Below are 1153433 nucleotides of genomic sequence, written 5' to 3'. Positions count from 1 at the left end.
AGATATTTACCTGTGTTTTATTGACTATGCAAAGAAATTCGACTGTGTGGATATAGCAAATTATGGATAACATTGCGAAGAATGGAAATTCCAGAACATTTAATTGTGCTCATGAGGAACCTGTACATAGATCAAGTAATCCTTTGAACAGAACAAGGGGATACTGCATGGTTTAAAGTCCGAAAATGTGTGCATCAGGGTTGTATCCTTTCATCATACTTGCTGAATCTGTATGCAGAGCAAATAATCCAAGAAGTTGGACTATATGAAGAAGAATGGAACATCTGGATTGGAGGAAGACTCATTAACAACCTGCATTATGCAGATAACACAACCTTGCTTGAAGAAAATGAAGAGGACTTGAAGCACTTACTGATGAAGATCAAAGACCACAGCCTTTGGTATGGATTACACCTCAATGCAAAAAAACAAAAATCTTCACAACTGGACCAAAAAGAAACATCATGATAAACGGAGAAAAGATCGAAGTTGTCAAGGATTTCATTTTTCTCGGATCCACAACTTACACCCAAGGAAGCAGCAGTCAAGAAATCAGACAACCCATTGCATTGGACAAATCTACTGCAAGAGATCTCATTAAACTGTTAAAAAGCAAAGATGGTCACTTTAAGGGCTAAGGTACACCTGACCCAAGCCGTGGTGTTTTCACTCACCTCATATGCATGTGAAAGCTGCATTCCTTTGTTGAAATGTCTCAATTGGTATTCTGTCCATTCCTGGAGCCCTGTTTTTTGCCAATGCCTTCAGTGCAGGTTGGACCTCTTCCTTCAGTACCATCAATTCTTGATCAAATTCTACCTTCTGAAATGTTTGGTGCAGTGACACTGTTTATGTCTTCCATCTTTTTTTGATGCTTCCTATGTTGTTTAATATTTACCCTGTAGAATCCTTCAGTATTGCAACTTGAGGCTTGAATTTTTTCTTCAGTTCTTTCAGCATGAGAAATGTCAGGTGTGTTCTTCCCTTTTGGTTTTCCATCTCCAGGTCTTTGCACATTTCATTATAATACTTTATTTTGTCTTCTTGAAATCTTCTGTTTGGCTCTTTTACTTCATCATTTCTTCTGTTTGCTTTAGCTACTTGACGTTCAAGAGCAACTTTCAGAGTCTCTTCTGACATCCATTTTGGTCTTTCTTGTCTTTTTAATGACCTTTTGCTTCTTCATGTATGGTGTCCTTGATGTTATCCCACAACTTATCTGTTCTTCAGTTATTAGTGCTCAGTGCATCAGATCTAATCTTGAGATGGCCTCTATACTTAAAGTTGCACTTTTGTTCTCGTGGACTCGTTCTAATTTTCTTCATCGTCAACTAAAGCTTCCACATGAGCAATTGATGCTTTGTTCCACAGACCTAGTTCTGAGAGATGATATTGAGCTTCTTCATACCTCATAGCCTCTTTCCACAGATGTAGTCAAATTGATTTCTGTCTATTCCCTCTGGTGATGTCCATGAGTATAGTTGCCATTTACATTCTTGAAAAAAGCTATTTGCAATGAAGGAGTTGTTGGTCTTGCAAAATTCTATCATATGATCTCAGGTGTCATTTCTATCACCAAAGCCGTATTTTCCAACTACTAATCCTTCCTCTTGTTTCCAACTTTTGCATTCCAATCTCCAGTAATTATCAATGCATCTTGATTGTATGTTTGATCTATTTCAGACTGTAGAAGTTGGTAAAAATTTTCAGTTTCTTTATCTTTGACCTTATTGGTTGGTCTGTAAATTCAAACAATATTTGAATTAACTGGTCTTCCTTGCAGGCTTATGGATATTATCCTATTACTGACAGTGTTGTACTTCAGGATAGATCTTGAAACTTTTTGTTGATGAACGCAATACCATTCCTCTCAATTTGTCATTCCCTAAATGATAGATCATATGATTGTATGCCTCAAAATGGCCAATACCAGATGATTTCAGCTTGGTAATGCCTATAATATCATGTTTATATGCTCCATTTCATTTTTGACTACTTCCAATTTTTCCTGATTTGTACTTCGTACATTCCACATTCCCATTATTAATGGATGTTTGCAGCTGTTTCTTCTCATTTTGAATTGTGCCACATCAGCAAATGAAGGTCCCGAAGGCTTGTCTACACGCATATCATTAAAGTTGACTCTTCTTTGAGGAGGCATCTCTTTCCTAGTTGTATTTTAAGTCCCTTCCAACTTGAGGGGCTCATCTTCTGGCAGTATATCAAACAATGTTCTGCTGTTATTCATAAGATTTTCACTAGACAATTTTTTTTGAGACTTAGACTGCCAGGTCCTTCTTCCTAGTCTTTCTTAGTCTGGAAACTCAGCTGAAACTTGTCCACAAAGTTTTATTTGAAAAATAAAGCTTCCAGTATCACAGCAACATGCAAGGCACCACAGTAAGACAAACTGACAGGCATGTGGCATAGGCTGTATTATGCCAATTGAGCTCATGTCCCCCAGGTCCGTGGTTCACAGCCCTCAGCCTAGTAGCTTGGTCTCTCAGAATATTTGGATGCATCTGTGAAGCTTCTATGTCTTTGCCCTGGTCAAGTTGTGCTGACTTCCCCAGTATTGTGCAATTTATCCATTTTGGATTTTAATAGATTGTGCTTCAAAACATTTTTGAGATAATTTTAACACCTCTGTCATCTACCTGTTGGCATTTTTTTTCTTTTTTTTTCAGTTTGATATCTTCCTGGTTCTTGGTATGACAAGTAGCTTTCTATTAAAACTTGTACGTTTTATATTTTGTTATAAGATTATGGATGTGATTTAAACTTCAGTGCTCTGGCAGGGGAAGAGGAGCACTACCTCATTATCGTCAGGTAAAGGAAGAATTTCAGGATCTCCATTTGGCCTTTGTTGATAACCAAGGTGGGGAAGGCTCCTCCCCATTAAACCTGGGTAGATGTGGGATTCCAGCTCCGCATATATTCTCCACTGACACCACAGTGCTAGTGACCTTATTACCACTGAGTGGTGGCAAAATTCCTGACTTTTCACAAGGCCCATTACCTGGATGGGAAGTAGGAGCATTACTGCCTAGAATAGGTTGAAGTCCACCTTAACCATATGATCTCCACTAACACTATAAATACGACGGAGTGGTAAAGTCCTGGTCCCCCACCTGGCCTTCTATGATACCACCCTGGGGAGGTTCTGAGGCTCCTCATTACAGCATCAAGTGGATTTCCTTCAATCTTTGCTGGTGTACATGGGAGTGGGACCAGAATTTTTTCTGCGATGTTCAACTGGCATAGAACAGTTTTTGTCTAAAAGTTTTCTGCCTTGCTAGGCTGCCACTTCTCCTAGTTCTTAAGCTAAGAAAGCAGACTTGGTTTGGGGCCTTTTTTTTATCTGTTCCATTTAGGTTTTCAGATTACTGGATTCTTCATTTTCAAGGTGGAAAATATGGGACAAAAGAAAAACCCAAGAAATTTACAACCATGCCATTCTTTGGGTCCTAAAGATCCTAGTCAGTCTGACTTTGCATCTCCATCTTTTACACACTTCTTATGTTTGTTTTACATACAATATTTAGGGTTTTTAGCTGTACCTAGTGAAGGGAATAGGGAAAAGTATGTCTACTCCATCTTATAAAAAATAGGAAGCAGAAATCTCAGTTGCAAAGCTTTTAAAATCATTATTTATTTTATAGTTGAATTTTTAAAAGACTTTTTTGACTGATAAATCCATAGCCCATTTCATTTGAGAGATTATCCAGAGAGTGACACAGTCCCAAAGAAGATATTTACTACTGTAGTCAGCCTATCCAAGCAAATGAATCCAAGCAGTGCTTAAAATACTGGCATCCATGCAATCTCCAGTTCCCAAAGAATAGGAAGACCAATAATGTATATGTGCTTTCAGTTTTACGCTGAGCAATATTTGAACCAGACATACCCAGCAAAAGCTTAGGGCAGATATTGAGGCCAAGCAAGAAATGGTGTCAGTGTGTTGGCAGACAGATCTGAGAGGAAAACAGCCTGCCAATAATCTTGTAACGGGCCTATCAGTTGACCTCTTTCATTGGCATCTCATTTTATCCCAACACCAGCCCTGAGAGTTAGGTGCTATAATAGATGTGCATTTTTCAAAAAAAAAAAAGAGAATTAGAGCCTAAATAGTTTATCCAAGTCCACCCAGCTAGTAAGTTAGGTACCCATCATTTAAACCTTGGCCTGTCTGACTCTAGAATGTGGTCTCTTAGCTATTAGAGTTTAGAGATGCTCAGATGAAGTGACTCTAATGTTAGCATTACAGATGGGGCACAGAGCAATGATATCGGAGGGTCGTGATAATCTCTGATCTCAGTCCAAATGATATGCTAAGGGAGTGATTTGAAAAGTAGTTGCACTTCACCAGATGAGCCTCAGAAAATGGAATTCCAGCTGAAATGCCCTGTAGTAGCTGGAAGAGAAGCAGACTAGCAACATCAGAAAAATAGTCAGGGAGAGGAAGTTCTGAGTTCATGGACTAGGGTTCAGGGGCAAGATTTCTGAACCTGTCTGAGGGTGTTTGACGGAAATATAAGAGTAGATACAGTACCCATAGGGAGACAGTAAGACTGCCCAGGTAATCGGAACATTGATTAAAAATTGATAATCACATTGGTGATGATGATTACCAGTTATTGAGTGTTTGGTTTATATGCCAAGGCTGAGTTAGATAATTAAATATATATCAATAATTTGAATATGCCGCTGGGGTTCAGAATTAAAATAAATGCACTGGGTTCCCTTTATCACAATGGAAGATCCTGGAAGGTTGTACTTGGAGTCCCAGCATTCAGGACCAAAGGCTTTCGAGTCCTTGTTAGGAAGGACACGTTTTTAAGAACCTCATAAATAAGAGGATAATAAGAATTCTTCAATACTTCTTGCCTCTAGAACGCAGGGAACAGCTAAAACTGAAGTAAGTTGAATAAAGACAGAGTCTAGATTAGAGGTTAAGAATTTCTGCATGGTTCCCCTTATCTTCACTAGGGAGTTGCACAAAGGGCCAAAGGCAAGGGGAAAAATCATTAAAAGAAGGCATTCCTACAATCCATCCATCAACAATTCACCCATTCATTTCTTCAGTGACTAATTACTGAATGTCTGTTCTATGCTGGAATCATGTTCAATCCTCAAGATACAGAAAAGAACAAAACAGACCTGATTTCTGCCTTTTTGGGCTTCCGACCTAACACTGGAGAATACATAACACAATGGATTGATTGATTAATCGCAGAGGATACATGAAACGGTGGATTGACTGTTTAATTACAGAGGTGTTCCTTGCTATGAAAGGGATAATAAAATGTGTGGCAGAGAGGCATAGCTTAGTCTAGGGAAACAGAAAAAAACTTTCTAGGGAAAATGACATTGAAGCTGAGGTCTTGATTTTGAGTGGGATAAGAAGGTAAGTGTTAACAAAATTCCAGTTGGAGTGAATAGTCTGTGCCAAAGCCCTGAGCCTGGAAGTTATATTGTGCATTGAAGAAGGTGAAAGAAGGCCGGAGTGTCTGGAGTGAGAATAGGGCAGCAGCTCACCTCTGTGACTCTGGAGGTAGGGGATCATTTCTCAGAGATGGAACACAGGTTACAGGCTGTGAGGATGCCCTGGGAAGTGTCTAATAAAGAGGATAGTTCAGTTAGTTACTTTATGGATGACTAGACCCTCTCTCTAACTTTCAGTGGCCTTTTCTGTCTTTGTATTAAGCACAAAGAGGGAGGATGTGAAAGGTACTCTTCTTATATCTTGAAAACCTCATCTTCTCCGCAGCTGGAGTTCTCAAACAGCCCTGGGTTGGTATTTGGAGAGCAGAATAACTCTGCCCTTGTGAGAACTTATCTACGAGCAGTGAAAGTTATTTCTATGTCAGCTCCTCGGATGAGAGGAAGCTGGGAAGCCAGGACTCACATGGCCTAGTCCGCATCATCACGTAGCTGATAAAATAAAAGGGGGGTTGGAACTCTGCCAGCTATAAGCTGTAGTATTAAGGAGCCAAGGGGTGAGTTTTAAGCTACTCGGAAAACTGTATGCTTTTTCCTCCTTTGGAGCTCATTATGGCACTGAGCTAGCCATTTGTAATCCCACTGACATTTAATACCAAAGAGTAGGAGAGAAGTCTAATTTTCCAGCCAGTTCAAACATCCTGCATTGCTGAAATCCACCTTATTGTAAACTTACAGAATCGTGTATATTATGTTTCCTTCCCCACTTATATTTGGACTTAGTTTGACAGGGTTTTTTGTTTATTTCTTCCTTTATCTAAAAGACACGGGTTATAATATTGATAGAGCAACTACTAGCTTCATGTAGGTAGAAAAATTACTATATGGGCTTATCTCAATCCTGCAATAAATATTTATTGATTCTAATGGCTAGTGAAATGTACTTCTAGGTGCTAGAGATGTAGTGGGGAAAGAGATATGTAAAGTTCTTGCTTGTGGGGTTTAGAACCAAAGAGTCAAATATTAAACAGGTAGCAATGAAAAAGGAAGGAAAGAAAGAGAGGGAGGGAGGAAAGTGGGAAGGGAGAGAGCGAACGAGAAAAAGAGGAAAGAAAGAAGGTAGGAAGGCAGGGAGAAAGGCAGGGAGGAAAGAAGAAAACTTCAACCAGTGATGACTACTTGGAAAATTAAAAGAGTTATGTGACAGATCATAGTTGGCTTGTGTGATAGGTAGCTATTGCTGTATAACATGCTATACTTAGTGGATTAAAACAACATTTTATTTTGTTCACAATTTTATTGGGTCAGGAATTTTAGAAGAATTCAGTTGGTGTTTTGTCTGTGAACTACATAGTGGCAGATAAGGCAGGAGAAGACATTTTCAAAATTTTTCATTCATACGTCTGGCACCTCAGAGCCCTTAGGTCTTGGTCTCATTCATTCTCTATCTCTTTCTCTCTCTCTGCATGGCATTTCATCTTCCAGAGGCTGTTCATGTGACTTGGACTTCTTACATTATGGTGACCAAAGAAGTGTCACACTTTGTACATGGCAGCTTGTTTCCAAGTGTGAGTGAGAATTGCCAGTCTATAAGGCTAGAGCCCCAAAACTAGACAGCATCACTTCCTCCATGTTCTCTTGGTGTGACCAGTCATAAAGAACACCCAAGTTTAAGGAGATGGAATCTAGACCTCAATTCTCAACGGACAGAATGCCAATGAATATGTGGCCATCTTTAATCTGTCACAGCGTCCATGATGTCATGTAGCATAATCAGGAGGTAACATTTGAACTGAGTCCTGAATGACAAGAAGTAACTAAAATGTTAACTTCTGAAATCAGATCATAGTAGGCAGAGGGGATTGAAAGTACAAAAACTGTGAGGCATACATGATTGATATATACGAGAAAAGAAAAAAGGCCAGTGTGGCTAATGAGTGAAAGCGAGGCTTAGAAGATGAAGCAGGGAAAGTAGAGCTCAGTAAATCCTGGACAGGAATTTGGATATTATTCTGAGTGTGAGTGGTATGGATTGAATTGTGCCTTCCCAAAAATATGTTGAAATCCTTACCACTGTACTTGTGAACTGACCCTGTTGGAAAAGGTTTTTCTTTTGTTATGTTAATGAGGCCATACTGAGGTAAGGTGGGTCCTAAATGTAATCCCTTGTGATTGGTGTCTTATAAAGAAGGGAAAAAAGACACACGGAGAGATTCAAACACACACACACACTCGGGAGAGACCATGTGAGGAACCATTCATAAGTCAAAGAATGCCAAGGAATGCCCAGGGCTACCAATAAGGAGGGATCCACCCCTAGAGCTGTTCCCCCAATTTGTGCTTCTAGCCTCCAAAACAGTGAGACAATAAATTCCTGTTCTTTAAAGCCATCTATTTGTGGCATTTTTTTCTAAGGCAGCACTAAGTAACTAAGACATGTGAGGGAAGATATTGGAGATTTTGAAAGAGGAGGAACATGAACTAAATTACACATTTAAAGCCGTATTCAAAATCAAACCAACCTTATTGCCATTCAATTGTTTCTGACTCATAGCAACCCTATAGGGTAGTGCAGAACTGTCCCATAGGGTTTCTAAAGCTGTAATCTTTATGGAAGCAGGCTGCCACATCTTTCTTCCAAAGAGAGGCTGGTCGGTTCAAGTTGCTGACCTTTCAGTTAGCAGCTGAGTACTTAACCACTGTACCACTGGGGCTCCTTTAAAGGTTTATAGGGATTCAAAAATAGAGTTTGGAAGAGCAGTTAGGGGGCTATTGCAGTAATGCAAGTATGAGATGATAAATGACTTGGATTAGGCTTGGTGCCTAATAGATTTATAGATTTGGGTAGAGATCTGGGATGAATGTAGATGGAGGTATAGGAACAGATATAGATATAGGTATCGGAGTAAGTACATTTATACATACAGATATAGTTTTAGAGATAGAGCTCTATTGGTACATAGGTTTAGATTGAGAGATATAGACATTCATGAAGGAATAGAAATAGGTATATAGAATTAGAGATAGTGATATGTGTATATAGGTAGATATTTAAAGATAGAGATATATAAAGACACATAGATACATATTTAGATAGAGATAAATATGTATCACTATGGAAAGGAATATAGATTTATATAGGGGGTAGAGACACAGACAAGGATAGAGACATGTTTGTGATGGAGACAAAAAAATTAGCTAATGAATTAGGTAAAACCAATGAAACCCACTGCAGTGGAGTAGCTTTTGACTCAGAGCAATACTTTGGACAGAGTAGAATTAACTGTCCCATAGGGTTTCCAAAGTTGTAAATCTTCTAGGAAGCAGACTACCGTATCTTTATCTTATGGAGTACCTGGTGGGTTCAAACCACTGACCTGTAGGTTAGCAGCTGAGCGCTTTAACCACTGGGCCACTAGGGTTCCTTATTGATTAGGTAAGGGGGTAAGGGGATGACAATTCAAAACAATCCAAAGATGACTTGAACCCTTGGATGCAGAGTAATGCCATTTACTGAGTTAAGAGAGAATGATTTATGGAAATTATTCCATTAAGGAGGTGAAATAGGTCCAAGGAAGTCTCTGGAATCTGAAGTACTTGAGGGTAAATGTCACATTTTTGTAGTTCCCATCAATTTTTTCCCCTTTTCTCTCAGATGAACACCCTTTCTTGCCTCTATCTTTCGATCACAGTAGTTTTCACTGATGGTATGTAGTGGTGGGACGAACATCATGGACTTGGAGCAAGCAAGGCCTTTATTTAAATGCAGTGTTTGCCATGGACAAATTGTGAACTGCGGGTAAATTAGCTAATTTCTCTAAGCTTCAGTTTCTTCTTCAAAATGAGAATAACACAGTGCTGTTATGAGAATTAAAAATAAAAGTTGTGTAAGATGCACTTAGTAGCCTGTCTGGCACATAGTTTGACTCAAGAAATCCTCGTTTTCTTTTCCTTATATTCTCAAGCCTTTGAAAATGCTACGTGCTCTTCATGGCCCAATCTTTCTCAGCCGCTTTATGAAACTTTTATAATCAGCTCTATTTCTCACTGCATTATTCTCAAATTATTTCCATTGAGCTAATGCAATTCTCCAATTAAATTGTAATTTCCTTGAAGGCAGAGATTCAGCCTTATGCATCCTTGTTTTTCCATAACATCCGGCCCAGCGCTGAGCACTCTGTAAGTATTACGAGATTTCTGTTGTTTCTTTCCTTTTCTTTTTTTCCCTGGTAAATTAAATAATTCACCTCGAATATTGAAGTTTCTGTGAAAAATAGAGTCTTAAAGACAAGGACTTTTAAAACAATTTTTGAATTTCTGTTCTTTTCAAGTAGTTCTCATATTCAATAGGATGTTATAGATATAAAAATGAAGGTCTCTGAAAATGGCTGATTTTTTTTTCCCCATCAAGTTGTCTGAAGGTTAGACAGTTAACATTTACGAATTGTTATATTGATATGTCATAGTCTTAAATGAATTGTATCATATTAGAACATTTGTAAATGCTGAAAGAATCATTCAGTACTTGGTATAACATTTACCTTTGGGGTGAAAATTTAACCACTTGTCCTAAAGAATTAGGGAAAATAGTGAAGGAGTTTGAACAGGGAAACCATCTTTTGTAAGGATTTGTTGATAGCTGTGCTTAGCAGTCAAGATGCAGAGGAAGCAATGATTTGTATAATATTAGGTGGGAGAATGGACTTGGATTTTGGCCAATACTTGGATTTATAGGCTGAGTCTTCTGTTTTGGAAAAATCAGGAGGATAGTGGTGCCTTTCACTAAAATAGGGCCTAGAAGAAGAGAATTATTTAAGAGTAGAGGCGTGTACTTTTGTGTGAGATTGGTGGAATTGGGGCATAGGAAGTCATCTATGGGAGGACGATGAGTTTAGTTTGGGACACATCAAGTCTGAAGTCTCTGTAGAACATTTAATTCCGGTAGGCAGTTGGTAACATGAGTCAGGGTTCTGGGGAAAGATCTCTGTTGCAGCTGTTAATATGAAACTAAATAGCATAGAAACAATTATTGAATGGATTAGAGTAAATGAGATTGGGGAGGAAGACCACATAGAGAGAGAGGATAAAGAGAAACAAGGATAGATGGCCATGAATTCCAATATTTAAAGGACAGCCAGAGGGAGAAGAATCCATAAAGGCAACTGGGAAGGAATGGCCAGAAAGGAGAGAATTCAGGGAAGGATCCTGTTATTGAAAAAGTCGTGAAAACTTTTCAGAAGAAAAGAGTGATTACAGTATTAAATTTTAAAGAGGTCATTTAAGATTAGAACTGAAAATGCTCATTGCATTTATGTATAAGGGTATCACTAATGGCATTTGCTGGTGAACTTTTAATAGAGAGATGAAAATAGAAGTCTGGTTATAATGAACTGAAACATATATGTAAAATAAGGATATAAAAATCTCTGAAATTGTTTCCCACTTGTAAAATGGATATAGTAATGCTTTCGACAAATGGATGATGTAAGTATTGATATCGTAGGTTTCTAACACTGTACCTGAATAAAGAAGATTGAAGAATAATTGATGCATTTGAATTACGGTGTTGACAAAGAATACTGAACATACCATGGACTGTCAGAAGGAGAATGAACAAATCTGTCTTGGAAGAAGTACAGCCAGAATGCACCTTAGAAGCAAAGATGATAAGACTTCTCACATACTTTGGGCATGTTATCAGGAGGGACCAATCCCTGGAGAAGGATACCATGCTTGGTAAAGTAGAGGGTCAGCGCAAAAGAGGAGGACCCTCAAGGAGATAGTTTGACACAATGGTTGCAACAATGGGCTCACGCATAAAAACGATTGTGAGGATTGGCTCAAAACCAGGCATTGTTTCATTCTGTTGTATATAGCGTTGCTATAAGTCAGAAGTGACCTGATGGCACATAGAAACAACAGCACAGTATCTAGCACACAGTAACTTCACAAAAATATTTTTAAGAGATACCTTATTTTTTCAATATTATTAACATGAAGCTAGAGAATCTATATTAATTCAGTAAAATATTCAATATAATTTAGTTCAACTTGTTTTTAGGTGCTGTCGAGTTAGTTCTGACTCATAGAGGTGCTAAGTACAACAGAAAGAAACACTGCCTGGTCCTGCACCATCCTCACAATCGTTGTTATCTTTGAGCTCATTGTTGGAACCACTGTGTCAATCCACTTTGTTGAGGGCCTTCCTCTTTTCTGTTGACCTTATACTTTGCCAAACATTATATCCCTCTCCAGGGACTGATCCCTCCTGACAACATGTCCAAACTATGTAAGATGCAGTCTCGCCATCTTTGCTTCTAATGAGCATTCTGGTTGTACTTCTTCCAAGATAGAGCTGTTCGTTCTTCTGGCAGTCCATGGTGTATTCAATATTCTTTGCCAACACCACAATTGAAAGGTGTCAATTATTCTTCAGGCTTCCTTATTCATTGTCCAGCTTTCACATACATATGATGCGATTGAGAATACCATGGCTTGGGTCAGGTGCACCTCAGTCTTCAAGGTGCCATCTTTACTTTTCAATACTTTAAAGAGATCCTTTGCAGCAGATTTACCCAATGCAGTGCATCATTTGATTTCTTGACTGCTGCTTCCATGGGTGTTGATTGTGGATCCAAGTAAAATGAAACCCTTGACAACTTCAATCTTTTCTCCATTTATCATATTGTTGCTCATCGGTCCAGTTGTGAAGATTTTTGTTTTCTTTATGTTGAGGTACAATCCATGCTGAAGGCTGTGGTCTTTAACCTTCATCAGTAAGTGCTTCAAGTCCTCTTCACTTTCAGCAAGCAAGGTTGTGTCATCTGCATAATGCAGGTTGTTAATGAGTCTTCCTCCAATCCTGATGCCCCGTTCCTCTTCATATAGTCCAGCTTCTCGGATTATTTGTTAAGCATACAGATTGAATAGGTATGGTGAAAGAATACAACCCTGACTTTAAACCACTCAGTATTCCCTTGTTCTGTCCGAACAACTGCCTCATGATCTATGTAAAGGTTCCTCATGAGCACAATCATGTGTTCTGGAACTTCCATACTTCGCAATGTTATCCAGAATTTGTTATGATCCACACAATTGAATGCCTTTGCATAGTCGATAAAACACAGGTAAACATCCTTCTGGTATTCTCTGCTTTCAGCTAAGACCCATCTGACATCAGCAATGATATCCCTGGTTCTCCTTCCTCTTCTGAAACTGTTCTGAATTTCTGGCAGTTCCCTGTCGATACGCTGCTGCAGCCGGTTTTGAATGATCTTCAGCAATATTTTGCTTGTGTGTGATATAAATGATATTGTTCTATAATTTCCACATTCAGTTGGATCACCTTTCTTGGGAATAGGCATAAATATGGGTCTCTTCCAGTCAGTTGGCCAGACAGCTGTCTTCCAAATATGGTTGTTTTACTTGCATGAGGCTAAAAGTAAAGACTCCATTAACTAATACAGTGAAGATAGTGACTCATTTTCACAACTGTTTACTAGTGATGAGGACACAGAATAATATTTGTATGTATACAAAATTTATAAAATTTATCCGTAGACTATGATAAAACCCTATTGAAATTAATTTATGTTATTTTGATATACTCTAGGGCAAAATAACACATTTAAAATATAACTGTATGTATGAGAAGACTAATATAATCTACCCACTATATATTCATGAATAACTTCTGTCCTCCCATCCAGCATTAAAATGTTTATTTTACTGTATTGGCAGGAAGAGAAAATATAAGAAAATTACCATTTGTTAGATAATTAACTCAAATTTATTAATGTGTGTTATAGATTGGACTGTGTCCCACAAAAATATGTGTTGTAAATCTTAACCTGTATGTTTGTGGTTATAATCCCTTCTGAGAATGGGTTGTCTTTGTTATGTTAATGAGACAGGATTAGTGTAAGGTGTATTTTGAGTCTATCTCTTTTGAAATATAAAAGAGATTAAACAAGCAAGCAGAACAGGGATGGGGTAAGATAGATGTCAGACACGTGGAGGTCTCCAAGGAACCAGGAAGCAGAAGCTGAAGTGACAAGGACCTTCCTCTCTAGCCAAGAGAGAGAAAATGCTTTGCCCTAGAGCCAGCACCCTGAATTTGGGCTTCTGTCCTCCTAAATTATGAGAAAATAAATTTCTGTTATAGCAGCCCTAGATAGCTAAGACAGATTTGGGTACTAGAAGTGTTCGGTGCTTCTCTAACAGAAACCTAAAATGTGGAAGTGGTTTTGGAATTGGATAATGGGTAGAGGGTGGAAGAGTTTTAAAGTGCATAATAATAAAAGACTTTTTTAATAAAAAAAGAGACTGCTGGTAGAATTATGGACACCAAAGGCAATTCTGGTGAGGGCTCAGAAGGAAGTGAGAAGAGCTGTAGAGAAAGTCTCTATTGTCTGAGAAAATACACAGAACAGGAGCCACAGAATGTTGTTAGAAATGTAAACATTAAATGTGCTTCTAGCGAGGCTTAAAATAAAACGATGAACATGTTATTGGACAATGGAGGACAGGTGATGCTTTTTATGCAGTGGCATAGAACTTGTCTGAATTATGTTCAAATGTTTGCTGGAAGGCTGAACTTGTAAGTTTACGAACTTGGATATTTGTCTAACGATATTTCTAAGCAAAGTCTTAAAGTGGCCATATGATTTCTCCTTGCTGCTTATGGTAAAATGTGAGAGGAAAGAAAAGGGCTTAAAAATGAACTGTAAAAAAGGAAATTAAACTTAAAGATTTGGAAAATTCTTTTGTACAAACTAAGGACATGTGTCCTAGACGTTTTTTTTAAACCAAGCACATGGCTGCTCGATATTTTGTTAAAAAGATTAAGACTGTGATTGATGGATCTCACCAACTACCACAGCAGAAAGCCCATCAGCTTAGACTGAAGGGAACAGTGAAAGGACAAAATGAAAGAATGCTGTCTGCCTCTTGGAATTCTACAGTCAAGAAACAAGCAACAAGAAAAGAAAAGGATCATCCCTGGAGTAGCTCAGAGATCAACAGAACTGTTGGAAGGAGCATAGGAAACAGGGCTTTCTAAGTTTCAAAGGATGAGGCCACGGTCTCCTGGATCACAAAGGGTGGGACCACAACCTTCTGGGTTTCAAAGAGTCAGATCTTTGCCAACTCAGTTCTGAAGTGTGGGGCTGCCGTTAAGGTGTTTCAGGGGCATGAGGCCACTGCCCAAAACTGACAGGGGTGGCACTACCATGCATAAGGGGCAGAAGAACAGGACGAATCTGGGCCAAGGGGTTGGAGTTGCCACTCAGATGGAGAAGGAGAAGGAGAAGGGGGTTGCCCAAAGCTGAGGGAGCAGAGTCGTAGTCCCACTGGCCTGGAAGGCAGAGCTGAAGCCTAGGGTCAAGGGGCCTCCATCCAGAATCCAGAAGGCGTGACCGACACCTAGAGTCTGGAGGGAGGGGACATTATTCAGATGGTCTCAGATAGGAAAGGATATTTTCAAGCCTTGAGAGCTAATGTAAATTGTTCTGTTGGGTTTTGGACTTGCTGGGTACCCTTTATCCTTTCTTTCCCTCCAATTTCTCCCACTGTAATGGAAATATCTACCTTGTGCCTGTTCTACCTTTGTACTTTGGAAGCAGCTAACTCGTATTCTAGATTTCACAGGTTTACAGATGAAAAGGAATTTTGCCCCGGGATGGAATACACCTGAAGTCTCACCCATATTTGATTTAGGTGATTCAGAAGATGGGATTTCAGACTTGGAGTTGATTTAAGACTTTGGGGATGATGTGATGGGGTGACCTTGTTTTGCATGTTGGGAGGGCATGAATTTTGGGGGGCCAAAGAGTGGAATACTATAGATAGAACTATGTCCCCCCCATAAATATGTGCTATAAATCCTAACCTCTATGGCTGTGGTTATAATTCCATTTGAGAATGGGTTGTCTTTGTTATGTTAATGAGACAGGATTAGTGTAGGGTGTGTCCTGAGCCATTATCTTTTGAGATATAAAAGAGATTATGTAAGCGAGGAGAACAGAGATGGGGTAAGATAGAAGCTAAGACACATGGAGATCTCCAAGGGACCAGGAGGCAGAAGCTGAAGAGACAAGGACCTTCCTCTGAGCAGACAGAGAGAGAAAGAGAGAGCCTTGCCCTAGAGCTGGCACTGTAGGAAAATAAATTTCTGTTATAGCAGCACAATTTGTATGAGGGAATATTATGAGTCTAGCTTATTTTTAAGAATTGTATATGTCTCACTTAAATTTTCCAATAACTATGGGGCAGAGGATTCTTATATCTCCTTTGCAGATGAGAAAATGGAAGTTAATAGAGAGTAAGATTGTCTCCCAGGACATACAGTTATTTAACAGTGGTGCTGGGACTTAGCCTCTGACTGCTTAACTCCAAGTTTTTGTGCATAAGCACCAAACTAGGATGACTATTTCTTTTGTTCTGAGCTACTCAACTCTAAGAAGTAAGGCACTAAATCATGATTAGCCCCATAAACAAATATCTACTGATTATATAGTAAAGGCATGGTAGCTTATAAAATATGTTGATGTCAGTGGGCATGAAACATTGTCCTATGCTCAGTACAGGCCAGGAAATAATGATATACACCCTAAAAGGACTATTATTGTTACTTATTAGTAGTTAAGGTTTATTGTTGTTACGTATGTAAAATGGAATGAAACTTGTACCTATATCTAATCTAAGACATTTGAAGACCGGAGCTTTCATACATAGTTTGCATATTGCCTTCATCACAGTTGGCACCCACTACTGGTTATAGCAAATAAGAAATTGGTAAAGATGATGAATTAGTGTGGGACCTAGACACTGGGCAAACCATCTAGCAAAGAGTGCAAAATTGACCAGTCCTTCATTATGTATGAAACCACAATAGAAAGAACTGTTTGCTGTTGGTGCAATGACTGAAATTTACTTTAAAATATTTCAACAGAGATGATATTGTTATAGGTTTGTTAATTGATTAAACTACAACTCATATGCAGAGGACTAGAGTACACCCGACCCAAGCCACGATGTTTTCAATTGCCTCATATACCTTTGAAAGCTGGACAATGAATAAGGAAGATCAAAGAAGAATTGACGCCTTTGAATTATGACGTTGGCAAAGAATGTTGACTATACTTTGGACTGCCAGAAGAATAAACAAATCCATCTTGGAAGAAGTACAGCCAGAAGGCTCATTAGAAGCAAGGATGGCAAGACTTCATCTCACATACTTTGGACATGTTATCAGAAGGGACCAGTCCCTGGAAAGAGACATACATGCTTCGTAAAGCAAAGGGTCAGTGAAAAACAGGAAGACCCTCAACGGGATGGACTGACACAGTGGCTACAACAATGAGCTCAAGCATAACAAACACTGTGAGGATGGTACAGGAGCGGGCAGTACTTTGTTCTGCTGTATATAGGGTCATTATGAGTCAGAACCAACTAGATGGCACCAAATAACAAGTAACAACACATACATGTACTGAAAAAAGAAAAGAAACCCGTTGCCATCAGGTCAATTCCAACTCATAGCAACCCTATAGGACAGCATAGAACTGCCCCACAGGGTTTCCAAGGAACAGCTGGTGGGTTCAAACTGACAACATTTTGGTTAGCAGCCAAGCTCTTAACCACTATGCCACCAGGGCTCCTACATACAGATAGGTGCTTTAATTAGGAATCACATACCAGGGGTGACTATCTAACAATCTAACAAGGAAAATTTTACTCTAAACTTGACTTCTACCTGTCCTTCTGTTACCCATATTTGGATAACAACAATGCTTTACAACTTAGCATAGTGTAGTGTCCTACCAAATAGCATGATGATTATTAGAAATGAATTCCTGTTGGTAAAATTAAAGTCTTTGAAGTATATTAAAACAAAAACAAAAACTGTTGCTTTCCAGTTGATTAAAATTCAGTTTCCATCGAGTCAATTCCAATTCACAGCAACCCAATAGGACAGAGAAGAACTGCCCTGTAGGGTTTCCAAGGCTGTACTCTTTACGGAAGCAGACTGCCACATACTCTTTACGGAAGCAGACTGCCACATCTTTCTCCTGCAGAGTGGCTGGTGGGTTCGCACCTCTGACTTTTCATTTAGCAGCCGAGTGCTTAACAACTGCACTGCTGGGGCTCCTTTCAAAGTATATGTATTGGCAAAAATGTTTTAGAAACAATCTCACCCTTCCATTAACAAGGTATAAAAATCTAGAGAAGCCTCTAGCCTGAACCTAGTTAACAATTCCTAAAATGTCCTGTGTCAGGGCCGTTGGTTGCCTGATTCAGACCATAAAGGCTACAAATCTCTGCCTTTGACCTATTGTCACATTTGCCTTGAGGGAAAATGTCATGCAACGTAATGGTCAGAGTAAAAGGGAAGAGAGATGGAATTCCATCAGATTTACAGAATTTAACATGCGGACTTTTAAAGTCTGCTTCTTAAAAAATAATAAATGAACATTAAATAAAAATTGGACTGAAATTTGTTGTTATAATAACGAGTAGCAACCTTGTAAGAGAGTAGACATTCCTGGCCCTCCTCATACTTTATGGTTGACCTCTTTTCTACCAGTAATAATCCACTGATTATAAACATTACGTATGTATGTGAGTTATACATGTCCAACTTGGCTTAAGACCTTGTGGGTAATTCCAATACACATAGGCCAAAATATAAAGAGGAGAGTTATTTTGGATTATTGGGAAACAGTCATAGCTGCCATAATACACATCAGCATACAGCACAAAAAGCTCACAGAGCTCAACAAGGCTGTCCCCCATGACCCTGTTCTTTCTTCTCTGTTTCCTCTAGGAGCACTTATAATCACTCCCACAAAGACAAATATCTTATCTGTAGTTAGGGTTCCCAGAGAACATTATACGGTAGCCATTGATATGTCTGTCTGACATAAAAGCACTTTATAAGATGTTGTTAGATGCCATCGTGTAGGCTCTGACTCATAGCAACCTTATGTATAACAGAACAAAACGGAGCCTGGTGTTGTGCCATCATCTTATTAAAATAGCTTCTGATTAAACCATCTATTTTTCAAATGTTTATTCAAACGTACCTTGTATTCTAAAGTTCATATATTAAAAATACATCTAAAAAATATGAAACAAAGGAGAAGGATCCATAGTTTGAAAATATGACTTTGGTGATAGAAATGATGCCAGAGATCACATGATAAAATTTTGTAAGACCAAGACTTACTCATCAGAAATACCTTTTATCAACAATACGAACAAGGACTATACACATGGACCTTGCAAGATGGAATAAACAGGAATCAAATCAAATCATTTATGGAAAGGGACAGTGGAGAAATCCATTGTTCTCAGTCAGAACAAGGCCAGGGGCTGACTGCGCACCATAAGCTGCAAATATCAAGTTCAAGTCAAAGCTAAAGGAAATTTTAAACAGTCCTCAAGAGTCAAAGTATGATCTTAATTATATCCGATCTGAATTTAGAGACCATCTCACGAATATACAAAGACCAGATGAGTTGTGGGATGACATCAAGGACATCGTATATGAAGTAAGCGAAAGTTCATTATAAAGACAGGAAAGAAAGAAAAGTCCAAAGTGAATGGCAGAAGAGACTTTGAAACTTGCTCCTGAAAGTAGAGTAGCTAAAGCAGATGGAAGAAATAAAGTAAAAGATTTCAAAGATTTCAAAAGATTTCAAGGGGTGGCTCAAGGAGGCAAAGTATTATAACGAAATGTGGAAAGACCTGGAGTTAGAAAACCAAAAGGGAAGAACACGTTTGGGATTTCACAATGAAAGAACTGAAGAAAAAATTCAAGCCTCAAATGGCAATATTGAAGGATTCTTTGGGCAAAAACCTGAATGACACAGGAAGCATCAAAAGAAGATGGGAGGAATACAGAGTCACTGTACCAAAAAGAATTGGTCGATGTGCAACTATTTCAGGAGGTAGCATATGAACAAGAACTGATGATACTGAAGGAAGAAGTTCAAGCTACACTGAAAGCACTGGTGAAAAACTGGGCTCCAGGAATTTGTGGAATACAAATTGAGAGGTTTCAACAAAGGCGTGCAAAACCAGAAGCGATCACTCCTCTATGCCAAGAAATTTGGACAACAGCTACCTTGCCAACTGATTGAAAGAGGTCAATATACGTTCCCATTCCAAAGAAAGGTAATCCAATGGAATGTAAAAATTATTAAACAATATCATTAATGTCACACACAAAATTTTTCTGAAAATAATTCAAAAACTGTTGTAGCAGTACATGGACATAGAACTGCCAGAAGAGTGCACGAAACGAGGGATATCATCACTGATGTCAGACGGATCTTGGCTGAAAGCAGACAATACCAGAAAGATGTTTACCTGTGTTTTATTGAATATGCAAAGGCATTTGCCTGTGTGGATTGTAGCAAATTATGGATAACATTGTTAAGAATGGGAATTCCAGAACACTTACTTGTGCTCATGAGGAATCTCTGTACACAGACCAAGAAGCAGTTGTTTGAACAGAACAAGGGGATACTGCACGGTTTAAAAGCAGGAAAGATGTGTCAGGTTGTACATAGGGTCGCTATGAGTGGGAACTGACTCAAGGGCACATAACAACAACAACAAATAATATGAAGCTATTTCTTCCAATTAATATGTAAGTCTAAATACCTGATTCTGTTAGAAGCAGTTATTAATGAATTTTGACAGGAAATGTTGCCATTTAGATTATATCTTCTCTGTTGAACCTTACATTGGCAGGCTAGTTTGGTACAGAATAGCATAATGGTTTTTGTTAGCGTAAAAGTTGACAGCGTTCTCTAATTTACACCATTGCTGTTGCTGTTTTAAGGTATAATTTAGCTAGCTCCAACTCCTGGCAAACTTACATATAACAGAACAAAAGCTGAACGGACCTGTGCCATCTTCATGATGGTTAGTATGTTCGAGTCAATTGTTGCAGCCATTGTCCCAATCCATTTCATTGAGTATTTCCCTTGTTTTCATTGGCCTCCTACTTTAGCAAACATGATGTTCTTTTCTAATGATTGATCTTTCCTGATGACATGTCCAAAGTAAGTGAGTGAAAGTATGGCTATTCTCTCTTCTAAGCAACATTCTGGCTGTATTTCTTCTAATAATCATTTGTTTGTTCTTTTGGCAGTCCACAATATGTTCCGTATTCTTCGTGAACACCACAATCGAAAGGCATTGATTCTCAATCTTTAATAATTCTATTTTCTTTGATTCATGATATATATATATGTATGTGTAAAAAAAATTATTTTTCTTATATGTGCATGTATTTTTTAGTTTAATGTATATGTGTATGTGTGTGTGTATATATATATATATATACACACATATACATATGGAGCTCTGGTGATGGTGCAGTGGTTAAGAGTGTGCCAAGAGCTCAATCTCAGCTGCTAAATGAAAGGTAGGCAGTTCAAACCACTAGGGGCTCTGGGGAAGAAAGATGTGGCAATCTGCTTTCGTAAAGATTATAGCCTTGGGTATCCTATGGTAGTTTTACTCACTCTCTCTATGTATAAGATATTTAGATGATATTCCCAGTCCATCTATCTATTGGGACTACCAATCATTACTTAGAAAGAATCTTTGCGCTCAGAGGTTACTCCATAGTGTTTAGAGGGGGAACATGGCCAAGTTACTGAATTCATCCTAAAGACGTTTGATTAATTCATAGTCTTTAATTTTGCCTGTGGATAGCACATTGGTGCCAAGGTAACTCAAAGTTTCATTTTTGTGTGGTGGCATCAATATCAGTGATTGAATGGGACAAGTTTGTCAGTCTACACATATCGAAATATGACTGACGTCATGAAACTACATCTAGATGGATATATTTGATAACAAAATAAGTGGGGTCTTGCCAAAGGTTCCCCCCCCCCCCCCGCCCCGGCCCCGCTCCCTCAGTGGCATCTAGACCAGAGCCAAAGTAAAAACCCTCATGTTGCTGGAGCTTTCCCAGGTCATCCTTCTGGGAGTTGTTGGGAGTTGTTTCTGCTGTCTTCCTTAGACACACACTCAATCCCATCCACATGGGGTTTATCTTTGAAACACTTTTCAATAGGGGATGTGCTTTTTAAAACAAAATTGTATAATTTAATGTGATGGGGAGGTGAGTTAATTTTTCACAAGGCACTGTTCCAAATTCCTCTAGTCCTGCAAACCACTTCTTCCGCATTTCGGATGTACCCTTGACAAAGCCTGAGGTTAGCCCCCAGGCATAAATGCACATATTTAGGGAAAAGGTTTGCATCCCCCAGTGCAGATTTGCATGAAGCCTTTTTTTTTTTTAAGCTGCAGAAGGAGCACTTGTTAAACTGCTGCATTAAAAGTTCTTGACATAGCAGCAGGCAAAAACGGTGAATGCAGGCATGGCACAGTGGATGGCTGAATATATCTCACCTCAGTGGACTCTTGGGTATTTAGGTTTTCAGCGATCTGTTAAATGCTCTGCACATTTTAAAAGCTGTTTTGCAGGCAATTCATGTAAAATAGCCCAACAGGCAATGATTTCAGTTTGCAAAACATGTGTTTTTAACAGCTTTCTTTCCCTTTGATCCTTTGGCACATTGCTTGTATTTTTTTTTTTTTTTCTTTCTCTTCAAAATTTAAGAACGCTTTCCTTAGTAGCCGTTCAATTTTTCCTACAGAGGAGTAACAAATGCTGTCTTTTTGATAATCTTTCGAACAGTACTCTCATGACAGGATTCTCGGAATTCCTCTTCCTACTATGGAATCCTGAATCAGCAAAATTTTCAGGTTGCAGAGTACTTGAAATAGGTTGGCATGAATCTAGTATGGTATTCCTGGTATGTGTCTTTTTTTTTTTTTTTTTTTAATCTGTAGAGTTGTCAGAATATGACCAGTTCATGGAAAGAAAGAATCTATCCTCATGAAACACTTCAGTGGCTTCTGCTTTTCTATTGCTTTGCCACTCTGCTTCAAGAAGACATGACTAATGGTTGTGAATTACAGTGGTCTGGTGGCCTGTCAGTGGCAGATAAAAATGATGGCCTCTGGGACTAGCCAAGCCTTTATAGTATCCCAATATTGGTTTCTCCTTAGCTATTCCTAATCAAGATTGGACCTTCTTTTTAGATACTCCTAAATCTCCAGATAATCCCTTTAAGACAGACAGCTGTTGGAAATTGGAAGAGGATATTGCCATTTGGTGGAAACTACAATTTCTTTGATAAATGAAAGAAAACTGGGCTTCAAGGCATCTGGGGAAAACAATTTAAGCACAAAGGGAAAACAACAAGAACCAATCGAGTAGAGTTTTTATTTGTCTCCTATCTGAAATCCCCTGTTGCGGAAAGGATAACGTTTTGCACTCTGTAGGACTTTTCTCTAAGAATCCTGTTGGCTTTGTGGTGTAAATGTGTGTAGGTGTGAGTTTTTTTTGTTTTTAACTTTATATTTTTGCCTCTTACTCATGTTCACTAGCCACAAAAGTTTTAACTCTTTAGGTGCTTTCATAGTTTTAGTTCTCTGACAACGAAAAAACTACTAAAGGAGGTACCAAATGCTGTGGATATTTACTCTTCCAGTTGCCTAGCACCCATGGATGCTTTGTGTTGTTATTGTTGTTGTTAGTTGCCATTAGGTCTGTCCTGACTCATTGCATAACATAACAAAAGGTTGACGGGTCCTGTGCCATTTTCATGATATGCCTTCCAACCTAAGTGGGTCATCTTCTAGTTCAATCCCCCATATTTATTTTCATGTGTTAAAAACAAACAAAAAAATATTAAGCCAATAATAGAAATTGATTGATGTTTACTTAATACAGGCATACCTCGTTTTATCGTACTTCACTGATACTGTGTTTTTTACAAACTGAAGTTAGGGGCAACCCCACTTCAAACACGTCTATTGGCACCATTTTTCCAACAGCATGTGCTTACTTCATGTCTCTGTGTCACATTTTGATAATTCTGCAATATTTCAAACTTTTTCATTATTATTATATCTGTTATGGTGATCTGTGATCAATGATCTTTGATGTCACTATCAGAGTTGTTTTGTGGCACAATAAACCAAGCCCATAACAAGACACTTAATGGATAAATGTTGTGTGTGTTCCGACTGCTCCACCAACCACTTTTCCCCCATTTCTCTCCCTCTCCTCAGGCCTTCCTGTTCCCTGAGACATGACAATATTGAAAATAGGCCAATTCATAATCTAATAATGGCCTCTGAGTGTTCAAGTGAAAGCAAGGCTCACACGTCTCTCACTTTAAATCAAAAGCTAGAAATGGTTAAGCTCAGTGAGGAAGGCTTGTTGAAACAATTAGCCAAGTTGTGAATGCATTGGAAAAGTTCTTGAAAGAAATTAATTAAACGTGCTACTCCTGTGAACAAATGAACGGTAAAGAAACGAAATAGCTTTATTGTGGATACGGAGAAAGTTTTAGTGGTCTGGATAGAAGACCAAACTAGCCACAACATTGCCCTAAGACAAAGCCTAATCCAGAGCAAGGCCCTAATTCTCTTTAATTCTGTGAAATTCTCTTTGATTCTATGAAATTCTCTTCAATTCTATGAAAGCAATTGTAAGGCAGCTTCAGAAAAAAAGTTTGAAGCTAGCAGATGTTGGTTCATGAGGTTTAAGGAAAGGAGGCGTCTCCATAATATAAAAGTTCAAGGTGAAGCAGCACGTGCTGATGTAAAGGCTGTAGAAAATTATCCGGAAGATGCACCTAAGATAATTGATAAAGGTGGCTACGCTAAACAGCAGATTTTCAGTGTAGACAAAATAGTCTTAAATTGGAAGAAGATCTAGGATTTTCATAGCTAGAGAGGGGAAGTCAATGCCTGGCTTCAAAACTTCAAAGGACAGGCTGACTCTTTTTAGCAACCAGTCGATCAGCAGCCATCAATAGCCATCAACATGGAGGCAAGACCCTCCTCCAGCAAAATGTCTCAGGTGATGGCTAGCATTTTTTTTTTTTAAATTGTGCTTTGGATGAAGGTTTAGAGAACAAACTAGCTTCTCATTAAACAATTAGTATACATATTATTTTGTGACATTGATTACCACGCCCACAACATGACATTACTCTCCCTTCTCGACCTCAGGTTCCCTATCACCAGCTTTCCTGTCCCCTGCTACCTTCTAGTCCTTGCCCCTGGGTTGTTGTGCCCCTTTAGTCTTGTTTTGTCTTACGGACCAGTCTAATCTTTAGCTAAAGGGTGAACTTCAGGAGTGACTTCATTACTGAGCAAAAATGGTGTCTGGAGGCCATACTCTCAGTGTTTCTCCAATCTCTGTCAGGCCAGTAAGTCTGGTCTTTTTTTGTGCATTAGACTTTTGTTCTGCTTTTTTCTCCAGCTCTGTCTGGGACTCTGTATTGTGATCCGTGTCAGATCAGTCAGTGGTGGTAGTTGGGCACCTTCAGTTGTGCTGGACTCAGTCTGGTGGGGCTGTAGTAGTCATGGTCCATTAGTCCTTTGGACTAATCTTTTCCTTGTGTCTTTGGTTTTCTTCATTCTCCCTGCTCCAGATGGGGAAAGAGCAGTGGAGTACCTTAGATGGCCACTAACAAGCTTTTAATACCCAGACACTACTCACCAAAGTAGAATGTGGAACATTTTCTTTATAAACTATGTTATGCCAATTGAGCTAGATGTTCCCCAAGACCATGGTTCCCACAACCCTCAGCCCAGTAATTCAGTCCGTTAGAGAGTTTGGATGTATCTATGGAGCTTCCATGACCTTGCCTTGTACAGGTTGTGTACTGTCTTACCCTTCACCAAAGTTACCACTTATCTATTGTCTACTTACTGTTTTTCCATTTCCACCGATCCCCTCCCTTGTATTCATCAACGTTTTTGTTTTTTTTTTTTCCTGTATGAGACCACTACTATAAAAACTCATGAAAAGGTTTACACACAAAAAGAAACAATCTTTGATGGTTAAAAGGATGGCTAGCATTTTTTAGCAATAAAGTATTTTTAAATTAAGGTATGTACTTTTTTTTAGACATAATGCTATTGCACACCTAGTAGGCTATATTAGAGTATAAACATAACTTTTATATGCACTAAGAAAACAAAAAATTCATGTGACTTGCTTTATTGTGATGCTCACTTTATTGATGTAGTGTGGAAATGAACCCTTCTGTTACATTAATTACTACATAGAAGAAACTCAATATCTCTGAGGTATGCCTGTACACAATTTGCAAATCAGGGTAACATTTCTATGAGGGAGTCAAAAATGTTTTGAAAATGAGAAATCTTTCACAGATTTTTATATTTCAGTTTATCACTAGTGAGTATACATTCCCATGGAAATGGGGCCTGAACAGTGTTTTCATTATAACTATTTACCCTATTACACAGCTTCTAGTCTGACTTTGGAGTTTCTATTTCTCAAACTTGACTGCCTAGATAATTCTTCAGAAGGTCCAAGGGGAACATTTATTTTTACAAATTAAGCTAGCCTATTGGTTGACTTAAAAGTGATTTTAGGATACCAGTTTTTTCAAGGCTGGAGGTTCGGAAGATCACTTCAGGGAAATGGCTTGAATTGATCACCCCAACTCCATGGTTCCCAAAAATCTGGATTCCAGGATATTGAAAACTGTGTCTCACATTAGCTCTCCTAGGGACTACAGTCTTGCTGGGACTAGAAATCATTCATTTCCTCCCCTACAGGAGATGAAAGGCCTTTGGAGGCACTACAGGCTTTTTCTACCTGGTCTTTTCTCTTCTACTCGCTACAGCCAAGGAATAAATTAGCCTAAGATTTAAGCTCAGCCTGTCAGATTCTTTCTCCTGGAACTGTGAATCTCAAGAAGAAAGAGTCAAGGACTGAAAACATGGTCAGTGTTTACTTATCCTAACTTTAGCACTCCGCTATCATTGGGTAATTTCTCCTGTCCTGATTTTTCTTGTTCTTTTTGGAACTGTGAGGAAAGTCTGGTTTTCTGGTCTTTGCATTGATTTTGTGAGTTACTCGGCATCTTTCCAATAAATTTACTTTTGCTCAAATTGCCCATTATAGGTTTCTATTGTTTGCAACAAAAAACAAACAAAAAGTCTGATGCTTTTATTCATCTTAAACCTTTTCTGGCGCAAGGTGGGATATAAATAAATATAATTAATTTAGTATAAAAACAAACTTTGGGCATAATGCATCTCCTTGAGCTGTTACTTAATCTTGGACATCCGTTATTGGAGCTTCTATTAAAAAAAAAAAAAGGTTCAGTGATTTCCTTTAGTTCAACAAAATGTAGTAAGTAGCTACTCTATGTCCCATTTCATATGGGAACAGATGTGGGGGAAATAACAATGAAAACAGCACTCTGGAGCAGCTTATACTCCAGCCTAAGAATCAAATGAGAATGGATGATTTCAAAATAATATTGTAACCTAGATCTAGGCTGTTCAGGTGTGAAAGTGCTATTTTCCCTTCATGTCAACTCTGACCTAGCATATCTTTTCGTTACCTAGACAAATCTACTGCCGCCAAAGTGTGAGCAGCCGATACAGATTTTCTTGAAGATGTGTTAGGGAGCAATGTGGAGGATTTCAAACTACGTGTGCCAAGGTGTCAGCCTCACATATGCATTTTTTACGTATCTCTTTTCCCAAGCCTCCTTTTTATGTTGCTTCCCCCACAATACCCTTTCTTGCCCCTTTTGTTGTAGTTGTTTTTTTTTTTTTGCTCAGAATGTTCACTCTTCCAATGTTGCTTTACTCATCTGTCATCTTCTCAACTAGCCAAGAATTTTCTAGTAACAGGATCCACCACCCTTAGAAGGTAAGGAAGGAGTGTGAATAAAGGCTTTTTGGTTAAGATGCTACTATCTGATATGGCTCTCAGTCTGTACCTAAAATCTGCCAATTAACTTGGACCTAAGCAAATACCATGGAAACTCTGGTGGCATAGTGGTTAAGAGCTACAGCTGCTAACCAAAAGTTCAGCAGTTCAAATCCACCTAAGCACTCCTTGGAAACCCTATGGGGCAGTTCTACTTCGTGGGGTCGCTATAGGGTAGCTATGAGTTGAAAATGACTCAATAGCAATGGGTCGGCAAGCAAATGTCATATCCTCTCTGAGTTTTTTTTTTTTTTTTTCCTAATCAAACCCAAATCTACTTCCTTCAAGGGTCTGGTATGAACATAAACTATGTGCTTGGGAAAATGGTCCACACTATAGATGAATAAAAAAATACAATACCATTTAGGTGATGGTTTTAACTAGATTACCCTTAAGTTATTTTTTATCCTAAGATGTCATCTGTTACATTAATTAATATGTAAAAGAAACTCAAGTTAGGATGAGTAAATGACAACAAGAAGAACAACAAAGTCTCCACTACCTAGAGTTGCAAAGGAATAACCTTGACCTCATGAAGTTAGGTACTTTTATGCCTTTCTCAGTAACCTGATGTTTTCCTTCCAAAGTGTTCTCTTGTGCCACACCAGGTTATAATCAACTACTCCTATTCATGGTCATCTTTCCTTAGCTGTTAAGTGGAACTGGGTCTAGAAGGATGAGCACAGGGGCAAGAAAGTAGTACATAAACACAACAAACATTCTCCCAAACAACAAACACATACAGTCATATACACACACATATACACGTATACACACAGTCACATATCAACTTCTTTAGTTCATAAAACCTGCTTGCTTGGAGACCTTTTCCCAGGAGTTTATTGTGAGGAAAATGACTATTTCTAATATTTGTGAAAATGCACCCTCCTTCCAGAAGTGCTGGCTTTCTCGAGGTGGAATCAAGACTCAACACAGGAAATACTTAGAACCCTGCTGAAGGCCTGCTACGTTTTTAGTGTTGGGCTATCTCTGGGCAGGTCTTCCTCTTCACTGCTATTGTTATTAGCTGCCTTCGAGTTGGCCCTGGACTCTTGGTGACCCCACGCACGATGGAACGAAACACTGCTTAGTCCTGCGCCATCCTCATGAACAGTTGTGGACCAGACCATCATGATCCATAGACTGAATTATAAAATATAAAATATTAATCACTAAGGAGGAATAAACTTCTTTAAACTTCACTCCCTACTACTTTCTTTACAGCCTTCTTATACATTACCTGGTATTTTGCATTGTGTATGTTTTTTTTTTTTTTTTTTATGTGTTAGTGAGGAAGGGCAAGAATCATTAATTACATTTCTATGTTTCTCCTTAGAGCTTATCATACTATTGTGCACATGTTTTGCTGTTGTTACCTGCTGTTGAGTTGGTTTTCCACTCAGAGCTACCCCATGCAAAACAGAACAAAACGCTAACAAGTCCTGCACCAACCCAGGATCAGTTAGTTGTGTGTTGGATGGTTGTCATACAGGGGTTTTCGTTGGCTGATTTTGGAAGTAGATCACTAGGCCTTTCTTCCCTGGCCATCTTAGTCTGGAAGCTCCTCTGAAACCTATTCAGCAACATAGCAACACGCAAGCCACCACTGACAGGTGGGTAGTGGTTGTGCAGGTGGTATTTTGGATGGTACTCAAACCCAGGTAGGTCTGAGCTTGGAAGGCAAGACTTCTCCCACTGACCCGCCAGTGTTCACATCCTTCACTCTTAGCATTTTCTAAATATCCGAGTGACATCCCATTCCTTTTTGCTATTAAAAATTATGAGACAGAAGTTTTATAGTTTCCCTGCCACTGGATTTGGTAGCAGGCAATAGGAGCATTTGTAGCTAATGGACATGTGCCATTTGGTCATGTTTCATTGCACTGCCTTTTCATGGGGTATGTGTATCGGCAATCATCTCTAAACAATCAGTTTCATCTGAGATGGGCTTAATGAGGTGTTAATATACATTACTTTTTGAAAAAGTAGGGAATGACCCTCAATTCTTCACTGGCATAGAAAGTGAGCAATTTATAAGTATCTAAGATAAAAGTTCTATGAGACCCAGTTGCTTTATAAGACATAATGATTACTGTAACTTCTTGCCCCAATATGGGGAATAAAACAAGAAACTTTGGTTAAACTTAATCCTATGCAAAGCTTTCCAGGAAGTATTCCTAAGTAGGCCAAGGTATTTTATGTATTTGTTTATTTCCATTACCCTGCCCAATCCTAACAAGCTCAACCTTCCCCCATATAACAAGTCTGAAAAACACATAAGAGAACTCTGCCTTTTGAATATTTAAATCCGGTGGCTGCACAGCCATCTTTCATCTGTCCAAATAAAACTGTCAGTGCAGGATGCTGGGAGTTATGGAGAATAGATCTGACTGCTTCCTGCCGGTTATGTGACCTACCATCCCAGAGCCGCCAGGTCCATCATGGGTGTTGTCGAGACTAATTGAATGAAAGTGCAAGACAAAACCATGGTTCCTACAGTCTGACTTAAGGTTCAAACAACTCAGGACCTCAGATGGGTCTAAGAGGGAGAAACCTGTATTCCTGAATGTTCATTAAATGACAATATAAAAGAATATATTCTCAGCTCTAATTTAAGGGGTAACTAACATATGGTTTACTTGCGACTCAAGGTTAGATGAGAAGACCAGTTATTTCCTTCTTTCCCAATCCTCACTGCATTCAAGTTTCTAAACACATAGACTTGAACTTGAAATCGGACATGTCCAATTTGGTCCATTGTTAACAGTTTTTTCTAATCTGATCAGGGACTCTCTGATGATTAAAATGGGAGAGGGTCACTCCTGAGTGTGCAAGCAATAATTACTTTTTAAACTAGAGCTAATGTTATCACTAAAGGTTTTCTTTGCTTCATACTAACAAAAAAACAAAACACATCTGGGTGGTATGAACTTTCCCGTAAAACACAAAGGCAAAACATGAGAAATTACTTGCATATATCCCTGTTGCTATTGTTAGCTGCTGTCGAGTAGGCTCCTGACTTATGTTGACCCCATGCACAAGGACTATTGTTATCCATAAGATTTTTATCAGCTGATTTTCAGCAGTAGATTACCAGGCCTTTCTTCCTAGTTCATCTTAGTCTGGAAGCTCCACTGAAGCCTCTTCTGCGTCATAGCAACACACAGCCTCCACTGACAGACTGTTGAGCACTGTGCATGAGATGCATTGGACAGGATCAAATTCCGTTCTCCTGCATGGGAGGCAAGAATTCTACCTCTAAAACACAAATGCCCCCATGTGTACATATGTGTACAGATTCACAAGACTTTTCACAAAGCGCTTAAAAAGACAATGCCATATCTTCCTGTGGCTTCCTGAATTAACCATGAACTGGAAAACAAAACAGTTTGAGATTACAGAACTTGTAACTCATGTGGTATTCTCTTCCCACCACCATTCCTCTGCTGGAGAGATGGGCTAGGAAGTGCAGAGTTACATTTACCGACTAACGCAGCCTAATTGGGATTAGATACAACAATGAAGGTTAGCTACAGATGATGATGCTGGTACAAGTATGGCCCTTCTCTCTTTATTTCTAGTCACTGAATTGGGTTTAGTGCCACTCAGCTTTTTAGGCATCCCTTAGTGGATATACATTAATCTCCCTGGAAAGTTTTTCCCAACCTCTCTTTTCAGTATGGGGTGAGGGTGTTGGGTGGACTTTTGCTGGGCTATACCCCACAGCTCCCTAGAGTCAGCCATCTTGGTGTCCACCTACAAACTAGGCTCCGATGCGGTTGCCGTGAAATGCACTAATTAACGACGTTTATTTTACGTAATTGGCATTAGGGCTTTTTGAACACAAATGCAAATTTATGGAAATTGATTGAAATCCTTATGCAAAATTATACAAAAATGGACCCCCAAATTATTGTTAAAAATAAGATAGTTTTAACTGAACGGCTGAAAGATTTGTACTTTGTTATATGATTACATCTAGGAAACTCAATTTAAAAAGAAAGTTCATTTGCTTTTATCTAACCCTTCCATATCCAGCTTGGTATTGTCGGTGTAATTATCACCAATAAAGGCCCAATCTTATTTTCTATCTTATTTTGCATCAAACGTTAGTTCTGTAAACAGAAATAGAATATGTTATTCCTTTGAACAGAGCCTCCTGCATTACAAATTAGGATGCATTGGGCCAAACAGTCGCAAAACAACCAATTATTGCTTAAAGAGGACATAATGCAATACCGGGCTTATTTGCTGTTTTTCAGGGAGAATGTCTTTGCTATTGAACAAGACTTTTCACAAAAGATCATTGCAAGGCAGTTATAAGGTAGATGGCCTTGCAATCAATAGAATGTATCTGGCAATGGTGGCAAGATATGTGTAACATAAATGAATACGCAGTTAGTGGTTAATAAAAAGAGTATTAAGATGCTTGAACATAGAAATGAATACGGACAAATGGACACTTAATGAAAAAAAGTATCAAGAAATGTGGAATATGGAGGGGTAAACACTAAATGAAAGGAGTGAGAAATGAAACATTGCCAGGTTAAGTGACATAGACATTTACATACAATTAACAAGCTGTTAATTATTGATGGACAACTCCTCAAATTACAAGGGATCCAATTTAATATACATTAAGCTAACCAAGAAATTAGATTGACCTCCAAACACCAATGGTACGGAAGTAGTTTCACAAAATTCAAATAATTATGATAAGGTTTTCACTTTTTTATTCAGTATTTTTTTTTCCCCAGGGTGGGGGGCAAGTTGTGGAGTAGATTGAGGGTGGGTTTGCCTTTTTGGTGCTATTTTACTACCTCCACTTGGATAATTGTTTCCTGAAACCTCCTTGTGATTTCAAATGACTAGTCTATTCTCTTTAGGTTCCTATCATAAAATGTAATGGGAGGTTGCCTGAGACTATTTAAAGCTTGTCAACCTCTCATCAAGAAGGATGGGGTGAACCGATCTTTATAAATAGAGGGCTATATTCTCATACCTTGTTCCTCTGGAGTGATAAGTAGGTAAAGGGCAAACTCCTCTAGCAATGTGAAATGGAGTAATGAAATTAGTAAACCTTAAAAACTATTACCTGAAATATTCAGATACTTAAAGCCAAAGTAGTACTGCAATCTTACGATTTCCATCATGTATTTTCTGTGCTATGATACATAATTTCCTCTTTTTTTTTTCTCTTTTGTTTTTCTGTTCAATGCACTAAATATTTATTTTGATCCTACTTTGTGCAAAAAGAAGACATTGATGGTTCAGTGGTAACATTCTCATCTTCCATGTGGGAGACCTGGGTTCGATTTCCAGCCAGTGTATCTCATGGGCAGCCACCAGCCAACTACTAGTGGAGGTTTGTGTGTTGCTATGGTGCCGAATAGGTTTCAGTGAACCTTCCAGACCAAGACAGACTAGGAAGAAAGCTTGGCAACCCACTTCCAAAAATCAGCCAAGGAAAACCCTGTGGATTGCAATGGTGTGATCCACGTCTGATCATGGGGATGGTGTAGAACTGGGCAACTTTTTGTTTTGTTGTTCATGGGGTCACCCTACATTGAGGGCTGACTCAATAGCAGTTAACCACAGCGAAAGCATGCAGGCGGAAAAAAAAAATAGCAAGCTTTGAGGATAAAAATAAAAATATAATTCATGATTCTCGCGCTTTCTTACAGACATGTACACAATGCAATATATCAGGCAATATGTGGGAAGGGCTATAATGAAAGTAGTACAGGAGGAAGAAATGTTAACTTAGCCCTGACTATATGAGATAATACCAGTTCTTACTTAAAAGCTTATTCTCTGTAGTGACTAATATTTTACAATTTACTTTAAGAAGTATCATTGTAGAAGGCATTGAAATAAATATACCATACCCTCCCTCTCCTTCCTTTCCATCTTTCTTATTTATCCTTAAGTTAAACCTATTTGGTTGATCCATCCAAGATTGCAAGGAAAACTGTTCTTTGCTAAAATTGTGGTAAATACAACCTGGAAAGATATACTAAAAACCATTGAATCTAACACTTTAAACACTTGAATGTTGTAGTACGCATACCGGATCTCTGTAACAAAAAAAAAAAAAAAAAAAAGGATCTCTGTAAAGCTGCTAAAAAACAAACAAAAATATTGGGCTAACTATTAAAATGATTATCAAAATGATTACAGTCCGAGCCCACTCATTTACTAAAAACCCATTAAGTGTACCATTACCAAGCATTGATTCAACCTTGAACTACACTAATGAGTAAATATCAGCCTTTACCTGTCTGACCTCGTAAGTCTAGGAATAAAGACAAACATGCAAAAACACTAATGGCCATACACTAAGGGTGCTGAACACAACAAAAGGAACAGGTTCCGGGATCAGAGATTGGAGGTTTCAGGAGGATGTGTGAGAGTTTCAGGGCGTTCAGTAGTGTCAAGGAAGGATTCTTGGGGAAGGGGGGCTCTAAACTGAGTTTTGACAGATAAATAGGAGTTTTCAAAAAAAATGTGTATATATATATATATATATATATATATATATATATATATATATATATATATATATATATATATATATATATATATATATATATATATATATTTGAGATGGAAGAACCCAGATAAAATACAAAGGCAAGGGGGCAGTAGCCAGCTTGGGAGAATTCAGACATTTAGTACTTGAGAATATAAAGTTCCAGGAGAAAAGTGGCTGGATAAGGAGGCTGTGGTCATAAAAGGCTCTGTGTGCCGAAGCAGGAAGTTTGACATTTTTAACCCTTTAGTAGGTGGAAGTTCAGAACTTTCTGGTGTGGTTCTCTCAAAAAACAACTTGTTTTAGGTTTTCTTTTAAATTCTTCATACACCTGTACTATGGGCCTTGTCAGAAACTGCCAGTGAACAGGAGATAAGGTTCTTTTTAAATCCAGTATTTCTGTAAGATTTGTAACTCTTTTCTGATTTCATAAAAGAAAAAAGAGCTTAGATTATAGTTTTTCTTCTGCTTGCCAACTTTGTCTGGGGGTCGATTCTAAAAGCTGAAAATGAATAAAGTATTTCTAACCAGGTAGTGTAAATGGAACTGTACAAAGCATCTGACTATACCACTTAAAAGAGAACATTTCATGAGTCTCAAAACTAAAAGGAACCCGCTGCAGTCGAGTCAATTCTAACTCACAGCAACCCTGTAAGACAGAATAGAACTGACCCATAGGGTTTCCAAGGAGCTGCTGGTGGATTTTAACTGCCAGCCTTTTGGTTAGGAACCAAGCTCTTAACCTCTGTGCCACCAAGGTTCCTTTACAAGTCTAGATTAAATAAATTATCTTTTCTCAATTGCTCACAATTATGCCATTTTATTTCCTTCATTTTTGGAAAATGATTTAGTTGTGAACAAAGTTTGTTTCTAAAAGCTGAAAATCAAATCATGGTGACCATATGCTTATTGATCACTGATCAAATGCCTTTTCTTTTATATTATTTTTGAGTTTCGACTGTCAGAAGAATCTTCTAAACAGTTCATGGGATGCCTCCTTTTCTCCTAGATAATTTCCTCCAGGAAGTCTTTGTGCTCTTCCATCCTGGGTTTACGATTCTCTGGGACTCATGCACAGCTATCTTTCTGGGATATCCCTTCATCATTTTCCTTAATTGGAGCCATTGCCTCCCTGATACCTTGTCTTTTCCTTTTTTTCTGTTCTAACACAAGCTGAAGTAACTTCCTAAGGAAAAAGAAATAAAGTCTAGGATACAAACCTTCTAATATTTTGACAATAAATCAAACAAACAGAAAAACTTATTTCTCTTTCCATAGTTGATTGATAATTTGTGTGATTATTAATTCTTGGTTGAAAAGAATTTTTTTCAGATTTTCAAATGTAGTACTCTACAGTTTCCAGTAATCAATGATGCTAAACATAAATGACTCAGATGTTCATTTTTTTTGCAGGCTTCTTGTAATTATACTTCCTCTCAGAAGTTTTAATAATCTTCTCTTTTTTGTTAGTATGCCAAAATGAGGAGCCAATGAATTCTTGGGGTGTGTGTGTTTCCATTTATTGTTTGTGGGATCTTTTCAAATGAAAGACTTATACTACTCAACTATGAAAACTGTCTTTTATTATTTTTCTCCTGTATATTTCTCTCAGTCCTATTTCTGGAATGCTGACAATTCCAAGGTTATAAAGCAACTAAAGCTCTCTTATATTGCTGGTGGTACAACCTCTTGGAAAGCTCTTTGCCAGTTTTTTTAAACAAAATTCCAAAACACAAGGAAGTGCTGCTGACATGGTAGAATAAGCACTTCTAAAAATCTGCTTCTCAATAAAACTGATGAGGATATTGAAAAAATATATATAAAAATCAAAAATTTTAGAGCCCTGGAAATTAATCTTGTAATCAATCAATAAAAATGACCTGATCTTGGTAAAAACAGCAAATTCAGAAGTAGTTCAATTTGCCCTATTTCTATCACTGTTAACACCACCTCACAACTGTTATAGCTCTGAAAACCAGCACTCTTCGAACCACTAGGTGGTGCAGAAAAGGTTCAACCTTCCCAAAAAGCTCCACCACAGAGAACTGTCACTATTTGACCTGTCTGGAAGCTCCCTGGGGCAGTCTGATTCATAGGACTTGTCTTTGTTTGGCCTGACTCAGAGCCTGCTCAGTGTGATCAGTTCTATTCCAAGGATGTTTTCCAACAAAACGATCAGCAGCAATTGCTAACGTTGTAGCTTCCTGAGGTAGCGATACCAGCTGAGGCAAGCAAGGAACGGATCAAACATTTTAAAAGGAAAGTTTGGGGAATAGGATGTCCATAGCGGTCTTTGAAAAGCAATAATATATTCCTGGTTATCTCGAAGGCCATATAAATGTTCAGGGTCATGCACACACCCAGGAAAGACCAGAGAAGACCTTAATCTTCCATCTCTGGCTGACCATGAGGCTGTGTGCAAGCAGGAGGTAAAGACTAAGGCAAAATTATAAACTGCCAGAGTGTTGAAAGTGTTCCCAACAAAAAGTCCATACAAAGGGTGAAGGACTTACTGGTTCAAGGTGTTTAAGGAAAACTTCATTACTAACTACTAAGCTAGCTGAGCAGAGACTTCAATGGCTGCTCACAACAAAGAATATAGACGTCACAATTTTTTTTCAGGAAGTTATTAAATAAACAAAGAGTAGCAACAAAATCAACAATAACAACCAGTAACAACAACAAACAATGGCGGGGAAGTGCTAATTTCCAGAATTGCCAAATTATATTATTTAAAAATATCAGCTTTAAACAAAAATAATTCAAGACACATAAAGTAACAGGATAGTATGCTACATTCACAGGAATAAAAGCAATCAATAAAAACTGTCCCTGAGGAAGCACAGATGTTGGAATTACAAGACAGAGACTTTAAATCAACTATTATAAATATTCAAAGAAACAAAAGAAATCATATCTACAAAATTAAGGGAAAGTATGGGAGTATGAGAATGATGTCTCGCTAAACAGAGAATATTAATAAAAAAGATAGAAACTGCAAAATAAAAGATGCAAATAGAAATTGTGGAATTGAAAAGGACAATAACTAAAATGAAGAATTCACCAGAGGAGCTCAACAATAAATTTAGCTGGCAAAAAACAAAAACAAAAAGAATCAACCAACTTGAAGACAGGATAATTAAGTGTATGAAGTCTGAGTAACAAAAAGAAAAAAAGAATGAAGAAAAGTAAATAGAGAGAGTTGTGGGGCACCATCATGCATACTGGTATATATATAATGGGAGTCCCAAAAGGAAAAGAAATAAAAGGCAGAAAGAATATTTGAAAAACGACTGAGGAGAAATTACACATCCAAGAAGTTCAATAAACTACAAATAGGAGAAACTCAAAGATACTTTCACCTAGACACATCATAGTCAAATTGTCAAAAGTCAGTGATAAAAAAAGAATCTTGAAAGCAGCAAAAGAAGAGTGACTCTTCACATAGAAGGAATCCTCAATAAGGTTAACAGCTCACTTCTCATTAGAAACCATGGAGGTCAGAAGCCAGTAGGATAATATATTCAAAGTGTTGAAAGAAATACTGTCAACCATGAATTCTATATGCAGCAAAAATACACTTCAAACGTGAAGATTAAATGAAGATAGTCCAGATACGTAATACCTGAGAGAATCTGTTTTTAGCATATCTGCTCTATAAGAAATACTGAGGGGAGTTCTTCAGGCTGAAATGAAAGGATAAAGGTAGTAACTCAAATACTACACAAAGGCAAATATAAAAGACAGTGCAAAGGTATTTTTGTTTGTAACAAATTTCTTCTATCTAATTGAAAAGATAACTGCGTGAAAAATAATATATAAAAGTGTGTTGATAGGTTTATAATGTATAAAGATATATTTTGTATGACAATATTCACAAAAAGGGGGAAATAGAACTATAGTAGCTATAGTGAAAAAAAAATAGTGAAGCAAAGCTTTATTTATTTATTTATGCTATTGAAATTAAGTTGGTATTAATCCAAAACCCAAACCAAAAACCCATTGCTGTCGAGTTGATTCCCACTCATAGTGACCCTATAGAACAGAGTAGAACTGTCCCCATACAGTTTCCAAGGAGCACGTGGTGGACTCGAACTGCTGACCTTTTGATTAGCAGCTGAAGCTCTTAACCATTACACCACCAGCGTTTCCATTAATCCAAAATAGATGAATTTAAGTAGAGAAGTTGATTGCAATCCCCAGGGCAACAACTAAGAAACTGATAGATGATGGATGGATGGATGGATGGATGGGTGGATGGGTGGATGGGTGGATGGGTGGATGGGTGGATGGGTGGATGGGTGGCTGGGTGGATGGGTGGATGGGTAGATGGATGGATGATAGGTAGATAGATGATAGACAGATGACAGATAGATTAAAAAAAAAATCCATTGCCGTTGAGTTGATTCCGAGTCATAGCAACCCTATAGGATGGAGTAGAACTGCCCCATAGAGTTTCCAAGGAGCACTTGGTGGATTTTAACTGCTGACCTTTTGGTTAGCTGCTGTAGCACTTAAACACTATGACACCAGGGTTTCCAGGTAGATGAAAAAAAAAAATAGATGTAAATATACATATTGTTATATTACAAGAAGTTAGAATATTGAAAGTATATACTAGAAAATATCCATTTAACACAAAAAAAGGCAGAATGGAGAAAAAGAAAACCTGAACAGATATAAGGCATATATGAAAACTATAGCAAAATGACCAGCAAAAATTCTACTCTATCAATAATTGCATTAAATATAATGGAATAAACTTTCAAATCAAAAGGAAGAGATTGGCAGAATAGGTTGTTGAGTCTTCCTTCAATCATGATGCAATGTTCTTCTTCATATAGTCCAGCTTCTCAGATTATTTGCTTGGTGTACAGATTTGATAAGTATGATGAAAGGATTCAACCCTGATGCACACCTTTCCTGATTCTAAATAATGCAGTATCTCCTTGTTCTGTTTGAATGACTGGCTCTTGGTCTATGTACAGGTTCCTTATGAGCACATTTGCTTTGGAATTCTCATTCGTTGAAATGTTATCCGTAATTTGTTAAGATCCACGCAGTGGAATACATTTGCATAGTCAATAAAACACAGGTAAACATCTTTCTGGTATTCTCTGCTTTCAGCCAGGATCCATCTGACATCAGCAAGGAATGATATTCCTCATTTCATGTCCTCTTCTGAATCCAGACTGAATTTCTGACAGTTCCCTGTCAATGTACTGTTGTAACTGCTTTTGAATGACCTTCAGCAAAATTTCACTTGTGTGTGATAATAATGACACTGTTGGATAATTCATGCATTTTTTTTTTTATCACCTTTCTTTGGAATGGGCAAAAATATGGATCTCTTCCAGTCAGTTGGCCAGGTAGCTGTATTCCAAATTTCTTGACCCAGACAAGTGAGAGCTTCCAGCTTTGCCTCAGTTTGTTGAAACATCTCATTTGGTATTCTGTCCATGCCTGGAGTCTTGTTTTTCATCAGTACCTTCAGTGCAGCTTGGGCTTCTTCCTTCAATACCTTTGGCTTTTTATCATATGCTGCCTCCTGAAGTATTTGAATGTCAACAAATTATTTTTGGTACAGTGACTGTGTATTCCTTCCATCTTTTTTGATGCTGCCTTCGTTGTTCAATATTTTATGCATGAATTCCTTCAATATTGTAACTCAAGGCTTGAATTTTTTTCTTCAGTTCTTTCAGCTTGAGAAATGGCAAGGATGTTCTTCCCTTTTGGTTTTCTAAATCCAGGTCTTTGCACATTTCATTATAATACCTTACGTTGTTGTCTTGAGCTGCCGTTTGAAATCCTCTGTTCAGCTGTTTTACGTCATCATTTCTTCCATTTGCTTTAGCTGCTCCATATTTAACAGCTGGTTCCAGAATTTCCTCGAACATCTATTTTGTTTTTTTTCCTTCCTTTCCTGTCTTTTTAATGACAATTTGCCTTCTTCATGTATGATGTCCTTGATATCATCCTATAACTTGTCTGATCTTTGGTCATAAGTGTTCAATGCATCGTATCTGTTTTTGAGATGGTCTCTAAATTCAGGTTAGATATATACTCAAGGTCATATTTTAGCTCTTGTGGACTTGTTTTAGTTTTCTTCAGCTTCAACTTGAACTTGCATATGAGCAGTTGATCCATAGTCTAGACTAATCATGGACTAATCCATAGTCTGACCCTGGCCTTGTTCTGACTGATGATATATGAGCTTCTCCGTTCTCTCTTTCCACAGATATAGTCAATTTGATTCCTTTGTACTCCATCAGGTGAGGTCTCATGTGTATAATCTCCATTTACGTTGTTGAAAAAAGTTACTTGTAATGCATAAGTCATTGGTCTTGCAAAATTCTGTCATGCTATCTCTGGCGTCATTTCTATCGCCAAGACCTTATCTTCCAACCACGAATCCTTCTTTTTTGGTTCCAGCTTTTGCATTCCAGTCACCAGTAATTATCAATGCATCCTGAGTGTATGTTTGATCAATTTTAGAAAGCAGAATTTGGTAAATATCTTCAATTTCTTCATCTTTGGCATTAGTGGTTGTTGTGTAACTTTGAATAATATTCATATTAGCTGGTTTTCTTTGTAGGTATATGTATATTATCCTGTCACTGACAGGTAATTTTTTTTTTTTATGATGAATATGATGCCATTCTTCTTTAATTTGTCATTTCTGTCCTAGTAGACCATATGATTTTCCAATTCAAAATGGCCAATACCAGTCCATTTCAGCTAATGTCTACGATATTGCTCTTTATGTGTTCCATTTCATTCTTGATCACTTCCAATTTTCCTATTGCCATACTTAGTACATTCCACATTCTGATTATTAAGGAAAGTTTGCAACTGTTTCTTCTCATTTTGCTTTATGCCACTTCAGTAAATGAAGGTCTCAAAAACTTTACTCCACTCATGTTATTAAGGTCGACTCTACTTTGAGGAGGTTGCTCTTCCCAATCATATTTTGAGTGCCTTCCAACCCAAAGACCTCATCTTCTGGAACTATATTTGGGTCCCTAAAAGCTCTCTGAAATTGTAGACCTAGTAGTTACCGACTATATTTTGAGTTTCTTAATACTTTTATGGATATTTTATATATAATGTAATTTTGTTGTTGTTGTTGTTATTTTCATCAAACATGTTTGTCCAAGAAAACTGATCCAAATTATTGGAAATAGAAGCCTTGTTTCCTTATTCTTGATGTCCAGTTACTTCACTGGTATGGTTTATATCACATCTTTAAGAACAAGGTGTAATTTTTCCATTTGCAAAAAAAATTTTTCCCTTGATACAAATATATGTTCATTTTAATATATATTTTACTATTTTTTATGTTCCATATGTTCTATTCTCATCTTTAGAAACACCATTTTATACATGTATTGGATCTTTTTCTGTTACACACTTTTTGGATGTTTCGTAAACAATTTTAATGTTATTCTATTCATTTACATTTTGTGCAATTTCTTCAAACCCGTTTGCTGCATTTCTGACAGCATTTTCTGTTGAAGTTATGACTTATTGTTGTTTCTTATGTGCCTTTGATCTCTATTATGTTTGAATTGTTGTCTTTCATATGCTTCCTGAGCTCTGCCTAAACCTGTTGCTGTAAAGTCGATTCCAAGTTCTAGTGACCGTATAGGACAGAGTAGAACTACCTCATAGGGTTTCCAAGGGGTGGGTGGTGGATTTGAACTGCCATCCTTTTGGCTAGCAGCTGAGCTCTTAACCACTGCAGCCACCAGTTACTTTTATTTTATAATTTCTTCTTTAAATCATTGTGGTTTTGTTTGAGGCATCATTTGTTTGTTTTAGTAGATAAACTATGTCTGTCATTCCTTTGAGTAAGCCAGTTGTCTGAAGTTATCTAGTGTTTCCTTGGGCAATTCTGTTAGTCTATGAAATTATTTTGTTAATAAATTATGTTTTTTAAGGACTCAATTACAATTGACATCCAGAGGTGTTGGTGAGAAAAAATTAGAAGGAGCCAAAAAGACTTCTAAATTCACCCTTATAAGCTACCAGTGTGCCTACGGATCCAGAATTAGGCACCCAGAGTTGATATGTTTAAGTTGGAGAATGGCGAGGAAGAAAGTTTTTCATTCTTCATCTAATCACACACTGCTCTCTCACATGCCCTAACTTGAAGTTTATCCATCCAATATCTTCATCTATCTAAGACTCACTATGAGTTCGTAGACCAAATTGCTGTGCAAAAAATAGTAACTCTAGCAAAGTGTCTAGTACATGTATAAAAGTATTTAGAAAGTATCTTGTTATTGCTATTGATTTAAGCATTCAAATGATTGAAGGAAGATACTTCTTTATTATAACCTTATAAAGGTTTCCTCTACTTTAATTCAATTAACAGGGAATGGCACTAGAATCCTCTTTACATCATTTTGAACAAGAGTTTGCTGAAATTATTCTTGACTCCACCATCAATGTAAAGACTTTTGTAACTTCAGAGTTCTTTTTGGATAGAGGCAATAGTCAATTCTAAGGCCCAAAGGTGAGCCCTAGTGGCACAGTGGTTAAACTCTCAGACGCTAATCAAAAGTTCTGCAGTTGGAACCTCCTGGTTGCTCTGCAGGGCAAAGATGTGGCAGTCTGCTTCTGTAAAGATTACAAACTTGGAAACCTTACACTCTGTCCTAATGGGTCACTATGAGTTGAAATTCTCTCAACAGCAATGGAAGGCCCTAAGCTGGGAGCATAACAGTGATGCTTAACAACCAGCAAGGGGACATATGTAGATAGAGCAGAGAGAGGGATATGGAGAAGATGAGGAGGGGCTTGTATGTATTTTGGCTTTTAATATGATTCAGATGGTGAACCACTGAAGGGATATTGATTGGTAGAGGAGTGATACTATCTAAGCTATGTTTCAAAAGGATCACTCTGGCTTTTATGCTAAAATTAGACTGTAGGAGAACAGTGACGGAAGCAGTAAGACTAGTTGGAAGGCTAATGAAATAATCCAGGTGAGAGGTGATGTTTGTACATACAGGAGCTTTTGCAGTAGAGAGCGTGAGAGTTGGTCATGTTCTAGATATATTTTGCAGGTATAACCAAAAATATTTCTGATGTATTGAATGTAGGCTGTGAAAGAAGGAGACTCTAAAAAAAAAAATTCTAAGTTTCTAGGCCACAGCAACTGGAAAGATTCGGTTGTAATTTAACCAAGATGGAGAAGACACTGGGTGGAACCCATTTTTAGGGGATGTGAAATCACAAGTTCAGATTGTACGTGTTAAGTTTGAGATGTCTCTTAGATATATCCACCTAAAATGGAACTTGGATTTCAAGTGTAGTCTGACTGGCTCTCAACAGAATAATCTCCTGTAGTCTCAACAAGATAGGTTGATACAGTGGCTGCAACAATGAGCTCAAACATAACAATGATTGTAGGGATGGTGTAGGACTAGGCAGTGTTTTGTTCTGTTGTACATAGGGTTGTTATGAGTTGGAACTGACTCGATGGCACCTAACAACACTTCCAAATCTTAGAGGCACTTGACTAAGAGAAAAATGGCTCATTTAAAATCAGGACCCAAACTCCATCTTTGACTCTAGCTTTAGCTACTGAAGCAGTTGACCTTTCTAACAGATGCTAGACCTGCTTACTAAGTTGTTTTTCTCTGTGGTCACCCTACAGGGCTGGCATGCATTGTCCCTGGGAATGTTGATACAAATGGTTATCAAACCCTTAATACAAGACGTCCTCAGGAAATGTACTGCCTTACGCAAGTTATTCTAACCATTGCTTCTCAGATATCTAAAAAACCCAGTCGAATCTGCCTTGTTGTTATTCTGTGACTACACACAGGCCACCCCCAGGAAGATGTGCTCATATATGGAGTGTGTTCCTGTGCGTAATTATATGTGGAAGGCTTATGACCAGGACTCATCATCATTACAACATTAATCATAGCCTGCAGTTTTTTTTTTTTTCTTCTGGTCAACCAATCCCATCTTGCCAAATGTGACTTTGTAAGCAATGACATACAAAGCACTACTTCTCATGTTCCTACCTTTGATTCTTTCACCTCACTGTCCACCAATCAGATTAGTGTAGGTTGTACCTCCTGATTTTGTCCTGTGACTAGGGGCTCTGTAACAGTCTTACTTTGGATACGTTGGTTTCACTAGCTGGAGCCCATGTTTCCCCATTTGAATGACTCCTATACTTTCAATATAACTCTTTGAAGTTTTCCTCTGTGACATCTATAATCTCTAGTTTTTTTCATGCATTCATGAACTATATTCACTCTAGGGACAGACATCTTCCTCAGATAGCTGATTCACATTGAGCTAAATGTCTGAAACTCCTAGTGTTATGGATTCAGTTGTGTCCCACCAACATATGTATTGTAATCCTAACCCCTACACTTGTGAATGTGATCTAATCTGTTGTTGTGTGCCAACTAGTTGACTTTGACACATAGCAACTTTATACGACAGAGTAGAACTGCCCCATAGTGTTTCCTAGGCTGTTATCTTTACAGGAACAGGTCACCAATTATTTCCTACCTTGGAGCAACACTGGTGGGTTCAAACTTCAGTCTTTTTGGTTAGCAGCTGAGCGCTTAACCATTGTGCCACCACGACTTCTTAATCTAATGTCATGTAATGTAATTACATTCCACCATGCAATCTAATACAATGTAGTCAATCGGCTGAGGTCATGCCAGTGCAGAGCGAATCCTAAACTTAACCATTTTTGAGTTACATAAAGAGCAACATAAACATAGATAGCAGAGAGCACATACTGGGGAAGACAGATGCCATGTGAGGATCGCCAAGAATCAAGGAAGTCCTGGGCCTACCGACAAGGAAAGAAGTAATCAAGACCGTGATTTGAAATTTTAGCCTCCAGAACTGTGAGAATATAAAACGTATGCCGCCTACTTGTGGTATTTGCATTACGGTAGCACTAGAAAACTGAGACACCTAGTTATAGGGGCACTGATTTAGTTTGTTTTCTTTTGTTTTTATCCTCATAGCTGGTTAGTTCACCACTCACCTTGTACTTATGCAGATATGTTTCTTAACACAGAAATCTGTCTGAATTTTAATTTCCTCATATCTAATAGAGAGAGGTGCTAAGAAATAAAATGCCCTAGATAGTGGAATTTGGAGTTACACAGATGCGGTTAAAGAAAACTGAAGAACATTTAACAGCTTGCCTTGTGGTATAAACACTGATTCTAAAAAGAGGTTTTTTGTAAGTTAAGGAGAAGAAGAGTACACTAAAAAAAAATAAATCAGTAGACTCACTTAACATTCTGCCCTGTTCAAGTACCAGAAGTCATGGTAATTTGAATGACGATATATCCAAATGTTAGTTCAGTAAGCAATCTAATCTCACTCTTTAGGAAATGAAGATAGGCTTACTCACCTCCTATGCTTCTGAGAAAGATTTGATCTCTCATACTACAAGCGACAGCATCTTATCCAAAAGGCATTTTGGTTTGTTTTTAAAATTCTGTATCTGAATTTGCAGGCTGGTGAAAAATAATGCATGTTTGTCTTTTGTCAATGTGTCCTCATCATTTTGTGTTACAGGCAGTTGTAGAAACAACAAAGCTAAGGAAAGACCCTAGAAACTTTGAATTTGTCTGAGGGTCAGGAAGACAATAGGTTTATTGGAAAAATAATGAGGGATTCTCACACGGTAAGGATAAGTTGATGAGGTTGAGCTGAAAGCTAAGCATCTGGCTTATGAAAATTTTTGCTGTCACTGTTGGAGTTAGTCAGCATTATAAAGTTCTTTGATCACTAGGGACTTCACAATCTGTCTTAAGTTATCTGTGCAGTAACAATATCTCTAACTGTTCCTTCCATGATTTCTACTATTTGTAGGAAAAAAAAGAGTAAACAATGCCTGAAAATCCTAAACATAAAGGGATGTTAAAAAAAAAGCAGATTGAACATTGAGAGAAAAAAAAAATGCAAAAGAACACCATGAGATGCCATAAATTGAAGTGGTTTTCAAAACAAAAGGAAAAAAAACAGTAACACAAAACTCAACTGAAAGATGCAAATACATTAAGTAAATTTCTCATTTGGAGACTATTTCTTGGCTGAGTTACTGCCTATTAGTTTCATGTTTCTAGTTTCACATCTCCTTTTGTCAGTCTATCAAAAGCTTTTTAAAATTGTATTTGCTTTCCCTGTTTCTTTGTTGTTATTTTTGCCTTAACTTCAACGTTAAATATGGAAAGTAAGGTGAAATGGAGAAAAAGAGTCAACACAAATAGTCACTGCTTGTTGTTGTTAGGTGCTGTCGAGTCGGTTCCAACTCATAGCGACCCTACGTACAACAGAATGAAACACTGCCTAGGCCTGCACCATCCTCACAATTGTTATGCTTGAGCCCCTTGTTGCAACCACTGTGTCAATCCATACCATTGAAGGTCTTCCCTTTTTCGATGACCCTCTACTTTACCAGACATGAAGCCATTCTTCAAGGATTGATCCCTCCTGACAACATGTCCAAAGTATGTGAGATGTAATCTTGCCACCCTTGCTTCTAAGGAGCATTCTGGTTGTACTTCTTCCAAGGCAGATTTGTTCCTTCTTTTGGTAGTCCATGGTATATTCAATAATCTCCACCAACATCACAATTCAAAGGTGTCAGTTCTTATTCAGTCTTCCTTATTCATTGTCCAGTTTTTGCAGGCATATGAGGCCATTGAAGACATCATGGCTTGGGTCAGGTGCCCCTTAGTCTTCAGGATGACAACTTGCTCTTTTAACACTTTAAAGAGGTCTTTTGCAGCAATGCGTCTTTTGATATCTTGACTGCTGCTTCCATAGGTGTTCATTGTGGATCCAAGTAAAATGAAATCCTTGACAACTAAAATTTTTTCTCCATTTCTCTTGATGTTGCTTATTGGCCCAGTTGTGAGGATTTTTGTTGTCTTTATGTTGAGGTGTAATCCATACCGAAGGCTTTAATTTTTCTTTAATTTTCATCACGAAGTCCTTCAAGTCCTCTTCACTTTCAGCAATCAAAGTTGTGTCATCTGTATAGTATATCGCAGGTTATTAATGAGTCTTCCTCCAATTCTGATGCCCCGTTCTTCTTCATATAGTCCAGCTTCTAGGTTTATTTCTTCAGCAAACCGATTGAATAAGTATGGTGGAAGGATAAAACCACGATGCACACCTTTCCTGACTTTAAACCACGTAGTATCCCCTGTTCTGTTTGAATGACTGCTTCTTGGTCTATATACACGTTCCTCATAAGCACTTAATTAAGTGTTCCAGAATTCCCATTCTCCTCAATGTTATCCATAATTTGTTATGATCCACACAGTTGAATGCCTTTGCATAGTCAATAAAACACAGCTCAACATCTTTCTGGTATTCTCTGCCTTCAGTCACGATCCATCTGACATCAGCAATGATATCCCTGGTTTCATATCTTTTTCTGAATTTGGCTTGAGTTTCTGCCAATTTCTTGTCGATATACTGCTGTAGCTGCTTTTGATGATTTTTAGCAAAATTTTACTTGCGTGTGATATTAATGATCTTGTCTAATAATTTCCAATGTCTGTTGGCAGTGGCCCAGTTTTATAGATAATTTACATATTGATGAGTTTATGTTTTATTCAGACTTGATGGGAGAACAACTGGGAAATAAGATGGTATCTCTCCCTGAAGTAATAAATTGCAATGCTGAGGCAAAAAGTCTAAGGGTTTCTAGGAGAAACAGGTGAGCCTCTGAAAGAGGCATTTACATGGAAAAGAAATAACCTGTCTTTCCACTGTTACTCCAAGAATGCTGCTTTGCTATAGTAATCCCTTTCTGCTTGCTCTTAAAAAGATGCTTTTTTTGTTTGTTTTATCCTTGTTCCCCAGCACCTAGCAGAGTATTTGGAACACAGTAGACCTTCAATAAATACGTGGTAAGAGAATATATGAATAAAAAAATTGATGAGGTCAAGTTAATACACACTTACCTAATTAAAAGTAATAGGAGTCCACAGAAGTTTTAATCTGTTGCTGTCAAGTCCATTCCAACTCATAACGACACTACAGGACAGAGTAGAACTGCCCCATAGAGTTTCCAAGGAGTGGCTGGTAGATTCAAACTGCCAATCTTTTGGTTATCAGCTTAGCTCTTAACCACTGCACCACCAGGCCTCCACAGAGGTTCCAATGGCTAGAAATGTTGGATTGCCCAGATGCGAAGCAGGATCATTTGAGTACAAATTCTTTGCTCTAAGACACTGCTCAACTTGATTCAGAAAGCACCAGCTATGTGGTCTTAGGCAAGTAACATAATCTCCCTGAGCCTCTATTTTTCATACTGAAATAGGAGGACATAATATCTCAAGAAGTAGCTGTGAAGGGCTTCATACTGTACTTGAACATAGTAAACACTTAATAAATGGCAATATGATGATAGAAGTAAGTGTAGAGTGTATTAACTGCTTTCCTTTCTATTCTCAGTTCCTTCTCTGACATTTTTTTTCTTGATTCCCAACGCGCCCAGAGAATTTTCACTATTATGTTCCTCCTTGCTGCCTCTCACAATGCTGTCACCTGCATCACGGAGGACCATGATTCACCAAACATTTCCTCTTTCTCCTCTGACAGCTACTATACCAGTCCTGAATTCAACTCCATCGAGCTCCATATTACATTATGGTTTACAGTGAAATACTTCTGGCCATTTTGATCACATATATGGACTCATAACAAAACAACAAAACCTTGCATATGATATGCTTATATTAAATATTTATTTGTATTTAAGAGTCCCCAGGTAGTTATGGCAAAAATCACAGAGAGCCTAGCAGTGTTTCATGAGAATATCAAGGCAATCTCTCACAATGATTTGCCAATGAGATTAATTATTTATTTTCTCGGGAATATTTTACAGTGTCTCTGTCTGGAAGATGTTATGGTGAAAACGGCTATGTCGGAGCTTTAATGAAGTTGAGGCCACTATTCTCAAAGGAGGGAGAGGAAATGAATTTCTTAAAAATTGAGATTACCTCCCCCAGCACAGCCACCCTTTACCCCAAACGTGTTACATGGGTGCTAAATATAATCTCTTTCCAGGGCACGCTCTACATATACACAAATCACGCAGTGGTGGCGATCCTCTCGAGTCTATCCCTTTCTTTATTAATGAAAAGGTTTTTATTTGTGCCCTCTGTTATTCCCAGAAGTACAACACAAAACAAAATGGGAAACCATGCTTTATCTTCTATTTGATAAAAACATCTGCAGAATAAAACGAGCCTCTTGATGCCGGAATTGTCATCAATGATGACTTTGACAAAATGAGCAATACATAATTGGCTAGCTCCCTTGCGAAGCTGAAACAGATTGTCAAATAAAACACTGGAGGAGATGCATATGGGCTGAGTAGACTAGCTTTGAATAGGAACACACGCAGGTGGTGGCTTAGTAGTAGTTCTAAGAAGGACTGCCCTAATTTGGAGGGTCATTTGCATTTGAAAATGCTCATTGCTAAGTAGCCAGTATTCCCTATAGGAAAAGAGAATGGATACTGCCAAAACTGCAGCTATTTCTGCTACTCAGTAACTTGAATAAACCAGAGCCGAAGGCAAAAGGAAGAGTGGGTTACACTCACACAAACCGACCTTTAATGGTGGGCTTATAGAATACAAATCAGCAATATATAAAGGGGACACTTACAAAAATCAATTCTTTTATAGTTAAAGATGGATTTTCCATCAACATGAAACATGGGACGTGTACTAACAGGTATACTCAATACGCATTTTAAGAAGTGGCAATCAAATGATTTTATTAGTCTTTATACCTGAAAAGTATGTCAAAAATCATATATTAAGTTTGAATTTCGCAAGTTAGTACTGGTTGCCCATATAGATAATCCAGGATCTTAAGTCCTAAAGATCTCCTTTACCTGAGAGATCCAATCTCTACTCGGTCCTGTAGGGTCGCTGAGTTGGAATTGACTCACTGGCAATGGGTTTATTGTTAACTAAACTCCATACTTTGTTCATATTTTCTTAGTTTCTACCTAATGTACTATTTCTGTTCCAGGATCTCATTCAGGATACATTACATTTAGTCATCATGTCTCCTCTTGGCTGTAACAGTTTCTCAGGTTTTCCTTATTTATAGTGACTGTGACAGTTTTGTTTTTGTGACAGTTTTGAGAAGTACTGGTCAAGTATTTTTGTAGAAAGTTTCTCTATTTGGGTTTGTGTGATGTTTTTCTTATGGTTAGACTGTGGGATGGGTTTTGGGGTGGAATACCACAGAAGTGAATTGCCATTTTCTTCAAATCATAGCGAGATTATATGTATCAACATGATTTATGTTGACCTTAATTTTGGTCACCTGCGGAGGTAGTGTTCATCAGGTTTTTCCACTGCAAAATTATTCCTCCCACCCCTTTCCATTTACTCTTCTTTGGAAGCAGGTAACTAAGTACAGCCCACACTCAAGGGATGGGATATTAACTACACCTCCTTGAAGGGGAGAAGTATCTAAATCACTTCTTTGGAATTAATGTGTTTGAAAGATTGGTCTACTTCTCTCTGATTTTTTGTCTAATACAGGCAGTCCCCGATTATGAATGAGTTCCATTCCTAAGCCCGTGTTTAAGTCAAATTTGTACGTAAGTTGGAACAACTAGGTATAGTTTGTATCTAATGTCAGTTAGTCAAATGTTCGTCTTAGTATAAAGTGTATCTTCCTATGCATAAAAAAATTAAAGAAAAGCTTCCATATACACTAAAACATCTTTAACCTAATAATACAGTAGTAATATTTTTTTTAATAATAATGTTTGGATGTATGTTGAAAAGTAGCACCTGTTTGTTATTATGAATTGTAGTATGTACCTTGAATGTTTAATATAATAGGCTTTACAGAAGCTGGTTCTCAACTATGGGTTGTATGTAAGTCAGATGTTCATAACCCGAGGACTGCTTATAATTTATTTATGTCAGTGAAATCATGGATATTTATTTTATATGTTGGATTTCAATCCAATACTAAATTTTTTTTTGTTGTTGTTACATCAAATTTTTCCAGCTTTGGTCACTGGAAACTCTTTCAACTGGCTTCTGTACCCCTTACATATCCTTATCATTGTGGTTTTTTTTTTAATGCACTTCTGTATTTTCTGACATTATGAGAGACTCAGCTAATTTTGCATATTTCCTGCCACAGTCCTCAATTAGCCATTTCTCCAAGGAGACCATATCCTTTCATTGAAGAATGGGATTAGAAACTAAGACCTGGGTACTAGGTGTTTTTGTTGCACTAGGCTGTTGTTGCTTTTAGGCCCTCTTCGTTGAGCATACCAATTTTTATGCAAATAATTTGTGCCTTCTTGGTTTGTTTTCCAACTGAGTCCTCCCTGGCAAGGTATCTTCCAAATATGCTATGCTAATTCTTCTACAGTAACTTGTTAAGAAAATTGGCACAACAGCACTTATGAAAATACCTTGCAGCGAGAGGGTACAGTTGGCAAACATAGAAGGTGTGCATTTTTTTTTGCATAAAAATATGGTATATGGGCGTAATAATCCATGAATTTCATTTTACTTAGATCTGCAATCAATGCCCATAGAAGCAATGGTCAAGAAATCAAATTAAGTATTGTCTTGGGGAAATCTGCTACAAAAAACCTCTTTAAAGTGTTCAAAAGCAAAGATGTCACTTTGAGGGCTAATGTGCGTTTGCCATGGTGTTTTCAGCCATCTCATATGCAAGTGAAAGCCAGACAATGAAGAAGGGAGAATGAAGAAGAATTGATGCCTTTGAATTATGGTGTTGGCGAAGAATATTGAATATACCATGGACTGCCAGAAGAATGAACAAGCGTTTCTTGGAAATACAGACAGAATGCTCCTTAGAAGTGAGGATGGTGAGACTTCATCACCTGTACTTTGGGCATGTCATCAGGTGTGACCAGTCCCTGGAGAAGTACATCTTGCTCGGTAAAATAGACGGTCAGCAAAAAAGAGGAAGACCTTCAATGAGATGGATTGACACAGTGACTGCAGCAGTAGGCTCAAACATAGCAACAATTGTGAGGATGGTGCAGGTCCAGGCAGTATTTTGTTCTGTTGTACACAGGGTCACCATGAGTTGGAACCAACTCGAGGACACCTAGCAAAAACAACAACAACAACAAATTCTTTATCAAGTTGAGGAAGTTCTTCTGTTTTACTAGTTTACTGAGAGATTTTATCATGAATGAGTTTTAAATTTTATCAAATGCTTTTTCTAGATCAATTGATATAAGCATATAATTTTTCTTCCTTGCCCTGTTAATATGATGAATTACACTGCTTTTCAAATCTTGAAACAGTCTTACATACTTGGGAGAAGTTCCACTTAGGTTGTGTAATTATTTTAATACATTTTCAAATTCAATTTTCTAATATTTTGCTAAGGATGTTTGTGTCTACGGTCATGAGAGGTATTAGTCTGTGGTTTTCTTTTCTTGAAATATATTTATCTGATTTTCACCTTGGGGAATGCTGATCCCCTGAATTGAATTAGAAAGTGTTCCCTCTGCTTCTATTTTCTGAAATAGTTTTTGGAGAACAAGGAATCAATTCTTCCTTAAATGTTCAGTAGAATTTACCAATGAAACCATTTTTTTCCTGGTGTTTCTGTTTGGGAAAGTTATTAATTATTGATTCAATTTTTTTAATAGAAAAAAGACTATTCAGGTCATCTATTTCTCCTTGTGTGACTTTTATAGATTGTGTCATTCAAGGAACTGGTCCATTTCATCTACATTATCAAATCTGTGGGCATATTGTTTATAGCAATAATTTATTAAACTTTTAATGTCCATGAGATCAGTAGTGATGACCCATCTTTTATTTCCAATGTTGATAATTTGGGCCTTCTCTCTTTATTGTTAATTAGCTTTGCTAGAGGTTTATTAGTCTTATTGATCATTTCAAAGAACTAGCTTTTTTTTTTTTTATTGATTTCTCTATTAGTTTCCTGTTTTCAGAAGAAATTTCTTCTGCTTGTTTTAGGCTTAACTCTTCTTTCTCTAGTATCCTAAGATGGAAACTCAGGTTATTGATTTCAGATATTTCTTCTCTTCTAATATATGCATTCAATATTATAAATTTCCCTGTAAGTACTGCTTTCACTTCATCCCTCAATTTTGGTAAGTTGTATTTTCATTTAATTTACATATATATATATACATAAAATGCAATAGTTTCTCTTGTGATTTCTTTAGTAAATGAGTTATTTAGAAATGTGTTGTTTCTCCCCATAGGGTTTCCCAAGGAGCAGCTGGTGGATTTGAACCGATGACCTTTTGGTTAGCAGCCAAGCTCTATGGTCACTATGAGTCAGAATCAACCTGATGGCAACGGTTTTTTTTTTTTGGTTTTATATGTGTGCATGTGTATATATATATATATAAATTTATATACTCAGAACCCATATATATGTGTATGTACATATATAAAATAGTTTCTCTTGAGAGTTTTTTAATTCATGAGTTATTTAGAAATGTGTTATTTCTCCAAATATTTGGGGGCATTCCAGTTATCTTTTGTTTTTGATTTGTAATTTAATCTGATTTTGTCTGAGAACATATCTCGTATTTTGTCTTGTTTATATACTTTTAAATTTAATGTGTGTTTATGGAGCAGGATCTGGTCTATTTTGGTGAATGTTCCACATAAGTTTGAGAAGAATGTATTTTTTCTGTTGTTGGATGGCGTATTCTATAGATGTTTATTAGACCGTGTTGATTGACAGTGCTCCTCAGGTCATGTATATCCTTTCTGACTTTCCTGCCTGTTTGGTCAAACACTAGTCTAGTTGCTGTTATGAAGTAGTTGTTATGAAGTAGTTACATGGGATTAAATTAGTTTGCCTGAAGTAAAACAAGAGTACACTCCATAATGTGGGTAGGCCTCAACCAATCAGTTTAAGAGCAGATAATGAGTTTCCTTAGGGTGCATTCTGCCTCCAGGTTATATACAGACATTTTGTAAGAACTCACTCCTCACTTTTTCCATTGCCTGACCTCTTGATTTTGGAACATAAGCCTGGAGGAGTCTCCAGCCTATCACCTGACCGATAGATTTTGGGTTTGCTGGTGCTCTACAATTCTGTGAGAAAATTACTTAAAATCAATCTCTCTCTCTCTGATAACAGTGATGTGCATGTGTATTTGTGTGTGTGTGTGTGTGTGTGTGTGTATGTATATGTATATATAATGTATATGTATATGTTACCTGGTGTCACAGTGATTACTCAGCTGCTAACCCAAAGGTCAACAGTTCAAACCCATGAGCCACTCAGTGGGAGAATGATGTGGCAGTCTGCTTCTATAAAGATTTACATACTTGGAAATCCTATGGAGTAGTTCTACCCCATCTTATAGGGTCGCTATGAGTCAGGATCGGCTCAAGGGCAGTTGGATATTGTTATTGTTAGGTGCCGTCGTGTCAGTTCTGACTCATAGTGACCCTATGTACAACAGAATGAAACAATGACTGGTCCTGCACCATCCTCACAATTGTTGTTATGTTTGAGCCCATTGTTGCAGCCACTGTGTATATCCATTTCATTGAGGGTCTTCCTCTTTTTCACTGACCCTCTCCTTTACCAAACATGATGTACTTCTCCAGGGATTGGTCCCTCCTAATAACATGTCCAAAGTTTGTGAGACAAAGTCTCACCATCCTCACTTCCAAGGAGCACTCTAGCTGTATTTCTTCCAAGACAGACTTGTTTGTTCTTCTGGCAGTCTGTGGTATATTCAGTATTCTTCTCCAGCACCATAATTCAAAGGAGTCAGTTCCTCAGACTTCCTTATTCATTGTCCAGCTTTTGAATGCATATGAGGCGATTGAAAATATCATGGCACTACTAAACTAAAATCAAACTCATTGCTGTCAATTCTATTCTGACTCATAGCTACCCTACAGGACAGAGTAGAACTGTCCTGTAAGGTTTCCAAGGAGCAGCTGGTGGATTCAAACTGCCAACCTTTTGGTTAGCAGCTGAGCTCTCAATCACTGTACCACCAGGGCTTCGTGGCACTACTAATGCCTATAAAATATTACAGGCACTACTCTGTTTCCAGCAGTTAAGGGGGCACTGACAGTCCATGGCATGATGCAGCAATAGAAATATATAAAATAACACCATTGGATATTCCTAATGAAATACTTATGAGAGTCAAGGTTCTGGGAGATCATATATTTGATACCTTAAAACATTTTTGTCAAACTGACAAGTACAATGACATTGACTGGTTGCTTCTACTTTTGCTGGACAGAGTGGAGAAAGAAAAGAATGAGCTCAGAACTTCAAATTCCTGTTTCAAGCATCGCATTAATGATCTGCAAGTTGTTACATATGTCTTAAAAGAAAAGCTTATTTCCTATAGCCACAGACCTAAAATTGCTGATAACCAAACCCAGAGTATCACCTTACCAGTGTCTGAATTTCAACGGCAATTTAATTCCCAAACTTGTATGGTTTCTCTGATGCTAAAGTGAGGACATTAATTGTGAAGAAAAGGATCCTGAAAATTGGAATGGGAAATACGGGCAGATACTGATGAAGGTGGGGATATTGAGTTGGTATGCTACGCCGGCCAGTTTACCCAGTGACCCAAAAAACTGCTACTTTTGAGTGGAGCCCAGTTCAAGAGAGGGCTCTGCAATAGATCCAGTTTACTTTGTAAGCTGCATTGTCACTTGAGCCAAATGATCCTGCAGTTCAAATGGAGCTTGAAGTGTCAGTGGCAGAAAGAGATGACACTTTGGGTTCCTGATGCCTCTGAACTGATGGACAAAGAAGGGAATTTCTTCACTGAGTGGTGTGGTTGATCCTGATTACCAAGGGAAAAATGGACTATAATTACACAACAGAGGTAAAGAAGAGTATGTCTAGAATACAGGAAATTCCTTATGATATCTTTAAGTGCTACCATGTCCTGTGATTAAAGTCGATGGAAATTACAACCCAGTTGAGGTAGGTATACTACTGGCCCATGCTCTTCAGGAATGAAGTTTTGGGTCACACAACCAGGCAAAGAACCATAATCAACTGCAATGCTTACAAGTCACACTCTCAAGGGCAAATGGAATATGGAATGAGTTGTAGAAAAAGGTAGTTATAAATAACATCTATGTCCACTTGATCAGTTGCAGAAGTGAGGACTATAATTGTTATGAGTGTGTCTTCCTTGTTTTGTTATTAACATTTTTGTGTGTGCATACACACACACACACACAAAAAACAAATCTTTTTTTTCCTCTTTATCACATTGTTATTCAAAAACCATAAGATATATTAACTTTGCATCTTTTCTAGAAAAGGGGTTAGTGCATTTTCAGTTGTACACAGAGTCGTTTTGTCATGTTAGGTGGAAGTATGACTTTGTTACTGTCGTTAGTAGGAGATTACATATGGTTTAAGGAGATGCGTGTCGGTGCTAAATTTACAATGGATAAACGGTGGTAGTTAATTTTCTATGTCAACTTGGCTAAGTTATGGCACCCAGTTGTTTGGTTAAACACTAGTCTAGTTGCTGCTATGAAGTAATTACACGTGATTAAATCAGTTGGCCTTAAGTAAAGCAAATTATACTCCATAAGGTGGATGAAGTTCAACTTCACCTGATAAGTTGAAGACCTTAAAAGCAAAAAAGCAAGTTTCCTTTGGGTATGTTCTGCCTTCAGATTATAAATAGGCATTCTTCCAGAACTCATTCACTCTTCACTGTTCACATTGCCTTTCATATAGATATTGGGACATGAGCCTGCAGGAATGTCCAGTCTGTTGCCTGACCTACAGGTTTTTGGATTTGCCAGGCCCCTACAACCACATGAGCCAAGTCCTTAAATCTCTCTCTCTCTCACTATATATATGTATGTGTATATATTTAAGGGATCTTTAACCTCAATGAAATTTCTAGGGGTCTAGGGGTATAGGTGGGGTCCTGGTGACAGAGTGGTTAAGCATTTGGCTGTTAAACAAAAGGTCAGCATTTTGAATCCACCAGCCGCTCCTTGGAAACTCTATAGGGCAGTTCATAGTCCCATAGGGTCACTATGAATCAGAATCAACTCGATTGCAATGGGGTTTTAGTGGTAAAATTATAGAAATATATATCAATAATTCTGTTTCTCCAGAGAACCCTGAATAATGCCTAATAAACTTTTTGATATCACCCCATAGTCCTTGGATTTTCTTTTCTTTTTAAAATTCTTTTTCTCTTTACATTTTAGTTTTGAATTTTTGCATTTGAAGATATTGACCTATCTTCAAGCTCACTGATTGTTTGCTTAGCAATGTGAAGTCTACATTGCTTACATTATCCATCTATTCTTTCATGTTGTCTATGTTTTCCATTAGAGTCCTTCAGGTATCAAATTATAGTTATTTAAAATTCCCTATCTGGTAATTCTAAAATCTGTCATTTCTGAGTCTGGTTCTTATGTTTGCTTTGTCTTTTTTAGAGTTTTTTTTTGGATTGTTGTTTGTTTTTGCCTTTTGTCATACCTCGTAATTTTTTCTTGAAAACCAGACATGTTGTATTGGATAATAGGAAAAGAGGTAAATAGTCCTTTAGAATGGTGATTTAAGTTAATCTGTCTAGAAGACAGACTGTATTTAACCTTTGTTGTAACTCTAGGTGTTTGAGTCTTCAGATTCCTCTAACACTCTTGTTTTGGTCTTTCTTACGTATTGTTTCTCAAAGAATCTAGATCTTCCAGCTCTTTCAATTGCATTGTTGTTATTACTGTTTTTTGCCGTTGAGTCAGTTCTGACTCATGGTGATCCCATGTGTGCAGAGTAGAACAGTACTCCAGGTTTTCAAGACTGTGACCTCTTGGAAGCAATTTGCCAGGTTTTTTTTTTTACTTTCAAGGCTCTCCTGGGTGGATTTGAGCAGCCCAACCTTTTGGTTAATAGTCCAGTACTTAACCATTTGTGCCACCTAAAGACTCCTCTTCATTTGGTGGCAATGCCTGGGAAGACGTCCCTGAGTGGTGCAAACCATTAATGTTCTTGGCTGCTAACCAAAAGGTTGGAGGTTTGACTCCACCCAGAGCTACTTCAGGAGAAAGGCCTAGAGATCTACTTCCGAAAAATCAGCTATTGAAAATCCTGTAAAGCACAGCTCTAAAAAAAAAAAAAAAAGCACAGCTCTAGTCTGATAGAAATGGTGTTGCCGTGAGGGAGAATCCACTCCACTGCAACTGTTGGAGTCCCTGGGTGGTATAAATACTTAACATACTTGGCTGCTAACTGAAAAATTAGAGGTTCAAATCCACCCAGAGGCATCTGGAAATCTCTTTCTGAAAAATCAGCCATTGAAAACTCCAAGAAACACATGGGGATAGCATGATTTGGAGCTGACTTGATGGCAGCTGGTTTTTGTTTTGTTTTGTTTGTTTAATTTTTTTTTTTTTTTTTAATGTCTAGAGAAGAAGAGTGCTCTATGATCTTTCATTTAAATCTCAGTCTTTCAGTGGGCCATCGTCTCATGATTGTTACCTTCTTCACAAATGCTTCTCCCATGATATAGTTTTCTCCCAAAAGCCCCCTACTTGCTTTCCTGGCTGCAGCATTCCCAACCTATTTTCCTGAAGTTGGACCTTTGTTGATTTTTCTCCCTCGTAAATGAGACAGGAAGGCTTGAGGGGGCTGAAGTGGAATGAATTCTGTTCCATCTCCCCCTCCCCACCCTGGGGTAAGGCTCTGGCAAAGCTCTTTCCTTGGAAAGTAGATCTTTGTTATGGAGAAGGCTCTGGATATATTTCACAATGATTACTCTTCCCTTCCCCTACAGGGCCATGAGCACATTTCTTCTTAGGTCTTCACTTAGAGAATTTGGTGGAGTTCCTGGAGATAAAACCTATGTAATTGTCCTCCCCACCTCCAAAACCTGTGTCATCAGTTTCTCACTCCCCTGCTAGCCCCCCCAGTCCACCTTCAGCAGTTCATTAAAATTGGAGCTTCAAACCCCTGCTGAGAATTTGCATTTCCACCCCAGATATGCTGAATCAGAATCTATAGTTTAACAAGATCTCCAGGTGATTCTTATGTGTAATAAAATTTGAGAACCACTGCCCTACAAATGGTTCCCAGAATTGATCACTAACCAGCAACATTAGCATTGCCTGGAAACTTGTTAGAAATGCAAATTCTCAGCAGAGGCTAGTACTGCAACCAGTTTGAAGCCCTGACTATGATGAACATTTAAGTGTATTTACCATTTTTACAGTCAGACAATGAATAAGGAAGAAAGAATTGATGCCTTTGAATTGTGGTATTGGTGAAGAATATTGAATACAGCATGGACTGCCAAAAGAAGGAACAAATCTGTCCTGGAAAAAGTACAACCAGAATGCTTCTTAGAAGCAAGGATGTCGAGACTACGTCTCACGGACTTTGGACATGTTATCAGCAGAGATCAGTCCCTGGAGAAGGACACCATGCTTGGTAAAGTAGAGGGTCAGCAGAAAAGAGGAAGACCCTCAACAAGATGGATTGACACAGTGGCTGCAACAATGAGGTTATACATAACAACAAATGTGAGGATGGCACAGGACTGGGCAGGGTTTCATCCTGCTGTACATAAAGTCTCTATAAGTTGGAACCAACTTGATGGCACCTAACAAAAACAACAACCATTTTATGACTCCACGGATGTGTCTTTCTGGAAGCATCCACCTTTTCAAATTTTGGTATGCCGGTTTTCCCTGCAACCTCAGTTCTCTATTGCTGTTGTTAGGTGTCATTGAGTTGCTTCCAACTCATAGCAACTGTCTTAGGCTGGGTACTCTAGAGAAGAAAACCAGTAATGTGTATAAATATATAGAGAGAGATTTATAATATGGAAACAGCTCACGCGATTGTAGGAGTTGGAAGTCCCAAGTCTTTGGATCAGGATAGAGTCCTTTCCCAAGTCACAGAGCCACAGACACTGGTAAACCCAAGATGAGCAGGTTGGGGAGCAGTAATCCTGCTCACAGGTTGTGACAGTAGAGGAATCTCCAAGGTCGGCAGCAAGACTGCAAAGTTTCTCCTGAGTCACTTAGCTGGAGGGGCTGGCGAACCCAAAATAGGCAGGTCAGGGAGCAGGCCTCTTGCTCGCCGGCTGTGAAGATCCGTGAATCCCAAGATGGACAGGTAAGCTACTAGCTCAAGTCCCAAGAACCAGAGGTCAGACAAGAGACAGCTGCTGCATCCAGAACAAGCCAACCACCTTTGCAAGGCTAGCAGGAAGGCAGTAGGTGGTGGAAGGAGGAGAGATGAAGGCTGAGTGGGCAGTGAGCTGCCACAGGCCCCACCCTCACTGGTACCACTCAGCAGATTACATCATGGGGGTGATCACATATCAAATTTCAACAGGAAAGTGATCACAACATTACACAACTGCCAAAACACTGAGAATCATAGCAAAGCCAAATTGACACAGTCTTAACCATCAGAGCAACCCTATGCACAACAGAATGAAACACTGCCAAGTCCTATGCCATCCTCACAATCATTGTTACTCTTGGGCCCCATTGTTGTAGCCACCGTGTCAATCGATCTCACTGAGGATCTTCCTCTTTTTCGCTGACCATCTACTTTACCAAGCATGATGTCCTTCTCCAGGGACTGATCCCTCCTGATAACACGTCCAAACTAAGGGAGACATAGTCTTGCCATCCTTCTAAGTAGCAATCTAGTTGTACTTCTTCCCAGGCAGATTTGTTCCTTCTTTTGGCAGTCATTGGTATATTCCACATTCTTCACCAACGCCACAATTCGGTGACATCAATTCTTCTTCAGTCTTCCTTATTCACCTTTCAGCTTTCACGTGTGTATGAGGTGACTGAAAACACCATGGCTTGGGTCAGGTGCACCTTAGTCTTCAAGGTGACATCTTTACTTTTTGACAATTTTAAGATGTATTTTGCAGCTGATTTGCCCAATGTAATGCGTCTTTTGATTTCTTGACTGCTGCTTCCACGGCTGTTGATTGTGGCTCCACGTAAAATGAAATCCTGGACAACTTCAGTCTTTTCTCCGTTTATCATGATGTTGCTCATTGATCCAGTTTTGAAGATTTTTGTTTTCTTTATGTTGAGGTTAATCCATACTGAAGTCTGTGGTCCTTGATCTTCATCAGTAAGTGCTTCAAGTCCCCTTCACTTTCAGCAAGCAAGGTTGTGTCATCTGCATATCGCAGGTTACCTCCATGCATATCGCAGGTTATTAATAAGTCTTCCTCCAATCCTGATCCCCATTCTTCTTCATATAGTCCAGCTTTTCAGATTATTTGCTCAGCATACAAACTGAATAGGTATGTTGAAATGATATGACCCTGATGCACACCTTTCCTGACTTTATTACATGAAGCATCCCCTTATTCTGTTTGAATGACTGCCACCTAACCCATGTTCAGATTTTTCATGAGCACAATTAAGTGTTTCAGAATTCCCATTCTCCTTGATGTTATCCATAATTTGTTATGATCCACACAGTCCAATGCCTTTGCATAGTCAGTGAAACATAGGTAAACATCTTTCTGGTATTCTCTGTTTTCAGCCAGAATCCATTGACATCAGCAATTATTTCTCTGGTTCCACATCCTCTTCTAAATCCAGTTTGAATTTCTAGCCATTCCCTGTTGATATACTGCTGCAATAAATTTTGAATGATCGTCAGCAAAATTTTGCTTGCATGTGATTTTAATGATATTGCTCAATAATTTCCTCATTCAGTTGGAACATTTTTCATGGGAATAGGATAAATATGGATCTCTTTCAGTTGGCTTCCAGGTAGCTGTCTTCCAAATATCTTGGCATAGATGAGTGAGCACTTCCAGAGCTGCATCCTTTTGTTGAAACATCTCAATTGGCATTCCATCAATTCCCAGAGCCTTGTTTTTCACCAATGCCTTCAGTGCAACTTGGACTTTTTCCTTCAGTACATCTGTTCCTGATCATATGTTCCTCCTGAAATAATTGAATGTTGACCAATTGTTTTTAGTATAGTGACACCCAGAGTTTCTTAAGCTGAAAGAACTGAAGAAAAAAATCAAGCCTGAAGTTGCAATAGTGAAGGATTCTATGGGTAAAATATTAAATGATGCAGGAAGCATCAAAAGAAGATGGAAGGAATACACAGAGTCATTATACCCAAAAGAATTACTCGATGTTCAAACATTTCAAGAGGTGGCATATGATCAGGAACCAATTGTACCGAAAGAAGAAGTCCAAGCTGGTTTGAAGGCATTGGCAATAAACAAGGCTCCAGGAATTGATGGAATATCAAATGAGATGTTTCAACAAACAGATGCAGCCGTGGAGGTGCTCACTCCTCTATGCCAATAGATATGGAAAACAGCTTCCTGGCCAACTGACTGGAAGAGATCCATATTTATGCCTATTCCCAAGACAGATGATCCAACTGAATGTGCAAATCATAGAACAACATCATTAATACCACACACAAGCACAGTTTTGCTGAAGATCATTCAAAAAAGGCTGTAGCAGTATATCGACAGGGAACTGCCAGAAATTCAGGCCAGTTTCAGAAGAGGACGTGCAACCAGGGATATCACTGCTGATGTCAGATGGATCCTGGCTGAAAGCAGAGAATACCAGAAGGATGTTTACCTGTCTGTGTTTTATTGGCTATGCAATGGCATTGGACTGTGTGGATCATAACAAATTATGGATAACATTGTGAAGAATGGGAATTCCAGAACACTTGATTGTGCTCATGAGGAACTTTTACATAGATCAAGAGGTGGTTGTTCGGACAGAACAAGGGGATACTGATTGGTTTAAAGCCAGGGAAGGTGTGTGTCACCATGCCTATTCAATCTGTATGCTGAGCAAATAATCCGAGAAGCTGGACTATATGAAGAACGGGCATCAGGATTGGAGGAAGACTCCTTAACAACCTGCATTATGCAGATGACACAACCTTGCTTGCTGAAAGTGAAGAGGACTTGAAGCGCTTACTAATGAAGACCAAAGACCACAGCCTTCAGTACGGATTGCACCTCAACATAAAGAAAACAAAAATCCTCACAACTGGACCACTGAGCAACATCATGATAAATGGAGAAAAGATTGAAGTTATCCAGGATTTCATTTTACTTGGATCCACAATCAACAGCCATGGAAGCAGCAGTCAAGAAATCAAAAGACACATTGCATTGGGTAAATCTGCTGCAAACGACCTCTTTGAAGCGTTGAAGAGTAAAGATGTCACCTTGAAGACTAAGGTGCACCTGACCCAAGTCATGGTATTTTCAATCACATCATAAGCTGGACAATGAATAAGGAAGACCGAAGAAGAATTCGTGCCTTTGAATTGTGGTGTTGGCGAAGAATATTGAATATACCATGGACTGCCAAAAGAACAAACAAATCTGTCTTAGAAGAAGTACAGCCAGAATGCCCCTTAGAAGCAAGGATGGCGAGACTGTGTCTTACATACTTTGGACAAGTTGTCAGGAGGGATCAGTCCCTGGGGAAGGACATCATGCTTGGCAGAGTACAGGGTCAGTGGAAAAGAGGAAGACCCTCAACGAGGTGGATTGACACAGTGACTGCAACAATGAACTCAAGTATAACAACAACTGTAAGGATGGCTCAGGACCAGGCAGTGTTTCGTTCTGTTGTGCATAGGGTTGCTATGAGTCAGAACTGACTTGATGGCACGTAACAACAACAACATGGTGACTCTGCATATTCCTTCAATCTTCTTTTGATGCTTCCTGAGTGGTTTAATATTTTCCCTGTAAAATCTTTCACTATTGCAACTCGAGGCTTGACCTTTACCTTCGGCTCTTTCAGCTTGAGAAATGCTAAGTGTGTTCCTCCCTTTTGGGTTTCTATTTTCAGGTCTTTGCATGTCATCATAATACTTTGTCTTCTCCAGTCGCCCTTTGAAATCTTTTGTTCAGCTCTTTTACTTCATCATTTTTTTCCTTTTGCTTTATTTTTTTTGTTTTAGCTACTCCATATTCAAGAGCAAATTTCAGAGTCTCTTCTGACATCCATTTAGGTCTTTTATTTCTCTCCTGTCTTTTTAATGACCTCTTGCTTTCTTCATGTATGATGTCCCTGATGTCATTCCACAACTTATGTGGTCTTTGGTGATTAGTGTTCAATGTGTCAAATCTATTCTTGAGCTTGCCTCTAAACTCAGGAGGGATATATGCAAGATCATAGTTTGGCTCTTATGGACTTGTTTTAAATTTCTTCAGCTTCAATTTGAACTTGCAAATGAGCAATTTATGGTCTGTTCCTCAGTTGACTCCTGGCTTTGTTCTGACTGATGATATTGAGCTTCTCCATAATCTCTTCCCACAGATGTAGTCAGTTTGATTTCTGTGTATTCCATTTGGCGAGGTCCACGTGTATAGTCACTGTTTATGTTAGTGAAAAAAGGTATCTGCAATGAAGAAGTTTGTTGATCTTGCAAAATTCAATCATGGGATCATCCCTTCTCTGACATTGTTTCTATCACCAAGGCCATATTTTCCAACTACTAAACCTTCTTTGTTTCCAAGTTTCACTTCTCAATCGCCAGTAATTATCACTGCACCCTGACTGCACGTTCAATAAATTTCAGACTACAGAAGTTGGTAAAAATCTTCATCTTTGGCCTTAGTAGTTGGTGTGTACATTTGGATAATAATCATATTAACTGGTCTTCCTTGTAGGCGTATGATGTAATCCTATTACTGACAGTGTAGTACTTCAGGATAGACCTTGAAATGTTTTTTTCTGGCGATGAATGCAACGCCATTCCTCTTCAAGTTATCATTCTGGCATTGTAGACCATACGATGTCCGATTCAAAATGACTAATACCAGTCCATTTCAGTTCACCAAAACCTAGGATATCCATGTTTATGTGTTCCATTTCATTTTTGACAATTTCCAATTTTCCCAGATTCATGCTTTGTACATTCCTGGCTCTAATTATTAATAGATGTTTGCAGCTGTTTCTTCTCATTTTGAGTCACACCACATCAGCAAATGAAGGTCCCAAAAGCTTGACTCCATCCATGTCATTAAGGTTGACTCTACTTTGAGGAGGCAGCTCTTCCTGTCCTCTTTTGAGTGTCTTCCAACCTTAGGGGCTCATCTTCTGGCACTATATGAGACAATGTTCTGCTGCTATTCATAAGGTTTTCACTGGCTGATTCTTTTCTAAAGTAGACCATCTGGTCTTCCTTCCTAGTCTGTCTTAGTCTGGAAGCTCAACTGAAATCTGTTCACCATGATGCTATTTGAATACCGATGCATAGCTTCCAGCATCTTAGCAACACACAAGCCCCCACAGTACAACAAACTCACAGACACGTGTTTGATCCAAGAAGACTCACTGATTTTTAGTTTGTCCAGCTTTTTCTGGTAGTAAGTACAGGGGTGACAACTTCAACACTTTACATGCCAACTGAAACTAACAGCACATATTTTCAAAACCCTATTTAATTTTGCACACATAATTTATGCTATTCTTTCATATTAGAATTTCCAAACATCCATGTCATAGAAATTGGCTCTTTCCCTTTCTCTTCAGATATCTTCTTCATGTGTGCATTGTTATCTAAAGACGTTCTATCTTTCCATTTCACCATGAAGGGATTTTGTGAATTTCTCTCCTGTTCCTCATCTGCTACACTGGCCATATCAGCTCTCCCATAAAGACCAAAGATTAAAAGATAGAACATTTCTTACAATATTATGCAGTAAATAATCAGTCTGAGTAATTTATGACTCAAATGTAACTCCAACCAAACCAAAACCCATTGCCATTGATTCCAACTCACGGTGACTTTGTAGGACAGAGTAGAACTGCTCAGGGAGCAGACTGCCACGTATTTCTTCTGTGGTGCGTCTGGAAGGTGTGAACTGTGACCTTTCAGTTAGCAACTGAGTACTTTAACCGCTGCGTCACCAATGCTCCTTCCATAAAGTTTACAGTCTTGGAAACTCAATTCTGCTCTGTCCTTTAAGGACGCTATGAATAGGAACTGACTTGACTGCAATGAGTCTTTTTTTTTTTTTTTTTGCAACCTTATGGGAGCAGATCACCAGTTTTTTCTCCCATGAAGTTGCTGGTGGGTTTGAACTGCTGACCTTTTTGTTAACCAAGTGCTTTAACCTTTGCACCACCAGGGCACACAAATAGTCTTCAAAACTGCTGTGCAGGTTTCCTGACTTGCTTTTGTTTTTTCCTTCCCCTCACTACCTTTAACTCTTGTGTGTGTGTGTGTGTGTGTGTGTGTGTGTGTGTGGTATTTTATGGATTCAGTAATTGAAAATTTAGCATCAAGTAATGAGTATGTCAAACCAGGGGACAAAGTGCAACCTGGTGTTTCCTGCCAGTAAATGTCTAAACTTCCTTCCTTGGAGACTTAAAAAAACTCCAGTAATTGAGGAAGCAAGATTATCTAACCCTAGAGGACAACTTTTTATGAATATTGTGTAGTTCACGACACACTAAGGATCTTTTAAAAACAGAGCATTGGTGTTCGGTAAGTTTACTCTTTTGACAAATGAGTGTTTTACTGTATACAATACTCCCTACAAAACTTTTACTACTGTTACACAAAAGAGTAATAAAATGAGATACACATTTTTTTCTATTCTATTTATACATCTCTCTCTTCTCTGTAAAAAAGCCCAGTGTTTATCTGAGAGAGGAAAAAAAAAGGAATTCCCGGGAAACTCTGTGCTGGCTGATGAAATGAGCATGGAGCCAACCAGACGACCTTCCCCCCGAGTGACTCAGGCATTGTCCAGGCAATGTCAGCTCCTATTTCCACCAGTCCACAGAGAGCCAGTGGCAGTGATCCTTCCAAAAGAATTGCCCCCCCAAGCTTAATAAGAAGACCTCTCTATAAAAACGAAGGGGTAATTCCCATTTAAGTATTGATGTTTTTGTAGACCATCCTACCGGGAAAGTTCAACATGAATGCAGAAACTTGCCTCCTCTTCTACCAGCCTGCATCTTGTGCCCAAAGAGAAATTCTTTCAGAGATGATATCATACGGAAATAAAAGTAAAACCAAAAAGAGAAATTATTTTAGAGACGATATCATACGGAAATAACAGTAGACCCCATTAATTACTCTCTCTAAGGAAGAGGCATGTGACACAACTTACAGAATCAGCTCAAAAGACAGAAATTCCAGGGCACTCATTATATATTTTCTCCTGACACAGCACATTAAAATCTGAAGAAAGAAAACCATCTTATCGTAAAGTCAGCAAAAAGCAAAACTAAACAAAACCCCTATTTGCACACCTCTGTCCATTTGGAAGATTATGCATTCTGTTTCTAATATTGTTTTCCAGACAGCCCACATGGTACCATGGAGGGAACATGAAATTTCTAATTAAAAACACAAATTAAATCTCTGTGACTGCCTAATTCATGTGATCATCTAAGAATTACTTAAACTCTCTGTTCTTCATACTTAAAATAATACCTCTGAGGATTGTAGGAGTCCCTGGATGGTATAAACAGTTAATGCCCTCAGCTGCTGATATATTGGCAGTTTGAGTCCACCCAGAAATATTTAAGTAATATAATAACAATAAGTCTAAGTGTCAGTAAGAATCTTTTACCCTTAAAATATACACTAAAAGAAATGCTAGACTAGGGCTCTGATTACTTCCAAAAAAATTAGCCATTGAAAACCCTACAGAGGACAGTTCTACGCTGATACACATGATTCGGAATCGACTGGATGGTAACTGGTATTGGTACTGAGGGTTGCAGAGAGAACATTATGAGATGATCAAAAAGCAAAGCACCTCGTACAGCGTGGACACAGAGAATACCTTAGCAAATATGTATATATATACACGCACTCCCCCCCCACCCCCTACTGGGAAATGGGACCTAAAATGTTTCCAAAGCAAAAAACCAAACCAGTTGTCATCTAGTCAATTCCAACTCATGGCAACCCCATGTATTTCAGAGTAAAACTACACTTCATAGGATTTTCAATGGCTGTGATCCTTCCAAAGTAGATCGCCAGGCACTTCTTCCATGGTGTCTCTGGGTGGACTTGAACCACCAACCTTTCAGTTAATAACTGAGGACTTAATAATCTGTGTAACCCAGGGACTCTTAAATTAAATGTATATCCATGGAGTCTCATTTATTTTCTCCATTGACAGGCTAGAGGATAATCCCTAGAATATCAACTGTTTTGTCTGGTCAACAAATCTTTAAGCTTTATCTGGTAAGTGCTTCTTTCTCCCTCTCTTTTAGGGTTTTTCTGATCAACATATCAAGTCATGGGTTTCAAATGGAAGCTGCCATCTTCTTAGATAACCAGAGTTGTGGACACACTTTATAGGTGAAAACTAAGCCAATCAAGGAACATCACTTCCTTTGCCAAAATACGTGGATCAAGGGTTAGGAAGAAAATTCAACCCAGGCAAATGAGGATCTTACAGAAGCATTTTTCAAATGGTTTCTGGAGACAGAAATTATTTTCTGTCTGAAGGAACATGATGCTAGAACCTGTGTGGGGGCAGCCATGTTCTCTACCCAAGGAGAAACACAGTTTCAATAGAAGGAAATAAGGTTGACAAGCAAAATGAAGCTTCATGGAGTCTAATTCTTCTGGCACCCCTCAAGATGTCACTGTTTTCCTCTTGCCAATAAAATCATTCATTTAAGATTCAGCCTAAGTGTCATCTCCTCCAGGAAGCCTGCCATGGTTCTACCTGCCGTGTATTTACGCCTCCACCTTCTGTCTTGCTAGGGAACCAACCCAGTGACCACTTCTGTCTGAACATTGTCCACTTTACCATGGCTTATTGGTGATTTTGCCTATCTCCACCACTAGTCTGTAAAAGTCAAGACGCACTTGTTTCAACTTTCAATACCTAGCATTTCTCTTGGTAATGAGCACATCCTATTCTACAGGATGCAGGGAAGTGATTTGATTTTAAGTAACTCTTATGTTTTTAGTTCAGTGCTTTGTTTCCTAGCAGTCCACGGCTGTGCCATAATATTTGGAATTTCGTCTTCATGTGTCTTTATGGTGATTTTGATTGTTGTGGTTGAGAAGTGTTGACTTGAATACTTACCTGGGCTTATTTTACACCTTTTCAGTATATCACGGAAAACCTGGTGGTTTAGTGGTTAAGAGCTAACACTGCTAACCAAAAGTTCAGCAGTTCAAATCCACCAGGCAAGATGTGTTGAGATGTGATGTGTTGAGATATGATGACTTAAATACATACATGGACTTATTTTAACATCTTTTCAGTATATCATAGGTGATTGGAAACCTTTTAACAAAACAGCCCCCGGCTCACAAAAAAAACTATCTTTTTTGGGAAAATATTTCTGTCACAGTAGAAAATCCTGTCTGCTCCCCTATTCATAAACCAACAACCAAACCTGTTGCCACAGAGTCGATTTTGACTCATAAAGATTCTATAGGGCAGAGTAGAACTGCTCCCATAGGGTTACCAAGGAGTAGCTGGTGGATTCAAACTGACAGCCTTTTGGTTAGCAGTCAATTTCTTAACCACTGCTCCACCAGGGCTCTCATCTATACAGAAAGGATTTTTATTTATTTTGGCAAACAAAGAGCCGTACATCTGTTTGAATGTTTGTCTTACTTTTAAAAAATTATCCTGTTTACTTGTATTAATTATGAGTGTACGTCAACCCACATACAAAATATCACATGGCTGGAGCTTAGAGAACTGGCAGATTTTAGGACAGGATTCGGTTAAAGGTGAGCAATAGAAAGTTGCAGGCAACGGTAAGAGTTTGAATTTGGCTCTAATCGCAAAGGGGGAGGAAGCCTTGAAAGATGTAAGCAGATGCGTAAACCACCCTGAGTAATCTGACTGCCATGTGCGTTGAATAGATGGAATACATGTAAGCAAGGATCTAAACAAGGGAAACCAGCCAGGGGGGGTCACTAAAGTCATCCAGGTGACAAATGATGGTCATTTACAATAAGGTGCTTGTTAGGGAAATGAGGATATTTGCATGGACTGAATATACATTCTTGTACCTTGTGACGTCATGATTAGTAGTATTAACCACACCATTGAGTTATAATTTCATAATATCTCACATCAAAACATCTAGACTCAGCATTGGCTCCCAGCTTTCCCAATGCTCTACTTGCATTAACTCTTTATATTTTATATCTGTGCGTATCTGTCTTGCCCCCTCTTAAATCAGAAACTCCTGTGAGACTGGAGGCTACATCTTATTTGTCTTGCTTGCTGTATCTCTCCATCTCCTCATTTGTACCCTAGGAATATGCATAACATTCGTACAACAAAAAATGGTCAAAACAAATACGTGATGAAAGTCAGAGGAGGGGATTTGCAAGGATAACAATTCTCTCTGGTTCTCGTTGCCTCTGGAACGGTATTGTGAGCCTCCTTTCTCTGAAATCTAAGATGCCCTGACATTCTTAAAATGTGACCCATACCGATGGCGCAGAAAATTCCACCTGATTACCTGGTTCAGAAATAGTTTCTCTGAACATCCCATCATAATCAGAGGTGAGCGCCTGGCTCTGGCATTATTGCTGGCCATAATTAGCTCTAGTTAAACCACCTCTGTGCACCCTGGCAAGCAGATCACCTACATTAATCCTGCTACCAGCTTAAGCTTGCTCTGGGGAGACATTGTGTGTGACAGACTTTATCTTCAGGGTAGGCTGCCATCGAATGCAGTCACAGAATCCCTTGCTCTGTCCAGTTCAGCTAGAACGGTATTTGATCGATGGGCCTTATGGGCAGTGTCAGAATAAGGATACTAATCATTTGCAATCACATGGCACCAGTCATCCAGAGGTCTCAGAGGACTTAGGCTGAGATAATTAACTCTGACCCTGCCTCTATGAGCGAGGTAAGTGTTACTATCCCCATTTTACAGATGAGGAGACTGAGTGATGCAGAAATGAAGCAGCTTGCCCAAGGCTGCTCAACAGGGAGATAAAAATTCAAAAAAAAAAAAAAAAAACCTCTGAGCCCACAGAGCCTCTATCTGCCTTGTCAATTAAAGGCATCAGCTTTTCATTACTTGCCATTTCTTAGGTGATCATGTTTTATTAATGTTTACTGTTAAGCTGCTGCCACATTTCACCCAAGAGGTGGCTACCTTTCAATCAAGGAGAGAGTAATTCCGATTTACAGCAACTGTGGTAGCAAATGCTAAAGGGAAGTTAAACTGCCTGCCTTCTGTTAGATCACTCGATCTCCGCCTTTAATAAGTTCTTGCTTGGAAAAAAACAAAAACAAATCTGGTCAGAAACATTGGATAGGTTCTATTGCAGCTAAAGGTAATTGGGGGTAATTTTTGACATAGGAGGGACACCCATGGCAACCATATTACTGAATAAGGGGAGAAACTGTCTTGTAGTAAAAAAAATATAATAAAAAATATATATGCTGTATGTATGTGTATATATATATCATCATAGTTTTTTACATCAACAACAATAGAAAAGTTCTTGAAATAAACATGGGAAACATCCCACATAATGAGCTAACTCAGAGTGAAAATGAGAAACTTTGGAAGCTGGAAAATCATACCCAGGTAGAAACTGCCAAAGCCCTGACTTTGGTCAGGGTGTGATCAAATTTTTGTTCTTTGTAGGATTACAGAGTTAACGGAAAGGTGAAGGGCAGAGAAGCCAAGCCTGAGACAGATGTGAAGAAAGTAAAGTTTGTTTTTGAGGCCCCTCCATGACCTTTTCTTTGTTTGCCTTCTTGCCCTGCAGTGTGTGGCTGTAAAAAGAATATAGGGCTTAGAGTAGGAAAACATTTTGCCACTTTTAGTTGACTAAACTTCGACAAGATTTTTAATTTTTTGGAGACCTTTGAATTCTTCTGTACATTTGGGGTGTTACCTTGCAGGATTATAGAGAAAATTAAATAAAACAGTGTATTTTTTATACTAGTCCAGTCCAGTGCTTATGGTTAAGGGTTCGACCACTAGCCGAAAAGGCTGACAGTTCAAACCCACTGAGAGGTGTCTTGGAATCTGCTAGCAACCTGCATCCATGAAGACTGCAGCCAAGAAAACCCTATGGAGCAGTTCCACTCTGTACACTCATGGTCACCATGAGTAGCAATGAACTTAATGGCAATTAATAGTAGTTCTGTGCTTAGCACGTTATGTTGTTGGTTGATGCGGTCCAGTGGGCTCTTACTCATTGGGACTTTAAGTATAACGGAACAAAAGGTTGCCTGGTCTTGAGCCATCTTGATGATTATTGGTGTGATTGAGTCCATTGTTACAGCTACTATACAGTGCCTTCCAACCTAGGGGGCTTATCCTCCGGCACTGTATCAGACAATGTTCTGTCGTGGTCCATAGGGTATTCAGTGGCTAATTTTTGGAAGAGATTGCTAGACCTTTCTTCCTAGTCTGTCCCAGTCTGGAAGCTCTACTGAAACCTGCCCACCAAGGGTGACTCTGCTGGTATTCAAAGTACCATAGCTTCCAGCATCATATACCAAATCCATTTTCATCAAGTTGATTCCGACTCATAGCAATCCTATCAGGGAGAGTAGAACTGGCCCATAGGGTTCCCAAGGAGCAGGTGGTGGATTCCAACTGCTGACCTTTCAGTTACTAGCCAAGCTCTTAACCACTGTGCCACCAGTTCTCTTCCAGCGTCACAGTAACGTGTAAAACACCATAGTATGACAAACTGACCGACAGGTTGTTAGTACAAAATAGACAATAAAAGTTAGATAACGCTACTATTGTTAGTAGTCTCTCTCGCCACCCTGAACACCTGACACACCCTCACACACCTTTACTATTCATTATGCTCCCTCCTGGGCCAATAAGAACTTATCTTCCTATTTACTGTCCATTGTCTCCACGTCCCTCCTTCCCCCTAATCACTCATTCATTCTGGAATCCAGCTTCTCTAGTACGTCCTTGAACAGTCAGTTAACCTATCAGATCCTCAGATTCTTCATCTGTTAAACGAGAACCAGAGCTCCCCTCTGCCTACCTTATCTCACATGACGACTGTAAAAACAAATGGCTGAATGACTCAGGTTGCATTATAAACTCTAGCATGCCATAATTTAAAATTTTTTTTAAAACATTACCATTATTATTTCTTAAAGCCTAGCTGAAGGCAGAAAACTCATTCTAATTATTCCCAGTAAGACATTAATGATAAAGTATAAGTAGTTAACCCCTACTAGGTAACATTGGTTTATTTTAATAGAAGCCTTTTAGTGTCTTAATCCAAAGTATGGGATATGAGTGCAAATCCAAGGCCTGGGAAAGAGAATGGAGGGAAAATCATTTGGATGGGGAACCCCTAAAGTGTCTTCTGTGTGTGTAACCTTTAAACAAGGATAGTCCTGGAACGTTTTAATGACATTTCTAAGAACCTGTTGTACAGTACTCAAAGGTGATCCTGACAGAGACATTGTAACAGGAAGAAAGTTGATGATTTGGTCACCAAAACAGCTCCTGTTTTCCATTTTCCTCTCCCAGTCTCTTCTTGTGTACCGAAAGGTTCCCCTGTATGACAACTTTAATTTATGCTTTTTTTTTTTTTTTTTCTTCTTCAGGGCTAAGATGAGTTTTCTGCTGCAAGTGCTAATTGCCCTGACAAGGATGCCTGTCCTCTTAATTTGCAGCAGTGGCTGTGCTAAATGGTGCAATATATACAAAGCTCTATGGTTACACCCCCCGATAGGAAATGCTATTAAGAAAGGGTCTTCTAATTTTCATAAAAAAATCTCTGCTAACTGTTTCAGTGGTGGAAAAGTAGCCCAGTACAAATACAAAATCCAAGTGCCAAAAACCTTAATAAAATGATAAGAAGGTCCTGGCACTGCTTTTCAGAGCTTGCAATGACTTACTAAAATATGTCAAGTCATGCTCAGGAAGAACATTAGGCTGTTCCTATAAATGGGACCTAAGAATCAGCTAAAGCAATAGAGTCTAATTACTGTTATTAATAATAATAGCAAGGGTATATTAATCTCTCCTAACAGCAAGCAGGTATAATATTGACCTTTTCTTTCAAAGACAGCTCTAATGCTATTATTTACTATGCCAGGCATTTTATTCTGCAGTAATAGTTACAAAATGATTAACACAACGATGACCCATGCTACACTATCAAAACCCTCTCAAATTTTGTTGAACAAAAGAACTATCATGCCCTTCAGATGAAGAGTGTAGCAATCAACTCTTTAAAAGAGTAAGGTAGAAAATAAACACCAGCCTAGCTAAGAAGTTCAGCTGCAGCAATAATGAGGTGGAAGGTACCGCATATATATCCACCCATCCAACCATCTATCCATCCATCCATTCAACAAACTCTCCTAAGCAAGCCCCATGTGCTCTACCACCACCACCAGCACACCCTGAGGAAGGAGCCCCGGTGGCTCAGTGGTTAAGTGCTCAGCTGCTAACTGAAAGGTCAGCCAGCAGTTTAAACCTGTCAGGGGCTCCTTAGGAAAAAAGACCTGGCCATCTGCTCCTATAAACATTAAAAAAAAAAAAAAAGTTACAACCCAGTAAATCCTATGGAACAGTTCTATTCTATCATATAGGGTCGCTATGAGTCAGAATCAACTCGATGGCACACAACAACAACAATAAAACGAGGATTACCATAGGAGGTCAGGTGTAGCAAAGACAGTCTGGACCCTCTAAATCTCATGCACTGTTATACATTTCTCATATTGGGGCAATGAGACGTACGCCAATGATTTGTAAAAGAAAGTGACATGGGTTTCTTCAAGGACAAAGTAATTAAGAGCCACTGGGTCTCTTTTTGTGGGTCTCCTTCACCTTTCTTTTCCCTTGCGACAACAATTACAGAGGCCAAGTGTTTCAGATGGCAAACCCACAAGCTGATTGAAGACCACCCAGCACCAATAGTTTTGTATGAGGGAAAAGAGAGACTTTTTTGTTGTGTTAAGCCATTGAGATTGTGAGGATTTGCTTACTGTTGAAGACAGTGCCAATTATCCTAATATACCACTATCCCAACATTGCCTTAACATACCCAGTGACTTTGGGCAAGTCACTCAATCTCTTGGAGTCAATTTTCTCATTGATAAAATGAGGATTGCCCTTGTCTCTAGCAGTTTACAGTTTGCAGTAAGCTTCTTGAATGTATAGAAAGACACTTGGACTTTAATTGTTGGGTTTAGTCTATCACTTTCTCTTACTCAACGGACAGAATATATTGCTCCATCACTGATATTCTCAAAGTTTTTATGCACATCTCTTCTCTAGAACTGACCCCATTGCATTGTAATTGTTTATGCATTTCTCTCCCTCTCTCTCTCTTTTTTTTTTTTTTTTTTTTGCATAAGACTCTGCACTCCTCTGGGGGAGAAATTATGTTTTTGATCACTTTATCATCAGAACCTGGGACAGTGCTTAGCAATCAATAATTTTTTTTTGAAATGTAATTATGAGTCTTGAAAAGAAAGCTTACAGTAGCTTATCTGTCTCTTCCCTGCCACCACTGGGGAAAAATTGTCAAATAGGATATGGAAGGAGTTTTAGAGAATGGAAGTGCATACAAAGACGGGACAGAGGATGAAGGATAGAAACAATGATAAAGGAACTGAGAATAGTTGGGAAGAGAGTGGGACTGAAATCCAAGGGACACAAAGAAGGTCTGAGAGAGTTAAGCCAGATGACATGGTAGAAAGTCCAGGTCAGAATGTAAAGGCTATCCGCAGCAGAGCACCTAATCATTTTTGAAGCAGGAAATGAAATCTGGTGGAGAATTAGGAGTTCATAGAGGGAGTGGTTATATAGCCAATATATTTTCCTTTCAACCAGGGGCATGCATTGCTGGGACTTAGAGGGAATGGAAATTTGAGATCTGATGTAAGGGCTTCAACTCTCCAGATGTCTGAGGCCAAGAAATACAAGGCAGGGTGAATTGGTCAGAATACTGGCGACAGTTTCAAACTTGCTTGACAAGTAGAACAAGACAGGATGATAGTAGTAGAAGCCAAGAGTAGTATGAAGCCTCTGGTATTGCCTCAACTAATGTAATCAGGCGAGGAAAACATTCTACTCTGTCTGTTCCTGAGAATGTCCAATCAAGTGTGGGGATCCCACTCGAGCAGCTGCTACTCCCTCAGCATGTCACCAGGGTTCTTAGAAGGCCTTGTGGTATAATAATGGTTAGCAACCACTCTTTACACAATTGTTTTGCATCACTCAAGCAAGGAAGCTCACTCTTTCAGCAAGGTGTCTTCCTGTTTCTGAAACTGATTCTTAGCATACTGTCCCCAGTCTGGGGAAACACACAAATACAGGGCAAAAACAGATGGTACATGGATCTGCCTGAACCTTTATTAAATCTCACCCAGACTGGGGATAAGTCAAGACAGGCCAAGGTGACAGCTACACAGAACTATGTCCATTTGGGAATTAAACTGCAGGGTGCCAGAAAAACAAGAATTAAAGGGTGTTGAAGCCCTGGCAGCATAGTGGTTAAGAGCTTGGCTGCTAATCAAAAGGTTGATGGGATTGGTCCCTTTTGATAACATGTCCAAAGTACATGAGACGACATCTTGCCATACTCACCTCTAAGGAGTATTCTGGCTGTACTTCTTCCAAGACACATTTATTCATCATTCTGCAGTCTGTGGTATATTCAATATTCTTTGCCAACATCATAATTCAAAACCACTCCTTGGAAACCCTATGGGCCAATTCTACTCCATCCTATAAGGCCTCTACGAGTCACAATCAACTTGATGGCAACAGGTTTGGTTTTCTTAAAGTGCGTTAGAGATAAAATATTTAGGGAGTGTTGAGAGTTAAGTATGAGCCCCAAAAGTAGAAGGCAACAGTAAAGTCAAAGCTAAGAAATGAAATCAAAGATCAGTAGATAGGTGGCACTGAGAAAGATCGGAGGAGGCGAAGAGTTAGGGGATAATGTTTCTATACTAGCATTTCCCAAAATATATTCAATAGAAGTTCTCCCTGTATAAACGCATTGTGTCTCTGGGAGATGCAAATTATTAATGTGCTAGGCTGTTAAACTAAAGGTTGATGGTTGAAGTCCACCCAGAGACAGCTTAAAAGAAAGGTTCAGTGATCTACTTCCGAAAAATCAGCCATTGAAAATCTCATGGAGCACGGTTCTACTCTGACACCCATAGTGTGTCCATGAGTAGGAGTCAACTTGACAGCAACTGGCTTTGGATTTAACCAAGTTTGAATAAAAGATATTTTTCATTAGCATTTATGTTCCTGAGTCTGTGCCCCTGAAAAATTCTCCTGAATCTGAATTCCTTCCTTAGATCCTATATAGTAAACCTCTCTTCTAGCAACACTGTTTTCTCTTGATCCAAGCATCCTACAGACTACAATTCTACTTTTGAATTTCACCAACCCAGTGGCTTAAGCTTTTCAGTCTCCTGAAAGACAATCACCAACGGTTGTCTACCTACCACGTGAGTCTCTCTCTACTAGTTGTTATTGTTGTTAATTGCCTTCAAGCTAGTTCCAACTCATAGACACTACATACAACAGAACAAAATGCTGCCTGGCCCTATGCCATCCTTACAATCTTCGATACTTTTGAATCCATTGTTGCAGCCACTGTGCCAGTTCCTCTCCTTGAGGGTCTTCCTCTTTTTTGCTTACCCTCTATTTTACCAAGCATGATGTCCTTTCCCAGGGATTGGTCCCTTTTGATAACATGTCCAAAGTACATGAGACGACATCTTGCCATCTCACTTCTAAGGAGTATTCTGGCTGTACTTCTTCTAAGACATATTTATTCATCATTCTGTAATCTGTGGTATATTCAATATTCTTCCCCAACACCATAATTCAAAGACATGAGTTTTCTTCAGTCTTCCTTATTTTCTAGCTTTTGAATGCATATGAGGGAATTGAAAATACTATGGCTAGGGTTAGGCATACCTTAGTCCTCAAGGTGACATCTTTACTTTTTAAGACTTTTTAAGAGGTCTTCTGCAGCAGATTTGCCCAGTGCAATACATTGTTTGATTTCTGGACTGCTGCTTCCATGGGCGTGGATTGTGGGTTCAAGAAAAATGAAATCCTTGATAACTTCAATATTTTCTGGATTTATCATGATGTTTCTTATTGGTCCAGTTGTGAAGATTTTTGTTTTCATCAGTAAGTACTTCAAGTCGTCTTCACTTTCAGCGTGCAAGACTGTGTCATCTGCATATCACAGCTTGTTAATGAGTCTTCCTCCAATCCTGATGCTGTGTTCTTCTTCCTCTAATGCAGCTGCTTGGATGATCTGCTCAGCATACAGATTGAATAGGTATGGTGAAAGGACACAACACTGACACATACCTTCCTTGATTTTAAGCCACACAATATCCACTTGGCCTGTTTGAACGACTGCCTCTTGGTCTATGTACAGGTTCTGCATGAACATAATTAAGTGTTTTGGAATTCTCATTCTTCACAATGTTATCCATAATTCATTGCAATCCACTCAGTGGAATACCTTTGCATAGTCAATAAAACACAGGTAAACATCTTTCTGATAGTCTCTGCTTTCTGCCAAGATCCAGCTGATATCAGCAATGACATTCCTCATTCCCTGTCCTCTTGTCAATCCAGTTTGAATTTCTGGTAGTTCCTTGTGACTGTACTGCTACACCTGATTTTGAAATATCTTCATCAAAATTTTACTTGTGTGTGATATTAATAATATTATTTGATAATTTCTGCTACTGACAGTGTTGTACTTCAAGATAGATCTTGAAATGTTCTTTTTGACAATGAACGCTATGCCATTCTTCTTCAATTTATCTTTCCTGGGATAGTAGATCATAGGATTGTCCAATTCAAAATGGCCAGTACCAGTCCATTTCATCTCACCAATGCCTAAGATATCCATCTTCTAATGATCCATTTCATTTTTGACAACTCTCAATTTTCCTTGATTCATACTTAGTACATTCCATATTCTGATTACTAATGGATGTTTACAGCTATTTTTCCTCATGGCCACATTAGCAAATGAAGGTCCCAAAAGCTTTACTGCATCCACATCATTAAGGTTGACTCTATTTGAGGAAGCAGCTCTGCCAACCTGAGGGACTAATCTTCTGGCACTTTATCAGACAATGTTCCACAGCTATCATAAGTTTTTCCCTGGCCAATTTTTTCAAAAGTAGATTGCCAAGTCCTTCTTCCTAGTCTTAGTCTGGAATCTCTACTAGATGTGCCCTTATTTCTGTATATGTCTTTTTCATGACATCTCTGCACCAATTGCCTAGAGCTTTTAACTGTCTCCACTTTTGCCAAGACAACTGTGCTTTGTATCCAGTATTCCTCCATTCAGTGAAGCTAGGTCAACATGTGCCTTGGTCCCCCAGAACTGACTCTTTTATTTCTAGGTTTCTAGCTGAGTTCCAAGTTCCAACGAGAATTGCTACAGTCAACTGAAATGGCTAATTGCATAGCATCAAAATGTATCTTCTCACAACCACTCTAACAAACTCATTGGCCCATTTTGGCTAGTTTTTCCATAATTTTGAAAACAGCTTGTATTTTTTTAGCCAACATTGCTATTATTAGTAATACATTCACTTCTTTTTTTTCTTTTAATTTTGGTAGGAAAATCTCCAACCACCAACTGTCTGATTTCTCCCACTGTCACAATTCACAGCTGGGTAATGCGACTATCTCCCAGCTAAGAGTAATGATATTATGATGAATGGATTACCTCCATCTTGATATATTCTGGGACAATGGTGTAACTTCCATGCAACCAGGGTATCCCTATCTATCTCCTGAACAAAAACAAAAACAAAAAAAATAGAGTTTGTTAGCAGGGAATAAAGGAGGAATGACTGTTGAATAAATGATGGACAATTCCGTATTTTTATTTATAACAGCATTATCATTAAGTTAATTGAGTAGGAAAATTTAAAAAATTAGAACTGTCCAACAATTCAATGAATTCCTGTATTCTTCCACAGAAATGTCCAAGTAGATATAATTTGCTCACCTGGAAGTATATTACAGATGGGGAGTTAAGGTAGATATTAACTTTCTTGACCCACATACCAGGAGAAGGCACTAGGATATTGGATAAAATAGTACTTATAAAAGCACTGGAGGTGAAGTCAAAAAAAAAGAGGAAAATGTTCAAAAGTAAATTTGGCTCACTTTTTAAATTTTCTGGAGCCTGTAAACATATGGACTATGTTAACTGTGGCATAGAATGTTGTTGTCCTCCAAGTTCCATTCTTGTCTTCCTCTTTTGTAAGGTAACCCATAGTTTTTAATGGCTGCCCAGCAAAAGGCTAATTTCTAAATTCCTTTGCAACTGAATGCAGCCATGCTGAGTTTTATACAATGGAACATGAATAGATGTGTCTAACATCCCTACTAATGACTTAAAGTCAGCAGATGGGTTCTCCTGCCTTTCATCTTCTGCACTTTTACCTGGAATGTGGACAGGTGGTAAGTAATCTTTGATAGTGTTGTTAGGTGCCATCAAGTTGGCCCTGACTCATAGCATATGCAACAGAACGAAACATTGCCCTGTCTTGTGTCATCCTCACAATCATTGCTATGTTTGAGCCCAATGTTGTAGCCACTGTGTCAATCCACCTCATCAAGGGACTTCCTCTTTTTTGCTGACATTCTGTTTTACCAAGCATGATGTCCTTCTCCAGGGACTGGTCCCTCCTGAGAACATGTCCAAAGTAAGTGAGACAAAGTCTCACTATCCTTGTTTTTAAGGAGCATTCTGGCTGTACTCTTCTCGAGACAGATTTCTTTGTTCTTCTGGCAGTCCGTGGTGTATTTAATATTTTTTACCAACTCCATAATTCATAATCGTCCATTCTTTTTCAGTCTTCCTTATTCATTGTCCAGCCTTTGCATGCATATGAGAGGATCGAAAATGCCATGGCTTGGGTCAGGTGCACTTTAGTCCTCAAGTGGACACTTTTGCTTTTTAACACTTTGGATTATGTGGTCAAGGGCGGCAAAACACTTGAAAGAGCAGAGTAACCAGACAGAAACAGCTTAGTTCCCCAAGACTATGAGGTCACCAAATCAGTCTGTGTCTTTTATCTTCAGATTAGTTTAAGAAGGAGATGTAATCTTCTTCATGTTCAATCCACTTTTGGTCTTAATCACATGAGACAAGTCTGCATCTTCATAAAGCTCTGGCTGTTTTCCATTTAAACAGGACTCTTTTTTTTTTTTTTTTTCTAATACTTAAGCCCAATTTTACCTCTCTCACTTTCTGTAGATGGCTTCATCTTTCACTTCTTCTATGACAATTAAGTGAAACTTACTGAAAATTTTGGACACCCAAATGCACAAATATATCTGCATCTATGTCAGTTTTGACTTTAGACCCTCCTGTTACCACAGAGTAAGAGAGATAGAGAAAACTTTCTCAAGAAACTTACTTGTTTTTTCTCATATAGTTTTAAATTACTCTCTCTGTTGGTTTATTGCCATTTCATTGATATTATATGCTCAAGTTTTCCAACAGAGTGTGTGTGTGTGTATGGTGTATGTGTGCACATAGTTGGAAAGTAGGAGTTGATTGAGTAGAGAGCTTCATAAGAAAGTGTTTAAAGAAATTTCCTACTTCAGACATTGTGATATTCATGAGATTATACCTAGGAAAACACCAGGAAAAAAAAAAAAAGTGAGAGGGCATAATAAACCAAGAAACTAAGATTGAGAATTTATTGCCAGAATCTTAGAGGAATTTCCTCCAATAATAATACTCATGGATTGGAAAAGTGAAACACAATTGTCAGATGATATTAACACATTTCTTGTCACTTGCAAGAGATCAAAACTGCCACCTGAAGGACAATGTAGAGTCACATCTACATATTTGTCTGTGCCTTTTTTTTTTGGATTAGAAATGCAGAATCTGTGTCCATTGCCAAATAGCCATAGCTCTACCAAACCAAACATGGAACAAGGATTCTAAAGTAGTTGTCTGTGTTTGTGAGATATGTATGTATGTATGTGTACGTACCTACGCACCTACATACACATACACATATACATACGTTGAGCTTACATGAATTTTTCCCCTTCCATAGGCGCGTGCACACACACACACACACACACACACAACTTGGTTAGGGCAAATGGTTTACTCTGAGCTACTAATGCAAAGTTTGCCTATTCAAACCCACCCAGCAGCACTATGGAAGAAAAACCTGGAAATCTGTTTCCATAAGATTATACTTAAAAAACTCTGTGGAGCACAATTCTACTCCAAAACACATGGGGTGGCCATGAGTTGAAATTGAATCAACGGCAAGGGGTTTGGTTTTTGCTCTCTCAGTCTCTATGTGTATATATTATATATATAATACACACACATATACATATATAGTCTTAGGTTGGGTTCTCTAGAGAAGTACAACCAGTGACACGTCTATATATACATACATATATATACACATACAGAGAGAGGTTTATATCAAAGAAATGACTCACACCGTTGTAAAGCTGGAAAGTTGCAAGTCAGTGAGTCAAGCTGGAGGCTTCTCCTGACTCACGTAGCTGCAGGGGCTGGTGAACCCAAGAGCCAGACTGCGAAGGCTGACTGATTCCAAGATCTGAAGGCAAACAGCTAGTTTAAGTCCCAAGAACGAGAGATCAGATGAACAGGAGCCAGCAGAAGGATCCAGAGCAAGCAAAACCCCACAAGCCTTACCAGAAAGTATACCTAAATTGGATGCAGGCCACACCTCCAAGGAAACTCACTTTCAACTGATTGGCTAGTCATAGTAGATCCCATCATGAAGGTGATCATATTATATAAGATCTCATCATGGAGATGATTACATCATTCTATGACTGCCAAACTACATCATAACGGCCAAACAACTGAGAATCATGGCCCAGCCAAGTTGACAATCAACCTTAATCATTACACACACACACACATATATGGCAGATCAAAAGTACTTACATCTCTATATCTACATTCCACCTCAGATTTCTCGTTTTGGAATTGTAAGTATTTTCAGGAACTATATTTTCCAGGAATGCAAGAAGACCCTGAGGCAGAAGTTAAGCTATGGGAAATTTGCATACTACCTCAATAGTGTGAAGATATAGGAAGAGAAATAATCATGTAAGTGAAACGCCGAGTTTAGTTTTGCCTTTATTGTCTCAGGAAAAGAAAGCCCTACTCATTATTTTAGATCACCTATGAATAGATTTCCTTCCTAGTAATAATACTAGCAAATATTTATTGGACCTTAAATATGAAACACTGACTGTAAGGCAGAATGCCTGGATTCAAATCTCAGTTCTACATATTTTAAGCTATGTGACCTTGGGCAAATTACTTAACATGTTGCTGTTCTGATTTCCCCATCTATAAAATAAGAATAAAACTAGTTAGAAAGATTCTGTGAGTTAGTGCACTTAAAATACTTCAGTCCAACCGAATGTGGAAATTATTGAACAACATCATTAATATTACATGGAAGCAAAATTTTGCTGAAGATCATTCAAAAAGTGGCTGCAGCAGTATATCAACAGGGAACTGCCAGAAATTCAAGCCAGATTTAGAAGAGAACTTGGAACCAGGGATATCATTGCTGATGTCAGATGGATCCTGGCTGAAAGCAGAGAATACTGGAAAGATGTAACCTGTGTTTTATTGACTATGCTAAGGCATTTGATGGAGTGGATCATAACAAATTATGAATAACATTGAGAAGAATGGGAATTCCAAAACACTTAGTTGTGCTCATGAGGAATCTGTACATGAGGATCAAGAGACAGTTGTTCAAACAGAACAAGGGAATACTGCATGGTTTAAAGTCGGGAAATGTTTGCATCAGGGTTGTATCCTTTCACCATACCTATTCAATCTGTACACTAAGCAGATAATCTGAGAAGCTGGACTATATGAAGAAGAATGCAGCATCAGGATTGGAGGAAGACTCATTAACAACCTGTGTTACACAGATGACGCAACCTTGCTTGCTGAAAGTGAAGAGGACTTGAAGCACTTACTGATGAAGATCAAAGACCATAGCCTTTAGTACGTATTACACTGCAACATAAAGAAAACAAAAATCCTCACAACTGGACCAATAAGTAACATCATGATAAATGGAGTAAAGATTGAGGTTGTCAAGGATTTCATTTTACTTGGATACACAATGAACACCCATGGAAGCAGCAGTCAAGAAATCAAAAGACCCATTGCATTGGATAAATCTGCTACAAGAGATCTCTTTAAAGTGTTAAAAAGCAAAGATGTCACCTTGAGGACTAAGATGTGCTTGACCCAAGCCATGGTGTTTTCAATCGCCTCATATGCATATGAAAGCTGGACTATGTACAAGGAAGATTGAAGAAGAATTGACACATTTGAATTGTGGTATTGGAGAAAAATATTAAAAATACCGTAGACTGCCAAAAGAACGAACAAATCTATCTTGGAAAAAGTACAACCAGAGTGCTTCTTGGAAGCAAGAATGGCGAGACTACGTCTTATATAATTTGGACGCGTTGTCAGAAGGGATCAGTCCCTGGAGAAGGACATCATGCTTGGTAAAGCAAAGGGTCAGTGAAAAAGAGGAAAACTCTCAACTAGATGGAATGACACAGTGGTGGCAACAATGGGCTCAGGCATAGCAACAATCGTGAGGATGGCACAGAACCGGGCAGTGTTTTGTTCTGTTGTGCATAGGGTTGCTGTGAGTCAGAACTGACTTGGTGGCACCTAACAACAACCTAACAACAGCATGCTTGATATCCAGCTCAATCCTCATAACAATGCAATGAAGTATGTACTACTATAATGCCCATAAACAGATGTTGTACGTGAGTTTTGGAGAGGTTGGACCATTCTTCTAATAACTGGCTGATCCACAATTCTAACGCACCATTTTAATATACCACAGATCACACCCTAATTGCTATAGTACATACCTCAACCTTTCAATGTGAAAAAAAGCATTTCAAGATCTATCCTAAAGTATAATGCTGTTAGGAATAGGATAATACCCATAACCCTGCAAAGAAGACCAGTTAATAGAATATTATTCAAATTTATGCAACAACCACTAAGGTCAAAGATGAAGAAATTCGAGACTTTTACAAATTTAGCAGTCTGAAATTCATCAAACATGTAATCAATATGCATTGATAATTAATGAAGATTGGAATTTGAAAGCTGGAAACCAAAACGAAGGAAGAGTAGTGGGAAAACATGGCCTTGGACATAGAAATGACTCCAGAGATCATATGATAGAATTTTGCAAGATCAACGACTTATTCACAGCAAATACCTTTTCTCGACAACACAAATGGTGACTATACACATGGACCTTACCAGATGGAATACACAGGAATCAAATCAACTTCATCTGTGGAAAGAGATGATGGAAAAGCTCAGTATCAATCAGAACAGGCAAGTGGCTGACTGTGGAACAGGCAATCAATTGCTCATATGCTAGTTCAAGCTGAAGGTGAAGAATATTAGAACAGACCCATGAGAGCCAAAATAAGACCTTGAGCATATCCCACCTGAATTTCGAGACCATCTCAAAAATAAATTTGACTATTAAACACAACTGACCGATGACCATATGAGTTGTGGAATGACATCAAGGACATCATGCATGAAGAAAGGAAAAGGCCATTAAAAACACAGAAAAGAAAGGACTAAAATGGATGTCAGAACAGACTCTGAAACTTGCTCTTGAACATAGAGTAACTAAAGTAGTAGGAATAAATGATGAAGTAAAAGAGCTGAACAGAAGATTTCAAAAGTCAACTTGAGAAAACAAAGTATTATGATGAAACATGCAAAGATTTGGAGTTAGAAAATCAAAATGGAAGTACACGCTCAGCATTTCTCAAGCCGAAACAACTGAAGAATTCAAGCCTTAAATTGCAATAATGAAGGATTCTATGGGGGAAATAATGAACAACACAGGAAACATCAAAAGAAGATGGAAGAAATACACAGAGTCACTGAACCAAAAAGAATTGCTTGATGTTAAACCATTTCAGGAGATAACGTATGATCAAGAACCTATGGTACTGAAGGAAGAAGTCCAAGCTGCACTGAAGGCATTGGTGAAAAACAAGGCTCCAGGAACTGAACACCAATAGAGATGTTTCAATAAACTGATAAAATGCTAGAAATTTGAAAGACAGCCACCTGACCAACCACCTGGAAGAGATTCATATTTGTGACCATTCCAAAGAAAGGTGATTCAACAGCATGTAGAAATTATCAAACAATGTCATTAATGTCACACAAAAGTAAAATTTTGCTGAAGATTATTCAAAAACGATTGCAGCAGCACATTGACAGGGAACTGCCAGAAATTCAATCTAGATTCAGAAGAGGACATGTAATGTGGGATATCATTGCTGATATCAGATGGGCCTTGGCTGAAAGCAGAGGCTAACAGAAAGATATTTATCCGTGTTTTATTGACTGTGCAAAAGCATTTGACTGTGTGGATCATAACAAATTATGAATAACATTGCAAAGAATGGGAATTCCAAACACTTAACTGTGCACATGAGGAACCTGCACATGGACCATGAGGCAGTCATTCGAATAGAACAAGGGGATACTTTGTCATTTAAATTCTGGAAAGATCTGCTTCAGGGTTGTATCCTTTCACCATACTTATTCAATCTGTATGCTGAGCAAATAATATGGGAAGCTGGACTGTATGGAGAAAAATGGGGCATCGGGATTTGGAATAAGACTCATTAACAACCTGCAATATGCAGATAACACAACTTTGCTTGCTGAAAATGAAGAGAACTTGAAGCACTCACTGATGAAGATCAAAGATCACAGACTTCAGCATGGATTAACCTCAACATAAAGAAAACAAAAATCTTCACAACATCATGATAAACAGAGAAAAGATTGAAGTTGTCAAGGATTTCATTATACATGGATCCACAATCAAGGCCCATGGAAGCAGCAGGCAAGAAAATCTTCTGTAAAAGACCTAAGTGCAAAAAAGTGAAGATGTCACTTTAATGACTAGGGTTGTCTGACTGGAGCCATGGTGCTTTCAACCACCTAATATGCATGTAAAAACTGGATGATATATAAGGAAGGTTGAAGAAGAATTGATGCCTTTGAATTATGGTGTTGGTGGAAAATATTGAATATGCCATGTACTGCCGGAAGACTGAACAAATCTGTCTTCTGAGAAGTATAGCCAGAATGCTCCTTAGAAGCAAGAATGGCGAGACTTCATCTCACATACTTTGGACACGTTATCAGGAGGGACCACTCCCTGGAGAAGGACATCATGCATGGTAAAGCAGAGGGTCAGCAAAAAAGAAGAAGACTCTGAACTAGATGGATTTACACAGTGGCTGGAACAATGGGCTCACCCGTAATGATTGTGAGGATAGCACAGGACTTAACAGTGTTTCGTTCCATTATACGTAGTGCCTCTGAGTGGGAACCGACTAGATGGCACCTGACAACAGTAACAATATGCCTCATGCCAGAAGGTCGCCTATATCGCAAGAAAAGGAATATACCCTAAGACCAACATCCTCATTAGATGAATGACTTCTAGTCATCGTAAATGTGGTATTGAGCCATGAATATCGACCAACCTTCATGTTTATGATGTGAGAAGAAGGTTTTAACAGAAATCTAGGGCAGAGTAGAAGGATGCCAGCCCTACAGAGATGGAAACAAAAACAATTTAGATATAAATATTCCACATGACAAAAGAATAGAGAAATCAAGGTGCACAGAAAGAAAACTTAAAAAAAAAAAAAAACACTAGAAGAAAAGGACATAAATCACAGAAAGCATCTGTGTTATAATCACGATAACCCATGGCTGTTGGGTCCATTCCGACTCACGGCGACCCCATGTGTTACAGAATAGAACTATTCCATAGGGTTTTCTAGTCTGTCATCTTTACTGAAGCAGATTGTAATGCTGCTGGGTGGGGTTGAACCGTCAACTTTTAGGTTAGCAGTCAACCCCAAACCATCTCAGTAAAAAATGAAAACTACAGTCTTGAAGTAAAGCATTTAGAGATGAAATAATAAGAAAATAATTCAATAAAAAGAGGGGATTATTTGAGAGGCAGTTATAAATTAAAATGGGAATTTGGCATATTAAAGAAAGTGTATAAGGAAAATAAAAATGCAGCCATAGAATGAATACCTGCATTAAGGCATTAAAACCAGCATTCATCATCATCTAGCCAACATTGAGTGGATTCCGATGTATGGCAATCCCACACATGTCAGCACAGAGCTATATTCCACAGGGCTTTCAATGGCTGGAATTTTTGAGAGTAGATCACAAAGCCTTTTTTCTGAGATGCCTCTGAGTGGACTCAAACCTTCAACCTTTCAGTTAGCAGTAAAGCGCCGATGACAGGTTGAAATCCTAGAATCTTCGGAAGAAATGCAGAATGAAGAAAAACTGAAAGGTGTAAACATTGATGATAAGCATAAGGCTTAGAGAGAGAAGTCCGAAATGATGATACTTTTTTTTTTTTTTTTACAGGCACAGATCACAACAGAAGCAATTATTAAAGACATATTTAAAGATATGTGGCATGTATAGCATGCACTCAGTCAGTGTGAAGATAAAAAAGATTACTTACTACATGAGACACGTATGACTGACATTTTTGTTTTTAACAAGTACATTAGTTTCCTAAGGAGCTGTGGTGATGCAACAGTAAAGTGCTCAGAGATTAACCCAAAGATTAGTAGTTCAAACCCCTCTCCTTGGGAGAAAGACCTGGCCATCTGGTCCCATAAAGATTACAGCTTAGACAACTCTATGGGGTAGGTAGACTCTGCCACATGGGACAGCTGTGAGTCAAAACTTGATTTGACAGCATCTAACAACAACAACAACATTAGTTTCATAGTGCTGCCATAACAAATTACCACAAACTGGGTTGTTTAAAAACAGAAATTAATTCTCACACATTTCTGGAGACCAGAAGTCTAAGATCAAGGTGTCATCAGGGTTGGTTCATTATGGAGGCTCTGAGGGAGAATCTGTTCCATGCCTCTCTCCTAGCTTCTGGTGACCGTGGTAATCTTTGGCATTCCTTGGTTTGGAACTGCCTAACTCCAGTCTCTGCCTCTGTCTTCATGTGGCCTCCTCTCTGTCTCTCTTTTTATTTCTCTATGAGTCAGAATAGGCTGGATGGCAATGGATTATTTATTTATTTATTGTAGGGGTTTCTTTTCTCTGATAAGGACTTGTCGTTGGACTTAGGGCATGTTCTAGTCTAGGATAATCTCATCTTGATATCCTTAACTGAATTACATCTACAAAGACTCTTTTTCTAGTTAGGATTACATTTACTGGTTCCAAGCGGAGAGCCACTATTCAACCCACTACAGTCCACCCTCTGAAAACCCCAAATTTACATCCATCCCACAAGCAAAATGCATTCACCCCATCCCAACATTCCTAAAAGTCTCAATCCATTATAACATCATTTCTTAGTCTAAAATACCATCTAAATATATCACCTCAAATGTTCCATTTACATAAATACAACTATATTTACAAATATATAAATATAGCCAAAACTATATTGACATTTAATTTTCCATTTAACAATGTATTGAATATCTTTCTATGTCAACTCATATTTATTTTGTCATATTAGTGATTCTATTAGATTATTTGGCATGACTATGCCATGATTTATTTAATGAATTGCCTATTGATGGGCTCTTACATTGTTTTTTACCTTTCTGTGGCCTAGTTTCTTCATCTGTGTAGTGGGGATAATAAGCACCACTATGAAATTACTATAAGATTGTCACTCTTCTTGTTGTGTGTGTCAAGTCAATCTCAAGTCATAGTGACCCAATATGACAGTGAAACTATCCCATAGGGTTTCCTAGGCTGTAATTTTTACAGGTAAGCTCAAACACAGCAATGATTTTGAGGATGGAAAATGACCAGGCGGTGTTTTGTTCTGTTGTACGTAGTGTTGCTATGAATCGGAATCGACCAACATCATTTAAAAACAACAACAATCTTTACAGGAGCAGAACCCCAGGTCTTTTCTCCGTTGGAGTCAATGGGCAGGTTTAAGTAACCGACCTTTTGGTTAACACCCCAGTGCTTAACCATTATGGAACCAGGGCTCCTTTAACGTTAAGGTTAAGCTGTGCTAATAAGTGTGCAGAACTTAAAAAGTGTTTAGTACACAGTAAGATATATATATATACATATACATACACACACACACATATATATATATATAAAGTTGCCACTGAGTTGATTCCAACTCAAGTGACCCTATGGGACAAAGCAGAACTTCCCCACAGAGTTTTCAAGGAGCTCCTGGCGAATTTGAACTGCTGACGTTTTGGTTAGCAGCCGTAGCTCTTAACCACTATGCCATCAAGGTTTCCAAGGGCTATATAAGTATTAGGTATCATTTTTACTAACATTACATTTAAATTATACTTAATTTCAACCATAAACATGACTATCCTTGCTATGTTTGAGTCCATTATTGCTGGCACTGTGTCAATCCATCTCATAGTGGGTCTTCCTCTTTTTTCCCTGAACCTCTACCTTACTAAGCATAATCCTTTACTCCAGGGACAGGTCCCTCCTATACATGAGATAGTCTCACCATCCTTGCTTCCAAGCAGCACTCTAGCTGTACTTCTTCCAAGACACGCTTGTTTGTTCTTTTGGTACTCCATGGTATATTCAGCGTTCTTCACCAAAACCATAATTCAAAGACACCAATTCTTCTTTGATCTTCCTTATTCATTGTCTTGCTTCCTCATGCGTATGAGGCGATTGAAAATACTATGGCTTGGGTCCAAAGTGCCTTAGTCCCCAGAGTGACATCTTTGCTTTTCAAAACTTTAAAGAGGTCTTCTGCAGCAGATTTGCCCAATGCAATGTTTCATTTGATTTCTTGACTGGTGCTTCCATGGGCTTTGCTTGTGGATCCAAGTAAAATGAAATTATTTACCACTTTGATCTTTTCTCCATTTGTCATGATGTTGCTTATTGGTCCAGTTGTAAGGAGTTTTGTTTTCTTTATGCTGAGGTGTAATCCATACTGAAGGACGTAGCCTTTTATCTTCATCAGTAAGTGCCTCAAGTCCTCTTTGCTTTCAGCAAGCAAGATTTTGTCATCTGAGTATTAAAGGTTGTTAATGAGACTGTTACCAATCCTGATCCAGTGTTCTTCTTCATATAGTTCAGCTTCTCGGATTATTTGCTCAGTATACAGATTGAATATGTATGATGAAAGGATACAACCCTAACACACAACTTTCCTGATTTTAAACCCTGCAATATCACCTTGCTCTGTTCAAATGACTGCCTCTTAGTCTATGTATAGGTTCTGCATAAGCACAATTAAGTGTTCTAGAGTTCCCATTCTGAGCAATGTTTCCATAATTTGTTATGAACCACACAGTTGAATGCCTTTGCATAGTCAATAAAATACTGGTAACCATCTTTCTGGTATTCTCTACTTTCAGCGAAGATACATCCAACATCAACAATGAAATTCCTAGTTCCACCTTCTCTTCTGAATCCAGATTGAATTTCTGGAAGTTCTCTGTCGATGTACTCCTGCAACCTTTTTTGAATGATCTTCAGCAAAGTTTTACTTGCACGTAATATTAATGATATTGTTCGATAATTTTCATATTCTGTTGGATCACCTTTCTTTGGAATGAGCAAAAATATGGATCTCTTCCAGTTGATTGGCCAGGTAGCTGTCTTCCAAATTTCTTGGCATAGATGAGTGAGAGCTTCCAGTGTTGAAACATCTCAACTGGTATTTTATCAATTCCTGGAGGTTTATTTTTTGCTAATGCCTTCAGTACAGCTTGGATTCCTTCCTTTGATACCATTGGTTCTTGATCATATGCTACTTTCTGAAATGGTTGAACATCACCCAATTCATTTTGGTACGGTGACTCTTGTACTCCTTCCATCTTCTTTTGATGCTTTCTGAGTCATTCAATATTTTGCCCATAAAATCCTTCAGTATTGTAACTTGAGGCTTGAATTTTCTTTAGTTCTTTCAGCTTGAGAAATGCCAAGCATGTTCTCTTTTGGTTTTCCGACTCCTGATCTTTTCACATTTCATGTAATAATTTAACCTGTCTTTTCAAGCTTCCTTTTGAAATCTGTTCGGCTCTTTTGCTTCGTCATTTCTTCCATTCGCTTTAGCTACTCCAGGTTCAGGAGCAAATTTTAGAGTCTCTTCTGATATCATTTTGCTCTTCTCTTTCTTTCCTGTCTTTTTAATGACCCTTTGCTTTCTTCATGTATGATCCCTGATATCCCACAACTGTCCAGTGTTTGATGGTTAGTGTTCAATGCATCAAATCTATTCTTCAGATGGTTTCTAAATCCAGGAGGGGTATACTCAAGTTTGTACTTTGTCTCTCATGGTCTTGTTTTATTTTTCTTCAGCTTCAACGTGAATGTGAATATGAGCATGTGATTTTCTTTTCTGAAGTTGACTCCTGGCCTTGTTCTAACTGACAATATTGAGTTTTTCCAACATCTCTTACCACAGATGTAGTTGATTTGATTTCTGTGTATTCCATCCAGCCAAGTTCATGTGTATAGTTGCTGTTCACATTGTTGAAAAAAAATGAATAAGTCATTGCTCTTGCAAAATTCTATTGTGTGATTTCCGGTGTCATTTCTAACACCACAGCCATATTTTCAAGCTACAGATCCTTCTTCTTTGTTTCCAACATTCACATTCCAATCAACAGTAATTATCAATGCATCTTGATTCCATGTTTGATCAATTTCAATCTGCAGAAATACGTAAAAATCTTCAAATTCTTCATCTTTGGAATTAGTGTTTGGTTTGTAAATTTGAATAATAGTAATTTTAACTGGTCTTCCTTGTAGGGGTATGCATATTATCCTATTACTGACAGCACTGTACTTTAGGATAGATCTTCAAATGTTCTTTTTGATGATAAATGTGGTACCATTCCTCTTCATTTTGTCATCCCTGACATAGTAGGATTCAAAATGGCTAATATCAGTCCATCTCAGCTCACTAATGTCTAAGATATTGACCTTAATGTGTTCTATTTCAATTTTGACGACTTCCAATTTTTCTAAACTCTTACTTTGTACATTCCACATTCCAATTATTAATGGATATCTGCAGCTGTTTCTTCTCGTTTTCTGTTGTGCCACATCAGCAAATGAAGGTCCCAAAAGCTTAACTCCATCCATGTCATTAAGGTCGACTCTACTTTGAGGAGGCAGCTCCTCTCCAGTCGTATTTTGCATTTCTTCCAGCCTAGGGGCTCATCTTCTGACACTATACCAGACAACATTCTGCTGCTATTCATAAGGTTTTCTCTGGCCAATTTTTTTTAGAAGTAGAATGTTTGGTCCTTCTTCCTATTCTGTCTTAGTCTAGAAGCTCCACTGAAACCTATCCACCACGGGTGACCCTGCTGGTATTTGAAATACCCGTGGAATAGCTTCCAACATCACAGTAACACATAAGCCACCACTGTATGACAAACTGACAAATGAGTGGTGGACCTATGTGATAATTTCTCAGTGTTGTTTCCTTAATAGCTCACAAATTCTGTTTGCAATTTAGGCCTTTTTTATTGCTAAAGAAAAATTTATTCATTCCTCATTTCTCTAAGGAATTTTGTTACTCAACACTTGTAGTCCCGAAGTATGCAGTGAGAAAGTAGACATTCAGACCCACAACTGCTATGGCAAATTTATTTGACACCTTGAAACCTTGTAGTCTGAACCTCAGGATGGTACCTGGCCATGACAAATATACTTTTCCTTGAAATCTTGCATTAGTTCATGCAAGTATTTCATTCTAATGAAAGCTCAGGTTACCATCATCGACATAATAACTAGGTAAACCCATAGAGGATGTTTCTTATTTAATCTTCCCTATTTTTTTACATCTGGTACTATTCTAGAATATGGGAATTCAGCATTGAATAACACAGACAGGGTCCCTGTGTTCAGGAAGCTTGCAAGTCAATCAGGAAAAGACAATCATACCTTAGAATAAAACGGAATGTATATTAACTGAAAATTAAAAAAAAAAGAAATTAACATTTAATCTCCCCACTTAAAAATACATTTTTATACTTATTAGCAATAAATGCCATTTAAAAATAAAGTAACATCTTTAACTTTCAAATTGGTCTTGAAAGAATCAAAATAGCACTGTCATTCATATAAGCAAAGAAATGAAAATAACCTAAATATCCAAAAAGAAAGACATGCTCACATGAATTATAGTGCCCTCAGACAATGAAATATTATGTAGTCCTCTGCTCTGAGGGAACATAAGATTAAGTAGTCACAGGATACTACCCTCTGGGCATATCAATAGTAGCATTATAAATTGGATATCATTGCAGAGCATTTAAGACTGAAACAAGAAATAGATCTTCTCAGTTAGCCACCTTGAGTCACCTGATCCTATTTGTAAGGCTCTTGAACATTAAATGGCTCTTTGAAACAGTTTTTTTATACCTTAAGTGCAACTTGAATCAGAAACACATACATTTCGCAGCTATTTGAATCACAAAAATGATTGAGTTTTTGTCAGTTTAAGAGGGATTATCATCTCTGTATATTGTATCTTTGAAATGGCAATGGTCTCTCTTCTTCAGGATTTTTACTGGAAGAAGCACACATTTTGTTGTCAGAAACATTTTAGTTTGTATCTCAGTTTTGCCCGTGCACTTACCTTTGCAAATTTTCTACATTCTTTTTTGCTCATTTTACTTGCCTGTAAATTGGGGATTACAATAAATGGTTTTAAATTATTGAATGGCCCTCCAGAACTGCACTCATAATTGGCATTTAACAAATGATTTCATTTCTGCTCTCTTTTCTTTGTAGCTTCCATAGGCTGGGTGGAAGACTAAAAAGACTCTTAGCTTTGGTTGGAAAATTGAATTTTCAAAAAGGAATTGGGGAAGATAGAGCCCTGGAGAGTTTGTCTTTTGCAGTAGGAGAAAGTATTAGACAGGCTTCAGCTCCCAACATTCAGAGAGACCATGTGTTATTCAAGATAGTGCTCAGACTAGTCCACAGACCCAACTAGGGATGAGGAAGTCTCTAGTAACTAATAGAAGTCCCAGACAAATAGGAGGCAGAGAAAAAATTGGGGATTAGATCACTTGGTGATCCAGAATCATAATAAAATCAGATAAGAAGAGAGACCACAAGCCTGCCGTCAAAGAGCCTGGAGTTGAAGTCAAGATTTCCAATCAATCTCAAAGTATGGTAGGTACCCAGGCCACTGGTGACATACAATGAAATTTTAAGTGATGCAGCAATAATTTTTACTTAATAAGTATAATATGTCTATTTTTATATTTCCTTTATATAAACAGAGAAAATGGTTTTATATAACAGTATAACCTTGCCATTTGTAATAAATGGATGTATTTTAAGGAAGTAAGTTGATTTTAGAAAAACAGTCAAAAATAAATTACAGTACCGGTGGTACTCAGCTGTGACCAAAGTGCTTCAGGTGGTATCTGAAAGTCTGAAGTTTGGGACCCACCAGGCTAGACAAAGTCAAACAGGTAGATTTAAGGAGTAAAGAGGTGGGGTATTCTTTTTTTTTTTTTCCCATTACGGGGTTTTTTAGGGAAGCAACAGTTACAATTCAGGCTCAAGAACACTCAGGATACAGTTCCCCCATTAGGATAGCCTCTCCCCAGCTGTGCTGGAAGGCATGTCTCTCCCTGGGCCTCAGTCTCTGCCAAAAGGTACTCAGCCTTTTTTCTCCATAGGCTGGGAAGCCCACCGCTCTGTCTCCTGCTGTTCGGTCTCTCCTTCCTTGGTGGTAGCGGGCTTCTCAGCAGTGGGGTATTCTTAAGCCAGCATTTAGTTATAGCTGCCTGGCATTTGTTACTCTGAAATCTACTTATTAAGTGCTCCTGACCTAGCACCTAGTCTAGGGCCCTGCCTGCAATATATACCCAATGAACTTGAGTTTCTTTCTTAGTCTTTCAACCCTTCACCAGCTTCTTAGCATTTTAAATGCCATCCATTAGTGATTAGACTCTCTTATCGTATTTGTCAAAAGACTGAACTCATGTCTCCACCTGGTCCTGACTGCTGAGGCCTTGACAATTCAGACAAATGTCAGGCTTGGTCAGAAACTTCCCCAAATTGCACACTTTTCTCAACTTTTAGTAGGACAGGCAATTCTCTTCCTCAATCTTAGGCTATTATTCCACAAAACCTTGAAGAAAGTCAGTGATATTGGGATCTTTCCATTTGAAAAATGAGCAAGTCAAACTGGCCTGAATATTTTCCATTTTGGTTGAGAGCACCGTTAAGTCCCGAAAGGCAAAATGATAACCACCAGGACAGACACTGCTACAGACTTAAGATTCTATTGCAAAAACAAAATGCAGAGATTCTTCTGGCCTCTGGAACGCAAGCCTCCCGGATATAATTGGGACATGAACATATCCAGAACCTGAGAAATCAAGATAACTAATGAATGAGAAAGGATATTAAAATATGCTATGACTTCTGGTCAACTATAGTGCAGAATAACCTGGATTAGGAAAAAAACAATTCATCAAATGAAATTAGATCATTTAAGTCTTTATTAACTAGAGGTCATGGGTGTGGTAAAAAAGAAGGAGGTAGGTCATGTTTGTAGTCCCTGGAAGGTATAAATAGTTAACACACCAACTGTTAACCAGAAGGTTGGAGGTTGGAGTTCACCAAGAGGCACCTTGGAAGAAAGACCTGGCAATCTACTTCCAAAAAAGTTCTATCCTGACACACATGGGGTTGCTGTGAGTTGGAGTCTTCTCAATGCCAATTGGTTAGGGTATGTTTTATAAGTGTGTTCAGTATTACTACAACACCAAGAAATCACCAGTATAGAATAAATTAAAAAATGAGGTGTTGTTCTTAGTTGCCATCAAGTAGATTTCAACTCACAGCGACCCCATGTATGTCAGAGTAGAACTGTGCTCCATAGGGTTTTCAAGGCTTTGAACTTCTGGAAGCAGAGCAACAGGCCTATCTTCCAAGGTGCCTTTAGGTAGGTTTGAACCACCAAACTTTTGACTAGTAGTCAGGTGCTTAACCATTTGTGTCACCCACCAAAAGGTCGGCAGTTCAAATCCACCAGCTACTCCTTGGAAACCCTATGGGGCAGTTCTACTCTGTCCTATAGGATTGCTATGAGTTGGAATCAACTCTATGTCAATGAGTTTGGTTTGTTTTTTTTTTGCATTATTCATTAAACAACCATTACATATCAGACACTTTATACACAGTATGTCGTTTTATTTATTTATTTATTCAACTAGAAGCAATCTTAATGATGTGGATGGAATAAAACTTTCAGTACCTTCATTTGCGGATGTGACACAATTCAAAATGAGAAGAAACAGCTACAAACATCCATTAATAATTGGAATGTGGTATGTATAAAGTATGAATCTGGGAAAGTTGTGAAAAAGGAAATGGAATGGAAAAAGATCAATATCCTAGGCATTAGTGAGCTGAAATGAACTGGTATTGGCCATTTTGAATCAGACAATCATATGGTCTATGATGCCAGGAATGACAGATTGCAGAGGAATGGAGTTGCATGCATCATCAAAAAGAACATTTCAAGATCTATCCTGAAGTACAACGCCGTCAGTGATAGGAAAATATCCATATACCTATAAGGAAGACCCAGTTAATACAACTATTATTCATATTTACACACCAACCACTAAAGCCGGAAGAAGAAATTGAAGATTTTTACCAACTTCTGCGTTCTGAAATGGATCAAATATGCAATGAAGATGCACTGATAATTATTGATGATTGGGATGCAAAAGTTGGAAACAAAGAAGAAGGATGTGTAGTTGAAAAATATGACCTTGGTGAAAGAAATGAAGCCAGAGATAGCATGATAAAATTTTCTAAGATCAAGGACTTATTCATCACAAATAACTTTTTTCAATAACATAAATGGCAACTATATATGCGCACCTCACTCAATGGATAACTTAGGAATCAAGACTACATCAGTGGAAAGAGATGATGGAAAAGCTCAAAATCATTATTCAGAAAAAGGTCAGGGCGTGACTTTGGAACAGACCATCCATTGCTCATATGCAAGTTTAAGTTGAAGCTGAAGAAAATTAAAACAAGTCCATGAGAACCAAAATACTACCATGAGTGTATCACACCTGAATTAAGAGACCATCATGAGAATAGATTTGACACATTGAACACTAATGACCAAACAACAGACAAGTTGTGGGATGACATCAAGGACATCCATCATACATGAAGAAAGCAAAAGATTATTAAAAAGACAGGAAAGAAAGAAAAGACCAAAATGGATGACAGAAGAAACTCTGAAACTTGCTCTTGAACATAGAGCAGCTAAAGCAAATGGAAGAAATGATGAAGTAAAAGAGCTGAACAGGAAAATTCAAAGGACAGCTGGAGAAGACAAAATAAAATATTATACTGAAATGTACAAAGACCTGGAGTTAGAAAACCAAAAGGGAAAAACACACTCAATATTTCTCAAGCTGAAAGAACTAAAGAAAAATTCAAGCTTCGAGTTGCAATACTGAAAGACTCTATGGACCAAATATTGAATAACTCAGGAAACATTAAAAGAAGGTGGAACAAATACACAGGGTCACTATATCAAAAAGAATTTGTCGACTTTCAAACATTTCAGGAGGTAGCATATGATCAAGAACCAATGAGATTGAAAGAATAAGCCCAAGCTACAATGAAGACTTATTGGAAAAAAATAAGGCTCTAGAAATTGACAGAATACAAATTGAGATGTTTCAACAGACAGATGCAGTGTTGGAGGTGCTCACTCACCTATGTCAAGAAATTTGGAGGACACTACCTGGCCAACTGACTGGAAGAGTTCCATATTTGTGCCCCATTCCAAAGAAATGTGATCCAACACAATGCAGAAATTATCAAACAATATCATCACATGCAAGTAAAATTTTGCTGGAGATAATTCAAAAAAGTTTGCAACAGTACATTGACAGGTAACTGTCAGAAATTCAAGCCAGACTCAGAAGAGGACGTGAAATGAAAAATATCATTGCTGATGTCAAATGGATCTTGGCTGAGAAAAGAGAAGCAGAAAGATGTTTATCTGTGTTTTATTGACTATGCAAAGATATTTGACTGTGTGAATCATAGCAGATTATGGATAACATTGTGAAGAACTGGAATTCCAGAACACTTGTGCTCATGTGGAACCTGTACACAGACCAAGAGGCAGTCATTCAAACAGAATAAGGATATACTAAGTTGTTTAAAATCAGGAAAGGTGTGTGTCAGGATTGTATCATTTCATAATACTTATTCAGTATGTATGCTCAGCAAATAATTTGAGAAGCTGGACTATATGAAGAACATTGCATCAGGATAGGTAGAGGACTCATCAACAACCTGTGATACTCAGATGACACGACCTTCCCTGCTGAATTCAAAGAGGACTTGAGGCACTTACTGATGAAGATAAAAGACTACATCCTTCAGTATGGATTATGCCTCAACATAAAGAAAACAAAAACCCTCACAACTCGACCAATAAGCAAAACCATCATAAACGGAGAAAAGATCGAAGTTGTCAAGGATTTCATTTTATTTGGATCCACAATCAACTCGCATGGAAGCATCAGTTAAGAAATTAAATGAAGTATTGCAATGGGTAAATCTGGTGGTGTTGAAAAGCAAAGATGTCATTTTGAGAACTAAAGGTGCACCTGACTCAAGTCATGGTATTTCAATCACCTCTTATGCAGTGAAAGCTGGGCAATGAATAAGGAAGACCAAAGAATTGATTCATTTGAATTATGGTGTTGGTGAAAAATATTGAATATACCATGAACTGCCAGAAGAATGAATAAATTTGTCTTAGAAGAAGTACAGCCAGAATACCCCTTGGAATTGAGAATGGAGAGTCTTCGTCTCACATACCTTGGACATGTTATCAAGACGGACAAGCCCCTGAAGAATAACATCATGCTTGATAAAGTAGAGGGTCAGAGAACAAGAAGACCCTCCATGAGATGGATTGACATCTGTGGCTTCAACCATGGGGTCAAACATAACAACTATTTTTGAGGATGGCACAAGACCTGGCAGCGTTTCATTCTGTTACAGATAGGGTCTCTACGAGTCAAAGCCAACGCCACAGCACCTAACAATAACAACCATCTGGCAAAGTACAGGTCAGCGGAAAAGAGGAAGAAAGACCCTCAACAAGGTGGATTGACACAGTGGCTGCAACAATGAGCTCAAGCATAACAACTGTAAGGATGACGCAGGACCAGGGAGTGTTTCATTCTGTTGTGCATAGGGTCGCTATGAGTCAGAACTGACTTGATGGCACCTAACAACAACAAATATATATGTATGTTGTTTGTCTCTAATCAGCTCTGACTCATGACAACCTTATGTATAACAGAACAAATTGTTGCCTGGACCTTTGCCATCTTCTTTGTTGTTGGTATGTTTGAGTTCATTGTTGTGGCTGTTGGATCAAGCAATCTCATTGAGGACTTCCTTTTTTTTCATTGGTCCTCTACTTCACAAAACGTGATGTCCTTCTCTAGAGGTTTTTCCCTCCTATGAGGTGTCCAAAGCAAGCAATTCTTATATAAAGTGTTGCTGTGGTCCACAAGGTTTTCATTAGAAATTTTTGGAAATAGATTGCCAGGCCTTACTTCCTATTCTGTGTTAGTCTAGAAGCGCCACTGAAACCTGTCCATGAGGGTTGACCCTGCTGGTGTATGAAATAACAGTGGCATAACCTCCAGCATCATAGTAACAAATGAGCTCCAACAGATGAGTGATGTGTTTGTGTGTGGGGGGGGTGTGTATATATATATATATATATATATATATATATATATAAAATACGATGCAGGTATATATTCAGTGAAGTGAGTGCTAGATGTACAATATTAAAACCTGGATTATAATATTCTAATAAAAGTTATTTAATCTATTATATATTAATCAATTAGATTAATATAATTAATATCTTAATATCTTAGTTCATATCACTGTGTTAGTATAAATAATATATTTAGAATATTAATACCAAGTTTTATGATCACACATCCAGAACTCATTTCACTGAATATACCACTTGAATTAAACCCTGAGTTATTGAGAGGTCTGAATTACAGACCATTAACAACAACTCCTCCTTAACAACTTTGAAATTGGTAATGACACAGCTGAATTCTATTCACCATATAATTGCTGAGACTAGCTATGTGTCCAGAGAGTACCTTTAAGGGTGAAAAAAGACTTTTAAGTGAACTTTGGCATTCAAGAGATTTTCAGTCTTTGTGCAGAAATTATTTCATTAGCACCTGGAATCATTTCTCAGATCTAGGCCATCATAAGGAACCCTGGTGGTGCAGTGGTTAATCACTTGGGTGTTAATTTAAAGGTCAACAGTTGAAATTCACCAGACACTCCATGGGAGAAAGATGTGGCAGTCTACTTCTGTAAAGATTCAACCTTGGGAACCATAGGAGACAGTTCTACTCTGTCTTATAGGGTCATTATGAGTCAGAATTGACTCGCACAGCAACTGGTTTGAGGGCCAATATAGAGACTAGAGGAGGGAGAATCTGATATGAAAAATAGGGCCTGGGGCGGTAGCTGGGTAAAGAGGCTGGTTGAGGGAGATGAAAGGTAAAAACTGTTGCGATTCCAATAAAAATGCCAACTTTTTTTTTCTGGAGTTCACAATTGTTTTATTAAACTTCCATATGGGAAAATAAATAAGCAAGCGTATCCAGAAAACCACAAAATGATAGAGAGCACAGAGTGGAGAAGGGGTCTATACCAGATATTAAAACATTAAATATAACCACCTTTAATGAAAACATCATGGTGTTGATATATGAGTAGACAGACAATCCAAATGGAGCTATACACAAACTTCATAAGTAGACCAAAGTTGCAGATGAATATGTAATATGGTCATTCCTCAGCATCCACTGGGGATTGGTTCCAGAACCCCCACAGATGCCAAAATCCATGGATGCTGAAGTCCCTTATATAAATGAAATGGTGTAGTATTTTTTATAACCTACTTACATTGTCCGGTATATTTTAAAATCATCGCTAGATAACTTATAATGCCTAATACAATGTAAATGCTATATACATAGTTGTTATACTGTGTTGTTTAGGAGGTAATGACAAGACATGATGCGAACATTGCTCAATGAGTACTAGAGAGAGACTGAGGATCTACAGCAAGGTATGCCTACATATCATTTCATTCATGTGTATTCACTGAAGTGCTTGGGGCACAGCAAATTCAAGTTTTGCTTTTGGGAATTTTTTTTTTTTTTTGAGTATTTTTAATCCATGGTTGGTTGAATCCACAGATGCAGAACCAGCAGATATGGAGGCCCTACTGTATATGATAAAGGTGACATCTCAAATCGGTGGGAAAAAAAAAAAAGCTAGAAAAAATGGTCATTAAAAAGTAAACTAAAATCAGGAGGTGGGCCCAAGACGGTGGAATAGACAGATGTTTCTGGTGAGCCTTCTTACAACAAAGGACCAAAGAAACAAGTGAAATGATTATATTTATGATAAACTAGGAGTCCTGAGCATTGAAGGCAAAGTTAGAAAATGGACTGAGCAGGAGGGAGAAGAAGTGATGGTTCAGAAGCAGAGAGGAGCTACCGGACCTGAATAGCCAGGAACCTTCAGGCATCATTCCTGGGAACGGCTGTGGCAGGCTGGTGCCAGCATTCATCTGCAGTTTCCTCAGGGAAAAGAAACCAGCTGCACAGCCTACTCATACCTCCAGAACCAGAGAAGAATGGTGCACTCGGCGAAAGTTAAGTACTCACGTATATTTTCCCTCACTCCCCCCCACCCCCGACAAGCCGGCTCAGTGGCTGTTGATTTCCCTGGGCCTGAGCTAGGCCCTGATGAGCTCCTAGAGCCATCCTCCTGGTCTTGGAGAAGGAGTACATTCACAATGGGGGGAAGAGATAATTTGCCAGCTCCAATAACTTGGAGAGCACAGGACAGAAGTGGCTCCTGTCCAGGCATAAATGGTCCATGGACTTTGAGTACGTTTCCACCCTTCACGGACCTATGTGGGCCTATTTCAGGAGAATAGGCTCTTGTTGGCAGACTACAACTGTTTCAGCTGTGTGGTGGAGAGGGGGGTATTTGATGTTTTACACTGCTTTGCCTATTAAGCAGGGTCCTCACCTACCTACATCAGAGGCCTAAAGACTGGTGGCTCCACGCAGGTCACCCAGCAACCTGTGACAGGAGTCCAAGGATAACTGGAACCTCCCAGTCCCTACAACCAAAAACTTTGGGTGCCCATGGTCCACCTGCAGAAAATACCCACCTGTATCCTCTAGGGAACAGGGATGCATTTTCCTCAGAGACACATGGGGGATGATTCTTAGCCCCCTGCTTTGTTCAGAGCCTGACTCCCTGCTGCAACAAGATACCAGTACGTACACAAAACACCCCTGCCTCTCTAAGACTGTAGGACAGACCTGTACCACACCCTTGATGATCAGCTACCTGTACATCCGAACTGAGACCATACAAGAAAAGTGAATGGACTCCAAGGCTGATATACCTGATAACTGCTCTAGCCATCTACTGACAGGTCATGAGAGCTTCAAAGGTGAAATTAATCCAGCTAGCTCACTCATGCAACCCATTTGGGCATATCAAAACAAAACAAAGCAAGAAGCTATGATACAGTAAGCAAACATAAAGTAAACTAATACAATAACTTATAGATGGCTCGGAGACAACAGTCAATACCAAGTCACATAAAGAAACAGACCGTGATCATTTCAACAAGCTCTCAAAACAAAGAATCAAGGAATCGTCTAGATGAAAGTGCATCCTGGAATTACCAGATGCAAAATGCAAAAGATTAATATACAGAACCCTCCAAGACATCAGGAAGGAGATCAGGCAATACACAGAACAAGCCAAGGAACATACAGATAAAGAAATTAAAAAGGATATTCAGGAACATAATGAAAAATTTAATAAGCTGGAAGAATCCATAGATACACAGCAATCGGAAATTCAGAAGATTAACAATGAAATTACAGAATTAAATAACTCAATAGAAAGTGAGAGGAGCAGAATTGAGCAAGTGGAAGGCAAAAGTGGTGACCTTGAAAATAAAGCACATGTCAGCAATATATTTGAAGAAAAATCAGATAAAAAAAATTTAAAAAATGAAGAAAACTTAAGAATCATGTGAGACTCTATCAAAAGAAATAATCTACAAGTGACTGGAATACCAGAATAGTGAGGGACAACGGAAAATACAGAGAAAGCTGTTGAGGATTTGTTGGCAGAAAACTTCCCTGATATCATGAAAGATGAGAAGATATCTACCCAAGATGCTCATTGAGCTCCACATAAGGTAGGTTTAAAAAAAAAGTCACCAAGACATATTATAATCAAACTTGCCAAAACCAAAGATAAAGAGAGAATTTTAAGAGCCGCTAGGGATAAACAAAAAGTCACCTACAAAGGAGAGTCAATGAGAATAAGCTTGGACTACTCGGCAGAAACCATGCAGGCAAGAAGGCAATGGGATGACTTATATAAAGCATCAAAGGAAAAAAATTGCCAGCCAGGAATCAGATATCCAAAAAAACTGTCTCTCAAATATGAAGGTGAAATTAGGACATTTCCAGATAAATAGAAGTTTAGGAAATTCGTAAAAATCAAATCAAAACTACAAGAAATACTAAAGGGAGTCTTTGCTTAGAAAATCAATAATATCAGGTATCAACACAAGACTAGAACACTGAACAGAGAAATCAGATGTAAACCCAGAAAGGGAAATCACAAAAATAAATCAAAATAAAAAAATTTTCAAAACAGGGAAACAGAGATGTTATTATGTAAAAGAAGACAACATTAAAACAGTAAAGAGGGACTAAGAAATGTAGTCATAGATCTTTCATATGGAGAGGAAGACAAAGTGATACAAAGAAATAAAAGGTTTAAATTTAGAAAAATAGGGGTAAATATTAAGGTAACCACAAAGGAGACAAACTGTCCTATACACCAAAATAAAATACAAGAAAAAAATAGAGGCTCAGCAGAAACAAAATCAATAACAATGACGAAGAGGAAAAGACCATAAGTAGCAATAAACTACTCAGCACAAAAAATTAAGTAGGAAAAAGAAACTGTCAACAATGCACAAAAAAGACATCAAAATGACAGCACTAAACTCACACCTATCCATAATTATGCTGAATGTTAATGGACTAAATGCACCAATAAAGACAGAGTGGCAGAATGGATAAAAAAAATGTTCTGTCTATATGCTGCCTACAAGAGACACACTTTAGACTTAGGGACAAAAACAAACTAAAACTCAAAGGATGGAAAAAACATATCAAGCAAAAAACAATCAAAAAAGAACAGGAGTAGCAATATTAATTTCTGACAAAATAGACTTTAAAGTTAAATCCACCACAAAGGATAAAGAAGGACACTATATAATGATTAAAGGGACAATATACCCGGAGGATATAACCATATTAAATATTTACGCACCCAATGACAGGGCTGCATGATACATAAAACAAACTCTAACAGCATTGAAAAGTGAGATAAACAGCTCCATAATTAGAGTAGGAGACTTCAACGTACCACTTTCAGTGAAGAACAGAACATCCAGAAAGAAGCTCAATAAAGACATGAAAGATTTAAATGCCACAATCAACCAACTCGACCTTATAGATATATACAGAACACTCCACCCAACAGCAACCAAGTATACTTTCTTTTCTAATACACATGGAACATTCTCTAGAATAGACCACATATTAGGTCATAAAGCAAGCCTTAGCAGAATCCAAAACACTGATATATTACAAAGCATCTTCTCTGATCATAAGGCCATAAAAATGGACATCAATAACAGAAAAAGCAGGGAAAAGAAATCAAACACTTAGAAACTGAACGATACCCTGCTCAAAAAAGACTGGGTTATAGAAGACATTAAGGATGGAATACAGAAATTCATAGAATCCAATGACAATGAAAACACATCTTATCAGAACCTTTGGGACACAGTGAAAGCAGTGCTTAGAAGTCAATTTATATCAATAAACGCACACATTTAAAAAGAAGAAAGGGCCAAAATCAAAGAATTATCCCTACAACTTGAAGAAATAGAAAGAGAGCAACAAAAGAAACCCTCAGGCACCAGGAGAAAGCAAATAATAAAAATTAGAGCAGAATTAAATGAAATAGAAAACAGAAAAACAATTGAATGAATTAACAAGACCAAAAGCTGGGTCTCTTAAAAAATTAACAAAATTGATAAACTATTGGCCAAACCGAAAAAAGAAAACCAGGTGAGGAAGCAAATAACCTGAATAAGAAATGAGGTGGGCGATATTACAACAGACCCAACTGAAATTAAAAGAATTATATCAGATTACTATGAAAAATTATACTCTTAACAAATTTGAAAACCTAGAAGAAATGGATGAATTCCTAGAAACACACTTACCGACCTAAGCTAACATAAATAGAAGTAGAACAACTAAACAGACCCATAGCAAAAGAAGAGATCGAAAAGGTAATCAAAAAACTCCCAACCAAAAAAAAAGCCGTGGCCTGGACAGCTTCACTGCAGAGTTCTACCAACTTTCAGAGAAGAGTTAACACCACTACTACTAAAGGTCTTTCAGAGCACTGAGAAAGACTGAATACTCCCAAACTCTTCTATGAAGCCACCATATCCCTGATACCGAAACCAGGTAAAGACATCACTAAAAAACAAAATTACAGACCAATATCCCTCATGAACTTAGATGTAAAAAACTTCAACAAAATTCTAGCCAATAGAATTCAACAACATATCAAAAAAATAATTCCCCATTTCCAAGTGGGACTCATACCAGGTATGCAGGGATGGTTCAACATTAGAAAAGCATTAATGTAATTCATCATATAAATAAAAGACAAGAATCACATGATTTTATCAATTGATGCAGAAAAGGCATTTGACAAAGTTCAAGACCCATTCATGATAAAAACTCTCAGCAAAATAGGAATAGAAGGAAAATTCCTCAATATAATAAAGGGCCTTTATACAAAGCCAATAGTCAACACTATCCTAAATGGAGAGAGCCTAAAAGCATTCCCCTTGAGATCGGGAACCAGACAAGGATGCCTTTTATCACCACTCTTATTCCACATTGTGCTGGAGGTCCTAGCCAGAGCAATTAGGCTAGATAAAGAAATGAGCATCCAGATTGGCAAGGAAGAAGTCAAAGTATCTCTATTTGCAGATGACATGATCTTTTACACAGAAAACCCTAAGGAAACCTCAAGAAAACTACTGAAACTAATAGAAGAGTTCAGCAGAATATCAGGATGCAAGATAATCATACAAAAAATAAGTTGGATTCCTCTACACCAACAAAAAGAACATCAAAGAGGAAATCACCAAATCAATACCATTTACAGTAGCCCCCAAGAAGATACTTAGGAATAAATCTCACCAGAGATGGAAAAGGCTTATACAACAAAAAGAACATCAAAGAGGAAATCACCAAATCAATACCATTTAAAGTAGCCCCCAAGAAGATACTTAGGAATAAATCTCACCAGAGATGGAAAAGGCTTATACAAACGAAACTACAAAACACTACTGTAAGAAATCAAAAGAGAACTCCATAAGTGGAAAAACATACCTTGCGCATGGATAGGAAGACTTAAGATTGTAAAAATGTCTATTTCACCAAAAGTGATCTATACATACAATCCAAATTCCAATGACATTTTATAACGAGATGGAGAAACAAATCACCAACTTCATATGGAAGGGAAAGAGGCCTCGGATAAGTAAAGCATTACCGAAAAAGAAGAACAAAGTGGGAGGCCTCACTCTACCTGATTTTAGAACCTGTTATACCGCCACAGTAGTCAAAACAGCCTGGTGCTGGTACAACAACAGATATGTAGACCAATGGAACAGAATTGAGAATCCAGACACAAATCCATCCACGTATGAGCAGCTGATATTTGACAAAAGCCCAAAATCAGTTCAATGGGGGAAAAGACTCTTTTTTAACAAATGGTGCTGGCATAACTGGATATCCATCTGCAAAAAAATGAAACAAGACCCATATCTCACACCATGCACAAAAACTAACTCCAAGTGGATCAAAGACCTAAATACAAAATCTAAAACAATAAAGATCACAGAAGAAAAAAATAGGGACAATGTTAGGAGCTCTAATACATGGCATATACAGTATACAAAACATTACTAACAATGCAGAAGAGAAACTAGAGAACTGGGAGCTCCTAAAAATCAAACACCTATGCTCATCCAAAGACTTCATCAAAAGAGTAAAAAGATTACCTACAGACTGGAAAAAGGTTTGTACCTATGACATTGCCGATCAGCACCTGATCTCTAAAATCTACATGATACAGCAAAAATTCAACTACAAAAAGACAAATAACCCAATTAAAAAATGGGCAAAAGATATGAACAAGCACTTCACTAAAGAAGACATTCAGGTAGCTAACAGATACAGGAAGAAATGCTCACGATCATTAGCCATTAAAGAAATGCAAATCAAATCTACAATGAGATTCCATCTCACTCCAACAAGGCTGGCATTAATCCAAAAAACACAAAATAATAAATTTGGAGAGGTTGTGGAGAGATTGGAACATTTATACACTACTGGTGGAAATGTAAAATGGTACAACCACTTTGGAAATCGATTTGGCACTTCCTTAAAAAGCTAGAAATAGAACTACCATACAATCCAGCAATCCTACTCCTTGGAATATATCCTAGAGAAATAAGAGCCTTTACACGAACAGATAACATGCACACCCATGTTCACTGCAGCACTGTTTACAATAGCAAAAAGATGGAAGCAACCAAGGTGCACATCAACGGATGAATGGATAAATAATTTATGGTCTCTTCGCACAATGGAATACTACTCATCAATAAAGAACAGTGATGAATCTGTGAAACATTTCATAACACGGACGAATCTGGAAGGCATTATACTGAATGAAACCAGTCATTTGCAAAAGGATAAATATCGTATAATACCACAATTATAAGAACTCGAGAAATAGTTGAAACAGGAAAGAAAATATTCTTTAATGGTTATGAGGGGGGGAGGGAGGGAGGGAGGGAGAGGGGTTTTCACTAATTAGACAGTAGATAAGAACTATTTTAGGTGAAGGGAAAGACAACACACAGTACAGGAGAGGTCAGCACACCTGGACTAAATCAAAAGCAAAGACGTTTCCTGAATAGACTGAATGCTTCAAATGCCAGCGTAGCAGGGCCAGGGGTTTGGGGACTATGGTTTCAGGGGACATCTAAGTCAATTGGCATAATAAAATCTTTTAAGAAAACACTTTGCATCCTACTTTGGAGAGTGGCATCTGGGGTCTTAAACTCTAGCAAGCGGCCATCTAAGATGCATCAATTGATCTGAACCCACCCAGAGCAAAGGAGAATGAAGAACACCAAAGACACAAGGTAATTATGAGCCCACGAGACAGAAAGGGCCACATGAACCAGAGACTACATTATCCTGAGACCAGAAGAACTAGACGGTGCCCGGCTACAACCGATGACTGCCCTGACAGGGAACACAACAGAGAACCCCTGAGGGAGCAGGAGAGCAGTGGGACGCAGACCCCAAATTCTCATAAAAAGACCAGACTTAATGGTCTGACTGAGACATAAAGGACCCTCGTGGTCATGGTCCCCATACCTTCTGTTAGCCCAAGACAGGAGCCCTTCCCAAAGCTAACTTTTCAGACAGGGATTGGACTGGACAATGGTATAGAAAATGATATTGGTGAAGAATGAGCTTCTTGCTTCAAGTAGACAGATGAGACTATGTTGGCATCTCCTGTCTGGAAGGGGGATGAGAGGGCAGAGGGGGTCCGAAGCTGGCTGAATGGACACAAAAAGAGAGAGCGGAGGGAAGGAGTGTGCTGTCTCATTAGGGGGAGAGCAATTAGGAGGACACAGCAAGGTGTATATAAATTTTTGTATGCGAGATCTGATTTGATTTGTAAACTTTCACTTAAGGCACAATAAAATAATAATAATAAATAAAATAAAATCACATTCATATTTCACATCAGACATCATGATAAAGTCTGAATGAATCAGAGATTTAAATGTAACAACTGAAGCCATAAAATTCTAGTAAGAAAAGTGGGTGAATATTTAATGAACTGAAAGGAGGAGTATTCTTGTAACTACAAATCAAATTTTAAAATAATACTGATACATTCAGCTATAAAAAAATTAAGAATTTGAGGGCGGAGCCAAGATGGCGGACTAGGCAGACACTACCTCGGATCCCTCTTACAACAAACACAGGGAAAAACAAGTGAATCGATCACATACATAACAATCTACAAACACTGAACAACAAACACAGATTTAGAGATGGAGAACGAACTAATACGGGGAAGCAGCGATTGTTTCCAGAGCCTGGAGCCAGCGTACCAGTCAGGTACGGCACAAGCACAGAGAGCTGCTCCACCCCCCTGAACTAACCCCGGGAAGGGGCCCAGCCGGGTCGCGCGGGTGGCGTGGGATGCAGCCGATAGGAGAAGTCCCCGGGAGGCAGCGACTGGTATTGGAGCGGGGAGAACAGCGTCCCAGCCGGGACACTTGGTCACGGCACAAGCACGGGGAGGTGCTCCACCCATCTGAACTAACCCCGGGAAGGGGCCCACCTGGTTCGCGGGGGCGGCACAGCCACGCGGCTGGAGGGACGAGAAGTCCCTGGGAGGCAACGATTGATTTTGGAGTTGAGAGTGCACCGTCCCAGTAGGGGAGCCTTGACGCTGGGCGTGGGGCTGGAAGCGGAGGATCTGACCGTGACTCCAGCGGGCCAGACCCACCGGGCAATCTCCACACAGCCAGCACACATAGGCGACGCGCCCGCGGGAATCTCAGATATAATAGTCATTCCAAGCAAGACAAGCAACTCTGGCTATATTCTGAGGTGCTACTCTCCTATCTCTCTGTTCCCTCCCCCACCCTCCCCAGGCAGCTTCATTAACATCCGAATAGCCTGAGCCAGAGGAGAACTCTGATAGGGGTCTTACTGCATTTTTTTTTTAGTGGATTTCCTGGAAAAACTAGTTTCCCAGTGATGGCTCGGAGACAACAATCCATATCAAACCACTTAAAGAAGCAGACCATGACAGCTTCTACAACCCCCCAAACAAAAGAATCAAAATCTTTCCCAAATAAAGATACAATCCTGGAATTATCAGATACAGAATATAAAAAACTAATTTACAGAATGCTTAAAGATATCACAAATGAAATTAGGATAACTGCAGAAAAAGCCAAGGAACACACCGATAAAACTGTTGAAGAACTCAAAAAGATTATTCAAGAACATAGTGGAAAAATTAGTAAGTTGCAAGAATCCATAGAGAGACAACATGGAGAAATCCAAAAGATTAACAATAAAATTACAGAATTAGACAACGCAATAGGAAGTCAGAGGAGCAGACTCGAGCAATTAGAATGTAGACTGGGACATCTGGAGGACCAGAGAATCAACACCAACATAGCTGAAAAAAAATCAGAGAAAAGAATTTAAAAAAAATGAAGAAACCCTAAGAATTATGTGGGACTCTATCAAGAAGGATAACCTGCGGGTGATTGGAGTCCCAGAACAGGGAGGGGGAACAGAAAACACAGAGAAAATAGTTGAAGAACTCCTGACAGAAAACTTCCCTGACATCATGAAAGACGAAAGGATATCTATCCAAGATGCTCATCGAACCCCATTTAAGATTGATCCAAAAAGAAAAACACCAAGACATATTATCATCAAACTCACCAAAACCAAAGATAAAGAGAAAATTTTAAAAGCAGCCAGGGAGAAAAGAAAGGTTTCCTTCAAGGGAGAATCAATAAGAATAAGTTCAGACTACTCAGCAGAAACCATGCAGGCAAGAAGGGAATGGGACGATATATACAGAACACTGAAGGAGAAAAACTGCCAGCCAAGGATCATATATCCAGCAAAACTCTCTCTGAAATATGAAGGCGAAATTAAGATATTTACAGATAAACACAAGTTTAGAGAATTTGCAAAAACCAAACCAAAGCTACAAGAAATACTAAAGGATATTGTTTGGTCAGAGAACCAATAATATCAGATATCAGCACAACACAAGGTCACAAAACAGAACGTCCTGATATCAACTCAAATAGGGAAATCACAAAAACAAACAAATTAAGATTAATTAAAAAAAAATACACATAACAGGGAATCATGGAAGTCAATAGGTAAAAGATCACAATAATCAAAAAGAGGGACTAAATACAGGAGGCATTGAACTGCCATATGGAGAGTGATACAAGGCGATATAGAACAATACAAGTTAGGTTTTTACTTAGAAAAATAGGGGTAAATAATAAGGTAACCACAAAAAGGTATAACAACTCTATAACTCAAGATAAAAGCCAAGAAAAACGTAACGACTCAACTAACATAAAGTCAAACACTATGAAAATGAGGATCTCACAATTTACTAAGAAAAACACCTCAGCACAAAAAAGTATGTGCAAAAATGAAATTGTCAACAACACACATAAAAAGGCATCAAAATGACAGCACTAAAAACTTATTTATCTATAATTACGCTGAATGTAAATGGACTAAATGCACCAACAAAGAGACAGAGAGTCACAGACTGGATAAAGAAACACGATCCATCTATATGCTGCCTACAAGAGACACACCTTAGACTTAGAGACACAAACAAACTAAAACTCAAAGGATGGAAAAAAGTATATCAAGCAAACAATAAGCAAAAAAGAAGAGGAGTAGCAATATTAATTTTGGACAAAATAGACTTTAGACTTAAATCCACCACAAAGGATAAAGAAGGACACTATATAACGATAAAAGGGACAATTGATCAGGAAGACATAACCATATTAAATATTTATGCACCCAATGACAGGGCTGCAAGATACATAAATCAAATTTTAACAGAATTGAAAAGTGAGATAGATACCTCCACAATTATAGTAGGAGACTTCAACACACCACTTTCGGAGAAGGACAGGACATCTAGTAAGAGGCTCAACAGAGACACGGAAGATCTAATTACAACAATCAACCAACTTGACCTCATTGACTTATACAGAACTCTCCACCCAACTGCTGCAAAATATACTTTTTTTTCTAGCGCACATGGAACATTCTCTAGAATAGACCACATATTAGGTCATAAAACAAACCTTTGCAGAGTCCAAAACATCGAAATATTACAAAGCATCTTCTCAGACCACAAGGCAATGAAACTTGAAATCAATAACAGAAAAACTAGGGAAAAGAAATCAAATATTTGGAAACTGAACAATACCCTCCTGAAAAAAGACTGGGTTATAGAAGACATCAAGGAGGGAATAAGGAAATTCATAGAAAGCAACGAGAATGAAAATACTTCCTATCAAAACCTCTGGGACACAGCAAAAGCAGTGCTCAGAGGCCAATTTATATCGATAAATGCACACATACAAAAAGAAGAAAGAGCCAAAATCAGAGAACTGTCCCTACAACTTGAACAAATAGAAAGTGAGCAACAAAAGAATCCATCAGGCACCAGAAGAAAACAAATAATAAAAATTAGAGCTGAACTAAATGAATTAGAGAACAGAAAAACAATTAAAAGAATTAACAAAGCCAAAAGCTGGTTCTTTGAAAAAATTAACAAAATTGATAAACCATTGGCTAGACTGACTAAAGAAATACAGGAAAGGAAACAAATAACCCGAATAAGAAACGAGAAGGACCACATCACAACAGAACCAAATGAAATTAAAAGAATCATTTCAGATTATTATGAAAAATTGTACTCTAACAAATTTGAAAACCTAGAAGAAATGGATGAATTCCTGGAAAAACACTACCTACCTAAACTAACACATTCGGAAGTAGAACAACTAAATAGACCCATAACAAAAAAAGAGATTGAAACGGTAATCAAAAAACTCCCAACAAAAAAAATCCCTGGCCTGCACAGCTTCACTGCAGAGTTCTACCAAACTTTCAGAGAAGAGTTAACACCACTACTTCTGAAGGTATTCCAAAGCATAGAAAATGATGGAATACTACCCAACTCATTCTATGAAGCCACCATCTCCCTGATACCAAAACCAGGTAAAGACATTACAAAAAAAGAAAATTATAGACCTATATCCCTCATGAACATTGATGCAAAAATCCTCAACAAAATTCTAGCCAATAGAATCCAACAACACATCAAAAAAATAATTCACCGTGATCAAGTGGGATTTATACCAGGTATGCAAGGCTGGTTTAATATCAGAAAAACCATTAATGTAATCCACCACATAAATAAAACAAAAGACAAAAACCACATGATCTTATCAATTGATGCAGAAAAGGCATTTGACAAAGTCCAACACCCATTTATGATAAAAACTCTCACCAAAATAGGAATTGAAGGAAAATTCCTCAACATAATAAAGGGCATCTATGCAAAGCCAACAGCCAACATCACTCTAAATGGAGAGAACCTGAAAGCATTTCCCTTGAGAACGGGAACCAGACAAGGATGCCCTTTATCACCGCTCTTATTCAACATCGTGCTAGAAGTCCTAGCCAGAGCAATTAGGCTAGACAAAGAAATAAAGGGCATCCGGGTTGGCAAAGAAGAAGTAAAATTATCTCTATCTGCAGATGACATGATCTTATACACAGAAAACCCCAACGAATCCACCAGAAAACTACTGAAACTAATAGAAGAGTTTGGCAGAGTCTCAGGTTATAAGATAAACATGCAAAAATCACTTGGATTCCTCTACATCAACAAAAAGAACATCGAAGAGGAAATAACCAAGTCAATACCATTCACAGTAGCCCCCAAGAAGATAAAATACTTAGGAATAAACTTTACCAAGGATGTAAAAGACCTATACAAAGAAAACTACAAAGCTCTACTACAAGAAATTAAAAAGGACATACTTAAGTGGAAAAACATACCTTGCTCATGGATAGGAAGACTTAACATAGTAAAAATATCTATTCTATCAAAAACCATCTATACATGCAATGCACTTCCGATCCAAATTCCAATGTCATTTTTTAAGGTGATAGAGAAACAAATCACCAACTTCATACGGAAGGGAAAGAAGCCTCGGATAAGCAAAGCATTACTGAAAAAGAAGAAAGTGGGAGGCCTCACTCTACCTGACTTCAGAACCTATTACACAGCCACAGTAGTCAAAACAGCCTGGTACTGGTACAACAACAGGCACATAGACCAATGGAACAGAATTGAGAACCCAGACATAGATCCATCCACGTATGAGCAGCTGATATTTGACAAAGGACCAGTGTCAATTAACTGGGGAAAAGATAGCCTTTTTAAGAAATGGTGCTGGCATAACTGGATATCCATTTGCAAAAAAATGAAACAGGACCCATACCTCACACCATGCACAAAAACTAACTCCAAGTGGGTCAAAGACCTAAACATAAAGCCTAAAACGATAAAGATCATGGAAGAAAAAATTGGGACAACCCTAGGAGCCCTAATACAAGGTATAAACAGAATACAAAACATTACCAAAAATGATGAAGAGAAACCCGATAACTGGGAGCTCCTAAAAATCAAACACCTATGCTCATCTAGAGACTTCTCCAAAAGAGTAAAAAGACCACCTACAGACTGGGAAAGAATTTTCAGCTATGACATCTCTGACCAGCACCTGATCTCTAAAATCTACATGATTCTGTCAAAACTCAACCATAAAAAGACAAACAACCCAATCAAGAAGTGGGCAAAGGAGATGAACACACATTTCACTAAAGAAGATATTCAGGCAGCCAACAGATACATGAGAAAATGCTCTCGATCATTAGCCATTAGAGAAATGCAAATTAAAACTACGATGAGATTCCATCTCACACCAGCAAGGCTGGCATTAATCCAAAAAACACAAAATAATAAATGTTGGAGAGGCTGCGGAGAGATTGGAACTCTCATACACTGCCGGTGGGAATGTAAAATGGTACAACCACTTTGGAAATCTATCTGGCGTTATCTTAAACAGAAATAGAACTACCATACAACCCAGAAATCCCACTCCTCGCAATATACCCTAGAGATACAAGAGCCTTCATACAAACAGATATATGCACACCCATGTTTATTGCAGCTCTGTTTACAATAGCAAAAAGCTGGAAGCAACCAAGGTGTCCATCAACGGATGAATGGGTAAATAAACTGTGGTATGTTCACACAATGGAATACTACGCATCGATAAAGAACAGTGACGAATCTCTGAAACATTTCATAACATGCAGGAACCTGGAAGGCATTATGCTGAGTGAAATTAGTGAGAGGCAAAAGGACAAATATTGTATAAGACCACTACTATAAGATCTTGAGAAATAGTAAACCTGAGAAGAACACATAGGTTTGTGGTTACGAGGCGGGGAGGGAGGGAGGGTGGGAGAGGGTTTTTTATTGATTAATCAGTAGATAAGAACTGCTTTAGGTGAAGGGAAAGACAACACTCAATACATGGAAGGTCAGCTCAATTGGACTGGACCAAAAGCTAAGAAGTTTCCGGGATAAAATGAATGCTTCAAAGGTCAGCGGAGCAAGCGCGGGGGTCTGGGGAACATGGTTTGCGGGGACTTCTAAGTCAATTGGCAAAATAATTCTATTATGAAATCATTCTGCATCCCACTTTGAAATGTGGCGTCTGGGGTCTTAAATGCTAACAAGCGGCCATCTAAGATGCAGCAATTGGTCTCAACCCACCTGGAGCAAAGGAAAATGAAGAACACCAAGGCCACACGACAACTAAGAGCCCAAGAGACAGAAAGGGCCACATGAACCAGAGACCTACATCATCCTGAGACCAGAAGAACTAGTTGGTGCCCGGCCACAATCGATGACTGCCCTGACAGGGAGCACAGCAGAGGACCCCTGAGGGAGCAAGAGATCAGTGGGATACAGACCCCAAATTCTCATAAAAAGACCAAACTTAATGGTCTGACTGAGCCTAGAGGAATCCCGGCGGCCATGCTCCCCAGACCTTCTGTTGGCACAGGACAGGAACCATCCCCGAAGACAACTCATCAGACATGAAAGGGACTGGTCAGCGGGTGGGAGAGAGACGCTGATGAAGAGTGAGCTAATTATATCAGGTGGACACTTGAGATTGTGTTGGCAACTCTTGTCTGGAGGGGGGATGGGAGGACAGAGAGAGAGGGAAGCCGGCAAAATTGTCAAGAAAGGAGAGACTCAAGAGGGGGAGAGCAAGTGGGAGTGGGGAGTGAGATGTATGTAAACTTATATGTGACAGACTGATTGGATTTGTAAACGTTCACTTGAAGCTTAATAAAAGTTATTAAAAAAAAAAAATAAGAATTTGACTGGAAAAAAAGTGTTGATTATTTTGTTTCCTAAATTTTTCTTATTTCCCAGTGTTTCTTGAGCAGCTCTTTGCTTATACTGTTGTTCTGGTACATACCAAGAAACAAACCAAACCCATTGTCATCGAATCAATTCCAACTCAGAGTGACCCTATAGGACAGAGTAGAACTGCCCCATACAGTTTCCAAGGAGAGCCTGGTAGAATCGAACTTTTGGTTAACAGCTGTAGCTCTTAACCACTACACCACCAGGGTTTCCCTTCGGTTACATACAACCAATAATTTCCACCAACAGAACTATAATGATGGAAAAAGGATAAATATATACGTATATAAAACCTAGAAGAAAGCCTTATTCTCGGGAGGAAAATCACCTGATGCAGATGAAACCACTTTCAGAGATTTTATGTACAAGTTTTTTTTTTTTTTTTTATAGTCTACAAACATAGTGATGAAAATAATCTGTAGTCTTTGCAGCACAAAGAGTAAGTTTTACTGTATGCAACTTAAGAAAGAAAATTTTTTAGAAGGCCAAGAGATCCAGGATGGGTTGCAGAATGTGACAAAACAATCTAACTGCATTAAAGATACATGCAACAACTTCCGTGAAGGGGATGGGAAGAAAAGATGTTGACCTAAGTAACTTTGGTAAGGCCAAAGGCAAGAGAAACTGTATATGAGCACTGTACTCCTACTGATAGAGTTGTTTCACATGGGGGTACTGTCTAACACTTTTAATACTTGTAATACTGCGAAATGGATTGAAGATGGTGAGATCCAGGTTTCTCATTGTTGGAATGGAAGGTTATAAATAAGCAAGGGGGGAATGCCTGAATGATTCACGTTGTAATGGATTAGAGTTGAAAATATCAGTGCGAATTCATGTTTGCTTAATACAGACTCAAATGGTTTCACATAGCTTAGTACAATTGTGAAAGAAGCATCAGTCAAATTTGAGGAGCATTCTACAAAATACCTGATCAATATTCCTCTCTCCTGTTAATTATCAAGGTCATTAAAAACAAGGAAAAGTCCGATAAACTGTCACAGTCAAGAGATACTCAAGGAAACATGAAGACTAAGTATAGCACTCTAGATGGAATCTTGGAACAAAATAAAAGAACATTGGTAAAAACTAAGGAAATATGAGTATAGTTAACAATAATGAATCGATATCAATTCATTAATTGTTATGTTGTTGTTACTCGCCATAGAGTTGATTCCAACTCATCTTGCAACCAAGTATACAGAGTAGAACTTCTCCTTATGGCTTTTGAGCCTGTGGCTTTTTGGAAGCAGATCAACAGGCCTGTCTTCTGAGGCGACTTTGGGTGGGTTAGAACTGCCAAACTTTTAGCTAATAGTTGAGCCACCGAAACAAACAAACAAAAAAACCCTGCTGCCGTCAAGTCAATTATGACTCACGGTGACCCTATGAGACAGACTAGAACTGCCCCATAGGGTTTCCAAGGAGTGCCTGGTGGATTCAAACTGCCAGCCTTTTTGTCAGCAGCCATAGCTCTTAACCACTACACCACCAGTGTTTCCCAATAACACTGTAAGACGTTAATAACATGGAAATTCTACTACATTCACAATTTTTCTTTAAACCTGAAAATGTACTAAAATAGTTTACTTAAACAAAAAAGGTTGCGTTGTTGTTTTCATTGCTGTTAGCTGCCACAGAGTTGGCTCTGACTCATGGCCACCCTATGTATAACAGAATGAAATGCTGAAATGTTGTCCAGTCCCATCCTGTGCCAGCTTCATAACCATTGGTACATTTGCTCATCTTCCAGCACTATATTAAACAATGTTCTATTGTTATCCATAAAGTTTTCACTATCTGATTTTCAGATGTAGATCACCAGGTGTTTCTTCTTAGTCTGTCTTAGTCTGGCAGCTCTGCTAAAACCTGTCCAACAGGGCCACTCTACTGGTATCTGAAATATCAGCAATATGCCTTCCAGAATCATTGCAGCCATAAGGGCTAACTGACAGACATATGGTACATAGTGCATAAACCCATTACCATTGAGCAAATTCCAACTCATAGCAACACTATAGGACCGAGTAGAACCGCCCCATAGAGTTTCCAAGGAGTACCTGGTAGATTCGAACTGCTGGCCTTTGGTTAGCAGCCATAGCTCTTACCCCCGTGCCACCAGGGCTCCAGGTAATGCATACAATGTATTATTTAAGATTTAAAAGAAATCTAGAGGAATTTCAACATAACCCCATATTCTTATTTTGCCTTAAGGAAAACTGATACCCAAACAGAATAATTGATGTGTCTAATATCACATAGCATCAAAACATACTCAGAATCATGACAATTTCACATTACCCTGAATAATGCTGCAAGCTAAGTCAGTGCACAGAGTAACCTGAACCCAAAAACTTCTTTTTATTTGGAAATGGTCCAAAAAATGTACCAGGTTCTTGAAATCAGCGACACATATATACCAATGTTCATTACAGCACTATTCACAATAGCCAAAAGGTGGAAACAGACTAAAAGTCCACCAACAGATGATTGGATAAACAAAATGTGATACATTTATACAGTAGAATATTACTCAGCCATGAAAAGAAGTGAAATATCTAGAATAAGCAAGTCAATAGAAACCAAAGTTTATTAGTGGTTACCAGTGGCAGGAGGGAGGTGGGAAGGGGGAAGCATGGTTTAGGAAGCACTGAATTTCTGTTTATGGTGATGGAAATTTTGGCAATGGATATCTGTGACGGCTGCACAACACAATTGATGTAACTGATGTCACTGAATCATATACATGAAAAGTGTTGATTTGGCAAATGTGTTGTATATATTTTTACGACAATTAGAAATTGTTAGATCTATTGAGTTAACATTCAGCACACAGAATTAACAGTGTTTCCAAAGTGTTCCCAAAAGAAGGTAAAGAAGCCTAACTCATATGGTGCAATGCTTCAGATTCTTATTTAGTCTTTATGTGGTGTAGTCTTAAAATCCAAAGTTTTCAATGTCTCAGAGCTCGGTAGGCTTGGGGAGACTAATACGTACTAATCAATCTTGGAAGATACTAAAGCTAAATGAGAAAGCCACTTGATTGGTTTATATGTAATGAGACATATGACTGTCTCATAAACCATGGCGTTTGCATGAGCAGTCCAACCTTTCTCTGTATCAGATCAACATGAGAAGTCGCATTATATCCAAAAGTTTGCCTGGTTAGCATAGAACGAAAGGAATGAAGTGTACAAAGCTGACCAATCTGAATAGTCAACGGAATTAGAACTGGGCACAAAAGTCACTTTGATTACTAAGGTGTGCCTGACCCAAGCCATGTTCTTTTCATTCACCTCCTATGCAGGCAAAAGCTAGGCAATGAAAATGGAAGACAGAAAAACTGACGCATTTGAATTGCGGTGTTGGCAAAGAATATTGAATGTATCATTAACTGTCAGAAGAATGCACGAGTCAGTCTTAAAAGAAATACAACTAGAATGTTCCTTAGAAGAAAGGATGGCAAGACTTTGGCTCGATTACTTTGGACACACCATCAGGAAAGACCAATTCCTATAAAAGCATATTAATTTTGGTAAATTCAGTGGAAACAAGGGAAACCTCAATGAGAGGGATGGACACAGTGGCCACAACAATGAACTCAAACATAATAACAATAATGAAGGTGGCACAGGACTGGGCAGTGTTTCATTCCCTCCTGTTCATCCCCTACTGTTCTACATATTGTCACCATGAGTCAGAGCTGACTCAGTATCAACTAATAACAACCCTGTTTGTTACACCAGTCTTGCTACAGGACACTCTTTCCTCAGGCAGTACTAGCAGTACATTGTACCTCTGTCTTCTTGGCTTATCTCTTCCGTGGTTTGTCCACCTGGCCACATATTAGATTCACCTGGGAACTTAAAAAAAAAAAAAACACTGATGCCAAAGCCCAACCCCAGAATAAATGACCCAGAATCTTTGGGGGTAAGTCTCAAGGCATTGCAGTGCTGGTTTTTGTAAAAAAAACCAGATTCGTCACAATATGTAGCCATAATTGAAAATCATCAGTCTATATCCTCCATGCCCCTAGCCTCCACCTACATACCACTTCTGAAAGCCAAATTATTTTGTTGCAGAACTTTTATTTCGAAGGATAAAAAAAGCGAGAATGACAATGCAAAACTTCATATTTAACAGACAGCTGCCACCAGTATACCAACATACACACAGTATGCTGATAAAGTTTAATCTTCGATTTAAGTAAACCCACCCAGTGCCCAGTGCCGTCCTTTTTTTATATGTACTTTTAAGTCACTCTATGAAAGAAAAGGAATTATATTTCTGGCAGAATTTTTTCTTATGTCAGGGCGTAACTGCCTGCAGCTTCTCCTGGGTTCACTGGAAGAGCAGTCTGTATTATAGTTGTCATCATGGGTGAAATATGAGTGAGGGGGGCCGGAAGTAGGTTTAGTATTTATTAGTTTGTAAAGTAGCACGTTATTATTTTGTAAAGTGTTACCATTCATGATTTTCTGTGGGTCTTAATGGCAAATTTTCTATGTTGTTCCTTTCCTCCAATTCCCAGGGTCAGAGGAAGGGTTTGGATGGGGCAAGAAACATTGAATATGCCTCATTCACGGGCTTTTACATATACATTAGCTCTCCTCTTCCTCTCTGCATTACATATGGCATGTAAAAAATTGATCCAATCTTCACTTCGGCAGAGAGAGAACAGGGACACAACCAGGATGCAAACATGGTCAAGACAGAGCGTTTTGTTTTATTGTTGTGGTCATCAATATTTTCTATCTGAATATGAGAATAGAGAGGTATGTTTGAACATTACATTTGTATGTTAATACTCATTCAACATTATTAAAATAAAATAATAAGTTAAGTTAAACAAGACTTGCCAATTTACAAAGAATGTTAGTAGCGAGACATAAAAGAGGAATCTAAGATTTTACAGTAAAAACATAAAAAGACAGTGGTTACTACTCCTAAGCTGATAAAAAAAAAATCGTTGAGCCCAGGAACTAGTCTCTTTAAGGCAGTTTTGTGCACTGACCTTTTGATGCACTGCTTGTGGGTTGCATGGTTTAATACCCAAAGGAAAACTGTATTTCCCCTATGTCTAAGTGTTGGTGGGGGCTCAGCCACTGACCACTGACAGGTATATTTACCTTCACCTTTCCCTTCTTCACTTCAAGTCCTTGGTTATGGAGACATATGGATCTGACGGCTTTTGTGTACCTGGCTTTATGGAACACATCTGCCACCCTGAATACATCTGCCTATACTAAACACATCTGTGAATCAAAGGCAGCAGCACTTTTTTCACAATCACAGGTTTCCATGAAGCCCACAATTTCAAAATGTTTCAGAAATAAGCTATGGTCTGTTTCTTTTGCTCTACCTTATTGCTTTAGTTACTATTGGTACAACAGTGTACCAGATACTTTTTTTGCCTTTGAACCTTGTAGGTAGTGCGTTATTCCAGCCCTAATGTATTTAGCATCTAGGTGGACCCCTTTTGAAACGCATGAAGCTCAGCAGAGCAGACCAGAGTTGGAGCCTCATTGTTGTGTAGGTTGAACACTCTATTAGGTGATGTTTCCTGGATGTGTTAGTTTGGTAAACTTTTGCCTTTTTTCCATTTATTCCTGTCAGATGAGTCTTGCAAGCATAATTATGGCTTTCTTGTGTGATAGTTAGGCAGACCGGATGGGTTTGTTTGGGTTTTTCTGTGTCATATTTGGAAAACCAGAGAGCGTCTCCATTTAACCTAATGAAAAGGGGCCAGGAATGAATTCTCTGTTTAGTTCTTATTGGTATATTGTCATACCACAGATCAGTGGTACCGAAATGCCATTAGCCTCATTGGTGGACTGTATTACCAGATCACATTTCTCAAAATGCACATTCAACCAAACCAAAAATTCATAGAGACCCTACAGGACACAGGAGCACTTCCCCATAGGGTTTCCAAGGAGCTGCTGGTGGATTCAAACTGCTGACCTTTTGGTTAGCACCCAATCTCTTAGCCACTGTGCTACCAGGGCTCCAAAATTCATATTACCAAAAAGAAAATTTAAACACAATCAGTAAGCATGCATTCCAATACTGAAAACACATGCCATCAAAAAAATTAAAAAAAATAAAAATTTGGTAACAAAACGGTTATGATGTTTATGATGCCTATTGCATAAATTTCAGGAACTGCGTTGCCTTTGTTTTGCTTTCATTGCCATCCGCTGATTTAATTTTTATTCCATGAGTAGTGGCCTGGAAAGAGCAACTCTCCTTTTTCCAAAACTCATTAGAAGTAGCTTTCATTCCAGAACTAACCTCAGAGTTCAGCTCGAAGTTCCCAGAGTGAGCCTTAGGTGTGTTTCAGGATTGGGAAAAAGCAAGGGTAAGCATACAGTATTATCATTCTTGGCTTTGTTTGTTTGTGCAGCACCATCTTCTATAAGCTAGGAAACCATCAAAGTGATAGTAATTTTATATGTCAACTTTGCTAGACTATGACACCCAATTGTTTGGTCAAACACTATTCTAATTACTATTATGAAGTAGTTACATGTGATTAAATCAGTTGGCCTTAAGTAAAACAGTTACCTTCCATAATGTGGGTGAGCTCCAACCAATCAGTTAAAGTCCCTAGGAGCAAAAAGAAAGTTCCCGTAGGGTGTGTTCTGCCTCCAGACTATAAATGGACATTTTGTCAGAACTCCTTACTCTTTAATCTTCCCATCACCTGACCTATGGATGTAAGGCCGGAGGTTGGGGAAAGATTATACAAAGAAGGAGAAATAGAAAAGTCAAGATAAATAAAAATATGGGAACATATGTTCAAGAATCTCCTTATCAAATCAGTTATATTATCACTCATCTAAGGCTAATAGCATCAGCTTGGACTTCTCTTTGACCCCAGGACTAAATGAGGCTGAAAGGGAAAAGACCAGAAAAACCTGCATTTAGTACAGACGAGAAAGCAGCCAGGATAATCGTTATGTTTGTGGGGAAATAGACTCTGTGACAGCCAGTGAACAACATCCTTCTTTTACATAGAAGTCTTTGGGTTCTCAGTGCCAGGATCATTGGCCTTTTGCCTGATGTCCTGTTTTGAAAGAAGAAATAAAATCCTAATGAGCTTGCTCAAGTCTCCTAAGTGAAAATATTCTCTAGTGTTTCTCTTTTTTCCCATCTTTGTTTCTTCCAATTTTTTTCTCTCTCTTTTTTTCTCTAACACACACACATACACACACAGATACCTCTTCTTATATTCCTTCTCTCATAAGATCACACACTCTGGAATCACATAAACCTGGCTCATCCATTATCCCAGCCATTTGCCAGCTGGTTCTTTTACTTAAATTCTGGGAAAGTAGGGATGCAAATGGCACTTACCTCAGGAGGTTATTTTGAAATTTCATTAAGATAATATGCATAAAGCACTTAGAACAATGACTTGTACCTGAGAAACATACTGTGAATGGTATCAATAATGATAATGACAATGGTGATAATGGTAATGATGATATTAGGGAATACAGACATGACAACAATAACGCCTATGCATGGATTTGCAGAGCAGCTGCCATTGCTATTACCTATTTCAACAAGAAGGACAGCATAGCTGTGCCTGGCACATGATGTCCTAACCCTTACTCTAACCCTAATTAAAGGGAAAGTTCTAGAACAAATGATGACTGGCAAAATCAATAATTTACACTGTGAGGTACTCTGATGTTACCCAATGAAGGGAGTCAAATAAGGTTCAGAGTAGGGCACAGTCACAGTGTGTTAACTCTTGATTCTTGTTTACCTTTTAAAGGAACATCAATCGATAGATCAGTCAGGAACATTTACTGACCGCTCACAGAGGGAAGTCACAAAGCAGGGAAAGATCATGCCTGGAATGTCTGGTCTCTAGACATGTTCAATCTCTAACCACCTAGGGGGCACTGGATCACTCTTAATTCACACAAAGTGTGAGGATATCACATGTGAGCAATATTACCAATTCTGAAGGAGTGCTAAGGAGGCAAGCCTGGTTCAGAGGAAGGAACAAGAGAGCTTACTAGGGTGGCCATGGGGAGTGAGGGAAACCAGGAGGGACTCATTTAGAAAGACTAAATGAGCCATTGAAATGATGATTTTGAAAGCTTTAATTGAGCAAAGCCAAGCTTATACAACAATTTTATGTGAAAGAAAGTAGGGCTCAAAATTTTGTATACAGTAAATAATTTGAAAAATACAAAATCCATCTCATCTCTGTATTTACTGCCCCCCCACAAATACCCAAGATTAGAAGAAAAATTGTCATAATGTTAACAGTTAATGATATTTGAATGGAAGACCCTGAAGTGCTTTTTTTTCTTTTTCTTATCATTTTCCACTTTCCAAAAATTTTACGAGGTATGTCAATTAACTTCATAAGTGACCAAAAAATTTTTTTTAAAAAGGAGGAAGAAAAAACTAGTCCCTTGGTTTGCTACACCAATCTAGTTCACCTACCTGACTCCTACTTAATCTTCCTAATCATTTAACCGTTCTATCCAGGAAGACTGCCCTGATCCAAGCAATGTCAGTTAAGGGCCTACCCATTACTCTCATAGCCCACAGGTTCACCCCTACCAAAAAAAAAAAACAAAACCCATTGTTGAGTTGATTTCAACTCATAGTGACATTGTTGAGTTGATTCCAACTCATACTGACATTATATAGGTATCATCAATCCTGTAATTAATTTTTTCTACTATACTTAACTTCGGGGGAGAGGGGCCATCTGTGACCTGATCATTGCTGTTTGTATTACCAGTACTTACAACATGATGCAAATGGTTAATACGCTCAGCTGCTAACCAAAAAGTTAGAGGTTCACGTCCACCTGGAGGTACTTCCAAAGAAATGCTTGGTGTCAATCAATTTGACAGTAACTGGTTGTTGGTTACAGTACCTGGCACATGGTAAGAACAGAAATACCAAAACAAACAAAATAATAATGCAAGGTTGGACCTACAAAAGAGCTGGGGCATGAGAAAGGTGTGACTTTAGTGATGATTAGGACCTGGGGTGGGGTATAATTGAGTAAAAAGAGAAGGGACTACAAACCAAAAATGGAATCAGGTCAGGGAAGATATTTGTCTGCTTAAAATGGTCATAGTGAGCTGAGGACAAAGGGAAATGGAAAAAGCCAGGTTGCGCTTGTACCATAACCACTGAAGTTGAGTAATAAAATCGTCATCTGATGTAAGCACTAAGAATACACTATTCAGGATTTGGAGAAGAGGTTGGCATGGTTGGGAATAAGTAAGGAAAAAGATTTTTATCCCTGAGACTAGACCAACTTATAAGTGGCAATACAAGGGGTATTACCAATACCAATCGCTGTAGGGTTGATCCTGACTCATGGTGACCCCATGTGTGTCAGAGTAGAACTGTGCTTCATAGAGTTTTCAGTGGCAAATGTTCTGGAAGTAGATAACCAGACCTTTCTTCCGAGGTAGACTAGAACCTACAACCTTTCTGCTAACAGCAAATGTGTTAACCATTTGTACCACCCAGGACTTCACACAGGGCATAAGCTGTGCCTCAAAAAGAAGCAGTGGCTCTTCGTTTTTCTGGAGCTCTGAAACTGCTATGTCATCCTCCTGCTGTGACCTCTTTTCTAGGAACTTTAGCTGTAGCTCCTGACATTCTCACTCCAGGTAAGCTGGGAAGGAAGGACAGAAGGAGATGGGGTAATAGTCAACAGAAGGCAAAACAAACAGGAGCTCCCACAGCTGAGTCCACAACCAGTAGCCTCCTGTCCCATCACTGTGTTTGAAGGAATGATGGCTTTGTTTGTATTCCTTTGAAGAAATTGTATTTGCAAGTCAAGCTTGTTATTCAGGGTTACCCACTAGCTAAATAGATAGAACCAAAGCTGACAAAATATCGTGTTAGGACAGAACTCAAAGCCAACTATGTCAGCTTCATGTTTTAAAAAGCTGATTTGGTTTCTGGAACCTATGAGCGAATGCTTGCCTCATTGAGTTAAAGCTGCTTTAAGGAGCTGAGCATCTGCCTTTGGGAATGTTATTTTGTCAAAGACTATAGGAAGCAGGCTGATGGCTTGAGTCTTCTGTTTAGCTCCTCTGTCATGGGAGATGTCAAGGATTGAATTGTGTCCCCCCAAAATATGTGACAACTTGCCTAGGCCATGATCCCCAGCATTGTGTGGTTTTCCTCCATTTTGTGATCTAATGTAATTTTCCTATGTGTTGTAAATCCTAACCTCCATGATGTTAATGAGGCAGGATTAGATGTAGTTATGTTAATGAGGCAGGACACAATCTACAGGATTAGGTAGTATCTTGAGTCAATCTCTTCTGAGATATATAAGAGAGAAGCAAGCAGAGAAAAAGAAACCTCATTACCACCAAGCAAGAAGAGCCAGGAGTGGAGCGTGTCTTTTGGACCCAGGATCCCTGTACTGAGAAGCTCCCTGACCAGGGAAAGATTGATGACAAGAACCTTCTTCCAGAGCCAACAGAGAGAGAGAGAGAGGATTCACCTAGAACTGGTGCCCTGAAATGAGATTTCTAGCCACCTAGACTGTGAGAGAATAAAATTTCTGTTTGTTAAAGCCACTCACTTGTGGTATTCCTATTATAGCAGCACTAGATAACTAAGACAGGAGAGTTATTACAAATTTAACACACCACTTCAGAAAGATCTTAATTACAAAAAAAATGGGGAATTAGCAGGTTATCTTCAGAACATTGAGAACAGCTTAAGTTGGCCAAAGACTATACATTTTTCAAAAAAAAAAAAAAGGGTTTGAAGAACAGTCAGAATAACAATCAATATACGTACATTGATATGTACATTCCTGAGTCTTAGATGTAAAACTACTTCAGGTGTACAAGGCAATCAAAGATTCTACCACACACAGTAGTCTTATGCTTCAAATTGGAAAATAACATTTGACCCTTCTGAGCCCACCTACTTGGGGTCAATATGAGGATTAATTCTCTGATTATACTGTCATAGTGAAGCCTAAAAATATGTTTATGATATTAAAGCATTTTAAAGCTTTGAACTGATATATTGTATCTACTGGTGTTTTTATTAGGTCCTTTTGGTTGAGGAGTTATGTTATAGAAGTTATCCTTTACTTTTTATTTTATTTGGATATTGAAAATTCTTCCTTACTAACTTTTATTGAGCTGAAAGTATTTTCCAATACTCAAAATATAGGATGGTTGTCAGTGTGTATATAAATCAGGGTTTTTACTGAAAGCAATAGGAACTGACTCTGGATAAATTTGACACAAAGAATTTACTAGAAAGAAAAGAAGGAGGTCACAGAACTGAAAGAAGGCTGTAAGATCAGGTTTACAAATGAAAAGTCATCAAACCAGCTCCAAAGTGTTAGGCCTGAAACTTGCCAATAGTTTCATAGCAGGAAATATCTGGCCAGCTGGAAATGAAATTATCTCCAACTGATACTACATTCTAGTGCCACTAGGTGAAGATTCAAAGCCTCAGGGTATGGTCAACAGAGGGGAGGAGAAAGAATGGACATGCAGCCCTACCCAGGGCTTCAAAAGGCCTGGAACATTTCAGGAACAGCTCAGTTATTGCCAACATAAACAAGGGCAGCCTGTACATTGCATAAAAACCAAATAGCTGCCTGTCGGTTTTGACCTGAGTAGGAAACAACCCACCACACATCTGTCAGTTTGTTGTACTGTGGTGGTTTGTGTGTGCAGTGATATTGGAAGCTATGCGACTGATATTTCAAATAGCAGAAGGGTCACCCATGGTGGACAGGTTTCAGAGGAGCTTCCAGACTAAGACATACTAGAAAGGAGGATCTGGCAGTCTACTTGTGAAGAAATTGGCCAGTAGTGAAAATCTTATGAATAGTTGTGGAACATTGTCTAATATGGTGCCAGATGATGAGCCCCTCAGGTTGGAAGTCACTTGAAATATGATTGGGGAAGAGCTGCCTCCTCAAAGTGGAGTTGACCTTAATGATGTAGATGGAGTCAAGTTTTCAGGACCTTCATTTGCTGCTGTGGCACAATTCAAAATGAGAAGAAAGAGCTGCAAACATCTCAGCTGGAATGTAGCTAAGTATACATGTACAAATGTGGAATATATGAAGTGTGACTCTAGGAAAATTGGAAGTAGTCTTGAACACTATGCCACCAAGGCATAGTAGATGTTTAATAAATGCTTCTTAAATAAATGAAGTGAGAAAATAATACTTTATCATGAAAGAAGGCTATAAAGATGCCCTTATTTTATAAATGAGAATATAGGAGTGAAAATTATGGTTGTTTATCTTCTAACTCAACCAGAAGGTCAGTTTCAAGTCTGCCTTGCCCATTATTATATCCTTAATGCTTAGTGTTTGGCACAGCGTATATGTCCAATCCCCACACGACTGTCGGTTTACCATATGGTGGTGGCTTGGGTGTTGCTGTGATGTTGAAAATAATGCCGCCAGTATTTCAAGTACCAGTAGGGTCACCTATGGTGGATGGGTTTCAGAGGAGCTTCCAGACTAAGACAGAGTAGGAAGAAGGACTTGGCTGTCTACTTCTGAAAAAAATGACCAATGAAAACCTTATGAATAGCAGCAGAACATTGTCTGGTATAGTGCTGGAAGATGAGCCCCTCAGGTCAGAAGGCATGCAAAATACAGATGGGGATGAGCTGCCTCCTCAAAGTGAAGTCAACTTTAATGACATGGATGGAGCCAAGCTTTCAGGACCTTCATTTGCTGAGGTGTCATGAATCAAAGTTAGAAGAAACAGCAGCAAACATCAATTAATAATTAGAACATGGAATGCATGAAGTATGATAGGAAAATTGGAAGTCATCAAAAATGACCTAGAGTTAGAAAACCAAAAGGAAAGAACACACTCAGCATTTATGAAGCTGAAAGAACTGAAGAAAAAATTCAAGCCTTGAGTTGTAATATTGGAGGATTGTATGGGAAAATATTAATGCAGGAAGCATCAAAAGAAGATATAAGGAATACACTGAGTCACTGTATCAAAAAGAATTAGTCAATTTTCAATCATTATAGGACGTAGCATATGATAAAGTACTGACCATATTAAGTGAAGAAGTCCAAGCTGCGGAGAAGAGAATGGAGAAAAACAAGGTTCTAGGAATTGATAGAATACCAGTTGAGGGATAGAATACCAGTTGAGGGATTTCAGCCAAGGATGCAGTGCTGAAAATGCTCACTCATCTATGGCAAGTAATTTGGAAGGCAGCTACCTGGCCAACCGACTAGAAAAGATCCATATTTGTGCCCATTCCAACCCAGTGCCGTCGAGTCCATTCCGACTCATAGCGACCCTATAGGACAGAGTAGAACTGCCCCATAGAGTTTCAAAGGAGCACCTGGCGGATTTGAACTGCCGACCCTTTGTTTAGCAGCCATAGCACTTAACCACTAAGCCGCCAGGGTTTCCCCCATTCCAACAGAATGTGGAAATTACAGAACAATATCATTAATATCACACACAAGTAAAATTTTTTTGAAGATTATTCAAAAGTGGTTGCAGTAATACATCAATAGGGAACTGCCAGAAGTTCAAGTCAGATTCAGAAGAGGACTTGAAATGAGGGATATCATTGCTGATTTCAGATGAATCTTGGGTAAATGCAGAGAATGCCAGAAAGATGTTTCCTGTGCTTTATTGAATATGCAAAGACATTAAACTGTGTGGAACATAAATTATGGATAACTTTGCAATGAATGGGAATTCTAAAACACTTAATTGTGCTTATGCAGAACCAGTAAATAGACCAAGAGGCAGTCATTGGAACAACAAGGGGATATTGCATGGTTTAAAGTCAGGGAAGGTGAGAGTCAAGGTTGTATTCTTTCACCATAGTTGTTCAATCTGTATGCTGAGCAAATAATCTGAGAAGCTAGACTCTATGAAGAAGAACACAGCATTAAGATTGGAGGAAGTCTTATTAAACAACCTGTGATATGCAGAGGACACATTGCTTGCTGAACATGAAGAGGACTTGAAGAACTTACTGATGAAGATCAAAGACTATGGCCTTTAGTATGAATTGCACCTTAACGTAAAGAAAATGAAAATTACCACAACTGGACCAATAAGCAACATCATAATAAATGGAGAAAAGATTGAAGTTGTTAAGGATTTCATTTTTCTTGGATCCACAATCAACACCCATGGAAGCAGTGGTCAAGAAATCAAATGGTGTATTGCATTGGGCAAATCTGCTGCAAAAGACCTCTTTAAAGTGTTCAAATGCAAAGATATCACTTTGAGGACTAAGGTACGCCTGACCCAAGCCCTAGTATTTTCAATTGCCTCATACACATGCAAAAACTGGATAATGAGTAAGAACAAAGAATAACTGATACTTCGAATAATGGTGTTGGTGAAGAAAATTGAATATACGATGGACTTCAAGAAGAACGAACAAATCTCTCTTGGAAGAAGTATAGCCAGAATGCTGCTTAGAAGCAATGATGGTGCAACTTCATCTCATGTAATTTGGACATGCTATCAGGGGAACCAGTCCATGGAGAAGGACATAATGCTTGGTAAAGTGAAGGGTCAGCAAAAAAGAGGAAGACTCTCGATCAGATGGATTCACATAGTGGCTTCAACAATGGACTCAAGCTTAACAAGTGTAAGGATGGTGTAGGACCAGGCAGTGTTTCACTCTGTTGTACATATGATCCCTATGAGTCAGGATCGACTCAATGGCACCTAACAGCAACAACAATAAATAATACTTAGATGTTGTAGTTTAAAATATAATACTTATAGTACAAGTCCAAGAAGTAAAATATTCAAAAGCCCGGTTTATTGCCTATATCTCAATGTGTACCTATTAAATAAGAGATGCTGACTGTCCTGTAGTTATTTTGAGAGGTAAGGGAAAGCCCCTACACACTTACGACTTAATTAAATAATGCCCCTTGAGCCTGTCTCCTCCTTATCTCTTCTGTTCTAACTTCAATCTTTCTCCCTTGAAAGGTGGACATAATCCATGCTCTCCAAATATTAAGTTCCAATCCAAATCAAACAGTCATCCAAGAGCATAGAGCAACTACAGCTGTGATTCTTGGGAAGCAAACCAGGTCAGTGAATATTGATATGGAGCTGGCCTAGATGTCCTTGCATTCCCTTGTCCATTGGTAAAATACTCCCACATTTTCAGAATTCCAGACTAGCACCATGTGCTTAAGCTAGTTAAAACAATTATAGTGGTTCGCCACAATAAGATACTTTGCAGACATGCAAAATCTTTCATATAATACTCAATGAATCAGTGAAATAGTAAGTATATGGTGATAAATTGGGAGAAAAAATTGTATCTACTTCATGATCAGAATTTTGAGATAACTGGATAAGAACAAAATTGAAGAAACTACATCAAAATATTAGAGTAGTTTTCAAGAGTGGTAATTCTCTAGTGACTTGAAATTTCTTCATTACAGTTTTCTCTATTTTCCAAATTTTTTCAAAAAAAAATCTATATCTAGCAAAAAATAAAGACACAGTATTTAAACTTAATCCACTCTCCTGAATCTGTAATTAATCATTTACATATCTGTGTGATGTTATTTCATTGCTTTACAACTTCCACAGATTTTTTTCCTCAAGCTCCATTTTTCATGGTGAAATGAAAGATTTTGTCTCCAGTCAAAACCAGCTAATTGCCATCAAGCCAACTCTGACTCTTGGTGACCTCATATGTGTCACAGTGGAACTGTGCTCCATAGAATTTTTAGTGCATGATTTTTGGGAAGTAGACTGCCAGGCATTTCTTTCAAGGAACCTCTGGGCAGACTCAAACCTCCAATCCTTCAGTTAGCAATCTGCAGTCAAAGATCTTTCAAAATTAAGGGAAAAGGGGGAGAGATGCTGTGAGGCAAATTGATAAGGTGAAAAGGGCATGCAATTTTTGCAATCAGAATAATTTGGATTGCATTCTTGGTCTGCCAAGATGATCTTCCCCAAGTAGACTGAGTAATCTGAGACCCAATTTCTTCATTTGCAAATTGGAGTTGTAAACAGGAAGAATGAATGGGCACAGTAAAGATAAATAGATATGGTATGTCACAGATCAGATGAAGTAGGTTAATCAGCCACCTTGTGAGGAAAAAAAAAAAAATGATATTGACTAAAGGCTGGCCAGAAACCACTGCAGTGTACTCTGCTTTGATGATCAGATACATCATGGTGTACTAGGCCCAAATGACAAGTCATATATGCAGTTTGGTAAAAGTGGTTGGCACGGGGCAAGAAATTCAAAGCTGGAATGCTTATGGGAGCCAGGTTGCCTAAATAGGGTCCTAGATTACAACCCACATGTGTCAATATTATCTGTACATTAGTATCATTTGAGAGCTTTTAAAAAATACAGATGCCTTGCATCTTTCTCAAATCAATGTACGTGAGAAGGTGACACTTAGGCATCCATCATATTAAAAAAAAAAAATTCAGGTGATCCTAATGGACAGGTTTGAGAACCACTGGACAAGGCTTGTCTTTTCTCCTATTTTTCTAGAAGCTGTAGCTTTCATTTTCCCATTATTTAAAGAGAATGGTTACAACAAGAACCTTCTCAACTGGAAGATAAACAGCAGGCCTCCTGTCTCAATAGCAACTGAGCCTACACCTTCATATCAAGGAGGCAATAGGGAACAGTGGGGACTGAGATAAGTTGGAGAGCCAATGTTACCTAAAAGGAGATCTGTTACCCACTCAGCTTATGTCAATCATTGCCAATGCCCAGTGTTGCTGGATCTTCATCTTTTCTTAAAGAGAAACTAGCAACCCAGATTTTATATAAGATCTCCTGATTTTTAAAACCTGGCTTAACTTTTTTATAGCATAATAGGGACCAAACAAAACATGTCTGACGGCCAATTCAACCTTCCAGCAACCAGTTTGTAACTCTGGGCTTAAAACATGACTTGAGCACCTATCAGTGGGCCCTTGCAGGGGCTGGAGGAATGGGCTATTTCAATGAAATATTCCAGCTAGGAAACTGAGTCTGTCTTCAGGCTGTTGAGGAGGTGGCTGTTGCCTTTGCACAAGGGAAATAGCACCTGCGCTGATGCTGGCAATGTTTAGTTCTTAAATAAGCCTGCTCACCTGGCTTGGGCTTGTGCCCAGAGAACCAAGCCAACCCCTGCAGGGGCCGTAATGATAATTCCAACACTGGAGGTAACATATGTAAAGTGCGTATCACAGCACCTAGATGTAGAAAGTGTACAGTGAATGTTTTCTTCCCTTCTCTTCCTACTCCCCTATCTTTCCTCCTCTCTCCATCCCCCCTTTCCTTGGAATCTTGAAATCTAAACATTTGACATGCATGTCACCTTCTCTTCCTGGGTAGCCTTGGTCAATGCAGTTGACTACTGGGCTGCTGTCATCATCTTCAAAGCTTTTGAATACATGATACAATCATGATTGAGTGTTCTCTTCCCCGCCAAAATCAGAGCGATTCTGACAGAGTGTTTCTAAGGCAAAAGTGCAAAATAGGCAAAAGAAGGGCATTTTGGCAATATATACACAAATATAAAATGCACATCTTCTTTGACACTAGAATTCATCTAGAAATTTATTCTACAGATATACTCAGACATTTACTCAGAGGCAGATGGATTTGGAATGCTCAGTGTAGCATTTTCTGTGATGGCAAACATTGCAAACAACCTAAATATTTATCAAAAGGGAATACATATTTATACAATAGAATCCTTTATAACACTGTTTCTCAGCCAGGGGCTACATCGAACCCCAGAGGACATTGGCAATGATGAAGTCATTTTTGGTTATCACACTGGGGAGGTGCTACTGGCATCTAGTAAGGAGAAGCCTGGGACACTGATAAAGATCCTACAGTGCACAGTACAGCCCTCCACAACAAAGAATTATCTGGCGCACAACATCAGTAGGGTGACATTGAGAAACCTTGGGTCTGTATCATATTTTTATGCAAATAATGTATGCCTTCTATGTTTGTTTGCCAACAGCGTCCTCCCCACACGAGGTTTTTTTTTTTTTTTTTTGCACGTTACTGTAAGCCCTGGTGGTATAATGGTTAAGTGCTACGACTGCTAACCAAAAGGTCGGCAGTTCGAATCCACCAGGCACTCTTTAGAAACTCTATGGGGCAGTTCTACTCTGTCCTATCTGGTCGCTATGAGTCAGAATCAACTCGACGGCAATGGGTTTGGTTTGGTAAAAAAATTAGCATAGTTTATGAAAATACCTCAAGGAGGAGGGTGTGGTTGGCAAACGAAAGTAGAAGGTGCATGATATTTGCTCAAAAATGTGGTAGATACTAGAGCCTGAGGGAGCCTGAATGTGTCAGCATGGAATGGTCTTGAAGACACGCCATTAAAAGAAATGAGGTACCATTTATTCCCATCTGTGTAAGTGAACAGTGTACACACGTGTGTGCACATGCACACACACACACACGCATACATGCATACATACACTTAGAGTCTATGTGTATATATGTTGAACACACATGTGTGTATGTACAGAGAATATTTCTGGAGAAATATATTTTTGAATTCCTAATAATGGTTCCTTCTGAAGAGGAGGCTGGGAAATTGGAGATTTGAAGTAGGGGTAAGAATTACATTTTATTTTATACACTTTCTTACTCTTTGAACTTTTCAGAGAGGCAATATACTTTACCTTTGATAAAAAGCTTAGGTTTCCCTTTGGCTGTTGTTAAGCATGATGGGACAATGTCCTGTGCGTCTCCTTTTTTTACACCTTTCCTTCCCTCCAAAAAGTCACCCTCCAGCGTAGGATATCAGTACTTTTCCCTTATCACAGCAGTCTCCCAAGGACAGCTCAACTACCAGTTATTTTAACTGTAACGAAAATTCAATGAAAACAAACTCTGCTAGCAATATTTATGTTTTAAACTTTGTTTTAAAAAAATTCCATTATGTAATGAAAGCTTTCATCACATGTGGTGAGATTTTGAATACGGGCTACTCTGGAGTCAGGAAGAGGTTTTCGAAGCTGCTGGAATGATGCCACGTATGGATGCATCACCTGCCTGCTCCTGGGGTGAGCCTTTGAGCGATTCCTTCTGTGATAGTAACTTCACGCTCAGAGTAGTCATGGAACTTTGCAAAAGATGAACTCAGCAATGGGTACTGCCAGCTTCAAGGAAGCATGATCATTTTTGATTTGATTTTGGGGTTTCTGTTTTGTCCCCAAAAGTTTTCAGTCTGGCGTGAGATTAAGAGCTCTATCCCTAACTTCAAAGCTCAATTTTGACATTGTCAAGTTAACGGATGGTCATGACAAGGAAAACTAAAAAAAGTGAGCCCTCTTCTAGTTGAAAAAGAAAAACCACTCAATAAATAAAGTTTCTTGGAGTCTTAAGCTTTTATCAGCAAACAAAAACACAATCTGAGATTGGTGACGTAGTTAAAAGAAAGTCCCAAAGGATGGTGGTGGGGGTAAAGGCTGGTATCTAAAATATTAAATAATATTGAAATATAAAGAAGCTATATATGATTCTATCAACAATTATATTGTGCATATTTAGAATTTTACAAGGCAGTAAATACTTTTTTAATATGCCACTTTTTTACTATGTAAAATGGTCTTTTATAGATTGGCCTCTTGGCGAATATCATCCCTTCCAATCAAGCATCCAATTGTAATCCTGGCTCCCTCCGTTGCATCAGTTTTCTCTAGTTGTATATTAAATATACAGCCAATACCATATAGTTATGATCTCCATCTGTAGACTCTGATATTTTCGATAGCCCTAGGAAGATTTCCTCTGGGTACTTTGAACAGAGACAAAATAGGCAATCGACTATCCTGAAATAATTATAAACCTGGGTTGTTCAATTTTGTATGGTGAGAATTCATTTGCCTTCCTCCTAATCTAACATCACTGCATATAAATGCAATAAAAACCATAGGCTTAGACTCAGTCCTGGCATCGCATATGAGAACATTGTATCTTATCAAAAACATTTCTCAGGTGAAATAAGCCAGAGTTACAGAAAAGCTTCAGCCGTAAATGCGATTGCCATTAAAAAAAAAAAAAAAAAAATCATACTAACAAAAGATCTACCATTTACAGAGTCAGAAAAGCCATCAAACATGCTATCCAAAAAGAAATTTGCAGTTTCTGCCAAGGAATCCCCAAATTAAAATACTTTCCAGAAAGCCAAACACTATGGGTAGCGGAACTATAATTACTTACCTCGTGTGACAACCACAGTAGCCTCCTAATTGTTCTCCTTTAATGGAGAATAGCAAACCCTTCCAAACTAGCCTCTATACTTCTGCCAGAGTAATCTCTCCAAATGACAGGTTTATCTGATCACTCCCCAGTTTAAAACTACCACTGCCTCCCTGTGGTCCCTGGGGTAGTCCTGGGAGAACTGCCTTAGAGGACAAAATAAGACTTTCCATGATCTTATTCCAGCTTTCATTATCCCTCTTGCACCTCACACTTCATCAATTACCTAATTGATTGCAGTTCACTTGATAGTTTCTGCTATTTGACTCTTGGGGCCAGGACTAAGGTGAGGAGAATGAGGCACTTATTTCAGGTGAAAAATTTAAGAGGATGCCAAAAAAAAAAAAAAAAGCACCTCCAATAATCAAGGTAAATAATGTTAATGTATTATTTTTTAAATGTAATACAAAATTCCATGATGAATAAAATATTATAATATTATTGTACAAATGTCAAAGATATTATTTATCTGTTGATGAGCATTCCCCTTGCTTTGCATGTCTATTCTGCATTTGTTAACCTTGTTCATCCTTCCCATCCTGCAAGAAACACCTCTTCTGTGAAGCTCTGATTTCCCCCTTTCAGAAAGAACTGGGAGCTCCCTTCTGAACTACCACAGTGCCTTGTACATACTTCTGATTTTGCACTTATGATCCCGTACACATTCACTCATTTGTTTATTTATCTATTTCTTTTTTTATACGAGCTTGGGTTAGAACAATGCGAAAGCCCTTCATGTGTATCTTTCAATGCACTAGGCTTATTCTGCCCAACATCTCTCAGAGAGACTATGTTAGGCAGAATTCAAAGATGGCCCCCATGATCTCCAGTTCCTCTAGACACATGATTAAGTCATTTTGTATGGCAAAGGTTATGGATGTCACTCCCTTGGTTGGGCTACATTAAAAGGCAAGGGCTAAGGGATTTTTCAGATATAATTAAGGTCCCAAATCAGTTGACTTTAATAGAAAAGGAGATTAGCCTGGATGGCCCTAGTTAATCAGTTGAAAGCCCAGTTTAAAAGTATAAAAGAAGGCTTAGAGTCTTGAGATCAGACACTCTCGTACTGACTTTGAAGATCCAAGTCCCCAGGAGTTCTACAGCTAAAAGGGAACAAATTCGGCCAACAAATTGAGTGAGATTTAAAGAGAACTCCAAGCCTCAGATGAGACCACAGACATAGCTAACACCTTGATTGTAGCTTTGTGGGTCCTTGAGCAGAGGACCAAGCTAATTTTTGCCCAGACTTCCGACCCACATACTGTTTTAAGCTGCTACACTTGTAGTAATTTATTATGCAGACACAGAAAACTAATAAACTATTGTAATAACCCTTCTAAGTGAATTCCTTGTACAAAATTTATCACTTAACTTTTGATCTGTTGTATCTTATCTAGATTAATCTTTCTAAGGAAGGGCTATGATTTCTTCATTCTCTGCTGCGATACCTTCAATAAATCCCTACTTTCCACAGAATAAGAATTAAACTCCACATTCAATATTCTCAGTGATCTTCCAACCCGTCTTTCTAACCTATTTCCCACTAGTCTACAAAATACTTCCTTTACTTTATCCAAACAACTATTTCCCTCTCCTGATATATGCCCTAGACTATTCTTGCCTCTAGCTTTGTTATATCTACTAACCGAAGTGATACTATTTGAAGTGGTATAGTTGAAGGCAAAATCCCACCAATTCTTCAGGTCTCTATCTAAATTCCTACTTCATTTTCTATTATTGAATGCATATTTTCTCACCTTTAGGGAATATAAGGGCTCCCAGTTAAGTTGGACAAAATAAAAACATCTTTTACCCCCATCCTCCCTTGTAAGACCAACCGAAAGCAACAAAGGACACAAAAGGAGAATGAAAACTCCTTCTTCTATGAAAGTAGAACATACCAACCCAACCAATCCATAAACTAAAATTAACAGTTGCCAAACATTGTGAAATATGACCAAATTGATAGAACACTTTGAGAAGAGATTAATACTTCTAAAGAACATGGGAAACTAGCAGAGATCTCCATAGGTGGGTGGCTTAATCTGAGAGGTGAAATGATTGACTTCTTGAAAAAGGACACCCTGAAACTGTAAGAGCTCACTGAGTTTTGTCTCTTTTTTTTTTTTTTTATTTTTTGTTTGAAGCCACAGAGCATCAGAGAATAAGGAGCTCAATGAGGACAAACATACATCTGCAAACTTTGCAAGAAGCAGGCTGCTACTGTGGTAAGGTTAAGGAGAAATGAGAGTTGGCAATCACATCGAAATCTACTGATCTTGCCAGTTAGTGAAACAAATAAATCACGTCAAAAAAAGAGTTGCGATATGTGAGGTTTTGCTGCAGGACTACCAGACATTTTTTGATCTAGAGTAAAAGAATGTTCCCGGGGCAAAGTGTTGTTGCCAATAGACCTAAATCCAATCTTCCTGCTGTTTAGTATCCTTTCCCAGTTTCTTTCCCACATTACTACTTTTTAGCAATCTGTTTCTCAGATAGAATGGCCCACATTTTTTTTTAAAGTAAAAATATAAAAGTAGCCAGTACTGTTGTTGTTGTTAGGTGTTATCGAGTCAGTTACAACTGATAGCTACCCTAAGACAAGAGCTACCCTAAGACAAGAAAATGAAACACTGCCTCATCCTGTGCCATTCTCACAATCGTTGTGATTGAGCCCACTGTTGCAGCCACTGGGTCAATCCATCTCATTCAGGGTCTTCCTCTTTTTTCCTGACCCTGTACTTTATCAAAGATGATGCCCTTCTTCGTGGACTGGCTACTCCTGATAACATGTGCAAAATATTCAAGACGATATCTTGTCATTCTGGCTTCCAAGGAGCGTTCTGGCTCTATTTCTTCCAATACAGACTTTTTCATTCTTCTGGCAGTCCATGGTATAGTCAAAATTCTTCACCAACACCAAACTTCAAAGGCATCAAATCTTCTTCAGTCTTCTTTATTCACTGTTCAGCTTTCACCTGCATATGAGGCAATTGAAAATATTATGGCTTGGGTCAGGCACACCTTAGTCCTCAAAGTGAAATTTTTGCTTTTCAACACTTTAAAGAGGTCTTTTGCAGCAGATTTTCCCAATGCAATACATTGTTTGATTTCTTGACTGCTACTTCCATGGGCATTGATTTTGGATCCAAGTAAAATGAAATCCTTGATTTCAGTATTTCCTGTTTATCCTGATGCTGCTAATACTAAAGTATGTATTCTCAAAACCATAGTCAGTGACAAGGAGATAGGCTTCACAGAAAATTGAACAAGAGAAAACAGAAAAAAAAAAAAAAAGATTTTTAAAGGATTAGAGAAATAATTATAGAAATAATTAAGAAAGATAGTCAAAAGAACTGAAACATAGGTAATTGTACTATCTGACAAAGTAAAAATGGAACAGTGGGAAAATATTAAAAGTTGTAATGAAAGAAAAATGTCCAAAAATTAAAGAATGCCTGAATCTGAAGAATAAAAAGAAAGCTCAGTCTTAAGAAAAATGTTTACCAGATAAATAATAGAGAATAAATAACAAAGGGTAAAGAATAGATTACCTTTAATTTAGATAAATTAATTTACACGTAGGGTTATCTATCAATTTGTGTATAACAGTGGAAAAACTTAATTTGACTTCAAACTCTTCTGAAGTTCAACACTTATTGTGAAGTGTATGAAGAAAAATGTCTACATATTTCTCAGAATAAAAAAGTGTGAGCCATGAGTTTTATACAGCTTTCAAAAACTCTGGAGATCTTGCACCAATGAGCCCTTACTGAAAAAAAAAAAAAAAAAAAATTTTTTTTTGATGTGGGTTCTTTCATCAGCCAAGTAACAAAATAACTAAGCCTTGAGATACGAATGGGCAGTAAATCCATTAAAACAAATAATTAAGAATAAGAAGCTATGGGTATTATGGAATACAATATAAATGTTATTAATCCTGGCAATATTGAAATTATTATATAGCTAATATAAGTCCTGAGGTGAAGAGGAGAAATTAGACTGGAGGAATTTTGAGTGTGCCGTTTTCCTCCTTTTTTAATAGTTGGGAGTTAATCCAATATATAAATCAATAAATGAAGGTTTTAATTTATTATTATTATCATTGTTGTACTTTAGATGAAGGTTTACAGAACTAGTTCTCATTAAACAATTAGCACACATGATGTTTTGTGACATTCTTTACCAACCTCATGACATGACAACACTCTCCCCTTCTCGATCTTGGGTTCCCTATTACCAGCTTTCCTGTCTCCTCCTGCCTTCTCATACATGCCTGTGGGCTGGCATGCCCCTTTAGTCTCGTTCTTTTTTAATAGGCCTGTCTAATCTTTGGCTGAAGGGTGGATCTCAGGAGTGACTTCAGTACTGAGTTAAAAATTGTTTGGGGCCATACTCTCGGGGTTGCTCCGGTCTCTGTCAGACCAGTAAGTCTGCCCTCCTTTGTGAGTTAGAATTTTGTTCTACATTTTTCTCCAGCTCTGTCTGGGGCCCCCTATTGTGATCCCTGTCATAGGAGTCAGTGGCAGTAGCTGGGCACCATCTAGTTGTACTGGATTCATTCTGGTGGAGGCTGTAGTAGTTGTGGTCCATTAGTCCTTTGGGCTAATCTTTCCCTTGTATCTTTGGTTTTCTTCATTATCCCTTGCTCCCGTCAGGGTGAGACCTGTAGAATATCTTAGATAGCCACTCACAAGATTTTAAGACCTCAGACGCTACTCACCAAAGTAGAATGTACAATATTTTCTTTATAAACTGTGTTATGCCAATGGAGCTAGATGTTCCCCGAGAGGTTTTAAAAAATTTAAGGGTATGAAATAACCAATAGAAGAGATAAAAATAGAATTATAACCAAACCAAACCAAATCTGAAGTTAGTAGGGAAGAAGAGGCAGGAATTGAAAATGTAGCAGTTATCTTTCTGATAAAGAATCAATAGATACTATCTAAAGTTGACTCATGTATTAAGAGATTTACATTTACATTTTGGAGCCCTGGTGGCGCAGTGACTAAGAGCTATGGCTGCTAACCAAAAAGTCAGCTGTTTAAATCCACCAGCTGCTCCTTGGAAACCCTGTGGGGCAGTTCATCTCTGTCCTATAGGGTCACTATGAGTTGGAATCAACTCGACGGCAACAGGTTTTCTGGTATCTATATAAAATATTAAAGGCAACCATTAGAATATTAAAAACAGCCTTAAAACTTCTAAATAATCAGGAAGAAAATGCATAAACACAGCAAATGAAGAAACAGTATGCTGTTAAGTGAATAAAAGCAAATGTAATTAACCTTTTCTTATTTATGTATACATACACAGATGTACATGTATATTCATAGAAAGTTTCTAGAAGTACATGTAAGTAATGGTTAAAGGTGACTACCTCTTGGCGAGCTGAATTGGGAGGAAAAAATTTTTTTTTATTTTGTAAGCTTCTGATCTCTTTGACCATTTTATTATATGTGTATATCACATCTTTAAAAATAAATTAAATATATACCTTTAGTATATAAATATAAAAATAACCTTTTGTCTTTATATATAATAACTGTATGTATAAAACAACAGAGTCCTCAAGGTATGAATACAATCACATTTGCAAAAACTGAAGAAAAAAGGAAAAAAATTAAAACATAGGCATTCAATCTGATTATTATTGTCTTCATTTATTTTTCTCATTTTTCCTTACATGTATTTTTTCCTTCATTTTTATTGTATTTGACATATAATTTTGTAACTCACTGTTTAAGTTAACTAACATAACAAGCATTTATTGTGATGATTCCTTAATCTCTATAAGCATAATGGCAGTATCTGGAAAATATTTCTCGAAGAATTGTGCCATATTTATCTAACCAATAGCTTATATTAGTCTTCATTTAAAGTGATTTTGATTTTTTACCATTTTAAAAAATATTGCAGTAAACATATGTTTTGCAGAAAGATTATTTTTATTTAGCACATTTTTCTTTAGATTCCCAGATGTGGAGCTATATCAAATATATCAGTTACCATCCCTACAGAAGATAAAGACCCTCTTTATCCTATTTCTCACTGTCCAGAATAATCACTCTTTGCTCTCAGACATTTTAGCATTGTCTGTTTTGACCTATTTACTAGTATTTCCCCTTTACAATGTGTCTCATAGATGACTAATATGCACCCAACACATGAATGTATTAAGGGCAAAGTAATTAATACAAGGAAACCCTGGTGTTGTAGTGGTTAAGTGCTATGGCTGCTAACTGAAAGGTTGACAGTTCAAATCCATCAGATGCTCTTTGGAAACTCTATGGGGCAGTTCTACCCTGTCCTAGAGGTTCGCTATGTGTCGGAATCAACTTGATGGCAAGGGGTTTGTTTTGGGGTTTTTTTTTTTTTTTGGTAATCAAAGTATTCTAACAAGGCTGTTATGACACAAAGCTAATGGTAAGGGTTCTACATTAGAAGTTTTCAGTCTGTGGTACCGCTGTTCATGTACTGCTGGTGGCACATGAAGACTAAGAATTCTGAGTTCCCAACTTCCTTGGATCCTCTTTCCTGATATTTTTCTCCTTAAATACGTTTCTGAGTTAAAGGCATCATGTAGTTTTTATTTCCACTTTCTCTAACAGAAATTTGTTTTCTTCCACTTTAAGAAAGAAAGGCCTAACTCTCACCAATCCCGAATCTACATATGGCGAAATGTCATAGGGTGCATACATCTCTAGGATGCCAAACAGAGGGACAACTACTGGTGGAGGTGCCGAAACACTGAATTACGCTAATGACTACGTGATACATCTTTTGAAAGTCAGGTGGTTTCCAATCTTTGATTTTAGTAAAATTGAGGAGGACCTAACCAAGTTTTCAACTGATAGAATAAAAATATGTTATGATGTTAGATGACTCTGAATTTTAGAATCTATCTCTCTTCAAATTGCATAATTGAGTGACATTGCTCCTTCTATTCCTACCCACTTATTTATGTGAGGAAACCCTGGTGGCATAGTGGTTAAGAGCTATGGCTGCTTACCAAAAGGTTAGCAGTTCGAATCCACCAGGTGCTCCTTGGAAACCATATGGGGCAGTTTTATCGTACGAGTCAGAATCGACTTGAGGGCAATGGGTTTATTTATATGGATATGATTTCCTAAAGCTTACATCTATAACAAACAAAAATAGAAACAGAACTCTTGCAGTTACTATTTGATTCCAGCAATAAGTAATATTCACCCATAGATATACGAGGAAATGAAAGGGGAAAAAAGACTTACCTTACCTATGAAGAGATGCAATTCTAATAAAATATTACTTTTATGATTAATAATTATTAATCAGAATTTGAAATATAATGTTTTGATTAATGGTATACTTAAGACAATTACAATAATTCAACATGTAAGATATTTTTAACACATAACAGTCCTATCATTACAGGAAACATTTTAAAAATTAAATCTCAATTCATATACATGATTTATTATAGAAAATTATGTTAAGGTGCTCAATAAAATCCTCTCATATGTAAAGCACATGAAATTAGGGTAAAAAATTTCTGAGGAAGTGGAATGAAAATACCAGTTGAAGAGCAAATAGAATGGTGTTATATTTAAAGTCGTTCATGCATTTGAAATGGATGGTGGTGAGTATTACATCATTATGATATTTGCATTTCATTGGAAAAATTTATACCCTGATCCAACAGCTTTATTTTAAAATGTCAATATTTGTATTATGCAGGAAGTGATATTTGTACTATGCAGGAAATGACATATTTGGAAATATTTAAATATACAATAAAAAATTCAGCTGCCAGCTTAAAAATGTAACAGTGTGTGTATAGTTTTACTAAACTATTCTAGGAATAATTTGAATAAAAACATTTTATGGATATGCCATAAAATATAATCATTAAACTTTATGCGTTATCATAAAGGATCCTTGGGATAGAGTGGTTAAGCATTTGGCTGCTAACCTTTGAGGTTGGCAGTTCAAACCTACCCAGCAGCTACATGGGAGAAAGACTTGGTGATCTGCTCTCATAAAGATTACAGCCTAGAAAACCCTATGGGGCAGTTCTACTCTGTCTACTATGTCATTTCCTGCATGGAACAAACATTGACATTTTAAAGTAAAGCTATTAGATCATGCTTTAAATTTTTTTCAATGAAATGGGGTCACTATGAGTCAAAAACGGACCCAATGGCACCTAACAACAAAAACAACATGCTTTATCATAATTATTATTACCAAGTTGTAAGCACAACAGTCAAACTCACCTCACCCGTGAGCCTCACTTCATGCCTGTGACACACCGCATGACTGAGCCTCATTGAAAACCTTACCCCATTCAAGGCTCTGAAACCATTCCTGATCTCCACCAAAATGCCTGAGTTAGACGGCACATACCTACCAGAACTGAATAATAAGCCATTAAAGTTTTCAGTTGATCCCGTAAGTTTGCTCCTTTAGTATAAAGAATACACATATGTTATGGATTGAACTGTGTTCTGTGTCTCCAAAAGATATATTAAAGTTTTAACGTTGGTGCCCATAAATGTTACCGTATTTGGAAATAAGGTCTTTGAAGATGTTATCAGTTAACATGAGATCATACTAAAGTAGGGAGGGTCCTAATCCAATTCAAGTGGAGTCCTACAAGAGGAGAGATGAAGAGAAGCAGAGGGAAGATGGCCATGTGACAAATGAGTTATGTTGCAGCTACACCCCAAGGAAAGTGTGGGGCTACCAGAAGCTGAGAGAGAATCCTTCCCTAGAGCCTTTGGAGAGCACATTGCTCTGAAGACAATCTGAATTTTGACTGCTAGACTCCATAACTGTGAGAAAATATATTTCTGTTCTAATAAGTCACCCAATTTGTTGTACTTTGTTATGATAGCCCTGGGAAACTAATAAACCTGGTATTATGGATTGAGTTGTGTCACCTCCCCCCTACCAAAAAAAAAAAAAAAGAGAAAGTCCCAACCCCTGTTCCTGTGAATCTGTTTGGAAATAAGGGTTTTCTTCTACTGTATTAACAATGTCATACCAGAGTACGGTTGGTCCTTAACCTGATCAATTCTGAGTCCAAAAAAAATCTAAACCTGTTGCCTTTGAGTAGATTCTGACTCATAGCAACCCTATAGAACAGAGAACTGTCTCCACAAGGTTTCCAAGGCTGTAAAGTTTTATAGAAGCAGACTGCCACATCCTTCTCCAGAGGAGCTGCTAGGGGGTTCAAACTGCCAACTTTTCAATTAGTGGCTATGCACTTAACCACTGTGCCACACGTTAATCCTGTTGAGTCGAGTTGATTTCGACTCTTCAATTATGAGTGATGTTTTATAAAAAGAGCAGAATAGATATAGAGACACACAGTGGGGAGACAGATACCATGTGAGGATCCTCTACAAGCAAAGGAATGCCAAGGATCACCAACAGACACCAGGAACTAGGAGGGAGCCCAAGAAGGAATCCACACACCCAAGGTCCTGATTTGGACTTCTAGTCTCTAGAACTGTGAGAAAATAAATTTCTGTTCTTTCAAGCTACCCACTTGTAGTATTAGTTATGGCAGCACTAGGTAACTAATATGGCAGCCTTGATGCCATAAATGATTAAGCGCTGGGCCACTAACCAAAATATTGGTCATTCAAACCCACTCAGAGGCCAGTGGCAAGAAAGGCCTTTGATTGCATATGAAAAGCCGCAACTATTTTAATTCTATGGAGAGCAATTTTACTCTGAAAAACATGGGGTCACCATAATCGAGAATCAGTTCAATGGTACTGGTAGTCAACGAATACACCGAGGGAGTTTGAACTGAGCTTAAAAAAAAAAAAAAAAAAACCTCTGTCGTCGAGGTCAATTCCGACCCTGTAGAACTGCACCATAGAGTTTCCAAGGAGCGTCTGGAGGATACGAACTGCCGACCTCTTGGTTAGCGGCTGTAGCACTTAACCACTACGCCACCAGGGTTTCCAATTGAGCTCAAGGAAGATGCAAATCCTACCTGTATGATGTTAATGAGGCAGGATTACCCTTTAAAAGAAACCCATTGGCATCCAGTAGATTCTGACTCATAGCAACCCTATAGAACAGACTAGAATTGCCTCATAGAGTTTCCAAGAGTAACTGGTGGATTTGAACTGCCAACATTTTGGTTAGCAGCAGAGCTCTTAACCACTACGCCATCAGGGCTCCAAACCAAACCCATTGCCATCAAGTAAATTCTGACTCATAGTGACCCTATAGGTCAAAGTAGGACTTCCCCATATGGTTTCTAAGAAGCAGCTTGTGGATTTGAACTGCTGAGCTTTTGGTTAACAGCCAAACACCCACTGTGCCACCAGAGCTACAGCAGTAGACAAGAGGCAGGATTCCAGGAAGTTATCTTAATGAGGCAGAGCTCAATCCAGAAAATTAGATTGTATCTTAAGCCAATCTCTTTTGAGATACAAAAGAGAGAAGTAAGTAGAGTGACAGAGGGACCTTCTACCAGCAAAAAAGAAGAGCCAGGAACAAGTGCATCTTTTGGACCCGGGGTCACTGCGCTGAGAAACTCCTAAAGCAGGGGAAGACTGGTGACAAGGAACTTCTCCCAGATCGGACAGAGGAAGAAAGCTTTCCCTCGAGCTGTTGTTGTTGTTAGGTGCGCTTGAGGTTGTTCCCACTAACAGCGTCCCTATGTACAACAGAAATAAACACTGCCAGTTCCTGTGCCATCCTCATGATCTTTGTGATGCTTGAGCCCATTGTTGCATCTACTGTGTCAATTCATCTTGTTGAAAGCCTTCCTCTTTTTTGCTGACACCCTACTCTACCAAACGTGATGTCCTTCTCCAGGGACTAGTCCCTCCTGATAACATGTCCAAAGTATGTGAGACAAAGTCTCGCTGTCCTCACTTCTAATGGGCATTCTGGCTGTACTTCTTGCAAGACAGATTTGTTTGTTTTGTAGAAGTCCACGGTATATTCAATATTCTTTCCAACACCATAATTCAAAGTCATCAGTTCTTCTTCAGTCTTTCTTATTCATTATCCAGCTTTCACATGCATATGAGGCAATTAAAAACACCAGGGCTTGGGTCAGGCACACCTCAGTCCTTAAAGTGCCATCTTTACTTTTTAAAGAGGTCTTTTGCAGCAGACTTATCCAAGGCAATGTGTTCTTTGACTTCTTGGCCACTGCTTCTATGGGCATTGATTGTGGAGCCAAATAAAATGAAATCCTTGACAACCTCAATCTTTTCTCCCTTTATCAGATGTTGCTTACCGGTCCAGTTATGAGGATTTTTGTGTTTCTTTGTATTGAGGTTAATCCATACTGAAGGCTATAATCTTCGATCTTCATCAGTAAGTGCTCCAAGTTCTCTTCACTTTCAGCAAGACAGGTAGTGTCATCTGCATATCGCAGGTTGTTAATGACTCTTCCTCCAACCCTGGTGCCCCGTTCTTCTTCAGATAGTTCATTTTCTTGGATTATTTGCCCAAAATGCAGGTTGAATAAGTATGGTGAAAAGATACAACCATGAAGCACACCTTTCCTGACTTTAAACCATGAACTATTCCCTTGTTCTGTTCAGATGACTGTCTCTTGGTCTCAGTACAGGTTCCTCATGAGAACAATTAAGTGTTCTAGAATTCCTATTCTTTGAAATGTTATCAATAACTTGTTATGATCCACAGAGTTGAATGACTTTGCAGAGTCACTAAAACACAGGTAAACATCTTTCTCGTATTCTCTGCTTTCAGCCGTGATCTATCTGTCATTAGCAATAATATCCCTCATTCCACAGCCTCTTCTGAATCCAGTTTGACTTTCTGGAATTTCTCTACTGATGTACTGCTGCAATCACTTTTGAATGATCTTCAGCAACATTTTAATTGTGTGTGATATTAATGATATTGTCCGATAATTTCCTCATTCTGTTGGATTAACATTCTTTGGAATGGGTACAAATATGGGTCTCTTCCAGTTGGTTGGCCAGGCAGCTGTCTTCCAAATTTCTTGGCATAGGCACGCAAGCACTTCCGGCACTCCATCTGTTTGTTGAAACATCTCAACAGGTATTCTGTCAATTCCTGGAGCCTTGTTTTTCACCAATGCTTTCAGTGGAGCTTGGACTTCTTTCAGTACCATTGTAACTGATCATATGCTACCTCCTGAAATGGTTGAATGTCAGACCAATTCTTCTTGGTACAGTGACTGTGTATTTCTTCCATCTTCTTTCTATGCTTCCTGTATTGTTTAGTATTTTCCATGTAGAATCCTTCAATATTGCACCTTGAGGCTTGAATTTTTTCTTCAGTTCTTTCAGCTTGAGAAATCTCAACATGTTCTTCCCTTTTGCTTTTCTATCTCCAGGTATTTGCACATATCACTATAACATTTAATTTACTTTTCTTATTGAGCCACCCTTTGAAATCTTCTGTTCAGCTCATTTACTTCATAATTTCTTTCTTTAGCTTTAGCTATTCAGTATTCAAGGGCAAGTTTCAGAGTCTCCTCCTGGAGCTGGAGCCCTGAATTCAGACTTTTATCCTCTTAAATTGTGAGAGAATAAAATTCTCTTTGTTAAAGCCATCCACTTGTGTTATTTTGGTTATAGCATCACTAGATAACTAAAGTAACACTGAACCTTCTTGTTTCTCCTGCCACTCTCAGCCAAGGCTATAATAGATGAGATGATGGTTGATGACAAGTCCTAGTGCTTCTCAACTTTTTACTTTAAATTTTGCACCTCTAGAATGTTTGTTGAAAACACTGGTGGTGTTGTGGTTAAGTACTATGGCTGCTAACCAAAAGATGGGCAGTTCAAATCCACCAGGTGCTTCTTGGAAACTCTATGGGGCAGTTCTACTCTGTCCTATAGGGTGGCTATGAGTTGGAATTGACTCAACGGCAATGGGTTTGGCTTTTTTTTTTTTTTTTAGCATGTTTACTACATGGTAAGATGTTAAAGGTATGATTAAAAATCTTCTCAATTAAAATTTTCCTCTGAGAACTCTTGGTCTTCCCTGTCTGTGAATTTTTTTGAGTTTAATTCTAGGGAATTTTTAATTTGTCCTGGAATCAATGGATGGACTGAATGGAAATGGCATTGATTTGAAAATGTACTTTTATAACATAATATGGAAGACTGATGTAAGCCCAAGCATAAACAGGCTATGTCCACGTTTGTCACTCAAGATAGAGCTCTAATAAAATGCTTCTTCATAAATTAAACATATTAAGAATTTTAAGTTTCATTCTCTCTTTGAGAAGACATATAATCCCTTTACTTAACAGAAATGTATCAAGGGTGTCTCAAAATTGAATGGAAGGTTCAAGCAGGGCATACTTCCCTGGCTTGTAGGATGCCCTGCAAACATGTCAGCTTTGAAGAAAATGATCTGTAGCACAACACACCAGACTTTTATTGCTCTACCTCCTTTTCACTGCTCCAAAACATAATTATTTAAACACGTTATTAAAACCAGGTAATCTGGTTTGATAGCATAGTGATTTTTAATGCTGAATATAAAAGATGCCTAAAAAAATAATGCTGCCTGTTTCTACCTAATACACACAGAATTTGAACTCTCTTCCTTTGCAATATGAACAGGCACTCATACAATCACAGAGCTCTGTACACAGGAAACATGCCCAGCAGTGTTCTCAGTATTGGAGATTAAAGATGATTAAAAACCAAGCCTGCCTTCAAAAGAGCCATGATAGTTCAGTGGTTAAAGCAGTCAGCTGCTAACCAAAAGGTCAGGGGTTCAAACATGCCAGCCGCTCTGTGGTAGAAATCTTCTGCAAAGATTTACAGCCTTGGAAACCCTATAGGATCACTATGAATGAAACCCTATGGGTGGTGGTGGCCTTCAAAAAGCTCACAGTCTGAAAAGAAGGTAAATTTAGAAGTTGTAAATTTACAATTGTAAGTTGTAAACTTGTAATTATGAATTGTAAGAAGTCAATTTATAAATTGCTGTGTGTTAAATATTTTAGTGGCGGTAATAATAAGCATCTGTTATGGTAGATTCTGTTCCTAGGATGCGGCAGCTATTGCACCAAGCATGTGACATATTATTTCTCCTTTCCTGACAGTGCCCCAAAGTACACCTTGTTATTTACTTAAACTGAAGTTGAAAAAAAATAATGAAGTCAACACCGGCCCCCTTTCAGTTCCTCCTACACGTTAAACTTTTCTTTTCTTAGAACGTTCACACACATCACCACCTCCTCTTGGGAATCCCTCCATCCATGCTTCGAATGGCTGTCCTCTTCTCTTTGGTCTAAGCTTTAATTGAAAATAGCATCTTCTTTGGGAGGCCTTCTCTAGTGTACCTTCTTTGTAAAACAGAGATAAGAATGCCCTTTTCCTAAACTCATAGGGATATAGTGAGTCTTACAAGAAAAAAAAAAAAAGTTGTGAAAGCCTGGAAAGTTAAAGTCATTAAATAATTGGTTTTTATTAATATTCAAATGGTTATTGTTTGCATCATCTCATCACAATTCTAGTTGATATGAATTCTGATTTCTGATGGCTAGATACCACCAAATGTTGGTGTCCCTTTTGAAAACCTTGTGTAAAATATTCTAGTACAAGTATCCGCAGGAATTTCTCTGTTAATAATCAAAGCAAGTTGGCATGACTGAAAAGATCAAAAAGTGCCATGCCCTGGTACACGCCTAACCCATATTAAATGTGGAGCTTCAGGGAAACAGCTTAACCTCGCTGTAGACCTCACTTCCTTCTATCTTTAAAATGGGTCTTGCCTCTTAGAAAGGGCTCTAAAAAATAGCTAAATAATGATAACAAAACCAAATGATAGCAATCACTAATGAAGCTGGAAATGAGGTCTCATCTGCATGTTAAAAAAAAACTAATAAAACACAAAGGGAATTAATATACATCTTGCTCCTTTGAAAGGCCCAGACAAATGGATTAGGGGCATGGTTGCAGAGGTTTCCATTAAAAAAAAAAACCAAACCTATTGCCTTCGAGTTGATTCCAACTCATAGCAACCCTATAGGACAGAGTAGAACTGCTCCATAGGGTTTCCAAGAAGCAGCTGGTAGATTCAAGCTGCCGACCTTTTGGTCCACCAGGGCTCTAAAATTTCTGCCAGGTCCCTGCAACGAGCTCACACTGTCCCTGGGAACTGGGGAGGAGAAAGCATTTGTTCACAACAATAGGTATCCTGCAAAGGTAATAATATATTTTCAACCTTCTTTTTTGTATAGTCCCTTGATAATCCACAGAGGATGCTTGGCAAGCAGCAGTCAAGATAAAAGAAGTTCCATTTTAGTGACTTCCCTTTTACTCTACAAAGTCCAATATTATTGTGGCAGCAATTTAGTACTCACAGTATACTGTTAATCAACTAGACCTAGACAACGTTCCAGAGTCTCACTATCGGTTCGCTTACTTCTCTCTGATGCCCAATTCATCCCCTGGAAAAACTGCTTTTAACAAGACACTTCCCTACATAAAAGCCCTAGTGAGGTTACCACTATGGTCTTCCATAGATATTATCAATTAAACAAGCAAATAAATAAGTGAACAAAAAAACCTAAGTTGGCATTCAAGGCCCTTCACCACTTGATTTGGCTCATCCTCTGGTGCTCTCCTGCAGATCACCCAGTTTGCAGCTAAGCTATCTGAGCATCATTTTCTTGAGCCTCACTCCACATTATTGTTTACGCTGATAATTCTGGGCACTTTATTTTCAGCCAAATGAAATTCCTTCTTTCAAGCTCTTTGTAAACCCTTCACTTACTGCTGTCACCCGGAATTCTCTTTAATCATTCATTCATTCAAAACGTATTTATTGAACACCTACTCTCTGCCAGGCCTTGGACACTGAGCAATGGAGACAATAACCACATTTCCAAACTCATGGAGCTTAATTATTACAGAAGAGAGACACTCAGTAAGCAAATAAGTGAATTAATTACATGTCCTAAAGTGTAAGGGTTGCTATGAGTCAGGGTCAACTCAATGCCAATGGGTTTTTTTAAGGTGTAAATTAGGAAGAAAGGCCTGGATCACTTTCAAAAATTGGCCAGTGAAAACCCTATCCATCCATCCACCCATCCACCCATCTACCCACCCATCCACCCATCCACACATCTATAATGATAAATATGATGAAAAAAATAATAAAGTAAGGTAAGGGAGTGATGAGTTGGAGAAGTGTGTTAGGTCAGGTGGCTGTGGAGGGCCTCTCTGGACAGGTGAGAATTAAGTGGAGATCTGAATGGAGGGGAAAAAAAGTCACAGGAGCATGTGGGAGGGTTGCATGTGGTGGGGAGTTCCTGGAAAAAGGAAATGGTAAGGAAAAGAGCCCGTCTTGTTTGAAGACCATCTAGGAGGCTCTCTAGATAGCTTAAGATGAGAGATCCAGGGGAAGGCAACAGAAATAAAGAAAATAATGAGGGTAGTGAAGCATTTAAGACTGAGTAGATTTTTTCTTTTTCTGAGGTGGAGAGTCATGGGTGGGGTGTTTTGAGAGAAGGAGTGGCATCTTTTGACTTAGTGCTTTCCAAACTTTGATTCCCATCTCTTTGAGTCTTTGCCATTTGGGTCGTTGTTGTTAGTTGCTATAGAGTCAAATGTGACTCAAGGCAACCCCATGTGTGCAGAGTAGAACTGCTCTATAGGGTTTTCAAGGCTGTGACCTTTCAGAAGCAGATTACCAGGCCTGTCTACCAAGTCACCCACGGGTGGGTTCGAAACACGAAACTTTTGGCTAGGTCATGCCCTTAACTATTTGTGCTGCCCAGAACGTCTCTGACTTAACGTTTTACTAGGCTCTCTGATTCTTGTCTCCTTCTCTAAGGGGTACTACAGGACTCTGCTAGAGTCACAGGCCCTACCCCTCCCCAAGCACTACAGTCCAGCAGGTGCCTTTAGATTGAAAGCTGGGGCAATTGTTGGGCTCATCTCATTTGTTTCCCTCTCCCAGAGATCAAAACCCTATACTGCCTATTTTCTAATGCCTCAAAACAGTTATTCCACACATTTTGCCCAGATTTTCTTTTTTTTTAATTTTTGGCAGGATGGCAAGCCCAATAGCAATTAAGAGGAAGTCCTAAAATGTTTTGCTTCTGAAAATTATTCTTTTTATAATTTGAATGTTTACAATTATTGTCTTTTCTGTTTTAAAGGAAAGAAGAGTTGTTTGGGAGGAAAATGTTGAAATTGCTCAGGCAATTTTAAAAATAGGATCCCCAGATAGGTGTATAAAAATTGTAAATTAAGGGCTCATTTGTTTTTTCTCCCTACGAGGCAAGGGGGGTGGGTAAGTACATCTCATCACTTATTCGATGTGTCCATACCTAACGCAGGTGCTGTGCAGCTCATGCTGACTCAGGTGACTCCACGTGTTTCAGAGTTGAACTGCGCTCCATAGGGTTTTTTCAATGACTGATTTTGGGGAAGTAGATCGCCAGGTCTTTCTTCTCAAGTGCCTCTGGGTAGATTTTGAACTGCAAACCTTTCAGTTAGTGTTTAAGCGCTTAAGTATTTGAGCCACCCAAGGACTCCATTAGTATCTAGAGTATCTTATTGTGATGTCTGATCTAAGAAGAGTTCCACCTCAGCCTTCTTTATTTGGTGATGACGTGTTGACGGCACCCCTTCTGGTAGATATATTGCCCTCTAGTGGTGGCCGTTATTTTCTGTTGTTGTTTTCTTCAGTCTTGTTTGGAAGGGGAGCGCAGGCTGCTATACGGCAGAAAAACATTATGAATCCAGCACCATCCATTAGCTCAAATAATCTCAGCAACAACTCATCAGCTAAAAGCACTAGCCCACAAAAGCCACTCTTCTTACCCACCCACACACATGCATTGTCTTCATTCCATTTGTTTTCAGCTTGCTTCCCTCGATCTACACCCTATTCTTCCCTCAAGTTTCAGTACAGATCTTACCTCCTTCACACAGACTTGCCTACTTACTAGAATTCCCTGTCAGGTACACTCATTGTCTTGACATGCATTTGGCCCTAATGTACTTTACTCTGAACTGGGTTAGATATTTCAGATGAATCAACAACTTTCCACTAAATTTATAGGTTTCTTGTGGTGTTATATACTTTTACATATAATACAGGTCTAAAAACTATCAATGTTCATAAATATTTAATGAATCGATTAACATGGTTATATATGTAATTTTGTCCATACATTGTTCATTTTAAAAATACAGGAAAATAAATAAAAGGAAAAAAGCATTTGGAAAATCAAGGCAAACAGCATAACAATAATTCACAGCAGATATGCAAATGGCCCTGGTGGCGTAGTGGTTAAGTGTTACGGCTGCTAACCAAAGGGTCTGCAATTCAAATCCGCCAGGCGCTCCTTGGAGACTCTATGGGGCAGTTCTACTCTGTCCTACAGCGTATGGGGCAGTTCTACTCTGTCCTACAGGGTCGCTATGAGTTGGAATCGATTCAATGGCACTGGGTTTGGTTTTTTTTTTTTGGTGTACAAATAGCCAATAAACTCACAAAAAAAATTTAGCTTTAGTAGTAACCAAAGAGATGCAAATCAAAGTGGTATTATTAATTTTAAAAACTGGCAAAGATGAGATATTCTTAAGTAATAATATTCAATATTGAAGAAACTAGTGAGAAAGACACACACCGTAGCTACCAGAAGGAATGTAAATTAGCACAACCTTTTTGAAAGTCAGTTAGCAATATAGCAATATGTATGAAGAACTTAAAACAATTAATATATTTTATTCTATTCCAAGGAATCTATCATAAGGAAATGATCAGGGATTTGCCATACAAATGTGTGGGAAGGGATGGTCCTTATAGCATTATTCATAATAGCTCATAAAAAAGCAAATACATATCAACCAATAAGGGAAAGGATAAATAATAGTACATATAATGAGATTTTTATGTGGCCATTAAAAATAATGTTTGAAAGAATATTTAATGGCATGGGATATAACACTTAGTGAAAAGTCAGGCTACAGCTCTCTATATAAAAATGTTAACAATTTTGTTAAAAGTCTAACCACACTCAGAGAGAAAACAAATAAAAAGAATAAAAATAGATGGCCTAAATAAAAAATAATAAGATGACCATTTTAAATGCCAATATGGGAATATCTATTGTGGTTACCTTCTCCTATTTTTATTTACCCCCATGTGTCTGTCAGTTTGTTGAACTGTGGGGGCTTGTGTGTTGCCGTGATGCTGGAAGCTCTGCTACCAATATTCAAATACCAGCAGGGTCACCCATGGCAGACAGGTTTCAGCTGAGCTTCCAAACTGAGACAGACTAGGAAGAAGGGCCTGTCAGTCTACCTTTGGAAAAAGCCAGTGAAAACCTTATGAATAGGGGCAGAACAATGTCTGATATAGTGCCAGAAGATGAGCCCCTCAGGTTGGAAGTCACTCAAAATACGGTTGGGGAAGATCTGCCTTCTCAAAGCAGAGTTGACCTTAATGATGTGAATGCAGGCAAGCTTTTGGGACCTTCATTTGCTTATGTGGCACAACTAAAAATGAGAAGAAACAGCTGCAAACGTCCATTAATAATCAGAAAGTAGAATGTAAGAAGTATGAATCTACAAAAATTGGAAATTGTCGAAATGAAATGGAATACATAAGGATCAATATCCTAGGCATTAGCAAGCTGAAATGGACTGGTATCAGACATTTTGAATCGGACAATCATATGGTCTACTATACCAGGAATGGCAACTTGAAGAGGAATGGCATTGCATTCATCTCAAAAAGAACATTTAAAGATCGATCCTGAAGTACAACGCTGTCAGTGATAGGATAATATCCATACGCCTACAAGAAAGGCCACTTAATATGACTATTATTCAAATTTACACACCAATCACTAAGGCCAAAGATGAAGAAATTGAAAATTTTTACCAACTTCTGCAGTCTGAAATCAATCAAACATACAATCAGGATGCGCTGATAATTACTGGTGATTAGAATGCAAAAGTTGGAAACAGAAGGATTCATAGTTGGAAAATACGGCCTTGGTGATAGAAACGATGCCAGAGATCGAATGATAGAATTTTGTAAGACCAATGGCTTCTTCATTGCAAATGTCTTTTTCACCAACATAAATGACAACTCTACACATGGACCTCACCAGATGAAATACACAGAAATCAAATAGATTACATCTGTGGGAAGAGATGATGGAAAACTCAATATCATCAGTCAGAGAAAGGTCAGGGGCTGACTGCAGATCAGACCATCAATTACTCAGATGCAAGCTCAAGTTGAAACTGAAGAAAGTTAGAACAAGTTGACAAGAGCCAAAGTACGACCTTGAGTATATCCCACCTGAATTTAAAGACCATCTCAAGAATAGATTTGATGCATTGAACACTAATGTCTGAAGACCACACAAGTTGTGGAAAGACATCAAGAATATCATATGTGAAGAAAGCAAGACGTCTTTAAAAAGACAGGGAAGAAAGAAAAGACCTAAATGGATATCAGAAGAGACTCTGAAACTTGCTCTTGAACACCAAGTAGCTCCTCAAAGCAGAGTTGACCTTAATGGAAAAAAATGATGAAGTAAAAGAGCTGAACAGAAGATTTCAAAGGCTGGTTTGAGAAGACAAAGTAAAGTATTATGATGACATGTGCAAAGACCTCGAGCTAGAAAACCAAAAAGGAAGAACGTGCTCAGCATTTCTCAAGCTGAAAGAACTGAAGAAAAAATTCAAGCCTTGAGTTGCAGTGCTGAAGGATTCAGTGCATTCTATATTCTCTTCCTACTCCTGACTCTCCTTCTTCCTCTGTTGCTCCAGGCAGATAGAGACCAATTGTCATACCTTGGACGGCCCCTTGCAAGCTTTTAAGACCCTAGGCACCATACAACAAACTAGAAGGTGGAACAGAAGCACTAAACGTATTATTAGACCAATTAACTGTGATGTCCCATGAAATTCTCAAAAATGACCCCGAACCTCCAAACCAAGGAACCAAACTGCCTGAGGATTTTGGTTGTAAATTAGCAGCCTCAGCAGCTATTCCTTTTTTTTTTTTGTCATTGTTGTAAATATATCTGTACACAACATTTGCCAGAAAATAACGCATGTTGGAGAGGATGTGGGGAAATTGGAACCCTTATCAATTGCTAGTGGGAAGGCACAATGATACAACTGCTGTGGAAAACAGTGTGGTAGTTCCTCAAAAAACTAAAAATAGAACTACCATGTGACCCAGCATTTTCACTCCTAGGTCTTTCTTATTCATTGTCAGCTTTCCAATGCCTATGAGGTGACTGAAAACACCATGGCTTGGGTCAGGCACACTTTAGTCCTCAAGGTGATATCTTTGCTTTTTAACACTTTAAAGAGGTCTTTTGCAGCAGACTTTCCCAATGTAATATGTTGTTTGATTTCTTGACTGCTGCTTCCCTGGGTGTTGATTGTGGATCCAAGTAAAATGAAATCCTTGACAGCTTCAATCTTTTCTCCTTTTATCATGATGTTACTTATTGGTCCAGCTGTGAGGATTTTTGTTTTCTTTAAGTTGAGGTGTAGTTCATACTGAAGGCTGTAGTATTTGATCTTCAGCAGTAAGTGCTTCAAGTCTCTTCACTTATAGCTAAGTTGTATCATCTCCAAATTGCTTGTTGTTTATGTCTTCCTCCAATCATGAGGATGCATTCTTCTTTATATTGCCCAGCATCTTAGAGTATTTGCTCAGCATACAGCATATTGCCCAGATTGAATAAGCATCATGAAAGAATACAACCTTAACATACACTTTCCCTGATTTTAAACAGTGTAGTATCTCCTTGTTCTGTTTGAATGACTGCTTCTTGGTCTGTGTACAGATTCTTCATGAGCACAATTAAATGTTCTGGAATTTCCATTCTTTGTAATGTTAACTGTAATTTGTTATGATCCACACAGTTGAACACCTTTGCATAGTCAATGAAACACAGGTAAACATCTTTCTGGTATTCTCTGCTTTTAGTCAAGATCCATCTAACATCAGCAATGATATGCCTAGTTCCATGCCCTTTTCTGAATCCAGCTTGAGTTTCTAGAAGTTCCCTGTTGATATACTGCTGCAACTGCTTTTGAATGATCTTCAGCAAAATTTTACGTGTGTATGATATTAATGATACTGTTCGATAATTCTGTTGGATCACCTTTTTTTGGGATGGGCACAAATATGGACCTCTTCCAGTCAGTTGGTCAGGTAGCTGTCTTCCAAATTTCTTGGCTTAGAAGACTGAGCGCCTCCGGTGCTGCATGATTTGTTGAAACATCTCAATTGGTATTCCATCCATTCCTGAAGCCTTGTTTTTCAACAATGCCTTCAATGTGGCTTGGACTTCTTCCTTCGATACCAGTCCTTCTTGATCATATCTGCCTCCTGAAATTTTTGAACATTGACCAATTCTTTTTGGTACAGTGAGTCTGTGTATTCCTTCCATCTTCTTTTGGTGCTTTCTGCATGGTTCAATATTTTGCCCACAGAATCATTAAATATTCCGACTCAAGGCTTACGTTTTTTCTTCAGTTCTTTCAGCTTGAGAAATGCTGAGCATGTTCCTCCTGTTTGGTTTTCTATCTCCAGGTCTTTTCACATTTCATTATAATACTTTACTTTTTCTTCTCTAACCACTCTTCTAAATCTTCTGTTCAGCTCTTTCACGTCAACATTTTTTCCATACTTGGCATAGCCTTATTCCTCACTATATTTTATATTCCCACCTTTTTTTCCTGTTGCACCTACTTTGAGTATTTTAGTTTGTTTTATGTATTTTTGGTTGCTCATTTGGGTCCTTATAGAACAAGACAGCACAAATAAAGTATTTGAATTCTTTATGAAATTTTTTTCTACAACATATGTTCTTGTGCTTGGCCACATTTATACTGAGGAAGAGTGCTTTAGTAAATATAGCATATACATATGTAATAAGTATTTCATACTGTAAATAGTAGACATGCAATTTTTATTTGGTCATTTAATACATAAAAAAATTAATAAAATTTAACTCTGCCAACTTTTTAATAAATAAGGAAACTAGGGCATAGGATCAATTAGACAGCTTTTGAATGAGTTAGAATTCAACCCAAATATCTTAATTCCAAAATAATGTGAGTAGAAAAATAGTAAATAAGATTTTTTTTCCTTTAAAACACATGCCAAGACCTTGGATACTTGTTCTTGCTGTCTTTCTCCCTTGCTTATGAGAATTTTCAATTAAACTGTACAAATACTTTGTTAAGTTTGATAATACTATTTTATTTTAGCTTAGTACTTATGAATCCTTTCTTTGCTTATCAACACACTTTCTGTAAAATAAGAGCCCTTTAATTCTCCTTTCACACATTTCTGCTTAAAGGTACACCTCCGAATGGAACAAACTTAATTGCATTGTGGCCCTTAGCTAGCTCAAATTCCTCAATCAGTTCACCTCAGAGTCATCTTCTTTCAAGACTAAACAACCCCATTTTTCTTAATCTCTTCTCATATGTTCAGTAATCCCTTCCATTCCATTTATCATTTCTGTTGCCCTATGCTCTCTCCAATTTAGCTATAATGTTCTTCAAATAAGGTCCTCTATCAGATGGGCACATGCTTAAAAACTTCCCCTTCTATACTCATGTTAGGCCAACTAAGAAGCCATCCTGGTAATTTCAGCTTGCACGGTTATTACAAACCTTAAGTCTGTGAAATGTTAAAGGCAGCATTATAAAGAGGTGGGAACAAATGACATGTCCTTGTGTTAATATTTTGAGACGACATGGTGCTTTGCCTAGAAAATGAAAAGGTGAGTCTTCAAAGCCCAAGAAAGGAAACAATTTTGCCTGCAATGTGGATTTTGTGATATTCAAATTAAAGAACTTCTTTGCAATTTCAGAATGTAATGGGATAACTGTAAATAATTAAACACAGTTTCTTTCTCCAAAATGCCTAGTGACTCTTTTTGAGAGGTCATCTATCATTATCAAGGAGACAGTTCTGACTTGAATTCAGGGTCTTTCTAATAATGAACCAAATTTATCACATCTGCTTTAAAAAAAAATAAACGAAAAAGCTAATACTACCTAAAGAAGTTAGTCTGTAGCTCTCTACTCTAAGGCATCTGTAAAAAGAAAGAAACACTGGTGTAAGAAACATCAATTACAAAAGCCCCTGAGTGATAAACAGCTACTTCCATGCAAGGAGTAATTACTGTCTCCCGGAGCTGACCCAGAGAATCTCTGTAGGGAGTGAATGTAATAGTGTAGCTGGCGCCATATGCCATGGGCATATCTATGCACTGATGGAGAGGGCTCATTTGGGGATGAGTTGGAAGAAGTCATGTGTGTTTATGCAAAACAATCTAGCTATTCTGTTATAAAGAGCTCAAATATTACAGGCAGATTTTTAAGGGAAAGACACGAAGTGGCAAGTCCAAAAGTTGAGCAAAGCATGTCGCTGGTTAGATCTGGAAAGCAAACACTCAATTGAGACAGGCATGGATGCATGGCTGAATGATCTCAAAGATTCGGACTGTGTGTTGCCAATAGTGCTCAGCATTTTCAAATGAATCTGATAGCGTAAACACTTGGAAGTCAAGAGAATAATCATCATTGTATTTGTCAGTGACAAGTGGCAAAGTACCAATTTTTACTAGCTTAATGAAAAAGTGATCACATATTTGTACTGGTAACTGAAAAATTTAGCCATGTTCTGGGTCCAGACGCAGGTGGATACAAAGGAGATTCTCAGGACTAAATCTTTACCAATCTCTTAACCAAACTTTCCTCTAAGTTGGCTCCTCTGTCAGGCAGGCTCTTCACTCATGATGGCAAGACAGCTACCAGAGACTCCAAGGTTATATTCCATTCTCTCAGCAACCACGGAAGAGTTCTCCCTCCCCTACTAGTTTAAAAAGAAGCCCAGAATGATTCTCCTTGACTCTGATTGGCTTAGCTTAGTTCATGTGTGTATTCTTGAACCAATTACTGTGGTCAGGGGAATGCAATTCTCTGGTTGGCCAGACATGCATTACCCCTAACTTCCCAAATTGTCCCCTCCTGAAGCTAATAGTTGGAGGCATAGTAGTTAAGAGCTACGGTTGCTAACCAAAAGGCTAGCAATTCAAACCTACCAGGTGCTCCTTGGAAACCCTATGGGGGAAGTTCTACTCTATCCTATAGGGTCACTGTGAGTTGGAACTGACTTGATGGCAATGAGTTTTTTGGTTTGAAGCTAAGACCAGAGCCCTAGTGGCTCGGTGGTTAAGAGATAGGCTGCTGATCAAAAGGTCAGCAGTTCAACTCCACCAGCTGCTCCTTGGAAACCCTATGGAGCAGTTCTCCACTGTCCTATAGGGTCACTATGAGTCAGAATTGGCTCCACAGCAAGTTTTTTGGGATTTTTGGAGCTAAGAGCAACACCAAGCCCGCCCCAATTGCATGTAAAATGGTGTTTCTCTAAAAGAAAATCATGGTGCTAATATCAGAACAAGAAATGAATAATAATTTTTAACAATCTTGTTTTAATTTATCATAGAAAGAGGAATAAAAGAGAATAAAAGGAAAACAGCGATTCCGGGAAACCCCATTCAAACCAAAACCAATTCTGTTGTCCTCGAGTGTGACTCATAGTGACACTATATAGCAGGGTAGAACTGCCCCACTGGGTTCCAAGGCTGTAACGGCACTGGGTTTTTTGGGGGGAATCTTTATGGAAGCAGACTACCACATCTTTCTTCTGTGGAGCAGCTGGTGGGTTTCAAGTGCCAAACTTTTGGTTAACTGCTACCACGGCTCCTTGGGAAAACCTAGAGGACTCTAAAAAGTAAAGTGGAATCTCTCTCCACATTTCACTACTTATGCATATTGCTCCAGGCTTGTTTGAAAAGGTTATTGAGGAAAAGAATCCCAAAGCGTGTGTTTTGTCATTTAAATTTAGCTTTATATAGCCCAAAAGGCATAAAGTCAGTTACTCCAACAGTCCTAAAAATCACTCAGGTTTCCTTTGTTTGTTTGCTTGTAAGGGATGGGGACAATGTACTAAGCACTTTACAAACATTAGACCATTTAATCATTAAAATAATTCTGCAAGGGAGTCATATTTATTTCTATTTGCACATGAGAAAACTTGGCCACGGGAGGTTAAATGACTTGCTTGTGGTTCCACAGCTACCGATGGCAAAACTGGGATTAAGATACAAATTTGGCTGACTTTTTGTGCATAAGGCTGGCCTCATCATTCTAAATCAGCAATGCCATTTGAAAAGCAGGGAAAATAAACTCTAGTTTTATTCCCAAATCGAAAACTCCTTTTGCAATTACCATATCCCAATATACAACACCTAAAATGCTTGTCTTCCAATAGTTGCAAGCATTCGAGGAGAACTGAACATTAATTTGGAGCTCCATAAATTTGGGGTTTGTACATTTTGGTAGTCATTTCTACAGTATAGCATAGGGTTGAAAGTACGGTCAAAGTAGCTGAATAGTATGATTCGAAATCCATTGCCCCCACTTTCTAAATGTGTGAACTTGGTAAGGGTTTTTTAACCTCTCTGTTACTCAAATTTCCCGAATTTTCAATAGATATAAGAAGTGAATCTACTCTGACAGCTATTTTGAGAATTAAATGAATTATACATGAAAATTCCTTAGAATTGTACACAAAGTGCACTCAATACTCAATAAATTCAGCTATCATTGCTGTTACTGTTGTTACAGTTATTAAAAGTAACCCCTTATAACATAATCACCAAGAACCAGACAAAATCAGGAAGCAGAGCCTATGTGTTCTGGTTAATAAAAAGATGAATATAAAACAATTATTTTTCTATGATTTTGAAAGCACTACTGGAGCTTGAAATAATACAAAGCCAAACATATACATGGGGAATTGATGACTGCAATTTATTCTCCAGTCATCAAGAATGAGTTCTCAGCGAGAAAGAAAGTTGAACAAACGAATCAAACCATTCAAATCAGACCATTCAAATGTTATCAACTCTGTGAATTTGTCTAGTTACTTAATTTCCCAAAGCTTCAGATTCCACATGTGTTCATTTCGGCTCATTATACCTATATCAAGTCAAATAAAGGTACTTAAATGAAATAATTTGATAGGCAGTGATATATACTAGGTGCACAATACTACTTAGAGGTTAAATCACTTGAATCCTTATAGGCCCAGAATTCTAAATCTGTCTTCAATAAACCAAAATTGTGATATTTCTATCAGCACTATGTCTCAAGACATAATACCATTTTACTGGTAAATCAAGATTCAGAAAACTTCTTATTAAACACACACACACACAAAGCCATAAGTGATTATGAAGTACATCATCATTTCCTTCCCCTACTACTCATTCACATTTTTTCTCTCTTTTGGTTAATGCTTCTGCCGGTCTGGGTAGCTTACTGGGTAGCATGAGCCAAACCCTGATTCCCTGACAATGCTGTATATTACAGAGTGTCTTTCACCAACACAATCCATTAATACCGCACAGTGTTTGGGGTCATAAGATCCATGTGGCAGGGCCGCTTGCAGCAGAACTGGAGCCTGCTGGAGAGCCCTGTTCTGCGCTATTGTTAGTCGCCCTTAAGCCAACTCCAATTCATAGTGACCTCATGTATAACCGAACAAAAGTTTGCTTGGTCCTGTGCCATTTTCGTTACTATTGGTATATTTGAACCCAATATGTGGCTACTGTATCAACCCATCTCATTGAGAGTTTCCTTGTTTTTGTTGGCTCTCTACCAAACATCACATACTTTTCCAGCAATGGGTCTTTCCTGATGATGTGTTCAAAGTAAAACAGTCAAAGTCTCTCTATCCCCCCTACTAAGATGAAATTTGGTTGTATTTCTTCTAACACTGATTTCTTTGTTCTTCTGGCAGTCCACAATGTATTCAATATTCTTCATCAATGCCACAATTCAGAATCATCAATTCTTCAGCTGTCTTCCTTTGTTATTGTCCAGCTTTCTCCTGCATATGAGCTGACTGAAAAGACTATGCATGGGTCAGTTGTACTTTAGTCATCAAAGCGAAGCACAGCAGATTTCTCCAGTGTGGTTATTGTTGCTGTTAGGTGCCGTAGAGTCAGTTCCAACTCAGAGCGACACTATGCATGACAGAATGAAACACTGCCCGGTCCTGCACCATGCTCACAATTGTTGTTATGCTTGAGCTCATTGTTGCAGCCACTGTGTCAATCCACCTCGCTGATGGTCTTTCTCTTTTCTGTTGACCCTGTACTTTGCCAAGTATGATGTCCTTCTCCAGGGACTGTACCTTCCTAACAACATGTCCAAAGTATGTAAGATGCAGTCTCGCCATTCTTACTTCTAAGGAGCATTCTGTTTGTACTTCTTCCAAGACAGATTTGTTCATTCTTTTGGCAGTCCATGGAATATTAAATATTCTTCGCCAACACCACAATTCCAAGGCGTTGATTCTTCTTTGGTTTTCCTTATTCATTGTCCGGCTTTCATATGCATATGATGTGATTGAAAATACCGTGGCTTGGGTAAGGCACACCTTAGTCTTCAAGGTGACATCTTTGCTCTTCAACACTTTAAAGAGATCCTTTGCAGCAGATTTACCCAATGCAATGAGTCTTTTTATTTCTTGACTGCTGCTTCCATGGCTATTGATTGTGGATCCAAGTAAAATGAAACCCTTGACAACTTCAATCTTTTCTCCATTTATCATGATGTTGTTCATTGGTCCAGTTGTGAGGATTTTTGTTTTCTTTATGTTGAGGTGCAATCCATACTGAAGGCTGTGGTCTTTGATCTTCATTAGTAAGTGCTTCAAGTCTTTTTCACTTTCGGCAAGTAAGGTTGTGTCATCTGTGTAATGCAGGTTGTTAATTAGTCTTCCTCCAGTCCTGGTGCCCCATTCTTCATATAGTCAGCTTGTCGGATTATTTGCTCAGCATAAAGATTGAATAGGTATGGTAAAAGGATACAACCCTGATGCAGGCCTTTCCTGACTTTAAACCAATCAGTATCCCCTTGTTCTGTCCAAACAACTGCCTCTTGATCTACGTAAAGTTTCTTCATGAGCACAATTAAGTGTTCTGGAATTTTCATTCTTCACAATGTTATCCATATTTTGGTATGATCCACACAGTCGAATGCCTTTGTGCATAGTCAATAAAACACAGGTAAACATCCTTCTGGTATTCTCTGCTTTCAGCCAGGATCCATCTGACATCAACAATGATAGCCCTGGTTCCACACCCTCTTCCGAAACCAGCCAGAATTTCTAGCAGTTCCCTGCCCATATACTGCTGCAGCCATTTTTGAATGATCTTCAGCAAAATTTTGCTTGCGTGTGATATTAACGATATTGTTCTATAATTTCCACATTCGGTTGGATCACCTTTCTTGGGAATAGGCATAAATATGGATCTCTTCCATTCAGTTGGCCAGGAAGCTGTCTTCCATATTTCTTGGCATAGATGAGTGAGAATCTCCAGTGCTGCATCTGTTTGTTAAAATATCCCAATTGATATTCCATCAATTCCTGGAGGCTTGTTTTTCACCAATGCCTTCAGAGCAGCTTGGACTTCTTCCTTCAGTACCATCGGTTCCTGATCATATGCCACCTCTTGAAATGGTTGAACATCGACTAATTCCTTTTGGTATAAAGACCCTGCATATTCCTTCCATCTTCTTTTGATGCTTCCTGCGTCATTTAATATTTTCCCCATGGAATCCTTCATTATTGCAACTTGAGGCTTGAATTTTTTCTTCAGTTCTTTCAGCTTGAGAAATGCTGAGTATGTTCTTCCTTTCTGGTTTTCTAAATCCAGGTCTTTGCACATGTCATTATAATAGTTTACTTTGACTTTTCAAGCCACCATTTGAAATCGTTTGTTCAGCTCTTTTAATTCATTTTTTTTTCCAGTCACTTTAGTTACTTGACATTCAAGAGCAAGTTTCAGAGTCTCTTCTGACATCCATTTTGGTCTTCTTTTTTTCTTTCCTGTCTTTTTAATGACCTCTTGCTTTCTTTGTGTATAATGTCCCTGATGTCATTTCACAACCCCTCTGGTCTTCCATCATTAGTGTTCAATGACTCAAATCTATTCTTGAGGTGGTCTGTAAATTCCAATGGGATATGCTCAAGGTCATACTTCAGTTTTTATTGACTTTTTTTTAACTTGCTTCAGCGTCTGTCAGTTTGTCATACTGTGGGGCTTGCATGTTGCTGTGATGCTGGAAACTATGCCACCAGGATTCAAATACCAGCAGGGTCACCCATGGCAAACAGGTTTTAGCTGAGTTTCCAGGACTTAGACAGACTGGGAAGAAGGACCTGGCAGTCTACTTCTGAAATAAAATTAGCGAGTAAAAATCTTATGAATAGCATTGTCTGATATAGTGGGGGGAAATGAGTCCTTAACGTTGGAAGGCACTCAAAAGACGACTGATGAAGAGCTGCTTCCTCAAAGTAGAGTCAACCTTAATGACGTGGATGGAGGCAAGCTATCAGGATCTTCATTTGCTGATGTGTCATGACTCAAAATGAGAAGAAACAGCTGCAAACATCCATTAATCATTGGAATATGGAATGTACAAAGTATGAATCTAGGAAAATTTGAAATCATCAAAATGAATTGGAATTCATAAACATTGATATCCTAGGCATTAGAGGTGAAATTGATTGGTATCGGACATTCTGAGTTGGACAATCATATGGTTTACCATACCAGAAATGACAGCTTGAAGAGGAATGGCATTGCATTCATCATCAAAAGAACATTTCGAGCTCCATCCTGAAGTGTAATGCTGTCAGTAATAGGATAATATCCACATGCCTACAAGGAAGATCAGTCACTATGACTATGATTCAAATTTACACACCAACCACTAAGGCCAAAGATGAAGAAATGGAAGATTTTTACCAATGTCTGCAGTCTGAAATTGATCAGACATGCTATCAGGATACATTGATAATTACTGGTGATTGGAATGTGAAAGTTGGAAACAAAGAAGAAGGGTTAGTAGTTGGAAAATACGGCCTTGAATAGGTACAGTGAAAGAATACAACCCTTTCCTGACTTTAAACCAACCATTATCCCCTTGTTCTGTCCAAACAACTGCCTCTTGATCTATGTAAAGGTTCCTTATGAGCACACTTAAGTGTTCTGGAATTCTCATTCTTTGCAAAGTTATCCATAATTTGTTATGATCCACGTAGCCAAATGCCTTTTGTCCTTGGTGTCCCCTAAAACCCTGTCCCTGCTACTCTGGCCTTTGAAGCTTTTGTTTGCATTCAGGAAAGTTCTTTGCTTTTGGTTTAGTCCAGTTGTATTGACTATCCCTGTGTTATGTGTTGCCCTTGCCTTCACCTAAAAAAAATTTTTGTCTACTATCTAGTTAGTGAGTATCCCTTTTCCTCCCTTCCCACCCTCGTAACTATCATCTGTATTTAAACTTCATCTAGATTTCTTATAATAGTGGTCTCATACAATATTTGTCCTTTTGCAACTGACTAATTTCACTCAGCATAATGTTTTCCAGATTCCTCCATGGTATGAAATGTTTCACAGATTTATCGTTGTTCTTAACTGTTACATAGTATTCCATTATGTGAATGTACCATAATTTATTTATCCATTAGTCTGTTGATGGGCACCTTGGTTGCTTCCATCTTTTTGTGATCTGAGCAGGGATTAGGAAAATGACAAGGAATAAACAACACCACAGGGCTATGAAATACATCTCACATATTTTGGACATGTTGTCAGGCGGGATCCATCCCTGGAGAAGGACATCATTCTTGGTAAAGTACAGGGTCAGTGGAAAAGAGGAAGACCCTCAATGAGGTGGAATGGCACAGTGGCTTCAACCGTGGGCTCAAGCATAACAAGGATTGTAAGTATGGTGCAGGACTGGGAGGTGTTTTGTTCTGTGGTACTTAGGGTCTCTATGAGTCAGAACTGTCTCAATGGCACCTAACAACAACAACGTATACATACACACCCTCTCCTCACTTATCAACGTGGTTAGGTTCCAAAGATGAGGTCATTGTGCCAAATTGATATTATATGAAAACGGAGTATGATAACATCAGATCACAAAAATGAAGTATGACCACATCATTACATACCTACCAAAATACATCATTATGTAACTACCAAACTACTGAGAATCATGGCCTAGCCAAGCCGACACATAAATGTAACCATCACAGCCAGCATGACTCTTGTCTCACATCCTGGCATTTGTTACTGCCAGACATACTTCATTTATGAGAAAAATAGTCGGTGTCTTAGGTTGGGTTCTCTAGAGAAGCAAAACCAGTAAAGCGTGTTAATATATATAGAGGGAGATTTATATCAAGTAAACTGCTCATGAGATTGTAGAGCCTAGAACGTCACAAGTCCATAGATCATGATAGAGGCTTGTCTTTATTCACGTAGCTGCAGGGGCTGACGAACCCAAGATAAGCAGGTTGGTGAGCAGGGCTCCCTCTCTTAGGCTGTGAAGATTGACAAATCCCAAGATCTGCTGGTAGCTCAAGTCCCAAGAGCTGGTGGTCAGATGAACAGGAGGAAGCCACAGGATTCAGAGTGAGCAAAAAGCCAGAACATCTTATATTCGGATGCAGGCTGCACCCCCAAGGAAACTCCATTTCAACTGATTGGCTACTCACAGCAGATTCCATCATGGGGGTGATCACATATAAACACTGAGAATCATGGCCCAGCCAAGGTGACACAGGATATTAACCATCACAGTCAGACACTAGATTTTTTTACTGTTGTAAATACAAAATATCAGGTAACGAGATAGTCAACAAGTGAGGAGAAAGTGTATAATAGTTTATCGCCCTTATTTCTTAGGATTGACCAATGTTGTTTTTTGACCCACAAGGTCCTAATATAAATGCTTGTGATTTCTGCCCCACAGTGAAGAAAGTAATTTCTATCAATATTCACACTTCTAGCTAATTTCTATGAAATTACCGCTCATTAAAAAAAAAAAAAAAACTCTCATACATATGGGAAAATATTGTTAAGAAGAACTTTTATTTTTATAAGAGCTATAGGTGCCTCATGATGCACTATCTGTTGTTGTTAGCTTCATAGAATGTATTAAGAAACTCTATATTTTTTCCAAGTATCTGTGAAGGTTTTCACATAAAAGTGAAGAAATTATTTGAATATAACATATTTATAACTCTCACCCGTAAAACTGTCTTGATCTAGTACTTTATGTAGAGCTTGGATGGTGGTGGTAGAATAAAATCTTGACTATTTTTTCCATTTTTTCTATTATTGTGAGCCTGTTGAGATTGTTTCCCTCCTTTTGAATAAATTTTTATCTTTTTCATTTTTCCTGAAAAATCATCCATTTAATCTAGATTTTAAAATTCTGTTTTTAAAATATTTCCTTTTTAGTTTTCTAACAAATTTCTCACTTAAGTTTGAATTTACTTGCTATTTCTTTTATTGTCTTGATTAGAATTTAATAGACACAATTACAGTAAGCCTGTCACCCTGAATAAGAGGACTGGCTGAGGGGCTCTCTTTAGTGGACAGGGCTCTCTTTAGTGGACAATTAGTGGGTTGATCAGCAGCAGGTATGAAGTCTGAGGACTGCACGTACACACACCCAAATTGCCAGAGAAAGTGTGCCTTTACTCTAGATAAGAAACATGTCAGTGTGTTTCACACCTTCAATGCTAGGTGTGGCAGCCTTTCCTTTATTTTCATTATTATTATTATCCTTCCAGAGCCATATGTAGATTTGAAATTGTAACATACTCTGCTCGGCTTACCGACAATGCCTGGAGGTGATGCCCTGAATTTGGATGTCTACCCTACTAAACTGTGAGAAAATAAACTTCTGTTTGTTGAAGCCATCCACTTGTGGTATTTTTGTTATAGAAACACTAGGTGACTAAGACACCAGGCCTTTCTTCCAGGGTGCCTGTAGGTGAATTGGAACTGCCAACTTTTCAGTTAGCAGGCTAGCACTCAACAGTTTGTACCACCTACGGAGCCTAATGCTTCTATACCCATTGCTGTTGAGTTGATCCCAACTCATAGTGACCCTGTAGGACAGAGCAGAACTGCCCCACAGGGTTTCCAAGATTGTAATCTTTACAAAAGCCGACTGCCACATCTTTTTCCTGTGGAGTAACTGATGGATTCAAACCTCCAATCTTTTGGTTAGTTGCCCAGTGTTTAACCACTATGTCACCAGGGCTCCACTGCTTCTATAGGCAAGTCTTAATACTTGCCCACATAATCACTCCACGAACTATTCATGTTTGTCTTATTTATCTAGTGCTGCTATAACAGAAATACCACAAGTATTCACAAATACTACAAGTATTTAACAAAGAGAAATTTATTCTCTCAGAGTTTGGAGTTTAGAAGTCCGAATTCAGAGTTCCAGTTCCAGGGCAAGGCTTTCTCTCTCTGTTGGCTCTGGAACAAGTCCTTGTCATCAATCTTTCCCTGGTCTAGGAGCTTCTCAGAGCAGGGACTCTGTGTCCAAAGGACACACTCTGCTCTGGCTCTGCTGTCTTGGTGGTAGGTCCCCATGTCTCTCTGCTCACTTCTCTCTTATATCTCAAAAGAGATTGTCTTAAGGCACCTAATCTTATAGATTGAGTCCTGCCTCATTAACATAACTGCCTCTAATCCTGCCTCATTAACATCATAGAGGTAGGATCCACAACATATATGAAAATCACATCAGATGACAAAATGGTGGACAATCACACAATACCGGGAATCATGCCCTAGCCAAGTTGACACATATTTTGGGGGGACACAATTCAACCCATGACAGTGCTCTCTCTACACCTTAATTCTGAGCTAACTTTCTCCTGGTTTGCAATGGCAAAAAGTGTTCTTCACAGTTATGAATTTCCCTTTTAATTCTTATAGTGATCTGATTCCATGCACTTTCTGGCTTCTAGAATTTTTCCAATTTTTTATTCTGCTCATGGCATCTTTTTTCCTCTGTCTTAGGTCTGTGATGAATCTGTGCCAGTTTTACAATATTGACCTCATCATTGTATATTGTAATCAGTGGTCCTTTTTCCCATTCTGATGGGTGGGAAAAAAGAAAAAAAAAAAAAAAAGAACACTTTTAGAAGCTAGGGAGGTGACATTTCATCATATTAGTTTACTAAATATATACATTTGCATGAGAATTATCTTTAAAGGGATTTTAAGCTGTACCTAAAGTTATTATTTTCCCTCTTCTTTAAGAATCATTTTCTAAATTTTCCTCGTTTTAGCAAAAATTCCAACAGCCTGATGTAGACTTTGTTTTGAGATGGTGATTGGGAAGCACTTGCCCCACCATGGGAAGAGTTTCTGATACACATCAGCACTCTCTGATATTACAGCACGTGCCTCTTTCACCACCTAGATCCCCTCTCATGATGAGTGACACGTGGACTTTTAGTGCTCCCTGCACCAGGGATTGACATTCCTTCTTAGATTGCGAAGTCCTTTCAGAACTTGGAAGCATTACTCATCTTGATTATGCCACCAGTCTCTTTGATGCGAGGCTCACCCACTTCTTTTAAGAATAAGGATGCAATTTAAGATTTAACTTCGAACATTTAAGGCACTTAAGGTGCCAGGTCCAATTTATTTACAGCTTCTGATCGATGTCTACTTTCTGTGAGGAGTGTTCACTTCAGGTCGGGATTACCTCCCTTCAGTTCTCTGCCATCCCTACGCACGTGTGCAATGCGCACTCTTTTCCAAAATTGCCTGGTGCCATGACCATGCTTTGGTGTCAGATCTAAGCAAGATCTCTGATTTTTTTTTTTTCTACTTTTTCAAATTTTTGTCATGTAATTGGAGAGTTGTGTGGGCAGCATATGCTGGGAAGATATTAAAATTAGAGCCCCTTAGGAAAATTAAGTGCATATTTGCCACTATGAAACCCAATTTTTATTAAGGGTTTTTAAAATCCCTATTTAACTTTGTATAGAGCCTGTCTTAGTTTCTTAGTGCTGCTATAACAGAAATACCACAAGTGGGTAGCCTTATCAAACAAATTTATTTTCTCATAGTTTAGGAGGCTACAAGTCTGAATTCAGGGTGCGGGCTATAGGTGGAAGCTTTTTCTCTTTTGGCTCTGAGGGAAGGTCTTTGTTTCTTTTCACCTTCTATTCCTCAGTTCCTTGGCAATCTCCATATAGCATCCATCTTCCTCAGTTTGTCCTTGCTTGTTTCTGTGCCTAAGCTGCTCCTTAAGACACACCCTATACTGATAGACCCATTAACACATTGTTTTCAGTTGTTGTTAAGTGCCATCCAGTTGGTTCTGACTCATAGTGATGAAACACTGCCTGGTCCTATGCCATCCTCATAACCCTTTCTATGTTTGAGCCCATTGTTGCAGCCATTGTGTCAATTCATCCCATCAAGGGTCTTCCTCTTTTTTGCTGACCCTCTACTTTACAAAGCATGATATCCTTCTCCAGGGACTGGCCCCTCCTGAGAAGATATCCAAAGTACTGGAGACAAAGTCTTGCCATCCTCACTTCTGAGGAGTATTCTGGCTGTACTTCTTCCAAGATAGATTTCTTCACTTTTCTCGCAGTCCATGGTATAGTCAATATTCTTTGCCAACACCATAATTCAAAGGCATCAATCTTTCTCTGGTCTTCCTTATTCATTGTCTAGCATTCACAAGCATATTTCCAAAACCAAATCCACTGCCATTGAGTCGACTGCGACTCATAGTGACCCTACAGGACAGAGTAGAACTACCCCATAGAGTTTCCAAAGAGTGCCTGGTGGACTCAAACTGCTGACTTTTTGGTTAGCAGCTGTAGCACTTAACCACTACACCACCAGGGTTTCCACATGCATATTAGGCAATTGAAAATACCACGGCTTGGGTCAAGCACACCTTAGTCCTCAAAGTGGCGTCTTTGCTTTTTAACACTTGAAAGAGATCTTTTGCAGCAGATTTCACAATGCAATAGGTCATTTGATTTCTTGACTGCTGCTTCTATGGGATTTGATTATAGATCCATGTAAAATGAAATCCTAGACAGCTTTAGTATCTCCTTCATTTATCATGATGTTGCTTATTGGTCCAGTTGTGAGGATTTTTGTTTTATTTATTTTGAGGTGTAATCCATACTGAAGTCATTAATATAACAAAGCTATTTTGAGGTATAATCCATACTGAAGTCATTAATATAAGAAAGAGAAACGTATTCTCACGTGGGATTATGTCCATGTGTATAGGGGTTAGGATTTACAACATATATTTTTGGGAGACACAATTCAATCCATAACAGGGTCAATGAAATACGTAATCTAAAGTAGTTATTGGAAACCCTGCTGGCGTAGTGGTTAAGTGCTATGGCTGCTAACCAAACAGTCGGCAGTTCAAATCCGCCAGGTGCTCCTTGGAAACTATGGGGCAGTTCTACTCTGTCCTATAGGGTCGCTATGGGTCAGAATCAATTCAGCGGCACTGGGTTTGGTTTTGGGCAAAGTAGTTATTAGTGAGAAGAAGACTTCATTGACCAATGTTGGTTGTATTATGTTTAAGATGTCTTCCTTGATTTATTATTTTTTATAACACAGTTATCTTGGAAAGAAAACATAGTGCTCTGTGATAGAAAGGTGATTGGACAAGGACATAGGTCACATGGCTTCTAATCCTCAATCTGTCACTGAGAACTGTCTAACATTTGCCATGTCATCTCTATGGTCATGAGCTTCCACAGCTCTGAAATAATCTTTATGTTTCCTTTCATTTCTAAGAATCTGTTTTCTATGCTACTGATTGTGTTTTTTTGTTTTATGATTAGACTCTGAGAAAGTTATGAAAATTCTCATACAAGTAAATAGACAATCATAATAATGACAAAAACAAAAATTAGAATCCACAATTTAATTTTTTTTCCCCCCAGCAAGTCTAAGTTATTCCAGTATTGTCTACAGGTATCTGATTTTATGGGAGTGCCATATTTAAACATTCATTATCAACTCATGCAATCAGGCTTAAGTGCACCTAAGTACACCATCTGTCTTCTTCTTTCTTGTATATTCCTCTGTAGTCACACACGGGTATCTGCTATTCTAGTGGTGTCTGGAGCCTATTATAGCTACACCAGCTACTGTGCAATCAGCAGAGAAGGCATTCCCTTCCAAGCCCTGATTTTCAGAATTTAACAGCACCAGTGTTTATAACGGCTCTACCCTTAACTGTAATACATTCACACCTTTCTATACAGGTATCTTTTTTTTCTCTCCCCAAAACTTCAAAGGTAAAGTTCTCTTTGGGGGAACAGTTCAAAGCTTCTCCCTCTTTTTAAAAAGCCAAAGCATGACAGAAAATGTTTTGTAAATCCAAGAAGTTTTTGATCAAGCTGCACAGCCATGCAAACCATTTCAGGGTTACTAAGCAGGCGCAGAACGGCTGGAAGGCTGCCAACTCCTCATCACTGCAGTCCCTGAGGAAAGAGCCTGGTCCTTTTGAGTGAGTTCTACAGCCAGGTTATTCAAACTCTATGCCTGATTTTGGCCGAAAAGACATGAGTTCATCCTGAGCGAAGCAAGCCGGGACACACCTTTTCAACACATCAGTGATGATTTGATGGCGGTGGGACCTGACTGGACAGAGCGGAAGCTCAGTGGTAGATCTTGCATTTTGGCAGCACAGAGCTTATACGGGAATAGGAAACAGGGCTAGAGTTAAGGCTTCATGGAAACCAAATAAGATCCTTAGGATACGTTCTGGGTAACCAACCACATATGATTCAAATAAAAATTCCCCATAGTGTGTTAACTCTTGGCACTCAGCTCTTGTTACTATATATTGACACTTGGGACAGAAATAGTTGTGGTAAACAGAGGAATTGGGCTTCACTTCAGTCCCAAGCATGCCAATTATTATCTGTGTGATTTTGAGCAGGTTTCTTAACCCTTGATAGCCCTGGGTTCCATCATTCATACTTGTTGGTCAGATTAACAAGTCAAAGCACAGAGCCAAGTATACAATTAGCTCTGCATAAATGAGAGAAGAAAATAATAATAAAAACAAAAACAACCCGTTGCCACCCAGTCGATTCTGACCCACGGCGACCCTATAAGGACAGAGTAGAAGTGCCCCACAGAGCTTCCAAGGAGTGCCTGATGGATTCGAACTGCTGGCATTTTGGTTAGCAACCATAGCACTTAACCACTATGCCACCAGGGTTTCCATTTAGTCCGTGCTGGGCTTTATTCAACGAACTTTGTATATATCATCACAGTTCCTTACAACAACCAAGAGGTAGATACTATTAGTATCTCCGTTACACAGATGAGAGACTTACAGAGAAGTTAAACAAGTTGCCTGAGTTCATTCAGCTAGTTCTTGGTAGAAGCAAGATTTGAACCCAGGAATTCGGAACTCCCAATCTTTGCTCCCATCCATCCACTTTCTATACTGCCTTGGAAGAACTTGCCCGTCCACAGTTCAACGGAGATCGCAATGCTTATCCTAACCACAGCTGGCTCAACTACTAGATGACTTGGTTCAAAGATTATCCATTAAGAACAGTCTAGAAATGGATTATTTGGCCACATGCAAAAAGTATGACAATCATATTTTCACACTAAGAAATCTGAATGAAAAAAATGCAGAATTTGTCACTAAGCAATCAGAATAAGAGTTGAAACAAGAGGCCAAAGTGGCAGTGGCTGTGATTAAAAAAAAAAAAAAAAAAACCCACTGCCGTCGAGTCAATTCCAACTCACAGCAACCCTGTAGGACAGACTAGAACTGCCCCATAGAGTTTCCAAGGAGCGCCTGGCGGATTTGAACTGCTGACCTCTTGGTTAGCAGCCGTAGCACTTAACCACTACGCCACCAGGGTTTCCGGCTGTGATTAGCAACGGTAATAATAATTTTTCTTATGCCCACGTGGAATACACCATGTTATTTTTAAATACCAGAACACTAGCGATTTTCTTCTGTAATGGTATTATTTTACTATTTTAAAAAATCTGAAACTTGAATCAACAACTTAAGGAACATGCAAAAAGATTAATGGAACCAAGTGGCACTCTGAGGGTGTTCTAAACATAGCCTACTCTTATTTAAAACCTTTCCCAGATAGATAGGTTATGTTTTAAATCCTCCTTTCTAAGGTGAATATCTATTCATCTATTGTTTCTCTTAGAAACAATTTGGGTTCTTAGTTACTTCTGGAACCTTGATGGGATTGGCTTGGAAAGGCAACAGGTGCCTTAAGGAAAATAGTAGGAAGGTGAGTTAAGGGGATTGGAGAGCAGAGGAGAGGGAAAGTGTAGAGGGGGGTTCTCCCAGGGCCAAATTCTAGCTCTTTCCTTAAAGGTTAATCAAATCCCTTCTCCCGTGCTGGGTTCCCTTGATTTTCCTTCATCTTTATCCTCATAAGAGTAGATCTTATCTTAGGGTATCTTCCAGCCATCCCTCCAGCACTATAAACACTATTATTCACCTTAACAAAGGCCGTTTTTCCCCAGTCATCTTTCCTGGACACTTGAGCCAAAACAGTAAAATAAACTCAATTCTCTCTCAAGTGAAACAGAATCTGAGGGCAAAGTGTAGAACTGTGCTGTTCAACACAGTAGCCACCAACCATATGTGGCTACTGAACAACTGAAATGTGGCTAGACCAAACTGAGATCAGTCGTAAGTGTGAAGTATTTGCTGGATTTCCACGACCTTGTACGATTAAAAAAATGAAAAACTATCTCAATTTTTTTTTAGATTAATTGCAAGTTGAAAAATATTTTGGATATATTGGTTTAAATAGAATGGATTATTAAAATTAGTTTCCTCTGTTTCTGTCTACTTTTTTTAAAGTAAAGCTACTAGAAAATTTAAAATTACGTGTATAGTTTGCTTTATATTTATATTAGGCAGAACAGGCGTACAAGTTGATAGCAATAAATATCTCATTTTTATTAAAAATATTGACCTTATACATGTATATTGAAATTATATTAAATAATGTTGGTATGGCCATTTTGCTTAATAGCAATCTCTAACTATGATTATGTGCAAATCAAAATTATGAGGAATGAGTCAACAGAAGCTCTGAAGAAAGAAAAATATAGAGAACAAGTAGAGAGTCAGGACCCAAGCTATACAAAAAACAGATGAAATATAAATACCAGTGTCCATAAAGCTTTTTTTTTTTTTTGGAAGTGAGAGTTGAACTGAGAAATAAAAGATGAGAAAGAACCAGTCAGACAAAGAGCCTGAGGTAGGAAGAGCAAGGGAAGAATACTTCAGGCAGGAGGAACATCAGGTTTAATAACCCTAGGGCAGAAAGATTTTATTAGTTTATTATTTTTATTATTTAAAGATTTTATTATTTGGAGAAATAATAAGATTGCAACTAGAGGGACTGTGTGAGTGGAGTGAGATACAATTAAAGAGTCAACAGTCAACGTACCATTGTTTGTGAAAAATAAGACAGAGCCAGATACATTTAAACTTGTATAAACAAGAAATATTTCTAGGGACATACATAGGAAACTTATTAAGACTGGCTGCCTCTGGAGAGGATAACTTACGTTTTACTACGTTTTTGCACTGTTTGAATATTTAATTCTGTGCATATAATTATGAATTCATAAAAATGCACTTAAAAAACTAAGTAAAGACCAGGCTATATAGGGTCTTGTATGCAATTTGAATTTTATTCTGAATATACAGGAAACCATTGAAGAGTTTTGAGTAGTGGAATGACGTGACCAATCAGAAATCTACTGCAAGGTCCAAGCAAGATGTGATAGAAGCTTGGATTTGAGAAATTCCTGATTGTTTTAAATGAGTGTAATACAGGACTTTGTTGTTTAAATGGAACTGATTGAATATGCCAAGACATAATAGTTTTCAGATTTTTTTAATGTTCAGCTATACACACTCACCGAGGCAAATTTTGAAAATACATATAAGCATGAAAACTAAAAGAATGACCACACATATTTCCACCACCTAGGAAAGCATGGTTAATATCTTGAAGTACATTTTTTATATGCATTACTTCTAATGGGGTGGGGTACTTCTAATGTCTATGTGTGCAGAAATTATCAAACAATATCATTAAAATCACACACAGGTAAATTTTTGCTGAAGATCATTCAAAACAGTTGCACCAGTACATCAATAGGGAACTGCCAGAAATACAAGCCGGATACAGAAGAGGATTTGGAAAAAGGGATATCATTGCTGATGTCAGATGGATCTTGGCTGAAAGCAGAGAATGCCTGTTATTGACTATGCAAAGACATTCAACTGTATAAATCATAACAAAGTATGGATAACATTTTGAAGAATGGGCATTCTAGAACACTTAATTGTGCTCATGCAGAATCTGTACATAAACCAAGAGATAGTCGTTCGAATAGAATGAGGAATACTGTGTGGTTTAAAATCAGGAAAAGTATCTGTCAGGGTTGTATCCTTTCACCATACATAGTCAATCTGTATACTGAGCAAATAATCCAAAAAGCTGGACTATATGAAGAAGAACTTGGCATCCGGATTGGAGGATGACTCATTAACAACCCGTAACACGTAGACGACACAATCTTGTTTGCTGAAAGCTAAGAGGACTTTAAGCATTTATTGCTGAAGATCAAAGATTACAGGCTTCAGTATGGATTATACCTCAACATAAAGAAAATAAAAGTCCTCACAACTGGACCAATAAGCAACATCATGATAAATGAAGAAAGTATTAAAATTGTCAAGGATTTCATTTTACTTTGATCCACAATCAACTTCCATGGAAGCAGCAGTCGAGAAATCAGATGACATATTGCATTGGACAAATCTTCTGCAAAAGACCTCTTTAAAGAGTTGAAAAGCAAAGATGTCACTTTGAAGACTAAGGTACGCCTGACCCAAGCATGATATTTTAAATTGTCTCATATTCATGTGAAAACTGGAGAAATAATAAGGAAGATCAAAGAAGAATTGATGCCTTTGAATTACAGCATTGGTGAAGAACATTGAGTATACTACGGACTGCCAGATGAATGAACAAGTCTGTCCTCAAAGAAGAAGCACAGCCAGAATGCTCCTCAGAAGCAAGGATGGTGAGGCTTCATCTTACATTTTTCAACATCTTATCAGGAGGTACTAGCCCCTGGAGAAGGACATCATGCTTGGTAAGGTAGATGGTCAGTGAGAAAGGAGACCCTCAATGAGATGGATCGACACAGTGGCTGCAACAATGGGCTCAAGCAGAACAACAATTGTGAGGATGGAGCAGGACCAGGTACTGTTTCGTTCTGTTGTGCGTAGTGTTGCTGCGGGTGGGAACTGACTGGATGGCACCTAACAACAACATGTGTTTGTGTACACACAGAAATAGAAGTATATGCTATATACTTTACTGAAAACTTTTCTTTTTTGTTGTTTTTCTACACTGGAGACGTACTTGTACTCATTAAATTGTCCCTTATAGCATCATGGCAATTCCAGTGTATGAATATGTGAGAATTAGTATAGTCAGGAATTTATTTCCTTTATTATTAGTATTATGGTTATTGCATTTTACAATATAATACAATGATATGTTTAGCAGCCCTGTAAGTAAATATTGGGGTTAAAAAAAAAAAAAAAACTCATTGCCATCAAGTCAATTAAGATTTATAGCAACTATACAGGACAGAGTAGAACTGCCCTATAGGGTTTCCAAGGAGCACCTGGTGGATTCAAACTGCTGACCTTTTTTGTTAGCAGCCGTAGCTCTTAAACACTGTGCCACCAGGGTCTTTATTACTTCCAAATGATAAATTCCAAATCACCAAGTCAAACTATTTTCACAGTTTTTTTTTTTTTTTTTTGATACAAGCACTATTTTCCCTCCAAACCAGATGTGTTACATTCAACAAGTAACGTATAAGGATACCATTTTCCCAGAGCTTTTGTAAACAATAAGTATTAGTATTTTAAAATTATTTTCCTACTGAATAAACAATTAATGATTGTTTATGAGATAGAGAGGAGCCCTGATGGTGCAGTGATGAAGCACTCAGCTGCTAACCGAAAGGTTGGTGGTTCAAACCCAGCAGCCACTCCACAGGAGAAAGATTTGACAGTCTGCTTCTGTAAAGATCACAGCACTGGAAACCCCATGGGGAAGTTCTACTCTGTCCTACAGGGTCGCAATGGTTTGGAATTGACTTGACAGTAAGATATAATTTTTTTTTTTTTTTTTTTAATGAGACCGAAGGTTTTTTTTTTTTTTTTAATTCTTATTGACCATTTACCTTTATTCTATTTTAACTGCCTATTGGAAACCCTGGTGGCATAGTGGTTAAGTGCTACAACTGCTAACCAAAGGGTCAGCAGTTTGAATCCACCAGGTGCTCCTTGGAAACTCTATGGGGCAGTTCTATTCTGTCCTATAGTGTCGCTATGAGACGGAATTGACTCGACGGCACTGGGTTTGGTTTTTTGGTTGAACTGCCTATTCGTATCAATTTTACTATGCAGGTACTCACTCAGTCTAGCCTTAAGTGAATCCAGAGATGGAGAAATTGTTGTTGAGATGTTATTTCTGAATCATGAAGTCGAATTAGGAAAAAAAAAATTCCATTAAATAATTGTATGTTTATGTCTGTCTATCTGCATTGCACACGCAGACAGGCTATGCATCAACCTTGCAAGCAGCTGTAAGACTGCTAGGAATGAGACACACGCACCACTGGATCAACCATTCTATGGGTGCTACAATCATCTGTGATCAAGCCAGACAAACTTACACAGTGTTGGCAAAGTGAAAGCCGTTTATTTATAGAGTATGAACAGTAAACAATAACAGATTCTCAGAAGGAGAACTGCTCAACCTTGGGTAGAAGCTGTGTTCACATCACTGCTGCCTCTGGCTACCACCATGCTTCTGAAGTTTCTGCTCTGCCTCTTGGCCTCACTGGGCCTTGCTGCCTGTTGAAAAACCCCTGCCTAGGACCTCCCGAGCCTCTGCCACCAGGCCCTCCTAATCTTCTGCTGCAGGCTCCCACCATGTCTGTGGGGCTGTTTTGCCACCGTGCTGCCTGCGCCCCCACTTCCCAGGGTGGTGGCGTGTAACCCTTGTATGGGGCACACTCAGGCCTCTCTTGTCCTGCACAAGCGTTATAGCTCTTTTAGCTTTGCTGGCAAGCCTCCTGCCCAGAGGCATTCAGCTCTGTTCTGCTGTAGGAAGACCCCTGCACAGGATCCGCTGAGGCAATGCCTAGATAGAGTACACTCAGGCCTCTGCTAGGCATGGGCAAGTGGTACAGCTCTTTTAGCTCCACCAGCAAGCCTCTGGCCCAAAGATGCTCAGCTCTCAGTCCATGGGCTGGCAAGGCCACTGCTAATATATCTTGCCATCTCGCACTGTCTTCAGTGTTACAGCTCTTTCTTCTGGGTCCTTGGTCCAAAGGACATGTTCCACTCCAGACTCTTCTTGATGGTAGTGAGGTCTCCCTGCACCTCTGTGTGGTTGTTGGCCTTTAGATAAGCCTACTTTTTGCCGATTTCAAGGCGTAGTCCTCCCACCCTGACCACGGACTGACCTTCCTCTTGGTAGACCATAAGCCACTCAATTTGCATAGTAAACTGACCAATCTCTTGTAAGATTGTGGCCCAGCCAATCATTTGGGGAGGGTTAGAAGACCACGGCTAGGAAGTAATGCACTGCACCGCAGTAATGGCACAGCTACTACCCAAGCAATCCCCACAAAAGTGGTAGTAGCTGAGGCCGAAATGTTTCCAAGTGGCTCACCTGTAGCTACTGGATTAAACACATTTTTTTTTTCTGTTCAATAATGTTTGCTGAGAATATTCTGAAATGTTTTATAATGTTTCCAAAATACTATGAGTAGCATTACTGTTGATTCTCTTACTTACAAGGAGGTTCCAACTGTAACATTATCTACTCATTTTGTTTGAGGTTCTGGTCTCTTTGGAAAGTGTACTAAAATGACATCAGTTGGGGGAAAAAATCAAGCACCAAGAATGAGAGAGAGAGCTATCTCATACCAGATACAAAACCTAATAGGCTCTGTTTTGGGGTGGGAATTTATAATTGATTATTTTTCTATGTAACCAAATGTTCCTGAGAACTTTCTGGAAGTTTTCCTAGGGTCCAGAATTTTGAACCGTATCTTGATTCGTGACCCTTTATTATTTCTTATTTACAACAAATAGTTTCATTTATGATGCCAAACGCTAGTACATTAGGCTCCAAATAAAGGACGTTCATTCGCGTGAACATCAATGAGGGGTTTTATAATTGAACTCAGACAAGACTTAGCAAGGTTCAGTAGAAAGGTTAAGTGATTAAGAGTCAAAGACTTAGACTCATATTCTGACTTGTCGACTACTGACTTGCCTCCTTGGGTGAGCCACTTCAAAAAACTCTCAGTTTCTTCACATGTAAACCATATTTGGAAGGAGCCCTGGTGCTGTAGTGGTTAAGCAGTTGGCTGCTATCCAGAAAGTTGGAAGTTTGAACCCACCAGCTGCTCTGCGGGAGAAAGATGTGGCAATCTGCTTCTGTAAAGATTTACGGCTTTGGAAACGCATCGAGCAGTTCTACTCTGTCCTATACAATTGCTATGAGTCAAAATTGACTTGACAGCAACAGATTAAACCATAATTACTATATAGGATTGTTATGAGGTCAGGTCAGCTAAGAAATGATAAATTACTATAAAAAATCTCAAGTTTTATATAAATACAGGTGATGTTATTAGAGTTGAAGTCACAAATGCAAACATCTGCGGGGCCCAGATGGCTTCTAAATGCATGAGGCGGATCAATCAAGACTGCAGATAACTCTAGAATATCTTCTAACTCCTCAGAATTATTGTCCCTGTGGGAATAGAGCCCAGTGTTGCCTGATATTTCAGTTTTTCAAGAGACACACTATAAATCCAGATTTTTCTGTAAAATCTCCTAATTTTTAAGTGTTGATAAAGCTAATTAAATTATAATTCAAAATAATTTTGATGGCCACAATCTGATGGCCAAATTTGGACCATGAGTAGCCAGTATGTAAGGTATTTTAGAGCTTCAGATTGACATGGTTGCTAACACCCTCAAATCTCCATGTTAGCAATTTAGGCTAAGAGTATTTATTGTACTGACTATATCAAATATGGTCTAATCTTGTAGTAACCAATTATTTGTAATTATCTCCACAATGAGGGGTTTTCTCTTCGGGTGGCCAATTACTTCCTATCAAATTATCACTAAAAACAATTATTTTCATTTCCATTTGTCAGCATCTCAAGATTTTATTTTCCATTTGGTACAAGTAAATGAAAAGGAAATAATAACAGTCAGTGCAATTATGACTGTGATCTTATCTGTCTGGATTGATTAGAAGTCCTTGCTTTAATCATCCAAACTCTTTTATTAATATTAAATTTATTAAAACCTAGATTCAGAGCTAGATTTTTTAAAGATTTCATTTATTTTATGCTTTTCTCTTATAAGATGGTAGAGAACATGTGATGGGGAAGTCATAAAGAAAGCCTAGTTACCAGAGGGTCCTTGCCTTCCTCACAATTTGGCTTCACCTCACTGATCTCTTTTAAATGCTTTCTCCATTTATCAAAACTCAGTCTCTGGCGAATTACAGTGGAGTGTTGCTAATTCATACTAATGACCAGGGTACCCAGTGCAGATTATTGAATTCTGAGAATTAGCAATAAGCAAAAAAGAAAAAAGATGACAATAAATTGAGGTCACTGAATCACAAAAACGTCCTTTGTTCATTTGTTTTCTTAATTATAAGGCGGTTTATAATTAATTAGGTTAATGAATCATTGATACTAGTACAAATTATGTTCCTAGAAATTTTCAACATTAAACATTAGTTAAAAATAGGTGGAAGTTTATTTGGCAGTGAGTTTAGATAAGGCATTGGCAGAATAGCGAGGCAAGATATGGATTGATAGTAAATTCACTAAATTTCCACTTAATATAATTTTTTTTTTCCAGCCTTGGAATCAGTAGTTGGTGTTAAAATATGATTTTCAATTTTCACCCAAGAAAATCAACCAGTAAATTGTAAAAGGGTTCTCCATTGTTGAACATTTAACATGCTAAAGAAATGGCAATTCAAAGTTCACGAGGAATTTTCATGGTTGCTATTCCTTAAGGTATTAAAGGTACTTCCAGTATTCCCACAAACATCTCTAGGTAAAGATGAACCACTGTATCTCCACCATCACCACAACAAAGGAGAAAGAATGGGTGAAACGTAGGTCACATATATTCCTACATATATGTATACTGGCATTGTCTGCCATCGAGTTCATATCGACTCGTAGTGACCCTGTAGGACACAGTAGAATATATATGTGTGTGTATATATATATATATATATATATATTCATATGCCATATACATATGTGTGCATGTGTGTGTGTGTGTATGATCCTTGTTGTTGAAAGGCACCATCGAGTCCGTTCCAACACATAGAGACCCTATGTAAAACAGAATGAAACAGCACCTGTTCCTGCGCCACTCTCACAATCATTGCTATGTTTGAGCCCATCGTTGCAGCCACTGTGTCAATCCACCTTTTTGAGGATCTTCCTGTTTTTCACTGACCCTACTTCAGCAAGCATGATGTCCTTCTCCAGGGACTGGTCCCTCCTGAAAAAGTGTCCACAGTATGTGAGACAAAGCCTAACCATCCTTGCTTCTTGCTATATTTCTTCCAAGACAGATTTCTTAGCTCTTCTGGCAGTCCATAAGTATATTCAATATTCTTTGCCAACACCATAATTCAAAGGTATTGATTCTCCTTCATTCTTCCTCATTCATTGTCCAGCTTTCACATGCATATAAGGCAATCGAAAAATACCATGGCTTGGGTCAGGTGTACCTTAGCCTTCAAAGTGACACCTTTGCTTTTTAACACTTTAATTTGGTTGCAGCAGATTTGCCCAATGCAATAGGTAGCTTGATTTCTTGACTATTGCTTCCATAGGCATTGATTGTGGATCCAAGTAAAGTGAAATTCTTGACAATTTCAATCTTTTCTCCATTTATCATGATGTTTATTGGTCTAGTTGTGAGGATTTTTGTTTTGATTATGTTGAGGTACAATCCATACTGAAGGTTGTGGTCTTTGATCTTCATCAGGAAGTGCTTCAAGTCCTTTTCACTTTCAGTAAGCAAGGATGTGTTAGCTGCATATCACAGGTTGTTAATCAGTCTTCCTCTAATCCTCATGTTGTATTTTTCATATAGTCAGCTTCTCAGATTATTTGCTCAGCATACTGATTGAATAAGGATGGTGAAAAGATGCAACCCTGACACACACCTTTCCTGATTTTAAACCAAGCAGTATCCCCTTATTCTGTTCCAAAGACTGCCTCTTTTTCTATGTACTGGTTCCACATGAGGATACCATGTATATGTCTATATGTATAAGTATACATATATATGTGTATAAAAAAATTTTTTATATATATACATATGTATTTATGTTAATCATTGGAAAGCACCTTATTTAATAGATGATAAAATGCAGCACACAGAGAGAGAGAGAGATTGAAAAGGAGGTCATGAAGACAGACCAGTTTCATACTCTTCAATACACCTCCTTTGATACTAGAGGACACCTCACATTCTTTCTCACATTCATTCATTTATTCTATTTACAAACAATTCATATGAAGGTATGGAGAGTCCCTGGATGGTGCAAACAGTTAATGTGCTTGGCTTCTATCCAAAAGATTAGAGGTTCAAGTCCACCCAGATGTACCTCAGAAGAAAGACCTGACAATCTACTTCCATAAAATCAGCCACTGAAAACCCTACTGAGCACAGTTCTACTCTGATGCACGTGGGGTTACCATGAGTCACAGCCAACTCCATGGCAACTGGTATGAGGGTATGGACCAGGGTTTGAATATGTTTTATGCTCACACTGTGCTTCCACTATTTTTCAGAGTCCCCGGCCAATGGTAATCACTTAATACACATAGCGTAAATATTCACTATGCCCTGTAGAGTCCCAGGCACCAGCAATTAAAAGTTCTGGACTTTTTAGGGAGCTCATATTCTTAAGGGGGAAAAATGTCAAGCAAAACAATGCAGTGTGATGTTTCTGTGATGGAGGGTAAGCTCAGATGGCCATAAAAGCTCAGACTAGGGAAACTGTGTGATGCTGATAAGGTTAGAAAAGACTTCCAGAGGGAAGTGATGCTTAAGCTGAACCTTGAAGAATGATAAAGAGTTAGCCAGGTGGAGAAAGTTGGAAAAGTGTTTAGGGAGCTGTACTCAATTCATTTTGGACAGGAGGTAGAAATAAAACTAGGTGGTAAGAAGGAAGCAGTTCAGAAAAGACTTCGTATACCATGTGTGCTGCTTAAGTTTTATGTTCTTGTCATCAGAAGCAGTATCAGGCTAGAAGAAAGGTGTTCAGTGTGTAAACTGTTGCAGTAAGACAGCTGATATTTGACAAGGGCCTTGTATGATTTCTTGTGATACCCTGCATATATTTCCTTCCCTAGCGGTACACAGGGTTTCTAGAAAACTACCCTTCCCCTCATCCTTAACCTGCAGTTTGAGTAAGATAACTATATCCTCAGCTCCAAAAGTGATTCTTAATTAGCTTCAATGAATGAGTAAAACCTAGTTATTTGGCTGTAGGAATTGGATTGGGTAGGGATATGACTCAAGTGGAACAAAAGTGGCCAGCGAACATGCGAGCTAGGGCTTTTGAGAAAGAATCACCATTGTTCTTCTGAAAGAGCTACTGAGAGGGGTATTCCCTCTTCCTAAATCAGGAAACATGTAGTCTGAAAGCTATTGGCCGCCATCTTGTGAACACGAAGAAACCAGCCTTTTGATTAAGCCAACGCTAAGAAAACAAACAGATAAATAAATGTTGCAAAACTTATTTAAACTACCCTAACTTGGGACCTTACAGTTATGTAGAACTATGACCTTTTTGTCATTTATTCCATTTCAGGATTTTTTCTGTACCTTTTTAATAATTTAGGCATTTCTGTTACTTGAAGCATCTTAACTGCCAAAAGCTGGCTATGGTGATGACAAGCAGGATGAAGGAAGAGAAGCAATTAAATGTCTTCTTCTAGTCTTGTCATTCTTATGATTCCCCCTCACCCTTAGTTTATAAAGAATACACTTGCAAACAGCAGGCTGATCACTGAAGAAAAATGGCATAAACATCACAAGAGTCAAATGACTTTTCCACAGTTCTCTGACAGCTCTTCTCCCTTCTTCTCTGTTGCCTGGGTGTCTTTGGCTGCCAAGATTTGCTGTTTGCTTCTCACTTCCCTCATCCAATCCACACTGAGAAGATAACGTGCCCAGCTAGCTCCAGAACAGAAATCTGAATGTCAGCACACATTTCGCCTTGAATGAAATAACCTACCCGTGCAGAGTGGCCTCTGCTATCCAGGGCTGAGACCGTATTGAGTTCAGTGGTTAATTCTTCAGCCTTCTGGTCCTGGGATTTCAGCTAATGGCTTTGGGGTTTTGCACAAGCCACATGTCCCTGGCTCTAATGTTGCCACTGTGGATGAGAGCTTGTCATGTTGTATAATATTACACAGTTACTCCAAAGCAGCTTTCTGGCAAAGTGACAGCATTTGACATGTCTCTAATATTGACAGTAGTGGTGACTTTCAAGTGTTCTATTTATGTCAGATAGAAAGGGAGTAGGGATATTTTAAATAAAATAAACATGTGCAAAGGAAACTTCTGATTTAGTGTGGTAAAAATGTCAAGACAGTCTGAATACCAGCTCAGCTATTTTCTAGCCATGAACACTTGAGAAAATACAAAAGACTCAGTATCTGAACATATAAAATGGAAATAATGATAATGCCTACCTTGGAGGGCCATAATAAAATTATACAATGTGTCTAAAATATCTTGTGCGATACATGGTTCATTGTAGATGTGTATAACCACATATGTCTTGAACATTCGTGGGCAGGCCCAGCACTGATGAACTATGATGTGGAATTGGAAACAATGGCTGAACCGGAAAGGATTTGCAGAGAGAAGCCAGGACTGAGGGTCAAGTTATGAGGGGTTACTGAGATCATAAGAAAGTAGAAGTATAAGCAACACGATAAAATTCTGAAATATATGAAGAGAGAGAATAAATGAGTCCATGGTGCATGATGTGGATAAAATTTTGTTTCCCCCAATTTTATGTTGAAGTCCTAACTCATGGTATTTATGAACGTGACCTTGTTTGGAAATACGGTCTTTGAAGATCTTGGCAGTTAACGTGTGATGATAGTAGGGTAATTGTTGTTGTGTGCCATCAAGTCGATTCTGACTCAAAGCAACCCTATGGGACAGAGTTCAATTGCCCCATAGTGTTTCTTAGGCTGTAATCTTTACGGGAACTGATAACCAGGTCTTTTCTCCCATAGAACAGTTGGTGGATTCAAACAATTGACCTTTTGGTTAGCAGCCAAGTGCTTAACCACTGTATCACCAACGCTTCTTATAGTAGAGTAGGGCGGGCTCTGATTCTATATGACTGGCATCCTTATAAAAGAGGAGATGATACACAGAAATAGACACAAATGGAAGGAAGATAGTCATGCAAAGATGCATCTACAGGCCAAGGAATGCCTGAGGCTAGGAGAAGCTGAAAAGACAAGCAAGGGTCTTCTCCTAGAAAAGGCAGAGAGAACATGGTCCTGACAATATCTTGAATTTGGACTACTGGCCTCCAGAACTGTGAGACAGGACATTTCTCTTGTTTGAAGCCACCCACTTGTGATACTTTGTTATGGCAGCCCCAGGAAACTAAGACAGATAGAGAAGCAGATAGACCCAGAGAGAAGCAGCTGTATTGGTCACATGAATGAAACTGGGCTGAGTTACATGAATGGCAAAGCATAACATTTCCAGTCAATCATCTGGAGGCAGGACAGCTTTGGAGGCTATATGGAGCCCTGGTGATGCAGTGGTTAAGAGATTGGCTGCTAAACAAAAGCTTGGTATTTCAAATCCACCAGCCACTCCTTGGAAACCCTATGGAGCAGTTCTACTCTGCCCTATAGGGTCGCTATGAGTCTGAATCAACTCAACATCAAGGTTTTGTTTTTTTTTTTTTTAAACACTTTTCATGATCATGTGACTGGGGCTCAGCCAGTAGGATGTATCTGCTAGGGACTTTTACCAGGAACCCATGATGCTAAGCAATTATGCTGAGCAAATAATCTGAAAAGCTGGACTATATGAAGAAGAACAGGGCATCAGGATTGGAGGAAGACTCATTAACAACCTGCAATATGCAGATAACACATCCTTGCTTGCTGAAAGTGAAGAGGACTTGAAGCACTTACTGATGAAGATCAAGACCACAGCCTTCAGTATGAATTACACCTCAACATAAAGAAAACAAATCCTCACAAATGGACCAATAAGCAACACCGTGATAAATGGAGAAAAGATTGAAATTGTCAAGGATTTCGTTTTACTTGGATCCAGAGTGGGAACAGCAGTCAGGAAATCAAAAGACATATTGCTGCAAAAAACCTCTTTAAAGCATTGAAAAGCAAAGATGTCGCCTTGAAGACTAAGGTGCACCTGGCCCAAGCCGTGGTATTTCCAATCACATCACATGCATATAAAAGCCAGACAATGAATAAGGGAGAGGGAAGAAGAATTGACGCCTTTGAATTGTGGCATTGGCGAAGAATATTGAATATACCATGGCCTGCCAAAAGAACGAACAAATCTGTCTTGGAAGAAGTACAGCCAGAATGCTCCTTAGAAGCAAGGATGGCAAGACTGTGTCTTACATACTTTGGACATGTTGTCAGGAGGGATCAGTCCCTGGAGAAGGACATCATGCTTGGTAAAGTACAGGGTTATCAGAAAAGAGGAAGACCCTGAACAAGATGGACTGACACAGTGGCTGTAAAAATGGGCTCAAGCATAGCAACGACCATGAGCACGGTGCAGAACAGGGCAGTGTTTCATTCCGTGGTACACACAGTCACTATGAGTCAGAACCGATTCGATGGCACCTCACAACAACAAGTGATGTTAAAAAGATAGGGCTATGGAGAGTCCATTCAAGTGGGGACTGTACGGTGGTAGCAATATCCAGCTTCCAGGTGCCCAGGGCCAGAGGCAGCAGCAGAAGCAGTGGTGGCAGCCAGGGTTCAATGGCAGTGATGGTGATATCCTTTTGGGTAATGGGTGATCTCAAAGTAAAATGTTTTGCCACTATCCTGGTCATTTCCTGAACTCAATTCTGAAATATTTCTTTCATTAAATTTCTTTTCTGGACTAAACCAAAAGCAAAGAAGTTTCCTGAATAAACTGAATGCTTAGAAGGCCAGGGTAGCAGGGGCAGGGGTTTGGGGACTGTGGTTTCAGGGGACATCTAAGTCAATTGGCATAATAACATATATTGAGAAAACATTCTGCATCTCACTTTGGAGAGTGGTGTCTGGGATCTTAAATGCCAGCAAGCGGCCATCTAAGATGCATCAATTGGTCTCAACCTACCTATACCAAAGGAGAATGAAGAACACCAAAGACACAAGGTAATTATGAGCCCAAGAGACAGAAAGGGCCACATAAACCAGAGACTACAAAAAAAATTTTTTTTTACATTAGCCTGAGACCAGAAGAACTGGCTACAACCGATGACTGCCCTGACGGTGAACACAACAGAGAACACCTGAGGGAGCTGGAGAGCAGTGGGATGCAGACCCCAAATTCTTATAAAAAGACCAGGCTTAATGGCCTGACAGAGACTAGAAGGACCCCAGACCTTCTGTTAGCCCAAGAAAGGAACTATTCCCAAAGCCAACTCTTCAGACAGGGATTGGTCTGGACTATGGGATAGAATTTTTTTTTTTTATGGGATAGAATATGATACTGGTGAAGAGTGAGCTTCTTGGATTAAATAGACACATGAGACTATGTGGGCAGCTCCTGTCTGGAAGAGAGATGAGAGGGTAGAGGAGCTCAGAAGCTGGCCGAATGGACATGAGAAGAGAGAGCTGAGGGAAGGAGTGTGCTGTCTCATTAGGGGGAGAGCAATTAAGAGTATAATTTTAGCAAGGTGTATATAAATTTTTGTAGGAGAGACTGACCTGATTTGTAAACTTTTACTTAAAGCACAATAAAAATTAAAAAAAAAAAAAATTCTGCTTAAATCCAGCTGAGATATTTCTTCTGCTTACAACTAAGATACTTGAGTATTATGGTACTTGGATATAAATGAACAAGTGTGGGCCTGGTGAGGAGGCGACACAGTAAAATCTATGATTGATAGATTAGAGACAGACAGACAGACATAGTTAGATAAATAGATGATATTTAACATTTTTGGAATGATTACTATGGGTCAGACACTTCCTTAAGCACTTTAATATACTGTCTTACCTTCACATCCATCTGTGCTGAGTACTTTTATTTTCCTCCCTTATTACTCCAGATGAGTAAAGTGATACAAAGAGAGGTAAAGCAAAATGCTCAAGGCCGCAGAGCAGTATGGTAGATTAAAGTGTTATTCTTCAAATATCCACCCCTAAACCCCCAACCCATTTTCACTGGAGGATTATGCTTTCCTGTCCCATTGATATTAGGCCTGGCTGTCGTATTCAATTTGGTCTCATGGTGAATTGAATACATTGCTGTACCCTTCATTTAGGACTTGGTTGTGTGATTTGCCTTGGCCAAGGGGAAGTCTGTAAATGAGACGTAAAAACCAAAAGCCAAACCTGTTACAATCCAGTCCGACTCATGGAACAAAGTAGAACTGCCTCATAGGGTTTCCAAGGTTGTAATCTTTACAGAAGCGGATTGTCACATCTTTCTCCCCTGCAACGCCGGTGGGATTCAACAGCTGACATTTCAGTTAGTAGCCAAGTGCTTAACCACTGTGCCAACAGGGCTTCTTTTATATATGACATAAACGAAGTGTGATATAAGCTTGCACGTGGTTAGGCTTTCTCTCTTTCACATGCCCCAAGTACTCTGCGGGCCTCAGAAGAATGAAAGGTTGAACCTAAACTGTACCTACCATCTGATGCCAAGACCACATGATCCCAGGCCAGATACACGAAGCTCCCACTGTCTCAAAGATAACTGAGTAAGTAAAGGATTCTAGTTTTTGTATGCCACTGAGTTTGGGCGTGATTTGGTACTCAGGATTATCATGGTAATAGCTAACTAGTACAGCTAGTGATTAATGCAACCAGGATGCAATTCCAGACAATTTGGCTCCTAAACCTGTCTCCTAACTACTTTTCACCTGCCCTGCTATTTCTGAAAGTTTGCACTGAATAAATACAAAATCTGGGTAAAGCTTTATTGCACCCCAGTTTGCTATCTCCACAGTCGTCTCAGTTGCTAGCGCTGCTGTAACAAAAATACTACAAGTGGATGACTTTAAAGAACAGGAATTTATTGTCTCACAGTTATGGAGGCTAAAAGTCCAAATCGAGGATGGATTATCCAATATCCAGATCATCTCTAGTGAACAATTTCACATTTTTTTACCATGTCAAAGATTCTGCTTTTAGGTATGGCTGTATCTGCCTCTCTCCCAACCCCACAGCACCTTCCTACAGAATCAAAGCCTCTTTTCAAATTTACAGTCCTGGACAGGGGCCAATGACCCAGTGAGCAAGGTAAGTACAGGCTTACTTGTGCTTACTTACTAATTTGTAGTGAACAGTTTCACATATTTTTCATTACAACAGTTTCACATATTTTTCATTACAGATGTGGTAAAACCCACAGGAAATTGTTCACTACAGTCTAGTAAGTAAGGCCATGCTTGCCTTGCTTACTGGGTATAATCCCCTGGTCTAAATTCAGAGTGTCAGCAGGGCTGTGCTCTGTCCGCTCTAGAAGATGATCATTCCTGTCTCTTTCAGCTTCTGGAAGCCCTTGGCACTTCTTGGTATTCCTTGACTTGTAGATGGGTTCTCAAATGGCATCTTCCCCTGTGTGTGTCTCTCCATGTCTGTTTTTCCTTTTTTATAAAACATCACTCAGAGGGGATTAGGTTTAGGACCCACCCTATTCCAGTATGACCCCATTACCTTAACAAAAGAAAAACTCTATTCTCAATCAGGGTCATATTCACAGGCATAGGGGTAAGAACTTCAATATCTTTTAGGAGAACATAATTAAATCTATAAAAATGAGCATAAGAGAATCCCTTAGCTAGAAATGCCCATGATGGTATCTCTGCCTTTTTTCTGGCCAGAGAATCATTTTAGTTCATTAGCCTTGGTATATATGGCTTGCCTGTTTTCCCTTGTCTCATGCTGGTCTCTACAAGGCCATTCATTTCCTGGTGTCAATGTTGATATATACAGTACAGAGATTCTCACTCTCTCAGACAGCAATGTCTTGAAGTCTGCCCTTAACTAATGGAGCTCAGCAATCAAATCTTTATTTTTTTCCCTATTTGTTCTGTTTCTGCTCTAAATTCCTAGTTCACTAAGCTAGGTAGAGCAAGAAGTACACGAGGTGAGAGTATCTTGTGAATAACTTGTAGGAGCTCCCAAACATTTTGGATGCTTCCTTTCTCTTACAATGCTTAAGAAGTTTAATTTCTGTGATTTAAGAAACACATCTGTGCCAAACATTCCCGAAAAAAAGAATTTTCTACCACTCAAGCACCCTTTCCATCATGCTGTTTCCTACCTATTCCTTAATTATCTTCCATGAATTAGAGGTTACTGCACGACCGAAATGTTGCCTTTGCTTACCTGGTCCTGGGCATTACCACTTTCATGCCCACTCAACCACTGCCCAGATATTACTACTAGCACACTAACTGAATGTTTTCTTACATTTCATTGAGTTTGTGTAACACCAAGCCCAGATGATTAGGTAAAGGCAACTGAACTTGCCTGGTTGCTACCTGGAGTGAGAGAAGTGAAATAGTCTATGGTTTTTAAGTATAGCTGCTCAACTACCATTCACTCACTATCCTGCCTTAGATACCCTTATAGAATAAGTAAGTAAGGGATACAGGGATACATAACTGGCCTTTGTTGTTGTTGTTGTTATCGTAAGAGCCTAAAGCACAATATTAGCTATCTCTAAAGAACAAAGGAGTTTTGAGCCTGGTAAGAACTGGATCCTTCACGCTTTCAGATGATGCACATGGTATATATTTTATTGCCCACAAGGACATGGTGTGCTGAGTCAGATGAGATACAAGCTGGTCTTGGTTCTTTCAGCTAGAGAGGAACAAGTCAGAACTGAGACTTTCCTGCTCTTGCCACTCATAGCAAGTCCTTGCTCAGACAACTTCCTCCTCTGTGTCTTGAAAGTGTGGCCTTACCATAGAGATGCTAAAGGGTGTAAAAACTCAGCAAAAGCCAACTAGATAGAAATACCACTGCGGATCAGTAATATTGTGTCCAGGCTTGTCCAGGCAGAAGAGAATATTTGCCAATGAAATCCTAATTGGGTGTTTATAAAGTACAGAGGATGGACACCAAGGAACCATGAAATGAGGATAAAAACCATTCAGTGGCAGGACCTTCACCTCCTGCTATGAGCACAACCACTTTTGGACAGTGATTTGTATAAGCAAATGCCCTTCTTGGAGTCTTACACAAGATTCTGAGCTTCCTGTACTACTTAACCTATTTTAAAGGCTAGGTAGGTGTTATGGATTGAATTATGCCCCCATCAAAATATGTGTTGTAAATCCTAACCTCTATGCCTGTGATTATAACCCCCTTTGGGAAAAAGATATCTTTCTTTCTTACGTTAATGAGGCAGGATTAACGTAGAGTACATCTTGAGTCAATCTCTTTTTAGATATAAAAGAGATTAAACAAGCAAGGGAAAGAGCAGAGATGGGGTAAGATAGATGCCAAGGCACATGGAGATCTTCAAGAAACCAGGAAGCAGAAGCTGAAGAGACAAAGGCCTTCCTCTGGAGCTGACGGAGAAGAGAGAGCCTTCCCCTAGAGCCGGCCCCCTGAATTCAGACTCCTAGCCTCCTAAACTGTGAGAAAATAAATTTCTGTTTGTTAAATCTATCCACTTTGTGATCTTTCTGTTATAACAGGACTAGATAACAAAGACTAAGGTCTCCAAAACACTTAGTAAGAAGGAAAGAGATGAATCTAGTAGGTGGTGCTAATATGAAACAAACAAACAAACAAAAACTGAGGCTCAGAGATGCAAAAAATGTTTCCAACAATATCCTCCTCTTCAGGTCCAAAAATGGATTGAAAAAATCCCTTGCTCTTTCTGCTCATAATTCCCTAGAGACATCCTGATTACTTAGGCTTTTAAGATTATTACACACACTGAATTGTATATAGGATTCTTTCAATCTCTTAGACCATAAAAACCAATAAATAGGTGAAGTCTACCTGCAGTGGCTTAAGTGAGTAGAGATGATGGCTAATTCTCAGAAATCAAAGATTTGAGTAGTTTCAGGGTTTTTTTGTTGTTGTTGTTCTAACCAGGAGTTACACCATACCTTCAGTCTTACTGAGTGAGATGGTGAGGAATTTTATTGAGAAAATGACTGAATTAGAAGGTAGAAATTCTTGGGTTCTAATTCCAGTTTACTAGTCATCTGACTTTGATTAAGACATTTCACATCTGTTTATTTTTCAGCTACTTTGTCTTTCATGGGGATAATTACCCTTTCTATCTCCTACATTTAGTCCACTAACAAACTCTTCAGTAGCCTTTCATGATTTTACAACATACCATCAATACAGTAACTCACTTGCTCCTTGTAAAACCCTTCAGAAGAGGTCGGTGAGTGGTAAGGCACTCCCCTAAATTCCCAGTACAAGGATCTAAAACTGACAGGTGGAGAGATAAAGGGATTTACCAAATAGTGGAATGGGATCCACATCTTGTATTCAAATTCCAAATCCACCATTCTTTCCTTTATACTACAAAGATATTTGTAGTATAAAGGAAAGAATGGAAAATAGAAATATATTTTAACATTGTGTTCTGGCCTCTGAAAGGAATACTGCTGTATGCATTGGTAGTGGGAATTTTCCCAAACTTCTTTCTCTAGTGGGATACGTCAAGAGAGAAAACACAATCTGGTATGTGGGTTTGTGAATAGCCTCACAGTAGCAAAACAAGAAGAATAGATACATTTAAATTGTGGTGTTGGCAAAGAATATTGAATATGCCATGGACTGCTAGAAGAATGAACAAATCAGTTTCAGAATAAATACAATCAGAATCCTCTTTGGAAGTGAGGATGATGAGACTTCACCTCACTTACTTTGGACATGTCATCAGGAAAGGTCAATCACTAGAAAAGGACATGATGTTTGGTAACGTGTAACAAAAACGAGGGAAACTCTCAATGAAATGGACTGACACAAAAGCCACAAAAATGGATTTAAACATATAATGATCATGAAGATGGTACAAGACTGAGCAATGTTCCATTCTATGAGACATAAGCTCGCCACGATTCGGAGATGACTGGATGGCAACTAACAACAGCAGCAAAACAAAAGGAGGCTATATAGAGCATCGCAGCAAGGGACACCAGTGGAGGAGGAAATAGCACAGCAGAGCTGCTCTCCAAATAGGTGGTAAAGTGCATGGAGAACTTTAAAAGAAGGAACTCTTTAGGTAACCATCTTCACCCTCAACCTTAAATGACAAAGCAGTCACAGTGGCAGGTAGAAAGTCATTAGACAAAACAGATGATCCCAGCTGGTGCCAAGGGCACACTTTTTCTCAAAGAAAGGAAACTGCTAGGCTATGAGAACTGAATTAATTCCCAGAAAGGAAAGCTCAAAGGCCAATTTAGACTGTGGGCTGTTCAAGGTGAGTCCATCTGGTCAACCTTATTTTGCTAATGAAGTTAAGGATGAATCCCACAGTGCTGCACAATAAGAGTTACGGACTAGGCAAATTTCAAGACTAAAACCCATAGGGAAACTTTGTATCCGCCAAGGGTAAGATAGAGAGAGGAAGACAAAGGTCTACTTGATCCTCTCTTCATCCCACAGAGTTAAGCCAGGGCCAGCATAATGACTGGGCACACATTGTGAGTTGGCATTCCAAGCAAGGAACAATGTCCCACAGCTCACATCTGCTTTTAGAAGGCAAGTGTGAGAAAGCAGTCCTATCTGTGGAAAAAGCATAGGTTGCTTGGTACTATCCAGACTAGAGGTGGATACCAACTGTTTATAGTCATTATCTCCACCTAGAGTGCACCATGTGAACCCATGAGGATTTTCATTTCCCTTCTCAGAGGAAAGGAGGCTCTGACCATGGAACACTGAGCTTGGGTACGGTTGCTCCCACTGGAGAAATGGTTGGTGAGGTGGTTGGTGCCGTGACCTCATTGTCCAAGCATTCCAGTGGGAGCATTCCAGTGGAAGCACCCAAAGTCCTCTCACCCCATTGTGTCACTAGCCTGGTGTCTCCCCAGAATTTTGGAGAAAAAGACAACCAGACAAGTACTCTGTACAGCTAAGGAAACCTCATCCATACAGACTGTTAATTAAAATTAAACCCAAAACTGAGTTGTCTTTTTTTAAATAAATGGATGAGGTATCATTTTATACTGATTATTTCTGTTTTGTCTTGTGGCTGCTCTTTAAAAATGATTCTGAGGCTGCTTTCCATAAGGACGTTTTCGTTAGCTGGTTGAATTTCAGTGACTTAATTGATGTAGTTAAAGCATTGACTTTGCTGATTAAAAAAAAGTAAAATGATTCAGGGCAAACACACTGTCATATTCTTTTTATTTAACACGGGCTGCAAAGCTACAACACAGGAGTTGCTGCATAGTGCACAGTTAGACACGGTCTGTGTCCCAGGGGCAGGCAATCCCAGCAAGGTTGTTCTATGGTATTCATCACAATTTGATGAACTCCATTTATCTAGACAGCCACTTATTTAGGATGAATTGGAACCTACTGAATCATCTTAATTCAGAGTCTTCTACTGCACCATGTGTCTGCAGCAGCTATTAAACTTGGGAAGAGTCGGTGGCCATGACACGATGAGTGTATTATTCCCGTAGAATTCTCCAGTGTGACGAATCATCAACTTTATGAACATGTGTTGGGTGATACCCACTATCACCCTTCTTCCCCCTTAGATTTTTAAGTATGATATCAGTGCCGTAGTCACTGTTACTCATCTTCCCCAATAAAGAAGTTATCTGTCACAGATGATGCTATTTTCCCAATAGCACAATCATTCAATTCTTGGGGAAAAAAATCACACAGCCTGAATCCTTGGTACAAGACGAGGGTTCCCCTAGGCACTGAGTTCTCTGAAGTGATGCGTTAATGAGAAGAGAAGAGTTTTTGCTGTTACTGTTACAGCCACTTTATGGCATTCTATTACTAATTGAGAGTAGGAACTCTTGTAAACTAAACTTGGAGGATTTATTTGGGTTATTTATGAGGCCAAGGGAGGGAGCATTCAAAGAGGAAGCCTTGCATATAGAGTGAATCCAATTGCTGAAAAACTGTACATACTATTTATGGACTAGAGGGCTTTTTCCCAAGACAAGTGAGAAGTAAGAGTTGAAAAATGTCTTAGGGTTGTCACTCTCCCAATTCTTGGCTGCTCTTTAAATTCAGTGCGTGTGGCTCTTATAACCAAGCCTGTGCCTTTGATGAAGCTTAGAGCTTGAAAACTGAAAACGTGAACAGTAAGGTCTTACTACAAAGATTACGGTACCTTTTCAAACTCAAAAGAATACTAAGGACAGCCACTCTAATTACTGATATTTATGTTATGCACCTCATCAAATGGCATAAAACCAATGAGAAATGTGCACAATAATAATAATAAAAAATGTTGTTGAGTTGATTTTGACTCACGGCAACCCCATGTGTGTTGGAACAGAACTGTGCTCCACAGGGTTTTCAACTGTTTGGAAGTTGATCACCAGGTCTTTCTTCCAAGGTGCCCACTCTTTCTTCCTGGGTGGACTGGAACCTCCAAACTTTCAGTTAGCAGCCCCAAGTGTTAACCATTTGCACCATACAGGTTTTGAATATGCCATGCAATGTCAATTATTCAGATCAAAAGGATATTTACCTTCCTATAAACCATGGTCAGCAATTTATGGCTCCCAGGCTAACCCTGGCCCATTGTCCGTTTTTTGTATAGCCCATGAATTAAGAATGATTTTCACATTTTAAATTGTTATGTAAGTGCCTACATAATGTCTTTGATTAATATCTTTGGCTCTCAAAGCCTAAAATAGTTTCAATCTGAACCTTAAAAAAAAAATAATTTGCCAACCCCTGTTTTAATCCAAATCTTTCTCGCTGAGGGAAGTCCTAAGTACCTCACCGAGCTATAGAGCTATATTTATCATTATTGTAACCAGTTCCCCTACTGTACCTCATAATATTATAATTTCTCAAGAAATGTTTTAAAAAAGAGTATTTTTAAAAATCAAAATTCTATCTCTACACAGTAGACTTTCCACTGCCTCCCTCCCTCCCTCCTTTTTTTTTTTTTTTTTCTTTTTTACTATCGCGAGCTTTGACAGAAAAGAAATCTCATGTAACAGCTAATAAAATCAATCAGGCAGCAGACTCCTGGGCCTTCCATGGTCTAGCCCTTTCCTTTCCTCTCTGGCCTCACCTTCTATCACTCTCTCCCTCCCTCACGCCACTCCAGCTACACTGACCTTCTCTCTGGTCCTTGAATACACTATGCTTGTTGCTGTCCCAGAAACCCTGGTGGCATAGTGGTTAAGAGCTCTGGCTGCTAACCAAAAGGTCACCAGTCAGAATCCACCAGGCGCTTCTTGGAAACCCAAGGGGGCAGTTCTACTCCACCCTATAGGGTTGCTATGAGTCGGAATTGACTCAACTACAACGGGTTTGGTTGCTGCCTCAAGCCTTTGCACTTCCTCTTTCTCCTGACTGGAGTGCAATCTCCACAGATTCTCCCCTGGCTAGTATCTTAAAAAAAAAAATAGTTAACTAAAAATCTAAATCCTTTGCCATTGAGTTGATTCTGATTCATACCCATAGCAGTCTTATAGAGCACAGTAGAACTGCCTCCTTGTAGATTTACAAGGAGCTCTTGGTGGATTTGAACTGCAGACTTTTTTGGTTAGCAGGCGAGCTCTCAACCATTGCACCACCAGGGCTCCCTTAGTTAACCAGTGTTGCTATAACAGATATACCACAAATTGGTGGCTTTAACAAACAGAAATTTATTTTCTCACAGTTTAAAACCCAAACCCACTGCCATGGAGTCGATTCCGACTCATAGCGACCCTATAGGACAGAGTAGAACTGCCCCATAGAGTTTCCAAGGAGCGCGTGGTAGATTCGAGCAGCCAACTTTTGGTTAGCAGCTGTAGCTCTTAACCACTGTGGCACCAGCGTTTCCTCTCACGGTTTAGGAGGTTAGAAACCCAAATTCAAGGCACCAACTCTAGGGGAAGTTTCTTTCTCTCTCTCTCTCTCTGCTCTGGGAGAAAGTTTTGGTCTCTTTTCAGCTTCTATTCCTCGGTGATCCTGACTTAAAACACATGCTACACTAATACTACCTCACTAACCTAACAAGGAAAATCCACTCCCAAATGGAATTATAACCACAGGTATAAGGTTAGGATTTACAACACATACTGTTTGTTTTTTGCTTAATTTGGGGGACAAAATTCAATCCATAACAGCTGGCTCCTTTTCATCACTCTGGTGTCAGCTCAAATGGGACCACCCTAACCACCCTCTTGCACCCACAGTCCCCATCCACCTCACACGATCTATTTTAGTTTTTATATAGTGCTGTCTGTAGTAATTTCTAAATACTGTTGTTTATTATCTTTTACCAGTAAAATGCCAGCTCCAAGAGAAAAGGAATCTTTCGTGTCTTGTTCATGTCTGTACCTAAGTCTCTGGAACCTTCCAGGGCCTCCAGAAGATGTTCTAGCAATATTTGTGAATAAGCAGACAGAATACTGGACAGAGTTAATGTGTGGTCCTCCCTAAGGACTCTTCTTTCCCATTAAGTCACCTTTGGGATAAGAGCAACATGGAGCATATTCAACCTATTCATTTATTTAACTAAAATGTATCGAGCACCTAACTACGTGTCAAGCAAAGTACTTTGTGCTGCAGATACTACAGTATCTGCACTGAGGAAACTCATAAAATGATGAACAAGGAACAGAGAAGTTTGGAGATGATACCATATCTCACTAACCTTATAAAACATTCTGTATATATTACTGAATTTTCTCCTACTTCAAGTACTTTCTCAAATTAATATAAGTCATTCTTTTCTGGTTTTAATAGGTCTGTACATTCACAGAGGTCCCTGAGTGTCACAAACAGTTGGTACTTGACCCCTAACTGAAAGGTTGGTTGCAATGCCACGGAAGTAAGGTCTGGTGATCTGCTTCCATAAAGATTATAATCAAGAAAACCACATGGTGCTCAGTTCTATTCTGTAACACACGGGGTTACCATGAGTCCGAATTGACTAGACAGCAAGGAGTTTGGTTTTCATTTGGTACATTCACAGAAGATCCTTGTATAAGTAGGCCTTTGATACTCTATCAATGTTATCTATGAACCATTATCAACATTTAACTAAAAATTAAAGACTGTTAGAAAAGAAATGATCTTGTGCTCTATCAAACATAATATAGTAAGAAAATAGTTTACAACACTTAAACATATTAATCCACTTATTTCATGCCTACCATTTTGATGTCAGAGATGGAAAACTTTCATTCTAAAAATGTATATGGTGTTTTTTTCAGTTGTTAAGATCTCTGATTTTCAGACATGATAGCTCAGTTTTGGCCAGAAGGGGGACATTTACCATACCTACCTTTACTTCTTCCTGTGTTTTGCTTCTTTTAAAGAACTCACTTTACGATTTAAACATGCGCAGACTCCAATTTTGATTGAGGGGGGAAAAAAAAACTTCAGTTGACTTCCCTACCCAGGGTCCTATCCCCCAAAAAAGGGTCAACAGCAAAACTTGGCAGAGTCCAGCGACATCTCAAAACAAGAACCAGGAGGAGAAGTAGGGTCACTGGGTCTGCACGTTGTGGTTTAAGTCTTGATTTGTTTCATGGAGAATTTTGTATTCTTAACTCAGTCAGCACAACTGTATTAAAGAGCCCCCTTCCCCACACCCCCCCCCGCCACCAAAAAATCAAGTCCTACCTGATGAATCCTTCTTTATGCTCTTGCCACTATCTGTATGGGTAACTCACAACCTTATTTCCTGAAATATATCCTTTAAAAAAAAAAAAAACAGAAGAAGAAAGAGAAGGAGGGAAAGGGGAATGAATGAGGACAAGGAGAAGCAGACACGTAAGAATAAAAGGAGAATTTGAGGACCTCTTATTTCGGAGCCCTGGTGGTGCAGCAGTTAAGAGCTCACTGCTAACCAAAAAGGTCGGCAGCTTGAATCCACTAGCTGCTTCTTGGAAGCCCTATGGGGCAGTTCTACTCTGTCCTATAGGGTCACTATGAGTTGGAATTCACTTGATGGCAACTTTTTTTTTTTTTTTTTAATCTCTTGTTTACTTCCTGTTAACTCTAGGGAAAAAAAATGCATTTGAACCAAAACTTAACATAACATTGAAAAAGGTTTATTTGTACCACACCCTCTTTTTAACTTTTTTTCTAAAAGTGACAGAGCAGTACATATAAATGCCATGGAACTGAAAGTCAGGGGACCTATGTGTCCTTGAGTAAGTGACTTCACTTCCATGAGCCTCAGTTTTCTCATCTAAAAATCAAGGTATCTTATATCATCTCTAATCTGCTCATTTCCAACTCTAAAAACCCAGTGCCGTCGAGTTGATTCTAATTCATAGCGACCCTACAGGACAGAGTAGAACTGCCCCACAGTTTCCAAGGAGCGCACGGTGGATTTGAACTGCTGACCCTTTGGTTAGCAGCTATAGCACTTAACCACTACGCCACCAGGGTTTCCAACTCTAGGTTCTACTGTAAAATAAACATAAAGACATAAAGCCTCGTCTTGAAAAAAGAAGCATAGTTAATTTTAAGCAAGAGATACAAGGATGAGCCAGAATTTTTTTGGAACTTCAGGACTGACGCTGCATATATATCTCAAAACTTAAGAAATCACAATCTCTGAAGGTATGCAGTTTATTGAGTACCAACTATACCTTCATAAAGTGGTTGTTTTAAAGTAAGAAAAAAATGACACTTCAGTTCCTTTTCTAAAGAGAATTAAGACAGCAGCGTATTCGGAGTCGGGGATAAGAATGGATGAGGTGGCATTGGTGGTTCAGTGATAGAATTCTCACCTTCCATGTGGGAGAACCGGGTTCAATTCCCAGTCAATGAACTGCCATTCATTCATCAATGGAGAGTTGTGTGTTGCTGTGATGCTGAACGGTCTTCAGTGGTGCTTCCAGACTAAGACAGACTAGGAGGAAAGGCCTGGTGGTCTAAAAAAACCTACTGTCCCAAAAATGAGCCAATGAAAACCCTATGGATTACAACGATCTAATCCCATTCTGCATGAGGTTGCCATGAATTGGGGACCAATTAGAAGGCAGCTAACAACAACAAGGGCAACAATATAATGGTTCAGTGGTAAAACCCTTGACTTTCACTCAGGAGACCCAGGTTTGATTCCCAGCCAATGCACTTCATGCGCAGCCACCACCCATTTGTCAGTGAAGGCTACGTGTTGCTATGATGCTGGACAGGCTTCAGCACAGCTTCCAGACAGAGAAGGACTAGAAGGAATGCCTGGTGACTAGAAGGAATGCCTGCTTCCAAAAATTGGCCAATAAAATCCATGTGGATCATAACGGTCTGACCCCCAACCGATTGTGAGATCCAGGCATCGTTTTACTGTTGTACATGGGGTCATCATGACTTGTGGGCTGGCTCTATGGCAGCTACCAACAACAAAATATTTTCATATATATACTTATGTATATACGTGTATACCCACACACACCCTGGGGGCTTAGGAGCTATGGTTAGGAGCTATGGATGCTAACCAAAAGGTCGGCAGTTCGAATCCATCAAGTGCACCTTGGAAACTGTGTGGGGCAGTACTACTCTGACCTATAGGGCCACTATGAGTCTGAATCAACTCGATGGCAACAGGTTTTTTTTTTTTTATATGTATATATATATATTAAATGCTGCTTGAACAACAACAAAGCAAGCCTCTAATAGCTACTTTTATTGTCCAGCACTAAATAGCCTTGTCTACACAAATAAACTGCTTTGAAACAAAGCTCCAGATGGTTGAATTTGCTTTACCTGCATTATTTTGTAACAACCTCTTGAATTCAGCTGGTAAATAGTTATTCATCATTTTCAAAATAACCAGTTGCTTGATCATCTCCTGCCCCGCTCCCCCTTTTCCCCCTACCCGCCCCGCCAGCCTGTGTCTGAGCCAGGGCACAGAGGCTCTGCTACCAGCTGGTGAGGAAGAAGGCAGGTCTACCCACCTGCCAAGAAAGACCTGTGGTAAGCAGACTACTTAGCTGTATTGCTGCAAAGCAAAAACAACTCGTTGAAGAGAAAATCATTCGGTCCAACGGAAACAAAAAATAAATTGCTCTGAATTCAACTGAATTTTGACAGAGTAAATTCAATAAAACTAATTAACACATTTTAATACAGCTTAGGGCTAATGCAGAAAAAGGAGAAATATGGGGTAGGGAAAAACACAAGGAGAGGAAGAGATGGAAACAAAGAAAGAAAGGGGGTGGGATTGTAGCTTGCAGTTTCAGGATCAAAATTCTTGCTTTCTTATATTTCACTTGCAAAAAAAAAAAAATCCCTCCTAGAATTTCTAGGCAAAAACCTCTGCCAGTATGCCAGCTATGTGAATACAGACGGGAAAATGGAGAAACGAAGCAACTACGCACATGCTGAAGAACAGTCTGCATTGAACGTCAAGAGAATTGGAGCAAATTCTTTTTCTTTCACCTTGAATTATCCAGAAAATTGCCTCAGTGCTTCACTTCCCATTATGTTGTAAACAGAGCTAAAGCCAAGAGAAAAGTTGGTCCAGGTCTTTATAATTCTTTTAACTACCTGCTTAACTCAGGCAAAAAATCTGAATTGTACACGTGACTTAGTACTGGAGAATTGAGCAAAATAGAAGTTGAGAGAATAGGGTGGTGTATGGGAAACTCAAACCCAAACCCATTGTCATTGAGTCCATGCCAACTTATAACGACCCTAGAGTAGAACTGCTCCATAGGGTTTCCAAGGAGCGGGTGGTAGATTTGAACTGCCGACCTTTTGTTTAGCAGCTGATCTCTTAACCACTGTGCCACCAGGGTTCCATACAGTAAAAGCAGGTAACAAAAAAAAAAAAAAAAATCTATCAATAAAAAATGCTCTGTGGCATTTCTCTATACCTTTCCTGAATGGCCAGGGATATTTTAAATAAGGTCCTGCTTTCATTAGCACTTGTGCCTAAGTGCTAATGTTCCCTCCTTCAGCGCTGAAATGACGTTCTAAATGGAATGTCTGCATATTATAACCAGGTCCCAATTTTTTCTTGCTTTTTGTGTCCCACATCAACAGCCAGGAAGGCAAAAGATTGGCCTGGACAATGGCAAAGCAATGGAGAAATGCCTTTAGTTATTATTACCAGAATAAATGAAGAAACTGCAGACCAGATGGGTGTATGTTATCTATCCAACTAAAAAAGTGTCCTGTTAACAGAGATAAATGGTCTGAAATGGCAGAACATTTTCTTGCAATTTAAAAAAAATAATAGCAGCAATATTTCAGAGGATAATTCTGCAATTTTTTCAAGGTTTCTGCTAAAAACCACGTTTGATATTGATAGATACATTCTTAAAGTGTTCATTGGAACATTCATAAATATGTGAAGTTGAAAGGGGATTTTTTTTTTTTAATCCCAATATAATAATGGCTCTTGGAAGCTTGAAGACATGATGTGAATGATCGATAGCATCCAGGAGGACTGGACATGTTATATTCATTCGTGAATGAGTGTTTCCAAAACAAAGGAAAGGCACTTGGCTACTAACCAAAAGGTTGGTGATTCAAATCCACCCAGAGGTGCCTCGAAAGATCTATTTCTGAAGAGTCAAAACCATTGAAAATCCTGTGGAGCACAGTTCTACTCTGACACATATGGGTTTGCCAAGAGCCAAAATCAACCTGACGGCAACTGGTACTGGTACGATGGAGCCTACAGCCTTCAAGAGTCAGACAGACTGAGGCCATGTCAATTACTGCCTGTGTGACCTGGAAAGTGTCACATAATGCCATGGAATCACAGTTTTCATATCTCTAAAATGTAGATCCACCACCCATCTGTCAGTTTGTTGTACTCTGGTGGCTTTGGTGTTGCTATGATGCTGGAACCTATGCTACCAATGTTTCAAATACCAGCAGAGCCACAAAGTTTTCAGCCTAAAACAGACTTGGAAGAAAGGCCTGGTGATCTACTTCAAAAATTAGCCAATGAAAACCTTATGGATCACAACAGAACACCGACAGACTCATTTGCTTTGAACATATCATCAGGAGGGATCAATTACTGCAGGAGGACATCATGTTTGGTGAAGGAAAGGGCTAGCAAGGGTGAGGGAGATGCTTGGTGAGATGGACTGACACAACAGCTGCAATGATGGGCTCAAACATGCTGGCAATAGTGAGGATGATGCAAGACCAGCAACACTTCATTCTGTTGTACATAAGGTAACCATGAGTTGGATGGACTCAACAGCAGCTATCTATCCATCTATCTCTCTATCTGTTTGTCTATCTATCATCTATCTAATCTACCTATCCATCCATCCATCCATCCATCCATCCATCCAACCATCCATCCATCCATCCATCCATCCATCCATCCATCCATCCATCCATCCATCCATCCATCCATCCATCCATCCATCCATCCATCCATCCATCCATCCATCCATCCATCCATCCATCCATCCATCCATCCATCCATCCATCCATCCATCCATCCATCCTTCCTTCCATCCATCCATCCATCCAAATCATTAATCCATTTACCTACCTACCTACCTACCTATCTCTCTATTTAAATGTGGATAATAAAATCTCCTTCCAGGATTGTTACGACAATTAAAAAAAAAAAAAAAACTGTATGTATTATGTCTAGTAAATGGAAGGTGTCATCTCAATGTTCGCTTTTCAAAAATAAGCAATATTTTTACGAAGTATTGGTTTTTTTTTTTTTAGAAAAGAGCTTCAGTTTTAAACAATGGGAATGTTTTGTTTCAATATTATGGGTTCATGAAAAAAAATCTCTGGCAAAAATACAATAAATATCATCCCCCTTCTATAGCCTTTGGCCTAGTTAAATCTATGTTATGGTTAAACTTTAAAATCCATTATGAATATGAAAACGTTGCCTTCATTTGCATTCAGCCATGTCTGTAGGCAAAAGAGGTTATTTGCTAGAAGAAAAATACAATCAATTTCTGAGATGCTTTGTTTTATTTTGAAAGCCTCCTCTCTTCAGGAACATAACAATGACTTACTGATTTATAAAGTGCTAAATGTTAGAGATGGTCAAAATACTTTCCTTGCAATTATGATACCTTGCGTTTCTAATGTCAGTAATACCTAGCTAGAACATAAAAATTGCCTTCAGAGAAGCTTTGGGCCTTTTTTGTTTGTGTCACCTCAATTGCCTTTGTATTCACCTGGGAGCCTCTGGTGGATTTTAATCTTTCCATTCAGCATTTGGTTAGTTGACTTGTTTAATTACTAAGTACTTAAGTGCATGAGTAACTTATTAGCTTGTCAACTCCATGAGAACCTACAATGCTTCATTTCATACCCCGGGGGTAAAAGAGAAGATAACCTACAACCAGTTGTTGTTGAGTTGATTCTGACTCATGGCGACCTCATGTGTTTCTGAGAACTGCCTAGGATTTTCAGTGGCTGTGATCTTTCAGTAGATAGCCAGTCCTTTCTTCTAAGGTTCCTCTAAAAAGACTCCTCTAGATGGGTTCAAACCTGCAACTTTTCAGTTAGTAGCTGAGTGCTTCATCATTTGCAACACTCAGGGATTCCAAAACCCTCTAGGATTTGCAGCTAACCTTTTTAAAGTCAGCTGTGGGAGGCATGGTCAGAGTCACCCCATCTTACTTAGGGTTCCAGTCAGAACACTGAGCAATGATCATATCAAGTCAAATGACTGTTGATAAAAACACTGCAAAAGTATCAAGTCTGAGATTATAATAGGCCCAAAGCAGGCCTCTTTTGCTCCAGAATTTTCTCTGTTCTTCAGTTAGGCACCAGAGGAAGTGTTTGGTGGCATGGGGAAGACATATCATATGAAAAGTTGTATCTCAGTACGGCATGGAAACTGAGATTGATGGTTGTACCATCAGATTCATCTCTCTTAATTCACCATAAGAGAGAACTCTGTGACTTACAGTTATATTTGTCATTAAATACTTTTTTTTAAGTGACCCTGTCATATTAGCTTTCCACCCAGACCTTCTTGCTTTTTCTAGGATCATCTCCTTGCCTACTCCATTCATATGCTCCTGATGGGAGCTGCCATGTTTTTATATGGCTTTACCCCTTCCCTAATCTGAACCAATCAGTGCACATTCCTGAGATACTTTAAATTTCAGAGCACAGAGAGAATGATACAGTCTCCCTCTTGTGGCTGAAGCCAAAAAATGTGAATAAATAAAGTTGAAATGGAGATAGAGTTGTGAGATTTAGAGAAAGGGTCTACACCAAGCAAACACCTTCTTCCAGTTGTGCCTGAGGCTTAGTTGTATCCTTCCCTTCCCCTTGTTTGGTCAGTCAACTCTACCATGGTTGTATGAAATTGACAAATGACGTCTCTAGCCAATGGCTTACTAGTGTTAGGTTTCTGGCACTTGCGGATAAATTAACGCAGTCACCAAAGAATTATTTACTCAACTCAATATTCTCCCCCGAAAAGAGTGAAATGGCAACCTAGTAAAATCCTTATTCCTTGCATAAATGTATAGCTCTGACAATCTGACTTAAGTTGCCTTAACTCTCTAGATTTTAATTTCCTCGTCCATGAAATGGCAGGGTTGAGCTTTATTCAGGGAGGCTAAGAGAAGGCACAAGTGGCTTACAAATGGCTGCTAGCCCAAAGTTTGGCAGTTCAAACCCATCCAGCAGCTCTGTGGAAGAAAGGCCTGGCAAACTGCTTCCATGAAGATTACAGCCAAGAAAACCTTATGGAGAAGTTCTACTCTGTAACACATGAGGTCTCCACGAGTCAGAATCGACTTGCTGCAACAAGTAAGAGGAGGCACACGTGCAACCACACTCCATGGCAGTCGTCATGTAATGGTCCTGACATTCTTTCCCAGGTGCCCTCAGTGCTGCTCCAGAAACTTCTCAACATAGCACAGAAGATGAAAGCTATTTTTCATTCCCAGAGCTTAGACAATCTCTAAACACCATTATAAATTTCCTAGTAATCCATTGCATTAGATTGGACAAGTATCTGATTCCCATTTCACAAGTAAGGAAATTGAGGCACAGAGAAATTTAATGGTTTACATAAAGGAGTTCAGATTATTTTTGATCCCCACTTACCCATTCGGGCCTGGGGAGGTAGAAGGATGATAAAAAGCCACAGCCACTCTTAATTACAGAGGGTGTCTTCCTTTGGAAAGGGAGATGAGTGGGGCAAGTGGGCCAAGTCTCTCAAAGCCTTTTGTATGGTTGCATTTAGAAATTATCTCCTTTTCTTCCCCATCCCTTTTTTCTCCGTTACCTCATCCCATCACATCAGTACCAGCTGTCTGTACCCCACATTAGAGGAAGAATGGGGCCCAGCCAATTACAGCTTTTCTGTACTAAGATGTACCCTGGTGAGCAGCACTCCCAAAGGGTTTAACTTATGAGTGGGAAATAACAGAGGAGCTAAGGGAAACTGGCTCAGGGACCCACTTTTGAACCCAAGCAGAGATGCAAATTTGGGGTCTAAGCATGCCATTTAGTCAACCATGCAAATTAGCACATGCTCACTTGCCTGGGGCCTGAAAGGAACCAGGAAGGGGGCCACAAGGAATTCCAATCTGTTCTGTTTCTCCTTCAGTTGACTTTTGGTCATGTTTTAGTTGGTGTATGCTTCCGTAATGCCTATGGCTGAAGGTGAATGTTTGTTTTCTTAACCTGGGCATCAAGGAGCAGAGGTGAAGTAGGTCAAATGAGTTAATGTTAAAGGTTAATAGGAGTAAATTTTAGAAGTCAACTAGAAAGAAAAAGTTAAAAAAATGACATACATAAAATATTGTGTGTATATGTGTGTGTGGTATATATCTGTCTGAAAAATTGATGCAGAAAATCCAATCCCAGCCTAGTCAACCCCACATCTAAGAGTCTTTCTTTTTTTTTTTTTTTCTTTTAAAGGTCACCATTTACCATCATTGTTTAGGAGTGCTGGGGTTAGGATGACTGTATTTAGTTACAATTGTTCAAATATATGCTCTTCATAAAAGTATGTGTCTCACTCTGACAAGGGTTGTAACCCTTATACATTTCCTAGAGCTGTAGCTGAATTGGAACTACTAGGTCCTATTCACTTACACCTTCTCAGCAAAGATTCCATTTCCCAATTATTGGAAGGCTGAGTCAAATAATAGCACATGCTGCTAAAGAAAAACAACATGAAAAGGGTCTTTCAATATTGAAAGAAAGCTAGGGATTGATTGAAACTAAGTAGTTGGAAATGCATCTCCATCCATGCCTTCAACTACAAAGGGTGGAGGTAGTAGGGACGGGGCGGGGGGGAGTGTAGGTGGGGGTGGTGGGAGCTCGGAACAGGGACAAGGACGAGGAAAGAGTTCATTGAATTAAAGAACGAGAATTGGTATCTGGTATATCCTCTGCAATTTAACGCTGTCAGGCCAGCATCTTGCACATTTACCCAGATTGAACACATTGCTATTATGGAAGCAGAGTTCTCTTCTAGAATAGATTAAAGAACTAATAGGTGAAGCCAGCTGCAAGAAGCATCTGGTTTTTCATTTCAGAGCAAGGGTCCTTGCAGAGCTGGAAAAAAAATACTGGTTCCAGAGTTCTCAGGGGACTGCAGCCTACAAGAGGGGTTTCCACCATACTCCAATCTTTAGGGGTCCTGAGCACAGTGAATCTCCATGGATCCCACCAGCATGTGATCTGTCATAGCAGCTTCACCTTCTGGAACATTACTTGTGTGGAGAGACCCAGAGAAACACCATTCTGCTTTAACCCAGGATGTTTCCTATCCATGTCCTTATTTTTTGACTAAGACCTCAGTGGGTATACTTGTAGATCCTGGTTCCTAGGCTATCTTCAGTGATTGCTCTATTAGTAATTTCCTGAAAGAATGGAAGACCCACCTCTCAGTCATAACAGCCTAAGCAAATGGTTTGAAATGATGTCTGCCAGACTTTGGGGTGCTGCTTAACAGACTCAAGGAATCTTTAGGAATTTCTTCGAGCAGAGCCCAAAACCTATAAAGTATGAATTTCTGGGAACAAGGCAAAAAGGAGACACTCAGGATAAAATTTCTTAAGTATCAATGGTACGCCAAACAATTTAAATTCAATATCTCATGTAGTCTTCATAATAGCCCCAAAAGCAAACCTCATCATACCCATTTTCAGTAGGGGAAACATAGCCTCAAAGAGATGAAGGGATTCATCAAGAAGCTCCGACATCCTTGTCTCCTACAGTCGTGGCAGGTGAGCACAACTGACTTTGACTCCAAAAGCTCATGAACATCAGAAAATGCATCCACTTTTAAAGCTGTTTTACTTTCTCCAGAAAATTCATTTTAAACAAAAAATTCCTCTGGAATGAAGAGTGAATTCCTGTATGATAATATGTTAAAGGTTTCTATGATTTAATAGCAATGTTTTTCAAGCTCTTTTGACCATGATTCAAGTAAAAAATAAATCCCATATTTGACCTTGTACACACATATTCTGTATCTATACATGTACATTAATAACCAAAAAAAGACCTTCATGAAACAGGATTTTCTTTTATATGTGCAATCCATTCTGATATACTCTACTGTGTGTTTTAAACTATGCTGGCATCAATCCACTAGCGTGGTGGTTATCAGTGCTGACCATGGAGGGAGACCAGCTAGGATTGCATTTGAGTCCAGATACTTGACAGCTATACGAACTTGGAAAAGTTAGGTAGATAGATAGATAGCTGCTATAGCGTTGACTCCAATTCGTGGTGACTTTATATACACCGGAATGCAAGATTGCCTGGGCCTGCATCATACTCACAGCCACTGGCATGTTCTAGTGCATCGTTGTGACTATTGTGCCAATCTATCTGACCAAATGTCACCCATTCCCTCGCTGGCCCTCTGCTTCACCAAATATCATGTCCTCATCCACGGATCAATCTTTCCTGATAATGTGTCCAAAGCAAGTTGGGCCATGTTCTGTGGTGATCCATAAAGTTTTCACTGGTAGATTTTCAAAAACATATCACCAGGCCTTTCTTCCTAGTCTGTCTTAGTCCAAAAGCTCTGCCATCTGGGGTTACCCTGCTGGTATTTGAAATCCCAGTAGCATAGCTTCCAGCATCATAGCAACACGAAAGCTACCACAGGATGACAAACTGACAGGTGGATGGTGGTTAGAAAAGTAACTTGGACTATAAAATAATAGTAATACCTCATAGACGTGTTGTGAAGATTAAATAAATGTTACATGAAAATCACTGACACATAATAAATACCCAATAAATGTTAGCACTTAGTGCCTGAAGCCCTTAGCACCATATGACACAGAGTTGGAACATTTTTACAGTGACTGATACACAGAAAGCACTCAAAAAATATTTGCCACTTGTAGTAGTATGTATCTATTATGTCTACCAATTGTAGGACAAAGTGCTAGGTGTTTTGGGATAAAACAAAATAAATTGGAGAATATGGAAATAGATGAGGAAAAGAAGGAAGATACCAAACAACTTGAAGACTTTTGTGGAGACAGAAGTATTCTTTACAACTTCAGCAATCAGAGACCTAGTCATTTCCTTTTGTTATTTAATATAGTGTGTTACATGAATTTGTTTATTCTCTTAGTTTAGATTATTTATGCCATTAAGTGGTAAAATATTTTAGGACTGAGAATGTCTATTAGTCCTCCACTGTATACTCTTGGCCTAGATCCATACCTTTTATATAGAAGTCACTCAATAAATTCCTACTTGCTAAATGGGTAAACGAATGAATGGTATAACATTATAAGATTATTTTTATCTCTAAGTCAAAGTAAATTGTTCAATTCAATAAATTCCATAGCGTGGTGGGTTACTGCAGTGAATAGAGATGTACCCCCCCATCCCAATTTTACTCACTTTTTTAGGCCATGTTGGCATCCACTCAATGTATGTTTATGGAGGGCCTACTATGTGTTTTTCCAAGCCAGTAAAGGCAAGTCAGATTTGGAGAAATTTTACCTTTCTCTGTGAGGAAGATCACTCTAGGCACGTGACAACTCTCATGGACTGTAAATGCTCTTGCAGTAAAGGGCTCTGAGATGAGGTTGAGATCTCCGGTGTCCCAGGCTAGGGAGTTGATAGCCCATGAATATCCACTCCGTCTCCTAGCTAAGAGAAGGGAGAGAAGTTTCATGGGATGACATCACCTAAAACTTCCATTCATAGGTTTTTTTTTTTTGTCTTCCTCTGTTGATCTTGGAATTCACCTCTATTGACCTTTGAATTATGGGGATGGCAAAGAATATTGAACATACCATGGACTGCCAAAAGAATGGAAACCCTGGTGGCGTAGTGGTTAAGCGCTACGGCTGCTAACAAAAAGGTCGGCAGTTCAAATCCACCAGGCGCTCCTTGGAAACTCTATGGAGCAGTTCTACTCTGTCCTATATGGTCTCTATGAGTTGGAATTGACTCGACGGCACTGGGTTTGGTTTTTGGTTTTGGCCAAAGGAATGAACAAATCTGTCTTGGAAGAAGTACAATCAGAATGCTCCTTAGAAGCAATGATGGTAAGATTACAGCTCACATACTTTGGACATGTTATCAAGAGGGACCAGTCCCTGGAGAAGGGCATCATGATTGATAAGGTAGAGAATCAGTGAAAAAGAGGAAGACTCTCAACAAGATGGATTCACACAGTGGTTGCAACGATGGGATCAAGCATAATAATTGTGAGGATGGTGCAGGACTGTGCAGTGTTTCATTCTATTGTACATAGGGTTGCGTACATAGGGTTGCTTTGAGTCAGAACCAACTTGATGGCACCACCACCAACAACACTGATCTGGGCAACAGCAAATGGGAAACTGGCAGTGGAAGAAAAGTACTGAAATGCAAGAGGAAAAAGATCTATGTAATTATGAGTCATTGTTTCCTGCTGATATTCCAGCTTCTTTCCATACCCAGTTGATATTAAACTCTTAACCCCTCTCTGTTCCATTTGCGGTAATGGGAGTGCAAGGAAATTACAAAGTTGGAATTCTCCAAAGCACAGAGGGCTCGTGATTCAAGGTAAAATGGCCCTGATTCATCTCTGAGTGGGAGATGGTAGGATGAGCAAGGGCTGAGATAAATGAGCCAATTATGTAGCATTGTTGAATGCTTCCTGCTTACTTCATGTTGTGCAGGTCAAAATAAAGGAAGTAAAAGCAGAAAAAGACTCAGTCCAAGTTCAAGAAACATCCAGGTTTTCTTTCTAAAGGGAAATAATTGACTAAAATATGAAAGACATAAAAATCTTGAGAGTAGTATATGTCCTTTATTTTTCTGTGATTCCTTGTGCCTAGCAGCAGTCTTGGCACATAGTAGGTAAATGTTGATAATTAACCAATGATTAGGTTAAAGCAGAACGAGAATAACCCTTGGAGTTGGACTGACCTATTTCAAGTCTCAGATCTGTCGTTTTTAGATATGTAATTCTGCACTACTTGCTTGATCTCCCTAAGCACTGGCTTTTGTAACTTTCCTCATCTTATCCTAAAAATAAAATTGGTAAGGATTGAGTGGATAAAAGCTAGAATATCTAGTACAGTGCCTTAAGATGAGTAGTTGTTATGTTCCATCTAGTTGATTTTGACTCATAGCAACCCTGTATAACAGAGCAGAACCGTCCCATATGGTTTCCTAGGCTATAATCTTTATGGGAGCAGATACCCACGTCTTTTCTCCCATGGAGCAGCCAGTGGTTCAAACTGTTGACCTTTGAGTTAGCAATCGAATGCTTTAACCAGTGTGCGTCAATAAATGTTTATTTTCTTATTATTAATATTGAGATCTTGGCTTAACTCATACTCTGCACATATATCTTCCTCTTGTATATATGAGGATCCTTGGAAAAGCAGAGGCGTGCAGAGCACAGTTCTCCTGTGTATCCAGAAATAGGCATATGGGATGTCCCCAAGTCAAATTCGCTTCTCAAATATCTCCCCACTCACCTTCTATCAATCCCAGGGGCCACTGTTAGCCATTTCTTGGATGATAATGACCTCTGGTGTAATACTAAAGGTAGCCTAATTTATACTCTAGGCAAATGAACAGAAGACCTACTCTTGGCAGAGTGCCACTAACATGAAGTAGGGAGACACTGCAGGGTTACAAACCATGAGTCGGGCAACAAGGTTTGCATAGTAAAAAGAGAATACACTTTTATGACAAGTTCTGGGTTCAAGTCCAAGCTGTACAACATATTACCTATAAGCACTAGGACAAAAATTTTAATCTTTCTAATCACAGATTTAAGATTTGCACAGTATATACAAAGTTGTTGTACTAATTACATAGCATAATGCATGGTGTGTTTAACTCAGTTCCTGGTGCAGAATAATTACCTAGTATCTGCTTTTAATATATACATACTTCTTTTCTTCTCTAAACTCGATATCAGGACTTTAACATTAGGACACAGCCGTTTCTTCACGCCCATTATGTCCTCCTAAAATATTTCTAAAAAGACTTTAATTTCACCCTGCTTCACGGAACACTAATATTTCTCACTTCTTATAATCACAAGCCTTTGTAGTTTATGAAGAATTGATCGTTTTTGTCACTGGACCTGAGAAACTCTCAACTCCTGAAATAGTAGCTTTCCTTCTTGAGCTAAAGAACTTCATCAACAGCCATCGCCAAGTCTGGCAATGACTTATCCTTTCAAAGCCTCTAGAGGGCAAGATCACTATAATTTGATCCTAAATTTCACTTGACTTGTGATTCCAATTTAGTCAGAATTATGAAATGTCCCTTCGAATTAAGTAAACCACAGCAGTCTTGCACTATCTACAGGATGACAATATATCCCATTATCCCTGCTCTACGGATTTCATTGAAATCCAAACTCATCTGTAATGGCCCCACAATGGGTTCTACTGCCCTTGATCAGTACCAAGAAAGCCTTTATTGACAGAAAGGAGGCATCAGCAGTCAATAGACAGTATTAACTTCCAAAAAAGCTTCTGTCACGTGCAGATTGTGGTAGTTATTTATTGAGATGTTGACAGTTCCTAGTTAGAATCAAGGTGTAAAAGAGGGAAGACTAAGGGAACCCATCATCTTTTATAAGGAATCACGTAAGATAGAAATACCACATAAATATGAGATTCCTTGTTCTTAAAAGGAAATAATTGGGTTTAGGCTGAAGAGCGAAGAATTTGCCATATGTCTCCAGGAAAGCATGTTTTTGGACTGGTCAGTTACAGGAGGGAATAGTGCCATGTGGTGTTACAGAGAGGAAGGAATCACACAGGCACTTGTATCTATACTAACTTGCTGAGCATTCATTGTTTATATATTGTATATTGTAACACTTTCTGCCATTTTATAAAGAACATATCTCAGTTTTTAAAATGAACAGATCAAGGTTCAGAGAAGTTGAATGACCTGTCCGAGGGTACACAGCTTGAAGTGGAGAAGTTACGATGAAACCAAGGTCTGTTAAGCTTTAGAATCCAACACCTGGGTTTCCGGCTACACTAATAGATAGATACATGAAGTGCCAAAATCATATTTTCTCAAGGAGAAGAACTAGAGAGGGATGATTTTCAATTCAATTTTGACTTAAATTCAATTATGTAAATATTTATTTCATAACTGCTATCACAGACTTGTAAACCCTGGTGGTGTGGTGATTAAGAGCTTCGGGTGCTAACCAAAAGGTCAGCAGTTTGAATCCCCCAGGTGCACCTTGGAAACCCTATGGGGCAGTTCTACTCTGTCCTGTAAGGTCTCTATGAGTCAGAATGGACTTGGTGGCAGTGGGTTTTTTTTTTTTCTTTTTGGTATCACAGACTTTGGAGCCTTAGTGGTGCAGTGGTTAAGAGCTCGGCTGCTAACCAAAAGATTGGCAGTTCGATTCCACATGCTGTTCCTTCAAAACCCTATGGGACAGTTCTACCTTGTCCTATAGGGTCTCTGTGAGTCGCAATAGACTCAACGGTAGCGGTTTTTTTTTTTTTTAATCACAGACTTTAAAGGAGCCCTGGTGGTGCAGTGGTTAAAGCAATCGACTGGGTAAAGCGATATGCTAACCGAAAGGTAAGCATTTTGAAACCACCAGTGGCTCTGAGGGAGAAAGAATGGCAGTCTGCTTCCACAGAGATTTACAGCCTTGGAAACCCTACGGGGTTGCTATGAGTCAGAATCCAGTCTATAGCAATGGGTTTTGTTGTTGTTGTTGTTGTTTTGTTTTTGTATCACAGACTGTTGTCAGATGCCTTTGTTGTTAAAAAATTAGCTACCATCAAATTGGCCTCCAATTTATGGCGACCCCATGCATAACAAACAGAATGGGACCATTGTGATCCATAGAGTTTTCATTGGCTGATTTTGGGAAGTAGATCACAAGACATTTCCTTCTAGTCAGACTTAGTCTGGAAGTTCCATCAAAAACTGTTCAGCATCATAGCAACACTCAAGCCCCCACTGACAGACAGGTGGCAGGTCTGCATGCGGTACATTGGCCAGAATTGGGCCTCCTGTATGGGAGGCAAGAATTCTACCACTGAGCCACCACTGAGCCACCACTGTCCCAATGCCAGCTGCCTTAGGGAGGCTACACACCACATTAGCTGTGTCTGTTGGTTCTAGAGTCAGATTATCTTTGTATTCAAATTTGGACTCTGCCATTGATTCACTCTGCTGTGAATCTATGGAGAAATGTACTTAACCCCTTTACATCCAAGTTTCTTCATCTATGAAGTTCCTGGGTGATTCAGTTAACACGCTGAGCTGCTAACCAAAAGGTTGGAGGTTCGAGTCCACCCAGAGGTGCCTGAGAAGAAAGGCCTTGCCCATTGAAAATCACGTGGAGACAGCTCTACGCTGACACAGTTGTGTCCCCATGAGTCAGAACTGACTCCATGGCAACAGGTTAGTTCCTCATCTGTAAAAATAATTACCATGCATGGTTCCCATGAAGATTAAATAATTTTCATATAAAAACGAAGCACTTTGACTGGCACAAAGTGTATTCAATACGTGGCAGCTATTATTATTATTCTTTTAATGCAAAACAATCCTATATGTTAATAAACTCTAAATGAAGCAGTTGGATTATTCAGTGGCAATATATAGAAGAATAGAAGGAAGGAGAATAGAATAAAAATAGATACTTCTTATTCGAGACAAGGAAAAATTACCTCATCCAGAGTATGAGAGACATTCTGGAAAACCACAATCGTTAAGTGCTTGGCTGCTAACTGAAAGGTTAGCAGTTCGAACCCACTCGGTGGCTTTGTGGGAGAAAGTACAGGTGATCTTCTCCCATAAAGATTACAGCCTAGAAAGCCCTATCGGGCATTTCTACTCTGTGACATGGGGTTGCTATGAGTTGAAAATTGACTCGATGGTCCCTGCCAACAACAAGCTGGGAGCCATACAGCAAATAGGCAGCCAGGTGAAGGGCTCTCATGTGCCTGTATTAAATCAATTTTTTTCTGTTATTATTATCCAAAATACCAGAGGGTGAAACTTTTGCTAAAACATGTGACAAATAACACTGACCGGAAAAATCTAATGGGCAGCAGACTTTAGATTTTGGAGGTATGGGTCATCAAGAATGTTACTGGCCTGCGTCAGATTCTCTCAGATTCTCTGATTCTTCAAGCTCTCTCATTACCTGCTGGCCTAGCGGGGGGCTGCACTTTCTCAAAGAAGGGAATCATCAAGTTTGTTTTCATCAATTCCAATCAATGGTTTCCTAGGGAAAGAATGTGCCACTAATGGCTATAAAAATGCATGGAAGTCACCTGAGGCTCCTGTAATCCATGCTGCCCCACATCTTCTGGGCACATCATCCAAATGAGCTGGATTTGGCCCTATTCTGAGGCAAGAAACTTCCGAGTCACAGGGGTGGAATCAAGGCAGTTGGGAGCCCCCAGAATAATAAAGTAAGCTCTAATGGCCCTTCCTGCATCTGGTCCTACCTCATGTTGAAGATAAGATTACATTCACATGACACTTATGGCCGTTTCTCCCCCATACATTCCAATCATTCATTTCCTCAGTAGAACGTAGCTTTGCAGACCTCCACCAAGATAGCTTTTTTTCTCAAAAGAGGAATGTCTATCCTCTGTATGCCCTGGAGGAAATGCTTTCATGAGGCACATGAAGGAAATGGATCTATCACCATCGACAGACTCCGTCAAAGATGAGAGAGGCCAGCCAGTGCTCTAATACCACAGAGTTTTTGCGGAGATGCCGTGGAACCTTTGGGCACACTTACTTCTTCCCCCAGGCTGACACTGCTCAATCTAGGCAGTGCTTTTCACCTGCTTCTGGGGTTCTTCTCTTCTTCTCCCCACCTGCCCTTTCCTGCAGGTGCCTCGTGCCTAAACAAATTAACATTTTTCCTAGTTGTACCCCCTTTTTAGCTTGAGTTCTTCCCAGCCTTGGCCTGAGCCCTTTTTCTTATGCTCCATTCTCACTGACATCTTCTCTCCATGCAAACCTCAACATGAGATCTCTTCCAAAGCTCATTTTCAGTTTTGCAAAACTCTTACAGGAAGCAAGGTAAGTGTGGAAAGCAAGCCTTGACATTCGAAGCATCCCGGAATATTCACCCAACTGGTTCTTATTCCCAAGATATTGTATTTGCTTTTCTCTTCCTGTTAGCAGAAGGCTGGAGTGAAGAAAAAGAAGACACAATCTGCTTGCTGATCTTGATCTTGGTCTTAGGAGACTGATATTTTCATGGGAACAGCCTGTTTGTTTACAGATAGGGCCCTCAGGGTGGTTACCAGTGGTGGTTTCCCTGGCAGCTTCAACAACACAGTCAGCAGGAATTCACTTCCACCCAGTCCCAGCCTTTTCTTTACCTCTCGCCACCCTCTCCCACCCCTTTTTCCAGACCTAGTTACTAGAAAACAACAGAAAACCAAAGAGTTTGGTAGGCTTCTTTGTGAATAGATCATTTGAGGTAGTTAAGTCTGTGTTTGCAAAATTAAAATCAGCTACTTGCCTCCAGTTCTCAACATGCCACTGTGTCAAAGCCCAAGACAGATGGATCTCTCTACATTCCATCAGCCTTCGTAGTCTCACATACCTGACTCCATATATTCCCATAGGAAATGTTAGTTCCTGCCTTTTCTTACCAGCTGATGGCCTGGAGCCCCTATGACTGATACCAAGGCAAGCCCAGCCGAATAGGGGTTAGAATGAGCAAATAGTCTTCTATCACTAGACACCATGCATAGTTGCCAGCATGCCTGGCGATAAACTGAGCCCTTGCCACAGGAGGAATGACCTGCTGCCTTGGAAGGCAGTGTTAGACAATCCAAATGGCTTTGTCTTTCTTGTTTTTCCTTCCCTGACCTGAACCTCGACCTGGTTAACAGGCTAGTCCTTTCAACAAAGAGCAAACTGTACTTCCATTCCCCTATATTCATTTGAACTGGCTTCTTGTATTTAAGATACAAGAAACTAAAAGTTTATGCCACACCTAAGCCCGGTTTCACCCGAATGTTGGAATATTGACAAGAGCTTGAATTGGCCTGAAGAAAGCTCACATTGGACTGACATAAAAAAGATAGCCTGAATTTGATGCTTTGGACTTTGGATCTTCCTGGAAAGGAAACTTACTAGAGGCATTTTACTTCTAAGCTTCTTTTTAATAGCTTAAGGGAATATAGATTGGAGTATTTTAAAACATGTTACCACTTTAGTAGGTCAGAGTCCTGGGAAAGTGTACGTTTTGTTCCATGGCCTGCCCTCTCCTTTCCATCATGATGAGAAGATGGGAGGAAGGAGGAAGGTTGCTGCTGTAAGTTCATGCCAGTAAAATATAATGACTAAACAATTTAAAGACAATCACAGGATCCCAGGCTGCCAGGCCTCTCACTTTTAAATGACTATGGACTCATTTACGCTCTCATTCACAGAGGGCCAAAAGTCTATGATGGATCACACAAGTCAGAGCTAAGTAATGGTTCACCATGGCCTGGTTAATAGTTAGACAAGCTGTTCATGTTTGATTAGGGTTTTCTTTTCCATTGCTATAATTGTATGATAATTAACTCAACAGAATTACATCTCATTTGGGGGAAATATGTACATTTTGAAGTTTCAGGATTAAGAGATTCCACATGCCAAAAAGAAGTCTGAAATTACACAGTGGGTCTCCCACTCAGCCATAAAGATTGGACCGTAAGGTGTGTGCTTTGTGATTTTTTGTCTTAAAAAGAGCTGGTGAGTTTCCTTAGCTCTTCCTTCTTCCAGAGGCTCTATGCACAAACGTGCTCTACCCAGACAGCTGTTGATAGATTAGAATTACCAAGTGGCAAACAGCATGAGCAGCTAATACAGTCTGACTTTGAAGTACAACTTAAGATGGAGCACATGAGGCTTCCCTGAAAGAAAAAAAGAACCATTAATATAGGCAACACTCCATGATCTGGTGTTTTACATAATGGAAGAAAATTCTCCTGAAGCAGATGGTAAGGTATCAGATTGGGTGCTCAAATTAAATCATTTATAAATTGCCCATACTGATAACCATGGAGACCTTTTCTCTCCTCTAACCTCCTATAAACTTATCTCTATCACACATCGCAACTAATAATTTGCTGTCACTTGGTTATGCTACTTTCTGGAGCTGCTTGTATTTTAAAGAGAGAGAAGATACTTTAGAGCAGAGACCTGTCTCTGTTTCCTCCAAATCATGTTAGTTCAGTGCCACTTGGAGCCCTGGTGATGTAGTGGTTAAAAGCTATATCTGCTAACCAAAATGTCAGCAGTTCGAATCCACCAGTCGCTCCTTGGTAACCCTATGAGGCAGTTCTACTCCATCCTATAGGGTCGCTATGAGTTGGAATTGACTTGAAGGTAAAGGGCATAGACATGCACATAATCATTCTTCAGGTCTCAGTGTCAATGCCATTTTCTCTAAGAAGCCACTCTTGACCAGTGTCATGGATTGAATTATGTCCCCCCAAAAATGTGTGTATCAGTTTGGCTGGGCTATGATTTCCAGTATTGTGTGATTTTCCTATATGTTGCAAATCCTGCCTCTATGATGTTAATGAGGGAGGATGGGTGGCAATTGTATTCATGAGGTAGGGCTCAATCTACAAGATTGGATTGTGTCTTGAGGTAATCTCTTAAGATATAAAAGAGAAACAGGTATAAAAGAGAAGCAGAGAGACAGGGGACCTCATACCATCAAGAAAGCAGTGCCTAGAGCAGAGCATGTCCTTTGGACCCAGGATCCCTGTGTGGAGAAGCTCCTAGTCCAGTGGAACATTGACAAGAAGGCCAACAGAGAGAGAAGGTCTTCCACTGGAGCTGACACCCTGAATGTAGACTTTTAGCCTACTTTACTGGGAAGAAATAAATTTCTCTTTGCTAAAGTCATCCATTTGTGGTATTTCTGTTACAGCAGCACTAGATAACTAAGACAACCAGTATTGAGTAAGTTGTCTCTACTCCAGGCTTCTACAGCTTCCTTGACTTAAATTTATCAAACATAGAACTTACGTGTTAAAATTGTTTTCTTGCCTGTTTCCACCTTTGTTCATGGAAAGTAGGGACTAATTGTAACCCCAAATTCTGGCAACATACCTTATCTAGAGTCTGTTGTCAATAAGAACTTTGAATGAATAAATGAAAGAACACACTTAACTTTCTATTTTAGCAAACAGTAAGCGTGATACAAGGATCCTTGATAAACAAGGTGTAACTATAAATTTATTCTCTGACTTAAACTTAGTATTATTTTCCTACCAAGTTCCAGCAGTCTTGCCACATCAGGATTCAGAAAGCTAAACATAATCCCTTAGGATGTCAGTAATGAGCTATCAGAACTATGGGGCAGGGGAAAGAGGACTTTAAGGTGTCTAAAAGTCCAGTATAATCTCGTTTGATGAAGCAGATTGCAAACAAATTACCCTCTCCACCCTTAACTGTTATCCATGGCTAAGAATGTCTCTTCCTCCAGAGACCTTTGGATGCTAAAAGCACTAGTGGAATGGACTAATGTTATCCAGTCAAAACAAGGTTGGTGTTTCTGTTCTTCGTTAACTGGAAAATTCTGGTACCTAATATCCCTTACTGAAATCCTTAATTTTTGAGTAGATAAATGTTTTGGAATTATTGGAGATATTCCTTGATCTCTTACTTCCCTCTCACACTATAAATGTTTATGTCTTTCTTTGAATTTTCTTTCTCTCTCTTTGTTTCCATCCTATCCCAGCAAGAGCCAAACCCGGATACAAATCTTCCTCTTTATTTCTTCTTAGAATTACTGAAGCAAGATGACATTTTGAATAGATACTGTCTTAGTTATCTAGTGCTGCTATAATGGAAATACCACAAGTGGATGGCTTTAACAGAAATTTATTCTCTCACAGTTTAGGAGGTTAGAAGTCTGAATTTAGAGTGCCAGCTGAAGGAGAACTCTTTCTCTCTCTATTGGCTCTGGGGGAATGTCCTTGTCATCAGTCTTCCCCTGGGTTTGGGAGCTTCTCGGTGCAGGGACCCAGAGTCCAAAGGATGGCCCCTGCTCCTGGGTCTTTTTGCTTGGTAATAATGAGGTCCCTCCTAGCTCTGCTTGATTCCTTCTTTTATACCTTAACAGAGATTGGCTTAAAATACTACCTAATCCTGTAGATTGAGTCCTGCCTCATTAACATTACTGCATCAAATCCTGCCTCATTGTCATCATAAGGTTGGGATTTATAACACATAGAATAATCACATTAGATCAAAACATGGGGGACAACCACTCAATACTGGGAATCATGGCCTAGTCAAATTGACACACATTTTGGAGGGGAGACACAATTTAATCCATAACAGGTACTTAAAACCCTAACTCTAACACTTATTAACCATACAACCTTGGGGAATTAACTTAATCTTTCTTTCTTCAGTTTCCCATCTGTTAAATGGAGATCATAATAGTACTGTCTTAGTTATCTCGTGCTACTGTAACCAAAAATAACAAATGGGTGACTTTAAAATTATGGAAAAATAACCACAGCCAATTTCAGGCTATATATTTCATCGTATAACGTGTGTGTTTTTGATGCTACAGGTCCTAAGAAATGAACGAAAGAGCCTTTGCACCCCAAATTCCCTGTCCATAACATAATTACATTCTTGAAAATGTTTGGCACAGCTACCACTATGGTTCTTCCTTCCCAGCCTGACTGTCAGCCGTGTTGCTTGAGGACACCATCTCCAGCACCCACATGTAGTACTACTTATTTGTTATACCCTTACAAGGATAAATGCCAAAATATTAAATGAAAACATTTGTTAGTTCAAACATTTCAGACACCTAGGGCCTTCCCACTCAGCTTGTTTTCTGGTGGCGGGGGAGGGGGGTGTCTATCCTGGTAAGAAATAATATGCAAAGAACTATCCTACCTTGGATCTCCTTGAGTGAACTGATTATTCCTCTAGATTATCATCAATTCTTCAAACATCTGAAGAATTCTAAATGACTCATTAAGGGGAGCGCCACCATCTAAGTTGTTGCTAGATGCCGTAGAGTCTGTTCAGACTTACAGCAACCCCATGTACAACAGAATGAATACTGCCTGATCCTGTGTCATCCTTGTGATTGTCGTTATGCTTAAGCCCATTGTTGGAGCCACTTTGTCAATCCATCTCATTGAGAGTCTTCCCCTTTTTTGCTGACCCCCTACTTTACCAAGTACGATGTCCTTCTGCATGGATTGGTCCCTCCTGATAACATCTATATATCTCGAGAAATGAAATTTCACTTAACCACCTAACTATACAGTTACTAGTACATACTCTACCACTAAGTAGGACATCATTTTGGCAAGTTTATTAACTGGGCCCCAGTTACCTTGTCTAAAATAGTGGGGATAATTGTGCTTGTTCTATATGGCTGTTAAATAAACCATGTCTATAAAGACCTTAGTACAAACCTGGAACATAGTCAGCATTCATCAAATGAAAGCTTCTATTGTCATCAATGTGTCATTCTCACAATAGAGGGTAAGACACAGCAGACAAAGCTCTCGGTTAAGAGATGCCTAGATGTCTAAACAAATCATTGTCTGAAGAGTCCATCTATGGGTAGTTGAGCTATACACCATGAATTAAAGCATGCAGTTAAATATCTCCAGGAACACTGACAAGAGCCAAATGTGGTCACTTGAGCAGAACTGTGGGTTTTGAATGGAGAGTGAGGCAGGACTTTGGTAATGGGACCAGGCCAGAAACATTATCTGACCACGTAAACACTAGGCCCAGTAGGAACAAAGGTCTATGGCTGATGAATCAGGAGAGAGGGTTTACTCTCACCAAGCAGCAACAAGTCCCCCTGTACAGCACAATAGGTTCATAGTAAGCCCTAGTAGATACAGAAAGGATCTAAGCCAACACTGAATCTTCAGCTGAGGTGGGGCTGAACCAGTGGACAGGGACATCCATGAATCAAGTTGGGAATAGCTGAGGAGAGCAAAGGCAGGTCGACAGAGACCAGAACTGATACATGGCATCCAATGCCCAAGGGGTGACCATAGCACTGGGGTGACTTTGTAGTGGAAGATGACCAAAGGAAAATTCTATGCAGATTGACTGTACTCATATAACATATAATGGGTATCCATCAAATTAAAATTATTTTCAAAGTGAAATCATGTTTGCATGACCAAAAATAGATCATCAATCAAATGTACATCGGAGCCCAGAATATAGTAAAAAATTAGAAGTACAAGATAGCAGCAAATGCCTGTAGCAATATGACACAGAAGGAAAATCAAGGAAGAGGATTTTGAGAAAAATGCTACAGAAAGATGGAGATACGGACATACATCATTCCTCAGCTAAGCTGGCCTAAAGAGGCATGTCCTAAATGTGTTCTGACGAGAAGCTCTAGGAAAACAAAACAAAACAAAAATGCTTCTGTGCTTAAATAACTGGGAAATGTCATGTGCCAGAACACTGTTTAGAGAGTCTCAGTACAGAATTTGCACCCTAATGATCTGAAAATCTTATCAAAAGCATGCTTATATTTGTTTACTCTAACATTACTCAATCTTCTAGGGCCACCATTTTCTTTTCATAGTATGAAATATTTTGTGAAATAACTTTGGGAAATTCTGGCCCAGGACCACCCATATTATAGTGACTGTACATTTTTTTATTTCTCACTTTCTTAATTTAAGTAACAGAGATACAAATAATACAGCAAAGTTTAAAAATCAGATAAGGTAATGTGTATTAATCACCAAGAATAGCATCTGGCATATAGCAGAAGCCAGAAACAATGGAAGCTAATAAGAACTGTTGAGAATAAAGGTGGCTAAGAAGAAGAATATTACTAGTATAACTAAAGTATTTTTGAAATACTACAACTGATAGTTGCTCTTGAATGTAGAGCAGCTAAAAAGAATGGAAGAAATGATGAAGTGAAAGAGTTGAACAGAACATTTCAAAGTAAGGCTCAAGAAGACAAAGTAAAGCATTATAATGAAATGTGAAAAGATTGAAGTTATAAAGCTGAAAGGGGAGAACACGCTCGACCTTACTCAAGCTGAAAGAGCCAGAGAAAAAATTCAAGCCTCAAGTATCAATATTGAAGGATTCTATGAGCAAAATATTGAACAACAGAGGAAGAATCAAAAGAAGATGGAAGGAATACACAAAGTCACTGTACCAAAAAGAATTTCTCAATGTTCAACCATTTCAAGAGGTAGCATGTGGTCAAGAACAGATGGTATTGAAGGAAGAAGTCCAAGCTGCACTGAAGGCATTGGCAAAAACAAAACTCAAGAAATTGACCAAATAGCAATTGAGATGTTTCAATAAGCAGATGCAATACAGGAAGCCCTCACTCATATAGGCCAAGAAAGGTGATGCAACAGAGTGCAAAAATTATCGATAATATCATTAACATCACACACAAGTAAAATTTTGCTGAAGATAATTCAAAAATGGTTACAGCAGCACGTCTACAGGTAACTTCCAAAAATCCAAGTCAGATTCAGAAAAGGATGTGGAATGAGGGATATCATTGCTAATGTCAAATGAATCTTGGCTGAGAGCGAAGAATACAAGAAAGGTGCTTATCTGTGTATGCAAAGATATTCGGCTGTGTGGATCATACAAATTATGGATAAAACTGCAAAGAATAAAAATTCCAGAACACTTACTTGTGCTTATGTGGAACCTGTGCATAGACCAAGAGACAGTTGTTTGAACAGAACAAGGGGATACTCTGTGGCTTAAAATTAGGAAAGTATGTGTTAGGGTCGTATCCTTTTACCATACTTATTCAGTCTGCATGCTGAGTAAATAATTTGAGAAGCTAGGCTACAGGAAGAAGAATGGTGAGTGACATCAGGATTGGAGAAAGACTCATTAACAATCTATGATATGCAGATGTCACAACTTTCCTTGCTGAAAGCAAAGAGGACTTGAAACACTTACAGATGAAGATCAAAGACTACTGCCTTCAGTATGGATTACACTTCAATAAAAAGAAAACAAAAATCCTCACAACTGGACCAATAAGCAAGATCATAATGAACAGAGAAAAGGCTGAAGTTCTCAGAGATTTCATTTTACTTGGATCCACAACCAACACCCATGGAAGCAGCAGTTAAGAAATCAATGGACATACTGCATTGGGTGAATCTGCAGCAAATAACCTCTTTAAAGTGTTGTATTTAAAAGCAAAGGTGTCACTTTGAGGACTAAGGTATGCCTGGCCCAAACCATGATATTTTCAATCACTTCATATGAATAGGAAGGCTGGACAATGACTAAGAAAGACCAAAGAAGAATTGATGGCTTTGAATTACGGTGTTATCGAAGAATATTGAACACACCACGGACTGGCAGAAGAATGAACAAACCTGCTTTCAGAGAAACACAGCAGAATGCTCCTTTGAAGTGAGGATGTTGAGACTTAGTCTCAGTACTTTGAACATGTTATCAGGAGGACTAGTCCCTGGAGAAGGACATAATGCTTGACAAAGTAGAGGGTCAGGGAAAAAGAGGAAGATCCTCGACAATATGAATTGACACCAAATTCTTGATAGTACCCCCTGCTACCAAACTGATCCTCTCACAGTCATCTGGTCGATGCAGTAAATGGCAACCCAATTCAACCATTGCTCAGCCAGAAACCTTGGTGTCATCTTTGATTTCTTTCTCTCATATATCACTTCTAATTCTGCAGCAAAGCCTGTCAGCTTTACCATCAAAATATAACCAGAAACTGACCACCATCCTCTACCCCTATACAAGCCACCATTATCTCTTACCCAGATTACTCTACTGTCCTCCTAACAGATATACTCCGCTTCCATTCAGTGATGCTTTCAAAATGTTAGTCTTCTAATACACGCTGTCCAACAGCTTTCTAGCTCCCATAGAGTAATATCCAAAGTCCTGCCACAGCCCTAAGGTTCTACATTCTCTGACTTCCCACCTCATCCTGTCATATTTCTAATCTTCTTTATGCTGCTTTTCCTCTCCATTCACTCAACTCTGGCCTTCTTGTTTTCCTTTGAACATTCAGAAATACTCCCACTTCACAGAACTGTTGTGAGGATTAAACGTAAAACACTTAGAGCTGTGTCTTAGTCATAGTAAGTCTCAATTAGTATTGTATGATACTATTTGAAGCCCCTTTGCCTTTCTTTAAGGAGCCCTGGTGGCACAGTGGTTAAGTCTTCCAGTGCTAACCAAAAGTTGGGCAGTTCAAGCCCATCAGCCACTCCGTGGGAGAAAAACTGTAGCAGTCTGTTTCCATAAAGATTACAGTCTTGGAAACCCCATGGGGCACTTCTACTCTGTCCAATAGTGTCGCTATGAGTCGGAATTGACTCAACAGAAATTGGATGCCTTTTTTTTTTCTCCTTCTATATTTTCACCACATCATGTGTTGTGGGTGGTTGCTATTTTATATACAGCATTCAAGAATGTTCTCACATCAGCACTTTTTCTCTATTCCCTCTGCCTAAATATTCTTCCTCTAGACAGCTACATGGTCTGCAGTTTCACTTCCTAGAGGTCTCTGTTAAAATGTCATCTTATCAATAGGTCATACTATATAAAATAGCACCCACAACACATGATAGGATGAAAATATAAGAGGGAAAAAAACAAGACATAAAGGCTCCAAATAGTAGTGATACAGTATTATTCAAAACCAATCTATTAGTAAAATAGGGCTCTAGGCACTTTACATTTATTAATCACTTAACTGTCACAACAGTTCTATGAGGTAAATACTCTTATCAATTCTATATTTTAGATAAGGAATTAAAGGCACTTGGAATTTGCTAATCTGTGCAAGGCCACACAACTGGAAAGTGATGAAACAGGTGTTTTGATTTGACAGCTATATCTACAGTCTGGTGTGTCTGGGTGGTCTTACCATTCTAGTGTGTATACGTCCTTTCTTTCATTGGTTCATGTGTCCCTGGGTGGTACAAATGTTCAACCAAAAGTTTGGAATTTCAAGTCCACCCAGAGACGCCTTGGCAATCTGCTTCCAAGTAATCAGCCATTAAAAATCCTATGGAGCACAGTGCCACTCTAACACACATGGGGTTGCCGTAAGTTGGAGTCAACTCAAGGCAGCTGGTCTGGTTTCATTGATTCTGCAACGTTTTGCTGAGAACCCTCTATGTGGCATGATGTAAGAGAGGAAAGAAAGAGTGGTAGGAAATTAATTTGAAGATCTCAGATCACATATGGCCTTTGAGGCACTGCTGAGAACCATAGATGTTGTTCCAAGTGAGAAGAGAAGCCATTGGAGTGACAAGATTTGCATTTTAAATGGATCATTCTGTTGGGTGGAAAATAAACTGTTTAGGCAATAGAGGAAGACTGGAGACCAGTAAGCAGGCTATTGTTAGGTCCTTGTCCCTAGGAATGATGGTGGATGGTGACTTGGACAAGGATGCCCATGGTGTAATTAGAGAACATTGTTCAGCTTCCAGGTATATTGTAGAGGAAGAACTAAGGATTTGCTAATGTATTGTACATATGTTTCCCACGTGTTTTTAAATGTCCCCTTATATTCTACAATATGAAAATTCCATTGATTAATTAGTCATTCTGTATTTTTAAAGCCCTGGTGGTGCAGTGGTTAAGAGCTCAGGCCACTAACCAAAAAGGTCTGCAGTTCGAAACCACCACCTGCTCCTTGGAAACCTTACGGGGTAGTTCTACTCTGTCCTATAGGGTAGCTGTAAGTGGGAATCCACTCGACGGCAACAGGTTTGGTTTTTGGTTTGGTTTGTACTTAAAGCATTTCGCATTTCAATTTTTGTTAATTAGAAAATATACTAGAACATGAATCCATATTCAGGATTCTTTATGCATGTGTGATTGTTTCTATAGGGCTGTAAAGTGAAATTTCTGGGTCATAGAGTACATGAAAGTTTAATCTTAATAGACACTGCCAGACAAGCCTCTAAACTAAGTTTACCAATCAGCCCTTGGCAATTGATATTTCTTTACTCCATTCTTTAAAATGTATTGCTAATGTGATTTCAACGTGGCATTGAAAACAAGTCCTTTTCCTGTTTCCTCAATCTGTGTGCAGGTTAAGCTAGGATTCAACCTCACCTCTGTACCAGTGGTAAGATGGTCCTTGTTGTATCACTGGCCTCCCCAGGTCTTGTATTTGCAATGCCCAAGCAAACTCCCATTTGCTACTGTTCTTCTTTCTGGGCAAAGTTGAGAAATCACAGAGAGTGAGGAGGTGTGGTCACTTTCAAAGGAAATTGTAACTGCTGCATTTAGCTACCCTTGTAAATACCTGGATACACGGAAAACCCTAGCAAGTCTGGTTATTTCCTTGTCAGGAAAGTGTCTTTTCAAAGCCCTGGTACAAGGTCAGGCAGTGCCTTCAGGCGCTGTTAGGAACAGGTTGCCCTATAATTAACTGATTTGATACAACACACTAGAAAGGCATGTGTTTCCTCTAACCTTGAATATCACCCAGTGCGTAGGTGCTCATTGACCTATAAGCTGACAACTTTCAAAGAAAAGAGATAACTGTGCCCAGTAATCTTTCTTACCAAGGTTTCACAGCCCTCTACTATCTAGTGCACTCACTCTAGATTGCCTATTACAACAGACTGTAGGCTTTCTGATAAACCAGGCTTTGGGTGCTTCCTAAACTTTCTCCCATTTACTCTTTCAACCTTACATGCCTGGGAGCCAGGCACGCAGGGGTATATTATTCTAAGTGTATGGAGGTCAGCCTGAGAAATGAAAAGGTTAATTGACTTGGCCAAGGTCATAAAGCACTCCACAAAGAGAGCCAAGAACAGAATTCAAATCTCTGGAAATGTTTACCAATCTAGTGCAGGAAATGTTAAATGAATTATGTTTCTCTAATTATGCGCAGCTTTGTCTACAATCTCAATGCCTCCAGAAAAATTGTGCTTTTCCATTACTCACTTTTGATTTCACATCATGGCAAGCCTGGTAGTGTAGTGGTTAAGAGCTACAGTTGCTAACCAAAATGTTGGCAGCTCAAATCCACTCTGTCCTATAGCGTCGCTATGAGTCTCATTTCTCAATTAGGACTTTAGGTGAATTACTGAACATCTCAGGGCCACCTTTCCCTCATCTATAGAAAAAATGGAATTATACCAAACTTACAAGGTTGATGTGAGGATTCAGTGTGAACCTAATACTTGCCATATACCAAGATGTTCAGGAAACACTTCTCCCTTCCTGGTTTTCTTCATTGAAGTTATATTGAACAATAAACAAAAATGCTGCTTCTACAATGCTGTTATCGTTGGATGCTGACAAGTCAATTCCAACTCATAGTGACTACATGTGACAGAGTAGAACTGGTCCATAGGGTTTTTTTTGGCTATAATCTTTATGGAAACAGATCACTAGGTCTTTCTCCTGCGGAGCAGCTGAGTGGGCTTGAGCCACCAACATTTCAGGTAGCATCCGAGTGCTTAGCCGTTTGTGCCATGAGAGCTCCTTTCTACAATACCAGTCTTTATTCACGTCTAAATCTTCACTTTTATAAAGCCTTCACATTTACTTTTGTAACTGTTTATCCATGTGAACACAGCATAATTATGTATAGCTATTTTTTTTATATCTTTATGTATATAAACTAAATTTTTTAAACGTAAAAAGGCCTCACATTTACTTTTGCAGTTATTTATTCATGTGAATATAGCATATTTAGGTAAATATGAGTAGCTGTATCTTTATGTATATAAAACAAAAATTTTAAATAGCACCCTGTCTAAGACTGTACACAATACTGGGAAAGTCAGCACAACTTGTATGAGGCAAGGTCTTGGAAGCTCCATAGACACATCTAAACTCCCTGAGGTACTGAATTTCTGGGCTGAGGGCTGTGGGTACCACGGTCTTGGGCAACATCTAGCTCATTTGGCATGACATAGTTTATAAAGAAATGTTCTACATTCTACTTTGGTGAGTAGCATCTGGAGTCTTAAAAAGATTGTGAGCAGCCATCTAGGATACTCCACTGATCTTAGTCCCTCAGGAACAAAGAAGAATGAAGAAAACTAAAGATACAAGGGAAAGATTAGTCCAAAGGACTAATGAAACACATCTACCAGACTGAGTCCAGTACAACTAGATGGTGTCTGGCTACCACCACTGACTGCTCTGCCAAGGATCACAATAGAGGGTCCCAGACAGAGCTGGAGAAAAATGTAAGACAAAATTCTAACCCAAAAAGAAAGACCAGACTTGCTGGCCTGACAGAAACTGGAGAAACCCTGAGAATATGGCCCCAGATACCCTTTCAGTTCAGTAATGAAGACATTCCTGAGGTTCATCCTTCAGCCAAAAACTGGACAGATCCATAAACAAAATGAGACTAAAGGAGCACACCAGCCCAGGGGCAAGGACTAGAAGGCAGGAGAGAAGAGGAAAGCTGGTAATAGGGAATCCAAGGTTGAGAAGGGAGACTGTTGACATGCCGCAGTATTGTTAACCAAAGTCATAAAACAATATGTGTACTAACTGTTTAATAAGAAACTAGTTTGTTCCGTAAACCTTCAGCTACAGTATAATAAAAAATAAAAACAAAATAAATAAATTTAACTTTGATAATAATAAATAAATAAATAGCACCCTGTCTTAGTCTGGGTTCTCTAGAGAAGCAAAACCAGGTAAAGCACATAAATAGATATATATAGAGAGAGAGGAATATAAATGGCTCATGCAGCTGTAGAGGTGGGAATGTCCCAAGTCCATGGGTCAGGATAGAGGCTTCTCCTGATTCACATAGCCACAGAGGCTGGTGAACCCAAGATCACCAGGTCAGAGAGCAGAGCTCTTGCTCACAGGCTGTAAAGATCGATGAATCCCAAGATCAGCAGGCAAGACCACAGGTAAGCTGCTAGCTTAACCCAAGAACTGGAAGTCAGACGAACAGGAGACAGCTGCAGGATCCAGCATGAGCAAAAAGCCCCCAAGCCTTGCCAGAATGTCTGATTATACTCAATGCAGGCCACATGCCTAAAGAAACTCCCTTTCAACTGATTGGCTACTCACAGCAGATCCCATCATGGGTTCAACAAGGAAGTGATCACAACATTATATGACTGCCAAAACACTGAGAATCATGGCCCAGCCAAGTTGACACACAATCTTAACCAAAGTATACCCTCAAGAATATATTATGGTCACTAAACAGATAGTCACATAGACACAATGCATAAATGACCAAAAATGGAGTTATCGTGTAGTAATAATCTGACAGATAATATAATATGAAGGTTAATAGCTTGGATCAGCTGTAAGGAGCAAACATGGATTTGAGCTCTGACAGGATACCTTACAAAGTAAGTCTAACTTACATGACATTTCAGTTTCCTCAACTGTATCATGAATATAAGAAATGTATTTAACTCAAAGAGTTATTGTGAAGGACTGAAAGAGACACTGAATGTAAAGCACTTGGCACAAAGCCTAGCACACGGTACACTTAATAGCTGTTATTTTTATGGTTCTAATCATTATTATTATTTCTCTGGCTCTCACCCAAACATGCTATTGCAAATTTGCAGATCCCTGTTAATCTTGCCCACCAATTCTGAACCCTCCCACAGGGTGTCTTCCTTGAGCTTGTAAACATGACACCTCAGCCTCTACCACATAGGGAGTGTAGGAAGGAAGAACGAGGTCCTTGGCTATGACCACAGCTTTGTGGAGCTTTTTCATTAATCCCACTGGTGCCAGCAACAAAGTCATCCCACCCATCTCACCTTTTATCACCCTTCTATTCACTGAGCATAGCCAATATGAACTCAGCCACACCTAGGCACTGCCACCCCATATCTCTAAAAGATATCTCTGTCGCCTGAGTCCTAGGTGTTTCCACTCTACAGTAGACTTTGATGTGCAAAAGTAACATTAGGTTCTGTGCCAAAATAGAGAGAATGCTTTGCACTATATGTTGTGTTACACTTGTGACATAGGGACAAAGATGGTTTTACTTGTGGCTCAATATTTTAGAGGTTTTTGGAGGCTATAGGTTAGGGGCAAAATCTGAACGATTCACTATTCCCTTTCCAACAAGAGGCAGTTTACTAAATTACTAGATACAGTCAATTCCTTTGACTTTCTCTTCCCTGAGGATAGTTAGCACTCCTCAGACTTCCCCACCCAACTTCTACATGGTGAGCCTGGGACTCTGTGAATCTGGGATCAAGAGTCCAAAATGACCTGACATAAGAAAAAAATATCTTTGATGTCTCATCTTTTATCTTAGGAGGAAAAAAAAAAAAAATATATATATATATATATATGAATTTGGCATCTTGCTCCATAGCATTACGTTGATATGAGAGAATGTATTCTCATTCCAGATGGTTGAGTTAGTTCATTTCCTGGTTTTGAAGACCCTGTGGAATATCACATCAACCTCAGGGGAACCCATATCCCAGGTTGAGATCCCAGGTTAGCCTGGAATAAATGAGTTTTCTTTCAGGAGATTCCTCCTTTGTTAGTACTTGGTGGAAAAATAGACTTCTGGCATACTCCTTCCAACCATTTGTCAAACATGCCCTGACATGGCTGAATCCCAGCAAGGAACACAACTGAAGTTTAAACTTACTTCCCCTGACCCCTAATAGATTTAAGTACTGCCTCAGGGTCGTCATCAAGGACCTCAATTTTTATCCTTTTTTTTTATATGCTTGTACATCTGCTGGTTAAGTGTAATGTTCTGTTGGCTGAGCACCCATCAGCAGAAGGTTCACCGCGCATGATTACTGATAGAAACCACATATCTTCAATGTATGGGCATGCACAAGGGAAGCGTTTGATGTGTCTTAAAGACAATGACTTGCCTAGAGGTATAGCTTTATATGAAGAAATGCAGGGCTATCTGAAAGCATTCAGGGCCTTCCACAAGATAAAATCCATTTGATTAATTCCCTCCATGTACTTAATCATTTAAAAATAACAGATCTGTATAAATGATTGGATTCCATATCCACACCAATTAAAAATTCCTCAGATGGGCCATACGTATGATAGTTCCAGTGACGCTCATCTCTTTCATAGATGCAAGTCAGCCATATGCAATGACATTGGTTATGCCAGAAGTACCAAAATAGTCTTTGGAAATGAATGCCTCTGCATCGTAGCTCATAAAACACCTGTTAATTATAAACGTAAGTCAACTCAGTCCAGTATGAGCTGAATGACATGAAGTTAATTTCTGAAATGCCCGGAGATCAAGAGCTACACACAGTGGGCAAAGACCTAATGGAAAAGTAATAAGGTTAGGTCATGTTACTATTATCTCTGATTCATGTGGTTTTTCCATGAAACCAGTGAATCTCACAGCAATTCTCTGGGACATAAGGGTTTATAGCCTTCATATTTGTTCTGCTCAAAATAAAAACAACCTGTCATCAAAAAGAATGATGTTCTGATACATGACACAACATGGATGAAACTCGAAAACATTATGCTAAAGGAAAGAAGCTAGTCACCAAAAACCACATACTGTATTGTTCTGTTTCAATGGAGTATGCAGAATAGGCAAATCCATAGAGACAGAAAGTAGGTTAGTGATTATCAGGGGCTGGAAGAGGTGTGAATGAGGAGTAACTGCTAGTAGCTATGGGGTTTCTTTTTGGATGATAAAAATGTTCTAAATTTAACTAGTAGTGATGGTTGTACAACTCTGTGAATATGCTAAAAAGCACTGAATTGTATACTTTAAAAGGATGAATTTAATGAAATGTTAATCATATATCAACAAAACTGCTGTAAAGGGAAAAAAAGGGCCAACCAGGATGTGGTATTAACTGGAGCCTAAGAAGTGGGGAGGAGGATTTGGTGGTTCAGTGATAGAATTCTTGTGGCCTTCTATGCCAGAGACCTGGGTTCAATTCCTAGCTAATGTATCTCATGTGCAGCCGCCATTTGTCTGCCAATGGAAGCTTTTGTGTTGCTGCGATGCTAACTTCCAAACTAAGACAAGGAAGAAAGGCCTGGTGATCTACTTCTGAAAATCTGCCTATGAAAACCCTATGGAACACAATGGACGCATCTGCAACCAATCATGGGGATGGCACAGCCATTATGAATGGGGTCACCATGAGTTAGGGGCCAATATGAAGGCAGCTAACAACACCAACAATATCCAGGGAGAAGGATGAATTATGGCAATGAAAGTATAAAGCCCAGCCATATCTAAAATGCTCAGAAGAGCTATACTGGAATCACTCATTCTTAAACGAGCATCCAGAATAAAATCCCAAAGAAAATTATCTCTATTTCATGTGAGGTTCAATTCATCCTTCTTGGACCTCAGCGTTTTCATTCCTATGTTCCAAACAGTGACAGTTTTCAGGTCACTAAGATGTTTGCATTCCCTTTCTTTCTTTGTTTCTCCCCCTCTCCCCACCACCCCGCCTTGGATTTTCTAGTAATTTCGAGTCAGGCAGAGAAGAGTCCGCTTTGCCTGTGTTGTTCATTATGGAAATTGATTTGACCCTCACTTGCATCTATCTGCACCGCCATCAAGCTGATTTAGAATCCGAGGGTGGTTGCAACCTCCTCTGAAGCTGGCAGATTTGCTCTCAAAACAGAGCCCTGAAACTTTCCAACCAGCTCTGAGGAACTTGCCCTTTTGATTTCTACACAACCTGGGCAGAGTTTCAGAAAAATACAACTCATGGTAAAGGAAAGAAAGAAAACCTCTGTTGCCTTCTACTATGAATAGCTTGCATTCCCTTGCCTTTCCTCCATACTGCTAGTCAATCTGGCATTCCTGAGTTACAAACCAGAAGCAAACACACTGGTGTGAGGAGCAGGTGGCCCCAGGCAAGCTTGCAGGTTGGCCACTGGCAGCAAAGGAGTTAAATCTTAAACAGGCCAATATGGCCTGTGCACTGTAATGACTCCTACCACACTGACCCAGGGGAAGTTTCCTAGCCCCAGGAAGGCAGGACTGAAGCCCAGGCCAAAGTGCCAAGCACGGTGATAAGAACTTAGGGGAATGCAGGCTTTACCTGGCTTAGCTGTTCTTGCTCTCCTCTTTCATTTCCTTTTCCCCTACAGCCCTGGGCTGATTCCTGGCTTTCTATTCAACGTCCTTTACATCTGCTCTGCTTGCTTCCTTCATTGGTCCAGAAACAGCCACCGTTCTCACACCCCCTCGTGTTTTCCACTCTATTATCAAAATGGAAATAGTTTTATTGCTGTTTGTGATTGTAAAAGTATTGAATTCTCATTGTTTTTTTTAAAAAAAAAAGTTCATACAAAAAGGGAGGAAAAAGGAAATAAAAATTAACTGTACTCTGACCACTCGGGGAGATTCACCAATACTTCAATGCATCGTCTTCTAACTCAAAGAAAAAAAAAATTCCCAAAAATGGAACCTAGGAGACATATCTATTTTTCACTTAGAAATTCATCGGGTGCATCTTTCCATTTTAATAAATATAGATCTACGCTGCCATTTTTAGCAATCTCTATAAATGTATCCATAATTTGGATACTTGGTCTGTTTCATCCTGATTCTCGTGCATATATACCCATGGATAATATACACAGTCAGTGGGGTTTTTTTTTTTTTTTTTCTCTTGCTTCTAAATTTATCCATGAGGCCCTTGTTCTGTCCTCAAGTTATTCAAGGTTTCTCAGTTGCACCTGACATCTGGGCTTCCCACTGCCCTAAACCGTCCGCTCATCAGAAGTTATCCATTTTAGGTGCCATTCCTCTAGACCCTGTTCTACTTGATGATAACCTGGAAACTGTAAGGAGTAAAATGAGCTAATATCTTCAATGGTTGCTGTTGGCCACTGACGAGTCAGCCCCTGACTCATGGTGACCCCACGTGTTACCAAATAGAACTGCTCCATAGGATATTCTTGGATGCATCTTTACGGAAACAGATCACCAGGCCTTTCTTCTGTGGAGCCACTGGCTGCATTTGAACTGTCAACTTTTTGCTTAGGCTTCATTGGTATGCTGGCTTTTATTGGATTTTGATAGAATCAGAACACTGGGACAGAAATAGGCTTTAGAAGTAACCAGAAATGGCATTTCTCCAAGTTCCCTGATCATAAAAATCTAGGGTGTGGTGCTACGGTTAAGGTGAGTATAAAAAATTCTTGGCTCTTATTCTAGAGATTTCAATGCAGGTAGTTTAGAGCAGGTCTGGAAATCTGTAAGGGAACAAGTACCCTAGCTGATTCATTGGATCAGTCAACTTTGAAAAATCCTTATTTTAACCAGTCTCTTAATTTTTGATGTGAGATAATAGAGGACCAAATGGATATTTTGTCATATCTACACGGACATTTTGGTGCAGGACCAGAGGTAGTGCCTATAATTCCCTATCCTCAGGCCTGCTATCTTTTTACTGCACCAAAACTATGTATTCCAATGAAATTTTTATTAGAACAAAGGACTTCTGAATAGGATACTGTACCAGGAAGTCTTTTCACCTTGTAGCTGCCATTAAGTAGACTACAACTCATGACGACCTTATGTTATGTATAAAAAAATAGCAGAATGAAATGTTGCTTGGCCCTGCCTCAGCCTCATGATTGCTGGCATGTTAAAGATACACTCTGTTGTCTGTTTTGTATGAAAGGAGAAATGGCTTTACCTATTTTCATGGTACCTATCAGTACAGTACATGGTGTCCAACCAGGTGACACATTTTAAAGTAAAGGCAATACAGCAATGAGTTTATACTCATGGTATTCACTGGTTTAATTACCCAAAAGCTTAGTAGTTTGGAAGAGCTGAGGAAGAAACATTTGCATCAGGGTACTTAACCCTGGTTCCTTTGAAATGGAAGCCGAGTTTTCCCATCAGTCATTTCAAGTCCTTTATCCACCTGCACTGGAAGGCACAGAAGGGATAATTAAATCTGTGTCACTGGATTCATACTGTCAACAAACACAAAGAGGATAATGTTTGGAAGATAGGGTGGTCCCTGAAACACCTCTTAGTACCTTCCCACCCAGCACCAAAAAACCCATTGCCATCAAGTCAATTCCAATCCAAAGCAACCCTATAGGACAGAGTAGAACTGCCTCATAGGGTTTCCAAAGATTAGAGGAAGACTCATTAACAACCTGAGATATGCAAATGACACAACCTTTCTTGCTAAAGGTGAAGAGAACTTAAAGCCCTACTGATGAAGATTGAAAAGTCCAGCTTCTTGAATTATTTGCTCAGCATACAGATCGAATAAATGTGGTGAAAGGATACAACCCTGACACACACTTTTCCTGATTTTAAACCACACAGCATCCCATTGTTGCATTTGAATGACTGCTTCTTAGTCTATGTACAGGTTCCATATGAGCACAATTAAGTGTTATGGAATTGCCACTCTAGCAATGTCATCCAAGATTTGTTATGATCCACACAGTTGAAAGCTTTTGCATAGTTAATAATACACAGGTAAATAACTTTCTGGTATCCTCTGCTTTTAGCCAAGATCCATCTGACATCAACAGTGATATCGCTCTTTCTATGTCTTCTAAATCCAGTTTGAATTTCTGGTAATTTCCTGTCAATGTACTTCTGCAACCATTTTTAAAGTATCTTCAGCAAAACTGTATTTGCCTGTGATATTAAGGATATTGTTCAATAATTTCCACATTCTGTTGGACTACCTTTGTTTGGAGTGGGCACAAATACGGATCTTTCTCGGTCAGTTGGCCAAGTAGCTGTCTTACAAATTTCTTGGCATGGACAAGTGTGCACTTCCAGCGTTACATCCATTTGTTGGAATATCTCAATAGGTATTTCATCAGTTCCTAGAGGCTTGTTTTCCACCAATGCCTTGAGCGCAGCTTGGATTTCTTCTGTTATTGCCATCTGTTCTTGACCATATGCTACCTTCTGAAATGGTTGAACATCGACCAATTCTTTTTGGTACAGTGGGTGTGTATTCCTTCCATCTTCTTTTGATGCTTCCTGCATTGTTCAATATTTTGCAGATAGAATTCTTCAATATTGCAACTTGAGGCTGGAATTTTTCTTCAGTTCTTTCAGCTTGAGAAATACCAAGAATGTTCTTCCCTTTTGGTTTTCTATCTTCAGGTCTTTGCACATTTCATTGTAATACTTTACTTTGTCTTCTGAAGCTGCCCTTTGAAATCTTCTGTTCAGCACGTTTATTTCATCTTTTCTTCCATTTGCTTTAGCTACTCGAAGTTCAAGCGCAAGTTTCAGTCTCTCTTCTGACATCCATTCCGGTCTTTTCTTTCTTTCCTGTCTTATTAATGGCCTTTTGATTCCTGCATCTAGGATATCTTTGATGTCATCCTATAACTCATCTGGTCTTCAGTCATTAGTGTTCAATTAGTCAAATTTATTCTTGAGCTTGCCTCTAAACTCAGGAAGGATATATGCAAGGTCATACTTTGGCTCTTGTGGACTTGTTTTAATGTTCTTCAGCTTCAACTTAAACTTGCATATGAGCAATTGATGGTCTGTACCTCAGTTGACTCCTGGTTTTGTTATAACTGATGATATTGAGCTTCTTCATTGCCTTTTTCATAAATGTAGTCAATGTGATCCCTGTGTATCGTATCTGGTGAGATCCAAGTGTATAGTCAGTTGATGTTGTTGAAAAAAGGTATTTCTAATGAATAGGTCATTGGTCTTATAAAATTCTATCATGCAACCAATCTCCAGCGTTGTTTCTATCACCAATGCTGTATTTTCCAACTACCAATCCTTCTTCTTTGCTTCTGATAGTTATCCTAGTGGTCCTGAAGTAGGTTTTTTTTTTTCCCCCCCAAGTTTGTTTTGGCTATTTGAGGCAGCTTGAAGTTACGTATGAATATGAAGATTGACTTTTCCATTGCTTTTTATTAGGAATTGCATTGTATTTGGTAGATCACTTTGGGTAGAATTGATACCTTAAAAATATCATGTCTTCCAATCCATCAACACAAGATGTCTTTGCATTTACTTGGATCTTCTTTAATTTTCTTCAGCAGTGTTTTATAGCTTTCATTCTTTCATCTTAGCTAAATTTATTCCTATTTTATTATTTTAATTCTACTATAAAACTAATTTTTTTCTTAATTTACTTTTTAAATTGTTCATTGTGGATATATAGAAACACAACCGATTGCCTTGTATCGATCTAGAAACCTAGAATTTTGTTGAATTTATTTATTATATAGTAGCTTTCTTGTAGATCCTTTGGAATTTTCTGTATAGTATGTTGTCTGTAAACAGAGATGGTTTTATTTTTTCTCTTCCAATTTGAATGCCTTTATTTCTTTTTCTTTTCTAGTTGTTCTGGCTAAGACTTTTACAATGTTAAATAGTAGTGGAGAAAGTGGGCATCCTTGTCTTTTCCTTACCTTAGGGGGAAAGTTTTCAGTCTTTTACCATTGAATATGATGTTCACTATGGGTTTTTTCATAAATTCCCTTTATCGTGTTGAGGAATTTCCCTTCTATTCTGAGTCAGCAGTGCTTTTATTATGAAAGGGTGTTCAATTTTGTCAAAAGCCTTTCCTGTGTCAGTTGAGTTGATCTTTTTTTTTTCCCCCCTTTTCATTCTATTAATGTGGTGTATTACCTTATTTTCTTATGTTGAGCCACTCTTGCATTCTTGGGATAAACCCCACTTGGTCCTTATGCGTAATTCTTTTACTATTCTGTTGGATATGTTTTCCTAGTATATTATTGTGAAATTTCCCATTTTTCTTCTATTATTGATTTCTAGTTTCATTTCTATATGATCAGAGAAGATCATTGTATGATTTCAATCATTTTAAATTTATTGAGGCATGTTTTGTGACCTAACATATGGTATATCCTGGAGAATGATCCATATGCACTGGAGAAGAAATTATATTCTCTTGTAGTTGGGTGACCAAACCAAAACCAAATTCATTGCTGTTGAGTTGATTCTAACTCATAGCAACCCTATAGGACAGAGTAGAACTGTCCCACAGGGTTTCCAAGGAACAGCTGACGGATTCGAACTGCCAACCTTTTGGTTAGCAGCCGAGCTCTTAACCAATGCCTCTTAGATCTAGTTAATTTATAGTATCATTCAGGTTCTCTATTTGTTGATCTTCTGTCTAAACTTCCTATCCACTATAGAAAGTGGCTTTTCAAATTCTCCAACCATTATTGTAGAACTGTTTATTTCTCCCTTTTGTTCTATCAGTGTTTGCTTTACATACTTTGGGGGATCTGAGTATGTACATAATGTGTATATATTTATATATATATATTCCCTTCTTGATGATTTATCCTTTTATCATTATATAATACCCTTCCTTTTCTCTTATAGCAGATTTCAACTTAAAGTCTATATTGTCTGATATTAATATAGCCACCCCAGGTCTTTTTGATTTCTATCTAAATGGCATGCTTTTTTTTTTTCCTTCAGTACTTTCACTTTCAGGCAACTTGTATCTTTTGCTTTGAAATGGGTTTCTTGTAGACAACATATAGTTGGATCATGCTTTCTTATCCATTCTTCCAATCTATACCTTTTGATTGATGAGTTTAATTCATTCACATGTAAAGTAATTATCAATACTTACTTCTGCCATTTTGCTGTTTGTTTTCTGTGTGATTTGTACTTTTTTATCCCTATTTCCTCAAATACTGCTCTTTTTGAATGTTTAGCAGATTTTTGGTGGAGAATCATTTTGATATCCTTCTCATTACATTTTGTGGATTTTTTTTTAAGATATGGTCTTTGTGATAACCATGAGGATTATAATATATAGTACTCTTCCAGAGGCTGTGACTCAGAGATTTCTCTCTCATTTACTCTACTCAATTTAATTTATTTTAATTCAAACCGGAAGACATAAAGAGTTATTACTGTATGCATTTGGTGCTGTGACAGATTCAATGACGAGAAAGTTGCTATCATTTTATCCGTAGCACTTTTCAAAGTTCAGTTTCACTTCTCCTTGCTCCTCATCTCTATTTATCCCTCTGCCATGTGTCCAGATCCTTCTTGCTGTGTCCTGACTCCAAAAAACCTCATAGATGTATCTGTCTAGGTTTGGACCTCAGAAAACAAAAGTTCTATAATCTTTTTTAGAATCTATTCCAAAGAAGGCATGCTTTAATCAGCCTCCAATGAGCTAATAAACTCATCTCCACTATTGCTCTTTAAGATGAAGTGTGAATCATAAGAGCTAACTTGATTACGACTATCTGGGGCATAAGTTTGTGTTTGGACATAATGCTATAAGACAATGGAATTTATTATGAAAACAATTCAAAGTTTTAGTAGAAAATATGTTGGTAAAAAGATTTCCCTAATGACTAATGCTGTGGAATATCTTTTTATGTACATATTTATCATCCATATATCTTCTGTTGGTTTGATTGGGTTGTTTGTTTTCTTATTACAAACTTTGAGAGTTCTTTATACATTCTGGTTAAAAATGTTTTATTACAAATCAAAATGTAGGCAAATTCCTTACAAATGTCATAACCCAAAAGAAAAAAAATCATATCCTCGCTCTTTCATTCCTTTTTGATGTTCGCTTATTCACAACTATGATACTCCTCCTTCAGTCTTTTGACCTTGACATTCTGGTCACAGGTCTGTTTGAAATGTATGAAAATTAAGGGCCAACTCTCTCCCCATAAAAATGTATGTACACATATTTTTGTGTGCCCTTTTTTTTTTTTTTTAGGAGTTCACAAAGCACTACTCTTGAAATTGTTCATAGACCATGAATAATGAACCCCAGGTTAGAAACTTATGTGTGCACCGTGTTAATGCCAACTTAGATCACTATGATTATCTGCCTCTTTATCTCAACACTCAAGATATTGGCTAGTGCTAAATAAATCACACAACTGTGTAAATTAAGACACTACAAATATACTTTAATCTACTTTAGCAAGGCCTGCACAGCTGCACAGTAATTTTTCATTACTCCATTTAGTTCTATGTTTAATACCCACAGAAGCCAATCAACAATCACCATTCTCAATCTCTTGTTACCACCTCTATTCCTTCACTCTCTGTGGATTTTCTTGCCACCTACTTCAATAGAAGAAGTCTGGTAGAAAACTTACTCATGTACACACCCTTTCTTCTCTCTTACCTCAGAGAAGAAGTCCTCTATTGGCCAACATGAATCTTTCCACTTGAGATCTTGATCCCATCCTATCCTAGACCTTGTTCTAATGAACATCTCCTCCATCTATATCATTAATGTATCCTTCTTAAATTACTGTTTATTCTCAAGATGTAATCCTGCTCATTTATTCCATTGGGGAGGAGGGGGAACTTCCTCACCTGTATAGCTCACTTTTTACCCCTCCCAGTTCCCCACCTCACCGATTTTACTTCTTAGAAGAATATATTATTTTTGATGCCTCCAATGGCTCAATTTCCCGACTTACCACAAACTCTATAGCCCCTCCAACACTCCAATCAATTTATTATTCACAAGTAGTAAATAACCTTAAGCAATAAATAACCTTATAAGTGGCATAATTACAAAAATTAATTTGATGTTTTCAATCCTTATTATACTTGGCCTCTTGGAAATATTTAATATTGTGACTATTTCCTAAAATTCTGTTGTCTTCTACAACAATACTTTCTTCAAATTACCCTCCTAGTGTCTGACCATTTGCCATGGAACAAACAATTACCACTACGTTGATGATCCTCAGGCCTTTCTCCTAAGTCTTTTTTATTTGTTTGTACACAGTGTTCCTGGATGACCAAACTGCATTATATTTTCAGCTGCCACCTACTTATAAACCAATGACTCACATTCTTCACCTCAAATCAGGTCACTTTTAGAAGTTCTTTTCCTAAAATACTTTTGGGAGCTCTTCTCATAAGCCCCTCTAATTCAAGCTATTTAAAATAGAAATCACTATTGTCATTCTTCTTCAAACTTGTTTCTTTTCCACATACCCCAATTTTAGTAATTATTCCCCACCAAGTTCCCTGTTGTCTAATCATAAACCTGAGAGTCACACAAAATCACTCCTTTTCCTAAAATTCCCATTTCTAAGAAGTCATTGAGTCACTCATACCTTCACCCATTGAAGAAATACTTATTGAGTACATATCATGTGCTAGACACTATACTAACTTTTGCTAGGTTGAATCAAACAACATCTTTGCACTCTAACTGCTTACGATTTAATGTTACAGAGGCTATGAGCTACATGCAAGGGGATCCTAAAGGATGGGACATCTTAATCAGACTATGGGAAGGAAGAGTCATAGAAAACTTGTCAGAGGTAACCTTTGAACTGAGTGAAAAAGAATAAATGGTGCCTAGATAAAGAAAGGAGAAAACAATAATCCAAGGAGAAGGAACAGTACATTTCATGGCATGGCAATATGATTCTACCCCTTAAATTACTCATTATCCTTTTACTTTCTCGCCAGATCTATTGCCAGAAACTTAGAGCAAGTCTACCATACTTCTCATGAAGACAGTTAAAAGTTATCTATCATGGATCAAAGTGACAAGAACAACTCAAAAGATTAGAGAGGAAACTTATGGGGCAGTGAGTTTACGTTAATGGGGGAGGAAAAGAAGGGTAAGAATAGATGCACAACTTGAAGAATATAATCAATATCACTAAATTGTACATGTAGAAATTGTTGATTTGTTGTATGTTCTGCCGTGTATGTTCTCAATAACAACAGCAACAAAAATACATAAAGAAAATGAATTTTAAAAAAAGTCTTCCTAATAGGTCTTATTGGCCTTGAATCTAATCCTTCTTCAATTCATCATCCACACAGCTGCTAGACTGGCCTGTCTAAGCACAATTCTGAACATGTCTCTCTCCCACCTAAAATCAATTAAAGACCCCCAATTTTTTTTTTTTTTTTTTTATTCCATCAAAAGACATACTGGTTAACTCCTAACCACCCTGACAGAGTCAATGACTTACCATCACTGGACACCCTTTTGACCACTCACCTTACTGAATATGTCCTTGTTCTCTTCAACTTTGATCTTTTTTCATTTTATTCTTTCCCTTTTTCTGACTGACACCCACCTACAAATTGAACAAGGTTCAGTTTAAGTGTCATTTCTTTAGCCCCTCAAGTAGACTTAAACACTACTTTTTCCATGTTCCGTAGAAACTCTTGCACTTATTTATTATAACTTATATCACATCATGGTTGTAACTAGTTGTCAATTTCTCCAGTAAGATTTGGAGTGTCTTGAGAGAAAGAAAAGTGTCTTATTTATCCCCATATCCTCATTGCTCAGCATAGTCCCTGGCATATTAATAGGTTCTCAAAATAACTATTGGACATGCGTGGATAAATAAGTGGTGTCTCCATACAAGCCTCTATAGATTAATGAGTGAGATTTCTTTTGTGAGTTGGAATATGTTTCTTCACTATAGCCTAAAGAGTCAACAAATATTTACTGAGCTCTTGCTACATGCCAGGCACTGTGCTACGCATCGATATTTTAAAGGTGACAAATATAGTCCCTGCTTTCATGGGACTTAAAGTCTACGAGGGAAGACACATGTGTAAAAAGGAAATTATAAAATAGAATTATTAAATGATATAATGAGGGACATAAAGAGAATTATTAGAAATAGGACTAAAAAAGGCATCAAATATAGTTTCTGGATAATTAGAGAAGGCTTCCAGTGTAAAAAAAGGTTAAGCTGATACCTAAATAATAGGAAGGCGATGTGATGAATATTCTAGTCCATAGGAAAAATATATGCCAGTCCCAGATGGTAGAAATGGCAGCCAACCCATTCAGAGAACTTAGAGGAGATCAGTCTGCATGGACCATAGTAAGCCAGGGAGAGTTAATGGAAGGTAAGATTGTGGAAGCCCCTTAAGCAATAACTACCAAGGCATAAAGCAGCAATGAAAAAGATCAGGTTATGTTTTAGAAAGATCACACTAACTGCAGGGTGGAGAATGGAAAGAGCAGAGGTGCAGAAAAAAAAAAAAAAAAGACTATTATAACCATCCAGGCAGAAGCTAATGGTGGTATCACAGAAATTCTTTCTGTTCCACCAGCGTTTAAGACGTGTTCTGTGACCATGGATTGAGAAAAGCTGCTATGGATGGAAGGACTTTTAACATCCTGCCTCCTTTCCTGGGAAATCCCAAGAAAGCTATGGAGTGAGGACTGTAGCATATTGGCAAGAAGAACAGTTGCTACGGAGTCAATGTCAACTCTTTGAGACCCCATGTGCATCAGAGTAGAACTGTACTCCATAGGTTTATTAATGGTTGATTTTTCAGAAGTAGATCAGCAGGTCTTTCTTCCAAGGTGGACTTGAACCTCCAACCTTTTAGTTAGCAGCCAAGCACATTAACCATTTACACCACTCAGGGACTCCTACTGACTAGAAGGAATCCCTTTATCTGGCTTCATCTGGATGGCAAGTTAAATGTGTGATGTAAATCTTTACAAGAGAAGGTGTGAGGGGCTTGAGCTCAGAAATGATGACAGATTGATGGTTAGATCTCAGCCAGCCACACCATAGAAATAAGAGTAGGTTACAGGACATAGCATGAAACAACAACAATAAAAGTGTGTTCCACAGGCAAGAAAAAAACTACTCTCAATGGGCTGCTGAATAGCTGTTGAGATGACTGGGAATAAAATATGAGTCTTTTCAATTAGACCAAAGTTAAATTTAATAGGGAGGCAATATAAAACCCAAAAGGGGCTTCTATTCATGTACCTCCTGGTTATTAAATAGATGAAAAATGAGGCTTCTCTGGTTTTACGTCACAGCCGAGCATGGGCATCCAGGTTGTGTTCAGGCCCTTCCAAATTGCTTCTGTCATTTTGCTTTCTTAGACTTTGATTCCAAGTCCTTCTTCCTTTAAAGAAAAAAGTTACTTGGAAGCAAGACAAGGATCTTAATATGGAGAGAGAGTATTTTCTTCCATACTCTTCTTTCAAAATCAACAACTGCTTTCAGAAGAGCTCACCAAAATCTTCCCACTGAGCCCCATATTTCAACACCTCACAGTGGAGCTTCCACTTACCTTCATAATTACAGAAAATAATTGTAAACCAAACCCCCTAATGCTCCAATATAACCCATCCTTTGCCATAAATATCAGGCCATTTTCATGACAATCAGAGTTTCCCCTCTCCTGTAATTACGAACTATGCAAATGTACATTTTCCTGGCATAGATTTTCCATAAGCCCCCAGTCACTTAATTAGACGTTAAAACTATGGCATGAAATCTATAGTCAGTAATATTTACTCCAGATGAATAACACTATACATTAAAATATGTACCATATTACACATTCCATATGGAACACATACTGCAAGTTTTGTCTAATGAGACTTCCTAGGTAACTCCAGAGCTCATCCACTTTGCTCCATCCCCATGGCCACTGTCCTAGTTCAGGCCACTACCATCTCTCACCTGGGGTCTGTGACTGACTCCCTCCCAGATGACTTTGCCTACAGCCATGACCCCACCCAATGCACCCTCCCCATTGAGGCCAGAGTGACACTTCTAGAATGCAAAACTGATCATGTCATTCTTATACTTAACATTCATCAAAGGCTTCCCCATGCCATGGAAACAGAGTCCAAATCCTTCAGAATAGCTTAGAAAGTCCTTTTGTAGCCTGGGATCCTGCCTTCCTTTCTTGCCTAATTGCTCAATCTCTTGTCCTTCCCGCTCTACATTCCAATTAGACAATACATAGTTTTCTAGTTCTTAAACATAATTTTACTACTAGTCACTGAACTCTTAATGACCATGTTCTTCTCACTTTAGATATCAGTCTTGAAATCTTTCCTATCTCTTGATAAACAACATTAGGTACTCCTTCTATGAGCTCACATTGTATCTTTTATCTTATTGTTGTACCTATCACACTTTATCACAACTGATGGCTTAACTAATTCTTCTGCTAGAATGTAACCTGTTAATAAGAGAACTTATGGAGCTGGCTTACCATTGTATCCCTAGCATCTAGGACAATAACGTGTTCATCAACGTGTTGAATGAATGAATAGATAAATGGATGGGTGTGTGAGGATGAGCCTAGTAGACAACTTGGTAGGGAATGTAAAGAAAATGGATAGAAGTTTTTTTGTTTTTTCTCCTCTGTAGAATGGCGTTGTGGTTAAGAGCTGTGGCTGCTAACCAAAAGGTCGGTAGTTTGGATCCACCAGGCACTCTTTGGAAACCCTATGGGGCAGTTCTATTCTGTTCTATAGGGTCGCTATGAGTAGGAATCAAATTGTCAGCAATGTATGGAGTAAAACCAAAAACCAAACCCGTTGCCGTCCAGTCTATTCTGACTCATAGCAACCCCATAGGACAAAGTAGAACTGCCGCATATGGTTTCCAAGGCTGTAAATCTTTACGGAAGCTGGCTGCCACATCTTTCACCCAAGGAGCAGGTGGCGTGTTCGAACCCTCAACTTTTCGGTTAGCAGCCCAAGTGCTTTAACCACTACACCACCAGTGCTCCCTATGCCTCTGTAAAATGGAAATAATAAGACTATCAATTACTCATGTAATTGTTATAAAGGTTAAATGAGCTATTTATTGTATGTACAGCACCTTAGAACTGTGCCCAGCATATTGGAAGCTTTCTTCCCAAATTTGTCAGCTATCACTAATAGTCATAATTATATGCTCTCATGAAATATGTTAAATAAATAAATGGATGAAAAATAAAAGGTAAAAAGGATAATTCAACAGTAAGATCTAGATAAGGTCTTGCTGGCATATCTGTCCCGGCCTTAATTACAAAAACCTTTGAGACTTCCTGACATCTGTGGCCCCGAGTCATCCACATTCAGCAGGCAATAGTAGAGTACAATAGAGTACTTGCTACCCTGAAATCCAAGTTCAACCTTTAGTACTAGAGTTGTTTCTGCCAATTCCTAACCTCCTAGACTCTGGATACTGACTGCATTCTGAGATCTATGACACGTTCTAGCTCCCCCTGTGCCTTAGCTGACCCTCCATTCTTTGGTCCCTTGACTACCTACACCTGCGGTACCTGATTAATTGGGCTTCTACTCCTGACCCTTTGTAGTCTGGCCTGTGTCCAGGGTGGGTCAATGGCTATAAGTACATGCCCCTGGGCAGTGCACTGTGCCAAGACACACAGGAGAGGAATGTTACAGTGGTTGGTCTGCATTAGCATAATTATCTCTTGAATCTACTTTCAGCCAATTTGTGCTTTGTCTTTAACCAACCTACTTTTGACCTTCTCTTTGTTTTTATTGTTTCCTTATAAGTTGATCTTACAACTTGATCTCATTTTCAAGATTATGAACAGCATTCTCCTAATGTGACATGTCCTTAGAAAGTATCTGGCTTGGTCGCAGGATCTCCTATACCTCGGAACTCACTTCTGTGCCACCCTACCTGGGTATAAGTCAGAGGTGATGTGCAAAATACCCTAGGGATGCAGTGGTTAAGTGCTCAGCTGCTAACAGAAACATTGGCAGTTCAAACCCACAAGTCGCTTCACAGGAGAAGGATGTAGCAGTCTGCTCCCTTAAAGGTTTACAGCCTTAGAAACCCTATGGGACAGCTCTACTCTGTTCTATAAGGTCGCTATGAGTCGGAATTGACTCGAAGGCAATGAGTCTGGTTTTTGGTTAATGCAGAATCAATGATAAATCAAAATGAATATTTGCATTTGGAATGGAGGAACATCCTAAAAGGCCCTCATGCTGTGTCAAACATTAATCGTTTTGCAACTTTATCTCAGGGTGCAGACTGGGGATTTGGAGAAGCAGCTATTTACCAAGCTTCCAGTATTTCCATGTGTCATCTGCATGTATATTTGCCCCATTATGGAAATTACTAAAATCAGCTCTAAGATTACTAAGTCTTTGAGATGTTACTGCTCATGAAACCTCAAACTTGTGACTGTTTAATTTCATAAACCCCGGAACCTACATGAATAAGAAATGGACTATGAAATTAGTACATTGCTCAGGTAGAACACTGTGATCGTTAAGGTTGTGTGTCAACTTGGCTGGGCCATGATTCTCACTGGTTTGGTAGTTATGATGTAGTTTGGCAGTCATATAATGGTGTAATCACTTCCATGATGAAATCTCATATAATTTGATCGCCTCTAGCCTCTATGATGGGATCTGCTATAAGCCAAGCAGTTGAAAGGGAGTATTCATGGGGATGTAGCCTGCATCCAATATAGGTGGACTTTATGGCAAGGTTTGGTGGGCTTTTGCTCCCTATGGACCCTCCAGCTGTCTCCTGTTTGTCTGACCTCTGTTTCTTTGGACTTGAGCTAGCAGCTTAACTGCCAGCGTTAGGATTTTTCAGCCTCCTCAGCCTGTGAACCAGAGGTCTGTTGTACGACCTGCCAATCTTGGGTTCACCAGCTCCTATTGCTATGTAAGTCAGGAGAAGCCTCCAGCCTGACTCACAGACTTGCGACTTTCTGACCTCTACAACTGCGTTAGCCATTTCCTTGATATAAATACCTCTCTCTCTATATATATATATACACATATATACACACACACACGTATATATACATATAGATGCTTCACTGCTTTGTTTCTCTAGAGAACCCAGCCCAAGACAAACACCTACTCCAATATCTATTCTCAGATATGGTCATGATGGATACCAGTGATCATCGCGGAAAAGACAGATGCAGGCAGAATCTCTAAGAAAGGAATTTACTATATTGCCAGGGCAGAGTCTTTGCTGTTTGATGTATGTTATAGACCAATAATTCGTATGTAATTCCCACTCTCCATTTTTCCAAGATGGAGATTTTATTGCAGTTATCTTGTCTGTTATGGACTGAATTGTGTCTTCCAATATGTGGAAGTCCTAACTCTTATACCTATAAATATGACTTTGTTTGGAAATAAAAGTTTTCTACAGTTATGTTAATGACGGTATCCAAGAATTGGGTGGGTCCTAAACCTAGTCGCCCCTGAGTTACAAAAAAAGCAGAATGCACACAGGGGGAAGACAGACACCATATAAAGATCCATCTGGAAACAAAGAAATGCTAAGGATTGTTGGAAGACACCAGGAATTGAGAGAGATGTCCATAGAAGAAATCAACATGGCCCAGATCCTAATCTGGAATTTTAGCATCCAGAACTGTGAGAAAAATTAATTTCTTTTCTTTAAGACCACCTACTATTATGACAGCAGTAGGTAACTAAGGCACCACCATTGTGCACTGGATGAAGAGGACAGATAGCTCGTCTGTCAGCTATTAGTCACTAGGTCAAAAAATCCACATCTGGGCCTGATAGTGAGGAGTATACATCATTGGGAGAACCTGCACTTCCAGCTAGATTCTTAAATTTAAAATGATATTTAGGGTTGTTTTCCTTGGAAAAGAGGTGAGTAGACTCCCTTAAAATGTACCTATACGAAGAAGGATAGCTACTAGTCCACTAGTCTGAGGGGTGGACTGTGTCAGAAACTACTGATTGGTGAATTCAGTATTCATTACAAACTCCTTCTTCCTTGCCTCATCTACCACAGATGCCAGAAAGGCTAAATATTTGCTTTCTCAGCTTCTCTTGCAATCACAATTAGTCATATGACACACTTATCAACAAAGAGACATAAAGGCCAGATGTGAAAACTTCTACTTTCCTGATTAAAAAAAGAGTAAACATCACTGATTATTTACCCTACTCCATTTTTCCTGACTTTTTAAATGTAGACATGAGACTTGGTGACGTGGCTCCCCTCTGATAACCTTAAAAGAAACCCCAAGAGATTTAAGAGGTACAAGCCAGATTATGCTACTGAACAAATATCAGCAACAATCAACCTCTTGATTCTTGTTAAGTCAAAAACAGTTACTAATATTGGTTTAATCCACCGCTAGTTGGGTTTGCTGTTGCTAGCAGCTGAAAGCATCCTTACTAACAGGGTTCTGTGCAATGTAATTGGTGGCTCTAACATCATTACTACACTAAAAGTAATAGTGAATTTTACACTGCACATCTCTATTCTCTCTTAGCTCAAAATCTGTTTCCTTACAGTCCATGTGGGACATCTGCTATGAAATAGGTCAGGGTGCAATTGTTAAATAGCCCTAACTGGTAAACAGTACAAGGGCTGGATGGCTATATTGTGATACATAAATCCAGAAGCAAAATTTTAATACCATATTTAGAAATAAAATAAAAACCTGAAGAAAATTACACATGTGATAAAGTAATAATTATATGAATCAAAAATCCATAGGACTCATGTTTCCAAGTGCCATGCTCATAATAGACATTGTTGATGATTATATATCCTCTCACAGGTTCCACTTGTTATCTAAGAATCTTCTGTAATTCAAAGTTCTGTGCAGCCACTACCAATCAACTGGTACCTGATGAGGAACCTAACTATATTTAGTAACAATTACATTCACACATTTTGTAGATATTGTTCTTCATCCAAACTTAAATCCATGCTCACCAGAAATTGATACCTTTTTTTCAGGGGGTGGGGTAATAATTGAGTGTTTCAATCATGTGTTTTACCCTCCTGTTTCTCTTAAGTCCTTGTTAACCTTTTCATCTTTAAAAGTCAAGAAAACACAGAATCTCACTGAATTTATCCAAACTTCCATTATTATGACATCTGCACTTATCACCATAGCTAGAGAACAATCCATGCTCTTTGTATTGATAAATGATTGCTTTTATCTCTGCCCCTTTGTCTTTGCATCTGAACATTTGAAACTTGACCAAAACTATTCTTACCGTTATGTGGGAAAAGATGCCTCCACTAATTATTTACAAAATATTATTTACCTACTCCTTTGGACAAACTACAGCTCTCATTGAAAGGAACAGCTTCTAGATACAACTTTTGGAAGACTACCCATCCCTATCCAGGAAAATAGATCCTGGCTTGAGTAGCTTTCTTATTTCCCACTTCAACTAATCTATCTGGCTACTTAAAGGGTAAATCAAAGGAAGTAGGGCTATTAGGATTAATGCTTAACTCTTTCCTGCCAAATACATGCAACATACTAATTTGAGGTGAGATATATTGAAAGAGCACCAAAAGATATTCCAGAAGATATCAAAATAAAGAGAGATGTTATTGAGAAGTGTGGGCAATTGCTGTTTGGTAGTCTGAAAGGAAATAATTACACATTAGAAAAGCAATTGAGGAAACAAAAATAAAATAAGTTTGTGGGGAAAAATAAAGCATACAACTAAGTTTAATAAGATTTTACAAATAAGTATAACAAAAAACCAAACCAAACCTCTTGCTGTCAAGTTGATTTCGACTCATGGCAACCCCTGTGTGTTGCACAGTAGAACTGCACTCCACAGAGTTTCAAGGTTGTGACCTTTTGGAAGCAGATTGCCAGGCTTTTCCTTTAAGGCTCCTCTGGGTGAGTTTGAACTGCTAACTCTTCCATTAGTAGCCGGGAACTTAACCTTTTGTAGCACCAGAGACCCCAGAAATAAGTAAACGTACATGTCATGGATTGAATTGGGTCCCCTCAAAATATTTGTCAACTTGGCTAGGTCATGATTCCCAGTATTGTATGATCGCACATCATTTTGTCATCTGACGTGATTTCCCTACGTGCCACAAGTCCTATCAATATGATGTAATGAGATGGATTAGTGGCAGTTATATTGATGAGATCTACAAGATTAGATAGTGTCTTAAACCAATCTCTTTCGCGATATAAAAGAGAGAATTGAGCAGAGAGACATGGGAACTTCATACCACCAATAAAGCAGTTCCAGGAGCACAGGGTGTCCTTTGGACCTGAGGCTCCTGCGCGAAGAAGCTTCTAGACCATGGAAAGATTGATGACATAGACCTTCTTCCAGAACTGACAAAGAAAACCTTCCCCTGTAGCTGACACCCTGAATTTGGACTTGCAGCCTACTAGACTATGAAGAATAAATTTCTCTTTGTTAAAGCCATCTACCTGTGGTATTTGTTATAGCAGCAATAGATGACCAAGACAGTCCATAAAAAAAAAAAAAAAAAAAAAACTTTAAAAAATAGGCTTCTGCTAATAGAGAAATTAGAAGTGTAAGCATTTTGGGGGAGGCGGGGGGGGATAGAAGAGATTGACTTAACATCAGCTGATGTCAGTGAGAAAGAATGGACATGAAAATTCCAGCTCCCCGTGTTACAATGACATGGTCCTGAAAAGTAACTGTAAGTGGTGCCTTTGGAAATGACACTATGAGCCCACCCCAAAAAAGGTGCCAAAATAAAGAAAGGAAGGTGTTTTGACTCTGTATCTAGTCATTCACTTATTTGAATATTTAGTGAGTTTCTACTGTTGTTAGGCATTGTTCTAGGTGCGGAGTGAACATCAGTTGTCCTCATGGAGCTTACTTCTCTAGTGCGCAAAGAGAGCTAATAAAAGAATAAAGAAAAATATAAATAATGTCATTCTATATTTTATAATTATGTAAAATTAAGCCTAAGTATTTAACAACTTCTTAGGTACCGCAGGCCTGTTCTCTAATAAAAACAATGCAAAAGAGAAATTATGTATTTGCATAGCCACATCATCTTGCCTATTCTGTGAGTCAGCATGTTTTCCTGAAAGAAACTATGGCTGGGTAAAAAGTGGAAGCTTAATTTTCTATGAGGTGATGTAAGGTAGACTAGACAGTCAGCTGTATATTGCTGTCCCTGACCTTGGCCTTAGGCTAAGGAGGGTTAAACCCAAAATGAAATGGAAGTAACTCAAGATGTGTTATTGTTGTTGTTGTTAGGTGCCATCCAGTCATTTCCAATTCATAGCGACACTATGTAAAATAGATCAAACACTGCCAGGTCCTGCACTACCCTCATGATCCTTATGCTTGAGCCCATTGTTGCTGCCACTGTGCCAATCCATGTTGCTAAGGGTCTTCTTTTTCTCTGACCCTCTACTTACCAAGAATGATATCCTTCTCCAGAGACTGATTTCTTCTGGTAATATGTCCAAAGTATGTGAGATGAAGTCTCGCCATCCATGCTTCTAAGGAGCATTCTGGCTGTACTTCTTCCAAAACAGATTTGTTTGTTCTTTTGGCACTCCATGGTATATTCAACGTTCTTCTCCTATACCGTCATCCAAAGGCCTCAATTCTTCTTTGGTCTTCCTTATTCATTGTCCAGTTTTCACACACATAGGAGGGGACTGAAAACACCATGACTGGGTCAGGCACACCTTAGTCCTTAAATTGACATCTTTGCTTCTTAACACTTTAAAGAGGGCTTTTCCAGCAGATTTCCCCAACCTGGAATTCATTATTTGATTCTTGACTGCAGCTTCCATGGCCATTGATTGTGGATCCAAGTAAAATGAAGTCCTTGACAATTTCAATATTTTCTCCATTTATCATGTTGTTGCTTATTGGTCCAGTTGTGAGGACTTTTGTTTTCTTTATGTTGAGGTGTAATCCATACTGAAGGCTGTGGTCTTTGATCTGCATCAGTAAGTGCTTCAAGTCCTTTTCACTTTCAGCAAGCAAGGTTGTGTCATCTGCATAAAGCAGGTTGTTAATGAGTCTTCCTCCAATTCTGATACCCCATTCTTCTTCATATAGTCCAGCTTCTTGGATTATTTGCTCAGCATACAGATTGAATACGTATGGTGAAAGGACACAGCCATGACTCACATCGTCCTTGACTTTAAACTACACAGTATCCCCTTGTTTTATTCTAACAATTGCCTCTTGTTCTATGTACAGGTTCCTCATGAGCACAATTAAGTGTTCTGCAATTCCCATTCTTTGCAATGTTACTCATAATTTGTTATGATCCATGCAGTAGAATGCCTTTTCGTAGTCAATAAAACACAGGTAAATATCTTTCTGATAGTCTCTGTTTTCAGACAAGATAGCTCTCATTCCTCATCCTCTTCTGAATCCCTCTTGAATGTCTGGCAGTTACCTGTTGATGTGCTGCTGCAACAACTTTCAAATGATCTTCAGCAAAATTTTACTTGTGTGTGATATTAATGATATTGTTCAATGATTTCTGCATTCAGTTGGATCACATTTCCTTGGAAGAGATAATAATACAGTTCTCTTCCAATCAATTGGCCAGGTAGCTATCTTCCAAGTTTTTTGGCATAGATGAGTGAGCACTTCTGGGGCTGCATCCATTTGTTAAAACATCTCAGTTGGTATTTTGTCAATTCCTGAAGCCTTGTTTTTTTATTAGTGTCTTCAGTACAGCTTGGACTTCTTCCTTCAGTACCATCATTTCTTGATTACATGCTACTTCCTGAAATGATTGAACGTCGACCAATTCTCTTTGGTACAGTAACTGTGTATTTCTTCCATCTTGGTCTGCTGCTTCCTGTGTAGTTCAATATTTTGCCCATTGACCTCTTCACTACTGCAACTCGAGGCTTGAATTTTTTCTTCAGGGTATAGCAACAGGGCAATATCAAAGAATTTAGCAGCAACGATCAGGGCCAAAGCATTGAGAGATAACATCTTTTTTAAATGTGGAAAAAATAAGCATAACAATGGGTTAAGGAGTTGTGCTTTCAGTTAGGGGCATCTGTCCTTGGAAATTCATCCATCTGTCTATTCATCCATCCATCAATCCATCCACCCATTAATTTATCTATCTATCCATCCATCAGCATTCTAGCAGGAGTGAGAATCTCATGCAAAGGCACAGGCAAGTTTATCTTCAACAGGAAAGGGTTGTTCAAATATAAATTGGCTTGTAAAATCATATGCAAATCCCACAGAGTTATTCTGTAGGCTCCGTCGACAGAACTGATTCTTGGGGAAAGGACAAACTGTGACATGTGCCATACTTTTCTTCGGTCCATCTTGTTTTTCTCTTCCTGTGCATTGCCACATCCTTGTATTTCCTTTGTAACCCAGAGAACTGAGTTCCCAATTTCCAAAAGTTGCTGAATGTCTTTCTCCCTAATCATTGTTAAGGAAAGGAAAATATAAGTTGAGTGGATATGTTATGGTTTTCGTTGTTGTTATGTCTGCCAGATAATAGACACATTTTCACATTTCCAGCTGCAGGTGACTTTCTCATATGGTGGTCACATGATAACAATAGCCAAGCCTTGTGTATGTCTCATTGGGTCCCTGATTCTAGTCGAATCACTTTACACATATTAATTTAATCCTCGAAACAATTTTGAGGAAACTGAGGTACAAAGTGAAACAGCTGGTAAAGAGAAGATCCAAGATGTATACCCTGATTGTCTGGTTGCAGAGTCTCTGCTCTTGCCCATTGTACACTGTACTATTTATAGAAGGGTGAGTAGAAAAAAGACATGAGGGCATTGGCGGTTCAGTGGTAGAATTTGCTCCTTCTGTGTAGGTGTCCCAGGTATGATTCCCAGCCAATGTACCTTGTGTGCAGCCACCATCCATCTGTCATTGGATGCTGAGTATTGCTCTGACGCTGAACAGGTTTCAGTGGAGCTTCCAGACTACTGCGGACTAGGGAAAAAGGCTGGGCAATTTACTTCTGAAAATCAGCCAGTGAAAGCCCCTTGGATCACAGCAGTCCGACCTGCAACAGATCATGGAGATGCTGCAACACTAAGCAGCATTTGTTCTGTTGTACGTGGGGTTACCATGTGTCAAGAGCTGACTTGATGGCAGCTACCAACAACAAACAGAAACAAGACAGGAAATGCTGTTTCTGTAGATAATGTTTTTCTCTGGAACTTCAGGATAGCTATATAAAACTGTGAAGCCTTGTCCTGATAGACAATGTCACACCAAACTCTTAAAAAGAGAAAATTTGTCACCTGTCAGAGATTGGACATACTTTGGCCATGAATGATGTAGAAAGATTCTACAAAACATTACGGGAAGCCTTGAGAAATTTGTGTGAAATACAATCAGTCTTACATAGACAGTACCTTGGAAGTCACCTTCTTGACATTTCTTTCTTAAATTAAAAAGAAAATTACATAATGATTCTCTGTAAAAATGTTAAAGGTCTCTTCTTGCTGAAAGAAAAAAAGTGAGCAAAATTATAGCATACTTTTAAAGCTCAACTTCTGTTTAGTCCACCTTGAAATCCTTTGACACATTTGCAGATCTCCCTTACAGCAATAGGAGAGATTCAGTAAACTAGAGATTTATAACGTATGACAACTCAGCCCAGATCCTTATGAAACTAGAAATGAGTCAGCAATATTATAGCTGCTTGAAATTCAGGGCATTTCAGAGTAAGGGGAGAAATCTTAAAGAATTTCACAGAGAATGTTTTACTCTCTGAAAAATTGCTGAGAATTCTTCAAAATTGATGTCTGGGTTTTTGCTTTCCATGGCTAGGTGGTAAATGAACCAAGGTTTAGAGAGCTGGAATCAGACAGCTGCCAACAAGAAGGACCACATCATTAGGATATCTAGTTGTTTCCAGTCATACATCCTTCCCTAAAAAAGTAGTTAATATTTAATAGCTCCTATCTTTTTCAGAAAAATAATCTCTACTCTTGAATAGGCGGTTGTTGTTATCTTGTTGGTTGCCATCAAGTCGCTCTGACTCATGGTAACCCCATATACAAGAAAACAAATTGCTGCCCAGTCCTCCATTGTCCTCGCAATCACCAGCATGTTTGAGTCCATCATTGAAGCCACTGTGCCAATCCATCTCACTGAGGGTCTTCCTCACCCTCACTGGTACTCTACTTGACCAAACATGATGTCCTCCTCTAGTTACTTATCCTTCCGGATGATGTGTCCAAACCAAGCAGGTTGGACAATGTTCTGTACTGTTCCATAAGGTTTTCACTGGCTGATTTTCAAAAGTAGATCCCCAAGCCCCTCTTCGTAGTCTGTCTTAGTCTAGAAGCTCTGCTGAAAACTGTCCATTATGGGTGATCCTGCTGGTATTTGAAAGACCAGTGGCATAGCTTCCAGCATTGCAAAGAAATACAAGCCGCCACAGTACAATAAACTGAAAGATGGGTGGTGGGAGTGGGGGGTACAAGGTTTTAATGAACTGGCTCCTGCCTAACCATCCATAGATGTCACTTCCTCAGGCTTTTCTTCCCTCTTCACTATGTTGTTATTATTAGCTGCCATCTAGTCAGCCCCGGACTCATGGATATCCCATGTTTTACAGAGTAGAACTACTTCGTAGGGTTTTCTTGGCAGTATTCTTTATGGAAACAGATCACCAAGCCTTTCTTCCATGGCAACACTGGGTGGCTTCAAACCACCAACCTTGAGATTAGCAGCCAATCATGAACCACTTGCGCCACCCAGGCTCCACTCTCTGCTGTACCCGTTGCAAAAATTCAGTCAACCTGAATTATTTTAGCTCCTCAGTGATCATGCTCTAGTTCTAATAATTACTGAGTTGATACTTAAACTATAAAATATAACAAACTGTTATTATATATAGTAGAGTATCCATTTGTTGAGTATCGATTCAGTATTTGACTTGAGTTCAGGCTCTTACATATATTCTTTTATTATTATTATTATTATTTTGACTAAAACCCTGTGAAGAAGGTTATAGCCATTTTCGGGCTCAGGAAACTGCATTTTAAGAGTATAGATTATTTGTCCAAGGTAACACTGCTAATACATGGTAGATACGGACTTTCTCACATATCTGTTTGATGCTCAAGTACACTGTCTTCCTCCTCTAATTCCCCTAATTAACTCACCCTTGGGTTTCAAGACTCCATACCACTGTGACAGTATGGAGAAAAGATTTCCTCTGATGCTCCCTGTCCTGGTGAAGGAAGGTAGGTGCGTCTCTTGCAATTTGAAAAACAAGGAAGGGCTCTATCCATGACTCATTGCTTTATACTACTGTCCTCACCAGATTACTTGTCTGCCTTCCCCACTTGGAGGGTGAACAACAATCAGAGCCTCTTTCTTCTCTGCATCCACATTACCTAGCATAGGACAGGGCTCATAAAGTACTTCTTGCTCATGGCTTATTATAAATGAATGAATGATTCCATGGCCTATTATAAATGAATGAATGGTTCCAAAGACCCTGCATGAACATTCAGGGTCAGGGAGGAGCTATCTCAAGCCTTTCTTAGACAGCTTCATCTGAATTCACCTTGCCTCCTAAAATGACTTGCTATAAACACTAAATGGAATAACTACATATGTCTAAGGGAGTTGCTGGGGGCACAAACAGTTAAGTGCTCAACCACTAACCAAAAGGTTGCCAGTTCGAACCCATCCAGAGACACCTTGAAAGAAAGGCCAGGTGTTCTGCTTCTGAAAATGTCACAGCCATGAATACCCTATGAAGAAGTTCTACTCTGCACACACAAGGTCGCCCTGAGTCAGAATTGACGCCACGGCAACTGACGACAACAGCAGATGTGGCTAAAAACCCTGGACTCTGATTTTTGAGTTCTCACCCTCACCTTCCCAGCCCAATTCACCTCCCCAAATGATCCAGAAAAAACTAAAAGACTAAATTATCACACAACGAGGAGGTTTCAAAGTGAGTATGAAAGGAGACTGCTGAGGGGCTGTGTAAAGGGAAGTCTTGGCAAAGGCCATTAGGAGACTTTATTGAATTGTAACCCAGGGGAAATGTGGCTGGATTCATCAGTCTCTGGTTAGGGAACTCACAAGCAAATTTTACTGGATGACCTTAACTAGCGAATTGATTTTTCTTTTCTCACAGATCCCATAATAAGAGTGAAACAGAAAAAAGACCAGAGGCTAGCAGGGATGGACAGAAGAGATAGCCATTCTGTTGGGGCACAGCTGAAGAATTTCTCCCTTTTCCTTCTAGAAGAAGAATGTGCTTGCTACGGGGCTGGGCCCTGGGGTGGGGAGATGACAGCAGGGCCCTACAGAAGCTGAAACCCATGCAGCCCCTGGGGCTTGCATTTTGGGAATTCCCAGAGCAAATCATAGAGCAGGCCGCAGAATCAGGGTCACAGGTGAGGACACTATGATTTCCAGCTCTGCCTACAAGGCTGCCAACTGAATCATGGAAACACACACACTCTGGATTTGACAAGGAACTTCTATTGCCATAGCTGTTAATGAGTTAGCATCGACTTATGGTGACCCTTATGTAACACAGAACAAAATGTTGCCCAGTTCCACACCATCTTTGTGAACACTGGTATATTTGAGTCCATTGTTGCAGCTTGATTAATGTCTTACTATTCCACTGAGGATTCAATGGGAGTTAGAGGCAGCACTGTCTAGTTCAATGCAAAATCTCTTCCAATGTGTGCCACATATTCAATAATGAAATCTCTTCCCCCCACAGAGATCGTTATTCTAGAAGCTACATAGTCTTTTGCACTTTAGAGAACATAACCAAGAAGTTAAAATAATAATAATAATAATAATAATAATACCACTTCTAGAAATCTCTGAGGAGTCCCTGGGTGGTGCACAGATAATGTATTCTGCTGCTAACCAAAAGGGTGGTGGTTCAAGTCTACCCAAAGGCACCCAGGAAGAAAGGCTGGGTGATCTACTTCCAAAAATTCAGTCATTGAAAATCCTAAGGAGCACAGTTCTACTCTGACGTACATGGGGCACCATGAGTCAGAATCGACTCAGCAGCTACTGGTTTTGGTTTTAGCGGTCTCTGAATGGTGGCTATGATTATTGATAGCAACAGCTATTGATGGGTGTAATCACACTTACCTCACGGGGATGATGTGAGCATCTGATGAGATGATGAATCTCAGGCACGGTAGTGCCTGACAGAGAAATAATCACCTTATCAATATCTACTACTATTATTAAAAGAAATATGTTATTCCTGTTTTACAGATGAATCCACTGAGGCTTAGAGGAGTTACACACTTGCCTAAAGTCACGCAGATAGTAATTGACAGAGCTAGGATTTGGTCCTAGTTGGGCCATGTGAAGAATCCATCTAGGCTTCTTGACAAAACAGAAGCGAGTGCAGAATCAGGGAGGTAGAGAGGGTTCACACAGATGCCTCCTTCTCTCTCTTTACTCAGAGGAAAATGCCAAGAAAATTTTTCCCATGGGTTAACTATAAGTAGGACCCTCCCCTATTTTGTGTGGCAGGAAACCAGTAGCTGTTCCCTGGTCCACTGTCATCATAAAAAAATTTTTTTTTTTTTTTTTTAATCATAGACCTCCCTAATCATGGTCTTAGAACAAAATGGCACCAGTTGCATTTACTGAGGAACTTACAGTAGTTTCTTGGAACTCAATTGCATTCTGACATCCTATTTATCTTCCACCTTGTTTCCCATCACTGACCCTGACACTGTTAGAAAATTCTTGGAGAATATCAGTAACGGCAATTTTTTTCTTTCTTTCTGTTTTTTTTTGGTTTTGTTTTGTTTTTTGACAAGTTACAGCAGAATTTATTTAGTATCTTAAAATTGTCATTGATTGAAACTAGAAATTCTAAATGAGCAATTTCAAACTAATACTGCTGTACATATTTTAATCTTCTCCCTGGCAGCATACCTGATCTTTTCAAGAGTGGCCAACATGCTATAGAGATGTCCAATGAGAAAGGAAGATACAGAAAATATGTCCAGTAGCATAGACTCTCCTCAGGCAGCCTTGCCTGAATTGTTCCCCACTGAATCCCCTACCTAGACCAGTGCCTAGCACATACTAGGTGCTCAGGAAATACTTATTAATTCAGAGAAAGTCATTCCTAACTGGAACTCGTCATTCAGGAAATTGGAGAAGCAGGTTGTTGTTGTTGTTAGGTGCCATTGAGTCGGTTCCAACTCATAGCGACCCTATGCACAACTGAACAAAACATTGCCCAGTCCTGAGCCATCCTTACAATTGTTGTTATGCTTGAGCTCATTGTTGCAGTCACTATGTCAATCCACCTTGTTGAAGGTCTCCCTTTTTTCCACTGACCCTGTACTCTACCAAGCATGATGTCCTCCTCCAGGGACTGATCCCTCCTGACAACATGACCAAAGTATGTAAGACGCACTCTCACCATTCTTGCTTCTAAGGAGCATTCTGGTTGTACTTCTTCCAAGACAGATTTGTTCATTCTTTTGGCAGTCCATGGTATATTCAATATTCATCACCAACACCACAATTCAAAGGCATCAATTCTTCTTCGGTCTTCCTTATTCATTGTCCAGCTTTCACATGCATATGATACGATTGAAAATACCATCATTCAGGAAATTGGAGAAGCAGGTATCAATGTATATATGTATATACATATATATCAGTTTTTGTCAAGTTGATGTCAGCTCACGTAGACTGCATGTGTGTCAGAGTAGAACTGTGCTCCATAGGTTTTCGGTAGCTGATTTTTCAGAAGAATATTGACAGGCCATTTTTCCAAGGTACCTCTAGATAGACTTGAACTGCCAACCTTTTGGGTAGCAGCGAGTGCATTAACTGTTTGCGCCATCAAGGGCTCCTCAGTTCTCAATACTGAAGTGTGACTTTTGTAATGAAGGTTGGCTATTCCAAATATTTCTCTCTCCCAGCAATGTTTTACCAATTAAAATTCCCATCTTTGCCTCTCCACTCAGTACCTAAGGAAGGGTACTGGCTTTGGAATTAAGAGTAACCCTTGTGGTGCAGTGGTTAAGAGCTATGGCAGCTAACCAAAAGGTCGGCAGTTCAAATCTACCAGGTGTTCCTTGGAAACTCTGTGCGGCAGTTCTACTCTGTCCTATAGGGTCGCTATGAGTCAGAATCAGCTCAGCGGCAATGGGTTTGGGGTTTTTTGGTTTAGCCCACATAAGTTTATTTGATTAGCTAATTGAGTCCTTGGCTTCCTAAAGGATAGAGATATGGGATGGGTGAGCCTAAGTGACAGGAGATAATCAAAGGGTACTGGACCAAAAGGACAGTATATAGGGTGCTGTGTGAAGTTTGTCATGCTGCTACGGCTTGTGTGTTGCTAAGATGCTGGAAGCTACACCACAGATATTTCAAATAGCAGCAGGGTCACCCATCGTAGACAGATTTCCGCAGAACTTCCAGACTAAGACCAGGAAGAAACACCTGGTAATCTACTTCTGAAAGTCAGCCAATGAACACCCTATGGATCACAGTAGAACACTGTCCAACTTGCTTGCTTTGGACACCTCATCAGGGGGATCAATCACTAGAAGAGCACATCATGCTTGGGAAAGTAGAGGGCTAGCAAGGGCGTGGAAGACCCACGGTGAGATGGATTTGCACAATTGCCTCAAGAATGGACGTGAGCATGCCACTGATTGTGAGGATGATGCAGGACCAGGCAAAGTTTCATTCTCTCATATATACGGTCACCATGAGTCAGTGGCAGCTAACAACAACCTGAATCATTCACCACCTTAACCAGCCTCAGTGCCAAACGGATGACATGTATTTGCTCTAAAAAATGTTTGCAGATTCCATAATAGATATGTAGCATCATTAAAAAAAAAAAAAAAAAAAAAAAAAAAGCTAGTTATAGACGCAGGAAAACCTGGATTGAAGTTCCAGCTCGATCATTTTTAGCTATACTGGCAAACGACTCACTTTATGCCAGCTTGATTTCTTCATCTGTAAAGTGGGTATAGTACTCTCTCCTATTCATGTTGCAGTGACGCCGAATTAAGATCACAAAAATGACAATGTAGGGCCTGGTGCAGAGGAGGTATTCGGTAAATGGTAGCTAGTATTGTTAACAATATTTCTTTTAAAAGAATCTCTGTTTCTTAATAAATGATAACAAAATGAAGAGGAAACTAAAAAAGGAGAGGGAGGAGTATTTATCAAATGTCTCAACAAACACACAAATAAAAAACACTTTCTGTCAAGTCCACTCCAATTCATGGCAGCCTCTTGTGTGTGTCAGAGTAGAACTGTGCTCCATAGGGTTTTCAATGGCTGGTTTTCAGAAGCAGATTGCCAGGCCTTTCTTCTGAGGAACCTCTGTGTGTACTCAAACTGCCAACCTTTCAGTTAGCAGGCAAGCACTTAACCGTTTATGCCATCCAGGAACTCTTATCAAGCATCTACTATGTGCCAAGCATTTACTCAACTCTTCATATGCAACACTCCCCAAGAGAGAGAAACAAAATTCGGGTCTATGAAACCTACTTTCTCTAACTTTTCTCCCCTCACTTCACCGTGCCCCTCAAATTTCTTCAGGCTCCCCCAAAATGCAGAAACACTGATGAGAAAAGGAGAAATAAAGATGGGAGAAAGTCAAAGGAAGTCCTGTGTAAAGCAAAGGCTTATCTGCTTGAATGAAGAATCATGTCTTTTATCTAAAAGCTCTGAGCAGCCCTTCCCAGGAGTGCGGAGAACTCCATATTGGACGTACAAACTGCCTCTCAAGACCTCACCACCACCAGTGGCAGTCAGCTTGACTCTGACTCATAGTGACCCCAAGTGTGTTGGAATGGAACTGTGCTCTGTAGGGTTTTCAACGGCTTTTTTTTTTTTTTTTTTTTTGGCCGTTCATCCTCAGGTCTTTCTTTTGAGGTACATCTGGGTGGAGTGGAACCCCCAACCTTTCAGTTAGCAGCTGAGCGGGATAACCATTTGCACCACAGAGGGAATCCCCTCTTAAAAGTCCCATATCAAAAGGAAACTTGGTCTGCACTGGCTCTAAAATATTTGTTCTAAAACTCCAGAGAACATGACTAAAGGGGAGAACTGCTCACTCACAATCGCTGAGTGAACAGAGTGAGGTAACATTATTTTATAATCTGGGAATATTCCAGAAGAGAAGAGGTTCCATCTCTCCTGTTATTTTTTCATCACCTCTTCTGAAGTATTCAAATGAGTTGAGACAACTGCTTCACTTGGCATTTGGATCCGTCTATTAGCTACTTCAGGCCTCCTGTGCTTAGTCATTTCTTAGCTCTTGTCACTGCCACTTTGTTCTCGCATTTGACACTGACTCCAATAACCTTGTAGCATCTGCCCTCCCAATTCCCCTGAAAACCCTGAGCAGTCTGCTTCCACAAACGCTCCCTCTGAATGTCCTTTTATTCTTTTTGCTCTCTTTCTCTCTCTCTTTTTTTTTTTTCTTCTGACAAGGAGAAGAGAGATCAGGTTTCTTGAATAGCTAATTCCTGGAGGCCTCGTCCTCACTTCTCCCCCTCTGAAGCTCACTGGCATTTGCTCCATGATCTGCTCTTTTTTCAAGCAATGACCTGGCACCGAACTGAGGTTTCCAAATGTTAACTTCCTGGCACCAGGCCTGTAGGTGCTGAAAGCATTTTTCCCTGGTTTGCACACAAACCCTTTCATTTTGATGTGTATCAGGGTCAGCCAGGCTTTCGGCCTTGCCTACAAGGTGGTTTGGAGGCCATGGCCCCGGGGAACAGAGGGAAGTCTTTCGCTCTTTTTCAGACCATCTCTCAGCCACTCTCACCTGTGTGTTTGGATGCACCAACCTCACAAGCTCTATTTCCACCCTACCGGCAAGGTCACAGGGTAGAAACTTCCCTATGTACTGGCTTTTCGGTCCTTCTTTAAAGAGATGTGTAAAGTCCCCCAACAGCTTGCTTGTGCTTGTCTCATGCCCTTGCTCACAGAAAAGCTTGTCTAAAGCTCTTATGATCCTAGAGACTTCTCCACGCCAGTTGTAACTATCAATACCGTTATTTCAGCAGAGCCCCAGTATGCTGCTTATGATTTCTGCCTTGGGGTAAAGGAATGCTCTAACCTGCCTGTCGTCCTTTGGTTTCTGCATTCTCTGACTGATTCTCATGGACAGAATAGAAACGGATCATCATCAGAGAAAAAGGGTAAGAGACACAGAGAGAGAGCCCATTAATCCATCACTCATGCATTCAACCTGCAAGATTTTCTTGAGCATCACTACATGGATTGGGCAAAGTATTGAGGAATTCAAAGACATAAATTGCACAGTCTTTGTCTTCCAGAAACTCAGAAGTGTAGAGAAGAAAGAGAAGCCATTCCAACAAGTATAAGCAGAGCTTATAACTTAAGAGAAGTATTTAACCCATGTTGAAGGAAGATTTTTTTTGTTAGTTGCCAATAAGCTGGCTCCAAGTCAAAGCAACCTTACGTATAACAGAGCAGAACGTTGCCCACTCCTGCACCGTCTTCACAATCGTTGGTGTGTTTGAGTCCATTGTTGTGGCTATTGTGACAGTCCATCTCATGGAGGGTTTCCCTCATTTTCATCGGCCGAAAGAAGGTTAGGTGTTTTGTTTGTTTGTTTAAAAAAAAAAAAAAGCTTTCTAGAAGGGGCAGTGTCTAATTTGCATCCTGATGGAAATGACAAAAATTTTATGGTGGGGTGCTATGGGTCAGACATGGTGACAAGGACTAAATAATGTGAAAAAATAGTCTCTACCCCTGATATCATGGAGTTTAAATTCTAGATTTGGAAATGGGGAGGTGTGGATGGGAAATGAGAGGAGTGCAGAGTCTAACTGAGAAGGACAAATATGAGTTAACATCATGGAATGCTCTAATATGCCAGGTACTTGCTAAACATATTATATTTAACCTTTCGAACAAGAGTACATATCACATATTGCTATTCCATTTTAAAGGTGATGCAGCTGAAATTTAGAGAGAATAAGCAACCTAGCTTATAACTGGTAGATCTGGGATTTGATCTTAGGTATATCTTAGCCCAGAACATGGGTTCTGAACCACCATGAGAAACAGATCTTGAACTCTCTGATGGGAGATAGAGGATATTCCAAGCAGGGGAAACAGCTTTTGCAAAGTTCTGGTGCAGGGTCTATTCCAGAAGCCATAAATGTGGAGTAAGAGTGAAGCTAGACTACGGGGAACAATGTGGCTGAGAGCATTGTGAAAAATAGTGTTGCGGACAGGGGACCAGGGTCTGGGAACCATTCATATATTAATTTATATTCCATATTAAAGATTTTGGGTTTGGTTTTGGGAAGTTATGTGAAACCAATAACAGGCTTTAAATAAGGGCAGCATACGATGATTAGTCTTTTAGAAGCAGTATTTTGATTGACAGGTGGGAGATATATTTGAATTGTTTATAACTGAAATAATGACAGAGGCGATCAATTTGAAAGATTTGAGAAAAGTAGGATAAACAAGACTTGGTGATCAATTAGATGTGGTGATGAATGTTGTTGTTGTTGGGTACCGTCAGGTCAATTCTGATTCATGGTGGCCCAATTGGACAGGGTAGAATAGCCTCATAGAATCACCAAGAATGTAATCTTTACATAAGCAACTGCCACATCTTTCGTCCATGGAACGGTTGATAGGTTCGAACCACTAAACTTTTGGTTAGCTTAACCATTGCACCATCGGGGCTCTATTATGACTCCTAAGTTTTCAGCCAGGGTACTTTGAGAAGATAATAATCTCTGAAAGATGGAATATAAAAAAAGTAGATTTTTAGGAAGTGATATGTGTATTGTTTGGGACATGCTGTGCTTTAATTTCTGAGGGAAACTCAAAAGAAGATACCCAGTTGTTAGTTGATTACCAGTTTGAAGCTTGGGGGAGCGATTTAGGTTGGAGAAAAAGATTTTGAAGTCATCGGCTTATGTTCCTAGGGAATTCAGTAATTTTTAAGTCAATGACACACCTGAAGGAGAACATACATAAAGCAGAGAAAGATGAATAAGGAAAAAAGCCAAGAGAATATCAACATGAAAGAGACAAGTACAGGAAAAGAAACTAATGAAGGAACACTGAATGCTGAGTGGCACATACAGTTAAGTGCTAGACTACTAACTGAAAGGCTGGCAGTTCAAACCCACCCAGAGGCACATCATAAGAAAGACCTGATGTTTTACTTCTAAAAAGTCACAGCCATGAAAACCTTACGGGGAACCAAAATTGCTGTCGAGTCAATTCAGACTCATTGTGACCCTATAGGACAGAGTAGAACTGCCCCATAGAGTTTCCAAGGACCACTTGGTGGATTCAAACTGCCAAGCTTTTGGTTAGTAGCCGTAGCACTTAACCACTTCACCACCAGGGTTTTCTTTTGGAGCACAGTTCTACCCTAAAGCATACAGGGTTGCCATGAGTCAGAATCAACACAACAGCAATGAGGAACCGGTTGTTGTTTTTCATTTTAGAATGGAAAGAGAAAGATCAGAGATGAATGTGCTAAATCTTTTTTTTTTTTTTCTATTTTGATAGCATGTTAGAATTGGAAGCTACCTCCTCCCTTTGCTTTCAAAAACCTAAACCCATTGCCACTGAGCCATTCCTACTCATCTTTCTCCCACAGAGCTGCTGGTGGGTTCGAAATGCTGACTTTTTAGTTAGCTGAGCACATAACCACTCAGGCACAAGGGCTCTGCCTTTACTTTAGACGTGTGAAATGGTGCCAAACAGTTTAGCAAATTGGCATGTACAGTTGGTCAGTCTTAAAAGTAGAACTAGAATCCAGAGCTCCTGGTTCCAATGTAGCACAACGTTTTTTTTTTTGTTTGTTTGTTTGTTTTTGTTTCGTTACCCTTACTGTCTAGAATAGTGCGTGGAAACTGGAAAAAAAAGTGTTTTTTTTGTTTGTTTTTAAATGTATCATTTTGACCTCGGAAACTCTACTGACGTAGTAAAGAGCTATGTCTGCTAACCAAAAAGTTGGCAGTTCAAATCCAGCAGGCACTCCTTAGAAACCCTATGGGGCAGTTCTACTCTACTATACGGTTGCTTTGAGTTGGAATCAACAGGGTGGCAGCAAGTTTGGTTTGGTTTTTGGTTTTTTTTTGACCTTAGATTTCACTTCAATTTTTACTTTTTCAAAGACATTTCTATTGTCCATCTCAGCCACTAGGAGAAAAAGGGAGTGTGAATGTTTGGCAAGTTCTTTTTCATATATCAGGCCATGAAACTTTATAGTAACCCCACAGCAATAATTTTATTTTCTCTTTTTAAATTGAGGAAACTGAGGCTCAGAAGTGTACAGAAAAAAGTTCCCTAGTGTTACACAGCTAGGGGTGTCCTCATTATTTTTGTTTGTCAACTTTAACTTCATGGGAGGTTCAGTACTAACTCATATGCTTAAAAAAAAAAAAAAAAAAAAAAACTCATATGCTTACTATCCAGAAAAAACCATTTCAAGGGGATAACCTTAATGATAATAAAAAACGGTAATAGATCTTTATAAAACTTTGTATTAGTATCCCCAAAAAACCAAACCCATTGTCATAGAGTCAATTCTGACTCATAGCGACCCTAAAGGACAGAGTAGAACTGCTCCAAAGGGTTTCCAAGGAGTGCCTGGTGGATTCCAACTGCTCACCTTTTGGTTAGCAGCCATACCACTTAACCACTATACCACCAGGGTTTCCTTGTATTAGTATTAGGGACCAATAAGTTCTAAAGTGGAGCCAGAGCTTTGGGAAAAATTAGCAAAATTTTTCAAGAAAGGACAATCATTGAAAATAGCATCAGAGTAATTAAAGAAGTAGGTGCATTCTTACGGAGCAAGCCTGTCCTTGTGGAGGAGTCTCAGCCTCTTGTGTTGGAAAGGAGTTAATGTAGTCACAAGCCGACATGTTGTTTTTATTCCTTACCCAGATCAGCCATAGCCTAACACTGCATTTCAAAGGACTGCTGATGGAAGCTCCACCTGAAACCTATTCTCCCAGATAAGTATCTTCATCCCATCCATCGTTTCAAGAAAAGAAATCTGACCGCGCCGCAGCATTTTCATCTGCTTTGGTTTCGGCTGGAGATAAACTGTGCCTGCTGCAAACTAATTAATATCAGTGAACTGGAAAGCAGAAATTGGGAAACAACAGGCTTCTTTTTTCTTGATAAACAGACTGCTAGGGAAGGGATGCACATGGATGTGACAATTCATTTGGCCATAGAAATGTCCAAAATAAGACATTTTTAGACAAATATTTGGGAGGCGTGAGCAAATCTCCTAGGGTTTCATCTATTTGAGCTCAGGTGAGTTTTTTTTTATGCTAACTTTCAAGCTTCTCTAAAAGCAGAAAGCTCTAATCCTACAAAGGAATACCCCTAAAACAATAACCCAGAATCATTAAAATTGGCCAACTCCTAAAAAGCTGGCCCTGTGCCCTAGCCCTCTGCAAACATTCTCCACCCGAAGTTCTCACTTGGGTGGAGTATCAAAAAGCTTGGCCTGGGTGATGCGTAATCCAAGGAATCTAAGCTAGAAAAGAGATCTTGCAAAGCAAAAGATGCCTAGAAGGAAGAAGCAACAGGCAGCATCCCCAGAGCTAGCCTATATGTATGAGAAGTCCAAGAGCTCTGGGGAAATGTTTTGTATGGACTGGGAGGAGTGGGTTCACTTGCCTATCCTGAAATGGAGAAATGGAACTTCTGTCATAGCAAAGCTATCGTACCTGTGAATGAGCCAAGAAGAGGAAAAATGCCACCACACAAATATTTCTCATAGGCAATTTCTCAAAGAAGGCTTGAGGAATCATTTTCTCCCCCTCAAGAATCATAAACTGCCATTTTCATAGACACTTAAGAAGGATGATATTCTTCCAGGGCTAGGGCATTTGGGGATTCATTTAGCTAAATTTGAAATTCCTGCCGATTTTTATCCATCCATCTAGTCAGTCAGCCAACATTAAGGGCAAAGCAAATGCAAACTAGTAAACTGGACTGTGATATTCTGAGTGCAGAAGACACAAACATGAAGGAGTAAGTGAGGAGAGCTGTGTCAGGAAATTTTTGTAGAGAAAGCAGCACTCGAACTAAGTCATTGAAAAAAGCTAAGTGTCCATTGGCAGACATATTTGAGACATGCGTGGATGCCCTTAACTCCAGAAGCTATCTGGGAAGGGAGTTTTATTACTTCTGCTTCTCCCACTGTCCATTTCCAAATATCAAGGGTCAGCTCAGTCAATAAAGATCCCGAGGAGACTTCATTGTCCTTCCTCTCTCCTGAGTAATAGATTTGCTTCCATAAAACTTGGGACATTTCTCAGATATAGGGTCCATTACATTGTATGCATCCAACAGGTTGCAAATTCCTTGACGACAGGGCCTTTCATGGTTGTCACTTTGGTGACTAATTCAGTGCCTGAGACATAGTAGGTTTCTTTTTTTTTTTTGAAAGTTTGTGGAATACTATACATCTCTACACTTGATCAGGAGTTTCTTGAGGGTAGGAACTATATGATTCGTCCCTTCCATGTCTAGCACCCTTGTCTATGCCAACCAACTGGATGAGATCCATAGTTATGCCTATTCCAAAGACAGATGATCCAACCAAATGTGGAAACTATCGAACAATATCATTAACACCACATGCAAGTAAAATTTTGCTGAAGATCATTCAAAAGCAGCTGCGGCAGTGTATCCACAGAGAACTGCCAGAAATTCAAGTTGGATTCAGAAGAGGACATGGAACCAGGGATATCATTGCTGATGTCAGATGGATCCTGGCTGAAAGCAGAGAATACCAGAAAGATGTTTACCTGTGTTTTACTGACTATGCAAAATACATTCAACTGTGTGGATCGTAACGAATTACGAATAACTTTGTGAAGAAGGAGCATCCCAGAACACTTAATTGTGCTCATGAGGAACCTGTTCTTAGAACAAAAGCCAGTCATTTGAACAGAACAAGGGGATACTACATGGCTTAAAGTCAGGAAAGGTGTGCATCAGGGTTGTTTGTATCCTTTCACCATACCTTTTCAATCTGTATGCTGAGAAAATAACCAGAGAAGCTATACTATATGAGAAAGAATGAGGCACCAGGATTGGAGGAAGACTCACTAACAGTCTGCATTATGCAGAAGACACAACCTTGCTTGCTGAAAGTGAAGAGGACTGGAACACTTACTGATGGAGATCAAAGACCACAGCCTTCAGTATGGATCATACCTCAACAAAAAGAAAACAAAAATCCTCACAACTGGACCATAAGCCACATCATGATAAACAGAGAAAAGATTGAAGTTAGCAAGAATTTCATTTTACTTGGACCCACAATCAACACCCATGGAAGAAGCAATTAAGAAATCAAATGAAAAAGTTATTAAAAAAAAAAAATCAAATGATGTATTGTATTAGCAAATCTGGTGCAAAAGACCACTTTAAAGTATTGAAAAGCAAAGATGTCACCTTGAGGACTAAGGTGCATCTGACCCAAGCCATGGTGTTTTCAACTGCCTCATACTGGACAATGAATAAGGAAGATTGAAGAAGAATTGATGCATTTGAATGTTTGTGTTTGTTTTAGTTATCTTGTGCTGGTATAACAAAATTACCACAAGTGGATGGCTTTAGCAAAGAGAAATTCACTCTCTCACAGTCTAGGAGGCTAGAAGTCTGAATTCAAGGTGCAGTCTCTAAGGGAAGGCTTTCTATATCTGTTGGCTCTAGGGGAAGGTCCTTGTTATTGATCTTCCCCTGGTCTAGGAGCTTCTCAGCACAGGGACCTTGGCTCCAAAGGACACATTCTGGTTCTTCCTTCTTGGTGGCATGAGGGTCTCCTGCCTCTCTGCTCACTTCTCTCTTTTATACCTGAAAATAGATTGACTCAAGATACAATATAATCTTATAGATTCAATCCTGCCTCATTAACCATAGAGATGGGATTTATAACACATAGGAAAATCACATCAGATGACTAAAATATGGACAATCACACAATATAGAGAATCATGACCTAGCCAAGTTGACACACATTTTGGGGGGCGGGGGCATAACTCAATCCATGACAGTGTTGATGAAGAATATTGAATATACCATGGACTGCCAAAAGAACCCATTGCCGTTGAGTTGATTCCAACTTATAGTGTCCCTATAGAATAGAGTAGAACTTCCCCATAGGGTTTCCCAGGAGCAGCTGGTGGATTCAAACTGCTGACCTTTTGGTTAGCAGTCAAATGCCTAACCACTGGGCCAGCAGGACTCCAAGGAACCAACAAATCTGTCTTGTAAGAAGTACACCATATATCCTTAGAAGCAAAGATGGCGAGACTTCATCTCAAATACTTTGGACATGTTATCGGGAGGGACCAGTCCCTGGAGAAGGGCATCATGCTTGATAGAGAATTAGCGAAAAAGATGACGACTCTCAAAAGAGGTGGATTGACACAGTGGCTGCCACAATGGGCTCAAACATAGCAACAATTATGGGATGGTGTAGGGCTGGAAGTGTCATTCTGTTGTACATAAAGCTGCTATGAGTTGGAATTGACTCAATGGTACCTAACAACAAGATCCTCATCCTGATACTTGTTCTATAATTCTTGGAGTTTATTTTTGTTTTATATTCTCAGAGTCAATGAAATCAACTGAAATAGTATGTCTTTTCTTATTATTATTAGATTTCCCTTTGGGGAGAGGGTTTATCTTGGAGGGTTATGAGGATTTCCAGGGACTCTTATATGACTTGGTACTCAAGATGACTCATCAAAGCTCTCAAGAGATTCACAGACCAGTGGAGCCCTTCGGACAACTTATTCAACAAAAGCCTTTGGCCTGATCTATGTAGAGTGAGAAAATTCACAGTAATATGTATCTATGGAAGTGAAATGTGATTATGTTTGTTGGGTAATAGGGGATCATGAAGAAGAATGGACAGAGCACGTGGGGAAGTAATATCTTCTACCTCCAAATTTTCTTTAGGTCCAATCCCTTCTTGAATTTAGCCATCTGTTTACACTGGCCCTAGATATACAAAGGCCATCACCCCAAGAAAAACCATGCCCTCCAAACAGACCATGAACCAAATTCTAACCAGATTCCCCCAGAATAAAATACTGCATTTTCCCCATTAGGTCTAGCTTCCTTTCAACAATCCCTTTCTTACTCGGCCCGTGAAATGAATGACGAAGAGATTATTTTCTGCGCAAATTGGTAGAAAAACCCTGATGCAGATAGTTCCCCTTCTGATTGCAGCCATACTTCCGCTTATTGAGTATCATATCAAGTAGTGGTTCAGGGGTTTCAAAGGGGAGCTCAGCAAAAGGAAAAAAAAAAAAAAAGCCACAAAGTTTTTCAAGGTACCTACTGCAGAGTTATCAGGTCATAGATCTAAATGTCAGTGCTGTATGCATGATTTGGACATTTCTAACTGATTTGGTAACTTTTTTTTTTCTTCATTTTTATCTGCACGCATGAAGTGCTTTGGAATACTGAAACAATTTAGAATCATACTTAGTTTGCAACAGTTCAATTAACTTAAGTGCTGAAACATGCTCTCCAGCTAGTAACTAGTTTAATTTGTTACTATTACAAGAAATAATTCCTTCAGGGTTGGGGCTCCCCGATATCCTCCCTGGAGAGGGCATAGCTAGGTATAGGCACGTGGGAATGGAAAGGCCAAGAGTCCAGCAAAGATCTCTGACTTAACAAAGGAGAATACCAAAGAACCCTTTTGCTTATATAAAAAAAAAAAAACTACCTAGATATGGGTTTCCATATTCAGCTCTGATTTTTATGACCTCCCATTCCCTTAGAACAACTTTATAACCACTCAATAAGCCAGATGAGGGTGTGGATCAAGGGTTGAAGACTTTTAAAACTATTGCGTAAATGTTCTTTGCCTTGAGCCAAAGTGATAAATAGGAAACCAAGATGAACGTCAGGAATGCTGTGAAGGCTGATTAGCTGGGACAGTTGTAGCAGCTGCTAAGGCAACTCCAAACACCTGGAAAGAAGGATTTCCTTCTGGTTTACACCAAGGCTGAATTGTTCTAATTGCATTTGCATTAAAAGGGACTGCTGGCAAATTGCAAAAGGATACATACAGTAGGAAAACATTATGTAAATTTTTAAAAGACACAAAATAATACTGCATCTTACTTTTAGATATATGGAAATGCAGTTTAAAAAAAAAATGGATGGGAATAATATACACCAAACACAGGGTAGAGGTTAATACTGAGGAGGGAGGGAGAAAAAAAGAATAGATGTCTGATTTGTCTTAAAAGCGAACTTAAACACGTAGGATAAAATGTTAACATCTAATAAATCAGGATATTAAATATTTGGGACTCTGTTCTACTATTTTAGGCACTTATAAGTATGTTTGAAATGCTTTGTAATGAAAACTTAAAATATTTTTAAGAGTCCGTGACAATACCAGCTTTCCAGTGATCATCTCTTGAAAATGCTTCCCCCACCATAAAGACTACAATACCTAGATTATTTTTGTTAACGTTCATGGAATTCCAAAGGTCCAAGTCCATGACATACATTGTCCTTCTTTCCCACTTCATGATGTTGATGGGTCTCATTGAGCATGGCCACTGGATTGGAGACAGTACCCAGGCGTTGAAATACTAAAGAGCGAGCCTCATTTTCTCTACCACTGGTGTCAGGGGCAACAAGAACATTACTACCCCCACTATGGATTGAATTACGTCCCCCCCAAAATGTGTGTATTAATTTGGTTAGGCCATGATTCCCAGTATTCTGTGGTTGTCCTCCATTTTGTGATTGTAATTTTGTGTTAAAGAGGATTAGGGTGGGATTGTAACACCCTTACCAGGTTGCATCCCTGATCCAGTGTACAGGGAGTTTCCCTGGGGTGTGGCCTGTACCACCTTTTATCACTCAAAAGATAAAAGGAAAGGGAAGTAAGCAGAGTGCTGAAAACCTCATACCACCAAGAAAGCAGCACCAGGAGTAAAGCCCATCCTTTGGACCTGAGGTTCCTGCGCTGAGATGTTCCCAGACCAAGGGAAGACTGATGAGAAGGACCTTCCTCCAGAGCCGGCCGACAGAGAGAGAGAAAGCCTTCCGCTGGAGCTGACACCTGAAGTCAGACTTCTAGCCTACTGGACTGTGACAGAATGAACTTCTCTTCATTAAAGCCATCCACTTGTGGTACTTCTGTTATAGCAGCACTAGATGACTAAGACACCTCTCCAAGGTCATCCATAAGCTAGGATTTTGAATGTCTACTGCTTGATGTCCACAGTAATTCTAAGACCTAAATATAGGACAGTTATCGTGGTAGAGAGAAATACCTCTGCGAAAGTGTAAGAAAATCCTCTACCATGACCAACTGATGTTCAATCTAGCACTGTGTTCTATCAATGAGTATAGCCACAGGAATGAGGAAGGATTCAGGCTTAAAGTGGCTTGTCAGTGTGCCCATTGATTGTCGCATATTGCAGCCTTAAACCAGAAACTTTTTAGTAGTGCTTGGAAAACCGTGAAGAGCTATACAGTATTGATTATTTTTATTATTTAATGCCTCAGTGGTAGTGGTGTACCCACCAAAACATGAGTCTATTTTAATGCGGGGAATACTTCTACCTCTTTTAAAAAATTGGTTACTAGTCCTTTTAAGTCAGATTGTATAACAGGAATAGCCTCACGATTCCTGCCCGTTACGTAAAGGGATCCCTGGCTTCAGCCTTCGTGGATATTGGTTACACAGCAATACATTTTCCAGAAAACAGTATATATTCTGACATTCACACTAAGAGACTTGGCAAGAGTGTTCTACAATTGCTATTAGGAAATACACATTTTATTTTTCTCTCACTATACTGCCAGCTAGATTGTCGGTGTAGGAGCCTTGTTTAATTCCCCTAGCATGGGGAACAGTGCCTAGCAGAGCTTCTAGCACACTGGAGAAGTTCAATGAATGTGGAATGAATGAATGTAGTATATGCAGAGTCTGACCCTGATAGTTAATTACATGTTTCAACTTGCCTAGGCTATGGTGCCCAGTTGTTTGGTCAAAAGCTAGTCTAGCTGTGAATCTGAAGGCATTTACATGTGACTGACATTTAAACCAATTATCATAAGTAAAGCAAACTACTCTCCATAATGTGGTGGGCCTTTTCCAACTAGTTGAAGGACTTAAGAGGAAAAAACTGAGTTTCCTTGAGGAAGAAGGATTCTGTCTCAAGACTGTAATATATATATCCTGCCGGAGATTCCAGCCTGTTACCTGGACCACTGATTTCAGACATAAGACTTGCCAGAGTTTCTACCCTGTCACCTACTCTGTGGATTTTGGACTTGACAGCTCCCAAATTCCCATGAGCCAATTCCTTAAAATAACTCTTCCTATATATACATATATCTTATTGGTTCTGTTTCTCTGCGAGCCCTAATATCATGCAGCTTTCAACTGGATGGTAACAGTACAACTACACAAATTTTTCAGTAATTATCTCCAATGGAAAAATGTTTCTTTTGAGCATTAATATTTTATTTGTGAAGGTATAAGATTTAAGAAAATAAGTTTTTGGATCAACTAAACTTTGCCCAAATCTGGACAACTACATAACTTCTCTAAACCTCCATTTCATCCTCTGATAGTTGCATACCTACTTCATTCTTTGGTTCGAGGGATTAATGAGGAAAATTCTTTTAAAGAACCAAGACTAAGTGCCTAAAAACCCATTGTCGTCAAGTCACTTCTGATGTGTTACAGAAGTAGAACTGCTCCATAGGGTTTTCTTGACTGTAATCTTTACAGAAGCAGCTCACCAGGCATTTCCTTGATGGAGCCACTGGTAGGCTGGAACTGCTGGCCTTTTGGTTAGCAGCCAATCACAAACCACTTGCAAAGTGCCTGGAAGATAGCAATTCTACAATAAAGGTTGGCTGATAGCATTATCATCATCCTTACTGTTTCAGTCAAATCCCGAATCTACCGGACGTTCAAATGGAGGGTAAATTTTCACTCTTACCCTCTCACTGGAACAGGAAGTTTCATCTAATGTTAAAATGAGGAAGCCAGAAGTTTTCTTTTGAGTCAGATTAAGCAACATCATTACCTAAGGTTAAATTGCTGGGAAACAAGATAACCAGGTGTGTCACTAAGAGATGCTTTAAAGAAAAGAAGTCTCCAAGTTCATGAAGTTGCCAGATAGAGTTGGTAAGGCTAAGCTTTTGAGGGTGAAAAGAGCAAATAAAGCCTTTAATCCATCCCCATGTCATGAATTTAAAAGTCTCCACGATGTCTAACCTATATCACTTCTGAGGGGCGTCAAATTTAATCTCTGAAATGTTGAAAGTCTGTGAAAGTCCCTTGGTGCAGATGGCTTCTTTTGGCTGGCGAAATAAGATCAATTAGAAGGAAGGAGAAGCCTTCCTCAATGCATCATTGGAATATGATGAGCCCTGTTTACTGCATGCAGGTAGGGGCATCTTTTTATCATTCCCTAAAACTAAAGCTAAAATGTCCTATCCAAAAGACCTGGCTATGGAAATCCCTAAGAACTTCCTATCAATTTAGTAGCCAAGGCAATAAATAGGATTTTAATTAACTCCTTTGAGCAAACACCAGGCTACCAAAGGCCAGTGGCTCTCTGGCTGACACAAAACTACCCACACGCATCAAACCACCACTTTAAGGTCCATTCCATTCTGAACTACTCTACTAACCCAGCTGTACAATCACTTCTTTTTTTTCTACAACCACAAGGAAGGAGTCGGCATAAAAGGCAAATAAGAAACCCTGGAGAACTTTTGTCCAAACCTTGCTTTGTACCTGAAGTTCAAAAGTGTTTGGTTAACCTTCTATTTATTCCTTCTTTTTCTTTCAGCTGACCTTTCTAGTCTTAGTCTTTGCCATGGTGTGCCATGGCAGACGGGGCAAAATGAGACCCTGGCACCATGTGACAAAGGAACTCTTATGAGCTATGAATTGTTCCATTCATCAGGTACACACACTCCCTTTTCATGCCACCACGCCTGCCGTGGAAATGGAAAAACCTCAGCCTAACGTACAGCTGCTTCTGACCCTCCAGGTACTGAGATTAGTACGGTAGGCCAGACATTGGGTGCTAAACTCCAGTTTTCGCTTTCCCTTCAATTATTTTCATATTGGATAGTATGAACTGAAATTCAGATTGTTGACACTGGGAAAAGCAGCTCATTGAATGGACACCAGGCTGTTTTTCCTATGTAGTCAGATAATTACAGGAGAATAAAGCCATGCATGGCACTTGATCATTGAGTTACCTGACATGAAAGTAACACAGCGACATCACATGATTGTGTGACCAGTTTACTAACTTACCCTTCTCTAGGAAGCAGGGAAATTAATCATCATTCTGTGACAGTGTACACATATTCCTGCCAACAAATAGGGAAGTGCTTACAGAGAGCACTACCTCTAAGCATTAGGAGACATTGGTCATACATACATTTGACTAAAGGGTATAGTGATCAAGCTGAAAACCTGCTAAATGGTGGAACTAGGAATAAGCACAGCCCAATTTTCTCTTAAGAATTGAGTAGGTCTTTTAAGTGCACTGTGAAGTTATGATTGGAATAAGCAAGAGATCTGGTTGGAAATGAAGTAAGAAAACAAGGCTATGAGTGAAGACAAGACTTGATTTTCAACACCACCAAAGTCAATCAATGGAAAGTACCTGCAAATTTCCTTAAATGACTTGCTTGAGGACATTGTGCGGTAACTATATTACCATAGCCATTTTTTTTCCCATCAATTAGTATTGTTAAAGATAAACTTGACTATAGAGTTCCTAACGGCAGCAAAAATAAATTCCCTCCAATTAAGTAGTCTAATAAGCTATTTAGGATTTTACCACTTAACATTCTTTCCTTCCCATTTAATTTTGGCTTTCACTTGGATGTCATCTTGTTGAAAATCCATCACAGAAAACTATGTGGGAAAAAAAAAAAAAGATAATGTTGCTAAGTGCCCCTGATGTTCAAAAGCAAGCAGAAGCACAATATTTTTTCTAAATCACCCCAGGTTTTTCCCTAATAATTCAGTTCCTTCCTACTAAAAATTAATATATGAAAATGGTCAATATGCAAATTCAAATATCACACTAGCGACTTGCCTTCAGTAAGTGCTATATGCATAAATTTGAAACAATACAATATTTTAAGGTTCTTGATTATAATATTGCCTTGGTGTGCATACTTGCATGTATAATTACGCTCATTTAATTTAATCATGAAATATTATGGGATCATTGGGTTTTCTCCTCTAAAAGTTCTCTCACTTTCTTCTTTGAATTAATTCCACTTTGCCCCCTTCTGTAAGTCAGCTGATAATAAGCAATAGTTTTTGAGCTAAAAGGAAGATAGTCATGTTCCTGCAGAATTATGGACAGAAAAGAGGTATGTTGGAAGATGGTGGTGGCCCCTTGCCCTTCACACGCATACTAGCCATGGAGATAGTAGACTTTTCAGTAGAACCTGGTCCTAGAAATATTCACATTTTATGGCTGTTTCTTTCTACAAGTTTCCAGTGTTCCTGAATGCTGAGAATTTGCCCCGGGGTAGTCACCTGATTATAATACAAGCAAGTTGGAAACCAGCCCATGTGACTGACATTCCGCATGCTTGACTGGAGTGGAGCTTTGGGGACTCGGCAGAATTACGGGAATCACAAGGGATGTACTGAGGGGGGCAAGAGGGTAAAGGACATTTAACTTCTCAGTGCACTAGAAGAACAGATACTGTCAAAGCCAAGTAGCATAAATCTGGCCATTTTGAATGAAAAGGAAGAATCATAGTACATGACATAGGTCATTGCATATTCTCTTTCCCCCACCAAAGAAATTTTCTTCTTCTCAGAAAAACTACATTGCTTTTCCCCAACATATTAATGGAGACCCGTGAAAAGAAATTAGACTATTTTGGACCTATCGATAAAATCTATACAGCACCTTTTCCCCAGGGATTAATTCAGCTTTTGATGAAATCTTTCTGAGATTTAAATCATGATGTTACAAACCTCCAAGGAAATCCTCTATGAGTTGTGACCTTCTTTATTACTCTCCACTGTTTGATAAAGTAGCAAGATAGATTTAATGGTGTGCAGTGTGTTTGCAAGCAAGGGATAGCAATCAGAATTGGAAAATGTAAGATTAATATAAATACTGCAAAGAGTACACTTTGGTGAGAATGTTCCTTAATTAATACTAAGTTACAACTCTGTAACTAGTCACACTAGTGTCAAATGAGCATCATAATACTGTTAGGGCTGTAAGTTATATCCAATGATTAGCCAAATAACCCTACAAAGAAGAGAAAACTGGCAGTGCTGAAATAGAATTTAGGCTCACTCTTACCTTTTATGTAGTTTAGACAGATTTAGTTTGGAGGACTTTTGAATTGAGACAAGCTCTTTTTAAATAAACTATTCATATCAAGTGCTCATTTATTTTTGTCAGCCTAATTTCAGTTTCAATAATTATTTTGCCATTAGTATCATCAAGGATGGAAGTGATTTAATGTTTTGAGGACAACATGAAATGAATCCTTTATCTTTAATCAGGACATCCTAGTAACAAACAAGGGGCTAATATTGCTGCTTCTTAAAATCCCTCATTTTCTGTCTGCCCTGAAAGGGCTCATAAGGGTAAACCGCTAACCCTGAAAAGGAAAGCTTGCATTATTTGAATGCCCTTGCTGGTTCCAGCCAGAAGATTAAAAATGCCCATATAATTTAAGCATCATTGAAGACGAGTCAGGATCCAAGGTTTATCCACTGAATCTTAGGAGTGCTTAGAATTCACAGTTGCAGATGAAGGCGATATCTGAGCGTGATAATGTTGGTGCGTGTGTGTGTGTTTTCCCATTTTGATGAATTAGTAATATTCACACTAATATAGAAAATAAATTGATCCATGGGAAGTCCTCCACGTGTTATTTAGGAGATTTCAATGCACTATTGATAGCGCTATCACATTTCCAGTAATTGCAAATATTTTCTTTTTCTCTAGGAGACTGGGGAGGGGGGTGGTGTAAACACAGGTTGCCATGAGTCAGAAGGCAACAGGCTATGGTATTTCTCCACCTTTCCCCAATGGTATGCTTATGTTGGGTCTTGCAGTGCAAGTGGTTGGCAGAGGGCATGACCATCTGAAATTGGAAGCAGGTGGAGCAATAATCACACATCTTTTGTCATTCGGACCACTGCCACCTACCAGGCACAATGAACATCCTAACAGGAAGACCCATCAGCAGCTATCAGGTCATCCTAAATTTAACCTGATGGCTTACCCATGACACAGGACTGTATCCTGTGACAAGTCTTCTCCTCAAGAGATAGTCCATCTAGAGTAGAATTGCTCCCGAAGCTGAACAGCTAGCAGCTTTCTCCTTAGGGGCAATGGGTGGCTCTTAAAAATATATACTCTCCAAAGTTAAGTACAAAAACAGAGCTAATCCATTTGATAAAGTCACAGGTCACCTTTCACCTTTTAATGTTCTTTATAGAGATCACCAGGTCTGCTTTTGCCTCTTGAAAGAAGATGAGGGGAAACACAGAAGGTGCCCACATTACCTGAGAGCTGAAATCCATTAAGTCCATGAATACAGAAAAGCAGGGAGAAAGGGAGGGAGAGCCAGAAAGGAAATTGGATAATAATAAGAAAGCAATGTGTACTGATCTGAGAAACATGCCAGGAGTTTGGTTCCGATAAATAAGAAAAGCAGAAGTAGATTTGAAACATTCGTTTCCCTTTATTAGCTCAGTGAGGCTGATGTGTACTGCACATTTAAAAAAAAAAAAAAATCACAGGAATTTTCATACAATGAATAAAACCACAACAATACATGTAGAATTGGCAGGTGGAAAAAAAAAAAAAAAAAAAAAGCCCGGCAAGGGCTCAACTAGTTGCTCACTTTCCCTGTTCAGCATAGTTCAACCAACAGTATTACACTTTCACCTACAGAGCTGAAAGCAGCTCCATCAAATCAGCAGTTCACATTATTGAAAATGTCTGTCACACAGGTACAAATTTAGAATCATCACATTATATTACATGGCTATTCTAGGTCATCTATAGATCAGGTCTTAGACTACAGTGATTGAAGTTCTCGTCACAGCCATCAAAAAAGGACACGTAATCATTACCTACTGTAAGCTCACATCTAAAGGCATGAAAAGGTTTCCTTTTTTCAACTGACCCAACCATCATACCCAAATAGTGCAAAGTTCCCTCTTTGTTGCTTTGAATGTCGACAGCCCAACCGTTGTTCTCAGAGTTGTTTAGCAAAAAAATTGATTCTGTTGCACTGGGAGAATTATTCAGCTACATCTCTTTAAAAATAAAATAAATAAAACCCCACATTTCAAAAGCACCAGTTCAGTTACCAAAATTGTTGGTGTGGTACTTACCACAGCATGAAGGTAATGGCCCACGGTCATCTAAAAATCCTACAGATCTATGCTGAAATTTGCCTCCAGTCAGGATGGGATGCATGGGTTAATTTGAAATATTCTCTTCCAAAAATAATAAAGAAATAAAATAAGAGGAACCCAGTTTACATTTTGATGGGCTACCCACAGTGTCTGCATAAAATACAAAAGCTCTGTTCTGATGGTTTCCTGATTCTTTCTTTGCACTAATTTTAGATGCAATTTGAGGTCCATGGAGGAAAACTATCTTCCTGGTAACAATATTTGTCAGGCCAGAGAGGGGAGAAATTCACCCTCAACATGAAATTGGTAGTGCTTTCTTTTGATAAATAAGGAAAGAAACCAAGTCTTTTACTCACGTCAGCAATCCAGGGCAAAAAAAGAGAATGGATTTAAAATTGGATCACAAAGAATTTAAAGGCAAAATAGATAACATATCTGGTCCTTGAACACATAATATGATTTACTAAATATTGATTTCTTAAAAATAATTTATTGCTCTTAATAGTTTTTTTTTTTGTATTCTTATTATTATTCTACAACAGAAGATATTCAAACTTCAGAAAGAAAGACTGTAAACTTGAGTTTGGCGTTCACACAGAGTTAAAATACCTGCATTTTACCTACAGAACAACAAGAATGAGGCGGATTAAAGATGTGTTACTGTCGTAACGCAGAACCTGTGAACAAGTTCTTTTTCTTTATTTTATAATATTTTTATTGCTTTCTATCTACTTAGAAATAAGAAGCCAAAAAATCAAGCAAGCATCCAACAGGACAGACAGTGGATTCACTCAGAACACAATATGCTGGTGATAACTGAATGCAGCCATCAAAATGAGCTGCATTGGCCTGGGGGTGAGATCCGGTTTATAACATTGCGTTGGGCAAGAGAAAGGGAAAGAACTATTAAGTGGTAGATCTATCATGTCTTCCAAGTCATGTCTGCCAAACAGTGATCGAATCTCAATTTAGAAACGTGAATACACAGTCCAAACTTTACTGAATTCTGTTCCAGGGACTCCACACTCAGAAGAAATCCTGATGCTCAAAATGGAGGTTTTTTTGAAGTTTTTTTTTTTTTAATTGAATTTAGCAGAAGCAATGTCATCAAGAACAACATCATGGTCACATCAGAGGCCATGCCAGTGCAAGTAGAAACACTGCTTCTGCAAAAGCTGAATTTTTTTTTTTCCAAATGAAGCACTTAAACTCCAACCTGACAATTGCCATGCACCCTAGATAGAAAATTTCCACTGGCTTTATTATTTTCATCATCTCATAATTTATAATAAATAGACTATCTGCAACTGATAAATATGTCTCTTTAGTAAACAAAGGAATGAAAGATCAGTATTTATACAGGATGCATAACTGTAAAAAATACAGATAAATACCATCATCATACTCTGCCAAGGGAAAGAGATACTGGCTTCAAAGATAGTCTTCAGACACACATTAATTATTGTAAAAATCATACTGTAATTATTACCTCAGCATTTTGTATCAAATTAAAATCACAAAAATTAAAACAAAACAGCATTTTTAAAAAGATTTTTGACCTCTAGTTTCAAAACTACTGTTGATAGAGAAAATAAAAACATTTCTTAATGGTTACCCATTGAGAGACTTTACATAAAATCATGATATTGTCTAGAAAAATTTTAGATGAGAAAATTTTCATTCCCCTAACAAATCCAGTGTATAAAACTTCAAAGAAAAACAAGCAACAAGAAAATGTGGAAAAATATCGCAGAAGTGGTTAACACCTTTAGGGGACCGGGATATTTCTTGACAAGATGCTTAGATTGAAGCTCACCTAAGAGGAGATGGATGGTGTAAAGCATCATTTCGTTGTTGTTGCGCTCAACAGACACACACACTGTCTTTTTTTTTTTTTTACAATCAAATATATATAAGCAATAAGTTCAGCTTCTAAATATGTTAGTGTACAATAATTGTTTCACCTCATAATTACATCTGAATATTCTTGATTAAGAAAAATTTAGCAGTTTTGAAAAGAAGGCTGCATTTACAGCGCATAGCTGTAACAAAAAAAGAACATTGTTGTCTAGTATGTACACAAAATAAAAATACTCCATTTAACATCTGTAAATACTTAACTACATCAGAGAATGTAGCAATTACACTATCTGAATACCTCCCAGAGAGTTCTCTACTCAACTCTCCTTAGTCATGTAACACCGCGTCCACTCCTCAGAAAGGACCACCGAACAAGCTGCACGCTTGACCACTGAAAAGGCCTTTTTGACATTTGCAGTAGAAGATCAACATTTTGGACATTTACATGGGTGTCAGGATAAAGGACGAACTACAGAAACTTGAAAATGTTAGGAAAGTTTTAGCCTTCTGGTGCCCGCAGTATCCTCTCCCACCCAGACTCCAAGGCAAAAGGAAAATAAGAAAAAATTGGGGGGCGGGGGGAAGAGAGAGAGAGAGAGACAGGATACTAGTTCTACAGAACCTGTCGTTTCTTCAGGATTGTCATATACTCATCGCATTACGAGAGAAGCTTGCTTCAAGTTGATTTTGCACTTTCTTAAAAAACAGAGTACGGTGGCCGATGCCCAGACATCAGCGGCTGTCACTTTAGGGTGGTTTGTGGTTGGTTGGTTTTCTTTCCTTTTTAATTCGTATATATGTATATTTTTCCTTTTGAATAGAATATGAACATTTTTCAGTTCTAGGTTTTAAGTGTGTCTTCATGGAACTGCTGCCACTTGAAGTGGTTTGCCCTTGCACACTGTCGTCAGGTGTCCCTAATCCCCACCTGTCTACACACATACTCCCCCAAAATTAGGCACACACACACGCACACACACGCACACACTCCATCACCAAGAGACTCCAGGGAAAGCAAAGCTGACACCCATGAATAAACACGTGCTTACTGGATATCTATACTGTCTCTTTCCTCTTCAGCAGCTGTGTTCGTGTAAACCATTGCTGTTGTTCTTGTTGTATTGTTGCTGTTTTGTTTTGTTTTTGTACAGAGAGTGTAAAGTAGGAGAAATTCCTAAGTATGACTTCCAATAGTCTGTTAGGGAAGGCCACGCTGTCCCATGAGGTATTCACGCGTCTGTCATCCTCAGCCAGGGAACATGTTACCTGCGTAAGCTTCTCTGAGCCTCTTTCAGTAAACTATCGAAATCCAGAGAGTCATACTTGCTCTTGGCGGAAGCAGGGTCAAAGTCATCAGAGTTTGAATCTGAAAGAAACCAAAGGCAGGTCAGATGCATCTTTTGATGATGGCCATTGATTCATTTATTCCAGTTCAAGGTTATCTGGTTCAAGAGCAATTTATCCTAAAAAATTTATCCTATCAATGTATTTTTAAAAGAATGCCCAACTTTTATTGAATCAGTACCAATAATTTTTTAGGGGGAGGGAGGAGAGGGTAAGCTTTCCAAACACTCATCTATTGACTCATTTTAGACTTAAAACACTTGTGAGAAGTAGGCAGAACAGACTAGACTTAATTTCTCCATTTTATAAATAAGGCCCTCCTGTCCCCTCCGTCCCCAGGTATGTTAAATGACTTGCCGGAGGTTTCTCAACAACTTAGAAGCAGATATTAGGAGCAGAAGCTGGAACTAATATTCCTGTTCAATGAGATTGATTTCATGGAGCAGAAAGTCTAGTTGAGCGGGACTTCCTCCATTCCCCACCCTGCTGCTCCCTTTTAAGGCAGAGGGGACATACAATCCAGTCATTCACGCTGGTTTCTCAGGTGACTGCAGTAATAGTAGCGCAAACTCTCCCCAGTTTAAAAACTCCAGGGGAATATACCTCACGTACAACCGGAAACCAAACCAAACCAGTTGCTGTTGAGTCAATTGGACTCATGGTGACCCCATGCGAGCAGAGTAGAATTGCATTCCATCGGGTTTTTAAGCATGTCACCTTTTGGAAACAGATTGCTACACCTTTCTTCTGAAACACTTCTGGGTGGGTTCCAACCACAATCTGTTGGTTAGTAGTCAGTTGCTTAGCCATTTGGGCCACCCAGGGATTCCTGCCTCGTGTCCGAATCCAGAAAAACAAACCAGTTGCCAGTGAGACAGTTCTGACTCACGGTAAGCCCGTGTGTGCAGAGTAGAACTGTGTTCCACAGGATTTACAGGACTGTGTGACCTTTCATAAGCAGATCACCAGGCCTTTCTTCCAAGGGATCTCTGGATGGATCTGAACTGCTAACCTTTCAGCTGGTAGTCAAGCACTTAATCATTTGTGCCACCCAGGCTGCCTGTCTCATGTCCAGAGAGGGTAAATTCAGCCTCTTTACTCAATCAGAGGAGAGGAAAAATATAAGGGTACAAGTAAAGTCATTTCTATTTTTTGGTCCTTAAACTAGTCCAAGTTAGCTTTCGTTAGCTTTTGTGGAAAGTTCCACATACCATTTCAAATAGACCTTAACAAAATAGATACGTTTTAGCAATGTTGACTGTGAAGTGGAATTCTGTTAAATATTTCTGATTTTTCTCCACTGCCATGTATGACAAAATCAGATATTTCTGCTGGTCTGGCAAGTGAGAAAGGGCGCCCTTGGGAATATAATGGAATATTCAGGAATATGATAGACTCTTGCAAATACATTCACTCCTTTGAAAGCACTTATTTGAAGAGGAAATGGAGATGCAGGGGAAACAAAACCCTTCTGATGAAAAATTAGCAAGCCTACTAAAAGATGAACATGTCATGTTTTACCCAGAATGGAAATGTTCAAAGTGACAGAAGAGTATAATACTAGATATTCTGGAGGCATAATCATTGACCTCTCAAGGTGTTTCGCTGAAGAGGTTATGATCCCTCAAGATCTCCAGCAAAAGGTTGATTTCTCCCCTTCTCAGCTTCAATATTTGAACGAACTTTGATTTAAAGACAAGGAAATTCCTTCACTTATTTATTTTATTTCACCCTTATGATCCCTTTTCTTTACTGAGTTTTTCAGGAAATTTTTCCAGGGAAGAACAACAACAAATACTACAGACCACTTCACACATTAAAGCAAAGACAAGAATGGTCAATATTTCCTCATTAATATCTGAAATGCTCAATTCTTAAAGTACACTTGCTTTGACCTGTCCCTTCATAGGCTAATGAATGGTTTACTTGTAATACTAACGCCTCATGAGCAGCTGTTGCTCAAACCAAAATCTTTTGCTAGGGATTAAAAAAAAGAAAAAAGTCCTACTCATTGCTAGAAATTAGCCTGAAATCAGAATTCCACTTGCTTCATGGACCAAGAAGAAAGATTCTCCCAGTGAGGACAGCCTGTCTGACCAAAGGTCAAGCATGGAACCATCTAGAATATGCATTCAGGTCATCTCTTCCTTCGAGGAAATTTTTTTAAATATTTAATTTTTCCTATCTTTGGGTTATTCAGCCCAGAATTTCCACCTTTCAGTATTTTCGTTTACAAACACTAAAACTATATTTTAGAACAGTGGTTCTCAAGAGTGGCTTCATTGTAAAATAGGATGGCCGTTGTTCACAAATAGACCTACTTTCACACTAATATACTCTATGGCACACAGTAGGTACCCACACAACCTTTTTGGTTTCGTGAAAATAGAATGTGGTTACATGCAATTCCTGAGGCAGTAACGTTCCTTTCTTGGCCGTTGAATTAACATATTGAAACAAAAGTAAGAGAGTAGAATATTTTTGACAGGAACAACTTATTTATTAAAATAATAACTAAATAAATATTAAATAAATAAAATAAAAATCATTATTTTACAAAATAAATTGCCAGTAAATAACAATCCTGCTTTAATAGAAATAAATCATTTCACAATTATATTCCTAGCACCTAGAAAACTACTGGCACAAAGTAGGTGATCAATTAAAATTGCTGCATAAATTTTCTTGAATTGGGGTATATGTGTTATATATTCATGGTGTTGATAAAGTAATTAATTTCTTTGAGTTAATAAAGAATTTGTGATGACCGTGGTATTTATTTCATCATATTTGTTCATGTTCTACACCACAAGTAATTTCTCATCAAAACTATTATTTTTTTATACTGACCAATTCCCTCTCTTCTTGTCCTATAGTCCAAGTTTAATTTTTCTTTGTCTTTCCTCTTTAAGACGTTCGTCAAGGTCTTTGAGAAAGATTCATTTGCTTATACGACAGTAGACAAAAAGGCACACAGGCTACAGGTTCATGTTGTTAGTTGCTATCTCGAGCTGGCTCCAACTCATGGTGACCTTATGCATAACAGAAGGAAACGTTGCCTGGCCTTGCACCATCTTTATGATCATGGGACAGATTTATAAAGAAACAAGATTTAAATCCTGGCTTCACCACGGTAGCTTTAAACAAGTCACTTTAAATTCCATGTCTCACTTGTAACCCTGGCTTATACATAGTATCTGGAATCCTCATGTTTTGCTTTAACACCATTGCAGCTATCCATTAACTACCCACAGTAGTTGAGAAAGAGGATGTGTGACCTAAATTAATTTCCAGGAGCAACTAAAAAACAAGATTCAATTTATCTAAAATGATAGGTTACTTTTTTTGTCTTGGTAAACTAAATTATCCTGGGCCAAACATGATATCCTTCTATGAGGTTCTGTTCCTGCTTATGATATGTCCAAAGTAAGTGAGCTGAAGTCTTGTACAATATTCTGTGAATCCATAGGGTTTTCACTGGCTAATTTTCAGAAGTAGATTGCCAGGCCTTTCTTAGTCTGAAAGCTACACTGAAGCCTGTCTACCATGGGTGACCCTGTTGGTATTCGAAATACCGGTGGCATAGCTTCCAGCAGCGTACCAACACACAAGCTACCACAGTGTGGCAAACTGACCGATGGGTGGTGGAAATATAATCATAGCTACCCTAATCTTAGCAATGACATTGTAAGGTATATTAAGATTATCCTCATTTTACAAATGAAGAACCAGAAGCAGGGTGGCGGGGGGCGGGTAGTGTGGATGAGTTGCTTGGTCAAGGTTAGAACCTAAGCATATTTCAAATCAGGGCTGCAGAATTCCAAAACTAGGACTGTTTTGACTACACCATGCCTATGTTCATAAAAAACTACTCCTCATGCAATTGCAAAGCTCGAGGGGATTGAAAAAACCCATGCTACTACACTGAGCATCAAACATACTTTTCAGAAAGTATCATGGCAGAGTTTCTATTGTTGCTGGCTAGGCAGGGAGGATAATGGGAGGGGAAGCATTCTTCTTAGAAATATTTCAGGGAGCCTCTAGTTCAATTTGGAAACACCATCCAATCCTCCCTCTACCAGTGATGAATCGTGATCTAAAGGCTACTCTAGGTAGCTTATTTTAAACTCTAGATGTTTTGAGAGACTAGAAACACCCTGGCCTTCATCACTGAAGAAAATAAGTCAAATCAACTCAAGACGTCAATCTGTCTTAGCTGTTTTTATCAGACAACATTTGAACAAATGACTTGCCGCCTTTTATATTTTCATCCCTAGGCCCCTATCTCTCTAACACTCAGCTGCCTCTCCCCTGCTTTACACTATCTATTTAGCTTGGGAAGTGAATTATAGCATATTCCCTCTGAAAAATGTATACCACCTATAGCAATTACTCTAGGAAGACATCAGTTCATTGGAAAGGAGACCAAAAAAAAAAAAAAAACCCATATTTGGTAGTCATTCTTTTCCTTATACCAAGCCAAAGCTAGTGCAGATAGATTTCTAACAATGCTGAGAAATAGATTTATATATTACTCGTATGACGATTATAAAGTCATTTAAATAATTACATCATAGCCACAATACATTTGCCACCTTCCTGCCTTCCTGAAAGAATGTAAAGGCTTATAATATGCACACTAGACAAGGAATGATGTGCCAGAAGGATAAAATTAAATTTGAAAAGGAAATTAAAGATATTCCTTATAGCATTATTTATAATGTCCAAAAATTGAAAATAGAATAAATGCTCAGCTATAATGGAATGACTAAATATAATGGTATCGTTCACCCAACAGAACACTGTGCAACCATTAAAATATGTTGATGTATTAATTTGAATCCTGCAAATCATAGGAGGAAATGCATTTATATAATATTAAACGGGAAAAAAAGAAGAATTTAAAAATCACGTAGATAATATGACCTCAACTTTAAGACACTGGACATTCGGAGACAAAATACTGGAAGGCAAGTCATTCAGTGGGTAACAGTAGTTACTATCACTGAGTAATAATCCGATAGGAGATTTCACTTTTCTTCTCAACAAATTTTTGTATTTTCTGACGTTTACCTCTTGAGTCTGCACAACTTTGAAAACAGGAAAAAGGAAGACCTATGTAATCTTCAGTTTCTTTATCTGTAAAATGGTGATGGTAATAATAATATCCACCTCTTAGGATTGTTCTGGTAATTAAATGAGAAAAAAAAAAATGTTTGTAAATCTTCCAGCACTGTGCCCAGCATATGCAAGCTCAAAAACTGACAGGGCTTTTATTTTTGCCTTTTGTTTTCAAGTAAGAAAAAATAGTGTGATTTAGCCTATGAAGTGTTATTTTTTCCCTCTCAAAATGCAATGCATGGAAAACGAAATACTTCTAAGAGGTTGTAAAATAACAAGGGAATAAAGAGCAAGACTTTTGTATATTTTGTTCCATACAACAGTGACGCTGCTATGATGCTGACAAAAGGACTCAGGGTAGGCAGGGAACACGTAGGCAGATTACAAACACATACACTTACACACATGCACACATACCCCACACACGTGCACACACACACATATGCACATACAATACCCCGCCCCCCACACATATGCATACATAAAACATAAGCATACCACACACCTCCACAAAAACGCAAACAAACAAAAACACACTGGAGAATTTCAGCACCTGGGCAGACAGCACAAAAAATTTACTTTAGTCCTTTGTTGCCAAAACCTAAGCTTCTCGCTTCTGAAACTGTCTCGCACATTAAAAATAAAATCTGTATTCAAAATTCCCTCTAGTAAAATGATGGTCCAACCTGAGGTGCCGACAGATTATATTTGTTCCCGTTTTGAGCTCTACATTATGGATTCCTCATTCCACGTACAATAAAATCCATACCTAGGTCTGCATAGTTAGACTTGAAAAATTGCTTGCGTCCACAAAAGTACAGCTCGAAGTCAGTTTCATTCGACCTGCGCAAAGTGTATCCATTTTCAAGAGCAGCAAAAGCATCGCAGGTATAACGGTAGGTAATGAAACCATAGCTGTCTCTGCATTGGACAAAGGGGAAAAGTTCACAGCCCGTTAAGAAGTATTAGCATATATAACTATAACCCTTTCTACTCTGGGAGACTTTGAGAGTACCAACGTCTGAACAACTGCCTCCATTTATCTGCGTGATTGTCCTGTCAAGCAGCTAAATACTTATTTCTGGGACAGGAAATCTCAACTAGAATGATTAATAAATAGGGATGAAAGAAAATAAATAAGGTTTTGAACTCAACATGTCATCTTTCAAAGCACTTACACTGGCAACTCCCATCCCAGTAATCTTATGGCCATCATTTTTTACATCCGTCAGCTTCTAAACAAGAAATAATCTTGAAGATTCTCACCCATCATCCCGCAGATTTACTGTGCACTCCTCAATTTCACCAAAAACTTCAAAACGGTCCCTCAGTTCTGTCCGTGTTGTGTCAGATCCGATTTTACCAACATATATCACACGGCGTTCTTCCTATGGGGAAAAGTAAGGAGAGACTTTTGCTAGTTCTGCAGATCGAAAAGAAGTTGAGTCTCTAGAAGCATTCAGAAAGACGCAATCATGCACAATATGGACTCACAGAGCATCCCAGTTTAGAGCAAAACATACACTAAAGTTGAGTGAAAGACTACACTTGAATCAAATTTTACTTTCAATTTCTCAATGTTGATCACTTTGCTCTCACACACACCCCACTGCACTTCTCTCTTTGACCTTTTCAGTCCATCTCTTGTTCTTCTCCACATGAACTTTTATGGATTAAAAAGAAATCTGTGCAATGATGATCTTTTTGATTGCTGAATAGGTAAACAGTAATTAATCTAACACTTGTAACTTGATGATTAGTCTTCAAAATAGCTAAGAAACAGACCTGGCTTATGCAGATGTTTAATTTCTCATTAACTCAAAACTCCAGTAATGAGATGTATATGTACATATTGACAACTCTTAAAACAGTGGTTCTTAAACTCTTTAAAAAAAAAAAGTTTCCGTCAATTGAGTTCGACTCATAGCAACAGGATAGAGCTGCCCCACAGGGTTTCCAAGGAGCAGCTGGTGCATTCGAACTGCTGACCCTTTGGTTAGCTGCATAACACTTAATCACTACACCACCAGGGCTCCTCTTAAACTCTAGTATGAATAAAAATTATCTGAGGTGCCTCAGCAAATTATTGGGGCTTATCCCAGCTGTACCGAAAAATTACTTCGGAGTATGGGGTTCAATGATCTGCTTTTTTAACAAGCACATCCAGTGATTCCAATGATGCAGGCATTCTAAAGAAAATAAGTTGAGAAATACTGCCTTAAAATGTAAACCCTTTTAAGCCACAGGTCTCAGAAGAATAAGAGTAAATAAAAGGAGCTATACATCACATTTTGCCAATGAATCTAGTCTGATTTCAAGACCAGACTGGAAAGGCATGGCCTAATTTTCACGAAATGAGTCAATATGAACATAATCTAAAAGTCATCAGCAATTTATAACCTATAAAATATACGGAGAATATTTTATGGCCTGAGGATGAATTCCTTCTTTAAAAACACGAATGCATTCTTAGTGTAAGAAGCAATCCTGTATGTGTTGTTCAAAGCAGACGAGGCCAAAGGTAATGATAAACTCTCAAAACTTGAGAATTTGTTTTTAAAAGAATATAAAGAGCTCATATGAAGAATGAAGGATGAACAAAACTGAAATGAATTTAAGATTACAGAGATTTAAGTGAGATTGAAGCAAAGACTGAAAAACACAGGACTCAGGTACAGTTTTAGCAGGTCCAAAGGGAAAACACGCTCGGCTGCTAACTGAAAGACTGGAGTTTCAGATACACCTACAAGTGTTTCAGAAGAAGCGCCGGGGTATTCCTTTAGAAAAATCAGCCATTGAAAACCCTATGGTGTGGTTCTACTCTGACACACATGGATCGCCATAAGTCAGAACTGACTCAGTGGCAACTGGTTAAGATACAGATTTAGCTTGTCTAGTAATTTTCTCTGGATGTAAAAAAAAAAAAGAGTCCTCTGGCTTGAATGCTGGAAAAAGTAAAGTCTTAAGGCAAAGAGAAGTCTACAGAATTTACTGAATGCCCTTCCTTTCCACATGTCTGGTATTTAGCAAAGCACCTGACCAAGAACGGGCACTCAGTGAAGGTTTGTACAATGCAACTGAACAATTCATCCACTCTGCAGTATTTTCCTAGGAGATCTGATCATCAGGGCTCATTTTCTTTTACCATATGCAGCACTCATATTTCTTTCTGTTTTCCTCAGGGCACTTTCTCTGAGCTTCAGACTCAACCAATTATCTACCTGGCATCACAGCTTGGATGTCCCGTAGGCAAATCAAACTTGACAAACACAGCCCAAACCAAACTCTCCAGGTTCCCATTCTCCCCAGCTATTCTTTCTCCAGTGTTCTTAAAATCAGTGAAGTTAACATCCTCTCAACAGTTTTTCAGGACAGAAACCTGAGTGCAATCCTTGATCCTTCCCTCTCAGTTACCTCCATATATCCAATCATTCATTAAGTCCTGCTGGTTTTATCTCCTAAGTTTCTCTCTAGGCTGTCTCCTTTATTCCATCTCCTCTAAACCAAGCTGCCGGCATCACTTTCTGGACTGGTATAACAGTCTCTTGACTTGGGTCCCTGAGTCCATGTTTACTCTCCTCCAATCCATTCTTTCACTGCAGTCAGAGTAGTTTTTGCTAAGAGTACAAGAATCTGATCACATCACTTCTAAAACATTCTAATGGCTTCCCATTGCTTTAAGTAAAGATCTAAATCATTAAAAGGTCCTAAAGGCCCTATTCTGTCTGGCCCTGTCTTCATTACTGGCTTAATCTCCTACAACCTTTCTTTTACTCTATTTTCTAAACACTTCTAACAGTCCCCAGGATATGCTATGCTCCTTCTTTCCCCAAGTCCTTTGTACAGCTGTTGCTTGCTATCTGGGACATTCTTCCTCCACTGCCCCCCAACTTCTTGCACAAACCTGCTAAAAAAAACCTGTTGCTCTCGAGTTGATTCCAACTCCATGGTCACCCTACTGGACAGAGTAGAACTGTCCCATAGGGCTTCCAAGGTTGTAATCTTTCTGGAAGCAGACTGCCACATCTTTCTCCCATGGAGTGGCTGGTGGGTTCGAACTGCCAACCTTTTGGATACCAGCGTGCTCTTAACCACCATACCGCCAGGGATCCTTCTGCCACAAACACCAATCTTAAATGAAGCTTAACAATCATTTCATTCCCAAGACTTAAGATGAGGCCAGGCTTCCAATTAGCTGCTTTTATAGAACATTCTATTTCTCCTTTATTGTTCTGTGCCCAATTATAATTAAACAATTGATAAGCTTATTCATTGTTTCATGGCTACTGCAATGAAAGTTTCATGAAAGCAGAGACCGTATCTGTCCAATTCGCTACTCTTTTCTGAGAGTTTTGCTTGGTTTCTGAAACAAGGAGTCTCAATAAGTACTGGTTCAAAAATCAATCAATCATCAATCAATCAATTAATCATTTTAACATTTACCCTGAACCTATATTTCCATCAAAGATGCCTAAGTGTGGTCCTTACTCTCTGAGACTCTCCAAGACAATGGAGAATGAAAAGCAGGTTTGAATGCTTTATCATAAGACCTCACCCAGGTAGCTCTGCTGAGTAAATTGACAAGAGTTTCTATGATTCGTGTTTACAGGTTGAAGTGTAAGAAATGTGGAGTAGCGACATGTTGGCAGAGCTCTCGCTTCTAAAAATCAACTCTGGAAATCAGAGGTGGACTCCGCTGAAACAGTTTGGTAAAACACAATTCTTCTGACAACAGTTATTGAGCCCAAGTAACTGACCAGATGAAGTAGAGCCAACAGAGCGGGCTGCATGATTCGCGTCCATGTAGATTGTATGTCTCAATTGAAGGCTGTAATTGGGTTGCTCCAGAGCACCCAGCACATCGTGGAGGTTAATAAATATAAATGGGTGGTAAGGCTCACTCTGAAGTAGCATTGCACACGTCAGCAGGGGAATCATAACAGTGCATTCCATTCTATTTACAAGGCCAGCTCTAGCCAAACAGCCAAATATGATGGGACTGTTATCTAAACTTCCTGGCGCCTGCTTGCACGGGTGTTATGGATTTTTTTTAAATGATCCTTTTAGGAAGTTTACCACTGTACAGAGCAAAAGGATGGAGAAATGTAGAAGAGAGGGAAAGAAATGGAACCATCACAAAGAAATTGCTCAACTACCATTATGGGAATACACACAGCCTATCTATTCAAGGAAATTTGAAGTTAAAGCTAACATCGACCATATGTACGGCCATATGCAGACACACTGGGACAATCTCTGAATTGCTGCTTTATAGAAAGTTGCAAGCAACAATGATACCACAAAGAAGTTAAACCAAAGGATCTTTTATGATGGAAACTGATCCATCCCGCAGTAAAAAGAAAACACAATCTAGAGGGGAGAAACAGCAATCCAAAGGGCTGGTCTACAATCACTTATATTACCTATCTGCCTATCTTTTATGAAACACAGGAATGGGGCCACGCCTGTGCTACCTTACAAAGATCAGAGCTTGAATATGTATTGAAATCCTCATTTGGGCAAATTATTAACGTACTCAGTTTTCCTGGTGCTGTAGTGAAAACACAAAGCATCCGAAGGTCTAAAAAGCAAAGACCAAACTCTTTCCAAGACTGGCCAAAATGTCTAGCAGAGAACTGATTATTTTTTTTACCATGTTGCAGTTTTATTAGACAGATGAACAGATTTCATATCTTTAAAAAACCTTAACATTTGCAGCCAATTTTTCAAGACATTAATTTCTAAACAGGACATGAAAGGAACAGAAATCAAAATGCTTAATAACATTTGAAACTTCTTAAAGGCTTGGAGGAACTCTAAACCTTTGGAAAAAAAGCTCCTTGAAAAATGATTTTCAGACCAGTTTTCAGTATTGAGGAGGAAGCAATATTTATCAAATATCTTTTAGCTTCAATTTTCACAAAAGCTAGTGTGCTGATAGGACGGATAATAAAATTGAGGATTTATGTTGCATTAACAGGTATAGTAAAACCTCATTATATCAAAATACGGAGGATAAAAAAAGAAAAAATAAAAACTGACTGAATTAACTGACTTTGCATTATCAAACTCTTTATATCAAAAAGACGATAGGGCCTCCCAGTTACCTGGAGAAAACATACAACAGTTGATTCTCACCAAATAATAAGCTACTCTTGACAAAAGCTACTCCTGATAAAAGAGGTTTGGCTAAGAAAAGAAGAAAAGTAGTAAGAAAACTAAGGTTTATTAAACTCTAATGGGTCCAAACCACTGGAGGAAAATGTGGCATTCTGCTTCTGTAAAGATTTATAGCCTTGGAAATCCCACGGGGCAGTTTTCCTCTGTCCTATAGGGTCACCATGAGTCAGAATTGACTTGATGGTGGTGTTTGGTTTGGAATATGTCCAAAAAATCAGCCATCCTAAACTTTGTGGAGTATGCTTCTATTCTGACACACACATGGGGTCGCCATGAGTTAGAGTCAACTCAACGACAACTGATTTTTGGTGATGTAATATGTGTCAAGAACTGTGCTTGATTTTTTTTTTTTTAATAGGTTGTCTCACTAATATGTACTGTAATACTAAGGAACAAAAGGAAAAGAGAAAAAAACTAATTTAATTTAGATTTTGGCTCTCAGAACTTTTTTTTTCTAAATTTCCATTTCAAAATAATGTTAACACTCTTCCTCCCATGCCAAGAAAATGGCATATTAACTTCAGCAACAAGAGATTTCTGTCCAATTGCAGATTAGCTGCAACCTGACTTCCTCAAAAATCCCAAGGAAATTACAACGCCCAAAATGAGACAAATGATTAATCCCACGACCCTTCTAGAGTAATGGTGTAGCTAGATGCTCTCATTAAAAGAAACAAGCGAGAAGAATGGATGGCCATGGAAAAACATGGATGGACACAAACGCCAAAACTCTGACAAAATGCTAAAAACTAGTTTTGCTTTCTTGCTCTTAATATTGATTGCACTTATTTAATTCAGTACCAGCTACTCTCAGGAAAGAAAACCATACCATTCAGTTTTCCAAAGTTACCCCTTTCCAAGTACCACTAAGGAATATTCCTGCTTAGAGTCTAAGGCTGCATAAATGTAAGCAAATCCATGTTAGGTGTTTAAGAACCAAGATGCAAATAAACACACTGATCAGTCAGAAAACATGAAAATTATAGATTGAGAGTATGCCTAGCTACTTTTGACAAAACTGAGAATTTTCTAAATGATGTGCTTTGATTCATAATAGAGCACATATTCACCCACATGAAATTTCTCTGGAAAAAAAAGACTTGAATATAAACTTATTTTATTTTCTCCAAAAAGGTATCTCTGAGAAATGAAGGAGCTTTCTCGTTTGTTTGTTTGTTTTCCATTTGGAAGAAGCTTATAATTATCAATGACAATGCATTATTTCTGGCTCTGAGCTGCATACTGACCAGGAGACAAGAGAAATGAAATGGCACAGTCATTGCCCAGCTCTCTGGCTTGGGTTTGAAGCGCTAAACCACATCATCACATCTAGATTTGCCCTTTGAATTAACATTCGATTATCACGTTTTCTGGCAGAAAACTGTGCAGATAGCAAATAGAGTTGGACTTAGAACTCCACAAGAAATTAGAGCAGTGACAGCTCAGTCATTAAATAATAAATTCTGGCTTGCAGAATTCCAGTGCGACCTGAATTATTTCAAGCTTATGAGACTGCGAAAAGCAGAAAGTGAACTGGTTTTTGAGAATGAGTTCAGATGGGAATTGGAGCCAACTGGCAACGGAAACGATGGCAATAGTCAACCACAATATATAGTAATAACTAATTATCTTATTATCTGGACTCAAGGTGGACAGGATTAAGTTGGTACACTCAAGTTGAGCAGTACTCAAATTGGGCAGGATTAAGAGTTTTAGAGCTGAAAAAACTGAAAAGTTTACAGACTCCTCCAGACCCACCTCCTTCTTATGGAACAAATAAAAGCAATACAAAATATAAAACAAGAGAGACAAAGACTATCAGTCATTAAATAATTTTAAGACTTTTTTTTTTAATTATTATTTGTATTTATTTATTTATTTAGAAGCCTCCCATTTGTACAGAGCCCTGGTAGGACAGCACAGTGGTTAAGAGCTACGACTGCTAACTAAAAGGACAGCAGTTCAAATCCACCAGCCACTCCTTGGAAACCCTGTGGGGCAGTCCTACTCTGTCCTATAGGGTCATTATGAACTGAAATTAACTCGACAGCAACAGGCTTAGTGTTCTTCTTTTTTTGTTTGTTTTCTTTTGTTTTGGTCTCCTTTGTACTGCTTTGCTGATACTCGAAGTACGTGATCGATTTGACTAATGGATGATCCAGCACTGCACCCAAGAAATTCCAAATGTAACGTGTTACTCATTCATTATTTTATGGGTGTCTCAAAAATCTGAATGGCAATCACCTACCTGCCAAACTTAGGTGGACTATCCTAGCTTCCAAGGCTGTTTCATGAATGGCTTTTCAAGCTACTTTAGTCAAATGAGTCTGAAATCATTGCAAGTACCCCAGCACCCAAGTCCATAAAGATACAGTTTGCCAATGCATTATGGTATGAGAAAGCAGACTATTTCGAGAAATGAAATGAATTAGGCTCTCTTCCAGTGGGAAAAATCACTGAATAGTTTCACTATGTCTTCAAGGAAGATTTCAAAACCCTTCAGGATCTGGTGTCTACCAAGTTCTCCAGAATTGCTTAATTCTTTTCCTGACACTTGGTATGAGCTACGGGCTCTGTCTAGAACAGCAATGTCCAATAAAAATGTAATGCAGTTTATGTAATTTTAAATATTCTAATAGCCGCATTAAGAAAAGTAAAAAGAAAACAGATAAAATTAATTTTAATAATATACTTTATGTAACTCAATGTATCCAATATATTGTCATTTCAACTTGGAATAGATATACAAAATATTAATGATATATTAACACTCTTTTTTTGTAGTAAGTCTTTGAAATTCAATGTGTATTTCACACTTATAGTGCATCTTAATTAAGACTAGCTGAATTAGCCATGTGGTTAATGGCTACTATATTGGACAACACAAATTTATAAAACCATTTTCCTCCCTCCTTTTAAGATTCAGACTAATCTCACCCTCCCCTGGGAGGCCTTCCATCATTCCTGGCCTGGGTGCCCACCATACACCACCACCACAGTACCTTACACATACTCTCTAGTATAGCACCCATCACACCATATTGCCCATTTGTGCTTCTTTATGTGTTAGTAGGCTTGAAACTGTCTATATGCTAGGGCTTTGCCTTACCTAATTTTATACCTCAAGCACCTAGCACAAAGTTTCTCAAATAAACAGTCATGAGTTTTCATTTATGTTAACCAGAAAAAGCATATTAATTGCCTAAGTGGGAACTGGTTCAACAGTAATCCAAAATCTCTATTAAACACTTGCTACCTGTAGGTCACTGTATTCGTAAGACCCATTGATATCAAATCAATTCCAACTCATGGCGAAACTATAGGAAAGAGTAGAGCTTCCTCATAGGGTTTCCAAGGAGCACCTGGTGGATTCAAACTGCTGACCTTTTGGTTAGCAGCCGTAGCTTGTAAGCACTGCACCACCAGGGCTCCCCCTATTAGTAAAGTAGAAAACAATCTCTATATTGTAGTTTTATAAATCTGCTCTCCAAAAACAAAATTAAAAAAAAAAAAATCTTGCTCTATTTGCAGATGACATGATCTTATACACAGAAAACCCTAAGGAATCCTCCAGAAAACTACTGAAACTAATAGAAGAGTTCAGCAGAGTATCAGAATACAAGATAAACATACAAAAATCAGATGGATTCCACTACACCAACAAAAAGAACATTGAAGAGGAAATCACCAAATCAATACCATTTACAGTAGCCCCCAAGAAGATAAAATACTTAGGAATAATTCTTACCAGAGATGTAAAAGACTTATACAAAGAAAACTAGAGTACACTTCTGCAAGAAACCAAAAGAGACTTACATAAGTGGAAAAACATACCGTGCTCATGGATAGGAAGACTTAACATTATAAAAATGTCTATTCTACCAAAAACGATCTATACGTTTAATGCAATTCCGATCCAAATCCCAACGACATTCTTTAATGAGATGGAGAAACAAATCACCAATTTCATGTGGAAGGGAAAGAGGCCCCGGGTAAAGAAGGCATTACTGAAAAAGAAGAACAAAGTGGGAGGCCTTACTTTACCTGATTTTAGAACCTATTATACTGCCACAGTAGTCAAAACAGCCTGGTGCTGGTACAACAACAGATACATGGACCAATGGAACAGAATTGAGAAGCCAGACATAAACCCATCCACACATGAGCAGTTGATATTTGACAAAGGCCCCAAAACAGTTAAATGGGGGAAAAAGACAGTCTTTTTAACAAATGGTGCTGGCATAACTGGATATCCACCTGCAAAAAAATGAAACAAGACCCATACCTCACTCCATGCACAAAAACGAGCTCAAAATGGATCAAAGACCTAAATATAAAATCTAAAATGATAAAGATCATGGAAGAAAAAATAGGGACAACGTTAGGAGTCCTAATACATGGCATAAACAGTATACAAAATATTATAAAGAATGTAGGAGAAAAACTAGATAACTGGGAGCTCTTAAAAATCAAACACCTATGCTCATCCAAAGACTCCACCAAAGGAGTGAAAAGACTACCTACAGACTGGGAAAAAGTGTTTAGCTATGACATTTCCGATCAGCGCCTGATCTCTAAAATCTACATGATACTGCAAAAACTCAACTGCAAAAAGACAAATAACCCAATTAAAAAATGGGCAAATGATATGAATAGACACTTCACTAAAGAAGACATTCAGGTAGCTAACAGATACATGAGGAAATGTTCACGATCATTAGCCATTAGAAATGTTCACGATCATTAGCCATTAATGCAGATCAAAACTACAATGAAATTTCATTTCACTCCCATAAAAAAAAAAAATTTTTTTTTTTTTTTTTTTTATAAGGCTGGCATTAATCCAAAAAACAAAAATAAGAAATGTTGGCGAGGCTGTGGAGAGATTGGAACTGGTGGGAATGTCAAATGGTACAACCACTTTGGAAATCGATTTGGCACTTCCTTAAAAAGCTGGAAATAAAACTACCATACTATCCAGCAATCCCACTCCTTGGAATATATCCTAGAGAAATAAGAGCTTTTACACGAACAGATATATGCACACCCATGTTTATTGCAGCACTGTTTACAATAGCAAAAAGATGGAAGCAACCAAGGTGCCCATCAACGGATGAATGGATAAATAAATTATGGTATATTCACACAAGGGAATACTACGCACTGATAAAGAACAGTGAGGAATCTGTGAAACATTTCATAACATGGAGGAACGTGGAAGGCAGTATGCTGAGTGAAATTAGTCAGCTGCAAAAGGACAAATACTGTATAAGACCACTGTTATAAGAATTTGAGAAACAGTTTAAACCGAGAAGAAAACATTCTTTTGCGGTTACAAGATGGGGGAGGGAGGGAGGGTGAGAGAGGGGTATTCACTAATTAGATAGTAGATAAGAACTATTTTAGGTGAAGGGAAAGAGCACACAATACAGGGGAGGTCAGCACAACTGGACTAAACCAAAAGCAAAGAAGTTTCCTGAATAAACTGAATGCTTCGAAGGCCAGTGTAGCAGGGGCAGGGGTTTGGGGACCATGGTTTCAGGGGACATCTAAGTCAACTGGCATAATAAAATCTATTAAGAAAACATTCTGCATCCCACTTTGTAGAGTGGCATCTGGGGTCTTAAATGCTAGCAAGCGGCCATCTAAGATGCATCAATTGGTCTCAACCCACCTGGAGCAAAGAAGAATGAAGAACACCAAAGACACAAGGTAATTATGAACCCAAGAGACAGCAAGGACCACATGAACCAGACGCTATATCAGCCTGAGACCAGAAGAACTAGATGGTGCCCGGCTACAACCAATGACTGCCCTGACAGGGAACACAACAGAGAACCTCTGAGGGAGCAGGAGAGCAGTGGGATGCAGACCCCAAATTCTCATAAAAAGACCAGTCTTAATGGTCTGACTGAGACAGGAAAGACCCCAGTGGTCATGGTCCCCAGACCTTCTGTTGGCCCAGGACAGGAACCATTCCAGAAGCCAACTCTTCAGACACGGATTGGATTAGACAATGGGTTGGAGAGGGATGCTGGTAAGGAGTGAGGTTCTTGGATCAGGTGGACACTTGAGACTATGTTGGCATCTCCTGCCTGGAGGGGAGATGAGAGGGTACAGGGGGTTAGAAGCTGGCGTAATGGACACAAAGGGAGTGTAGGGAGAGAGTGGGCTGTCTCATTAGGGGGAGAGCAATTAGGAGTATATAGCAAGGTATATATAAGTTTTTGTGTGAGAGGCTGACTTAATTTGTAAACTTCACTTAAAGCACAATTATTAAAAAAAAATCTTGAAGCCAAAATTCTCACGAGTGTCTGATTAATGTATAAAAATTATATATAAGCCAAGAATACATGCACTACTATAAGCCCTCTTTCAAAGGGAATTGATAAAGGTTGTCTTTGTCATAGAATTAATTAAGGAATGAGTCAACATCGGTCAGGCCTAGGGAAGACAGGGTGGTATCTGCTTCCAATCTACGGCTAGTGAACTCAAGAGTGCTTTGGCTCAGGCATAGACTATGGAATATAGGCCAATCACACTATTCAAGCTACTTGACAAGAGTCAAATTAGTGAAAAGACACTTGCCTGCTTTTCTTCATCCTAGTTAAGTGCCTGGCACCATATTAACTTTGGTGTATATAAAATAAATAGATGTCATTTATCTACACATTTTTTGAATAAAATCATAATCTGACTTTCATCATAGCTGCATTGCATTTTGCTCCAGTGAGCAAATGCATGATGAAACTATTAATCTCTTTCTTTAATATCATATTGTTGGGGAAAATCATAAGGTATTGTATAAAAATATAAATTTTCCAACACCGAAATTACTGTTTCCCTACATGCTTGCTCAACATGATTCTCTTCTGTAAAGATTAACTGAAATGTGCCATATTAAAAGACTTTGTAAACGGTATGGCACTATATCAATGTGAGTTATTATAATTATTGAATAGGCTATTAATTAAATATAGCAATAGTAGAAAAATTGAATTATTAATTTTCATTAGTCTTCTTAAGTGTTAAGTAATGATACCCCAGCAGATCTTAATATCACAGCTCATTTGAAAGTTGAGAAAAATGAGGAAAAGTGTTACAATTTGCACAAGGTTTCTGATTCAGTTGTGGGCAGATTCCAAGTTAAATGGCAGCAACCACCCTTGACCTTTAGCCTAAGCATTCCATTACTGCTGGCTTCTTTCTCCTTGAGTGCCTGTGATTAACAAATCTCTCATTTAATCTTTTTCGTCCAGCTGCTAACTATTGGCCAATGCTTGATTTTGACTCCATTAGTCAGCTCTTTTATATAACTGTTTCAAGAATGTGTTGATGTGAGTTTTCTTAAAGGTTCCATATAAATCTAACCTTTATGAGTAAATATAATTTTTCTAAACCTTGGTTCACTTACAGGCAAGATATATCCAAAGCTGATCTTCACTGAACTAGTCTTAGCAGCTAGCACAGCAGGGCCACAGCTGTAGTGAACAAAAGCAGTGCCATTTCTGATTGATTAACCATGGCCCCCTGGAACAACATGTTGGGAAAGACCCTAAGGCACCATGAGGGCTCAGTGGGAAAGAGTTCTATGATCGATTACAAATGTCTGTCATGGGCATGTACTGGAGGCTGACAATGGGAGTGCCTCATATTTGCCACTCAGGGTCTAGGTTTATGAGCAGTAGTAGGGAACTGGAAGGTGCACTTGGTTAATGCTTTCAGCTGCTAACCAAAAGATTGGAAGTTCAAGTCCACCCAGAGGAGCTTTGGAAGAAAGTCTGTCAATACACTTCTGAATTTTGGACATTGAAAACTCCATGGAGCAGAGTTCTACTCAAACACATATGGGGTGGCCATGAGTCAGAATCAACTCAAGGGCAACTGGTTACTGGTTAGGTTGCTGGGGTGAAGTCTACCCATTAGTAAGCAGCTGTTATAGAGCACAAACCAGAGTGATGTAAGCTGGGTCTTTATATAGAAGGAATTAGTACTGTCTTTTTTTTTTGTATGTCAAGAGAACATAACACCCTGCATCAAATACTGCTGAAATACATAATGAGTTCTTGAAAAGTAGCTCTTAAGAAATAGAGACATGTCAACAGTCCGTTTAGGTGTTGACTCAGCACAAGTAAGAAAAAAAAGACTTTCAGAGCAAGCCTTTCTCTATTGCATCCCTTAAATCTAATTTGAACCCTGTCTCTTAATGGGCGATTCAATCCTCCTGTTTGCCAAAAGGGTGCAAACTGAGACCAAACAACAACACCTCCTCATCTTTCACTCTAAGGAAGAAGCAAAAGGGAACAGAAAGGAAAATCCATCACCTGCGCAGATGAAACCAGTATCTGACTAAAGAAATCTCTTCTCCCTCTACTTTTGAAAACAGTAGTGAACTTCGAAATGAAAACATGAATGAGAAATATACTGGCTTCTCATTTTGTTTTCCAATAAGCTGTATAAAGAGGTATTAAGGACACACTGATATTTTAAAGGCAAAAAACCCTGAATACAGCCTCTTCTAATGAAGTCTTTGTTTTAGTTTTATTTTCTAATCTACAAAAGGAAAAAAGAAGATAAAGAAACCCTCCATTAAAATGAAAGTTAGCTCCAAGCTGCTTACAATTGCCTTCTGCCTCTGTCTCTCCCTTTGTTTGGCCCTTTCAGACTCCCGCTTCTCATACTCTTTGCGGTATTCTTCCCTCTTCAGCCTTTCGTGCTGATACTCCTCGTAGCTGTCATACCTGGGAAACATAACTTCATTATTAAGTCAACCACCTCAACTTGCAGGAGCAAAATGAATAATAATAGATGGGGCAGGGTTTTAGACAGGGCTTTGAACCGGTTCATTCTGGTTCAAACCCCTGCTGAGAATTTGCCTTTCTAACAGGTTCCCTGCTGAAAATTTGCATTGCCACCCCCAGCTATACTGAATCAGAATCTATGTGTTAACAAAATCCCCAGGTGATTCTTATGTATACCTTCCTGGCAACTTGTCAGAAATGCAAATTCTCAGCAGGGGTTTGAATCAGCATGAGCCAATTCAAAGACCTGGTTTTAGATAACAACTGGCTATTTTAGGAAAAAAGGGGATAAAAGGAGCCAAAGGAGACTAAGGTGCTTCCTTACCTGGGCCTACGGCTGCAGGGTGATCTGGAGCGTGATCTCCCGCACAAGGGAGGATTTCGGTGCATGCGGTGTCTGCAGTGGCTTGACTCACAGTAGTGGCAAGATCTGGGACAAAGGAGAAAAACAAAAAGGCATTTGCAACTGCCACTTAACCCAAGTTATTGGCAATCCTGAGCATCCTCTAGCGTGCTGTGTTAGAAAAACCGGCTTTTTCTTCTTAGCGACCAGTGAGATTTCCCAGTGACAGTTTGTGATCATCTAGTCAGCTTAGAGGTCTGGGAATGATGTGTTCTCTCTCAGCGACTCTTATTGATGTTACCACTGAGCACCAGGTCTGGTACACTGTCAGCTTTATCTTGCATGGATCTCAACTATGCTGGCACGGGGCAGCTCTCCAGGTAATGGAAAAAGTTAGATGAGCAAGTTTCTTACAAATTGCTCTCTCTGATCTGACTGGCTCAAGGCACCAAGCTCAGGGCTGACAGATTTAAGAGAAAGTGGGAAGGAATGTGTGTGTAACAACAATCTCGTTAGTTCCAGCAGTACTCGGAATACTGGGCTGGCTGTGGGGTTTGAATGCTTTTTTTTTTTTTTTTTTTAACTTCCTGGGAAAGCCTTGTGTGTTAGGTGGGTTTTGACAAGGTTTACCTTGAAGAGGATCTACTGCCTGGGGACCTAGATCTTGACCTGGAATACGGTGACCGGGAACAGGACCTGTGTCGAGAAAAGGACCTTGAACGAGAGCACATCCTTTGGGGTCTTTGAGAAAATAAGGATTTGGGTGGCGACACGGAATCTCTACACGGAGAGTTAAATGAAGAGCAAGAAGGCGACACATCGAACAATGAATAGGATTGCGTGCCATCCCAAGGGTAGCTCAGTTTATCACTTTCATCTTCGCTGTCCTCAAACATGCCATCCATGGCTAGTCCTGAATTTATAAACATAGGTAGTTTGGAGAATTGTTCATTACTAAAATCACTGTCCCTCAGTTCACTGGTCTTGTTTGCTTCGTCGTCAAAAACAGCTTGACTGGGATGACCAAAGTGCTTGTTCAGCTCGGCTCGGATTTCCTGGTCTTGGAGCTGTTTTCTGGTGCTGCCAGGAGAGACTTGCTTGCTGGCCTCCAAAGTCTCTCTCAGGTAGCACTGGTCTGAGTCTGTGGAAGAACAAATCTGCCCCTGCCAATCACTGGAGGCATCTTTATATTCTAGTTTTCTAGAGTCTTGGAGCTCCTGTGATATATTAATGAGTATTTCCGATTTGGAATTAATTGACTGACAATAGTCATGGTCACCAAACAACCGCAGACTGGGCCGCTTGGTCTTCCTTTCCTCGTGTCCACTGGTGAGTACCGAGGTCTTGCTGAGTTGTGCGTACAACTCAGATTGCTTGGGACCTTTCTTGGTGGAGTTGTTTCCTTGGGTACCAGAAGACTCGCTATGCCGGGGCTTCTTTGATGGTAGTGGTACCACAGTCTTGCAAGGGGACTTCAATTTTGGAGAAGTCCTAAAAGGGTTATCTTGGTTGGCTTTATGAGGAGGAGTTGTGGGTGGAGTTAGGCCTAAGGCAGAGAAAGAAAACAAAAAAAGAGGGAGAGTGAGCAGGTTCCAGAAAAGAAATTCAGATATAAACACCAGGATATGTTTCCTAACTTATCCATGATTTCAGACAAGGGTTAAAACTGAGTAAAGAAGAAGAAACTAAATTCATGACAAGACCTACAAAAGTGATTCTGTTCCTCTAAGCCTCTGTCACCAAGAAAAGATGGATCTAGAAAGCCAGGCTGCAGTGAGAGCCGTGATAGTTCGTATTTCAAACAACACTGCTAGCAGAGCCTGCTTCCCAGAAAACACGGACGCGTCACCACTGGCCTCCATGGCATCAGGCATTACCAAGCTCACGTTTTCAAGGACATCGCATAGGCTACTTTGTGGAAAATTAACATGGCTGGACTCAAGGGAATCACAGAAGAGCCTCGGTAGCATTTGTCTGAAAAGAATGTTGTGGAGGATGCAAGTGGCTCAGGGTCCATTGAACCATCAAGAAGATATATCCTTGGAGCCAAATAATTAGGTGCTTAAAAAAAAAAGGTGGGATGACAGCAAATGGGGAGCATGGTGGGAATGAAATATGTAACGTCAAAGCAAGTTCAGTAAAATACAATGGGCTAATACAGGGAACTAGAGCAACTATCCAACTTGATGGCAATGATTCTTTGTCTCCACAGTTCATTAACTTGGTAAACCATGGCTAATGTAGGTATAATACATTCTTGTAAGCATAACTAATACATTCTGTCTAAAATATGGTTCTGCAACAGAAACCTAAGTGAACAGTAACACTAAATATTGCAGTCCCAGCAGACCATTTTATTCAGAACACAACATCAGTGCAGGTTATGAGGCTGAGGGTTTGAAACAAATCCAAGCTTCAGCATCTGACTAATTAAATAAATAAACAAAGGAAGAAGGGAGAAAACCCATCAGTCTGTTGCCTTTCTGGCTTTTTTACACAAGGGTAGAAAATTCCATCAGAAGCTGCTTTGGAAAAGTCTTCGAAGCACAGTTGCCTTCCCGTTAACGTCTCACTCCTGGGTAAGTCCTGCCTGTCTCATTATGTCGGGGAAGAATAATTGTGAGATGGCTCCAGAGTCCAAGAAACTTTGAAGAAGGGCAGGCTGGAGTTCAAATGACTTCATGCTTACAAGGGAACATTTTCGTTTACAATACGCTTTCTATTTAGGAGAATAGGTGAATGCTAGTCAGCAAAAAAAAAACTTCAAGTTTGCTAACAAGCCTGGGGTTAGACTCAAGGCAACTATATGTTTCAAGGAAAGGTAGAAAAATCCTACCTTGCTGGAAAAAAAGAATATATATATATAAAGAACCAAGTAGGTCAGAGGAAACATGAAATTTTGATATGAACAGAAAGATAGGGTCTCTCTCCTACTTTACAACAAAGAGAGGGAAGAAATTAACTTTGTCCTTGATACATGGTATACCAGCATTTGGCAATTTTTACTATTCATAGCTAATTCTCTCCAATGGAGGGAAGAAAGGGCGCTTTGGAGTTCCAACCGAGACAAGTTCAGAAAGACAGGCAGGGAGATACAGGCACAAAGAGTAAGGGTCATTGCTCTCTCTCTCCAAGCCACACCTGAAGTTTCCACAGATTCTCCTGTTATTAGCAGCTACTGTCCTTCGCCTACCTTGTTCTTTACCTGTCGATACGACTTCTACGGGGAGGTAACTTATACTACTGAATGAAACGCCTGTGCCACCGAAGCATACTATCCTTTTGTTCCCTCTTCATGGATGAATATGTTTTTTTAATCAATCTAAGAAATTTCATTAAGGTCTGTATTTTCTCCTTTGTACTTATTTCCTTTACCTTTTGCACTTTCCCATTAGCCGTGCTGATCTCTATCACATATTACTTCAAGTATCATTATAAGAAATGTAAAGACACTGACTCCTGGCAAGGAAATGGCTAGTCTTCAAATATTTCTCATGGAAGGCTAAGATGCTTAAAGCAACAATGGTGCTAATCGTTCTTTGCTCATTAAATATCAGTCCAAAAAAAAAAAAAAAAAACCCAGCACATGCCATCAAGTCCATTCTGACTCATATAGGACGGATTAGGACAGCCACATAGGACTTCCAAGAAGGGCTCAGTAGATTCAAACTGCAGACCTTTTGGTTAGCAGACACAGTTCTTAACAACTTTGTCACTAGGGTTTCCAAATATCAGTCGAATATGCTAAATGACATAACCCTTGAATTGGGGAAAATGACATTTAACATCCCAAAATTCAGCCTCATGAATCTTTTCACAATCATCCCAGTTTAGGGTAATTTTTTTTTTTTTTAATAATTTCCTATCAGGATCACTCACTTGATACCAGGTATCACTATATAGTCTTATCTCTTTTTGAATTTTAATTATAATTTGTCTCTCTAAATAGATTACAAATTCTCAGTGGGATGTCCCTTAGGTGTATTTGTTGGAAATTTTTTTTTTTAAGTATATTTGTTTTCTAGATCCTCCTGTAGTAGTGGGTCCCACATTTCAGTGGCCCAAAAATCACTTGGGAAACTGCTTAAACATTTTTAACGGGATGGTTCACAGACCACATGTGGAGACCATTGCCCTATGGTGTCTGCGTGGTATGGGGCCTTGCACTCAGGTATACGTATTTTGACTGACATCCTACATCTATAAAAAGAAAGCTTAAACTTCAGAAACACCGAATTAGGCCACTATTAAAAAGAGACTAGTTCTAAAAATAGCTCTGCCATCTAGGGATTTTAAATATAGAAATTCTTTTTAGTCTTGAAAATTTGAAACTCTTGTCCTAGTACCTAAGCTCATTATTGCTTAAATAACTGATTCTCAAGTTGCTCTTGGGATTGGCGACACTCTGATTGTAGTTTCTGTGAGTTAGAAACAAAGCTTTTTACCTTCTTCACGTATGAGACAGCTTATAGTAATTGAGGAAACCATGGTGGCATAGTGGCTAAGAGCTATGGCTGCTAACCAAAAGGTCAGCAGTTTGAATCACGATGCACTCCTTGGAAACCTTATGGGGCAGTTCTACTCCTTCCTGTAGGGTCGATATGAGTCAAAATCGACTCGATGGCAATGGGTTTAGAGTAATTGAACAGACATTTATTGAACACCTACTATATGCTAGATGCCATGACAGATGCTGGCATTTTAGGGAACCAGCTCCCAGGGACTTCACGGTCCTTTTTTTGAATAAAGAGACAATTCTTTAAAACTTGAAGTATGTTTTCTTGCATATACATTTAAAATTGACCAAAACGCGCTGAGATGACCAACTCTGTCCTATGTGTGAAAAACAGCAGGGCTGAGATTTCTGCTACTACGACTTGTTGAAACAAATAATATTTGCTTAGTGGATGGGGAGATATTTTAGAATTGATGAGTAGGTGAATAGGGGAAAGGTTTACATTAAGAAATTCCCAAAACTTTTCAGTGCTTATTAAAATCTCTTTAATCAGAGAATATCTCAGAGCAAGACTGAAAAATCTCAAGGATTACAAGCCTTTGTGTTACCAAGTATCTAACTGAAATTCTATCTTCAGATATGATTGAGACTGAAAGCAAAACAAAAAAAAGTATAGCATGCCTTTTTTTTTAACCCAGTGTCAAAGTTTTAAGAGCTGCTGATGGGAAAGGAAACTCCTTGCTGCACCTGAGCTAACTGGGTTTCTCTAACCTCACCTCCTCTGCCCAGAATGTTCTCCCCTGAGGTAGGATAGAGGTCAATACTCAATTCCTTAATGCCACTACCTTTGCTCGTCTTCCTACTAATCGCCGGACTCTCAATTTCATGCCACAAGCCTAAATCAACAGCGCTAATGCTTCCCATAACTTCCGGATTATTTCCTGCGTGTTGATTTTCTGGGGAATGTGTACATTTTGGTGTTGACAGTACAAGGTATATTCCATGCTCTCTCTTGAACCTAGCATGTTTTGATAGATTTATGTGAGGACAGATGGCCGTTACAGGCTGAAGGCTGACAAGAGGCAGTTCAGAGCATTGTTAACACGCTTGCACAAACTCTCAGCAGAGCAGCACTGTGCAGAAAGTAATTCAGACTATAGCTTTTTTATTGCTGCCTATTTTCCTTTGTCAAAAGAGCCTGCTGTGCAGAGCAACAAATGGCTGCTATTATCCAGAATGTAATGGGTGTCAGACAAATCACGTAACACAAACAATCAAGAGTATGTAGGTCATATTTCAACGGAGCACAACCTTAGCAATATTTATGATTACTGCATTGAAATGTGCTCTATAATAAACAAGTACCTCTCCATCACTCACACTTCTGCACTTCCGCACAGAAAATCCACCAGAAGTGGGACACGCTACAGTCATCTTTTTAAAGAGCACTTTTATTAAAAAAAAAAAATCACAGGCAAGTTTTGTTTTGTTTTACATGATGCGCTATAAAACGATTTCGTTTGAGGAGTTCTCTTTCGGGTTTGTTGGTTTAATTGAATGACTCTGATAAATGGTGAATTCTTCTACTCTGTTTTTTTGTTTGTTTGTGCTTTGCTATCCATCCACCCAATGACTTCAGCAAGCCTTTTCTTTCTTTCTTTCTTTTCCTTTTTTAAAGAGTTTATAACATTTAATAGAATCTACTGCTAACTCAGCAACTCACTTTGGAGTTTATATAAGAGTAGGGTTTTCTTTGTGTCCCATGCCCATGGAGGTATTTCTTAAGGAAAAACAATGATGAGTTTCTAATCTGCTTAAAAATGCACCAAAGAGGAGAACTGGGCAAAGAGAGGGGTGTCACCTGTCCTGTGCACATATTTTAGACCTCAGGAACTTAGAGTGGGTGGTTGAGCGAGCAGAGAAAGTGAGGATGTTCACTTAGTAGAAGCTGTTACTACTCCACCAGTCGTTAAAATATTTGATTGATAAAGGTTGCAGCTCTTGGCTTCCCAGTGTCTTCCTTACCCCTCCCTAGGATTAAGTGGAACTCCCCAAGATCCAGGAACTAAAGTGTGAATCTTACACATCCACGGCCTCCCAGAGCCTCCTTTGGTATTGTAGCTGGCATCGGTCCATTGTGACTTGGAGTGCCCCTGACTTTGTTGTTATTAGCTGCCCGTGAGTTGGCTCCCCACTCTTGGACACCCCATGCCCTACAGAACAAAATGCTGCCGTGGCCTGCGCCATCCCCATGATCAGTTGCAGATTGGACCCATCGTGCATAGGCCACTACTTTTGCTCATTGGGAATCCATAGGGTTTTCATTGCTTGATTTCAGAAGTAGATGGCCAGGCCTTTCTTCATAGTCTGTCTCAGCATTATAGCAACATGCAAGACTCCACTTACGCATGGGTGGTAGCTGCACATGAGGTGCATTGCCCGGGAATCAAACCCTAGCCCTCTGAATAGGAGGCGAGAATTCTACCACTGAACTACCAATGCCCTCTGTCCCTGCCTTTGCTGCTTTTTAAGTATTTTGTACATCAGTCCTGATTGTGGGAGGGGGAAGGGAGGCTGTCCTTGCAGAGCATTTCTATCCCCTGCACCTAATTCCCAACTCTTTTTCAAGGAAACTATTACTGATTGGTCCTCACTCACTTTCCACAGAGCTCAGGGTAGCCTGAGAATCTGGCATCCAGGTGTCTACAACCAAATCCCAAAGCTGACATCTGGAGACATGCTTTGCTATCCTTTGCTTAAAAGAAATGGGGTAGCTCAATTTCCAGAAAAGAAGACTGAGGAATAAAGTAATCATTTTTGCAGATATCGAGTCAAGTAAAACTAGATTAAAAACAGAAAATGAAGGATACATTGAACTATGGAAGGAACTCCTGACTGTAAGAGTTGCCAAACATTGGGATGGGTTGTGGAGAGAATTTGTTGGGTCTCCCTTTCCTGGATTCTTCATGCCCAGGAATCGACGACATGACCTGCCAAAATTGCTTTTCTTTTGGCTTTTCTTTTAAAACTACAAACTACTGCTCATATTTTCTTTGGTCTATTTCCCCAAAGACATGTCACATACAAAAGAAGTATGTACCCAAGGGTAAAGCACATTTATGCTATTTGCCAATATTCCTTCCACGAAAAGGAAGTTATAAATAGGAAGCCCAAAAGTAACAATATAAAAATCCACATAAGACTTCAAAAGTTACAAATTAATTGATTGATAAGTGTTTTTGATTTTCGTTTTGTTTTTATACCAAAAGTCCAATGAAGTGTACTTTGAAAGATTGCTAATTTAGATCAGGGAAAAATGTTAAGTGAAAGCAAAAATGACACAAAATACATGTCCATTATGATCAAAACCATGTGGAAAAATATATATCAATGGAGGAAAAAATTGCTAAGGCCCAGGTGCATTAGGGTGGTAGCATTATTGCTGATTATTTTTCTTTCTTTCTTTTTTTTTTAATCGGTTATGCAGTAGCTACATTTAGTTATATTTCTTGTATTATTTTTACAGTAATTCCAACACAAAAAATAAAAACCTTGTATGTGTGTATGAAATGTCTGGGTCATTTACTTTGGTCTCTCACCAAATTCCTTCATGTCTTCTGGTTACAATCATCACCTGGTTGAGCTGACATTGCTTTGCCATTCCCACTTCAGAAACTAGAAAATGTAGCACTCTGAAAATCTCCATATGCAATAGATTTAAATGCCTTCTGCCAAAAGAGCATTCTCTTTTCTCTCATCTTGTTTTACTAACGGTTATTTTGAAATCAAATTAGTTTTTACACCTGTAAAAGAAAAGAGTATTTTTTTTTTTTCAGCCAAAATGAGCTAGCTCAGGACAATCACAAAGAAGTCAGACCAGCTGGCGATACCTAATAAAGCAAACTTCCTAACTCATCCCTCCTGTTTCCCAAAAACACTGCAGATGGGGCAGAAGGGATTATTCTGGAGGTCTTAGAGTTTTGTTGACTCTTTACATTTCCACTTAAATGCTCTGAAAATTTCACTAAAATTTGTAAGACTAATGAAAAAGAAGCTACCAGAAGGCCTGTGCAGCAGCTTGATCCACTTCCTCTGCTCCAACAAATAAGTGTGTAGATCAAGAATCAACACATCATAATTATGATTGCTGCTTCTACCCTCTCCACCCCCTGCGGCATGTATGGCAGATATCACTAATTGATCATGACATTCCCACTGAGTACACACTTGGTCTTAGAAATCTTCTCAACACAATGCTCCTGGTAGCCAATACCAATCAATGACACTTGGCAAGAGAAAAGAAACCTATTTAATATCACAGGTGCTTACTACTATCTTTAAAGTCCAGGCTTTAGGAAATAGGCATACTCTGCACCCAGACTTGTTTGGAACTACCACATAACTGGATTCAACCTATAGCTTTTCCTCAACAATGAAATAGCCACAGGGTCAAAATTATAACATATATAAAGTGTCTATGACAGAGTGCCTAACTGCCAGAAATTTTAGTAATAGTAGAAGTAGCTATTGTTAAAAAGATATCAAAGAGATGATTTTTCTACCTTGATTTGGTAAATCCCAGATCCTCAACAAAAGCAGTATATGTTCAACTTTGTGAGAAAGTAGGAGAATCTTGCCACAAAAAAAAAAAAAAAGAATAAATGATATATGAGAATGCCGGAGAAAATGTAAAAGAAAGATAAATAAAAGGGAAAAAGTAAAGACAGACAAAAGTTGGAGAGATGAGCAGCAAAGGCAAAATGAACTCAGTAGATGAAGGTAGCCCACAACTAGTAGTTAAAAAGCTAGTATTTATTGCATGTGTACACATGTTGGTCCACTGGGCTATACCTTTTGCACATATAATCTCATTTAATCTTCACAGTGACTGGTTAGATACAGGTACTACTATCATTGTCACTTGATACATAACAATCCTGAACCTTACAAAATTAAGGAACGTGACCAAGATTATACAGCTAGATGGGAGAAGAACCAAGATTTGAACTCAAGTCTGTCTAATACCAAAGTCAAACTGTTGAATAGCTTAATTAAGCTATGCTGTCTGCTTAAAAAAAAAAAATTATAATCTAGTACTTTTATTTGGAGCTGTGCTGCTTATAAACTGTTTCATCACAGGTTAGCCATATGAAATTGCCATTTTTGTATGTCAAAAATAATTGAACAGTGGTAATTTTACATTGCAACCTATACCTTAGTACTTTGGGTTGGACAGTAATTTCATTTGGGAATTATGAATGTGACTTTTAAATTGAAGAAATGAGACCAAAAAAGAAAAGATTAAGGAGCTAGGCAAGAGTCTTAGAAATCAAAGATTAAGGAGGAAAGATGGTGTTCCATCTGGTGGTTCCTTACTGATTTCAGGGCCCATGCCAAATGTATGTCACCTGAGCAACTCCCTGATTTCCTGACTTTCTGCTTCTGTTCCAGTAATATCTGCTGCCTTTTCCATTCCCCATACTTCAAAATCTTACTCAAATAATCTTCCCTCTTAAGACTCTTCAAGTCAGTTTAGCCTGCCGACACCTGCTGCCCTCAGGCTGATTCCTACTCACAGCAGCCGTATCAGACAGAGCAGAACTGCCCCACAGGGTTTCCAAGGCTGAAATATTTACGGAAGCAGACTGCCACGTCTTTCTCCCATGGAGCAGCTGGTGGGTTTGAACTACCAACCATTCAGTTAGTAGATGAGAGCTTAACCACTGTGCCACCAAGGCTCCTTAGTTTAGCCTGCAGAAGAGTTCAGTTTCTTCCAAAATCCTCACCATGATCACTTCTATTGCTCACTTGGCATTGGTATGCCCTTAATGTTTCTTTCAGTCCTGAACAGTCTTCATAATTCTTTTTAATCTTTTACACATTGTATTTAACTTGAAGCCATGTTACAGGGCTCCCTTGGACAACTTCTGTTCTCACTTTGTGATTCTCCTGAGGCACAAATCAGTGTTTGTCACATCCTCCAAGAGAAAACACCCACTACCAAGCACTACCGGAAAACAAAGATTTTATTGAAGATTTTTAGGGAAGATGGAGATTATGGGCATCACATATTACATAACCCTTCAAATCCAGAATATCTCTATCTAACAACAACAACATCATCTTCTCTTCCATCTCCTCTCTACATTACTGCCCAGGCAGGTTCCAAATTTCTCCTTCCAGTCTCCTTCAGCATCCTCCAATTTCCACCTCCTCCTCTGGCTTTCCTATATCTCTGAATTATTTCTCTTATTTAGTCCAGTTTGGCTCTACCTCATCTTCTCCAATTTGCATCTTCACAGTTATTACCAGGACACTCGATAAACTAAACACCACACATAGGGCTCACCTTTCTAAGAAGGTGGCAAAAAATTATAAATCATATTTTTTCATGCTATCTATACAATATTTGTTCTTTTCCCAATGGGATTATAAGCCTGCATCTTAAACACAAGAATCATTTATTTAGTACCTACTGTGAGCCAGGGAACCCTGGTGGTGTAGTGGTTAAGAGCTACGGCTGCTAACCAAAGGGTCAGCAGTTCAAATCCACCAAGCGCTCCTTGGAAACTCTATGGGGCTGTTCTACTCTTTCCTATAGGGTTGCTATGAGTCGGAATTGAATCAATGGCACTGGGTTCGGTTTTTTGGTACTGTGAGCCAAGCACTATGCTCCACTCTTTATGGATTATTTTCTATTTCTTACATTTGCTGTATAACCACCAGGCTATATTGTAAACATACAACAGATATAAAAAATATTTTGATGAATTGACTTCCACAGTATTGATTTCAACATGGTGGCGTAGTGGTTAAGTGCTACAGCTGGTAACCAAAGGGTCGGCAGTTTGAATCCACCAGGCACTCCTTGGAAACTCTATAGGGCAGTTCTACTCTGTCCTATAGGGTCGCTAGGAGTTGGAATCGACTCCACGGCACTGAGTTTGGTTTTGGTTTGGTTTGATTTCAACATTACAGGGAATAAACAATCTAAACTAATAAGATGAATGGTGGTTCAGTGACAGAGATAAATCCATTGTGTATAATTTTAAGGTTTCCAAGTAATAATAATAATAAAAAATCTTCTAAAGATCTCTAACTGTCCTTCAATAGAGGGTAGGCTATTAATAAAAAAAAAAAAAGATTTTTTTTTTTATTAGCCTTTCAAAATTATAACTAAATTATTTAAAACTCAGTATCTACTCTTAAAAAGAAAGATTCATACTTCTGGCAAGAAGAAATAAAAAGAAATGCTTTTTTTTTTTTTTTTTTTAATAATACCAGAATCTCACTAATAGAAGAAATGCAATTTAAATGATATACTCATATCCATACATAAAACCCCTTAAAAATGAAAATACCCAATGCTAGCAAAGATGTGATGAAGCAAGTGTATCTATACGGTGCTAATGGGATTTTGAATGGAAATGACCCTTCAGAAAGCAACATGACAATATATTTCAGAAGTCTTCAAAGTATTTATATTCTTTTCTTCAGCATTACTACCCACGAGGAATTTATTTTGAGTAAATAAGATGGAAACATTTTATGAACAAAGATTCCCTCTGCAGTGCTACTTCAAAATGGTAACACTTTAGAACAACCTAAACACGTAACAATAGAAGCATGATAGGAGCATGATTAAATAAATGTCGTTGTGCCTACTCAAACTAATATTATACAGCACTCTAAAGCCCTGATAATAAAAGGTCTGTGGTATGAAAATTTCTTATTAAAATGTTAATTGAAAAAGCAGGATGCAAAATTATACGAACAAAAAATGATCACAAATGTATAAAAATATCCATAGAAAACAATGCTTTACATCATAGAAGTAATAATACATTTCCCCACTAGTATATATATATATTTTACATTTCCCATAATAAGTTTATATCATTTTATTATCCGAGAACAATAAAAGGTGTTTCTTTAATGAAAAGCTTGAAACTGATATACACTGTGGACATTCTCTCATCACTCTCACAAAGTAAGTGACTAACGACCACACTAATTCTTAGTTAACAGATTCCTTTCAGTTGAGTCCTTACCAAGAGCTGGGGTAGTATATTTCCACAAACCAGTTAATGTCTATGGTACTGGTGATTGAAATTATGTGATATAATCAAATATTATATAAAACCAAAAACCAAACCCAGTGCCATTGAGTCGATTTCAACTCATAGCAGCCCTATAGGACAGAGTAGAACTGCCCCAGAGAGTTTCCAAGGAGAACCTGGTAGATTTGAACCGCTGACCCTTTGGTTAGCAGCCGTAGCACTTAACCACTATTCCACCAGGGTTTCCAAAATATTATGTACATGAATAAAATATGACTATAAAGAGGTGCTTTTGTAAAAGAGACCCAATAAGAATATGTCACTGCAATAAACGCTGTCAAATTAGATGTAGGTGAATGGTATCAGAAAACACTGGGGAAAATCATGCCAATCTACAAGGATTTTGCACTCAGACTACCACACAAATGTCTTTAATTATTTTCCTTCAAAGAGCAAGAAACAAAAAATTGGGACTATCTATAACACATCATTAGTGTGTTTTGTGTAAGCATGATGAATGGATCCCTAGTTAACACACCTCATATCAAGATAAAGGTCTGTCTTCTACCAAAAATGTGTTTTTTTAATATATATAATTATCTGTTTTCAGTAAAAATAACATTACAAAAGTGAATATGCTTTAATCAACTTTGTAGATAAATTTATCCTCATTGGTCCAATAAGAAGACATAGAATATACACACAAACACAGTTTCTTATAATCATATATGTGAACTATAATTCATTTAAGACTTGATGTTGTATATAGTTATAAATGAATATGTGTGTGTATATATATACATATACATGTATGTATGCATATATATACACACATATATATACATCATGAAATTAACCACTGTAATGCTTGATCAAATCATGCAACAGACCTTTCTTAAGGAGGTAATTTAGCAAACTCAAAGTGTGAAATTAAACTGAGTGACAAAGACCACGGTGCATGTAGGCACCATAGTTCTGGTTGAAAGCATCTTGTTTAATCTACTCTTCCTCTATCCTTATCAGCAATGTCCAGAGCCATGGAATTTCTTGTTCAGACATCCTAAGAGTCACTTTGTGGTGGGGTTCAGGTACCAAAACCCAAGGCACTTAGGGCATTTACAACCAACTCAGAAGTTTGCCTAGAAACTCTTCAGATTAATAAGTATCTCAGGGGTTAATCCAAGTTTTTAAAAACTCCTTCTTCTTCAGTGTGTGAAATAAAGCCTGGCTAAATGAGTTCAGAAGTCCAAAGTGGTGAAGGAAAGTGCTCTTGTTCAAAGAGATATTAGGGCACTTTGTTTTGATGAATGGGCACATTTCCATTTTTCTCCTTTGCTGGAAAAATATGAAAATGGTGAGATACATAGGAAAGCATGAAAATATTCCAAGTGAAGCATTGATAGTTAGTAAAAACAGGTTCCAGCTTTATCTCCTGGCTTTCTAGCTTTGTGATCCTGGCCAGGTTACTCAACATCTCTGAACCTTATTTCTTCATCTTTAAAATGAGAGAACTGTCACCATCCTCACGAGGCTGTTGCGAAGTCAATGGTAACCACTTACATGCCTGGCACACTTATTGAGTGGGAGCTCAATAAATGTTCATTTCTTCTGCTCAAGGCTCAATGTCTTCATCTGAAATAGAGTTACTTGAGGATCCAAAGCAATAATACCCATCGAAGGGTCTGGCCCAAGTCTGACACACAATAAATGCCTGTGCTTAAAAAAATAAACAACTGAACGTGTTTACGGATAATTTCTTATCCAATTTTGTTAATACTTCTTAATAATCATCTGTCAAATAGAGAATGTCACAACACTATAAACTAAGACATCTTTTACAAACAAGCAAAAAAGTTCCAAGTGAAACGGAAGGCTTACCTGCAGTTCCAGAGAGTTCCACACTTAAGGTTCGTTCAATAGTCTTGTTCTCAAATGGGGAACCCTTGGGGTCACTGGAAGATATGGCACATTTATAAAAACAAACTGAAATGGAGTTGCTGTAGCCAAATGTATTAGAACCCCCTTCCCTTTCTGAAAATGGTTACATTTCTTAATACTTACTTTGGTGACTCTGGGGTCAGAGGAAGAGATAAAGTTGTTGGTTTGGCTAAAAGGGGGAAAAAAGAAACTAATTATGAAATATTGAGCATCCTCTAGATATATTTTCTTTCCACTTCAGTCAAGTTGGAAATCTGACCAGAAAACTGGAGGATTAAACTAAGGAACTCCCTGGATTTGGATCAAAGTCCAATTGACATTTGCATCAGTCAACTATTATTTGAAAACAAATACAAGAACAGAAGTTTCTCCAAAATGTACCACCCCTGTTTAGGAGACACAATTTGCCTCGTACCATTAGAGAGAAATAGCGTTTTCTCTTTTAATTTGGAATACAGTACACGGTTTGTTTAGACAAGAAAACAGCAGAGTAACTACGAAGCAGCAGAACGTCATGAATATTCAGAGGATTTTGCTCCTAAAATGTATAATTTTATATCTAGCCCTGAGAACAGGTTATTTCTTTGAGGGCAAAGCTCAAGCGACAATTATTCCATTGACTGAAAATTAATTGACAGCTCATGGCAAGTTGTGGGCATTGGCTCAGATGGCTTAAAAGGGTTCAAATCCCCAAATCGGATGGACAACTAAAACTATGGATAAACTATGTTTATCAGTCGAGAGACCTAGGGACTTGCAAAGAGAGCTTGCTTTCTTTCTTGCATGCTTTCCTACATTTTACCACCTCTAGGAGGCATTTCCCAATTATGAAGGGTGGAGTAAGAATCTTCTCACTCCAAAATTTCAATTGCTTCTCCTTGGCAGTCTTGTATTTTGAACAGAAGGAGGGGAAAACAGGATGAGAAATGTACTTGGGATATATATCCATGTATTATATATAAATACACACACACATATATATGTTTATCTATAAAAATTTATTTATTTATATATACATAAGTATACCTCAATTTTTGATATTAAAATATCTACTTTCGAATGGTCAAGATGTAGTCATTTATGTAATGAATATCATAGACTTGAAGCCAAGAAAGCCTTTAGAATAAACTACCTATATGGATGGAGATTCTGAGACACAAAGATGGTTAAATGGTATTTCCAGGGCCATAAAACTAGTTGCTAGCAGAGTCGACCACAAATATGTTTTCTTTGTCCTATTATCAAAAGGTATTACATTTAACAGATATTAAAATAAATTAATCAACCCCAGTGTTCAACGACTTTTGAAATGTGAAAACATTATTTATGTTCAAATTAGCCTGAAATTAGGTACTTTACTTGAATAAATGGTGTATATATATTTAACTTGTAAATCTGGATTTAGTGTTTAACCCAATTGAATGGCATATCATCTGCCCAATATGCTTCCAGAAACAGGGAGCTCACACTATCTTCTACCAATTAAGAACAATGATTGATCAGCTTTCTCATATATACAGAAAAATGAGCTGATTTGACATTAATTTTTTAATATGTCTAATAAAATGAGCCTTTCAAAAAGAACACATTTATGAAAGGGGCTATTCCAACTCATGGTGCTGAACTAATAATTATGGTAATTCATACAGGTTCTGTGGAAAATACAACCAGACATGAGCTAAATGTGCGGTCATGTAATGGCTGTATCTTGAAAATGAGCCACTGAAATTCCACTTTTCAAGTTCTAAGGCAGGTCATTGGGATGCTCAAGGAAGATATCCAAAATCTGGTAATTAGGTGCAGGTAAGATTGTGTGGGCAACAGAAGGAGAGGAACAGGTTGCAGCCATATTTAATGGAACCAAACACAAACATAAAATGAGAGACATGGGGAGGGTACAGTCCCCAAATCACATACAGGACCTAATCCCTAAATAAGCCCAGGCCCACAAAAGCTGTCCCTAGAGCAGCATTGATTTGGTTTACTGAGAGCTTAATCCAAAAGCTGGTCCAATGACTGGTAGACCAGAGACTCTAAACTCCTTGAGGGCAGGAATGCATTTCTTCCAGGCAAATCATGGTGTTTTGGATGAGTGAATGCATTAGTGAGGGAATGAATAAATGGGGCACCAACCCAGGCCAAAAGCCAGACAATCATCCACAGGAACTGAGAAGAGCTTGACCCCATAAGGTTACAGAGGCCACATATGGAGCTCAGAGAGAAAAGAGTTATGACACGTTAAAAAAGATAAATAACTTCAATAGACTCTCGTAGGTATTGTCTCTAACTGCTCAAATATTTTCTACTTTTTAATTTTAAATAATAACTGAAATAATCCCTGAAGCTGAGCATTTTCCATTGGTTATTACCTAGGCAATTGTGTTTTATTTCTTTTAGGATTTTAATAGCTACAGGGCTTTTTTGTTTTTCAACAGATTTTGTCCTGGAGTAAGCCTTTATGCCATGCCACAGACATAATACCTTAAGAAATATACATACAACTGGTCTCATGCAAAGAAGATTTGCATGAGAAAATTTTTTCCTTCAATATGCCTATTTAATTCCTCACTGCCAGGGTTTATAAAAGTTAGAGTAATATTGACTGGTGAATGAATTTAAAAAATAAAAACCTTGAAAGACAAACCAGAAACCATTTGCTCTCAAGTTGATTCCAGGTCATGACAATCACACGTGTCAGAGTAGATCTGTGCTCTATAGGGTTTTCAGTGGCTGATTTTTTGGAAGTAGATCACCAGGCCTTTCTTCCAAAGTGCCTCTGGGTAGACTTGAACTGCCAGTCTTCTGGTTAGCAGCTGAGCACATGAATGGTTTCCACCAGCCAGGGGCTCCCCTAACTCAAATGGACCAACAACAACAACAAAAACTTTAAAGAATGTGCTGCTGTGCTGGGTTCACTGACCTCAAGGTTTCATCAGGCTGGGGACTTTCAATTCAGGCCAAAAAATGAATGCATGACAAGGGACAGGGTGCTGCTTAGCCCAGTGAATTCTTGAGTTCACTCACTAGAGCGAGCCTAGCTGTCTTCCCTTCACCTGAGGACTTCAACACTGCCATGGGAGGAGTCCCACAGCACAGCTGGTCTTACCCTTAGAAAAACTGTTACAGTGGGTAAGATGAGGGGCTAACTAGGGAGAAAAGAGACAGAAGAGAATTTGGTCCATTTCACTGCTATATTTCCCTTTACTGGAAGAAAGGCTGGGCAGTGATTTTGAGATATCCACCAGGGAAAGCCTCATCAGGAGCTTTTTAAAAATATGAAAAGAAGGTTCCTGAATATCCTGGGCTTATGGCGAGGTAGGGGTGAGGGAGGCAAATTAGAAATGTTGGGAAAGGAAATACTAACTGAAAGCACCAGCAACAGCAGCAGACCTGTGTGAAGCAATCATGGCTCCAAACAGGATGGGTGGTTGTGATCCTGCAGGTGAAAGGGGAAGTTGGGGGAACAAAAGGATAAAAGAGGTGGATGTTTATAACTGCTATTTTAGGATATGCCGATTTTCACTACAAAGTTAAAAGTAGGGTTAATGTGGAAACTGGCATGTTTGAAAGCAAGAGCAACTCTCTACAAGCTCTCTTGGGGCTTATAAGACTAGAGCATATTGATGGGGAGGAGCCAAAAAGAAAGAAAATTATCACTCTGCCAAGAGAGGTTTTCCCCAAATCACCCCAGTTGGCCTCAGAAGCTTCAGCCTTCTAGCAAAGTAGGAAGATAATGAAAACAAACCCAGATGTTTAATCTAGAAAATATTTTTTAAATAGAGAGCAAAAAAAAAAAAAAAAAAATTTTTTTTTTTCTAGAAACTTCCAAAGCCTTATTTACAAAATAAACTCTGCGAGCATAGCGTGGGGTCTAAAAAGGGAAAAACTGCACTTCAGAATCAGGAGGGGCTGCATAAATACTATTTACTAGTTTTTAAGTTATATATAGGAAATTGACAATACCTCATTTTTTCCATTACTGAAGGGGAAGAAAAGGAAAGCTTCGTAAAGGACTGGCTAGCCCAGCTGGCCTGGAACTTCAATTATCTCAGCAATTCAGAGATTCATACAAACTTCACGTGATGTTGCATCTCCTCCCAACTCCACTTCGTCCCATCCGCGCTAACATTTCAGGTGCCTCTTGCAGATTGTGAATTAGACTGCCTATCAGCTGAATAGGATATGCTCACCTGTGGCCAGGGAAGGATTTTTTTTTTACCCCCCTATAATAAAGTGCTGAATTCTCTTTTCCCAGAGAGACACCCATGAAAATGGAAGCCTGAAGTTTCCTCGTTCTTGGCCTCTGTGCTGGCTTCGCTTGCCTTCTGCACCCTCGACGACAATGCGCTTTGGTCCTCAGCCTACCTTGTAAATGGGACACCTGCGACTGTGTGTGGGGCTTCTTTTTCGAGGTGCATTTGTCTCTGTGGCTGTTTCTGTTCTCTGTGGGTTTGGTGTGAGGAGGGTCATCGTTTGTGGTCAGATACTTGAGAAGCTCGGAGCAGGGACGTCTTTGTGGCTTTTGCTGTTGACAAATGCTCTTTGCTTTATTGCTCCATGAAGTCTCGGTCTTAAAAACAAGGCAGAAAGAAAGCTAAAATTAGGGAACTGAACCTTATCAGAATGGATATAGGTTTTCTGAAGAGATGAGATTTTCAATGAAGTGTTCGGTTTAAGTGTACTAGATCTATGAGCTGTGAATAATTGTTTGCAGAACAAGGAAAGAAAATTACATTTAAAATTCCTAAATGACATTTATGCAGCTTTTTATTTCATTTCTCCTACATTTCAATGTTCCTACTCAGCAACATGTAACTAACAAGACCCTACAGCGCCTTTACTGTGAATTTAAAAAAAAAAAAAAGCTGGTTTAAACCGTAATTTGCCACTTACTGCTGGAGCCCAGTATTCACGACTCTCTGAAGTGCCCCGTAACGCTCCGTTTTCCCTCACAGTGAATGGCAAGACAAACATTGTTTAATACAGCCAGCTAAACGAATTATGTCATTGCCAGCATTCCATCCAATTAATGTCAAAGAGAGATCTTTTGCAGTCATTCCAGAGCAACCTTTCTCAGGTTAGACAGCTGGCAAAATAGCAACCCTCTATCTTAAAGTCACTCATAAGTAATACCAGCGATCAGGAGATTTGATTGTGACCCACCCTGTTGCACGTACTAACAAAGAGGGCAAGGAGGAACAGACGGTGGGGCTTCTATTCCGATCATCCAAGAGACAAAGCACAAATGAGTACTTCCAACTTTAAAACAGCCCAAACACTGCTCTTTGAAATCCATTTCATAATCTGTTTCAGGATGATGAAGCAGTTGCCGCATCTCAGCTGAATACATATAGACCTAGCGTTGGCTTTACAGCTTCAAGCAAAAACCCTTTATCACTTCCCTCGTGTATTAAATAGTTTGTACCTTAACAACTGCAGGGTTTGTTCTGATCCTGTGATTATGGTTTGCATGGTTCTGGGTACTGAGACCACTGCATTCACTATAACTTAGCTGAGTATTGGCTGGTGCCAGTAAGAGCTTCTTAAGCTAGAAACATATGAGGAAAGGGGAAAAGCAAGAGAAGTTAGGCATCTTTTAAAGGACTGGAGTAAGTTATTGAGCTTTTAAACATAATATTGATTGAGTATAATTATAAAAATTTATCATTCTTTAATTATACTTTAGTCCAACAGGGCTAAAAGAAACATATATATATATATATACACATATATATATATATTTTTTTAAAAGAAAAAATTTTGGCATTACACTACCAACTGTGACCAAAAGTATTTTCTTTTCCTACATTCATGACTTGGTATTTTCTAGTTTTACGTTTTAGATAAGATAAAAAGATCTCCCTCAAAGAATTTTCAAATTACTGCTAGCTGAGACAAGCTGCCTTGATAAATGAGGACTTGGGGGGAAGCGGTGTAGATATACATACGTACATATACATATACATGTACATATACATATGTATGTATATATATATGGAACCCTGGTGTTGCAGTGGCTAAAAGCACTCAGCTGATAACTGAAAGGCCAGTGGTTCGAACCCACCAGCTGCTCCGTGGGAGAAAGATGTGGCAGTCTGCTTCCATAAAGATTACAGCCTTGGAAACCCTATGGGGCAGTTCTGCTCTGTCCTACAGGGTCCCTATGAGTTGGAATCAACTCAATGGCAATGCATTTGTGTGTGTATATATATATCCATTTTCCCCCAAATAACTCAAATGAATCATGTGGCAATAAATGAAGTATTTGGGGATGCTTTGAACCAAGTCTCAAAATTAAATGACACAAAGAAATTTTGCAAAAACTAGTATCAATTGCTGATTTCAGGAACAAAGAAAATGATTTGTAAGCAAGTAGAGTTCTGGCCTGTAGCCTGGGAGATACAGGTTCTGACTCCAGCTGTGTGAGCTCAGGTAGGGGTCCCCCTGTTTCTGGACCTCTATTTCCTCATCACCTGACTTGATACCCTCCAAGGACCTCTCCACTCTCATGTGTAATATGTCCCTGAGTCGATAACCCCTTCCAATTGTGTGGATGAACACAATCTGGTGTCAAATCTAAAGAAATGACAGTTCTAAACGGCAAAGTCAATGGCACAGACATGTGGAGAAATTTGGGAATGAACAAATTACAGTTACTTATCAGGTATTCTCCTCCAGACTAGAAAAGCTCAGAAAGCAACAGATGACAAGTAGGGGCTTCATGTGCTCCTGTGGAACGCCTTTTACTTTTAAAAACTTAGAAATAGGAGAAAAACAACCTCTCAATGGCAAGTTTAAAAAAAAAAAACTATTGCCATGGAGTCTATTATAACTCATAGTGACCCTACAGGACAGAGTAGAGCTGCCCCATAGAGTTTCCAAGGAGTGCGTGGTGGATTCAAACTGCCGACCTCTTAGTTAGCAGCCATACGCCACCAGGGTTTCCAGTGGCATGCCAAAGCACATGATTAAAGTTTGGAAGATGGCATTCTATAATTTACACAGTATGCTCTTATGTCAAATGGCAAATGGCTAGCCTTGATGAGAAGGTAAACTGTGTCTTAGAACTAATATAATTTTGGAAAAGCACTGCATTGAAAAGGAAAATTCAGTCTTCACTGCCAACAAAGTCACTCGTCACCACCCAACATAAATTAAAGCAGCAACTCAGGTGGCAAACGTGCTATTATTTTTCAATCTCCCTAGAAACTACGGATCCAAAGCCTTTATATGTTGCATACCCCTTGACCTACCAATTCCATTTCTAGAATTACACGCATAAGAATAAAACTACAAATATGTTAATTATTATACAAATTATAATAGTAAAAAATAGGAAGGAAAAATATTAAATATCCAACCCTAAGGGATTGCTTAATGAATTAGGACCTCTCTGTATAATGAAATAATATGCAAATTGTTAAAAATGATGCATACATTTGAAATTCACAAACATATTCATAGTGTATTTTAAATGTAAAAAAAAGGTTATATAAAATTACAGGTGAAAATTTAGTCTATTTCTTTCAGTTCTCTCCATTTTCTAGATTTTTAACATGAACATGAATAATAAGAAATACACACACACATGCATGCACACGAACAAAATATAATTTAAAAATCAAATATAGCAAGAACACATGAAAACTTGTATTTTCAACATTTTGAAACAGAGAATCACAGGATTTGCGATACTGGGTGTGCTTGGAGATTGTTTTGGCATCAGTCTAAATTAAGAATCCAAACCTTACTGTTACTACATCATACCCATGCAGCGGGTAGCCAGAGGCAACTCCAATTGCTGTTAAACAGTAGGAAGGGTTCTTACTAGAGACGGCTCTTCTGCCTCCTGAGGCGGAGGGGTGCCGTCGGGCATAGAGGAAGGACTAGCGTCATTGTCGGTGGTCACATCTCCATCTGTCAGCGCATCAAACGAGGGCAATCCGTCTTCATCCACAGGGAGACTGTCCAGTGTCTCTGTGAGGACTGCTAGCAAGTTTGCCTCACTCTCTTCATCTATCTTCTGCAAAAACAGAAAAAGAGAGGAAGATGCGTGTGAGCAGACATTGGGAGGTAGGTAACATTATTAACCAGCATAGACCAAACACGTTTAACCAAATGAAACGAAACCTTGAATGCCCATGCCAGACCACAAAGATCATGGATTCCTCAAACTCCAAATTCACCTTTAGGCTGAATCACACAATGTATTCATACCTTCTCTATACCAATCCCTGATTTGGTGAGCTAAATTAGCAGTTGACTATGTCAGTGCTTAATACTGATACATATGACTCTCTCTGTTTAGTCATCTTCCATACGTATACGCCTGGTTTCCCTACCTAAACAAGAAGACTTAGGGAATCACGGGGCTGAAAAGAATTTTACCCATCATCTATTTCAATCTCGGATACAGTGTTATCATCTCTTTTACAGCATAACCCTTGCTGTTGAGTTGATTCCAATTCATGGCGACCCCACGTATTACAGGGTAGAACTAACGTCGTCTGGTGCCAAATGTAAAGAAATCACAGTTCTAGACAGCAAAGTCAATGGCACGGACATGTGAAGAAATTTGGGAATAAATAAATCGCAATTACTTATATGTCTCTATGGCAAACACATTTTTAAAGTTTGGAGGATGGCATTAATAGGCCAATGTGCTATATTCCATATTCTTCCCAGGGTTTTCATGGCTATAATCTGTAATGACACAGATCACCTAGACTTTCTTCTGTGGCACCACTGGGAGAGTTCAAACTGTCAACCTTTCAGTTAACAGCTGAGCACAAACCATCTGCACTACTCGGGGACCTCCTTTACAGCATACTCCCCCCAAAATATTTAGATAACCTCTCTTGAGCACTGGCAGAAGTTAAAACTATATCAAGAGAAACAATACACTTTCATGGATTCAATTTTAATCTCATCACCGAACACGCCAAAATCATTGATTTTTCTCTCTGACATCTCTCCCATCCTTTAGTCATGAATGCGTAACTGCCTACTGGACATTGCTACCTGATCACAGCTCCCTCATTACCAAAAACCGAACTCAGAACCTTTCAGAATGAAACCATTCCTTCTCTTTACTTTCCTATTTTGGATACTAATTCTTCAGACCAAAACACTGAACTACTTTGACTCCTCTTTACCTGGTTAGTTACCAAGTTGAGTCTTACTTTGTAACACCTCTTAAATGGATTTGTTTCTTGCTAGCATGGTTACTATCCCCCTGTAGCGTTACTTCTAAGAGGGGCTTCTGCAAATATATTCTAACTTGTTTTCCCACCTTGCAGACTTGTTCTTACCAACGCAGCCTCGGAGAACTAATCTTCAGTCATTCAGTCCATAGACATTTGTGGAACACCTACTCTGTGCCAGAGGTCATACTAGACGTTGGAGATGCAAAGAAAAACAAGACAAAACTCTGCCCCCAAGGGCCCTCCATAAAAGGGAAGAGCCTGTAAACAATTCATTATGAAAGATTATATTTGTTTCAGTACTCTGTCCAAAAATCTTCAAGGACTCCCAAACTGGAGTTCACACATCTTGTTAACTTAAAAAAAAAAAAAAAAAGTTGCTGTCAAGTTGATTCTAACCCTATGTGTGTCAAACTAGAATTGTGCTCAATATAGTTTTCAATGGCTGATTTTTTTTTAAGTAAATTGCCAGACCTTTCTTCTGAGGGACCTTTGGGTGGACATGAATTTCCAAACTTTCAGTTAGTAGCTGAGCATATTAACCATCTGCACCACACAGGGACTTCCCTTGTTCATAGGACAATGTGCTATATTCTATGCACCTGAACAACCAGTACAGTGTTGACACATAGGATATTCATTGATTACTTGCTGAATAATTTATTGATCTGCATTTATTGCCTACAATATAGGTTGTAGAGAGCACTTTTTTTTTTCTTAGCACTTCACATTTTTTGTTCAATTTGACTTGCTTTATAAGTCTTTTTTTTTTATAAGTTGTGTATGCTATGACGTTAACAATATCAGCTAAATTATCCCACACAGATTCTATTACAAAATGCACCTAGGCTGCTGACATCTAATGAAGCCAGCAGTGCCCACACTTCCTTTCTCTCTAGCACTGAACTCCAGTTAATTGACCTGACAAAATTACAAAAATCACAGAATAAGACAGCTAATCAGAAAATCAAATTGTATTACTAGAGAAATTAGGCAGGCCTTTATCACGTAGGCTTTCTATTTTCACATAAAAATTGTTTTCCCCTCATTACTGATCAGCCTCCATCCAGGAGGAAAACTACAGCCTTTCTCACTCTTTTGGGTTCAAGAGGCCAAGGAGAGCCGTTGGTATTAGCTGCAGACGTTAATCGGCACTTTCACATTTGCCTAATGCGACTTCCATGACACCCCTGGATCTGAGGTTCTCAGTCAAGTAGTTTGGGCCCACGGTTTGGTTTGAGAACTGTATGAGTTTTAAGACTAACACAAGAGAGTAAATCCTAGTTGGAGGAATGAACTGTTAATTTCAAAAGGGCACCACTAAAAAAAAAAAAAAAAAAAAAAAGGGCACCACTTATAGGGACCATAGTCTGGCCAGTTTGCTGAAATCCAAATTGCACAATTCAACATTACTGAACACAAAGAAACCCCATCTCCAATGCCTCTGACCCTGCCCATGTAAGCCTAATAATAAAAATACTGAAATTATTTTCTACCCAGGACCATAATCTGGCATCCCAAGTTGCCAATCACCCTCTTTTTATCCTACTTTAGATTCCCCCACATAAGACAAACCACAGAGAGGTTATTAAACAGCTCTAAATAAAATTATATTTAAATAAAATCAGTATTTTAAATCATTTCAGAATAATAATATTTATAATACTATAAGTATCCCTATATTGTCTAATAAAAGAATCTTTGAAAATATAATTTGTATATACCTCCCAAACATGCACACACAGATACACACTTTCTTTAAATTGAATATTTTCTCCAGGTACCCTTGTTTTTAAAAAAGGCTTATTTTACTGAAGCTCAAGAAAAATAGCTAGGAATGTTTACCAATAAATGAGTCATTTTGTTTATCCCAATTTAAACTCTGTGTTTGGTTACCCAGCAATACAAGCCTCTATTTGCTTTCAATCACAGAATACAATAGTGCTTTGGTTCTACCCTAATGTAAACAAACTATGATAATTCCAATCAAGTCAAAATGACAAAGAACGTTTAAATTAACTAGTTTTCTCCAATTTCTTTAATAAGCCCGAGCGAATGTATAACAAATACAGTGGCAGAAATATTGGAGCTCGATAATGTCATCATTAATTTACAAGATCTGATTAAACCACCAACTATTTTAATTCTCCTCTCTCCTGGAACCCGATGGGTAGAGAAGGCTTGTGGAAAAGGAGATGGGCATGGTGTGTGTGTGTGTGTGTATATGTGTGTGCATGTGGGCAGGATGTATGCAGGCAAGGCTGGTTAGTATTCAACCAGTATATACAGGTAGAGCTGTACATATTATTTACAGCCAGCATTCATTAGAAACGATTAAATATTTTGCTATCACCCCTGTACGTGGGTAACTCAGAGAGATCCTTCAACACAATTGATTTTGGTAAGTTGTTCTTGAATTAAGGAAGAAAAGTATTATTTCAAAGTCTCTGTGTTCTCTTGAATTATAGGAGGCTAGAAGAAGGTTTGATCTTTGCTAATGATACTTTTATGTAGGAAGATACTCCTATACAGAAAGTTGGGTGGCCATTGTTCCCCATCCTGGCAATTTCAGTTTGTTCTCTATAAGTTTCAACAATCAAACACCCCAGAGAAGGCAGCGGATATGACAAAGAGGACTCTGTTAAACAATTAATGTCACTTGCCATTATTGCTTTGGTCCCAATTTACAGAGCAAATAAATCAAAGTCACCATAGATGACGCACACTGACCTGCTAACACATGTCTGTTTACAGATGACAGGACAGTGGAAACACGTTAGTCAGGAAAATGAGATTGCAAGACAACCTTTTAAAGGCTCTGCTTTGATATCACTTTCTAATTGTTGGAAATTGCTGTTTTTACCTAAATATACTTATTAGCTCCATCCGAATTAAAAAAAAAAGAGAGAGAGAAAGAGAGAACAAATCCCCCATCAGGCTATGACCTACAGCTGCATAGCCTAGACTCAGTCCTGGTGCTGAAGCAGGGAGGTGGAAGTAAAGGTGGAAAACAGGCCAACAGGCATTTCCACGGTTGAGCTCTATGGCAATCGGGCAGCATTTCCCATGGTGGGTTTCAATCTTGGGCTCTCCTTACACAATGCAAGTTTGCTGTTATTCTTCCAACCTCAATACAGGTCCGTGTGACTGTAACACTTCATTCTCCAAGGGCTCTCCAGGAATAAAGAAGGCACATCAACAAAAACTCACTCAAGGCGTAAAGGATTTCCAGTGACAGATGATACACACACATTCATACTAACAAACCCACATTCAGAATCTGCAACAATTCCTAGGCAATGGCATAGCATTAAGAAATGATAGTTCAGAACAATCAACAAGATTAGAAGGTGCATCACTGCTCTGGGAGACTTCTATGCATCCATGCCTCCATATGACCTACAGTAAAAAAAAGTGTGACATAATTCAAAAGGCACAGTTGAAGGAACGTAGATTCTAGCCCTTGGGGTGCCAGGGTCACCTCGCGATTCAAATTCCACCTTCTCTTGCGACCAGTTGGCACAAGGATCTTGCAAGTAGTTACGCATGGTGGGGCAGACAGAGCATTCAACTCACCCAAATGCACACAGAGGGGGAATGAATCCACTCAGTTAAGGAGGGGACAAGGGACTCAGACGACAATGGACACCTGAAGCCAGAGAGTAAACTGCATGTGGTGTCCCAAAGATTTTTAAATGCAGTCTCTTATGGAAGGCCATGCCCTGCTTATGATAGTAATTTTTTCTGCAGCTTGTAGAATTGCAATTACACTCTACAGCCCCAGATTCTTACACTCGCTTGATTTCTGTTTGATAAAAATAGTTTAATAGCCATTTAATCACAGCTTCATTATCTTAGCTCTCTTAATGCGAATTAGGCCAGGAGAGTTCTCACTTCCTCATTATTCAAATCACCAATAAGAAGGAAACAGTGGGGTCTTCTTATCACTCATTAATCAGTTTCAGTGTCATAGGTGCTGTATACTTACAGATCAATCTGTGTGAGAGGTCACTTCACCTCCCTGAGTCGCCATTTTATTTTTCTAGGTAAAATTTCAGGTTATTATCTGCCTAATTCCTGTTAAAGAACCGTTCTGTACTCATGATTAGTGGGAGGTGGGGGGAAACAAGTGGATAAAAGCTTGAGGACTCTTCAAGAAGGTGCTCAATAAACATTTGCAGTGCCTACGCCCATCATTTTGATTATCCATGTTTGAATTTCATTCTTTGAGCACCAAGGACCACTGACTTTTAGCAGCGGGCCAGCTGCCCCCAGATACCCAGCATGCCCTGGGCTTCCTCCTTGCCCCATCCTGCTGATTTGGAAGCAGCTAATGAAGACAAAATTAACTCCTACTTTAAGTGAGGCCTAATTAGGAAGGGAAATCTGGTAGGGTAACATCTGGTAATGTACTCAGAAGACAAATATAAATGACATTTTTGGATTATCCACTATTTTGGATTATTTGCTCCACTAGGACCGATCAGGAGTTCAAATAGCTAAGCGACTTTCATGATAGATTCTGGGGTTCCAATCAGGAATGCACTTTGTCATAGGTGGCCCTTTCCTGGATCTCCATCCTGAAAGCTCTGCACCTCGGCTGCCTGCACAAATAGCCAAAAAGCACTTGTATTTACTGATTTTGGTTTCTATGTATAAATTTAAGACTTACAAGAAGTGGAAGTCAAAATACAGAAAAGTTAAGGTTTTATTCTGAAATAAAATTTAAAAAAATAATGGGGACTACCATACCCCTGGAAACCCTGGTGGTGTAGTGGTTAAGAGCTATGGCTGCTAATCAAAAGACTGGTGGTTTTGAATCCACCAGGTGCTCCTTGGAAACCCTGTGGGGCAGTTCTACTCTGTGCTATAGGGTCACTATGAGTCAGAATCGACTTGATGGCAACAGGTTTGTTTTTTTGTTTTTCTACCATACCATGCCATACCATACCATACCATGCCATGCCATGCCACGCCATGCCATACCCATCACTGTTGAGTCAATACTGACTCATAGCAACCCTACAGGACAGAGTAGAACTGCCCCATAGAGTTTCCAAGGAGTGCCTGGTGAATTCGAACCATCAACCTTTTGGTTAGCATCTGTAGCAGTTAACGACTATGCCACCAGGATTTCCAATGGAGACTAGACCACTGAAATAGAAATTGATGTTGTGTATATATATATATATATATATATATAAAACCATTATGATCAGGATAGATATTACTGATTTTTTATTGCACTTATCGACTTTAAGTGATCTGAGCCTTTACTGAAGTAGTTGTTAAATATTCTGAATAGCCACCTTCAAACAACTCTTTTTCTCTTTGTCACATAATCTATTGTGGCTCTTATTGTTTCTTTTAAACCCAGGCACCTACAGCATGTCTGCCTACCTTCTGCACACCCAGCAGAGAAACAGCCAGAAAACTCACATGACACTTCCTACAGGTTGCTAACCCACCCAATAGGAAGAGGGTTAAAATAACCCACTAACTGTTCTTGTAGCATATGGAATGCAGGGCTTTGGAAAAGAGTTGGGAACTTGAAGATGAGGTGGGTAAAAAATAACTTAAGTAATCTTGAGCATATGTGCACAATGGACAAATAATCAAGACAATATATACTACTTAGTGTGACATCACTTTTTTTTTTGAAAAATAGTTTATCTATTCAATTCAGGTAAATCCATGAAGAGTTACTGGCTGTAGTTGAGTCAGCCCCTGACTCGTGGAGACCCCATACACAACAGGATAAAACTCTTCTTAGTTCATCTTAGTCTGGAAGCTCTTGTGAAACCCGTTCAGCATCATAGCAACACGCAAGCCTCCACTAACGGACGGGTGGTGGCTACACAAGAGATGCACTGGCTTGGAATTGACCCCAAGTCCCCTGCATGGAAGGAGAAAATTCTACCATGGAACCACCACTGCCCCGTTCCTGAGAGTTAGCTTGTTCCTCTTGTATTCCCAGGAGACAGAAGCACGTTATGTGACACTGAATTTGCTCTGTCATGAACTAAAGTTGCTAGAATTTAAAATTGTACTGTTAAAGGGGCTAGCAGAACACAGGTTTTAATTTCACTCTCTGGGTAACTCCTATGGATGTATACTTTGAGGCTACTTAAAATATCAGGAATTTAAATGTGTACATAAAAAAAAAAAAAAAAACCAGCACCTAGTAGATTCCGACTCAATGTGTACGTACTGCCTCCCAAACGCACACATATGTGCACATGCACACATATACACACACGTTCTGTATTGACAGTACACATACATAACATGGAATCCATCTACAAACCAAAAAAACAAACTCGTTGCCGTTGTGTTAATTCCGACTCATAGCAACCCCACGGGACAGAGTAGAACTGCGCCGTAGAATTTCCAAGGAGCACCTGGGGGATTTGAGCTGCCGACCCTTTGGTTAGCAGCCATAGCTCTTACACATATATAAAATGGAATCCATCTACAGGTACATCTCAATTTCTTGAATGTATTCACACATATTCAATGGTAGTTGACGATATAAGTGTAGAATCAGTGCACGTATTTTTCCTTCTAGTTCCTTCTAGTTACTGAGGAAAGCCACGATCAAAACTGAAGATAATTGCTGCAAAAATAAAGAATCAAGTGGAGATAAAATCCAAGTAAAACTGAAGAATTCCCTCCACAGATATATTTAGATCTGTGGGAATCCATTTAATTCCTGCTTATACTTATGCTCCTGTTTAACATTATATTCACATCTGTACTTAGGCTCCCTTCTAACTTATTAGCGTACATCACACATTCGTTAAGCATGTACTGAATATGTGGAATTCATTATTCTGAAGAGGTTACATGAGCCATAAGTATAAATGCAGAGGTGCAAGAAAAAGGCCTAAGAAGAGTCCTAGTTGATGTGCTTAAAATGAGCTGTTTCAGGGAAAAAATGGGAGACATTTCAGGTCCATTTCTAAAAACGTAAAGAGGAAATAACAGTTCGGCCACCAAACAGGAGGCTTAATAGACCTGAAAAGAGCCAGAAGGGCATTCCATTTGTCCTCACGTGTAAACTGAAGGAGAAATTGGGAACTGTGGAAAGAATAGTAGATGGAACGTCAAGAGAATTGTCTAATCCCATTCCCACCACTAGCTAACTTCATGGCCTCAAGTGAGAAAACTCAATTCTCCAGCTTCACTGCACATTCTAAAATGATTATCATATAGGCTTTTAAAAGGTTTCCCCATTTTCTCTCTTATCACTTGCCATCCAACTCTATTGACTATTCTCAACTCTTCTGCCCAAACCTCCATGGCTTCCCACGTCTCTCAGAGTAAAAGCCAAAATCCTGAGTGACCTACTAGACCAGGATCACCATATAACTCACCAACTAAGCCAGAACCCTTGTCAGAGTGAAAGGGGGTACTATAAATAACCAGTTAGACAGGGGTTAACCCAGACCCAGGTCCCATTTCCAGCCAATGCATCTCACGCATAGTCACCACCTTTCGGCCAATGGAGGCTTGCATGTTGCTATGATGCTAAACAGAATTCATTGGAGCTTCTAGACTTAGACTAGGAAGAAAGGCCTGGTGATCTAGTTTTGAAAAGCGGCCAATAAAAACACTACAGATTGCAGCAGAACTAATCTGCCACCGACCATGGAGACGACACAGGGCTGGGCAGCATTTCGTTCTGCAGTGCACGGAGTTGCATTGAGACGTGGCCAAATCGGCTGCAGCTAAGGACAACAACAGAATTTCAGGCTAACAGGGAGGTATGGTTTTCCTGCACTAAGATGTTGATTTGACCCCATCACTACCCCCCTTTATCTGTCTGACTCTTTTCCAGCCATTTTGACCTCCTTGCTAGTCTGCAAAAATGCCAGGCCTTCTCCTGCCTCAAGGTCTTTGCACTTGCTGTTTCCATTCTGCCAGATGGCCACATAGCTTGTGCCTTCATCCCCTCACTTACTCAGTATCACATTCTCAGTGAAACTTTCCCAACAACTCCCGACATACCCTATTCTTCTTCTCTCGTTTATTACTTTAGTACTTATTTCTGTAACTCAATAGATACTTTATTAATTTACCTTATTTATAAAACCAAAAAAATACAAAATCAATCACTGTCAAGATTTCCACTCATAGTGACCCATGTGTACAGAGAGCTGTGCTCTATAGGATTTTCAGTGGCTGTGATCTTTCGGAAGTAGAGTGCCAGGTCTTTCTTCCAAGGTGTCTCTGGGTAGATTTGAACCACCAACCTTTCAGTAAGCCATTTGTGCCACCCAGGGACTCCATCTTGCTCATAGTTTTTCTAAAGTAGAAGTCCTGTGAGGTCTGTGAGATCACTATTAAGAATCTTGGCATACAGTACACGCTTAATGAAAATGAATAAGGATAATTGCTCAAATGTGTAACAAAGAATAAAATGTAAGTGCATTCTCCCTTTTGTTGTTGTTGTTGTTTGCTCTGTAGTTCCCACCTCCTCCTACCTCCAGCGGATTTATCTTCTTAATAATGCTTATCTTAGGCTATGATTTAAAATTAGCTTGCATTCATTTCACATACACCAGCTTGGCTAGGCAAGCAGCCAATCCATCCTTAGTGGAAAAAAAGGAAACATGAATAGCTACAACTACACAGGGGCTGATTCTGAATTTAGCCCCTAGATACTGAACCTATAAGAGTAAATATAATGTCCATCTTTCTTAAAGGAAGGACATAGGATTTGTCTTTTAAATGCAGAGATTAATTTACATCTGATGTTATGTTTGGGAGGATACTGGATTACATCATCAAGCAATCAATTTGCAACCATCTCAGAAGAGCCAAGATGGTTTTGTGAATAGAATATCATGCCAGACCAACTTACTGTCTGCCCAGGCAGGAGCATCGAATGCACTAATCAAGAGAAAACAATTGTTGTAATCCATCTGGACTAAAGCCAGCTTCTTCATTTCATACAACATCATGCACTCATCTACAAGCTGGGAATATATGTCAGTCTCAGTCTCAGCCAGAGGTTTGCAAACTCTGTTCCATGGAACCCTGGACATTCATACCGTCGCTGCAAGGGTTGACTATAAATATTGCATTACGTGATATATCTAATGTATTTATATACTTGAATTTGTATGACAACATAACTAATGTGTTTTTGTTTTATTTTCAGAAAACGACATGCACTCTCAAATTGTTAATTATCTTACTATAAACACAGTAGAGACCACTACCGTGTTAACCTACCAGGTTGAATCCTTTTGTGCTGGTCTCAGGATAAGTAAGTATCTTGAGACAGAAGAGTGAGTGATTTAAAACCTGGAGGCATTTGCCAATGCTCCATTCTCTGAATCAGGATTTTCTCAATCCTGTTCAATCAAAACAAAAAAGTACAAAATAATCAGTTGCTATGAGTTGGAATCAACCCAACGGCACTGGTTTGGTTTGGTTTGGGAAGATTGATAGAAGATAACACACATCATTTTAAACCCCAATTTCACTTTTTTTTTCTGCTCATTAAAACAGTCTCATAGTTCTCTCAGATAAATGTTATTTTAAGAAAAAGATAATAACAGTAAATAGGAGCTGACCTTAACTGAGTGTTTTCTATGTGCCTGGTGCTGTTATTTATTATTTTTTTTTACACTCATTATTTCATTTAAACTGCCCATTAACCCTGTTATTAGTCCCGAACTCACATGGCCAATGAGAGGCAGAACTGGATAGCAAACCAAATACCTCTAAGAAAATACTGTTTTCATTCACTTTATTTATTTATTGTAATTTTATGAAGATACAGGAATGGGTATGAGCTAATCTAATTTATGTCTATATTAACCTGTTGCCGTCGAATCAGTTCTGACTCATAGCTACCCTATACGGCAGAGTAGAACTGCCTCATAGGGTTTCCAAGGAGTGACTGGTGAATTCGAACTGCTGACCTTTTGGTTAGCAGCCTGAGCTCTTAACCACTGCACCACGAGGGCTCCATATCTATACTTAAAAAAAAAAAAAGTTGCCATCAAGTCGATTCCAACTCATAGTGACCCCATAGGACAGGTAGAATGGTCCCATAGGGTTTCCAATGAGTGGCTGATGGATTCGAACTGCTGACCTTTTGGTTAGCAGCCAAATGCTTAACCACTGCGCCACTAGGCTCCATATCTATATTATTATGATTGTTATTATTATATGATTACTAAAATATGTATAATTGTTATAATTGTATATATAATAATAACAATAATAATATAAAAATATCTACATTAGGGGATACCAAATGAGTTGGAAACACATAGCAGTTAATTATCGACAGATAAAAACTAAGATACCCAGTGCCATCGAGTCAATTCCGGCTCATAGCGACCCTATAGGACAGAGTAGAGCTGCCCCATAGTTTCCAAGAAGTGCCTGGTGGATTCGAACTGCCGACCCTTTGGTTAGCAGCCATAGCACTTAACCGCTACGCCACCAGGGTTTCCAAAAAAAAACTGAGATAGGGAGATACAATTACATCCCATGAAGCAGAGTTGGCTTTACGTGTGGAAAAGAGGACAGTGCTTTGAAGTTGCTTCTCATTATTTGTTGCTGGTCTAGTGTTTCCCCAAGCCCTGCTCTGGTTATACTGGGTGAGGTCTGCTCTTCCCTTATATGAGAATGCTCTTACCGCTCCTCTTCATTTGTTCATATCCTGTCCCTACCTGAAAAGCTAATTCACATGTTTCCTTTTCTATGGGATGCTTTGCAAAAGATCTAACTCAAACTGGTGTCTCTGAGCATCTATTGGTTTTACCAGAATGACCAGATCCTTGGATTAAATACAGATTTCTGGGCCCCACCCCAGGCCACTACATTAAAATCTAGAGATGAAATTTCCTTAACATCAATGCTATGAACATTTTGGGCCACCTAATTATTTGTTGTGGGGAACCGTCCAGTGTATTGTAGGATGTTCAGCAGCCTCTACCAATTAGAAGCCAGTAGCATCTCCCTCCATTACTACAATGAAAAATGTCTCAAAGTTTGTCAACTGTCCCTTGGTGGCAAAAGTGCCATTAGTCAAGAACCACTTCCCTAAGGGAGCAGTCCAGGGTTCTACAACTTTCATCAACATTCCAGATGATTCTTAGGATTGGGCAAGTTTGGATAATTTGGTGTTCTGTAATTCTTGAGTCAAGTGTAAGTCAAGTTGGAATTCATGATTCCATATAAGCTATATTTATCCCCTATGATATGTGTGGAAATCCTGGTGGCGTAGTGGTTAAGTGCTATGGCTGCTAACCAAAGGGTCGGCAGTTTGAATCCACCAGGCACTCCTAGGAAACTCTATGGGGCAGTTCTACTCTGTCCTATAGGGTAGTTATGAGTCGGAATCGACTTGACAGCACTGGGTGGGTTGGGTTATAATATATGTAATTCTAACAGGTCTTAATATTTGTTAATCTATTTTCATATTTATTCTATGCAATTCTTATTCGCAGTATTTTACATAATAGTGCCTAGAACAGTGCTTCCCTGTTGGTTACAACTTGTTAGTCATTTACTTCTTGAATTTCTTTTTGACTAGTCCTTAGAGCACTTCATTCTATTTACTGCCAGTCATTCTTCTTTTTCTTCAATGTTTTCTGACCATCATCATTATCATAAGGTTCATTTTGGTTTTGTAGTCTATTTGATTACATAAACCACATGCTAAATTATTCTTTAGGAATGCATTCTATATCCTTTCACAGAGTTCTCAAACATTTTAAATTTCCAAGATTTTTTTAAAAGCACAAAAAGGACATATAAATCTTATAACAATTTTACATGCTTATGAAAGAGTCAACAAAGCAAATACAGACTCTGAAGTTAGACTGCCTGAGTGTGGATCCTGACTCTCTCAGTAACAAGGTGTGCCACCTTCAGCAAGTTACTTAACCTCTCTGTGTCTCAAGTTTATTGTTTGAAAACGTAATAATAAGACCTACATCTTATTATAAGTAGTATGGAGTTGTATAGATAATCAAAACATACAACCCATGTGGAACACTATCTGGTATATAGTGAGGATTTATGTTTCCTATTACTAATATTCAAGAGCAAGTTTCAAAATCTCTTCTCACATCCATTTTGTTTTTTTTTCTTTCTTTCTTTGTGTATGATGTCCTTGATGTCATTCCACAACTTGTCTGGTGTTTGGTCATTAGTGTTCAATTTGTCAAATCTATTATTGACATGGTCTCTAAATTCAGCTTGGATATGCTCAAGGCAATACTTTGGCTCTCATGGACTTGTTCTAATTGTCTTTAGATTCAACTTGAACTTGCATATGATCAGTTGATGGTCTGTTCCACAGATGACCCCTGGCCTTATTCTGACTGGTGATACTGAGCTTTTCCATTATCTCTTTCCACAGATGAAGTCGACTTGATTCCTATACATTCCGTCTGGCAAGGTCCACACGTACAGTTGCCGTCTATGTTGATGAAAAAAAGTATTTGCAATGAAGAAGTCATCGCACTTGCAAAATTCTATCATGCAATCTCTGGCATCATTTCTTTGACCAAGCAATATTATCCAACTACCAACCCTTCTTCTTTGTCTCCAACTTTCACCTTTTAATGACCAGTAATTAATCAATGCATCCTGATTCCGTGTTTGATCAATTTTAGACTGCAGAAGTTGGTAAAAATCTTCCATTTCTTTATCTTTGGCCTTAGTGGTTAGTGTGTAAATTTGAATAACTGTCGTATTATTAAAAGATCAAATGGGATGTCAGAAGAGACTCTGAAACTTGCCCCTGAAGGTGGAGTAGCTAAAGCAAAAGGAAGAAATGATGAAATAAAAGGCTGAACAGAAGATTTCAAAAGGTGACTTGAGAAGACAAAGTAAAGAATTATAATGACTTATGCAAAGACCTGGAAGTAGAAAGCCAAAAGGGAAGAACACACTCAGCATTTCTCAAGTGGAAAGAACTGAAAAAAAAAAATTCAAGCCTCAAGTTGCAATATTGAAGGATTCTATGGGTAAAATATTAAACAGCACAGGAAGCATTAAAAGAAGATGGAAGGAATACACAAAGTCACTATACCAAAAAGAATTGGCTGGCATTTAACCATTTCAGGAGGTAGCATATAATCAAGAATCAATGGTACTGAAGGAAGAAGTCCACGTTGCACTGAAGGCACTGGCAAAAAACAAGGCTTCATGAATTGATGGAACACCAATTGAGATGTTTCAACAAACACATGCAATACTGGAAGCGCTCACTCATCTATACCAATAAATTTGGAAGACAGCTACCTGGCTAACCAACTGGAAAAGATCCATATTTATGCCTATTTGCAAGAAAGGTGATCCAACCCAATGTGGAAATTGTTGAAAAACATCATTAGTATCACACTCCAGTAAAATTTTCCTAAAGATCATTCAAAAGCGGCTGCAGCAATATATCAAGAAAGAACTGCCTGAAATTCAGGCCAGAGTCAGAAGAGGATGTGGAAGCAGGGATATCATTGCTGATGTCAGATGGGTCTTTGCTAAAAGTAGAGAATACCAGAAAGATGTTTACCTGTGTTTTATTGACAATGCAAAGGCATTTGACTCTATGGATCATAATAAATTATGGATAACATTGAAGAGAATGGGAGTTCCAGAACACTTACTTGTGCTCATGACGAACCTATACGTGGATCAAGAGGTAGTCATTCAAACAGAACAAGGGCTACTGCGTGGTTTAAAGTCAGGAAAGGTGTGCGTCAGGGCTCCATCCTTTCACCATACCTATTCAATCTGTATGCTAAACAAATAATCTGAGAAGCTGGACTATATGAAGAAGGACAGGGCATGCAGATGACACAACCTTGCTTGCACAGAGTGAAAAGGACTTGAAGCACTTACTGAAGAAGATCAAAGACTACAGCCTTCAATATGGATTACACCTCAACGTAGTAAAGAAAACAAAAATCTGCACATCTGGACCAATAAATAATATTATGTAAACAGAGAAAAGAGTGAAGTTGTCAAGGATTTCCTTTTACTTGGATCCACAATCAACACCCATGCAAGCAGCCATCAAGAAATTAAAAGACACATTGCACTGGGCAAATCTGCTGCAAAAGACCTCTTTAAAATGTTGAAAAGCAAAGATATCACCTTGAAGACTAAGGTGCACCTGACCCAAGCCATGGTCTTTTCAATTGCATCATATGCATGTGAAAGCTAAACAATGAATAAGGAAGACCAAAGAAGAATTGATCCCTTTGAACTGCGGTATTGGAAAAAAAATATTGGATATACCATGGACTGCCAGAAGAGCGAACAAATTTGTCTTAGAAGTCCAACCAGAATGCTCGTTAAAAGCAAGAATATTGAGACTACATCTCATATACTTTGGATATGTTGTCAGGAGGGATCAGTCCCTGGAGAAGGACATCATGCTTGGTAAAGTAGGATCAGGGAAAAATAGGAAGACCCTCAACAAGATGGTTCGACAGAGTGGCTGCAACAACGATTGTGAGCATGGTGCAGAACCAGGCAGTGTTTTTTCTGTTGTCCATATGGTCGCTATGACTTGGAACTGACTGGACAGCACCTAACAACAACAACAACAACTTTTACTAATATTATTATTATCATCCTCATGCACTATATCATGTTCAAAACAAGTGAGAGAAATTAAGGCTACGTAATATGTAATTTTAATTTTGATTTCAAAATTGTTAAATATATGAATGCATAGATATCCCTACAACTTGTATAAAGGATACTGCCTATCTGTTACTGTTAAGGTCGATATGTTAGAATTAACAGGTATGCTCAGACATGGCCACTGGCTGATTGGATGTTCATGGCATGAAATGATTACCTAAAATCTATGGCTAGCTGAACTATGAGACCTATACTTGAAACACAAATGTGCCTACACACACACAAACACACACACACACACGGGCCTACACGTATGTTTACATGCATATGCACAAACACATGTTTTCATTTCTTAAATATATTTATTGAGTGCCTACTATGTGCTGGAAACCCTGGTGGCATAGTGGTTGAGTGCTACTGCTGCCAACCAAAACATCAGCAGTTCAAATCCACCAGGCACTCCTTGGAAACTCTATGGGGCAGTTCTACTCTGTCCTATAGGGTCGCTATGAGTCTGAATCTACTCGACAGCAATGGGTTTTTTGGTACTATGTGCTATAAACTGTTCTCAAAAAACTTACATTTAGTTTGGTGGAAAGAGGATGGCAAACAATAAAAAAAAAAAAGGCCCCTCCAAATATATGTGTGTGTCCGTGTGTATGTATAATGTGTGCACGCAAGTGCTTGCGTGTGTACGAGCAGAAATGTTCTACGCAGAGAGGAATAGTAAGTGCAAAGGCACTGGGGCAGGAACTTGGAATGCATGAGAAATTAATTTTTCATAGTTTACATACAGGTATAAGTGGAAGGGAGTGATATTCAAAATCTTTAACAACAATTCCACAAGAGCACTGATCAATCAGAACAGGAGCACCAGGACTTCAGAAGAAGGCCTGCTGTAAATGACTCATAAAACCTCACTGTTGCAAATTAGCAGACCATATTAGCCCGAGGCATAAACAGTGTTTTTAGACTATGTAAGAAATGGAAACCCTGGTGGCATAGTGGCTAAGTGCTACAGCTGTTAACCAAAAGGTTGGTTGTTTGAATCTACCAGGCGCTCCTTGGAGACTCTATGGGGCAGTTCTACTCTGTCCTATAGGGTCGCTATGAGTCAGTCGACTCGATAGCAATGGGTATGTAAGAAATATTTATAATACTTTCCTGTTAGAACTGAAAAACTCTCAATAAGACGGTACACCTTCTGTCTAAAAGAAATGCTTAGAAGGCAACATCACAGAGGTGAATGCTATTTGTTACTAAAGGCTTAGCACCATCAGCTATGTGTGAAATTGTGCATCTAGAGGCTTGCCAGCTGGATCTACGTAGCGTATGAAAGTTGGGGATGCTACGATACAGTAGAGGTCAAATGGTCTGACTACTAAAATACCCTGGCAACAGCAGGATAATAAGAGAAAATTGTCTGAAGGTGGTTAGAAGCTATTCAGAGGCAATACTGTCCTCTCTGTGACCATTTGAGGACAAGGAACTCCAAGTGTGCATCCTGGTAATTCCCCCGTGCCCTTTCAGGCTCTTCCCCAAGAGTTTACAAGCCATTTGGATCCTGGAATTGGGTCTTAGACTCATTAAGCAACTTTCACTTTCTACTAAAGTGCTCTGCATGAAGAATTGGGGTGTTAATAAAGGCTTGCTGAATAAATACAAGATGAGAAGTCCATCTTCTCTATGACTTCATGTCTAAGTATTCTACATAGGTTTGGGTTTTCAAAGTATCTAAGTTTACAATCTCCTATGTTTTAGAGACTGAGCTTATTTTAATGCCAGGCCAAGTGCACCCCTCAAGAAGAAGCTTTGCAGACTTTATACTGAAACAGTTTCTAAATCCAGGACCACTCATGATTTTCAGTGATTTTATGCGTATGTGGTGAGCAAGCACAGTAGGGTAGCATATGACATCCAGTTAGGCAAAGTGGATAGTAACGCCAAAGGGGACTTTTTTTTTTCTGTAAAATGAGTTTGCTAAGTGGATTTAAAAAACACAAGTCCCTCTAGTAGCATCCAGAAAAAAAAACCCATTGCCATTGAGTTGATTCCGACTCATAGCAACCCTATAGGACAAAGTAGAACTGCCCCACAGAGTTTCCAAGGAGCACCTGGTGAATTTGAACTGCTGACCTTTTGGTTAGCAGCCGTAGCTCTTAACCACTATGCCACCAGGGTTTCCTCTAATAGCATGGGGAATCACAAAAGTGGTACAAATCTATGTGAGTAAAAATCCAAGAGACAAAAACACAAAAGGGAAAATGCAACTCACTGCATCACTAAAGTTGGTGTCAGTGCGGTAACTCACGGTGTCACCCCCCCCATGCTAATCACCACAATATTGAAGCTAAAACACCAGAAAATCTGACAAAATCAGTGACTGTTAAAACATTGGCAGCAACAAAAACACCAGTGTGTGCTTGTAGTGTGTGCAGATGAAACCACGTGATTCAAAGTGTCTCTGTAATTGAGTAATAATGACAGCTCTGAATGGAGCACATTAGAAGGTTCAAAAAGTAAATGAGCATAGAATTTTAGCCTTGTAGGTATACTGATACATGTTAGCTGGGCTTATGAAAAAAATTGTGTTGTTATAACTAACCAGAGGGATTTTTATAAAAAATAATAAATTTCTGCTAAAACACTGCATAAAAATTTTAGACAGTCGTTTTTGTGTCACCTCCTCTGACAGTGTCACCCAGTGCGGTCTGCATCTCCCACACCCCCTGATGATGGTACTGAGGCTCACCTAAAGACAGGATGCAGTCATAGACACACAGAATACTACAAGCTGGAAAGAGTCTACCGACCATTCATTCAACTGCATGATTATGGAAATGAGACGAATGACACCCAAAGGGTTAAATGGACTTTCTCAAGGTCAACTAGTAACTGATCCAAGTCCATATGTGTTTAAGTCTACACACTCCTTAGTTTTTCTAATTAACCGTGTTGCCTCCCAGGAGAAAGAAAGGCAATAATAGCAAAGAATTTTCTCTTACTTGCCATTTTCCCTCTTTAGCCTTCGACGTGGTTTACAATATTGTAAGTGGGAGTTTCCAGTGCCAGCCTGTATAAAAACACTGAGCTGTAACTATTAATTTCTGTGTCTGTGTTTCTCAATAGATAGTAAATTTCTTGGGAATAGGAGTAGTAATTAAACTGTGTGTCAAAATGTGTGTCAAAAATGTTCACAAACATTTATTGAGAACCTACTAGGTACTGGGCATTCTTGACACTGGAAATACGGCAATGAACAAATTAATTAAAAACCCCTGCCCTCACGGAGTTTATTTTAGCAGGGGAAGATAGAGAATAGAAAATAAATACATAAATGACTGTAAACTAAATAAACATTTGTGAGCAGTGAATGAATGGATAAAGCAATAAGAACTGTACTTTTATTTAAGGAAAGCCAAGTATTTTTTTTAAATCAAATTTTTTTATAAAAGCCAGGCATGAATATTTTCCTTAGGAAAGTTTTCATACTTAAATCTCTAGAAATGTTAAAAGAAATATTCTTCTTAGTACCAAAACTTGACTCAAAGGAAAGGTTCCTGCTGCTGCTGCTGTCTTTTATACAAAGTGAAATATGCCCAAAAAGCAATGATTCACAACTTTGACTAAATTTTAGAATCATCTGAGCATTAAAAAAAAAAAAAAGTGTAGCTAGACTCCACCCCAAAGCAATGAAATCAGTATCACGGGAGGTGAGAGGTTAGTATTTTTTAAATCTCCCCAAGCAGGATTCTAACGGGAACCAGAACTGAGAGTCACTTCTGTAAAAGATGGAATGATAGATCCTTCAAGGCAGGGTGAGAATATTCACTGTGCTCTCTTTCTTCGCTGAAGGAGAGAAGGCTTTCCCATCAGTGAGGAGCAGCTATCCCACATTAAGATGCCCTGAGCTCCCCCGCATGCTCCAAAGATTGTGGGTGAAGCATTCTTGGTCCAGTGCATATAAAACCACGCCCCTTCTCTGGAAGGGTTTCCTTTCCCGGCTTCCAGTTCTCACTTCTATTGCCCACTGGACTACAGGCTAGGAGCTTGGACTTTTCGATGCCCTGGTTAGTTCCCATCAGTATCCTCCCGCAGGGCCGCACCCAGCTTCAGTACACTTTGGTATAGGATGGAGTTTCCCACCAGCCAAGAGCCTCATTACTACAACCACTGCTATGAAATCAAATCCCTTTTAGAAGAACATCGTCATAGATCACATCAGAGTCTTCACTAGAGTTCACTCAGATGGTAGGCTGGGCAGGCAATGAAAGATTGGATTTAAACATTAACTCACACAGTGAAATGCTTTACACCCCTGCAAATGATGATATTGATGTATATCTGTTAAAATGACATATACCAGCTTCTGTCAAGTCAATTCCAACTCATGGCAACCCCATGTAGACACAAATGGTTAAGCAGTCTGCTGCTAGCCAAAAGGTTGGCAGTTTGAAACCTCCCAGAGGTGCCTCAGAAGAAAGGCCTCGCTATCTACTTCCAAAAGGTCACAGTCACTGAAAACCCTGTGCTGCACAGCTCCACTGTGGCATACATAGGCTCATCAAAATGATACATACCACTGCATATTATTAAACAAGTCAGGAAAGTTTTCAACAATTCTATGCTCAGCCCATGATCTATGCATGTATACTGGGAGGCACCTAGGAAAATCAAACTCAAAATATTACAAGGAAGTGAGTCTTCATATGATTTGAATTCAATTTGCCTTTTTCTAATATTTCTGAAACAATCATTTTGCAATACTAAAAAAAAAGAAAAAATAGAATAAAAGTGGGAAGAGTGTGTTTGTGAGAGTGGTGTGTGAGAAAAGAGACACGAGAAAAAGCTTCAGTGTGATTAATGAATTAATCAACATCCGTCAAGTTCTACTCAACTCTGTGCCCTTGGCTTTCAATTTGCCTTCCTTGGGCCTTAATTTTCTCATCTGTAAAATGGCACTAGTAAAATCACCATGGCTATCCTAGAAGGTTATTAGATGTAAAAATAGCACAATACCTATGCATTCTGAGGAAGACTTGAGAAGAATTTTATACAAATGTCATGCTAAAGATGCATGCATCTCAGATAAAACCATTCAAGCATTATTTGTTGAATCTGTACTATACTTACATAAATGACTACTTATATTTATTTCTTCCTCATAACACCTCTAAAAAACAAGCAGACTATAACAACCTGTATAAAAACAAGGGCCTAATTTGTTTGAGACCCTATAGCAAAGCCATGGAGGAAGAAAAAAAAAAAAAATCTGAAGCCAGCATGCTAACCCTGTCCTTGCAGTCTCGATTGCACTGGCTGACATCAATGGTTGTAAACAAACTTTCCAGGTCTGTTTGTTGGGATGATGTCAACCAGCTTTAATCTGTTCAGGGGTGAAAGAGCTGATGCCATTAGCTCAGGGCAGCCCTGGAGAAGATCCTTTCACCTCCAGGCACAACATAAAACATCCAGCTTTAGCAACTGATAGCAAAATAGTTCTGTGCCATTACAGTGTCAATTGCTATTCAATTTGTTCCTAGAAGAGCATTCAGTAGTTCAATATTCTTGAAACATTAACCCAGAAGCCTCTCATGTTGCTTCTGTACTTATCGATACCACATCCACTGTGAATAGTTGCAAAGTAGTAGCGTCAAGATCTTATAAGATTTGGCCTTAAGAGATTGGGGTTCAAGTTCTAATTCATCACATACTAGGCTATGTCCTTGGGGAAGGCATGTCAATTCAGTGAACTCAGTGCTTTCGATGGTGAAATGGAGAGAGCTGCTTCACAACATGGTTGGGAGGATTAAATGAGATACGGGTATAAAGGGTCCTGTGTAAACCATTAAAACGCTACATAATTCTTTCGACTGTTTCTCTGATGACGTTCCTTATTTAAAAGTTTTCAAAGCGTTATCCTATTAACTAAGCAAAACTGAAGGGGAATTCCTTTGTAAAATGAACTTTATTCCCTAAGATAAGCCATATCAAAATCTCAACCCCTGACTAACTAGCCTTTCTACTTTCATAATAAATTGGGTTTAATATAGCTGGTAAAACCCTTACAGGTATTGCCTTCAATTTGGAATAGCTAAACTAGAAAAAACATTTTTTTAAAAAATCAAGAATCAGTCACAGGAAAAAATAAAACAGGAGATACACTTGAAAATAATGTTTATTATATTTGAAGACAATAAGGGGAAATAAACTAATTCATTTTGTTTAAAAATATGACCTGGGAAAATACCAAAAAAAAAAAAAAAGAAACCCAAACCCATTACCTTCAAGTCAATTCCTACCCTTAGCGGCCCTACAGCACAGAGTAGAACTGCCCCACAGGGTTTCCAAGGAGTGCCTGATAGATTCAAACTGTGGACCTTTTGGTTAGCAGCTGTAGTTTTTAACCACTATGCCACCAGGGTTTCCAGGGAAAATAGAGTCAGGTAAATTTACCAGGTATTTTAAGGTTTTTTTCATTATATCTGTCTTAAAAAAAGGAAAAAATAGAAAGCCTTAATACATTTTAAAGCTACTTGAAGTTCAAGACCATGGTTTACTTGGCTTTATTCACTCATTTCTTCTTTTATTCGTTTGTAGGTTTAGCAAATATTTTTTAGATGGCTGGTATCTGAAGCCCTTAGGAACACAGGAGTGGGCCACCTAAGAGACACAGTCCCTGCCCTCATGATGTTTACAACATCCTAGTGACCCAGCACAGCCGTTGACATCTGAGTCACTTAATAATTAATTAAATGTTTAATGAAGGAAAAAATACACTAAAGGATAAAAACACAGGAGAAAAGAAAATTGAAAATCAGAGAAATGGGAATTAGAAGAAGAATGGAATAATCCATAGTTTTATTATCACTTTCAGTTGGAAAGGAAATACTCTTTTTATAACGTATTGTTCATTGGGCTGTGGGCATCAGAAACTAATTACTATCTTTGAAACGTGAATTAAAGGTTTAATCACCACTCACAACTCTTCAACTGCTCTTTATTCTTAAACCTTGCCAAGAACTTCTTTTGGGAACATGGCTATAACACAGCATTAGAAGAGAAGCAGGATTTTTCTTTGAGTATCCGTGACAGTGACCAGAGTCATATTTGTCATAAAGGCCAAATAAGACCAAACCACAATCTACCAGGCAACTAAAAAGTGAAACTTCGCTTTGGCAGAAATCATCAATTTCTGTAAAGAAAAGCATGACAGCAAGATACAGCCTTCTTTCTAGCAGATAATACAATGGACTACATGCTTTTTAATGATTACATCTTTAATCTTGGGGGAAAAAAAAGAAAGTTGCTATAAAATCGAACTTATTTCAAAATGAAGGGCAAGTAAAGAAAAGCATCTAAGTTGACAAAAGTGGAAAAAGCAGCCACGGATTGAGCTCCTGCTATGTGCTAGGGACGTGACTGAATTCTTCATACTTGTTATTTCCTTTCCTCTGCATAACAATCCTTTGAAATAGCTATTACATCACCATGGTACAGATGAGAAGACTGAGGCACAACAAGGTTAATTCACCCAGGGTTATGTAACAAATACAGAGTGGAAATATGATCCCAGCTTTCCTCCTCTCTGAGGAGTCCTGGTGGCTCAGTGGTTAAAGCACTTGGCAAAAGTTCGAAAGTTCGGTGGTTCGAACCCATCAGTAGCTCCTGGGAAGACAGATGTGGCAGTCTGCTTCCATAAAGATTTACAGCCTTGGAAATCCCATGAGGGAGTTCTACTCTGTCCTATAGGGTCCCTATGAGTCGGAATCTATTTGATGGCAGTGAGTTTGGTTTTGATTGGGTTCCCCCTCTCTAGTGCTCCTAACTTTTCCATAGCATTTTTCCACTGGCAGAATGTAAAGCCCTTATATCTCCACAATGGAGGCACAGTGGTTAAGAGCTCAGGCTGCTAACCATAAGGTCAACAATTCAAATCCACCAGCCACTCCTTGGAAACCCTATAGGACAGTTCTACTCTGTCCTATGGGGTCGCCATGGGTCAGAATCCACTCAATGGCAACGGGTTTTTTTGGTTTTATACCTCCACGATAAGGAGCCCTGGTAGCACAGTTTTTAAGTGCTCAGTTGCTAACTGAAAGGCTGGTGGTTCGAACCCACCAGCCACTCCACTGGAGAAAGATAGGGCAGTTGGCTTCCATAAAGCTTACAGCTTTGGCAACCCTATGGGGCAGTTCGATTCTCTCCTGTAGGGTTGCTTTGGGTAGGAATGGACTCGACGACAATGGGTTTAGTTTTTTTTTTTTTACTATCTCTACAATAACCGGTTGCCACTGAGTCTGTCCTGACTCATGGTGACCCCGCGTGTGTCAGGATAGAATGGCACTATCTATGGTTTTCAATGGCTGATTTTTTTAGAAGTGGATCACAGGAACTTTCTTCCGAGGTGCCTTGGGGTAGACTAGAACCTCCAACCTTTTGGTTAGAGCTGAGAGCAACAACCATTTGCTCCACCCAAGATTCCTATATCTCCATTGTACATTTAAAATTCTTTGTTAATTTTTTTTGGGGGGGTGGGGGACAGCTTGGTGAATATTCTAGAAAAAAAAAAGTAACATGTTTCATTGCCTCTAATGAGTTGTTGGACTTCAGAGGTTTCCATTACATTCTGACAATTAAGTTGTTAATAAACTGAGGAACCACTAATTGACATATCCATCTCACAAACTCAAAATCCAGCTAGCAACCTAGAGAACATTTTCCATCCGAACCAAAAATCATTCACATTTTGCAATCCACTTAGTGATTAGCTATGATTTAGGTAGACTGCATATTGTCCCTGTACTTGAAATGAAGTTCTGATTGGGAACACACACATGCAATGCTGACACACATATTAGTAACAAGATGTAGTGCTGCTGACTATATTATCAGAACCAATGATCAGATACTGTTATGCTGGGGGTCAATGCAATGGTTTTGGACCCAATATAAAAAATTTATGGTAATTGAAACCACAGAATCTTAGGAAATGCAGTCAATTCCATAGAGTACCAAAAGGTCACTCTATTCAATTTATACTTGATGCTGAGCACAATATTGAAAAAAACACAAGAAGGCAAATGATCTTATCAGTTGTCCAGGATTCAACATTTACTGACTATATAAGGCAATTTCACTGATCACCAAATATATGTATTACCTGTGTTGAGCCTTGTATTTGGCTCACCAAGTTCTTGTAAAGAACTCAACACTGTGGAAGCATGACTCAATATGTCAACATTACCATATTAACTGTTTTGCTCAAGCTTCAGTATGAGTCAACCTTTTTTAGGTCCATGCTGCAATATTCTAGTAACATCGTTTCTCTTGAATTTTGCTAAGTTATCAAATTTTGCTATATGATTTTTAGGGGTTATTTAAAAACAAGAACACTAAGTATACTACAGTCTGGTACTCCTCCAACTTTAATGAGCATACCAATCACCTAAAGATATTAAAATGCAGATTCTAATTCAGGAGGTCTATGGTGTGACCTGAGAGTCTGAATCTCTAACAAGTTCCCAGGTGATGCTCACGCTGCTGCTCCAGGATCCACAGTTTAAGTAGCAAGGCTCTAGGTTACTTCATCAACCCAGCACATTTTCTCTAGTACTTCCCCTTGTCACTCTGTGCAGAAAAATTCTGTTTAATTATAAATAATACCCACCAGAGAAGTATGGTGGCCGACTGGTTAAAGATATCAACGGCTAACTGAAAGGTCGGCTGTTGGGAATCACCAGTGGCTTGTTGGGAGGAAGATATGGCAGTCTGGTTCCATAGAGATTTGCAGCCTTGGAAAACTTATGGGTCACTATGACTCGGAATTGACTCGACGGCAGTGGGTTAGAGAAGCATGACATAACCTTTTGAATAAAAACTCCAAATTAAAAAAAAAAATGTATCATTTCACTCATTCTAGCTCAAGTTGAAAACTGGAGGTCTTTAGATCAGAGATAGCTCAGACAAATGTTTTACTTGGCTAATATGGTGTTTACTACAAAAGGTTTTAAACATTATTAGTTACTCATATTTATTAAACTTGAACTTTCATCTGAAAATCTGAAATTTAAAATAAAATCAGAAGATGTGGGAAAACTGGAATTTGAGAAGCAGCTGATCTGATCACTTTACAGAAGATATCCTCTTCAGTTCTCCAATCTCTCCTTCACCTCCTAACACCTAATGCTGAGTGCCACTCTCAGCCACACCATTCAGTCATTTACCTGCCTGGCTCCCATAGGCATTTCGAATCACTCTCTCCTCTGAGCCTCCTCCATTATTCCATTTTCCACCCCCTCATTATGGTATCTGGAAAACAGATACCATAACGTTTTTCTTATAGAAATTCTAAGCATGGTTCAAGATCCTGATCTTTTTTCTCTGGAAGGTCCCTGGAATGCAAATGATTTGCACTGGGTTATTAACATAAAGGTGGGAGGTTCAAACCCACCCAGAAGTACCTCAAAAGAAAGGCCTGGCAATCTGCTTCTGTAAAGATTACAGCTAAGAAAATGCTATGGAGCAGTTCTGGTCTATAACATGTGTGGTCGCCATGAGTTGGAGTCAACTCGACAGCAACAGGTTTGTTTTTTTTTAATTGTACTTTAGATGAAGGTTTACAGAACAAACTAGTTTCTCAATAAACAGTACGCATATTGTTTTATGACATTGGTTACCAACGCCAAGACATGTCAACACTCTCCCTTCTCAACCTTGGGTTCCCTATTACCAGCTTTCCTGTCCCCTCCTGCCTTCTGGTCCTAGCCCCTGGGCTGCTGTGCCCCTTTAGTCTGGTTTTGTTTTATGAGCCTGTCTAATCTTTGACTGAAGGATGAACCTCAGGAGTGACTTCATTACTGAGCTAAAAGGGTGTCTGGGGACCATACTCTCGGGGTTTCTCCCGTCTCTGTTAGGCCAGTAAGTCTGGTCTTTTTTCATGAGTTAGAATTTTGTTCTACATTTTTCTCCAGCTCTGTCCGGAAGCCTGTATTATGATCTTGTTTTTGTGTGTGTGTGTACATATTTTTTTTTTAATTGTTCCTGTGCCATGAAATATTGCTTAAACACACCCATTTAACTCTTTTAAAGTCTTTTATAGTATCTCATATCATGTTTTATGTTTATCATATACAGCCCAGTTTTTATCTTCTCATATGCAGATTTCTATTAGCATTTATCTGTATAGTGAAACAGGTATGTACAACACAGATGGCACAGATACGTGTGTGTGTGTGTGTGTGTGTGTGTAAGCATGTGTATACCAATTACCTCAGTTCTCAATTAGGTTGTCACTGGTCTCAGGGAATTGGCAATGTAATGTGGTGTTTGCAGGTTAACACAATGATTGGCATGAAGTAATTAAAATAAAAATTGTTTGCTGATTTCATTCTGGGGCTACTGTAGATCTCCTTTCACAAGTTATTCTTTTTCGTATGAGGGATTTGTAAACAATTTTGAAAAATTAAGCTGTTAACACTTAGGATATATTAGAGGATGGCTTTGGTTAAAGAAAACAAAAACACAGAGAAAACTTTTAAATACTTCAAGCTTCATAGCTTTGATTAAAGCTAAGTACAGAAAGAGGGGATCATTTTTACTGGATGACACTCTCGAGAATGTCTTTTAAAGAGTGAAGAAAATGAGAGGTGTGAAAAAAAAGGAAGAGGGGTACAGAAAGTTAAGTATAAAAAGCAATATTTATAGTAGAGTCATTATAATTGTTCTATTACAGATGGGCCAAATAATTTGTATTTATTCAGTAGATGAAAAGGAAGATTTCCTAAGTTGTATCTATTATGTTGCCTCAGGTAAATTAGATTCATCTTTGGAACTGACTTGATGGCAATGGATTTGGTTTTCTTTTGATTTTAGGGAGGGAAGCGTACTAGGTATATATCAAATATAGACATGTTTCTATATCTGAATCCGATGAACACTTCGAATTAAACCAAACCCATTGCCATAGAGTCAATTGTAACTCATGGTGACCCCACACCTGACAGTGTAGATCTATTCTATAGGGTTTTATGAAAGGAGATCACCAAACTTTTCTTTACTGGTACCACTGGGTGGGTTCGAACTGCCAACCTTTATGTTATTAGTCAAGCCCACTTGTACCACTCAGGGACCCTTAAACCTGAAACCCATTGCCATCAAGTTGATTCTGACTCATAGTGACCCTATAGGACAGGGCAGAATTGATCTACTCTGAGTTTTCAGTGGCAATATTGAGGAAGGATTTTTGCAGAAAGCTATTTGCTGTACCTAAAATAATCCCTACTCCTTATTTATCGTCTCATCGAGTATATTAACACTAACTCCTTTATATCTCCTGCACAGAAGAATGTATAGAAACTTAATAAAATTATAAAAAAAAACATTAGGAAAATTATTTGATAAATCAATTATTTAATTTTTTGGATCACTTTTCATATATTAGTCACCATGGGTAAGGTATAAGGTATCTAGATAAGCAACACAATGAAGTAGCTAAGGGGACTGGGTCTGGAATCAGACAGCTTGGGCACTGTCATGGATTGAATTGTGTCCCTCCCAAATTTGTGTCAACTTGGTTAGATCATGATTCTCTGTACTGTATGGTTGTCCTCCTTTTTTTTATTGTAATTTTCCTATATGCTGTAAATCCTAATCTCTGCCTGTGGTTAATGGGGCAAGATTGGATTATGTTGAGGAGGATTAGGGTGGGATGCAACACCCTTGCTTGCATCACATCCCTGATCCAATGTAAAGGGAGTTTCCCTGGGGTGTGGCCTGCACCACTTTTTATCTTACAAGAGATAGAAGGACAGGAAAGGGAAGAGAAGGGGGACCTTATACCACCAGGAAAGCAATGCCAAGAGCAGAGCATGTCCTTTGGACCTGAGTTTCCTGCAAAGAGAAGCTCCTAGACTTGGGGAAGATTGATGACAAGGACCTTCCTCCAGAGCTGACAAACAGAGAAGCCCTTTCCCTGGAGCTGACACCCTGAATTTGGACTTCTAGCCTCCTAGACTGTGAGAGAATAAATTTCTCTTTGTTAAAGCCACCCACTTGTGGCATTTGTGTTATAGCAGCACTAGATGACTAAGACAGGCACAGATCCTAGCTCTGCCGCTTACTAGGACTAGGGCCCTGAGGCAAGCTATTGAACTTCTCTGGGACTTGGTTCCCCATCTATAGTGAAGACAATAATAAAATGCTTGCCTCTTAGGTTGTTGTAAAAATAAGATGAATTAAATAAAGCATGTAAAGTGCTTAGAAAACTGCCTGGCACATAGAAGCTTTCAATGACTATAAACTAGGCCCTGGGTGGTGTAAATGGTTAGTATGCTAGGCTGCTAACTGAAAAGTTGGAGGTTCAGGTCCATCCAGAGGTTCCTCAGGAGAAAGATTTGCTGATCTACTTCCGAAAAATCAGTTCCTGAAAACTCTACAGAGCGCAGTTCTACTCTAATACAAGGGGGTCGCCATGAGTTGGAGTGGATATTGTTAATATTATTGTTGTTATCCTCAAAGAGTTCATAATCTCATCGAGGAAGAAAGACAGGGACAATGAAAATACAACTTCACAAGGTCATGTATGTATGACAAGTGTCAGATATGTCACCAGATACTGTGTGTTAGTTCTCAGAAGGGAGAAGCATTTTCAGTTTTAAGTAATGTTGAAATCCAGGCAAGGAATGTCTTATCAGGTCACAGGGATTTTAGTGATGTGCTATGGGCCATCCCTTCAACAGCTATTTCAAAACAGACTTATGCTAACATTTGAGTGTGTTAAGGTATCCAGGTTTTCCCTCTGACCTGGAGAATGGAGGCATATCCTGAGTTCATCTAGACTTCACATAAAACTTGATTACGGACATAGCCAATTACTAGGAGCACATGCAACTTTCTGATGGCTGCCTGGCTGTGTCTGGCCCAATGGAGGGACCACATGGTCAGGTAATTCTGTAGACTTAGCAAATAGGCATGGCTCGAGTGGAGAAATAAAAAACTCTGTAAATGAAGATGCCCTTGTCCCACAAAGATAAGTTTTTATACCGATAATCTACATGACACTAAAATGTTTGGCTCAAAGGCAGCGCTTGCTTTAAAAAAAAAAAGTTTAACTGTGTGCATGTCCTGGGAAGGAGGTGTGTCTTATTTATTTTTGTATTTCAAGTATCTAATAAAATTCTTGGAAGACAGTAGATGTCAAGTAAAATCCTGGCTGGTTGATAAGAAAGAAAGGGGAAGGAAGGGAAGGAAATACCTTATTTCAATACAAAACAGGTTGAAATATTTTACCAGTCTTTTTAAGTGATCCTTCCACCCTTCACTCCTCATTGTCTTATTGGAACCTACCATTTAGCACTCAACACACCAACTGTCTTGGACTGGGTTCTATAGAGAAGCAAAACCAGTAATACAGAGAGATTTATATTAAGGAAACAGCTCACGGGATTGTAGGCGTTGGAACGTCCCAAGTCCTTGGATCAAGATAGAGTCCTTTCCCAAATCATGGAGCCACAGAAGCTCGTGAACCCAAGATGAGCAGGTTGGAGAGCAAGGATCCTGCTCACAGGTTGTGACGGTCAAGAAATCCCCAAGGTCAGTAGGCAAGACTGCAAGGTTTCTCCTGAGTCAGCTGCAGGGGCTGGTGAACCCAAGATAGGCCGGTCGGGGAGCAGAACTCTTGCTCGCAGGCCGTGAAGATTGGCGAATCCCAAGACGGACAGGTAAGCTGCTAGCTCAAGTCCCAAGAACCAGAGGTCAGACAAGAGACAGCTGCTGGATCCAGAACAAGGCAATAACCTTTGCAAGGCGAGCAGAAAAAGGAAGTGATGGTGGAAGGCAGAGAGATGAAGGCTGAAAGGGCGGTGAGCCGCCACAGGCCCTATCCCTGCCAGTAGCACTCAGCAGATTCCATCATGGGGGTGATCACATAACAGATTTCAACAGGAAAGTGATCACAACAGTATACAATTGCCAAAACACTGAGAATCATGGCCCAGCCAAATGGACACATAATCTTAACCTTCAGACCAACCTTTAATATTAGTTATCTTTTGAAATACCCATCTTTACTGCCAAAGAAATAGTAACCCGGGGCATATTAGGCATTCCGTAAGTACCTGTCAAATGTATGATAATGTCTGAGTTAATGAGAAGATCCTGTAGGAGAGATAAGCATCTACTATGATTGATATTTCAAAATGCCTAGCATGGTGCTTTGGCATAATACACTGTACCTTAGAAAATTTTCCTATTGATTTAATTCCATTTTTCTGCATTCATTCAATATACATACTAAGAAGAACTTACTACATTTCAGACACTTAGGTAATGGGACTGTATTAGTGAAAACCATAGCCCAGACCCTCAAATAGCTTCCCAACCAATGGGAAAGACAGAAGAGACTAGAAATAGGCAGATTGAGAAGTCATGGGGGAAACCACAGGTGCTCCAGGGCACACAGTAGAGGCATCTAAGCTATCTTAGGGTACTGGGAAGAGGTGGTTGAGGAGAAGTGATGTTCGAGGGGACATCTAGATAATAATAAGGAATTAGCCAAGTGAAGAAGTACATAAAGGAATACCCTACATCAAAAACAGAACAATGTAACTGGCACGCAGAGAAAACAAAACTCTCACCTGACTTGGCATATAGCAGACATTCAATAAACAGTTATTGAACAAATAATTGATTATGCCAGTGTTATGTTAAGAGAACCATAAGCTTCTCCCACCTTGAATGAAAATAAGTTATGGCATTTGGAAATGCATTGCCATAGTCTTATAACGAAACTTCACCTTTTAGCCCCCACCCTCATCCCATGGAGTCTACACTACACAGTATATATTAGAACTTGCTGCCTTTCCAGAACATGCCACCATGAGAAAGAAAATCGAACAGCAGTTTTTGGAAACGCCTAATGCCGAACTTTCACAACTAGTATTCTGAGCAAGGATTCTCTGAGCTGCTGTTTTCTGGAGTGTAGACTTCCTAGTTTCCCCTTACCCTGGACTCATTAGTTGTTGCAAACATCATTGACTAAATTCGGTTCGCTTTAACATATAAAATGCCTTTGCTAGTTGGCTCTCATCAGCCGCATCAGAGAGAGGTCTGGGCAGGGCTCAAAGCTGCAGGGCACTCTGAGGAGTCACACTGTGGTTGCTTGTCTTCCCTCCAAAGGTTACATTTCTTGACAGAGATTAAACATCTTGCTCATTCTAGGACTGCTTTGGAAAATTATGCACTAATGATAGCCACTCAAGCAAGTAGCTTAGTCATTTCCCTTTGGCCTCTGTCTAGAGTGTCCCAATTTGCTTGTTTCTTTTAACAAATAATTCTCAGGGGCCTTACCATGTGGTACAGATTATACTAAGTGCTGAGGCACATGTTGACTAAAACAGACACAGCCCCTCCTTCATGAAAGTTACCTTTGGTTATAGGTACACATTAAATACACACTGGATGCCAGCAAGCAGAAGCCCTATTCTCCCCTCGCCATTGAGGGGCTGGCATAGAGCCCAGGGAAAGCCCGTTGGATGTTCCCTCTCTGGAATTTGAATCTTGATCAGAATTCTCCTGAATTTTTGTTCTCAAGGGCAATTTTGATTTTACAGAGCTATCTTGGAACTGCATTTGGGTTTGGGATCCTGGAAGTTCCAGGTATTGAAAGTTCCTAAAAATTGCCCTGTATTGACTTCTAATTATGTACAAGCATAGAACTACGCAATTTTCTTATATTATTTCCACATATGTTATTTAAACATTTAGAAAAAAACGAAAGGGCTAATGTTTCTTGGCACAGAGACATAAATAGCTTCTGAGGAGTAGTAGCAAATATACGTGTGATTATAGAATGCAGGAAGACATCCCTCCATCTTCCCACAGCCAGCACACCACTGGGCTAACAGAAGATGCTCTTCATGGATGTTCCATAAGTGTTTTTAGACTCGTTGGAACAATATAGAAGGCAATGAGTTCGTAGCGCCAAATGAGACGCATAGGTCAGAAGACGGAGTGCTCACTGTTGGCAAATAATGTCAGGGGTAAGATTTCATGAAACGCATTGTGTGTGTTTAAAGACAACAAAAATTACTAAAATTCTTAATATATCAGCACTGTTTCCAATTCATGGAATTGGAAAGGATAGCCATTGGGCAGTAGAATTCATGTTGTTTTTTTTTGGGAGCTACACTCCCACTCCTTTCATTAATGTCAAACATCTTGTGCTGACACACTCCTCCACCCATCTTTAAGACCCTATAGGTGTCATTTGTTGCTATTTGAGTGCCCATGTCTTTGTAACAGCACCACGATTTCCTTTTACAGATGTTTTCCTTCTGGACACACACTGAGAGTAAGCAAAAGCTCCAATCTGTCCTCACCACCCAGGGGGCAGAGAACCCAGGGGGCACAGAACCCAGGGAGAACCCTGTTGGAATTTGAATCTTGATCAGAATCATCTTACAATTTTGATCCCAGGCTTCAGATCTTTCAGTTTCTAAACTTAATTCAACACCCTTTCATCAAGTCCTTTAGCCGCTGATACCCTTTTGCTTTCTACTTAGAGAAATTAGAGTTCATTCTTTTTTTTTTTTTTTAGTTCTGTTGCTTACAACCAAAAAACTAAATTATAAATCTCAACGACTGCACCTAAATCCTAAAAGGTCTCCAATGCTCCCGGAAAAGTAAAGCATTTATTAATATCATCTTTACTATCTTTACAGATGCATTTAGAGTTGAGAAGCAAACGCCATCATTTCTGGATGTTTATAGGCTTTTTAGCAATTTCGTCAACAAACAATTGAGTACTTACTATGTACCAGGCGCTCTGGGAAGCACTTATAATGCATCATCTTATTTAGTCATCACAATAACCCACTAGAAAACAAGCTTCAAGAGGGCAGGGATTTTTTTTACTCCCTCGTTCACTGGTGTATCCCTAGGGTCTAGCAGATTTTTGACCCATAATAAAGAACAAGTAAATGTTTACTGAAAAAATGAGTAACTCTATGAGGCAAGCACCACTTTATGAAAGAAAAAAAACTAAGGCTCAGGTTATGCTGCAATCTACAATGATGGAACTAGGATTTAAAACCCGGGCCAGTCGGATTCCAGGACCCAATCTCCTGACTTTCACTCTACGCTGTCTTCAGGGTTCTTGGGATACAAAGAAGAAAAAGAGAGTTGTTCTCTGGGAGCTTGGGCAAGCCCCTCTGATTCCTGGTATCCTCCCGGTGAAGTGGAGATATGGCCCTTGTTTAGTTTTCTGTAGACTTGAGATAGTCCCTTAACATATATGGAAAATGCTATGCACAGATAATATGTTAAAACTGGGAGTCTATTTAAAGTTCAGAAGAGCAGGAAGTCAGGAGTCAAATCTCATCTTTGCTATTGCTACTTTGTGGACTGACCAAGCCTCTTAACTCTGAGAATCGCTTCCACACTGAAAAATATTTGCCTTCTAGTCTTTTTTGGTGGTGTATTTTTTTTTTTTTTTTAGTGGTTAAGTGCTCCGTACGGCTGCTAACCAAAAGGTCAGCAGTTTGAATCCACCAGATGCTTCTTGGAAACTCTATGGGGCAGTTCTACTCTGTCCTATAGGGTTGCTATGAGTTAGAATCGACTTCATGGCAATGGGTTTTTGTTTTTTTTTTTTTTTTTTTTGGTTGGTTGGTTAGTCTTTTTTAGGAAGATAGAGGTGGATTGACACAGTGGCTGCAACAATGAGCTCAAGCGTAACAACGATTGTAAGGATGGCTCAAGACTGGGCAGTGTTTCATTCTGTTGTGCGTAGGGTCGCTATGAGTCGGAACCGACTCAACGGCACCTAACAACAACAGAGAAAATTAAGTGAAAACTGTATGGACTGGCTATGTGGGTTGAAAAGTGCCGTATAAATCATGGTATTATTATAATAACTTTTTATACCAACCCACTCCAGTATACTATTCAAATGAATTATCAACTCTATGAACTTCCCAGGGGATAAAGTAAGACCATTCTTCCTTGGTTGCCTCTGTTACTTAGGGAAGGGTGGTATTGTTTAAAACGCCAATCCTAAAGTCAGGCTGAAACAAAGCTCTTAACTCAGACATGGTGCCAGTGCAAATCAAACACAGAAACAGTGGCAAACCATTTCAGATGTGATCTTTGTCTTGTCCAATTACCTTTAGTCCACTTGCATGCTGAGAGTGTAAGGGCAAACTCTAGGACCCTCTAGCAAAGGAAAATGGAAGGCCAAAGAAAATGAAGGAAAACTTCAATGAGATGGGCCGGCACAGCAGCCACAGCAATGTAATCAACATACCAACCGTCATGAAGATGGCACAAGACCAGGCAAACATTTCATTTTGTTGTACGTAAGGCTGCCATGAGTAGGAACCAACTCGACAGCAACTTGCAACAATAACAGCAAAGGAAAGACAACAGACGTGTTCAAAGAAGTAGGGAAAAAAATCCGAAGACTGCAGGAACATTAACAAAAATAAAATAATAAAAATGAAACAAAGGAGCAAAGAGTTTCAATATAGATTTATCAATAGAGAATATTCCAATATCATAGAAAATTCAAGAAGAGTCAAGACCTCAGAAGAGGTTTGGTAAGAGATGATTAAGAAATCGCTGATGATATCGGAGAAAGCACCATTAAACTCAAGGGGGGGAGAGATTAGAAATAATGAAATTGCCTCCTTTTAATCTTTAAAAAAAAATGATGGATGAAAATATATTTCAGCAAGAAAAAAAAAAAAGGAGTGGGAGCAACAGAAAAGAAAAAAAAAAAACTAAGAGGGCCAAGGAATTCTAAATAAAGAATAAAGAGATGGATATAGGAAGAGATAAGGGTCAGAACCCAAAGACTGGTAGATGGACAGCAGCAAGAACTACAGTCTGGCTCTCTGCTTAATAAGACTCTTGATAACATTCACCTACTGACCATTCTTAGCTCCACGGGATGATCAGGTGCCCAGGAAAAACAATAATGCCAGGTAATACCAGTTGCATTCTTGGATATTTATCTTCATTCAATCAGCACTACAGCTGTTACCATAATATCCTGATCAATAATTTGCTCCCCAAACCAGAACACTCTGACCTCTAAATACAACATATTTCAAAGTGAGGGCAACAATTCATAGCCAGCCTTTCTCAGTGTGCTGAAGTAGGAGTGGTGGAGAGCCCTCTCATGTTTAGACAGCAATAAAACACTGTTTTGTAAACTTAAGCAGAAATGCAAAACGGGCACCCGCTTTATCACAAACATCAGTGCACAAAAACCTGTATTATTCGAAACAAAGAATGAGCAAGCTGAAATGGAATCATTGACCTATCCGAAGGTTTTGATACAGTCACCAGACCCAGGCTGGCAGCTACTCAATAGACCTTGTCACCCAGGTAATTCTCCCAGTTCTTTAAAAATATTTTCAGCGTGGTTCAGAAGATCACAGGAGGCCTTTGTGGTGCAAACGGTTAAGTGCTCAAGTACTGGCCAAAAGGTTGACAGATCAAACCCACCCAGAGAGACCTCAGGAGACAGGCATGGCGATCTGTTTCCAAAAGATCGTGGCTTTAAAAAACCTATGGAGCAGTCATGAGGTTGGCGCAAGTGGGAATTGACTCGATGGCAACTCACAACAACATGAGAACACCACAACTTAAATGTCATTCATTAATTTCACACGTATTCAGTACCTTATGTATACAGAACTTTGAACCAGAAACTGAAGAGCTTCTAGGGGAACAGGGGAATCAAAAGAAATTTAAAAAATAAATAAATAAATCATTCCAGCTTTTAATTTAGCTAAAGGAATGACATACAGGATTATATCAAGTATTTATTGGCCTCCTATTATATGTAAGGTACAGTATACAAGGAAAAAAATAAAGAAAGCATAGTTTCACTCCTTAGCCCAAGAGCAGCAGAAACCCAAAATAGTAAGAAAATAAACAAACACAGACACAACTGCAAAATGATTTGATACCCACTCAGGGAAGTAAAACGATCAGAGCTAAGTGTCATTTGTAAGAAATGATTTGTTTGGGGGAATATTCATATTTTCAACTGAATTTTAAAGAAGTTATACGCCACACTAAAATTGTCTTATAGGAGACTTACCTTACAGGTATATTCTACTCAATCTAGCTTAAGAAGTCATGCCCAAGAGTTCCATTAAGAACTTTAAAGCCACATTTAGGATGCATTGTCAATACTTGGCAATTGCCTTCCTTTTCAACCAACTGCCAACAAAAATCTTAGTCAATCAGTCAACAAGTATCCACAGCATATGCTGGAGAGGAAGTATGCCACACACAGTTCCTGGACTCACAATTTAATGTATGCTTTTTTTGTTTGTTTGTTTAAGTGCAGTTCTCTGCAAATGAAAACATGTACAGATCCACGGTCAGTAGAGCATGGACTCTGAGCTGTTGACTGGTCATGTCGATAGATTTATGTTGATCCCTCCACTGAATATCACAAAATCTATGTCCAACCAGGGCTTTCAACTGATTTGTTTCTGTTCGAGCCCCTGCTGAGAATTTGCATTTCTAACAAGTTCCCAGGCAATGCTAATACTGCTGATTAGAGGCCAATTCTGAAAACCATTAGTAGAGCAGTGGTTCTCAAATTTTATTATACGTAAGAATCACCTGGGGAATCTTGTTAAAATGTAGATTCTGATTCAGTATATCTGGGATGGAAATGCACGGGTTTGAACCAGAACGAATGGGTTCAAAGCCCTGTTCCCAACAAGATCAGGTCTGGGCTCTGCAAGCTGTTTAGGTAGAGGTGGAATTCATTAGGGAACTCTACCTGAGTTTGAGAAGTTCCTATGATTTTATAATTCAGGAAGTTTGAAAACAAGAGCCTAGAAATAATTCCAGGCATTTGGAAAATCTGAAAAAGGCTAGAAGTGGGAGGGGATGAAAAGCTTAGTGCCTGGCAATAGAGGTATTAATTAAGAGGCAGTATAAGGGAGTGGTTACAAACTGAGCTTTTGGAGTCAGGCAATATGAGTTCTGCAGGTTACTTTCCGTGTGGCCCTGGGCAATTTACTTATCTAAGCCCCGCCTTTTGAGCTGTAAAATGGGGTCACACCCCCCAATGCATTGGAATGGTTAACAGAATCATATCCGATAATTTATCTTTCAGTTAGCACATAAAATTAAAGGTATTACATTAAAACGTTGTTTTAAAATGCTTAGCCTAGTGCCTGGCACATAAAAAATACCCAAAGAATGGCAACTCCTAGGATTGTTATTAGCAGGAACAGCCCAGAAGTAATCAACTTCAAAGCAAAAGTGAAAAAGCTTTTATCTGTTGGACCAAGGGAAGCCCTGACAGCCCTCTTCCTCCAGCATGTCCACCAAATAAATATTTCCTTTAAGGCGCTCCTCGTCATTAAGCCTTCAGTTGAATGGGGTCCCCGGATGATGCGAAGGGTTTAACACACCAGCTGCTAACCGGAAGGTTGGAAGCTTGAATTCACCCGGAGTCATCTCAAAAGAAGGGCCTTGTGATCTACTTCTGAAAAATCAGCCATTGAAAACTCTACAGAGATCAGTTCTACTCTGAAACACATGGGGTTGCCATGAGCTGGAGTTGATTAGATGGCAACTGTTTGTTTATTTATTTATTTTTTACTCCAGAGCTCAATTATTGTTATTATATTTTGTTCACAGACTTGCAATCGCAGTGACTCCACATGCTTTACAATATGCATGTGTTACATTCTGGATCCTTCCTCTTTGCTTCTTTCTGAACCTCTGATTCACCTATTTTTGTTAACAGTCTCCGGTTCTTCAAATCTCCTCCTCTTGAAACCACAACCGTTTTTGCTCTTTTTTCTCTCACCACAGCATTGAACCTATCACTGCTCTTTATCGATTCTGTCTTCACAAAGTCTCCCACATCCATCTTTTCCTTCTATTGTCACCAAAACCAAACCAAACCAAACCCAGTGCTGTCGAGTCGCCGACTCATAGCGACCTATAACCATCACCCCCTAATTCAAGCCCTATTATCTCAAGCTAGAAAACCACAGCAACTTCCTCCCTGGCACCCTATTTGCAATCTCTGTCCGAGATAGCCTTTTCTCCATGTTGCCTCCAGAAAAATTTCATGAGTCCCTGGTCTCTAACAGGAATACCTGGGTGGCATGAATGGTTAAGTGCTTGACTGTTAACTGAAAGGCTAGGAGTTTGAACTCAGCCAGAGGCACCTTGGAAGAAAGACCTGGTGATCTGCTTCCAAAAGATCACAGCCTTCAAAACCCTATGGAGCAGTTTTACTCTGTAACATATGAGATCACCATGATATGGAATTGACTCAACAGCAATGGGGTTTGGGTTTTATTTATTTTTTGATTGTTTATTTACTTATGTTTAGTCTCTAACAAACCCTATAATCTATCTTCTGCTCACTTGTCCTGACATACTGCTGATATTCCTTATGTAAGTCACTTTACCTGCCCGGACCTCAGTTTCCCCACCGTGAAATAGAAGTGCTAGACTAGATCTCTTCTCAATATTCTATTCACCTATATGTACTCTCTCTTTTGCCCAATGTGCAAAGACCTGGAGATAGAAAACCAAAAGGAAAGAACATGTTCAGCATTTCTCAAGCTGAAAGAACTGAAGAAAAAATTCAAGCCTTGAGTTGTGTGTTAGTTATCTAGTGCTGCTATAACAGAAATACCACAAGTGGATGGCTTTAACAAAGAGAAATTTATTTCTTCACAGTAAAGTAGGCTAAAAGTCCAAATTCAGGGTGTCAGCTCCAGGGGAATGCTCTCTCTCTCATCCAGCCTTCTCATCAATCCTCCCCCAGACTAGGAGCTTCTCTACGCAGGAATCCCAGGTCCAAAGGATGCACTCTGCTCCTGGCACTGCTTTCTTGGTTGTAGGAGGTCCCCATGTTTCTCTGCTTGCTTTTTTCTTTTATATCTCACGAGATTGCCTAAACACACAATCCAATCCTGTAGGTTGAGTCCTGGCTCACTAACACATAAGCCGCCCACCCTCCCTCATTAACATCATAGAGGCAGGATTTACGTACAACATGTAGGAAAATCACACTATTACTGGGAATCATGCCCCAGCCAAGTTGATACACACATTTTTGGGGGGACATAATTCAATCCACAACATCCCACTATTTGGCTCCCAAAAAATCACATCCTTGCAACATGCAAAACATATTCACCCAATCATATCATAGTAAAAGTCTTAACTCCAAGTCCAAAATCCAAAAATTTCCTCTTCACCTGTGCAATCTAGAACACAAGCTATTTGTTTCCAAAGGCAATGGCAGAACAGGTGCACAAGCTAGATATTTCCATTACAAAGGGGAGAAACTGCAGGGAAAGAAGGGATAACAGGCACCAAGCAAGTCAGCATAACATACTACATTAGCCCTCAAAGCTTTGAAAATAATCCTCTGTTCTCTGAGACAATTTACACAATGGCCCTGCCCTCCAGACTCTAGATATTGGCCATATTCTCCAGATTCTGAGTGGAGGTCCCTTGGCCCTGGGCTTCAGCTCTGCCTTCCAAGCCCACTGCAATATTGAAGGATTCTAAGTGAAATTATTAAATGACTCAGGAAGCATCAAAAGCAGATGGAAGGAATACACAGAGTCACTTTACCAAAAAGAATTGGTTCGACCATTTCAGGCAGTAGCATATGATCAAGAACCGATGGTGCTGACGGAAGAGGCCCAAGCTGTACTGAGGCATTGAGGAAAAACAAGTTCCCAGGAACTGATGGAATATCAATTAAGACGTTTCAACAAACAGATGCAACACTCAAAGTGCTCACTCGTTTATGCCAAGAAATTTGGGAGAGAGCTTCCTGGCCAGCTGACCGGAAGAGATTCATATTTATGCCTATTTGCAAGAAAGGTGATCCAGCTGAATGAGGAAATTATCGAACAGTATCATTAATATCACACTCATGTAAAATTTTTCTGAAGATCATTCAAAAGAGGCTGCAGCAGTGCATCAACAGGGAACTGGCAGATTCAGAAGAGGATGTGGAGCATTGTTGATGTCAGATAGATCCTGGCTGAGAGCAGGGAATAACAGGAAGATGTTTCCCTGTGTTTTATTGACTACGCAAAGACATTTGACTGTGTGGATCATGACAATTTATTAATAACATTGCAAGGAATGGGGATTCCAGAACACTTAATTGTGCTTATGAGGAAGCTGTACATAGACCAAGAGGCAGTCGTTCAAACAGAACAAGATACCACGTGGTTTAAGTCAGGAAAGGTCTGTGTCAGGGTTGTATTTTCACCATACTTATTCAATCTGTATGCTGAGCAAATAATACAAGAAGGTGGACTATATGAAGAAGAACAGGGCATCAGGATTGGAGGAAGACTCATTAACAACCTGCACTACGCAGATGACACAATATTTCTTGCTGAAAGTGAAGAGGACTTGAAGTATTTACTGAGGAAGATCAAAGGCTACAACCTTCAATATGAATTATACGTCAACATAAAGAAAAAAATCCTCATGACTGGACCAATGAGCAACATCATGATAAACAGAGAAAATACTGAAGTTGTCGAAGATTTAATTTTACTTGGATCCAAAATCAACACCCATGGAAGCCGCAGTCAAGAAATCAAAGGACGCATTCCATTGAGCAAATCTACTGCAAAAGATCTCTTTAAAGTGTTAAAAACCAAAGATGTCACTTTGAGGACTAAGGGATGCCTGATCCAAGCCACGGTATTTTCAACTTCCTCATATGCATGTGAAAGCTGGGCAATGAATAAGGAAGGCCAAAGAAGAACTGATACCTTTGAATTATGGTGTTGATGAAGAACATTGACTATTCCATGGACTGCCAGAATAATGAATACGTCTGTCTTGAAAGAAGGACAGCCAGAATGCTCCTTAGAAGCAAGGATGGCGAGACTTTTTCTCACGTACTTTGGACATGTTATCAGGAGAGGTCAGTCCCTGGAGAAGGACATCATGCTTGGTAAAGTAGAGGATCAGTGAAAAAGAGGAAAATCTTCAACAAGATGGACTGACACAGTGGCTGCAACAATGGGCTCAGGCAGAACAATAATTGTGAGGATGGCAGAGGACTGGGCAGTGTTTTGTTCTGTTGTACTTAGTGTCACTGAGTTGGAACTGACTTGACAGCACTAACAATAACTTTTGCCCAGTTAGATTACTCCTTATTTCCCAAACATCCCTTGAGTTTTCCTCACCACTATGGCTCATGCAAACCCCTCTGTCGTATTCAACTTTCTATGCCAGCACCTGGCATAAATCCTTGCACAGAGTGAACTAAAACAACACTAAACCATATCTGCTGTTGAATTGATTGCAGCTCATAGTGGTGCATGTGTTTCAGCGTAATCTGCACTCCATAGGATTTTCATGGCTGTGACTTTTCAAAAATAAATGTTTCAGGCCTTTCTTCTGAGATGTATCTAGGTAGACTGGAACATCCAACATTTCAGTTAGCAGCTGAGCACGTTAACAGTTTGCGCCACCCAAGGACTCCTTTGCACATACTAAACCAAACCAAACCTGTTGCCACTGAGTTGATTCCAATTCATAGCGACCCTATAAGACAGAGTAGAATTGCCCTACAAAGTTTCCAAGGTGTGCCTTGTGGAATCGAACTGCTGATCTTTTGGTTAGCAGCAGTAGCACTTAGCACATCGCAGGTGATAACTAAATACGAGTTAAATAAATAATGAGATGAAAGTTGTATCGATGTCTAAAATACTCCCCTTTCCTCTCTAGCATCAGAAATCTCCCATCATGTTGTAAATCTATTTTAAATCCTATTTCACCTATCTTGCTTTCCCTTTCCCTTACAGGTCTTATGAATCTCTTCCCACCTCTAAAACTCTTAAAGGTGTTTTCTAACATCATGCTGATGACCACATGTTGCCTTATGCTACAATTAGTTTTTAATGGAAACCAAAGGCAGGGACTATCTCAGGAATGCCTTGTATGCTCCATAATGTACCTAGAAATTTGTCAAGGAATTACTCCCATTTTACTCATTTTCTAATTGTGTCATATGGGTATGTCTTGTCTCCTTATAAAGCTGTGAATCCTCAAAGAAAGATAATCCTTGACGTTGCCATACTTCTTTTATAGGTAGCAAAGTTTCTTGCCAAGTTCTAGGCACACAGCAGAAGCTGAAAATATCACAATCAAGTATGGCATGTGTGGGCTATGATTCCTTCAGGAAGTCGGGAACAGCACTGTTGGAGTGGGGAGGAAGTCAATGAAGGAGGCTGTAGCCACCTAATCACAAGTCAGCGAGGGTTCAAAGGAAATGACACAGGAAGATGGTGAACACTCACCAAAGAACAAGAAGGAAGTCTTCAGCAACTGGCTGTGTGTAGAGAACAAAGGACAGAGAGACAGAGACACAGAGACCCGAAGGAAGGACTGGAGTTTGGGGGAAAAACAGCAAACTGGTTTCTGCTCCCTGGGAGCACACAAATAAAAAGTTAGGCAACCTGGTGTGAACTGTATTGCAGAGTCAGCCTTGTGCTAAAGATTAACAGCCAGTCTTAAAGGGTACGAAAGATCAGTAGCAAGCCTGCAAAGCGCCAAACATCTCATTGGCAGCAGACGGTAACTGCGGGGCAATGAATGCCCATATCCCGCCAGGTCTCTGCAGGAATAGGCATTGTTTGATCATTTAACAGTCAACAGAGCATCTCAATAAACCAAATACGTCCTTGGAGATGGCTATGTGACTGGCCAGTGTTTCTGAGGCTTCCTGACAGAAAATACCAATTCTATCCTACTGACACTGTGGAGAAGCAGTGGGAACCAGGAAATCTTGAGCTCTGGTTTAATTGTTGTTGTTTGTTGATGTCAGGTCGATTCCAACTCATTGCAACCCCATGTGTGCAGAATAGAACTACTCCATAAGGTTTTCAAGAACGTGACCTTTCAGAAGCAGATAGCCTCACCTTTCTTCTGAGGTGGTTCTAGGTGGGTTCAACCTGCCAACTTTTCAGCTGGTACTCAAGCACTTAACCATTTCTGCCACCCAGGAACGCCTACGGTTTAATACTAATTCCTAAATTCCTAACCTGTGGGAAGACAGGTACCATGCATAACCAAGTCTAATGACTGGGTTCAACACAATGTTTATGGAGAAGCAGGCAATTAAGGGAGAATCAGATGCTGTAAGAGACAACACCTAAGCACAGTGTCTGCAACATAGCTCTGTAAATGTTCTAAATTTCCATGACTGTCACTCTTTGGACCCACACTTTGCTGTTGAGTGAATTCCAACTCATAGTGACCATATAGGACAGAGTAGCACGGCCCATGGGGCTTCCAAGGCTGTAACCTTTATGAAAGCAGACTGCCACATCTCTCTCCTGCACTCCTTAGACATGGGCATCTTATTCCCTCAACTAGATGACAAGACTCTTTGAGGACGGAGGCCCTGTTTTGGATACTTTTCTACCCTTCACTGTACATGACATAACACCTTACACATAATATGAGCTCACTAAATACCTGGTGATTCATTACTTGACAGTTAGCCTGTGTGGCTGAAATCTATCCCATACTGAGTTGGCAAGTGCAAGCTTCTAGATTTAGAAGAACCAGTTAACCTCAGAACAATCTTAAACTTTGATGATTAGAAGCATTGTTTCCATTGAATTGAGTAAAAGATAATCCATTCATAAGTATTGTAATCCATGCATGGATTATACAGTTTAAATGAGACAACCCACATCTATGCCTCCAGCCCCATACATAAGGCGGCACACACACACACACACAAAAGTGGTGGACGTTAAAGAGCTGATGGAGTTGTTTATCTACACTATATGCAGACAGACAGACAAGAATTGACAGACCAATAGTCTCACAAAGAGTTGTTAATATGTAAGAAAGACAGACACCAGGAATAGCTCGTCTAGTGTTTTAAAAGTACATTTTCTTTGCTTTCTGCTTTTAAATTACACACTGCAAAGTCAACGAGGAGAGGCCTTTAAGAAAACTTTCATTTGCTATAGTACAGCTCGCCGGTCTTTCTTTGCCTAAGAAAATAAATAAATAAACCAACCCTTGGAAATGTTGCTTTCTTCTCATAGACATTAACAGCGATAGCTTGAACTGTAAAGATTTGGTTTTACTGAAGGTAATGGAGTAATGTTTATTTCCATTAGACTAGGCCTATAAAATCCTCTTTTTATAACCATGAGCCTACAATTTCAAAACAGCAAATCTTGACATTTTGGTCTCTGACAGGCAACACTTAATATTGGAATGTTTTAAAAATCCATATGAAAACAGCTCTTAATACGAGATAGGCTGAACGTTCCCCACCCCCCTCCTCCGCCCCACAAACGGTTTGTTTTAGCTATCTCTCTTCCTCCTGGATGGACAAGAAGAAGAAAAAAAAAATCAGACAGCTTATTGGCTTAGTTTGTTAGGCCAGGTTAAAGGGATGCAATGCCGAAAGACTCTTAAAGGCGCTTACCCTTGGGCTAAAAATAGCAGGCACTAGAGCATTATCTTAAATATGACCAAACTTGTTCTCTACTGTGAATGTAGATAACTGTAATATGTTTCCATTTTTGGTCATTTCAGGGTGTTTTCCTTTTTTTCCAGTTTGGTTTGCTATAGCTGACTATTTAATTCATTTCTGATTCTATTTGTCACATTTGCTCTCAAAGATACTGCCCGGAGGTTCCTGACTGAGGAATCCGATTTAGCTGGGTGGCTTTTGTTAAACTCTAATGAGCTGCTGGAATGCAGAGGACAGTGTAGAAAGGCCTTGCTGCCAGGTAAATCCAACTATGAAATTGTATTAAGAGCCTACTACGTTCATCCTTTTCATACCTATGGTCTTTTTTTTTTTTTTTTTTTTGACCATTCTGTCTTCTTCCTGAGAGTTAGGTGGGGACATGGAGTTTACTGCAGTTTATGAATAAACAAGAGTATGTTTTAACTTCTGATTTTACAAAGTCTCACCAGTAAGGAATCTATCAACAATTATTGATTTTCCTCTCTTCTTACCCCTTTGGTATAAGCCATTACTCCCCTGTGTCTCCCAGGCACTTCCTATGTAACTGTATTCCAGCATTCATCCCATCGTGTTACAACTTAGGAGCCCTGGTGGCGCAATGGTGAAGCACTCGGCTGCTAACTGAAAGGATGGCTGGTGGAACCCACCAGCTGCTCCGTGGGACAAAGACCTGGCCATCTGCTTCTGTAAAGATTACAGCCTAGGAAACCCGAGGGGCAGTTCTACTCTATCCTATAGGGTCCCCACGAGTCCAAATCGACTCAACAGCACAGAACAACACCATGTTATAATTACTTAAGTCTAGACAGACAATTCCTGAACAGAAAATCCTGCTTTTTATTCATCTGGCAACAGATTTGTTTGGTTTGGTTTGGTTTTGATCTACCTACTTTAGGATGAAATAACCTATTCCCCCCATCTCTCCTTGCTTTCCATTCTTATCCTACTCAGGCCCCAAATAAAACCACCAGCCCAACAATGCGCAGTTCACTTGTACACACTGTATTTTACGCAAATAACATGCATCTTCTACATTTGCCAACCATGCCTCCCCCCATGAGGTATTTTTGTAAATGTGCTATGCTAGTTTTTTTGTTTTTTTTTTTTTAAGCAACATGTGAAAAAAAAAAAAATGGCACAGTGGCACTTACAAAAATACTTCACAGGGGAAGGGTGTGGTTTGTAAATAAATGTAGAAGGTGTGCACTATTTGTGTAAAAATATGGCATTCATTTAGAGCATATGACATTGTGATAAGTAGACAGTAATTCCTCTTTTTTTCCCATTTTGTTCTGAGAACTTTATAAATAAATCATCAGCCTCAGGGCTTGCAAAACAATCACTAAAATGCAAATGGGTCCATTGAGAGGGTCAAAGGAGGCCAGGAAAGATGAGTAGAGTTTTGGAAAGTCTATTAGGAAACTGTGCCCATGCATTTTCAAGAGTTCCCAGGTAACCACTGGTCCTTATACAGGGGCAGGGTTACTCTAATGCTCTGGAATCCGGTAAAATTATCTATTTGTTAGCTCTTCCTTGAGTGCGAGAAATATTCCTTTTTTTGTAGGGGAGAGAAGCAAATACTCAGTGTCTGCATAACACGTGTAGCAGTGTCTTTATGTGTCAATGCTGACTGGCTTAACATAGCTACATGTCTGTGTGCCATTAAAATCACCAATATATCTTAGCCTGAGTAATCTGAGTAGCACGTCCCCTCCGTGAGTTAGATGGTAAGTTCACAGCCACTCTGGCAGGCATGCAACATATGGCTGCCACTGTTGGCTTTGTTTACAAACCATCTCTTGGAGAACACGTTCTCAGAACTTTGCTACATCTTATTTTTAGTATGATTGGACAGAATGACTGGGCAGGTCATCTTCTTGTCTCTGATACCACCACTATAAATCTATCCAACAACAGATACTGGAGATGGAGTTTCCACAATGAGCATGGCATTGTGCCGTGCACTGAGGAGGTGATGGGGCAACAGCTTAAACCACAGTCCCTTCCCTCATGCAGTTTGTAATCGAGTTTGAGGGATACAGCTAGAAAGCCATCACCTGGACGTCTGTACCCACATGTCAAAAGCCTTTACCAAAAGAAAAGATGGTCTTTTGCACACGTGTCAATAAAAACTCATTCTGTGCCAAAGAGGACCACGTATGCCACCCTAAATTTAGGGGCTTAACAGTTTATCCCTTGCCTGGTAAAGACTCCAACTCAGTATACACCAAACAGCCAGTCTTTAGAATAGCACACTGTTGTAATACACTTTATGGAAAAGGTATCCATGTAAAATTTCTTTTGGACTCATCTCTTAAGACTTCTTTCTCCTGGCTCTCAAAGGAGGGCAGATTTAATTCCTGACAACCCCAGCTGCACACCTTCCTCCAGCCCTGCCCCTGCGTTTAATTTGCATTGGTACTCCTCTTCCCATTGTTTGTCTCCATAGAGGGCACTGAGATGGCAGGCCAGCCAGTCTTGCACACAGCCTGGAATCAGCTTTTATATGGCAGGATGAAAGGTCGGGTGGAGAGGCCCACCGCTGGTACAATTAATCTGCTCAATTAGGGACTATCCACTGGTTCAAGGATAGCTTACAGGTGAGTGATGGACAGGGTCATTGCTGCCTGACTGTATCAGGGGCTATTATGACAGCCATAAAGAGAAGGGGAAAAATTGAACAAGGGGAAGAATTACTCCTGAAAGGGACATGAAGAGAGACACAAATGCCTTCGTACAAAGGACAAGTGTGAGAAAGTGCCAGGGGAGCCTGGCTGCTTACACTGGCCGAGGTGGACAGCACTCATAGAAATTGCCAAAGTTTGAATATTAATGAGGGGTCATGGCCTAACCAAAGCTCGGCTCCGTATAGAGAAACCCAAGCTGTCCATTCTCTCCACTCCAGGGAAAGGTGACAGAGCTTGTTGAGAGTATTTGGATAAGGAAGACACAGCTGTAGCATTTCCTGGGCTTCCAGAGAGAAATTAGATTTAGGGAATTCAGCCCTATACATTATCTGAAATCCTTTATCCAAACCAAGTAACACATTTTAGTGATTGTTTTTGCAAGCCCTGAGGCTGATGATTTAGTTATAAAGGTCTTGGAACAAAATAGGAAAAAAGGAGAAATTACTGTCAGTACCTATATTGCAATTTCACACACTCTAAATGAATATCATATTTTTACACAAATAACGCATGCCTTCTACATTTATTTGCCAACCACACCCTTCTCCTGTGAGGTATTTCTTAAGGTATTATGCCAATTTAAAAAATTTTTTTTTTACATGTTTCTGTTAAAAAAAAAAAAAAAATTAGCATAGCAGGTTTACAAAAATACCTCGTTGGGGGAGGGCCAGGTCAGCAAACGTAGAAGATGCACGTTATTTGCGTAAAAGACAGTATGTACAAGTGAACTGTGCATTGTTGGACTGGTGGTTTTATTTGGGGCCCGAGTAGGATAAGAATGGAAAGCAAGGAGAGATGGAGGGTATAGGTAATTTCATCCTAAAGTAATGTGAGCGATTACGTATTGAACGCTTAGTTGTATTTGTCTGGACCAATAGCCCTTCAATCAAAGAGCTTTACTATTGGCAAAATAAGAATCACCAGACTCTTTATCAGAGGAAATGCTACCAACTGCATTTTTTTAGGGAGGATGTAATCTGACAGATTTTACAATGAAGTTCAAAATTTCATGGAACGTTGTCTTATTTGTACTGCTGCATGAGAAAGACTCACAGGATAACATCCAGACTCCATGAAAATCTTCCAGGTCTAAAAATATTTTATTCGTACACATGCTTCATTTATCCTTCACATCGTCAGGTATTAATCCACCTTGGTGTCTGGGCAGATACATGAAAGAAGTCTACTCATTTAAGCACCAAATATTTCATTAAAGCATTTTAGTGGAAATATTTTTAAATTATTTACATATTTTCCCCCCCTGAAAAATGATGAAAATTGATTATTGTAGCACTGACGCACATTTCACAATGACTGTATGGAGCTACTGAGAAATACAGAGCTTTTTGCCTGTAAGTTAAATGTCCTCCCCCGCCCCCGCCAAACAATCAATTGTCGTTAAGTCAGTTCCAACTCATGGCACCTCAGTGTGTGTCAGAGTAGAACTGTGCTCTATAGGGCTTTCAATGGCTGTGATCTTTTGGATGTTAATTGCCAGGCCTTTCTTCTGAGGCACCAGTGGGTGGATTCAAGCCTCCAATCTTTCCATTAGTAGCTGAGTGCTTAACCATTTGCACCATTCTGGGACTCCTTTTACACCCACCCAGGGACTCCAAATAGCCCCGGACAACCATGTTTGGAGTATTAGTGTACTTTTTTATAGTTTCAATCTCATCTCTTTGGGTCACTGCTCACTTCTCTCTATGATCCCTGTGGCTCTACCAGCTCATTAACTTTCTAAATTATTTCTTCTAATCTTGTATGTGTTCAGAAAACTGATAATTAGACTTGTCTAAATTGTAAGGAAAACAAAAGGTAGCAAGCGTTAAATGAGGCCTGGGGAAGCTTACCTGGGAAGAAAATGCATTAAGTTTGATGGTAGGATTTCTCAGAATCCAGTTTGGCTTCTCAGAGACATTTCTCCAAGTGTTCTGATTTCTCCGCTATGCTTCAGACAATAACACCAAGTTAATAATGTCCAGAGAAATAAGTTCCACTAGTTTGAATTAGACAAATAGCCCAGCATGATCAAGTAAAATGTACCCTATCTATGAAATACACATCTTCTTTGTCAGCTGTGAAACATGGAAGTTAGAAAAAAAAAAAATGAACCAGTGACTCAAGAACAACAAAAAAATTGGGATTGGTGTTTTGTTTTCCTATACCACAAAAGCAGCAGGGAGGTCACCCAGTACTGTGGATGGTGTCACCTCTTTTGCTGACTCAGAGAAGAAACACATTTGCTATTCAAAGACAAATTAAACAGGGCATAGATCACACCCTGTGGATCCCCAGACTCAGTTATCTGCCAAGACAGGCAACACTCGGTTACCTCCAAATGCATCTGAACATAGAAAATTCTGTGGCTCTAGGTGGACAGAATGTCTTTGTCAAATTTTTCAGTGTGAACAAATATTGCAAGGCAGTCCAGACAAGATTTGTCCCAGGAGAAATTGACACAAATTCCTTTAGGACAGGGACAGCCACCTCAGCTACATTGCTGGGATTGCTGGGTGATAGGATTAAAGGAGCTAGAAAGTGGCATTGTGACCTAATGTAACTCTCAAATCTGCTGCACACAGAGCCCTGGAATTGGGGACCAGCAGGGGAAAGAAGTCACTTATCCTGGGCAGCATCTCTGCATTCAAATGTTCAGGCATTTGCTCAAGCTCTTGTCCAACGGAAACAGGAGGTAAGCCTGGCCACCAGGCAACACTACCTAAAAGGAAAAGCCACAGGCTGATGCATGCGGCTCAGAGGAGAGCAGGGTGTCCCTGCTAAGCATGTGCTGGCAAGACACAAGAGGATCCAGACATGAGAACATTTCTGGACAGAACCTCAGCTGGCAGAATCCCTGGACACCCAAAGGAACTATGTCTGGAACACAGATGCTCCAAATTCACATCTGAGCGAATGAGATGGTATTCAGGGAAGTTAACGTCCTTAGACCAAGAGTCCATGGAAAAACCAAGGGCATTCCTGTAACAGAGAAAATGGGCAGTGTTTCCCTATGTAAGGGCCAGCCAAAAGCAGATATAAGCTTCTCAGGAAGGTTTGGTAGAAGAGATTGAAGTTGCAGTATTGAAACAGATTCTATTGAACAAGGCTCTGGAGGAGGCTAATGCTTGGCACCTCCAGGGGAAGAAGGAAAGAGATAATTATCATTCTTCCTGTGCGTGTCCCACCCAAGGGGACAGCACACCTCCTGTGTAGCACCACCGCATGAGACATTGAGATCTCACTTAGAGAAGAAGGCTCCAGTGAGACAGAGCATCACATATAGGGATAAAGCATTTCAGCCCTTCCAGCTGGACTGGAATATCATTCTCAGAGAGAAAGGTCAACATGCCTAAAATGGTACGAAACTGTTCTCATCCAAAGGTGCCCCACACTTTGCCAGGGGCACAACATCCTGGTCACGTCAGACATGCACACTGGCTGAAGAATTTTCTGCTGACAGCCTTGCTCTTCTGGGAGGTTGGTTTCCTCTTTCCCCCAGAAATTCCAATGAGCTAACTATTATTTTACTTAGTATGCATGTTGTTGTTGCTCTCTTAGCTGCTATCAAGTCAACTCTTGACTCATGATGACCCCATGTGTGTCGGAGTAAAACCGTGCTCCATGGGATTTTCAAAGGCTGATTTTTGGAAGTAGACTGCCAGACCTTTCTTCCTAGGTGCCTCTGGGCGGGCTCAAGCGTGTTAACCACCTGCACCGCCCAGGGACTCCAGCATGTGTAGAATATCATAAATCCTGGATCTCCCAAATTTCAAATATTCCATCCATCTGCCTTATATTTGTTGGATCATATGCCTGGGCTCTTGGTTTAGAATAGGAGGCCCTTATAGCTAGAAAAAGTGCTCTCCAGAAAAATTCCACTTCAAGGTTAAGCCATTTCTGAAGACAATAAGCACACCAATCCAGAGAAGGGCAGCTTTTGTCAGTTAGTGACGACCAGGATAACAGGCAGGTGGAGAAAGTCCCTGCTTTTCTTCCTCTATCAGACATCTTATCTCATGCTATTTTAAAGGTCTGTCTTCATCACTGACCATGAGCTTCACAGAGCCAAGAACTGTGTCTACCTTCTCCGCTCTAGCCCCAGAAATTGGCAAGGAGCCAAGTGTGCTAATGGTTGACAATAATTATTTTTTAATGAGTGAGAAAATAAACCAATGAGAGAATAAATGAGCTTTTAAAATCCAGAAGCACAAAGAAATGTGACCACCGATGCTGTAAGTGATATGAGATGAAAAGAACAGTGTTAGTGATCGTCGTCAGTAATATCTGAATAGTGTTAGATTATCCAAAGCATTGTCCTGAGGTTTTAATTAAAAGTTAGCAGTAGAACCAGGTGAGTCAAAATGACTACAGAAACAGACGGCAATGTCTTCTGTCTTCAGGCCATTCAAAGGAAGATGGGGAGAGTTGAACACATCTAAAAATTTCTCAATAGTAAAAAAAAAAAAAAATACTTGCATCAGTTTCTTCTCAAGCCTCTGGTGCAGAAATACCAGCCACTGGAGAAAGCGGGCCCTGCAGTGCCTTCCCTAGCTACTGGGGAATACCTTTCACTTGTCCTCCATCCCCCTTTAGGTAAGTTGCAAATCTGATTCAATTTTTTTTTTTTTTTCCTGTATCTCCCTAAAGTCTCTATCTCTGGGAAGTCTGAACAAAATGTCCAGCTTTTCATGATTTCTTAGTGCTCTGGTAATGAATCAAGAGTTAAAGGGGGGGGGGACGGGGTGCAAAGGCAACAAGAAAGCTTGCCAAAGTTAAGTTAGAGAATTTCACGGCGATTAGCACTGACTAGCACTTTAAGAATAGGAAAAAAAAAGTTTTGTTTTTTTTTTACGAGGAAAACAAACAAAAAAAAGCTACTTACACATACATAACCCCAAAAAAGCCTTCTAGCTGAAAATGATGCCATTGGATGACAAAAGAAACACACCAGATTAGCCAATTAGCATTTACCCAAGGAAAGCAGACCCTTCAGAAGGAGGCAAGAAAAGAAACTCATCAGTGGCCATGTCAACTTTACAATAGCCCTGACTGTTTATCTGCCTGAAGGAAGTGCTACCTCCCCACTTCTTCGTGACCCTCTTGACAATTCTGGGGGGAAAAAAAATGTTAGTTCAACATTATCGCAAGCCAGAATATGACTCTATTTATGTGACAAGTTGACAACATACAATTTCATGCTTGTTGAACTGATCGGTGTTATGTATTCACTGTGAATATTATGAAGCCTTGCCATTATAAATATGAAACAGTATACAGTTATTCAAAATAACTCCAGCAGTGGCAATTTATAGCTTGGTTGTTTGTGTTCTTATGAAGTCCAAATGCCACCTTAAGAAGCTGCAGCTTCCAGAAACAGATGTGCAGTGTGACTGCCACCAAAACGGATTGACGATGACCTATGTGAAAGGAGGCTATTACATTTTGGTCTGCATGGCAGCTGACACTGGTTTGTATTTAGATATGTGACTGTTGAGAACACACTGTCCGTAATGCTGTTTAAACATGGGCCAAGACATTTGTCTACTGGACTAATTATTTTACCACCCTTCTATGGCACTCTCACTTTCTTTTTTCTCGTTTAAAAAAGGTGGAAAAAAAAGAACATGAGTGTGTATGTACGCACACACAGAGGCATGCATTTCCAGTCTGCTGAGTAAAGTTACAGCAAGTACTTTAAACCTTGGTCATGTCAGGTGAGCGTTGGCAAGATTTCCGGAATGCCTGCCTAACAGGATTGTACCATTCTCTCGATCAGGTGCCTGGGAACGGGACAAGGCCTCAAACCATCAAATCATAAGCTGTCACAGCAAGGGTTTTCAGTTGGGATTTTTTTCCTTCTCTTTCCTACCCGCCCACCACTTTTTTTTTTTTTTCTTCCTTTGCAAGCTTCAACCAATTTGCAAGTGCTGGCTTCCACAAGGACAAATTTGGAATAGTGAAGAACAACACAGTTTATCCAAATGGGGAAGGAAATGAAGATCCCAGGCACCTTGCTCAAGCTAGATATTAAAATTTGCATAAGTAGTTTTCCAGCAACAGAGGTGCTATTTGGAACAAAATAAATTGCTTGTATTGTATGCTAGTGCACAAACCTTGACCAACTTTGTGTTCGCTTCCCTGTTCATAGATTTCTTACACACACCCAAGTATTCCTGGTAAGAAGCTCAAGGTGGTGGGCTTTAGTGGGTAGACCTCAAAAGGTAATTGTATATACTTAGAAACCTTCAAACATCTTTGACTCTTGAGAAAAATAAATCCCAAATATTTGAAATATGAACTAAATTGTCTTCAGCATTTTCTAGTAATTGTTTCTTTTTTTAATATTAGCTTCTAGTTCTATTAATATTAATTATAATATTAATTAATTAAGACATAGATATAATACTATATCTAATATTAATATTAATACTGCTTGTTTTGTTTCGAGACCTAGCAAAGGATTCAGGTGATTGAAATCCCGGGCCTATTTTGAAGCATTTTAATTGCAGCCTTTTGGGACTCCCCTATTCCAACAAAGTTTGCTATCCAAAATCTGCATCTCTTTCTACTTTGCCTGTTGGATGAAAGCGAAGGTGTTGTCGGTCTGTCTAGTAAATCCAACCCACAAGATAACATAATCACATACATTCATTTCTCAGAAACCTTGGTGGCTCTTATCTCCTTGCTTTTATGATTTCTTATGAACAGCCAGGAATACCAATTTGTAGTCCCGTTTGTAAAGCCATCTCAGTCTGAACCTAGCTTTCTCCTCTTTTATCACACAGCGATCCTCTGCAGCTAAATCCCATTCGCCACAGCAAAATTTGCTCTGAGCTCCATTTTAGAATAATGTTAAGTATTCTCTGTGTGGAGGGAACACACCAAACATGTAATGGAAGGCAGTTATCATTTCCATGCACTATTTATTAATAGAAGATGGTTTGTGTGCTTTACTTAGATTTATTGGTAGACTGCCTACTATACATTGTAGCTCGAAGCTATTTAGTTCATGTTCACAATCACCTCAGACAAGCACCTCCGCACCTCACACAGCCCTGGCTCATCTATGTGCTTTGCTCAACTTTATTTTACCATTATATCACCTAGAACCTTAAACACAAGCCTCAAATTCTGGGTTAAATCACAATCGTTTCCTTTTCAGTGTTCCAAGCTACCCATTTTTATTAACAGTTACTTTATTAAATCCTTAATAACAAAGATAGAATAGTTAGTTAATTTGTGTGTTGAGCCATGGATGTTAATTTGTAAACATAATAACATACTGCAATCATTTGCATAATAGCATTTTAATCTTTTTAGTAAAAGCTGTAATTCCCCACAAAGTACACTGCAGTAGAAACTAAGTGACTATTGGTAATAATACAAAAGGCCTTAAAATTCTGATCCTATTATAGCATTGGAACATACCCAAACTGCTTCCATAATCTCTGAAATGTTACTGTTCTCTGATTTAGGTGTCTGTGTCAAGAATAAAAATGAAGTATAACTGGTAGCAGTAGACTATTTCCTAAATGTAATTTAGTATTCACTAAGCACCAGCACTTTGCAAATAGCTCTGAGGCTTTCCTTCAAAGTTCAGAGCTCCAGTTATGCATATTGTGAGAGGAACACCATGGAGCTGTCTCTAAACCTCGCTATGCTGGGGAGATGGGTCTGATAAAACATGCTGATTCGGCATCAAAGAAACAAAAACCAAACCCGTTGCCATCAAGTGGATTCTGACTCATAGCGAGCTGTAGGAGAGTAGAACTGCACGTAGGGATTCCAAGGAGTGCTTGGTGATTCGAACTGCCAACTTTTTGGTTAGCTGCCGAGTTCTTAATCACAGCTCCACCAGGGTTCCACAGAGAAGAGCAAAAGCCACCATGGATTGGACTACTGAGTCTCCACCACCCTCCCTGCACTACCAGCCTGACTGTACCTCCTTTAACTGGCTGCCTCTGAATAGAAGTTTGAAAGAAAATGGAAAAATACCAGGGGACTGGAGGATGCTAAAGAAGCTGCTGTTGTTGTTAGGCGTCACTGAGTCAGCTTCCTACTCACGGTGACCCCATCCACAATGGGATTGGAACCATTGTGACACAGAGGGTTTTCGTTAGCTGATTATTTGGAAGTAGATTACCAGGTCTTTCTTCCTAGTCTGTCTTAGTCTGGAAGCTCCCCTGAAATCTGTTCAGCAGCACACAAAAGTCTCCACTTACAGTCAAGCGATGGCTGCTCTTGAGTTGACTATGAGGGGGAAAAGGTAAAAATAAATTCTATAAGGGGCTTGGTCCCTGGGAGCCCTTTAACATCAATCACAAGACTGACCAAAAATAAAAAGCAGTTGTTCAAAAGCCAGGCCAAGTCATTTTACGCAAGATCTGGTAATTCATTAATCCACCTGGCTCCAAACGTTGAATGAATAACTCGCAGTAGAATGGAGATGGGCAGGCCTGCAGAATATTAGTGTTTAGAGTCTTAAACTATGCAAATGACTCAATCATTTTGGAAAAGAGAAGGCACACACAAGCATCTCCTACCATTACTGTGGAACAAATGGCTTAATGGATAAAAAGTCATTTATCTTCATAAAATTTCACCTTTGCCAAAAACAAGAGTGTGTATTTCACTGTGTCTCTCTCCCCTTTTCTCATGCTTTGATTCCAGCTACTTATAATTTAGCATCTTTGGCAGCCTACAGTAAAACACAATAGCCTGCTTTGCTTTCAAACTATACCTCACAGTGCACAGTCTTGAAAGTAACCTGAGAGGTTAAACAAAAACAAAAGCAAAAAAAAAAATAAAAAAAGGCCCTGCCAAAATTGTTTGACATCACAGGCAATCCATTTTGTACAACCCACAATAAAATTTTTATTGCTAAAAGAATAGGTGCACAATTATAGGGACAACTGCACCTTGCTACAAACGCAAAGTCTGGGGTGGGGATGGTAGGAGGAACTGTTTGGGTCTCTGTTCAACAACATCGTCTTTAATGGTCATCTTTTTATCGGCTTTGTCTGTGGCTCTCATTGAGGTGAGCCATCTGCTGAGCTGTGTTTCCATAATGTTGCTTACAGACAGAAATATGTGCACAAACAGACACAGTATATGTATAAGCTCACACACAGGCACTATGCAAATAGACTTTTTGTCCAATTCAGTGTCCTGTGCCTTGATTACTTTAACCTAGACACTAATGTATGCAGCGTGGAAAACCTGGTGGTGTTGTGGTTAAGAGTCCGGCTGTGAACCAAAAGGTCAGTAGTTCACATTTGCCAAGAGCTCCTTGGAAACCCTATGGGGCAGTTCTACTCTTCCTATAGGGTTGCTATGAGTTGGAATCAACTTAATGGCAATGGGTTTTTATTTACTTATTTATTTAATATATTTTTTATGTGAAGTACATCTAAGAGTCAACGAGCCCCTTTCTCTTAATTTCTTTGTCAGTTTTTCTCTTTGGGAAGGTGAGTCTCCCCTTTTTTTGACTCCAAAGATACCCATGCAGAGAAATTTTTATTGAAAAGACTCATTGAGAGTCCAGGAGGACATGTCCATCCAGTGGCTCACCTGCTTGTTGGATCACCCAGAGTATCTGCCATGAAATAGTTTGTCTCTACCCAACACACACACACAAAACAGTACTTTCTAAAATCACCATGGGCTAATGAAACACATAGATCCTAACTTTCCAAATTGCTAATGGCTAAGAACTGAAGTCTATGAAAAACAGCAGTCAGCCTAATTTCTTGTAACCACAGCTTCCATTAACAAGAGCAACCACCAGGAAAGTTAGTGATGGTGAAAGATTGCCATGTAACCAGCACCCTGTGACTTGCTATTTATTAGTAGGGGTTTGTGCCAACTGACAAAGCCCTGTGGGTCAGAACTCCTGAGCCAGATTTTTCCAATGGTCAGCACAATGGCGGGGAGGAAAAAAGGTGATAAATCAGATGTTCCTAAGATAAGCCAGATGTTATCAAGCCAAGGAGTCTAAAAGAGTGTTCAATTGAGGTGTGTAGGTGAACACACACACACACACACACACACACACACACTGGCACATGAACAATGCAATTTAGTCTCCCTGCAAGATAAGACAACGGTAGAAGTTAAAAATAAAGCCGCACACAGACTGGGTCAGATTGTTGCTTTCTGATTTGTGATTCTCCAAGATGAACATCTAACTGATTTATACCCAGATTTTGGAATTTTGTGATAGACTACAAATGCAAAGATAAGTACAACATAAATTTTTAAAATCCTCCATAAGTCTCCATGAGTTTCAACATTCTTCAGTGTTCTTACATTACAGCCAATAATGTCCCTACTTAAATGGCTATTATTTTCTTCCTCGAAGTCTATGTTGTCAGTAAGTATCATTACCAAGTGTGGCAAAAATCTGGTTGAGGGATGTAAATTTAATTTAAATGACAAACATTTATTGATTGCAAATGAGAACTAGCAGAAATCTTTGAAATGTGATTATTGTCAATTAATTCAAGCACTCCACAGAACAGAGGGATTTATTCCCCAAATGATTACATTAAGGTGAGGCTGTTTTTACACACTTTTTTTTTTTTTTTTTTTGCCTGTTTGTTTTGTTAAAATTCCAAGAGGACTGCCATTCATAGAAAAGTCTGTCTGACAACAGGCACAGTCAGAAGCAAGAATTCATCACCATGGAAGGCTGCAGAATTTCCTCCAAGGAGACAAGTGAGAAAAACCAGACACCATCTGAATTTGTGGATTGGGTTAAATATTTCCTACTCCTAAGAGCAACATGGAGAGCCCCTTTGTAAAACGACTCACAAATCTAAGGCAGGTACTTCAGGCCCTAAAGGTGAGCGGAAACTTAACCAGGGCAAGATATCCATGCAGTTCCATTTCTCTTTGGTACATTTTTTTTGAGTTAGCGTTCTTTGACCCCTCCTGCTCAACTTTAACTCATATTCATCAGGGCTGATGGAATTTTCCTTCAAGGTGCTTCAAGTCTTCATTCCCTGGATGCCATCCCCTTGGCTTTCACCTTGCCCCTGCCCTGCATCTTTCGGGTTTGGAATGCAGTAGGGCCTGTTGTCTGTTTTCCCTATCCCGGACTTATTCATACCTCTTACCACCTTCAGCATTACCACTTCTAAACACCACCTCCGTTGCACTGCTGCCCTGCAAAAATCTCCAGTGGCACAGCACCCTAATTTCTACAATGTAAACTGGAAACACTTCCACCTGGGTTCTGACGGCCCACCATTATTTTGAACCCACCCTACATCCAAACTTATTTCCCCTACTCCTGTGTCCCCATTAATATATATTTTACTCTTAGTAAACCAAGCTCCTCACCTCATTACTTCCTCTATGAAAACTCTTTACTCTTATTCTCTTATCAGCCTTGGCAACTTTATTTTTGTTGCTTATCTCTTTAACTAGTATCACACATACATACACTCAAGTGTGCACGTGTGCCTATGTGGGTATGCACAGTCTTGCAATGCTTGCAAATTGATAATATATTTAATTTATATAATCGTATACATGTATACGTATTACACAGTTTTGCATTGTTTTCCCATTGATAACGTATATAATCATACATATAGAGAGATGGATGATAGAGACAGACAGACAGACAGACAGGTAGATAGATAGATATGTTTGGAAACCCTGGTGGTATAATGGTTAAGAGCTACTGCTGCTAACCAAAAGGTGGGCAGTTCGAATCCACCAGGTGCTCTTTGGAAACTCTATAGGGCAGTTCTACTCTGTTCTATAGGGTCGCTATGAGTCGGAAGCGACTTGACAGCAATGGGTTTGGGTTTTTTTTTTTTTTTAATATATATGTTTGCATGCACAATCTTGGATTATTTGCTAATTGTTTTATATCTCTTCATTTGGCCTCCCAGACTAGATTTAAAATTCTTTTCGGAAAAGGATCTTTTGCGCTTTGTATGTAATCTTCACATTATCTAATGCAATTCACACCATCAATGAATTTTTGATTAACTCATTCACTTTGCTATAAATATTTATTGAGTAGTCACTTTCTGCTTTTTTCTGAGAAAACTTTAGCGTCCAAGACAGGTTCCCTGCTCCCAAAATGCTCATGGTTGGTTGAATAATCAATTACTTTTTAACTGTTTGATAGGTACGTAATACATGCCCACTGCAGAAAAAAACTTAGAAAATAACTGAAAGCAACAAGAAGAAATGTGAAATCATCTATATTCCCACCAGAACTATCAATTTTCCTGAAAGTTCTCACCACCCATTTCCTCAGTGGCAGATAGCAGGATACCTTATAGACATATAAGAGGAACCAAACCCACTGCTATCGACTCAATTCTGACTCATAGAGACCCTATAGGACAGGGTAGAACTGCCCCACCGGGTTTCCAAGGCTGTAATCTTTATGGAAGCAGACTGCTACATCTTTCTCCCCCGGAGTGGCTGGTGGGCTCAAACCACTGACTTTTCGGTTAGCAGTCAAGCACTTAACCACTTGCTCCACCAGGGTTTCTCTATAAGAGGAAAGCCCCTCTCTTTTGAAAAGGTGAAAGTCCACAGTGAGAGATTTAAAGGCATAGGCCCTGAGAAATGACTTCAGTAAAACGCTGGCTTGGTAGAAGCATCATATGTCAGTTCACACATAAGGCCTCACCGAGCAAGTACCAAACATGAAAGCTGGCTACGGCTGTGAGCCTTTCTCTCCCCATTAGCACAGGCAGTCCAGAACAACTGAATTCTCACTCGCCCAGTCCTGAAGGCCCCAAGCAGCTGCATTCAGAAGGAACAGACACACAAATGAAAGATGTCCATTCGGTTGTATCATGGAGGCAGGTATGAAAATAAAGCCAGGACAAGATGGTCCACAATGACCCAGAAGGGCCGATGTGCTATTTAAACTAACTCCATGCCACCCATCTTTACACACTGCTGTGCTATAAAAAGTAGTCCTTTATTCTCCTCCTTCGAACAATGCACAAAGGCAACAGAGGGAAGGAAGTTATGTTGCAATCTTCTGAAACATAAATCTTGCTACCAGCCAGTCCAGGGACAGCATCCTGTTTTCCTTACACGCGGATTCAATTCACTGGAGGCTACACCTATAGGCCTGGTGCCCTGTTTTGATAAGCAATTTCTGAATCACACTAGACCACCTACATTCACACATCCAAACATAGGTTGTGTAAGCAGAGACCCTTGTTTGTATGTCCAGTTACTCAACCAGTGTGTACAATTGCATGTTGGCACACCTTTGCTCCCACTCAGGAATCTATTCTTTCCCAAACTGTGACATTCAACTCCATTCTCTCTTTTTTTTTTTTTGTCTATTAAATAAAAATTAAACTTGGACGAAAAAAGGAAATTTCTATTGACTTCCAAGTGTTTTTTTAAAAAACACTCTGTTATACTATTATGTAGCTCTGGTCAGCAAAAAAGAGGAAGACCTTCAATGAGATGGATTGACACAGTGGCTGCTATAATGGGCTCACACATAACAACAATTGTGAGGATGGCGCAGGACCGGGCAGTGTTTCATTTTGTTGTACATAAGGTATCTATGAGTCGGAACCGACTGGACAGCACCTAACAGCAATAATGACATCGTGTAGCTCTATAAAACCATGGGTGGTACAAACAAGTAACACACTTGCTGCCAAAAGGCTGGAGGTTCCAGTCCAGCCGGAGATGCCTCAAAAGAAAGGCTTGGCAATCTACTTCTGAAAAATCAGCTACAAAAATCCTCTGGAGTGCAGTTCCACTCTGACACAGTAGGTGTCACTCTGAGTCAGAATTGTTAGGATGGCAACCAGTATATTATATAAGTACCACTTTCTACTTCAGAAATCCTATGGCCTGTTTCCAAAGATGTCATCAACATGCTACTTGAGTCAGGAAAAAGTAACTACTCAGTGCCTTGTTTTATTCTTGGAATTTGAGATAGATAATGCTTGTTATTGTCAGATCAGAGACGGTAGAGACCGTGCCTGTGTGACTGTTTGGCTTGTTCAAGTACAAGGCCTTCTCAGATGGGATGAGGCAGGGCTTTGAGAATTGGATGAAAGTTAGTACAGGTGAAAGTCCACGGTGAGAGATTTAAAGGCACAGGCCCTGGGAAATGACTTCAGTGAAATGCTGGCTTGGTAGATGCATCACAAAGCCAGAGCCATTCCAGGGTTTTTTTGTTGCACATTGACTTTCTGGAAACGCTGGTGGCATAGTGGTTAAGTGCTATGGCTGCTAACCAAAGGGTCAGCAGTTCGAATCCACCAGGCGCTCCTTGGAAACTCTGTGGAACACTTCTACTCTGTCCTACAGGGTCACAATGAGTCAGAATCGACTCGAAGGCACCGGGTTTGGTTTTGGTATTGACTTTCTACACAGAGGAAAACACACAATTTTAGAATTCCACCTATGCTCAAAACACGCTTTCCTTTCCCTTTATAGAAAATGAGTTTAACTGCAAAGGACAGAGAGAGAGCAAAGGCATCCTTACTGTATGCAAATGTCCCTCAAGCTGGTGCAGTTTATGACTGTGTTGCCACATCTGACTTTACCCTTTGCCCAGACAAAGAAGAATGGGTTTTGTGACATCAGAGACAACCGTGATGGGGAGTTATCTAAATAGTCACTTTTGCTCTCTGTCACTAAGAGAATACCCAGCATATCAATCTCATAGCCCTCAGCATCTGGATAATGTTATGACTTCTGAGTCTTTATATACTGTATCTGACTAAATGTTCTCTCAGAAAATTGACCAATTCAGAGTTAACACTTTATAAAGGGAAATTTCAGTGATTTTTTTTTTTTTTTTTAAACAGGGCGTCTCTACCTGAGTATTACTGACATTCAGGGCTGGATAATTCTTTCGGGGTGCTGTGTGGCAGCTCTCCTGTGTGGCGTAGGATATTTCACAGCATCCCTGACCTCTACCCTCTAGATTCCAATAACATCTCCCCCAGTTGTAACAATCAAACATAACTCCAGACGTTGTCAAATGCTCCCTGGGAGGCAAAATTGGCCTGACTTCAGAAGCACTGGTGTAAAATGGACCTTGTATTTTTACAGTGCAGATATAGACACAATTCTATCAGTGGCAGAATGTCATATAGGGAAACAAAAGGGATGCCATTGTGTAGATTACGCATATACAGATAACTAAACAGGTGTTGAGCCAAGTCACCTGAGGGAGTGGATGTGAAGTTTTACAAAAACTTGGGGAGGTACTACAAAGTGAAAGAGGAGAACAAAAGGTCACGGAGAAAGTTGTCTTTTTGGAAAGTAGCACACCCAGCTTTTAGTTATTCCCTCACCCTCATTTACAAAATGCATGGCATTCATCCAATATAAAATAGCCGATTTGGAGATAAGAGGCTATAGAGATGGACATTTTTTAAAGTACTCTTTATTTAATGCAGCATGACTTAAAATGGGCCTGTAACCTGACAAGAGGACGGAATGAGGAATATTCAATTTACCAGTTCTAACCAGCCAAGTCCTCACGTGAACTTTCTAAGACCCGGGTGAGAAGCCTGGGAAAGTATAACTAACACAAATCGCCTGTGTTTCCTGCACCTTATTCCTTCTCTCAGCCCTAACTGCACTGCCTTCTTCTAAGACCCAGTTCACGCACCAGACATATTATGAAATCTTAGCCACGGGCAGGCAGAGCCTACAGCCACCTCAGCTCATCACCGTCCCACCTTCCATGTTAACCAACACTGAAAGGAAAGATTATGTTCTATTTTTAAACATATTCAGCAAAGAGGCAGCTTGATATGTCTTTGTAAAGGATGGCTGTCATCCAAATTCACTGTTACCTTATTTGTACCGTGGATACAGACTTGGAAGTCAGGTAAATTTTGGGTTCAATCTTAGGTCTCTCACTTGTCAGTGATGTGATTTTGAGGGCAATCACATATCCTCTCTGAGACTCAGTGTCTCCATATGTAAAATGGTCATGATAATAATAGTGCCTAGGTGGCGTAATGGTTAAGAGCTACACCTGCTAACCAAAAGGTCAGCAGTTCGAATCCACCAGGTGCTTCTTGGAAACCCTATGGGGGAGTTCCACTCTGTCCTATAGGGTCGCTATGAGTCAGAATCGACTCCATGGCAACCTGTTTGGTTTTGGGATCTTTTTGTTTGTTTGTTTGTTGGTTTAAGCAATAGGCTATTTTGAAAGGAAAATGAGATGACATACAGTTGACATAAAATACATAAAGCTTAACCCAAACGAAACCGTTGCCATCGAGTCGATTCTGACTCACAGCGACTCTATAGGACAGAGTAGAACTACCCCATAGGGTTTTCAAGGAGCGCCTGGTGGATTTGAAATGCTGACCTTCTGGTTAGCAGCTGTAGCACTTAAACACTACACCACCAGGGTTTCCACATAAAGCTTAGGTGTTCCGAAACATTGGCAATTTTTGTTATTCCTATTATTGTTTTTTTTTTAATCATTGCTATGTTCATCATTCACTTACTATTCACTCAACAAACATTTATCTGGAGACTTCTATGTGTGCTGAATGCCAGAAAAACTCTTCTTCTTAATGATTCAGGACATCAACAAAATAATATTGAATATAAAAAAAATCGTCTTTGCTGATGGATAATAAATACATTTATAGTGCTTTATATGGAGCCTGGCACATAGTAACCCACATAGTAAAAATATACATAGTAGGTGCTTAGAAAATGTTAGATGATAATGATGGTGCTGGTGGTTGTGATATTAAAAACTCGTGCATTTGACAGTCTATTCAATTCCCTTGCCAGAGTACTCACTTAATATTGGCCCCTGTAAAACATCATTTATTTTTAAGAAAATGAGTACTGATCTTGTCAGAAAACCCCTTTTCCCAAAGTAACATTTTAATAGGAGTAGATAAACAGTCTTTATTTTAAGGCAGGGTTATAGTTAAGAGTCTAAAGTCTGGGAGGTAATTCTCACTACTGAAAGGTAAGAGAATTTTGACTGTAAGTAAATATTAGATTAGTTGGGTTTAGCAGGGTTTTTTTTTTTTTTTTTAAATACAGAGAAAGTATGGACCAAAAATGTAATAATAATAACTGCTCATCTACTTTGTAAAGTCAACAAAGGTAAGCATCTAGCCCTTTGCTTTAAAGGAAATACATTTTTCTATATTAGTTTGTATTAAAAATAAAAAAACCCACTGCTGCTGAGTCGATTCCGACTCATAGCAACGCTATAAGACAAAGTAGAACTGCCCCATAGAGTTTCTAAGGAGCGCCTGGTGGGTTCGAACTGCCAACCTCTTGGTTAGCAGTCGTAGCACTTAACCACTACACCACCAGGGTTTCCTAGTTTGTATTAAAAAATAGGTACCATTTATTGCTCTCTTTTTTTGTAGGAAATAAACTAGGATAAATAGATTTCTGCGTTTGTTCTTCTTTGTCACTAATCCTTTCACAATCCCTTAGTATTTCAACACAGTTTAATGCACTCTGTTGTTGGTCCTTAGCCTCTTAATTATTTAAAAAAAAAAAAATCTTGTTTTTTTTCCAAACAGTTTTTCCGCAGAATAGAAGGCTGTCCACCTGTGATGAAGTTTTTCATGAGGACAAAGTTAAGCAGGCATTATGCTTTCAGGTCTATTACCCTGTTAATCTGGTCCAAGCCAAATTCAGTCTGAAATTCATTCCCACCGAGGGATGTCCTTACCTCAAATATATTTGAAGGCTCATTGTTGTACTGGTTGGAAATTATTTCTGATTGGTCACTGCACCACTTGAGTCCACCCAGAAAGCTGTCTGTATCCAAGTCGTTCACGTCTAGTTCAGAAAGGTCAAGTTCAGGAAGATCTGGGCAAAGAGGCTGGTCTTCACCAACCAGAGCAGCACACTGCAGGAGGCAGGGAAGAAAAAAAAAAAAAAAAAACACTTTCATTAACTGCAGGAATTTATTAAACTGCAATAGCATGTGATAAGAATTATTAAGCTGTAGTTAATTCAACGATACCACCAAAGCTGGTCTCCAGGGCTTTAATCACCAGGAAAAAAACATCCTAAATTCTTCAGTCACTTTACCACCAAAGAATACTTTGCCTGATACATTGCACCCAAAACCCTACCTTCAAATTCGTGGTAGATGTCTGTGAAATCTCCATGAAACTTTCTCTGGTTCTTCCAGATGGAAATCAACTGGATTTGTCTGTACCACTTTGATTAAACCAAATTTAAAAGAGTTTTATGATTAACTATATGCAACTTTTTACTTTTCTGTTCCAGGGGAAGGATACAAGTTTGATTTTACCTTGGAATCACCATCGTACACGAGACAGATACCCAATCAACCTTTGCCAAATGGAAAATAAAATGCAGGAATGATACTAGGAAAACTTTCTCTGCTTGTGCTTCTTTTAACCATTATAATGTGTATAATTCATTTAGCAACTAATGGTGCAAAGTCCTTTGACTCATCTATGGTTCTCTTGGATTGTTATTTAAACCATTTACTCTTGACTTTTCATGAGTTTCTGGACTTCATCCTTAATAGATTAAAAGCAAGCTCCTTGAGATGAAGGACAAAAATCATGATTTCTTATATGATCCTTGTATCTTCCACTATGTGTAACTGACAAGCCATGTGTGTGTGTGTGTGTGTGTGTGTGTGTGTGTGTCTGTGATTGGGATTCACCTGATTATTCGAAAGGAAAAATCACAATAGCATACCACAACTATATATTTTTTTCCCATTATTTACATTTAAACTATGCTTTGAGTGAATTCAAAATAAATATTTTTTCTTTAGAGTTCATACATTAAAAAATAGTCATCATGGAGTTGACTCCAACTCATGGTGACCCTGTGTGTGTCAGAGTAGAACTGTGCTCCATAGGATTTCCAATGGCTGATTTTTCAGAAGTAGATTGCCAGGCCTTTCTTCCAGGTGCCTCTAGGAGGACTCGAACTTCCAACCCTTCAGTTAGCGGCCAGGTACATCAACCATTTGCACCACCCAGGACTCTGTCAATGTATTAAGAGGTTTAAAATACCCTCTACTGTGGCTGGGCTGCTTACCACAAAGGCTATTTGAAATTAGTATAGCCTTTCATCTCCTGGAGCACAGCAGTCTTTTCACTGTGCCTTTTCCAGGAAAGTGGACCCCCTTTTCCCTATGAGGTGGTCTCCTAAACTTGAATTGGCTATCTTAACTTCCAATTGCTCACTGTAGCTGGTCTGCGTACGGTGAAGAACCCTGCAGAAACTTCCCATTGCAGGGGTCTGGTGACAGCAGAGCACCCACCTGCAATCCCGAGGTGTCTAAATCAGCAGGCACACACTGAAATGGAGCCCTCCTGGCCCTACCTTCCAAGGTCAGGAGCAATGCTGTGCCGTTGTTCACATCCAAGCAGCAACTTGGCATAAAGCTGAAGATCCTCATTGACATTTAGATTTTGAATAAAATAAGTTTTATGCAGATTTTTTTTTTTTTTTTTTTTCTAGAGCACCCCTGTCATCCCTGGCAGGCTACATTGCATGGGTCATAGGCAGCAGTGTGAGCAGAAGCCACACGCTGAGAAATAGGTTCTGGGTAATGGAGTCAGCAGTTGGTAAGGGGAGGGTAGGAGGAGCCCAAACATCACTGCAGTCCTTCCCTAGGACCACCAGGCCCCAGTGAGATATCAAACCGCAGGCACAAAAGTCAGTCAAAGAAAGGGCAGTCCTCCCAACCTAAACTCTTTTCTTATCATTTTATTGGTCTTTCCTTTTTATTATCCGAATTAGCCCAAAGTCACAGATCAGTATACCTGGCTAGGTTTATAAGGAAGAGGAGGCTGGGCTGCAGAGAAGATTTTATTCTCGTACAATGTTCATATTTTGTGATGGGTGTAACTTCCCAGGTGCCACACTTGCCCACAGGGCTTGTCCTCCAAGGACTAACACACCCTCTTAACTCTTCCACAACACAATCGATTCAGAGACAAGGGGATAACTTTTTCAGTGGTGCAAATAAATGCTTGGATTTCATTGGGGAACAGACCTTTAAAAAATAAATAAACAAAAAATGATAGCAACAAAAAATACAAATAAACTGGAAAACGCAGGATCTTGACATCTGGCTTAAGCTTCTGTTGTGGTGAGCTTTGTGGTGAGCATAGCTTAGGCAGGGTTTTTTTTGGAATGCTGAAGTGTCATTCTGATTGGTGGACAACTAACTTACTGCTTTCTCTCTTTAAGTGCTCTCTCTCTCTCCCTCTGTGTGTGTGTGTGTGTGTGCTCGTGTGGCTTGTGCAAAACCCTTCCTTATACATATATATTTTAAACTTTTGAAAATTATTGAAAAGACCTGATCTACTTGTTGTATTTGACTACCCTGTAATTACCCTATGGAAACCCTGGTGACGCAGTGGTTTAGTGCTACGGCTGCTAACCAAAGGGTCAGGAGTTCGAATCCGCCAGGTGCTCCTTGGAAACTCTACGGGTCAGTTCTACCCTGTCCTGTAGGGTCGCTATGAGTTGGAATCGACTTGATGGCATTGGGTTTGGGTTGGTTTTTTTGGTAATTAACCTATTTGTTTTTCTTTTTTATTTGTACCATTGAAAAAGTTATCCCCTTGTCTCTGAATCCCTTTTTCTTCTTTCCTTCCTTTCTTCCTTCCCTCTTTCCTCCCTCCATCCCTCCTTTTCTTTCTCCCTCTATCCCTTCCTTCCTCCCTCCATCCCTCCTTTCCTTCCTTTCTCTCCCTATCCCTTCCTTCCTCCCTCCATCCCTTTCTTACTTTTTTCCTCCCTCCATCTCTTCCTTCCTTCTTTCCCTCCCTTCCTTCTTTCCCTCCCTTCCTTCTTTCTTCCTTTCATCTTTGCTTTTATGTTATGGTTGGAATAAAGTGCACGGGCTCTTGCCAATGCTGACATGCTAATAAAATCAGTGTCTCTGAATGTGGCATTATCCTGCTAATCTAAAACACATTAGTAGTAGAAAGTGTCCCTGTTAGTAATTTATATTTGGCCTTTGGATGATGCCAGACTTAACAGTCTGAGCCCTGTCACTGTCCTCATCCGACATGCTGATATTTACTGCTTCCCTCTACATCTGTAACAGGTGTGCTTTATCGCAATTACAGAGACACATTCTACTGCCTCTTCGCAACTGTGACAGCTATTTCACAACCAACCGTAGCCTTAATTTTATAATAAGATCTAGGAGGATAAAGCAGTCACTTAACACAAAAGGCTAATTATTGTATGTTATTTCACCCCAACAGACTTTTCTCTTAGTTAAGGAGCAGACAATAAATTAGCTTAACTGCACTGACGATAATGAATCGTTATAATTAAGTATAATTCTCCATTAACCTTTTGGAGGTTTTTTTTGCCAATGATGGTAAATTTTAAAGAGAGAGAGAAGAAAGAGTGGACTTAGCCACATTAATTATATTAACAAAAAAAGAATCTTACTTCTTAAAAAAAAAATTAGTCATGACAGAGGGAAGGGGGTGTGGAGGGGGCAGTAAAGAGTGACAGTTAGTAGAGTGTATGTTGTGCAAGCTGTCTCTAGCAATCTTAGTAACCTTACTGTACATCACCTTCAGTAAACTGTGAAACACTGGGGACTCTGAGTAGCTATAGTGATACACACCTTTATTAACCAATGCGTGGTCCTGTCATTATGTGCAAAAGGGCATAATACCTTTTAGGATGACAACAAACATTAATCATTCAAAAAATGAAAGCTGCCTAAGCTACCTGCTGCTCGTAATATTTTAGACTGAGGAAGGTGATTCCTGGAGCTGTCGCCACGAAGGCAGGGCTTCCAGCAGACTGCTACAGAGCAACGGAGAAGCCGCTGGTCAGATTGAGGCGACATGCGACTCAGTCCAGGGCTGGACATTCAGCCCAAGACCTCACCTCTTCAAGAAAGAAAGAAAAAAAAAAAAAAAGGCCAATCTCCTAGATGGTTCTGGTGCTTATGTGACAATGACTACAGGAATTCCAATGATTAAAACAAATATTCTATATTTCCATATGATCCAGTTCCTCAATCAACTCCTAGCTGCACCAGCAATAATACACGATGGAAAAATGAAACTACAGCAGCTGAGACCCACAGTGCCAGCCAGAGAACCACCCACACGCAGGACACTCTAGCTACTCAAAGACAATTAGGACTTTGAAGCCACTTAGAACTCCGACTCGTAATAGCTACAGGACATATGAATTATCCATATCTACCCTCCTTTTCACCCGCCTTATGGAGAAATCACAAGATAAGAACCATTACAATTTGCAAATACAATCAGCCAAGGAAAGGAAGGCAAACTGAGCCAACATTTACAAACCCAGCAAAGAGTTAAGAATCCACAGCATGCCACGCTAGATAGGAAAAATGCGTTCACAGACAGCTTTGGCCAAATTATTTTCACTTTAGATGTGTATTGCTGCACCACATGGACGCCTTATTTAATCAAATCACGTGTGGCCCTGGATCCTCCCCCTTACCCTACGTGCCCCCAGCTACCCAGAGGAAGCACTTGGAGTCCTCTGCCAGGTTCATTGTTCGCAGCTGGGATCCTCCATGCAATTCAATTCGGGTCCATCTCGCCAGAGTCCACAGAAAGTTTTGCTTGTTTCCTAAGTTGCCCAAACTTTCCGAGAACATTCCATTGTGCCGAATGCAAACATGCAAGAGGTCCTCCTTCCCCCTGCTGCTGACTCTAGACTCCAGAGATTACGAGGAAACTGCTTGCTATTTTCCCCCCTCTGTATGAATTGTAGCTAGCCGAGGCTGTGGAATTGATGTATTGCCGTCTATTTTTACACAAGCAGCCAGCAGCTCCACACATAGTCCTGCATAAACTCCATTCTCTCAGCGGCTTCAGGCGGCTCTCCGTGGTACAGGGAGATTTAACCATTGGCTTCCTGTCACCGACACTAAGGGAAAACCTCATACTGGAAGGCAGTCTTTTTCTTTTTGGCGAATCTTTCTACCATATATAGGAGTTCTAAAGGAAGCAGCATCATTGTTTTGTGTTCCATGGGAAAAGCAATCTAAAAAAGCCCAGCAGGAATTATTTTGAATTTTGTGAGTTTTCTGTCAGATGAACAGAAAGAGAGGAAAAAAAAAAAAAATCTGGACTACAGTCAAAATGAGCTCTATTTGAACATTCATTTTAATATTTTTATTTTCATCTTATTATAAGTAGAAATGGCATTTTTCCAACCAGGCCACTAAACACCACTGGAAAGACTTCAGCTTCTGATTCATATCAATATCTGAGAGCATAAATATTGCATATGACTGGAAACAGAGCCAAAGGCACATGGAAAGAGTTTCTAACTGCAACAGATACTGATGACAGCAGCTAAGCTTTGATTTGCTCAAGGCATCCCAGAGCCACCTTAAAATAGCAAACTTATTGGAGTTAAGATAAGATTGAGATTCCCTTCCCAAAGCTCCTGCGTGGCTACTTTTCTGCCTTCTCTCCTCGCCCAAGCCCTTCCCCCATACGAGAATAATTGCATCTGAGGGAAGCATAGGTCCTGGCTGCAATGCCCAGCCCAGCCCCGGCTCACCTCGATGTCACTCCATACAGAGTCCTGGTTGCACATGTCCCACGCCATCCAGCTCCTGAATGACGCCAGTCAAGCTTTTTCAACTCCAATCCACAGTGACACAGAGCACACACTCATGCAGGCGACCAGCCCCTTACTGAGAGTGAACTGAAGGCACCTGTCTTACTACAGTCCCCAGTCACATGACAAAGCTATTAAAAAGTAGGCTGGGCTGTCACTCATCCAGCCTCCCTTCTCCTGTGCAAGCTTGCTGCTCAAACTTGTGACGTCACTCAGAGGCAGCCCTCTGCCTCAGTGAAGTAACGCTTAAAAAAAAAGGGGGGGGGGGAAGGAGAAAGAAAGAAAGGAAACACTTGGACTTTTTGAGGCTCCAAGCATCATGCTGTGATTAAAGCCAGCTTTGAATGCCACCACAGACTGTAAATGGAGCCCTGGCCATGTAATAACTCAAATCCTCTGCAATCTTTTTTTAATTTATTTTTCTCCCCAAACAAGCAAGTGGCAAAGCTCTGTTTCGTAGCAGAGTAACTATATTCTCAGCTGAAATGTGTGTTCCCGAAAGACTCTGTATTCTAAGTTCTGGAAGTGGTCTCAGGCTCCGTTTGGACTAAGCAAGAGCTTATCACATGGTGCATTTTTATGAGATATTTTCTAAATGCGGGGGGGAGTGTTTGAAAGCAGCGAATGGGACATTTTTGGCTTGTTTAATCAACAAAACAGTCTGTATTTGTTAAGGTATAAACAGACTCGTCCACCCAGAAATCAGCTGGCCCGGTGGCACCAGGGAATACCAGCTCCCGAAGTGTTACTGCAGTTTGCTTTGCTCCATATAAGGAAGAATAAGCAACAAAATACCACCCTTTCAGGTTCCTTCTAATTATTTTCGTTTCTCTCATAGGCTCCAAGAAAACAAGTGTTAGTAAATACAGTTGCGGCTGCTGTACCCAGAGCAGCTTCGTTTCCCGGCTGCCTTTTTTTCAAACATGTAGCATTTCCTCCCAAACTGCCTTAGGGTGCCTTTTTGAATAAACACTGGATTCCAACCCCAGTGCCCTGGGTTGTACAGCTTGCCTTTGAAATCAAGAACGTCCAAGGAGTGAGGGAAAAATACCGACACACTCTTAGCAGAAACATTGATTTCTTGAGCTTTTAAAAACATTTTTTTTTTTTTTTTAGCATCTACTTTGAGACAATGAGGGCTAATGCAGGTGCAACTGTTTTATGATGACACTACATACTGAATACATAACAAACTCAAGGTACTAGCTACCTCAGGAAAACTTCCCATAATACCACAGTGCTCACAGTGCTTAGACTTAACCCTTCCAGAGTCCTCAGAGAGGTACACACACACTTGCAGGTGTGTTTGTGAATATATATATATTTTCATAAAACTTTGAACCTAACATACTTTTAAAATCAGTTCAATTCCTTTACTTGATAAGTTTATCTTAAAAAAAAAAAAAATGCCCCAAGTATCTCAAAATAATTGATAAAGCATTATTAAGTTAAACTCCTGGTTTACTGAGGCTAATTCAATATTTTTTCTATTGGTCAGCTCCTTATTTAAAAAAAAAAATGGTGGTTTGCTAACATTTTAAATATTAAAAAGCTTAAATATATAAGTGAAAGAAAGAAAAAAAACAGAATGTTTCTTCTTTCAAACACATACATGAGAAGAAATTTATCTATTCTGATATCTGCAACAAGTTGCCAGTAAAGTCCTGGATAATATGATGAAATTGACAGTTTGTCATTACAGGACATGAAAACATGGCCAGAAGCTTTGACATTTGAAGTTAGCTGAGTGCATTTCACTGGCACCTTTTCCCTTTTAGGAAGAGCAGAAAATTACTGTATTTTAATTTTCTAAATCAAGAAAGAACAGTAAAATACAACCTCAGGAAGGCTTTTATATATGTGATTTAGTAGCATTACTCTGAACTCCTCACAAAGAAACACCAAGTTTCTTCCCAACTATATTCTGACTTAATGTAAAACTTCAGTAAATTATTAAAGTTCAGGGCAAAGGTCATTGACTCCAACCTCAACACGGTCATCTGTGAAATAATATTGGTCTCTTGGCCATGAAGAGTCCATGTTTATTATTATCTGGTGATGCCCGTTTAGTGGCTAGTCTCTGGTACTGTCGTCAACTGTGTTCACTGAAAGCTAAAAATTCATCCTGTGTGTATATATATATATATATATTTTTTTTTTTTTTTTAATTCTATTTACACCTTTTAGAGAAGTTGTTTATACAGGACCATTTCATATTACTGTTTTTGATATTGTGAACTGTCCAAATTGTGTTATTGAGGCTTTCTTGTTTGTTTGCCACATAATTTCATTTTTTCTTATTCAGATTCGCACATTCACTGACACTAGAGGTGGTTTCATATAGGCCTTTTTTCTTTTTTTCCTTCAAGAGGGTTACTTAGGAGGGAAAAAATAATTTACATGACTTTTAAACTACGGTATGTTGCATTCTGTCCTTAAATTTTTACTGCTATACAAAACAAAATTTAAATATATTCTTGTAGCAAATTAGAATACTTTCCTATGTGTATGTATATACACACTTCCTCCCCTCAAAATCATGTGAATTAGAAGAAAAAAAAAATTTTTTTTTTTTTCCCTTCAAAATCACAACTCTAATAATGAGAAGGATATTTTAGAGGTCTTATAATATGGCCAATTAACCCTTCAGATTAAAAAGTCTCTTCCAGCCACTTTCTTTTTATTTTCTTTTCTCAGGAGAATTTAAATTGGTAGTTGCTCACCCACCTTGGTCTTTTCTGGCCCCCAAGGCAGTTTCTATATTTAATTCCCTCTCTGCCTTGACTGTTTCTTCCTCGCTCCCTGTGGCCCTCCTTTCACCCCTTGGTCAACTCAGCCTCCAAGACTTCCAACTGTTTGTTTTCCATCAAGGATCTATTGAAACTTTACTATGTGCACAGCAATGCATGGTGAGGCATATGACAGGGACACAAGGGAGCTCAAGATTTTAGGGAGATGACAGTCCTTAGAAACCGAGAATGATTTGATGTGAGGAAGCAATGTTATTTTACTCAACATTCAGGTTCCTCTTCTGCTCCTTAAAACATACCCTTTTAGGTACAAGGTCCGTTCACTGACCATTGCAATTCACACCCCAATCAACCCCATTTAACCTTAACAATAGAAAGAGGTATTCATTAACATCTATTGAGTACCCATAACGTTCCGAATCTACACAGAGCCTAGGTATCGACCCCATGGACTCTCTCCCCTTAGTAGTTCTTGTCAACATATTCCAAGGCTTCAACATTGGTGGAGGGAACAGAAGAATCTTTCCTTAGTTTTGTTAACAAGAAAGGGGTGGCGGGGGGGGGGGTGACCCTTAAAAGAAGAATTTGATTCTACAACAAAAATATTTATGTATAACATTTGGATTTCCTTCCCCAGTCCTGCCCCAAATGACAGGCTTTTTCCACCTTCCACATTTTAGACAACTGCCCAATTCTAAAAAAAAAAAATCCCAATCAAACTCAAATAGAAAGTAGCTGTAGAAAGTAGCAAAGATAATTGATTTTGATTTCACTACCATATTGTATGCTGGTGACAGCTCAGAAGTAAAGAGCAACTAGTATAAATATCTTTGCACAAATATCTTAGCACATTTGTTTTTTAATGTAAGAATAAATCTAAGGCTGACACTTTTCAAGGAAGAAATGCAGAGAGAAGTTTGCATGGGCTAGACATTAAAATCAGCACTACATATAATGCATCTGAGTCCATTTCAGCCTCAAAATCACCGTGTAAAGATGATCTGTGAACCCATTTACAACGGAGGAAAATGAGACGGAGCAACGGTTTAGACAGCAGCTGAAAAGATTACGCAGATCTCTGAAAACCCCTGTAGAAAGAACTAAAATTTTCTAAGTAAGAATAATATTCATCTCCCAAAACTAAGGCACAGCAAAGACCCCCTGAGGTAACTTTGTATCCAAGACATAACTGGAAATCAGCATTCCTGGGAAGTAGCCTGCCTAGAGCATTCTTCCAGAAAGAAAAAGGGTCTGCCTGGAATTGCTAGTATTTTTAAAGTTAATCATCACTAACAGGCATTCAATTCCAACTTGCTTTATTTCTTGGGAAAGCTAATTGGTCTTTATCCCCCAGTTCAATTTCTGCACACATACTCTGTGTCTCCTCCGGCACCCTTTGGAAGCTGCAGCTATGCAGGGCATACAAGCAGGTAGCAGGATAGGGTATGATAAGACCTCTAGCCTATAAATCATCTACAAGATTTTTACAAGATTTCTCTTGCCATGGTGAGGTCAACGTGAATGAAGCACCTTTGGTGGAACAAGAAGAAAGCCAGTAGACAATTTTAATGCCGCCTAGCACTTTTTTTTTTTAATTTTAATAAACTGGAGGTGATAGACAACCTCAGCAATCCATCTCTTATCTCCAGTAAAACTTTCTGCCGACCAGCTCCATAGAACTGAGTCAGCCTATATTTTAACTCGGGTCTCAAAATCTGCTCTTGGCATTTTTCATATTCAAACCAAAAATGATATGAAAATTAATCTGAGTTGTAGTCAATTGGGCTAATCTAAATCCAAAGCAAGAATTATGCTTATTAGGCATGCAGATAAAAGATACTTTTAAAAAATGGTTAAAATCTGATTTAGTTGGCTGTGTGTGCATCCACAAACATTTTCATTTACCTTAATTATTTCAGGTTAATTCATCTATAATTCAGTGAGTTATTGATTATTTAGACAAGAAAATGTTCAATAGGATTAGTTAGCAACATTTTCTTCTTTTTTCCTGGAATAGAAGAATAGGCATGTCATAATTCAGCAACTTTGACACTATCTAAAAATTTCAAGTGCTACTGAAATTAAAAACATAATATCCCAGTTAGTAAGAAAGATATTTCCCTCCCACCAACTGAGGTTAGAGGGGGCCAGAGAAACTGAGGAACACAAATTATTAAATTGAAAAAATACTTGGTAGTCAAACAGTACCCATGGTACTTATTGAACTTTTCTTGATTTAAGAGAACTGTATTTCTTAACTAGCCTCAAAATAGAAGGATGAATAAGCTATTTTTTTGTTGATTTGTTTTGTTTTTTTTCTTTTTCCTTTTTAGCAATCCCACAAGACAGAGTCTTTGAAGGTTTTTGGTTATTTTGTTGTTGTTTCTGTTGTAGTTTCTTTTTCCTGAAGCTTTCTTCTTTTAATTTACTCTAGCAGGACTAGTATATATCCAAAAAATATCAGGGGTGGGAAGTCGAAAGTTAATTAACTCTCATTTTAAGAAGCAATTAGCTTGAGGTCAAAGCTGGATTTTATGGCAGCTTATAGCATAGCTTACCTGATATTTGCTAGAGTAGCTAGACACAGGATTTTTAAGGAAACGTTCTTAACCAAGAAGACCACTTTCAGTTCAATGAAAATATAAATGCTGAATACTGCCGGTAGGCTTATAAATGGGTATGATTTTTCAAGTGGGGCAATATTTATCAAGACTTTTAAAATGGGTATCCCCACAGATTCAGAAATCCTACTTTTAGAAATTCGGCTTTAGGAAATAACAGGAGGATCTGTTAAGGATTGTTGGTGTGGAAATAGTCAATGCCATGTTATTTTATTATTGGGAAAACTGAAAACAGTGTAAATACCCAACATGAATGGCCTAGTTAAATAGGTTATATTGAAGTACATATATTTAACTCTATCATTAAAGAAGTGCTGTAAAAATATATATTTAATAGTGTAATGGAAAAAGGTCTAAATTATATTAGAGTTTAAAATTAGGTTTGAAAACCCTACAATCATAACAATTTTACATATAAATATAAATACATACACTCAGAAAGAAAGGAGGATGAGGAGACTATAACAAGCTGTTAATAGTGGCTGATGGTATTATAACTACTTTTTAATTTTCTTCTGTGTATGTGTGTGTACCTTGGTGTAATTTTTCAATTTTCTGTGATAAACCTGACATCATTTTTGTATTCAGAAGAGGAATAGCAAATATTGATTATAAGAAAAAAATATAGAGCCTCAGACTTATAGCTATACCTTCTTAACAGACAGGGAATGTGGAAAATAGAAATAGCCTCTGGTATTCACTGTAAGGCTCCAATATTCGCCATTTATTTAAAATGAAGCCATTCCTGTCTATTACATCAAGTCTAACAGCTACTCCACATAGGATACAAGGCTCAGGAGCGATGTTGAGAGGTGTTACTACCTGGCACTCCTACAAACCCTCTGAGGCCTGAATTATAGGAAGAGGGGAAGCTATCAAATACCGTGAGCTTGCCTCAGAGGAGGGCCCAAACCACTGAGCCCCAACTGCCACTGTCATCTTCACTCTGTTTCTCAACTTGAAGTTTCATCAATTAAGATTAAGCTAACTTTCTCCTTCAAAAATTCAATGATCTGCAGGAGGGTTAAGGGGATTTCAGTCACTTCTACAAGATGTATATTTGTTAATCAGACTTTTGCTTCCCATCTAGCATCTAAGAAGGGACTATATGTTCAGAAGGACATACCAAAAAAAGCAAATAGCAAATGCCTTAAGGATTTAGTACAACTAAACTCCTAAGAAAATTTCTCAAGAAGAGATTTCACTGGCTTGGAAAAAGGAAGGGGCAGTCAGAGAAGGCTTAAGGAATGAACTGTTAGATATGTGGCTTCTACCACAGACAATGGAAATTGAGGTGATCAAGAAAATTTTGTCCAAGTTTCAGACCAGTGCTGTGCAAGTGAACTTCTGGAGTAGAACCTGTCCCTAAATGTAGAACAGCCTGTGTAGATGCAGTCATGGCGCAGTCCTATTCTCAGGCAAGAAGCTTGTTCTGGGGTCTCCAAATATCAGAGGAGAGGCTGGCTACTCTCTTCCCCCTAGAAGGTGGACTACACCCACAGGAATGAAAGCCTTGCTACAAGCTTCTCCAAGTTAGTGTTTGCACAGTTTCCTGGGCCTTTCCTGGAACACACTCTGCCCACACTTGGTTGATCATTATTTCAACCATTAAGAATCTTCATGCAAAGAAGGATAATGAGGCTGGCACCAAGACCAAGCTCTTCAAATTTAAAGTCATGAGAGTCAGAGAAACTAAGAAGTAGAGTGACTTTGTGGATCTTGATTCAGCCCTAAGAACAAGGAAAAGGATGTTAGGAAGAACAGGGGCTCTCAATTTGGCTCCAGCACTAGCCAGCAATTGGACTTTGTGCTGTTCACTTAAGGATTTCTGAACCTCAGTTTCCTTATCTGTCAAGTGAGATGACCAGATTTAATTATATCTAAGATCCTGGTCAGCTCTAAAATGTAGAAATGTGCCTTCCTTGACAGAGACAGGCAACTCAGGAAGCCTTCTTTGCACAGAGTGAATCCAGATGCTTCATTGCAGAAATGGGCTGAAAGTCAGGGATAATGTGCAAGAAGGGGAATGGGTGCTCAGCTTTGCTGAAAGAGCACAGCTTAATCACTTTACTTGCAATGTGGGTACTTAGCCTTCTAACCATTCCAGGAAAGGAACCCAAGAGAGCTTATGAAATAGAACACCTTTCACCACATACTTTGTGTGTGAGAAGACTCGCTTCTATGCACCTGGGATTCTGACAAAGCCCAGATAGTTGCCCAGAGAAACAGCATGCTGTCGTCTTGTTTATCCTTAATTCTGTTAAGAGGCACAAGTCATTTGGAAGACCAATCCCCTGCTTGTGCAGTAAGTGTGAAGAACACAGGCCTGACCATCTAGTTACTTTTATGCCTACGTATGGATGCAATGTAACAATCAAACATGTGATTTGCTCTTACAACAGGGAAGAAGTGGTGTTACTCAGCCAGGAGAAGATTTAGAAAAGAGGGTGGGACCTAAATTCAGGGTTTTGTAAATGGGAATAAGATCTAGTGCATTTGGGAAATAAGAGCTTAAAGCAGCCCTTCAGCCTCTGAATAGCAGAGCCTTGGTCCCTCAAATAAAAATTTCTATATATTTGGTAAAAGGAGACCTTACCTGTTTTTAATTTGGTAGAAATTGGTTACTACTACAGGTGTGGAAGAAACAGTGAAGGCCATATGCTGAAAATAATTTATCAAGGTATTAATAGCAAATGTATTAAACCAAGTCCCTAGCACAGGACAGATAGTTATGAATCTCAGGGAATTTGAGTTTTCCTGTTTAGCTGTTTTCTTTGAACATGCAATCCTGTTTACCAGGAGGTAGAAGATTTGTGCTTCGGTCCCATCTAATGCCACCCAGCTTCGGAGACTTTTCTTTAAAGTTGAATGGATAGCAGAAGGCACGCTAAATTCCCTCACAGAAAATTTGGAGAGGGAGCCATAGTGGCATAGGAGTAAGTAAAATAAGACCCAGTAAATGATAAACCTTAGTAAGGGCAATGCCTTGATAAACCACCAGCAATTTGTTCTCGTACAATGCCACGCATTCAGTAGCGGTATTCACTAGCATCACATATTTGACTTCAATTTTTTTTCTGCAAACAGAGAAAGGACACAACAAGAAAAGTAGCATAAGAAAGCCTGATATCTGTACCAGCGATACAATCTGAAAAAAGAAGGTTTACAGGACTTTCCCTTTTAAACAAGCCAAAAGCTCTATTATTCTTGAAAGAGCCCAAGTTGTACTTTGCTCCAAGCCACATGATCAGAATGGATTCTTTTCCTACCTCTTTTCAAAACAAAAATCTCTGACAACTCCTGAGATATAACTTTCTACCATCCATCTTAGTAGATCCTTTCCACGCAGAGTACCTAAAAATAGGCAGCACCTAACCTTTTGCACAGCCATACAAAACTATGAAGTGGGAACTTCAGCTCGGCGTTCTCCTGTGGGTATTTTGAGCTTGTGTGCTCTTTGTCTTCTCTAGTGCATTACCCAACACCCCATATTGTGTAAAAACACAGGACAGAAGGGTCTGATGGGAGGTGCTCACGCAGTGCAACCTCTGAGGTATGCCCAGCTAAGACTAGGTACAAGCACTTAAGTCTTATGGGAATATTTCAGCCTTGTTATTCTGTTTGAGACAGAATCAAATGAAATCATGGCCAAAAATTTCTGGAAAGAACAATTTAAGTAATAATGTGAAATAAGCCTATTAATTTATTACAACAGTATGGCTGCTGGGGCTCTTCAACTTCCAAATACAACAATGAGAATGAGCCAGCTACTACTATAGAGCAAAATGTGGATGAACCCCACAGACATACTATGGAGCAAAACAATCTAAAGACACACAAAAAAAGTAGATGCCTTATGATTCCATTTACATAAAGAACAGAAAGTGACATACCTCATCTATGCTGTTAGAGGTCAGGACAGAGGTTGTCCTTGGTGGTGGTGGTGGTAGGGAGGGGCAGCATTCGGAGAAAGGGGCTCCGGGGAGCTAGTTATGGTTTCTTTCTTTTTGTCAGTGCTGGTTACACGGGTATGTTCACTAAGTGAAAATTCACTGAGCCAAACTGATGCCATGTGCACTATTCAGTATCCATATTTTACTTCAATTAAAAGCTTAACATATTTAGAGAAAAAAACAGCAAGGATTCTTTCTATATTACAAAGTTTTAAAGTTTGCTACTCTTCTGTTAGGAGTCCCTGAGTGGTGCCGATCATTAAGTGCTTGACTACTAGCTGAAGAGTTGGCAGTTCAAGCCCACCCAGAAGTGCTTTGGAAGACAGGCTTAGCAATCTTCTCTGAAACTTCACGGACTTGAAAACCCTATGGAGCAGTTCTACTCTACACACATGGAGTCTCCGTGAGCCTGAATCAACTAGACAGTATCCAACAACAGCCCTTCTGTTAAAAAAAAAAAAATCCCCAATGTTCAACTTATCTTCTGAAAGGGGCCAGTAAACCAGGTAGACAAACAGTAGCAGAGCTTCAATCAAGGAACCTGAGTCTAGGTTGTTTCTTTGACCTTGGACAAATCCACTTCAACTTTCTATATCTATTTTCTCTCCCGTCGAAAAGATAGGGAAGGATTAGATGTTCTTTGTAAGTACTTCTTGAATGAATGAAATTAAGACATCTTCCAACTCAAAAATTGTAGTATTTTCATCACATTCAAAATCTATTATTGAAGGCCATCATGGGCTCGGTTTGAAAATGTGGTCTTCTTTCAGAGTGGGCTTTCAGAGTCAGACAGTCCTGACCTACTATTTATTATCTGTGTGAACTTGGGTGAGTTACATAAGCTATCTGTCATGAATTGAATCATGGCCCCCCCAAAAATGTGTGTATCAATTTGATTAGGCCATGGTTCCCAGTATTGTGTGGTTTCCTCTATTTTGTGGTTATAATTTTCTGTTAAAGAGGGTTAGGGTGGAATTGTAATACCCTTACCCAGGTCACATTCCTGATCCAATGTAAAGGGAGTTTCTCTGGGGTGTGGCCTGCGGCACCTTTTATCTCTCAAGAGATAAAATGGAAAGGGAAGCTAGCAGAGAAGGGGGACCGTCCACCAAGAAAGCAGTGCCTGAGCACAGCGTGTCCTTTGGACCTGGAGTCCCTGCGCAGAGAAGCTCTTAGTCCAAGGGAAGATTGATGAGAAGGCCGACAGAGAGAGAAAGCCTTTCTCTAGAGTTCTCCCGATTTTGAACTTCTAGCCTATTAGACTGTGAGAAAATAAATTTCTCTTTGTTAAAGCCATTAACTGGTGGTATTTCTGTTACAGCAGCATTAGATGACTAAGACATTTTCTGAACCTCAGATCCTTCACCTATAAAAATGGTAATATAAATTCCTATTTTACATGATTTGCATTGGGGTTAAAAGAGTTGTATGTGAGCTCAGTACTTAGCCTATAAGTACTCAATAATAATACCTACTATTCGTGTATGATTACTGAGCACTCAGTTTAACATCAAGCAACATTAGACGCATAAGTTAGCTCTTTGCCTGGTTTCCTTGTCTAAAGAAAGATCCAGTAACAAAGCACAGCAGATACTCCTCTCTAAGTCTTTACATTAAACTGACTTTCTACATGTGCACACATGGAGTCATCGCATAAGTTGTAGAAACGTTAAGTACGCGTTTAGTTTCTTCGCTTACCTGAAGAACAGTAAAAGCAGACTCATAATAGTCTTAACCTGGCTCTACCTCTAGAGAGTCCAGAAGCAAAAAGCGCAGAAAATATTTTTTGTTTCTAGAATGCTGGCCACAAAGGTTAATAGGACCAAAAGCCTTTCAAGAATTTCTCTGTTAAGAAAAAAGACATTCATATGGCTCACAAAAACTGATAAGATACTACGAGTTTGCAAATGAGAGAGGAACCTCAAAATATCAAAGGGTATTCTAAAATGATGATACCTGAAACACTAACACAAAGGGAAAAATGGAAAACAAAGCCACAGGAGCAAAGCAGTTAAATATAAAGTCAATATTGCCACCAGTGGCCTATCAACTAAATTGTCTTAGTATTCACACTCTTCTCGCCAATTTGCGATCTATCATAAAATCACCTTTCATATTGACAAAAATATATAAAGGCTAAGTTATATTTTGTCTTAGATACTTAAGGTATTTTTCTCCTTACAAACAATTTTTCTGTGTGATAGAATGTTATGAAAGCCTAAAGCTTCGCTATTCAAAACAAGAGTAACCAGCCACCTGTGTGGCCACTGAGCACTCAAAACGTGACTAGTCAAAATTGAGATGTGCTATAAATGCAAAATGTACATGGAATTTCAAAGTCATATTATATATATGTAAAATATCTCAGTAATAACTTTGCATTGATTACACATTGACACAGTATCTATTTTGAATCTGTTGGGTTAAACAAAAGATAGCATTAAGATTAAAATGACTTCTTTTAAATGTGGCTGCTTTTTTAATGTGGCCACTAGAAAATTTAAAATTATGTATAGGTGCGGCACATGTAGTATTCCTATCAGACAGTGCTGGTCTGAAGTTTTGCATTTACCCTTCAAGCAAGTGACATCATACATGCCAATAAAATTAATACATTATGGAATCAGGGAATTTCAGAATTAAAAGGGCCATGAGAGCAGAGCCATGTCAGTGCAGAACTCTAGTGGACACCATTCACATCACAACGTGTGACCTTTGCTTCTTGGAGTCACACAATTTCCAACTTGCACAACCCTACAAAATCCAGTTGCTGTTGTGTGCCATTGAGCCATTCAAAATCCAGTTGTCGTTGTGTGCCATCGAGCCGTTCAAACAGAACAAGAGGATACCATATGGTTTAAAATCAGGAAAGATGTGTATCAGGGTTGTATTCTTTCACCACGCTTATTCAATCTGTATGCTGAGCAAATAATCTGAGAAACTGGACTATATGAAGAAGAACAGGGCATCAGGACTAGAGGAAGACTCATTAACAACTTGTGACGTGAAAATGACACAACCTTGCTTGCTGAAAGTGAAGAGAACTTGAAACACTTAACTGATGAAGATCAAAGACCACAGCCTTTGGTATGGATGACATCCCAATATGAAGAAAAATAAAAATCCTCACAACTGGACCAATAAACAACATCATGATAAACCGAGAAAAAATACTGAAGTTGTCAAGAATTTCATTTTACTTGGATCTACAATCAATGCCCATGGAAGCAGCAGTCAAAAAATCAAATGAAGTATTGCACTGGGCAAATCTACTGTAAAGGACCTCTTTCAAGTGTTACAAAGCAAAGATGTCACTTTGAGGACTAAGGCATTCCTGACCCAAGCCATAGTATTTTTAATCACCTCATATGCATGTGAAAGCTGGACAATGAATAAGGAAGACTAAAGAATTGATGCATTTGAATTATGGTGTTGGTGAAAAATATTGAATATACCTGGACTGCTAGAATAATAAACAAGTCTATCTTGGAAGAAGTACAGCCAGAGTGCTCCTTGAAAGTGAGGATGGCGAGAATTTGTCTCACATACCTTGGACATGTTATTTGGAGGGACCAGTCTGTGGGTAAAGACATCATGCTTGGTAAAGTAGAGGGTTAGCGGAAAAGAAGAAGACCCTCAACAAATTGGATTGACACAGTGCCTGCAATAAAGGGCTCAAACATAGCAACATTTGTGAGGATGACAAAGGACCCGGCAGTGTTTTGTTCTGTTGTATATAGGGTCACTGCTAGTTGAAATCAACTTCATGGCACCTAAAAATAACAATCTACAGGAGCAGATCGCCATGTCTTTTCTTCCATGGAGCAGCTGGTGGATTCAAACCGTGAACCTTTTGGTTAGCAGCCGAGGGCTCAACCATTGTGCCACCAGGGTGGCTACAAAATAGGGAATCCTCTTTAAAACTTCCAGAGGCAACACCATAAATCTTTCTGATACCATCCACACCTTTTAAAAACATAAATGTAATAATGAGATGCAAATTTAACATAAGGCTTACAAAGTGGGATTTCCCCAATACTCCAGAATTGGGAGGGTAAAAAAATAGAGCTGATCATATTGTGAAAACTCTAACAGGATGCAGAAGAAGACCAGATAGTCAAAAAGTACGTAAAGTCTAAGATATTTACAACAGGGATGCCATGTTCTCACAAAGACTCTTTTCTTCCTGGAGACTTGCGTTTTTCAGAGGATAACATTCACTTTAATTACAAAATGCACCCACCTCTATCTTTCAAGGGAGAAAAGCCTGTTGTTGCATCTATAATGCAGCTTTAGGTTTTGATGCCAAAAATGATTCAGTAAACACAGTTATGTTATGGTACACTATTTCTCACTTGGTACTCAAATGAATCTCAAGGCAGTGCTGGCATTAATTCAATTTGGTGCCTGTACTTAGGATTTCACATAGGCGCCTGCATCCAATTTTTCTCTGCAACTAATAAAATCTTAATTCATGGTAATATATTTATTTCAGTTCAGTTCATGTGAAGGAATGCAGTACTTATACAGAAAACTAATTAATATCAATCATATATTATAACACTTTAAATGGTTCAGAGGAAAATCTTTCACTGGGGGAAAGAGTAGATGAACCAAAGGGTCTTAACCCATCTTATTTACTCTATTTTTAGGATTTGAGGAAGAGATACCAAGCATCGTTTCAAATATTAATTTAGTTGAAGGTGTGCTTCATGGGAAAGTTGGGAATTAAGACCCCAGGTTCTGATCCCTGATAGGGCATTGATTTGATGCAGCCCCGGGATGTAATTTACACTCTCAGAGCCTCCTTTTTCCATCTATTTTGTGTAACAACCACATAACTTGCAAGTTAGTAAAGCTAGTCCAACGCAGATGCATGGCCCTATTAAAATAATGAATAGTTTCGCTAATAGAGAGCCTGCTACAACTGTTTGCAACAATTCTATTCGTCGGAAATGTCTGAGTAACATAGATAGCATCAGGTATCCTAGGACCGTACATACAGGCAATGAGAGAGTTTAAGCGTGAATCCTTGACTCTGACATAAACAGCACCCTCTGGAGTTGTGCGATGCAGGGCCTTCATATTTCCTTAAGAATTCTTTCCCAGGCACAAAGAACTAGAGCACTGGATTACACAACCTTTGGGGAAAAAAAAAAAATGATGCAATAGGTCCCCTGAAATGCATGCTCATAATATCCAGTTGATCCAAATTAGGCATTTGCTTCACTCTACAACAATTTCTCCACACTGACAAGCTACCAGCTTAAAAAAAAAAAAAGAAGCATATTAGTCTTTTCTCTCTCCTTTTTTTTTTTTTTTTGCCTTTTTAACAATGTGCACACAAACTTCCAAATCCTATACATATATATACACACAAAATTCTGGTCACTAGAAATATGACAAAACCCAAAGCAGCAGCTGCATAATAGCTCTTAAGTGCAGAGACACCACATCCCGATACTCACTTTCAAAGCTGAATCCATAGATGATCGTCCAGGACTCATGTCATTCATTTCACTGCTGTATAAATACTCATATCGCAAGTTGGGGGGGGGGCGGATGATTAAGCACGCGACTTTTTAATTTAATTCACAAGGGCACAGTGACGTGGGAGGGCACCTGGGAGTCACTGCTCAATGAACTTTACGATAGGGGACAAATCTGAAACCCAATCTTAGCCAGATATGGACGTAAGAGCAAATATGTACAGTATCATGTGCTTTCCAACAGTCCCGTGTCTCGAGAGAGCTCTCTGACATCAGCAGCTTAGACAGGTGGTTCCCTTTCCAACTGTGGAAAATAAAACCCTGGTGCAGAGGCACTAAGTAAATATAGCAGTACTGTATTTTTTCCTTGGTGCTCTCTCCCTGTGATTTCTGCCCTGTGATAAGACTTTATCCAACGAATCCATTCAGCATATCCTTCCACGCTAATAACTGACTCTGCATTTGCAAACTGTCTGATATTGGCCTTAGAGATACTGGTAGAGGACTCTGTTTTGCTGCTCCAGTTGGAATAACGGGGGTTTTCTGTCTCTGGTTTATTTGGAATAGGTTGTCAAGTGTCTGCCCAGACCTTTGCTGGAATATGTCATGTACTCTTTGGCCCTGTTACTAATACAACCCAACAGAAAGACAGACAAGAGTCAGGCCATCTCAAAGTCACATGCACAGGGCAGGTCAAGACCAATTATATCCAGTTTGAGTCTGAGCACTGAAATCAGCTGAGATGTACTAAGCCCTTTGTGGCTACAACTATTTGCTTTTGAATTTAAGAATTACTAGCAGAAGGGCACCCTGTAACGTGTGTATAAAATTACTTAATTCAGCTTCTATTTCCCTTTCTGAACATAGATACTTTTATACTCTGACAGCCGCTGGCTCTTAAAGCATTCTCTTTTTTGTTGTATCTCCTTAGAAACACAAATCTTGTTCCCTGGCAGCAGTGGTGCTAAGTGCTGTACCACATGCCCAAACTAGTTCTCCCTCGCAGCTTTAATTCACAGTAAGTGGCACGAAAGGAGGTCAACTCTTCTCAAAAAACACTTGGAGTTCTTTTCAGCTTCGGAATCTATTTTGGAAAGCCGCACTCTCTGGTAGATAAAGAGTGGCTTCCCATTTGGAAATTCTGGCTCTAACAATTGACAACTTTATGGAATGATCTCCAAAGGGCAAACACAAGAAGATGATCACAGTTTCAACTCTTGACCGTATTTCTCTTAGAGAATTCAGGAAACACAGAGACAGGGAAGTCGGCAACTCCTACCTCCTCCCCACTCCTAAATAACCCTTTCATTTGAAAACTACTTATGGCATGCATACATGTTATAGCTTCTCTTTCCTGAGGTGTTCATTGAATGCTTAACTCAATAATGCCATCCTAATCCTGTAAGTCTCCATAGCAACCGACCACTGTTATAAACAAGTCCAAAGAATGGCAAATGAAATGAGGTCTCCCTGTCTCCCCCATGCTCCTTCAAATTTCATAGCACAGGATTTCTCTACTTCTCTAAAGTTCATAGTTCGTGGCTCTTTGAACTAGAATAAAAATCATAGCAATAAAGAAAGAATATACAGCATTTGGTGGATACTTACTGTGTGCCAAGCACTGTGCTGGGCAGCTATGTGGATTAGCTCATTTAATCCTCACACTAACAGTAGGAGTAAGTACTATTATTATGTTCTTATTATGCCGATTCCAGGGATAAGCACACTGAAGCTTAGAGAAGTTAAGTAACTTTTCTAAAGATATAAGCTGGTGTGTGGGAGACCTGACACTTAAACTCAGTCCTGTCGGAGTTCAAAGATTTTTCTCTTTACCACCAGGCTATGCAGAAAAATAGTATATTTGCCCAGCAGTCATATAACTTCAACACCTGGGAGTCACCTGCAAATCAGAAGGGAACCACAGCTTCATGTTCAGTAGGCAAGTAAAACACCATACTCATCTCACTAAAACCCCTAGAGGAATCAAGAAACGGCAGGACGCAAGCAGGAACACGACCCACACTTGGCACCTTGCTCTGGTCAAAAGAAGCCTTACCACAACTGTCTATGAAGTTGGAGTTACATTTCATTTGAAAGGAGGGATGTTTCTTTGCAGATCATACTCTAAAGTTAGCTTGGGGTGTTTGAATCAGATCATTGAAGAGTACCCTCAAAGGAGAAGGAGCCCTTATTATCATGTCATCTCCCCCTAAAATGAAATTAAGACTCTTCTTGAACATAGCAATTGCAAATAAAGGCCAGAGGAGGACACAGCTTAAGGCCACTTGGCGAACCTTATTCTAAAGATGTTTTCCTTGTCATAAATTTGTCTCCATGGAAGGCTATACCATGAGGTGCGTATAATGTGTTTAGCTGACTCTAGAACAAAGCTCAGCAAATAGACTTTATCTTTGCCTCTTAACACCAGTAATAGAATCAACTTCCAATATATATTTTACAGCTTAAGCTTGTAAATGTGGTCAAACATGAAAAGGTTAGATGGGTTGGGGTCATTCAAAACTCACTGTGGTGCCAGTCTTCGAAGACAGGGTTAAAATAGGCTTCAGAACTATAAATAAAACAAGCTCCATTAAAAGTATTTACAGAAAATGTGGGCTTTGAGAACTTTGTGGCTCTTGCCTTGAAGCAATTATAAGTAAGGTTCAAAGTAGCTGGGTCACCTGGCAGGCTGGTGGGCCATCACTCAATGGGGCAGGTTCCAAAGTAAATGGCCCAGAACACAGAGCCCCAGTGAGTTGCCTCTTCTGACACTCTTACACCTTCCAAAGCTGAGAAGAACAAAGACAAACCGGGTGGCCTATGGCCATTGGGAGAAGTGGGCACGTGAATATTCATTCTGGAACCCCTTCTGCCACCAATACCCCATACCAAAACAGATTAAAACTAAATAGAGACTATAACTGATGAGGAACGAAAGCTGCAAGCGTTTGGTTATGTAATACTTTGAAGTCTGATCTGAAGTTGACGATAATATTAAAAAAAGAAAGAAACCTGTTTTCTGTAAGAGCATTAAGCCAAGCTCACATTCACTTTCCCTTTCTAGGTGGGTAAATGATGCTCTGGGAACAAATGTTCAAAGTAGAATCAGTAGTCAGATGGAGTTAGAATGCACCGCCTGTGAAGGCCCCGTACTCAGACACCAGCATGTGTGGGAAGCCCACCACACTATACTCTACCTCCATGCCACGGGTCGAGTTTTTAACTTCTTTGATTCTTAATATTTCCATCTAGAAGATGGGGATAACAAGATGAATTGAGGGGAGGTAGAGAAAGAGCCCTGTACAGAGCCTGACCTGCAGGGGGCACTACACAAAGGCCTGTTTCCATCTTTGCTGAAGCTTCTCAGTTGTGACTAGTTCTCAGTTCTCTCAGCCTTCCCCCTTGCTCCTTTCTGTAGGCATTTAAAAATAAAGTGCATGCAGTACGATTCCTGCCCCTTTTTTTTTCCCATGGAGTAAACGTTGAGATTTATAAATACACAAACGTGTATGGGAAAACAGCAGCCTGTGTTTCCCTCACGTCCAGATCCTGCCCACAAGGAATGATCATTTTGTCTGCAACGTAAAGTCAGCTTCCAAACTGAATGTGTAGGGATGAATTTATAATGACCTAAGTGTAATGTAAAAAAAAAAAAACAAAAAAAATTTTTTTTGTTGTTTTTTTAAGGGTAATGTGAAAGAAAAATCTTGAAAACTCTGAAATAAAAAAAAATTTGAATTCATTGCCAATGAACGCCTAGTCATTACAAGTTAGGAGGAATATATGAGGAAAGACCCAGCGTAAATTGGCAGCAAATGTAACTTTCTCTAAAAGAACTAGTGACAAACCATGTCTACATTTTTCAATTTCAAGTTTCTCCGGAGAACAAACATATCAAGAAGTAAGTATGAGAAAGCAAAGTTTTAAAAACCCATAATAGGAGGAATGCAGTAATTTACCACTCAGAAAAAAAAAAGGGTGGGGGGAGGCTGGAATTTAGACTACTCACATACCCTGAAGCTTTCCTTGAATAGCTGCACTACAAAAATGTGCTATAGAGTTCAAAATAAGTACAATAAATTAAATGAGTGATTTAGGAGAGAAGAAATGTCTTCTCAGAAGCCATGTGTTACTTTCCTAAGTATGATCAGTAAGCCTCACCACCTGAATGAGGAATAGGGAACAGTAAGGAAAATATCACACTGTTCTGTAAAATTCATGTCGACAGTCGTTATTTATAGCCTCAGACAGTAACTTTAGACATGTCAAAGGGTTCAGAATACACTTCCTTCTTCCCTACATGAACTCTGCCTGTAAATACTAACTGCGCATTCTTTCTCTTTGGTAAAGACAGATAAGGTTGATCCTAAAACAATGAAAATGAAAGTGAAAAATCTTGCTAAAAGACACCAAGATGCCATGACAAAGATAAAGATTCACGTCCCAAATCTCTTTTCAGGTATGCAAGTATTTGCAAACCTGCAGACAGCAAGATAAAAGAAGAAACAGCCAAGAATTATGAGTTGTCAGTCAGTCAATAAGAATTTACCACGCTCCAAAAGGCTGTCCAGTATCATTTCAGGTGTTTAAATTGTATATGATTTTATAATTTTCTGCCCTAAAGGTGCTTATGGTCTAAGAACAAGTAGAATATCAGACACACATTCAATCCAAATATCTACGTATTAACATAACAATCGCAAGCGTATTGAGGGAGAAGGGGTGAGGATCGCCTTGGGACTCTAAAATAGATCTGGTTAATCGTATATAGAGTCTCTGGGTGGTTGTCTTAGTTCTCTAGTGCTGCTGTAACAGAAATATCACAAGTGGGTGGCTTTAAAAAACCGAAATTTATTTTCTCGCAGTTTAGGAGGCTAGAAATCTGAACTCAGAGCACGGGCTCTAGGGGAAGCCTTTCTCCCTCTGTCAGCTCTGGGGGAAGGTCCTTGTCTCTTCAGCTTGTTGCCTGCTTCCTTGGAGATCTCCACGAGGCTTGACATCAATCTTCCCTCATCTCTGCCTCTACTTCCTTCACTTGCTTATTTGATCTCTTTCATATCTCAAAAGAGATTGATTTAAGATATACCCTACACTAATCCTATTCATTAACATAAAAAATGGGATTATAACCATAGACACAAAAATGAAAAAACCAAACTCGTTGCCATTGAGTTGATTCCGACTCATAGTGATCCTACAGGACAGAGTAGAACTGCCCCATGCAGTTTCCAAGGAGCACCTGGTGGATTCAAACTGCTGACCTTTTGGTTAGCAGCTGTAGCATTTAACCACCACACCATCATGGTAGCCATGATAGACATAGTGGTCAGAATTTACAACACATATTTTTTGGGAATACGACTCAACCCATAACAGCGGAACAAATGGTTAACATGCTTGGCTACTAATCGAAACCTTAGAAGTTTGAGTCCACCCAGGGGTGCCTTGGAAGAATGGTCTGATGATCTACTTTTGAAAAAATCAGCCATTGAAAACCCTGTGGAGCACATGACTGCTCTGACACTCATGTGGTATTCATGAGTAGGAATCTACTTGATGGTAACTGGTATACCGGTAATCTCATACACAGTCTATAATGAGCATGCCAGCCAGGTCCTGTAAAGACTTTTAAAAGCTCACTGCTCCATATTCAGTTCAAAATAAAACTATTTTCATTGCTCAATTATGTGCATATAGAAAAGCCTGATAGTGTTCTAATCTTGCTCATGATAGCTGTATTAATGATTAGTTTGGAACATCAAATACAATAGTCTTTCAAAGAAAAAAAAATTGGTGGCCCTGTTTTGGTGTCCTGCTTTGCTGGGTCCTTATACTAGTTTAGTGTATTATTGGGTAATCCTGCCTGGGTGCCAACATACAAATAAAGGAAAACTGGTTTGCCAGAACTTTGTCCATTCATTCATGGGCCCTCCAATAAAGCTCGGGATCTGGAACAAAGGGCTGCCAGAAGGCATACTTGGCTGGAAAGGAGCACATGGATTCCTCTAGCTCTTAGGGAGAGGGTGCTTGCTGGAAACCCGGGAAAGTGACAGGGAGAGGGAAGAATAATAGTGTGGAAAAGGCTCCCTTGAAAGAAGACCGACCTGGAGGCATGACCTGCCTCTGACACTTCCTTTTATCAGTTGCCATCAAGTCAATTCCAACTCATGGTGGCCCCAGGTGTGTCAGGGTAGAACTGTGCTCCACAGGCTTTTCAATGGCTGGTTTTTGGTAAGTAGATCACCAGGCCTTTCTTTAGAGGTGCTTCCAGATAAAGTTGAATCTGCAATCGTTCAGTTAGTAGCTGAGTATGTTAACCATTTCCTCCACCCGGGGACTGCCCTGACACTTCCTAAGTCTTTGAAATGGGTCTAGATACTTAATCTCCCATGGTCTCTATAATATAGAGATGACACCACTGTCCTCAAGGAGTATGTAACTGTTATGGATTGAATTTTGTCCATCAAAAAGATACCTTGAAGTCCTAACATCTGGTACCTGAGAGTGTGATCTTGTTTGGGAGTAGAGTCTTTGAAGATGTTATCAGTTAACATGATCGTCATACTGGAGCAGAGTAGGTCCTAATCCAATATGAGTGATGTCATTATAAAAAGGGAGAAAAAAACAGAGACAGGCACAGAGGGAAGACAGCCATGAAGATATCAGGGGTTAAGGCTTCATATGTTTTTTTATGGGAGGGAGCACAATTCAACAGGTAACAGTTACATACTTCCAAGGACAATGGTGTCATCTCTACATTATATAGCCTGAGAGAGATTAAGTATCTTGACACACTTTAAAGACTTAGCAAGTGTCAGGGTAGTCCCTGAGTAGCACAAACGATTAACATGCTGATCTGATAACCAAAGACAGCCATGTGAAGACAGAGGCAGAGATTGGAATGATCAGAAACCTAAGGAACAGCAAGAATCTCCAGCTGTCACCACCCCTGCCCCATCTATAAATGACCACACAGAATGGAAGCTCTACATCAATAGTAGACCAAATGGTGAAATACATAAAAGTCCAGGATTGCAAATTTTAATGTGATTTCAAAAGGAAATTTAGGGCTCTCAGAAGAGAAATCCATTGCCATTGAGCTAATTCCAACTCATAGCAACACCATAGGGTTTCCAAGGAGCAACTGGTAGATTGGAACTATCCATCCTTTGGTTAGCAGCTGAGCTCTTAACCACTGTGCCACCAGGGATCCTGATCCTCTCAAAGGAGAGGAAATGCAAATAAAATGAGGTTTAAAGAAAATGTTTAGAATGTAAGCTTCAAGAAGACAAGAACATTGCTTGTTTTGTCCCATAAGTCCTAAAATGGTGTCTGAATGATTTAATATATGTGTTGAATTAATGACTAAATGAATGATAGACTCCTATAGCTATGTGTAGGCAAGCAAGGCCTTTTTTACCTTTTACTTAGTAGCAATGCAAACCATTTGACTTTGGATCTAATAGTGTGCAACGGGGGAGGCATACTTTCACCTACCCCTCTCTGCATCCATCCTTTCACCAAACGTGCACTGAGTGAGTGCCTTCCATATGCTGCTAGTCTTAGGTAGGACGTGAAAATGCAGAACTAGATAAAAGTCTAGCCTTTGGACCACTCATAGCCTAGTCAGTAAGTAGATGAATGAGCAATTATAATTACATTAGTACTCTATTTTGGAGTATGTTAATTTTATATAGAGGGTCAGTGAAAAAGAGGAAGACCCTAGATGAGATAGATTGACACAGTGGCTGCAACAATGGGCTCAAACAGCAATAATTGTGAGGATGGCACAGGACTGGGCAGTGTTTCAATCTGTTGTACATGGGGTCACTATGAGTCAGAGCTAACTTGATGGCACCCAACCACAACAACAACATGTAAGAGGTGATGGGGAAGCCCAGAGAATGGATACCTAACCTCTACTGAGAGTAATGCATTTATTTGCCTATACATTCTTTTTTCAAAAAATCCATATTATGATAAACCGTATGCCAAGCACTATGCTAGGCCCTAAGAACACTCATGTAGTTTAATAATAATGATAGGTACAATAAATAATAATATAATATGTGTGTCTGGTACAAAAGACCTCTTTAAAGTGTTGAAAAGCAAGGATGTCACCTTGAAGACTAAGGTGCACCTGACCCAACCCATGGTGTTTTTAATCGCCTCATATGCATGGGAAAGCCGGACAATGAACAAGGAAGACCAGAGAAGAATTGACGCCTTTAAATTGTGGTGTTGGGAAAGAATATTGACTACACCATGGACTGCCAGAAGAAGGAACAAATCTGTCTTGGAAGAAGTACAACCAGAATGCTCCTTAGAGACAAGGATGGCAAGACTACGTCTCACATACTTTGGACATGTTATTAAAAGGGATCAGTCCCTGGAGAAGGACATCATGCTTGGTAAAGTAGAGGGCCATCAAAAAAGAGGAAGACCTTCAATGAGATGGATTGACACAGTGGCTGCAACAATGGGCTCAAACATAACAATGATTGTGAGGATGGTGCAGGACCAGGCAGTGTTTTGATCTGTTGTACATGGGGTCACAGTGAGTAGGAACCAACTCAATGGCACCTAATAACAACAACATGTGTGTCAACTGCTGTTGAGTTCGCCCCTGACTCATGGTGACCCCAAGCACAGTAGGATCAGAATCAGATCGTTGGTTAAGTTTTTGGAAGTAGATCTCCAGGGCTTTGTTCTAATAAATAATACTAGTAACGACTAAATTTTATTAAGTGCTTAATATATTCCTGGCACTGTTTTAAATCCTACACATTTATTTACTGATTCTCTTCAAACCACTAGGAAACCTGGTATATATATTTTTCATACCCGTACCTATAAGATAATCACACAGGCACAAATTCATATATTTATTCCTCAAACAATTGTTGGTCATCTTCTATCTAAAAGGCACACTATTAGGCACTAGGGACACACAATTCGATTAATAAATAATTGCTGCCCTTAAATGTAGTGTAGGAGATAGACATACCCAACAAGTAACTACAGCTTCAGACTTCCTGACCCTTAGTTTTGCAAAGGCATTGTCTGACTCCAAAACTTCCTCACAGCTTGAGAACACGGTTTTGCACACAACCAATACTTATCTTTAAAATTACACATAAAAATAAAAGCATCTGTTTTATTTATTATTATTATTTATTTGTTTTGTAAATAAGGACAACACATTGTGTTAACAGGTCAGCATGGTCTGAACCTAGCACAGCTACCTAGGATCTCAGTTAACATCAGTATTTTCATTTGCCTTTCTGGCACTAATGTTAGCATAAAGTGTTATTTCTCAAGATCTCAGGGCTAAAAGTGTGAGCACAGCAACAGGACATGCAGATACAAATATCTTGCATTATTGATACATGGCATGTATTTGTAACCAATTAATGTATTGCTACCATTACTAAATGAAGTCTTATAAATTACTGTAGCTTTAATTACTCGAGAAAACTATAATATCCATCAACATTCATGAGGCTTGCTAAATATCACCATGGTCCTAGGAGGTTCCATAGTCTCTTTAAAAAGGCTAGAGAGATTCAAGAGTAAAAAAATTGTATCTTAAAGGAAAAGGCACCAATTCTATTCAGGTAACACAAATCTAGACCTTATCGGAAGTGAAAATTAAGTAAGATTGTGTGTGTGTACGTGTGTGTGTGTGTGTGTGTGTGTGTTTGATTTTGGAACAAAGCAATAAAGAATAATGGAAAAAGAGCTACCAATCAAGTTAGATTACTCAACAGCCAATTCAGGTAAATAGGATGTCTAGGAAAAGAGACAGGAGCCCTGGTGGCTCAGTGGTTAAGAGCTTGGCTGCTAAACAAAAGGTCAGCAGTGTGAATCCACCAGCCACTCTCTGGAAAATCTACGGGTCAGTTCCACTGTCTCCTATAGGGTCACTGTGAGTTAGAATCGACCCAAAGGCAATGGGTTTGGTTCTGGTTCAGGGAAAGAGATCAGTTCTTGGAGAAGGACATAATGCTTGGTAAAGTAGAGGGTCAGTGAAAAAGAGGAAAACCCTCAACAAAATGGATTGATACAATGGCTGCAACAATAGGCTCAAACATAGCAACAATTGTGAGGATGACACTGGACCAGGCAAAATTTTGTTGTTATATACAGGGGCACTATGAGTCGGAATCAACTCAAGAACACCTAACAACACAACAGGGAAAGAGAGACTGAATTGAATGAAAGAATAATGCTCCATGTATGTTTGGTTTCTTTTGTAATTTTCATTGGCTTCATTCATTTTTTTGATGATTAAAATTCGTATCCAATCTATTTGCTAAAGTGGAATTTTGGGTTACATACAAAGCTAGACATATGAAACAAGATGATAAAAATGAAAACCACATCAAAGCAGGTTAAAAGGAACAAGAGAGCAAATATCAACATACACTTGGAATGAACTACATTTTTGTTATGAGTTCTGAATTTAGCTTTGAGTTTCCAGGCATCTTGGAAAAAAAAATCATATTTGTGGGGGTTAAGTAAATATTCAAGGTGCTCTGGTGGCAGGGTAGTTAAAGTACACAGCTGCTAACCCGAAGGTCGGCAGGTCAAATCTACCAGTTGCTCTGGGGTGGGAAGATGTGGCACTCTGCTTCCGTAAGCATTAAACCCATTGCTGTGGACTCAGTTCTGACTCACAGTGACCCCATCGGACAGATTAGAACTGCCCCATAGGGTCTCCAAAGCTGTAAATCTTTATGAAAGCAGACCACCACATTTTTCTCCTGCGGAGTGGCTAGAGGGGTTCAAACTGTCAACCTTTTGGTTTGCAGCCAAGTGCTTAACCATTGCCACCAGGGTTCCCCCAAAAGATTGGAGCCTTGGAAACCCTATGGAGTAATCCTGCTCTGCCCTATAGGGTCACTGAATCGGAATTGATTTGCAGCAATGGGTTATGAGTTTAAATAAATATCTATTGTCCAACGAAGGGAAATAGGACTTCAGTGGGCTCTCTAATTCAGTTGTAACCCCATCCCCACTCCTGGTATCCAGCCATTAATATTCCTATTCCTTCTATATTTTCCTAATAGTATTTATCATTTATCTAAATTCATTATATTTTGCTTATTGCCTGTCTCCCCCAACTAGAATGTGAGTTGCATGAGGGCAGGAGTCTGTTTTTGTCATTGTTCACTATTTAATCTCAAATTCCTAGAAAAGTGGTATATAGTTAGATGTTCAATAAATATTCATATTTGTATGAATGAATTAGGACCCCTGGTGGAGCAACGCTTAAGCACTCAGCTGCTAACCAAAAGGTCAGTGATTTGAACCCACTCACAGCTTCCTGGGAGAAAGATCTGGTGATCTGTTCCCGTAAAGACTACAGTCTAGAAAACCCTATGGAGCAGCTCTACTCTCTCATATAGGGTCACTATGAATCAAAATCGATGGCCCAGGACTGGGCAGTGTTTCCTTCTGTTGTGCATAGAGTTGCTATGAGTCGAAACTGACTGGAGAACACCTAATAACAAAAACAACAACAACATGAATTACCGTTAGTCGAGAAAGACTGTTTCCATTACTGAATTCTAAGGGAAATAACGTCCTCTAAAGAAATTTTAAAGAAATTACACTAGTTTATATTGGGGTGGAGAGGTAATGGCCTAACAACCCATGATGAGCATAAAATAAAAGGCACATGCAAATGTGTCGTGAAAAAGGAATAGAATTTGGAGCCAGAAGACCCAAGATCAGATGTTAAGGCCACCTCTTCCTGCTTCTGCATCTTCTACCAGGCCACACGGAATCACCACGAAGCTCATGGGCTCTGAAGCCAAGAGACCTGGCTATAGATCGGGCTCTGCCACTTACCACCTAGGAGCTGTATGTGCTTCGATAATTTACCAACCCTCTTTGTGCCTCAGTTTTTCATTTCTAAAATCTGGGAAATGATAGTATCTATGCCAAAGGACTGCTGTGAGAATTAAGTGAGTGAATATATCTAAATTGGTCAGAACACTGCCTGGTGCATAGTAAAACTAAATACTGGACTAGTTAATTTGAACTTATTTATAAAGCCTGGATAATAACTATCTTAGGTAGTTGTGAGAATCAAGACATTTTATTATGTATTACAGTAATGTGTTTATTTTTTTAAATGGATGACTTTCTTATATTTTATTTTCATCAAAGTAATATATGTAAATTATACATATATATTAATTCATATGTATTACTTTCATGAAAATAAAAATATATTTTTATTTATATATATAAATATACGTGTGTGTGTATATATATATATATATAATTTTGCAGAAAGTACAAAAAGATATAAAGGAGAAAGTTAAAAATCCCCTGTATAACAGCCCACAGTGACAAACACTATAAACATTTTCCTGTATAAATATCCAGATTCCTATCCATATCATATTCACATACAAATATATGTGTTTGTGAAAATATTATTTTTAAATAGAGTTAGACTCATGCGATATACTGCTTCAGAACCTACATTTGTAAAACTTATCATGGGTGTTATATCAGCAAAAAAAATCTACGTCATTCTCTGTAATAGAACAGCATGAAAGTGCCTTGATTGATTGAGCCAATACTCCTTTCATGAACAGAGAGGTTATTTCCAATTTGTGAAAGTGCTTTGTAAACTACAAAGTAACATACAAATGCTGGTTATCACCAACATTATTTTTAAAATAAATACCTAAGCATCACCATTAAACTCTTGAAAGGTCTTCTTTCACTATTTCTATAACTCCCAGGAAATGATACTTCTATCTAGTAATATTTATAACATCATTCAAGAAGCATGACATTTAGGGGTCCCACATCTGAAGATGAAAATACATGATCTGTTGAATCAGAACTAGGGAAATGTGTTGGGGAATATTCCCAAGGGCAGATTTCAGCACAACAGTACAAAGACCAGCACGTTTTTTCTGGCACACTTCTTCTCACTCATGCTCCTTTGCCCATGGACAGACATCACTCACTGAAGGCTGCCCTTTTCCTCAGAATCTGCCCATGACCTCAGAATTTTTTTCAACAATGAACTCCAAGTAGCCATTATGAATCAGCTGGGAGAGTCAGGAACAATGAAATGTATTTGCTAACTCCATGTTCAGGAAATAAAGAATGAGAACAGCAACACCCATGTGTACTTACTGAGTAGCTAACACATAAGGTAAAAACCGAAACCCAAACCCACTGCCGTTGAGTTGATTCTGACTCATAGTGACCCAGTAAGCTTCCCAAGACTGTAAATCTCTATGGAAGCACACTGCCACATCTTTCTCCTGTGGAGTCACTGGGGGTCTCGATCTGCCAAACCTTTGGTTAACAGTCGATTGCTTTAACCACTGTGCCACCAGGGCTTACACATAAGGTATACATGTTGTAGAGGGCAGAACTTGCAGTTATATTAATTTACACCATGGCCTCTCCTATAATCTGAGCTCCTTGTGATCAGAAATCACATCCTCTCCCTCCCTGGATCCGCATCTTTGCCTAATAGAATGCCACATAAAAGTAGGTGCTTAATGAATGTTCACATGTGGGGGAAGAGTTGAAACAATGAATGAAGTCCCTGATCTCAATTCTCTTATAATCTCATTGATTAGGAACTGAAATTAAAATAAAAGTACCAATGTATTCTCTGAAAATAAAACCTGTCATGTATTTCTGGTGAAGGAGTTGGGTGTTGTTGTTGTTGTTGGGTGCTGTCAAGTCAGTTCCAACTCATAGCAACTTTATATACAACAGAACAAAACGTTGCCCAGTCCTGTACCATCCTCACAATTGTTGTTATGCTTCAGCCCATTGTTGCAGCCACTGTGGCAATCCATCTCACTGAGGGTCTTCCTCTTTTTTGCTGACCTTCTACTTTACCCAGCATGATGTCCTTCTCCAGTAACTGGCCCCTCCTGATATCATGTCCAAAGTATATGAGATGCAGTCTGGCCATCCTTGCTCCTAATAAGCTTTCTGGCTTTACTTGGGTAGGATATCCAAATGCATAAAAAGGAAGTAAATTAGGATTGCTACTCTTTTTTAACAATAAATTTTCTCTATTATTGTTGTGACTTAGAGAAAATGTCTGTGGCAGGAAACAAAGGGCCCTGCTGATACCAATTTTATAGAAGAAGGTAGTTTGTGCACTGAAATATATTGTGGATGTACAACTACCGGGTTTTGGTCCCAGCATGAGCTGGATGATTTCGGCTTATAAAACTCTGGCCTGTAACCTCTTTAAGGCTGCAATTAACTACTCCGTGAGTTTCACTTATTCAACAAATGTTTACTGCATTCTCAGTATGTCCCAGGCACTCAATAAGCACTGGTTTGGGGGGAGGGGAGTGTCCTACATGGAAAAAAAAAATCATAATAATTTAAGTTCAAAATATATTATATATAAATACTTTATGTATTTTAATAATGACTTGTCTTGATAAAAGGTAGGGCTTATCTATGTGTATGCCCTAATAGTGGTTGAGTGACACAGAGAGTTAAGAGCTCAAGTACTGGCTGAAAGGTTGGCAGTTAGAACCTACCCAGAAATGCCTTGGAAGAAAGGCCTGGCAATCTGCTTCTGAAAGGTCACAGTCTTTAAAACCCTGTGGAACAGTTCTATTCTGCACACACAGAGTGGCCATGAGTCAGAATCAACTCAGTGGCAACGACCAACAACAATATTAAAAAAGGATTCCATTACTACCCCCAAAGATCTTTATATCCCAACATGGAAGTTAGCAAATATATTTTACCATCTCCTGCCTGTTCTAACTATGTCATAACAGTTACCAGAAATTCAAGGAGCCTTGATGATGCAATGGTTAAGCACTAGGCTGCTAACTGAAAGGTGGGAGGTTCAAACCCACCAGCGACTACAAAGAAGAAGGGACCCGACAAGCTACTCTTATGAAGATTCACAGCCTAGGCAACTCTATGGGACATTTCTACTCTGTTCTATAGGGTCACTACTAGTCAGAATTGACTCCACAGCACACAACAACAACAACCAGGGATTCACTGTTTAAAAGGATGCAGACATTCTTTTCTGAAACCTAGGAAAAAGTTCTGTAGTTAATGAGTGATGTTTGCCATGAATAAACGGGGGTGAGGAGCCTGTGTGTTAGATATTTGCCATGCCCTTTCCACATGTTTCATTCTGACTCTGTTTCTCTGTCCTCTATTGGCCTCTCTGAATAACTCTATTCTCCTGGTTCTTTGTGACTGGTTTTAGGACCCATCCATCTATATTGTAAACCACGATACAACATGGTCAATGATGAGTGCTACCCTTATCTGCAATGCCTCATCTAACAATTTTATATCAAGCCTCACCCTTCTCCAGTCGCTTCCTTTGGATAGACTTTATTTTTGAAACAAAATCATAAACTCATTGAGGGCAACAGCCTAATATCCTCATACTATTTAGTCTTCATAGCACCAAACACACCGCTAGCTATATTAAACCCAACAAAAACCTGTTGCCATCAACTTGATTCTGACTCATAGCAATCCTATAGGACAGAGAACTGCCCCATAGGGTTTCCAAGGCTATAATCTTTATGGAGACAGACGACTAGATCTTTGTCCCATAGAGCAGTTGCCAGGCTCAAACCACTGACCATTCATTTCGCACCCTAGTGCTTAACCACTGCAACACTAGGGTTCCTTTGCTATATCAAAAGTGCTCAACAAATATATTTTTTATGATTGCTTGGAGAAAGGATTAGTTTCGGAGCCTGAAAACCTGGGTTCATGCACTAGTTCCCACCTACCAGGTATATAAACCAAAAAAAAAAAAAAAAACTCAAACCCAGTCGAGTTGATACCGACTCATAGTGGCCTTATGACTTTTGATAAATTCATGTAATGCTTTCAGGCCTCAGTTTCCCCATCTCTGAAGCGGACAGGTGGCAAAAGAAAATTCTTATGGTCCCAAATCAACCTATCATTCAATGATTCTACATCTCTTAGAGGGTATTGTGCTTCAAGAAGGACTTTCGTACTTTGAAATATCTCTTTTCGTCTAATAAAACAAGAGTTTGTTTTTTTTTTCTTTGAAAGTGAAGTGAATTGTGAATCCCCTTGAGAGGTAGCTCTGCTTTTGCTCAGTCTCTATTCTAACTTTGCAATAAATGAATGGTGATTCTCTCCTCTCACTTTAGCCCTTAAAAAAAAATCCCACTTACTAATAGAAAATAAGATTTGAGTGATGGCCCTTACACTAATTGGTCAGGAGTTCCAGATAAAATATTGTTATTGACAGAACATTCTCCCTTTTTCATGCAGTGATAAAGTAGCTTCGCAGAGCACGCAGATAGTAAATGGAGGACAAAGAAAAAGGGCTTGGAACTTGGGTCAGGCTGGAAGAATTGAGTCAGCACTGTAAGATTCTTGCTAATAAAAGACCCTGCTAAGAGGATATAACCGAAGCCAACATATTCAACAAGACAATGGGAATAGCAAAGTAAAAATCACCAGTTGTGGGGGAGAGGCAAAGAAAAGGCCAAAGATACAAAAGGTCTGACTTGCTCTGTTTGACCCCTGAAGTCCACACAGGATCAACTACAAATGAAATCATTTTAGAGACTGTAATATTTAACTCAGCAAGAAGAGTGGTATGCATAAAAAAATCCCATCACAATCTGTCAAAAACTATCTATTGATTTAAAAAGATAAAGTGCAGAATGTTCAAAGAGGCATTATAAATATAATGGTAATGGTTAAGATCAAACACAGAGACACTTCTGCCACGGGACAGTATTTTGTGGTGGCAGGCGATGAATTCAGTGATCTACCACGTCTCTTACCTGGAAAAGAGCCACTGGCTACAGTGACTTGATTCTCAATTTTAAAAGGACAAAACCGGAACCAAAAATAATTTATCTCTATTAATCCTCATCATGGTGCTTGGTGTATTCTGTTGTCAAGACGTCCATTTGCCATCCCTTACCACTAAATGACTGAAATGCACAAAACACTACATGACCATCAGCTGGGCAATCAGTAAGGGAAACGGCACCCACGAGGGACAAACAAATGCCTCTTGCCCCTAGGTAATTAGATTCAGGTAGAAATATAACAATACTTCCCTTTCAAATAGTCCTTGGACAAACTGAAGTTTCATTTTCCCTGAAACCCTAAACTTGTCTATGAAGAACACTGAAATCATTCCTCTTGTTTGTCTTCCTGCTTCGACTTTTCTCTTTCTGTCTCTCCAATCCCAACAGACTCCCCTCCTCAAAAATGGGAAAACTGGAGATGATTCTGTTGAAATTTTTACGGTCTTCCGTACCCTATAACGTCATCACTCATCTTCCAGAGCTCTTCTTCTCAGGGTTAGCTTCCTGGTCGCCCTGCGGTTGAAATCACCACAGCTAAACCAGACTGAGGTTCTTGTCTGGAAGGAGCAAAGAGGTTTCTCCCATTCTTCAAACCAGTTCTGGCAACAGGAGGCCTGTCCCAGCCAGAACACAATCTCCGTGAGGGCACACCAGCCACAAGACTCAGCCTAGGCTTGTCCATCAAGTAAACCGCAAGGAGTCAGGAGGACAGAACTCAGAGGACTAGGGCTTCTTCTATAAAAAGGACAATGAAGTCCCCACGCCACCCACCCACCCGTCCTACTACCCATCTCAAAGGGAAAGGAGTGAGCACTGTACAGAGCAAAGAATTCCCTTCTCCCACACCCATCCCATTCTTCAGAGCAATGAGGCTGACTTTGATTCTCCAGATTACATTCACAATTAAACTCTTTAAGACTTTGTACTCTGGGAAAATGGTAAACAACCCAACTCTTGTCCTCAGATTACCAAGTGTGTGGGGAGGAGGCAGTACGGGGGAGGGGGTAAAAGGAACTAAATGGGAAGGAATTCCTCAACTCCCTAGAAAGTCTCCATAAAGAGAAGCGCATGAGGTTGAAACACCTTGTCATTTAAATCTCTGTTTCTTCTGGCATCTCCAGTTCTCAGCCTGAGCCTGTGTGGGATTAGATCTGGCTGCCCTTACGTTAACAAATGCACACTACACAGCAGACAGCACGGTGCCAAGCAGTTCCTCACATAAAGCCCGGGGCACACTGAACGCCATTTTGTTTGACATTTCTCTGGTGACCGATAGAACAGTCTGAAAAAGTTCAGATCCCATCAAGCCCAGGCAGGTAGGAGGGGAGGGGTTAAAAAGATAAGCACACTTTGTGTAGGGCGCTTCTGGAATTCACTGCTGAGCCTTCTGAAAGCAAGCCTGGTTGTACAGGTGCATATTTCGTGGATTAGCTAGGAGAAAAGGTTATTTGGACTCGGCTTTCATAAGGAAGCTTGATTCTAAAGGAAAAAATAATAACAATAAATCCGTGGTTTAAAAGAAAATATGACATTCACCTAAACAGAACGCATCTGCTGGCTCCTAAATTACAGTGTGGCGCTAGAAATGATAGGGAATCCATTTGGCGCCTTCGACCCTTCTCATTCGCCATCACCAGGGAATAATATCATTCACTCCATAAATATTTATTGACTATCTATAAGGCTTATTATAAATGTTCCTACCAAGGAGTCCTGGTGGTGCAGTGGTTAAATGTACAGCTCTAACCGAAAGGTCACAGATTCGAACACCTGGTGATATGCTCTTAAAAAGATCATAGCATCAGCAACCCTATGGGGCAGTTCTACTCTGTCATGTAGGGTGGCTATGAGTTGGAATTGACTCAGTGGCCCACAACAACCACCACTACCATACTAGAAGCTAGACAGCAGGCAACCCAGATAATCAAATATGGATTTTGCCCTTAGGAAATTTGTAGTGTAGTAGGGGAAATGATACACAAACACAAAGACCCTCAGGGCCAGGGAGAAAGGTTAGGTCCTGTTAGAAGCAGGCCTCTACTGGATGGGCATTTGGCACTCGGAGAGAAATTGTTTCCAGCTGGGCAAAGTCTATTGCTAAGCTCTGGTATTCCAGAGAAGACGGGAGCCCTCCACATCCCATCACATCAAGGAAGGAGTGTCTCCAAGACAACCTCATTTTCTCACCAAAATATGCAGGTACACATCCATGTGTGGTCAGAATTTCTATAGCCATTGAGGGCTTTTTCCTCCTTTCTTTCCCCTAGTCACTGCTGTGTAATAGACATGTTCACACAATAGCTAAGCTTCATTTTTTTTAACTCATGTTTTAAGAGGATTAGCTTTATTAGTTCATTTCGTTCATTTTCCTTTGATTTTCCGTGTAAACAACAAAAAGAGGAAAAGCAGTCGACTCCAGGAATCCATGCTAAGGCTCTAACTCTCCGGGTCTGAGGTGGAGGCTTCTGCTGGCATTTTAGCTCCGTCTGTGTTTGTTGATTTTATTCCTGACAGATACAATGGAATGCTTCAATGAAAAATGCCCAATTCATTTTCCACCTATGAATGAACAGAAGGCATCCTGTGGCTAAGGAGGGATAAATATTCAACCCCAATGGAGACCTGCTGGCTGGCCCTGGCTATACCATTATTGTACCCACTCTGGCTTCCATTTGTAATTTACTAAAGTTTGTGCTGTTTCATGGCAGGGTGATTTATCACTGACACCTCTCTGCCACTTCAACCGGGGGCCACTGCAATGGGGCAAGGTTCAAGGAAGTTGGCCGAAACTGAAGCAGACATTTTATCAGCTAACTATTGCGTTTTCTAGTCCTTGACTTTTCCCCAGGAGCTTTTGTTTTTCATTTTGTTGGCTGCCTTTAACTTGTCTGGTGCTGTACAACCCCAGGTTATTTTTTCTGAAAATAATAGAGCCTCCAGTAGGCTGATTTTCTGGCAAATGAATATCGAGGATCCTTAACCCTAACAACTGAGTCTCACCATGGCTTCGGTTGTCAGAAAATATTGTTGGATACACTGGAGAGATGGGCAGACTGGGGTTTGGAATTCTGTCCAGAGCCTCACACCACATCCAAGTCAGCAGAGGCAAATGAGGAAACTGGCAGTATGCTGGAGGCACCCACTTGAAAACAATCGTAGTCTATTACCTGTTTCTTCTGTAACTTCTCTGCTTGCTCAATCACTCATTTATTTACTCACCTAGTCATTCATACAACAAATGTGCACCTACTATGAGAATGACTACTGTGTCATGACTGTATACTAGAAGTGGAAACCAAAAAGTGAGTAAGACATGGACGCTCCTAGCAAGAAACTCACGGATCAGTGAGGAAAATGCTTGTCAACAAATACTTCTAATGCAAAAAAGAATGAAATGACTGCCAAAAAAGGAGTGCCTTCAAAGAGCTGTCAGAATAAGAAGGAAGGAAGGGAGTGTAACCTGATCTGCATATATTTAGAAACAGATTTTAAAAATGTTCCAATTGTATGGACGTAAAATTTTAATGTGATCTCTGGAGATGGGAAAAGGAGAAAGGCACCACATGTTTCTCTCTTTCCCTTGAGAAATTAAAACAAAAACAAAAAAGGGCCCTTTCGAAATAATTTGTCAGCTTCCTTTCCCTTTCCACACTACTCCGACCCTCAACATCTTCATATTTTCATGCCTTCTTATTTTGTTGGAGCGGACATAGTTTTCTCTGGGAGAACCACAACTCAGAGGGCAAGAAGTTAGGAGATTGCCTTCCAGGGTTGGCCTTGACTCGTTCTTTACCAAGGAAGGATGCCTTTTTGAATCCAGGAAGCCAGGACAGTTCAGCTTCAACACTGGCTCAGTCCTGGCCTCTCCTAGGCAAGGGCAAAAATAATAGCAAACAATGCTAAATCACTTACACGAACTTTATGGTGAAGACAACCAGTCACAGAAGACTGATTCAACCATCACATTCATTTCATACTGCAGAACGGGTTGGACTCCAAATGGGCCAGTCTCAGACTTCTTGGCCTCCCTTTCTGTATAGACAAATGCCTCAGCCTACGCCTCCTATGAGATTCCCTACTCCATTTTCAGGGATGGTCAGCACTGTTTGGAGGGAATGGTTGGTCAATTGATGTCCACCGTAGATGTCCAAGACTCTAAGGCAAAAAGTAAAGGAAGGATCTTTTATTCAATTCCTTTTCTTCAACAGGACTCCTATCGTAAGCTCTGGGACACTTCACCCTTTGCATATACAAACATCCATGCAGCACTAAACCCAGGAAGGACATACTTCCTCACAGAATTGCTCACTGAATCTCTCCCTCTTCACCATCCTCAAAGGATACAATGGATGTGGCTGCCTGTCATAACTTAAATAATTTAAAACCAGTTGCCATCAAGTCGATTCCGACTCTTGGTGACCCCATGTATATCAGAGTGGAACTGTGTTCCATGGGATTTTCAATGGTTGATTTTTTCAGAAGTAGATTGCCAGGACTTTCTTCCAAGGCACCCTGGGTACACTTAAACAATCAACCCTTTGGTTAACAGCTGAGTACATTAACCATTTGGACTACCCATTACACACACTGTTTTCATTTGAGACTCTTCATCACCATCTCTCAGATACAAAATAGAAGGGCTTTCTTCTCTTTTACAAAAGCTTGATGAATTTATGGTGTTATGATCAGAATGTATTAGATTCAAGTAAAACACATTATCTTTTCAGAAGTATGAACTAGTTGAACAATTAAATAGCTTAAAAAAAAAACAAACTTGCAATTGTCCTCAAAAGAAATGTGCAATCACAGTTTTCTCCTAAAACACAAACGTGGAGAAATAAATACAGGCCTGAAAGCATTTTGTTTTTAATTAACTTTTCTAAAAATTCTCTCACTGCAAGCGATCTTCCACCGACCCATTGTAAACTAGAGGAAACAATTATTTCAGTCATTGAAAGAGTCATTTTTTACCAATGAACTGTCATTATCAATCATTCTAAAGTTCTCAGTATACTCCTGCGCTAAATACAAAAGTGAATAGAAGAATAAATCTACTCATGAATAAATTTTCTGCACACCAAACCCCGCAGGCCATGTGTTTATAAGTCAACAGCTTAAAATGAAAGCATCTGATGAAGGTAATACACCTGTTAGAGGCACATAAAATTCTAAACCCAATGGTGAAATGGAAAGATTATAAAACCTCTTAAAGGAGCTATCAAAGCAAACTATTAAATGAATACATCTGCTCCATGCTAGACGCCAGTTTAGAAGTGCCACTCAAAATAAAAGATTTAGGACAAACATTTCATAAAAGGACGTGAAAAGCAGTGAAGGGAACATATTTTGAGGATGATGAGAGAAAATGGAATGGATTTCAGTTAAAACGAAGAATTGACCTAAACACAGTCCAAGGCTCAAATGAAAGGTTTTATGAGTCCAGTCTTCACTGGAAGGGGTGAGACGTGAGGGGATACAGGATGGTCACTTTTAATGTCTCACTTTTTATATTTTGGTTTTAGTCTACAGGCAAAAAGGAAAAAGTTGGTCTAGTGCTTGATAACTGTGGTGAAACACAATACTTAAAAAAAGGAAAATACTATTAAAAAAAAAACAAAAAACCCTCCAGTCAAGGAAGTTCTCATAAATTTTCAAACCTAAAACACTACCAAAGAAATATGGTAAGGAGTGGTTTTAATTGTGAATGTTTTCATTTTTCCCTGTCACTCTTAAATATGGTTTTAGCGGCACTGGTGCATTTATGAAATGTTTGTCCTGAATCTCTTTTATTTTGAGCAGCACTTATAAACTAGAGTCGAGCATGGAGCAGGTACATTTTCTGATATTCCTAACTCTGGAGGGCCGTTTCTCAATTTTCCATTCCTTAAATGCTGGTGTTCCCCGTAAGTACACTCTCAGCCCACTGTAGCTGTTCTTCTCACTTTCCCAGGATGAGCTCACTGCCTCTCAGGGTTTTAACTACCATCACTGCAATGTTGTTGTTGTTGTTGAATGTTGTTGTTGTTGCCATCGAGTTGGCTCAGATTCCTGGTGACCCAGGTACGACATAACCAAACGTTGCCTGGTCCTGTATCATCTTCATGACCGTTGGTATATCTGAGTCCACTGCTGTAGTGTAGTGCCTTCCAATCTAACAGGGCTCATCTTCCACACTATATGAAGCAATATTCTGAGAGGGGTTTCATTGGCTAATTTTCAGAAGTAGGTTGTCAGGCCATTCTTCCTAGTCTGTCTTAGTCTGAAAGCTCTGCTGAAACCAGTTCAACAGGAGTGACCCGGCTGGTATTTGAAATACCAGAGGCATAACATGTCTTCAGCCTAGATGGGTCCTTCAGCCTCTGAGTCCAATGGAAACTCAAAATCTATAAAATGGACCTTAATATCTTCCCACAACTCCAGCTGCTTTTCTGTGTAACAGCTAGAGAGAAGCAATACAATTCACTCAAACCAAAAATACGGGAGTCAGCTTCACCCCTCTGTCTCACTGTCCACATTCAATCTGTTCCTAAGAGTTATCACTTGTAATTCCTTATCAGTTTTAAATCTGTTCCTTCCTTCCCATCTCACTATAAATGCCCTGGTGATCTTTCTAAAACACAACTCTGGCTACACTCTCCCTCAGGGTATATCATTTCAGTACTTCCATATTGACCTAGAGGGAGCTCTTTAACATGGCAGAGAAGTCTGCTGCTGAGCTGGCCCCTGCCCATGCCTACAGCTTGACCTCTCTCTCTCCCTGCCTCCAACTTCCAAAAGCATGCCCTTTGTCTTATCATGCCTTTCTTCAAGCTACACCTAAAACCCTTTCTGTCCCCTCTTTTTTTTTATCTAACATCTCTTCATCCTTTACAAATCAAGCTCAGACATCAGCCCTTCCAGGAAGCCTCCCTGACCCCTCCAGGCTAAATTAGGTCCTTCTGCTCCGGACTCCCTGAGTGCCAGTGTATACATCTACCAGTTCATAGGGCAGATTATAATCATTAGTTTATTTACCTGTTCATTCCCAATAGACAATGGTAAGAGTTATTATCTCTGGGTAGTGTTATCAGGAAAGAGTTCCTTTCTTTTTTTTTTTTTTTGTTCTTTTTTCTTGGGGGGGAGATGAAAGTTTGCACAGTAAATTAGGTTCCCATTTAGCAGTTTTTATACAAATCGTTCCATGGCATTAGTTGTAATTTTCACAATGTGTCAGCCTTCTCATTATTTCCATTCTGTTTGTTCTGTTTCCCTTGCTCTAGTTTCCCTTACCCTTCTTGCCTTCTCATTTTGCTTTTGGGTAAATGTTGACCATTTAGTCTCATACACTTAATTGTTTAAAGGATACATTACTCATGGGTGATATTGTTTATAATCCAATCTATCATTTGGTTGAAAATTGACCTCTGGGAGTGGTTTCAGTTCTAAGTTAAAAGAATATCTTAGGGTGATGTCTCCAGAGGTTCCTCCAGTAAGTCTGGTCTTTTTTTTTAATGAATTTGAGCTTTGTTCTACATTTTTCTCTCATTCTAACCTGGACCTTCTATTGTTTCCCTGGTCAGAGTGGTTGGTAGTAGTAGCTGGGCACCATCTAGTCCTTCTGGTCTCAGATTAGAAAAGGTCGTGGTTTCTGTGGGCTGTTAGTCTTGTGGACTAGTTTCTTCCTTGAATCTTTGGTTTCTTTCATTCTTTTTTGCTCCAGAGGAGTAGTGACCAATCGTTGTATCTTAGATGGCTGTTTGCAAGATTTTAAGACCCCAGGTGCTACTCTTCAAAACAAGGTGTAAAACATCAACTTTATGAACTATGTTATGCCAGTTGACTAAGTTACCCCACAAGGCTTTGGTCCTAAGTGGTTTAATCCAGTTAACCAATTCCATGAGTTGTTTGGATATGTCTAGGAAGTCTTCATAACTGTGCCCCCTATGTGCTTTATTATATCTATGGATATATGTCCAACACACACAAACATGTACTTACGTATGCCTATAGATACGCCTATACCTATATATGATGCACTCATAAATGCCTTCTTATACACATATATGCATACACTTCTACATATGTAGTCACATATGCATTTTTTGGTTGTCATTACTGTTGCAAAATTCAATATAACATTTACCAAAGTTGTCCCTTTTTCTTGTGTACTTCTTAGTGTCTTCATTTACTTTGGTCAAGTTGTGCGGACTTCACCTTTATTTGGTATTTTATTTCCCATCACCAAAAATAACAAGTGAACAAGTGCCTACTTTCTAGAAAGTGATTCCCCCTTTCTCCCCCTCCCATCTCTGGTAACCATCAAAGAACGTTTCTTTTTATGTGTATATCTATATCTAACTTTTTATAATAGTGGGACCATACAATATTTGTCCTTTTGTGATTGACTTATTTCACTCAGCATAATGTCCATGTTATGTTTTGTGAATTCCTCACTATTCTCTATAGTTGTGTAATATTTCATTGTATGAATGTACCAGTTTCCTTTATTCATTCATCCATTGGTGGGCACTTAAGTTGTTTCCATCTTTTTTGTTATTGTGAATAATGCTGTAATGAACATTGGTGTGCATATGTCTATTTGTGGCGCTGCTCTTGTATCTCTTGGATACATACCTAGGAGTGGGATTGCCGAATCACAAGGTATTTCTATTTCTAGCTTTTTGAGGAAGTGCCATATAGTTTTCCATAGTGGTTGTACCATTTTATAGTCCTACCAACAGTGTATAAGAGTTTCAATCTCCCCATAGCCTCTCCAGCATTTGTTGTTTTTAGGTTTTTTTAAAATCATTGCCATTTTACAGGGGTGAGGTGGTATCTCATTGTAGTTTTGAGTTACATCTCTGTAATGGGTAATGATTGCAAACATCTTTTCATGTATATGTTGGCCATCAGAATGTCCTCTTCGGTGAAGTGTAAGAATTTCTCATACATTTATTTCTTAACATCCATCTAGAAAAGGTTTGTTTATTTACTTATTTCTTTACTTTGTGAAGTGGTGGAAGAAGCTAATTGGGGCTGTTTCACCTTTTTTTGAAATGAATGAAATTTGAGCTTAAATTTTACCAAACTTACTAATAATAACAAATACGTAATCTTTCCTAAGCACTTGTCATCACGTGTACTTTGCATGTCTGAATTGGAGTCCTGGGTGGTGCAAATGGCCAAGCACTCAACTACTAACTAAAAGATGGACAGTTCATATCCATCCAGAGGTACCTTGGAAGACACACCTCGTGATCTACTTCCAAAAGATGACAGTCACTGAAAATCCTGTAGAGTGCAGTTATACTCTAATACACATGGGGCTGCCATGAGTTGGAATGAACTCAGTGGCATTTGGTTTTGCAGTAACCCTAGGAGGTGCAGAGTCTAGGTATTACCATCCTCCCCATTTACACGAGAAAAACTAAGGCACTGAAAGTAACTCATCCATGGCCACACAGGTAGGAAGAGATGGAACCCTGATTCAAATCCAGACTTCTGGCTTCATTCAGCCCAAGCTCTAAAATCACATTGTACGTTACCCTCAATGGAAAGTCAGCTCATGGTAACTGACTTCTGCATCGTGGAACAGAATCATGCTCTGACTCAAAATGCTCATAGACATAACATCTGATATTGAAATGGACATGAACCAATCAAAACAATCCTAGGTGCCCCCTATTATGACAGGCATCAACCCTTTGGCTATTGGATCATGAGACATCCTGGGAGTCCAAGAGCAGGACCAGAGTAACGGGGCATGTAGGCACTCTGATGGCTTGGACAGCAGCTATTTACCAAGTAGCATTTCAATATTTTGACAACCAATACTGCCATAATGGTGTGGCCATCTGAATATCAGCCTTGATCTGACTCATCAGAATGAAGGAATTTGGAAACTGACCTATTCTTAGGCTTTGATGTTTTACTCTTCCAAGGGTCAATATTTTTATATGCAGTTGTCATTGAGTAGAATTTCCTTGAAGGAAAAAATCAGGACTTTGAACTGGTTCATTCCAATTCAACCCTGCTAAGAATTTGCTTTGCTAATAAGTCCCCTGCTGAGAACTTACATTTCTAACATGTTCTCAGAAAGTTATACATAAGAATCGCCTGGGGGATATTGTTAATATGTAGATTCTGATTCAGTAAATCTGGGATGGAAATGCAAATTTTCAGCAGGGGTTCAAACTGGAATGAACCAGTTCAAAGCCCTGGAAAAAATCCATGATTTCTGGCAGAAGAACAAAGGCATAGAATTTTCCTGGGCTTCTGGGCTCTTTGTCTACTGTATCCTCAAACCCTAGAAGAAGGCCTGGCACAAAATTGCACTCAATGAACATTGTTAAATAAATGAATAAGTATTTCACCAAAGCTATATTAAATCTTAGGTCAACTGGGAGGGACACAGAGCACCAGTATATAAAGGGTTCTAAGGCATTGCCACAGACAAAAAAAGACAGTGTGCTATACGTGGTAAAAGGATATCACTGAGACGTTGCTGGAAATAAAAGGATAAAACCTCTAAGGATGTGTTCACGTCATAATGTTGTTGCTGTTCAGTGCTGTCCAGTTGATTTTCAGCTCATAGTGGCTCCATGTGACAGAGTAGAACTGCTACATAGAATTTTCTACACAGTAATCTTTATGGCACACAATTAAGTATGCTCATAAGGAACCTGTACCTAGACAAAGAGTCAGCCGTTCCAACAGAACAAGGGGATACTGTGTAGTTTAAAGTCAGGAAAGTTAGGCATCAGGGTTGTATCCTTTCACCATACTTGTTCAATCTGTATGCTGAGCAAATAATCCGAGAAGCTGGACTATAGGAGAAAGAACATGTCATCAGGATTGAAGGAAGAGTCATTAACAACCTATGATATGCACATGACACAACTTTGCTTGCTGAAAGTGAAAAGAACTTGAAGCACTTACTGATGAAGATCAAAGATCACAGCCTTCAGCATGGACTACACCTCAACACACACAGAAAAAGAAAAATCCTCACAACTGGGCCAATAAACAACATCATGATAAATGGAGAAAAGTCTGAAATTGTCAAGGATTTCATTTTACTTGGATCCACAATCAACACCCATGGAAGCAGCAGTCAAGAAATCAAACAACGCATTGCATTGGGCAAATCTGCTGCAAAAGATCTCTTTAAAGCGTTAAAAAGCAAAGATGTCACCTTGAAGGCTAAGTTTTACCTGACTCAAGCCATGTGTTTTCAATCACCTCATATGCATGCGAAAGCTGGACAACGAATAAGGAAGACCAAAGAATTGATGCTGTTGAATTACGGTGCTGGCGAAGAATTTTGAATGCACCATGGACTGTCAGAAGAATGAATGAATCTGTCTCAGAAGAAATACAGCCAGAATGTTCCTTAGAAACAAGGATGGTGAGACTTCATCTCACATACTTTGGACATGTTATTAGGAGGGACCAGTCCTTGGAGGAGGACATCATCCTTGGTAAAGTAGAGGGTCATCAAAAAAGAAGAAGATTGTAGACAAGATGGATTGACACAGTGGCTTCAACAATGAGCTCAACCATAACAATGATTGTGAGGATGGTGCAGGACTAGGCAGTGTTTCGTTCTATTGTACATAGAGTCACTATGTGTCAGAACCGACTCAACGGCAGCAAACAAGCTAACGACAATCTTTATGGGAAATCACCAAGTCTTTTCTCCCACAGAGCCACTACTGGGTTCAAACCACCAAACTTTTGGTTAGTAGCTGATCACTTATCCATTGCACCACCAGGGCCCCTTAAAGCCCTAGTGCTTTAAGATGTACCTTAATCCATCTACTATGTAAGGGTGTAGGTTTGGTTAACCTCAAGCCCTTCATAAGTTTGAGTAGAATATGCAAGTTTGGGGCCAGATCTGAACTGCTTGGGACAGTAGGAGTGAGGCTGATGCTGCCTCCAGGGGTCCTTCCACTCACTCTGTCCCTTTGCTGGAAACTATACTGGTGTCTCCACAAACTTTGAACACTGTTGAATGTCGTGACAAAGGCAGTAGCAAACCCTTTACTGATAGGGAAAAGTGTGGCACGAATTTCAGAGCAATAAAGGTGATGGCTTTTCCCTCAATGGCGTTTATGGCCCCAAAGTTGAAATCATCCTGGAAATGTCAACATTTCACATCTAAGTTTAAATTGTGATGCCTTCTGCTGCAAGAGCATGTGCATACAAATAACAACAACTAGAATAACATCTGCCACCTTTTATTGAATATACACTGTGACCTAGGCTAAGTGTTTATAAGAATCTTCTCATTTAATCCTCCTAACTACCACATGAGGAGGGCACTGTTATTTTCACATTTTACAGCTGAACATTAGCAAGACCCAAACTTACCAAGAAAATCCTCAAAACATAGCTGTTGTCCAACATCTCCTATAGGTTTGCAGGCTCCCTTGTTTGTCATTTTGGGATACCACACTGAACATATTTATATTTTAAGACCCTGGGAGTCTTTTAGATGAATGTCATATGAAATTCTACCCAAACAGAATATTATGAACAATTGTACTCTAACAAATTTGAAAACATAGATGAAAAGGACAAATTTCTAGAAAAACACTCTACCTTATCTAACACAAACAGAGGTAAGAAACTTAAATAGGTTCATAACAAAAGAAGAAATTGAAAATGTCATTAAAAAGAAAACTTCCAACAAAAGAAAAAAAAAAAACCCAGCCCAGATGGCTTCACTGGAGAGTTTTACCAAACATTCAGGCAAGAGTTGACACCAATTCTACTCGAACTATTCTAGAATGTAGAAAAGGAAGGAACTCCCCCTAATTCATTCTATGAAGTCAGTATAACCCTGATAGCAAAGCTAGGCAAAGATAACACAGAAAAAGAAAATTTTACAGACCAATATCCCTCATAAATATAGGAGCAAAAATTCTCAACAAAATGCTATCCAACAGAATACAACAGCATATCAAGAAAATAACACATTATAATCAGGTGAGATTCATACCAGGGATGCGAGGGTGGTTCGACATTAGAAATTCAATCAACATAATCCACCAAATAAATAAATAAACCACGTGATCATCTCAACAGATGCAGAAAAGGCATTCGATAAAATCCAACACCATTTCCTGATGAAAACTCTCAGCAAACTAGAAATAGATGGAAATTCCTCAACAAAATCAAGGGCATATATACAAAACCATAGCCAACATTATTCTTAATGGAGAGAGATTGAAAGCATTTCCCTTGAGTACAAGACAAGGATGCCCATTATCACCACTCTTATTCAATATTGTACTAGAAGTCCTAGCCAGAGTGTTAAGCCAAGAAGGAAAATTAAGGGAATCCAAAATGATAAGGAAGAAGTAAAACTATCCCTGTTCACAGATGATATGATTCTATACATAGAACATCCCAGAGATTCCACAAGAAAGTTACTGGAACTAATAGAAGGGTTCAGCAAAGTGGAAGGGTACAGGATCGACATACAAAAGTGAGCTGGATTCTTCTACACTAACAAGGAGAACTCCATAAGGAAATTGAGAAACTACTATTTACAATAGCTGCCAAATGGGTAAAATACCTAGGGATAAACTTAACCAGGGACATAAAGGACTTATATAAGGAAAACTACAAAACAATACCACAAGAAACCAAAAGAGACACACATAAATGGAAAACATACCATGCTCACGGATTGGAAGACTTAACACTGTGCAGGTGTCAATACTCCTTCAAGCAATCTGTAGGTACATTGCAATCCCCAACTGAATTCCAACAACGTTCTTTAGTCAAATGGAAAAACTAATCTCCAACTTTATATAGAAAGGAACCAAACCAATAAAACTGAACCCATTGTTACCAAGTTGATTCCAACTCGTAGTGACCCTATAGGACAGAGTAGAACAGCCCCATAGGATTTCCAAGGCTGTAAATCTTTACTAAAGCAGACCACCACATCTTTCTCCTGTGGAGCGGCGGACAGGTTCAAACGACTGATCTTCAGTTATCAGCCAAGTACTTTAACCACTGAGCCACCAGGGCTCCTTCATAGAAAGGAAAGAGGCCTCAAATAGCTAAAGCATTATTTAAGAAGAAGAACAAAGTTGGACGTCTCATACGTCCCAATCCCAGAAATTACTATACGGGTACGGTAATCAAAACAGCCTGGAGTGGTACAACGACACATAGGCTAATGCAACAGAATTGAGAACCCAGAAGTAAACGCATCCAGCTATGAACAGCTAATCTTCAACAAAGGGTCCAAGTCCGTTCAATGGGGAAGAGATATTCTATTTACCAAACGGTGCTAGCAAAACTGGATATCCATTTGCAGAAAAATGAAACAGGACCTATAACCCACACCATTCACAAAAACTAACTCAAAATGGATCAAAGACTTAAATGTTAAATCTAAAACTACAAAGTTCCTGAAAGATAACATAGGGACAAAGCTAGGGTCCTGATTTATGGCATAAATACACTATTAAACACAACTAAAAATGCACAAACAACAGAAGATAAGATAGACTAGATAACTAACACCTCCTAAAAATTAAATATTTATGCTCATCAAAAGACTTCACCAAAAAAGTAAAAAGAGAACCTACAGACTGGGAAAAAAAAGAAATTGGTAATGACATGTCTCACAAGGGTCTAATCTCTAAAATATATAGAAATCTTGAACAGCTCAACAACAAAAATACAAATAATCCAAGAGAACATTCAAGCAGCTAACAAACACACGAAGAGATGTTCATGATCATTAGCAGTTAGAGAAACGCAAATCAAAACTACAATGAGATACCATCTCATCCCTACAAAAAATGGCACTGATTTAAAAAACAGAAAAAAATGCTAATTAGGCTGTCAGGAGATCTGACACAGTTGGTGGGATTGTAAAATGGTAAAACTACTATGAAAAACGGTATGGTGTTTCCTCAAAAAGTTAGCAATACCATATGATACAACAATCCTACTCCTAGTTATATATTCAAGAGAAATAAGAGCAGTGACACGAATAGACATATGCACACCCATGTTCACTGATGCATTATTCACAATAACAAAAAGATGGAAACAACCTAAGTGTCTATCACTGGATGAATGGATAAACAAAATGTAGTACATACATACGACAGAATACTAAAAAGTGATAAAGAACAATGATGAGTCCACAAAGCATCTCATACCATGGACAAATCTGGAGGACATTATGCTGAGTGAAATAAGTCAATCACAGAAGGACAAATAGTATGTGATACCACTTTTATAAATAGTCAAGAATAGTTTTAAACACAGAAAGCAATGTTCTTCGATGGTTACCAGGGATGGAAGGCGTGGGGAGGGAGAATCATCTACTAGATAGTAGACACTTGACAATGCTGTTAAGAGAAAAGCAATACACAATATGGGGGAAGTCAGCACAACATGACCAAGCTAAATGAACACACTGAGAGGTACGGAAGAATAAAGGACAACTACGGTAAATGCTATAACATATACAGTTCTGTAATAACAGTAATAAATACCCAAAATTTGTGAGTGGTTACACAGGTAGATACATTTGCAATATAGGTGTGGGAGGTACATGGGAGTACATGTGTGTGCATATATAGGTATAGTTGTGAGCATCTGTATATACATATTTGTATGTACTACACATATACTCATAGATATAATAGAGTGCATAGGGGACACAGTTATGGAAACTTCCCAGACATACCCAAACATCTCATAGGACTAAGTTACTGGGTTTGAACGCTCAGGACCATAGTCTAGGGGGACATATAGGTCAACTGGCACAACATAGTTCATAAAGATAATGTTCTACGTCCTAGTTTGGTGAATAGTGTCTGGGGTCTTCAAAGCTTGCGAGGGGCCATCTAAAATACGACTGCTGGTCTACTCCTGTCTGGAGCAGAGGAGGGTGAAGGAAAGCAAAGATTCAAAGAAACAATATGATATAGGACTAATGGCCCACATGAACCACAGCCTTCTCTAACCTGAGATGAGAACAACTAGATGGTGCCTGGCTACCACTACCAACCACTCTGACCAGGGACACGATAGAAGGTCCCAGCTAGGCTAGGATAAAAATATAGAACAAAAACTTAAATTCATAAAAAAACGATCAGACTTACTGGACTAATAAAGACTGGAGGAACCCCAGAGACTATCACCCTAAGCCACTTCTGGAGGTCATCTTTCAGCCAAATAATAGATCAGTCTATAAAATAAACAAGAACACCCATGAGGAATGTGCTCCTTAGAACAATCGACTATAAGAGACCAAATGGGCAACATTAGCCCAAAAGCAAAGATGAGAAGGCAAGGACGGACAGGGAAACTGGACAGATGGAAATGGGAAAGCAGAGTGGAAATAGGGAGCACGCTGACACATTGCAGGGATACCAACCAAAGTCACGGAACAATTTGTGTATGAATTGTTGAATAGGAAACTAATTTTCTGTGTAAACTTTCACCTAAAACACAATGAAATTTTCAAAAAAGACACTGCATTTTATTTACTTTGAAGACCTCTTATCAGGTTTGAATTTCCTTTTCACTCAAACATAAAGGCCATTTACTCTGTTGCACACGGCTTCCAGCAGGACAAAAATCCCACTCTGCCACATGAGTGGCTCTCATGTTGATTTTTGGTGTGGCAGCCCTTGTACTGCTGTCTAACATTATGCCATTCCGTGTACACTCAGGGCTCCGTATAAATAATAAATAATAGCATTTCTTATGTTTGCTTTTCACCCACAATGCCAATCATTGTGGGGAGTAACACCTTCTTACTGCTGACATTTAGGAACGACACTGAAGGACTATTTCTCTAGCTAGGCCTTCAATGCAGTTCTCTAATATCTTAAAAATCAACCTTAACAACCACCACCACAAAAAGGCCCAGAATTTTATCAGTGCAAGGTGTAAGGAAAGAAAGGTTTTGAAATATGAACAGCCATCACTATTGATTTCTTTCTTTTTTTTTTTTTGTAAGCCCAAAGAGTAAATGCCACTCAAGCTATGGGGACAAAAATAAATTGTTGCTAAGAGGCCATCTGAATGGGAACCAATAGGACTGGTCAGGGTTCAATGGGTTTTTTGTTTCTTCTTTCCCCTCCTTACTCAGACTCTCCAGGGGATGAATTCACATGGGAACATGATCCTGGAAAGAATGGGTTAATAAGAAGTGACAAGGTGCACTCACTGGTGCCTTAAATAATCATCACATGGCCTCCATAATCTGTCCCATGCTGTCAGCACGGGGCTAGTCATACTAATATCAGATAAGAGCTGTTCAAAGTGACACACTAACCAACATGAGAGCCACATGACTCCCTGGCTTGGCTACTGCCCTTCAGCTGCACTTTGGCTCAGAAGGAAAGATTCCCAGAGGCCACCCTGCACATGCCGCCGCGTGGAGTGTCCGGTGGCATTTTCCGTTGCAAGGACCTCTGTTGCTTCACAGTCCCAGTGAGGGGCAGCCGGGGCACAGTCACAGGGAGGCGCCTGCCCGCCCCCACCCCTGGGGCTGGAGAAAGGGAATTTGCTGCTGTGGCAGTCGCTGCCTTTCTGGGCTTGTGCTGGGACTCCCTGTCCCTTCTACAGTTGATTAGTTTTGCAAATGTGCGTGTCACACGTTATGCCAAGTGCCGCAGTAGGGAAACTCGGACCCCCAAAGGGAGTCGGTGTTGGAAGAGGTGGAGAAAGAATGTGACCCTTGGCTATCAGGAGGCAAAGGCAAGGGCAGGGAAGGAAAAAAAAAAAAAAAAAGGTTGTTGGGGGGAAGCGATCACCTCTGGGTGGAAGGTTATTATGGGCTGGTTCTGTTTTATTTGTGCTTTCCTCTTTTTTTCTTTTTTGCCTCCAGCATGTATTAGATTTTTAATTTCAAAAGTAGAGTTTTAGCTTTCTTTCTTTCTTTTTTTTTTTTAAAGGGGAGAATAAAAAGACCAAAGAGTCGTGGAAAAGAGGAAGAAAGGAAGGTGACCCATTCCCTCACTGATTCATTCACAAAGCAGAAGACAGACAGGAAGTGAGCGGGGAGGTCATCTGACACTGCATTTGAGAACACTTATTGGCGGCCTGCCTCTGGCGTACTTACCTAACGTCTCTCTCTAAGCTTTATTATCCTCACCAGTAAAATGGAATTGCTTACAAGACTGCCAGCTAAGTGGCTAACACGTGGCAGGTGCTCAACACATAGTAGCCACCGGGAAGCCTCGGAAGCTAAGGTGGTTTCTGGAGTCAGAGATAACGGGGTTCAATCTGACTCCACCTCTTATCAGCATGTGAACTCAGGCAAGTTACTTCAGGGTGCTGAGCCTCAGTCTCTGTAGCTACACAATGGGGGATAAAAGCACCCAGCTGTCAGGGTCCTTGAAAGGAAATTACCGAGGTAATGATCAGCACAAAGGACCAAGTCAGACACACAGTAGGTATACAGTAATTAGTAACAGTAGTTGTAGTAGTGGAGGTCAGTAAGCCAGTTGCTGCCCAGTCGATTGTGACACACTGTGACCCCATGTGTGTCCGAGTGAACTGTGCTCCATAGCGTTTTCAATGGCTGATATTTCTGAAGTAGATCTCCAGGCCTTTCTTCCAAGGCCTCTACCGGTGGACTCAAACCAACAACTTTTCAGTTACTAGCCAAGTGTTTTAACCATTTGCACTACCCAGGTAGTACTTAGGTGCTACATAGATAGGAAGCAGCCAAATCCATTTGTTCATTCAAGAAGTAGTCATAGAGCTAAACAGAGGCAGCACCCAGGTTATGAACGAGATTCATTCCTAAGTGTGTCTTTAAGTCAAATTTGTAGGTAAGTCAGAACAGATGTATACGATCCTTATTTAGCCACCTTGGTGGCACAGTGGTTAAGAGCTTGGCTGCTAACCAAAAGGTTAGCTGTTCGAATCCACCAGCCACTCCTTGGAAACACAATGCAGTTCTACTATGTCCTGTAGGGTTGTTATGAGTCTGAATCAACTTGATGGCAGTGGGCTGGATTTTTTGGTTTAGGGATTGGTTGAATCACTCCAAAGTGAGGGCAAATTTACATATTATTAAAGGGCAAGTACGAGTTGTCCGTAAATCGGATGTTCATATCCCGAGGACTTACTGTATAAGTTACAGTAACAGTGAGAGGTTTAGGGAAGCGAGAACTAAAAATCTAAAGTAATGGTCAATAAAGATTGAAAAGCTTCTGAAAGGACCCAAATACGTGAGAAGACAGAGAAAAACAGAGCATGCCCATAGTGAGACTAATCATACCTGCTTTAATTGTTGTTAGGTGCCTTCAGGTCGGTTCTGACTCACAGCGACCCCATGTACAATAGAACAAAACACTGCCCGGTCCTGAGCCATCCTCACAATCTTTGTTATGCTTGGGCTCATCCTTACACCCACTGTGTCAATCCATCTCGTTGAGGGTCTTCCTCTTTTCTGATGGCCCTCTACTTTACCAAGCATGATGTCCTTCTCCAGGAACTGATCCTCCTGATAACATGTCCAAAGTATGTGAGACATAGTCTTGACATCCTTGCTTCTAAGGATCATTCTGGCTATACTTCTTCCAAGGCAGATTTGTTCGTTCTTTTGGCAGTCCATGATATAGTCAATATTCTTCACCAACACCACAATTCAAAGGCATCAATTCTTCTTCAGCCTTCCTTATTCATTGCCCAGCTTTTGCATGCATATAATGCAATTGAAAATACCATGGCTTGGGTCAGGTGCACTTTAGTCTTCAAGGAGATATCTTTGCTTTTCAATACTTTAAAGAGATCTTTTACAGCAGATTTGCTCAATGCAATGTGTCTTTTGATTTCTTGACTGCTGCTTCCGTAGGTGTTGATCGTGAATCCAAGTAAAATGAAATCCTTGACGGCTTCAGTCTTTCTGTTTACCGTGTTGTTGCTTATTGGTCCAGTTCTGAGGGTTTTTGTTTTCTTTTATGTTGAGGTGTAATCCATACTGAAGGCTGTGGTCTGTGATCTTCATCAGTAAGGGCTTCAAGTCCTCTTCACTTTCAGCAAGCAAGGTTATGTCATCCGCATAATGCAGGTTGCTAAGGAGTCCTCCTCCAATCCTGATGTCCCGTTCTTCTTCATATAGTCCACATTCTCGGATTATTTGCTCAGCATATGGATTGAACAGGTGTGGTAAAAGGATACAGCCCTGACACACACATTTCCTGACTTTAAACCACACAGTATCCCCTTTTTCTGTTCCAGTGACTGCCTCTTGATCTATGTACAGATTCCTCATGAGCATAACTAAGTGTTCTGGAATTGCCGTTCTTCCCAAGGTTATCCATAATTTGTTAGGATCCACACAGTCGAATGCCTTTGCATAGTCAATAAAACACAAGAAAACATCTTTCTGGTATTCTCTGCCTTCAGCCGGGATCCATCTGATATCAGCAATGACATCCCTGGTTCCACGTCCTCTTCTGAATCTGACTTGAATTTCTGGCAGTTCCCTGTTGATGTACTATTGCAGCTGATTTTGAATGATCTTCAGCAAAATTTTACTTGTGTGTGATATTAATGATATTGTTCAATAATTTCTGCATTCAGTTGGATCACCTTTCTTTGGAATAGGCATAAATACAGATCTCTTCCAGTTGGTTGGACAGGTAGCTGTCTTCCAAATTTCTTGGCATAGATGAGTGAGCACTTCCAGTGCTGCATCCCTTTGTTGAAACATCTCAGTTGGTATTCTGTCAATTCCTGAAGCCTTGTTTTTTGCCAGTGCCTTCAGTGCAGCTTCGACTTCTTCCTTCTTTAATTAGAATTAATATATTCAATCCTCCACCTGCTTTCAGGGAGGTAATATGCTATTCTTCTCATTTTACAGAATGAAACCCAGAGACATGTAGTGACTTTGCTAAGATCACACAGCTAGTAGGTAACATACAGGGAACTAAACCTGGGACTAACATCCCTAGTGTGTTCTTTTAGGGAAGACAGGTGGGTAAGAAAAAGTATAACAAGAATCCTATGTAAGTAGAGAAATACCAGCAACTATCAGAAAGGCAATAAAAGGTTTCAGACAAAGAAACTCATATTTACTTTGGACGAAATGTGGGAAAATTTTGTTTCTTGTAAAAAGAAACGTTATTTTGACAAAATGAGAAGAATTGTATATAGTAGAAAGACATATTATTGGAAATAAATCAAGGAAGCTAGAATTTCATGGAGAAAGTTAAGGAAGAAGAATTCCAATGTGAAAGAGGAAAGCTACACCTTTCCTACTAATGGATTGGAGTCTGATTATTCAGGGTACTACATGTTCTAAGATTTCCCTGACAATGGCCCAGGGCAACCTGCTCTGGAGAGCAGGTGGAGCCATTTTCTTCCCAGAAGCAGGAGGTGAACTAGAACAGAAGATAATCACAAATGATGAAGTCTGTCTCGTTCTTTTGCCACTCAAGAGCTGTGTGGACTTGGGCATGTCCCCAAAGCTCACCACCTCCATCTCTCTTTCCTCATATGTAAAAAGAAAAATTCCTCAGCATTGTTTTTACGATTAAATGAGATAGATAGTACAGGTGAGCCTGGCACAGTATAAGTAATAAATGCTATTATTTTCACTCTGGTTACAAGAACATAACGCATTTGCAGTATCCTCATCCCCGTCACGCAAATGGTTGGTTTGTTGGATTAACTCCAGCTGAAGCTTTTTCACCACGTGCTGATCAGAGACTTATGAATCTTTAAAAAAAAAAAAAAAAAAAAAAAACTTATTGTTGTTGAGTTGATTTTTGACTCATGGTGACTCCATGTGTTTCAGAGTAGAACTGCACTCCATAGGACTTTTCTGGCTGCTATCTTCATGAAAGTAGATTGCCAGGCCTTTTTTCCACAGCACTGCTGAGTGGATTCAAACTGCCAACCTTTCAGTTAGTAGCTGAGCAAAAATCATTAGCGTCACCCAGGGACTCTTTATGAAGCTTAAGCAAGAGAAACTAATACGAAAATGGGTGACTAGGGGAATTAGTAAATGTGAGAAACAGAAGGAACACAATTTAATACAAAGGAAAATAGCCTAACGGCCCAGCACGCTTTGAAACACTAAAGAGCATTTTATTTCAGACAGCTTTCTGGCAATCACCTGAAGTTCATCAGGGCTAGCCTTGCCTATGCCATGGGTATAAATCATCCTTGTCTATTTGATGATAATCATAACGGCACACTTTTTACTTTTTAGTTTAGAAAGCCTTTTCATAGACATTACTCACTTAATCATTCTTGCACCACACTATGCCAGCAGCTGCCAGCCACTCAGCTGGCTGAGGTGGGCAAAGCAAGTCCTTCTTTAGTTGTGTAAATATGAGGCCCATAGGTACCAATTCCTTCAGAGAAGGATATAATGGATTCTACAAAATCTGACAAAGATTTGTGTGTCCCGTTATCTTTTACTATGCAGAAATCTTCACTGAGCGAGGCAAGCAAATGGGTCCAGAGAATAAAAGGACTCCTGAATGAAAAATTGTAAGGTCCCATTTGATGTTCAATGTTATTAGAATCCTTATGTTAGAATGAGGCAGTCTCAACTAAGGTCCCAAAGGAAAGCCCATATGAAGGATGGAGAAACTGGATGAGTGACATGGGGTAGGGTGGATCTGGATGAGATGGGAACCACCACCAGCACCTCCTCTCCCACCCCCCCAGATCCCACTACCCTTTCTTGGTTGAATGCTATGAAGACTAATAATTTAACATGTGGCTATGATGACAGAAAATGGTAACTTGGAGCCCAAGAAAGCGCACATCATTAGATCTATGTACAGATCTGGGCCAGGAAAGACCCCTACAGAGCAGCAGACCAGCCTCCACTGTGCAATGCAAGACCACCATTCAACAATGACACCAGGTGGTAGCAATTGAAATCATGGTGCTAGTGGACAAGGCATGACATCCACTTTTCTTCCTCATCCCAATATTTAAAAGAAAGGCTGAACCCTCTGGACTAAATCAGCCTGAAGCTATTTGGAACAATTAGGACTATGAGCTGTAAGAAGAAGAGGTGACAGGAAGGAGATCTTGACTTCCTGCTAACAATAGCACATGGGACACTCCACTGATTAATCAGAATAATGAGATATAGCTAAACATGTGGCTTCTCATGAAGATAATCATATTGATTACATTCACAACATACATTAATCGAGCAACAACTCTGGGCTAGACACTATGAGACAGGCAGAGCAATTATTAGTTCCCATTTACAGATAAAGACACTGACTTTGTAGGGTTAAGTGGATTGCCCAATGTTTCAGAAGTAGGAATTGGATAAGCCAGTTCCCTTTCCAACAGAGATGATTCTAGGTAAACCAGGAACAACTTCACTGCATTTCTGTCCTTTGGGACAAAGGTGGAATATCCCACTGGGCATTGCGAAATTGTCCTTGCATGTGAGCCTGCATCACTTTCACAAAGGTCTCCTGTCTTTTCCTCTCTCCTACATGTACTTGGACAGAAACCAAGCTCAAGGTTCTGCTCACATGCTTGTGGTTTGGCTCCTAGCTGGGGATCACATTCTCTGCTCCACAGGCAAAGCCAAAGATCCTTCTTGCAAAATACTACTGGTGTCCTGGTGCCACCTCCTTAAAGAGCTGCCTACAATACGCACATGCCTGGGAGGCGGGGTGGACAGGATCAAGTGTTGGTAACCAGCAGGGACAGCAAGAAAATGTTATGCCTGCTCTGCCCCCTGTTAATAAATGTAACACCGCATTCAGGAGAGCTCTTAGGTATAAATTGGTGAAACTGAAGAGAGACAATACCTGGCAGTATCTAATGGACCAATTTTGGCCATTTTGTTTCTGCTTACATACTTGGGAGAGGAAAAGCACATGGCCATGTATTTCAGGCTCACAGTTACTTTTCCTAACGGTATCATCATGATGATAATGTTAGTAGGAACTCTTTTTGAATCAGGGCCACCTTACTGCACAACTCCAAAGGATTCCATTCACAAAGAATACAGTGTGAATGGTGCCCCCCGGAGGTGTGCAACATGGCTGCATTCTATAGAATATGTTCTTTTTGGCAGGGACTGAACTAGATGATTTTTATGCAGTAATGTATTTAATCATATTTACAAGCCACATAGTAGGTATTGGTATCTCTGTTTTGCAGATGAGGAAACCAAGGACATTACCAGTTTAAATGTTTGCTTATAGTCACACACCTAGTAAGTTGCACGATCAGAATTCAAATCAGTAGTGTCCTCACTGTTGCCCTAGCATAACTGTTAGGCATGAATCTTCAAAAAGGAATTATAAAGTTACTTAGTATTGAAATGGAGACCCTATATAGGAGCAGTCATTATTTTCTCAGGGAGACACAAAAGCAAGGGGCTCAAGTGTTCATGTAGTCTTAACATTTGGAAATTTTTAATACATCTAGTTAATTTAGCGAATACTAAGTATTGACGTTCCAAAAACCAAACCAAACTTGTTGCTGTCAAGTCAATTCTGACTCATACCGACATCAGTGCATATTAATTCATGCCCACATCCAGAAAAAGCTTAAACAATTTATTTAATTATAAATGATAAACCCATATCAACACAAAGCCCTTAGACAAAACTAATCCATGTACTGGTTATCTACTATGTGTTGAATACCTATCATCTACCCATGCATTGAGTACCTACTATGTGTTTGGTACTCTTCTAAGTGATGTTCATATGCCACCAAAAAAAAAAAAAAACCTATTGCCATTGAGCCGATTCCGGCTCAAAGTGAGCCTATAGGACAGAGAAGAATTGCCCCACAGACTTTCCAAGGAGTGCCTGGTGGATTTGAACTGCCAACCTTTTGGTTAGCAGCTGTAGCTTTTAACCACTACACCACTAGGGTTTTCTTCCATATATTAGCATGTATTAAAAAAAAAAACACATGAGGCAGTTCTACTCTCTCACATGTGGTCACTATGAGTTGAAATCAACTAAATGGCACCTAACAACAACAATAAAAACAATCCCCAAAACACACGTATAAGGTAGGTACTGTTATTAGCCCTATTTTACACAGATATGTTAAGGAACTTGCCTAAGATAAGACAGCTACTAAGTGGGAAACCCAGCATATGTACCAGGCAATATGGTTCTGGGGTCTACTCTGCTGCCTCAAAGATCTGGAGGATGGTGATAAACAGGACATGGAAAGCAACAGAAAGAGTTAAGAAGGGTAACCATATAAAAACAAGCAAGAAACAGGCTCTCACACAAGGTAAAGCACCAGCTCCAGAATGTGCTCAATATTACAAGGCAGAGACCTCTGGGCAATGCCCAAGAATGAGGAGGCACATTCTGTGCAAAGTCACTAAGAATACCAGAGACCTGGAGTAGGGACCATGGGGGACAGATGCCACACAACAAACCACAAACATCATGGTCCATGGAATAATGCAACTCTTTCAATCATACCTCTTTACATAGAACAGAGAGGGAGGGAGGAAACAAGATTGTATAACATTACAAGTTTCCCCAAGGTTCCTATGTAGATTCTACTGGTTCATCCTGCTTTGACTACCTTTATGGTTGTTTTGAGGCAGTAGTAGTTCACTGATAAAATGCTCAGCTTCCATAGGAGAGACCAAGTTTAGATTCCCAGCCAATGCTCCTCTAGCATAGCCACCACCCATTTGTTATAGGTGGATTGCCTGTTACTGTGAACAGGTTTCATTGGAGTTTCTGACTAGACAGACTAGAAGAAAGGCCTAGCGATCTACTTCCAATATCAGCTGGTGAAAACCCTACGGATTGCAACAACCCAACCTGCAACAAATCATAGGGATGGCACAGGATGGGGCAGCATTTCATTCTGTTGGGTATCATGTTTTGGGGGCTGACGGCAAGGCAGCTAACAATAACAACAAATGGTTGTTTTACAAGCGAAATTAATCTCCTTTATTTAATGTTGTTCTTCTACAAACATAGGGAGCTGATTAATTTTCGCAACACTCTCATCAATATAGGCAATTACATTCGAAGGTGCTGCTGATCCCATTCTAACCCAGAAATTGGGAGAGAGAGTTCCATCACTTCTGTCCAAAGTGAAACTTGGCACCAAGCCTGAGTAGAACAATGGGTCATACCCAAGAGTCCCAAATCTTAGCCCACAACTTCCCCTCTCTTTTCACTGGAAAAAAAAATATTTAACCCATGACTTAAACTCTACTGAACAAATTCAACTCTCTTTTTTTTTTTTAGTAGGCTAAATTTCTGTCCTCAACAGCTCTACTTCTTCCAGAAAGGTAGAAAGGTACTGCTGACTTTCCAGTCATGTGAGCATGAACTCACTTGTTTGGAGACTTCTTATCCTAGTCTATATCCGACAAGTATGAAAGTCTTTACTCGGAGGAAGAAATTATAACTCTACCTTTCCCTCCCCGGGAGGAAGAGCAGAGCCGTTGCGTTGTGGTAATATTATCTGCCTGGTCTTCACAGTACACTCCATTATACAACTTCTCATTATTTAGCATCAGTCCCTTTTCCCAGTGTCCCAAAGGGAAATGCTTTGACAAACATCTCATTCATCTCAGTAGGACTTTCGAAAGTCAGAATAATATGCATAAACACAATTCACAATTGAGCTTGGAGGCAGGTCCAAAAGAAACTATCCAATACCATTATGGCCCACGGGAAGGAAGGTCAAAGAGGCCTAACTGGGTTCTGTGATTTCCAGAGTTGAGGCTCCAGAGTGGTTAAAAAATAAGCGCACTGAGGAAGTGGAAGAGTTGCTCAGACACAGGAACACCAGCAAAAATTAGGCCCTTGATAAGTATAGCATCTAGGTTTAATTATTCAGTACCTTTGAGTATCCTGAGTAATAACTGTTACAGAGAAAGCCTGAGAAACCATGAAAAGTTGTTCCATGAAAGGTATAGGCAACAGGTGTGACTTCCTCATTAAAAAAAAAAAAAGATTTCCTATCTTTTCCTAGTCCACCAACTGTCCTAGTCATTCATTTGTTCATTTTTTCATTAAATTATTGCACACTTAATATACATTATATATTATGCCAGGTTGTTGTTGTTAGGTGCCATTGAGTTGCTTACAACTCATAGCAACCCCATGTACAACGGAATGAAACACTGTCTAGTCCTGCATCGTTCTCATAATCTTTGTTATGCCTGAGCCCATTGTTTCAGCCACTGTGCCAATCTATCTTGTTGAGGGTCTTCCTCTTTTTCACTGACCCTCTGCTTTACCAAACGTGATGTCCTTCTCCAGGGACTGGTCCTTTCTGATAACATGTCCAAAGTAAGCAAAAAAAAGTATCACCATTCTTATTTCTAAGGAGCATTCCGGCTGTACTTCTTTTAAGACAAATTCATTCATTCTTCTGGCAGTCCATAGTATATTCAATATTCTTTGCCAACACCATAATTCAAAGACATCAGTTCTCCTTTGGTCTTCTTTATTTATTGTACAGTTTTCACATGCATATGAGACAATTAAAAATGCCATGGCCTGGGTCAGGCACACCTAAGCCCTCAAAGTGACATCTTTACTTTTTAACACTTTAAAGAGGTCTTTTGCAGCAGATTTGCCCAATGCAATGCATCATTTGATTTCCTGACTGCTGTTTCCACAGGCGTTGGTTATGGATCCAGGTAAGATGAAATCCTTCACAACTTCACTCTTTTCTCTGTTAAGAACGATGTTACTTATCAGTCCAGTTGCGAAGACTTTTGTTTTACTTATTTTGAGGTGTAACCCATACTGAAGCCTGTAGCCTTTGATCTTCATCAGTACAAATAAGAAATCAGTACCTTCAAGAAGTTTGCAGTAGGGCCATAAAAAGACTCTAAAAGACCAATTGAGTAGTACAATGCTAAAGGGGCAGAACCACCACCCATCTGTCAGTTTTTTGAACTATGGTGGCTTGCATGTTGCTATGATGCTGGAAGCTATGCCACCAATATTTCAAATACTAGAAGAATTATCCATGGTGGGCAGGTTTCAGCAAAGCTTCCAGATCAAGGCCTACAAAGAAAGACCTGGTGATCTACTTCCAAAAATTAGCCAGTGAAATCCTTATAGATCTCAACAGAATATAGTCTGATACTATGCATAGAAAACCCAAAAGACTCCATGAGAAAACCACTGGAACTAATAGAAAGATTCAGTAGAGTAGCAAGATACAAGATAAACATACAAAAATCAGTTGGATTCCTATACATCAGTAAAGAGAATGATGAAAAGGAAATCAGGAAAACAATACCATTTATACCAGCCCTAAAAAAAATAAAATACTTAGGAATAAATCTAATCAGGGATGTAAAAGACCTATACAAAGAAACTTGCAAAACACTATGGCAAGAAACCAAAAGAGATCTACATAAATGGAAAAAGCACACCATGCTCATGGATAGGTAAACATTTGAAAATAACAATTCTACCCAAAGCAATTTACAAATACAATGCAATCCCAATCCAAAGACCAACAACGTTCTTTAAAGAGATGAAAAAACTAATTATTAACTTTATATGGAAAGAGAAGAAACCCCAGATAAGTAAAGTACTATTGAAGAAGAAGAATAAAATAGAAGGACCCGCACTACCTGACCTCAGAACCTACTACACAGCTACAGTAGTCAAAACAGCCTGGTACTGGTACAACGACAAAAAAATACACTTAATTTTGCTCATGCAGAACCTGTATATAGACCGAGAGGCAGTCGTTCGAACAGAGCAAGGGGATATTGAGTGGTTTAAAATGAGGAAAGGTGTACATAAGAGTTGTATCCTTTCACCATATTTATTCAATCTGTATGCTGAGCAAAAAACCGAGAAGCTGGACTACATAAAGAAGAACAATGCTGCAAGACTTATTAACAACCTGCAATATGCAGACGACACAACCTTGCTTGCTGAAAGTAAAGAAGACTTGAAGTACTTAGTGATGAAGGTCCAACTACAGCCTTCAGTGTGGTTACACCTTAACATAAAGAAAACAAAAATCCTCACAACTGGACCAATAAACAACATCATGATGAATGGAGAAAAGATTGAAGTTGGTAAGTATTTCATTTTACTTGGATCCAAAATCAATGCCCACGGAAGCAGCAGTCAAAAAATCAAGTGATGCATTGCATTGAGCAAATCTGTTGCAAAAGACCTCTTTAAAGTGTTAAAAAGTAAAGATGTCACTTTGAGGACTAAGGTGCACCTGACCCAAGCCATGGTATTTTCAATCACTTCATATGCATGCAAAACCTAGATAATGTTTAAGGAAGACCAAAGAAGAATTGATGTCTTTGAGTTATGGTGTTGGCAAAGAATACTAAACATACCATGGACTTCCAGAGTCTGTCTTGGAGGAAATACAGCCAGAATGCTCCTTAGAAGCAAGGGTGGAAAGACTTGGTCTCATGTACTTTGGACATGTTATCAGGAGGAACCAGTTCCTGAAGAAGAACATCATGCTTAGTAAGGTAAAGGGTCAGCAAAAAAGAAGACCCTCATTTAGGTGGATTGTCACAGTGGCTGGAACAATGGGCTCAAACACAACAATGATTGTGCTGGTAGCATAAGACTGGGCAGTGTTTTTTTTCTGTTGTACATGAGGTCAGAATCAAGTCGACAATGACAACACGCAGCGGTCACAAGTGGACCCAAATATACCAATGATCGTGAATATGGTGCAAAACTGGGCAAGGTTTTGTTATGTTGTACATAGGGTTGCCATGAGTCAAAGCCAACTTAACAGCAACAAATAACAACAACAACAACAAAGGAACAGAAAGGAGGGAATGAAAATCTCTAAAAATGTCAAGGCAGGTCTCCTTGAAGACATAATGTGTAAAGACCTTTAAACAATGAATAGGGGTTCAAGATGCAAAGAAGTAAGAGAAGAGCACCCCAAGGAGTGGTAATGCCATGACCTCTTTCATTAGGAAAGGATCACACAGGAAAACATGAAGGCTTGAGGAAGAAGGTTAGAAACAAAGGTCAGAAAAGTAGTGAAAGACAATGACAGGAAAGTAGCCCTTCCTTCTAGCCCTCTAGGATATCATTACCACATATGAGAAGTAAGAGCCTTAGAGGAGACAGTGTGTCTACTGCCCAGCAAAGGTCAGCCTTTGGTGGTTGTAAGGTATGCTGTGGCTGCCCTGCAGGTCCCCCCTTGGAGTCTGGGAGAAGCCTTCACAGCTGTTCTTGCTCAGAAGCTCAACGAAGCTATTTTGGGCTGGATGGGGTCCCTGGTGATGACTGCCCAGCCTGGGCAACTTATCCAGTGTTGCTTTTTAGCATTATGTTTTCCTTGTCATTTAGCTTTGTACCATACAATTACTCAAATAAGGAAAAAAAAAAAAAGGAAGAAGGACATGACTGCATCTTATTTTTAGTACTCATATCAATGATGGCAATCTCCTCTGCATTTCAATAGGAATTTTGCATATCAAAATCCACCAAAATAAAGCATAGTAAACATATTAGAATCCATAATGACACTTTTTTCTGTGCTGTTTCAAAATATGTTTGTTTGTTTTGAAATACCAAAATGTCTCAGCCCAAATTAAAGACTAATCCATTGACAGATGGGCAAAGAACATATAAACGAGACAAACATCCTCAGAAATGTATACCTCACTTGATTGCCTTCTAGGTCAGAGAAGATTTAAAAAATGATAACATCTTTTCTTTCTGCACACCTTCCTTCTGAAGAATTCAAAGCAAATATTATCCTATTTCACAGGATTCTATGGTGGTAGGTTTCAGAGGCTCTGTTGTCTTTGCCCTGTGTTTGTGCAGTCTCTAGGAGATGAATCTCTATCCCATTTGAAAATTAAAGATAGAGAAAGAATTAGGCTGTTAAAAAAAAAAAAAAATCTCTCTCCCATTTGAAAATTAAAGATAGAGAAAGAATTAGGGTGTAACTCACTAATAAATGTCACACGCCTGAGTTAGAGAGATCCCTGTTTCAGTACTAACGATGGCTACCACTTAACCCACCATGTGCACACACTAGTGCTGGGAACTTTACACATAATATTATAATTTAATTTTCACAACCACTCTAGAAGAAAGCGATATCCCAGTTTTACCTATAAGAGCACTGAGGCTCAAGGACACATAACTAAAATGAAGAATAAATAAGAACTATCAAAGTCCATTTTTTTGTTCTTTGGTTTGTTTTGTTTGGTTTCCAAAATATTACATGATCTCTCAACAAAGGAGCCCTAGTGGCACAGTGGCTAAGAGCTCAACTGCTAACCAAAGGCTAGTAGTTTGAATCTACCAGCTGCTCTTTGGAAACTTTATGGGGCGGTTCTACTCTGTTCTACAGGATCACTATGAGTCAGAATCAGCTGGAACACAACGGGTTTGTGTGTTTTTTTATTTATTCATTTTGGGGGGGGGGGTCATAAGGAAAAAAAAAACCACTTGCATTAATTTTAAGCTATCTCTTTTCATTCTCCCTCACTTGGTAGTGGTCAGAATCTACATATAAGAACCATATGGATTTGAAAATATATTTTAGATTCTTTTATTTTCCTGGAATCTTCCCTAGAACTCCCAGCTCTCAAGCCTCCCTTTATTGGTCCACATTTCTAATATTTAATCAGTGATTTATCAGAATCTAAGAAAACTATCTAGTTCTGTCTTCATTCAGTCATTAATGTAACAAATGTGTTAAGTGTCTTCTTATGTCATGTATTCCTCTATATGATCCACAAAGATGAAATAATACTACTCCTACCATTGAGGACCTCCAGACATATGTCATAAATAGTTTCAACAATGTAACAAACACTATCTTATAACAGAAGCCTATGGAAAGTACTACATGGAACAAGGAAGGGAAGTGCCAACTGCTATTAGCTTCAGAGAAAATGCAGGAAGGAGGTGTCATATCATTTAAGTCTTAAAAGAAGTTAGAATTTCTCAGGTCATCCCAACCAGCAATTGTCAAAGAAGGGAGGATAGATTGAAAAACATTCTATATTTCCAGATGAAAATACACCGTGATTCCCACTATCACATTAAAAAACAAATAAATATATCTAATCCTAACTGATTCACACACTCTACATGCTTATGATAATGTCTAATGAACAGTGATTGCACTGGTCAGTAATAGGAGCATCATGAAACCTGATGACATCCACAAAGCAGAAAGTAGAAAATTCATTCAGAAGATGAATGTTGTTGTACTTAGTTACCTAGTTTGAAGTTGGTCAGCTAATGGTACGGTCTTGTCCTAGGGGCTTTCTGACAAACTAGAACTTGGGCCTCACAAAGAGTTAGCCTGTAGGATCCAATCCTAACTTGCCTGGGTCTTTTTCATTGCTTTCTAATCAAAAATCAAAGCCTAAGATTATCGACCTTCATACTCTAGAGCACCACTTAGCTCCGTATGAAATATATGAACCTTAAAACGCTAGATGTAAAGTAGTATAGATAGAGCGTAGGCTAAAATCTGACTTCAGCTAGAATGTATCAAACAATGAATGTGTTTTAAATAGAGACCTCAGAAAACAACACCCTGAATCACTAAAAAAGATTTTGTTTAATGCCTTATGTCCAAAATGGATTATCCAATCCACATCGCTTTGTAAGAGAGAAAGTAAAATCAAATTTATAGATTAGAGTGGGATACCCATCAGGCTAGATCAGACCCGCCACTGATATAAAACATAGAATTTCAGGATATCCTTCTAAAATGGAAATGATGACTCACCTTTAACCTTATCCCTGAAGGGACTTATGAACTCTACAGATAGGATATATGGTCCATTTTCCACTTGCTCATTTTAGGAAGGAGAATGGCTCTGCTAACAGATTTCCAAGTCAGAGGGCACCTAGTGTTGCTTCTTGGAGCAGGAATTCAAAAGCAAGGCAGCTCTAGCTTTATGGGACCAAGTGTTGTCCTAGGGCATAGTATACCACTAAGCAGACTTCATATCCATCAATCCTTCCAGGTGTTATTTCCCTGGGTACATGTTGGGCACTGTCACTAAAGAAACTCTGTGCATGAACCAAGCCACGCCACTCACCACTGCTACAATTCGATTATAAAGAATTACTATAATATCTTTCCTTTTCCTGCTCACTGCTGCTACTAAGACTGATTTTAATTGGATTCAGGAACTAAAACACGGCTATCGTTTCAGAGAAAGGCCAGAGCTCTTTGTCCTTCCTACTTTAAGGTGGGCAAATACTTTAGCTGCTTAAATCAACAACCGAAGAACAACATACAATATGAATAAATACAATCTTCCCATTGCAGGAGACAGTGCCTTTCCAAAAGCAAAGAAGCCCAGTTTCCTCCATTCTGACTTTGACAGAATTATTTTCAAACATCGCTTCTTGCTGAATTGATCCAAGTACATTCTAAAACAGTACATGAACAGCACAGTCCTCCACTTGTGGTATAAGCAAGGATTGGTGAGCATTGATGGTCCCTGGGTGGCACAAATGATTTGCACTTAACCACTGACCTAAAAGTTGGTGACGAACTCACCCAGAGCCTCTGTGGAAGAAAGCCCTGGCAATCTGCTTCTCTAAAGATTATTGTTGTTGTCCATTCTGACTCATAGAGACCCTAAAGGATAAAGTAGAACCACCCTGTAGGGTATAGTCAAGAAAACCCTATGAAACAGTTCTCTCTCTAACACATGCTGTGCAGTGGCCATGAGTCAGAATTAACTCAAATGCAACAGGTTTGGTTTTCTGGTTTCAAGAGCAATGAGAATAATAAGCAATTGAACTCACTGAAGAGCTGAAAATGTCCCTCTGTGACAGAAACTAGCATAAAATTCTGATTACATCGAAATGATTCCCAATTTCTTATCATTTCTGTGTGATCGGGTTCGAACAAAACCAGTGGATTTTATTATTAATACTCACAGGATTCTTTTCTGTTTTGCTCTGGTTTACCAGATCCATACATAGTACATTAAGACTATCCCAAATAAGCACAGGGCTTAGGACAAAAATCCCAATCTTTTGAAACACGAACATTACTGTTATTTACTTAAATTCACTTCCCCACTTTCTGAATATGTGTGGCTCAGTTTTCAACATATCCCATTTAGTGCGCATACACTTAGTATTAGCTAATTGGTCCCTTTGGGAATCTAAACTTAGGTACATATACCACTACATCTTGGAATTCATAATTCTTTCATAATCACCTCCCATTTGGCATCTGTGAACTCACGAAGGCGTGTTTTTTTTTTTAATGAAGATCTGTTCAGAGTCCAATATTTACATAAACAATTTCTGTTTCACCTATATGTTCCTTCATGCACCAATAACCTCTCCATATATGTAGGGCTGTAAATTTCATGTTACGTAAATTTTAGACTACAGGAATACTTCAAGCAATCTTCACCATTTTTTTAGCCTGAGAAGTCAGGAAGGCAGAGGCTAAGGAAGTATTCTGTGAATTTTTCATGGAAGAAATAAAGTACAATTTGAATTGTGGACATTATTTGAGTTGTAGGAATAATTTGAGCTGTTTGATGTAGTCTTCATCCCTACACTGAAATCTCCTTGGTGTCAGGGACTATATACCTACTCAGTACATGGTAGTCATTTCATAAATGTCCATTGAATTGAATTTTTAGTCCACCTGAGTTTCTTCCATTGTAAAATAAGAAAACATAATTATGATTTTCCAGGTCATATCTAGACTCTGAGACAAGGGTGGTTCAGTGGTAGAATTCTTGCCTTCCATGAAGGAGACCTGGGTTTGATTCCTGGCCAATGCACCCCATGTACACCCACCACCAGTCTATTAGTGAAGGCTTGTGTGTTGTTACAATGCTGAACAGGTTTCAGCAGAGCTTCCAGACTGAGACAGGCTAGAAAGAAAGCCCTGGTGATCCCTTTCTGAAAATTAGCCAATGAAAACCCTATGGATCACAATGGTCTAATCTGCGACTGATCATGGAGATGGTGCAGGACAGGGCCAAGTCCTAGTCATTTTTGTACAGGGTCACCACGAGTTGGGGCCAACTCAATGGCAGCTAACAGCAACAATACCTACATTCGATGTTCTTCTTCAATTGCATACCCACTGCATGCTTAAATTCTCTGCTTACCAACTCATAAATGATAAAAAAGAATAAAATGCGGGTGGAGCCAAGGTGGTACAATAGACAGACACTTCCAGCGAGATCTCTTTACAACAAAGACCTGAAAAAACAAGTGAAATGAGTATATTTGTGACAAGCTGGGAGCATCAAAGGTAAGCTTAGACAATGAACTGAGGGTCAGGGGAAGGAAGAAACTGTTCAGAAACAGAGAGGAGTTACTGGACCTGAATCACGGAGAGCCCTCAGGCACCATTCCTGGAGCACTGGCAGCAGAGGTGGGCTGGTCCTAGCTTTGGCCACAGTTTCCTCAGGGAAAAGCAGCCAGCCACACAGCCCACTCACGCCTACGGACCCTGAGGAGAACGGAGCTCCCTGAAAAAACTAAGTACTTGTGTATATTTCACCGTGCCCCTCCCCGCCCCCCACCCCCAAGCCAGCTTCAGTGGCTGAATCCCTGGGCCTGAGATAGACCCTGATGAGCACCTAGAGCCATCCTCCTGGCCTTGGGGAAGGAAAAAATTTGCAACTGGGGAGACAAGATAATTTGCTACCTCCATTAACAGAGGGAGCTCAGGACAGAAGCGGCTCCTGTCCAGGCCTAAACCATCCGTGGACCTTGAGCACCTTTCCCTTATGCATGGACATGTGTGGGCCTATTTCAGAAGAATAGCCCTTGTTGGCAGACTCCAACCATTTCAGCTGTGCGGTGGAGGGGTGGGTGTTTGAATTTTGACATTGCTTTGCCTATTAAACAAGGTCCTCGCCTACCCATATCAGGCACCGAAGGACTGGAAGCTCCACTCAGGTCACCCAGCCACCTGCGACAGGGGTCCAAAGATAACTGGTACCTCCCAGTCCTTACAACCAAAAACTCTGGGTGCCCATGGTTGCTCTGCAGAACCCACCCACCAGCACACTCTAGGGAACAGAGACACTTTTTCGTCAGAGACACTCAAAGGTCAATTCTCAGCCCCCTGCCTTGTTCAGAGCATGACCCCCTGCTGCAATCAGATACTGGTATATACGTCAATCACCCCTGCCCCTCTAAGACGGTAAGAGAGAGCCCGTACCACACACTTGATGATCAGCTACCTGAAAACCTGAGCTGAATTCATACAAGAAAACTGAATGGACTCCTAGACTTATATACCTGATAACAGCTCTAGCCAGCTGGGGACAGAACACCAGAGCTCCAAAGGAGAAAATAATCAAGCTAGCTCACTCAAGCAACCCATAGGGATATACCAAAACAAAACAAAGCAAGCAGCTACGACACAGTAAGCAAGCATAAACTAATACAATAACTTATAGATGGCTCAGACACAACAGTCAATATCAAGTCATGTAAAGAAACAGACCACGATCACCTCAATAGGCTCTCAAAACAAAGAACCCAGGGATTTCTAGACGAAAGTGCATTCCTGGAATTACCAGATGCAGAATACAAAAGTTTAATATACAGAACCCTTCAAGACATCAGGAAGAAAAAGAGGCAATACACAGAACAAGCCAAGGAACACACAGATAAAGAAACTGAAGAAATGAGAAAGATTATTCAGGAACATAATGAAAAGTTTAACAAGCTAGAAAAATCCATAGACAGACAGCAATCAGAAATTCAGAAGATTAACAATAAAATTACAGAATTAGACAACTCAATAGAAAGTCACAGGAGCAGAACTGAGCAAGTAGGAGCTAGAATTTCTGAACTCGAAGATAAATCACTTGGCACTAATATAGCTGAAGAAAAACCAGATAAAAGAATTAAAAAAAAAAAAGTAACCTTAAGAATCATGTGGGACTCTATCAAGAGAAATAGCCTACAAGTGATTGGAGTACCACAACAGGGAGGGATAACAGAAAATACAGAGAAAATTATTGAAGATTTGTTGGCAGAAAACTTCCCTGATATTGTGAAAGATGAGAAGATATCTATCCAAGATGCTCATCAAAGTCCACATAAGGTAGATCTTAAAAGAAAGTCACCAAGACATATTATAATCCAGCTTGCCAAAACCAAAGATAAAGAGACAATTATAAGAACAGCGAGGAATAAACAAAAAAGTCACCTACAAAGAAGAGGCAATAAGAATAAGCTCAGACTACTCAGCAGAAACCATGCAGGCAAGAAGGCAATCAGATGACATATTTAAAAAATTAAAGGAAAAAAACTGCCTGCCAAGAATAATATTTCCAGCAAAACTCTCTCTTAAATATGAAGTTGAAATTAAGATATTTCCAGACAAACACAAGTTTGGGGAACTCGTAAAAAACAAACCAAAACTACAAGAAATACTAAAAGGAGTTCTTTGGTTAGAAAATCAATAACATCAGGTATCAACCCAAGACTAGAACACTGGGCAGAGCAACCAGAAGTCAACCCAGACAGGGAAATCCAAAAAAACAAACCAAGATTATTTAAAAAAAAAAAAAAAGCCCAGAACAGGGTAACAGCGATGTTACTGTATAAAAGCAGACAACATTAAAATAATAAACAGGGACTAAGAAATGTAATCATACACCTTCCATAAGGAGAGGAAGATATGGCGATACAAAGAAATAAAAGTTTTAAATTTAGAAAAATAGGGATAAATAATAAGGTAACCACAAAGGAGACAAACTATCCTACTCATCAAAATAAAATACAAGGGAAAAATAGAGACTCAGCAGAAACAAAATTAACAACAACAAATATGAGGAAAGAGCAATATATAAAGAAAATCTACTCAGCACATAAAATCAAGTGGGGAAAAGAAACTGTCAACAACACAAAAAAAGACCAAAATGATAGGACTAAATTCATACCTATCCATAATTACCCTAAATGTCAATGGACTAAATGCACCAATAAAGAGACACAGAGTGGCAGAATGGATTAAAAAACAAGATCTGTGTATATGCTGCCTACAAGAGACACACCTTAGACTTAGAGACACAAACAAACTAAAACTCAAAGGATGGAAAAAATATATCAGGCAAACAACAATCAAAAAAAGAGCAGGAGTGGCAATATTAATTTCTGACAAAACAGACTTTAAAGTTAAATCCATCAGAAAGGATAAGGAAGGACACTATATAATGATTAAACGGACAATACACCAAGAAGATATAACCATATTGGATATTTATGCACCCAATGACAGGGCTGCAAGATACATAAAACAAACTCTATCAGCATTGAAATCTGAAATAGACAGCTCCACAATAATAGCAGGAGACTTCAACGCACCACATTCGGTGAAGGACAGGACATCCAGAAAGAAGCTCAGTAAAGACACGGAAGATCTAAATGCCACAATCAACCAACCCGACCTCGTAGACATATACAGAACACTCCACCCAACAGCAACCAAGTATACTTTCATTTTCTAGTGCATATGGAACATTCTCTAGAATAGACCACATATTAGGTCATAAAGCAAGCCTTAGCAGAATCCAAAACATTGAAATATTACAAAGCATCTTCTCTGACCATAAGGCCATAAAAAAGTGGAAATCAATAAGAGGAAAAGCACAGAAAAGAAATCAAATACTTAGAAACTGAACAATACCCTCCTCAAAAAAGACTGGATTATAGAAGACATTAAGGATGGAATAAAGAAATTCAGAGAATCCAATGAGAATGAAAACACTTCCTATCAGAACCTTTGCGACACAGCAAAAGCGGTGCTCAGAGGCCAATTTAGATCAATAAATGCACACATCCAAAAAGAAGAAAGGGCCAGAATCAAAGGATTATCTCTACAACTTGAACAAATAGAAAGAGAGCAACAAAAGAGACCCACAGGCACCAGAAGAAAACAAATAATAAAATTTAGAGCTGAACTAAATGAAATAGAAAACAGAAAAACAATTGAAAGAATTAACAAGACCAAAAGCTGGTTTTTTGAAAAAATCAACAAAATTGATAAACCACTGGCCAAACTGACAAAAGAAAAATAGGAGAGGAAGCAAATAACCTGAATAAGAACTGAGATGGGCGATATTACAACAGACCCAACTGAAAGTAAAAGAATCATATCAGATTACTATGAAAAACTATACTCACACAAATTTGAAAACCTACATAAACTAACACAAACAGAGGTAGAACTAAATAGACACATAACAGAACAAGAGATTGAAAAGGTAATCAAAAAACTTCCAACAAAAAAAAAAAAGCCCTGGTCCAGATGGCTTCACTGCTGAGTTCTACCAAATTTTCAAAGAGTTAAAACCACTACTACTAAAGGTATTTCAGAGCATAGAAAAGGACGGAATACTACCAAACTCATTCTATGAAGCCACCATATCTCTGATACCAAAACCAGGTAAAGACACCACAAGAAAAGAAAATTATAGACCTATATCCCTCATGAATGTAGATGCAAAAATCCTCAACAAAATTCTGGCCAATAGAATTCAACAACATATCAAAAAAAAATAATTCACCATGACCAAGTGGGATTCATACCAGGTATGCAGGGATGGTTCAACATTAGAAAAACAATTAATGTAATCCACCACATAAATAAAACAACAAAAAAAAATCACATGATTTTATCAATTGATGCGGAAAAGGCATTTGACAAAGTTCAACACTCATTCAAGATAAAAACTCTCAGCAAAATAGGAATGGAAGGAAAATTCCTCAACATAATAAAGGGCATTTATACAAAGCCAACAGCCAACATCATCCTAAATGGAGAGAGCCTGAAAGCATTCCCAATGAAGTTGGGAACCAGACAAGGATGCCCTTTATCACCACTCTTATTCAACATTGTGCTGCAAGTCCTAGCCAGAGCAATTAGACTAGACAAAGAAATAAAGGGCATCCAGATTGGCAAGGAAGAAGTCAAAGTATCTCTATTTACATATGACATGATCTTATACACAGAAAACCCTAAAGAATCCTCCAGAAAACTACTGAAACTAATAGAAGAGTTCAGCAGAGTATCAGAATACAAGATAAACATACAAAAATCAGGTGGAGTCCTCTACACCAACAAAAAGAACATTGAAGAGGAAATCACCAATCAATCCCATTTACAGTAGCCCCCAAGAAGATAAGATACTTAGGAATCTTACCAGAGATGTAAAAGACTTATACAAAGAAAACTACAGTACACTTCTGCAAGAAACCAAAAGAGACTTACATAAGTGGAAGAACATACCTTGCTCGTGGATAGGAAGACTTAACATTATAAAAATGTCTATTCTACCAAAAACGATCTATACATTTAATGCAATTCCGATCCAAATCCCAACGACATTCTTTAATGAGATGGAGAAACAAATCACCAACTTCACATGGAAGGGAAAGAGGCCCCGGGTAAAGAAAGCATTACTGAAAAAGAAGAACAAAGTGGGAGGCCTTACTTTACCTGATTTTAGAACCTATTATACTGCCACAGTAGTCAAAACAGCCTGGTACTGGTACAACAACAGATACATGGACCAATGGAACAGAATTGAGAATCCAGACATAAATCCATCCACAAAGGAGCAGTTGATATTTGACAAAGGCCCCAAAACAGTTAAAAGGGGAAAAGACAGTCTTTTTAACAAATGGTGCTGGCATAACTGGATATCTATCTGCAAAAAAAAAATGAAATAAGACCCATACCTCACTCCATGCACAAAAACTAACTCAAAATGGATCAAAGACCTAAATATAAAATCTAAAATTATAAAGATCATGGAAGAAAAAATAGGAGCAATGTGAGGAGCCCTAATACATGGCATAAACAGTATACAAAACATTATAAAGAATGTAGAAGAAAAACTAGATAACTGGGAGCTCCTAAAAATCAAGCACCGGTGCTCATCCAAAGACCTCACCAAAAGAGTAAAAACACTACCTACAGACCGGGAACAAGTTTTTAGTTATGACATTTCTGATCAGCACCTGATCTCTAAAATCTACACGATACTGCAAAAACTCAAGTGCAAAAAGACAAATAACCCAATTAAAAAATGGGCAAAAGATACAAACAAATACTTCACTAAAGAAGACATTCAGGTAGCTAACAGATATATGAGGAAATGTTCACGATCATTAGCCATTAGAGAAATGCAGATCAAAACTACAATGAGATTCATCTCACTCCAACAAGGCTGGCATTAATCCAAAAAACACAAAATAATAAATGTTGGAGAGGCTGTGGACAGATTGGAACAGTTCTACACTGCTGGTGGGAATGTCAAATGGTACAACCACTTTGGAAATCGATTTGGCGCTTCCTTAAAAAGCTAGAAATAAAATTACCATAGGATCCAGCAATCCCACTCCTTGGAATATATCCTAGAGAAATAAGAGCCTTTACATGAACAGATATATGCATACCCCTATTTATTGCAGCAGTGTTTACAACAGCAAAAAGATGGAAGCAACCAAGGTGCCCATCAACGGATGAATGGATAAATAAATTATGGTATATTCACACAATGGAATACTACGCATCGGTAAAGAACAGTGAGGAATTTGTGAAACATTTCACAACATGGAGGAACCTGGAAGGCATTATGCCAAGTGAAATTAGTCAGTTGCAAAAGGACAGTTATTGTATAAGACCACTATTATAAGAACTCGAGAAATAGTTTAAACTGAGAAGAAAACATTCTTTTGTGGTTACACGAGGCGGGAGGGAGGGAGGGTGGGAGAGGGGCATTCACTAATTAGATAGTAGATAAGAACTACTTTAGGTGAAGGGAAAGACAGTACACAATACAGGGGAGTTAAGCACAATTACACTAAACCAAAAGCAAAGAAGTTTCCTGAATAAACTGAATGCTTCGAAGGCCAGCATAGCAGGGGTAGGGGTTTGGGGACCATGCTTTCAGGGGACATCTAAGTCAATTGGCATAATAAAATCTATTAAGAAAACACTCTGCATCCCGCTTTGAAGAGTGGCGTCTGGGGTCTTAAACGCTAGCAAGCAGCCATCTAAGATGCATCAATTGGTATCAACCCACCTAGATCAAAGGAGAATGAAGAACACCAAGGACACAAGGTGATTACAAGCCCAAGAGACAGAAAAGGCCACATGAACCAGAGACTACATCATCCTGAGACCGGAAGAACTAGATGGTACCCGGCTACAACCAATGACTGCCCTGACAGGGAACACAACAGAGAATCCCTGAGGGAGCAAGAGAGCAGTGGGATGCAGACCCCAAATTCTCATAAGACCAGACTTAAATGGTCTGACTGAGACTGGAAGGACCCCGGTGGTCACGGCCCCCAGACCTTCTGTTGGCCCAGGACAGGAACGATTCCCGAAGCCAACTCTTCAGACGTGGATTGGACTGGACCATGGGTTGGAGAGGGATGCTGGTGAGGATTGAGCTGCTTGGATCAGGTGGACACTTGAGACTATGTTGGCATCTCCTGCCTAGAGGGGAGATGAGAGGGTGGACAGGGTTAGAAGCTGGCAAAATGGACACGAAAAGAGACAGCAGAGGGAGAGAGCAGGTGTCTCATTATTGGGAGAGTAATTGGGAGTGAGTAGCAAGGCGTATATAGGTTTTTGTGTGAGAGACTGACTTGATTTGTAAACTTTCACTTAAAGCACAATAAAAATTATAAAAAAAAAAAGAATAAAATGCTTTATTTTTATGGATTTGGTGAAGCTGGCACTCACCAGTGTAAATTAGCATCATCTTCCGAAAAAGTAATTTACTAATATAAATCCAAAGCCTCTTAAGAAATTTCTGCCCTTTGACCCAAATTTGTGTAGAGGAGTTAATTCTGCCAATAAATAAATAAATAACAGGTTTAAGGCTATCTGTAAAGAATGTTCTTATGGCATTGTTTGTGATAGTGTAAAATAGAAAAACCTCAGTGCCTATGGATAGGGAATTGGGCAAATCAGCTGTGGAACATCCATGCTATGTAAAAATTCAGCCATGTTCCTCCCTGAAGGAAGTGAACATAAATCCCTACCCCTAAATGTGGTTTATGTTTAGAGACTTGCTTCCAAATATGACAGTGTGGAAACAGGGGAGCAAAACACTATAATGGAGAAAGCTGGCAAATACTACCTTAGCCAGGAGATCCAGGTTAACATCACCATAATTCATGTTGATAGCATGTACACTTGACATGGTGTGTTGATAATGGCACTTCACCTCTGTGGTCTTCCTCCCAAAAACCCATAACCCCAGTCTAGCCATGAGAAAACATCAGGCAAATCCAAATTAAGGGACAGTCCACACAACAGCTGAGTAGACTCCTCAAAACTTTCAAGGTCACCAAAAACAAGGAAAGTCTGAGAAACTGTCACAGCCCACAGAAGCGTAAAGAGACATGACAACTAAATGTAATGTATCCTGGATGGCGTCCTGGAACAGAAGAAGGACATTAGGGAAAAACTAATGACATCTGAATAAATTACAGAGTTCAGTTAATAATAACATATCAATATTGGCTCATTAGCTGTGACAAATGGACCATAGTAATGTAAGATATTAAAATAGGGGAAACTCGGTATGAGATATATGGGAAATGTCTGTATCGTCTTTACAACTTGCTTATAAATCTAAAACTATTCTAAAATCAAAAGTTTGAATAAATCCGTGAATACAGTCATGAATACAACCATGAATAAATCCAAAACCAAACCCATTGCTGTCAAGTAAATTCTGACCAGTAGCAACCCTATAGGACAGGGTAGAACTGACCATAGGGTTTCCAAGGAGTGGCTGGTAGATTTGAACTGCCAACCTTTTGGTTAGCAGCCAAACTCTTAAGCAGGGCTGTCGTGAACAGTAATGATAAATAAATATGTGGACTACGTCCATATTTGGTTAGGTAGTACTCTATGCCTCCACGGTATCCTACAATTCTCCTATCGTAGGGCATATACCACAAGTATTTGGTTTATTATGATTATTGTCTTTCTTCCCACTAGACTGAAAGCTTCAAGAGGGCAGAGGTTAATTATATCCTTTGCAAAAGTCTTGTATTACTATGCATGATACATAGCAGGTCCTTAATAAATGCCTGTTGAATGAATTAATGCATTACAATGCTGTCTGCCAAGTGAAAACGGTGGGTTACAAAACCGTATGTATAGGGTGCTCTGTCGCTTACTAGCTGTATGACCTTAAACAAGTCAGTTCAAACTCTGATCCTCGGTTTCCTCAACTTCAAAACAAAGATAACTATTGCACATACCCTAAGGTCTGTGGATTGAGGGATTAATATGTATAAAGCTCATAGGCTATTGCCTGGTATATTTTAATATCTTTCTCAGTTTCTCCACCATCCAGATGAATTGATTTAAAAAAAAAAAAAGAAGAAGCTATATTCCTAAAGTTAACAATGTTTGCAATTGTAAGATTTGTATTTTCAATAATGTTAAATTTACTTTTGCTTTTCTCTATTCATACTTTTAACATAATGAAGCTATGTTACACTTATTAAAATATCAATTAAAATAATATAAATAAGCATATCTACACATATGATAAATGATAAATAGCAAGGATGCATAGCATATAGCTTCTGTCCCCCAAAGAACTTACAACCTAGCTGAAGAGTTGAGGGACAGTTTTTGTTACTAGCTGCTGTCACGTTCGCCCCCTACTTTTGGTGCCCCTGTGTATAAGAGTACAAAGTGCTGTCCAGTCCTACGCCATCCCCGTGATCGGTTACGTGTTGGACCATTGTGATTCATAGAAATCTCACTGACTCATTTCCAGGAGTAGATCTCCAGGCCTTTCTTCCTAGTCTGCCTTGGTCTGGAAGCTACTCAGAAACCTGTTCAGCAACATAGCAACACACAAGCCTCTGCTGACAGACGGGTGGTAGCTGCACACGAGGTACCTCGGCTGGGAATCAAACCCAGGTATCCTGCATGCAAGGTGAGGTTTCTACCACTGAACCACTAACGACGTCATCGGGGGACAGACAACTGCTGAAAAATTGAAGAGTCATTCAATAAAGCCATATTAGAGACCTCTCTTGGCTGAGCAGACAAATGACCATAAGAAGCAAACATTAGGATAGAATACGAGAAAGGCGAAAGGATGAGACTCTGAGATGACAGCTGGGTCTAGAGAGCTGGAAATAGGGTAGGAGGAGAGGGCAATCCTAGCAGGAGGGAGAGCGTGAGCGAGAGCACCAAGCTGGGGAAGCGGGGGGCATCCTGGTGCGATGGGCACGAAGCCTGTCTTTTTATATCTTTACATCAATCTGGGTCTTAACACTGGCCCCAAACTCCCAAGTTTGGCTCTTTAACTCCTAATTAATGAAACCCTCATCAAACCTTCCTCATCTGCTCCCATCACATAAGAGGAACAAAAGACCAGAAGAAGCCTAACCTGATTTCTGAGTTTGTATTTCCAAGGCCAGTGACGCATTTGCCATGATGGTCAGCCTCATGTGATCTACAGATGTGAGTCACCAGCACCTGGAGATTCAGAACAGGCACGACCCAGGACAGCTGGAGGCGGTCACAGAAAGACGGCCAGGCCCTCCCTCCTCCCCAGGGCACAGTCATCTCCACCCGAATCCTAACTTCACCTGGACATCTTCAGGGTGCCACAGACCCAGACAGAGATAGTGACACACAGGGAATGGATTCCACTCAATTACTTGACAGCATACCCTGGAGTGTATCTTCTATCTTTCCCCCCCAAAACAGCACCCATTTTGTCTACCGGTGGAATTTATGGACTTTTAAAAATAGAGTTTGCCAAACAATTGTGTGGGCAAATGCTGACTTGCAGTCTGGGAGATCTCTCTTGGTCAGGCCCAGCAAGACTAAAGCAGGTTCTATTTTCATCACGAGAGAGCTCCAAATGGAGGCACAAAGGGGAAATTCACTTTTTGTCTGCATCAAGCGGAGCCCCTCAGGAGCCAAGGCGAGGCTGGCTGGAACAATTGCCAAATTGCCGTGTGCCGGGGAGAGTGGTTTCAGCTGGAAGAATGGCCTTGTACTGCCACAAATCCAGGACAGAGGATTTCCCAGTGCCCAGCTCAAGCTCAAAGTACAGAAAAATTCTTTCCTGCTCTGGGGTGCCAAGAACTTGACAGTAGAATAATATTAGTAGGAAGAGCCACAAAAGTACAGTGCAACACAGACAGGCAAGAAGGAAAGAGGACAAGAATAAATCCTGCTCACAAAGGAGAGGAAACTGGTTCTTTTTTTGATCTTTTTGGTTTCTCCCCCCAGGTGGATTCTGGGTTTCTGGCCTCAGTAGTCACATGCAGGCCTTCAAGCTTCAAATCTGAGCATAGTTTTCAGGTGCATGTATTTCCTTTTCTTTCCTGGCAGGAGGCAAAAAAAAAAAAAATTCATACACAGGACATATACACACACAGATATATACATATATATGTATATATGTGTGTGTGTGTATATACATATATATATATACATATATATATATGTCTATATAGTATGGAGCCTTGGTGGTGCAATAGTTAAGAGCTCGGTTGCTAACTAAAAGGTCAGCAGTTCAAATCTACCAGCTGCTCTTCAGAAACACTACAGGGCAGTTCTACGCTGTCCTACAGGGTCGCTATGAGTCAGAATCTACTCGATGGTAATGGGTTTTATATATATATACACACACACATATATAATTACATTAAATTTACTTTTGTTTTTGTATGTATGTATATATACGTATAATATACAGAGAGAGAGAGAGCCCCTGGGTGGAACAAACGGTTAAGCGTTCGACTGCTAACAGAAAGGTTGGCAGTTGGAACTCATCCAGAGGCACCTTGGAAGACAGGCCCGGTGACCTGCTTCCGAATGGTGACAGCCTTGAACACTCTACAGAGCAGTTCTACTCTGCGTGCACGGGGCGGCCATGATTCAGAATCAACTCAACAGCAACTAACAACAATAAATTATACTTGTATTTATGAATATTTATATTTATATATTTCTTCAGAGCTTGACTGCTAACCAAAAGGTCGGCAGTTCGAATCCACCAAGCACTCCTTGGAAACCCTATGGGACAGTTCTACTCTGTCCTACAGGGTCTCTAGGTGTTGGAATCGACTCAACAGCAATGGGGTTCTCTGTTATTAACTACTAAAGAAATGGCATTCCAAAGTTAGCAATGGTCACTGTCCACATGTTTAACGTTAACGAGGTGCAGTATACAGCACCTACCTGTACCTGGAGGCTGTCCACAGATTCATTTATCACCATTCTTCATGGCTACATTCTTTTAAATAAACGTTTTTATTTGAGAACAGCTTTGGAATACCTGTTTTGAATATTGTTGAATATTCACCTGGCACCTCTAGTGTAAATATCCTCTCACAACAATCAAACTGAACCCACGGAGCCCAATTGTGCACTCTCTGCCTCTGGCAGGTTAGTGCGAAATTCGATTTGTACTAATCAGCCCCTGGCTATTGAAGCATGTAATATACTTGATGTGACAATTCCCTGTTTTACAATATCTACTTTTCCCCTCTGGAGGTTCCCCGATGCCAGCTAACTGGAGGTAATCACCTCACTGGGAGGATTTGGAATAACGAAAGGTCTGGTTCAGAGCTTATTAATAATGATGATAAGTTATGATGATGATGATGGTGGTGATAATCCTTCTACTCCTATTACAAAAAAAAAAATGGCAGCTAATACAAGTAGAGGGTAAGCAAAAGTGAGGGAAACCTTCAGTGAGATGTACTGACACGATAGCCTAAACAACGGACTCAAACATACCAATGATCATGAAGATGGCATAGGGTAAGACAGTCTTTTGTTCTGTTATACATAAGGTCGCCATGAGCAGTAGCTAACTCATGGCAACTAACAACAACAACTTACTATATGCTAAATGCTTTAAATAGATCATCTTGTTTTACCTTCAAAATAACTCTATCAGGTAACCCAAAAAACCAAAACCAAACCCACTGCCATCGAATCGTTTCCGACTCATAGCAACCCTATAGGACAGAGTAGAACTGCCCCATAGAGTTTCCAAGGAGCGCCTGGTGGATTTGAACTGCTGACCTTTTGGTTAGCAGCTTTAGCACTTAACCACTACGCCACTAGGGTTTCCCTAGCAGGTAAATATAATTATTATCACCATTTTATAGATGGGAAAAATAGAGACCTGAAGAGTTTGATCAGTTGTCAAGATCACCCTGCTAGTAAGTAGTGGAGCGGAGACTGGAACCTGGACAGTGTAACCCCAGCATTTTCAGTGTCATTCACTATCCGAATCATATCTATATCCTCCTCAAGAATATCTGCTCATACCCCAGTCCCCAAGGCTTCTGAACAACCCCATTGCACAGACAGAAAACCAATAGCCACTAAGTCAAGACATGGCCCATCTGATTTCACAGCCATTACATGCAGAGACCAAGTTCCTTCCAGGTCCCACATAAGGGCCGACATTCTCAGGCTCCTGGGTCTGTCTGTCCATTGCATGCAACAGCCTGTTAGAGTAGCCCGGTGGAGAAGAACTACAGAATTGCCAGTGCAGGAGGTAGAGAGTGGCAAAAGGGAAATAACATGTGTTTCTTCTCCCTTCCTCCCTCCTCTCCATCTTAGAAACTCAGCAGAAACTGGGGAGCCAAGTGGGGACGGGAGGGTCCAGTTCTTCCTTGGTTATGACAATCCCTTGTGTAGAGTCTTATTTTGCCACTAAAGCTTTCATCTGAGAAAAACCACTTTGTGTTGTCAGGCTTCCTGAATTCTTATCAGCCAAGTATGCAGCCACATTCTTCTGTCTGAAAACCTCTGCTGTGGAATGATAGCTATTCTTTTCCTCTTTAATTCATTCATCTATTCCACAAATGTTTACTGAGTAGCTACTCTGTCCCAGGCACTGTGTGGGGTCAGCATTAATAATTAACAAGACACTGTTGATAACCTCAAGGGATTCAGCATTCAGTAGAGTACAAAACTATTGCTCCCTCCTTACAAAATTAATCTTTCTCTAAAAATATGTATTAATCTTCTTAAATTACTATTGTCTACTTGGGCAAGGGAGAGGGGGAAATGAGGGAGGGTAGGAGGCCAATCAGCCATTTAATGAGGAGCAACTCCTGTGTAGTAGACCCTGTTCTAGATACTTCACATATATATCATGTAAGCTTTTCTACGGTTCTGAGAGGTAAGTACCGTAATAACCATTTGACAGCTAACTGAGGTACAGAGACGTTCAATAACAAACTTTCCCAAGGCAATGGAGGCTTCACAATTTCTGCCTAGAAGGATCTTTGGAGCTGAAATCTAGTTGGAAATGGGAGCATTAGAAGACTTGTCTTTAAGTTACATGTTCATAGTGAGCACCTTGTTCTTGCAAAGCATCCCTATACATCCCAGTTTTCCCAGGATAGTCCCGCTTTACGCCTGCTGTTCCTGAGTAATTATTATTAGTACCCCTTTTCACTCTTGAAAGTACCCCACTTTGATGATAAATTGTACAGTCACCTTATTTTTTACTTTTACTTTTATATGAGGTGGCATGGAGAAATCTGGTAGACATTACTGGGGATAAAGCCTGTTTCCCAAACCAGCCCTTAGGACTACCCAGAGCCAAAAGGCTGGTGACCATCACGAATGGGATTCTTCCTCAAATTATCAGACTCCAAATCTACTGCTCTTTCCCCTGTGAAAACCATAGCTGGATGTGGACTTTGAACCTAACTCCTAAACCCAGTTACTCTCTACTTTCCTAAACCAGTTTTTCCCTTGGGGTCGTATTTCAAGTCATAAAGCAAGTAGATAAATGAACGGCATAGCACTAGCTCAATGAAGATCATTTTTGATTAGCTGCTTATTATTAAAAAATCAGAATAAAGATCAATTAACAGACCACTCAGAAACTCAAGGAGCCCACATCCACACATAGACAAAGTATAGCTTCATTTATTCTGCAAAAAGTCAATGTAATTGCTAACATTTTAACCACATTTGGAATGATGTGCACAAAAGGAACAAAGAAAACATCATGACGCTTTCAACCATCGGCTGTTCTCTGTACTGGGCTGTTCCATTGTGGAAGTCCCAATGCACCAAGCAAAGCACTAAATTACGTACAGGTAGTGGCTGGATATAGGCTGCCAGCCGGCTTTTAGCAACATCCCCCATATGGCTAGGAACACTTGTGCCAGTTAATTAGCACTGGCATTAATCGAGGGAAGGAACATTGACCAGGACATAGAGGTTATCCTTAGACTATTTAAATATGCCATGTGATCGCTCATTCCATCTGTTATCAACATACTTCAGACTTAATCCAGTAAATAAACTCCCTGCCATTTTAAGCAAATGGATTCCATTCTGTTGGGCCTCTCTAGACACTGCAAATCTCAAGATGGTTCTTTCCCCTAGAATCTATATTTTGAAGTGTCATAAGGTTCAATAGTATAGCCTCATGTGAATTCAAGGGCAAGACACTCCCACCCCACCACCACCACACACACTTCTCTCCAGGGAACCCTGGAGAAGTATCACGATAGGTGGAGGAATAAAAGCAACCACATGCTATCACTCACTCAAATGCTTATTTTTCACTTTTCAGCTACCCTACAAATCTGCCTTGTTTTCCTTCCATGCTCACAATTCTGCTGAAAGCACATAGAAAATAAAGCCCATTATTCAAATGAATTTCACCATGCACTAAAAATGTGGCTGAGTTTAGATAGAACCCATTTTAAAGCTGTTCTCCTCTGAAATGGATGATGGCTGGCAAGGTATAAAGCACTCAGGTACTTAGAAAGGCAGATAGGAAATAGTCCCATACCAAAACATTTCATTGGCAAATTGGCTCATCATAGGTATAAACCCAAAGTAGATTTCAACTCCACTTCCTAGAAAGGTATATATTCCATATATCTCTAATAGTACTGATATAAATCTTCCCTGAGGAACTTATCTTTGATATAGTCTATTTTCTTGCCCTAAGTTATATATTTAATATATCATCAATCTCTAGCATTTCTTTTTCCGTCTCTTCTATAGGCTCCTTCCCCTCCAACACTATCTCCATAGTCAACTCTCTCAGTAAATCGATGAAGATGTACGTCAGTTGGCCAATGCACAAGACTTCCTTTAAAGAAAGACCAAAGCCTCATCAAAGCTATATAAAGTAGAAAGCACTGGTTGGATGAAAGTAAAAATAATACCTTATCATGATGTAGCCTTCTCTTCTCAGTGCTGAAAGATATGCTGGCATATAATAGATACAAAGGATTGGGCCTGATGCAGGAAGAAAAGGATTCAAATCTGCTTCTTCCAGAATGGTGACCTTGGGAAAATTACTTGATCTCTCTTGGTTGAAAAACAACAATAAGCTCTTTATTGTCTCTGTATCACAGGATGGGTGTGAGGATCCAGAATAATGTACACGGTCATTGCCATTTTCCCCATGAACTTGGCATGATGATGATAATCATGGCTAGTGCCCTTCTCTAATTTGCTCTTTAGTCTTAACAAAAAGTGCAATTTATTCTTTCAGGTTGCTTAGTATGATAAAGTAGACACTTACGGGTCTAATTTTACCCCAAGCATAGGGAAAATCCAAAAGCTATCTCTGGAGCCAATTAATCAGAGAGATAATTAAATTTTACACATTGGCCTAAGTTTTAACTAGGACACTAGGGCTATCTTGAGGATTACACAGTGTTTCCTGCTTTGGGGAAAATATAATTTTCACAATTACACAATGGTTGAGTTCAACAAATACTTATTGATGACATGTTACATGCCAGATCCCACACACCCTGGGTACAAATAGGAATTAGACCATTAGAAAGCCCTATGATCCAGTGGGCAGAGTTGAACACAATGATATGATTTTGATATGATATATGAGTGATGAAAGGAGACCTGGAATGGTGCAGATGGCTAAGCGCTTGACTACTTGCCAAAAGGTTGGTGATTTGAAAACACCCTGAGGCTATTTCAGAAAACAGGCCTGGTGATCTGCTTTCAAAAGGTCAAAAACCTTATGGAACTGTTCTACTCTTCACGCACGGTGTTGCCATGAGTCAGAATCAACTCCACAGCAACTAGCAAATGAGTGATGAGATAGATGTACACAGAGAATTGGAAGAAGGTTCCTGTAAGGAATTCCAGGTCTGAGTCAAGAAGAGTAAGATTTAGACAAGTGACTAGAAGTAGGAAGGGTATGCCAGGCAGAGGGAACGACACAAACAAAAACCGATAGGTGTTTACATGAAGTTACAAGCAGATCGATTTTATTACAAAGTAAACAAAAAGAGCCATACGTAGGGCATGAGGCTATGGCGTGTGATACACAGATAATCAAAGAATAGGAGAAATGATACCATGCGTTATCAAAGGATTTTTTACCATCAACACATCAACACACACTTTTTTCTTAAAACAGAGATCAAAACATACAAGCAAAATGCATTCCAGTTTGTAAAGCACAGGCTTACAAAAGATTTCCAAGAACACGTCTATTGTTGTTATTGTTATAGGCCATTGAGTTGTTTCCAACTCATGGTGACCCTATGCATAACAAAAGGAAACACTGCCAGGTCCTTCACAATCCTCACAATTGTTGCTATGTTGGAGCTCATTGTTGCAGCCACTGTGTCAATCCATCTCATTGAATGTATTCTTCTTTTTCAACAACCATCTACTTTACCAAGTATGATGTCCTTCTCCAGGGACTGGGCCTTCCTGATAACACGTCCAAAGAAAGCAAGACAAAGTCTCACTACCCTTGCTTCTAATGAGCATTCTTGCTGTACGTCTCCCAAGACAGATTTGTTCGTTTTTTTGGCAGTCCATGGTATATTCAGTATTCTTCACCAACAACATATTTCAAAGACATTGATTCTTCTTTGGTCTTCCTCATTCATCGTCCGGCTTTCACACGCATATGAGGCAGCTGAAAATACCGTCAACTTTTTTTTTTTTTGGGTCACAGTTGCACCTTAGTCCTCAAGGTGACATCTTTCCTTTTCAACACTTTAAAGAGATCTTTTGCAGAAGATTTGCCCAATGCAATGGGTCATTTGATTTCTTGACTGATGTTACCATGGGCATTGAAATGAAATCCTTGACAACTTCAATATTTTCTTCATTTATCATGATATTGCTTATCGATCCAGTTATGAGGAATTTTGTTTTCTTTACATTAATGTGTAATCTATACTAAAAACTGCAGTCTTTGGTGTTCATCAGTAAGTGCTTCAAGTTCTTTTCATTTCCAGCAAACAAGGTTGTGTCATCTTAATACTGAAGGTTGTTAATGAGACTTCCTCCATTCCAGATGCGATACTCTTCATATAGTCCAGCTTCTTAGATTATTTGCTCAGCATATATATTTAAAAAGTATGGTGAAAGGATACAACCTTGACACACACCTTTCCAGATTTTAAACAAAGCAGCATCCTCTTGTTCTGTTTGGATGACTGCCTCTTGGACTACGTGCAGGCTCCGCATGAGCACAAATAAGTATTCTGGAATTCCCACTCTCCACAATGTTATACATAATTTGTTATGATCCACAAAGTCGAATGCCTTTGCATAGCCAATAAAACACAGGCAAACATCTTTCTGGTATTCTCTGCTTTCAGCCAAGACCCATCTGACGTCAGCAATGATATCCCTACTCCATGTTCTGTTTTGAATCTGGCTTGGATTTCTGGCATTTCCCCGTCAGTATACTGCTGCAAACATTTTTTAATTATCTTCAGCATAATTTTACTTGCATGTGATGTTAATGATATTGTCTGATAATTCCCGCAGTCTGTTGAATAATCTTTCTTTGGAATAGGCACAAATATGGATCTCTTCCAGTCAGGTGGCCAGGTAGCTGTCTTCCAAATTTCTTGGCATAGACAAGTGAGTGCTTCCAGCATTGTATCCATTTGTTGAAATATCTCAATTGGTCAATTCCTAGAGCCTTGTTTAGCACCAGTGACTTCAGTGCAGCTTGGGCTTCTTCCTTCAGCACCGTCAGTTCTTGATCATATGCTACCTCCTGAAATGGTTGAATTTTGACCAATTATTTTTGGTACAGTGGCTCTGTGTATTCCTTCCATCTTCTTTTGATGTTTCCTGGGTCATTCAATTTTTTTTTTTTTTTTTTTTTGCCCACAGAACCCTTCAAAATTGCAACTCCAGGCTTGAATTTTTTCTTCAGTTCTTTTGGCTTGAAAAATGCTGAGCATGATCTTCTCTTTTGGTTTTCCAGCTTCAGGTCTTTGCACATTTCATTATATTCCCTGTACTTTGTCTTCTTGAGCCGCTCTTTGAAATCTTCTGCTCAACTCTTTTACTTCATCATTTATCCTTTTCATTTAGTCACTCTATGTTCAATAGCAAGTTTCAGAGTCTCTTCTGACATCCAACACATCTATTACCCAAATAAAAAAACCACAGGGTACATGAAACGATGGAGTCAATAGTCTCTGGGAAGCTGAAAAGCTGACTCGCTTTGACTGAAACTCACACACACACACAAATTACCTGAGAGTTTAGAAGAAAACCCTTGAGCTTATCAACACCTCCCCTAATCTCCTCATTTTGACTATTTTGCAGTTTCTCAATCTAGAACCCACTCAAGAAAAATAATTTCTCCCCTCTGCCCTACCAGAAAAGTCATTACCTTCATCCCCAAGATAACACTTTAGGAGTCCAACATTCCTATCCATTCATCAAGGATATGTGTAAATATTTGAACAGTTATTAACAAAAGCTCAGGCCGAAATGTTCATCTGGAAAGTGTCTGTGGATTAAATGATTCTGTTTATAACTCATGGTCATTTCCTTCCACTTCCCCATCACAATTGACTATGTGGGACACCCTAGCCCCTGGTCACATTACATGTTCTGTTATTTTCTGTCTTAGGCTATTGCATGTACAAAAATCAGGAGTATGACTTTAAATACTACATAGCATTTAATTTGACTCGGAATCTATCATTAGAAGAATGCCTCTAGGCTCACAGGGGAATCTAAAAAAGAATGCAAAGTACACAATTGTACATTTAAAACATCTGAATTAGAAAGCAGATCCACTAAGGGTTTTTTTTCTTCCCTCCACTATTTTGCTGATTAGTTTTTCCCCCTCCTATCCATTCTCCATCCTTCTGTGCTTTACTCTACATCACGTACAGCCTCACCCAAGCTCCCATGACTACTGAGCTTCTTGTTCCGTTCAGTCAAAGGGAAACACCATCAGGAAACCCGAAAGTGGGGGAGAGGGGGCTCCAGGTATTTTTCCCCCTTCCTCTCTGACCTGGGCCATTGCCCTAGAAGCATCTCTGTCTCTTTACAACCACATCTTCCACAGAGTGACTCTCCACCACAGCACAGATGCCGATGTGGCTCAGAAAACACTACACCCTCTTCTTGTCCTTTGGACCTAGGAGAGTTAAAGACCAGAATCCAAACCAAACTCATTGCCGTCGAGTCGATTATGACTCACAGTGGCCCTAGGGAACAGAGTGGAACCACCCCATAGGGCTTCCAAGGAGTGGCTGGTGGATTTGAACTGCTGACCTTTTGGTTAGCAGCCATAGCTTTTTAACTACTGTGCCACCAGGGCTCCCTAAAGACCAGCACTGTATCTGGTTTTTATGGGTCTTGAAACTTGTGTAAATAAATTCCCAAATTTTACAAAATATATGACCATGGCTACATACTACTAGGCCTCTTCCAGGGCCTTGAAAGGGGTCCGTGAAATACAAGGAATCTTGAAGCTTAACACACACACACACACACAAAAAAAAAAACATTGCCACCCAGAGTATTCTTACTCATAGAAACCCAGTAGGATAGAATAGAATTGCTCCATAGGTTTTCCATAGCTGAAATCTTTATAGGAGCAGGCTGCCATGTCTTTCTCCCACAGAGCAGCTGGTGGGTTCGAGCTGGCCACCTTTCGGTTAGCAGTTGAGTGCTTAACCACTGTGCCACCAGAACTCCTCTTGAAGCCTCTTGAAGCTTAAGTTCTATTAAATCAGCTATCGTCAAGTTGACTCCTGTTCTGGATGACCCTGTGTGTGTCAGAGAAGATCTGTGCTCAACTAGCTCCACAGTAAGTCCCATTTCTGCTAAATGCTTAGAGTTTTTGCTGCTCTCTTGGTGCCCCAACATGCCTGTATGTCCCCTTTCCATGGCCACATTTCTGTAGGTAGTTTCTTCATTAATGTCTCATCATTTGAACAATCTTCATAGATTATGTATCCTGCCAAAAACCTTTCCCCTAAGTCTATTATATTATGTGAAGATGTGATAAAAACCGAAACATTGCCATGGAGTTGATTCTGACTTATAGCGACCCTATAGGACAGAGTAGAACTGCCCATAAGGTTTCCAAGGAGCGCCTGGTGGATTTGAACTGCCGACTTTTTGGTTGGCAGCCATAGCTCTTAACCACTATGCCACCAGGGTTTCCAAGAAAAAAAAAAAAAAATTTGTTGCCATTGAGTAAATTCTGGCTATATCCACCCTAGAGGACTGAGTAGAACCAGGAGCAACTGGTGGATTCAAATTGCCGACGTTTTGGCTAGCAGCCATAGTTCTTAACCACTATACCACCAGGGCTCTGAGGAAGATGTGATAGACAACATGTTTTCTTCTCCTACCTGGGAGAAATGAAAGTTTGCTTTAAATTCCTATGTTTAAATTTTGATTCTCAATTTTCCTTCCAAAAACAGTAAGTAAAAAAGAAAACTGCCAGACAAAAGGAAATATTTCACTCACTTATGAGTTTTTTCAAGCAGGTCACAAGCTAAATGTCTCGGGTATATACTCATTAAATGCCTAAAAGAAATATGATGGTACCTTCCCCAAGACATGTCTGTCAACTACGAATTTTAGTAGCTGCAATTGCAATACAGCTATCTGGTATTTCTAAATCACTTCTTGCTGCTCCTTTTGAATAAGCCTCTTGGAAGCTACCCAGGACAAAATATTATTATGTTTCAGAAATGGAGAGAAGAACATTAACAAGGAACCATGTTGGTTTGGCTCTAACCATACAAAGTACCTCAGTCTACAGATATTTAATGCAGACATCTGAATGAATTATCAGCCCCTTGCCTTTACTGTGCAATATCCAGGGTATACATTAAAGATTATGAGATTGACAGAGTGGCTGCAACAATGGGCTCAAGCACAGCAATCATTGTGAGGATGGCGTAGGACCAGACAGTGTCTCATTCTATCATACATTGGGTCACTATGAATCGAAACTGACTTGAAAGCACCTAACAACAACAGATTATACACAATATCCTCAGTGAAGTGGCCAGGGCCCATTTTCCCTAAACATTTAAATCTCAGTTAGATTAAGCCTGCAATAGAGTCTAATATAACCTGTTGATTCTTCTCAGTTTTCAGAACCATATCATTACTAAAGCTCTCTGACCGAATACTCAGTAACAAAGGAAAATGGGGACCATCTCACAATTGACTCAAGTCATCAAACAACTTCACCTTCCAAAGCTAGAAACACTCGGAAATATATGCTGAGAAAAAATACGAAGATACATGGTCTCATGTGGTGTTCCGGGCACCTCAGGTGATAAATGTGCTTCAAATTATAACAACAGTATGTTCATTGTTACTAAGATTTTTCACAAGACTAGACTGTCCAATAATGAATCTTCAAGTAAACCTCCTTTAAAATATGATTTTTTTTTCTCCATATCATCACTTACTGACCTAACCTCCTGGAGTCAATACATTTTCTAAAACTGTGCATATCAACTTAATGATTAAGGGTTTACATTGCTTATGGGCGCTGGCTACCTTTCTCCACCAAGCTGAAAGTTAGGTTCTCGTTTTTTTATATGTTAACATTTATAAGATGGCAAGGAAAGGCACGGGAGGATGCCGTCTTCACAGCAAGTTCACCACCACTAAGTGATGAATGTGGTAGAGAAAATAAGGATGCTTGGTTTTCTAACCCTAAAAAACAAAAAGAGCTGCCAGAATTCGATTCTGACTCATAGCAACCCTATGTGCGGAAGAGTCGGGTTGTGCTCCATAGCTGATTTTTGGAAGTAAATCACCAGGCGTTTCTTCTGAGGTACCTCCGGGTGGTCTCAAACCTCCAAGCTTTCAATCAGTGGTCAAGCGTGTTAACCATTTGCATCACTCTAGCAGTTTAGTAATGTATGGGGGAGATCCACAGTTTTCATATATTTCATATTTACTAACAGGCTCCTCTCAGGCATAGGTTAGTAACTCGACACACGTTTGTGTTAAAGAATGGTCATTTTAAAAGCTATTTGGACAGTTTTGTACTCTCTGCAATTTAAATGTAATACATATTGTGTTAAAGAGAACTCTAGAGAATTCTTTCACACTGTCTCCTAAGGTCTTCTAAAAAGAGTTCACTTTGAAAAGTTTAATTTGAAGGAGTTTAAATGAAAAATTGAAACAGTCACAGTAATTATAAAACATAATCTTAGCATACTTCTAGTGAGGCCCATCTGAAAAATAAATGCTTATTGATTTAAAAAGCCAATGGAGGTGGAGAATTAGAAGAGAAACAGAAAAGCATGTCTCTGTAAAAATGTGAAGCAATAGATATGATGTTTCACATTAAGAACGAGTATTCTGCTCTTTTTTTATTTTTAATAATTGTAACTTTCTCTTTTAGACATCTGAGTCACACCCTCTATGTCCTAAATCTTAAAGCCTATACCAAAAGAAGATATTTGCAATAACGGAAGATCTAAGGAAATTACCTGATACTTAACACCACTGCCCAAATGCTATATTCACAACCAGGAAACAGCACCCCATAAATCCACAGTTTTACTGTGGGTCTGCTCTTTCCTCCAGGCATCCCTGGATATCAGTATTTGCTAGAAGAGATGTCGAAATGTAGCTAATAAGAAAAGGCAGAGGTAAAAACGCAATAATATGCCATTTTTCTGGAAACAGTATCTTTCTTTTGAGGAAAAGTTATACTTCAATTGAGGAGATAACCAAAATGTTTATCTACATTCAATTTCAATTCAAATCAAGGTCCAACTATTAAATACCAGCCTGGTTATTTTTAGCAATCTCTCAAAATGAAAAAAACATATATATATCTCCATGGCAGTGATTTCCTTATTGATGCTTTTAAGACGTCTTCAAAGCGCCCAATGTGTGTGTTACTATTAATAAATGTGAATTCTGTATCCTAGAAAACCTCTGGAAAAACACACAATATCTATCTGCACAGAATATACAACACTGATTTATGCCTTGAAAGAGTTATAATGAATAACAACCGAATTCATTATGAAGGCATAAAAATATCAAAATAAATTACTCCCTAGTATCTATACCACATTGTGGGTTATTAGTTATTAATATCATTTTTCATTACAGGCCTAACTACTGATGTAAAGGAGTAATTTTCTTTATTACTACACATTCCGCTAAAATTGGTTAGTTGGACAAGGGCAGAAATCAAGGTAACTTAGAGTGAACGTTCATGACAGCAACCTTGGATATGCCTGAACGGACATCTGCTTCAGCGGGGAAGGCACAAGAGCAAAGTGGAAGACTTGGCAGGTGTCTCGACCATTTATTTACATTCTTATTTAATAAGAAGAACTGTTGTTGTTGTTAGTTGCCACTGGGTCTATTCTGACTCATGGCAATCCCATGTGTGCAGAGTAGAACTGCTCCACAGGGTTTTCACGGCTGTGAACTTTTGGAAGCAGATTGCCAGGCCTGTCTTCCAAAGCACCTCTGGGTAGGTTCAAACCACCAAACCTTTGGCTAGTTGTCGAACACTTAACCATTCACACCACTCAGAGACTCCTAAAAATAAGAATAATAAGAATAATAGCTAATATTTATTTCCCATTGACTACGTCTTAGGCTTTGGAATCAGGAAAACAGATGTGTCATTCCTATTTATTTTTACGGTCCCATGTTGTTGTTGTTGGGTACCGTCCAGTAGACTGACTCATAGCAACTCTATAGGACAGAATAGAACTGCTCCACAGGGTTTCCTAGGCTGTAATCTTTATGAAAGTAGTGGAGATAGACATTATATCTTCACTTTACAAATGGGTAAAATCAAGGCACAGAGAATTTAAGTAACTAACTACATGTTGATCAGTAAGAGCGCTAGGACTAGAACTCACGTCTTCCCGATTCCTAAGTCTTCCTTCTGGATCAGGGGTCAAAAAGCAAACCCTTTTTGTGTAAAGAACCAGATAGTAAATATTTGGGGCATTGTAGGCTGTACAGTCTCTGTACTCAACTGGGCCATCATAACGCAGAAGCCACTGTAGACAATGAGTCAGTGAACTGGTGTGGCTATGTTCCAATAAAACTTTATTTGTGGACACTGAAATTTGAGTTTTATGTAATTTTGACATCTCCTTAAATATTATTCTTCCTTTGATTTTTTTTTTCCAACCATTTAAAAATGTAGAAACCATTCTTAGTTCCTAGGCCACACAAAAACAGACAGAAGGCAGATTTGGTTATAGGGCCGTAGTTTGCCAACCCTGCCAACCTCTAGACTAGTGACTCTCTATCTGTAATATGCACGCGCATCCTGGATATCTTGTTAAAATGAAGATATATTGATTCAGGAGGTCTGGGGTGGGGTCTGGAAACTGCATATTTAACAGGTTCCCAGGTGATCCTCACGCTGCTGGTTTCTGGATCATAGTTTGAGTAGCAGGGTTCCACAAGCTACTGCTCTCTTAAGTAATTCACAAAGATGATAATTCTTCCTGTATCCAGTTTTTTATTAATTACTTCATTTAACCACACAGTTGTCTGATATGGGAACCTGGGAATTCCCCAACCTCATCTTTTTTATTCTACCTCTAAAATCTCTCTCTAGAGGTTCTTCCCTCTTCTCCAGCCCCAGTGCCATTCCCAGGCCACATCCTCTTTCTCAGAAGACTGTAATGAACACCAACTGGGTTTCCAGACTTCAGTCTCTCTTCTTTGAAGTCTTTCCTCCACGTGGCTGTCTGAGAGCTGAGCTCCTTATAAAATACTCAGAAAACCCCAACAAGACAAATGTGTAAGTTGGTATATTGAGATTAAAAGTGGGTGATAATTTGATTTCAGACCTAACGCAAATTCATAGCAAAGATCAACAGGAGCCCAAACCAAACAAACCCGTTGACGTCGATTCCAACTCATAGTGACCCTATAGGACAGAGTAGACTGCCCCGTAGAGTTTCCAAGGAGCAGCTGGTGGATTCAAACTGCTCACCTTTTGGTTAGCAGATGAGCTTTTAACCACTGCACCACCAGGCCAACAGGAACCCTGGAGCCTAATTTTATAGTTTCCAAGTTCATAACTCAGGATTTTCTTTAAATTATTTAAAACTCTGCTTGACTTTAATAAGATGTATCTGTCTCAAATGTAATCCACTCTAACAATTCATTTAAGCTTAATGGTATCAATTTTGCTTGAGTGCAAGGCAGGCTTCAAATAAGTAGTCTTATGTGTATACCAATATATGCCTATGTGGGTGCACATAACTCACTGCACTTTCTATACGATAACAAAGTAGCTAATGGAAAACAAATCATTTGTACTTGCAATAAAATTACTCTAGAAAGTACTTAAACTTATTTATGAAACAGAATTGTCTTCAGCACAGATTCAGACAAAGAATATACTAATATGCCCATCCTACTAATGAAGGCTAGGAAATGCTAGTGGGGATACACTCAAATCGAATACTAGCTGCCTTAAGTTTTTAAAGAATATGTTTATTAGTATGATTTATCCACAAAGGGCTTATTCATATTGACTGAAGGAAGGGAATTTGGAATATATCCTAGAATTTCAGTATGCAAATAAATGATTTTAGCTAGTACCCTTGATGTGTTTACCAAAAAAAAAAAAAACCCACAGTCACATAGAAAAGAGTGAATTCAGTGTTCAGTTCTGCTCCAAGCACAGACAGGTTCTCTGTATAGGAGAAGCATCTCCCCTTTACAGTCTCATCAGAGAATGAATGCAAATGTGACTGTGTTGATTGAAGGGGAGGCATTAGCCACCATATGGTTCTCCTCAACGAAGTCGACATGGGGAGAACTCTTTGCTGACAGAGAACTAAGCAGGGAACAAAGCGAACACCTGGTCAGATAAAAATCCAGCAGGATATTTGAATTGGCTGCCCAGTCTCCAAATTATTTGCAGGCATCAAGTCCAAGGTAAAATAAAATGTGCCCCTCTTACATATTTCAGCAATGATTATGGTGTTAAAATGCATATGACCTACCCCTGTATGGGAAAGCCTCCACAATTGACCAGCATGATTTTTAACTCCACAGTAGGTGATAATAAAACATAGTGAACAGAGTATGGGAGTTGAAGCAAAGATTCCTCCCTGTTTCTTCAGTGGGAGGCATTCCAATATAATATGGCTTTAAGAAAGTCACTTGCCGAGCTTTATCTTGGCCACTTTGAAAGACTCTAACAGTGAGCATAATAATGCTTACTACCGTTTAAGAAGCTGTGAGGGCTTGAACTCTCTTCTGAAGATGAAAGGAGGAAGGCATATACAACAGGTCCATCTTCCTCCTTCTTAGCTCTCCTGATCAGCATTTCTTTGTCCTTCTCATTGACAGAGCAGAGCTTCAATACCAGTGGGGAAGAAGAAGGCAGCAGAAGATTTGGGATAGTTCGATGCACAACCAGAGGCTGCTTATCAGCGAGTGCACCTAGGCATGGTAAGCTCAGTGAGCCCCTGCAATGAATGTCCAAGAGCAGAGGCAGACCTTGAGTCCATAAAAAAGCAACTTAGTCTATAAGCTGGGACAGCCTGGGCAAGTGTTCAAAATGGCGACTTCAAGGCCAGACTAACAAGCTAATAAATTATAGTCACTTCACATGCACCGTGGTATTATTTTTCCTGCTGAGCTGAATCAGGTATCAATCTAGGTTAACCTTTAGGAATGGATTTGAAATCCCAATAAAGTGGCCAGGTAGATTCTATTCAGGTTTTATTTGAGATATAAAAACCTAAATTCTCAACCCTTTGTGTCAGAAATATCTTTAGAGCAGCAGTGATGTTTTCCCCAACGGGCTATTTGGCAATATTTGGAGAGATTTTTGGTTGTGAAATTTGCGGAGACAGAGCTCCTGGCATTCAGTGTGTAAAAGACCAGGGATGCTGCTAAACATCCTACAATGCACAGGACGTCCCCACTCTCCAAACAACAAAGAATTATCTGACCCCTAATTGTCAATAGTACTGGGGTCCTATCAAGAAGCCCTGTTCTAGAGCAGACAAAAGTAGGTAAATCAGAGCAAACAACAAGGGGCTCGAACATACCAACGATCATGGAGATGCACAGGACCCGCAACATTTTCTTCTGTTATAAATAAGTCAACTATGAGTCAGAGCCAACTAGATGGCAACTCACAACAACAATGGCCAACGAGAATGAGCTGGTAACCTTTATACTCCTGATGTGGCAAACTTTGGCTCCTAATTTGAAAGGGAGAAATGGGCAAACCCCTGAATTTCTTTGGCTTCTACTGGGCACACCTTGGTTAAGTAATTCCTCTGTGGAGTCCTGTCCAGCATAATGTTCTTGTTCTATGAAAATGACGAAAAGGAAAAAGGAGTAAAATCATTATTTCTGGCAGAGAGCCCCATCATCTTGAATTGTGTGACATGTCCTGCAGATGGGTAAGATTGAATGAACAAGCTCAATTAGCTCTATTACCTCTACCTAGGGTGAAAGCCATCACACTGTTGCATCGCCTGACGCTTCAGGCTCCCCTTAATCTGCCCAAATCCATAACAAAATTAAGCATCACTAAAATAAGTCTTTCCAGTTACTCTGGGAATCCAGTGGACTACAGGGCTTATAAGCACATGGCAAAACAATGGTAGTTAGACTAATCTCTCTGATCAGTAATTGCTCTCATTTAGTTGGACTTATCAAATAATTCATGAATACCCAACCAGTGCCGTCGAGCCGAATGAATAGCTGCATTAATTATGTTTCTATGTTTTAACGTAACTAAGTCAACATGATGGCAGACAAACCAAAAGGATGACTGAAAGAAGATATTGTACAGTGAAACTTGTGAGAGCCAGTACTCAGTGGGGCTGCCTTATTTTTTCCAGGTCTCACAAGTTTTCCACTTTGACAGGGTGTGGGCTTAGCACTTTTCTATCATTAGTTTTAGTGGGAAATATTTGTGTTTTTCTTCTGTGACAGGTTTTCACTTTCCACAGGTTCCAGCTTTTGCAGGTTTATATGTATGTTTATATGTGTGTGTGTGTGTGTGTGTGTGTGTATATATACATATATATATATGTTTGTTTTTCTAGGTAGTGATCATTAAAAAAAAAAAATACCTCTAGGCAACTAATAATGTCAGGAATGAGGCAGTTACACCATTTTACTATTTTCATCTCATAACAATACTATCTATCCATAAAAGATCTGCCACCATAGCAGAAGGTCTGATGACAGAATAGCAATTTAGATTTAATTGCCCTCTGAACAAAATTTCGTCCAACTTGGAAGGAGGTCAGGACCTCCTAACTCGAGGCTCAGAGCATGGCAGTTCTACTTGCTGAAGATTTTGCAGATGCAGTTAAAGCCTATGACATGGCTTATCCAGATGCTTCTAGAGAAACCATTTGGGACAGGAAGTTCTCAACATTCTCAAATGTATCCTCAGAACCCATCGGGGAGACCAACCTTCTCCCCAGCTGACCCTCGTATTACCCTTCTCTATAAGATTAGGGCACCTGTGGGTCATTTCAGCGTGCAACCAATTCTCAGAGCCACAGATGATGACCAGGCTGGCTGACAAACATACCTCTTCCCACCTCATATGTCACCTGTTACTGCATTTTAATCACATGGTGCACAAACTGGTCTTTTTCACTGTGGTAATTGGGATGGGGATTAAATGACCGTATCATCTGCCTACCACAAGCCCCCTGTGCATACTACGCAGTGATGAGATCCTCATCACAAAGAATTCTTCCGAAATCATCCTTTTCCCCACAGCAACCCACACGGTGACACCAGCCCTAAAGCTGTTGAAGTGAACACTTTAACTAATAAGCTGTTTTGAGGGCTTTGGACAAAGAAATGGGTGAGAGGATCATGACCAATAAAGGTAATGAGCATCTGCTCTGTTAGGTGCCATTTCCAACTAAATCAAACACTTCTGGCCAGTGAGAAAAGGACTACGGTTAAAAAAAAAAAAAAAATCAAACAGCAAATCTGCTGAGAAAGCCAAATGGATTCATCTTCCACAGCCCCTCCTCTCATTTAAAATACTGAAAAGAAAGCAGAACTAGCAAGGGGGCACTTTTTCTTCTAGATAAAAGTATAACCAGTAACCCATTGCCATGAAGTCTATTCTGATGCATGGTGACCCCATGTGTGTCAGAGTAGAACTGTGCTCCATAGGGTTTTCAAGGACTGATTTTTCAGAAGTAGAATGCCAGACCTTTCTTCCGACATGCCTCTGGGTGGACTCAGACCACCAATCTTTCAGTTAGCAGCTAAGCGTGTTAATCATTTGCACCACCCAGCAACTCCAGATAAAAGCATAGTAGGATAGAAATGTCCCCTCAGCAACAACTGTCAATTCTGTTGTATATTGCCGATAAAACCAAAACATCACTGAAAGAGCCTAAACCTCGGATAATCATTTAAACACAGTGTGTCGGGACATGCGGTTCTCTGGCCCAACATCTTTGTTATAGAGATGAGAAAGCAGAGTCCAGAGAGAGTCAATGACTTGGTCAAGATCAAACAGTTCTCTGGTAAGAATTCTAGGATGCAAAACTTTCCACTTCACCATACCAGCTCCGCTCACCACTCCGCTATTCCCAATCTGATTGATCAGAAGGTATCTACGAGAGCCCCTAAAGGTCACCATCTCTGAGTTCCAGGTTGCCCGAGATAGTTTGATAATCACAAGCAATCAATGCTTCCCCACTCCCAAATTCAAACCGGGTGTGGTGTTAGGGGTTGGGGCTGGCTCTTCCTACCGAGGAAGATATTTGCCTGAGTCTGAGAAATCCTAAAAGTCAATACAACACTCCTATTTGTCAAGGGTTTAGTGCATAAACTTGGTCTGCTGAGAGCACAGCACCCGCTGGGAGCCTGCACGTACAGATCATAACCTTCACTGAAGACCAAACGGAGAAGGTGATCAATGCAACTGCCATTAGTCTTTGCCTTTTACGTCTTCCGGGGAGCCCTGGCAGTGCAGTCGTTAAGCCTTCGGTTGCTAACCAAATGGTTGGTGGTTCAAACGCACCAGCCACTCAGAGGGAGAAGGATGTGGCAGTCCGCTTCCATAAAGGTTTACAGCCCTGGAAACGCTATGGGGCAGTTCTACTCTATCCTGTAGGGTTGCTATGAGTCAGAATGGACTCGACGGCGACGGGTTTGGTTTTTGGTATTTATCTCTCTCATTTCCATTGTCTCCCGCTCTCACCTGAGCCCACAAGAAAGCTGCAGAGCAAGAAGCACTAAAAGAAGGGAGGCCTCTTAAGCTCCAGGGACTTGAGCTTCAAGCTGCCAATTTTCTTTCATTCAGAAGAACGTTCTCCACCTTTTTTCTCAGCACAACACTTAGCGTGCCCATGAGGGGGGGAAAGTATTTCTCACCAGGAATAAGCTGCCAGGTATATTTGAAAATTGAGATTTTTGAATCGCAATTGGCATCTCTCGGTGCCTTTCAGATGAGGGCCGTCTAACTGCAAAGTGACATTTTGTGATCCTGTCGTGGTAGAAACCCCGTGAAAAACCACAATCAATCCATTTCTAAAACACAGATTCAGGGAACGGGGACCTAGTGTTAAAGCTAGAAGATCTTTTATGATTGCTCGTCAAGGGAAAATAGCCAGGGACATTCATTTTTTCAAATTATTCTCTCTTGCTAGCCTCTCTTATTGCTATTACCATGAGCAATATCATTCTTTACCCACTGCAGGAAACTTTTGTGAGCAAAATACCATTGAAAATCTTTACTTTCCAATCTATTCACTCCTGGCAAGGACCAATGCTGAATGAACTTTACGAGTGCCCAGCTGAGTAAATGAGTGACCTTTGGTGGATCTAATCTACTTGTCTCTTTTTATCCAGGTATGATTTATATTACATGCGTATGTAAGTAATGCCTTTGTCTTCCAGCACCTGTAAGCCCTTCATAATCATTAGTTAAGCTTCACAGTGCATTTGAAATCAGAGGTAGCTTCCCTTTGTAGCAGTGGAGAAGCTATGGAAGGACTGAGAGACTGCACGGAGGCAGAGCCTGGACTCAAGCCCTACAGGGAGGGCAATCCATTTCCCAACCCCCTCTGGGCAGCTTAACTGTCTTTAAATGTGTGGTCATAATATTAAGTCCCTACTAACCGCATAATTGTTTTTATGAACCTCTTTCCTGGCAGTCCTGGGTGCTCTGGGAAAGTTGGCCAAGGGGATGGAAAATGAGGGTATGATAATGAGGCTAAAGTGAGGAACGGCCAGCCAGGGAGGAAATACAGAAGTTTTTGTCATATTAAAACAAGTCTTCTTTATGACATGGCCAGGCAGCTGTATGGAGGAGATATTAGATCGAGGCAAAGCTGTAGACCAGGAGGCCAGTTAGGAAGTCTTTATAAGGTGAATCCAGAGAACCTAATGGTTAAGGGAATGGGATTTGGTGTCAGTCAATTAAGGGTCAAAATGCTGGCTCTGTCCCTCATTAGCTGTGTGGGCAATGCATTTACCATCCCAGAGGCACCTTGAAAGAAAGGCCTTGCTTTGTACTTTTGAAAAATCAGCCACTGATAATCCTGAGGAGAACAGTTCTGCTGTGACACACATGGGGTCACTATGAGTCAGAATCAACTCAACAGCAACTGGACTGGACTGGGCTTAAATTTTCGGTTTTCTCATCTGTAAAAATGGGACTAACAAAAATTCCCAGAACGTCATGGAGATTCTATGAATTAAGTACAAAACACTCAGCACAGTGCTCATCAAAATAAATGTCCAATATAAGCAAGACTGCAAACAAATCGTGCTTACTACACGTGGGGTAATGTCCTATTAACTCACTATATCCTCGCAACAAGTCAAAGACATAGGGATTATTTTTTTCACGCCCATTTTACAAATGAGGAAACTAAGGCATAGAGAGGGGTCAGTAACTTAAGTTATGGGGCCATGATTGAATTTCAAATCCACACAGTCTGTTCCAGAATCTGTGCTGTGCATCTCTCCTCTTACAATGGGAATTAGTAGTAATTACTAAGGCTGTGGACTGGGAATGAAGGAGAATTTCAGAGGTATTAAGGGATTAAAAAAAAAAAAAAAATTTTTTTTTTTAAAGGGATGGATAAACGGTAAGATATAGAGGTTGTAAGACAAGTGATGACCTAGGTTGGTTTGTGAGAGTTGGCTTGCATCTGTGTGATGGTCCTTGTATCTGTCAGTATGAGGTTAGGGGCAAGGATACAAGAGAAACATGCTTTGGACACATGAGCAAGTCTGATATGTCTGTAGAATATTCTGGTAAACATGGTTAATAGGCAGATACATGGATATGAAGCTTGAGAAAGAAATTAGGGCTAGTGGTATAGATTTGAAAGTCATCAGAAAATACATGGAAGCTGAAGTCATTAGAGTAGATGAGGTCACACAGCAAAGTGTGTCACATGATACAGGAAGAAGACTAATTTTGGGGGGGAGGCTAGGGGAGGTGCCAACATTTAAGAGTTGGACAAAGAAGGATTCTTAAAGGGAAGTGAGAAGGAATGGCTGGAGAGGCAGAAAGAGTACTTAGCAGAAGCAAAGAGAAAGGAGGGTTTAAAAGCTTAATGCCTTTCCCTGGTTTAGAACTATGTTTTTTAACAGAGGAAAATGTTTTATCTTCCTCCACTTACCTGTTTAGGATACCACCCAGAAACTAAATAAAAAGATTTAAGACAATGTAGACGGGTTAGTGTCATGCCAGCTCACTTCCTGGGAAAGTAACATAACCCACACCTCCCTCTCATCTCTGACTTTTAAGGACCCATCTATGCTTCTTCTCAAAGACTACCTCCTCCATGAAGCCTTCCATATACTCCCATTCTAATCAAAACTGTCCTCCCCTGTAGTCCTGGCTGAAAGCAGAGAATACCAGAAAGATGTTTACCTATGTTTTATGGACTATGCTAAGGCATTCAACTGTGTAGATCATAATAAATTAGTGATAACATTGCAGAGAATGGGAACACTTAGTTGTGCTCATGTGGAATCTGTACATGAATTAAGAGGTAGTCGTTTGAACAGAACAAAGGGATACTTACTGCATGGTTTAGTCAGGAAACGTGTGAGTCAGGGTCGTATCCTTTCACCCTACTTATTCAATCTGTATGCTGGGCAAATAATCCAAGAAGCTGGACTATATGAAGAACAGAGCATCAGGATTGGAGGAAGATTCATTAACAACCTGCATTATGCAGATGACACAACTTTGCTTGCTGAAAGTAAAGAAGGCTTGAAGCACTTACTGATGACGATCAAAGCCCACAGCCTTCAGTATGGATTTCACCTCAACATAAAGAAAACAAAAATCCTCACAACCAGACCAATAAGCAACACCATGATAAATGGAGAAAAGATTGAGGTTGTCAAGGATTCCATTTTACTTGGATCTACAATCAACACCTATGGAAGAAGCAGTCATGAAATCAGAGGACACATTGCATCAGGCAAATTGGCTGCAAAAGTCTTCTTTAGAGTGTTGAAAAGCAAAGATGTCACCTTGAGGACTAAGGTGCACCTGACCCAAGCCATGGTGCTTTCAATCGCCTCATACGCATGTGAAAGCTAGACAACGAATAAGGAAGACCCAAGAAGAAGTGACACCTGTTAACTGCAGTGTTGGCAAAGAACAGAGAACATACCATAGACTGGCAAAAAAAACCAAACAACTCTGTCTTGGAAGAAGTATAACAGGAATGCTCCTTGGAAACAAGGATAATGAGACTGTGACTCACATACTTCAGACATGTTGTCAGGCAGGATCAGTCCCTGGAGAAAGGACATCATGCTTGGTAAGGTAGGGGGTCAGTGAAAAAAAGGAGGACCCTCAACAAGATGGATTGACACAGTGGCAGCAACAATGCGTTCGAGCATAGCAAAATTGTGAGGAAGGCGCAGAACCAGGCAGTGTTTAGTTCTGTTGTACTATGAATAGGGTGGCTATGAATCGGAACTGACTCAATGGCACCTGACAACAACAACTGTAGTCCTGTAGAACTTCATACATGTCTCTACCACATAACTTTTTTCAGTCTGACTTGATCAGTGCGATAACTTGCTAGACCAAAAGTTTATTGATAGCAGGAGCCATATCTTAGCATTTCTGCATCACTATTGCTTAAGAGTCCCTGGGTGGTACAAACAGTTAATGTACTTGGCTGCTAACTGATATGTTAGCAGCTCAGGTCCCTCCAAGGACAACTTAGAAAAAAAGACTGGTGATCTACTTCTGAGAAATCAGTCATTGAAAACATTATGGAGCACAGTTTCACTCTGACACACATGGGGTCACCAGGAGTTAGAATCAACTCAACAGCGACTGGAGGTAGTGGTTAGTACCATGTCTGGCACATCCAAAACAAAATGAAACCTCTTGCTGTCAAGTCGATTCTGACCCGTAGCGACCCTGTAGGACAGAGTAGAGCTGCTCCACAGGGTTTCCAGGGCTGTAATCTTTTGCAGAAGTAGAATGCCACATTTTTCTCCTGCGGAATAGCTGGTGGGTTTGAATTGCTGACATTTTGGTTAGCAGTTGAGTGCTTAACCACTGAGCCACTAGGGCTTCTTTGCCTGGCACATTAAAAAAAAAATCTATTGCTGTCAAGTCAATTCCAACTCATAGTTACCCTATAGGACAGAGTAGAATGCTCCATAGGGTTTCTAAGGAGCAGCAGGTGGATATGAATAGCTGATCTTTTGGTTAGTAGCCATAGCTCTTAACCACATAAAAAACAAAAAAAACCAAACCCTTTGCCGTCAAGCCAATTCCGACTCCCAGCGACCCTATAGGACAGAGTAGAACTGCCCCATAGAGTTTTCAAGGACTGCCTGGTGGATTCCAACTGCCAACCTTAACCACTATGCCACCAGGGTTTCCACACAGTAGGTGTTAAATAAATACATGTGGACTATGAATTTAAATCTTTAGTGAAAACATAACAAATATAAACAAGTCATCCTCCACCTATACTCTCGCTTCACCCTTTATTAGTGCTACCTTTTGGTGTAAAGGTACAGTATAGAGTTTCTACATCTGTAAATGAGCAAATGGTAGTACCCACCTTGTAGAGAGCTGCTGGCAGTTAAATGAGGTTATACATGAAAAGTGCTTAAAGGATCTCTTAGTACATAGCAAACATTCAATACTTGGCTATTAAACGCTAGCTCCTCAGCTTGAGAGCTGGCTGAATCACACTATGGAGGGCTTTAGAAAACCCCTACCTAGCTGGGACTTCACAAGGGTCCCTCACAGACCCAGGGGTTCCTGTTCCCAACCGACTCCTGCAACTCCTGTCCTGCAGGATTTATAGCCAGGCTGTGACAACTAATTTTGGAACTGTAATGCCTCCTGTCATCTTCCATAAATTTGATATAAATAAATCACAAAATACCCTTTTTTATATCGCTTTTTATCTTGCCACGCTTCTTGTTTCTTTTGGAAACAGTTTTTATGGCAAACGCAGGGTGTAAATCCACCCCACAATAAAGCATGCCAAACAAGCGTGTAGAGCAGGCACCTGAGAGGAAATTATCCACCATTTGCAGTGCTCTACACAATTATCAGCGGGATGTTCTGAAGTGGGCCTATTAAACGCATCTCACTGTATTCCTTACACAAGATTTGCATAGCCCCAATGTAAACAACACTGCTAAATAAAAGAAAGTCAGCACACATTGGCCTGAGCCTTCATGCTGGCCTACTTGGGTCAACGTGGAGCATAGCCTTTGCATACAGTCTCCACTGCCCGTTTCCTTGGAGAGGTCATTTCTCCTAAGGTTGTTGTTGGGTGTCATCAAGGGGATCTGACTCAAAGTGACCCCGTGTGACAGAGTAGAACTGCCCCATAGAGTTTTCTTGGCTGTAATCTTTAGTGCAGATTGCCAGGTCTTTCTCCTGCAGAGCCATTGGGTAGGTTTGAACCACCAACCTTTAAGTTAGCAGCTGAGCTCTAAACCGTTGCACCATCAGGGCTCCTTTCCTCCTAAAGTAGAACTGTCCAATAGGACTTTCTGCAGTGATGGAAACCTCCTATATATGTGTTGCCCAATATGGTAGCCCTAAGTTACGTGTGGCTATTGAACACTTGAAATGTGGCTTGCGAGACAGAGCAGCTAAACTTTTTATCTTATTGAAGTTTAATCAGTTTAAATGTAAATAGTCACTTGTGGCTACTGGCCATCAGAGTGGCAGGTACAGTAAAGATTTTTTGCTTCCATTTCCAAGACCAAAACAAAAAAACAAACCTGTTGCCATCGAGTCGATTCCAACTCATGGGGACTCCAGTTGTATAGCAGAACTGAGCTCCATCAGGGTTTTCCAGGTGGTAATCTTTATGGAAGCAGATTAGTAGGCCTTCCTTCTGTGGTACCCCTGGGTGGCTTCAAACTGCCAACTTTTCCATTTAGTAGCCGAGCATCAACTATTTATGTCACTCATTCAGGGATCTAGTATTTTAAATACATTGCTCCAGCAAAAACTAGTTCCCATAGAATCTATTTCAACTCATGACAACCCCATGTGCTTCAGAGTAGAACTGTGCTCCATAGGGTTTTCACGGCCGTGACCCTCCAGAAGCAGATTGCCAGGCCTTTCTTTCTCTGAGTGGGTTCGAACCATCAACTTTTCAGTTAGTAACTGAGCATTTAACTATTCCCACCAGCCAGGGACTTCCAGGGGACATTGCCACACCCATCTCCAATTTCAGAAACCAGGACTCAAGTTAAATGTCCATTGAGAACTTTCTTGTGTATCCTCCCTTCTCTCATCCTGACGGTGACCGTATGGGGTAGTTATCACTTCTCCATCAATTAAATGAGGCATCTGAAACTCAGAGATTTTGAGTGCTGGGTCCAGAGTCTCTCTACTATTATGCGATGAAGGAGAGATTTGAACCCAGGTCTGTCTGTTCAAGCTTGGCTGCACCCAAAGCAATTTTTAGAGCAGGCATTCTGGCTTGAGGTTATTACCAAGCTAGGTGCCCTGCTGAATCATTAGGTTAGCCTTCAACGGCTTTGTTAGCATGGCAGGATTCAGGGTCTCTGTCAAGAATGGAGAAAGGAAACTGTGTCCTCACACCCACTGGCTGGTGGTGTGAGTACAGGAAGAAATACCTGCCCCTTCCTCCTTCACAGGAGGGCATTTGTGGATCCATTCAAGGGTGTGCTGCAGAGTTAAAAGTGCTGCACAGATGTAAGGCCTTGTTATTAAGGGACTTGCTAATGGTTCCAACTGCACCCTATTTATGTCCTGCCTACGTTGCCACAAAACCCATGTGTCATATCATTACCCACATGGAAACTTACGAAACACCCCGAAAAGCCTACACTCTGTGTGGCAGACTGAAAGGACTGCATCCTGTGGCCTTTTTATAATACCAAATTAAAGCAATGACAACACACAGCAGAAAACCCACTCCACCGTGCACCGATTATTAACATATTAATTTCTATCCCAGCTTTTGAAAATGGTTCTAGGAACTACTTATTGAGTTTTTAATTTGCAGATTATCGACCAAATCGGCTGCAAGGGCTCTGAGCAATGGGTCCCACAGATCAGCTGAGCAGGTAAAGCAGATGTATGCAAACAATAGCGGCCAAGGTCCTGATGGGACCAGTGTGCCGACTCAGGAACTCGACTTCCTATCAGCTCCCGAGAGCTTCAGACACAAGGAAAAGAACACAGTATTTCCCATGTGTGTGCATCAGGACAGGGCCTTGTTGTTGTTGTTAGCTGTCACAGAGTCGGCCCCCGGCTCACAGAGACCCCATACATAACAGAAGGAAACATTGCCCAATCCCGTACCATCCCCGTGACTGGCTGCGCATCAGATCATTGTGATCCATAGGGTTTTCACTGGCTGATTTTTGGATGTAGATCACCAGGCCTTTCTTCCTAGTCTGTCTTAGTCTGGAGGCACTGCTGAAACCTGTTCAGCATCACAGCATATACAACCTTCCACTGACAGATGGGTGATGGCTGCTCATGAGGTGTGCTGGCCGGGAACTGAACCTGGATCTCCTACATGGAGGGCAAGAATTCTACCACTGAACAACCAATGTCCTTTGTATTGAGGTAGGGAACAAGAATTCTTCCCTAAAAAGGTTCCTAAAAATGATCTCACAATCTAAATCTCCATATCCACTTACCAGGTTTATTTTTTATTATATAAGCCCTGTCTCTCTCCTTTCCTTCCTGCCTTCTCTGTTCCTTTCCCTCCATCCTCCCTCCTTCCTTGCCCAGGAAAACCATAATAAGTGAGGCTAACCCAACTCTGCCCTCTTCCAGTCCGGTAGAAAGCTAGAGACACAGAAACCCTGTGGGACGCTGCGTGTTGAGTACAATGCTGGGAAAATTATATAAAGGCCTCAAGCCCTGAGATGAAGAAGAATATTAAGGAAGACTTCCTAGAAAATAGTAAATTAAAGAGGGCGGAAGAGTGTGAAGGCAAAGAATGGGTGAAGATAAAGAACACCTTAGGCAGTAGAAACCATAGAAGAGAAGGACTGGGAGTAAGAAAGAGCTTGGCACTATTGCCCACATGCCCTATGGGTCTTGTCTCCACGTCTTTGATCTTGGGGAGGTAGTAGAGCTGCAGTGGTTAAAAGCTGATGCCCTGAAATCAGGTAGAGCAGTGTTCAAATCCCATTAACACCTATTATCCCTTTGTCTTTGAGCAGGTCACTTTTCTAAGCCTCGTACTCCACATCTGTAAAATGGCAATCATGATAGTAGAGTATTTTTGTGATATTTAGAGAATACATGAGTGTGTGTGTGTGTGTATAAGAGAGGAAAATATGTGAGAATACATGAGGCATTGGTGGTTCGGTGGTAGAATTTTCCTTTCCATGTGGGAGACTCCAGTTTGACCCCTGGCCAATGCACCTCACGCACGGCTACCACCCATCTATCCGTGGAGACTTGCATGTTGTTATCATGCTGAATAGGTTTCAGTGAAGCTTCCAGACTAAGACAGACTAAGAAGAAAGGCCTGGAAATGTACTTTCAAAAATCAGCCAGTAAAAACCCTATGGATCACAACAGTCAACTCTACAACCCGTCATGGGAATGGCACAGGACTGGGCAGCATTTGCTCCATTGTGCATGGGGCCACTGGGAGTTGGGGGCTGATAGCTAGCCACCACATGTGGGTAGAACATCTCACAGAGGGCCTGGTGAGAGCTTCACAAATGCCAGCTTTTGTTATCGTCATTATCATCATTCTTCCTGCGGTTTATAATCTCTCATTGCTCAGCTGTCCCTTTCCTTTTTTCACATTACAGTGTTAATCCCACGGCATCCAGGAAACCATCTAAGATCAGTTTGGAGACCTCTCCTTTACCTTTACTTAATGTACCTGTATTACTCTTTCTCATTCCCTTTCATTCTCTACTCATACAATCTTATATATACGGTCATCTTCTATTTTTATATATATCTTAATTTTTCAACTTAACTATTATAATGTATGCTTAATAATAAATACTTTATTAAAATAAGAAACAATGAGACTTTGGACTTGCCCAGAACATTATAGCTTACAGAGGGCTTTTACCCGAGAAACTATTATAGTTGTTGTTGTTGTTAGGTGCCATCAAGTTGGTTCCAACTCATAGCGACCCCTATGCACAACAAAACAAAACACTGCCTGGTCCTGTGCCATCCTTACAATCGTTGCTATGCTTGAGCTCATTGTTGCAGCCACTGTGTCAATCCACCTCATTGAGGGTCTTCCTCTTTTCCGCTGACCCTGTACTTTGCCAAGCGTGATGTGCTTCTCCAGGGACTGATCCTTCCTGACAACACGTCCAAAGTATGTAAGATACAGTCTTGCCATCCTTGCTTCTAAGGAGCATTCTGGTTGTACTTCTTCCAAGACAGATTTGTTCATTCTTTTGGCAGTCCATGGTATATTCAACACTCTCCACCAATATCACAATTCAAAGGCATCAATCTTTCTTCAGTCTTCCTTATTCATTGTCCAGCTTTCACATGCATATGATGCAATTTAAAATACCTTAGTCTTCAAGGTGACATCTTTGATCTTCAACACTTTAAAGAGGTCCTTTGCAGCAGATTTACCCAGTGCAATGCGTCTTTTGATTTCTTGACTGCTGCTTCCATGGCTGTTGATCCAAGTAAAATGAAATCCTTGACAACTTCAATCTTTTCTCTGTTTATCATGATGTTGCTCATTGGTCCAGTTGTGAGGATTTTTGTTTTCTTTATGTTGAGGTGCAATCCATGCTGAAGGCTGTGGTCTTTGATCTTCATTAATAAGTGCTTCAAGTCCTCTCTTCACTTTCGGCAAGCAAGGTTGTGTCATCTGCATAACGCAGGTTGTTAATGAGTCTTTCTCCAATCCTGATGCCCTGTTCTTCTTCATATAGTCCAGCTTCTTGGATTATCTGCTCAGCATACAGATTGAATAAGTATGGTGAAAGAACACAACCCTGAGGCACACCTTTCCTGACTTTAAACCAATCAGTATCCCCTTGTTCTGTATGAACAACTGCCTCTTGAGCACAATTAAGTGGTCTGGAATTCTATTACAGAGATCTACAAATTCATCCCCTCAGTCAGTAGTGCAAGCCTCACCATATTTATCTGAGTGGTGAAAGCACGGGATTCAGAGAAGCAGAGAAACTAACTTGTTTGAAGTTGCATAGCTGCTTCATGGTTGATGAGGTTAAAACCCAAGTCTTACAGCCACAATTCCAAAACTCCTCTTGGTTAGGAAAAAAAGAAAAAACTCATTGCTGTCGAGTTGATTCTAACTCATAGCAACCCTATAGAGTCTTGACGAAATGACTAACATTGATTGTAAGGAAAGCGCTTACCGTGTATGCTTTCCTAAAAATTTTACATGTATGAAGCACATTAAACACACTCGTAATCCTATGAGTGGTGCAAAAGGTGAACATGTTCACTGCTAACTAAAAGGTTGATAGTTCAAGCCCGTACAGAGGTGCCTTGGAAGAAAGGTCTGGAAATGTACTTCCAAAAAATCAGCTATTAAAAACTATGGAGCACAGTTCCACACTGACACACATAGGGTGGCCATGAATTGGAATCGGCTTGATGGCAACTGGTTATTTTTAATCTTATGAGGCTGTGGTTGGTTACCATTTTGTTCTTTTTGATGGACACACCTGGGTTGTTGAACTCTAGAGCAAATATACACAACCACTATGCAATAATGACTCTCTGAACAACAGAACTTCTTTTATACTTTTTGGGAATACTCCAGTACTGGAAGAAAAGACAATGAATATTGGAGGTGCTCAATGCATATTTACTTATTGATATTTATTACAGTTTACCATAGGAAGGATAAGTGTCTTGGGAAGTTGGAAGGCTTTGTTGACTTTCTTCAAAGTTCCCATGATGATCTCGGCTACCATAAATCAACTTTTTTTTTAATGTCTTCTTACATTCAGTCCTGGCCCCAGACATGTGGACATTCTATTCGTTTATTTCCTTTTGCCACTGGGTCACCCACTGGAACCACCCATGTTGGGACTTCCAGCCATTTGTCTGTCTCAAAGGCAGCCACAGAGCATAAATTAAACTCTCAATAGGAGGCAGCTTCAATACTACTTGCAGAAAATATCTACAGTGTTCCTTTTTCTTTTCTCCTGGGATTAGTAGGGACTTTTCTCAGTTCTCTTACCCCACAAGGATGAGGAAACAGTTCTCCTCAAGGCTCCAAAAGCAAACAAAAGACAGCAAGACCCTGGCACAAGATATAGATACATACTAGTTATTGTGAGCAATCTCTAGGATGGTTTGGGGTGTGACTACCCCATTTTTTCATTTAGAAAGCTTCACAAAAGCAATGTGAAGTTACTATCACATTATACAGACTGCTTTTTTTGCTAGATAACCTTTACCTCAATGTATAAGAATTCCTGGGTTAGTCTGCAGAGGACCGGAGAAAATGTTTGAGGATAACTAATTCCAGTTCACCATACCCAAGCCATACCAGCTCCCGTTCAGTTGATTCCAGCTAGTGGCAATCCTACATGTTTCAGAGTAGGACTGAACTGCAAAGGGTTTTCAATGGCTGTGATCTCTTGGAAGCTGATCACCAGGACTTTCTCCCAAGGCACCTCTGGCTGGATTTGAACCACCAACCTTTTGGTTAGTAGCTGACCATGTAATCATTTGCACCACCCAGGGACCCCCACCAGCTCACCATAGTAGCAACAGTCCACTAAGATAGGAAACCAAATGACACAAGCAACCCTTGTCCCAGTGCTACAAAGAGAGGTGACGTTCAAATGCAATCTCCTTGGGCTTTGCTGCCAGAGTCAAGGCCGAATGAGTTAATGGTAGGCTCTGAAGTCAGGTGACCCTTGCAACTCTGAGTGCAGCCCTGCTATTTAGCAACCTAGCAGAAAACAAGCTGTTAGCCACATGTCCCAGTCTAGCCCCTCCAATTTTTCAAATCGTGATTTATACGCTTGGCTGCTTATACCTGGTGTAGGCTCTGTCATCTGTGGTTAAAGAGGGGGTAGGTAACCTTGGGCAAGCGTCACATGAAGGTTTAGCACAATTAACAAGCTTGAATTTGATCCTCCGAGGATGCTGGATACAATTCAGGGAGTCATATGCTACGTTCTTTACCTTGATCAATTTATTCTTGTGAGTGTTTGCCAATCCTTACAAAATGTGTTACCTGTAGCTAGGGGACTTCAGGTCACTCCTGTAAGTCTTTGATTCCTACCTCAGTGGGACGAATACTAGCTAAACTAAGTGGGTATTCATTCTGAGCAGTGTCAGAGGTTATGACCTTAGTTAAAGGTCAAAAGGCCTTCACACTCCAGATTTTGTGTGTGTGTATGTGTGTGTGCGTGTGTGCATTTTTTCTAGAAGGAGAAAAGTGGACCCTCTTCTGTCTGTTTCCTAGTATCCCTCTGATGATATAGGCAGGCCTGGCACTCAGCACAGTACAGCTGCTTCGGTTGTTCAAATACTGGAACAGTTCTGTACTGGCTATTCCAGTATCCAGCCCACAACCCGCCAGACCTCCCTAAGATCCAACAACTGAAGGGGGAGCAGCTGGCTCAGCACAGCAGGAGCTCCAAGATCCTGCCCCAGGGCTGGATCTGAGTCTATTCTGCCGGGTCATTGCCCGAATTGTTGCACCTAGGGTTATGTATTCTGAATCTCACCCCTTGATATATGGGATAATAAATGTAAGAACACTTAGAGATTTTTGGAAGTAAGATTCCATACAAGTTTAAGGTAGTATTATAGTAATAACTCACGTAATCAGGATGGTTGGGACACAGTATGTTCAGAATTATCTAATTTTCCATTGTTGTTAGCTGCCACCAAGTCAGCCCCCAACACATGGCGACCCCATTCACAATGGAACAAAACTTTGCCCAGTTCTGCACCATTCCCCCGATCAGTTGCAGAAAGGACCGCTGTGATCCACAGACTCTTCACTGGCTGATTTTCAGAAATAGATCGCCAGGCCTTTCTTCTAATTTCCCGTTAACTAAAGGTTAATTTGCCTCTGCAAAGAAAACTGCCTGAAGCAAAGGCACCTCCCCAAAAGATATGGAGACGATGCCTTGGGCCTTTTTCAGGTATCTTGGTCAAGTTTCTCTAAATCACACTCTTAGCAGAAAACAGCACTTTTTAACCAGGTACACGTAAGAAATTTATCATCCGGGCTCATCGTTTGCTTTTAGAAACAGCATGTTCTGAGTGCAAAGTTGGTTATCGTCTACCAGAGTCATCTTGCAGAATGGAAAAGAGGAAATTCATCCCCCTCAAATGACATAGGATCCAGACACATATCTTTGAAGAAAAAAAAAAAAGTAAAAACTTAAATGTAAAACGTCAGAGGTGGTGCTTAGGAATAATGAAACAGTAAGAAGTTAAACACAATCAGGTTTAAAGAGATAATGATAAAAATGAAAATCGGAAATCTCTTGCCAGTAGAATAAACCTAGGCTAGGAAGAGGAATTCACTATTTCCTGCAAGTAAACAGCTGTTGCTAAAAATAGAAAGCACCGCTGTGCAAGGCAGAAAGTTTCAGAGGACCGTGGGTCGTGATGGCCAAAGGATGACTTTTTGTTACTCTGAGGGATTACAGATGAAGGATTGCAGCTTCTCAGGTAACAAGATGGTATTAAACTGACAGACCATGAATGAACACATCTTTGATGGAATATACGCGTGCTCACTTTTCAGACATAATCTGTATGAAAGTGTTTTGTGAAGCACTAAACCTGTGTATCTTCAAGTGTATTCCAATCAACCCAAGACTTGTCAGACTCTTTATAGAAAACCAAACAACTACTTTTGGGGGCTGTTTCATACTATGTTCCCCTCTTAAATATTCACAACACTCATGAATATATTAAAGGCTCTGATAAGTCCTGCAAAGAAATACCATCTTTTTTTTTCTTTCCTTAACATTTCCCAAATTTCTCTAAGCACAGAAGCCATTTGTGTTCGTCACAACTTGAGAAATGTTACATCAGAAAGCTGTAAGGCATTAGTGTTCTTCTATGGGAAGATTTTGGGGAGACAAATGGAGTGGTGGGTGGTGGAAATGGTAAAGCACGTGACTGCTAACTGAAAAGCTGGCAGTTAGAATCCACCCAGAGGTACCTTGGAAGAAAGGGCTGGCCACTGATCTGCTTCCACAAGGTCACAGCCATGAAAGCCCTATGGAGCATGGTTCTACTCTGCCACACATGGGGTCATCATGAATCAGAACTGACTAGATGGCAATTGTTGGTTTGTTTTTATTGGAAGATTTTTGACAAAGTTCTGATGCGTATCTTCAAGTGTCAGAGGTGAAGACCCTCTCAGGCTTCTACTTGTAGCTTCCTGTCTGTATCAGTAAAGCCAGTTTGAGGGTCCTTCAGCTACTGCTTAAGCAAAGATGAACTGTATTACTATTCAATGGCAAGGATTCTACCTACTGTCAGATCCTGTGGGATCAGATAAGCCCTTTCGCTGTGGCCTCCTTGGGCTCAAGATGCTGGCTTGCAAACATGCCTAATTGCCTTACCCCTTTACTTCCTAACCTGCATTTTTATCACCAGGAAGTGTTAGCAGGAAGGGCAGTCCTGTGGATGGAGGAAAGAAAATTTAGACCAAGTGCCTTCTTTTAAGGAGAGCAACCTTAGCAAAAATGGTACAAATTAGCTACAATATCAGGTTCTCAGTTTTTCCCTGAGTTCCTCAGGTACGTGCACTTGGTTCTCCAAAGGCTTTCAAACTTTATTTTCCTTTCTTTGATTGTGCTGGTAGAAAGATGGAATTCTAAAAGAAATGCATCATAAAATTTATATTTGGTCAGGCTTATCAGCATTGGACATGCATAATCTTTTCTTGCAAAGTTTTTGCTATGAAATTGCACACAAATTTGTTCCTTAAAAAAAAAAAAAAAAAGGAGGAAACCCTCTATGTTTCTATGGTGTTTGATGTCTATTTATATGTTTCTTAAAGATAAAGCATTTATTCTATGCATGATTTGAATTTTATGCCTCTCTTCTCTTCGCCTTAACGGAAGTGAATTCTTATTGCATAGCTGAATTTCACACTCATTTTATTCTGCTGAGTAACTCCCTTCCTCCAGATGGGACTATAAACCAGTAGAAAGAAGTTTTTTTAAGTGTTCCTAATTGAATATATGGGATCTACTTCTGAAATAAAATCAAAAGCTCAAATAAAAGCCCAGAACCTGTGGGGTAGGGGACATTAATATCCATAAGACAAAACAACCTGCTTGAGACCTGATGGTTTGGTCGCCGTCAAGATGCTGTGTAGCCACGTCTCATAAACGGCCAGCAGACTACGGGATGTGAGGGAGGAAAGGATGGCTTGGGTGGTAAAAAAGATTTTTTTCCAGCTTCTTTGAAAGCTATTGGAGATCAAAGGAAGGGACTTCTAATGGCCAAACAAGATGAAAAGGGAAAAGAATAACTACCAAAGCATAGTAGGCAGGCCCAAGTATTGGGTAGATGGACAGGAAAGACTTAGTTACATCATGCCCAATATTTACTGAGGATCCAGTAATGATACAACATGGCAAAAAAAAAAAAAAAAAAAAAAAACTGGTTCTCTGTTTCAGAATGTATCTTTTTTCCCCCACAAAGCATCTGTGACAATGCTATACACAAGTAGAACAGATACCTGCCATTGACTCAACGTAATATTAGTAATAGTAACAATAACAACTCTGCCCCATAATGTTTGTTGAGTGCTTACTCTGTACCAGGAAATTGTGCTAAAGCCTTTGCCTGTGTTACTTGATTTAATTCTCACAGCCACCTTTGGGGCTGAAACCCTATCTTTGCTGTTCATGGTCACATAAAAGGTGGGACGTAAATATTTACGGGGAATGCATAAACATCGCCTTGATGGGATTGCCATTATTATCTCTCTTTTATATCTGAGAAAACTTAGCATCAGAAAGCCTTACGGAGGTTGAGAAACTGATCATTGACACACAGCTAGTAGTTGCAGGGGCTGGGCTGGCACCCAGGACTCTGGAGCAAGGTCTCCAGACTTGAAGCCATGGCAGTGGGCACAGCAGAAAGGCAGGGGAGAGGAACGAGCATGGTTATAATGCAAAGAGCTACGTAGTTTGAGTGTGGGCTCCATTACTGACTGTATGATTAATTTAACCACTTTGCTGACCTCAGTTTCTTTATCTGTCAAACGGGGGAGTTGATGTCCATCTTGTTCAACTGTAAAAAAAATTGAGATTGTGTAGGCAAAGTGGCATTCAAGTCTTCAAAAATGGTAAATATTACTTTTATTATTTGTCATAAAAATAATAATCCTAGTTGCCTAGTGTTTCATTGTATGACCATGTGAAAATCAGAACCACCTGGGACCTTGGTTTCTTCATCGGTTTAAAGAGTGAGTTGAATTATAAAATGTCTCTCTAGTTTCTCCCTTCCCTATTCTGTTGACTACTTGGAGCATGACAAGTAATAGTGCAGGTGCTACAACAAGGCTTCTTCAGTTCGAATTTTTGCTCATCCATTTATAACTGTGTGACCTTGACAGTAACCAAGTTACTTAACCTCTCAAGGGCTTTTGTTTCTAATTTCTAGTATGCAAGTAACAACCTACGGTCTCGGTTTCACATCTTTAGTTGTTGCTGTTGTGTGCTATCGAGTCAACTCATCTCAACTCACTTTCAGGAGACATCTATTTGTGAACTGCACCCACAGGGTTTATTTGCCCAATAAATGTCCAGTAATGATGAAGGCGACGATGACAAGGATGATGGCTCTGTATCAGCCAGCTGTTGGAGTTTGAAATTCTCACTACACCAGTAAGTCAGGTTGATTTAACAGATGAGAAAACAAAACAAAACCAGTTGCTTTTGGGTCAGTTTTGACTCGTGGTGACTGTGTGTGTCTCAGAGCAAAAATGCGCTCCATAAGGTTTTCATGGCTGAGAGCTTTCGGAAGCAGACCATCAGGCCCTTCTTCCAAGGCTTCTCAGCGTGGGTTTTAACCACCAAACTTTCGGTTTGTAGCAAAGCACTTAGCCATTTGTGCCATCCAGGGATTCCTTTAATATGTCCAGATATGAGACATCAGAAAAAAAGGGCAGAACTTGGAATGAATGAGCATCAAGGTAAGTAGGCTTTGATGTGGGACAGGAAAGAGGAAACATGGAATTTTTAATAAGCTATTATTTATTTTTTTTATTAATAAAAGAAGTTCCTAAAATCCATTGGCTCTGCTAGAAATGTGCCAGCAGCTCTACAGGCTTAGGACCCCTGAACAGGAGGGTGGTTGGTCTCTGGGGTAAGAGAAGCCCTGAAAAAGAGCAGTGGGATACTAAAGGGAGACGGGAGTGAGGGTGAGGTGTTGACTCCTTCACGGATAGATGTCTCTTGAATGTGCGGTACACAGCTTCCTCATAAAAAGGTCTAAATTCTCTTTTCCTGTAATGATCTAACTGACCCATTCATCCAGACAGCTTTTACAGCAGCTATGAGAAACTTGCAGATTAGCAGTGTTCCTCTGCTTAACCGCCGAAGAAGAAGAAAAGGAAAAGAAGAAGGAGTTGGATGTGGGGATGGTGCAGAGCTGGGCAGGGCTTCGCTCTGTTGTACTCTATTACGAGTCAGAACCAACTCAGTGGCACCTAACAACAATAACAACAAACAACCTGAGAAACTTGCAGCTTAGCAAAGCTCCTCTGCTTAACTGCTGAAGAAGAAGAACAGGAAAAAAGCGAAGGAGTTGGATGAGGAGAAAGAAGAGGAGAAGGAAAAGGAAGAGGAGGAAAAGGAGCAGCAGGAGGGGGAACAAAGATGATTCTCAGTACCTACTCTGGCCCATAATACAAAATCACCACTGCTAAACCATTTCACCATCACCCTCCACTGAGGAAAACCCTATGGAGAACAGTTCCACTGGGACACACATGGGGTAGCTATGAGTTGGAGTTCACTCCATAGCAACCGTTTTTTGGTCAATATATTCAATGAACTTGAGCCCTAATCAAAAGTATGGTTCAAATAAAATCACCTCTACCCTAAATAGAAGGAAAATACAATGGAAGCTTAAGCTCTCCTAGGAAAGAAAAGGAAGGGAGGGAGGGAGGGAGGGAGGGAGGGAGGGAGGGAGGGAGGGAGGGAGGGAGGGAGGGAGGGAGGGAGGGAGGGAGGGAGGAAGGAAGGAAGGAAGGAAGGAAGGAAGGAAGGAAGGAAGGAAGGAAGGAAGGAAGGAAGGAAGGAAGGAAGGAAGGAAGGAAGGAAGGAAGGAAGGAAGGAAGGAAAAGTAAAAGAGAGCAAAAGAAAGACCAACAAAATCTCAGAATCCATACCTTACGCATGGCTACAATGAGTGAAAAATTAAAGTCTAAGAAATGGATAGCACTAAGATGAATACAAACATGGGAAAATGAAGCACTTTTCTCCTTTCATTCAACTTCTAAAATCATTACCCTTTCCCCTTTTGAAAGCCAACATGGTAACTATTTGTCGAAAATGTAAAGGCAAAAATGTAAATGTCTTTTGAGACATCTCTATGTTATAAGTCTCCTGATATGTTTTCATCACAATTTAACATTAGTCGGCCTTCTTTTTTCACATACTGTGGGTACTAAACCAATATTTAAAACTACTAGTACATTTTACGACAGGGCAGCAAATCACATCAAAATGACAATATTTTCCATCGGCATTTACAGAAGGACTCCATTCAGACAGGAGCAGCCATAGTGAGCACACTCGCTCCCGCCCATCCCCAGCCTCTAAGCATCCAATTTGCATCCAGTTTTGTTTCCTTGCTAGCAGAAGAAAAGACTCCAGCCTACTGTGAACCCACTCCAACATGACAGGAGAAGATCATTTGAATGGAAATAATGAATTCAATAGTAACATTCTTGCCTGTTGAGGTCACCTAACCGCCCTACTCTATTCTACTTGAATTTACTGGCTGGAGACCACTTTAATTCATTTTATAGCAGAACAGTTAGATTATGCTCCATTTATTATAAACATTTGGTTTGCATAGAAGATTTGCTGTGTTTTATTAATCCATCACATAATCTTTCTAAAACAATGACGAACGAGGTAGCATAAAATGTCATTCTCTGGGAGAAAAATGTAGAACAAAATTCAAATTCCTAACAAAGGCCAGACTTACTGGACCGATAGAGATTAGAGGAACTCCCGAAGACTATCGTCCTAAAATATCCTTTGAACTTGGAATTGAAGCTATTTCTGCAGGTCACCTTTCAGCCAAATAATAGATTGCTTTATAAAATAAGCAATATCACCCGTGAGTAATGTGCTCTGTTAAACAATTAGGTATATGAGACCAAACGGTCAACACTTACCCAAAAGCAAAGGTAAGATGGCAAGGAGGGGAAAGAAAGCAAGATCGATGAAAACAGAACAAACAGAATGGAAATAATGAGAACGCTGATGCATTGTAAAAATTGTAACCAATGGCATAACATAGTTTATAAAGAAAATGTTCTACATTCTACTTTGGTGAGTAGCAAGCGTCTGGGGTCTTAAAAGCCTCTGAGCAGCCATCTGGGATGACTAAAGCGACACACCAGCCCAGGGGCAAGGGCTGGAAGGCAGGAGGGGACAGAGAAGCTGGTAATAGGGGACGTCAGGTTAAGAAGGGAGTGTGGACATGTTGTGGGTTGTTAACCAATGTCATAAAACAATATGTGTACTAACTGTTTAATGAGAAACTAGCTTATTCTGTAAACCTTCATCTAAAGTACAATTAAAAAAAAAAACATTGTAACCAATGGCACGGAACAATTTGTATAAAAATTGTTATAGGGGAAACTAATTTGCTGTGTAAACTTTCACCTTAAACACAATAAAATGTTATTTTTTAAAAAATTAAAATCAAATCTTTTAAAAAGTAAAAAGATTTACTGTGATACCCAATCGTGGAATTTTCTTTGCTTCCTAAGAGTGCCCAGTCTACAGAAAACTACCTTAGAGCCTACCCAAAATCACTCAGACCTAAGGAAAACCAAACCCACTGCCGTCAAGTCGATTCTGACTCATAGCGACCCTATAGGACAGAGTAGAACTGGCCGATAGAGTTTCCAAGGAGCGCCTGGTGGATTCAAACTGCTGATCTCTTGATTAGCAGCCGTTGCACTTAACCACTATGCCACCAAGGTTTCCAAAATCACTCAAGTAAACCCTAAATACTATAATGGGTTCTTTCTAATACCCTCCTGCTAAGTTGCCCCATGGTTCCCTATGCTGTGCCCCCTCCCTCACAGAAACATGTGATAAACACAAATTATTCTTGGTGGTCAATGGCTGAAGGGCATTATCTGCTAAATTGTCTTCTGTGTCTTTGAGTTTGATTATGGGCATACACTGCATACTTGTGAGTCTGTGGCTGCCGTAGGGAAACCCTGGTGGCATAGTGGTTAAGAGCTATGGCTGCTGACCAAAAAGTTGGCAGTTCAAATCTACCAGGTGGAGAAGTTCTTAATTTTTCAACTTTTTGTTATGCCTAGTGAATCTTCAGTCCATAATTGTGTAAATCTTTCCCATATATTTTCATCTAGAAAAAAAGTTTTTTTTTTTTTTTTTTTTTTTTTAGGTAGAGCCAATGAAGAGAGAGGGTTCTGAGAGGAAGAGGAAAGAGAATGTTTGAATTTGGGACAAGTGGAGGGAGCAACAAAGAATTCTAAGGTGGTGAGGGTAGAGGGGAAATGGCATTCTCTGTACATTTTAGGTGGCCTGGCAATTAGTGCTCCGAGCCTTTGCTCTCTTCTGGATCAAAGGCTGTTTGGGGATATGAATCCATCTTACCCACATCGTCCATGGAATTACTAAACATAGGATACGGCCAGGTATTTGACGGTGTATTTCTACCGGGTTATAACCTTAGGTGATAAATTCACATCAGCGGCAGAGCTATACCAGATAAATAAATGCCCATCAGAAAGTGCACCATGCCGTTTCATTTCTGGGGAATTACAGCTAAGACACTTTCTAAAACATTCAGAACGAACAGGGCAGGCTTTTTAGAAATATGTTTTATTTAAAGTGATTGACGAAAAAAAGAAGAAGAAAAAACCCTGCAGAATTGTATGTATGTTCGCCACATCACGTCCAAGAAGCTGAAACGGGAACAAAATAAAACGAAATGTGTTTTTCGCAGACAAACAAAAGGGTCTGCAATTATAAAAGAGTAAATTGATAATAGAATCCCAGAGACAAAGAACTCATATGAACACATGGCTCACTGCTTACCTGTCTATACAGCATAGAAACAAGTCACACCTTACTGCACTTAGGAAGAGACTGGGGAAGAGAGTTAAAAAAAAAAAGAAAGAAGAAGGAAAATGGAGGAAGAAATAAAAGCTGTGCGTTTCACTACACTTAGGCCACATTACCTTCAAAGGATAATTTCATGTCTAAGAACAGTTTAACCCAATAATGTAGCAAAAACTCTGGCTTCTATGTAATTATGGAAGAATACTACTAGCACCACCTTTTTTTTTTTTTAAGAAGATAAAATTGCCATATTCAGATGCTGACCTTTTACCATGCAATATGAAACCATTAATAAAAATTTATTTTAACATCAACAAACCCAAAATGCTTTGAAATATCAATGTTCAAGGATACTTTCTCCTGTATCCTTTATTATAAATGTTACACAGACAAAGGCAGAAACCAAAAATCAATTTTTAATATATTTCTTCCTACCACAGGGCATGAGAAACATTAATGGTTTCTGCATCTACATGGTTACAACGATTAGCTTTACTTTTCTAAGACAGTGCTCATGAAGTACACTCCGCTTAGGATAGGGGTGCTATTCTTAAGATTCTTCTGGATGGAAGTTAATAAGCAATAATCCAGGATCCTGAGAGTCATGCCATTACTTGCTTCTCCCAGCCAGCATTCCGATATTTACATGATCACTTACACTGAGGCAGCAGAACAACTTAAAACTTAATGATCCCAATTCACAACCCTGCAGGGGGGACAAGAAGCTGCTATAAACCTATTGAGGGATGTTGCCATGGGTCCTTGCCGTACAGAAAAAACAGGGAGGAAAAATAATCACTTGGATGGTCTTGTTTCGCCTCTATCCAGCTAGCATCAGAATGTACTCTGCACCTTTTCACTCCCAGCGTTCAATTGTCTCCGGGGCTATTGCTGCGGACAGGTATACCAGTTACCATCAGCTCAGTTCTGACTCTTCATGACCCTGCTGTGTGTCAGAATAGAACTGTACTCTATAGGGTTTTCAATGGCTATAATCCTAAAGTGGTAGATTGCCAGGTCTTTCTTCCTTTCTTCAAACTGCCAACCTTTTGCTCAATAGCAAAGTACCAACCATTAGTGCTCCCCCATTCATCTGCTCATAGCCCCTGATCTCTCTATGAAGAACCACCCCTCTTTCTCTCTGAGGGGTCTCGTCAGGGCTGTTAGTCAGAGTACACCGCCCTCTCCCAGCCATGCGATAAGCACAGGGATCAGTCCATTGAAAAGACTGCTACCTTGTTCCTCAGGATCCCTGGACGGTACAAAGGGTTAACAGATGCTAACCAAAATGTTGGCATTCAAGTCCACCCAGAAGCACCGTAGAAGAAAGGTCTGGTGATCTACTTCCCAAAAATCAGCCACTGAAAGCCCTGTGGATCACAGTTCTACTCTGACACACGCAGGGTGACCGTTCCTCAAGAATGCTCTGGTCCTACATTGCCGAAATCTGGTTCTTTAGATTTTTCTTTGATTCAGAAAGCTAGCCCACAGCTTTTCTTTTTTGTTTTTATTATTACAGCCAGTATCAGTTCCTTTGGCTTATATCAAAACTACCAGCCAGCAGAGAAGGGGGATGAGTGGCTGGGTCTTCATTTTCCTCCAAAGTCCTATTCTGTGATACCGTCTAATCTTCTTAAATATCTTTCACAGTTGCCCCCTTTCTGTGGTTTAAAATCCTCATTCATTTGCACGTCATTTACGGCTCTGGTTAAGTGGTCCCATTCTATCCAAATATAAGTCCTGCTTTCCATGTGTGTTTTTAAAAAATTATTGTTATGATTCTGTTTGTTTTTATTTTTGCTTTCTTTTTTCCACAAAATGATCAGCAGTAGAATCCTGTGCATTTATCATTGTGGCCATAAATATGGGGAAGCTGGAAGGTACTGCGCTTAATGGGAAGAGAAACCCCAGAGAATGGAGTGGGGTGGTCTGATTGAATTAAAGAAAAGGAAAGTAGAGGAGGTTGTCCAACAAGTGGGCTCTGAGAAAAGAAAGAAAATGTACAAGCAAGAGAGACCCAGAACTAATAAGAGAAAAAGCAAGGTGTTTTGTCACATCAAGAAAGTGACATCTTTTCATCTCATTTCTCCCTGGACACTGAAACTACCTACTCCTGCCCTATAAACAAAAGCTAGTTCTGAGAATCTCCTCAGAATGGACTTCCCCACACACAATGTGAGCTTATTATTATTATTAGAAAACAATTCAGAAGCTGTAACGAAGATCCTCAAAACTGTTGCTAGGTGCTATCGAATCAGTCACAACTCATAGAGCCCCCATACACAACAGAATGAAATGCTGCCTGGTCCTGAGCCATCCTCACAATCATTGGTATGTTTGAGCCCATTGTTGCAGCCACTATGTCAATCCATCTGACTGAGAGTTTTCCTCTTTTTCACTGACCCTCTACTTTACCAACCAAAATGTCCTTCTCCAGGGACTGGTCCTTCCTGATAACATATCCAAAGTAAATAAGACAAAGTCTCACCATCCTTGCTTCTAAAGAGCATTCTGGCTATACTTCTTCCAAGACAGATTTGTTCGTCCTTCTGGGTGTCCATGGTATATTCAATATTCTTCACCAACATCATAATTCAAATGCATCCTCAAAATAACAGTGGTTTAAACAAGATAAAAGTGTTTTTAAATAGCATGCAATCCTGGGCTGAAATGTTAGATCCAAGATGCCGGGTACCTAGACTCCTCACTCAGCTGTCCTCAACACACTACTTCTAACTCTTAAGTCTATATGGCTGCTCCAGCTCCTGCCATCATGACTGCATTCCAGCTAGTGGAAAGAGGAGCAATATAATGTGATGGGTACACTCCTCCCTTTTTTAAGTGCTGAGCCTGGAAATTGGACACATCACACTCACGCATATCCCATTGACAAGGAGCGTCACATGGCCACACCCCGCTACAAGAAAGGGAAATGTCTGCAACTGGACAACCAGGAACTCAGCTGAAACTCTGAGATGTTACACTAAAGGAAGGAAGAAATGATGGCTATTGGGGGATAACCACCAGTGTCTGCCAAAAAGCCTGGAAATAAAAAAGACCTGGGATAAAATACAGGCTCTGTCACTAAAAAAAAAAAAAAAAAAAAAAAAACCAGCTGCTTAATGTTAAACAAGTGACTTATCCTGGCTAAGCCTCAGTTTTCTCATCTACAAAGTGAGAATAAAAGCACTTAACATTTAGAAGAGCTATGAAGACTCAGTGGGCTAAGGTATGCAAAGCACTTGACCTACAGAGTTGGCAGTTATTAAATGATAGCTATTAATATGTTTTATTATTATCATCTATCACAGAGGTTGGAATATGCACCAAATCTGGCCCACCAACTGTTTTTGTAAATAAAGTTTTATTGGAACACAGCCACACCCATTCATTTACATATCGTCTATGACTACTTTGACACTACAATGGTAGAGTTGGGTAGTTTCAACAGAAGCTGTACAGTCCACAACGCCTCAACTATTTACTATGTGGCCCTTCAGAGAAAAATGTTTACCAACCCCTGATCTATAGTATCTCTCTTACTCTCAGTTTCTTCCATTGCAAAATGAGATGATTATGCTTCGCAAATTCTTGTAAAAAATACAAAAAAAAGAGAGTATGTAAATTACCTAGCACAGTAAATGTCCTGTGTTATTTCTCTTGAATAATATGGTCAGCATTTGCCCCACAAGATGAGGACATCACTAAATACATGCAAGACATAATGAAACAAAGTCAAGTCAGTCATTTCGATGTGTTCACGTATTAAACTCAGATGCAGTTGTCTTAAAACATTGGCACAACCACTTAGTTCATCAATATCTCATGCTGGTTATGCCAGCAATTGCTGGGCTCACCTTTAATAATTATCTGAAGTGGAAGTAGGAAAAACAACATCCACATAAGGGGAAATTCTTTAAATGCAGCCAAAATAAATAAGGTTTTGAATGGGAAGATGTGAAATCTAAGCCAAGAATTTCTAGAAATACAATATATAGAAAAAGATGGTACAAACCATGGCACATACAAATATTTATTAAATGGAAAGAAAGAAGGGGTAGAGAGAGGAAGACAGGAGAGAGGGAAAGGAGGGAAGGATAGAGGGACCCTTCAGTGGTTTTCTACTGCTCTTACATCAGAGAAGAAAATTCTTAACTGCCCTACAAAGCCCTGAGTGCTATGGGCCCTGACTCACTCTGCAGCTCATCACACACCACCAGCCCCTCTCATTCTCTGCATTCTAGCCGTAGCATTCTTCTTTCAGGTTCTCATTGTCATTGCTGGCTGCCCTTAAGTCAGCTGCTTGCTTACTCACGGCAACCCCACGCACAAGTGAACAAAACATTACTCAATCCTGCGCCATTGCCATGATCAGTTGCAGATTGGACCACTGTGATCCACAGGGTTTTCACTGGCTGATTTTTGAGAGTAAATTGCCAGGTCTTCCTTCCTACTTGGTCTCAGTCTGGAAGCTCTGCTGAGACCTGTTCAGCATCATAGCAACAAGCAAGCCTCGGGTAGGTGGTGGCTGGGCATGAGGGGACTCAAACTTGGGTATCCCTCATGGAAGATGAGAATTCTACCACTGAATCACCCATGTCCCCTTCAGTTGCCCACATCCTTCCTTCCTTCCTTTTTCATGACTTTTGTGCATCCCATTAGAACTGGATAAATCAGTATTTTCTTAACTTTTTTAAAATTATACACTTCCATTAATGAAAATTTTTTAGCACCCATCCCTAATACATGAATATTTAGTTATTTCCAAATTGTATAGGTATATTGTGTACAAGGAAACCCTGGTGGTGTAGTGGTTAAGTGCTACGGCTGCTAACCAAAGGGTCAGCAGTTTGAATCTGCCAGGTGCTCCTTGGAAACTCTATGGGGCAGTTCTACTCTGTCCCATAGGGTCATTATGAGTTGGAATCAACTCGACGGCACTGGGTTTTGGGTTATTGTGTACAATATAAAAATATGCCAAATATAAAATATGCCAAATATAGACAAAACATTTTTATAAACCTAATTTCTAATGTCTTTCTCCACACCCTGGACGTGCACACCTGAATTCCTCCCCCATATTTGCTCACCACTCATCTTCCCCCAGGTCTCATCTCGAAGGTCATTGTCTCAGGGAACCCTTCCTACACCATAGGGGCCCTCCTCTTCTCTGTTCTTATCATTTCTTTTACTTCTCCTTCATAGCAAAGCACTTAACCACAGTTTAACCTATATGCTCATTTGTAATTATTCAATTAATATTCCCCACCCCATCACCAATTCTGACACCTTTTCAAATGTCTATTCTAACTTCTATTGAGAGTAGACATCCTGTCTGTTTAACTTACCAGGGTACCATCAGAATCAAGTATGGTGCTTCGGTGCATTGTAGATTCTTAAAGACTCACTAAACAAATGAATATATAAAACTATCCAATAAAATAAATGATTTTTTTTTTTAAATAAAAATCTGTGGAGGATAGATGTAGAAAATAAAAAGCATCTTATCAAGATGGCAAATGGTAACATGGATGAATAATTATCATCACTTTTTTTTTTTTAATTGTGTTTTTGGTCAAAGATTACATAGCAAATCAGGTTCTCATCTAACAAATTCTACACATGTTGTTCAGTGGCACTGGTTACATTTTTTATAATATAAATTATAATTATTCTCACTATTTCCATTCTGGTTATCCTGTTTTCATAAATCTAGCTTCCCTGTCTTGCCTTACCTTTCCATCTTTGGTCTTGGGTAAATGTTTACCATTTGGTTTCATTTAGATGATTATTTACAGGAGCACAGTATTCACAGGTGGTAATATTTATTTTACGGGTCAATCATTTGGCGGGCAGGTGACCTCTGGGAGTGGTTTGAGTTTCAAGTTTAAAGGATATCCCAGGGTGATGATCTCAGGGATTCATCTGGCCTCTCTACTGGTCCAGTAAATCTGGACCTTTATTAGGAATTTGAGTTTTGTTCTACATTTTTCTCCTATTCTGCCTAGGACCATCTATTGAGTCCCTGGTCAGAACGGTCTCACCTATCACTTTCCATCTGAAATTGGATCAGATTCTCCCAACAATTCTTCAGGTAGCTGAGGTCAGGAATTTGTAGGCCATATATATTACAGATGAGGGAACTGAAACTCAGATAGTTTGAATGACTTTCCTAAAGCCACGCAGCTAGTTGGTAGCAGAGTAAGAACTAGAATCTGAGTCTCCCAACCCCCAGACCGAACCACGTTACCCTGTCTACACTGTCCCACTGTCAGGCAAGACATTGTGAGCAAGCCCAGGAAGCAGGGGATAGTTGATGCCTTTGGAAAGATATGAATTAGAGCTGTCAGAAGAACCCACTATATGCAATGCCATATAACACTGACAAATATTTCAGAGTGGCCAGAAGACAGAAATGGAAATAATTAAAGCCCTGGGAATTAAAACTGAGAAAGATTACAGGGCTACGGTGAAAGTTTGGAGGACAGAGACTGAGAGATGAGTTACTAACAGCCTTCAAGCCCATCAATGTTTATTACATGGTGGGTGGCTAGCCAGCTGTTCTTCAATTCCGAAGACTACCAAACAAGAGGGAAATGTTTTTTTTTAAATATACAAGGACAAACTCTGCATTCAAAATGCAGTCAGGCTGGGTGAACAAAAAGGTTGTTAGATTCGTAGAAATCACTCCCAGTCTCTGGTTCTGAAAAATTAGCCAGTGAAAACCCAGTGGATCACAAGGGTCCAATCCTGGGGCCCACTGAGGAAGAGTGAGATGGTTCACCTTACAGAGTGTCCATGCCGATGGAAAGTCAATGGAAGAGGCAGGTTCTGCTGGTCGGCATCTTCCAATGTTGAGAGGTAGCTGTTATGTACAAGGCAGAAAAAGGCCAGAAAAATCAGACCCATCCTCCCATTTTTTCCCGCTGACCATACGTGAACTACAGGCACTGATACTTAGGTTTTTGAGAAAGGAAATGTTTCAGTTAAACAGACAGGAAGCAAAGATAAACATCCAGTAAGCACGGTGATTTTGACCAATTAATTGTCTAAATAGCAGGAGTCCCTGGGTGGTGCAAAGGGTTAACACACTCAACTGCAAACTGAAAGGTTGGCAGATTGAGTCCACCCAGAAGCACCTTGGAAAAAAGACCTGGAGATCTACTTCCAAAAACTCAGCCGTTGAAAACTCGATCTAGCACAGTTCTACTCTGACACACGTGGGGTCACCATGGGTTGGGATCACCATGAGCTGGAGTCGACTCAGTGGTAACTAGTGTATTTCAAATGTGAGAATAAAGATATATAAGTTAAAAAAAATTAAATGTCAAATTGCGCATAAATCACAGTTCTCCAGGGATTACAGAGAAAATAAGGAACTTTATCTTCGAGTTAATGAATAAAAGACAAGTATAATGGCTCTTACTGGAGTTACTTCTCAGAAGGGACAATTTTGCTAAAAAGTATATAGTATCACACCCCAAATATTTTTCCTTTAGTGAGTCAACGATAGTACGAAATGGTAAACTGACTTGAAGTCGCTGGTCAAGAAATCAGAAGACCTGCCTCTCTGATCCCAGTTCTGAGACTTAACCCCAAGTAAACCCTAACGTGCCCAGCCCTGTGACCTTGAACAATGACCCATCATCTCTTCAGACCTCAGTTTCTATAGTTGTAAAATGAGAAGACTTACTCTGGCACTCCCCAACAATCTGATTTTATGGTTTTAAATCTCTCAAAAGTTAGTGTCAACATGAAAATCAGAGAATTTCTAGTACACATTTGGAAAATTAAATGTTTGCTGGGATGCGTCTCAGTATTAATTGAAATGTCTTAAGGCAAAGTTAAAAAAAAAAGTCTCTAAAATATTTACATGAACTTAATAGAGATTAAAAAAAAGGGATAAATAGAAAGATTTCACCGTACTTTGGTTCACAACATTCCTCATCAATTAAATTTAAATGTGATGACATTTTCACTCAGGTTCTCAAATTAAAATGATTTGTATATGATTCCAGGTAACATTCCACTAAAAGTAATAGTTAATAAGGCTCTACTCGCAAGGGTGATGGCGCAGTATTTACCAGGTGAATACAATCGGCTCTGCATGTCTTAACCACAAGCTCCAGAACCAAAACAACAACAGCAAAAACCAGTTGCCTCAAAGTTGGCGCTGACTCACGGCAAATCCATGTGTGTCGCAGTAGAACTGTGCTCTATAAGGTTTTCAAAGGCTGATTTTTTGGGAAGTAGGTTGCTAGGATTTTCTTCCTAGGCACCTCTGGGAGAACTCCAACCTTCAAACTCCAATCTCCAACCTTTCAGTTAGCAGTTCAGTGCATTACTGATTGTACCACCCAGGGACCTTGACAAGCTCAGAGAAATTCAATTTCCCTTGCAGGTGCTGGTGGACAACCCTCACCAAAAAAAAAAAAAAAAAAAAAAAAGCCTTTGAGTGGTCAAAGGAAACCTAGACAACATATTAGGTGTTTTACATACATGATCCTATTTCGTTGTTTTAATCTCACAGTATCAGTTGGTTGTATCATCTATATTTCACAGATGATGAAATCGAGGCTGAGAAAAGTCAAATTTGCCCCGGGTCATATATCCCAGTATCATCTGCAGTGCAATGAATTTCTTAATATGGCCCTTTTAGTCCTAGTCTTTGTAACTTCTACCGAATGATTGGGTGGGACCATGCTGATAAGGTATATGGAACTCTAACAAGCGGTTTGGTCAGTTTTGCCATCCCATTAGGCTTAAAATAAGCCATCCCAGAGGCAGAAAGAGAGGTTCTCACTGCCCCTAAGGAAGAAGAGCCAGGAGTGGAGCACATCCTTTGGACTCAGAATCCCTACACTGAGAAGCTCCTGGAACCAGGAGACCGAAAGAGAGAGAGAGAGCTGTAACACTGAAGACAGCAAGAAGTGGCAGCAGAGAAACAGCAGCAGAACCAGGAGACTGGCAAGAGATGGCACAGTGAGCTTCCCAGCCCACAGAATGGAAAAAGCTGAGTGGCTTCAGGCATGAGGCTTGCTGACAGAGTAAGGTGCCTCCAGGCACTTGGTGGAGCTGGGTTTGCTAACCTATGGAGCTAAAGCTGACTGTCTTCTGGCAGAGGCTAACTGGTGGAGTGCAGTATGTCACAGCACTTATCAGCAAAGCTAAAAGACATTTTTAACACTTGCCTGAGCACAGCAGAGGCTGAGAGGCCAGAGACAGGGAAGAAGCCAGAGAGAGGCTGGGAAGAGGCTGTCCTGATGGAAGAGCTGTATCCTGAGCATTCCTGAACCTGAATTGTATCCTTTTACTTCCCTAATAAACCCCATGATTATGAGTATTGTCTGTGAGTTCTGTGTGGCCACTACAATGAATTATCAAACTCAGCAGAGAAGTAGAGAGTGCCATGGGAGGGACAGGTGGTGTCAGAACTGGTAAAGATGGCAGAGACAGGAGGCATGTCTGAACGCCACCTCACAGAAATTAGCCTTGGGCTGTTGATCTTGATTCTCCTTCCCCTCTGTGAAGTTAGAGGATGTCAGACTCCATCCCCACACCATTCTTACACTACCCAACAAAGGTAAAATTCCACCTCAGGCACGTCAGCTCTTCCATTCTATTATATCACCTCTCCAGAGTATAATAAACATTGAAGCACGACAGAGCCTCCACATTAAACGAATGTCACGTTCAGGGGGATCACAAAGAAACCCGCTAAATGTACATCGGACATCATCAAGAAAATTATTTCTTTTGATTACCTTCAAATTTTCCTATATAACCTGGCAATCATAAGTTTTTAAAGTGTTTCATTATGAATTCTCACTGCCAAGGGAATGAACACAGAACTTGCTGTAAAAGTAAATCCCAAGGTATCCAGCCCTACTTTCAGCTATAAAGTACCCTAACGTTTCTTCCAGTACACACTGTAGATATTTGATGGATGAAAAATCGAATCTTCCTTATGGAAGCCCATGTGGCAGAAACATCCAGCCAAAGGCATAGAATCATAAAATCATTTGCGGAAAGCAATCTTGAGAATATCATCTCCCTCCTTTTCACGCAGGTCTACATTTAAGCCACACAGAAGAGTCACAATGCCCTCCAAAATCTAAAGGACTATGGAAAGTAATCTATCATGGCAGGAATTCTTCTATTTCAGACTCTAGTCTTTACCTGATTGTCAACACTCATTCCTCGCCGCTTCGTCCCTCCCAATCTTAGATTCCAGCCTTCAAGAGCTACTTTTGGTCCTCTAAGTCAATCCTCCTATCCTTGCCTCTGAACCTTGGCAGATGCTGTTCATCAGTCCATACAACCCGATGCCCCTCTCCCATCACCAGACTAACTCCCACCTCTGTTCCTTCAGGTGTCAGTGTGTCATGCCTCCATGTCCATGTCAGGTGCCTCTCCTATATGCTCCCAAAGCATCATATAATCTCTGTGTTCTAGCACATACACACCGTCCTGATAATGACCTGCTACTTGTCTGATTTCCCCACTCAACTCTAAGTCCCAGGAGATTAGAGCCTTAGGTTGTTCATCATGGTATTCATGGCTCCCAGCAATGCTGGCACATTTTAGGTACTTATAAATACTTGTTAAACAAATGAATAACTCTAATGTTCAATATTGTTGGAAATATCTGAGTGCAAAAGCATCCTTCAAGCAGGAAGTTTCATTAGAACTCACAAAGAAGTCCAGGACACTGCTGATTATTAATAAGTTTTCATATATTCTGACGTATTTAAAATATCTTTATGCTTTGTAAGATATTAGTAGAAATCATCTTGATAGTTCGTCTGGGTTTATGGCTTTTTATAGAAAAAAATATATGAGGTATGTATATAGAATATTTATATATTTATGTGGCTCAGTAGTAGATTTTTCACAGTCTATGCAGGAGACCCAACCAATACGCCTCAAGCACAGTCACCACCCATCTGTCAATGGACGTTTTTGTGTTGCTATGATGATGAACAAGTTTCAGCAAAGCTTCCAGACTAAGATGGATTAGGACTAAAGGCCTGGTGATCTTCTTCCAAAAATTAGTCAATGAAAATGCAACGGTTCACAATAGTCCAATCTGAAGTGGATCATGGGGATGGCACAGGACCGAGCAGCTTTTTGTTCTGTTGTACATGGAGTCTCCATGCGTTGTTTCCCACTTGACAGCAGCTGACAACAACAACATATACAGTATGTGTAAACATGTTGTTGTTGTGTGCCGCCAAGTTGATTCCAACTCATAGCATGCTATAGGACAGAGTAGAAGTGCCTCATACGGTTTCCAAGGAGTAGCTGGTGGATTTGAACTGCTGACCTTTTGGTTAGCAGGCTGAGCTCTTAACCACTGTGCTACCAGGGCTCCATGTATATATATAGTACACATATATAGTACACCAAACCCAAACCCATTGCCATCAAGTCAATTCCAACTCATAGCAACCCCATAGGGTTTTCCAAGGTCTGTAAATCTGTACAGAAGCCTACTGCCACACCTTTCTCCCACGGAGAAACTGCCTACTTTTTGGTTAGTAGTCGATCCCTTTAACCACTGTGCGACCAGGGCTCCTTATTTAGTGTGCACGCGCGTGCGCGCACACAAACACACACACACACATATATATAAGAATTTTAACCGTAAAAATAATTTTCCAAACTCCTTGAGGGACTGAATTATTGGGCTGAGGGCTAGAGACCATGGTCTCCAAAGATATCTGGCTCAATTGGCATAACATAATTTATAAAAAATGTTTTATATTTTGATTTGGTGAGTAGTGCCTGGAGTCTTAAAAGCTTAGGAGCAGCCATCTAAGATACTCCATTGCTCCCACCCCATCTGGAGCAAGAAAGAATGAAGAAAACCAAAGACACAAGGGAAAGATTCGCCCAAAGGACTAACAGACCAAAAATTTACCACAGATTCCACTGGACTGAGTCCAGCACAACCAGATGGTGCCCGGCTACCATCACCAGCTGCTCTGACAGGGATCTCCACTGAGAGCTGGAGAAAAATGTAGAACAAAATTCAAACTCAGAAAAAAAAAAAAAAACTAGCCTTACTGGTCTGGCAAAGACTGGAGAAACTCCAAAAAATATGGCCCTTGGGCACCCTTTTAACTCAGTACTGAAGTCACTCCTATGGTTCAACCTTTAGCCAGAGATTAGACAGGCCCATAAAACAAACAATAACATACGTAGCTCAACCATGTATACAAGGCTAAATTGGCACACCTGCCCAGGGGCAAGGACGAGAAAGAGGAGGGGACAGGATATCTGGACAAATGGAAATGGGGACCCAAGGTCGAGAAGGGGAGAGTGTTGACACATCATGGGGTTAGCAACCAATGTCACAAGACAGAATGTGTATTAATTGCTTAATGAAAAACAAATTTGCTCTCTAGACCTTCATCTAAAGCACAATAAAATAATATTAATAATTTGTAGCTCAAGGTTATTTGTTTTTATATATATATGGTCTTTATATATGGTCTACTTCCTTGACCTCCGGAGAATAAACGTTGTATTTGAACATTTCCTGAAGCAGACATGGCTATGCAGAAAAGCAAGTTTGGAAAGGTTGCCAGGAAGTATATATTTATCAAAGTGTTTCTAACGTCCCTGTCATTATAAGATCTAATATCTTCTAAACTTTCAGATTAATGGCTTTAGAATTTGGGGTGGAGTTTTCTTTTAATAATGCACATTTCAATCCCCTAGTTAACAAGAGGTCATGTCAATAATTAATGGTTTCTGTAGCAGTTCAACACTGCATCACTTTCTTGCCAGATTTTTTAAATGTATACTTTGTCTTCATAACTGAGTGCAAGTGGATAAAAGAAGAAGTAAGTGTGGTATGGCCCGTGCGGGCTGTACATTTTAGCTTGCACTCAAAAGCTTTTTATGTTTATTCCACTTGATTCTTACAATGAGCTCTTTATGTTTATTCCACTTGATTCTTACAATGATCCTGCAAGAAAATTGGGGCCGAGATAGAGGGACAGCTAAGAAAAGTGGAAGAGACTGTTCTGTACGTTCTATAGAATTGGAGAAACCAAAGTGCAGAAAGATTATGCAACTTACCTAAGAACATAAGCCCTGTGAGAACAGGAACATTACCTGCTTTGCATTTTTCTTTCTATCTTTCTTTTCCTTGCTTTACTCCTAGCATGGTAAACCACAACCAAACCAGTTGTCATCAAGGTGATTCCAGCTCATGGTGATCCCATGTCTTACAGAGTTGAACTACACTCCCTAGGGTTTCAGTGGCTGTGATCGTCTGGGGTAGATCACCAGGCCTTTCTTCCAAGGCACTTCTGAGTGAACTCAAATCACCAACCTTTTGTTATTAGCCAATGGCTTAACTACTTGTACTACCCAGGGACTTCCTAGCACGGTAGTTGCTCAACAAACACTTCCCAAATTAAATAATGAATGAGCAAATGAATGCTAAAGTTTTCTGCAGAAATAGGACCTAAATTCTAATTTCCTGACTCTCGGTCTCATGAGCTCCCCAACATATGAATCTTGCGTGCTCAGGCTATTCCTTGACTAGACTACAAATGGTTTCAAGGGAAATAATTACACAACTATATGACAGATGACTAATAATTATATCCCTACCCCAAAAGCAAAGCAAAAAAAAAAAAAAAAAAGATTTTTTTTTTAATTAGCTTCCTTAAAACACTTTGTCCTTAATACTAATGCTCTCTTCTAACATATACTCCATGGATGATGATAATAATTAAAAATAATCAGGCCTCTCTGTCAATAATTCACTGAGTACTCTGAACACACAGAATAACAATACCAAAATAGTAAATTATGTTGAATAAATATTACCTTCACTATGCTACACACCACATAGGTATTGATACAGCAATTACACAACCTCGCCTTACCACAGTCATAGTTCACCCTAAATCGTAGCAAGTAGAGCTAACACACATGAGGATAGATCATTTTCCTACGGTGATTACTAGAATACTACATTATCCATAAGAAAACAGCCACATGCCTTCAAGAAACATAAGAAACAACATTCATCTTCCATTTCATCACAGTAAGAACTCAGCTGGCCTCTCTGAAGACTAAGTTCCCACTGAGAATCACTCAGCATTTTCTGATCACTGAGGGAGGGAGTTTCTACGCTCAGGTCTGGCTCACCACTCCCAGATAGAAACAGCCATACAGATGCATGGGGTTTTTGCATGTATCTCTGGCTCTGAGGCAACCAACAGAGAAGGAAGGGCACAGAAGACCTAGACACACGATATCATCAACTCCCTTCCCTGAGAAGACTAAAACTGGACCAGCAACCAAAGTAAATACCAAGTCAAGTAGGACAGGGAAGAAGCATCGCCATATGATATACAAATGTGCATCTTTGCTAAAACTGCTCCCAGAGCAAAGGATGCTAAAATAAAATAAAAGTATCTAAACACCCCACCCTATAAGGGTCCGGCAGCTGCAATCAGAGCATCCTCGTAAGTAGGAGGCTTATTTGAATTTAGCTTTCCTGCATCCATTTAAAATGAAAAATAAAGAGCTCTCCAGAAACATATTATTGATGTGGTGGGACTACCCTTCCCAAGCCCAACCCACAAAGGTTGGTCAGAAATGATAGGGCCACTCCAGTTTCTGGAAGCCATGGCAATTCTTCCAGAGCAAGGCCAATCAAAAGATGGAGAGGTAGATGGCTTTCTTGTTTTTAGTAGAGATGTAAGACTACATCCTTATTTAGCTCTAAAAAATTAGAAACTATATTTTCTTCATTCTTTTCCCCCCAGTGCCTAGCATGATGTTGCTCAAAAAATATTTGTCTAATGACTCAAACAATTGATTAATCTACCCGTTGCATCGAGTTGATTCCAAGTCATAGCCACTCTACAGGATAGAGTAGAACTGCCCCATAGGGTTTCCAAGGCTATAATCTTCATAGGGTCACTATGAGTCAGAATCAACTCGATGGCAACCAGTTTGGCTTTTCTGGTTATCTTTATGGGAGCGGATTGTCACATCTTTCTCTTGTGGAGTGGCTGCTGGGCTCAAATCGCCAACCTTTTGGTTAGCAGCTCAGCACTTAATCACTGCTTCACCAGGGCACCTTACTGATTTATCTAGAATTATCCAGATAAGAGAAGCATCTGACCCTGAGAGCAGTACTCAGACAAATACAATTCCTGCTGCCTTGCCCCTGGGTCCAGGGCTCCTCAACCCAGATCCCAAAGACGGAGCATGTCACTCCGTTCTGAAAGAGCTTCAAAGACAACAAGTGTCAATGGCAAAACTTCACGTAGTAGAGGCAGTAACATGTATCAAGAGCCTGTAGTTAGCTGCTGTTGAGTCAGCTGTGACTCATGGTGACCTTATGTATAACAGAACGAAACATTGCCTGGTCCTATGCCATCTCCATGATCTTTGATATGTTTGAGTCCATTGTTGAGGCTACTATGTCACTCTATCTCAAGCCCGCAACTGGTCAAACCCTGCTCTGAGAGTATGGCCTGTTTCATCTCAGCTTATTCTCTCAACAACTCTACAAAGATGTTTTTAAGATCTTCATTTAGCCAATGAAGACACTGAGACTCCAAGACCTTAAATCAGTTGTACGACAGTTCCCACTAACAAGAGGCACAGCAGGAATGCTAACACAGGTCTCTCAAATGCAGCCAAATGTTTTCTTCTTTACATCTTCAGCATTTCAGCAAATAGACTGAAAATTAACATGCCACAAAAGTCAAAAGCCAGGACATACAGAAGGAGGAATGGAGAAAACCATAGCAAGAAACCTTAGCTGATGAAAGCTACATGGAAGTACAAAATAAGTAGCACCAAATTCTTAGCATCTAAAAAGATCTTCCTATCTCATACCAGGCAAGATATCAGTTCAACAGTACAAAACTTCTGCCAGGCCCCACATTTGGGTAGGAATTTACCATGGGATTCTTTTTATGCATGCATTAAGCAATATAAAAAATGATGCTCACAACACCTACTGCTTGGCTATTTTTTATGTCCTATCAAGAAGTCAGTAGATCACCAGGCCTTTCTTTCTAGTCCATCTTAGTTTGGAAGTTCCATTGAAACCTGTTCAACATCACAGTAACACACAAGCCTCCTTCGGCAGATGGGTTGTAGCTGTGCATGGCCAGGAATCAAACCTGGGTCTCTGACATGGAAGGTGAGAACTCTACCACTGAACTACATCCACTAATGCCTCATATTCATAATATTAATAGCAATAAAATCAGGTGTATTCTTGACCTCTGTACTAACCCAATGACATAGGTGAAACAACCAAGAAAATTTTAGTTTCCACAGCTCATCATGGGGATGATGTAGGACCAGGGTCTGCTGTACATGGGGTCATTGTGAGTAGAGGGCCAACACAGTGGTATAGTTAACAACAATATTATTATTACTATTATGTTCTGCTCTTAATGTGTGTTAGGCATTGCTCTAAGCACTGCATATATTATTCCATTTAATCCGTACAAAGGCCCCGTAAAATAGATATATTTCTCCAGTTTAAAAAAAATTTTTTCAGGAAACTGGGAGCCTGAGAGGCTATATCACTGACCTACTGAGTTTGCACCCAGAAAGCTGCAGAGCTGGGATTTGAACTCCAGTGGGTTTGACATCAAGGTCTATATTCTTAACCATGGCTGAATGGAGGATGCCTGGCTTCCTGATGGTTAATCGTAACTTTTGACAAGCTGCATGTTCCCATTTTAAAAGAGTGATTGAAGGGCTCGATACAGCCCATTAATTTTATACCCACTTGTGTCAAAATCTCTTCAAATCCCTTTGCAGCTCTTCTGCTTCCATTTCAGACTCCTCTCCTTTCCTCCACTGCTCTTTGCCCTCTACGTGCACACATGGAAATGAAGGCTGGAGGCTCCCTCTAGCCAAAGCTTTCAACGTTGGAGGAGCCAATGAAAACATGCCTTCTACTTCTCATTAAACAATATTTAATTCACACAGCACTTTCTTTCTGAAACATTCAAAGAGCCTTAGGAGGTTTTAATCAGATTCTCTTGGTACCTAAATTCCTGCTTCTATTTAATTGTGTCCCTGTTAGATGATGAAGAGCTCTGGTGGCGCAGTAGTTACAGTGCTCAGCTGCTGACCAAAAGGCCAGTGGTTCAAACCCACTAGCTGTGGGAGAAACATGTGGCAGGCTGCTTCCATAAAGATTTACAGCCTTGGAAACCCTATGGGGCAGTTCTACCCTGTCCTAGAGAGTTGCTATGAGTTGGAATCGACTTGATGGCAATGGAGTGTTAGATGACAAATTAGCCTCATCACCTAATCTTAGAATCTGAAGGGAATTGATCCTGCTCTGTCCTCCCTTATAAAAACAAGGGCCACTAAAACAAGCAAAGAAAACAAGGGAACAACTCTGTATACATAGTAAGAAGAAAAAAAAAAAAAAAAAAAGAAGAAGGAAAAGCTATTCTCTATGGTCCAGTGGTAGAATTCTCACATTTCACATGGGAGACTCAGGTTCAATTCCCAGCATATTGCTATGACGCTGAGCTTTGAGACTAAGATGGACTAGGAAGAAAGGTCTTGCGATCTACATCTGAAAATCAGCCAATGAAATCCCTATGGATCACAATAGTCATAAGATTATTGATCACAGAGAAGGCACAGGACTAGGCAACATTTTGACTGTTGTATGTGGGTCACCATGAGTTCAGGTAGACTCAAAGGCAGCTAACAACAACATGTTACCTGCTTATAGAAGTTAATGAGGATAATGATGGTATTTAATGGTTATTGAGGACATACTATGTGCCAGGTAACACACCAAATGCCCTACACAGACTTTCTCACTTTTTCCTTTAACACTGAACCATGTCAGACACCGAATCACTTTAAAAAGAGTTGATTTAACCTTGGAACATACAAAGAAGAAGATGGATGGGGACAGAAGAGAAAGAAAGCTCACTGGGACAAGAGAACAGGATAAAATATTGACTTCTACTGACCCCCAGTTAGAAAATGTTTATCAACTTCCTCTGTGAAAAAGGATTGATGATCAAAAATAAATCCACTTTGATATTAGCATGTTTTCAATTAATCCTACTCTGCTGTTTTAGCTGTTCAATATGTTCTGCCCATAGTTTAGGGCTCTGGCGGACACAAATACTTTGGGATCGGCTGCTAACCTAAAGGTTGGCAGTTCAAACCTACCCAGCAGCGCCACAGAAGAAAGGCCTGGTGATCTGTTTCCATAAAGATCACAGCTAAGAAAATCCCATGGAGCAGTTCTACTATGTAACATATGGGGGGTCGCCATGAGTTGGAATTGACTCTATGGTAATGAATCTGTTGTCGTTGCTGTTTCGGTTTGGTCAATAGTTTAACTCTATGAGCCAGGTGCTATGATCATCAGTACCATTTTACAGATGTTGAAATTGAGGCTTTGAGAAGAGTAACTTGCTCAAGAACAGACAGCTAGTCAGTGCTAGATTCAGGGTTTGAACCAAGCTCCCAAATCTAAGCTCTTGACCCCAAAGCTAAAAGGAGCTTACTTCTGTTCATTACCTACCTACGTGGTCACCAGGCTAATGAAAAGCCAGCAGGCATTTAGAGGATAGAAGGAAGGAAATGGATATATATTTTTTCCTAAATAGCACAGCAAAGGCATAATAATTTCTTGAGTGAACAGGATGCCATTCAGTACCCTTAAGAGTAATTTTCTCAGTGGTATCCTAGGGGCTTAAAACAATCCATCAGAAATCTTTTCCTTCCTAAAGAACCTTCAGCATTAAAAAGGTTGACATTAGTGTTTGACAGTTTCTCCTGAGGTTAAAAAAAAGAAGAAGAAGGATAGAAGTTTCCAGGTAATGTGAACTGGAAATTAAATAACCCAGTCTGTTTGGATGTCCATGCCATGAGCTAGTAGTATGCTGAAGATAAGAAGCCTAATCAACTCATTTTCAGGCAAATACTCTTTGTACTAACATTCTGACCATTTTCCCTCCATATTGGCTTAGCCAACCCATCCCAGTGAGTCTTGTAATCGCTTTGTTGTAGGCAGTAACCAGTCAAATGTGGCGGAGCAGGTTAAAACATTAGGAAGTTCCAGGAGCCCAGAGTTCCTCTGATCCTACCTGGAAGATCCAGCAGAAAGACTTCATAGCATGCCAGTCAGAAAGTACTATAGAAAGGGGCTGTTTTGTTTCCTTGGGTGAAAGTCTTCCAGAAATTTGAGGAGAGAAGTGATCTGTGGGGAAGTAGGTCTTCCTGCTACAGAAATAGGTTTTCCTGGTGGAAACATTCGCCCAAGTTAGGCAAAAAAGGTGAACGAGAAAACCACTGCTGCTAATAAAGCATCATAGCTACCATTTTGTAGGTATGCAATTTGCAGCAGGCACAATGCTAGGCACATTTTTTTTTTTTTTATTACCATCTAGTGAATTCTGACTCATGGTAACCCCATGTGTGAATACAACTGCACTCCACAGGGTTTTCAATGGCTGCAACCTTATGGAAGTAGACCACTAGACCTTTCTTCCATGGCTAGGCATGTTATACATGTCTAATTTAACTGGAAAATGACCTACAAGTAAAAAAACAAACAAAAAAGATGACGACAAATCAGTTGTCAAGTTGATTCTAACTCACGGAGACTCCATGTGTTTCAGAGTAGAATTGTGCTCCACAGGGTTTTCCAAGGACGTGATTTTTCAGAAGTTGATCACCAGGACTTTTTTGCAAGGTGCCTCTGGGTGGATAGGAACCATATTCAAGATCTTACTTGCGTGTGATATTAATGATATTGTTCCATGATTTCCACATTCTGTTGGATCACCTTTCTTTGGGATGAGTATGAATACGGATCTCTTCCAGAAAGTTGGCCAGGTAGCTGTTTTCCAAATTTCTTGGCTTAGACGAATGAGCACCTCCAGAGCTACATCCGTTTGTTGAAACATCTCAGTTGGTATTCTGTCAATTCCTGGAGCCTTGTTTTTCATGACTTCAGTGCAGCTTGGACATCTCCCTTCAGTCCCATTGGTTCCTGATCATATGCTACCTCCTGAAATGGTTGAATGTCAACCAATTCTTTTTGGTACAGTGACTCTGTGTATTCCTTCCATCTTCTTTTGATATTTCCTGTGCCCTTCAATTTTTTGCCCATAGAATTCCTCAATATTAGAACTCAAGGCTTGAGTCTTTTCTTCAGAAGAGATCACCAAAAGAGCAGACATAGGCCATATAAAAATCAATGAACATGACTATATTCCCCCCCTCCAAAAATATATACCTTATTTAGAAAAACAGGTAGAGGACCATATTGGGCCCATGAGTCAGAGTTTTTCAACTCCTGTCTAGGCCAAAGGCAACAAATAAATTTCATCTTGTGCGTCAGCTTTGATCAATGACCTCATTGGGCTTGGTGTTCACAAACATTCTAAGCCTGTCTATGGACTCAGTAGAAAAGATGCTGTGACCAATTAGTGATATGTGCTATAAGTGTCAGAGTTCCATGATGGTGTATGTGCCGTATGTGGCTCATCTTTGAGGGTAAAAATGAGCTTATAAAGTGGTTGTCATGGATTGAATTGTGTCTCCCAAAAATACGTGTCAACTTGGTTAGGCCATGAGTCCCAGTATTGTGTCGTTGTCTTCCATTTTGTGATTGTAATTTTATGTTAAAGAGGATGGGGGTGGGATTGTAACACTCTTACTAAAGTCACATCCCTGATCCAGCGTAAAGGGAGTTTCCCTGGCGTGTGGCCTGCACCACCTTTTATCTTACAAGAGATAAAAGGAAAGAGAAGCAAGCAGAGAGCGGAAACTTCATATCCCCAAGAAAGCAGTGCCAGGAGGAGAGGGCGTTCTTGGACCTGGGGTTCCTGTGAAGAAAAGCCCCTAGTCTAGGGGAAGGTTGATGACAAGGACCTTTCTTCAGAGCTGATGGAGAAAGAAAGCCTTCTCCTCGGGCTGACACCCTGAATTTTGACTTCTAACCTACTAGACTGTGGGGAAATAAATTTCTCTTTGTCAAAGCCATCCACTCGTGGTATTTCTATTATAGCAGTAGTAGATGACCAAGACAGCATTCATGAAATATTACATAGTTTTCAAATAGCTAGAAGATCCACCTTAGCTGAAGTGTCACTATGCCACCATTCTGCCACTGCTTCTTTCCCTAGTACATTTCATATCTCTTCTAGTCTAAATGGGGTCACAAACATGGAACCCGTATTTAGGGAAAAAAAGAAAGTCAGAAAGCCTATCTATAAACCAAATATAAAAGCAAATCACACTTTGAGAAGTTGGATTAGACAGAAGTCCTTTTTTCTTCTAAGGTTTGTATGGCAGATTACCTACGATTAAAAAAGTGTCCTTCTCACTCTGTAGCAAAAGCAACTATAGCATGTGGGAATTGTTTATCTTTGTTAAACAGGTTCACCATTAATAACTGCCAAGAAAGCCCTTTTTACAAGCAACGTTGTAGTTGACAATAGAGATGGTTCAGGAAGTACATTTTGAGTTAATATTGAATTTGCCAGTAAATACATAAAGCTTCAGTACCATAAAGCTAATTTTAAAGGGACATTTCTCTTTATAGTTCCCTGGAGTACCACAGATTCTATGATATTCTTCCACCATAATGTAGGATTCATTAAAGAACTGAAGCTATAATTATCTACATCAGTACATACAGGCTGACTGGATAAATTGTCCAAATAAATTGGTTAATACAACCTCAAGTCCTTGGTATGACTTTCTCTACCTGACCCTTGGTTGAGAGAACATCAGAGAAAGGGATTCAATGGGAATTTGCAAAGCCTAATATTCTTTACACATAGGAGACAGTTTCTACTTCACAATTCCATTCCTGAAGAGTGGAGAATAATGAAAGAGATAAAACTATACACGATACAGAATGCATAGAATCTTTCCTTCCTCCCTTTCTCTCTCCCTTCCTTCTTTCTTATTCTTTCATCCCCCCCCCCGCTCCTTCTTTCCTTGGACAACAGCTACCTGGCCAACCTACTGGAAGAGATCCGTATTCATACTCATCCCAAAGAAAGGTGATCCAACAGAATGGGAAATCATCAAACAATATCATTAATATCACTCAAGCAAAATTTTGAATGTGGTTCCAATCCACCCAGAGGCACCTTGCAAGAAAGTCTTGGTGATCAGTTGCTGAAAAATCACATCCTTGGAAAACCCTGCGGAGCACAATTCCACTCTGAGACACATGGGGTCTCCATGAGTTAGAATCAACTTGACAACTGGTTTGTCGCCATCTTTTTTTTTTTTTTTTTTTTGGTTTACCTTGTAGGTCATTTTCAAGAGTTTATGTGTCAATTATGTACATTATGTAACAATTATGTATAAGTATATTATGTATTAGATTATTCTCATTATAGCAACAATGGGAAATTTAAATTTCAGTAGAAAATGCGTATTATTTGATGGCAAATACATGGGAAAAATTTCTTTCTTTTTTTAACTGTTGTGTTTCTACAATTTCCAGGGGCAGTTCTATTCTGTCACATGGGGTCCCTACGAGTCAGAAATCTACTTATTGGCCTCTAAGAGCAATAACAGTGGCAGGGTAAGGACAAAAAGTAACAAAGACAGAGTAAAAAGTAGGAGCTAGGCAATATGGTATCTTCTTCATTAATCAATGGGAAAGCCATGTGATAACAGGAAACTTGGAAGAACACAACTTTTACACTAAACCCAATACCGATTTTACTGACAATTTTGGAAGAGTAAGAGACTGCAGAGTGCATTGGCCAGATATAAATATAATTTTGTCTGTTTAAAATTTATGTGCATTATCATTCATAAAATATGTATGACTTTATCGACTTGCTAGGGAGAATAAGAGGTTGTTTCCCTTTAGAATAGAAAAAGTCAGGGAAAATCTTAAGAGTCAATAGCTCTCATACTCAGTGCTGTGGTAGCTTCATGAGTGGCCTATATTTGAATGTTTTGATCTCCTTTAGTTGTTGTCAAGTTTGAAGACTATTTCAATGATTCAAATTCCAAATGGGGTACTGTGACTAAAATCAGAAATGAAGAGGTTTGATTTATTATGTATCATGCACGTTGCCATCAACTTACAAACACATATTTATTTATCACAACAAAAGGTGTCTGTGATCACAGGGCACCCTGGAGATTCTTTTGCCCATGTTTTATGTGGGCTAGTTGCAGACAACAAAGAAAATAGCACATGTAGCACTTCTAGTATGTGTATCTCTACAAGAATACCAAGGGCCTCTTCCTGAGTGTCTTTATAAGCCATGCTATTCCCTAGCCTCTTCTGTGGAAGTTATCGCTGTATTAGATGTTGTTGAACATATTTGACATGAAAGCATTGTCTGTTTGCTACCAGTATCTAACGAGTCTCTCCCCCAGAGTTGCCAGCAAGGTGCTGATTAATTAACTGAAGTAGCAAAGCTGAATCGTACAACAGCTGTTTAGAGAATTGCCATTAACTTGGTCTCCTTTCCTGTCTATTAGCTTTCTTGCAGTGATCCCACTAAAATGCAAATCTGGGAAACTCAGCATCAGAATCTACCTTAACCTTCCTGCCTTCTCTGATGCAGGAAAGATGCCAATGGTCTGGGCTGACTTTTTGTTGTTTAAGGGAAATCAGAGGAGGAAGCAGGAATGGAGAGAAGCCAAAAGAAAGCAATGAAGGGATTTGGGAAACTTCCTAGAAGTCACAGTTTGGCTTGTCACTTGTCAATGGCAGCTGACAACAGGACATACTGTTGGGCTGAATGTCAGAATGGGAATTGCAGATATCCTAAGCTTATCGAACAGTTGAGCTCTCTGACAATCTCTCCCTGGGACCTCCTTGCACTGGAGGGGAAAAAGGCACTGTGTAACTGAGGCAGGCTGCAGAAAGGAGCAAGGCAGAGAGGCAGCTGTAGCTGCTCCTCTGGAGTAATGACAGTTGGCGAAGGATTCCAACCTGTAGACCTCAGCTGCCCCAAGAACAAGAATGATTATTCAGACGAGCAGAATCTATATTAAATGGCAGATTGGAGGGAGGGTCAAGTTGATGAGACACAAGTAGGTCATTAAAATGTTCTGTGGTGAGATGTGGTGACTCAGGCGGGAAAAAAAAAAATTGTGTTTGTATTTTTTCTCCCCGCTTACCTTCCTTCCTTCCTCCCTTCTTCCCTCCTTCCCTCCCTCCCTTCCTTCCTCCCTCCCTCCCTTCTTCCCTCCTTTCTCCTTTCCTCCCTTTCTCACTCTCCCCGTTGTTCCTTCTTTCTTCTTTTCTCTTCCTCCCTTTCTCTCTCCTTTTCTTTCTTCCTTCCTTCTTTCCTTCCTCTCTACCTCCTTTCTTCCCTCCCTCCCTTCCCTCCTCCTTGCTTTTTTATTCTTTTCTGTCGTGAATTGAATTGTGTCCCCCAAAAAATATGTGTCAACTTGGCTAGGCCATGATTTCCAGTATTCTGTGCTTGTCCTCCATTTTGTGATCTTATTATCCTCCATTGTGTGATGTGTTGTAAATCCTAGCCTCTATACCTGTGGTTATGGTCCCATTTGGGAGTGAGCTATCTGTTAAATTAATAAGGCAGGATTAGGTCATGTTAATGAGGATTACAGTGGGATGCAACACCCTTACTCAGGTCACAACCTTGAGTCAATGTAAAGGGAGTTTCCCTGGGGTGTGGCCTGAGTCACTTTTTATCATACATGAGATGAAAGGAGAGAGAAAGTAACAGAGAGAGAGGGACCTCCTACCACCAAGAAAGAAAAGCCAGAAGTGGAGTGCATCCTTTGGACACAGGGTCCCTTGGCTACAAAATCTCCTAGACCCAGGAGAAGAGTGACGCCAAGATGCGTGGAGATCTCCAAAGAACGCTGGGCCCACAGATATTAAAAGTAGAGAAGGATCTTCCCCCAGAGCCAACAGAAAGAGAAAGCCTTCCCCTAGAACTGGCACCCTAAATTCAGATTTCCAACCTCCTAAACTGTGAGGGAATAAATAACTTTGTTAAAGCTATCCACTTGTGGTATTTCTGATATAGTAGCACTAGATAACGAAGACATTTTTCTTTTCCCCCTCTTCTTTCTTTTTTCTATTATATATATATATATATTTTTTTTTCTTCTATCTGGCAGATGTCGTAGAAGGCAACAACGTCTTCCACAAGCAAGCCAACAAAATTAATTCATAACAGAGGCTGTCACCATTTCATCCCAGGCATCACCTGATAACCCCAGTAAGCTCTGCTTATTCCCTCTGACATGAATGGCGAAGACTTGGTACCAGAGAGCTCAGATGCTAACACCTGCTGTCGCTGTAACGGTTACCCCATGCAGTTGCATTTGTTGTTAGACCTCTTCACATCAGACTCTCTTTACAAAGCTAAGAACTTTTCCAATCACGGAAAAGTAGAAACTAAAGACGTGATTAAATAGCCCAAAATCGGGCCACTGGGTCACACAACATGCCAAATGCATCCAAAAATGCAGCGAGTGCTTTCTTTCTTTTTTTTTTTTTTTTTAAATGAAGTGGATCAATGCAGAAACGAATACACTGATACGGACAAAGCATCTGCCTCATGACCAAATTAAGTTCTGTGACAGAAATCAGTCGCTGGAGGGGAGAATGCGGCCCATTATCCAATAGGATTTTTCCTTTTCTTCTTATGTGACAGGACTTATTGGATTCCCTGACGCTAGGCTGCTAAGTGCATCCACAATCTGACGATAAATCAGAAAGCCTGCAGGATTTCAAATTTAACAACTACTTATTTTTTGTGTGATGAAGAGATGACGGAAAAATTCCGGTGAATAACTATTAAATTGGGAATCTCCCTTATTTTTTTTTTTTTTTTTTTTTTTTTTGATAATCTGGTTCTCTGGCACTGTGCCATATCAGCACACAATGCCAACAACCAGCAGTGAGCAAAAGAGGTTTTGGACTAAGATGAATAAGGGAACTACTTATCTTCCCCTTTCTTTCCCAATATTCGGTTTTATCGAAAGAATACCATAGGAAGGTTACTTTTGACATAAAAATATACTGCTCTTATTACATTTTCCTTTTTATCCCCTTCAATACTTTCTTTTTTAATGGCAATAAAAGCATTTTTTTTTTCTTTTTAAAACATTTTCACATTTGCACAACAGAAAATCCATATATCATGTTAAAAATACACAGTAAATAATAGAGTTCAGGACTTCCCCACACTTGATAAATGTGACTTGGAAAAACACACCTTCACGTTTTAATGATTTCCTTTGTTATACTATGCTGTTAATTAGTGGGAGGGGGAGATGATTCATGTCTAGAAGATGTGCCTTTATTTCTTCGTGTCGAATCTTTGCAGCATCTTGAGCGCTTTGCTAACACTTGTGCCAATCGCATTCTCTCATACTGAACTGTATAGATTGCCCTTGTAAGAAACAGAGAGAGAGAAATCAAATGATTGCTTTCTCTTGGTAATTTTTTTTTTTTTTTTAAGTGAGAGTGTGGTACATCTTCAAAAGGAACCTGATCCATTGTGTAAAAATACAGAAACAACCTGGCAACGGACATTCTAGAGAATACTCAGAAACAGTGTATATTTAAGCCTGGGTATATTTCAAATTCTGGTTGTACTTCTGTACAACCAGAATGCTCCTTAGAAGCAAGGATGGTGAGACTGCATCTTACCTACTTTGGACATGTTGCCAGGAGGGTTCAGTCCCTGGAAAAGGACATCATACTTGGTAAAGTACAGGGTCAGCGAAAAAGAGGAAGACCCTCAGGGAGAGGGAGTGACACAGTGGCTGCAACAATGGGCTCAAGCATAACAACGACTATGAGCATGGCCCAGGATCAGGCAGTGTTTCATTCAGTAGTACATAGGGTCACTGTAAGTTGGAACCGGCTTGGTGACACCTAACAACAATATTTCAAAAGCTAGGCCAGAATCAGCTTTCTTGTAAACTAAATGAAGCTCACTATAAAGCTGCTATTCCTGATTTTTTCCCCTTATGTCCTGTCTTGCAAAGGGGTGAAGGTGGGGTTGGACGGAGAGGCATTAAACATTGATCACAGGTAATTACTGTAATCTTTGTCAAGGGCCTTAACTGCTGCAAACTCAGCCTGTCTTCAGAGAGAGCTAACTCCATGTGACAACACAAGCAAAGCTGTTAAGGAGCTGCAAACTCCTACAGCTGAGCACCAGCCCTTAATCAGAGTGAGGCACCAAAACAGAGGCTCTTCAAGTACCAGAAGAGATCTACAGCCAGTCCCGGGTTACAAATGTCTGACGTGTGGACAACCGGGACTTGCCTTTTAATATTATGTAAGTTTGTCCTCACTTTGAAATGACTGAACCAACCCCTGCTCACAACAAATTCGTCGTCACAATCAACCTTCCCTTGCTGCACGTACAGCTTTTAAATCATTGAAGAGGTTTCTAGCTTTTTCTTGCACTAAAGTAAGCCCAAATGAGAACCAGAGGCACCTGCTCCGAGTGACCTACAAATTTGACTTAAAGACACGCTCAGGAACGGATCTTGTTTGTAACCAGGGGGCTGCCTTAATGACTCTATCAGGCCAAGAAGTAAGAGATAAAATCAGCTAAATTTTACATCTATCGTAAAACATACCAAAAAAAGAAGAAAGGGGACTTGCAGTCAGCCAAAGGTCATCGCCATTAGGGAAAAGGTCCTTGAATGTGGTTTATTGCGCTTTGTTGTTCTGTTTCACACACACTCTGGCTGATGACAACAAAAAAGGACAAATAGAAGACACAAATTTCTGAGGGTGTCTGGAAATTTTGAAAAGACAAAGCTTTTGTCTTTACATGAAGACAAAAATTTCTGGGGGTGTCGGAGCCAATTTGACGGCAACTCACAACAACTAAGAGAAAATTTGGACGTTCCTCTATGCTTCAGAAATTCAGTTTGACCTGATTCATCATTTCCAGGGAGCAGGAATCAATAATCTCGTTGCAATTTGCTACTGGAACAGCGGAGTTATTAAAAAAAAAATCAAGCAGCAGATCCTGGCATAATCCCGGTGTTAATTATGGCACTCAAAAGTGCATGCTGCTTTTTTTTTTTTTTTTAACATTCATGACAATATTTTCTTAGCTTTGTTTTCCACAAAACACAAACAAAAATAACTAAATGCAATATTGAATTGGCAAGTGCTCCATAGAAACCTTGAGATAAAGAACCAGAAAAAGCACTCCGTAGTGTCTATTATTGTATGCAACTGTCTCCACTTTGGATTCAGCTACCTGGCACGCCACACATACCCACAAATATCTCACTTTTTGTTGCTGTGACTTATTACAATCAGACATGCTAGACACAATTATGGGTGAAAATATGGGCTTACATTATATGGAACTAGATCTACCTCTTGGGGTCTTGAATCTTTTCCAAAGCATAGAAATAATTGGAAATGGAAAGCCATGTTCATTTTCAGTCTTGTTGGATTTATTTAGTGTGATTCTTCTCTCGATGGCTGTGAAGAAATCTATTTTTATGATCACACAAGGGATCATGGGTCATGTCCGAGATTTTGGCCATGAATAGAAAGAATCAGATGAATCAGAACCCTTTCCCTTTCAGAAGAGGAAACTATAAAACCCAGAGGATGGATGTTACCCTTACCCATATAGCTAGTTAGCAAGACGGCTAATCTAGAACACATACCTCCTAACACAGAGTCCCACAACATTAGCAGACCTCATGTTTTCTTACTTCCCATGGGAACAACACTAGAGTGAGAAATCCCAAAGAAATCAAAGATATGACCCTTCGCTCTCTGGAAACTTAGTTAAATACATTTTCAACAGTACAGAAGGCCTAATAGGGGTATGGAGTGAAGAACAGAATTGGGATAAGAAAATGTGGAAAGAGGAGCTGCTTAAGGAAGGAGGTTAAAGTTTGGGCTCTGAAGTGAGTAAACACATCCATGAGAATTACCCAGGTCATGAAGATTAATTCAGCCGACACCCATCCCAGGAAGACATCTTTATATAGCAAGCATTTCTGGCAGAGGGAAGAGCAAATGCAAAGATTCCCAAGGACATATGAATTCTCAGAAGAGAAAAAAAAAGGGGGGGTATGGCTACAATGGAGTGAGCTGAGTATAGCTGGTAGGCAGGGGTCATTTTTTGTAGGAACTTTTAGACCACGGAAAGGAATTTGGAATGTGTTTTGATGGCAATAGAAAATGAGAGAAGGACTTTAAGCAAGGGCAAGATGTGCTCAGATTGATGTACTTTAAAGATTACTTCGACTGCAGTGCGGCGAATGGATTGTAGGGTTGAGATAACACACGCGAAAGTCTTTTCGAAAAAAATAATAAGGTGAAATCCAAATGGAAACTGTGGTTGTCATTATATAAACAGCAATATAAACTCCATAATAATAATGCTTTTCAAAAAAGAGCATGTCTTAAACTTTGGCAGTAGTAAAGGCATATGGTTTGTCCATGTTCTGAAACACTGAATGATAGATCTCTGAAAGAGAGGCAAGATGAAAACTGGTGTTGGGCATCACTGGGTTGAGCTGTCATTGGAATTTAAGCCATCTGTGTTCCTACAGCACATGAAGGAAGCCTAAATTCTAACGCAGACAAATCCCCGATGCTCAACACTGTGACCATTTCATAATTCTGCTGCCCTGAGCTTTCCAAGTTGAATAGGGGGGAAAACAATACTTTTAAAAAGAAAAGCCCAAAGATCCTCTTGCTTTAAAAAGAAATGGCACGAGTGATCTGACAGAAAGGAATGCAGCCTCTGTACTGAAAACAGGCAATGTTACTCCATGATCTTAGGGACCAAAATCCAGAGCAGTTGGGATGATTAAAACATAACTGGTGATTTCCTGCCGTGAAGCAATAGAAAAATCCTGTTCTACCACTAAATTCAGACCGATTAATTTCATTCTGCCGATTTCCATTCATTGTGGGTAGTGACTATGCACTATTAACCCAAGGCAGATTTCACCTGCCTGTCGGTGATGGTGATAAATTCCCAGGGATGTTCAGAGAAGACAGAAAATGAGAGAGACAGTTTATAAATCTCTTTAAGGAAATCACTGATGGTGTTACTGGCCTTCAGGAAAAGATAAATAATTAAATCACCAGTTTGAGAACCACAATCGCCACGTATTATGAAAACTTCAAGTTCTTAGATTTGAAGAGGCAAATCCCTAGAAGAACCCTTAGGCTTCATAAGTAAATCGATTTGAGTTGGAATCCTGGCCCCAACTTTTGCTACCTGAGTGGCTTGTGGATACTTTATAGTTACCTCTCTGTGACTCGGTGCCTTTATATGTAAAATGAAAGTCAAATTGAGCAGCCCAGCTGATAGTTGGGAGGATTAAAATGAAATCACACTTGTAAGGCACATAGTAGGTTCTCAAGAAACGTTTGTGCTCTGCCAGGTTTTCCCGCCCTTATTTTACTTGAGGGCTTTCCAATAGCGTTCATGCCTTGGAAAGACTCCACCTGCTTACAAACAGAAACCAGGTTTTCAAGGGGCCCAGAGAGAGATGTCCTGGATCCTTAGGTTATTCCTAAGAAGGTGGAATTAAATTCAAAAGGCAGCAACAAAGAGAACTAAAGCTGATGGCCTAAAGAAAAATATAAGCACTCTATTTGCACGGAGTTTATATTCTTTTTTATTTTTTAACTGTGAAATAAACGAAGTGCTTTTGAAAAAAGAAATCTATGTTGTTGTTTTTCAAAATCAGTTTGCAAAGTGCACAAAGCAGAGTAAATATAAACTTAAAATAGGATATAGGAATATTGGGGTAGCAGAGACAGCATGAGATGCGAGCCTGGAGAAGGTGTCCTAACTCCACCACAACCAGCTAGGTAACCTTTGGTAAGTCTTCTTTCCCAGCCCCTCCAGAGCCTGATCACCCGTTAAGGGACCTAATTAGATAAGACATCCCTACAGATGCTGTCAGATCCAGCACTATTATACATCTGTGTCCTCAAGAGCACAGGGAAGGGGACGACAGCACTGAGTGCAATATTAATCAGAGTTTAATTTCTGGACACAATCAGGTTTCTGGATTTGAGGTGCTATACCTAAGGCTGGTGGAAAGAATAGAGAGCTGAACGTAGGAAGATAAGCAATACCAAGAGTGAGCTAAAAACGGAACAGAAGGGAGGAAGAAGCAGAGGACATCACTTTGGCAACGTAACCAGCACTGAAAATGTATAGATTGAAAAGGAAGAAGGAGAGAAATCAGAGGAGGGATGTGAGGAGGTGAGGGTATACCTATGAAAAACCCAGAAGTCTTATGATTTGATTATCATGCAGGGAGAGGGAAGCAGATTAAGAGATGTAAACAGTGGAGGCTGGAAGGTCTTGGAAGCCAGGTAATAGTCCCACTGAGGCTCAGGAGGGTGTCATAGCCTGCCAACGTAACTCAACTAGTTATGGACTAAGGACAAGAAACAGAGTCACGATTCTTGACCAGTCAGTCTTCTTTGACCCATGGCTATACCATGGCGATACCTTCCCTGCTGGTAGTCAAAAGGATGGAAGGAAGACAACTGACAGTGGAAGAAAAAGAAGGAATTGGTTCATGAGGCTGTAGTGCCCACGTGGGAAGAGTTTCTGGAAATGTCCACTTGCTGAGAAGCAAGAGTAACAAAGCTTAGGTGTGCCTCTAATCATTGGCTCAAACTACTGTTAATCCATTACGCTTTTCCAGAGTAGCATGGTGCTGAAGCAATCTCAGAGAGATGCCTCAGTAGCGACTGTATAGGAACGGAGGGGAAAGCTAGGTTTGGCAGCTCTGTGGACTATATTCTGTACTGTTTAAAACTCGTTAGTCCATTGTTTTGGAGCCCTGGTGGTGTAGTAGTTAAGAGCTCAGCTATTAACCAAAAGGTCAGAAGTTCAAATCTACTAGCTACTCCTTGGAAATCCTATGGGGCAGTTCTATTCTGCCATATAGGGTCACTATGAGTTGGATTCGACTTGATGGCAATGGATTGTTCAGTACATACCATAGGTAGCCATGATTCTTCCTCTTGCCACATTGTAGACTGTCCCTTGTAATTCCAACCACCTAAAATTCAGGTTCTACTGCTCACTAGGTGACCAAGGCACGTGTGTGTGATTAAATGTGCCCCAATCAATATCATATCATCATGGAAAAAAAAAAAAATACTTCTGAGATCATCAGTGGCATTGGGCATCCTGATATTCAAAAAGCGATATGCAATAGCACTGGACCCTCATGGCCATCATTCCTTAATCCATCTATATCCATTGACTGTAAATTTAGTCAATTTTTCGTAGATTTAATGTCCTTTAATTCTAATGTGCATCAATTCTAAGATGCGTATTTTTTTCAAAATTTGTCATACGAAAATTTTCACTTCTGAAGTTGGGAAAGGTCTTGCAATCAATGGTATACCAGTCTAATTGGTGGTGGTGGGTTTTTTTTTTTTTTTTTTGTAATTTCATTTTTTGTGGCTCTTGCTGTTGTTTTCATATATAAAGTAATGGCGTCTTAAACTAGTTGCCATCAAGTTGATACTGACTCATAGTAACTCCATGTGTATCAGGGTAGAACTACGCTCCATATAGGTTTTTCAGTGGCTGATTTTTCACAGGAGTAGTTTTCTGGGCCTTTCTTCTGAGTCATCTCTGCATGAACTCAAACCCCAGCCTTTTGGTTAGTAGCCAAGTACACTAACCATTTGTATCTCCAGGGACTCCAGTGGAATCTTAGACTCAATTAAATATGGTATTCAATGCAAAAACGGAGAACCATTCTACCACTATCTTCTATAGGCTAAAAGAGATGTTTTGCCTCTCTCCCTCTCTCTACACACACACACACACACACACGTATGTGCATATATATCTCATGTGTGCATGCTGCATCACTATCACTCTCATTCTCTCATCCTTTCCTTATTTTAACTACATTTATCAAGTGCCTCCCCTCAGACTGGCGCTGTCCTAAAGACTAGAGATAATATAATGTTTCTAAACATATATATGGTCCCTGCCCTTATGAAGCTTATTGTCTCTTAGGGAAAGACAGACATTGGTCAAATAGCACAAAAACAAATGTGAAATTACAAGTATAATAAAATGCCACAAAAGAGAAGTACATGGTGCAATGAAGGAGGAAAGGACCTAGCTGTGGAAGACTTTCTTGAGGCCGTGAAGAATGAACTGCAATATTATGCCTGAGAAGTTAAGGGGAAGATTGAAGGAAAAGTATACGTGCAGAGGGAACTTCATACCCAAAGGTCTTTTTGTAGATGGAAGTAAGACTTTGAGAAGACCCTGTGCCTGGAGCCCAGAGAACACAGAGAGGACAGAGGTGGGGTGAAAGAGGTAGGAGTCTGACTCTGTCTTTATCTTAAGAACAATTTGAAGGCAGTGAAGAGATAAAACCAAGACTGAAGGGTGGGAGAGGCTAGAGTGCTCAGATCAAAAACAGTATCCTAGATGCCATGTGGGTCAATCAGAGGGGTGCAGATTAGGAGACAACAGAAGGGGTCAAGATGGGAACTGATGGAGGAGTACAGACTCAGGACTGCTCTCTCCAGTGGCTCAGCCTTGCGGCCCTCAGCTCTGCAGTGCAGTCCTTGCCTGCCACCTATGCTATACAGAGACCTTGCGGTGACATCCTGGGAGCAATACCCAAAGAATGAGGTCAGAATATTCAATAAGGTTCATGCTGCAGACGGGAGGGAACCACGAAAGCATGAGGAACTTGAGAATGTAGAAGGAGAGAAAGGAAGCCCGGCCCACGTGGTCTGCCAGATCTCACCCAGCTGGGAAGTTGGTGACAACCCCAGACTCCTCTCTGAACGCTCCAATGCTGAGTCAACCTATTACACCTCTGAGGTGGTCCTCATCAGAAACACTGAAGATCTCACAATCAGGTTGGGGAAGATAAAAGTTTATTTAAAGCCTGAAGAAAAAGTGCTAATAAATCAAAGGGAACACAAAAGATCCTTAGGAGCTTTCTTCCGCCCCCCACCCTTGGCAGATATTGACTTACAAACTGATCTTATTCCACCGGTTGGAATATATCTATTCCCAGTCCTTGTACATCTACCCTATGAATTGCAATTTGATGAAGCCATATGAACAACTAATAAAGTCTCAGTGTAAAAACGCTGTATGTTCTTAGGAAGAGAGAACATAAAACTTCAATCTACGGTTTATTAAAATCCGTAGGTAAGCACAGTTTACAAAGCTAAACGCCAATACCCATATTTCACCAGGACAATAACGTTAGCCACAGAGTAACTGCTATCTCTAACTGCATCCAAGTTTGGTTGTCCTTCAGAAGTACTGGAGAGCTAACTCCTAATGGCTTTTTATATAAAAACAGCCTTTGATGGACAGAATCTAATCATTGGAAGGGCAACAAACAAAAGCTGGGCAAAGCACAGTTTCCTGTTAATTTTTTTCCCCCCTCACAACATCTATAGGTGTCTGATCACAGAGTTGTGCCATTATTTGCTAACTAGAGATGCTATGATTGTTACCATCTTCAAAAAATAGTAACCTTTCTTGGCTAAGATAAAAATATGTGGGTTCTTTTCCCGCAGTTTATATATCCTCAGTCTTAGGTCATTTTTACAGCAGCTTTCTTCTCAACTCTCCCACCATTTATCTTGCCATTCTCAGCCAGGGCTAGTTTACTTAATACAGGAAGACCTTCACATAACTTTCTGGCATTAATTATTATGGTGGCACAAATTCCCGTGTGAAATATTTGCTGCAATGTGCCCCGCAGCCTATTAAAAAAAAAAATTCAGTGAAGAAAAAAAAAAAAAAGAGAGAAGGCAAAACACTCCTGATGATTAATCGCTGTCTATTTTACACGAATTTTACATAATTAATTGAGAGTTTGATTGTAAAGCACCCAGCCTCTTTTATGCAGCCTGGCCTTAATAAGCTAATACAAACATTTTAAAATTGAGTCAAAAAGCAAAAGGAGCAAGAAAGAAATAGAGCGAAGGTTCTTCCACTGGCTTCATTCTGAGTGAGAACAGGGCCTAAGTTTGCTCCTTCTAGAGGTCTCCTCCAGGGATGGCATGTGGGTTATGAATCGATGTGAATGGCACTAAAATAAAACAGCCCTAAATGAAAACTCCTAAGCAGCTCTGAGGAGTCAATCAGACCACTGGGATGGCAAGCAGAGGGAAGCTACCCATCTCAGGGCTGACAAAGTATCGCCAGCTTCCGTCTTCTCCTTTTCCTGTTCCTTCTTCAGAGAACTACAAACAAAAAAAAAAAAACTCCCTGTAAACTTCCCATTTTGAGAAGAAGATATGTGGGTAGTAGGAGCCCTGGTGGTGCAACAGTTAAGCACTCAGCTGCTAACCTAAATGCTGGTGGTTCCACACCGACCCCCGCCCTCCACCGCCGCCCGCCCTCCACTGGCTCTACAGAAGAGAGACCTGGTGATCTGCTCCTGTAAAGATTACAGCCTAGAAAGCCCTATGGGGCCGTCCTACTCCATCACCTGGGGTTGCTATGAGTCAGAATTGACTTCACAGCAACTTACAACAACAAAGTAGGTAAAACACAGGCTGGGTCAAGGTTGTAAAGGGCAGATCTGGGTTGAACTTGACCAGAGGGAAACTGATAAAACCTCGGTTTCAGAACACAGCACTTAACCCTGCAAACAGGCTGCCACTCTGGTTTGGACTAGAGGGTCTTTCTCTGTTCGTTAGCCCCTCCACTGAGGATGCCTGTGGAATAAACTGTCAGCTTATGCAACTAATGGAGAACCTTCTACACCATCTCTTCCAATCCCCGCCTCTAATCCACCCCCCTTAGCATGTAGAATTGATATTTTTCTTTACGATAAATACAAATAAACAACTGGATGATAAGCTCTTCAAAGGCAGGAACCATGATCCTGTTGGTGCCCAGCACATAGAATGCCCTCAATATGAGTGGGTAGGAGGGTTGGTTGACTGAATACATGAATCAAAGGAAGACACTGGGAGGCTTCTGTGGTTTACAGGGTAGTTCTAGAGTTAATCAGACGTAGAGTCAATCTTGGCCACTTCTCTTAATAGTCCTGTGTTCTTGGGCAAGTTGTTATATCTCAAAACTTAATTTTCCTCATCTACAAAATGGGTATAATCATCATAACCACCTCATAGAACTGTGAAATGACTTGTTCATGTGTTCAACAAACTACTTATCCAAGTACTTGTCACACAATAGACCACTCAATAAATGTTAGCTTTCAAGGAAGCTTTATACAGGCAAGAATATTGAAAGGAGGAAGAAATTTAGAAATAACTACAAAAGTAAAGTTTGCATTATTGCCGTCAACCTTTCACTCCCTGAGTCCCCATGAATGAGTCCCCATAACAAACCAAGGTTGGATGCCTATGATATCCCTGTTTTGGGAAAACAGCATTGAAGAAACCAGAATTCCTATCCTCATGGAGCTTAAGTTCAAGTTGGAAAGACAAACCTGAACTCACCAAGAAATCTGCAACACGTCAGGCAGTAATGATGCACATATATGTTATGCACCCATTTATTCAACGTATATCTAGTTAGTGACTCCTTTCTACAAAACACTAACTTATAAAACTTTTTTCTGAACATACTGTAATAACTTTTGGTAAATATGTACCTAAAACATCAAAAAACAGAGAAAGATGAGAAGAAATTATAACTGTTAATCAGACCATGCAGAGGTTTGAGCATACCCAGAGGCGCGTTGGAAGAAAGGCCTGGTGATCTCTTCAGTGAAGACTGCATATTTGCCTACGAGGCATAGAAACACTGAGAATTGTGATTCCTGACACATTCCAGGTTGGGGCAGGGTCTCCAAAAACCAAAACTGAGATTTTGGTTTTAGAATAACAGAGTCCCCATGGGTGTTAATTTTCACTTGGCATCATACAGAAATCCAGAGAACTACTGAAAACCATCTGTTCGACTATGATAATGAGGGATAGTGGGTTTCTTTGCAGAATGCACAGGAAATATAAGAACTGGTGCAGAAGCACTGCCTTTGCAGTTTCAAGTAGAAATGGAAGCAACCACCGTCACCCTGTCTGCCCCCTGTAAATCTCCAGGCCGCCACCACTTCCTTCCGCAGCTGACCGCAAAATAAGTCATCTGCCAAACAGCCTTTAGCTCAGTTGTCTGTGATTCACGGAGACCCCGTGTGTCTCAGAATTTAACTGTGCTCCATAGGCTTTTTAATGGCTGATTTTTGGGAAGTAGTTCAGCAGGCCTTTCTTCTGAGGCACCTCTAGAGGAACTGGAACCTCAACCTTTTGATTAACGGCCAAGCATGTTAACTGTTTGCATCACCCAGGGTCTCCATCTCCTTTTTAGAGAGACCAAAACTTTCTATCCCTTCTCTTTGGAGCTCTTAGAAAAATATATCCATGTATTAACTTTACTATCAGCCATCAGGAGATTTGCTTCTCATCTTAAAGGCTTGAAGGAAACGAAACAGCACTAGGTACACACCCACACACACACACACACTCACACACACACTCACACACACGCTCATGCTCACACTTTCACGCATGCACAGACGTATACTTGTATATGAAATGCACACTGGCAACTCTCATTCAAGGAGTTCATAGAGTATTTCACTCCTATGCTTCAAGAGTAAACAAGATCGTTGTAGCCCAAGAGGGAACACACGAGAATTCCTTGGCTTTCCAATCTGTGAGCTCTGGTGAGAGCCTCCCTGGGACTTTCTGAAGGCTACACAGAGACTGGCAAGGGGCTTTCCCTGGGTTTTCCCTCTCTCTGAACTTCCCTGACCCACAATCACTAAAACTCAATGTAAAAACTCCATGTCCTTCCTGCGAAGACCTGAATTCCATCAGCCAGAGAAATGGCAGAAAGAGGATTAACTTCGGCAAAGCTTGAGGCAGCAGCGTCACGTGAAATCTGTGGCAGCTTATACCTTTTCGCACATGTACTGCCTCTTTAAGGACAATTAGGTATTAGATGCAATATGTAATTTATTCTAGAGGTTACTGGTTTATGAAGGTATGGGAGAAGTGCCAAGTTATCATCTGAACTGTAGTTATGAGTAATAACAAGGGTTATAATTTATATTTGAATTCTGTTTTTAAGTTAATGAGGTATCCAACATGAAACCCAGTGAAAGGCCTTTTGTGCACATAACCTCTTGCTACCTAAAATAGAAGTCTGGTTTTATATTATACCTTTCAGACTCCCAGCATCCTTATAAGAGCACTTAAAATATTCACTTAGAACCTGGTGATGGAATGACTCTTCACAAAACGGAGCTGCCGTCACGCACCCAGGTTTTTGTAACAAGGATCCAGAGTGGTTAAAACTTAAATTGCCTGTATTCAAAATGGCAAGACTTTGTGGAGAGAAAAGGTACATTGTGGATCGTCAGGCCTCATTAGGTAACCATAGAACTGGGAATTCCTAGGTAACGACGGTGATATTAGGAAGGCCTATTTTCAAAAGAAGTCCGTGGGTGCTGCAAATGTTTAAGGTGCTCAACTGCTAACCAAAATGTTGGAGGTTCAAGTTCACCCAGAAGCACCTCAGAAGAAAGGCCTGGTGATCTGCCAGCAAAAAATCTGACGTTGAAAACCCTGTGGAGCACACTTCTACTGTGATTCACCTGGGGTCGCCATGACAGCTCTACCGTGATTCACCTGGGGTCGCCGTGACAGCTCTACCGTGATTCACCTGGGGTCGCCGTGACAGCTCTACCGTGATTCACCTGGGGTCGCCGTGACAGCTCTACCGTGATTCACCTGGGGTCGCCGTGACAGCTCTACCGTGATTCACCTGGGGTCGCCGTGACAGTTCTACCGTGATTCACCTGGGTCGCCGTGGGTCAGAACTCACTCGACACTGACTGGTATTGTCAAGAAGTGCAGCTCAGCTCTTAGTGGGTGACCTGAACTTCCTATGCTGCTGACGTATTAATCAGACTGGACATGAGATGTCTGCTGTGCACTCTTGGCCTCCCCTCCGGAGACAGCATCTAGCCTGGACTTCTGCCTTTGACGTAGTCTGTGGCCACTGCCAGCCCATCTGGACTGGACTGTCTCTTCTGTCCCAGGCTCTTGATGGCCTACCTGATGTCACCCTGCTTCAGAGCATTTTCTGGATCTGGACCACTTGTCTTCAACCCAGGCCTGGCTTCCTGCTCTGTCTCCAGTGCTTATCACCGTCCCCTAACCTGGTAAAATATCAAAGATGAGGGCCTGCCAGGACCTCGGGAAATCTTTACTCCTTTAGAAGGTCAGATGGGAATGAAGACTAAGGAATAGGATACTGTTTTTGCAAAAAAATACTTTTTTTTTTTACCTTCAAAATTTACAGTGAATTCAAATAGCTATCAATGTGTTCATTTGCAGTGTTCCTTTGGAGCTCTTTAATGAACGGGAAAAACTATTTTGTATTGAGCAACCATTTCCCTGAAAACAGGTTGTTCTTCCCGCCTTTTTTTTTTTTTTTTTAAACAATTGCAATCACACAATTAATCTTATTAGCAAAACCTTTAACAAGTTACTCAGTGGGGAGCTTCATTCTTTTAGCCCCCATATACGTTTTGAGTGCACCCACCATGGGAAAATCTCTCTGTTAGGCTTTGTGGATACGGCAGGAAACATAATGGGGGTGACCACTGCCCTGGTGGAACTTATATTTCAAGTTATCACAAATTCTGAAGTAGTAGAGTACCCATCGATTAATTACCATGTTGCCATGCATTGGATAGTATAAAATTTCCCTAAAATCATACCCAGTTTCAAGTCCAGATTCAATGTGTGCTGAAAAATTAACAAATTCATCATGACCACTTACTCTTCTTCTTCTGGCCAAATTTCTCTCATTCTTTCAACTCTAGTCCCAGCACCATTTCAGATGTCTTCCCTACCTAGACGCAGTTTTGTCTCCTTATCTTTTTCTCCTTCACCTCTTTGTATTTGTGCCTCTACAGTCTATCAAAAGTACATGAATTGTCATTTTTTCATGCCTGTCCCCCGCCAATAGACTGTAACCCCCTGAAGGCACAGTTCTGCTTCATAGAACTGTCTTCTTTCAGAGCTCCAGAGCATAGCATGGGAGTGGACTTAAATTAATTGAGACCATGTTCTCAAGGGTTCCCTCACAGTCCTTGAGTGAATTCCATCCTTCCTCTCTGACACACACAATCACCATTTCCATTCCCACTAGGACAAAGTCAATGAACGATTAAATGTTTGGCAAAAAGAAATGCAATGATTGCACATGCCCCATGTCTCGGCATTTAGTCAGTCAATTCGTACCTAAGAAAGTCACCATTGTGAAACACTGCTATGGTGCCAAGAATTAATAACCCCCAAATAAGTTCCTGGGGAAGGACCAAGTCTCCCTCATCAACATTCAAGGCTAATGCTGCCACACAAAGAGCAAAAGGAAGAAAAAGCCCAGAAGGCTGAACAGGAAAGAACATCAAAAAAAGAGAGCAGAGAAATATATCGAGCCAGACGCACACCTTCTTCCTCTCCCAGCGCCGTAGGATAGGGCATGTCTGTTGGACTTCATTTCAGGTCCCAGACTCCATTCCTAGTGTAACATATCTGGTATTTCCAAATCAAAAACGAGTTCTTTTTTTTCCCCCCCTGAAAAGAGAATTTCTCCCAGTTGCAATAATGGAATGAAGGAAGTAAGAATAAAGCTGAGCTCACAGACACCAGTGCAAAGTGGCAGTAGAAAACAGGACAGAAGGTTCTCTCTGTGACTGAGACTCTCTCTTAGATCCCATACTTGGCTGGATGGAGGCGGATGAAGCTAGGAACTGAGAGAGACAGGCAGCAGCAGGGACAGGGGCCATCATGCCCAGTGTCTGAACATACAGATCTTTTGTATTTGATCTTTTGGATTCATTTTCTATTTTTGGAAAACAAACTACCACAACTTTAGTGGCTTCAAACAGCACACATTTATTATCTCATAGTTTCTACCGATCAGAAGTGTGGGTACATGTTAGCTGGGTCCTCTGCTCAGGCTCTCGCAAGGCTCCAATCAAGGTTATCAGAGAGCTGCATTCCTATCCGGAGCCAAGGGTCCTCTTCCACGCTCAGTCAGGTTGTTGGCTGAATTCAGTTCCTTGTGGTAAGACTAAGGCTCTCAGCTCCGAGGGGCCAGCCCTCCTTGTCAGTTCACAGCATGGCTGGTTGCCTCATCAAGACTTTCAGAAAAGCATCTGTCTCCTAAGGACCCTGCCCTCCTTTAAATGCTTTCACCTGATTAAGTCAGGCCCATCCAGGATGACCTCCTTCTTGATGAACTCTAACTCAGCTGATTTGGGACTTTAATTACATCTCTAAAATCCTTCTTCACCTTTGCCTTAGAATATAATCTCATCACAGAAGTGACGTCCTTTCATATTCAAAATCTCTCCCACACTCTAAGAAAAAAAAAAAAACCCATTGCTATCGATTCAATTCCGACGCATAGCGCCCCCATAGGACAGAGTAGGACTGCTCCATAGGGTTTCCAAGGAGCACCTGGTGGATTAGAACTGCCGATCTTTTGGTTAGCAGTCGTAGCTCTTAACCAGGCCACCCGGGTTTCCCCACACTCTAGGAGAGGGGATTATACAGGGCACGTACACCAGGCAGCACCAATCTTGGGGAGCACAGTGGATGCTCCCTACTACAATGTTGCAATTCTCACTTGGCATTCGCAGCTCCAAACCATTCTATCACTGGAGTGCCTACACTTTTTTTCAGTTTGGTGAATATTATTTGTATTTAAAGCTGAGATTTCAGAGGTGTTAGGGATCAAATAATTATAATTCACTCTCCATTCTAACAGGTCCTCTCTTCCATCTTCACCTTCACTTTTGGCAGTAGCAATGGAGTGCCGAGGAAGGAAGAAACAAGAAAGCTCATTCTAAATCTGGCTTCCTTTCTAAGTAACGCTTGCCTCGTGACCGCCTAGACCATCGGCAGCCGGGAGCTAACGATGCTATTCTCAGTTCACTGCGGCATATGTGTGTCTGTGTGTGTGTGTGAGTGTGATGTGCTCCTGCGTACACACACGTGGGATGCTCTGCAAGGAGACACCTCCAAAGCACTTGTCATTTCTGACAGCTGAATTGAGCCGGGTCGACCAGACAATACATAACAATTCGTACAAAGCTTCACAGAGAAAAACATGCCCAAAGCAGTAAAACAAAACTCATATTCATTTTGGAAGATGGAGAAACTTCAAGAAGACACCATATATGAACTTGGAATAAATGTGCTGGCCTCACTGCCAACACTTCCCGAAAGAGGTAAGACTGGCTTCCATGGCCAAGTCAAGTAGCACAAAGGCCTGAGATCTTTGAAAGTTGATAAGACATGGACAAATACGTGATCACGTGTACTTTCAGTTGATAAAACCACTGGTGAAAGATTGGTGCCATTTGTTGTTGCTGTTAGGTGCTGTCAAGTCATTCCAACTCATAGCGACCCTAAGTACAACAGAATGAAACACCGCCCAGTCCTGCACCATCTTCACAACCATTATGCTTGAGCTCATTGTTGGAGCCACTGTGTCAGTCCATCTCACTGAGGGTTTTCTTCTCTTTCACTGACCCTCTACTTTACCAAGCATGATGTCCTTCTCCAGGGACTGATCCTCCTGATAGCATGTCCAAAGTATGTGAGACGTAGTCTCGCCATCCTTGCTTCTGAGGAGCATTCTGGCTGTACTCCTCCAAGACAGATTTGTTTGTTCTTTTGGCAGTCCATGGTATATACAATATTCTTCCCTAACACCACAACTGAAAGGCGTCAATTCCTCTTTTCCATTTTCAGAATGTTTATAAACTGTTTCCTTGCTTTAAATGGTTGGTGGAATTCTAGTATTTTAGGTTCATATTTTCCTACTCAGCGAATATTGCAGCAGATTGGTGCCATAGGGGGCAATATTCATGATATAAGTAGGAAAATCTGAAACCAAAGTATCAGAATTTCACCAATCATTTAAGCAAGGAAGCAGTTTATAAATATTCTGAAAATGGAAACTGTTACTTTTGGACAATTCTGATAGAAGCATGCATTAGAATCAGAACCACTAATACATATCGCTCTTTCAAGTGTTCACAGAAACTAAAAACTGAATGTTCCCTGAGAAGCTGTGTCACAGTGTAACATGACAGGGATTGGGATGAAATGGGCTGGGTTGGCAACACTTTTTTGACTTAAACAAATGTTAGAAATAAACAAACCAAATCTAACCCCAGTTTTCCAACCGATTTCATGTATGATCAAAGGCAATTTGTTTCTCCTCTCTCTGCCTCAGTTTCATATGCATCTATTGATTTAACAAGCATCTATTAGATGTTAAGTCATTTAAGGAACATCTATTGAATGTTAACGATAGGCTAACATACTCTTGGCATATTCAGAGGTCACCACAGCCAGAAAGGGCAACATCAGGGGAAAACCATCATGTATTCATTAAGGGAAAGGAAAACTTGATATGACCCTATGAATGACCCCTTCCAAATCCCTAGAAGCACCATAGATATACCTACATGGTTGGAAGCTAGACATACACCAACGTATTTTTTTAAGTTGTACCTTTCGTTCCATCATCTGACTGTCCTTTTGTTGTAACATGGTGACTTGCCTGTTGCTGTGATGATAGAAGCTACGCCATCAGTATTTCAAATACCAACAGGATCACTCATAGTGGACAGTTTCAGCAGACAGCTTCTAGACTAAGACAAACTAGGAAGAAAGGTCTGGTGACCTACTTCCGAAAATTAGCCAACGAAGACCTTGTGGATCACAACAGAACGTTGACTCACTTGCTTAGGACATATTATGAGGAAGAATCAGTCATTAGAAGAGGACATCATGTTTGGTGAAGTAGATGGCCAACAAGGTAGGCACGGTAGCTTCAATGATGGACTCAAACATGCTGGTGATCATAACGTAGGACCAGTTTTCATTTTGTTGTACATAAGGTTGCTGTGAGTGGAGTCAACTTAATGGTGGCTTTATCTATCTACCTACCTATCTATCATCTATCTATCTATCCATCTATCTCTGCCTTTTGTTACTGTTCTAATTGTGATAACTATATTTAAGAGCATACTCTATGCCCTCAGTTTAGTTCACTGAATGGCCCCAAACTTTAACAAAAATGAATAACACAACTGAAATATACCTGAGGATGAATTATACCAATAAATCGTAAATGGTTGACTGACCCTGACATCATTTGACCTCAGATGACCTGAGGACTTGTTTCATAGCAGTCCTCAAATCAACATCCTCTATCCTGGGTCTAGTCTTACATGTAAACTGAGGAGTCCTTTGTGGGATAAGCAAAGGTGCCCCTCCTATTAGGCAAGTAACTGGAATTCCCACTGTTCTCACTCCTTTCGGTTGAGGAGAAAGGGGCGGATGGAGTCTAGAAGAGGAAATTGTAGAAGCAGGAAGGAAGAGAGCAGGAGTGGCAACATCAAATGACTACAGAGATCAGAATGGTGACAGATGAATAAAGCACACGAGATGGAAAACCAAGAAGGCTAGGGGTAGGGGTGGATCTGTAATGTGGCGGAGAACATGGCCTTGTCAGAGTAAGACAGTGTCCTCTTCACTTCAGCTGACTGTGGCCATGTGGGAAGGTGGCCCTGGGTGGCTAAATCAGATTTTTCTTTTCTTTTCAAAAGAAAAATAAATAAATATGTAAAATTTAAAAACCCTCGTTGTTATTAGGTGCCATCGAGTCAGTTCTGACTCAAAGCAACCCTATGGACAACAGAAGAAAACACTGGCTGCTCTTGCACCATCCTCCTAATCTTAAAACCCCAGTGACCAATAAATAAATAAATAAATATATATATATATATTTTTTTAACAGCGTTTGGTGCAAAGAAATCAACTGGGCAGCCAGTTGTAACTTCTGCAGTAGGATCTAAAACATGAAGACATTTTCATCTAATACCATGTGTGAAATTACTCTACGATAATAATTTTTGACAAGTAAGAGGGCTCTGAAGAAATGAATGAGCAGGGTAAATCTTATTGACAGCGGAGAGAATTTGAGGAAGGTAAGCAGGGTTTTATACATACAAACATACAAACCCGAGAGAACAAAAGAGAAACAAAACAAAGAATTAGAGACAGAAAAAGCCAGCCTCAGAGGGGAGGGGCGGACAGAGAGAAAAGAGAAACAGAGAACAAACAAGGAAAGGAAGGAACTGAGACAGAAATGGGGATTGCAGAGAAGGAAATATGATTCATCTAAATTTTCACTTGCTAGCAGTCTTGCGAGCAAAACAATTTTTAGAAATGTTTACTGACAACAATAACGCCACCGTTATTTATAGCATTCAGCATGCTTTCTGCTGTTCAACTTTTGGAGTGTGTTAAAGATGAGTGGGACCCTAGAAGAAAACTCTTGTTATTTCTGGAATTAAACACTTACCAGAGAGAAAAAGTGAATGTGGACATATTTGAGAGTATTATAGTTTTGAGACTAATCTAATGTTTCCCTTGCAAAGACATGGAGTTAAAAGGAAAAATATTCAGAAACATGCTTTAACTCTTTGGAAGAATAAAGTCAAGTTCATAGGTATTCAGGTGCTGTCTTATACATGAACACATTTGCACCCGTCTCTAAAATATACATTCAGCTAGAAGTTCTGAAAATTCTAGAGCTCTAAGGGTCAAGTTGTAGCATCATAAAAATGATAAATCTCCATTTGTGAAAATAATTTCCCATTTATGAAGCAAACGAAGGGACTCGGCCCACCCCTGAGGTATAATATAAATAGATATCTATAGCAATCATGTGCTCCTTTCAAACATTATTTCAAATTTTTACAAAATCCATAGGGATTTAGACTCAACTATTTCTAATAAAGACTTGATATGAAACTATTCTCACTTCCTTTTTTTTTTTTTTTTTGCTCTTTCTGAACAGGTACAATTTCCTTTTTTCCCTTTTTTAACAAGAGTCAGTAAAAGTGTTTAAAATGTCACAAGTTACTTTTTCAAATATCTATCCAGGTAAGTCATATTTTGAAAACGACAACTAGTCTTTCTGCACATAGCAATCGTAGAAAGTTTTATAGCTTATCCAATTTAATTCAGAGGGTGGATGGGAGAGGATTTGGATGTGAGGTGAGGGTGTTGAAGCCGGAGGGGGGCAAATTATGCCTTCTACTGCCCGTAAATGCCAGTCAACCTCAAGTCGGTGGCACAGGTCTCCATTTTTCAAATGTCAGTAAGTCTTCTATTAAACAAAATATATGGGGCCAACCGACTGTACACTTCTCATTCCTCTTGATCTCATTTTCAAATGTTCCTGATCTTTCATCCCTTGCTTCGGTTTTCTGATGGAGTTGACACAACCTCCAGCAAGCTCAAGTTCACATCCCAAAGTCTCTGATGAAGACTTACTGATACACTGACTTTTTTTTTTTCATTGAGTATCCCCCCCAACTGGTAGACTCGCCCCATTTAAAGGGTTTCTAATCTTTCAGTCAAAAACTGATTTGAATAAAAAATGGCATGCTTACATTGTAAAAAATCACAGATAATCAAAAAACTAATTAAAACTTGTTTTAAAAAAATTGTATTCTCATTACCCAGAGATAAACCTGTATATATTTATGCTTGTACTGTTTCCACAAACAATAGGATGATATTATTTAGCAACCTAATTATTTCACTTAAATCACTGTGAATACTGTTCTGTCAATAAATGTCAACCACATAGATCTTAATAGACAAATACTAGTCCGTTGTTTTAATATGTAATAACATATTTAGTCAACCCAGTTTTTCAACTTTATAAACACGCTGTGGTGAACATCTTTCCAATTAAATCTTTGTACATGTCCCTACATATGGTCTCAGGCTAGATTCCTAAAAACAACAATAGCAGCAGTAATAAGAGTAATAATATTTATTGAGGATTTACGTTATGCCAGGCTCATCTAAACATTTTTCATGCATTACTTCATTTAATCCTTGTACCATCCCAGTTTTACAAGTTAGAAAACCAAGATATGATAAGTAACTTCTTTTAGAATATAGTGTTAAAGGCCAAATTGATTCTCTTAACAGCACCTCCACACACACACACACACACACACACACACACACACACACCTACCACCCTAGAGGTCATATTTAGAGTTCAAACAATATTCATGTGTGTTTCAAAGTATTTTTAGGAAACTCACCAAATTTTCCTTTAGTCTTACCAATTTCCACTGCCTCTACGTATTCAAAAAGGAGCCCTGGAGGTAAAGTGGTTAAAAGTGCTCAGCTGCTACCTGAAAGGTTGGAGGTTCCAACCCACCAGGCACCCCGAGAGAGAAAGATGGGGCAGTCTGCTCCTGTAAAGATTACAGCCTTGAAAACCCTAGGAGGCAGTCCTATAGAGTTGCTAAGAGTCAGAATTGACTCCATAGCAACGGGTTTGGTTTTGGTTTATGTCTTGAATAGTCAGATTCTCCCCAGACCTCCCAGCCCCTTTGTAAGCACCTCACCACCACCACACCACTTAAACACTGCCTTAGGGTTGTTTTTTTTTTTTTTTTTTAGGGTTAGCTTTAACGCCATAGAAAACGGCGCTATAAAAATAAGCAAAAGACCTGGGACTCAAATTGAACATAAAAGTTGTTACAGATATTGTTTCTTGACAAACAGCCTCTCCAAACCACATAAATTGTCCAAAACCTCTTAAACCTTTGCTCTACATCACTCACATAGGACTGCGGAGGGAATACCGCCAAGGAACTACAGGCTAATTGAAAAATCGTTCACTTGAGGTGCAGCGAGGATCGTGCTCCATTTCTGCGGACGCATATAGAAACCAGGACCAGGTGGAATCCTCCCGGAAATGAGCAACTGGCTAATCAGCACACTCAGGAGGGAATCGGCTGCTTTTTCCTCCCTGGCATTGCTGGATTTGCAATTAATAATTCATGGGAAATGCAAGAGAAAAACTCTACAGGAGAGATCGGGTATCCGAACTCCTTTCACCCCTGCGTCCTGGCTGCTCCCCTTTCAAAGAAAAACTGCAGTATTGACTGAAAAGCCAGTCTACCACCCAAGAGCTGATGTTTCTAATACCTATTGTTCAAAGATCATTATCATGGTTTTCCATTAGCAGGACTAAGTAAACGCTTTTCCTGTCAATGGTTTAAAAAATATATGTATTTATTTTGGGAAGAAAGGCTCAGTATAGGGCACTGGCCGGGGGATTATATTGATCCTCATTTGGGAGGGTTTTTCTTTTTCCCCTGCTTTTTTTTGGAGGGACAATTAATATTGACTGCACCTATCATTAATTTTCCACAGTCAGCAGGGGCTTTTAGGTTTTATAAGTATAATATCAATACAACTGTCTTAGAGGCTCTTATTTATTTTATGTTTTCCTCCTGCTATCAGTGTTCTCTGCCCCTACAAGACAGTACTTCACAGGTTTAAGGCAATCAGCTACTAGAGAAAGTCATTTGGATGCTTGTAAGTAAATGAGCTCTTATTATCTTTCCAGGAGGGTCAGAGTGTGGGAGAAAAATGCTGGGATTTCACAGTTCCCCTGGGGAGGAGGGCACTGGGGACAGCCATGGTGAGGAAAAGAGGGACAGAGGAAGTATATCAACATCCCCTTCCTCCTCTTCCTCACCCCAGAGCTCAATTCCTCACACCCCTTGTCCCTTGTCTCTTTGAAGCCCCCGTGGAGCACATGTGTGCCTGGACATGCATTTTCTACCCATGGCGAATGTCAATACTTTGGGTGGAATTTTATTCTGTAAAACACTTCTATTTGAGAATCCCTATTGAAAACACCACTCACGACGCTGACAAGAACTAAAATGCCACCTCTGTGGTTCTGCTGGAGTCCCTGGGTGGTGCAAACAGATAACGTGCTCAGCTGCTAACAGAAAGGTTGGGGGTTTGAGTTCATTCAGAGGCTCCTTGGAAGAAACGCCTGGTGATCTACTTTCAAAAAATCAGTCATTGAAAACCCTCTGGAGCACAGTTCTGTTCTGACACACGTGGGGTTACCATGAGTCAGAAGCAACTCAATGACGGCAACTGTTTTTGTGGTGGTTCAGCTCAGGTCAGTGTGGTCTGTGTCACCCACCGTCCCTGCCTTCATAGGAAAGTGGGTCACTTTAATAATTCTGAGGATGCAAAAACCAGAGAGATTCCAGTCAACTCCCCAGGCATCTTGCAGCAGTAGAGAGTAGGCCGCTCTGCTCATTCCAAGCTCGGTGACCTTGGGCAAATTTCTAAACCTCTCAGCGCCTCAGACTCATCATCTGTAAAATGGGAGTAATAATAATACCTACCTTAAAGGGTTGTCAGAGTCCCTAAGTAGTGCAGATCGTTAATGCGCTCAGCTGCTAACTGAAAGGTTGGAGGTTTGAGTCTACCAAGAGGCGTCTTGGAAGAAAAGAACTGGCAATCTGCTTTTCAAAAATCAGCCACTTAAACCCTACGGAGCACAGTTCTACTCTCTCACACATGGGGTCACCATGAATTCGGAATCGACTCAACAGCAACTGGCTTTATTTTTTATAAAGTGTTGTTAGGAGGATTAAATGAGTTAATGCATGAGAAATGCTCACTCTGCAAAGTGCCTGGACCTTAGTAAGTGTCGTATGTGTTATCATGAGCAGTCGCTCTCCCTGTCAGTTCAACTGAGAATTGAGACAAGTCGGTGAGAGCCCAACAAGAGGTACCCCCAGCCCAGACTGGAGTGGGGTGATCAGAAAAAGCTTCTCAGAGTAGATATGCAAGAGCTCCGTGTCTAGGAAGGCCACGTGGTGGAGTGTGGCCGGAGCATGGAGTGATGGCCTGAGGGGAGAGTGGAGGGGGAGGGAGTGACCAGGGCTAGAAGAGAAGCTCTTTCCACCGGCAACAGAGAAGGAAGGGTGACTTCCAAGCAGAAAATGATCAAGCAGGTGAAATGGTCAGCTGTGGGCTGAACAAAGATGGCAACGGCAACCGAGTAGGCATGTGTCAAGAGAAGAGGGACGGCAGAGAGTTAAAAGGCTGTGGAGGGGGTGGATTGTGAGAGCTGGAGGAGATGGAATCACTGGACATGGGGATGCCTGATTCTCTCTTGCTCTCTGTCTTTCTGTCTGTCTCAAGCTTTCTGTCCATCTCCTTGCTCTCCCTTACAGTTTTTGTCTTTCCTCTTTCTGTCTTGTCTCTGTATGTCTGTCTCTTAGTGTATGTCTATCTCCTCTATCTCTCTGTCTGTTCTCCCCTCAGCCTGCTCTCTTTTTCCATAGCACTTATTTCCTCCTAACATACCATAACAAGTCCCTGAGAGGCACAAATTGTTAAGTGCTCAACTACTAACCAAAAGCTTGGTTGTTCAAACCCACCCAGAGGTGTGTCAGAAGAAAGGCCTGGAGATCTGCTTCTGAGAAGTCACAGCCAAGAAAACATTACGAGGCACATTTCTACTCTGACACACATGGGGTTCCCATGAGTCAGAATCAACTCGGTGGCAAGTGGCTTAGTTTTGTTTTTCGGAACATATTATATCATTTACTTATTATGTTCAACATTTATTGTTGGGCCCCCTAACTCACCCCCTATAATATAAGAGCCGTAAGGGTCAAGATTTTCTATCTGTTTGCTCACTGCTATATTTCAGGTGCCTAGAAAAGTTGCTTGGCTCACAGTAGGCTCTGCATGGTGAATTTAGCATTGGTTCTTTTGGCGTGAAGGGAAGTGTCTGGCCAGGGAGGTGAGGGTGAGCCAGGAGCACAGGATGGCTCCTTGAGTGGGAACCACAAGATCTAACTTGAAGTTGACATCGCCCATCACCTTTCATGGGAGAGCAGCCACAGCTCCTGAGCTCCTGGGCAGGCAGAGGTTGGGTCATAACCTGGGGACTGCCCAGTTCTGCTGCAGCTCTGGCTGGATGTCCCCTTTCTACTGAAGCCTAAGTTCATGGAAAAGGAACAGATTTGGAAGAGACAGTTTAGCACCACTCAAAACCCTCTCCAATAAGTGGGGAGAGACCAAGACCAGTGCCCCCTTGGCACCTACACATGAGACTTCCTGTTGTAATGTTCAGGGCACTTCTGTCTCTGAACTCCAGACTTTTCTGGCCATGATGCCTTGAAGACATAGGAGCTGATATCACAGGAAATATAACTGTTGGTTCAATTCTTATGCCCTTGGATGTAATCATTGGTCAAGAGAACCTAACCACCAGTGGCCATCGAGTCAATTCCAACTCATGGTGACCCCAGAGTAGAACTCTGCTCCGTAGAGTTTTCAATGACTGATTTTTCAGAAGTAGATCACCAGGCCTTTCTTCCAAGGCACCTCTGGGTAGACTCTAACCTCCAACTTTCCAGTTAGTAGCTGAGCATGTTAACCTTTTGCACCACACAGGGACTCCTAAAGCAACTAAGACAGGTCAATAATGGTATTCCCTACCTTTAAGTGTAACCGTTTACTCATTCTACAAAAGTTTATTGAGCTCCTGTGATAGCCAGACATTGTGCTAAATGTTGTGGATTAGAAACCCCCAAACACTGTACTACACGGTAGAAATGCTAAGCGGTATTAAAAAAAAAATTAGGAAAGTAAAAATGAAGTGTGAGAGCGATCAGAGCAGGCGGCATGTGTAACAGTCGATAGCCAAGGTTGGTTTTGTTACAAGCCTTCAAAGCAGGTGGAATCTAAGCTGCTCTTCCGAGCACATCCCAAAGGGTAGCCAACTTAAGTGGCAGTTTATAGCTAAAATGCAATCCTGGGATGTCTATGTTGCAAACAGAGGCGTGATTCACTCGCTTTCTGCTTTCCCTCTGGGTATAATAACACCCACACCTGCCAGGCAAACTAAAATAAGAGATGACACACAGCCTCTCTGTGTTTGATCAGTACTGAAACTTCACTCACTGATGGAGAACTGATTGAGGGTCAGCTTTCTGAACCTGCCAGAAGCAGAACAGTTACGTACAGAGCACCTCTACACCTTGCCTGACCCAGACACCTTGCCTACCTTATTTACATAATGCTCCCTGTGAGCCCACTTTACAGACAAAGAAACCAAGGGTGACAGCCTACGTCAAGTCACACGGTGGGTAGACGATGGAACCAGATCTTGAATTCACCTGTGTCTGACTCCAGAGTCCGTGTTCTTTCAACTCCATCTGCTGCCAGCTCTTCCCTGGCTTAGTTCACATGGAGAGGCCCTGCTTCCACCGTCACTGTCTGCCGGTATCCTCCTACTCAACTCAATTTCTGGTTCTGCCTCCTCTTAACAGCCTTGTCACACTGCTGCCCACAACCCAGAGTGACAGTCCCCACATTCTGACGGGCAGCAATTTAGATCCACTTCATCCCATCCAGTTCCTTCTCAGAGACAGATTTCAAGGGTTCTCTGGAAATGAAAAGCATCAAGCATTACGGTGTCTAATGGCAATTTAACCAGGCCAGACATGGCCAAACTCTCTCATTACCTAAGTTTATCAAGTTATCCCCAAATAAGCAAATATTATATTGTGCCTAAGGAGCCCTGGTGGTGCAGTGGTTAAGTGCTTGTCTGCTAATCGAAAGGTCGGTGGTTCAAATTCACCAGCTGGTCTGTGGGAGAAAGATGTGGCAGTCTGCTCCTCTAAAGACTATAGCCTTAGAAACCCTGTGGGATAGTTCTACCGTGTCCTATAGGGTCACTATGAGTCAGAATTGACTCAACAGCATTAGGTTTGTTTTGGTTTTACATCGTGCCTTAACACAATGCAAAGATGGGGAAGTGCTGCCAACTATTGGCTGTGCTTCCCAATTCTGTGAACATTTCTCTAATAGCTAATATAATATCAAGTGACAGTTTAAACAGACTCCTTTCACCTAATGTGCACATGCTGTATGCAAAACAGCTCTGACCCTGCCTTCATTCCTTAAAGTATGTAGGATTTAATTATCTACCACTGTAAGAGAAGTAGTGACATGTTACCTAGTACTTTTAATACTGATAAATAAAGTCCTTCTGACAACGGCACTTAAAACCCACCATGTTACAAAGTTGCCTATAAATTGTTTCCACACCTGCGCTAAAGGTGAAAATGATCACTAAATCAGCCGCCATGGAGTCAATTCCAACTTGTGGTGACCCCATGTGTGTCAGAGTAGAACTGTGCTCCGTAGGGTTTTCAATGGCTGATTTTTTGGAAGGCCTTTCATCCGAGGCACCTCTGGATGGACTCGAACCTCCAGCCTTCCAGTTAGTAGCTGATCGAGTTAACTGAACTCATTGCTAAACTTTCTTATGTATAATATACCTACAGCTATGAGACATGCAATGACTTTTCTGAAAAGGGATATTCTTCTGGTGCTAAATGAGATAAATTAACAAAAAATATAGAAGGGAGCATGAGGAAGAGAGAAATAGGGAGATGCATCTATCTATTTGATTAACACTGAACTTCAAATAAACATCTGTGGGAGTCTCAATACACTTGACTACACACCATCATCTTTATGTCACGGCTAAAGCTCTGGATTTGGAGAGTGCGGTAAAGATTTATCTGCAGTGATAAAATCTCCAGTTTCTCTCGATTCACATTCATATCGCCCATCTTTCTTGAAGAAAAACACTCTCCTCCCTCCCCAGGAATCATGGATCTGTTCCTTCTCTCAGGCCCCTCTGCCTCCTAACCTCTCCTATTTAACTGAGTTTGACATGTCTGTAATACATATGTGGAGATGTCTGTCACCTCTGTCCAGTGCCTTACCCCCTCACAGGTGGGTATTTGCTGTTCATATTTTTTAACAGGAAAGAAGGCATGGAAATTCATACAGGTGGTAGAGAAATCAGCAAGGCTTCATGTACAATAGACAGAGGGAGAACAAGAGATATTGTCATAAATATACATAATGTTCAATGAAGGAGGAGTTGCTCTCACCTGACCTAATTCCAGGTGTAGAAGATTTTTTTTTTTTTTAAATCATCATATAATTCAATGGGAAAAGAAGCTGGAGAGAATCTGAGTCCTAATTGCTATAACTGTCATTATCTTAGTTGGCATTTCCCCATGTTTTCTGGATTATAGGCTCTTCTGAGAATCTAATGAGAGTTCTAGATCTGTGTGTACAAATGTGGGGCCATGGTTTGTACCCAGTCCAAAACCATCATGTTTTGTTGGCCTGCTTTATACCTTCACAATCTTTTAATTATCTGCCAACATCTAAAATTGAAAATTTTTACATAAACATCTTAAGGTCTTGCTTTTCTGAAAATTTCAAAGGATGGTAGCACTGGTACCCCATGTTAATAATTGGATGGTGCTGAGTAGCAGCTGTTTCTTAAGATGAGGTATGTGGTGTCTTGTTCGCCACACTCCCCACCAATCCCAACTGCCCTTCTCCTGACTGTGTCTCTTATTTGCATGATCTATAGGCCCAAAAGTTCATGCTCTCTGCCATTGACCTTGTCTCCAGAGAAAAAGATGTACATACAAAATTCAGAGTTAAGATTCAGAGGCTGATGGACCCTTGGTATGGATTATCCATTATCCATAGCTTCTTGCACTTAGCCAACTCACCTCTCTGATCTCCAGCTTATTCGCCTACAGAATAATGGGCCTGCATGATCATCTTTTAGGCCCCTTTCTCCCATTGGGTTTAAGTGAAAAGAAGTATCTTTTTTTTTTCTATGAATACTCAAGGTAAGTGTGGAAAGCTAAGAGTTTCAAAGAAGAGTATTTTTATTCTGTAGACCAACAAATGAGCCGCCAGCAACAGCACAGACTTTCAAAGACTCCATAGGGGAAAATCGACAAGTCTTTAGACAAGCTTCCACCGAATATTTGTCCAGCTACCACTCTGAGTCATGGAGTGTCCACTTTGCATGGCGGGCAATCATCTGCAGTTTCTCTAAGGAATGGCGTGTTTAGGAAAGCTGTGGGGTAGGAAACACAACTTGAGAAATTTCTCTGACCACAATGCAGCTGTATGTGTTTAGGAAGAGAACCGCCCCCCTCCCCGGGACTAAATCCTGACTAAGATGCTGATAATGTGCCTTAAATTGCTCTGTTGGGCCCCCATCCTGATTTCTTTCCCCAAAATTTGATAAATAAGGCTTAGGTATAGTTAAGCCATTCACACAATGGTCCTGTTCTAATTGGTCTGTAATGTGGTAAAGACAGAGAAAGGAAGCTGGATTTTGTCCTACCTAAAGAGTCATAGACTTTTAGTGGCAGAAAAGGCTTTAGAGAGACCCCAACACAGACCTCTTATTTTACAGAGAAGGATTCTGAGAGCCAGAGAAAGGAAAGCATTTGCCCTAAGAAGCAGGATGATTCGCCTGGCCCAGGCTAATGTGTGTGTTTGTTCATTCCCCTCTTCCCCACTCCTAACCTAAACCCAAAACCAAACCCGTTGCCTTCGAGTCGTTTCCAACTCATAGAGACCCTAAAGGGCAGAGTAGAACTGCCCCATAGGGTTTCCAAGGAGCAGATGGTAGATTTGAACTGCAGACATTTTGGTTAGCAGCCAAGCTCTTAACCACTGCGCTACCAGGGCTCCCAACACATAGTAAGAACTAAGTAAGTGTTAAAACTCACTATTTATTATCATTTTTGCTTCTGATTAGAATCGACTGAAAAAGAATGTGGTGTGGAGTCAGGTGAATCCTGGGTTCAGTAATTTGTTGGGTCTCTGTTTACTCACTATGGAATATCGACCAAGTTCCTAAACTACTTTGAGATTTAATAGCTGCTTGGTAAATGCTGTGAAGGGACAGTAGTGATTCAGTGGTAGGATTCTCATCTTACATGTCGGAGACCCAGGTTCTGTTCCTGGCCAATGCACCTCATGCACAGCCACCAGCTGTCTGTCATTGGAGGCTGGTGTGTTGCTGGGATGCTAAACAGGCTTCAGTGAACTTCCAGACTAAGACAGACTAGGTAGAAATGCCTGGAAATCTATTTCCAAAAATAAGCCAGTGAAAACCCTATGGATCACAATGGTCCAATCCACAACGGATCATGGGGATGGCATTGGACCAGAAATTTTTCATTTTGTTGTTCATGGGGTCGGAGACCAACTCAAAGGCAATGAACAACAGCACAACAAAAGGCCATAAGGATTAAATGAATAATGTGTGTGGAAATTACTAGCACTGTGCCCAGCATGTATTAGATGCTCAAGAAAAAAGTTGTTCGAATAATAAACCATGAATATTATCATTACTGTTTGAAAACTGTTTCGGGTTGAAGGTCATGGGTCTCCACATGTAGTGAGCGGGTGATGTCTTGGAATCTCACCTTTTTCCAAATCTTCACACACAAGTTGACACCAATACTAACAGTAATATTTGCTAAGGGCTTATTATCTACCAGCCCCTGTGCTCAGTGCGTTGCATGCATTGATTCCTTGATTTCTCACAACAGCTCCATTTTATAGATAAAGAGAATAAGGTTTGGAAAAATAAAGTAACTTAGCCAAGGATTAGAAAAGACGGAATTTAAAGCCAGGCATCGGACCCCATGACTCCCAAGAAAACAATATTCGTTCTCGTAATAAGCCTTATATCTGGCCATTTCTGCCACAAGGTTTAGAAATAAATGGACAAAGATATTAAAATGATAAAATTAGACTTAATTTCATTCATGGGATAAAATACCACTGCCTTTCTCTGACAAACATGACAGTCAAGACACGTGGACTATTAACACGTGGACTATTAATAGACACGTGGACTATTAACTGCACCAAATCAAACAACCCACCCTAAATCATTATCAAAGTGCCACTTAGAATTTTCCAAATGAATGGCATCCATTTGATGAGCACCTATGCCACACCAGGGGCCATCTAACCTAAACCAAAAACCAAACCCATTGCCTTTGAGTCGTTTCCAACTCATAGAGACCCTATACGGCAGAGTAGAGCTGCCCCATAGGGTTTCCAGGGAGCAGACGGTGGATTTAATCCTAGTGTCATATAAGTGCTAAATGACTACCAGGACCCAGGTAGGAGCCAATTTCACCCTTCGCCCAAGCTCTGTTCACTATAAGTCAAGGCAGAATGCAGAGCAGCTAACAGTTCAGGCTCTGGAACCAGATGGCTGTGTTCCAATACTGGCTCCTCATCTCACTAACGTTGTTGTTGTAAGTTGTCATCGAGTTGGTTCCAACTTACGGTGACCTTATACGTAACAGAACAAAATGGTGCCCATGATCATTGGTCTGCTCAGATTCATTGTAACGCCATTGTGTTTTGGGAGTACCTTCCAACCTAGGGGGCTCATCTGTCAGCACTATATCATACAATATTCTGTTGTGATCCATAGGGCTTTTACTGGCTAATTTTCAGAAGTAGATCATCAGACCTTCATTTTTAGTCTGTCTTAGTCTAGAAGCTCTGACGAAACCTGTCTACCATGGGTGACCTGCTGGTATTTGAAATACTGGCGGTATAACTTCCAGTATTACAGCAACATGCAAGCCACCACAGTATGAACAAACTGATGGATAGTCTTGGGATATTACCCCAGGTACTTTTGTTTCATCTTATGCAATATGGGGAAAATAATCCCCCAAGAATGGCTACACGTAAGTTGCTTAGAGAAGGGGTACTCAAAGTGTGATCCATGGGCCATGTCAGTCTGCACTCTGTATGTTATTAGTCCAAATGAGATAAGTACTGAAACTGACAATATGACAAGAGTATTTTTATGTCTACTGACTCTAATAATAATAAAACAAAGAGGCTTGTATTTTCCATGTTTTTTTAATTTCTCTTTTTTATGAGTTATTTTTTATGTTTAATAAAGCATCAGCCCGTGACACATTGACTTTTTTTTTTTTTAAACAAAAGGGAGTCCTCCTTAAGTATTTTGAGAAGCACAAGTTTAGATGTTTACCTAGAACATAGAAAGCTCTCAATATTATTTGCTACACTGTCCCTTGGTTTCCTACAAAGGAAGCCAAAAATTCAAACAGCATCAAAAAGATAAATTCATGGACATGGGGTGCTGAGGGAAAATTTTACTGACCAGATCTTCAATTCTCTCCAAGTTCTGGCTCATGATCTATTCAGAGAAACTATGAGGCAGTTCTGAGGGTGTTGCTGAACCAGATTGGTGGTCTTCTAAGACGTCCATCAAAGGAAGTGATAGGAAATCCCTCAACTTCTTTCCCCTCTTCTATGTCTCAAATTTTCTGACTTTTCCAGTTATGAAGTCCTTTCTTTTGCCTTGTCTTAGTCTTTCTCTGATCCTTCCCTTTCTTCCCCTCAATGAGAGTATCTGATGGAGTTTACCAGAATGTTAGAGCGAACACAGACATGAATCAGGATCCTCGTTCTGCATTTACTGGCTCTGTGATTTTAGGTGTTTTAACATATCATCCTGCAGCTTTGGTTTCCGCATTTGTATCATTGGAACAAGAATACCTACCTTAGAGGAAGCGTTAAATGAGATACCATGTTGAAAACACCCAACAGCATCAATTCCCCTTCTCCATTCCCTCCTTTGCAAAGCAGGTGATATAGTAATAAGCGTTGGTAGAGATGGGTGGGGAGAAAGGGGTGAAAAAGTATGAGAACTACTGGGATAGAGTTGTTTCACTCTTATTATTTATTTAAAGCCAAGACTCCAAAATGTCTGTCAGATCACAGGGGGCAAAAATAGTACTATGAAAGAAAGACAGCAGTTTCATACTTCTGTCAGAAAAGAAGTCTCAATGGGCAAGGCCACTCAGCTGAAGACCTGAGGAAAAATACCTTTTATTAATTAATTTATGGGAAAAGTAGGCACTTTCAAAAACTATATAAAGGAAGTGCATTGGGTTGTAAAGGGGTTTATAGAAAGAAACCAGTATCAGTAAGAGGCTCCCCATTCAGCAACCAGCCATTGTGCAGGCAGCACACCCTTGCTGGTGAAGTGAAAGGGAGGGATTGTACTATATATTAACACTAATAACCTATTGATGAAGGAACCCTGGTGGCACAGTGGTTAAGTGCTCAGCTGCTGACTGAAAGGTCAGCAGCTCAAACCCACCAGCCACTCAACGGAGAAAGATGTGGCAGTCTGCTTCTGTAAAGATTTACACCCTTGGAAATTCTACAAGGCAGTTCCACTCTGTCTTATAGGGTCACTGTGAGTCAGGATCCACTTGGTGGCAATGGGTTTGGTGTTGGTTTTAACCTATTGATGAGAACAACAAGCCATTGACCAACTTAAGCCATTCTAAAAGAACTGAATTAACTGCTACACGATAATGCCTAAGAAACAGTATTTGACTGGATGCAGATATCTTTGCAGCGGGTCAGAACTTCAAGTTTCAATGGGGGTGTAGAAGTCACCTATAAAAAGGTATTGAATGCATTTGAAAACTCTCTCCCGCCCCCATTCCCTAAGATAAAATATGGTCTCCACCAGAAAATACAGTCCACATTGGGAGCAACATTTATAATGGCCGATGCCACAGTCTGAGGAAGGTTTACCTTTGTTGTAAATAAATTAGATTTGAGGAGTTAATGAGTTCCACTACCCAACCTGCAACTTATTAATTCATACAACTCTAAAACTTCTATTAAAAATAATACCTTTTGTGCCATATACCATCTTTATGGAGACCATTAATATTTCCCCATAATAGAGCAGTTACCAGTCTCATTATTTCCCTTGATCACCTTCACGCTCTGAACCCACAACACCAGCTCATACACAATTCTCGCTCATGTTAAAATGCCCTCAGATTCCATTAGCCTGCCTTTCTCCAAATGACTGTCACCTCACTCATCCCAGAGAGACCTCGGCCATCTGGAAAGCTCTCCTGCTTGCTACTCTCATCTCTCTTTCCAGTCTGGGATACACAACGTAGGCAGCGGCTGAAGGTGAAAGGGGAAGAAGACTTAAAAACCACATGAAAATTGGCCTTCAATGCCCTGCCTCATTCATTAATTTGCTCACTTACTCTTTCTTCCAACAAACACTTTCTGAGTGTCTGCTCAGTGCCAGGCACTGGATAAGATGCTCAAGATGCAGACAGGAGTAAGATGTGGTCTCTGCAGGGAAGCAGATACATCAACAAATGACTAGAGAAGGTATGTGTAAGGTACAATGAGAGAAAACAGGAGAACACCTAATGTACCCTGAGAGAGTCACAATGGGAGGCTCCCAGCTGACACGGGTCCTACTCTCTCCTGGCTTGTATTGGCTTGTACTGTATTCCATCAGAGTCAGATCTGCTCTGCCCTCTGCTCTCTCAGATGACATTTCATCTGACATTTGCATTTTTAAGCCTTGCTTGGTGATATTCTTTGGCAGCTGATGTCATCCATCTAATCCATCAAGTATTTGCTGGGTTCTCCTATGGAGCCCAGCACTGGGCTCAGCGTAAGTAAGGCAGCCACCACCGGTTTATTTCTTTTTCACCACTTGTCAAGATTTGTCCTTGTTTGTTTGATTTGTCCACCCCTCTCACTAAACAGAAAACCCCAAGAGGGCAAGGACCATGTCTATCCTAGCCATTCTTGTATCTTCTGTGCCTGCACAGAGTACATGCTCAACTAATGACCGTTAAACTGAGTTGAATTTGTGGAGCAACTGCTCTGGGGCAGGCACTCTTAGGTATTTAAGAGGTCATATTTGATCTCACAAAAACATTACATGAGGTATAGCTCCATTTTAAGAATGGAATCCGAGGGGAAGAGGTGATGAAGGGATTTGTTCAAAGACACACACTGGTAAGAACTGCCCCAGCAATGGTCCAGAGGCACAGATGTTCCAAAGTTAATATATATGTGACTCCAAGGAGGCTAAACAGAGTGGGGGTTGGAAGTACAGGCTAGGAAGCCAGACTGCCTGGACTTGCATCCCTGCTCAACCACTTAATACCAGTGTGATCTAAGACCAGTTGCATCACTTCTCTTTGCCTCAGTTTCCTCTATACAACAGAGGTATGTAGAGCCCCTACCTCAAAGTCCCTATGTCTTGTAAGGATTAAATGAGTCAGTGTATATACAGTGCTCTGAACAATGCCTGGTACATAATAGCTAACACTTATTTAACATTTACTATTTTCATAACGGAGTTCTCAGAGGTACAAACGGCTAACACGTTCAGCTGCTAACCAAAAAGTTGGACATTTGAGTCCACACAGAAGCTGCTGGGAAGAAAGATCTGGCAATCTGCTTCTGAAAAACCAGCCACTGAAAATCCTATGGACCACAGTCCTACTCTGATATACATGAGGTCGCCATGACTTGGAATCGACTCGACAGCGATTGGCCAGTTTTTTTGTTTTGTTTTGTTTTGTTTCCATAATAAAGTAGAGAGAGGACATAAACAGATACATAGCTGTAGGTCCCTGCACGTGCGTGTATTTTCTAAACATACACACTTTTTTAAACATGCACGTATACACACACGCCAATTAAAAATAGGGAATTGTGCAAAAAATAATCAAGAGTGGTACAGAGAGGAAGTGTCCAGAGAAGACTACTCCTCCCCTACCCTACAGAAAATAACACCTTGCCTTCAGTACTTGTGGTTCCATTCAGGGTTGAAAGAACACATCCTTGTCTCTAACATAAGCATTCTTTTTAGTAGCATTGAATACAATTTAGCTTTATATGTTGTTTAAAACAACAACAACAACACTGTTCCAAAAATGCCTTTGAGAGGATGATGGAGAAGTAAGTTCCATGCACAAACACACAAAAGCCGTTACCCTGGTGTCACGCTGCTAGGCTGTGTAAAACTGACCAGGCGGGCTTCTGTAGAAATGGCTTTAGATGGGGGAAAGGGACAGGGACTCTGTGGAGATGGTTGATGGGATGCTTAACTTTGACTCATATTCATTTACTGCTACATTTAAGCTGCTTCAAGCAGATTTTCCTTCAAAATTACTATTCACATCAAAATGGTGAAGTCCTGGCTCTGAAGCCTCAGGATGCCGAGTGATCTCTTCCTCCTTCATCTTTCTAAAGACGTGGGCAAGCAGAGTTTTGGATAGGTTAGTGGTGCCATAGCATCGTAAATAAATAATCAGGTAGCTATCTGCCGGACATGCAAAAAAAAAAAATTATTTCTGAACAAATAAGAAGTCTCATCGTTCCTCCCAAGGAATAGCTCTGAAGCCAGCCTTCAAGGTCTTTTGCTGTCACGGTACTTAAGATGGAGAGAAAAGGAATTCTCCTATAGTCATAATCTGGTTTGTTATTCTAAACTCAGAAGGTGAAAGTGATTAGTTCCCATCAATAAATTTCAAGGTAAAACAAAAGAGATGAATGGATCTATAGATTAAATGAAGCTTAAAAGACATAACCAATAGCAATATGCAGACCTTATTTGGATCCTTATTCAAACAAGTGTGAAAATCTATGACACTGAAGAGATAATTAGAAATTTTAACACTGACTGGCTGTTTGACGACCATAAGGAATTGTTATATTTTTTGGCGTGACAGCGGTATGGTGGTTGTTCTTTTGTAAACATATACACTAGAGTATTTACAGATGAAGCAGTATCTGGGATTTGCATCAAAGAAATATGCGAGGGGAAAGTGGGCAGCAGTATTGAAGGAAACAAGCCTGGCCATGAATTGTTGGTGACTGAAGCTCCGTAACAGGATCTGGTGGTTTATTATACTGCTCTGTCTCTCTCTCCCTTTTGGTGTGTGCTTGATATTCTTCATAAAAATGCTAAATAGATTGATCAAATTTCTAAAAGAGCAAAGTTGAAAAAAATTTAGAAGAAAGCAATTAGGAATAAAGATGGGGTGGCCTTTTCTCCCTCTGATCACAAAGTGGCACGTAGGATCATCAGTGGCTTGTCTCACCAGCCTGTCGAGAAGCCTCTGGACAATCCGGCAGATCTGTTTTAAACACAATGACTTGAAGCTCTCTGAAGAGTCATTGTGGCACGTGACACAGTCTGCCTTTCAGTAGAGTAATTTGTGGCCATAGCTAGCTCTTCCTCCTCTGCTATCAGACGGTGATCTCCATGAGAGAGACTACCAGTAAGACTGGGCCTTCCTCATCTCTATGCCTCCTGAAGAGCCATACAGAAGATCTGGGACATAGAAATGAGTGAAAAACACTTGTTAAAAGTATTTAACAAAAAACAGTATTATGTCTCTATAAAAACCAAAATCAAACCAGTTGCCCTTGAGTCTATGCCCACTCATGGCAAGCCCATATGTGCCAGAGTAGAACTATGCTCTATACGGTTTTCAATGGCTGATTTCTTGGAAGTAGATTGTCAGGCCTTTTTTCTGAGGTGCCTCTGGGCAGACTCTAGCTGCCAACCTTTTGGTTAGCAGCCAAGCACTTAACCATTTGCACTAATAAATTAAATTTACTGTTTTTTTTTCATCATTACACATAGCAACCTGTTACAAAAAAACAATCCTAGGAAATGGGTGATTTTGCAAGGTGGATCCTCACATAGCTTAAATCAATATTTCCCAAAGTGGTGTATGAATACCATCAGGTGGCTTTCTATGTGTCACAACCACCTTTTCTTTAAGAGTTACATGTTTATTTAATATTTTTGAAGAAATATAATTAGCATTTACACAGATGTGGTAGTTTAAGAAGAAGCTACAAATTATTTTATGTTTTTAAATAAACAAAATTATTTAAGTACTGAAAACATTTGTACTGTTGGTAAGAAGCTATGGCAAAAAAAAAAAAAATCTGGAAGGTATTATTCAGAGGCCTGAAGAACTGTGCACTTACATGATAGAATTCCGGAGCTACGTGTCTACTTCTCAGAAGTGCCCTGTTGTGGAGCAAAGTGTCTTAGAATGTGGACTCGGGAACCAGACTGCCTAGGTTCTAATCCTAGGCTACTGACTGGAGAAGGGCACAAGGGAACCTTCTGGAGTGTTGGAAATACTGTATATATATAAAAAGATCCACTGAGTTGTACACTTATGATGATTTTTTATACATGTTGTTAGTTGCCATTGAATTGGTTCCAATTCATGGCGATCTTACGTATAACTGAACAAAGCATTGCCCGGGCCTGTGCCATCTCCGTGATTTTTGATACGTTTGAGTCCATTGTTGAGGCTATGGTGTCAGTCCATCTTGTTGAGGGTTTCCCTCCTTTCCGATGACCCTCTTATTTCACCAAACATGATGTCGTTTTCTAGTGATTGGTCTTTCCTGATGACGTGTCCAAAGTAAGTGAGCCAAAGCCTTGCCATCCTCACTTCTAAAGACCATTCTGGTTTTATTTCCTCTACGACTGATTTGTTATAATGGTGCAAACGTTATCAGATATAGTTCCCGTCTTCAAGAATGAAAAGTTATTTGGGGAGACCTGTTCACCAGTTCCAGTCACTTCTCTGAAAACATTGGGACTTAGCAGATAAGCATAAAGGCTCTAAAGTCAGAAAAACCTGCCTTCAATTATTGGTTGTGCCATTTACTAGCCGCGTGACCTTGACGAAGGCACTTAACATCCTAGAATGTCAGTTTCTTTATCTTCAAAATGTAGCTTATGATAGAAGCTACTTCATAGGACTGCTGTGAGATGCTTATAACACTTCAGCCACTATTACTATTATTAGATGGATTTAATCTTAAATTTCAGAGAGAAGTGATCAAGGCTTAAGTTGAATATTTTAGAGGCATTAATCACAACCAAGATAACTACATTCCCAGGTTCACCTTCTTTCGAACACTTCAGAATATTTACGCAGACATCAGCTAAGAAAGGCTAAATGATCTTTCAAGATCATACAGGAATATCAACTCAAATTTATTTACAGCCATGATTGTGAAACATGGTCAATATGGCAGTCAATTATGATTTTATTTTTAAGTAATATTTCTATTACCAGCAGAGAAAACAAGGTGTACTAGCTGTACCTTTGCGTTTGTCTCTTGATTACTGACAGGTTTTCCAATAACATAAAGGAAAAACAAAAAAAATATCAGTGTAGGCTTCTGGATATGTGAGTGTGTATGTGCAAGTGTATTTGTGTATGTGCCTTCTTTGACCTCGCCAAACCACTGTAACCTCCTTCCCCTTTGTATCTACATTCTGTATTTATATACTTGTATCACTGCATATATCACTATAGCTCCTTTATCCATTTAGCCGGCTGCCATCTCCATTAGACCATGAACTACTAAAAAGTGCAACCCATGGTTTACTCATCCCGTACTCACCTGAGCTTAGTGTGGTGCCTGGTACAAAGTACGTACTCAATAATTATACATTGACTCACATGTCTAGAATGATCTGGGGTACTGCTAGCCTATATAGCATCTTAACCAAAGGATAATCCCTCTCTCCTGGCACGTGTCGTCCTACATCAGAGCACACAACTCAGCAAGCTTAGTTTGAACTGGATTTCAGCCCCATTTGCCCTCTCAAACCAAGTTCCTTTGTGCAGTAAACCACCTGCCTGAACCTAAGTGGATTACCAAGAGAATGTTGTGACCATGCAGAGCAAAACAACATAAAGTGCTTATGGCCTCACTGTGCATAACACTGTCTCTTTGAGGGCTACCTGAAGTCCCCTCTATAACACCTAATACGGATGTCTTTCTCAACTCTAGATGAGATTCCTGTACCTCAAGTGGTGTCCAACTAATAGAGAGATTGGCCTGGGTACAGTAGAGGTTGCCTAAAGCTTCCATTAATAGGCAGGAATCAGTAGCACCCATCCCCCATTATCTGGGAACCCACTGAGCCAATGCAATTAACTCAAGGTTGGATTGAAAGTCTATAAGTAATATTTATAATTCAGGGACCAGGTACCAGAGTAATTGCTTCTCCTGACTCTGACTCTCCAAGGTTATTTTGCTCGTTCCCTCCCCCAGCTACTCTAGAGCAAGAACATTCCAAATCCAGTCCCTAAGACATCCCTGGTGCTCTCTGTGAGGGTGATACTCCCTCTAGGACCCTCAAAGAAGGCAGAGTCTTTCTACACAGGATTCTGGCTTGGATTTTTCCTTGTAACTCTATTTTTCCCTCCAGTTGTGTTTATGAAAGCAAATGGCTATATTCAGCAATGGACCCAGCTCTGGTGTAATTTCTATTTAAGCCTTGTAAGTACACCCCAGACACTACATTGAGATGGACATTCCAGAATCCAAATAGAGCAAGTGATATATGGCTGAATCTAGCAAATCCTCCCTCTAAACTCCTCAGGCCTGGTAATTCCCCACAGAACACTGACAGCCTCACCTCACGTCGCCACAGAGATTTAATAGCTAAGAGCCACAGTGAGGTCTTGTCTTACACAAGTTAATTACATTCACGAAATAGACAACAGTGCATTTACTGGCCCACCATTAAATATTATCGTAAGTAATTTAAACTCAACTTCACTTGTCCAAATATACGGTCAAAATACATTCTGTCATCCCAAAGCTTTAATGCTCCCTCCATAACTGTGAATCATCAACAAATCCACAGTAATTTATTCTGCCTCCCAATAGGAAGCGTATCTTAAAGGAAGAAAAGTCAGAATGTGCAACACTTCTGATAGTAAACTTGTCCACCTGCTATCCAACATAAATTAAGGAGCTATACTTTAGTGATTCAATTACACCGCTGAGTAATTGAAAATACGCAATTACAAGGAGTTGAGTTTCTTATAAGAAATATATCTGCATTCCAGATTCCCTAGTATTTGATTTATAATTGGAACATTGGTATAATAGTCTACATTTTAGAGAGGACTTCTCACTTCTGAATAGTTCTACAGTCAGAATATTTAAGGCTACAAAGACCCTTAGAACTCATCTGCTTTAACCCCTTGTTTTATGTATGAGGAAACAGGAGCTCAAAGATCAGTCAGTTTAAAATGGTAAAGGAGGGACTCAAAAAGAAAGTCTCAGGTTAGCATCATGGTCAAATTCACAGACTCTGGAGTTGGACGAGGGCCCTGGGTGGCACAAACGGTTTACACTTGACTACAATCTGAAAGGTTGTCAGTTCTAATCCACCTAGCTGCAGCATGGAGGAAAGTTCTGGCAATCTGCTTTGGTAAAGCTTACAGCCAAGAAAACCCTGTGGAGCTCAGATCTAATCTGTAACACTTGGGGTCGCCATGAGTTGGAATCTACTCAATGGCCATGGGTTTGTTTTGTTTTATTTTTTTCTTTTGATTTGGAGTTGAACAAAATTCAACCTCAATGATGCACAAGCTACTTAATCTTTCCATGCCTCTGTTTCTTTCTCCATTACATAGAAATAATAATGCCTCCTACCCAGAGTTGCTGACAGAAGTAAATGAAGTCCAATCTCTTAGACACTTAGCATAATGCCAGGCACAGAGTAGGTGATCAAAAGTTAGCTGTCATCATCATCACCATCATCACCACCATCATCACTGCCAGTGCTGTTCCACTATATCATCTCATATTCTTTTTTAAATCCTATTGACATTGTCAATATCTACTGATGGTCTCACTACCACATAGCACGATTGCTGTACCACAGTGGTCAAAAGAACTTTACTTTTTATCCTGAAGATGGTACATCTTACAGTATAGTTCTTTAGTTTGAAGAACTGGATCCCTGTTCATTCTGAAGACATTATACTAACCAACCACTAAGCATCCAATACTTGCTTTATTTCCTGTATTACACACTGGCTCCATATATTTGCATCAGGTTCAACACCATCAGATCTATTTTCCTAGGCTCGCCATCCAACCTACTCACAGACACAGATCTGCCATCTTAGCCCTCTATCTGTTGGAGACTCCGCATTTTCACATGCAAATATTTTAAATTCACAAATGATTGTTCTCATCATTGATTTCCATTCTGTCTCTTGACAAAAGAAACCATAGCCTCTTTGAAACCCAAAATAAGCACACGTGATCAAATGCTAATTTAGCAATAAACAGAAAATTGACTTCAAATCATCTCACCGTCACTCTAATTGATTAACAGTCACATGAAAATTGATAACATGATTTTCAGCAGGAGAGCGTGTGGCACAAGCTCGTCCGTTCTATCAGCTTCAGATATTGACTTCCTTCCAAATAAAGCTTTTTAAGAGTACATTAGTGAGTCCACTAATAAACTTAAAAAGCAGTCTAATTACAATAATGAACTCTGTACAATGAGCTAATGCAATGCTGGAGCTTACAGATCTGAGTGTCTCACCGAAATAAAATCAAAGCACAAATTCCACTGAACAGAGTACAACCATGGTTTTGTTTCACTGGGAGTGAATAAATGACCATTTTTCCTCTTTGTTTCCCTACTATTCCACCAAAATAGGCTCACACGGTCTCTACATACCTTACAATTTTCCCCAACATCCATAATTATTTTAACATAGTGTACATGGCTCATTCAGAAACAGTCCATAGGAAGTAAAAGATTAAAACAACACAAGCAGAAATAAAGTCACATTGGTTTAGGTTGTATTTCTAAACTGAGAAAGTTATTACAGCCAAACTTGGCCACAGTTCACGCTGGCAATAAGAGAACAAACTCTAGACTTATAATGAGGCATAGTAGCTAGGTTTCCCTGTGCCGAGCATTCTCCATTTGCTCCTTCAGATCTACCCTTCACCTCTCTCTACTCCCTTATAGATTTTGTCAGTGGGCTTCCTTGCTTCCAGTCTTGATTAGGTGGAGGCGTTGGGAGGCACTAACAATAGATCTGAGGCCAGAAGGAAAGCAAGGAGTGGTATTTCCCCTCCCACCCCCTGCCTAAGGGCCACCCCAGGAATGCAGCAGGGGTGGCATTCCTCTACCAAAGGCTGCACTCCTGAGATGTACCCTCTCCAACAGCTATAGCTCCCTCCACTGGTGCCTTCAGGTCCAGAGGTGGTTCAGGCCTCCAGCTGTTGTAAACCCTGGGGATTCTTCCCTTGATGATTCCCTTTAACCTCACACTTTTGAAAATAGTCTCTTCATTAAAATCTAATCCCATTTGAGTATGCCATCTGTTACCTTCCAGAATCCTGACTAATACGTCCACCTTCCTCTAACCCAGTGGCTCTCCACCTATTGGGGGTTATAAACCCGTCTGGACCTAGATTTATATATATATATACACACACATATACATACACACAAACATGTATGTGTGCATATACCTATGTATATGTGTATAAATATATATATACTGAAATGAAAATAGTCTTATACATGTGAATTTTTTTAATATAGTTTCAAAGAGTTGACAGACACCTTGAATACCTTGAGCCACATCCATGGATCCCACATTAAGAATCCCTACCATAGCAATATGATCTTTAAGAAAGCAGTTTTAATTTTCAGAAGTGAAATTCTTGAAGAATCCAGACTTACAGGGAAACCATGTTCTTTAAAGAGTCCTACTTTGAAGTATCAGACTGTGGAACAGAAATTTGTAAGAGCACATTTCCACCAAAAACCAAACAAATGAACAAAAACTCTGCATAAATAATGACTATAAAAGATTTTACTCTCTAAAAAAAAAAAAAATTAATTTTACTTCCTGTTTTTTCCTATCATGTAAGTATTTATCAACATATACACTCAAAATGTTTTCCTACCGGCTATGGCTTTACCTCCTTGTAAAGTTTATTATTCACTTCAAGTGCCATCTGGACTACTGATAAGTAAATGTCTTTAAAAAGCTCTGAGATTTCTTGAAGTTATAATGTCTACCGGATCCACTCGGCATTCCAAAGCCGATCTCCAAGGATGCCAAGATCTATTCAGCAGTTTTTTATTAACACTGGTGGCTTCATAATATTAAATATATACACACGAAGTTACCCCAATAGAAAACAGACGTGGATTGTGATGAAAAATAAATTCCACTTCAAATAGTCACCCTCGCTGCGTCTATGCCTTCCCCATGGTCCAGGATGAGTATCTTTCTACGGAGACAACAAAAAGATGAAAGCTGAAGTCCAACACTGCAGTGAGTTTGGATCTCTTGAGGTCTCTATCAGTGGCTATTAAATTTTAAAGTGCACTGCATAATCCTTAACTTCAGAAAACACATGCTACTTATATTCCTTAAGCTACTGGCAGCTTAAGCTATTCTGTGTGGTTCAGAGGGGAACAAAAGAACCAATGCAACAGACACCATTTTATAAATGTCATCGAAGCCCGTGTTAAAAAATACATATGTATTTTCATGTTTTCCTTCAAATGTCAGTCATCTTAATGACCCTATATTTAAAAGTCACTGTTTATTTTAAATGTGTTTAAATACCAGGATACACGGTATATAAACTTGTATGTGCCCTATGGGCATAACAAATGATTCCCTCTTCTTTTTTTTTTTAGCCTCCAAAAATAAGACTAGCGTAGAATATACGTTTGATGTCCTTGGATTTTAAGGAATGTATGGATATATGAACTGCATTATTCATGGAGTTTATTAATAGCAGAAGACTTTTCTTTACTTTCTTTGTTAAAACAGGTTTCCTTGACTGTTTTGGTGGCTATCATTAACATCATCCGCAGAACTGAGAGAGTGGCCTGCTCAAAGATTTTGCTTTTTCCCCTTATGATTTCCCAATGTGCTGTGAAGCTACCGATTTTATGGGCCAAAAACCAAACTAAACCCATTGCCATTGAGTCGATTCCAACTAATAGTGACCGTATAGGACAGAGCAAAACTGCCCCATAGAGTTTCCGAGGAGCGCCTGGTGGATTTGAACTGCCAACATTTTGGTTAGGTGAACTCTTATCCACTATGCCACCAGAGACCTGGATTCCCCTCATCCTTTTCCCACACTGGTCCTCTCCTACGGAATCAGGAGATGACTTCTGTCTAATTGAAACACACATGTCAATCAATTTAGCGGTGCAATGGTTAAGAGCTCAGCTGCCAACTAAAAGGTCAGCAGTTCGAATCCACCAGCCTCTCCTTTGAAACCTTATGGAGCAATTCTATTCTGTCCTCTAGGGCCGTTATGCATCACAATGGACTCCATGGTAACGGGTTTGGTTTTAAATGAATTTAGAAGTCCAAACAAGAGTTCTTCCCTTTGGGTCTCCACCTCTCCTATGAACCCTATCCCTGACCCCAGCCAACACACTGAAGGTAAATGAACTTTCCTAAAGGCACAGCTCTGATAGCATCCCCCTCCCCAAATCCTGTTCAAAACCCTTCAAGGATCTGTTTGAATTCTATAGCTTGGGATTCAAAGTCCTTAATAATTTGGCACTGGCTTCACCCTGACTTCCACCTTTCTGCTCTGTGTTAACTGTAGGTTCCAAATGATTTATATCACCATTCCCTGGAGATAAGAAGGCCACGCGTTCGCTCATCATTCCTCTCTACCAATACAGAGTGCTCTTTCTAAGACAATTCAAATGGTACCTCACCTATGATATCCCATGACATTTTTCCTATACCCTCCTCCCCACTGCTCTCCAGCCCAAGCCCAGGGGTTTATCCCTATGCAAACTCTCTTCAGTTCAGATTGTAGGGACTCAGGTTCTGTATTTATAAAAATGATAACTATCTGTAAAAACACTAAGTAAAATGCTTAAAGTACAGTTGTGGTTATTGTAGTGGTGATTATAGGTTTTTTTTTTTTTTTATCTTAAAACAATTACTAGACACTAAAAGGAAACCCTGGATGGCGCAGTGGTTAAGAGCTCAGCTGCTAACTAAAAGGTCAGCAGTTCGAATCCACCAGCCTCTCTTTGAAACCTTAAGGGGCAGTTCTACTCTGTCCTATAGGGTCGCTATGAGTCGGAATTGACTCGATGGCAATGGGTTTGTTTGTTTGCTTGGTGGGGGGGTTATACACTAAAACAAACAAACAAACAATCTCATTACCTTCGAGTCATTCCAACTCATAGAACCCTACAGGACAGAGTAGAACTGCCCCATATGGTTTCCAAGGAGTACCTCGTAGATTCAAACTGCCGACCTTTCTGTTAGCAGATGTAGCTCTTAACCACTACTACACCAGGGTTTCCACTGTATGCTAAGGAGCTTGAAAATAGAATGGGATTTTGTGTATTTTTGTGTCTTCCACTGCCCCTAAACTAAAAAAGACCAAACCAGTTGTCGCTGAGTCAATTCTAAATCATGGTGACCCCACGTGTGTCATTGGGCTCCATAGGGTTTTCAGTGGCTGATTTTTTGGAAGTAGATGGCCAGCCCTTTCTTCTAAGGTACCTCTGAGTAGACTCAAACCTCTAACCTTTTTGTTAGCCACTGAGTCAATTAACCATTTGTACTACCCAGGGACTCCCCACTACCCCTACCACAGTATAAATAACAGGAAGGAACAGAGGGAGGAAATATGAGCAAAATGACATGCCCTCAATCCTGGGGCACAGGAAAAACCAATGGTTTTCAAATTCTGAATATATCATCTATGTAGATCAATTTGGCCTGAAAATGCCATATGTGTACACTGGCTTTCACTTAACCAAGAAGGTTAAATTGGGTCAATGTACAACTACTCATTGAATTCTAAGAGATGTCAACCATAATGCCTAGGCTGAAGCTCTTCTGAGCAAAATGGTAGTAGAATATAACCAGTATCCCTGCCACCTTTGCCAACGAGTTTGTCTTTGCGCGGGGCCATTTCCTCTTTTTTCAGTTTTCTTGAGCATTCACTTAGAAAGCAAATGAGATGCCACTTTGTCATCTTGGTCTGCAGTTTCTCACAAAACCTTCCTCTTTTAAAAGCCCTTGAGGGCTAGATTCTAATCTGAGTTGTATCGTGATGAGTCTCTTAAAAGAACAACTCTGCTACCTGCAAGCACAGCAGAAAGTATTAGGAAATACACCATCATTAGTCAAAATCCTGGTGGCCTCACAGAGAAACCTCACATAGGACCCGAGTGGCCACGCTGGATTTGTTTTAGTAAAGAATAAACATCTCATAGGAGTCCCTGGATGGCGCAGATGGTTAAACGCTTGGCTATTAACCAAAGGTTTGGTGGTTTGAATCCACCAAGAGGTGCCGCACAAGAAAGCCCCAGCAATCTACTTCAGAAAGATCACACCATCGAAAACTCTATGGAGCACAGTTCTACTCTGAAACATGGGGTCACTATGAGTCGTAATTTCCTCAACTTGACGGCAACTGGTCTGTTTTTGTTTTTTCATCATTACCCACCCAAAGTTAACAGCTTTCGTTCTGTCAGAAGATGACTGTCTTTAATCCCAAGTTTGGAGTGAAAAATCTGAACTGAGACATATTAAACTGCCCTGAGTGGTTTTCAGCATACTATACACTCAGCCCTGGTGGCTCAGTGGTTAAGAGCTCAGCTGCTAACCAAAAGGTTGGCAGTTCAAATCCACTAGGCACTCCTTGGAAACCTTATGGGGCAGTTCTACTCTGTCCTATAGGGTCACTATGAGTTGGAATGGACTTGACCACAACAGGTTATACACTCAGCTGGCAGAACCTCTGAGCCAGGAAAGCACTGGGTGCATCTCAGAATGACATAGGGCAAGGTAAGTGTTTCACTAGCACACAGGGCACCCAGTTAATTGGGAAGGTTGGTCATTGGAAAGCACATTCTACTCTCCAGCACCTGGGAGGCAGCTTGGGAAACACCAAAAAAACCTTTCAAGTGGATAAGAGTTGTAAAACTCCTTGCATCTAGCTCACATGACAGCCAAGGACAACTCCTTATTTGCACTTGTCTTTTGTGGTGCTCACAGAGGGGGAAGGTAAACCTTTATGCACAGGCAAGTATTTTAAGCCCTACTGAGCACAGAAGTTCTCAAGGGAACTACCCACAGCCTGCAGGGTCACTGCTTCCTAATTTCCCTGGGTAGTTCCTGATGACTCAGCAAGAGCCTGCATCCTGATTTTTGCATGGAAGGGATCACCCTAGTTCAGGAATGCATATTGGAGCCAGAGGACCTCGATACCACTCACCAGCTATGTGGACCTTAACTCATCAAGTCTTATTTTATTCTTCACTACAATGGAAATAACGTAATACGAGAATGAGGCTGTATATAAGAAAATAGTTTCATAACATTAAGGTAATATAAGATACTGGTTTTTCCTTTTTAAATTAATGATCAATTTGGACACTGAGCAAAGATATACCATTCCTCTTTGCCAAAATACCTCTTGTGTTTGGCACTGTTAGATATAACACATTAGGCATTCTCTGATCCCATACCCTAAAAGCAATACAACTACCAAGATACTGGCAACATCACACAGCCCGTTCCACCAAAAGACCCCTGTCCTTGCCTTCACTAGACTGAGTCCAGCACAACTCGATGGTGCCCAGCTACCGCCACTGACTGCTTTGACAGGGATCACAATAGAGGGTTCCAGACAGAGCTGGAGAAAAATGTAGAACAAAATTCTAACTCACAGAAAAGACCAGACTTACTAGCCTGACAGAGAGTGGAGAAAACCTGAGAGTATGGCCCCTGGACACCCTTTCAGCTCAGTACTGAAATCACTCCTGAGGTTCACCCTTCAGCCAAAGATTAGATAGGTCCAAAAAACAAAATGAGACTAAAGGGGCACAACCAGCCCAGGGAGAAGGACTACAAGGCAGGAAGGGACAGGAAAGCTGATAATTGGGAACCCAAGGTCGAGAAGGAAGAGTGTTGACATGTAGTGGGGTTGCTAACCAATGTCACCAAAAAAATATGTGCACTAATTGCTTAATGAGAAGCTAGTTCTGTAAACCTTCATTTAAAGTAAACAATTAAAAAAAAATCAAAAGACCCCTATTCTCTAGTCTGATCACCAAACAATGCAATTACATTGTACGTTTCTGGCTTATTCAAAGGGGAGGTTGCTGTCATTGGTTGCTGTTGAGTCGATTCCAGATTCCAACTCCCAGCGGACCTTATAGGACAGAGTAGAACTTCCCCGTAGGATTTTCAAGGCTGTGACTTTTTAGAACCAGATTGCCAGGCCTGTCTTCTGAGGCACCCCTGGGTGGGCTCAAACTGCTAACTTTTCAGCTAGTAGTTGAGCATTTAACCATTTTTGCCACCCAGGGAATCCTTCAAAGAGAAGCAGACTGCCACATCTTTCTCCCATGGTTTGAAATGCCGACCTTCAAATCCACCGACCACTCCACGGAAAAAGATGTTAAATTCTGCTTCTGTAAAGATTACAGGCTTGGAAACCTTATGGGGCAGTTCTACTCTGTCCTAGAAGGTCGCTGTGAGTCAGAACTGACTTGACAGCAATGGGTTTGGTTGGTGTATTATTATTTTTTTTTTTTTTTGGATCTCCCTTTGCAGGGCTCCCTGGGTGTTAAAAATGGTTAAGTACTCAACCACTAGCTGAAAAACTGGCAGTTCGAACTCACCCAGAGGTGCCTCAGAAGATGGGCCTGGCAATCTGCTTCCAAAAGATCAGAGCCTTGAAAATCCTTTGGAGCTGTTTTACTCTGCACACGAGAGGTTGCCATGAGTCAGAAGTGACTTGACAGCAGCTAACAGCCTTGTGATGGTCAGCTTGGCTGGGCCATGATTCTCAGTGTTTCCATGTGATCACTCCCATGATGGGATCTGCTGCAAGTAGCCAATCAGTTGAAAGGGAGTTTCCTTGGGGGGTGTGGCCTGGATCCAAATATAAGCAGACATTCTGGCTTTTTGCTTGCTCTGGATCCTGCAGCTGTCTCCTGTTCGTCTGATCTCGGTTTTTGGGACTTGAGCTATTAGCTTATCTGCCAACCTTGGGATTCATCGATGCTTCACAGCCTGTGAGCAGAGCCCTGCTCTCTGGCCTGCCAGTCTTGGGATTGCCAGCCCCTACAGCTACGTGAATCAGTTAAAGACTTGCAGTCTTGCCTGCCAAACTTGGGATTCATCGATATTCACAGCCTGTGAGCAAGAGCCCTGCTTTTCAACCTGCTGATCTTGGGTTCGCCAACCCCTGTGGCTACGTGAATTGAGAGAATTCTCTATCTTAATCCACAGACTTGGGACATTCCACCCTCACGTAAGCAGTTTCTTTGATATAAATCGCTCTCTCTGTATATATATTTACATGCTTTATTGGTTTTACTTCTCTAGAGAATCCAGCCTAAGACAAACCACCACCTCCCCCTTTGAACCAGCCAGAAACATATACTATAATTGCACTGCTTTGCAATCAGTGCTATAGAGAACAGGGATCTTTTGGCTGAATGGGCTGTGTGATGTAGCTGGTCCTTTGAAGGAAGATAAACCCGTTGCCATCGAATTGGTTCCAACTCATAGTGACCCTATAGGACAGAGTAGAACTGCCCTACAGGGTTTCCAAGGAGTGCCTGGTGAATTTGAACTGCCAACCTTTTGGTTAGCACCTGAACTCTTAACCACTACGCCACTAGGGCTTCCTCAAAGAGGGATAGAGAGCATGATTTAATTTCAGGTGCCTGGCATAATTTCTGGTGCATATTAAGACCACAATAAATGTCAAATAAACAAGTATTGTGAAAGCATGAACATATGGACTATGGAGAACAATAGATGTATGGTAACAGTACATCCTGGATATTTCAAGATAAACCTGATTATAAATATTCCAGCACCATAACTTCACTTGTGCCTGTGAGAGCTCATGTCCCAATATTAGTTTGGAAAACAGGCTCACTAGAATACAGGAGAAGAAAAGACAACTGGGGTGTTTTGCTCTTCAAATTCACCATTCCTTCCTCACAAATTTCTCCTCCTCTTATGTCTCTTCTCTCAGTGAACAACATTTGGGAGTTCTTGATCCTTCTCCATCACCTCCTGTCCTCTCCACTCCCATCCATTAATTCCCAACATCATCCATTCAAACAATTCTGTATCTCTCAAATCAGCCCCCTCTTCCCCATCCTCACCACCACTTCCTTAGTTGAGGCACTAATCATTCTTTAGTTTATTCACTGTGTAGCCATGACTTTTTGGCCCCTTCACTCCTTCTTCTACTAGACTGATTTTTCTAAAATGAAAGCCTGATCATTCACTGGCTTAAATTACTTCAGTGACTCTTCACTGTCCTGAAAACTAAATTCAAGATCCTTAGCATCCCATATGTGACAGAAATTGTTGGCTATGTGCTCATTAAAACCCATTTCCTTTTCCTCCTGGGTACACAACAAGAGTTCATTTCCTAGTCTTTCTTGCAGTTAGGTGTGATGATGTGAGTGAGTTTCTAGCCAACAGAATGTGAATGAAAATGGCATCTGCTATTTCCAACCTACCATAAATACTCATTGCTGTCAAGATGATTTCAGCTCATAGGTGTCGGTTCAAATCACTGACCTTTTGGTTAGCAGCTGAGGGCTTAACCACTACTCCACCAGGTCTCCTATTTAGTCTATAAAAAAGTTTCTCATTCCACCATCCCCGCTATGTCTCTCCTCCAGTCTTCTCCTACATGAGGAGAATCCAGCACACAATTCTGGGGCTCTAGGAAATGGCAGAGCCACAAGATGCAAGGAGGCTGGGCTCCTAAACTAGTATTGAAGGCAACCTACTGAATGACTTGCTGTTACATGAATAAGAAGTTCATTTCTATTACTGTAAGCCACTGAATTGCTGGGATTTTTTATTCTAACAGCAAGCCTACTCTAATCAATACCATTCCAGGCTTTCAATTTCCCGGTCCCTATTTAATTCTCCCATCCCATCCTTCATTCACTACTCCTCCCCATCACATGCCATCTTCCTACCTCATTTAACTATGACAATTCCCAAAACTCATTATTGCCCTGTTGACTTTGGTCTCATTAGAGTGATGATGAGTCCCTGGGTGGTGCAAATGGTTAAGTGTTAGGCTACTAACCAATGGGATTTGGTTCAAACTCACCCAGAGGGTCCTCAGAAATAAGGCGTGATCATCTGCTTCAGAAAGGCCACAGCCTTGAAAACCCTATGGAGTAGTTCTAATCTGTACACTTGAGGTCGATATGAGTTGGAATCTACTGAATAGCAACTAACAACAACAACAGAGTGATAATGCTGTCTCTGCTTAGAGTAATTCACTGTCCCTATCTTCTGGCCTGATTTATTTTTCTTCATTGTACTTAATACTATCCGACATACGCTTATTGGTTTACTCTCTCTCTTTCCCACTAGAAATTAAGCCCCTTCGATAGGACATTCATTCTCTTCACTGTTGTATACTTACCACCTTAATTAGTGCTTGGTCTAAAGTAGGTCCTTGAATATGTTTTTAATACGTAAATGAATGTCAACAATAATTACAAGTGCTTACAATGTACCTGGCATTGAGCTAAGTTGTTAGGCGCCATCAAGTTGGTTCCGGCTCGTGTACAACAGAATGAAACACTGCCTGGTCCTGCGCCATCCTCACAATCGTTGCTATGTTTGACCTCATCATTTCAGCCACTGTGTCAGTCCACCTCATGGAGGGTCTTCCTCTCTTTCCCTGACCCTCACTTTACCAAGTACGATGTCCTTCTCTAGGGACTGGTCCTTCTGGATAACATGTCCAAAGTACATAAGACGTAGTCTTGCCATCGTTGCTTCTAAGGAACATTCTGACTGTACTTCTTCCAAGACAGATTTGTTCGTTCTTCTGGAAGTCCATGGTATATTCAACATTTTTCACCATACCATAATTCAAATACAATTCTTCTTCAGTCTTTGTTATTCATGGTCAAGCATCTGCATGCCTATGAGACGATTTAAAACACCATGGTTTCGGTCAGGTGCACCTAGTCTTCAAGGTGCATTTTTGCTTTTCAAAACTTTAAAGAGGTCTTTTGCAGCAGATTTGCCCAATGCAACACATCCTTTGATTTCTTGACCGCTTCTTCCATGGGTGTTGATTGTGGATCCAAGTAAAATGAAATCCTTGAGAACTTCAATCTTTTCTCTGTTCATCATGATGTTGCTTACTGGTCTGGTAGTTTTTGATCTTTATCTGTAAGTACTCAAGTCTTCTTCACTTTCAGGAAGCAAGGTTGTGTCATCTGCATATCGCAGGTTGCTAATGAGTCTTTCTCCAATCCTGATATTGTGTTCTTCATATAGTCCAGCTTCCTGAATTATTTACTCATCAATTGTGCTAAGGCTTTACATATATTATCTCTCTTAATCCTCACACGAGCTTGATGAAATAGTACTATTTATTATCTTCATTTTACAGATAACGAAATTAAGGCTTAGAGGGGTTAAATTTCTTGCCAGATTGCACAAGTATGTAGTTGAGTCAAATTTGAATCCAAGCAGATGAATACAGGATCCTTGCCCCTAACTAGTAGCTCCTGAATCAATAAATGCTTTATAATTCCCAGAGCTCTTCCTGGCCAATAGCAGCAAAGTACCCAGGCCCAAAAATCACCAAACGAGTTAACTAGGCATATACCAGGCTACTTTCAGGAGTTGGACACCTTCCAAAGGTACTATTCATGAACACACACAGAGAAGCTATATAATCTCCCATGCCTAATGTCACTCTTAATCTTACGGAGCAGAAAGTTAATAATATCATTCCTTGAAGGTAACATACACACTTAAAATGTTTTATTTCCAACTCCTCAGACTTTACACTTCACTTCCTGCTTTTTTCTGGTTCAGCGCCATTGAACTTAGTGGATAAATGGGCAAATATATATCTCTAGACCATCCTAAGCATATCTTTTGATGTGCTCAAGTTCTAAAATAAATGTCAGTCAAGTTACAACCTCTCAGGTGCTTAGAAGTATTAGCAATTTCCCTTTTCCTTTGCTATTTTTTTCTCTAGGCTATCTACGCTATATTACTTCAATCTCTCATAGTACAGTAAGTCATGCCCTCTAATCCATTTATCATTCTCATCATCCTTGCTTGCAGTCTTCCCTTTTCATCTTTTTTTTTTTTTTTTAAAGCAAGGTGGGTCTCTGACAAACACAAATACATAGATACACACTCCACAGTCTCAAGCATTTCAGGGCCAGTCTTGCCATTTAGAGTCCTCTCCTGACAACAGCGAATATAAACTTTTTGGCCTCTCTCTTCTTCAGCTCTGCTCTTTGGTCAAAAGTTTACTTCTTCACCTAGATTCCTGTAGGTAAATCTTTGCTCACTTTTCTTCAATGGTCAGGAGTTATTCTTTGATCTGCTATGATATACATGAGGCCGTCTCTTTAGCAAATACATTTGTTGACCCAATTTTTAAAAAATCAAGAATTTCAAAGAGTGATGAATATTAACAATTGCAAATGGACTCTTGCATTACCCTGTAAAAATCAGCATCCAGAGAGCTGCCCTGAGTCCCTAGCCAGTCTTTCCAATATTAATGCAATGCATCTCATCCCAAATGGGCGCCTATGAGAATGTTGTCTATACCCAACCTGAATCTAGAAACCATGTAAAGGAGGGAAAAATCTGCATTACTATTCTCATGTCTTTCTGTAATTTCTCCAAAGCTGTCCAGGGACTTTACTTTCCCCAACACTCCCATGGTACACTCCAAGCATAGACACCAACTTCTTCTAAATTATCAGTGTATACTAATTCCAACTAATGGAATTTCAGGGGAAATCTTCCCATCTTTACTCAACATAGGACATCTCCAAACCTCAATTTCTTTATGTGTAAAATGGAAATGATACTCTCCTTTATTCATATCTTTATGCAAGGAATGTTCAATTATACATATGCTTGCTATTGGAACAATATATTAGTTTCCACAGCCTCTTCCCTGGACTCTTCTACCTACCCCCAGAAAAACTCTCTCATTGGTGTGTTCTCCTGTGAGCTCCTGGGCTTTATATGTGTGTGTGTGTCTGTGTATATGTGTGTGTGTCTGTGTATATATACATATATATATATATTAGGATAATCAGTGAAGTGGAGAACCTGAGAAAGTTCAAAGACAGAAAATTTACTCTGAAAAAAAGGTAAAATATAACAGATTCAGAAATAGGGTGAAGGAATAAGTCAATAGTTTCCTGGGATGCATTCTGGGTAAATTGGGAGGAAGAATGGAGAGGAAGGTGAGTTTTGAAGGGTGTGATGACATTAGCAAATACAGGTAGAAAGTTCACCCTCTTGCTGTGACAGGACAAGCACAGAAGCACTTCAAAACCAACCAATAGTTTAAGGATTATCTGCAAATTTGATTCACTGAATTTTCCTCCTAGTGTGCTAATCAAGGACTGGCTGTGAGTTATGGATTGAATTGTGCCCCCTCCAAAATATGTATTGAAGTCCTGGATTCTGTACCTGTGGATGTGACCCTGTTTGTTATATTAATTAGATAATACCACAGTAGGGTGGGTCTTAAACCTAATCACTTCTGAGTTATAAAAACAGCAGATTAGACACAGAGAGACACATGGGAGACGGGGAGAGATAGACACAAAGGACCACCTAGGAATATCAAGGAACTCCTGGGGCTACCCAGGAAGAGGGACCTACCCCCTAGAGACATGCCCTGAATTTGGACTTCTAGCCTCCTGAACTGTGGGAAAATAAATTTCTGTTCTGCCACTCACTCATGGTATTTTTTGTTGTTATCGCAGCACTCTAGGTGACTAAGACACTGTGTGAAAAATTCCATCTCTTCATGGTTTCTGATATTCATTTTGTGATTTTTCTGAAGACTTTTTTCGTGCATTATCTTCCTTTTTTAGCTCGTTAAGAACCCTTGGAATTGATAACATGATCTTGCTGATTTATATGGTATAATTTAGTGGCCTAGAGCATTATTTTTTAGCCTCTTATGTAGCTTTCTAACCCTTCCACTGTCTTAGATTCTCAATGCTACTATAACAGAAATACCACAAGTGGGTAGCTTTAACAAAACAAAAAATTTATCATCTTACAGTTTAGAAGGCTAGAAGTCTGAATTCAGGGTGCTGGCTCTAGGGGAAGGCTTTCTCTCTGTAAGCTCTGGCAGAAGGTCCTTGTCTCTTTTGAGCTTCTGTTCCTTGATTCCTTGGCAAACTTCATGTGCGTGTATCTACCTCTTCATTTGTGCCTCCTCTGTGCCTAATCTGCTCTTTTTGTATCTCAAAGATGATTGGCTTTAATACACACCCTACAGTTGGTATGATCTCCTTAACATAACAAAGAAAATCCTATTCCCAAACGGGATTACAACCATGGGTATAGGGGTTTAGGATTTAAAACACATATTTTGGGGAGGCAAGTTCAATCCATAACACCCACCAAAAACCTTCTTGGCTTTGGCTCCTCCAAACTTCTCCTGTCTGTAATTTAGTTAAAGGGGTAGACCAAGTGATTGTTAATTCATTCCCTCACATCAGAGTTCTCTAGTAGTCTGACTTCCCTCTTCACGTGAAGTGGCTGCCTGACCCCCTGTTCTCTTTTACTTTCTAAATCTATGACTTAGAAGAAATATTTTGGTTGTGGTTGTTCTTTGGCATTGTTGAACCTATTTCTGCAAAATGCAGATTTTCCAAGGTAAGTTTGATCCTGAAATACTCCTTGACAACTAGCTCATTTCAAAAGCAACTTTACCAGCCCTGGCACCAAATCCAGTGAACGTTTTATTTAGAATCTAGCCTACTCATTAAACTACATTCATTCAGATATTTACTTGAAGGTCAGGTACTATACCAAGATCTGCGAACATGATGAAAGATATGGCTTCTGCCCTTGGAAAGAGGTTACAAATGAAACAGCCTCAGATTTGGGAGAAATGGAACGCATTCAGATAAAACAGCTGTGTTCTTAAGGACTATCATAAGAAATAGCAATAATAATGGCAGCCATTTATTATATACTTAATTGCAAAAGAATGAAGAAATCAATCTTAGGAGAAATACTACCAGAATGTTCCTTAGAAGTGAGGATGGTGAGACTTCAACTCACTTTGGACACATTATCAGGAAAGACACTAGATCACTAGAATCACTAGAACCACTAGAAAAAGATCTCATGTTTGGAAAAGTAGATGATCATCATTTTTCATGTAATTTAGTTAAAGGGGTAAGCCAAGTAATTGCTAATTCATTCCCTCACATCAGAGTTCTCTACTAGTCGTCTGACTTCTCTCTTCCCATGAAGTGGCCTGCCTGACCCCTTGTTCTCCTTCACATTCATCCTTAATGAGATAAATTGACACAATAGCCACATCAATGGACTCAAACACATCAACAATCACAAAGATGGCTTAGGACTGGGAGGCCTGGTTATAGAGTAAGCACTGAAACCTGCAAGCAGAGTGTCAGGTGCTGAAGGATTTTGAGCCGGGAATAAACTTGATGAATGTGACAACTTGGGGCAATTAGTTTCAGCGGTGATGGCACAAATAACTGGAAAATGTAAGCCTTGAGACCAACCAGAAGAAAATAATAATACCCTAACCCATCCCACCCCATTGCCGTCAAGTCAATTCCAACTGATAGCGACCCTATAGGACAGTGTAGAACTGCCCCATAGAGCTTCCAAGGAGCACCTGGTGGATTTGGACAGCTGGTTAGCAGTCATAGCACTTAACTACTACGTTTTCAATGATACCTTAGGGTGGGATAATAATGAACTGAATGAGGAGAACGGGTACAGGGAGCATCACCTGCCACTACCCCCTCAAAAAAAAAAAAACTGAGTAAGCATTGGATATTGGATTTTGTTGGAGGTGTAAACAATGATGACGAAGTTCTGAAGCTGGTGGCAGTCATTGGCAGTCATATAAGTCAGGGAAACGTATCGGCTTGAGCTGGACAGAAGAGCTAGTATACAGAGGCATGCAGATATTTTTTCAATGAATAAAAATATTAATGAATGAGGCATTTTTGAAAGGCTGAGTCTGAAGGGATGGCAAAACCTCCCAACTAGAATCAGGTCCCAGAGAATTTTCCCTGGAAACCATCTACATTTCCTGCACTTTATTTTTTTAATTTGCCCCTGGGTAGCCAAGGAAAACATTGGTACCTCCCTTTCTCCATATCCTCTTTAAAACTCTTCCTCTAGTTAGTGTAGATAATGTAGTAAATAAACATTCTGATTTATAAAAGTAATTTTAAAGAAACTCTCCTGATGGACAGCTTTTTTTTTTTTTTAAGTCCAGCAGGATTCATCATTCAAGTTCTATGGTAGCAAGGAGGTCCAACTTATACCAATATCCAGTATAAGGTTTTAAAACTCTCATTCAGAATATAAGGTCAAATAAGTGTCAAGGGGTACCCAAATAAGCTAAGGAATTAGTCAAAGGAATTAGTCTTATGACGTCTACCAGGCATAAGACTATATGAAAATAAAATAGGACAATATTGATGACAAGTCATATGCCTAAACGGGTAAGCACCACTTTGATTAACTACACCAATATGGCTTAAAGAAAAAGAAAAGATGAGGGTAACAAGAAAAAAAAAGTGAGAGAGACTTTATCAATCCTGAAACTCTGAGACCATTAAAAATAGAATTTGAGATGGACCCATCTATCCATTCAAACACTATATTTATAGTCAATAAGAACAAAGGTTTCAATATCAGACAGATCTAGGTTTGAATCTCGGCCAGTTCTTCCATTAAATGAGGGACATGGTACAAGATGCTTCACTTGTCTGTGCCTCAGTTTCCTCATTTGTAATATGGAGAGAAAGCCTCAGGGTAGTTTGAGGGTTAATATGAGATAATGTACTTAAACCCTTAGCACCTGCTTGGGGCACAGTCAATTGCTTAATAAACTGTGGTTATTATTTAAAACTTACTATACTGTGCAAGGCACTGAAGGGAACAGTAAGGACTAGAAAGCTTACCCTGTCAACTCCTACTCCACCAGTCTCAGCCAAACAAACCTCTCGAAAAAACGCTGCTCCAATAACTAAAATGGCGTGAAGATACAAAGGGAACAGGAGAATGTGGGTAGTAAATTAGGAAAATACACACTAGCGACTGATCTAGCATTATGGCTGCTCTGGATGAAGGAGATTTGGGTCATCAGCTAACCAATGTTGCTCAAAGCCGTGTTGAGATCTCTAATGGAGAAAGGATTAGAGGACAGAACCAGCTGTTTGGGGTACTGGAACTGTGAGAATCAGAATGGGATTTCAGGATAGATATCCTAAGGGGGAAAGAAATGCTTAATTTTATATGTACATTATTATTTGCTTCTGAACGATTGGTGGTGTCTGAGAGGGGCTGAAATACATTCCTTCAGAATATCCTCCTTGTAAAACACTATATGGGCACTCAAAACAGGTGTTTAGTTCAGGAACTAACGTATCTAAGATAACAGCCCATCAATGACGCCTTGCCAAAAAGAAGAGTTTTATGGAGATATTTATTCCACTTGAATTCTTCAACTTTCTGCTTACGTATATGTCTATTTAGGGTTTTGAAATATTCTCTTCCCCCTGTCACTAATCTGATTTTTTCTGGAACAAGTCGTACTGCAGTGTGGTAGGTGTTTGGAAATTTGTTTTCCACTGAGGAAAAATTTTACAAAACACCACCTCACTCAACCAGGAAATGAGTTACTATTAACACATGTTATTAATAATATAAGAAATCCAGTTTGAATAAAAAACCTAATCCCTTTAGAACTTGAAGTCAGTACATAACACCTAGCAGTTGTGCTTTAAGGAATATACTTTCGGATGATATCTCTGACTGCAAGAAACAGTCATGGAGTGAGTAATGTTTTAAGGAGGCGGGTGACTCTTTTGTAAAAGTAGTAATAACTATTCAAGTAATAGTACTAGTCATAGTAGTAGCTGTAATAGTCATGATGTAACTAAAATGCACCAGGCGTTACTTTAAGTGCTTCATGTGTATGGTCACATTTCATTTCTCACAACAACTCTATGAAGCAAATTCTATTACTATCTCTTTTTACAGGAATGGAAGATGAGGCACAACAAGAAGGTTAAATATTATCCCAGGTCACCAGCTAGTAAGTGACAGAGCTAGAATTTAAGCCTAGAAAGACTTGAGAACCTGAGATTTTTAATACTGCTCTAGAATGTTCCTCACTTACGTGACTACAAAGTGGGTAGAGCTTGGACTCCAGCCCATGTCTGTGTGCCTCCAGAGTGTACCCTCTGATTATGAAACTATAGTCCTCTCATTAGGTTGTGATGGAAAATAAAATGAATGTGGATCAGGAAAGTGGTATCCGTAGGTCTTAGGTTGAGAATTTGTGTATTCCCAGGGTGTAAGCGAGAGGGACGGAAGGAAGGAGAGAGGGAGAAAAGAAAGGTAATTTTTTTTTTATTGAGCAACCAGTAAGTGCTAAGAATGGCTATCTACCTACCTACCTGTTGCTGTCAAGTTGATTTCGACTCATAGCGACCCTATAACACAGAGTAGAACTGCACCATAGAGTTTCCAAAGAGTGCCTGGTGGATTCGAACTGCCACCTTTTGATTAGCAGCCATAGCTCTTAACCACTATGCCGTCAGGGTTTCCTAGAAAGATGCTATAAGCACTTTATATATTAAAAAAACCCATTTAATTGGATCACGGAGTTCAGAAAAAGTCACAGAAGACAGAACTCTATTAACTTCACAGAACTATATTAACTTTACAGAAAGATTAAGAAAAACAGATTGACTTATAGGGAAAAGTCAGCTACTCATTTTACAGCTTAGAGAACTAGGTTGAGAGCTTTAGTGGTGGCCCCAAATCACATATCAAGTTGGTGCTAAATCTAACACTGGACCAGCCCACGGGGTTTCCCACTGTCCCAGTCTCCAAGTTTGCATCCTAGTCCAGAGGGGATAACCCAGTAAAACCCAGTGCCATCGAGTTGATTCCAACTCATAGCGACCCTATAGGACAGAGTAGAACTGCCCCATAGAGTTTCTAAGGAGTGCCTGGCAGATTCGAACCGCTGGCCCTTTGGTTAGCAGCCGTAGCACTTAACCACTATGCCACCAGGGCTTTCCAGAGGGGATATCTTTGCTCAACCCTCCTGCTTCCCCACTATAGTCCGGCACCAGATAACATCTCAGCTGGGAAATTTTGCCTCCAGGGTTGTTTACCGATGAAGCCATCAGTTGGAATCAGGGATACCCCTTGTCAAGCTGAACCAAATGAGTAGTGGTGGGTACCAAGTTTGAGTTTCTAATGTACATTGGAGATTTTGTTTGTTCTTGTTCTATCTTTGAGATAGATGTTATAAGCTAGATATTTTTATTCTCATTTTATAGATAAAACACTGAGGCTTAAAGAGATGAATAAATTTGCCTACGGTTATGGAAATAGGAAGTGGCAGACTTAGGGCTCTAATGTAGCGCTACTGAACAAGTCTTAGAGGTAGCGATGAAATGTAGACATTTATATGTCAATGCCTTTTGCCCTGGGAAAACAATCTAAAATAATACTCTCAGGACTACCAATTCTTCTTTTCAAAAGCGTTTTCTGCTTAGACTGACAACAAATAGCCATTCTCCTCCCAACCCTACAATCCATTCCTACTTGAACAATTAGGTAAATTATTATGCCACTGAGAATAAATTGTCTGATTGTCATTTAGCTTATTTTTGCTTTGCTTTTCTTCAAATGATCAAAGAAGAATGTCTTCTTTGTGCTCATAAGCAATGAGCAGGACTGTTTTCCTGTGAAGGTATGTGGCAATCACTTTTAGCCACTAAATGGAAAAAAAAGAACCCTCAGTTATTTGTTGATATGTGTCAATATGGCCAGCACACAGAACAGGAGACGTGTTTTTCCTAGAATAGCCCTGAAGCCAGCTAGAGTTGAGTGTAAACAGCTGCGTGGCCTTGAAAAACAATTGAGGTTTATCCCCAAACCTCAATTTCCTGAAATGAGGCATTGGTGGTTCAGGGATAGAACTCTGGCTTTCCACGTGGGAGATCATGCTCAAACCCCAGTCAGTGCAGCCACCACCCATCGACACGTTGGTAGATTGTGTGTTGCCGTGATGCTCAACAAGTTTTAGCGGAGCTTCCAGACTAAGATGGACTAGAAACAAAGGCCCAGTGATCTACTGCAAATCAGCCAATAAAACCCTTTGGATCACAACGGTCTCATTTGCAACCGATCATGGGCATGGCACAGGACAGGGCAGCATTTTGTTCCATTGTGCATGGGGTCTCCATAAGTCAGAGGTCAACTCAACGGCAGCTAAAAACAACAAAATAAGAAAAATAATACTGCTACTTCATAGTGTACATAGGTTACTATGAGGCATATAGAGTGTTTTAGCATAGTACATATTCAATAAATGTGGAACTATTGGTAAAGATGCCAGACGTGATGGAGGCGGTAATATGATATCAGTGCAGTATGGCTGTGTATCTCCTCCTTAGAAGAGGTTTTTAATAAATATTTATTATGTCTAATAAAAAAAAAAAGTACTTATTAAATGAACAAATATTTTTATTCATCTGGAAAAATGGTTTGTATCCCACATTAGGAAACCCTGGTGGCGTAGTGGTTAAGTGCTACGGCTGCTAACCAAAGGGTCAGCAGTTCGAATCCACCAGGCACTCCTTGGAAACTCTATGGGGCAGTTCTACTCTGTCCCATAGGGTCACTATGCGTCAGAATCAACTCAACAGCACTGGGTTGGGTTTGGTTTGGTATCCCATATTAAGATAGCATGTTATAATATGTATATCTGTAATTGCTATTGATTAAAAGCAACAATTCTGGTACCTTGGGCATAAGGAAAAGAACTTGCAAAAGTTATGCAACTTATTTTAAGTTGTAATGCCACAATAGAAATTCTTATTCTAGAGTCCTAGGGTGGGAAGCGATACTAAACGTTACCTGGTTCATCTGGATTTCTCCAGATGTAGAAATTCTGTTCATCCTGAGTAGATGACGCATGCTTTCAACCTTAGAATGCAATGCGACATTAAATGGATTCTCTTCCGTTGCAGCAAGATGAGCCTTTTTGGGAGCTAGATACAGGTAGGGGACTGAGCAGGCCCAGCATGGTGGTTGCAAGGCACTGCATTTGGGGAATTGTTCCAGCAATTGGAAAAATGTGTTCCAATTAGATTGGTTGGTTGGTGGTTCCCAAAGCAATGGGCTCTGAGCAGAAGGCAAGGGATGCATGTGTGTGTGTGTGTGTGTGTGTGTGTGAGAGAGAGAGAGAGAGAGAGCATGCACATACATGAGAGAGAGATTGGGGAGAAGGGAAGTAACCTGGTGTAAACGGAGTGCTAGCTCTGGGCGTATGATTTGCAATATAGAGAGTGATATCCTGCACTTATGGAAATTAGAGGTCAGTGGTCTCCTCATGTCTTAACCACTGAGGAGCTCTGCCTGGGAGGGGTGACTTAGAGACCAGCCCAACCCTCGACAATTCTTCAGCTAACTCTGTCTGTTTTGTGAAGACTGGGAAGGCAAGTGAGATGAGTATCTCATGGTCCAAGGCTAATAACAATAATAAACCTCCAAGAACAAAATTGACTGAAAAGAATAAAATTTTTAAAGTGCGACAGTTCTCTGTCATTTTTGTCTCAGATTATGTTGGGGAAGGTTGAATTCAATTTTATTGAGAAATCAATTGTTACTTGGCATTCTGCATGATCCCTGGCAGAAGACATGGATAACAGTCTCTTCTGAAATCTGCAAAGCTAATTTACTCCTACCGCCTATGCACTCACAAACGAGCCAGAATTAGAGGCCCCTCTTCCCACCACCCACCACTTGTCTGTCAGTTTGTGGTACTGTGGTGGCTTGCACGTTGCTGTGATGCTGGAAGATATGTCACTAGTATTTCAAATACCAGCAGGGTCACCCATGGTGGGCGGGCTTCAACAGAGCTTCCAGACTAAAACAGACTAAGAAGAAGGACCTGGCAATCTACTTGTTAAAAACTTGGTCATTGAAAACCTCATTAATTGCAGTGATATAGGGCCAAAAGATGAGATCCTTAGGTTAGAAGGCACTCAAAATATGACCGGGGAAGGGCTGCCTCCTCAAAGTAGAGTTAACCTTAATGATGAGGTCAGAGTCAAGCTTTCAAGACCTACATTTGCTGATGTGGCACGACTCAAAGTGAGAAGAAACAGCTGCAAACATCCATTAATGATCGGAACCTGGAATGCACAAAGTATGAATCTGGGAAAATTGGAAGTTGTCAAAAATGAAACAGAATGCTTGAAGATAGATATCCCGGGAATTAGTGAACTAAAATATACTGGTATTGGCCCTATTGAATCAGACAATCCTATGGTCTACTATGTTGGCAATGACAAATTAAAGAGGAATGCTGTTGTGTTCATTGTCAAAAAGAACATTTTAAGATCCGTTAGTGATAGGATAATATTCCTATGCCTACAAGGAAGACCAGTTAATATGAATTATTCATATTTATCCACCAACCACTAATGCCAAAAATGAAGAAATTGAGAATTTTTACAAACTTCTACAGTCTGAAATTGATCAAAAATGCAATTAAGATGCATTGATAATTACTGGTGATTGAAATGTGAAAGTTGGAAACAAAAAAGAAGAATCAGTAGTAGAAAAATATGGCTTTGGTGATCAAAACAATGTCAGAGATCCCATGACAGAATTTTGCAAGATCAACAACTTATGTATTGGAAATATCTTTTTTTAACAACATAAATGACAACTATACACATGGATCTTGCTGGATAGAATACACAGGAATCAAATCTACTACACTTGTGGAAAGAGAGAATTGAAAAGCTCGATAACATTAGTCAGAACAAGGCCAGTTCTGACTGTGGAACAGACTATCGATTGCTCATATGCAAGTTAAATTTTAAGCTGAAGAAAATTAAAACAAGTCAACAAGTGCCAAAGTATGACCTTAAGTCTATCCCATCTGAATTTAGAGACCACATAAAGAATAGATTGGAGGCACTGAACACTAATGACTGAAGCCCAGATGAATTATGGAATAACATCAAAGACATCATACATGAGGAAAGCAAAAGGTCATTAAAAAGGCAGGGGAGAAAAAAAGACCAAAATTGATGCCAGAAGAAATTCTGGAACTTGCTGTTGAAAGTAGAATAGCTAAAGTAAATGGAAGAAATGATGAAGTAAAAGAGCTGAGCAGAAGATTTCAAAGGGCAGCTCAAGAAGGCAAAGTATTATACTGACATGTGAAAAGACCTGGAGTTAGAAAACCAAAAGGGAAGAATGCGCTCAGCATTTCTCAAGCTGAAGGAAATGAAAAAAATTCAAGTCTCGAGTTGCAATAGTGAAGGATTCTAAGGGCAGAAAATTGATCAATGCAGGAAGCATCAAAAGAAGATGGAAGGAATATACAGAGTCACCATATATTCACCGAATATTAGTCAACATTCAACTATTTCAGGAGGTAGCACATGATCAAGAACCCATGGCATTGAACAAAGAAGTCCAAGCTGCACTGAGGGCACTGGCTAAAAGCAAGACCCTAGGATTTGACGGAATACCAGTTGAGATGTTTCAACAAACAGATGCAGCACTGGAAGTGATTGCTTGTCTATGCCAAGAAATTTGGAGGACAGCTTCCTGGCCAATCGACTGGAAGAGATCCATATTCATGCCCATTCCAAAGAAAGGTGATTCAACACAATTTATTGAACAATATCATTAATATCACATGGAAGTAAAATTTTGCTGAAGATCATTCAGAAATGTTTGCAATAGTACATCAACAGGAGACTGCCAGGAATTGAGGTCAGATTCAGAAGAGGATGTGGAATGAGGGATATCATTGCTAATGTCAGATGGATCCTGGCTGAAAGCAGAGAATTCCAGAGAATACCCGTGTTTCATTGACTATGCAAAGGCATTTGACTGTGTGGATCATAACAAATTATGGATAACCTTGCAAAGAATGGGAATCTCAGAACACTTGTGCTCATGAGGAACCTGTACATAGAGCAAGAGGCAGTAACTCGAACAGGACAAGGACATACTGCATGGATTAAAGTCAAGAAAGTTATGCATCAGGGTTGTATCCTTTCACCATACTTATTCAGTGTGTATGCTAAGCAAATAATCTGAGAAGTTAGACTATAAGAAGAAGAACGAGGCGCCAAGGTTGGAGCAAGACTCTTTAACAACCTGTGATATGCAGATGAAACAAACTTGCTTGCTGAAAGTAAAGAGGACTTGAAGTCCTTACCGATGAAGATCAAAGACTACAGCCTTCAGTATGGACTACGCCTCATCATAAAGAAAACGAAAAGACTCACAACTAGACCCATAACCAAAATCATGCTAAATGGTTAAAATACTGAAGTTGTCAAGCAATTCAATTTACTAGGATCCGTAATCAAAATCCATGGAAGCAGCAGTCAAGAAATCAAAGGACGTGTTGCATTGGGCAAAACTGCTGCAAAGGACCTCTTTAAAGTGTTAAAAAGCAAAGATACCACTTTCAGGACTAAGGTGTGCCTGACCCAAGCCATGGTATTTTTAATCACCTTATATGCATATGAAAGCTGGACAATGAATAAGGAAGACTGAAGAAAAAGTGACACATTTAAATTAAAGTGTTGGCAAAGAATATTGAATATATCATGTACTGTCAGAAGAATGAACAAATCTGTCTTGGAAGAAGCACAGCCAGAATGCTTCTTAGAAGGGATGATGGCAAGACTTTGTCTCACGTACTTCAGACATGTTATCAAGAGGGACCAGTCCCTGGAGCAGTACATCATTCTTGGTAAAGTAGAGGGTCAGCAAAAAAGAGGAAGACCCTCAATGAGATAGAATGACACAGTGGGTGCAACAATGGGCTCAAAGGTAGCAATTATTGTGAGGATGGTACAGGGCCAGGCAATGTTTCATTCTGTTGTATGTAGGCTCGCTATGAGTTGGAACTGGCTGTATGGCACTGAACAACAACTTCCCACTACATACGAAATCAGCCATTGATTTTTTAACACCTTCCTTTTCTTTATAAGATAAACAATAAATTTGAAAAAGGAAACCAAAGGGACAAGTTCAGGTCAACTAGTAAGAAATGAGGCTGAAAAGACAGTTGAAGCGATGGATTTGAGTATGTGCTAAGGACTACGAATATCTACTACACAGTTGTTTGGAGAGAAAAAATTACTGTGTGAACATGTATTTGTATGGGGCGTTGGTGGTTCAGTGGTAAAATTTTAGCCTTCTGTACAGGAGGCCTGGTTCAATTCCTGGTCAGTGTACCTCACGCACAGCCACCACCCATTTGTTAGTAGAGACTTGAGTGTTGCCATGATGCTGAACAGGTTCAGCGGAGCTTCCAGCTAACATGGACTAAGGAGTAAGGCCTGGTAATCTACCTCAGAAAATCTGTCAGTGAAAACACTATGGATCTCAACAGTCTGATTCACAACTGATCATTGGGATGGCATAAGGCAGCGTTTTATTCTATTTTGCATAGAGTCACCATGAGTCAGAAGACGAATTGATGGCAGCTAACAACAACAACAATGGAGCCCTGATGGTGCAGCGGTTAAGAGTTCGGCTGCTAACCAAAAGGTCGGCAGTTTGAATCCACCAGGTGCTCTTTGGAAACTCTGTGGGGGCAGTTCTACTCTGTCCTACAGGGTGGCAATCAGTCGCAATCGACTGGACAGCAACGGGTTTGGTTTCTGTTGGTTTAATAATACGTGCGAGTGGGGTGGTGGTACCATTTTTTTTAATTGCATTTTCCCCCATGAAAAGATCTGTTCTTAAGCTCTTTTTGATGATTACTTCAGTCCAGCTTCACCACTTATACCAAAGAGAACCCACTAGTACTGTGGCTATCTGGAGGGGAAAAGTTGGAACAAGATACATAATGAGTTACAAGGAGCAAAAAAAAAAAAATGTGCTTTTTAATGCAATGCTATCTTGACCTTTTCAAGGGGAGCAGCAGCTGGCCTCACCAGAGTCATGGGTAATGTGAGCTTTCTCAGAATTTATACAACATATCAAGGCAAATCTACTCAAAGTATCATTTATTTAAGCAAAAATTGCTATGTGGGTGGCTTAAGGCCCACCCAAGTGTACTTCAGAATGTACCGTGCCCACGACAAGGCCAAGGGAACTGCTTTCCAACACTCCTATAAACAAGCAAGCAGTTCTCCAACGTCATACTTAGCCATTCATCTTAGTGACAAGCACCCTGAGTCTTCCATGCCTGTTGGTGTAGGAGAGAGAAAAGGAAGAACAGCCACAGTTGTTCTGCCTCTTTCAAACTGCCAGCCACAGCCATCGCTCCCCATTCCCACATCCTGTGCACAGTGGTGGCTGTTACTCTTGACAAGGGTCACTTCCCTGAAAAGTGTAATAACATCTTCAAGACACCTTCGGACTCAGAAGAACAGCCCAATGGCATGAGTTTTCCTACTACCCCACAAGCTGGATCAGGCACCCTGAGGAGGACTTTTCCTCCCATCCTCCCCATGGGGTCCCCAGCTTCCTCAACTCTTTCAAAAAGAATACCTTTTCTCTATGCTTATTCCCGGCAGCCACCAGAATCTAGAGCAACCAAAAACCAAATCACACCCATTGCCATGGAATTGATCCCTATTCGTGGCGACTCCCTGTGTTAGAGTAGAACTGCTCCACAGGGTTTTCTTGGCTGTAATCTTTAAGAAGGAACCCTGGTGATGCAACTGTTAAGTGCTAACTAAAAGGTTGGCAGTTAGAACCCACCCAGTGGTTTTGTGGGAGAAAAACCTGGCAATCTGCTTCCATAAAGATTACAGCCCAAAAGACCCTATAGGCAGTTCCATTCTGTGATGCATGGGGTCACTATGAGTCAGGATCTACTTGACAGCAACAATCTTTATGGAAGCAGATCTCCAGATCTTTCTCCCATGGCACTGCTGGGTGGGTTGAACTGCCAACCTTTAGGTTAGCCACTGATCCCAAACAGTTTGTACCACCCAGGGACCTTAATCTTGTGCAACGTGGCCTAAAGTTATCACTTCCTTCAAAGCCATAGAATTCCAGAGCCATCTGTGTCTCCATTGCTAGAAGGAACAAGAGAGAATGCTCCTCTCTGTGTCTCTATCACCACCAAGCACAGCCACAGGCACCAGGCATCACAGAGCACTCAGCATCCGCTTTCCAGAAAGACTCATCAGAAAACTTTTTTTTTTTTTCCAGACTCTTCCCCTCACCAGCAGCACATGGCTTCAAGCTCCGAAGATCCAACTCTAGAAAGACTGAACTTCATCTGAATAAAGCCCAGAAAGTAAAAAAAAAAAGGTACAATAAACAAACCAAGGAAGTTGGAGTATTTGTTGGTTATGTTTACGCCACGCAAGCAGACTCTAGAAACCTGCTTTCTTTCATTTTGCAAGCAAACCACTACGGAGCACAATTTCAGGAAATCTATACCGTTAAAAAATATTACAAGCAGCTTACTGCAGTAATACCTATAATTTTTCATTCATTTTAATATGGCAGTTTTTCATGCTCAGAATTTCTAGTAACCCTCCCTTATCATGTTCTCCTGGTTGATGTGGCTATATAATCGGATAAACATTTGCCTAATACTGGGTTGTGCTATTTTTAAAAGTACTTCTGTGGAACAGTAACAAAAAAAAAAAAATCACTATAAAAACAAAGGCACCCAAGCCTTGCACTTTAATACTTAAGCCTTGCTGGGGATAGGGAAAGGGGCCCTGACGGCGCAGTGGTTGAAGTGCTCAGCTACTAACCAAAAGGTCAGAGGTTCAAACCCACCAGCTGTTCCGTGGGACAAAGGTGTGCCAGTCTGCTTCTCTAGAGATTTACTGCCTTGGAAACCCTATGGGGCATTTCTACTCTGTCCTATAGGATCCCTGTGAGCCAGAATCAACTCAACAGCAATGGGTTTAGGGTTGGAGAAAGATGTTATAAGAAAAGGGATTTTAAGGAAATGCTTTTGTATGCATTCAGGTTGACAGCTTATCACAAGGTCATGACTACTTGGACTTTTCAAATTAAAGCTTTCCTCTTGCTAGGTGAGGAAGCCCTGCAAGGGCTGGGCTTCACAATGTCTACCTTGGGAAGCCTTACGCTAACTTCTAAAAAATGATAGCTACGAACATTTATTAGTAAAAGTAACATTTACTGAGTGTTCACTATATGACAGGTGGTATGGGCCACTGCTTTACATGAATTGACCCATTTAATCCTAGCACAAACCCTGTGAGGTCTGTATAATGTTTAACTTCATCTTACAGATGAGGGAATGAAGGCACCTACCCCGTGCCAAGGGGGCAGTGGTGTTATAAGTGGTAGAGTCCTTGCCTTCCAGGCAGGAGATCTTGGTTTGATTCTTGACCAATGCACCTCATGGGCAACAACCACCCATTGTTAGTGGAGGCTTGAGTGTTGCTATGATACTGAACAGATTTCAGCAGAGCTTCCAGACTTAGAGGGACTAGGAAGAAAGGCCTGGTAATCTATTTCTACAAATCAGCCAATGAAAACTTTATGGATCATAATGGTCCAATCCATATCCGATCATGGGAATAGCACAGGACCGGGCAGTGTTTCATTCCATTGTACATGGGGCCACCATGAGTTATGGGCCAACTCAACAGCAGCTAGCAACAACAATGATATATCAGGCACTGTGCCAAGTATTTTGTGTGCATTATTCCTTTAATCCTCACAGCTGTCATTATTATATTCATGGCATAAATGTCTTTATTTGTTCTTAAAAAAAAAAAAAGGAAGAGAAAGAGGACCAAAGAGCTAGGGATGCGCCACAGGTTCCAGGGGGATTCAATCCAGGGCTGCACTCTTCTAGAATCCCCACTCCTAAACACTATGCTTGTGTAGTGACGATAAACTTTCTTCCAAAAACTGACCCAGTTTTCACTGTTCCAGTCTTAAATGGATGAATGCAAGTTGGGTTCACAGTGCTGCAGAACAGCCACATTGGCTGGCACCCAGGTTTGGCCTGATGACTTGATTTCATTCAGGCAGACAACTCAGGAAAGGCTTTGCAGTGCACACTGAACTAGGCAAGGCTGGCCAAAGAGAATGCTGGGCGAGTGTCCTACAAACTGCGTAAAATGTATGGAGACACCATCCCAGTCCTACTTGTTCATGGTTCACACTAACCACCAAGGGAAGATGAAGATCCGCTACCCTTCCAAGCACCAAGAACTGTCCTCAACACGATGCACATCTGTGTACCAACTCACTGGCTGGCTTCTCCCTTAGAGAAGAATCAAGATTAGGAGAAAGATCACATACTGAGCCATGGTACTAGGTAGGGCATGGTACATGGGTTAGAGCTTTGGTACAATAAAGGAAGAGACTTCAAAATGTTGAGTCAGCTTGCTGAGGTCCCTTTGGATCCAGGCTCTTGGGTGTCCTAGCTTCCGTGGCTTTTCTCTTTGAACTGTTGCTCTAAATGGGTGCTCATGCATGGCTGATACTCTAGGACAGACCTGAAGCCAAAATAGAAACCAAGAGAAAGGAGGTCATTTAGGGCTACCCTTTTTATATGTATAGAGGAGTCCTCACACACCTCCTCTTGACCCAGCCAGCTGACCAGAGCTTGAGTACTACAGGCTTTTGGGGGCCACAGTCTCAATTAGTGATTTAATGTGATTGACTTTACCTTAGGAGCCCTGGTGGCACAGCAGTTAAAATGCTTGGCTGCTAATGAAAGGTCAGCAGTTTGAACCCACCAGGTACTCTGTGGGAGAAAGATGTGGCAGTCTGCTTCTGTAAAGATTACAGCCTTGGAAACCCTATGTGGCAGGTTTACTCTGTCCTATAGGGTCGCTATGAGTAGAAATCAACTTGATGACAGTGGGTTTGGTTTTCTGGTTTGGACTTCACCTTGTCGTCTGTATAACCCGCTTCAGACACTGCAGAGGGACGAGTGATCACAGCCACAGAAGGTCTGGTCAAAGATTTGATCCACAGGACCCTGGGCTCTATCAAAATAACACCATACCACAAAACATATCCTACTGCCTATTTATACTCCTACCAAGAAACAAAGTCCTTTGCAAACTCAATCCTAGGACATTATTCTAAAATTACCGATAAAAACCTGAACCACAAGGATGTGGCCTGACTTGGTCCTAAAAGAGCAATATTGACGTCCTTCCCTAATGGTACTCAGTATGCACTCCCGGTGACAAAAGTACTATTGTCATACCTGCAGGATTAGACATGAGACCCTGGACTCTTAATTCTTCCTGAAATTCTACAGGACATAGGGAATGTTTGAGTAGATCAAATGTCTTAGGACATCTTTTACTCTTGCATAAAATGAACCAGGTGGTCACTATCCAATTTTTAACGGGTAAAATGTACCAACCTCAACAAGGCTAGTTTGAGAGGAATAGACTCTGCAAGCAGAATTTCCCACTTCTTCCTCTGTGCTCCCACAGCTCAGTGGACCAATCTCTGAGGTAGCGCATCTCACAACTCCATAATTATTCATTTGCACATCTGCCTCCCCCATCTAGCCTCAGGGCCCCCACTGGCAAGAAAGAAGCTCCATTCTATTCAGCTCTGAATCCCTGGGCCCAGGCAATCTATGGCCCACCATCAGAGCTTCATAAATGGTTAGCAAGTGAGAAACGGGGGTAAAGTACTAGGACCATTCTATCCAATATTCCAATTTTCTTCCTTAGGCAGAACACCAAGCACTGGAAACTAAAACCTAGGTACTATCTTTCCAAGTACAAACTCAAATAGTCAAATGTGTACCTTCAGTACGGACACCTTATCTATATTGTTAGCTCCCATCAGGTTGACCTCAACTAACGTCTACCCCGTGCACAATGGAAGGAAACACTACCCTGTCCTTCTCCATCCCTATGATGAACTGTGCATTGGACCATTGTGATCCATAGAGTTTTCACTGGCTGGTTTTCATAAGTAGATCATCAGACCTTTCTTACTAGTCCATTTTAATCTGGAAGCTCCCCTAAAACCTGTGCAGGATCATAGCAACACACAAGCCTCCAATGACAGACGGGTAATGGCTGTACATGAAGTACATTGGCCAGGAATTAGAACCCAGGTCTCTGGCATGGAAGGTGGGAATTCTACCTCTAAACCAGCACTGCCCCATCTCTTCTATAAATATCTTTAAATCATTTTTTAACTCATGTGTATTTCCAGGCATAGAAGTTTCCTGTGTATACAGAGAACAATTTAGAATTACCCTTTATTTCTCCTGAACAATTTTAAGGTAAGAAACTGTGCCCATAGCTCCAAATTCTGGACCTTATAACTGGTAGTCCATCCTTTCTAAAAAAAAAAAAAAAATCCTTTCTAAACTACTCAAAACTCCTTAGATAGGGATTATATTCTCCTTTCCAGACAGAGAGTCTTTTTGTCGTCTACCTTCTTCTTGAACACTAGAGCTGTCCTTCTGCAGACCAAAAGTAGGCCTGTTCAAGCTTCTAGAAAGTTCTATAACTGAAACCATCTACTAAGTTTCAGGCACAGATTCTGAGCTGGCACATTTCATTGGCAAGGTTGGCAGAGAAATGAAAAACTAAACAGGCCATGAGAATCAACTCCCTCAAGCCTGACAAGTGGGGAAAAAAAGTCAGAGAGAGAAGATGGGACCACCTGTCCTGCCTTTCTCCTGCTTGTTCAGGGTACCCTTCATTCTCTCAGGTTAAACAAAAGGGCATTCTGCCAAAGACTCAGCATACTTTTCTGGGATATGTCCCAGGACATGGCCCCACCATTCAGGAGGTGGCGAGTGACTTCTGCCAAGTCACTTAACCACCCAATCTCAAGTTCCTCATCTGTAAAATTGGGATAATATTTCTCCACCGACATCCCAGGTTCCTAGCGATAAATATTAATGTCCGTAGAGGGCTTTGAGATCCCGGGGTGAAGGATGCAGCAGAGTGTTATTTTTATGACGTTGCAGCTTCCATAAAGCATCAAATTCAATGAGAAAGAGGAGAGAGGGGGCACTGGGCTGGAACCAAGAATAATGCAGGCAGATGCTGTTGGAGCTTCCCCCCACTGCTAATGCATCCCGACAGTCACCTGCAAGTCTGCTGCTATTCCAGTCCCGGGGCTTTCGTTTCCACTGGTGACCTCGTTCCCTGCCTCCCCGCCCCCCTCTGCAGAGCCTTGGAATCCCTATTTAGCATCATATTAATATGGAACTTCATAAGGCTGATATGGATCTGTGTATTACAAACATCAGGGGGCCCGCCTGGCAGTCTGCTGGCATCCACATGCTACTCAGCAGGGAATCTGTGTTCGAGACTCTTGAGCAGGCCAGCCTTCCGGAGCTGGCCAGGCGCCCACATCCGAGCTGCCCAAGCAGCACCTCCCCTCCCTCCATTGCCTCCCAGAAGGGGTGCTCCAGACCCCCAGGCACCAAGAAGGAAGGCTGACTGCTGTGCACAGGACTCTGTGACAAGAAAAGAAGAAGCTCGTTTTATTTTGGGATGAGAACTTAAAAGAGGACTCCAATAAGGAGAAAGAACTGGGAAGATAAGGCAATTGTACAAAGGAAGGTGGGGTGGAGAAAGAGATTGTTACTGTGCCATGCCCTGGTTCAATAACAAGTCTGTGAGCATAATTCTAGACATGTCTTGAAGGTCCCCGGAGAACTGGTTGAGGGAAGGGGACCAGTGGGGCCTGGTGCAGTGTCGGGCTTAAGGGGCCGTGAGTCCACAGTGTTAATTGCACAAGCTCTATCGCCCAGCAAGAAGAGAGGGGAAGTCTGGGGGAATAGTGAGAGTAGGAAGTCTGGGGAACTATTCCACTCATTCCCCTGAAGAAGGTAGATGCACCTGAGGGGTGAGGGAGTCAGAGCTGTCCCAAGGGTTGAAATACCAAGATGATGAGATCTGGTTAGAGTTGTCAGGGAATAGAGGGCAGGAGCCAGGGTTGGGAAAAGATGCTGTGGAACTAGTCTTTGTGGGAAAATGAACCTAAAAGCCCACTCATTACACACTGTCCCACCTGCCCCTCCAGCTGCCCCTATCCTTTCCTTTGTAACAACTCCTCTCCTTTGAAATACCCTCTCCACCTTGCTTTTATTCAGATTTCACCTGCATAAAAACACTGTCCTTTCTGGGGTTTTTTGTTTGTTTTTTCAGTCCCAATATGTACATCTTGCAAAATGACTGCCCTTCTAGACTTTTCCTTTCTGCCCTGCTAAGTGTTCTGGTAGGCCTCACATACAAGGCAGGCTAGTGAATGTTGAGGTTCAGAAAATAAAGATTACCATTCTAGAACAAAGAAAGTTCTGGGGACTTTGTCTGAGTACATCATTAAGAAAAGGTACATTTCAAGGACTTTACAGAATGGAGGGAGGCACCATTACAACCTGTTAAGGAGGAACATTTATTCTCCACTTTTCTTGTTTCCGTGGGGGAAGGTGTCATTTAGAGTAACACTATGGCCTCTCCCCACCCCAGCTTCCCTCATCTCCAGAGCCAGAGAAGGGATTACCTGATTGGCCACTTTGGAAGAAGGAACTCAACCTGGGTGGCTTGGTCCCTTCTGAGTCCTCTCATTAGGATCCTCCTGCCTGTATTTGCTCCTCCATGTGGACGGTCTAGCAGTTGTCCCACTCTGCCAGTGTCTAGGTGGGTCAGTTGAATTCTGGCACTCAGGAATAGCCAATTCCTTCCCCAATGAGCTACTCCATGTCCTCCATGCAAATTTTTGTCACCAGTAATGCCGACACTCTGGGCTTTAGCTGACAGTCTCCCATGCCTAGCTAACTCAGGTAAGGAAGTGATTCCCTATAACCCCAATGCAGCCCATCTTTTCTCAGTTTTGCAGTGCCTTCAGCATGACTAAGGAAAGAGGGGCTTTTAATAAACTCTATACCTTGCTGTCCTAGGCCACCGGTAGGACAACACGGTGCTACGGTTTGTCTCTGTTGAGAATGTTCCTCAGTCTGAAGAAGGAGCTTCAGAAGGCACAGCCACTCCAAGAAATACCTTTTGAGTGCTCACTCCAGGTGAGGCATTTGCTAAAGTCTTGACATGCTTTGGAGTCCTGGATGGTGCGAATGGTTAACGCACTTGGCTGCTAACTGAAAGGTTGGAGATTCGAGTCCACCCAGAGGCACCTCGGAAGAAAGGCCTGGTGATCTACTTCTAAAAAATCAGCCATCGAAAACCCTATGGACCACAGTTCCACTCTGGATTCACCATGAGTTAGAGTCAACTCGACAGCAACTGGTAGTTTTCAAGTGCTTTAACTTGTTGACTCTCCACAAAGGCTTTATTAGATCCAAGCAAATTGCTTTCCCTAGTCACAGATGAGGAAACTGAGGTTTGAGGAGCTTATGAAGCTGGTAAGAGAAAGCACAAAAGCCAAAAAGGAAGATAATGTCAATCCTAACTGCCCATTCATACAGTCACTCATTCATCACACACTTACTGAGGAATCATTTTGTGCTGTGTCCTCTGCAGGACAATGGAAGCCCAGAGGGAAATGCTGCACAGTCCCAGTCTTGCCCTACACTTCCTGCTTTCTGGAGGGAATCTGCCTATGGAATGCTAGATTCCCACCAACACTGGCAGCCAGAAATCTGATTTCTAATGAATGCCAGTGGGCCTTGGCCTACAGTTTCTATAAAATCTCAAACCACTACTTCACCTCCCTTCACCTTTATTCTCCTCAGGTGCCAAGAGAAGCTTTCTGCTAAGTGCCTCCCTCACAGAGGTCCTCAAAGACTTATTACTGACAGAGCCACACTGGGGAGGATGGTTGAAGCTAAGCCCTGAGCTTGGGGTAAATCAGGTGGAAGGAAGTCTGGAAACCAAGTGAAGAGAAAATTGCCTTCCAGAAACTATTGCTGAGCAAGTTAAAATAACCATTTATTTTTTGTGGTGGCCATTATTGTTCGTTTGGTGGGGGGAGTAAAAGTAATATTAATATTTAAAAATTTGTTTCGGCTGAAAAAGAGATTTAAAAGTAGAATTATGACCCTCTGAAAAGGAGCTGACACAAATCTCTATTAGCATAATGGCCCCCTAATGCTATCAAAGCCCTGTTAACGTAGCCCTCTGTCCGTCTCCCAACACCAGATAAATGGAGCAAGAATATTAGTTAGGGGTCTGTTCCTCCATCAGAGAAAGAGGACAGTTTGTATGCGGGGAGCACCCATTACTGCTAATGGGAGCTACAGATGTAAATCCCCAGCACTGGTAGAGGAAAAGGCCTCTGGGATTTTCTGCCAAGAACTCAACCACTGCTGTAGGTACTTGGGGGCCAGAAAGTCCTTACTCATTAGTACAGCTCCGCTCCAGGAGTGATTTGCAGCCTCACCCCCAAGTATGAGAGACTGAACTAGTCTTTCTTTGCCACGACATCTATAGCCTCTCATGTTTTTTGCCTTTAGATTCCATACCAGTGAAACCTAGCCTAAGACAAATGCCATTTTAATTTGCTCTAGGCGGTGAAGGCCAATACACTTTTCGGTGGAGAAAGTTATGTGTTTTAATTGCTTTATGAAGATATAGCATATGCCCTGACACAGTTAAATGATTAACAGATTACTCCAAATGCCTTTGGCATAGAATATCTATACGTTCATTAGCCAGAACAATTTATCTTCTTGATAAAATGAAAATTACTTATATAGCAGATTTACTTTCCATGATGAATTAATGATAAAAATCTAAATTATCCATCTTAAATGTCTCTTTTTGGCCATTAATCTCACATTTATCAGCTTCCATAATACATATTATTAATATAAAAATTCAATTTTCCAAGTATTTTAATTTGCTAAGAAAAACAAAGCACATTTAATGCCAAGAAGCATCTCAATTATTAGAAAATTCTGTAGTAATCCCTCAATAGTCAGTGAGTAAAGAGAGTTAGTTTTAAAGATGCTTTTTAAAAAGAGAAAATTCAGGGCATCAAAATGTCCCCAAAGTGACCCCTCTCTCGAGTATATGTCCAATAGCAAGACATCAGAAGTCATGGAGAATTTGGTGTCATGCCGTATGTGCTCAAAAAGGCAAAATTAAGATCAGGCTCAGAAAACGAGCTGGGGATGGAGACATCTGGAATTGGCTAGAGGTCAAATGCGAGCACTGCACGTGGTTGAGAAAGTGGGCTTCGGAGGCGCAGGTTGAGCTGGAGGGGAAGCCTGGGGAATGAGATCCTTCTGTCAGCTTTTTTAAAATGTTTAAGACCGTCTGTCCTCCAATTAAATTGATCAAGGGAGTCCAGGATGGTTTGTTAGCGACTCGGCTCTGGAGAACACTCATTAAAAGTCCCGAGGCTGATTACGGACTTCCCGTTTCAGGCACTTCGCTTCTGCTGTCAGCCGCTGATTTCTCTGGATTCCAACTGCCAGAGAAACCGTGGAGGCTGAGCCCTGTTTCCCCCGCTGCCAGGAAAGGGGGAGACAGACATCTGCCACTGTCCTGAGTCTCCTGTTACTTACCTTGGTGACTCAGTCTCCCATGGGGGCCAGAACAAAACAGCTCCTGAAAGGCTGTGTGTGTGTGTGGGTGTGTGAACGTGGGTACATGTGCATGGTGTGAACACTCCTCTGCGTTTGCAGATAGCTCCTGGGCCCTCCCGGGAATCTGACACTCTGCTAGGCACGGGGAATGTGGTACCCAATAAGTGAACCTCGGTTCCCATCCTTCAGGAAGCCACAGACTAATGATGCTAATGATGTAGGCAGACTAATAAGGAGGGAATTATAATCCAGTATGATAAATGCCAAGAAATACACCTGTTATGGATTGAACTGTGCCACCCTGAAGTATGTGTTGGAATCCTAACCCTTCTACCTGTGGATATAATCCTGTATGGAAATAGCAGATGCTTTTAATGAGGCCATATCAGGGCGTGGCCTAAACTTAATCACTTCTGAGTTATAAGGAATAACATAGACACAGAGACAAGGAAGCATGTACTGGGAAAGATAGACGCCATGTGAAGGTCACCAAGGAACTGAGGAACACCAGGGCTACAGAAGCTGAGAGAGACCTGAGCCCACAGAGAATCAGCCTTCCCTTATAGCTGGAGCCTGAATTCAAACTTCTAGCCTCCTAAACTGTGATAAAATTAAATTCTGTCCTTTAAGCCCACCCATGTGTGGTACTTTTATTATAGCAGCAGTAGGTAACTAAGACAACACCTACCTCAGATTTTAAGAAACTATTACAGATTGAATTGTGTCCTCAAAAAAGATGTTGAAGTCCTAACCTCCAGTTCTTGTGAATGTGACCTATTAAGAAATGGGGTCCTTGCAAATGTAATTAGTTAACATGAGGTCATACTGGAGGAGGGTGGGCCCAAATCCAATATGGCTGGTGTCCTTATAAAAAGAGAAGAAGACACACAGAAAGAGACAGACGCAGAAGGAATATGGCCATGTGATGAGGGAGGCAGAACTTGGAGTTATATTGCTACAAACTAAAGAACTCCTGGGACTACTAGAACCTGGACAGGGCAAGGAAGGATTCCCACCTCGATGCTTCAGAGAACATAGACCTGTTGACACCTTGTTCAGACTTTTAGCCTCCAGAGCTGTAAAAGAATAAATTTCCTTTGTTTTAAGCCATCCAGTTTGTGGTATTTTGGTACAGCAGCCCTGGGAAGCTAACACAGAGAAGAAGGAGGGAAATGGTAGGAAAGAAGAAGGCCATGCCTTCTGGAAGCAGTAAATGACAAGAACTGGCAAGTGAATCAGGTACAGAAGAGGAGAAAGAATATTCCAGGCAGAGGGGACAGCATGTGCAAAAGCCCAGAGGTATGGGAGAACCCTCATTTACTCATCTGTTGACTTTTTTTTACCTATTTTCCACTGAGCATCTGCAATGAATGAGGCACTATGCTATGAGGCAAGGATACAATAAAAGCCAAGACAGACATGGGCTTGCCCTCATCAGGCTTACATTTCAATGGACTTTGGAAAATTGGAAATTGATTCTGTATGATGGGAGCATAGTGGGGAGAAAGGAGGGTAAGAGCCAGGCTGGAGAACTATGCAAGGCTTGGACTTTATCCAGATACCTGTGTGTGTGTGTGCCCGTGTGTGTGTGTGTGTGTGTGTGTGTGTGTGTGCACATGCGTGCATGTGTATATTGTGGGACGCATATGGCCTCAGAACAGGGCTCTCGCTAGCCCAGCCTGGACTAAAGTAAAGGAAATAAGGAGTTGGTAGTTGGCCTAGTCAGAGCTGGGCCAGACTGGTTAAGTAAGCTGTGTATCCTGCACTAGAAGGGTAACACTGATTCTTGCCCCTACACACCCGGCTTTTCCAAATCCTCTACTTCGTCACACCACTCTCCCTATAGACACACATTCTGCACTCCAGCCTTCTGCTACTGCTGGATCCACCCAGGACCACCTTCCACAACTGGGCTGTAGAGAAAGAAGCAGGGAGTTAGGGTCAGACCTACACTCCAAACCCAGCCCTGACACTGGGCAAGATGCTTGGTAATGATAGCAATAACCATACCCAGCATTTATTGACAATTTTGTATGTGCCAGTTACTTGACATGCACTGACTCATTCAAACGTCACAGTAACTCTACGCGGTATATACTATTACCATCTTCATTTTACAAAGAAGGAAACTAAGGCAAAAAATTCTTCAGTAGCTTTTACGTTGTCGCATGGCTAATAAAATGTGGGTTCACAGAACCAACCACAAGTAATCTGGCTCCAGAATGCATGTTCTTAACCGCTAAACAATCCTACCTCTCCTTGGTGCATCGGTTTCCTCACCTGCAAAGTGGACACCATAATACTGATGTCTGGTGAGCATTATATGAGTAACTTACATTCCCAACACCACGCACATTCATTTCCATACTGATTCCCTTCTGCCTGTCCCAATCCTACACATTTTTTCAAAGCCTAGCTCAAATCTATGCTTTTTTCCTGAAAACTTTCCCAGACATTGAAATGTTATTTCTCTGAAGTCCCCTCCAGCTTAACATATCTGCCATTCATGTTGGTACCGGTCATACAGTTTCGTATTGCTCTTTAATTATTTCAAGCTTGCTTGGTTTCAACATTCCGTGTTTTTTGTGCTGGTAATCCAGCCCTGTCATCCCCCAGCATCCTCCCCAGGAACCAGTGCAGTGTTGAGGATATGTGTTTTCAAAACAGGTTGGAGGAATGAAGAATAAATGAATACAATAGGCAGTCACATACGGAATAAATGTAGCTGAAAAAGAAATCAAAGAATTTGTAAATTAGTTGAGATAGAAGAAATTTGTACATTATCTCCATTCACCCAATAGATTCTTGTTGTTGTTATTAGGTGCCGTCCAGTCAGTTCCAACTCATAGTGACCCTACGCACAAGAGAATGAAACACTGCCAGGTCCTGCACCATCCTCACAATTGTTGCTATGTTTGACTCCATCGTTGCAGTCACTGTGTCAGTCCATCTCACTGAGGCTCTTCCTCTTTTTCGGTGACCCTCTACTTTACCAGGGACTGATCCCTCCAAAAACATGTCCAAAGTACCTGAGACGTAGTCTTACCATCCTTGCTTCTAAGGAGCATCCTGGTTGTACTTCTTCCAAGACAGATTTGTTCATTCTTTTGGCAGTCCATAGCGTATTCAATATTCTTCACCAACAGCACAATTCAAAGGTATCAATTCTTCGGTCTTCCTTATTCATCATCCAGCTTTTGCACGCATAGGAGGCAATTGAAGATACTATGGCTTGGGTCAGGCACACCTTAGTCCTCAAGGTGACATCTTTGCTTTTCAACACTTTAAAGAGGTCTTTTGCAGCTGATTTGCCCAATGCAATACATCTTTTGATTTCTTAACTGCTGCTTCCATGGATGTTGATTGTGGAACCAAGTAAAATGAAATCCTGGACAACTTCAGTCTTTTCTCTGCTCATCATGATGTAGTTTATTGGTCCAGCTTTGAGGACTTTTGTTTTCTTTATGTCGAAATGTAATCCATACTGAAGGCTGTGGTCTTTGATCTCCATCAGTAAGTGTTTCAAGTCCTCTTCACTTTCAGCAACAATGTTGCATCATCTTTATAACCCAGGTTGTTAATGAGTTTTCCTCCAATCCTGATGCCCCGTTCTTCTTCATATAGTCCAGCTTCTCGGATTATTTGCTCAGCATACAGATTGAATAAGTATGGTGAAAGGATACAATCCTGACACACACCTTTCCTGACTTTAAACCATGCAGTACGCCCTTGCTATATTTGAACAACTGCCTCTTGATCCATGTACAGATTCCTCATGAGCACAAGTTAGTGTTCCAGAATTCCCATTCTCTGCAGTGTTATTTGTAATTTGTTATGATCCACACAGTCAAATGCATTTGCACAGTCAATAAGACACAAGTAAACATCTTTCTGGTGTTCTCTACTTTCAGCCAGGATCCATCTGACATCAGCAATGATATCCCTGGTTCCACATCCTCTTCTAAATCCAGCTTGAATTTCTGGCAATTTCCTGTCAATATACTGCTGCAGCTGCTTTTGAATGATCTTCAGCAAAATTTTGCTTGCGTGTGATATTAATGATATTGTTCTATAATTTCCACATTCAGTTGGATCACCTTTCTTGGGAATAGGCATAAATATGGATCTCTTCCAGTCAGTTGGCCACGAAGCTGTCTTCCAAATTTCTTGGCATAGATGAGTGAGCATTTCCAGCGCAGCATCCATTCGTTGAAACATCTCAGTTGATATTCTGTCAAGCCCCAGAGCCTTGTTTTTCGACAGTGCCTTCAGTGCAGCTTGGACTTCTTCCTCCAGTACCACTGGTTCCCGATCATATGTTACCTCCTGAAATGGTTGAACATCTACCAATTCTTTTTGGTATAGTGACTCTGTGTAGTCCTTTCATCGTCTTTTGATGCTTCCTGGGTCACTTAATATGTTCCCCATAGAACCCTTCAGCATTGCAACTCGAAGCTTGAATTTTTTCTTCAGTTCTTTCAGCTTGAGGAATGCTGAGCATGTTCTTCCCTTTTGGTTTTCTATCTCCAGGTCTTTGCACATGTCATTATAATACTTTACTTTATCTCCTCGAGCCACCCTCGGAAATCTTGCGTTCAGCTTTTTCACTTTATGTTTTCCTTTTGCTTTAGCTACTCAATGTTCAAGAGCAAGTTTCAGAGTCTCTTCTGACATCCATTTAGGTCTTTTCTTTCTCTCCTGTCTTCTTAATGACCTCTTGCTTTCTTCAAGTATAATGTCCTTGATGTCATTCCACAACTTGTCTGGTCTTCAGTCATTAGTGTTCAACTTGACGAAACTATTCTTGAAATGGTCTCTAAATTCAGGTGGGATATACTCAAGGTTGTACTTTGGCTCTTGTTCTAATTTTGGCTTTTGGACTTTTCTGATTTTGTTCAGTTTCAACTTGAACTTGCATATGAGTAATTGATGGTCTGATCCACAGTTGGCCACTGGCCTTCTTCTGACTGATGATACTGAGCTTTTCCATAGTCTTTTTCCATAGATGTAGTTGATTTGATTCCTGTGTATTCCATCTGGTGAGGTCTACATGTATAGTTGCCATTTATGTTGGTGGTTTATGTTGGTTTAGATTGCTGTTTATATTAGTAGATTCTAAGGAACCTAATTTTCAAGTCATGTTCTAATCTTTTTGGTTAAATAATTCTGTTTCTTAAGTGCCTTTTTTTTTTTTTTTAATGTCCAAAGGCAAAATACCCTGGTCAACAGAGGGAAAGGAGAACTAATTGTGCAACAAATGTGAATGTGGGTATTTATTTTCTACTCTCTAAGGCATGAGATGCCCTCCTACACTCAAGCCAATGACTTTCATTTAAAGGGAAGCAGACTCATTAATAAAATGCATAAATACTCTCTACTGGCAATGAATTTTAAGAATAATTGACCTCACCAGATCAAAATTTACAAGTGGCTTTAGATCCCAAGCACTATAAACTCTACACTAGAGCAGCTGCATGGCTGAGCAGAAAGAGCACTGTATCCGCAGTCTGATTTGATTTTCAGCTACAATTCCACCACCTTCTACCTATGTGGTCCCCCTTGATATCAGTTTGTCACCTGCACCAGGGTTTTTATATGGAAGAAACTTATCACTCTGAAAGCAAACTATTAGTACACAGTATTACTGTCATAAGAAAGGACAGATCAAAAGTGTAAGGATTAGAAATTGCTAAGTGGAAATGAGGGATATCAATGATCGAGGAGGCATATAGCTGGGCACTGTCCACTGGGTGCATTTCTGGGGTCTACTAGCAAAGTCAAAAACCCCTCTAAAATATGGGAGAAGGTTAGAACCCAAAGGAACACCTGAAATGTTTTTTTTCCTCTCTCTCTCTCCAGTCTAAACCCTGCAAAAAACTATATTAGAATGCAGAATGCACTTTAGAACAATAGAAAGCTTTAGAAGTGCCTACACCTCAGTCATGATGGCAAGCATATTCAGCAAATGTCTGTTTCATTGCAGTAAAGAACTCTCTTTGTTTCCTCCACTGGAGTGCTTTGTAGATCAGGAAATGGGGTATTAGAGTGAAAAGATCACAAACACAGACCTTACTCTGTCTTCTGTCAAGATTGTCGGTGTATGGAAAATAAAGCAAAAACAGAAAGTACTTAGATTCCGGAAACCACAAAATTAGGGAGAGAGAAAAGTGGCAGTTCACCTTTACCTGTTTGCTGGGACAACAAAATCATTTCTTAAAAGATAGCCCCTGGCTCTCTGTTAGCCTAGGCCAGCAGTCAACAAACTATGGCCCAGGGGCCAAATCCAGCTCACCACCTGTTCTGTAAGCTCATGACTTAAGAAAGGTTTCTACATGTTCAAATAATTGAAAATAATATTAAAGAATACTATTTCATGATACATGAAAATTGTATGAAATTCAAATTTCTGTGAAAATAATAAAGATTTACTGGAACACAGCCGTGTTCATTTGTTTGTTGTTGTTGTTAATTACCTTTGAGTCAGCCCCCGACTCATGATGACCCCATACAAAAGGAAGGAAATGTTGCCCAGTCCTACACCATTCCAGTGATGAGTTGCAGATCACAGCCAATTCATAGGGTGTAATTCATAGGGTTTTCATTGGCCGATTTTCCGAATTAGATTGCCAGGCCTTTCTAGTTCATCTTAGTTTGAAAGCTCTGCTGAAACCTGTTCAGTATCACAGCAACATGCAAGCCTCCACTGACAAATGGGTGGTGGCTGTACGTGAGGTTCATCGGTCAGGAATTGAAGCCGAACCTCTCGTATGAAAGGTAGGAATTCTACCACTGGAGTACCACTGCCTTCTGTTCATTGGTTGATCTGTTTTTTTATGGCTGCTTTTGTGCTACGATGGCAGAGTTGAATAATTGCAAGAGAAATTTTAGGACCTGCGAAGCCTAAAGTATTTACTAGCTGGTCTTTTATAGAAAAAGTTTGCCAACCCCTTGTCTAGGCCAATTATCTTTTCATCAATTTGTGAAACTGACCTAATATGACCTAGCTGGTACCTGATCGAACTCTTTCTGACCTTAAGACTGGATATCAAAGGTGTCAGCCTCTGTGAAAGACAGTTTCTACAACTCTAAAATACTCTCTTGACTTTGGCCTCTAATTTATCACCACTTCCTCCATATACTTATACAGTACACACATACACACACATGCACACACATGCACCCCAAATTCTGATTTCTATTCCCCCAATCCTTATACTCTCTGATTTCTACTGCCTCACTATTACATGGAAACCCTGGTGGTGTAGTGGTTAAGAGCTATGACTGCTAACCAAAAGGCTGGCAGTTCTAATCCACCAGACACTCCTTGGAAACCCTATGGGGCAGTTCTACTCTGTCCTATAGAGTCGTTATGAGTCAGAATTGACTCGATGGCAATGGGGGGCCACCGTTACAGTCTCCCATAATCATAATACTTTTGTTTCCTCATCTAATGACAAACTGAAGGAACCAACAAGTTCAGAATGATGTTCACTGGAAATTTAAAATTAACATTGGAAAGCTTCTGTCAATTACGCTTTCTAATTACTGTATTACATAGTTTCCTTTATCAATAATGTTTGATTTTTTCCTGTTTTGAACTCTATATTTCTTTCTTTTCCCTGCCAAATGAGGCCAATTTTTTAGGCACGTTGTAATTTGCACTTCAAATAGTCTATAAATGACAAACACATCACAGCTATTGGCACACAAATATCTAGTATTTTAAGAGTCTAACTTGCTAAAGAAGAGATCTAGCTTATCAAAAGCACTATTCAGGATGTGCCTAAATTATGTCAAAACAAATCCTAAGAAGCAGTATGGCAGAAAGAAAAAGGCAATGGATCCAGGTTTTACCTCACAGAGTGACACAAACTAGCTGTTTGACCTCAGACATATCACAGTACCTCTCTGGACTTCATTTTCTTCACCTGTAAAGTAAGTTTAGATCATGGAGAGATTTCCCACTCTCATATTCCCTAATTCTAGAAAAACACATCACTGATCAATTCTAATTTTTTATTTAGCTTCATGGAAGAATTTAAAATATTAAATGGAACTTTGAATCAGAGTGTTTAAGTTTTTGTTTGATTTTGTTATGGCCTGAAAAGCAGAAAGGGGTTATCATACTGACTTCTAAGGAATAAGGCTCAGAGTGTGGAGTGGTGGGCCAGGGACTCATTGTTTTTTTATTACAAATCCTCTGGAACCATTTGAGGTTTTTTTGTTTTAATTATAAGCATATATTACTTTGATTAAAAAAAAAAAACATAAAAATTAAACCTAGGAGGGACTTTAGATTACTTCCAGTTCATATCTTTTTTTTCCTTGTCATAAATATATATATGTAACAAATAGTTTACCATTTCAACACTCTTTATGTGTACAATTCAGTGACATTAGTAATGTTTATCACGTTGTCCCGCCATTATGATGATCCATTTCCAAGTTTTTCCATCACCCTTAACAGAAGCTCAGGGTCCCCTAAGTAGTGTGTCCTCCATTTCCCCTCCTTCCCACCTGTCCCTGGAAACCACTTACTAACTTTGGTTTCTATACACTCGCGTATCCTAGGTATTTCATATAAATGGAATCATACAATACTTTCCCTTTGTGACTGACTTATCTCACTCAGCATAATGTTTTGCTACCACATGGAGGAACCAATTCTTAACTTGATTGATGAGGCTAGATATACTATTGAATTTTAGACACGCGTATTGATTTTATACTGATTTACCAAGGTCACTGAGGGAAGCAAGTGGGGCTCTTATTGTTGTTATGTTCCATCCAGTCGGTTGTAACTCATAAAGACCCCAACTCACAACAGGACGAAACACTGTGCCATCCTCACCCTCACTGCCATGTTTGAGCCCATTGCTGCAGCCACTGTGTCAATCTATCTCATTGAGGGTCTTCCTCTTTTTTGCTGACCCCTTCACTTTACCAGGCATCATGTCCTTCTCCAGGGACTGGTCCCTCCTGTTAACATGTCCAAAGTAAGCAAGATGAAGTCTCACTATTCTTGCTTCTAAGGGTCATTCTGGTTGTACTTCTAGCTGCCCTGATGTCCCTTCCAATGCCAGATTCTATATGTCTGAGTCTTCACAATCCCGGCATTTTCTCTCCAAACAATTTTTTTCAGTTTGTGAGCAATCTCCCCTCACTGGGAACTAGGCAAGTGGAAAGTTCCAGCTTTCAAGGTTCATTTATGTTTGAGTCCTCCAAGAACAACAACGAAAAAAAAAGGAAAATTACTATGATTAAAATAAAAATATTTTCTTAAAAAAAATCTCAAAAAATCATTTACAACAGACCTTGTATGAGCTTTACCCCTTTAAGCTGAAATAAAGCATTACAGGTTTTTGGTAAGGGAAACATTTCCACAGGCTCAAAGAAAACAGAACTGAAAGAGAAATATCAACGCTGAGTTTGCAGTTGCAACCATCTAATGTAACATTAGAATTCTGCATCTGTGACTGGCTCTGATTTTATGTACATATATTATTTGACAAGAATAGCATTTCTTCAGTTTTATAGATTTTTTTCACTCATTTAATTGCTAATGTAATAACTTGCTCTTATAAATCTGAAAATTAGGAATTTGAACACACACACAAAAAGAGAAACTTAATTCTTAACGGCTTAGCCATGTGTTCCAGTATATTATCATCTCTTCAATGGTAATCTGGAGCTCCTGTACATCCAATGGTCCAATATCCTAAACTACCCTTCCTGAAATGCACACACAACGTTCTCCAGGTAAGCTCAAGGAGTCTCAAGGAGAATCATGACTGTGTGAAAGTTTCCTGGTATTCTCAAGGGCAGAGAGGGACTCGGCTATGCTCAGAAATTCTAGAAAAATTCAGGAACCCCTGGAAGAACTCCTTGGTGCACAGGAGACAAAACCAGGTACAAAAATTGCACACGAAGCAACTGCACAGAAAATGTTGCCAGCCGAATGAGACTTTCTGAAGAGAAAGTCGCTAAATGGAAGTTCCTTGTAGTTCCCACAGATGCAATGAGCAATTTAAGTCTAGTTAGAGTTGCACTAAAAAGATGTATGAGCAATCTCTCCAAGGATAGCAGAGAACCTCAGGTGTCTTCTAAAATGCCCCTTGATGTCTACTCTCAGCCAATACAGAAAGCTAATCCAGAAAACTCTTACTAATTTTTTTCTGAGAAATACGTTCCAGAGCATCCCAGTGAATGATGGACTTTATTCATAATAAAAATGGAGGAGTCTGTGCGTATGTGTGCGTGTGTGCATGCATACACATGTGTGTGTGAGTATATTTATGTGTATTAAGGGAGGTGGGTGGGAAGTTCACAAGTGCCAAGAGTAATATCGGAGTAGGAGGCTTATGTACGCAAGCATTGCTCTTATTTATGCTTTCCTTCTCTTAAAAACTGGCTTAACTCATCTCTACTTGTGCAAATCCAAATCTGTAATACCAGTAAGCAGTTGCTGTTGGGTCATTTCTGATTCAATGGCAACTCCATATGTTTCAGAGTAGAACTGTTCCATAGGGTTTTCAGGTTGTGACCTTTTGGAAGCAGATTGCCAGGTCTGTCTTCCAATGTGCCTCTGGGTGGGTTCAAACACCAACCTTTCTATTAATAGTTGAGCACTGTTTTTGCAATCAAGGGACTCCAAACTTCCAATAGCTGAAACCAGTCTCTGGCTTATAGTAGTGACATGGGAAGGAGGAGGCTTTCTTACCTAATCCTCACAGCAGCACTATCAGGCAGCTACTGTTATTATCATTTTCTAGATGAGAATACACAGAGGTTAGGTAAATTGTCAAGTTCTCACAGCTTCTAAGTGGAAAACCAGGATTTGGAACAAGGCATCGGACATCAAAGTCTAGCCCCACAAGTCATTCCACGTGGACCATATGTTGTCAGCGTGGATTAAAATACGGCATTCGGCAGGAGTTGTTAACCAGCTATGTTTCGATCTGTGGAACGTAAGCATGTTGGGGGGTAGAAGAAGGAGACCTGTGGTATCTCTGGACTCATTGATGGCTCCAGGTGTGTGTCTAATGCCACATCCAAAGAAAGACATGGAAGCAGCACCCAGTCTAGATGTCCAGAGTTCTCTTCCATACCTGTGTAGAGGATTCAGTAAAAGCAAATGGTCATCAGAAGGAAAAGTGAATTGGCCTAGCAAACACTGAGAAGGGAGGGTCCCAGCAAAGATGACTTTTAGTCCCTGGGAAAGACCTAGGAAAGAAAGGAACTAAGTCTTCTCTCACAAAGGAGAAAGAACATAATGGTCCTTGGGGCCTGACAGATCTGAGAAGATGTCACCTCCTCCTACTTGTTGGATCTTGGGCACCCTACAGAGACACAACTTCTAGATCCTTCAATTTTCTCATCTGTGAATGGGAAAAATTATACCTACAAGTTTGCCTTGAGAATTAACTGTCAACTACCAAACACACACATCAGCAATTGATTACTTAGGTTGCCTTCCCCTAATTCCCTAAATCAGAAATTTTTATTTTCTTCTATATATCTTCTCCATGGAAATCATTTCTCCCATATGATCCCTTTCCTTCCTTCCATCCCCTAATGTTTCTACTGCAAAATCACCTTTGTCCTTTCCCTACATCATATAATTCTCTTTGGATACAGTATTCTCCCTGTGATAATTTCTCCTGATTGGACATATTTGCCCAGTGCAGCGCAGTGCAAACAACTGGATGCTTTGGCCTTTAAGCATCTGCCCGACCAAGTGTCGCCTACATCCTTAACTCTGCAAAGAGAAGTGTTTGGGTTTTGTATAAGAAGCTACAAGTATGAGCAGAGTACAGAGAATGGGAAGTTCCCACCTCCCCAAAGTGTGGGGGCAGAGAGTACTTCCTTGGAGAACAAAGGAAAGAAGATTCTCAGGGCAGAGCCTCCCAGATTCCTGATCTTTGCTACAGATATACCTAAGCATCCCCTCCATTCCCTTCAACTTCCAGAAGCCGAGTAGCAGTGCCAGGCAGTGATAGAAATGCATCATTCCCCTGGAGGGGAAGATAAATTCGGCCCCTCTGCAGAAATCCTCAGGTTTATATGAGCCCATCTTCACCTCATATATCAGAGACCAGAGCTTGTCATCGAATAATACATCATGTTTTCAAAATGCTCTGTATCACAAGTGGTGTGTTTCTGAAAAACAAGGAAATTGCCACATGTACTTGGTGTGGTAGACGAGGCAACCTGGTGGTCCTGCTTCCTTGTAAAAACATTTGGTTGATGGTAGTTTCCATAAGTCACCTCTAAAGACAAAGGGTCAAGGCCAAGCATCCCACTTTCATTTAGCAACCTCTTAGAACTATCATTACTGAAATGTTCAGAAACTTCTCAAACATACTTTGATATTCAGAGATGTTCCATAGGGAAGCATTCTGTGGATAAGTGGAGGGAATAATAAATCTTACAGTATATGGTTACTGTTAGTGCTATTCCAACTGCTAAATTCAACTTCCAGAGGGAGGGTCAGGTAGTTGGTGAAGGCCAGAGGTTGATGAAGGCACAAGATCTAAACACTGGGCCACTCCACTTTGACTAGTTTCTTTAGGTATCTCCATGTCTAGCTTTTCTAATATTTCCTCTCACATTTTTACATAATACTTCCCAACTGCCATCATCGCTACATTTTAACATTACAAATAGGCTCAAAGGCATAACAGTTGTGGTGGGTTACAGGAGATCAACTGCTTCTCCTGCACCCCACCCCCAAATCATGCTTCTACTGCTACCACCTTCATCAACATGCTTTAAGCTTATCTATGGGCCAGGCCCAGTGTTCATCACTTTACATTCATAATTTTACTTAATCTATGAGATGCCTACTATTTATATTCCCATTTTACAGGTGAAAAACCTAAGTTTAAATAGATGAAGTAATTTGCCCAAGAGGCAGCACTCAAACCCAAACCCAAAGAAACTACAAAGCCAGCGCACTTGAACCACAATTTAAATTCTACCTATTATTACAAAAGTTTTCTCAACAACACAGTGGTTGTTTCTTAGGATGAAACTCACATGGAATATATAAAAATCATGGCCATCTATTTTAATCCAAGTACAAGTCTACTGTGCCACTTCTATTGAGTCATCCAACTTGGAGGTGTGGGGAGAGCAAGAAAAAGACAGAGATGTATTCTGACAGATCTGTCTGCCATAGTTCAGCACCTGGGGTCAGACAGCTGGGTTCTAGTTTTGGCTCTCCCACTAGCTTGCTGTGAAAATTGAACCAATCATCCAGCCCTAAGGCTCACTTCCTTGTCTGCAAGTTGTAATAGCTCATCTCACCAGGTTGTTATGTCAGATATTATTTCCTGATGTTCACATATGGAAGGGGAGGATTAAATCTTACAACACCCCATTCACACATATACTTCCCCCCTCACTTCATTTTCACAGTATATTCATAGTTATTTTATATTTTTTGTTAGATATTCAACATTTGTTATTATGACTATTAAAGTTTTGTTCACTGATAGGCCATGCAGTGTATCATATTTTCTTTCTTACATGTTTTTGTTTTCCCTAGAGTTCATAATTGCCTTAGTGTTTATTTCCTTAGGTTTGTTGATCGAATGCCAAACTCTTTGCAGAGCTGCAAATTTCTCTCAGTATGTTCAAGTATATCAAACAACTGATCAGTTCCATTTTTATTTTTGTTATTTTTCTGGGAGACATTCCTCAGGGAGTCTGATCTGGACTGGCTTCTCTCCAAGCCTTCTGAAGAGCTGAAATCCAACAGCTCCCTTTTGCTATCTTCCCAGGAATATCTTTTGCCTCTCTTGAATTTGAATTCCCTATTTTCTGAATCCCTTATCTTCCTCTTTCTTGGTTCTCTCTAGTTTTGATGAAGCATATCCTTTAGGAGTTTCCTGAGAAAACTGTAAAGATCTTGCATACCTAAAAAAAATGTCTTATCTATTCTAAAATTTGATCAATAGTTTGACAGGACATTGACATCAAGGTTCAGAATGAGTTAAACTTTTGAAGCTTGTTCTCTATTGTCTTCCAGCTGCAAGTGGTACTTCTACAATGTGATTCTTTATCCTTTGCAAGTGACCTGTTTTTTGTTTGTCTGTTTTCGTTTGTTTTCTTCCTGTAATTCTTTACTCCAAGTGTTCTGAAATTTTTCAGTGATGTGTCTATGGGTGTGTGTGTGTGTGTTTCATTCATTATGCTGGCATTAAGTGAATGGTCCCATATAACTCACTGATTTCAGTTCAATTCTCTTATACAATTTCTTTAACAGTTTTGTTGTTGTTGTTTCCCCCTCATATTTTATCTGATATCTCTTTTTGTAACTCCATTTATTTGGACGTTGGACTTGCTGGGCTGTTCCTCTTGTTTTTGCTCTCCTATTTTCCATTTCTTTGTCTTTCTCAAATTTGTTTTCCAACTCTTATATTTAATTTCTCCTTTTATGTTTCTAATTTCCAAGAGTCTGTTATAATTATCTGAACATTCCTTTTCCAAAATGGTCTGTTCTTGTACCATGGATACAACATATTCTCTTACCTCTCAAAATAAAATATGAGATTTTTACTGTGGCTGTTTTTCTCTGTTCTCTGCATCGCCTTGGCTTCCTCTAATTATTTTTTGTTTCTGTTTTGGTCTCGCCCTTTCATATTAGAAGGTCCCTGGGTGGTGCAATTGGTTTGTATTCAGCTGTTAACCTGAAGGTTTGCAGTTCGAATCCCCCTGCAGCACCACAGAATAAAGGTCCGATGAACTACTTCTGTAAAGATTACAGCCAAGAAAACCCTATGGAACAGTTCTATTCTATTACACATGTGGTAGCTATGACTTGGGATTGACTCAGTGGCAACAGGTTTTTTGGTTGGTGTCATATTAGAGACCTTCCAGGAATATCTGGCCATCTTAGGAATCATCGGAGGGGGGAGAGTTATGTTAATGGGGGAGGGACACCTCTGAAGCAGAGGGTGAGAATTGTTTTACAATTTGAGGAGTGTGGTAGATGTTGCTGAATTGCATACACATACGTAGAAACTGCTCAGTTGGAGTATGTTTTGCTGTGTATATTCTCAACAACAACAAAATAAAATATATAAAAAAGGAATAAATCAATTTAAAAATTCAAGGCTAACTGGAAGTCCAGGGGCATGGGAGAGGGTTACAGTGGTGGATTTTACTACAGTGTGTCATGGAGGAGAGTGGGCCTTTATACCAGAGGTCCTTTCTATTAGACTGGTCAGTTTCCTCATAAAGAAATTCTTCACTCTCCCTCCTAACAGCATATAAGATCAGCTGCCAGCAGTCTGGAAGCTGCACAGATGAAGACAGAATCGGGGTTTCATCGTTCAGTACCGAGACTTTTACTTAAAATCTCCTTATTTTTATTATTGCATATTACCTGTCCCTCTACTGTGCCTGATTATCTCCAAGTCCAGATCCTCTCTGGTTCAAGTTCTCCGGTTAGAATGCAAGTTCTCTGTTTCCTGCCGCAATCCAGTGGGAGAAGGAATCTGAGGGTCTACTTGTTCTTTCTACATACCTTCAACCTGTTCATCTATTTTCTGCTCAGCCCAATACCCTAGCCTTCAAAGATATCTGAACTGTCAATTCCTTAACATTTCCAGAATTTGTCTGTGCAAAACACCCTGCTTTTCGTTGATTCCTTAACTATTGGCTTAAATTTCACTATTATTTAAATGCTGTGCCACATAAATTACCACTTGTCTGTTCTCTTTTGAACTTTTAAAATGTAGTTGATTTTTTTCCACTTATGACATCTCTTTCATTCTCTTTGTGCTTTGGGAATTAAGCTTTTTTTTTTTTTTATATCTGTACTTTCTTATGGTAGGATTTTGGGTGCCATATTTAACCAAAGGCACTGGTTTTTTTTTTTTAATTTAATCAAAGGTATGTTTTTTTTGTTTGTTTGTTTTACTGTTTTTACTTAACATTATATCAAAAACATGCTTCTCAACATTAAATACTGAAAACATTATTTTTATAGTTATACCATATCTAATCATTAACCTATGGTTGGAAATTTAGGATACCTCTAATTTTTATTATAAACTCCAAAATAAACATTTTCTTACGTGAAGTTTTCTCTTTGTCTGTGATAAGTTTCTTAAGATCGAATCTAGAATAATATTAAGTCCAGCATTTTTTTTTCTTATTTTTGAGCTATTGATACATGTTATCTAATTGATTTCCAGAAATGTGGTAATAGCTTACACCCCTCAATAGCTGAGGCAGTAGCTACATATGATTTGTGCCATCATCAACATTACTCTTAAAATCTCTGCCAGTTGTGTCTTACAATTGTTTTAACTTGCATTTTTCTGCTGACAAATGCAACTGAAATATTTTTTCCATATATTTACTAATAATTTCTATCTCTCCTATTAACTCTTAAAGGATCACAGCATTTTTTTTTTTTTCTTCCTAGTGTAACATTAGGTTATTTTTTATTTGTTTGAACTCTTCACTTGTCAAAAATTATAAAGCCTTTTGGTCATATGGGGCCCTGGTAGTGCAATGGTTAAAGAGTTTGCCTGCTAACTGAAAGGTCAGCAGTTCAAATCCACCAGCCACTCATTGGAAACTCTATGGGGCAGTTTTACTCCATCCCACAGGGTCGCTATGAGTCAGAAATGACTACACAGCAATGGGTTTTGGTCATATTTGTCAAAAAAATTTTTTCACTTTATTTGATTTTATGACATTTCTAACATGGAGAAATTTTCAATGTTTAGATATCAAAATTATCACTCTTTTCTTTTAAGCTTAGTCTTCCCATCCCATGTAGCCCTGGTGGTGCAGTGTTTTATTGTTTGACTGTTATTCAAAAGGTTCGAAGTTCAAATCCATCAGCTACTCCTTGGAAACCCTATGGGGCAGTTCTACCCTGTCCTATAGGGTTGCTATGAGTCAGAATCGACTGGATGGCAATGGGTTTCCCATCCCAAGATCTGGGTATCAAAATATTGCTCTATATTTTCTTTTTTTAATAAGATTTGAATTTTTTTTTTTAATTTTACTTTTTTCCTGATGGAATCTATTTTGTAGTATTTTCTCACAGTCAGTTAACCAAGTGCCTCAATATCATTTATTGTATAATCGTCAGTCCCTCATTTAATATGTAATGCAACCTTGACAACATCCTAAGCTCTTCATTTTTTGTAGTTGGTTTCCGGGCTAATTTGACCCCATTTGTGTGTTGATTCTTACTCCAGCAGCTTTCTGTTTTAATTATCATAACTTTATAGTATGTTGGGGCCCTGACGGCATAGTGGTTAAGAGCTCACCTACTAACCAAGAGGTCGACAGTTCAAATTCACCAGCTGCTCCTTGGAAACCTGATAGGGCAGTTCTTTGTACTATGGGATCCCTATGAGTCAGAATCAACTAGGCAACAACGAGTTTGTTTTTTGGGTTTTCTTTTTAGTTTATAGTGTGTTACAGCATCTGCTGGAGAAAATCCCGCTTTCCTGCTCTTCTTTTTTTCTTAATTTCCTTAGCTCCTCTCATTGTGTTTATTATTCAAGATGAACTTTACACTGCTTTGTCAGTTTTCCAGAAAACAGCAGCAGCAACATGATTTTGATTAGAATTACATTAAATATGTACATTCATTTGAGAAGAATTAAAGTGTTGGCAGTATTCATTCCTCCTTTCTAGAAACATGACAAATTTTTCCCATGTATGCAAGTTGCCTTTTATCTCTCCTGTGAAAGTTTTGCTTTCTTCATGTACAGTCTGCATAATTACTCAGTAAGTTTATTCTTAGACATTTTACATTTTGGGGCAATTTTGAATGATTTTTATCTTTATATTTTCTAACTCGTTATCACTACTATATGAGAAATCTATTAAATTTTTATTATTTTTATTGGATCAACTAATGCAACTCTCTGGAGCCCTGGTGACACAGTGGTTAAGAGCTATGGCTGCTAACCAAAAGGTCAATAGTTCAAATCCACTAGCCACTCCTTGGAAACTCTATGGGGCAATTCTACTCTGTCCTATAGGGCCGCTATGAGTTGGAATCAGCTCAACAGCAATGGGCTTGGTTTTTTGGTTTTAATGCAACTCTCATTATTTCTAAGAGTTTTTCAAAATAACTTTGCTTTCCTAGGTAGACAATTATTTTACCTGATAATATGATATGAATATGTGTGTGAGTGTGTGTGTGTGTATACATTTGGTCTTCTCTATGTTTTACTTCTGTCCCATGTATTAGTGGGTTGGCATGAACGGGATGTTGACAATATTGCCATGACCCTGATTTTAAATAAAAACACCGTACAAAGAGAATGTTGTTAGGTACCATTGAGTCAGTTCCAACTCATAGTGACCTTATGCGTAACAGAATGAAATGCTGCCTGGTCCTGTGCATCCTCACAAAAAGAATTATAACTGCTGTTTTTTGTTGAGTGTTTTCTGTATTCTAGTCACTCTGCTAATTTGGCACTTAGGTATACTCTTTCATTTAATCCTCTTGATCATCTAATTGCTATCGTAATCCCCATTTTACAGATAATAAAACTGAGGTTTAAAGTAGAAACATATCCAATGTTATCTACCTAGTCAATGGCGAAGCATGATTCAAGCCCATTCAACTCTAGATACAGCTCATGCTGTCAAGGACTGTAATACATTTTAATATTGACATAAGTGTGAGTTGGTGATCGAAGTTTTTAAGCATGACTATGAGGTTTGTCTCTGCCTGTTTGTTTCTTTTGGGTTTTGTTGCTGTTGAGATGGTAGAGAGAAGAGTAGGTTGATTCTAGGCAGATAGAACATTCAAAAATACCAGTACATTAAAGTTGCAAGAAAAGTATGAAGCCCTTTACAATGTCCCTCCTCATAATTACTCAATTATCTACAAACACTAAGACCACTCACTAAGAAAAATAATTTATTTCGAAGACCAAGAAAATAATGCATTTAAGAGTTTAATCATATCCCCCCACACAAAGAGCAAAGCTGCATCATGTGATCTCTTGATGATTTCAATTTCCAAAAATTTCTCAGGGAAGCATTTTGGTCTCATTAGTTCAGATCTTTGATTCGCTGAATAGTAACACAAAGGTGGAGCTAGGGTGATTGTGCTATTTAAGTCACATCTTGGCAAAGAGATAAGTTGAGGAAGATGGTGTGCTTCCTTTTCCAGTGTGAAAAAGGAATCCAGCTATGCTAAAAATAAAGTCTTTTAGACTGTTACACAAAATTACGTATTTCTGAAGCACTTCCTCCGATTACTGGCTGTGTAATAGCACCATCGGACCCCACCACTGCAAGAAAGCTGTGCCTGAAGCATAATGATCAGCAAGGAGAAACGAGAACGTCTTGCTTTTTCAACAGACAATTACACTGTTGGGGTTGGAGGGAGAAGAAGCTATTTTTTTCCCCTCAGGAAAGATTACTTCCAAGATTTTAGCTTTAAATGTCACACTCTTTTAGGAAGTGGACAACTGATTGGGGCTAATTACGTATTCATTTAAGAAGATACAATTTTTACAAGCTTTAGGAAAGCTTACCCTTAACTACTGAACAGAGAAGCAACTCACCCTAAGGGAGCAAGCATAGGATTGCAAGTCGGACCCAGGTTCTACTCCTGGCACTGCTGGATGAAGCTCTTAACCTGTCAGCCCTCCATTTATTCATTTGATGATTAGTTATAATAATATTGCTTCTATTGACTTCGTAGGGCTTCTATGAGCTTAAAAAAGGCATACAAATGAAAAAAGCACTTTTGAAAACTGAAACACACTTGACATGTGTAAGGAAAGACTCAACCATTTCCAGGACGCTCTCCCTAAAGAGCAGTCATATTTATTGCTCACCCGAACTCTTCTGAAAAAGACAAACAGTCATCAGCAGTAATGGAGTTCTGCACAGAGCCAGCCGTTTCCATTTCAATCCGAAGCCCTTAAGGGAGCAAACTTTCAATGCAGGCACTACCCCCAACCCTCCAGTAAATTTGTCTGCTTCCCCAATACAAGTGGTGAGCATTTAAACAGAAGTATCAGCCTGTGCCTGATCAGATTATCCTATCAGGCAATGAAAACCAAAATGTCGGGGCTAAAGGAGCAATTACCTATTTTGCATTGTCTTTAGGAGAGGCTTTAGAGAGATATGCCACGTGACCCTAGGATGACTTGATGACTGAAGCCTTGGGTCATAACATGGGTCCTCTTCTCCCCTCAGTCTCTTCAGCCAGCCGTTTCTGAATACGCTATACAGTGGCTCTGTGTACTGGGGACTGAGCTTAAATTGAGCTTGAGACAGAGGCCACGGAATGATTGAGTAGTGAATTAGATAGAAAATTGTGGCTTTTGTGTCCTAAGTGAGAGAATAACCGCATTCAACCAGCTGCTCCAGCTTAAGTATTTCTCACTTCTTTTGACATTTTTCAACAGGGGAACTTGATGTAAAACATATTTGTCTCTTCAGATATTCAGGAGCTGACTTTACCCCTCAACTGTCTTTTAGAATCTACCCTCTGCGTCTGGAATGTGCCTTAGCATCATCAGCATGAATTGTGACCTTTTTAAGTCGATACTCAAGGAAGAGTTGGAGAATGGAACAGCATGCATTTTCTACCTACTGTAGGTTCACTGGGCCCCAAGCAGAACAACCAGCTATGAATGTGGCACCCAGAGGAACAGGAGGCTGAACGCAAAAAGCAAGGACACCACTGGGAGAATTTGTTTCTTATATTGGCCGTTTGGGTTTTATACAAAACTGTTCCCTTCCCAAGAGGTGCTTGAAATTGAGTCAAATTTGAAAACTGTAAAATCCCTGGATTCATTTATTGGCATTTGCTTATTCATGCATTAGCACAATCGGTTTTTCTAGAAGAAATGGATGAGGCACTGGCTATACACAGCAAGCCTTACTTCAACACACCCGACTTGATCCTACTCCATCCCTGGCACTGTGAGAGACTGAAAGAAATAGGAAGATGAACAAGATTCAGGCTCTGGCCTCCAGGGATTGACACATAACCCTGATCCCAGACAGAGTAAGAGAACTAATAGAGGAGGAACATCGAATGCTTTGGCAGCCTCCTTAATGGATCTACAGCTTTTTAAAATAGACATAAAGCCCCAAGAGCATGGATCAGGTTATGCAAAAAGCAAACACTTGGACAAGGCCTCCAAGTCCCATCACAATCTGATCTCACCAGATGGATGGACCTATTCCCAACCTCACTCCCCGTGACACCTCACAGTACAAACAGAGGCTCACCGTTCTCCAAATCAATGCTGCACATTGACTCTTCTAAAAGTCTTTATTCACGTGGCTTTTTCAGCCTAGAATGCCACTCTATCCTCTTTAGCACCTACAAAGCCCCAACACCTCCATTAAGGCCCAACTCTGGGATCTGTAGGGTCAAAACAAACAATGAGATGTAACTGCAAGCTCTCTCTTAGCGTTATGAGTCTATGATATCTGAATCTAAGAAATATATCAAGGGAGGCAAGGCCAAGATGGCAGAGTAGTCAGCCGCTTCTGGTAGTCGCTCTTACAACAAAGACCTGAAAAAAAAGTGAATTGATTATATGTGACAATCTAGGAGCCCTGAACATCAAAGGCAAAGTTGAGAAATCGGACTGAGTGGTGGGGGCGGGAGGGGGGGCAGAGATGGTTCAGAAGCAGCGAGGAGTTGCCAGACCTGACCCAGTGGGAACCAGCACCCTGTAGGCCTGATCAGCTGATGAGCATGGTGAAGCAAGCGGTGGCCTTCAGGATGTGTTTTCCACATCGAGAGGGATTGGGCAGCAGAGAGTCTGCTCAACCATCCGGAACCAGCAAGAAGCTTCCCTCAGTGGGCAAAAGATAAGTACCTGAGTCTAACCTACCACAAGGATCAAAAAAATACCCCATTTGGGAAGAAACTCTCTCCCATTTACCAGAGTCCTCCCCACTGTGCACTGGGTGCTGGGCCAGCTTCAGTGATTGCCACTTCCCCTGGGCCAGAAGTAGGGCTCATCGTGCACCTCACGCACCATAAGCCATTCTCCCAGCCGTGAGCTAAGGGCAGGTACAGCTCCTTTGCCTAAGGGTCCATGGCATAAGGCATAAGGGTCCATGGACTTTGAATGACTTCCATCCCTGCATAGACCTGTGTGGGCCCATTCCAAGAGTACAAACCCTCATTAGCACAGTACAACAGGGTACATATTAATAAAAACAAAAGACGAGAACCACATGATCTCACCAATTGACACAGGAAAGGCATTTGACAGACACCCATTCATGATAAACACCCTCAGCAAAATGGGAATAGAAGGGGAATTCCTCAACATAATAAATGACATTTATACAAAGCCAACAGCCAACATCATCCTAAATGGAGAGAATCTGAAAGCATTCCCCTTGAAAAGGGACACCAGACAAGAATAGTCCCCCAAAAGATAAAATAATTAGGAACAAATCTAACCAAAGATATAAAAGACCTATACAAAGAAAACTACAAGACACTACTGCAAGAAAACAAAAGGGAGCTACGTAAGTGGAAAATCATACCTTGCTCATGGATAGGAAGACTCAACATTGTAAAAACGTCTATTCAGCCCAAAGCAATCTACAGATACATTGCAGTCCTGATCCAAATTCCAATGGAATTTTTTTAATGAGATGGAAAAACAAATCACTAACTTCATATGGAAAGGGAAGAGGCCCCAGTTAAGTAAAGCATTACTAAAGATGAAGAACAAAGTGGGAGGCCTCGCACTACTTGATTTTAGAGCCTATTATACTGCCACAGTAGTTAAAACAGCCTGGTACTCGTACAACAACAGACACATAGACCTTTGGAACAGAATTGAGAATCCAGACATAAATTCATTCACCTATGAGCAGCTGATATTTGACAAAGGCCCAAAGTCCACTAATTGGGGAAAAGACAGTCTCTTTAACAAATGGTGCTGGCATAACTGGATACCCATCTGTAAAAAAAAAAAAAATAAAAGAATACCCATACCTCACACCATGCATAAAAACTAACTCAAAATGGATCAAAGACCTAAATATAAAATTGAAAATGATAAATAACATGAAAAAAAAAAAATAGGGACAATGCCAGAAGCCCTAATATGTGGCACAAACAGGATAAAAAACATTACTAACAAGGCACAAACACCAGAAGAGAAACTAGACAGCTGGAAGTTCCTAAAAATAAAACACTTATGCTCATCAAAAGGCTTCATCAAAAGAGTAAAAAGACAACCTACAGAGTGGGAAGAAATTTTTGGCTATGACATATGCGATCAGGGTCTAATCTCTAAAATCTACGAGTTACTGCAAAACCTCAACAACAAAAAGACAACTAACCCGATTAAAAAATGGGCAAAGGATATGAACAGGGACTTCACCAAAGAAGACATTCAGGCAGCTAACAGATACATGAGGAAGTGCTCACGATCATTAGCCATTAGAGAAATGCAACTCAAAACTACAAAGAGATACCATCTCAGCCCAACAAGGCTAGCATTAACCCAAAAAACATGAAATAATAAATGTTGGAGAGGTTGTGGAGAGATTAACACTTATACATGCTGGTGGCATTGTAAAATGGTACAACTACTTTGGAAATCAATTTGGTGCTGCCTTAAAAAGCTAGAAATAGAACTACCATATAATCCAGCAATCTCACTCCTTGAAATATATCCTAGAGAAATAAGAGCTCTCACACGAATAGATATGCACAGGCATGTTCATTGCAGCACTGTTCACAATAGCAAAAAGAAGGAAACAACCTAGGTGCCCATCAATGGACGAATGAATAAACAAATTATGGAATAGTCACACAATGGAATACTATGCAAGAATAACACACGAATCTGTAAAACATCTCATAACATGGATGAACCTGGAAGGCATTATGCTGAGTAAAATTAGTCAGTCGCAAAAGGACAAATGTTGTATAAGACCACTACTATAAGAACTCAAGAAATGGCTTAAACACAGAAGAAAACATTCTTTGATGGTTACGAGGATGGGGAGGCAGGAAGAGGGGTATTCACTAAAAAAGAATTATGTTAGGTGAAGGGAAAGACAACACACAATACAGGGGAAGTCAGCACAACTGAAACAAACCAAGAGCTAAGAAGTTTCCTGAATACAACCAATCAGTTCAAGGGACAGAGCAGCAGGGATGGGGGTCTAGGGACCATGGTTTCAGGGGACATCTAGGTCAACTGGAATAACAAAGTTTACTGAGAAAATGTTTTGCATCCCACTTTGGTGAGTGGTGTCTGGGGTCTTAAAATCTAGCAAGTGGCCATCTAAGAAACATTAATTGGTCCCAACCCACCTGGAGCAAAGGAGAATGAAGAGCACCAAAGACACAGGAAAACATTAGCCCAAGAGACAGAAAAGGCCACATAAACCAGAGACTCCATCAAGCCTGAGACCAGAAGAACTAGATGGTGCCTGGCTATCACCAATGACCACCCTAACAGGGAACACAAGAGTCTCTGATGGAGCAGGAGAAAAGTGGGGTGCAGAACTCAAATTCTAGTAAAAAGACCAGACTTGATGGTCTGACTGAGACTGGAGGGACCCCGGAAAACATGGCCCCTGGACTCTCTGTTAGTCCAGAACCGAAACCATTCCTGAAGCCAACTCTTCAGGTAAGGATCAGACTGGGCTATAAGATATAAAATGATACTCACGGATAAAGTGCTTTTTAGCTCAAGTTGTTTTTGTTAGATACCGTCTAGTCGGTTCCAACTCATAGCGACCCTACAGGACAGATTAGAACTGCCCCATAGAGTTTCCAAGGAGTACCTGGTGGATTTGAACTGCCAACTTTTTGATTAGCAGCTGTAGCACTTAACCACTATGCCACCAGGGTTTCCACTCAAGTAGATGCATGATACTGAATAGGCAGCTCCTGTCCAGAGGCGAGATGAGAAGACAAAAGGGAACAGGACCTGGCTGAATGGACACAGGGAATCCAGGAGTGTGCTATCACATCACAGGGAGAACAACTAGGGTCACATAACTGTGTGTGCATACATTTTTGTATGAGAAACTAACTTGAACTATAAACTTTCACTTAAAGCACAATACAAAATAATAATAATAAAAAAGAAATATATCAAACCCTTCACTTTTTTTGACACCGTGAAGCCTTTCCTGTGGTCCCGAGATATAATTCCCCTTTCTCCTCTCAATCTCCATCCTACGTGCTTACGCTGCTACTACAGGATTAACATAGTGGATTGTATTTAGCTGTTTTGTTGTTGTTATTAGTTGCCATGGGATCAGCTCCAACTCATGGAGACCTCATGTATAACAGAATGGATGGTTGCCCAGTCCTGCAACATCTCCATGATCTTTGATATGTTTGAGCCCAGTGTTGAAGCCACTGCGTTAACCTATCTCATTGAGGATTTCCCTCATTTTCACTTACCCTCTACCTTACTAAAACATGCTATTTGTCCTTTTCTAGAGACTGCTGTTTCCTGATGATGTGTCCAAAGTAAGCAAGACAAAGTCTGAACATCCTCTCTTCTAAAGAGCATTCCAGTTATAAATTCATTGTTTATTAAGGACCCCTGGTGGCCCAGTGGTTAAGTGTTTGCCTGCTAACTGAAAGGTTGGTGGTTTGAATCCACCAGCCACTCCATGGGAGAAAGATGTGGCAGTCTACTTTCGCAAAGATTTACAGCCTTAGAAATCCTATGAGGCAGTTCTACTCTGTCCTATACGATCGCTAGGCATCAGAATCAACTTGATGGCAATGGGGTTTAAGTCATTTATTAGTGTATCTCTCCGAGTATGTACAACTCAATGACAGGTCTGCATCTCATTTCATTTTTATTTCATTTAGCAAATTGTTACATGGCCATAACTACGTGCCAGCCACTGTTCCAAGCACATTGCATGTATTTATCTACCTAATCCTCCCAAAAACCCTATGAAACAGACAGTATCGTTATTCCACTTTGCCAATGAGGGAACTGAGACATAGAGAGTTTAAGTAACATGCTCCCCGGTCACACAGCCAGAAGCAGCAATGCAGGATGTGAACCAGGCTACATTATGCTGTTCTTATCTTCGTATCTCAGTGCCTCTCCCAGAGGTCTAGTGCTTAAAATGTGGAGCCCAATAAATGCATACTAGCTTATTAAATGAATGAGTAAATGATCGGAACTGGCTAGTCCAAGCTAGATGCCCCTGAAAAGTTCTAGGCTCAATAAATGAAGGGTAATGAACAGACTTAGAGAAGGTTTGGAGAAATTCAAGAAGATGGAAATGAATAATTACACCGAAGGACTCAGGCTGCTTAGCCTTGAGAATTGAAAGCTGAGGGCTGGTTTCATAATGATCTTTTAGGCCAGGAAGGCTGATTCCTGAGGACAGTGACTGAGCTGTTTTTCTCCACCTCCAGGGAGGATGAAGGAGCAGAACCAGAGCTAAGCCTCTACAGACAAAGTTTAAATCGGCCAGAAGGAAGAATTCCCTCAGCCTAAGGATTGTTTGGTAGACGTAGGAGTGACTTATGGGGAGAGGCTAGAGAGGCTCATCTGTCTTCAGCTTTTTGGACTTGCTTCTGCTCAGTGTGAGGAGTGTATAGGGTGAAAACCAACACTGAGATGTCATCCCAAGGGCTCTCCCAGCCTTATGAATCTCTGATATTTGAATCTAAGAAATGCACCAAATGGTTCACCTGTCTTGACCCCATGAATGAATGAATGTGTCTTATGCAATTTAAAAGGCAACACAAAAATTTACAACCAGCAATAAGAAAAGAAGTCTTCTCAGAACACACCATTGTGCTATGTTCTAAATATAACAATAGAAGAATAAAATAGAACTGGTTTTTGGATGAGCCTAAACTCCGCCGCTTTATTTATTTATTTATTTTAAACTCTGACAATGGTGTCGAGCACACCAACAATTGTGAAGATGGTGCAGGACCGGGCAGCGTTGTGTTCTGTTGTACACGGGGCACCATGAGTCAACAGCTGAGCTGATGACAACTAACAACAACAAAACTCCTACAGCATCTACATTCAGGTAATTCCTTACTAGGTCCATCTTACCTTTGACATAGTTTGAACAGGTCAGTCTGGACTGTCATGTCCTGAGGTTGACCCATCGTCACCATTCACTGACTGCATAGACGATGTTAGTATCTTGAAGCAAAGTTCTCTAAATGTGAAGTAAAGTCAAAATATGAACCACCATCGATGCCCAAACATGAGGAAGTCAAGCCTCTCCTGATGGTAAGAAACAACACTAAACCTTTCATCTTCCTTCTCACCTGGAAACTAAAACACATAATAGTAATGAAAGTAGAAGGGAAGGCATAGAGTACACAAGACTTTTTAGATTTGCTATTATTTAAAGATACATTTCTGCTTTATTTTTGGTTAATAGAAATAAAACATTACATCTGTAGAATGGTTTATAGTGGGCAAAGTTCTTCCAAACACACATTTGTTTCACCGGATTCTTACTTGGGAGTGGGTATTTTTATTCTCACTTTATAGAAGAAGAACGAGCTCCCAGAGGTCATAGTGTAATATACTCTATCACTATATTATATTACTATATAATTCTATCTTAGTCATCTAGTGCTGCTATAACAGAAATACCACAAATGAGTGGCTTTAACAAACAGAAATTTATTTCCTCACAGTAAAGTAGGCTAAAAGTTCAAATTCAGGGTGTCAGCTCCAGTGGAAGGCTTTCTCTCTCTGTCAGCTCTGGAGGAAGGTCCTTGTCTTCAATATTCCCCTGGTCAAGAAGCTTCTCAGGCACAGAGACCCCAGGTCCAAAGGATGCGCTCTACTCCCTGTGCTGCCTTCTTGGCGGTATGAGGTCTGCCTTCTCTGCTAGCTCCCCTTTCATCTCTTGGGAAATAAAAGGTGGTATACGCCCACACCCCAGAGAAACTCCGTTTACTTTGGATCAGGGATGTGACCTGGTAAGGTTGTTACATCCCACCCTAATCCTCTTTAACATAAAATTACAATCACAGAATAGAGGACAACCACAAAATACCGGGAATCATGGCCTAAAGAAGTTAATACACACATTTTTGCGGGGACATAATTGAATATATAACTATGCTGTTCACAGTTATTGTAAGTCTAGGTCACACACCTAGGATCAATAGACCTTCTTGAGACAGGCCCTCTGGTTTCCAGGCCAACCACTTCCCATGCACCACAGCCTGCTGGACACAGACCTGTTGGGCACAGAGCTGGCTTCATTAGATGCCTCCAGCACCATAAGCAGCCTCTGTGAGGAGCTGTGAAGCTGGTGTTCACCACCTTGAGAAACTCAGATGGTCTAATAACACCAGGGGCCCCAGTGAACTCAGAGACATGTACAAGAGACTTTCCCACCTGCCCGGAGTAGAGAATATCCATGATCAGAGAAGTCGGAAAGCCTGAATTCAAACTCAGGTTTTGAATGCTTGGCAAAACTTGCTCCTCCGTAAAAACCTGGCTCAAATGTCGTCTACGCTGTGAAATCATCGGCAGACATAATCCTAGGGTAGCTATGCGTTCTAGAGCTAGACTGCCTGGATCTCAGTTCCCTTACTAGTTGAATGATCTTGGGGAAATTACTTAACCTCTCTGAAACTGTTTTATCTGCAAAACTGGGGTACTACTAGTATCTTCCCTGACACCAAGTTGCTGAGAATTCTTTGAGTTAATGTAAGTAAAGTGCCTTAAACAGCTCCCAGCACAGGGTAAGTTCTCCAACAATGTTAGCTACTCTTAATATTATTACCTTCCCTGAGTACCCAAGGCTTTCTTCATTCTTCTGTATAAAATATTTTATTATCATATTTATTATAACTTTTCTCTACCATTTTGTTAGTCATTATCTACCCAATTCCTTCATGAATCCAGAGACTATCTTCTCTAGCAACCTCTTTTCAGGTAGTGGCCCCTGCATCTATCTGGCCACCCAAACAAGAAACATGGGGGTCATTTGGCTCCTCCCTCAGCCTAAACCAATCACAAAATCCTGAGGCTAGTACCATCTAGATATTCCTGGAATCCATCTTTCCATCTTCATCTTGTTTCCACAGCCCAGTCAGCCCTCACTTAGACTAGTAAAGCAGCTTCTTAACTGGGCTTCTGGCCACCAGTCTCCAGTCTTGTCATCCTCTAATTTATTCTCTACACTGAAGCCAGAATGATCTTCCTAAAAGATATATTTGGTCCCTCTGGCACATCTCTGCTTAAAACCCGCCTATGGCTCTCTACCTCCCAATGAAGCTCTTCAGTCTGGCCACACAGGACCTTTCTCCTGACTGCCTCTTTAGACTCACCTCCACCTCGCCTGCCTCACCCTGAAAGGCCAGTACCACAGGACAACCTGCGGCTTCCCCAGCACATACTTTAGCATCTCTCTTCTCTATGCCTCTGACAGTTCTTTCCCTTGCCCTTGAATGCTCTTACTCAGTTCTTGGTCTGGCTTAGCTCCTGCTCTTTCTTTAATAATTATCTTGAATATTACCTCATCCATCATCATGGTTGGAAAAGTAGGGGGTGAGCAAAAAAGAGGAAGACCCTCAAAGTGTTGGATTGACACAGCGGCCATCAATCATAGCAACAATTGCGAGGATGGCACAGGACCAGGCAACGTTTTGATCTGTTATACACAGGGATGCTATGAGTCAGAACCAACTCAATGGCACCTAACAACAACAATATTACCTCAATCAGGCAAACCGTGAGACAGATTAGAGACTGTTCCTCAGTGCTCCCATGATATTTGGAGACTGTTGTTGTCCCTGAAAGCTACCACATTGTCCTATAATTAAAATGGTCTGCTGCACACTCCCCATCCCATCATGATCATGAAGATGGAGACAATGTCTCAAATCTCTTTCTCATCCACTTAAACCAGTGTTTTGCACACAGCAGATATTCGATGTTGAATAGAATTACACCTCCATAGTGTTTAATATGGGCCACCAAATAGTACTTACACCACCCATCTGTCAGTTTATTATACTGTGGTGGCATGTGTATTGCTATGATGCTGGAAGTTGTGCCACTAGTATTTCAAATACTACTAAGGCTACCCATATTGGACAAGCTTCAGTGTAGCTCCCAGACTAAGACAGGCTAGGAAGAAAGGCCTGGAGATCAACTTCCAAAACTTAGCCAGTAAAAACCTGATGGATGACAAGAGAATATTGTTCAATGTAGTGCTGGAAGATGAGCCCTCTAGCTTGGAAGGCACTCCAAATACACAGTGGTCGCAACAAAGAAGTGGAGCATACCAGTGATTGGCACAGGACTGGGCAACATTTCTTTCTGTTGCACGTGGGGTCACCATAAGTTGGAGCTGACTCAACGGCAACTCACAACAACAGAAACGACAAATAGTATTTGGAAGTGTTCTTCTGAGCACCTTCTGTAAATTAACTCATTTAAATCTTAGAACCACCCTATCAAGAAGCTACTATAATTATCCTATTTTATAGATGAGGAAACTATAGCACAGAGAGGTTTAAACACTTTTCTAAGGTGACACAGTTAGTAATGGATGCCACCAAGATTAGAACTCAGAGCCTAGCTCTACAGCCCAAGTTCTTGACCCTTGTGCTATAGCAACTCTTCCATAGAGGCCTCATGATAAAGGTAACCAAACCAACACAGCTAATGTGCTCCAGCTCTAGTTCCACAGATGAAATTGAAGCACAGCAAGGTTCTGTTAGAGTAGTCCAGGGAAAAGGAAGGAAGCTAAGCTGGGAAAGGGTAACCTCTGCTCCTCAGTAACCAACACTGGAACCCAGGGAAGTCCCTCATCTTCCCTCAGCCTGGGTTCTTCAAGTGTGAAGTTATAGCTGAAGGGCCAGATCATGTCATGTCTCAGCTTCCTTCCAGGTCAAATATGCAATACCATTCAGTTCGGCAAACATTCACCTAGTGATTACCCTGTGCCAGGCTTGGTGCTAAGTGCCGAGACACAAAGAAAAATAAAATGCACCTCTGCCCTTGGGGAATTCATCTCTTTGTGCCGGAGACAGGCACAGAAGGACAATACTAATAGACAGGTTCAAAATGGCCACACTGCGGTTACATCAGTTATTTTAGAGGAAACCACCCCAAGATAAAGAAATATCCAGAAGTGAGCTCTTTGTCCCTATCTAATGTTTTTCAACTGACAATCGCCAAACACAATGAACCATCTTCAAGTCTCCATCCCACCTTCCCTCCAAGGCCTTGCCCAAGCAAAATCACCTGGATTTACAAGCGAAGAAGCAGAGGCACCAGGTTAAGGCCTTTTTGCCAGCATAAGGTACTGCCACCTCTGTTCCTGAGTTTCTCCCAGAGTCGAAGTGGGCTGTGGGCAATATGAGCATTAACTTTGACACAGCTGCTGTTTGTTTTCCAGTATGGGCTATCTGCATTTTCAGATTTGCAGTCGATTCTAGAAATTGCCTCTAGCTCATTTCCAGCTCCATGGGTAAGCTGGTTCACACAGGGCAAACTGCACCCAATTAAAAGACATTCTGAAGAAGTGAGTGAGCAGAGCAATTTTGCCCAACTCTTAATTTATTAAAAACAAAACAAACAAACAAAAAAGCCTTCAGGGAGATTTCTCAAGGACCAAATTCCTATGACATTATTGCAAGATGAGATAGATAAAATGTGTAAGATCAAAATACAATTTGAAAGTAAATTCGGAGAGGCAGCCTTGTATAGGAGCAGAGGCGTCCACATCCCCTCAGTAGCTATGTGACCTGGGGCACAGTCCTTAACACTGCTGAGCCCCTGTCTCCTCATCTGTACGATAGGAATAAAGAATATCAGCCTTCAGTAAGTTGTAAGAATTAGTAGCTTAGTTTAGTGCCTGGTTTTTTGTTTTTTTTTTTTTACAGAATAAGGGCGTAAAAAAAAAGGAAAACATTAAAAAACATTTTATTAAAGTCTTAATGATTCAGAGATTGATCATTCCATTAGAAGACCGTCATGCTTTTTCCCTTTCTTCGTCTTACTTCCTGCCTGCCCACATCACAGCTGCTTCTGAGCTATTATTCCGTGAGATAAAAAATGAGATAAAATTCAGTTCAGACGGTGCAATAGCGAACATAGGAAGAGAGAAGCATTGGAGTCAGGCAGACATGGGCATGAACCCAAACCCAGAATGGCTTTGGGCTCTCTGAACCTTAACTTCCTCATCTGTGAAATGGGGTAATCATATCTACCTTTTGGACTTCTTATGAGGGCTGCTGCAGAGTGTGTGTGTGTGTGTGTGTGTGTGTGTGTGTGTGTGTGTGTGTGTGTGTGTGTGTGTGTGTGTGTGTGTGTGTGTGTGTGTGTGTGTGTGTGTGTGTGTGTGTGTGTGTGTGTGTGTGTGTGTGTGTGTGTGTGTGTGTGTGTGTGTGTGTGTGTGTGTGTGTGTGTGTGTGTGTGTGTGTGTGTGTGTGTGTGTGTGTGTGTGTGTGTGTGTGTGTGTGTGTGTGTGTGTGTGTGTGTGTGTGTGTGTGTGTGTGTGTGTGTGTGTGTGTGTGTGTGTAGCACTGTGATTAGTAAATAGTAGATAGGTGGGAAAGTATTGCATCAGTCCCAGTAAGAATTGTTCCCATGGCTAAAATAAAGCTTCAGCATCCATCACAATTGGTTTTCAAATGCTCTTTACCTCATGCAACTCCACCACCAGGGATGCCCAAAACAAGTCACTCTCATGACAAAGGTGCTCCATCTGGTGTCATCAGATTTAGTTACCTCCTTAAGTGACATGATGGCTTGAGTGTCAGTAGAAGTGGGGTGACTCCATGCAGGTGGGGATCCTGAGTGGCGATACAGATGACTGGGGAGTATTGACAGCAGGCGACTTCACTGGTGGTGGAGGCCGGGGGGAGGGAGGGATACACTCTGTGGCATCCTTTCTATCGAACACCATGCAGAAGCAAGAGCCAAGGGGACCAAATCAGAGACTGGGACAGTCTTTTCCCTGACCACTATCTCGCTAACTGAAAGGGGGGGCTTCGGTTCTCATAACGGGAAGGACAGGGTTGACCAGCTGGGCAGGATCATCTTTGGAGGCAAGCTGCACAGACAACATTTTCATGATCTGCCTTTTGGGGAATTACTAGGTTAAAGGTTCATGGGATGCGAATTTTGAGACGATCCAGGCTTTTTTACGTAAACATTTAGACTTCCTGTTTCTAGTTTCAATATTTTGTTCATGCGGATGTCTGAGTCACCCCCTCACATCCCTCCTTCCTGTGAAATGAAGACTTTCTATATAAGATGCCAACTTCCTAAGGAAAACATAGAAACCAAAGGCAAAAGTACAGTGATCGTGCAGAAGCCATACCAATATACCGTAAAACACCTGAATACTTATGTCGATCCCCTGGAGGTCCACCACATGACATCTTCATTGTAAACCTCTAACCAAACCTGTTGCATTCAAGTCGATTCCGACTCACAGCGACCCTAAGGACAGAGTAGAACTGCTCCATAGGGTTTCCAAGAAGCTTCTGCTGGATTTGAACTGTCGACCTTTCCGTTAGCAGCCCATAGCTCTTAACTCACTACGCCACCAGGGTTTCCATCTTCAGTGTGTAGCACATCGAAATTCATTTTTTATCTCTTTCTACTTTCTAAATAATGCCTCGGCTCAGAGTAGAAGGATTCCAATTTCCTGACAGGCTGGGGAACAGTTTACCTGAAGCTCCTTTACTTAACAACACATCACTTAAAACAGAACATACCTGCCAATACCAGTCCTACGTTTCCCTCCAATTTCTATTGCAGGAGAAAGAAGACATTTTATTAAAAGTTTCCCTTTTTCTATGAAAAGGGAGAATTATTTTAAAAACTGGTGTTGGAAATCAACTCATCCTGAATCACCATTTTTTTTTAAGTGAAATTTTGTGCTAGAGACAAAATGGAAAATCACAGCTTTACTTTAACTGACACCACCCATAAGTACTGCTTTGTGCACAGAAGTATTCTTTTTTTTCCCGTAAGCCACCAGCATTATATATATATTTAAAAAAAAAAAAAAAGCGCCGGCATCACCCTTCAATATTGTTGTCTAATTAAATGGCAATGGAGTGGATGCGTAAAAATACACATTAGAAGTGTGTAATGTGTAATGTGAAGAAGAATAATCAAAACCATTCAACAGGATTTAGGAAGGGATTTCAGTTGGCAGCTTATGAGACAGGAGCATATAATTTTGCTAATTTGAAATAGGTATTGTAACGTATAAACATTATCGCTTTGCATATTTTAATGAAAACTGCCTCTCCACCAAAATGAATCCTTTAGCTTGAACTCCCTGCAAACCGTAGAGCTTCTACCTATTATGAGTTCAGTATAAATAAGAGAGGCGCGCAAGCTGCGTTAAAAGAATGGTCACCTCATTAAAATAGGTTAAAACCGAGTCCCTTCTTCCGAGCTACTGTAACACCATAAAGTAAGTCTGATGACAGGTGTTTTATTGAATTTTTATATTGCAATGAACTTGTACTCACACAAACCAAATCTGCGGGTTTCCTTTGAGATACACCTGCAACTTGTTAATTCAAGGGCCTTTATTAAGAAAGTATAAATTTAGCAACATCTATAGATTGGTAAAACCCTATTAGCTTGTTCAAGCATCTAGAGCAAATTCATTCGGAGTCTTATTTGCATGGCTGACAAAGAAATGGAAATTAATGATGCCTTTTCCCAAGTGGATGTTCCCGCAGATAAGGAAGGCAGTTTTGCAAACCGACCCATGTGGATTACCTAGTCCTGGGAAAAGAGCTGAGAGAGATCTGGGTCCCATCTGCAGCTGAGGACATCACTTACCGGCCAGCTTGCTTCTCGCTGAAGTCCTTTTTTCCAGTCTTCGTCCAGCCTGGGAGAGGTCTCATCCATTGCTGGTGCTGCTTGCACAAACTGGATTCACCACTGGCTGTTACTCTCTGTCCTTGCAAGCCTTTACCAAAGCAGCAGCGAGAGCAGTTCGGGGGCAGACTGTCATGGAGAAAACGCCATGCCAGAGGATGAGGGGTTGGGCATGAAGAATACACATAGGAACATATTTGGGATACATGGGGCTACTCGGACAGCTGCCAGCTGGCCAGGCTGGAGGCCAGCTTAACCACTGAGAGTCCAGAGATTAAGAACAACCGAGCTCCAGGGCAAGTGGACAATGGGTCATTCTTGTGATTCTGGTGTAAAGGTCAGAGGAGGGAAGTGTGAAGGCATGTTCTGGAAACATGCATTGTTATGGCGCTCCCATCTTCTCCTTGCCCCAGTACACACGTATGCATGCATGCACACACACACACATACACACAGATGCCAGAATATGCATTGCTCTGCAGGGTTTCATCAATGGTTAGGCATATTCTAGAAGAAAGAAGCTACTTTACATAGAAGCAGTAGATTATATTTGAAGACATTTCCCCCTAAAAGCACCATATCTATCACTCAGTAGCCAAGTAACATTGAATACTAGCAAGCTCCTCTTGGTGACAATAGACTCATTCCCTTAGTTGAATCCTGAAGTGTCTACAGTTCATGGTTTCCTCTCTGTAAGACATTCTGCAGGCAGGCACTTGAACTTGACCATGGACCTCAGCCCCTGTGCCAAACTATTACCCAAAGGGATCAGAGGCTTCAGTCTGGGTGGACTTCTCAAAATTCAGGGCCCAACCAAGCCGAACTCAATGTTCCCTCATCTTCCAGGCATCGTCATGGGAACAACCAAATTCCGTCCTGCTCCACTGGTGTTTCTCATACAGAGTGAGTTTGGCCCCTGCTGTTCAGAATCAATTACCTGTGGTTTTAGACATGCAGCTGGGCTACTGTCAATGACACCTACTCCTTTTCAGTTAGGACAGTGCTTCTCCAACTTGGCTGCACAATAGAATCATCTGGGAAGCTTTGTAAAAAATATTACTTGGGCCTCATCCTGAGAGATTCTGATTTAATTGGTCAAGGATTTCATTTTACTTGGATCCACAATCAACAGCCGTGGAAACAGCAGTCAAGAAATCAAAAGACACATTGCATTGGGTAAATCTGCTGCAAAGGACCTCTTTAAAGTGTTGAAGAGCAAAGATGGCACCCTGAAGAGTAAGGTGCGTCTGACCCGAGCCATGGTATTTTCAATCGCATCATATGCATGTGAAAGCTGGACAATGAATAAGGAAGATTGAAGAAGAATTGATGCCTTTGAATTGTGGTGTTGGCGAAGAATATTGAATATACCGTGGACAGCCAAAAGAACCAACAAATCTGTCTTGGAGGAAGTACAGCAAGAATGCTCCTTAGAAGCAAGGATGGCGAGACTGCATCTTACATACTTTGGACATGTTGTCAGGAGGGATCAGTCCCTGGAGAAGGACATCATGCTTGGCAGAGTACAGGGTCAGGGGAAAAGAGGAAGACCCTTAACAAGGTGGATTGACACAGTGGATGCAACAATGAGCTCAAGCATAATGGCGATGGTGAGGATGGCTCAAGACTGGGCAGTGTTTCGTTCTGCTGTGCATGGGGTCACTATGAGTCAGAACCGACTCGACGGCACCTAACAACAACAACAACAGAGTACAGCCCAAGATGCTATTTTTGTTTGTTTCTTTGTTTGTTTGTTTTAAAGCTTCCCGGATGATTCTAGTGCACACCCAGGATTCGGATCCCAGAACTCAGTGTTGAATATCATTTAAGGTTTCTCTAATCTAACCACTCATCTTATGCTTCAATCCCCATGACACTGACAATGACCATCCAGCAATGCTTAAACCACCAATGACAGTGAATTCGCCACCTCCCAAGACAGTCTTGTTCCATGGTTGATATCTTTGTCCCAGCAGGAATTGGTATCTCTCTCCCTGCAACTTTGACCCATGGCTGTGCTATTTCTTGATCCCATAAAAAGTAAAAATAAAGACTATTTCCTGGAACAAGCTTGCAGATCGCCAAAGACAGTAGTCACCCATGGGCTCCATCTTCTATTAAGGGTATCTCTTTTTCAGGTCAAATATTGCTAGTTCCTTTAGCTTTTCTTCATGTAAAGTGGTTTCAGGTAATTTCTCCATTCTGATTGTCTGACCGCAGGCCTCAAAATATATTACACTCTAAAGCGCCCAGAAATGAGTGCACTATTTCCACTGTGATCTATTGTTGCACATAGAGCCAAAGAATCACACACCTTGTTTGAAAGCTCTCTGCAATAACAATAAAAAAAAAAAAAAGAGCAGCCAGTGTTTACTTAGCACAGGCCTTGGTGCCGGCACTGAGTTAAGTGCTTTATTAACATTATCTCGTTTAACCTTTACAAATACTCTATGAAGTTGTCATTATGATTGACAGATAAAGCATCTGGGAGGGATGGAAACATTTACCTAGGTGATGGGGCCGAGAGTTAGCCCAGATCTGACTCCAAGGCCTGTGTTCTTGGTCCCTCCTCCTTGCAAATCAATGCGCTTTCTTCGATGTAGTCTCGGGTGCCATTGGAGGGAAGGTCTGAGAATCACACCTCATTGAAGGGCCTCAGAGTTATTGCTACACCTAGATTTGTTCTCATCTTTGGTCTTTACGTGAACACATTTTATAGGAAGTAAATTGCCATACAAACATAACTTGCCATCTTACTCTTTTAATAATCACCACACCATACCTTCTACCTCGCCTCTAGCAGAGCACACAAATGCAAAACTCCTCCTTTCTTTGCTCAGTTCTTCTGTCTTACTGAGAAGATCCAGACGCTTCTTCAGAGCTTAACCTGAGGTATAAGAGAGAAAGGCCAGAGCAGCAAGGGTCCAGAGAACTGGCCCAAAGACTAGGCTCAACGAAAGCCTCGCCAATCACCTGGCTCTTCACACCTCTTCTAAATCCTTACCAACAGTATTCCATAAGGAAAACTGGGAGTAATTAGTTTGACCATTTGATTCACACCATCTGCTAGGCACTGGAACCAGTTCTAGCGGAAGGCAATATGTGAAGTTGTTGGGAGCATAATCTCTGAAAGCAAACAGACCTAGGTCTGAACAGCAGTTTCATACGTTCTAGCTCTATGTCCCTGGGCAGCTCTATGACCCAACTTCTCTGAGCTCTCATTTCCTCATCCGTAAAAGAGAGGTATTATTGTCTCTGTTAGTCATTACTTTTGCTCGCCAATATCCAGTTCCCCCTCTGCTTTCAGGCATTCACTAGGATGGTACTTCCTTGACTTTCTTAAGATTAGGCATAACCACATGACTTGTTTTGGCCAATGAATATGACCAAAATGATGGATATCACTCCTCAGCAAGAGGCCTTAATCCCTGACACTTGACTCTTAGTCTGCTCTTCCTTCTACTCTTCTTTTCTGCAGCAATACTGGAAGCATGTGCTGATATGACGCGCCTTAATATCGAAGCAGAAGAATGCTGAGGCAAATCGTGGACAACAATTGCCATGGAGAGTCACCTTGACCAACAGCAGGCGTTATGCAAACAAAAAATAAACTTCCAGAGTTGCTTGTTACCACAGCATAACACAGCCTAACCTGACAACTACACTGTTGTTACCATGCAAGAGTAAAGTGAAATTATCTAGGGCACTTATCACAAGCCTAGGGTAAACCTGCAATATTACTTCCAACAGATTCCATTACAAGCCCAATCTGCTCTAGCTGTTTCCCTCATCCTCCACTATTTTCTCTTTCTTCTATCGCCTTGGTCTTTTTTTTATTTTCCCCTGCTCATAAGATAGCAGTATTAAGTGTGACCATTTCTATAGGTGATACTGAAATATGAATTTATAAAAGGAAAGAGTAGAAATGTTCAATAATGCAGCGTCATTCTTTCTCAGAATGCGGAATAGCCTGACTTTAATGCTGCTTATCACTTAGCAAGGAAATTAATGAAAGCAAGATGAAGCATCAAATAATAAATGTAGCTCAGTCTGAATTCACTACCGATAAAACAAAATATGTGTCTCCAAACGGTAAGCATAAAGAGAACATACAGGAAGACAGGAGTTTATTAAATAGCATGGCTTTTATTTAGTATTTTTAAAGCAAGCCATCAAGAAAGAATCCATTTGGTTTCCATCTTCGTTAATTTCTCTTTCTTTTTTTTATCAAAGGAAGATTCCACTATGAAAATAAAGTGGAAAGAAAGTATGGATTACACGCTGCCCAGATCAGGACTCTGACATTCCAAGGATACAAAGTTTTTTCATTTCAAGCTGTTTTTTTTTTTTTTTTTTTTTTAATGCAACACCAACTCAGACCTGCTCAGGGACACCCAGGAGAATATTTTTTTTTTTAATGTTCTTCAAATACAAGTGCTAATAACTATGCCCTGAACTAAAAATAAAATAAGGTGAAATGTATTGCTAGACAGTAATCTTTAAGAGAGGAAACTGAGTACGTCATAAATGCTTTTTATCTATCCCTCCTTGCCTTAGACTAAACAATATACATTCTGTACCCCTCATCGGGGAGTGTCGGTCTGCAGTAAGATAGTTAAGCTTCCTGTACCATGTGGAAATTAATATCAAACTCATGCCAAAAGTAATGCAAAATCTTTCCCTTACCTGCTATTTTTCCCGCAAGATAAGCCACATATCAAGAATACGCTGACTAATAAGAAATGGAGAGTTAGAATTTGTAACAGTTTCCTCATGAAAAAGTTAGATATAAAAATAAAAAAGGAAAAATCTGTACAAAAGATATCAATCAGGTAGCCCTTGATTTTAAGGAAAAAAAAATTGTTTTAACTTCTAGAACAAAAATGGGTTAATACTTCATTTTAAGAACCAAAAGATTTGGAAAATAAAAGAGTTTTCCAAATGAATTAAACCATGCATTGCACAGTGTTATACACCGATGGATTACATCACTGTAACTGAGCTCTATTACACACAGATATTCATTCTAAGGGAGAAAATGAAAGAAAGCCTGGAAGGGCAGGGGGACATTGATGGAAAGGAGTATAGATCCAGGGAGTCCCCACGCCTGGAAGAAACATAATGGTCATACGCCTATACACAGAATTTTGCACACACTTGCACTTTATACCTATACTAGAATTTTTATGAGTTTCTGCTGACCATTTTAGTATACGCTCTCACTCAAATTCATTCTCACTGAAATTTTCCAAGAAATAAATAAAACATTTTTTCCCCACAAACCTTTACTTCTGATTTTTTTTTTTTTTTTTTTTTAATTAGAAGCTAATAGCCAGTTGCCATCAAGATGATTCCAAACCACGTAGGTCCCTTGTGTGGCCAAACAGAACTGTCTTTCATAGAGTTTTCAGTGGCTAATTGTTTGGAAATAGATCACCACACCTTTCTTCCAAGGCGCCTTTGGGTAGACTCAAAACTCTAATCTATTCTCTAACCTTTCCATTAGCAGCCAAGTGAGTTAACTATTTGCACCACCCAGGAAGAAGTTAATAGTAAGGTGTTTATCTCCAAGAATTTGCTTCACAAAGTATAATGATGTAACAGATTCACAAAACCAGAGGTGTCTGTACATTTGAACATTAACTCTGTAACTAAAACAAACTAACAGAACACCTCAGTCATAAGACTGATAAATCTGAAAGGGTGAACTCTGGCACCATGGTGATTATATTCAGAAGGGAAAAAAAATACACGATTGACATCCAGCTCCCTGTTCAACAGGATTAACCCTTGCTTTTCCCTTTGTAAAATACCCAAGTTGAACTCCAGTGATGCTCATGGCATTGCAGCTAATAGAACCCCTGTGGCTGGTAGACTACTTTCTAGTACACCAACGTACTTTGGCTCCCATCCACTTGAGCTGTATGCCTACCAAGAGTCATTTGTGTTTGTTCCCAAACCTGTTTATGCCTGTTAATAGAATTACATCATTTAATTAAATATAATAAAAGCATGAGTTTGAAAAGAAAGATGGTTTTTGCTTTTGCAAAACAAGCTGAATGCTTTGCAAAGACCCAAGAACAAAACAAACCAAACCCACTGCCGTCGAGTAGGTTCTGACTCATAGCAAGCCTACAGGACAGAGTAGTAGAACTGCCCCACAGATTTTCCAAGGAGCACCTGGTGGATTTGAATTGCCAACCTTTTGGTTAGCAGACGTAGCTCTTAACCACTACACCACCAGGGTTTCCTTGGAAAGACCCAGTAAGTAAAAATTGCTTTAAAAAAATTATTGTCGTGACAGTTGTATAACTTGATGAATGTCATCATTGTCACTAAATTGTACATGTTAAAAAACACTGAATTGGCACTTTTTTGTTACATGTATTTTTACCACAATGAAACAATTAAAAGAAAATTACGGTTAGAGGGTGGGGATCATAAAAATCTAGACAGACTCTGCCCTCTTATTGTTGGTCGCTGTCTTTAAATTCTTCATTCATTTTAAAGAAACTGAAACTGGGATTTGTAAAGAACACTTTAGAGATGTGGCTGACACAATAAAGGCTTCCACATTCCACTCTGTGACCGATGCTTAAAAGCCTTGACTCCACAGCAAAATACTGGTGAAGAAATGTGCATTTAGGTGTTTTAAGAAAAAGTCAAATATTCTGTGTAAATACATGATTTATGGTTTCTCAATTTAATCAAATTATGTGATGAATCAGTCAACTGCTACTTGCAATCATATGTGTTAAGAAGGCTTCTATTATTAAAAAAAAAAAAAAAAAAAGCCAAACCAGCAAAGTCTTCTTCTTAACTTACCCATAATGAAAGGAGATAGAAAAGTGATAGACGCAACTACCCAAACCAAGAGATAGAATCCATTTCAATACCTAGGTCTACTTATGTCACCTAAGTGAGAAACAGCCTGGCTGTAACTCTAAACATTAAATGTTGTATAAATCTGAGCCACGGAGTCTCCAATTAATTACTGCATGGCACTACTGAGTCTTTCTATAGCTGTGTAATAATACCAATGGCCTATATCAGGAAGGATTTAGTAGACTTTACTGATAGAAATTAGATGATTCCATCTACAGTGTCTGAGTTACTTTGATGTGTTTGAGCCCAAAGCAAAACAATGTAATAAGAAAAAACAACATACAGATGAGAACCTCAGTTTTTCTCTACCTATTGATCTGTCCCTGATTTGCGAAGAATCACATCTAAGTCCAACCAGGTGAAGACATTCCATACATCATCCTTCCTGATTCAGTATGGAAATAATATTTCAGTTTCCAGGATGTTTATATACTTGGTCCTGAGTTTGTGATGTCCTGGACATTCAGAGAGCCCAGAGACGCAAAGTATTGCCTTAGCAAATGTTAAGCACAGCAGAGATGAATTACAGAGTATTTTCTTAAAAAGGTTACATTAAGGACCTCAAAAATAACAGCCACTAGACTAATGAGTAGAATGGGAAGATAGACCTTACATGTTGGCTGCATGAGAAAAAGGCTATGTGACACATATTTGAAGCATACTGGAAACTTCTTCTGTGCACCTCCTCCCCCCAAATAAAAGTCCTCCACCAGCTTGTCTTAGGGCAAAGAATTTCACCATTCATTTCTTTTGGTTTTAAAAACTTTTCTGCCACTGTCTACAAAATTGCAAATACTCCTTAGGAAGTGTAGCCTAAAGCTTTATCTCCTAATACTTTGTCACCAGTTATTTTGCCATTCGGCTGGAAGAGTAAGATGTTTGAAACCAGGCAAAGAATAATGATAGGGACAAGAAGGGCCTCAAAAAAAAGTTTAGATGACAGGAGTGGGATATTGCCAGAGATCCTCGAGGCACAATTAAATTTCAACATTACGAATTCAAAGATTCATGGGTATTGACCTTATGAACTCCCAAATTCTTTTGATTGCAGGTTATCAAAAAAATATCCAATTGGTTTATATACTTCTAACACATGACTAGGTTCTCATGGCTATTGTAAGACGTAAATTGGGGAGGGGAAGGGCGTTAAGGCAAGCATCTCTTTCCTCTTCATTTAGTCCGAATATGTGAAAGAACAATCACTAGAAAAGGACGTTATGTTTGGTAAAGCAGAGGGTCCGCAAAAATCAGGGGAAACCCTCAATGAGATGGATTGACACCATAGCTAAAACAGTGGCTTCAAGCATTTCAATGACCATGAAGAAGGCAAGTCGGAGCTGACTCGAGGGCAACTAACAACAATGACAACGACAACAATATTAGAGGAAACTCAGGGACAGTTTAAAAACTTCAGCATAGGAGGGAATTAGGATGGCAGTTTGGTTGGAAGGTATACGAAGGCCACCATCACATAGAAGCTTGTTAGAAATGCTGACTCTCAGGCCCCACCTTGAACCTAAAGACTGTCATTTTCATTTTAACATGGATAATTCATTACCTTTTTTTTTTTTTTAATTGTGATTTAGGTGAAAGTTGACAGAGCAAATTAGTTTCTCTTTAAACAGTTAATACACAAATTGTTTTGTAACATTGGTTGCCGACCCCGTGATGTGTCAACAGTCTCCCCTTCTCCACCCCAGGTTCCTTGTTTCCGTTCAACCAGTTTTCCTGTCCCTTCTTGCCTTCTCATCTTTGCTTTTCGGCAGGTGTGCCCATTAGTCTTGTATACCAATTATGAAGCACGTGCCTCATATGTGTTATTGTTGGCCCTATAGACCTGTCTCATCTGAAGCGTGAACCTCAGGAGTGACTTCAGTACTGAGTTAAAAGGGTGTCCAGGGGCCATACTCTCAGGGTATAATTTGTTACCTTTAAGAAGCACTGGACTAGAGGATCTACTTGAATGTCTATCTGCATAACGAATTTTATTTTATTTTTAATTTTAGAGTGTAGGTGTATAGGGCCTTGGGAACAGAATGACAAATCAAACATATAATGGGAGACTCCAAGAAATTACTTATTGTTGCCCCTGGGGCCCTTCTCAGTGATCTCAGGTTCAAGATTATACGAGGATATTTATAAGCATGATCCAGTATGTGTGTGGGGCAGGACTCCAGCCCTTCAATCACCCACCAGCCTCAACAGACATGGCTATTACACTTAATAGTTCAGAAAAACAGCGGATGACAAGTGACTGACACCTCCTCTGGACATTTAGATGACTGATTTTGTATAAATCAATATTGAATGCCACAAAATGTCAGAAAATACCAAATGAGGAGAAAAGAATCAATAGATAACCTTGGAATTAAATGAGTGATGAATAATCTTTACCAACTAAAATAAATTAAACGATGAAAACTAAGTTAACATCAAGGGTCTGGCTTAAAACCACAAAAATATGTATATATACAATTTAGAGGTAAAGCCACTTGTGACAAACACAGCTGTTCTTTTTTTTTTTTTTTTTCCCCAGGAAAGCATTATGACAGGAATTACAAACTAGGAGCTGAATTCCTACTTTCTAGTTTCTGTCTGAGCAGCCATAATTTTTTTAAGGTTCTACATCAAATAAACTACAATTTCCAGGTGCAGACCATGTATTAACCATGTATCCGTGAAACTGAGCACACACATTTGTTTAAGACTTCCAGGGAGCAGGGGGAGACAAATCCTATATTTTATTTAATTCACTTTATTTGAGATTTTAAATGTGTCTGTTGGAGCTATCGAACTCACCCTGAATTTATAGAGATAACAAACTGTGGATTTTAGAATTTAAATTCAAATGTTATCCTGCATCCTCAACTGGTACCACAGATAAATTCAGATTAATCTCTTTCTTCATAAGAAAGCAGATGCACAGTCATATTTTTACATTGTTTTATTGCCCTGGAAAATGTTAATGGATGCAAAAAGCATGAGTTAAACACCTACTGTGTGCTAAATCCACCACTTGTCAGTTTGTCATATTATAGTGGCTTGCAAGTTGGTGTGATGCCGGAAGCTATGCCACTGGTATTTCAAATACCAGCAGGGTCACCCATGGCGGACAGATTTCAGAGGAGCTTCCAGACTAAGACAGACTAGGAAGAAAGGCCTGGCAATCTAAAAATTAGCCAATAAAAATCCTACAGATCACAACAGAATATTATCCATTACAGTACTAGAAGATGAGGCCCCTAGGTTGGAAGGCACTCAAAACACATAGCAGCCACAATGGACTTGAGTATATGAATGATTATGAAGATGGCACAGGACCAGGCAACATTTCTGTTGTACGTGAGTTTGCCATAAATCTGAGCCAACTTGACGGCAGCCAATGACAACAAAAACATGTGCTGAATATGGCGCTGGGCACTAGGCATTGCAAGACTAGAAAACGTGTGTTTTTATCTTCCTTGTCATCCTGAGAGAGAGATGGCAATTTAAGCAAACCACTTCGGCCACATGAACTATCTGAGCCATGAAGCAGGGAATATGCTTGCACTCCCCCAGTGATCCATCCCACTTGGAGCCCATGCCCTGACACAGCACAACTGCAGGGGGTACCACTCATGTTGCATCCTCCAGAAACAGTGTCCTTGGAGAAGAGCAACAGGGAAATTCTGCCCTACCCTTGGTATAAAACCAAAAAACCAAACCAGTTGCTATCGAGTCGATTCCAACTCTTGGCGACCCCACTCATGTCAGAGCAGAACTGTGCTCCATGGAGTTTTCAATGGCTGATGTGCGGAAGCAGATCACCAGGCCTTTCTTCTGAGGCACCCCTGGGGGAATTCGAACTTCCAAACTTTCGGTTAGCTACAGAGCATGTTAACTGTTGGTACCATCCAGGGATTCCCTTGGTGTAACAGCTATGTTTAAAATTTATGGTAGTAGTATTTTTAAATAAAATTGTTTCTGAAATGTTTGTACACGAATACGGACCACAGCACCAGTAACAAAACTTCATAGTAGTCCACCCCATGATTTTTTTTTTAGACTCATTTTCAAATCCAAATGTACACAAATGGCTCCAGAACACTAATGTCCATACAGACAAACTCTTTTCCACTAGATTCCAATCTGTAATTTGTATGAAGAGAAAAATTTGGGGACAAGAGTCCTTCTGACCTAATAGTCCCGTGGCTCTGTTTCAACAAAGGTCCTGTTCAGAGGCAGACCAACTGGAGATTAGCAGAGATGTTAACAGAATCCTTTGGATGCCATTTAACAAAAACACGCTGTTTGGAGGGCTGCCTTTCAAAAAGACAGTGGCGCAGGAGCACACACAAGCCCAGAGATGCCAAAGTGCAGCTTGGAGAGTGGCTGGGGACTGTATTGTTTGAATTGGGCAGAAAGAGTGCTATCTGGAGCCTTTTGATTTCCACCTCCTTGGAAGAAATCCTCTCTGGTTTCCAGCTGCAATTCCATCTCTCAGGTAGAGGGTGTGGGCTGCTCTCATTTATCAAGGCAAGGCAGGGGAGGCTGAAGAGTGGGAGGCCTCTTCCCCAAGGGCAGCCCATAGGAGGACAGAAACAACACCACTCACGGCTCCACATCTCCTCAAAGACAAGACTGTCAGCCTACTTAAAACAACACTGGGAATCAGGACCACGAGCAGATTTAGAAACAAACTTAAGCCGAGACCGCCCTGCAGATGGTTGCTATATACCCCATTGCCCTTGAGTCGAATTCTGACTCATAGCGACACTATAGGACAGCATAGACCTCCCCCATAGGGTTTCCAAGGCTGTAAGTCTTTATGGAAGCAAACTGCCACATCTTTCTCCCATGGAGTAGCTGGTGAGTTTCAATCACCGACTTTTCGGTTAGCAGCCAAGCACTTAAACACTGCACCACCAGGGCTCCTTCAGATGGTTGCTAAAACATACTAAATATATCAAACCAGAGGCTTTAAATCATGTCACTGTTCCAGAAGCTTCACCGAACCCACCCTCTATTAGAATAATGGTAAACATAGAGGCTAACAGATCTGAGTGCTTACCATATAACCCCATCAATTCTGAGTCATATGCCAGGCACTTTAATCTTTAAGGAGTCCCTGGGTGGTGCAAACGGTTAAGGGCTTGGCTACTAACCAAGAGGCTGGCAGTTAGAACCCACCTAGGGGCGCCTCGGAGGAAAGGCCTGGCAATCTGTTTCTGAAAGGTCACAGCCATGAAAACTCTACGGAACAGAGTTCTACTTTGCAACACAGGGAGTTTCCACGAGTCAGGATAGACCCAACAGAAACTGGTTTGGTTTTCATCTTTAAAATAATTCCATAAGATATTATCATCATCCCATTTGGAAACTGAAGGATGGAAACATTGAATAACTTCTCAACATTTCCATGGCTTGAAAGGTGTGAAGGCTGGACCAAGTAGGTGATTCCAGAGCGCATTCACAATCCCAGCTCTTTTCCCTTCTTATCCACCCTTGGTAAGTATACCATGAACTGCCAGAAGAACTAACAAATCAGCTTAGAAGAAATACAACCAGAATGCTCCTTAGAAGTGAAGATGGCAGGACATCAGATCACTTACTTTGAACACATCATCAGGAAAGTCCAGTGGCTGGAAAAGGACATCATGTTTGGTAACTTAGAGGGTCATCGAAAATGAGGGAAACCCTCTACAAGATGGACAGACACAGTAGCCACAACGATGGACTCAAACACAACCACAGTCTTGAAGATGGTGAGAACAACATTTCATTCTGCTCCACATAAGGTCGCGGAGAATCAGAGTCAACTCCCGGGCAACTAACAACGGCAACAGATAGAGAGTAAAGGATACGCTCCTGCCACAGGACTTTATGACCCACCCCAGAAGCTGGTAACATTGGAGTACACCCAAAATAAATAGAAGAGAGGGAATCTAAAGGTGTGTGGGGACGCAAAGGCATGAAAGAACAGCTAGGACAGAGTACAGGCAGTCCTTCACAGAGCCCTTGGGCTCACGGCCACAGCAAGGAGCCCTTGTCTTTCTCTCCCTCTGGTCCAATAGGTACTCACAAAGTTGCTTGCTTTTAAGATGCGCTTAATGCCTTCTTCAAAAAAAAAAAAGCCTCGTCAGTATAAAATGAACCGGAATTATAACTGCTGCTCTGATGCCGTGTGTTATTTTTGGCTGTGTGTCCTGCTCTTCTGGATGCCATTGGTAGGATGCTAAAGCTTGCTCCAGTCACACAGGCTGACTGCTGTCCCCAAAGGACCCCGAGGAAAACAAGAGGAACTATCTCCCAGTCTTGAGCAGACGCAGGAGGTTTAACATAAATAAACTCCCACTTAACGTTTTCTCCAAAAAAGAATCCATTCATTATCTTTATTTCCGACACAGTATTTATGAATTCCCTTTCGGCAGGGCTCATCAGGGCAAACGTCACAACTCTGTGGTGAGACTTCGTGTACACTTTTCCTTCCCTCCTAGGAAGATTAAGGCCAACGAATAAAAGAAAGGGGGATGGGGCCCCTATATTTAGCTCTCCTTACCACATCATGTCTAATGGGCATTAAAAATAGGCCCAAATCAGTTGAAGATGTTCTGAAAAATCAAAGACAGAATAGCTTTCCAAGAGGAAGTCTTAAGTCTTCTCTGCTTTCTTTCTAGTCGTGTTCCGCGACTGAGGCTTTTAAGGATCACAAGCAAGTTGAGTCGGCTCCCTCTTTTCAGCAGGCCAGGCCCAGGTGGCTATCGGAGTTTCATAAAGTACTCTGTCTCCCTCTCATCATTCCCTCACCTTCAGTTCTTTGTGGACTGTATCTTCAGAGATAAGTGGACGGACCCTGGCAAAAAGTATGAAATAGTCCATGCAGAGAAATCCACCTCTGTCAACAATCTTCCCCCCCACCTCCCCAGGACTCTGACACTCCCAAGGTCCCTGTCAGAGAGAAATCAGCTCAGATTCAATTCACTGAACAAATACGTGTAATATGAGATGTACCAGGCACAGTGCCAGACAGGACAAAGGTACAGAGGGGAGCAAAGCATGGAATGTCCTTTTCAGAAAGAGGGTGTCAGGTAATTCCACAAGCAAGTGACGCTTCCAAAGGACCAAGGCACCACAATTCAAAGAAGAGAGAGGTGAGGTGACATCTTGTTAGAAGGTTATCAGTGTGGACAACACTGTGGAGTCCCTGTTAGAATTACATGATGAAGGATTAGGAATGGGGATTCCAAAGACCTGAGCAAAGCGAGGAAGAGGGTCAGGAGTCAGGTTAGCGTTAACTCCCCTTTTCAGAGGTATATGCCCCGAGGTAAAAGCCTTTCGGAGACAAAAGGATTTCCATTCGGAGAAGTCAAATAGTATTTAGGAATGCAGTTTTCCTGCTCTGAAACCCTGCAGTTCAACAGCTGTGTAACTCTGGGCAGTTTACTACACTTTGAGTCTCCATTTGATCATCTGTAAAACAGGAATTATACTCCATTGGGCTGATATGCTGACTTAATCACAGAGTGAATACATTATACTTGGCTCCATGGGTGGCACATGGTTCATGAGAAACACTAAATGAACAATAGAACTCACTCGAGTAGGAGCTCTTTAAAATAGATCCCATTTGTGATATGCGTCACATCACACATAGCAGCCATTCTTTGAGCAAGAAGTCGTGGTTAATGTTAGGGTTATTTTGGCTATGTGCCATTGAGTCTATTCCAACTCATAGTGACCCTATGGGACAGAATAGAACTGCCCCATAGGGTTTCCTGGGCTGTAACCTTTACGGCAGCAGGTCACCAGGTCTTTCACCTGCAGAGTCGATGGTGGGTTTGAACCACTGACCTTTCAGTTAGCAGCTCAACGCTTAACCACTGCACTACCAAGGGCTCCTTGAAATATTAGGTACAGTAAGAACACAGTAGCATGGCCCTAGATCTTATAAGTGTCTAATTTTCCAACTTCTTTGTGGCTCTTACTACTTTGCTGAGTAAGAAGACCCCACCTCTACCACCAGCTTCCAATCACCAAAGCAAACACATAACCTTGAAAAAAATGGATCATCTTTCTCTGGGACTTTATTTCAATTCATCTCAGTGTAGCTCGTTACACTTTGGAATCACTCATATAGAGGTTGGTGAGATGTTGGAGGGTGTTTTCCAACCTAAGGTAAGACAGAAAAGGGCCTGGGGAACAGAGTGAGGGAACAGAAATAGCAGAGGCAAAAATTAACTTTTACAAAATAATGCAGTGTTTCTCGAATGTCCATGTGTGCACATATCCCCCTGGGGATCTTGTTCAAATGCAGACTGTGACTGAGCAGGTCTGTAGTGGGACCTGAGACTCTGCATTCTCATAAGCTCCCAGGTGATGCCTGGCCTACCCACAGACCACACTTTGACTAGCAAGGGAATGGTGTTTTCTTTAAAAAAAAAAAAAAAAGGGGGGGGGTGGTGGTGCATAAGGGAACCAGGAGAGCCCCGAAAGAAAGACAGGAAACTTGCAAAAGCATGGTGTGCAAACAAGGTGGCAACAGGGGTGACTTGAGGGGCAGCCAAACCAGAGGTGTAAATACAGTGACTTGATGTCCAAGGGGAAGGTTTCGGAAAGCAAGAGGCCCCAGCTCCTGAAGCTCCAGCGCAATTACTCACAGTGGCTGTGAGTCACTCACAGCCTTTTAGAATTGTTGATGGCGAACATTTTGGAGAGGGCTGCGATACAGGAATGTGCTCCCAGCCATTAGCTATGAAGCACTAACTCATTTCAGCAGCCTGACACAAATTATGCTCCGCACTTGAAAAGTAGCTATTGATCAGTCCCTTCTTTCTCGTGCCTTCCAATACCCCAGATCAGCACTTCCATTCACTTCCTGCCCCAACAGACTCCCTCACACACCTACTTAGATCTTGCCCAAACCAAAAAATACCCCGAGACTTCGCTCTGTTTTCTTCCAGACTTTGCCTTAAAAAACCAGCCAACAAAGAAACAAACCAAAAGACATCTCTTTTAGTTTCTGCGTATCTCTGCTTCCAGAATGGTGATGAACTTCCCAATGTCTTTTATCTTCTCTACTCATTATAGACACAAAGGCAACAAATCAACAGATCTAGGTATCATTTCCTGTGTTAGAAGGTAAGAAATGAAGAGGGCCTGGAAAGGACAGAGTGTAAAATTAGCCTTTAGAGAACTGACTCAGCTTCAGGGCAGGTGGAATGGGAGCTGACTGGTGCACCCTCAAGTCACAGCTCAAAGATCAATGAAGAAAAAGGAAGCCCATGGTTTTTCATGCTGAAGTCATGTGCATCTTCCCTGGTCTTCTTAATTTCTAGCAAAATTGACAAGGCACGTAGATCTCCCGTGGCAGTTTGATTATAAAACCCATTGCTGTCGAGTCAATTCTGATTCATGGCGACCCCATGTATTACAAAGTAGAATCAAGCTCCTCAGGGTTTCTGGACTGTAATCTTTATGGAAGCAGATTGGCTGGCCTTTCTCCCACAGTGTCACTCGCTGCGTGGGTTTGAACCGCCAACTTTTTGGTTAGTAGTTGAGTGAAAACCATTTACACTACCCAGGAGTCTAAACCAAGCATGTTGCCATCGATTCCGACTAATGGTGACTCCATGTGTTACAACGCAGAACTGCTCCATGAGATTATCTTGGCTATAATCTTTATAGAACTACATCACCAGGTCTTTCTTGTGCAGCACTCCTGGGTGGGTTCGAACCACCAACCTTTGGGTTAGCAGCTGATCACAAACTACTTGCACCACCCAGGGTCCTAAACCCAACCTGTTTCCATCGAGTCAATTTCAACTCATCGTGATCCAATTCTCACCTTTCTCTGTATCCATGCCTTTTGTAACGTGGATCTGCAACTCCTTCCATTGAGAAATGGAGCCTGTTTCCCCACCTCTTGAGTCTCAGCCCCCTTGAGACTTCTTTTAGTCAACAGACTGTGGCTGAGGTAATGGTGTAGTATCTGAGGCTAGACCTCAAGAAGCCTTGTCCACTTCTGCTCTCTTTTATCTCTACCTTTGACAAAAGAACAAGCCTGGGCTACCTGAGAGAGTCCATTCAGATCAGAACCAAGATTAGCCTAGTAAACCAGCCCCCAGCTGACCCACCAGCTGGCCCAGACACATCAGTAAGCTTGTTGAAATCAACTGAGCCAGGCTTAGGCAGGAGCAAGGCACAGACACCCATTAGACAGGGGCTTAACAAAGGTAAAGAGTGCCCAGGAGCAATCTCTAAATAGCACCCCCTCCCAATCCAAGCGCCCAGGGGCTATCCCTTAATTGCACCTCTCCCCCATTTCAAGATGAATAGACACTGGTATCAGCAGCGCTTAGACAAAATGCCTCCCCACCCTGTCAGCCTCAGTCAGTTGCTTTTCAAGTTTGTGGCCCCTCAGTATGTCGTTCCACACCTCATCTTCTGGCGCCCCCTTGGGCTTCTGCCCAGGGGCAAGTGCCCCCTTGCCCCCACCATGCCTCTGCCCTTAGACTCATGAGAAATAATACATGGTGGCTGTTTCAAGCCAATATGTTTTGAAGTGCTTTGTCATGCAGCATTATTTTGCAAAAATAAATAAATAAATAACTACCATACCTTCCTTTCGGAAAATCCATGATAATAAGTCCATGTATACAAATAGTTCCAACTGGACACTGGCTTTCCTCTGACAAAATTATTAATGAACACAAATAATCGTAATTAGATAATTGCATTATTTATAAAAACAAAAGTACGCGTTAGGGAATGAGGTAATAAAAACTCATTTTTATATTAGTTTTCATTTTTCAAAGGGTTTAATCTATTCATTACCATCATAAGGGAGATTAATTTGGGCAAATTATTTTTAGCTTGTTAGACCTCAGATTCCTCCAGTCATTCGTCTGTGCAGTTATTTGTTGAGCATTACAGCGAGTGGAGTCGTGAGTTGAGTATTGTGGGGACTCTGAAGATGAATAATGCATTGGTCCCTGACCTCAAATAACTTCCAAGCAGTAGGGTCTACAATGTCACAGACACAAACACTATTAATACATTGCAGGAGACACGTCAAGCTCTGGCTGCCAAATGTACCTTTTTAAATCCTACCCATCCTACCAGGTCCAGATGAAAGGGTGGCCCTTCTCTTTTGTATCTTCCCTAATCCCACTGTTGTTTTTTTTTCCCCCAGCCATCGCTGATCCTTTTCATATTCAGAACACAATTTGGGAGGTCTGGAGCAGGCTCAGGCAATAATCCAGGTGAGTGATAAAATTTAAGGTTAAAAAAGAAGCTTAATACCAGATAGATCATTAAGGGCCTTAAATATTGATGGCAAAGTATGGGCTTGGTTCCATAACAGGGAGCCATGGAGGGTTTCTGAGAAAGGAGTGACATAATCAATGCTACCATTTAGGAAGCCTCAGGCCCTTACTGTGGGATCATGGAAGCCACAGGGTTTCAGAAAGGATGAGTTGGTCAATTGCAAATACTCAATAGAAATCAAAAGGGATGAAAAATCCATTGTGTTTGCCAAGTAGATGGCCACTGGTGACCTTGAAAAGGAAAATTTCAGTAGAATAAAAAAGGGGAGGGAAATTGAGGAGGTGGAGGAAGAAACCCAAACTGCAAATTCTCCATGCCAAATCCATCTAGGGAGGAGGCAAAGTTGCCTGAGGGTTTATAAAGAGATCTTAAAGATACAGAGCTGTTTGAGGGAAGGCTAGAGTCAGTCTCCCTCCCATGTTGATAAATTGCTGTGATTGGTCTAATAGCCCGAAGGAGCACTAGGGCTTCTCAGAAGTGCCTTGGAGGCTTCAGTTAGGAAAGAAGAGAGGGTGGAGGTCTCAAGGAGCATAGGCTGAGTGGACAAGAGCCACACTTCTTGCCCCGATTTCAATAAGCTTAATCCTCTTAATCTTTTTTGTAGAATTCATGCCAGATTTCCTTTGGAAAAAACAGAGCTCCTTCTATTGATTTAAAAAAATAATAATAATAACAATAACAATTTGAAAACAATTAACCAATTGCCGTTGAGTCAATTCCACTCACGGCAACTCCACGTGTGTCAGGGTACAGCTGTGCTCCCTAGGGTTTTCAATGGCTCACTTTTTGGAAGTAGATACCAGGCCTTTCTTTCAAGGTGCCTCTGGGGAACCCACACCTCCAGCTTTTCAGTTGGCAGCCAAGTATGTTAACCATTTGCACCACCCAGGGCTCTTCCCTAGATTGCTACCACATGTCTGTTAGTTTGTCGTACTGTGGTGACTTCTGTGTTGTTGTGATGCTGAAAGCTATGCCACCAGTATGTCAAATATTAGCAGGGTCACCAGGGGTGGAAAGGTTTCAGCAAAGCTTCCAGATTAAGACAGACTAGGATGAAAGAACTGACAATCTACTACAGAAAATAGTCAATGAGACCCTTATAGCCCACTCGCTTGCTTTGGACACGTTATCAGGAGGGATCAGTCACTGGAGGAGGGCATCATGTTTGGTGAAGTAGAAGGCTAGCAAGGACGAGAGAGACTTTAATTAAATGGATTAGCCCCAAAAATAGACTCAAAAATGTCAGCAATTGTAAGGGTGACTGAGGACCTGGCAATGTTTCGTTCTGTTGTACATAACTCCGCCATGAGCTGGAGTTGACTTGACTAGATGACATCTATCATTTATCTATCTCTACCCTACATTGAAATATGTTTTAATTTGGAAAATCTGAACTCCTGGGTAAGTATGAATATTAAATATTAAATATGGCCCCAAAGATGCCTTCTCCAGCCCACTCTCTTCAAAATTGCAATCCTCCCCTACTCCTTATCCCCCACCCTGCCTCATTCTTCTCCACAGCATTTAACACCATTTTGTCACATTATATATGTTGCTTACTCATTTACTTGTCACCTATCTCTCCCTATAAGAATATGAATTCCTTGTGGGTTGGTGAGGAGATGTATCATTGTTTTCCTGGTCAGTCACTCTGTATCCTTAGCACATACCACAATGCCTGGCTCATAAAAACCAACGCCAAACCCGTGGCTGTTGAGTCGGTTCCGACTCATAGCAACCCTATAGGACAGAGTAGAACTGCACCATAGAGTTTCCAAGGAGCACCTGGTGGATTTGAACTACCGACCCTTTGGTTAGCAGCCATAGCTCTTAACCACTACACCAGCAGGGTTTCCACCTGGTTCATAGGAGGCATTTAATAAATATTTGTCAAGCATAGAAATTTGTTATTTTATTATGATTTTTAAGGAATCACCCATTATATCTTTTCATTCCCATCTCACCTTATGGGACCTGAAATGTTAAGAGTTCCTATCAGTTACAAGTCTATTTAGCATTTATATGGTGCCTCAGTTTTTTTTTTCATATTTTAAAGTCACCTCAATTATTGATCCCTACCATTGACCTTGGAAATAAATGCTGAGTAGTGTTGTGGCCCACACCTCTCTCCCTTGCGAGGCCTTCACAACAGATGTAAGCAATGGGGTGGGAGAAAGGAGCAAGTTCAAGGATGTAGGGAGAAGTAGGGAGGAGCATGGTGGCGATAGCATATGGAGACTCTATTGTTGAAACCACTTTTCCTGGTCTACCTTTGGCTCCTTAGAAGTGATAGCATATGGCCAGAGATCCTCCCCTCCAGCTGCTGCAGATGAGCTCAGCATCCCCACAGAGGAGGAGGAGAGAAGAAGCCCCAGGAGCCAAGTGAGGAGGTGAGGCGTGAGGGGAGGAGGGCCTCTCAGCAACTGTCTCCCAGCAGGCGGCTCTGACTCTGACCTCTGAGTTCTTCCTTTGTACAGGTGGCAACTAGACTGCGCTTCTTCAACACCACACCTGTGCTTACCCCAGTGCTCTGCTGTCTACCCAGCCAGCTGAGCTCCTTGGCCTGGATTTCTGTGCCCTCATCGAGCCATCTGGTCCTACCGTACCCATCGTGACCACATGACCTAGCCTGAGGAAGAAAAGTCAGTGGGCCACACTGTATATGGAGATGACTCAAGTATGATAGAACACTGGATTTTAACCTAAAAGCTCGATACACCCTGCTTCACTTCCAAATATCTCCACCCCTTGGCTTTGAGAAAGAGGTTGCTCTGAACATAAAATCAGGTTGAAACAGTCATGTTGCCTGAACTGCACATACTAAACAAAGACAGAAACCAAACCAGTTACCATACAATCGATTCCGACTCTTGGCACATACTAAATAAAGACCTGTCTAAATCACTGCCCTGCAGGACTTAAAATCTCAGCTCCCACTCTACCAACTTCTTACCCAGCTCTGAAACAAGAATCGTCAAATCATCAGGAAAACAGCCAATAGGAAAGACAATCCAGGCATTGGTAGCCAGATAGGCATTTCTGGACAAACCAAGGAACACAGAGCTAGCAACAATAAGATCATTTCATGGACTCAGTACCATAATGTTGCTCTGTTTCTGGAGGATTCTTAACCAAGTGCAAAAAAGTTTTTCTTCATGTCAAAGGAACAGGAGCTAACATTGAATACCTCCAACATGCCCAGCACTGTGCAAGCTGTACACTTAATAATCTTATTTAAACCTCTCAAAAGCCCTAAGAGATATGTATCTACCCTCATTTAAAAAAGGGAAATTGAAAAAGTCTCAAAAATGTTTAGAAACTTGCTTGAGGTCCCACTTGCTCGAGATCCCACAGTTAAAAAGTAAAAGAATCACATAAAAATACCGGGCCTTAATGGTCTGACTGAGACTGGAGGGACCCCGGAGGTCATGGTCCCCAGACCCTCTGTTGGCCCAAGACTGGAATCATTCCCAAAACCGACTCTTCAGACAGGAATTGGACTGGACCATAAGACAGAAGATGATACTGGTGAGGCGTGAGCTTCTTGACTCAAGTAGATATATGAGACTATGTGGGCAGCTCCTGACCGGCTAGGAGATGAGAAGGTAGAGAGGGACAGAAGCTGGCTGAATGGACATGGGGAATACAGGGTGGAGACAAAGAATGTGCTGTCTCATTGAGGGAGAGCAGCTAGGGGTACACAGCAAGGTGTGTATAAGTTTTTGTATGGGAGACTGACTGCATTTGTAAACTTTCACTTAAAGCACAATAAATATAAATAAATAAATAAAGTAGAAGTATCAGGTTTCAAAACCAGTCCTTCTGATTTTTAATCCTAGCACTTTATCATTCTATCTGGTCATTATAAACAAGAAACTTCAATATTGTTTTATTTACCATTGGCTTTCTGATCATTTCTTGTTTTGGGGGGGGGACTTATGGGAGAAGGCATTTAAGATATTTAATCTTTCATTGGTGTTATTCTGACATCATACGTCTTAGATTGCTACAAGGAGATTATTGCAGACAATATTTATTACAATACTATTTGATCTCTGGGAATTTATTAAATATCTTACTGATTGTTAACAGGCATTCCTAGTTGACAGAAGGAATGGGGGGCAACTTCCCTTTTTCATTTTGTGCACATTTACTTCATTATTCGAAGACTTCATCTTAGCCTCATGAAAATTCTCCAGACATATTCGACTCACAGACAAGTTCACTCCACTGCAGTCATGCATTGTACGTACTTCAGCTTTTAAATGTATTTAAAAAGATATCTTTGACGCACAATAATTCACACTACAGCGTACTTCATGCAAGAAACTTCCAAACAACTAACTTGCTACAAGACCGTTAATAAAAATGTTGTGAAAACTGCTTCCAAAGGATGGCAATTAGCTACAATGATTAGACAAAACATGGTTTCACATTAAATTAAATTGATATTTAAATGTAATTGTTTTTAGCTCTGCGGTGTCAAGGTACTACATAAATCCACTATTACTACTATTTAACAGCAATAGCAACAACCACAATAACTCAACAAAATTTTCCAAGATTGTAATTTGCAGAGCCCCAAAGAAGTTAATTGCATAGTTCGGAGGTAGGTTAACTCTTTCAAGCCACTTGGGATATTTTAATGAGAGTTTTCAACAGGGTAAATTGCCCTCTGAAATGCCTCCCAGTGGAGAGGGTTCATTTATATGTATATGTCTGTGTGTGTGCGTGTGCATGCACGCACACGCACTTGCATGCACACGTATAGTTGCTCTGAAGAAATACATTAATTTACGTACTTGGCTAGATTAACTCTGTACTCTGTCTAAATAGTTTTACTCCATTTAAAACCACCAGAAATGTCAATGGATTACAAAGAGGGCTATTAGCAATTCAAATATGAAGTTGTTTTTGACTTTAGATGAAACAAATAAACAAAACAATAAAACCTTTAGAAGACAGTGGTAAGCTTTGCTCTGAGAACTTTGAAAGATGAGAAAAGTACAGCAATTTCTAAGTGGGTAGAGGTTATCTGTTATGCTTTGCCTAAATCTGAACTAAAACCTCTAAATCAGGGATGCCAAACTCCAAAGCTTTCGCTGTCAGCCAGGGAATATAAAATGAATCATATGAGACCAGTGTAAGGCAATAGGGAATGGTAGGGAATGGTAGAGATTGTGGCAAACTAAAGATGGCATGCACTGTCTAAAGGGTTAGGGCTTCTCAGTTTCAGGCCATTATTGCTGTGTGGAAATGTGAACCCAGAATTTCTAGATCTTTCCATTTTTTAAAGAGAAGCCACAAATCTCAGCTTTTGTTTGAAATTTCATGATTTTTAAAACACCATGTACACCCAACAAACTATGACCACAGGTTGGATTTGACTCACAAGCCTCAAGTTTGCCCCCTATCCTAAATGGTTTCTGACATCAAATCTAAGTTGGCAGGTAGGCCATTAGTAAATGTACACCTAGGAGCTATTGATGTCATTTTGATTTGGAAACGCAGCCAGGTACAGGGCTTTCTGCTTCCAAAAGAAAAAACAAATAGACAACATCAATGCCATGATCGTTCATCACTGTTAATGTGGCTGATGATTTCTATGTCTTCTCTTGGTTTTTGCTGTAGTGATCTTGCCCTGGATGCATCACTCGGTGTCACTGGTGACATAATTCCAATAGCAATCTCATCAAAACCAGCCACCCAATTCATCTACACATTCAAATGCGCTCATTATGAAGTGAGACGAAAGAACATCAAGACCGATTTCTTGCCCTGTCACCACACCTTTTCCAACCAGAGACCACTCCGCCTACAGATGTGTTACTGGCTGGGGCAAAAGAAGCTGTCAGAAAGAACTCCCGAGAGAATTATGGAAAGGTTTTCCAATGAGAAAGCAGCAGAGGGCTAGTGTGTTTAAGATGGTTGTTACATAGGTATAAAATGCTCAAAATACCATCTTATTCCAGAAAGCATCCCTGATTCTTCTACCTCTGAACTCTCAGGTCAATTCCTACTTTCTATCTTGAATTACAACTACTTGGGTCTGTGTTTAATTTCCTGAATATATCTCAGTTCCTTTGGGAGAAGAATCCATGTCTAGTTTCTCAGCCTACGAAGCAGTTAATACGGACCTAGCAAGAGATAGCTACTCTTCAAATGTTTCATAGGTGGGTAGGTAGATGGATGGACGGATAGAAGGATAGACAAATGGATGGACAGATGGATGGGGATAGATGAATGAACAGAACAAAGGACAGATAAGAAAATTTCTGTCTTGGCTCGGAAAACATGATCACAAGTATGATGAGTAGAAATATTTACCACCTAAACACCATCTTATATATTGTTTGTGGCACACAAGTCAAACAATGAATATTGAGTATTCATTAGTCAGTAGTCATAATCCTGGGTTTTTAAACACCATCTTATATATTGCTTGTGGCAGACAAGTCGAACAATGAATATTGAGTATTCATCAGTCAGTAGTCGTAATCCAATATTCTCCCTATGCAGAGATGTAACGAAGGGGCGAAGGGGGCAGAAGGTAGCACGTCCCCCTGTCACAAGTGCAAGGGGGTGCCAGACGAGGCACAAAATGATGTTCCAAGGTGCCACAAACATGAAAGGTGCCTGAATGAGGTAGCAGGAGAAGAAGGGGGAAGGTGTTTCTGCTGATGCATTGCTGCTATTAAAGTTTATGCATCTTGAAGTTGGAGGGAGGCACAATTTAGAGATTGCCCCTGGGTGCTTGTTAGCCTTGCTACGCCCCTGCTACAGAGAGAGCCCTCGATCTTCAGGATTCCTCTCCACGCAGTCCTAGTCCAATCCTGGTGGTTCTATTTCTCTTTGTCAGTATTGGTTTTGAGGAAAAAAAAAAAAAAATGAGGAGGAGGGGTCAAATAACCTAGTTCGGACCAATAAAACTTAAGAAGAAACCTTCAGGGTTGGGTGAGATGTGGCTTCCCTTCTACGAAAAAAAAGAGAAAAACTTACACACCTTTTGCCCCTGCTTGCAATACTAAAGATGCAATGCTTGGAGCTGTAGCAGCCATCTTGAGACCATGTGGCAACAAGTATGAAGATAAAAAAGCCACATACTAAGGACAATATAGCAGGGGGGTGGAAGGCACCTGGATTCCAAATGACATTGTTCAGCTAAGGAACAAATTACAGAACCATCTATCTCCTGTTATGTAAATAATAAACATGTTTGTATCTTATCTTGTTAGTTGGGTTTTCTGAATTGTACAGCAGAAATTATTTCCAACTCCTACAGTTCTTCCCTCAAAGACAGATGACAGACAATATACAACCACAGTCAGGATGGTAATGGGGCAGAGAAATCAGTGGCTGAGTGTGAATCACTCCCACTCTCCAACCTGCAGCAAGAAGAAGGCTCAGAAAAAGCTGAATTTTAACTGCAAAGGCCAAAGTCCCCTTGCTCCACGTCGCCAGGCAGCACAGTAAGTAGTGGCAGCCACGAACGCCAAATGAGTTTCATTCCTGAGACTGACAATGCAGAGACTCATTCTTTTGTTCCCACTGGCCTCAAATCACCATCTTCCAGCATGCCTACTGGACAATATTTATGCAGGGTTGACTACAAGGCTCACGTTAGAACAAATAGGAACTTCCTAAATTGGGTAATTTGTGATATTTCACCTCAAGTTTCACTCATCCCTGATTTGAAATCCACTAAAAGCACACTTTTTGTTTTTTTTTTAAAGCACATTATTACTGTTTAAGATGCAAACTACTGCCCCCCAAAATATTACTTTTTACCTGAGTTGAAACAAGTTATAAATTAATGGTTGGTCGAGGGAAGGTGCGTGGGTAAATAGAAATTCCTTAGAACCATGTGTAGACCATTTTGCTAATATGATGAGGCTATACTTGCTAGCGGATTAATTACTCTTTTCTTCTAACTTAATTTATTTCATACTTTAAGAAACCGAAATGTCCAGTAGCCACTATGCTTGTGACAAAGAAACACAATAAAAGCAATTTCTCCAGTACAAAAAATAAAGCGTTCCTGGTAATGCATTTTTGAATCCAGCATACCTTCCCCTAATGAGGTTTCAGCATGCTATAAATAACACTAATGAGACTTTGACTTGCCCACGTAATATATTTCCTTGATATAGCCTTAGATTCTCCCGTGTTGCGTGGAAAACAGCCTCAGAAAGAAATGTTGTCCAATAGCACATTAAAACCAAAAGCACAATTAAATATAAATGAATTCAGTAATTTAATTGCACAATTGTCGCTTTAAAAAATTCAGAAGAAAAGTAATGATGTCATTTTTTTAAATCGGTAAATAATAAAAGTGTTGTGGGGATGGTACAATATTTAAATAAACATTTTTCTGGTAAATGGGAGGTAGCAAAGACAGGCAGACTTGCCGAGGAAAACCTACAACTGGCAAAAACTGAGCATCTGGGGGTACATCATTCCCCCCCATGTGATATGTGAATATAGATATCACAATTTCTAATTTTGAAAGTGAATCCCATATTTGGAAACCCTGGTGGCGTAGTGGTTAAATGCTATGGCTGCTAACCAAAAGGTCAGCAGTTCAAATCTACCAGGCTCTCCTTGGAAACTCCATGGGGCAGCTCTACTCTGTCCTATAGGGTTGCTATGAGTTGGAATTGACTCGACGGCAACGGGTTTGGTTTTGGTAGAAGTATCCCATGTTTGGAGAGGTTTCTGATTTTGAACATTATCAACCAGGCTTCATGTTATTCCAACTAAAATGGAAAGCAAAATGACAATGTACCTAAGAGGCTGTTTAACTAGCTCCCAGTAAAATGAGACTCTATCTAGCTACCATAAATGCAGTTATTTGCAAATACCAATGATGTAGCGCTTTAATGCTGACCAAGTATTAGAAAATCATTAATGGCTATTCTTAAGTTCCCTCTTGTCCAAAGACTGACCCAGCACATCTTCCCTTTGATTGTCCTCCCTGATAAGATCAGAGACATGAAACTTTGTCTAAAAGAAGATCTAAAGGTAGGCTTTGGGCTTCACTTTACATTGATTTTTTTTTCAATTCCGATCAAGAACATATCCAAGAAATATGCTTACTCGATTCCAGCATTACAGTGAGGATAATGAGGGGAAGAGGCTCTTTAATTTTAAGTTTGCGTTTATCCTCATAGGGTTGCTAGGGGTCAAAATCCACTCAATGGCAATGGTTTTATTTTTATTTTTTAGTGATCCTGAATTCCAGTTATCCTAACTAACACAAGCAGATGGGTGAGAAGCCCTTATGCAACCATCTAAGCAAGTTTTCTGACAGAACACATGGCTGCATCTAAACGCCCTACCCAAACTCATCCCCTTATTTTCATTGCTTTTGATCTTGATATTAATAATTTGCATATATGATTTTCATTTACTTCATCTTGACAACCCTCCAAACTAGATAACTCATTTATTCATTTGCTCATTCATTCTTTCAGCCAATATTTATCACGTGCCCTCTTTGCTTCAAGTATGGTTCTGGGCACCAGAACCACATAGTTAACAGGATGGACAGGGTTCCTGTTTCAGGAGCTGACATTCTAGAGTATTGGGGGGAGGGAAAGGGTGTCACAGACGATCAACGAGTCAACAAATTAAAAAAGACCACTTCTAAAAACAATACATGCAGTGAAGACTATGAAAGAAAATACTGGAATAGAGGCTCAAAGGTAGGGAGCTGCTGCTTTTGTGTAGGGTGGTCAAGGACGCTGTCTCTGGAAGTTGGCTTTTGAGCATAATGAGAGGCAGCCAGCCAATGCCAAGGTCTGGGGGAAGGGCATTCCCAGCAGAAGGAGCACACTGAGAAGGGCTCTGAGGCGAGAACAAGCATGGCACGTCCAAGGAACGTAAAGAAACAGGCAGGGCAAGTGTCATGGCGCCATTTTACAAGTGATGACACTAAAGCCAGACAGGATTCTATGAAAACTCATCTGAGTCTCAAACTCAGACCTTCAGACTCCTAATCTCACCTCTCCAGCATACCCCAGCCCTGCTCCTCTTAAGTTAAAGGATTCTGTGGTGTCCCTTGGAACAGAGTTCTGAGCAGCCTGTGGGGAGTCCTTCCTCAGAACTAAGTTTCATTTCCCAACAGGGTTCTCTCTGGCCTTCATAAAGGTATCAAATAAATAAGTCAATAATCAATGACTAGAAGCTGTCACAGTAAAGTTGGTAAATAGTCACCAGAAAAACAAATTATTTTAGATTCTTCACAAGGTTTATATTTACACTGAGCAACGAGATTCCCAGAAGGCTACGGGATCATAAAGTAATACTATCACCATAAATAGCTTTATATTTTCCCAGGAGTCCCTAGGTGGCACAAACGATTAAACACTGAAAAGTTGGTGGTTTGAACCCACTCAGAGGCTCCTCAGAAGAAAAGCCTAGCGATTTGCTTCTGAAAGATCATAGCCATGAAAACCCTATGGAGTGCAGTTCTACTTTGAAACACGTGGGGTCACCATGAGTCAGAATCCACTTGACAGCAACTTGTTACGGGTTATGCTTTCCCAAGATGACCAGATGGCCTGAATTCAAATCCTCCCTATTCCTTTTCCAGCTGTGTGGCCTTGGGCTCATTTTGTCCCTCAGTTTCCTCTTTGGTAAGGCAGAGCTAATAGCAGTGCCAGCATCGTCAGGTAGCCATGACATTAAATGAGTTTATCTCTGCTGAGTGCCAGCTAGGACAGAACCGAGAATAGCCTAATGGCATTGGCTTTGCTGTTGTTCACCAAAGTCATTTCTCCAGAAGCAAGTCTACCAAGAAGGAAGACTAAAAAGTTCCTCCCCTTTTTTTATCCTTATTTTCTAACAGGTCTGTCGGAGGATGGGAGTTAATGTTTGGCATTTGCAGTCATCTCGTCTTTCTCGCCTATAAGCACCTAGTGGGCAGAGAATGTGCCTTTCGAATTCACTTGCAATAGCACCAGGCACAAAGTGGTGCTTAAAAAAGGAGCTCAGTGCCCGCCCCCCCCCCAACTGCCTTTAAAGGCCACTGCCCCTTCCATAAATATCTGCCACTTGGTATGAGGATAAAAGGAGATGACAGATACGAGAACACAGTGGAACTAAAATGTTCCTCGCAGGAGCAAGACATCATTGCTATTCATAGTAAATGTAACAGTAAGGGAAGTCAATATACATTGAAGGAACCCGTGTGTGTGTGTATGTGCGTGTGTGTCGTGTGTGTGTGTCTGCGTCCTGTGTGTGTGTCGTGTGTGTGTGTGTGTGTGTGTGTGTGTCTGCTGCCATCCTGGACGAGTGGTAACCTGAAAGTTCTCCGCACTTCTCTACAGAGCGGACACCACACTTTGTGACAAGGTTGGGCCTCGTTTCAAATTCCCAGATCTCCATAGGACAATCTTTTCATGCATCCCCTGGAATTCCACAAGATGGGAGCAACAGCTGTGCTAGGCCAACCCATCAGTCATCTTGGCACCCCTCGCGCTAACTCAAAAGGCCTGTGATCACTTGGAAACCGCCTCTGATCCCTAGGATGCAGCGGCGGCGGCAGACTGAATTTACAACAAAGCCCTGCCTGCAGAAATCTTCCTGTCACCTGCGGGCCACATAAACCATTAGCATCCTAGCCATAACGCACGGTCAATGAGCTACACTGGCATTTCAAAACTGAGCACTTGGCCACTATTTATGGGCCAAGTCAGAGACTCCAGCAGCTCTCTGATTTTCTTGTCGGCCTGCCAGAAGAGAAGCTACAAAGAACAGCTGTATTACCCACCCTCCAAGAGTTTGGACGTTTGAAGAAAATTAAAAGAAAAATCCCCGAACGTTAAGAGATGGTGCTCCCCAACATTTGCGTCTCATTTGGGGTGTTCCCCTGGCCCTGGAAACACTTTTAGCTCAACTCCCAGTCACTGCCCTCTGCTAAAGAGGAACACAGCAAAGGAATATCATTTTTGTCTAATTGCCCTACACAGAGCTCTCACCAAAGGCCAGCCACAGTGGAATATTATTATTTTTAGAACACTCCCCGGTTTTAACATCTAGCAGCCACGTGATTGCTGGAATCACAATGGTCTTTAAATGAACCACTTTCCCCCATTCTCTGAAACAGATAGAGACATATATATATTTTTAAATAAGTCCTTTACCCTTACACAGGCTGATAAAAATACACTCAAAAGCCACATCCACATCTATTTATAAGCACAACATATACACATGGGATATTTAAAGTGTTGATTGGTCCTCCACAGTCATTTTTTTTTTGCCACTTGCATAGAGAATTAAGCTGAGGTCAACACAATGAAACATCTTCTAAGTCACTCCTGTTTATTAGGAATGCGAAATAATAGGCTCCAACCTGGGGGGTGAAAAAAACGCCAATGCAATCTAAAAATAACAAAAGGTGCATAGCAAATTTGTCCTCATTTTGTTCTTAATAGAAGGTGTTTCTAGCGCATCGGCAAGACTGCCCTATCAGCCACATCACCTTGTACAGTCAATTTATTCCTCTGTCAGATAGTCATTGGGGAGGGATTTTGTTTTGCATTGTCTCAACATAAAGTGGAATGCGGAGCCTGCTTTCCCTGACAGGGGAGAGAGGCTCTTTTGTCAGGAGACCTTTCTAAAAGAAGTTTGATCAAAACCAAGATGAGACACAGACACTTCCCTCCTCCCTCCATGAAATGCTGCCCCCACCTTTGGATAACAAAAGCTCTCAGTGGAAGAGTGAAGAGTCAGGCCCAAAGTCTGATGTCTTTTGCCCCTCCACAGCACCCTTTTGCCAGAAGCACTCAGAACATTACCCAAAAATTAACTCTTTCACTAGATCTGAAAGCCCTGGGCTTAGAAGCCAGGAAGATGCCCTTCTGATTTCTCTATTGTAACAACCATAAGGGTAGAAAGGGGAGAGGGTTTCTCCACGGCAACTGAGGAGTCCAAGTGTCAGGACATGAAATTAGCATCAAGGGAGGGGCCCAAGACAATCACTTCTTCATTTGCAACTTCGTTTTTTAAGAAATCTAAAGAAAAGTAGTCCCTGGGGGCCACAAATGGTTCAGCACTCAAATACTAGCCAAAAGGTTGGCAGTTCGAATCCACCCAGAGGCTCCTCGGAAGGCAGACCTGGAGATCTGGTTCTGAAAGGTCACAGTCTTGAGAACCCTATGGAGCCGTTCTATTCTGCACACCTGGGGTTACCACGAGTCAGAATCAACTCGACGGCAGCTAACAAAAACAAAGAAAAGTTGAAGGGCTGACCCACTTTATGACAAAGAATAGTATACATACTTGGCTCAAAAAAAAAAAACATAAATAGTAGCTAGTTGGAGGATTTTAATATTTTAATGTTTATTTTAATAGAGAGAGGAAGAAAAGGAGAAATGGATGCTGTCATGTATCCAGGGTAAGTTGAGGAAATCTGGGTGGCTGCCTGAGCCACCCTCTGGCCACCCCTAACCCTCAAAAAAGCCACCCTCTATTCACACACTCTTACACACATTCTAAATCATCTTCTTATACTTGTAAAGGAGTCCCTGGGTGGTGAAGAAAGTTTTGAGGATCAAGTCCACCCACAGGCAGCTTAGAAGAAGGGCCTCGTGATCTACTTCTGAAATCAGTCATTGAAAACTCGACGGAGCACAGTTCTACTCTGACACACATGGTCGCGGTAAGTTGGGGTTGCCTGGAGGGCAACTGGTATACTTGTAAAAGATGCCTGAGGTACCTCCAGCTGAAACACAGATCCTGAATCATACATTCCTTTTTGGTCCTTCACAAGTCCTCTTCTGAGTTTACAAGCACCCCTGAGATGGATGACACTTTAAGAGGCCTACAAGAGGAAGGCAGCCGAGGTACAGAATGCCTACTATGTACCAGGAAAATAACATAACATAATATAAACATATATTTAATCTTGGCAAAAAAAACGAAACCAAACTTGTTGCCATCAAGTTGATTCCGACTCATAGTGACCCAACAGGACAGAGTAGAACTGCTCCTCAGTGCTTGCAAGCAGCAGCTGGTGGATTCGAACTGCCGAGATCTTAACCACTGCACCAGCAGGGCAAGTATACATTAATGTTGCCAAATTATAGCGAGGATCCTGAGGCTCAGCAGTTGGTAAATGGGATATGAACCTGGATCTGTCTGGTGCCCAGAATTCTCATCCCAAGGGCAGCAGAAGAAGAGGGATAATAGCCCCTAAACACCACCATCTGACCCTCGTCAGCCAGGCTGACAGGTAGGGACAAGGATAGGGCTGGATCAGGGACAACAGTGACCCCAGGAGCACCAGATGGCAGAAATAATCCCATGTAATCTGGTAGAAGTAACCCCACAGACTCTGGCAGAAGCAACAGCACGATACTCATAACCAAGACGTATCAAGCACTTACTATGCACTGCAGTCCCTTCGTAACATAAATAGTTAATGCACTTGGCTGCCAGCCCAAAGATTGGAGGTTTGAGTCCACCCAGGTGCAATTCAGAAGAAAGGCCTAGTGATCTACTTCCAAAAAATCAGTCACTGAAAACTCTATGGAGCACAATTTTACTTTGACACATACGGGGTCGCCATGAGTCAGAATCGACTTGAGGGCAACTGGTGCTGGTCCTATGTACTGATTCCCACAGTTTATGTGCAATATCTCATTTACTCCTTATAAAACCAAAAGTCAAAACCAAACCCAGTGCCATCAAGTTGATTCTGACTCATAGCGACCCTATAGGACAGAGTAGAACTGCCCCATAGAGTTTCCGAGGAGCGCCTGGTGGATTTGAACTACCGACCCTTTGGTTAGCAGCCACAGCACTTAACCACTACGCCACCAGGGTTTGTACTCCTTAGTACAAACTTAAGACTTTTAAAATAGATGTCCTATTTGATAAATCGGGAAACCAAGTCTTAAAGAGAAGTAACTTGCCCAAAATCGTACAGCTATTAAATAGTACAGCCAGGATTCAAACCGAGTAATTGAACTCTTTGACTTTACTCTCTCTTGCAATAACAAGCATGAAATAATTCTACCTGCTCATCACTCCGATTAACCCTCCTGGCCTCAGTTTCTTCATCTGAAAAACAGGGATAGTAATAACTGCTGGGAAAAAGTCACTAGACGGTGCAAATGGTTTGGTATCGGCTGCTAAACTAAAGGTTCCCAGTTGGAACCCACCCAGCAGCACCACTGAAGAAAGGCCTGGCAATTTGCTTCTGAAACTATTACAGCTAAGAAAACCCTAGGGAGCAGTTCTACTCTGTAACACGTGTGAGTCAGAAAGGACTCAACGGCAATGGATTTTGGTTTGGTTCAGTAACTGCAAGCCAGAGTTATTGTGAAGATTCAATGTTAAATATCTGGGAATTCCAGTGCAACTGGGTCAAAAGCCCAAGCACATGGGTTCTCAATGCTCAGGGTCACGTGACAGTCATCAGCCCCTTCTGAGTGCCAGTGTTGGCCTGGAGAAGGCAAATAAAACAGAACATAGGCTTCCTACTATAGGAATGAAATCCTCTCCTGCCGTCCCTGCTTTCTTAACAAGTTAGAACGCCAAGCAAATCTGCCTCCAGGAAGCTCTCAGCCTGATAATTGGTCTCAGGGGTCAAACACACTGAAATCTACATCTGGTCCTGCCCTGCTCCTCCCCATCATTAAGGGAGTTGCCTCCACACAACCGCCCCAGGGAAAGTAGTGACCGCAGGAGACTGCTAAGGACTAAAACAAACGTCACTGTGTGAGAAAAGTTGATCAAGCCAGCACAGACCCAGGAGCCATCTCTTCCAGGGCCTGGGTACCTCCCACCTTCCTTCCACTCTTTTCTGGACAACCCACAGGTGACCAGGGAAGAGGAATGCAGAGAAAACACTGTGTCCTATCCATGGCTATATCTTTTAAATAGCATCTCTTCTCTGCAGCCCTATGTGGGAGGGGAACATATGGTCCTACATTCATTATACTCCTGAGTTTAGGTTTGAAACATCATATTTTCATTACAAATAAGCTTTGATGACACTGCCTATTGCAATGATTTCAACGCATGGTTAATTTTATCTGTGGCAGTGGTGAGCGTGGCATACCAATTTTCTGCCAGAGGAGAACAATCTGATTTTAGCATCTTAACCCCGGACTTGAGTTCCCTTTGTTCCTGAGAACCTCGTTTTAGCAAGACTCAGGACTCAAAGTGACTGGGAAGAGCACGCACGTCATAATGCTGACTCAAACACAGTGGAAAGTGGAGGGAGAAATAAACGTGTGGAAGAAACACTAGTACTCGCGGTGGGGGCGTCTTGCCGGAGGGGACAGCAAAAGTTTTCAGTTTGGTGTGACACTGCACTTGGAACTTCAATGAGCACATCAAGTCTTCACCACACAGATGGCAATCTGGCTACTGTCAGCTTGTTTGTGAGGTTCCTTTCTGCTGCATCTGACTTCCGTCCAAGCCAGGAAGCTGCAAGAAAGGCCTCACTCATGGAGCCCTTCGTTTTCTGGGCCAGGGAGTTTAGAGGAAAACTAAGATGTGGAATAATGTCACTGGTGGATGGGGTGGACAGAAAGGTACTCTAACTTCTTAGCCTCTTTGTCAGAGCCAGCACACACACACACACACACACACACACACACACACACACACACATATATACACACAGGTATATATTTTTTTCTAACAAATTGTTTCACTCTTATTTGGCAAATTTATCCACAGCCATTTGCCTACATTTTATTTTCATTCCTCCAGTCATTCAACAAGCATTTAATGAACATTTGCTAGGCAGCACAAGGTACTAGGGAAAAGAAAAGGGTAACCAGGACCAGCCTCCTGCCCCTAAGCAACTCAGAGCTAGCCTGGGACATGGAGGTAGAATGACATAATTGCAGAGAAATATAAGTTGCTTTCAAATATGCCAAAAACTCTGAGGAGGAAGTACCTGATTCCTTCTGAGGGGTCATAAAGTTCTTCAAGGTGGCGATTAAATAGGAGATGAATTCCAAAAGATTAAGAGGAGTTAACCAGAGTAATGACAGCAGAGAAAACAGCCCACACAAAAGCCCAGAGGCAGTGTGGGCTAAAAAGGCTAAAACCAACTTGATGAAAGTAGCACATGAGGAATGGAAGGTACAGAAAAACCCCAGATAACATGCCATGCAATTCTATGAATTTAGACATAATTGATAGTTGGCTCCTGCCTCTTTCCAGCCCCAGTTCTCAAATGGGGAGGGCTAGAGTTCTTTACGCTGTGTACGTGTGTGTGTATCTGTCTGTGCATGTATGCATGCGTATGCACATAGTGTTCACACATGGAAGGGAGGGTCCCCACATAGCAAATATTCTTCCAATCTAATTTATCTCAAATGGACTAGTGAAGGAAACAACTCACTTAGAGATTCCTGGAATCACTGCAGCTATCCTGAAAGTCCCAGCCAACCAGAATGGTCCCTACAGATAAATAAGCCAGAGCACACCTCCTGCCACTAGGTGATTATTATTGTTGTTACTACCATTGAGTCGGTTTCAATTCATGGTAACCCCATGTGTGCCTAGTAGAATTGCTCCACAGGATTTTCAAGGCAATGGCCTTTTGGAAGCAGATCACCAGGCCTGTCTTCCAAGGCGTCACTGGGTGGGTTCGAAGAGCCAACCTTTCTTTCAGCTAGTGGTTGAGTGCTTACTCATTTATTTCCACTTAGGGACCCACCAGGTGGTACCAAACTACAAACAGGCCTGGGATGGATATGGATCTTGTAGCAAGATATCAGAAACCCCAAGTGCCTAGCTTCATAGGCTCTCCCCAGGCGTTTCATCCACCTCATAGCTAAAACCTCTCCATACTAATTCTACACAGTTGAATTTTGGAACCCGCTCATTGCATTCTGGAAAGTTTTACCGAAGCTGGTTCAGTCCGAATAGCATGGGGGTAGCAGGGTAGGGGGTGGGACACCATGTAAAAGAAGAAAAGCATGAAAACAAGCCCCAATTTCCAAGAGTTGCATGTCCCATACAAAAGAGTTTGGGTATTATCTTGAAGCTTAATGGGGAACCAGTGGGTGACTCTAAGCCAGGGGTTCAAAGTGGAGGCTGTGTACTGCTCAGTTTGTCTGGCCTTAGCAATGTTTTCAAAATCAGGGAATTCTGCATGAATCTGCAGCTCTGGCCCGCCTTAGGAAGCTGAGCTGACTTTTCCACTGACTACTGAAAAGCATTACTTCTCTTGGATGGGGGCATGCCCTCCTGGTCAGCATAGCTCCCACCCTTACCCAATCTGCTTCATGCCTTTGCTAAACCTGATCCCTATAGGCATTTGGGTTTACTTAAAAAATAATAATAAATAAATAAATAAAGGAGCTGTCACAAAATCAAATTTGCATGCTGAAAAGATCACTCAAGCACCAGCAAGGAGAAGAGTGATGACAGGAATGGGAAGAGATTGGAGGCAGGAGAGCCTGTTGGAGGGTTCTAATAATCATCGAGGGTCTCCACACACAACCCCGGGAAAGCTGTCAGAAATGGCTAGGAATACCACCTTCAATAACCACACCGTAGCTGAACAGACTATCTTCCAATGCTAACCCACTACCCCATAATCTAAATGCAAATGTCAAGGTGTCATAGCAGCACCACGGTTTGACAATACTGATGGGAAACACAATAAATACTGAGGCAAACACACCAGTCAGAAGTAAAGTAAATTAATAGTACAGCTTAGCTGGGATCACAAATGAATCACTCCAAAAGCAATTTTGTCCTGTTGTAAAATGAGATAAACACCTACTTGCCAGTTATTTTAGGAATAACACAAATCAGCCCATCTGTCTTAATTCAGTGCTACTCATCATACATTTTTAAAGTTATCACTTCCTGACGAGTCATCCTGTTTATGCCAACAGACACATCACGTTGACAATCTATGGCATGACCTGCAATCTAGGTGGCATTTCAGAGCAACCTTGAAGCCCTGAGCTACATGTCTCCTCCGGAAGTGAGATGTGGTCTAGACAGCCGGGGAGGGGAGAACCCTCAGCTGTTGGCCACATACAGTCTTCAAATGACATTGGACAGTGAGCCGAAGGTAGAAACACTTTTTTTTTTTTTAAGGAAAGGGGATGGAAATGTTAGTCCAGGGAAAATTTACAGCCAACTAAATTACTTATCAATATCTGATAGAGGGACAGACTGTCCACCGTGGCTGGAAGCATCATATTCAATCTATGACGGGAGACACTGGGAAGGAAGGCTGCTCTGTTTAAATTTTATTCGTGTTTTGTATTCAGACATAAATAAGCTTGCTGATCGTATCACTGTCTCAGATTTATGGTAAACACAAGAGAACACAAAAATTTCAGAAAATCTCCCTGGGTCTTGCAATTTCTCGGAGTAAATACTTCACACTCCCTCCTTGAATGTAAGAAGTCACGGAATGAGAGTTAGTCTAGGAAACTCATGAAATTCACAGCTGGGAATGTAAAGATTTATAGGAAATATTGGGATAGAGAGCCCAAAGCTGAGGGTAAGACCGAAAAGAGCTCAAAACATGCCTTGTGTTCAGTAGAAACTGCGTGCAGAATAAACTCTATGAGGCAGTTCTACTTTGTCCTGTAGGGTTGCTATGAGTCGGAATCAACTCAACAGCAGTGGGTTTGTTTTTTGTTTTTTTTTTTTTTTTGGTGGTGCAGTAGTTAAAGAGCTTAGCTGCTAGCCAAAAAGTCAGTGGTTTGAACCCACGAGTCTGCTTCCATAAAAATTGCAACCTTAGAAACCCTATAGGACAGTTCTATTCTGTCCCATGGAGTTTGCTATGAGTGGGAATTGACTCCTTGGCAGTGGGTTTGGTTATTATATAAAGAGTCCAATGACGGGATTTTACATATCTTAAATTAATCGTGATGGGGATCACATAATTAACTCCCACTTATTATTACGATTCTGAGCTCTCTAGCAACTCCACTAGAGCTCCAACAAAATGCAAATAAACTCATGTTTTATCATAGACAGGAAGTACTCAGAGAGGCTTCCTCCCCAACCCCTTCTCCAATATAGTCCAATATAAATATTCATTGCTTTCTGAATTTCCTAAATCTGGAACTCTGGACTCCTGGCCTCTGAGTCTTCCAAAGGAACCTCCACACATCCCAAAGCAACTGCATTGGTTCCAAAGATAACCAACTCGAGACCCTCCCTTCTGGCAGAAGCTGTTCTGCAGGTCAAGCAACCCACCTACCTTCCCAAAGCTACCAGGCTTCATGAGAAAACTCCACTTCTGCCCTCCTTTCTCCTTCCCAACTTCCTGATCCCCTTTATTTATAATTATCTTTATAGAAAGACCAGCAATTTATAAATACAAAGCCAAAAAAACAAAACCCACTGTCATCAAGTTGATTCCGACTCATAGCGACCCCATAGGATTTCCAATGGAAGCAGACTGCCACATCTTTCTCCCGAGGAATGTCTGGTGGTTTCAAACGGCAGACCTTTCAATTAGCAGTCGATAGTTTTAACCACTGCACCACCAAAAACCCACTGCTGTCAAGTCAATTTTGACTCATAGAGAAATAAGAGCATAAAGGTCCACAAAGTTGCTGAAAGGTTTTATAGAATGAAATATAATAGACATTTATATACGAAGAGTTGACAGAAAGGGAGATAGTGATACTGTACTCCGAATTTATTGAATGTCACTTATTTCTTCAGTAGAGCAACCAGCTCCTTGGTTCCTTGAGGTGAGATCAGAGGTTGTGGCTCATACACCCATCTGACTCCACCATCTCCCTATAGGGGTTTCACAAGGTCCCTTGAGCAAATCAGTGACTACACTGCCTTGCCTTTATGACTCTGAAACCAAAGAAAGAGGATGAGCTCAAAACTGTGATTTTCTTAAACCCTCAACCAGCTTTGAAATATTGTCCTTTAATCTTTACCATTACGCCCATTTTACAGATCAGGAAAAGAAAATTGAGGATCAGAGAAGTTAAGTGGCTTGCCCAAGTTGCTGACTGTCCATTGTGCGGCAGAACCAGAATTAAGACCAGGTCTCATTGAGCCCATGTAGACACCAACAGTTAGTTATTTGGTGACTAACTTCTCCCATGATAAGTGGTAAAATGGCACTTCGAATCATTGACTGGACCTGGCTTCTCACTAGGATACGCACAAGCACACATGCATACACACACCCAGAGTGACCCAAAAGATCTTTGTTAACTAATCAGTGAAGTCTGAAGTTACTTGAGGGGACAAAGCCATTTTTCTAGTTCCTTGGAGTAAACATGCTTTAAATGGCCTACGTGATGCTGAGTGGTTTGGTTGGGATGTGTAGAAGACTGGGAGCGGTGTAAGCTGGGTACTTCCCATAGTCATCCTAGGACAAGTGAGTCTCAGATATTGTGAGACAGGAACTGGGGTGGGTTGTCCCGCCTGAAAGTGATGTCTCAGAGGCTGTCTTGACATAATGGTAGGAGGTCCCAAAGGTTACCCAATGTATATCAAATGGTCAGCATTGATAGGAAAAGGGGTACACCCAAGGACCTGACAACAGCACTGACATTAATTACGACTTGGTGAGAGCTGCATTTCAGCAGCCATTACCTTTAACTTTCAATCCTGGAGACTCAGCTCTCTCTGCTCAAGTGAATGAACCATCACAAAAGCTGGCTGACCAGCCAATTTCTCAGATACAATTACTTTTTATGATGAGGTTCAAGGAAGCTCAGGGCATCAGGAGGACTTCTCTGCACCACACATCACATGGGGAGCCCTTCTCTCCAGGTTCCATTTGTAAAGGACAAGTCAGCCTGGATGGCTAATTTCCATTCCTCAACCAAACTGTGGGTCAGTAGCTGCCGTGCCTTCCTTTCACACTGCAGGTGACCTCCCAAAGTCCTGGATCACAGCCGACTAAATGAACTGGATAATTAAAAGAGGGGATGAGCCGTGCCTTGAGATTTTGTCTGCCTCATCAAGAACACCATGCCCTTTTTATCAATCGAGTTGTTTTTGTGTTTTTATTTTCCCCCCTTTGAAAAATGATTAGCCATGAGAAACTGCCTAACCATGGCACCATCCACCATTAGCTATCATGGCCAGAGTACTTGAAAAATTCCAAATGTGCCCTGAACTTAGAAAACCCAACTAATAAAAAAGGGGTATGGGGGATGGATCAGGGGCCTTTTCACATCATAGGCCAAACCATCAAAGTCTTCTTCCAAATTTTAAAATTTCCTACTGCATCAAAGTGTTTGTTTAGAAACATTATTTTCTGGCAGGGGTGGTTCATCCATTGGCTGTTTCTCAGAATTTCAGTAAAATTCTCAAGAGTCATATGACTCACTTAGTTATTTTGGAAGAATAAATACACACACACATACACATATACATATACACATCACCAAAACCCACTCGCCACTGAGCTGACTACGACACATGGTGACCCCATGTGTGTCGCAGTAGAACTGTGCCCACACAGTTTTCAGTGGCTGATTTTTTTTGGAAGTAGATTGCCAGGACTTTCTTCCAAGGTACTTGTGGGTGGACACAAACCATCAACCACCGACCTTCCAGTTAGCAGCAAGAGCATTAACCTTTTGCACCACCCAGGGACTACATACGCACACACACGCACACACACGTATGCATGTAGGTGGATATATATATGTATATATATATTATACGTTGTTGTTGCTGTTAGGTGCCACCGAGTCAGTTCTGACTCATAGGGACCCTACGTACAGCAACAGAATGAAACACTGCCTGGTCCTGCGCCGTCCTCACAATCGTTGCTATGTTTCAGCCCATTGTTGCAATTGCTGTGTCCATCCATCTTGCTGAGGACCTTCCTCTTTGTGTGTGTGTGTGTATATATACACACACACACACACATAATATTATATAACATGTATATACATAATATTATATAGAGAGAAAGAGATTCAACTTCGTAATAAGATTAAACCCCTAAGTTCTGAAGGGGGGTAAATTCCTTCCTCATCGTACAGTCTTCCATAAACATCAGGGAATAGGGGCTCATTCGCATGTGCAGAGGCAGTTACATAAACATGTTTGGACTCGTGCATCCGTAAGAGTGCCATTACAGAAAAAAAAATTAAGGAAATGCATAAAATCCACCATAATGAACCAATCAGAAGCTCAAAGACTTGTTGAGCCCTAGACAATAGAATCAGGCAGTTTCTAAGGTTTTTTTTTTTTTTTTTTCCATGCCATAATAGCCTGGTAACTGTTACCTAAATTCCTAAACTTTTCTTGAACTTCCTCTCACTCAAATCATTTTGTCTCCACATTTCTTATTGGATGATCTGTATTCTATTGGAATGATCCTAAACATCCTATAAAAAGAACGAACAGATGATCAAGATGGTTTGGGGTCACTGTCCTCAGCAGACCCTGCTTCTGAAGAGCATGCTCAGTCTAGCGCAATGGTGAAGAGCCTAGTTCGAATCCTGGCTCTCCCACACACCAGTTCTTGGCCAATAACGTAGCTTCACTGTTGCTCGGTTTCTTCCTCTTTATAATGGAGATGATAATAATAGTATATATCTCATATGGAGTGTTGTGAAAATTAAATGAATATACATAAAGACCTTAGAGCAGCGCCTCATCAATAAAACCAAAAAAGCAGTTGCCATTGAGCCGATTCCAACTCATGGCAACCCCATGTGTGTCAGAGCAGAACTGTGCTCCATAGGGTTTTCAATGGCTGATTTTTCAGAAGAAGGTTGCCACCACTTTCTTCCAAGGTATCTCTGTGTGAACTTAAACCTCCACCCTTTCGGTTAGCAGTGGGGAACATAACTATTTGCACCATCAAGGGACTCCAGCCCCATCAGTATGAAATAAATGATATTATTTTTATTACTGTTAGGTGGAAAGAGTGATCCAATCCTGAGAAGTCTCATGTCAGTAACAGAAAGAACTGAGCTCAGCTCCCAGGGCTAAAATCAACATTCGAGCCTGTCACACTGTGTTAAAGTGTGTGCCACGATAGGAAAAAAAACTGTTTCCATCGAGTCGATTCCGACTCATAGCAACCTTATAGGATAGAGTAGAACTGCCCCACAGAGTTTCCAAAGAGCACCTGGTGGATTCAAACTGCTGGCCTTTTGGTTAGCAGCCGTAGCTCTTAACCACTATATCACCAGGGTTTCCATGATAGGAAAGGAACAAGCAAAACCAAAACCAATACATATGTGAGTTTGGGATTGTGGATAATTTCTACCTTTATTTTCACTTTTTTTTCTTCACTATCGTTATATTAAATTTACAGCAAGTTAGGGAAAAAAAAGAAAACTAATTCTCTCCCAGGTCCTCTCCCAAAATACCTCCTCAGTCTGGCTAGGCAATAGCCTTGGGAATTTCTCTAAGCCCTGGATGGGATTCTCTCTCTCACCACTAATTTGAGGAAAGGATCTGAACTTTGGTGTGAAGTGAAACAGCGTCCCCTTTAACGATCAATGAAGCCTTACCAAACAAATGACTGGAGAAAGGGACAAAACATCCTTCACCCTCTACAAAGGTGGGCAACTAAGGATACTTCTCCAGGAAGGGCAGAATACTTCAACAAGGAGTCACAGCATGTCAACTGACAGAAATGTGGCAAGTGATTAGAGCAACAACTTTAAAGGTGACTCCATATTTTAAGGTCTCCTGTAGTTTCTACTAAGGTTAAGATGAACTGATTGGTTGTTCTCATCATTTCAGGCATAAACATAAATAATAAGACTGAATCTAATAAACGCTAATGGTACTGGGGGGGAGTGGTGGTAGAAGATTGAACCTTCCAGATTTCAATTCTTCACATAGCCACCGAGAACATGGAGCACCTGGGTTATGGGGGTAACCTTGGATAACCCTATCTTTCATGCCAAAGTCCTCCATGAATTGTTTGGTAGAGATTATAGATTGTGCCCAGTGTTCCACAGGATCGGGACTGAACACCCAAAATCTATTTGCCATCACCTAGCAAATGACTTATCATTGTAATGTCTAGAATATACGTTTAATCAGTTATAAGGTCTCTGTGGCCTTAGAGAGAGTCAAAGAAAAGCAACTTGGCATGTTGGAAAAAACACTAGAATAATACTAATAATATGACAATGGACAGCATTTATTAAAAGCTTACAGTGTGCAGGGAACTGTGTTTTACATGCATTATTATTTAATGCTTACAACAACCAATGAACTAGATGCTCTTATCTCCCTTTATATTAGGAAAAAAAACGATGAGCAGAGCAGTTAAGTCTCTTGCCCAGAGTTTTCCAGTCAGAAAGTGGAGGAGCCAGAATCCAAACCCAGGGCACCTGAGGCTAAAGACCAGACTTTTAACAAATAATAACATTCGCATTTCTCCAGCACATCATACTTTACCAAAGGCTTTCACATGCATCATGTGTCTGAGCCTCACGCCAGTACCTGCCTACCTGTATGATATCCACCTGTACAGCAGATAGAATTGCTATCTCCATTTTAAAGGTGAAGAAACTGAAGCTCAGAGAGATTAAATGACTTATTTGTCTGATGAAATGTTAATAAATGTGACCACAAAATCTCCCACTAAAATTTCCCCCCACCTTTTTTTTTTTTTTTTTACCCTTATGCACCATTGCCTCCAAATCGCCTCACGTTTGCAGGCCTGAGCTTCATCTGTAAAATAGGTAGACTTAGGATAAACATACCTACAACTCTAATGTCTGCTGCTTCTACAAATGAAAACCAGTTCATGTCACAACCCACTCAAGACCGTTAAACAGCCCCTTGCTACCTATAAGGCACAGACAAGATGTAGTCCAACCTGGCCCACTGACCTCTCCAGGCATATCTCTCAGGACCTACCCAGTTCCTACCCCCGGACAATATGGTCTATACTTTGTCTCCTCAGTTACCCAGCAAAACCTGCTGAGATTTTCCAACCCATCGAAGAGCCATCCCCTGTACAAAGTGTTTCCTATTTCTTCCAGGTAGAATTGACCACTTCCTTTTCTGTGTCCTCATTGCCTTTCTGTCACAAGGCTGGTTCCACTTTACTATATGTATTTATTTATATGTCTGCTTCCTCCTACTAAACTGTTAGCCTGCCTCCAGGGGCCATGCCTGCCCTTAGTACTAGCACAGAGCTAGGCACACAGTGCTGGTTTGATAATGAACAAAGGAAAAATCGTAGTCTGAAAAAAAAAATCTCCGCTGCTATCGAGCCTGTTCTAACTCTTAGCGATCCGATAGGACAGAGCAGAACTGCCCCACAGGGTTTCTAAGGAGTAGCTGGTGTATTCAAATGGCCGATCTTTTGGTTAGCGGCTGAGCTCTTAACCACTGTACCACCAGGGTTCCTGAAGAAGTGTTTAAAACCCTTCAGTCTGAGCACCAAGATTATATCTAGCACCCAGAAGGCAATTTGTCAGTTGCTCAAAATGCATTAAAAACTGACTTCGCTAATCCCATTACCACCCTATCCTTTTAGTTACAAGCACTTGACAAAAGTTAAGTGAGGGTCCATGAAGTGCCAGGCATTGTTCTGAGGACATATGTTGCAAAATTCAGCGGTGGTCCCTGCCTTGGTAGAACTCATATGCAAGCTGGAAAGCAGTACAGTTACATCAGGAACGGCAGTAAGACATATGCTATGAGAGAAATATTATCCTGGGCCACAAAAAAGAGGAAGTTAAACATCCTTCTGAATATTTCCCCAACTAATTAAATTGGACAAATGGAAAGAAACTGCTTACTTGGATTCCGTATGTTTTATTTTTTGTTTTTCCTTCTGCAGTGTATATAATTAGTCAAGCAAAAGAAACCACATTAACTAAAACACCACAATTTAAAATATGATAAAACCGAATGTGAGGTATTCTAAAGGTGACCTTAGTTCTATTCTAAGTAAAGAAGTTTTTAATAAGCCAATTAATATTGAAAACAAGGTCAGAAAGGAAGCTGACTATTTTAAGCACTCTGAAAGGGACCATTTTGTATACAAACACACCTCTCACTATATAAGCAGGGGCCAGCGGCTTATTTGGGAATGACAAACCATCCCACCTAATTTCTAGACCGAACTCTCTAGATAGAGAAGTGTAATTCTCAGGCATGCTTGAAAATAACAAACCCACCTTTATGTTGAAACAAGGCACAGTTTAGGCTTTTCAGCAACTCATACTAGCCTTCCCTTGAATTTTTCTTAAAGCATGTCCTGAGTGCTGAGTAAGGCACCTGGCGTGCATTCTCTTACTGAATTCTTTCAACAACCCCCACTCGGATGCTGCTATGATTACCCCCATTTTGGAAAAGGGGAAACTGAGGCAGAGACATTCAACAACTCATTCAATGTCATGCCTCTAGCAAGTGGTGGAGCCAAATTCATTCTCAATTGTTTTTCTGACTGCGGCTCCTTCAAGTTATCATTATGCCATAATGCAGGGCTTTAACTGGATCAGAAAAACATTACCCCTATCAAAATCAATTATCAAACCTCTTTTTTTTTTTTTTTTCTTGTAAAGAAAGCAAAAACTGCCATAAAGCTCATTTTGAAGGCTGCCTGGAGTCGCAGTGACTTTGCTAGGACAATGTGCTATACTTCCCCTCTAAGCCGTTGAATAGTGCAGAATTCTCAAGTAATACAGCGGCTGCTAACAACGCTGTCACCGTCACATTGTTTAGTCAGCGATTGCATCTCAATGGCTCTCTTCTCTTGATATGTGCTTAGGTTACCAAGAGAAATAGGAGAGGCTGCTAATGCAAAGTACATCTAATACAAAAGGTTTGCTCTCCACTCTCCACTCCCCCAGAACTGACCTTAGCATTAGGTCTGGAGGCTAACCTTCCTGTGAGTTAAAGCTCCATTCGAAGCCTGATGTAGGGGGTTTCCCAGGTTTTCACAAATTAATATTTGCTGTTCAGATTGTTTCCCCCCACCCTGCCCCCGAGACAAACAGCATCCCTACGAAGGGTGCCTCTGGAAACTTTCTCACTTGGCTATATGATTTGGAGGGGCCCCTAGTGTTTTTTTTTTTCTAGTGTAGTCTTGGTGGCAATGTGGCTCTGTGATAGCTAACACACACACATGCATTACTGCTGACATTTAAAAACACTCCTAACAATTTGCGTGAGTACACAGTAAACAGATGCTATGGGATTTTCTACCCATTATCAGTCACCTCTGAAGACTTGCAGTCAAGTGACAGATTTTTGAGACTTCTTGGTCTAACAGCAAGAGATTTATTTTTTAATAGAATATTGATATTACGCTACAAAATGGCATTTGGGGTGTGTGTGTGTTTCTCCTTCTAGCAATGCAGTTCAGGTTGGTAGATTATTTTGAAGTCCTAGCACCCTCTATTCTTTTACCCTGTTTTCTTCTTTTTTTTTCCTTGGGGGGGAAAGTTGCAGACTTTTATGAACTCTCTGATTAAAGTACCTCTATCTGAATGCAGATTAAAAGTTCCAACACCTGAGAGCTCAAAGCCAATGAATATTTATACCGAAAACCAGCAGATGAATACACTCTAAATCTTCAAATGCAAGTCTAGTCATGGGTTTTATCTTATTTTAGGACTTACTTTTTATTAAAATGAACTCTTGCATATTTACACTACAGAAATAAATGTTATTTGCAGGCACAACACAGCGGAGACCTTACAAATGCTTTGCCTCTGAGGAAAGCAACGTCAGCTTTTGGACCAGGTTTCTTCCTTTATCAGGTCTTCGTGGAAGTGGGGTTTCATGGTATATGATTGGCATCATTTGGGACCCAGAAAATATTTTCATTTGGAGAGATTATTCATTTACCGGCTCAAAGGACTGTGTGTCCCTCCCTAAATGGGGAATGTCTTTGATTTAAAAAGAAAAAAAAAAAAAATCCCCTTTCATTGGAAACTTCTTTCTGGGTTGCTTTTCTAGGAGGTTGAGATTTGTACAGGCAAGCACAAAGGACAATTATTTCAGCAACAAGTTTATTTGCCCTTTTGGGGGGGGGGGTGGCTTAACACATTTTGGTTTTATACTTAATGTACTAGGAAACCCTGGTGGTATAGTGGTTAAGTGGTATGGCTGCTAACCAAAAGGTCAGCTGTTCAAATCCACCAGGCACTCCTTAGAAACTCTCTGAGGCAGTTCTACTCTGTCCTGTAGGGTCGCTATGCATCGAAATGGACTCGACGGCAACAGGTTTTCGGTTACAGGTACTAGGAAAGTTCCTAGGTGCTCTTTTACCAGCACTACAAGCCAACTTGAGGCACGGAGTTAAATCAAAATCTGCCATTTCAGAATGCAATCAGAGGGAACAAACACTGGCTCTCTGAGCAATTAACTCTAAGAAGTCATCAGGCCATAATCGATGATGCCCAGACAGACTCCAAACCTATCTTGTTCAATAACACAAGTGAAAGTAAATATTGTCACTGATCAACATCACAGGATAAGTAAACGACTTCAAATCCATAAAAAGTGATTATTTCAAAGATAGGGAAATGTTCAGTTTTAGAGTAACTAAAGTGGGGGTGAAAGTAAGCCCATTTCTTCCCTGACCCCCTGGTAACCTCTTGCTGTTCATTTAAGTGTGCTTTTTTTTATTGCCATCAAGTCAAGTCTAACTCATGGCAACCCCATATGTGTGTCAAAGTAGAACTGTGCTCCATAGGGTTTTAAATGGCTAATTTTTCAGAAGTAATTGCCAGACCTTTCTTCTCAAGCCACCTCTGAGTGGCTTTGAACCTCTAACCTTCCTGTTAACAGCAGAGTGTGTTAACTGCTTATACCACCCAGGGACTCCATGCTATTTTTAAAACCAAGAAGACCAAACTAGTTGCCATGGTGATTTCAACTCGTGGCGACCCATGGGTTCCAGAGTAGAGCTATACTTCATAGGGTTTTCAATGGCTAATTTTCTAGAAGTAGATCAACATGTCTTTCTTCCCATGGCATCTCTGGGTGGACTCGACCCTCCAACCTTTCAGTTAGCAGCTGAGCATGTTATCCACTGGCACCATCCATGGATTCCTTGAGTGCAATACACCCCACATAAAAACTCAGGGGGGGAGTACAAGTTTTGACTGAACCCTCAATACATCTTGACAGCCCCATGCCCTCACATTACCAAGAACTTAGGATGTGCAAATTTGCCATCATTTTCCTAAACTTATTCCTTCTTTTTCATAAAGTAAGCTTAGAGATAAATGTTTACAAATCAACCCAGTCATCATTTCTTCATTTTAATGCTTAAACGCTTCGTTTTGATTGCTGCCTTTTTGACATTTCACCAAGGAAATATGTTTGCGTGTTCGCAATGCCATTGAATCAGCAATTAGATCTCCATATTCCAGATGTCATGAGAGTTTTCAATGTATCTCCCAATAAAATTTATTTCTGAACTTTGAGAGAAAAAAAAAGCAGACCTACTTTGTTTAAATTAAGCACGTTATCCTTATTTTTCTAATCGTAACATTTAACACAGTGAGGGCTTCCAAATTTATGAATTCAACAATTTCACATCATTCTATATGCTTTTTTTTTCCTGCAATGAATACAATTTTAGATTATTTATGGGAATGATTTACACATTTCAATTCACTTTTTTTTCCCCCTGTGGAACAGGAGACACGGAGACAAATTTGTGCTATTAGCGGCATGTTACACTCCCCATTCTTACAAGTCTCTCTTGAGCTTTGGCACTCTGGCTAACAAAGAAAATTTATTGCCAAAAGTGGACAAAGAAAAATGTAATTCTGGTCTCATGTGTGCCTTCATTAAGACTTTTTAACTTCTTAATTCCCTTCCGGCAGATCTCACATTACCATGATTCTCCTTCAGCCCACAGAGCTAGCTCTCGGAAATACTGAATTTCTGTAGCCCTTCGAAGGTCTGTGTCACTCCTGAGCAATCCAGTGCCAACTCTTCCCTCTTCCACCCTTTGGCTAACTGAATATATAGCTTCCCAGCTCTTTGCAACAGACTCTAATTGACTCTTCCACCACCCATCTGTCAGTTTGTGGCTTGCATGTTGCTATGATGCTTGAAGTTATGCCACCTGTATTTCAAATACCAGCAGGGTCATCCATGGTTTCAGCAGAGCTTCCAGACTAAGACAGATTAGGAAGAAATGCCTGGCAATCTACCTCCAAAATTTAGCCAATGAAAGCCCTATAGATCACCAGAGAATATTGTTGGATCACCAACCATCATGAAGATGGCAAAGGACCAGGCAACATTTTGTTTTGTTATACATAGGGTTGCCATGACTCAGAGCTGACTTGACAGCAACTAACAACAATTGACTCTTGAAAAATACAGTAAACCCTCATGGCTACAGTATGTGCAATTTGGCATCACCTAACATTTACATGAGAGTGCAGAGGGTACCTCTGTGAGGAGTCCTCCGAAGTGACTTCGGACATAGTTGTGTGTGGGAGAAAGAAGTTTTCTCCAGGGCTTTGTTCACCTGAATTAGAAATGCACACTAAAACAGCATCTTCATTAGCATAGAGCCTGGCTAGGTGAGCCAAGTAATCCTGTCCTACAGCTCTCCTTTCAGGGCACGCCGTTCACTAAGGAGGGCCCTGGCAGACAGCTGAGGTTCTACTCCCTCAATGGCTCCTAAGACAACTTTTTGGCATTCTCACATCTAATAAGAAAATTACACAACCCAGTCCTCCTTCTGATGGCAGAATTTTGCTTGATATTTACCCAGTTCCAAAGGGTAACGGCAGAGTCCTGGTGGTGCAGCGGTTAAGAGCTACAGCTGCTAGCCAAAAGGTCACCAGTTCAAATCCACCAGCCACTCCTTGGAAACACTCTGGAGGAGTTCTCCTCTGACCTATAGGGTCACTATGAGTCAGAATTGACTCAGTGGCAATGGTTTGGAAAGGGTAACACCGGGAACACTCTGACTCCTTGTTCTCCTCCCAGCCATAAGATGTTTTGCACATGCCTGCTTCTAGCCCATCCCACCTCCTGAAAAATGTGCCTGAGCAAAAATTCATCTGTTAGTAGCAGAACTGAAAAATGCCTCATTCTGGCTAGAAGTGGTACGAGAGCTGCTACTGCTCCAGCAAATTTATTTTGCCTTTCAAGGGTTTAATTGCACACAACATGGTGCAGTTTTGATTAATCCTTCAGAATTTAATATATACTCTGTGGGGGTCAATATGTTGATTCTTCATGCATCACTATCATGGGAGTAACTGGAATGCGTTTAAACACCACAGGAGGTACACTTCTCCAACTTACCTGGTCTTGCCAAGGGTAAAAAGTGCTCATTAGTGACTCGATCCAGGAGGGGAACCAGCAGAGGGGATGTGCTTCCTCTCAGACACTATTTCTGGTTTGCTTGGCAGGCTTATTTCCCTTGGGGAGGTCCCAGGTGAGGCACACGCTGGAATCTTCCAGGCTTATGCCGTGATCATTTTAATGAGAAAGCAATGTTGAAATATTGGCACCTTGTGTCCAGCCAACATATGGAGACACTGTGCGGGCACTTAATTGAACTGTTTTAAGATTATGAAGGATACAGTCAACTGGGTCTGTGAGTGCTTATCTGTGAACCTGGGCTATGAAGAGGTCATTCAAAGGTAATAAGAAGTCCATTTAACATTTCCACAAAGAATGCTCTCTTCAATTCTAGAATCCATGCTCCTATAGTTGGGTTGCAGATAGAGAATGTGAGGATGATAGTTACCATGTGTTACTAATCATGTGAATGTACGTAATGAGATTTTGTGGTTTGGGTGAAAGACCAGCAGATTCTAAGTGATCCAGACCTCTCTAGAAAGTCAGAATCAGGGAGGAAGAGCCATAAGAACAGTGCTACGGAAACTCTGCATTTGTGACCTCATCATACCACATATCTCCGTAAGAGAGGGCGGCCTCAGCAGACTCAGGAAAACAAAATGGAGCTCGGGGTGTGAGGTCAGAGTAGGATTTGAGTCTTGCCTCTGCCTCTGGGTAGTGTTAAACAGCCTTTTCCAGACTGCTTTCTCACCTGATAATTGTAATATCACACCCACTTCAGAGGGGCCCTTAGGAGTTTTTAATGCAATCCATTACAAGAGGCACTTAGCATAGCATAGGCTTTGAACAAATGTTAGTTCCCATTTCATTCTCCCCATTTATCAGATACACAGAGATAGAGCTGATGAAAATGAATTGCCTAAGGTGATACAGTAAACAAGGTACTAGGAAGTCATCTTCCAAAATTCAGAGACCCAGACACCTAATCCAGGCTTGGTCTGCTAGACCCTCCTGCCTTCAGCAAGGAGTGGTAGCTCAGTGGGTGTAAGGAGTCACATCAAACAAAAGGCCTAGATGACATTCCTGGCTTCTGGCCAAGGGCAGATTCATATCTCAACACAACTTCAAAGTTTCTAAGCATCAAAGAAGGGGTCAGCAAGAAATCATTGTGTACAAGCAAACAGCTTTTCAAACTCCCTTCCCTGAAGTGCTATCTAAACAATCAAGCAATGTCTACCAGATTTTTTTTCCCTCGAACATAGGCAAAACTATCTTGACAATTCTATGACGAAAACTAACCTAAGTACTAACCACACCACCACCCTGAAAAACCATCTAACATGATTGCAAAAACCTTTACTAGCCATATTCACAGACTCTGATCCAAGTATCTAAAGAGCTTTGTGCCAAAGGGAAAACCAGGGCACTCAAGAGCCAGAGTGAGCATGAACCCAAAGTTCTGAGCCCATGCACTGCCCACACCCCAGCCTGTGTGCTTATCAGATTAAACCAGTTAAGAGACATCTAAAAGTTAGAACAACAAACACACTGCCAGGGTTGCAGTTAAACTGCAGTGAGACAGAGTCACCAAGTCATGTGTGCCCCTCTTAATCCCCCCTGAAGGTCAGGTAACTCACCCACGACCTGAGAAACGTGCATAACCACCCTGAGCCTGTTCCAGTTCTCTGGTTAAGTCAGGTCTCTCTCAACCTCCCATTCTTGGCAGTTTTAAGGACCAGAACCAAAGGGACCATTGGATGTAGTCCAATGGCAGAGAAATTAGAAGCTGCCTTCCATACACCAGGGTATGCAGAACAGGCACTTGTTTACTCAACATGTAAGTTAAGGTCAACAAGGGAGGGAACACTTCCTGTTCACAAATCCTTTAGTGGTGTTTGTTTTGGGGCCCCCGGTTGTTCCTGGTGAAATCCCAGAATATGTGCCTGGGAGTAACCAGCTTGGTCACATGAAATGAATTCCCTTTTGCAAATCACTGAAGTCTTACCAGGCCTGTTAGGATTCAGTTCTGCCTGTTCTTCTTAAGAAGTGAAAGAGTGGAATTGCTTCCCTCTCTCTTTTACCAAAGGCAAAGACCTTTAGTGATTTAAATGGTCAACGTTCCCTTTAGCCTAGTTGACTAAGTTCAACTAGAAGCATCCAGAGAAACCCCTGTAAATGCAAAGTTCCTCGTGTATGAGCAGGAATACATCTCACCCTCTCTGAAAACACAGCCAGGACTGTCTATTAAGCAAGGGTATTGATTTTGAGACTTGATCCTTTAACCTACAAGACACTCTTATGGCTTCTATCCAGCACCTCCTTTAACTTCTTGTGTTTTGGGCTACATATTGTGATCTACCGAGGGAAGCTCATTTCATTAGCAGTGTCTCCTCTTAAGCTCCACGGAGCTCTCCAGTGAAGTTTTTCTTCATTTGAACTGACCGGAGATGAGAAGCAGGTTAAACTCTTTCAAAAGATGTAGGCTACTGATTTGTTTTTCTCTACCATCAGAAACTTCTAATGACACATGTTTGCTAGTGAATTTTTGCTTGAATTGTTATTAAAACAAGAAAAATCAACTGACATTGATGACACTATGTGTGAAATACACAGATTGTTTGAGTAAACATCGCTTGTTTTTACAGAGTGAGTATAAGTGGAGAGAAAGACAGGCTTTTGCTATTAATTGATGCAATATCATCCAAACGATCCCATTTAGTGGGCAAGACAAAATGCCAAGATGAAGATCATTGTTCGCTGTCAGCCCCCTCATGGCTCAGAGGATGCCTGATCTTTGCAGGGCTTATCAGGATGCTGTGCACACCCCCGTATGAAGGTGCACTTACTTCCTTCATCATATTAATAAGTGTTTGAGCACAAGCATCAAGCAAACTGCACACTCAATGACTCACATGGGAAGTGCTCATTTGTGAGCTTAAATGCTGGAACTGAGTGCACCAAAAAAAAAAAAAAAAAGAGGTTTGTAAAACCCTGGTCCATTGCAGTTCAGTTATCCACAGGATTAAGCCTAAAAGCATCTCTCAAACAAGCTCATCTGAAAGCCCAACTGGAAGCCTCTCCAAAAACAAACAGCAACAACAACCAACAGGCTTGCACCCTCCCTGCAGAGAATGCGGAAGTGCTGAGCTATTGCGAGGTACCAGCAAAACAGACTCGTCTCTGTGCCCCAGTTCCAGAGGTCAGGTGAAGAGAGCTCAGTCAGCCAGGAGACAAAAACTGCCCAGGACGTCTGCTCACCATCTGGCTGTGTGAGATGCCGGGCCACAAGGACGTGGGTGAGAAAGTGTGTTCTCCCTCAGCACTGCAACCAAGGGTGGAGGACCAGGTCTGGAAATAAATCCAACAAGCACGTCATCTTCAAATGCAGAGGATGCAAGCAGAGATAAGGGTGGGGACAGGTACAGATAAATTGGAGTTCCATTCAGGAAGGCATCCATCTTGGGTCACCTATCTGATCACGAGTCCTGTAATCACATTGCCTTGAGACAGGAACAAGGTATTTCTTTTGTTCACAACAATGCCCGGGATCTGTGATTCCGTGGCCAGATGGCCAGACAATGCAACGTTGGGAACTTTCTGAAAATAACACTCTCCTCAAACTTATATATCACCAGGACAGGTCTGAGATAATATGCTCTGCCCTCAAGTTGGTCAGGTCCTGCTAAGTGCCCTAAAAATTCCTAAAAGGAATGCCAGGACTCAATTGTGAGTGAAGCTAAATTATATGTCAATGGCCTAAAAATAGGATTCTGCTAAGTAAACTGGAGACAAAGGAAGGAGAAGGAAGAAAAATCTCATTCTTTGTGGTCTCATATGTGACCGAAGTGTGATTTAGGAAGGTTCTTCCAAAGCTGGAAAAAAAAAAAGTTGCTGTCCAGTCTGAATCATGGTGACCCCATGTGTGTCAAGTAAAACTACACTCCGTAGGGTTTTCAAGGCTGTGACCTTTGGGAAGCAGATTGCTAGTCTTTCTTCTAAGGTGCCTCTGGGTGGACCTGCCTATCCTGAGGTTGTCTACCCTCAGGGAATTCACCGCTAGAAGCATCTACAGTTGACACACATTGAGGTAGCCTTGTCCCTTCAATGTGTTCAGTAATGACCCTTGGGCTTGAGAATTGCTGGGTGACACAGTTTGACTACAGGCCTAGGGGCTTACTAACTGGCTCTGCCAAATCACACACTTCTCAGACTAATAAGCAGTGGCAAGAGGAGGAGAACATGCAATCCGAGGAATTATTTCGCCAGCGAAAGCAAGAGGAAAATGGTACATGTTTTCCCCCTTCCAATGCCGCAGCCATCCCACTACCAGGTATCCTCTTACAATGACCACCGTGGCATCAGAAATTCAAAGGAGAGAAGGGCTGGTGAAGGGAAGTTGCTCGTTTTATGGCATATCTTACTTGCTTGGAGGCAAAATCTGTTGCTGCATTTGGACTCCTGAGAGAACGGGCTGCCTCTCTCCCTTCAGGATCTAAAGATGTGACCGTCTGAAGCAAAGAAAGAAACACTCAGCTTCCTTCAGTGAAAATTAAATGCCATCGGTTGATAGGTTGTAGGAGTAGCTACCAGGAAAAGGGACTATGCGTCTTCTTGGGGCACAAAATCTTCTACCAAATGGTGGCTCAAAAACATGGCATCATGCTAAAAATGATCACCCATAAAACTGATTTATGACCCTTTCCTGAGACGCTCAAAGAACCATTTAACTTTCACAATATTATTCTATTCTAAGAGAGTCAGCACGCACATAGTACATTACATTCACTCAACAAATTAAGTCAGTGTAGCTCACTGGTGATGGTGTTGAGGGCTAATTCATTCAGCGAACATTTATCAAGGTCCAACTCAATAAAGTGTACCAGGCACTGTTCTAGGCACTGGGGATGCAGCAAAGAATAAAATAGAGAATCTCTGCTCTTGTGGGCGCTTACATTCCAGAAAGGGTGAATTGGAGTATTAATAAATGCCTTTGTTGTTAGCTACTATCAAGTTGACCCTCGATTCATACTGACGCCATGCACAACAGAACAAAAAGCTGTTTGGTCCTACGTCATCCCCATGATTGGTTGTAGATCAGACCACTGTGATCCATAGGGTTTTCACTGATTGATTTTTTGGAAGTAGATTATCAGACTTTTCTTCCTAGTCCGTCTTACTCTGGAAGCTCTGCTGAAACCTGTTCGGCATGATAGCAACATATAAGCGTCCACTGACAGAGAGGAGGTGGCTGTGCATGAAGTCCATTGACCGGGAATCGAACACAGAGAACGACAGTACCACTGAACCACCACTGCCCCCCCGCCATGAATACAAAACTAAGTAAAATAGATAATATGTCAGACAGTGATAAGTACTACGGAGAAAAACAAGGCAGGAAAGAGAAAGAGGAGTGTAAGAGTTACAATTTAAAAAAAATAATATCTGGGGGATTTGTCAATTAATAGCTCAATGAGGAGATGATAGTTGAACAAGACCTGAAAGAGGTGAGGACACTGGACATGAATTTATCCAAAGCAAGAGCTTTCCTGGAAGAGGGAGTGGGATGTGCAAAGGCCCTGAGGCTGGAGCATAACTGGGATGTTCAAGAAACAGCAAGGAAGTCACTGTGACTGTTACAACACATTATTGGGCTCAGCAATAGCAACATGAAGAGAGGTGCAAACCATAGGGATTATTTTGAGGAGAAAAACGCAAGGAAGAAAATTGTAAGCATAGGGTGACACTATGTTTATTAAAATATTTATGTTGTGCTGTCGTTAGGTGCCATCAAGCCAATTCCAACTCATAGCAACACTATGTACAACAGGATTAAACACTGACCAGTCCTGTGCTATTCTCACAACTGTTGCTATGATTGAACCCATGGTTGCAGCCAATGTGTCAAATGATCTTGTTGATATATATGCATAACATATCTTTTAAAAACAGAAAAATAGACATCAAAAATATTACCAGTGATTATTTTGAGAGGAAAGAATTATAAAGATTAGGAGGGCTGTTTATTTCTTTTTCGTTTCTTAAATTGTTCATTCAGCAAATATTTATGGAAGGCCCACTTTGTACCAGGCACTGGCCACACATAGTAGTCAACAGCACAGAAAGAGGCCTTTCCCTCCTGGGCTGCTATTCTCACAGGGAAGAGCGACAATAAAAAAAATCAGGAAATAGGCAAAAACGATTGCAAATTGTGACATGTACCATGAAGAATCAAACAACAGCTGAGATAGAGAATAATGGGTTTGGGAGAAAGTGACAAGGTGATGTAGATTGAGCCCAAAAGGATAAAAAAAAAGAGCTGACCATGCAATAGTAGTTAGAAGAGTTATCCAAACGAAGGAACCTGCACGGAAGGTAAGAACTCTACTGCTGAACCACCACTGTCCCCCATTAATAAATAAATAAGTAAAACAGATAATATGCCGGACAGCGATAAGAACTATGGAGAAAAATATGCAAAGGCCCTGAGGCTAGAGCATACCTGGGATGTTCCAGCAACAGCAAGGAAGCCACTGTGACTGTCCTAACATGTTAGTGGGCTCAGTAATAGCAACACGGAGAGAGGTGCCAAATACAGGGATTGTCATGTGGGAAAAAGGCAAGTAAGAAAATTGCAAGCATAGAGTGAAACTGTGTTTATTAAAATATATACGCATAATACATATCTTTTAAAAATAGAAAACTATACAGCAAAAAATATTAGTTGTGGTTATTTTGAGAGGGCTGGAAATGAGAGGGCCTGGAGATAAGGAGAAACCCTGGTGGTGCAGTGGCTAAGAGCTATGGCTGCTAACGAAAAGGTCGACAGTTTGAATGGATCCACCAGGCGTTCCTTGGAAACCCTATGGGGCAATTCTATTCTGTCCTCTAGGGTCACTACGAGTTGGAATTGACTCAAAGGCAATGGGTGTGTGTGTGTGGAGACATGGAACCAGCATATGCAAAGGCCCTGAGGCAGGAAAGAAACCTGTTTGAGGTACCAAAAAAAAGAATGTAGTGAATGAGGAAACGGAAATGGGAATCGAATGAGATGGTGTGAATATGACTAGCTTTTGTAATAAGAATAGTCTTACATAGTTACGTGACTGTGCCAAGTATTTTGATCACTCATTCATTCAAGAAGCATTTATTGAACACCTACTCTATACAAACAACTGTGCCAGAAATAGGCTTATAAATAGCACAGACATAGTCCTTGTTCTCAGGAAGGCTTAAGTCAAATCAGAAGCAAGACAAGGTCTCAGAACTCCCACTTGGCATTACAGCAAACTGGGGAAGAGCCAGTGACGAAGTTCAGGAACCTGGCAGTCTTAGGTTTGCCGCAAGCTTAAAGCAAAAAATAGCAGCTCGACTGGTTTTCTTTTAGCATGATTTGACTGAACAATGAGTTCGTTGCTTTTCACTTATTCACTCATTTATTCAGCCAGCCTTTGCTGGCCACATGCTCTGTACTGACGCAGTGCTAAGAGGAAAAAGTAGAGAGCAGAACTGCCTCACAGGGTTTCCAGGGAGCACCTGGTAAATTCGAACTGGCAACCTTTTGGTTAAGCAGCCATAGCACTTAACCACTATGGCACCAGAGTTTCCTATTTGATGCAAGATAGATAAACAATTAAAACAGAGTGTCCCAAGAAAGTGTCTGCTCAGTTTAGTTATGCGACGATTAACATCTATTTTAGCAAACATGTAGACGTATATTAACTGTTTTTGATGACTTTCAAGTCACAAATGTTCAAAATACTTTCAACTGATGTCAACATGTATGAGTTATAATACTAACTTCAGAAGGGCATAGGGTAATATCAAGCCCTGGGTTCTGAGGAATACTCGAATGTGGGTATGCACAAGATCTGTCCTTAAGAAATAGGAAAAGTCTACAAGACAGCTTTAAGGATGACTACCCAGGGGAGTTTCTGGGTGGCGCAAATGGTTACGCACTCAACTACTAACTGGAAGGTTGACGGTTCGAACCCACTCAGAGGTGCCTTGGAAGACAGCCTGGTAATCTGCTCCCCAAAAAAGATCAAAACTTTGAAAATCCTATGGAGCAGTTCTACTCTGCACATATGTGGTCACCATGAGCTAGAACTGAATCATTCAAAACTGGTACTGGTACTGGTGGTACCCAGCGGAAGTCATGCCAGAGCTGAGTTTTAAAAGAAAGTGGGAGTTAGCTGGTGGTTTAGAATGTCCACATATAGATTTGCAATCTGAGACCTGTGACCACTCAAGTATCCTTCTCTCCATGGCATTTCTAACCCTTTTTGCACAGACCATGGGAATGATGTAAATCCCTGCACCTTGCTTTAGATAGCTGCGGGGAAGAGAAACAGGTTAGGGCAGGCTGCAAGGCCAATGCAGAATTAGAGTTGCAAGGAAAGAGCCTACTTTTTCTCCTTTTTGCTCCACTAGCCTTGTCCCCTTCTCTCCCTCCACCTTCTCTCTCCCTTTCTACCTTTCCTCCTTCGTACCTTCACTGTCACCTCATCCAGACATGAGAACAACAGCGAGAGCATTTCTACAAAACAGAAGCACAGTTCAAATAAATGTGAGAGCTCCTTTGACTTTGACATTTGGCAGTGACCGAAGTGTTATCTTGTATCTCAGCCAGGGGCATGTGTGGCTTCACTGGCAAGCTCTGAGAGGGCAATAAACATGTTTTGGGCTTTCTTTTTACTTTTAATTTCTGGATCCTTGAGATCAGGAGTAATAGCTTGCCTGACTCTATACTTTTCCACAATCTCAAGTGCATTTGTTTCATGTAAAAGCTAGTGTTTGTTTATAGGTACATAGATATAAACACATCCATATCTACATGCATACCTATACATACACGTATACCTATAAAAAAAAAAAAAAAAAACCTATTGCATTCGAGGCAATTCCAACTCATAGCTACTACTATAGGACAGGGTAAACTGCCCCATAGGGTTTTCAAGGCTGTAAATCTTTAGTGAAGCAGACTGCCACATCTTTTTTCCATGGAGTGGCTAGTGGGTTCGAACCTGTTTAATAGGAGCTGACTACTTAACCACTGTACCACCAGGGCTCCTGTTCTATACCTATATCTACACCTATACCTATACCTAGAAACTCTGGTGGCATAGTGGTTAAGAGCTACAGCTGCTAACCAAAAGGTCAGCAGTTTGAATCCATCAGGCAGTCCCTGGAAACTCTATGGGGCAGTTCAACTCCGTCCTATAAGGTTGCTATGAGTCAGAACTGATGGCAATGGGTTTGGCTTTTGGGGGGTTATACTTATACCTAAACCTATATCTATACATATACCTATAACTCCTATATCTATATCTGGAGTCCCTGGGCAGTCCAAACAGTTAATACGCTTGGCTCCTAACTGAAAGGTTAGAGATCTAAGTCCACAAGAGACAACTCAGAAGAAAGGCCTGACAACCTACTTCTGAAAATTGAACAATTGAAAACTGTTTTACACTGATGCACGTGGGGTGGCTATGAATCTGAGTTGACGGCAACTGATTTTTTCATATCTCTATATCAATGTCATTGTTGTTAGTTGCCACTGAATCGATTCTGACTCATGGTGACCCCATGTGGGTCAGAAGAGAACTGCATTCCATACGGTTTTCAATAGCTATGATCTGTCGGAAACAGATTGACAGTCTTTTCTTCTGAGGCACCTCTGGGTGGCTTTGAACCACTAACCTTTCAACTAGTAGTCAAGCACTTAACCATTTACACCACCCAGGGACTCATCTATACCAAAAAAAAAAAAAAACCCATTGACGTCGAGTTGATTCTGACTCATAGCAATCCTACAGGAAGAAGTCGAACTGCCCAGTAGAGTTTCCAAGGAGTGGCTGATGAATTCAAACTGCCAACCTTTTAGTTAGCTGCCTGAGCTCTCACCCACTGCGCCACAAGGGCTCCCATCTATATACCTACTTATACCTATATCTACGCCAGACACAGGCCTAAGCACTTTGTAAGTATTCACTTATTTAATCCTCACAACTCCCCTATTACCATTTCGATTTTACAGAGGAACAAAGAGATAAGTACCTTGCCCAAAGTCACCAGCTAACACCAGTAGCTACAACCAGCCAATCTGACTCCAAACCTACCCCACACTTCTGACTCTCAGCACAGAGCCCCGTGCCACCCTCTGTGTTACCACTACTACCATCGCTACCAACTAATGATGACACTAAGACCCACCAAGGTTAAGTGTCTTGCCAAGGTCACCCAGTTGGACCCTTAACCTACTTCCCTGAATCTATTGCCAGGTTTTTTTTTTTTTCCTGTAAAACCATGGTGCCTCTGAAATGCCTCATGACCACAATGGCAAACACCACCTTGGAAAAGTCAACAACTGTCCTGCCTGGCTTTGGTAATCTCATTTGCAGGAAAAGAAAAATTTTAAAAACCAACCATTCATCTGGGTTGAATAAAAAAAAAAAAAAGAAAAATCCCAAATAATACCACATTTCTGCTTAGGTTTATAAACACCCAGTATGAGACAGCTAGAGACAGCAGGATAATTCCAGACGCATAACGAACAAATAGCAAATTTAATAGTGTGGGCCTTGTTTATACTTCTGCCATCAACTTTAATGATGAGCCTATTTATGCTAAACTTCACTACATTATTGGAATCATTAGTGCCTGTAAGTGAGTGATAATGTGCTTGAAACTTCCACAAGTACGTGTGGCTTTCTGTAACTCTTCTATTTCAATGTTGGGAAATGCAGGCCCATCGAGCATTTCCACACGCCTAGAAAACTATTTGATATTATGCACCAGAAAGTGACCTAGTGGCCAAACAAGTCTGGGAATGCCCATTAAAGAGAGTTAAACAGGTTCGTGCACCATGAAGTCTCCAACAGGGCATAAGGTGCTAATAGATCATCTGAATCTCCAAGGTGGGACACGTAATGTTGGGCTTTCTGAAAGTATTGACCAAAGAAACTTTTCTCAAAGGGGGATCTCTATTAGTCCATTAAAACACTAGCTTAATCAAAGAACTGAGATTCATTGTAGCAAAAATCAGTATTTAATTTATAGCCAAAATATAAACAGAAGATGCACGGGTTCGTTAGAGTTGGCCACATGTATGCCCTGAGCCTAACAAAGTGTCTAAGCACATGTCCACATGCGTATGTATTCCTGAGAATTTACACATTACTAAGAATGCACAGTTCTGCCAACATCAAGTCCTATTCAATAAAGTTAGAATCAAAGCTTCAGCAAAGGACCTCTAAGTTCTGGATGACCTTTTTCCCTCTATCAACTTGGGCCAGAAGTGTCATGTAACCTCAAGTCTCCCCATACATGGGACCATGGGCACTTTGTCTGCTGACCAGGGATGCACAGCTTCATTAGATCCTAAAAGGAGGCATGTATTAAAGATCTCAACCTGCATCAGCATTTTTCCCAAAGATGAACCATTTATTAGCAGACAAGCTGCATGCAGCCTAAATGAGGTCTGAAAAATAAAATCTATACAACGGCCAAGAGTGAGCCTTAACAGCAGCTCAGAATGGGGCTTGTCAGATGGGCATTTGGAGCATTCTCATGCAACCAACATTAGTGCCTCTGTCAGTGTCCCCTCATCGGAGAGTTTGTCCTTGACCATCTGATCTGAAGAAATATCCCCAGTTGTTCTCCAGCCCATTTCCATATCAGAGTTTTTCAATAGCACTTATCTAATACTGTCTTATTATTTTTCTTATTCATTGCTTGTCTCTCCTTCTAGAATATAAGCTCCATGAGGTCAGGGACATATGAGGCCAGGGACATTGCTATAGCTCCCATACCTGGAACCCTGCTTGCCACAGAGGGAGCACTCAATTAATACTTGTTGACCATTGAATGAATCTTCTTCTTTCAGGGAACTTTGATTCAGGTGACCAGGTACCCTGCCTTGAGGGTGACAGGGCTGGATTTTAATTGCCCTTTCTTGACACAATTGCCACTCTTCCTTACACTTACATAAAAAAGAAAAAAAAAAAACAGTTGCCATCAAGTCAATTCTGACCCCATGTTGTTGAGTAGAACTTCACTCCATAGGCTTTTGATGGTTGTGACCTTTCAGAAGAAGGTCACCAGACCTGTCTTCTAAGAAGCCTCTGGGTGAGTTGGAGCTGCCAACTTTTCAGTTAGCTACCAAGAGCTTAAACATTTGTGCCACCCAGAAAACATCACACTCCTATAAGCCCCAACCTAACCCACTGCACAGAAGTAAAGCACTTACGAGGGCCAGGAGAAAGGGGGTGTTGCTCTGGTGAAGAGGTAAATTCTCACCTAGATCCTGGAGCTCATATTCTAACCAGAAGGAGAGACTCTTCAAAAAGTGCTCAATAGTAATATGCACCAGAAGGGAGCGGTTTCTCAGACCCGTGTATGACAGTGCACAGTGCTAACCATTTGAACCAGCCCTCTGGCCACAAGGTGTACACCAAAGTCTTTAAACACTTGAGAGAACCTCTCCTTATGCTTTCTCTTATTCTCCTACCCAACTGCTTTGGGCATATTTTATTGTCTTCTCTGCCTAAGCCCCTTCCAAAGAACCTAAATCACTCACCTATCCTGAAAGGGTCTGCTTGTCCCCTTGCCAACCTTGATCAGTAGGACAAATGGCCATCAGGTCACGGTCAGTCAACCCACTGACTGACCAGTGGCCAATCAACCCAAACTCTCCTGAGAAAATACCTAAGACCCACAGAAAACATCATCTGTTTGTCAAGGGCAAGAGAATTGTGAGGCCTTATCAAATCAGGGCATGTAGCCATATTGGTCCATGAATGGGAAGAAGGAAACCAATAAAACTATAGAGGAACTAGAGAGAAGCAGGAATGGGAGACACCATGTGGTTTCTTCAGTGGAAGAAATTTGAAAAGCCAGCCCTCCACTCTTTCAAAGACAGCAAGAAATGATTTCCACACTCCTAACAGAGGCCTAACGCCCACTTACCTGAGGTCTGATTAGTTTTTATTTTCTGTATCTGTGAATTTGCTCCCACACTCACGCGCTCTTCACCGGAACTAGTGTGTGTTGCTTTTCCTACCTCACAACCAACTATGCTCCTGACTAGAACACCTACTTTGGGTCTGTGACGTGCTGGCATTAGCATGTTTGAAATCGTGTTCCTTTATCTGTGTTCTAAAGGTTATCCTTGTAAACTATTTGCCCCCATTCCTTCGTGGTCCTTCTCTAGCCCTATCTGCTTTTTAAAGTCTTCTTTGAGCCCTAGAAAAATGATCACCCACCATTACACGCTTAATCATGACCTCTAACTCCACGTGACTTCTACTGGAATTCCTTCCATCCTTTTTTTTTCCTATTTGTTGAGCACCAGTTGCTGTCCAGTCAGTTCCACTCATTGGAACCCAATGTCTGTCAGAATAAACCTGTGATCCATAAGTTTTTCAGTGGCTGGTTTTTAGGGAGTAGATTGCCAGGCCTACCTTCCGAGCCCCCTATGGATGGACTTGAGCATCCAACCTTTCAGTTAGCATCCAACCAGACTAACCATTTGCCCCACCCAGGAACTCCTCTGTTCTGCTAGGTACCAGGTATATGAAGATGAGAGAGACATGGTCTCTGACTTCGAGGTGCTCCTACCAGAATTAACACAAATTGCAGCACAAATCAGCAAGAATTAAAGAGAGCCCCAAATGGGCTGAGAGACCTGAGACCTCCTAGGTGGGTTCAAGGTCAGAACTGGTGTCTGTGCGTCTGTGATGAATCCTAAATTCAAAGAGGCTAAGTTCAGCAAATGAATTATTTGTTCATCATATAGATCAAAGCAAAAGGTATCTGTAGAAGACAGGAAAAAAAAAAAAAAAAAGTACTTAGAAATGCTTCCCTCATGTAGACACGGACATAATACGTGTTTGTCAAGGCAGACGAAAAACACCTCCTCTTCCTAAGTATAGGATGTTCACAAACAGTAGCTGAGACAAGCTATTACTGACCTAAGACTAAGTGCCACTGTAAATGCGCTGTAAACACATGGCGCGTGATTTACCGTGAAAACGCCGCAAACCCGCTCTCTCCCATCAAAGGCCGCCTTCAAATCACGCCGCGTCCAAATATTAATCTCTGCTTATGCTTCCCTTTCACCATGCCCATTAAAATTATTGCTGCAATTATCTTTAAATTGGGGGAAAAGCATGCTTACATGAATGACAAATATAGAATTGGCAAAATACAAAGGGAATGCTCATAACGGCATGGAACGAAAGGACAAAATAATTCCAGTCAAGAGTTTCCAGTGAAAAACGGTCAAAGGGACACGGAGAATCCCAGGTCGGGGACGGGGGAGGGAGAGGGTTGACACATTGTAGGGATTGCAACCAGTGTCAGGAAGCAATTTTCGAATACATTTTTTGAATGTGAAACTATTAAGCTCTGTATGCTTTCACCTAAAGCACAACAAAATGTTAAGAAAGAAAAAAGTTTCTGTCTTAGTCATCTAGTACTGCTATAACAGAAATACCTCAAGTGGATGGCTTTAACAAAGAGAAATTTATTTTCTCACCATCTAGTAGGCTAGAAGTCCAAATTCAGGGCATCAGCTCCAGGGGAAGACTTTCTCTCTCTGTTGGCTCTGGAGGAAGATCCTTCTTGTCAATCTTCCCCTGGACTAGGAGCTTCTCTGTGCAGGAACCCTGGGTCCAAAGGACACGCTCTGCTCCCCGGGCTTCTTTCTTGGTGGTAGGAGGTCCCCAACTCTCTGCTTGCTTCCCCTTCTGTTTTATCTCTTGAGAGATAAAAGGTGGTGCAGGCCCCAGCCCCAGGGAAACTGCATTTACATTGGATCAGGAATGTGACCTGGGTAGGGGTATTACAATCCCACCCTAATCCTCTTTAACATAAAATTACAAAGACAAAGCAGAGGCCAACCACACAATGCTGGGAATCATGGCCTAACAAAGTCAATACACACATTTTGGGGGGGACATAATTCAATCCGTGACAGTTTCCTATGTAAGAAGCACAGTTATTATTAGCTCTGTCTATCCTGCATGGTAAATCAAGAATAATGAAAATGTGTTACCTGCGTTTATTTTCACAATTCATTATTGGCTCCTAAAACCAAAATTCCTAAAAGAAAAAACCAAGATAAGCAATATTCATGAGTTGTCAGATTTAGAAGTTTTAGAAAGGTTTTCACATGTAGCATTTTTTTTGACAACCTTCTAATAAAAAAAAAAATTAGGTTGAAGGTGAAGAGACAGGACCTATATCTACAAAATTAGGCCAGGGTTAAAGCAAAAAAGCTTGTGGAGTTACCATTTTTTATTACTAATTTACTTTGTTTATTTGGGAAATCAATTTGCTGCCATTAAAGGCTTGGGTTTCATATATTTTACAATTTACGCACATCTCCTGAAGTGAATGAGCTATGCAGTTTGTCAGAATTCAGGCAAGCTCCCGACTAATGGGCCCATAGAGACACAGACTCTTAAAACACACTTGCAAATAAAACGAAGATCCACAATGCTTACCACTCTAGATAAGCGGGGGAAATCCCGAACTGTGTGGAAGCTTTGTTCAGCATGACAAACATTTATAGATCCCCCTACCTTCCCCCAGTTATGAAATAATAGAAATTAGGAGGGACCTTCCTCGCCTTGACTGTTCTCACCTAGATCTAATTTTTCTTTTTTGACTTACAGCGAGCCTCATGGGAGATGTTGTAATTCAACAATTCTGAATAGAATGAATGAGTATCCTTCCAAACCCGTGAAGAATGTGAAGTGCCCCCAACTTTGGGGACAAAAGAGTTTTTACAGATCATAATAAATCAATAACTCATAGACACTATGCCAGATACAGTATACCCTTACTTAAGATGAAAAGCAAATTTTGTATCGTGATCTTTAATCGATAAAGGGCTAACAAATCGGCAGTTCAAACAAGATGAGAGAATCTTATTTCGTCCTCAGTCACGAACTGAACAGATACACCGGGCCATGTCTTGTGGTTAAAAATTGCTCCCAGGATGGTGTACTTGCGAACTACTAAGTCAGAAGGCCAGTGAAGACCAACCCGCAGAGGGATTTGCAATGCAGAAAGGACAAGTGGGTAGACCATCAAAGGGCATTCAGCATAAATGTCAATGACTGTATTATTCTTCTACAAACTTCCTTTAGCAAGTATTTTGGTAGCTTTGAAGCCAGCCTCTGTCCTTTTCATGGCAACGAGAATGAGGCCTCTTGCTTTTAGCTTTTGATTAAATGATGTTCAGAAGAAAACCTATTCCAAAAAAAAAAAAACCTGGTGCCGTTGAGTCAATTCCAACTCATCACGACCCTATAGGACAGAGTAGATGTTCAGAAGAAAACCTATTAACAAAGCCTAAATCCTTCACATTCATAAGAGAGAGGGCTTGGCTCACCCCAGTTAGTCCAAGTCCTTTGTAATCTTACAGCCAAGGGTCCCTTCCTATTCCTCCCACCAGCTAACTCTAAAACACCGTCAATGGAATGCCACTCCTCAAAATTCAAGAACTCCAATGAGCACTGCCCACAGGAGATCTGCTAATCATGGTCAGCTTTTCAGTGCTGGAACATTGAGACTTAGGAAGTTTTATGCTCATTTTACAGATGAGGACTCTGACACTCAGAAAAGTACAGTGATGCGCCCAAGGTCACATGACTGAAAAGAGGCAGAGCTGGGATTCACATCCAAATCAGCCTCATTGCCAAGTCCATCCTCTCAGGCACACACTGGCCTCGGGTGCTGCTGTCTCAAGGCCCTCCACAACTGGCCACCCTAATTTTTTGCCATGAGACATTGGAGGTTCAGTGGTAGAATTCTTGTCTTCCCTGCTGGAGAGCCAGGTGCAATTCCCAGCCAAAGTAGCTCATGAGTAGCCACCACCCATCTATCATTGAAGGCTTACATGTTGCTATGATGCTGAACAGGTTTCAGCAGAGCTTCCAGGCTAAGGCAGACGGGGAAGAAAGGCCTGGTGATTTACTTCCAGAATCGACCAAGAAAAAACCCTGTGGATCGAATTGGTCTGCTACGTAACTGAACAGCGGGATAGCACAGGACTGGGCAGGGTTTTGTTTCATTGTGTATGGGACCCACATACCCTCTCCTCTACCTCTCTTGTCTAGTCTCACCTACCCCCTGAGTAGAACTGTACAAGTGGCAAAGCCTGGTGCTTTGCCACTTGTACAGTTCTCCACGTGTAGTTCCCCAGTTCTGGAATTCCCTCTGCCTTTTTAAAGTTTAGCCATTCCTCAAGGTTCTGCTATAATCCCTCCTGTTGTTGAAGAGCCCTGGTGGCGAAGCGGTTAAGAACTATGGAAAGCTGTGGCTGCTAACCAAAAGATTATCAGTTCGAATACACCAACTGCTCCTTGGAAACCCTATGGAGCAGTTCTACTCTGTCCTATAGGGTTGCTATGAGTCAGAATTGACTCAACAGCAAGGAGAGGGGAGAAAGTTGTAGTGACCCTGCTGAAAACACCCTGCTCTAAGCTCATGTCTCCGTGTAATATGTTATCCTTTCGTACACATCCGCCTCACTTCTTTTCCCTACTGTAAATTATATGCTGCATGCAGGCAGAAATTCTTTGCCTCATTAATATCTATAGAGTGCCAAACACCATTCTAAGGTTTTTATATTGATTATTAGGAATCTCTGGGTGATGCAAACAGTTAATGCTACTCAGTGGAGGGTTGGAGGTTTAAGTCCGACCCAATGTGTGTAGGAAGAAAGACCTGGAGATCCACTTCCCCAAAATCATCCATTTAAAACTGTGTGGAACACAGTTCTATTCTGACACACATGGAGTCCACCATGTGACTGTTGGGACTGACTTGACAGCAACTGGTATATTGACTATGTTTATTAAATCCTTTACTCAGCAAAATAAGTCTATGAGTTGGAACTACAAATGGAGAGGCAAAGATACAGAGAGGTTAAATCACGCAGCCAGCATAGCACAGAGCTGGGAAATGAACACAGGACACAGATTCCAATGGCCATACTCTCAAGTTTTATACCCTATCATCTCCATATAGATCTATGACTCCACACCAGCACCCAGCAAAGGGCCTCAGATATAGGTAGGGAGAAATAAATAATTGTGAGTGATTAGAATAATCAAACTCAAGAAAATTCAGTTTGTAGGCTGTATGTGTTTTCTATGGCTGCTTTAATAAAGTACCACAAACTGGGTTGTTGAAAACAACAGAAATGTATTCTCTCACAGTTCTGGAGGTGAGAAGTCTGAAATCAAGGTGTTGGCAGGGCCGTGCTCTCTCTGAAACCTCTAGAGAAGGGGATCTCTTTGCCTCTCCCAGCTATTGGCAGCCCCAGGCGTTCCTGGGCTTGTGGCAGCATAACCCCAATCTCCGCCTCTGTCTTAACCTGGCCTTTGTCCCTCTGTGTCTGTGGGTCTTTTCTCCTTTTTCTTATAAGGACACCAGCCTTTGGATTTAGGATGTACCCTAATCCAGTATGACCTCATCTTGTTATATCTGCCAAGATCCTACTTCCAAAAAAGGTCACATTCACAGGTACTCAGGGTTAGAACTTCAATATATCTTTTGCAGGAACACAGCAGAACCCATAAGAGGAGTCAGGGAAGATAGAGTTCACTTGGTTAAGCAAGAGTACACAAGAAGGGGAACTGCATTGCCTGATGTCAGATCAGGTCTTTTGTTGAGCCAGCTGAGGAAGAAAGGGTCGCTCCCAAAACAAGGGAATTGCTGGATACTTCAAGGTTTTCCTTTTGTCTTATTTTTAAGTTACTTTTAATCCCAAGAGGAAGATAATTAAAGCTGCTTTTTCATTAACGACAAAGGTCCAGCTACTGTCTCACTTTTCTATTCATCCTTAATGTATTCAAAAAGCAGCAGCTCTAAGGGAAAACTGTTTCCTCGTTCAGCATTAAAACCAATGACACCTTGAAAAATCCACCCACCATTGATATGAACATTTATGGAGCACCTGAAACACGTAAGAACTGTGAGTGATGTTGGAACACCAAGATGTAAGTCAACACCAATGGAAGGAGAGGGTAGTTTTTTACATAATCCAAAGTACACCACCATATGAAAAATACAAACGAGGAGTTTTGGAAAGCACACTGAAGAGCCAGCATTTGAGTTGGGCTTTTGAGGTTGAGTCCAATGAGTTGCCACATTTGTCTATTACTACATACATGAAATATGACAGAGCCTTTGTTGGGATGTTTGAATGGTTTGCCATTTAGTATTATTGTTATTATAACAATTAGTCATAGATATTGGAGCCCTGGTGGCACAGTAGTTAAACACTGGGTTGCCGACCAAAAGGTCAGTGGTTCAAACCCACCATCTGCCCCACTGTGGAAGAAAGATGTGGCAGTCTGCTTCCATAAAGATTTACAGCCTTGGAAACCCCATGGGGCAGTTCTACTCTGTCCTATACGGTCACTATGAGTCAGAATCAACTTGACGGCAGTGGTTTTTCAACAACTAGTCATAGGAGTAAAGTACGTTCCATTGACTGCAAAAGGCGTTAGCTAATTTAATTAATTAAATTGTTATTGAGTGTTCCCAAAATGAATTATTGAGATTAAAATACTCCCCTGTCCCCTCCCCCCAGTGTTAGGCCTTAAGAAAGCAAATGTCTATTTACATATCAGAAATAAGTTGGATTTTCTAATCTCACTTTGTTTGCCACTCGGCAACATTCCATGTACTAACACTTCTGTTCAAGACAGAAGACATTAATTAAATAATTAGCCTTGCGCTCAGACATGCAAACAAACACAATTCATGAATTTGTTAATTGTTCTTCCCCACTGTGGACAGGGGCTATTGTTAGCAACAGTAATAGTAATGCTGCCTCTGATTTCTGAGAGACACTTGGATCCAGGAGACAAATGAAATCAGATGGGGAGAAGGTACTGAAGAAGAGGACAGAACATTCTCTGAAAATCCTTTTGTACTATTGCTCTGTTTATACGGTCAGAGGGAAGAGGATCCGGAGAACTGGTAAACCTGAAAATAACCTAGTTGATGGATATTAGAATTTGTACCCAACACTGAAAATTCAATTATTTTGCTAGGCTTCCAGCACTCAGAAATAAAATCATTTAGAAAACATCTCAAAGAAATGATACACTTTGAAAAAAAAAAAAAAATACCAAGCATTAGCACCTCCCTTTCTTTCAGCAAGAGGAATGTTTGATCTGAATAGAAATGAGACTAGATGGTACAGATTGGTGTTCAAATATTCCTCCAGGATTTCTTTACAAATGAAGTAGAAATAGCAATTATCAGTAGACATGTGTACATTGGGCATGGAAGACAGACTCCAGTTGACAACAGGTTTCCAATACGAGACATGAGGACAACTAGAAAGCAAACCAAAATATTTTCTGCTGTTTATTAACATGTCAGTCACTCCCTAGTCCATAAAAATTTCATAAAATGCTGTAACTATCTCTCCCATTTTTCACTCACATGAAAACCTAATGATTTTATTTCCTGCACCACCTTAATGCGGGTTGATGGTGACTTTATGATGAATGGAAGTAGAAGGCTCTGATGTTTATGGATTGGACTGTGGACTTTCTATCACCACAAGCCTGGACACAAGACCAGATTGAAACCAAACTCAGCCACTGGCCCAGAGAGAAAATCTGGGCCTGACAAGCATAAACACAGATTCCTCTAAACGGAAAAACAGGGTAGGCGAGGTAGAAATGTATATGAAAGACACGGGAGGGAAACGAGAAAACAGGACAAATTATCTCAAACGCCAGGCTTTCTCAAAAGGAAAGAGAGAGGACAGGAGGTAAAGACAAAAACACCCACAAACCCAAATCAGGAGCCCCCTTTCCCATTTGATATGGACTAAACTGTGTGGAATCCATAAATATCAGAGCCCTCCCCTTCCACAAAATACGTGTTGAATTCCTGGCCCTTGTACCTGTGGATATGATCTTGTTTGGAAATAAAGCTTCTCTTTTGTTAATGAGGTCACACCAGGGAAGGATTGATCCTAAACCTAATCACCTCTGAGTTATAAAAAGACCAGGATAGACCCAGAAGCACACATATGGGGAAGACAGATGCCAAGAAACACTAAGGAACAAGGAATGCCAAGGATTGCTGGCCCACACCAGAAACTAAGAGAAGTTTACAGAAGGAATCAAAATGGCCAAGACCCTGATTTGCACTTCTAGTCTCCAGAACTGTGAGAAAATAATTTTCTCTTCTTTAAAGCATCCCATCTGTGGTGTTTCTGTTATGGCCACACTAGGAAACGTACACCAAAAAAAAAAAAAAAACACCCTGATGCCATCAAGTTGATTCTGACTCATGGCAACCTTGTATGTCAGAGTAGAACTGTGCTCCATAGGGGTTTCAATGGCATTGACTTTACAGAATTAGATCGCCATTTCTTCCATGGTGTCACTGAGAGGATTCGAACTGCCAACCTTTTGGTTAATAGAAGACACAATTAAAACACTTGAAATTGATAATCCCTATTATTTTTAATTTCCCTAAAACTTGAAGGCCTAATTGGAATCCCATCTTCATCAGGAAGTTGCCCAGGGTGGCCTGTGTGACGTTTTCCCCTCATCCTCTGAACTCACACATCTGCAGCACTTTGGCTGCATGTAGCACGGGGTTCATGTGTCTGCCTTGGCTCGCCAGCCAGACTGTGAGCTCCTGGAGGGCAGGAGCTGGGCTTCAGCCTCTTTGAATTCCCTGCAGGACCTGGGCTTGACATCCTGAGCATAATAGATGAATGGATATTCAAATTGTCTCTCAAATCAATGAGTCCAGGAAGTAACTTTCTTCTAATAAAAAAAAAAAAAAAAAATTTTTTTTTTTTAATATCCATAGAATCTGAACATTCTCACTGTTTCACTAAAAAAAAAAAAAAAAAACACTGGCAGGGCTTAAATTTTTGAGAGAAAACATGGGGGAAATGCTACGCGAAGAGACTTTTGTAAGCTCTGCTGGTCTGTCACTCAAATAAAACTCAGGACATTTGGCCAGCCAACACAGTTAAAGACTTCTCTGCTTTCTAGTATTAAATTTTCCCACTGACTCAAGCTAGGTGAAAAGCATGTTCTCTTCCCTTCATAGTTAAAAAAAAAAAAAATTAAGACGCTGCTAAAGACAGTCATCAAACCTTGAACGAATGAGTGAATGAATGAATGAAGAAGCAGAGTACTTGGGAGCTGGGATTTCGAAGATGAATGAAACACTGACATCCACCCTCAAGATGCAAACAATCAGCCAGGAAACATAAAGCACACCACAGACATGAAAATAAATACTATGAAAGGCAGAGTAATATTAAGATCCAAAGAACAAAAGAATGACGGTGATTTTAAAAAGAGAGGAGGCTCTAACAGGGAACGGCATTGGGGAAAGTCCCTTGGAGCAGTGACTGAGCCTTGAGCAAGGCCTTGAAAAATGTATCAGATATTCACCGCTAAAGTGATGGCAAAGGCCTTGCAGGCCCAGGAAAGCAAGAACTGGGTGATAAAGAGAGTCTGGGCTTTGCTCCACGAGGGTCTGGGTTCTAGTCTCAGGTCAGCCGCTTACAAGCTGGATGGCCTTGCATAATTCCTCATCTCTTTGAACCTCAGTTTCTTTATCTATAGTTTGGAAAAACATTGCTAAATCGATAGACTCCTATATCAATTGTGCTAATGTATTTCAAATTGACTAGCAAAGTATCAGGTCAAAGGCAAAGGCTTAAGATCTTAGTGTGCATTTGAAAAACAAATCAATCAATGAAGTATTTATAAGAAGAACATACTACAGACCTGATAAACCAGCTGTCATCAACTCCAACTCATGATGACCCCATGTGTCAGAGGAGAACTGTGCTCCCTAGGGTTTTCAGTGGTAATTTTTTGGAAGTAGATCCCCAGGCCTTTCTTCCATGGTCCCTCTGGGTAGACTCCAACCTCCAAACTTTCAGTTAGCAGTTGAGTGGATTAACTGTTTGTACCACCCAGGGATTCCATGGACCCAATGTGCACTATCGAAAACACACAGAGAGTACTAAAAATCACTGTTTCACTTCCTACACCCTCCTGAAGTTTGTAGTCTAGTTTTGAACACACACAAACACCAAGGAGAGTATGACTCCAGGCTCAAAAGAAACTAGGCTAATCAACCATCCAGCTTTTACCCAAACCAAGGGGAGTTCCCAGAATGCAGGACTTTCAGTGCTATAAGGAGGAAAATCCTAGGCAAACCTTAATGAGCTGGTCACCCTAGTGGAGAGATGCAAGTTACAAGTTTCACAGGAGATCTGAGAAGGGAACTAGCATTGGGGTCCATATAGTTGGAGGAGGACCTGCACATAGTGAAGAATTCTAGGCTCCTACATCCAGCTGTTCCTCCTTCTTCCTAGTCCCAGGATTCTGGAAGATTTTTTGAAAGAAGATCCACTCACCTTAAAATTCAAATTTAAATAGAACCCTTAGCTTTGAACTTGAAACCAGGCTTTCTGTTGGGTATAGGCGAGTGCAGTTTTTCTCATTTTGAAGATGGATAAACTGAGCTCCACAGACAGGTTAAACAACTTGTTCAAATCAACGACACAGCTGGAAATAAAACCCAGTTTCTTTACCTCCTGGTTCAGTATGTATTTTGGGATATAAAACATAGGCTTCAAACAGTGTTTAAGTTCTATTTAACCTTAGTGGGGGATATTCCAATTAGCATACCCACCCCCAGGTGTTTTTCCCAGTTGAAATCTTCTTCCTTTTTCACAGAGTGAAGGAAATGCTTCCCCTCCCCCACCTTTTTTTTTTTAAACTAAATCTGGCAAGTGTTAGTGGCTTCTTTGGTTTCTGCTCAATTCAACTCAACAGAAGCTTGAAATGTATTCCATTTTCTGTACCAGTTAAGAAAGGACTGTATAGGGGTGGGGAAGATCAATCACTTGTGAAAAATGCTAGGTGTCCCATTATGATATGATAAGTTCAGCAGCAAAGCATATGCGTTTTTTGCTCTCTGAATAAATGGCAGAAGTCAGTTCCCCATAAATTCAAAATGTGTATTAGAACATGAAATCATATTTTAAGTGGATTTCACATATTGCTTCTCTTCATCAATCTAAATACCAAAGATTAAGCTCGCCACTTGGCTCTTGCGGTCTTTACTCTGCCCACCCCCCTTTTTTTTAATACTTTTGTTTAATCAGATATAAAAATAATGGTTAGTGGCCTTTATTTCTTAGAACTACTTGAAAGGGGAAGGGAGAAAATGACCTCGGCCTGCTCTCTCCAGTCCAAAAAAATAGTTTTATTCATTACAACTGTTTCTGGCCTCTTTCAAAATGGCGCTGTTTCCCAAATGGTGAAGCTGGCCAAAACACCTTGCCACTGGGCCAATGCACAGTTCCCATCCTTCTGCCCTTTTGATGCAGATCTTTTTATTCACCTTCCAGGATCCCACACAGAAGAAGTAAAGGGTAGGAGTTAAGAACTCAGATGCTGGAGCCAAGATCATTAGGTTCAAAACTCAGCTCTATCACTTCATAGCTCTGTAATCTTGGAAAAGCTGCTTCACCTTTCTGTGTTTTGGCTTCTGTAAAATGGGAATGAGGGCCTACATTACAGTGTTTTGTAAGGCGCAAACACATCCAAGGCACCGAGAACCCTGCCTGGCACATGGTAAGTATTAAGTGAGAGATATGTGCTCCTCTGACCATCCGTATTGTCTCCAGGAAAAGTCTGCTTCTACCAGACTTCCGGCCCACAAGGTATTAACCAACCTACAAACCAGTTGCCACAGAGTCATTTCCAAGTCATGGTGACCCCATGTGTGTGCAAGTATAACTTCTCCATAGGGTTTTCAGTGGCTGATATTTTGGAAGTAGATCATCTTGCCTTTCTTCTGAGTTGTCTCTGGGTGGACTTGAACCTCTGACCTTTTTTTTTAGCAGCAAAGAGCATTAAGCATCTTCACCTAATTCTTTTTTTTAACTAGCTTACACAGCAAGTTAGGTTCCCATTTGACAATTTCCGCACAAATTGCTCAGCGACATTAATTACATTCATCACAAAGTGTCAACACTCTTTTTAATTGTGTTATGGTTGTTCCATCTCCAGTATTCTAGCTTCCCTGTTCCCTTATCTTCTTGTCTTTACTTTTGAGTAATCATTGATCTTCTGGTCTCATACTGATGGTTTTTTAAAGTAGAGCACAAATCTTAGGGTAATATCCTTTATTTCATGTGCTACTCTATCTTACTAAAAGATGATCTCAGGGGATAGGCTTGGTTCTAGGTTTAAAGAGTATATAAGGGCCAGGAGGTTCGACCCCTTGCTGAAAATTTGCGTTACCATTCCCAGATATACTGAGTCAGAATCTACATTTTAACAAGATGCCCTGGAAAGGACTGGTTTGAAGCCCTGCTCAGGGCTATAGTCTCAGTGAGTCCCCTGTTCTCTTTACTCTCTCAGTTTGTTTCAGCCCCTAATCCTTTGTTTATTCTTCTCATTTTAACTGACCTGCAAACCTCTCCATCTTCTGATACCACCATCTGGAGGCTCCTTCTGAAATCTTTTTTGCAGGCTTCTTCTCCTCGTCTGTAAATGTTCCTCCATCTTCTCAGTTCTTTGCCATCTTCTCATCTCTGTCTCTATTCTCTCCCTCAAAAATCTCACCTGGGCTCTCAGAACTTTTCCTCTGAACACCTGACTCACATACCTGCCCACTCCCTTCTTCTACCAGGATGACTAGTAGACATCTCAGAGGTAATGACCATAGATGGCTCCTTGCCTGTTCCCTACCTTGGTAGATGGCACAACCATCCATTCAGTTGCTCAGGGTCCAAAACCTAGGAGTCAAGCTTGATTTTTCTCTTTCTTTCACCCTCCCAAATCCATATCCCAAGAGCTCCACCTTGAAAATCTTCCCTAATCTGGCCATTCCTCCTCCATGTCTATTGCTGCTATTTTAGATTTTGTCCAAGTCTCTGTTGTATCCTTCTAACTGGTCTCCCTGCCTGCATTCTTGCTCCCTATCCCCCACCCCACATAATCCTCCCTCTACTGCTCTGCCAGAGAAATCAGGAAAAAAAAAGGAAATTTGATCTTATCATTTCCCAGTTCAAATGCCTCCCACACCTACTGGTTTCCTACTGCATTCAGAATAAACTCCTCTCTCTTTATTCTGGCCTCGTCACTGTCCACCGTGATTTAGCCCCTGCTTTTATCGCTCCCACCTTTCCTTCCTCCACTCTCTTCTATATTTATTGCACTATCGACTTATTTCTGTTTTTTAAAATAATCCAAGCCCACTTCTCCCTTAGGGGTCTTTGCAATAGCTGTTACCTCCGGCTAGAATATTCTTCCTCCCATCATTCAGATCTCTGCTCAATGGTCACCTTCCCAGAGAGGCTTCCCCTACTGTTCCACCTACAACAGTCTCAGCATCAATTACTTTCTATGTCATCATCCTGCTTTATCTTCAGCATATACATCATCATTACCTGAAATATTATTTCACTGTTACTTTTTTTATTGCCGGTCTTCTCCCAAAATCCATAAGAGCAAGGATCTTGTCTAGTTCGCTGCCTTATCCCCAACGTTTGAAAAAGATGAAATGCACGGTTATTATTGCTATTGTTCCCCCACGTGTCTGTCAGTTTGTCGCACTGTGGGGGCTTGTGTGTTGCTGTCATGCATGTGAAAGCTGGACAATGAATAAGGAAGACCAAAGAAGAATTGATGCCTTTGAACTGTGGTGTTGGTAAAGAATATTGACTATACCATGGACTGCCAAAAGAATGAACAGATCTGTCTTGGAAAAAGTACAACCAGAATGCTTCTTAGAAGCAATGACGGTGAGGCTGCGTGTTACATACTTTGGACATGTTGTCAGGAAGGATCAGTCCCTGGGGAGGGACATCATGCTTGGTAAAGTACAGGGTCAGCGGAAAAGAGGAAGACCCTCAATGAGATGGATTGACACAGTAGCTGCAACAATGGGCTCAAGCATAACGATTGTAAGGATGGCGCAGGACCGGGCAGTGTTTCATTCTGTTGTGCGTAGGGTCGCTATGAGTCGGAACTGACTCGATGGCACCTAACAACAACAACAATTGCTATTGTTAGGTGCCATCGAATCAGCCCCTGGCTCATATCAACTCCATCCACAATGGAACAAAATGCTGACCAGTCCTGTGCCATGCCCATAATCAGTCGTAGATCAGGCCACTGTGATCCGTAGCATTTTCATTGGTTGATTTTTTGGAAGTAGATCACCAGTCCTTTCTTCCTAGTCGATCTTAGTCTAGACGCTCCAATGAAACCTGTTCAGCATCATAACAACACACAAGCCTTCACTGATAAGATGGGTGGTGACTGCACTTTAGGTGCATTGGCTGGGAATCGAACTCGGGTCTCCATAAGTATTTGTTGAATGAATAAATGAATGGTAATTTTTTTTTAATCCCTCAAACTCATCCACATAACACTGGTGAGACTTTTTACAGGCCTAGATAATTATATTGTAATTAGTCTTAAAGAAGGGCATTTAAGTTGCAATTGAAGCAGATGAATGACTGTTCTGAGGACACTGGCCACTCGTTCACTGTCTCCAGTGTGGAATGAACATGCAGAAACTGGCTTAAATTGTGGTGGGACAGCTTTGCTTGACGCAAGGAAAATCTTTTTCATTTTAAGTGTCATGAGTAATTAGGAAAGACTATAAAAAAAGGTGCCAGCACTTGATTACTTAAGCACTTTACAGACAACATAGCCAATTATTTGCCTTAGATGCTTCAGGAATTGTTAATTTATTATGATTATTAATGGACAAAATGACCTATAATTTATGCAATATTTCATCTATTCTAAGATGCATGAGCTACGGCTGCTAACCAAAAGGTCTGCGGTTCAAATCCACCAGCCACTCTTTGGAAACCCCATGGGGCTACTCTATCCTATAGGGTCCCTATGAGTCGGAGTCAACTCAACAGCAATGCGTTTGGCTGCTTTTTTTGGAAACCAGAATAGGAATCCCCGGATCATGTAAATGGTTAATGTGCTCAACTATTAACAAAAGGTTTGAGGTTCGAGTACACTCGGAGGTACCTCAGAAGAAAGGCCTGATGATTTATGTCCAAAAAAGCAGTCATTGAAAACTTTATGGAGCACAGTTCTACTCAGAGTTTAAACCTGTTCAGGGTTCAAACCCCTGCGGAGAATTTGCATTTCCAAGTTCCCTGCTGAGAATTTGTATTTCTAACAAGTTCCCAGGAAGTTGTACCTAAGAATCAGCTGGGGATCTTGCTAAAATGTAGATTCTGATTCAGTATATCCAATTTCGTATATCTCTGCAGGGACTTTTTTAGAAATGCAAATTCTCAGCAGGAGGTACACCTGACTGAACCAGTTCAAAGTCCTGGTTCTACTCTGGCACACATGGGGTCACCATGAGTTGGAATCAACTCAACAGCAACTGGCTTTTGGATATCAGAAAATATCTTACAACTGGTAGTGCATTATAGTGAAATCGGCAGCATTCTTTTTGCAGTGGTAGATAAAATAATGTTGCTTAATATATGGCATCTTAGATTCAATAAACTGAAATAATTTATTATAAGTCACATTCATTGAATACTGGCTTTGAGCGAGCATTTATAAATGTTACTTTTTTAAAAAAATTAGTCTTCAAACAATAAATCTATGGAATAGGTATCATTACCTATTTTATAAATAAAAATCTAAGAATCAGAAAGATAACTTTTCTAAAGGCACATGGCTTCTAAGTGTTAGAGGCAAGAATTTAATCCAGATATGTCTGACCCCAAGCCAATACTCTTCACCACTCTGCAAAAATTATTCAGTTAGATTCTGCACATAAAATGCTCATCATAAATGTGGCACATAGTAGGTATTTAGTTAGCTCCCTTCCTCTCTGCTCCTTCACATTTGCATGAATGCAAGAGCATGAACCCTGCTAGGAGTTCAAGATTTATGTAAAATCTCTTCTAGGGAAAGCATTGACAGAGTTTGAGATCTGCCTTTTTGAAAAGATCTGAGCCCATAACAAAGGCATCAACTTAGCTTGGAAATCCGTGAGACCACAAATGATTGCGGTGCTAAAGGACCACTCCCTGATGAACAGGAAAGAGCAGAGAAGCCAAATTAACTCTTGCCTCAATCTTGACTCAGAGCAATGCTAACAAGGAAAGATTTTTAGAGCTGATGGGTCAAATGCCCTAGACCTAGCAAGGGAGGTACAGCACAGTGGGAAGTGCATTGGTTTTCACATCTGACAGTCTTGGGCTCAACTCCCAGCTCTCCTTCTTAACCAGCTGAACCACTTAACCTCTCTGGACCTTAGTCTTCTAATCTCTAAATTAGAAGAGGTACTACTTCCTCTTCAGGCTTTCAGTAAGGATTTGTTTATTTCACAAATATGTATTGAATACTTTGTGTGTGTATCCAGGCTACATCACTGAACAAAAGAGATAAGGATCCCTGCCCTCCTTTGGCTTGCATTTTAGCAGATAGCACTAACACATGCAGAGTACCTAGCATATCTCTTGGTGAGCCTTAAATAATGTTGTTAACCGATGTCAAGTTGGCCCCTGATTCATGGCGACCCCACGCACAACAGAAAAGAATGCTGCATAGTCTTGCACTATTCCATTGATTGGTTGAGAATGGGACTATCAGGATCCACAGGGTTTCCACTGGCTGATTTTCAGTAGTAGGTCACCGGCCCTTTCTTCCTAGACCATCTTAGTCTGGAAGCTCCCCCGAATGGTAATAAATTTCATAGCAATTTACAAGCCTCCACTGACAGACAAGTGGTGGCTACACATGAGATACATTGGCTGGGAATGGAACCCAGGACTCCTGCATGAAAGGCAAGAATTCTACCACTGAACCACCAATGCCCCTTCCTTAAACAGTAGTCACATTATTAAGTAGGAGTGTTCAGATTAGATATTATCGTTGTGTCTTAGCTATCTAGTGCTGCCATAACAGAAATACCACAAGTGGATGGCTTTAACAAACAGAAATTTATTCTCTCACAGTCTAGGAGGCTAGGGGTCCAAAGTCAGGGTGCCAGCTTCAGAAAGAAAAAAAAAAAAAAAAAACCCTGCAATTTATAAATGTCTTGGGAACTCGAAGGTAAAGTTGGAGACCTCCTGAACAAAAAGTTTAAACTCTTGCTAAAAACCAAAGAAAATCAGTTGCTGTTGAATCGATTCTGACTCATAGGGACCCCATGTTTGTCAGAGTTTAACTGCTCCATAGGGTTTTCAATGGCTGTGATCTTTCAAAAGTAGATCACTAGGCTTTTCTTCTGATGTGCCTCTGGTTGGATTTGAGCCACCAACCTTTTAGTTAGTAGCAAAGCGTTTACCATTTGCACAACCCAGAGACTAAACTGTTGCTACTAAGTGTTGCCACTGTAGCCAATAAGAAGCAGGGTTGGCAAAGGCTTACAGAGGCAGGCTCCAGACCCAGGAAAGACAAATCACTCCATTTCACCCCTGGACCTAGCAAACTCTTAGAATCCAAGTTTCCGGAATCATTGAACACCGAAGACAACACCACCAACACGGGAATAGGAATAGGACTGACGTAGGGAGGTGAGTTCATGCCTGCCTGATCGTGTAAGTCCTCTGAGAGGTCAAGCGTGGGAACTAGGAGAAATGAGGTCATACAGTTTATTTAACTTCAGAAGACATTTCGGTCAATATTTCACATCCAAGTCATTAAAACACTGAGTCATTCTGGGATTGTGGATACTAGCCTGACACGGGCAGGGGATCAATCGACAAGAAATTTACTGAACACTTACTATATACCTAACACCTGTCAGGTAAATCAGCTTCCAGATAAAACCGAGTATAAGAAGAGGGAGCCCCCGAGGCTACATTATATTGGTCTTCTTTAAATATTTTTTTTAATAAATGATCTGGAATGGAAGTATGCACCAAATTCTCCAGCTCTGCTGAGCAAAATAAACTCTCTGGGGTAATAAAATGTTGAGCTGATTAAAAAAAAGAAGGGAGGAAAGAGTTTACAAGGCTATCTAATGCTCAGAAAAATAGGAGGGAAGTAGTTTTATGAGTGTAGAAAGCTGTTGTTGACCTGCCATGAGTATCCCGCGAGATTAGACTGAAAGTTTATAGAAGGCAGGAACTTCATCTACCTTGTTTGGCATTGACTCACAGGCCTCGACAAGAGTCTATCACATAAACCAAAAAAAAAAAAAAAACAAAAACCAGCTGCAGTCAATTCAATTCAGATTCATGGTGCCCCCACGTGTGCAGAGTAGAACCGTACTCCATAGGGTTTTCAAGGCTGTGACCTTTTGGAAGCAGATTGCCGGGCCTATCTTCCAAGGTGTCTCTGGGTAGGTTCGAACTACCAACCTTTCAGTTAGTAGCTGAGCACTTAACCATATGCACCACCTAACTGGTGCTGATTTTGTGGAATGGAGGGCAAACTGCACTGGGCAGCTCACAGATGCTTCGCATTGTGTTTTCAAAGCAACGACGAGGGCAGAGACATTGGACAAGACGAGGAGTTACTAATATGCTCACAGCCAGCATGATTTCTTCATTCCTGAGACCTGAGCGGATATTGTATTCCTTGCCAAGAACAACAGTCAACACCACTGATTTTCATGACAATGGAGAAGGAAAGGAACCGAGAGGAGTAGATGCGTAACTTTCATCTTGGACAAAGTGGCCAACACTTTGGTTTTCATCTGAAACCCTTGTCAGATGAGAACACTTGGAAAAGCAGAGCTCTCCTGATTCCTTCCACCAAGCAATGCAAGACTCGAACAGCTGAAGATGTTCCTTTGTTGTGTGATCTAAAATAAACACTTCACAAGCCTGCTATTGCTGGGCTTTCATAGTATGCCACTTTGTCGTGGGAGCTCAGCAGCGACACTGTTTGTGGTCTAATTTCTTAACTTCAAGAAGCTCCTTAGACAGAAAACTGAAACTTAAACAACAGCAGGAGAGGAGGAAAGCAAAACCCTTTCATCTGGAACGGGCTTTTGAGAATCCCTGGCTCTGTCAAATGTCTCCCTCCTAATGTCAAAGACAAGGTGTTCATTGGAGGGGTAACACGTGGAAGACATGGTAGGAGACACTGAAGATGGCTTAACCACTGCCTTGTGCCATCAGAGTGGTAACGGAAAGTGTGGATTGAGCCCAATCTTTCTATCTGCCTAGAGGAAGGCGATAAAAAACAAGACGTGGGCATAGATCCCTTAAAACATGAGGGAGGCAGTGGTTGGCTATAGAACTGAGTAATCAGAAAAGGAGCTTGTCAAAGGAATAGAGAGGTCCCCAAACTAAACAGTCCCCACGTCCCATTGGTTGGCTCTCAACGAGGAGGCACATGATTTGGTGTTGAAATGGTTGGGAAGGAAGAGGACAGCCTTGTTAAATGATGAGGCCCCACTTTAGCAAACAAATCCGAAAGACTTGAATCCTGATGACATTATTCAAAGGACTCTCTTCTCTGGACAGGCCATGCACTCTCCCACCTCTGAGCTTGTGTGCAAATTTATTAATTCTAGCCTGCCCCAGCCTAAAATGTCAAAAAAAAAAAAAAAAAAAAAAACCCACATACAACCAAACCAGCTGTCATCAAGTCAATTGCAACTCAAGACAAGCCTGTGTGTGCAGAGTAGAACTGTGCTCCACAGCGTTTTCAAGACTGAGACCTTTTGGAAGCAGATTGCCAGGCTTTTCCTTCCAGGTATCTCTGAGTGTGTTTGAACTGCTAACCCCTTGGTTAGTAGTTGGGTGCTTAACTGACTGTGCCACCTAGGGACTCCTAAAATTTCCAGTGCCCCATAATTCTATCCCTGCCTTTAAGACTCAGCTCAGATGCCACGTGGAAAGAGCCTGCTCTTTGGAGTAGGGCAATCTGATACAAGGTCTGCCACGTACAAAATATGTGTCTCTGAGAAGTCCCTTAACTCCCCTGAGCCCAGGTTTCCTCACCTGGAAACTAGTGGTGACAGGATCCACCTCATTCGTGGGGTTGCCATGAGATACAGTGAGAAGATTATTAAAAAGGGAAATGGATACTGGGCAGGCACCGAATGATAAATGTCCACTACAAAGGGGCTTTGGAGCCCCAGTGGCACAGTGATTAAGAGCTTGGCTGGTAAGCTCAAAGATGGTTACAAGTCAAGGAAGGGACTGGCAGGGAGCTCTTGTTTCACTGAGTGCCAGCCACTGCAATGGGCACTGGGAGGTTTAGAGGTGAGCAAAAATGATAGGACCCATTCACTCATAAAACTGCCACTTTAATGAAAAGAAATGGGCTTTGCAGCCATGTCCACCTGGGTCTGAATTCTAGCTCAGCCATATTCTAGCCATCGGCCTTGGGCAAGTGATTCAACCTCACCAAAGCTGTGTCCTTAGCTGCAAATTGAGGTTAATATTAGCTACCTCACCGAGTTCTCATAAAGATTAAGTGGGATAAACATTTCCTTAGCTTTCCTATAGGAGAAAGCAAAAAAAACTCATTGCCTCAAGTTGATTCCAACTCATAGTGACCCTACAGGGCAGAGTAGAACTGTCCCATAGGGTTTTTCCAAGGAGCAGCTGGTGGATTCGAACTGCCGGCCCTTTAGTTAGCAACCATAACTCTTAACCACTACACCACCAAGGGGTAAAGTGGGTAAGAGCTTGGCTGCTATCCAAAGGTCGGCAGCTCAACTCCAGCAGCTGCAGAGATACAGGAGAAAGCAGTCACGAAATGTTGCGTTGTCAGCTGGCATTGAGTCACCCCCTGACTCCTGGTGACCACATGTCCAACATGTCCAATGAGATTAGACTGTTGTGATCCATATGGTTTCATTGGCTGATTTTTGGAAGTAGATCACCAGGCCTTTCTTCCTTGTCTGTCTTAGTCTAGAAGCTCTGTTGAAACCTGTTCAGCATCACAGTAACACACAAGCTTCACTGACAGATGGCCAGTGGCTGCACTTTAGGTGCATTGGATGGGAATCAAAACCAGGTCTCTCACATGGAAGGCAAGAATTCTACCACTGAACACCACTGCCCCCCACTCATGAAATAAACCAAAAAAAAAAAAAAAAAACATTCCTGTGCAGTCAATTCTGACTCATAGCGACCCTATAGGACAGAGGAGAACTGCCCCATAGGGTTTCCAAGAAGCAGCTGGTGGATTCAAACTGCTGACCTTTTGGTTTGCAGCTGTAGCTCTTCACCACTGCGCTACCAGGGCTCCTACACTCATGAAATAGGCATTCTTTATTTCCTTCGTATTGGTGTTTCCTGACATATCAGAAATGTGCAAGTGTTCTGTCAAGTTTTCTTCTTCCAAATATAAGACTTACAGAAAACAGACACCAATTGTACTTCTTCTTCCATCTTTCCCCTTAAAAAAGGTAAACTATATCCACATGTGCATTGTTTGAGGCATGCACCGTGGCCCTCATATGATATTCTTTTATTTCTTCTTGAAAAATAAAGAATTTAATGATCTAAATGGCTCCCCCGCCCCCATGATCAACAGCAATGGCGATTTCTGTATGTTTCCACTCAATTATGTGCCATGCTAGATAAAAGATTTGTTTTGAAAAACAGCCACTTCCCAAAATAAGAGAGTTTATCAATTCCAATCATTCTTATCCAAAATTAGATGTCAAGTTTCAATGGCTGAAATGAATTTAACAACACAAATCCGGCATTGCTGAGGAATGACTAATACGACCTTGTAAAAGCACTCCAGAAATACCCCGCCCTGTTGGGGTTCACCAACTACATTTAAAATATCAGCACTTTTGTGTTCTAATAGAGCCTATTAACAACAGTTGACTGATGTAGTCAAACTAAGCATCAATTAAAATATATGCTGACCTCTCCAAAAATTGGGAAGCAGTTGCCCCACATTCACTGAAGTGAAATAGGAATAATGACCAGGGCATTATGAAACCAAGTTATTTGACTAATTAGCAATATTTTTTCACTGCCACCAAAAGCCAGCAAATATATTATGACACTGTAGCCATATTGATATTCATAAAATCTCATTAGGCCAACTGGAAGTCAAACATTAGCCAATCATGCTCCTGATTCCTACTTAGAGATCAAAGTTAAATACGTGCTTTGGCCGGTTAGAAACAAAATTGAATTTGAGATCCGCATGGCTCTCATTAAGTAGCACTCTGTTAGGCTGTGTTTAAGGTGAAGAGCCCACAGGGAGCTCTTTCCAAACCAATGAGAAGGCCTCCTTCCCACATGAGACTTGAAATACCATGACTGTTAAGTTAAATAAACACATCTCGAAGCAGTTTGGTTTTTCACAGCCCTTCCACCTCTTTCCTTCGTCCTTTTACTTTCCGCTGGTTTATTTACAAGCAAAATGAAAATCCTTTTTGAACCAAATGATTTTCATTTCCAAAATGAGCATCTCCAGTCCTGGGTTCCATCATACAATAGGCAACTATTTTCCTTGCATGTTTATTTCTTTCCTCTCTCTGACATTAGCTCTTAATTAAAACGAAAGACAAATAAACTGATTTAAACAGGTGTTATGAGTGAGCCGCGCTGCATGCTGGGGAAAACGAAGTTGAGTCAGGCAGTCAAAAGAGTCGAGCTGGCAGCCGGCACAGACACAAAATCTCAGTCATCTGTTGCTAAGGTAGAGCAGGGCACCCTTTTTCTGGATGAGACCAAGTTTTAAAATTCCAATAAGAAGCACCAACAGCAGCACCGGCAAAGCGTGTCTCCCTTCCTGCTGCGATGGTTCACTGCTTCCTCTACATCATTTACAGCCCACAGCTAGAGGTCAGTTCACAGGGTCACCCAGGCCAGTGGAGCAATACCCAGAGACTGACAGTTTGGAGCTAAGCCTCCTGTCCTCAAACTTCAGCTGTATCTCCATGGTGCCTGTGAAATTCAGTGCAAAAACTGTGCGTGTGTGTAGACACACACACGCATATATAATGTTGCTGCTGTTAGGTACCATCAAGTCAGTTCTGACTCATAGCGACCCTCTGTACAATAGAACAAAAACACAGCCCAGTCCTGCACCATCCTTACAATCGTTGCTATGCCTGAGCCCATCATTGCAGCCACTGTGTCAAGTCCATCTCACTGAGAGCCTTCTTCTCTTTCACTGACCCTCCACTTTACTAAGCCTAAAAAAAAAAAAAAGCCTAATGTCCTTTAAATATAATACATATGTACACATATATAACACATACGCACATTACATGCATATGGTATGAAAACTGCATACACACATATATATACATATATCCATGAGTCAGAGCTGACTAAGGCAACTAACAATAAAGAAAAAAAAAAATATGTATGTGTATATATATTTATCTATATCAGACATACTAGTTGACTTTATACCGGGGCATTAAACAAAGAAGGATTTATTTGGTTTTGTTTTACCTTTTCAAATTGGTTGCTTTTGAGAGTCTGTTTTACAATTACAGGGAGCTCTGCTGTACTACATACAATGCATTTCATGGCTTGCAGCTCATGGGAAAAGTATGATTTAGGCTTTGCTTTGTTCTCGGTGCACAGATTGTTGGGTAAATAAGCCTTCTGGCTACACACATTGCCAGAGCCTGAACTCCCACGGCGGGGGGAGGTGGGTAAGCAGGTCGGAATGGAGGGTGAGGGGGCTTGTCTCAATGTGAGGTCTGCACAGCAGGTGCACTGGTTTGACTTCGCACATTTGTCTGGTACAGGAGAGGAATCTGACTGAGCCAGCAAAGGGGAAGGTTCAAAGTCCCTCCAAGTTACACAAGCATCAACAATTATCTTTGGGTCGCTATATGACTAGTTTGGCTCCTTTATAAACCTCTTAAAACATGGAAGCATTTGAGAAAAGTAAAATAAGTTAAGTAAAATATTAGGACCTCTTTTTCATAATCAAAATTTCTATATCTAATCAGATATATTGTCAAATAATTCCTAAGGCTAAAAACGATATATATATATTTTTTCATTTAAAAAATAACTAGGTTGGCATTTGGGATCCTATACTTGAAAATGGAAACCCTGGTGGTGTAGTGGTTAAGTGCTATGGCTGCTAACCAAGAGGTCAGCCGTTCGAATCCGCCAGGCACTCCTTGGAAACCCTATGGGGCAGTTCTACTCTGTCCTGTAGGGTCGCTATAGGGTCTCTACAAGTCGGAATCGACTCGACGGCAGTGAGTTTTTTATACTTGAAAATTTATGAAATTTAATCAACCTAAAATTACAATGAGGACAAGGTACAATACATCCAAAAGTATGAGACTGATGACAATAAAACAAACTGCTGTTTGTATGGAAATAATCCAGTTTGTAGGATGTTTTCAAATGCTATAAACTCACTGGATCTCTGCTGCAACCCTATGAATAAGGTGGATAAGTACCAATGCCCCATAAATGAAGCAGGTAAGATAAAATATTCTATATCTCAGTAGAAACTGAAGCTCACAGATGAAGAGCTTGTCCACATTCACACCCACAGTTCTCTAGAAGAGTGCAGGTTAGACTCCAAATATCAGCTTTAAGTTCAGAGCCCCTTCCACTAGATCACAACTTTGTCTCCTCAGTAAATGTTTATATTAAAGATAACCCCTCTGAGCCTAGAAGCAATGACATCCCAGTAACAACAAGCACACCTAGCACCCAAATCTTGATCTCTAATACCATTGTCAAGGAAAAGAAAGCAAGGTGTCTGGCAGAAAGGGCTGATTCTCAGTCTGGGCAGGATACATACAAGATGAGTATGGAAGATCTGGTAGTGCCAGAAAGTAAGGAAGTTCTCAAAAAATAAATAAAAACAAAACAAAGAAACACAATGATGAATATAAATCAAAGGAACACAGGAGCCAACCAAAAGTGCTCCCAATGGCCAAAGCTGGAAAAATTTGAGCCACAAAATAAATAAAGTAGTCGAGTAGTGTTGGATTATAACCCAAATTATATAATAAATATCTGTGAGTCCGTACTGACAGAAATAAATGACTGGGTAAATAAATAAATGAGAGAGAGGAGACAAATCTCCCGTGAAGAATTCCAAATAATATCTATATATACCCTTCCCTCCAGGGGGTGGAGTATAACTTCCCACTTGTTAAGTATGGGCTATCCATAGCGACTCTTCGAAAGGGTACATTGTATAAAGAGGAATAATAGAAGAGTTACTTTACAGTGGAGAAACCTAACAAACTACTTCAGCCAGATGATCAAGGTCAACATCAACGGTGATAAGTAATGTTGACAGTATATACCCTTGATATGATGTGATGAGAATGGCACTTTACTTCTGTGGTCTTTCTCCCAAAACCTCATAGGCTCAGGATAATTGTAAGAAAAACATCAGACAAATCCCAATTAAGGGACATTCTACAAAATACCGGACCAGTATTCCTCAAAACTTTCAACGCTATCAAAAACAAGGTCTGAGACAATGTAACAGCCAAGAGGAACGTAAGTAGACATGATGGCTAAAGGCGATGTGGTGTCCTGGATGGGACCCTGGAACAGTAAAAGGACACTAGGGAAAGATGAAGACAATCTGAATAAAATGTGTTAGCTGCCATCAAGGCAATCCTGACTCACGGCAACCCCAAGCACAACGGAATGAAACGCTGCCTGGTCCTGCACCATCCCCACGATCAGTTGCAGATCAAGCTGTTATAATTCATAGGGTTTTTCATTGACTGATTTTCCTAGGTGATTGCCAGGCCTTGCTTCCTAGTCCATCTTAGTCTGGAGGCTCTGCTGAAACCTGTTGAGCATCAGAGCAACATGCAAGCCTCCACTTACAGACAGGTGGTAGCTGCCCATGGGGTACATTGGCCAGGTATTGAACCAGGTCTCCCACTTGGAAGGTGAGAATCTTACCACTGAACCACACTACCTCCCATGAATAAAGTATGCACTTCAGTTAAGAACAGTGCATCAATATCGGATCACTAATTATAACAAATGTACTACACTAATGTAAAATGTTAATAATCAGGCAAACCAGGTGAAGTGTACATGGAAACTGTACTACCGTCACAATTTTTCTGTAAATCTAAAACAAAATGTTTACCAAAAAAAGATAAAAAGAAAACCCCTCTATACCAAAGCTATACACGAAACACATAAACCATGAGCAAAGAATGGGCCATAACCCAGGGCGAACAAGGAAACTTAACTATAATTTCTATACCTGGTACCAACCCAAATGCTTCAGTCACTGAATATTAAAAACCATAAAACCAACCATAATCCATGGGCCATCCTTCCTCTCCACTGAGTGAACTGGTAAAAGACCACAGGCAACAGCTGCTAAGGAAACAAGGAAAGCTTTAAACACACACGCGCGCGCAACTCACGCCAGGTGGTACCACCTGTGCTATCTAATTCTAGCCCCAACAATCCTCCACTGAGTGGTGGTGAAGGGTGAAAAATCAGTTAGTCACTCACAGTTGGGGGAGTGAGAGGCAACAACTTCAGCTTGAGAGTGTCTGCACCCAGTGCGAAAGAGATCCTAAAATTGCAACTTTAAATGCCTTGGGTATTGACAGAGCAATCCAGGTGGCGGCTAAGTGGACATTAATGTACTGTAAAGTACCTGTTGGAGCCTCACAAACTAAATTATTTTCCCTCCTACCTATACGCCAAGAGGGTATAATCTACTGAGGGGAAAAAAAGAATTCTTGATTTTTAAATTGAACTAAATTGCAATGCCATGGCAGGAAGGGGGCCCAAGTAAGACTCTACTCAGTGAAATGAGATGTTGTGCTGAGCTCCTTAGAGCCTGTTCACTTCACATCACCCACCTACGGCAAATGCCAAGCCAATAACCCATCAGCTCACTGACAGAGTGGAGGTCCTCTGGCTCAAATCACGGCCTCTCAGACACACCACACATTCAGCATAGGATGGCCATTTTCTGTCTCATAGGCTCATGGTGCCATCTGAGGTTTGCAAGGAACTGAAAAGCTATCATATCCATTTAATCATTTGGCACCAGATCCATCCCCACAGAGTCCTTGAAAAGGGCTCTTCCAGCCTCTTCTTGAGTCAATTTCTATACCTGGTTCCAACCCAAATGCTTCAGTCACCTAAGTGTTTTACACTGAATATTTAAAAATCATAAAATTTCAGTACCTGAGGCATGTTCCAATGGTGTGATTGGCCCTGTTCTATCCCATTTCTCAGAAATCATCTCTTACTTTTAGACCCTCCACTCCACTCAGTTTCTTTGCTGTTGCTTATAGGCTGTATGCATACTCCTGCCTCAGGGCCTTTGCACTTGTTTTTTCCTCTGCCTGGAATGTTCTTCCCCAAAATATTCATATGACTTGCGCCCTCAACCTTCTTCATATCTTTGCCCAAAGATCACCTTCTCAGAGAAGCTTTCTCTGACCACCTTATTTAAAATTGCTCCATTCCCACTACCATCCTCACTACCCTAGCCCCATAACTGCTTCATTTCACTCCACTGTATTAATGACTGATTTTTCTAAGTAGATTGTCAGGCCTTTCTTCTGAGGTGCCTTTGGGTAGACTTGAACCTCTAACCTTTCAGTTAGCAGCTGAATGCATTAACCTTTTGCATCACCCAGGGACTCCCACTACCATCTAACATACTATATATTTTACTAATTTATGTTTATTGTCTTAGCATCCCCCCTATGATATGGGCTCCATGCCATCAGGTGTCTTTGTTCGCTGCCGTACCCCCAGCACTCAGACTGTGGCTGACATATATCACTAAATACTAATTTATAAAGGAATGGACTCTTAGTTCTCAAGTAAAACTTTCTATTTGGCAAGCTGGTTGAATTTACAGGAACCATGTATCCCACCCCCATAATAAAAGTCAATTCGTGATATGTGTTTATATGGGATCCCACTCTTATGGTATTTTAAACTTTTTTTATCAACATGTCTTTTTGAGACTGACTTTTGGCATGGAAAATATGATCACCTTACTTATTAGAAGTAATGAAATGATAATGTCATGGGTTTCTTTTATTTCTCAGGTACGGAGCAGGAAATTCTTAAATACATGTGAAGTACATTTCGTATTCATCTCTACACTCCTGTCCTCTGCATAGAACCTAGCCCACTGCTTTCAATATTGCAGGTGTTTAGGAACCAGCCAGGTGCCATATTACCGTTGTGTTTGGAGTCAGTTTAGAAGCAGAGGTAGGACGGATATAACAGTGGTGCTCTACTAGGTCCTCTGCAAAAATTACCCTCTAGTATTATCAAGGAAGGAACCCTGGTGGTACAACAGTTAAGTGCTCAGCTTCTAACCAAAAGATTGGTGGTTCGAACCCACCCAGCAGCTCTGCAGAAGAAGAGACCTAGCAATCCACCCTCTAAAGACTACAGCCTAGGAAACCCTATGGGGCAGTTCGAGCCCACCCAGAAGCACCCCAGAAGAAAGGCCTTGGCAATCTACTTCTAAAAAAATCAGTCATTAAAAACCCTGTGGAGCACAGTTCTACTCTGATACACGTGGGGTCATCATAAGTCAGAGTCGACTCCACAATAATTGGTTTTCTTTTAGTTGGTTAGTATCATCAGAGAAAAGGATTCCTGGTGGTCCAGTGGTTAAGTGTTAAGCTGCTAACCAAAAGGTCAGCAGTTCGAATCCACCAACTGCTCTTTGGGAACCCTATGCGGCAGTTCTACTCTGTCCTATAGGGTCGCTAGGAGTCGGAGTCGACTTGATGGCAACGGGTATCAGAGAAAAAAAGGCTGATACTGAACCCCAAGGCCTCCCAAGATATATTATAGCCAATCACAGTGGGACACTGAAAGAGACGTTTAAGAGTAGTCCCTGCTCCTCTGGGTGTTTCTCATCTTAAAGAAATGTCATGTTTAAATGAACTCTCAGCATTTTAATGCCGGGCCTCAAAAAAAGAGAACGATCCACTAAGCATTAATGCATTCATTTTTAAAATAAATATTTTAAAAATGAATGCATTAATGTGCCAACCATTTGTGTCAGAAAGAGCCCTGGTGGTGCAACAGTTAAGTGCTCAGCTGCTAATCAAATGGTTGACATTTGGAACTCATCCAGTGGCTCCACCAGAGAAAGACCTCACGATTTGCTTCCATAAAGATTGCACCCAAGAAAACCCTATGGGACATTCTGCTCTGTCACATGGGGACACTATGAATGGGAATTGGCTCCAGGGCACACAACAACAAACAACACTTGTGTTGGGACACACAAAGGCATCAGAACCAGTAAAGCTCAGAATAGCTCTGATCTGTCACCCAATGTCTCAGTAAGATCAAAATGAGAACCTCCAGCCCTCTCTCTCATCAACCAAGATTCCCTGAGAGAACAGGTGAGGGGGGTCAGGCAAGTTCACAAATTTATCTCCTCCAGGATTCTAAGATAATGCTTGAAGTCAAATGTGTTTGTGAGCTGAACGTAAAAAAAGTGAGTACCTGGGGTGTTTTATGTGTAATTCCCTCCCTCCCTTGAAGGGCTGGGAGTCTGTGATGCCTGGGTTTCAGCTTCACTGTCAGTCTCTTTCTCTCATGCAGACAGTTCATCCGTTAAAATCAATAGGTAGAAATCAATAAAATGCAAACATGGCACTTTACCCTTGCCGGTTTAGACTTTCTCTCTTCAATCCTGAAAACGCCACGGCAGTTCCTTTACATCAGCCTCCTTGGTGACTTACAAGCCTCTTCAGTTATTGCCATCTTACCATTCTCCTCAGCTCCAAATTGAGGTAACTTTGGAGTTTATCCAAGGTGGTAATTTTTCTAAAACCCAGAGATCCTGTTTCCTGAATCAGTCAACCATTACTTATTGTGCATTGAATTTTAGTGTCTTTGAGGTTCTCCATTAGACCAACTGAAGATTCTATATGGAAGTAAATGTTAATGGGTTTTGATGTCTGCCAAAAGTTGGCACAGTCTATGACCAGAGTGCATTCTCTGTCGCTAAAGTGATACAGCAGAGGGTTGATGATGTGCCAAAGACACTAGAGGCATCATTCTGGCATTGGGTAAGGCTTGGTCTAAATAACCACTTAAAAAAAAAAAAACCAAACCCACTGCTGTAGAGTCAATTCCAACTCATAACAACATATTGGAGAGAGTAGAATTGCTCCATAGGGTTTCCAAGGCTGTAAATCTTTATGGAAGCAGACTGCCACATCTTTCTCCTGCAGAGTAGCTGGTGGGTTCTAACCGCCAGCCTTTCAGTTAGCAGCTAAGTATTTTAACCACTGAGCCACTACAGCTCCTTAAAAAATAAAACCAAACCCGCTGCTGTCAAGTCGATTCCGACTCAGAGCGACCCTGTAGGACAGAGTAGAAGTGCCCCATAGAGTTTCCAAGGAGCGCCGGGCAGATTCGAACTGCTGATGTCTTGGTTAGCAGCTGTGGCACTTAAGCACTATGCCACAAGGGTTTCCCACAGCTCCTTAATGACCACTAAGGCCCCTTCTAATCCTGATTTCTATTATATAAATTGAAAGTGATAGCTCCATAAGATATTATAAAAGTAATATAGCAATGGCCAGTATTAGACTAGATAAATAACTCCCTTCCTCCCAGAAATTTTCAGAAACATCTGGAGAAAGGCAGTTTATCAAAAACCAGACTTATTGAAGTCAAGGCAATGGAGGCTGAGTGCATTAATATCAATGGTGCCACGTATGCACCCAGCAGCTGAACAAGCCTGAAATATCAGAACACGTTGTGACAAGAATAGGCCAACAAAATGGTCAAAAATTTGAGGTTGAACCTAGGATCCAGCTTCATTCCTCCCATTTACTATAGTAGCTCAGCATTCCTGTGCAAGTTACATAATCTCTTTCTAAACATCAGTTTCCCCATCTATTGTCCAGGCAGGGACCCATAACTTGAAATTTGCCTCTGAAAATAGGGGGCGCTGAAAGACTGAAGAAAGAGGTGAGCAACTCCAGGGTGGCAGCAAAGGAGTTAGGGAGACTTACATACAAGGCCAAGTCCTGGGTCACCACAGGACCGAAGCAGATCTCCACACCTTGCAGTGGGAGGGCAGAGGTTTTATAGTGGTGGTGAACAATAGTGGCTTCATGCCAGGGGCTTACATAAAAATGCAAACTGTGGTGAGCTGACGGACCACAAGAGGATGATCATGTTTGGCCTCATAAAGCCTGTTTCCCCTTCAGTCCACCCCTTTAGGCCAGCTCTTACAATCTGGCATGTTTTCTCTCTTGTGCGCTAGTACAAGAGACCCCGTTCCCTTCCTGCCGGAAGAGATACAGAAGTGGGGTTGGCCAGGTACCATGTGGTGCCCTTGCATGTGCAAGATAAGGAGAAGGAACTGGGAGAGAGAAGGTGACCTAATTCCCAGCCTCCTTATCAGAGACTACTCTGGACACAAGGCCTTTACTTAGGCAGCCTGGATGGGAGGCGTAAAGGCAGATCATTCCTCCAACATCTGTAAAACGGGAATAATAACTCAGAAAGTTGTTATGAGGATTAAATGGGATGATGTTTGAAATGCAGTATGATCTCTGGTACATATGAGACTCCTCATACATTGTGGCTCATCATTATTAATTCTTATTCCACTAAAAAAAAAATAAATAAATAAAGCATCTTAATTTCCTTGATTGTCAGCATCGAAAGGAACTATCTATCAGATGCCCCACCAACTGCACTAAAGAAGTACAGCATCGGACAGAAAGCTGGGCCGGCCGGGCCACAGATCTAACTCAAGATGCAGCTCTTGGGCACCTTGAAAGATGCCTGGCTGAGCCTTGAAAGTTTCATCACTACTACAGGGAGAGCATTTTCATGATAACTCCACACCATCCAACAATCAGCATGGAAACTGCTTGGAGAGGGCTAGGTCAGGTCTGAGAGGGCTGTGCAGATTTTTTCACTTCAGTTTCTGTCTCTTTGGGGGATTGTGCTTCTTGGACTGATATATATTTTAAGTTTAGGATACATTTGTGTGTTTGCAATTTGGAAGTAAACCCTCCTCCTCAAAAAAAAAAAAAAAAAATTCAATCTGTCATAAAAATGCAGTCAAAAGCCACCCTTCAAGGGCGATAATAGAATCACAGGGCATGACTATACCACACACCTGAATTAACATAAAACTGCTCATAATGGTTTGATTATCTTGCAAATTGCAGAAATCAAGGGCCACATGAATGGGTCAGAAAACTAAATCAAGTGCCTCATTCAGCCCAATGGGTAGCAGAAACCATCAAATGAATCCCTTCCGGTTTCTTTCATCACTACTGTTGTCCAGCCTAATCTGACCATAACAGTCACCTGGTATGCTTATTAAACACAGATTCCCAGGCCTCTCTTTTGGAAAGTCTCAGTTAATAGGTTTTTTGGGGGACCTGGGAACCTGTATCTTAAGAAGCATCTCACGTGATTCATGGGAGCAAGATGATTTTGGAAAACACTGTTCTTAATGGCCAAACCATACCTTGTTGGTTTGATTTGTTAGCAGGCACTTGTGGAGGGCCTGGTATGTGCAGGGCACCTTCCTACGGTGCGCATAAAGCATCCCTTTGGCTCCTCCCAATCCCTATGCTGTATAATCACCATTACCCACATTTTAGTATTTAAAATGAAGCTCAGAGAGGTAAGAGACTTGCCCAGTAAGAGTCAGGGCTGGGGTACCAACCCAAGTCTTGTGACTCCCCTAAAGACCTTTTTCCATGTTTCCTGTTTACCTCAGTGATCTAAATCGCTGTGCTATCAACAACTCCAAGACCACTGATCCAGGCAGCCATATGGGGCTAGTCATGGGATCTTTCCAGACTAATTCTGGCATGTCTTTCATAGCAGCAAAGAGCAGCTGCTTCTCAAATGGGATGTCACTGGCTGGAAATGGCACCCTGCCCAATGCCTGGCCTCTTTGGACATCCTGTGAAAATGCCCTGAGAATATGTTCTTGCAAAGTGTTTATTTTCTCTGGTAATGCTAAGTACAAATGTTATCACCCTGGAATCTTGTAGCTCGGGGCCTAGTATATAACTTTATAAAAGTAACTACTGCCTCCACACAGTCTCCTACAGAGGCCTCACTATATATATCATTAGTTCACGAGCTTCATTGTTGTGTAAAAATGCCATTAGAAAACATGTCATTTACCCAATAGACTAAAAGGATCCCAAGGAGCTATTCCTATCTATCAAGTAATTATGGGGGGAACCCTGTATTATTCACTGGAGAAAATGGAAGGCCGTCCTGGAAGGCAGGAAGGTCTATCCCTGTTCTCCGTGATAAAGAGATGATCACATTTTGTGATAACAACCACTGAACTCACTCTGATTTTTGGTGAGTTTTTTTTTTTTTTTTTTTTAATAATCCTTCTGGTACTTTTCTTTTGTATACAGCTAATGGCTCCAAGCTAAGTCTAAGTGAGAAAATGTCTAGAAAACTCATTTTAATCCCATTCAGTGTTTTACTTATCAGAAGACAGTGCAAAATCCTGAGAAATCTCATTTATTTCATGACCCCAGTAATGACCGTCTAAACAGGCAGCATATGGCATCCTTTTCTCTCAGAGGGCCTCTGGAAGCTGAGAAGCCATGGGCACGCAGTCAACCCACCCATCCTTAAAACGCAACCGCTCTGGGCATTCCAACTAGAAACACAATGACTAACAAGGGCTTCACCTTCACTTGGAGCTCTGTGTGGTGCAAATGGTTAAATGCTTGGCTGCTAAGCGAGGCTGGCTGTTCGAGTTCACCCGGAGGCAAGTTGGAAGAAAGGCCCAACAATTTACTTCTGAAAAATCAGCCACTGAAAACTCTACAACACATTTCTATTCTGACACATACGGGGATGCCAGGAGTTGGATTTGACTTGATGGCAACTATTGTTTTTAACCTTCACTTTAGTCATCTCAAGCTTTGAAACTCCCTGGGCTGAGACTTTGTCTTCCTCTCACAAAAGCCACTCCTCAGAGCCTTAGACTAGATTATAGGTGGATCCCCAGGATCTACCTTGTGAGAATATGCAATACATGTGTTGCATAAAGAAGGTTCCTTCTCCCAGCTATAAACTCAGGGCCATTATTCACTGCTGTGCCACCAGCACATAGGACAACGACTGACACAGAGTTGTTGTTGGGTACCGTTGGAGTCAATTTCAACTCATAGCAACCCCATGCGACAGAGAAGAACTGCCCTATATGGTTTTCTTGGCTGTAACCTTTATGGGAGCTGATTGCCAGGTCCTTCTCCCGCAGAACCACTGGGTAGGTTCAAACCACCAACCTTTTGGTTAGTAGCTGAGCACTTAACTGTTGTGTCACCAGGGCTCCTTTAACACAGAGTAGAACTATCTTTTTAGCTTGTGATTTTTTTTTTCTTTTTTGCCACATGCCAAAGTGCTCAGCAGCTAAACAAAAGGTCAGCGGTTCAAGCCCACCAGCCTCTCCATGGGAGAAAGAGGTGGCAGCCAGCTTCTGTAAAGATTACAGCCTTGGAGACCCTATGTGGCAGTTCTACTCTGTTCTGTAGGGTTGCTACGAGTTGGAATTGACTAGACAGCAACAGGTTCAAATGTTTTACTATGTGACCTTTACTTCTTGAGCCTCCATCGTCCCACACGGTACTGCCACAGAACTAAAATGTGTAATGAAAGGAGGGGAGTGAAGCCATAACACAAGAATCGTTCTTGAATTTGCGAGGGAGGTAAACAAGAGGAATGAGATGATCAAAAGTAGAAGAGGGTCATGAAAATGACAATAGGGATGAACAGGGAGAAATTGTTGTTTGTTGCCGTCAAGTCAATTCCGACTCATGGCAACCCCATGTGTGCAAAGTGGAGCTGCTCCATAGGGTTTTCAAGGCTGTGATCTTTTGAAAGCAGGTCACCAGGCCTGTCTTCCAAGGCACCTCTGGGTGGGTTCAAACTGCCAACCTTTCTATTAGTAGTCGAGCACTTAAACTTTCGCACCACTCAGGAACAATGTCAACCTAGGACACAGATAAAAACAGAAGATGGAATCCATTCATTCATTGAAAAAATATATTTCCTGACCACCTAGAGTGTGCCAAGTCCTGTAGTAGACAGACCCATATGAAACGTGAAGAAGGGCTATTTCTTTCCAGCCAAGGACCCCAGCATACTTGACAGTAAACTTCTGCAGAGAAGCCTAAAATAACACCAACTCAGAGAACCACATGGAAAAGAGAGAACTGGGGACAAGCAGGCAAAGTCGAGGGAGAAAGGCAAAAGGAGAGAAGTGCAAGCAACGTACCTCAAGCTACTGGTGTGAAGTCCATTTACTGTTCTATACATTTTGCATAAAAAATATAGAAGTCAGCTAAAGATCCTCATGACTTTTGGAGCTGGGTCTTGAAACTCAAGCTTTATGATTCTCCGCAGCCTCCACATCAGACAGTAAGCCCTTTGAGGGCAGGCCTTGGGCTGTGTCCTCAGTTCATTGAAGAATTCTTGAGTGCCTAGTAGATACCAGGCATCCTGAGAGGTGACAACCATGCAACAGTTCTGTCTTCAAGGAGCTTACCATCTAAAAGAGGGTACTACAAGGAAAATAGGTCTTTTCATTACATCTGGGATATCTTATGATAGAAATATGTGTGCTGATGCAGGTTCCATCTCCAGGAAAATCAGCTGCAATTTTGAAGGTTTCTTTGTAAGGGGAACTGGTTTCCCTGTGTGTCATATGCTGGCTACCTTAGAGTAGGGTACCCTTGTAAACAGCATGCCTCATTGCCTCAGGGGAAAGACAGCATGCCTGAAAACATCCTTCCTGAGATGCACTCTCCAATCTTGAATAAACTATGTAAACGTTCGGTCAAAAGATGGACTCTGAGAATATTACATAAATGACATACAACTGTTCTCCATCAATCGTCATTCCTTCATTCACACATGCATTGATTCATGCATTATGCATCTAGTATACATTTATTAAGCACCTACTATTTTTATCTCCACCACCCATCTGTCATTTTGTTGAACTGTGGTGGCTTGTGTATTGCTGTGATGCTGGAAGCTACGCTACGGATATTGGAAATACTAGCAAGGTCACGCATGGTAGACAGGTTTCATCAGAGCTTCCAGACAAAGACAGACTAGGAAGAAAAGCCGGGTGATCTACTTCTGAAAATTACCCAATGAAAACCTTATGGATCATAATAGAACACTGTCCTACTTTCTTACTTTGGTTACATCATTAGGAGGAATCAATCTCTGGAGGAGGACGTTACGTTTGGTGAAGCAGAGGGCCAGTGAGAGCAAGGGAGACCCTTGGTGAGCTGGATTCGCACAACAGTTGCAAGGATAGACTGGAACTTGCTGGTGACTATGAGGATGTAGCAGGACTGAGCAATGTTTTGTTCTGTTTACATAAGGTCCCCATGACTGAGAGTAGACTTAATGGCAGCTATCTATCTCCATTTGTAAATCACTAAGATGAGATTAGGGATTCAATTTTAAGTAAAACCCAATCCACGCCATCTAGAAGCATACTATCCAGTGCAAGAGACCGCAAGCAAAGAAGAAGCACTTTCATTAGAGGGGACACATGCCATTATGATATCTAGGTGTCTGTACTTTAAAACAATGCCTGCATTGAATAAGAGCCACCAGTCCTAACTGGCACACATGTTACTCAGATAGCACCGTAAGCATCTGGGAGGTTGCACAGCAGAAAAAAAAAAAAAAAAAAAAAAAAACAGCAAATGTACTGAGCACTTTCTTGGAAGTGCTAACGGTTTTAAGGCCTTTATTATTATTTCTTTTTAACCTGACTTTGTACAACATCACAGCGTGCTTTGCTATCTTACTTGAAGCAGTTAACTGTGGGGAAAAAAAAGTTGACTATTTCTTAGGAAAGATTGTCCATTTCTACCTGCTAACGCACAATCTAAAATGACCATCTATCTATATGCACAGTCATTTACCTGGTGCATAATACTTAGCTCGAAAATTATCACTAAGAGGTATTGTCAGTGCCAGAATTTGGGCACAGGGTTTTGGGGCAAATGCCAAAGCATTTCTGCAGGCAGTGAAGCACTCAACAAAGCGCCCTTTGTTAGACAATAAAAATAAATGATTTCAAAAGCTATCAATGGGTGATGAACAAATACATTCTACAGTAAAGCAGCTGCAGGTTTGGGGGTAAGCTCATATTTCGTCACAACGGGGTTTGTTTTGTCTTTTGGTTTTGTTTCTTTTTTAATCACATTCTGCTCAATATTCTCCACTTATCTTCATCTTCATTTTTTAATAAATAATAAAAAGAGCCGATACCATTTAGGGAGTCTTTCCGTGTGCCAGGACGGGGCTAAGCAGCTAATGCTTATTATCTGACATACTCTTCACATCTCTTTATGAGTTAAATTCTATTACGCTCTGTTCCAGGGAGGGATTTGCACAGAGTGAACATGAAGTCATACCTTTTTAAGGTACTTTTTAGTTTTCAAAGTGTTTTGGCATAGCTGGTCTGGTTTGTGTGACGTGGTTGCAACTCTGAGACCTGTGGAGCTAGTATATAAAATCTCCTTTTTCCACACAAGGATTCCACAACCTGGAGAAGGGAAGTGACTCGTCCAAGGTAGCATGATTGCTGAGTGGTTATACCAGATCACAAAAAAGAGCCACAACGCTTGGCTCCCATGTATCCATAACCCTTTTCAACATAATCCAGCAATCAAGAGATGGAGCCTTTTCACCACCCGTTGATTCTGGATCAGCTTTGTGACTTGCTTTGGCCAACACAATGTCAGAAGCCAGCTCTGAGCCTGAGCCCCCTTCCATGCTCTCCACCTCCTGCATGAGAACCAGGGCATGCTAGCCCTCTGGAAGGTGAGAGACATGTGGCTCAGCTGCTCTTGTCATCCCAGGTGACAGCCTGACAACTCTTAAAGGCAAAGCTCCCTAGCTAACCATCACCTAACTGCAAATGCCTGAGTGACCCCAGAGGAAACCAGCCCAAACTGTAGAACCACAGGATCATGAACTAGACAGATGGTTATTTTAATCACTAAGGAGCCCTAGTGGTGCAATGGTTAAGTACCCAGCTGCGAACTGAAAGGTTGGTGGTTCAAACCCATCAGCGACTTCATGAGAGAGAGACCTGGCGATCTGTTCCTGTAAAGACTGAAGCCTAAAAAATCCTATGGGCAGTTCTGCTCTGTCACACGGGGTTGCTTTGAGTCAAAAATCAACTTGATGACACCTAATAGCAATATTTTAATCACTACGTCTTATGGTGATTTGTGACACAGCAAAAGCGCTAACTGACACGAAGGCATTGCTAGAAAGAGGGTTCAGATAGCCAAGGCTGTCTCAGATGGTATATTTTATTTGTTGCAAGCAAACTAGAATTATTTTTGTAATTAAAAACTAAAAGTTGGGGTTGGAAGGGTTAAAGTAACACTAAAACATAAAAACATGGAAATATTTTATTGTAACAATCTGCTGTTGTCAGTTGCCATTGAGTCAGATCTGACTCATAGAGACCTTACGCATAACAGAATAAAACACGGCCCAGTCCTATGCCATCTTCACGGTTGTCGGTAGGTTTGAGTTCGTTTTTGCGGCTACTACATGAGTCCAGCTCACTGAGGTTTTCCTTTGTGAATGATCAGTAAGTGTTAATTATTTCAGTGTGTATATTCATTACCTGAGCTCAGCCATCATTCCACCAGTGGGTGATGTCTGTTTAGGATCTACCATGACTGTCCTACTTTCTCAATCTATCAACCCTTCTTCCCGCAGTAAAATGCTGCATCCACTTTAACGAAAGGGCCTACTTGAACTCTGACAACGGAATGAGCATGAAAAACTTTCAGTGACATTCACATACTTCCCATTACATTTATAATTAACATGGCATTAGCCCAAAAGTCTCCAAATCTTAGTCATTTACTTATCACTTCGATGATCTTTGCTAACCTGCTAACTACCTATATTGTTATTCACTGAATATTTTCCTTTAAACAAAATTTGAATTGACTCACTTTTTTTTTTTACTTTACCTAATCTTAAGCAACAATAACCACGAGATCATTTGTTTAACAAGCTAGGTATGTTTTTCACATAGCTGTTAAAATAAAAATACATATATGTATGAGTATCACCAAACAGAATCCTTCTTGCCACATTCTGAGAAACACTGTGTTACTCATATTTGCTGAATTTCGACTCTTTCCCCTTGAATATCAGTTAGAGAGAAGGAGAATTTACTAGGCTTCTATTGACGGAAGGGAAGGAACTCTGATGGAGAGAGCAGTTCCCTTGGTCACTTACTCGAGCTACATTCTGCCATCTGAAGAATTACAAGCAAGGGTTTCTAACCCTGGGCCCAACAGTAGACAATATTTCATTGGTCCCGACTGAGTTTTTGACTCTCTTCAGAACTCATGATCTGCATAAGAGATTTGAGGTTGGTCAGGTAAATAGCACTAGGTCCTGAGATGGCTTTGAGGCCGTGAAATAATTCATTCCCATCCATGTGGACCAGAAGATGGATGTGCTAATGCTAGTAGTCTGTTTCCAATGGGCCACAGCAGTTGTTGAATACTTTTGATCCTCAACAGAAGCTTTTAAGTAGGAGCCTTTAAAGCCATCGTTCCCGTGTCATTTACAAAATCAAGACTCAAAGAATGACTCTTCTGGGACAAAGAAGTTTGCCTCTGCCTCATCCAAATAGGTAACTTCGAGTCTACAACAAACCAGCATTCAGCGTTGGGAACAGATTTTGTCTCTTCAATTATTGCCCACAAGTAAAATCCAGGAAATGCCATAAACATAATAAACCTAAATGTAGTCAAAACATTGGATAAAATGCTCCGTGGTTTCTTTGTGGATAAATGGGTACACTTGGGTGAATTACTAACAGCTAAAAGTCACTGTAACCAGGAAGTACTGACTAATGGATCAGTATCTATAAAAGCTATCATAGGGTAGTTGTGTTAGAGTATAAAACACAGATTCGATTCCTCTCCAGGATGAATCCCATCTTTGCCATTGACAAACTGGTAACCTAAGTTTCTGGGGTAAGTTATTTAGCTTCTCTCTTATTAATTATTTGGTTTCTTTGTGTATATATGGGGATAATAATGGTAGCTACCTTGCAGGCTTGCTGTGAGGATTAAATGAGCTAATTCATCCAAAGTTGTTACAGAAGGACTCACATGTGATAAGAGCTCAGTTAACACTAGCTATAACTGGGCAGTGCAAATGGTTACCTCAGTCGGCTGCTAATGGAAAGGTTGGCAGTTTGAGTCCACCCAGAGATGCCTCAGAAGAAAGGCCTGGAGGTCTATTTCCAAAATATCAGCCATTGAAAACCCTATGAAGCACAGTTCTACTCTGACACACATGGGGTCACCAAGAGTTGGATCGACTCGACAGCAACTGGTTTGTCATGTCTGTGTATGTTGTGTTTAATTTCTATCGTAGGTAGCACAATTTTTTTTGATAATTTTCAATATGGGAGGTCTTTTTTTACAGTGGGTGCCACAAGGCTCTATTTTGTTCTTCATGATTGCCAGTTCTCTGAAAGAACAGGTATAATTAATGGTGATTAATTATGTGTGGCTGAAATGAAGATAAGAAAAAGAACTCATGCAATAGATAGCAGAATGAAGGTTCCAATATACTTTGACAAACAGAACCTGCACATGGAGCCCAGAAAACTTAATTTAACAAGGATAAAAGTAAAGTCCTGCATGGTCAAGGACACTTATGCAAAGAAGACCTTGCTTCATAAAGTCTGGTTAGCCAGCTGCTGACATGTGCCACCTGGCTGAAAGAGCAGTGAAAAAGGCCACTGAAATCTCACCCTGAGAAAACAGTACCAAGATCTGTATTCTGGAGAGGAACCTTCCCACAGTTCTCTGGGCTGACGAGATCACATCTGGCATATGGTGCTCAGATCTTGGTGAGACATTTTAGGACGAATAAGATAACAGGCTGGGGAAACTGTAGAAACCAAATCACCCAAGAAATAGTTAAAGGTCTCGGGGACACTGCTAACGGACAAGAGAACCAACCAGTCAATCAGGTAATATTTATGAGCACCTATTATGTGCCATAACAGCAAAGAATATTGAATATACTGTAGACGGCCAGAAGAACAAACAGATCTGTCTTGGAAGAAGTACAGCCAGAATGCTCCTCAAAAGCAAGGATGGCAAGACTTCGTCTCACGTACTTTGGACATGTTATCAGGAGGGATCAGGCCCTGGAGAAGGACATCATGCTTGGTGAAGTAGAGGGTCAGCAGAAAAGAGGGAGGTCTTCAATGAGATGATTGACACAGTGGCTGCAACAATGGGCTCGAGCATAACAAGGATTGTGAGGATGGTGCCGGACTGGGTGGTGTTTTGTTCTATTGCACACAGGGTCACTATGAGTTGGAACCGACTCGACGACACCTAACAACGACACTATGTGTCAGGGATATCTGCACCAGGGACGCCATGGTGAACAAGATGGCAGCACCTCTGTCTGCAAGAAACTTACATTACACTATGGGAGAGACCAAAAGACACATCATCACAGGCCATGAGAAGTGCTGTGAAGACGATCAGATAGTTTATGCAATGACTTTCTAAGGCAATGAGGCCAAATAGAAACGATGTAAGGAGGACCAGATAGAAATAAGGCTAAAATGACATGTTACGTGCAAAGCGTTTATCAAAATGCATTGACACATAGGAAAAGACTCAGGAAACCAAAAACCAATTGTTTCAACTCAGGATGACCCCATGTGCTTCAGAGTCGAACTGTGCTCCACAGGGTTTTCAAAGGTTGTAAACTTACAGAAACAGATGGCCAGGGCTTTCTCCTGAAGTACCTCTGGGTGGGTTTGAATAGCCAACCATTTTGTTAGTAGCCCAGCATTTAACCATACGTGCCAGCTAGGACTCCACCACTGTTGGTAATAACAGGGACATCAGCAAATGCGTCTACAGCATTCACTAAGTGGCAGAACTGATCAAAGCGCTTCTTATACATTAAGTCATCACTCTGATATAGGAACTCTTTATCATCCCATTTTACAGGTGAGAACACTGAGGCACAGGGCACCTAGTAAGTCACCTACGATCACATTAGTTACAAGCTATAATATCCAGGCTCTGGGCCAGGCAGTCTGACTCCAAAGCCTAGTTCATTGGCCAATATGTCTTCTAATTATTAAAGGGTTATCCCATGGAAAAGAAGCATCTATATGATGAGGCCAACCAGGGACAAAAATGGAAACAAAGTTTAGAAATATCTTTAAGGTCTTGGGAAAGACCATTTGAATAGCAATCAACAAATGGTTATTGGATACCTGACAAGTTCCGGCACCCTGCTAGGCACTGGAATGCAGCAAAAACCACAGGTTTATGTTCAGAACAGGCTTGCAGCAAGTCTGTGCATTCCTGTGACATAAAGTCATCTTATCTTGTGCACCGGTTTCCATTCCTTACTCTGCTCTTTCATTCTCCCTTCAATGACCTTGTTACCTATATCAGGAAGCTTTGATCTTGAAAAGGATCTTCCTGCTGATAAAAGGAAAAATGCAAGATGCGACTTAGTGCCTTGCCTCTCGGATATTTTTTTTTTTAATGAAATGTTACAGGACTCTAGTTTCTTGGAAATGATCAGTTGGCAAGTTGAGGATTATAAAACTCAATGCACACAAGGCCTGGTGTGAAAAATGTGAACTTACAAAAAAAAAAAAAAACCCTGCTGGATCTCCCTTTGCTATATTCCTAAAAAAATGTACTTCCTTGACATCTTGTGTCTAACTTTCTTAGTTGTGCATCTGTCCTCTATATCATTCAGTGAATTGCAACTTACTAAACATCCTGTGCCTCAGTGTCCTCATCTGTAAAATGGAGTAATAAGAGTTCCTATTTCACAGGAATGACTCAATATACCCTCTCCTCACTGAGCAACATGGCTAGGTTCGAAAGACCAGGTTCTTATGTGAAACTGGCATTATGTAAAAATGGAGGATGACCACATCAGATCACAAAATGGAGAATGACTACATCATTACATGACTGCCAAATTTCATCATTGCATAACTGACAAATTACATCATTACATAACTGTCAAACCACTGAGAATCATGGCCCAGACAAGTTGACATATAACCTCAACCATCAAAGCCAGTATTACTCTTGTCTGGCGCTTGGCATTCGTTACTGCCAGACGTATGTCATTAACGCACAAAATAGATAGTAGTTTTTTTACTATGGTTGTAAATATGAAATGTCAGAAAACGAGATAGTCAATAAGTAAGGAGAAGGTGTATATAAAAAGTACTGTAGAAGCATTTGCCATTGAGAAAGTAGCACTTGGCTATCTGGAATTTGTAGTAAAAATTCTAGGAAACCAATGGATTATAACAGCAATATTCATAGCATTCAACAATTTTTGACAAGCCCATAAAACAGAAAGAGATTAAATGGGCACACCAGCCCAGGGGCAAGGACAAGAAGGCAGGAAGGGACAGGAAAGCTGGTAAGGGGGAACCCAAGGTCAAGAAGGGGAGAGTGCTGACATGTCGTGGGGTTGGCAACCAATGTCACAAAACAATATGCGTGTTAATTGCTTAATGAGAAACTGCTTTGTTCTGTAAACCTTCATCTAAAGCACAACAAAAAAAAATTAAAAAAAAATATGTTTGGCACTATTCGAAGCATTTCTCCTGGAGTTTGGTACTTTTGTGATCTCCATTTTAGAAATATGGAAACTAACTTCTTAAGGAGAACATGTAAATTTACCCAAAAAATAGCAATATTCTATTTTCTGATGAGACAAGAGATGGCCTAGTGACTGGCATGGGAACACCATTTTCTTTCCCACTTCCCCTGGGTCTTCTATGACTCCTGAAATTAACACTGAAGAAATGCTTGGAAGATTATTCGACTGGTCCTTAACCTAAAGCTAACCGGATGCCACTGAAGTCAATTCTGACTTGTGGCAACTACAGTGTGTCAGAGTAGAAATGTGTTGCACAGGGCTTTCAATGGCTTACTTTTTGGAAGTTGACTGCCAGGCCTTTCTTCCAAGATACCTCTGAGTGGGCCTGAACCTTCAACCTTTTGGTTAGCAAACTAGTACAATAACTGTTTACATCACCCAGGGATTCCTAACTGGTCTTCACATTGTGCTTAATCCTTGCCTGGCATTATGTGAGACACCCTAGTTATACAACAGTCAATCCTATCAGATTCCTGAGGACAGAGATGGTGCCTCTCAGGATCCAACTAAAAGCCTTACACATAGTAGGCGTTCAGTAAATGCCTGCTGGTTGATTGGTGTCCATCCCCTGGACCCAGCCACAGCCTGGGGCTGATGAAAGTGACAAAGCTGTTCTTAGCGCTGGTGACAGCTTTCCCTTCTAATTCACCACCTCGTTTTTGTCTTCCAGGACTGACTTGGAGTTCCACTCTGCTCAAGAAACATAGAGAGAAGTGCTGAATCCCAGTCCGGCTCAATGACCAGAAAAAAAAAAAAAAGACCAAACCCATTGCCATTGAGTCGATTCTGATTCATAGCAACCCTACAGGACAGAGTAGAACTGCCCCATAGAGTTTCCAAGGAGCGCCTGGTAGATTCAAACTGCTGACCTTTTGCTTAGCACTTAATCACTATGCCACCAAGGCTTCCAGCTCAATGACAGCCCAGCTCGAATGATTTCCTCGTATCAAGAAATAACTTTCCCAGTAGAGAAAGGATGTGGATGAAGGAGAGGGTGATGAGAAGAGTGAGAAGGAAATGGAAAAGAAAAAAGAAGGTGGGGAGGAAAAAGGAGAACCGGAAACAGGAGTGAGTTGGTACCGCTCCTACCCTCGCCTTGGTGATATTGTGAGCTTCTTGAATAGGCACCACTTTCTGAAAAGGGGATTTTGTTCCCAGTCTAACAGGTGTGGAGGCTTAATTATTATTTTAACAGTGTGTTCGAGAAAAGTGCAGACACCGATCTATACAGTTACTCTCCTCAAATACAGACATTTGCCTCTGTTTTCACACATAGAAAATGAAATCATCAGGTGTACCAAATGTTGACATTTTCCCTCATGAAATACCAGATATTTCCTGAAACTTGGGTAATTATGTCCTTCACCATCCTCCACAAAAAAAAATTCAACCTGTCACCATGTAATCCTGAAATCATTAAAATTCTTAAGTCATACCTGAGAAACAGGGAGTTGGCTGATAACTCTCATCTCAAATCTGAAGACTGAATCAGGCTCCTATTTACAAAGCAAACCTTAGAACTTTCCAAAAGAGCTCAGATGGGCATGCCTCCGCTAGCCCAGAAATGCTCATCTATGACACTGCAGTGTGCCGGGTGTACACAATCAATATGTCGCCACAGTTCCCTCTCAAGGGCAGAAACGACGGCGGTGTATTTCTCCCCTCGCCATCCAAGGTGTAAGTTCGAGCAGCCGCCAACTTCCCGTTTAAAGATTAGGTTCTTCGTATGGCTGTTTTATCGCATGTTTATAGCTGTTTTTTTATAGCTGGAGCGAACAGATTCTTTTAGTTGAGAATATTGCTTTCTTTCAGGGCCCTGGAATTTTTACCTTCTTTCTCTCCTTTAAAGCAGCAAAAGGATTATACTTATGAAGAACCATCTCTGGACCAGATTCTCTTTACAGATATTTTAGAGGGGCAGGGGGAAACAAAACCGAACCTGTTGCTGTCAAGTCAATTCTGACCCATAGTGACCCTACAGGACAAAGCAGAACTGCCCCATAGGGTTTCCAAGGCTGTACTTCTTTACAGAAGCAGACAGCCACATCTTTCTCCCATGAAGCGGCTGGTTTGGGTTTGAACTGCCAACCATTTGGTTAGCAGCATAGTGCTTAACCACTCACTGCACCACGGGGGAGGGGGAAAAGGGAAAAAAATGCTTTAAACTAATCTTTGGTTACTCATGTACGGCAAGTTCAATTTGAATCCTCACGAATCGGGGGCATGTTGATACTTCTGCCAACCAAAATCCCGTTGTCGTCAAGTCAATTCCAACTCATAGTGATTCTACAGGATAAATTAGAACTGCTTCATAGGGTTTCCAAGGAGCGGCTGGTGGATTCGAACTGCCAACCTTTTGGTTAGCAGCCGTAGCTCTTAACCCTGTACCCCCGGGGACTCCACCTCTGCCAAACAAGTCAATTATCAGCCACACAGGCTGTGTACAGATTTGAGAGTTTACCCGTGTGTACGGCAGAGAGGGTGGGGAGAGAAAAGAGATGGAGAGGTAACAAAGGAGAAGAACGGAGAGACAAGAGAGACACACATAGAAACAGAAACACAGACAGAGACACAGTGACAACTGTCTCAGAACGCAAAGGGGAGCCTTCTGTGGAAAAATTAAGTTACAGTAACCTCAGGATAGGTATTGGAGCTTCAAATAGCTCCTAGTGTCACCTGCTACGCCTCACATGAGGCCAGTTGACCCAATTATTAAGAGTATGGGTTCTTCTGTATCAGACCACATTGGACCAAATTCTCAATTTACGACGCAATCACTGTGTGATCTTGAGCAGTTTATTTACACTCTTTGCGTCTCAGTATCTTCAACTATAAATGAAGATAACAATGATGTCAACCTACAAGGGTTGTTAAGAAAGTTAAATGAGTATCAATGCATGTGAAGAGCTTAGAACAGTGTCTGGAACATGGCAAGTAAGGGCTCATCATTGGTGGCTCAGTGGCAGAATTCTCACCTGGTGTGTAGGAGACTTGGGTTTGATTCCTGGCAAATGCATCTATCTGTCAGTGGAGGCTTGCATATTGCTATGATGCTAAACAGGTTTCAACGAAGCTTCCAGACAGACCAGGAAGAAAAGCTTGGCAGCCTTCTTCCAAAAATCAGCCAGTGGAAACCCAATGGATCACAAGGGTCTAATCCACAACTAATCATGGGGTGATGCAGTTCCCTTCCATCATGCATGGGGTCGCTATGAGTAAGGGGCCAACTTGATGGCAGCTCACAAGAACAGTTATTACTCACACTATCATTGCGTATGGTCTCTGAACGGAGGTTGCAAAGGGGTTGATATCCAAATGGAGCCACCTGGAAAATATGTGGCTTTGCATGGGGGCATGATTGTCCTTCTAACTCAGTAACCAGATCCATAGGTACAGCTGTCAAGGAAAAACTGCAGCTCATCGATGGGGGAAAACTGTACCTGCTGTGACCACTGAGGCTGCTTCCAGAACTTTCCAGATGAGCATCTATTTTTAGAAAAAGTTAGTGTACTTTTTCTTTAAATATGCTTTTTTTTTTTTTTTTAAATTGCCAGACATTGTACCTCCTATAGTGAGGACTATGCAACTGCCGCTTCCACTACCCCTCAGGGGACCTTTGGCTTTTAGGACAATGGAATGCCATGAATTCCAGTTCCCTTTGCCTGTGTGCACCTTAAGATGATATCACTTGTCATCTGCAAATACCCTTGTTGGCTTAAGATGATGATGATGGAGGTGGTGGTGGCAGTGGTGGTGTGGTGGCAATGGATGATGGTTAACATTTACTGAGCATTACATGAGCTGGCATTGTTCTAAGTGCTTTACCTAAATTATCTCTTTCTATTCTCAAGACCACCAGTGAGGTAGGTAGTCTTTCATGCCCATGTATACAGATGAGGAAACTGAGCTGCTATGGAGCTAGGCACTCAGAACCTCTACTAACTCCCAGGTTCTAATCCTCCCCAAATCCTACAAGCTAGGTTTTACTAGCCCCACTTTACAAAGGGGGGAACTAACCTTCAAAAAGATGAAGTGACTTCCCTGTGTCATACAACTAAACCAAACCAAACCCGTTCCCATCGAGTTGGTTCCGACTCACAGTGACCCTATAGGACAGACTAGAACTTTCCCACAGGGTTTCCATGGAGCAGTTAGTGGATTCAAACTGCTGACCTTTTAGTTAACAACCAAACACTTACCCACTGCACCACCAGAGCTCCAGCATAAAATTAGTTAGGGCCAAAGGCAGGATTAAGCTACAAATCTCCATAACCCAGGCTCTTTCTTCTCTACCACTTTGTTCTTCTAGAAATAAAGAGAAACCACAGCCCACGTTTGGCCCTCATTCTCTTCTCAAGCTAAGCATATTCCCCACTGCTGGTAGAAAGTGACCAACTGCTGCAGCCACCCTCAGAAGGAAGAGCAGCCCCTCGTGCATCAGAGAGAGCAGAGGGGTCCTGCACAGCTCCTAAACACTGTCTTCTTCTGTAATAAAATAGGACAGCTCAGCAATTCCCCAGATGCCAGGAGATGAAAAGGCCACACAGCTGCTGTGTGAAGAAAGCAGCAGCCCCATTCTTGGTGTTGATCATGGACAGACAACGGGGCAGCACTCAGCAGTCCTCAGCACAAACCAGTGACATTAACACGGCATGAAAAAGTTACATGATCCTGCAACCATGAATGAAGAATTGAGCTGTGTGTGCTCTTTGAGCAGTAGTTACAACTCACCTAAATGGGTCAATGGCAGCCCGGACATGAAGGGAAATATCATCCAGTAGGCATCAAGCACCAGGCTAGGCATTTTACATACCTTATCTCTGAACTGCCTACAGAGGCATGCATCAACTAGAGTTCCATTGGGTAGAAAAGTAAACTAAGGCTCAAGGAAATGATTTGCAAGCAGTTACATGGCTAGCTAATGGCAGACTTTGGATCCATGCCAATGTCTGTCTCGCTCCCAGGCTGATGCTTTCTCCATTATACGATAATGTCTTGCCTTTGCCATGCTTTCTGGACTCCATTTGTTGTGATTTTCAGCTGCTTGGATGGATTGCACACTTGGAAATCCACCAAAAGCAGATCCTACATCTTTAGCAATCCACGTAAACGCTAGGCCAAATTCCAACCATCTTTTTTAACAAGAGAACTCTCTAGCCTGAGTAATGGGCCTTAAAAAAAAAAAAGAAAAAGAAAGAAATGGAGAAAGGCAAAAAGTAATTCTACCTCGCAGAGGAGGCCTGTGTGATCAGGACGGGTGTGGGTGGCTGCAGCTGGCACAGATATAATCACAGCTTCTGAAGAATGTCATTCATTCATTCAACGATTATTTCTGAGTGCCTTGTTTGAACATAGCAAAGCACTGTGGGACTGACAAAGGAGCAAATGCTTGGGCCCAGCCTTTAGGGAATACACAACACTCTCATTCGGAGTTCTCAGAGAGAGAGGAAACTGTGCCACCATACCAAGAAAGAGTTAGTTTTTCAGACACACCTAGACAGACACCAGTGACAGTCAAAATTGACTGGATGGCAACGGAATTTTTTTTTTTTTAAGCTTTGGAGGATAGGTGAACTCCCGAAATTATTGCCCTAAGATAATCTTTAAACCTTAAACCAAAAATATCCCCTGTAGTCTTCTTAAAACCAAACAATAATTTAGCTTAACTAGTAAAGACTGTCTGCCTTGAGCACTGTGTTCTTTTAACGACTACCTGTATGTGATCAAACTGACAACAGCAATTCAAAAGATTCTATAAGAAACTTAGGGGGCAGTAAATTTATGTTAATAGGGAGAAACAATTCGGAAAAGGAAGGTGAGCATGGTCGTACAACTTCGAGACTCTAATCGATGTCACTGAGTTTGTGAATGTAGAAACGGTTGAACTGGTATATATTCTACTATGTTTATTCTCAAAAACAATAACAAAAAATATTTAAAAAAATAGTAAACTGCTAGAAAAAATGTACATGGTACCACCAGTGCTATTACTGTCATCGTTAATTGTTGCAGCTGCCACTGAGTCAGCTCTAACTCATATGCAACCTTATGTATAACAGAAGGAAATGTCACCCAGTCTTTGGCCATCGGCATGATCATTGCTGTTTGAGTCCATTGTTTCAGCCACTGTGTCAATCTATGGTTAGATTATTCTATTAATGATAAATATATAGCTGAACAGAAAACCCAGCCAATTGACCATTATTCCAAGCAAAGACTGACTCAAGCAAGAGAGACAAGCAAGACAAAGAATACTTCTTTGGCAATTCTTCCCCAAAAGGACAGCATTGTAAGTCTGCCGTGAATAAAGAGTGTAAATTGTATTCAGCATGATATAAGTAATGACATATCAATTAACTGTGTCAACAAGGTCTAAAAATATGCAAATTACTGTACTTCAATTAGAAAAATCTACATCCTTAGAGAATATTGTAAATCAGGAAATTTGGGAGACATTAAGAGTAATCAGCGAGGGAAAGCATGTACTTTTTGCCGTATCCTATTTTTATACATACATAATGAAATAATTATAGCTACACTGTATTTATGCCTCTGCAAAAATATGAAAATCTTAAGATCTTTACAATGATAAGTTAAGGCGGTATTATGTTTTCAGACAACATTAATTATAAGAAAAAAATCTATTATCATTCAATATAAGTAAGTTGAAACTAATTTGGACATGTAAATTAGGAAAGCAGTTTTTCTCAGCACCAGAACATTAGAAAGGAGAAAGCAAGAAGAGATAGCTAGATCAATTACCAAGTCTAAAAGTAAAAGCTGTAACGTGTTTAAGCTGCAATGCAAATTTAAGGGTGTTCAGTGACTTTTCTCAAAAATGTCAAACCATTTGGTTTTTCTATTTTTTAGAGGCCTCCCTGGTTTTCTTCATTTAAAACTCACTAGTCTCACTGTCTGGGATGTATTTGTCCTTATCTGAGCTGTCTCCTAGCTGTACTCCCAAACAAATAGCAGAAAGCAAGGCTGGAATGTACAGGTGATGCCAGTTTTCAATGACTGGGATATTCACCACAGTAATGGAGGAGTGGTACCTTTGCTCTGAAATTGAATTTGCATCACCTCCAGAGATGCCAAAGGAATGCAAGGAAAAGGGACATGTGACTGAGATCCACAGTAGTTCACTTGACCTGAGCTTTCCGGGGAAGTGCAGTGAAACAGGGACTGTCTTGCAATGAGACCCTTCAAGGACTCATCTGTTCAGTCCTACTCATTGGGAACAAATTCGTCTTAGAGGAAATACAACCAGAATGCTCCGTAGAAGTGAGGATGATGAGGCTTTGTCTTGTTTACTTTGGACATGTCATTAAGAAAGATCAACCACTAGAAAAGAATATCATGTTTGATAAAGAACATCATGTTTGAAAACAAGGAAAACTCTCCATGAGATGGATTGACAACAGTGGCTACAACAGTGGGCTTAAACATACCAAAGATTGTGAGAATGATGTAGGACTGGGCAATGTTTCATTCTGCTATCTATAAGGTCACCAGGAGTCAGAGCTGACTGGATGACGACTAACAACATCAAAAATTGGGAGCTATATGGAGCTTCAAGCTACTCTGAAGACACTGGTGAAAAACGAGGCTCCAGGAATTAAAAGAATACCAATTCAGATGTTTCAAAAAATGGATGCAACTCTGGAAGCATTCACTTGTCCATGCAAAAAAAATTTGGAAGACAGCTACCTGGCCAATCAACTAGAAGAGATCCATATTTGTGCCCATTCCAAAGAAAGGTGATCCAACGGAATATGGAAATCATCAAACTATCATCGATATCACATGCAAGTCAAATATTGCTGAAGATAACTCAAAAACAATTACAGAAGTACATAGACAGGGAACTGCCAGAAATTTCAAGCCAGATTCTGAAGAGGGCTTAGAATGAGGGATATCATTGCTGACGTCAGATGGATCTTGGGTGAAAGCAAAGAATGCCAGAAAGATGTTTACCTGTGCTTTATTGACTATGCAAAGGTATTCGACTATGTGGATCATAACAAATTATGGATAACATTGCAAAGACTGGGCATTTCAGAACACTTTTAATTGTGCTCATGAGGAACCTGTACATACACCAAGAGACAGTTGTTCAAACAAAACAAGTGAAAAATGTGTGGTTCAAAATCAGGAAGGGTGTGCATCAGGGTTGTACCCTTTCACCATGCGTATTAAATCTGTATGCTGAGCAAATAATCCAAGAAGCTGGACTAAATGAAGAAAGACATGGCATCAGCATTGGTGGAAGACTCATTAACAACCTGTGTTATGCAGATGACACAACTTTTCTTGCTGAAAGTGAAGAGGACTTGAAGCACTTACTGGTCAAGATCAAAGACTGCAGCCTTCAGTATGGATTACACCTCCACATAAAGAAAACAGAAATCCTCACAACTGGACAAACAAGCAACATTACGATAAATGGAGAAAATACTGAAGTTGTCAAGGAATTCATTTTCTTGGATCCACAATCAACGCCCATGGAAGCAGCAGTCAAGAAATCAAATCTGCTCCAAAAGACCTCTTTAAAGTGTTGAAAAGCAAAGATGTCACTTTGAGGACTAAGGTGTGCCTGACCCAAGCCATGGTATTTTCAATTGCCTTGTGCATGTAAAAGATGGACAATGAATAATGAAGACTGAAGAAGAAACGATGCCTTTGGATTGTGGTGTTGGTAATAATACTGAATACACCATGGACTGCTAGAATAAGGAACAAGTCTGTCTTGGAAGAAGTACAGCCAGAATACTTACCCGAAGCAAGGATGGCAAGACTTCGTCTCACGACTTTGGACGCATTAGCAGGAGGGACCAGTCTTTGGAGGACATCATGCTTAGTAAGGTTGAGAGTCATCAAAAAAGAGGAAGATTCTCACCAAGATGGATTGACACAGTGGCTGCAACACTCAGCTCAAACATAGAAATGATTGTGAGGATGGTGCAGGACCGGGCACCTAGGGTCGCTATGAGTCAGAACCAAGTCAACTTTACCTAACAACAACAATGGAGCTTAAAAGGAGCCCTGTTGCTGCAGGGATTAAAGCACTGGGCTGCTACCCAGAAGCTTGGTGGTTTGAACCCACCGGCCAATCCACAGAAGAAAGATGCAGCAATCTGCTTCTGTAAAGATTACAGTGTAAGAAGCCCTATGGGGCAGTTCTACTCTGTCCCATAGGGTCGCTATGAGTCAGAATTGACTCAGTGGCAATGAGTTTGGCATGGGGCTTCATCAGGATCTGAAAATTTTGACTCCAGAATGATGATTTCCTGAGAAGTTTCTACTCCCTGACCCCTTTCTACACACAGGGATACCATTCATCTTTCAGGACCTGAAGTTCAATGTCATCTTGTATTAAATCTATCCCATCAATCTCGGGTCATATCCATCCCTGGTAGAGCTCTTGGGAGTCCTATGCATTCTGATGGCTTGGTGCTTTCACCCAAGCTGGGAGCTTGGTGAGGGCAGGCATTGTGCCTTGTCTCTGTTTGTGCTCCAGGGATTAACGCAGGGCCTCCAACAAAGCAGAGGCTCCTTCAAGAGCAAACAAATAAACAAAAGGAAGGAAGAAAAAATACGAGAGAGTGGAAAAATAGGCAACTCTCCATTAGGAGAATGTTTTCTTAGTGCTAACTATGAGTATTTCCATTAAAGCAGCCAGCACTGATTAAACTCTTCTTTTGGTTAGTCCAGTGAAATAATCCAGGGTGACAGCTGGATTAATGAAACATGGAGAAAAAGGACCAGTTTACCTTTATGTATCCCTTAGCATACCCTTTCAGTACTCCAGCGCCACTGCTCCCCAACCCCCAACCCCCTCCTGATTTCTTCTCTCCTCATGCTTTCTCTATCTGCCCTCATCCAAGTCTGCTTCTCTGGATAGCATCTGATAAAACTGTTTACAATAAGCACCAGGAGTTTTGTCCTTGAACATGGAATAAAATGTTATGTTAAAGGGGTCAAGATCTAACACGGGAGTCTCAGACTCTGGTGGCCCTAGAAGATATTTCGGGGGTAAGGGCACATTTCTGTTGTTGATGTTAGGTGCTATCCGGAGCTCCAACTCATGGCCATTTTATGTGTAACAATAAAACATTGCCTGGTCCTGCACCATTTTCATGACCGCTGGTAAGTTTGAGTCCAGCAACCACAATGCAAACTTGTGGAAGACATAATATTATCTGAGGGTGTGTTTCTAGTCCCCCTGGGGGTTGGGGGAGGAACACAAAATTAGGAAGCTACTTAGTTTGCCTGTTTGAACAGCAGCTCTGATATGTGTGGATAGATCTCAAAATTGAGCCAGAATGAAATGCTTTTGAAATGGCTGTTTCCTTTATGTTGGGAATGGAGCAGGACATGGGAGGCTATTTCAGCTGAGGAGAGGATAATCTGAGCCTTGCAAATCAATACCAACCTACCAAGTCTTTTCTAGCATACTTTCTCTCCTGGGCAGAGAATATGGCTAGCTGTTCAAATTAAAACAAAAAAAAACTAGCATCCTTCCTGGTTTGCCCAATATAATTCCGGCTTATAATAGGCTTATAGGTAAGGTATCCAGTGGTCAGACTACTCAACCACAGATAAACTTTTTATATATACAAATATCTGTATAGATTAAAGTATACCCATTGCCATCTAGTTGATTCCGATTCATAGCAACCATAAACCAAAACCCGTTGCAGTAAAGCTGATTCTGACTCATAGCTACCCTGTAGGACAGAGTAGAACTGCCACATAGAGTTTCCAAGGAGTGCCTGGTGGATTTGAACTGCCAACATATCGGTTAGCAGCTGTAGCACTTAATCGTTACTCCACCAGGGTTTCCATAGTGACCATACAGTTATGGAAATAGATATAACTATCTCATCTATTCTGCTAGATATACACATACATAAACATCACTAGTTGCTATCAAGTCAATTCTGACTCATGGAGATCCCGTGTGTATCAGAGTAGAACTGTGCTCCATAGGGTTTTTAAGGATTGATTTTTCAGTTGATCTTCAGGCCTTTCTTCCAAGGTGCCTCTGGGTGAACTTGAACCTCCAACCTTTCAGTTAGCAGCCCAGGGCATTAATCATGTGTACCACTCAAGGACAGTACATATATGCATACGCATTTTCCATACTCTCTCTCTCTATATATACACACACACATATACATATTGCTGTTGTTAGTTGCCCTCAAGTTGATTTTGACTCATAGTGACCCCATGAGATGGAATAGAACTGCCCTATAGGGTCGCTATAGTCAGAATCAACTTGACAGCAATGGATTTTTTTTTTTTTTTGATAGGGTTTTCTAGGCTATAATCTTCATGGGAGCAGACTGACAGGTCTTTCTCCTGCTCCCGCTGGTGGGTTCTAACCATAGACCTTTCCGTTAGCAGCGGAGCACTTAACCATTGCATCACCAGGCCTCCTTACATATACATATACACATACACATACATATACATATGGAAGTGGTTAAGAGTAGAAGCTCACAAGAGCTGGTTCAAGTCCCAGCTCTGCCAACTTACCAACTACTATGGTATTGACAAATAACTTAAACTCTCTAAGGCTTAGATTCCTCATCTGTACAATTGAGAGAATAATAATTTTATCCCTAGGGCTCTTATGATGACTAGTGAGATGATGCTAATAAAGTACGTAGCATACGTGGTGACACACAGTAACTCTCAAATGTTTGCAATTTTTAAATAGCTCCATAATAACAATTTCATTATGTCTGCTGTAAGTTTTCATTGCAAATGTGAGTTTAGGGACTGAAGGGATTTTAAAAGCTCACACATGCCCCAATTTTTTGTGAGCATACAGCACCTACTCCTTAGTACCCCACAGCCTGCATGACTCAATGCAATTCATCTGCCTGACTTGTTTAAGAATGTAGGGAGGTAAATACATGGGACAGATTTGCTTAATTAAATGAGGTTCCAGAGAAATGAGAAAGTCAAACAGCAAGAAGGATTCTAAATAGCAAATTCAAAATCATAAATTCACTTCTTGCTCCTTCTGCGAACCATCGTGGTATTACCATGCTTGTTTTCTCTGCATTATCAAGGAATCCATAGTTTTCTCCCTACTGTGTCTTCGTTTGTACACCTCACCTTGCATATTTTAGACATTCGAGGGTTTATATTAAGAAAAAGAAATCTACTACCATTGTATTAACTGAAGCACTCTACTCCTAGCCGAAAGGTTGGTGGTTCAAACTCATTCAGAGGCACCTTGGAAGATTGGCTTAGCGATCTGCTTCTGAAAGGTCACAGCCTTGAAAACCCTATGGAGCAGCTCAGCTTTGGGGTTGCCATGAGACAGAACCAACTGGATAGAAACTAATGACAACGGGAGGATTTATGGCAAAAGCACCAGGTTCACACGTAGCTAAGGTTCTGCTGATTGATTATGCTATATTAAACACACTCAAGGTTTAATCACCAAACTGCAGCCTGAACCACAGAGGACCAAGGGCGGCAAAGAACGAAGTTCCTACCAACAGCTTATTTAAAAGTGGAGGAGTCAGGAGGGAAGACACCCCACTAAATCTGTCTGCTTGATGGGACTGCGGCCACAGGGTTTCTCTCTAAACCATCTCATCTGCTTTCGCATTTGGGTCCTCAGGAACACAGAGAGACTTTACCCACCATGATTTCTGATGAACACGAGTTAACTTTGCTGAACACACAACCCTCATCTTGCCAGTCATGTAGGTTGGATATCAGATTGGGATAAGGATAAATTCTGAAACGCCGACTTAGTCATCAGTCTGTGTAAAAATAAAAAGAGCTAGGGAGGAACATCAGTCAGCCTCTGCCACTCCCAGGGAATGAAGGGGAAATAAAAACAGAAGAGAAAAATGCACGCTATAAACACAGCCCACCTTTTATGGCAACGCTCCTGCTCTGTATCCAAAGGCTTTTGCAATTATTTGTCTATTACTTATCTTTAAACATCAGCTAAAGAGATCTAGTATTTTGGAAAGTAATTATACCGTAATGCAGATGGTAGTAATAACAATTACCCAAGATAAGCCTTTGCAATGAGCTTTACAAAGCAAAGCAAAGTAGCACTGACTCAGGAAGGCCCTCCAGTGGAGAAGGCTGCAATGCAGTAGCCAGCTGTCCCCCAGGAAAAGTTGACAGGCAGGGGCGATCACTCTCAACCTTGGAGGCAAGACTCCATGGAGGGAAAGCACTTCCCAAGTTTAAAAGTCTTCATGTGGAGACAAGTCCTTATAGTCTTTATTTGATGCGAATCCTAGCCCACCTCAAGGGCTAGAGGAAATGAATTCTTCTCCTGCCTTGTGCATCCCAGCATTGGCCACTCTGCCCGTATCTGAAACTGCCTGCCACACACATTTCTGAGAGGAAGGATTTATCCTACAACATGATCGTTGTTGAAACAGAGGTATCTAATTGCTTAGAAATCATTAATTGCTATAAATAGATGACTTCTGGGAGTCAATGAACTATAAACAGAAGAGACAGTGTGTTTGAATGTCACGCTTGTGCTCCGGGTATTTTTATGCCTTGACAGTGGTTCCATAAAGAACTCACACGGGGAAGGGTGCCTAGTCAACCCGTACCAATGGAAACTGCCAGTTAGGAATAGATCGCTCTTGGTTTAAGCCTTGACCACCCTTCTAACAAATCAGGACGTGCATTTATGATGCATTACTAAGGGAAGTTAGTATCAGCCATCCAAGAAAAAGAAGAAAAAAATAAAAGGAGGCAGCAGAGGAGTATACTATCTGATCTTTGCTATTTTCCAGGGCATAAGATACCAACCTGTCATCTACCTTTTACAGGTCATTTTTATCACATGGGAGACCAAAATGAAATTTGACCTCCATTTTCCTGCTATGCCCGCGATGATAAATTTAATGCACACAGAGCAAATGAATGGGAGGCTGGAAGAAAGTCAGATTAGTGTGAGATTATTCATTCCTGAGTTTCCACAGGGGGAAAGGGGCACATCTCTCCTTAGAGTGTTTATCATCTTCCTTACTCTGGCTCCTACCCTGATGCCCGCCGTTGTCCTCTTGGCCTGGCTAATTCCGCACACAGACACTCTGCATTTCTATCCTTCCAGGCCCTTTTGCTCCTGAGACTCAAAGAGGTAGGGAAACCATTTCTCTCAGTCATCTCGTTCATGATCTGATCAGGCTGCTTGCTCTCCAACAAAGCAGTGTATAAATACCATTAAAAAAAAAAAAAAATCCAGTAATAAAGCAGGAAGGTATCACCTTGCAAAGGAGAAACTTCAGAGGACCCCCCAAAAGTCCTGCAGGGCTCTGCCACATGGGATGCAAAAACAATCAAGCTGCTATTTAGCAGTTTCTTATTCCCAAAACAGACGAAATAGCTTTACCTTGTGCTTTTCATCTGGGGACTGGAGCTCACTTTTAATTATAGCCCATCCGTTAGAAAACAGTGCTAAGTGGCAGGCGCTCCAACTAAAACCCACCCATCAAAAAGCAACGAGTGTCCCGTGACCTTCTGCAGCCTCAGAAATCCTTGCCAAAATCCTTGGTGTCGGGTGAAATTCCAACTGGCCTCCAAATTCATCTCACTCCCCTTCCTACTTCTCCATCTTTCACAGGCTCAGCAAAGCAACTTTTGAGAGCAGCTAACTTCAGAGAAGGGGGCCATTGGTGGTCCGGTGAGAGAATTCTCACCTTCCATGCAGGAGATGCAGGTTCGATTACCGGTTGATGGACCTCAACCACAGCCACCACTCTCTGTCAGTGGAGGCTTGTATATTGCTATGATGCTGAGCTTTCAATATTGAAACATCCCAACAAGAAACATAATAGGGCTTTTTTCTCTTATTGCAGGCTTTCTTTTAGGCTCTGTATTCTTCCCATGGATCACATCTATCTCTTGATTGGTTTCTTGAGGAAGCTTAGGCTCTGTTCCTCAGCTGCAGCTGAAGTCAGAGGTGAGCTGAAAGCATGGGGTGCAGGACAGCCTCTGCACCCACCGTGCTCTCTTATCACCTTACTCCTTACTTGGAATTCTTTTCCTGCAGTTTTCATTCCCTGATGTAGTTATACTGATTTGTTTATTATTTACTGTCTATCCTTTTTCCCTTTCCCCCACCTCAACACACAAACATATACAAGCTCGGTGGGAAGTGAAAGTTAGCAGATTGGTTATCTGCTACACTCCCAACACCTACAAAAGGGCTTAGACAATTTTGGTGGATGAATGAATTTATTAAATAATTTATTTACTCACATATTTATATAACAGCTATTTACTGAGCTGCACCTCAGCTACCACCACCCATCTGTCAGTTTGTGATACTGTGTGGCTTATGTGTTACTATGATGCTAGAAGCTGTGCCATCAGCATTCAAATACCAGCAGAATCACCCATGGTGGAAAGGTTTCAGCTAGAGCTTCCAGACTAAGACAGAACAGGAAGAAAGGCCTGGCGATGTACTTCCAAAAACTAGACAATGAAAACCTTATGGGTCACAATAGAACATTGTCCAATACTGTGTTGGAAAATGAGTTTCTTAGGTTGGAAGATATTCAAAATCCTACTGGCCACAAATTCATAAAACACTACTCTAGACTGTTTGTGGACACATGCATATGTAGTGAAAGTATAAGGACATGGGTAGCTTCCGATAACATAGTGGTTATTTCTGAGAGGAGAGAGAGAGAAATACGATCGAAAAGGGTACAAACAGAGCTTTCTTTTATCTGAAATGTTTTATTTCTTAAACAAAACATGATCTGATGCGAATGTCGCCATTTTGTTAAATATGAATGATGGACACATGGGTATCTGTTGGACATCTGGAATATTGTTCTGAGTGGCTTTCTTTCCGTTCAAAAAGATTTCATATTGTTTTAAATGGCCATTCTGTTAAGGTTGATGAAAAAACTCAGAAGCGGATAGTGGGTGATGGTTGCTCAACACAGCGAACGTAATTATGTCACTGAATTTTACAGGTGAAAATGGCTGAAGAGGCCAATGTTTTGTTATATATATTACATCACAATCATTTTTTTCTTTAACAGCCAAAGAAATTTCACTGGAAAGACATAATTTAAATAGTTTTCAGTTCCTGGCCTCATTTTTATGGAGTTGATTCTGTGATCTACGTAAAAAAACGTGAAGCCAGAGACTGTTCACTTCATTCATTGACCTAAACATTTATTCAAACAAGCATTTATTAAGTGTCTATTACGTAAAAAGATACCATGCTACATAAATCTAGAGGATTCCTAGAGCTGAAAAGACAAGATCCCCAACTTCAATGAGTATATAATCTTTCAAGAGAGAAAGGATATATACATACCAATAGCTCTAGAGCACTTAAAAAAAAAAATAAGTACGTAGAAATAACATGCCATAAACCTACATAATACACCTGATTTTTTATTAGCACATGGCTGGTATCAGTGTAAAACAAAATTGGAGCCACAAATACATTCATATCTAAGCAATTGTCAAGGTCTAAAAAAAATAACTGCAGAAAAGGACCTTAAACACTCATGTTATGACTTTTCTGAGGACAAGGAGCCAAAAGTTACATTGCCAACCCTCACCCCCACTAAGACAAACACTTTGGAAAGAAAGAGAAAATGAAGACAAATGGCGGATCCCTCCATCTGGGTGTTATTCTGAAGCAAAGCCAGCCATTTTTAAAGTTATATTGATTATTGCAGCTACTCCCCAGGGCAGGGACTAAGAAGGCACACCTCTCGCAGGTTCCTGGTTTTTTGTGCAAATAAGGCAGTGGCTCAATATACAAAGAAAAGAAGGAAAGCCCTCACTCTGTCCCTTTGTCCTGTTCCATCTCTCTCTATACATATCTCATATAATCTAGCACTTACTGCTGTATTAATTTTTTAATTACATAACAATGCATAAATATATTCTCATTACGACGCAGAGAAACAAAAGCACACATATAAAAATTATGGAAGCTTCCTTTTACTCCACACCAAGGCCACTACCCTCCCCAAAGGGAACCCTCCTGAACTTTCTCAGTGTATTTGTCTATATTTATGAAATATGTTATTATATGCATAATTTTTTTATACATGGCTCAGTGAAAGTACAATTTTTTTTTAACTTCCCAACAGTCTTGGCAATCTTTCAATGCCGTTACTGACAGCATTCTTTTTAATAGGCGCAGAATAGTCCGTGGTAAGTTTATATCATCATTATTAAGCATTCTCACACTGATGGACATCAAGACTGTTTCAAATTTCACTGCAATTTTAAATAATGCTGCAGTTAATTTCCTCATACAGCTCCACGTCTATGCAGCTGGGCATTATTTTCTAGCTGTTATTATTTCTGCCTCAAGTCTTAGTATGATTGCAAACAATACTTAAGAGGCAGAGACTATGTTGTATATATTTTTGGTTGGGCTTCTACCACACCTAACATAGCCAGGCACATGCAAGATACTCAAGAGATGCTTACTTAATTGACTTTACTTATGGAGCCCTGGTGGCATAGTGGCTAAGAGCTACAGCTGCTAATCAAAAGGTTGGCAGTTCGAATCCACCAGCCGCTCATTGGAAACCCTATGGGGCAGTTCTACTGTGCCCTATAGAGTCTCTATGAGTCGAAATTGGCTCGATGGTAACGGGTTTGGTTTTGTCTTTGATGCTCCCACTGTCTCTAGTCCTCTGAGGAGTGGAGTGTGCTGGGGCAGAAGCCGACAACTGGCATCTAGCACATAGCAGACACTTTGATAAATATTAAATGATCCAACAACTTGAATGGCCCTAAGCAACTGTGCCAGAAAGTTGGAAAACTGTCTGTGTGAATCAACTTTTTTCTTCCTTTGCATTTTGGGGGCAGAGGGGACACTGTCCTCTGTCTCCCCCGTGGATGGGGAGTCAACCCATTCATCAGTTTGCAGGGCCCCTCCAAACAGGATATCTGCTGGAGCTTCTCTCAGCACCAGCTCTCTCCAGTGGGTCCAAGTAAGGTCATTACCTAGCAACATGAACCCTCCTTATCTCCCTGGCCCTGTTTCAGAGAAGAGTCATTGACAGCAAGGATTCAATCTCCCCTCTAAAGCCCTTTCCCAGATAAACAGGCTTTAAAGAGTCCACAGTGTGCACGACCTTCCAAGAGGCCAAGTCATCAAATCAGCAGGAAAGAGAGCTAGGAGGCACCTATCCCTTACCAGGAAGAGGCTCTTTCTCCAAAAAGGTTTGTGACTGTGGAATGGGCTTATAAGAGACACCGAGAATCCATAACCACAGAGGCAGCTCTGGAAATCAGCCATTATCCACTTAACAGGGCACAGCTTTTAAAATCCAACCTGTGGTCCACGGACAGGAGGTAAGGACCGTTCAAAAGCAAGAAGACTTAATTATAGGAGGTACTGGATCTCCAGCAAGTGGGAGATCAGAAGCCCACCACCTCCCCCATGCTGTGTCACTAAGAATGGGCAATATTTGAGATCTATCCTTCCAATACAGAAATAAAGAACTATTCAAAGAAAATGAAGGGGGGGGGGGGACAACAAAGAGAAAGATAGACTTGAGAAATAAACAGAAAGAAAAAACCAGAGAAGAAATGAAGAAGTGTTTATGAATATGACTTACAAAACAAAAACATAAAAACATCCTTGAATATAAAAATCCATCCTTTTTTGCCTGCAAACGTGCAGAGGGCAAGGCAATGATGAAATCCCATTGTGAGTGTCTGATGGATAAAGTGAGGATCCAGGAGATTAAGCATGCCAGTTGCTCTGAGCTCTCTGAAAAAAAAGTACTGTGTCAGAGAACTTACATAGAGTGGTTTAAACTCTGGATTGTTTGAATGAAGTGGGCTTGACTCTATGCCTATGGGTGCTCTGAAGTGTTCATTTGATAATGCACTGTCCATTTTTACAATGAAATCAAGTTGTTAGAGTATAACCTCCACAAATAAATGTTTAAGGGATTTACTTGTTATAGAACTGAAAACCACCATCAAGTCAACTCCTGGGGAGCCACTATCTGGAAATGAGATAAAAGTCAAAGGCATAACAATAACAAAAACTAAATTTTAAAGGAAAGCTAGAACATCTATTAGGAAACTTACAGAATCAGCCAAGTGATCAACAAGTAGTTAATGAAGGCCTATCATGAACACAATATGATGTTAATAAAACTCACACTGGGCCAGCAAAGAGTTAAAGAATGCATAAGGAGACTTGTTGCTAAAACAGCAGCATTTAATTGCAGCTAAAACATTTTCAGATGGTAACTTGTTACCTTAACAAGTGACAATAGGCTGATCCAATGGAATATAAGCCCTATGAGGGCAAGAAGCTTGCCTGTGTTAGTCATCATTGTATCTCCAGCTTGGTAAATGGTTGTTGTTGCTTAATAAACATTTGCTGAATAAATTAAATAATAAATGAAAGAATAAGAGGAAGAAAGGAAGGAGGGAGGGAAGGAAATAAAGAAGGAAGAAAGGAAGGAGGGAGGAAGAGAGTGAAGGAAGAAAGGAAGGAGAGAAGGAAGAGAGTGAAGGAAAAAGGAAGGAAAGAAGGAGGGAAGGAGGGAGGGAAGGAAGGAAAAGAAAGGAGGAAAGAAGAAAGGAAGAAAAGAATTACATTCCTAAATCGAGAGTCTTTTCCTGGAATCTATAAAAATTTTTTTTTTTTTTTTTTTTTTTTATTCTCTGCCATACCCACATACCCCTCAGCATCCTAAAAGATGGAAGAAAAAAAAAAAAAGATGGAAGCAGAGAGTAAAAGCTGGCAGGAGAGCTGTGAATGTCAGGGCATGTGCCAAATTCATCACTCCTTCCTTTGTGATGCCATAGCGTTTTGTTCACTTCTCCACTATAGCGATTAGCACCCTATATCGTATTAGTTGTTGGTATGTTTACCTGATCTCACCCACAGGGATATGGGGCTGACAGAGGCAAACACAGGGGCCTGTAAGTTCAGAACTGAGTATTGACCAGCAGTGAAACTCTGTGCAATGGAAATCATGTTTTCTTCTAATTTTTTTAATAAGGTAGGTCATCTGTACATCTAGTGATATAATTTTAGGGCACCTTAAAGGTAGCACCCAGAGCCCTGTATCCCTCACTGAATTATCTTATCTGTATAGTCCCTTAGAATATAGCAAGAGCTCAATATGTTCTTTTTAAATAAATGAAAACTAACCCCTACACCTGACCAGCCGTGGGTACCGCCTGTGAGACCAAGACCAGAAGGAAGACATAACCAGTGAGATCAGGTGGTAACACACAGTGTACATTAGAAACAGGGCTCCAGAAAATGCAAAGACCCTCTGAGGGGGTCTGAGATCTAAATGCTTCAAGACTATCAGAAAAGGATAGCCAGACTGACAATAAGGGTTAACTGGGAAAAGAGGGCTCAAAAGAGGACTGAATCAGAAATGAGTGGCACAGCCAAGACTACCCATATGTCAATTGAATTAAGCTTTTTAGGAAAGCTGGGCGCAACTATCCCACTGAGATGTTTGGGCTCTCTTGAACTAATTCCTTTGTTAACAAAGGCTCAAAGCAAAGTACTCCTTCAAAGTATTGTTACATTTGAAACCCCCTAGTTTCAAGAAGGGGGATTGGTGGTTCAGTGGCAGAATTCTCACTTTCCACGCAGCAGATCTAGGTTCTATTCCCAGCCAATGCCTCTCATGTACACCCACCACCTATCTGTCAGTGGAGGCTTGCATGTTGTTATGTTGCTGAACAGGTTTGCAGTGAAGCTTCGACTGATGGGCTAGGAAGAAAGGCATGAGGATCTACTTTTGAAAATTAACCAATAAACCCTATGGATCACCATAGTCTGATCTGCAAACAGTGTTGTGTTCTCTTGTGCAAGGGATTGTTATGAGTCAGGGGCTGACTCAAAAACAGCTAACAACAACAACCGACTCAAGAGAGGTTCAATCAGCCTCACAGGCACAAGTTACCTTTGTGTCATCCATGGTTATCCAATGGATACTTCTTCACATACCATGTAAACAGAAGCAATTCTCTGGCTTGAAATATTGGCAGCTAGAGCTGAGGTGAATAAGACATGGTCCTTGAGAATTCTCTCAGGAATCAATCCAAATCACAATTAGGAAAATGGTGTAGCATAAACTCTGTGTACAACAGAGATTCTGAGAAGGAGAGTAGGCAAGTATAGTCAGAGAAGGTCCACTGAGGAAGTGAAGTATGAGGTGGGGCCTGAAAGATGGGTCCTTTCTGGGAAGGGAAGGGGCAGGGAAATTGAAGAAATCTCAACTCTAGATCTGTCTCATGGGTCTACCATTCTAGCCCATCTCCACCCCACTTTCTTTGTTCTCCATTATCTTTACTTTCTCCCCTGTCTGGCCCATTTCCATAGCTGGTATCCAGAGCCTTATGGAACCCCTTTTTCTCTCTGCCTCAGTTTCATTCAGAGTTAAAGACATTGACCTAGTCAAAGCTAAATTCCTCCATGATGGTAGTGACAAACTTAGCACATGTGACAATGTGAACAGCCCCATCAATATCACATACAAGGGAGCTTATGCTCAAAAAGCAGGACAGAGTCCTGAGAATGAGGTGTAGGAAGACTCCCAGAACCTGAGCCACTAGGATAATGGGTTCGACAGAGCACTGAGGATATGGTGTAGGGTATACAACTAACTTTACCCAAAGAATTTTGACTTTTTCCTTCATTCCTGAGAGATAAATTCAAAACCCTTGGAATTTCTCCAGTGATTGGAGCTTTTGTGATCCAAGAGTGCTCCAGAGCATAACTGAAGGTTTTTGCTAATGAGCTGATTGTTGTTGAATTGGGGGTGGTCATGCCAGAAAGACCCACCCTGTGATATCAGCCTGACCCCAGCAGGGGGTGTGGAGTACTGGAGGTTGAGTTCAAGTACACGGTCAATGAAGGATTCCATCAATCATGACTACATAATGGAACTCCAATAAAAACTCTGGACACTGAAGCTCAGTGAGCTTCCTGGTTGGTGAAAAAAATCAGTGCTTGGGAGGGTGATACATCCCTTTTTGAGACATAGAAGCTCTATGTTGGGAACCCTCCCAGACCTCACCATATGCAGTTCTTATTTTGTATCCTTTTTGCTATAATAAAACTGTAATCATAAGTATAGTGCTTTACTTAGTTTTGTGAGTTGTTCTAGCAAATTATCAAACCCAAGGGGTAATGGGAATCCCTGAATTTGTAGCCAGGTCAGAAGTAAGGGTGTTGTAGGACTCCCAAACTTGCAGCTGTCATCTGAAGTCTTGGGCAGACTTGGCAGCTTGGAGGACTGTGCCCTTTACCTTGTACGAGCTAACCTAGCTCCAGTGGTTAAGGTCAAAAGAAGCACCGCATTTTCAGATGGGTGTCAGAGAGTCTATTTACAGTTAGATCAGAGTTAGAGTAGGTGTGTGTTAGAGAAGGCACACACAGAGATACACATGACAGACACAGACATATATATCTCTTACATGGACCCAAATATTCAGAGGGTCCATGCTTTGGAACACACAGGGCCACTTTCTAGGCCAACAAATCTTTGTTTTTTGTTTGTTTGTTTTTTCAGTAAAAAGATGAAGCTACAGATTTCCTTAGGGTCTAGGAAAAACTAGAACTACCAGATAAAAGGAGAGACTTCAGGTATAAAGATATGTATTTAATATTGTATACATACATTTAGTAGATAATACCTGTCATGAAAATTATAATGGGAAAAATTAGGAGAAGGTGCAATGAATGTAAAGAAGCAAATGTTCAAAACATTCACCATTGGCCTTTCCGCATGATAGACCGGCACGCACACCTGTGCCCCAATCCTATGCTTCCAACCTGAATGATAGCAATCCTGGCCATTCCACCTGGGGACAGAATCAGTGTGTGGTTTAGTTTTTGTTCTAAACACAACACCCATGTAGAAAAAAGGCTAAAGCCAGTGTCAGGATATTTGGGGATCATTCTATTGTGGGTTCATATTGGAAAGTCCCTTATGATGGTTAATAAATCATATATTTTCTTTATAAAATAACCTATATTCAGTAAAAGCAAGATACAGCTAAACATAAGAATCTTCTGACAATTCAAGGTATAAAATAGGAATTGGAGGAAGCAAATATTGAATTATTAAAATTCTGCCTTAAAAAGCAAGGTGAAGTCCAAGTAGAATCCCTCTCTCGGCTGAAGGCAACTCTATCTCCATTCTTTTGGCTGAGAGCAATAATATTTCCATGCCTGGGTCAAGACTTGGAGGTGAATTGGCATAAATCACTGGGTCCTTTATGTCTGAGACTAGCCCCTGGGAGAGATGTGGGAAATTTAATAAAAAGATATAGGGCCAAATAGCCTGAGCCATTTTGCTTAGCAAAGAAGTTAAATGCAGATACCACAGAAGGAAGTGGAAGCAAGTTACAAAAGCATAAGAAGTGAAATACATATCTGAGGCAGGGCACTCTCACCCAGGACTGTAACTCTGTGTAAAAAAAAAAAAGCAAAAACTAATGGAAACAACCTAGGTATCCACTAATAAAGAAACGGTTAAGTCAGCTATGGTTCACTCATTGATGGAGATATTAAGTGGCTATAAATTTGCAACAGCACAGAAATATGACTGTAAGTTACCTGAAAGAAAAATCAGGATACACGACTGTATGGACAGTATATCTCAGCTCTTTTATTTAGATGCATGCATAGAAAAAAAAAAAAAAAAAAAACTCTAATCCTATACAAAATGCAACCCTATTAAAAAATGCTAATAATGGCTGTCATCGGTGGAAGAACTTTAGATCACTTTTAAAGCTTTTTCTTTGACTTTGTTTTTACTTTTCTGTATTTTCCAAGGATTATTCTATATTTAAGAAAAGAAACTTGAAACTCCCAGTCTCACAGGTGCTTACTTCCTTTGAATCTCATTGTCCCTGCCTAAACACAGTGGGCATAATGGGACCAGCTTTGTTCACCAAAAAAAAAAAAAAATTGTTTTAATATTTTGATGCAGTTAGGCAATTACATATAATGTAACATAAAATCAGTCTTTGAGTGATACCAGACAAGGCAAATGGAAGCCCCTATTCACTCGTTCCATTAATACCTAAAGAGAAGTTACTCAGTGAAGGTGAGAGGCAATACATTTGTTTGACTACGTGCTTTCTGAACAAAAGGAGCAATTCAATGGCATGTCTCCTGGGTGAAATGACAAAAACCACAGGTGTACGTACACCACATCACCCTAAGACATCACAAGTACCCACACAAACACCAAAACGAGTCGCAAAGGCTAATTTCGCTTTTATGAAACATATTCTGAAAATCATAGGTCCAAGGTGCTGAGAATCTGGAGAACATACAATGTCAGCGAGTCAGAAAATGGTGGATATTTTCCCCCTTTTTATGCAAATCATCAACCGTCATTTGCTGAGAAGAAACTTGCTTGTTTTTAAAGAAGACAGATATTAAAACAGATGCTGCTCCTGGGTTTAGTTTGAGTAATGACGCAACCAGGCATTAGTTCAAATCAGCTATTTGCTGTAATAAATTTTCTCCTCAATTTATCAAGCATTGTTCTGCCTGATTTATTGATGATTTTTGATGTATTCCCAATATATATTAAAAAAAAAAGCTCCTCAACTTCATAAGTTATTTTGTTCTGTAAAACCACAAAAGAGTTCTAATCTTTCTAAAACTAGCCGTAAGAAACAAAGAATAAATCAAAAACCTGAAACCAGATAAGCAAACTTACATTATGAAATGGAATTTAGGAAAATAAGCCATTACAGCAAGCATTGCAGTCACATCCAAAGAAACAATCAGACAATCCCAATGACCAAGTTTCTGCATTTCCATGGACTAGCTAATTCCCTCTTCTTGGGTGCACTTCAAGTCGTAAGGAATAAAAGCTAGGCCTGCCTTTCTTCCCTTCCTTTCACAGTAGAGCTGAATATATTTATTCACATTAAGCCACATAGGGTGAACTAGGCCAGAACTTGGAGACTTACCTAGCCAGGGCCATTATGTATGATATTAAAGTAGGCCAAAAAAGGCAGTGACTCTACATTTTTAATGGGTTACAAAGAAGAGCGTGTACAACAGACAATTGTTGGGCACCTATGATATGCCCCGGTGGCGTAGTGGTTAAGTGCTACAGCTGCTAACCAAGAGGTCGGCAGTTCAAATCCGCCAGGCGCTCCTTGGAAACTCTACAGGGCAGTTCTACTCTGTCCTATAGGATCGCTATGAGTCGGAATCAACTTGACAGCAGTGGGTTTTGTTTGGTGGGTTTATATTATATGCCAGGAGTCCCAGTGGTACAAAGAGTTAATGCTCTTGGCTGCTGACTGAAAGGCTGGCAGTTCGAGTCCACTAAGAGATACCTCAGAAGAAAGTCCTGGCTGTCTGCTTTGGAAAAAACCAGCCGTTGAAGACCGTACGGAACACAGTTCTACTCTGACACACATGGGAGTCATCACGAATCAGAATCGGCTGGACAGCAACCAGTTAGTTTTGTTATATGCCAAGCTGGACTACGCAATGGGGATTAAGTAATGAAAAAGACAAGCCAGGTCCGTACTTCATGGAATCTGTAATCAAATTCATGCAACTTTGAATTGCACATGCACACTATTACAGCACAATCTTATTCATCATTCACTGAGTACTTACTGTGGACCAGGCAAGAGCCTAAGTGTTTTGTATAATCACCATCATAATCAAAATAATAGCTACTACTATTTTTTATCAAGGATTTCATTTTACTTGGATCCACAATCAACGCCCATGGAAGCAGCAATCAAGAAATCAAATGACATATTGCATTGGGAAATCTGCTGCAAAAGATCTCTTCCAAATGTTAAAAGCAAAGATGTCACCTTGAGGACTAAGGCGCACCTGACTCAAGCCATGGTATTTTCAATTGCCTCATATGCGTGTGAAAGCCAGACAATGGATAAGGAAGACTGAAGAAGAACTGATGTCTTTGAGTTATGGTGTTGGCAAAGAATATTGAATGCTAACAGGACAAACAAATCTATGTTGGAAGAAGAACAACCCAGTGCTCCTTAGAAGTGAGGAGGGCAAGACTTCGTCTTAGGCATTTTGGACATGTTATTAGGAGGGACCAGTCCCTGGAGAAGGAGATCAAGCTTGGTAAAGTAGAAGGTCAGCCAAAAAGAGGAAGACCCTCAATGAGATGGATTGACACAGTGGCTGCAACAATGGGCTCAAACACAGCAATGATTATGAGGATGGCACAGTACCTAGCAGTGCTTCTTTCTGTTTTACCTAGGGTCACTATGAGTTGGAGCCAACTCAACAACACAATAACAACTATTTCTTGAGTTATTAAAAGTCATTGTGATAAATACCACAACCCTATGATATAAGGGAAAACCCTGGTGGCGTAGTGGTTAAGTGTTACTAATCAAAAGCTGCTAATCAAAAGGTCGGGAGTTAGAATCCACCAGGCACTCCCTGGAAACACTATGGGGCAGTTCTGCTCTGTCCTCTAGGGTCGCTGTAAGTCAGAACTGACTCCACAACAATGGGTTTTTGGTTTTGGCATGACCTTGTTTAATCATCTATAAAATGTGAATAAGAGTACTTATCCCCCACAGGATTGTGTAGCAGATTAAATTGTATATTAGACAATTAATATGCAGTAGCTGTCATAGATTGAATTGTGTCCCCCCAAAATATATGCCAACTTGGTTAGGCCATGATTCCCAGTAATGTGTGGTTGTCCTCCATTTTGTGATTGTAATTTTCCTATGTGTTGTAAATTCTAATTTCTGCTCGTGTTTAATGACACAAGATTAGATTATGTTCAAGAGGATTAGGGTGAGATTATAACTCCTTTACTAAGGTCACATCCCTGATCCAACGTAAAGGAAGATTCCCTGGGGTGTAGCCCGCATCACCTTTTATCTTAAAAAAAAAAGATAAAAGGAAAGAAAAGCAAGCAGAGAGTTGGGGGATCTCATACCACCAAGAAAGCAACGTGGAGAGCAGAGAGAGTCCTTTGGACCCAAAGTTCCTGCTGGGAGAAGCTTATAGGCCACAGGAAGATTGATGACAAGGACCTTCCCCTAGGACCGCCAGAGAAAGTCTTCTGCTGGAGCTGATACCCTGAATTTGGACTTCTAGCCTCCTAGACTGTGAGAGAATAAACATGTTTATTGAAGCCATCCACTTGTGGTATTTCTGTTTTAGCAGCACTAGATGACCAATGACTAATGTAGCTATTCAATAAATATTCATTTCCTTCCCTTCTTCTGTCTTCCTCTTGTTCCAGGTTTAGGGGTTTTTAGCAGGTCACAAAAATTGTCCTGAGTGTCTTCACCTATAATCTACCTAAATGAATGTTTCATTTTCTTTACAGAGTTGGCATGGAGGATTAAATTAGAAAACAGATATTAAAGTGCTACCAAAAATATAAAGGATTTATAAATATAAAGTTGTTTTCTTAAATTGCAATCAGACAACCTTTTATTGAGGTATTCCTTATCATTACTCATCTGCCCAATTTGGAAGCTCAAAGGTCACCATTCAAAAAGGAAAGGGCTCGATTCAAATAAATACGTGGGACATTTTATTTTGCCACTTACCCTATTTCACAGTCTTAGCTGAGAAAGTGCTTAAACATTGCAAAATCAGGAATTTCAACAGCAGTATATCCAGTTAATCAGCATGGTGGTAGATTTTTTTTTTTTTTTTTCCTAGAGGGAATTGATTCTCTGGCTGCAAAAACACATTGCATCACAGACTGACCACGCAGAGAAGCACAGGCACCGCGTGCCTCCTGGACCGTGCTGACGTCAAATTGCACCGGCACGTGGTCCCGCATACTCCCAAATCAGCACAATTCCCCGACACACTTAGGGCCTGGAAGTCACGCTTGATCATCTACAATTCCAAGTGCGTATTTTTAAACTTTTGAAAATGAAGTGTGTTCATGCAAGCACTCTCCAGAAAGGTCAAAAGCAGGCGGGAGCCACGGTGCCCTCTTCAGAGGGGCCTGAACTCTTGGAACTGCTCCCAGTGGGAGACTCTGAGATGCAGGGAGCTCAACCCCAACCTAGATTCCTCTGGCATTTTCTGACTTTCTCCCCTCACTCTCCCTAATAGAGTTAATAACAATAATAGCTCACCATTTTAAAGCACTTTAGGTTTTCAAAAGCTGTAATGAATATTATCTGCTTGATTCTTTGAATTGCAATTGCTTATTTACCCACTTGTGTCCACCACTAGACTCTGAACACTTTGAGGGCATGCACATGACTTTTTCATGTCTCGTAATCCCCACTGCCTCCCTAGCCTGTGCATGGCTCGTGGTAGGTGCTCAATACCCATGCCTTGAAAGCATGATAGGATGAATGAATATAACCATTCATCTTAACTATGAGAAACTTGAAGCTCAGAAAGTTACAGATGGGGGGAAGTGGTGGTTCAGAGGCAGAATTCTCGATTTCCATGTGGGAGATCCAAGATCAAGTCTTAGCCACCACCTGTCTCTCAGTGGACGCTTGCATGCTGCTATGATGCTGAACAGGTTTCAGTAGAGCTTCCAAACCAAGATGAAACAGGAAGAAAGGCCTGGTGATCTACTTCTGAATATCAACCAGTGAAAACACTATGGATCACAACAGTTCATCTACAAACTTCCATGGGGATGGCACAGGATCCGGCAGTGTTTTGTTACATTGTGCATGGGGTTGCCATGAATGGGCTGACTTGACAGCAGCTAACAACATAAGTTACAGAGACAATCCTGAACTTGGTGTTCTGATCTCAGTTTGACCAAAGACTCCAATATAGAAAGTAACTCTTACCCAGTTGAGATAAATAGAAAGCTGAATGTCATTCCTCTGGATATAGCCATGAAAGGGGTACCAGGATACAAAAGGGGACACAAACAGAATCATCATACTCCCTAATGTCAAGCATCTAACCCTCATAAATATTAACTCTATTCCCTTCCTCTCTGCCCTAATTGTATTTTGTCCTACGTAGGCAAGTGTTCATGTCCCTATGTGCATGTATGCCTGGCATGTCTAGGGAAAGATAAATTGGACCCTGGCACTCTGCCTTGATCCAGGGCCTGACACCATGCGAGCCAGAACTCAAGATCTGGGCTGAGATCAAACCCCAGTTGGGCCACTTATAAACTATGTCACCTTGGGAAAGTTGCTTAACCTCTTTGTTGTCTCTCTGTCGTTTCATTTATAAAACGAAGGACAGAATACAACTTACTTCATATGACTGTTGAAAGGATTAAATGAGTTTAAAAAAAAAAAACCCATTGCCGTCGAGTCAATTCCAACTCATAAAAAAAAAGAAACTCATACTGACCCAATAATGAGTTAATATATCTTAAAACGCTTGAAACAGTGACATTTACATGGTAGCAGAACAATAAATATTAGCCATCATTATTCTTGGAGTTCCTGGGAGGTGCAAATGGTTAACGCTCTCGACTGCTAACCAAAAGTTCCCAGAGTCAAGTCTACCCAGGGGCGCCTTGGAAGAAAGACCTTGGGGACTGACTTCTAAAAAACCAGCCATTGAAAACCCAGAAGGTTATGGAGCTCAGATCTACTCTAACACACGTGGAGTCACCATGAGTCAGAATCAACTTGAGGACAACCAGTGTGTATGTGTGTGTATCATTATTCTTACGCTGGCATATTCTACCTCAAGGATGCCACCTCCCACTGGTCCATCCTCTACGACAGCACCTCATCATCACTAATCTAGATTGTTCCAGTGGCTTCCTAAGTAGATTGAATTTTTACTGCCCCATTTTCCCCAGAACCTTCCTCTTTCTAAACCCTTTCTAAAATTCTTTTCCAAAACTCTCATCTGATCATGTGACTCACTTGCCAAAACACCCATGGCTCCCGCCTCCCCAGCCTGTATAATGCTATCCACAATTCTTCATCTGACTATCAACTTTCCCAACGGAATTCTAACACCCTGCTCGAGTCACATTTCCCACGTTCTACTTTCCTGATCCTTAAGCACAGTCCATGTAAAAACAAGTATGTGTATTGTTCACCCATCCATGCATCTTCAATGCCTGCACAGGCCTATAAAAACACTCTGTGTACTAAGAAAAATGTTTATGGAATTAACTTCATAAAATAACTGAACATTGAAAAATGTCATGGTTAAGAGCCTGGACTTTGGCAGCAGGCAGATTTGAGTTTTGAGCTCAACTATGCTTCTTATTAGTTCTGTGAACTTGGCCAAGTTATTTACCCTTTCAGAGTCTGTATTTCTTTATTTGTAAAATGCAGAGCTTGCTTATTTTCTAGGATGCTGTGAGAATTCAATGGAATGATGTATTCAAAGTATTTCTCACAATGCCTGGTACGTGGGGCGCTCTCAAAATAGGACAACTTAAACTAAAAAGCTTCTTGTGTACATCAACCATAAAAAGTCTTAGGGCAATAACTGAGTGACTTTTTGGGAATCCCAGAGCCAATGTGTGTTTCAAACAAAGCCTTCTAATGTGTAAGCCCACTCCAAAAATCAAAAGGCCCACTTCCAGTAAAGGCAGCTAAGTGAATACATGCTCCAAGGACAGCTTTAGATCCATACAAAGTGTTTAGCAGCGCACACACGTTCTCCTAGCCATTCTCACCAAAAAAAGGCTGAGAAAACATTGGTCACTGCCCTTTCCTACTCTCAGCAGAAATGACCATGGACTTGCATAAGAGAGTGGTTATTTCCAGGCAACAGCCTGTGCATCACCTCCCCAAGCCAACAGTGACTCAACAGCAGCTGAAGGCAGACCCATGACATGCCAAGGCTAGCCCCTGCTGGTCGCCTCCGGATGGCTTGACCTAAAGCCAAGATCTACCAGTGGTCACCAAAGGGACCTCATTTCATCCTTATGTCTGCTCTTGGTGATCTACAGACTCTGTTCCATGCCCCAGCAGCCTTCAGCCAGCCAGAGCATAAATGACTATTTTACTCTGACTTCCCTGCCTTAATATGTGTTAACACTTACATAACTACAGCCTACAGTTAAGTGCTTGGCTGCTAACCAAAAGGTTGGCAGTTCAAATCCACCCAGCAGCTCTGCAGGAGAAAGACCAAATTACCAAATCTGCTTCTGTAAAGATTACAGTCTAGAAAACTCTCTGGGGCAGTTATATTCTGTCGCATGGGGTCACTATGAATCAGAATCAACTCAAGGGCTCCCATCAACAACAACCACAACTTAAGACGGACAACTGTGTTAGTTATCTAGTGCTGCTATAACAGAAATACCACAAGTTGATGGCTTTAACAAAGAGAAATTTATTTCCTCGCAGTAAAGTAGGCTAAAAGTCCAAATTCAGGGCAACAGCTCCAGGGGAAGGCTTTCTCTGTTGGCTCTGGAGCAAGGTCCTTGTCCTCAATCTTTCCCTGGTCGAGGAGCTTCTCAGGTGCAGGGGCCCCGGGTCCAAAAGACATACTCTGCTCCCGGTGTTGCATTCTTGGTGGTAAGAGGTCCTCAACTCTCTGCTTGCTTCCCTTTCCTTTCATATCTTGAGAGACAAAAGGTCCTGCAGGCCACATCGCAGGGAAACTCCATTTACATTAGATCAGGGAGGCGACCTGGGTAAGGGTGGTGTTACAATCCCACCCTAATCCTCTCAACATAAAATTACGATCACAAAATGGAGGACAACCACACAATACTGGGAATCATGGCCTAACCAAGTTAATACACACATTTTTAGGGGGACATAATTCAATCCATGACAACAACTAATGATGCACAGATGTACAGACAGGAATACCATGACACTGTGATCTTTCTCCTGAGAGCCGGAAGCTGGAAGCTGGCAAAAGATCCCTTTTTATCAGTTAGTTTAATAAAATGTGGATGTTAACTGGACAAGCACGTGTGTGTGCATGTGTGTGTGTGTATGTATGTGTATCACAGAAAGAGAAAGAGAACAAACGAGACAGCTCTGCTTTCAAAAAATTCTTAATTGATTATCTCACGTGGCGTGTTGGCTCAGGTAATTTAGGAAATTGAAATGATATGTTTGTACAGAGATAATCCACGCTTAAAAATATCTGGCATGGTAGGAGGAACACTGATGAGCAGTTTAAAAACTTGCTTCGTGCAGGCTTAATACGGGGCTAATTCAGAATTACAGAGTTGGAGAGTTTACAGGACTCCACCATAAAGTGTACCAGCTCACTGAGCGCTGTAGCCATCAAGAAAACACACATAAAAATCCCACTACAAACGGAAGGCAAGGCAAAAGCACAATGTCCTCCCAATCTGGAATTTCAGCAGGATTTGTACGGGTCGTGTGTGGCTTTCTGGGGTAGATGGTACATTATGGTGGAGCATCAGCGCTAATGCTGCATGGCACTTCCTCAGAATACCATCTGTTTCCCAAGGAACTGTTAATATAGTTGTAATTATCTACTTCTAAGCACTTTATTGGGAATATCATTTGCAAATTCATCAACTGCAGACCCGTAAAACAAATGACATGTTTCCCTGAAAACAAAAGCATTAGTTCACATACGTTTCCTAAGGATTTAAGAAAGCTGGGGTGGGCAAAGGGGGTTTACACATGCCTTTAAAATCATGCCTTGTGTATAAAAGTTGAGCAGAAAGAATTACATTATAAGTTTTTCTGGAAAGATCTTTGGAAGGTTTGGGCAATAGAGAGGAGGATGAGGACATAAAAACCTAAGAGATGTGTAACATTGCCACGTGAGAGAGGGAGGCTGGAAATGCACCCCAACTAGTAGCTGCACGATCGATGGTGAACACAAAGATTCCCAGAGTCCTCTGCAGCTGCTCAGTGGCCTAGAATGTGCCGCCGCCGCCGCCATCTTGGCCTCCGTAACCTTCCGTGCTGTCTGTTGTGTGTGTGGATGGTTCCTACTGCAAAGGCCATTTGTATCTGCCATAGAGGAAGAGGCAGGAGTGGAAAAGAGAGAGGGAAGAGAGAGTGAGCAGTAGAACGCTAATCCTTAATTCTCCGGCCATATTGAAATGCTCATTTGAAAGAAGGTAAAGATCAGAAAGCGGAAAAGTAGAGATTTCCCTGACTTCAAAGAAGGAAAAACAGCAAAATATCGAGATGGCAGAAATTATACAGGAGAGTCAGAGGGCTCGGTATTTATACAAACACCGGGTAAGCTGTCTCTCTCTTTGTAAACGGCCAAATGGCTCTGAATCCTGGGTCTTCGAATTCATGGCTTCACCCAAAGGTCCAGTGGGACCGGGTCGGGGTGGGGGGGCGCACATTCGAGAGCCAAAGGACCAAGAAAACCTCTCCATCCTTGCTCTCATCCACACAGGCTCTGCCTCCCAGCCTGCTCTCTCATCTGGGGAGCAAGAGGGTTGGGCTCTCTAGGATAGGCCCAGCCTGTAAATAAATGGCTTCATATGCTTCTATTATTTCACCAGCATTTTGTCAGTTCACATTCACGCAACAAAAGAGACCCAGGGAGACACATGCAAAGAGATAGGGATTGTGCAGGCACGCTGGTGTGAGGACATGGGGACAGGGACTGTGCGTGTATACGGTTACGTAGGACGTCCCAAGCCACATTCCACTATTGGAGCTATGGCTTGTTTGTCTCATTAAATGATTTTCCAAAAAAAATCTCCTAAGGTTCTTCTGGAGGGAAAAACAACAACAACAACAACAAAATGTGTACTTGCAATCAGACAACCATGATAGTGAACCCCACCTTGGTTAATGGCTGGTTATTTAGTCTTACCGTATTTCATTTTATTATTTTTTTAAAGTCAAATGGGGTTTTGGTATCTTCTTAAAAGCATTTACAGTAGCTTTAAAATAAATGTTACATTTACTGCAGAATCCGTGGTGGCATAGTAGCTACGGCCACCAACCAAAGGATCAGCAATTCAAATCTGCCAGGCGCTCCTTAGAAACTCTATGGGGCAGGTCTACTCTGTCCTATAGGGTTACTATGAGTCAGAATCAACTCGACAGCAACAGGCTTTTTTTTTTTTTTTAAAACTGCAGAAATAAAGGGAGACATAAACGAGGAAGTTTTAAAACCCACTTAGAAAGGTTTGACAGGGAAAAGCTAGAGAAGCAAATGAAACAATACCATGGGAATGGCCATGGCATACTGTAGGTGCTTAATAAATATCAGGTTCAACTTCCTCCTGTAGGTACAGAGGAGATGATCAAGACAGCCATGTTGGGAAGTGCCCACATTGAATTAACATAAGAAATATTTATTGCACATACTGAGCTGATAGGATTGTCATACATTGGGCTTATTTACTTGTAGCCCCCACCCCTCATTTAGAAAAAAAGATGAGTCAATATCTTTGATATGGGGCTAGGTGCTGTGGTACTGCTACTCAATCAACTTTTCCCCAGCTCCTGTTTCAAGTTGTTTAAACTTGTTCCAGAAAAACCAGTCACCATTGAGTAGGTTCTGACTCACGGTGACTGTGTGTGTGCCAGGGTAGAACTGTGCTCCATAGGGTTTTTGATGACTCATTTTCTGGAAGTAGATTGCTAAGCCTTTCTTCCAAGGTGCCTCTGGGTAGACTTGAACCTCCAATCTTTTGGTTAGCAGCCTAGCATTTTAACCATTTGTACCGCCCAGGGATTCTATAAATCTTTTAGGCAAGTATTATCACCTGCTTCATCCAGTCTGGCCAGAGCTCTGTACCATACAGAATTACCTCACACAGGCGCATCTATTTTCTAGCTAGCTTCTTATAAGGTATTTTAAGAATTATGGAACCGATTTACTCAGAATCAGCTCTTCTTCAGAAAAAGATATCATTGTTCTTTAACAGTTGAAAAGATTCACTGAAAAAAAACTTGATCCTTCAGTTTTTTTTTTTTTTTTTTCTTGCTCAAATTATTTCTTCCATGAAATTCATCTTTAAAAAAAAAACAAACACCTCAGGGACCCCAGCTTCTTCGTGGTTCAAATATTTCAGCATATTTGAAGGGATGATTTCCAGAAACTTCACAAGCCTTACTAGAAACAAAAGTGGGAAGAAAATCTTAGACAGGAAGGAATTAAATTCAGAAGCTTCCCTTGGATTTTCTGAAGATTCTAAGGTTCTCCCCTGAGACAGGAATGTTCATCAAGCATCAAGACCTGGTGTTGAAACAGTGATCTGGGGCACGTTGTGTAAGTTCCCCGTGCCTATTCCACCTCTTAAAACAGAACTAAATAATAGACCTACCACTGGTAAAAAGACCACGTGAGAGACAACACATGCAAAGCATTTAACACAAAGCAGTAGTGAGGTGCTCAATACGCTAGGTCTCCTTCTTGCTGACAGAGGCTGGGGCAGCCCTCAGCACACTCTGGAATGGAGGTAACGTGTGAATAATGTGCACGATATGTTGAAGCAGAAAGAAGCCTAAGCCAAGGACCTATCAGAATGAAGAGCTCATTTGCTCCTTAGGTATTTTCTCCCAGAGATCTCGAGCAAAACTTCAACTGGCTGGTAGCACATTCATGGTCTTAAGAAACAGTAGATTATAAAGTTGATTAAAGAACTGCAGCTCTGCTTTAATTACTAGGGATTCAAAGGCAGAAGTAAGATTTTGTTGAAAAATATAGGAGCCTAACTTTTATTCTTGATCAGATGGAGAACCATTCGGCACTTTCTCAGAAGTGGGCCCCCATGGACATGAGGGGAGTTGGAGGTACCTAGTTGGAGGCTACTGCCATCGTTCAGGTGTAAAAACATGAGTGCATGGAGGGTGATGGATGGTGGCTGTAGGGACAAGAGAAGGGGCTGGATACAAGAGAACGTGGAAAGGCAGAATTGTAAGAGCTTTGTAACTGATTTGAAGTGGCAAGTGATTTTTTTTTCCATTCAATGTTTCTACAACAAATGTGTAACATTTATATAAAAATAATATAATTTTTTTAAATGCTAAAGTAAATGACATATTTCTTAGAATGGAAAGCATCAGCAATTACCCTAAGGCTTTAATTTTGAGTGCCTGGGAGAATGTTGGTGCTATTCACAAGCTTGGAAAATCAAAATAAATAAGTTGTTGGGAGTGTGGATTGAAGAAGGATGATGAATTTAGCTAGAGACCTGTTGAATCTAATATCTTGGTAGGGCATACAGCAGTAACTGGCATATAGCAAGTGCTCAAAAAATGTTTGCCAAAAGAGTAAATAAATGACATAAACTATCTGTTCTGAGAATTAAGGAGCACCAGATAAAGTAGCTAGACCAGACCCTTATGAACCCTCCTACACAAAAGACTAATGTTAATGGTGGTCGCAGGAAAATGTGACTCCATGTTGAGTTTGGCAAACCCTGGGCAAAACCATGCACACAAGTTTGGAAGATGCAAGTTTGGAAATGAAAGAGCAGTGAAAGGAAACGAGCCAGAGAAGAAAGAAAAAAAACTGGCTGCTGTCAACTAATGCTAGCATAGATTCAAGTCAGACTAAGTCAGATGGGTACCCCAAGCAGATTGATAATTTACCGTCCTCTCAGAAATCCATTAAAATGTTGGCTAAGTGCTTATTTAGACAAATACCTGACCGCTCCAGGCAGGAAGGATGCAGGAGGTGGCAATACAATCTTTCCAATGAAGTCCCCAGCAATGCAGCTCTGGCCCACCTTTCCACACCTTACTCAGCAAAACAGTTGACAGTTTCCATATTCCTTGGAAAGCAGCTCAGGAAACATCTGTTGTTACTCAGCGTGTCTCTTAGGATGATCAGACCCCCACCCCAGGCAGCACTCTCAGGGTATTCTTTCCAATCTCATGTAGTCTTCTTGCTGAGTGGAGTTATGGCAAATTTGACATTGTCTTCCTTTCTCTCCCACGGCTGTTTTAATGACCCATGCAGATTCATGTCCCAATGATCTGCCTTGCTAGCCCACCCTTGATCCTGCTTTGGCTAAGATCAATTCTTTTCCACTGCCATCACCAAGTTCAAGATGGGAACCAAACGACCCTCTTCCAATTCAAACCATGGTAGAGCTATTTGTGTGGGATAAGAAAGGGGTACTTGTTTTCCCCTTTGGCAAACGGTTTACATTTTAGTTGATTCAGAAGTAGCAATGGCAGAAAGGTGACCACAGACGGGAGCTGTATCAGGCCAAACCTTCAGAGGATGTTTCATGGCTCCACAACCCTTGGAAAAGGAGCTAGGGAGACCACTATGCATTTCTGCAAGTGCTAGCACTGGGGGTAGTCACACCTAGGCCAACATGCTCTGAACTATGTTATCTGGCAGCAAGCTTCCCTGACTCTCTCCAACACTGAGAGCAGCTGTGTGATTAATGCCCACAGACTGGGATTCCCAGGTGAATTTCACAAACAACAGCAACCAGGTTATCGGTTCCATCATACTGGGTTCTTCCTTTCCCCAGATTCCTCAGTGATGGAGACATTTTTCTGTCACCATCTGCGTCCCTGCCTCCAGCCTATGAGAGCTACAATCAAGATAAAGCCTCAATCGGTGAGTTGTCTCCATTGTTCCCCTAACTCTTCTCTATCTTCGTTAATTACCTGCACCCCCTGGCCTGACTGCAGAGATTCACGGCCCTTCCCCCATCCCAAATATGGAGGCTTCTGTGACTGGTTATAAACATGGGGTGGAATAGTGTTTGGATATTTACGGTTCTGTGTGTGGTACCTTAGACCTGGTATTGGAGGCCATTCAGATATCAGCCCACACGAAGTCTGTTTCCACACTCTGGAGCGCACACAACCACTGCCCTCATCCCTCCTGTTTAGAGGCTGCTTAGAGGAGCCCCAAGAAGCTCTGGTGGCACAGTGATTAAAGCGTTTGGCTGCTAACCAAAAGGTCAATGGTTCGAACCTAGCAGCTGCTTCGCAGGAAAAAGATGTGGCAGTCTGCTTCCATGAAGATTACAGCCTTGGAAACCCTACTCTGTCCTATATGGTCGCTATGAGAATCGACTCCATGGCAATGGGTTTGGTTTGGTTGGTTTGGAGGGTCCTCTTCCTGAGGATAACATCCAGAAGTGGGGCCCCATCTTCAAGGAGACTGTGATTTCTTTCCCTGGAACATCCTTAGACATGAAGTTTTGAGATTTTTTCCCTTGGAAAGAAGTCCATTTGTTTTACAATTCCTTTGTACAATTCCAGAAATTACTAAAAGAAATAGCACATCCTGTCTCCAGATAGGAGTCCCTGCGTGAGCAGTTAATATGCTCAGCTGCTTACCAAAAGGTTGGAGGTTCAAGTATACCCAGAGGCTCCTCAAAAGAAAGCCTTGGCAATCTACTTCCAAAACATCAGCCATTGAAAACCCTATGGAGCACAGTTCTACTCTGATACTCATGGGGTCACCATGAGTCAGAATTAACTCAACGGCAACTGGCAGTTTTTATCTCCAGATGGAAAAAGAAAATAATTAAGCACCTCCAATGATCAAAAGAAACTGTGACATTATTAAAAACATTTTCCCAGAGAAAGTAAATCGTAAGTCATTCTACTTTTGAGCACAAATTTTTATAAGGGAGGGATCACAAATTAAACAGAGAGGCTGGAAGTCATGATTTTAGAGAAAAATAAACAAGAAAAAAATGAACCACTTCCTTAAAAGAATTTTGAGTTTGAACTTTACCTTAATTTTCATTAAATTTTCTTGCTTATATTAAAAAAAAAACTCATTACTATCAGGTAATTTTTTGAACACTTGCTATGTGCCATGTATTATTTATGGATTTTATAAGCATTAGCTCGTTAAGTTTATTTAATCTTTACAACAAACCTGTGAGGTAGAATGGCATTATTACCCTCATTTTATTCCTGAGGAAATTAGACAACTTGTCTGGAGTCACAGAACCAGAGATGGAAGAACTAGGATTTTATCCAGGTCTTTCTGGATCCAAAGCCTGTGTTCTTAATCATTGCTAAATTACCTTTCAAAGAAGAACAAAATTTCACATAAAGAAAATATACTGCTAATTCTGCACAACCAAACAGGGAGGAAATATTTGCCTTTGGACGTAAAAGTAGAGAAGGAATAGTGCAAACTTGAAAATGATGAGTTTTGAAGAGCAATGGAATTGTTGTGATTAACTTAGCTCACTGAAATGGTTCTGTTTGTCCCAATAATAATAAACTTACTTCATTGAAAGCTCACCATTCTTGCCTGTAAAGAAAAAAAAAAAAAAAGTTCTAGAAACGTCGCAGATACTGCAGCATTTGGACTTTTGCATTAATTTTAGTAAGACCCAGTGTTTCAAACATCTGCCTCACTGTGAGACACACATTGGTAACAAAGGGGAAAGGTAAATGTACAAAAAAGAAAAGAAAATCAAACCAGTTGCCACTGAGTTGATATGGTGTCACGGTGATCCCATGTGTCAGAGTAGAACTGGGCTCAGCAGTGTTTTCAATGGCTGATTTTTCAAAAGCAGATTGAAATCAGAGACCATTTCCAAAGGTAACAGATATCCAAGGTGGAAAGAGAAGCTCATTAGCATAGAGTACAAAATCTTCCCTGGTGACGCAATGGTGAAATTGCTTAGTGGCTATCAAAAGGTTGGTGGTCTAAACCCACCAGCCAATCCATAGGAAAAAAGACCTGGCAATCTGCTCCCATAAAGATTACAGCCTAGGAAACCCTATGTGGCAGTTCTTCTCTGTCCTGTATGGTTGCTGTGAGTTGGAATCAATTCAATGGCACACAAGAACAACAACAAAAAACTCTCCAGGGTCAAGCATCTCTACCAACCTCTTAAGCCTCCTGTCCACACCACAGTACATTATGCCAATAAAAGGTGGTACTTGAGGTAGTTAGGAAAACAGATTCAAAGCCAGACTGCCTAGCTTTCCATCCTAGCTCTTTAACTTACTAGATAAATCAGTGTTTCTGTGCCTTGGTTTCCTCATCCATCGATGGGAATAATAATAATAATGCCTATCTCATGGGGTTACTGTGAGAATTCAATGAGCTAATGTATACAAAGGGGGCAGTAGTGACTCAGTGGTAGAATTTCTTGCCTTCCATAAGGGAGACACAAGTTGGATTCCTGGCCTATGTACCTCATGTGCAGCCACCACCCATCTGTCAGTTGAGACTTGTGTGTTGTTATGATGTCGAAAAGGTTTCAGCAGAGCTTTCAGACTAAGATGGAGTAGGAAGAAAGGCAGCAATCTACTTCCAAAAATCAGCCAGTGAAAACAACGGTCTGATTCACAACCGATCATGTGATGGCGCAGAACCTGGCAACATTTCCTTCCACTATAGATGGGGTCTCTGTGAATCAGGGGCCAATTCAGCAGCAGCTACCAACAACAACAAATGTACCAAGGTGATTGGAACTTTGTCCAGCAAATGTAAGTGCTATATGAATACTTGTTGCTGTTAACATCATGTGTTCAAAGTGATTAATTAAACTGAATACCTCCTTATGTTTTCTATAATAGAAGCAAACACCATCTAAGTACCCAAAAGAAATTCTTGAAAAATCCAAGGGTAGACTGTAGTACCTTCTTTTAAAGGTCCTTGGGAAATGGCAAAAGTCTAATTAAATTTGTTCTCAGAAACAGAAATTGATTTTCTTTTTCAATAATTCTATTAATTGAATCTCCTTCTCCACCCCAGCCAAAGGCCAGAACTTTGAAGAACAAATTCCAGTCTTTGTCACCTAAATAAGATAATCTTATATCACCTCGTCAATAGCAACACCTGTTACTGGCAGTTTAGACACATCACTAAATTTGCTACTGATGTATATTATAAACCATTTGCCACGAAGTCGATTCTGACTCATGGCGATTCCCTGTATGTCAGAGCAGAACTGCACTCCATAATGTTTTCAAAGGCTGATTTTTCAGAAGTAGATCATCAGGCTTTTCTTGTAAGGAGCTTCTGGATGGACTTGCACCTCCAAACTTTTCAATTTGCAGCCAAGCACTTTAACCATTTGTACCACCCAGAGGCTCTGATGTGTATTATACCACCTCCCAAGTAACTAAAACAATGCAGATATAAACCTTCTACATATATAAAATTGTCAGTAAAGCAAAAAATGGTAATACCTAATGCTGACAGAGTTGCAATGAAGCAAACACACTCCAACATAATTTTGGAGTAACAGTATAAAATGTTTCAACACTTTTGAGAAGCATCATGTCAAAATGCTTCAAGAACCATAAAAACATTCGTACACCTGTAACTATAACTTGAAACAAGAAAAAAAATTCAAAATATAAAAACTGGGCACGAAATTTTCACAGCAGTTATTTGTAGAAAAGCAAACTATGGAATGTCTGTCAGTTTGTCATACTGTGGAGGCTGGCGTATTGCTGTGATGCTGGAAGCTATGCCACCAGTATTCAAATACCAGGAGGGTCACCCATGGCGGACAGATTTCAGCTGAGTTTCCAGACTAAGACAGACTAGGAAGAACGACCCAGCAGTCTACTTCTGAAAGGATTCAGCCAGTGAAAACCTTATGAATGTTAGCGGAACATAGTCTGATATAGTGCCGGAAGATGAGCTCCACAGGTTGGAAGGCACTCAAGAGACGACTGGGGAAGGACTGCCTCCCCGAGGTAGTGTTGACTTTAATGCAAGCTTTTGGGACCTTCACTTACTGATGTGGCACGACTCAAAATGAGAAGAAACAGCTGCAAATATCCGTTAATAATCGTAACATGGGATGTTCAAAGTATTAATCTAAGAAAATTGGAAGTCATCAAAAACGAAATGGGATACATAAGCATTGATATGTTGGGCATTAGTGAGCTGAGATGGACTAGTATTGACCATTTTCAACTGGACAATCATATGGTTTACTATGCCAGGAACAACAGCTTGAATAGGAATGGCATTGAATTCATTGTCAACGACAACATTTCAAGATCTGTCCTGAAGTACAAGGCAGTCAGTGATAGGATGCTATTCACACGACTACAAGGAAGACCAATTAATACGACTGTTACTTAAATTAACGCACCAATCACTAAGGCCAAAGATGAAGAAATGGAAGATTTTTACCAAAGATGAAGAAATGGAAGATTTTTACCAACTTTTGCAGTCTGAAATTGATTGAACATACAATCAGGATGCGTTGATAACTACTGGAGTTTAGAATGTGAAAGTTGGAAATGAAGAAAGATCAGTAGCTGGAAAACATGGCTTGGTGATAGAAACGACGCTGGAGATCACATGATAGCGTTTTTTAAGACCAACGACTTCGTTGCAAAACCTTTTTTCACCAACATAAATGGCAACTATATTCGTGGACCTTGCCAGATGGAATACTCAGGAATCAAATCGACTACATCTGTGGGAAAAGATGATGGAAAAGCGCAATACCATCACTCAGAACAAGGCCAGGGGCTGACCGTGGAACAGACCATCAACTGTTCATGTGCAAGTTCATGTTGAAACAAGAAAATTAGAACAAGTTGACGAGAGCCAAAGTATGACCTTGAGTATATCCCACCTGAATTTAGAGACCATCTCAAGAATAGATTTGACGCACTGAACACTAATGACCAAAGACCAGATGAGTTGTGGAAGAACATCATACGTGATGAAAGCAAGAGGTCATTAAAAACAGGAAAGAAAGAAAAGGCAAAAATCGATGTCAGAAGAGACTCTGAAACCTGTTCTTGAACATTGAGTAGCTAAAGGGAAAGAAGAAATGAAGAAATAAAAGAACTGAACTGAAGATTTCAAAGGGCAGCTCGAGAAGACAGTGTTATGATGACATGTGCAAGGACCTGGAGATGGAAAACCAAAAGGGAAGAACATGCTCTGCATTTCTCAAGCTGAAAGAACTGAAGAAAAAATTCAAGCCCTGAGTTGCACTATTGAAGGATTCTATGGAAACCTGGATGGCGTAGTGGTTAAGTGCTATGGCTGCTAACTAAGAGGTTGGCAGTTCGAATCCACTGGGCGCTCCTCGGAAGCTCTGTGGGGCAGTTCTACTCTGTCCTACAGGATCACTATGAGTTGGAATCGACTTGACAGCAAGAGGCTTGGTTTTTGTTTTGTTTTTTTTCTATGAGGAAAATATTAAACAACTCCGGAAGCCTCAAAAGAAGATGGAAGGAATACACAGAGTCACTATACCAAAAAGAATTGGTCGATGTTCAACCATTTCAGGAGGTACCATATGAGCAGGAACCAATGGCACTGAAGGAGGAAGTCCAAGCTCCACTGAAGTCATTGGCAAAAAACAAGGCTCCAGGAATTGACGGAATACCAACAGAGATGTTTCAATGAACAGATGCAGTGCTGGAAATACTCACTCATCTATGTCAAGAAATTTGAAAGACAGCTACATGGCCAACCAACTGGAAGAGATCCATATTTATGCCTATTCCCAAGAAAGGTAATCCAACTGAATGCAAAAATTATCAAACAATATCATTAATATGCAAGCAAAATTTTGCTAAAGATCATTCAAAAGCAGCTGCAGCAGTATATCAACAGGAACCTTCCAAAAATACAAGCAGGATTTAGAAGAGGACATGGAACCAGGGATATCATTGCTGATGTCAGATGGATCCTGGCTGAAAGCAGAGAATACCAGAAAGATGTTTACATGTATTTTATTGACTATGTTAAGGCATTTGACTGTGTGGATCATAACAAATTATGAATAACCATTGTGGAGCACAGGAATTCTGGAACACTTAATTGTGCTCCTGAGGAATCTGTACATGGATCTAGAGGCAGTCGTTTGAACAAAACAAAGGGATACTGCAAGGTTTAAAGTCAGGAAAGGTGTGTGTCAGGGTTGTATCCTTTCACCATACCTATTCAATCTGTATGCTGAGCAAATAATCCAAGAAGCTGGACTATATGAAGAGTAAGGAGTCATCAGGATTGGAGGAAGACTCATTAACAGCCTGTGTTATGCAGATGACACAACCTTCTTCCTGAAAGTGAACAGGATTTGAAGCACTTACTGATGAAGATCAAAGACCACACCCTTCAGTATGGATTATACTTCAACATAAAGAAAACAAAAATCCTCACAGCTGGACCAATAAGCAACATCATGGTAAATGGAGAAAAGATTGAAGTTGTCAAGGATTTCATGTTATTGGATCCACTATCAACACCCATGGAAGTAGCAGTCAAGAAATCAAAAGATGCACTGCACTGGGCAAATCTGCTGCAAAAGGCTTCTTTAGAGTGTTAAAAAGCAAAGATGTCACCTTGAAGACTAAGGTGTGCCAGAGCCAAGCCATGGTGTTTTCAATCACCTCTTATGCATGTGAAAGCTGGACAATTAATAAGGAAGACCAAAGAAGAATCAACGCCTTTGAATTCTGGTGTTGGAGAAGAATATTGAATATGCCACGGACTGCCAAAAGAACAAACAAATCTGTCTTGGAAGAAGTACAGCCATTGCTCCTTAGAAGCAAGGATGGCGAGACTAGGTCTCACATACTTTGGACATGTTGTAAGGAGGCATCAGTCCCTGAAGAAGGACATCACGCTTGCTAAAGTAGAGGGTCAGCAGAAAAGAGGAAGACCCTGAATGAGATGGATTGACACAGTGGCTTCAACAATGTGCTTAAGCATAACAATGATTGTGAGGATGGTACAGGACCGGGCAATTTTCGTTCTGTTGAACATAGGGTCGCTGTGAGTTGGAACCAACTCGACGGCACCTAACAGTAACAACAAACTATGGAATATACATAGTATGAGATATTTTATTTCCTTAATTTTTGGTAAATTTTCAACATTTCTGAAATTGGACTGCATCTTATGTTCAATATATGTATATAATCTTGTAGTATTTGTTTTCTTCTCTGAAGAGCTATGAAAGCAAAGATGCATCTTAAACTCAGTGGCATCTCATAATCAAGGAAATACAGCATTATGCAGTCACTAAAAATAGTAACTCTAGAGACTATGTAGAAACATGAAAATACAGAATACAATCACATTAAATTTTATATGATTAGGGTCTAGAGTAGAAAGGCCATGCAGACAGATATAGCTTGATTTACAAGTAAAACTTTCTTGCTTTCACTTGGAATCCCATTAATGTTGCTATGACATTAAACGTGTCAATTTTTTTTTTTTTTTTTAGAAAAAGAAACAAACCTTCTTTGAGACTTGATTCCCATGAAAACCTGGGCAGAAATGTCATAAACAGTATGGGAGTGTATACCCAGCTAAAAGCCCTGTTAACTGTAGAACCAGAAACTTAAGAGTTTTGAATCTTTATCTCCTCCTTACATTCTATGAGTCGGAATCAACTCTATGGCAGTGGGTTTACATTCCAGTAGGGGCTGAGTAGGGGCAGGGTGCGAAGGAGAGTGGCAATGTGATCACTGAGTACATTCACTCCTGGTCGTCACACTATGAAAACTTCACTAGTTTGGGAAGAAATCTGAAATCGAAGCAAATCCCCAAAGGAGATTATGAAACCTATTCATACTGCGAACCTACTGCCATGTAGGGTCACAGAGAGTTGGGCTCCATAGAAATGGAGGAGAAGGAAGATAAGCCATAAGGAACAGGACACATACTCAAAAATGAGCAGGTCAAGAGGTTGATATGGAGGTGAAAAACAAAGAGAGCTCTAAGAGGAGGAAAAAGTTAATGAGAAAAGAGAGGGTGCAGTAGAACATTCTCAAGGGCACGTATAAATACACAAACCCACTGCCACTGAGTCGATTCCAACTCCTATAGACTCTTCAGGACACAGTAGACTTGCCCATAGGGTTTCCAAGGCCGTAAGTCTTTAGGGAAGCAGACTGCCACATATTTCTCCCACGGAGCAGCTGGTGGGTTCGAACTGCCGACCTTTTGCTTAGCAGCCCAACATTTAACTACTGCACCACCAAGGCTCCTACACATAAATATGTAATAAGTATTTCTTAAAGAATTAATAAGTGAAGGAATGATTTAGATGTGCCGAAATGCTAACACTATGCATGACACATAGTAGGTGTTCAATAGTTCAGTCATTTAGTCATGCATTCATTCATTCAACAAATATTTACTGAGCGTATGTTATGTGTCAGGCAATTGTTCTAACCAACAGAGAAGAAAGCGCTGAACAAAACAGACAAAAACCCATGCCCTTGAGGAGCTTACGTTCTGGTGGGGACGGGTACAAGGCAGAAGGGTGGGGTAGAGATGACTGACTGTAATAACAAATAAGTAAAACATGTAAGACATTAGAAGGTGATGCATCCTGTGGGGGAAATTCAAGAGTCCAGATGGATCGGCATGATTGGGGGTAGGAGAAAACCTCACAATTTTAAATAGGGTGGTCATGGAAGACCTCACTGTGCAGGTGACACTTGAACAAAGACTTGAAGGAGCTGCAAGAGAAAGTAGTGTGGACATCTGAGGAAGGAGCATTCAAGGGAGAGGAAACAGCAAGTGCAAAGGTCCTGAGGTGGGAGCATACCAAGTATGTTCAAAGAAGAGCAAGGAGGCCAGTGTGGCCAGAGGAGAGTGATGAGTTCAGTGGAGGAAGGAAAGGTTGTCGCCTCAGAGACCATTCGAACAACTAAGGCTTTTACTCTGCATAAACGGGGAGCCACAGAAGAGGCTTGGGCAAAGGAGTGACATGATTTGACTCGTTTTAGTAGGATCCCTTTGGTTGCTGTGTTGAGAATAGTCTATAGGGAGAAAAAGAAGCAAGGAGACCAGCTGGGAGCCGATTTTAATAGTCCAGTTAAGATCGCCTTGGACCCGGCGATTGCTGAGGAGAAGTAAGAAGCAATTGGATCCTGGGGATATTTTGAAGATGGAGCTATACAAGATTTACAGATGAATTGGAATTGGGTTGTGATGAAAAGTGAGGAGTCAAGAATGCCCCCAAGCTTTTTGGTCTGAGCAAATGGGAACTGGGGTTTCCAAGTGCTGAGGTGGAAAGGCTGTGGGAAGAGGAAGTCTGAATGGAGACGATCCAGACTCTAGTTTTGGACTTAATAAGTATTAAAAAAAATTAGCTATTCAAGCACAGCGGTCCAGTAGGCTGAAGTTTAGACTGAATGAATATCTGAATAAATGTTCAAAGAACAGAAAAACAAGATATTCAATTGGAGAATGGGACAAAGAAAGGAAAGAGAAAGACAATAATAATAACAGAGGGAGGCAAAGAAGAGGAGCAGCACGCAAAACAGGGAAGAGAGAGACTGAGGAGAAGCAAGAGCTGTTTCTGAGAAGGCTAAGTGTTGGCGGGGAACCCTCCTATCTGTGGCAGTCAGAGTTTCTCCCCCACACCAAATACGAGCGTGTGGCTGAATCTAACGTTGACTGACACTGTAAATGCTGACGACATGTTAATTTCCTGCATGCTCCCCTAAAATCTGATCATTCCAGCTGGGTTGTAGGATTACTGGAAATTGGAAGCCTGCTTTCTGGATCACATGCTGTCGAGCTGGCCTGTGCCCTCTCTAATCGCAGTTTGAGTGGAATAAGAATTGCTGCCAGGCCTTTTGTCTGCACTCTGCATTTAGGCAGGTTGGGGAAGGCTGGTCACCATGGACAAGAAGGATTAGGGAGACGGACATAGGGAAAGATAGGGAACGCCCCATCAGCAGCTTTCCTTGTTCTTGCCTTCAGAGTTAGGCACGAAGGCTTATTTACAGCAAAGAATCGGCTCCCCTGGAATGATCCCAGGAAAGCTATATCTCACAGCCTTTCCTTTTAGGTTTATTTTGTTGGCTCTGTGCTGCCACATCAAAGTTTTAGAGTGCTAAAATCACCCCAGAAGTCCTGGGGCCTGGGCCTGCTCTGCGCTTACACACTGTGTCATCTTGGGCAAGTCACACAACCTCTCAATGTACCCTCGCAGTCTCATCTGGAAAACGAAGATAATTAGCAGTTGCCTGCCAGAAGGCAGGATGCGGGGCCAGATGAGCTGGCACAGGCCCTTCCAACTTGAAGATCTATGCGTGCGTGATGTTGATAGTTAGTGAGAGGCACAAGGACAGGAGTTTAGAGAAGTGCGAAGGGAACGGACATGCTCAGTCACCCTCCCACACCCTCTCGGCATGGAGTTTCTTACGCCATCTTCAGCAAGAAGAGAAAACCCCTCTCTTGGCTCTTTCTCCTGTGCAGGAGGAGTGGAACATGGAACAATGGGGAAAACCATTAACTTTGCACTCTGGCAGAACTGGGTTTGGATTGAATGCTGCTAGAAATGTGGCCTGGGGCAAATTACTTAACCTATCCACATCTCAATTGACTCCTCTGTAAAATGGACAATAACACAAAAAAATAAAGACCTCTGGGAAGATTGAATGAGATAATAAATGTGAAAGACCAACTCTATCAGTCCTGGAGGAATTCTTAAGTAGCACAGATGGTTCAAACCCACCCAGAGGCACCTCAAAAGAAAGGCCTGGCAACCTGCTTCCAAAAGGTCACAGCCTTGAAACTCTATGAAGTGCAGTTCAACTCTGCAACACATGGGGTCTCTATGAGTCAGAATTGACTTGATGGCAGCTGGCTTGTCTGTTTTTTTGGTTATTTTGTTTATTTGATTTTTTTTTTTTTTGGTTATCCATCATGGTACAGTCTGGCATTTAAAATACTCTAAAACAAAACAAAAACCAAACCCATTGCCCTCAAGTTGATTCCGACTCATAGTGACCCTACAGAACAGAGTAGAACTGCCCCATAGGGTCTCCAAGGAGCGCCTGGTGGATTTGAACTGCTGACCTTTTGGTTAGCAGCCGAACTCTGCCACCAAGTTTTCCTAAAACACTCTAGGTAGTTTAAAATCCTTTCGTGACTCATGGAGCATACAATGTCTCACCCACTTCTTATGCCTCTGGAGTTATTTGGGAGTATACTTTTCCCACTGAAACTATTTGCTTCCCTCCAGTGGGACTTGTGTAATGGTGAAAGGCAAAAGAAATGCTCACTGAAGCAAAACAGCTGGGGTATTAGGCAAAGCCAGAGGTGCCCCATGGACCTAAATAGAAGATGCCCTGCAACAAAGTCAGCTACCCAAGACCAGTGTGCCAGACGGGCTCCCACAAATCATATATTTTCACGTAATATTTCTGAAAATCTAAAAGTTTAAACACACTCAATGACTCAGCATGCATTCTACTGAAAACACATGGTATCAACAAAAAATTCAAAGCAAAAAAATAATTGGGTCTTGAAAGGGTTAAAGGAATCCCTGAGTGGTGCAAAGAGGAACCCTGGTGATGCAGTGGTTAAGCACTCAGCTACTAACCAAAGGGTCAGCAATTAGAAGCCATCAACTGCTCCACAAGAGGAAGATATGGCAGTCTGCTTCCATAAAGATTTAAAAAAAAAAAAAAGATCAAACCCATTGCCATTGGGTTGGCTCTGACTCATAGCAACCCTATAGGACAGAATAGAAGCACCCCATAGAGTTTCTAAGGAGCGTCTGGTAAATTTGAACTGCCAACCTTTTGGTTATCAGCCATAGCTCTTAACCACTATGCCACAAGGGTTTACAAAGATTACAGCCTAGGAAACCCATTCAGGCAGCTCTACTCTGTTCTATAAGGTTGTTTTGAGTTGGAAGCCACTTGACAGCAACAGGTTTTTTTTTTGTTTATTTTTACGGGGTGGTGCAAACGGTTAAATACTTAACTACTAACAGAAAGGTTGGCGGTTTGAACACACCCAGAGATGCCTTGGAAGAAAGACCTGGCAATCTGCTTCCAAAAGGTCACAGTCATGAAAATCCAATGGAGCACAATTCTACTCTGCAACGCATGGGGTTGCCATGAGTCAGAATCAACTTGATGGCAACTAATAGGTATTTTAAACACAGGGACTGAATACTTTGGACATGTTGTAAGTAGGGACCAATCTCTGGAGAAGGACATCATAATTGGTAGAAGATCAGCAAAAAAGAGGAAGACACAATGGCCGCAACAATGGGCTCAAACATACCTACTATTGTGAGGATGGCATAGGACTGGGCAAAGTTTCATTCTGTTACACATAGGGTCCCTATGAGTTGGAAGCAACTAAAAAGAACAATTATTCTGTCTATTCCAAACCCATGTATTCCAAACCCATGTAGGGAATCAAGGTAGGATCCCTCACAGACCTCCAGTAAGGAGGATCAACACCGCTCTTTTATCTAATGCTGCCTCATCGCACCCATTACAATTAACACAGAATTATACAATCGAGAATGTAAATTGTTCATTTTACCAAAAGTAGATATTTATCGGCCAAACATCTTTTTGTTTACCAGTGGGTTTACCTTCCTCTCCAGTTATTGTCAGGTCACCTGGGGAATTTGTTAATGCCAGGCTCCAGCCTCTGGGATTCTGAGTCTTTGTCTTTTACAAGCACCCCCAAGTGATTCCCACACTTCGGGCTCAAGATCTATAGTCAGTGGTTCTCAACCTTGGCTGCATGTTGGAGTAACCTGAAAAGTTTTTTTTTAAAAAAACACTGATGTCTGGTTCCCCACTCCCAGAAACTCAGATTTAATTAGTTAGGGGTAAAGCCTAATGTCTTAGTTTCTTAGGGCTGCTATAACAGAAACATGACAAAGGGGTGGTTTTAAAGAACACAAATTCTTTTTCTCAGAGTTGAGAAGGTCAGAAGTCCAAATTCAGGGCACTGGCTATAGGGAGAGGTCCTTTCTTGTCTATTTCAGCTTCTGTTGTTGCTGTTGCTAGGTGATAGAGTAGGGCTACCACAGGGTTTTCCAGGCTGTAACATTTACCACAGCAGATCTCCAAGTCTTTCTCTTGCAGAGCTGCAGCCAAGCACTTAACCATTGTGTCCCCAGGGCTCCTACCTCAGCTTCTAGTAGCCGGCAATCCTTGGTGTTTCTGGGCTTGTAGACTTGTCTGCCTCCATTGTCTTCCAATAGTGTCTGTCTTCCCCATGTCTGCTTCCTTGCTTCTGCACCTAATCTGCTTTTTTATACCTCAAAAATGATACAGGGAGTCTGGTGGTACAGTGGCTAAGAGCTCGCCTGCTAACCAAAAGGTCAGCAGTTTGACTACACCAGCCATTCCTTAGAAACCCTATGGGGAAGTTCTACTCTATCCTATAGGGTCACTACGAGTCGCAGTCGGAGTTGACCAGAAGGTAGCGGTTTGGTTTCTGGTTTTTACACTGATAGGGACTCTTTGACATAACAAAGAAAACCCTATTCTGAATGCGGTTACATCATCCACAAGTATATTGTCATTGTTGTTGGGCACTTACCCTATGTGACAGAGTAGAACTGCCCCATAAGGTTTTCTCAGATGTAATCTTTACAAAAACAGACTGCCAGGTCTTTCTCCTGTGGAGCTGCCGGGTGGGTCTGAACCACCAAATTTTGGTTAGCAGCTGAGTGCTTACTATTGTGCCACCAGAGTCCCTTTCCACAGACATGTTGTTGGTGTGTGGTATGGAGTCAGTTCTGACTCATAGCAACCCTATGGGTTTAGGATTCCGGCACATCTAGGTATCTGGATTTTTAAAAGCTCTCCAGGTGATTCTAACCACTGGCCTGGAATGAGACCCACTGGCATATCCCCTCAAAAGAAATTTTTCAGTGTAGGTGTTGTTGATGGTAACAGGGGAGACCTTCTTGTTCATTGGACACCTCCTGTGGTCTCTGAAGTCCCTGTTCTTCTCAAGGGGACAACAAGGGAGATAGCTGAAGGCATTCTGGAAATGCAGACCAGAATCTTATTGTACCAGCACCAGCATCACAGCTCATTTCCACACTATGGTAACAAGGCTCCCCAGCCCATCTTGTTCCATTGTGGTCCTAACCTGCTTTCAAATGAAGCACAATTTACATCTCTTTCAGTAGACATATTGGTGTGATTACCATTGCAATACTATTGATTGCAGTGCTGCTCTTAGCAACACGTTCCAATTTTATCATCCTTAGTCATTCTTGCTTGACTACATGTATATAAACAAGCCCTGGTATTTAGACTAGCACACATTGTGGGGTGAGAAGGATCATCTTCAAATCCCTAGCCTGCCTGTGAAGTAAAAACAGAACAGTTGAAGCCCCCCACATCAGAAATTCTTCCCTCAGTTCTCTGGATTCTCCTTGTGGTAGGTGGCATGGGTGGGACAAGGATGTGAAGCCAAGTTTAATGGGAGTCATTTCCCGTCTTATATGGACTGATTCATTTTAAAGACAAGAGATGTGAGGACCAGAGACATAAACTAACTGACCTAAGGCCATCAGCTGGTGACTGGTAGAGACAGAGCCCCCACCCAAACCAAACCCACTGCCACCATCAAGTCAATTCCAACTCATAGCGACCCCATAGGACAGAGTAGAATTGCCCCATAGAGTTTCCACGGAGTGCCTGGCGGATTCGAACTGCCAACCTCTCGGCTAACAGTCATAGTACTTAACCACTACGCCACCAGGGTTTCCAGAGCCTCCACAGTGTTGCGTTAAAACTCCTGTTTTCTTTGCTGGGCTTCCTCCCCTCTCAGCTTTGCATTTAAATCCTGCTTTTGCTTGGAGGTTATACGTAAACCCCATTGTGCCTGCGTAGTATGATTAAGAATGTTGCTGATGTAACTTGTGTGAACTCCCTACTTGTAAACCCCTTTAAAGTAACTTTTTTCTTCCCCCTCAGGGAGTAGTCTTGGAAGCAACAGCTCCAACTGACTCCTTTTCCTTGCACAATGAAATAAAGGTGGCTTTCCTGTTCTCTCACCTCGGTCTTCCGTTTATTGGCCAATACGAGTCATGCTGAGCAAGAACATGGGGTCTCCACCCGGGACTGTGGTGGAGCAGTGAAGAAAACTTACTCTGCCTTACTCCCTGCCTGGTGCCCTTGAAACCACCCCATGCACTGCCTTCCTTTCCCAGGATTTGGTCTCTAATTTGGGTCAGGAGTACATGGAGAGAAGGAAGGAAATTCAGGAACAGGAGACTGGTTTGTAGGGTAGAATGAGTCTGAGCAGTATAAGAAGAGAAAAGGAGCTGTAGGTAGAAATCAGCTAACAGGACCACTGAGCATCTTATTATCTTGAGCTGAATATTATTGGGTTTGATAGACATAGCTGTACGTGTTAAATAAGTGGCTCAGCATTAATTTCAAAATATGATATAGAAATGGGGAGGCTGTGGTGAAGAGAAGGATCCCTGGTGGCACAGTGGTTAAAGCACTGAACTGCTCATCAAAAGGTCGGCAGTTTGAAACCACCAGCATCTCCTTGGAGAAGGCTGTGGCAGTCTGCTTCTGCAGAGATTTGCAGCCTTGGAAAACCCTATGGGGTCGCTATGAATCGGAATTTACTCACCAACAGCAGGTTTGGGTTTTTTCTGATAGTGAAGGGGCTACATCTTCCTGGGAGAGGCATGGATAAGGGTAGGGAAACAAGTAGGCCATAAAGTTTATAGAAAAGAAGAAAAAGTTGTAGTATTTGACAAGGGACGATGTCACTGTAATTTTGTAATCTTACACTGGGGATTACTCTGAAAGCTCTCGCTAGGTATGGAAGAGGCACAGAAAAAAATAGAGAATGATCCAAAAAAGAAGTAGGAGAGCAGTTACAGGAAAAAAAGGGCTCTGTGGTGCTTCCAGGAGAAAGTTCAAAATCCAAAGCCTAAAACCCAAGCCTCTTATGATTTGGAGTTTTTGTTTTGTTTTGCTTTTTTTTTGCTACTGTCAAGTCAGCTTCAACTCCTGGCAACCTTATAGATACCGGAAATATAACAGAGTGGTCTTGCATCATTTTTGTGGTCATTGGCATGTTTGAGTCCAGCTGGACGATAGTCTGCTGTGATTCACAGTTTTTGGAAGTAGATTGCCAGGACTTTCTTCTCAGTCTGTCTTTGGAAGCTCTGTTGAAATCAATCCACCGTGGTGACCCTGCTGGTGTCTGAAATGCTGGTGGCATAGCTTCCAGCATTATAGTAATATGCAAGCCACCACAGTACAGCAAACTGACAGGTGGGTGGTGGCTTTATGCCTCTTTAGCCTCCTGTTCTGACACTCCACAACGAAAATCTTCTCCCCAGCTGTGGACTGCACACTAAAAAGTGAGGCAAAATAGTACAGTAGTCTAGAGGGAGAGTCTTTGCTATTGAAGCCTGGCTCTGCCATTCAAGCACTGTGACCCTAGGGTAGCTACTTTACTTCTTTGTACATCATATCTCTTGGGATCTTGACCCATAAATTTCAGTAAAAATTCCAGACCATTCAAACCCTCAGATATTTAGCATTCTAAATGACCCACTCTGGTCTCTCTCTTAAGGGCTTCCAATACAGAGGATTCTCATTGATACCTAGAGACCCAAGAGAAGAATCTTCCAAAGGTTCAATCCCAGAATTCTTGGGAGTTCATGTTTTAGAACTTCACCAAGACTACAAGGGTCTCTGTAGAGGGAACAATAAAAAAAACAAACAAACCCACTGTGGTCAAGTCGAATCTGACTCATAGCGACCCTACAGGACAGAGTAGAACTACTCCTGTAGGGATTTCCAAGGAGCGGCTGGTGGATTCGAACTGCTGACCTTTTCGTTAGCAGCCAAGCACTTAACTACTCCACCACCAGGGCTCCAGAGGGAACTATCATCCTTCCTAAATTAGCTGTCCGGCTGCAGTTTGCAGGGGAGGTCAAGTACCTATTTCCAGAAATCTCCACTGACAAAGAAACTATATTTACATAAAAGAACAGGAAGAGTAAAGGATGGGCAGTGCCATTAAACATTATTTGGGTATTTGGGGCATGCACTTTTTTCTTTTTTGCCAACTCAAAATTCAGTCCTTTTCTTGTCAAATATAATACTGCCGGAGTGAAAGTGACAAGACATTCAATAAAGTTGAGGAAGAGAAACACAAAGACCTAGATAGTAACCTATTTATTTTCCAGGGGAAAAACAGTAACAACTATTCTAGCAAAGAAAATAGTCCTGCATTTATTTGGTCATTTTTTTTTTTTTTCTGTTTTCCCCTCAATTTAAAAGAAAAACTTTTCAAATTCACACAAAATGGTATACAGTGTCTGCTTTTCTGTGGCAGTCTTCAAATACATAACCTTTCAGGTCACCAACAAATGCTTTTTTGAAATATGTCTCAATCTGTCTTTCAGTGTGACAATGAAATTACCAGACGGTTCAGTATGTGACCTGACTGAATTAGGATGTAACTGACCGACTGCTATCATTATCATACTGTACTCTTTACTTCCTGAGAGGGGGGAATAAAGATCACTGGAAAAATCCTGGAACAGAATCACACCTGATTATTTGTACAAGTGAAGTGACCCAGTGGAATTACACTGTTCCCTTCTCCAAGAGATCTCAGATCAGTTTAACCGCTGATGCAGAACCTGCTTTGCTTAAACTCCTGTCTCACTACTTTGCCAGCCTCCAATTTGTAACTCCATTAGTTACATATACCTGTCCAACTTCCTTCAGACTGGCCGGGAACATCTTGGAACGTCTTTAGGCTGAAGTTATATAGAAGTACTTGACCTTTTTAAGAAACACTGATCAAATTTGCCTTGACTATTTCACTATATCACAAGAACATTCATAAATAAAAAAAAAATTCATAAATGGCATATAAAAATTCAGCAGCTGCTGGGATCAATAAGCTACCCACTCAGAAAAAAAAATAATAATTATATATATATATATATATAAACACACACACAATACATACCACCAGTTGCCATAAAGCCGGTTCCAACCCATGGCAACCCCACGTGTGTCAGAGTAGAATTGTGCTCTGCAGGGTTTCCAAAACTGTTGCCATTGAGTTGATTCCGACTCATAGCAACCCTATAGGACAGAGCACAACTGCCCCCATAGGGTTCCCAAGGCTGTAGTGTTTACTGAAGCAGACTGCCCCATCTCTCTCCCATGGAGTGGCTGGTGGGTTTCAATGGCTGACTTTTTAGGAGTAGATGGCCCAGCCTCTGACTGGACTCAAATCATCAGCCTTTTGGTTAACAGCCAAGCACGTTACCCATTTGCACCCTCCAGGGACTTCACATAATATGTAAATAAGTGTTTTTAAAAAAATTCAGGGAGACGTGCTGCTACTACCTTAGTGAAGTTGGTTTGGTTCTTCTTGTGCAGGGAAGCTGGTTTTCAGCCAGGCTGGACTGGGGGAAACCCAAAGAACCAAACGAAATCCCTACCTTGAGCACCATCTTTTTGACTCAGGGCATTGTCTCTAGAATGATTCTCTTAAAATGCAAATATTTTATCTAGAAGGGATAATATACTAATTATAGCTTCTAACATATTTGTATATGTATGTTCATTGATTTAGCTAGAAGAAAGCAAAGCCTCAAGTTGTTGTGGTTCGGTGCCATCGAGTTGGTTCCAACTCACAGCAACCCTATGTACAACAGAACAAAACACTGCCCAGTCCTGCACTATACTCATAATTATTGCTCTGTATGAGGCCATCATTGCAGCTACCTGTCAACCCATCTGCTTGAGCGTCTTCCTCTCCTTTGCTGACCCTCTACTTCACCAAGCATGCGGTCCCTCTCCAAGAATTGGTCTCTCCTAATAGGAAGCCTGAAGGAGAGGGCTCAGAGACAGCCAAGTTTGATGAAGAGAGGGAGGGGAAATCCAGGGCAGGCAGAAACTGACTGATTGAACAAAAATGTCCAGTGGTGGCTAGAATACCCAAAAAGAGTGCCCCCACGGCTGCATGAGGGCTCTGGGGCCTTGGCAGTCCAGCATCACCTGCTTTTTCATGTTCTCTTAGACCCTCTTTCTTCATGAGGAAAACCCAGAAACAATGTGTCTCTGAAGTCTTTTAGAATTTGTAGGAACACCCCAAAAAGTCTGGCAAAGAGGCATATGCAAATAAAATGAGATTTGAGAATTCCAACCCACAACCAAGAAACAAAAATGATCTGAAAAATCACCCAATAGCCAAGCAAATATGTAATGTTACATGATGGCCTGTTCATGTATCATAAACATTTCACAGCACACATCACGCCAAAGAGTTCTCCGTGTGTGTTGTTGTTGTCTGTGTCTCTCAACTGGGTTTACAGAAAACTAAGACACTGTCTCAAAGAAATGGCAACCCAGCACCCAAAGAAATGGCTGGGGGAAAGTGCATGGATGAAGAACTTCCTATATAGATGCCAAGTTCAAGAGGTCCTAATAGCTGGAAAGTGCCTAGGTGATCAGCATTGAGGACACACGCGCGCACACACACACACACACGCACTTTGACAAACACTCCCATTTGCAGACCTTCCAAACATTTCTCTTCCATCTCCAGAATGGAGCTACCTCATGGTCAATGAGATTTTCTATAAATTTGCTTCAGTGGTCACACAGGTAAAAAAAAAAAAATTAATAATCTAAGAAAAAAAAATTTTTTTTTTTCCATCTAAGAAGCTGGGGCTAAAGACCAAGAAGTTAAACAGCTTGCAAGGCAAATAATTTGAAGAGGAAAGATAAAATCAAAAACAGAATTTAAATGGTCCCAGCCTAAGAATTTATAAAAGATCAAGTCCTGACCTATGACAGAAATGAGAACTTTATTGGGCACGTAATTCAGAAAGGCGAGAAAGGCTGATACGCATAACACAATGAATGTCAGGTTAAGATTTAAATCTCAGTCTGGCAGGGTCATGAAAACCAATACAATAATGCCAGGGAGAAAGAGGGGAGAAGGAAAGACGTGCTGAGAGAAGCTAGTGCAGCTTAGAACTTTGGCTGCATAATTAGTCCGTGTTGTAATTAAGAATCTAGAGGGCCTATTGAAATGAAAGCACAATGGACAGATTTGGATTTTGCTGCCTTGAGCCAGGACACTTAACGCAGTAAGAGTTTTCCCCAGTTTTGGCTGGATACTTTGGAAGCTGACAGCCAGTGAGGCTTATAAATATCTTTGCACTACATGTTTATAACCATCACGAGTGACACAAGGGAAATATTTTCTAAGAGTCCTTAGATGGTGGATCCATTCTCTTTAGCTTCTGTAAAATATTTTTTGGTTATGATTTCACTATCTGTTATGGATTGAATTGTGTCTTCCCAAAATATGTGCTGTAAATCCTAATCTCTATGCCTGTGGTTATAATCCCCATTGGGAATGGATCTTCTTTGTTATGTTAATGAGGCAGGATTAGTATAGGGCGTGTCCCAAATCAATCTTTTTCGAAATATCAGAGGTTAAAACAAGCAAGCAAGGGAAGCAGAGATGGGGGAAGATCTCTCCAAGCAGAGATCTCCAAGGAAGCAGCCAACAAGCTGAAGAGACAAGGACCTTCCCCAGAACCGACAGAGAGAGAGAGCCTTTCCCGAGAGCTAGCACCCTAAATTCAGACTTCTAGCCTCCTAAACTGTGAGAAATTAAATTTCTGTTTGTTAAAGCCATCCACTTGTGGTATTTCTGTTACAACAGCACTAGATTAACTAAGATACTATCTGATCATAGGGAACTCAGCTCATTACAAGGATGAGGTCAATGCTGAGTTTCTGTTTAAGCCAATGATAAATTGGCATTACGATTTGTTTTATTTATAAATACCCATGATATCAAATTAGGAGGAAGGGAGGAGAGACAAGAATTCAGCTCCATTTAGAATGTGTCTGGAAGGCATCTACTACCAGTTTTCTAAAAATATAAGACAATGTCATGAGTTCTATCTTTGCCTTTAAAAAAAAAATCAGAGGAGAAAAGTAAGAAGCTTATACACAACGGTGGTTATGTACTAATTCAAAGGACCCATCTTCATATGGAAGTAAAGTAACCTGAGGAAAATAATGCATTCTGTTCATTTCCATTGCTCTTTCTTATAATCCAATAAAGAGACCCTAGGGGTCACTGACTCAGCATGCCATACTAATTGGAAAAAAATGAAACAAAGAAAGATAGTTCTTTTGTTCTTTTTTTTTTTTTTTTTCTTAAGAGAGGCCTTTACTACAACTATTTGCGACGTGAAAATAAAACATCACATCCCAGAAGAAGAATGGAGAAATGCAAGCCCCCACAAGAGTCCCACCAGGAAAATTCTTGGTTCCTGGGGTTCCTGCAATGCTTATTTAAGGAAGATTTTTAAGGCAATGTAAGAGGCTGTCAATAATTTCATTTTAGTAATAGTCCATCAGTAAAACTCCACTTGTCACTTTCACACGCACAGAGGTGCCCAGAGTAGAAAGAAAGGACGTCAGAGAGGAATACTCTCTCAAGTTCAAAACCTTAGTCCGAGGGAGGCGGTGACTTTAAGACACTCCTCAGTGAAAGTGACATTTATCAGAATCAAGAAAGGAAACCTTCAGTAAAAATGTGGTGAGCAGAAGCTCTTGGGCCCTTAATATAGTTTATCTTTCACATAAAGGTATCTTGAAAACCTTTACACAAGTCCTTTATGAGGGAATAATTTCTGTGCTGGGGCAAACAATGGTCTTTCAAATCCATTCTCAGTTTAGAAAGCATTTGTAAGGAGGATTTTTCCCAGCCACCACAGGAGAAGTGTGCGATGCCCTTGGCAATCTCTGTAATTAACAATAAGCCTCTTTCACAATTGAAAGTGGACCCTCATACCTAGAGTAGCACTGATGCTTCTATTTCTGACCTACACCCTTCATTTTATGCAATGTCTTTGTAAAAACCAAGGGCAAGAACAACCTGGAGAGAAATTTTCAAATTTTGGACCAGAGCCACCAAATCAATAATGGCGGAACAAAATGAATTATCAACCTCCGCTGCTTCAATCACAGGGAAAGGCAAGGAGTTAGCCAAAAGAGAGTCCGCGGTCAATGTTAAGAAGTAGAATGAATTGACTTTGAGGTAGGCTTATATCTAATTAAATGAGACTGGGGGCAACGGCAAGGTAGCTCAGCTGAGGCTGATAAGGAAGTGATCAGAGGCAGGTGACTCAGCTCAATTGAACTGCAGTTTTCAAGCAGGAAATGCCATTGAGGGACACAGTGGGGGAAGTGCAAACTTTTCAGAAAGGAGTTTTTCCTCATCTTGGCATGGTACATATTAAATATCTCTAACTCTTGCCACTACTAATTAAAAGTTACCATTAATATCCAAAGATTCAGCATGAGCCTAAAGGAATAAAGTCTGCTGTGGTGATGACAAATCCTCTAAATGCAGGAGGAAAAGAGAACTGGGAGGTATACCTGGTTGGTAGCAGTAAGCTCACGGTGTTCTTAGAAGCTTTATAATGAGACCACAGGTCCAAACAACCAATTCTTGGGTCATATCATTAGCAGCCACCCATTTGGTACCATGTGGCTCCTTAGAAGGGGTGGTTGTTGTTGGGTGCCTTCGAGTTGATTCTAGCTTATACTGACCCCATGTGACAGAATAGAACTGCCCCATAGGTTTTGTTTTTGTTTTCTGTAATCTTAACATAAGCAGGTTACCAGACCTTTCTCCCACAGAGCTAGTGGGTGAGTTCAAACCTTTCAATTATCAGCCTAATGCTTAACTGTTTGTCATCTTAGAATGAGTTGTTATTGTTGTTGTCGTGTGCCATCAAGTAGCAACCCTATAGGACAGAGTAGAACTGCCCCACGGGGTTTCCAAGCAGCGGCTGGCAGATTTGAACTGCGGACCTTTCGGTTAGCAGCCGAGCTCTTAATCACTGTGCCACCAGGGCTCCTTAGAATGGGTAGGCATGCTATATCTGGAGACACCCCTGGTGGCTTCTTCATGTATTCACTTGTGGATTTGGTACTAGGATGGCCATGAAATGGGATCCAATTTGAAGTCTGTCCACCAGTGATGAAAAACACATGGAAGATAGAAATGAAGTCTTGACACATGTTACAATATGGATGAACCTTGAAAACATCATGCTGAGTGAAGTGAGTCAATCATGTGAGGACACATTGTGGGATCTCACTCATATGAAATACCTAGAACAGGCAAATATATAGAGACCAAAGTCTAATAGTGGCAGTGGTTAAGCGCTAGACTGCCAACTGAAAAGGTCAGCAGTTTGAACCCATCAGCCACTCTGCAGGAGAAAGATGTGGCAGTCTGCTTCCGTAAAGAAGCAGCTCTATGCTTTCCTATAGGGTCGCTATGAATCAGAACAACTAGGTGGCAAGTGGTTTGGACTGGGGTGGGAGGGAGGGGAAAAGGAGCAATCACTGTTCAGGAAGCACTGGGTGTCTGTTTACGGTGATGCAGAATTTGGCAAACGAGATTGGTGACGGTTGCCCAACATGATTGATGTAGTTGGTGTCAATTGTATCTGTGAAGGATGTTGAATGGGCTAATACTGTGTTATCTATACTTTTACAACAGTAAAAAAAAAAAATGTGTTGGATGTAAGGGAAAAAAAAGGTAGGGAAGGAGGGAGGAAGGAAGGAAGATGTAAGGACCCTATACAGCATCCCATATTGTGAGGACCCTATACAGCATCCCGAATTGTGTGTGGAAACGTCCATGTGAGAGCCCAATGAGGGACTGTTAAAGCACCTGCCTTTAACCTGGAGGCCTTGTCAGGTACCAAGAAGCCTGAGCAGAGAAATGACAAGCCACCTGTCCCACCTCACTCACTATGTCAACACCGACCTCTAGCTACACCTGAGCCTGCACCCGGGCAGACAGCACTAAACTTGCCCAGCAGATACCCAGGCGAAAGCAGCAGCAGCTTTTCCCCTGTGCCCTGAGCCTTACAAACACATACTAACATTTCCTGCTGCATTTGCAAACACACAGTGGGCTTTAAATGTGTACAAGTGACAGCCAGTACTCTTGAAACACCCTGAAATAAGCCCAGGATGACTCATCATTTTCTGGTCCTCTACAACTAATTACATGTTCAAAATTCCCTTTAAAAGTAACAAAATCTATCTCAGTACTTGCAATGCTTTTAAATGGCAAAAGGGTAAGCCAGGAAGGAGTGGGCCTGGCAAGACCAGTAAGGAATTAACATGAACACTGAAAACAGCCTTTGGACCTTCTAGGGAGCTGAATTCACTGGAGTTGTACATGCATTCATCAGGAAATTACAGAGCTTATTATTGGGGAACTGGGTGGCAGGTGCCAAAAACATTTAAATTCACTCCATTTCCAATTCATGAAGCCCATTGTATCTGGGTATTATGGTTTTATTAGATTTCTGCCTTTAGTCGGGAAGCCTATTATTATAACAAAATACAAAATACAATTATTGCTTTCTTGCAGTGAGAACCGCAAAATTATCTAACTCTATATTGTTTCCTCATCAAAAGAAATCCCAAGTTTGGATTTTTTTTTAATTTCAGATTTTTCAAGAAACATCGCTTCCCTATCTACTTTCCATAATAGTTCTTGGCTTTACGCTGCTTAACGGGGAAAGAAAGAAAAAGGAATTGAGATGGAGACCATAAGTCATGTCGGTTTTCCTTTAATTACAGTATTATACTTACATTGTTCATATTTTCTACTCTCATCTCTGCCCAGCCAAATCGCTATTCCTCATGCAGTGTTCATTAATTGAGATGTGTTTGGGGAAAGTTGATATATAGATGTGAGTTTCATATGGCCAAGTGCTCACCTACTATTACACACCAAATGGAGTTCAATACCCATAATGGTCCATTTAGCTACTTGTCATATGATATCCACTCCTTCATCCCTTACCGATGCTCTTACAATTCCTCTTTTCTCCTCTCTCTTTCCACTTCACATTATTATTTTCTCTCTTCATCAGAGAATGAAAACGTTTTAGAAATACTGAGGAGAGTCACGTTAGAAGAGAAACAACACAGAGGTATGCTCGGAGCACTGACTAGAGCGGGGAGGGATTTCATAGGTCATGTCACCCAGCCTTTCATCTTACAGTTGAGGGAAGTGTAACCCAAGAAAGATGAGACAAATGTTAGGGACAGAGTGGGACCATCACCCCACTTGAATCATTGTTTCGATGGCTATCATTGAGCCCTGACTGTCTGCCTGGCCCTCAGCCAAGGGTACCGTCTCTCTTAATCCACATGACCATTTTATGAGGTAGGAGATAACATCACTTCCATGTAACAGAGAAGAAAACCAGTACACAGAGGGCTTGGGTAACTTGCCCAAAGTCACACAGATAATAAGTGGCAGAGTCAAGATTGGGGCCCGAGACTGCCTGAGGACAGATAAATCATACTATACAGTAGCAGTTTCTCAGTATCACCATGAGCTGCCCGTACACTTAGCGGTTATCTACCCGCATATGTAAATACATTGTTCGTAATGCTCTTTACAACACATAAAGTACAGAAATAAAAGGCATGGGTTTGACTGCTGGCTCTGTCATTGATCAGCTATGGAACTTTCATCCAGATCATTAACCTCTCTGAGAGTACCTCACTTACCAACTGGAGATAATAACAAGACCCACCTCACAGGGTTATGGTGAGAACCAAACAAAATCATTCAACCATTCAACAAATATTTAAGGAACGTAATAGGTGTTGCCTACTATTTGACACCTTTGAATTGTGGTGTTGGAAAAGAATATTGAATATACCATGGACTGCCAAAAGAATGAACAAACCTGTCTTGGAAGAAGTACAGCCAGAATGCTCCTTGGGAGCATGGATGGCAAGACTTCGTCTCACATACTCTGGACATGTCAGGAAGGATGAGTCCCTGGAGAAAGATATCATGCTTGGTAAAGTAGAGGGTCAGTGGAAAAGAGAAAGACCCTGAACGAGATAGATTGACACAGTGGCTGCAACAATGGGCTCAACCATAACAACAATTGTAAGGATGGCACAGGATTGGGCAGTGTTTCGTTCTGTGGTACACAGGGTCACTATGAGTCGGAACCGACTCGATGGCACCTAACAATTATGTGTCAGGCACTGTAGTGGGTATGCTGGGCATGCAGCATCAAGCAGAGAGAGCCTCTGATATCAATTCTGTTATAATGTTCATGAATGTAAAATATAAAATGCTTTACAGATGGAAGTTATTATATTGGTCATAGGGGTGATCGGATGGTACAAAAGTGTTTTCATTTTTTAAGAATCCTTCACTTACTCCCCCACTGGGCATTTTACCTCTCCAGAAGACCTCTTAAGTGAATTCTATCAACCCAAGTGTGTGTGTGTGTGTATGTGCACGTGTGTTTACTGATTTCCTATATTTTATTGATTTAGACGCTCTTTGGAAAACTTTACATTGACTTTACTATAGACCAGATCCCTCTAGTTTACTAATGTTGAGGAAATAATGTTAGCTAACATTTGAGCCCTTACTCTGTGTCAGGCGCTGTGCTACCACAGAATGTATAGTACTTTTAGACACAACCATTAATAAAAGAAGGAGACCTGGTGGTGCAGTGGTTAAGCGCTCAGCTGCTATCCAAAAGGTTGGCAATTTGAACCCACCAGCCACTCTACAGAAGAAAAGACCTGGTAATCTGCTCTCGCAAAGATTACAGGTTAGGAAACCCTATGGGGCAGTTCTATTCTGTCATATAGGGTCACTATGAGTTGGAATCGACTCAACAGCACACAATAACACCCACCAAATTAATATAAGAAGTTGGATGTCAAGCGCTTAATAGAAACGTAGACTCCTTGATACAAAGACATTTTCATTGGGATGTCAGAATTGACTTACTGTTTATTTTTCATCGCCACCGTATTTATTGAGCATCTACTATGGGCCAGGCACCAAGCTAAACACAAAAAGAAGCTGGTCTCATGAAGGTCACATTTGTGAGAGAAACAAACCTGCCAAGGAACCATTAGCACAAAATGAGGACTGTGCTAATCAAGGTGAAGCACTGCGGGGGCACAGAAAAAAGAACGGTCTGGTCTCTCTTAGAAAATAAGGAGAGGCTTCCCCAACATCCGCTAGGAAAACAAACCACAGACGTTTATGGGCCGAGTATAGTTCTAGTGGAACCCCTGGTGGCGTAGTGGTTTAGTGGTACGGCTGCTAACCAAAAGGTCGGCAGTTCAAATTCACCAGACGCTCTTTGGAAACTCTATGGAGCAGTTCTACTCTGTCCTATAGGGTCGCTGTGAGTCAGCAGTGGTTTTGGTTGTTTATAGTTCTAGTTGCCTCTCTTACTGTGTAATTCTGGACGAGTCACTTGACTTTTCTAACCTTAGCATCCCTCTCTATAAAATAGGGCTAAGGGTATAAAATAGGGCTAAGAATATCCACTTTCAGGGTTATAAGGATCACATACTTGTGTAGGAGTCTAAATCTACACATGTAAGGTGAAAATAGTGTGCAGTCAGAATTCATGCTGAGCTCCCGAGTAAGTACCATATTTTTATGCGAATAATATGTGCATGATACTTTTTTGCCAACTGCGCAACCCCTTGGGCATTTTTTTCCTAGGCACACTATGCACATTATACATGTGAGCACACTATTTGCAAAAAATATGGTAGTTAGCTTGCCTTTGGGAGTAAAAAATATGGCATAAAAAAAACAAACCACTTTGCTTTGAGCTCTTGATTCTCACTAGGGTGGCCAATGAGTGGGCACCCTATACAGAGGCAAAGTGGGTACTCTGGAGTCTGCTGTTCCCCCAATGCATCTCCGTCTCTGCGAGCTCTTGCTTTGTGACCTTCTCACCACTCCTGTGCCGATCCTCAAACCCAACAATAAAATAGGTGCTTGGTAGGGAGAAGAGATAGGGGAATGGAAGGAGCAAACTGCAGGTTTATGTTAGTTATAGCAGTTGCCATGAAATCGATTCCGACTCGTGGCAACCTCACGTGTGTCAGTATAGAGCTGTGCTCCATAGCGTTTTTAATGGCTGATTTTTTGGAAGTAGGTCATGGGGCATTTCTTCCAAGGTACCTCTGGGTAGACTCGAACCTCCAGCATTTCAGTTAGCAATCGAGCATGTTAACCATTTGTACCACTCAGAGACTCCTGTATGAGCTATAGGGGAGGGATTCTCTCTCTGTTTTGTTTTCTCTCTCTTTGATTCTTTCTTCCATTTTCTCTCTCTCTCTCTCCCCCACACACACCCACCCAAACTCCCTCCCTGGTTTTAAACTTGAATTCAAATAAGTTGAATGAAAGATGGACTTCACTGTATGTTAAAATGCTTTGCATTAATGAAAAGTGTGGTACAATATCAGAGATTGTTATTAGTTCAAGTTAATCCCATTAAGAGACTACCCATAATTTTCCAGAAAGGTATGTCTTACGCTGAGACCCACAAGAAGTATATAATAAACTCTGGAAGAATTGGAAGCCAAGGAGACGGAGTCTTAAATCAGAGGCTGGGAGACACAAAGTCCTTAGGAAGTTCTGTGTGTCAGGTAAGAGGAGGACTTGAATGCCTACTTCTCTTTTAATTATCTGATGCTCACACTGGCCTCCTTTGTTGCCTTCAGCGAGAGCTGATAAGGAGAGACACCAATAAATATCTTGGCAGTCTGAAGGGAGAAGCCATGTTTCATGGGACTCCCTGCTTCTACAGCTGTTGTTAAAATATTACTGCTAATTAGCTGGCTAGTTATATATAAACCCTTACAAAGGAGTATTTTTACACAATCATAAAATAAATTAAACTACCAAAAATTCAAGCTGTTAATTAAAACAACCCCTGTAGGAGGGGGAAAAATCGCTGCAAGGCTGAGGTAAACAGGAGGCAATTTCACAAGCACAAACTGATTAATTTTATTTCCCATTACATGTATTTGCTAATATCATCAAAATTGGGAAATAAAGCAATTTTGCCTTGACAGTAGTTCAACTGAGGCAGTTTGAGCAGAGGAATGTAGCTAGTCAGACACCCTTAGCCCTACAGCAGCTCTCCACTGTCTGCTAAGGGCAGGTGGTTTTCAGCAGAAACTGATTCTCAAGAGGGACATACAACCCACAGGCAGGATGAGAGAGGAAGGGGGCATCTCCCTAGTCCTTAAAAGCAGCCCCATTGAACTCTGGGAGCGATGACATGACCTGTCACCATCACATCCCTTTCACATCCCAACATGCAAATGTTCAAGGATTGAAGTACATTGTTGTTAGCTGCCATGAAGTCAGCCACAACTCATGGCAACCTCATGTGTTACAGAGTAGAACTGCTCCATAGGGTTCCCTTGGCTAGAGAAAAGACCTGGCAATCTGTTTCCATAAGGATTAAAGTCTAGGAAACCCTGTGGGAAAGTTCTACCCTGTCTATAGGGTCACTGTGAGTTGGAACTGACTCCAAGGCACCCAACAATAACAATTTTTACAGTAGCAGATTGCCAGGCTTTTCCTCCTTGGAGCCACTGGTTGGCTTTGAACCACCAAACTTTTGGTTAGCAGCCTATCGCAGATTGCTTGTACCCAGAGAATAGGTAAATATACAGAGATCAGAGTTTAATAATGGTTACTACTAGTGGGAGGGAGGGGGAATTGAAGGGATTGTTGTTTAAGAAGCATTGAGTTTTTGCTTATGAGGATGGAAAACTTGGCAGAGGACATTGGTGATGGTTACACAGTATGATTGATGTAACTGAGCTCATTAAATGGTATCTGTGAAAAATCTTGAATTGGCAAATGTGGTGCTTTCTATATTTTCACAACAATTAAAAGAGAGAGAGAGAGAACTCTCTGTGCCGCAGAAAGCTAGTTCCTAATGAACTAACCCACCAGGAATGGCCAAAACGGTTTACTCTCAATTTATTAACACAGTTTGCTTACGCTATTGCATCCATTTCTTCTACTGCCCCAGATTTCACAATTTAGCTGTACTTTTCTAAAGTTTGTGTATAATTCCTATATTTAAATAATTGCCCAAACCCATTGGCATCCATTCATTTAAAGATTGTGAGGGGTTAATCAAAAACCCTGGAAAATACTTCTGTAAGAAAAAGTGCTAAACCAAAAAAAGACCAAACCCACTGCCATCGAGTCGATTCCGACGCATGGCGACCCTGTAGGACAGAGTAGAACTGCCCCGTAGAGTTTCCAAGGAGCGCGTTGGCGGATTCAAACTGCCGACCTCTTGGTTAACAGCTGTAGCACTTAACCACTACAACACCAGGGTTTCCGTAAGAAAAAGTGCTAGTGAGGAAAAAATGAACTCAATCTTCGTACTCTTTATCGGCTAGCCACGTTGAACAATAGACTTTAACTCACCTGGAGAACCCCTCCGTATGCATAGCGTTTTAATCTTCCCTGACCTCCCTACTCCCAGCTGTTCAAAGCAAATATACATCTGAAAATATATTCCTAAAAACCCTAAATGTACTGTTAATTTTTTTTTTTTTTTTTTTTGTTAACCAGAAAAAAATCTAAATTCCTTTGGACCCTTAACTATCTTGGTTATTCTATAACACCCTCACGTTGGGTTCACTCATTCTAAAAGAAAAAAAAATCGCCGTCGAGTCGATTCCAACTCATAGCAACCAAATAGGACAGAGTAGAACTGCCCCACAGAGTTTCCAAGGAGCACCTTCTGGATTTCAACTGCTGACCTTTTGGTTAATAGCCATAGCTCTCAACCACTACGCCACCAGGGTTTCCTACTCATTCTTACACCCCTTAAAATGCATTCACAGGCTCAAGCCCTGTTTTGCACACAGTTTTATGAACTAGCTTTTCAAAAAGACTCACAGGCTTGGTTGATGAGACACCAAACATCTGGGAGAAGAGGCAAAAACTTCAGGCCCAAATGCAGATGTTTTATCTGTGCAACTCCAAACATCCAGATGTTCAGGAAAATCCAGTGTTTCATAAGTCACACTCCACTTTTGACAAAGAAAAAGAACAGGTGCGTGAACAATCCAAAAGAGCAGATAAAATGGGAAGTAGCCGTTGTTGCTTCAGCATGGGTTCAAGCATTTTAGTACTGTCACATCGTTCCCTTGTAAAGTTTTCTCCCAAGCCACATTTTGTACAGATAAATGTTAACAGTGGCCAGAATTTCCCCAACAATTAGGGAAGCAATATTTGGGATGTCTGGGGGTTGACAAAGCCCCAACACTAAGTCCTATTGATTCTCTCTCCTTAATAGCTTCAGCTCACTGCTGCTTCCCTGGTGAAAGCTCTATTTATTCTTCACCTTGACCACTGCACAGACCAGATGTTCCAGCCTTCAATCTCTATTTCTGCATAGTGGCCAAGTGACTGCTATAAAAATCCAACTGAAAGCTTTATTCTCTTGTTCAAGCCCTGCAATGCTTCATCTTCAGGACAAACCTTAACAGCCTTGGTATGGTCTGTAGAGCTCTTGGCCAGCTCACCACACCTGCTTTTCCAGCCTCATGCCCTGATACTCATCACCGACATTGGTCCTGTGCTCTGGCCCATGAAATACAACTTGCTATGTTCTGGAATATTCCTGTGAGAATTCGGGCACTTGCCTTTTGCCTACCTGGAACACCTGCTGTCGTTTGCTAGCATGGAAGACACTCACCCTTACTGCACAAGCATTCAGATGTCTCAGTCTCCATAAAACTGACAGGGTCAGTTGCTCCATCCTCAGTGCCCTCATGGTGCTGGTCTCAATGTGTCCTCTCCAACCACTGAATCTGACCAATCCATAACTAACCACGACCAAGTCTGTCAATGGTAACCCCTAAATAGCTCTTAAAATCCCTCAGCAGCCATTATCTTAAAGACCAAAATCTATGCCCCCTGAGGCTCCGCTGACTCTGCTAGCCTCTGCTCTCTGGACACCAGCTCTGCTGGCCTCCATCACTCTCTGGCACCACCATGTTCCCTCCTGTTACATCACTTGCAGTTGCCCTGAATGGGATGCTAACTCATTCCCTATCTCTTCCACCCTCAGAACCTTGTTACTTCCCATTCATTCTTCGCATCTCAGAGAAAATTGTTTGGTGGAAAGCATTTCCAGATTCCCCCGACAGCCCAGTTTGAGTTAGATTCCATGGTTATATACATACAGATGCACACTCCTTCCCTTCATTGTACTTATTTCAGTTTATGTATTTATTAAGGTGAACTTTTGATTAATGTCTTTCTCTTCCATTAAACTGCAAGCTTCATGGGAGCAGGGGTAGTGTTCTTGCTCCATTGTATCCCTAGCCCCTAGCAAGGTACCTGGTTCATCATAACTGCTCAGAAATGTTTGTTGAATGAATAAATTAATGATTTACATCCATGCAACCATCACCAAGGTCACAGTTCACTCCTGGAGAACAGAAGCTGTATTTTGTCCATGTTTGGATCTGGCACACTGTGGTTCCTCCGTATGTACTTGCTGTTAAAGGAGTATTGAGTGCAGATACAGAGAGACAGATTTCTTAATTAGAGAAGGTGGTCCAGCCATTGAGTGCTCCGTCTCACATAACAGTGAGCTCTCCATATTTGGAATCATTCAAGAAGAAGCCAGAAGAAATGTGCCAGGAATGGTATAGAAGCAATTCGGCCAACAGACTTGATGAGCTCTCATATCCTCTCCTAGGATACAACTAGGAAAGACTAGGAAGAAAGGGTGGATGTAAGGAAGAGAGATCATGAAGAACACGCAACACCCCCAGAGAGGAGAGTTTCCAAGCAAATTTTGCTAAGGCTTTCTTAATTGCTGGGAGATAGCAGACTTGAGAAACTGTAAAATGTAAGTGTGGTGGCTGGAAGAGAGATGTCAAAGATTACAAAACTCCCTGTCTGCTGTCTACCCCTTCTTTCTTAGCCTGGCCCTTATTTCTAGATTTAGATACAGCTCAAAAGGGACTCAGACTTCGAAGAGCCAAGCAGAAAATTGTGCTAGTCACATGGAATCATTTTGACTATTTTCTCAGCTATTTCCTAAGAAAACAGATTTAACATTTGTCTCCCATATTTCCGAATAAGGAAGACAATTTCACTTTCTCCTGAAGCAAAAACCACAAGGTAGATTTGGCATGTGTTGAGTGCAGAGTGGGGTTCAGATTAATGACATGTTGAGAATGTCTTTGTTTTTACAATCTTTCTATATTTTCACATCAAAGAAGCTAAATGATTTGCCCACACCTCTTCATGGGGCTTCCTAATAGAATGATCCCACCAGGAAACCATTCTCTTCCATCCCCCTCACTATTTCCTTTTCCATTCTCCCTGTCTCACATATTCGGCCATAATTAGTTTCTGGAATATAAGGATGGCTGGGGGAAGGGAGTAGAGGGGAAGAGAAGAATAGCAAAACCAGACTGAGCAACACATGATAAGAGGGGTCCAGTGGACTCATGGGAAACCAGTGCCTTTTATTTTTCTGCATGTCTAAGTTGGAAATTGTAATATTTGCTATATTAGGTCTTAAAATCAGATCATCAATTTTGGAGCATGTATCATGTGTGCACACTTTACACATATTGTTAGCTGCTATCCAGTCAGCGCCTGACTCATGGTGACACCATGCACGATGGAATGAAACTCTGCCCAGTCCTCCACCATCCCCAGGATCAGCTACAGATCAGACCATTGCGATCCATAGGGTTTTCACTGGCTGATTTGCAGAAGCAGATCATCAGGTCATTCTTCTTAGTCCATCTTAGTCTGGAAGCTCCACTGAAGCCTAGTCAGCATCACAACACACAAGCCCCAGTGACAGCTGGGTAGTGGCTGCACATGAGGTGTGTTGGCTGGTAATTGAACCTGGGTCTCCTGCGTAGAAGGCGAGAATTCTACCACTGATCCACCACTGAACCATTACTTACACCGTTACTTATACATATGAATTCACAGTTTCTTAGAGATTCTGTAAGTTATGTTTTATTATTCCTATTTAATAGATGAAGAATTTAAGGCTCAGATAAGCTACATATCTTGCCCAAAGTCACACAGCCACTGAACGTTGGAGCCAAGAATCAAACCCAGGTTTTCTGACCCTAGATCTGGACCTGACAACCACAGTGTCAAAGAGGGTTGGTAAGGTTGTTTATTCTCAAAGACCCAGTGAAATTGTTCATGTCACAGTAGATCAGCCAGGGCAATTTTGCTTGGAGGAAACATTTTTGGTTATCTCAACTGGGTAGGTGTTTCTGCCATCTAGTGAATAGAGGCCAGGACTCCTGTTGACCATCCTACAATGTTCGGTCAGTCTCCCACAATGAAGAATTTAAAAACCTGTTGCCGTCAAGTCCATTCTGATTCATAGCAACCCTACAGGACAGAGTAGAACTGCCCCAAAGGGTTTCCAAAGAGCACCTGGTAGATTTAACTGTCGACCTTTTTTGGTTAGCAGCTGAGCTCTTAACCACTGCACCACCAGGGCTCCAACAAAGAATTTACAGGTCCAAAATATTAATAGTGCTGAAGGTAAGAAACCCTGCACCAAATAGATGCACCCATCATTATATAATATGGCTTCTCTGCCACCAGCTTCTGACCTTCTATGTTAAAAAAGGGAGCAGCTTCTAACTTCTTGATATACAGTCATATGCTTAACAGTGTCCAGAATTGACCAAAGTTCTTTTTAAGAATTAAAAAAGAGAGAGAGAAGGAGGAAAAAGAAAAAAAAGGAAGGAAAGGGAGAGGAGGGGAGGGGAGGGGAGGAAAGGAAAAGAGAGAGAGGAGAAAACTAACATTAGAAACTGACAATCCTCAGTGTTCAACAGCTGGGTCACATTACATGGAAATCAGCCGAGTGACAGCGCAACAGGCTGCCTTTGTGTCTTCACGAATAACGCAGTGTGCTGGGTAAATGCTTTTCCCCATTTAGAAACAGGTAGTTAATGGGAATTGAAGTGATCAAATGCTGTGTACCCCAAGGTTACTTACCTCATGGGCCTGGGTGGCCCAGAGCTCATAAATAAAGCATAGGAGCAGCTTATTTTAGGCCTGGTCAGATAAGCAAGGCTTGCATCATGTCAACAGAGCCCGCAGCACGATATGACACTGAGCCTGGTAATTCCAGGACCTCTTGGAATGTGACATTTCAAGCGCAGGACAGCGAGTTCATACCCTGTGGAAGCTGAGGCCCACTGTGCTTTCATGTCCCACCATCTCCCGGATTCAGCTGCCACGAGAGAAGGCTGTCACTGAGCTGGACTTTGCGTGAGGCCAAGCTGATCCCCTACTATGCAGACGTTAATTTGAGGCACATTTGCAACTTATGACTCTGATTTGCTCATTTGCTGGTAAGAAGACCGCACACAGCTTGACAGTCTGCCAGCTCGCACAGACCATTCCCTTAGAAAAGGTTTGGCCCAAGTCGTGACCCAACTTGGCAGCTCAAAAACAGCTTCAGGACAATGGAGGAACGTGAAATTGTATAGAAGAAAAGAAAAATGTCTATTCTTTCCCTCCATTTTTACATATAACCTTGTAATCATATCCTATTCAAGGAGCCCTGGTGGCGCAATGGTTAAGTGTTTGGCTGCTAACCACAAGGTCAGCAGTTCAAACCCACCAGCTGCTCCTCAGGAGAAAGATGTGACAGTCTGCTTCCATAAAGATTATAGCCTTGGAAACCCTGTGGGCCAGCTCTACTCTCTCCTATAGGGTTGCTATGAGTCTGAATTCAACTCAGTGACAATGGGTTTGGGGTTTTATTCCTATTCAGATACTTTGATATAAGTTGTACTTAATTATGTCTTTGCTAATTTGTTTTATTATTAGTTCATGGCTTGTTTGCTGATACCCCCCCACAAGCCACACACACACACACACCCCTGTATGTGCATAGTAGTATTTTCTTTTTTTTTTAAGTACTGAAAATATTCTCTGTGAATAATTTCTGTATTTGACAGAATAACCAACAATTTCAAAGAGCACGTGTCCATACAGTATATAAATGTCTGGGTAAATAACTGTAACGTAACAATGCTGGTGTTAGTGGTTTTATAGAGTCGCTGGGTGGTGCAAAGAGTTAATATGTTTGGCTGCTAACAAAAAGGTTGGAGGTTCAAGTCCATCCAGAGATGCCTCGGAAGAAAGGTGTGGTGATCTACTTCTGAAAAATCAGTCATTAAAAACCCTACGGAGCACAGCTCTACTCTGACACACATGGGGTTGCCATGAGTTGGAAAAAAAAATGTTTTTGTCTTTTCGTATACATGCCCTAAATCTGACAATATCAACCAGGTAATTTTTTTTTTTTTTTAATTATTAAGGGAGGAGAAATAAATCCTCCTTACTATACAAAACTATTCCAATAATAAATAAATTTCCCTGCAATCCGTATTATACTGCTTTTCATTCAGATCCTGGACTCCCAAGGTATGTCTTCAGTGAATGTTTGTAAACTTGAATTTGGGGTAAGATGTGTGGTCTGAATTTCGTACAAGATCGTGGAACTAGCAAGTCATTGACTAAAATCCACCACCAAATCACCCAGGGAACCATCTCGTAGGAGAGGGATCACTTCCCCATAGTGTTTACCCCCTCTCCCACTCCACTTGACCTTCCTCGGGAGCCAGCGTCTCAGCCTCTGACACTGTTTCTCAAAGTGTGGGCCATGGAACACCTGCTTGTTTGAAATAAGGATTCTAATAAGCTTGTTAGAGTGCTGGTTAGAAAAACACAAAAATGCTTATTAGCAATAAATATTCCTAGGCCCCATTCCTAACAGATTACATCTGAATCTATGGGGGAACCTGCACTTCTAACAATATTTTCAGGAGACATTGGCTTTCTTCTTTGAGTCCTGAGGACTATGGACTGGGGAGGGGGAGAGAGAGAAAGCTAAATGGTACTATTAGACAAGCTTCCCCGAGATAAGAGATGCAAGGGAGATTGTGGAAAATGTCCCATTTAATTGACTGTATTTGAAATAAACTGTCAAAAATGGATAATGAAAAATGAAGACAGAAGAAACGATGCATTCAAAATATGTTGGTGAAGAATAGTGAATATACCATGGACTGCCAAAAGAAAGAACAAATCAGTCTTAGAAAAAATACAACCAGATTGTTCCTTAGAAGTGAAGATGGCAAGACTTCAACTTGCTTACTTTGGACAGGTCATTAGGGAAGACCAATGGCTAGAAAAGTATATCATGTTTGGTAGAGTTGTTGTTGTTAGGTGCTGTCGAGTTGGTTCCAACTCATAGCAACTCTGTGTACCACAGAACACAACACTGCCCGGTCTGGTGGAGTAGAGGGTCAATGGAAATGAGGGAAACCCTCAATGAGATGAATTGACTCAATAGTCACAACGATGGACTCAAGCATACCAACGATTCTGAAGATGGTGCAGGATGAGGCAACATTTCATTCTCTTATGTAAGGCCACCAGGAGTCAGAGCCAATTTGAGTGCAACTGACAACAGTGTTAAAAATTGGAGCTAAAGATCATCAGCTGGCTAATTCTTACATCCTCTCAATTCTTATTTAAAAAAAAAAAAAAAATTCAGAATGATGATCCTGAGTCTCTACAAAAAGGAAAACTGAGTTACACTCATACACCATGTTTACCAAGGCAGGAAAACAGAGATAGAGGTATGTTTCCATGATACACTTTAGAATGAAGTTTCAACTGAAACTTTTTTTTTTTTTAATGTTTTCCCTAGGTAATCTGGTAAAATTCCATTTACCTCCCAAGCATTTTAGTTCATAAAGGTTTTGCTATGTTTCACCAGATAATTATCTCTTTGGTATTCTATTCCAGTTTATCATTATTATGATGGCAAAGTAAAATGACCCTAATTCAAAGTTTCAGAAGATGCTCAAAAGGGTAACATAATTTAAACCAAAGAAATCAGTTACAAATTCAGAGTTATACCTAAACCCCACAAGGTACACCCAGGGATTGCTAACCCCAAATGTCTTGGTTGGCCTAATTCCTAGGTTATTGCTGAGATTGGATGAGATAGTATATCCAATGTGTTTATTTAGCACATTGTAATCGTTCATTATTATAATGTTTGTGGGTGTGATTGTGGGAACTGGAGTCACAGGACTGTTACATCCACCGAAGATTTCTACCATCCCAGTAACGAAGAAGCTTGGGGATAAGAAATTGGCCAGCTTCATTTGCTAGTGCTACCTTAACAAAAACTACCACAAGTGTGTGGCTTTACAGTTTTACAGTCCAAATCAGGGCATCGAATCTAGGGAAGGGTCCGTCCTTGTTAGTGGCCCCAGGCGTTCCTTGGCTTTCCTTGGCTTATAAAGGGTTCCTTACATGGTCTCTTCTCTGTGTGTCTCTCTCTCACCACATGTGTTTTCCCTTTTTAAAAGACTCAGAATGGAGTAGGGTTAGGACCCACTCTAGTCCAGTATTACCTCATTACCAAAAAACCAAACATGTTGCTTTCAAGTCAGTTCCCACTCATAGTGACCCTAAAAGGCAGAATAGAACTGCCCCACAGGGTTTCCAAGGAATACCTAGTGGATTCCAACTAGAATGTCTGACCTTTTTGTGAACAGCCCAACACTTAACCACTAAGTCAATTACCCTATTAGCATAGCAAAAACTCTTATTTTCAAAAGGGTCACCTTCATAGGTATGTATAAAGCTCCCCTCCCCCCCCCCCACTTGCCATCAAACAGATTCTGACTCATAAGGACCATACAGGACAGAATAGAGCTGCCCATAGGGCTCCCAAGGCTGAAATCTTTACAGGAACAGACTGCTATATCTTTCTCCCTCAGAGCAGCCGGTGAGTTCGAACCACCAACTTTTTGGTTAGCAGCCAAACACTTAACCACTGTACCACCAGGGCTCTAAAACAAACCTGTTGCCGTTGAGTTGATTCCAACTCATAGCGACCCTATAGGACAGAGTAGAGCTTCCCCATAGGGTTTCCAAGGAGTGGCTGGTGGATTCAAACTCCTGACCTTTTGGTTAGCAGCCAAGCTCTTAACCACTTTCCCACTAGGGCTCCAAATGTATTCATAAGTACAGGGGATAAGATTTCAACATATGTTTTCAGGAACATAATTCAATCCATAACATTCGCACTCAACAAAAATGTAAGCACTTTAGGAGAAGAACTGTGTCTTCTATTTCTGTCTACCCTCCATATCACCTAACACCTGGTTGAGCATATAGCTGGCCCATAAAAGATAATATAAGAACCATCCCTTGAGGGTCAGCATCCAGTGGGGTGTAGGATGTCTTCAGCCTTGATCTGTAGCTTCAAAGACCAAATAAAGCATGTTTTCTGCCAAAACTCAAGGGAACCGTCTGCTTCCTACACAAGGACATGAATTCCTTCCCCAAAAGGCTCAGAGATAAGATGGCAGCCTCACCACACTTGGGGCAAAAGTATCACATTATTGGCATCCTTTTTGCAAATTCAGCTCCTTTCACTTTGTCACCACAGAGTCGGAACCATGACACCTCAGCCCAGATCCCAGCACTCTTATAGATTTACCATGTGGCCTTGGGCAGCTCATTTAACCTCACAGTGTCTTAATTTCTTCATCTGGAAAATGAAGATGCTACCTGCACCATGGGCACAGCGTTCCAAGTTTAATACACAAAGCCGATATTGAAATGCAACATAGCGGGGGAATGTCTAATTCTGGGAAGGAAGTGAGGCCCAGCAGAGCGTGGTTATAACACGTGCAGTATCCAGAGCTGGGCCCTAAGGTCAGTATTGCACATGACGAGCGCAATAAGCCATTCCCAATACACCACTGGGAGTCTTTTATTGTTATTGCCAAGCACAGTTCATAAAACAAACAAAACAAAGGGTTGGGAGCCCTAATTTATCAAACATTATTGATACCGATCTCCTATTGACAGGCCACAGGTCGCTTTTAGATTCAGATCCATAAATCCATCTCATAATATAGTACACCCCCAACTCTCTGTCCCCAAGATTCATCCATCTAGCTAGAAGAAATCCATCCTACTTTGCCTGCAGTCTGTCAAATGTCACCACGGAGTGCAGAAGCCACACTACCAAGTCTATATCCTGAACTAAATCCCCATGGAAACTTCCCAGATATAAATAACTGCTACAAACATACAGGGAAGAAAAATAGCTATGAAGTTTCACTCTGTGGTTTTTGTTTTTCCTTTCTTTCTCTGTAGCCTGTGACAAGTAAAAATCATAGAGTTACTCTCCCCCCCCCCAAAAAAAATCTAAAACCAAAAGGTTTAACCAATTCAATTTTCTAGCCACTGTGACAATTATTTTAAACTGCAAGCCAGCCTTTGGGACATGGTTTGTTCACAGACAGCCCCTGCTCAGAACTCTAGAACGGCTTCCATTCCTGGGCTCACTGTGGGCAGTAACATTTGATGACACTCAGGGTCTCCTAGCATGAAGACAAAATACCTTATTTACAGCCAAAAGGGAGAAATGCCCCTTCTACTTGCAGGTTGATTACTGACATCCTGGCAAGCAAGTTGAGAGGAAACTACAGTTTAATAAGCCAAAAACCAAACCCGTTGCTGTCGAGTTAATTACGACTCATAGTGACCCTATAGGACATAGTAGAACTGCCCCACAGGGTTTCCAAGGAGCTGCTGGTAGATTCAAACTGGCGGCCTCTTGATTAGCGGCCAGACACTTAACTCCTGTGCCACCAGGGCTCCTCCAGTTTAGTAGAGAGTGGGAAACTCACTCAATGTTTGTGAGGCAGGGGAGAGTGGCAGAACGCCAATAGAAAACCGAGCTTGAAGATCAGGGTATCTGGACTTCAATTGTGTAGAGCCAAGAGTGTGTGACCTTGGTTAAGTCATTTCATCTCCCTGAGCCTCAGTTTCTCCATTGTCAAGAGGTGAACAGGGATGTTGTGGGAATCAGACAGTACAAAAGCCTCTAGCACAACCCCCATCACATAGTAGCTGCTCAACAAATATTTGTTAAAACATAATCTGAAGCAATGCTGAATTAATGATATCATTCATTAAGCAATGAGCAAACACTGATTTACTGAACGTACCCCGTATGCCAAGGAGAGCACTAAATGGTGAGATTAGAACAGTACGAAGAACGGATTGTGACACTAGTGCTCAGGATAAGCAGTTGCCATCAAGTCGACTCTTGACTCATGGCAACCCCAATGTGTCAGAGTAGAACTGTGCTCCATACGGTTTTTAACAGCTATTTTTTTGGAAGTAGATCACCAGGATTTTCTTCCAAGGCACCTGTAGGTAGACTCGAACTTCCAACTTTTTGGTTAGCAGCCGAATACATTAACTCTTTGCACCACCCAGGGACTGTACTTCTCAGGATATGACAGAAGAAGTGAGCAAGACTGGATAAGGAGACCAGTCATCTGGGGAGATGAGAACCCAGTGTCACACTAGCATAGCACTGCAGATCTAGAATCCAAGGTGTAGGTACCCCACACCTAGGTTTGGGGGACCATGAAACTACCACGTCATCCTTTACCCACAGTGGCTATTATACTCTGATTTCCTGCAATTTATAGAATAATTCCTGAGCTCATTTGCTCAAGGAAAGCAAACCCATTTTAATATTAGCTTCAAACAGGTTGCTAGGATAATAAATTTGCTGCCAACATAAAAGGCTAAGGATGGATTGGTTTAGGATTATGTAGATTTCTAGGTTTTTCTGTCCACATCCAAAGGACAGAGACAGAGGCAGGCACAGGTGCCATCCTGGAAAGTTGAAGATAACTGGAAACACCCTAAACAAACAAAACTCAACCCACTGCAGCTGAGCCAATCCCAACTCATAGTGACCCTACAATACAGAGTAGAACTGTCCTTTAAAGTTTTGAACGCTGTAAATCTTTGTGGAAGCAGACTGCCACATCTTTCTCTCATGGAGCTGCTGGTGGATTCGAACTACCAACCTTTCCGTTAGCACCCTAGTGCTTAACCACTGTGCTACCAGGAGAAAAAAAAACCCATTGCTGTGAGGTCGATTTTGACTCACAGCGATCCTAAAGGACAGAGTAGAACTGTCCCATAGGGTCTCCAAAGAGCTGCTGGTGGATTTGAACTGCCGACTTTTTGGTTAGCAGCCAAATGCTTAACTACTACTCCACCAAGGCTCCCTAAAATGCCATAGAGAATACCAAACTCATTTTCCTATGGAATGGCATTAGGCATTTGCATTCCTGGGCATACTTCACTGAAAGCAGTCATCACACACAAAGGAAAGAAGAAGAAAGAGCAGGAGGAGAAAAAAGAAGGAGAGAGGAGGTGGGGAAGAGAAAGAGGAAGAGAAACTAAAAACTCCAGAATGGCGTTCCAAGTCCAAACACTTAGCAGACACTTAGCAGAGGAAGGAGAGAGGAGAGGGGGAAGAGAAAGAAAAAGAGAAATTAAAAACTCCAGAATGGCGTTCCAAGTCCAAACACTTAGCAGACATTCAGGGTCAAGGACAGATCCCCCCGCCCCCGCCCCCACCCCCGCCCCCGCCCCATCCCCATTCCCAATGGAACTGCAGGGAAGTGGGAGTGAACTCAGCAAGCTACAACGCCTTTCTTGCCTGGAGCTTCCCACCCAGGCTGAGCCTACTTGCTTCTTCCCCAGAACTTGAAAGAAGGGTTTGTTGTTGTTTTACACGACAATGATTTGGAGACCACAATCTCCTCAGTAGGCCCAATCTGTCTTTGCCACTGTATCTTTCACTGCCCCAGGTCAAAGGTCCCAGGTCAAAGTCATTTGGGGACCACTTTCAGGATTGGTTGACTTTTGCTCCCACCCCTACTATTATTTGTTTTATACGATTCATTTAAATCAAAGTACTTTTCAAAATTTTACTATTGTTCTAGGCAATGATATCTATAAAACCATGGTTTTCACTATGCTAGTTATATTTCACATTAATGTAAATCATTATTGTTAAAGTAGCATAGCATATTGGTTAACAATGCAGATGCCGTATGGGTTCAAATCCTGGCTCCGCCAATGACTAGCTGTGTGACTTTGGGCAAATTATTTAACCTTTCTATTCCTCAGTTTAATAATCTGTTGAATGATAATGCCTACTTCATAGAGTCACTATGAGGATTAAATTAGTAGATATTTACAAAATATTTGTACCTTCTAAAACCAATAGAAATGACACTTTTGAAAACATTCAACTATGAACAAAAGCATGCACCATGATTTCTTACCTCAGTGTTTGTCTATACCGTCTCTCTACTTTGAGATAGTCTCTTGATCCTCCCACCCCCATCCAAAACCAAAACCAAAATCAATAAACAGCACATTCTCACCCCTGCCTCTTGAAATCCTACCCATTCTAAGGTCTATCTCAAATAAATATAATAATAATTGCAACCACTTATTAGTATCTATTGTTTAACCCTAGTGGCACAGTGGTTAAGTCCTCGCTACCAATCAAAAGGTCAGCGGTTTGAACCCACCAGCCACTTGTTGGCAGAAAGATGTGGCAGTCTGCTTCCATAAAGATTACAGCCTTGGAAACCCTGTGAGGCAGTTCTAGTCTGTCCTATAGGGTCACTATGAGTCAGAATTCAATTAGATGGCAATGGGTTTGGATTTTTTGGATTTTGTGCTCAGTACTTTCATACATCATTAACTGAATCTTCCTTCATACTCAGTTCTTAAGAAAGTAGGTAATTTTCCTAGGGTCCTCCATCTAGGAAGTAGCAGAGTCAAGATTCAAACCCAGGTCCGTGTGACTCCACAGTCTGCACTTATTAAGTCCTAAGGTCCCCGCAATGAAATCCCCTCTTCCAAGAACCTTCTAAGAATTCAGCCAGAGGAGAGCTCTATTTCTTTAGTGGTCTTTGTGCACCTCTCCCGTTAGGACTTAGTAAACTTCACTTTATAGTACAAGTATCAATTTGTTTGTCTTTTCTCCCTATTCTTCAGGATAGCCTTTTCTTTTTTAAGCATTTTGGAAGTAAATCATTCTAAAACTTCCCTGGATTTTAAACGGCTTGCATTATACTGGACAGAGTCCCTGGCGGGTGCAAGGTGTTAATACACTTGGTTGCTAACCAGAAGGTTGGCAGTTTGAGTCCATCCACAGGCACCTCAGAAAAAGGGTCTGTCTAAGTACTTCTGAAAAATCAGCCACTAAAAAGCCTATGGAGCACATTTCTGCTCTGACATACCTAAGGTTGCCATGAGTCAGAGTTGACTCAATGGCACCTGGATTTTTATACTGGACTGAATTTATCATTTTCTTCACAACTCTATTCATCTTTATCAACACCAGATATTACAATGTCCGAGGATGCAATCACGACATTAGAGCAATTTCTCTCTGTGGGCTATGGGGTGAGCGTTTAAAAATTAGAGTCCTTAGCCCCTCCTCAGATCTACAGACTCAGAATCTCTGGGTGAGGGACCAGGAATCATTCAAGTTTAAGATACGAGTCTGACTCGATGTGACGGCAACAGGCTTGGTTTTTCTGGGTCTGGCCTTAGGGTATGTATGGGCATTTGACCCTAATACTCCCAGACTCCTATGATTTTTTAGTTCTTGCATCTGCTCGTCATGGTTTTTTCTGACCTCTCCCATGCCTCAAGTTGGCACCTGTCATTTCTCATCGCCAGCCAACATTGCTGGATGAATTTCTTCCTGTTTCTTCTTCTACCCACTAATGCTATGGTTTCCAAACTATCCCTTTTTCGTTTTAGAACCCTTTCTTAAAAACTGAATCATAGGCAGAAAAAAAAAAAAAAAAATTTGCTGTTGAATCGATTCTAACTCATGGTGACCCCATGTGTGTCAGAGTAGAACTGGGTTCCATACGGTTTTCAATGGCAGATTTTTTGGAAGTAGATAGTCAAGCCTTTCTTCCAAGTTGCCTCTAAGTGGACTTGAACCTCTAACCTTTCATTTAGCAGTTGAGCACATTAACCATTTGCCCAACCCAGAATTCTAAATCTCAGATGCCCAATACAAAACACAAACTATCAGAGCTGCTCTGATGAAACATGGAATGAGGGGCCTGGATTTCCATTGTCGGTCACTTTCACCTGCCCAGCCCATTGGCAGTGCCAATGGTGGCCCTGAGGACTTTCCATTGATTCCCCAGGCTTCCACAAAGATCATTTCAAAGACATTAAAATGAAAGAATGCAATCTTTAAGTATATCTTGCAACACTTTTATGGTCACAGATATCTTATTTTTGGAAATATTCAAGTTTATCAGAAAAAGTATTTTTTTTCCATATAAGTATGTCAAATAGTCCAAAATCAAATGTTTAGTCCTCTTTATTTGAGAGTGTATCACCAAATGTAGAATATAGCCTCTATAGTATATTTGCAAAATCACCTCTTACGGTGACTATTCTTAACCTAGAAAATTCTGTTGTCATTTTATTAGTAATTGGACAACCATCTACTTTTGAAAGGCTCTCAGAAAAAAAAAAAAAAGAAAATGGTCAAGGGAATTTGCCTTTTCAACAAATCTCTCCTCTCTGACAAAGAATGCCAGAGCACCCAGAAAAACTTTCTAACCTTTAAGATTTTCATAATTTTCTATTGGCTGTAGTCTAAATAAGGTAGTATAGCAAGAGTCTAAATATAAAGTCCAAGCAACAGTTTTTAAACTTGAAAAAAAAAATTTAAGCAAAGTTCTTTTAATGTACTTTTTGGCCTTCTCTTCCAAAATTGATAATTTAGAAATACAGAATTTAAGGAAGTAAATATAACATGTGCACTGGAGGCCAGGGTAGGGGGATGTTGTATGCAGAATACAGTATGATTTCAATGGTAAATTAGAACAAGATTCCAAGTCACTTACATAGAAAAGAATAAGGTAAATGTGGTAAAGTGTTAATTGATGAATCCAGGGAAAAGGTAAACAGCAAAAAGGTATGCCTTGCTCTATTCTTTCCATTTTTCTGTAGTCTAAAAATTTTTCAAAATAAAAAGCTGGAGAAAATGTTTCAATACATGTACAAATAAAAACAGTCATACAGGTAAGACTAAGGTATTCAAAAAACTTCAGGGGATATTTTTGGTTTAAGGTTTGAAGTTTATCTCAGGATAATAGTTCTGGGGGTTTATCTGGCTCCAAGGCTCCAGAAAGACTAGATTCCATGAGAATCTGAAATCCTGTTCTGCATTTTCCCACCTTTTGATCAGATGGTTGCTTCTATAGACTCTTTGATCAAAATTTTCAGTAATGGTAGCCAGGCACCATATAGTTCTTCTGGTCTCATGGCAAAGGAGGAAATTGTTCATAGATGCAATTAGCCACACATTCCATTTCCCCCTCTTATTCCCGACTCTTCTTATTCCTCTGTTACTCCAGGAGAATAGAGACCAATTGTTGTGCCTGGGATGACTGCTTGCAAGCTATTAAGACCCCAGGCACTACACAACAAACTAGGGGGTAGAACAGAAGCTCTAAATACATCATTAGACCAAGTAACTGGTATGTCCTATGAAATCATGACCCTGAACCTCCAAACCAAAAAACCAAATTCTTGAAGTCTTCTTAAAACCAAACAATAGTTTAGCTTAACTAGTAAAGGATGTCTGCCTTGAATATTGTGCTCTTTTAAAATCTATCTACATGAGTTCAAACTGACAACAATAACTCAAAAGATTAGATAAGAAATTTAAGGGGCAGTGAGCTTATGTTAATGGGGAAGGAACAACGTAGAAAAGGTGAGAATGGTTGCACAACTGGAAGAATGTAATCAGTGTCACTAAATTGTACATGTAGAAACTCTATTCTTCTGTGGATATTCTCAAAAACAACAAAATAAAATATAAGAGAGAAGACATGGACTAGGGTAAGGCAAGCGAGCACACAATTTAAGGAGGCACTCAATCCTAGCGTTGTACAGGTGCCTCCTTAAATTGTGTGCCCTAGATGCCTCACTTGCCTCACCCTAGTCCTGATACAGTGTTCAAAAATAGCAAATTCATGTGCTTTCTCAAGCTGACTGTAGTAAATCCTTTGGCTCCTAAAGAGAAGTTTAAAGTCAGTTTTTTCCATGCATGCATGCATTCATCCATTTATTCTTCAAACATGTACTGAGCCCCAGCTATATGACTGCTCTGTACTAGATACCTTCTCTGCCCTATATAGTTTACCTTTCAAACAAAATAATCTTAAGACAAATTCCTGTCATGTATTCATCTATGTGTTAGATGCTGAAGACACTTTGATGACAGAGCAGTCCCTGATAAGATGTCCTACTATCTGACAGACACAATTCTTGTACTATGATTTTTATCATCATCGTCGTCATCATTGTCATCATCAGCATCTATTTACGTGTCTTTTTTCTCAATTTGGTTGAACAATTCCAGGGCAAGAAATAGGTATTATTCATCTTTGTTTCCTTGGTCCCAGGATGGTAGTACATATGGTATTCAGTAAATATTTCTTGAATGGATGAAACCATAAATCTACTTAATTATTCTTACTGAAAGGTTTGCCACAGTTCCAGTGAATATGAAATGTATAATACTAACATTTAAATTAAAAAAAAAATCCTAACTCGTGGTGACCCCATGTATGTCAGAGCAGAACTGTGCTCCGTAAGGCTTTCAATGCTGATTTTTCAGAAGTAGATAGCCAGCCCTTTCTTCCTAGGTGCCTCCTGGGTGGACTCAAATCTCCAACCTTTCAGTTAGCATCCATGCACGTTAACTGTTTGCACCACTCAGCTAATGTTTACTGGGTGCTTAAAAACTGCCAAGTATTTTCTAAGCTCTTTACATGTATTAAGAGTCTCAGTGGTGCAGTTAACACACTCACTGTTAACCACCCAGAGGTGCTTCCAAAGAAAGGCCCGGTGATCTGCTTCCAAAAAATCATTGCAAAACGCTATGGAGCACAGGGAAACCCTGGTGGCACAGTGGTTAAGGGCTGCAGCTGCTAACCAAAGGGCCCACCAGGCGCTCCTCGGAAACTCAGTGGGGCAGTTCTACTCTGTTCTGTAGGGTTGCTGTGAATATAGGGTCACTATTTAAAAATAAATAAATAAATAATAATTTTTTTTTTTTTTTAATCAGTCGGTCAGAGTTGACTCAAGGGCACTGGGTTTGGTTTTTTGGTTTTATGGAGCACAGTTCTATTCTGACACACGTGGGGCTGCCGTGAGTCAAAATCAAGTTGACAGCAACTAGCTTTTTGGTTTTCACATATATTATTAACTCATTTAAGCCTCACACCAATCCAGAGATGTAGGTACTGTGATTCTCACTTTATAGGATAAGAAACACAGGAGTGATTAAGTACTTCCCTCCACCTCACACAGCGCGTAAGAGGCCACGCCAGAGTTTGAACCTACGGAGCCTAGCGCGGGACCCCCTTGAAGACTCCACTAAGCCATGTCACAATTATTACCCAAAGAGGAGCCTCCCGCCCCCCCGCCCGGAGTCTAAACAGCACGCATCTTCAGCTTTCTTTTCACCAATTAAACAGATCTCGAGGGCACAAGAGATGCTTTGAGCAGAATGGTCCTCAACTCCCATGGTCCAGGCAAGCAAGTCAGACTTTGGGGGACTTCCTGCTTAAGTTCACCTTGTCTAAATATAACCAGCTAAAAATAACCTGAAAGGGAAGTGTCTCGGATCAGCAAGCCGCGCCGCAGCCTGCTGCAAAGGACGCGATGATGTGAAAGAATGATCTGGCCTCCGAAAAGCACTGCCAGGCTTTTCAACATCAGCAAGTTGCACATTGTGATGAGAAAACAAAGTTTCCAATTATTGGAATTCCATAGTGTATTTAATTATGCAATTATCTTATTGTATGAACAAGGGCTAGAGCACAGCAGCAGTTGGGGAGATTTTTGCAATTGGGAAGTGCGGAACGTGTTCTTTCCCTCCGCTGATTACTTCTTAGGAGTCCATCCATTTCTCTGGGATTATGGAAATGGCACTATTTTTGGAGCGCTTCATTCAGAAATCTGAAGCAGATCAGACCCCCACACTTTGCCACTCAAACTTATCAGTCTGAGCCTTGTATGGCTGCGTATATTTCAGGAAAAAAAATGTCTGCAGACTCACACCATTTTTGTTTTCATTAATCACTTGCAGCTCTTTTCTCTTTTGAAATTCACATAAATATACTGTAAATATAAATTTAAAATGCAGTTATACAAATTACATATTTTCAATGATGCACACACAAGTACGTTTTTGTTCATTTGCTTAATAAGGGTTTATCCCAAAGGGTTTATGTCTCAGACTGTAAAACCCCAAGTGCTCCATCAAAACATCCAGAAGAGGTAGGCTGTGGCATTATTATGCACTTCTATTTGCCTCAGTTACTTCTGCAAATACGAAATGTAATCATGCAAAATTAAACATTCCATACATTTTCTATTCATTCTCTAATACTCTCCCTCCACTCCAAAATAGGCTATCACACTTTGGAGTTTACTGGGACAAAAAGTGAATCAAATTTCTTGTTTCTGAAAGCATTACCAGTAATAGATCTTTTCACTGAGGGCTTTCATCTACGAATCACCAAGTTTTTTACACATAAAACGTAATTAATCCATACGGTCTGCTACTTGCCAACCCAATGGGAATCCTCCTCACTGATAATCACTAGAGAAGACATTGCATTTTTCTCCGTCTAAATTTGGTGCAGGGTATTAGGAATGAAGTTTTATTTATTTGTGCATGACCAAGAGGCACAACATATGTAGAAAAATCTCGTCCTTTCTCCCATAAGCAATATCTCAGAATGTAAACTCCGGACCCCAATTGTCTGGTGTGTGAATCCCAGCTTCATCACGTTTTAGCTGTAAGACAATGGTTCCCTATGCTTCATTTTTTGTAGAGGTAAAATTGAGATAATAATAGCACCAGTCCCATAGGGTTGTTGGGCAGATGAAATGGGTTCATACATATAAAGCACTTAGAACACAGACTTAATAGCATTAGCTATTATTATCTTGGAAACCCTGGTGGCATAGTGGTTAGGAACCGTAGCACTTAACCAAGAGGTCGGCAGTTTGAATCCGCCAGGTGCTCCTGGGAAACTCTATGGGGCAGTTCTACTCTGTCCCATAGGGTCGCTAGGAGTCGGAATCCACTCGACGGCAGTGGGCTTGGGTTTATTATTATTATTATATTGCCCTGCTCAGATAAGACACCTGAGAGCTTTGACAGCCATTTCACGACAATCACTTCCCTGCAGTCTCACCATCTTCCTGGGGTAGTATGCCCATTCTACAGGTGAAGAAAGGAAGATTCAGGGAGCGTTACTGGCAGGCAGGACTAGAAACCCCAGAGCCTCCTGTAGTATCCTCTCGCCACTTCTCTCTCTTTCCAGAACAAATTGACTCGGTGGCCCAGGCAGGTCCCTGCTTATTTGGGGCGGGGAGAAGGGGGGTCTTGTTTCAAGCGAGACACGGGAAGCTGTCTGTCGCCAAGGCTTGTCTCGCATAGCAAAAGAGATCCAGGTCGGCAGGAGACGTATCAACAAGACTGCCGTAATCATGATTTCTGCTATGAAATGAAAGTTAATTTCATGCCTTGCATTCACAGACAAAAAGGTTCAGAGCTGTTTAAATTCTCTTCAGCCCAATGACAGTTAGTAAACACGAGGCTTCGTGTTCTAACGCTTGAAATCACCCTTCCTATCTCTATATATTATTTATGCACTCAGCTTAAAATAAACAGCAACTCCGAAGTAGGTGAGTGGTCTCATTTAGTACGAACTTTTTTTCACTCTGACAGTTGCTTTAAAACATCGGTAAACAACCTTAATTCACTTCTAACGAATTAGTAGGCTACTGCTGCATCTACAGGAGGCAAGCAGATTGTATTATTAACCAAAACAACTTTCTCCCTGTCAATTGTCTGCTTCGCACAGGGGGATGTGGGCTTTGCTGTCTTGTTACTCAAACCAATCCATGCGCGCAAGTGGTTCCAGGCGACTTCTTCTGAGGTCATGCTCTTCCATGCCTTTGGTTAGCGCTCTTGACTTTGAGATGCAGACTGGGGCCTGGAGAAGGGTGATTCTCAGTGCTGCTTATCAAGAAAGATACAGACAAATGAGAACCTTTCCAGGGGGGTAAGGAATTTGGAAGTCATGCCATACAAGCTCTGGTTGTTGGAATCTGAAAAGGAAGCTACTGTAGGGGGACCTGAATGGTGCCACCAAATATTTGAAAGGGCATCACTTTGGAGGAGGAAGGCTTGTTCTTTGTGGGGGTGAATACTAATATTAGGACTCAAGGGTGGAAGTTACATAGATGGTGGGTTTGGGTTCAACTTGGGAAAAACATCGTAACTGGTAAACAGTTGCCTCTTAAGATGGTAGTCTCTCTGCCTCTAGAGCTTCTCGGTACCCATCAGATGGAATCCTTAGAATTGGCCAAGGCATAGGACTAGATGAGACATGTAAGAAGCCTTCCAGACATAAGATCCTACAACCCATGAACCTCAGGGCTACTCACTAAAATGGGCTTCAACAAGCAGTCACAACCCTTTTGAAACTTCTCTATTTCAGGAGCCTTTAAAGGACCTACAGCCGACCTTAAAAAAGAAATAAATAAAAGACAGAACTATGGATTACGCACTGGGTATGTAACTGACTCATCATGGTGGTACATACAATGGCAGGGCCAGCAAAATGAAAAGATGCACCATTCAACAGGGAAAATAAGTAGCTGAAGCAGTTGCTTTGGGATTGTACAGTTTCTGCCTGCTCTTTGATTTTGTGGCTTGCAGCCTTTGGCCCTTGCATGGGTAGCTGGCAACTCTCAAGTCACTTGGACTGTAACATGGTCAGGAAGGGGGGTATTCCACGCTTAGAGCAACATTTTGGTTGGCCTCTTCCTCTGTGCCGCCCCTGCCCGAAGTCTGGAAACAAAACACTTAGTAAATTGGCCAAGGGATGTCTAATCTAGTGTCATCATTAACAAAACATTGTTCACAGCAGTGAAACCTTCAGTCTGCCTGAAACCAACCATTTCTACGAGAGACAAACTGACTGCTCAAAACACAGTTAAATACAGTTCAAAAAGAAAAGGAGAGAGAGGTGGGAGAAGAGAAATAAAGACACCTTACATTCATATCCAGGGTTTATAGCAACATTTGTATACAACATGCAGACATATATTCTTCCGAATTATCTAGTCAACATTGCCTGAATTCGGGGTAGGAGGGATGTCCTACCACCAACATAGTGACAAAACATTAGAGATTTCAGAAATACATAATTCCTCAAAGGACATCAGATTATCAATATCTGGGTATGAAACTTGATGTTGCTGATTTCCTAACATGGAAGAGCAGACATCTGGTATTTGCACTTTGCAGTAATAGAAGATAAAATGACAATAATGTCTTATACTTACAAAGTACCCTTCATCCATGGGGCTCCAATTTTACCAATATAAGTTCACTGATTTTCGCAAAAAACCTGAAAGGAAGAGGGTAAGTTTGTGTTACCCCCGCTTCGCAGATGGGGATGCTGAAGTGCAATATGGGAATCAATTATTGGTGTGTTGTGATGAGAGAATTAGCAATGGGAGAACACGACACACAACCTCAGTCTCCCCACTCACTTGGCACCTTGGCCACCCATCTCTCCCTTGGGGACTGATATTTCTCAGGTAATTTTAACCACAATCTCAACACATTTTACCCAAAGTAAGGCAGTGATAAATGCAATCCCTCAGTCTTAAGAGCCACCAATATCCCTTTAAGACCAGAGAAAAGTTGGAAAAAAAGATCCCATATCCAGTTTAAGATATGGAGGAAACACCAGAAAAAAATACAGCCACCCAACTATAATATGGCCTGGAAATAATGTTACAACTGCTCTGTTTATTATGTACTTATGTTCACATTTCAGCACGTGGACTGGTATTTTAAAAAATTCCAAAGAATTTAGAATGCTTCAGAAGTACTCTCACTAGCAACATGTATAGAAGATTCTATTTTTAATAACCTTTTCTAAGACACCCCCTTCTCTTCTACCACTCCCAGGCCATTTCTTCATACACTGAACAAATAATCAATATTTATTGAGTACTTACGATGTATCAGCTTAGCACTGCGTGTGGTTTCTTGGAGGACACAAAGATACGTCTGACAAAGGTCCTACCATCAAGAAATGTATAACCCCATGTGTCTCAGTGATTCTAGTTCAGTGACAATCTCTCTGATCTAAAACAACCTGGGGAGATCTGATGGTTCCTGGGCCATCCTGAGGAGACGTGGACACAATCCCAGAAGGATGACACCTTCGGAGAATATTCTCAACAAAGATGAGTTTGGGTACAGTTTATGAGCCATATGCTATTTCTGACTACAGAACTTCTAAAAATGGATCTCCTTAGAAATGTCTGCTACAGCCCCTTTCCAAAGCCCATGACTCGAGGGTCGCAGTCTCCTACTGTCTCCTCCTTCCTCACCTCTCCAGCCACATGGACCTCTTTGCTATTCTTCAAATACTCAAGTACGTTCCCACCTCAGGATTTTTGTCCCTCTGGCCATTCCCTTTGCTTGGGACAATCTTCCTGCAGGTATTTCATTGCTTACTCCATCATTTCAGCTCTGTATTCAAATTCCTCCTCAGTGAGGTCTCCCACCATACTCTGTCTCCGTATTGATCTCTCTCTTCGTAAGGCTTACCATAGTTGCCATTAAGTCAATCCCCATGTGTGTCAGAGTAGAACTGTGCTCCACAGGGTTTTCAATTGCTGATGTTTTGGAAGTAGATGGCCAGGCCTTTCTTCCCAAGGCACATCTGGGTGGGCTCAAAGCTCCAATCTCTTGGTTAACAGCTGAGCTCATTAATCATTTGTACCATCCAGGGACTCCCAGGCTTAATATAACCTGACCTTATATTGTCAGGTTATATTAAGCTTTCATTTGTTTTTCTCTTTATTTGTTCTCTTTGTTTTTTATGTCACCCCACGAGAATGTAAGCTCCATAAGACCATGAATTTTTTATATTCACTGCTAAATCCCAGGATTGAGGCATTCCATAAATACTGGTTAAATGAATGAATTGCCGCACTCACACACACGGGAGAAAGGGTGTCTCCCTCCTCTCACTCTCACTGGGATACCAGTATAATTACTAATAAATGAATTTCAATATTGCAGAGTAATATATTTTCCCACCTAAAAAAAAAAATCCACAAACCCTCAGTGACATGTTTCTGGAATATATAATAAACACCAGTTTTCATCATTCTCCCTCCTCTTCATTGCTGAAGCCCTGGCCCTAGAACTAGGAGCCCTTGTTCCCCAGCCGGCTCTGCAGTGAGCTGCTCTGCGGCCCTGAACTTTTCAGCCTCCAGGGCCTTTGTTTCCCGATGGTAAAATAAGGAAGTTTAAGAAGATCATTGCCAAGTTTCCTTCTAGCTCAGAAACTATGAAGACGAGCATTATATTCATACTTTTGCACCATCTGGTTTCACGTATAAGCATATCTCTTACACTTTCTATGTATAAGCATATCTCAAAGGCAGCAAGGTCATCATTTCATTCTAAGCAAGTAGGCAACACAGAGGGAAGGATTTGATTATCTAACTCTACGTACAAGCGTACCGATTGTGGACAAACACCCCAGATAGCACTGAAAACCCGTCTACTCCCCACCTCAGCTATCACACCACCAACATATGACAGACACGCCAAGAAAGATGCCATATCAGCTGTTTATGGCATCTTCAGTCTCAGATACTCCACTCGGGTCTCTAAACAGATTTCTTGTTTATTTGCACATTAATAAAACTCGCACCTTCACCAGTCAGATTTTTTTTCCCCCAAGCAATCTGAACATCCAAAGAGATTTGGAAGCAATTAACATTTGCGAGTAACAGAGCAATCAATGTGGGACTCACTAACAGGACTGGACAGAATCCAAAAGCAGATATTAGGATAATCGTGAGTCCCTGACACAGGTTATGGTGTTAATTCTGCAGGGCAGAGCCGTGGTATGTTTTCAATTGCTTGGTGCGGCTACCATTGCAATCACATATGCCTCTTCTATATACCGTTTCTCGCCTCCCCTACGACATACTTTTTTTTAAAAAAACTGCTGTCGAAAAGAAGGCATTTTTGCATCATTATAACACAACCTCTAGCATGAATGATATATATTGAATTCAAGTTTATTTTTAAATTGCCTACCTGACAAAAATGTTAAAATGCCATATCTTCCCACTTTGGGTCTCTAGACTACCTTCTTCACCTGTTAGCTCTTGTAGCTAGAGGCCACAAAAATAATAGCTATGAATTTCCACCTTGGCGCTTCTTCCAGTAAGTTTTGCCACTTACTTGTATGCACCTGGGTTCATACAACTCTCATACATAGGAAGACCCCAGCATTCCTATTGCAACGAGCTCTGTGCTGGAATCCTTCTCAATCTACTTGCCCTGTTTTCACAAAAGTCCGTCCAGAAATCCTCACTCCCCTTTTCACCCTGGTGGGAAAGTCTCTGGATTATGGAAAAAAGTTTCCATTGCTACTTTTCTGCCTTGCATTTTCTAGGTTTCATCTCTCATCACTACAATCCATCTAAAGTGCCTACTCAGGCAGATCTATCTTTGCCTCCCCTCTGACCACATTCTTGAATCCCTGCCCTGGCTCTCCTTCACCCTCAGTCTGAAGTACAGATGGCTCAACCTTCGGAATCTCTGACTTCTTCAATTCCACGCCCACCACTGTATCTCTTCCAGCCCTTCTATATATATCGTTGTTGTTGTTAGTGCCATCAAGTTGGCCCCCAACTCAGGCACCCCCACGCACAACAGAATGAAATGCTTCCTGGTCCTGCGTCACACCCATGATCAGTTGTAGATCAGACTATGTGATCCACAGGGTTTTCATTGGCTGATTTTCTAAGGTAGATCACCAGGCCTTTCTTCTTAGTTTGTCTCAGTCTGGAAGTTCCACTGAATACTGTTTAGCATCATAGCAACAGGAAAGCCTCCACTGGCAGCTGGCTGGTGGCTGGGCATGAGGGGCACTGACCAGGAATCAAACTGAGGTCTGTCAGATGGAAGCTGAGAGTTCTACCACTGACCCATCAGTGCCCCCATGTCATTGTATAAACACCATTTGTTTCTATCACATGATTTGAATGGTTATGCTATTTCATTCAGGCATTCTTCCATTCCTTTTACCTTCTAATTTGCTGTTTCAGGCTACTAAAGGATTCCTTCTTTCTTGACAATCCGGCTTTCTTTTTTCCCCTTCACCTCCCCACCCTCAACACATACCCATTATAAAAGTTTAGCCCTTTTTAAAGCTGCGGTTTATTCTCCAAATACAATCAGTCACTGATGCACAATCTGCCATCACCAAGCTGTGTACACCAAAAGGCTGTTTTAACAAAGATTTTATACAACAGAATCCAAGTTAAAGAGAAGTTATCAACAGATCCATACTTAGGAATGCCTTATTTTCTCTCTTTGGCAAGCAGTTTAATATTCCCAGTACGAGCCCCCAGGCTGGAAGACCAAGAGCCTCCACCGCCCCCAGCCCCAACACACACAGGTCTCAATCACTGCCTCTGCTCCCAGCCCCCTCCCCACCCCAAAGAGCAGCAGCTGAGAGATTAAAGTGTTTTTGGTGCTGTGCTAATCCAATCAGGGCTGGGTGTGCTTCAACCTCTGCCATTCCCTTGGAAAACATTTTGGCAGAATGCCTTTCAGCTACACTCTGCATTCTGGCCTGGTCCTGGGCTCATTTCGAATGGCTCTGCAGAAGCGAAGGTGCCTGCTGAGGAGGGCTTCACCTGCCTTCCTACACCACAAAGTACCTGAGCCACTTCTACTATAGAGATGTGTACTGTGGGTGTGTGTATATGTGTGCTGCACATGTGTGCGTGTGTGTATGTATATGGATGCATGTGTGTGTTGTGGATGTGTGTATGAATATGTATATGCATGTGTGCATGTGTGGATGTATGTGTGAATGTGCACATGCATGTGTGTATGCGTGTATGCATGTATGTGTATGTCTGTGATGTGTGTGCATGATTCTGACTGTATCCACCTAAAGATGGGGGCGAAGAGCTGGGGAAAATATTGAACAAACACACAGATTGTTGTTTTACCACGATTAAAGGAAATCCACTTTTCAACCCTTTACCTTACTTAGGCATGGAAGGAAAAATTCTCCCAATTCCATTTATTAACCAGTTGCTGTCAAGACAAGTTGACTCTGACTCAAGGCAACCCCATGTGTGTCAGAGTAGAACTGTGCTCCATAGGGTTTTCAGTGGCTGGTTTTTCAGAAACAGGTCACCAGGTCTTTCTTCCAAGGTACTGCTGGATAGACTCAAACTTCCCACCTTTGGGTTAGCAACCAAGCACATTAAGCATTTGCACCACCCAGGGACTCCATCCTATTTATTAGTCAGGGCTTTTCAGGGAACTTGAAGCTTTTCTGTGTCAGAGATCCCTTTGGCTCTCTGATGAAACCTAGGGATCCCTTCTAAGAAGGATGGCTTTTAAGGAATTACAAAGGAGATTAAATATATTGAAAGACAACTCCATCCCACATTAAGAAGTCCAGTAGGGTGTGGTTTTAGTGGATCGGAAGTGTGGCTGTTGTCTGGATTTTTATAATTTGGGATTTTTGCTGAAGAGACTTGCACTGTGAGAGTGATGAGATCAGTAGGAAGCATACAGTGGCGACTTGATGTACTGTCGTTTGGGGCTGGACACCTTCCTGTACATAAGATTTTGTAGCTTTACGTGCCTGCAAACAGCCCCTTGCCCATTAACCCAGAGACCTTAAATATCTGCTACACTAGAATAGCTAAGAATGTTAGACTTCCTTTATTTACAGCCCTAAGTACTTTTTAACTACTCCTGAGAGGGAGATAGACACATAAAGAAAACAATTTGAGCAGTTTTTAGAAAGTAGAAGTAACGGTAAAAAATCTGTATCCTACCATTCATTCTTTCAACAAAAATTCACTGAGCATCCATTCTAGATGCTGAGGATACAGGAATGAACAAAAGACCTGAAGATCTTTCCCCAGAAGGAGCCCACATCTGAATGTGGGGAGACTGGTTGCAGGTAAATCAACAAGTAAATGAAAAACAAATATATATACAATGGTGAGAAATGCCATGGAGAAAAGCAAGGCAGGGTAAGAAAGTTAGGGAGTGTAGGAACAGTTGTCACATTTTACAGAGAGTTTATTTCAAATTCATGTCAAGCTCTTACTATGTTTCAGGACCCTGAAATGGATTCTTGTGACATCAGCCTATGAGGGTCACATACTTGATTTCCAGTTATTCCCGTGAGAAGGGTGGGTAGAATCTTCACCAAGAGGAATGGGGATGACATGTAAAGGAAAGAAAATACCAGAACTAGTTGCTGTTGAGTCTATTCTGACTCACAGTGACCCCGTGTATGTCAGAGTAAAATTGTGCTCCATAGGGTTTTCAGTGGCTGATTTTTCAAAAGTAGGTTGCCAGGCCTTTCTTTCCAGACACCTCTGGGTGGATTGAAATCGCCAACCTTTCAGTTAGCAGCTGTTTGCACCACCCAGGGACCCCTGAAAAGGAAAGAGAACCATATCAACCTACTTGTGTGTGACACTGCATGGCTGACACCATGAATGTACCAAGTGTCCACAAGAGTGGGGGAGGCACAGTGGGCTATGCCCACCGAGCTGAAGTATCATGAGTGCTTAGGCTTTGAGAGTCCTGGCTCCGGGTGCAGCAAAGCGCAGTTCCATCCTTATCCCCTTGAGCTGTAGCATCCTCATCTGCAAAATGAGGCTCACAGGTCGCTGTGGGATTGGAATACAGTCATTCATGGAAACTGCCTAGCACAGTGCCTGGTACTAAGGAACTGGTAGCTGAATCCTCACCTCACTCATCTTCTCATCCATGAAAAAAAGACAACAGAAATGCAAAAGCCCCAAACAAAGACAACGCACCCACAGGAAGTCTACAATACCTCTTTTTTGTTTATTTGCTTTCTCTCTTTGTATTTGTGACCAAAAAACTCTGGGGGATGTTAGCAGCTGTTACTTAAAAAAAGAAAAAGGTACACAGGCAAATAAGTTTTAGAAACAGTAGCTGAAATGAAGCTATACAGGTCCCTTTAATTCAGGCCTTCTCATCCTTTAATATATTCGTGTGCATCCCATATTTCTAAGAAATGCTAACAGTACGCAGTGTTTCCCAAACTGGTTGGACTGTGGAACCCTTTGCCTTGGAAAATCATGTGTGACAGTTATTCTATGGAACAGACTTTAGGAAATCTGGGATTGCTAAAAGAACAATTGAATCAAAAGATAAGGAATATGCACACTTATTTAGTTCTGATGTGGTCTGCTGGCTGCCTTTAAAAAGGCTGACTTGGGCACATTCTTTGCACACCAAGTAGCAATGTATCCTATCCCCTGGACCTCAGCAACTTCCTCTCTTTTTCCTGTAAAAGAAGTCATTATTCGGGGACTACGCTGCATCTGCCAGCAACATCTGAACACTTCTTATTCCCTTGGACAGGTAATTCTCCTATTTTCTGCAATAAATGGGTTCCTAAAACGAGTTTTGTTAATTATTCTCCTGAAAGCCAGATCCTCCTCTGGCTGCGATGGGGAAACCTACTGCTTAATGTCACTCTGGGTTTTCTTTATTATCCAAATGCTTCACGGTGAGTGTGTATTACTTTTATAAACAGAAAATCAATGCCAGGGAAAAAAGAAAAATTCTATAGGGGTGTGTTGATACACCAATGATTAGTCCAAAAATTACCTGCTTGCACCTTAAGATTTTTAATTATCAGGTTTTTCATGGAGACTTTACTTAATGTTAGAAAACTAAATAAATTTGAAGTGGAATGGGGTAGTCAAGGGGAAAACTAGGGTCAAAATTGTTCCACATATGCCTAGAATTAGATCTACGGAGAGAGAATCCATATGACTTGCTCCACATTCTCTGAGGCAAAAAAAAAAAAAAGCCAGAAAGAGAGAGGAAGAATGGAAGGGAGGGAGTAAGGAAAGGAGGAAGGGAGGGAGGAAGAGAGAGGGGGAAAAAGGAACGGAGTGGGGAGAAAGGAAGAAAAACAAAGGAAGGAAGGAAAGAAGGGAGGAAAAAAGGAAAAGAGAGAGGGAGGGAAAAGGGAATGAAGGAAAGAAAGAGTAAGCAAGAGAGTTGTTGAAAAGCCTAAGAGAAGGGAAGGGAAGACACAAGCCCACAGATTAAGTTGGCCCAAGTCAATACAAAAGGCTTTGCGCAAGGGCTCTGGCATTAATGGGATTTGGACTGCTAAAGCCCTGCAAATCAAGTACAGAATACAACCATAGATGCTGGAGTTATTTTTGAAATGGATGTCTTAAACAAAATGAAGCTTAACCAGCAGGGACACTCACATCATTTTATATGACTGCCTGCTTGTGACCTGGCTGGGTAAGGGAGCTGCCCAATTAGCACCAGTCTCTTTTGGGACAGGACAGGCTCTGTGAGCAGGCAGGCCTCATGTAAGCCACTGGAGTTGGTTTGTGTTGTAGTAGGAAGCATATAACTGCTTCATTGACTCATTTAGTACTGCAAATGATGTATGTGGAGGGTAACCCTCTGAGCACTGGAATCTTGGGGCCATTGGTTTAGAATCAAGCATTCATTCCTACAATCAGCATTTCATCAGTGCCTCCAAAGAGGTTGGAACCATTCATGGTCTTGTGGGTATCATGATGAGCAACATAGACAAAGTCCTAGCTCTCATGGAGCTAACACTCCCCCAGAGGAACATAAGTGAACAAATAAAAAGGAATTTCTGTTGGTGATAGGAGCCCTGATGGCACAGTGGTTAAGAGCTCAGCTGCTAACCAAAAGGTCAGCAGTTCAAACTCGCCAGCCACTCCTTGGAAGCCATATGGGGCAATTTTTCTCTGTCCTATAGGGTCACTATGAGTTGGAATCGACTTGACAGCAACGGGTACAGGTTTGTTGGTGATAAGGGCCTTAAAGTAAATAAAGATAGAGAAAATGGCTGTTTGGGGTAGGGAAAATGTGCTCAAGAAAGGTCTCTGAAGAAGGAACCAAACCAAAAAAAAAAAACAACTCATTGCCATTCAGTCAATTCAGACTCACGGTGGCCCCATGTGTTACAGAGTAGTACTGTGCTCCATAGAGTTTTCTTGGCTGTAATCTTTATTAAAGTAGAATCGCCAAGGGTTTCTTCCATGGCACCAGTGGGTGGATTCAAACCACCAACCTTTAGGTCAGTAGCTGAGAACAAACCATTTGTGCCACCCTGGGACCTGAAGAAGGAACATTTAAGCTTAAACCTGAATAACAAGGAAGACCCCTTGGCCAGGCAAAGATCTGGGGAGAGAACAGTCCAGTCGAGGAGGAGGGAGCTAGAAGAAGTCTTCAGAACTAACTTATACCACCATCTTCCTGATGCCTCACTTCCAACCAATTAATCTGTCAGCAATCCTAAATTCAAAAGCACAAGGGCATATTTCATTCTAAAATCTTAAATTGCACACCATACCTGTTAGGAAAATATTATCGTGAAACTTAGATATTTTTGGAACTGTCCACTTCAGTTTCCTCAAGTACTTTTTTCTCTCTTCAACCAGAAGACCCAAATTGTCCAGGTACATCAGCCTCCTCTAAATACCCAAAACTGCATTCATCAGCCACTTTCTAAAAATTGGATCTTACTTCAAAGCTGAATGGCTTGATTACTCCCCTAACAGAATACATTACACTGATTACGGGATTATTCACGTGCCATTTCCACGAGGTTGGGCAACATTTCTCAACATTCCACCCACCAACAAACAGAGGAGTGAAAGTGGAAAATGCAAGGCTAATATTCAAATGCCCTCCGTGTCCTGATCTCGTGATGAAATTCCTTTCTGATCATTTTATCTTTTCACTGATGCTAAAGAAAGGAGGAACGCTAATTTGGTAGAATACAGCTAGAAGAGAAGACAAGAGAAAAGCTTCAGCAATGTACCAAAAATGAGAAGGTTTCTAGGATCTGACGCATACTAGGCACTAAGTACATCTAAGTTCCTTTCTCCCGTCCCCTTACCCTTGAATGCGAAAGCCCTGAGGACTGATTTTTTATCAATAATTTGCCAACAACATATATTCATCAGCTTATTTTTTAGAGCTAGTCTAGTGCTGTACATTCAGTCTGCTGGCAACTGATCCGGTCTCATCAATTCACACCAGAAGGAATGGCGGGGGGTCAGAAGGGGTGAGGAGGTAGAAGCTTTATAGCCATGATTCACTGCTAAACGGTGACTAGCATTTTATGCTCAAGACAATGAAATTCATATTATTTTACATTCTAAAGGTTTAAAAGGAATGTTTACTAAAAACCAACATGGAAATGGGGCATCTCAAGTTCAAATAAGCCATAAATCAGACAAAGAAGCAAAATTCTACCAAACACCATTTTATTAGCTAATCAACGAGTCTTTTTTTTTTCCCCCTATTGGCATCTACTTACTGTCATGTAATTTCCATAAGGGCACCATCTGTATTTATGAAAGAATTATCTTTGTGGTGATCTAGCAATCTACAAACAACTCTGATATTTAACTTTTCTTAGGGGATCAATTTTAGAATTGGGTTAAAAGATTCATAAGTCTTTTTTTTTTTTATGATGAAACTTAACAGGACTTACTCATGGGTCTCTATAATATTAGAAGCACTTGAAACAAACAATAAAATGTAATTTTGATTTATTAAAATGTAAGGTTCTGAATCTCGACGTGTACATTTTTCAGTCAAGAATGATGAATCCCTACTATAAAATCCAGTAAAACAATCATGAAAAAATATTTTCTTTTTTCATTTAGTCTGAAAGGGGGGGTTAATTTTAAGTATGACCTGATTTGGCACCATATGGCTCAGACAGAATCCAGTATTAGTCAAGGTCACTGTTACGAGTTCAGTCAAGATATGGCCAGCTAACTCAGTGATGGTCAACCCCTGCCCTGTCCAGTTCTTCATGCTGGACTTGCAAACCCAAGTCACTGGTCCAGTGATGACCAGTCAACAGAATGAGGATGAGCCAGCAAACCGCTCACCACTGATAGAACCAGAAACTCAGATATCTTTCTACTGGACACAGGCTTCGCAAATAAGTGCTACAACGTGGGTGCAGGGATAAGTGTGTTGAGTTTCTATGGCTACATAACAGGACCTCAGAAAGAACAGTCCTTGGTTTTACTAAGGTATATTGCTTCAGCTTTGAGTCAATCCAAAAGAGCAAGATGCAGTTTGAGAGTCAATCAAAGACAAAAGTCTCATTCTTTTTTAGGATGCGAATTAGAATAAAACGTGTAAGAAGGGACTAAACAAATTAATCCTAGTAAACCTGTGACCTCAACTATTCTGATTTTTCTCCTCCACTAATAATCACTTTATAAATTTAATTGTAAGATTTAAAAGGGTTATAATTAAAAATGTATATGACATAAAACAAAAAAAGCAAGAGACAAGCTAGTATTTATACTTCATTGAGAGGTTAATGTGCACATATTCATAGAGCTCCTACTGTATGCCAAGTGTACTGTAGCAAGCACCATGTATAATGATGAACAAAACAGACATAGCCCTGCCCTCATAGAGCTTAATTTAATTTATTGTATTTCCTTTCATAAAAAGTATGTCTAGATGAAAAATTGAGTGGAAATCCACCAAATCATTAGCAATTGAATTAAGATGTGTAACTATCCTGCTCTGTTTCTCAAGGAGTTCATTGTTTTTAAAACATAAACCATTTATTTATTTATTTTTAAATAATTGAAATATACACCAGGACCAGGAGATAATCCTCCTGGATTTTGTTTTGTTTGTTTGTTTGCTTTTAATGGGTTTTTGGTCATTGAAATGACAACATCTATGGAAATTTTGATGATCAAACATTTTAAATATGTCGATAAAATGGAGGGAGTTAATATAAATGTAAACAAAAAGCATATTCAAGGTTGGAAAGGTCTTCTTGGAGAAGGATAAGGGTATTTTATCCCAAAAAGTAACTTGATTGCTATTTTAATATATATGACAGTGCTTGTAAGCAGCCCTATATGAACGTGTGCATCACAGCAATTAAGAGAATGAACTCTGGAATCAGAAAAGCCCTATATTTAAGTACGAGCTCTACCACTGTGTAATGAGAACCTTTCCAAACCTCAGTTTCCTTATCCGTAAAAGGGCATATCATAATGATTAAATGAGACTAATGAATGTAAATAGCTTAGCATGTAGTCCTTGATCTTTGTTAGCTGCTTTCATCATCACAATACGTCATCATCACCATTGTCATCATCATGAAAAGAACTCAAGATCTGTTGTAACAGAGGGAAGCTTTAAGCTATCCTGGAGGTAACCACAAAGGAAAACAGTAATAACCTGTTCTAAGAATACACATGGGGTCGCTGTGAGTAGCAAATGACTCCACAGCACCTAACAGTAACAACAACAAACCAGAATTTTAGTCATAAGCCCTCAGTTCAAGTTCTAGCTCTTCCTGTTTTTACTTGTGCAATCTTCTTAGTCTCCATTTTCTCAGCTATAAAATGGGTCTAATAGAACTACTTAATGAGACACATTGCATTGATGTATTGCATTGGGCAAATCTCCTGCAAAAACACCTCTTTAAAGTCTTAAAAATCAAAGATATCACTTTGAGGACTAAGGTGCACCTGACCCAAGCCATGGTATTTTCAATCACCTCATATGCATGTGAAAGCTGGACAATGAATAAGGAAGACAGAAGAAGTGACACTTTGAATTACGGTGTTGGCAAAGAATATTGAATATACCACGGACTGCCAAAAGAACGAACAAATCTGTCTTGGAAGAAGTACAGCCAGAATGCCTCCTAGAAGGGAGGATGGTGAGACTTCATCTCATGTACTTCAGACACGTTATGGGGAGGGACAGTCCCTGGAGGAGGACATCATGCTTGGTAGAGGACAGCGTTAGTGAAGAGAGTTGGTGAAAAGAGGAAGAGCCTCAACAAGATGGATTGACACAGTGGCTACAACAATGGACTCAAACAGCAAGGATTGTGAGGATGCCGTAGGACCTGATAGCGTTTCGTTCTGTTGTACACAGGGTCACTATCAGTTGGAAGCAATTTGGCAGCACCTAACAACAACAAAAAGATACAAGAAAGGGCCACATATACATTATCTCGTTAAATACAAAAAAAAAAAAACCCTGTTGCCATCAAGTCGATTCTGACTCATAGCGGCCCTGTACAGGACACTACTAATTTAATACGGATGCACACTCTGGCAATAGTCTACTACAAAATGTTCACCCCTTCGGGAGCAAGGAAGAATCAAGATAACTAAAGATACAAGGGAAATATTAGTCCAAAGGACTAACGAACCACATCCACCATGGCCTCCACCAGACTGGGTCCGGTAAAACTAGATGGTGCCCGGCTACCACCACTGATTGCTCTGACAGCAATCACAATACAGGGTCCTAGACAGAGCCAGAGAAAAATGTAGAACAAAATTCTAACTCAAAAAGAAAGACCAGACTTGCTGGCCTGGCAGAGACTGGAGAAACTCTGAGAGTATGGCCCCTAGACACCCTTTCAGCCCAGTAATGAGGTCACTCCTGAGGTTGAACAGGCCCATGGAACAAAACAAGACTAAAGGGGCACACCAGGCCTGGGATAGGGACTGGAAGGCAGGAGGGAACAGGAAAGCTGGTAATAGGGAACCCCGGGTTGAAAAGGGAGAGCATCGACATGTCGTGGGGTTGTTAACCAATGTCATACAACAATATGTGTATTAACTGTTTGATGAGAAATGAGTTTGTTCTGTAAAGCTTCAACTAAAGTACAATAATAATAGTAATAAATAACAAGGATTGTGAGGATGGCGCAGGACCAGGCAATGTTTCTTTCTGTTGTACATAGGGTCACTATGAGTTGGAACTGATTCGACAGCACCTAACAACAACAATATACGGTTTCCAAGGCTGTAATATTTAGGGAAGCAGACTGCTTCACTTTCTCCTGAGGAGTGTCTGGTGGGTTTGAACCATTGATCTTTCAGTTAATGGCTGAGCGCTTAACCACTGTATCACCAGGGCTGGGCCCTAATTCAACAACTGCTGTTTTTATAAGAGAAAGAAGAGAGACATTTGGACACAAAGACACAGAGAAGACACAAAGGGGAGAAGGTTGTGTGAAGACAGCGGCAGAGATTAGAGTGATGTAGCTATGAGCCAAAGAACGCCAAGGATTGTCAGCAACCACCAGAAGCTAGAAGAGGCAAGGAAAGATTCTTCCTTAGAGTCTTCAGAGAGACCATGGCCCTGCCAACACCTTGCTTTCAGACTTCCAGCCTCCAGAACTATGAGAGAATAAATTTCTACCATAAAATGATTTCTTATTCTTATTTTAACCACCCAGTATAAAAACTCCCAGACGGATCATGAACTTGAATTTCAGTTCCACGATTCACTATCTGGATATCATCTCTTATATTCTCTGGGCCCCAGTTATCTGGTCAGGAAAATAGTATATTTGTTGCAAGGACTAGAACGTAGATATTCGAAGTGCCCAGGAGAGGGTCTGGCATGTCAGGGGTACCCACTGGATGGAAACCTCCATTCCTACTGGCTAAGCCAGGATTCCACAGAGTATGTGTATTTCCAGGTTCTAAAGCTCTTAAAATGAAAAGCATTATAAATTATCTTTGGATAATTTTTAAATAATTCTTTATAGTTTGGAGAGAAAAAAAAATCTATAGAAATATAAAGTACCCAGGGTGTCAAATATACAGTATAATCATTTGGTCTGATCTCTGCTAATACAGTTCAGTCTAAATTGCAGTCTCATATTTGACATAATTATACATAACCAAACACTAATAAAAATCGCTGCCTTATATTTCAGATCAGTAATTATGGTAGTAAACATTAACAACATGTCAGATATAAGATGGTGATTTGTTCTGAAATGTATTAGAAATCATTATACTGTATGATAATTTTAATTACAGTTTGGAAGCAAGAGAACATGTAGCGGTCTACTGCTCTGAGTGTGCTGTGGGAACTAGCGACTCTTCAGTTCAATCCTAGCTCTGATTCCCATTATTTGAGTTCAGGAAATGCAGGATTCTTTCTCTACCTTTAATAGTGAGCCAGCTCCCTCTGCAGAATCGTATATCATGAGGTTTAAAGTCATTCTGCTACTGTCTAAATCCTGGTTCTGTCATGAACTAGATGTGATTTTTAGCTAAGGCAATTTTTCTGTGCCTCTGTTTCCTCATCTTTAAAATGGAAAAACTAGTAGTACCTATCTCTGAAGGACATAAACCAAAAAAAAAAAAAAAAAACCCAGTGCCATTGAGTCAATTCCGACTCATAGAGACCCTATAGGACAGGGTAGAACTGCCCCATAGAGTTTCCAAGGAGCACCTGGAGGATTCGAACTGCCAACCCTTTGGTTAGCAGCTGTGGCACCTAACCACTACGCCACCAGGGTTTCCCTGAAGGTCATACTACTCACTAAATTAGAAAATTTGGGCACAATGCTTAGTCTAACATCTGGAACATAGTGAGTCTTCGATAAATACTAGTGGTTGTTATTGTTATTCTATGTTAATATTCAAATCAATCATTGTCCTAAACTTGTAAGATAATGGTCTTGACAATAGCAACCAAGTGTCCTATCCGAGGGTGAAATGCGGCGAATGTTAACATCCTGTCTGAACACCATCTCCTTCACCATTTGGTCTCTCTCCTTTCTCATCTTCTTCCATGTTTTCTCCATTTCTTCTCATTCGCTCAGTGTCGTGAGTCAGTGTGACAACCTTGAGTTCTTCTTTATATTTTTACCTCTGAGACATGTCTGGCTCATCCTTTCTGGGCCCCCTATCTCCATGTTAAGGAGCCCTGGTGGCACAATGGCTAAATGTTCAATTAACCAAAAGATTGGCGGTTCAAATCCACCCAGGGGCTCCATGGAAGAAAGATCTGGCGATCTGCTCCCATAAAGATTACAGCCTAAAAAACCGTGTGGGGCAGTTCTACTGTGTCACGTGGGGTTGCCATGAGTCTAAATCAACTCCACAGCACTGCACAATAAAAACAGCATCTCCGTGTTCGCGCCCACCATGGCCTCTGGGAGCGTCTACTGCCCCCCTGGTTGTAGCACATACCCTATGCTCCATTAATGAAACCATGACCAGGGAGCATAACAGCCAGAAGACTCCAAGTTCCACCCACACTATACCTTGACATACTTGAAATCTGATCCAAACCCATTGCTGTCGAGTAGATTCCAACTCATAGCAACAGCATAGGACAGCGTAGAGCTGCCCCATAGAGTTTCCAAGGAGCGCCTGGGGAATTCAAACCGCCGACCTTTTGTTAGCAGCTGTAGCACTTCACCACTACTCCACCAGGGTTTCCTGAAATCTGATCACTGCGCTCCAATTGAAGAACGTAATGCCCTCCTCCCCCCCACCCCACCCCCGCAAAAAAGAAAAAAAAAATTGTGAAATGTATTATTCTAAAGGAAGAACCATCTATTTATTCAGTTATTTATGCCCACCCCTTTTTAAAGATCCCTGGGCCTTACAACAACTTGGCAAGCCTCTCCCAGCCCCAAGATCTCCACGCGTTTTCATAGTCTCCTTTAAAGTGGGGAAGAACTTCAGCGTGATGATAAAGCGCCTTTCCTTTTTACATTTCCATACTGTTTCAGGTAAAATATTCAGGGGAACAGACTGGACTGCTAATTAGAGAACTGTCTGAAACCACCACAAGCCACATTTCCATCGGTGCAATAAGCAAAGACTCTTCATTAAAATCACCGTCCTCTGTAAGGGAAAGCTGTTTCAAGCGCAATAGATCTCATTCACAGGAGTGATCATGCAGACCCAGGTACAGTATTCATTATTAACTTAAAAAGTATGCCAAATCAATTAAAAACCATTTTAAAGGGAAGGAATAAAATTTAGTTCTACCTAACTGCAGCTCAGCTCTAATTTATCTTCCAGCCACTTTCAAGGGATTTTACTTGGTTCTTAATCTAACATTCATTGGAAAAGGTAATTCTCATGAAATTACAATGGCATCTCTTGCATCATTTAATGCAAATGTTCCCATTCTTCGGAAATGGAGAGCAGCTTCTCCAATAAAGACTCCCTTCAAGGTGTAAAGTGGAGGAGCCCAGGGATCTGCTTGAAGAAGAATAAAACACCATATTTCAAAAGCTGCTCAAATTTAAAATGTTGCCCGCATCCCAATGACAAATTGTATTCCAAATATAGGTTATTCACAACATGTTTGTGATAAAGCGAGGCATATGAATTCCTGCCGTGTCTTTCTTTACAAACATGTCAAAACTTGTGAACCCTTAATGAAATGCTATATTACAGAGGCAAGAGGAAGCTACAAAGATGCCAGGAAGAAGAAGTTGAGACTGGGACCTACTTATGTTAGTGAGTTTCCATCCAGGGAACCAAATGGGGCTTTAGAGTTTATTTCGACCAGCCCCTTCCGTTTACAGGTGAAGAAACTGAGGCTTGAGAGAGAATGAGGTTTTTCCAGTGGCAACGTGGTTAAAGGCGGAGATGGGACCAAACCCAGGTCTCAGTGCTGAATGAATAAATAGAGTTGACAAGACTCTAAAATAGAGTTTGCCCTATTGGGGCATTTTTTTCAGTCCCATGGGGCACCACCTTCTGGTATTCAGATAAAAGTTCCATGAAACTTAGAAGTGAGCTTATCCCAGTAGGATATTTTTAGTCATGCTACTGAAGTTAGTTGGATTGATTTTGCACTTGGCCTTTTTTTAACCAAGGCCCAGGGGTACAATCCTTCTCATTTGTTAACTCATGTTCTCCCTTTTAACTAAAGCACCACTGTCCACTGGTCACCAGAGGTCCCAAACAGAGAATATCCACTTCCAACTTAGTCTCTCCCCAGTATGGAACTTTCTGATACAGCCAGAACACAGCAGTCTAATCTGGCCTGGGTTTCAAGCAGGGTCACCAAACTTTTTCTGGAAGGGCTCTATAGTAAATACTCTAGGCTTTGTGGGCCACTGGGTCTCTGTCACAGTTATTCAGCTCTACCATTGTACTGCCAAAGCAGCCATAGACAATACATAAGCAAATGAGTGTGGCTGTGTTCCAGTAAATTTTATTTATGGACACTGAAATTTGAATTTCATATAATTTTAATGTATCACAAAATACTTTTCTTTTTTCCAACCATTTAAAAATGTAAAAACCATTCTTAGCTTGTAAGCTCTACAATATAGGCAGCCAGACAGATTTGGCTTACTGCTGTAGTTTGGCAACCCTTGGTTGGAAGTGATGACGAAAGCACCCACTAGAAAGAAAAATTCCTTTCACTGCCTGACGCGCTCTTTATAATTTTCTATCAGCATTCCTCTAGCTCATCCACACTTTTTATTAAATGTGTGCACTATTCTGTTTGTTTCCAATAGGTATGAATTCAGTAAGGGTATATTCTTTTTGCTGGTAAACTGGGTGGCGCAAACGGTTAAGTATTCGACTACCAACCAAAAGGCTGGCAGTTCAAATCCACCCAAAGTTGTCTCAGAAGACAGGCCTGGTGATCTCTTCTGAAAGGTCACAGCCTTGAAAACCCTATGGAACAATTCTATGCTGCACATATGGAGTCGCCATGAGTCGGAATAGGCTGGACGGGGACTAACAATGTTCCTGCTAATGACTTTGACAACCATGTACCATGGTGGGGGAGTTTCCTTCTTGTAAAATATAACTGGAAGGACTAACTTGGTCACCAAGAAACAGTTTTGAGGTTATGCCTTCATTATGCCAATAACATAAAAGAGAACCTTCTGTGTAAGGGACAGATAGGTTTTCTATAATCTGAGTTTTCAGCCTTGATACGTAAGTACGGCTTTCGCTTGGGAAGAAAGATTTTAGTTTCCCACATGGCCAATACCAACAAATCAGTCATCTGAAATCATTATCAATCTTTTGTCTGCACAATGAAGTAAGTAGGAACGCTTTATTCAAATACCTATACACACAGCCCAGCTCTCCTGGCATCAGCATATTACGAAAACCAATTTTCTTACATCAGCTTCTATCTACTTCTAATTCTGTAGCATAGCTCTGGGGAGTTGCTACAAGGTCTGTGTAAACTGAAAATCTAAATAACATTATGACGCCTATTACAGAACTAATTTATAATCTAATACCCCGGTTGAATTTAATATCCTATTTATTTATTCAAGCAAAATATCTGGAAAAAATATGTCACATCATAATGTAGTTGTTATGAAAATGGAAAAATAAAGCAGAATTTTAGAGAAGGCACGATAATTGCTAGGGGCAGGTATGAACAAGAATTTTGAAGCCCCTCACGCACAGGAGAGATGGGAATCCTTTAATAAATGGCATTTTTGCTTTATAATGCAATTATTGTCAAATTTGGTATTTTACATCAAATTTACAACTTTAAAATGTGATTCCTATTAATGTTATCTGCTCAGAGCTACTGCAGCATAAAGCTGTTGGCCAACAGATGCCACCTCATCAACTGTGTTTAACAACTCCATCCCCCTCCTGGATGGAAGAACTGAGCTTTACAGCAGTGTTTATAAGCGTGCATTGCCAATACAAATGCACGAGCAATGCGTATATATATAATACATACAGGCTAATGGAAGGACTACGGAGCTGCTTCTCGGAATACTAAGATTCACACTGATTTCTTTACCTTAAGACAAAAAGAAAGAAGCAAAGGAGGGACGGAAGGAACGAGAGAAGGAGGGAGAAGGGGAAGAAGGGAGGAAGAAAAGAAGGGAAGGAGGGAAGGAAAGAGGGAGGGAGGAGGGAGAGAAGATACTATGATGTTTGAGGAAGCAAATCTAGAAAAATAAGCATAAATATAAAAATACTGTGAGGTGATCATTACACCCGATCACTGGGCACTCTTAAGCATCCAGGCAGCAGACAGATCACTTGACAGAAGTTCAGCGGGGTTCACAGTACAGTTACATAGGTGTTCCCAGTACTCAGAGAAAGGGCAGCAGCCACCCTCAGTCACCTGAATTCCTCCAGTAAACAAGGGAAATGCCTACTGCTTGCTTTGCCTTGAGATAGAAGCTATGTTTATAGCTTAGGTAGCAGCTCAAAGTTATATTGCCAGGAGGGGAACTACCCATTCGAAGATCTAGGTCCTGAAGTACGTGTGCGCCCATGTGTGTGCACACACACACACATGCACAACCATGCTCACACTGGTAACAGCCAATCCTCACCAAAAAGCAGGATAAGCAGCTGTCTGTATCACTGGGTCTCAAATGGTGAGATCTTTGGGTCCTGCTCCAAACTCACATGTCTGGATTACGAGCCTACCCTGTACCATCTGTATTTTTAATAACCTCGCCCAGGTTATTCTGATACACTTCAGGATTTAAGAACCAGTGACCTCTGTGATCATCTGAAAAAAATCCCTTTGCTCAAGCAGTTGCGATAGTCTGCAAACCTAAAAGTTGATGGTTCAAATCCACCGAGGGACACTGTTGGAGAAAGGCCTGGCTTTCTACCTGCTTCCATAAACATTACAGCCAAGAAAACCCTATGGAGCAGTTCTACTCTGTAACACATGGCGTCGCCATGGGTAGAAACCCAGTCTACAGCAACGGATTTGGGTTTGTTGTAGTTGTTGTTGTTTACTCTCTCAATACCCTGCAGTCCCATAATTACCAGTCCATTCTTTTGCCGCTTAAAGGTTTTCTGGTCTCCAGAAGAACCAAAATTAAATTCAAACCATCTGGAGGAAGAATAGCGGAAAGCCTCTTACCGCATGATGCCTTGTTAGATACCAAAACCCTGCAGAAGTTAGACGAGATAATCCCAAATGGGGCGGGGGCGGGGGGGAGGACCCATGACAGGAAGGTATCAGAGACACATGGGTAAGTTCAGTCCTGCAGACAGCAATGCACATGAGTGTGTGATCACATGTGACCTGGTAATAAATGCAAGAGTAGCAAGCACCAGGCCTCTCAGCCTCAGCTTGCTCTGCTGAGCACAGTCTAGCATCAAAAGAAATTAACATTCAGGTCCCTAAGGGGTTTCAGGATATACTCAGCATCATACCAGGAAATGGGTGCTCCAAACAGGTGTTCCTTCATGGGTATCCATCTTTAAAAAGATGCATATGCAGGCTTTTGTGAGAGGGTTCTGCTCTCTCCTGACAGACAGGGGACTTGCCTTCTGCAGATTGGGAGCTGGACCAGCTCTACTTCCTGGGCATCATTCCTAGTGCAGATTCTGTTTCTCTACCCGCACACCTCCGGTAGAGTCAGTTCAGTTAGGATGTTCAGGAACCATAAAAAACCTCTCTGAACCATTTTACCTATTCCTTGTGAAAGGTATACATATGCAACAGAAGCCCAGCTCAGCATTCTATTGATTATTACCTATAAATCTAGCTGCTCATAAAAAAGGTTCCATGAGACACATTCCAAGGACATAAATCTCTCTAAGAGAGATGAAATCTGATGGAAAATAAAATCCCCTCATTTCATTTATTCCCTTGTTTAAAACACTGACTTTCCAATGAGCTATGAACATTAGCATTGGATGACAGAGGGACTGAGCAGAGCGCTGGTTTCGGGGTCAGAAAGATGGGAGAGCAAACACTGCCTCTGCCACTCACTAGCTATGTGTCACCAGGCAAGTCACTTGTCCTTGCTGAGCCTTAGTTTTGTCATCTCTAAAATGTTGTTGTTGTTGTTGGATGACATTGCGTCAGTTCTGACTCATAGCAACCCTATGTACAACAGAAGGAAACGCTGCTCAGTCTCTCACCATCCTCACAATCATTGCCATGTTTGAGCCCATTGCTGCAGCCACTGTGTCAATCCATCTCATTGAGGTTCCTCCTCTTTTTTGCTGACTCTGTACTTACCAAGCATGATGTACTTCTCCAGGGACTGGTCCCTCCTCCTAACATGTCCAAAGCACATGAGATGAAGTCTTACCCATCATCCCTTCTAAGGAGCGTTCTGGCTGTACTTCTCTCATGACATATTTGTTCATTCTTCTGGCAGTCCGTGGTATATTCAATATTCTTCACCAATACCATAATCCAAAGGCATCAATTCTCCTTCAGGCTTCCTCATTCATTGTCCGGCTTTTGCATGCATATGAGGCAACTGAAAATACCATAGCTTCAGTCAGGCACACCTTAGTCCTCAAAATGGCATCTTTGTTTTTTAATACTTGAAAGGGGTCTTTTGCAGCAGGTTTGCCCAATGCAATATGTTCTTTGATTTTTTGACTGCTGCTTCCAAGGGCATTGATTGTGGATCCAAGTAAAATTAAACCTTGACAACTTCAATCTTTTCTATGTTTATCATAAGGATCATAAACTCCATTGCAGAGTTGCTGTGAGATTCAAGTAGATAAACTACAATGCATCCAGCAAATATTAGTTCAATATAGTAGCTGTTACAAACAGCACATCTCTACCTTTAAAATTATTTTTAATGCAACAAAAAATACATAAAATATATGTTATATACACACACACATATATATACATATATACACATATATATGTATATATATAGGGCCCTGGTGGCACAGTGGTTAAGAGCTCAGCTGCTAACCAAAAGGTCACCAGCCCACTCTGGTGCAGTTGTAAGAGCAGTTCTACTCTGTCCTATAGGGTTGCTATGAGTTGGAATCAACTCAACAGCAAAGGGTTTGATGTTTGGTGTATGTGTGTGTGTGTGTGTGTGTGTGTGCATGTGTGTGTATACATATATACATATACCTTGTCTCACTTATTTTGGACATGTTATCAGGAGGGACCAGTCCCTGGAGAAGAACATCATGCTTGGTAGAGTAGAGCGTCAGTGAAAAATAGACTTTTAATGAGATGGATGGACACACTGCAACAATGGGCTCAAGCATAACAACGATTATGAGGATGGTGCAGGACTGGGCAGTGTTTTGCTCTGTTGTACATAGGGTCACTGTGAGTCAGAACCAACTTAAGGGCACCTAACAACATATTTTTTAGGTGCCGTTGAGTCAGTTCCAACTCATAGTGACCCTAAAGGACAGAGTAGAACTGCCCCATAGGGTTTCCAAGTTGCAGCTGGTGGATTTGAACTGCTGATCTTTTGGTTAGCAGCCAAGTTCTTAACCACTACGCCACCACGGCTCCATATATATACCTAGCTATCAAAAAAAAATCCATGCTCTCTTCCCACAAGTGCAAGTTATGCTCCATAAGATATATTCATTCAACTTACATTTATTGAACACCAACTATGTGTTAAGAAGCCCTGGTGGTGCAACAATTAAGCACTCAGCTGATAACCCAAAGGTTGATGGTTCTAATCTACTCAATGACTCTGCAGGAAAAAGACCTGGTGTGATCTACTTCCATAAAAATTCCAGTCAAGGAAACTACATGGGGCAGTTCTACTTTGTCACAAGGGCTTGTTCTGAGTTGAAATCGACGGCACAAATAATAACAATAACTATATCTTAGACTTTGTCTTAGGTGGTGAGAATTTTCCAAGCTCAACCTCCAATTTGAAAAAGTTTACACGACCAACACTTAAAGGTAGACACAAGGAAACCAGGTGGTTGGCAGAAAATAATGTTTTGGTGAAAATTTATATACTGCACAGATGCAGCTCTGTATGTCCTTCGTGATTCTGGAAGAACTGGGTCTGTCCTCTCAGAAGCCTTCAGAGATCTCCACCCTAGCCCCTCCTCTTTGTTATCTTGTTGCCATGGCTCCTGAGCAAGGGTCAGTCTCTGTATTTTCACACTGTGTTGCTGTTCTGATTTAACAAACTGACGGATCCCTGCACTGTGAGCTTTGTGAGTCGTGTTAACTTTTTATGGCCCCCTTCACCAAAAGAGTGCCTGCATCTAGTAGGCCCTTCATCAACGTGTGTTGAGGTGCACCATCTAGCCTTTACTTCCAGAACAGAACATCTCAGCACCAACATCCGCCCCCTAGTTTAGTGACCAAAAAGCCTATCCCCAAGATGAAGCTGCTGAATTCCAGATATACTTTCCCACAGCAAAAATGATAGATAGAAACTGTTTGTTCCTAGAAGACAAAAAGCTTGCAAAGCTGAGAAAAACGTTGGCGTTAGCATTCTCACTTCACCTGGCCAGCAAAATCTACCACTAATTTTTCCCATCTAATCTTCTTCTTTTTTTTTTAATCTTTTTCGCCTTCCAACTCTTCCAAAGTGCTTGAAAATTAAAATGGTATTTGTCTTTAGCCAATAACCTCTTGGTGATATATATACACATGTACACAAGGGTAAGTCAAAAAGTATTGCTACTAGGGTTATAGTTCATACATACATGCGCAGGTTTATTCCAAACAAAATGTGTTTAAACACATCTCTGTGATCAGTGGATGGCTGCAGACAAGCTCTCTCAGCAATACACTTGTCTTAGTCTCATTAGGGTGCCTTCAGAAAAAAGGATACTTTTTGTACCATGGAAAAATATGATTCTGAGGTCAAGGCTAACATCAAATTTTTAACAAAACTCAAGTGGACATCTTCCCAAATCATTGAAGCTTTGAAACAAGTTTATGGGAATGTTGCCCCACATAAAGCAACAGTTTTTAGATGGGTCAAGCATTTTAAGGAAGGTCAGAAAGACTTCAAAGATGAGCCAAGAGAGGGAAGACTGCTCAGAAGGTTATGGTGACTGTTTTTTGGGATTCTGAAGTGGTAACCATGGGGGCTTATTATGAAGAAGTTTGAAGAAAATTAAGAACTGCACTGGTGAGAAGAAGCCAGGAAAGTTGCGCCAAGGAATTTTTTTCCATCACGACAAGGCACCCTGCTCATTCTTCGAGGGGAGCAAGGACTGTTCTACGAGAATTTCTTGGGGAAACCTTACCCCATCCACCCTACAGCCCTGGTCTTGCTCCTTCAGACTTCTTTTTGTTCCCAAAACTCAAAGAACATTTCAAAGAAACACGATTTGAAGATGCCAATGCTGCCATTTTGACGTGGTGTAAATCGAAGAGTGCAGAATTCTTTGGGGAAGGGTTAGAGGGATGGAAACACCTCCCTCAGAAGTATATAGACCTAGATGAAGAATATGTCAAGAAACAATAGTTTCATATTTTGATATTTTCTGTTTAATAAAGTTTTCTATGATTTTTTAGCAATACTTCTTGACTTACTCTCACATATATATGTATATATATGAGTTGGAATCGACTCGACGGCACTGGGTATGGGTATAACATACATACACACACATATAAATATATGAGTATATATATGAATTAATTCAAGGTTTCTTATTTATATATATATTCATAGGCTTCTTATTCATATATACATATAGAGAGAGTGATGATAGATACATAGATAGATAGATGGATAAAATTAAGGTTTCTTATTCAAATATATGGGAGTCCTGGGTGGCACAAATTGTTAAGCATTCAACAACTAATCAAAACATTCAAACCCACCCAAAGTGGCCTTGGAAGAAAGTCTTGGCAATCTGCTTCTGAAAAAATCACAGCCTTGAAATCCCTAGGGAGCAATTTTACTCTGTAACAAATGACATCTCATGAGTCAGAACTGATTTGATGGTGTCTTTTTTTTTTTTTTTTTTTTTAGTTATTTAGTGCTGCTATAATCTGCTCTGTCCTATAGGGTCGCTATGAGTTGGAATCAACTCGACGGCATTGGGTTTTTTTTATAACAGAAATACCACAAATGGATGGCTTTAACAAAGAGAAATTTATTTTCTTACAGTCTAGTAGGCTAGAGGTCCAAATTCAGGGCATCGGTTCCAGGGGAAGGCTTTCTCTTTCTGTCAGTTCTGGAGGAAAGTCCTTCTCATCCATCTTCCGATGGTCTGGGAGCATGGCGGTGTGGAACCTCAGGTCCAAAGGACGTGCTCTGCTCCCGGTGCTGCTTTCTTGCTGGTATGAGGTCCCCAACTCTCTGCTTGCTTCCCTTTCCTTATTACCTCTTGAGAGATAAAAGGTGGTGCAGGCCACACCCCAGGGAAACTCCCTTTACATTGGATCAGGAATGTGACCTGCACAAGGGTGTTAAAATCCCATGCTAACACTCTCTAACATAAAATTACAATCACAAAATGGAGGACAACCACACAATACTGGAAATCACAGCCTAACCAAGTTGATACACATGTTTTGGGGGGACATAACTCAATCCATGACAGATGGCAACTGTTTTTTTTTCTCGGTTTTATATATATCAAAAAACAAACCAGTTACCATAGAGAATTCCGACTCATGGCAGCTTCATGCACACAGAGTAGAACTATTCCAGGCCTTTTTTCCAAGGTGCTTCTAAACAAACAAACAAAAAAACAAAAAAACAACTCATTGCCATCAAGTGGATTCCGACTCATAGGGACCCTTATAGGAGAGAGTAGAACTGCCCCATAGGGTTTCCAAGTTGCAGCTGCTGGGTTTGGACTGCCGACCTTTTTGTTTGTTTGTTTGGCAGCTGAGTTCTTAACCCCTGTACCACCAGGGCTCCAAGGTGCCTCTAGGTAGGTTCAAACTGCCAACCTTTCAGTTAATAGTCAAGTGCTTAACAGATTATGCCAATCACACGTGTGCGTGTGTGTATGTGTGTGTGTGGTACAGATGAATAAGAAACCTTGAACTAAACAAATATTGACCAAAGAGCAAAGCAAGGCTTAGTATTTCCACTGGCGTCTTGAGAAAGAAACCATATGAATCTATGGAGGGGTCTTTGTACAACGTCATTCTTGGCTCACATGGAGATAAGTTTGGAGAAAGAAGAAATGGAGTGTTCAAAGCAATGGACAAAGAAGTAACTTGAGGAGGGGGGAGAAAAACGCTTCTAGCTTGAATCCAGTAGAGTTGTGCCAAGCATTTGTTATCGTTGTGTCTGGCTCCTTACACCAAAAAAGTAAAATCAAACAAACAAAGAATTCACCAGCCAGAACCAGGCAGCCTCTCTGAGCAGATTCACACATGGTCTGCTCACACCCTGCTCCCGCCACAGATGGTGACAGAACTCCGCTGACACCGCACCCTCCAGCACTGAGACTTCCCCTGCAGTCCTGCTGCAAGACTGCCTGACTGCTCTCTGGCTGGCATGGGGCAGTCTCTGCCTCCCCCTTCTCCTTCTCCCTGTGTCCCATCAAAATGGCACATGGTTAGCAATGTGCTCAGGGTATGCGATTTGGGGCAGATAGATGCTGGAGTTCCCATATGTTTAAGGTACGTAACTGGGCCACTGAGAAAAAGGAATTTAAGCATTCTAGAAAACAGCAGGAGAGCAAATTGTCCTTTCCCTCTGAGAGCTATTATTAGAGAGGCCCAGCCCTATTCAGCCAGAAAGCCAATATCTGGCCCACCCGCTCTTTCCCGCAACAATATCACACACATCTCGCCTCCTTTCGAAGAGAACTGCCCTAATGCATCCCAGCCAGACACGCATCCCATCTTTAATGTTGACCACTGGCTTGCAGAGATCAGTGGCAGCAACCCTTCCCGCATAGCAACTTGACAGTCCAAAGTTTAATTTCACATAATACCGAGAACTCACAGAACGTGGAGTTACGTTTGATTTGTACTCGTGGAATGTGGCAACCTGCTAGCTCTTCTCTCTGTGTACCTGCTGAAGTCACAGCTACTGCCTAAACTTTGTAAATAAATGCTAAACAAATGCCAAATAAAGAAACCAACTTCCCGGGAAGAGGAGAGGGCAGGAGATCACAGTTTTTGTTCTCAGAAATATGCTGTGACCTGCTTCAAAGTTGCATCCTGGCTGCTAAGGTGTGTCTCTGTTCTCTTCTATCTTGGATGTTCTTTTCTTTGCTAATAAAAGAGAAAGAGAGAGTGAGAGAAGGAAGGGGGGGAGAGAAGGAGGGAGGAAGGAAGGAACAGAGGGAAGGAGGAAGGGAGGGAGGGAAAGAAAAAGAGAGGGAGGAATGAAGGAAAGAAAGAAGGGAGAGAGGGAGTGAGAAAGAGAGAGAGAAGAAAATATGTCCCTATTATTTGTCCCCCAACTGATGAGTATACAATGTTGGCTGTGAAAACAATGCACAGCTTTATTATTTCTTATAGCACATATGTCAGTGGAAACTGGCATTCTTGGAGTCAATATTTTCAGTGGGCTTAATCTCCAATTGTGCAATGAAAGCTAATGAGAAAATAGGTGTGATTTCGCTTCATCCTCAACTTTTTGGCATGTATCCGTTGTATACATGAAGACATCGCTGGGTATATCTTTTTGTTCCTTCTGGTCCTTTGGCCTTCTGGGACGTGTTTCTCAACAGCAACTCCTTGCTGAAGCTTTGTGGAGTTAATCACTCAAGATATCCTGGCATGTCACAGTCTGTGTTCTCTTGGGTACAAGTAATGTACAACTGAATCAACCAACCAAAGATAAAAGAAGCCCAACATTTCTCATCATGGGTAAAAACATATTTTATGAGTGGGCTGTCAGGCAGCCTCTAATATTTCCCAGCCTATCTCAAAGGATACATCCATCCTGCATGCAGGATGAAGAACTACCAGAAAGTATGGACATGACATGGGAACTACATGTGATTTACAGCTCATCTCTGTATTTCAGATTCTGGCTTCTGGGGACTTGAGCCAAGTAAATTCAGTAACAGTAAGGATACATTGAGTCAGTCCCCAACTTATGACAAACCCACGCATAATGGGACAAACTGCTCCCCAGGCCCGCACCATCTTCATGATTGGTTGTAGATCGATTGTTGTGATCCAGAAGGTTTTCCTTGGCTGATTTTCAGAAATATACTGCCAGGCCATTCTTCCTAGTCCATTTTAGTCTGTAAGTTCTGCTGAAACCTGTTCAGCATCATAGCAACATGCAAGCCTTTACTGACAAATGGTGACTGCACATGAGGTGCATTGGCTGGGAATCAAACCCGGGTCTACTGCATGGAGGGCAATAATTCTACCACTGAACCACCAGTGTCTCCATAATGATACTTACAGCTACCATTTATTGAATACACACTGTGTGCCAGGCTCTATGCTATAGTATTTCATGTACCTTGTCTTTCCCCAATAGACCAGGAGTTCCATAAAGGCATTGTGTCATTGTCCCTGCCACATAATAATGACTAACACTTATGTAGCACTAACTAGACACCAGGCACTATTCTAAGAACTTTACATACAGAAACTCATCGAATCCTTATTAACAACCCTATGAAGTAGATATCTTATTATACCCATTTTTTATAAATGTGAAAACTAAGGCTCAGAAGGCTTCAGTAACTCTTTCAAGAGTGAAACCAGAATTCAAACACAGGTATTCAGATGCAAGAATCTATGCTTTTAACCTCTGTGCTATTGTAGGAGCTCAATACACATTTCCTGAATGAATGAAAGATCTCATTTAATCATTAAAACAGCCCTATTTTTTTTTTATGGGGTAAACATGACTATCTCTGGTTACAAATTAGGAAACTGAGACTCAGACTGGTTAAGTACCTTGCCCAAGGTCACACAGCTAGTTGTACCGAATGAGGACTCGGGTCAATCTTTCTGACATGGAGACCCATGATCTTGAAACAACTGTAGTATAGTAAACTTCCTGTTCCATGTTTCCATTCAGAGGGTCCATTGCTCCACCTTATCAATAACTCAGCATCGATTTTTATATACAAAGAGATGTGTTTACAGTAAAGCAGATATACCTCTTTATGGGTCTTATACCATGTAGGTGTCTTGTTTTGTAGGTCCTTGGGTGGCACAAATGGTTCGTGCTCAACTATTAATTTAAAGGTTGGTGGTACAAACTTTCCCAGCAGTGCCATGGAAGAAAGGCCTGGTGATTTACTTCCATAAAGATTACAGACAAGCAAATCTACGGAGCAATTCTACTCTGTAATACATGGGGTCACCATGAGTTGCAATTGACTCAAGGGCAACAGGTTTGGTTTGAGTTTATGTGCATGTGCGTGTGTATGTGTTATTTTTGTTCCCCCTCAAATCAAAACAAAACCCATTGCCATAGAGTTGATTCCAACTCTAGTTACCCTACAGGACAGAGTAGAACTGCCCCATAGGGTTTCCAACCTCTATGGAAGCAGACTGCCATATCTTTCTCCCACAGAGTTCGAACCACCAACCTTTCAAACAGCTAAGCACTTTAAGCACTGTGCTACCAGGGCTCCTCTTGTTTCCCCCAATAAGCTATATTATAAAACAAGTGCTGACATTGATTCCCAGCCAGTGCACCTCATATGCAGTCCTGACTTGTCTGTCAGTAGAGGCTTGCATATTGCTATGATGCTGAACAGGTTTCAGCAGAGCTTACAGACTAAAGCGGACTGTGAATGACAATAAGTGAGAAAGGTGTCAGGCAGCTCTCCGATTTCATGGGAGCCTGTACATCAGAGTGTGTCATTGATGAGGATCATTGATGAGGTTAATTCTGTAACAAGAGTCCCCACATACAGCTCTCGACATTTCTTACCCAATATTGAAAAATGTGATGCCAAGTAATACAGAAACTGAGTGGTGTTGATGACACGCCTTGGTTAAAACATTAAGGAACCACCTGTCTTAGTTATCTAGTGCCGCTATAACAGAAATACCACAAGTGGATGACTTTAACAAAGAGAAATTTATTCTCTCAAAGTCTGGTAGGCTAGAACTCCAAATTCAGGGCACCAGGTCCAGGGGAAGGCTTTCTGTGTCGGCTCTAGAGGAAGATCCTTGTCATCAATATTCCCCTGGTGTAGGAGCTTCTCAGCGAAGGGATCTTGGGTCCAAAGGATGCACTCTGCTCCCGGCACTACTTTCTTGGTGGTATGAGGTCCCCTTGTCTCTCTGCTCACTTTTATATCTCAAAAGAGATTGACTCAAGATACAACCTAATCTTGTAGATTGAGTCCTGCTTCATTAACGTAATTGCTTCTAATCCTGCCTCATTAACATCATAGAGGTAGGATTTACAACATATAGAAAAATCACATCAAATGACAAAATGATGGAGAATTACACAATACTGGGAATCATGGACTAGTCAGATCAACACACATTTTGGGGGGGCACAATTCAACCCACAACACCACCTGTCTCTTTTCTGCAACCATAGTTCTGTGAGTCACTGAGGCCATCCTCAGCCCTGCAAAACTTTTTCCTTTTCCAGCACTTGCTCTGACCACTTGCTACTAAATGACTGTTCTTTCATCTGATTATTTTTCTTCCATACACACCTGTCACCCAACTTTTCATTTTTTAAAAAGTTTTCAAAATTTATTACTCCTGAGCAAGAGCCGGAGAATAAGCGGACGATTAACGGAATCATTTGACTGCCCTTCAGGAGACCCAACCAGTGGGTGATTGATGAAATGGCTACAGGTTTAAGCAGAAGGTCAACTTCAATAACACGGCTGTTACTTCCCATGGTCCTTACAAACCAACTCCATCGTTGGCCTTCACTTCTCCTTTGCAACAATTTTAAGGCAGAGGCATATGACTGACTCAACCACAAGCAACCCTCTTGGGCCACTTGTGATGTAGTAACAAAGACATGGTGTTAGTATGCGATCCAAAAAGATCATGATCTAACATCAGACATGATTGTACTCAACTGCCAAAGTTCATGGTGTTAGTTATTTTTCAACCATATCTAAGTCAAGCTCCCATTGTGGTCAGACAGGAAGTTACCTGGATGCCAGTCCCTCGCTGTATCACTAACTAATCATGTGGTCCATTACTACTTCCCCTCCCTCATATTTAAAATAGGTCAATTATAAAACTTGCCCTACCCGGCTTCAAATATGGCAGACATTAAAGTTCTCCTTCTAACTGGTAGAAATTGAACTTGAGAGAGGAAAAGAAGGGAAAAGGCTTGATTTAAAACTTTTTCTGGCCACCAGTGTTTCCAGTTTCTAAGGGTCAATAACAACTCTTCAGCCCAACCAACACTTAAAAATCTACTTCAGATTTTTTTTCTGAAAAGTAACCCAATAAATAAAAAATAAGAAGAGCAACAATCAAGAGGCCACTACATTAAGCATTTTGTCTGTATCATTTCAGTGAATAAGAAATCATAGCAGTGGGATGGTTAGGAGTGTGGGCTCTGGATTCACACTACCTAAGATGAAATCCCAGGTCTTCCACTGTTTGACCTTGGGTAAATCACTTAACCTCACCCTGCCTCAACACTAAACCCCAAGAATGAGGTTAATGATAACCAAAAAAATCAGTTGCCATCAAGTCAATTCCAACTCATGGTGACACCATGTGCTTCAGAGTAAAACTGTGCTCCATAGGGTTTTCGTGACTATGACCTTTTGGAAGCAGATCGCCAGGACCTCTGGGTGGATTCAAACCACCAACCTATTTGTTAGTAGCTTAAGTACTTAACCGTTCGTGCCATGCCACCCAGGGATCCCAAGGATAATAATATTCAGCTCTTAAGATTGCCATAAGGAAGAAATAAATAAGTCAATGCACATAAATCATTAGAACAGATCTGGGCAACTGCTCAGGTAAATATTAGCTATTATTGCTATCATTAACTCAATTTTATAGATGAAGAAACTGAAGCTTCAGGAGGTTAATTAAATGATGTGCTCAAAGTTGAGGTTATTGAGTAGAAACTTGGGGGTTTAAATCAGGCTGTCTAACTCCACAAACCCACGTTCTTAATCACTGTTAGTTTCTTCCTGGGGTCAGTTTTTAGGTGTGCGTTTCTGGGACAACAGTCTTCCTTAGACATGTGAAATCAATTTAAAATAGACATGTTGAAGGGGAAAAGACCTTACAAGAGCAACCTAAAGCCATGGCAAGAATGGAGGGAGGTGTACTTCCCCGAGTCTTCAGAGTGCCAGCAGAAAAGGAACTCCGCAATGCACCCCAGACTTGGGGATATCTCAGTTCTGTCTCCTCTGAGCCTTTACAATTGTTCCCTAGAAAGAATGAGCCCTCCCAATTCTGTCCCTGGACAGGACACAATAGTTCTCATCTCTTAGAAAGAAAAGAAGAAAGTAACAAATCACCCATGGAAGAACAGAAGGCATAACCCCATGTCGTATTCATCCTTTTCATTCTAATGAGACTTTTGCATTATAGAATCAGTATTGAGCAGATGGAGAAGAGGCTGATGCCTAAATATGGTGATTTAAGATGCCACAGAAGTCCCCAGGTAGTGCAAGTGGTTAACATGCTCAGCTGTTAATTGAAAGGTTGGGAGTTCGAGTCCATCCAGCGGTGCCTCGGAAAAAAAAGCCTGGTGATTTACTTCCCAAAAAAATCAGCCATTGAAAACAACTATGAGGCACGGTGCCACTCTGACAGACATAAGGTCGCCATGAGTTGGAGTCGACTCAATACAATACAGCTTCCCAAAAAACGTTTACCCAGCGATATCCTACTATTCATGATTTATACTTTTGCATTTAGCCTGTGTCCAATCGGTCTTCCTCTTTGCAAATGAAAATATGCCTGAGATGGGTAAGAAATAAAATCCCTGCCTCTAATGGTGCCCATATTTATCCAATCTGTTTTCCACATGGTGAGATACATAATCACATGGAAGTCCCCAGGAAGGAATGATGCACGAAAGGACTAAAGAGGGCTCTGTAAAAGAGGTTGGGAAAAGGGAAACAAAGACCGAATTTTGAGGTTCTATCAAACAGAGGTGACTTGACTTGACTTTGCATGGGAGAGAAGGAAATACTGTGCCTATTATGTTGGGTGATTTTATATACTACGGACGATGGAATTAAGCCTCAGAGAAGTTAAATGACTTGCCCAAGATCATACAACTACTAAGGAGCAGGGTTGAGATTTAAACACATCTCCAAATTCCATGACCTTACCCCTGTACCATCTGCCTATCTATACTGAACTACCTGTTCTTGCAACCCAGATATCCTCTTGGGTGTCTATTTTTAAACTAGAATTTGTTCCCAACCGTTCCTCTGCAGGTCATCGTGTTTAGAGAAATTTCTCCCTCATGTATATTCTTCATCTCCCAATACTTTCAACACAGTCATGAGGATACAATAAGTGATTTTGTTTTTCTCCAAAATCTCTCTTCTAGAGGGCCATGGTCATAGTCAGGAGCAGCAGGGGTTGTACTGACACTTAAAGAAAAGCAAAACTATTAAACCACAATTCATCCCTCTTCAACTACTCTGCCCAGACTTTCACAGGATACAATTACAGCAGCAGTCCCCTAAAATTCAGCCAGCAATCAAAAGCAAAATCCCCAAACCAATGCACATCTTCTTTCCCTGCTTTACCAATTCCCTTCATACAAACATATTTCAGTGAGAAAATATCCGCCAAAAAAGGGACGAGGTCAATGGTACATACAATGGCCAAACAGTCAGCGCTCAAAGGGCTAAATAGAATCCTAGATTCAAGATACGGCCATTGCCAGCACAGGACAATTGCCCGAAGCTAACAGGCTTCAACCTTGCTCTCTTTTCTCACTAGCGGAGACTGCTTCCCGTGGTAGTAAAAAAATCAAGCAAAACTTCGTGTTTACCAATGAAGTGACTAAGAACTAGTGCCCTGGTAAAGCACAAATAGCTCCCATTTCTGACCAATAAAATGCTCAACACCACAAAAAAAAGTAAAAGAAAACAAGTTTCTAAAGGGCAGATGTCAACTGCTCCTTTCTCATGCATTTTCACAGAGTGGAGAAGACACAAAGGTCAGAAAGCAAAGGATAACCATCAAAAATGCTCTGCCTACAATTGCTGAACATTTTGATCTAAGATTCTATAGAAGAATCCTGATCAAAAGGGAGAAAAATGAAACAGAATTTCAAATTCTCAATGGAATCCAGACTCTGGAGCCATTGAGGCTGGATGAACACCTGAAACTTAGTGCCCTGAGATAATCTTAAACCTTAAACCAAACTTTTCCTGGAAGTCTACTTTGAACCAAACAACTTCTTAGCCTAATTAGTCAGGTATGTCTGCCTTGAGCATTGTACTCTTTCAAAGATTTATCTGTGTGGGATTAAACTGACAACAGCATCTCAAAAGGTTAGATGAGAAGATTAGGGGGCAGTGAATTTACATTAATGATGGTGAAATAATTTGGAAAAGGACGGTGAGAACAGGATGGTGAGAACAGTTATACAACTTGAAAAATGTAAACAATGTCACTGAATTGTATATATAGAATTTGTTGAAACAGTGTATCCTGTGCTGTGTGTATTTTCATAAAATAAAATTAAATTAAAAAAAATGCCACCACTTTAAATGATATCAACTGGAAGTCTTTACGTTTTTAGTAAAAGTCACATGCTCAGAAAAAGTCTGCTCCTGACCTGCCAGGGTATGGAGTTGAAAAGGAGAAGAGTTATCTGCCATTCAGAAGACTTAAGAGCTGGCTATATAGCCAAAGAGAATGATAGCCAGCTACAGCAATACTTTCTATCCAGTAGCACCTCCTCTCATATTTGTGCCTGCTCATCCCTACCCTACCTTAATTTTTCTGGGTATACTTCAAGTTGAATTCTCTTTAGTGCTGTGGCAACTCTTGGATTCTTCCTCGACATGTACATTCATTCTTTAAACTTTCAACTCATTATATTTCTCTGGCTAGCCTTAGAATTATACCCTGTGATGGTTAAGGTTGCGTACCAATTTGGCTGGGTTTGATAGTTGTATGATGGTGTGATCACTTCCATGATGAAATTTGATATGTGATGATCACCTCCATGAGGGGATCTGCTGAGTACTCAACCAGTTGAAAGGGAGTTTCCTTGGGCGCATGGACTGCATTGAATATAAATGGATATTCTGGCAAGGCCTGTGGTCTTTTGCCCATTCTGGATCCTGCAGCTGGCTCCTGTTCATCTGACCTCCGGTTCTTGGGACTTGAGCTAGCAGCTTACCTGCATTCTTGCCTGCCAGTCTTCAGGATTCATAGATCTTCACTACCTGGGAACAAGAGCCCTGCTCTCCAACCTACCAATCTTGGGTTCGCCAGCCCCTGTGGCTACATGCATTAGTAGAAACCTCTATCCGGACCTACAGACTTGGGATGTTCCAGCCTCTACAACCGTGTGAAACACTTCCTTGATATAAATCTCTCTCTCTATATATATGTTGGAAACCCTGGTGGCGTAGTGGTTAAGAGCTATAGCTGCTAACGAAAAGGTCAGCAGTTCGACTCCAACAGGCACTCCTTGGAAACTCTATGGGGCAGTTCTACTCTGTCCTATAGGGTCACTATGAGTCGGAATCGACTCGATGGTAACGGGTTTGGTTTTTGGTATGTGTGTGTATATATATATATATACACACACACACACACACACACACACACTTTACTGGTTTTGCTTCTCTAGAGAACCCAGCCTAAGATATACCCCAAACCTGAGCTATATGAGCTTACTCAATTCATCAATAACCTTGGTTTTAATTCTTCAGATTCTTTAGAAGCTGACCATTTCCTACAGTCTCCAGGGACAAAAAGCTCCTTTCTACCTTATTATGACCTTAGCTGGGACTCTCAATCCCCCAGGCTTTGAACACATGGTCCTAGGGAAAGACCATATGGTGATTTTTGTTCAAAAACTAAGGGTCTTTTTATTGGCCTAACCCATCCCTTTATAGAGCTCCCTCAGGAGACTACAAAGTCTGTAACAGGCATCCAAAACCAATTATCAACTGAGGAGCAGTAGTCCCTGGAATAACTATGGAGTTCAAGATGAAAGGCTCAAAATGAAAGCTATTTCCAACACAAATATCTCTTTAGAATGGTAGAAATAAACCTTGGGGGGAAATAACATTATTGTTAAATGTGTTTTATGACACCATAATGATTAATGGCATTTCACACTAATAAAGTTGACAGGAAGAGGATGTGAAAGACTAACGAAAGTGCAAATATGAATTTCCTTTTAATATCACCAGTATTTTTCTACAAGAACAAGACATGTACCAACAGGATAAAAGGAACGGCTATTTTAAAAAATCCAAAATAAATAAATAAACAGCAGTAGACATCAACAATACAGCCCAGTGAATAGTAAGTTCCATTTGATAAAATCCCCAGAGAGACTACTGTAAATATCCTTCCCCATTTTAGGTGTCCAAAACTTTCTGCTAACCAAGACTTGCCCTGATGACATGGAACCTTACTTCCTAGGGAAAAAGTAAGTTGTCCAATGTATAAGTCCCAACTATCCATTTCATTGTGCCATTTCAGCATTTCATGCAAGGCCAGCCCCTGTACTGCTTCTCTCAACCCCATCTCCTCCAGCCACCTGGATTCCTGTTTCGCCAATAACTTGCCAACATCTTATTCTTCCCTCTGTACTTCCTCTTATAAGAAGTTGTCTTCATGTAAAAAATAGGTTCATGTGTTCTTGTGCATTAAATGCAATTTAATTTCACTTCTTTTCTTTCTAACTCCTAGGATGAGTGGTTTCTGTCCATTTTTTCACTAGACATTCCTCATTTTGGGGAGGAATCTGAAAGCTTGCAACTACTTCTATTACTTGAGGAGATTGACCACTGAAAGCTATCAGTGGTATCTTTCCAGCCAAATCCTGAGATCTTTTCTCATTCCTTATTCTGCTTAACTTCCAAGGGCACTTGACATTGATCACTGCTACCAGCTGCTTCTGATTTCTCACCCACTTCTCTGATCTCTCCTTTACCTTCTTCCTCCTTCTCACTCGCAGCTTCACTAGACAATATTCTGCAAAGCTCATTCTTCAGCCTTCTGCCCCTCTTCCTTCATCAGCCACTCTAAGCCTTTATTTCCTTATCTATAAAATGGAGATTATAGTCGGAATCGACTTGACGGCACTGGGTTTTTTTTGTTTTTGGGTTATAAAATGGAGATTATAATAGTACCTGTCTCATGGATCATATCATAAGGAAAGACCAATCACTAGAAAAGGACATTGTGTTTGGTAGAGAGTCAATGAAAACAAGGGAAGCCCTCAGTGAGACAGACTGACACAATAGCCCCAATAGACTGATAATACTGAATGGATGTCAACACACGAACAATCATGAAGATGATGCAGAACCAGGAAACATTTTGTTCTGTTAAATATAAGGTCACCATGAGTCAGAGCCAACTCCACAGCAACCACCAACAACATCTTATTGACATGTCATAAGGAATAAGTAACATAAATAACCCAAGCATAGTGCTGAGCTCAGTGCCATCACAAAGTCAATGTGATTTATCATCTCGAGGGCCCACTTGGTCTCACACTAGAACGTAAGCGCCAGGAAGGCAGGGCTTTATTTTCTTCCTTCCTATATCTCTGACTCCCAGAATGGTATCTGGCACTTAGTAGGCATTGAACAACTATGTGTTGAATTAATGAAGTAAAAAAAAAATATTTAAAGTAATGACCCAACACTGGCAATTCCCAAATATAGTCCCCCTATTTCTGATTCCATTTGATTTTCCTGCTAACATTAGAGTTATAGTCTGCCTAAAATTTAATTCAGTGTCTCTTTTCCTACTGATCCCTCTGTGCAAAGTTCTCATTTTTATTAATGAAACAACAATTTTCATGATCTCAACAGAAAAAAAATCTTTGTTAAGATTTTACCCTCTCCTCTCCTTCATTGCATCCCTCCTGTCTCATACATCTCTTCATCCCTTCTCTTCTATTAGCACTGCTACCTTATAATCTGGGTCTTTATCCTACCCCTCTGCCTTTTAATCTGGGTCTTTATCCTACCCTCTGCCTTTTGGATCATCACTGTCATCCCTCTGGAGTCCCTGGGTTGTGCAAATGATTGATGCTTCCAGTTGCTAACTAAAAGGTGGGCAGTTAAAGTCCATACAATGGCACCTTAGAGGAAAGGTAAGGCAATCTACTTCTGAAAAAGCAGCTATTGAAAACCTTATGGAGCACAGTTCTACTCTGACACACATGGGGTCACCACGAGCTGGAATCAACTCGACAGCAACAGGATTTTGGCTTAGTGGTCTCTCAATCTTCAATCTCCCTAAAGTATTCCACCCAACTCCCACATGAGTTCCCTGGAAATGCCCAGTGTCACCCATTGGGTATTTAAGAAGCTGGTTTCCTTTGCTTTTTATAATAGACTCAATCCTCGGAGCCTGACAGAAGTGCCTACTTAAAATTCTCTCTCTCAATATTTCTTGAGGACATAGGAAAAATGACTTCTTGCCACCATTTCCCCCATTTTGGTTTTTCAGTGGACAAGAGGTTGTGTATGGCCATTCTATGTAAATGTTAAAAGTATTCCTTGAACTTGATCTAATGAGCTGTTGAATCATGGTGACCCCATGTGTGTGAGAGTAGGACTGTGCTCCAGAGGGTTTTTTCAGTGGCAGATTTTTCAGACGTAGATCACCAGGCCTTTCTTCTGCGGGGCTTCTGGACTCAGCAGCCAAGCGTTTTGCACCACTCAGGAACTCCTTGAACTTGATCTAGGAGGGTTTTAAACAGCCCAAGTCACCACTCATTGGTCTCTTCTTCTCTGCTGAACACTACATGTGCCCTGCATTACCACATTTAATCCTTAAAAAGGCCCTAAGAGGTAGGTAGTTTTATGCCCAAGTGTGAGTATATGGAGGCTCAGAGAGCTAAAAAACTTGTTCCCAAACACACAGATACTGAAGCAGTAGAAATGGCTTCTATCCCAAGTCTAGTTGATCCCAAAACTTGAACTCTTGACCAGCCTAAGTATTAAAGCTGAACCTAGGGGCCAGGGTACCCAGTAGAGCAGGAGAGACCAAGGACATGAAGAATAAATTAATTAATTAAAAGAGAAAGGGAAGCATGAAGAAAGCAATAAGTCAGAAAGAAACATCTGGTATGAAATCACTGAAGAGTGGAAGAGTTGGAGAGAGAATTCACTGGAGAATGTGAGAAATCAAGACATAAGTGAATCTGAGAAAATGGCTACAGCAGCTGGAAGAAAATAATTACATAGGACTTGGGTGAACACAAACCAAAAAGGGTTATCACTTTGGATATCGGGCAGCAGCAAGCACAGAAAACCAGGAAGAGGGGCCTTGCTTCCTCAGACAGCAGAAAGAAGTAGGTGGAGAAGAAGAAGAAGGCAGGGAGACAGGCATAAAGGAGATTAGGATGCAAAACTGGGATGACCAGACAGATACATCACCAGCTAAGCCTTATCTCCTACCTAGAGTATTGCCTTAAGGGTTTGGCCCCTACTCTGCATCCTTGCATAGGAGTGAACCCTGAGAACACACACAAATTCCTAAGTACAAAATAGTTTCCGGCACTGAAGGAGAGAACTGTTGTGAGTTGCTTTGAATGGCCTGATTATGTCGATTCAGGTCGCTTTCAAGGGAGGAGGGGCTGTGAGAAGGTAAGAGGTCAGGACTGCTGTCCACCATTCTATGGAAAATGTCAGTTACGAATAAGCAGGTAGCCAAGACCTGATGTTCCATCTCCCAGGCATGCCCTTTCCCAGAGATGCTTCAGAAATGTCACCCAGTCATGCCTGCCTTGCTTCTCATCACGGCAGGCTCTTCCCTACTCCCAGGGTGCCTGTGCATCTCCTATGCTTGCTCTCAATTCACAACTCAACCTTTCTTCAAGGCCTAACTAAGGGATTACATATTGCTTTCCTCTACACTTTCCAGAATGATCTTACTCCCCAAGTGTTATGGATTGAATTGTGTCCTCCAAAAATTTATGTTGAAATCCTAACTCCTAGTACTTGTAAACATGACTTTGTTGGGAAATAGGGTCTTTGAAGATGTTATTAGTTAAATTAGCATTAGGTCATACTGGAGTAGAACAGGTCCTAATTCAATCTGAATGACGTCCTGTAAAAGAGGAGAGAGAGAGTAAGGACAGCCACGTGAAGATGGATCTGCAACTCAGAGAACTCCCGAGGCTACCCAGAAACCAGGAGAGACAGGAAAGGAAGTTCCCCTAGAGCCTACAGAAAGAACATGGCCCTTGACAACACTGTGAATTCTGTCAGCCCCTAGAACTGAGAGACATTGAATTCCTGTTTAAAGCCACCCACTTCCTAGGAAACTAATGCACTAAGTATCTTCCCCTTGTTCCAAATTCTAATACTGCAGGGTCAACTTGAATTGTTTTCTGATTGTTACAGGTACTGATGCCTTTTCTTTTTAACTTAAATCCAGGTCTTTGAGAAATTATATTTTCTCTCTCCCCTACTGTACTTGCCTGCAGTAGGTAGACCTGGGCCGAAGCTGAGGCTATTATGGTGTGAATGAGGAGATGGATAAATATTTCCATTTACTGAGTTAACATACATAAAACTTTTGGAACGGAACTTGGCAGGTAAGAAACCTATATAGGAATCCTGTTGCCATTGGGTCAATCTCGACTCATAGCGACCCGATAAGACAGAACAAAACTGCCCCCTAGGGTTTCCAAGAAATGACTGGTGAATTCCAACCGCTGACCTTTTGGTTAGCAGCCAAATGCTTAACCACTGTGTCATCAGGGCCCCAGAAACCTATATAGGCACTAGTTGCTATTATTATTTTAATAGCAGTAAGTGCCTTGCCTAGTACGTAGTTGAAGTTCAGAAAATATGACTTGAATGATGTTTCAATGATTATTAATACACAGGTAATCTCCCTACTAATCAAACGGTTGGTGGTTCGATCCCACCCAGAGGCACCTCAGAAGAAAGGCCTGGATATCTGCTTCCAAAAGGTCACAGCCATGGAAACTCTAGGGAGTGTACTTCTACTCTGAAACACATGGGGTTGCCATGAGTTGGAGACAACTTGATGGCATCTGATTTCACATATATATGTATATATGTATACATATATATTTGTATAATTCATATATATATATATATTTGGCTGTGTTGTTGTTGTTATTAGGGGTCCTTGAGTCAGTTCTGACTCATAGCGACTCTATGCACAATAAAGCGAAACACTGCCTGGTCCTGTTCCATCCACACAATCATTGTTATGCTTGAGTCCACTGTTGTAGCTACTATCTCAGTCCATCTCGTTGAGGGTCTTCCTCTTTTTCACTGACCCTCTACTTTACCAAGCATGATGTCCTTCTCCAGGGGCTGATTCCTCCTGATAACATATCCAAAGTATGTAAGACAAAGTTTCGCCATTCTTCTAAGGAGCATCCTGGCTGTACTTCTTCCAAGACAGATTTGCTCATCCTTCTGGCAGTTCATGGTATATTCAATATTCTTCACCAACACCACAATTCAAAGGCATCAATTCTTCTTTGGTCTTCCTTATTCATTGCCCAGCTTTCACAATCATATGAAGTAATTGAAAACACCAAAGTTTTTTGGCTTAATTGCCCTAAAATGGATATGTTTAGCTTCCGCATGGAAGCCTTGGTTTTTACAAGCTTTCATTTCTAAAGTCTCCCCCTGGGAATAAAGATTGTATATCTATAGCTGCAAATTTTCCCTTCTCTAAAATAAATAGGAAGCGATTCAGAAGCCTAGTTAGGTCACCAATTACAGACAGAATAAGCAAGAACGAGCATAAGCCAGTTGAGTTAACATCAGGAAAAAAAAAAGTCAAACCCAGTGCTGTCGAGTCAATTCCGACTCATAGTGACCCTATAGGACAGAGTAGAACTGTCCCATAGAGTTTCCAAGGAGCTCCTGGCAGATTTGAACTGCTGACTCTTTGGTTAGCAGCCGTAGCACTTAACCGCTATGCCACCGGGGTTTCCAACATCAGGAAAGCCTAAAAAAACAAACCCATTGCCATCAAGTGGATTCAGACTCATAGTGACCCTACAGGACAGAGTAGAACTGCTCTACAGGGTTTCCAAAGAGCAGCTCGTGGTTTGAACTGCTTTTTGGTTAGCGGCCAAACACTGCACCACCAGAGCTCCCTCAGGAAAGCCTAGTAAGATGCTAAACACCCCGAGCACAAGTTTTCTGTGAGTAAAGAACTGTCCACCTTTAGAGATTTCTAACAAGAGTTAGCGTTCACCTGGGTTTCTACATCCATGGATTCCAAATCACTGTATAGTCAAATTTTCATCTCTTCATTGAAAGATAAGAAGCCAGGTGAAGGATTTCCTTTTATTTTTCCCCATCATCCCACAAAGATGTAATGACAAGGCAAGAAATAGCCCCAGTTCTTCTAGGCCAATTATAATCGTGAGTCTTGGACAGTGCCCATCGGGTTTTTGAGGTGGCAGTTCTAGCTATGAAGCCAGTGCAGTAACACAGCACATCCTCAAGCCCCTTGCCCTCCCCACCCACCCCTTGCACCAGCAAACCTGCCGGAAAGGCTTCTGAGGAGGCAGTTTCATGGGCAACTGACCCTGCTGTGGTCAATCAAGACATTAGTCGCTGCTTTCAGCTAGGGCTTCAAACCAGTTCATTCCAGTTGAACCTCTGCTGAGAATTTGCATTTCCAATCCAGATATACTGAATCAGAATCTACAGCTTAACAAGATCCCCAGGTGATTCTTAGGTATAATAAATTTAGAGAGCCATTGCTCTACTAGTGGTTCTCAGAATTGGTCCTTAACCAGCAGCATTAGCATTACCTGGGAGCTTATTAGAAATGCAAATTTTCAGCAAGGTTTGAACCAGTTTGAAGCCCTGCTTTCAACCCATCTGCCTTTACAATTAACGCAAAGCTAGTTAGTGCCCTAAGAGTCGGGGCTGAGAGGCAGCCTCAAAGAATATTCTACACAGACGAGGAAAACCTCTTTCCATTTCTCACCATGAGTTTTTTGTGTATGTGTGTGTTTGTTTTCATTTTTTAAGTTTACCCAAAAAGGAAGAGGATGGTGATAATCTCCTTCCCTCCATCACAACTTTGGAGATGTTTATCGAAGCCAAAACCTCTTGTGATGTTTGCCAATTGCTAAATAGGAGCTGGGTTTCCTGCCAAATACACTCTCTCCTTTTCAGTGCTTATAAATAGATTATATACAAATAGGATGAGTTAATGCTCTTTATCTGATGAAAGGGATTAAAATAGATGAACACAAAATTAAGGTAAAACAGGGTGCTTTTGGAGTTTGTGGGAAAAGCATCAGACAGAGCCTTGGGCTGGCATCCCGGCACCAGACACTCAATCAACATGCCAAATTAGCAGGAAGGCTCCAGCTGAAACTGCTCTCACGGCACCACAGCTACACTCGCGCCTTCCTTTCCACGTGGCTATAATACATAAGAGAGATTCTCAAAATTGATGCTCACATTAATTTCTTTTGCTTCAATCCACCATATCCACTACCCTATTTGTTTTGTTATAAAGGCCACACCACAGCAACCAAAGTATTTTACCAGTACCAGTTGCTATCCAGTCAATTCTGACTCATGATTTCTTCATGTGTTTTGAGTAGAACTGTGCTCCATAGGGTTTTCAATGGCTGTGGCCTTTCAGAAGTAGACTGACAGCTCTCTCGGTTAGTAGCCGAGCACTCAACAGTTTAAGCCACCCAGGGACTTCAGCCAAAGTACAACCAAAAAACCTACTGCTGTGGAGTTGATTTCGACTCATAGCAACCATGTAGGACAGAGTAGAACTGCCCCATAGGGTTTCCAAGGCTGTAAATCTTTACACAAGCAGACTGCCACATCCTTCTCCTGTAGAGCGGCTGGTGGGTTCAAACCACTAGACCTTTCAGTTAGCAGGTGAGCACTTAACCACTGTGCCACCAGGGTGGCTAAACCAAAGTTAAAAAAAAAAAAGCCATTGCCATCAAGTTGATTCCAACTCATAGCAACCCTATAGGACACAGCAGTCCTGCCCCATAGGGTTTCCAAGAAGTGGCTGGTGGTTTCCAACTGCGGATATTTTGGTTAGCAGCCGTACTCTTAACCATTGCACTACAAGGGCCCCAAAGTATAAGGAGGTTTAATTCTTTTATTGCAATATAAATCATAAACTTCAATTTTGGCTCCCTTCATTTGTGTGGAACCCCAAATTTTAGACCAACTCCCTACACATAACAAGAGAGAAAGTACCAATTCACGACCTTGAGTTCATTGTTCTCACCTAAAGTGCTTATAAACTCAGGAGAACCGGGGTTAGCAAGCAGGTAGGGGCATATCCCCAGAAATGGGGTCACTATCAATTTCAATTAGTTCTAAACTGTATCATTAAGGCATATGGAGATGTTTTGTACAAATTTTTATTTATTATAAACCATGGATATACTGGGTGTGTTAGCTCAAGAATTTCTCTTCTTGGCTTCTTTTGAATTTTTCCAGTGGTGGGTGTGACTAGGCCTTGAGTAAGATCTACATTACCCAGTACCCACCTTTCTTGGGCCACTGTAGAACTTCCATATTCATTCAGGATTATTTGCCCTTTGGAAAGCAAACATGCTCTTTGTTTCAAATCAAAACATTTCAGCCAAAAAAGAGAATGCTCTTGCCAGAAACTGAGACCACAAGCCACACCACTCAAACTCAGGACTGGTAGCAGGACATGCCTCCTGTCTACGACCACAACTGAGAGCTCCTGGTAGCTGTCACTCCACAGGGCTCCACCTGAGAAAAATAGTCATCATATGGTTCAGTTGAATTACATATTCAATATCACAATATTTCTGGGAAGGATGGCACAATAGTGAATCAATGCAGTGCTGGGCAGCGTTAAATGAGTTATACCTGCCAGATTTTTGTTTCTAAACCTCTTCTCCAAAAAGCTGTATTTATTAGGGTACAGATCTCAGGTGAACAAACTCCATCATTCTATCTCTTCCCATATGTGTTCTCCTAAGGATAATACTCTACAGTTCTTAAAGCATATTCATATTTTTTTTTTTTAACTTTTTAGACTTCTTTCCATTTGTTCTCATGTCTTATTAAGAAACAAAGCACAAAGGCTTAGGGACTTGCCCAAGATCAAACAGCTTATAAGTATCAGTGGCAGAATGCCACTTCAGAATGTTTGGCTCACAACTTTGTCCTTACTCCAGTTAGTGGCACAATTTTCCAAGTTATCTGGGCTTAAAAGTTTCACTTTCTAGAATGTTTTTTGGTTACTATTCCTTCACACAGAGATGCAATCTGTTGCTGAGTCCTATAGGCCAACCTCCACACATCTCCTGCATCAAGCTTCCCCTTTCCATTCCCATGTGCTGCTGCTCAAGTTTCTATCCTTACTCCCTCCCTGTTAGATGATACCTTGACCTCTTATCAGAGCCCTCCATTTTCTGTCTCCCACCTCTAATCCACTGTACACTGTGGCCTACTTAATCTTCCCAAATCATAGCTCAGATCATATCCCGTCCCCATTCTGAAATCTACAATAGTTACATTAATGAAATTATTGCTACCTGCCACTGCACGAGGTTGTTGTTATGTTAATCCTCACAATAACCCTCTGAGGTATCTATCTTTGCCATTTTACAGATGGAAACACTGAGGCTTAGAAAGACTAAATATCCAACCCAAGGTCACAAAGCTAGGAGTTAGAAGGATTGAGATTCAAATTCCAAAATCTGTCCTCCTTTCACTCGGTTGCTCTCAATTAAACCATGCCACCTGACTCTTCTACCCTCAGTTCTTAAAGGCGAGCAACCTGGTAACTGTCCCTAGTTTTCATGTTCAGTCAGAAACTGAATTGCAGTACCCTGCCCCTTCCTTCATCAATGATATTCCCTGGGCAGGCAGTAGAAAGGAAACCCAACTTCATCCTGAAAGGCTTATTCTTGACTTTATTAGCAAGATCAACAGGGTAGTATTTACATACTCCCCAAATAAGGTTGTCAGACTTAGCAAATAAAAATACAGGATGTCTGGTTGATATGAATTTCAGATATATAATGAATTTTTTTTTTTAGTATAAATATGTCCCAAATGTTACATGAGACATACTAAAAAATTACTTTTTGTTTATCTGAAATTCAAATTTAACTGGGTGTCCTATATTTTATCTGGCAACCTTACCACTGAAGAATTTAGATTGATCCTAAGGATACAAGAAGTCCCGTAGGCAAACTCACTAAATCAATTAAGTTACCCTTCATGCTGACATGGTTATTGGCAGCACCTGTGTGAATTTTAGCACTTCAGCGTTCCTGAGTTGTGTGGATCTGTGACACATCCTCTAAAGTGGTGACCCACTCGCATTCCACATAGAAAAGAACATTGTCATCAAGGGCATCTGGGTTATTGTGCCCAACCTCCATGCTCTGCCTTTGTAACTCTAGCTTACTGAATCCCCACATTTCTGTGAAGCAGGTATCATCTATTGCTTTGTGAGCTGAAGAAAACTGCCCAGAGTCACACAAGTAATAGATGGAGGTTCCAAGATGGCCCTAAGTGTATGCCCTCTGTATTAGGCTGTGTTATGCAGAGAAGCAGAACCTGTAAAACATAAATAGAGAGAGAGAGGAAGAGGTTTATATCAAGGAGATGGTTCATGTGATTGTAGAGGCTGGAACGTTCTAAGCCCACGGATCAGGGTAGAGGCTTCTCCTGATTCACATAGCCGTAAGGGCTGGTGAAACCAAGATCAGCAAGTCGGACAGCAGGGCTCTTGCTCACAGACCGCAAACATGGACGAATCCCAAGATCTGCAGGCAAGACCACAGGTAAGCTGCTAGCTCAAGTCCCGAGAACTAGAGGTCAGAAAAACAGGAGCCAGCTGCAGGATCCAGAGAAAGCAAAAGCCCACAAGCCTTGCCAAAAAGTCCACTTACATTTGATGCAGGCCACACCCCCAAAGAAAATCCCTTTCAATTGATTGGCTGCTCACAGAAGAACCCATCATAGAGGTGATCGCATTATATCAAATCTTATCATGGAAGTGATCATATCATCATACAACTGTCAAACTATATCATAACTTCCAAACCACTGAGAATCATGGCCCAGCCAAGTTGACACACAACTTTAATGATTATATCCTTTAAGTGCATTTTTGTCAATTGCAGATGTAAGTGTGGAGGATTGTGCTAAATATCAAAGGCAGGCTGGCGGGGGAGAAAAAAGACTTGATTATTGGTAAGATGGTATGGCAAATGCCTTGATGTACAATAAATAAAAGTCAATAAAGTAGTGTTAAACTGACTCTCTGAAACTAGAACATTTGTAGAAGGCATTCTGGGTATCAAACCAATATTACCAATAATGGGTATCGTTTAATAAGCTCCTACTATATACCAAGAATTCTCGCCTTCCATGCAGGAGATCCAGGTTCAATTTTCAGCCAATGCCCTTCACGCACAGCCACACCCATCCATCCTCAGAGGCTTTCATGTTGCTATGATGTTGGGCAGGTTTCAGAGGAACTTCCAGATTAAGACGGACTAGGAAGAAAATCCTGGTGATACACTTCCAAAAATCAGCCACTGAAAACCCTACAGGTCACAACAGTCCAATCCGCAACTGATATCAGGGATGGCACAGGATCTAGCAGTGTTTCATCCTATTGTTCAGGGGGTTGCCACGAGTTGGGGGCCAACTCAACACTAGCTGAGAACAACAACACATACCAGGCACAAGGTAGGTCTTGCAATATTAACAAGACAAATTAGAAAACTAGGCAGAGGTTAAACAGCTTCCAAGACATGTTAAATAGTAGAGCTAGGAGAATCAAATGATCCCTATCACTCAAATCCTATATACTCTGAACCACTAGGCTGTGGTGTTTTAATATGTACTCTTCTCAGAAATGCACTTTAACAAATATCTCCTTCCTGCCCGTGAGCTTCTCACAGCCTTTAAAACCAAAAAAACCCAGTGCCGTCAAGTCGACTCTGACTCATAGCGAGTCTATAGGACAGAGTAGAACTGCCCCGTAGAGTTTCCAAGGAGCGCCTGGCAGATTCGAACTGCCGACCCTTTGGTTAGCAGCTGTAGCAGTTACCCACTACACCACCAGGGCCTCACAGCCTTTAGCTCACCTCAGAACACAAACACACAATTGACCTTTGTAGGGCATCATGAGAATGTGCAACAATCCATAAAAGCCAAAGAACATTACACTCATTTGTACGTAATCTTCAGATCTAGAAGAAAAGGGTCACTGCAAAAAAAAAAAAAAAAAAAGATGGTTTTTTCCAACACATGAATCAGAAAATATCTAAGTCCTAGAGCTCATGATGCTCCTTAAGGGAAGTAGAAGAAGTGTGACACCTCCACATTTTAATGCAATTTAGCCACCATTTAGTGAGTCCCATTTACGCAACGGAAAAAACTGGCAAAAACAGCCTAATCTGTCTGTACCCAAAGCCTCTATTGTTTCATGCCCAGAGGAATGGAAACAACAAAGACATGTGTCACTAAGGTGCACCCACTCTCCTCTCAGCTGTGACCCTGGGTCAATCAGGGATTTTGGTTGCAAGCAACAGTAACCATCTTTGTCTAATGTAAAGCCAAAAAAGTTTTTACAAAGAGTAAATGAGAGGACATGTTGTAGCTCTTGGTACCAAATGAACACTGAAGAGTCAGGCTTCAGAAAGAACAGGGACCACAGTAGTTCAGGGAATCTACATAAAGGAACTAGTGGACCCTCTGGCCAGTGACCTTAATGGAGACATATTACTTCCAATTGTATAGTCAAGATTCCCATTCCTGAGAGAGAAACTCTGATTGGCCTAGTTTTAATCACATAGCCAGTGATGGGGGAGAGGCAAAATACAGGTGCTGTTACTAAAAACATAGGGAGAATGTAGTGGTTACAGAGTTGGACTCTGAACTCATATTTCCAGGGTTCAAATCTTGGCTCTGATCCTAATTAACCATGTAACCTTGGATAAAATACTTAACTGCTCTGTGCCTCTGCTTCCTTTTCTGTAAAATGGGAGTGATAAAAGCACAGATCTCATTTAGTTGTTGTGAGGATTTCTGGAGGTAATTTACCCAAACCATTTAGAAGAGTGCCTACTACTTTGTGACTAGTCAGTAAGTGTTGGTTATCATTCTTACCATTGGTATGTACGATCATCACTGGCCACCTTGATTTAGGAACTGTTTGTTACTGCAACATACCTACCCTACACTGACTAATATGGTATTTTATCTCCTTGACAGTTTAGTTCTTTTCAGCCCACACACACCAAGCACCTACTGCTACCAGATTATGGGTTAGACATTGTACACTCATGAAAAAAAAAAACTGTCCAAGCTTAAAAGGGAGTAGAAAGTATACATAGCTAAAACCAAACTTATTGCCGTTAAGTCAATTCTGACTCATAGTCACCCTGTAGGACAGAGTAGAACTGCCCCACAGAGTTTCCAAGGTTGTTAATCTTTACGGAAGCAGAATGCCACATCTTTCTCTTGCAGAGCAGCTGATAAGCTTGAACCTCCAACCTTTTGTTTGGCAGCCAAGCACTTAACCACTGCACCATCAGGACTCCTTAGACAGCATATAGTGTCTCTATAAAACACAGCTTTTACTCTGCTCAATTCTTATCAAAAACAAACCTAGAAACAAACTGATGTCCAAGTGGCATAGCTCCTATAAAGTTCTTGGGCTTATCTGGTATTTGTCATAAGAATGCACTCTTTTTAAAATATAAACATCTAGAGGTACCTATGCCTCCCTTCTGTGAAAGCACATTTATACTACATATGTGTTTAATAAGTGTGCTTACTAAATGTTTAATGATAAGAACCTAAACAACTCCTCTTGCCACGGAAATGTAATGGCTAATAGGCCACTGGTGAACTGAGCAGTAAAAAGAAGTACAGAACTGAGTCTACTAAATCCATAGGTCTATTACCAAGAAGAGGATAAAATATTCTATACCAAAACCAATGCACAAACACTGCCAAAAGTCACAGCCAAATACACAGATTGAACACAAAGAACAGCTGCAGTGAAAATTTTATGCTCTTTGTTGTACAACTTCTCTAAGGACCTGATTTTAAATTCAGTTACTGATTTCCTCATTTCTCAGCATGAATCACCACAGCAGACCACAGGGCTGAGCTGATGAATGGGACATTAGCTATTAAAAATTATTCACTAAAGCTCATAGTTTCCACTATAACAAAAAATATATAGATATAGATATTGCAATATTAAAGTCTGTCTTGTACATGAGCATTATTGCCTGACAGTTGTGACATAAGATTGAAGCCTATTTGGGGTATAGAAGTGTATACACAGGTTGTTGTTGTTTGTTGCCATCAAATCAGCTCTGACTCATAAAGACTTTATGTATGATACAACAAAATGTTGCCCGGTCCTACGCCATCCTCACCATCATTGGTATGGTTGAGCCCACAGTTGCTGCCACTATGTCAATCCATCTCACTGAGGGTCTCCCTCTTTTTCCCTCACTCTCAACTTTACCAAGTGTTATGGATTGAATTGTTTCCCAAAGATATGTTTTGTAAATCCTAACCTCTTTGCCTGTGGTTATAATCCCATTTGGGAGTGGGTTGTCTTTGTTATGTTAATTAGCCAGGATTAGTGTAGGTAGTGTCTTAAATCAATCCTTTTTGAGATATAAAAGAGATTAAATGCAAGCTAGAAAGCAGAGATGGGGGAAGAGAGATGCCAAGATACGTGAAGATTGCCCGGGGCAGAAGCGCAAAGAGACAAGGAACTTCCTCCAGAGCTGACAGAGAGAGAAAATCATCCCCTAGAGGCAGCACCCTGGATTTGAACATCTAGCCTCCTAAACTGTAAGACAATAAATTCCTGTTTGGTATGGCCACCAATCTGTAGTATTTGTGTTGCAGCAGCACTAGATAACTAAGACAGACTTTGGAATCAGAAGAGAGGGGTGCTGCTCTAACAGATACCTAAAATGCAGAAGCAGTTTTCAAATTGGGTAATGGGTAGAGGCAGAATGAGTTTCAAGGTGCCTAAAAGTAAAAGCCTAGATTGTCTTGCAAAGAGTGTTGATAGATTTATGGATGTCAAAGATAATTCTGGTGAGGGCTCAGAAGGAAGTGAAGAGAGCTACAGAGAAAGTCTCTACTGTCTCAGAGAATACAGATCGCAACCACAGCAGAACGCTGTGAGAAATGTGAACAGTAAATGTGCTTCTGCAGAGACTTTAAAAGAAAATGATGAACCTGTAACTGGACAAGGGAGTAAAGGTGATACTTCTTATGCAGTGGCAAAGAACTTGTTCAAATTATACTCAACTGTTTGGTGGATGGTAGAATTTGCAAGTGATGAACTTGAATATTTGGCTGAGGAGATTTCTAAGCAAGATAGTAAAGGGGCCACACGGTCTCTCCTTGCCACTTATAGTAAAATATGAGGGGAAGGGATGGATTTAAAAACCACCTGTGCAAAATGAAAACAAAACTTAAAGATTTGTAAAATTCTGTTGTAGAAAGTAAGGACGCATGTCCTAGAATTTTCACCAAGGATGTGGTTACACAGTTTTTTTGTTAAAGAGATTAAGTCTGTGACTTAGTTAGCAGAAAACCTATCAGCTTAGGCTGAAGGTGACGAACAAATAAGGAAATGAAAGAACGTCGTCTGCCTCTTGGAGTTCTACAGGCAGGAAACAGACCAAAGGAGATATGTACACCTGCTGTCCTCCAAGAAAAGAAAAGGACCATCCCTCTGAGCAGCTCAGAGATCAGCAGAACTATTGGAAGGAGCACGGGAAGCAGAGCCTTCTTGGTTTCAAAGGGTGGGGACATGTCTCCTGGATCTCAAACAATGGTGCCACAGCCTCCTAGGTTTCAAAGAATCTGATCTTCGCCAGCTCGGTTCCCGAGTGTGGGGCTGTTAAAGTGTGCCAGGGGGATGGGGCCACTGCCCAAAGCTGAGGGGGCGGGGCTGCCATACCCAAGAGGCCAAGGGGGTGAGGTTGCCCCTCAGATGGACTAGGAGAATGGGGCTGTCCAAAGCCAAGGGAGCAGAGTTGCTGTCCCAGTGGGCCTGGAAGTGGAGCTGAAGCCCAGAGCCAAGGGGCCTCCACCCTGAACTCAGAGGGCATGGCCAACACTTAGAGTCTGGAGGGCAAGGCCATTGCCCAAATGGTATCAGAGAATAATTTTCAAGCCTTGAGATCTAATGTAAATTGTTCCGCTGAGTTTTAGCCTTGCTTGTTGCCCATTATCACTTTTTTCCCTCCAATTTCTCTGATTGAAGAAATTGTAATGGAACTGTCTACCTTGTGCCTGTTCCACCATTGTATTTTTGAAGCAGATAACTCAATAACTTGTAGTCTAGATTTCACAGGTTCTCAGATGAAGAGGAATTTTGCCCCAGGATGGAGTATGCCTAATGTTTCAATCATATTTTATTTAGATGACTCAGAAGATGAGATTTTGGACTTGGAGTTAAGACTTTTGTGACGGGGTAAATGTGCTTTGTATGTGTTTTGAGGGGGCAAAAGGGTAGAATGTTATGGATTGAATTGTGTCCCCCAAAAATGTGTGTTGTAAATCCTGACCTCTATGCCTGTGGTTAAATTCCCACTTGGGAATGGGTTGTCTTTGTAATGTTAATTAGACAGGATTAGCGTAGGGTGTATCTTGAGTCAATCTCTTGAGATATAAAAGAGATTAAATGCCAGCTAGCAAGCAGAGATGCCCTGGTGGCACAGTGGCTAAGAGCAATTCGAATCTACCAGGCACTCCTTGGAAACCTTCTGGGGCAGTTCTACTCTATCCTATAGTTTCACTGTGAGTCCGAATCAACTCAATGGCAATGGGTAGCAAGGGGAGTTGGGGGAAGAGTGATGCCAAGATACATAAGACTGCCCAGGAACAAAAGCTCAAAGAGACACTGACTTTCCTCCTGAGCCAACAGAGTGAGAAAGCCGTCCCCCAGTCTCCTAAACTGTGGGAAAGTAAATTTCTGTTTGTTAAAGCCACCTATTTGTGGTATTTCTGTTATAGCAGCACTAGATAACTAAGACATCAAGCATGATGTCCTTCTCAAGGAATTGATCACTCCTGATGACATGTCTAAAGTAAGTGAGAAGTCATGCCATTCTCGCTTCTAAAGATTATTCTGTCTATACTTCCTCTAAGACTGACTGTTCCTTTTTCTGGCAGTCCCTGTTATATTTAGTATTCTTTTCCGGTACAACATACATCATATACAAAGGCATTTGGGTGTTTCCAGATTGCAGAGTGCTCAGGAGCAGTAATTTGCTACTTACAGTCTCTTCGGGGTGGGGGGTTAACCACCTTGCTCAGCCCTGCTAGGGTTGAAGAGCTAGATCACTATTTGCAATCTGGAAACTATGCGTGGTGGTTTAGTCTTCCTTCTCCAAATAAGACAAAATAAAAAACCAAACCCTTTGTCACTGAATCTATTCCAATTCACAGCAACCCTACAGGACAGAGTAGAACAGCACCATGGGGTTTCCAAGACTGTAATCCTTATGGAAATAGACTGCCACATCTTTCTCCTATGGTATAGCGGGTGGATTCAAACCTCTAACCTTTTGGTTAGCAGCCAAGTGCTTAACCACTCCACTACCACTACGCCTTAAGAAAAATAGGATGCTTACTTAAATGTCCGTATTGGGCTGGGCCTGGACATGGACTGGTACTAATCAAATTTCTATGACACAGGGCATGACAAATTAAGGGTTAATCCACCCTTGCCCTAACACACAAAGAATTCCAGCCTTAGCACAAGAGCAACATTTAACTAGGCTGTCTGAACGCTTTGGGAAGGTCCATTTTACATGAAAACACTAATAGTAGTGTCGGAGTCCAGAGTCTCCTGTTTCAGAAATTAAAAATCCTTGTATAGTAATTGCATATTAGTTGATCTCTGTAAGAACCATGGGTTTTGAAATTATATTCTGCATCAGAAATCATGTGGGTTTTTGTTTGTGATGTGCAAATTAAACATTTCCATATTTGCAATGGAAGCTTTTACTTAATTCATCATTTTCAGTCTGATGAGGGTCTCACGCATCAGGGCTTTCTAAAGGTCAAGTCTGATTAGGTAAGAGCAGCATGAAGTAAATGTGAGGAGTGTGGATTCCTTATTTCATTACTTACTTTGAGCTTCCTTTGTGGAAATAGTTTGCATCAAGTATTTGTGTCTTCCTCAGATGTTTATGCCATTGTTCAATTTGCCAAATTCTGATGAAGGACATCATTATCTAGAAAAAAGGCAAAACTCCCTGACTGCTGCTTTTGTTTTTCTTTTTTCTTGAAACAGTGATATTTTCCAAAACTACAGAATTTTTTACATAAGTTAAAATCTTACCAGATACAGGCATAAAAGCATATATATGTGCATGTGTCATAAAGCTTTGTGGTTGTTAGCTGCTGGCGAGTTGACCCCTCCACCTCATGGCGGCCCCATGTACAACGGATCAAAACACTGTCCAGTCCTACACCATCCGCACGATGGGTTGCTTACCAGATCATTATGATCCTTAGGGTTTTCACTGGCTGATTTTCAGAAGTAGACCTTCAGGTCTTTCTTCCTAGTCCATCTTAGTCTAGAATCTCTGTTAAAACCTGTTCAGCATCATAGCAACACTCAAGCCTCCATTGACGGACGGTGGCTGCTCATGAGGTGCACTGATTGGGAATTGAACCTGGGTCTCCCACAGGGAAGGCAAGAATTCTACCACTGAATCATCAATGCCCCGTGATAAAGCATTACATAAGCAGATATCGAATGCATGACTATAAAAGTAAGTATATATACACAGATATAAATTTCCAGTCAGGAAGAACATTCCAAAAACTAAGGCTCTTGATATAACTAGACTTTCTGACTGAAGTTTAGGCCAAATCTCCTCTTGTCCTAGGTGACTCCACTTAACATTTGTAAAACCGTAGTTTCTGTCTTCTGTAAATTTTCCCCTGCACCTTTGATGTAGAGTAGTCCCTACAGTGGAGTTCTACAGAAAAGTGTGGTTTTGCCGAGCCTACTCCACTTGTCCAAAGCTCTAAGAAAATGAGCTTGTGGTTAGGAATAGCCCACGATAAGAGGTTATTCTGTTTAAACTGGTATTAGCTATAGAGTTATATACACAGTGACTAACCCAAATTACCCCTACCTGTTGCCATCAAGTCGATTCTGACTCATAGCAACCATATGAGGCAGAGTAGAGCTGCCTCATTGAGTTTCCAAGACTATAATCTTTACAGAAGCAGACTGCCACATCTTTCTCCCGTGGAGCGGCTGGTGGGTTTGAATCACTGACCTTTCAATTAGTAGCCAAGCACTTAACCACTGTACCATCAAGGCTCCTAAGTTACCCCTAGAGCTTCTAAAAAATATTTTTCTAATGTTCTTTTTAAAAAATGTTCTATGAAATTTACAGTCAGCCAAGTCCTGTCACCTAGAGACACCCTTGCAAAGGAGGTCAACTCCTACAAAGATGGTCAACCAGACCCTGCCACCTGCAACTTCATAAATGTTAACCAATCAGAAATATTACAGTTGTAGCCCCCTTACTTGCACTTTTTGTCTTTTGAAGCCTCTGTAACACTACAGCTAGCTGGAATGCTTTGTTGGATTTCTCCCAGCAGTATGTTTCCTGTTTCATGAAACACTTCTTTTTCTCGCCATAATAAAACTTTGTTTTAATTTTAAACAGACTTGTAGTTTTCAACTATGACACAAGTTAGGTTAACTTATTTATTTTTAGCATCTGGGAATAAACTGACATCTGCAATGAACTTGTTTTTGAACTGATACCTGAGTTATTAACCTGGCACATATATATGGCAAAGACTATCTACCTAATATCTATTAGTCTGTGTAAAAGAATAGTAGGCGTAATAGTAGCATCAGAACCTGACTAACTTCAGGGAAGATAATTTGAACCAAGGTCAGCCCAGGGTTGATCCCTATGAGGAGGAGGTCAGATATACCTCTACTCCCCAACCTTTTTACCAATTCTGACATCAGCCTACCTCCCTGCAGCACTCTCTACTTCTCTGCTGGGTTTGATAATCCATTGCAATGGCCACACAGAACTCACAGACCATGTTTAGAATTACGTGATTTATTAAGGAACAGGGTACAACTCAATATCAGGATCAGCAGGTCACACCTCAGGGTCAGGATCAAGAAGCATGTAGGCAAAGTCTCCCTTCTTCAGTGCAGTACATCTCTCTTAGTTCCTCTTGGTCATGCAGGCCTCTTCTTGGCCCCTTCAGGACAGACTCCTCTTGGCCCCTTGAGGACAGGCTTTTCTTTGCCCTGCTCTCTGTCACCACCAACTCTTCCACTGGGCACCTTCTGGACCTCTCACTGTCTTCAGTGTTACAACCCTTGAACTGTGTTACAGCTCTTCCAGGAAGTTCCTTGCTTCTTCTTTCTTCTTTTTTCCTTCTGCTGCTTCTTGCTGCTTTCTGCCTGAAAAACCTATGTGAGGTAGGCTGCATATATACACAAACTCATCAATGTCAAGGCATGGCCCTCCCACCAGGGCCACTAACTGACCAATCCCCTCTCAGTAGGCTACAGACTGCAGCCCAGGACCAGACAAAAAGTATCACAGCACAAGTTGTTTACAGCTTACCCAGGAAATGTCAATCAACTGGGCAAAAGTTAACAGACCCTCAGGGCTCAGGCAAAAAATCTCTCAAGTTGTTTTTCCAAAGAACCAAGGCAAAAGGCCCCATAATGGAACTCATTTCACCACAGACTGTCTTCATAATACCTACTCTCCACTTCTTCCTTAATAACCCAACCCCACTTTCATGTGGGGCAGCAGTGTGCCCAGCTAAAAATCCACATTTCACAGCCTTCCTTGCAGCTAGGTGTGAGACATGAATAAGTTCTGGTCAGTGAAATGCTAGCAGAGGTCATTAATTGGGATGTCCAATAAACTCCTCAAAAAAGCAACAAAAAAACTGGAACTCACACCTTTTTTGCCCCTTGCCTTCTTCTTCCTGTCTGAAACATGGAAATCGTGGCTGGAGATTCAGCAACTATCTTTCGTCTTAAAGAAGAAAGCTCACAGGCTACAGATGGAAGAGCAGAAAGACAGAAAAAGCCTGGGTCTCTGATAAATTTTTGGAGCTACCATATCAGTCTTGAAGGGCTTATTTCTGGTCTTCTTTTAGGGAGAGATAAAAAAAAAAAAAAACCCTATTTGTTTAAACCAATGTATCTGTTACTAGCAACCAAATGTAATTGCTACTGGGTGTATATGATAAGGAAACCCTGGCGGTGTAGTGGTTAAGTGCTACAGCTGCTAACCAAAGGGTCGGCAGTTCAAATCCACCAAGCACTCCTTGGAAACTCTATGGTGCAGTTCTATTCTGTCCTATAGCGTCAGTATGAGTCGGAATCAACTCGATAGCAATGGGTTTGGTTTTTATGTATGATACCACATAAAAAGAAAAAAAAAATCATTAATGAACCCATTAAAAAGAAAAAAAAATTTTTTTTCTTTTAGTGGTGAATAAATCAATGTACTTCAGATTCTACCTTGATATGAAGTTGATTTTTTTTTTCAATGTTTCTCTTACAAAGAAGCACAAGATCTTTCAGACCCCATGATTTGGAAGGATTTTATCTGACAAAACCATCCAAGTCCAGGGTTAATGAGGTTCACGTAGATGAGAATTGAACTCTGTTTAGAAAATAATAATACCAGTAGTGATTTGTAGACTTTCATTCCTAAAATTCATAGCAAATTGAAAATAGCCCTATGGGGTAGGTAAAATTTCTGACCCAATTTTATTGACAGAGAAACTGAGTCATTAAGTCGTTAAAGAGCCTGGGGTCTATTTAGTGAATACCAGGTTCAGGTGAAAGAGATGGCAGTAAGCTGATAAAGCCCTCAAAGAAGATTCTTTTAGGGTCAGGGTGTAATGAAAAGTGTAAAGTGCACGTCTTCTCCCCACCCCACTCCATCACAAAAAAACAAAACAAAAACCGTGCATGTGTTTTGAAGCAAGGAGTCTAGGTTTCTTGTTTTTTAGAACCAGCAACATCCTTAAGGGCAAAGATTCTGTCTGATGTCTCTTTTATTGTTTTTCTCCTTAACCTAGCATAGCGCTGAGCACACGATAACCATCCAGGTGTTATCAAGTCATCCCTGATTCCTGGTGACCCCATATTTGTCAGAGTAAAACTGGGCTCCACAGGGTTTTCAAGGGCTAATTTTTCAGAAGTAGGTCACCAGGGCTTTCTTCAGAGGTGCCCCTGAGTGACTCGAACCTCCAACCCAGCATCCAACCAAGTTAACCACCCAAAAACCAAAAAAAAAAAAAAAAACCCATGCCCATTGCTGTCAAGTCGATTCCAGCTCAATAGCAGTTCAAACCCACTAGCTGCTCTTCAGAAGAAAGACATGGCAGTCTGCTTCCATAATGATTTACAGCCTTGGAAAACCTATGGGGCCGTTCTACCCTGTCCTTTAGGGTTGCTATGAGTTACACCAACCAGAGACTCCTATTTGCACCGCCCAGGGACTCCTATCACATGATGATGTTTTTGGGTGCCATCAAGTCAATTCTGACTCATAGCAACCCCATGTGGCAGAGTAGAACTGCCCCCACAGGTTTCCTAAGGCTATAGATCTTTATGGAAGCAGATTGCCACATTTTTCTTCCTCGGAGCAGCTGGTGAGTTCAAAATGCCAATTTATTAGCATCCAATTAATTAACAGTTGTGCCACCAGGGGTCCTTTGTCCACCACCCAGGGACTCTGATCACATGCTAACCAAACCCACTGCCATGGAGTCAATTCTGACTCATAGCAACCCTATAGGAAAGAGTAAAACTGTTCCATAGGGTTTCCAAGGCTGTTTTTGTTTTTTTTTTTCAATCTTTATAGAAGCAAAATGCCATATCTTTCTCCAGTTAAGTGCCTGGTGGGTACAAACCACCAGCCTTTTGGTTAGCAGCCAAGTGTTTTACCAGTGCACCATCAGGGCTCCTAAGTACATGATAGGTGCCCAATAATGTTTACTGAATGAATAGCCATTTTTAAAATCGTCATTGCCCTGTGGAGCATGCTGCTGCTGAAATGAAACACCCACTTTGAAGCAATGTTATTCCTGCATCAGGAGCAGCTACTTCCTATTCTCTGTATTTCCTTCCAAGTTGTCCCTCTGGAGACAGACTATGCATTCTCATGAGTCCCTGCCACTCTAGATTCCGGCCACCTCCAAAAATCCATCTTCCTTCTTGATTCATTTTTCAGCATGAACAAGGAAATGGTTTGATGATAGAATAATAATTGATGGTTATGATATCTGATGTTATATAAAAGGTTTTTTTTTGTATAAAAGATTTGATTTCATGGCTGTACAACTGTTTACAAAATACCATGTACCCCCAAAATGAAAATAAATAACAAAAAAAGTCCTGAGTAATGTCCTTGATAGAATTTTTTTTTATTTCTAGCAGAAAGCTGCACCGCTCACAGAGACTGATGGGCAATTTTTAAATTAGTAGAAGCTGAAATGTCTGTTCTTCCCTTGCAGGCTGTTGTTATGAATGGTCAGCATCTGGCCGATCCTTTCTTTGCCCCTGCCCTGTGGGCCATCTTGGCTACTTGTCTTACACTTGGGCATTTTGACAGGGTGTTTGATGGAGGTGGCCCTGAGGCAGAGGGCTGGTTTGATTTGAATCAAAATGCTTTAGCTTCACTGAAGTCCTTTCATCCAACCACTGTTGAAGGCCTTCTAGGCCCCCGTTTACAACAGGTGGATGAAATGAACTTCCCATGGTCACTTAGTAAGTCAAGAGCCAGGCAAGGCACTCTATAATCAAGTCCAACGGCCATGAAACTTTCATTTCTACCTTTTTTCACACACATTCAGTCTTTCTCAAATGGCAGTCAGGAATTATCCATCCAAAGAGGTTTCTGGGAAAGCAGGGGTCCAAGGAATACAGTTAAGGGAAGACATATGAGTCACTGTCTGGGGAAATAGACTTGAAAACTGATTCCAACTTCACTACATGAAAAAGAAAACCATCTTAATGAACATTCTTTCCCTTCTTCCAATTACTTTAGAAGTCATTATGTTCTTATACAAGGAAATGAGAGACCTCTTGGTCTAGATTCTGATGAAGACGCAATGTAACATTCCTTCCCCAGCCATGAAAACCAGGGTCCCTTTGTTGGACTACACGTTCCAGAGTCATCCTTCCCCAGTAAGTCAGATCTCCTATACCCAAGGCACCAAGGAAATGTCAGCTAGACAGGATCAGCTTAAATCTTCGTGGAACATATTCACTTTACTTCCAAGACAGAAGTTATTTTTGAACATAAAGGAGGGGGAAGGAGACAGAGGAGAGGTTATTTACAGAAATTATTTGCAGGAGAAAAAAAATGTGACTGTAAATGGAGAGATTATCAACATAGAAAGACGCGTTAGGGCCTAATAAGAAAGACATGATGCACGCAGTACATCTGAATATAACCATTAGCAGCATCAAGGAAAGGCTGTTTACTGTATTACGGCTACCTTTACTGGTTGTATAAAAACAAAAAAAGGATTGTATTGGGGCCATCACACTCCCATCTTTTCAATTACAGAGATAGAACAATCTCAGATTCCAAAGCTAACTACAAATCAAAATTGTGTTATGTTATCTGCTGAGACACAAATGGAAAATAAATACTGTTAACTGTCACTTTCCATTAGGTAAGAGAAATTCAATTACATTTCAAACAAGCTTCCATGTCAACAGAATAAATCTATTTCATAAATGAGCAGGTAACCATTTTTGATTTCAACTTCCCAAAGGGAAAAAATCAATTTTAATCACAATTCTTCATTTTCTTTTTTCCATATGAATGTTTTGGAGTCGAGTACATCATCTGGTCTAATAAGTCATGTAGCACAGAAGAATAAAAAAAAAAGTGGAATTGGTTGTTGTTGGTTTCTGGTGTCTTTTAAACCAAAGATTCTTCCTACCCAGCTTAACCGAACTTTGTATTCCTTAGAAGCTTTCACTTTAAAAGCAAATGCCAGGAAAGGGAAGGGGGAAGTATAAGGGAAACTCTGCTATGGAGTTACCCCCAACAAGAATGTACAGAGGAATACAAAGCAGTTTCAGTGACAGATGTTGAAAGGGGACACCTTCTGCAAGCCCCTGCCCCAACTCCCTTGAATGTAAGGAGAATCTGGAAAGACAAGTTTCTATTCTGGAAGGCCCATTCAACCAGAGGACAGGCTAACAAATCTGGGATGACTGGGAGAGCTAGGAGTAAATTGCACACACAGTACAAGGGTATTTTGATCTAACAAATGCTTACTGGTTACCAGCTTGTCTTGTGAGAGGGGCAGTCTTTTGGAGGGGAGTGGTACATGTTTTGTTCGACCTTTATTGAGTGCTGAAGGATAAAATAAACCCATTTAAACCCACTGCCATCGAGTCAATTCTAACTCATAGCGATTTCCAATAATGCGCACCCAAATTTATAATATGTTAAGGAACAAGTACTCATAACAGCTATCACTTTCAGGGTCCTTCCTATGATCTAGACACTGTTCTAAGCACGTTGCTTACTTAATTCATTTAATCCTTGCCAACAACCCTATGACGTAGGTCTTAGTGTTTTCTTCATGAAGAAATTGAGGCACAGAGAGGTTAAGTGGCTTGCCCAACTTGCACAGCAAGTATATGACTGTGCTGGGATTCAAACCCAAGCCGTTTGGCTTCAGAGTCTGTACTTATAACTATCATTCCACCAAACCTCCAAATTCAACCCTCCTGTGCTCAGCAATGTTTTCAGAGGTATGCATGGGTGACCACGTGATTCATCAACCGAATCAGGATGCTTTTAAGAGTGAAAGGAAGTCCTATTGACAATTGTGCGAAAATAATGAGACCAAACAGGGAAACGTAGCCCTCTTAAACATAAGGAAGGTATACATGCTATAAGGAAAGTTTGAACCATAAAGGAAGGTCTTAGAGGAAAGTCCTGGGTTATTGGCTTTTAAGAAAGGGTAGAGAGTGTTAATGAGCTGATCCACTCATTCAAGAAAATATTATCAAGTACCCACCATGTAATAAGAACTGTGTGCAATGCTGAGATTATAGATAAGAATAAATCAGACAAGGTCCTGCCCACATGAAGCTTACATTCTAGTGGGTTATTATAAGAATAAAAAATCAATTAAATATGATAACATACACAAGTGTGATTGTTGGGAGGGACTCAAAAGTGGAGTATATATGTGAAATATATTTGTATGTGTGTACGTATATATAATGTCATCACTAAGAAGCAGGGCATTACAGTAGAAAAAGCATGAACTTGGGAGTAAAATCAACCTAGATTCTAATTCTGCCTTTACTACTTACTCTCTGTGTGAATTTGAGCACATTATTAAACACTCTGAGTGTTCATTCTCCATTTTTCAATCTGTAAAATTTATAATAATATCTACATTGCAAAATGATAACAAGAATTATAGGTAATGTATATTACATGCCTAGCACAATGTCTGCCACTGCTTACAAGATGGTAGCCATTATCATTACTAAGATGTCTGGGCCCTCCTACTCTGGGTAGACTCAAAAGCAAATAAAAGCAAAAAACTAAACCCATTGCCATTGAGTCAATTCCAACATCTAGCAACCTTATAGGACAGAGTAGAACTGCCCCATAGCGTTTCCAAGGAGTGGCTGGTAGATTCGAACTATTGACCATTTGGTTAGCAGCTGAGCTCTTAATCATTACACCACCAGGGCTCCCAAAATCAAATAGGTGCTAAAATTTAAAGAATCTTTAGTTGGGTGAATATGTACAACATTTGAAGGTGGCCAGAAAGAGATATGTACAACATTTGAAGGTGGCCAGAAAGAGATAAGCATAGTAAAAGCAGGGATGTGTCCTCATTCTATGGAAGAAATCTGAATGACACCAAAACCAGAGATATAGGAAAGAATCAGTACCCATATGTTAAGACAACACAATCCACCGGAGCAGATGGTCAAGAAGGGGACAGGGTCAGTAAGCTCAATAAGTTCTTGGCTGGGTCATAAATTTATTCCAAGACCCTGGGAAACACATTGAAGCTCTGGCACATTAGTTCTTTTATCTTCAAAATCTGAAACATAAATTAGGCCAAAGGACACCAGACTTTTTCTGAAAAGGACTTGATAGTAAATATTTCAGACTTTGTGAGCTATACAGTCTCTGTCGCAACTACTCAAATCTGCCATTGTGGCACAAAAGCAGCCAACGACAATATATAGACATATTAGCATGGCTATGTTCCAATAAAATTGTATTTATAAAAACAGGTGGCTGGCCAGATTTGACCTGCAGGTCTTAGTTCATGGACCCCTGCTCTAGACTCTCTAAATATTGGCAACAATGCATCTGGAAACCATAAGGGCTTTAAAAAGAAAAAAAACAGTTCAGTTCTTCCCTACATTTCAAACACCATGTTACCACTGTCACCAAACATAGTTTCATGGGACCATGGGAACAAAATAATTGAATCATTTTAATAAACATCAGCATCACCTTTATCCAAGCAGGAAGTTAGGAACTTATGCAAGCCCTAAAAGAAGGCATCAGCATTCCAAGGAGCTAAACTCTTCTTAAAAGTGACCAGACATGAATAACCAGTAAAATTAGTCAACATTCCAACGGAGTAGCACTAAGTTTGAGACTCATTCTAACCTCCTGTGTATGAATCCAAGTCAACCTTTCAGGTTTATTTACAGGCTATTTCTTCTCTTTAAAGCTGGGAGAGGACTTTAGGCTCCAATTTCAATTCAACAGCCAGTACATTTCCTCAAGACTTGCATATGATGGGATATATGATAAATAAGATAGGAAAGTGCTGTGTTCCAAAACAATTTCAAGAGATGAAAACTTTGGGGGAGAAAGATATGTGAAGATCCCAGTCCTGTGAGTCATGAAAATCACTGTGGAGAGAATGTCATTAAGGAGGGATAGAGAGCTAGACTAGCATGGCAACAGAATTTAAAATCTGCCTACAGGCTCTCTGAAAACTAGGACTATGCCCTGTCACCATTGTCTCTCCAGCACCTAACTCAGTGCTTAGGAAGTCCTCATTGAATGAGTGAATGAGTGACTAAGTGAGTGTATGAATGAATAATAAACCAAAGCCAAAGCTCTCAGTAGCACCACTCTGAGTAGTGGTTGGTGTTTTAAGGTTAATGATGGAGGACAGGGAAGGAGAGAGGTGTCGGCAGGATTTAACACTAGCAATAAAAAGGTGAGTATGAGCCAAACTGTTAAGGAGTGGGAAACTAGCAAATGTTTTTGATGAGGGTTACAATACGACCAGATCAGTATTAAGGGAGGAATACTCTTTTGTGCCCCATAGCAGTTCTACTCTGTGCTATAGGGTCGTTATGAGTCGGAATCGACTTGATAGCACTGGGACTGGGTTTTTACTCTTGTGTGTGACACAGGAGAGAAGCAAGACAAGAAAGAACATTAAAGACAGGAAGAATATTAATCTAGGTGAAAAGGAACAAGGGCCTAAACCAGGATAGTGGCAGTGGTGTTGAAGAGTAGAGTCAAAACACTCTAGAATTAGAACTGATGAGAGGCATTGGTGGTTCAGTGGTTAAGAGCTAAGGCTGCTAACCAAAATGTTGGCAGTTCATATCCATCAGCTACTCCTTAGAAAACCTATGGGGCTATTCTACTCTCTCCTACAAGGTCTCTATGAGTTAGAATTGACTTGATGGCAGTGGGTTTGTTTTTTGTTGTTGTTTTTATTAGTGGTTCAGTGGTATAATTCTCACCTCCCACGTGGGAAAGCCAGGTTCGATTTCCAGCCAGTGCACCTCATGAGCAGCCTGTCCATCAGTGGTGGCTTGTGGGTTGGTATGATGCTGAACAGGTTTCAGTGGAGCTCCTAGGTTAAGATGGACTAGGAAGAAAGGCCTGGTAGTCTGTTTCTGAAACCCTACGGTTCAACAGAAACACTGTCTGATCTGCAACCAGTCATAGGGATGTCCCAGGACCAGGCAGTATTTCCTTCTGTTGCAGGTCGCCGTGAGTCAAGGCTGATTCAACAGCAACTAACAGCAACAATGTAGAGAATGAGAAGGAATTTTGAATTAAAGATGACCCTATAGTGCTAGGATCTAGAAGGATAATGATGACATTAACCAGAGAAGGCTTATGGGAGGGAGTTGATAACCTAGTGGCCATGTTAAGTTTAACATATCAAAATCTGCTACATACTTGTTTGATCAGAGATAAATTTTCTAAGTGTCAGCCTCTACTTCTTCATCTTAACCAGCATCCCCTGCCCAAAAGAAAAATAACCTTAAGAGTCTTGGTGGAACACATGATGAAATCAATATTCACACCATCTACAGCATGTTCTGATTTATCAGTCTAGCATCCACCAGAAAAGGGTTTGGCTTAGCTTCCTTTTAGTTGACTTTAGGATCTTTCTTTTTTCTTTTCATTCAATAGCAAGTGATTTAATTCCCCAGAATTTTACTAGAATGTTTCTGAAGATTAATAGAATATTCATTGATTATTAGGATTTCCAAAATCCACTTAATTCATCTTTATGAAAAATTAAGTCATCTATAAATATCACACCTTCTGGTCTGGCTTCCTTTCTACAGGTATGCCTATAACCGCCAGCGCTGGTTTTGTGATATATACCCAAGTCCTTGCAGCACCGTGGGGTGACTCAGTGGTTGGGTGGCAGTTTCTACTCACTCCAGCTTCATCATATTTGAGCTACCAGGTTGTTTGAAGGTCACTGCCTTTAAAGACAGAAGTAAAACAGGAATGAGGGAACCAGTTTCCTCTACATCCACCATCTGCCCCAAGCAATAAGTCTAGCTTTTCATCTTTCTCCTTATACAAATCAGGAGGTTTGCACAAAGTTCAAATTGTACTGATTTTTCTTTTAAAAATCTCCCCACCCAATTGCTTCTCACCGGTCATGGCATGCTGTAGTTTCTCCCTGTCGTAGCATCCAAGCTGTGTCCCTCAGAGTCTTGCTCATTAGCTGTGACTATAGCGGTGATAAGTACCATAATGCCCCCTACTAAATATGTGACTGTGTTAGGTTACATGGCAAAAAAGAATTAAGATTGCAGATGGAATTAAGGTTGCAATGGAATCCTTAGACTAGGAATATCCAGGTGTGCCTAATGTAATTATAAGGATCCTTACATGCAGAAGAGGGACTCAGAAGAGAGAACAGACAGATGGCATGAGAAAGTCTCAGCCACATGTTGTTGGCTTTGAAGATGAAGGAATGGGACCACGAGCCAAGGAATGTGGGCAGCCTGTGGAAGCTTGAAAGGGCAAGGAAACAGATTCTCCTGTAGAGCCTTCAGATGAAACGCTGCCTTTCCCACACTAGATTTTAGCCCGATGAGACCTATTTCACACTTTTAAGCTCCAGAATTATAAGCTAATAATTTTTTATTGTTTTAAGCCACTAGGTTCGTGATAATTTGTTACAGTAGCAATAACACATACTGAACAATCTTCTGGTTTGTACTGTCCTTATTGCTACCCAGTTATGCACCCTATTAAGTCAAAAACTCCGTTCAAGCACCACCTTGTTCACCTCTCTATATTGTAAAACACAGACCTCAGTGACTTACACACGGTAAAAAAACAATAGCTGCCATCGAGTCGACACTGACTTATGGTGACCCCATGTATGTCACAGTAGGATTGTGAGTTATGGGATTTTCAATAGCTGATTTTTCAGAAGCACATCACCAAGCCTTTCTTCTAAGACACTTTTGAATAGACTCAAACCACCAACCTTTCAGTTAACAGCCGACCATATTAACCATTCATGTCACTCAGGGATACCTCCTACATGGGATATGCTTAAAATTTTTGGTTTCTTTTTTTTTTTTTAAGGTTGCATACAAGGATTAAAAAAAGATCTATGCCAAAGTGGTATCAGTGGTTAGTCTGGTCATAGTATTCTGTGAAGCTTTTATTTTCTTCTGTTATAGGAAAGAAAAAAATATTTCCAGGATTCCCTTTAGAAAGATTGCTGTTTTCATTTTGTGATTTTCCGAGATAAGTCTCTTGTAGCAGAAAGGAGACATGGAGGGATGCACCATCAAGACACAAAAAAATAACAGCCTGAGCCCAGAAGAACTAGATGGTGCCCAACTACCAACACCCATCGCTCAGACAGGGATCACAATAGAGGGTCTCTGACAGAGCAGAAGAAAAAAATTCAAATTCACAAAAAAAGATCAGACTTACTGGTCTGACAAAGACTGGAGAAACCCCAAGAGTACTGCCCCTGGACACTCTACTAACTCAGAATTGAAGTTACTGCCGAAGTTCACCCTTCAGCTAAAGATTAGGCAAGCCTATACAACAAATAATAATACACATGAGGAACATGCTTCATAGTTCAATAACATATATGAGACTAAATGGTTACACCTGCCCAAAAGCAAAGACAAGAAGGCAGGAAGGGAAAGGAAACTAGACAAATGGAAATGGGGAACCGGGGGTGGAGAAGGGGAGAGTGTCGACACATGGTGGGAGGGGTTGGCAATCAATGCCAAAAAACAATCTGTGTATTAATTGTTTAATGAGAAACTAATTTTCTCTGCAAACTTTCACCTAAAGCACAACAACAAAAAAAAAATTTAAAACACAGGAACTTGTGAATAGGGAAGAGAAAATGGGGGGGTAGGTAGACCAAAAAAATGAATGGCCAAGCAATATGGCAAGATTGTTGAAAGGCTTTTAAGAAATCGAATCAAAACCAAACTTGTTGCCCTCTGAGTTGAATCCGACTCTTAGCAACCTACAGGACAGAGTAGAACTGCCCCATAGGGTTACCAAAACTAATCTTTCCAGAAGCAGACTGCCACATCTTTTTCCTGCAGAGCGGCTGGTACGTTTAAACCGCCAGCCTTTCTGGTAGCAGCTGAGTGCTTAACCACTGCGCCACCAGGACCCCTTCTTTTAAAAGTAGGGATGTCTAACATTCAATTCATCAGCTGCTCAATGCAAGTTCAAGTTAAAACTGAAGAAAACTGGAACAAGTCCACAAGAGCCAAAGTATTATCTTGAGTATGTCCCACCTGAATATAGAGACCATCTCAAAAAATAGATCTGACGCGTTGAACACCAACGACCAAAGACCAGATGAGTTGTGGAATGACATCAAGGACATCACACAGGAAGAAAGCAAGAGGTTATTAAAAAGACAGGCAAGGAAGAAAAGACCAAAATGGATATCAGGAGAGACTGCGAAACTTGCTCTTGAATGTAAAGCAGCTAAAGTAAAAGGATGAAATGATGAAGTAAAAGAACTGAACAGAAGACTTCACAGGGCAGTTCAAGAAGACAAAGTAAAGTATTATGGTGACGTGTTCAAAGACCTGGAGATAGAAAACCAAAAGGGAGGAACACACTCAGCATTTCTCAAGCTGAAAGAACTGAAGAAAAAATTCAAGCCTCGAATTGCAGTAGTGAAGGATTCTATGGGGAAAATATTAAATGACACAGGAAGCATCAAAAGAAGATGGAAGGAATACACAGTCATTAGACCAAAAAGAGCTGGTTGACATTCAACCATTTCAAGAGGTGGCATATGATCAGGAGCCGATGGAACTGAAGGAAGAAGTTCAAGCTGCACTGAAGGCATTGGCCAAAAACAAGGCTCCAGGAATTGACGGAATACCAACTGAGATGTTTCAACAAATGGATGCAGTGCTGGAAGTGCTCACTCACCTATGCCAAGAAATTTGGAAGGCAGCTACCTGGCCAACCGACTGGAAGAGATCTATATTTATGCCTATTCCCAAGAAAGGTGATCCAGCTGAATGTGGAAATTATAGAACAATATCATTAATATCACACACAAGTAAAATTTTGCTGAAGATCATTCAAAAGCAGCTTCAGCAGTATATCAACAAGGGATATAGATTCAGAAATTCAGGCCAGATTCAGAAGAGGACATGGAACCTGGGATATGATTGCTGATGTCAGATGGATCCTGTCTGAAAGCAGTGAATACCAGAAAGATGTTTCTCTATGTTTTATTGGCTATGTAGAGGCATTCGACTGTATGGATCATAACAAATTATGGATAACCTTGCAAAGAAGGGGGATTCCAGAACACTTACTTTTGCTCATGAGGAACCTGTACATAGATCAAGAGGTAGGTAGTAGAACATGGGGATACTACATGGTTAAAGTTAGGAAAGGTGTACATCGGGGTTGTATCCTTTCACCATAACTATTCAAACTGTATGCTGAGCAAATAATCTGAGGAGCTGGACTATATGAAGAACGGGGCATCAGGATTGGAAGAAGACTCTTTAACAACCTGCATTATGCAGATGACACAACCTTGCTTGCTGGAAGTGAAGAGGACTTGAAGCACTTACTGATGAAGATCAAAGACCATAGCCTTCAGTATGGATTACACCTCAGCATAAAGAAAACAAAAATCCTCACAACTGGACCAATGAGCAACATCATGGTAAACAGGGAAAAAACTGAAGTTGTCAAGGATTTCATTTTACTTGGATCCACAATCAACAGCCATGCAAGCAGCAGTCAGGAAATCAAAAGACGCATTGCATTGGGCAAATCTGCTGCAAAAGACCTCTTTAAAGTTTTGAAAAGCAAAGATGTCACCTTGAACACTAAGGTGTGCCTGACCCAAGCCGTGATGTTTTCAATTGCCTCATCTGCATGTGAAAGCCGGACAATGAATTAGGAAGGCTGAAGAAGAAAATTGATACCTTCGAATTGTGGTGTTGGCATAGAATATTGAATATACCACGGACTGCCAAAAGGACAAACAAATCTGTTTTGGAAGAAGTACAACTAGAATGCTCCTTAGAAGCAAGGATGGCGAGACTGCACCTTACACACCTTGGACATGTTATCAGGAGGAATCAGTCCCTGGAGGAGGACATCGTGCTTGGTGAACTAGAGACAAAACAGAGGAAAGCCCTCAGTGAGATGGACTGACACAGTGGCTGCAACAATGTGCTCAAGCGTAACAATGATTGTGAGCACAGCGCAGGAAGGGGCAGTGTTTCATTCTGTGGTACAGAGTTGCGATGAGTCAGAACCAACTCCACAGCACCTGACAACAACAACATTCACTTCAAGTTTGTTTTCTTCTAACTTAAGGCTCCTCCATCTCTGCAAAGCTTCAGCAATGTTTGCTACATGTACAGATGCCTTGTAGGTGTAATCGTGAGTTTGTTTGTTGAAAAGGGGATAGGAAATTGAGTCAAGGAACAAGAGGTTCACTTCCAAGTCCTAGTCCAAAGTAGGAAGACACGAATGAGGCGGCATCACCATGTCCAGAGGCAGTGGTTTGGAGCCAGAGGGGACCACGGGACCACAAAACTTCTAGAAGTGCTGGGAGAGGTGTCTGATTTCCATAACTGTGCCATGCGAGGTCCAGCCAATCTAGCAACACATTTGAGGCAGCTCCCCTTGGCTGACGGGTGCGATACACTTCTTCCTTTCTTCTTACATTAAATTTTCTACAATAAACATGTATTAATTTTTGCGAGGGGGAAAATATGCTTTTTAAACATTTGCTTGAGTTGAACAATGTCAAAAGCACATGCTATAAGCCGGACATATTAGGCACTCTTGAGAACTCGAGGCAATTCTAACATACCTCCTTTGCCTCTAGGAGCTTATACTCTCCCTGAAATAAGGCAAGGCAAAGAAGAAGGTGAAACAATTCTATTTTGCTACTGGAAATGGTTCAAAAGAATCCAGAGATTGATAACACTCATCATGCTGTGCAAATCAATTATATATGCAAAAACTGTTGAATTGGCTGATGTTTTGTTACATATACTTTATCACAATAAAAATAAAAGACATAGGCAACATAAAAATAGAGGAAAAGAAAAATCTCTTTTGAAGAACTTTGGCCATTTAAGCTTACATCATCATTTTTATCTTGTGACATCTTGTTATCAAATGAAAGATCAGGAGAGTTAAGAGTTGTTGTGAAACACTTAAAAGACTACAAAGCTACCATGGATTTGTAAAGGCAGATTCTCTGAGGAGCACAGGTGTATAAAAAGAAAAGGACGACTTGATTTCATACCAGCCGAAGGGCTGGTTCAGAAGATGAAGTGGGTTTGAGCCATTAATTAGCAGTGAGCAGAGTCCCAGCTGACACCTGAGCCCACCCTCACACCCAGTCCTGGCTCTTTCCACTAACCTGCCCTACCGGTTTTAATGAATACCCAAGACAATACCATAGCAGCGATATCCCTATTTCATCCTTAGGAGTGTGGGTAAGGACACAGATCCTTGCTCCAGAGCTGTGTGGCCCAAATTCCCTACCTTACCCAATTAACAGCAGGACTATTCTCCCAGGAGAAAAAGAAAAAAACAAACTACAACAACAAAAAGGTAGCTTGGATAGCATGTGGTCTCAGAGGTGCACTGAAGTCAGGCTAACTTTTATTCAGTTTGCTGGTCTTGGAGTTATATAGATATATATTTTTTTAACCTTAATTCTTTAACAAGTGCAAATATTTTCTGATGTATGTGGTAAAGAGGGATTAATTATACTCGTTACCTCAGTGGAAGGTATAGAGTTTATTTACCCAGAGTTCATCTCAGAAAATTAATGTTATTGAAGCTGCTTGATCTTGTCAGAGAGCCAGAGGCTGCTTGGCCGCAAAGGACAGAGGTTTTCGGGCTGCATTCTGAGACCCTGCATTCTTCAGAGGCGCCTGAGGGGAAGGACTTCAGGCTTGCCAATCCGGCACCCATTGCCATCTGGTCGATTCTGACTCATGGCGACTCCGTGTGCATCAGAGTAGAGCTGTGCTCCACAGGGTTTGCAATGGCTGAGTTTTCAGAAGTAGATTGCCAGGCCTCTCTTCTCAGGTGCCTCTGAGTAGACTCAAACTTCCAGCCTTTTGATTAGCAGCTGAGCATATTAACTGTTTGTACCACCTAAGATTTCCACGAACTTCCCCCTTTGCTTTAAATGGAGCTATTTCAGGTTCTGCCTAAGACTTCATTTGAAATAAAAGGGGGGAGGGTTTCCTACTGCTTAAAAAAATTGTAAGCCACTGATTCTCACTCTCATTTTACCTCCTCATTTCACACGTGAGAAAACCGGGCCCCCAACAGATAGGAGACTTACTCAGGATCGTGCAGCTAACCAATAACAGAGGTAAGGGTAAAAATTCACAAGCACACAGTTACCAATGGAGGAAATCAAACTCATATCAGTGATTTTTTTTCAACCTCTGAGCGTGAGATGTTAAAAAAGGAACTTAAGGCTTAGAACAGTTAGAAATTGGTGTATTAAAGAAAGAAATAGCTCAGTACTCCTGGTTTCATTTATTTAAACATTACCATTGTTATTAAGCAGCGTCGATTGGATTCCAACTCATAGCGATCCTATGTACAACAGAGGAGCCATGGTGGCACAGTGGTTAAGCACTCGGCTGCGAACCAAAAGTTTCGAACCTATCAGCTGCTCTAGGGAAGAATGATGAGGCAGTTGGCTTCTGTAAAGATTACAGCCTTGGAAACTCTATGGGGCAGTTCTACTTCATTTTATAGGGTAGGTATGAGTTAGAAGCAACTCCATTGCAATGGGTTTTATGTACAACAGAACAAAACTCCTCCAAGGCCTTTGCATCCCCAGAATTGCTGCTATGTTTGAGCCCACTGTGGCAATTCATCTCACTGAGCTTCTTCCTCTTTTTCTTTGACACTCTTCTTTACCAAGCATAATGTTCTTCTCCAGGGACGGGTCCCTCCTGATAATATATCCAAAGTAAGTAAGACAAAGTCTTGTCATCCTCGCTTCTAAGGAGCATTCTGGCTGTACTTCCTCAAAGACAGGTTTGTTCCTTCTTCTAGCAGTCCACAGTATATTTCATATTCTTCACCAACACCATAATTCAAAGGCATCAATTCTTTTTCTTTCTTATTCATTGTCCAGCTTTCACATGCACATGAGGCAATTGAAAATATCATGCTTAGGCTAAGGTACTTTTTAGTCCTCAAAGTGATATCTTTGCTTTTTAACACTTTAAAGAGGTCTTTTGCAGCAGATTTGCCTAATGCAATGGGTCTTGATTTCTTGACTGTTGCTTCCATGGGTGTTGATTGTAGATCCAAGTAAAATGAAATCCTTGACAACTTCATTCTTTTCTTCATTTATTATGATGTTGCTTATTGGTCCAGTTATGAGGATTTTTGTTTTTTGGTTTTTTTAATGTTGAAGAGTAATCTATACTGAAGGTTGTGGTATTTGATCTTCATCAGTAAGTGCTTCAAGTCCTCTTCACTTCCAGCAAGCAAGGTTGGGTCATTTGCATAACACAGGTTGTTAAAGAGTCTTCCTCCAATCCTGATGGCATGTTCTTCTTCAGATAATCCAGCTTCTCAAATTATTTACTCAGCATATAGACTGAATAAGTATGGTGAAAGGATACAACCCTGACACATACCTTTCTTGAGTTTTAACCATGCAGTATCCCCTTGTTCTGCTCTAGCAGCTGCCTCTTGATCTATGTACAGGTTCCTCATGAGCAAAATGTTCTGGAATTCCCCATCTTTGCAAGGTTATCCATAATTTGTTATGGATATGTTGCATGTAAAGCCAATAGGATTTGCTGATAGATTGAATGGGGAGAAATAGTGACAAAAATTGTCTCAAGACTGACTCATAATATCTAGGACAATGGTATTCTGCTTATTTCTAAGACTGAATGGAAAAGGGACATATTTTGCATGGTGAAATAAAAAATTTCATTTCAAAGACATATTGAGTTTGAGATACCCATTAGATATCTAAATGGAGGTAATGAGTAGGCCATTGACTACACATATATGCATAGAGCTCAAGAAAGCAAAAAGGCTGGAGAAGAAAGTGTGGAATTCACAAGAATAGAAATCTATGGTATTTAAAATCATGGGGCTGGGGAGTTCCATTTCTGGTATGGCTGGAAACAGATTTGACCCTCCAGCAGATAAAAACTATAAACTCTGGACAAATTATCATGAAACAACTACCTGAAGGCTCCGGAAAGTAAATAAAAGGATGCAAACTTCGGAGAGAAATAGATATTGGTAAAAAGATTTTATAACAAGTGAGTTTCCCATCTTTACAGTTTTTAGGTGATTTAGGAAAAAAAAAAAAAACCTTTTTCTGACCTGAAGAATCAGAGGACAGAATTTTGAGTAACCATAGCTACTGGGAAGTAGGGGACAAGAATCCTGAAAAGGAGAGAACTAGAGAAAAAAAAAAATTTTTTTTTTTTTTTTAGAGAAGGGAACCCTAAATTCTGCGTATAAACTCAGTCCAAATCTCAGCTGACTCTTGAACCCAAATTGCATGGGGTAGCTAAGGATAAAAGAACTGAAATGAGATTTCAGCTGGCCCCAAATAGATAAGACTTTGCAGTTTGAACCCAACCAAGGTAACTGTCTACTAAAACAAAAATATCACCACTCTTTGAGGACTATAACAGAATCCAGAATCTCCACAACATAAAATTCACAATGTCTGTGATACAATCCAAAATTAATCAACATACAAAAAAAAAAAAAACTAGGAAAGTCTCAAGAGAAAAGATAATCAATAGAGATCAACCACAAGGTGGCCCAGATATTGAAACTACCAGACTAGGATGTTAGAGCAACTATTAGAACTTGGCTCAATGAGCTAAAAGAAAATATGTATGCAATGGCTGAGAATATAGGCTATCTCACATAAAAAATAAATACAAAAAAAAAGAACCATATGGAAATTTTAGAACTAAAACAATACAATAGCGGAAATACTTTTAAAAAACTCATTGGATGGGCTTAACAGCAGAACAGAAAAGACAGAAGAAAGATTAAATGAACTCGATTACAAATCAATAGTTATTATACAAACTGAAGAAGACAGAAAAAAGACTGGGGAAAAAAAAAAAAAACCCAAGCAGAGCCTCAAGAAACAAAGGGGTAATATTAAAATGTCCAACATATGTATAATTAAAAGTATTGGATGGCAACAGGTCTGACAGGGATCAAAATACAGGGTCCTGGACAGAGTGGGAGAAAAATGAAGAACAAAATTCTAACTCACAAAGCAAGACCAGACCTACTGGTCTGACAGAGACTGGAGGAACCCCCGACACTATGGCCCCCAGACACCCTGCTAACTTAGAACTAAAGCCATTCCCAAAGTCCACCTTTCAGTCAAAGATTAGGCAGGCCTATAAAACAAGCAAAAGCAATAACACACATGGGGAACGTGCTTCTTAGTTCAATCAAGTATACAAGACCAAATGGGCAACGCCAGCCCAAAAGCAAAGGAAAGAAGGTAGGAAGGGACAGGAAAACTGGATGAATGGACACAGAGAGCCCAGGGTCAAAAGGGAGATGGGGAGAGTGCTGACACATTGTAGGGACTGCAACCAATGTCACAAAACAATTTGTGTGTAAATTTTTGAGTGAGAAACTAATTTGCACCATAAACTTTCACCTAAAACACAATAAAATTAAGAAAAAAAAAAAAAGATGAAGAACAGAAGTCAGGAAATGCTTTAAAAAATACATGTATTGAATGGAATTACCTACATGTAATATGAAAACAGAGAGGAAGGAATGAGCACAGGGGAGCTCCAATATTTAGAAGGCTCTGTAGAGGAAAGGGAGCCCTGGTGGCACAGTGATTAAGAGCTCAACTGCAAACCAAAAAGTCTGCAGTTCAAATCCACCAGTCGCTCCTTGGAAGCCCTATGGGGCAGTTCTACTCTATCCTACAGGGTCACTATGAGGCAGAATCAATTTGATGGCAATGAGCTTGTTTTTTTGGTAGAGGAAAGGAATCAACAAAAAAGATAGAGAAGGAGGTGTTCAGTTTCCACACGTATCAGAAAATCAGCTTTGATGTGTTGCTTTTCTGTCTTATTTCTACAAATCCAACCACAAAAATAGGCTTCCATCTACTAACAAAAAAATAAGATTGCAACTTATTGACCCACTGGTTGATCTCTGTCCCTACCTGGTTACTAGAAACTAACCAGTGCTGCAAATTGCAGGGATTTATCAAAACAAAAGAAATGAATTTCCTACAAGTTTTTGTTGTTGTTTACTGCTTTGTCCCATTGTGAAACTACTCATAACATTTTCCAGTAATTCTATTCATGAAAAATCTCCTGAAAAAGAAAGATTCCAAATTTTAAATCCATAAATCAGAACAAAAGTCACACCAGAACAAAAATTAAAAAGTGAGCGAGAGAGTGGCAAAAAGCAAATCAAGCTGGGTACCCAGCAAGGTTCAGAAGCTTACTGAGACCAAAGAAAAGGATCTTTCAAAAAACTGAAATCCATTCCAGTGTGAGGCTTACAGAAGAATAAACTTTAGCAGGTGAGATATAAAATGTAGATTAGAAGGGATTAAAAACAGTGTTTGAAAACAAACAGCAAATGATAACACAGCAAATAATATTAAATTCTTTAAGTACATCAGAAATAAGACTGCTGCCAAGGGATCAGCAAATCGGCTAGACAAGCAGTGCACAAAGGAGATATTCAGAAGGATAAGGAGATTGCGGGGAAACTAAATAATGTACTTGCATCAGTTTTCACACTGGAGAATAAGGCAACAGAGGAAAGGGAGGCCAAGCTCAGATTGAGACATCAAAGGCAACCATAAGTCAGTGAAACGGATGGTCAAAGAAGGTATTTGCCATAGTCCAGCCAAAGCAGGAGGCATTTGCCAGTGAATCCAGAGCATAAAATGCCTGTAATCTCTGATTCCTTATAACCTTATCATTTTTCACTTAAAAGGCTGCATATTGTGGCAAACTGGAAGGCAAGTTACATTCTACCAGGGTCGGAAAGTTTACTCAGTTTCTGTGGTAGAATGATCTCCATACTGCAAATGTCCAGCCAGTTTATTATAACCCAACTGGCTCATTGATCAAAAGACAGACAAGAGAAGGTAGCTTTAACCCAGGCCATCTGAGAATGTGTGTAAATGGAAATTCTCATACACTTCCATTGGGAGTGTCAACTGGTACCATCAGCTTTAGGGAATACTTGTATTATTTAGTAAGGTTTAAAATGTGTATGCCTAATGAAACACCGATTCCACTGCTAGGCATGTAGCTAAAGAAACTTTAGGAGAAATACACAAGGTTGTTCATTTCAAGATTATTTGCAGAAATGAAAAACTGGAAATGATACAAATATACATAAATAGGGGAATGGATAAATAAAATATGGTATTTAAAACCAAAAACAAATGCATTGCCATCGAGTCAATTCTGACTCATAGCGACCCTATGGGACAGAGTAGAACTGCCCCACAGAGTTTCCAGGGAGCACCTGGTGGATTTGAACTGCCGACCTTTTGGTTGGCAGTAGTCATAGCATTTAACCACTATACCACCATGGTTTAGACAATGGAATATTACAAAGAAGTTATAACTTATGATTAACTACATATGTATCAACTTAGATTTCGAAATCATAACATTGAGTGAAAAAAGCAAGTTGACAGGTAGATATGAATTGCATGATAAAATGTATGTAAAAATTTTAAAATAATGCCTATAACAAAAGAATACATTTTTCACGGATTCATATCTATGTAAATAAAAGAGTAAAAGATACACTCATAAGATATACAATAAATTCATAATACATAGCATGTCTCTGGAAAGACTGTGAGGGACATGGACTTAGGGAAAAGATAAGTAAGTATTTCAACTTTAGCTGGGAAGGTCTATTTCTTTGATTAAAAAAAGAAGGCTTGAGATAAATAGGTCAAAACGTTAACAATTATTAATTCTGGGCGGTGGTAATAAAGTTTCTGTTACAGTACTTGCTACATTTTCTTATTTGCTTTTAATTTTCAAAGAAAAAAAAATGTTATGCCTGTAACCTGGAAATAAAGCTTAACTTATTAAATCAATTACTGTTGAATATACCAAGAGCTCAGAATTTGCCCTGGAAATCCAGAGCAGTGGACAAAATAATCTCTTCTGCTAACCTGGATCATGACGACACAGACAGTAGTCCTGAAACTATCTGCTTTCCACTATCTAAGAAGCCAGGGAAGGATAATTAATAGTTCTTCTGGCATTCATTTCCTGCCAGGAGGGCTGGGCTCCATCAACAAACCTAAAGGTTGGCGATTTGGACCCACCCAGCAGCACCATAGAAGGCCTGGAAATCTGCTTCCACAAAGATTACAGCCAAGAAAACCATACGGAGCAGTTCTACTCTGTAACACATGGGGTCTCCATGAGTTAGAATGTACTCAATGGCAACAGGTTTGGTTTCCTAGGTCTTGTATTGAAAGAATGCTGAAGCCACTCAGGCTCAGTTGAAAAGAGTGCCATAATGGATTTTCAATGTCCACCATGGGTACTGGAGTTGGGGGGTGGCGGAAGAGTTGTATCTATGTATCTGATATCCCAGGTTTAGCCACTTGAAGAAAATGGCCTTCTTTGATGTGCAAAAATGCAAATGGTGGTGTTTTATGGAGTTAGGCTGTAAACATCTTCTAAAATTCAGTCTGAGAGGAATTGGCTCTACACTGGCTGCTGAACATTTAGGAGTACACCTGGGATATGAGATGGGTCACTGAACCAAGTCTTTACTGACTAGCTCTGCTCATGCCATGGTTTCACAAGGTCCACGGACCCTACACCAGTGGTTCTTTACCAAACTAACATCTATATTTATTTCTACTGTGTGTGGAGAAGAGGTGGAAAAGTAATTTCATTTTGATTCACAAATAAAAATAATGATCATAATATCAAATTGTAACTAAGAACTTCCTGTGTACCAGGCACTGTTCTAAGCAATTTATACGGGTTGATCTTCACAGCTGCCCTATGAGGTAGGTAAAAGGGGTAGTCCTCAACTTAGGACGGAGTTCTGTTCTGATGACTCCGTGGTAAGTCGGTTCTGATGTAAGTTGAACATCTCACTTTTTTTTTTAGTTTTCAGTATTATTGCTTTTTATTATCAGTATCTTTATAAATCTGATCTTTATTTGTCTTTGGGGTTGGGCATGAGAATAATAGCAGCAAGTTATAAGCGGTAACATTGTATGTAGTACATATTACCAGCGATAAGATGTACAAAAAAAACGATGGTGCTAAGTGTGGTTCATGGTAACTTGAATACGTCATAAGTCAGGGACTAACTGTATTATTGTCCCTATTATATGATGAAGAAAATAAGGCTTAAAAGATTAGGTAAGTAGCTTAAGCATGGTTACTCAGCTAGTTGAGGAGCATGCTACCTTTAATTATGGCTCCCCAAATATTCCTGCCAGTAGAACAAACAAATCAGTCTTAGAAAAAGTACATCTAGAACACTCCCTAGAAGCAAGGATGGCAAGACTTCAGCTCGCTTACATTGGACACATCACCAAGAATGATCAATCACTAAAAGAGAACATCATGTTTGGCCAACTAAAATGAGGGAAACCCTCAATGAGATGGATTGACACAATAGCTGCAACGATAAACTGCAACATACCGATGATCATGAAGATGGCGCAGGACCAGGTAGGGTTTCATTCTATTAGACATAAAGTAGACATGAGTCGGAGTCAACTCAACAGCAACTAACAACAAATAATAGCAACAACCCAAACCTATTCATTCTTCATTCATTCGTGTATCAACTGGCAAATGTTTACTGGATTATTGTTGTGTTCCAGTCCTATGCTTGGTACTGGGGATACAACATTCATTCATTCGGCAGATCTCACTTGAGTGCTCTCTGTCAAACACTGTGCTAGGGTGACCAGTCTGATGGTATGAAATGCAAATAACATTTGGCATAGGAATGCTATAACGTGTTGCAGCTCCACGATAAAGCTTATAGAGGGAACCATGGAGCTCAAGAAAGGCGAGGTCCCACTCACTCTGGGTGGCTAAAGGAAAGAGAGGGTTGGGAGGAGGAAGGTCCCGATGGGCTTCAAAACAGAGGTGACTTTGAGAAGCTGAATCTTAGCAGGACTTAAGGAAGAACAGGAGACAACAAACCCCAAAAGGGCTGTCACTAAAAAACATGTGCTCAGACTGAATAATCTGCATCTTGTAGACAGAGAAACCAGTTGTTCGGCTGGATTTTTCACTGCAGAGCTGGCTGCGTCTCTCCAAGCAGAAGACAAGCATCCATCTTTACCCAAACACAAGAAAAGAATAAATGCAACAGAAAGGCATTTCAAAGCCCCTACCAAGATGAATGTGCATTCTGGCCTGGTTTTTTGTTTGGGCAAAATTGTGTGCTAAAAACAGCAGATAAAAAGGAATCTGTGGGCATAATTTATGTAGACTTTCTAAAGGCTGTTGAGAAGGTCTCTCTCACAGGAGGCTATTAAAACCGGGCAGGCAGGTCAGTAACTACCAGGTGAAAGGTAAAGCTCTGTCCTGATTAAAGGCTTCTTAACTGAGAGGAAACAAAGCACTGGAAGAAATAGCCAATTCTCCACATGGGAAGCTAAAAATAATGGGGCCGCTCAAAGATTAGTCCTCAGGCCAGTGTTGTGCTATCTATTTTTAATGATTTGTCAAATGCAGTACAGTAAATAGAAAACTGCAAGCAGCTAATGACTGGAGGCCACGTGGTACAGTGAAAAAGCATTGGCCTGGGAGGGTGGCAGGGAGCCTAGTGGTAGGATCAGCCTGGGCACCTTGGCACATTATTATTGTGTGTGTGTGCCTCCATTTGTTGACCTGTGAAATGGCGAGACTTGACATGATATTGGTAAGGTCTCTTAGACCTGCTATGAAAATACTTAAAACTCTTCAGCTTAAAGTTAAGGTAGGACCAGAACGAATAAAAAAGAATTAACCAAATTGAGCAATCCACAATCAAAAGGAACATGGGAAGAGTCAGAGTAAACATCCGCACCCTGCTATTTTTTGTGTGGAAACCCCTGGTGGTTTAAGAGTTTGGCTACTAACCAAAAGGTCAACAGTTTGAATCCACCAGGCACTCCTTGGAAACCTTATGGGGCAGTTCTACTCTGTCCTATAGGTAGGGTCACTATGAGTCGTCATCAACTCAATAGCAAGGGGTTAGGTTTGGTTTAGGTTATTTTTTGTGTAAGGAGCCCTGGTGGCACAGTGGTTTCTATCTGCTAATGGAAAGGTCAGAGGTTCAGACCCACCAGCCGCTCTTCGTGGGGAAAGACATGGCAGTCTGCTTCTGTAAAGATTACAGCCTTGGAAACCCTATGGGGCAGTTCTGTTCTGTGCTATAGTCAATATGAGTCAGAATCAACTCAATGGCAATGGATTTGGTTTTGTTTTTTTTTTTTTTTTTTAATTTTCTGTGTGTCCTGACTGGTTTGGCGGAGTTCCTGGGTGGCACAATTGGCTAAGTACTTCACTGCTAAGTAACAGACTGCAGTTCAAGTCTACCCAGAGTGCCTGGAAAGAAAGGTCTGGTGATCTCCTTTTGAAATTTCAGCCATCAAAAAACCCTATGGAGCACAAATCTATCCTGACACACACAGGGTGCCATGAGTCTGAATCAACTTGAAGACAACTGCTTTGGGTATTTCTGTTTCTTTGTTTGATTGTTTAGGAATCAGTGATAATTTCTTCAGAGAAAGATATAATCATACCAATGGACAGCTTCATGAGTCTGGCATCTCCGAAAGTACCAATAAACTGTATTGTACCATTTTGTAAAGCCCTGAAAAATACACAGAAAAATAGTATTAGATGTCTTAGTGCTGCTATAGCAGAAATGCTACAAATGGGTGGCTGTAGTGAACAGAATTTTGTTTTTTTTCCTCACAGTTTAGGAGGCTAAAAGCCCAATTCAGGGCACCAGCTCTAGGGGAAGGCGTTCTCTCTCTGTTGGCTCTTTTCAGCTTTGATTCCTCAGTTCCTTAGCAGTCTTCTTGTGGTGTGGTATCTCTCTTACCCCATGTGTGTTTCCTCTCTTCTGGGCCTAATCTGCCCGGTGATATGGTCTCATTAACAGAAGAAAGCAAAATCCATTCCCAAATCGGATTGCATCCACAGGTACACAGGTTAGGATTTGCAACACATATTCTGAGAGGACACAATTCAATCCATAACATTAGGCTATGGCCTAAATCCACTTAGGACCTATCTTTGACTATACTGTGTCAGACTAGTCTTTGAATTAATCAAACAACAAATACTCATTAGGTATAGGATGTGACTTGGGGAGCCACTGAATCCTCGCTCTCAAGAACCTGCAATCTGGTTGATGGGTTTATTAACACCAGAGATAATTAAGTATCACTGACTATGCCAAATCCATGGCCCATCCAAAAAAATTTGAAGAACTTCCCAGACGAGGTAGGATGTGAACTTCTTCAAAAAACTCAGTGCCTTCGAGTCAATTCCGACTCATAGCAACCCTATAGGACAAAAGATGAATACTAGTCCCACGGATGGAAAGGAAGAGAGAGATCATTCCAGATTAAAAAAAAAAAAAAAATGGATTGGGAGCAGAGACATAAAGAGAACAGAAATAAAGAAACTCGTCCACTTGAAAAAAAGTCCTAGTTTGTCCTGAGATGAGAGTTACTTTGCTGGGAAAATAGAGAAGTGTCAAGAAAGGTAAAAAGCATGCATGAAATAATTAGTAAATGAAGGCTCATGAATATGCCAAATGGATACTCTTAGTTAACTGGTGCCACAAGGCAAGACCAAGGAAACACTCCATGAAATTAAAGAGAGAACAAAATAAATGGGTTGAAGAAGTGCTTTTAACATAACACAATTAGGTTTTGGAATTCACTGCTGTAGATACTAGTTTCCCAAGTAGCTTAGTGAGCCTTATTTTTTAATAGAATTATATGTTCATACAAGTAAGTTCTATCTGCAGTTATGGCTAATGTTATTGATACTCATAACTCAAGGCAGACATTTAGGGTGGAGAAGAAATTTTTCCTCCCATTACCTGAGTCGAATGTTCTATAAGAGGGATGTATTACTTTTCTCTGAAGTACCTCTTTCCATCCACAGGGATATGGGAGTACATACTAACTTCTTCTTATTTATTTATTTTTAACTTCATATTTGTTGCTAGAAGGCTGAATCATCAAAAAGGAAGACAATTGCTCTCAAATGGTCCTACTGGACACGAGTGTGCCTCACATTATCTAAGTCAACACCTCCCCAAAATACCAATATAAGGCAATTGGAACAACTAAAATTGAATTATAAGGACACCAGGTTGTTGTTGTTGTTAGTTGCCATCAAGTCGATTCCGACTCATGATGACCCCATGTGTGCAGAGTAGAACTGGCTCCATAGGGTTTTCAAGACTGTGAGCCTTCAGAAGCAGACGGTCAGACCCATCCTCCAAAGCACCTCTGGGTGTGTTTGAACCACCGACCTTTTGCCTAGTAGTCCAGCGCTTAGCCATTTGTGTCACCAAAGGACTCTAAGGACGCCAGGAAGAAGCACCATTTAAAGAAACACTAGAGATGATTTCTTTTCATTTGTTTTATAAACTTAAATTTCTAAATATTGAATTTTCTGAGAAAATTCTTACTTGCTGTGAACCACTGCCACAACCTCTTAAACCTTCTCGAGGCATTTTGTTTCCTGGAGTTTTAAGCAACGTTTTCTAAAATTATCTTCTGTCTCCTATGTTACATCCTATGAAGGAAGGAAGAATTTTTTATCCTTTTTTTTATTCCAAAATAAGGAATATCATTTCTTCACAGAACATAAATACCACACCATTACTAATATGCTTCCTGGATTCTACTCTACTAGATTTACACTGGTCTGGTAAGGTCCAAAGGAAAGTAAATAACATTAGCATTCGTTATTGGTCATGATATATTCCCACCTTCTCTTAGCTCCTTCCTTTTCTCTTCAAAGCAATGTATTTAAAATGAAGACTTGGCTTTCACTCATTTTGACACTTTCCAACTATCCTAAAGTGCCACAGATTGAATTATGTCCCCCCAAAAAAGTGTGTATTAACTTGGTTAGGCCACAATTCCCAGTATTCTGTGGTTGTCCTCCATTTTGTGATTCTAATTTTATGTTAAAGAGGATTAGGGTCACATCCCTGATCCAATGTAAAGGGAGTTTCCCTGGGGTGTGGTCTGCACCACCTTTTATCTCTAAAGAGAGAAAAGGAAAGGGAAGCTAGCAGAGAGTTGGGAAACTCAAATCACAAAGAAAGCAGTGCCCGGAGCAAGAGCGTGTCCTTTGGAGCCGAGGTTCCTGCTCTGAGATGCTCTCAGATGAAGAGAAGACTAATGACAAGGACCTTCCTCTAGAGCCTACAGAGGGAGAAAGCCTTTCCCCAGAGAGCCGACACCCTGAGTTTGGACTTCTAGCCTACTGGACTATGAGAGAATAAACTTCTCTTTGTTAAAGCCATCCACTTGTGGTATTTCTGTTACAGCAGCACTAGATAACTAAGATATAAAGCCACGGTGGGGGGGGGGAGTGGGGGGAGCAGAGGACTGTTACCATCAAGTCAGTTCTGACTTATGGTGACCCCACGTGTGTCAGAGTAGAACTGTGCCCCATAGGGTTTTCAATGGCTGGTTTTTAGGTGCCTCTGGGTAAACTCAAACCTCTAGCCTCTCGGTTAGCAGCCAAGCACATTAACTGTTTGCACCACTCAAGGACTCCATACTTAATGCATTAGGAACTTGAAACTATTTTGCCAAGTAGTGAATGTCCTTTGAAATAATGAGCATTCTTATATAAAAATAGAAAGATGGGTATTGATGCCCAAAGCAGTAAGTGGGTGTCTCCCTTGTAAAAGCTCAGTGGAGCTTTTGGGAATAGATGCAAAGGCTTTACATAAGAACCCACGTTACAGGAATACTGCAGATTTCCAAATTTCAACCAGATAGACACGCATAGACAACTGTAGAAAACTTCGGAATGTCTGCTTATTATATCAACAAAAGCTGAATGTGTGCAAAAAAGGTCAGTAGCCTGAAAAGGACTCCCAGAAACCCTAATAGTTCTCTGAAATTACAAGACTATTCCAAAGGTTCCCAGAAACCGGCCTTACAAGGCCACGAGGCTGTCCAGGCCCCGTTTTCTTTCATCTACCCCAGCTGGACTAACGAACAGTTAAAAAATGTAGGGCCTGCCTCCTCTTTGTGCCAACCTGAATTAGCTAAGCAAGAGCTGAAGAAGGGAAATGTATTTCTCTGCTAAGTCATCATGTAAAACTTCCAAAATAGAGGTGCCCTTCGAATTAAATTTGCTGGTGTCAATTCCCTCATCCCGAACGATACTGTTTAAGAAGGATCAAGTGATTAAAATGAAGTAAAAAAAACAGAGGTCACCCAACACCTGGCTTTTAAAAACTAGGTGGATTCCAGGCCTCGGACAGAATGCTTGGAAAAATAAGATGCGGGTGACGCAACTATCAAACCCAAAGGCCTTCGAACTTGTGTCCCATTAAAATGCATAATCCTATAATGATGAAGCTGGCAGCCCCTCAACAGTTTGACTCATTTCCCTGCTAAATATAACTGAAGACGGGCTCTCCACCAGGAGCTACTGTATTATTTTCTCCCAAGTGGGAATCAGAAACTAATTTCGATATGTAAAGAAATCAAGGCAAAAAGGACGATGCAAGTATTTCTCTGACTTTAATTTCTTCGCAGCAGGACCCTGGTGGAAGCACTTTGCCAGGGCCCAGAGAGGCGCCAGTAGGGATGTTTATGGATGGATCAGGGCAATATGTGTCAGATACTGTAGAATGTGGAAATCACCATCTCTCTGCTACATTGCAACTTGACTGAAATGATTTAGTTGTAAAGTGTCATGATGGACGTTGGTTTGTATCTGCAAAGGCCACTGCCAAAAAGACCTGTATTTCAACTGACTGCTATTTTTCTTCAATTCAAATGAAAAGAGACTTAAGAACCGACAACAACCCAGCGGGATGCCTATTAGAATTCTTTGTAAGGATTGCACTTGTAAGAAGCAACTCCGGACTTGTCGGTAAAAGAGAAGAATAATCAGCCCCGGACCAAGGTGCTCCAGTCAAAAATCTCACCGGTTGCATGGGATTGTTTTCCCTCCTCAAATAGATCACAGATTAATGGAGAACACTGACCTAACAGAAGCACCAACCATTTTCCGAACATGGAGGCCCCAAGAATCCTGGAAGGAATCATTCCAACCATAATGCTGTCGAATGTATTACCCACCACGTGAAAATCAACTCAAATCCATTTGCTCTTATGCAAATTTCCTGATTATAGCCTCCACTTATTTTACCCACGTACCAAATCTGAAAATGGTTTTTGAAATTGGTGACTTCAGAGCTAGCTTCGCTGGTGGCCAGAGTACAAAATTCTTTCTCCCCCTCAGTTTGAAGTGTGTTACAAAAAGTATCTGGTGAGAAATGGATTTTGAAAACGGAGCTTGGGTCGTTAGCGTCACCACAATGGAGAAGCAGAAAATAATCAAACTGAAGCTTTCCTCTTGACAACCCTGATGGCTCATGTGCTAACACTTTAGACACTTTATTCCCAGCTGAGTTGTTCCTCTATGTCATTTTTAACTTCACAGTTTTGGAGACAGAAAAGTATCTCTTCTATGCATGTGTATCTGTGGGGGTGGGGGGGCTGGCTATGCACATGCGCACAGAGATGATGTCAAGCTGGTATATAGGCTACAGCTCCCCATGGCACAAACAGTGAAGTGCTAGACTACTAGCCAAAAGGTTGGAGGTTTGGATGCACCCAGAGGCACCTCAGAAAACAGGCCTGGCAATCTGCTTCCGAAAACCCTATGGAGTGGTTCCACTCTGCACATGTGGGGTCACCAGGAGTCACGACTGACAACTAACAACAACGTGTCCTGCTACAGCCAGTAGTGTGCTAGAGTGGCTTATACTACGCTTTTCAAGAGCCAATTATTAATATCGCAGGACTATTGCAAGCTGGTTGCCATCACCTTGGTAGCTCAAAATCAGCCATGCTGGAAATAATTACACCACAGAAATCGGCACACACTGTGAATCAGGACTTTGTGAGGTTTTCTGGAGAACTACAACCAAAACCAAACCCCTTGCTGTTGGGTCAATTCTGACTCATAACGACCCTACAGGACAAAGCAGAACTGCCCCACAGGGTTTCAAGACTGTAAATCTTTATGGAAGCAGACTGTCACATCTTTCTCCCATGGAGCAGCTGGTAGGTTCGAATGGCCAGTCTTTTGGTTAGCAGCCAAGCACTTAACCACTGTGCTACCAGGGCTCCTTTTTGGAATTAGTTAAATATTTACAAGCACACCACTGGCTACAGGTATATCAGTTGTTACACAGGCATCCATCCTCATTGGCTATACTGTCACTTTGACTGTTCATAACCATTCTGTAACCATTGTGTAATATTTTTAACATCACTGTCACACATGTGTAACCAAAGAATGTAGTTGTGATGTCTACTTTTTCTTTAGATATAATTGAAAGGAGTCCCTGGGTGGTACAGTTAATTTGCTTGGCTGATAATCAAAAAGTTGGAAGTTCCAGTCCACCTAGAGGTGCCTCGGAAGAAAGCCCTGATGATCTAAACCAAAAAACCAAACCCAATGCTGTCGAGTCAATTCTGACTCATAGCAACCCTATAGGACAGAGTGGAATGGCCCCCATAGTTTTCCATGGCCGTAATCTTTATAGGGCCACTATGAGTTGGAATCAACTCAACAGCAAAGGGTTTGGTTTTTGGTTTTAATCTTTACAGAAGCAGACAGCCACATCTTTGGCCCATGGAGCAGCTGGTGTGTTCGAACCGCCGAAGCAGCTGAGTGGTTAACCCTTTAACCACTATACCACCAGGGCTCTTCCTGATGATCTACCCCAAAAATCAGCCACTGAAAACCCTGTGGAGTACAGTAAACCCTGCAGAACACAGTTCTACTCTGACATACATGGGGTCGCCAGAAGTTGGAGTCAACGCCATTGCAACTGAGCCGAATCGACTCCAGGGCAACCAGTTTGGTTTTTTACATATACATATGTATATTTTGGGGAGCAGAGAACCTCAGGTACTCTGCTGAATAAATTCTGGCAATTCAAGCCCTAGAAGATCCCAAACAGATCATTTGGGAAGGAAGAAACCATGCTGGGCCTTAGCGAAAAGCAAAATGAGTCAGTTCTTTCTGCTGCCTTTGGCCAGTCCAAACCCTGAAGTCATACAGCATGGGGGAGATTGTCGATCAAAGGATGGTGGGAGAGAGCCACTTATCTGCTCAAGCACGTCTAAAGAGAAATGACGGGACACTGCTGATCACACTGAAGGCTGTCCACTCCCCACAAATGGAAATGAGCCAGCCCCCAAATCAGGCCATTAAGACAAAGATCCGTCAACATGTGATTTTAGTAAACAGAGTAATTTGGGCCTTTGGAGAGCATGAAAATTCTGTCAGGATTATAATGTCTTCTACCACAGACCTTAATTTCTTCTGTCATGGAGAATATGATTAGGCTCAGTCCCATTTGATTGTAGGGAATGTCAGTTCCCATTAACAAAAGAAAAGCACTAGGAAACATGGTCCACATTTTTAACCCATTTGGGGTAGGAGGCTTTTGCAACTCAAACTGCTCATTTGAAATATTTAAAGCATTTAAATGTATTAAACAAAGGGTATCCAAAAGATAGTAAAGGCTTTCACCCACTAAAATCCCTTCCCTTCCCAAGGGAGGCTATTTTTGTTTCAATGTCGGCACAAAAGAGGGAATGCCGTGGGTATTTGTTTGTTTTGTTCTGTTATAAGGGTTTTTTGCACACCACCTACCCCATCCTCTAAGAAATCCCTCTCCTTGCATGAACAGAGCTTGTTTTAAAAGATTCGATTCTTTGAGGGCAGTGGGAGGAAGCAATGGCTTTTTGGGCCAGCCGCATGCATTGTTGGCCATTCAGCCCGTGAACCGATTTGCGCAGCTGGTTTTCACGGGCTCCGGGAAATTACAGCTCCAGACCCAAACCTGTATCAGTAAACACCACCACCTCGGCCTGGCCGCCTCAATTCTGTTGAACCCTCTGCAGTTCAAACAGGGCGCCTGGGTCAGTCTGAGAGCTTAGCAGGCACAGCTGACCCCGGCTGCCCGGCAAACAGTTTACGTTGGGGAACAATCTAGAGATTTCCTAAGATAAGGATGCCATTACAGGCTGACAAATGTGGAAAGGAGCAGAGTGGGCTGCTTTTGTCCAGACTGACCTACGGTGAGAATGCTGGGATTATTGCTGATTGGGGATAAATGGCAACCGGTGATTTATTTGTTCAAGTGAAACCAGCCAAGTTCATCCCTCAACACCATCTCCCATCTCTTTAAGCTTTTTTTTTCCCCCCTCTCTCTTCAAGCAAGAAGACTTTAACAACTTTGGGAACTCTTCAGATACCACCATTTTGGTGAACCCCATTACCCTCAGGATAAAATCTGTAGTCCTTAACGAACCTTTGAGGCCCCACACACGGGGTCCTACCTGCCTCTCCAGCTCCACCTCCTGCCACGGGCTCCACAACCTACTGCACTCAGCCCCTACAGCACCACTCAGGTTGCTGAATGCCCCCAAGGGCCTCTCCGCCTCCAGCTTTTGCTTTGCTGGGGCCCTCCCCTTGGGGTTCTTCCCCGGCTATACTTTGCAGTTCCTCCTTATCCTTCATGTTCTCCAGAAAATGTCATCTGCAGAGACTAGGCTAGGTGTCCCATTATGGATCTCCTCGAGCCCTGTGTATTCATTTTTCACAGTCCTTAACACAATCACAAGTAATTAACTCCTAGGGACTGTTTGTTTAGGAGTCCCTGGGAGGCACAAATGGTTAAGTACTTGGCTACTAACAGAGAAGTTGGTGGTTCAAATCCAACCAGAGTTGCCTCAGGCAAGGCCTGGCAATCTACTTCTGAAAGATTACAGTTTCTGAAAACCCAGTGGAGCACAGTTCTACTCTGAAACACATGGGGTCACTATGAGTTGGAATTGACTCCACAGCAACTAGATGGACTATTGGTTTAGAATTTTGCTCCCCCATTGGCGGGGACTGTGTCTATCTGGCTCACCTAGCACTTAGCACAATGCCAGGCATTTGGTAGGTCAAATGAATGATGAATAAATGAATGAAGTAGGTATGCAAGACCTACTGACTGCCAATGCGAGAACCTAACAAAGCAAACCCAGTGGAACATAATCTTCATTTTATATGTGCATAAACTAGAGAGAGATTTTTCTTTCTGACCTCTCCTTTCCCATCAGTCTGGCAAAAGGATTTCAGATGACACCGCCATCCTATCAGGGTTGTTGTCCTATCAAATCTCCTGCGTGGCTTTTAAGACCTTCCCTTATCATCGTCACAGTAATAGCTAATTATCATTTTTTTTTAGTGTTCTCTACTAACCTATTTAAGCCTCACCACAACCCATAAAGACCAAGCCCTGGTGGCGAAGTGGTTAAGGGCACAATCGCCAACCTAAAAGTTAGTGGTTCAAACCTACCAGCTGCTCCATGGGAGAAAGATGTAGCAGTTCTGCTCTGTCCTACAGGGCAGCTATGAGTCAGAATCTACTCGATGGCCATGGGTTTTTTTTTTTTAACAACCCACAAAATCATTAGGCAGATTAAAGTTGGCCACAGATCCACAAATTCTTTGACTTTCCTTCCATTAAGAGGTGGAGTCTTCATCCCCTCCCCTTGACACTGAGCTGGTTGTGTGACTGCTTTGACCAATAGGGTAAGCCAGAAATGATGTCATGCTCATTTCCATTTTTCTGTCTTAGAATGCTTGCTCTGAGGAAAGACAACAGTGATGACTCCACAAGACTGCCATGTAGGCAGGAAACCCACAATGGTCAAAAGGAGAGGTCACTGGGAGAGAATGACTGGCCAGCCCCTAGCTGTTCCAGCCTCCCAGCACAGGTGCCAGACGTGTAAATGAAGCCACCATCTTGAACATACAGCCCAGTTGAATTTTAATTGACTCCTCCAACTTCGGCCAATCTCAGGCTCTAAACACAGGTGAATCCCCAAGCGAGACCACTCAACTGAGCCCAGTTAACACCCAAAATTGTGAGAGAATAATAAGCTGATGTTTTAAGCCACTAAGTACTGGGGAGCTTTGCTACGCAGCAATAGAAAACCAGAACACAGGGACAGACTACTCAAGAAGGAAGGTATGCAGTGGCTTACTGTACTTACTAAACTGTAGCGCATACTTTCACCTGGTTTTCACCATGTCAAAGATGTGGTGAAACCCATGTGAAGTTGTTCACTACAGATTAGTAAGTAAACACAATTAAGCCCGTGTGTACCTTGCTTACTGTTAACCGGTACATGCTGTGCTAACTGGCTAATCCACCCCTGCCAGAACAGAGGCAGTATTATAACTCTTACTTTATAGACAAGGAAACCAAGACACAGAGATCCCACAACCACCCACTAGGTAAGAGGTGGAGCTGGGAGTCAAACCCAGCCAGCCAGGCTTCGGAGCCCTGGCTCCCACCCTCTGTACCACCATCCCACTCCATGACAAGCCCTGTTCTCTCTCCGACTTCAGCTCAGTCTCTCTTGCTATTGGCCCCTCTGAGGGTCCCCTTCCCTTTCCTTCTGCCCACTTATCTAATCTCCTAGCTCTGTCATGACTCTCTCTCTAAATCCTCTGCTGAGATCCACTTCTTCTACCTTCCTCATTTAAAGACAGGCGTGTAGTATTCTGGTATTATTTCTTTCATGCTATATTTTACTTCATAGTTTCATTTATTTTTACTTCATTACTTCATCTGTTATCTTCTTGAAGATGGGGACCAAATATTTTATTTTGTTTTTGCCCACCTCTCAATAAAACCTTGGCTGTCCTACACTGCCCAGAACAATACTGCACATTTAGTACATGCCCCCTCCAGCTGCACAGGCCCAGCTCCTCCCCTCCAGAGGACCTCTGCATTTGCAGCTCCCTTTGCCTGGATGGTGCAAATGGTTTGCATTTGACTACTAACCTAAAGGTTAATGGTTTAAATCCACCCTACAGCACCATGGGAGAAAGGCCTGGTGATCTGCTTCCATAAAGATTACAGCCAAGAAAATCCCATAGAGCAGTTCAACTTTGTAACACATGAGATCACCATGAATTGGAATCAACTCAATGGCAATCAGTTCCCCCTCCCCCCTCCCCACACACACACACCTGGAGTGCTTTCTCAGATGTCAGGAAGAACTGCTCCTTCTCAGCACTCAGATCTCAGTTCAAATCACTCCTCCTCCAAGCAGCCTCCTCTGACTACCATGTCTAAATGAGCCACCACTCCCCTCTCCTAGCCTGTCATTCACTATCTCCTTAGCCTGCATTATATTATGTAGTTATTTATATTTTAATTCCCTCCAACTAGAAAGCAAGTTCTATAAGAACAGAGAACTCGCCTGACTTTCCATTGCTATAGTCCTAGCCCCAGGTTCTGGCCCATAGTAACTTCTCAAAAAATAATTATTAAATAAAACCAAAACCAAAATCAAACACCTTGCCATTGAGTCAATTCCAACTCATAGCCACTCCATAGGACAGAGTAGAACTGCCCCATAGGGTTTCCAAGGAGTGCCTGGTAGATTCAAACTACCAATCTTTTGATTAGCAGCCATACCTATTAACCACTATATCACCAGGGTTTTCATTATTAAATAAAAGATTGATTATTCAATGTGCTTATCAAATCTTGATTTCCTAGGATGTTTCGCCACAGAGCAGGCTTCCTAGTGCGTGTAAAGCATTATTCAATTTGCAAAATTTCAATTCACACCATTTTCCCCTAATATGTCAGCTATGTCTCTACTATAATGTACAATTTTCCATTTCTCATGTAAAAAAGCACCTACACTTGGACCTAAGGGAAACTCCGTGGTTAGCCAGTTGTTAATGTCAGGCAATAGCCTACATGTTGGTTTGTTGTCTCACCACCACTGACCATTCTTTATGGCTGAAGGTTCTCTGCAGATCAGTGGTTTAAAATATAGTCCTAAATGGTCTGACTGAGACTAGAAGGACCCCAGATGTCATGGTCCCTGGACCTTCTGTTAGAAGCCCAAGACCATTCCCAAAGCCAACTCTTCAGACAGGGGTTAGACTGGACTATAAGACAGAAATGATACTGGTGAGGAGTGAGCCTCTTGGCTCAAGCACACACATGAGACTATGTGGGCAGCTCCTGTCAGGAGGGGAGACGAGAAGGCAGAGGGGGACAGGAGCTGGCTGAGTGGACACCAGGAATACAGGGTGGAGAGAAGGAGTGTGTTATCTCATTAGGGGGAGAGCAGCTAGGAATACCTAGCAAGGTGTATGTAAGTTTTTATTTGAGAGACTGACGTGATTTGTAAACTTTCACTTAAAGCACAATAAAATATATATATATATAGTCCTAAAGGGTGCTTTGAGGATCACCCTGAGGACAGGGAGGGTCAGCAGGACTAATTCACAGCATCCTTGAACCAGTTCTACTCTGTCCTGTAGGATCGCTATGAGTTGGAACCGACTCGATGGCAATGGGTAATGGGTAGGCATTAATAAAGGGCACATAGCAAGAGATAATGAAATGAGAATATTAAATCCAACGAAGATTGGCTTTGCTCACCACTGTAAACACAGATTCAACCCAGTATCTGGAACAGAGTAACCCCTCAATAAACACATGTTAAAATGAATAAATTAATGAAATGTTTTTGCCTTGTAGCTTATCACTTCATAAATATGTACAAGTACCCAGAGCACATTTCTTATGTTGTGTATGTGAACTTCCCAAAAAGTAGTAGCTAATAAGTTGTAAAATCACTTATGCTAATTGGCACAAAGCAAAATCACAATTTAAATGATCGTCTGTGCGCCCCAAAATATATAGTATACAAGCAGAAAAGTCATGAAAGAAAATGCAGGCTTGGTGGAGATCGGCAGTTAGTAGCTGTGACCCTATAGAAACATTAATTGTGTAAACTTAGAAATGTCCTCAGCCTCACTAAGCTTCAGTTTCCTGATCTATACACCAAAGACAATCCCTTGCCTATTTTCCAACCTTACATATTTGCTATGAGTCTAAAATAAAATCATAGATGAGCAAACCCTTTGAAGAGTTAAAAGTGAGGTAGGGATATGAGCTAATTGATGTTTTCTATTTTTTCATCTTTCTGACATTTCAAAGACATAAAACACACTTGAAGGAAAAAATCAACTTATTTTATACTATTTCTGAGTTCCTTGGTACATTCACAAATGACTGTTACACGTTTATAACAAATGTAAAGGCTGGAAAATTTTTCCTGATCATTTTATAATTCTTCACCAACAGTTTGATTTTCTGTTCTCCTCGTTTTTCTGTGAATGAGCCTGTGGTATAGGAGTTTCTCAGTCTTACCACAGGCAGAGGTTAAGTTAGAATAAAAACCCATTGCCGTCGAGTGATTCCAACTCATAAAGACCCTACAGGACACAGTAGAACTGCCCCATATGGTTTCCAAGGAGCGCCTGGTAGATTCCAACTGCCAACGTTTTGGTTAGCAGCCGAGTTCTTAACCACTGCACATCCAGGGCTCCTAAGTTAGAACTAGCAAAACAAAAATCAAAACTCTGGAGCATCTAGTCTATAGGTATTATAGAGCCAAAACCAAGGAATCCTATAAAACCATCCCTGGAAGAGAAGCCAGTGCAAAAGAGCCTGGTCCCATGGTTCTCAAATTTTTGAGGGGGACATCAGAATAGCTGGGTAGGCTTGTTCACACATAAATTGCTGCACCGTACCCCCAGACTTTCTGATTCAGGAGGTTTGGGGTGAGACCTGGGAACTTGCATGTCTAATAAACTCCCAAGGGATGCTGGTGCTGAGGTCCAGGGACCACCCTTTGAGAACGAAGCACTTCACCTTCTTATACACTAACTCCTTTTATTCTCCCCCAACAACCCCGTGAGGTACGTATTATTACATCCATTTTACAGATTAAGAAATTGAAGCTGAAAGAATAAGCTCAGTTCTAATTCTGGCTTAATGATTAACCAAATCATCGAAAGTCGGATTAACCTCTGGTCCATTTTTTTCATCTACCGAAAAAATATTGTCAAAGTTATTATTGTGAGAATTAAAAAGACATGACACCTAAGAAGTGCTCAGTTCTCAGCAAGGTCAAAATCAGGTTGAGCCCCTTGAAAGCTTCTGTATCACAGGACTCAAGACGCCGGAGTATAACTAACACACAGGAAACCCGAGTTTGATCCAGGGCTCCTCAGACACAGCCACCACCCATCTGTTAATGGTGTTTTGCATATTGCTGTGATGTTGAATAGGTTTCAGCGGTGTGTTCAAACTAAGACGGACTAGAAAGAAAGGCCTGGAGATCTACTTCTGAAACTCAGCCAGTGAAAATCCTATGGATCACAACGGTCTGATCCTCAACCAATCATTGGGACAGTACGTGACTGGGCAGCAATTCGTTCCATTGTGCATGGGATCACCACCAATAACAGAACTCCAGGACACTCAGCACACCGCTCATGTTTTTGTCATGTTATTACTTGCATGGGAAATTTAGAACAACCATCTTGGCAAAGTACTCCATCATCTAAGCATTACCAGCCACAGGATTTTTGGTTTGGGTTTTTTTTTTTTTTTAATTACTGAGTTGGTTTTTCCAAGAACTCCCTTTCTGTGCTGTAAAGGGTGTGTGTAATGGGGTAGGAGGGCAGTGCTACTTCTTAACAGATTGAATACTTGCCTTTTTAAGACGCTTATTAACTGGATAGACACTGTGCCCTATGACATGATATGCAGCTACCATGTTGGAGAGTACCGTGAGTATACCATCCTTTCATGTAAGGTTTTCCGATTTGGCTTCCAGAAGATTCAAGGTATTTTGATTTCTGTATTTAGAGATGCAGGGCTCTTTGGTATGCTACAAATCACGCCGAGGCAGGACTAATTGTAAGCACTTGTACTTAAAAATTAGTTTCAAGAATAAGAACCTTTAGAGGTTTCCATATTGTATTCCACTAGAGTATCATTAAGGGAAGCAATTACTTATCAGGATATACTCAAAACAACTTTATTGCATTCGGAGGAAATAATGGGAGTTGTCTGTCTAAATTACCAGGCAGGGACCCTGAAAATCACTTAGCATAATTCCTGGCATAAGGTAGGCAGTCAATACATGGAAAAGGGATTCACATAAATGAGCACCTAGCTTGTGTTAAGTTAGGACTCCCTGGGTGGTACAAATGGTTAACGTCCACCCAGGGGCACCCTGGAAGAAAGGCCTGGCAATCTACTTCGGAAAGATCACAGCCACTGAAAACCCAATGGAGTATAGTTCTACTCTGACACACGTGGGGTCACCATGAGTCAGAATCTATTTGATGGCAACTGAGTTAGCATGCGTTAGGTGTTCATACACATCATGTCATTTAGTCTTCACAGTAGCCCCTGAATTAGGTATGATAACCTTCGTTTACAAATGAGAAAACGGAGACTCATAAAATTTAAATAATTTTTTCGGGTCATTAGGTAAGTAGGTGAGGGGTGGAGTTAAGATTCCACTCCACATGCGTTTGATGTCAAAACAAAAATTCTTTCCACTACGCTGGTGGCGTCACGGTTAAGAGCTATGGCTCCTAACCAAAAGGTTAGCAGTTCAAATCCACCAGCCGCTCCTTGGAAACGCTATGGGGCAGGTCTGCTCTGTCCTATAGGGTCACTATGAGTCAAATCGACTTGACAAAAATGGGTTTTTGTTTTTGCATTTTGGGTTTACACTAAGTTGTTTCTTTACTTGTTTTCATTCTTCTTTCCTGTTTGTCTTCTGTCCTCTATAAAATTTCTTCCACAGATACCAGAAATCTTTGTAATGCCAGTCAATGACAAACGTTAACAAGGTATTCCCTTTTTGGATGGGTTCATAATAGGAAAAAGCGATCCCTCAAAGCCACCCCCGAAAGGTTTCAGAATAAAATATGGAATGCCTTCCCGAACCCTCTCCCTCAGACCTCAGCAATAAGCACTAGGCTACATTCCAGAGGATCCTTTATTTAGGAAAACAAAGTGTTTGTGTGTAGACGAGAGTCACCCGACAGTCCATCACCCAGAGCTGAGGCTCCCAGCCCGGTGCGAACCAGCTGCTCAAGGTGACAGAGATACACGGGAGAAGAAATCGGTCTTGCTTCCAATTTGAATTACAAATGCTTTCTGGAGACAGAAGTCAGGAGGATGTGCCCATTTATTTATTACCTCATGCTAAATTGCTAAATACAAAAAAAAGTAAAAGTGAAGCGCCTGTTGATTTATTATTCCAAATACGATGCAGGCCCAGAGCAATCAAGGCGGCTAATTGAGGATTTTCTTTCCATTCTCCTCCAACACCAATCGTCTTTCTCTTCTATTTTCTCTTGCCTTTCTTATACCTCCATCCATAACCTCTCCCTCTTAATTTTTCTCTTTTCTACATCCTTTCTCTCAAGCTCTCTTTTGTTCCTGTCTTCAAGGGCTCTTTTCCTCCTTTATCTCCTGAACTCCTTCTCCCTGTTTTGTTGTGGTTGTTGTTTTTATATCTAGGGCCTGAGAGGAGGCTATCAGAGGGGCAGGATTCTCACCTCCCAGTTGATAAGGGCTATGTCAATATGTCACTTCTGACACCCTCCTCTGTAGGCCTCTTCTGCTCCTGGGAGGAGAAAGTGATGATGCGGTATGCCCCCGGTTAGGATGTTTCCTCCTGTGATGCGCACAGAAAATTGGGCCCAGGGTCTAGTTTTAAATGGTTTATGGGAAGCGGATATTTTCATTCTTTCTTTTTCTGACTATAAAAGTAACAAATAATTATGAAACATACAGAAATAGAGAAGAAAGTAACCACCCATTCTCACTGCAATATGGAAGCAATTACCACCACCTGTCTGTCAGTTTGTTGTACTGCAGCGGCTCACGTGCTGCTATGACGCTAGGAGCTACACCACTGGTATTTCAAACGTCAGCAGGGTCACCCATAGTGGACAGGTTTCTGCAGAGCTTCCAGACAAAGACAGGCTAGGAAGAAAAATCTACTTCCAAAGTGTAGTCAGTAAAAACCCTACAGACCACAATAGAATACTGTCCAATATAGTGCCAGAAAAGGACCCCCCTAGGCTGCAAGACACTCAAAATATATAGTGGCTACAACAGTGGACTTGAACATCCAACAATCGTGAAGATGATGCAGGACCAGGCAACATTTTGTTCTATTGTACATGGGGTTACCATGAGTCGGAGCCAACTCAACGGCAACTAACAACAGGGAAACAACTATGGTTAAATTTGTGTGCATTTTATTCCCATCTTTTAACATATATCATAAATTTCCATATATCACTAATTTTGCATATATACGTACATTGCCCAGGTTATTACAATTCTCATCAACATCATTTTAATGGCTGCATCTTATATCACTAATGTGTGAATGTACCAAAATATATTCCTATTTGAAGATAGTTGACTTTTTTTTCAAATTTTTACCATTTTAAATAATACTACCCTGAAAAATTATGGACCCTGAAAAACTTTGTGCCAACAGCTTCTTCTATAATTTTCAATTATTTCCTTAGGAAATCATTCCAAAAGAAAATCTGCTAGATCGAAGTTTAGATACTTTTAAGGTTCTTTGTATTGTTAAATTGTTTTCCCAAAAGTTGGTATAGTTTGTGCTCTCTTTCTTTCTCTCTCTACAAATCCATTAGCAAAGCAAGGAATCTTTTTCAAATTTTATAAAGACTTTTTATAAAACAAATCATAATTTTTTGTAAAGCAAAATAATAATTTCCCCCTTTTCAGAAAAATAATCTGAAATTTGTGAAAAGGGCAAAAACATTTGAGGTCAATCTTTGCTGTGACACCCAACTCGCACCTACAGAGGGTCAACAGCTTATGCCTTCTAAGTTTTGTCCCCCTTTTTACTGAAAAAGTCAAATGAAGTTATCCTCTGATTCATTCATTTAACCAGTTATTGAACACCTACTATCTGACAGTGCTGGATACCAAGAATGTAATAAATTTAAAGGAACAATGGTCTTGTTGGGCAGTTGTTAGCTGCCATCAAGTCAGGCCCTGACTCATGGTGACCCTATGCACAATGGAATGAAATACCACCTGGTCCCATACCACCCCCAAGTAATTCAAAGGCTTCCACTGGCTGATTTTTGGAAGTAGCTTACCCGTCCTTTCTTCCTAGTCCATCTTAGTCTGGATGCTCCGCTGAAAACTATTCCACATCATAAAACCAAAAACCAAACCCAGTGCCAGAGAGTCGATTCCGACTCATAGCGACCCTCTAGGACAGAGTAGAACTGTCCCATAGAGTTTCCAAGGAGCGCCTGGCGGATTTGAACTGCTGACCCTTTGGTTAGCAGCCATAGCACTTAACCACTACGCCACCAGGGTTTCCTTTGGCAGCATAGCAACATGCAAAACTCCACTGACAGATGGGTGGTAGCTGCACATGAGGTGCTTTGGCTGGGACTCAAGCCTTGGTCTCCCTCACACCAATAAAAAAAAAAAAAAAACTCATTGTCCTCAAGTCAATTCTGGCTCATTGTGACCCTATAAAAATATAGAATAGAGTAAAACGGCTCCATAGGGTTTCCAAGGCTGTAAATCTTTATGGAAGCAGATTGCTACATCTTTCTCCTGTGGAGCAGCTGGCGGGTTCAAACTGCCAACTTTTCCGTTAGCAATTGAGCGCTTAATCACTGCACTACCAGGGCTCCTGGGTCTTCTCTAAGGAAGGTGAGAATTCTAACACTTAACCACGACTGCCCTCGTTGTTGGGCAGTTGTTGTCATTAGGTGCCATTCTGACTCATAGCGACCCCATGTGCAACAGAACAAAACACTGCCCAGTCATGCGCCATCATCACAATCGTTGCTATGCTTGAGCTCATTGTTGCAGCCACTGTGTCAGTGCATCTTGTTGAGGGTGTTCCTCTTTTTCACTGACCCTCCACTTTACCAAGCATTATGTCCTTTCCAGGGACAGGTCCCTCTTGATAACACACATGTCCAACGTATGTAATATGAAATATTGCCATCATCACTTCTAAGGAGCTTTCTGGCTGTACTCCTTCCAGGATAGATTTGTTCATTCTTTTGGCAGTTCATGGTATACTCATTATTCTTACCAACACCGTAACTTAAAGGCATCAATTCTTCTTCAGACTTCCTTATTCATTGTCCATCTTTTGCATACGTATGAGGCAGTTGAAAATACCATGGCTTAGGTCAGGTGCACCTGAGCCCTCAAAGTGACATCTTTGCTAATTTCAACACTTTAAAGAGGTCTTTTGCAACAGATTTGTCCAATGCAATAGGTTGTTTGATTTCCTGACCACTACTTTTTTTTTTTTACCTTCCATGGGTGTTGATTATGGATCCAAGTAAAATGAAATCCTTTACAACTTCAGTATTTTCTCCATTTATCATGTTGTTGCTTATTGGCCCAGTTGTGAGGATTTTTGTTTTATGTTGAGGTATAATCCATACTGAGGCTGTAGTCTTTGACCTTCATCAGTAAATGCTTCAAGTCCTCTTCACTTTCAGCAAGCAAGGTTGTCATCTACTTATCGCAGGTTGTTAATGAATCTTCCCTTCAATCCTGAAGCTGGGTTCTTCATATAATCCACCTGCTCGGATTATTTGCTCAACATACAGATTGCATAAGTATGGTAAAAGGATACAACGCTGATGCACAGCTTTCTTGATTTTAAACCACACATTATCTTCTTGCTCTGTTCAAACGACTAACTCTTGGTCTATGTACAGGTTTCTCGTGAGCACAAGTAAGTGTTCTGGAATTCCTATTCTTCTTTGATGTTGTCCATAATTTGTTATGATCCACACAGTAAAATGCCTTTGCATAGACAATAAAACACAAGTAAACATCTTTCTGGTATTCTTTGCTTTCAGCTCTGATCCATCTGACATCAGCAATGATATCCCTCGTTCTAAGTCCTCTTCTGAATCTGGCTTGAATTTCTGGCAGTTCCCTGTCAAAGTACTGCTGCAACAGCTTTTGAATTATCTTCAGCAAAATTTTTCTTGAGTGTGATATTAATGATATTGTTTGATCACTTCTGCATTCTGTTGGATCACCTTATTTTGTAATGGCATAAATATGGATCTCTTCTAGTCAGTTGGCCAGGTAGCTAGCTGTCTTCCAAATTTCTTGGCATAGACGAGTGAGTGCTTCTAGCATTGTATCCCTTTGTTGCAACATCTCAATTGGTATTCCATCAACTCCTGGAGCCTTGATTTCCACCAATGCCTTCAGTGTAACTTGGAGTTCTTCCTTCAATACCATCGGCTCTTGATCATATGTTACCTACTGAAACGGTTAACCAATTCTTCTTGATACAGTGACTTCCATCTTCTTTTGATGCTTCTTGCATTGTTCAATATTTTGCATGTAGAATCCTTCAATATTGCAACTCGAGGACTGAATTTTTTTCTTCAGTTGTTTCAGCTTAAGAAATGCTGAGTGTGTTCTTCTTTTTGGTTTTCGAATTCCAGGTCTTTGTACATTTCATTATAATACTTTGTCTTCTCAAGCTGCCCTTTGAAATCTTCTGTTTAGCTCTGTCTTCTGTTGGACAGACAGACATGTAAATAAACTATGGCTCCATGAGACAAGAGCTCCATAGAGGTAGCCTAGTGACATGGATTGAATTATATCCCCCAAAGTATGTGTCAACTTGGTTAGGCCATTATTCCCAGTATTGTGTGATTGTCCTCCAGTTTTTGATTGTAAATCCTAATCTCTGCTTGTGGTTATTGAGGCAAGATTAGGTTATGTTAAAGAGGATTAGGGTGGGATGCAACACCCTTACTCAGGTCACATCCCTGATCCATTTGAAGGGGAGTCTCCCTGAGGTGTGGCCTGTATCACCTTTTGTTTTACAAGAGATAAAAGGACAGAGAAGTGAGCAGAGAGATAGGTACCTCATTACAACCAAGCAGGGAAAAAAGGAGTGGAGGAGGTCCTTTGGATTCTGGGTCCCTGCACTGAGAATCTCCTAGACCCAGAGGAAGATTGATGCCAAGGACCTTCCCCCAGAGCCGACAGAGAAAGCCTTCCCCTGGAGCTGGCATCCTGGAATTCAGACTTCTAGGCTTCTAAACTCTGAGAGAATAAATTTTTGTTAAAGTCATGCACTTGTAGTATTTCTGTTACAGCAGCACTAGATAACTAAGACACCTAGGGTGCTCCAAATGCTCTAAGAAAGGCATCTATCACAGAGTGAGGGAGAAGTCAGAAAGATGTCCCAGTGGGCATGATGCCTGACCACTTCTCTGATGATAAAATGAGAGTTGCTCTTCCTGAGCACTTGCTATGTACTGACAAGGATTGCCTCATTCATCGGCATAATATCTCCAATAAGGAAATATTATTGCCCTTTCATAAATGAGAAAACTGAGGTGCAGAGAATTAAATAACTTGCCCAAGATCACAAGGTTAATAAAGGTTGAAGTCAAATATAAACCCAGATCTACCTTGCAAGCTCTGCATCAAGATCATTCCAGGCCCAACACAAAGGCTCCATCAATCCAAAGAAAATCCCCACTGGACTTGAACTCCAACTCCCTCCTTCCATCTATGATGACAGAGGGAGGCACCTTCCCTCTCCAACGTGCCTCTTCCCAGATATCCTACTGTCCTGCAAGGGGTGCTGCAAGCCTTTCCTCTCTTCTTCGCTCAGTTGTGGACTCTCCTTTTTTCTAGACGTTGGTGCACCTGACATGCCTAACCTTGCTATTCAGGTATAAAATTTATTTTAACTGCCAGAAAATCGACGGAATTATAAAAGGGCCAACAACGGCTCTCTGGGCCCCAACAACGAGATAGAAAATGATGATTTGTGAGCCCTTTTGCAATTCTCATGGTGTAGGATTCTGCCAGTTGCTGACCCATGCCATCGGCATTTAGAGTTTCTATCAGAATACAAAAAGCAAGGGTTTGGTTCAAGTTGAAAAAGCAGATGCTTGTGGCCTCTGCCAATGAAGAAGAAAGAAAAAAGTATTTTAATGATGTTTTTTAATCATTTTCTGGGAACACACAATGAGAATATATTTGCTAGAGAAGGAAAAAAAAGCACAACATCAATTCAGTACACAAAACCACTCTGAAACCTAAGGATCTAGTCACATATTTCATTAATTCCAGGCTGGTAACTTTCAACATTAGGCCCTGGTGCTTCATCCAATTCAAGTTTCCTAGAAGCACCAGATGAATTAAAATTTCTTTGGGGTTGCCAAGAAGTCTTTCAAATATGGGATGTTGTTGTTAGCTGCCATCAAGTCAGCTTCGACTCGTGGCAACCTTAGGTATAACAGAAGGAAACATTGGCTGGCCCTGCACCATCTTCATGATCTTTGATATGTTTGAGCCCGTCCTTGTAGCTATTGTGTAAATCCATTTTCATTGTAGGTTTCCCTTGTTTTCACTGACACTCTACTTTCCCTAACATGATGTCTTTTTCTAGCAATTGGTATTTTCTGATGACCTAGCCAAAGTAAGCAAGAAAAAGTTTCACCATCCTCACTTCTAAGGAACATTCTGGTGTTTCAAATACAGATATACCAGCCCCAATTTCAAATCATTTTTAGTGTCCTAGTGGCAGTCTGCTTCCATAAAGATCACAGCCTTGGAAACCCTGTGGGGCAGTTCTACTCTGTCCTACAGGATAACTATGAGTCAGAATCGACTCAATGGCAAGGAGTTTTTAGTCGCACTTTTTACTATACTTTCTCCATCAGAAATTCTCATCCATCAACTCTGTTAGTCTTCTCATGAGATTATAGTGACTGAGGACTCATCTTCCTATGTGGTAGGAACAAAGATGATCTCAAACACAGATCACCAGCACAAGTACAAAGCTAAAAAAAGGCAATAGCTTAATTCCAAAACTGACACTTTGACCTTATCCTTCTGCCCACAAGAACCTTCTGTGCTTACCCATTGTTGACCCAACTCAGTCCAAAACTTGCTACATGGCATTCTAAACCATCTACATTCTGGCCTCATTTCTCTCACTCTCTGTCTTCAATTTATTCACCATTATGTATCTCCACATGCCCTACATTTTGGCCAGAGATCAAGCAGGAGCTCCTTGCTGCTCTCCAGGAGTTTCACCCTCCTCACCTTCTCTCATGCTGGTCCCCCATGCCAGCACTCCCTCCACCTTCCTTCCTCTAACCTAAATCCGAGTTGTTCCTCAAGCTCAATTACACGCAGCTCCTCCATGGAGGGCCACGCATACAATTGAGCATCCACTATGTTAAAAGTACTGTCTAACTGATTACACAGGCTAACCAGCTATAAAATATGGGCTTTAATAGCAGCAAATGGGAGCTCTGTGCTGCCTCCCTAAAGCAAGACAGTTCAGAATGCCTTTGTCAATTCTTTGGCAAAACCCGGCTTGGTTAAGAGAAAGAAATACTTTTTACTTATGCTCAAGAAAAAAAAAAAATTATATGGCTAATATGTAGTGTATTGAGTACAAAAACAAAAAAGGTCATCCAGTCAATTCCAACTCATAGCGACCCCATGTGTCAGAGTAGGACTGTGCTCCATAGGGTTTTTAATGGCTGATTTTTTGGAAGTAGGTCTCCAGGTCATACTTCCCAGGCACTTCTGGGTGGACTCGAACCTCCAACTTTCAATTAGCAAACGAGCATGTGAACTGTTTGCACCACCCAGGGACTCTATACAGAGTACACATATAAAATAATATTATGGCATAACCTCAGTTTTAAAATGTAGTCATGATAGCCTTTTGGGGCACTAGACTGTTTCTAATATAACCATTTTGAGCTAGAGAGAGAAATCACTTTTGTTCAAAATATAGTACAAATATTCATTTCCTCTTGATCTTCCCTCTCAGTTTATAAATAAAAAATAGATTAAATGACATAAATAAACTGAGAAAAAAGCACAGCCTCACCTCTGTTATTTAAACTGCTTACTGAAAATTCTGACTAGATATTTCTTTTCAAGATTTGCAATGGCTTGGGTTTTATATATCCTTTTTGTGGTTGAATTAGTAATAACAGCACTAAAGTCTTAAGAACTGTATAGTACTATATTTAATTATCTTCTCCCATAATTACACTGATTAAACACAGCATAAGAGACCATAAAGATAGATAAAAACATTATGGCTACAAATTTTTTTTTTTAATGTCCATAAAATGACTATTAAGCCCTAGGTGACTAAATTAATATCACCCATACAATTTTATGGGATTTCCATCCACATCCAACAGTATCATTTGCCGTGGTGGCAGATTTTTTTTTTTTCATAGCAGTATTGAAACTTGAACTAACGCTTTTTAAAAAATGGGAACCCAGCGGGCTGGCTTAGTAAATTTTACCGAAAAACAGCAATTTCTGCTTGAACAATGCTTTAAGCCAAGATCAGCTGTCCACATTAAACCCCATGGCCAACCTCTCCCCTTCCCACCCTGTCCCCTACAAATAAGTAACATTTGTTTGGTCCATTATCCATTTCTTCTTTTTCTTCTAGAAATTATCTCCAGAGATTTGGGTTTAAACACACAGCACAAGCAATCAAGGGAGTAGAATTACATATTCCATCTGAAGAATGAGCCTCTGAACCACCAAAGGACTTTCATATTGAGTGACCCATGCTATCATCAAGATTAAAGAACATGAAAAATTCCCAAGGAAAATTCACTCTAAAAACTAACCCTGTAGGGAGGAAAAAGAAACTATTTGAAAGCTTTTTAAATATAAAGAATACATCCCCAGGATCATAATTTAGCAATTAAAAAAATTATATATACATATGTATACAAAATCAGTAAGGAAATTCAAAAGGCAAGTTGCAGAACCAAAATAAACCTACCAATCTAAATGCATTATCACCACTAAAATTCTGTACAAATTTTCATCAGCGCTTATAAAATATATTTTAATACTCAGTAGATTCCTTTATCCAATCAACAAATATTTGTTAAGGACCTACTGTGAGCGAGGAGTCCCTGGGCGCTCTAAATAGTTAAGCACTCGGCTGCTAACCTAAAGGTTGCCAGGTCGAATCCACTCAGAGGTACCTTGGAAGAAAGGCCTGGCAATCTACCTTTGGAAGATCACAGACGTTGAAAACCCTGTGGAGCATAGTTCTGCTCTGAAACACATGGGATTGCCATCAGTCTGACTGTAAACCAGCCCCATCCTAGACGTGATAGATAAAACAGTTGGCAAAATCAGCACAGCCTGACCTCATGAAGCTTATGGTCCCATGAATGAGACAGAAACAAAGATACAAAAAGGATTTGGAAATAAAAGTTAAGGATACTTTGAGAAAAGATAAGAGCAAAATTTAATTTAGATTGGGGTAGGGATAGGAGATCAAGAAGGCTTGTCTGAGGAAGCGAAATTTAAGACATTATGGATGAACGGAAGTTAGTGTGAACAATGGCATCAAAGAAAGAACATTAGTGATAGAGGGCACTCGCGATTGGAGGCCCTGAGGTAAGAAAGAACTGAGCATGTATGAGACACTGAGAATGCATACATCTCATGAATGCAGGGTTGGGATCTGGTTTGTTCATCACGGTGCCTGGAACAATGTCTTGCTCACTAAATATCCACTAGATGGCTGTTGAGCAAGTGAACATGGCCAGTGTAGCTGGAGTTTAGTTAACAGAGAGGGAAGCAGCCCAAGATGAGTTTCTTCAAGGAGGCAGAAGCCAATACATGCAGGGTCATGCCACCATTTTGAAGATACCTCCATCATACCACCATAACACCCAAACAAACCCAACACTAACTCGTCTCCTCTTTTATTGACTACATCCACAGACTCCCCACGCTCCTTTGTATCATTTTATTGTAAGATTCTCAAAGGCACAGACCACTTTTACTCATTTTTCTGGTTCCTGTGCCTTTCCTATGACTTAGCAACTGAGCTTGCATTTATTGAGTCATTAGTATATGCCAGGTAGTGTTCCTAAGCACGTTGCACGCGTGGGTTCATTCAGTATAATTCTGTGAGGTAGATGCAATTGATCCTCATTATTCACAGATCCCATATTTCTGGATTCAACTACACACTAAAATTTATTCGTAAGCCCAAAATCCACATATATGACACTTTTGTATTCATTTGTAAACATGTGCAGAGCAGCAAAAAAATTGAGTCGTCTGCAGTGTTATGTTCCCAGCTGCCTTCCTGCTTTAGCTCTCATACTAAACACAGGTCCTATCTGCAGTCCAATAGGGCCAGCATTTTTTACATGTTTATGCTTTTTGTTGTTGATTTTGCTGTTTAAAATGAACCTCAAGCACAGTGCTGTTGGCTGAGTTCAATGTTAATGAATCAACAATATATATTAAATACGGTATCTTTAAATAGAAACACACATAATACAACATCATGTATTGATCAGTTAATAAAAATGTTGTGACCAGAGGCTCGCAGGAACCTCACCCTAACCCTCTATTTCTCCTAGGAGCAACAGTTCAGTATTCGCTAATTCAGCATTGACGGCAAATTTATAGAGCACGACTACCATGAATAATGAGAACTATTACGTATGTGTGTATGTAATTTTTACTATTTTTTTCTAGTTACAATTCAGAAAACTAAAGCTTAGAGAGGTTACAGGATTTGCCCGACGTCATGTTGCTGACAATTGCCAAATCTTTCACCCGTAGTACCTGTTCTCATCTCTATTTAAATTATCTTACCTCCCTCAACTAAAATGCAAAAATAACTCCATTCATTTCTCTCTCAGTCATGGCTACTAGACGATATTTCTTTTACACAACAGCAGGAATGCAAATCACAATGTAAAATATCTTTTTTCATTAGGGTATGTTCTTTAAAGCCTGGAGCCCTGGTGGCACAGTGATTAAGAAGAGCTCGGCTGCAAACCAAGAAGTCATTGGTTCAAACCCATCAGCCACTCCACGGGAGAAAGATGTGGCAGTCTGCTCCCGTAACAATTTCAGCCTTGGAAACCCTCTGGGGCAGTTCTACTCTGTCCTGTAGGGTCTCTATGAGTCGGAATCAACTCAATGGCATCAGATTTTGTTTTTTTAAAGCCAAAGTGTGAACTGATTGAAAACAAAACCACTTTCTTTTAATTAAGCTATGCTTTAGGTGAAAATTGTTATAGACTCTTACCTTGAGCCTTTGACTTCTTTGGGTTCCATCGTGGGCACTCAACCCAGCCTAATCTGTTGGGATGCTTTGCTGTGCTAGCTGTTAGGGTACACCCCTGACTCCCTGAAGATTATTTTATGGTAGATCTCTGTCATGTCTTCCCATAAAACGACGCTTCCCGCCATGTCGGTGACAGAAAACTGGGCTGGAGAGACTAGAAATCTGACCCACTGTGGCATTCTCATTTTCTGATGTTCTTAATGAGTTTCAAACTAAGTTCTGAAAGTCAACGGGCTCCTGGAATTTATTTGGAGGGAGGGGGTGGGGGAGCCAGAATAGAACATTTCAAAATAGCAAAAACCACCACAAAAAACACTCTGCTTTTCCAGTCCCCTGATTCAAACCAAACCATTATTCATAGCTGAATTGCCCTGCGTCCACACCTCCCAAGCTAATTTCAGTGGCCTGGAAATGAATACAGGAAAAGCGACCCAAACCTACAACTTATTTGGCTTTCTGAATTAAAGGGTAATACATGCACACGCAAATGGTTAGGGCGGAAGGTTGAGAGCTGGTGTGTGTGCTACTTTTAGGAAAATTCTTTAGTTGCTACATTTTGAACCAACAAAGCGGTCCTGTGGTTAGATTAATACAAACAGCATCTGAAAAAAATAAAAGAAAAATAAATGTTCTAAACGGTATGTCGATTTCAGGTTAAACCTAAAGGAGGAATAGTCAGGTACATACACGTGGTAATAAGGGAAAAAAAGAGGAAGAGGACATAAATATTACCCTTATCCAAATCACCAATACTCTCACGAAAACAAACAAAAAAAAACAAACAAATCAGTTGCTGTCGAGTCAATTCTGACTCACAGCGACCTCATGTGTTTCAGAATAGAACTGTGCTATGCAGTGTTTCCAATGGCTGTGATCTTTCTGAAATAGAGCACTAGGACTGTCTTCCAAGGTGCCTCTGGGTGGATTCTAACCGCCAACATTTTGGTTAGGGCTAGGAACTCTATACCTTCATGAAACCTGTTACCCATTGCCATCAAGTCGATTCCGACTCATAGGCACCCTGTAGGACAGAGCAGAACTGCCCCATAGGGTTTCCAAGGCTGTAATCTTTATGGAAGCTGACTGCCGTATCTTTTTCCCACGGAGCAGCTGGTGGGTTTGAACCGCCAACCTTTCAGTTAGCAACCTAGCACTTAACCATTGCACCAAATAATAGTTCACAACTATTGAACGCTTATTGTGTTTCAGAAAGAACTTTACATATAAGAATGCAGTTAACCCTCGTATTAACCCTGTAAGGTAGGTCGCATTGTTTTTCCCACTTAAGAGGTGAGAAAACTGAAAGAGGGAAGTAATTTAATGTGCCAAAGTCACACAGCTAACAGACATGGCTTGAACGCCAGCAACTCTGGTTTCAGGGTCTCTGTCACTAATTATAACACAGCCTCTCAGTATGAGCAGAACATGGGGAGAGGACAAAAAAAAAAAAAAGACCTGTTGGAAAGGAAAAGGTTAAGTGAGGTTGAATGACAGATCTGGGAAGTCAGACACTGAAATTTAGAGGAAAAAAAAAGATAAGGAAACAATTCAAAATTTCTGAGCAGAAGAGTGATACACCAGACGCAGTGTTCAAAACAGATTATTCTGCCTGCAGATGTCTTGTGAAGGAGCCCTAGTGGCACAACCGTTAAGCATTCAGCTGCTAACCGAAATGATGATTCAAACCCACCAGCTGCTCTGACGGAGAAAAGACCTGGCAGTCTGCTCCTGTAAAGGCTACAGCCTTGGAAAACCTTGGGGGCTGTTCTACTCCATCCTATAGGGTCGCTGTGAGTCGGAATCGACTCAACAGCATGCAACAACAACAACTAACAGATGTCTTGCTTGAAGAGGGGAGCTTATAAAAAACCACTACAATGCACATTAGAAGATTCAATTTACAAAAAAAAAATTAAAGAGTTTACAAAAATAAACCCAGATGTAACCTAAAACCCTTACCAAAAAACACTGACTGTGCATTGCAAGAAGTTTTTAGTCTTCAGTATTTAAAATTACTTTATTTTAAGAGTTGGGCTGGAAGGGGGAAAAAAAGTCATGGTACAGGAAATATACCGCATCCTGATTTGGGGCATAGTGTACTCTAGACTATTTTCTAACCTAAAAATCACAGTTCTTTTTTTTTTTTTTTTTAATATGGTCTTCTAAAAAAAGGCCTCCTGTAGTCAACAAAGAAGAGAGAGGTTTTCACTTTTTTTTTTTATTTCAGTAAGAATTTTAATTCTATCCTGTGTGGCAGTTGCTGTGAAAAGTTGCAGAGGCTGTCACCATGTTCTTTGGGTTCTAGGGCCACAGCCAAAGCCTGGAAAAGGAGTTATAAACCCGATGGGCATAAATCAAGGAGGCTTCACAGGGACTGATTTGGGGTCTCTTCAGTTGCCCTTCCAACACCTGAATAAGGCATGCTGGCACTTTAACAATATAGAGCCACCATTGAATGGGAAGTGAGAGGCCAGGAGAAGCCTAGGACATGAGGGACATGGTGGAATGGAGGCTGCCCCAGATACAGACATGGGTAGGGAGAGGACTTTGTGTCCATAGAGCAAGTTACAAGCTGGGGCCAATAGCATGCAAGTATCATTTCATCCGAAAGTACAAAAATATCAGGCAATGGCCCCAGACAGAAACTAGGCAGAAGTGCAGCTAAGGAAGGAATGGCCACCCGGAGCAGACAGTACTCTAACAGTCAGCAGAAGAGAAGGTTCTAGAAGCATGATACAGCTCTAGGGAAAGAAATTTAGAAGATCTAATGGACTAGCATTCAACATCATGTGGACAAGAGTGCCCACAGGGTACCCAGGTTACCCCTTAGATCTCAGGAGTTAGGGTCTAGCTGGACACATGGATCTTGGGTAGCTCAACAAGGCCCAGGCATCAAGGGATGGCTAAGGTCTGAGGACTTGATTCTAAGCCACAGAGGATACTAGGGCTGTTCAGACATCCTCGCCAACCAACCCATGAGCCAACATACTGCCAACACCCACCTGCCTGCCCCAACCCTGAGATGTGCCCAGTTGATATTCACGTTTCCTCCTTACCTAAGGATCACAGGACCATATGTTTTCCAAAATGTTTGTCTTTTAAACAACCGTCGCTCTCCTTTTAGACTAGAAGCTCCTCAGAAACAGGTAGCACTTTTTATGCTTCTCTTGTGCTCTAATGGAACTTAACGCTGCCTAGCGAGGGCTTTAAAACCACCTATTGAACAAATCCTGTCTTAAGGTCTCCGCCAGCATCATGACTGAATTTAAAAAAGCCCGTCTTCTGCAGCATGGGGGGCTGGAGTTTGTTTGCTGATAACCTATGTTCGTTCTGGGCAATGCGTAGAACTATTTAATGGCTGGCAGAGGATCTTGGGATTTCAGGGGCATGCTGCACACATCTAATCCAGCCGGCATTGCCAGCAATCGAACCAAAATCTAGCTTAATGCAGTAGGATCTGCAAAGCCAGTCCCAAATGACCCTTTAAAATAATCAATCATTTTTTCAAATCCTTTCGTCTTAAATACCAACCTGATTTCTTTACTAACAAACTAGGTGTGTATTCTGCAAGCCACAAAGCACTGCTGATTAGTAATCAGGGAAGCCGAGCACAGAAGTGAACTTAAGTGGAGATTGAGAGATGAGCCTTCCGTCTGGGTCCCCCCTCCCTCTGTGGGCTTTGAAAAAAGGCAGGGACAACGTCCTCCATCTTCATCAATGTTTTATCAACTGAAAAACATTAAGGAGAGACTGGCGAGTGACTCTATTTCTTGTTTTTTATAGTGGAAGACTCAGCCATTAAACTTTTGATTTTCTGACTCCCAGATGCATGAGATAGCTGGACAATGCAAAAGAAAGACCGAAGAATTGACGCATTTGAGTTGTGATGTTGGCAAAGAATACTGAATATACTGTGACTACCAGAAGAATGGAGGAGCCCTGGTGGCACAGCGGTTAAAAAGCTGGTTGCTAACCATAAAGGTCCATAAAGGTCAGTAGTTAAAACCCACCAGCCACTCCACGGGAGACAGATGTGGAAGTCTGCTTTCATAAAGATTTACAGCCTTGGAAACCTTATGGGGCAGTTCTACTCTGTTCTACAGGGTCACTATGAGTTGGAATCGACTCGATGGCAGTGGGTTTTTTTTTTTTTTTTTTTTGAACCAGAAGAATGGACAAGTCAGTCTTAGAAGAAACACAACCAGATGCTCCTGAGAAATGAGGATGGAGAAGCTTTGGCTCAATGACTTTAGATGTGTCATCAGGAAAGACCAATTGCTAGAAAAGGACATCATGTTTGGTAAAACAGAGCATCTGTGAAACCATCAATGAAATGGATTGACACAACAGCCACAACGATGGATTCACACATACCAACGATCCTGAAGATGACTCAGGACTGGGCAATGTTTGCTGCGACGTATAAGGTCGCCATGACTCCGAGCCAACCCTACAGCAACTAACCGCAACCAAGGCTTGCTAGTCCCTGGGTGGCGCAGTCAAGGAGCACGGCTGCTAACCGAAAGGTTGGAAGTTAGAGTCTACTCAAACGTGCCTCAGAAGGAAGCCCTAGCCATCCACTTCCAAACACTAAGCCATTAAAAACCCCGTAGAGCACAGCTCTACTCTGACACAAATGGAGTCACCATGAGTCAGAACTGACTCATCGGCAAATGGTTTAAGACTTGCTAAGAAGAATGCAAGAGTGTGACGTAAGAGAAAGAACATATTTTTTGGAGGTTTAGAACTTTGCTGTGTCATTTACCACTTCTGTGAGCTCAGAAAAGTCACTTAACTTCTCTGAACCAGTTTCCCCAGCAGTAAAATATGATAATATCTACCTCACAAATTCTTGTAAGAGTTAACTAAGATAACAAATAGAAGATCCAATACAGAGCCTGGCACATAGAGGATATGCCACTGACATTTGTTGATTTCTTCTTGGTGATCCATCACCCAAGAGTTCTGACAAAACCCAAGGCCACAGGTTGGAATTCTTTGAAATGCGTTGGGAGCCAGAGCTTTCGATTTTGATAGGAAATGATTCAACCTTTCCTGATTATAGGGTATATACTAGATTCAGGAACTGCTTTCTCATTAGGAAAACTCTAGAATAAAGCAAATGAGATATATTCATTTTCCACTGCTGTCGAAACAAAGTATAACTCTGTGGCTTACAATGACACAAATTTACTACCTTACAGTCTATGGGGGCAGAAATACGATATGGGTATCACTGGGCCAAAATCAAGGGGTTGGCAGGGCTGTGTTCCTTTCTGGAGACTCTAGGGAAAGAATCATTTCTTTGCTCATTGGGTTGTGGATAAAATTCAGTTCTTTGCACACAGACCCCTGCATCTCAGAACTACCAATAAGGTATCAAGTCTTTGTCATGCTGTCATCTTTCTCTCTCTCACCACAGCCAGGAAAAATTCTCCAATGTTCAGGACTCATGTGCTTAGGTTGAACCCACCTGGACAACGCAGGCTACTCTCCCCATCTCATGGTCTGTAACCTTAATCATATCCACAAAGTTCGTTTTGCCATGTAAGGGAACATATTCACAGGTTCTGGGGATTAGGGTGTGGACATCTCTACCTGTTGCTGTGAAGTCAATTCCGACTCATAGCAACCCTATAGGACAGAAGTAGAACTGCCCCATAGGGTTTCCAAGGAGCGCCTGGTAGATTTGAACTGCTGACCTTTTGGTTAGCAACTATAGCTCACCATAGCTCTTAACCACTGGGCAACCAGAGCTCCGTAGACATCTTTGGGGGGCCATTATTCTGCCTGTCACACAAGGATACTTACTGAACATTAAAGATTCATAAAAATCTTTACTAATTTACACCTAGAATTGCCAGGACCTGGGCAGCAGAAAATGATTTGTGGGGTATTTCCACCATTTTGTTTTCTTTTACTGGCTAAAATTACATTTACAAAAATGGTGTAAGAAAAAACAACTCCAGGACACATGCAATTTAAAACTTCCCCCTTCATTGTTGGCTTGGATTTCAATATCGGGTATTTCCTTTGGCAAATTCAGCTTAAACCAAAATGGGGAAAGTGTTTAAGTAATCTGCCCCCAGCAAAAAAAAGTCCGGGGGGAATGCTTCTGGAGCCCAGAATCAGCCTCCAACAGAAAGCTGAAGTGACTTACCAAAGCTACATTTGTCACAACCTCATCTCTGCTCCTATTTTACAAACAGAAACAACTCGTTCTTACAAGTCATGACTGATGGGGTAGGAAACAGGAGCCAAACAGATTTTAAAAGCCCTGTCCATCATCCTTTCTACAGCTTATGAAGCATGGCCAAGTTTCCACCTTATTAGTCAAGGGACATGCTAAGCAACTTTCCAACCAAGCTAAGTAGGCACAGGTGCCAAAAAAAAAATAAAAGGGCAAGTAGAGCCCCAGCGAGAAGACAAAACAGACACAATAAACCCCACGCCTTTTATTGTTGAAAAAGAGGAGCCACTGCTCATATCTTCCTCCATTTCAAGACGCCGCTTCAATCCATGCCCTCTCCTGTTCTTTAAATTGCATTTATAGTCTCCAGCACCTTACACAGACTCCCAGGTGTGGGTCAGCAACTGTCACCGTGAAAAACAAGAATAAAGGAAAGCCTACCACTTCCCAGTGCTGTTTAGCCCCAAGGCACTATGGGACCCTTTGTATTTTTTTTTTTTTTTCCCAACAAAAGCCTCAACTGAAATGATAATGTTAATTTATCTGAGACTATTATGCCGAAAAAAGAGCATCCTGCCAGCTCACACCCTGATAAACCAGCAGACTGGCACACCAAGAGCTCGGGAGGGATGGGGGAACGACTCATATTGTTGTGGTTGTTGTTGTTGTTGTTAGCTGCCATGGCATCAGCCCCAACTCACAGCAACCCCATGCACAATGGAACGAAATGCTGCCAAGTCCTGTGCCACCCCCATGATCACCTGGAGGTAGGACCATTGTGATTCATACGGTTTTCACTGGACGATTTTAGGAAGTAGATCGCCAGGCCTTTCTTTCTAGTTGGTCTTCTTCTGGAAGCTCTGCTGAACCTGTTCAGCATCTGAGCAACCTGTAAGCACCCACAGACAGGAGGGAGGTGGATGTACTTGAAGTGCATGGTCGGGAATCGAACCCTGGTCTCCTACATGGAAGGCAAGAATTTTACCACTGAACCACCACTGCAAATCCCTTTTTTTTTTCTAGCCACTAACTTAAAATAGGCTGGCTTAAGCCAAGGCCCCTAAACTTAGTGTAGTCCTTACTGCCTCTCTGTCAGAGATAATGAGTTTCCCGAGCATGTTTGACTTGTATGGAGGAAGCTATAGGGATTCACTCTCAGTCAATATTTTCATAGAAAGTCACTTCATGGGAAGGCCCAGGGTCTGACCTAAGCTAATAAATGATTATCCTTTGCTACTAAAATCAGGATCCTAATTAACTTGCTAATTGTTGGTCTCTGTTCATGGATATTAACCTGAGTTATCCTACCATACCCACCTGTAAGTAAATTCCAGGCTCTATATTCAAGATGAAACTTCTGTCCAAGTGGATAAATGTGACTTCAATGTGTCAGCCACACATAATTCTTTTAATTGACCAGGTATATAAGATTCTATTATGGGCACTTGTCCAGGCAAATTAAATGGACACAAATTCCCTCTAATAATTTATTTCCAGAGTAGTGTCTACAGACACTATTCTTTTGGAAGGCACAGTCTCCTCGCTCTTACCATTCTTTTTTATAACAATAATATCTAGCATTGCCAGTGTTCCTTAAAAAAAACAAAAACAAAAAACCAAACCCGTCACCATTGAGTCGATTCTAACTCATAGCGACCCTACAGGACAGAGTAGAACTGCCCCATAGGGTTTCCAAAGAGCGGCTGGTGACCTTCTGGTTAGCAGGGAGCTTTTAACCACTGGGCATCCAGGGCTCCACCATTCCATAGGCAGCCCAACATAAACTAAAACATTTTCTGTCTATTAATTCCCACAAAAACTTATGAGATATACTTTTTTTTATTATTCCCATTTTATAGGGGAGGTTTAGAAAGTTCAAATGAGTTGTCTTAGCAGATGTTGCCAGTGCCCCACCCATATCCCCATCCATACTCACACATTAGTATACTTAGCTTCTTCCTGCAAGCCCGTGTGACTCCGAGGGTTTTCGCTGGTCACAGGTGCACCCGGACCCATGAATAGGGCAGTATGGAAGTGCCAACAAGTTAAGATTCCTCACCAAAAAAAAAAAAAGAAAAACAAACCTGTTGCTGTCAAGTCAATTCTGACTCATAGCAATCCTAAAGGACAGAGTAGAACTGCCCCATAGAGTTCCCAAGGAGCACCTGGTGGGTTAGAACTGCCGACCTTTTGGTTAGCAGCCATAGCTCTTAACCACTACACCACCAGGGTCCTCAAGGCACTGAGAAATTAATGTCCTCAGGAGCAGCCTCAAATAATGACAAATGGGAGTTGGTGGAGGGTACTCGATCTTCCTTTCCTCTTGAGTGAGTTCCACACTGCCACCCAGAGGTCCCCGCGGGCCTGGGCTCCAGTTGTCCACAACAGTAACTGCTCATGAACACACCCCCTACTGCCTTCCTTGTTTCCACACCATTGTGCTTCCCTGGAATCAGTACCTGTTACGGATTCAATTGTGCCCGCCCTCCTCAAAAAAAAAACCGTGTGTTGGAATCAAACTTCTATACCTGTGGATGTAATCCTGTTTGTAAATACAACTTTCTTTGTTATATTAATTAGATATACCCAAGTAGGGTGGGTTCTAAGTCTAATCATTTCTGAGTTATAATAAGAGCAGATTAATCACAGTGACACACATACATACGGGAAGACAGGTGACCATGGATGACGATTTACAAGCAAAGGAACATCAAGGGTTGCTGGCAGTCACCAAAAGCTAGGAGAGAGGCTCACAGAGGGAATCGACACAGCCCAGACCCTGATTTGGACTTCTAGCCTCCAGAACTGTGGGAAAATAAGTTTCTGTCCTTAAAGCCACCCATGTGTGGGATTTGTGTTACAGAAACACTAGGTATCCAAGACATCACCCAAATAAATAACTGAAACTCAAATTCTAAGTTAGGGGTAGGCGTTTGGGAGAAGCCAACCTACAATACTTGCCCAAGGCCATGTTGTTGTTGTCGTTAGGTGCCATCAATTCAGTTCCAACTCATAGCTACTCTATGTACAACAGAATGAAACACTGCCTGGTCCTGCACCATCCTCACAATCGTTGTTATGCTTAAGCCCATTGTTGCAGCCACTGTGTCAATCCATCTCATTGAGGGTCTTCCTCTTTTTTGCTGACCCTCTACTTTACCGAGCATGATGTCCTTTTCCAGGGACTGATCCCTCCTGACAACATGGTCAAAGTATGTGAGACATAGTCTCGCCATCCTTGCTTCTAAGGAACATTCTGGTTGTACTCCTTCTAAGACAAATTTGTTTGTTCTCTTGGCAGTCCAGCCCAAGACCATACAACCAACAAATCGCACAGCTGGGACCCAACCCAGCCTGGCTGATGCCAAAGTCTATACTCTTTTTGTTGCTGGGTGCCATCAGGTCAATTCCAACTCATAGCGACCCCATGTGACAGAGCAGAGCTGCTTGCTAGTGTTTTCTTGTCTGTTATCTTTACAGAAGCGGGCTGCCAGGTCTTTCTCCCAAGGAGCCACTGGGTGGGTTCGAACAGCCAAACTGAGTTAGCAGCTGAGCACTTAACCATTATGCCACCAGGACTCCTTTCCATACTCTTATCCCCTATATTACACTGTTTCTTTTAACCACAAGCTGCCTGGTGTCTTTATCAAAAGTTTACCATCCCGTATCTGGAATATTTAATCAATTCATTCAAGTAATGAACTGGAATTAGAGCTTTCCATATTTTTGTTGGAAACCCTGGTGGCATAGTGATTAGGTGCTACAGCAGCTAACCAAAGGGTCGGCAGTTCTAATCTACCAGGTGCTCCTTGGAAACTCTGTGGGGCAGTTCTAATATGTCCTATAGGGCCACTATGAGTCAGAATCGACTCGACAGCACTGGGTTTGTTTTTTTTGTTGTTGTTGTTGTTTATATTTTTGCTATAATTTTTTCCTGCCCAATTTACTTCTAGCAGCTCCACGTGCTAAGATAGTCTTAAGCACTAGAGAAGGCACTAACTCTGACCTTTCTAAGGCAGCCCTTCCATCCCCTGCATCCCAGACGTATGGCCCCCATGCCTCTCATCTGACCTGTCTCCAGGGATGGTTGAGTCCTTCCTGCTAGCAGAGATCTAACATTTATGCGTGCTCATGATGCACCAGGTGATGACCCAGGATGCCATACATACTATCTCACCAGACCTCACAACAGCCCTTTCGAGCAGCTGTCTTTATTTCCATTTTACAGGTGAGAAAATAGAAGCTGTTCAAGGTCACGAACCTACTAAGTGGCAGAGCTTGAACTCAAATCCAGGTCTTTCTGACTCCAAAGTTCAAGCTCTTTTTGTGTAAAAATTAGGGCTTACATGTACCAGGTACTGTTCTAAGCTCTTTAAATGCTGTTATTTAATTTTTAAGATAACCCTATGACGTAGGCAAGGAGCCCTGGTGGCTCAACGGTTAAACGCTCTGCTGCTAAGTGAAAGATTGGCCGTTTGAACCCATCCAGCAGTTTCACAGGAGAAAGATCTGATGATCTTCATCCATAAAGATTATAGCCAAGAAAACCCTGTGGTGCAGATCTACTCTGTCACATGAGGTTGCTCTGAGTCAAAATCAACTCAATGGCACCCAGCAACAACAGGGAGTAGGTGCTTTTATTAACCCCCGTCTTACTGATGGGATAACTGAGGCACAGAGAGGTTAGGTAACTACTTGCCAAGGCCATGCAGTAAATGGCAGAGGCCAGATTCAAACCCAGGCTCTGTGGTTTGTAGCTCATGCTCTTAAACATTAAAAAAAAAAAAAATTTTTTTTACTATATGCTAATTCTCTTAACCGTGATGCTGTATTTTGACACAAATTCTTATACTACATTTCAATGTCCTCAATATCACTTCCGTCCATTGTTTTTAGTTTTGCCTTCCAGAATACGAAACTGTCTCATTCTCTTTTCCCTTGATTGAACTATAAATATTCAAAGATGGCAATCCTATTTCTCCTCGCTTGGTCTCCCTTCTCTAGCAATGCCTTGAATGAAATGAATTCTAGATCCCTCACCATGTCACCCATGCCCTGTGGAAACCCTCCATCCCAGATGCCAATCTCAGAACTGGCCACTGTGCAGCCCAATGCAAAGATGACTTCCATGCCCTGACTCATGACTTTGGTTGGTGAGTGCACCTCGGCCTTTTTTTGGAGCTCGGTCACATGAAGAAGCTCACCAAAGCAGAGGGGCACTCCTCCTCATCTACGACCATTCTCACAGGCTGAGAGTACAGAATGGCAGGGGGACATCACAAACACATTGGGCTGGCTACGCACGGGCCAGAACTCCCATTTCTGTCCCTATTGTCTTGCCACTGATATTGTATATTTATTTAAGGTTAAAAAAACATACAGAGAAATTTCACTATTGGTTCATTTAGCAAAGTCTTACAAAGTTTGTAAATGCCCTCCAGGATTTCCAAGTCTCATAAGAAAGAGAGACACAAGGACAGATAATCACCATCCCAGTCCTCCTCCTCCTCACCTCTTCTGACCTCTAAACACTAAACCCATTGCTGTTGAGTTGATTCCGACTAAAGTGGTTAAGAGCTCTGCTGCTAACCAAGAGGTCGGCAGTTCAAATACACCAGTCACTCCTTTGGAAACCCGATGGGGCAGTTCTACTCTGTCCTATAGAGTCGCTATCAGTTGGAATCGACTCGACATCAACGGGTTTGGTTTGGGTTTTATAATCCTTATGGAAGCAGGCTGCCATAGCTTTCTTCCGTGGAGTGGTTGGTGGGTTTTAACCAACGACCTTTTGATTAGCAGACGAGTGCTTTAACCACTGTGTCACCAGGGCTCCTTCTCTAAACACTCTAAGTACTGAAACCTCTTCTCTTCAGAACATACACTGTCTCCTCTAGGGAATCCACCGAGTCCTGTGGCTTGAACTGCCATCTCTATGTTGATGCCTCCCGCACTTGTGCCTCCAGCCCAGGCTCCTGCCCTGAACCACAAGCTTGTGTCCACCTGCCCATCCATCATCTCTCTTTGGATGGCTAACGGCACCTTAGACTTCCCATTTGCCTACTTGCCATCAAGTAGATTTCGACTTATGGAGACTCCATATGTTATAGAGTACAACTGAGCTCCATAGAGTTTTCTTAGCCGTGGTGGCATGGTGGTTAAGTGCTCAGCTACTAACTAAAAGGTTAGCAGTAGGAACACACCAGCCACTCCTCAGAAGAAAGATATGGCTGGTAGCTCCATAGACATATCCAAACTCCCTGAGGGACCGAATTGCTGGGCTGAAGTCTGTGGGAACCATGGTCTCAGGGAACATCTAGCTTAATTGGCATAACAGAGTTTATAAAGAAAATATTCTTTCTACTTTGGTAAGTAGCATCTGGGGTCTTAATGGCCTGTGAGCGGCCATCTAGGATACTCCACTGGTCTCACCCCTTTGGGAACAAGGACGAATGAAGAAAACTAAAGACACAAGGGAAAAACTAGTCCAGAGGACTAATGGACCACATCTACTACAGCCTCCAGCAGACAGAGTCCAGTATAACAAGATGGTGCCTGGCTACCACCACTGACGTCTCTGACAGGAATCACAATAGAGGGTTCCAGGCAGAGCTGAAAAAAAAAGTAGAACAAAATTCTAACTCAAAAAAAAAAAAGACCAGACTTGCTGGCCTGACAGAGACTGGAGAAACCCTGAGAGTATAGACCCTGGACACCCCTTCAGCTCAGTAATGAGGCCATGGAACAAAACAAGACTAAATGAGTACACCAGCCCTGGGGCAGGGAATGGGAAGTAGGAGGAACAGGAAAGCTGATAACAGGGAACCTGTGGTTGAGAAGGGAGAGTGTTGACATTTCATGGGGTTGTTAACCAATGTCATACAACAATGTGTATACTAACTTTTTGATGATAAACTAGTTTGCTCTGTAAACCTTCATCTAAAGTTCAATAAAAAAAGAAGAAGAAAGATGTGGCAATCTGCTAATCTACTTCCATAAAGATAACAGCCTTGGAAACCCTATGGGACGGTTCTACTCTGTCCTATAGGGTTGCTATGAGCTGAAATCGACTCAACAGCACACAACAAAAACAACAACAATCTTTACAGAAGCAGATCACCAGTCCTTTCTTCCATTGTGCCACTGGGTGGGTTCAAGCTGCCAACCTTTCATCTAGTAGCCCAGCGCAAACCATTTGTGCCACTCGTAGACCATCTTAGACTTAGTCTGACTAAAACTAAATTTCTGATCCCCCTCAAAAAAAAATCACACCTCCCATCTGAGTGGAAACCCTGGTGCCGTAGTGGTCAAGAGCTACGGCTGCTAACCAAAAGGTTGGCAGTTCGGATCCACCAAGTGCTCCTTGGAAACCCTATCAGGCAGTTCTACTCTGTCGTACAGCGTCGCTACGAGTCGGAATCGACTTGATGGCAGTGGGTTTGGTTTTTCTTGTTCCATCTGAGTAGAGGCAAATCCATTCTTCTTGCTGAACAGGCCATTCTTCCTTTTATCACTTCTTACACCTCACATTCAATCCAACAGGAAATGTCATAGGCTCAACCTTCCAATACATCCCAAACTGAGGCTGATTACCCAATAAGCATTGTATGCACCAGCTTACAGTAAGCAAGGTACACACGGGCTTGACCGTGTTTACTTACTAATCTGTAGTGCGCAATTTCACAGGAATTTCGCCACGTCAAAGATGTGCACTACAGATTAGTAAGTAAGCACAAGCAACCCCATGCATACCTTGCTTACTTGGTAATCAGCCCCTGATCCCAAACTTCTCACCACCCCCACAGCTGCCACTCATTCAAGCCACCTTCAACTCTCCCTGGGCTGGAGCACAACAAGCCTCCTAACTGAGCTCCCTGCTGCCACTCTTAGCCTACCACCAGACTGAGTCTTAAAGAAACTTAAATCACTCAAGCATCCTATGGCTTCAGAATAAAATCCAAACTCCACACCATGGCTCACAAAGCCCTCCTCTTTATGATCCCATCCCTGAGCTCATCTCCTCATACTCTCTCCATCCTTCTCTCGGCTCCAGCCCACTGACCTCCTATCTGACCAGAGGTTACCTAAATAGTAACCCCCACATGGAAACCCTGGGTGGCACAAGGGGTTAATGTGCTCAGTTGCTAAATGAAAGGTTGGAGGTTCAAATCCACCTGGAGGTGCTTCAGAAGAAAGGCCTAGTGTTCTACTTCCTAAAAATCAGCCATTAAAAACCCTATGGAATACAGCTCTACTCTGATACACATGGGGTCGCTATGAGTCGGGACTGACTTGATGGCAATTGGTTTGGTTTCATGTGTGTGCGTGTATGTGTGTGTTGTCTGGTTCCCACCCTAGAATAAGTGTTCCATGAGAACAGGGGTGGGATGTGTAGGCCGGCAACACTGTCTCCCAGGCACCTAGAACAATGCCTGGTTCATCCAAGACCCTCAATACATCTGTTAAAGAAATACAAGCTGGGAGATAGTGTACATACACAACAGTTGTGGTGTAAAAGGCGTAATGCCTAATTGTGCCTTAGAGCTCAGTTTTCCTTCCCATCCCTGAAAGGGGAATAAAAATAGCATCTACCCCATAGGACAGTGAAATACTAGCATAAACTATAATGTTGTTGCTGTTGGCTGCCATCGAGTTGCCCCCCAGCTCCCAACTCATGGCAAACCCATGCGCAATGAAAGGAAACCCTGCCTGGTCCTCCTGCACCATCCTCACCATCAGTTGTGGATCAGATCATTGTGATCCATGGGATTTTCATTGGCTATTTTGGGGAGTAGACCTCCAGGCCTTACTTTCTACTTTGTCTTAGTCTGGAAGGTCTGCAGGAACCTGTTCAGCATCATAGCAACACACAAGCCTCCAGTGACAGACGGGTGGTGGCTGCACTTGAGGTACACTGGCCGGGAAGTCAACCCAGGTGTCCCAAGCATAAGCTCTGACTCTTAGTGACCCTGTGTATAACAGAAGGAAACGTTGCCCAGTCCTACACCATCCTCACAATGGTAGGTATGCCTGAGCCCATTGTTCCAGCCACTGTGTCAATCAATCTCGTTGAGGCTCTTCCTCTTTTTTGTTGACCATCTACTTTACCAAGCATGGTGTCCTTCTCTAGGGACTGGTCCTTTCTGAAAATGTGTCCAAAGTAAGCAAGACAAAGTCACCCTCACTTCTAGAAAACCCTATGGGGCAGTTCTACTCTGTCACACATGGTCACTATGAGTCAAAATCAACTCAGCAGCACCTAGCATAGCTATATCATATTGTGTAGCTTAAAATAGATATAAATCTTAGATATAGCTTAAATATAGATAGGGAGTGTCTAGCACATTGTAAGAATTCAATAAAATGTTAGCTAGTGTTCATTTAGGCACAGAAAAGCCTTATAGTGGTGATATCCCTTGAACTAGCTCTCAGTGGATGAGGAGAACAGGAACTGCAGGCAGAAGAGAGCAGATTACAAGGTGAGGACTTGCAGGGGGGATTCAGGAGACCGCTTGCTATGGACATAGAACAGAACACAGCAACAACAACAGCAGGGCAGGAAAGAGGAGAAAGAAGGGGACCAGCAGAAGATAAGGGAGGTGGAGGCAGGGGACAGACCCCAAAAGGCCTGGTAAGCCATGCAGAGGCCATCAGCAAAGACATGGTCTGATTTTAGTGATACCCCTGAAAACAGTATATATGAAATATTATCAGGGATTCGGTGAGAACCTAAAATTCCAAGTTTACCTTTGAGAGTTGAAGCTTGTTGGAATATAGGCAACAAGGTATGAAACAGAGAATTTTTCCTTTCACAACAGTATTAGCAAGACTTTCACAAGCTTTCCTAGAGAGGATGTCCTCATTCATTCTCTATCATTCCTTCCCTCTCTCTCTCTCTACCTCTCTCTGTCTCTCTTTCTCTCTCTCTCTCACTAATATCTTCCTCTACAGATGGGATGTGTATGTAATACGCTGAGTTTGATGATCTTGGCTACTACTGAAACGCCTGCATTTTAGCTTTTTAACTTTAAAAATAACCTAGATCTAAAAATAAAAGAGAAGAGTCTAGAGTTATTTCTAAATGCAAGATACCCAGGTGAAGGCTAGCAAATTTAAGTTCAGGAACCCAACATAAAGGAAGGCCCAGCATTGGGCTCCCACATTACCATGTCCACGTTCTGTTGCTGAGTAAGGCAAAGGCTGCATGATCAGGTAGAGAAACCTTGTTCTGACATCTAGAAATTAAAGAAGGCAGCAGAGGCAAAGGGGCAAGCCCCAGGCAAGAAGAGCATAAATGCATGTTCCTTTCCTTGGACCCAACAGTCTCCACCAATACAAATGCATTGTTCTGAAGAGTTCCCCAAATGGGAAATACAGACAAAGTGATAAACCAGGCCGTAGCCCAGTCCTGACATTCTAGAGAGGGTTTCTCTATCAAAATAAAACTTCAACAATAGCAAGACCCAGTCTCATGCAAAACTCATATTTATTCAGTATCACAATTTATCCAGGATATTCTTTTACATTTCTGTCCCTGGTGTCCTATTCCGAAGAGACTCTAGTCATCAGTCCCTACTCCCAGTGTCTGCCCTTTCAGAAGCTCACCCATTTGAGATGCTGGTCATGACCATCTTCCTCAAGTCCACCCAGAGGCACCTCAGAAGAAAGGCCTGGCAATCTACTGCCAAAAAATCAGCCACTGAAAACCTTATGGAGCACAGTTCTACTCTACACACATGGGGTCACCATGAGTTGAAATCAACCCCACGGCAACTGGTCTGGTTTTTTGGTTTTACTGTCTCATTTTGCTCCTTCAAAACAGAGATTCCTGGGCCAATTCCAGCATCTAACACAGTTCCTGAAACCTAGCAAAAGTTGGTTGAACAAGTGACTGAGTGAATTAATTAATAAATTGAGTCTTTCATTACAAAATCAGGGATCTGCCCGTGGGGTTAGAAAAGAAGTAAATACACTTAGAGTTTTATTTAAAAAGCAGGGTGTCTGGGGAGATAAGAATGGTTAGAATTTTTCCTCCACAAACAAAACTCCACTGCCCAAAAGTAGCCAATTGTTAAGTTTCATTGCCTTAAAGTAAACAGAAGTATTTGTTGGTCCTCTGTTTTCACTTACTATAAATGAATGAGATCCTTTCTTCTAACTTCCCAAGAAATGTCCAGAGGTTGTTTGCAAATCCTTTCATCCAAACAGTTACACTAATCTCTACCAGACTTCGTAGTCAGGCCCGCCTTTTCCCCAAGAATCCTGGTTAAGAGCTACCACTCGCTCCCACACTTGGATTTAACTAAAGCATATGCCAACCTTCCTTTTATGAGACAAGAGGCATTCAAGTGCACAGAGGCTCCTTTGAAATATCAAGTGTGCCAAAAATATCAAGATTTTCTAAAGATCATTCAAAGAGTCATCAAGAAGACCTGATTCTGGAAGACCCTAACCACCAAAAACCATCATTAGGAATTTATAATCAGACAACTGCCAATCACAGATCCTGGGGCGCCTCCTCAGATTGAACTCATTCTCTCCCAGATTCACTTCAAGGTTTTCTCAAACACTAAGCCCTTTGCAGAAAAATTTATCTATAGATTATTCCTTTACATATTTCCCTGGGACAATGTAATCTTCGCTCATTCATGCACCCAGAACATCGATAAACCATGCATGTTGTTACTGTTGTTAGGTGTCTTCTAGTCAGCTCTGACTCACAGCTGCCCTATTACAGCAAAACAAAACACTGCCCACTCCTGTGCCATCCTCACAATCATTTTGCTTGAGCCCATTGTCGCGGCCATTGTGTCAATCCATCTCGTTGAGGGTCTTCCTCTTGTTCCCTGACCAGCCGTGTACACATTCTGGTTATACAACCCAAGAAAAACTGGGTTGCCTTACCACAGCCCCAATGTCTTATTCGGAGGCTGGGCTAACTTATAGGTTGAGACCAAACATTCCTGTTGATTCAGTATAAATATTTGGTGCCAATTTGAAGTGACTGTATTACTAATTACTATTGAATTATGGTGGAAATCATATAGAAGTGCTTATAACATTCAGGCCAGGACAAGAAAGAGTCCGTGTGATTAATGTTATTACCATAGCATTCAGTTCAGTAATATACCATAATGATCTGGCTATTATATTAAAGTGTTACTAAATATTCACTCAGCTCCAAAAAACACAGTGGGTGTAAGGTTTCCTTGTCGGATTTAGAATTTAAACAGCGCTCTTTGTCAGATTTAAGCCTGGTATGAGACCCCCAAAAAACAAAGTCTGCCTGCTGAAGAAATGTTCATAAACACCCAGAAAATACTCACAGAAGGAATCTGTTTATCATAAACAATACAAATATTTACTTGGTTATTTAATGAGTGCCCAGCATGGCTGTCCTTAATGTAGCATTAGCTGACATCGGGAACGCACCATATGTGCAAATAATTAATTCAAATTATGTTTCTCTTCCAGCGAGTTCTCTTGTAAAGGAGCTGAGTTAATACAGAGGCATATTTAGGAGCAGGGAGTTGGAGACCCTCTCGCCATGTTTGCCTCTATGAGCATCTAGTTTTTAATACTTCATCCTCATTGTCATTCCACTGCCAAGAGCTGATGGCATTTGAAATGCTCCTACAGTGTTCCTTATGTAATCAGTAGGACAACTAACGCAGTGATTAAAAACCTGACTTGGCTAAAGATTTTCTTATGCGATTAAGCATTAGATACCCAAGACGGCCCGAATAAGTCCACCTGTTTTAACAACCACCTCAACTGCAAAATAAACGGCTTGCAAATATAAACCGTGGCTAATCCATCACTCTGGGCTTTCAGAAGTGGAAGACAAGCAGGCCATTCAGATGGATATAAAGTGTATTCAGTTCAGGTGCTCGCAGCTTGTTTATAATAAAGACATTCAAACTATATGAAAGGATTTCCTGGGAGCAATTATACTGGCCCTCTGCTCTATGAATTAATACACAGCAAACTTTGGTCTGCATGACATTTCAGACGGCAAAACCCTTAACAAAAATGATGTTCGCACATACAGTGCTACACTGAAGAGTCGTAAGCACTTAAACTCTATGGTCCTGTGGTGCTGTTTCCACAGATGTTGACTCAGAGCCCACCCTCCAACTCTGCAAGAGGCTGTTCTCGGGTTTCTCCTCAGCTCTCATGACATCACACTCTCCTCTTTTCTTCTCGAATTGTTCAAGTGAGTAATAGTCAAGCCTTTCTTCTTTCTCAGATTATTAAGACAAGAAAGGAAAACCCAAAGAAGCATTTCAAACTTATCTCTGATGCAGAAACTGATCATTCCTAAGAGCAAATTAGTCTACTCCTAGCATGGACCTGGAGTCCCTGGGTGGTGCAAACGGTTAACTCGTGGCTGCTAACCAAAAGGTTGGAGGCACCCTGGAAGAAAGACCTGGCCATCTTCTTCTGAAAAATCACCACAGAAAACCCTGTGGAGCACAGTTCCACTCTGACACACACGGGCTCACCGTGAGTCGTGAGTCGGAGCTGAGTTGAAGGCAACTGTTTCTGTCGTCGTTCTGTTTGTTTGTTATTATGTAACTATATATATGCATATATATGGAGCTCTGGTGGCACAGTGGCTAAGAGCTACAGCTACTAACCTAAAGGCTGGCAGTTCAAATCCAACAGCTGCTCCTTGGAAACCCTATGGGGCAGTTCTACTCTGTCCTATAGGGTCGCTGTGAGTCGGAATCAACTCGACGGCAATGGGCTTATATATATATATATATATATATACATACACACACACATATACACACACTCACACAAATGGCTATAATTCTCACCTTCCATGTGGGAGACCCAGGTTCGATTCCCAGGCAAATGCACCTTGTGTACAATGACCACCCATCTGTCAGTGGAGGCTTGTATGTTGTTATGATGCCTAACAGGCTTCAGTGGAGCTTCCAGAGTAAGATGGACTAGAAAGAAAGGCCTGGCGATCTACTTCCCAAAATCAGCCAGTGAAAACCTTATGGATCACAACCATTGGATCCACAACCAATCATGGCAATGGCACAAGACCGGGCAGTGTTTAGTTTTGTTGTGATGGGTTCACAATGAGTCAGGGCCAACTCAACGGCAGCTAACAACATGACAGATAGATGGACGGACAGACGGACGGATGGATGGATGGACGGGCAAACAGACAGACAAATATATACATGCACGCACATATGTATGTGTGTGTATAAACACGTATCAAACAGTTGTAATGGTTCAATTAGACAATGTACATAAAATGATTAGCACAATGCCCAGGACCTAAGAAGCTCCCAATCAACGTTAGCTGCAATTACTCTCGTCATTGGATTATATCCAGAGCCTTTAGCACAGGATTTGGTAGATGGTCAGGCTCAGTGAATAGCAGTTATTACTCAGCCTCACAATAAGCCTGTACGTGATAGGAGACAAAGGCTCAGAGCAGTTTAGTAACTTGCCCAAGTTCACACTTCCACCAAATGCCAGACCTAGAATTTGAACCAGATCTGCGTGAGTCTAAAACCCCTGCCCTTTTTCCTACACCCAGCCGATCCTCAAATACCTACAGTTAACCAACGAACGCACTGATGGCACTGAATAGTTGAAAATTTATTGTCAGGTTTCAATGGGACTTGTAAAGACAATAAAGTTCCTGCCCCACTGCTTAAAAAGAAGAAAAGGGGAGACTTCAAAAGTATTGAAAAAATCTTCACAAGATTCCTCAACATTTTACAGCTGACTGTGAAAAGTTAGCATTCAAAATTATAAACTTCTTCCCTGCCCAGTGACATTTTGTTTTTTTTTCTAGTGAATGGGTATTTAAGGGGAAAATTCTAAAATTGAAACAATGGCAATGATTGAGTAATTCATGGCTCAGTGCTACATTAGCAATTAATTAAATCTATGAAACCAGTCATCTGCCCCTGTATTTATTTTACTTCATTTCATTTCCTGTATCTTGTATATTCCCCAAAGCAAGTCTCTGTAGTAATTGTACCTTCCATGCACAAATCTAATAATCCCTCTTGTTCTTAAGAATCATGGGTGTGGCAGCATTGTTATTATATTATTAAATGTACATCAGATAAATTCTAGTTGTACTGTATTCTCCAAAATGCCTTTCATTCCCAATCACTTCTTTTTCTATGTTTCATAAGCAAACGTCGGGGTCTTTATTAGCAGTCGGTTTGTATTTTTTAATGCATGCTTTAGCTTTTTTTTTTTTCTTATAGGTTTTGTTGCTAATCACAGGATTTCGTCAATCTCCTATGCACATTCACAACTCTGTAATCTTAACAAGCTATATGCAGATGATTGACAGATAATAGTTGACAGGTTCAAAATTAGAGACTATGCCAAGAAATATTCAGAACAGGGAGATCAGTTAGTATGCTACACTTTCCCAGTTTTGGCTTCTCTCATAATCATGAACTTGGGAGGGAGAGACAGCAAAGAGAGAAAAGATCTGTGCTTTTCCTTCCTGTCTGACCTATTGTTGTTGCTGTTGGCTGCCATTGAGTTGGCCCCTGACTCGTGGCCACCCTATGCACAAGGATCTATAGGGTTTTCTCTGGCTGATTTTTGGAAGTAGATCACCAGGCCTTTCTTCCTAGTTCATCTTTAGTCTGGGAGCTCTGCTGAAACCTGTTCAGCATCATAGCAACACGCAAGCCTCCGATGACAGATGAGTGGTGGCTGTACATGAGGCTCACTGGCCAGGAATAGAACCCAGGTCTCCCGCGTGGAAGGTGAAAATTCTACACTGAACGACCACTGCCACCTAGTCTCTGACCTATTGGATGTGAAATGCTGGGCTTATACTAATCTGAAAGAGTCATCAGTCAGAACTTACGTAGCCAAGAGTTGAAATTCATGCCATCAAAATATTAAGTCAGAAAATATGATTTTTGGTATTTAAGCCAAAACACCAGCCTCTCCTAGAGCCAGCCAAAATATTCTTTTCACATATTTTATTCAGTTTCATTCACTGAAGAGAGTTGTAGTTTATGTAGCATTATTCCTTAAATCTTTAATAAGAAAAGAAATCACGTCATGTTTGTTGAAATGATTGGGCCAATTTTTATTGATTCTGTACAATTTATATGGGAGCTGATATTTACCTGAAGCCTTTCTATTTCAGAAAAGATTGATTTATGACTTTTTTTCCTACTGTTATATTTGACTCAACACTGATGACCTAGCTAAGAAAGGGAGTCTGTGTTTGTTACTTCTTTTGCTTCTATTTTAAGCCTTCCCATACCACAACCAACAACAAATGTTTTTCTCCTGTTTCAAGAGAACTGGCTGACATAAAACTCATACCAGTTGAACTAGTAGCATTAAAGTTCTGGAAGATCCAAGGCCATGCCTACTCAGACAGTTGTACTCTAGAGATATGAACCTCTAGTTCAAGGCTGTCTACTCTACCCTCCTCCAAGATCTAAATTCTTGTGTCATTTTTAGTGAATGTTCCCATTGTAATGAATTGTCATCAGTTGCACTGAGTCAGGACCCAACTCATGAGGACCCTGTGGGTCAGACAATTGTGATCCATAGGGTTTTCACTGGCTGATTTCAGAAGCAGAGTGTCAGGTCTTTCTTCCTAGTTCATCTTAGTCTGAAAGCTCCACTGAAACCTATTCTTCATCATTTCAGCATGCAACATACAATTGACCACTGACAGATGGGTCAGTGAGGAGCCAGCATACCCTAACACGGGTAGAGACTTCTTAGAGGTCACTCACAGGAGAAGTTCTCTGATACCAGCCACAAATAGGACTTTTTGTTTCCTGAAATAAAAAGTTGTTTCCTCCCTTTTCTGCTCCCTTCCAGCTATGATCATGCTTTCAAGATGACAGCTATGCTGGGATTCCATCCAGGAACATTCTAGGAGGAGAGAAATGACTGACTGACGGATCATTATTTTATATGCACACGTGGAGAAACCACAAGGCTGTATGTTTTTAAACTCCTGCTCTCTTCTCGTGTGTACTTTCAAAATAGGTCATAATGCACAAAATTGTTCAAATGTGGCTTTAGTCCTTTTGAAAAGCAATTGCTGTCAAGAGCAGCATTTGGGTTAATGGTTGGTAATCACTATTAGGAGCCCAAGGGTTAATAGCCACTCCTGTGGAAGGAAAAATGGCTACCCGCGGAAGGAATTGGCGGGGAGGATGTCTCAGCAAAGTCACAGGGAAGAGGTGACCCCACATTCCCATCATCAGGGCAATGTGGACGGAACAGCCACAACTGTAACAAATTAGTCATGAGAAGCAAATTGTTTCATTTAGAACCAAGGCTGAAAGAGCAGACACAGAAAGAAGAGTACTGGTCTTCAACATCCATCTTGACTTAAAAGGCACTGACTGAAAGCTTAAATATAATAGGTTCACACACTAGAAAATTCCAAACAATATGGGCTTTGCAGTGAGCTCAAATATGTCAGGAATCTGGTCAGCCAAGCCACTCCTGACTGCAAACAACTCCAGGAGCCTCAGTTATGAAAGAGGAAGGTCACTGCAGATTAAAGCAAATAATAAGTGATTAAGAGGAAACGGTAGGAAGATAACAGTAGAAAAACTGAGTACCATAGAAATAAAAGAATCATAAAAGCTCATAGAATCGGAGATATATTCTCATATTTTCTTATCTACCTCTTATGACATATTAAAAACAAACAAACCGGTTGCTAACAAGTCTGACTCCTTGTGACCCCGTGTATGTCAGAGTAAAACCGTGCTCTGTAGGGTTTTCGACGGCTGTGACAAGGAGAAAGATGTGGCGGCCTGCTTCCGTAAAGACGTGCAGCCTTGGAGGCCCCGTGGAGCAGTTCTGCTCTGTCCTCCACGGTCGCTGTGAGCTGGAGTCAACTCAATGGCAATGAGTTTGGTTTGGTTTGGGGTGACCTTTTGGAAGCAGGTCACCTGGAGTTTCTTCCAACATACCTCTGAGTGGATTCAAACAGCCAACCTTTCAGTTAGTAGCTGAGCACTTATCCATTTACGCCACCCAGGGACTCCCTTCTGAGTTATCCATTTACCCACTGCAGTCAAGTTGATTCCAACTCATAGCGACCACGTAGGACAGAGTAGACCTGCCCCATAGGGTTTCCCAGGCTGTACGTCTTTACAAAGCAGACCGCCACATCTGTCTCCCGAACAGCGGCTGGTGGGTTGAAACTGTGGACCTTTCAGTTAACAGTGGGGCGCTTAACCACTGTACCACCAGGGTTCTTTCCTTTCTGGGTAGACATGAACTAATATCTATACTGCTTTAATGAAAGTATTCTCTGTTGTTGTGAGAAAAAAAAAACAAACAGCAAAATTGGCCACTTTCTGCTTCCTTTTGTGCTTGAAGGTCCCCGGGTGGTGCAAACAGTTTGTGCGGAACTACTAACAGAGACAGAGAAATAGGGGGTCAGCCAAAAAGAGGAAGACCCTCAACAAGATCGACTGACACAGTGGCACAACGACAGGCTCAAGCATAGCAACAATTGTGACGATGGCGCAGGACCAAGCAGTGTTTTGGTCTGTTGTGCACAGGGTCACTATGAGCCGGAAACAACCGGACAGCACCTAACAACAACAACAACTAACAGAAAGTTTGGCAATTCAAATCCGCCTAGGAAATGCCTGGCGATTTACCTCCTACAAGATTACAGCAATTAAAAACCCTATGGAACGCAGCTCTACTCTGAAACACTTGGGGTCGCCATGAGTCACAATCGACTTGAGGGCATCGAGTCTGGGGTGTGCGTGTGTGTGCTCGAAGAGGTAGGTGGTGTTTCGGAACAGATCAGCATTACCGGAAGTTGTAAAACACTCCAATAGACAGGGACAATTTCTACAATCCTATTACAGTCCCTCCAGAAGTATGTCAAGGAAGCCCAACCTTTGATTCAAGGGACACAAACATCATTGTTCTCCAACATATATTGTACTTCTCTGCACTTACCTATGGTTTCTACAGAGAGAGGAGAGAGAGGAAAAGACATCAAAATTATATAAGTAAGCTTTTCTAAAAATATCTTCCCACCACTTGCCAAAATGACTGAGATAGTCCTAATTCACTTTCAAGTCACAGAAACCTAAACGCTTTGCTGTATGTTAAGATGTGAGACGTGAATCGTCTTAACCAGCTGGGTCAAATGTGAGCTGCAAACTGCAGTAAAAAGAAGTGAGTACTGAACTCCATTTACATAAAGACTGGACTCCTCCAACTCAGACTCAGCAACACGTTAAAGTGGCAATTGGGAATTTCTACACAATTCGAGGGTAGCGTTCCCAAAATATAGCTATGGATGGGACACCCACAGGTTAACAGATACTACTGATAAGTGATAAAGATATTTTGTAGTCATGGTAACCTGCATACAAATTTAGAACTTATTTTTTAAGTCTTCTTTCCCCTTTTCACTGATAGCACTTCTAGCTTTCTCTTTTCTGTATTCCTATCTGAGGTTCAATAACTAAGGTTCCTACAATAATGGAATCTAATTCTTAGGTTTCTGTCTTCAAGACTGAACTTAGTAACTTCAAGACAGATTCCCTGAAGGGCTTTTAAAATATCAATATATTATTTTATACGTTTGTACCATACAATTTTTTGTTGACAGTTGCCACTGAGTCCAAATGATTCATGACGACCTCACGTATAGCAGAATGAAATGTTGCCTGATCCTGTGCCATCCTCACAATCGTTGCTATATTTGCGCCTGTCCTTGCAGCCACTGCTTCATTTCCTCTCATGGAGGGCTTACTTTACCAAGCATGATGTTCTTCTCCAGCAATTGGTCCCTCCTGATGATGGGTCCAAAGTAAGCAAGAAACTCTCACCATCCTCACTTCTAATTTACACTGCACAAAATGTGAAAAGGATCTTTAACTGCACTATTCCCAGTAGACTGTGCAATAAACTGATTAGTATCTTAATTAATTTGTTAAACACTACACTAAAGGGATATAGTTGAAATCTAACATGTTTAAAAGGAAGAACGCCTCCTAAAATAAAAACTAGGATGAGACCCATCACACAGGAGACACAGAAGAAGCAGAGAGAGAAAGGTCAGGAGATGGCATTGTGGCCACTGAACTCAGTTTATCTCAGCTGAGCTACAGTCAGTTCACCATATGAATTCATCACATTTCAACTCAGTTATGGTCTCTCCCTTGAAATGAGAAGACACACAAACTCCCCCGCAAATGGAATGGAGGCAAGTCATACACCCCGGGCCTCGCTCGGCCGTATTCTTCTCCTTTCTATGAGCACCTCAGCTGATTCTGACAACCACCATTTCAGAAAACAGACTGAAGCCTGGACAGGCTTATTTTCTCCTCCCAAGGCCACTGAATTTAAAGATCTATGATAATTTGACAGAAGTATTAACAGGGAAGGAGCCCTGATGGTGCAGTGGTTGAGCGCTCAGCTGCTAACCTATCAGCTGCTCCGAGGGAGAAAGATGTGGGCAATCTGCTTCCATAAAGATTTACAGCCGTGAAAACCCTATGGGGACAGTTCTATCCTGTCGTATAGGGTCACTCTGAGTTGAAATCAACTTGACGGCAATGGATTTGGTTTTTTTACTATTATTATTATGGGAGTGGGGAAGATTAGAAGGGCATGGTGACAAAATGGATAATTGTTATTTCCTCTCTTTGCATATTTCTGCTTTCCAAATGCTTTAATTGAACATATACATCACTTTTATACTCAGATAAAAAGTCATTAAAATTACTTTTTAAAACAGAATTAAAATCTGACAGCTTCCCACCTCGTGTCCAAACTCTGGGATCCACCACCAGACCAGAGGTAAGGAAACATCTTCTCTCTAACGGTTTGTCTTAGTTACCTTGTGCAGTTATAACACAAATACCACAAATGGGCGTCTTTAAAGACAGAAATTTATTTTCTCACAATTCAGAAGTTTAGATAGCCAAATTCAGAGTATGGCTCTAGGAAGAGGTCTTTCTTTATCTATTTCAGATTCTGGTAATAGCCAGCAATCCTCGGTATTCCTGGGCTTGTAGATTCATCTACATCCCTAGTCAGATGGTATCTGTCTTCCCCTTGTGTATGAGTCTCCACAGGCAGTCCCCGGGTTACGAACGAGATTCGTTTCTGTCTTTAAGTTGAATTTGTAGGAAAGTCGGAACAGGTACACACAGTTCTTATTTAGCATCAGTTAGTCAAATGTTTATCTCAGTACGTAGTATATATTTTACTTTTCTATGCATATAAAGGAAACCCTGGCGGCATAGTGGTTAAGACCTACGGCTGCTAACCAAAAGGTCAGCAATTCGAATCCATCAGGTACTCCTTGGAAACCATATGGGGCAGTTCTACTCTGTCCTATAGGGTCACTATAAGTCAGGATAGACTTGACGGCAGGAGACTTGGGGTTTGTTATGCATATAAAACACTCCCAAACCGTGCAGTGTCTCCATGAGCATCACAAAGTAGTGCATGCGTTCATTATTACAAACCATCCTATTTAACTCAAATTTTTAACATAAATAGGCTTTATGGCAGTTCATTCTTAAGGATGAGTTGTCCATAAGTCACACATAACCCGGGGACTGCCTATATTTCTACACTGCTCTTTTTATATCTCAAAAGTGATTGGGTTTAGGACCCACCCTACACTGGTGTGACCTCATTAACAGAACAAAAGAAAAACTCTGTTTCCAAACACGGTCATATTTACAGGTACAAGTGTTAGGATTTCAGCGCGTATTTCTAAGAACACAATTCAATCCATAACTCAGTCCATTTTCACCGACCAAGGCAGTCAGTGGGGGGAGTATTCTCAATGACTCAGGTAAAAGTAAATTAATTTGAATTAGAATAATAGCAACGCTTTACATCTTAAATGTACTTTCCAATCACTATCTCATTTGTACTTATTATAATCCCATGAAGTAGGTAAGAGAATTGGAATGATCTCCAGCTTATATATGAGAAAATTGAAGCTCAGAAGGAATAGAAAAATTGCTTGGGGTCACACAGAGAAAGAACTATAGAACATCAACTCATTCATTTTTAAAAAACATGATTGCTGGTAGCACGCCATGCTTTTTTAACACCCTGCAAAGCTATATCTATAAATGCAGCAAGAAGAATTTTGGCATTATTTGCCATTGCATAATTATTCAAGAAAGCTCAACTGCCCCGTCAACGCATTTGACTAAATCACAATGAAGAAAGGCAGCCAAGTCTTTCATGCCGCCAACCCACCAAGTTAGCAGGGGCTTAGCGAAAGTCACGATCTTGTCCTATACGTCCTATAGCTCAGCGTTTCCCACAGTGAGAGATGGCTCCGCTGCGGAAGAGCAGACGACACACAGCATCCAACGACATGCTCTTTAATCCTTTTTTCAATCACTGTGCTTCAGTGAAGGAGAAAGTCTTGGTTTGGAGATAACAAGCCTTTGCTGTTTTTAGTCAGTTGCCATCAAATCAATCCCGATTCATGGCAACGCCATGTGTGCAGAGCAGAACTTCCCCATAGGGTTTTCAAGCCTGTGACCTTTTAGATACAGATTGCCAGGCTGTCTTCTGAAGAGCCTCTGGGTAGGTTCAAACTGCCAACCTTTCAGCCAGTATTTAGTGCTTGACCATTTGCATCACCCAGGGACTCCTAACAGGCCTTTAGCACATGCCTGAACCCACCAAGACTTACTAATACCCCTTTTTAACAAAAGAAATCAGGTCTCAGGGACATATGTTTCAGTGGGCAACAGTGTCTGGCTAAATATGCTAAATTTTTGGTGTCCTTCTAACTTTTTTTAGGTATCCTTTTCTATTTATAGCAAATGATACCAGTTTTCTATCTAAAAGGGTGATATAAAATTTCTTCTACAGCCAACTTTCAGCAGGAAGTTAAATGAGATAAATATATTAGGTTGAACATATGAAATCACTGTTTTTTTGGGTTTTTTTAGTTGCGAAATGGTCAACAATTAGTACTTTCATATGGTTCAACCTAATGGATGAATACACGATAGGTAGGAAATAAAAGAGATGGTATACAGATATGACAAAGACAGTAGATGAAGGCCTTTCAATTTGAGAAGCCTTGTTATTAGGACAGTCTTAGTATTAAGTTGGTATCTCATTCCTTAATTAAAAAAAAAAAAAAAAGCACTCAAGCTGATTCCAACTCATGGCGGCATAGAACTGTGCTCCACAGGGCTTTCAATGGCTGTGATATTTGGGGAGTAGATCGCAAGGCCTTTCTTCCAAGGCCCCTCTGGGTAGACTCAAACCTCCAACCTTTTGGTTAGTAGTTGACTGCGTAACCATTTACACCACCTAGGGATCCCTCATTCCTCAATACAATACCCTTAACCCATGACAATTTGACTCTCAGCTCAATCCAGGCAAGGGCTTTCTGGTTTCACTGTAGACTGCCCCTCACTCTGGTTGAACTACAAAGGAGAAGTATATACTCCAGCCCCAAAGGCATTCCACCTCATCCTCTCCCCATCACCTTCTTGCCTTCCTCATCTCCATTAGGTAAATGATGTTATACCACATGTAAAATACACAGGCCATTTCTTAATCTAATATAAATTAATTTTATCCCACCTCCAAACCTTTCTTTTCATAATATAACTTCCACCAAAATACTCAAGCTGCCTAGAGACATATGGTAAGACACTCGAAAATGCTTTTCAGTAGTGATATTCACCTCCTTCCTGCCCTGTCCCCAACCTCCAACCACTGCCTTCTTCAAAGGAGTGATCACAAAACTTTCTAGAAAAAAAGGAATCCAAAAGTCTATGAGGAAAATAAAAAGATGAAAGGGTGGTGCCATGGATTCAATTGTGTTCCCTAAAAATATGTGTCAATTTGTTAGGCCATGATACCCAATATTGTGCGTTTATCCTCCATTTTGTGACTGTAATTTTATGTTAAGGAGGATTAGGGTGAGATTGTAACACTCTTACCCAGGTATAATCCCTGATTCAATATAAAGGGAGCTTCCCTGAGGTGTAGCCTGTACCACCTGTTATCTGCTCTGACTCATAGCACTCCTAGGCACAACAGATGGAAACACTGCCCTGTCCCGTGCCATCCTCATAATTGTTGCTATGCTTGAGCCCATTGTTGCAGCCATTGTGTCAATCCATCTCGTCGATGGTCTTTCTCTTTTCCACTGACCCTCTACTTTACCAAGCATGATGTCCTTCTCCAGGGAATGATGCCTCCTGATAGCATGTCCAAAGTATATGAGATGTAATATCACCATCTGTGCTTCTAAGGACCATTCTGGTTGTACTTCTTTCATGGATTGAATTATGTCCCCCCAAAAATGTGTGTATCAACTTGGTTAGGCCATAATTCCCAGTATTCTATGAGTGTCCTCCATTTTGTGATTGTAATTGCATATTAAAAGGATTAGGGTGGGATTATAACACCACCCTTACCCAGGTCCCTCCCTGATCCAAAGCAAAGGGAGTTTCCCTGGGGTGTGGCCTGCACCACCTTTTATCTCTCAAGAGACAAAAAGGAAAGGGAAGCAAGCAGAAAGCTGGGGATCTCATACTACCAAGAAAGCAGAACCAGGAGCAGAGCGTGTCCTTTGGACACGGGGTCCCTGGACCTGAGGAGCTCCTCGACAGGGGAATACTGAGGACAAGACCTTCCTCCAGAGCCGAAAGAGAGAGAAAGCCTTCCCCTGGAGCCAACGCCCTGAATTTGGACTTGTAACCTACTAGACTGTGAGAAAATAAATTTCTCTTTGCTAAAGCCATCCACTTGTGGTATTTCTGTTATGGCAGCACTAAATGACTAAGACAACTTCCAAGACAGATTTGTTCTTTCTTTCGGGAGTCTGTGATATAGTCAATATTCTTCGCCAACACTACAATGCAAAGGCATCAATTCTTCTTTGGTCTTCCTTATTCATTGCCCGGCTTTCGCATGCATATGAGGCGATTGAAAACACCATGCTTCGATCAGGAGTACCTTAGTCCTCGAGGTGATACCTTTGCTTTCCAATATTTTAAAGAGGTCTTTTGCAGCCAATTTGCCCAAGGCAATGCGCATTTTGTCTTCTTGACTGCTGCTTCCATGGGTGTTGATTGTGGATCCAAGTAAAATGAAATCCTTGACAACTTCAATCTTTTCTCCATTTGTCATGATCTTGCTTACTGGTCCAGTTGTGAGGATTTTTGTTTTCTTTATGTTGAGGTGGAATCCATACTAAACGCTGTGGTCTTTGATCTTCATCAGTGTTTCAAGTCCTCTTCACTTTCAGCTAGGAAGGTTGCGTCATCTGCATAATGCAGGTTGTTAATGAGTCTTCCTCCAATCCTGATGCCCTGTTCTTCTTCATATAGTCCAGCTTCTCAGATCATTTGCTCAGCATACAGATTGAATAGGTATGGTGAAAGGATACAACCCTGATGCACACCTTTCCTGACTTTAAACCATGCAGTATCCCCTTGTTCTGTTTGAACGACTACCTCTTGGTCTATGTACAGGTTCCTCATGAGCACAATTAAGTGTTCCAGAATTCCCATTCTTTGCACTGTTATCGATAATTTCTTATGATCCACACAGTCGAATGCCTTAGCATAGTCAATAAAACACAGGTAAACATCTTTCTGGTATTTTCTGCTTTCAGCCAGAATCCATCTGGTATCAGCAATGACATCCCTGGTTCCACATCCTCTTTTGAATCCTGCCTGAACTTCTGGCAGTTCCCTGTCAATATACTGCTGCAGCCACTTTTGAATGATCTTCAGGGAAATTTCACTTGCATGTGATATTGATGATATTGCTCGATAATTTCCACATTCGGTTGGATCACCTTTCCTGGGAATAGGCATAAATATGGATCTCTTCCAGTCAGTTGGCCAAAGAGCTGTCTTCCAAATTTCTTGGCACAGATGAGTGAGCACTTCCAGCACTGCATTCATTTGTTGAAGAATCTCAATTGGTATTCCGTCAATTCCCAGAGCCTTGTTTTTCGCCAGTGCCTTCAGAGCAGCTTGGACTTCTTCCTTCAGCACCATCGGTTCCTGATCATATGCTGCCTCCTGAAATGGATGAATATCAACCAATTGTTTTTGGTATAGTGACTCTGTGTATTCCTTCCATCATCTTCTGATGCTTTCTGCATCACTTAATGTTTTCCCCACATAATCCTACAGTATTGCAACTCGAGGCTTGAATTTTTCCTTCAGTTCTTTCAGCTTGAGAAATACTGAGCATGTTCTTCCCTTTTGGTTTTCTATCTCGAGGTCTTTGCACATGTCATCGTAATACTTCACTTTGTCTTCTCGAGCCACCCTTTGAAATCTTCTGTTCAGTTCTTTTACTTCATCATTTCTTCCTTTGCTTTAGCTGGACTGTGAGAAAATAAATTTCTACTAGATTGTGAGAAAATAAATTTCTATCTCTTAAATCCATCCACTTGTGGTATTTCTGTTATGGCAGCACTAGATGACTAAGACAGGTGGGGAAGAATCCATGATTCAAGTGTGAACACAGGAGCCTGCACCATCCACTCATAAAGTCAGTAGAATGGGTTCATTTTTAGTTAGGGTCTCCTCTCTTCTGAACTACCTGGTGCTACTTATGGATACATGTCTTCCTTGGCCTCTGGAGTCTGAAACGGGCACGTGCATTTCTGTTCTGATATTATCAAGTTTTAATACAGAGTTTCATTCTCATTCCACTCACCCTGAGGCAGCCACGTGGGCAGGAGGCAGCAAAACTAGGGACCACAAACTACAGTCTGCTTCCAAGTCCTTTCCTAACTAACTTTGTGACTTTGAACATGTCAGTTAACTTGCTGGCTTGCCTAAACCAGAGGTTCTCAAAGTGGGCTCTGCATTAGAATCATCTGAACAGTTTTATGGAAATACCTCGCCAGCCCCTACACCTAGAAATTGATTCTTTAAAGGGTCAGTGGATGCTAGACATTTGGACTTTTTTAAGCTTCCCAAGTGATTCTGAGATGCAGCCAGGGTTGAGGACCCTGCCTTAAACAATCTCTAATGTCCCGTCTAGCTCTCACATTCTTTGAAGCTCTGATTCTAAATTAGGGGCTGGTGACCTTTTTTTGTTTCCATTTGCCATACACAGCCTTTATCAGTAAACACTTTTGCCTTCCCTGCAATTTCAGTTCTCAGTCTTATCCAGAGAAACATCAGGACCAAGGAGTTGAGGTTTACTCTTCTTCCAAAGACGGCTTTGTAGTTTGGTGAAAGACATTGGCTCTGTAGCTACACAGACCTAATTTTGAATCTAGTTCCACTACTTACCAATGTGGTGGCCTTGAGCAAGCCACTTTGTCTCCCTCAGCCCCAGCTCTCTCATCTCTAAAATGGGGACAATAATATCGATTTCATGGATTACTGTGAGGAGAAAATGCATATAAAGTACAAATACTTAATAAGTGTTCATCACCACTCCTCCCTCCAATCTGGAGGCAATGAGTAAGTTCAGTGCTCACATAGACGAGAGTTGGAGGAAGGCCAGGTTGGATTTCTAGAACCCCTAAGAGCAGTCTTCGGCTGAGTAGACCAAGGCCAGCCAGGGAACACTTAAGAGCTTCAAAGCTCTGCCTCCCTGCATGAGCAGCAGCGGCCTCCCTCCCAACAGCTGCAGCTTCTCAGCAGAAATACGATCCCATTCTACACCATGAAAGGGAGAAGCTACAAGTGTGAACTAACAGAACTGCAGGCCACAAGATAAGTAGGCCAGTCATGGACTCCTGCCGCCAGAGGAGCAGAAAGACGAGGCAAATGGTCACGGGGACCTAATGAGGAAAAGAGTCGAGTCTGTGATACTAGCCCAGAGAGGTGTTTGCAGCAGATGGAAGAGGAAAAAGCTGAAGAAAATAAAAGATATTTGCCCTTTCCAGTTTTGGCAGTGCCGTGGAATGAATTTCTCAGACCACTGAGGATAAGCAGCAAGGAAAATATTCAGCACTGAAGCTATAAGTAAGACTGCTGTTAAAAATTAGTTTTCCTCTCAAAAACTACGGGGGGAAAAAACTAGGCATAGGGAAAAGGCTGGAAGGAAATGTGCTAGAATGCTAATATGGTTTGTCTCTAAGTAGTGAACTTGTGGGTCATTTCTAGTCTCTTTGATACACATTTCTGCGATTTCAAATCTATGTTAATTGCAGTCAAGTCAGCTCCAACTCAGGGCAACCTTTCATATTACAGAACAAAACGTCCTGCGCCATCTTCACAATCATTGGTGTGTTTCAGTCCATAAACTATGCCGTTGTTGTTAGCTGCCATTTTGTCAGCCCCCAACTCACGCAACCACGTGTGCTACAGGGTAGAACCGCCATAATCTTTACGGAAGCAGATCACCGGGCCTTTCTTCTACAGAGCCTCTGGGTCAGTGGTCAGTTCAACCTTTAGGTTAGCAGCTGATGGCAAACTGCCTGTGCCACCCGAGCACCCCCATAATCTATAATGAATATAATTTTTTTTACTGTCAGAAAAAAAGTGACTCAATGAAGCATACCACACAAGCTTATCAGTGAAAGAAAGGGAGCAAGAAGTAAAGAGGAAAGGCACATGGGGAGAGGGGAGGGAGGACACAGTATTTTGATACCAAAAGAGACAGCTGTGTTTCTAAGAACAGATCAAACAAATATTTGATGGTTTAACCGTTGATGAGACCACATTTTCTAAGGGGACAGGGTCAGAATTTGCCACTGCAAATAGCAAATAAGTCTGGGGCCCATCTTTTAACGTTTTTTGCTCGCACTGTTGACACTGGCTTTTCCAGTGTTTTGGAACCTGGGGATTGCTCTGTGATAGCAAACACAAATCACTGAGGAATGCTGATGCCAACTCTGTAGCAGAAGAACCTAGCATCGAGCACAGAAGCCAAAACAAAAGCAAGGAGCTGCTTATATTTTTAAAAACATCACTTGTCAGTGCTTTTCCAATCTAAAAATACATGAAACATCATATAGGACGTCACAGATTTCTAAGAGGCGATCCCAGATGTTAGAGTTAAAATTTTCCTACAAGGCTAAAAATTCTTCCTGTGGCAGACATATGATGGTTAACATCCCTGGGGAGGGATGGATCTTCCATGTAGGAAAGCTTTCATTTTTACTGACCCAAGGTAATGAGTCTTTCTCCTATCCACATCTGTTATGGATTGAATTGTGTCCCCCCAAGATATGTATTATAATTCCTAACCTTGGGATGTAATCCCATTGGAGAAATGAATCCCATTTGTTTGGTTAATGCGACAACGTCAGTATAGGGTATGTCTTAAACCAATCACTTCTGAGGCACAAATGATTCAGCACAGAAGAAAGCAAGCACAAACAGAAGGGAAGACACATGCCACGTGGTACTGTTGTTGCTGCTGTTAGGTGCCATCAAATCGGTTCTGACTCACAGCAACCTTATAAATAACAGAAGGAAACACTGCCCAGTCCCACGCCATCCTCACCATCTTTGTTATGCTTCAGCCCATTGTTGCAGCCATTGTGTCAATCTATCTTGTTGAAGGTCTTCCTCTTTTTCACTGACCCTCTGCTTTACCAAGCATGATGTCCTTCTCCAGGGACTGGTCCCTCCTCATAACATGTCCAAAGTACATGAGACAAAGTTTCACCATCCTCGCTTCTAAAGAGCATTCTGGCTGTATTTCTTCCAAGGCGATTTGTTCATTCTTCTGGCATATTCAATATTCTTTGCCAACACCTTAATTCAAATGCATCAACTCTTCTTCAGTCTTCCTTATTCATTGTCCAGCTTTCTCAAGCATATAAGGCTATTGGAAATACCATGGCTTGGATCAGGCTCACCTTAGTACTTCAAGTGTTATTTTTTGTTTTTTAACACTTTAAAGAAAGATTTTAAAAAATGAATAAAAACCATTGCCCTCGAGTCAATTCTAACTCATAGTGACGCTAGAGGACAGAGAAGAACTGCCCCACAGGATTTCCAAGGCTATAATCTTCACGGAAGCAGACTGCCATATCTTTCTCCTGTGGAGGGGCTGGTGGGTTTGAACTCAGATTGTGGGTTCGAACTACCAATCCTTCTGTTGGCAGCTGAGTACTTAACCACTGCACCACCAGGGCTCTTTCCCCCAAAAGATTACAGCCTAGAAAATCCTATGAGGCAATTCCATTTCATCACATGGGGTCACTAAAAGTTAAAATCAACAGCCTCCTAAACCATGAGAATAGAGATTTTTGTTTGTTAAAGCCACCCACTTGTGATATTTTTGTCATGATAGCACTAAGAAACCAAGACAACATCTACCTTTGACCTACAGACCTAGATTCATCCAGAAAAAACTGGAGAACAATTCCACCCTGGCACTCTCTCTTTCAAGACCTTTCTGCATGGACCGGCTGCCAGGAGTCATGAAGAACCCTTTTGCCAATCATCAAGCCTGTCAGATTGGTAGATGTTGCAATTTTTTCGAGAAAACAGCTAAATACTCACAATTAAAACTCCTTTGTGGACTTCCATCTCCCAAAACACTTTTAATCTAGCTCCAAACAGTGTTGAGGGGTTAAGGTTAGGATTAAGGGTTTGTGAAATTTAGACTCTACACATTTCAATTAAATAGTACATAGGGCTATGTGCCACACTGTATTGAAATCTATTCAGAGTCCCATTTGTCAAGTTTTATCTGCCACCATTTGGATTCAAAACGACAGACTCAGTTATAAATCCAATTCAAGACGGGACTCATACTGAACACTACCGAATTTTATCAAAATCAGTCAGCTTCTTTAAAACTCTAATTACGGGAAAGAAAGGTAAAAGGGAAATTTCAGGTCAACTAGTGGAAGCAGGAATCACACTCATGTTGGTCATTTATGTATTCATTCATTCATTCAACAAATATTGATGAGTACCCATGGGGGGAGGAGGCCCAAAAGTAAAGAAGAAAGGCAGAATAGGCCCACACTGAGTTGCAATGCTGAGTGGTTACTGGCAATATTAATAAAGTGCTCAGAAATCATTTGTGCAGATTGTGCAAAATGAAAGATGTTGCATCAGAAAGAAAACTGCAGGTTTTGCCTTTCTGCTCTCTGGAGATTTTCCATTCACACACCGAATAATACCCAACAGCCCATACGTTTTATTTTCCTCTGGAAAATTATCATTACTAAATATTAGTTATCAACCTCATTAAAGAACTTTTAAGTGTGATACAGAATTCTGTAATGTAGTTAGCATGTATAAACATGTAAACTTGCCATACAGAGAGTATGACAGTCCTCCGTCAAATCGTGAACTCCAAAGGCAATCAGGTATTTAGTGCATGTCCTACGAAGCCAATGTCACTTGAGGCACTTCAGCCCTGTAGGTGGTGACAAGGAGGGATTGTGGAAGGGGTCAGTTCTCTATGAAAGCCTAGCATATTAGCAATGTCCCCAGTAGGCTCCATGAATATAGGTCAACCCTCAGGCACACAAAAGGATGCGCCCAATTTTACAATGCATCCTTCCATTTCCCAGTCACCAGAAATGTTGTAAATTTTATGAAGTTCCAATCTTAAAGTTCTCCTGATCACTTTTAAGTCGTTAGGAAGAGAAAATGGATGGCAAGATACTTTTCCTAAATAGCTCACTGATCTTTTCTTTGTGATGTCAGGATGAAAGAATTCACCATTTGACGAAAGGTCAATGCTCTGGAAATATTTATGGAGGACTAAAAGGAGAAGGCTATTAGGGAAATAGTATTCGTTACCTGAGCTACTGCACGGTTAGCTGTAGGGAGTACTAGACATGCCTGTGCTACAACCTTACCCACCTTTCCATTTCCACGGACTCATTTGTTGTTTCTAGGCTAGGGGTTGTCATGATGAGATGAAGGATACCCCTTTCAAAGAAATGACTAAAGGTTGGTGAATTTTTTAAATTGTGCCTGATTTTAGTTCTCTGTGAGAAATGTTTGATGGATAAGTCTAAAAGAAAATGGTCAAATGGCCTAACCTTTTAGCAATAAAATTGTGTGCAATAAAAATGCTGGAGGGCACCAGTTACTGATGTGTCATAGGCTGGAGAATTATGAGGCCCTATAATCTGTACTGAAAAACTGAATTTGCCAAATTTTTTTTCAAGTGAAAAAAAATACAGAAAATTAAATGGAAAGGCCTGTAGTAATGAAATATTAAATGCAATTTCAAGTGCATAAAAAGGTCAGAAACCAAGAAAAAAAAAAAAAGATTTCTAGAACAACATAATTTTCTCATACTTCATATATGCCTAGGCTTAAACACCCCTAGAAGCCAACTAGGCCCAGAGATGATAGGAAGAAGGAGCCTGGGAATAGAGGGAAGTAGGAGCTAAAAGGGAAAAAAAAAAAAAAAGAACAAAATGTTAGGCTGAAATGATTTCAATTAGTTTCAATTTCCAAACTTGACGTTATATGGCATAAATATACATCAACCCCAGCCAAAAAGCTTAAAGACTTAGACTTCAACTATCACACCTTGTTGTTGTTGTCAGGTGCTGTCGAGTCCGTTTCGACTCATAGCAACCCTATGTGCAGCAGAACGAAACACTGCCCAGCTCTGCACCATCCTCACGATCCTCGTTATGCTTGAGCCCATTGTTGCAGTCACTGTGTCAATCCATCTTGTTGAGGTTCTTGCTCTTTTTCATTGGCCCTCTATTTTACCAAGCATGATGTCCTTCTCAAGGGATTGATTCCCTCCTGATAACATGTCCGAAGTATGTGAGATGTAATCTCGCCCTCCTTTCTTCTGAGGAGCATTCTGGCTGTACTTCATCCAAGATAGATTTGTTCATTCTTTTGGCAGTTCACGGTATAGTCAATATTCTCCTTTAGTTGTACCCACAGTTCAGCCTGGCTCCTTGCACTTGCACTACTACAATTCTGGGCTCCCACGCTTAACTCCTCCATCCCTGGGTTTCAATTCTGGCCAAAGGGTGTACGTATCAAAGGACAGTTTGGTGGGTCTTCATGAAGAACGCTACTGTCATTAGAAGCAATTGTTGAAAATATGTAGCTTCAGTTTCAGGATGCAGCAGTAATGCTTCCTCCTTTGTAATGTGTATGTAGGAAGAAGGGGGATCCAAAGGAACTTTAAAGGCAATATTTGAAAATAAAAATCAGATTGTGTGAATGACAGGATCAAATGTTAGCATCAGGACACTTTGAGTTTCTGGATGACAGTCTGTGTAGCATAGTGTTTACAGATACCCAGGGGAAACTCCTTTTTTTAGCACCTGGATAACCACCCTCCAGGTCCATTACTCACACAGTCTATATACCTTTTCTCTAAATATGCTACAAAATAAGATGATGTGTAAGTTACAATTGCTGCAACTTGAAAACCCAAAAACACATGATGAAATCTTTTTCTTTAAAATACCCATCCGTGTGGTTGTAATATTGGGTGGCAGAAAAGAAGATTTAAACTTATAGCCAATTTTTATTTATCCTCACCTGTTTATAAATTGTGCTACAACTTCCATAATCTTGCTTAAAAAGAAAGAGCCATTCCTAACCACTGCCTTCGACAATAAAAACAATTTCACCGTACGAGGTAAGACCAAAATGCTCCGAGAATAATCTATAAACGAATCCTGGATTACTAGTCTAAAGATGGTGGTTATATATGATTATATGAAAGAGTTGATGTTACTTCGAAAATCTTAAATTCTGTCTATGGATTTTTGTATTTTATATGTAACATTTTTATGAAGTGATTTTGCCCTTACATAATAGCTTTCATCTTCAAAGCACTTCACAAATATGAACTAGTTACATAAAAAGCTATTACGGCCAAGTCAGAAAATGGAAAAGCTGAGGTGTTCTTAGCAGCAGTCGTTCTCACACATTCTATATGTCTAATCTACAGCCAAAGGTTATGTTTTTTTTAAACATGTTTAATTACCAATACCGTTAACACAACTGCCCAGAGTTTTCACTCTGTAAAACAGGCAGTTGTTAGTATTCATAAAAATTTGCTTTTGACTGAATTTGTAAAGTTTGAGGAAATTAAACTTGTATTATGATAAATCTTCCCCTTCTATTTCGTGAAGTCTGTTAAATAGCAATAAAAAGGGACTGAAAATGCCTTCAGAGATTGCTGATTTTATTAATATACCTGCTAAATACTATTTAAGCTACAGGGATTGCAATGGCATGAAAATGAGAATGAAAACAATTTGGAAATAAGTAACAAACACCTTAAAAAGTTCATATTTTTTTACTCTATAATTCCACTCCTAGGAATGTATGTTAAAGAAATAATCAGATATGCAGACAAATTCAAAGATATTCAGCAAAGTTTTATCATAGCAAAGATTCTAAAAAAGTTAGACATATATTAATGGGGAATGGTTTAATAAATGATGGCATGTCTATATGATGTAATATTATCCAATACAGTACAAAGCAAAAAAACAAACCCATTGCCATTGGGCTGATTCTGACTCATAGCGACCCTACAGAGTACAACTGCCTCGTAGGGTTTCCAAGGAGCAGCTGGTGGATTTGAACTGCCAACACTTTGCTTAGCAGCTGAGTTCTTAACCACTGCATTACCAGGGCTCCAAATATAGTACAGCCATTAAAAATTATGTTTTTGAAGACTATTTAAATACTCAGGGAAAATCTCACAACATAATGTTAACTTAGGGAGCCCTGGTGGTACAGGTTAATCACTTGGCTGCTAACTGAAAGATAAGTGGTTCGAAGCCACCAGGTGCTCTGCAGGAAAAAGATGTGGCAATCTGCTTCCATAAAGATTACAGCCTTTGAAACCCTATGGGACAGTTCCACTCTGTCCTATAGGGTCATTATGAGTTGGAATTGACTCAATGGCAATGGTTTTTATTTTTTATTTTTTTGGAATGTTAGCTCATTTAAAAATTCACAAGATTATCTAAACCCTATGATGCCAATTTTGTACAAGAAATAATTATATAGGCATATAAGCAAATTGGATGAAATAAATAATGAGTGAGTGACAGGGAAATGTGTGATTTAATTTCCTTCTTTGAACTTGATTATTTAAATTCTTAACTATAAAATACATAGTTTTTGTTTAATCATGGGACAGGAAAATGTTTCCTTTAGATGTTATTTAAAGGAAAACAAAATCACAGTCTTTGCTTTCAATAGTTCACACTCTACTGGAGAAGTAGAAAACGGCCCTCAGTGTGATAATCTCTTTAAGAGTAGAGGGCAAAGAGTACCATGGGAGTAACCCAACAGGGAAAGTTAGCGGAGGAGGAGAACTTTGAACTGGCTCTTGCAGAGAGAACATGGGAAGCAGTCCAGACAGAGGAATATCATTTGCAAAGGTGCAGAAACATGACATATAGGAAAATAACAGCAAAAACTGAAGGGCTTGGTTGGGGCAAAGAGTATGGCCAGAAATCATAGAAGATAATGGTGGATATGGCACGTCCGGATCATGGGAAACCTAGGTTACTGGGGTGAAGAGTCTGATTTCATCCTTTTTAAGTGATGGGTTTAGCCTTCCAGGGATGAGGATGTAGGAAGGGGGTTAAATCCAGAAAGTAATATGATCCGATGGGTAATTTAGATCACTGGCTGCAGCAAGCAAAGGATTGGAGGAAGGCAAGCTAGCATCAGGGAAAACAACTAGGAGACTATAGTAGTACCCAGGGAGGAAATTCTGAGAAGTTTATCCCAGACAGGAACAGTGGAAACAGAAGAGAAGGAGTTCCAGAATTTTTTTAAGAGATAGAATGGACAAGTCTTAGTGGCCAGTTGGATGTGGGTGAATGAGAAGAAGTATTTAAGGTAACTCCCAGGCGTTTAGATTGGCTAACTAAATGGACAGTGGTACCAAAACCAGAATGAAGTGGATTGGGGGCAAATGACAGTGAGTTTGATGTTGGACATGTAGAATTAAGGTGACTCTGGGTATCCTGATAAGGATAAACAGTTGGCTGAATGGATCTGGTAGGCAAATCATAGAGGGAAGGTACAGAAATAGACTTGACAGCACTCTGCATACAGCTGAATGTGTAAAAAAAAAAAAGAAAGAAAAGAAAAAAAGGAGTGGATGGAGCCACCTGAGAAAATTGGATGAAGTAAGGAGAGGGAGTATAGAAATCTGAGCTGTATCAATATTCAGGGGCAGGCATGCAAAACCAGCAAACACAACCAAGATGGAAATGTCATAAGTCAAGCCAAAAAGCAAAGATTTTCAAGAAAAGAATGATCAAAATTATGAAATTCTACAGAGGTCAAATAAGACAAGGGCCAAAATGCATAAATTAGATTTGATAATAAAAACTCTCATTGACCATTGCTGGAGCAGTATCAGTGGATGGTGTAGACAGAAGTTTCCAACAGATCAAGGAATAACTTCAGATTTAAGGGGAGAATGAATATAGCAACTCTTTCCACAAACTTGACTATACGAACTGAAGAGGAAAGAAAGATGCAAAATGAGAGGTGAACACAGGACTAGGAAAAGAGGGCACTGATGGTTTAATTGGGGACTAGGTGCAATGGGAGTCCCTGGATGGTACAAATGATTAACATGCTTGACTGCTAAGTGAAAGGTTGGAGGTTCTAGTCCACCCAGAGGTGCTTTGGAAGAAAAGCCTGGTGATCTCTTCATGAAAAAATCATCCACTGAAAACTCTACGGACCACAGTTCTACCCTAACACAATGAGGTCACCATGGGTTGGAGTTGACTTGGCGGCAACTGGTTAGCTGCAATTACAGTAATGTTTACCTAGAAAATGAAGTCATCTTTTTGCATGTAATAGAAATATCGTCATTTAGCCACAAAGCAAAGATATGACAACACTCAAACAAATGTTTTCTCTAAACTTATCAACATGTTTCCAATTAAAATTCAAACTCCCAAGATCTTTTATTAGTGTTAAAAGCCCCGAGGTTCCATTTCCAAAGACTCACCTTAAATTTGTATGTTACTCAGGTAATTGAAATACTTGGCTAGGATAAAGAATACAATTGATAGCTATAAATAATTCGGGGCCTAGAATGAATTGATTTTTAGCTAAAGTACCTACTGAACAAGCAAGATGCTTTAAATTAACTGAATAATTTGTTTGCAAAATTACGTAGACTTCAGCTTGATTAGATAAAATCCAAAGTGTGCTGTAAACTAGTTGAAGAAGTCTGCATATAAATTTAAGGAACTTCATTTTTGCTGTGGTTTGCATTGGGCTACTCAGAGTATTAGGAACTTCAACTCACGTCGGGGTCAATGTCTACACCACTCTTTCCTTCAATTCACCTTGAAATATCAAATTCATTACATATATTAAGATACATAAAAAGATTCATTATTTCTAAGAAAATAATTTTGCTCTTGGGAATTTATCATACGGCTATAATAGGGGAAAACCCAATATACACAAATACATTCACTAGGATATTATCTAGAAGAACACAGACACGGAAACAACTTAAAAATTCAACAATGGGGGGAAACTACATACAGTAGATACATGAGCTTAGTGGAAAAATATATTGCCATTAAAAGGGTAATTATGACAAAAATATAATATCACAGGAAAAATATAAATGCATACAATTGCATGAAAATTACATGAGTAAAATTATGCGTTCATGGTGACCACAATAACATTAATTATAAATTACGTGTGTGAACCAACAAACTGTGGAAGGTAATGTAGTATACAAACTCAAAATAAAACAAAAAAAAAAATTAAAGTTGTGTTGTAGGAATAAGAATGACTTATTTCTTTTTCCATTTTTCTTTCAATGTTCTTACAAGAACATTAAGAATTTAAAAGGAAGGAAGGAAGGGATGGAAGGAGGAAGAAAAGGAGGAGTGAGAGAGGAAGGAAGGGAAAAAAGTAAACGAGAACCAAAAAGAACCTGAGGGGAAAAAGATCTAAGTACGAAGAAAAGAACCATAAAATGTATTTATATGCATTTGTGGACTAGTTGGAGACTGTGACTCATTTGTAGACGCCAAAGCCCTGTTTAGAACTGATACAAGGTTAAATGGAGTTATCCATTTGCAAGCATGACTCATTTAAATGAAACTGACTGGTACGCTGTTATCTATATAGTCAGTATCTGTGAATACAAAAAATTTCCTTTTGTGGCCAATTTTACTGAAAATAAAAAAAATTCAGATGTCAAAAACAGATCTGGTATAAATAAATTGTCACTGAAGTGCTGAAGTTACCAAGTTGCCCTGTATTTTTAGATGAATACTATGAACAATAAACTTAATTTTAATTGTAAAATATTGGAAGTAAAACGTTGAATCTGCTCCAATAGCAACAAGATGAAGGTGGAGTTGATGAGTCTGCGGCTAACAGACCTTGCTTCAATTTTAAATGATTTAGATGAACAAAGAGCGATTTCCAAATATTACCACATGGATTAAACTTTTTACCACCTATAGTAATGCCAAGGAGCCCTGGTGGCACAGTGGTTAAAGTGCTCGGCTGCTAGCTGAAAGGTCAGCAGCTTGAACCCACCAGCTGCTCTGCAGGAAAAAGATGTGGCAGTCTGCTTCTGTAAAGACCTCAGCCTTGGAAATGCATGGGGCAGTTCTGCTCTGTCCGAGAGGGTCGCTATGAGTCGAAATCGACTCAACGGCAACAGGTTTAGTTTTGGTTTCTGTGAGGCAGGTCTTAGGTCCATTTTATAGCTCAAGAAACTAAGGCCCAAGGGAGCAATGCAGTGGGTTCAGGATTGCCCACAAATAGGGACATTAGTTAAGAGCTGGGGTAGATTTTGCTCTAACGCTCAGTTTAGAAGAAAAGCTATAAACTGTGTCCATCCTCGCAATGTGGTACAGGGAGGTTCAAACTGGTTGAGAGTTTATGGTCTGCCTTTGTGTTCACAAGTCATTTTCATGGGTTTGGAGTTTCTAATGGTACAATAAAACTTGAGTAATCATTACTCAGGGTATGACTTGTAAGTAACTGATTTTTTCAGAGAAAACGACTGAAAGAGCAAGTTGCAAAAAGCAGCACTATGAAAACTGTTTTAAGCAGCAATATCCTGACAATTCATGGAATGTGATCATTCCTCAGTCATGTCAGTGTTTCCAGCTTCAAAATGAGATCACAGTCCCAAGACAGGACGCTAGAATTTTTTTACTTCCTCAAATACAAACTCAGGGAAGATGGCTATTTGCAAATATCTACGTTTTTAACAATTTATATAATAATTCTAGTCCCTTTATGCATTCCATTGCCCAGACAGGTTTATTTTTTATTAGGGTTTTTTTTGTGTGTGTGATATAAAAAACATATGTTTATGTGGGAAATGATTAAAAAGAAAGTGAAAAACCAAGATATATTATACAACCCCACAATAAACACTACTAATGTTGTAGTTTTTTTTTGTATATGTACGCTATGCATATGCGTGCATACACTTATTTCTATGCCCCCAGTATAAAATTTTATTTTCAGCTTCTTGTAGCTTTTTTTTGTAGCTTATATTATCGGAAACCCTGGTGACCTAGCGGTTAAGTGCTACAGCTGCTACCCAAAGGGTCGGCAGTTTGAACCCGACAGGCGCTCCTTGGAAACTCTACAGAGCAGTTTTACTCTGTCCTGCAGGGTCACTATGAGTCGGAATCGACTCAATGGCACTGGGTAAGCTGGGTAGTAGTTTATATCATGTTTTTTTTTTTTTTTAATGTCATCAAAAGCTGCTCCATCTCATCATTGGAATACAGTGTATCATGATCATCTCCCAGGTTATTCACCAAAAAACCCATTGCCATTGGGTTGATTCCAACTCCTAGCAACCCTATAGGACATAGGAGACCTGCCCCACAGGGTTTCCAAGGCTGTAAATCTTCACGGAAGCAGACTGTCACATCTTTCTCCTGGGAGCGGCTGGTGGGTTCCAACTGCCAACCTTATGGTTAGCAGCTGACTGCTTAAACACTACGTCACCAGGGCTCCTTCTAAAACAATATTTACTCTATACGAATAATTACTTCATGAAAGAATAATAATAACACCACATGTGGCAGTACAGGAACGGTGGTCTTTGCGTGAATAGTGCGGCACCAACTAAATAGTCACATGGAAAGAAAATGAATCTTGTGTCCTTTGTACCACACCACAGAATTCAACGTCAGGGCATTATCGACCTAAACGTGAAAGCTACAATAACAAAGCTTCTAAAAATAAATAAACTCCCTACTGTTGAATCAGTTCTGACTCATAGTGACCCTTAGAGGACTGAGTAGAATGGCCCTGTAGGGTTTCCAAGGAACGCCTAGTGGATTCGAACTGCTGATCTTTTGGTAGCAGCCAAGTTCCTAACCACTATGCCACCAGGGCTCCAAGCTCCTAAAAGATTTTTAAAAAATAAATAGTTTTTGTAGTGACTTTTTAGGTTTTGATGTCTCACCATTTTGAAAGCAGACTCAAGAATTCTCTGCATTTCAAAACTTCCTGACATAATAGGGAGATCCAAGATCCATGACCCCTTTGTAACTCCAATTAGCACCTGTAAAGTGGTCTAAAGCAGCTTGTGAATATAATTAATTGTGCCTAAAAATATCAGAGAAAAGCTTTTAGTTAGGGGTGATTCCTTGTGTTGGCATTTTTACAGTCCTGTTTTGAGTACTTCAAATCTTTTAATTTTATCAGCTTTCCTTAAGTTTTCCCTGCCTAGAAAACAAAAGTAGAAGTAAAAGTCAATTTTTTAATTTATTTTTAGGCCCTTAAATAATTAATTGCACTAGACCATTTTTTATTATTAGAAACCCCGGTGGCATAGTGGTTATGTGCTATGGCTGCTAACCAAAGGGTTGGCAGTTCGAATCCACCAGGTGCTGTCTGTCCCTTGGGGTCACTATGAGCCAGAATCAACTCAACAGCAATAGGTTTTTTTAGACTGTTATTACTTTTGTAAAATACTTTTCTAAGTAAATATTGTCCATAATGTTACGTTTTCAAACCAGTTTACAGTTCACTACACTCTACTGTGATCTCCCTAAAAATTTAATTGGACTTGACCATGCCTCGTTCATGAACCAACTGTTACAAACAGATTCAACTCCTACATCCCTGATTATGCATCCAAATAGTGCTGGGTTGTCTTTCATCAAGAGATCTTTCTTTCACTGAGGTAAACACACGTCTAGACCCCCCCCAAAATTCTATTACCACCAGTTACCTCGCTAACAGTGATATGCACTTTTTTTTCTAATTTGCTGACTCTCCAACCTAAAGGAAGGCTTTGTTGAAATCTAACTTGATTGGTTCTGGTCAGCAGTTGAGCTCTATGGAGTGGATATGCTGATTAAAAAAAGAAAGGAAGAAAGAACTACAACCACGGCGTGGTCTCCTGAGGATACATTTATTTCTGCGGTATAAAATAAAATTAAATTCTTCAATCTCAAAAACTATTAAAAGGTTGTATTTAAAATGCATGAAGCATTAAAAAGACATCAAAATTAAAATAATCTCATAAATCTCTTCATTTAAAAGACTTATTAGAATACAGATTGAGGCGGAAAACAGCTGCCCGGCACTCCGGAGCTGTAAATTATGACTATTTTAACTTTTTTTCATTTTCATCATTGAAAATACTTTTCCAGAATAATTGTATTGCTGCAGCAAGACCAACTGTCCCATATATTTAACATGTGAATAGTAAATTGGTTTCAATGGACTCTGAAACACACACACTATAGATTCTGTTAAATATCAGCAGACCACAGGGTTGTGCCCTGACAAAGGATACGGAAGATACAAGCAGAAATTAGTTTTTTGTGTAAAATTAATCAAATTAATTATCATTCCAGTTCGTTTTGCCAGAGCGCTAGGAAGGCCCTAGGAAAACCTGGTAGTTTGAGAGTTTCATTGCCATTCCCTTCTTCCCTGAATCTGCCAACAAATCCCAAGAAAAAGTTCAGCAATGGAGTGACAGTTGGATCTGCCCAGTCCCATCAATCATTAAGACCTGACTTTCTTTTGTAAATGACTGACAACTAGGAGAAGATTTTTTTTTTTTTTAAATAAAGATCTCACCCCATAAACCATCATGTGTCAGTCTTGGTTGTCCTAGGGAGTTCCTTGGAGCACAATTAAACTATTGTGTTGATTACACCTCAAAGCGGTTGAATCCTAAAAGGAGGAGAAGAAAAACCTGGAGGTTTCCTGACACATGCCCCTTTGTCATGTTCTTTAAAAGCATTCCATGAACTGAGCAGGGCTATTTTCAGTAGGAAGCAGCCAGATCATGCTTGGAAAGTCTTATAAGAAGATAAAAGGTGTAGTCACATAAAGCTGCTTCCCATTTTTATCATCTCCCCTTCCACTGGTATACCTGACATCATTCCTCCTTAGCAGAGATAAGGTTAGCAAACAGTGGGCTTTATTAGGAGCTGCTTAATCTGACATAATGGATGGTGCTGGGGTACCAGCTCTTTGTCTGCTTTCTCTTTCCAGAAAACAATGTTGCTAGCAGAACCGGACTTCCTTCCAGAAGCGGCATCTATCTTTGTAATTCTGCACACTTTCCCGTTGCCTCAGCTCGTGCAGGCTTAGCAAAGCTCCTTATCTAAGACTCTGAAAAGGATAACAGGACCGCTCAAGTATAAAAACTGCAAGTATTTTATGTATCTCTCTTTCTTTCTGCTTAGATGACCATTATCTTTGGTCACTGAATTTTGTCTTTTGGGCTTCAAATGAACAGTGAGGTCAACCAGAAGGTACAGATCTAAACCCAATGGATTACTGTCCCATCAGCACTCACACACACACACTCTCACACAAGCATATGCACACACACATGCAGGCACAGACATTTCCTTCTGGTCTTTCATTGTCTTTACCGTAGGGTTAACTTCCCCATGACATCCCTGGGTAGAGCAGATGGTTAGCCTGCTCAGCTGCTTACCCAAAGGTTGGCAGTTTGAGTCCCTCCAGAAGCACCTCTGAAGGAAGGCCTGGTGATCTGCTTCCAAAAAATTAGCCACTAAAAACTATGAAAGAAAAAAAAAAAAAAACACTATGGAGCTCAGTTCTACTCTGACACACATGGGGTCACCCATGAATCGGAATCGACTCCACGGCATTTAGTTCCTTAACTTCCTCATGAGTGGTTTCAGATGTTTCTATGGCCTCCCTTGCAAAATATTTATGCTGAAGAACAATGCAGGTTCTACAAATGCCTCGGTAACTACTACTTACGCTGAAGTTTAAAAATAAGCAAAGCAAATGAGCTGTTTAAAAGCAGGCCAGGTACCTGCAGGAGGGAGGGACATTGCATAAAATACTAGCTAACATGAATTTCAACTCCATCCATTCATTCTTTCATCTAGTGACAGCAGCACTGAAGACGCCATAAAGATGGGTTAAGAAGTGGTCCCTGCTCTTAAAAAGTCTTCCCAATAGATATGGGCATGTAAATAGCCACCTATAATAAGATTAAAATAACAAAAGACCTACATCAAATTTTAAGCCTTGTCCAGTGAGTATGCAAAATTAATTCTGACTAGAGAGATCAGAGAAGGCTTCATGGAAGAGGAAGCAAAGGGGTTCCAATCTTGGTGAATAGGGAAAAGAGAATTCAGGATTAAGACAGGATTAGACAAATGCATGAAGGAGTAGAAGTACTTGGAACAGATCACTACTGCCAACATTTCCATCGTGTAAGTGCCACATTTACAAGATTGGTCATATATCCTGTTGTTGGGTGCGGTCACATTGATTTCAACTCATAGTGACCCTATATGACAGAGTAGAACTGTCCCATAGGGCCTCCTAGGCTGTAATCTTCATTAGTGCAGATTGCCAAGTCTTTCTCCTGCAGAGGCTCTGGGTAGGTTCAAACCACCAACCTTTTGATTAAGAGCTGAGCACTTAACCATTGCACCACCAGGGCTCCTTCATATTCACGTATCACCTGTATTATTATTTGCTTATTATTCTTTTTTATTGACTCATTTTTTACTGAAATGCATTTATTTTTTAAAGGTAATTTTTATGTCACTATCATAAATGATGTCAGATGGATAATGGCTGAAAGCAGAGAACATCAAGAAGACGTTTACCTAGGTCTTAACTGTGCTCATGAGGAACCTGTACTTAGACCAAGAGGCAGTTCAAACAGAACAAGCAGATACCACCTGGTTTAAAGTCAAGAAAGATGGGCGTCAGGGTTATATTCTTTCACTATACTTATTCAACCTGTATGCTTAGCAAATAATCTGAGAAGCTGGACTATGTGAAGAAGAACACGGCATCAGGATTGGAGGAAGGCTCATTAACAACCTGCATTATGCAAATGGCACAACCTTGTTTGCTGAAAGTGAAGAGGACTTGAAGTACTTACTGATGAAGATCAAAGAACACAGCCTTCAGTATGGATTACACCTCAACATAAACAAAAATCCTCACAACTGGACCAATAAGCAACACCGTGATAAATGGAGAAAAATTGAAGTTGTCAAGGATTACATTTTACTTGGATCCACAATCAATGCCTATGGAAGCAGCATTTGAAATGAAATGACAGTGAAATCAAGTGACGCATTGCATTGAGCAAATGTGCTACAAAAGGCCTTTTTAAAGTGTTAAAAAGCAAAGACATCACTTTAAGGACTAAGGTGCACCTGACCCAAGCCAGGGTGTTTTCAATGGCCTCATATACATGTGAAAGCTGGACACTGAATAAGGAAGGCCAAATTACAGTGTTGGAGAAGAATATTGAATAGACCACGGACTGCCGGAAGAATGAAAAAATCTGTCTTGAAAGAAGTACAGCCAGAATGCTCCTTAGAAGCAAGAATGAACATGTTATCAGGAGGGACCAATCCCCGGAGAAGGACATCATGCTTGGTAAAGTAGACACTCAGCAAAAAAGAAGAAGACCCTCAACAAAACGGATTGACACAGTGGCTGCAGCAATGGGCTCAAGCGCAGCAACAACAGTGAGGATGGCACAGGACTGGGCAGTGTTTTTGCTCTGTTGTACACAGAGTCGCCACAAGTGGAGACTGACTCAACGGCGCCTAACAACAACTTAACACCATAAATGAAAACCCAATGTCCCTTTGTCATAAGTATTTGATAACTAATAAAAATAATAAATAAATGAAAACAAAACAGTGACATTCTGCTCAATACTGTTGTCTGAATCTGCCCTCTCTTTGTTACAAATGGAAGCAGGAGTGGAAAGATGTCAAAGACTTCCCAGCATCAACTAAGACTTTCTCCTCGAGATACTCTCAAGGGTTGAGAGAGAATGCTAAAGAGTATAAATTGCTCTTGTGGTAACTCAGAGTTGTTCAATGGCATGTTGATGTACTACTTAAAGTCATTTCTAAACATTGGACTATAATCTAAAAAACACTGGAATCACCATTCCTCAAGAGCTGACTGAGAGAAGGGATGTAATGAGAGATAAGGCAGACAGCAGACTTGGGATTCACTCGTGTGGACCCTTAAGTCCATGTCAAGGTGTTTGGCCTTTATTTCAGGTACTGGGAAATCATCATAGGTTTTAGAGGTAGTCTCGCCTTTCATGGAGCCCTGGTGGCACAGTGGTTAAAGTGCTCAGCTCCTGACCATAAGGTCAGTGGTTCGAACCCACCAGCTGCTCTGCAGGAGAAAGATGTGTCAGTCGGCTTCCATAAAGATTTACAGCCTTGGAAACCCTATGGGACAGTTCTACTCTATCCTAAAGGGTTGCTATGAGTTGGAATTGACTCGATGGCGGGGGGTTTCTGGTTTTAGTTCTCACCTTTCATGTGGGAGATCTGGCTTCGATTCCAGGTCAATGCACGTCATACTCGGTCACCACCCATCTGTCAGTGGAACCTTTTATGTTGCCGTAATCCTGAACAGGTTTCAGCAGAGCTTCCAGACTAAGACAGTCCAGAAGAAAGACTCGGCAATCTACTTCCAAAATCAGCCAATGAAAACCCTATGGATAATGTCTGACCCATAACTGATCATGAAGATGGTGTAGGACCAAACAGCATTTCGTTCTGTTATGCATGGGGTCACCATGAGTTGGAGGCCAACTCGACGGTCACTAACAATAACAGTGTTTAAAGAAAAAAGCTCTGGCTGCGGTATAAAAGATAATCGGATAGAGAAGAGATGAAAAGCTGAGATACTGGCTCATTTAAGAGATACAAGGGTCTTAACTAGAGTAATGGGAGAAGGGACCGGAAAGAGGTAATGTACCTGCCAATGGTACCCCACCCTCATACGCCCCATGGCTATTAGTATGTTTCTCCATGCTCCTCTATCCTTAATGTGAACCAAGTCATTATTACTGCATTTTAGCAAATCTAAGATGCTATCAATTGTGAGGTGTGCCATTATTTTATATGCCACTAAGAAAGAAAAATGCTGCCAATTAAAAATGATGATATACCATCACTTGTAAGAAGCATCCAATTTCAGAGATGTTAAAATGTGGGGAAAAATGCTTGTCTTGAAATCAATGAGACATATTATTAATCACTATTGCTTAAAAGCAAATAATATAGAGCTTGGAAGTTAATTCGTTTTTGGAAAACAATGAAAATCGTATCTGGTGCAAAGACCTGCTTGATGTAACTAGAAGAGTAGAGTGTCATCCTGCTGAGACAAGACAATATAGAGCAGTGACTAAGAGCAAAGCCAGAAAGACGCTGGATTCAAGATCTACTTCTACCTCTTACTAGCTATAGGACCATAAATAACAACAAACTCTCAAAGCTTCAGTTGGTTTATTTGTCAAGAACTAATTTTGAATCAAAGCTAGTTAAAATTTGTACAAATAAATTATAAGTTACAATATAGTCAGTAAAGTTGTTTTTCCTCTTTTACTCATTAGACCCAAAGGTCTCAGGTTATCATCACACAATTTACTGACACTCACTTAAATAGGATGGTACCAGCCAGTCAGAAATAGAGGTGGGTCATGTCTGAGTGGATTCATTTGGGTTGGTCAGTTAACAACCCCAGATTCAAGGTCCCTATGATTTTTGTTCTAAACCCCCCAGACACGGATAAGCCTGCAAATGGGAGCTGTCCTAACCATAAAATGTGGAATGATCCACCCCAGTGCAACTCCTGGGAAAGCAGCTTCATATGTAACGTGCATCTGACCCAAGCCATGGTCTTTTCAATCACCTCATTTGCATGCAATAGCTAGACAATGAAAAAGGAAGATAGAAGAACTGATGCATTTGAACTGTGGTGTTGGTGAAGAGTATTGGCTATACCATGGTCTGCCAGAAAAGTGAACAAACCAATCTTAAAAGAAATACAACCAAAATGTTCCTTAGAAGCAAGGATGGCAACACTTTGACTCCCTTATTTTGGACACATCATCAGAAAAGACCAATCACTAGAAAAGGATATCATAATTGGTAAAGCAGAGGGTCAGCGGAAGCAAGGAGATGGACCAACACAATAGCCACAACAATGGACTCAACCATACCAACAATCAGGAAGATGGCGCAGGACCAAGCAACATTTCATTCTGTTATACGTAAGGTCACAGAGAGTTGGAGCGCCGTTGATGGTACCTAACAATAACAACAGTTGGCAGAGCGGCATCTCTTTAATTTGTGGATTACATTAAACCCATTACTGTCAAGTGGATTCCGACTTATAGCGACCCTACAGGACGGAGTATAACTGCCCCATAGGATTTCCAAGGAACAGCTGGTGGATTTGAATTGCTAACCCTTTGGTTTACAGTCAGAGTTCTTAACCACTGTGCCACCAGGGCTCCTGGATTCCAATACCAGGTGCTTTCTAACTGCAAGACAATCTGAGCTTAATACCAAGCCTGGTGTCATTGCTCCAATTCATGCATGAGAAAATCGAGATTCAGAAAAGTCATGATGTGACTTGTCCAAGGTCACGCCATTATAAGTAACGGGGCCTGTTCCATCCACTCTGTGTTTCTACATCATAAAAGACAACATTAAAAAAAGAGAAGGGTGGATAATTACATTATTTTGAACTTCATCTGCATTCTCATTTTTGTTTCACAGCTAGATCTTAATTGGTCCTCCAAGCTTTCACACTGGTCCTTAGCCACCTCTTTTCAGTAGTCTTGAGATGAAACAGGTTTCTGGGAACTCCATCTGTCATTGTTGCTGCACTTACTGGCTCTGAGCCAGGACAGACACCGGATCATTTGTCAGGAAGGTGCTGGAGAGAGTGCTGTTCTCAGGGACAGCTACAAGGGGGCAGGTGACTCGGTATGAAATTCCTAGGAGATCTGGCAAATCTGGTGACTCCTGAGCCTGTGTGCAGCTAAATCCTTAGGACAAACACAGAAGGATGGTGAAGGCTCAGAAGTATTCAGTCGGTGGTTGGTTTGTGCCATCAGTAGGCTCTGACTCATAATGACCCTATATATGACAGAGGAGGACTGCCTCCTAGGGTTTCCGAGGGCATAATCTTTAAGCGAGCTGACTGTCATATCTTTCTTCCACAGAGCAGGTGGTTTCAACCACCTACCTTTCAGTTAGCAACCAAGCGCTTAACCACGCCAACAGGGCTCCTCAGAAGCATCTAGACATGGGGAAATGTAGTAGCTAAATATGGGAATTACAGACACAGGTTCCAAATTTGCTTCCGCAGTTGACAGTTCTGGGCAACATTAGGCAAATTGTGTCCCCTGTATGTAAAGTGAGGGGTTAAACTGGTAATCTCTAGGAGCATGCCTCTTTTTAAAAGTTGTTGACTTATGACTTTTATAGTCTAGCACCAAAGTGCCCTGAGGGCTTTCCTCCTGGTGAGTACAGTGTCTGTGGAGAGATTAAATGAGACAATGTCTACAAACGCTTTTTCAGTGTTGAGATGGCTGTATGTAGAGCGCCCTCTAATGGATAGGTGGTATCATTGCAAGCTTCTCTATTTTGAAATGTTAGCTGCCTTGAATTTGGCCCCTACTCATGGCAACCTCATGCACACCTGAACAAAACACTGCCAGGTGATTGTTTGGGGGCCGGGGATCAGATCCTTGTGATCCACAGAGTTTTCATGGGTTGATTTTTGTAAGTAGATCATTAGACCTTTCTTCCTAGTCCGTGTTAGTCTGGAGGCTCCACTGAAGCCTGTTCAGCATCATAGTAACACAAAAGCCTCCACTACAGACAGGTGGTGGCTGTACATGGGGTGCACTGGCTGGGAATCAAACCCCAGTCTCCTGCATGGAAGGTAAGAATTCTATCTTTAAACAACGAAGGAGAATTCTATCTTTAAATAACAAAGGAGAATTAGTGTGAGTTTCTTTTTTCCTTCTGAGACAAAGCAGGTTCAGGAAGCCCTGGAAATTCAGGACAGGTGTCAAAGAACATTGCACCGATCCCCACAGCTCACGGTTCAGACATGCGGCATGTAACTCTCCGTGGCACCCCTTTCTCCCTGACCTTTCTGATTCTTCTGATGCCTTCACAGAAAGGCCTTCTGATTTTGGCAACTAAAATACTATAGAATAAGTCTATTAGCTCACACATGAACCTTGTACAAGGTGTGATGAAGAGAGCTCTTCACCACCATCACTGCTACAAAATGGTACTCCCATATGTCCCTGTTCCAGGACTCTCAAGATCATTATTTCTGCTTAACAACAAACATGAAGGGACAGTTACCTTCACAGAAAGTGATTAGCGAACAGTTAAGAAAAACAAAGAGACCCAACCACAGTACATGGACATGGGGAATGACCAAAAAGTTCATAAAAGATAAGACATGGATGGCTTACAAACAATAGAATAGAATGCTATTCCCCACAAATAATCAAACAGGTGTCAGTTAAAACATGATCTATTTTAACAGACTGCCAATACTTGGAAATTTATTATGCCCAGTGCTGATGAGGCCGACATAAGAGAGGCATTTGAAGACAATGAAATGAGTAAAATCTTCTTAAAAAGAAATGTAGCAGGATGTACCAAAAGTCTTAATTTTGTTTGGACATTTTCCACATACAAGGAAATGAGGGGATTCTTAACACACTGCGGTTCTCCAATATCCATTCTCCCTATCCTCTTTAGGAAGAGAATCCCAGATTTTTTGGTAACCTATGTTATTGAAAACAGCAAGATGCAGAAGAATGAGTGAAGTGTGCTACCATTTGGGTAAAAAAGAAGAAAACTAGAATAATATATTTGGTAATCAGGTCCCCAATAAACCATGCTTCCCAGTATCTTGTCCTTATATAATCCCTTCCTGCACTGAATCTGAGTTTGCCATGTGATTTATTTAAACAATAGGAATTGTGCCAGTTCCTAACCTAAGAGTTAAGAAGTGCTGGCAGCTTCTACATCTGTGCTTTCGGGAGCCACGAGCTGTCGTGTAAGAAATCCAGCTGCCCACCTGGAGAGACCACATGGAGAGATCACATGAAAAGCACATGTAGAAAGGGAAAGCCCTGAAACTGCAGAGAGTGACAGCGAGGCCCTCCATCTTACCCTCGTAGCTGAGGTCTCAGACTTCCAGCTATCCCCACCAAGGCACCAGACATGCAAGTGAAGCCATTTTGGATTTTCCCATTCCAGCCCCTGCCTCAGTATGACTGCAAGTGCGTGAGTATGACCCTATGCAAGAACAGCATAAGAACCATCCAGCTGAGCCCCAGTTGACAAGAGAATCTTAGAAACAACAAAACAGTTTTTGTTCTAAGCTACTAAGCTTTGCGGTGGCTTCTTGTAAAAGCAATAGATAACTATCAAACCAGAGCCTCTTCTAACCTGAGACTGGAAGAACTAGATGGTACCAGGCTACCACTCTCAACCATTCCAACCAGGGACACAATAGAAGGTCCCAGGCAAAATAGGAGAAAAATCTAGACCAAAACTCAAATTCCTAAAAAATGCCAGACCAATGGACCAATAGAGACTAGAGGAACCCCTGAGACTACTGCCCTAGGATAACCTTCGAACTTGGAACTGAAGCTATTTCTGCAGGTCATCTTTCAGCCAAATAACAGATTTGCTTACAAAATAAACAATATCACCTGTGAGTAATGTGCTCCCTCAAACAATTAAGTATATGAGGCCAAGGAAGGGAAGCTAGATGAATGGAAACAGAACAAATGGAATGGAAATAATGAGAATGCTGATACGTTGTAAAATGGCAAGGAACAAATTGCATAAAAATTGTTAAAGGGGAACCTAATTTGCTATAAAACTTTTCACCTAAAACACAATAAACTATATCTTTAAAAAATAAATAACTGTAACATAGAGTTGTTAGAATATTCATAAATTTTCTCTGGAAGGAAACACAATTAACTGATAATACAGATTGCCTCTCGAGAAGGGAATTGGGTTGAAGAGTAATGGGAGGGGATAGTATGCTATATACCCTTGTGTGCCTCTCAAATTTTCAACAATATGAATATTTAACCATTTAAAAATTAATTACATTGTAACATTTTAGACAAGCTTAGAGACATTTTGAAAGGACACTCACCACAGCATAAGTTTTGTCTAATTTAGAAGGATAAAATTGGAAAGGAAGGAGGAAATCAACTTTTTCATTGAATTTTTCTATATGATAACTATAATATGTGTATATTGTTGTAAGAAACATGTTTTTTTTTTTTTAATTTAAAAAATTCAATAAACTAAACCTTTTTTTATTAAATAGTAGAAAAGTACTTCCAATGCTTTGATCCAGGGATTCTCCTTCTAGGCCTCTACTCAAAAAACAGATCGAAAAAGTATGAAAACATTTATTTCCCAGATGTTCTTTACACTATGGTTTATAATAGCGAATCAGTAAATAAATAAATAAATCCAACTTTAGGGGAATGTGATGGTTAAGGTAGTATGTCCACTTGGCTGGGATATGATTCTCAGTTGCATGGCAGTCGTAGGATGTTGTGATCACCTCCACGACGGTATCTGCTATGAGCAGCCAGTCAGTCGAAAGGGAATTTCCTTGGGTGTATGGACTGCATCAAAAATAAGTGGACATTCTGGCAAGGCTTGGGGGCTTTTTGCCCACTCTGGATCCTGCAGCTGGCTCCTGTTTGTTTGACTTCCAGTTCTTGGGACTTGAGCTAGCAGCTTACCTGCGGTCTTGCCTGCCGATCTTGGGATTCGTTGATCCTCGCAGCCTGTGACTAAAAGCCCTGCTCTCTGGCAGGCCAATCCTGTGTTCACTAGCCCCTGGAGCTATATGAATCAGGAGAAGCCTCCAGCCTAACCCATGGCCTTGGGACGTTTCAGTCTCTACAACCCCGTGAGCCATTTCCTTGATATATATATATATATATATTCATATGCTTTTCTGGTTTTGCTTCTCTAGAGAACCCAGCCTAAGACAGGAAACTTTTACATTATGGCATTTCCCTGCAGTTGTTGTTGTTGTTATGTGCCACTGAGTCAGATCCGACTCATAGCAACCCCAAATACAACAGAATGAAACACTGCCCAGTCCTGCTCCATCCTTAAAATCGTTGCTATGTTTGAGCCCATTGTTGCAGCCACTGTGTCAATGCAGCTCGTTGAGTCTTCCTCCTTTTCACTGACCCTCTATTTTACTAAGCATGATGTCCTTCTCCAGGGGCTGATCCCTGCTGATAACATGTCCAAAGTGTGTGAGACAAAGTCTCGCCATTCTTGCTTCTAAGGAGCATTCTGGCTATACTTCTTCCAAGACAGGCTTGTTCATTCTTCCTACCAAAACCAAACCAAATCCACTGCTGTCGAGTCAATTCTGACTCATAGCAACCCTGGAGGACAGAGTAGAGCTGCCCCGTAGAATTTCCAAGGAGCACCTGCCGGATTCAAACTGCCGACCTTTTGGTTAGCAGCTATAGCACTTAACCACTACGCCATCAGGGTTTCCAGATTCTTCTGATAGTCCACGGTATATTCAATATTCTTCACCAATACCATAATTCAAAGGCTCAATTCTTCAGTCTTCCTTATTCATTGTCCAGCTATTTCCCTGTTACCATATATTATATGCCACAATGATGGAGAAATGTTTATTATATTGAAAGAAAATGATAGAATATAAAATTATGCTCACTACCATGTAAAAATACCTAGAAAAGATATTTTAGTGAATTAAATAAAAGACATTAACATTGCTGGCCTCTGAGCAGTGGAATGATGGTTATTCTTTTCAAATTTTCTTAGAAACACCAGGCTTCCTTTTAATTCCAATTTTTCTATTTTCATTTCTATATGCTCTACTTGGTCCTTTTTCAAATCTCCCTAGTCTTTTTTTTTTCCCTCCTCCCTTTTTTTTTTTTTTAATTTTTATTGTGCTTTAAGTGAACGTTTACAAATCAAGTCGGGCTCTCACACAAAAAGTTATATACACTTTGCTACATACTCCCAATTGTTCTCCCCATAATGAGACAGCCCACTCCCTCCCTCCACTCTCGCTTTTCATGTCCATTTCACCAGCTTCTAACCCCCTCTACCCTCTCATCTCCCCTCCAGACAGGAGATGCCAACATAGTCTCAGGGTCCACCTGATCCAAGAAGATCATTTCTCACCAGGATCCCTCTCCATCCCATTGTAAATCTTCCTAGTCTTTTTGATAGATTGTTCCTTTGCTCGTGTTTCCAATTCTTTTATTTCACTGAACACTTTAAACTTACTTATTTTCTGTATCTTATTGTCTATATCATGATAACTATAGCATATGAAGTAGCTGAGGGTCTCATTCTGCTATTTATTGTTTCCATTGACTCTTAAATACATGACAACTTAAATCTTCATGTGTTTGTAATTCTGGATTATGAGACTACATAATGCTAGTCTGATACTGTAGAGGTGCTATAGTGCTTGGGATCAAGGAGCATTTCTTCAGAGAATGTTTGTATCTGCATCTTCAGGTACCTTGAACATCACCAACCCAGGACCTCTAAAGTTAATGTCTCACCTAGATCACTCACGTAGTACAGCTTCAACCCTCAAAGCCAAATGAGAGCTGAGCTGTTGTTAGAAATTTGAGGAGATATTTTTCCCCACTCAGAGCTAAGGCTAGGATATCTCTCTTAGCCAACAGGAAGTTTTTGTTTTGGTTTTTTCTTTCTAACCCAGTTTTTCATAGAGGATGAGTCCCTGGGTGGTAAAAATGGTTAACGTGCTTGGCTGATAACTGAAAGGTTAGAGGCTCAAGTTCACCCAGAGGCACCTCAGAAGAAAGGCCTGGCGATCTACTTACAAAAAGCCATTAAAACCCTACGGAGCACAGTTCTACTCTGACACACATGAGGTCAGCATTAGTTGCAATGACTCGATGGCAATTGGTTTGATAGTCCGTCGAGAGTCCTGGTTTTATGCTAGAGTCTCAGTTTCAACTACCCACACTGCAAGGGCCCAAAGACTGGTTTCTGGCCCCCAGTAAGGCAGTCAAAGCCCAAGAATCTAAGTTTCTGCTCTCAGGGTTGAGCCTCAGCTTATGCTTTCCACCTGTCTATTTGTTTTCAGCCCTGGGAAATTGTCCTCACTTTTTTGCATATTATGAAAAGGTGTTAGTTATGTTTTATCCAGCACTTTTAGGTGCTTTGAGCAGAAAGATTTATCAGAATATCTGGTCCACCAGCCACATATCCATAATTGAATGTTTGGGTTGATGTTACTTTTATAATCAGAAAAATTTTAAGTGAAAAAAGAATCTATCCCTCTTAAATGGGGAGAATTTCACCTATTAGTCATGTTTAAAACTCCCCGACAGGTTGCTTTTTCTATCACTAAAAATTATCTAGCACTGAGAGGAAACTCTAGAAAAATCCTTGCACCTCACTGGGACTCAGGTTAACTGCTAATTCATCCACAAGTGAGCAGAGAAAGCAGGGTTGGGAGTGCTTGGCTTCTGGAACCCTCCAGCTTCTGCCAGTAAAGCTTTTCCAAGTAACTACGAAGGGTATCTCAACAAAGGCAGTCTACGTAGGGAGTCAGAACATAGTAGGTGCTCATTAAATATTTGTGTTAACAAACTACAAATACTCACATGCACCAGACAACATTTTGGAAACGGCTATCAGTAGCGTGTTGCCAATATTTTGCTAATCATCATATCCAAAGGAATTTACACCAAAGGAATCACCTCAAATACTCTACAGAGTAATTCCTAAATATTCACAGAGCTGAGATACACTCCTCTCCCCTCCCGTTTTTTGTAACTATTGCTAGCAATGATATTTACACAACATTTGCTTTAATTGGTAGGTGTCTAATTTGCAGAAACCTTCGTTTTATGTTCTAATAGGTGAATTAAAGGAGTTTGTTCAGGCAATGTGCTTAGCACTTAGCACATAGTAAGAGCGTGTTATGATGGTGGTAAAGAGAATGATGGTCATGGTGATGAAGATCATGATGATTTTGAAAAGCATCCCACGTAAAAATGTGAGGTATACACGCCAAGTGACTGAAAACTAAGATCAATGGAGAACAAATGGAGCACTCTTTGTTTTAAACTTCAAACTCCTGAGAGGCGGGATCTAAGGTTGTTGGCTTGTATCTGTAGTACCTGGAACTGCAGCAGGGATTTAAAAAAAAAAAAAAAGGTGCTTAATAAATATTTAATATCTACAGTAAATACTAGCATTATTGTGAGGGTATCACAGTAAATATTATTGTGGGCAACTCCTGGGCATGACACTAAGGTGGAGAAGCATGCCCATGATGTCCCACACCTGCTCCTTAAGAAACAAAACAAAGCAAAAAAACCCATCGCCGTCAAGTTGATTCCAACTCATAGCGGCCTTATAAGACAAAGTACAACTGCCCCCATAGGGTTTCCAAGGCTGTAAATCTTCACAGAAGCAGATTGCCGCATCTTTCTCTCGCAGTGCAGCTGGTGGGTTCAAACCACTAACCTTCCAGTTAGCAGCCGAGCACTTTAACCACTGCACCACCAGGGCTCCTTACCTACTAGTTACTTCTCCAAAAAAGAGATTCATACCTACCTTCAGAGCTGAGGATGATTCATATCTACCGAGCTTGGTGCTAATTGTTTTTCCTGCTTATTCCCTTCAATCCTCCCAAAAACCTTCTGAGATAGATTCTGTTATTGTCCCACTTTATTACGGAAGAAGTGGGTTTGGTTTTATGTAGAGAAATACAACCATCATGCTCCTTAGAAGCAAGGCTAGTGAGACATCAACTCACTTACTTTGGACAAGTCATCAGGAAAGACCAATTGCTAAAAAAAAAAAAAAATCATGGTTCCTAGAGGGTCAGCAAAAATGAGTAAAACCCTCAATGAGGTAGGTGGACACAATAGCTGTAACAACGAATTCAAACACACCAGTGACCCTAAAGATGCTGCAGGACCAGGCAACGTTTTGTTCTATGATACATAAGGTCGCCATGAGTTGGAGCCAACGCAACAGCAACTAACAACAACAAAACGCAGAGTGGTTAAGAGTATATCTATCCTTCTAGTCTATCTGCCTGGGTCTCAGTCCCAGCTCTGTCATTACCCTGCGCAAAGCTATTTAATCTCTCTATCCGCAGCCTACAAACAGGCATACTAATAGTAGCTAACTCAAAGGGCTAATGTGCAGATAAGTGGGTTGATAATACGTAAAGCATTTAAAATCCAAAAAAAAAAAAAAACAAACTCGTTGCTGTCAAGTCAATTCTGACTCATAGCAACCCTATAGGACAGAGTAGAACGGCCTCACAGAATTTCCAAGGAGCACCCAGTGGATTCAAACTGCCAACCTTTTGGTTAGCAGCCGTAACTCTTAACCACTATACCACCAGGGTTGCCATAAAGCATTTAGAACATAGTTAATATTATGTAAGTCTTAGCTACTCTGATTCTTATTTTTCAGATAAAGTAACTGGGTTTTCAAGAGGTCACATCACTTGGCACAGAGCTCACAAGCAGCAGAGCTGGTGCTTGAACCTGGGCAGTCTGTCTTCTGACACTTGACCTAAAGCAGACACTTGACCTACACCATCGTCTCCATGGTGCCCTGAAGCCTTGCCCTCAAACTAAGACCAAGTGCAGGCCTGAAGTGTCGCACTGTATTTGGGTGAGGCAGAATCAGACCCTACCAAGGAAAGGCCTGTCCACCTGGTCCCATCAACTCTATCTGTTTGAAATCTCCCAGGTATTTCCCACTCCATCACCTGCCACAGCCCAGCACAGCCCCTCCATTCTGAAATGAGAGGGGCTAGACAAAAGGCTGAGAAGAGAGGGGTATGCCCCAAACCTCTCAGAGTTCTGTCTCCTCAGCCACAAGAAAGAACTGCCAGTACTGAGAAGGAGAGAGGAATATCCTTCCCCACCAGCGTGTATGCTGTTTGAGAGCCCAAACCAAGAATAGCAACGGCCACCATTTAACAAACACTTCACTATGTGCCAGGTACAGTGTGAGGCGCTTTACAAGAACTCCTTAGTCTGATCTCCACAGTGACACGATGAGGTAGGTATTGTCACTTTAACCCTCTTTACAGATGAGAAACCTGAGGGTTAGTGAGGTCAGGTCTATTGCCCAAGATCACATAGAGTAAAAGTAGTAGAGCCAAGGCTCATAAGCCATCTTACTATCCTCTGCCAACGCAGTGTGCTGTGCTTACTTACTGATCAGTAGCGCATAACTTCACATGTGGTGAAAAACAGGTGAAACTCTGGGCTACAGATTAGTACGTAAGCACAGGTAAGCCTGTGTGCGTACCTTGCTTACTGTAAGCCCCGTGCAGCACACACGGGTCCAATCGTTCCTTCCCACCAATCTGCAGTAAACAATTCCACCTGCCTCCCAACGCATCAATGACGTGGTAAAACCCGTAAGAAACCGCTCACCACAAATTAGCAAATAAACACAACTAAGCCCCTGGGTACTTTGCTCAATGCAAGCTGGTGCATACTGTGCTTACTGGTTAAGTACTGAGTACAAAGGGCACTCAAAACAACACCCCACCCAATGTGGCACCCTCAATGGAGGGTCGCCTCAACCCTGACTGAACAAAGAAATGACAGTACAATGCCAGGAATAGGTGTCATAGACGTGGGCAGGACAAAATGGGCTCCACCCACAATCTGCTATCAAAAGCTCTCTTGGGAGCCAGTGTTGTTTTCAAATTTCTGGGTGATCCGTTTAACCCATAACTTCTTGGCTAAATTGAATGATTTAATTAAGCTTCTGCAAGTAAATAAGAACTTAGCAACACCTGACTTCTAAGAAGTTTTCAACACTATGTTCATCTCTCTTATGTATTCCTTAGGATAGCCTTATTCTCATCTTCCTAGTCAGAAGAACTTAGGTAGAGCACGCTGAGACATTGGTGGTCCAATGGCAGAACTCTCACCTTCCATGTGGGAGACTTGGGTTTGATTCCCTGCCAATGCCACTTCCCACACAGCCACCACCCATCTGTCAGTGGAGGCTTGCCTGTTGCTATGATGCTGAATAGGCTTCAGGGGGGCTTCCAGACTAGGACAGACTTGGAAGAAAGACCTGGAAATCTACTTCTGAAAATCAACCAATGAAAACCCTATGCATCACAATGATCTTTCATTGCCCAAAAGGTGGCTTAAAACAGATCAAAAATAGAAAGCAGTTAAGAAAAATAACAGCCATCAATGCCTTTTTAAGAACGTAAGGGAACTATCAACCTACAGTAGCTAGTAAAGTAGAAACCTTTTCTGAACTGGAGACTCATAGGGGATGACCTTGCCAATTTTTCAGTGCAAAGCTCCCACATTCCTACAGTCTCCCGGACTCAGCAAGGGGGCAACTCAAAAGCCTTCCAGGCCAAAAGCAAGTAACAGAGAAGAGTGACCAGTCAGGTATAAGTAAGGATGTGGGGAGTGTTGGCCACATGTCACACGATTATGATGGGGCAGTTTTACCTTGATGGAATAGAGGCTCAGTGTTGCCAGATTTTATGATATTTTTCAAAAGAAGTCAGAATTTCTCTTGCAGGGAGGTGGGAGGTACAAGGAGCCCTGGTGGCACAGTGCTTAAGTGTTCGGCTGCTAACCAAAAGGTTGGTAATTGGAGCCCACCAGCCACTCTTTGGAAACCCTACGGGGCAGTTCTACTCTGTCCTATGGGGTCGCCATGAGTCGGAGTCGACTCAACAACATTGAGTTTGGGTTTTGTTTGGTGGTTTCGGGGTGGTATAAAGTCTTCTAGTTTTTTAAATGTTTCGAAATTAAAAGGTTTCTCCGAGCAACTTGTTGTTATTATTGGGTGCTGTTGAGTCGTTTTTGAATCACAGTGATGCTGTGTGGCAGTGTAAAATTGCCCCTTCTGAGTTTTCTAGGCTGTCAGCTTTACAGAAACAGATTGCCAGATCTTTCTCCCACAGAGCCACTGGGGGGGGGGGGGGGTTGGAACCACTGACCTTTCATTTAGCAGCCAAGCACTATTTGCAGCCTTTCCCCTCCTGAGTTAACATTGTGGCACCACCCAACAAACCCAGGGGCAAACCTCTAAAGACCTTGGTTCCAGTTCTCAATCCTTCACTCCTCAGTTATGCCCATTTCCAAAAGTCACTTGAACTTCTCTGGGCCTCAGTTTCCTCATCAGCAAAATGGGCCTAATGATGACTGCCTCCTTTACTCCCTGTAATTCTTGTCTGAGTCAAATAAAATAAGCTTTTCAAAAGCAGGGACCATTCATCTTTAGATCCCCAGGGTCTGTGCTCAATTAAAATAAAATAGAAATAGTTGTTTGAGCTGAAAACACTTTGAAACACAGTACAGCACACATCCAGTGCAAAGCATCACGCTAAATATTAGTTCTCAAAATCTTTCAAAATGATATAGGAAGTTTTCATATAGCATTTTTCCAAAACACCAATGTATTTTCTCCTCCTCCTCCAAAAAAAAAAAAAAAAAAGTTCTTCCAACAAAATAATTGACAGTATCTGTTTGGTAACTTTGACAGAAAGAGAGAGAAAAGAGAGAGAGCACTCTTATGCAAATTTGATTTCCCTGTAATAATCTGGAGCTATTCTGCTAAAAGGAATTATCTCTGCAGGCTGGCAGCTGTGGTAGGCAGCGAATTAAAAATGGCTCCGTATATGGGAAAATCTGTTCCATAATCAGTGCTATTCTTGGGGAGGACATCAATCTAGCCCAGTTCCCATGATGCTCCACTCCTGTGAATGACATACAAGAGTGAGGTAGAAACTCCCATTACATCACTCCTGGGGATTTGGCCCCACCTGGCCCAGAATGAAGATGGCCCTAATGGTGGCCTCAAACCAGCCAGTATGGCCAATCCCCTTAACTCAAGAAAGAAGATGTTAGAGCAAAGACATGTTTTTCAAACAATGATGTATTCCATTCAACTCTAGCGAACTGCCTAGTCTTAATGCTATTATAAAGATTCTGAGTGTTTTTCTTTTTCCTTCCTTCCTCCCTCCCTCCCTCCCTCCCTTCCTCCCTCCCTTTCTTCCTTCCTTCCTTTAACCTGTAATTTCATGGCTAAGTTTGCTCCTTCCCTTCCCTCCCTCCCTTCCCTCTTCCTCTCTCTCTCTTTTCCTACCTTCCTTCCTGTAACCTCTAACTTCATGGCTAAATTCATGTGTTCATCCCCTCCCTCCCTCTCTCTCTCCCCCTTCATTCCTTTCTTCCTTCTTTCCTTCCTTTTTGCCTCCTTCTTTCCTTCCCTCCCTTCCTCTCTCCCTCCTCTCCCTCCTCTCTCTCTCTCTCTCTCCTTATTTCTCTTCCTCCCTGCTGTTCTGATTAAAAACACAAAATTCAATTTGTAAGTCACAAGACACCAGTCAGGGAAATGCTACTCAAGGGTTCGTTGTCCACGGGAAAGGCACGTGCTACAGAACTGTATTTTAAGAAGCAACCACCACATACAATGTCATCATGCTCTTAATAAGGCAACTGCTTGGTCAGTAAAAATGCCTTCGTCCTGAGTGGCTAATATGTTCAAGTTAACTTGTATGCTCCATGTGGCAGCCACAGACATTGTCCCACAAGGGAAGTTAGGCTGCAGATAAATATATCGATTTCATACCCCCAAGTGGATCATAGCTCCTTAATTGGACCACGGAATTTTCCTGGGAATCTGGGTCCCTGTGTTTCACCTGAGGCATTCTCCTTGTTTCCCTGCGTCATCCTCTCCATCACTGTGTCTGCCTGGAATGATAGATATCAAAATTAAACTGCGTGGGTATGTCTATGTCTGTGTCTGTGTCTGCGCCTGTCTAAAGGGGTATGGACTACTGTTATTTACGTCATTCAGTGTCCTTTAAAATAACACCAAGGAAAGGTTAGGATGGCTAAGAAACTGCCCCTTCTAATTTGGAGCTAGTCTCCCCTTTTCAAACACTGTAAGAAAAATTGGATTTGTCAGTGTGCAATGCCCATGAACCTAGAGACCCACACCTCTCTGCATACACACACCCACCATGCAAGCTTGTTGTTGTTAGCTGCCATCAAGATGGCCTCCGACTCATGGTGACCCCATGCACAATGCAATGAAATACTACCCGGTCCTGCGCCATCCCCGTGATCGGTTGCATAATTGGCTGCAGATGGGGCCACTGTGATCCATAAGGTTTTCATTGGCTGATATTTGGAAGTAGATCACTAGGCCTCTCTTCCTAGTCCATGTTAGTATGGAAGCTTCACTGAAACCTGTTCAACATCATAGCAACACACAAGTTTCCACTGATAGACAGGTGGCTGTGTATGAGGTACACCGGCCAGGAATTGAACCAGGTCTTCTGCACAGAAGGTGAGAGTTCTACCACTGAACCACCACTGCCCACACAGGGTAAGCTTAGAGTCTCCAAAATAGAGAGTCCTCCGCTATGGATGGAGCTGACTCCATTCAGCTCCTAGCAGTGCGGGATGGACTGCATGAGAAGGTGGAGAAGAACCTCAGAGGCTGGCAGGCATCCAACCTGTGAGGACAACATGGAGAACAGATCTCCAGCACCAAAGCAGCTCTAATATTTCCACAGAGATGCGAGAAATGCTGCTGGGTCCTTCACAAATGTCCCCTGGGGAAGGGGAACTGTTCCTGCTGCCAGACAGCGCCCTCCAGGGCTCAGCTCTTGGCCCTTGCTGCTCATTCCCTGGCAGAAGCCACGTTCCCATGCTCTTGGATTCTGGGCTTCTGAGTCTTGTCTTTTCCAGCTATGGCTGCCATAGATAGCAGACGCCACCAGCCATGCGCATACTTTTCAGGCCAACTCCACTCTCTGAAGCTCCGAAGGGCTCCAAAGTCCTGATGAAAGGCACAAAAGCTTACTACATTTTCACTTCGGTAGGAATGCAAGCCAGGGTGGTACTGCAGGGTTAATTTAAAAGACAGCTGCATCCATTTTGCTCATTACTTTTCATGTATAAACTGCAAATTGCACTCGAAAATATTTTCTTTAAAATAAAATTGTCGTTTCAGAGTCTCCTTCAGGCACCCAGTGTCTGGGCAAAACAAGTCACACTAATGTCAGCCAGGGACGTCTTCCCTTGCACTTCTTGCCTTCCTGGCCTTATCCCACAATGCATAAAGCAAAGGGAAGGAACAGCAACGTTAAATAACCCATCTTCCTACATTGGGAAGCTGGGGCACAACTGGCCTCCAAAAGCTTCTCGATTCTACTGGATCCCACCTGTTGTTGTTGTTGCTAGGTGCCATCGAGTCAATTCTGGCTCATAGTGACCCTAAGTACCACAGAATGAAACTGCCCAGTCCTGCACCATGTTCACAATCATTGTTATGCTCCAGCCCATTGTTGCAGGAACTGTGTCAATCCATCTCGTTCAGGGTCTTCCTCTTCTTCGCTGACCCTGTACTTTACCAAGAATGATGTCCTTCTCCAGGACTGATCCCTCCTGATAACTTGTCCACAGTGTGTAAGACATAGTCTCGCCATCCTTGCCTCTAAAGAGCACTCTGGTTTCATGTCTTCCAAGACAGATTTGTTCATTCTTTTGGCAGTCTGAGGCATATTCAATATTCTTCACCAACACCAAAGGCGTAAATTCTTCTTCAGTCTTCCGTATTCATTGTCCAGCTTTTGCATGCATTTGAGGTGATTGAAATACCATGGCTTGGGTCAGGCGCACTTTAGCCTTCAAGGTGACACCTTTGCTTTTCAACACTTTAAAGAGGTCTTTTGCAGCAGATTTGCCCAATGCAACACGTCAACTGATTTCTTGAGTGCTGCTTCCATGGCTGTTGATTGTGGATCCAAGTAAAACGAAATCCTTGACAACTTCAGTCTTTTCTCCGTTTATCATGATGTTGCTCATTGGTCCAGTTGTGAGGATTTGTGTTTTCTTTATGTTGAGGTGTAATCCATACTGAAGGCTATGGTCTTTGATCTTCATCAGTAAGTGCTTCAAGTCTTCCTCACTTTCAGCAAGCAAGGTTGTGCAATCTACAAAATACAGGTTGTTAATGAGTCTTCCTCCAATCCTGATGCCCCGTTCTTTTTCATACACTCCAGCTTCTCAGATATTTGCCAAGTATACAGATTGAATAGGTATGGTGAAAGGATACAACCCTGACGCACACCTTTCCTGACTTTAAACCACAAAGTATCTCCTTGTTCTTTCTGAACAACTGCCTCTTGATCTATATACAGGTTCCTCATGAGCACAATGAAGTGTTCTGGAATTCCCATTCTTCACAATGTTATCCATAATTTGTTATGATCCACACAGTCAAATGTCTTTCTATAGTCAATAAAACACAGGTAAACATCTCTCTGGTATTCTCTGCTTTCAGCCAGGATCAATCTGACATCAGAAGTGACATCCCTGGTTCCAGGTCCTCTTCCGAATCTGGCCTGAATTTCTGGCAGTTCCCTGTAGATACACTGCTGCAGTCACTTTTGAATGATCTTCAGTAAAATTTTACTTGCCTGTGATATTCATGATATTGTTTGATAATTTCTGCATTCAGTTGGATCACCTTTCTTGGGAATAGGCATAAATATGGATCTCTTCCAGTCAGTTGGCCAGAGAGCTGTCTTCCAAATTTCTTGGCATAGACAAGTGAGCGCTTCCAGTACTGCATGCATTTGTTGAAACATCTCAATTGATATTCTGTTAATTTCTGGAGCCTGCTTCTCACCAATGCCTTCAGTGCAGCTTGGACTTCTTTCTTCAGTACCGTCGGTTCCTGATCATATTCTACCACTTGAAATGATTGAATGTCGACCAATTCTTTTTGGTATAATGACTCTGTATATTCCTTCCATCTTCTTTTGATGCTTCCTGAGTCATTTAATATTTTCCCCATGGAATCTTTCACTATTGTAACTCAAGGCTTGAATCTTTCCTTCAGTTCTTTCAGCTTGAGAAATGCTGAGTGTGTTCTTCCCTTTTGGTTTTTCCATCTCCAGCTCTTTGCACGTGTCATTATAATACTTTGTCTTCTTGAGCCACTCTTTGAAATCTTCTGTTAAGTTCTTTTACTTCATTATTTCTTCCTTTTGCTTTAGCTACTCGACATTCAAGGGCAAGTTTCAGAGTCTCTTTGACGTCCGTTTTGGTCTTTTCTTTCTTTCGTGTCTATTTATTGATCTCTTGCTTTCTTCATGGGTGATGTCCTTGATGTCATCCCACAGCTTGTCTGGTCTTCAATCATCAGTGTTCAATGTGTCAAATTTATTCTTGAGATATTCTCTGAATTCAGGTGGGATATACTCAAGGTTGTACTTTGGCTCTCATGGACTTGTTCTAATTTTCTTCGGTTTCATCTTGAACTTGCATATGAGCAATTGATGGTCTGTTCCAAAGTTGGCCCCTGGCATTATTCTGATTGATGATATTGAGCTTTTTCATCGTCCCTTTCCACAGATGTAATCCCTTTGATTCCTGTGTATTGTAACTGGCGAGGTCCATGAGCAGAGTTGCCATTTATGTTGGTGAAAAAAGGTATTTGCAATGAGGAAGTCGTTCGTCTTTCAAAATTCTATCATGCAATATCTGGCATTGTTTCTATCACTGAAGCCACGTTTTCCAACTACTGATCCCTCTTCTTTTCTTCCAACTTTTGCATTCCAATCACCAGTAAATATCAATGCATCCTGATTGCACGTTCGATCAATTTCAGACTGCAGAAGCTGGTAAAAATCTTCAATTTCTTCATCTTCGGCCTTGGTGGTTGGTGCGTAAATTTGAATAATAGTTGTACTAACTGGTCTTTCCAGCAGGCATATGAATATTACCCTATCACTGACACTGTTGTACTTCAGGATAGATCTTGAAATGTTGCCTTTGATGATGAATGCAACACCATTCCTCTTTAAGTTGTCATTCCCGGCATAGTAGACCACATGAGTGTCCAATTCAAAATGGCCAATACCAGTCCATTTCAGCTCACTAAGGCCTAGGATTATATCGATGATTATGTGTTCCACTTCATTTTTGACAATTTCCAATTTTCCTACATTCATACTTGGTACATTTCACATTCTGATTATTAATGGATGTTTGCAGCTGTTTCTTCTCATTTTGAGTCATGCCACATTAGCAAGTGAAGGTCCCAAAAGCTTGACTGCATCCGAGTCATTAAGGTAAACTCTACTCTGAGGAGGCAGCTCTTCCCCAGTCGTCTCTTGAGTGCCTTCCCACCTGTGGGGCTCATCTTCCGGCATTATTATCAGACAATGTTCTGCTGCTATTCATAAGGTTTTCACTGGCTAATTCTTTTCAAAAGGAGACTTCCAGGTCCTTCTTCCTAGTCTGTCTTAGTCTGGAAACTCAGCTGAAACCTGTCCACCATGGGTGACCCTGCTGGTATCTGAATACCGGTGGCATAGCTTCCAGCATCACAGCAACACACAAGCCCCCATAGTACGACAAACTGACACACACGTGGGTGGGATTGAACCTAGCAACTCTGGATTTTAAGAAGAGGCAAATGAATGTGTGAATACCTTGTCTTGCCCTCCCATTGACCTTGTTCTCTTGTTCATGGACCGATGTTGGTTCCCCCCAGGAATCCTCAAAATGAGAATCAATCCTTTTTGTCAATGAGAATGAATAAGAAGGCATCCATTGTCTGGATGTTGGACACAAGCTGTCTGTGCCTCAGTTTCCTCTTCCGTAAAATGAGAATTACAACTAGGGTTTTATAAGGAATAAACTGATTAATTCATGTAAACTATCTGAAATGGTGCTCGGCACACAGTTAGCATATAGTAAGTATGGAGATAGCTAGCTAGATGTTCTCAAGTCAACTCCAACTCTTGGTGACCTTTATATACAACGGAATGAAATGTTGCCCAGTTCTGCATCACCCTCACAATTACTAGTCCAATTGTTTGAGCCCATCACTGGGGCTATTGTGCCAATGCATCTCACCAAGGGTCCCCCTAGGCTTCCTTGGCCCTCTACTTCCCCAAACATGATGTCCTCCTACAGCGATTGACCCCTCCTGATGACATGTTCAAAGCAAACAAGTCAGACAATGTCCTGTTGTGATCCATAAGATTTTCATTGGCTAATTTTCAGAAGAGATCACCAGGCCTTTCTTCCTAGTCTGTCTTAGTCTGGAAGCTCTGTAAAACCCGTCCACCGTGGGTGCTAGTATTTGAAATACCAATGCTTCCAGCATCATAGCACATGCAAGCCACCACAAACTGATAGATGGGATGTGGAAAGCAGATATATACAGATATAGATACAGATACAAATATAGATATAGACTTGTTCCAAATTCATTTCTTGAGCCCGAGAAATAGGAAGCAGTGACTTAATTGGTATAAGGAGATCTGAATTCAATGCTTGAACCCACAAATCAATCTTAACATCACAAAGGAGATAGAAACTGGTGTTAGTGGTTGTCTCCTGATGTGATGCAATAGGAAATACATAACACCATCTACTAAAACCTTGAACCTGAACTCAATCAAGCCTCTGGATATAACAAAAAAGTAAAAGGGACAGAAGAATATCAGGGATGCAAGCAGGAGAATCCAGACTGTGGAAAATTCAACAGGAGAATCTCCTCTGCTTCTTCAACAGCTAAATTTCATGCAAAGAATAAAAGAGAGGAGATACCTCATCTTAAAAAAAAAAAAAATCTTAAGAGACTTAAAAGTCACATCAGCCAAATGCAATGTATGAGCCTCATTTTGATCCTGCTTCCAACAAACCAACTATAAAATAGCCAAAAGTTCAAATTGGGGCTATTTGTGACACGAAGGAATTACTCTTAATTTTTTACCTGCTCCTCCCATTAAGAAAAGAAAAAACGTTGCTGTCAAGCCAATTCTGACTCATATTGACTCTACAGGACAAAGTAGAACTGTCCATAGGGTTTCCAAGGAGTGGCTGGTGAATTCCAACTGCCGACCTTTTGGTTAGCAGTCGAGCTCTTAACCACTGTACCACCAGGGCTCCTCCCGTTGAGAGGCAAAGTCCAATTCTCTTCCATGGAATCTGGGATCAAACCTTGGTGGCTCGTTTGCCCAAGAGAATGTGGTGGGAATGATATTCTAGAACCTTCAAGAGTAGGTCGTAAGAAGCCTTGCAGCTTCTGTCCAGGTGTCTTAGAATGCTTGCTCTTGGAACATTCCCTCCCAGAACCCAGCAAGCATGTTAGAGGACGCCCCAATTACACAGAGATACTCTCTGTGAGTGTTAGCTAGAGTCAACAGTCCCACCTGAGTTCCCAGCTGATAGGCATGTGAGTGGGCCACCCTGGATGTCCAGTCCCGCCATGTCTTCAGATCACTACAGCCCAACTGAAAACTCACTATATTGTTAGGTGCCACTGAGCTGGTTTTCAACTCCTAGCACCCCCATGAAGACCCTGGTGGCCTAGTGGTTAAGTGCTACAGCTGCTAACCAAAAGGTCAGCAGTTCAAATTCACCAGGCACTCCTTGGAAACTCTATAGGGCAGCTCTATTCTGTCCTACAGGGCCTCTAAGAGTCGAAATCGACTCAACAGCAATGGGTTGTTTTGTTTTTGGGGGGGTAAGAGGGTTTCATGCCCCATGTGACAGAACCGCCCCACTGGGTTTCCTAGGCTGTCATCTTTATGGGAGCAGATCTCAGGTCTTTCTCCCACAGAGCCACTGGGTGGGTTCAAATCACCAACTTTTCAGTTAGCAGCCAAGCGCTTAACCATTGTGCCACCAGAGCTCAACTATAATCTCATTTTTTAAAAAAAGAGTGGTGGTCGAGGTGACTTTGACTCATGGCAACGCTGTATGTTTTAGAGTACAGCTGTGCTCCGTAGGACTCTCAGTGTCTACGACCTTTCTGAAATAGATCACCAGGGATTTTTTCCCAGACTGCCAGCCTTTCGTTTAATAGCCAAGAGCTTAACCATTTGTACCACCCATTAAACACGTTGCCGTTGAATCAATTCAAACTACAGCAACCCTACAGGACAGAGTAGAACTGGTCCATGGGGTTTCCAAGGCTGTAATCTTTACAGAAGCATACTACCGCATCTTTCTCCCACTGAGCAGCTGATGGGTTCGAACTGCTGACCTTTCAGTTGGCAGCCAAACACTTAACTACAGTGCCACCGAGGCTGCTTATAATTACATTAGAGATCCCAAATGAAAACTGCCCAGTTGAGCCCAGTTAGTCACAGACCCATGAGAGATAATAATAAACTGTTGCTGTAAGTCACACTACGTTTGGGGGTGACTTGTTACGCAGCAATATATAATCAGAACATTTTTTCTCTTAGAGATATATTCTTAAGTGTTTCCAGAAGAAAATATATAGTATCTGGGGTTTTTAAATTAATACAGTTGAGGTGGCAAAGGTGTTAGCTGAAACAAGCTTGGTCACATGTTGCTCATTGATAAAACAGAAATATTGAGAAATAGAGAGTGATTTTATTATTCTTTCTACTCTTGAATATTTTTGAGATGTTTTTGTAATGACAAGTTTTTTTAAGAGGCCTGGGTGTACTAAGACAAGATTTCAAGTCTACAGAGAAAAGAATATTAGATATTAGACAATTCTAACGGTAGGCATCCACAGATGCTATTTAAATGTGCAGTGTTGTAAAGTTCATTACTCCCTGTCCAACCACAGGGACATACACTGCTGAGAAGGCAGCCGACAGCCGACTTGGAGCCAAGAGTGGGATTCGAATCCTTGAGTATGTTCCTCAGTGTCTCTGGGTTTAACTGCTTCATGCACAAGGGACTTTTTTTCCTGATGAAGTTGCCCAATCCTTAAATAGCCAAAGGGGCAAGATACACTATAAAGTGCTATAAAAGTATAGATATTGTTGTTGCAAACTATGAGGGAAAAGGAATCATTTAGTCTCCAGGCCCTGACAACTAACACAATAGCTGCAACAATGGACTCGAGCACGCCAGTGACCGTAAAGGTGCATCAGCACCGGGCAGTGTTTCATTCTGTTACACACAAGGCCACCACAAGTCAGAGCCAACTCGACGGCAGCTGCTGACAGTTGCCTACCAACGTAAATAAAGTCAAATTTCTGTATCTTTTTATCATATTACATTCAAGAGCTGACAGATCTCTCTTCGGAGTTGCAGGGTGTATTTGGGGTGGACTGATTAAAATAAAATCCATGAAGTGCATGTAAAGATTTCATTTTGAGGGTGACAGGCATCTTGCAGAGACCAGTAGCCATCACCCAGGGCACTGGATACAAGGTTTTACAAGAAAGCATAGGATCATCATTCCAGAGAGATGCTATGTTTTGACAAGAAAACCACGTGAGCTCCAAATGAAAGGTCAACCACTGTGGGCATCTCCAGGTAGGGTCTTGCCCAGTGAATAGTTCAGAAATGCATCTACCTAAGGAGAGTTGATTATGCTCCCAAACAACACCAAGGAAGCTAACAAGTCATTGACTTCGCTAATAAATTAAATTAACTCATTATTCTGTGTGGTTCTATACAGAGAACTATAATTCTATGTACATCTTTCTTTAGATAGTGAGTTTGGAGAAAACTGTCACTGAAACAGATTCCTGCCTTAACTTGCTTTTCCATCTCAATGATCTGTCACTACTGAAATAAAGTTTGAAGAAAAAAAAAATAGAATAATCTAAGAAGTCAGCAAGCCTTTTAAATCTACACATTAATTCAATAAAAAAATAATTGTCTAATGAATTATATTAAGTAACATCAAATAAAAGAAATGTTCGTAGAAAGTGTGTCTTTGCCTTTTTCCCTCTGCTGGATTTGAAGCTTCGTGAAGACAAACGTCACGTGCATTTTTTTGCGGTATTAACACCTCCACGCCACCTAATTTTCAAGGTGTTATGTTTGTTAATGGCCTGTGAGGCCATGCGCGTTACAGGGGAAATGCTGGATTAAATAAATTGAAACATTTTGTTTTGCATTTGGTAGTGGCTGTTTTATAATGATGAGTCTTCTCAAAAAGACTTGCCGTTATAAATGGACATTGCAAATCTCCAAAAGGTATCTCCCCCACCAAAAAAAAAAATGAGTAAAACCAGTTGTCTTGGACTCATTCTGACTTATGGCGACTCCATGTATACAGAATAGAACTTTGCTATGGAAGCAGGTTGCCAGGACTTTCTTCTAAATCTCCAACCTTTCAGTTAGTAGTCACGTGCTAAACCAATTGCACCATCCAAGGATTGGTACCCAGCAATGTTTTATTCAAGTGATCTTTCTCTAGACACTTTTTCCTTACAACACCCTGAGGAGAAGAGATGACCTAATACTTGGAAACAGAACAGAACAAAGGGATACTGCATGGTTTAAAATTAGGAATGGTGGGTATCAGAGTTGTATCTTTTCATCATACTTACTCAATTTGTATGCTGAGCAAATGACCCGAGAAGCTGGACTGTATGAAGAAGAACATGTCATCAGAATTGGAGGAAGACTCATTAACAACCTGTATTATGCTTGCTGAAAGCAAAGAGGACTTGAAGCACTTACTGATGAAGATCAAAGACTTTTCAGCCTTCAGTATGGTATACACCTCAACATAAAGAAAGCAAAAATCCTCACAACTGGACCAATAAGCAACATCATGATAAATAGAGAAAATATTGAAGTTGTCCAGGATTTCATTTTGCTTGGATCCACAATCAATGCGCACAGAAGTAGCAGTCAAGGAATCAAATGACATATTGCATTGGGCAAATCTGCTGCAAAAGACCTCTTTAAAGTGTTAAAAACCAAAGATGTCACTTCGAGGACTAAGGAACACCGACCCATGCCATGGTAATTTCCACTACCTCATATACATGTGAAAGCTAGATAATGAATAAGAAAGACAAAAGAATTGATGCCTTTGAATTATGATGTTGGCAAAGAATACTGAATATACCATGGACTGCCAGAAAAGGAAGAAATTTGTCTTGGAAGATGTACAGCCAGAATGCTCTTTGGAAGGGAGGATGGTGAGACTTCATCTCACATACTTAGGACATGTTATTAGGATGTACCAGTTCCTGGAGAAGGACATCATGCTTGGTAAAGTAGAGGGTCAGCAAAAAAGAGGAAGACACTCAATGAGATGGACTGACACAGTGGCTGCAACAATGGGTTCAAACACAGGAACTGTGAAGGTGGTGCAGGACCAGGCAGTGTCCTGTTCTGTTGTACATAGTGTCGCTAGGAGTCAGAACCGACTCAACAGCACCTAACAACAACAATAATCCCTGGGAACTAATTTTGGGTAGCAGCTTCCTGTTTATTCAGCACTTTACAACAGCTGAACTGCTGTTAGGTTGAACAGTGTCATGAACCTGATTTTTGAAATGAGGAAACTGAGTTTAGACTCTAAACAAAGTGACTGGAACCAAGGTTTTCTAACTACAATTGCTGTGCTCCTTCCATTTCACTAGAGGAGTGATGCAAACTAAGGCCCATGGGCCAATTGCATCCTGCCAACTGTTATTCCACATGAGAGCTAAGAAGGGTTTCACATTTTAAAATGGTTGGGGGGAAAAAAAAAGTAGAGTAATATTTTGCGACACATGAGTATTATATGAAATTCAAATTTCAGTGTCCATAAATAAAGTTTTATTGGTACACAGCCACACCCATCTGTTTACCTATTGTGTATGCCTGCCTTTGCACCATGCCAGCAAACCCCAAAAAAACCAAACCTGTTGCCGTTGAGTCAATTCCAACTCATAGCAACCCTGTAGGACAGAGTAGAACTGCCCCATAGGGTTTCCAAGGAGCAACTGGTGGATTTGAACTGCTGACCTTTTGATTGGCAGCGGAGCTCTTAACCACGGTGCCACCAGGGTCGAGTAATTACCATAGAGACTATAGGTGTGGCCCACAAAGCCTAAAATATTTATTATCTAGCCCTTTACAGAAAAAGATTGCCAACCCCTGCACAGGAGAATCAGGCCCCTTTAAAAGTATCTTTATATGAGACCAGAAGAACTAGATGGTGCCCAGCTACCACTACCTACCATTCTGACCAGGGACACAATGGATGGTCCCGGATAGAAAGGGTGGAAAATGTAGAACAAAACTCAAATTCCTAAAAAAGGCCAGGCTTGCTACACCAGCAGAAACTAGAGGAACCCCTAAAACTTTGCCCTGTGATACCCTTCAAACTTTACACTGAAACCACATTCAGAGATCACCTTTTAGCTAAATAACAGATTGGTTCATAAAATAAATAGTATGACCCGTGAGTACTGCGTTTCTTTACAAAATCATGCATATAAGACTAAAAAGTCAACCTTTATCCTAAAGCAAAGATGAGAAGGTAATGGGTGGCAGGGAAACTAGATTAATGGAAACAGAGCAACCAGAATGGAATAATAAGAATGCTACACGTTGTGAAAAATGTAACCATAGTAAACGGTATGCATAACCAAAAAAACAAACCCACTGCTGTCAAGTCGATTCCGACTGATAGTGACCCGACAGGATAGAGTAGAGCTGTCCCATAGAGTTTCCAAGGAGCAGCTGGTGGATTCGAACTGCCGACCTTTTGGTTAGCAGCCAAACGTTTAACCACTGTGACACCAAGGCTCCATACAATACGTACTGAAGTCGTTAAAGGGGAAACAATTTGCTATGTAAGCTTTCACCAAAACACATTTTTTTTTTTTTTTTAAGTATCTCTATAAAGAAAACGCTGTTGTTGTTGGGGGCTGTTGAGTCATCGCGACCCCATGTGGCAGAGTAGTACTGCCCCGTAGGGTTATCTAGGCTGTAATCTTTAAGGAAACCCTTTAAGGAATCATGGTGGCTCACTGGTTAAGAGCCCACACTGCTAACCAAAAAGCAGCTAATCGCCCAGCTGCTCCTTGGAAACCCTATGGAGCAGTTCTGCTCTGTTCTGTGTGGTTGCTGTGACTTGATGGCAATGGGTTTGGTTTTCTTTTCTTTTCTTTTTTTGGTAATCTTTACCGAAGCATATCTTCAGGTCTTTCTCCCTCAGAGCTGCTGGGTGGGTTCCAACCACCACTAACCATTACGCCACCAGGGCTCCTTGAAGAAAATGCTAGGTTTGTAATATATGTCTATCAACAAACTCAAAAAAATATATTCAAAAGCAGTTTCTTCATACAGCTCTTCTCCCCCATAGAGCTCTCTCACTTTTCCCAGACATCTTAGCATTGTACAGGCAGTGATGCCACAAGTAGAAAGTATTGAATTTTGACTCTGTCAACAGGAAAGCGTACTGCTTCTAAGATGTAGGCTGCGTTTTCCCCTTCAAGGGAGCTAAGCAGCATCCTGCCTGGCTTCATTTTTTTTGCCTTAAGGTTTGTTTACACTCGGGGAGGTGGGGGGGCAAGGTAAGGAGATAAAAGCAATGCAGAATGAATAAAGGAAGACAAGGCTACAGCAAAACCCTGGGAAGGCAAGATTAGAGGAGCAAGCCCCAGGGAAGAAAGTTTACAAGTTAGCAACTGAGTGAACGGAAAGGGAGATTACACAGGAACACCATGGCCAGGAGGAAGAATCACGGAAGACAAAACCGCCACAGGCAAAGGTTATTTCAAATGCACAGATCTCCCGAAGTGTGGATCAAGTCACTGAGATAATGAATTTAATTCTGGCGATTAGCTTCTTTAGCCGGCTGGGACCCTCACTGGTATTGCAGCCCAGACCTTTGTTGGGGGTCAGTTAGGACAGGGGACCGTGGGAAATGGGAAGACATTTTCAATCAGCGATTCCCTCTGCACTGTCCACTTTCCAGCAGGAGGGTGGAGGAAGGGCTCACGTTCAAAGGCCGCAGGAGAAGGCTGGTGACACCCTAAAAAAACAGTAGTCGGCTCGTCGACTCCAGCTCATCGCGACCCCTGTGTGTCAGAGTAGGACTTCACTGCATAGGGTTTTCAGTGGCTGAGTTTTTTGGAAGTAGATCTCCAGGCCTTTCTTCCAAAATGCCTCTGAGTGGACTCAAACTTCCAACCTTTCAGTTAAACCAAACCTTTTGCCATCGAGTCAACTTTGACTCATGGCAACCCTACAGGACAGAGGACGGAGTAGAACTGCCCCATAGAGTTTCCAGCGAGTGCCTTGTGGATTCAAACTGCCAACCTTTTGGTTAGCAGATGTAGCTCTTAACCGCTATACCACCAGGGGTTCCATCCTTTCAGCTGGCAGCTGATAATTAACCCTTTGCCCCACCCGGGACTCCCCCTGACAGTTTTTGTTGTTGTTGTTAGGTATTGTTAGTCAATATCAATTCATAAGGACTCTATAGACAAGGTAGAGCTGCCCCATGGGGTTTCCCAGGCTGTACTCTTTACTGAAGCAGACTGCCACATCTTTCTCCCCTGGAGCAGCTAGCGGGTTTGAACCCCCAACCTTTCGATTAGCAGCCAAGTGCTTAACCACTGCCCCACCAGGGCTCCATCCTCTCATTCCAAAACCAAACCAAACCATTGCCTTCTAGTCAATTCCGACTCATAACGACCCTATAGGACAGAGTAGGACTGCCCCATAGGGTTTCCAAGGAGCGGCTGGTGGGTTCAAACCACCGATCTTTGGGTTAGCGCCAAGCTCTTAACCACTGCACCACGAGGGCTCCATCCTCACATTAAAAGGAGAGATGACTTTTTTTTTTCCCAGCATCCCCCAGAGTAATCTTATGAATAAAAATGACTGGCCAATTACTGAATGCTTACTATATGTGCAGCCCCAAATTAGATACTTTCCACAGGTTAACTTCTTTAATCCTTATAACAACTCTTTGAGTTAAGTAATATTATGGAGACTTTGGAAGGGAGATTTAGAGAAGTCAAATGACCAGACTAGTATGGAGCAGAGCTGGCATTCAAGCCCAGGGCTGTCTGCCTCCAAAGCCCATGCTCTAAAACCACCCAGCAAGCACTTCTTTAAAAGAAAACAAAAATGACCTTAAGGCACACCGAGTTAATCAAACACGTGCTAAAAGGGTTCCTTCTAAGTACTTATTTGTACTAAATTATGGTAATATTATTTATAAAACCATCTTTGAAATATTGCCATTACAAAGCAATTCTGTCTACATTCCTCTCATTTAGTCCTGCCCCAAAGCCTCAGTAGGAGTGGCAGAGAACTCACCAATATCTGTTCTCCCTTTATTTCTTTTCCTTCCAGCATTGTCGAAAAATACGTTCGAGCCAGGCTTGCAGATAGAGGTAGATGATGAGCTATAATTAGGGTGACTATACCTCTGACTTTGCCTGGGACAGTCTCAGTTCATGCCTGTTGTCCCCTTTTCAGTCTTCGTTTGGATGAACAATTATATATGGTCACCCTAGCTCAGTGGTCTTCGATCGTGCCTATGCAGTTGCCTCACCTGCGGTTATGCAAAAAGACTGAGTCCTGAGCCCCAACCATAGAGATTCTGATTTAATTGATGTGAGGTAAGGCTCAGGCATAGGTATTTTTAAGAAGCACCTCATGCATTTCAAATACGCAACTGAAGTTGACAATCACTGCCCGGGCTATTAGCCAAACTGTTTGGTGAAACTTCTGAAAAAAACTCTAAAACTGTTTAAAGGGTTCTTTCTCGGCTAGGAGGAGGTGGCCTTGGGCACTTTCTTGCTGGGAATGCTGACATGATGGCTGGAGCTCAAGCAGCCATCTTGGTCTGTGAGGCTACTTTGAAGATGAATGCCATGCACCAAAGGGCAAAACAGATAGAGAGTAGAGCCTGGGCCACTGATAGCTATGGAGCCACCATATAAACTCTGGACTATCTCCAGACTTTATTTAAAAGAAAGAAAAAGAAATCTTTCTTTCTTCAAGCCACCTTAATCAAATCTCTGTTACCGACAGCCAAATGCAATTCCCAACTACTATAGTAGGCATTATTGTATTACAGATGAGGGAAGTTGCCCAGGGTTACACAGTTTACAAGTAGCAAAGGCCAAATGTTTTCACTCCAGTCTTGTGACCTTTCTGCTAAGGGGAATGGGGCAGAGTATATTTTAAGAACAGAGAAAAGGGTTCCCACTTGGAAAAGTTGGTATTTCCAGCTGACTCCACTGACCTTCTGACAAGCTATTTTTGAATCCCATTCATATGTGTTACTACAATGTTGAGGAAAAAGAGAATTTGATGATGACTATTATGAATTTTTTTTTTATTATGAATACATATAAAGTTTGTTTTTCTTTAAGAACAGTGAGGGCCCTTAAAATTTGTTTTATACTATGGTTATGTTTCTGATAAATTTATGTACGTTTTCTTAAATCCCAAACTATTTTTATTTACTTACTCAACAAATGCTTTTTGAGACCTTGGTATACAGGACACATTTTTGTTACGGGGAAAGGGAGGGGACTGCAGGGAGTTAAGAAAATACATGTTCCTACCCACAAGAGTTTGGAAGACAAAACGTGTACACCAAAGCTACCAGTAAACCAGTCGCCATTGAGTCAATTCCAACTAATGGCAACCCCATGTATGTCAGAGTAGAACTATGCTCCATAGGGTTTTCAGTGGCTGACTTTTCAGAAGCAGATCACCAGGCCTTTCTTCCGAGGCACCGCTAGGTGGACTATAACCTCCAATCTATCAGTTTGCAGTTCAGCACGTTAATCGTTTGCACCGCCCAGGAACTCCACCAATAACTACCAAACCTACTGCCATTGAGTCAGTTCTAACTCATGGCAACCCTATGTGTTGCAGAGTAGAACTGACCCACAGGGTTTTCTTGGCCATCATCTTTGCAAAAGCAGATGGCCAGGCCTTTTTTCCCATGGTGCCTACTGCTGGGTGGGATCAAATCACCAACATTTACGTTAGTAAAAAAAAAAAAAAAAATTTTTTTTTTTTTAGTAGAGCACAAACTGTGTATGCCACCTAGGGGCTCACCAATAGCTATCCATTAATCAAACCTGTTGCTGTTGAGTCGATTCCAACTCATAGTGACCTTATAGGACAGAGTAAAATTGCCCCAGAGGGTTTCCAAGGAGTGGCTACTGCCAGCAAAGGTTTATGATTAGCCAAAGAAGGACAAGATCAAGATCACCTTTTACTTAAGGAAACATGGACGGTTTCATGGAAGAGGTGGCATTAATGTTTTAATATCTCAAAAGGTAGAGCGGGGCAGATTCTTGAGGCCCAGGAACTGGCCTCATCCGAGGCCCAGAGGCAGCTATGAGCTGGGTATGTTAAAGGATCAGTAAGGAATCCAATCTGACTAAAGTACAATGTCTGTGTTAGCGTTAAGGGGGCAGACGGGGACAGGAAGATAGTTTAGGGCTGAATTACAAAAGGCCTTGAAGGCCAAGCTAATAGCTTGGGAATCTATTTGGTGGACAGTGTGGATCGGAACAGTGACCGCAGAAGATTAATTTGCAAAACCTGTGTAAGACAGGCTGGCCAGGGAGACAAGAGGGGCAGTGGGGCTGTGCTAGAGGCCACTGCAATAGCTCAGGCAAGAGGTAACAGCATTAGGATTAGGGCAGAGGTAGCGGGAATGGGAAAGAAGAGTCAGGTGCCGGGATATGCAATTCACTGCACATGTCGAGATGTGGAAGGTTAGATGAAGGAGGGAGGAATCAGATGACTCAAGGTTCTAGCCTGAGGAAATGAGTGGCTTTAATTAGAAGTGGGGCTCCGGGAATGCAAATGTCTAACAGTTGGTAGGAAGTAAGAACTGGCCCAAGGGAGAGAGTTCAGGGCTGGAGTTCCAGATTGGGAGTCATTTGTCTAGAAATGGTAAATGAAGCCATTAAAATAGGGAAAGCGTAGACAGAAAAGAAACTTGAAGGTAGAAACTAGAGTAAAGATGGCAATAAATAGGTAGAAAGAAAAAGGCAGGGAGGGAGGGAAGGAGGGAGGGAGAGAGGGAGGAAGAAGGGCAGGAAGAAGGGAGGGAAAGATGGAGAGAGGATGAAAGGAAGGAGGAAGGAAGAGAGGGAGTGAGGACGAAGGAAGGAGGGAGGGAGAGAAAAAGAGAGGGAGGGAGGGAGGCAGGGAGAGAGGGAAGAAGGAAGGAAGGCAGGGAGAGAGGGAAGGAGGGAGGGAAGGAGGGAGGGAAGGGAGGGAGGGAGGGAGGGAGGGAGGGAGGGAGGGAGGAAGGAAGGAAGGAAGGAAGGAAGGAAGGAAGGAAGGAAGGAAGGAAGGAAGGAAGGAAGGAAGGAAGGAAGGAAGGAAGGAAGGAAGGAAGGAAGGAAGGAAGGAAGGAAGGAAGGAAGGAAGGAAGGAAGGAAGGAAGACTATCAGAGAAGCAGGAGAGAAACTAGGTAATATAATGTTATAGATGAAAAGGAAGAAAGGAGTTTCAAGAAAGGAGCCATATTAATAGTGTTAAAGCAGTGAAAACCATTTTATCTGTCTTTTTTTTTTTTTTAACTTGGCTGTTCTTTTCTGGGGGCATATCCTTCTGTTGCTCAATGACTCCCAGCACATGCCAGGAATTCCTCACTATGGGAGCGACCACAGCCACCAGATGGGTCCCAGGGCATCTACCGATGTAGCAGAAAAAGAGTTACTTGAAACTTAAGAGCTCTGAAGTCTGGTCTAAGTTCTGTCTCTCAGATAAATTTCTTACCCTCTCTGGGTCTCTGTAAATTCACCTACAAAATGTTGAGTCAAGGTGAATTGCACTAAGATACATATTCAAGGATGTTCATTGCAGTATTCCTTATTGTAGCAAAATTTTGGAAACAACCCAAATCTCCAAGAATAAAGGATTGGTTAAATAAATTATGATATGCTTATGTAACAGATCACTCTGTAGCTATTAAAAATTATGATGTAGAAATAATTTACTGACACAGAGAGATGCTTATAATATATTAAGCTTCAAAAGTAGATTATAAAACATGATCTCTTTTTAAGACATATATATACATAAAAAAGTATAGATGATATAAACATTTATCTCTATTCCTACACATATAGGTAATTTTTATCATATTTCATTTTTCTTATTTTTATCTTTTAATTTTTTTAGAATAAACATTGATCATAGGTTAAATTTTAAAAGGAGCCTTGGTGGCTCAGTGGTTAAGAGCTCAGCTGCTAACCAAAAGATCGAATCCACCAGCTGTTCCTTGGAAACCCAATGGGGCAATTCTACTCTTTCCTACAGGGTTGCTATGAGTCAGAACTGACTCGATGGCAATCAAGTTTTGGTAAAGTTTAAAAAACAGATTAAGTGAACTTGCTTGTACATGGCTATAAAATTATCCCCCCTACCCAGACTGGCTATTTTGTTTTTTTCTGTAGGAATGCTTATCATAGATACAGAACAAAAAATACTAGGAATGCTATCTGTCATACAGTATTTTAATTTAGAAAAAATGATGTGGCCATCCACAGAGTGTGGGGCTATGGTAAAGACCCTTCCATTGAGAGTCAGAGGAGCTGGCCTCAACAAAAAGCACAGCCCCAGGAAGGTTTCTCAACCCCCAAGCTGCAGCTTTCTCATTTTGTAAAATCCAATGATACTCCCACCCCAGAATTCAGGGTCAAAAGCTGGCTGAATGAAATAAAGTAGGCACCAGCCCTTCTAAACTGTAAAACCAAAACCCAAACCAGTTGCTGACAAGTTGATTCCAACTCAGAGTGACCCTATAGAACAGAGCAGAACTGCCCCATAGGGTTTCCAAGGAGCTGCTGCTGGATTTAAGCTGTTGACCTTTTGGTTAGCAGCTGAGCTCTTAACCACTGCAAAGGGCCACACAAATATGAAGTTATTATTATATTCTATATGTCCATGAATAACTAGTTTTTTAATTAAAAAACCAAACCTGTTGCCGTGGAGTCAATTCCAACTCATAGCAACTCTACAAGACAGAGTAGAACTGCCCCATAGGGTTTCCAAGGTTATAATCTTTATGGAAGCAGATTGCCACATCTTTCTCCTCTAGAGCGGCTGGTGGGTTCAAACCGCCAACCTTTCAGTTAGCAGCCGAGCACTTTAACCACTGTGCCACCAGGGCTCCAGTTTTCTAATTAAACAGTTATGAAATATTTTCAGCTCTCTGATATTTATCGATTTGTAGAGTAAAAGTGTATGGAAGACCTACTATGAGCCAGGTGCTGAGGATGCAATGAGAAGCAACATGGACATTGTTTCTGCCCTTATGGTCCATTATCAAGTTATTTCTTAAAGTTGAACCTAAGTGTGGGAGCCTAGGAGACCTAATCTAATTAAAGCTCTTAATGATGTTAGAAGCCAAGCCAGGGACTTGGCCTGTCTAAGATACCATTGCTTTATCTGTCAAATGAAGGTGATAATATCCACTTCATGGACCTACTCTAAGGACTTAGTGATTATACAAAAGTGCCTGTGTGGGATCTGGTACATAGTAAAAAATAAATAAATAATGAACTCGTTGCCATCTAGTCAATTTCAACTCATGGCAACCCCACGTGTTATAGAGTAGAACTTCTCCACAGGGTTTTCTAGGCTGTAATCTTTTTTTTTTAATCTTTATAGGGAGTCTCTGGGTAGTGCAAATAGTTAAGTGCTCGCCACTAGCTGGAAGGTTGGCGGTTCGAATCCTCTGAGAGGTGCCTCAGAAGAAAGACTTGGCAATCTGCTTCTGACAGGTCACAGCCTTGAAAACCTATGGAGCACAGTTCTACTCTGACGCACATGGGGTTGCCATGAGTCAGAACTGATTAGACAGCAACTAACAACAACAGTCTTTATAGAAGCAGATTGCAAGGCCTTTCTTTCATGGTAAAACTGGGTGGGTTTGAACCGCTAACCTTTCAGTTAGTAATTGAGTGCAACCCAAAAAACCCAAACCCATTGCTATCGAGTCGATTCTGACACATAGCGACCCTATAGGTCGGAGCAGAACTGCTCCGTAGGGTTTCCAAGGAGCACCTGGTAGATTCGCACTACCAACCTTTTGGTTAGCAGCTGTATCACTTAACCACTGTACCACCAGAGCTCCATAGTGCACAGAGTAGGACCTCAATAAACACAGCTGTTACCATTTCCATTATGAATCATATCATTTGCTACTTTAATTATCCATATAACATCAGTGTTTTTTTTTTTTCCAGTTAGTTGATAACAAATTTTATTTCACTGGGCACACTTCGATTTCCATCACTATCAGTTCTTTCACTATTTAGGAATTATGTTTGCTAATTCTTTGCCTTCTTGTATTCAGAGACCAACTTGTACCGCTGTTACTCCATTTTCACTCTTTGACGTTAGGTTCTTCCCTGGTTTTTCTTTCTTCTTTGGGGCAACAAGTGGGATGTCTAGGTTTCAATTACTTGACTTCTGTTCGAAACAAAATATATTCTTTTGGGCAATGAGATTCTTTTCTCAGTGGTTGAAAAGAGAGAGAGAGAACAGTTGGAAGAGGAGGCTGGGATGAAGAGAGATACTTGCCATCTTCCAGGAGCTTGGTCACCTTGACTAGAAGAACACTTCCCATGGCCTCCTCCAGAAGATGCACACCAAATGTAAGGACATTCTTTCTCACATGGAGGCCGTGGGTCAGGACATCACCTGTTGCTTAGCTGGAGCAGACCAGCCTGCTCAGAAGCCACGAAACTTTGATATTTCCCTTCACTTCCCACTCCCCAACCAACGCCCACCCCTAGAAAATATTCAGTTCGTGTGTGTGTGGGTGTGTGGGTGTGGGTGTGTGTGTGTGTGAGTGAGTGAGAGAGAGAGAACACAAACACAGGAACTATCATATCCTAACCATATAATCCCCTTCCCTGTCAGCAGCATCCTGAATGCACAAAGTTCTAACTCCAAAAACTCTATAACTCAGAGAAGCCGGAGATAAGAAGGCTCTCCTCACCCAACTTCAGCCTTGGAAAACTTCCTTAATGTCACAGCCAAACTATGTAACTGTGACTGCACTTCCTTGTGGCTGCAGTGCCACCTAGTGGCCAGGTAAGCTAGGCGTGCACTCATTCTCATCAGTCTAAGAAAAGCAACTTCCGAGGGCTCTTCAATCCTTTCCAAAGAGAAACACGAGTGACTGGGGCACAGGACGGCCAGAATTAGGAACCGCCAGGGTTCTATTATATTTAAATTATTTCCTGATTAGAATCACATCCGGATCACTCGGAAGAGGCAAAAGAGAAAAGAAAGTTTCTGCCCATATTATGTTTTCGTGTCCAAATCCATCCTCACGCAAACTCACAAACTCATCCAAATATTTTGTCTAAATCCTTTAAAGTCTTGAATTCCTGCAATTATCTGGATAAAATTATTTTAAAACATAAAAGAGTGCAAGAAAACAGGCTCTAAAGACCGGTAATTAAAGTCCTCTTTTCTCTGCCACAAACGGCTGTCAGCCGCTGACATTTCTGATGCCATCAGACACAACTGAACGGCAACTTTCTCCTGCATGGAACAACCAGAAACATGTGTGTACACTGTAACGATGACAGTTTAAATAATGTAATTTGTTTGGAATTTAACCTGGGGGTACACAGCCTAATTCAGTTCATTTTTAAAACCAAATTATTCTGGTTAATAGCCTGACGGAGATCAGAACAGAATGTGTGCACCGCCGCTGAATATTCCATATTAAAAATAGTTTGTGATGGGATATGCTTTTTTTAATTAAAAGTTTAATGTACATTAACATTTTTAGATGAAAAACTGACAATCCGAGAACAGTTCTAAATTCTCCTTTGATTATTTTTCCAGAGCACTGAAGGCATGCTACAGCTACATAAATAGGCTAACAGTAAAAAAAAAAAAAAAAACAGTAAGGTTCTTTAAAAGACTATTTTCTGTCTTGTCACATGGCCTTCCTCATAACTCTCCAGTGGGTTCCTGGTGCAGAAATGGACCATGTATAAACTCCTGGTTGGGACTCCAAGTCACACTGTCATAAGAACTATTCCGCTTTAATTTCTGCCCCATACCTCCCGGTAAGGCCAACTTCTTCACTGTCCCCCCCTCCCCCAAGACCCACTGCGGACTATCTTGTAGGTAGACCAGGTTGATGCTTTCCCACCCACATTTTCTACACCCACCAATACTATCCACCTATCCCCACCACTTGGTATGTCCTTCCTGTTGGCCCAGGGTAGGGTTGCCAGATTTTGCAAATAAAAATACAGGACACCCAGCTAAATTTGAATTTCAGATAAACAAATAATTTTTTAGCATAAATATATCCCAAATATTTCATGGGATATACTTATGTTTAAAAAAATTAGCTGATGTTAATCTGAAATTCATATTTAATAGATGTTCTGTATTTGACTGGCCAACCCTAGCCCAGGGGCTTTATTGGAATATCACATAATGACCAGGTCTTCTATGCAACAATCCCTGCTCCCAACTGTTCCTCGGCCCCTACCTCCTGATTAGCTTACTGTATCCTTTCTTTTAAGACTTCTACGTGAATAGCTACCAAACCTGAGGAACTAATTTTAACCCTCTCTGTTTATTACAGACAATAGTAAATAGTCTTAGTCAATGTTTCCCAAAACATGGTGTGGGCATCATTAGTGGTACATGAAATGATCTTATTGTCTTCTTATTGTTTTGTTTTCATTATAGTTATTTTTTTCTCTTATTGATTGAGGAAGACCCTCAATGAGAAGGATTGACTCAGTGGCTGCAGCAGTGGTCTCAGGCATAACAACAGCTGCAAGGATGTCGCAAGACTGGGCAGTGTTTCGTTCTGTGGTACACAGGGGTCGCTACGAGTTGGAACCGACTCAATGGCACCTAACAATAACAACAACTTATTGACATTTAATACTGTTTTTCCATTTAGGTAAATGTATTTAATAAATAATAGATGTTTTTAATTTGTCTAAAGATAAATTGATATAAGGGAGAACATTAAGTAGATAATAGTGCAGATGCTACTCAGATGAAGTAATATCATGTCAGTGGTACCAAAAGGACTGACGTTTGAGAACTAATGACCTAAAGCAGAGGTCAGCAAACCATGGCCTGCAGGACAAAAAATCCAACCCATCGCCTGTTTTTGTAAATAAAGTTTTATTGGAACACAGCCACAATCATCCACGTGTATTGTCTGGAGCTGGTTTGGTGCTACAACAGCAGAATTAAGAAGCTGTAACAGAGACCATATGACTCACAAAGTCTAAAATATTTACCCTCTGGCCCTTGATAAGGAAACCCTGGTGGGTGCTACGGCTGCTAACCAAAGGGTCGGCAGTTTGAATCCGCCAGGCACTCCTTGGCAACTCTATGGGGCAGTTCCACTCTGTCCTATAGGGTTGGTATGAGTCAGAATCGACTTGACGGCACTGGGTTTGGTTTTTTTTTTTTTTTTTGTCCCTTTATATAAAAAAAAAAAAAAACAGCAATTGATGAACGTTGACCTAAAGTGTCACTCTGCCACTCACCTCCCCATGCAGAGATATTTTTGAAGAGAGTGGATATACAGCACAATAAAGTCTAAAGCTGACTGGCTCCTCCATTTCCCATTTTAGATTCTTTTTATTAACCTCTTTCCCATGCCTGGATCTGCCTAAGCTTTCCATCCTTCATTCTTCATGTTTTAAGATTCAGAATAAAATCTGCTTCTTCCTGTAAGCCTTCCATTATTAACTCAGACCCACCTACACCCTGAACTAGGTAGTGGTAAATGAACGTCACCAACCAAAAGAAATGCTTTTTATTGCATTCTCCTTACAATGCAAAAAGAGGGAGAGAAAGAAAAAAGGGAGGGAGGGAGTAGAAGGAAAGGCACCTGTTCTTACAAAGAACTAGGACCATATAAGGTAAACCCTTTTTAATAGCTCAACAACTTAGTATGGAATATGTTAAAGTTAGCATAACACAGTAACTTCCATAATCATGCACAAATTACCTCTGAAACAATGGGTATGTGCTGGAAATAAAACTTTAATCAGTTGCAAACGTCTGAGTAAGCATCATTGCACCCCACTAGTTAAACGTCCTGAAGCATGATAGCATTCTAATCTCACAGGTCAGCAGTATTGCAGCATCTTAAGCTAATTCATGAAGACGAAAATACATAGACACCTTAGGTTTTAAAGTGAAATTAAAATATAGCCTCTGTTGCACTGTTACCGGCATTGAACAGTTCGAGAAAGTCTACCAACTTTGGAAGGCACTATATATATATATATCTGAATCCTAGCTCAGTGTTACCTCCTTGATAAACCTTTCACACTGGCATGGAAAAAGCCTGATGCCTCTCCCTCCAGAGCCCTGGTGGAGCAATGGTTAAGTGTTCGGCTGCTAACCAAAAGCTCAATGGTTCAAACCCATCAGCCACTCCATGGGAGAAAGATGTGGCAGTCTGCTTCCATAAAGATTTACAGCATTGGAAACCCTATGGGGCAGTTCTACTCTGTTCTATAGGGTCGCTATGAGTCCCCCCGAAGTCTATAGATTTTGGTTGCTCTCACAAGTCCAGTACTCAGCAAGTTGCCATAATCATGTATCTGGTGGCAAGTCAGTCATCTGGTCAATTCCAAACTGAGGCCCATGTTTGATTTGTTTTCTCAGCACCTACCACACTGGGGTTTTTTTTTGGGGGGGGGTAGCACCTACCACATGCTAAGTCTTGATGTATGTTTGCTAAAGGAAGGGATGAAATCCCCAAAGTTGTTCCAAATGAGAGTCAAAGAAAATATGACCACAAGTCATACTTCTTGCTTAATCAAGCAAACATTCTTGTTGTAATCCATCTCGACAACTCCTGACTATCAAAGCAAGATAGACAGCAATCTATGTTGGGGAGTGAGATTCAATGACCTCTAGTCTTTCCCTTTTTATATACTTTTCTCTTCTGTTAAGTTCTCAATGTCCTCCTAGTGCTGTTCCTTTTCTTTTTCTTAGAAATAAGTCTGTATAAGTCATTTGCACATTAGTATGAATGAGATCATTGGTTACCTCTTCCAGCCTAAGTTCTAACAGAGGCTGTAAAGGCATTATCCCAAACCAAAGGAACTGACAACGTGCACAAGTCAAGGAACTGTCAGGCGCTATCCAACTTTGCTACAAGTGAAGACTGTCAGGATGGAATGTTACAGGGACCTGAAAAACGGCAGCAGTGGTGGTGGGGATTGAAATACATGCGATGATTATTTTTTGCACCCTTTTCAGACTTTAGAGGCATTTTGTTCACTTAGGAGCATACTGATACATTGTTTCCAACTATCTGGACTAGGTATAAAAATAAAGGTCTTAAGAAAGGAAGAAGAAAACTAACACTAGAAAGACAAAAATATCCTAAAATATTTTGCCTCCTTTATGTTTCTTTTTGTCTGCTGATTTTTTTTTTTTGGACCTAACCTTTTTTTTTTTTTTTTTCATTATGAGAGGGGTGGGATGCTCAGTGATTATGCCAAACAGGAAAGAAAAAAACTATGAAATAGCATTGCTGGGCAAACTTTCTAAGCAACTGCACAGTAATGGCAGAGCAGGGCGAACATTAAACCCAGAAGGAACTATGTACCATGAGTTCCAGTGGCCATCCCTGCTGGAATATCACAATCCCAAGGGGAATGTGCTAAAAAAAAAAAAAAAAGCATAATTCAAGTATCATCTCTCATCATTCAGTATAGTTTTTCAACCCTTTCAAAATTACATTGAAAAATCTATATAATGTGTGCTCGGATTAATGAACTGTTTGAATCTGGGTCAATAAGCACTCAAGGCTCTGTGCCGTTGACACCTGCTGGGAACATCTAGAAGACCCTTTCATGGAGGGCAGAGCCAGTCGGTATTTTGTAGCTACAGGGGTCCCACTTAATAAACAAGCAATCTAGTACACGACCTCTACAGATTAATTTCCCGAGAGCAAGTAAATAATCTGGATTTAAAATTTCCCTGGTTATGCATATAATTAGGAGGCCCTGGTTGCACAGTGGTTAAAGTGTTCAGCTGCCAACCAAAAGGTCTGCGATTCAAACCCACCAGCCACTCTGCGGGAGAAAGATGTGGCAGATTGCTTCCATAAAGATCACAGCCTTGGAAACCCTATGTATGGGGCAGCCCTACTCTGTCCTAGAGGGTTGCCATGAGTCAGAATCGACTGTACAGCAGTGGGTTCGGTTTGGGGTTTAGATGCACATAATTATAGTATGGTTTACCAATTAACACATTGATTTAAACTTCCTTGGGATTTTGTACTTAAGAGTATAAAAGACATGGTTCTGTCATCGTCTGAACACTGGAACACCACTCTAGGTTGGCCAAGAATCACATGGGGGATCACACTGTCGACACGTCTGACTTCTCTTGAAGAAGAGAGAACGGCAACAGTGACAAATTATTAGGGCTACCTTAAAATATCATGGGCCATAATTATTATCTCAATAACTGGGCCACAATGACACGCATTAACAAAGGTTGGTACGTGGCATAATAACAAAGTCTGGGGGAAACTTCACCATCTCCTGAAATATTTCTGTACAACCCTAGATTTATAAAACTGCTCCTCGAGCTTGGATTATTATTATTTTTTAATTTATTGCAGCTAGTAGGGTATAATTTATCCACCATTAGACAGTTACATAAATAGACAAAGATATATGGTAGAGATTCTTCTCCATTGTCGACAAGTATAATAATTAATGTAAGTTTGTTGTTTTTTATGCCTACAGAAAATTCCTCATTAAAAATGTTAATACCCTCCTTCATAAGGCCACATGGCAATGAAAAATAAGATACCAATGGAATTGCTACATAGCATGCATACATATGTAAGAGAAGTGAAAAATAATAAATCAGCCCAGCAAATATAATGAAGCCTGCTGTCCAACAGTCAAAGCTGTCAAAATGAGGTTTCATGATTAAGACCTTTCTAGCCAACTGTTTGGCGGAATACAATCATTCACATCACTTGTGCACTTTCAAGGGAGAGAAGTCATATCTGGGATCAAGTTGTCATGGTGCCGTATTCCTGATTTCTTCTTGTATTACTTTCTAAATAATTACTTCAGTCTCCCCAGAAAATGAACATTGACTGGAGCTAACAGCAAAATAACAAGCTTTTACACACACACGCACAAAAAAAAAAAAAACCACAGAAGAAACTACTCTGTAGTGTTGTGTTTAGCAGTAAATATTTCAAAAAAGAATGCTTACACATTTCAAAAATAAAGATCTTAATAATTCAAGTTCCAGCACCACCGTTTTCTCAGTATGATAAGTAATATAAACAATCATAAATATGATTTAGAATTACGACGGTGGGGAAATGCTTACAATCAGTTAACTTTTGACCCCCCCCCCCCCAGTCTTATTTCCTACAGAGAGATAAATGCTCCACATATAATGCTTTAGGATTTCAGGATATATAATATTGACATTGTGATCATTTCTCAGAGAAAAGATAATATACAAATCCAACTCCTCCCCTAAGCTTAATCTCTAATTTAAAGAAGAAAATGTGGTTTCTTAGGGTAGGAAGTCTCAAGTGCCATTTAGAAATAAAAGGAATGTTTCAAATACGCGTCAACCTCTTTGACAACCTCTGAACAAAAATGGCAAGTATATACCAGCTTCTCCCCAAAACAAAACAGTGAAATTACTGAGCATTGCAGCTACTGTAATCTAACTCTGTGGAACTCTCAGGGTATTAGCCGCTGCTCGATTAAAAGGAAAACTGAAAATAGTACAAAAATGGTCCCTAATAGCAATAATGTATAGCTCTGTGGTCATTACCGGTCAGATAATAACCGGCAGTGACCTTAAAACCATGTATTACGGCTTAAGTAGGGCCTAGCGCTCATTGCAGATGTGTGGCTTAGAAATAAGCAAAGCAATCTTGCCATAAACGCCCAAACTGATCCAAGCCTGTCTTGCAGGCGTGGATTTTTCCCTCTCCAGTGTTATCACACCAGGAATCTTATAATGATCTGAAAAATCTGTACCTTAGGGTAGTAGCACTATACTGAAAAGATAAATACCCTGAACGATGTCATCGAAAACATACACAGAGAACAGGTTCCATAATGCAGGTGAATGTATAACACCAGGCTCAGAGAAAACATGTTGACCTTTTTAAGCTTCAGCTGTCAGGAAAGCTGCAAGGATCCTGGTTAATATATTCATCGCCTCTGTGAAATGGTACAATATCACTGGCCCCATTCTGCAGGTCAAAACAGTGAGGCACACCCGAGCCAAACGCCCCCATGGCAAGGAAACAACATATAGACACTGAGAATGAACTGTTTCATTTGGCAGCCTTGGACTCCTGCTTGGAGGTAAATCCTCCATAACTTGCTAATACCCTCATCACAAATTTATTTGTATTTCTTTTCTGCATCCTGTACACTGGGGGATTTTGCACGTTTTTAAGAACTTTATTCAAGTGTACAGGGAATGTGGCATCTATTGTCTTCTTCGTTAATTTTTCTGCTGGATGAAATTTTTTTTTTACATGAAATAATCTTGCAAATGGAGTGTCCAGCCAAGGTGGAAGAAGCTGTAGAGTCTGGAAGCAATGCTGAATCTAAAGCCATCTCGGTCATTCCATCCCAAGATGTGAGAAAAAAAGCTCCGCCATTTTATTAAGATGTTCCAGCTCTCCAAAGAAGCCCACTGGTTATTTCTCAGGAGAGAGAGCAATAATGGGTAAAAAAAGAAGAACCGTTGCCCACCAATAGCTACCCATTAACCAAGCCTGTTGCCACTGCGTTGATTCTAACTCATAGCAACCCTATAGGACAGAGTAGAACTGCCCCATATGGTTTCCAAGGAGCACCTGGTGGATTCAAAATGCCGACCTTTTGGTTAGCAGCTGTACCCCTTAATCACTACACCAGTAGTGGATAGGGTAGAGAAAAAGTGAGCCCTTCCTAGACAACAGATGAAATAACGTCCCTTATGGCAAGTGTCCCCCACGCATCTGTCAGTTTGTCGTACTGTGGGGGCTTGTGTGTTGCTGTGGTGCTGGAAGCCATGCCACCGGTATTCAGATACCAGCAGAGTCACCCAGGGAGGACAGGTTTCAGCTGAGCTTTCAGACTAAGACAGACTAGAAGAAGGACCCGGCAGTCTACTTCTGAAAAGCATTAGCCAGTGAAAACCTTATGAATAGCAGCAGAACACTGTCTGATATAGTGCTGGAAGATGAGCCCCCCAGGTTGGAAGGCACTCAAAAGATGACTGCGGAAGAGCTGCCTCCTCAAAGCAGAGTCGACCTTAATGACTTGGATGCAGTAAACCTTTCAGGACCTGCATTTGCTGATGTGGCATGACAAAAAATGAGAAGAAATAGCTGCAAACATCCATTAATAATTGGAACCTGGAATGTACGAAATATGAATCTAGGAAAACTGGAAATCATCAAAAATGAAATGGAACGCATAAACATCGATATCCTAGGCATTAGTGAGCTGAAATGGACTGGTATTGGCCATTTTGAATCAGACAATCATATAGTCTACTACACTGGGAATGACAACTCAAAGAGGAATGGCGTTACATTCATCGTCAAAAAGAACGTTTCGAGATCTGTCCTGAAATACAATGCTGTCAGTGATACGATAATATCAATACACCTACAAGGAAGTCCAGTTAATACGAATATTCTTCAAATATATGCACCAACCACTAGGGCCAAAGATGAAGAAATAGAAGATTTTTATCAGCTGCTACAGTCTGAAATTGATCGAACATGCAATCAAGATGCATTGATAATTACTGGTGATTGGAATGTGAAAGTTGGAAACAAAGAAGAAGGATCAGTAGTTGGAAAATATGGCCTTGGTGATAGAAACAATGCCCGGGATCAAATGATAGAATTTTGCAAGACCAACGACTTCTTCATTGTGAATACCTTCTTTTACCAACATAAACGGCAGCTATACACATGGACCTCGCCAGATGGAACACACAGAAATCAAATGGACTACATCTGTGGAAAGAGACAATGGAAAAGCTCAATATCATCAGTCAGAACAAGGCCAGGGGCCGACTGTGGAACAGACCATCAATTGCTCATATGCAAGTTCAAGCTGAAACTGAAGAAAATCAGAGCAAGTCCACGAGAGCCAAAATATGACCTTGAGTATATCCCACCTGAATTTAGAGACCATCTCAAGAATAGATTTGACTCATTGAACACTAGTGACCAAAGACCAAGTTGTAGAATGACATCAAGGACATCATCCATGAAGAAAGCAAGAGGTCACTGAAAAGACAGAAAAAAAAAGAAAAGACTAAGATGGATGTCACAGGAGACTCTGAAACTTGCTCTTGAGCGTCGAGCAGCTAAAGCAAAAGGAAGAATTCATAAGTAAAAGAACTGAACAGAAGTTTTCAAAGGGTCTCTCGAGAAGACAAAGTAAAGTATTATAATGACATGTGCAAAGAGCTGGAGATGGAAAACCAAAAAGGAAGAACACGCTCGGGGTTTCTCAAGCTGCCAGAACTGAAGAAAAAATTCAAGCCTCGAGTTGCAATAGTGAAGGATTACATGGGGAAAATATTAAACGACGCAGGAAGCATCAAAAGAAGATGGAAGGAATACACAGAGTCATTATACCAAAAAGAATTAGTCAATATTCAGCCATTTCAAGAGATGGCATATGATCAGGAACCAGTGGTACTGAAGGAAGAAGTCCAAGCTGCTCTGAAGGCATTGGCGAAAAACAAGGCTCCAGGAATTGATGGAATATCAATTGAGATGTCTCAACAAACAGATGCAGCACTGGAGGTGCTCACTTGTCTGTGCCAAGAAATATGGAAGACAGCTTCCTAGCCAACTGACTGGAAGAAATCCATATTTATGCCTATTCCCAAGAAAGGTGATCCAACCAAATGTGGAAATTATAGAACAATACCATTAATACCACATGCAAGCAAAATTTTGCTGAAGATCATTCAAAAATGCCTGCAGCAGTATATCAACAGGGAACTGCCAGAAATTCAGGCTGTTTTCAGAAGAGGACGTGGAACCAGGGATATCATTGCTGATGTCAGATGGATCCTGGCTGAAAGCAGAGAACACCCGAAGGATGTTTACCTGTGTTTTATTGACTATGCAAAGGCATTCAACTGTGTGGATCATAACAAACTATGGATAACACTGTGAAGAATGGGAATTCCAGAACACTTAATTGTGCTCATGAGGAATCTTTACATAGATCAAGAGGCAGTGATTTGGACAGAACAAGGGGACACTGATTGGTTTAAAGTCAGGAACGGTGTGCGTCAGGGTTGTATTCTTTCACCGTACCTATTTAATCTGTATGCTGAACAAATAATCTAAGAAGCTGGACTACATGAAGAAGAACGGGGCATCAGGATTGGAGGAAGACTCTTTAACAACCTGCATTATGCAGATGACACAACCTTGCTTGCTGAAAGTGAAGAGGACTTGAAGCACTTACTAATGAAGATCAAAGACCACAACCTTCAGTATGGATTACACCTCAACATAAAGGAAACAAAAATCCTCACAACTGGACCAATGAGCAACACCATGATAAACGGAGAAAAGATTGAAGTTGTCAAGGATTTCATTTTACTTGGATCCACAATTAACACCCATGGAAGCAGCAGTCAAGAAAACAAAAGACGCATTGCATTGGGCAAATCTGCTGCAAAGGACCTCTTCAAAGTCTTGAAGAGCAAAGATGTCACCTTGAGGACTTAGATGCGCCTGACCCAAGCCATGGTATTTTCAATCACATCATATGCATGTGAAAGCTGGACAATGAATAAGGAAGACAGAAGAAGAGTTGACGCCTTTGAATTGTGGTGTTGGCAAAGAATATTGAATATACCACGGTCTGCCAAAAGAACGAACAAATCTGTCTTGGAAGAAGTGTGGCCAGAATGCTCCTTAGAGGCAAGGATGGTGAGACTGCGTCTTACATACTTTGGACATGTTGTCAGGGGGGATCAGTCCCTGGAGAAGGACATCATGCTTTGCAGAGTACAGGGTCAGCAGAAAAGAGGAAGACCCTCAACAAGGTGGACTGACACAGCGGCTGCAACAATGAGCTAAAGCATAATTAACGATTGTAAGCATGATGCAGGACCGGGCAGTGTTTCGTTCTGTTGTGCATAGGGTCGCTATGAGTCGGAACCAACTCGACAGCACCTAGCAACAACAACATGGCAAGTGTTATGGATTGAACTGTGTTCCCCCAAAATATATGTTGAACTCCTAACCCTCGTGCCTGCGAATGTGACCTTGTTTGGAAATAGGGTCTTTGAAGACAGTAACAGTTAACATGAAGTCACACTGGAGTAGGGTGGTCCCTAATCCGAGTGGTGTCTTTACAAAAACAGACAAGAAACACATTCAGACACAGAGAGAAGAACGCCACGTGACGGTGGAGGCGGAGATTGGCGTTACGCTGCAGCTGCAAGTCAAGGAACACCTGGGGCTGCCAGAAGCTGGGAGACACAAGAAACGATCTTCCCCTTGAGCCTGTGGAGACAGTATGGCCTGCTGACACCCTGAATTCAGATTTCTAGCCTGTAGAACAGTGAGACCATAAATTTCAGATGTTTTAAGCCAAGTGCTTTGTCACAGCAGCTCTAGGAAATGAAGATAGCAAGTTTTGGGGTTTGTTTTGTTATAGATGTTTAAAACATAAAAGTCGGAAAACATTGACACCAGGTGTCCCTCCTCTCCTCTGACTGGCGCCCCTTGTGGTTACAGTTAAGCCTAGATCCTCACCATTTGGTCACAAGTTTGTGTCCCATAGTGATGAAAGTGTGGTAAATAAACTTGGGGCCTTCTTTTCTCTCTGGTTTTCTTACTGCTAGCTTTCTCATTCTCTCCTTGCCTATTTGGAAAATAATCTCACTTAACTGCTTTTTGACAGAGACTTTACTGAAGAAGCTAAAGTCAACTTCCTTTCAAATCTTTCCCCATGTAGAGTTTCTCCAGGTGAAGAACTCAGAGTCTGCCCTGCACCATGTAACCTGCCTCCCAGCTGCGACATGCCAAAAGTAGGCAGGCAAATACGTTTCCAGAACAGTGGTTCCCAACTAGGGGCAATTTTGCCTCCCAGGAGGCATTTGGCAATGTCTGGAGACATTTTTGGTTGTCACAAATGTCACAACTACAGCTAAACATCCTACAATGCATATGGCAGCCCCCTTCAACAAAGAATTACCCCGTCCAAAATGTCGATAGTGCTGAGGTTGAGAATCCCTGGTCTAGATTCCTTGCTGTCTAGAACAGGTGTTGCCCTGCTTCACCTCCAGTACCTCTCCTGGTTACAGAAAGTCCTCAGTGGGTGCTGGTGGAACAAAGGACCAAAGGCAACATATGGCAAGAGAGCCAAGAGATGGGCCCCGTCTCTTCCTTCCCGCTTTATGCCCCATTTTCTTCTCTCTCTCTCTCTCATGCTGTACCCCGTCCCTCTCTCTTGTTTTACTCTCTGTTCTTTCTCTTTGCCTTCAACATGCTACATTTAGAGAATACTTCACAGTTCATGAAGCAGTTGAACATATGTGATCTTTAAAACAACCTAAGATGGGAGTATTATATCCTTACTCTATACAGAGGGAAACTTGTCGTTGTTGTGTGCCATCAAGTCGATTCCAACTCATGGCGAGCCGAGAGTACAGAGTAGCACTGCCCCATAGGATTTCCAAGGAGTGGATGGTGGATTCAAACTGCCGACCTTTTGGTTAGGAGCCTGAGCTCTTAACCACTTTGCCACCGAGGCTCCAAACTAGATTTAAGTTATTTGTCAAAGATCACCCAACTTACTAAGTTGTAAAGCTGAAACCAGATCTGTGCCCAACTCCAGACCAAGCGGTCTCTCTTAGTAAAGGACACCCTCGGACATTATTTGGTCCTGCTGCAAGAAGCTCGCTGACCAGGTTCTAAAATGAATTCAAGGATAGGATAATCACAAGTAGTCAAGGAATAAGAATAACTTACAGGAAGTAGAGTAACCTTCACTTCAGACTAACCTCTCTCTCTTACCTGTGGTACTTGTAAGCCAAATTCACTCAGGGACTGGGAAAAAGAAATTATCTTTCTTATCATTAGTGATACAAATGCTTTATTTTAAAAGCCTCAGGCTGAGGTATAATCTTGGCTTCATGAGGACAGAGCATAATTGACATTGGACCCAAATCACAAGCCACTGACCTCTGTGAGTGATGGGAGATCCAACACAAGGTCAGAGACTGGTGTCACATTGCTGCTGGCACACTGCAAAATGCACGTGAAATTTCACTACAAATCCCCATCTATCTAGCCTGGTACAGGGGCACGGTATACCTTGTAGTCAGTGTCTGGCCCCTGGGCACTGAGCTGAGGCTGGTAAATACACAAAAGTAGTCACAGAACCCAGAACTGAGCAGAGTGGCTGCCATAAAACCAATATACAGCTTCCTGTACCCTCCCCACCCCACCCCCCCACACACAGGTTTTCCTACAGTTCCTGAGCTCTTTTATATACCAAGCGCTGTGCTAGATGCCAAATGCACAAAGATGAACTGACCTCACACTCTACCCTTTGCATGGCCTAATAAGGAAGATAAGACATATCAACAGGTAAGTCCATCACAAAGAGGACAGTGACACATGGAAGATGAAGACTCTTGGGAGAAGCCCCAGGGAGGAAGGGAATAAATAACTCTGCCTAGGGAGTGTCAGCATTTGTGGTTCAGTGGTAGAATTCTTGTCTTCCATGCAGAAGACCCGGGTTCAACCCCCAGTCAATGCATTTCATCAGCAGCCACCATCCGTCAGTGGAAGCTTGCATGTTACTGTGATGCTGAGCTTCCAGGCTAACGTGGGCTAGGAAGAAAGGCCTGGTAATCTACTTCCAAAAATTCAGTGAAAATCCTATGGAGCACCACAGTTCTGATCTGCAATCAATCATGGTAACGGCACAGGACCAGGCAGCATCTCATTCCATTGTGTATAGGGTCACTGTCAGAGGTCACTACGAGTTAGGGCCCCACTCAATGGCAGCTAACAAGAACAGGGAGGGTCAGGGAAGGACTTCAGGGAAGGTAACATTAAAGCTGGTACATGAAAAACAAGGAGAGGTTTGCCTGCAGAAAAGATCAGCACAGAGAGCAATATGGGCAAAAGCACGGAGGAGGGAAGGATCAGGCACGCTTAGGGCCAGGGATAATTTGTTTACGTGTAACTTGAACTGTCTTCTTGTGATAGTGTCCTGTGTAAGAACCTGCTGAGGAAAATTAAGGCAGGACTGAGAAGGGTCTTATAGGCCAACCAAGGGATTTAGATTATACTTTAGAAGCCAGTACTTTCCTGATCTTTTCTGACTCTACCCACAAGACACACATCGTAACTTAGAGCCTAGTGATGTACTTGTATTTATAACCCAGACAAAAGTTTCACAGACCAATACTTTCCCTTTCTACGTGTAATTTACTCTGATATTTTCTATTTCATATTTTTGAATGTTTGTTGCAACTTCCTAAAATGATTTCATGAACTATAAATTGGTTGCATCCTGCAGTTTTAAAAACCCAGCTATAGAAGTCCAGGGAATGTCTTAGTTTCCTAAGGCTGCCATAATGAAATCCCACAAAGAGGGTAGCTTTAAAGAATAGAAATTTATTTCTTCATAGTTCTGGAGACAAGAAGTCCAAATCAGGGTATCGGTTGTGTTGACTCTTTCTGAGGAACCTGAGAGGAATTTTTCCATGCCTTCCTCCTAGCTTCTAATGGCTGCTGGCAATCCCTGGCTTTCCTTTGTTGCTTTTAGGTGTATCTTCACATGGCATCTTCCCCGTGTGTGACTATTGCCGTGTCTGTCCTCCCCATTTATAATACATCACCCCAAAGGGATTGGGACCCACCCTACTCCAGTAGGGCCTCATTAACTTAACTGAAAACGGACCCACGGCAGCCCACATGTAACCCTCTTCTCCATCTTCAAAGAAAGAACTTATTCCCAAATAAGGCGACATTCAAAAGTAGAGCAGATTAGGACTTTAGCATATCTTTTTGGGGATACAACTCAATCCATCAGATAGATTTAGGATAATAATTTTGGTAGTAAGGTGAGGCGGGGGGTATTGGAATTAGGAACCCTGGAGTTAGGGGAGCCTGTTAGAAGGCAAAAGTCCAGAAGAGAGATGATATAAGTCTCAACTAAAGCAATGACCTTGAAGATGGGAAGTAGGGCAAAGTTCAGGAGTCTTTAGGACACAAAATCTACTGCCCTTGGTGACTTATCACAGACAGAAAACCCAAAAAACCAAACCCATTGCTGTCGAGTCAATTCTGACTTATAGCGACCCTATAGGACAGAACAGAACTGCCCCATAGGGTCTCCAAGGAGCAGCTGGTGGATTCCAACTGCTGACATTTTGGTTAGCAGCCATAGCACTTAACCACTATGCCACCAGGGTTGAGGTGAGGAAAAAGTTTCTTCCCGGGAGACTGATGGAATAATATTCACTCTAAGTGGGACAGGGAACATAGAAAGTAGAGCAGGTTTGGGTGATAGTATGTTGTCACTTTGGACTTGCTAAACGTGAGGTGACGATGAGACGTGCCAGTGGAAATGTCCAGCAAATGGATGGATACAAGAATCCAAGCGTCAGAAGATAAGGCTGAGATGGAAACATGGGTGTGGATGTAATTAGTATAGATATGATCCTTAGAGCTTTGGGTTGGATGAGATCACCTAGGGAATCATGTAGGAAAAGAAGAGAGGAGGACAGAACAGACACTTTGCCCTGGATACACCAACATTTATGAGCCAGGCAGAAGAATCAGGAAGACCATCAAAGAAGAAAGAGTCAAAGGGGTTGGGAGAGAGAGCAGTGGCTGGTGAGTGAAGGTTCTTCATGGGCTCACCATTACCCAACATGATACTTTATATTCATTTGCATATTTATTTATTGTCCGTCCCCAGCACTAGAATACGTGGCCACAAGGACAGGGACCTTCTCTTTTTAATACACTTCTGTATCTCCAGAACCTAGAGTAGTGCCCCTAGTAAATAGTTGTTGTGGTTAGGTGCCGTCACGTCAGCCCCCAACTCATGGCGACCCCATGCACATCAATCTTATAATCAGTTGCAGGTATGACCATTGTAATCCAAAAGGTTTTCAATGATTGATTTTAGGAAGTAGATCACCAGGCCCTTCTTTCTAGTCCACCTTAGTCTGGAAGCTCCACCGAAACCTGTTTAGCATCATAGCAACACACAAGCCTCCAATGACAGACAGGTGGTGGCTGAGCATGAGATGCATCGGCTGGGAGTCCAATCCAGGTCTCCCGCATGAAAGGCAAGAATTCTACCATCAGTGCACGCTACTACATAGTAGGGCTCAATAAATATTTCGTGAGTAAATGAATGAATAAATAATAAATGTAAATCAAGGAAGGAAAGCATTTTGAAACATGGGATTTGTCAGCCCAGGCAATTGCTTAAAAGATTCAAGGAAGAAGACTGAAAATAGGTCATTAGATTTGAAAATTAGGTTGTTAATAACCTTAGTAAGGGTCATTCCAATAAAGTGCTTTGGATAAAAGCTAAATTGTTATGGCTTCAAAGAAAATAGGGGTGAGGGCACTAGCTGCAAGGGAACAGAAGGAAATGTCAAGAGAAGGTTAATTTTAGGGAGGAGGGATGAAAGCAATCTGAGATCATGTACAGGCTTAGATGAAGAAGCCAGAGGGAAGAAATTAAACGTGTGAGGAGGAAAAATGGAATAAGGGGTGGAAACAGTGGAAGGAGGTGAGGAGTACAATATGCAGGTTAAGAGGTGGACCTTAAAAACCTTTGTCTATAATAAAAAAAGGAGAGGAGCGTTATATGTGGGCTGCTGTGGGTCCATTTTCAGGTGCATGCAAGGCAAAATGAGGGAACCCCCCAATAATGGACTCTTTTTTCCTCTATGAAAGATGAGGCAAGATTATCGGCATTATCTGCGTAAAGGTAAGGATAGCTCATTTTGGATGGGCTGTCCTGGGGAATCTAAAGGTGGTTCCAAAGGTGGTTAACTAGGGGACAGCAAAGACATTTCACGAAGCACTGCACACCAAAACCAAAACTGGAAACCATAGCTTTGTGGTGGTGTCCATCAGCAACATGCTCAGAGCCCCAGAGCAAAAGGAGAGAAAAAACTGACTCACCATCCATGCATACACACAGCGTGGTATATTGAGAATTGCCCTGGAGGAAAAGCCTATCTTTCTTCTCTGCCGATAAGCATGGTTAGACCCAGTTCTAACCCACCATCTCTTCAAGGTTGTACGATCCCGTGTGTGTCACAGTACCTCTATGAGCATCTTATCTACAACTGTCAATTGTAATATTGTTGTAGTTTCACTGGCTTGTGGTGGGGTTCAAGTGGGACCATTATGTGAACGACTTTTGCCAACTCCTAAACACTGGTCGGGGGCCCTGGTGGTGCAGTGGTTAAGTGTTTGGTGCAGTGGTTAAAGGTCAGCCATTCGAATCCACCAGCCATTCCTTGAAAACCCTATGGGGCAGTTCTGTTCTGTCCTATAGGGTCACTACGAGTCAGTATCAACCCGATTGCAGTGGGTTTGAGTTTTTAAACACTGGTCAGAGTCCCTGGGTGGTGCAAATGATTAACTCATTTGGCTGCCAACCAAAAGGTTGGAGGTTTAAGTCCACCCAGAGACACCTCGGAAATAAGGCCCAGGGATCTCCTTCCAAAAACTCAGCTATTAAAAACCCTGTGGAGCACAGTTCTACCCTGACACACATGGGGTCACCATGACTCAGAATTGACTTGATGGCAACTGGTAGAGGTCACTACCCTCAACACTCCCCCAAAACCAGGTCTTATCACCATCTTTCTGGAATGTAATTTAGTGAGGATGTACTGAGCACCTAGTAGATACCTGGCAGGCTCCTCTCCAACTATCCTCTTTGCCCCAGGGGAACCACATTTTGACCCACAAAATAAGAACAATTTACTGAAGAGACCCTTTAACTTGTTCTGTATCTATTTAAATTACTTCCCCATGAAAAGAACTTCTGCCAGCTCGAATGCCTTAGAGATGCAACCAGGGAGAGAAAAATTTGCTTTTGTTAGCAGACTCCATAATTACACGGAGATGTGTTCACCTGGGTAATAGCTAATGGGATTTTTTTTTAACTTTTTGTATAAATATTTCAGTTTCTTACTTTGCTAGATTGACTTTTTCTCAATATTAATTGCCTCCATAGTCTTAATCTATAGCAACATTTTAACCAGTGTCCCTGTACGTTTTTCTTTCTTTCTCAGGCGGCTGCTACCAGATGACTCAATTTAAAATTTCTAATACCATACATAAATATTATCTTTGCTCTGGGGGGACAAGCAATTCTCTAGGGGGTGACTGTCAACTCTTTAGCAGTTTACTTCATGAAATAGGTCACTAGGTTGTAGTTTGGCCTACAAGTTGCATAAACTAGGAAAATCCACATCTCTTCTAAAACAAGCAAAAAAGCAAAAAACCAAACCTACTGCTGTCAAGTTGATTCCGACTCATGGCGACTCCATGCGTTACACAGTAGAACTGCTCCATAGGGTTTCTAAGGCTGTGACCTTTTGGATGTAGATCACCAGGCCTATCTTCCAAGGTGCCTCTGGGTGGGTTCGAACCACCAACCTTTTGGCTAATAGTTGAGCACTTAACTGTGCCACCCAAGGACTTCTCCATCTCCTCTAACCGATGCTAATTACCATTATCTGCTAAAAGGACATATATAAGCTCTCACCTTAAATGCTCCTTCCTACAGGTATTGAGTTTATGAATGAGGTCTCTTGCCTGAAGGATTATCTGACTGTCCTTCACATCACCTGTTCCCTCCTCTTGTTGATTCACAGATCCCAGGCAAGTGGAGTAACCTAGGATGCTCAGTTGGAGCTATAAATTATTCCTTTTTCCATCATTAGAGCAGCTGTTCTGGCTGCACAGCCCAACTCTCTCTTCTGCCAGCATAAAGGGTTATCTTAGGCACTCTCACTTTTTCCATCTAACTCTTCACGAGTCCTGAGCACAGCCTCTGTTCCCTGGATAGCCCAATTCTTACTGCTGAAACTCAAGAAGCTATTAAGTCTCCTCAACCTGGCAGAGTCCCAGGACCAGATGGTGTTCTCCTGGTTCTTATAAAGCCTTTATTAACCAAATGACACCAGGACTCACTGGCCTCCATAATGGCTGCTGTTCCCCACCCACAGAAGACCCTAGGTGAGAAGCACAACCTGTTGATTGCTATTCTTGTCATCATTGTCAAAACATCTTGCAAACTCTGAGCTGCCATGAATCGCTCCTGAATTCCCCTGGTGCCCTGCAGAGTACCGATTAGAACTGCTCCCTCTACCCAAAAAAGAAAGTCAGCATTTAAGCCAATGAGAGGTTTAAACAACAGGCTACAGAGGGGGTTTGGCTGTGAACTCACCGCCCCTCATTTGCAATTTTGAAGAGTTTGGCAATGCTAAAGCTTTAGACAGGCTCCCTCAGGAAAGTTGGGGCTGTTAACTGCTAAGCTGGCATCATGGGATTTGCATGGAAGATTCGCTTTTAGTCGGGTACAGCTTTTCGTCATGATGATTGCCACACATGACTCTAAGCGTCATGGCTGTATCAGGCTGTCCAGGAGAATGGAGGGAGTCAGTAATGGAATACAGAATTTCTCACCTCGGGGTCACTAGTCCAAATGCAAAGGGCCAAGAGCAGACGTTATCTTCTGCTGTACTCTGTGAAATTTCCCAGGCGGTATCAGCTGCCACACATGGCGCTCGTGTGACAAATACCCCTGCACCATGTCTCAAAGCAGGGCTTGGCAGCGCACTCTGAGATCATGCCCTCCTTGGGAAAGCACAAGGCCGAGGCCCAGAATCAGTGGCCCTTTCCCTCCTGGTCTGTGACTTCCCTGGGGAATGGCCTCCGCCAACATTAAATCGTTCATAAACACAAATTTTCCCCCAACAATTTTTTTAAATACACTTGATTTTTTAGAGCAGCCCTAGACGCATTTTTTAAATTACTTTCAAAGTTCAACAATTTCCCTTTTTCTCTCACCTACTTTTTGTCCACTCATGAAAAGCCTGTGGAAACGTGTTAACAGTTGAGTCATTTAAGATCCCCAAAACTCTACTACGGGGGGGTGGGGGGGATAGCACAGTTGATGCCAGCCACCTGTGCATTCTGTTCAGAAATGTTAACACACCAGGGAATTTTCTCAACACCAGCGCTTTAGAGCTCAGGATCTGTCCTTGCTGAATACTAAGTTATTTCTGGAGAGGATAACTTTTATTTCCAAAGAAATATGGCAGGTGACACAGAAACATCCCTTCTTATTTATTCACTGTCCATCCAAAGGTTGCCTTTTTTTTTTTTTTTTTTTTGGTTTAACACTTTTCCATCAATCTTTGCTCGGTTGGGCTTCTCCTGCACCTTTCTGGAATGTTCTCTAAAAATATGGCCTCATAACTAGAACTTGATCTCCGCCTTTGAAGGCAGAACTGTTCTTCCCATGGGTGTCATTAGTAGGCCAGTGAACCTTCTGGATCCCATCCTCCCTCTCTCACCCTGGGCCCAGCAGACAGAGGTTGGGGTTGGAGGGCAGAGGCAGGCACTTGCCCCCAAGAGCAAGTCCAAGTGGGGCCCCAGACAAGGCATGGAATGACACTCTGAGGCGCCACAAATATGGAAGGTGCCTGACTAACGCAGCTGGACAAAAAGGGGGGAAGGTGTTTCTGCTGACGAGTCCCTGCTACCAATGTCTACTCATCTTGAAATTGGTGGGGGAGCACAAATTAAAGGTTGCCCCCAGGCATGGGTTACTCTTCCTACGCCTCTGCCAGCAAATGTAAAAATGATAACATAAAGTATATAAGTTAGCACTCTGGACTCCAGCCATGCTGGCACTTTTTTCATTTCCACAGACGGGTTATATCCTTCCCACCACTAGGTCTTTGTGCAAGCTCTTTCTCTACTTGGAAGCTCTTCCAATTTCCTATTGTTGTTGTGTGCTGTGGAGTCAACTTTCGACTTATAGTGACCCCACTTAACAGAGTAGAACTGCCCCATTGGGTTTCCTAGGCTGTAATCTTTATGGAAGCAGATAGCCAGGTCTTCCTCAAGAAGCCACTGGATGAGTTCGAACCACCAACCTTTCAGTTAGCAGCCGAACACTTAACTTGGCTGTTGCACCACCAGGGTTCCACTTCCTGTACCTAGCAAATTCCTCTTTTTTGTCAGATCTCACCCTGATCACTGGGTCCGTGGGGCAGCCCTTCCCTGACCTCCCCGACAAGGGCAACCGCCCCTCACATAGCATGAGCACCTATCACATTTTCAACTCAGATCAATGTCCACCTCCCCCCACTGGAATGACAACTCTGAGAGGGGTGCAGTAATGTTCTTGTTTCTCTTCCTCACCTCTGAATCCCAGGGCCAAGATCAAAACAGGCACATGGTGTGTGCTCCGTAGATAGGTGTTGAGAATCAATCATCTCATTTAATGTTCCCAACATCCCACTGAAGAGGTGATTTTTTCCATTTCCATTTTGCTAACAAGCATGCTGAGGCTCAAGCAAGATAAATCACTTGTCCCAAACCACACAGCTAATAAGTTGGCAGAGGCAAGACTGAAGCTGAGACCATGAGACTCCCAAAACATGCTTTTTCCACCAGCTTCCTCCTGGGCCTTCAGTCAATACTAGGCTATTAAAAAAAAAAAAAAAAAAACTGTGTAAACTTGGCTAGCCCCTAACATGTACTGTTCTTGTCTGTCTGTTTAGTAGGGTGAGCAATGAGGTTACATCTTCCCCAGCACCACCCACACCACAGCAGACATTACTAATCAATCCCTATTTTCCACTGAACCAAAATAAGGTCTCTGATTCCTTTCCAATGCAATGCCCCTGGCTAGGGCCCAGGCTAGGATAAGGCAGATGAGGCATTTGCTTTGGGTGCAAAATTTAAAGGGGCACCAAAACGTCAGTAATTGAGATAGTATTTTAATATATATTTTTTTAAAAATCAATGATGAACAAAATATCAAAATTTGAAGTTAAGACAGGGTAGGTATTACTTATTTTTTCTTAGCCTTAGGTTCCAGTGTGGCTTGGCACAGTTTCTTCCCCACAGGTGAGAAGAGGTGGCAGATGAGTTGACATCTATTTGTCACCCCAGAGCATCCATCTGCCCAGCAAGGAATGTCTGGCTGGCTTTTTTTTTTTTTTTTGTGAGAACTCAGCAGAGCATCAGGGACACGGGGGTATTTTGTTTACCAGTATGTGATCATGTCCGTCTCCCCCTTCCCATGTGGAACTACCAATTTGAAAATCACAAGGTCTTCCTGTCTTTAAAGATGAAACTTTTGCTTATTCAAGCAATAGACAATGAACATGCAAAATAATTTCAGAATGGGATAACATCTGTAAGGAAAGAAAGGCCATGATGAAGAGCTGCTTTGCTGCATAGCATCAGAGGTGTACTCAGTGTCAACAGCACCCCTAGAGGCCCAGGGGCAATAGTTCCTGTGTGGAGATGGACAGTAATGGAGGCCTCCACTGGCCACTTTAGCTGTGGTGGTCAGGGAGGGCCTCTCTGAGGAAGGGACATAAAGCTGAGAACCTGAAGAGTGGATCTGACCAATTCAGAGGAGGAAAGAGGGGTACTTGGTATCTAAGAATTAGAAGGGCGACCTGAAGAGTTGGATGTGGTAACCCATGTCCAGCATGAGATGAGGCTGGTGATCCTGCAGGGCTTTGTAGGTCATGGTAAGGAATTCTGCAAATAAGAGAAAGCCACAGGTAGGTTCTAGCTGAAGAGTGGCTGATCCACTGACAGTATGGCAATGCTCACTGTGGTCATGGGTGATGGACTGATTGTAGACACAGTACAGGGTCTGGGTAGACCAGTAGGAGATACTATGTAGTCAAGGATTGGACCAGGAAGTGGCAGAGGAGATGATGAGGAATGAACTGACTCAAGGCATAACTCAGAGGTAGAACTGGCAGCACTCGGTGATGGATTTGATGTAGAGCACTAGGGAAAGGGAGGTATCAAGAATGGTCCTTGGGTTTTGGCTTAAAGCAACAGGAGAGAATTACTGAGATAACAGGAGACCAAGTGGGAAACAGATGTGAGAGTTGGGGATGGAGTGCAAGGAGCATTATCCTATTTTCTCCAGAGGAGGGGTTCTCCAGCAGAGGTGAGCGTACAACACAGGGGAAAACATAAGTTTCTACAGAGAATACCCATACCATCAGCTGAAAACAATTACCCAAAATAGTCTCCATCAATCCTCCCACGTGTGCCTTACTCATGGCAATAAAGTTTATTCCCAATAATACTGCTGCAATTTTTTACTCTTCTTCCTTGTGTTTTAGAATTACCATAGCAGTGAAATTTATATTCAGTAGCATTATTACAATTTTTGGCTACTAATGAAATTATTGTTTCTGTTTGTGATGTGTTTTGGAGCTATAATGATAAAAATTCACTCTCAAAAATGCCACTGCAATGTTTATGTCCTCAGAACCTGCCATAAATGACAAATTGATGAATGCCGATGAGCAGTGAAACTCTCTTCTTGGAAAAGTTGGGTTTCTTGTTTCTATCATAGCGGAATCTAGGCACTTGTCAGGAAGCATTTGAAATACAAAAGGTTGAACCTCTAGGACAGAGGTCTTCAAACATTTTTGATGTTCTATTGCACTAACATATAGGTTGTAGGCATAGTGGTTAACAGTTGGGCTGCTAACCAAAGGTTGGCAGTTGGAATCCACCAGGCACTCCTTGGAAACCCTATAGGGGCAGCTCCACTCTGTCCTATAGGCTTGCTATGAGTCAGAATCAATTCCACAGCAATGGGTTTTTTTTAAATACATGAATAAAATAGAAATTTGGAGAAATAAATAGAAAATAAAATTCTAGCATCTCTAGATACTGTGATGGTTAATTTTATGTGTCAACTTGGCTAGGCTGTGGTTCCTAGTGGTTTGGCCAAACACTAGACTAATGGTTGTTCTGTAATGTAATGTAAGAGAACACTTTCCGTAATGTAATCTAATGTTATGTACTCAATCAATCAGTTGAAAAGGGAGTTTCCTTAGGTTTTGTTCTGCTTCCAGACTATAAATTGGTATTTTGGTAAAACTCACTCTCTCCCCTTTGCACTCTTCCCATCGCCTGACCTATGGATCGTGAGACACAAGCCTGCAGAAGTCTCCAGCCTGCCACACCTGACCTATGGATTTTAGACTTGCCAGCCAATCCCTTGTGAGCCAATCCCTTGAAGTAAATATACATATAAATATTTACACAATATATTAAAAAATAATATATTCAGATTTAGATTTAGAGAGAGGCAGAAAGGCAAGATAAAAAGAATATATGCATATATTCTTTTTTTTTTAAACCAAAACCACTGCCATTGAGCTGATTCAGACTCATGCCGACCCCATGTGTTACAGACTAGAACTTCTCTACGGAATTTTCTTGTCTGTAATCTTTATGGAGGCAAATCACCAGGCCTTTCTTCCATGGCACTACTGGGTAGGTTCAAACTGCCAACCTTTAGATTGGTACTTGAGCACAAACCGTTTGCACTACCCAGGGAATATATATATAGGTTAAAAAAAAAAAAGAGAAACCATTGCCATCGAATTGATATAGAGATAGAGATATCACTGGTTCTGTTTCTCTAGAGAACCCTGACTAAGACACCTTCCCTCTCCGCATGGCCTGAGTAAGTGCCCTGGTTAAGTGCCCTGCAGTTGGCAAAGCACTAGCCTAGTGTACTGTCCTCCTGCCTCCATCCACCCCCATCTCTGATTCTTACCTAGCTTTCCAATTCTTTGAGAAAAGACCTGATTTCCAAGCCCTAGAATCAAACACAGCACCCTAAAAAAAAAAAAAAAAAACCCTAAGGGAAGGCTAAAATGCAGGGGAGGTGGGAAGACCATTTTCATCTGTTTTAAATCTGGAAGTTTCTGAAGGAGAAGTTCAATTGAAGAAAGGGGTTTGTAGTTAATAAAGACAAGTTTGGAAATCACTACAGAGCAGCCAGGACTTATTATGTATGCCAAATGGAAGTGAACTGTATGCTCCGTCCATTCTCTACTCTAGTAATTTTTTCCTGTACTCTTCTTGACTTCTTTCCTCTTCAAGGCTAGGAGTCATTAAAGCAGTCCCCCAATGACTATTTATAAGTCTTCAACTGGTACTGGGTAGATGCTTACTCCTAGGGACTTTATGGAGACCATCTGGGTGCTAGCAACAACCACTTTCACATGAAGAAAGGTTTGCAGAAAAAAATAGGAAGATGTGAAAACAGTATTAGCTAAGCAGCAGGCATAGGGACAGTGTGGCTGCTCTGTAGAGACATCTGTTACAACTATTCTAATCTTTGCTCATCAAAGATCCAAGATAAATACTAATAAAATGACCCACGGATGGTTACAGTCCCTGGGGTTCTAGGCCTGGGTTTGCCATTAATTTACTGTGCAATTATGGGCAAGTAGCTTAACCCTCTGAGTCAAATCCCAAATCCTATACCTCCCAGAAGGCTTACTCCCCTCAGAAGGAATTCTTCCAAAAGAGAAGCTGTCTTAATCTCTTGCTGTGCTTTACTTTCCTCCCTGTTGTTAGCTGCTGTCAAGTTGGCCCCCAATTCATAGTGACTCTATATACAACAGAATAAAACGCTGCCCAGCCTTGCACCAGCCACATGATTGGTTGAGGATCAGACCATCTTGATCCATAGAGTTTCCATTGGCTGATTCTCTCAAGTAGATGACCAAGTCTTTCCTCCTAGTCCATCTTAGTCTGGAAGCTCCTCTGAAACCTATTCAGCATCACAGCAACACGCAAGCCTCCACTGTCAGATGGGTGGTGGCTATGCATGAGGTGTACTGGCTGGGAATTGAACTAGGGTCTCCTGCATGAAAGGTTAGAATTCTACCACTGAACCAGCACTGCCCCCATTACTGTCCTCCATTTTGGAGAATATTCCTAATCCTTTGCCCAAAGAGAGGTCTCTCTTCTTCCTCTGAGTTCCTGTAACAATGAATATCTGTGCAATTCACTTGATAGTTAACCATGTGAAGCCTTGTATTATTGTATTAGACTGTTATTTAAATATTACAGTGACAGTTCATGTTTCATGCATCCTCCCGATATCCCCAGGCAGGACCGTAGGTTCTGGAGGTTAGAAACTCTTGCATCTTCCCATAGGGGACAACATTAAAAAAACGCACTGCTGTCAAGTCAATTCCAACTCCTAGACTAAACTGCCCCACAGGATTTTCAAGGAGCGGTTGGTGGATTTGAACTGCCGACCTTTTGGTTAGCAGCTGTAGCTCTTAACCATTTTGCCACCAGGGCTCCAGGAGCAACACAGTGTCTGGCATATAGTAGATGCTCAGGCAAGTTTGCTGAACTCAATTTCTTCCAAGCCCACCATGAGCTTCCTTTAACTCCTTTGAAAGGGAATAGCAATGCCAACCCCAATCATGGGGCTATGACGTGGAGTGAGTCAGCGGGTTCAAGAAACACGCTTGATACAGTACAGGCCACACTGCAGGCCACAGGTCATAAACCCCAACCCCAGACATACCATCCCACAGATGGGTTTGTTTGACAGTGTTAACTATTTTTTTATTTAGTCATCAACATTTAAAATCAGGAGATTTCACATACATACACACACGCAAACAATACTGCAATACCTGCTTCTCTTAAAAAATCGGAGCCCGTCACTGCCAACGTATTCCCACATGGCAACGGTTGGCTAGAGCTGAGAAGTAGCTGCCTCCTCTGGAGAAGCAGAGATTTTCTGGCTTACAGTCTCCCATCCGTTCCCACATAGTCTAACGCAGTACTGAGCTAGGATCTGAGACAACCTAAAAATTCCTGTTCCTTAAAAGTGGCCATCATTTGTTTGTCAGAGAGCCATCACAGAATTGTGGGGACTTTGGCAAACTATACATGCCTCAAAGAAGGAGTCATTACCCATCCATCAAGCATTTTTTGTTCATTTCCATGTTCTGCCTGGCTCCTGGAGCCTTGTGTGTGTCCCGCCCCCAGTAGATGCTTAAAAAAAAAAAAAACGTCAAGTAGATGCTTAGAAATAGCATTTTCCTGTCGCACTCTTCTTCTAAATCTGATTTACTTTGTCTCATAATAACCTCATTGTTCTGTGTCCTTTTATCTCCCTTTTGGATTTGTATTCTCCTGCCCCTTTCTGCCCATGGGATCCCATTGGTAGGACATCTGAATCAGACCTTACCTCATTCTTCCAGTCTAAGCTACCCACAGCCCGACTGCTGAAGAGCAAGTCAATGAGCAAGGCCAGAGGAAGGGGGAGAGGTACACTACCCAGAACAAAATTCATTCCCCCAAAATTCATTCCCCAAGGCCTGCTGGACCTGGCAGGAGGGAGCCTCACTCCTTACAGGCACAGAAAGAGAGAGGAGGGACGGCCACCCTGAATGTGGTGTTTGGGTTTGCAGCCTCAGCCCAAGGCTGGCCTCGTATCTGTCATCCCCACAGCCCTGGCTATCTGCCAAAAAAGGGAGGAAAGAAGAAAAGGAGGAAGGGAGAGAGACTGGGAGGAGAGAGGAAGGGAGGGAAAGAAGGAGGGAGAGATGAAGGAAGGGAGGGAGGGACAGAGGAAGGAAGGGAGGCAGAAAGGGAGGAAAGGAAGACGGGGGTGGGGGGAAGAGAAAAGGAAAAAGAGATGAGAAAGAGGAGAGGGGAGAGGTAGGGAGGGAGAAACTCTTTGAGATCTTAACAATAGGCTCATCATGGAGCTAGTTCTTAGCCCAAGAGTCTGGTGCTACCTGATTTTAGCAAAGCTGCAAATAAAAAACGGAGCTCGCCCTTAAAATTCCGTAGCACTAAAATGAAAGAGAAATGCTTCGCCGAGTTGTGACATTTAAGTGGTCATGCATTTTTCAACGTATCAGTTATGCAAAGATGTTTATATTCCCTCTCTCCTCAGTCACGTTTCATTGAAAAAGAGTGGAAAAGAAGTCTTCAAAAACTTTAATTGAAGAAAAGAGAATTGTGGAAATCAAACTTAATGGCAATAGGCTTTAAAAAAAAAAAAAGGCAGAGACATAAACTACATAAATAATAAGGAAGAAATAAAAGCAGAAGAGTAAACTAAATAAATATTCTTGTTATCTCTGCCTCTCACTGTTTCACCTCCAAGTGTATTTTTTATCTTGTATTATATTTCCAAAAATCCCAAAAGAAAAATGTCAGTGGATGACAACATGAAACGGTTCACGGGATGCTGAGTTAATCTAAAACCTTTAGCAGTAAGGGGTGGGAGGGAGGGATTTTTCATTTAAAAGGCAGTTTTCTCTAAAAAAAAAAAAAGGTGAGGCTGCATGGATATTCTAATTCATAATCTTATGAGCATGCAAAATGAAGTTCAAAAAGGTCTAATAGAAACCCGAGATCAACTCAAGCTCATCCATTTCATTCCTACGTTCATACACAGTGGCTTTAATATATAAGATAATGACAACTACAATAATGACCTTAACTTGGGGAATCCATTTGTTGACAGCAGGCAATAACTCAGCCTTCCTGATAGTAATCTGTTTTTTTGGCAAACAAGAGAGAGGGCTATTTGCCACATACATTTATTTTTATGGCAGGGACATGTTTTATAAAGCTGGATACATGACAGTACAGGTGTGGAATTAATTGCCCAAGTTGCAAAATATGTTCGAGATGCTATGTCAAATCTATGGCACACAGTGGCCCGGACATGATTAAATGTGCGATTCTATTAAGTAACCCACAAGCCTATATTTCCAATTATGGCGGTGAACTGCTTTCTCCAGAGTGGATTAGCTTAGTACTTCATTCTGCCAGTAGTTTTATGATCTGAGATCTTTAATTTTCCCAATTCAACTCTTAGGGCCGCAAAGACAAGCTGCCTGACTTTTAAATAATATATTCCCCTTTTAAATTCCTGCCTCCCATCATTTCCTAGGAGCGCCATTTCCTGTCACCATAATTATAATAATTTGTATATAGTTCCTGAGATCAGATTTCTAATTGAGTCCTAAATGGGTTAACCTCATGAAGTTATTAATATGCTTTTTTAACCTGCACAAATTATATTATTTGTCTGGTTGGTCAAATAACATTCATTATTATATACATTCTTTACCCCTCTTCCTTCAGTTTTAGTTCAAAAACTGTACACTTTTTTTTTTTCAAATAATATGTAAAAATTACAGAACCTTAAGAGCTGGAAAAGAAGGTCTAGGCAAGGGGACTGGTAAGGGCAAAGGCTCATGGGAAAGAGAGGTCAGGTTACACCTGGACACCAAGAAATAGCGTATCCTGGCAGTGGCACTGGGAAAGGAAGAGCTGAAGCAATGAGAGGTGACACAGGAAAGTGCAAGCAAGAACCAGCCAGGTCAAAGCAGGCTGAGCCTAAGAGTTTGAAATTAAACCGAAGCCAATGGGGACCCACTGAAGGCTTTTTAAACAAGGGATTGCCACAGCCAGACTTGTGTTTTGTTGTTGTTGTTAGGCATCAAGTCGGCTCTGATTCTGGTGACCCCATGTGTAAAAGAATGAAATGTGGTGACCCCACGTATAACAGAATGAAATGTGGTGACCCCATGTATAACAGAATGAAATGTTGCTGGTTCTCCACCAGCCTTATGGCCGTTGGTATGCTCATTTTGTGTCAGTCCATCTCAATGAGGGTTTTCCTCATTTTCGTTGACACTCTACTTTACCAAACATGATGTTCTTTTCTAGCGATTGGTTTTTCCTGATGATGACAGGTTCAAAGTAAACGAGATGGACTCACCATCCTCACTTCTAAGGAGCATTGTGTTTTAGAAACTTTTTTGTAGGTGTGTGTCTGAGTTAAAGGAGCCCTGGTGACACAGTGGTTAAAGCATTGGGCTGCTAACTGAAAGGTCAGCGGTTTGAAACCATCAATGGCTTCAAGGGAGAAAGACGTGGCAGTCTGCTTCTGTGGAGATTTACAGTCTTGGAAACCCCCTGGGGTCACTAGGATTCGGAACTTATTCGACAGCAGTGGGTGTCTTGGTCAGCTAGTGCTGCTGTAAAACAAACACCACAAGTGGTGGCTTTAAGGAATAGTCACATATTTTCTCACAATTCTGGAGTCTGAAAGTCTAACTCAGGGTCTTGGCCTTGTTGATTCCTTCCTTGTCAGTAGCCCTGGGCTTTTCTTAGTTCCTCGGCAATCCTCATATGGCATCTGTCTTCCCCCTGTGTGCATGTGTCCGTGTCTAATCTGCTTTTTGTACAGCTCAGAAGTGATTATGTTTAGAACCCACCTTGCTCAGATATGATCTAATTAACATAACAAAGAAAAACTTTTTTTCCAAACAGGATTACATCCACAGGTAGAGGGGTTAGGATTCCAACACGTATTTTTGGGAGATACAATTCAATCCACAACGATGATTTAAGTAAGAGTCTACTGTAAGAATCCAGGCTAAAAATGGCTAAAGCATGGTCTAAAAATGTAGCAAAGAGAAAAATCCAGCTTTGAGAGTCACGCCCATCCCAAGAAGCTTACTATCTGGATCGGAAGCTGAAACTAATGCAATAAAACAATTAGAACAGCACAATTCATAATCAATTGCCAACTGAACGAACATTAGGTGAGATCAACATAGACTAGACACTCAGCATTTGCCTCCTAGAGGGAACCAGACTTAAATTTGGGAAGAAGTGATTCAGGAAGCGGTGGTCTGTGTATCTGGTGAGTCTATGTTAGCTTGGGAGAAAGAGAATGGCTACTTGGCCAGCATCACATCACCCTATCCGTGTTGAGTGGGATTTCACACTGAAGTAGTCAGCTCAGCTTCTATTGATGATCTCTCTCAGAGTTGCCAGAAAACACCCCCATGGCTAAATGACCAGGTCTATGCAAAACATCCACAAATATTAAGATAATCACCCCAATCACTAGAACCAAAGCCTTTATGGTCAGTGGCATTTATAAGTGTGAAAAGTAAATATGACCTCGAGCTGATTGCCTTTCTACATTGAAGACTTCATAATCCCCTTTCTCTGACTGTTCTTTCATTTAAATGTTTCCTAAATCATGAGTCAGTTGGCCTGTGTTGATATAAAATCAGTATCTTCACAATTCCTTTTTGTCTATTCTGATGCCACAACCAGATTTTCAGTACCGGATTAGTGTATTTTACATGGGCCTTGCTCAGAATCCCAGCAGTGCATTTTATTATTTTAAGGCAATAACAGTTTGTATCCATAGGATTCAATTCTTCCAAACTCTCAAGAAATGTGTTGGTATTTGTTAAGGTTTGAACTAAAAGCATTTCAGAGGGTGTCTTAGTTATCTAGTGCTACTGTAACAGAAATAACACAAGTGGATGGCTTTAACAAACAAATTTATTCTCTCACAGCCTAGTAGGCTAGAAGCCAGAATTTAGGGCACCAGCTCCAGGGGAAGGCTTTCTCTCTCTGTCGGCTCTAGAGAAAGTCCTTGTCATCAATCTTTCCCTGGTCTAGGAGGTTCTCAGCACAGGGACCCCGGGTCCAAAGGACACATGAGCACTTCTGGCACTGCTTTCTTGGTGGTATGAGGTCTTCCTGTCTCTCTGCTCACTTCTCTCCTTTATATCTCAAAAGAGATTGGCTCAAGATACAACCTAATCTTATAGATTGAATCCTGCCTTATTAACATAACTACTTCTAATCCTGCCTCATTAACATCCCAGAGGTAGGATTTACAACACACGGGAAAATCATATCAGATGACAAAATGGTGAACAATCACACAACGGTGGGAATCATTGCCTAACCAAGCTGACACACATTTTTGGTGGGACACAATGCAATCTATAACAGACGGTAAGTAAAAAGTACATTTGCAGCTCTTCTAAAGTTCTCAAATCTAGGGGCGAGAGGACATAAAAACTACCGAAAGATTCTACCATTATACATGTCATTATCCATGTCACTGGCCAGGAAGAGACTGGCTACCTTTGCCAAATGTATTCTGAGAATCTGGAAAGCACTGCTGGTTAAAAGATACTCATTCAATATCACTGAAACCCTGAGACACATGGAAGCAGGTTTTTCTGCCATTCAACAGCATCTTCTTCTGGAGGCTGATATATCCCAAAACTAGAATTAAAAAAAAGAGAAAGTTGGAGATTCTTCAACAGGAGGGAAAAGAAAGGATTTTTCTAGCTTAACAACACCAAGGGGTGCAAAGGAGAAACCCATCTTGCCAGAACAAAAAGTCTAAGTATTTCATAGAGTAGATGAGGTGGGAAACGTTGACTTTACTGGAGAATTGTCTCAAATCTTGCCCTTATTTTACAAGGGAGATCTGACCACGGCATATAAAACACTCCTTTCTAGAGCAGGCATCTACAGTCATTGGATCAGCACTGGCAGCAGGGTGACCCTTACCTGAAACATACCTATCTGATTGCTGCAACTCCACCATCTTTCTGCCACCCCTGTTACGGATTGAATGTGTCCCCCTAAGAATATGTTAAAGTCTTAGTACCTGTACATGTAACCTTGTTTGGAAATAGGATCTTTGAAGCTGTGATCAATCAACATGAGTAGGGTGGGTCCTAACCCAATCTGAGTGGTGTCCTTATAAAAGAGGACAGAGACACAGAAACACAGAGGAAGGTGGGCCACGTAAAGATGCATCTACAAGTCAAAGAACATCTGGGGAGGCCCAAGAGATTATACCTTCCTAGAGATTTCAGAGGGAGCATGGCCCAGCCAACATGCTGTCTGGACTTCAAGCCTCCAGAGCAGTGAGACAATAAATTTCCCATTATTTGTCTGAATCCTTGCAACGCGTCTGCTATCCATCAAAGCCCTTTTGTTTGTTTGTTAATAGAGTAAGTTTTTTCCTTGTAAACAGAGCTTGAATAAAACAAAAGGATAAAGACCACATCTTTCCTGGCCCTCTCCTTACCTCTCCCACACACACATTCGACCCCCAGCTGCTCCATTTAGGTCCTAAGCATTAGAAGGAAACGATAGCATGAAAGAGTCCTAGAAGACATCCTTTCTTACGGAACAGCTGCAGGCACTGACCAGCTGCTTCTAGAAACTTCAGCCCCAAGCCCTCCGAACTGGGCAAGCGTTATATTCAGTAACCAACAAAACGGCAGAATAGTTATTTTAAAAGTTTAATACATTCATTTTTTAAAACAACAGAGAGTTCACAAGAGTACAATGGAGTGTGTGGCCTGCGGCTGTACCATTCTCGTTTACCACTGGATCCCAACTCATCACAAAGAGCCATGGACATATGCCCTTAACTTTCTACTTAACTCCGTCATAGTAGATTTTCTTAAATTTCTCCTTTAACCCAAACAAACATGATTTCCCCATATAAGTGGATAGACCATGCTCAACACTTAACAAAAACCTAAACTAACAAAAGGAGTCCCTGGGTAGTGCAAAGAGTTAAGGCATTCCACCGCTAACAGAAAGGCTGGAAGTTCAAGTCCACCTTGAGGTGCCTTGCAAGAAAGGCGTGGCAATCTACTTTCAAAAAGTCAGCCATTGAAAATGTTAGGGAGCCCAGTTCCACTCTGATACACATGGGATCACCCAGAGTTGGAGTCCCCGAGATAGCAACTAGTTAACATAATGAAACAGCAGGCTGAGCCTTGGCCTGGAAGGGCTTGTCAGCTGCTTACTGTTTGAGGAGCCCACTTCAGACACTGAAGCATTTCTTCTTATCACCGAACTCTCAGATGTCCTTACAATGCTGGTAAACAAAGGCAGTTGCCGAAACCCTCCTGTGTTTAAATTAATCACTCTCCATCTTTAGTCCCTCAGCAGCAGCATCTCTCAGGAGCCCCCAACGGCTCTTCTTGATTCATTCTTGCCCGTCCCCTCCAACTACAACCCACCCCCTCCAAAGCAGCCAGAGAGAGCTTTTGAACACATAAATCAGGTCATGTCCCTCCCCTGCTTAAAAACCTCCAACGGCTTCCCATGTCGCTGAGAATAAATTCTAAACTCTTACATCACCACAGCCCTGTGGGATCTGGGCCCCATTACTTCTGACCGCATCTCCGGCCACATCCCCTCACTGGCAGAACTACAGCCACACCGGAAGAGCTTCCCACATGGGCCTACCTGGAACACAGCCCGAGGATGGGTCTACCAAGACCTCCACGGGGCACTTCCTTGGCCACCTCCCAGTCTGAGTACCCCTCCATCTCCAAGTACCCCTGTCAGTGCCTGTTCCATCACACAACTCTTTTTATAATCTTCATGGTACCCACCTATTACAGATTGAACTGTGTCCCCCACAAAAATGTGTTGTAAATCCTAACCTCTATGCTTGTGGTTATAGTCCCATTTAGGAATGGTTTGCCTTTGTTATATTAATGAGACAGGATAAGTGTAGGATATGTCTTAAATCAATCTTTTTTGGGATATAAAAGAAATTAAACAAGCCATTGAAAGAAGCAGAGATGGGGAAAGATACATGCCAAGCCACATGAAGATCACCCAGGAGCAGAAGCGCAAAGAGACAAGGAACTTTCTCCAAGCCGACAGAGAAAGAAAGACTTCCCCTAGAATCAGCACCCTGAATTCAGACTTCAGCCTCCTAAACTCTGAGAAGATAAATTTCTATTTGTTAGAGCCACCCACTTGTAGTATTTCTTTTATAGCGTCACTAGATAACAAAGATACCCATCAATTTCAGAAATTACCTTGTGCCTGCACCTAATTTTATTGTTTCTTACCTGTCTCTATCTGCCAGATTATAAATTCCACCAAAGCCAGGGCCTCTTTAACTCACTTGCTGCTGGATGTCCAGATACTAGAACAGCGCCTGGCACATGATAGGTGCTCCAAAAATACTTGTCAAAAGAACAATCCTAACCTGAGATCAAAAGAGTTACCATTTTTCAAGTAGTTTTGCTCAAAAGATTTTTCCCCTTGTTATGGATTGAATTGTGTCCCCCCAAAAATGTGGGTCAACTTGGCTAGGCCATGATTTCCAGTATTTTGTGGTTGTTCACCATTTTGTCATCTGACGTGATTTTCCTATGTGTTGTAAATCCTACCTCCATGATGTTAATGAGGCAGGGTTAGAGGCAGCTATGTTAATGAGACAGGACTCAATCCACAAGATTAGGTTGTATTTTGACTCAATCTCCTTTGAGATATAAAAGAAAGAAGCGAGCAGAGAGACAGGGGGACCTCATTACCACCAAGCAAGAAGAGCCAGAAGCTCTGCGTGTCCTTTGGACCTGGGGTCCCAGGGCTGAGAAGCTGCTAGACCAGGGGATGGCTGATGACAAGGACCTTCCCCAAGGGTCTACAGAGAGAAAAAGCCTACCCCTAGAGCTAGCACCCTGAATTCAGACTTCTAGCCTCCTAAACTGTGAGAGAATAAACTTCTGTTTGTTAAAGCCATCCACTTGTGATATTTCTGTGATAGCAGCACTGGATAACTAAGATACCCCTTTATAAACCCAAAGTAGTAAATTCTACCTTAATATCACTTCTTTTCACTGATAACGGAAATAATAGTCATTGGTCTTGAAATACCACTGTATATTAAATACCTAAGCAATCTGCATTTATTATAGGTCAGCCAAAAAAGAACTGGCTATTACCAGCTTCCTATACCACATTTTTACACAAATAACATGTGCCTTTTACATTTGTTTGCCAACCACTCCCTCCCCCTAAAGATACTTTTGTAAGAGTGCTATGCTAATTTTTTTACAAAGGTGCTTCTGAAAATACCTCCTTGTAGGGGTGGGGGGAAAGTAGTTGGCAAACAAACGTAGAAGGTGCATATTACTTACCTGAAATACAGTTATTGGATTGTACTTTCTGAAGAATCATGTTATTCTGGAGTTTTACCTTTTAATTTTCTTGGGTATTATATTTTTCACTCATTGCAAACAAATGGGCAGGTTTTGTTGTTGTTGTTCTGTTTTCCATTTTGTTTGCAAATCAGAAAAAAAAATATTAAATTCTGAATTGGACAATAGACCTTCTAGAAATGACCTGACTGGTGTGCATTAGGGCATAGCAATTCTCAACAAAGAAATGTCTTTGTTCCTACAAAATGTTCTATTGAAATTTACCTTATCACCAATATGATCCGTGGGAACAAATCCAGAAAGGGATGGAGAAACAACTGGGATCCAATGGACGTTATGATATTAACTTGTTGCCCTCAAGCCAACTCTGACTTGTGGCAACCCCACGTATCAGAGTAGAACAACGTTCCATAGAGTTTTCAATGGCTAATTTTTCAGAAGTAGATCACCAGGCCTTTTTTTCTGAGGTACCTCTGGGAGGACTCAACTCCCGACCTTTCAGTTAGCAGCCGAGCACATTAACGATTTGTACCACGCAGGGACTCCATTGTGATATTACGTAGCCATAAAGAGAAACAAAGTCCTGGTACATGCTACAACATGGATGGACCTTGAAAACATTACATTGAATGAAATTAGTCAGTTACAAAAGGACAAATATTGTTTGATTCCATTTGTATGAAACAGACAAATATACAGGGACCAAAATTTATAAGTGGTTACCACAGGTGGGAAGGAGGGGGAAAGAGGGAGTCATTGCTTAGGGGACACGGAGTTTCTGTCAGTGCTGGTAAAATAAGTTAGAAAAGGATAGTGGTGATGGTTGTTCAACATGAGGAATGTAATCAATGCCACTGAATTGTCCATGGAAAAATTATTCAATTAGCAAATGCTCTGTTATATATAATATATATCGCCTTTGATATATATACATCACCTTTGAATTGTGGTGTTGGCGAAGAATATTGAATATACCATGGACTGCCAAAAGAACGAACAAATCTGTTTTGGAAGAAGTGCGGCCAGAATGCTCCTTAGAGCCAAGGATGGTGAGACTGTATCTTACATTCTTTGGACATGTTGTCAGGAGGGATCAGTCCCTGGAGAAGGACATCATGCTTGGCAGAGTACAGGGTCAGCGGAAAAGGGGAAGACCCTCAACAAGGTGTATTGACACAGTGGCTGCAACAATGGGTTCAAGCATAACAACGATTGTAAGGATGGCGCAGGACCGGGCAGTGTTTCATTCTGTTGTGCATAAGGTCGCTATGAGTCGGAACCGACTCGATGGCACCTAACAACAACAACACAACTGTTATATGTATTTTACCACAACAAAAAATGCATATTTAAAAAAATGGACATTATGGTTTTGCTCAAAATTATCACTTGTAAACCTGGTTAACATCTGTTCACATGTGCCATGTCCGTCTCCCTCTCTCTCCTTTCATATTAGCATCATCGTTGTAGCTTCTGTTTGCCTCCCACATGCCAAGCAAGCACTGTACTAAGCTTTTCACGTGCATGCTCTCACTTAACTCTTAAAATAACCTCAGGAGGTATGTTACAACATTTTCCATTTTACAGATCAAGAAACTAAGATTTAGTAACTTGCCTGAGGCTACACAAGTGGAAGTGGACAGAATTAAAACCCAGGTGGAGCTGACTGCCAAACACAAGACTTTCACCATCATAGGATAGTTGGATTTCCTTCTAGAACTTCTGTGTGGATGGATTTCAATTTGCAAAGGTCAAAACTTTAAAGCAATGAAGAATTCTTATACAAACCTGCCTGGGAAGATATAAATGTTTCAAAGGTTCTTTTCCTCCCAGTAAAAGTGAAGGAATCTGAAGCCTCAGTTATACTCACTAGCAAAAACGATGACGGCATTAATAACCACTGTGTTGAGTTTATCATTACAAGTAACCTTTTTTTCTTTCCTTGATTTCATAAACACTGCATATTAAATCTGGGCCAGATGCTGACAGACATCTTTGAAGACAATATTTCATCATCTGAATATTTGGCCATTTGAAGAAAAAAAAAAAAAGCTTGCCCCAAACTTCTCACCTTTATTAATGTTTTCAAGGCTAAATGGCAATATAGATCCTTGCCTCTTGTTGGCTCTCTATTGACCACCAATGGGCACCTCTTCTTTTATCAAAGACTTCCTCAGAAACCAAAAACCACCTAAGGAAACAATTATTTCTTTTCATAACTCTTCTGAGTCTGCTCAAAGACAAGAAACTACAGGGAATTTGATTAGAATCACAAAGAAATCTAAGTAATAGTAAAGGAAGATAACTAATCCAAGATAATTGGCACTTCAACTTGGGTTTCTAATCAAATAATTCTTTGATTTTCATTGTTTTGTTTAATCTATAATACCCCTTCACAGCATATACTATAAGCTTTGATTTAATGTCTGCATAAAAAATGAATCCTGTATCTGTATTTGTGTTGTGTCTTATTGACTGGAATTAAGTTCACCATCAAATAAGGATTTTAAAGTTTTCCTAAACACTCAGAGCTAACATGAGGTTTTTTTTTTACTGTAGGTACAAAAAAATCACGACTATTCCTTTTAGACTACTGAAATATCTTTTTAAACACCTGCTGACATCTAAATCAGGCAAGACCCTGGTGGTATTTTCAATGACAGTCTCTTCTATGTATGAACATTTAGATCAATTATTTATTTTAGTCCGATCCTTCTGCCTACATTACAGTCATTATATTCTATACCATGAAGAGCCTGTTGGGAGTAGGGGGGTTGGACTGTTTCAGAGAAGTCCAACATTATTGTTATCTGCACTGCAGACTTGGTTTCTTTAGTTAAAAGAATGTATTCTAATTGCACAGGTGGGTCTAAGACGTTCTATTCTCTCAAACATGTTCCTTTAACCATTCTACTTGTTGCCAGTGAGTCAGCCCCAACTCATGATGATCCCATGGGTATCAGGGTAGAGTTGAGCTTCACAGGGCTTTCAATGACTGACTTTTCAGAAGATCACCAGGCCTTTCTTCTGAGCTGCCTCTTGGTGGGCTCAAACCTCCAACCTTTCAGTTAGCAGCTGAGCACATTAACCGTTTACACTACCCAGGGACTCCCAATTATTCTACAGCATTTGTAATATGACTTTAGATGAGTGAGGTACAGAATCACTGCACTTCCCTGTTGATGGTCAGCCAAAAGGCATTAAGCCACAGCATTTACCATTCTTTTCTAAATTACAAATCTTAAGATCCCTGTATGTCTAGAGGACCACCTCACTAGGATTGTTAGTTATATTTATTTATTTTTTCATCAACAGTCATCATTCAAACTAACCACTGTTTATTGCAGGCTTATCACTCCATTAAAGGAGCCATAGTGGCACAAACAGTTAAGCTCTCAGCTGCTAACCGAAAGGCTGGCAGTTCAAACTCACCCAGCACCTCCGCGGGACAAAGACTTGGCAATCTGCTTCCGTAAAGACTGCAGCCAAGAAAACCCTGTGGGGCAATTTTACTCTGCTACAGGAGTCGCTATGAGTCAAAATCGACTCAACGGCTCCATGTTCTGGGGACATGAAGACAAATAAGTGGGCTACCTATGGAAGGTCCCTGAGTGGTGTAAACGGTTTGACTCACTACTAACCGACAGGTTGGCCATTTGAACCCACCCAATGGCACTGTGAAAGAAATGCCCGGCGATCTGCTTCTGTAAAGATAATCACCAAAAGAACCCTGTGGGTAGATAGGAAATTTAAGGGGCAGTGAGTTTATGTTAATGGAGGATGAGCAACTCAGAAAAGGAGGGTGAGAATGGTTGCACAACTTGAAGAATGTAATCCACGTCACTCAACTGTACTTGCAGAAACTTTTGAATTGGTGTATGTTCTGTGTATATTCTCAACAACAAAAATAATTTAAAAAAAAAAAAAAAACCTGTGGAGTTTAGTTCTCCTCTGTAATACATGGGGTTGCCATGAGTCAGAATCAACCCGCAGGCAACAGGTTTGAGTTTTGTTTTATTTTTTTTAACCCTCACGAAGCTGAGTCTAGTAGGGGAGACGTATGAAAAATAATATCAAAAAATACACTATCACCGAGCATTAACAGCCCTAACAAATGATCTGAGATTTCAGCCTACCATCATAATAATGTTATTTTAGAACGGGAGAGAGGGTATATGGAGGGGGAGATTAATCTTAATAATTACACAGACCAGTGGTTGAAAATAGAAACAAATAAGAGTGTTATTATTAGGCCTAATCTACTGGACTTGACAACTGACTAGAACTGAGAGAAGGCAGGCAAGAGGCGTAGGCTGACTGCCAGGTTCTGACTTGAGTTATGGGTGTAAAAGAAAATTTTATTTATTTATTTATTTATTTTAGCAGATGATAAAAGTGGCCATTAATTCTTCTCCACCCCCCACACACATATGCATGTCCTGGTGATGTGGCATTCCAGATCCATCAGGAGGTCAAGTCTATTACTCCACCCCTTCAAACTAGGTTGGCCTTGTGACTTGGTCTCACTAAGGGAATGAGACAGAAGTATTAAGTTCTAAGTTTCACAAATTCTAAGCCTAGCACTCAAAAGGATTTGCAGCTTCCTCTCTCTTGATTTTCTTGGGAATCCTATAAGCACCACTATGTGAATGAGCCTGGGTTAGCCTGCTGGATGATGGCTCAGCTAGCCCATTTCCCCAGCCAAGAGCCTACCAGACATATGAATGAGGCCATCAACCTCCAGGTGACTACAGACATGTTTTAGCTCAGCTGAGCCCTGCAGAAGAACCTCTGGGCTGACCCCAGCCCATGTTCCTTACCCACATAACTGTGCACTTCTAAATGATTGTTGTTTTAAGCCGCAAGGTTCCAGGGTGGTTTGTTATACTGCAAAAGTTAACTGATACATACATTATCATACATACGATGACTACTGTTGCCTTTCACCCACATAAGGAATTGAAGGTCAAAGCAATCTGGATAAGAAAATCTGTCTTTAACATATTGTGTTTGAAATGTCTATGGGACTGCTCAGTACTCTGTTGGTTAAACAGCTCTGGAGCTCAGGAGAGAGGCCTGGCTTGGAAATACAAATCTGGAAGACAGTTACGTGACTGATTTCCATGCATGAGTAGTTTGCCAGAATAAAGTGAAAAAAGCAACAATAGAGTGAAAAAGAAGAAATCCAGGTTAGGACCCAAGGAACATCAACACGTGAGATCAGGCAAAGCAAAAGAGTCAATGAAGGGGACCAAGAGACTGGATGAAATGCAGAAGGGATGTCACAGGAGTCAAAGGAATTTCTTGACAGAGCCTGTGTCTTAGTTATCTAGTGCTGCTATAACAGAAATACCACAAGTGGATGGCTTTAAAAAAGAGGAATTTATTTCTTCACAGTAAAGTAGGCTAAAAGTCCAAATTTGGGGTGCCAGCTCCAGGGGAAGGCTTTCTCTGTCGGTCTTCTCATCAATCTTCTCCCAAACAAGAAGCTTCTCTTTGCAGGGACCTCAGGTCCAAAGGATGCGCTCTGCAGCTGGCACTGCTTTCTTGGTGGTATGAGGTCCCCAACTCTGCTTGTTTCTCTTTTCTTTTATCTCCTAAGAGATAAAAGATGGTAAAGGCCACACCCCAGGAAAACTCCCTTTACCTTGGATCAGGGAGATGACCTGAGTAAGGGTGGTGTTACAATCCCACCCTAATCCTCTTAACATAAAATACAATCACAAAATGGAGGACAACCACACAATACTGGGAATCATGGCCTAACCAAGTCGATACACACATTTTGGGGGGGGATATAATTCAATCCATGACAGCCAGTCACAGAAATGTCTAAAAAAACAACAGCAAAAGGGACTGACAAAAGTCCCCAGTACCACTCTCAGTTTCTGTCAGTTTCTGCTCATGACGACCCCAGGTGTGTCAGAGCAGAACTGTGCTCCATAGAGTTTTCAGTGGTTGATTTTTTGGGAAGTAGATTGCCAGGCTTTTCTTCTGAGGTGCTTCTGGGTACACTGGAACTTCCAACCTTCGGGTTAGGAACAAAGCATGTTCACTGCTTGAATCACCCAGGAGCTCCTGATAAGAGTCCCCAGCATTTGGGAATTAAGAAGTCATTGCCTGAGGAGTTTCAGCAAAGTGCTGAAGGCTGAACTCTTATAAGAGGTCATTTGCCTTGATAGAAAGAAAGAAAAAGTAAATGGGAAGGAAGGACTTGGAAACAACGAGCGTATACAATTCTCTTGCTGAGCTTGGCAGATCGGTCCTGTAAACTCCCTTGCCTTGGAACACCATCTGCCTTCTTCTTCCAGGAATCTGTAAGCTGCTGAGAGAAACCAACCTCATAGTTGTGATTATTTATGCCATTAAAATGCATAGACCCCAACATCAGCTGGGTCTTCAATGTCATTCAGCAAAGGGAAGGAGGAGACACAGGCAATTACAACAGGGAAGGAAAAGGTTGATGGAGGACTTTTTCAAGATGGGAGAGATTTGGCTACATTTATTCCTAAATGCATGGACTCATAAAGCCGTAACCGATGAGATCAAAGTCCTAGAGGGGATGGGAGAAGATGATATCCAGAGCATAGGTGGAAAGAAAGCTGGAGGTGGAAAGACGGAGATTTCCAGACATGAGGCAAGAGGTTAACGGAATTCACATGGAGTGACCCTGAACCCTCACCTGGGAGGGGGGCCAGTGGTGGGTAAGGGAGTTAAGGAGACTGGATGGTATTGGCAGTTGCAGGTATGGACAGTGAGACAGCTTGTTGACCCAGACAAGGCTTGCTGAATGGTGCTGAGGTTGGGGACGAGAAAATTATAGCGGCATTCTTTGGCATGGATGGTTTTTTCCAACAACAGGCAACAGCCTGCATGCAGAAACAAACAAGGTAGTTGGATGGAATGATCCATTAGTGGGATTTTGTGGACATATACAGAAGGGCAAGAGATTAAAGACTTTGAGATTTTGGCAGGAGACTGGTTAAAGTGATACATTATGGGATGTCAGGGGCTGAAAAAGGAGCAGGAGGAAGAGTATGGGAAAAGGGGGCACAGTAAAGAGACCAAAGACCTTGGAAATGAATGGATAAGGGAGCAGAAAGGCTATGAGGTTATAATCGGAGGTGGTTACACTGGAGTTTAAGTTTCCAGAAGAAGGGATATTACGAAGGATGAAGCTGGGGCGGAGGGGGGGGGGCATGTGACTGGGCTCCCAAAGCATAGTGGGGGTGAAGTATTGCACCTTTAATGCTAAGTCACTGGACACATCTCCCACACATATGCTGATGATCACCTTGGTGGTGGCAGTTGGGGTGGAGATTAGGATGTGAGCCAGGTGTCCGATCCCTCAGGGAACAAGACAAAGTCACAGAGAGGTGATAGGTACAGCCAGGAAGAAGGGTAGATGTAGTCTATCTGACTACACTGGGGAGAAGGGAATCATGCAGTTTTGTGTGTCAGTGGCAAAACAATGTTCTGGAGGCAACAGTGGCCATAGTTTCTCTGTGCTTAAGGGGTGCGGACAATAGAGCAGTAGCTACCCCAAAAAATGTACTTTGTTAGGGGAGAAACAGATTTTAGTGAAGGTGACATTTGGGGAAGGGGAGTTTATTTTTAATGGATCAGGGGTCCAAAGGCACTGTGGAAAAGCTGTGAGGAGACTAATGGAGGAAGGAACTGGGGAGAACCCAATGAGAATGACCTTCATGGTGGAACTTAGTCATATTTAATTTTACGTACGATTTTTTTTTTCTTTTTACAAATCTCTTTAAGATTTGCCATGTCTGGGTCTAGACCTGACCAACAATGATGATGAATTAGTTCCTCTTCCCTTGGAATTATCTCAGAAATGACAAGAGACACTGCTTATAGTCCAGCTGCATTCCTTGTTTCGAAATTTACGTAGTTCAGTGAATGGAACAAGAAAGATTTTTCTCTCCGTAGAACTCAATAAAGCAAAGCTGGTAGTTATTTGCAGAGTTGTTGTGCCCTGGAAGGAGAGGGAAAAAAAGCTCAGCTGAGAGCCAGAGTTAAATTTTTGATGCTAATTAACTATTTGCTTGGCTTATTTGAGCCACATTTTGTTCCAACAGCCAAAAGAAACTGGAAAAACTAAAGATGAAAGAAGGTCATGATGGCTGTAAGACAACCTCTTGACTGATATGGTCATTAGAAAGGTTTATTTCTAGGTTTTCAAATGGACAAAGAAAATATTGTCATCTAAAGATTCATTTTATAATAGCCTCCATTTGGTACCCTTACATATTGCTTCTGAGAGTGTAAACTGTTACACCTTTTCTAAGAGACAACTAAAACATAGGCTTAAAATTTTTATGCCTTTTATTCACCAGTCCTACCACTGTATTTATCCTAAATAAATAATTATAGATATGTACCAGGTTTAGTCATAATTGGAGACAACCTAAATATCCAATAATAGAAGACAGTTAAATAAAAGGTGCTATAATTTTTTTTTATAATCGAACAATGGAATACTACACAGTTGTCAAAAATGATATAGAGAGACATGAAACATTACATCTGCAGGTCGGTCATGACTTATTGGGCTAAAATCAGATTGTAAAAATACTTGTATATGATACCAATTTGGATAAAAAGAAATATAAGGCCTAGAAAAAGACTGGAAGAATATATATGAAAATATCAGCCATGATTATCTTTAGGTGTTTAGATTATTGTGTGCTTTTGATTTTCCTCTTTTGAACTTTTCTAAGAAAATGTTCCACAACAAAAATGCATCACATCTGAAATCAGAAAAACTTTCCATATGGTTTTCTTAATTTCCTGGTATACGCTATTCAAAAACAGTACCCTGGAAAATCAAGTTTAAACAGATTTTTTAAGTATATAATAAAATACTAAGTAACAAAGTATTCCCTACAAATGAAAATACAGAACAAAAGAAGTATCCATTCTAATTTCAAGGAGAAAGTCCTCTTTTTAGCAAGTGTTCTTTTGAGGAGTTCTTAAAGAAATGCTCCTGCCTCCCCATGTTCTGACTCTTTTCGCTGAAAATCATGTGGCCATTAATGTTTTTAAATCCCTTGAATGAGTCAAAGGTAATTTCTCTATTGAAATGATCAGTAAAGATTTTAGTTAGCACCTATTTCGTGCCCTGAACTGTATTTAATGCTATGAATGGTGAAAATGACTTTTTTAAAGCACTTATAAATAAATTAAGAAAAAAAATCTCAACTATTCTAAATACAATATGCATCAAAGAGCTAATAACAACTAGCATTCAGGCAGTGCTTAGTAGTTACAAAGTTTTCTTAAATATTGTATATGCCCAAATATAAGAAAAGGCATTTTTCCAAAATTCTCCAGAAAAGGGGAAATTACCTTATATTCCAATGTTTGCTCAGGGCATCCCCTTAATTACTTTATTTAAACAACTGAGTAATGCTTGGGGAAGACTCATTAGCCTGAAACGACCTCAGTCAATGCTTCTTTGGGATGCTTACAGGGGTCACTTGACAAAATCGGTTACAGAGGCAGCAAGTGACAGATTTAGTCATTATTCCTGCAGTGAGAACACACAACTGCAAATGTTTAGTATCACTGCAAACAAGCATTTAAAAAATAACTACCTAAGTGAGTATAATGGGTACTTATTTAACTTCTACTTTATTTCCCGGTCCCTGGTAGCACAGTGGTTAAGCATTTGGCTGCTAACCAAAAGGTCAGCAGTTCAAATCCACCAGCCACTCCTTGGAAACCTTATGGGGCAGTTTTACTGTCCTATAGCGTTGCTATAGTCGGAATCGACTCAACAGCGAGCTCAGTTTGGTTGGGTTTATTCAATGCTTCATCTCACTTTGGACATGTTATCAGGAGGGATGAGTCCCTGGAGAAGGACATTATGCTTGGTAATGCAGAGGGTCAGTGAAAAAGAGGAAGACCCTCAAGGAGATAGATTAACACAGTGTCTGCAATAATGGGCTCAAACACAGCAATGATTGTGAGGATGGCAGTGTTTCGTTCTGTGGTACACAGGGTCACTATGAGTCACAACCAACTTGATGGCACATAACAACAGCATTTATTGCTACTGAAATACAAAAAAAAGGTTTCTCTTTTCAGCGGCCAAACTCTCCATCACAATGACAATGGCTAAGACAGTACTTTACAGTTTACAAAACACTCCTAAAAACATCATCATAGCTGACCATGCTAGAGTAAGAAAAGAATGAATACGGACAAGATGTTGGAAAAATAAACCAATATTTGTTTTAATATATGTAAGCAACAAATCCACCTATTATTTTTTAGCAACTTTTTCTTTAGGACCAATTGGGAGAAATGATTTTTAAATTATTTCTAATGCAACTGTTACGATCAGGGTCAAAGAATCAATTAACAATGGAATCCTAATTTTCTAAAACAAAAAAAACTTTGATAAATATTGTAAAGATTTTTCCATTCTCTTTTACAGTTAAACTTTGGTGGGTTTTTTGTTTTTGGTTTTTTTCGCTCTTTTCATCAAAGCTGTGTAACGCTTTTAGTTTGACATCACACAAAGAAAGACGTAAAGAATTTCATTAACAGTGCTGCGTGGGCCTCTGAGTGTGTCCTAAACTTCAGATGCTATCTTCACTCTCTAGCCTGGGCGACTAATTTTATTCCAAAAGCAAACAAAAGAAAAGTTTAGCAATCTATAGAAGTGCAATAAAATTCAAAATAAAACTTTGCTTGATTTACTAATTAAACTGTTCTTTTGACATTGTCAACAGACTGCATTTTAAAAGATGCAAAGATCTTAAGTTTCAACCAAGTTGGAAAGCTTTCTTGCTTGCTTGTGACAGACAGAACGGCAGGGTGGAAAGTAACTCCCCCGTCTACATTACTAACCCACAGGATCCCAATTCTGCTAGCTCCTCGCCTTTGCTAAGTAAGAGGAAGGGAGGAGGACTGCTGGTGGGAAAATCAATAATGCCAAAGGAGGACTGCAGATTTACCCTTGGGGGGTCACATTTATAAGTTTCCAAACTCAAAGCAATGGGTAGGGGAGACTATCTGCCTGCCTCACCTGTTGTTCTCTGTATAAACGTTCTTTATTTTTCCTTCTTGATGGTGGGATACTTCAGTTGGAGGGAGAGGACAGATGGATGAATGGACGGGAGGACAGATGGATGGAGGAATGGATGGATGGAGGGATGGATGGACGGACGGAGAAAAATAGGGAAATGTTGTTGCGTGTCATTGAATCAATTATGACTCATAGTGACCCTATCTGACAGAGAAGAAATGCTTCATAGGATTTTGTGGGCTGCAGTCTTTATGGGTGGGGGCCTAGTGAGCAGCGATCAAGCACTTGGCTGCTAACCAAAAGGTCAGCGGCTCAAATCCACCAGCCGCTCCTTCGAAACCCTACGGAGCAGTCATACTCAGTCCTATGGGATCAATATGAGTCAGAATCGACTCAACAATGGGTTTGGTTTTGGTTTTGGGTGGTTTACGGGAGCAGATCCCCAGGTCTTTTCTCCCACAAGGAGCTTCCGGAGTAGTACAGGAAGTGAGACTTGGACGTAAACAACTACAAGACAGGACCTTTCAGTTAGGAGCTGAGCACTTAACTATTGTGCCACCAGGGCTCCTTATAGGTAGATGATGATGTGTATGTCTGTGTGCATATATGGATAGCTATATAAATATAGGTACAGATACAGATACACTGATGTAAATGTCCATGTTTTATATATGGATCATGTCTCTCCTCTTAGTTTAAAGCTCCTTGAGCTCAGGGACAAGCACATTTAGGTGTTCAATAAATTTTACTGAATGAAAAACATCCACACCCAAAAAAAAGAGACAATACTTGACAATTACTCCCTGACAAATTCTTCTTGTATTTATTTTCCTTCTGCCTGGGATGCCTCCTCTGCCCCAACTTCACCCCCACTCTCACCTGCCCAAATCATCCCTAGTTTTCAAGGCCCAGATCAAATACCAATACCTCCAAAAAGCTTCTGTGACTCTTCCAGCCAAAAGTAAACTCCCCTCTTCGAAGCAGTTATTTTCTTAAAGCACTAGCTATTTCTACCTTCTAACCCATATCCATGTGGAAGTCAGCCTGTTATATTCTTCTTTATTTCTCCTCTGTCTATCCACCCATTGGCTCAACCAATTGAAGGCAGCATAGCACAGTGGTTAAAGTAGGGACTTAGAAGCCAGACAAAACCCTTATAAATCCCAGCTCTAACACTTCCTGTCTGTATGATCTTGGTCAATTCAATTCACCTCTCTGCGCCTCCATCTGTAATATGCAGGTAATAACGATACCACCTCCTAAGGCTATTTTGATGACTAAATGAGTTAATCCATGTAAAGCACTTTAAACGGTTTCTGAAATGCCATATTAAGTGTTCATGAAATGGATTCTGTTATTGTCAACTCAGTACCATTTGTTGAGAATCTGCTGTGCGCCAGGCACTCTGCTAGCCCGTCACATTGGTAGGTACTCTATAAACATTCGAGGAGCCGTAACACTGGTCTAACATTGACTCAGACTTGGATTAACTAGTAACAAAGGACTTTCAAGTACCAAATCTCATTTAAGCCTGACACTCCTACTTTGACCCAGGAGGGAATGGAGTCCCTCCCTCCTGCTCTGAATTACACAAGGCAAGTTCGAATCTGCCAGGCGCTCCTTGGAAACTCTATGGGGCAGTTCTACTTTGTCCTATAGGGTCGCTACGAGTCAGAATTGACTCGACGGCACTGGGTTTGGGGTTTTTTTGGTTTATTTAGTGGGTGAAAGTCTCCTTAGTGTTCACCTCCCAAGCCCTCCAACTTCTAGAGACTGTTTCCCATCCCCTCCTGCGGCTCCCTCAGCTTCACATGAAGCATCTTTTTTAGCATCTGTTCAGCCTGACTCCTGTCATTAGATACATTCTTGTGTGTTTATAATGCACCACTGATTTGTTTCAGGCGAAATCGTGGGGTCTAAAAATAATGTTGAACATATTTCTTTGCATATTAACTTTAAAGAAATGGATTAATCTTTTAGAAATAATCAAAAATGAATGATCCACTCAGCATGGAGCAGTTACCAAAAAAATAAAAACAAAAATCTCTCAGATCCCCACCTTCCCCTCCTTTCCCTTTCTGAATTTATTAATTTAAGGGTATCCTTCATAATTTTTCATGTTAAAAATTAAGAGATTCCATGAGCCTCTGGGAAACCAATCTTGTTCTTCCCTGGGGATGCTTAAATGGAATCAGGATTCATTTATTTTCCAAGTCAAATTCCCATTTTCAAAAATGACATTGCAGAATTGTCCTCATCATTCTAAGAGATGGAACAAAGAACAATAAATAAAGGCACACATATAATGGAACAGAAGTTGTTTTCTGAAACTTCAGCCATTTATTCAACACATGTCGTGTCTGTCTACTCCAGGCTAGGCATGATGGGAGATCCTGAGCTGAGGGAGGTGTGCCTGTGGCCCACAAGGAGCTTCTGGAGTTTACTGGAAGTGAGACTTGGACATAAATAACCACAAGACAGAAAAGACTATGGGAAGCAGAGCAATAGGCGTGGGAAAGAGAAGTTAATTCCTGCTAAAGTAAAAATATGATTTGCCTATTTGATAAACTTGTTAAAGTATTTCTCCCTTTCACCAAACACTCACACAGAGCCATTTGACTGTTGGCTTCTTTTCTTTCTTTGGAACCTGGATAGGCTCACCATCATCAGCCCCTGGGTGTTTATCTATGCCACCATCTAGACTTAGTGACGTAGTTCTACTCAATTTTATGCTTTCAAATCACTCGGAAAGGGTTACATATGCAAATAAACACACATTCTAGTTGCCACACTAAATAATGAGGCAAGCTGTAGTTTATAAGATGCAGTCATTCCACACCACATTTCACTTTGGAAGAGGGAGGGCTACAGCCCACTGTGAACAATTACCAAATTGTCAACGGAATTCAATAAATGTTGTTTAAAAAAAACTAATTATTTGTTACAATAACCAGCTACTACTGCCACTTTGTATTTGGAGGTTTGTAAACTACTTCCATTTGAAATGTAATTGATTCCATTTTTATCATTCGTTCAAGTTTATGTGGTTGTGCTCATCCTAAGAGATGATAACATCTATTTTCAGCAAATTATACATTATAATTCCTCATTCAAGAGCTGTAACAGAAAACAAAATGCTAATTTATGCTGTAAACGAAACTACAGAATCATAATCACTCATTGTTAACATTAGGGACTAAGCTGCTACTGGAAATAATAAGCTGGAGCCAAATAGGGTGGGGGTTGTTGGTTGGAGTTTTCTTTCTGTCTCTTTTGCTTGTTTTGTTTTGTTGCTATACAACCTACACAATTTCTAATACTCTTTCAGGCAAAAGATTACATGAATGTCTTGTTCTTCCATGGAGCCCTGGTGGCACGGTGATTAAGGGCTTGGCTGCTAACCAAAAGGTCAGGAGTTCAAATCTACCAGCTACTCCTTGGAAACCCTATGGGACAGTTCTGCTCTGCCCTATAGGGTCTCTATGAGTTGGAACCAACTCAAGGGCAATGGGTTTTGTCTTCTTCCAGAGACCAGCCAGACGCTCACTTTGCCCCTTAGCTATCACCTGCATCTCTGTTTCAAATCTACGGGAAGACATGCTCGCAAAGCCATCAGAAGTGCAAGCGGAAGAGGGGAAGCATATTAAAACCACACACCTGCTTTTCCACATTTCATAAAGTTTTCACACCTACATTTCCCTTTACATCAGCGATCTTCCAGCCCCTTCTGGTTCTCTTGTGTAGGGATCCCTCTTCAACACTGTCTGGTCATGATAAGCCTCCCCCAATGGCAAGCATCCCCTGTTTCAGAGAATACACGAATGAATGAATGAATGAATGAATGGATACTCAGTGACTCTTAATAAATCAGGTCAATTCTTATTAACAAAAATTTTAAAACAGGTGAAGAGGATCTGGTGCCTTTTTCCAGACCCTCTGCTTCGTTTAAATAACCATCTTCAAGTGAAAAGAGTATCACCAAATGGCATTTTCTGCTTTCCTTTAAAAAAAAGAAAAAAAAACACCAATAAGGTCTAAGAGAAGGAAATATTTAAATATAATTATTCTATCAAAAATGGGAATTCTTGAAGGGATGGAAAAGTCACACTGCCTTCGAGAGTAAATCACTCTTCTGCTGCCCTTTTATTTAATGCCATCTGCTGTACACATTTACCTCTTCGCTGGCAAAGTGTGATCATTGATTTCCTATGGTCTCTCTGGAAGTTCTGCTTCCTTGATGATGACTACAAAGGGGGAGATGACCCCATTCTCGTTCCAATGCAAACCCTGCACTTCTACATTTCTGCTAAACCATGGGAACGTGAAGCCAGTGAGAAATTCTTTGCCCTCTTTGCAGAGACTGTCTTGCTGTAACTACTGACATTTAATGTTCCCCCCCACCCTTTCTTTTAAAAAAAAATTTTTTTTTTTCTTCACCCACAACTATATTTTGGAAAATCACAATATGAGGGCTGAATCAAGAAAAGGCATTAGTTCATGAGGGGCATAAATGTTAGGTGAGTGTTTTGGTATCAAAGACACCTGTGATAACATGGCCATGATGAGAAAGGTGAATTTTGGATGAACTCTCAAACATGCCTATACTCAGTGCAAAGCCCAAAATCATACGAGTTTGCTTACAAAATGAGAGTGAGTTTCTGCCTCAAAAAATATATATTTGACAGGGCTTTGAAGTATCCGACTGACCATTTATAAAATTACTCTGTCCACATATTTTTAAAATTACTTTTCTTCTAGGTAGTGTTATTTTGCCAACACTCAGGTACTTTTGGAATAAGCCCCTCACTAAATCATAATTATTTTAATGCTGGAGGCTGGCAATCTGGAGACCCTGTCTATCTCTCCAGCTGGTCAACCACTCAAACCAAAAAGAATGGTATACTCAAATATCTAGTCCATCACCAAGGAGAAAAAAGCATCAGGTAGTTATGGTTGATTCCATGAAAACAGAAGACTTCACTCACCAAAGAGAATTGAATCTGGTTATAGTTTAAAAAAAAAAAAAAAAAGAAAAGAAAAATGGGCAAACAAAGGAGATCTTCGCTATTCTGGCAGATAAATGACACCATCAGAAGTGCGCTAGAAATGTACATGTGGCCACGCAATGGCTTTATGTTGCCCTGGAAAGTAAACGAAGTCTAAGGAACCTGGCACCACGGGCTTTGAAATCAGAAGGGCTGGTCATTATGCCAGCTCTCCCCCTAAAGAGCCTCTGACCTTACGCAAGTTAGTTAACCCTCTGTGCCTCGTTTCCCTCATCTATAAAATGGGAATAATGACAAAAAGTACCTAGCCCATATGTTTTATGGCGATTAAATGAGTCAAATACATATAAAGTGTTTGAAACGGCATTAATAAATGGTCGTTACTGTCAGGGTTCTTTAGTTCCCAAGTTCTAGGTGCATGGAACTTTGTAAATAAAAGCAAATGATACCTTCAAGTTAGTGCCCTGGAAGATCCCAAACAAACCCACGTCATTACAAGTCTCTTTCCTTTTCTACTTAGGAGAAATTCAACATCAGAAAGACTGGGGTAATATGAGCTGTATTTACAAGTGGACTTTCCAATTTTATTTAAAGCAAATATACAGAAATGTACCTAAACTATTTTACAGTTCATAGACTCATCTTGAGGAAAATGAAAATGTTTAAGATGTATCAAAGCCCAGTTTATGTATCTTGAATTTGGAGAGCTTGGCTTTCTAACAGCTTAGGAAAGAGAGGGCACTCCCAAGTCTTGGCTCATATCTGTGGATCCAAGCGTTGTTGCCACTTTAAGAATTATAAAATCCAAATTAGATAGTAGGTAAGAACTACTTTAGGTGAAGGGAAAGACAACACACAATACAGGCGAGGTTAGCACAACTGGACTAAACCAAAAGCAAAGAAGTTTCCTGAGTAAACTCAATGCTTCGAAGGCCAGCATAGCAGGGGCAGGGGTTTGGGGACCATGGTTTCAGGGGACAACTAAGTCAACTGGCATAATAAAATCTATTAAGAAAACATTCTGCATCCCACTTTGGACAGTGGCATCTGGGGTCTTATAAGCTAGCAAGCGGCCATTTAAGACGCATCAATTGGTCTCAACCCACTTAGTTCAAAGGAGAATGAAGAACACCAAGGACACAAGGTAATTACGAACCCAAGAGACAGAAAGAACACATAAACCAGAGACTACATCAGCCTGAGACCAGAAGAGTTAGATGGTGCCCGGCTACAACCAATGACTGCCCTCACAGGGAATACAACAGAGAACCCCTGAGGGAGTAGGAGAGCAGTGGGATGCAGACCCCAAATTCTAGTAAAAAGAGCAGATTTGATGGGCTGACTGTGACTAAAAGGACCCCGGTGCTCATGGCCCCCAGACCTTCTGTTGGCCCAGGACAGGAACCATTCCCAACACCAGCTCCTCAGACAGGGATTGGACTGGACAATGGGATGGACAGGGATGCTGGTGAGGAGTGAGCTTCTTGGACCAGGTGGACACTTGAGACTATGTTGGCATCTCCTGTCTGTAGGGGAGATGAGAAGGTAGAGGGGGTTAGAAGCTGGCAGAATGGACATGAAAAGAGAGAGTGGAGGGAGGGAGCAGGCTGTCTCATTAGGGGGAGAACAATTGGGACTATGTAGCGAGGTGTACATAAGTTTTTGTGTAAGAGACTGACTTGATTTGTAAACTTTCACTTAAAGCACAATTTAAAAAGAATTACAAAATTCAGAAAAGAGAGAAAAGAATATACTGACATCTTTATAGCATTGGGGCATCTTAGATGCCAAAGAAGTACTCCTCAGTGGGCTGTTTTCTGCTTTGGCTATTCCATATTCATGGAAGTGGTACCAAGCAAAAAAGGGGGAGAAAAAAAAAAAAACAGGCAGTCAGCAGGAGCTTTCAACAACTTACCCACATCCATTAATGGTTCTGCACTGAAACTCCCACCCTGCTTAAAAAGACCGAGCGAGTACAAAGAATTGCAGGTACCAGCTAACAAAAGTCCAGGGCTGAATTCAAAACAGGCACTGCCTACTCTGAGAAGATGAGTTTCCTTATAAGGATGCTATTTTATATTTCCAGTCTGGAAAATGCCATAGAGTGAGGTGGGAGGGGCGGGGAGGGTGGAGGAGAGATTTAAAAAAAAAAAAGCATGGTTGAGTCTCTCGGTAATATCTTTTTCACACACTCAGGTGAAGCTACCCAATAACCAAAGATCTGGTCAATCAGGCGAGTGAAATCAGATGTCTGGCCTCATGGACACCCAAGCACTCAGCTAACTGGCTCCATTTTTCACTTTCAACGGATTGATTTAAATATCATACAGACCTGGCCTGCTTCATGACAACTTATAACGTAACCCAGGTAACAACGAATAAGGTGACCCAGGTGACAACGAATAAGGTGAGCCAGGTCCAAACTGCAAGCAGGAAATGGCCACTGTGTGGTCTGCCTCACGATGGAGACTGAAAGCTCAAACAACTACAAGAGTCTTTCTGGTGGCAAAGCAGAACATAAAAAGATAAAGCTGAATTCTGGAAGCTTGCACTACTGCCATCCCTAGGCGTGAAACTGTAAATTCAAGAATGGTCTGCTGTTTGGCTGCACTGAGCCAAATCAGAGACATTTCACATACACACTTTAATTGGGGGTTTCACTGTAACTGAAGAAATAAATTCCACCTAAGCAGATGCTCCCCACCCCCACCCCTCGCTATAGTATGTTTGGCACGTTGGCAAGTGGGTGCAAAAAATCTGCAACATGGTCTACTCAGAGATAGGATGGAATTTCCCAGTTTTTCAATGGTAACAGATGCAGTTTCGGCTCTAATACACATTGGGCTCTCTCCAAAAAAAAAAAAAAATCACCCTTCTATCCCTCCCGGTTTTAATACTAAAATGCCACAGAATAACTAAACACCTTGGAGTCAACAATGATTTGTGGATTTCGGTTTAGTAATGAAGAAATACCCTGTTGTTTCCAAATCTCCAGGTCTGTAGAGAAAGAAGCCCCATCTTCGGTACTTTTTTTTCCCTTGCTTGTTTATAAAGAGAGGCGTCATCACCATGTTTCCTGTGAAAATGAAAGTAATCAAAATGCCTTGTGATTCCAGGAAAAGAGCTTCTTAGGGAGACATGCCTCCCTGCTATTGATGCTGTAAAAAGACTCCTTTTACATGGTATTAGATGTTGAGAGCATATATATTGATCTAGAAATAAAAAGCTTGATTTTTTTTTTTTTAGTACAGTCAACCCTTACCTTCATAAGCACTTTGTAACACTGGGAAGAGGATTTTATTTTTAATTGAGGTAGAGTAAACAAATTATATTTGAAGAGCACCGCTATTTTTAGGGAATGGAGGGTCTCTAAGCTTTTTGGCAGCGATTCAGGGAAAATCAGGACTGTCTCACTCTTTCAAATGGGGTCCAGGGCTCCCCCTCCCCAATTCCGTGACGGGATTTAAAGTTCTGTCTTTGGTTACCTTTCTCTTCGTAGGAACACTTAAGAGCAGTTTTCTGAGTCATTTGCCAATGCTTGGAGCCTGCATATGCAAACTGGAGTTCAGTTAAGAACCTAGGCCCTGAGGCACATATATTCGTCAGCCCTGAAAATGGGTGGCTGCGTTGGAAAACCTCAAATCCTGGTAGAAGACGCACGGGCCTCGCTGTGTTTACCACCAGAGATTAAAGCTTCCGTAGCACTGAGGGCAGCTTCCCCGAATGATGCCCCTCTCTCATTTGTTTCTGTACTTTACCTTAAACTTCATACCGTACCACTACAAGAAGAGATCAATATTTCAAATAAGCTCCCTTTCCGCACCACACCACTCCGCTGCACTAAGAGTTACATTTTACCCAACGCCAGCCTCTGAGCTAACCATCCTCCACCGAAGAGCGCCAGCTGCCTTATCAGAAATTCTTGCCGATTTTTCTTAGCAACATGAGTCTCCCTTTCGAGAAGAAAAAGAACAAAATTCTCCTATCTCGTGCCTTTTGGGGGAAAGCTTTTCCCAATCAAGTTAAACTAACTTTGCCCGAAGAAACCGATAGCTTTCCTCTTTTTAAAACATTGCCCCCCCTTCTCTCGCTCTCTCCTTTTTTCACTCCAAACCTGCCCCGCACCCATCCGTGTCGCCCACCTTCTCTGGTTTCCAAGGAGTTGGCACGTGATTGTCTGTCTTGCAAAATCCGGCCGCAGCCCTTCGCTTTTAAACGCTCTCAAAAGGCTTATTTCCTAGCTCATTAAAGATGCTGCGAAACCTCCCGTCGCTGTAGAGTTGTATCGCTACATGTGCCTCTTACACCCAAGCCTCCTCTCTCCCGAGTTTCGCGGCCCAGAGATGCAGGTTGGTGGCACGCGCCTGGAAACTTATCCTAACGCTTCTGACTCCTGCGCTGGGGGACGCGGCGCTGCGAGGAATCTCGAAGCCCGGCCGGGGTTTGTGTGGGACGTGTGGCTCAAGCCTCTGCCACCCGCCTGCCTTGAAAGGCGTGCTGGGGTTGGTTTCTGACTCACCGACACACACACACAGGCATACACAGAGAGGCGCGTGGATGTTCACTCCCGGAGAGCTGCAGTTGGACTAGCCGGTGGGGTCGTTGGCTCTCGGCAATCCAGAGCTGGCGCGGGGAGGCGTGGAGAGGAGCCGGGCGGGGCGGGGTGGCCTGGAGAAAGCCCCCAGCACCGCCCTGAGCAGCCCTGGTTGTGCTTCTCCGTGCTCCCCAACTCCAGTTGGCTCGGCCACCCTGGCAGCTCCCCCAAGTTTCTACTCGCCATAGGGCCTCCCTTTTCCCGGATGCTTCACCCCGAACCCCACTGCAAACGGCTGGGCCGCCCTGCCGCCCCCGCCCAAGGCCATGCGCCCGCAAGCTGCCGGCGCTCTTCCCAGGGGCCGCCTAGACACCCCCACCCGCGGCGGCGGCGGCGGGGCGGCCTGGCCGGGGCTCGCCGCCGCCTCTTGCTGCTGCCACTGCTGCTGCTGCCGCGGCGGCGGGAGCCTCTCCAAGGCTTTTCGGCCGCCCTTATGTATTATTCACTCCGGTGGCCGCGGCGCTTTCTGGGGGGCCCGCGCCGGAAAGGCGAGGTCTCCACCGGGCAACTACTAGTTGGGCGGTTTCAGTTTCTTGGAAACGGGGGGTGATGTGGGGGCGGCAGAGCACATTTTTCGGTTGTTTTGTTTTGGGGGTTTGGCTTTTTGGCCGAGAGCTCGGCGGAGCGCGCTGCCGTGCCGGACCCGGGAGAGAGCGCACCAGCGCCGGCGAGCGCGGCGGGTGGCCCGGGGAGCGGCCGAGGCTGGCGAGCGGGCTCGGAGGAGAGGCGCCGCGGCGGCCGGGCGGCCGGGCCAAGCGGAGCTCTTTCCTCGACACCCCCTCGCCGCCGCCAGCCGCTCCCCCCGCGGCGCGCGCTCCGCGGGCCTGGGAATCCCCCACGCCCCGGACCGCCCACCAAGTGGATGCTGCCTTCACCACTGCTCCTACACCTCGCCTCCCTCCCCAACTTTCCCTTGCCCGGCACGCACGCACGCACACACACGCACACACACACACACACACAAAAAAAAAAAACCCTCTCCCCTCCCTCCACCCCGGCTCCACTTCCAGGTGTAGTTTGGAGATGACAGATGCCTGTAGACTTTCACCAAACAAGCGGTGGGGGCAGCAGACTACAACAGTTAATTAAAAGGCATTCTTCCTCTCTCTCTTCCTCGCTCTGGCTCCCAGAATAGCTTTTGCACCCCTAGACACTGAGCATACGCCTGTCTCTCTCCAGGTTCCCAGTTGCTCGCGGACGGACACCCATCTCCTTCCACGCCCCACCCCGGCGCCTGCCCCCACCCTCCCCGGGTCCCCAGAGTCACACCGACATGCACACCTAGAGGCTGGCGGCGGGGAGCGTCGAGGGCGCGATGCAGCTGGACTGCATTGCACAGTCATCAAAGTTAAGTGTGTGTTTTTGGGGGTGAGTGTGTGCGCCCGGGGAGGCGCGAGGTCACGGGGAGCGAAGCCTCCACTCGGAACCCCCTTCCTCTGGGTCAGGGGACGCCTCTACTTGCGAATGCAGCCATTTTAGGGGAAGCGGTGGTTTGGGGCCGGGGGGAATAGAAGGAGGGCAGCATGTTGCGGGGGGCTCGCGGCTCCGCAGCCCCTCGGCGCAACTGGAGGGCGGCCAGGCGCCGGGCGCACAGGGGCGCGGCGCCCGAGGCGACTTGGGGAAGGTTGCGCTCGAGTTCCCTGATTTTGCCTGGAGTTGTTCGGGGTAACGCGCCGGCTCCTGCCTCTTTCTCGGGTTCCCGCTGGGCTGGGAGGTGGCGGTCGGGGGTGTCGATGGCAGACTGGACACGAGAGGGACGCAACAGACCCTGGAGACCAGAGGGCTAGCGCTGGTGGTGGGGGGGAGACCTCCGGGCGCCGGTTGGCACTGACCCAGACAGTGCGACCCACTTGGCCCCCCATCCTCCCCACCCCCTCCGAGCCACTGCCTCCCCGCCGAGTGCCAAGTGAGAGCGCGGCTGGGGGCCACGGGGCGCGACGCCGCACGGCACCGAGCCACCCCTTACCTGGTTGAAAGGGGTTTCCCAGGAGGAGCCGTAGTTGTAAAAGAAGGAAGAGAAGGTGTCTTCCGACAGCCCGCAGCCTGCCATGGTCTGGATGCAAATAAAATGAGGAAAGAAAGAAAAAAAAGCACACACACAAAAGCAACCAAAAATATTCAAAATCGAATGAAACCAATAATCGAAAAAGAAATTCTCTCGAAAATAAAAGGAGGGGGAAGGGAACGGCGAAGGGAATGGAAACTCTCGGCGGTGCTCCCTCTCCGGGCGAGAAGGGATGCTCGGGCTGCCGCCGCCGCCGCCGCCGCCGCCTGCTCAAGACGGTACCTAGAGAGGTTGGTCCTGACTTGGGCAGCCGCCGCCGCCGCCGCCTGTGCCGGCTGCGTGTGTGCGCGCGTGTGTGTGCGTGTGCGTGTGTGTGGTGAGCGCGCAGAGCGAGAGACCGCAGGGGAAGCGAGAGAGCGAGAGAATGAGCGAGCCGGGATGGAGGGCGCAGAGGCAGAGCAGGCGGGCGGGCGTGTGCGCGCGGGGGTGCGTGCGTGTGTGTGTGTGTGCGCGCGTGTGGCTGAGTGCGCGTCTGTTTGGGGAGCTCACCGGAGAGCCGGGGCCGTCACGTGGACGCGCTGACTCCGCCGGCTGCCGGGGACAGCCTGTACTACAGCCCCGGCCACTAAATCAGCCCGCGCCGCCCGACCTTTGCAGCCCCCGCGGCCCGCCCGTCGCTCTCCCAGCCTTCGGCACCCGCCCAACCCGGCCGTGCGCGCCCCGGGACGGCAGGGGGCGCGGGTGCGGCGGTGGGCAGGTGGTTAGGTGGACTGGGGGCCGCCCCGAGCCGAAAAGGGGGTGTGAAAGATGCCCACAGAGGCTCACAGGTCCTCCCCTGCGACCCGCACCCGGCTGACAAGCCTGCCTCCCGCCCTCTTTGAAGATTTTTTTAATTCCTAAAATTGGTTTCCCCTGCAGAGCACCCTTTTCCAGGCAACGGGAAATGATTTTCACACAGTTGATATGTCTCGATTTTTTCTTTCCCGGTGCCCTTCGCCCACCTCACGCGCGCGCACACACTAGCACACGCAGGCATACAAACACCCGCGGCCGCCTCCTTCCATCCCAAATGCAAACCCACTTCCTTTCGCCGGTTGCTGTAGTTAAGCTAAGTCAGTGCTACATCAAACTAGGCTAGGCTGAGAGAACTGGAAAGTGGATTTAGGGGACAATACTGCCCCAGCAGGAAGAAAGCCTAGATGACTGTTAACGGGGCTTTTCCATCTCTAGTTGGGCGTTCTGTTAATTTAACAGCTTAACAAAAAGGATTTTGTAGCTTCTGCATTAAAACTCAAGCCCCTTGAGTCACAGTTCTTTAAATGAGCTACACTCCTAAGTCTATTACGTGCTATGCAAATGTAAACGGATATAATTTCTTTTTTCCCCCCAAGGTGGTATTCTAGGACCAAACCTTTCTCTCCATCTTAATGATTGGGTAGCTGAAAGTTTTTTCTGCAAAAAGCCATTCGTTATTTGCTCCCCCCTTACTCTCTATACAGATAATTATAGTAAGTAAATTACAAATAAAAACCAGCATATCACTAACAGAAGCTCTTAGAAATATTTGAATATTCCCTGGGAAACTTGGAACAACATCTTATGGGCAGCTTATATTGTTTTTCTTCTCATCCCTTTTTCCAACTGCTGTCCATTTTTACTCAAACCCATTGTGTTTTTCCAAGAGTTCACACTTCCTCTTGTCAATTCCCCACTTGAGGTCAAAATCCTCTGTGAAATAAACATTACCCCAGCAACCCCAGTGATGTCACAAACAGTGGCTCATGATTTCAGAGGGGAAATAAAGCGGGAGGAAAAGATGCTTTAGAAAGGCAGCTCCTGTTTTCTTGCAAATAGCATCGCTCTTAGCAGAAATTCAGAAAACAGATTTCTGGCTACATACCTGAGATTGACTTATTTTTCAAAGATATGTCAAATGATCTTTAGAAAAAATAGGTCACCATCCTCTCTTCTGGATTTGTGAAGACTGGTGTTTCAAATCAGTGGTCCCTAACCACTGGCCACACTAGATTTTAATCAGGGGAATAGGGAATTTCTCTAAAAAATAATCGGAAAACATCGAGAGATGAAATTTGATGTGCTAGCTTCAAGCTCGAATAATGCTGACTGACCCGGCTTCAAAAATACAATAGTTTTAAAAAGTATTAGGCCCACAGAAATTCTATTCAGTTATTAAAATGAGCACTGATCTCACCAATATTAAATAAAGGGGCTTCTCCACCGTCGTTCCTTGTATTGTCTCCTGATTCCAGGGTGGGAAAAGGAAGGAAAGTGTCCTTCATGCTGCCCCATTTCAATCCCCTCACAGTTACACCCCTATAAACACTCAAGAGAAACAGAAGAATACAAAATTAGGCCCAGTGTCTGGGGTTCCTTAGGTTGCCTGCCTAAATAATGTCTTGCGGACAATATTTTTGAAGAGCATTATAGAAATTTATGAAGTGTTTTCATATATATTAGCTCAAGTTAACATACTGGTCCTGCCACTACTCATAGCTTTCCGGATTTCAGCTCAAGTCCCACTTCCGCCCCAATGGAAGTTAACTCTGTCCCCATTACCCCCTCTCCTATTTGTTAATGAATGCATTTATTCTTACAACAATCCTGTGAAGCTCGGGACTCTTATCCCCATTTCACAGATATGGAAGTAGACTCGGAGATGCTAAATCACCCACTCAAGGTCATCCAGCTACAAAGTGGTAGGAATTGAACCCAGATCTAACTGAGCCCACCATTGTTGCTGTTGTTGTTGGGTGCCATCAAGCCGATTCTGTCTTGTAGCAATCGTTGTTGGGTGCCATTGAGTCTATTCTGTCTGGTAGCAATCGTTGGGTGCCATCGAGCCGATTCTGTCTTGTAGCAATCGTTGTTGGGTGCCATCGAGTCGATTCTGTCCTGTAGCAATCGTTGTTGGGTGCCATCGAGCCGATTCTGTCTTGTAGCAATCGTTGTTGGGTGCCATCGAGCCGATTCTGTCTTGTAGCAATCGTTGTTGGGTGCCATCGAGCCGATTCTGTCTTGTAGCAATCGTTGTTGGGTGCCATCGAGCCGATTCTGTCTTGTAGCAATCGTTGTTGGGTGCCATCGAGCCGATTCTGTCTTGTAGCAATCCCGTGTGACAGAGCAGAGCTGCCCTGTGGGGTTTTCTTGGCTGTAATCTTTAAGGGAACAGATCGCCAGGTCTTTCTCTTAAGGAGCCACTGGGTAGGTTTGAACCACCAACCATTCCGTTAGCAGCTGAATGCTTAACTGTTGCCCTTGTGCCACCGGGCTCCTTGAGCCCACCATAGCACTTGTTCTTTTATGACTACACCAGCCCCAAAAGTGGAATCAGTGGTTCCACCACTAACCAAAACCAAACCCATTGCCACTGAGTCGATTCTGACTCACAGGGACCCAACAGGACATAGTAGAACTGCCCCATTGGGTTTCAAAGGCTAAATCTTTACAGAAGCAGACAGCCACATCTTTCTCCCACGGAGCAGCTGGCGGGTTCAAACTGTTGACCTTACAGGTAGCAGCTGAGTGCTTAAGCACTATGCTACCAGGGCTCCTTTCCAACACTAATTGCCCCAAATTGATGACAAATGTGCATTTGTTAAATGCATTAATTTAAAAATTGATTGTCTACTCATTGACTCATCTCCTCTTCACCAGGGTCCTATTAAAACCAAAAAACCAAACCCATTGCCGTTGAGTTGATTCCAACTCATAGCAACCCTATAGGACAGAGTAGAACTGCCCCATCGAGTTTCCAAGGAGCACCCGGTAGATTTGAACTATTAAAACCTTAGGCAGCTGTTATTATTTTTGTTTTACAGATGAGGAAACTGAGGCTCAGGGGAAGACCCTGGCTCTCCCACCTACTCAAGACCAGTAAGTGGCAGAGCTGGGTCTTGAACCAGAGACTTCTGGCTTGTGACTTCTGTTTCCCTGAAAGACTTTCCCATCACCAAACACAGAGGAAAATGAATGTATGGATTCTCGAGCAGAGGCATCCAGGGGGAGGGAGGAACAGGTGAAAATATCTCCTCTGAGCAACAAATAGAGGAATGTTTGTATAAATGAAGTCTGGCCTCCAGCCACATACATTTGGCTCCCCTCAAATCTCCAGCTCCTTCTTTTTCAAACAAGAAAACCCCAAAGAGGGCCACCTGGATAACTTCTGATAAAATGCCTCCCTCCCTGCCCAGCTTGCCCTTTTCCTGGGGCAGCCCCTGACAGACCGCAAGAATCCTGCCTTCCTCGGTAGGTTTATTCACCTGGCACTGGCAAGGTAACGTGGAGGATTGTTTGCTGGTTCTCAACAACATCAAAACAAGCCACCATTCCCCTACCCCCTCTGGGGCCCAGAGCAGATGGAGAGGGCCCCTTGGGAAGCCGAAGGGAGCTGCAAGCTCATTGAGAAAAGATCACCCAGCCACCTTGCCAACTCCTTGCTCTACTTTAACCAGAAAGCTTTTTGATTTCCAAATCCCGTTTGCGGTTGGTTCTCTCAAGACAAACCCAACTTTCTTCTGCGAGAATTCCTCTATTGTATTGCCAAATCATGATTTGTCAAGCTGAAAATAGGTGATTTGATGAATTGATATCATTCCATAGCAAGAAAATCCGTCTTTATTCATAAACACTTGCCCTCCCAAGAAAGAAGTTTTGCATTAATTTCATATCAGAAATTGGCTAATAGTCCAGATGAGGCTGGGGTGTTTTCCTTGTTTATAAATGAGGCGCATTAACAGGCTCAGACCACTAGGGTATCGTTTAGTGAATGGCTGATCAGCTGTGCAGATGTGAGAGGCCAAATTGTTGTGGATGTGGATAAAAATGATCATTTGGGCTAGAACTGCAGATGGGAAGCAGATGTAATGAACAGAGGAAGTAGATTTCACTCAGTCTCCTTCTTTTATTAAAAGAAAATCTGCTAATTTGTCTTTTTTTTTTTAAAGCCCTCTGAATACACATGCAAGTGTTATTTCCAGACAAAGTAAAAACCAATATTATTCCTGCCTTCAAGAAGTTTATAGTCTCAGTGACAGCGTTCAGTCTACCAGTTTTTTAGGTGGCCAGTTTTTCTTTGTAAAAAAAATTTTTTTTAATTTACATCAAAATTATAATTGCACTGGGGAAAAACTGAAAGTTAAGAAGTGAGAAGTGGAAAAGTAGAGAGGAAAGAGGAATGGAATAACAGAAGAGGGAGAAGTCTGTGAAAAGAGCAGAAAGACAAGGGCAAGGAGAAAGAGGCAGCAGTTACTGCAAAAAGAAACTAAGGCAGAAAACAAACTTCAAAATAACTATGACAATAGTAATAATAAACATGAATGCTTATAATGTACCAGGCATGATATTAAGCACATGACAACCTTTCTTATTTCAGGTTCCCTGGAGACAAGGGTTGGAGGGCACATTGTTTATTTGGGAGGTGGTCCCAGGAAGGAGTCTCTGGAGGTGCAAGCAGTTAAAATACTCAGCTGCTAACTGAAAGGTTGGAGGTTCGAGTCCACCCAGAGGCACCTTGGAAGAAAGTCCTGATGATCTACTTCCAAAAACTCAACCATAGAAAATCTTATGGACCACAGTTCTACTCTGACACACATGGGGTCGTCATGAGGCAGAGTAGATTAGATGGCAACTGGCCAGCTGGTTAATCCTAGGAAACACAAGTGGGAGAGTAGGAGAAGTAAGGCATAAAAAAGTGAAGGAAGCTGTAGAGGGAGCAATTGTGGTTATCCAGAGCTTAATCCTCCTTAGAAATCTCTAGGAACAGTGTCGATCACACACCTCAGACGTATCCTGCTTGACGGCTGAGGTGGACAGGGTATTGATCTTCCAATTCCTCAGCTGAAAACGCCTCTCAGGTGTTGTTAGCCCCCCAGCATGTCCAGTCTGGGGCAAGCGCCGGCAAAGTGGATTCTGACAGCCAGAGAAAGCCCGCAGGCAAAGGGACGCAGACACTGATGTTAGAATATGACACCATGTCCAGGGCTGGAGGGATGTGGGTGAGGCACCCACAGCATCTGCTACACAAACATTACCTCATTTAATTTTACAAAAACTTATACGGTGGGAACTATTACATTCCCAGGTTTTCCTAGGAGAACACAGTCCAGGAAAGTGAGCCGTGGCATCTGTTGTTCGTACCCCACCAGCATCAGTTCCCCCTGCCGGCAACAGCCCCCTGATTTTCCTCCAAGAAACCTTCTCTTCCCCTTCTCAGTGGTCCGACCGAACTCCCTCCCTCCAGAGATGCACAGGTGACCCATGCCGACCTGATAAAGAGCTCCACCTCGGACTTTCACTGGAGCCACGGAGAGAGAGGTGTACTCTTTCTGCCGAGGAAGCAAAGCTGGGGGAATATAAGCCTGGAGCTCTTCCAGACCATCTTACTCCCAGCATAATAAACCCAGCTACTTGAAGGGTCAAAGACTGCTGACTTACATCTTTTGAGCAACTGGATCCAGCCCAACCTGAAGCTAGACACCTCCCAGGACTTTCCAGATACTTACGCCAATAAATTCCTCTTTGTTTATAAGCCAGTTTAAGCCTGATTCATAGAAGTTAAGCAACTTGGCCAAGACCACACATCTAATGAGTATGGAGGCAATATTTAAACTCAAGTAAGCCTATTTCTATATAATGCTAGGAGCCACATTCTTAAACACCAGCGCTCTGCAGTGGCAATCAGCATCTACCGCAGGATAGAGCTCAGAGCCATATCACCCTGCACATTGCCTGTCCCTCACTTGGAGCAGCTCCAGAAGCAGCTGCTGGTTTATTTAAGAAGATAATCAGGGTACCTTCTGTTATTCAAATTATTTGTTCCATCAAATCATTAAAAGGGTGGCCATGTCTTGTTAATAGTCACTTGGAGTGGTGGCGGTAGAAAGTTAAGATATTAACTTGAATTGAGATATTTAACTCTTGCCTTTTTTCTTATGAGCTAATCATGAGATATTTGTTGACAATCACTCTATTAGGCAGGATTCTTGGTTGCAAGTGACAAAAACCCAACTCCACTGACTGAAGCAAAAAAGGGAGCTATATTGGGTCACCTAACTAAACAGACCAAGAGTAGCGCCATCTTCAAGCAAGAATGGATCTATCCAGGGCTCAAACAGTGTCAACAACAGTTTCTTGGCCTTTGGGTTGACCTCGTTCTCAATTCTTCATGGGACCTCCAGCAACTCTTGGCTTACCTCTTCTTTTACCAGTGGTCCTAAAAGAAAGAGAGTAGACAGATGCCTCTCTCTCAGAAATCCCAGCAAAAATACTGACATTTTGACTCAGTAGCTCTGATTGGGCCATATGCCCATCTTTATACTAATTACAAGGGTCAGTGGGATGCAATGCTCTGATGGGTCAGGCTTGAACCACATGTCCGTCCGTGGCTTAGAGGTGGCATCAACACCACCAAACCACATGAACTGAGACTGGAAAAGATGTGGCTCCCCAGACGAAAACTGGAGCACAATTTAGTAATCTTCTATTTCCAGAAGGATGATTGGATGTCAAGCAGGCAAAAAAAAAAAAAAAAAAAAAAGGCAGTTGTCCACACTACCTACTGTGTGCTCAGAACTGGTTGACATTACCTAGGACACAAGACCTACTTCTTGTCTTTAAGGAGCTCATACTGTGTTCGCAGGAAAGTAACACTACACGTAGAACAACAAAGAACAATACAGGAAAATGTATACTAGTAAATGAAGTTAGTTGGTGTGTGTATTTGCATGTTTTTATTTGCAGACAACGGAATTAACTTCAGATACCTTAAGCAGAAAACTTTAGATAACTCTTAGAATTCCAGGGCAGGCTAAGAATTGGGTTTGAATGCTACAAATCCAGGAACAAAACAGCCAGAGAAAAAAGTTGTGTGGTAGTAGGGCCTGGACACCAGAAACTCTACCATCCACTGCCCCAGAAGAACAAAAAAGTTTTGCCACCTCATTTGCAAGTACATTTGATCTCTCTACACTTAGCACCACCATATATTGCTCACTTCTTCCTATAAATCTGAGACAGGCGTGTTCTCTTGGTGTGACCTTGGTCACATGCATAACTGTAGCTGCAAAGGAGTCTGGGAAGAGTAGGTTTTAGCTTTCTGGACTAAGTAGCAGAACGTAAAATAGGAGAATATTGCAATGGATATTGAGTAAGTTAATCTACAGTATCTACCATAGAGCAGATTAAGGGAGTCAGAGGGAGAGAAAAAGATAAAAAATTGGACTCAACACCCAATCATCTATCATACTGATTGCCTGCCTTGGCATTTGCTAAAAAAATTGAGGATCTACATGACAGGAGTCCCTGGGTGGCACAAATGGTTAACACCCTTGGTTGCTAACCCAAAGGTTGAAAGTTAAAGCCCACTTAGAGGCTCCTTGGAAAAAAGGCCTGGCAATCTGCTTCACAAAAATCAACCACTGAAAATCATAATGGCCACAGTTTTATACACATGGGGTCGCCATGAATCAGAATCAACTTGATGGCAACTATGGATTTTTGTTGTTGTTTTGTTTTTAGATTGGAGGGGGTAAGGCAAATGGTATTTGTCCAAGGAGGGCAATTAGAAAATCTGGACCATGTCATTTAGTGAACAATCTTGACACCTCCCTCCCTTCTAACACCCATATCCAATGTTTCTTCCTAAATTTCTTTTACACTTCTCTCCAGTTCCACTCTGTCACCTCAGCCCGAGCCACCTTCCTTTCTTGCTAGGACCTTACAGCAGACTCATAACAGGTCTTTTTGCATCCATTCTTGCCCTCTACCTGCCATTCTCTGCCCTGCAAATCGAAAAATGTTCTCAAAGCACAGTGTAATCACAGCTTCCCTTCAGTGGTTTCCATTGCTCTTTGGATCAAAATCCAAATTCTTAAAATAGCCCCTTCCAACACCCCACCCCCCAAGCCTGGCACACTTTCCCATGTTCCCATGTGGCCCTCTAAGAAGCCACAAGGCCCCTCATGATCAGATTCCAGCGGTGTACCTTCACAGTCTCATTTCAAGTTTCTGCTCCTTCTTGAAGGTCTCTTCCAGCCTGCACCTCCATCTTGGAGACACACGTAAGGTCCTCAGATTCTCTCACGTTAAGAGGCTTTGGCTGTATTGGTCTCTCTTCTTGGAATGCGTTTCTATCCTTTTCTGCATTCTCAAGATCTAGCTTGGAAGTCACCGCTTTGAGCAAAGCCTTTTTTAACGGCCCCAGAAGGAATCTTCTTGCATTTCTGTTCTCCCGTTTTTACAGCTCCCCCACTCCATTTCACACAAGCAGGTCTTACTCACCTTCATTTTCCCCACCTAGCACATGACCTACTCGATTCAAGTTGACTTAAAAAGAACAAATAAACGTTAAAAAAAAAAAATAAAAAGCAATCCCCCTACACAGAAAACAGTAATAAAGAAAATGTGTTCTACTACCACCTTGAGACCTCAATTAATGTGCTTTTCTCCTCGTGAATCCTTGCTTCCAAACAAACAGAACCTGACAGCCCGAATTAAATCATTTATCTTTCTAGTTCTCTGCCTTGGCTCCAACAGTAGCAAAAAAGGAGCTGATATTTCATAAGAAACTGGCGAAAGCAAACGCTACGGCCCAGGACCTTGAGTCAGTCTGGTTGTGCGACTCACACATACACATGTAAGTTCATTTCCAATGCTTCTTTTACCTAGGAGGAATTAAACGCCAAAATACCATATTTGATCATTTTGTTTTCTCACATAAACCCTAAAGAGCCTGTGTGTGTGTGTGTGTGTGTGTATGTGTGTGTGTGCTTTCATGCAGGCACCAGTGATGTTATTCAACGCCATACACGGCTACAGCTATGAATTACACAGTGCAAACAGCCTTAGCGGTAAAGAACACAACCAGAAATGCAGAAAACTTCTGCTAAATATTATGTTCCACTTCCGTCTTATACATTTTAATGCCTTTTGATTTCGAGTGACCTATGGGTTTCCAACCATGGGCCAGTGAGGAAATAAAAGACCGTTTCCACCCTGCCCTGTATAATTAAATACCTAGATGAAGTTTTCCCTGGTTCTGCCTTCAGAGCCAAACAATGCTTGTTTGCATTCTATCATCATATATCAACACCCACAGGCCAGGAGAATTTACCTTTGCAGTTCCATGGTTAGACCTTAAATCAGGGCACCCTGAACCACATTTAAGCATAGCAGAAAGGTCTCTGGTTATAAAGCCTGCAGTGTTTATTTTTCTTTAAATAACATAAAATGTTCTATTTACAGTCAACTCTTTGGAAAGGGATAACATGGATATAGACTCTCCGTAGATAATCCCTGCATCAGGTCTATGGATTCAGACATCTTTCTCTTCAAACCTTTGCCTCCATGCCGTTAAGTAGTCTTTACAGAGACTGGTGGGGATATCACTTCTCTTTGCTTTCCCTGTTGATGTCTGCAGGAGGAGACCCCAGTGAGTAATGAGATGGCAACAGGATCAGGCAGGATGGAAAGCCTACAAGTGGGATAATCGGTATAGCTGGAAGAGCCTGAGAAACACCGTAAAGCATGGTGGTTCAGACCAAGGCTGCCCAGCCTTGTGCACCAATCACCTGGGACTCTTGTCACAATGCAGATTCTGGCTTGGGAGGGCTGGTCTGGGGCCTGAGATTCTGCATTTCTAGGAAATTCCCCTATGATGCTGATCACTCTGGTCCACGGCCCATGCCTTGAGTGGCAAGGCTTGAGACCTCAGGCTCTGAGTCAGACAGGGCTGCCTGGGAATGGCCTCCTTGTTCGTTGGACACTCTTGAGCAAATCACTTGACCTCTCTGGGCTCCTCATTCCTTATCTGTGTTACAGCGATGACAGTACCAATGGGGAAGATCTGTTGAGAAGATTAAATTGGCTAACTAACTTGAGTGGCTTAGTGCAATGTCTGGCGTGTCGGGAAAGCATTTGATAAGTGCAGGTTAGGTGATGCTTCAACAGATGAATGCAATGCTGGAAGCACTCCCTCATCTATGCCAAGAAATTTGGAAGACAGCTACCTAGACAAATGGCTGGAAGAGATCCATGAGTCAGAAACGACTGGTTTTAAGATCCTAATGAAAACTTGCTGTTGCAATTATTACTATTGTTCCTATGATATAATCAAGTAAAACTAAAAGATTGCAAAACAGCATGTACAATATGGTACTGAAAGAAGAAGTCCAAGCTGCACTGAAGCCATGGGCAGAAAACAAGGCTCCAAGAATTGACAGAATATGAATTGAGATGTTTCAACACACAGATGCAGCGCTAGAAGCGCTCACTCGCCTTAGGGCAGGGCTGCTGTGAACATGGAATGAGATAACTGTGTAAGGCATTGGTGGACACTTGGTGTTTGATTGATCTGGCTTCTGAAGGATCAAATCTGGGTTATAAAGACATCAGCACTAATCAACAGTAGAATGAGGTGAAGCCTGAGGCTTCACAACGTCACACAGCTCTTTGGCATTGTCTCCATATCATGCCTAAGATCCACATGACGTTTTGCACATCATTTGCAAGTTCTCACCACCGTGCAGAATTTTGGAAAATTCTGACTAATGACCTTTGGCTTCTCATGTAATCTGTTTACTCTGATAAACCGAGGGAAAGGGCTAACCAGGCTACCCACGGCCTCCTTTGACCTCTCTCACCTCTCATGTGATGCCATTGTTGAGGTAGAGGCCTTTGGGGAAGACTTCTTTGCCACCTTCGTTCATGAGGTAAATAATGGCTCCTGCCACGGGCCAGGCACTGGGGTCGCCACTTCATGTACAGCATCTGACTTAATCCTCCTACTTCTTGTTCTCCCCATTTTACAGATGAGGGGGCTGAGGTTCCAAGAGGTGAAAGAGCTTGGCCGAGATCACAAAGTCAATTAAACAGCTAGCTCTGTGACAGGCACTTTTTTCATTCATGTATTCAGTTCTCAAGGTCTCTGGATGGTACAAAGGGCTTGTGCTTGACTCCTGACCAAAAGGTTGGCAGTTGGAACCCACACAGCAATGGTGCAGAAGAAAGGTCTGGCAGTCTGCTTCCATAAAGGTTACAGCCAAGAAAACCCGATGGAGTTCAACTCTGTAATACCTGAGGTTGCCAAGAGTCAGAATTGACTTGACTTGACAGCCGCAGGTTTCTTCAGTTCTCACAATGGCACATCCGTTCCATCTTCACACCCTCATCCACCTCTTCCGGGGTTAATGTGACCCCACCTTTGCATCTCAGCCAAAATGCCACTTGTTCAGTTAACTGCCCTCATTATGGGCTTGCCAAGCTCTGAATGCTTCTCCTTCACACCGCCTGTCACAGTCACCATTGCACAGTTGCCCATGTATGGTTGGATTCATGCATCACGCAGGGGCTAAGAGCACAGGCTCCGACCTCAGCGACCTGGGTTTGGAAGGAATCTCCACCTCTTTGCAACTGAGTTACTTTGGGCAAATGGTTTAGCGTCTCCCCACCTCAGTTTTGTGTTCTGTAAAATGAGGCTCATAATACCAGCTACCTCTTGGGATGGTGGCAACAATTAAATAAACTAATGTAGCTTGTTGTTGTTGTTAGTTGCCATTGAGTCAGCACCAACTCATGGCAACTCTATGCACAACTGGAAGAAACATTGCCTGGTCCTGCACCATCGTCACAGTCATTGGTGTGCTTGAATCCATTGAATCTGTGCATTTTGAGTGCCTTCCAACCTATAGAGCTCATTTTCCAGCACTGTATCGGACAATACTCTGTTGTGATTCCTGGGGTTTTCATTGGCTAAGTTGGGAAGTAGATCACTGGGCCTTTCTTCCTAATCTGTCTTGGTCTGGAAGTTCTGCTGCTGAAACCTGTCCACCATAGGTGACCCTGACGGCATTTGAAATACCGATGGCATAGTTTCCAGCATCACAGCAACGTACAAGGCACTGCAGTAAGACACACTGAATGTTGCCTAAGGGCTTGGTATAACGGCCAGCAGAGAGCCCTGCGTACGGGGAAGGAACACAAGGCTGTCTCCCATCTACACTGTCACTTCCGTGAGAGCAGGTCTGTGTCAGCTTGCTCACCAGTGCCCAGCTGGGCACTTGGCAGAGTCGGCCTTCCAGAAATATCTGTCGAAGTCAATGAAGTACAATTATGATCATTATCCTCATTTTACAAGGAAGTGGTTGAATAACGGTGATCAAGGTAATCCAGCTAGTTAAAAGGCTGAGCTGAGACAGGCCTCAAATCCTGTGCTTAGATCCACTTTGCCATTCTGCTTGCCATAGGGTCTTTCCTTCCATCCATGGTGGTCCAAATCCATGTGCAGGGTGAGAGGGGCAGTGTGGGTCAGGAGAACTTAGGGAGGAAATGTTTCAAAACAGGCACATCTTTGCACACTCTACCAAGCCCCTGGCACAGCAGCTTGCAGATTTTCACGTTAGCACTAAAGAGTCTGTGGGTGGCACAAATGGTTAAGTGGACAACTACTAATCAAAAGGTTGGTGGTTCAAACCCACCCAGAGGTACCTTGGAAGAAAGGCCTGGTGATCTGCTCCTGAAAGACCTTGAAAACCCTAGGGAGTGGAGTTCTACTCTGTAAAACTTGGGATCACCAAAAGTCAGAATTAGCCCTATGGCAACTGGTGTGGTTTTTAGTTTTTCTTTGCTGCCCCTCAGCAGCTGCTCCAGCCAGAAACAAAAATGGCAGCAGAGGGGCTGGAGCGCATGTCCCAGGAGGAAGAAGAGGGAACCATAGTGGGCCCAGCTCTCCCTCCACTAGGCAGTGAGACCCCACTCCTGCTAGGTCTCCTGGAGACAGAGTAGGGACGGGGGACCTCCCATCTCTCAAACGCCCTGGTGTTTTTAACATGTTCCTTATTTCCCCTGGGGGTCTGTGTCATGCCCAGGGCCTAACGATTTCCTGTGAAACTCTGCCCGGGGTGTTTTCCTGAATCTTCAGTCTTTAGAGGAAGGACTCATCCAGCCAGACCGTCTCCACAACCCTCCCTCTACCCTCTTGGACCAGAGCAACCTGGCATTTTTTTCTTTTGAATTTAAGAGCCTCGCAGACACAAAGATTCTTTTAGCTTTTAATATATTTAAAAATTTATTATTTATCTGATTTTTTTTTGTAAATGTTTTCCTCAGATCATGCCTCGCCCTCTTTTTTCCAATTCGCACCTACCTGACAGAGTTTCTGTTACAGACTGTGGATGCCGCCAAGGCAGGGCTTCCTCTTTTTTTAATGCTTTTTTATCATCCTAATGAACGTCTATGCTTCATTTACTCAAGACGATGGTGCCTTTCTCCCCCTTTTACGTTTTCCTGCTCACAGGCATACAAATCATATGTGTCACTAATACAGTGTTGATTTTCCCTGGGCTGGTTCTTTTTTGAAACAGGTTTGCCCTTCAGCTGGCTATTAACCAGTTTCTTCCTACTTGGAAAAAAACTTGCTCTTTTAAATTTCATCATTCAGTATTTCCTCAGGGATTTTACCCTTTATTAAGAAGTCAAAACCAATTCTGGAGCAATCATAGATACCAAAGAGTCTCAGGAATCTTTTGTGTTCCCCTAGCTCCTGGCACAGGGGTGGGCACGCAGCAGGCACACACTATATGTTTGTTGGTACAACCAGTTGGTCAACACGAGATTTTTAGAGGGACAGTGTGGGGTGCTGGTTAAGTACATGCATGTGAAATCAGACTGTCTGCATTTGAATGCTGGTGCTGTCCCACACAGCAGTGCGACCTTAAGCAAGTTACTCAAATGCTCTGTGCTTCAGTCTCCTCGGCTGTAAAATGGGAAGGCGAGTAACGCTACCATCTTCCAAGGGGTGTTGCAAGGTTTGAGTCAGGGCTTCAAACTGGTTCTTTAGGGTTCGGACCCCTGCTGAGAATTTGCATTTCTAACAAGTTCCCAGGAAATCGTACAGAAGAATCACCTGGGGATCTTGTTAAAATGTAGACCCTGATTCAGTATATCTGGGGTAGAAATGCAAATTTTCAGTAGGGAACTTGTTAGAAATACAAATTTTCATCAGGGGATCAAACCAGAAGGAACCTCTTCCAGCCAGTTCAAAGTCCTGTTTAAATAAGTAAAGCACTTAGGACCCTGCCTGGCATAGCAAGCTCCCAATAAAGAATAACTTTTGTTACCATTGAGTACCTATTATTTGCAAGGCTTTTAGATAGTGAAGATTACCATGAATCACAGGCTGCTAGTGTGTGTGCTGTCAAGTCAATTCCCACTCATAATGCGCCTATAGGGCAAAGTAGGACTGTCCCACAGGGTTTCCTAGGCTGTAATCATTACTGCAACAGATCAGCGGGTCTTTTCTCCCTCGGAGCCACTGGTAGGTTCAAACTGCTGACCTTTCAGTTATCAGCCAAACACTTAACTCTTAAGCCACAAAGGCTTCTTGAATCACAGAAACTGGCGATTCATAGGTTTTCCCTCCCCTCAAAATGAACAGCCATGAGTGAAAAAGGTCATAAGCAGGTCTTGTTCTTGGTCACATAAAACAAGCATTCAGGTGTATGGAAATAACCCAACTATTGAGTCCAGGGCCACTGTTACTTCTCTGTGACGTCAAGGCCAGCATCTGTAAAATGGGGATGATACTTTGTCCTTTACTGGGGAAAGAACCCACAATCCTTGTCTTCAAATCTATTAAAAAAAAAAAACCTTCATCTAAGTAATGTCTTGCCTTGTTAGCCTAAAATGAATTGCCCACACACAAGTTTGATTGATAACAAGCCAACTCCAACCACAGAAACCATCCAGTCGTCTGCAAGTGTCAACGCAGGTGGCAGAAGCAGAAATGCCCACTAGGGGGCGAGTGCGTTCATTCATTGTCCCCTTTTGTGGATTGGGCCCAGAAGGGGAAAGAGAAAGCTAGCACACAACACCGGGCACTTACTCTAGGCACGTGTCTCTGTGCACTACCTCATATAATCCTTTGCTGCCCCTGCTCCGGAGGTTGTGTTATCTCCATATTACACCTAAGAAATCTTTGGCTCGGACAGTTAAGTTAACCAAGATCAACCCAGCTAAGAGGAGGAACTGTAATGGAACCCAGTTTCTCTTACTGTACCAGGCTGCCTCCAGGATCCCAGGAGAGGGCAGCACTCAGCTTTGCCTGGAGGAAGGGAGGCGGGACAGGAAGGAGTGCGTGGATGTTATTCGGTGCCGGTGAGTGATTCCAGCTCATCGTGACCACATGTGATAGAGTAGAACTGCGCCATTGAGTTTTCTAGGCTGTAATCTTTACGGAAATAGATGATCAGGTCTTTCTGCTGCGGAGCTGCTGGGTGGGTTTGAACTGGCAACCTTTTGGTTAGCAGCCGAGCACTTAACCATTGTGCTACCAGGGCTGCTTTAATGAGGGATCATGCTCATCAACCCTAAAGGGCCCTGAGTTAGGCCTATGTTCCCCAAAGTGCGTTCCATCAAATGCAAGTCCCAAGAGGTGCTCTGTAAAAGGGCTCTGGGGTCGTGTAAGTCTGGGAAATGTATCATTCACTATTCTTGCTGAAATACAAAGTACACGTTAGTTTGTTAAAGATTCTGAGAAGTCCTGCAGTAAAAAAACTTGTTTTCTTTTAAGTCAGCCGGCCATTTCCCCAGCCTATTTCACATCGAGGTTTATATATATACGACATCTATTGATGTTCACTTTGAGAAATGCTGGTTTAGAAAAATCAGGAAGGAGTATGCTGAAAGTGAAATGAGACTTTAAACATTTGAATAATGGATTAACGTAGAGGTCTCAAGCACAGAGGAAAATGTGCCCATGTGAGATAATTGTGGAAAGTCTGAATTATGAAACAACAACAGAACCATAAAGAAACCCAGAGCCTTTACGACATGAAAAACCATTTCAGCATTCAGGGTGACTCCCAAACATAATCCAGGAGACAAAGTGCCATGGCAGCCAAGTTCTTTCACACCGTGGGGTACAAAATTGGTATTTTATGAGTTCTGGATCACAAAAGCATGCTAAGATCATAGCATGGAATGCGAATTTATTCATGAAGTGGCCGTGTTCACCAACGTGACCAAAGGAATAAAACCCAGTACTGAATGGCTTAAGAAGCATAGTCCACTGGGACAGATGGTTAGACCCCCGGCCGGCTCTGAGGTCTGCATTCTTCAGTTCAGTGAGAGGCCACTGGAGACAGGGAAGGAAGTAGCTGCTGCTGCACAGCTGGAGCAGCTGTGGGAACTGACCTTACGTAGACCAGCAGTCAGCACAGCAGGCCGGCAAGTTATGCTGACTTCATGCTTCAGGACAGTATATCATTAAAACAATACTGACTGTTCCTGATGGGTTAAAGATGGCTGCAGATCCTTCACACTTCTCCCTTCAATTAAAAAAACAAACAGTTGCTGTCAAGTCAGCTTGGACCCATCGTGACCCTGTGGAAGTCACAGCAGAACTATATTCCACAGGGTCTTCAGTGGCTGGTTTTTTGGAAGTAGAGCACCAGACCTTTCTTCTGAGGCTCCTCTGAGTAGGCTGGAATTGCCAATCATTCTATTAGCAGCTCCGTGCTTAACCATTTGTACCACCCAAGGACCCTCCCATCAACAGATGGTGTCTAATTCCTCTCCCTTGAATAGGAGATGGCCCTAATGACTTGTTATAGCAAGGAAATGCAACAGAAGTAATGTTCCGGGACCTCGGAGGCTAGGTCAGAAGACAGGTTCTGTCAGAGCCTTGTGGAGCACTCATTCTTGGAACCCAGCAGCTATTCTGTGAGAAAGACCAAGGAGCCCTGGAAAGAGGTCAAGTGGGGAGAAACCAAAACCAAGATTCTCCCCCCTCCCCCCACGTCTGGAAGTTCTGACTGAGCCAACGGCTGACAGTCAATGCTATCTTGCCACCCATGTAAGTGAGCCATCTTGGAAGTGAACCATCCAGCCCCAGTGGAACCATTTTTACAAACAAGCCATCCAGCAAAGCCCTTCCTGAATAATCTGACCCTACAGTTATGCAGTAGAGTAAAATGGTTGTATTAGCCACTAAGCTTGAGGTTGTTTGTTACGCACCAATGAATAACTGGCACACAATTTTGTTGAGCACCTACTATATATACTTCGCATATATTATCTCCCATAATCTTCACATGAACCTCTTTGGGGTAGGTATTAGTTGTACAAATGTGAGAGACAAGAATTTGACCTTGGGCAGATGAAGAAACTCAAACAAAATCACACAGGTAGTAAGGAATTTTGAACCCTGGTTTATCTGTCTCTAGTATCTTTAATTACTAGGCAACACAAGAAGTAAAGAGTCCATGGGATAGTCTAGGGACAAGGTATATGGGAGAAAGGTAGAATGAGTGATGAGTTTGTGTCTAGGGATAAGGTATATGGGAGAAAAGTAGAATGAGTGATGAGTTTGTGTGGCCTAAAATAAGTTGTAGGCAATTGAGAATTTTCATGAAAATATGCTTCCCCTCTGGATTCAGTTATGTCATTGCCATGGACTAAACAGGAAGAAGGAGGGAATATTTTAACAACTTTAAAGACTTTTTTCTTTTAAATTAACAAGGCTAGCACACCAGCTGTACTCTCTAACATTTTTCTTTAATGATAGCATTCATGGACTTAGCACCTACTACGTGTTAGGCATTGCTTCAGGTGTTTCACCTGTCAGGTAATCACAGGCACACTTCCTTACATTTGTAAGGGCTTTAGAGTTTACAAACTACATTTACTCACATGCTCTCATTTCATTATGACAGCAGATGTTTTCCTGGGGAGCAAACAGAGCCAAATTAATCAACAAATGATTAATATTTATCAGGCACTACCTATGTGCTTGAGAAATAGATGATTCTTCCCTGCTTCTCTCTCCTCACTTTCTTAAGTTGTTCTTCCCCTTTGCTTTTTTATTTTATGTTGTAATGATTTGTACATATTTCCCTCATGAGTCTATAAGTATCTCTTGCACGGCAAGAGCCTAAATGCGGTGTTTGAGGCAGAAGATGCAAGCACTATTGGTAGGATGGATGAGTGGATGGATAAGTGGGTGGGTGGAAGAATGAGTGGACGGATGGATGGGTGGGTATGTGGTGAATGAATGAATGGGTGGATGGATGGGCAGGTGGGTGGGGGAATGGATAGATGGGTGGGTGGATGAATGGATGGATGGTCTGATGGATGGGTGGGTGTGTGGAGGGGTGGGGGTTAGATGGATGGATAAATAGATGAATGAGTGGATAGATGGATGGGTGGATAGATGGATAAGTGAGTGAATATCAGTACCAAGATAATAGCTATTTATGTGCCAAGTATTCAACTAAGTTATTACAGGCATTATCTCATTCAACCCCCATACCAATCTTATCTGGTAGGTACTATTATACCCTTTTTACTGATGAGAAAACAGAATTGAGACCCTAAGTTGTCCAGGATCACACAGCTCATAAGAGAGGGAGTCGGGACTTGAATCATGTTGCCCAAAACCACAACAGTTAGATGCAACACTGCACCCAACCCATCTTCTGTGTCCTAAATGAGCAGAGGGCAGAAGTTACAGGGACACAGATCTGGACTCAGCAGAAACATTTCTCTCAGGATTGAGGCAGAGCCAAATGCAACAGATTGCCCCCAAAAGAAGGGAGTCCTCTCCACCAGAGTTATTCAAGCAGAGGTGACTGGGCCAGAGAACCATCTGGTAAAATGACAGTATGAACATTTGTCATATTTTCTAGCTGTTTTCCTTGCTCCTTTGAACACTCTTCCTGTACCAGGCAACACGATTTCCTTATTATGGGTTGCTCCTCTATAAGGCAGAGTCTAAAAACTAGCTTTCCCAGCCTCCCTTGCAGCTACTTTAGAGCATGTGACCCAGGCTTCACCCATCACTGCACCCACAGGCTTTGATTCAAAAGAGTATGGAGTCCATTTCGGTTGGTTTTTCAAGGGTGGCACTGGTCACAAAGTCTACTTTTTAGTACAATGGTGACATGAGGGCTGGTGACAGTGGTGACTCTGGGGAAGTCAAGTTCCTGACAGAGAAGCAAACATGCAGCCTGGTGGCAGCAGCAGTGGTGTTTTCCTCATCAGATGAGGTCTGCAATGCTTTTTAGTTCCTAGACTTTGAACCTCCTTCTCCAGCACCCTTAACAAGCTACACAGCAAGCTCTCGATAAATTCCTCATCAATTAGTGAGCTGAAATCCATTTAGAGGACTCCCTTCTTTTGGGTTTGCCATAGAACGCTGACCAAGACAAGTGGCCCAGAGAGATTTCTATACTGTGTGGAGCTGGAAACAAATATGTCTTGCCTCTTTCTGATGATGACTGCATAGTCAGCTGGGGAGGAAATTTCCAAAGAACTTTAATACATTAGAGAAATGACCCTGGAAGCTTGAGAGCAAGCCGCCTTGGGGGCTCCTCACAAGTACCATAATTATTTGATGGAGGAAGAGTACCTGGTGACCAGTTCAGAAGAGAAAACCACCAGGGGATGACAGTTAAACACACATTGACTACAGATCAGATTGTACTGTTCTTATGGGAAAAAGCCAACAAGATGCTCAAATAATTTTAAGGAAATTATGCACAGGGACCAAGAAGTAATCTTTCTACTGTACAATGTATATTTTAAGAGGTTTTTGGTCAATTTGGGACTGTATACTTTTGAAAAATATGAAAAACCTTGAGAAGACCCAGAAAGGAAGAAGAAAAGGCAATCAAAAGGGCTGGACAGTAATACCTACCACTTACCCATCTAGCCAGCCGGCCATCTCTCAAATGGACATCGAGCACCTTCTTGGTACCCGATGCTATGCCTAGTGATGGGATACATAGGAAGGCAGAGCACTGGTTTTCAACCCATTAGTGAGCTGTGAAATTAGTTAAATGGGTCATGCCCAGGATTTTCAAATAAATAGAACAGAATCTATGAGTGCCATTGCATCACACAAAGTAAGGGTACTTAATGTTTCTCAGAACTTTGGTTTCAGTTTTCTACATAAACCAAAACAGAAAAACCGAACCCATTGCCGCCGAGTGGCCCCCAACGCACCTGTGTGCTAGTTTCCTAACCAGTTAAGCCAATTGTTCTTGAGTCAACTCCGACTCATGGTAAAACTCGTGTATGTCGGAGTAGAACTGTACCCTATAGGGGTTTCGGTGGCTGATTTTGGGGAGGTAGATCTCCAGGTCTTTCTCCTCAGGTGCCTCTGGATAGACTTGAGTCTCTAACCTTACAAGTGCGCTAACCGTTGGTACCACCCAGGGACTCCATTCGTCTCCTGGGGCTGCCATAAGAAAGTACCACAAAGTAAACAACCAAAAACCAAACCCATTGCCATCAAGTCGATTCCGACTCATAGCAGGCTTGTGGGGCAGAGTAGAACTGCCCCATAGGGTTTACAAGGCTGTAAATCTTAACGGAAGCTGACTGCCACACCTTTCTCCTGCGGAGTGGCCTGTGGGTTTGAATCACCAATCTTTCAGTTAGCAGCTGAACGCTTAATTAGCCACTGCACCACCAGGGCTCCATTACCACCAAGTAGGTGGCTGTAAACAACAGAAATGTATTGTCCCACAGTTCTGGACGTCACAAGTCTGAATTCAGTATGTCAGCAAGGCTGTGTTCTCTCTGAAGGCTGTAAGGGAAGATCCTTTCTTGTCTCTTAGCTTCTGGTGGCCCCAGGCATTCCTTGGCTTGCAGCTGTCACATGGCTGTTTTTCCTCTGTCTTTCTGTGTCTCTTCTCTTTTGTAGGACACACTCAGATTGGATTAGGATCCACCGGACTCAAGGATGACCTCATGTTAACAGATAACTTCTTCAAAGAGCCTATTTCCAAACAAGGTCACGTTCACAGGTCCTAGGGGTTAGGACTTGTACATAAATTTAGGAGGACATAATTCAATCCATGTTAGGTACTTATATGAGTGTATATACTGGGTTATGGTGTAAAATGTTCTTCTTATTATCGGTTATGTTTAAAAAAGTTTGACTGCCACAACAGGACCCTTGCTCATTAGGGGTCCAAAGTTTACTGAACATGTAATTTCTCTGCTGCATTAGGGTTACAGTAGACCTATGACCCAAGTGGCATTGGATCTCAAAGGCAATCCTTTCCCCTGCCTGGGGAGGGGATGAATGAGAAGGTGGACAGGAGAAGCTGGCCAGAGCATTGCCCCTATCTGAGGTATGCCTTCAAGCATGAGTAGAAGTTGGCTGGGTAAATGGCATGGGGAGGTGAGGGCTACAAGAAAGACAGAGGGAACAGCATTTGCAAAGAACAGGACTGGAAAGAACCAGGCACTGTCATGACAGTATAAATGGGTGGTGTTGGTTTTGTGGATATTGCTTATTTTAATATCTCTGAGGAAAAGTTAAGAAAATGGGGTTTAGCCTGCTGTCGAGTCAATTCTGATTCATAGCAACCTTACAGGACAGAGTAAAACTGCCCCATAGGGTTTCCTAGGCTGTAATCTTTATGGGAGATGATTGCCAAGTCTTTTCTCCCGCAGAGCAGCTGGTGGGTTCAAACCACTGACCTTTCGGTTAGCAGTCGAGCACTTTAACCATTGTGCCACCAGGGCTTCTTGCAGGGTTTAGCCTAGAGAAGGCAAAATTAAACTCAACAGGCTTGTGTAAAGTATACGCCCAAATACCCTTAGAAAACTGATCAAGAAGAAGTAGGTTTAAATTAATGAGGAGGCTATCCTGATGTGAAATAAAGAACTTGAAAATTCCACTACAATAATAAATCTTGAGCTTGCACTGCAGTGCCATGGATCTGTGCGCAGAGTGCCCTTCCACAGAAGGCAGCAGGGAGGAAACTGCCAGAATGGACTCCCCTGGGAGGCCTGACCCAGGGACATCTACTGGTTTGTGGATGATGTTGGTGCAATGGATGGTATTCCATCATAGCTAGCCATTCTTCTAGAAAGCACTACACAGTTTATATTGGCTACAGCCTAACCCAGTGCTTTTGTGGATAATGTTGGTACAATGTGGATAATTTGATAAAATGAATAATATTCCATCATAGCCTTCCAGTCTTCTGGAAAATACTACATTGTTTATATTGGCTACAAATGCAATCAACCCTGGGGCCAGTCAATGGCTGCAGTCTTTGCGGGCTTCACCGTAGAGATCTGTTTCCAGAGTGCTAGGCAACCTCGTCCCTGTGGACTAGTCACTCTGGAAATGGGCGTTACTCCTTGGGTGAACCAGTTGTTCACCAGAGCTCACTGTGGACGTAAGATTGAGTAAGTACGCTAAGATGAATCCTGTTGTATAGTATTTAGGAAAACTTGCTTTTTTAATGCTTTTTTTTTAAAAAAAAAAAAAAAACATTGCTTGTCAGCCTTTTTAAAATGATGTCTTTTATTTAAAACACAAATTCCATCTCCCAAACCTACACCCTCATTGCTACATTGCCCGTAAGGGGTGGACTTGTTGAGAGTTTATTTTCTTTCACAATCTTTATTTGCTGGGCACTGGAGATACACAGGTGAACAACAACCTGTGTTGTTAGCAGTCGGCTGCTAACTGCAAGTTGGCTGTTCGAACCCACCAGCCACTCCACAAGAATAAGATGTGGCAATCTGCTTCCATAAAGATTTGCAGACTTAGAAACCCTACAGGGCAGTTCTATCCTGTCCTATAGGGTTGCTATGAATCAGAATCGACTGAACAGCAACTAGCTTTTTGTGTGTGTGTGTGTGTGTGTGTGTTTTATATTAAGTAGATTTTTTCAAACTATATATTTCCTTATCTCATGCTGGGTGTGGACATGACATATATCTCACCATCTCTCTCGCCCGATCAAGGCATGTTGTCCTTGGTTGAGGGTTGCTGACTTAAGAAAGGCAACACGTCTATTTACCAAAAGAAACAAATGGATCTTTCTGGACGCTTCTGCTATGTATTTAAAAACAAAACACAACTGGTTGCCTTTGAGTCGATTCTGACTCATGGTGACCCATGTGTGTCAGAGTAGAACTGTGCTGCATAGGGTTTTTTTTTTTTTTTTTTAACTTTTATTAAGCTTCAAGTGAACGTTTACAAATCCAATCAGTCTGTCACATATAAGCTTACATACATCTTTCTCCGTACTCCCACTTGCTCTTCCCCTATTGAGTCAGCCCTTTCAGTCTCTCCTTTCGTGACAATTTTGCCAGCTTCCCTCTCTCTCTATCCTCCCGTCCCCCCTCCAGACAAGAGTTGCCAACACACTCTCAAGTGTCTACCTGATATAATTAGCTCACTCTTCATCAGCATCTCTCTCCCCACCGCTGACCAGTCCCTTTCATGTCTGAGGAGTTGTCTTCCGGGATGGTTCCTGTCCTGTGCCGACAGAAGGTCTGGGGAGCATGGCCGCTGGGATTCCTCTAGTCTCAGTCAGACCATTAAGTATAGTCTTTTTATGAGAATTTGGGGTCTGTATCCCACTGATCTCCTGCTCCCTCAGGAGTTGTCTGTTGTGCTCCCTGTCAGGGCAGTCATCGATTGTGGCCGGGCACCAACTAGTTCTTCTGGTCTCAGGATGATGTAGGTCTCTGGTTCATGTGGCCCTTTCTGTCTCTTGGGCTCTTAGTTGTCGTGTGATCTTGGTGTTCTTCATTTTCCTTTGCTCCAGGTGGGTTGAGACCAATTGATGCATCTTAGATGGCCGCTTGTTAGCATTTAAGACCCCAGACGCCACATTTCAAAGTGGGATGCAGAATGTTTTCATAATAGAATTATTTTGCCAATTGACTTAGAAGTCCCCTCAAACCATGTTCCCCAGACCCCCGCACTTGCCCCCCTGACCTTTGAAGCATTCATTTTATCCCGGAAACTTCTTTGCTTTTGGTCCAGTCCAATTGAGCTGACCTTCCATGTATTGAGTGTTGTCTTTCCCTTCACCTAAAGCAGTTCTTATCCACTGATTAATCAATAAAAAACCCTCTCCCACCCTCCCTCCCTCCCCCCTTTGTAACCACAAAAGTATGTGTTCTTCTCAGTGTTTACTATTTCTCAAGATCTTATATTAGTGGTCTTATACAATATTTGTCCTTTTGCCTCTGACTAATTTCGCTCAGCATAATGCCTTCCAGGTTCCTCCATGTTACGAAATGTTTCACAGATTCATCACTGTTCTTTATCGATGCGTAGTATTCCATTGTGTGAATATACCACAATTTATTTACCCATTCATCCGTTGATGGACACCTTGGTTGCTTCCAGCTTTTTGCTATTGTAAACAGAGCTGCAATAAACATGGGTGTGCATATATCTGTTTGTGTGAAGGCTCTTGTATCTCTAAGGTATATTCTGAGGAGTGGGATTTCTGGGTTGTATGGTAGTTCTATTTCTAACTGTTTAAGATAATGCCAGATAGATTTCCAAAGTGGTTGTACCATTTTACATTCCCACCAGCAGTGTATAAGAGTTCCAATCTCTCCGCAGCCTCTCCAACATTTATTATTTTGTGTTTTTTGGATTAATGCCAGCCTTGCTGGTGTGAGATGGAATCTCATCGTAGTTTTAATTTGCATTTCTCTAATGGCTAATGATCGAGAGCATTTTCTCATGTATCTGTTGGCTGCCTGAATATCTTCTTTAGTGAAATGTGTGTTCATCTCCTTTGCCCACTTCTTGATTGGGTTGTTTGTCTTTTTGTGGTTGAGTTTTGACAAAATCATATAGATTTTAGAGATCAGGCGCTGGTCTGAGATGTCATAGCTGAAAATTCCTTCCCAGTCTGTAGGTGGTCTTTTTACTCTTTTGGTGAAGTCTTTAGATGAGCATAGGTGTTTGATTTTTAGGAGCTCCCAGTTATCGGGTTTCTCTTCATCATTTTTGGTAATGTTTTGTATTCTGTTTATGCCTTGTATTAGGGCTCCTAGGGTTGTCCCTATTTTTTCTTCCATGATCTTTATCGTTTTAGTCTTTATTTTTAGGTCTTTGATCCACTTGGAGTTAGTTTTTGTGCATGGTGTGAGGTATGGGTCCTGTTTCATTCTTTTGCAAATGGATATCCAGTTATGCCAGCACCATTTGTTAAAAAGACTATCTTTTCCCCAATTAACTGACACTGGTCCTTTGTCAAATATCAGCTGCTCATACGTGGATGGATTTATATCTGGGTTCTCAATTCTGTTCCCTTGGTCTATGTGCCTGTTGTTGTACCAGTACCAGGCTGTTTTGACTACTGTGGCTGTATAATAGGTTCTGAAATCAGGTAGAGTGAGGCCTCCCACTTTCTTCTTCTTTTTCAGTAATGCTTTGCTTATCCGGGGCTTCTTTCCCTTCCATATGAAATTGGTGATTTGTTTCTCTATCCCCTTAAAATATGACATTGGAATTTGGATCGGAAGTGCGTTATATGTATAGATGGCTTTTGGTAGAATAGACATTTTTACTACGTTAAGTCTTCCTATCCATGAGCAAGGTATGTTTTTCCACTTAAGTAGGTCCTTTTGAATTTCTTGTAATAGAGCTTTGTAGTTTTCTTTGTATAGGTTTTTTACATTCTTGGTGAGATTTATTCCTAAGTATTTTATCTTCTTGGGGGCTACTGTGAATGGTATTGATTTGGTTATTTCCTGTTCGGTGTTCTTTTTGTTGATGTAGAGGAATCCAAGTGATTTTTGTATGTTTATTTTATAACCTGAGACTCTGCCAAACTCTTCTATTAGTTTCAGTAGTTTTCTGGAGGATTCCTTAGGGTTTTGTGTTTATAAGATCATGTCATCTGCAAATAGTGATAACTTTACTTCCTCCTTGCCAATCCGGATACCCTTTATTTCTTTGTCTAGCCTAATTGCCCTGGCTAGGACTTCAAGTACGATGTTGAATAAGAGCGGTGATAAAGGGCATCCTTGTCTGGTTCCCATTCTCAAGGGAAATGCTTTCAGGTTCTCTCCATTTAGAGTGATATTGGCTGTTGGCTTTGCATAGATGCCCTTTATTATGTTGAGGAATTTTCCTTCAATTCCTATTTTGGTAAGAGTTTTTATCATGAATGGGTGTTGGACTTTGTCAAATGCCTTTTCTGCATCAATTGATAAGATCATGTGGTTTTTATCTTTTGTTTTATTTATGTGATGGATTACATTAATGGTTTTTCTGATATTAAACCAGCCTTGCATACCTGGTATAAATCCCACTTGATCATGGTGAATTATTTTTTTGATGTGTTGTTGGATTCTATTAGCGAGAATTTTGTTGAGGATTTTTGCATCTACGTTCATGAGGGATATAGGTCTATAATTTTCTTTTTTTGTAATGTCTTTACCTGGTTTTGGTATCAGGGAGATGGTGGCTTCATAGAATGAGTTGGGTAGTATTCCGTCATTTTCTACGCTTTGAAATACCTTCAGTAGTAGTGGTGTTAAGTCTTCTCTGAAAGTTTGGTAGAACTCTGCAGTGAAGCCGTCCGGGCCAGGGCTTTTTTTTGTTGGAAGTTTTTTGATTACTGTTTCAATCCCTTTTTTTGTTATGGGTCTATTTATTTGTTCTACTTCTGAATGTGTTAGTTTAGGTAGGTAGTGTTTTTCCAAGAATTCATCCATTTCTTCTAGGTTTTCAAATTTGTTAGAGTACAATTTTTCATAGTAATCTGAAATGATTCTTTTAATTTCATTTGGTTCTGTTGTGATGTGGTCCTTCTCGTTTCTTATTCGGGTTATTTGTTTCCTTTCCTGTATTTCTTTAGTCAGCCTAGCCAATGGTTTATCAATTTTGTTAATTTTTTCAAAGAACCAGCTTTTGGCTTTGTTAATTCTTTCAATTGTTTTTCTGTCCTCTAATTCATTTAGTTCAGCTCTAATTTTTATTATTTGTTTTCTTCTGGTGCCTGATGGGTTCTTTTGTTGCTCACTTTCTATTTGTTCAAGTTGTAGGGACAGTTCTCTGCTTCTGGCTCTTTCTTCTTTTTGTATGTGTGCATTTATTGATATAAACTGGCCTCTGAGCACTGCTTTTGCTGTGTCCCAGAGGTTTTGATAGGAAGTGTTTTCATTCTCGTTGCATTCTATGAATTTCCTTAGTCCCTCCTTGATGTCTTCTATAACCCAGTCTTTTTTCAGGAGGGTATTGTTCAGTTTCCAAGTATTTGATTTCTTTTCCCTAGTTTTTCTATTATTGATTTCTAGTTTTATTGCCTTGTGGTCTGAGAAGATGCTTTGTAATATTTCGATGTTTTGGACTCTGCAAAGGTTTGTTTTATGACCTAATATGTGGTCTATTCTAGAGAATGTTCCATGTGCGCTAGAAAAAAAAGTATATTTTGCAGCAGTTGGGTGGAGAGTTCTGTATAAGTCAATGAGGTCAAGTTGGTTGATTGTTGTAAGTAGGTCTTCCGTGTCTCTATTGAGCTTCTTACTGGATGTCCTGTCCTTCTCCAAAAGTGGTGTGTTGAAGTCTCCTACTATAATTGTGGAGGTGTCTATCTCACTTTTCAATTCTGTTAAAATTTGATTTATGTATCTTGCAGCCCTGTCATTGGGTGCATAAATATTTAATATGGTTATGTCTTCCTGATCAATTGTCCCTTTTATCATTATATAGTGTCCTTCTTTATCCTTTGTGGTAGATTTAAGTCTAAAGTCTATTTTGTCAGAAATTAATATTGCTACTCCTCTTCTTTTTTGCTTATTGTTTGCTTGATATATTTTTTTCCATCCTTTGAGTTTTAGTTTGTTTGTGTCTCTAAGTCTAAGGTGTGTCTCTTGTAGGCAGCATATAGATGGATCGTGTTTCTTTATCCAGTCCATGACGCTCTGTCTCTTTATTGGTGCATTTAGTCCATTTACATTCAGCGTAATTATAGATAAATAAGTTTTTAGTGCTGTCATTTTGATGCCTTTTCATGTGTGTTGTTGGCAATTTCATTTTTCCACATACTTTTTTGTGCTGAGACGTTTTTCTTGGTAAATTGTGAGATCCTCATTTTCATAGTGTTTGACTTTATGTTAATTGAGTCGTTACGTTTTTCTTGGCTTTTATCTTGAGTTATGGAGTTGTTATACCTTTTTGTGGTTACCTTATTATTTACCCCTATTTTTTTAAGTAAAAACCTAACTTGAATCGTTTTATATCGCCTTGTATCACTCTCCATCTGGCAGTTCAATGCCTCCTGTATTTAGTCCCTCTTTTTGATTATTGTGATCTTTTACCTATTGACTTCCATGATTCCCTGTTATGCGTATTATTATTATTTTTTTAAATTAATCTTAATTTGTTTGTTTTTGTGATTTCCCTACTTGAGTTGATATCAGGACGTTCTGTTTTGTGACCTTGTCTTGTGCTGGTATCTGATATTATTGGTTTTCTGACCAAACAATATCCTTTAGTATTTCTTGTAGCTTTGGTTTGGTTTTTGCAAATTCTCTAAACTTGTGTTTATCTGTAAATATCTTAATTTCGCCTTCATATTTCAGAGAGAGTTTTGCTGGATATATGATCCTTGGCTGGCAGTTTTTCTCCTTCAGTGCTCTGTATATGTCGTCCCATTCCCTTCTTGCCTGCATGGTTTCTGCTGAGTAGTCTGAACTTATTCTTACTGATTCTCCCTTGAAGGAAACCTTTCTTTTTTCCCTGACTGCTTTTAAAATTTTCTGTTTATCTTTGGTTTTGGTGAGTTTGATGATAATATGTCTTGGTGTTTTTCTTTTTGGATCAATCTTAAATGGGGTTCGATGAGCATCTTGGATAGATATCCTTTCGTCTTTCATGATGTCAGGGAAGTTTTGTGTCAGGAATTCTTCAACTATTTTCTCTGTGTTTTCTGTCCCCCCTCCCTGTTCTGGGACTCCAATCACCCGTAAGTTATCCTTCTTGATAGAGTCCTACATGATTCTTAGGGTTTCTTCATTTTTTTTAATTCTTTTATCTGATTTTTTTTTCAGCTATGTTGGTGTTGATTCCCTGGTCCTCCAGATGTCCCAGTCTGCATTCTAATTGCTCGAGTCTGCTCCTCTGACTTCCTATTGCGTTGTCTAATTCTGTAATTTTATTATTAATCTTTTGGATTTCTACATGCTGTCTCTCTATGGATTCTTGCAACTTATTAATTTTTCTACTATGTTCTTGAATAATCTTTTTGAGTTCTTCAACAGTTTTATCAGTGTGTTCCTTGGCTTTTTCTGCAGTTTGCCTTATTTCGATTGTGATGTCTTGAAGCATTCTGTAGATTAGTTTTTTATATTCTGTATCTGATAATTCCAGGATTGTATCTTCATTTGGGAAAGATTTTGATTCTTTTGTTTGGGGGGTTGGAGAAGCTGTCATGGTCTGCTTCTTTATGTGGTTTGATATGGACTGCTGTCTCCGAGCCATCACTGGGAAACTAGTTTTTCCAGAAAATCCGCTAAAAAAAAAATGCAGTCAGATCCCTAACAGAGTTCTCCCTCTGGCTCAGGCTATTCGGATGTTAATGAAGCCGCCTGGGGAGGGTGGGGGAGGGATCAGAGCGATAGGAGAGTAGCACCTCAGAATATAGCCAGAGTTGCTTGTCTTGCTTGGAATGACTATTGTATCTGAGATTTCCACAGGGCGCATTGCCTATGTGTGCTGGCTGTGTGGAGATTGCCCCCCGGTGGGTCTGACCCACTGGAGTCACGGTCAGATCCTCCGCTGCCAGCCCCACGTCCAGTGTCAAGGTTCCCCTACTGGGACGGTGCACTCCCGACTCCAAAATCAGTCACTGCCTCCTGGGGACTCCCTGTCCCGCCAGCCGCGTTGCCGCGCCGCCCCCGAAAATCGGCTGGGCTCCCCCTCCGGGGTCAGCTCAGGTTAGCGGAGCAGCTCCCCGCGCCTGCGCCGGGACCGCACGTCCCGGCTGGGACGCTACTCTCCCCGCTCCAAGACCAGTCGCTGCCCCCCGGGGACCTCCCCCACCAGCCGCGTCGCCCCGCCACCCGCGCGAACCGGTTGGGCCCCCCTGCCGGGGCTAGTTCAGGGGGATGGAGCAGCTCGCCGCACCTATGCCATACCTGCGCCCAGTCAAAATTCCGGCGGGATGGTTCCCCGGGTGGGACACCGCTCTCCCCGCTCCAAGACCCGTCACTGTCTCCCGGGGACTTCTCCCACCGGCTGCATCGCCACGCCGCCCGCACGAACCGGCTGGGCCCCCCCCCGGGGTCAGTTCAGGGAGATGGAGCAGCTCGCCGCGCCTATGCCGTGTCTGCGCCCGCCAAAATCCCGGCGGGACGGCTCCCCGGCTGGGACACTGCACTCCCTGCTCCAAGACCAGTCACTGCCTCCCGGGGACTTTTCCCACTGGCTGCGCCACCACGCCGCCCGCGCGAACCGGCTGAGCCCCCTCCCGGAATGAGTTCGGGGGCCGGGGCTGGGCCCCTTGTTTGTGCCGTCTGCCCCCCTGGGCTCTGCCCCAAATCGGGCGCCAAAGGTCACCTGACTGGTACGCTGGCTCCAGGCTCTGAAAACAATCGCTGCCTCCCCGTATTTGTTCGTTCTCCATCTCTAAATCTGTGTTTGTTGTTCAGGGTTCGTAGATTGTTATGTATGTGATCGATTCACTTGTTTTTCCGAGTCTTTGTTGCAAGAGGGATCTGCGGTAGCATCCACCTAGTCCGCCATCTTGGCCCCCAGTTCTGCATAGGGTTTTTAATGGCTGATTTTTCAGAAGTAGGTCCCCAGGCCTTTCCTCTGAGCTGCCTCTGAAAACAAAAAAACCAAACCCATTGCCATCCAGTCGATTCCAGCTCATAGTGATCATATAGAATAGCGTAGAACTGCCCCAGAGCGTTTCCAAGGAGTGCCTGGTGGATTTGAACTGCCGACCTTTAGGTTAGCAGCCGTAGCACTTAACCACTACGCCACCAGGGTTTCTCTCATAATCATAGTGAATATTTATTGAGTGCTTTACATGTATTGGACGATGTTCTAGGTGCAGTATGCATTAACTCTGTTAATACTCTGTTGTGGTTGCTGTTGTTAGCTGCTGTCAAGTCGGTCCCCAACTCATGGTTGACCTCATGCACAAAAGAATAAAACACTACCCAGTCCTATGCCATCCCCATAATGGGTCATGGATGGCACCATTATGATCCATAGGGTTTTCCTTGGCTGATTTTTGGAAGTAGATCTCCAGGCCTTTCTTCCTAGTCCATCTTTGTCTGGAAGCTCTGCTGAGACCTGTTCAGCATCATAGCAACACACAAGCCTCCACTGACAGATGGGTAGTGGCTGTGCATAAGGTACACTGGCCAGGAATCGAACCTGGGTCTCCTGCATGGAAAGTGAGAATTCTACTAACTACCAACACCTCGTTCTCCTTCGTGGTAGACACTATCATTATTATTTCCATTTTTTGATGAGGAACCAGGCACTGTGAGATAAATTGCCCAAAGTCACAGCCTGCTCCAGAGTCCTGAGACAGCAGTAACTTGGTTTCCTTGGAGGAACTCCTTTTCCTGTCCTCTCAGTAGTTCACGTGAGTCATGTGGGGCTCTACCACCTACTTGCCTCAATGCTCCACCAAACCCCTCTCCATGCCCCAGCCTGGGCGGTCGGCAGAGTTCTATCTCCCTGGCCACAGAGATTGGTTCAGGGGCAGGTATGGATCCCAGATGATGTACTGTGGGACCAGTGCTCCCAGGAAAACCCACCTTCTCTTCAGCTGGGATAGCTGGTCATGAAGTTGATGAGATAAGTGCCAGGGCCCCCAGCATGAGCCTGAAAACAAAGCCAACACAAGAACAGCAGAAGTGAAAGGAGGAGAGGGACTGGATTCCAGTCCCATTGTTTGAGCGCTGCAATGTTCGAGTGCTGCTGCTGCACGTTCCAGTTATCGGAACCAATACATTTCTATTTTTGCTTAAGCCTATTTGAGTTGGGTTTTCTGTCATCTACAACCAAATTTTTCTAATAACACAATCTTCTTCTCTGAGTACTCTAATCATTAGACTAATATTTTTTGAGAACCTGTTAGGTATTTGGTCCAATTCTATATTTTCTGTTGTTAGCTGCTGTCAAGTTGGCTCCAACTCATGGTGACCTGTGTACAACAGAAATGAATGCTGCCTGGTTCTGTGACATTTTCATGATAGTTGGTATGTTTGAGTCCATTGTTGTGTCTTTTGTGTCAGTCCATCTCATTAAGGGATTCCTTCATGTTCCGTAACCCTCTACTTCATCAAACAGGACCTCCTTTCCTAGTGATTGTTCTTTCTTGAAGACATGTTCAAAGTAGGCAAGTCAAAGTCTCCCCATCTTCCCTTCCAAGGGACATTCTGGTTGTATTTCTTCTAAGACTGGTTTGTTCTCTTCTGACAGTCCACAGTATATTAAATATTCTTTACCAACATCACAGTTCAAACACCTCAATCCTTCTGCCTTCCTTTTTCATTATCCAACTTTTGCATTCATATGAGGTGACTGAAAAGACTATGGCTTGGGTCAGGCTCACCTTAGTCATCAAAGTGATATCTTTGCTTTTTAAATCTTTAAAGAGGTCTTTTACAGCAGATCTGCCCAATCCGATATGCCATTTGAGGTTCTAGGGGAGATTAAAAAGCCCAAGATAGAGTCTCCACTCACTAGGAACGTAGGTCTCATGGGCAGTGATATACTCACCACACCCACCATGGCCCCATCAAAAGGTGAATACTATTAGAGCTGCCACAAGACAGTGAATTTGTGCCAAATGCAAAGAAGAATATTAATTGCTGAGGAAGGAAGGGGCACAGTGGGCTGGGATGGGTTAGGAAGATAAGGATGGACATTGGATATCTAGGAAGATGCAGCTAAAAGATGAGCTGGATTTAGACAGGCAGAAAGGATTAGAGGTGGCATTCCAGAGGTGAATGCCAGCCATCAGTAGAAAGCATGGAATAAACCAACTGGCTAAGATGGAGCTGAAGCTGATGTCTAGTTTGGGTTCCCCAAGAAGCTGACCCCTAGACAACAGCTTGGTGAAAATATTTTATTTGGGAGGCAATCCCTGGAAATACTGGTAAGGAAGAAGGGACAGGGAAGGCAAGGTAGCCAACAAAAGCAGCATAATCAAGCAAGTTACTGTTGAGGGCAACTGGAGCTTTCTCCTGCTGGGGAACACAGGGAGAGAATTTGGAACATGCCTGAGAACCACCCCAACCAAGGTCGACGAGGCGGAGGGATTTATCCACAAACTCTTCACCCTCACTGATTCGTGGCTGCTCCTGGGACCATGAACTCTTCAAACCCTCTGCCTGCCAGAAAAACAAAACCTCAGGCAGTCAGGCACCAGCGCCAGTTCAGCAGGGTCTGTGAGAACTAGAAATCTCTCCTGACTGCCTGTCCCCAGCAGTCTCATAAAAGCCTGTCAAGTGTCTTGCTGAAGCTTGGGAAGTTTGGGGCCAGATAGGGGAAAGGGAGGAAGTTTGGGGCCAAATAGGGGGATGGGAGGTGGAAGTTTGGAGATCATGGGACTATTTTTCTAACTCCAACCCAGAGAGTATTCCTAGAGTTACATCACAAAGGATCCAGATGGCCTCCCCAGGTAACTCCTAGCTCTGCTGTTCTTTGATGGTGAATTAGGATTAAACTTCACCACATGGTGCCCCATACGAGTCTGTTCTTCATGGGAAGCCCAGGTGAGCCATTTGCTCCAAGCCATCAGGCTCACCTTTGCCCTCTGCCCAGCACAGTGGCTCAAATCCCCACAATTATGGTTTTAAAATGCTGCTGGCCTTGGACCAGGCACTTCAGTTTTTCTCATTTTCAGTGCAGAATTAATGCCGATTTCTTGTTGGCAACCCGGTGTGTGCTTGAAGCATTCCAGGGTTTAAGCAGAGTGCCCTCATTCTATTGAAGATTCAAGGGAAAATATACAAACGACGCTGAGAATATAGGTGAAGTAGGAATGTCACCCCACTTAGAAAACCCTGAAGTTAGAGGATTCTCACCAAGGGGAAGAACTTTCCTTCCATCACCCACTGAACAAGTATTTAATGGGGCCCCTACTTTGTGCTGGTTGTAATTATAGGGTACAGAAGTGAACAATACCAAGCCCCTGCTCTCACATATAAATAAAAATGTACTTGTGTCCATGTGTGTATGAAAATAAAATCTCAGGCTGTAATCAGTGCTATGAAGAAAAATAAAGCAAGGTAAGGGAGGCTATACGGAGTCCCTGGGTGGTGCTAAAGGTTAATGTGCTCAGTCACTAACTGAAAGGTTGGCAGTTCGAGTCCACCCAGAGGCACCTTGAAAGAAAGGCCTGGTGATCTACTTCCAAAAAACCAAACACCAAAAACCCTATGGAGCACAGTTCTACTCTGACACATACGGGGTCACCAGGAGTTGGAATCGACTCGATGGCAACTGGTACTTGTACTGGTAAGAGAAAATATAATGATAGGAGTGTACGTGTGTGTGCGTATGTGTGTTTTTGAATTAGGCCTCTCTGAGTAATTGACATTTGAGTAGAGGGAAACCCAAGAAGCTAAAGGAGGTGGGAGAGGAAGCCATGAAGCCCTGTGAGTCTCTAGGGGGAAGGGCTTTCTATAACGTATTAGCGTATTGATTATAGCTTCTGCATGAAGTATATGATCCTGGTATAAAACTAACACTTGGTTAGTCATACTGCTGGAACCCTAAGTCTTCAGAGCCCACTGGGCTGGAACAGATGAACAGACAAGTACCCAGAAGTCGGAGGCAGGTGGAGCACTGAGGGGAGGAGAGGCTGGTAATAGGCAAGCAGAGTGGGATCCACGTGGCCTGAGTTCATCAGGGGCCTGCAGGTGAAGCTCCCAGAGGCAGGAGAGACTGGAAATGTGCCTACAAGTGAGAAGCCAGGCATGAGGCAAGGAACAAGTTAAACGACACCATGAGGAAACAATCAATCAAATCCAGACAATGAGGAAATGTAAATATGGATATTAATGAAATATTGTTCATTTTGTTAGTTGGGATAATGGCATAGCAATAATGTTTGTAAAAAGTCTTATCAGGCAGAGCTGCAATTTGGGTGAAATGGCATGAGCTCTGGGATTTGCTTTAAGACTTTCCAGTAACAACAACTGAAAGAAAGTGTGGGGGAATGGCTAAAACAAGCTTGACAAAATGTTGATAACTGAGGACACAGAAGAAGAGATACATGGGAGTTCATTATAAAATATCTATACTTTTGTGCATGTTTGTGAAATCCTGTTATAAAATCTGAAGTCTTTTGGGAAGGACCAGCTGAGGTTTAAGGGAAAGAACTTGGCTTATGAGTCAAAAAATTTAGACTTATCTTGCACATGAAAACATGCTCAAATTCACTGGTAACCAGAGAAATGCAAATTAAAACACAATGTTTTATTGGCAAAAAATTGGAAAATGGAATGCTACTAATTGCTGGTGGTACTGTGGGTAGAAGTGTAGATGTGTGGCAAACTTAGAGAATGATGTAGTCCTACCAGCTTAAGGAAGCATACCCTATGACTTAGCATACAGCACAAAGGTGTTCTCACACAGGTGCATAAAAGAGAATGTACAAGGATGTGTTCCCTGTAGCTTTACTTATGGCAGCAGAGAGTTGGAGACAACCTGTGTGTCTGTCACTGGAAAAATGGGTAAGACATGGAGGATGCAACCCATGGAACATTATGGAGTAGGTAGAGCCAACAGATAAGTTGCACCCAAGAATGGACCTTAAAGGCAGAGGGTTGACTGAACAAAACAAAATGAGATATATATTGTTATGGATTGAATTATGTGCCACCAAAATATGTATTGAATTACTGGCCATATGCTGTTATGATTTAAGCATGACATTAAATCAGTAGGCCTTGGGTAAAGCAGATTACCTTTCATAATGCAATCAAATGTAACGTAATCAATCAGTTGAGGTCATACCAGTGTAGGGTGGGTCCTAAACCTAATCTCTTCTGAGTTATAAAAACAGTCAGTTAGACCCAGGGTCAGACACATACTGGGGAAGACAGATACCTGCTTTCCCAGTGAGAATTGCCAAGAACCAAGGTGCTGCTGACAAAGAAGGCATCCACATGGCCAAGACCCTGATTTAGATTTTTAGCCTCCAAAACTGTAAGAAAATAAACTTCCGTTCTTTAAAGCCACCTACTTGTCAAAATATAGGCCCACAAAACATTTATTTGGAAGGATACAAGAAAAATCACATGAAAATACAGAACGATTATCTAAGAATAGGGATCAGCAAACTATGGCTCTCAGATCAAATTTACTCTTGGCTTGATTTTGTAAATAAAGTTTTATTGGAAAACAGCCATGTCCA

At 40.7% G+C, this 1153433-nt stretch overlaps 1 protein-coding gene and 1 non-coding gene across 5 annotated transcripts; both read right to left on the bottom strand.

Moving 5' to 3' along the window:
• Positions 1-286498: 286498 nt before the first annotated feature.
• Positions 286499-1116867, bottom strand: PPARGC1A (PPARG coactivator 1 alpha). 4 transcript variants are annotated; one of them, XM_049886435.1, is made up of 14 exons: positions 1116208-1116867; positions 860829-860893; positions 399352-399531; positions 333434-333628; positions 331031-331153; positions 329971-330175; positions 325729-325774; positions 325546-325619; positions 311782-312697; positions 311134-311238; positions 310628-310748; positions 297094-297215; positions 296597-296748; positions 286499-290728 (listed from the first exon to the last, which is right to left on the bottom strand). In XM_049886435.1, the coding sequence occupies exons 2-14, from the start codon at positions 860844-860846 to the stop codon at positions 290625-290627; spliced, it is 2361 nt and encodes a 786-aa protein (XP_049742392.1). In that variant the 5' UTR covers positions 860847-860893; positions 1116208-1116867; the 3' UTR covers positions 286499-290624. The 4 variants fall into 4 exon arrangements, with proteins under 4 accessions (XP_049742392.1, XP_049742389.1, XP_049742391.1 ...); XM_049886432.1 differs by lacking the exons at positions 860829-860893; positions 1116208-1116867 and adding an exon at positions 663829-667771; XM_049886434.1 differs by lacking the exons at positions 860829-860893; positions 1116208-1116867 and adding an exon at positions 420059-420143.
• TRNAE-UUC (transfer RNA glutamic acid (anticodon UUC)) lies at positions 744102-744172 on the bottom strand. Its single transcript has one exon. It is a non-coding gene; the product is annotated as a tRNA-Glu (tRNA).
• Positions 1116868-1153433: the final 36566 nt, after the last annotated feature.

The sequence above is a fragment of the Elephas maximus genome, chromosome 5 (assembly GCF_024166365.1).
Source record: "Elephas maximus indicus isolate mEleMax1 chromosome 5, mEleMax1 primary haplotype, whole genome shotgun sequence".
NCBI lineage: Eukaryota > Metazoa > Chordata > Mammalia > Proboscidea > Elephantidae > Elephas > Elephas maximus.
This window is presented reverse-complemented; position numbering and strand designations above follow the sequence as displayed.

What these genes read in the sequence shown, in the direction of transcription:
- PPARGC1A (XM_049886432.1), bottom strand. Translation starts at nt 663,897, where the DNA reads ATGGATGAGACCTCTCCCAGGCTGGACGAAGACTGGAAAAAAGGACTT. An exon ending in CCCTGCAGCCGTAGGCCCAG is followed by an intron (nt 310,749 to 311,133) that starts GTAAGGAAGCAC and finishes TATGTTTCCCAG; the next exon opens with GTATGACAGCTACGAGGAGT. An exon ending in GTAAATCTGCGGGATGATGG is followed by an intron (nt 296,749 to 297,093) that starts GTGAGAATCTTC and finishes TGTCCAATGCAG; the next exon opens with AGACAGCTATGGTTTCATTA.